The 1144771-nt window shown below is 39.5% G+C and overlaps 4 protein-coding genes across 15 annotated transcripts; 2 read left to right on the forward strand and 2 right to left on the reverse strand.

Annotated features, from left to right (window-relative positions):
- The first annotated feature begins 49484 nt into the window (after positions 1-49484).
- On the forward strand, positions 49485-78327 carry BMP3 (bone morphogenetic protein 3). The gene is made up of 3 exons (XM_004430879.3): positions 49485-50360; positions 66606-67516; positions 73964-78327. Exons 1-3 carry the CDS (start codon positions 50036-50038, stop codon positions 74153-74155), a joined length of 1428 nt encoding a protein of 475 aa, XP_004430936.1. The 5' UTR covers positions 49485-50035; the 3' UTR covers positions 74156-78327.
- Positions 78328-104801: 26474 nt separating this feature from the next.
- Positions 104802-213976, reverse strand: PRKG2 (protein kinase cGMP-dependent 2). The gene is made up of 19 exons (XM_014787835.2): positions 213897-213976; positions 204399-204872; positions 185941-186107; positions 175176-175289; positions 173639-173744; positions 170468-170531; positions 162034-162111; positions 160356-160450; positions 156968-157036; positions 152211-152309; positions 150701-150854; positions 148341-148477; positions 145986-146075; positions 143492-143633; positions 126987-127150; positions 123268-123390; positions 122234-122296; positions 108775-108841; positions 104802-106788 (listed from the first exon to the last, which is right to left on the reverse strand). Exons 2-19 carry the CDS (start codon positions 204857-204859, stop codon positions 106693-106695), a joined length of 2289 nt encoding a protein of 762 aa, XP_014643321.1. The 5' UTR covers positions 204860-204872; positions 213897-213976; the 3' UTR covers positions 104802-106692.
- Positions 213977-377096: 163120 nt separating this feature from the next.
- On the reverse strand, positions 377097-939603 carry RASGEF1B (RasGEF domain family member 1B). 11 transcript variants are annotated; one of them, XM_087434485.1, is made up of 24 exons: positions 939536-939603; positions 938627-938694; positions 937211-937287; positions 934557-934832; positions 923894-923957; positions 911881-912030; positions 909885-909965; positions 907213-907301; positions 796004-796051; positions 720259-720312; positions 524531-524614; positions 400297-400479; positions 398494-398616; positions 397976-398113; positions 392196-392408; positions 391627-391701; positions 390146-390241; positions 389927-390029; positions 389090-389169; positions 387904-387999; positions 383650-383745; positions 382935-383058; positions 381688-381760; positions 377266-378620 (listed from the first exon to the last, which is right to left on the reverse strand). In XM_087434485.1, the coding sequence occupies exons 7-24, from the start codon at positions 909931-909933 to the stop codon at positions 378596-378598; spliced, it is 1749 nt and encodes a 582-aa protein (XP_087290611.1). In that variant the 5' UTR covers positions 909934-909965; positions 911881-912030; positions 923894-923957; positions 934557-934832; positions 937211-937287; positions 938627-938694; positions 939536-939603; the 3' UTR covers positions 377266-378595. The 11 variants fall into 11 exon arrangements, with proteins under 11 accessions (XP_087290612.1, XP_087290619.1, XP_087290611.1 ...); XM_087434484.1 differs by lacking the exons at positions 938627-938694; positions 939536-939603 and having other exon boundaries at positions 937211-937383; XM_087434486.1 differs by lacking the exons at positions 907213-907301; positions 909885-909965; positions 911881-912030; ... (3 more) ...; positions 938627-938694; positions 939536-939603 and adding an exon at positions 897710-897903 and having other exon boundaries at positions 377097-378620.
- Positions 939604-1100406: 160803 nt separating this feature from the next.
- Positions 1100407-1137870, forward strand: LOC147916492 (uncharacterized). Of its 2 annotated transcripts, none has more exons than XM_087434496.1 (7): positions 1100407-1100733; positions 1105797-1105867; positions 1108939-1109035; positions 1111171-1111272; positions 1117967-1118125; positions 1133871-1134030; positions 1137082-1137870. In XM_087434496.1, the coding sequence occupies exons 1-6, from the start codon at positions 1100407-1100409 to the stop codon at positions 1134006-1134008; spliced, it is 894 nt and encodes a 297-aa protein (XP_087290622.1). In that variant the 3' UTR covers positions 1134009-1134030; positions 1137082-1137870. The 2 variants fall into 2 exon arrangements, with proteins under 2 accessions (XP_087290622.1, XP_087290623.1); XM_087434497.1 differs by lacking the exon at positions 1100407-1100733 and adding an exon at positions 1100955-1101244.
- The last annotated feature ends 6901 nt before the right edge of the window (positions 1137871-1144771 follow it).

Raw genomic sequence — 1144771 nt, forward strand, 5'->3', positions numbered from 1 at the left:
GATTGGCTCCTTTTATTTAGCAAAATGCATTTAAGGTTCTTCCATGTCTTTTCATGACTTGATAGCTCATTTATTTTTTATCACTGAATAATATTCCATTATATGGATGCACAACAGATTATCAATTCACCTATGGAAGGACATCTTAGCTGCATTCAAGTTTTGACAATTATGAGTAAAACTACTGTAAACATCCATGTGCAGGATTTTATGTGAACATAGGTTTTCAGCTCCCTTGGGTAAATATCTAGGAGCATTTGCTAGATCATATGGTAAGACTATGTTTATCTTTGTAAAAAACTGCCAAACTGCCTCTCAAAGTGGCTGTACCACGAGCAATGAATGACAATTCCTGTTGTTCTCTGTCCTTGTCAGCATTTGGTGTTGTCAGTGTTTTGGATTTTAGCCATTCTAATAGGTATGTAGTGATATCTTATTGTTGTTTCTGTATGCAATTTTCTAATGACATGACGTTGAGCATCTTTTCATATGCTTATTTTCCATCTGTAAATCTTTTTTGGTGAGGTATCTGTTCCTATATTTTGCCCACTTTTTAATTGGACTGTTTTCTTATTGTTGAGTTTTAAGAGTTCTTTGTAAATTTTGGAGACAAGTCCTTTATCAAATACCTGTTTTGCAAATATTTTTTCCCAGTCTGTGGCTTCTCTTTTAATCCTCTTAAAGTATTAGTTTTTTTTAATACTATTTTGAACAGATTTTTTAAAAATAAAAGTTAAGTTGGATTTTTCTATATTCCAGAGAAGTTTTATGTAGAATTTGGATTATCCTTTTTTTTTAAGTTGGACATAACTCTTTTTTTTTTTTTTTTTAAAGATTTTATTTATTTATTTTTCCCCCCAAAGCCCCAGTAGATAGTTGTGTGTCATAGCTGCACATCCTTCTAGTTGCTGTATGTGGGACGCAGCCTCAGCATGGCCGGAGAAGCAGCGCTTCGGTGCGAGCCCGGGATCCGAACCCGGGTCGCCAGCAGTGGAGCGCGCTCACTTAACCACCAAGCCACGGGGCCGGCCCGTGGACATAACTCTTAACAGTAAAACCACATGGCTCAAAGCTTTTCAGAAGAAAAAATTTTGATTATTTTTTATGAAAGAAATTAATGTTTTCTATTTCTTGAGCCAATTTTGAATGTTAAATTTTTCTCAGAAAAATAATTTACATCACTGAAATTTCTAATATATTTTCATAGAATGGTACATAATATCTTTTGTAAAATATTCCATCTATACTTTTTGTAATATCAAATGTCTAATTCCTATTTTTAAATTTGTGTTGTGTTGTGCCTTTTCTCTTAGTTATATTTATAAGAAATTTGGCTTTAAAGGGACTATTTATTTTTGAATTGATTCTGATTCTGCTTTTCTATTAATTTTGTTTCTATTTTTATTCTTCATCATATCCTTCATGCCTTTTTTAGGTGTGTTTTGTTTTTCCCCAACGCCTTGAGATGTGATTAGTCATTTATCTTTATTTCTGCTTTTTTTTAAAATAATGAAACCATTTAACACAAAATCTTGCCTTTTGAGAACAGTTTTGGCTACAATCAACAAATTTTGGGAATTATTGTTCTCATTTTTCTTATTTTATGAATACTCCATACTTGTAATGTGCATTTGCCTTTAGCCCAAAGTTTTTGTTGTTGGTTTTTAATTTCAAAGTAACCCCAGTTACTTTTATCTAAGCTTGTGAACATGATTTCAAATTTCATTGCATTGTTGTCAAAGAACCTTGCCTTTACAGTTCCCATTTTGGGGATTTTATTAATGTTTTCTTTGTAACTTAGCTTACAATTAATTTTATTTTTTAATTTAAAGTTCCACAAATGATTGAAAAAAAACTGCATATTGTTTGTTTTAATGCATGTTTAAACTTTATTAACATATGATCCAAGCACCTATATCCCTTGTATTATATACATATCTGTGTATGTAGGTACATATGTATGAATGTATATATTTTGGGCCATCAAAGGCTAATAGAGATATGATCAAGTTTTCTACCAAAAACAGTGTTTATTAATCCTTGTAAATCTAACAATTTTTGCTTGATTTTGAAACTCTTCTTTTGCTATTCTTCATGGCCATTATCAGCATGGATTGTACCTCCAAGAAAAGAAGAGAATCTTCAATTTCCTCTATTTTTTTTCTGAAATTTAAAATACCAACCATGCTTTATTTCTGTTTTTATTTGTCTAATAAATGAATTCCCATCTTATTACCACTCCCAACATTTGTTTAGTATTTTTTAATGTATTCTGGTGGTATAGACCTGAGTTATTGTCATTTTTAATATATCCTCTCTTTCAATAATATTTATTGAAATTTAAGGTCAGTTTTGTAGTAATATTTATGACAGTTATTCTTGATTCTGTTTTTAAAGTGCTTGAATGTCACCATGAAATCTTTATTCTTAAATTCTAATTTTACCAAGTAATTTATTTTCTTGTTAATTCCAAAACTACATTTACATTCTCATGGCAACTAATTATACAAAATTGAAAAGTAGAAAAATGAAAGTAAAGTTCCCTTCCCAACAAGTTAACAATAGAGTGAGGCAAGTGAGATGTCTAGAGCACACAATTTAGGGAGACACTCAATCTCAGGGTACTTCCACGTTTTTAACCAGTGTGGTATTGATGATGCTTGAGTATTTGTTTTCACAAACTATACTTTTGTTAACATTCTTTTTCACATGTTTTTGTGCAATGAAGTAAATATATATATGTAGGAGAGATTTCTGGACATGGAACTGCTGATCAAAAGGCAGATATGTTTAAAAGTTGATAGATACTTTCAAATTGTCCTTCCAAAAGTTGCATCAATTCAGAACCCTAAAGTGTATATGAAGGTGCATCTTTCCCCTCATTGATAATGGGTCTTGGCAATCTTTTCATTATCTGCTTCTCTAATAGGTAAACATCTGTATTCCATTGTAGTTTTAAGTTGTATTTCTTTAATTTTAAGTGAGCTTGAGCATATTTTCATATATTTATTGAGTACCTTTATATCTTTTTGTGTTTTTGCCTATTTCTTATTTTGATGTTCTTCATTATCTAATTGATTTGGAAAAGTTTGGGATATACTAAAGAAATAATTTTTTTCTGAAATGTGTGATGCAAATGTTTTTCTCAGTTGGTTTATTGTTATTTGATTTTCTATGGTAACTTTTGTTGTGCAAGTTTTAATTTTTAAGCAGTCAAATTCAATTGTGCTTTTATTAATAGCTTTTGTATTTCGTGGCAGAAAGCCTTCCCCACTCCAAGATGGTGATAAGTTTTAAAATTTTCTTCTGATACTTTTGTTGTCATTTTTAGATGTACATTTTTGTCCATTTGTGATTTATTTTGATATGAGAAATGATGCAGGAATTTAACATAACTTTTTTCTCAAATAGCTATTAATTTGTCCCAATATTTTTCCAAATAATCCAGTTTTTCTTCACTTACTTTAAATCCTAAATTTATCATAATAAATTCACCCCTTTTTTTAGTTTATTTCTAGTATCTCTATATTATGAATTGCTGGGTCACTTCATGCTTTAATTTCTTTTTTGTTATAATAGCCTTTAATATCTTTTAGGGCAAGTTCATCTTCATTACATTTTTTTTTACAGTTCACACAATGGTTTCTTTACATTATCTTTAATATCATTTTTCAAATTTCAAAAATCATATAAGGATTAAATAGGCAATTAAGACAAGCATTTAAAATGTTACATAGTAAGTACCAATAAATTTTAGCTTCTTCAATTAATTCTCCAATGAAGTAAAATCTATCTAGACTTTGTGCTTGCTACCAGAGAAGATGGTGAAATTTCATTGTCCCCACTCACTCTGCACTTGGATGTTGCTTGAATGCTTCACTCGTATCTGTTCCTTAACCATGGCAGAGTACATGCAGCTCTCTTTAGAAATCATTTATATGGTGTAGTTCTCCTGGGCTGAAGTGGGACTTTCTTCTATTCTCAGGGTGCCAAACACCAAAGGATGTCGTGACAATTGTTATTCCCAGCATGCACTTTTACCAAGATTCTTCCTATCTCTACCCAGGGGTATTGTACCTGGGGTGTAATACGTACCACTGCAAGGATCCCCTCTTCTTCTTTTCCAGGTATTTTAGAAGTGGTAGAATGGTGGTACCCAGGTCAGAGAGCAGCGCTTTTTAAACTATTCTTCAGAGTCCTGAGGTTGTGTTTAAAAGCCTTCCAGATCATCTCAAAGGCTAATAGGAGTCACAGCTAGTATAGTGCCAAGACTCCTGTGCATTTTCAGCCGGAACAGCTCTCCTTCATGTTTCAAGAAATACTTCATTTGGACAAATGATGACATTATTTTAAGAACAAGGTAGGGGAGGAGAGGACAAGACAGTAGAGAAACTCCTGTCCAACTCTCTAGTTAGTATAGACCAGGGATTCTCAACATCAGTACTGTTGACGTTTGGGGCTGAATAATTCTTTATTGTACAAGGGATATCCTGTGAATTGTAGGATGTTTAGCAACATCCCTGGCCTCTAGCTAGTAGCAATTTTTCCACAATTGTGACAGACAAAAATGTCTGTAGACATTGCCCACAATCACATGGTTGGCAAAATTGTCACCAGTTGAAAACCACTGGCATAGATCATGCTTTTGTATAGTGAAGCCATAATTGTGGATGCATGAAGCAACTTCATATCTTCCTTCAGTGTGACAAGTTTGCTTTTGATAACAAATTTTATTTCTAGTTCACTTCATCAGACTTTAAGAGAGTAGTGGTTCCCTCCAAACTCTGTTAGATTTAGTGGTTTAGTGTTTACAGGGTTAGGAAAACTGCATCAAGTCCTCTTAGTGTGATAGCATTTAATACCAGCCTCCTTGAAGACTTTAAATTGTAAATTACTGGCATAGTAATAAGGAACTTAATTGTCAGTTAACAGTGATCAGCAAACAAACTTAAAACAATCAAGCAATGTCTTCTCATTAGCGGGCTTGAGCCTCCAGTAGCATGTCAAAATGTGCATAAGAAGTGGATGCCTGATAACTGTGATGCTAGTCTTGAATCAGGCTTTGCTTTACTTTCCGTTCTCTCTACCTGGTCAGTTTGCATCCCTGATTTCTCTAACATTTCATTTACTCTATTCTTACACTTTGGAAAATGGGTCATTGGATACTACCAGCTTTTGAATCTTCCTTTCAGTTCTCCCAATCCTTGTCACTAATGATTCTTATTTTGATAATATCTATCTTTAAAGATCACAACTGGCAATTTTTAAGAAAGGATAATATTTCATTTAATTTTAAAACGGTTCATAACGGAAAAAAAGACCAATATTTAAAAGATTTCCTCTTCTCAAAAATAATTTCCTTCTTAAGGAATATGAACATTCAACCAGTAATATGTTGTGGTTACTTCTTTTAGGAAATCAAAGTAAGTGTTTGCTAATCCAAGTATGTAATAAGTAATATTTAAAACTGAAAATAACTTCTGCTTTTTCTTAACAGTTTATTTATTCCATAGCTGGCATATAATAATGAAAAACAAAAACATGTACTTACTGTGCAAGTTATAACCACATGTCAAAGTTAAAAGATCAGTCAACTTATAAACCGAATTTTTAGTTTCTAATTTTCCAATTATTTTTAAACTGCTCAGTGTTTCTTTCAAATTATCACTGTAAGAAGGATTAACTGTTATAATGATGAGAAATTACCATGTAAATCCAAGAGTGTACTAAGGAAGCTGAAAACTTAGAAAATCAGATACATATGGGGGCGGGGGGAGAAGATCAAACAAACAAAAACTTTCAAGAGGCTCTTGGAAAATAAGTGATAAAAACCTATGATCTTGAATTCCTGTACCTAAAGGTGCAACTGTTACTGCTGACAATGTCTGCCCAGCCATAGCTACAATATAAAGTCAGAAGGTATCATATGCCTTTATTTTCCACGTCATAGATGCCAACACATCCCAGAAACCTTCGCTGGTCTTAGCCTTAGAAGACCCAAGTTCATTTTCTGATGTTCCACTCCCTGCAATTTACTTGAGTAAGTTCTTTAACTGCTCTGGGCCCTTCTTCAGCTGTGCAACTCTAACAGGTCCTAATTCTTTGACTGTAGTCAAATACAGTTTAGAATATTGTACAGGGGACTCCCACTCATATGGTGAGCACTCCTCTGATTATGCGCTGATGAGAGTCTGCATGCAACTCATAGCACCTGGAGGCCTGCATCTGAAACTATCACATACCGTGAAGCGACTAGAAAAATGAAAACAAATACTTATTAAACACCTACTGTGTGCCAGGCAATCTTCTAAGCCCTGAGACTGGAGAAGTAAAGAGTATAGACAAAGCCCCTGATGCCAGGGCTCTTACCCTCCAGTAAGGAACACAAATAATAGACAAAGAAACAGCCAAGAATAGCATTGTCCTATCATTTTAAACCGTGCTTCTAAGATTGAGAGACAACTGCAGTATCATATAAAGAACAATGATTCTGGACTCAAAAGACTTGTGTTTGTGTGCCAGCTTATTCACATTTTAGCTGAATTATTTTCAGTAAATCACAATTTAATTTTCCAAGCCTCAGTTTCCCCAAATGAAAAATAGGAATAATAATATTCGTTATTGTTAGAATGAACTGATATAATACCTTGAAACAATCCCTCACAATAAAATATTGAAGAGAGGGAAAAATATTTATAAGGTTAAAGTCATCTTCAAACAGTGCATTCTTTTTCTAGCATTAATATGTCTTTTTCTAATTGTTCTTTATATGGTTAGTGGATAATTCAAAAACACCCAGAAGTGCAGAATTCTTCCTATTGCCTAATACAAAACATATCCCGATGTTCTGTCAACTTGAGTGGAACATCAGTGGGCAATGGCAGAACAACACAGGCAAAAGGCCAGGAAAGAGGTGGCTAACCCCCCAAATTAAATACAGATGAGCCCATCTCAACCGTTAGCATTTTGGAGAGGCAAACCTCAGTACCCTGATATTAGGCTGAAATAACCATCTTTGATATTTTGAGATGTTTCCTTGAAATAAACATAACCACTTAAAAAAATGCCAAAGAAATTTACTAAACATGATGAAAGTTAGGGCAGAAATATGAAATGCCAAGTCGCATTTTTACATGGCAGTGTGAAAGCTGACAGCATAAAATAAGAATACATTACAAATTAGAATGTGGCACAGGGACTACCAATTTTGCTCCATTAATGGTATTCATGTGACAAGATGCAATCTGTTTTTTATTTTATAATGAACATTATATAAGGATGTTTTATCTAAGTTGATACATCATCTAGTCAACAGGAGTATATATAGTCCCCTGACACAAGAGCCATATCTTTATTGTATTTCTGTGCCTCAACCTGTCTCCCAGGATTCAGAGGCATGTTTCCAACTGCCTGTTGAATTTTTCTGCCTGAATGATTCACAGGCACACCAAGCTCAACACATTCAAAATGGAATTCATAATTTTTCTTTCTAAACCGTATCCTACTCCTGACACTTCTGTTCCTGTTGCTTTCATCCTTCAATATCCAGGAACTTCCACTTAGTTTCAAAGTCTGTCTACTAGATCTCCAGTCTTGTATCAACACCTTCTTTGTCTCTTGTACCAATCCTTCCTTACATTCTCAATACCACAGCCCTAGCTCCGTTGTATGCTGTCCCTTACCTAGGCCAGATCAAAAGCCACATAATTAGTTCCTCAGGACAGGCCTCCTCCCAGTTTCAGTCCATCTACATTGTGGAAAACAGAATAATGGTCCCCAAAGATATCCATGTCCTAATCCTCAGAACCTCTGACTGTGTCACCTTACGTAGCCCAAGGGAACTTTGCAGATGTGATTAAGGTTAAGGACCTTGAGATGGGAGATGATCATGGATTATTCAGGTGGGTTCGGCCTAATCACAAATTCTTAAAGTCAAAGACGCTTTCCTCATGTGATCCAGGACAATGTGACTAAATAAAAAGGGTCAGAAGGGTGTAACTTTGCTGGCTTTTAAGATGGAAAGAGGGGACCATGACACAAGGAATGCAAGCAGCCTCTACAAGCTAGAAAAGGCAAGGAAAGCTTCTCCCCTACTGCCTCCAGAAAGGAATGCAACCTGCTGACACTTTGATTTTAGTCCAGTTTTAGTTGAATTTTTGTCTGATTTGAGACCTGTCTCAGACTTCTGACCTACAGAACTATAAGATAATAAATTTTTGTTGTTGAAAGGCACTACGTTTGTGGTAATTTGCTACAGCAGCCATAGAAAATGAATACTCACGTGCTGCTAGGTTAATCAATTTAAGAACATTCCTACTTCCTTATTCCAACTCAAGACTCTTTGCAGCAACCCCTTGCCTGCCAAGTATAAATCAAATGACTCAACTCTACATACAAGAGATTTTATCATTTCATTGCAGACATCTTCCACTATTTTTACCCTTCATCATTACATACCTAGGAAATGCTATAAGCCATTCCCCAAATCAGTCCTTCGCTTTCCCACCACTGTGCCTTTGCACATCTTTTGTCTGGAGTGTGTTTCCTCTTCATCTCTATTTGCTGAAATTCTAGTTGTCCTTCAAATTTGAAATCCATTACCATCTCTTCCAAGTGGCCTTCTCTGATTTCTCTAGCTGGAAATGAATTATTTTTCCCTTATGTGCTTTCTTTACCATTGTTTATGTCTCAATTTTGTTTTAGTTCCTTCTACCTTCTTTATGTGGTAATGTTGCTTTATCCCCATTAAATCTATGAGCTTTTCAAAAACAAGAATCTTGTCTTTTATCTTTGAACTCCTAATGTGCTGAGTTCAGGTCATTGCACTGAATAAATGCTCCAGAATTTTTTTGTTGAACAAAAGAAAAATAAAAGGATGAATAAATAAGTATAGAAAACCCACTCATTTATGTCATTTCCTCTTGACTAGCTTAAAGAGGATCTAGTATAACATATCTGATCTGCTTTAAATGGAATACTTTAGGTTTGTAATCACTAATTTTATTGAATTATCTTTATGTTACTAAAGAGTAAATATCATATTATGGTCCTAGAAGGCAGTCATAATAAAAATCTTTTGATACAACAATGTCGTCTGGGTCTCTCTATAACATATGATGCAATAAACACTGTAGATAATCTTTAGACCATGAACATTCTTATAGTCTGAACAATTTGCTTATGGTTGATATGGTTCTTTAAGGATGTTCCAATGTTTGTTTCTCCATTCTCTGATTTGCTTATTTTTCCATATTTTGAAAATGACAATTTTGTTTTCTCTAAACAATGTCATCCCAGAGCCCTAGGCAAACAGAGTGAGACAAATGTGCCAAACATGTGGATGACAGGGGAATGATTTTCCCAGAAATGATAACCACATGAAAGTTCTCAGAATGTCCTCCTAGGCTTTGGACTTTTTAGTCAAAGAAAATGCAACTTATATGGGCTGAAAGGGGAGTCATATAAAAAGAAAAGGGATAAGGAAACTGGTTCAATATTTCTAGAAAAGAGAATCTCCTTCTTGACGTGCAAACTACCTTCATTATTCCTAAAGAATATTGACTCTACTTCTAAAATGGCACTGTTGGAAAATGATATTTCTATGGAAAAAGAAAATCGTTGTTGGAACTAACAAAATTTGGAGACATAAAGGGAGTAATAATTAAATTATATTGGGGAGATCAATTATTGAATGCCTACTCTGCTGGGCACTAGACTAGGAATTGGGGCCACCAATATTAATAATAAAAGGCTTTGTCCTCAAGAAGCTTAAGTTCTAAGCTAATTCATACTTGGTTAATTCATCAAGGAGCTAACTGGCTTTCAATGATTTGTTTTCAGTGATTTGACTTTTGGTAAATTGACCTGCCTCTGAGAACTTCTAAGAATTTCTGAGAACTGAGATATAGTAGCAGGAATCGACAATTAAGTGATTTTAATTAAGAGCGATAAAGAGTATGACAGAAGTTTTCACAAGATCATTTGATAGTCTAAAGAAGAATCATCTAGAAGGCTTTCTGGATGAGGTGATACCTAAGATAAGTTCTGAAGAAGGCAAAGGAAACAGCCAGGCAAAGGTGAGACATCTACATTAAAAGAATTAGAGAGAGAACAGGATGTGTTTGAGGAACTACGAGTAGATTAGGGAACAAAACGTCTGAAGTAGGGTGTGAATGGTGAGACATAAAAAACGAGAGGTAAACAACAACCAGATCATGAAAGGTCTCATGCACTCCACCTGTGCATTTGTATTTTGTTTTGACAATTCTAGGAAAACTAGACAGAAAAAGCTGAAATATCAATAGGATTGAGGTAAAATGAAATGGAAGAAAGGGCATTTTAGTTTTTAGATTAGATTACAGGGGATTGGAGAGAGAAAAAGAGAGGCTTGTTTACTTCTTGAGCTTCTGCAGGATTGTGACCAGACTGCTCAATGAAATGGATAAATTGGACTGGAGAGACAAGAGGTAAGGGGATCACGTAGGAGGCAATTGCAATAATTCATGCAAGAAGCATAAGGCAGTGGCAGAGGCCTAGAAAGAAGGAAACAAATGTGAGAAATATTTTGGAAGTAGTATTGACGTGATTTAGAGACCTTTTGGGTATGGGGGAGGAAGAAATTGCAGATACCCTAGTGATCTCTAGCCTTGGAAACTGGGAAAGTGATGACGGCATTAAACAATATTAAACCTAGAGGAAGTGGCACCGAGTTCACTGTGGAGGTGGGAGTAAAGCTTGGTTTATTATGTTGACTTGCATGTATTAGCCCAGCATCTTTGTGAAGTAGCTTAAAATTATCCAAGAGATAAAAATTTATTACTTGGTATGATGTTTCATTTAAAATGTTTTCTAAAATTTTGCCAAAACACGTCGTTAATACATAAAACAAGATGCATGAAAGAGGCTTTTGTATAACCCTCTTAGAGTCATTTCTACATATTTTTACTTGGCAAAAGGAAAAGACATTAATATTTGCTGAATACCTATTATATCCAGGCACTATTTTAGAGCATTTTTGCTTACTATATCCTCTAATACAAAATTTGAAGAAAATGATGTCCGGGAAAGTTCAGGAAACTTAGAGGTAGTTATCTCTGTCTGCATCTACACCCTAAACCTTAATTTTGTAAGTTACTGGCTCTTTGTGCCCTAGGCCACACACTAGCAAATGCTCTTCATTTTTGAGCACAAACGTAGGCCATAGACAGAGTAGTACTTTATATTTTTAGGGCACTTAGCTTTGCACATCTTTGGTAAAGTGGTAATCCATTTGGTCTTACGGTGTATAATTGGTTAAAACTGTAATATATCATTTGGACACTGGATGGCAATATTCTAAATAGGTTAATGTCTATACTTTCCTATGTTGGGGACAGTCTTACATAGGGTTTGCATAACAAAGCTTCATTTCTGAAATCCCATTTAGTCTCTGGCTTTCTGTGTCTGTATGGTGTTTTTGCCAATAGAACATAGAAAAGGCAATTTGGCTGAACCTGCCAGTCAGTCCATCCAAATACTTGCAACAGGTCAATCATATTACCCTTAATGATGGAAACAATACACACAGTAAATTAACTCCAGGAGGCCAAGGGCTGAGTTGAGTTTTCATGGTAAAATTAAGAAGCTGAACACGTTCAAATAATTTCTGACCCAGTGGAAAATGTGAGCATCGATAATTCTGCAGAGTCCACATCTGATGAACATATTCCGAACTGGATGTGGTCTGGGTGTGAACATGTTTCACTGTCCCCCAAATTGGGGAATCTGTGGAATCTTTGAATTTATGGCTCTGTTTGGGGCAGCATAACACCAGATTAGGAATTTGAGCGGGAAGAACTAAGCGGAACAGTGTCAGCTCGCTGGAATTTGGTATGAAGACAGACGGGGGAGGATTGTGTGTGGAAATAAGGGAGAAGGGGATTGTTATCTGATTTATCTCTGCGTGTGAAAAAAACTAAGACTTTCCCTATCCAAAAGAAGGAATATAGAGCTGAAGTATTTTGACGTTTTTTGTTTCTTTGGTTTTTGTTTGTTTGTTGTGAGATTCAAGGATGTGACTTGACGCCAGGCTTTACAATTCCAGAAAGTCATATGGCAGGTCCCTCAGAGGTTATATGGGCTAAACTCTAGGAAAGCTCCTCACTTCCTCAAACTTTTCAGAAATAGACCTTTACAATGTATTAGAAGTCAACGCTAATGAACAAATTACTGAAGCCAGCCATGTGTCACAAAAGCACAGATCTTGGCCATTTCCACGGGCAGTGTCTCGAATTGGTAATAAGGAAAGTAATGTTAGGAATTAACATTCAACCAAAAGCACCTAGTGAACTCAGCTCTCGGGATGGCTGTCAGAGCTGAACTGGCTTGAGGCGCTGATGTGCACTAAGGCCAAAGTGATTTATTCTCATCCGTAACAGCTTGCTCTGCTAAACCCCACTGCCATTCTCTTTATAGTATAAGTGATATTTTGAAACCCAGGAAAAAAAATATGCCTTAAAACAAACAAAAATCACCAGCAGCAAAAACTTGTTCCCATGAGAAAAGTATATAATATGTGCACACCGTTCAAGTGTTATCTTCTGCTTTACAATATGATTTCTATGTGTTTAACTGAGATTGATGAAAATTATAGAAGATGCTGAAATATTAGATCAAAATCATCTTACAGCTTAAAAAGAAACTATCGGGAAACAAATATATTTTATTGGATTTCAATCCCTCTAATTTCTAAAACAGGGTGGAATTGAGGACAGTTATATCTCCTCTGAGTAGCTGATTGTCAATTTCTGGGTATGTATCAATGTAATAGCAAAATGCTAAAGTAAAAGATTGTATTTGGAAGTAATAGAGTATGCACTTGTTTGAGCAGTAAGGGAAATAAAAAATCATTTCTGTAATTGCATATATATTCCCATTTGCATTTTTATATATGAAGTTTCCAAGAAGCTTGGAAAGTATGCTATTTCTAGATTGTTTATTAGATTTGTAGAAAGGCAGCAATGACAATATTGAGGCAGGTGGTTTTGGAGGAATGTTCACAGAAGTTATCTAAAATTCCAGTGGATCCTAAACTTGATTTAATATTAGACATAATTGGGAAAATTTTTTAAAAATACGTGTTCTAAACTACATCCCAGCTCTAATGAATCAAAATCTTTAGGCCGTGGCATATTCGTATACTGTTGTTAGAAAGTATGACACGGCCCCTTTCAGTTGGGGTGCTATGGCCCAGCAGGCAGCCCTCTGGAGTAGGCTCCTTTTAATATGGCTCAGACCTAGCCACCATCCTAAATGCCCCTTGGTCTTCAGGAAATGACATGCTTTATTTCCCTGCCAGTGGGCTGCTTACCCAACTGTGGGCTTCTTTCCTCACCCTGCTAGCTTTCCACTTTCAGAATTCTCCAGGTAGGAAACAATCACTAATCCCTATAAACACATACACTCCCAACCCCTAAGGAACATGCATTGAGGTTATATCTGATGCTTTGGTCAAGGCTAATGGTTATACACCAATAGCAGCCACAGAAGCTTTACGGTGTCTGCGTATATCCTGTGTAGGCAGTCTAGTATCCTGCTTTACTATGTGGGGAGAACTTGGTACCTATTTTATTGTTCTAGGCTTTGGAGCCTCAGCAGAAATTCTGAGATAACCAGAAAAGTCTTATTTAACATCTTATTATATATGCATCCATAAATATGTTTGAATTTATATATAAAATATCTTGAGCAATACATATACATATTACAACTTAACCTCTGGGGAAAAGCATTTGGGAGACACATGCTTTTTACTATATAGCTTTTTTACTATGTAGTTTTACTATAAAGTTTTTCATAGTGTGTAGTTTATTTTTATATATTTAGCATATTTAGCATATTCTTTAAAAAAAACAGGATGGTCCTGGTGCTCATTCACGTTTGAAAACCACTGACCTCTCAGTATCCATTATTTTGTTTAAGGAACCTGTTGCAATTTGTAATAATTCTGCTACTTGTGTGTGTACTGTCTGCCTCACCCTCTAGGCTGTAATGTATAACGCCTGTTTGTATTTGTTACTAGTGTAGCCCTGGCGCTAAGCAGTTGGTGGATGCTCTATGTTGAAGCAAAAATGAGAGACAGAAAAACAGGAGCTAATAGAAGTGGTTACCCACAGAGGGCTGGTCTGAGATAGATGAGAAGTGGAACAACACTTTTCAATGTATATTTGTTTGTATTGTTTGGGTTTTTGAACAATGTGAATTCATTACACTGTTTAAAAACAAGAGTTTTTGAAAAAGAGAAAGCTGAAGCAAATACAGAGAAAAAAATCAACATCTTCTTTGGCTTAGAAGTAGTATACGTGTGTATGTGTTATTATTTTCTGAACTTTTTTATGTTTAAGTATTTCATAATTTGGAATTTTTAAGGAAAAGATAAAAATAAAAACACCACATGATTTAATAGTTTAAAAAACATTTGCTGTGAAGTCAGAACAACAACAACAATAACAAATCTGTTCTATTCTACCTCTGTGACCCAGGCTGACTCACCAGGAACTTTGGGCAAGTGACTTCTTCATTTATAAAATGAAGAAGATAGTAATCTTATAATCCTTACAAAATTGTGAAATAATATCTTAAAGTGCATTGTAAAATGTAACATATGATGCAAATATTAATAATTTTTTCTTCTCATTTCAAATTCTTTAAATTTGAGGACCATACTTCATTCTTCTTTATGTATATACTCCCTGTTAGCTCGGTACCTGATTATGGGACTGCTATCTTCATTTCCTGAATATAAACTAAGATTGTTCAAAGTTAGCAATGCAAATTAGTCTTTACATGGGAAGAAGTGACTAGACATTGTAGTCTTGACTTTTGTTCCCTTGAAATTTGTGCTCCATATGGGAAAATGGCTGTAAATTATGGCTGCTGTGAGCTCAGCATCGTCAAGGGCCACTGCTCTCCCTTCATCGATGTGGCCTTAATGTGCATCCATGACTTCCCTCGCCTGCTCTTGGCATGGCTGGGGTTAAGCTAACACATTAAAGAGACTTTACTAAATATTTGAAGATAACAAAGGAGGAGAAAGAAAGAGCAAAAAAAAAAAGAGGAGGAGGAGGAAAGAAATAACACTAGACTAAATAATCTTTCTCTCCAGAAGTCTCAGACCCTATCCCAGCCTAGCAATTGTCCTGCCTCCATGTAGAGGGCTCCATGTTAGCATGCACAATCAGAAGATGCCCACTGAAAGACATTTTTACACCTCAAAATGCATCATCAAAGAATAGAACACATATGTACACAGCTGTCTTTCAATTCAAATTTAATATAATTTAAAGAATTATTCATTAACTAAAAACATTTCTGGACTATTCACCAGGTGGACTAGGATTAATGTCTCAGAATCTCAGAATTTTAAAGAGGTTCTAAGCTTCAGAAAAACAAACATCTACTTGTTTGAGTTTGATGTTAATAACATGATCCATATTATACAATTTAGTTGAAGAAATTAACACGTAGAGTAAGCTTAAGAGTTGTATTTTATGATTTTCTGTGGTCTAAAAACACGTGCCTATTTTCCAGCTTAAGTAAGATTTAAATAGTAAGGAGAAAGAGAAGCTCTTAGAGAATTTTTCTAGGGTTCTATAAAGTTCAAGTATTTATCATAAGTTATAACATAAAACTCAATTAAAGAAATTGTTTTTGTCCCTGGGGAGACATCTTTTTCCTTACCTGTTTTTTTCTTTAATTACCTAATATTTTAAAAGAGATAGTCTTAAAACTCAGGAAGTGAAACAAGATAGAAAAGATGCACAAAGGCTCTTGAGGTATAAATGACCTCGGGCACAGATCAAAAACATTAGAGCCATTATTATTGCAGGAGAATGAAACAGAGGCTTCCTAATCAAGTTAGTGAAGAAAAAGAAATAAAATTTCCACTGCCAAGCAGATTTAGTATTATGAAATAAACTCACTTTCTAATATGAGCATGAGTCATGTCCAGTTATATCATTTGAAAACTCTACCATAAGAAAGAGAGCACAATCAATGATCATTCAGAGAAACATCTAAAACTCAACAGAGAGGAATTTGTCCTCTCTATTCATTTAAAGTGTTCAATACGCATTGCATTTTTTGAATAATGGCAAATATTTAATCAGTCCAAATGGCAACTCCTTAGGATCCAACCATTTCTGTTTCACTTTCAAGCAAACATTCCGGCTTCAAGATCCCTTGCCTGTAGAATAGATGTGGGGAAAATTTAGTGGCATCTCAGCAGTCCAAGGTGTTATACTATTCCCTCCCTATTTATTAATGCATTCAAAATATATCCGTAAACACATATTATGTACCAATCTCAATGGTATAAAAGATATTGCCTGCCTCTATGGGGCTTACTAAATAACAAGGAAATGGTTAAACAGGTAATATAATATAATGTGGTGAGTGCCATAATTAGAGAGCTACAGTATTCTATGGAAGTACATGGCAAAAGTGACTAAAGGTGTCGTGGGAATCTGTGGGTGTGGAAGGGAGCTGACTCCAAGGATATGATCTGAAAGCTGATGTTTTTTTCCCCCTGCCTCCCTCCATTTTCTCCTCTATTTTTGTCTTTTTCCTCCTTCTTATCTTATTCCAAATATCTTTCTTTTTCGTTTTTTTTCCTTGTCCCAACCTGCCTAGTATTGTTTCCTTTACTCTTTCTGCAGTTGCAGTTGACATAGTCTTGAGCAACAGTCCCTTTTATAGTTTAAATTCACTTAATCCATATTCAAATTCAGTTTCCTAAAACTACGCAGAAACCTACAGCCTTGTGGAGTGAGTGAGTACTGAACTTGTAGTCAGAAGGTCTGGATTCTAATCCTGATTTTGCTAAGTAATAATAGCTGTGTGGCTATTATTACTATTGTCTGAGAGGACAAACAGCCTCTCAGAGTCTCAGAGACTTCATCTTCATAAGGAACCTACCTTCAGGAATGTTGAAAAGAGAAATGTAGTGAATACGGTGTATAAAATGCAGAGTCAGTCAAACAAAAGGAAATATTATCATCAAAGGAACAAATAAACCAAAAACATGTCTAATTTGACTCAATTGGGAGATGTTTTAGGAGACTTTTAAAATACATGAAAAATTATACTGCAATTGTGCCATCTACAAAGTGAATTAAATTGCAGAGTTGAGATACTTGGGGCTGTATTGTGTGGATGTTTATTTTGTTTTTAATGAATTTTGTTAGTGAAATGGAAGTATCTGAATGTGAGAGAGTTTGGAGAAATTTATTTTTAAAGACTATAGGTTCATCATATATACTACTCTTTCCATTGATATAGATTTTTTCACGGTAGAATGAAAGCTTCCTACTGTGTAAATCCTGGACTTCTTTAATTGTTCAAAATACTCAGACAAGGATTCACATTATTATCCAAATTTATATTTTTAAACACTTAAAGAATACTGAGCAGTCTACACTTTATTTTCCATTATCTACAGCTACAGAGTCCTCAAAGAAACCTAATAGTAGCTCAAAGGAAAAACAATATAATAAGAGTGAATTACCATGGCCCCTTGCATTTACGATAGACCTTCATCCAGAATCTAGAGTGATAATCCACTCTTTTCTCGTAGTATTTCCAGACAGTGAGTCACCTATTAGCAGAAACTTTTGGAAGAGTATATTTTAAACTATACATATATATTTGTATTTTATAAAAGGATTTTGTCTACTTTATTTTCTTGGAAGATAATTTTTAAATTTCCCTTTCTTTGGGCAAGGCAACGACCAATTCAAGATATTTCAGGGAAACCATCTACTTCTATTTTGATCATTGACTGATTCAATCATTGTTTGAACAAATATTTATTGAGGAACTGGCATGTGCTAGACAACCTTTCGAGGGTTATTTCATTTACTTCTCACAACGACACTGTGAGGTCCATATTATCCCCAATTTTAAGGGTAAAGATATTTGGACTTAAAACAAACCAAGTAAAATTCTATCAAAAGCATACATAGGCTTTCTGTCATCCACGTCTTCACGGAATTAGTTTGCTCACCTAAGCACACCGGGCAGTAAATGTCAAAACCTGTTGTGATCTGTTTTTCAATGGCACCCCCTTCACTGTGGAAAGACGCTTTGGAGTCACTGTGTCTTGGCTGAGGGCTCAATTAGATTCCACCTCGGACTGCCAATGCTGTGTTAGAACCCAGAAGAGGTAACAGGAATCTGCCGGCTCCTATCTGGAGGATTTGCCACCTAGTGGTAAAGTTTAGCAAAACTTACTGTTGTCTATTAAGATGACAACTTTCAATTGTCCTTTTCTTAGCTCTAGATAGGAGTCCCAGCTTTGCTCAGCCACCTACAATGATCAAGGCAGACACATTCTCATGATAGTAAGCTACTAGGCAGAATTTCTAGGGATGACAAGAAACCTCTTAGGCTCTCCCTTCCTTGAGCAAAGGACAAAAGTGTACCCCTCACTCAAAAGCTGCTGCCTTTGGGGAAAGACATAACGCTCTGTACACAACAAAAACCTGCAGACACAACCTGCAAAGACTCACTGCAAAGAATTCAGTAGACTAAATTAGAATTTGGGTTCTTATGGATTCATAAATTATCTGCCCTTTTGTTTCTCTGGCTTTCAAAAAGGGTATTGGGGGCCGGCCAGTGGCGCAAGCAGTTAAGTGCGCACACTCCGCTGCGGCGGCCCAGGGTTCGCAGGTTCGAATCCCGGGCGCGCTCCGACGCGCTTCTTGTAGAGCCATGCTGTGGCAGCGTCCCATATAAAGTAGAGGAAGATGGGCATGGATGTTAGCTCACGGCCAATCTTCCTCAGCAAAAAGAGGAAGATTGGCATCAGATGTTAGCTCAATGCTGATCTTCCTCACAAAAAAAAAGGGTGTTGGCAAGTATTTTACTCCTTGGTTTCCTGCTTTTTTAACTCATAAAATGCAATTTTCAGTATTTCTCACCAAATGACACATATAAAGTGTTTTGGAATTTTCAGAGCGACAGTGTTTTTGCAGACACTGAAGTTTGCCAAAAATTCTGAAGTTGAAGTCTAGAGAAGTATGAGACTTTAATTAAATGACCAGGCAAGAAGTATATCATTTCTAAGTCTTGTGTAGGTATATAATTTTTTATTTTATGTTACAATAGAATTCTGCCACTGAAACATTCATAACATTGAGATTTGGGGCCAGGATGAGATTTTGTTTTGGAGTGGGACTGAATTGAGTCACTCATTCTCAGATAAAATGCACACAGTCAAGAGCTCCATGACTATCTGTGAGGCAGATGGGAACTCCTGATGCATACCAGGCAACCGTTCTTCAGCAAAGAAAACAAAAACCCAGGTGCAGAATGTATTGGAACAGTGCAGATGGGCCTTCAAGGGTGTCCACTGTTTACAGAAAAAGGAACGGAGCTCTCATCATTGAGCGACCACTCTTCCTGGGGATCTATTTCCCCCAGCTGGTCTTGAGCAGAATATCCCCCCACAGGCCCAAGCAGCAGCTGTCAATGACCTCCGCCCCTTCAAAGGGAGAGGCTGGGTGGCGGCTTTCACTCTGTCAAGATGTGCTAATTACTTGAATGCCGAGAATCAGAGCCTACATTCTAGACCAGTATTTCTATAGCCTGCCTGCCTCCCACACGTCTTTCTCTTATCCTCAAGTCTTTTTAAGGAAAACAATTTACACTGTTTCTATACAGATTACTGGTATCTTTTCCATCCAGTTGTACATTATCAGCTCCCAGTTATGTCTGAAACATGCTATTATTTTGGGAATTGAAAGTCAACCATAGGAAGAGGGATTTGGAAAGAGAGATAGCTATCCTGTGTCAGGTGCATGTCCATCATTTATAGACATGGCTTCACCTGACCATTATAATAACCCTAGAAGAGACCATTATGTTCACACTTGGCAGACAAGGAAACTGAGGCTAGGGGAGAGTGATACTCGTCACTACTCTCCAGTCTCTCCTCTCTCCATTTTATCTTTTACACTACCTAATTAATCTTCCTAAAATGTAGTTGTGGTTATTTTTACTCCAGTGCCCTCCCCTTGTTTAGTCAATGAAGGACAAACTCCTCTGTCTGCCTTTTAAGATGTAGTCTTAGCCTGACCTTCCAACTGTATCTCAAACTCCTTATGACACGAATCTCTCCAGCTGTATCCCAGGTTTCTGCCCTTCCTCGTGCAAGTAAGACTTCTCTGACCCATCTGTCTTACCCTTTATTCTGGCCCTCCTCCCAGGGAAATCCTACCATATTTTGCAGATCAGCACAAAGATCATCTCCCTCATGAAACCCTTGTCCCACCTTTAATATGTGTTAAACCCATTATAACTCTTATCATGTTAAACTTGTAACTCATCACAATTCATTCAAGTTGATGTCGAACTATTTATACACACACTTAAAATCATCACCAAAATGCAATATTATAATGATCTCCATGGGATATTGAATTATGCATCATGTAAAGAGAATTAGAGAAAAGAGGCAGAATTTCTGATCTCTTTTGAGCTGTGTTGAGAGAGAGAAGCAGAAAGAAGAGAACTGAGTCACATAACATACCATAATCTAAGAATGGAGATAATAACATGAAATTAAGTTTCCAAGTAAAAATCTATTGTCATTCTCTTTTATCTGGAGGTGTTGAGATCAATGGTTTTCAGGTGAAGTAAAATTCATATTGCATCCCTATAATTGATGAGAACCTGTTTATTATATCTTTTTATACATAAGCAGAGATGTGCTAATAAATGTTAAACAACAGGCTCTCTGAAAATAAATGGGCCTTGATTTGTAGTCTTTGCCAATTTCTTTAGTGTAAATATTTTCACTACTAATATTTCAATTTCAAGCTACCAATGTGACATCTCTGATCATGGAGTTAGAAGAGATATACACACCAAGCTCTTACGAACTGGTATAATCCCCCTCCGGCACACCACTCTAAAAGTCAGTTATTATCCTTATTAATCAGATGAGGAAACTGAGAGTCAGAGAGGTTTTATAACTTGTGCAAGATTGCATTATAGATATACGAAAGAAAGGTGCTTTTAGTCTGATGTGTAAGATCACAAATTCCACTCTTTTCTGCTAGAGTATGCTATTTGGACAGTGTCAACAAGTGATTGAATTAGGGAAATTGAACCCAGACACTCCTCAGTCCCCTGATGCTTCTCCCGGGGGTAGGAAAGCAGAACACAAAGGAATAGTCACATGGTGGACAAGTCTTCAATAAAATACTTCAATAAGGGAGAAACGTCTGGTAGCATGTAGTGATGATTATCAGAAAGATGGAGAGATGAGCAGGAATAGAGCTTTGCCTTTGCACATGATCTTCCTTCCCTCTGCTTATCCAAGCCCCTCACTTTCATAGAAACCCACTTCTTTCCTTTAGCCCTTAACCCAGCCACACAGTGAATTTCTTCTTGTAATTTCTCTTTCCCTTCTTTCCTCCCTTCCCTCCCTCCTTCCTTCCTTCTTTTCTCCCTTCTTTCCTTATTTCTTACTTCCTTCCTTTTGTCCTCATTTCTTTCTTTCCCTAATAGTATTTTAGTGTTCTTCTTTGGTTATCAAGGATCTGAAATAATACATGACACTGTCTCCCAATTCCACACATCACACATAATTTGATTCATCCCGCTGTATCAGGAAAGTAGTTTGGCCAAATAAGATATAAAAAAGTAGTACAGAGTCAGGATCTGTTAATGGAGTGGACAAAGTTGTGTTGTGAGGATCAAATAAATTTACCCAGAGGCATAGAAAACACTCCCATTAAAACTTTGGAGTAAATATTAATTTCTGGGTTATTAAGCTGAATTTTCGTTCTTCTCACTATGCACAAACCAAGGTTAAGATCTAAATGCTTATGCACATAACTCTCAGAACCCAATATCTTACAAAGAAAAAAGATTATAGTACTATAAGGAATGCACAAAGTACACTTCCTCTTATTCCCATAATGATCTTGCCTGACACACTGTTTAACACTAAAATGAATTTCTAACTTAGTCTTTATTAAAAAAAGGACCAATTCTCTGATAGTTGACGTTGCCTATCAAGTGAAATACAAAACAACTCCTGATAAAAAGAGGCCTTCCAATTAAATGAAGTGAGGCTTTTAAAAAGTCACATACTCAGGAATCACTTTGTATCCCTTAGCATTTTGTCTAAAGTATTTCCAAAGGGAGAATTAACCTCCTCCCCCACCCACCAGCACCCTCTTCACGTCTCCCATTTGTCAAGCCATTTGTCAGCACACAGTGGTATCCAAAGTGCCTGGACTTTGTCAGATTCTCATCTGGGAAGCAAAGCAAAGCTGTCTAAAGTCACCCACGTGGCCACCTCCTTACAACGAGCAGAACCCAACCTACGTGAACCCTGCCACTCCTGAACTACGCTCCTAGGACAGAGCACGCTGAGTAGCTGTGACACATCTATGCAGAGGACCATAAAAAAAAATGGAGTAGCAGAAGGGACAAGAAACAGGAATGGAGACCTGGCTCTGAGTGTCTAGGTCTCAGTTTCTTCATCTTTACATTAGACAGGAAATAGGCCACATGATTTTAAGGTCATTTCCACCTTAAAATCTCTATAACATAAATGAAAGCATCACCAGGCTGTGGTTTACTTTTTTTTTTTTTTTGCTGAAGAAGATTCACCCTGAGCTAACATCTGTGCCAATCTTCCTCTATTTTGTATATGGGTCACTGCCACAGCATGGCTTGATGAGTGATGTAGGTCTGTGCCCAGGAACTGAACCCAGGCCACTGAAGCAGAGCATGCTGAACTTAACCACTAGCCCAGTGGTTTACTTTTTTAACTGCATAGATAAAAATCAGGAATTCTACAAGTAAAAAAAAAAAAATGGTATTTTAACTTTGGGGCTGTTTGCCCTAAACAGAAAAAGTGTGATGTACCAGTGTGTGCTTGGTCATCTTGGAAATCCTGAAACAAAGGATATATAAGTAAAAGATCTCAAGAAGGAACGCTACCTGCCTGTGCAGGAGAGAAGGGACTTGATAGCCATTTAGTGCTCACTGTGGGTTAGATGCCTGAAGTAAGTACACAGAAAAGGCAGACCCTCCGAAGGCATGAGCACAGTGGTGGGGTCACTGTCTTCTGTGGTCTAGTCCTGAGCATTCATGGTTTGGAGCACATTAATAGATGCTTCACTTCTCTTTGAGATGACTAGCTTCCAGGAGCTGCCTCACATTGATGAAATAATAATAACTGCCACACAGAGACCGTGTCAGGGCTTTCCCTACAATATATATTTTAGCATTCCTTAGAGCCTCATTAGTCCCGTCTTACAAGACGAGGAAACTGAAGTTCAGAAATGTTGAGTAACTTGCCCCAAAGCATACAGATTGTAGGAGGCAGAGTTTGGTTTCAAACCCTGATCTCTCTAATCATAAAGCTAATTTTCCCCATTATTCTAGTATAAAGTGTAGTCCGAAGACTACCTGCATCAGAATCACTAGGGGTGTTTGTTAATCACTAGGGGGCTGCGTGTGTGTATATGTATTGTGGGGCAAGGCGGCAGGAATCTAGTTTATCTAAAAAAACAAGTTTCTCAAGCGATTGTTTTACAGATTCAAATTTGAAAACTTCTACACAATACTATATTGCCTTTCTGAGTTAAACTCACAGAACCCCATATGACACAAAATGCAATTATAGAAAGAATTATAACAAGAAATACAGATGTCAAGAACATTATAATACTCAGGTTAGCTGGGTTTACTCTGTTCTCAGCACATGAAAAACTAAACTCCTCTCAGAAGGGGCCTGGTGAGTCAGCATGGAGTAAGTGCAAAGGGTTTGGATTAACTCAAGAGTAATGTCTTCTTGTCTGTCTCCAGAATGGGCCTAAACCCAACAGGAGAACCAGTTTGCACAGCACCCTCTCTGTCAGCCAAGTCTAATTTTGCACTGATAAATAAATTCTTACTCTTTGTCTCCTTGGCCAGTTCCAATCTCCCATTGATACACTTTTCTTAAGTCAGGGTGCAACAACATTGACTAGGCCATAGTTGTTGTTAGCTTCTGAAGACACAACTTAGGTACCTCAATTAGAATGGGACACTTCCCTGCCTGCACACCTGCAAACTATTTCTTCAGCAGGGAAGAGCTGTGCAAATAATTTAAATAGCTAACACTTATATACACTGTCCTAGGAACTTGACTTGTGCTATCTTCATTAATTTTCACAGCAGCCCTATGAAGGAAGTACTGTTAATTGTCCTCATTTTCCAGATGCAGAAACTGAGGCACAAAGAGGTTAGGTAAATTTCTGAGGGTCACACAGCTGTAAGCAGCAGAACTGGGGTTTGGACACATGCAGCTGAGCCCCAGTTTTCCCTCTTATCTACCTTGCTATATTGCTTCGAAGAATATTTCGTATACTTACTTTTGCTAGTTTTATTCTTTGATAGTGACAAACATCTTTACATTCAGGTGACATTTTAAAGAAAAGATTGTGAATGTAACAATGAAAGGCACAACTGACTCAGAGTTATATTTGTCACACACATAGGAGAATGGCCTGAAAAAACTAAATTGTCATTATAATACCCACTTGTCATATTTCCATAAGCATAGCACCCACCTTCATTCAGTGATGATCTTAAAAATCAAATAACATAAATTCTATACATAAATTGTCACTGGGAATATAAAGCCAACTGGATAAAACAGTATGATGTAAATATATCACTTATCTCCTCTGGTTATCTCATCCCTCTTATGTGTGTCTGGATGTTTTTACTGATAAATTATTTCAGAATCATCAGAACTTAAGTTAATTTAGACTTCCTATTTCATAATACTACACTTACCATATCATTGCTGATACTGAAGCTGCCTTCTAAGTAAGCTGAACTAATCTATACTTTTTAAATTTATTTTTAAAAGATTCCTTTGAAGATCAATGACATCAAAGGTGAGGGTCTGCAAGAATGATAACAGGCCAGCTACAAGCTCTGTTCCTACTATTTCCTCTGTTTCGTGTGAAGACTCGACTTACACAACAGACTGAAATTTCCACTCTGTACTCACCAGTATTGCTGCTGAGTCTGTCAGATAGAGACAGGGTTACTTGAATTTTCCAAAGAAATTATTTAGGAAGCTATAACCCCTGTTGGAGTTTGGAACTGGACAGTGTTTCTTCTTGAAATGTTTGTCTTATTTTGATAAACAAATTAAAGGAGCAAGAATTTCTCCCCCTTTTTTCCCTTTCCATTGCTTTGATTTTATATTTGGTTGCTAAATAGCAACCAATATTTCACTTTAAGAAAAACCCCAGCAAACTTATCCCAATTCAACAGGCAAAATATACTATAATGCTGCATTAAACCTAGATTAAAGTTAATTATAAATAATACAAAGACCATTTTAGACTTCATGCTCTACCACATTAGTCAAGCATTCAATCGATTCATGCATTACTAGGAGATTAAATATTATGACCAAGTCAACAAAAGATTAAATGATTCAATTCTAGGTGGATGACTAGACAGACGCCAACAGCCTTTGAAAAGGAATATCCTTTATTCTAGAGGAGGAATATCAAATATGCGTCTTCTGTATAAGGTCTGTGGTTAGCGCCTTGAAGGGCATATGTACAGTACCAAATCTCCCAAGGTTTTCCAGGACAACCCTGATTTCAAACATCCTGCCCTGTTCACCCTAGGCAATTACTGAGTGGCTCCTATGCGCCATACAGAGTACATTACTATTTGTCAAATTATGCATCTTAATTTTTCATAAGGAAAATATTGTCAAAGTAGACTTTTACTTCCTTTACCATCAATGAGCTTTGTGAGAGTCGCCTTTCAAAATGTATCTGATAGAACTCGGGCTTGAAGCACTTAATTTTAAGAGTTCATGTTTCTGAAACCAGATTGCCTGGGTTCATAACACAGTCCCTATTTGCTATTTACTTGTGGTGTGAACTAGAGAATTTAATTTAGCCCCATGGAGCCTTAGTTTCCTCATCGACAAAACAAATAATAATAAGAGGACCTATTCCACTGGGTTGTTAATATAATTAAGATAATAAATGCAAAGTTCTTCTATTCCTTAGCACATACTAAGTTCTCAGTAAAAGTTAACTCAATATTTTATCTAAGCTAACTATTAATCAATGTAATTGACCATTGGATGAGGCCAATACAGAGATATTGCCATTTTACCTCCAAAAGGGCTCAGTACAATAAAGAAGGGTATACAATTTGTACTAGAGCTATGGATTTGTTGATATAACTCATTCCTAAAAAATTCTCTTACTTTCTACCTTGCTTTTATATGTAACTACTGTATTGTTGTATAATAAGTATCTTTGCAATGTGAGAAAATATTCTTATCAGTTCCTTAGGTAGTGCCACCATTTTATTACTTTAATAACTCACTAAAGGAAAACCCTTCAGAATGGCAATATCACATCTTCCTCATGCTCTGTCTCCACACATTTTCTAATGAGTGGAACTGCCTGTTACACCAGCACCAAATTATTTCAAGTATTGCTTCAAAGAAATATTTGTTTGCTATCCTCTTTTTTGGTTTGTCTTTTATCAAGCATTGATACGTATATATATTTTTAAGCCATTGAATTCTACATTTTATTTTTTATTTTTTATTTTTTTGTGAGAAAGATCAGCCCTGAACTAACATCCATGCTAATCCTCCTCTTTTTGCTGAGGAAGACTGGCTCTGAGCTAACATCTATTGCCAATCCTCCTCCTTTTTTCCCCCAAAGCTCCACTAGATAGTTGTATGTCATAGTTGCACATCCTTCTAGTTGCTGTATGTGGGATGCCGCCTCAGCATGGCCGGAGAAGCGGTGCGTTGGTGCGCACCCTGGATCGAACCAAGGCCGCCAGTAGCGGAGCACACACACTTAACCGCTAAGCCAAGGGACCGGCCCTTGATACATGTCTTAAAAATCAGGTATGTTGTTTTCAATGTCTAATGTTTCAATGTTGAAGAATGAAATGTCTATATGCATTTTTTTTAACTTGCTATAAGAAATATATACACATGACTCCTTTTTTTACCCCCAAAAGACAACCTAAATAGAAGTAATAATCTGGAAAAGTATATGAGCAAGTGATTCTGAATCCAACAAACAAGAATCCATTAATTCTTGAAAAGTAAATATTACAGTAAACAGTTACAAGAGTCCTAACTGATGCTAGCAGAAAACCAGTTCTCACGGGGCCACTCTGGGAAGGACGGTGGCATAACATGCGAGAATCAATTGTGTGGTGCTGACGTAGAGTCAAAGCATTAAGGGAGGGAAAAGAAAGGTGTATTAAGACATCTGTAGAACAACTTTAAACCACACCACCTAACGTACGTACTTCCCTGTCATGCAATCAACACTAAGCCTCACTCATAGCAGGAATTCAAGAAATGTTAGCTGGATGAATGAATAAATGAATGAGTTTGATCCTAGACTATAAGAGGATAAAAAATGCAGAATAATATGTGTTGTGTGTTTTTTTATTTGTTTTTGGCAGAATGGCAATCAATTAACCTACCTCTCTCAACCTTGGTTTCTTCTTTAGGAAAATGGATATAGTAATAATATAATTTAATAATCCTTCTTACCCCAAAGGGCTATTGTGACTTTCAAATGAAAGTACTCTGGAATTTACAAATGCTATACGTAATTAAGTAATTTTTATTTCACTTCCTTGAAAAAAGTGAAAAGCCACTGATATGTTTCTCTCAGTCTACCTTTATGCATCCAGACGTGTGGGGATGAGGTAAAGGGTAGACCGGAAAAGGGAAAAGTGGGCGCTCATAGGGAAGGAAGTTGGAGAGTCTTCAATATTTTTTCCGTGATGGTTTAGAGGGATTGTCTGCAGAAGGTGTGAAGTGAGAGAAGGGAGTCGTCGACGTTTCTGTCTGTAAGTCAAGCACTGAATGATTTATATGGAACAAGGTGTGGTGAGTCCCTGAGGAAAAAGGTGAGAGATAGCAGTTACAACCATAAATTGAAGAACAGTCATCCCAGGTTCAAAGTGTGAAAAGCACAGTTAGTCAAGCATGGCTGTCTTAAGCTTCACTTGTACTCATAGAAAGCAATGTGAGAGAAATGTAGCCCCCCTTCTGAAAGCAGAGGGGAGAGGGATCAGAAAGGGGAACCAGTTTCCTGTGTTAAAATATTAATTATTTGTGGGTGATACTTTTTAAACATAGCCAGGAATTACTATTGAAATGCAAATGTGTGTTTATTGCCCTGAAGGAGATGTTGTAAAAAAAAAAAATAGACAATACCCAGAGCTGGAAATTGCCCCCTGGGCCAAGGGCAGATGTTGGGCAAGAGCACAAACATGCAGAGAGGACAGGAAGAAGGGAGGAGGGGCAGGGAACAAGGGCCAGAAAGGAGTAGAAAAGGCCAGCATGGACATCCCATGAGAGCTGATTAAAAAGTCACAGCTGAGCCCAGCCTTTGTCACAATCCAAGAAAGGATTTGCAAGATTTAACGAGTGGCGTGGTCAACTTGTGAAGATTGAAAGACTCTTCCCAGTAGAAGCAAATGTGGTAAATATTTGCTGATCTATACTGCCTTATTAATGTGAAATGATATGGCACCTGGTGAGATAAGGACCAGATATGCCTTCCCCTGATGGTAAAAGCTAGCTTAGAAATAAAGCAGCCTCAGAGAAACCAAGCATGGAGCAGAATAGCAGTATCACTAGAGAGGCAAAAGAGAAGAGGCAGAAGAATTTGTGTAACCTTTATTGGAGAGATTTCCCACCAACCTTTTTTACCCACTGAATGGTGGTAGGAGAGAAAACTGAAGACTTCCTAGAAATAGATCTGGAGAAAATAGGGAAAAGCTAAATAATCAAATCCCCATTGTTTCATCACTTATTCACTTTAGGTCATACTGGCATATGAATACAAACAACAGCTAGATATGCTCGTGGACTTAGGCACATTTCCTCATCCACGAACCACTGCTGTTTCTGGATAATTTAATATACAAAGGGAAAATACTGGGAAAACTTGAATATGTGTAGGTTGTCTAGGAAGCAGAGTTAGAATTAAATTCACACCTTCATGTCTCCGATAGACTCAAAGGGCCTTTGTATATGACTTCATGTACATTGATATGAAGTGTCATAGAACTACATATTTCATTCATATTTCATTTCATTCAGAGGTTAAATCCAAGTTAAATGAAATTTAAAAATCAGTTTTCTGGCCTGCCCCGTGGTTGGATTCTCATGCACCGCTTCGGTGGCCCCAGGTTCCTGGGTTCAGATCCGGGGCGTGGAACTGCGCACCGCTCATCAAGCTATGCTGTGGCAGCATCCCATGTACAAAGTGGAAGAAGATGGGGCACAGATGTTAGCCCAGGGCTAATCTTCTTCAGCAAAAAGAGGAAGATAGGCAACGGATGTTAGCTCAGGACCAATCTTCCTCACCAAAGAAACCACCACCAACAACAGTTTTCTTAATTGATTTGTTCAATCAAAAAGTATGCCTGAGTGCTTCTTCTGTGCCACACACCCTACTGGGTCCTGGGATAGAGCAAGGAGTGAAGATGGGCAGAGAGCATAAACTTTATGGCCAGATCACACAAATGTGAGCGTGTTGATGAGGCTCCCCTAAAGTCCATACCCTAAGTTACCCAGACTTTTTATCCTTAATCAGATGGACAACAAGGAACCATTAAATGTGTTTTTACCAGAAGAAAGGCAGAATCGATTTACACTGCAGAAAGATGACGCATTAGCTGTATGCAAAATGGATGGATGGGAGGAGAATGAAAAATTTGAAAGGTTGGGAAACTGTTTCATGAGGTTGCTGCATTAACATCAATCTAAGGACATAGAAATGTGAATTAGAGTGGTGTCAATGACAATATTTTAAAAAGGATCAGATCTTTGCCAGAAGAACTGGCAAAACTTGGGAACAATTAGAAACAGAGGATAAAATAGGAAGGAAAGATTGCAAAATGATGAGAAGGTTTTAGTTAAGAAAGTCCACATGATAGAGGGTAATTTCCTAATATAAATGACCTAAGTCATTCTAAGAACCATAGAAAACCAAGAAATCAGTAAGTTTTCCTCAAAAGGTGGTAACTGATAAGACCTGTCAGAATGCTCACAGCTCTCCAGGCACCGGGGTCAAGAGTGGTTCTTAGACGTCGATGTTACTTATCTTAAATTCATCAGTAAGATCCTTAATGTTAACATATGCTGCATTAGAGCTAACAGTTTGTTTTACAGTTGGTGGAGATATCCTTCATTACGCCAAAAAAAGGTAAGTGTTGGAAGAAGAAAGACACATTTGCGAATGACCCCTTATTTATTCTTAAAGACATGGACTTGCCACTTACCCTCTTTCACAGACCAGAAGGTCTCCTTGTCAGAACACGCCAGGTCTCAAGGATCCCAAATTTAAGGTTAGGGGTAAAGATTAAGGATAAGGTGTAAAGAACATCGGATCAGAAAGAACAACATTTTTCCCTAACTCTGCCCTGCCACTTACTAGCTATGTGCCTTGGATAAGAAAAGCAATGCACTGTAGCTAAATACACACACACACAAAAAATTGGGAACTTAGGTGGCATTCATTGTTCATTCATTCAACAAGCTTTTATTGAACAACCTCTTTGCACTACGCACTGTTCACGGCTCTGTGGGGATGACAGAGAAGAAAATATAAGGTACTAATAGGGAATCACAAGACAACACAGTGTGATGGGAGCTCTACCAGAGAATGCAGGGAAGCTCCCCTTGGCTGTGGAGACTTCACAAAGGAAGTAAATCTGAACTCTCTCAAAGGTTGAGCAGGAGTTTGCCCCATGTGCCTGCTGAGCATGACTCTCCTAGTAGAGGGAACTGGCTAGTCATCAGCAAACTAAAACCCGTTGGACTGACATTTACATGTGATATTTTGAAACCAATCTTAAACTCACAAGTGTTTCTTTCCAGAGAATAATACATATTCTTTTGAGAAGAAGTTAAGAGAGTTAAGAGGATGTGAAAAAATTACCCTATTGCAGAGAAATTATTAAGAAATTTTATGAAAGCCTTGGGCTGGCCCCATGGCTTAGTGGTTAAGTGCACGTGCTCCGCTGCTGGCGACCTGGGTTCAGATCCCGGGCGCACACCAACGCACCGCTTCTCCGGCCATGCTGAGGCCGCGTCCCACATACAGCAACTGGAAGGATGTGCAACTATGACATACAACTATCTACTGGGGCTTTGGGGGAAAAAAAACGAGGAGTATTGGCAATAGATGTTAGCTCAGAGCCGGTCTTCCTCAGCAAAAAGAGGAGGATTAGCATGGATGTTAGCTCAGGGCTGATCTTCCTCACAAAAAAAAAAAAAAAAGAAAGAAATTTTATGAAAGCCTTAAAAAAGAGTTGAACAAGATTCACATTCCCATATTATTTATGTAACATAGAAGATAAAGGGTGTTTTAAAATAGTGGTTTATTAATTCAACATTTTTACAAAGTACATGAGGTTTCACAGGTTTTTTCAATGTGTTTCATTCTTTTTCATTCTACTGAAAAGATCTTAATTAAAAAAGAATAATAATTAATGGATTCTGTTCAATTGTATGAGCATTTAGAAGCTTCCCGATTTTTTAAATTTTATTTATTTATTTATTTTTCCCCCAAAGCCCCAGTAGATAGTTGTGTGTCATAGCTGCACATCCTTCTAGTTGCTGTATGTGGGACGCGGCCTCAGCGTGGCCAGAGAAGCGGTGCGTCGGTGCGCGCCCGGGATCCGAACCCCGGGCTGCCAGCAGCGGAGCGTGCGCACTCAACCGCTAAGCCATGGGGCCGGCCCCCGATTTTTTTAAATCAATGTTTCATTCTCATGATTGGGAGAATTGGAGCAATAAGAGTTTGTCTTTTGAAATGATGATTACTTGATTCTGTTCTATAATTCCATTTATCTACACGTGAGGATTCACAGCAGATCTCATAAGGAACAGTTCTTGCTATATATTCTGTAACATTCCAAAAATGTTCTCTGTTGTGTCTTTGAGATACAGATTATAACATGTATTTTTAAAGGTACTTTTTAGAAATGACATACTGGAACAACATAATAAGATTTGCAGTAAATGATCTCTAACAGAATGAAGTGAGATAGTATATTGAAAGAGAAAAAAATCTTACTACAATGTGCTGAGTTTCTACTTTGCGCCCAGCACATTACATTATCTTATTTAATCCATATAATACTCTAAGAAATAGAGTCAGTTCTTGTTATTCACAGAGGTTATGTTCTATAAACGAACACTGTATTAGTGAATACTGAACCATTGCTCCTTGGAAAATATAAGGAGCAATGCAAGCCTCTAGTCACATGTTCATCAACCGATCAATACATAATCTTGTTTTATGTGTGTTTCTGTTTAAAGACACTTTGTCTAATGTGTCTAATTTATTAACGCTGAATTCACAGCCAACATTCACGAATAACTCATGCCTGAGTGAAGCTTATACAACCCACATATTTTCTCCATAAGGCACATCACAACCTTCTTATGCTTAAGAACATGAGATAGCACTTCAACACTATGCTCGAGGATCATACTGGGGGCAAAATCACCAACAAAAAGCACAAATGCAAAAACCTGACATCAAATAGACTGTGAAAATGACACCTGTTTGTAGTACGAGAGCTGAAACAAGAAGGCAGAGCGTCGCCTTGTTCAACTTCAGCTGGGAACATGCACATTGGACAACTCACATTTTTCACCACTCTGAACGTGTCCACGAATGACTGTGAAAGTGCTGAGTATTGATTTGAGGAATACAAATACATTTTAGCAGGTAGGTGAATTCACAAATACAGAATCTGCAAATAATGAAGATTGACTATACCTCAGCTCATTTTTCCAAATAGTCAGTGTGCTAGAAGAATTAAGAACAGAGGTTCTGGAATCTGAGTGGCTGGGTTCAAATCCTAGTTCTACCATTTAATAGCTGTTTGACCTTGGAATATCAGTTAACCCCTCCAAGCCTGATTATCTCACTGGTAAAATGGGGACAATAACAATCACTATATAATTGGGTGATTATGAGGATTAAACAAATAATGCCTTTAAAGTGACTAGCACAGTTCTTAGCATATGAAAGTGCTCAGTGACTGTTAACTGCTTAAACTTCTATTATCCTGTCTGTAGCTACCACAGCTACAGTAGTAGGCATATTGAATGCCAACTGAGTCAAACACTGAACCAGGAACACGGTGTTTATGTACTCCTTCCAAAAACCTTATGACATGGGTTAAAACACATTTTAAAGATGAGTAAACTGAGGCTCAGAGAGGTTTAATAACTTGATGAAGTCCGCTGTACAGTTAGGAGAGAAACCAAGATTTGAATTCAACTCTTTGACTCCAGCCAGTATGTTCGTAGTGCCTCTCCCTACTCCTCTTTAGTCCCTCACTGCAGAATCTATATTTGAAAAACAATTAATTAACAGTGAGTACATACACCATAGCATAAAATGCAACCCTCTTTCACCTGCTTTGTGCTTTCGTATACAATTTCAGATGAATTGAAAATCCTCTAGTAGCAAATACAACTACTTCAGCACCCTGAAGTGTTATTCACAATTCCATGTCAATTTTATAAAATAAGGCTCACCTTCATCTTTTGCATTCTGAAAAGTATACCATCAATATCCATATTTTTCCCAGATTTCTTTTTGAAATATCTTATTTCTATTGCTTCCTCAAGATTGTAATGTTGTAGACATCAAAGTTTTCAAGAGGCATTTAAAGTAAGGTGACTATAATGATTAATTTTACGTGTCAACTTCGCTAGGCTATGGTGCTTAACTATTTCATCAAACACTAGTCTAGATGTTGCTGTGAAGCATTTGTCAATGTGATTAATATTTACAATCAGCTGACCTTAAGTAGAGCAGATTATTCTCTATGATGTGGGTGGGACTCATCCAATCAGTTGAAGGTCTTAAGAGCAAAGACTGAAGTTTCCTGGGGAAGAAGGAATTCCACCTCAAGACTACATAGTAATCCTGCCTGAGTTTCCAGCCTGCCAGCCTGTCCTACAGATTTCAGACTCAAGACTGCAACATCAATTCTTACCTGAATTGCCAGCCTGCCGGCCTGCCCTACATATCTCAGACTTGCCAGACCCCACAATCATGTAAACTAAATCCTTAGAATAAATCTCTCAATAGATAGATAGATGATAGACAGATCTATATTTCTCTAAATCTGTAGATAGAGATATATCTATATCTATGTATCTATCTATATCTCTATGTATGTGTGCTTATGTGTGTGTATGTGTGTGTCCTATTGGTTCTGTTTCTCTGGAGAACCCTGACTAATCCAGTGACCATCCATCCTGGTTTTCTGAGGACGGAGAGATTGTGTAGGGCATGGACATTTCAGTCCTAAAGCCAGGACAGACGGGCAAACCAGGACGAGTTGGCCACTACATTAAAGTTTCTCTTCTTTGTAAAGAGGAATATTGGTGTTATACAGATTTGCAGTATCTTTCCAATTATTGTTGGCACAAGTTATCCAGACAATCACAAGTCAAACTATATTAACTTAGCACTATACTAGTTTGTGTGTGTGTATGGTAAAGTACACAGAACATAAAATTTACCATTTAAACCATTTTAAAGTTACACACCAATGTGCAATCATCACCACTATCTACTTGCAGAATCTTTGCATCACCACAAACAGAATCCCATACATATTAAGCAAGCACTCTCCCCAGTTCCTACCACTAATCTGCTTTCTGTTTCTATGGATTTACCTATATGGATATTTCATATAAATGGAATCATGCAATAGGTGACCTTTATATTCAAAGAAAAAACTTGTACACACATGTTCATAGCAGTTCTATTTAACAGTAACCAAAACGTGGAAACAACCCAAATGTCCATCAACTGATGAATGGATAAACAAAATGTGGTATATCCATACAAGGAATCTTATTTGGCAATGAAAAAGAATGTAGTACTGATACGTGTTACAACATTAACATGCCTTGAAAATATTATGCTGAGTATACTAGGTTTTATAAAGGAGTACACAAAAAGAAAAAAATATAAAGACATTTGTAAAGTTTTCATTCTGGACCACAAGATAAATTTTGCCAAGATCCTCCCCCTGTAATAGTGTACCCTGCATGTACAAATCTGTGCATAAACCACTTAGCAACTCTCTTCTGCCACAAGAAGCTTAGAGATCTGAGAGAATGGCTTTATTAATTTAATCTTCCAAATATCCTAGTAATTATATACAAATGTGCATGTGTATAATATACAGAGGAACTAAGGCTTAGGGAGGGTCAGTAAATTACTCCATAATCACAATTAGCTAGGGGCAAGGCCAGAGCTTGGTTATGACACCCAAGCTCACTCTCTTACCTATAAAACATATAGTAAACCATAAACACTCACTTTTATAAAACAACAAATCAGAGGAATTAAATTTAAACTTCAGTATGGAGTCTAAATAGATGGACAAACATAGTCAGATGGGCTCAGTCGAGGAGATCATAGTGTTAAGCGTGCAGTGTAGCCTGATGATATATCACATTGAATTCAAAGGTTGCCTGAAGGAACTGAGTTTTGAGCCAGACTTTGCTCACTCAAGGAACACAGATAATGAGCGAGAATGAGGAAAAGTGATTCAGGGTTTAAATCATTTATTCATGCATTCCACAACTCTTTATTGAACAGCTACTATGAACCAGATGCTTTTCATAGTACGGAGGCTGTAACTGCCCTCAGAGTCATAGAGTTTACTCACAGGGTAGGCCATTAGTGGCAAAATGATTCGAGGTATTGAGCTTATGGAAAAACATAAATGGAAATGAAGCTGGTAGAACATAGAAACCCTTGAATTCTGGACTGAGGAGTTCAAATGCTAAAAATGTTAGGCTCTGGACAGTCACTATAGATTCCTGAAGCACACAGTGACCAGGCCCTCCTCGGCTATTGTTGTCCCGTTTCTGTGGATGGAAAGAGACAGGGGACATAAACACGTAATTGTTCTAAACAGCCGTGAATACAAGTATGGCCTGCCGTGGAAGAGGGGATAATAGTAATGACTGTGGGAATGGAAAAGAAGGCCTTCCCACTTCTTCACAGGGTTAAAAAAAAATCCTATCCAGACTGACTTTGGGCAGGATTTAGCTACACCTTCGGATATTACTCTCTGATAAGAAATACCATAAAACACCTGTATTAGGAAATAAAAGTCAACAACATCTCCTTTATATCAGGACTTAATCTATATTTATCAATATTTAGTAGGACTTCTACTACAGCCTGGTAAATAGATACAGGTAGGTCCACCTCTCTGCAGAACTAGAGATAAGTGCTTCCACAAAATATTACTATTACGATGCTACTTAGATCACCTTTACAATCCTGTAATAAAACCAATAGTAACACTTTGTACTTAGGAACTGCCTCACACTGAAAATCTCAAATGTTTTATGGACCATAAATTCTCCCAACACCCTTCATGAGATAAGGAATAATTACTCTCCCCAATTAACAGGTAAACTAGAAACTAGCTGAGCTGAATGACTTGCCCAAGGCCACTGAGGGAAGACAGAAGTCCACTTGTTCTGGAGAGTAACGCAGGGCCGATTGTGGACCAAAGAGTGAGGCAGGCAGCACTTTATCCAGGTACTACTTCCACAGCCCCTTCTCTCTACCAACTCCTGGCAACTCTCCTAAGTTTCCCTCAAGGTGTTAACTGATACCAGCTGATAATGCTCAAGGTGTTAGCCTTCCCAGGGATATCTACTTTTTATGAGGGGGCTCTTGAAGGCTGGCTAAATTTCAAGAACCAAAGAAAGGAGTTCTTTGAATCACTGATGGAGAGTTTGCTCCCTTCTCATAGCTCACAAACTGTACTCCCAGGGCTCCCTTCACCCCTGTACTCTGCCACCCTGGAGACCTTCTCCAGAGACATACCTCTCCCACTACATCAACCAGACACTGAGGTTTTGCTTTGTCTTAAGGACAGAAGTAGAAGCAAAAGAATTATTTTTGTGCCCAGAATGACCTGACGTCAGGACCCGTCTGGTTAGGCAGCAGGAGCCCTGAAAATATTCTGTAACTCCATTCTTTGTGCCCCAACAGTGATAGTAAGGGAACTGTTTCTTGGCATTTTCTGGGAATACAATCCAAACACTGCCACCAGGTGGGATTTCTTTCACCTAGCAGGACAGACATTTTCCACAGCATTTCCAAGATCAACAACATTTAAGATCTCTTCCTACACAAAGAGGAGGAAAATGGAACAATTTGAAACCACCAGGAAAACGCCTGGTTGCCCATTGCCCTTTGTTAGGACTTATATCTGATTCCCTGACTTAATTTCAAATAGCCATTCTGTGACTCTTAATTCAAGAGGAAAGTGGGAACTAGGAACTCAGGGGCTGCAGTGTGCTGTATGATCACTTTCATATCTGTTATGACATGCATCGTTTAAAAGATTTGGAGAAGGCAGTCACACTTACATTATGTACACATGCTGAATACACAGAGAAAAATATTGAAAATGATTTTTTTTCCTCCCAATCTTTTCATCACTGGAAGAGAAGTAGTACTGCCTTTCTCTACCTAAAAAGGAAACAAATTTCTGCTATCAACAAGAAGTTCCTCTGTACAGCTCCTTTGAGGCTGCAGAGACATAACAGACTATGCCCAGGTTGAAAAAAAAAAACAAGCCTCTCTTTTCATCTTTCTGCCATCTCAGGTGACAGAATTAGGAGATCACTGATTCTGCCTGTGTTCTTACAGCTATTCTCCTAAAGGGTATTGACTGAAGACCAAGAGCTCTCCCAGGTGCCGCATTCTACACAGAGATGCAAAGGTAGACAAGTACATTTGTATATTTGACATTGTGTACAAATGTACACCAATATCAGTTTTCCATATGTTTATGCATCAAATAATAATGGCCTTGAGTCATCCAGAAGGCTGTATGGAAAAAATGAAACCTGAAGTTTGCTGATCTGGAGAGGATTAACACTTTGGTTTTGGTTGTGTGTCATATTATGTGGAAATTTGCACCAGAGTGTGTGTTTGTTTGTTTGTTTGCTGAGGAATGTTCGCCCTCTGCTAACATCCATTGCCAATCTTTCTCCTTTTTTTTTTGCTTGAGAATATTAGCCCTGAGCTAACATCTGTGCCAATCTTCCTCTATTTTGTATGTGGGATGCTGCCACAACATGGCTGGTGAATGGACTAGGTCTGCACCCGGGATCTAAACCCATGAACCCAGGCCGCTAAAGTGGAGCACGCAGAACTTTAACCATTCGGCCATGGGGCTGGGCTCCCAGAGTGTTTTTTGTGTGTGTGTGTGTGTGAGGAGGATTGGCCCTGAGCTAACATCTGCCAATCTTCTTTTTTTTTTTTTTTTGCTGAGGAAGACTGGCCCTGGGCTAACATCCATACCCATCTTCCTCCACTTTATATGGGACGCTGCCATAGCATGGCTTGACAAGCGATGCGTCTGTGCACGCCCAGGATCCCAACCAGGGAACCCCAGCCCGCCACAGCAGAGCGCGCGCACTTAACCTCTTGTACCAGGCCCCCCAGAGTGTTTTTAAAACAAGTGTTTTTAAAGCAAGAACAACTGCCACAGGACAGCAAAAGGTTCATTGAGGGCATTCTTTGGCAATTCCTTAGAATTTAAAAATATATACTGAACTAGCTACAAAGGTAATCACAAGTCTCTTTTTAATTATTTATACTTCCTCCAAACTAGATACTTCAATAAAAATGTGTTGGATACTTAGTATAAAAGTGGGAATTACAAAAATGGAAAAGCAGCAACCCTTGGTCTTGTGGAGTTTAGCATCTGTCAGCTTGCGTTCAATTTTCATTCCTGTCCAGCCCGATTCTGCTCAGCTCACCCAGCACTATTCAGACACTCCTGCTCTGTTCACAGCCCAGCAATAGTTACCAGGATTGACAACATGGATACCTGAAGTATTTATATAACATTTATGCAATCACTCTACATTGCCCAGTAAAAGAACTGGTTTGTAGGGCCTGGCTCCTTGCCAGAGTTATCTAGATCTTAATTTTATACAGCAAGAATTTACCCCAGAGTTCAAAAATTGAAAAACAGGGTGGAGGAGTTGTTGGTGGTGATCACTTGTGGTCAAAGAAAACTGTTTGCTTTTCTGTGGGCAGATATCCAGGGGCAGTTTAAAATGACTTCCCTCAAGGAAGAAACAACAGAAAAACACCTGGAAATCCTGAAGCAAAGTAAAGAGTAAAATTAGTTCCCAGTGGTGATATTTATCATTTCTACACCCCCATCTGTCCATATTTTTAAAGCATTCGTCACCATACCTAAGCAACTTTAATTGATCCTGTTAAGGTTTTACATGAGTCATTTGAGCAGCTACACCTGGAAATGTGCAGGGTGAAAAGGCAGATGCTTGCAGCCAGCCCAACGACTGGATCCCTGAGTTGCTGAGGTGACAAATGAGATCACCTCCCTCCTGTGCCTTTCACCTCCAGATACTGGAGAGTCAGTAACCTCTTCAGTCCATGGTCCCATTGCCAACCATCTCCTAGACTGCATTTAGGGGTAGAATTGGTAGGAAGGAAGAGGGACAAAAGAAGGGAGAATTAAGAAAGTGGGAGAAGGTGGAGAGAGGAGTCTGAGCCTGAGAGCAGAAGGAAGAAAGAGGAAAGAAGGAGCCCCATGTTTCAGCATTGCCAGTTACTCCTTACCTATGGGGCTTGGAGGCATGACTACCTGGGAGAATACTATGGAAATCTGAATGGAAATGTTCATTGGATTGTGTACGGCACAGTTGCTAGGGCACGAAATAATTTAAGTGTTATGCTTTCAGAAACTCAGCTCAGGAAACAATCACTCAACTCAGGTGAGAGGGAAAGGGAGATGAATTCTAAGAAGAAAAGATTTTTAAAAGTAACAACTTTTCCCAAAAGACAAGAATCGGAGTCAATAAACCGCTGTGTACAGAAATCGCTAAGTCGAAGAGGGAGGTGTCTGCTGGTAAGAAGGTCTTTGGGAGGCCATAAGCATTTAAACACAAATTACAGAGGAAGGACACCGCCTGAGCTGCCCGCAGGAAGAAACTGATTAGGGTGGCTGTAGAGTTCCAGACGCAGATCCTGTAGACAACACGTGGAAAACAATCAAACAGCACCTGGGGAGGGACTCCAGCTATCAAATCACAAGGACTAAACTAGCCAGTGGAAGGAAAACCTTCAAGGTGGGCTTGCAAAATGTCTCATGCTGTGATTCAAGCATGACACAAAACATTCCGTGCTGAGAAAACCATCAGTTGTTATAAGTAAAATCCTTTTCATTTGGAGTGGGGGGTGGGAGGCAGTGGTAAATTCTCATAGCACCATTATCAGTAGAAATTTTCAGTATAGGTAGAATTGAATAATACAAGGGGAAATATGGCTAGGCATGTCAATTAGTTATAAAATCTCAGTGTGCACGTTGTTCTGATATGTTAATTATGAAGCAGAATATAAAATAAAATTTAAAAAAGGATCCAGTCCCCTCACAATATTTCTTTTTTATTTAAACAGAAAAAAATCAAAATACAGTATGATTACAAAGATATAATTAACACACAGAAATATTCTATACTCGAGGCATAGAAAAAGGGAGACCAAGAAGATATATTCCAAGATGCTAATTTTGTTTTTGTTTGGGTCCTGTGACTACAGGTAATGCAAAAATATATAAAATACAGTTTCTGCCCTCAAGGAGCTGACTAATTCTCATTCCTTATTACATTTGTTTAGTCATCTTGAATTTTCATATCATTAAAAGTTTTTTTTTTTTTTTGAGGAAGATTAGCCCTGAGCTAACATCCGATGCCAATCCTCCTCTTTTTGCTGAAGAAGATTGGCCCAGGGCTAACATCCATGCCCATCTTCCTCTACTTTATAGACACCGCCACAGCATGGCTTGACAAGCGGTGCAACAGTCCGTGCCCGGGATCCGAACCTGTGAACCCCAGGCTGCCGAAGCAGAGCGTGCAAACTTAACCTCTGCACCTCCGGGCCCGCCCATCTTTAAAATTTTACGGAATGTCTTAGTTGAAAAGCGGTTAAAATGACTTCAGAAAAAAAAGGAAGTAAGCAAAAGCTAAAACCAAATTATTTTGTGTTATAGGAAGATAAACATATTTTTCATTCTATATATTTATATATGAAAACAAATATTTAGCAGGAGATATCTGATGTAACACCCCTTCAGCCTATCACTACTCAATTGGATTCAGTTCCACAAATACTCATTAAGTGTGTGATGATGTGTAAAGAAATTAGGAAAAGGCAATGAGGTAAAAGATGAATAACTATTCCTGCCTTCAAGGACCTTGCATCTAATAAAAACTAAGATCAATGTAATGACACTTCCACCTCTCCCCAACCCTAAGTCTATTGAATTCTTGTTGGATTTTCTTGTTTAGGACAGAGAACAGGACCAAGCCTTTGGTCAAAACCCTCTGAGTGATTGATTATTCTCAATGTAAATCATTAAGAAGGTAGGAGATCCTCCACCACTGCACAGTGCTCAGCAGGCTTCCTTTCCAATTTTTTCCTACTGTCTGGAATATTTTCCTTTCAGAGCTTCTTATGGCTGTCCTTCCCATCATCCAGGTCTCAGTTCAAATGCTGGGTCCTCAGAGAGGCCTCTCTTGACCCTTCACCATCCTAGGACACCATCCCCCTCAACATCTCCCTCTACACATACACACCATTCTTGATCCTACTACTTTGTTTTATTATCTTTATGGTACTTCTGTGAAATTCTTATATTTTTTTTGTTTGGGTTTATTGTCAATATCTCTTGGAATATAAACTCCATGAAGGTAGGGATTTCAAGGTCTTTTGTATGGCTATATTCCCAGCTTCTAGAATAGTGTATTGCTTACAATGTACACTCAATGAATATTTATGAGCAAATGAGAGTGGAAACACCTGCCTCTGCCTCTCTGGATCTTACTGTCTTAAACCTAGATTTTTTTTTGAAAAACAAACATTCACTTTGTTCCCAGCTGCATTTCCAGCACCTAGAAGAATTTCTAGTATATATTGGATACTTAGTAAAAAAAATTCTTAGCAAAAATGATGATAGGACAGGAGCCAGGAAAAAAAAGACCCAAAAAGCAGAAAATCAAGTGCAAAAATGTTGTGTAAACCAGATTATGGAGTTGTATGTTGATCTCTGTGTGTTTATTTCCATGAACCTTTAGTCGGTTATTGTTTGCAAGTTGCAGGCTTGCCTCAACTATGTGACAAAAAACAAAAATTAAGGATGAGCTGTGTGTTCAAGGTCAGCCAGAATGAGTGAGAAAGGAGTAGGAGAATCCTTTAGTTCAGTGTAGTCGTAAAACGAGGAATCAGCCAGAGAAAGATGGGGCAGATGGAAAATCTCTGGGGATGAAGAGTCAGATAAGAGGTCCAGCCCCCTCTTCCCCAGGTGGATGTTCTCCCATTACTGCCACCCCTGAGGGAGCTGGGTTTTCTTAAAGAAGCAGCCATTTCTTTATAAAAGTAAGCAAAAGCAGCATATGACATAATCTCTTAAGTGCTACGAGAGGTACTAAATCCTACGAAGATTTAAAGGATTAGGAGCGCACAAGCCGTTGGGCTGATTAGGAATCACTTCATGGAAAAGGTAGCATCTTCAGATAGGTCTTGAGGAGCACAAACCAGGCAAAGGAAAATAGCAAGTGAGGAAAGTGGAAAAGAACCATCTAGTATGGCTGGAGCATAGGGGACATATGGGAAAGAACAGAGATACACCAGAAAATTTGGTTGAGGACAAATTGTGGAAGGCCATGAATACCACACTGAGGTTTTGTTTTGTTTTGTTTAAATTTAGTTGGTATTGAGCAACTACTTATTGCTTTTTGAGAAAGCTTATAATATTATTGAACACATAATATTACTTATAATATTATATATTATATATAACAATATAATATTACTGAACTAAGTTTTAGGAGGATAAATCTAGTGGCCGTATTTAGATGATTACTATGATAGACAGGGTTCTAAAATGACTCTCACTCATTTGTATTATCCCCTCTATCTTCAGTGTAAGAGGAAGCTATGGATACAATGGGATATCACTTTGGTGATTAGCTTGTGTTGTATGGCAAAATTGAGTTTAAGAAAGGGAGGATTATCCTTGGTGGGCCTGACATCAGGCAAGTCCCTTAAAACAATGGGGACCCCTTCTGGAGAAGGAGATTATAAGTACCATATTCAACATGCAAGAAGTTCTCCATTGCTGGTTTGAGGATGGAGGGACCACAAGGCAGAAATGGCAGGTGGCTTCTAGAAGCTGATAACAAGCCTTGGTAATAGCCAGCAAGAAGATGAGACCTCAGTCCTACAACTGTAAGGAACTGGATTCTGCCAACACATGAACGAGCTTAGAAGAGGATTCTTACTCAGGTCTCAGATAAGAACACCACCTATGCAGCACATTGAATGTGAGACCCTAAGCAGACAACGCAGATGAGCCCACCTGGACTTCTGACCTACAGAACTATGAGAGAATAAATGGGTGTTGTTTCAAAGCCTCTAAGTTTGTGGTAATGTGTTATGCAGCTATAGAAATCAAATACAGTTGGAGTGAGGAGGAACTGGAAGCCATTTGGGAGACTAACAAACTAGTCTAGATTAGAATAAGTTAGTAACTAAATGAAAGAGGTTGCAATAAAAGTAAAGAGGACAGATGAGAGAGCTATCAAAGAGATTGACTCTACGTGACTTAGCAGTGGAATACATATGGTGGTCAGAGAGACGGAGAAGGCGAATGTGAGTCTAAGACTTGGAACCTGGATGGCTGAAAGGATAATGGTGCCGTTCACAGAAGAATGGAAACCAAGAATAAGATAGGGGACATTATCAATTTCCTTTCAGATGCACAGAATTTATGACGCCAAGAGGATATCCACAAGTCTATCAAAAATGGAAGTCTGAAATTCTGTAGGAAAGTTTAGGGTAGGAATGTCATTTTTGGAATTCTGGGTAAATAAATAAAAGTACGTAGCTAAAACGAGTTAACTAAGGAAATTATTGGAGAGAAAGATTGGTATGGAGTGGGAAGAGGATCCCAGAAGAAAGGCCTTTCCCGCCTCTGTGTTCTTGACACTTCCTCTGCCTGGAATATCCTATCTGAAATAGTCCTGGAAACTGCCTACTTAACTTTCAAATCTCAGTTCGAGTATCATCGCCTGCCTGCAGCACTTCCTGCCTTACTCAGCCATTCAAAATTATCTTAAGGTTCCTTAAGTGGTAATATTCCTATCTCCTGGATAGAGTAAGTTTTCAGAGGACAGGGACCACTTCATTTCATCTTTGTATTCTCAACACCAAATTAAGTGTCAAGAACAGAACAGACACTAAATATTTGTTGAATGAATGAAACAAAGATAGGAGTAATCAAAAAGATAGGAAGGAACCAGAATAGTGTCACATACATAAGATAAAAAAGGAAGGGAGTTTCCAGGAAAGGGTGATAAACGGTGTCAAACACTTCACGATAAAAAAGGATGAAGACTTGGTGGTGGGAGATGTTGGACTGGTGATTAGAAGTTTAGTGCCTAATACAACAACAGTTTCAGTAGAGTACAAAGGTCACATTACAGGTGGTAAGAAATAAAATGAAGTGAGGTGATTATAGGTAGTGAGAAAGTGAAGTGTTAGGTGCAGACTACTTTTTAAAAAAGTTCAGGGACCAAAGGAAAGAAAGTGATAGGATGATAGTTTGTGAAATAGGTAAGGAAAAGAGTTTTCATGTTTGTTTTTGTTTTTAGAATGGAGAAAAGCTAAACAAGTTTACAGGCAGAATAGAAAATAACTAATAAATGGATTGAAGATTCATAGACTGTCAAAGTTGGAAGGGTCCTTATATAAGACCCTGTTAGTTACTTTACATTTTCCATTGCCCCTTCTTCTCTGACAACTGAACTCAGACTATTTGCAGTGGCAATGTGCCCAGGCCCAGACAAGATACAGTACTTGATTTCCCAGTCCCCCTTGCAGGTAGAGGTGACCATGTGGTAAAATTTTGACCAGTGAGGTAGAAGGGATACCCGCAAGGGCTCTGAGAGAGCTTTTGCTTTTCCTGATGAAAAAGCAAAAAGATATAGCTGGTGTCTCCCCCTTCCTCCTGTTTTCTTCCTTGAGCAAGGACTTGATGGCTGGAGTTGCAGGAGCCATCTGGTGACCCTGAGGCAACAAGAAAGAGGGAAATGATAAGTGAGTCACATAAACACTAGTATGACGTTGTCAAGCCACTGAACAAATACCAACAGCTCCTTAACTACAGACTTCTTACAAGAGGAAAAATAAAAAAATAAAAAATAAAAAATAAGTTTAAGCCACTGTGAATCAGAAACACTCATGCATCCCTTAATGGTGGGGCTACGTTCTGAGAAACGCATCTTTAGGCGATTTCATCTCTATGTGAACATCACAGAGTGCACTTACACAAAACTAGATGCTATAGCCTACTACACCTAGGCTAAATGATACTAATTTTATGGGACCACAGTAATATATGTGGTACATTGTTGGCTGAAACATCATTATGTGGCACATGACTATATATATGTATACTTTTTTTTATTTGCAGCCAAATAAGTTTGCAACTAATAAGGCTTTAAATATCTTTAATCAACCTTCTGATATTTGAATCAGTTCTAAAATTTCTCTAAGTTGTCATCTACCTTATGTTTATATATTTTCAGAGGCAAGACATTTATTAGTTATTAAAACTTTCCAGACCATTTTGGAGGGTTTTAACCATTAGAAAGCCTTCTCTTCTCAAAAACTTCCTACGGTGCCCCACTTCGCCCTTGATCTAACGTTCAAGGTCCTCCATAAACTCATTCTACCCTACATTCCATCTCAATTTTCCTGTGCTCTCCAGCATACATATTCTATTCAATCAGGTCAGCCTTTGTCCCAACAGACCCTGCCTTATTAACATGGCAAGCTCGTTCCCTCTTCTGTGACTTATCTCTTACCGGTATTCTTTCCTAAATCACAGGTCTTTTATGTTTGACTTGTCTAAAATCCTACCCATTTTTCAAGGCTAAATAAAGCCCTACTTTTTCCAGGTAATCATCCCTGGCGACCCCATCTCCCATTGATCTCCTCCTTTCCTCTGACACAGCAAATTGTGACATAGTCTACAAAACATGGTTGACCACTATAGTAATACTTCTCACGTTATTTGTTAATTGTCCCGTGTGGGTTTCTTTGGTTCACTTACTAGAAGGTAAACTCCTTCAAGCCTAAGACACATTCTCCTTATATATTTTCCCCATAACTACTGATGCAGCCTTATGTAAGTATTCAATAATATTGCTAATGAGAAGTTTTTAGAAAATAAATGTATATAGTGCTTAACAGGGCTAATCAACACATGCATAACACACATATACACATACACACGATTTTATGGTCAAAAGTAGAGCTCAACTCAACAGAATTCACTAAAATTTCAAATTTGTGTTTGCTGTTATTTTTAATTATAGATGTGTCTTTCTTTAACTCTCCCCATGTTTAGGAAAAGAGACTGATAAGTCTCTGATTCAGTGGTTGGCTATAACAGTAACACCTACTCTCTAGCATAAAATAGGAAATTCCTATTGTTAAAATATAAAACAAATTTTAGTTAACCAGACTCAATAATAAATCAGACACAAGGCACTTGTACCACCATTATATTCAATTCTAAAGTTCCTCTTTCTGAACAGCTGCAAATTCTCCATATATCAAGTAAGCCAAATGCTCCGCCAGAATTATGAATCCTGTGATTTATTCCTTTTGGGGGAAGGCATCTAAAGATGCCAGCATTCTGAGACAATTTAATCCATCCAGATCTGAGATTCTGTGGCCTTTGATAAAGAAAACACTGTGCTATCTTGAAGTATCAACATCTTGAAGGTCTTGAAGATGGCATCTCCAGGTATGGTCTTGAAGATGGCATCTCCAGGTGTTCTGATGAGGGAACTATTACTTCAGTTCAATTTGCTTTCAACTCCCCAGGAGGTCACTCAGAGGGTCTGGCATGGTGCCATTTATTTGTCACTGCTGGACACAACACTGCTGGCTTCATCTGTTTCATCCCTTGCTCCATATTCTTGGGTGTAGTTTAGTTGCAAATGAGCCACTCTTAGTCTAGGATTTGGCTGCTACAAGTGTTCTTCAGTTTCCTGGCTTCCACCCACACTTTCTTTTCCAGTCTTGCAATTAGAGCTGAGAGGATTATTCTACCTGCTTAACATCTCCTTGTTACTTTGTTTATTCTGAGTGTAATGGCTGGTCACTAAAATATAAAGATGGGTATGGCTTGACCTCTGCTCTAGACAAAAATATACAAGCAATTATCTTAGCTCATAGCTGAGTCTTCTTAAGCATTTGCTATGTGCGAGGTGCTGTACTAATCTCTTGACGTGGCCTGTCTAATGATTCTTTACAATAATCCTGTGAGACAGGAACTATTATTTTATGCTTATGGCTCAAATAAGGAAATGAAGGACAACGAAGGGAAAGCACATACATCTAGGGAGAAGTGAAGTTAGACATTGAAGACGTGTGGTCAACCCCAGCACCCACAGTACAGCTTCCACAAATGAAGAATTGTGTCCAGTACAGAGTGGCAAAGGTTGCAGTAGAGATATGCACTAGAGCCAAAGAAAGGGAGGTCTCGGGGATGGTTTCAAAGGGCAGGAGGTGAAAGTTTGGCAATGCAGACTTGGGCCGGGGGAGACCCAGAACTATTTATGCAAAAGTCAGAGGTGACTACCACAGCGGAAGAAGATTTTTCTCAATCTGGCATCCTCCCAGGGCAGAGTATAAAGACGTTAGGAACATTGGAAGCTGGCCTAGAAAGAGAAGGCAGCTCACAGAACTGGGAGAGAGCAGAAAGGAGAGGGAAAGAACCAAAGATTCACAGGGAAAAATCAAAGAGGGAGAGAGTTTCCAGCGCCTATTGAATTTTGCAATTGGGTCTTCATTATTAATCACAAAAGCTATTATGTTCTTTATGCCAAGCAAAGATCACACATATGAGCTCATTTAATCCTCACAACCACTCTTGAAGTATGTGTTATTATCTGCAGAACAGTTCCAGGGGTGGCTAAGGGCAAAATCCAAACCACAATGAGTTGAGAAGTGGCTGAGTGGGGAGAACAGTCTGCATTTGGGATAAATTTGGGATAAAAAGGATTGAGCCCCTACTAAAGCCTAGTCAGTATGCCAGTCACTGTAGCACTGCTTTCTAATTTCATCCAAACGAAACTCTATTCACCTTCAAAGAAGGAGCTGAGATTTGGAAGCTCAATGTGATTCCCCAGCCTGTCTTCTTTCAATAAACCCCCTCTGCTCCCACAGGGGGGATCAGATAGCTGCAACAGACATTTACTGAGGCCTTTACTGAGCCAGGCCAGGCACTACGCTGAGAATATTTACGTGAATTGTCACATTGAAGCTTCAGTTTAAATGCTAGTTTCATTATTAATAGTGTGGTGATTAAGGGGCTGAGCCCAGGAGTCAGACTCACTGAGTTTGGATCTCAGCTCTGCCATCTATGAGTGTACTTTTGCCTCAGTTTCTTCATCTGTAAAATGGGCTTCCTTGTGAAAATTCTTTAAAGATAATACATGTGAAATATAAGTAACAAGGAGTGCCTAGGGCATGATAAGTGTAGGGTAAAATGTTAACTGGTAGTTTAATCGCCATTTTACAGCCCAGAAAAGAGAGAATGAGGAAGGATCTCAGAGTTAGCAACTCTAAGGGGTCTCTTCCCGGGGTCTCCCAGAAGCCCCTCTACCAAGGTTTCCTGCAGAGAAACCTATTGCAGGGGAACGAGAGGGTGGGGTGGATGTGCCGTGTTTGCTTGTTTATTTATTTGTTTTTAAGATGGCATTGACTCATATTAAGATGGCACATATTTTTCTTCGGGGGGAGATGCGAAGTGAAGATGCAGAAGGAGCCAGGATGGTAAACTCGCAGAGAGACAGGAAGGGATGGCAACCTGGCCCAGGTGCAGGGTCCACGACCTCGATCGGCAGAGGCCCAGGAAAGGAAGCAAGGATGGTGTTCGCCTCTTAATTTTGTTTGGAATCAGAGGAGAAAGAAGCCAGGAAGAAGTGTATTTGCCTCTGCCCTCTTGCTGGCCGGAACACAGCCAACGTTCTTGAAGGGATTAAAAAAAATACACCCTACCCCTCCTAGCCTTTCTTTCTTCCTCGATCTTCTCCTTTCCCCCTCCTCTCCCCAACCACCCCCACCCCTACTTCCTCTTCTCTCCCTCCCTCTGCTGGTTCGCCGGTCACTTCCCCCTTCCCTTCTCTCCCGGCTATAGCAGGGGCCGAGCTGCCTGCGGGGGCGAGGGAGAGGGCGAGATTGGCTGCGGACTGTACAGATCAGCCAGAGAACGCAGTCAGTCTCTCTCTCGCTCGCTCTTGCTCTCTCTCTCTCAGACGCACACACACGCATACATTCAAAACTCCGGCCGGCAGCACCCCGGCTGCTCCAATCCCTGGAAAAGGCGAGCGAGCGCCTCGCGACCACTGCGCGCACCGCCGCTCGGGCACTGCGCCCGACGCAGCGCTAGTCCCCGTCACCAGCGCTGCCGCTTCAGCGTGTGTTCCCGAAAATAAAGCGAGTAGGGAGGGTAGAGACAGAGCCTGAAAACACCCTGGCCACACACGCCGAGACTTGAGCTCTTGGCGTCCGAGTGGAGACCGCGCCGGCAGCGCCCTGCGCTGGTGAGGTCCGCGCCGCTGTCCGGGAAGAGCCCACCTGCCGGTCCGCGATCGGCCAGCTCAAAAAGTGGGGCTTGGCGCTGTCCTACTCAGGCAGTGTCCGGGGCTCCGGGCGTCCTCGTCCCACCCAGTTTGGAGTTCAACCCTCGGCTCTGCCGCCGACCCCTCGCGCCTCCGGAGTGACCCCACGCGACGCAGAGAGCGGAGGCGCGGCGCCGGGACCTCGCTATGGCTGGGGCGCACAGGCTGCTCTATCTGTGGCTGGGCTGCTTCTGCGTGAGCCTGGCGCGGGGAGAGAGACTGAAGCAGTATTTCCCGGAGCTCCGCAAGGCTGTGCCAGGCGACCACACGGCAGGTGGTGGCTCCGGCCCGGTGCTGCGGCCGCACGACAAGGTGTCGGAGCACATGCTGCGACTCTATGACAGGTACAGCGGCGGTGGCAGGGCCGAGGCGGCGCGGACACCAGGGATCTCCGAGCCGGGCTCACAGTCCCTGAGCCCCCAGCCCTTGCGCGAAGGCAACACGGTTCGCAGCTTTCGAGCCGGAACAGCAGGTGAGTTCCCGAGGCGCCCCCCTTCCACGGTCCCACCCCAGGTTTCTCCCGGGACCCCCCACAGCTGCCTTGTCTGCCCTATGCCCTATAGAGCTACCTAGAGACCTTCCTTCACCATCCAAAGCTGCCCTCGGACCCCTTGGTCCCGTCACACCCCGCATTTCGCCGGGGAGTAAGCCTAGTTTTAGAGTCCGAATTGAGAGGCAGAAGTGGAGAGAAGGGCGCCGAGCAGTGGAGGGGGGTCAGCTGAAGGAACTGCGTGGAAAGAGGGAAGGGGTTACTCCCATCCCCAGCGGAGCCCTCCTGCGCTGGGTGTCTGGAGCACCTCTGGGTACCTTATGCTGATGTTTCTGAAGTCAGTCAGCGGAAGTTCCCTTGGACTGGGCTTTAGCCATGTTTACCTAGAGGCAGATGTCATTTTATGCCAACCCCAGGGCACCGGAGAGAGAAAAGTCACCCTTGTGCTAGACACCTTCCCCTTGCCTTTTAGACAGTCACGTCTCTAGACCTTGCACCCCCTCTTAACTCATGTCCTCTGTTACTATATTTGACACTTTCCATTTGATAGTCCCTTGGTGGCAAACACACAAACTAAACCAGGTGCTCCAGTGCTTCGATTATTTAAAACCCATCTGGGCAAATAGGATTGTACCATCCACCCTGGGAGGAGTTGGGGATGGGGAGAGCAGCCATGGATGTAAACACCTCTTGGAATCTGCCGATGAAAATCTGCTCATCCCATTTTTCAACACACAGATCGCTGCGGACTGAAATTCATGGCTTAACAAGGTTTCTCCTGGCCCCTGTGGTGAAGCAAATAACTTATGCTAACAGGCTGCCTCCCTTGTGTTAACAGCTTGAGGGAAAGTTTCCTGGACACTAACTTGGTTTATATGCTTTGAGGATGCACCAGGCTTTTTGGTTCGCTACCTTCCTGATAAAGGGAAATGTAACTGCAAAGCCTGTCTTCAGCTAACCGTTGAAAAATAGCCAGGAACCTTCAAGTAAGGAGGCCATGCCTCATGCTCTATCAATTCTGTCAGAATCACTAGAAAGAAATCTCCCAAAGCTTTGATATGTAGGACTCCTGGAAAAAAGGAAAACTAAAGCATCCATCAAGAAAAGCCCTCGGTTGACACTGTAAATACACTCTAGAGCTCATAGGCATGATGACGTTTACAATAAATGTGAATTATGCTTTCTAATGCAGAAGTCTTTAGCTAGAGTCTGAGCTGAACCAGATTTCACTTTCTTCTTAAAACCATGAGCATAATCTATAAAGAGCTAGCCTCTGCTAAGGAAACAGAAACCTGCTCTGGCTTATCCCCACTATGCCAGCCACTTGAGGTGGCTGTCCTGACAGCTGACCACACCGGTGAATGCCCTGTTTACTCTAGCGAGATTCTGAGGGCAGAGCTCAGTGAAGGAGCTGTGTGGGAGCCACAAGGATTGAAAGAAATTGGGTCGGCAAGGCAGGTGGTAAGAATGAAGATGCTCAAATCACTCCTACCTTGATATTCATTTCTTGGTAATATTCCTAGGGTGTAGCTGAGGCACCCAAGAGACGAATGGTATTTTTTATATCAACAAGTTTCATTTTTACTATGAATCACAAGGTTTGGAGGTGGAATGTGCATTTGTTTCATTCACACATATTGTACAGTTTTTGTATGTTCGTTTTAGGCTAAGTGAACCATAACTGGGAGATGGATAAGGATTTGAATAACTCAGTCTCCATGTACTTTTTGGCTTCAACTCATTCCGTGCATTATAATTTCAGAGTGTCTCTTATCAGCGTCGCTCTAGTCTTATACCATCAAATGATAAACTCTGATACGGAGGCCAGAAGTTCCCTTGAAATGATGAATTGCAGCTTGAAGCATATATACGAGGCTGTATCCTCTGATAAGAAAAGTAATCCCTTTAGCATCCTAGAGACTGTCTTAATGACTTATTCATCACACGTAGACACTGGTTTTTGTGGAAGCTTACGTGTCATGTTACTACACTGGAGACTCCTGGAGAGGTGGTTCATGTTGGACCCCTTCCAAGAGTGTTTAGTTACTAACACACTAAAGAGACCTTATTCTAAGGCAGTTCTGGCTCTAATAAGGCAGGACTCCAGGAAGGTGCTAAGTCTTTCATGTGTATCCCCGTCCTTTATCCATACCCTTCGTCTTGTGACGTGTGTTCTGACATAGGTGAAAGATACTGTCTGCATTAATAAATTAGATGTGTTTTCTGGTCCATAGTGTTTAGGTTTCACAGCGTATGGGCTTCTCTCTACCGACGATATTATAGATTTTAATGGAAGGTCAGGTGGTGTGCTGTATATATGGAGTGGCTGCTGATCCGGCGGCCTTTCCAAGTGCTTATTCAGGCTGAGTTATAGCCTCAGAGCCCTATTTGCTCCTTGGAACATACCTGATTAAAATTATTTATTGTTCTAAACCTAGAATATCTTTGGTTGAAAGTTAGCTGCTGTGGTCTCCCTCTGATTACTTTCTACTTAAACCATTACTTGATGGTGGGTGGCATTCATCCTAAGTACACTTTCTGCTAACCCCTTTTCTCCTCCCTCAACACTGTGCAGTGGAAGTGCCAAAACCATAAGTTTGGAACGCTCATAAGTCTTTTCGTGATGTGTAAGGGTTTACATAAAGATAGGTTTTATCTTTCCCTTTGTAAAAGGTAATTTATAAAATTATTGATGACAGAGAAGTTCAGCTTTATAAAAACACACCATCTTGAAGGAAGACAAGAGGGATATAAAATCAGCTTTTATTTTAATCTTAGTTTAAGTTGTCCTTGGCTACTATGTAATAAAAGAAGAATATTTTACATGAGGTTTTCTTCCTGGCCTGATCCTTTAAGACACATACTTTGTGTTCATCAGTTTCTCATCATTCTTATGGTCACTTAACCTTATTTTTCTTAATCATAAATTTAATCTCTTTAGGAAAAGCCATTAAAGCACACATGTTCTTATTAGAAAACTATCATTATTTTAACTTATGACATATAACTACAAAAAGATTGCATTTCAGTGGATATGTGTCACCTTTTTTAAAAAATCACACAGACTTCATAGATAAAAGAAAAGAAAATTGAGGTAATCTGGACCCAAAAGTGAATATTTTCCTTCAGTGAAAAAAGGGAGAGTCTTTCCTACTATGAACAAAAATCTTCAAAAATAAAGAATTATCATCTGACATGCTTCTGAAGTGCAAGGCTAAAATGTAAGGCTTTGGGAAAGATATAATTAAGGGCTGAAGGATCATTCCAAGAGGAGCCATTCCTGTAAAATACATGGGCCAGTGGGAAAGCATCATTTTTGATGGGTTTGACTACAAGGGGTTATAATAACTTTATTAAAACATAGTTACCTTGAAATTCCTGACACCTAGAGACTAGGCTTGAAATGTAAGAGTACTTAGATTATCTGATGTTTTTATTCAAAGGACAATAGTACATCTGGAGGGGGGAGCTGGATGTGCAGCTGCTTTGAATTACACGCGACTTTCAATACATGATAGCCCTTAATGAAGTTTTTACTGTAATAGGCAAGACAGCTTTACAATCTCTGACATTTAAAAATCCATAATGCCAGGAATTCTTGATTATCCATGCTAATGGAAAGGAGAAAGAGAATGAGTTACATAAAAATAATTTCAATTTAGCTTCTTGGTATAGTTAGATACACTCAGAGACCAAGAGACCATGAGGGTCAATGAAAAAAATCTCGTAAGCAGATAATTCGCTCAGGGAATATTTGTACACTAAAAATATATACATAATTCAGAATATATTAAGAGGTTACATACATTTTATCTAAGCAGTGGAAGTTTATAAGTACTTGATCGACCTGGTTCAGATTTTTCTAAAAATTAAATAAGATGAATGTCAAATCCGCTCTTAAGCATTTTGGAATTATACAATTTTGTATATGAAAGGCGCTTTAAAGAAAGGAATTCCAACCCCTTCCTTATATGGAAGAAGGAATGGGCATTGCCAAACAATTTTTCACACATACTGAGCTCATCTCAAATCCTATTATTTGTAATAATCTGATCTAATTTTCTAGGAGAAAATTTTGTAAAAAGGGGTCTTTGGAAGATGTTAACAGGTGTTACATAAAATTGGGTTCCTTGGTCAAATAAGTTTGAAAAAATGATGTTTTCGGGGCCGGCCCTGTGGCGTAGCGGTTAAGTGCACATGCTCTGCTGCTGGCGGCCCGGTTCGGATCCCAAGCACGCACCAACGCACCGCTTGTCAGGCCATGCTGTGGTGGCGTCCCACATAAAGTGGAGGAAGATGGGCACAGATGTTAGCTCAGGGCCAGTCTTCCTCAGCAAAAAGGGAGGAGGATTGGCATGGATGTTAGCTCAGGGCTGATCTTCCTCACACACACAAAAAAATTATGTTTTCTTTGCTGTGGGACCTTTCAGGGCTTTTAAGTGCTAGTGAGTCCCCTTAAGAGTGAGATTTCATCACTTTCTTGCCAAGAGAACATTTCAGAGAATTGTGGTTCTAAGATACCTAGTTGGGGAAACACTGGTTCAGAGCCTTCCTAATAACTCAAAAGAGAAGATGTGAAAAATTCAAGTGAGTATCACAACTGAAAACGGTCCCATTTCTCCTTTCTCAGTTAGGACCCATCTCAGGATGTTGCCTGACATTGTTGTTTTTGGCCTTGGGTCCATTTGACCTTGTACCATCTTCCTGCTTTCATGTTTTAAACTTCTCTGTCATTAAATTTTGTTTTCCCTGCTTCATTATGAATTCTCCTTCACTGATTTCATCTATGGGATTAATATTTATTATTGACAACTAGTATTATTCTTTTAAAATAAAAGCTGTTTTATTTGTGGAAAAATTCACTACAGCTCATACATATCACTTTGTTAATGTTTTATCACCATTAATACCTTGATAAAAGACACATTTACTCAAGACACCTATCAGATCTCTTACATAATCCGCATTGTTTGTTGTATTTATTAGATATAATAATATATTGGATATTAATAATAGATACAATAAAAATCATACCTTTCAAAAAGCCTAGTGAAAATTATTGAGCAACTTTGCATATACTTTCTATTGACTATTCAGGATTTTTGTGCTGCAACATCAGAACTTTTCTCCCCAAATTGTGATGGTTTTCCCATCTATTCAATTTGTATATCCTAGTAATCAATATCTTAATAACTTTATTTTGGTAGTAATAGTGGAAATAAGTTTGGCGTCACAAATAATCTGAGCTTGAACTTTCCTGTGCCAAGTTTCAATTAAGAGTGAATTTTTATGATTATGTTATGAACCTATGAAAATAGAATTTTGTAGTGGAAACATTGACATAGTGTTAATCAAGTGACACAAGTATAACAGGATAATATCTACTTTGGACAGTAGTAAATGACAATGTAACAAAAGAGCCCTCATATATGGAATATAACTAAAAATCCATAAAATTGCTAGTCTACTCACAAGTTAGTAATGCTTGTGTCCTAGCGTATTGGTACCTAAAGCAATTCTTTGGTAACACACATTCTCAGGGATATTTTTAAAGACATAGATGTCTCTTTATTTATCTAAAACATCTACACGTAGGTCATAGAGCCCAATTGACCATGGTGTGTTTATCAACGCTTTCAATGATTTACCTTCCTTTAAGATCCATCTTTTCTTGGCGACAGAACCACAACAAATGCAGTGCCTTGGTTTTATCTGGGGGCACTATGAATAGAAGTGTTCCGACAAACTGATCCTACCATCAGCTTCAGTAAGTTCTTCTTACTTTACTGAGTAAGGTTCTGTTAAACATAACTTTTATAAAATAATTGCATCCAGTAGTTTTAGAAATGCAAGTTTCTTTGTCCAGTCCTCTGATTTTACAGTAAAAACAATGGAGACCCAACACGATCTTATTTGCTTTTCCTTCAAAGAATATTTTCATTTAGTTGCATGGAATTAATCTGAAGACTTTGAATTGAGTGTAATTGCTGCACTTAGGCTTGGGTTAAGATAAATGGTTTTCAAGTGGAGAAGCGATTCCTGGAGTTTCTACTTTTGTATTACCCGAGGCTAAGTGTTAAGAGATCTAAATGCTAATCTTGGCTGAACTGCTGATTAATAAGGTCATCTAGCATTGCTAGGCCTAGTTTCTTCATCTATCAAATGAGTTAAGTCATACCTACTGTGCGAGTCTCAGAGAAAGATAGTGAAACTCAATTGAGAAAATGAATGTGAAAATGCATTAGAAGTTTGGAAGCCCTATGTAAATGAGGCTTAATATTCTTAATATTTTGAGAGATTGTATCTCTCTAGCTTCCCACAAAACCTTAAACATACCTAAATTGTTGGATGGATAATGTGCAGTGATTTATAGCACAAAGGATATATCTGGATGGCAATGTAAATATAAGGAGGTGGTATTCCTCATATAACACAATCTATGATATGCCAAACCTACATTCAACAAGTTACTATTTCTGTCCTGACCTTGGTAGCTGAATGGAAGTTGCACCTTTTTATAGTGATTTCTTGAAGTTGTTCTCAAAGTATGGTCCCTGGATTCGCAGTATCAGCATCACCTGGGAACTTGGTAGAAATTCTCCTGCCCACCCAAGACCACCTGAATCAAACTCTGGGGGTGGGACACAGAAATCTCTGTTTTAACAGCCATAAAGGTGATTCTGATGCATGTTTGAGACACACTGCTCTAAGCTCATGTCCCTAGAGTTCTGAGTATCTTATAACCAGCGTCTGAAATCTAGTATTGATTAACGTGCTGGTCCTGGTCTCATCTGGCCCTTTCAATAGGCCTTTCCGTGGACAAATGGTTTATTAATTTATATAATGGTAAGCTTCTTTCACTTTGAAAGGTATATTACTGTCTTTTGTGTGTGTGTGTGTGTGTGTGTGAGGAAGATCAGCCCTGAGCTAACATCCGTGCTAATCCTCCTCTTTTTGCTGAGGAAGACCGGCTCTCAGCTAACATCTATTGCCAATCCTCCTCCTTTTTTTTCCCCAAAGCCCCAGTGGATAATTGTATGTCATAGTTGCACATCCTTCTAGTTGCTGTATGTGGGACATGGCCTCAGCATGGCCGGAGAAGCGGTGTGTCATGCGCGCCCGGGATCCAAACCCGGGCCGCCAGTATTGGAGCACGCGCACTTAACCGCTAAGCCACGGGGCCGGCCCCGGTATATTACTGTCTTTATGACAGTTTTTGCCCTGGAGAGGATCTCAAAGTAAGTTAATAAAGACTTCTTACCCTTCTTTCACAGCTGCAGAGAGTTTGGGGCCTAATACATTTGCTAGAAGGAGGATGATGGGAGCCGGAGCCTATAAAGCGTCTCTGGAGGGCAAAGAGCAGATCTCCTTTCATTCTGTATTCTGAGGACCTGGCATAGTTTGCCACATAGCAGGCAGTCAGTAACTATTTCAGTTGAGTTGAATTAGACGTTCAGGGGACTAGATAAGAAGAGACAGTAGAAAAGCTATCAGCCAGGCAGAGGATCCTTTAAAAATACACTTGCCATGGAAGAATTTCCCATGAGGCATTTTACCATGTATATGTTGAATGACAATACTATTCTGCCTTATACGCAACTGTTCTAATAATGCTTCTTTTCTGATGAACCGAAAGGAAACTCCATACAGTACTTATTCCCAAGAAGGGCTTTTGCTGACTTTGGGAACTTCAAACTACTTGAAAGTTTCTTCACTTTGGTGTTAAGTAGGAAACACTTTTAAATCTGGGAAGTTTACGCAGTTGTTCATTCAACAAATTTAACAAATATTTTTCAGGATCTAAATGCTCCAGACCGTGCAAAGTACCAGGAGTTCAAAGATTTATAGGACATGGGTCTGCCCTCCTCGAGCTCACAGTCTAGGAATGCCCTTGGGTGGAGGCTGAGAGTAGATAAACTGATTAATGAACACTTTGCTATTCTAGAAAAACATACATTATGTCATCTTTGGCCATGTTTTACTTTGGACATAGAGAACAGTTGTTTTGAGATCCCCTAAAACTCAGTTATTTGACTGGGACTCTGCAAGAAAAACAAAATTCCATGACTTTGTGCTCTATTTAGAAACTCGCATCTTGCCTTTGCCTGAAAGCTGAAGGTGGCATAGAGAAACCACAGTCTTGATTGAGTCGTCTGCGGCCAGTGTTCAGCCAGTGACTACAGGTATATATGGCCCTGTGCTAGGCACCCCCGGCATTTCCAGCAGCTGTACTTCGTTTGGAGAAAGAAGTGGGGAGAAAAAAGTTGTTCTTAGTTACATATTTTCTGTATGACTAAAATGTTTTCCCTGCTTCCTGGGGATTTAACTAATCATCAAGATTTCATTTAGTCTATTTGTTTAAAAATCAGACTTTACATAGAAAGCTTTCCATTGTATGTTCTAATTCCCTTTGAAAACGTTCTGTGTGGGCCAGCACGAAGGTGAACTTCCACTTACCACTCCCTGGGTACCGCCTCAGCTGCTCCTGGAGAGGAGCTGAACTGTTGCAATAGTACGGCTGATCCTAAGTCGGAGTTTCCTCGCTGAGTCTTGATTTCATTTGGTGCAGGTGCTTTGTTTTCAGATGAAAACAGAAATAAATCTTCTGCATTTATTTAATAATCAAACTCCTAAAAAAATCCATATAGGTCATAAAAGACCTAGGTACCTGTCCAAAATCAATTGCTAACTGGCAGGCTAACTTCTATGGTCCTTTATATTTGCATTTCTACAATGAGTAGGTTGGATTAATCTGTTTTTCCGTAAAATAAGCATTTACTGAGCACTGCTTCAGAATTATGCCCTATGCTAGGGACTAAAGAGTCTGACATAATTACTACAGCGCCTTGTCTTTAAGGAGTTTATGGTTTTAGGAAGGAGCAACACTGTGATGAAAATGGTCACAGAGGCGGGGTCCAAGCCGAAGGACCAGCTTGTCATGATGAGCTTGCCTCAAGAGGTGGTGCTGCTGCCTTGAACACAAATCTGGATTATCAAGGAGAACAAGGGTGGAGGAAGGCACTCCAGGGAGAAGCTGCAGCAGGTGCAAAGTCCTGACAGGAGTGCAAAGGGGCGTAGGGCTTGTTCAGAAACTCACCTGGCTTCTAAACCCCTTTGCAATTCACAGATGTTATGACTCTGGAGCATTCAAAATAAGATTATACTGCCATTGGCAAATCCTAACTAGACTGCATTATTCTCAACAAGGAAAATCCAAGTTTGTGCTAGTGCCAGCAAACAGTAAGAAAACAGCACCACCTGTTGGCAGTTATATTTTGGCATCAAAAACATTTCCTTGGGAAAAGCTGGAAATAAAGCCTGTTGAAGTTCCTTGCAAGGGATCTGAGAGGTTGGATCTGAGAGGTTATCTAGTTCACCTTTCACACCCTCCCTACCATAAAGAGATCCTCCTGTAATAGTCTTGAATTATGACCGTCCATCTTCTGTTTGCCCAGGCCTACAAAGAGTCTCACAGTCAGGCTAGACACTTAGAAAGTCATTACTTATATTGGCCTGGATTCTGCCTCCATTCAACTATCACCTTTAGACCTCATTCTCATCTTTGACACTGGAAAGAAAACCTTGATCTCTCTGCAGCCCCTCAACTATTTGCAAACAATTCTCATGGCGTTGCTAAACCTTTTTTTTTCCCTTCCTCCAAGCCACGTATTCTCTATTTATTCAACTCAAACTTGTAAGAGAGAGTTTCCAGACCTTCAACTTCTTGGTTACTTTCCTGGTTGCTCCCTTTGGTATCAATAAACTAGTTAAAAGGAGAGCATTCAGAATTAAGCATGCAACTCTAGATACAGTTGGTTTGGTGTGGCATACGGTTATTGTTTCCTGGTACCTAAAGATGACAAACAGCCTAAAAATGCATGAGTATTGTTTGTAACCTGATAAAACCCACCATTGTTTTTTATATTATTATTATATCAGTTTGTTCTTATTAATCAGAAAGTAGCCCTCAGGTTTCTGATTCAATAATTCCAAATAGGTAAGTTTTGGAATATCTCAGAAGAATAGACAAAGTGAACACTAAGGCATTTTTTCATTCACTGCTATTTGAACATAGATATCTGTGTCCATAGATAAATCCGTGCTACTTGTGGGTGAGAAAGAGAAGCCTATTGCAAAACTCCTGTTCTTAAGTATGGAAAGATACTCATTTGAAACATTAAATTAATATAAAATCTAAAAAATAAAAAAGCATAAGAGTAATTGAATAGATACTATTATCACGTATTTCAGTTTGCAGGGAGGTATCTATCTCATTCTTATTTATTCCTCTAAACTCATCTGCTCAACTCCATGCAACTCTCTTATTACTGTTTTTGTCTGTTGTAAATACTAAGTATTTGCTGGGTTGTTTTGGGGACAAGAGCATTGACTTGCACAGAAATTAAATGCTTTAAGGTCAGAGAAGGCAAAAATAAAGTATAGGTTAGAGAAGGCAAGGAATGTTTTGTGGAATGGTGGAGACTTCTAGCTTATTGTTTAAAAAAGGGGGGCAGGAGGGAATCTAGAACAGGCAGAGATCATGTGTCTCCTAGCCTGGGCAGAAATGGCAAAGGCATCAAGTGTTAGATAATACAACACCTTCAGTTAGGAGCTCAATGTGAATTGGCCATTCGTTTTCTGAATCTAGGCAGCTTAGATGTCTGTAAGGACTTCAAATAACTAGGTTAATTTGGGATATTTTTATAAGTTTCTATTTAAAATATTGGAAATATTGCTTATGCAAAATCTTCCAGATATCCAGCATTGCATACTGCTAGAATGTTCTCCTTCCATCTCCTTGCCAACACTCCCTTTTCCCTTCATTCTTAGAAGTCCAGTTCAAAGTTTATCTGTTCCCTGTGTGTCCCTCTTCCCCTTACATGGACAGAGTTAATCGCTTCCTCTTCTGTGCTCCAAGATCATAGTTCACACCTTTGACAGCAAGTAGCATCATCATAGCCTAGTTACCTACATATGAATCTTTGCCTCCTGCCACAGTGTGGATAGCAGCAGCTATATGTGCAGCCCTATGACCCAGCCTAGGGTCCAGGACCTAGTAGATATTCAATTCATATTTGTTAAAGTAAAACAGTTGCTTTGCTTTGGTTCCTGTTTTTGTTGGTTGTAGTGGATGTATATGTGCTATACACAAATAACACAATTGAACCTATGTATATAATTGCTGTGCCATAAAGCACTGTTGCCAACTACCCATTTAACTCTGTTTTAGAGCAGTTTATTGGTCTTAGACTTTTGATTGCAGATTGAACCAATTAGCTACAGCTAGAGAGAAAATTAAAAAGTAATCACCAAAATTATCTTTATCTACTATGTCCTTGTTGAGGAAAGTATGTTGCATTCCAAGAAAGGAATCTTTTGCCCAATTTACTTCTTGGTTTGCATGTTCATGTTTAACAAAATCCTAATTCTTCACTGCATTTGGGAAAAAATCCCTTTTTTTCCTTTCCTTTCAGACTATATGACTACAAAACTGGTGGTTATTCTAAACCACCACTGTCTAATAAAAATTTAATTTGAGCCACAAATGTGACCCACATATGTAATTTTAAAATTTTAGTGGCCACATTTAAAAATATGAAAAGCAATAGGTGAAATTAATTTTAATAATGTATTATATTTAAAATGTTTTGCACCCAGTTCTGATGTGGGAGAGATGGGAAAGGGTTCCCCACGGCAACAGGCAATTCTGGGACACTAGGAATGTGTCCGAAAATTCAATTCAATTCTGACACTATCTACTTGGAGATAGAATCAGATTCCACAGGTGAAGTCCTCAGTCCCACAAGACTGCCCTCCACTTCAGACACAAATCACCAGCCCAGATTGTTTCCTGTGCTTCTGACCAATTAGCTACAGATTGGAGGTTCCTACAACCCCTTCCTTGGGTTCGTTTGATTGATTTGCTAGAGCAGCTCACAGAACTCAGGAAACCCATTTACCCACTAGATTACCAGTTTATTATAAAAGGATATAACTCAGAACAGCCAGATGGAAGAGATGCATAGGGCAAGGTATGGAGAAAGGGTGTAGAGCTTCCATGCTCCCTCCAGGTGCTCAACTCTCCCCAAATTTCTACGTGCTCACCAACCTGGAAGCTCTCCAAACCCCATTCTTTTGGGTTTTTATGGAGACTTCATTATATAGGCACGATTGATTAAATCATTGGCCATTGGTGATGGCTTCAACCTCCAGCCGTGCTGTCCTCCCAGGAAGTCAGGGGGTGGCTAATCATAGCGTTGCTTCCTCCCTGGCAACCAGCCCCCATCCTTACCTGACCTCTAAATGTTACCTCATTTACATAAGAAAAGACACCTTTATGGCTCTCATCACTTAGGAAATTCCAACGGTTTTAGTGGTTCTGTGCCAGAAACTGGATGAAGACCAAATATATATTTCTTATCATAAATCCTGATATCACAATGTTTAACCCAATATATCCAAATATTTTTGTTTCAACATAATCAATATAGAATATATCAATGTGATATTTTACATTCATTTTTATACTGAATCTTCGAAATCCAGTGTGTATTTTACACTTACAGCGCATCTCAATTCGAACTTAAATGGCTAATCACTATCATATTGGACAGTGCGGTTCTAGTTAGCTAATGTTCATTGAGTTTTTCTATATGCTTTACATGCATTCTTTCAATTAATTCTCACAACAACTCTGCAGTTAACACTAGTGGGCTTATTTTACAGATGAGCAAACTGAGATTTAAAGAGTTTAGGTTTATTTGCCTGAGGACAGCTATTGGGTGTGGTGGAGCCGGGACTAGACCATAGGGCTTTGACTTCAAAATAATGCCCTGAAGTAAAATGAAAGCCATCAGAAGAGGCAATATGGCAGATTCTGAGACATTTATGAGAAGATACAGAAGATCAGACACAGGGGTGGAGGCTGGTTAATAGCAGGTCACAAGGTACCTGGAAACACGTTTGAAAGCAGGAAACATTTTGAAGCAAAATGTGGGGGAAAGGAGCACGATTGATTTACCCGTTAAGACACTACTACCCATATCCCTCAGAGTTCATTTCTTCCCTGCAGGATGTTTGTTTGGCAACCATTCGATTGCCACATACTTGGAACAGAGTGACTTCTCTTCCTTCCATTTTAAACCTCCATCTGCTACACAAAGTTTGGGTAAAAGTATATGCTATGATGACTGGTATAAATTAAGGCTAAAGTTTCTTAACAACCCTGATGCCATGGTTTTGTTATAAGGTCTGTAAAATATTATCCTGGTGTCGTGGATTTTACAAATGTGCACAAATGGCAGTTCCCTCCTTTTCCTTCACACAGTGTTAAAAACAAGTAAAATATGTTTCCCATTGCACTTCCCTTGTGCTTGGGGACTCAATGAACTCATTTTAAGTTTCCACGTCTTTATAAAAATGTTTTGTTTTTACTGAAATATGTTTTTGATCAAGAACATAATTTCACAATTGCGTGTACGTTTCTGAAACAAATATGTATATGGAACAAGTGCATGGAGGAGGGCTCAGCTCTGGTGACTCGTCCCAGGACTGAGGATTCTCGAGCCTAACCTCAGCCTTACCACCAACTCGTTAGATGATCTCAAGAGAAGGAACAAACTTCTGCCCTAACTAGTCAATCTCCTGTTCTGTTACTCTCTCTCATTTCTGGATTTGAAGAATTGGAAATACAGATGACCAGTTTGAATAATTTCTTTGAGCTATATAGAAGAAATTCAACTCTTAAATTCATGGAATGTCATAAACTTCAGACAAGCTTCGCAACAGCATTAATTCCTTATGACACTTTTGAATGTGTGGCTCACTTTTTCAGATACGTTATCTGAATACTGAGATGTATAGTCTTGCTTACCCACCCACATCCTGGACCCTAAACTTTGTGAGGCAGGTAGAAAAAGATATAATTCCCTGGAATACAGTTAATACTAGCACTGACAACAATAATAAATTATATTTAAGAAACACTTATTGGACCCTTTATGAAGTGCTTTACACACATCTCATTTAATTCTGCTGACAGGAGAGGTAGGTATTATCTCCATTTTATGAATGAGAACACTAGCTTGTCCAAAGTGGCTGAGCCAGGACTTGAATCAGGGTGAGTCTAATTCCACCGCTGCTCGTAACCAGTAGGCTATACACTGCCTCAGATAAGAAGTTATTACAATACTGTGCCAAATGTAGAGGAATAGTTCTTGATAGTCTCATAATTTACAGCTAGAGCTCTCAGCTCTCACACCACTAAGTTTACTGTTGTGTTACAACTTTCACACGTTCACAGTGCTTCAGTAAAGGAAAGGGCAAATTAGTAAAAATCCTTGATCCTTGCTTTAATCTTTTTCCAGCTCTTAAAATTACTCCTCTTACCTTTTTTTGTTTAATTGAGGTGAAAATCACATAACATAAAAATAATCTTTGGGGCCGGCCTGGTGGCACAAGCGGTTAAGCGCGTGCACTCCGCTGCAGCGGCCTGGGGTTTGCCGATTCAGATCCTGGGCGTGCACCGACGCACGGCTTGTCAAGCCATGCTGTGGCGGCGTCCCATATAAAGTGGAGGAAGATGGGCCTGGATGTTAGCCCAGAGCGAGTCTTCCTCAGCAAAAAGAGGAGGATTGGCAGATGTTAGCTCAGGGCCGATCTTCCTCACAAAAATAAATAAATAAATAAATAAATAAATAAATAAAACTGTCGTTAAGTGAACAATCCAGTGGCATTTGGTACCTTCACAGTGTTGTGCAACCACCAAGTCTATCTAGTTCTGAAATATTTTCATCATTCCAAAGTAAAACCCCCTATCCGTTAAGCAGTTTTTCCCCATTCCTCCCTGCCTCCAGCCCCTGGCAAACACCAATCTGCATTCTGTCTCTATGAATTTACCTGTTTGGGATAATTCATATCAGTGGAATTGTACAATATGTGACCTTTTTTCTGGCTTATTTCATTTAGCATAATGTTTTCAAGGTTCATCCACGTTGTAGCATGTATCAGTCCTTCATTTCTATTTTATGGCTGAATAATATTCCATTGTATGGATATACCACAATTTGTTTATCCATTCATCCACTGATGAATATTTGAGCTGTTTCCACCTTTGGCTGTTATGAATAGTGCTATTATAAACACACATGTACATGTACTTGTTTGAGTACCTGTTTTCACTTCTTTTGGCTATACACCTAGGAGTATAATTGTGGGGTGACACCATATTTCAGTGTTTAATTTTTTTTTTGAAATACTTTATTTTATTATTTATTTATTTATTTATTTATTTATTTTTGTGAGGAAGATCAGCCCTGAGCTAACATCCATGCCAATCCTCCTCCTTTTGCTGAGGAAGACTGACCCTGAGCTAACATCAGTGCCAATCTTCCTCCACTTTATGTGCGATGCCGCCACAGCATGGCCTGACAAACAGTGTGTCGGTGCGCACCTGGGATCCAAACCTGGGCCGCCAGCAGCGGAGCACGCACACTTAACTGCTATGCCATGGGACCAGCCCCTTACCTTTTGAGGAACTGCCAAATTATTTTCCACAGCAACTGAATCATTTTACATTCCAACCAGCAATGTAAAAGAGTTCCAATTTCTCCACATCCTCACTAACACTTGTTATTTTGTTTTTTATTATTATAGCCAGCCTAGTGTGTGTCAAATGGTACCTCACTGAGGTTTTGATTTGCTTTTCTCTAATGACTAATGATGTTGAGCATCTTTTCAAGTGCTTATTGGCCTTTTGTATATCTTCCCTGGAGAGATGTTTATTCCATTGTTTTGCCCACTTTTTATTCATTTGTTTGTCTTTTTGTTGTTGAATTACAAGAGTTATTTATATATTCTGTAAACTAGATTTTATCAGATATATAATTTGAAAATATTTTCTCCATTCTGTAGGTTGAACAGACTTTCTTGATAATGTCTTTTGATGGACAAAAGTTTTTAATTTTGATGAAGTTCAGTTTATTTTACGAATATATTTTATCAATTTATCGAATTTTTCCTTTTGTTGCTCACACTTCAGGTGTTAGATCTAAGAATCCATTGCCAAATCTAAGACCATGAATATTTTACCCCTATGTTTTCTTCTAAGAATTTTATGGTTTTAGTTCTTATACTTAGGTCATTAATTTACTTTGAGTTGATTTTCATATATGGTGTGAGGTAGGGGTCCTATTTACTCCTGTTTACTCTCTTTTTTTTCCTTCCTAGGAATCCTTGAAAGCAAGGGACTGCATATTTTTAACCTGACTTCTCTAACCAAGTCTGAAAACATTTTATCTGCCACACTGTATTTCTATATTGGAGAGCTAATAAACATCAGCCTGAGTTGTCCAGTGTCCCGAGGATGCTCACATCATGCTCAGAGGAAACACATTCAGATTGATCTCTCTGCATGGATCCTCAAATCCAACAGAAACCAAAGTCAACTCCTGGGTCATCTTTCAGTGGATGTAGCCCAACCTCATCGAGACTTTGTGTCCTGGCTGTCTAAAGACATCACTCAACTCTTGAGGAAGGCAAAGGAAAATGAGGAGTTCCTCATAGGATTTAACATTACCTCCAAAGGACACCAGCTGCCAAAGAAGATGTTACCATTTCCTGAGCCTTATATCTTGGTGTATGCCAATGATGATGCGATTTCTGAACCAGAGAATGTGGTATCAAGCTTACAAGGACACCGGAATTTCCCCACTAGAGCTGTGCCCAAACTGGATAGCCACATCAGGGCTGCCCTTTCTATTGAACGGAGGAAGAAGCGCTCTACTGGAGTCCTGCTGCCTCTGCAGAACAATGAGCTTCCTGGGGCAGAATATCAGTATAAGGAGGATGGGGTGTGGGAAGAGAGAAAGCCTTACAAGACCCTTCAGACTCAGCCGCCTGAGAAGAGTAAGAACAAAAAGAAACAGAGAAAGGGACCTCACCAGAAGAGCCAGACACTCCAGTTTGATGAACAGACCCTGAAGAAGGCAAGAAGAAAGCAATGGATTGAACCTCGGAATTGTGCCAGGCGATACCTTAAAGTGGACTTTGCGGATATTGGCTGGAGTGAATGGATTATCTCCCCTAAGTCCTTTGATGCCTATTATTGCTCTGGAGCATGCCAGTTCCCCATGCCAAAGGTAGCCATTGTTCTTTGTCCTGTACTTCCTATTTCCATAGAGTAGAAAGGCACACTGACTAAGTTGAGTATGTGTTTTCATTCACAAAATCCGTCTGGACCCTTATTTATTGCATGCTAAAGTGTAATAGGTAATATGGTTATGCTTGGTTTTTCTTTAATGGTTGTTAGAGTACTATGAAGTCAGTATTGGTATGAAGAAGGATATGAGAAAAAATGTAGGTGTAAAATATGTTTTTTGCATTGCTTCCAAACATGGTGCATATTCAGCTGCATAGTCTGTTCAGCTATGTGTGAATCTATACCTGTCCACAATAAGCAAACCCCAATTGGTAGAAGGCTGATTTTGGAGTGGATATTCAGGAAATGAGTGGATGTCATGGGAGCAAAGAGAAGGACTAATCGGATTGATGCCCTGATACAGAACATTTTTTGATAAATAGTCCCCTGTGAGATGAATTGTCACCACAGGGGTCAGGACTGGGGTTGGGCCAGGTAAACTCGCCTCATGAAATCCATCAGATACTTATTTCATTTGCTTCCCTGATAAGCATCAAAAAGGAAGGCAAAATAGGATACAATGACTCTGTAATCTTCTTCCAAGACTCATTTCACCCAGTCAGAGCTTGCCTGTGTCTCTTCCAAAATCTTTAGGGACTGTACTTTATCATATCAGTACTCAGTATCCTGACAAATATATTCTCAGAAGGCTCCCCAACCCCACCTCTATCTTGCTCAGCAAGTCCAAGTGACTATTCTCTGTAAATTTAGAGTTAGTAGAATATGGTGGTGCCCGCTGCCTTCAGTTAAGCTTATTGCTGCACTTCCTTTCTTAGCTTATAACAGTTTGAATCTCTGTTATACAACAAAAAGTAGCTCTAGGAATAGAATTCAGAGGAAGAATAGAGCTGGGTTTTTTGGGATTTTTTTGGATTTTGGGGGTGGGGTTGCAAAACTTGAAGTGAATCAACTTTTGCTGTTGTATAATAATGGAGGAAAAAATCCTTTGCCTCAAAGAATGACCAGCTTCTGCTCATAGATCTTTAATGTAGCATGTTCATGTTCCAGTCATCAGATCATTGAGATGCTAAATGTAACACACGCATAAAGCAAAGGTCCGACTGAACAAGGCCAGGTCAGCCTCAGGGCCAGGAACTTGACTGGAACCCCATTTTCTTGTTAGAATGTTTCAGAAGGACAAGCTTTCTACATTTTCCAAGACCTTGTCTTTCCCAAGGATTTTTTCAGCTTCCATGTTTTGTAAACCCAAACACAAAAATGGGATTATATACATTTATAATGATATACACAGCCTTGTCTTGTCTAAATATTCATAAAGGACATTTCACTGATCAAATGGAACTTGTTAAAACTGAGATAGCATTTAAAAACACACCACAAAGATGCCAAGTATAACAGGCAGTGATGACTCTTTATTTTACAGTGTGGCTTGCTTTGTGGCATTGTGAGGCAAAAATGGATTCAAAATCTGTCTCTAAACCCAGGATGACTGATTTTAAGTGGATCTCTGAGTCTTCCCAATGATCTCTCTCCCTCTTGTAAACTGTAATTTCTACTGAGCAGCCTGGGGAAGGAGTTTTTCTCTTCCCTCCTGACTCCAGATGTCAAGACCCAGGGAGCCATGATAATGGGGAGATATCAGTCAAGCAGCTTTTCAACCCCTCACTCTGGAGCCCTGGCCCAGTCTCCACCCTCCACAGTTACCGCAACAGGCGCCTCTCATCTCCTGTTGGCTCTGCTCGCTTTTACTGTTCAAAAACCTTGCTGTTGCTTCATCATGGTTCTCAGTGATCTAAAGAATAACAATTGTAAAATGTATGAGGGATAAGTTAAGAATAGCAGAAATAAATTTAAGGAGAGAAGTGTGTTAGTGCAAAAGCATGATGAAATGTACATGCTTGGTCATAGCTGGGCTTCTTAACGTTAATGTGCCTGCAAATCGCCTGTGGAGCTTGTTAATGTATAGGCTCTGCTCCAGTGGTTCTGGGGATAGAGCCCAAGAATTTGCGTATCTAACAGGCTCCTAGGTGTTGCTGATGCTCTGGCCCACACATCACACTCTGAGTAGCAAAATCGAGAGTCAGATCCTTTTGGCTTGAAACTTGGTCCCACCTCTCACCAGCTATAGTTTTTTGGGGAAGTTACTCAAAACTCTCTATATGTTGTTAGTTTTCTCATCTTTGAAATGGCTACAATGGTAAATAAAACAGTAATAGTATCTACATAATAAAAACAGTGGACAAATGAGATAGTAGAGCATCTTGCACATAGTAGGCACTCAGTAAATATTTGCTATTGACGTTACTATTAATGGCCATTGTTGAGATGAGGAGAACAGAAAATTAAATGGAGGGGGCTGAAGAACGACCACAAAGGGAAGGGGATCAAGAGAATAAAAGATGTAAGACAAGAAAAAGTTTTGTAAATGTTTCTTGTCCCTTTTTAAACATCACAAAGCCTAAAATAGGATTCTCCCTGTGGGTTCAGCAGCCCGTAAGCTCTTCCAGTAACATTTCTTTGGAGAGTAATAGAATCAGGAGAGCATCAGTTGCTGCAACTGAACTCATCATAGTATTTGTCAAAACTTGGAATGGCATCAGAGCACCAGGGAGACATAACAGGGATAAATGTGGAGTTTTCTCTCTGAGCTTGAGATTTTCTTTTGCCAAGTTGAGTGGAAGTTGGCTGTTACATGGAGTTCTCATCTCTCATCACCTCGTGTGGATCTGTTTAACTTTGAAAGCTTTCTAGTGCTTCCCTTTAAGTCTTCCAGGCTTTACGTCTTTCAAGTGGTACAGTAACGAAAAGGATGGGAAACAAAGCAATGTGAAGCTGCTTCATTAGGGGTAATTAATAAGCATCACCATTATCTGCAGTGTCCAATATCGTAACCAGAGTGAACTATTTAAATAAAAATATAGCCTGAGCAACAAAGGAAAATAAGGTCTCTGACCAGATCCATACAAACACATGTGGAATAACTGAGGCGCCAAAGAACTTTCAGACTTTAGATATACATTTTGCCCCAGAGGAAAGTTCTCCCAGGCCAGACTCCTCTGCTGGCCCTCCTTCCTTTTGGCCTCCTGAGAGAAGCCTGCTCTATATGGCGGGCCTAGTGTCTGCAAAAATCGACAACCTGTTCTGTAATTCAGAACAGCTGTGTTCTGCCTTTCCCAAATTCCAGGCTTTGCCCTTTCACTGATTCCAATTAGATAGTTTCTGGGCTATCACACCCATGTGGGCTGGACTGGAAGAGTGTGGAACAAAACTCCATGGCCCGATTCAGGAATGAAGGCTCTTAGCTGATGACATACTCTCCCCTGCTAATGCATTTGTAATCAAATTCAACTCGAGGCGATCGTACGCAGCTTGGCAGGTGCGGGCCTGACCACTGCAGATTTCATTCACAGACACGGCAGCTTGGATTTTTCTGATTCCTAGTTTCTACAGCCAATCTGCTCTCCCAAGGAGAGACCCCTGGAATTCTGCCACGAGGTGAAAAATACCCAGAGAGCCAAAGCCAAGTCGTATACCTTTGCCTCCCCTCACCACCTCAGCAGAGATGGAAACCAGAGATTTCAAATGAAAATGATGGAGCCATTGTTGCTGACAGAGATCCCAGAGAACCAACAAGGATTAAAGGAACGAAGTTATTTTTGCATGGAATGGTGCAAAAGCTAGGAATAGCAAAGACACAGAAGTAGGCAGCAAAGAATCTAAACACTTTGAACCAAGCATCCTGTATAAAGAAGAAATTCACTTTTAATGAGTTCGAAACGATACACCCTCAATTAATTTCCTGCATTTTCCAACTCTAATCTCTGGTCATGAAGATGAACTCCAAAAACCCTAAATCTTGATGTACTGAGTTACCTAAGCAAAAAATTACCTAAACTGATGTTGAAATCATGTATTATCTTCATTGAAAGGAGAGACTGGGGAGGGAAATAACACAGGTTTGCTTTGGCGATTCATAGATTTCTTAAGCTACATAAAGAGTCATGAGAAATATGATCTGAACTCAGAAACAAACAAAAAAAATTATAGACTGGCACTATGCTTCAAACAAGCAAATTACTTCATGGATCTTTTGTGTATGACATAATTATTCCCGGTACTGGTTGCTCGATCAGAGGATTCCATAGTTAGAAAAAAAGAGGGAAACTCCCTAGAAAAGTGAAAGGTTCCTGATAAGACACACCAACCCGGAATCAAGGGCTTATGCCTGAATTCCAGTGAGCCCACCAGAGACTGCTCATAGTTTCTGAATTTATCGTTTGTGAGTTAGAGCCTAAAAAAAAGAACAAGAATTTTCCTAGGAAACACCCATGAATATTTTCCATATCTACACCGGCTCATTTGCACAGAACTTTTTCTTTTTGTTGTTGGGAATTGTTTCCACAGAAATAGGTAAAATGGAGGGTATGCTATTTCTTATAAATATTTCAGCCATTTAGCAAGTATTTACTCAGAGCCTAGAGCATGCACTCTTCTAGGCACGAAGGAATAGCAATGCACAAGCAGTATTTATCGATTGAGGCCTCATCTACTTAAATAGATCTACTTCACATGAAACTTTATTATAGGAGTTATTAAAACATTAACAATAACAGAATAATGTCAAAAAATCTATGATAAAAAAATCCTTTGGGGCATCATCATAATCTGTTTGGATGATTGAATCTTAAGAATAACTTTAAATCAATAGGGAAAAGTGGATGGCTGCAAAAGTTTTCTTTAGAAATTTCCCATACTGATGAAATATCAATATTGACCTCAGTTGTACAATACTGATTGCAGTTTAGGTCAGTTACACAGATTTTATTAATGCTGCAGGGCACATGATATGCAAAATAGAACAACATAGACTTCCTTCCTTTAAGGGGAGAATATCTTGCTTTGCAAACCTAATTAATGGGAAGTTAACTATTCTTTTTAACATATACTTAAAGTTTCTAGGAAGAAAGAGTAAAAACAGTTGCCCTTCATTAAGACTACCTTTTTAATAATTTATGCCTATTCACAGTAAAGTTGAAGTCTAATGTATGGATCATTTTTTTCATTAAAATTGAAAGATGGCATGAGATAAATCAGATTTGCCCTTTCTCTGCCAAAAAGAATCCTATTTTTTTACAGTATGCGAGCTTTCTGTATTATTTGCTTCTCCCTTGACTTGTGTGTACCCTTAACCTTTTGACTTGTTCCAGTTTCCCGTATTGGGAGTTTTAGGAGTATGAAATTAACTGGTGCAGAAATGCCTCTGAAACATGGCTCAAAATCCTGAAATTAAAAAGCCAGAGTTTTGGCCTAAATCTTACTCCTGAATTGACGTGCAATCTCTGGCGACTTACCAAATTTCTGTCTCTAAATGTGTTTAAAACAAAACTGGTTTCACCTGCCTAAAAGAGACACTGGAGCGAACTAATGTTGAAAAGTGTGGCTTCTCTCATGAAGAAACTCTTACCACTCTGGCAATACTTACATTCTGGGCTTGGAAAAGTGGGTGTTGCTCAATGCTGAGCAGAGCTGTGTGGGGCTTTCTAAATAAAACCACCTGCCTCACATGGATGTTAATGGTCTCATTTGGCAATTTCTTAGGAACAGAGTTTACGCGGGCTTCTTTGGTCAACCTTCTGACATCCATGGGATAACCTTAGGCCCCCCAGATTATTCCCAGAAGATATGGCCCACTCTTGGAACAGTTTTAACTCTACTGCATTGAAGTCTGAACCCATGGAGCAACAGTGACCCCCAGTGGCCAGTGGTGTGGCCTTCTTAACCCCAGTTTGTACTCCTGAGAGTTGAATAATTACATATTAATTACCATCAGTTCATCTTGGTGGCAACTATTAAATAAGTCAATGCTCCTTGACATGCTTGGTTTTACTTTAAAAATAAAGTATAAATATCACTATAGCAGTGACAATGACATATCTATGTTAAATAGGGTGCTTGTTAGGGTTCTTCATGATTAGCATAGGATCAAGAACAAATCATTTTTGTTGCAATCCTGTTATTGGAAACATTCTAGGATGTATTCATCTCCTGTTTGGTGACTAAAGCTCTTTTTAATTAAATGATTCTTGCTTAGATAACTAGGTTCAAACCCTCACTCTATATACCTACATGCCTTTAGACATGTTATTTAAGCTTTTTGAGTCTATTTCTTTCCCTGTAAAATGTAAGAAACCATGGTTTTGTTGTAAGGATTAGAGATATTACCTATAACATGCCTGGCACAGAGCGGGCACTTAATAAATGATAACCATTTTGGTGATGGTGGTATAGGAGGTTGGGCTGAATGTGTAACGATGCCCAGGGTTTAAGTTGTTGACATGAATTCATTGTGTATGCATTTTAATGATGAGGAATGAAGAGTGGAAAAGTAGTTCCACCTGACTTATGTGTTCTCCCATTTCTTTTCTAGTCTTTGAAGCCATCAAATCATGCTACCATCCAGAGTATAGTGAGAGCTGTGGGGGTCGTTCCTGGAATTCCTGAGCCTTGCTGTGTGCCAGAAAAGATGTCCTCACTCAGTATCTTATTCTTTGATGAAAATAAGAATGTGGTACTTAAAGTATATCCTAACATGACAGTAGAGTCTTGTGCTTGCAGATAACCTGGCAAAGAACTCATTTAAAGGCTTAATTCAATCATTCCTTTATTTTTATGGACTCTTTTTATTTTGCACTGCCAATGCATTTCATTCCAAAAGATTTTTTTATAGTCAAAAGAGAATGAGCAAATAGACTGATGATTTCCACCAAGGAGACCTGAACTGTATTTGTTTCTGAATGTAAGAAAAAGCAAGATTTTAGGAAATACAGACATCTATTTCTTTTTTTTAATCACACAAGAAAAATGATCACTCAAACTGTTTTTAGAACTGTTAGAGAACACATTGACTTATTTTTGTAATGGGCTTTGAAAATAGATTGGAATAACATCAATAGCTTATCATTTATCTCTACTCATAGATAATATAATAATAATAATTTCGTATTTTAAAGTAGGCTTATTGCCTTAGATTCCTGAGCAACTCAGCAAGTGCTAAATAACCCAGTCAACTTTGATGTTTATCTTAAACATTTTTGAGACTCTTGTTTACCTGTGTTTTTCTCCACAAGTCATTGTGTGAACGGTTGAGTGGAGAGTGCATGTTGAGTGTTAGTGTGTATGTATGTGAGTACATTGCCAGGTGCCTGTGCCCTCTGTAGGAAGGTTTGCTTAACATGGTTTTATAATTCAGTCTACACAGGATTCTTTGTTCTTTTCATTTCATGTTCTGGCAAGCGCCATTCAATTATGAGAACTTTACCAAAAAGAATGGAGTGATCCAAGAGCATATGTGGAGAGTTACCACTTGGCCCAGACATTTAATTGGAAATACAGTTGTTTTCATTTCATTGCCTCCTAGAAAAGGGAACTAGCAACCCAATTTTTGAAAACCCAGATGTAATTCCTCTTCTGTACTTCTTTTTCACAAGTGCTTTTATTTGTTCTTTTATATTGAATTCAAAAATTCAATTAATTTTTAAAATTAAATTCTTAGTTCTCTTCATATGCCTTTACTTCCTGTGAAGTAATCAATAGATACTAAGGCTCAAAAAAGGATGGAATATTGCAGTTTCTTTAAATGAGCAAATTAGTCACAATCACATGCTGAATAGTATTCTTCAGCCACATCCACATCCAGGCACTGTTTCACATGGATTAAGGCTTTTGGTTCAGCCATGAAATCTATAGTTTAGCAAAGCTCACTAAAAATTATCCACCAAGAAAGGAAGTCAAATATAGACACTTTGTTTTTTCCCATTTTCCATTTGTCATAAGTATCTCCTCTTATACTTTTGCCCTTGAAAAATTGTTTCAAAAATCTTTCACTCAGTATATTTACATACATGACGGAAATGTTTTCAGACCATGGAATGTGGTCAATGTTATGTCTGTGCCTCATCTTAGTTCCATCTGGCCTGATTAGAAACAACTAAGTCCTTTCAGAGGCTGTGAACTACCAGAAGACATGGGATTTTGTTCTGTCTCTGCTATAGCTATCTATGGTGCGTCATCATTTTTTTTTTTTTGTGACGAATATCGGCCCTGAGATAACATCTGCCAATCCTCCTGTTTTTTTTGCTAAGGAAGACTGGCCCTGGGCTAACATCCGTGCCCATCTTCCTCTACTTTATATGGGATGCCACCACAGCATGGCTTGCCAAGCAGTGTGTCAGTGCGTGCCCGGGATCCGAACCCACGAACCCTGGGCCACTGCAGTGGAGCACGCGCACTTAACTGCTTGTGTTACCGGGCCGGCGCCGGTGCTTCATCATTTTATAAATAGTTATTGAGCATCTATTTTGTAAAAGGCACTGTGTTAACTGTGTCTTTAGTGTCCTCACTGGTAAAATGAAGAGGCTGACTAGTTGAGCTGAAGGACCTTCTGGCACTGAAAGTTTGGGTTTATAGTTCTAGCTGTTTCATATACGTCTTCCTTGAATGGATGATAGTGATAGATCTAAAAATACTACAAGAATTTCTGTTCATAAACCAAAGACAAGAACATTCTACTCTTCAGTGTTTGTGAGTGAGCATAGCATTCTCTGTGGTTTAAGCAGTATTTCTATCTTATTGCAAACCTATGAAAAGAAGACTACCATGAAAAGAAGCTCTTTGACATGTTTGGAGTACATTAAATTTGGCGTGCATGTGTGTTAACTCTGTGAATGAGACATAGGAGTTCTAAATAATGAAATAATTGCCTGCATTACTATGATTTCTTATAGTTAATTTTTTGTTCTGGTAGCATAAAGATTTAAAATTAGATAGGTGATGAATTACTTTTTAATAAATATTATCAAAAATTTGAAAGCAAAATTATATAACAGAGGTGAGCCAGAGTGTGGAGACCATATCCTGGTCATACTGTCTTTCAATAAGGGAAACTTCTTTTTCCTTGGTAGATCTGATGAAATTCTTAATGGAGCTTTCCTAAAGATATCGCCACCAAAACTTCTAGCAATTCCCAGTATTACTTCTCAGCCTTCTTCCATGCAGATGTCTGTTTGTTACCTTTCTTAATCTGAACTGATGTCCACTTATTACAGATTAAATCCTACAATGGCCAAAAAATCCTCTAAATAACAAAAATTTCCAAGTACAAACTAAGACTTTATTTTAAGTAGCAATTGATATGACAAAACTACAACACAATGAAAGAGCTTAGATAGTCCTTTAACAATCAAAATAGTTTTTGACCCGGAGTTATTTCTGAGTGACCTTATAACCATCATTTTGCTACTGCATTGAGGACGTATTATGGTATAAATTGGAAAAATTTTATTCCCAAGTAATAAAAGAAGATTACTTTTCAGTAGTAGGGGTTAAAGTAAATGAATTAATATTTTAATTAATAAAAATTTACTTGAAATAGTTAGAAAATTGAGTGACTGTTTCACAATTTGTTAGGTACTAGTGTCTGTATAATTACTACACAGACTTTTTACAAATCTCCTGATGTTAAAGTGGCATTGATGAGAAGAGAAATTACATTATAATGCCATTTCCTAAGTCATGTCTCTTTCTCTCTCTGTCTCTCCCTCCCTCTCTCTCTCTTTCTCTCTCCCAACCCCACCCCCCAGCCCCATTCCTACATATGAAACACACGAACACACATGGTCACTTAAAAGAATTTTTTTTTCAGTAACTGTTCTCTTGAATTCAAAGTCAGGGGCTGCTGATGTCACTATAGTATTTTCAAAGTATTTTTTTGTAACCTGTGTAAATAATTTTCAGGATTTGGGGTTGTAGAATTTAAACTGGAAGATAGGATTCCCCAGATCTCAGAACTATGATATTCCAGATCAATTTTTACATTCACCTTGCTCTATATTAACTGATGATCATTTATTCAAGATTTTTTTTACCTTAATATTTCTGAAAAAACTTTTTGCTCATTTAATATTTTCATAGACAATCATATGTGTATAATACTATTATCAGTCTGACTTATAAAAATTTTTTTATATAGTTACATTATTCAGTTTAGTCTTTCACTTTTCTCTGTGCTAACGAGTAACTAATGTCTGGATATTGACTTCTTGTTGAAACAAGATTGGGTTAGTGAATAGCTATGCATACCTGATGTGTAAGATTAAATATGAGATTAAATAAGAAATCTTGGGTAAGTCTGACTTCTCTGTATAGCTTTTTTCCCTTGAGAATTGTATTTCACTGTAGTTTATAGGTGGTTAAATGATCTTCTTTTTCTAAAAACCAAGCCTTCCCTTCAGCTTTCCACATTAGTTTCTGTAAATGTTCTAGTTGAGAATTTAATGCTTGTACAGTCAATGGCAATTTAAAATATATATATTATATATGTATATGGAAAAACTTTAAAGATGCTTTTAATTTATTTAATGACTGTTGCCTATCTATAATGGTAATAATTTTCATCCTTAGATGGTGAGAAAAAATTCTTTTTACTGTAGTTATTACATGCAAAATGGAATTTGGTTCTTCAGTCAAATCCACTAAAGGTGCATATGGCAGTGAAACTGTGAAGGACACTTCACTACTGATGTATAAGCTTTGCTGAATTTGTATCATTTTCCTCCAGTAATGGAGAGCTTTTCATTATACAGTATGAAAATAAAAATTGCTTAATTGAATACCTCCTCATTCTTTTCTACTTACCATCAGGAAAGTCTGTATTTTCAAAACTTTTTCTACTGTGCTGCATTTGAAGAAAGGTAATAAAGTTTGGGCACAGAGTTGGACATTTTCAAATGTTGTCATGAATGGAGCATCATAACCTACTATCAACATAACATGATTAATACCATGGAACAAGATTGAAATATACCCATAAAAGGAAAATTCTTATGTCTTCCAAACTTGAGAAACTCAAAACATGAATCATTTCATAGTTTCTTTTTTTTTTTTTTTTTTTTTTGTTATTTCTTGTTTAACCACTAACTCCATAGTTCCTATTTGGAGATTTTTTTTTTTTTCTGGATGCCTGACTTACTATTTTGATAATAACTTTATTTTATCAGTCATTATGACCATGTCCTGTTCATTTTAGGATGATAAGCATCCAAATTTAATTAATCTGATCATTGAGATGTATTTCACCATTTTTGTTTAGGCTCTAGCTTTCTCTTTAAGAAAAAAAAAAAGGTCTGAGGTTAAGAAATAAAATATACTTTCATATTATTTTCACTCATTTAATCTATCTCTGTTAGATTTATTCAGATTGTGATGTTTAATTAAAATCATAGCCTTTTGGAACTACAAGTCACTTCAGAGATCATCTTGAGCAAGTTCCATAACTTCTCTGTGCCTCACCTTAATATCTTAAGCACACCTTAAATGTGTGCTTGATGCTATAGAGCATCAATATCTAAATTATACACAGTCTCAGAACTGGAGATTAGGTATATGTAACTACTATCAAGTGAATATCAACCAGTAAAACTAAAACATAATCACAATAGGAAAAAGCACAATGCCACAGGGTTATATATTAAATACACAAAATTTAAGAATCCATGAGTCTTTTCTTCACCCTCTTATGTTCACACACACACACACAAAAGGATGTTCTCATGGCATGAGTTTTTAAATTCAATTTGGGTTATAATATTTGTTTTTTCAGTTGCACTTGATGTAACACTGGATTCTAGCCCTGGCATTGCTAAGCTCTGGGCTTGTGAGCTTTGCTAAGTCCCTTCACCTCCTAGTGGTCTTAATTTTCTCTTAGGTGGTCTTTAAAACCCCTTCTTGCTCTAGTATACCAGATTCTATGATCCAAACATCCTTACTAAGTCACAACTCATAAGCGTTTTCATCCTGATCATGTCTTAGGAAAAAACAACAAAAGTGATGCTGAAAGGGAACGTGAGAAAAACTTAAGGACTAGGGAAATGGACCGTCTATCAGCTGAGAAGGAGATCCTACGTTCTGTCTCACTCCTGTCATATGACAGTGTCTGTGAGACCCCTCTACATTTCATACCTGTATTTAACTTAAAGCATTTGTCCTCTCATTTTATTAGTAAAAATAATTTAAAAAAACTAGATGCATCCATCATTAATTAGATAGTATTACATGAGTGTTAGGTGCTCAGGCTTGGAGCCAGACTATGTGCATTAGAATTCCAACTCTGTCCCTTACCAGCTGTGCGACCTTGGGCAGGTTATTAAACCTCTCTGTTTCCATCTTCTCATGTATAAAATGAGAACAAAACACAGAACCTACCTTACAACATTGTGAGGATTACTTGAGTTATTACACATGAAACATTTATAAATGTTCATAGCACGAAGAAAATGTTCTATAATATTAGATATTTTTTTTGGTGAGGAAGATTGGCCCGAACTAACACCTGTTGCCAATCTTCCTCTTTTTGCTTGAGGAAGATTGGCCCTGAGCTAACATCTGTGCCCATTCTCCCCTATTTTGTATGTGAGTCACTGCCACAGCATGGCTTGATGAGTGGCAGATGTCCCCACCCAGGATCCGAACCCAGGGACTCCTGGCTGCCAAAGCAGAGAGGGTCGAACTTAACCACTATGCCACCAGGCTGGCCCCTAATGTTAGCTTTTTGATTTATTAGATGTACTTTATACATTTCCATGAATCAATCCTCATTTGACCCTGAGAAGTAGGGTCTCAGGTCTTATCCCCATTTTACTGATCAAGAAGAGTGATTGACTTAACTGAGGTCAGAGCCATGCTAGTGTCGGAGCTGGGAATCAAGCATAGTAGACTCACTTTAATTGTCCTTTTCTTTTCCATTTTGCTTCAGATGCCTCTACTTAAAGAAAGCCATCAGAGTAAGTATTCCCTCAGAGTTCTGAGAAATATGGGGGAAATAGACAAAGGCATCAGATGGGGAGCAAAAAATAAGTTTTAATGATGACAATGTTTGATTAGTGGTTGGATCTGAGGCTTTTCCCCCTGAGTTGAACTTTCCTGCCCAACTGTGGGCCAATTCCAAGGGTATAGAGACTGTCCCATGAGCTAAGGTCCTAGAAGTTGGAAAAAATGTGTGTTTTGAATAGATAATTCTGAAAAGGAGAAAGTCAAAGAGTGGCTGAACTGAGTAGTCTCAGTTCCATTTCTTCACATCATCCATCAGATAAGTTGCTCCACTTAGAAAGGATGGAGATAGGATCCAGAAATGTTGCTCCAATACTGTTTCTTCTCAGAGGGTACAAGGGACCTGCCATTGCCTGTATGGGGAGACTAGAAGTGGGGTATTACTAAGACCCTCCTCCTCCAACACCCACAATGCAATTCATATGGGAAATTATGCCCTTCTGTACATCACGTTAAGCTCGGAGAGCCCAAAAGAACAAGAGCACAGGTGACTGTAGTCTTCAGTCTTAACATGGCCCCACCGAGAAATATGACCCAATTGGTGAACGGTCAGTTTTCACCCTCTCACCATCAGGATCATTGCACCTCTTCCCTTGGGGAAGAGCCACGAGAGGGGGAGAAACAGGACGAGTCTTCCACTACTGTTTCCTTTTAGCAAATGGGGTAGAAGTTGAGCTCCATTTATGGAAATGTGAAGAACGGGGTAAAAGTGACTCCCCTAACATAAACTGTGACGTGAACTGTCTCCTCTCACATTTTAAATTGTAATGAGCATTGATTACGAATCTAAAAGGAGCAAGCACCATATACAGTAATCGTTTCAGCTAGCTCTTGGGATTTGTTTCTCTAAGAATTCCCCTGCCCTGTTTACTATGCCTTTTTTCTCCAGGCCCGTCAGAGGACGTGGTAAGAGAATTCATCTTTGGTTTGCTTCAAGTCCAAGGCCGTGGTTGTCTGGGTGTCTGAGCTGGAGCCTGCAGGGAGAGAGAAGTCTATTCTGTGAGACATTGGAAGCTGCTGGTAATTCACAAGGTTAGAATATGAAGCATACTCCCCCACCGCTTAACATTGTCGATTTTAGTTTGCAACAACTTGGTTTTCATTTTGCCCTCATTTCCTTCTGGGGCACTGAGACACTGCCCTGAGGGCAATAAGAAACCCAGTCCTAGGAAAAGTTAAATCAGGGAGTAGCAGGTGTTATCTTCCCTCACATTCCTTCATCCCAGCCCCACACCCAATCTCTCTCTCTCTCTCTCTCTCTCACACACACACACACACACACACACACACACACACACATACCCCTGGATGTTGGCTCCACTGCAGTGTCACTGAAGCAGGGAGGGAGGTATGGTTATATTCCAGCCCCTTGACTCAAAATATTAGCCAACTACATTTTCAGACTCAAAACACGGGCAAACTGCCATCAGGTTACAGTCGAAACCAACCCCCACCTCACGGGGGCTCAGGCCAGATGTGAATGCAGCAGTCCAGAGGTGAGGCAATTATGTGCAGGAACCATGTGACAGAGCTTTTCCCAAAATGGACTTATTTAAGAGAAACATTTCGGTGTTTATAGGACTTCAGCCCTCCTTTCTGGAGATTTTCCATCACTATAAACATTGATAAACATACACACGAACATACGTGGACTTTTAAAATTGGGTCCAGCATATGTAATGTCATTAAATCATCTTATTTGCTAGAAATGGGAGAAATTAATGACACAATATCAAAATTTTGGCAGTTGAAACAGTCACATGGACAAATGCTATATGGAAGCTGGAGCCCATAGTCTGGGGGCAATAACATGAAGTGGGAGATTCGGAGCTGTTAGTAATATTTGGATGACTTTATAATGCAGAGGTAGATGGCTGCGTGGCTAGGGGGCATGCGTGAAGAGATAGCTGAACCCCATGGAGCTGTGCTTTCTACTTCCTCTGATCTGAAGCCCACTTGGTAATACTTCCAAAGGATAGCAACAAATTACAAAGTCTCAGGTTTGACAGGTTGGGCTGAGAGCATTTTGAAGTTACAGTTGCCTCTAATGTCAAGAATCAATTACAGGGGCTGGCCTAGCAGCTTAGTGGTTAAGTTTGCATGCACCGCTTCAGCGGCCCGGGGTTTCCGGGTTCAGATCCCGGGCACAGACCTACATAGCACTCATCAAGCCATGCTGTGGCAGCATCCCACATAGAAAACAGAGGAAGACTGGCACAGATGTTAGCTCAGGGACAATCTTCCTCACCAAAAAAAAAAAAAAAAAAAAAGGAATCAACTACCGTCAGTAGTTTCCATTTTATTTAGCAGAGTGTTTTTAAATTCTATCCCATTCCAACTAGTTACAGAAGTGAGATCTAGAACTCATCATCAGGGTGAGATATTTGTCTTGTAGCAGGCAGACTCCTCTCCTGCATTCTGTTTTAAACTACCTATTAGACACATAAGAAACTTTCCCCATGCTTTGAGGACAAGGGAGAAATCACCTAAACATGAGTGTATTGATTTAAGTTAAAATGTCATATTTTATATTAAAAAATCTTAAGGAATCTTGGGCTTCGTTATTATTCTTTCTCAGGACACTTGCAGCTTTCTGGAATAAAATCTAAATTCGTGAGAAGGCTCAATAGCCTTGAAAGTGGTTATCAGGCACATATGGATGATGATCTGCAAACCTGAATTAGGATACAAAGAAAAGATAAGTGGAAATGGAATTATTGAATCTATACACTGAACATTTACACAATGCAAGGATTTTCTTTTAAGTTTATATTGAATTTAAGGAAAAATGACAGAGCCAAGTTCTAGACATTTATAACTGATGAAAAGTAATTAGCTTGATTATAAAGCCTCTTACTCAAAAAAAGAAAATAAAAATGTCTGTTTTGAATTTGAAGAGTATTACTACGACCACTACTAGAGACCGGAGGTCTTGAATGTTAATTTATTCATTAATCAACATAAACAGCAGTGGCTGAAAGTGGAGGGACCCTAAATAAGAGGTTCTTCAGTAGTTTGAATGACAGGCAATTGAGTTTTAGTTTTGGCCTAGGTTTTAAAGGTCTAGCATCTGATAACAGTAAATCATTTCGAAAAATTCCCTCAGTGAACAAAAGACTGAGGACAGCTTGAATCTAAGGCTGCATGAGTACCGTAGCTACTAGCTTTGTGTGGTTATTTAACTTTAAATTAATTAAAATTGAATAAAATTAAAAACTCAGTTCCTCAGTCCAACAAACCACATTTCAAGTGCTCAGTAGCCACCACTGGCTAGTGGCTACCTTACTGAACAGCACAGATAGAGAACATTTCCATCATCACAGAAGGTTCTCTTGGACAGAGCTGACCTAAGGGACGAAAAGGAAGTAGTTTCACTTTGACTCTTCAGAAAAATGTTGTCTATTTCACGTCCCGCATCTGAACAAGGTACACTATCAAATAGGGAGATCTTTGGTCAATATGCAGGCTCTGAAAAGCAATAAAAGATGCAGCGCCCTCATGGCTGACTAAAATTGAAAAACTATTACAAAATGTAATTTATTTATTTATTTGCTTTAGTGAGGAATATTGGCCCTGAGCTAACATCTTCCTCTATTTTGTACATGGAACACGACCACAACATGGCTTGATGAGCGGCGTGTAGGTCTGTGCCTGGGATCCGAAGCCAGAAACCCCAAGCCACCAAAGCAGAGTACTCGGACTTAATCACTACTCTACCAGGCTGGCCCCCACAAAATGTAATTTATAACCTACACTCATTTAAGATTATATGTTAATTACTCTCTGGTCTAAAAGCTGCCTCAAGTCATTTCTCCTGGCACTGGGTCCAGATTTTACTCACCTGCTGTGTATAATACAGATGTTAATTACCAAACCCAGCCGTACTACTCTTTCTGCCATTACATTACATGCCACAGAAATCTCCCAATGCCTTTCCTCTGACTCTAAACAACTTTGTATGATAACACTAAATCTGTCCACAGTTACCCCTAATTCATTCAGTCCACTTTTGCAAGAAACTCGTCTTTTGCCCTTTTTGAACATTTGGAATATGTGTAGATGATAGATAGATAGATAGATAGATAGATAGATAGATAGATAGATAGATAGATAGATAGATAGATAGATAGATAGATAGATAGATAGATAGATAACAAGTTAAATACTGTTAAATCATTTTACCCTGTTTTTCATCAACAATTATTTCAATGCCTTTTTGACAATAACTCCGTTCATTAATTTTTCTACAAGCAAATGATTTGACAAATGACAGTCATTAGTTACAACCATGTAAAATGTTATAGAAAAAAATCCCAATATTATTAAAGTTCTATTACTATATATTTACATCTTATAAAAAGGTGAACTGTGTCGCATTTTCTCATCAGTCCTCCCTCCTTTGAGATAGATTGCTATCAAAATAAGTAATAAACATTTAAAAATAATTATGTCAGAGAGGTAACGATTTTCAAGGCTAAAATAGAAAGTTGCAGGTGTAACCTGGACAAAGCAATCAGTTTCAGACTCTCCAGTTGCTTCTCCGTGTGATGTTGGGTCTTTTGCCCAGAGAAGCCACAGTTTTAGAGGGGAAATCTTCAGTCTCTATGACCCAGGGAACGTACTTGCTTTCTGTTTTCTGAAGGACTGATGGCCCTATAAAACCCTTAAAAAAAATTTTTTTTTTAACTTTCCAGGGTACAAAAGTCACTGTCAACTGACTGAAAGTATTAGTATTTGTGGACTAAGAATGGGATCATCTGTGTCAAATATATCTTAGTTATGTTTTCAAAGTGTGTAGGTAACTCGAGGATTTTTCTTCTCAGTATTCTGTATACAGAGATGAATGGATAAATGAAAATGAGTACTGAAGTATTCATTCTTGCTTACAAATCAGTTTTGAGAAAAATTTAATAACAAGATTTTTGAAATGGAAACTGTGAGCAATGATAAGTAATCAAGAGGATAATATAGCAGCATGTGGATATAGAAAGCGTTAAGGTTGAGAAGTGTTCGTAAATTCTGATTGAGAAGTCAGTAAATAAGCAGAATTATTTAGTTAGAAAACTCGGCAGACTTAAATGAGAGACTTTTAAAGATGGGAGAATAAAGAGTTCTAAGCATTCGCTTTGAAATTCTTCCATGGCTCAGAATAAGTTGTTATGATTCTCTTTATCACCGTCTCTCTCATTGAGTAGGGGGAGAACTCTCCCCATCCCGTTACTTTTTCTCATGTGTGGTGGGTAGACAGAAACGCCTGTGTGTTCTCACGCGCACGCATGCACACACACACACACACACAGAGTTACAGAAAGTGTTTCTCCAAATAGTCTCCTCTACCCAACAAATCTACATTAAACTCTCTCCAGTCTCTCTGATGCACCTGCATTCTGATTTTCTGGCTAAGAAAGAGAAAGTGGAAACTTTTGGAAGCTAGCAAACTCCTCTTAAATCAGCCAGGTAAATGAGTTACACATGGCTTTTAGTGTTCATGGGAACTCCCAAATAATATGGTGAGGAATAAATGTAATCCACAGTAACGCATGGAAACCCACGAACGGCCCATAGTTTATTTTAGCATTGTGAATCTTGCGGTTGTGGAAATACTTTGTGCACAATAAAATACTATACAACTTTTAGTTACTATTGGTTTCTATGCATTGTATCTATTAATTCTTTCTCAATTCCCAATAATCAAAACCTAATAAATCTTCCTGGTTTTCTAATTGTAAAGAAGAATGTTAACTATACTCTTTTATTTTACAGGAGTTATGTAGATAACAGAAACAAAAATCATAAAATTCTAAGATCTTAAAGTAACTTTCAATATGAATAATAATATTGATAATAATATCTTTCATTTATTAAGCAATAGACAATACTAATTTCTTTTCACAACACATAGCTTAATCTTTACAACAGTGGAACACGAGACCTGGAGAAACAAAGTAAATGTTCTAGATATAACAGTTAATAAAAGGTAGATAAACTCCATTTGAACTCTGATTCAAATCTGAATCCAAAGCTAATGGTATAGCCATTATGATTCACAGACTTACTCTATTAATAACGTTTATAACTTATTATGACAGCTGGCATACATGGTGCCACATTGTGAGATATTATTATTCCTATTCTACAGACATTGAAAATGAGGCCCAAAGATGATAAGTGAATTTCTAAATTTATATGGCAAATTACAAAACTCTTCCCATTTTTTATTTTTTGATTCTTTCTTTCATACTTATTTCATTATTACCATTTTTATTTATTCACTCCACAAACATTTATTGAGCTCTGTGCTGGACACTCTAAGAGCTGAGAATACAAGCGTAAACAGGATAATCTTGGTGCTTGCTCTCAAAGTGCTCACAGTCTAGTGCACTCAACAGGTGAATCAGCAGGCAAATCACTGACACAACAAAATGTCAAGAGGGCCAGCTGGTGCCCTACCCTCCTCAGACATTCCCAGAACATCGATGGTATGGAGAGCAGCTATCAGCAACCTCTATTCTTGACCCAACAAGCAGTAGAGATGATTGTTGCTGCCTCAGGCTGACCATCAGAGTGCAATTATCCAATTGCTAGAAAGCTGGGCTTACTGCCAGGAACCACCCGGAAAGTGCAGCAGCCATTTCCTAGCATCTGAGACTAATAGTTTCAGGGCATCTGGTCATAAATTCAATAAACATTTATTGAGCATGTACAATATGGTAGACACCAGGGATGTAAAGTCACATAACACACCATGGAGACACTAATGTGCAAGCAAATAATAGTAACGCAACATAAGTGCACTACAGATGTGTGCTCAGAGCACCATCAGATTCTCCCAAGCCACATCCCGTAAGGAAGTCATTCAGAATCAGTGCTGATAATAGAGCACCAACCATTGTGAATGTTGTACAGTTTGAGAGAATCAAATTAAGAACCTTAGAACCAGAATGACCATCCATCTCAATTTGCCCAGGTCAGTTCCCAAATTACATCTTGCATCAGCATAACTAAAGCACTCCCTTTCACTCTCAAAGGTGATCTTGTTTGTTTGATATTGTACAGTTATTGAAATTGCATAGTCACCCAACTTAGATCTAATGGAGGTTAATACCTGCTTCACTTTAATATACAAGGAATAGCTTAATTTTCATTTCTAGAACTCTGACTGTGTGACAAGCATAGCGCTAGGTGCTACTGCCATCTCAGCCTTCACAAGAATTAGATGCAATGGTATTATACCTGCTCTACGGATGAGGAAATTAAAACTGTAGAGAGTTCAGTCACTTGCCCAAGCATCACATAGATATTAAATGGTAACACTAGGATTCAAACGCAAGTGTATCTGGCTCTTTGTAGCAGCAGGTGGAGTAAGTTTGACAACAATATTAAGGACTAAAGAAGAAGACTTCCTCAGAGAAGCTGCGGATAACATACTACTTGTCCAGGTGGGAGACAATCAGGACCTGGACCATAAGTGTAGAGGCAGGAGGTCTACAGATGTCAGCGAGCCCATGAAAGGCCTGTACCCTCAGCCATCCCCCCGCTCCCCTTGTCTAGGCTCAGCTCTCACTGACTATTTTTCCAGCTCTGACACCTTGGTTCTGACCACAGCACATGCCCCAGGGCCATGGGGGGATGGCTGCCCGCAGACGGGCATGTGTCCTGACCACACAAGCTCTCTTTGCTGGCCTGCCTCCTTCAGATACTGTGTTTGTGTCTTTGCAAGTTTCCTTTTTACCTCTCTCCATATGGAGCCTTAATACAGTGCCTAAGGGTTATGAGAAGAGAGAAATTTTCACCAGTGAAATGGAATTTTTATGGTCTGTGAAAGATACATCACTTTTGTTGGTCCCTTTATTTACCTCCGTAGTGCTATAAACTGAAGCAGGAAATTATACTTTCAGATTAAGAAACATTGTGGAAGGCATAGTTAAAGATTTTCATGGAAATTTTCCCAAGTTGCTCAGGCTTTATTCCCATCTTCAGTAATAGTTGCTTAGTTGGTTTATCTGATAATAAAAGTAATTTATCACAATTGTGGGAAATACAGACAACAGAGAAAGATATAAAAAGAAAGTGAAAATTGTCTGCAATTTCACCACCAAGAGACAACTACTAGTAATGTTTTAATTTATATCATTCTGGATTTTTTTCCATACTAATTCATGTGCATACACAATTTACTATTTTAATAAAATTGTGGCACACTGTACATATCCTTTCGTAAGCTATTTTCTCCTTAACATAGTATAAGTAGTTTTATGTTATAAACATAGATCTATAAAAATTTTCATTATAGTATAATAGTCTCTTATGTGGCTATACCCTGATCATTTATTACCAAATAGCAAGATATTCAGGGTTGGTTGGTGGTTGTTTGTTGTCTGCTATTTCTTTTGCTATAATACAAAATGATACAACAAAGATTATTACAAATACATTTCTGTGTAGTTTTCCACCTAGTTGTTTCCTTTAGATATACTCCTAAAAATGGAATCTTTTCCATTTTGATTCATATTGCCAGGCTTTATCTAGATATATTAGCAATATATGCTCCCATCATCACTGTATAAAAGCCCATTTTCTCCATGGCCCATTCAATAATAGTGATTAAACCCTTTTAAACTTTGTTGCTCCAACAAGAAATTTTTAATTTACTCTTATTAAACAATTAACTTTAGTTAATTGAATAATTACATAGTAATTAAAACTAATTTAATTACTTAAAAGTTGACTTAATTTATTTAATTGCTGGTAAGCTTAAATACATTTTTAACAGATTTTTGAATATCTGTAGTTATTTTTTGAAAGTGACCTGTTCATATCCTTTGCTCATTTCGTCACTGAGGAGTTTGGTTTTTTATTATTCATTTGGAAGAATTCTTCATACATTAATGATACATAATACATTTATGAAATTTTAATCTGTTGTTCATGTTCCCAATGTTTCCCCCAAGTGGTCATCTATCTTTTATTGATTGTAAATTTTTAAAAATGACTGTGCAGGTATGTATGTATATATTTATATGTGTTTATGTATATATTTACATGTGTACACACACAGAGACTAGGTATGGACATGAAAATAGCCATAGATAGTCACAGACACAGACCAATATTCTATGTCACCTCCTCATTCCTACCACCTAGGAGTAATTATCTAACTGTCAGACTTCTACAGGGAACTCTCTCGTGGCCTTCTGGAATGGAATTTACTACCTTCTATAATGTTTTTAAATATTTACATTAAACTTTTATCTCTTCTCTTGAACTTTGAACTCCTTGACCCGTACAAACCCAGCAGAGGGCCTGGCAGGTATTAAATCAGTGAGTGGAGGAAAGATTTGTGCTCCCCCTCTCATCTTACACACAAGGAAGCTGTCCCACAGAGTTTAGCCCCATGGACCTGCCCAGAGTCACACAGCAGAGACAATTCTCCTGACACTCCACCCAGTACTCTTTCCACCATCGTAACAATAAAATACATCACACAAAACCGCCAGAATGAGCAAAGGCACCACACGGCCTACAGGGCCTCAGACACACAGGCTCCGACCTGCAAAGGCAGGTATCCGAGCGCCTGATACGGAGGGTCTCGGGGCTCTGGGTTTTGCTGTGTTTTATTTAGTCACCTCACACCCTCTGACAACAGCAGCAGTCAAAGCTCAACAACAGTGCGGGTCTATTTGCTTTGGTTTAGTCTCCTTACACAGGCAGCTACAGCCAGTTCCTTCTTCTGACCACTAGATGGAGTGCAGTTACTAGCCTGAAGAGACGAGACTGCACACACAAGCCCCTCTCAGCATCCATCTGCACCCAGTGACCCTCGGGGTCACCAGAAGGTGACCCCACCTTTGTGCAGAAATGGTCCTTAGGCGGCCCTTGCTGCCAATGGGGACAGTTCCAGATAGGGCTGGAGATCAAAGGGTTTTGTCTTACTCTTGCTTGTGAACTAATTAGCCATTTGTGAGGCTCCAGTGGAACTCCGAAGTTGCATTTACATGTTCATAGCCTCTCTCTCCCTCACCCCTCCTTCTCTCACCTTTATCTTTATTGTTTTTCAAGAGAAAGAGGATTCTGTGCATCCCTGTCCTCAGTCAGATATTTCTTCGTCCTCAGTCAGATAAACGTTCTGAGCTATTAGATTCTCCTGGTGAGGAAATGTTGCTGCACTGAAATAGGAAAAAATCAAGAAACTGTTTCACCTCTTAATTTAATGTAAAGGATTAAATGCCAGATGAATCTAGAATGAAATTCCTCTTGATCTTGGGTTCAATCAAAACTTTTTCAGGAAATAATATTGAAGAGGGCTTTGCTACCTTATTTATTGTTCAGTCAGTTTTCACAGAAGACATGGCAAATTTTGCAATTGCCATCCTGTTCTATGCTTTGGAATACTTCTTAAATTTGCAGTTTTAGCAGTCATCTGCATTTTTCTGATCCATCAGATATAAACACAAATGAGATAAGGCTGAAAGTAAGACAAATAGAATAAGGAATAGCAATTATAGCCCTGAGCACTCCCACTCTTTAAAATTCAAGATCATTCACTTCACTTGTACAAAAATGAATCTCCCCAGCTTCCCCAGGAGGCTCACCAGCAGTCAAGTTAGCTTAATCCTCATTTAGAAATAGAGAAAATATCACCTTATAGACATACTAATATGTCTCAACATTCTCCCCTCTAAACAGCTCAAGTTTGTAACAAATGTGACAGAGTTCCCCTGCATTGACCATCATCACATTACTTAGCTTGGGAGTGACTGAGACATTTAAAAGACAGCCTTGGGAAAATAAACAATCATTTAACCAGATAGTATAAGTGCCATAAGTGTGACTTGTAAGACAGAGGAAGCTTTCAGGTTAAAACCCCTGGTATGTTTTTGGTACTTTAAAAAGCAAGGAAGGTTGGCAACAGATCTTAGCTCAGGGCTAATCTTCCTCAGCAAAAAGAAAAAATATATATATATTGCATAACATATATATTAAAAATATATATAATATTGCCTATCCTTGTAGGTTTTCTTTTAATGTCTACAGTTCAGGCACAAAAATAATCTAACACCTTTATTTCCTCTCTCTCTAATTCCCTGATAAACACGAAACTTCTCAGGCAAAAATGTACGAGGACAGATTGGGTCTTGCAGCTTGATGTGAAAGTCAGAATGTTGGATAATGTTGATGGTCCCACAGAAAAATTTAGACGACATGCCCTAAATTTGCTGTAAATCATTTTTGGATTTACAGCAAATTTGGCATTTCTGGATAACTTATCTACATCTCAGCACATTCATAAAAATAGAACTTTGTGTATCTGTTTACAACTTGGTCTAATGTGCTCTTCTATTTAATATACTAATTTGAACATTTTAGAGTCTTTGTTAGATTATAGCTCTGATAAGAAAACAAAAGCAATCAAATTCTAAAAAGAGGGCCAGCCCCGTGGCTTGGCGGTTAAGTGCGCACGCTCCGCTGCCGGCGGCCCGGGTTCAGATCCCGGACACGCACCGACACTGCTTCTCCGGCCATGCTGAGGCCGCATCCCACATACAGCAACTAGAAGGATGTGCAACTATGACACATAACTATCTACTGGGGCTTTGGGGGGAAAATAAATAAAATCTTTAAAAAAAAAATTCTAAAAAGAAAGTATTTGAGAAATCAATGGATTCAAGCTATACTCTAAATTCTGTGGTTCTTGTGTAAGAAAACAAAATGTATTCATTTGGAAGTATTTAAAAGTAACAGACAATCAAAACAAATTCCAATTTAATTCAAATTTATGATATGGCTATCATAGTGATAAAAGAGTATACTGGAAAAGTATATTGGATTAGGGAATCAGAAGACGGAGGCTTTAATGAAGTTTTGCTAACATGGGCAAAGTTACTTAACTGTCTGGGTTCAGTTACCTCATCGGTAATTCATGCATTCATGCATTCATTCATCCAAGAAATTTTTGTTGAGTGCCTACATGTGGCAAGCTCTGTTCTGGACACTGGGGATGGAGCACCCTGTCTTCATCAAGGTTACATTCTACTGGAGGAAGACAGAAAATAAGCAAAGTATGTAGGTAAATATATAAAATGTATATTATATTAGAGAGCAGTAGACGCTATGGACTAAAGTAACAAGAGGAAGAGGGATAAATAGCACCAAGACACTTGAATTCTAAGTAGGGTCATCAAGAAAAAAAACACTGAGAAGGTAAGATTTGAGTCAAATCTAAAGAAGGTAAATGCGTGGGGGAAAGGCATTCCTGGCAAAGAGGAGCTGGTGCAAAGACCCTGAGGTGGGAGTGTGCTCACCATGTTTGAGGAAGAACAAGGCGGCCAGTGTGGTTGGAGTGGAGTGAGTGAGAGAAAGAGGCAGGACGGGAGGTCAGGGAGGTAACAGCAGTGGAGTGGGTTAGGCGAAAGGGAATGAATGATTTTGGCTTTTCCTCTGAATGGGGTGGAAAGTCATCACAGGGTTTTGTAGAGAGAAGTGATTTTGTCTGGCTTGTATTTAACAGGACTGCTTGGGCTGCTGTATTGAGAATATATGATGGTGTTAGAAGTAGAAGTAGTTAGTAGTAGATGGTTTAGAAGTAGAAGCAGTGAGACCAGCAAGGTGACTATTTCAATAATCTAGGTAAAGGGTAACGGGCGGCTTGATTTAGTGGGGAGGAGTAAGGTCGTATCTACATCTCAAATCAACTTTAATAATATACATAAGAATGATCTGGAAGCCATAAATTTTTTCACAATATAAGATAGTAATAATGTTCTTATTTTTAAAGTTTTTGCCTATTCTTTTGCATTTACTATTCCAGATCAACTTTAAAAACAATTTGTCAAGTTCATTTGAAAAATACTAGCTTCTTTTACAAAGAAATTTTTCCAAATCGGATCTTAAATTTTATCTTTTTTAAATGATCTATTAATATGATTATATATTTTTTCATTAATCCATTTATTTTATAAATAACATCAATACATTTCCAAATAGTTGAGTTAGATTCTACCCAGTTACAGTGAATGAATTTTTTTTTGTATGTTGTTTTGAATATGTTTTTTGTATATTTTGTAGTACAGTTTTAGATTTGATTTGTGATATCTTATTTAGGACTATGCATCCATTTTTATAAATACAATTGATGCACATTTTTTGTTTGTTTTATACTATAGTTGGATATCATGGTTATACTAGCTATAGAGAATAAATTGGGAAGTACTTTTCTTTCTTTGTCCAGGAAGAGGTTAAGTATCATAGGAATTGTCTATTGAACACCATTAAATTATATGAGCCAATTGCCTTGTGGGGATACGTGGTTATCATTTCATTTTGGGCAATTCAGATATTCTACATGAGTTGATTTTTAGTGATTTACATGCTCTTGGAAATTATCCTTTTTACCTACATTTGTAATTTGTTTTCTCATTTAAATTAATCCAGATCTGTAGTTATTCTTTTTCTTAGTCTTAGCATCTCTTATTTATGTTTTCTCTCTTTCCTTCTGGGTTGATCTTGCATATTTTTTTCTGTTATGATGATCTCTTCAAAAAATCAGCTTTTGTCTGTAGTAAGGATGTAAGGTTTTTTCTCTTTCATTAAGTAGTGCTTTGATCAATAAAACAGTTTCTTCTAATTCCCTTGGATTTATTTTTTCTAGCCTCTTGAGGTGAATGTGGAGTTCACTTATCTTCAATTCTTACAGTGTTTCAATAAGTTCATGTAAGAATATCCGTTCTCCTCTGAGTACTATTTAACTACATCCCACAGGGTTTTGAAATGTATTGCTCATGTTCTTATTAATTTCTACCATGAAATTTTATATTTTAAAGTCGTCTTTAAAACTCGGAGTCATTTTGAAAAATTATCTAATTTCCTACTGAATAGTTGTTTGGGGGCTATTCTATTATTGGTTCTAGTTTTATTACATTGTGTGCTTGGTTGTTTTTTCCAATTTACTTTTGAACACAGTATGTACCTTTTTGATAAATCTAAAAAGGCTTTATCCAAAATTTATTTTAACGTAAGACTTAAATTCTAATTTGGATCAAGTGCTTTTAAGCAAAATGAATTTAGACAAAGTGGTTTTCTCTCATTAAATTTATGTTTTGGAAAAAAAATACTCAAATAGAAATACAAATGCTAACTGACTGAAATCTAGGCTGGAGGCAAGGAGAACAATCTTAAAGAGTTCAAATAACCCAAGCAAGAAAAGGTGTTAGCCTGAACAGAGAGGGGAGATGCAGAAGGAGGAGTTAAGTTTTGAACTGAGTCTGTGGTAATTAGAAAATTTAGGTGGATACATTTCAGAGGACTATTGTCCTGCAGCTCAGCAGTTAGGTCTGGTCTGGAGGTAGGGACTTGGAGTTACTGTTATACAGGTGATATTAAAAATAAAGTACTAGGTAGAGTCATTTGTAAGGAGTGATGGGTCAAAGGAGTTGAGAAGAGTGGTGAAGGTTTCATCTGATAGAGCAGTTGTGAGTAATGAAGAGAGAGAGAATACCAGAGTCCTGAATAGAGGTTTAAATTGAAAGTGTTGAAGTTATAGTTGTATCTTTTTATAGGCTGGTGGGCTTGTATAGGCCATGGAGGTTGAATTTGACTGCTCTTTGGCCTTCTCCATAGAGAAGTGGGAAAAGGAGCAGGATTTGGGGGACAAAAGATGAGAAATTGTGTTTTAGACATGTTTGGCAACAAGAACAAAAACTTCTAATGTAGTAAAAGTTGAAAATACGAATGCCCAGAGTTTGATTAAAGAGTAGTAGTGAGCTTTAATTCAGGTAGTAAAGAAATTAAAAGATGAGTAAAATCTGGCAAGTGGAAGAGGAGAGTGAGAGTAGGGTAACATGATCTAATATTTAGCAAACATATTAGAACTCACTCTTCTAAATGAGGGCTGCCCTCTATCCCTACAGTATGGAGGCTACCCACACTTACTCCAAAAACTTTGGCCACACACTTACTTCAAAAACTTTGGCATCTCTCCTGTTTTACCAGAACATTTCTTCTCTTGATAGCAGCCCATTTTACCGGTACATTTCTTCTCTTGATAGCAGCCCATTTTACCAGTACATTTCTTCTCTTGATAGCAGCCCATTTTACCAGTACATTTCTTCTCTTGACAGAAGCCCATTATTTTGAACCAAAATGGTATTGCTTATCCACTCATCCATTTTTTCAGACTTGGCTTGTATGGATTTCTGATTTGTTTCCATATGACCTTAGGTTGCCCTTTCCATCTAAAGAAAAGTTGGAGTAAAGGCTAAATTGTTTCATTACAAGATTCTGTAGGTAACTTCCCTGAGTAGCCAACAATTTTTTGAATATACACTTAACTACCATTAAAAATAATCTTGTTCATTTATTTTCATACTTGCACACTATGAATGCAAGTAATAGAAACAAAAAAATCAGTAAGTCCTACATGAAAAATAGAAGATAAATTTGACGGCCCAGACCTGCTGTGGATGACCAGAATTGAGCTTGAGTTTGAAAAAAAGTACAGAGAGGCTAAGCAAGGGAGGCTATGAAAACTGCATTGGAGTTTGTGGATTGGGTCTATTCCATAGAATGGACATGTGGACTCCTGCAAAAGAAAGACTTGCTGTAACTAGCCGCTGAAGACAATTGTTAGAGCAGTCGCACGAAAGAGCTGGTATCCCTAACTCTGATTTGTTCCAATGAAAACTGAAAAGGTAGCAGCAGTTGAACTTAGCATGAAGAGAGGTAAAAAGCTAAGTTTAAAACATTCCCACTCTGGTCATACTCCACCATCTAAAACCATTACAACTTTACCTGTACAAAATATACATATTTCGACTGACACCCTGGTACAGTGTATGCTTGAGAATATTTTTGACCAGAGCTGTTATGTCTGGTTTAAGTTAGTGCATGAAAGGCAAGTTCTTCCATTTTAACTAGTTTTGCACCCAGAAAATATACCACACAACAAGGATTTAAAACTTTTTTTTCCTCAGTAAATGGTCATAGTAATGGTAATGATGTTACCCATTCTAACCATCAACTATGAATCTAACGCACACAGTAGGTCCTTTAAAAATGTTGGTTGAATAAATTTTTGAAGTGTATTAGTTTCTTTTCCCTCCATAGTCAAGTTTCCTCATCTATTAAACAGTAGAAATAATCACTTCATTAAAGCTGAGGCACAAATTCCAAGGGAGAGAACATTTATAAAGTACTGAGCACACTGCCCGCCACTGCTTAAAATGTTAATCCCTTTCCTTTTTTTATCTTGTACAGTTGTAATCACCAATATCTGGCAACCCTACTTGAAATATAGCTCAGATCACAGTGTGCAAATTGTTCTTAGAAGAAGAAAGGGTATTTTTTAAAAAATAAATATATATATGCACACATACATATACTTACATATACATTTATACAGACATACATATACCTGTATACATATATTTACTCACCTAGAACCTTGAAAACCCCAAGAATCATCTTGCTTGCTTCCTCTCTCTCACGCCTCACATCCAAATCTGTCACCTCTCTCCAAAACACAGCCCCAATCTACCCATCCCTCCTTGTATATGACGCATTTGACATGGTAGTCTGAGCCAGCTCCCATTAGTTTTCCTCTGAATTAAAGAATTCAACTGCCTGCTAACTTGTCTGCCTGCTTCCTTTATTACCTGATCTAGACTCCATCATAGCACAGCCACCGGAGTGATCTTTTGAAAACATAAATCAGATCAAGTCACTCCCCTGCTCCAAGAGAAAAAAAAAAAATCAAATGGCTTCATATTTCATTTGGGACAAAAACCAGGCTCTTTACTGTGGCCTAAGGGGTTCTCATAATCTGGCCCCACCTACCTCTCTGAGCTCTCACTATTCTGGAAATTTACAAGACTTCTTTCTGTTTCTCAAAGGTGTAAATTCATTAATATTCCCACAGCTTTTGCACTTGGTTTCTCTGGCTCGACTACTTTTTCCTAGACTGTCTCAAGGCTGTTTCCTTTTACCCTTCAGGTTTCAGCTCAAACGTCACCTACTCAGGAAAACATTTCCTCACCACTTAGTCAAAGCCTTTCTCACTTCTCAGCCCCACTCTATCCCATTATCCCGTTTAATTGTATGAATAGGGTTTATCACTGTGGTGAAAGTTTCTTATTTATTTATTTTTGCAAAGGGGAAGCAATTCTTTCTTAAATGATTAATGTGATCTCATTTTTGCCTTGCTGAGAATAAAGCTTCTTTTCTAGAATCATCCACCTGCCGATTAGGATTAGTTCCAGTAGGGTTGCACTGAGATAGTCCTGGGTAACATGGAGCTTTTGAAATTCAAAAGCTAAGCTTTGGTCCCGAGAAAGGATTATCTAAATTCCTCTATCTCCTTTAGCTTGTAAAGGATCAGGCTTTGTGGAAGAGACCAGAGAATTTTATGTGTGTAATGGAAATCTAGACAGAAGAGAAAGAGGAGATAGCCTACCCTTTTCTACCCTCAGGGAACTGTGGAAAGAAAAAGAGAGGCCTCCTTCCCATGTTTGGGATTCATCACAGGCTGCCCTCCAGCAAAGGCAGCAGAGTAACCTGGGGGCACAGCACAGCCCGCAGAGGCCTGAGGGGGAGCCCCCTTACTTCTACATTGTAAAAGCAGGACCTATCTCTCTCTGAAGGTCTGGCTGGGGACCTTATCAGAGGGGATTACCTTAGTAGGGAGCAGGTGGCCTTGTAGTGAGTTCTGCCAAGCAGGTCTCGGCTAGAGCTGGAAGGGACCACAGTCAAACCCAAAAGGTCTGTAGTGCCAGCAATAACCAAGGGGAACCCGAATCATCAAGGGAGGCCTTGGGCCCTGTCTCAGCCCAGAGAAGACAGATGATGAGCCTCTCCAGCCATAAACTTATGCCACGAACATCAGTCAAACAAATAGCAACCAAGTACTAGACATCTGGCCTTAAAGCCTTGACTCATCCTCCATCCTGGTCAGGGATATAATTAGAAAAGAGGCTAAATGAGAATCTGAGCATTTTTGTCTGAGACTGAACATTTTATGGAGCAATGGTTGTCATACTTTGTGGTTTATCAGAATCACTTGGGGAGCTAATAACGCCCACAGAGGCCCAGGTTCCTTGAAGTGGAATGGGAGCTGGGCCTTGATATTTGTATTGTTCCCCATCAAAATTTGATACCCACCAAAATTTGAGAACCACTGGCCTAAAGAGACTGTTTAAATTATTTGATTGCATTAATTTTCAGTTGGATGAGACTTTTAATTCCCATCCCCCCACTAACCAATAGATGGAAGCTCAAAGGACAGGAAATAAGCCACAGATACTTTTTTTTTTTTTTTTGGTGAGGAAGATTAGCCCTGAGCTAACATCCATTGCCAATCCTCCTTTTTCCTGAGAAGATGGGCCCTGAGCTAACAGGTGTGGCCATCTCCCGCCATTTTATATGTGGGAGGCCTGCCACAGCATGGCTCAATAAGCAGTGTGTAGGTCCACTCCCAGGATCCAAACCTGCGAACTCCAGGCCACTGAAGCAGAAGGCATGAACTTAACCACTATGCCACCAGGCCAACACTCCACAGATACTTTTTTTTAGTTTATATTTTTTCTATGCACATCCAAATTTTATGTTGTTACATTTTGTAATGCTCTCCATTTGTTTACTTATTGTCATGGTCTTGCAATTAGACTATATGCTTCATGATCGGGATCTTGTCTACATTGTTCATTGCTGAACACCAGTGCTTGGCACAGAGTAGTCGCACAAAGATTTGTTGAGAGAATCAATCAAACAGTTAATTAGTTAACTAGTTAATTAATTCATGCATAGGTATTTAGTAGTGGGAATTTGGTGTCAGGAGATACTCTGCCTGGAGGTGAGGGAGAAGTTGGAGAAACACGGCATAGGAAATCTGGTAGAAACAGAACTAAACATTTTTCAAAAACAGCTAAAAACACCTAGAGAAGTAAATTACCTGCTGCCTTCAAGTGGAAGGCTTAATTTGCATTGTGTGGAAACATGTCAGAATGGAGAGGTAAAGAACAAAGAGAGCTTGTACAAGTTTTGACTCAAAGGTTTAAATAAATAGGTGCTTGATGCTGAAGAGGCCTGAGAGGTTATGTCAGTCTGTCAGTCTGCTGCCTAACCCAATTAGATACAGTGAAATTTGTAGCTGATGTTCAACAGTCCTTTTTTTAAATGATTGTTCTGGTATACTAACCTATCTCTCTGACTCAGATTTATTTTTTATTTTTTAAAGTAAGTTTTGTTCTTTATTGTAAAATATAAGTTCAATGTATAAAATAGAAAATAGAGACAGAAGAAAAGTATCCATAATCACATACCACCTGGAGATCGTCACTGCTAACCTAGTTGTTTAATAAATATGAGTACATGTAGGACTGTGACTTCTGTCCCTTCACTGTATCCTCAGCACCTGGAACAGTGCTCCATAAATAATGGTTGAATGAATCAATTAAGACATGCATTAAATATTTTTCTTCACATTCACTATCCATTAGAAGAAGAGGATTCTTCTTACTCCCTCTGATCCTCATGGACCCTCAAAAAGAAAAAGATATATTTTTAAATTTTTATTAGACTTTTTTTTTTTACTTTACTTTCTTTGGCCTTGACTCATGGACAGAATTTTTAAGTATTTCTAGGCAGACTTTAAATTTTTGACTCTCCTTCCTAAATGCAAAACTGAACACAGAGGTTAAAAGGGGCTGACCAAGCAGAATATAGAAGAGAGCAATTTTTCAGGTCCTGCATTTTATGATCCGTTGAGCCATCTAGCACCTTCCTGAACCGAAAAAGGCAGGATTGGATAGCTGACTCTAGTCTGCTTGTGTTTGAGTATGACACCTGGCTCTCTCCCATCTCCCTCAGGAGTAAGCCCTGTTTGCTCTACTTGGTTTCCAGGATTGATGCGTTGTTGGTGTTCTTCCTTTATCACATCATATTTATTCTGCGTTTTTTGGTTTTTTCTCAATGCATATCTATTTGTTTTTTCCTCACTGAGGAAGTTTATACTTATTAAAACAAATTTTATTTTTCTTTTCATTATATCATTTTTAATTTAGTAACCAACAATTAAATAAACAAAAGTATCCTGGTTTTATATTTTCCAAAATTGAAAATGCTCTAGCTCTAATTCAATTTAGAGCTTGCCTGTAAATCACCTGAGACAAACTGTTTTTGCTGGTTTCAACTGAGTCATGCGGCCTATGCCCTATGTACACTTTGATAACTATTGAGTAGAAAGAGAGGAAGCAAATTTTATTATTAAAAATTCAAACTAGGGGCCAGCCCGGTGGCGTAGTGGTTAGGTTCGCACACTCTGCTTTGGCAGCCCGGGGTTTGCAGGTTCGGATCCCAGGCGCGGACCTATGCACCGCTCATCAAGCCATGCTGTGGCGGTGTCCCCCATACAAAATAGAGGAAGATGGGCACAGATGTTAGCTCAGAGCCAATCTTCCTCAGCAAAAAGAGAAAGATCGGCAATGGATGTTAGCTCATGGCCAATGTTTCTCACACACACACAAAAAATCAAACTAAATAAATTACATAAATATAATACAATATTATATATTTTACTAGGCTTGAACTTGAATGACTTTGTACTGTCTCAATTTAGCTAAGTCAGAAATAAGTTTCCCCAAATTCCTTTCTCTGTGTGGTTCTGAGTTAGGCTTTGCTACAAGAGAAATTTGCATATGATGTGAAATGCAGAAGTGAGTAGCAGCCATATGTATACTCTCCAGAGTCAGTGAAAGACCAAGCACTACTGTAGTTCGTGCACACTGTTGCTGATCTGCTGGCTCACCTTATTGGTGAAGGGCAGCAGCCAAGTGTGTGGTTCCTCCAGCTCCAACCATATTGCTCCTTCGGCAACTGGAAACCTCAACCCAGGTATACGTGCAAGGTGCCACATTATCCCGCAGGCCACCCATCTGAACAAGGCTGGCAACCAAGAAAGGCAGACCCAGGTTCCAGTTTGTCCTCATGGGTTCTAGTTTGTCATCACAAATTCTAGTTTTCCTCAAGAATTCCAATTTGTCCATTTGTGTCCACTCTGTTCTTACTTTTGCCAATTCATGTTCATCTTTCCTTCCCAAGTTAGTAGTTTAAAAGAACAAGTATTTCTTATCTCACAGTTTCTGTTGGTCAGGAACTGGGGAGTTGTTTATCTGGCACCTCTGACTCATGGACTCTCACTAGGCTGCAGTCAAGGTGTTGGCCAGGTCTACAGTCTCATCTAGAGGTTCAACTGATGGAGGATCTGCTTCCAACTCACTCCTGTGGTTGTTGGCAAGATTCAGTTCATCACAGATTGTGGGACTGAGAGCCTCAGTTCCTCATTGGCTGTTGGCTAGAGGCTCCCTCAGTCATTTGCCACATTGATCTATCAACAGAGAAGTCACATCATGGCAGCTGGCTTTCACCAGAGCAAGTAAATGAGAAAGCAAGAGAGGATGAGCAGAACAGAAGCTGAGTCACTTTGTAACCTCAACTCAAAAGTGACATCCCATCACTTTTATTATATTCTATTTGTTAGAAGGAAGTCCCTAGGTTCAATGAACACTCAAGGAGATGGATTATAAAAGGGCATGAATACCATAAGCATGGATCATTGGAAGCCATCTTTGAAGCTGCCTACCACACCCTTTCTTCCCCCCCCCCCCAAAGCCCCAGTAGATAGTTGTATGTCATAGATGTACATCCTTCTAGTTGCTGTAGATGGGACGCGACCTCAGCATGGCCAGAGAAGCGGTACGTCAGTGCATGCCCAGGATCCGAACCCGGGCCGCCAGCAGCGGAGTGCGTGCACTTAACCACCAAGCCACGGGGCTGGCCCCCACCACACCCCTTCAAACAGACAAAAGGCCTTCTGAGCATCTTAAGCACGTGCTGTGCACACCCTCTCTTTTAAAAAATAGAACTTTTAAGAGTCATTTTTCCCAGAGCATCCCCACAAAAAAGATTTATGAGTGTAGCTTTTGTCTAATGGAGTGGACAATAAACTCACACACAGGAAACTCACAAGGTTTTTAAAGAAAATGTATCAACATAGAATAAAAAGACAGAGACAGACAATTTAAAAAGAGGCATCTCTACCACCAAACATTTACAGGCAGGGAACAGGCTAAGAAGTCAGTTGCAAATACCAGCCATATCTTACAGGAAAAAAAGGAGGACTCAGAAGTCAGAACCAAGATTCTACAAAGTGGAGCCAAGAGCTATGGAGAACAACTCACAGGGAGTAGGATTTCCCTAAGCAGAGAAACAGTAACGTGTCAGGCCAAATTTCAGAATTCTATGGACCAGTGATAGCTTTGTGTCTCCCATCTTCTCCCTCTCTGAATGCAAGGATCTGTTACGGTTATCCTATGATCATCTCACCATTCAGTGTTATGAGTTTGGGGACAGATGACTTGTTTACTTAGTTCCCAGGCTTTCAGACCTAAAAGAATGTATCTAAGGAATTATAACTGAGGAGCCTCATCTACCCCTGAATGGATTTAGATGACAAGTTCCTGGAGCCTGAGCCTGATGCTGTAATGAGATGATATTTTTAGGGAGACTCTTCTGAGGGAATGAATTTATTTGGCATATGGCAGCAATATAAGTCATCTGTGGCCAGAAAGTGGGTTGTGGCAGTTTTAAAACTTGCTTGCTAATTCTTTGAAACTCTCTTCATTAACAAGTGGAGTCTATGTTCCCTCCCCTCAAATCTGGGTGGGTTTGTAAATGTTTCCACCAACAGAGTAAGGTGGAAGTGATGTTATATAACTCCAAGGCTGGTTCATAAAGGATGGTACAGCTTGTCCCTTGTTGGCTGGAATACTTGCTCTTGGAGCCCTAAGCTACCATGAAAGGAGTCTGACTAGTTTAAGGACATCATGATGTAAGGAATCCAAGCCATGGAGAGGACATGCGTAGGCACCCTGGTCAGCAGTCCCAGTCTTTGAGTAGTCCCAGCCTGGGGATTAGTCCCAGATATGTGGGTGAACAAGGCATCAGGTGATTCTAGCTCCCAGCCATTGACTCATCCCAGTCTTCAAGTCTTTCCACCTGATACCCCAGATATTGTGGCACAGAGACAAGCCATTCTTGCCATGTGCTGTCTGAATTCCTGACCCACAGAACCTAGAAGAATAATAAAACGGTTGTTGTAAGTGACTACGTTGTGGGTAATTTGTTATATAGTCATAGTAACTGGGACTAAGCCATGTAAAACCATCACAGCTAAACTGTGAATAAAATGCATATTTGAGGCCAATATTTAGCTTTGAGAGCAGTCAACAGTCAGTGTGTTTATAATTATTTAAGAATTTTATGCAAATGAGATAATGGATGTAAATACTCCTAGTACAATGCCTGGTAATAAAGAACAAGGGTTTATTATTATGCCAAAAGAAGTATAAGCATATATTTATTTCTAAATGGTTATTATCAATGACCTATGAGTAATAATATTCTGGCCCAATGTTTCAAAGCTTTACACGTACATCTCAAGTTACAGATGAATAAAGATGCGGTTTGTTGTTCAAGGTCACACAAATCTGGGCAGGACTAGAATTCAAACCCAGATCTTTTTTATTCCAAATCTCTTAATTTTCACCACTACATTCTCCTCCCTCTAGATATTTTAAATTTAGAGAAAAGATTAAGAAACTATAATTACCAAAAGTTGACCCCACAGAGAACAGACTCAAGAGTGAAAAATTAACTTTGCACCTAGAAAAGAGAGATTAAGAATGATTTAATGATTAGGAATATGATGGGTTTGTATACAGAGGGATAATTTTCTATACTTCCTCAGAAAAAATATATATACATATATATCTCCTTACTTCATAAAAACATTAAAATTTAGAAATTTAAGTGAGCTCTTAATAAAGCACTTCATTTTGGTGAGGGTTAACTCTTCATCTTATGCACTAAAGCTCGATCAACCATCTTTACTTCATGACTTAAAAGAAAAAGAAAAGATAGATACTGGATTTAATTGGTACAATTATGCATACAGATACCAATGATACATAAGGTTCAGGACTAAATGGTTATTAAGGCCCCTTTAATTCTAAAAGAGAAAGTAACAGTAGCCACATCTATGCAGCATTGATTATTTCACAGATAACAATAAAGGACTCTCTAGATATCTTATTTAATCCCCCAAACAGGTCTCTAAAGTAGGTATCACTTTATTGTGCCTTTTTCTACAGATGAGAAAGCTAGTACTCAAAGAAGTGAAGTCATTTTTCCTCAGGTCACTCAGTTAGAAAATAGTGGAATTGGGATTATATGATGGTTCAATCTCTCATTTCTTCATCTTTATAAATTATTCTAAAGAAATTACAATAAAATCACATGTGGAGATTACATATTGATACGGCCAACTGCAGGCAAAATAAATCTAAGTTGGTTTTTATTTGTATATATGTAGGTCTTTTTTGAATTACAACAATTAATCTCCTTTAAGAATATCATTGCTATTACAACTGTACAGTTCTAATATCCACCCAATACATAAATTTCCTACATATAAGTGGGTAATTTAAAAATATATACATGGAAAAACATACAGTGCTTACAAACCAAATGCAAATAAAAATCTTTTAAAAATCTTAGAAATTCATTAAGCAGATTATGTCGATCCTATTAAAAATGGCTCTTCTATGTACAATACATAATCTTTAAAAATACTACTCCAGGAAACAAAAATTCTTTGGTTCAGCAAAAGGATTCTAAATGTGGAAATTCAGTTTGTTAAGGAGGCACCTTCTTGCGTTGGGCCTTACTTATCTGGTTTAACTCTTCAGGAAGCATCTAGCTGACTTTGAATGTTAAAAATCTGGGTAGGGTGTGGGTAAAGGCTGCTTTTCCCACAGAACACGAGCATATGAAAATATAACCAGAAGCCTGAATAACGCAATAACTTAGAAGTTATTTTTACTCTGCCAGATCAAAAAGATACAGAGAAAGTCTGTTTCCCATCCATTCCGGAAGGATGGTGAGGGAGTGATTGTGGTGGACACACAAAAACATTCACTGGTAAAGTTCTTAGGAACTGGCGTCCAACGCCATTGAAACTACTATTTCCTTCATTATTTGGAAGACTACAAAGAGGAGACAGGAGGAGGGCAGACGCCAGATGACCCTTGTACCTCTAAAGTCCCATCACTTCTCCAGCGGCTTGCCTGCTTTAACAATCTAAAATTATAAACACATCCGCAATTCAGATGTCTTTCAAAAGAGTTACTAACACAGCAGTGATTAGACTGCATCAACATTTGCCAATGGGATCTTCATTAAAAATTAACTCTAGTTATTCTATACTCTTGGTTTATTAATAGCAACAATCACAGAATTGGCCAAAATATCTGAGAGTTTCGAGTCAGCAATCTTACCTATTAGAATTTATTTTCTTCCATATTTAATGGGAAGGAGAAGCCTTCACAATTTTGTTGTTGCATGTTTTCTACTTTGTGAAAATATTTAGTATATAAGATAAAACCTTCCCAAGGCCCATCACTTAACCAGACATTATAACCACCGTGAACAAGGTTTTTGAAAAGTCTCTGAGGTGTCACAGAGGTCACAGGAGAATGAAAAATATTTTTTGCTGTTTATTTTTTCTAAGATCCCCAATAGAATATAACTAGCTGCTTGCATTAATTAACTCATTTATTTTAGGGAGTGGTAAGTACTGACTAAACACTCAAACTTGCCTTTCCCCAGACTAGTATTGGAAGCATATTAATATATTTCTAGTTGAATGCAGGTAAAATCAAGAGCTCTACTGACTACCAAGATTTCTGCAAACCACCACTTGACGATGCCATAATGCCTTCAGGGAGTTGTTGAGAGCAGGGGAAATACTCCCTTGCAAAATTCACCTTGCTCTTCTTTCTATTTGCATGATTTATTGCTCAAGGGCAAGACACTTTTTAAGACTTTTTAGGACTCAAAGGAGATGGTATGACTGGGATGGAGCAACAGACTGCAGAGGACACTATGCCCCTTCAACAAAAATGGTTCCAACTATGGATAGCCTTCAACATTTGAGAAAAGCAAAGAATGGAATACATGAATAATTCACAGCACTAAATGAGACATTATAATTCAGAACCACCTCCATATCCACTATCGTCCATCTCAGCTCACGGGCAGGGATTACTTTTCCCTAAAGGTCTTCCAAAAGATATTATAATACTCGAAAAAGAGAAATAATCAGTGTTGGATTATTGGTGCTCATAGTCCTCTTCTGTGGTAGATAGGCAGTAATCATCTTTTTTTCTGTCAGAAGTCTTTATCCCAGCCTGACAGCTCATCCGGAGGCACTCCCTTCTCAGGAGGATATTTGTCAAAGTAGCTGTGATCTGTGGGTCCACTGAGCTAATAGAGAAAGGGTTAAACCAAAAGTGAGGATGATGTTGACTGCGCACTCTATTACATATGGAGAATGCTTCATATATCTGAACACTGATTTTTATGCTGTAACCACAGGTAAGTTACATATATGGAAAAGATGACCAATTAGCATTTTTTAGTCACACTCTCAACCTCATGAGATATCCCCTTTAGACCAAATGGATGGGGTCACTGGATTACATTCAATAGAAGTTACCTGTCCTGAGGAGTTATTTCCAAAAGCAAAGGTGACAGAAATGATGTCTATTTTTTTTTTTCAAATTGAGAAACATTTTAAAAGCAAATACTCAAAAAATCAAAATTTGTCAGAATCTTTCTTCCACTTTATAAAATTTTTCACAAACTTTGAATTTTCATATGGTTAACTGACCCATATAAAGTTTCCAGAATGCCAAACAAAGGGACAACTCAAAATATGATTGACTCTTTTGAAAGAGTGAAATGACTCTGGAATTAAATTATTTTGCTAATTAGGTACTTGCCAAGTCTTTGCTTTTAAACAAATTTAAGAAGTACCTGATTGATTTATCAGCTGATAGATCATCAAAAATACTATTTATCATAGATCATAATGTGTTTTTTTGGGAGGGTGAGGAGATCACTCAAAAGGCATTCAAAGTGACATTGCTATTATAAAGCCCTCCAGTTCCATTTACTTATTTATGTGAACACAACTCTTAGCTCTTGCACCTATATAATTTTCAAAAGGAATAGAACTGATGAGGAGTCTGATCCCATTCTCTTAATAAATAAATATATCCATGGTACATTATATAATTTATTTTCAAAAAATATTTGTTTAATAATTACTTTACAATTTTATAATATATTTATGTTGTTTGATATTGCATGCTATAAAAATGTAATTATAGTTGAATCCAGAAAAAACATTTGTGTTGTCACAGAAATTTCTGTTGTCACAAGAATTTTAAAATTTATAAAACTATAATTGAAAGCACTTAAAGAATTATCAGAGATTGACAAGCATAAAATTATTTTATATTAAATTGAAATTTTATAAGGAAATGGAATTGAAATATGGAAATATGAATTCAGAGTGAGAAAGGAATGATATAATATTTCTCTCTGTATTTTTTAAATGGCTGAAGAGTCTCAAACCTCAATGGTATTTAGATTACATTGAACATATTTAAAGCAGTGAAGTAACAGTAATGTTTTACTGTAAAATGTCAATATTTACAACATACTAGAAATTACATTCTTCACAGTGATTTAAATGTACAATGAAAAAATTTAGATGTCAATCTAAAAATGTACAAGGGGAGATACAGATATCCAAAATTTCTCTAGAGAGAACACAGCATAAAGTTTGTAGCGTGTTGACCTAGATCATTCTTGAGTCAGTCTCTCCCCAAGTGAGCAGATGTCCTGCTTTCTCTAGAGCTGTGCTGTCCAACCAGCAACACGTGGGGACTGAGCACTTGAAATGTGGCTAGTCCGAACTGAGACGTGATGAAAGTGTAAAATCCACTCGAGATTTCAAAAACTTAGTATGAAAAAATAAATATAGCATCTCATTAATATTCTATGTTGATTAGATATTGAAATGATAATATTTTTTACATATATGATAATTAAAGTTAATTTCATCTATTTATTTTTACCTTTTTAACGTGGTTACTAGAAAATTTAAAATTTAAAAATAAAATTGGTTCATATTACACTTTCTAGAGCCATTTGTCAGCCTGATTAACACTGACTCTTTGGGGACTCAGATTTATATGTAACTGATTCCTTAGAGCTGAGCTAATGCCCATCAAATATGTAATACTGTTTAGTCCCTATAATCACAATTGCTATGACATTTAAACTTAATTTTAAAAAACTATTTAAAAAATCTAAAATCTGTTATACACACACCCCTAAAATTCATTTACAAAAGCCAATTCCCACAAAAACATCAAGCGAGTAATATAGCAGACACCATACCTCTCTTTGTAAAGGTGATGCGAGGTTCCGTGCTTTCAGCCCTTCCCAATTGAAACCATGCAACCACCTGAGAAATGAGAAAAGTGCAGAGGAATATTACTTGTCTGATAGACTATTTGCACGTCAAGTTCTCTCTCAATCCACTTTGTGGTCTGCTCCCTGCCTGCAAGAGTGCAGCTGCAAGTGGTTGGAGGAAAATACTCGACCACGTTGGTCGTCTGGTCTCACATTAAATCCCCACCCACTAACCTCAAGGGGGCACTTAATGCTGCCCAGCAGTCAGTCTAGATTTCCCGGTTCCACTCATTGTCACACTCTTTTAGACTCATAATTCAAACTTTGTCCTCTCTCCTCAAAATTCCAGAACCTCCTCCCCACCCTCACTCCCAAATGTGACCTGGCTTCCTTTTTCACTGAGAGAACTGAAGCAAAAAAAGAAAACTTTCACAATCTTCCACCAGCATACCTCCCCGCCTACCTACATCTGTGTGTTCCCTTCTCTTCTGTACTATGAACTAACTGCATTTGCTTCTAGCTAAGGTCAACTTCCCTACTGTGCACTTGATATCGTAGACTCTTCTCTATTCAAAGTCATGCTCCTGCAATTCTCCTCTCTCCTGAATCTTCAACATCTTCTCTACTGGATCATTCCTATCAGCATGGAAACATTTTATTTCTTCCAACCACAAAACCTCCTCCCTTGACCTGTGCTCCCTTCCAACTCTCACTCCATTTCCCTCCTCCCATTGGGGGAAAACTTCTTGAAAGTGTCATCTAATCACTCTGTCTACCCATTTTCTCCTGACCACACTACGATCAGGTTTCACCATCTCCACTCCCTTGACTGGCCTCAATTCTCAGTTTCATCTTACTTAACCTATGTAGCATTTACCACAGTTCATCACTCACACTTCCTGAAACCCTTCTTCACTTGGTTTCCAGGACATGCTATTGTCCTGGTTTTCATCCTAGCTTGGCTGCTTTCCTTCATTTTCCACTGCTTTTTCTGTAGGAAGTTGGTGTGTTCCAGGGCTCAGTCCTTGGATGTCTTCTTTTTTTAACTACTCTCACTTCCCAGGTAATCTCATTCAGTCTTGTGGCTTTAAATGGCATTTATATACTGATTACTCCAAGATTTCTATTTCCAACCAAGACCTCCCCATTGCTTCACAGGCTAATATCTACAACTGGTATTCACCTCCCAGCTGGGCATCTAACATGCATCTAGCATGGATCACGTCCACACTGGAGCTCCAAATTTTCCCCAACAAACTTGCCTCAACTCTTCCAGTTGCTCAAACCAAAGACCTTGGAGTTATCCTTTCTCTCACACCCTACCTCAGTCCATAAGCAAATCTTGTCAGTATTATCTTCAAACTATGTCTGTATTCAGAATCTGACAAATTCCCAACACCTTCACTCCACCTGCATGGGCCAAGACACAATTATTTCTTGCCTTTATTATTACAATAGCCTCCTAATGGGTCCTCCTGCTTTTGTTCGTGGGAAGCAACCCAGCAGCAAGAGTAATCCTTTAAAACATGTCAAGTCACATCATGCCTTAGTTCAAAACTAGCCAATGCTTCCCATTTCACTCAGTGTAAAAGGCAAAGTCTTTACCATGTCTTTACTATAACCCATAAGGCCTTACGAAACCATCCTTACCCCCTCCACACTTCCCCCACCTGACCACTCTCCTACTTTGCCCTTACTCCCACCCTGCTTAGTCATCTCCTAGCTATTCCTCCAACAAGCTACTGAGGCTCCCATTTCAAGACCTTGGCACTCAGGCCCTCTGGCTAGATTGCTCTTTCTCCAGATTTCCACAAGGTTTGTTCCCTCAACACTTCTAGGTCTTTTCTCAAATCTCATCTTCTTAGTGAGGCCTTCTTTGGTCATCCAATCTAACATTGCACCACCACCCCACCCCATACTTCCAATCCTCCTTCCCTGCTATAGTTTTTCTCCTCAGCACTTACTGTTATCTAATTACCCACTACATACTTTACTTAGTTATCTTGTTTATTTTCCATCTTCCCCACAAAAATGCAAGCTCAACGAGGACAGGGATTTTCATCTGTTTCCTTTCCTTCTGTGACCCTAACACTTGGAGCAGTACGTGACACAGAACAGGGCTCAACAAATGTCTGCTGAATAACCAAATGACTCTACCAGAGGACACGCTTACACAGGACCTCTAACTATCACGTCTTATAACATCACACTACACGGTGGTGATAAGGATCTAAAAAGCTCCAAGATTTAAAAAAAAGCATTCTACGGTAATCTGTGAAAATATGGGAGTAAGCTGATAGCCAGATGAAGTTCCTTCATTTACTGCTTCCGTATCATTAATCTAAAAGGGCTGATTTGGTCTTTAGGATACATGTCAAGTATGGTGGGCTGGAAATGCAACACCAAAAATGAGGAGGCCTTGCTTCTTTTGGACACAGTGCACTCTGTCTCTCAGGATCTTATAAGGAACGTGGAACAATACTATTCTATATCCACTCATCTTTTCCACTAGGACACTAAGGTCAGGTCAGCCAGCCAACAAAGATTTGTGGAAAGTCAGTTTGGTCCCAGGCATCAAAAAAAACCAAAGACTCTACTTTTAAGATGTTTTTATTTTGATGGAAAGTGACAAACAAAAAATAAGTAAACAATATGTAAATTAATTTCAGATACTAATAAGTACTAGGAAGATAAAAAAGAATAAAGTGGTAGACGATAACTGGGATGGGGATGGGTTGGGAGGGGTTGCTTTTAGCTAGGGTGGTATTAGAAGAAGTGATATTTGAATTAAGGCCAGAATGAAGAAAAGAGGGAAGCCATGAGAAGATCTCTGGCAAGGGATTTCCAAATGGAAGATAGTGATCCGAATGAGCCGAAGTGTGGTGAATGCAGGGAAAACTAGAAAAAATAAATAATGTCTGAGAAACGGCCAGAGGCCAGATCATGTAGGACCTTGCAGGACACAGTAAGGAATCAGGATTTTATGCATAATGGGAAGCCATTAGAAAGTTCTAAGGAAATGATGCAATCTAGTTATGTTTTCCAAAGATAATTCTGGCTGCTATGTGGAGAATGACCACAGGGGGCCAAGATGGGGCAGGATGGTGGTGGGGAGTGGGAGACTGAAGGCTAGGAGGCTTTCAGGAAGCTGTCCCATTCCTCTTCTGTCAGCCATACCAGAAGTGATGTCTTCCACCCTTCTCAATCTCTCTCACCCCTGGAGTTGGTTTTGGTTTAGTCCTTGACTGGATTTCCCATTCCAAGTCTAAGCTTAGCAAGAGAAAAAGTACTAAAAACAGAGAGGGCAGGCTCTGGTACATTCCATTTCAGAATGTCGCTGTGGTATAAGCTGCCGGGACTCTAAATCAAAGAGTGAGAGTGAGACATCAACCCCAGCTGTCCAGCTTTCCCTGTCCTAGCTACCAAACCACAGCAGTCCTCTCCTTGATCCACCCATCAGTTTCTCTGCACAGACTGAAGCTCCATTTTTAGGGATTTCTAGGCACACAGTTCTGTGGATTCTTTTCTTTGGCCACCCAATACTGCCACCATTCCTTTTAACATATTTTATAATGCTCTCTACCCAGAAGCTACTCCATAAATATGAATAAAAATCATTACTGTTACTCTACTGAATCAAAGAGCCTATGCATGTCTTGCTGAGTACTTGTTACAATTTGACTTACGGCAATATTTACTTAACATGAGTGGCTATTCACTTAACACTTGGCCTTTTGACACTAACCACATTTTAAGTAATGCAAATGCCAGTATGCACTCGTGTGTAAAAAATACTCGCCAAAGAAATATTAGCAGCAATGGCACATAAATTGCTTCTTCATTTTTAGAAGACTTGTGGAAGCTATTTGTGAAAGTAATTTTAGGGACTAGAAATATTAAAGGTAACATTAAGACACTTGAAACAAATTACTCCTCTACCTAGCAGGAAAGATTTAATTGTACCCTACAAATATATTATCCCACTTTTCAGATAGGAGTTGGAAGACATGATTGCTGCCTGGTTTATAAGTTAGCTCATAAATAGGGGAGGGAGGAACTCTATTTTTAGGAAAGATGATTTAACACAGACTGGACACACATATAACAATACGCCATGTTTCACCATATTGTTTTTAAATACAAAGTTAAAATCTAAGAAAAAAATAAAAGTTTTACTTTGGAGAAGAGTGAGAAAATCTGATGACAAATTTTAGAAAGAATTTTTTTTAATTTCAAGAACATACTGGGTAGAAAAGGTATACACCTCAGAGATTTATGGAAGGTGTTAGAACACTCCTATTTGAAGGCAGAGAGAGATCTATTTTTCAGGACCCCTTTCCCAAGCTTTATATTTTAAAAAGCACTATGAAAATAGGGTGAATAATGTTTTTGAGCTCCCTGGACTCACCAGAAGGCTCTGCATGAATCTGGTACAGCTTATTAATGAAGTCCGCCCTACACACTGCCCTCCCACTCCACAGTCACTTGGCAAAGAACATCCTGCCTTTTAAGAAGAATGGGCAAATGAATTTCTACAGGGAAGGAAATTCAAAATTCTTCATTACCTTGTTGAGGTGAGAAAATCCTCTAGCATCAATTTACATGAGCATCCAATTTGACAGCTCCATTTAAATGAGCCTCAGGTAAACAAGAAGTAAAAGATAAAACTGGAGCCTGTTAACAACTACATCACTTCAATTTCTCAACTACCTCAGAGCAAAGCACAAAGACGCTTCTTTAATGAGAGAAAGGAGGAAAATATATTGGAAGAACTACTTTAATTGACGGGACACTGGTTTGTTCAATATGAATGGCGTGCTTATGTGTCATTTTATAATGAAAAAAGAAATTGTGATAGCACGTAGGAAGAAAGATAAATTGGAATCTAAGACAAATAATGAGCTTTACACTAAAGGCAATCCAAAGGAGGACAAAGAACAATAAAATACTATAAGCATTTTGATATCTACAAAATCGACAGATGTGTCTGTCTGTCTCTATGTCTCCCTCCTTCCCTAAGACACCCTTACGGCCAAGCCGATTTGAATTTACAATGCTGAATACATGGCTTTATTTCAAGCAAGCTCATGAATAGAAACAGCAGGGTTGGCAGCTTGGGGTTTTTTTTTTTTTGAAGCTGCACCACTACTGTTAAGAAAAATGAATGGTGTTTCTATTGAGCAGCATCTCTTCCTTTATTTTCACACTGTGTTGATGTGACCCTAATTCTTCAGCAAAAATATCCAGATAAGAATGAAATATAGAGAGGTGTTTTTATTCCTGAAAGTAAACACATCAGCGTGTTCCAAGGTTTACAATAACAAAATTCTCAAATTTATTTTTTGCATTATCAATGGTACTATCAATAGGTGATATTTTACATTTGTAGATCATAAGCAAAATTAAAACATCTTGATGACTGCAGGATTTAGCTAGGCATAGATTAAAAAAAAAAAATCTCTAAGGCTTGAACTTCCACACATGTGACCAAGTCAGAGAGGACATCTTATGGAAGTTGTCAATGGTTCTGAAAGGCAGCTTTGGAAATTCACAGAACTAAAAAGGTGCATGTTAGATTACTGCGTAAGGATAAAACATTGAGGTTTTGTGGAAATCAATGTTCTTTACCCAAAAAGTAAAATACAACATGAGGCTTCAAAATTTGGAGAGCTAGTCAAAGGAAAATTATATTTAAAATAAACATATAATATTTATTAACACTGGAAGAGAATACTATTTAACAGTTGATTTAGTTGACTCATTCTCGTGAATATTAACAACAATAACTGTATCCTACTTTAATTACAAATCAAATGTCAAAATTAGAACTTAATTCTCTTTAGAATCCAAGTTGATATTAAAAAATAATTTAAGGGGCCAGCCCGGTGGCGTAGTGGTTAAGTTCGCGTGCTCCACTTCAGGCGGCCTGGGGTTTGCAGGTTCAGATCCCGGGCGTGGACCCACACACCACTTATCAAGCCATGCTGTGGCAGGCGTCCCATGTATAAAATAGAGGATGATGGGCACGGATGTTAGTCCAGGGCCAATCTTCCTCAGCAAAAAGGAGGAGGATTGGCAACAGATGTTCGCTCAGGGCTAATCTTCCTCACCGAAATAATAATAATAGTAATAATAATGATAATATTTAAAAAGATAGCAGTGGATAAAAAGCTAAGCTGGGAGTCAGGAGTCAAGATGGCAGCGTAAGCAGACTCGGAACTCACCTCCTCCCGTGGACACAGCCAATTTACAACTACTCGTGGAAAAATTACCCCTGAGACAGAACTGAAAACTGGATAAGAGGAACTCCTGCAACAACGGACAATCCTAACTGAGGTAGAAGAGGCAGAGACTCCCTTCTGGAGAGGAAAAATGCCGCCTTCAAAAGCCGCCAGCTTCACGGCCGCCGGGAGCAGCTCACAGGTACGCAGCCCTCCCTGGATGCGCGGGGCCCTGAGCCGGGGAGCGCCCCCGCTGTGGGCATTTTGTGGACCCAGCACAATCGAGACCAGCGGCATAATATCTGACTTTGCCTGCTGCTAAAGCACTGGGGAGCACCCCCAGAAAACCCGGTTCACAAAGAAACTAAAACCGGCTCTTAAAGGGCCCGTGCGAAAACTCACCCGTTTCAGAAAGCATCCTAAAATCACCAGAAAGAAAGGTGCACAGTGCTTTGGTGACAAGAGACTCACCTAATAGGCCCTGAGTGCATCTCGGTGAGGGGTGAGACCTCTCCAGGGACTGGGACATTGGCGGCAGCCATTGTTGTGGCCCGGTGTGGGCGTGCTGACACAGACGCCATTGGAGTTCTCCCTGAGGCCTGCTAGCCCAGGTTTGCCCCACCCACTAGAGCACCGATTTAATCCAGCTCAGCCAGGGCAGGCAGCCCACCCTAGAGACTGGCCCCACCCAACAACAAGCCCTTAGGCAACTTGTGGGCCTGCATAGATTGGTGACTGGATTCTCTGCAGCCTGGAAACTGAGCCGACTTGAGCGGGGCAGGGTGTGCACAACGGGCGGGTGGAGAATGTGGGGCAGTGGCGGAGTGTGTGGGGCTCCTGCCGTGGAGAGACTGGGTCCGCTTGGGGAGGTCGGGGCGCTCACACGGGGCAGGACTGTGTTGACTGTGTGTGGACCTGTGGGCGGCAGGGTTTCTCAGCTGCAGAAGACTTGTGCTTCTCAAAGACCCACATAGGAGGTTTGCCCCACCTTCCAAAGCCTGAAACAATTGGGTGCTCCCATGCCCGAGGCCAGCCCCACCCAGCTGCAATCCTCAGAGAGCTGACAAGAGACCTAATAGGCTAGAGGCTTACAGCAATTGTAAGGCCCTGAGCCTAACAACCTGCCACGCTGGGGGCCTACTCACTTAAAAGAAATACTGCAACACAAATGTGGTATTAGAACTTGAAGCCAACTGTGCTGGGGCTCCCCACACCTGATAAAGAGACTGAAGGGCCCACAACAACTACAAGCAGCTGAGCATTACAACAGCTGGCCAGGAGCATAACTCGGCCTCCCTGGGCGCCTACAGGGAGAGCAAACAGGCCACAACAGAAGGACACACGTAGCCCACATAGGGGTCACCCCTGGAACATTGAGAACTGAGGGAAGCACACTGGAAGCCTCCTAAGGCATCACTTACATAAGGTCACCTATCCAAGAGCAGGAGACATAGCTGACCTACCTAATATGTAGACACAAGCACAGGGAAAGAGGCAAAATGAGGAGGCAAAAGAATACATTCCAAGTAAGGGAACAGGACAAAACCCCAGAAAAGGAACTAAGTGAAACAGAAATGAGCAACCTACCCGACTGAGAGTTCAAACTAAGAGTGTTAAGGATGCTCACTGATGTGGGGAGAAGAATAGATGAACTCAGTGAGAATGTCAACAAAGAAATGGAAGATATAAAAAAGAACCAATCAGAAATGAAGAATACAATACTGGAAATGAAAAATTCATTAGAGGGACTCAAAAGCAGAGTAGAGGATACAGAAGAACGGATCTGTGAGCTGGAAGAAAGACTAGAAGAAATTACCCAAGGTGAACAGGTAAAAGAGAAAAGAATTAAAAAGAGTGAGGACAGTCTAAGGGACCTCTGGGACAACATCAAGTGCACTAACATCCGTGTTATAGGTGTCCCGGAAGGAGAAGAGCGAGACAAGGGGGCAGAGAATCTATTTCAAGAAATAATAGATGAAAACTTCCCTAACCTAAGGAAGGAAATAGACATCCAGGTACAGGAAGCACAGAGAGCCCCAAACAAGATAAACCCAAAGAGGCCCACACCAAGACACATCATAATCAAAAGGTCCAGAATTAAAGATAAAGAGAGAATCCTAAAAGCCGCAAGAGAATGTCAAGTTACATACAAAGGAAACCCCATAAAGCTATCAGCTGACTTCTCAGCAGAAACCTTACAGGCTAGAAGAGAATGGCATGATATATTTAAAGTGCTAAAAGGAAAAAACTTACAGCCAAGAATACTCTACCCAGCAAGGTTATCATTCAAAATGGAAGGAGAGATCAAAATTTTCCCAGATAAGCAAAAATTAAAGGAGTTTGTCACCAAGAAACCAGTGCTACAAGAAATGTTAAAGGGACTGATTTAAGGGGAAAAGAGAAGACCACAAATAGGAAAAATTATCTATTTCCATGATTAGAACGTAATGGATACAAATACACATAAAAGAGGTTAGATATGATATCAAAAACATAAAAGGAGGGAGGAGGGGAGTTAAGAGTACAGCTTTCAGACAGAGGTCAAACTAAAGTGACCATCAATTCTGTATAGAAGAAGAAAGGAACAGAGAAGGACTACTAAAACACTGAGAAAAAAAAAAAAAAAGTTAAAAAATGGCAGTAAGTTCATACTTATCAATAGCTACTTTAAACGTCAATGGACTAAATGCTCCAATTAAAAGGCATAGGGTGGCTGAATGGATAAAAAAACAAGACCCATATACATGCTGTATAAAAGAGACACACTTCAGACCTAAAGACACTCACAAACTGAAAGTGAAGGGATGGAAAAAGATACTCCACGCAAATGGCAATGAAAAGAAAGCTGGGGTAGAAGTACTCATATCAGACAAAATAGACTTTAAAACAAAAACTGTAAAAAGAGACAAAGAAGGGCATTACATAATGATCAAGGGAACAATCCAACAAGAGGATATAACACTTGTAAATATCTACGCACCCAATGTAGGTGCACCTAAATATATAAAGCAATTATTAACAGACATAAAAACAGAAATAGACAGTAACACAATAATAGTAGGGGACTTTAACACTCCACTTACACCAACGGATAGATCATCCAAACAGAAGATCAATAAGGAAACATTGGCCTTAAACGACACACTAGAACAGATGGACCTAGTAGATATATACAGAGCATTCCATCCAAAAACCGAAGAATATATGTTCTTTTCAAATGCACATGGAACATTCTCCAGGATTGATCACATATTAGGCCACAAAACAAGTCTCCATAAATTTAAGAAGATTGAAATAATACCAAGCCTCTTTTCTGACCACCACGGTATGAAACTAGAAATCAACTATAGGAAGAAAATCAGAAAAGCCACAAATACGTGGAGATTAAACAAAATGCTACTGAACAACGACTGGGTTAATGAAGAAATCAAAGAAGAAATCAAAAAAATACCTGGAGACAAATGAAAATGAAAATACGACATGCCAGAATTTATGGGATACAGCAAAAGCAGGTCTAAGAGGGAAGTTTATAGCGATACAGGCCTATCTCAACAAACAAGAAAAATCTCAAATAAACAATCTAACAATGCACCTAAAGGAACTGGAAAAAGAAGAACAAACAAAGCCCAAAATCAGTAGAAGAAGTGAAATAATAAAAATCAGAGCAGAAATAAATGAAATAGAGACCAAAAAACAATAGAAAAAATTAATAAAACCAAGAGCTGGTTCTTTGAAAAGATCAACAAAATTGACAAATCTTTAGCTAGACTCACCAAGAAAAAAAGAGAGAAGGCACAAATAAGTAAAATCAGAAATGAAAGAGGAGAGGTTACAACAGACACCTCGGAAATACAAAAGATTATAAGAGAATACTATGAACAGCTATATGCCAACCAATTCGACAATCTGGAAGAAATGGATAAATTCTTAGAATCATACAACCTTCCAAAACTGGATCAAGAAGAAGTAGAGAATTTGAATAGACCAATCACCAGTAAGGAGATCGAAACAGTAATCACAAACCTCCCCAAAATAAAAGTCCAGGACCAGACGGCTTCCCTGGTGAATTCTACCAAACATTCAAAGAAGACTTAATACCTATCCTTCTCAAACTCTTCCAAAAAATTGAGGAGGGGGGGAAGCTCCCTAACTCATTCTACAAAGCTGACATTACCCTGATAACAAAACTAGACAAGGACAACACAAAAAAAGAAAATTACAGGTCAATATCACTGATGAACATCGATGCAAAAATCCTCAACAAAATACTAGCAAATCGCATACAACAATATGTTAAAAAGATTATACACCATGATCAAGTGGGATTTATTCCAGGGATGCAGGGATGGTTTAACATTCGCAAATCAATCAACGTGATACACCACATTAATAAAATGAAGAATAAAAATCACATGATCATCTCAATAGATGCAGAGAAAGCATTTGACAAGATACAGCATCCATTTATGATAAAAAACTCTGAATAAAATAGGTATAGAAGGAAAGTATCTCAACATAATAAGACCATATATGAGAAACCCACAGCTAATATCATCCTCAATGGTGAAAAACTGAAAGCCATCCCTCTAAGAACAGGAACCAGACAAGGATTCCCACTGTCACCACTCCTATTTAACATAGTACTGGAAGTCCTAGCCAGAGCAATCAGGCAAGAGAAAGAAATAAAAGGGATCCAAATTGGAAAGGAAGAAGTGAAACTGTCACTATTTGCAGATGACATGATTTTATATATAGAAAACCCTAAAGAATCCACCAGAAAACTTTTAGAAGTAATAAACGAATATGGTAAAGTTGCAGGATACAAAATCAACATACAAAAATCAGTTGCATTTCTGTACACTAACAACGAAGTAGCAGAAAGAGAAATTAAGAATACCATCCCATTTACAATTGCAACAAAAAGAATAAAATAGGAATAGGAATAAACTTAACCAAAGAGGTGAAAGATCTGTACACCGAAAACTATAAAACATTTCTGAAAGAAATTGAAGAAGACACAAAGAAATGGAAAGATATTCCGTGCTCTTGGATTGGAAGAATTAACATAGTTAAGATGTCCATACTTCCTAAAGCCATCTATAGATTCAATGCAATCCCTATCAAAGTTCCAACAACATTTTTCACAGAAATAGAACAAAGAATCCTAAAATTTATATGGAACAACAAAAGACCCCAAATAGCTAAAGGAATCCTGAGAAAAAAGAACAAAGCTGGAGGTATCACACTCCCTGATTTCAAAATATACCACAAAGCTATAGTAACCAAAACAGCATGGTACTGGCACAAAAACAGACACACAGATCAATGGAATAGAATCGAAAGCCCAGAAATAAACCCACACATCTATGGACAGCTAATCTTTGACAAAGGAGCCAAGAACATACAATGGGGAAAAGAAAGTCTCTTCAACAAATGGTGTTGGGGGGCCAGCTCCGTGGCTTAGCGGTTAAGTGCGCGCGCTCTGATGCTGGCGGCCCGGGTTCGGATCCCGGGCGCGCCCCAAGGCACCGCTTCTCCGTCCAGCGCGAGGCTGAGTCCCACGTACAGCAACTAGAAGGATGTGAACCTATGACATACAACTATCTGCTGGGGCTTTGGGGGGAAAAAAGTGAATAAATAAAATCTTTAAAAAAAAAAAAAACAAAAAAACAAATGGTGTTGGGAAAACTGGATAGCCACATGCAAAAAAATGAATGAAAGTAGACCCTTACCTTACACCATAAACAAAAATTAACTCCAAATGGATTAAAGACTTGAATGTAAGACCTGAAACTGTGAAACTTCTAGAAGAAAACATAGGCAGTACGCTCTTCGACATCGGTCTTAGCAACATCTTTTCAAACACCACGTCTGACCGGGCAAGAGAAACAATAGAAAAAATAAACAAATGGGACTACATCAAACTAAAAAGCTTCTGCAAAGCAAAGGAAACCATCAACAAAACGAAAAGACAACCTAAGAATTGGGAGAAGATATTTGCAAACCATACTTCTGATAAGGGTTTAATCTCCAAAATATATAAAGAACTCATGCATCTCAACAACAAAAAAACTACCAACCCAATTAAAAAATGGGCAAAAGACCTGAACAGACATTTCTCCAAAGAAGATATACAGATGGCCAACAGACACATGAAAAGATGTTCAAAATCATTAACTATCAGGGAAATGCAAATCAAAACTACAATGAGATATCACCTCACGCCCGTCAGAATGGCTATAATTAACAAGACAGGAAACAACATGTGTTGGAGAGGATGTGGAGAGAAGGGAACTCTCGTACACTGCTGGTGGGAGTGCAAACTGGTGCAGCCACTATGGAAAACAGTATGGAGATTCCTCAAAAAATCAAGGATAGAACTACCATATGATCCAGCTATTCCACTGTTGGGTATTTATCCAAAGAACTTGAAAACACCAATTTGTAAAGGTACATGCACCCCTGTGTTCATGCAGCGTTATTCACAATAGCCAAGACTTGGAAGCAACCTAAGTGCCCATCAAGGGACGAATGGATAAGGAAGATGTGGTCTATATACACAATGGAATACTACTCAGCTATAAGAAACGATGAAATCCAGCCATTTGTGACAACATGGATGGACATTGAGGGCATTATGCAAAGTGAAATAAGTCAGAGGCAGAAGGTCAAATACCGTATGATTTCCTTCATTAAGTAGTAGATAATAACAACAATAAACAAACACATAGAGACAGAGATTGGATTGGTGGTTACCAGAGGGGAAGGGGGGAGGGAGGAGGGTGAAAGGGATAATTCGGTACATGTGTGTGGTGATGGGTTGTAATCAGTATTTGGGTGGTGAACATAATGTAATCTATGCAGAAATAGAAGTATAATGATGTACACCTGAAATTTATACAATGTTATAAACCAATGTTACTGCAATAAACAAAAAATTAAAAAAAAAAAAAAAAGCTAAGTTGCTATAACTTGAAGATGTGATTTTGTAACTTGTTTCATAACTTCATCCATTCTTGATATGAATTTCCAGCATTAGAGAATTCACTTTGAGATTGATTATTGCAACTGCATCTAGTAAAACAGAAATTAAAAATAAAACACCAAAAAGGAAAGACTGAGCATCTGTAAAGGGATCCTTGTGGCCTACTGGGAGAAGCTTCGAGATTATCACATTTTTCTATAAATTTCTATATTTTTCTGTCAGGGAAGTAACTATGTACCTGTGTTTCTTAATGTCATTGATTCCATTCTTCAGATTTCCCAGTCTTTCTGTTGGATTTTGCCTAAAATAAAATTTTTTAAAAAGTAGTTTATAATAATTATGCTCAAGTGAACTTTAAATTAAAATTTAACATTTTTTCTTTATTCACTCATTTATTTATTCAACAATATTTACAGATGAGGCATCTGAGTATAGGGAAATGAAAAACACATGCCCCTCTCTGGGGGAGCCACAGTCAAATTAGATACATAGATGATTGATAGATAGATAGATAGACATACAGACAGGTAGATAGATCTCAGTTCTTTGAATGAGCTATGAATAAATGTTTAAAAGAACAGGAGCGTGCTATCTTACCAACTCTGCCGAGAAAACCCAGGAAAGCTTTAGAGAATCATTTACATCTGAGCTGGAATCTTAGAAACACGCAGAAATTTCTGTGGCAACTCACAGCTAGGTGTCACATTCTAAATTTATTAAATTTTAATGCTTTAAAAAAAGTTCAAATGTGCAAAAAAAAACAGCGAAAAAGTGAAGTTTACACAAAAACTCTAGAAGTCTTCTGTTCTCCAATGAATTATTTTTAATGATAAGTAGAAATCTGGAGTATTTAGAACACGGTCAGAGGAGTACTTTTTTTTTTAAAATGAAGATTGAAAGAGGGCATATTGTAACACTTTATCATCACCTCTGATTTTCTCTCAAAATAAGAAGGTTGTAAATTAATTACTCCTTTATTAAATTAAGGTTTGTGGTTCTACTTGCTCTATAATGGATAAAGATGATTCCCAAGGATAACCTGAAAAATCTGGATCTCTTCAAAACTAAAAGTAGGTATTGTGATTCTATAACATGAAGTAAACACAAACTCCTAGCATAGATGCAAAACAGAAAATCATTTTCGTTAAATATAATTTAGCTACATAGAAAAGTACAAAAAATAAACATATATCTAATCTAAAAATGTGTGGAAACAGAAATGAGAAGCCTTCGCACTTTCCACAAGAACAAGTTTTTAATTGTCATTCTCACCTGCAAAGCCTCCGAATCAAATCCTCAGGTCGTCTTGATATTTTTCTGGGAAAATCCATTTTCTCAATTCCTTTGAGAATCAAATTATAGGTCATCATTTGGTCAATCCCAGAAAAGGGCGGGCTAGAGAAAAGCCAAAATAGGACACTGGGATCAGCATCTGAGACACATTTACAACTAAGTTTCTTCTTTTTTTCTCTCCCTCACTCCCCTCACTCTCATTAGTTATTTTATAACAAATCTGGATATATGCTGGAAAATAATTTCATATCACTTAACAAATTACACACACACACACATACAGGTAATTTGTCAAGTGGTGATAATCACTAAAAAGAGAAATAAAGGGGGCCGGCCCAGTGGCTTAGCGGTTAAGTGCGCGTGCTCTGCTACTAGCGGTCCGGTTTCGGATCCCGGGTGCGCACCGACGCACCGCTTCTCTGGCCATGCTGAGGCCGCGTCCCACATACAGCAACTAGAAGGATGTGCAACTATGACATACAACTATCTACTGGGGCTTTTGGGAAAAAAAAGGAGGAGGATTGGCAATAGATGTTAGCTCAGAGCCGGTCTTCCTCAGCAAAAAGAGGAGGATTAGCATGGATGTTAGCTCAGGGCTGATCTTCCTCACAAAAAAATAAATAAATAAAAATAAAAAAAAAATAAAGGAAGAGACAGAGAGTGACAGAGAGAGGTGTGATTTTTTTAGATACAGTGGATAGGAAAAGCCTCTCACATAAGTTGATGGTTGAGCAGAAGTATGAATCAAGAGAAGGAGTGAATGAGCCACACGGTTATCAGTAGGCAAAGGACTCCAAGCCAGCAATACAAAGGCCATGAGTCAGGAGTGGGCACGGATTGTTCTTGGAACCCTGAAGAGGGCAGTGTTTCTCGAGTGAGTAGGCAGGAGAGGGGTAGAAGAGATGAGGGCAACATCATATAGATCTAGTGGGTTATGGTAAGGACCTGGGAATATCTTCTGAGTCAGATGATATAATTTACAGCAGCCAGAGTAAACTTTTTGTAAATGTGTGGAGAATAAACTGTGATGGTGCTAGTGGTAGGGGAAGGAAGGCGTGGTAGCCTGGACTAGGGGATGGTAGTACCGAAGGTGGTGAGACAGGGTTGGATTCCGGACCCATTTAGATGGCAAAGCCAATAGAATTTGCTGATGGGGTGAACGTAGTGTGTGGGAGAAAGAAAGGATTCAAGAACAGTGCTAAAGTGTTCTGACCTATAGAATGGGGCTATCATTTACCAAGAGAAGAAAGACTAGGGTGGGGGTAGGGGGTGCAAGAGTGCAGAGCGGGATATGAAGAAGAGATTCAAGAGTTGTTTTGAATATCCAAATAGAGATGCTAAGCAGACAGTTGAATTTATGAGTCTGGCATTCAGGGAAGAGGTTAGATCTCGGGGTATAATTCTGGGGAGTCATCAGACGGTATTCATGGCCATAGGACTCGATGATATCACCAAAAGAGTGAGTAGATAGAAAAGAGATCAAGGACTGAATTGACCCAATGTTGAGAGGTGAGGACAATGAGAAGGATCCAGCAATGGAGACTGAGAAGGGGCCACCAGTGTGGGAAAAGAAATGAGAGAGAGAGATCCTAGAAGCCATGTGAAGAAAGTATTTCATGGAAAGTGTTGCTAAGATGAGTAAGAAAGCATTAGGAATTGACCGTTAAATTTAGATAACATTTTAACGCATATGCTTTGCTTTTAAAAACACTTTAATAATCTATTCTATTGTGTCATTTAGTTTTTGAAAATTAAAGAAGGCTTTCATGAACTACTCCGCTGTATCTTGGTCATGCTTGGGACCTTTTGATATTGAGAGTTCCCTCTCTTAGTAATAAACTTGAAACAAGGCCGATGCACCAACTTCTCGATAATCTATATTTCACCTGTCAAGAAAATGAGGGAGGAAACAGAACCATTGCTATAGTATTTTCAACTTATTTATATATTTACAACTATGTTGTGTTTTGTTTTTAGTTCTTTTCTCATTTTCATTTACTCCTGACTCTCTCAACTTCAGGGCATTTAACATTAACTTTTCTCACACCCTACCCTGAAAACCTTTACAAAAACAATTTCTCAACTTCTTTATGACAGCTCAAGGCCACTTCAGCAACTCCAAGTTATTGGCTTTTTTTCCCCCTCTTCCTTATTGCCTCAATTTATGTCCCTACTCCTTGTAACAATTGATTCAGCTGAAGAATACTGAGATGTACATTCTCCAGTGACCTACAGGAACCATGATGTATTTCTTAGAAATGCAGCTGACAAATTTCCCAGGGATGAGGAAACAGATTCTTGAAGTAGAATTCCTTGTGTCCCAAGACCTTAAGCAACTTTCTCTCTGAATGATGGTCTGGAAATTTTTCTCTTTTTTACTTCAAAATCTTAAGCATGAATATTTGAAAATGATTACAGATAATATAAAATAATCTTTCCTATCTGTTTGCTCAATGCATGTGGCCAAGGAAGTAGAATGTAGCCAGGGGTAATATAACATTGAAATTTGTAGTGTAAAAAGTTCAAGAAGATTCTATGAAACTCTCTTTTTGTAAAGTATGTGTTGAAACTTGAATCCCTCATCAATGGGCTCATTCCAGTATTTCTTATGCCATTCCATATGCAAATCCTCCCTGAAATTAAGACTGAGAATATTTGGTTATAAAGTTTTATGAGGATGATCAGATCAGTTAATGAGGAATGGAGGTAGAAAACTGGAAAGAAAACTGGTCTGAATCCTGTGTGTGTGTGGTCAAGCATTATATTAAAAACAAATATATATAAGGCACATGTATGTAATGGAAAGTATGTCACATTTAGAGTCAGAAGACCTGCGATCAAATCCCTGATCTCAGGCAGGTAGCTCTCTATCCAGTTTTCTAATCTATAAAATTTAAATCATAAAATAATAATAAAAATTCCTGCTTTAACTTCCACACAAGTTTGTAAAAACTAAACTAGAGAATATACATAGAAGTGCTTCATAAACTGTAAAAATGCTTTACAAATGTGTGATATTATTACATATAGCCTATATACGTGTACGTGCAAGTGTGTATATAAGTGCATGTGTGTGTGTGTGTGTGTGTGTGCACGTGTGCACTCGTGTTGAATATATGAGGTCTTGGATTCATTAATGCAGCCCTTTAATCTCTTCAGGAATGACGATTCAATTTTAACTGCTAGAACTCCTGCTGTGTCTTGTCTCTGTTCATTAGCACCTCTAGAAAGCAGTTGACAGGGGATTAAAATTTAAATCCAGCAATGTTGCTTTCTCTTAGCATTTCTGGTTAATGATTTATTGGGAAGATGGAAGAATATGTTAAACTTAGTTTAATTGATCAATGGATTTCATGATTGCTATTTGCTCAATTAAAAAAATATATACAAGATGAAATAATAACAGCCTACAACCTCAGTTCCTTTTCTTATTCTTATGATGGATTACCAAAACCTTCACACACTTAATATGTTATCTACAATAACAGGCCTTGCCATTTTAGGTAACCCATAGCAATTCTGTACTCCTTTCCTGCACCTTCCTGCATCTCTTCTCCATGTTATGTGAAATAAAGTAAAGAGGAAAAGGCATCATATTTAATTAAAATGTTAAGCTCTTAAGTTACATATTTTATCATTACTAAGTTATTTTTGCCCTTCTCTGAAGAAGAGACTGGACACAACTTGGAGGCACTTACTTGCCCGTTAGGAGCTCATACACCAGAATTCCCAGGGACCAAAAATCCACACTGAAGTCATGTCCTTTGTTAAGAATGACTTCAGGAGCTACATACTCTGGAGTTCCACAGAATGTCCATGTTTTCTGTCCAGATCCTATTTTCTTAGCAAATCCAAAGTCAACCTGGAAAAGAATGTCAAAGAAATTTTCAGAGACCATAAAATTCATGTTCTTCTTTAAGTCTCCCCCTAACTTCTCCAATCTTCTTTCTACACCTCCACCCTCCCCTTCACACTACACACACACACACACACACACCCCACTGACCCTCTCATTTATTCTTTTGCAGGGCCAGGTGTAAATCTAGTTATAATGGAGAAAGTTCCATGAACACACCTCTATGCCCATGGCCGCTAAAAGACAAGAGGAATGGTTTAGTAACAACAAATGTGAAGCGCAGGGCAAGCAGACAAATAATTTTCAAATCAATGGTGGTAATCATTGGGAAGAGGAGAAGAGGGGGAAGTGATGGACACTTGTGCACTTCAAGCTCCATCATAAAAGGAAAAATAATAGCAGAATTGAGAGTTTGGAAAGGGACTATTGTTGAGAAGGGGGGCTTAAAATTCTAGACAGTCTTTAAAAACCATTCGCATAAGGTTTGCACCCTTTAAATTTTGGCAGTCCAAAGAAAAAGCCCAGGATCATCCCATCTCAGCTTTGGCTGGGCTCTGTACACTTTCAGTCCTTCTCAGGGAGGTGGGTGGTGGATAGCACCTGCATTAACTTATTTATTCTGAACAGATAGTCAGCATCCAGTATAGGCCAGGTGCTAGGCTTACAGATACAGAGTTGACTAGGAGAAGCTCAGAGTGTTGGCAATACTTACACATACCTGATTAACACTATATCACGTGATACAGTAGAAGATTATGCAAAGTGTAAACTCAGAGGGCCAAAAAACATGTACTTCTGCAACATTAGTGAGAAGATGTTTGGGGAAGATGTCATTAGGAACTTGGCCTTGACTGACGATTGGGAACTCTCTTGGGGTAACGAATTGGTGCTACCCTCATCTGTCTTTTCAGAATAGGCCCCTCCCCTTCTCTGAGACTCTATTCAATGAACTCTGCGCACAGAATAGAGAGAAGAAAGAAGGTCGGAGCAACAGAAGACCCGCTCATTGAATTGAGGCAGTGTCTACGACTGAAATCCTGCCCCGCAAGCCGAACAGTTTATTTCCTTCCACAGGGGCTGTTTAGCATGTATTTTTCATCTCCAATATATACAGATATTCTTTTAATAAAATTGCCCTCTATCTCCTTCAAGTAAACAGACACACAAGCTATACCTGGGCTTCAACATGCACATTTTAATAGCTTCACTACGCATGGACTATCTCAATAATATGGCAACAATCTTGGTTAAAAAATTAAATAAGGCTAACATATCAAAATAGGCCCTCACCTAAAAAAGCATGAGTTACCGAACTATAAAATCTAGCCCTCACTTATTTATTCAAATATTAATATTTAAAATCTTCATTTCACCTTAAATAAATCTTTTAGAAATCTGCCTTTCTACTAATGTTTTTTAGTATTTATCACACAACAGCAAGCATTTCTTTATTAGAAAAAGGAAATTTAAACAACTTAATTTGAAGTAGGCTTTTACTGTTTTATCTACACAGAATGACTCAAAGATTATATCTAAGAGATGGCTGGGGATATTATGAAATTAAAATTTGTAACCAGCTGAGATTAGCATTTCTACTTATTCCTTAGAGAAAGAACCAATATGAAAATACTAATTTTATAAAGACTGAAATTTAAGAGACAAGAAAACAATGCTCATAACTGCATTTATATGCATGCATATATGGAAATATTATATTTTGTTGTCTTATAACAGCTTTCTGACTCATTTTTTTCATTGCATTTGTTTTCCTTTTAAAGATGACTTAAAGTTCATTAAACATTTAGAAGAGTTTTTCTAGCTCTGAAAGTGGTAAGTTTTAATTTGGTTTTGCTTTTGTAATATTCGTATATTGGCCCAAAGAGATGGCAAAAATTCTATTAAGATTTATGAAAACTTACTACTTTCTTTATCTCTTTTGATCTTATGAACTTTAGTCTAATTCATTTGGTCAGAGGAAATTGACACTTGGCCCTATCCAAAGTCATGTGCCTAGTACAGAAGACCCCAGATCTTCTGACGTCAAGTTCTGTGTATTTTCTAGAAAAATTCACACTACCTCTGTCTTGTACCACCATGGATATTACCTCGAAGCCTCAGTCTTTTTTTAACTCTATCTATCCTAGGCAACAGAAATGTAAGTTCCTTCTTTTATTCATTCAATGAATATTTATTGAATACCACTATGACCAAGCACCAGGATACAGACAAAGCCCCTCTCTTCTCAGAGCTTACATTGAAGAGAATGAGGAGAACAAGCAAAAAAATATAATATCATACATAATAACACCAGATAGTGACATATGCTATGAAGAAACATAAGGCAGAGATCAGCATGAATGGTACTTTAAATAGAGTGATCAGGAAAAGTCCCTTGAAGTAGCATTTGAGCAGAAATCTGAGTGAAATAAGAAAGAGAGCTCTGTAAATATCTGAGCCAGAGTGATTCTGCCAGTGGAAGAGCTGGCACAAAGGCCTTTGGGAACATGCGTGGTATGTTCAAGGAAGGAAAGAAGGCCACTGTGGCTGGGCCACAGTGCGTGAGGGGAAGAGAGGCAGGAAGTGAAGGCAGATTATGTAGTGGTCTGGTAAGCCACAGAAAGAACTTCAGATTTTTTTTTCTAAGAGGCCATTGGAGATTAAGAGAAGGGGTATGCATGGTTCGACTAATGTTTTAAAGGGATCATTCTAGAAAGAAAATAGCCCCCCCCCCCTTTTCTTTTTAAACTCTACTGGCAAAACTGAGCTTTCAAGAATCATCTCTGGAGAAGCCTCACACAGGTTAAATTCTCAGTATTAAAGACAGCTTACATTATGCTGAAAGCTTAAAAACATTGTCTCCAAAGATTTTAATAAACTATAAGGCTTTCAGATGCTTCTAAATCTGCAGTGATGATTGCATCATTCAGAAATAGAAAAATTAGCATTGTGGCTTGCTGGAGCTGGTGTCCAGTAAGCATTAGCTTTTTCCCAGAAGTTTCTCTCTGGGTCAGTGAATTTGTCAGATATTGGTTCTCTTGGTCACATAAAAAATGGATATAAAATGACCAGTCTCATTAAGCCAGATGATTCATGGAGACATAACATTCCAAAAAAATATTTATGTGGCATTTCTAGGGCACTTTCTTTGCCCAAGTCTAGACAAGGGTAAAATGGAATCTGTTTATCCTGTCTACCAACAACCAAAGATGATTTCATGTCCTTGTGATACTAACGTCCTTCCACTGAAACAGGCAACCGTGGACGGCTTCCACTGGGTGGAAGGGAGAGTGCGAGAGGCTAACATTTGGGATGGATGAGTCTTTCATAGCAACACCCTTTCTTCATGGGGGTGCGGTGATGCACCTGAAACACTTAGAGTGTTTAGGAGAAAGTGGACAAGATGAAGAGGAGCTTTGCATATATAAGAACAAACTGAGAAAACTGTTGGAAGCTCATGTCATATGCCACCACCTCTTTGAAGCCTTCCTTGAATTTACAGAACCAATTCCTTTCTCCTATGAGGTTCTTTAACACTGTTTATATTCCATGATTACATCCCATATGGCAGCATCGTCTAGTTGTGTGTGAATAAATGAGGAGAGGCACTATATCCTATTTGTCTTGTACCCCCTACAGCATTTATAATACAGCAGATGTTCAACACGTTTGATGAAAAAATCTGAATGAAGAGATAACTGTTAACATCAGTTTCAATAAGATACATATACATGTATATGTATATATATAATCTTCACAACAACTTTGTGAGCTAGGGACTATTGTTCCAATGTTAAAGATGAGAAAATTAAAGTTTAAGAAGGTCATGGATACTTGAGGTAAGTAAGACTTGAACCAGGTTTCAAAGGGAACCTTCCCATTATAGGTCAATTGATGAGGAAGTGGAAGATTTTAAGGGAAAAGAAGGAACATATGTTAGGCATATTGGTGGGAAAAGCTAAACTGTCACTTACTAAGTACAGCTAATAATGGTCTGGCAAAAACAAATATAGTTGGAGCCAATGATTACTTTTAGTTTTCAAGTTACGAAATACTTGATACATATAAAATAATGTGACATATATGCAAGTTATAAAGCATGAGAATAAAAACACCCCTGTACCCACCACCAGTTTAATAATTAGAAGCAATGCGGAAGCCCTATGTGCTCCTCCCAGAGTGTCTTCCTGCCCACTGCCAAGAGGTCACCATCACCCTGACTTTTGTATTTATCATTTGCTTGCATTCATTTCTAATTTTATCATATATCTAATAACTTTAAATAACATATAGTTCTCATTTTAAAAATTTTAGATAAATCTTATCATATCTATTCTTGGGCAAATTGTCTTTTTTTACTTAAAATCATATTTGTAAATTTAATCCTTACTGTAGTACATTTATTTTCACTGCTGTCATACACCATTGGATTAACATGCCATGATTTTTTCTGTTCATTATGCTCTTGATGGACATTTGTCTAGTATCTAATTGTGTGCTATCACAGAAATGCTTCTGTTAACATCATTTTTCATGTTACCTAGTGAACATGTGTAAGAGGGTAGAATTTCTGGGTCAAAGATGTGATATCTTCAACTTCACTACATATTATCAAATTATTTTCCGTAGGGATTGCACTATATTACCACCCCTTTCACCAGCAGCAGTGTATAAGAGTTCCTATTGCTCGCCTTCAGAAATGTCCTGGCCATTCTTGGCCCTTGGTGAGTCTACATAAACTTTAGAATCAGCTTGCCAAGCTTCATGAAAAGCTCTGCTGGAATTCCACTGGAAGTGTATCAAATCTGTAGATCATTCTGGAGACTACTGATATCTTTAGAATGTTGAGTCTTCCTATTTTTAAACCTAGTACATCTTTCTTAGTTAGGGTGATGCTAGCTAGTGCAACAAACATACCCAAGAAAGTATAAAAGCTTAAACTCTACATTAATTTATTTCCTCACATAATGGGTTTCCCTCAGCAGCAGGAGGATCTCCTCCAAGCACTGGTTCAGGGACACAGTTTCCTTCCATCTTATGGCTTTGCCAACTTCAAATCTGCTCTGTTTATTGGCCACAAGCTGGAAAGTCTGCACAGAGATCACCTGCACAGATCACTATCAGCCCAGGTCTGACAGTGGTGCCCAGCATGGCAGCTCACATTTCACTAGCTAGAATTGCGCCATATGGTTACACTACCCACAAAGAAGCCTGGGCTATGTTGTCTAGCTTTGTTCTCAGAAGAAAAGGGAGTGAGCCTATTAATTTAGGTCTTTTTAATGTCTTTAATAGGCCTAATATTACCGATTAATGTAGGTCTTTTAATATCTTTTGATAAATTTGTGTAAGTTTCTCAATAAAGCAGCAAACAACACATCAGTGGTTACCAGAGGCAAACGGGGGTGAGACAAGGGCGAAATGTTGGTAAAGGAGGTCAATTATGTGGCGATGGATGGAAACTAGACTTTTGGTGGTGAGCACGCTGTAGTATATACAGATGTCGAATTATAATGTTGTACACCTGAAATTTATATAGTGTTATAAAACGTTCCCGCAATAAAAAATAAATTAAATTAAAATTAAAATAAATAAATAAAAGAAAAGCAAAAGCGGAGGAAATGAAATTAAAAAAAAAAATTCAAGTCAACTTTATGGCTGCAGGGAAACATCAGAGATGCCACAGCAAAATCAGAAGTGCGAATGATATAAGTTAATTTAAGTAGGGAAAACAAACGGAGATGTAGCACAAGTCAGGTAATTCCCACTGCCTGACTGTGCTAGGGAGCATCAAACCTCTGAAATTACCATCTGATACTACATGCACAACACACGAAAACCCTTCTTACTAATTTTTAATCGATTTTTAAGTCAACTTGATTACAGTATAAATTACAATAAAATGCACCCATTTTAAATGCAAAAAAAAGTTTCTCAATAAAGCTCCACATTTTTGTTAATTTATTCCTAGATACATTATATTTTTATTTATATTATATAAATACATGTATTATATTTTTATTTTTTGTAAATGGCATTTGTATTCCTATTTATCAACTATATTTCTGATATTTAAAAAATACACTGAGTTCTCGTATTATTAATTTTACACCAGCAACCATACTAAACTCTCTACTTAATTTTAATAATTGGTTGTTACATTCTGGATTTCTATAGAGTTAATCATATCACATGGGAAAATAGGTTTTGTTGTTTACATTCCAATCTTTCTTTTAATTTTATTTATATCTTACTGTATTGGGTAGAACCTCCAGTAAAATATTGAATAGAAGTGCTTATACGACTTTTGAGAGCATACTTCTAATGTCTCATCATTATTTACAGTGTTTGCTCCAAATTTTTTTAGGTACCTGTCATTGGGTTAATAAAACTTATTTCTACTTCTGGTTTGCTAAGAGATTTTATTATAACTGAATGTAGAAACGTATCAAATTTTCTGTTCATTTATTGAGGTGATTATATAATTGTTTTTCTTTTTTAATGTATTAAGGTGGTGACTTGGTTTAGTAAAATTTTTAATGTTAAACTATGCTTGCATTCCTGATATATATCTAACCTTGTTATGATGCATTGTTATAATATGTATTCATTGCAGTATTCAGTTTGCTAATATTTTGCTTATGATTTTTGCACTAAACTTACGAGTGAGATTGGCCGTTAATTTGCCTTCCTTAGGAGTTTCCTTTGGAGAATCAAGTTTATACTAACGTCACAGAATAAGATGGAAATTTTATCTTTTACTGTTTTCTGAAAGAATTTGCATAAGATTAATATAAATCCTTGGAGTAAATTCTCTGGCTTTGGTGTGCTAGGGACTGAATGTGTCCCTCCAAAACTCCTATGTTGAAGCTCTAACCCCAATGTGATAATATTTGGAGGCGTGGCCTTTGGGAGATGATTAGGTCTGAGGGTAAAGCCCTCAAGAATGGGATTAGTGCCCTTACAAAAAGAGACACAAGAAGAATGATCTCTCCCTCTCTGCCAATGTGAGGACACAGCAAGAAGACAGCTGTCTGCAAACTAGGAAGAGAGCTCTGCAAACCAGGAAGAAAGGTCTCACCAGAACTTGACTACATATATATATATAAATACATATATAAATATATATGTAAATATACACTATATATATAAATATATATTTCAAATATAGTAGTAGAGTTGCCCAAATACTTTCGAATCCATGTAAATCTTTGCTTTAACTGTAATTACGTTCATTTGTAATAGTATTTACCTGTACCTCTTCTCTTTTTCTTTTGATCTGTGTTTCCACAGTTTGTTAATTTTATTAGTCTTTTCAAAATATCAACCCTTGGCTCCAGATCTCTTTTATTGTATATTTTATTAATTCGTGTTCTTAAATTTATTTTTTTTCTTCTCTTTTCTTTGATTTTATTTTGTTTCCCCCTTTTCCATCTGCTTAAGTTGGATGCTTAGCTCATTAATGTTTAATCTTTCTTGCTTCCTAGTTGAAACATTTAAGGCTATAAGTGTTACTCTCACTATCATTTTAGTTGCAACCCACACGTGTTGATGTGTAGTATTCTCTATTGTGCAACTCTATTTTATAATATTCACTAAAATTTCTCCTTCAATGATCCTTGAGTTATTTGAAATATCCTTAAAATTCCAATGAGAAGAGTTATGACTTTTGTTAGTGGTTTTGTTACTGATTTCTCCCTTAAATACATTAATAGCAGTGAACAAAACCTTTATGTTTCTATTTGGGGAGTGAGGAGGATGCTGCCTCATTGACCTTTCCTCCATTCTTATATGCTCAGCACAGTTTCTGCCATCTTGGGGCTATCAGTGAGGGGCAGATAGAGCATAAAGAAGCGGGTAACAATATCAATATATAATATGTTTTACATTGTATTTTCTTATATAATACTCAATAAGCAAGATTAAGTTGCTTTGTTACCACATGAGGTGTGTTACTCACATGAGTTAATAGCACAATCATATAGAATGTTTATTGATGTGACAGTTGAGATTTATTGGATTACAACAAAGTTTTCTCCTGAGTAACCCCAAGAAGGCTAGCTACTATATAAATTCTGCTTGGGTTGAGAACAAGGTGGATTTTTCTTTAAACTCTTTAAGTACTGCCCTACATCTTAATGTTGTCCTTGATTCATTCATGATAACCAGAAGAAAGACTCTTAACCATTACTACCTTCATCAGATCTCCTTGGCCTTGAAAATGGAGAAAGATTTAGGAAATAATTGGATGGGCAGGTGAGAGATAGTGATGTGAAAGTCTTCATGGTCCTTTAATAATATCTGTTAATCCTTAATCTCCACCCAGTGTCTTTCCTGATGGAGACAGCTTGGACCACATGAAGTCCATTTAAGAACAAATCAGGCTGGCAATCTTAATCATGAATTGGGGAAGAAGTGCAGAACGAGGTCTTCATCCCTCACTACAAACTCATACTGTATAATTATCACAGAAGGGCATACCTCTACAGCCTCTGGAGAGACACTGAAAATCCAGACCTTTCTCTTACTTAGGTCTTTTTCCCAGGCTTTCACTGGTTGTTCTTTGCTGGAAAAAACACCTTTCCTTACTTGTTATCCTTAGATATCTGATCCCTCAGCGATATGGCCAAGAAATGATGAAGAAAGAAGAAAATACCACTTATCAAAATTTGTAGAATGAGGCCAAGGTCATCCCTTCAAGGAGTTTTTCATCCTCAAAGACTTGGTGTCCAAGGCTGGTCTGGCCAGTGTCCATCACCCAGATGTGCATTCCTTCTGCGCTGTAACCACGCATCCCCCCCGCCCCCACCTCTACTACAATTCCCTCAGAAATCCTCAGTGGAAGCAGCTCTGCCGGCTGCCAGCTGACAGCGCAACTGCTCTTTTTGATATGTGCTGCAACTTGCTTAATGGCCCAGTATATGATCAAATTTTATTAATGTGTATTCTCCAACTATTGGGAACAATATTCTATAAGCTTATTAGATCAAGTTTATTAATTGTGTTGCACACATCTTCTAAAGCTTTAGTGACTTTTGGTCTGGATGGTCTATCAATTTCTGAGAGGTGTATTACAATTTCCTACAGTTGTTCATTTCTCCATACTAGTTCTGTCAAATTCTGCTTCTTATTTTTGAAGCATTTTAGTAGGTAAATAAAAGATCAGGATTTTTCTATCATCTTGGTCTCTTTATCTCTAGTAATACTTCTTCCCTGATACCAACATAGTGAAACCTGCATTTAACTTTGTTGAATATTTCTCAGACATATCTTTTTCTATCCTCAATTTCAATCTTTCTGCATCCTCATATTTTAGGTCTGTCTCTTGTAAACATCATATAACTGATTTTTATTTTTTAAATCTATTTGACTATCACTGTTTTTTATCTGGGGTGTTATCTATTTACATATGTGAGATTTCTTTCTACTCTCAATTTGTGCTTTCTCTTTGATTGTTCTCTAGGTTTCCTTTTTCTCCTTTCTGCCTTATCTTAAAATGACTGACATTTTCTCCTACTTTAATTCTAATTACACCTAACTCAGTTTACATGCTGCTGCTGTTCAATTATTTAGCATTTTCTCATTTTTAACATTATAGAGTAGAATGATAATTACATTATATCATAATTTTATAAGATTTAACAACATGTTTACCATTTTTCTATGGTCACCACTCCCTGTTGCATCTCTGACCCTTCATCAGGGATCATTTTTCACCTCCCTTAAGCACATCCTTTGTATGTAGGTGGAAAGCACCCTTTATCTTTGTTTCAAAATGCCTTTATTTCACCCTTCTTGAAAGACAGTTTCCCTGGATTTGTAATTCAAGTTGTCAGTTATTTTCTCTCAGAAATTTTAACATATTATTCCACTGCGTTCTGGCTTCCATTGTAGGTATAGAGATGTCGATTGAAAGCCTAATTCTTATTCCCTTATATGTAAACTGCCTTTTCTCTCTGATAGCTTTTAAAACTTTCTTTTTGTTTCTGTTCGGTACTTTTCTACTACAATGGCCAAAACTCAAGATAGCCCCAATGATGCACTCTTCCTGGTATTCAGAGGTGTCCCCTCCCACAATAATCAGAGCTGGCCTTGTGTGGCCAACAGAATACAGTGAGAAGTGACCATATATGACTCTGAGAGTAGGTCTTAAAAGACACTGCAGCTTTTCCTCTGTCTCTTGGATGACTCATTCTTTGAGAAGCCAGCTGTCATGCCATGTGGACATTCAAACCATAAAGAGGTCCACGTGGAAAAGAATTAAGGGTCCCCAACTAACAGCAGCATCAATTTGCCAGCCATATAAGCGAGTCCCCTTGGATCTGGACGGCCCTAGTCAAGGCCAGTCAAGCTTCCATGTGACTGCAGCCCCAGCCAACACGTGACTGAAACCTCATGAGAGACCTTGAGTCAGAACCACCCAGCTGAACCACTCCCAAACTCCTGACCCACAGAAACTGTAAGAGGCCATAAATGCCTCTTGTTTTAAGCCATTAGATTTTGGAGTGATTTTTTTATACAAAGATAGGAACTACAATAAATACAATTTGTCTCAATTGGGATTTGTTGGGATTCCTTTACCTGATGATTGGTGCTTTTTATAATTTCTGGAAAATTCTCAGCCATTATTTCTTTAAATACTGTTTCCCTCATTTTCTATATTATTTTTACCTTGGACTCCAATTAAACATTTTAAGATCTTCTCACTCTATTCTCCAAGTTGCCTCAGTTCTCTTATTTTTCACCTATTTTTGTCTCTATGATACATTCTGTGTAAACTACTTAAGTTTATCTTTCAGTTCACTGATTTTATATGTGAATCATCTGCTATTTAATCTACTACATTTTTCAAATTGAAGTATAATTTACAAGCAATAAAATGCACAGATTTTTGGTGTATAGTTCATTGAATTTTGGTGGTTATACTCACATAACCACAACCACCATACGGTCAAGAAATAGACACTCCCCTTATCTCTGAAAGTTCCCTCATGCCTCTTTCCAGCCAAATGCCCCTCCCAGAGGTATTGATTTCTACCATCTATCCTAGAACGTCAATAAATGTAATCATATAGAAGCCACTCTTTTGTGACTGGCATCTTTTGCCCAACATAGTTTTTGAAATTCACTCACATTATTGCTTGCAATAATTCACTCCTTTATACTGCTGAGCAGAATTCCATTGCTGAATGGACTACTATATGTTTATACAGTCAGTTGGTGATGGGTATTTGGGCTGTTTCGGATTTGGGGCTTTTAGGAATAAAGCTGTTATAAACATTCTTGCCCAAGATTTTTGAAGACATGATTTCAATTTTCCCGGATAAATACCAAGGAGTGGAACATCTACCAGGGAGTGAATTTCTTGTCATAGAATAGGAGTATGTTTGACTCTGTGAGAAACTGACAAACTATTCTTCAAATGGTTTACAATTTTCCTTTCCCACTAGAAATTTAGGAGAATGATCTCACCAACATGTCGTATCAGCAATCTTTTAAATCACAGTCATTCTAGTGGGTGTGAAACGGTATCTCTTTGTGGTTTTAATTTGTATTTCCTTGATGACTACTGATACGGCTTATTGATTGATCATTCCTATGTCTTCTTTTGTGAAGTGATTTTTCAAGATCTTTGACTATTTTTTTCATAACTGGGTTGTCATTTTATTATTGAGCTGTAGGAGTTCTTTATATACTTCAGGATACATTCAAGTCCTTTGTCATATAAATATATATTACAAATATTTTCTCCCAGTCTATGGCATGACCATTCATTTTCTTAACAATGTATAACAGATCAGAAGTTATACATATAACTTATGTTTACACATATAAGATGTATAAATGATCAGAAGTTTTTAATTTTGATGAAATCCAATTATTATAGACTGCATGTATGTGTCCCACCAAAATTCATATGTTGAAACCCTAATCCCCAGTGTGATGGTATTTGGAGGTAGGGCCTTTGGGAGGTAATTTAGGTCATGAGGGTAACGCCCTCATGAGGGGATTAGTGCCCTTATAAGAAGAGACAGGAGAGCGCTTTCCCTCTCTCTCTCTCCTTCTCTGTCTCTCCATTTCTCCCATAGGAAGAAGTGAGAAGGCAGCTGTCTACAAGCTGGCAAGTGAGCCCTGATCAGATACCAGATCTACCAGCACCTTGATCTTGGACTTCCCAGCCTCCAAAACTGTGAGAAATAAATGTTTGTTGTTTAAGCCACCCAGTCTACCATATTTCTGTTATAGCAGCCTGAACTTTTTAAGATTACTGCTATTTGTGTTCTAAGAAATCTCTGCCTACTCCAGGTTGTGAAGATATTTCCCAACATTTTTACTTCTGGATGCTTTATAGGTCTATGATCCATCTTGAATTAATTTTTGTATATAGTGTGAGTTGGGAGTCAAGTTCTTTTTTTTCCCCACAATCGCATACCCAGTTGTGTCAGCAACGCAGTTGAGAAGACTAGCCTTTCTCCTTTTGCTAAAAATCAGTGGACTGCATATGTCTATTTCTGGACTTTATTCTGTTAGATTAAGGTATTTGTCTATCCTTACACCATTATCACACTGCCTTGATTACTGTAGCTACCAGATATCATAAATTTCTCAATTTTCTTCTTCTCTTTTCAAAGTGGTTATTAACTCTTCTAAACACTGTGTTTCTGTGTAAATTTTAGAATAAATGTCTGTTTCTAAAAATGTGGCTGCTTCAATTTTTATTGCAATAACCTTATATCTGTAGATCAATTTGGAGAGAATGGACATCTTATCAAATATTGAGTTATCCAATCTATAAACATAGCATAGCTTACCATTAGTTATTTTTTCTCAGCGATATTTTGTGATTTTCAATGTAGAGGTTTTACACATTAGATTTAATCAAATTTATTTTATAATTTTTGATGTTATTATAAATGATATTTTTAGTTCATTTATAAATATTTATGGTTAGTATATAAAAATAGAATTTTTACTGGTATATTGACTTTGTACCTGTAATAAGGCTTAATTTACTTATTCTCTCTAGTAATTTTCTGATAGATTCTTTAGGCTTTTGAATATAAACAATTATGTTGTCTGCAAATAAAGACAGGTAAGTTTTTCCTTTCTGATCTCTGGCTGTTCATTTCATTTTCTTGGTTTATTTCATTTGCTAAGACCTCTGCTACAATAAAAAAGTGATAAGAGAAAAATTCTCGCCTTGTTCACAATTTAATGGAAAAATGTTCAATATTTCACTGTTAAGTATGATGTTAACTAAAGGTTTACCCCATATGCCTTATACAATAAGGAGTATCCTGAAATGAACAGCTGTAAACAGCTGTATCAACGTGGATTTTTCACCCAGCGGGGTTCCCTTTTTCCAAGGTTTGAATGTCTATTTTTTGTTGCTCTCCAATGGCTTCACACATTTTTATACATACATTATAATTAATCTCAGTAAGAAGTATAGCCCAATGAAAGCTACTCCACTATTTTTTTTCGTGAGGAAGATTAGCTCTGAGCTAACATCCATTGCCAATCCTCCTCTTTTTGCTGAGGAGGATTGGCCCTGGGCTAACATCCGTGCCCATCTTCCTCTACTTTATATGTAGGATGTCACCACAGTGTGGCTTGATAAGCAGTGTGTAGGTCTATGCCCTGAACTGGTGAACCCCAGGCTGCCGAAGCAGAGCGTGCGAAATTAACCACTACGCCACCAGGCTGGCCCCCAAGCTACTCCACTATTAATGAAAACTTCCACTGAATATTTAATTTCAATTATGTTCTTAATTTCTTTTTTTTTTTTTTTTGAGGAAGATTTGCCCTGAGCTAACATCTGTTGCCAATCCTCCTCTTTTTTACTGAGGAAGATGGGCCCTGGGCTAACACCTGTGCCCATCTTCCTCTACTTTATATGGGACGCCGCCACAGCATGGCTCGATGAGCAGTGCGTAGGTCCGCACCCAAGACCCAAACCTGCGAACCCCAGGCTGCTGAAGCAGAGTGCATGAACTTAACTGCTGCACCACCGGGCTGGCCCCAATTTCTTAACAGAAGTTTTACTCAGTAGTTTTTTTTCTAAGCCTGTTAGATCTTTTTTGAGAGTCTTTGTTCCTTTCTCATTTGTTATTCCCTCTCTTATTTTAAAAAGGCATTAGATGTATTTATTTTACATTCTGTATCTGATTAATACATGAGGCATTTACATGCCTCCCACATAATGCTCATGGTACTTTTTTTTTCCTCATACTTTTTTTAAATTATTTTTTCAAATGTGAACTCATGTTCCCTGGAACTTTATCTCTGGGAATTCTTTGCATCCTGAGTTGAGAGTACATTTTCCAGAGAGAATATACATTGATTCTTGGAAACCTGGGCATGCTACCAAGATGGTTCCATTTTCATTTAAATTCTTGTTTGGGTTTTTTCACCCTTGAAGACTTGGCACCCAACCTCCATGAAGACCAGCCCATGGCCAAGAATGCTTAGAAGAGACTCTTTTGTTCCTCTACCAACTCAATAATGAGAAAAGCATGTTTTCTTGGACGTATTCTGTCTTTATAATATTAGATATTTTTCCTTGTTTTCTGTTTCTCTGAGAGCGTAATCTGTGTGATTCCTGGCTCTGGGCAATGTTCTCTGTCAACGTCCTACCCTGCCCAGGTCCAAAACCTGGTCTCCTGTTCCCAGAGAGCGCAGCTACTAAAATCAAACCTCTAGGCCACCTAGGCTTGCTGGGTGCCCACAAGACAGCAGCTTCAGTGTTTGAGTTCCACCCTACACTATTGCTCGAGCTTGGTTCCCCACCTCACAGGAATCCCAATGCTGTCTTATAAACTCAGCCATGCATGTAATACTGCTTTTCATGTTCCATCCGGTATTTCTAGACATATTGTAGTGAGAGAATTTCAGTGCATCTAGTTTGATATATAGCAAGAAATGGAAATATTCAACATTCACTTTTTAATCTCTAAAGGCTTTAGTTATTACTATTTATTTAGCTAATTGACAAAAGAGTTAGCTAATGGGTAACAATGGCTAATAGGAGGGATATTTATTGACCTCTATGCCTAAAAATACTGAATATTGAATTTGATTTTTTAAAAACAGCTAAGAAAAGAGGAATGAATATAATGGATAGTCTCCATCTTTCATCAAGGTTTTACTTCTAGAATATTCCAAAAGCTTTCCCTAAAGAGCTGTAAAAGGCATAGCAAATGAAGGAATTGTAAAGAAGAGTGATTGAGGCCTTGTGTCAGTACCTCATCAGTTCTCAAAGCTGTCTTTCATGGATAAAATAAAGCTTGAATGGATCAAAATGTTTCCTGGAAGTTAGCCAGATTTCACATGAAAGGACTTATTCTGCTCCTTTACTATAGAGAGAAACCGCTTAGCAATTCCACATAATAAATTTAATTCCTAACACTAAATTACACACTGTAACATGTAGATGATAAAACCTATTTCATCAATTGTTAAATATATGAATTGCAAAATGTTTAGCATAGTAGCTTTACACATAGTAAACTGCTCATTAAATGGTAGCTATTATTATTTCCATATAAAAGTTCTGATGTGAGAAACTTTTAATATCTTTGTAAATGTTAAGTTTAGAGATGGTTTAATGACCTTGAAGTACTGACGGAAGGGACTCAGAAAAACTCAGCCTGGGTTTCCCATCCTGATGGAGTTCCCTCCTGAGGCCCAAAGGGCCTGGGTTTCTCCTCAGTTATGACTGCCCAGTTCTCTTATAGTTTTGCACTGAAAGCAGTTTATGTGACTGGGAGCATCTTTTTTCTGTGGTGTGACATGCAAGGGGATGCATGTTAGTTAGGCATTTGAGGATTACAAAGATGGATAGCAAGGAGTCTCTGTCCTCAAGGAGCCTATAGTCTCGTGGTGTGATTCTCAACCCCAGTTGTACTTTCGAATCGCCTAGAAAGATTTCAAAAAAATAACTAACATGCACATGTGTATCTTTTCTCCGTACATAGACAGTGGACATCAGGGGGCAGGAGCCATACAATCTTCTTTCCTTGTTCCTTATAGCCAATCCCTATATGTAGCAGGAATTGATTAAAACCTACTTAAAATTATTAAACAAAACTACTAACAAAGTCCAGTTTTAAAGGCACACTATTATGAGAATCTTTAGTAGGAGTCACAAATATGGTTGAAATATTAAATTCCTAGGCCCAAAAGAATGTGCTTGTAACACTGCTCCCTGTGTTAATTGTGCCAATTTCAAAGGCCACATCTCCCAAAGTGAAAATAACAGGTGTACCAAAAGTAAAAGAAAATTGCAATTATAACACAACTTTGTGTTTAGAAATATCTCATATGATACTTAAGTTATAGAATTTGTCTTACCAATTTAAGATAACCCTCAGCATCTAGAATTAAGTTTTCTGGTTTCAGGTCTCTGTAGATAATACCCAGTCGATGCAGGTAATCAAATGCTTCTGTCACACAAGCAACACAGAACTTGGAGGTGGCTTCATCAAAGCTGCCTCTGCAATGAAATCATTTTCCTCTTAATACTCTAGACACACATCGTTGTTGTCTGTTCTAGGTGTCAGTTATTATTTTGGTAAATTGATGCAATATAAACGTTTTGTAGGGCATCAACACTAACAAGTATTAAAGCTGCCAATGAATTAGACTGCTGATGATACAGAAACTGAGGGGCATACTTGATGCAAACAAGACCTACTTCACTAAAATTAAAATGTCTACCTCCAAAAAAATTGTTCCTGGTAACCACATTTGAACATATAAAACAGAAAGATAAAAAAACAAGACTTTTTTCAGACATCTATGGCAAACTCTGGAGAAAATGCAACTATTTCAATGCAGAGCTTGACCTAGACTTCTGTAATTGATTGCTGGACTCAACAATGACTCAAGGGATCATTTTCATTTCTGTTTGTATAGCATGTAACAATAACCCATGTAGAAACGGGGTCATAACTCTTTCCTGTTTGGTGCACCTTGATGATATTAGAGTCGCCCTGGGTCAGCACTGTGAGCAGGTTTACATACTGAATTATTAAAATGTGGTGGTGATTTGCTGCACGGTATAACAGAAGGATGTGGCTCTGGAGTAAGAGAAACTGGCTTGACTCCTGCATATTCCACTCACTGTGTCCTTGGGCAAGTTGTTTAGCTGTTCTAAGCCTCAGATCCCTATCTGTAAAACGGGTTTACTACTTCCTTAACAAGGTTGTTTTGAGGATCAGGCACAGTGTCTAACAGGTGGTAGGAATTCCCATTTCTAAATAGATTTGGATTTTCTAAATTGATTTGCCTGTTGAAGCAAAGATGGAAGATGCAAATGCTTTTGCAGGTATCACACAAGTCTCCTCACTTTTCCAGGTTTTCCCCATTCAGATCCATCTAACAATATGTTCCTAACACAACAGTCATCTCTAATCAGATGCTCAAAGGTCTCTTATTACCTAGGTCTGTGATTCTCGACCATGAATGCACATTAGAATTGCCTGAGAGGCAGTTAAAAAATCATTTACTGGAGGGCTTGCCCAGTGGCATAGCAGTTAAGTTCACGTGCTCCGCTTTGGCAGCCAGGGGTTCGCTGGTTCAGATCCCAGGTGTGGACCTACGCACCACTCATTAAGCCATGCTGTGGCGGCATCCCATGTACAAAATAGAGGAAGATGGGCACAGATGTTAGCTCAGGGCTAATCTTCCTCAGCAAAAAGAGGAAGATTGGCAACGGATGTTAACTTAGGGCCAATCTTCCTCAAAAAAAATAAATAAAATTATTTACTGGACCCCATCACACATGAACCAAATCATAACCTCTGGCATTAGAGTTACTTGTAGTTTGTAAAAGCTACCCATGTGATTGTAACGTGAAGGCAGGGTTGAGAACCACTGGCCTATGTAATACCGTCTAAATGTTTGGCCTGTCATTATCCTCCACAACCGAGTGCAAACTCACCTTCCCATCTCCTCTTCTGCTGGCCCTGTCTTCTACTCAAATTCTGCTGTTAATCATCCACCAAGAGACTTAATCCTATTCCAGCTTTTCTGCCGTATCTTATATCAGTTTCCCTTCCTCTCTACCTTTACAAATTTTGGTCATCTTTAGAGTTTAATTCAAGTCCTTCTTCTAAAATCATGTTTTTCTATCTTTCCTCTCCTCTGAGCTGACTATCTACAACATTCATCTGGCACTTAATTACAAATTTCTAACTTCTTTGTCATATTTAGTTTTCACATTAAATAATGAAATGTTTCAAAATTGCATATTACATTATCTCCCCAAATAAAATCTAAACTCACTGGAGGAAAAGTTTATACTGTTTACTCTCTTGGTTAGAAAAGCTTACATTGTCTAGAAAACCCCCACACTGTCCACTATGGAGCCTTATACTAGGTGGTGCTCAGCAAAAATCTGGTTTTGATTGTATGGAAATCACCCCTTTTGTAAAACTGAATCTTTGCAGACATCTTACTCTGCTTCTCAGTGAGGGCTTCACCACTCCCCACATCTTTCTTCATCTCCCTTCTAGAGATTTAGAATCACTATCATCTGGGTTTATACCCACTCTGTCTCATACTAACCATGCGATCATGGATAGTTCACACTCTCTCCAGGCCGGGGATTCTTTAATCCCTAATACGGGAATGGCAATGACTGCCTTACAGGGTGCCTATTACGTGATTATGATGTTAGCTAAGAAAATATCACTATTATTACTTTATTTTATCAGGTGCTAATATTTTCTTAGATCATTTCTTAATGACTTTCTTTTTATCTCTTTAAATGATCATGAATATAGCATCCTTTAGACCAGATGTGAGTAGACAAAAGTTATTGTTTATAATTCATTTTCATTACCTGTCCCTTAATATACTCCATAGCTCCCCACCTAAGCAGGCCTCCAGAAGCATGTATACGTATTTATTATCCTTGAAAGTACGATATAACCTGTGAAGACAAATAAAAACATGGTTATTATTAGAAATCTAGTTTTAAAACCTCTTTAAAGTTGCTTAAGAGCATCATCAATAACATTTTGAACAATGGTCCTCATCTCTTTCCAAACATCCTCCAGCTACACTGGGTTTCTCACTGAATACTCTGATCTTTCCTCCTGCCTCGCTTTTGCTCATGTTGGCCCCTTTACTTGGACTGCGCTCCCTCTACCCACAGGCTGACCTTCTTAATCTCAGTTTCACTGTAGAAGTGTTATCTACTCCTCAAGGCCAAACTCAGGGGCCACTTTCCTAATAGCAGCTCATTACCCCACCTACCAAATATGGCCTCTCCTTCCTCCAAACACCCAGAGACCTCTGCATATATCTCTTTTAAGATCTGCCTTGTATAACAGTTATTCATGCTTTACATCCTCTCATTGGTCTCAGGAAACAGACTCTGAGACAGAGATTTGTAAGCAGTAAGTTTAGTGAAGAGGGCACTTGGGAACCACACTCACGGGGGAGGAGAGAAGCAGACTTGGGCAAAGGGAGAACTGGGCTATGATCTAGTTTCAACAAAAGCCTCAGCTTCAAGGAGCCCTGCCATCATTGAATGCAGGATGTACCTGGAGAGAGAGTATGATCTTGGGCAAGGTGGATCTCTTCACCTTAGAGTAATAGGCAGAGAGGGACTGAATTAGAGTCCTCAGTTGGCAACACTCCCAGAAGCTGGGACAATGACAGCCTCAGTCCTGATGTGGGACCCGGGCAGGGTACCATGTTTCAACACTGAGTGAAAGTAGTTTCTGGGTCTTAATCAAGATACCCCCTTTTCTCCCTAGCACCATGCCCAGGCTACAGTTGACAGTAGAGCAGCCATATCATGTACAGACAGCAGAAGTAATCTAGTAAAGTGGTTCAGTGTGGGCTCTGGAACCAAGCTGCCTAGGCCTGAATTGCTGATCAGCCGTTTATTAGCTATGCAACCTGTTTTCTTATTTGTTCTTGTTCAATGAGGATAATAACATCTACCTCACTGCTCTATTGTGAAGATCAAACGAATATATATATTCATTTGATTATATATTGAGTATATATGATTGATATATATTATTTATATATTAATTTAATATATTTTATATATCTATATATACAATATATATAAAATAAATATAAATATAAAATATTTTTAAATAAACAAATATATTACATATGTGAGATATATATATTTTGTTAGAAGAGTGCCTGGCAATGTTAATTTCTCAACAAATGCTGTCATTAATATTTATTCTTAATATTATTATTGTCCTACTATATGCCAGGCACTTTGCAAAGAGCTGGAAATGAGAAAATGAATAAAACCTAATCTATGCCCTGAAGCTGCTCATGATAGTTTGTTAATGAATTATTGATTTAAAAAAAAGGGGGAGGCATTCTGAGAACATAGTTAATACAAAGATAATTGGATGACACTACTGCCAGCATTGCCTGGGTTCAGACTTCTTTTTTAATCTTGGAAAAAAATGGGTCTGGGAATATGGATAGGCAGGAAGAATCTCTCAAGGCATTTGATCAAAAAGTATAAATTCTATTCACTATAGGAGCACTTTACATAATCCAGAAATCACTAAAACTATGCTCTGGGGCATTAAGACATATATGAAAATAGATATTTCAACTGGGCGACACCACTAACCCATGAAATCACAAGTAAAGAGAGCCACGGCATAGAATAACATATTTCTCTTCCCAACTCTGGTGATAGCTACAGAAAGAACAGTAACTAGTAGGAGGTGGATCTTTGGGCATCTAGGCACTGCTAGGACTATGGTCTGTTGCTCCTTGGCAGCCTACATGCACCCAAATGCCACTTCTTGCAGAAATTCAACAGCAGCACACTCCTTGAGGGGTTTCAAATGAATTCTTGCTTTGCAAATTCTGCATTAGGTCTGGATTAAACAATCAGTTCAAATTATTCCACAATAATTTTATATTCTCTCTCTCTCTCCCTCTCTGTCTCTCTCTCTCTCTCTCTCTCACACACACACACACACACACACACACACACACACACACGCCTTCTTGAGATTTACTCAAGAATAAAAAAATCTGGACTCTTGACTCCAGATCTCAAATTTCTAACATTTTATGTATTGTTGCTGTGACTAGGATGTAGAATTCAGAGTGGGGCCTCCTCTTCCTCTTCTGTCCTCTTGTAAGGAAATACTCAAGAGAGCCTCAAACCCTAAATTCTGGGCACCAAATGCACACTTACTTCACAATGAAGGGAGAACACAGCTCTTCCAAAATCCTCTTTTCTGAGTAGACATGCTCCTGCTGCTTAGTGTCAACTATGTGCCTCTTCTTTATACACTTCATAGCAAAAGCAACATTCTCATTTTTTACCTTCACCTATGTAAAAAGAGAAAGATCCTTCAAAATTAACTTACTAGGAAAGATTTACAAGATCTACACAAAATATGTTAACTAATGAGAGTTAAAATTCTTTCACATTTAAATAGTAAGTAAGCTTTTAACCACTTATCCCTCTGGGAACTGGGTTCTTTTCAGTTATACACACTCCCCCTTCATTGTAATTTCTAAAAGAGCGCACATATCTGCAACACGGTTCTAAAATGTTGGTATTGAAACAAGAAAAAAACTCTAGATAGAAGATTTAATGTTTAGAAATCTATTCAGTTTTGAGTGTGTGACATTAAAAACTTTGACCAGAATTGCCAAAAATTATTTTTTCTTTATATTCACTTCTTTGATTTTCAAAACAAAACATTAAATCAAGATCCATATCTGCACTATCCAATATGATAGCCACTAGTCACATGAGGTTATTTAATTTTAAATTAATTACAATTAAAAATTCAGTTCCTCAGTTGCACTAGCCACATTGCAAAAGCTCACCAGCCACATCTAGCTAGTGGCTACCCTATTGGACAGCGGAGATATAGAAACATTTCCATCAGCGCAGAAAGTTCTATTGGTAAACCACTGCTCTAGATGGACAACTAAAATTTTCCCTTAAAAGGAAATAAAAGGGCCGGCCCGGTGGCTTAGTGGTTAGGTGCGCGCACTCCGCCGCTGGCGGCCCGGGTTCGGATCCTGGGCGCACACCAACGCACCACTTCTCCGGCCATGCTGAGGCCGTGTCCCACATATAGCAACTAGAAGGATGTGCAACTATCACGTACAACTATCTACTGGGGCTTTGGAGGGGAAGAAAAAAAAGGAGGAGGATTGGCAACAGATGTTAGCTCAGAGGCGGTCTTCCTCAGTAAAATGAGGAGGATTAGCACGGATGTTAGCTCAGGACTGATCTTCCTCACAAAAAAAAAAAAAAACGGAAATAAAAAATTTTAATAGGTATTTATTTAGATAGGCTTAAAACTCCACAAATGGACAATATTTGACAAGCAATGAAATTGTGCCAAAATGGTTGCACCCCATATTTTGCTCACATTTGCCATTAGTGCCGCCTACGACTTTTAAATCAATGGTGGAATTATTGTTTCAATTATTATTATCTAACTATATAAAAAACAGAACTCAGCATTGTTAATTCAATTTTTTTGCCAAGATCTTTGGTGAAAAATACCACTGCAGATGGATATTGCCCTTATCTCTCCATATGGCAGAAGAAACATTACACATACTCTTTGGCCTATTGAGAAATCGTTTCCTCTCCCCTCACCCATCAGAGATAAGTATTGACTGAGTGTAAAGTGTACTATCCAGAGTTTCCTGGAAGCAATTCAGATCTGCTCGTGCCCAGGGCCATCCAGCAGACGGAGGTGTCAGCATAGTTCCCGGAGCCTAATGTACAGTGAATCATTAAAAATCTGCTGGGCAAAGAAGGGCTTGGTAATTGCCAAGGATTCAGAGCCATCTGTACCCAGTAAGGTCACAAATCTCCATTCTACAGTTTCTTCAGAGAACTTGATCTGACAGTACCACTCTGCTACTCCTTCGAAGCTGATTATAAAGCTCAGAGAGGTGGTGATATGGAAGATGCAGTCGAAATTAGGCCATAAGTTCCCACCCGTCCCGATCAACACTACAGAAGGCCGCTCTTCAAACGTCCCTTGCATTCATCTTCTTTTCTTTTTTTCTGATAGAAAATTTTGAACAACCCAAAAATAGGATAATGAAAGCCAAATACAGACATGCCAGTGGAGCTGTTTAAGAAATGGAACTATAATATTAAAGATTTTGTTTCTATGACACTTTCACTGCACACATTCTTCTTTCTTTAGTATATAGTTAATGTCATGAGTGTATGTATACACACATTTTGCTGTTAGGAAATACTTTTTTTTATGTTGTACAGCCTTTGGGAATGCTTACTTGGTACATTCTCCAATAATTATCATCAAGAAAAAATTCACCAAAGGATATGAGGTAAGAAGCTTGAAATAGCAGCTATATTATTACAAGTTATTTACTAGCACAGACCTGCTACTATACAATATACGGAGTGAAAAGTGTACTTTCTCACTTTCAGTTCAAACCAACATTTAAGATAGCAACAACAATTCACATATTCCTCCAAGATACACTGGAATATAAAACAAAAAAAACTCAAAAGGCTTCTCTCAGATGCTTGAAACGTAAACCCCTTACAAGCTCAACTCTTCCGAACCCACCAACGCCCAGTGTTGCAATAATCTCAAGGTTCTGGAATGGGGATGACGAGGAAAATCTGGCCACCTTCTCCTTCAGTTGAATCATCTCCAGAGAGACTGCTTTGGACAGCTTCCAGTTAGACATGGATCTCCTGTATAAGAGAAGTGAAACTTTACACACACTCCTTAGTCAAGCAGGGGCCACACAACACATAAATTCCACTCTTACAACAGTCTTATTTCTGCCAGTAATTACCACTCATAATTGCGCCAAAAGCTATCTCAACTTTTATAGGATCAGATTCAGTTACACCCGGAGAGAAAAACAAGAGAATATACAAACAAAAAAATGACACACTCACACAGTAAGAAAAAGACAAATGTCAAATTGAATCAATGAGAGGTAAAAACGGGTGAATTGTGTGGTATGTAAAATATATCTCAATAAAGCTGTTAAAAAACAAGTCAGTGGAGGAAATAAAACCAGAGAGTCATTTCCTTTGCTGCACATACAAGAGAATGCCACACTGAGAATCTCTGCCGTGTTCTGCTATTTTTGTCAGATCTTGAAGCTTTCCATGGCTGAACCAGAATGACTGCTTTGTGAAACAGGACAAATATATTTCTTACTTTCTGTCTAAGTATTGTTATTTGGAAATACTCATTTTTCTCTTTTAATTAAGGTTTGCTGCTCTGGATTATATATTTATAAATTGTTCTGACTACAAAAGGCCTTTGGCATAAAAACTGCAAATATATTCCTTGCAAAAAAAAAAAAATATGAAGTCCTGATTGAATGATCTAATTTAACTCAAATGTCAGCTTTCTGAAACTTCTGACTCTTTGGCTTCAACAGTATTATCTGGTGAATATATGATTAAGTATTCATTCTACATAATGTTTTAGTAAAGGATTTTCAAATAATTTTAATTTTAAAAAGTAGATTTTTCTATTAAACAAAAACTTTTCCATTAGCATTACTATGTTTAGAGCCCTACTCAACTCCTTCTCACACACACACACATACACACACACACACACACACACACACACACGTTCACATAGCCCTGGGCAATAGCTCCCTTATATTTTGCAATCATCTGACTCTACCCCTAGCTCTTTACCTGGAATCAGAATGAACGGGCTACTCTAGTGCCTTGGCATTCCTGTTTGATTTCCATGGGCAAGAGCAGCTTCATTTTTGAAGTAATGTCCTTTTGAGCTAAGTCACCAGACAATGTAAAGAATTCCTTTCCCGAGGCCCCCCATCAAGAAATTTCTCCCTAACATTACTGCTCATCAGCCAAAATAAGGAGCTGACTACTTATAGACTAAAATAACATCCATGCTAGTGGTAAGTGGTATCCTTTTTGTAAAAGAACAATTTAAAAGAACCTCCCACCCCAAATTTTCTAGTGATGTGACACTAAATGTTACTGTGTAGCAAATCACACCCCTTTGTCCCCTTCTTCATCATATCTCGCTTAGGAAAATATTCCTCCACTTACTTCGCATGTCTTTTTTCATCATCACGGTTCAGGTTTGCCACATACCCTTCAAGGTATTTTTGGAGTTCTTCAAAAGTCCCGACTGTTTGGTTGAACGTTCTAAATGAGTAAAATAAAATAAAATAAAAAGCTTTGGGCTGACAGCTACCATTGCAACTTGACATTCTTCTTAAGCTCATAAAAGACTATTTATATGGTTATTCACAGCTTTGAAAATTGTTTCTCAATAATTTATGTCACATTAAAGTTGCCATAATATATAGAATAGTTATTAGAAGTTATATATAATTGATCCCTGCGTTTATGAAAGCAAAGAGGCTATCAGTGAGAAGAGAAAAATTTCTGTAGTTTCCTGCCTTGCAGTTCACGTTTACCAACAATTGTTCTTTTTAAGAAGACAGTGGAAAGGAAATAGTCCACATAATCTGTTTACTGAATCACCAGGTTACATGGGTTACAGATTTCTCTAACTTTGCTTAATCAAATTAAGCTCTTTATTTCAAAAATTGAGGATAAAATTTTTCTCTTCTTTGTCCCTAGATAATATTCCTCATTTCACATTCCTTCATAATTAAACCCAAATTTTTTACATTAACTTAGGAGTTCTCTGTCTGAGGCTCAGCCAACATCTTCCCGTGACCGCCCTCACCCTTCACGGCTCACGGGTCTGTTGTGGGCCCCATCTGAACTCCCCGTCCCCAGTCCATCGTCTCTGGGACTTCTTACACGCAGCACTGCTCACAAGAAAAAATAATCTTCCTCACCAGTAGAATATATTTTCTTGATTATCCTTCTAATGTTTCCCCATCCCCACAGTCGACAAACTATCTTGATCTGTGATTTTTAGGGTAGTTCTCTTCCCTACTACAAAATAGTATCCTTCTAGAACCATGCTTTAATCATCCAGTAAATTTTAAGCATCTGGACGTAGGAAAATGAAAGGAATGAAAATTTACCTCAAAACACCTAAAACTAATAAACCAGAGCCACATCCTTAGTGTACTGTTGCCACTTACTGCCTGCCAAGCCCTGAAGACCTTTACCCACATTTAATTGCCCACCAGTCTATATTTACATTACTAAGCATATCTTATATACTGTGCTGGGTGTTTTCCATTTTCCCCTCCAGGTATACTCTCTACTCTTTTCCACCCTTCTCCTTGGACTGTCCTTTGTTGACTGTAGAGTAGTGAGAAACAAAATAGTATTGCCACAGAATTTCAAATTTCCAACGGTTGACATTTTCAAGTAAAAAGGAAATACTTCTTTACCTTGTTTTTATTTATTCTATATGTCACCATTATTTTGCCTGGTATTAAACTAATTGAAGTATTGTTGTAAACAAATTTTATTTTTTAAATGTAGGTGACACTGGCCTCACAGGTCCCTAGAAATTCCCCACAAAGTTAAAGTCAAGTTTAAACAGCTACATTCTAGCGATAACATTCACACAGACTGTTTTCATTCTGATGTTACAGCCTGAGAGGTAACTAATCAACTCCTTTGAGATTTGTCCCAACAACCAAACAATGAGAGAGAGATCCCAAATAACACTTCCCATTTATTCAAAGCTATTGCCATTTTCCACAATTATTTCACACATTTTATCATATTTTAAAAATAGGAAATACAGCTTCAACTCTCCTTCTTTAAATGTATTCATTCTATGTATTTTTTTAAATGATGAATTAGGAAAGAAGAAATAAAGAGCCATAGGCTTTCAGTCACAATATTTCATTGCCCTTTACTCAGTCGACACCTGGAGCACTTCCTGTATGCCAAGGACTACGTCAGATGCCGGCACCGCAACGGCAGTGAGCAAGTAAACGTTTCTGTACTCGGGAAGCTTACAGAAGAGTGGAAAGACAGATATTACATACAGCAATTAAACAAGGTGTGAACAATGACATGATAAGGATAGATGGGGTGCTATGGGAGAATTATCACGGGATCTTAATCTAATCTATAAGTCATAGTGATGATGAGCATCTAATTTTTCATTCAAACTGAATACTTTTCAGAGTGAAAGGGGGTACCAATAACAAATACGTTGGGATAGCCAGAACTGTCTGAGTTAACCCAGGATGTAGGTCAACCTTGTCATACCTGATATTCAGCTCCTCTCATCCATAAAATAAATTCATGTAACTTTTTGTCTCATTGTGCCTAACACAATACTTTGTATATTATAGAATTCCAACTACACACATGTAAACTAAACATTTTAAAATTATAAACTTCCAAATAATTTATAAACTCTATAAAATCACTGCATCTTTTTCATGGATTATGAATACATGAGATGTTGTATAAATATTTGGTTATGTGATTACAAGAAGAAATAGGAAAGGAGTTCTTCCTTTCTATCGTATTTTTAGTCCTAGCATTTTGGGGTAATTTATAAGGTCTAACCACACAGCTAATGCTATTCAGTGCATGCATATATTTTTAAGAAACTCATATGAAACAATGCATTACGAGGACAATATTGCATGAGTACCTTTTTCCATTTAAGAGCTGGCATCCAAAGATTACCTGTATCTGAACATACTGTGTACTTTATAGCCCTATACCTTTGTTTTTAAGTTTTACTTCACCTGGAGTGACTTCCACATTTCCTCTTTGTCTAGAAAACTATTAATTTTTAAGCCTCATATCCACACTTAAAAAATAAAATAAAATCTTGCAATTGTGATTGCTTCCCTTTCTGAACACATGCTATGGGAGCCAAATGGCACAGTGGAAAGACTGCCGAAAGGAATGGGAAGACTGGGGCTGTAGCCCTGCTCCAGCACAGGTGGCACTATCGGGGCAATTCTTTAACTGATCTGCTACTTACTTTTCATATCTATAAAGGAGAGATTAACTCAACGTGATATTAAGAATTACTGTTCTCTCTTTTTATGTAAGGACATAGCATCTTGAAGAGTACCTGGCTGTTTGGGAGTAATTATTTCTGTGTTTTTTTTTTTTTTCCCACTAAAAAGCTGCCTGTTGGACCAGCAAAAAAGTCATGACGTTGCAGCTGGTGCAAGCTTATAATCAGAGGACCAGGCTACTAAGAAGAAGGCAGGAAGACCCCCGATGCGTGTCTTGCTCTGAATACATGATCATTACCAGCACGGGGTTACTGACTGTCACCCTGGAAATAGTTGTCATCGCAACTCCTCCGACCACATGGCTTTTTCTGGTGGAATAACGATGGTCACCACAGGCATTTTTGTTATTGCCCTAACTGGAGTGCTAACCCTGAGTGTAGTGAACCAGAACTCATGGAGAACCACAAGGCGAAGACTGGAACAGGAAGGAGGGACAGAAGTACCCAAGGCAGTACAGAGCCTTCAGTGACTGAGACCGAGAACCAGCACCTGGCTGTAACTGGATACTAAACCCTGATGTCCTTGGGCCTTTGCAACTTTGATTTTAAGTCTCTTAAGCGTTGATTTTTACATACAAATAAAATCTGGCTTCTTAAAAAAAAAGGAATTACTGTTCTATGTGTGGCGATGGACGTTAACTAGATTTATTGTGGTGATCATTTCACAATATATACAAATATCAAATTATTATGTTGTACCCCTGCAATATAATGTAATGTGTGTGTCAATTATATCTCAGTAAAAAATAATAAAAAAAGAATTATTGTTAACTTTTTAGGCACGTTAATGCCTATTGTGGTCATGCATTATAAACCATACTTAGCTTTCAGAGATGCTACTAAAATTTATAGATGAAATAATTTTACATTTGGAAGTTGCTTGAAAATAGTGCGGAGAAGGCCGGGAGGTGGTGGTGAAATGGTATAGATAAGGCATTAATTGATAACTATTGAACATGCATTAAGGGGTTCATAATACCATCCTGTCTATTTTTTAACACATTTGAAATTTTCCATAATAAAGAGATTTTTAATATGTTCTAAAGTTCTTTCCAGCTCTAAATCTCTACGATTCTATGTTTACTAAATGTTGTAATCAATTAGCAATCAATGACATACTCCCTTGTGATACCTCTTATCATTTTACTATTTTCTGTTAATATTTCATGAGTATGCTCTATTTCTTTGACTACACTATGATTTTTCCTAGACAGTGGCGTAGCTTTGGTATATTTGAATTTCCTTTATTATATCTAGATAATGAATAAATATTCAACTGAATAATGAGAGATCCAAGGGGCCAGATTCAAATATGATTTGAAGTGAGTTAAGGACACGAAATGAGACTTATTCTGAAAAATAACCTAAGACATTTAGAGATTAATACTGACACACGTCACCTGCAAATTACTACAAATGATAAATTAAAACTTCTCTGGAAATATATATAGCCAATGAGTACTTCATATTTTGTCTGAAAGAGATAGGTTTTGTACACAAATTTTTTTGACTGCTTACAGCATTTTAGAAATAAATCATGAAATTCCTCACTATATTGAGTGGGAAAAAATCCCTAAGAGTACTAATAAGCTTTTTTCTCTGAAAGATGCAGAATTTAAATCAGTCTATTGCTGATATGTATGTACAAACTTTGTGCACAAAATATTTAGCCTGCCAGCATCTGCCACTGCCACAGACAGATTCAGATCAGAAGGCCCAGTTCCTTCCCATGAATTTTAATAGAATGTACTCGCAGCTGAGGACTGGCCCGCATTTCCAAGTAGTGATGAATGAGAAGACAGATGGGCCCCTGCAGTAACAGAAGGCCAAGTCTTCAAAGGTGGCAGCATCCTGCCTTCTCCGACATCAGTATACTCACTCTCGATCTATAACCAGGCATGCGACATCATTTTCTTCAGCAATAATGTTAGCTGATCTGACATCTTCACTGCAGACAAAAACAGGAAAGTCAGTTTTCTACAGTTAGAAATGAAACATCCATTTTTATTAGGGAATCTGCTACTTTGTATGAAACAACATCACTTAAATCTTCCAAAGTCTATGCTTTTTTTAAGATCATAATTTATACTCCACTCCTTTCCAAAAAAAGGATTTGAAAAGTGTCCCAATAAAGGTTATGTACATAAGGAATTCAGAGGAGAAGAAAACTGCACTGGGAACACAGAGGAAGCAGTGACTTCAACTGTGTATGGAATCTCATTCTGTGCTTGTGTCAGCCAAAACAGAATAGCTCTCCTCGGCTCAAACAAGAATTGCTACTTAATAAGCAGGTAAAACTGAAATTAACTGGCTAAAGAAATTTATTCGAAAAACATTCAAGTAATTAATATATAATAAACTAGTCAAGAATAAAACTCAAAGAAAGTGTTTTTAGTGCCATATCAACCAATGAATTAAATAATACTAAAATATTTTCATTTCATAGGATCTAAGGCGTACATTTTCCATTAAAATCTCTGCAATCAGAGTATGTCTTAGAATTGATAATGAGTCATAGTGTCACTAACAGCATTGTCTTTCTTTCTCAGGGATATATAGTAAAATGGTGCATCTTACAATCGATAACTTAAATACAATGAATTATGGCATATGATCTAATGATGGTAAATTTAATTACCTAATGACTACCAATGGGTCAAGCATCAGGTAAAGCATTTCTTTAGAGACCTTTACTGATATTAGTTTCTTCCCTCTACTAGTTATAAACTAAAGACACTGAAAAAAGTTACATCCATACGGTACCCGGTGCTCTGAGATTCATTTAAGGTAACCCAGAGCGGCAAGCATATTGAGACTGCTCTAAGCAACTTCATGAAAAATGGCAACACACAAAGTTCTTTTATCTTCCCTTAGGGATGGGACAGGGAAAACTTTGGTAGCCCATTTCTACCATTCCAAAGAAGTCCACTATCCACACAGAAGGCATCCAGAGACCTTCGGACATAACAGCCCCTCCGAGGTTTACAGGGTCCTTGCTAGAAGACATCAGTGAAAACCTTTCGGCTTGATGGGCTTTTGAGTTGGGAGCTGGGTAATTTGTACTCAACTTTTATGTGTGTAGATATCTATAGATACAGATATGATACTGGATGTGGACCAACTATTTGATTTGTAAGTTCAAGAAAAGGAGAGAAGTATGGCATCCTTTTCACTTGTCAGTGTCATCATTTTGACTAGGAATGTTCTGTGCACTTTATAGGTATTAGATGTTTATAAATATATGCATGTTTCTTCCATTACAGCTGTCTAAGTGCCATGGATTTATTTTTGCACATAAAATTCTGAAAGAACTCCTGGGACTATTTAATGTCAAGTCATGGAAATATACAGAATATAAGGAATACTGAGTCACAGTCAGTGGCCCTAAAAAGTGACAGCATAAAAATGCACAAAAATGTAAAAGTATTTGTATCCAACACTCCTTCACATTGATTTTAGCTTTATGCTTTCAAATGCTTTGGGGAGTTGGGTGTCTATCTTAAGTATAAATTCCCATGTTTCTCATGGGAAAACACTGTACTGGCTAGCTGCAACATACAGCATAAATTATTTCAGATCCAGCAAAACCAGACAGCATATTTCCTTTCAAGAGCTATTTGGACTCTACAGTGCATTTATAAAGTTCTCTGCACTTGCGAACTTTAGTTGTTTTGCCTGGAAATATGAGAAAAATAATCTGTAAATGCTAAAACCAAATACGTTGAAGTCTTGAATAATGACATTACATGACTATATTACATGAATGTATTCTATTCTGTCACAAATAAACAAACAAAAAATGGAGAATTTCCTTATTCTTGAAACAAGTTCATTACCAGCTAGAAAACGGGAAAGAAAAATTCAATGTCTTTAAATTTCATTTGTGAATTGTTTAAATAATAGCCATAATTTACTAAGTTTAAATACTTGGATTTTCTTTTTTAAAAAAAGAGCTTTATGATTTTTAAATAATAAAATTTGTCTTCAGATATGAATTTTTAAAGGCTTTCTTTGCTCTGTACTTATGTAATCCTAACACACAAATCAGCAGAACTAGGACTTCCCAGACAAAAGTCAGGAGGAAAATAAATGAACAGAAATACTATTCCTTTTTATAAGCATAAATTTGAAACAAAATCATTTAGTAATAACATAAATTTTGAGAAATTTCTTAACTAATTTCAAGTATTCATTTAAAATATATATATAACACCAAAAGGTGTGTTGCTCAAAACTTTAACTTGATCTATTATAAAGTTATTTCTATTTAAGAAAATGTATGTCTTCAGACTTAAGGTTGTTTCTGAGTTCTGGGAAGTACAAAGTGTCTCCTGAGCCATTTCATTAACTTTTATAAATATTTCTTCTATAAGTTAGATCAACAGTAAATAAACTCAGACCTCAAAAGACCTAAGGTTCAGGTAGAAATTTCAAATACACTATTTTGAGTTGTTTCTAAACTTGCAAAATGAGCTGATAGAAATTCTTAAGAAAATATTACCTTTGGCATGATGATTTAAAAATACACAAAATATATAAAGTCATTATTTGACAATTTTTTTAAAAGGGGGAAAACGGCAATATTTCAAAACTTGGAAATGTAAAAACTCATTCTTAAGGGAAAACTATAATTTTTACTTCTTTAATCTCTTTCTCTGACTCTTTTTTAAACTAGAAGTTGTGATAGAACATTAATTTTATTTTCACTAGCAAACTTAAGACTTTGCAATTTATTTACTGTGCAAAATTAGTATATTTTTTATCTTAGTATATTATTTTTATCTTAGTATATTTTTAGTATATTTTATATTAGTATATTATTTTATATTAGTATATTATTGTCTGCATAACATTCTATTTTTTTAGAAGTCAGGTTAAAATTTTTGTTTAGGGGACCGGCCCCATGGCATAGCGGTTAAGTGCACATGCTCCGCTGCTGGCGGGCCGGGTTCAGATCCCAGGCGTGCACTAGACGCACTGCTTGCCAGGCCATGCTGTGGCGGTGTCCCATATAAAGTAGAGGAAGATGGGCACGGATGTTAGCTCAGGGCCAGTCTTCCTCGGCAAAAAGAGGAGGATTGGCGTGGATGTTAGCTCAGGGCTCATCTTCTTCACAAAAAAATAAATAAAATAAAATGACTCTAATAAAAAAAATGTTTTTTGTTTAATTCCTGGATATTGTAGCTCAATTGGACAACTCTAAACGAGTAGTTGCATATACAAAACAAAGAATTACTTAGGTATGGTAGATAAATTTATGGATTCACCTGATAAGAGCTTTTTCTCCAAAATATTCTCCTTTCTGCAGTGTTTTTATCAGTTGTGGTTGATCATGGCCCTCTGTACTCTGGGTGACTTTTACCTAAATGATGTCAAACAATTAAAAAGAGAGAGAGAAGAAAAAAGGAGAATCTGAGTGCATATCCATTCAACCAGACCCTCCAGATCTATATAAACTTGACTGAAGAAGGAAAAAGACAAGTCTTTGCTTTAATTTTGCCATAGTTAGGACAATCTAACTATAGTCAGCTCTGGATGGACTGAGACATCCTGTGATTTAACACAAAGGACTCCACCGTCTGTAAGAGGAAGATTCTCCATTTAAACTCCACCTCCCAAAGTTAAAAACTTTTATGTAAATCCAGTGACTCCTTCCTAGCGGTTCTCAAAGCAAATAATAATGGTCCTGTGAGAACTTTGATTACTTCAAAAAGCCAAATAGAGTTAGCAAATGAATCAAGAATAAAGCTGAGTATCAGGAGTTCTGAATCTGGTATCTGCAACTGACTCGCTGAATCCTGCGTACCCTCTAAAACTGAACAAAAAATGTGGATATGGAGAAGGGTCCACAGCTTTCACGGGTGTCTCAACATGACCCACGGCCCAGGAAGATTTAAGAAGCTCCATGGCAGAGCCAAACAAAAACTTCAATATTCCTTGTTTGTGGCTAGAATTATTCCCATTCAACACAGTAACAAGCGTTGCTTCATGCTGATTAGAAATTCTGATTACCATTTATAACTCGTAACTTGTATCTAAGTTACAATAAATTAAAATTTTAAAAATAATAAATGCAATTTGTTTATTAGCCAGAATTCTTTCAAAGCATGGAGTCCAGGTTGGGGAGAAATGATAAAAAGTGGTTCTGAACATTGAAGAGTTTCTGAGGTTTGAAATTATTTTGTTAATTTTTTTCCTTCACTGGGGTCCGGTTCAAAGTTCAACCACAAACCAGTTTACAAAGGGCAGTGCCTGACTCTCTGATGATAAACTCTTCCACAGAAGAAAGAACATTCGTAAAAATCCGACAGTTTTAGACACTGGTGCTCATGATTTTACTCTTTCCTTCAATATTTCACAAATGCCTTTTATCTCTGATGAACATTGTTAAGAGTCAACACAGGGAGCAACTGGCAACATGTTACCCACTCAATATCTAGGTAAAGAAAAAGACCTATTGTACATATTAGTATAAAATTTTCATCAGCATCTAAATCAACTTGAGGTACTGTATGAATGGAAGTTCTGAGCCATATTGTTCTATAGCTTGATGCCTGGCCATTGCTGTCCTCAATTGCCAAGTTCATTCTTCTCTACCTGCTGCTTGTCATATCTGTTGGATAGAAAAATGTTCCAGCCCTGATCTGGGACCTTGGGCTAATTGAGAATCACATACTCATAGCCAGAAAAGACCTTAGAAATAATCCAGTCATTTTATACACAATGAAACGAGGTCCAAAGAAAGTCAAGTGACCTGCCTAACGTCACTAAGAAGTTATTGGCTCAGCTGGAACCCATCACAAGTCTTCCGTGCCTCCAAACCCAGTGCTCAGATCAAACCCCACAGGACTCTTCTGGGAAGATGCTCCTTTACCCTTTCAACGCAGAGGACTTCTTTGAAAAGACTTTTTGATTTACTTGAAGTAAGCTTTAATTAATATTTACCTTTCCTTTTGCTAAAATGAAAAAGGTACTTCCTTCCTCGCCCTCTCTAATAATGTAGTCTCCTTTGTCATAGTATTCCTATTGGGATGAGAGAGAAAGAAAAGGTTAGATCCAGTGGAGACGAACAGATGAATACATAATGAAATAGAACTCCTTGTGTCTTTGAAATCAGCATTCCACACCTGTTTCTTGTATTTTTTCCTTATTGTAACTGTAATCTTGTTTTAACACTGCAGTTGTAAACTGTGGAAAAGTAAAGAGATTTTTGCTGTATGATCTGCATTTATGTTTATCTTTCAGAGAAAAAACTGCCCTGGAATACTGCATTTCAGGCATGGACATTGAAGACATGAAGAGAAAGGACAGCAAGACAATAACCACTGACACCCAGGTTGGCCTCCACCTAAATAATCTAAGTATAAACTGTTTCGTGATCGGCAACAGTCTGAATTGGGTCTAGAGTTTCAAAAAAGAACAAATAATTATCTAATAAATTGAAAATATTATCCTCAATGGATATTAGGCATATCAGCCTCAATTTCTAATTCCTTGAAGAGTAACTGCTTGGAAAATTCTACATACATAGTAAATAGCTCTTTCATATGGATTCTTTCCAAAGATTTATCATCATAAAGATTGACACTAGAATTTTTTACATATAAATTCTATTCTTCAATGTAAGTTTATCCTCATGAATTCTCAAATTGTCACATTTCTTTTTTTTTTTTTTTTTGTGAGGAAGATCAGCCCTGAGCTAACATCCAAGCCAATCCTCCTCTTTTTGCTGAGGAAGACTGGCCCTGGGCTAACATCTGTGCCCATCTTCCTCCACTTTATATGGGATGCCGCCACAGCATGGCCTGACAAGCGGTGCATTGGTGCGCACCGGGGATCAAACCCGGGCCGCTTGCAGCGGAGCACGCACACTTAACCGCTACGCCACAGGGCCGGCCCCCTCAAATTGTCACATTTCTTTGTCTATATGTGTGAGTGATCAGAGAACTCGGGCAGGGAAAAGTAAGTCATCCACCTGTCAGACTAAAAGAGCAATTCAGTCTCTTAGAAAACAAAGGATGGATTAAACCGTCCACCTGTACTTTGCTTGAATTTGATATTGTCTCCAAGTCATAGAACTAAAATGGATCTCAATTATTTATACAAACAAAAATGGGCTTGTTTAATTTTTTAAAAAGGCATAATTAACAATACAATAGCTCTCTCTTGTTTTTCTTTTAGACTTGAAAACAAAATCCAAACAAAACTACTTTTGTATCTGCTATATCTCAATATATTTTTGGTCATTTACTCTTAAAACCTATTTACATTTATGGAATAAATATTACTCCTAATACTAATAAACATACCTTTTATTTACATAGCACTATGTACATTTTACAAGACATTTCAACATCTCAGGGAAGGAAGCAAAATATCTTAGAGGGAAAAGTACTTTGAAGCCAAACAGGTCTAGATTCAAATCCCAGTTATGCTTGGAATTTCACTTCCATCAATGCATAAAATTCAAATAAGAACATTTACTTTCAAGGATTTAGAGAAGAGAAGCACATTAGTTTTCTACTGCGGCTCTAACAAAGCCACACACTTAGTGGCTTAAAACAACAGCCATTTATTATCTCACATTTTCTGTGGGTCAGAGTCCAGGCACAACATAGCTCTCCTAGATTTCTCTGCGTTAAGATTTCTCAAGACTGAATTCAGGGTGTAAGTAGGGCTGTGTTCCTTTTTTGAGGCTCAGGGGAAAATCCGCTTTCAAGCTCATTCAGGTTGTCAGGAGAATTCAGTTCCTTGCAGTTGTAGGATAAGGTCCCATTTCCATGCTGGCTGTCAGCAGGGGCTGCCCCTTAGCTCCTAGAGATCTGTCTCTGGTCCTTGCACAGAGCCCCCTACATTTCAGAACCAGCAATGGCATGTCAAATTCTTCTTACATTTAGAATCTCTCTGACTTCCACTTCTGCTGTATATCTCTGGCTCCAGCCACAGAAAATTCTCTGCTATTAACGGCTCATGTAATTATACTCGACCCACCTAAATAATCCAGGATCATCTCCTTATTTGAAGGTCCTGAACCTTAATTACATCTGCAAAGACCCTTTTGCCATGTAACATAACTTATTCACATATTCCGGGGATTTGGGTCTGGACATTTTGGCAGGGGGGAGGGGGTGGTCAATTCAGCCTACCACAATAAGCCAATTAAAGACAACTTTTTTTTTTTTTATTGATGTTTTAATGGTTTCTAACATTGTGAAATTTTGGGTTGTACATTTTTGTTTGTCCATCACCATATATATGACTCCCTTCACCCCTTGTGCCCACCCCCCACCCCCACTGCCCCTGGTAACCACAGTCCAGTTTTCTCTGTCCATGTGTTGGTTTATATTCCACATATGAGTGAGATCATACAGTGTTTGTCTTTCTCTTTCTGGCTTATTTCACTTAACATAATACGCTCCAGGCCCATCCATGTTGTTGTAAATGGGACGATTTTGTTAAAGACAATGTTTTTTGATGCATTAAAAGGATCTAAGGGCCAACCCAGTGGCCTAGTGGTTAAGTTCAGCATGCTCTGCTTTGGCAGCCCAGGTTTGGCTCCTGGGTGCCGACCTACACCACCCGTCTGTCAGTGGCCATGCTGTGGCGGTGGCTCACATACAAAAAGAGGAAGATTGGCAGCAGATGTTAGCTCAGGGCGAATCTTCCTCAGCAAAAAAAAAACGAACAAAAAAAGCAGCACCTAAAACATAGTAAATACTCAATTAATGATTGCCATCTTAAGGAGTATAATGGTTTGCTTAGCTGTTACTTAAATCTTCTGGACGTCAGTTTCCTTTTCTGTAAAATTAAGACGGTATGACCCACCACACCTAATGTTGTTTGAGGACTAGGTGAGACAGTGTACCTAAAGCTCCTGGTGGCACATTTGGTAGGCACCAGGCATCTGATGACTGTTAATTCCTGTGAAAGAGGCCGTGAGCTGGTCATCAAAGTCTTCCACAGTGAACTGCACTCCCCAGCCTCCCTGCTGTTAGCTGTGGCCATGTGATTAACTTCTAGCTAAAAGAATCTGAGCAGAAGAGACAGGTGCCACCTCCATAGACTATGAACTGTTTTAGGCACGTGTCTTCATACTCTTCCCCCAACTGTAATGGCATGGCCCAGAGAGATCTTGGGAGAGGGACCACGTGGAAAACAGCAGAGTAGCCATCAGCTTGGCTTCCTGAATGACTCTTTGGAGCCAACAGGACCCATCCTCCCTGGACTATTATGTAAGCAAGAGACAAACTTCTTATTTTATCTAGAAAATGACATTTTGAGGGTTTCTGCCTCACGGTTTGCTTACTCCAACTCTTTATTCTTTCTCATTTTAGCTTTATCACAAACTTGCGCAATATACAAGCTCAAGTTTACAGTGAGATGACTATGACCCTTGGAGGTTAAGCGAGTGATCACGACACTGCAGTCCAGGTATCTTCATTACCCGGCTAATGCTCAATTCTCTTTACTAAAGCTGCTGGTGTCATGTTAGATGTTCCTGTTTCAGAAAGTCTGCTCTCCAGTCTCTCCTGTTCCCATCTCAATCTCAGTCCCCATTACCCACGGTACAGAAGGAACAGGAGAATTTTTGAAGCGCTGGTAGACTGTTCTTCAGGTATTATAAAGCCTTTGGTGTGTGTGGAGGTTCAGCTTTAACTCCTGTCCGCCAGATAAGTTAAACAGGAGAAGCTTGAACGGAAACACTGAGAAAGTGCTTTGTTGTTTCCTAAGGGACAACCTTCCTAGTGGTATTTTTCCCAAGGATAATTCTTTGTCACCCAAAACCATGGGAGGAAGATAAATAATACCTCCCAGTGTGTTGACAGTAGCTTCATAGATCAGAACAGGCTGTGGATGTAGGTCAGACCAAAAATATATGGTGGGAAGTACTGGCTATGATGCTAGACTGGCCAATGTTTGTCAACTGGGGAGTGCAGCCAGTCTAGCTAGGGTGGTCACCAAGACCAAAACAGAAATGCAAACAGTGTGGTTATTGTCCCGTGGTTACATCGCAAAGGGGTCCCTTACAGGACCAAGAAGCCATAGACCCCATCCTGTAGAGAAATGGTTTTCAAGCACTTTTTTTTTCTTTTCTACAAATACATTTTACATGTACACTCAAATACACACACACAAGCATTCACACATACAGACATTTATATAAAATTGAACTATATTTAGACAATACTTATACTTACTACTCTGATATTAAAAAAAAAATGTTCCTCTAAATTGCTTTCATGGCCTACTGATGAGTTGTGACCCACAGTCTGAAAAAGATGTTTTAAAAGAAGACGTCTAGAAACTTTGAGAGGAGTTACGTAGTGTATGGCAAGAGGGAAAAATAAGAAAACCAATTCCAGGACAGACTGAGAGGTAGAGGTCAAAAGAAAACTATACAAACAGCCACAGATAAAGATGGAAAGAGTTTTTCACTGTAAAAAAAAATGCTCTTTCTGTGATAATGCTAGAGTCTGAGCACCTGAAAATAGAATACATAAAACCAGAAGAAAAATCCAAGGTGATGGGGACAAAGAAGCAAACTCTTAGAATCTTTAGAGTGCGATAGAAATCTTCATTACAAAGAGGTATTGATGATATGCACAGTTATGATACACAGACACATACACACACACACACACACATACACACATACACACACACACGCTCCTTACATCGTGTGACTATGTACCCAAGTTGGTTGTTTAAAAATACAGTTATTTGGATTGTTACCAGCTATTTTTTGTTTGCCCAAGTACAACAGTTAAAGCACCTTAGAAATTTTAAGGCAAACACACCTGGATCAGGTGGACCCTATCAACCATCCAGGCAAAATTTAGTAGATTTTAGATTGTTTATTTCCAAGGAACCAGAGCCTATAAAATGAAAACCAACAGAAACTCCTGTGATTTAGGTGAGCCAACTGTATAGAATTCTGTAACTGAAACAATGAAAGAGCCCTTAGAGATGTGCTCCACCACCCCCTTATTTTGTACATGAGGAGACCCTAATGCCCACCACAATTAATTGACAGAGGCTTGACCACAAACCCTAATCTCCAAACTTTGGACCAGTGAACTTTCTACAACACCTAGCTGCCCCACCTTTAAATAACTGGTCCATAAACTGTGGCAAAATCCACAATTACCTCAACTTTCTTAAGGCTCTGGATGTAATCATTAAAATGAGAAAATCCCTCTAGCTTATGCAAGTGTTACCAGAAACTATAAGAAAGGAAGACTAGACTTTTAAAAAATGATAAAAAGTGAAAAATTCCTGAATAAAGAGGCAGACTATGGCAAACTTTAAATATATGCAAAGTCATGTGCCACATAACAACATTTAGGTCAACAACAGACTGCGTATACAACGGTAATCCATAGGATTAGTACCATGTAACCTAGGTGTGTAGTAGGCTATACTATCTAGGTTTGTGTGAGTGCATTCTTATGATGTTTGCACAACGACTAAATCACCCAACAATGCCTTCCTCTCCGTCATTAAGAGAAATATGACTGTATTCTTATCATAAACTAGTGCTTCTCAAACTTTAATAAGCATAAGAATCACATAGTTAAAATGTTAAAATGTGGATTTCTGGGCCCCTACCCCAGAGTTTCTGATTCAGTAAGTGTGAGATGGCATCTGGGAATCTGCCTGTTAAGCAGCACCACAGGTGATCTGAGTATAGGCAAAGACACTTCACACCACCTCACCCCTGCCCTACTCCCACTACAACTCCAGTTTTGTGAAACATGGCATGTCAGAGTCGCAGTGCAAAGGGTCACTGAGTAAAATACCAAAGCTCTGTAACAAAGAGTTAGGTGACTTGGATCAACCCCACAGTCAAATCCCATGCTTCCTGGATTGATCACCACGAGTAGAAGTAGAAACTCTTTTCACTCTTGTCTTCCATACTGCACAACTACCAGGTGCAGAAGTCATGTTATCATTTTCATTATCATTAATAGTTACACTACTTTCTGAATCTGTATCATGCTTTATGATGTTCATTAGTTAACTCTTAAAGCACATCAGTGAATATGTTGGTACTATTCCCACTCTCCTTTTCCCATCAGAACACGAGAAGAGGCTTAAAGGCAACGTCTGCCTCTAGAACTGAATGTTCTGAGTGACTTAAGGTAAAGCAAGAAATGCCATTGGGGGGCCGGCCCAGTGGTGTAGTGGTTAAGTTTGAGCGCTCCGCTTCGGCAGCCCAGGGTTCGCAGGTTCAGATCCCGCGCAGACACACGCACTGCTTATCAAGCCATGCTGAGGCGGCATCCCATATAAAGTAGAGGAAGATGGGCACGGATGTTAGCCCAGGGCCAATATTCCTCAGCAAAAAAGAGGAGGATTGGCAACAGATGTTAGCTCAGGGCTAATCTTCCTCACAAACAAAAAAATAAATGCCATTGGAACACTGCCCAATCACGGCTATTTGGTCTAGGAGTTCAACAGTCAAAGTCTTAACAAACACATCAGATCTTTGGCTTGGTGATGGGCAACTCTGATCTCCCTTCCCTGCCCCTGCACAAAAATTAAAAACCTTCCAAATCAACTACTAAACAACAACCAGATTCAGCCTGTTTTTCTCGAAGATTATGGAGCCAGTTTGTGGGACAGCTGGTCCTGGAACTCATCAGGTGCTCTGTCATAACTCCGATGCATTAGTGATTGACTGTTGTCAGGACCCTGTTGATGGGTCATTAGTCCAAGCTATGCTGGTAAATTATGTGCTTTTCTCAGCGCTAAATACATCCCACTACTCCCCTGTTAATTACTTTTGCATTTGAGAATTTTCACACATTACAGAGACACATTTGTTTGCCAGGTATGAATAAAGAGCCCTTTATAAACTGTGCTGCTGTCTGCAAATGCTGAGATATAATAAAGCCTTTCTAAGGTTTTTTAAAAGATGAGACTTTAAAATTCGAATTGTGTGTTGATTAATACTGGATTTGAGCCCCCATCTATATATTCTGTAGCTATTGCCTGTGGCTGCTATAAATATGTCTAATTTACCATTTATTTTTAATGATACTAAATTTTAATATTTGCTGTCAGCATGGAATTCCCCTCTGGTGAATCTACTCTATTAGTATTATATTAAAAACAGATTTCCGAGGTTAAGAAAAAAATATAGGGCCTCTCCAGCTTTAAAAAAAAACATTCTCAGAAATTAGGATGAATTATTAATTTGTAACATCTGTGATTGGGTTATGTTACACTGGGAAAATCCCAAGAGATGAGGGCAAGCAGTCCTCTTGAAAATGACTTCATATCTGAACGCTCTGGGGACACAAGGCCAGGCACTGTGTCATCATGGCCTGTCCTTGATAAACTGCTGGATGGGTTCCATGAATTGTAAATAGAAACATTACTGGTGTCACTTACACTTAAGGATAAAATGGTCAGTGCTCCCTTCTCAACAGATATTAGTTTACATTGTATATCATGATTGACAGAGGCATGAATCTGTCAACAATCAGTCTTGCCGAACTTTTTTTGTCTCCCACTGAGAACAGATTTATAAAAGCTTAAAGTCTACATGTGACTTCTCTACTATTCCTTACCTCCTTTAAATTCCATAAAAGCCATTTTGGTTTCAAAGAAATTGACCCCGAAAAAAGTTAGAGAGAGGTTATTTGCTTTGAATTTTAATCTCTGAAATCTGAAGAGGTTTTCATATAATGCACATCATAGTAATCCAAGAGACATGTCATAAAAGCATTATTCACGGAAGACTTGACTAGTCTTGGACTAGAACCAACCATCTGGGTGATGCCTAATATGAGTTTTTGAACGCATTCCAAAGTACCATTTTTCCCTAGATGTTAAAATAGGTAAAGTGCTTCTGAAGCACAGTTTTGTTTTGTTTTTTAATGTCTTTTCATGGCCTAGAGTTTTCAAGTATGGAGTATTTCATAGCCTGATTCAGAAGCCTGTCACCAAAAGCCCCAGTATACCCTTTCTCTACTCCATCACCTAATTATGCATCACTGACTGCCTTATGCTATGAAAACTCTATGAGGAATTGTGATGTTAATTGCAGAAAATTAGATTCCTCTTGAGTAAGGCAGATTCATTTCACAGAATATACTAAAAAGATTAAAATATGTAAATCAAATGTCACTTTAGACATGCACATCCAATTTCCTTTTATACATTTCAGAAGAGTCACCGAAACCCATCCCAGCCCCTTAATTCAGTGTGAGTTGGCCTAAGGTTTTTCACACTAGAAAAAGGCTCCTGGTCTCTGTAGACTGGTGATCTACCATCTTTACCATGTTTTCCTTTTTATTCATTTACAGTGCTAATAATGATGAGATTAAACTATTTTTTAATAAAATGTATTTTTTACTTTAAAATTTCTTACCACTTCCAAGCAGTCAATGATCTTGGTTAATTTATCTTCAGGTAAATTCTTCAGCAAGGATACACTTCAAAATTAAAAAGAAACCTTTATTTAATTATCTTCCTGAATTAAAGTATAAATACACAGCTCTGTGTAGATTCAAAAATCTTTACACGCATTTAAAAAAATATAACGCACTTTAATTTTTCCAAAGTAAACCTTCAAATATATCACACATAAATAATTGAATTTCAAATACATTGAAATTATGTAATCACATATAATCACAGACATTTATCATAAGCAAATAAATAAAAACAGCAAGACACTATAAAGACAAAAAAATCAAATTTTGTCTGTTTGCAGAGAAAAACATTTTACATTTGTTGCTGGTTTTCAATGTGAATCTTGTCCAGAAACGTGTTTCTCTCCACATCTCAATATCTCTTTTATTAGCATGGGTGGGGAGCTCTGTATACAGAGGAGGATCAGATTTTCATCTAAATCCTTGTAATTAAGTAAAGACTGAATCCAGGGGGGAATGTAGGAATTAGCATGGAAATGATCTTTGATTATTAGTCATACTGTACTATCTTTTAAAATTAATAGTAGCCAGAGGCATGTACTAGAAACATTTTACAGATAATATACAAAGAATGAAATAGAATACTGAAACATTATTTTTTTAAAAAATCAGAAATTTCACTCAGTATGATCAACCAATCAATAGATTAAATTGTTCTTTTAGAGAAATCTCTCTTCTGCTTCACCCATTTTTACTCAGAACTGTTGATATAATTTCTATAAGATAAATACTTCTTTCTTACCATCTAAAATTTGACACTGCTAAGGAAAAAATGATGCTACTCCAAAAATACATCATTGGATCTGATTTTTGAAAAAAGAGCTATAGACTGATCCTTGCACATGTGCACCAGGAGGCATATGTCCAGGAGATGTGTATAATAAGAATGTTTGCATCAGAATCATTTGTAATTGCAAAACACTGGAACACCTCCCCAGTGGGAGAGCAGTTAAACACACTGCGGTAGAGTCAGAAAACGGAACTCCACGACAGGAGAAATGACTGAACTAACCAAATGGATGAATCTTAAAATATATATACATATTGAGCGAAAAAAATAGTTGCAAAAAATAACACCAATTTTATAAAGTTCAAAAACAGGTTAAATCAAGCTATATATATAAATCAAAATAATAAAGAATACCACAGGAATGATTACTAAACTTCAGAATACAGACTACCCCAAGGAGAGGGGGTGGGAGGCTGGGAAATGACGTGGGGGAGCACATGAGAACTCCAATAACATTGCTAACTTTCTACTTCTTAGGTTGGGCAGCAGCTTGACAGCGCTCATTATGTTATTATGTTTTATAACTTACATGTGTACTATGTATCTTTTATATATATCACAGAGCTCATAATAAGAAGATGTAATTGGAAAAAGAAAGAGCTTATTGTATATTATGAAACAAAGAGAAATGTATTTCTCTAATATGTCTCCTTATTGATGAAAAGGTATAAAGGAACCAGAACTTTTTTATATATAGTGGCATTTACTGCAAGGGAACACTTTTGTTCCTTTGGTTTAATTGATTAACACATGCTCATCAGGAAAGTTCTACTTCTGGTCCAAACTGGGATCTACAACGTTAGTGAAGATTCTCTCCCATAAACCCATCACCTTTGGAGATTGGTGAGGAAATTGATAGGAGGAAAAACCATCTGTCTCCCCTCCATGCAGGCAGAGATCGGGTTTATCTTGTTCACCACTGAATCTACAATGTTTAGGGCCTGGCAATAAGTATTTGTTGAATAAATGCTTGAATGAGATAACAAAAGGAAGGAAGGAATATGTACTGGTAAATTCTCTGAGCTCCTTCCACTAAGACAGAACACACTAGACTCCAAGGGAATGAACTGCTATGCCTAGTGGTTCAGGTTTTACCTCAGATATTCAAATGCAATCCATGAGCACTGGTTTATTTATCCCTCTTTGGCCCTTGCATATGTGTGGTACATTAGTTTTAAATGCTGACCTGTGTTGCTCAGTTGTTGGATTTTGAGATCACCTATACTCAGGTAGACCCTACAATATGATGGCTAAGGCACTGGTTGGCATATAGGTAAGGCACCTCCTTGTCATTATGGCAGCTCTCTGCCTGAGTCATTATTGTCTCTGGGAGAGTAAATCAGCAAGATTCTATATGAGAAACCATAATGCCTGCAATGTTCTACTGATTAACGCCTTCATTCAATATTTATTGAGTCCTCGCCATATGCTGGGCACTGAATAGCCCTAAGATCATTGACTCTGCAGGCTAGTCATGCAAGATAAAATCATTATACTTAAAAAGAACTTAGAATTTATTTTTTGAAAGCGCATGATATTTCATTATTATTACCACTTACCATAGGTAACATTTCATGACAGTATGTCTTGCAGCTTCAGAGACTGTCAAAACTCCCACAAAAGACACAGAAATAGTTTAAAAAAGAAAATTATATTTTCCAAAAAAATTTTTTAATGTGTAACTGACTTTTTCAGTTACACGTATTTGTTTGTCTATCATTTGATGCATCCAAGTTGTTGGGGATACAGAACAGTTCACAAAATGAATTTGTTCTGAGGATCCATGTCATCATCAGAAGCACAGTAACATTTTTGGCAAGTTAATTTGCTACAAATAATAGCAATTTGAAAGATGGTGTGGCTATGCAAATGAGAAAAAGAATATCTCAGGTAAAGCAAGTAAGGATAGTAAAATAAATTAATTTTAATATTATTCTAGGCAAAGCATTATTAGAAAGATTATCTTTTGCTATCCACTTCCAAATTATAGAATGTCTTTCAAAATCAACTGAGCAATCCAGCTGAATATTTTAGGATTTTTTGCACATTTTTCTATACTATCTACAATGACTCCATCAATACAAGAACAAACTTAGCAAGAGAAATAAATCAGTGTGCAAGGCTAATGGGAACTAAATATAATTTTTTATATATAGAAGCATTTACCGCAAGGAAATAGTTTTGTTCCTTTGGTTTAATCATGTGGAAAATGCTTAAATGAGAGAAACTATAGTAAAGTAATCATTCTGATAAAACCAACATAGCCACAATATGTCTTCACCATCTTCTGTTCTTTCCACCAACGTGTTACTCTTACCTTCTAAGGAAGTTTCTGTACTGTTCATCTCTAGCTTGAGCTGTCCTTCTCATTATATTCTGGAATACCTCTCGATCTAGTGCCCAAGTTTTAACATTGGTAATAGCTTTAGAAAAATCAAGAAAATAATAAAATATTGTTTAGCCTCACATTAAGAAAACACTCTAAAATGTTACTCAATACATTTTTCATATAGTCTCATAAAATGATATTTCTTGGAAAAGGCACGGCACATTAACAACAACAAACATGCAAATGGAAGAAAGTAGTGATATAAATAGTGGGTAATTTCATAAAATCATTTTTGGCTTTGAAATGAAGCATGATTTGGAAGTGAGTAGCAAAAAATTTCCTTTCTAATTATGTTTTGCTTAGGATTATATTAAAATTAGTTTGCTATTCCTAATTACACACTACATCATCAGAATGTATTTCAGATTTGTGCTGTGATACAAGAGAAAGCCAGCCAGCCTATAGCTAGCTAATCCAGAGAGTGAAGAATTCACAAGCAGATAATTGAAAGTTAAAGATCTCTGTGTGTGTAAGTGTGTTTTTATGTCTTTTATGTTGTTTAGACATCATTGTTAATGAGAGCCAATGTATTTTAAGGATCTCTATGGTTACTTTTGTATAAAATGTATATAAATCATTGTCAAAGAGACTATGCAAGACAGTTTTGGAGACAATTTTTTTATGGGAAAGACATTGAAAGCAAGAACAAAATCTAAAAAGGAAGAGGCGCAGAAGTAGCAGCTCTAAAAAAATCTATACGAAATTATGGTTGTAAGCTTTTTTAAAAAGGAGAAATGAGGGCCTACAAAACAGATCAAAATCCAAACCTCTGAGTTACTAAACTTTAGAGTGAATTAGAATCCTCTGGACATTCTTGTTAAACATGCAGATCCCTGGGCCCCACTGCCAGAGATTGTTTGGAGTGAAGCCCCAGAATACGCATTTTTAACCAAATACTGCATAACGCTGAGTCTCATAAATAGTCCCAAATACTGAGAAACACTACATGTAATTCAGAAGAAAACCCAAGATTGCCATGAATAAAGTCAATAAAAACAGGAAGCCTAAGGAGAAGCAATTAAACTAATCCCAAAAGTCATTCTCGAAAACTCTCATTAATTAAATCATATCCCTTTTGATGTATATACATTTTCATTGGTTTAATTATTTTTTCTGGTGTATAATATGGTCAGATCCTCATGGAGAATAGAAAGCAAACATTCTGGATGAGCCAAAGGCAGATGTCTACATAGTAAAAAAGTGAAGCAGCAATTAAAGCAAATATGGAATCATTCAGTTTAAAGCCATTTTTATATTTGATATACAGGTATCTGATGGGAAGGTTCTTTTAAGCTTAAATCATTTAGACAAGTGCTTCAATACAAATCCTTTTATAAGCATAGCATTTCTATTAATAAATGCATATGAGACACAATGGGAGACAAAAAGACTCATGATGCAATAGTGACTTAGGTTATCTTTAACATGTAATAATTCAAAAATACAGCATTTGATCTCCTGTTACCTTTCACAGAGGCAGTCCTTGTACAGTTGTATAAAATGGCTAGTTCTCCAAACGTGGTCCACATAGGGATGGATGATAGCAATTTCTCCCCTTGGAACACCTCCAGTCGGCCCTCTATCAAGTAGAATTTAAGAAAAACACAAATAATCAAAATCCACCTGGATTCCATAAATTAAAAAAATAAAACAATCAGAAAGTACACAAAGCATACAGGTAAGATGTTTATGATTCTTATTATAATAAACTGGTTATGAGTGCAGACTGAAACCACTTTTGCCACTTACTCACTTTAACCAATTCGCCTTAAAAGAGTTACCCACTCTGTCTGGGTTCCTCGTTGATAATGGGGATAATAATAATAATATTTACTTCATGCTGTTTGTTGTGAGAATTAAGTCAATATAGGTAGGGAACACAGAACAATGGCTAGCACATAATAAAAGCCACGTAAGTGTTAGCTATTGTTAATATTATTATCATTGTTAACAAAGCTCTTTCACTGAAGCAGTGGATGGCAAGTGTTTTATTTAAAGTTCATTCCATCCCATGAAAAACGTAGCACATGAAACTATTTCTCTTGTGCAAGCAACACAACAATGACAGTACATCTTGAAAACAGAGCACAGACGTTCACCCCGGCAGAAGGACTAACTTGTCATAACTGAGAAGTGGCCTGGCCCTGGAGCCACACTGCCTGGCTCTGACTGGTCATTGGCTGTGTGACCTGGGGTAAGTGACTTCACCATCCCTCAACTGTTGTCCAAGCCTCATTCATGGAAATGAATTAATACATGGAAGTCACTAAGAAGAGTGCTTGAGAAAAACAATGCCAAGAGAATTAGAAAACAAGCTACAGGCTGGAAGAAAATATTTTTGCAAAAGACACATCTGATAAAGGATTGTTTTACAAAATATAAAAAATATACTGTTTTCTGAAAACTCAACAATAAGAAAACAACCCACCTAAATGTGCCAATGACCTTAATAAATACTCCCAAAAGAAGATTTACAGATGGCAAATAAGCATATGAAAAGAGGCTCCACATCATATTTCATCAGGGAAATGCAAATGGAAACAATGAGATACCACTACACACCTATTAGAATGGCCAAAATCCGGAACACTGACACCACCAAATGCTGGTGAGGATGTGGAGCAACAGGAACTCTCGTACATTGTTAGTGGAAATGCACAATGGTACAGCCACTATGGAAGACAGTTCGGTGTTTTTTTGCAAAATTAAACATATTTTTACCATACAATCCAGCAACTATGCTCTTTAGTATTTACCCAAAGGAGCAGAAAACTTAGGTCCACACAAAAACCTGCACATGGATGTTTATAGCAGCATCATTCATAATTGCCAAAACTTGGAAACAACCAAGATGTCCCTCAGTAGGTGAAAGGATAAATAAACTGTGGCACATCTAGACAACAGAATATTATTCAGCACTAAAAAGAAATGAGCTAGGGGCCAGCCCAGTGGCATAGTGGTTAAGTTCGGCGCACTCTACTTTGGCGGCCTGGGTTCATGGGTTCAGATCTCGGGCACCAACCTACACCACTCATCAAGCCATGCTGTGGTGGTGACCCACATATAAAGTAGAGGAAGACTGGCAAAGATGTTAGCTCAGTGACAATCTTCCTCCAGCAAAAACGAGGAAGATTGCCAACAGATGTTACCTTAGGGCCACTCTTCCTCACCAAAAGAAATGAGCTATCAAGCCATGAAAAGACATGGAGGAGCCTTAAATGCATATTACGAAGTGAAAGATGCCAATCTGAAAAGGCTACATACTGTATGATTCCAACTATTCGAGATTCTGGAAAAGGCAAAACAATGGAGAAAATAAAAAGATAAGCAGTTGCCAGGGGTAAGGTGGGGGTGAATGAATAGGCAGAGCACAGAAGATTTTTAGGGCAGTGAAAATACTCTGTACGATATTATAATGATGGATATCTGTCATTATATATTTGTTTAAACCTACAGATTATACAACATCAAGTACGGACTTTGGGTGATTATGATGTGTCAAAGTAGGTTCATCCTTGTTAAAAAAATACATATACCGGAGTGACGTCAGCATCATGGCGGAGTGAGCTTTCCCGTGAACTCTTCCCCCACAAGATACAACAAAAGCAACAGCCACAGACCAACAATGGAATCCCAGACAGTGAAAACCTAGAGCGGAGGGATCCACACTGCCGCACATCTGAGAGCGGAACGTGCTGGGCCCCCGAGGAAGTGGGGAGAGGTAAGGAGAACTCCGCTCCCTCCCCATCAGATCAGCGATCCCGGTCCGCGCGCGGCTCCCAGAGAGGGGGGAGAGGCGGCCCTCGGCAGGGAAACCATGGCTCTTCGGACTCTCTCAGCCAGTGGGAAACTCCCGCACAGAGGACTCAGAGGAGCCACAGGGCTACCATCAACATCTGAGCACCCCAGAGAGCGGATAAAGTGGGGCAAACGAGAAGCCTCCCACGTCAGGGACCCAGAGGGCAAAAGAGAGAGCTCCCCCCTCCCCACAACCCGGAGTCTGCAGCTCGACCAGACCAGACCTAGCGATCGGAGGCAGACCTGATCAAACTGGACTGGACCCGTGGATCGCAGCGGGAAAAAAAAAAACAAAACAAAACTGCGGATCGCAGCAGAAAAACTGGGGCAGAGCGCAGGGGGCTTAGACTACACAGCCCTTTACCACCAGACAGTGGCAGCAGGTGGAAATTGCAACCAGAGACTTCCAAGATGAGGAAAAACAAAACCAACACAGGAACCACAATGCAAAAATATATGAAATCACCAGACCAGAAACAAAATGACAAGCACCCAGAAATCAACCCCGAAGACACAGAAATCCATAAACTAAATGACAGAGATTTCAAAATAGCTATCATAAAAACACTCAACGAAATACGAGACAACACAGACAAACAATTCAATGAGATTAAGAGTTTCTTCACAAAAGAGATTGAAATCATAAAGAAAAACCAATCAGTGCTGATGGAGATGAAGAACACAATGGAGGAGATAAAGGAGAATCTGGAATCTTTAAAGAACAGAGCTGACAATATGGAGGAAAGAATTAGTACTTTAGAGGATAGGAATACAGATATACTCCAGATGGAAGAAGAGAGAGAACTAAGACTAAAAAGAAATGAAGAAAGACTCCGAGAAATATCTGACTCTATTAGAAAATGTAACATAAGAATTATAGGTATTCTTGAGGGAGAGGAGAGGGAAAGAGGAACAGAGAGCCTATTCAAGGAAATAATAGCTGAAAATTTCCCAAATCTGGGGAAGGAGCAGGAAATACCAGTAAGCGAAGCCAACAGGACACCTATATATATTAACAGACAAAGGCCTTCACCACGACACCTAGTGGTAAGGCTAGCCAGGGTCAACGACAAAGAAACAATATTAAGGGCAGCTAGACAAAAACAAAAAATAACGTACAAAGGAACTCCCATCAGGCTCTCAGCGGATTTCTCAACAGAAACTTTTCAGGCTAGAAGAGACTGGAATGATATATTCAAAATACTGAAAGACAAAAACTTTCAGCCAAGAATACTCTATCCAGCAAAAATATCCTTCAAATATGATGGAGAAATAGTAACTCTCCCAGATAAACAAAAGCTAAGGGAGTTCATGGCCATGAGACCCCCACTACAAGAAATACTCAAGAAGGCCCTCAGGCCTGAAAAAAAAGAAGAGAAAGGGAACACAAAGCTTGGAGGAAGGAGAAAAGTAGGTAGACAAAATCAGAGAAATAGTAGATCTTTACCGGAATAGGTTAGCAACCACTTAAATACTAAACTCAAAGATCAAAGGAAGAAATTCACCAAAAATAAATTTAACCTCATCACTGTCAACACACAGACACAACACAAGATAGAATAAGGTATAACAAGAGCAACTTAGAAGGGGAAGAGGAAAGTGACTGAAGTGACTTAGTATAAGGAAATAGGAGGCTATCAGATAATGGACTATCTCATACACAAGATTTTTTGCCCAAACCTCAAGGTAACCACTAAACAAATAATCAAGGCAAAACCACATATGATAAACAAAGAGAAAACTAGAAGAATCAAAAGACAGAACAACCAAACTGAATTGGCAGTCCAAAACAAATGGGACAAGAAACAAAGGAAATGCAAAAGAACCAGAAAATAAGTGACAAAACAGCAACATTAAGCCCTCATATATCAATAATTACCCTAAATGTAAATGGATTGAACTCTCTAATCAAAAGATACAGAGTGGCAGGATGGATTAAAAAGCAAGACCCAACAATATGCTGCCTTCAGGAAACACATCTTAGCACTAAAGACAAGCACAGGCTCAGAGTGAAAGTATGGAAGACAATACTCCAAGCTAATGGCAAACAAAAGAAAGCAGGTGTTGCCATACTCATATCAGACAAAGTAGACTTCAAGATAAAACAGGTTAAGAAAGACAAAGAAGGGAAATATATAATGATAAAAGGGACACTACATCAAGAAGATATATCACTTATAAATATATATGCACCCAACATAGGAGCACCAATGTACATAAAGCAACTATTAACAAACCTAAAAGGAGAAATCAACAACACCACAATAATAGTAGGGGATCTTAACACCCCACTTACAGCAATGGATAGATCATCCAGACAAAAAGTTAATAAAGAAATATTAGACTTAAATGAAAAACTGGACGAGATGGACCTAGTGGACATATACAGAGCACTCCATCCAAAAACAGCTGACTACACATTCTTCTCAAGCGCGCATGGAACATTCTCTAGGATAGACCATATGTTGGGAAACAAAGCAAGCCTCAATAAATTTAAGAAGATTGAAATCATAACAAGCATCTTTTCAGACCATAAGGCTATGAAACTGGAAATGAACCAGGAAAAAAAAACTGGGAAAGTGACAAAAATGTGGAGAATAAACAACATCATACTGAACAACCAATGGATCATTGATGAAATTAAAGGAGAAATCAAAAACTATCTGGAAACAAACGAAAATGATAACATGCCATACCAAACCATATGGGATGCAGCAAAAGCGGTCCTGAGAGGGAAACTCATAGCGCTACAAGCCCACCTTAACAAACAAGAAAAAGCCCTAATAGGCAACCTTAAACTACACCTAACAGAACTAGAAAAAGAAGAACAAACAAAGCCCAAAGCCAGCAGAAGGAGAGAAATAATAAAAATCAGAGCAGAAATAAATGATATTGAGACCAAAAAAACAGTAGAAAGGATTAATGAAACAAAGAGTTGGTTCTTCGAGAAGATAAACAAAATCGACAAACCCTTAGCCAGGCTTACTAAGAAAAAAAGAGAAAAGGCTCAAGTAAATAAAATTAGAACTGAAAGAGGAGAAATTACAACGGATACCATGGAAATACAGAGGATTATAAGAGAATACTATGAGAAATTGTATGCCAACAAATTGGACAATCTAGAAGAAATGGATAAATTCTTAGACTTATACAACCTCCCAAAATTGAACCAAGAAGAAATGGAGAATCTGAATAGACCAATAACAGGTAAAGAGATTGAAATAGTAATCAAAAACCTCCCAAAAAATAAAAGTCCAGGACCAGATGGCTTCTCCAGTGAATTTTACCAAACATTCAAAGAAGATTTAATACCCATCCTCCTCAAACTATTCCAAAAAATAGAGGAAGATGGAACACTTCCTAAATCATTCTATGAGGCCAACATCACCCTGATACCAAAACCAGACAAAGACAATACAAAGAAAGAAAATTACAGGCCAATATCGCTGATGAACATTGATGCAAAAATCCTCAACAAAATATTGGCAAACCGAATACAACAATACATTAAAAAGATCATACACCATGATCAAGTGGGATTTATACCAGAGACACAGGGATGGTTCAACATCCGCAAATCAATCAACGTGATACATCACATCAACAAAACAAAGAATAAAAACCACATGATCATCTCAATAGACGCAGAGAAGGCATTTGACAAGATACAACATCCATTTATGATAAAAACTCTCAATAAAATGGGAATAGAAGGAAAGTACCTCAACATAATAAAGCCATATATGACAAACCCACAGCTAACATCATACTCAACGGGGAAAGACTGAAAGCCATTCCTCTCAGAACAGGAACGAGGCAGGGCTGCCCACTCTCACCACTCCTGTTCAACATAGTACTGGAGGTTTTGGCCAGAGCAATTAGGCAAGAAAAAGGAATAAAAGGAATCCAAATAGGTAACGAAGAAGTGAAACTCTCACTATTTGCAGATGACATGATTGTATATATAGAAAACCCTAAAGAATCTGTTGGAAAACTATTAGAAACAATCAACAACTACAGCAAAGTTGCAGGGTACAAAATCAATCTACAAAAATCAGTTGCATTTCTATATGCTAATAATGAACTAACAGAAAGAGAGCTCAAAAAGATAATACCATTTACAATTGCATCAAAAAGAATAAAATACCTAGGAATAAATCTTACCAAGGAGGTGAAGGACCTATACAATGAGAACTACAAGACATTATTGAGGGAAATCCATGATGACATAAAGAAATGGAAAGACATCCCACGCACGTGGATTGGAAGAATAAACATAGTTAAAATGTCTATATTACCTAAAGCAATCTACAGATTCAATGCAATCCCAATCAGAATCCCAATGACATTCTTCACAGAAATAGAAAAAAGAATACTAAAATTTATATGGGGCAACAAAAGACCCCAAATAGCTAAAGAAATCCTAAAGAAAAAGAACAAAGCAGGAGGCATCACAATTCCTGACTTCAAAACATACTACAAAGCAATAGTAATCAAAACAGCATGGTACTGGTACAAAAACAGACACACAGATCAATGGAACAGAATTGAAAGCCCAGAAATAAAACCACACATATACGGACAGCTAATTTTCGACAAAGGTGCTAAGAACATGCAATGGAGAAAGGAAAGTCTCTTCAATAAATGGTGTTGGGAAAACTGGACAGCCACATGCAAAAGAATGAAAGTGGACCATGTGCTATCGCCATTCACAAAAATTAACTCAAAATGGATCAAAGACCTGAAGGTGAGACCTGAAACTATAAAACTCATAGAAGAAAATATAGGCAACACACTATTTGACATTGGTTTTAAAGGCATCTTTTCGGATGACATGCCTACCCAGACTAGGGAAACTAAAGAAAAAATAAACAAGTGGGACTTTATCAGATTAAAGAGCTTTTATAAGACAAATGAAACCAGAATCAAGATGAACAAACAACCAACCAGCTGGGAGAGAATATTTGCAAAACATACATCTGACAAGGGGTTGATCTCCATAATATATAAAGAACTCACACAATTGAACAACAAAAAACAAACAACCCGATCAAAAAATGGGCAGAGGAAATGAACAGACACTTCTCCAAGGAAGATATACAGATGGCCAATAGGCACATGAAAAGATGCTCAACATCACTAATCATCAGGAAATGCAAATCAAAACAACACTAAGATACCACCTCACGCCTGTTAGAATGGCTATAATCACCAAGACAAAAAACAACAAATGTTGGAGAGGATGTGGAGAAACAGGAACCCTCATACACAGCTGGTGGGAATGCAAATTGGTGCAGCCTCTATGGAAAACGGTAGGGAGATTCCTCAAAGAATTAAAAATAGAGATGCCCTATGATCCAGCCATCCCACTACTGGGAATCTATCCAATGCACCTGAAATCAACAATCCAAAGAGGCTTATGCACCCCTATGTTCATTGCAGCATTATTCACCATAGCCAAGAAGTGGAAGCAACCTAAGTGTCCCTCGACTGACGACTGGATTAAGAAAATGTGGTATATATATACAATGGAATACTACTCAGCCATAAAAAAAGACAAAATCGTCCCATTTGCAACAACATGGATGGGCCTGGAGAGTATTATGTTAAGTGAAATAAGCCAGAAAGAGAAAGACAAACACTGTATGATCTCACTCATATGTGGAATATAAACCAACAGATGGACAGAGAAAACTGGACTGTGGTTACAAGGGCAGTGGGGGTGGGGGGTGGGCACAAGGGGTGAAGGGAGTCATATATGTGGTGATGGGCAAACAAAAATGTACAACCCAAAATTTCACAATGTTAGAAACCATTAAAACATCAATAAAAAAAAAATACATATACCATTCTAGTAAGTGATGTTGATAATGGGAGAGGCTATGGATGTGTGGGGGCAGGGGGTATATGAGAAATCTCTGTTCCTCCCTCTCAATTTTGTTGTAAACCTAAAACTGCTCTAAAAAATAAAGTCTTACAAAAATAAAAAGAAGAAGAAGAGTGCTTGACACTAATCTTTATCTAGGCAGAGTTTGGGGGAAGAGATAGGCAGAACTTCAGGCAATCTCCTAACAACTCTTTTGCCCTGGCAATTCTCCTTTCCTTTCCCTTCAAACAAATGCAAATAAAACCTTACATAACCAAAATCTGATGCAAAAATGGCATATATTCTTAGAGGAAGAAAAATGGTGGGGTTATTTCTCTTTCCCTTGAAGAATTCATCTTTCCTTCTCCTAATTCATCAGTAAGTAGCTCTGGATCATCTTGCCCATCCATTCACTAAACAAACCTGATCTGAGTACCTATGCTGTGCCAGGAACTAGTTCAGGTGCCAGAGAGACAGGGTGGACAAAACAGAAAAAGCACTCATTCTGTTAGAATTCATATTCTAGTAAGAAGTAAGCCCTGTTTTGGCTTCAAATACTATAGATTAGATATTCAATTTAATAATTTCTCATTACAATTAAATTCTATTCCATTGAAACCACTTAGTTGTACTGTCGAGTTGATATCATGGATCTTAATGTATTTCAAGGTGTTTTTTTTTTTTTTTTGCTGATCAAGATTCGCCCTGAGCTAACATCTGTGCCAATCTTCCTCTATTTTGTATGTGGGTCGCCGCCACAGCGTGGCTGCCAACAAGTGGTGTAGATCCATGCCCAGGATCCCAATCTGGCCTGCTGAAGTGAAGCGTGCTGAACTTAACCAGTAGGCCATGGGGCCAGCCCCTATTTCAAGTTTTTTTTCTAATTGGTTATGGCTCATGGGACTTGAGCAACACTGAAGAATTATATGGAATAACAAAATTTTAAGCTAAATATGCTTTTACTATGGGCTATTCATGCTATATTTTATAAAGGGGAGATTGTTAATTAACAAATTAGCTCAATCAGGTAAATCACACAATTCAGTCTTTAGCTAGCATCATAATTAATTCAAATAAGAAACTGTCCAATTTTCACTTCCATGTGTGATGTACCCTGATTTCAATGGCTGTCCTGATGCTGACTTGTGTTCAAACTCCTCTCCCTAGGCCTTTCATCAGAGTTAGTGGCAAGGAACAAGATGGGCTGACACCTTTCCTAGTAGATTCCATAAATATTTGTTGACTTAATGACCTTTCTTCTCTTGCCAGAACATTCTAGTGTTGCTAAAGTAGAAGTGAAAAGGCCAAGAGAAAAGTTAAAAGGGGGAAAATTGCTCAGGATTACCTGTCCCTAAAAACTTGAAGGCTGGCTAAATTAAGACTATAATTCACTTATTGGGTAGAAAAATTACTTGGGAATGACTATAATTTTAAGGGTGCCTACAAAAATGTATATGGCAAATAATACACCAATAATTATGAAACTGGCATGTTTAAAGAATCAAAGTATATGAAAACAATCTCTTATACACTATAAATAGAACAACACTTGTTGATTAATTTGTTTGGATAGGCAACTTCTTTCCCACACCTAAGGCCCCAAAGAAACATAAAAGCACTGCTTAGCTTGCCAGGAACTACAACGCAAAATAGAAGGTCACAGCACATCTCAGGTTATCACTCCATCTGAGTAAGCCAGTTTAACTTTCTTCCCTAAAACTCAAAAAGTTGGGGCAATCCAGAATTTGACAGAGCGTTCAATAACCATAAGCCCTATTCAGATATTTTCTTGCTTCTATATCTAAAAAAATTTTTTAAGTACCACTATAAGATTTATGCATTTGAGAAATAAATCCTTTGCCTATCTAACCAGTATAATCTACACAGCACATAAGCATGTTCAAATGATCATATATGGAGGAAACCATTTAAATGGCTTGAAAAACACCAGTTTTAATCTTAAGGCATTCCATTTGATTCATCGGTTGGTTAAATGTACCTATACTATCTTTTGAAATCATTGGTATATAACCAAAATATTTGACAGGACCACGGAAATAATTGTTTTCTTCTTCCTGGTATAACAACCTAAAAATGTCAACATAAGCAGCAATATTTTCAATACTTTGAAACACTTTTTCGTAGTTGTAGAGTAAGTGGCACCGTGACAAAAAGTATGGGCTCTTGAGGCAGATTAAGTTTGCATTCTGCCTCCACCACTAATGAGCTGTGTGGCCTTGGGTAAGTTACTAAACCTCTGTGTGACACAGTCCACCTCAGTAACATGGGGATAATAGCACTTACCTAACAGAGTTGGTGAGCTGAAATGAGATTTCTCTATTAAGTGCTCAATAGGATGCTTGACATATAGAAAGCATTCAGTAAATATTAAGTATTATCATCATCATGATTGGATCAACAATGTAACTATTTCATGAGCTCAATCTGTTATGTTTTCTACAAATAGAGCAACCAGTTTTGTATTTTTATAAATGTTTGCAAAAAAATCATAAGACGATAGGCAAATATTTGTTATTTGATAACTGGAAAAATCTGCGAAACCCACCTGCCAGCACAAAGATATGGTTTCCGGGTTCTCCTTGCTTAATAATGTAACTCCCTTGCTGGTAGTTTCTCCCATACATGCATTCCACCATGTCTTTGATCTGCTGAGGATCCAGCCTCTTCAGAAACTGATTTTTGTTAAGAGCGTCTGTAATGAGCTTCTTCTCACTGGTGTAATGGAAAAGAGATGTCAGTTACAGTTAATGAAAACCATGTTTTGCTATTTAGATTCACTTCATTTTGATTCTTGATATTACTACTATGTACTTACAACTTTTCCAGCAGGGACAAATTTTTTTTTCTAGCCCCACCAGTACTTGACCCTCACAACTACCATACTTTACACGTAAATCCTTTGAAAATATTTTTGAATATTTTTCTGGTAATCATTATTAAATCAATTTTATCATCACCCCTAATTGTCATCAGCACAAAGGTAGCATTTCTCAAAATCACTAGATGCACTACCAATGGACATATGACTCTTAGATGGAAAGCAAATCTGGTTGGTAGGTAGAAGGTGTATTTAAGGGACTACAACGCAGTATTCGTTCATTGACCTATGCACGCATGCATAATGCCTATGGTAGTAATTTTATATCTTATTTAATCCTCACCACTATTGTGTGAGATAATTACTATTCCTACTTTACGGATAAGTAGACTAAAAGGTGAGAAGCAACTAATCTCCTCTAGGATTTAAATCTAAGTCTGTAAATCTGAAGTCTATGCTGCTTCCATGCCATCAACTGCCTCTTCTCAGCTGGAGAAGTCGGGTCCCTTGGGACTTGTTAGGTTTGATCAAACACAGAGGATGCTGGTGGTAGTCTGCGTTTGGCTAGGTTTTGACTCTTGGTATGTCTAGACTAGACAAAACCTACATTTCCAATCTCACAGACTATTCATTCCCCAAATTCAAGGTCCACCTGTTGATAATCCTAGAACACTCTATTTTCTTTTGGAAAAGAAGTAGCTCAAAATAATTACCCAATCTGCATTACTATAAATTTCAAATGTATTAATTAACATACTTTATACATAGATATCATAGAATTAATGAGCTGGAAGAAAAGTTGCCTTGTGGGCTAAGTCAGAATCTTTGCACAATATATATGCTCTCACTCAAACTTAGCGTGATTTTTTTAAACAGGGTTTTTTTATTTTCTGTATTTGTTATTCAAATTCTCTCCCATCACTAGCTTTACTGTTTGAAAATTTGTAACCTTTTTCCACACAGAAAGTTCTCAAACACAAAGTAAAATTTCATGGAATTAGATACTTTCTTTATGACCCCACCCATCAGATCATTAGGCTACATGGAGGAAATAGAATGAAGTCTTGTACAGAAATTCCTTCTTCCCTACAGTGACTCCATCATCCTCAGAGCCATCCAAACTCTGAGTACCTTGAGAATTTCCTTCCTCCTTCATCTAATCTGTCACCAAATCGTGTCAATTCTCTTTAGAAAATATCACTGCTATCCATTTTAGTTTCCATTTTCAAGGATGTCATACAGTCCAAGAAAAAATCTTAAGTCTAGACAACTTTAACAGCTTCTTTTTGGGTATTTCAGCTTCTAGCCTCTTTCCCCTACAGTCCATTCTATATCATATGATCAGATTAATCTTGCTAAAAATCTGACTTCACCCTGATCTCATTCCTTCTTCATCCACTAAAACCACCAATTCATTCAATTAATATACTGTATACTGAGAAAAACTTTTGCTAGATGTTCTTCTCAGTGCAAGTGGTAGAACTGTGAACAATACCAAAAAAGCCCCAGCTTTCATGGGCCTTTCATGCTAGTGTAACATTCCAGCAAATGTTTCCTCAAGAGGCCTTGAGGAAAATTACATTCCAAGAAGCACTGTTCTTTTATAAGCAAAACTATGCTGAGTTTAAGCAATTTTGGAAATTCACAATGCACACTTCAAAAGTTCAAAGAAATCTTGCAGTAAACAAACCTGTTTAAACCAATGTTTCCCAAACCTCAATGTCTTTTCTATTTATTTCTTTTTTGGCTTAACTTCTATTAACATTCCATGGAAGTACTGTGAAAACCTTTATGCCCATAGAAGAAAATCAACATCCTACAACACGGTATTCCCCATTTCTTACCACGTGGCTCCACACTATCTATGTTGTACTTACTCTCTAAAACAAATCCTTTGTTACAGACAGACTAGTATTTTCACTGTCTCCTCTGCCTGCCAGCTTTACCTTCAGGCTTGGCACATGTTTGCTCCTCTAACGTAACTTAGTTTTTTCTCCCTTCAACCTACCCACACCTTATATATCTACCAAGAAATCCCTTACAACCCAGTTAACCCCGCCTGGCTACTGTAACTCACACAATCTTTTTATTCTACTCTAAACTCCTAGAGTATTTTTTTTTTTTTTTGTATTCATGTCCAGTCAATTCAACAAATTTACCAAGCATTTACTTAGGATATAAAAATTAATTAAGCATGGCCTATGGCGTCAAAGAGTTCCCAGATCCTTTTAACTTAGTTTAGTGAATAAACATATTGTAACATTCTACTATTAGAAAAGAGCTGTCTATGAGTTTTTCTCCAAACTAGATTATAAATTTTTGGAGGAGTGCGTCTTATCTTGAATTTTCTGTTTAAGAAGCAGCATACAGCAATGATGAAGAGTATGAACTTTGCAACTCCTCTTACAACTATGATAGGCCAGCTATTACAATCACAACTCTCCCTGCTCACATAAAACAACTAAAAAAGCTGATTAAAATGTATATTTACAAATCTGTTTGAAAGCATTAGAGATCTGTCAACATTGCAACAGCCTGATGAGCCATGGTCAGTAAGAAAACATGAACTTGACATTTTCCTTTGCTTTTCCCTTCAAGGCATTTACTGACTTGTAGGCAGCACTGAGCAGAGTTTTCGCAGTTTCAAAGGGTTGGGAAGACAAAAGTTTGTATTCAAGACACATCATAATGAAGGGATCCTGGTAAATACCCAGGATTTCAGAGGGGACATCTAAAGGGCTGCAACGTAGGAGTACAGATTAACCAAAAACAGGCTAGCTCTCAAAAGGACTGAAAACCAACTTTGAAATGACAAACTCCTATTTTGGTTAAAATGATTTGCCAAGAGCCTAACTGCCTATCAGACACAAAGGTAAATCTTTTCTGTAGGATGTTCACAAAATCTAGGATTCAAATTTTCTCTACAGTTTTTCCATAAGGAATATCTGGCATGACATCAAAAATTACCAGGCATACCAGGAGAAAAGATCAAATGACTGAAGACCAAAAAAAGTAATAATAATAATAAATAGAGATAGACTCATGGTAGATCAAAATATTGCAGCATTCAAATACAGACTTTAATATAACTGTAATTAATATGTTTAAGAAAATCAAGGACAAAATGGAGAATGTCAGCAGAGAACACAAGTCTTTTTTAAAAAATCAAATAGAGATTCCAGAATTGAAACACGCAATATCTAAAGCTTGGAATGCAATAGATGGGTTTAAAATCTGATAAGACACACCTGAAAAGGGTTAGAAACTAAATATAGGCAGGTAGAACATATCTAGATAGAAGATTGGAGAGAATCTAAGATGGAAAATAAAGCAACAACAACAACAAAAACAAAAGATAGGAGACATATAAGGCATGATAGAGACGTTGAACAAATGTGTAATCTCAGCCACCAAAGAAAGGGAAAAAAGTGGCCCCAAACAATATATGAAGGTGTCATATTCAATAATTTTCTTAAATCAATGAAAATACATGAAGCCACAGAAAAGGCATACAACAAACCCCAAACAAAATATACACAAAGAAAACCACATCCAGTCCCATTCATTGGCAAATTACTGAAAACCAAGTGCAAAAAGAAAAATCTATAAAGCAGCTGGAGAAGAGATACATTACCTTCAAATGACCAACAATAAGACTTACTCTTCAATAGAAATAATGGAAGCCAGAAGACAGTGGAATATCTTCAAAGTACTTCAAAGTGCCTATTTCAATATCTTTACCCAATGAAAACAGCCTTTAAAACTGAAAGCAAAATGAATACTTTTTAAAAATGTTATTCCATTGGCAACACACTTAACACGAAAAATCATTCCAGATGGAAACTAGTAGATGTTAGAAGGAAGAGCGAGCAATGGAAAAAGGAAATATACGGGAGACTAAAGGAAGCTTATCTTTATAAAAGAGTAATAATAATACCTTGTAGAGTTTGAAATAATGATAAATAAAATGTATGAAAACAACAGCCAAAATTGCAGGGGCTTGAGGGAGTGGTCAGTAAAAGGAGTTAACATAATTGAAGGTCTAGGAATTGACAAAAGTATGAATGTATATTAGAAATTTCTAACTTACATTGGAATGTAAATTAGAAATTAAGAATTCATGTTAAAATTTAGGTTAACTCTTACAAGATTTGTCAAAGAATGTTTAACTAGAAAGCTAACAGAAAATAAAATGGAATACTAATATATACTTTAATGAAAAACACATTTCTAGAAATAAAGAGGAGTATTTCATAGTGATATCATCAGGAAGATATAAATATTCTAAATGTGTTATGCACTGAATTAGCTTCAGATTGACCAAAAAAATGACAAAATTAAAAGAAGAAATAGAAAAATCTACAATCATTTTGGAAGATTGTAACACATTTCTCTAAGTAACTAATAGAATAAGCAGGCAAAAATTAGTTAGAAAATAGAAGATCTAAGCACTTGATTATCAAACTTTACTTAATCTCTGGACCTAATCGATATTTAAAAAGATTGTATTCAACAAATTCAGAATACACATTCTTTTCAAGTGCAATGGAACCGTCATGAAAATTGACCATACAGTAGACAATAAAGTAAGTCTCAACAAATTTCAAAGAACTGAATAATACAGAATATATTCTTTGAATACAGTAGAATTAAGCTAGAAATCAATAACAAAAATAATCAGAGCCAGCCCTGATGGCCTAGTGTTTAAAGTTCGGCACACTCCCTTCACCGGCCCAGGTTAGGTTCCCAGGCATGGAACCACACCATTTGTCTGTCAGCAGCCATGCTGTGGCAATGGCTCACATAGAAGAACTAGAAGGACTTACAACTAGGATATACAACCATGCACTGGGGCTTTGGGGAGTGGAACAAAAAGAGAGACAGGAAGATTAGCAACAGATGTTAGCTCAGGGCGAAATCTTTCCCAGCAAAAAAAAAATCAGAAAACCTTCAAATGTTTGAGTATTGAGCAATACATTTCTAAATAGCCCATTTATCAGAGATCAAATCATAAGGGAAGTCAGATAACATTTTTCAATAAACGACAAAAGTATGACATATCTAAACTTGCGGGATATAGTTAAATCAATGCTAAGAGGGAAACTGACAGTATTAAATAAATATATTACAAAAGAAGAAAGATTAAAAATGAATGACTTGTGTCCATCTCAAAAAGCTAGAAAAAGAAAATGGAGCTCTAAAAAGGAAAAAAAGGTTGGGGCCGGCCCAGTGGCGCAAGCGGTTGAGTGCGTGCACTCCACTGCGGTGGCCTGGGGTTCGCCGGTTCGGATCCTGGGCACGCATGGACGCACCGCTTATCGAGCCATGCTGTGGCGGCGTCCCATGTAAAGTGGAGGAAGATGGGCATGGATGTTGGCCCAGCGCCGGTCTTCCTCAGCAGAAGGAGGAGGATTGGCGGATGTTGGCTCAGGGCCTATCTTCCTCACACACAAAAAAAATAAATTAAAAAAAAAAGGAAAAAAGGAAAGAAATAACAAAATGAAAGCAGAAAATAATAACACAGAAAGAAAACTGCAATGAAGAGAATCAACACAGCCCAAAATAGTTTATTTGAAAAGACTAATAGAACTGACAAATTCATGGCAAGACAGCGAGAGAAAGAGGGGGAGAAATTACCAATACTGGAAATGAGAAACGTTCATGGTAGCATTATGCAAAATTGCTAAACACCAGAATCAACCAAATGCCCATAAATAGTAGAATTGATAAACCATGGTATAGTCATACAACAAACACTATATAGCAATGATAATTAATGAACCACTGCTATGTACAATAACATAAACGAATCTCGCCATACAAACAAAAGAAGCCAGACTCCATAGAGTACATACTCTATGATTCCATTAAAATAAAGTTCAAAAATAGGCAAAAAGTGATCTATGATAATACTAGTGCAGATAGTGGCTACCTTTAGGTAGATAATGGGTAGGGATTGAAAGTGAGCAGAGGGGCTTCTGAGATGCTGTTAATGTTCTATTTCCTGATCTGTTTGGTGGTTATATGGATGTATTCACTTTATGATCTGTGTACTTCAATAACAAATTCATTAAAAATAATAAAATGTGTGTACGGCTTTGGAGTCAGAAATTCCTAGGTTCAAATCCCAGCTCTGCCACTTCCTAGCTGTATGACCTTCGTCAAGTCACCTTAACCTTTCTGAATCTCAGATTTCTCCTCTGTGAATAGAGCATACTAATAATACCTACTTCATAGGAAATTATGCATATTAACTAAGATAAAGTGCTAGTAAATATTTAATAAATGGCAGTAATAGTTGTAATTGGCGATGGTAGTAGTTATAACATGTTTTTTGTGGGGAAGAGTGGGATGGGAAAAATTCTGGAAACCATGGAGAAATAAAGAGGCACTGCCAAGACCCTCTGCTCAGTTCAAAGTTCCTCCCATAGGGCTGGATCTCAAATTTATGCCCATCAGGGGCAGCACTGGTAACCTTCTTGTAATCCTTTTATACCTGCAATGTACATAATCAATGTTCTTGGAAGCAATAAACTCCTGTACTCTAAGCTGCTTCAGGAGGTTTAATTTGTCAAAGTCCACTGACGGTTCTTATTACGCTGGACCCTCAATCTTCCTTCTCTGGTCCTGTATATTAGAGGCCTGTGTACTCATGGGTTGTTTTTTTCGGGTCATAGCACATATCTTGCAACCTTCTTTGCCTAAGGCTCAGTGCAAAGCAGGGGCCAGCAGCCTCTGACTCCTTCTTATCTATCAAGGATGTCTTGTGAGCATGGAGGCCAAGGCAACATCACTTGTGCGGCACGTCATAGCTTAATTATATATACCAAGAGAAAACCTACTGTAGAACATACCTGTCAAGGGCACAAGACTTGGAGCTGGAGTGTCAGGGTGCGGTTCCTAATTCTGCCACTTACGAACTGTGCGACCCTGGACAAGTCACTTAACCCCAAGTTTTCTCAGTTGTGAAATGACAAACACAGTCCACAGGTCATAGGATTTCTATGAGAACTAAATTAGTTAACAATATAAAGCACTAAAAACAGCGCCTGGCTCATAAAATACATTACATAAGGGATAGCTATTACCATTTTATAGGTCAGCAAGTTTCCAGCAACTTAAAAACCTTCAAGTTAAAACAGCTCGAAAAAGTCTATACTTGAGACCCACCTTTATTTATTTAGGGAGACTCCTTCACAACGCTGGTAAAATTCCTGACCATCCGGCCCCCCTGCCTGTCTGGCTTCCCCAGGCCCAGCGTACCGCAGACCCACTGAACTACGCGCAGGTCCCCAAATGTGCCAGGACGCCTTGTCTCTCTGCTGTCCATGCCTCCTTCAAAACCCAGCTCAAAGCCGCCTCTGCTATGGAGGTTTCCCAGATCCCACCAAGCAAAGTATGCTCCCTTCTTCCTTTGTACACTTATCTCTTAGAATATTAATCACACAAGATTGTAATAAATTTTAATTTCCCTAAAGAGACTGTGATCTTCAAGGTTGTGACTATGCTTCCTTCATCCTCTTATTACCTAAAATCTAGAACTGTACCTGGCACATAGTTGGACCTCAACAAAATTAATGCTGAAGGACATCCAAATTCTTTATCCTAGGTGAAAAATTGTGGGTATAGAGACAGGAGTGAAGGTGAGAAATGTCAGTTACCTAGGAAACAAGGCACAGACGATAAACAGGATAAGCATCTCGCTATTTCCTTCTCCAAAAATTTTTTGAGTAATAAACCGACAAGAAAAAAAACTAATAAATGCACAAGTTTATAATTTGAGAAACTAGCATGAGAAAGATGAGGGCATTACATAAGTAATCAGAAAATGAGCATGACTTTCTCCTGTCAACTCTCTTACCCTTTGCCCATGTAATTAAGTACGGTTGTAATTTAATCATGTTTACTGTTACTTCATGCTCACAACAAACACTTCTCTCTCCCTTTCTTAAATGTGTGCAGATGATCGTATTCCCATGAGCATCAAAGAACAGAGTCTAATAATGAAATGTTGAAAAAAACCAAAACTTACAAGGAAGTTAATCTGGCACACCCAACGATATGCATAATCATCAGTGTGCTGCATGGTAATTAGGTAGAAATGGTAAATAGTCCCCTTAAGTGTCTGTAATGAGTATTGCTCTTAGGTCATCAAACTGAATATTTCTGGAGTCAGCTGCAGGAAAGCCTATTCCTATAATAAAACGGTTCTCAGTCACCACTGCACATTAGAATCGTCAAGGGAGCTTTTATAAATCCTGTTGCCCAGGGCCCTCACCTCAAATCAATTTAATCAAATCCTCTGGGAGTTGAACATCAGTATTTTTTAACACTCCCCAGGTGACTACAATGTGCACTTAAGGTTAAGAATTACAGCTGTAAACAAGAAAATGCAAGCGAGTTTGAAATTGTCCTTTCCCTCTATATTCCCACAGCACTGGGAACAAGCCTCCACTGAAGGTTCATCAATCAGTTACTATCAAGTAATTAACAATGACTGATTAATTAACAATAATCAATTAATGTTTATTTGTCACAAGACTTTGCCATATCTTATTTTCCTTTGCAAGATAACAAACAAACACGGAAAAGAAAAAATCATTACTCTTCTTTCCCTCCTCCCAGTATCCTATATGGAACCTGAAACAGCCTGGCACTTATGGGCATGCTGTCAAGTCAGCCCCAGGACTCTGGACCTTTTTTTTAATTGTGCAAAACATACATAACATAAACTGTACCATTTGGACCATTTTTAAGTTCACAGTTCAGTGGTATTAAATATATTCCCATTATTTTGTAACTATCGCCACCATCCATCTCCAGAACTTTTTAATCTTCCCAAACAAAACCTCTGTATTCATTAAACAATAACTCCTCATTCCCTCCTTTTCACAGTCCCTGGCAACCTCCGTTCTACTTTATGTTTTTATGAATCTGACTGCTCTAGGTACCTCATATAAGTGGAATAATATCATATTTGTGTTTTTGAGTCTGAGATTTCACTTAGCATAATGTCTTCAAGGTTCATTCACTTTGCAGAATGAAAAAGGAAGGAATTTCCTTCCTTTTTAAGGCTGAATAATCTCTCATTGTATGTATATAATGCATTTTGTTTATCCATTCATTCATCGATGGACATTTTGGCTGTGTCCACCTTTTGGCTATTGTGAATAATGTTGCTATGAACATGCATGTACACGACTCTGAACTTTTTATATATGGCTTTACATATCCAGCATGGCCAACATTCTTAGCCAGGGAATCTCATCTCAGAGAAGCAAAAGGGCCTGCTGTGGTGTGCAGAATTCTAAAATGGTCCCATGACGTCTACCCCTCTGGTGTCACGCCCTTGTATATTCCCCTTCCCTTGAGTGAGGACGGAAACTGTGACTTGCTCCTTGCCAACAGAATATGGCAACAGTGATGTGAGGGTCACCCAATGTACGTGATATAAAGCTTCATCTTAGACAACTGTAAAGACATCCTCCAGCTGGCCCTGAAGAAGCAAGCTGCCATGCTGTGAAGGCCCCTGAGAGGGACATATGGCAGGGAGCTCTGGGCAGCCCCTTGGAGCTGAGAGCAGCACCCAGCTGACAGCCAGCAAGAAAATGGGGACTTTAGTCCTACAACCACAAGGAAATGAATTCTGCCAACAATCACGTGAGCATAGAGGAGGACCTCTTCCAACTAGAAAGCTCTAGAAAAGAACACAGCCAGCTGATACCTTGACTGCAGCCTTGTGAAACCTTGAGCAGATGACCTAAATAGGCACGCCCAGACTCCTGACCCACAGAAATGCTGGGATAACAAATATGAGTTGTTTTAAGCTGCTAAGTTTGTGGTAACTTGTTATACAGCAATAGAAAACTAATACATCTGGGTTTCCCTGAGTTTCTATTTCCAAGAAATTTCAAGTAGTATCTTCTTCTGCTCACTTTTTACCTCCCTTTTTCTCATCTCATCTGGAGACAAGGGACTGGAAGCTACAGATCTTTCTTTCCTTCATATTTCCCAGAGCTTGATCCATAAACCCCAAAAAGACAATCAAAACTGACGCTTGAAATTTACCAATTAAAATTAATTTGTCATGACTAACAAATACTCCTGGAAGGATTAAAAAGAAACTGAGAGTTCCTGATCACTCACACTTTAGTATGAATTACATATAAGATATGCTCAGGAGGCCAGTCCAGTGGCTCAGCGGTTAAGTGCGTGCTCTCCACTTCGGCGGCCCAAGGATTCGCAGGTTCTGATCCGGGGCACACAGCCACTGACGCACCGCTCGTCAAGCCATGCTGTGGCAGCGTCCCATATAAAGTAGAGGAAGATGGGCACGGATGTTAGCCCAGGGCCAGTCTTCCTCAGCAAAAAGAGGAGGATTGGCATCGGATGTTAGCTCAGGGCTGATCTTCCTCATTAAAAAAAAAAAAAAAAAAAAAAAGGTATCCTCTGGGCATTCCTGGCTAGAAAAACTGTCAAACAAGACTGCACTGAAAAATCTACAATTAACAAATACTTCTAAGAGGAGTCAGCATGGATGAGAGGAGACAAATTATTTTAAAATGAGTCTTTCAAGAAAGGAAATAGTTTTAGTCAAAGGATAAATACAAGAAATGTATCTTTCACATAGAAGCTACATCCAGAGTCTAAAAACTGAAAAGCTTTATCCTTGGCTTTAGATCTTTTCCCCTCCTTAAGAATTTTATTGCAGTTTAAACCCTAGCAAAGGTCAGGCGACAGGAGCCGAGCTGCTTAGCCTTCCCTGATTCAACAAGCAAGAAGAAAAAGACCACTGTCTTCTCAACTATACTATTTCTACTACACTCTTGCCTGGGAATCTAGCAAAGAAACGAGTAGTATCCAGAATGGCATGGAATGTTTGTGAGAAAAAAAAAGGGGTCAGAAAAGGGTAGGCCATTTCAGAGGACACTTAGAAGATGTAAGTGAGGAGAGCTGGAAGCTCCTGCCCAGGCCCCCAGGACAGTGGTCCAAAGCCAGCCCTGCTACATTGACCTAGAGTAACTTATTTGGAGCCAAGCAGATCCAAAAACTGCTATAAATATCTTATAAATTAGTAAGAGAGCAAGCAAAATAAAATGAGCATAAGTTTCAGAGTTGCTCCAATTAAGTAGCAGCTGTCTTGACATCTCGGTGAGGTTACACAAGCTTTAGGCACTACTCACGATGACCACGGGCTAGTTACTTATGCTTGCTGAGCCTCAGATAATCATACTTACCCGGCAGGTTTGTTGTGAAAACCAATGAGGCAACTATATACAGGTCATAGCACACTGTGCCTGGTCTATAGCAGGTACTCGAAATTGGCACTGGTGGTCATTGACTAGTTTGATACTGAGAATGGGGGAAAATTAGGAAAGAACAAAATAAAAGTATAAGTGAAAGAAATGGGGGCAAGCAGACAGAAAGAAATACAGAAAAGGGAAACAAAAGAGGAAGAAAACAAAATTAAAGAATGAGCTTCATTGATTCAATATTCAATATTCGATAAATATTTGTTGAATTGAACGTGTTAATCTGAAGGAGTAAAGGGGATCTTGCTAGTCAAAGCTGTTGGGTCAAAAATTGCTATGGTTTTTGTGAAGTATAAAAATATCATAGTGCATGCTCTGACTCCTAGGAATGTAGACCACATGGTGAGGGGGGGTGCGGAGTCAGCTGGGTAACTACAATGGACACTAAGACTTTTGACTATTCACAACAGCAAGTCCTCAATTCCTGAGTGTTTTCTGAGGCTTAATCAAACAATTTTCCTAACACCTAGCAACTGACAGACTGGAAGATTTGAGGCTCAAGTCAGAAGGAGCAAAGGGCGGCTATAAACCAAGTAGAAGATAATTTGAGAGGCTGAGAGAGGGCTGAGGTGGGGGCACAGAGTGAGGAGAGCCTGAGGCCCTGGGCTCCCAGACAGAGAGATGAAAAGGCAGGGGCAGGAAGTGAGAGGGGCCAGGGGCCGGGACTCAGTAAGTCTGCCCAGACCTATTTCACTGCCCCAAGCCGTCAAGGCAGCTGTCACTGAATTCTAGGCAGTTTCTTCAACTTCTCTGTGCTCTAAGGAGGTAAGCCTCTCCTTTTTTTTTGAAGTTTAACAGCACCACCCACCCCACCCCACACCCAACTCCAAGGGGAGCCATTCCCACTGTAGGCTGCACCGTCTCTAAGAGCTGTGCACACTGTGGTGGACAGCACACTTTTCACATCAGGCAGGTGCAGATTTGAAACCTGGTTCAACAAACTACCAACACCAGGACCTTGAGCAAGTTGCTGAACGCCTCTGAGCTCTCATTTCACCTTTGGGACAACGGAAAAGCAACACCCACGTCACTAGACAAGTCTCCAGCGTCCATAAGATAATGTACAGAAAACAACAGACATCTAGCATTTAACCGATAACTTGGTTTTCTCACCCCACCCCTGAGTAACTAGTTCTGATCTGGATAGCACATTACTGCTATCAAAAGACATCCTTCTGTCTCAAACATTCTGACAACTTCTACCACACACATCACCCAGCTGCCTTCACCCACAGCTTCTGGCTGTCAGATCACCACACAACTGGGCTTTTTCTCTTCTTCCTTCCCTTATTTAGGGAGCTTCATTTTTTGCTTTTCTGAAGACCCAACTTAACGCAACAGTATTTATAAGCATATGCGTGATTTTTTTAACTGTCCAACTGAAAATTAGGAGTCTGTACATACACTTTTAAAAATCTTTAATAATCTATGTAAAATCTAGATATATAACCTCTCATACAGTAACATCTAAGTCACTATTTCATAGGAGGAGAAAGAAGGTTTCTTTCCCTCCTGCCCCCAGCAAAATTTTCCTCTACTGCAAATTGATAATAGGGCAGCACTTTCCAGAAGTGTAATTTTCAGGGAGAAATAACAACAGCAGGGGGTGGTTTTTAATCATACAAAAAAACCACTAGAAGAGTATTTACTTCTAATTATATATTTAATTTTTTACATGGCTTCCCAACTAAAATAAGAAGAGTCCTCTTCTAATTTTTATGTTGGAAAAGTAGTATTTAGGAGTTGTTAGAACAGACTTTAGATAGCAGATTTTCTGGTTTTGAATCTTGGTTCCAATATTAAAATCTGTGTAACCTTAGGCAAGTTAATTCTGCATGCCTCAGTTTTCTCATATATAAAATGGGGGTGACAATAACATCTATCTTACAGGTTTTTTGTGAGAATTAAATAATCCAGTATTTGTGAAGCATTCAGAGTGGTGACCGGCACATAATTAGTGATACGTACATGTTATTATTATTACCATTACTATTATTATTCCATAGAAATACTCCTGTTTAGCTCCTGTATAAAGGAGCTACATTTCTATAACGCACATTCAAATGCTCAGCACTGCTTCAGAAAGGCAGCACAAATAATCACAAATATACTCTTCCTCTCTCCTTTTCCACCTCTTATTAAAATGAATGACTCACTAGCATTTTCCACTTTTACCTATTCTGCTCCTGGGGTGGGAGTGACAAATGAAACTAATTGTCCTTCCTAAAACTAGAGTCAACATCTGAAGTCAGATGGCAAGTCTTTGTTTTACCTTTCCTTTTCACAGAAGAACAATAGTTTCAAATGATAGTTTAAGCGTTCTTAGCAAAAGGCAGTCATACCAGCAACTTGCCAGATGTCTCTGATTAATTTGCCTGTGTTCCACCAGACATTCAGCATGAGCTCGTAATTTTGCTCTGCTAGTGCTGAAGTTTGCTAAACAACGTCTACATAAACAGAAAATTTAATTTCAGTAAAAGGTCTGACCTCTGGATGCATAGATGTCTTGGTGCTCAAGGCAGGTCAGACATGGACAGAAATGCTATCCGAGCTCTTTCTCACCCTCCTTTGCCACTGATACTCAGTTCCCAGCCTTGAGAAGCACTGTACTCATTTGGGATCTCATTCGTGCCCCTCCATATATATCACAGTCTATGCCATCAGATGGATCAAACCCATTCTCAGTGTCCTTTTCTCATAGGCCTGAGCTCTGAGAATCCAGCACCTGGTGAACACTGATGCAATGGGTAGGCTCTGCTCAGCTCTGCTTGGAAGAAGCCAGGAAGCACCATAATTCTTCCTACCAATCAATAGGGCATGTCATAATAAATCAGACGGGTGCCCAAACTGGTCTGACTTGAGGCCGTTCATCTTTGTGAGGAGTTCTAAGAACACTAGGATTGTAGAGGGAAAGAACTGGTTTCAAAGTCAAGAGTCTTGGATTCTAATCTTAGCTCTGTCACTTGCCATTGCATACTCTGCAATTCCCCTGCACCTGTTTCCTCGCTTCTCCAGTAACAGGGGTAGTGTGAAACAATCTCTAAGGTTCTTCTAGCTCTAAAGTCTTCTGATGCTCACTATATTAAATTTAACTCAAAGAGCAGAGTATTTGATATACTGTAGTACTCTGAGTCATCATAATTTACCATACCTTAGTAAGGCTGAGTACCTGTAAGAGGAATGGGCTATGTGCCCACATAGTCATATGCTCCTGAAGATCTAAAATGGTCAGTGGGCACAAAGCCAAGTCACTATAAAAGCCTAAAATATACCACAGGTTCCATGCAATTTAAGAGCAATTCTACATTGTGGCCACCTCAATCTGACAGGGACATTCTCATTTTCTGTGGCTTTGTCCTAAAACCAAACACAGGCCTTATTCTGTTTTATTTTTCCCAAACTTCACTAGATCATAATTCCCATCTCATGACATAGCGATCAGAGCCAAAACACATAATCTACAACTGCAATATCCAATACAATAGCCATTAGACACATGAGGCTATTTAATTTTAAAATTAATTAGAATTAAAAATTCAGTTCCTCAGTTGCACTGGCCACATTTCAAGCGCTCAAGAGGCACATTTTGCTACTGGCTACCATATTGGACAATACAGATTACAGAACATTTCCATCATTGCAGAAAGTTCTATTGGACAACACTGAATTATTCTAGAACCTGATCTTAAAAAGCAGACCCTTGAATTTTGCAAGAGACAAATTTCAAGAGTTCTCCAATGCCATTAGAGCATATAAGTTCTCCATATAAAGTAGGGAGGTGCAATTATATAGTTTAAGTTATCCCTTCAGACTCTACAAGTACACTTGATGGGTACAGGACAACGAAGCTGGCATGGGCGGGCTGCCTGGCGGTTGATGAAATTCACTTGCCATTTACAATACACTTGAGCCCAGGGGCCTCAGCAAACTCACAGATTGCTGTGGCATGGGTTTTAGAGTTTCTCATGAATTACTGAAAACGAATCCCCAAATTCCAAATCTATCCTTTGCCCAAATGTTATTCTCTGGTTTCTGTCAGTACTTCACACCTCCCTGATGCTGCTGATGGCAGGAGGGCTAGGAGTCTCCCCTCAGTTTCCTGTTCACTGTTAAGCACTCAGCAGAGACATCCTTTCTGACAAACAGACTGAGAAGCCATTCAGTGGCTTTCTGATCCAGTGTGGAGGGGGGACTTCATTCAAAATGTAGTTGGCATGTATTATTAGGAACAAATTTAGTCATAATTCAATCAAGAAACTTTATAAAAGTTCAACAAAAAAATCATGACAACCTAAGAATATAGAGAGGAGCCATTTTGACTGATATCTTAAATTCTCTCATATCCAGCAGGAACTGCTTGGAAAAGTAGCCAAACCAGGCTACCATATGTCATCCTTTTATCAGTGAATGATGCTCCCATCTTTTTTAATGCTCTAATTTCTAGCAAATTGTTTCTTATAAAACTTTTGATAGACTGTGTAAAAGATATATAAAAATATCCAAAGTTTACTTATGGCTTTTCTCTAAAACTGGAACTATTTGAAAATAGAAAATGAACTGTAATATTGAGCACTTTTGAAAAACTGGAAAATTAAAAATCTATGAATGGATGATGTTAGCTATCTGTGTTCAGCCAGTTATTCCAGACTTAACGAAAGATATATTTTGCGAGGGAAATTGAAGCACAAACCAGTCAAGGAAAAAAGAGTGGTCCCCACATTCTATTTCATTTTTCAATTTAGAACCACAAGGCTCTATGAAAGCATATGGGGAATATTAGGGCACGAATGTTCTAGTTTGGTCTCTTTAGGATTTAATCATTAGGAATCAATTAGCCCACTTCTTCATCATGACCGCAACACAGACTTGAACCCATCTGGCTTGCCTTTATGATGAGGGGAAGCATTGTTAGTCCTTATTCAAGAGCTATAATGTCTTTCCTCCCGTGTCCCACTCACAATAGACAGACGAAAAGGAGTATGATTTGGCCCAGCAATTGACTGTGCAGAACTACTGATTTTCTTTGCCTGGTTATAATAGAGCTAATAAAGAAATACAAAGGAATATGCTTATATTGGATTGTTCAGTTACCTAACACTGGGAGACTGGTGTATTGCCTCAAGATGCCTCAAGTCTTTGGAACAAAATAACTGAACATAACCTTGGTTCAAGAGGAGAAATCTGGTGGAATATGTAAGGAGAGGGTCAAAGAAGATGAACTGCTATAAAATTCTCTTACACATCTAGCACATTGCTATTTGGAAGACTTTTTGTGGGTAAATAATATATTATGCTTATATATATATAGTAATATAATGCATAATATATAATATTACCATAAATGCATATATCTCTGATATATCGAAAAAGAACACTGGATGATGTTCAATTTTTGAAAAACAAGCATAAGTTTGTAACATTTATAATTTCTGAATTCACACCATTAAAAGTAAATAATTTACTTCTGCAAAAGGAATAGATAAGACCTTTCTAAACCAACTAATAAAAAACTCTTAGTTTAAAAAAATTCTTCTGAACTCTAATATTAATGAGATTTCTTTCAGTCACAGAGTATTATGATTAATAATCTAGCATGACTTATTTCCTTAACAAATATTTATTGATCATTCACTATGTGCCAAGTATTGTCAACAAATTGATGAATTAAACCTCCCTTTATAATTCTGTTGTCAAAATTAATCATTTATTTCTTTAAGTCAGATGTTTTAATCTTGATTTATATACTTGGGTCTGTGAATAAATTAAAATTTGTTTTAATTTCACAAATCTTGCATTTTACAAGAGACATCCAGAGATAATGTCTTTGCCAAGACATTATCAAGCCAAAAGATCTAATTTCAACTAATAAATATTTACTCATTTAAAAGTAATGTAGAAAGGAGACTGTAACTTGTAATGTTTCTAGTCAATCTTTCCTAGTTAGAAAATTCAGACTTTAGCCAGAAAAGAAATGTACACACACACACATACACACACACACAAGAATGCTGTGGTAAATATTTATATATTCTTTTAAAAATCCTTATTCTTAAAATTCATTCTAGCTTTTAATTGTTCCCTCTGTCTGAAATGACCTTTCTACCTAGTCTATGCTCCTTTTCCTCCTCTGGATCTCAGTTAAAGGTTACCTCATTAGCCAAGCCTCCATGATAATCCCAATCCCGTTGCCTCCTTTGCCTTCTCTCTCCCTAATCCCAGATACCACCCACTATACTATTGGTTTCCATCATATCATTTATCCCAATTAATAACTACACAATGCTTATTTGTGTCCATGCATACTGTCTACCTCCCCACGAGAAAGGCTCTGTGTCTATTTATTCACTGATATATACTTAGCATCTAACAGAGCAGCTGGCAGAGGTAGTGCTCAACTTACATTGTGGAATGAATGAATGAACTCATCCCTTTGAGTTTCCAGCTTATTCCTCTTTCATGACACCTGCAGACTAAGTGCTAATAAGTGTTTTTTACTATACAGATTCATAATTCATTATGATTTGTGTATACTTTTAAGTCCACTCCTATAGAAAGAGAGAACCATAGACTTCCTAAAGCTACCTCTTCACTCCCCTAGGGTTTTCGAGACAATGGAAATGACTTTTGTAAACTCAGCTTCTCAGTTATACATATCACAAATCAAAATCTAGGTTAAGCACAATTCCTGCTTTAAAGAGAAGTTCTGATTAAAGGGACACCCTTTTGCAAAACAAAACCATTTTAGAAGTCCCTCTATCCCAAAATCTGAAAGGATTAATGTGCTTTTTACCACTGAGGAGGATTAATAAATATCACTCTAGTGTTTCGTAATATCAAGGCCATCTGAGTCAAAAGGGTGTGGAAACTTTTTACCTGGAATCCTTTCTGACTCTTGCTTTCTCAAAGGAAAATTCAGGGGGTTTGTTGAGGTCATAGGTTCTGGTTGTTGGCTCAGCAGACACCCCAGCCTTTGCTCCCCTCCTGCTATGGAGAGAGACCAATCCTGAGGTCTTCCGGTGGACCTCAAGAGGCACTTTATCTGGAGATGCCTGCAGCGGGCTTCCTCCCTGCATATGCACCACATCCTGAAGCTTGTTCAGCTGGATGCACTTGTTCTGGAGCTCCTCTGTGAGCTCTGCAATGGTTACAGTCTGCTTCGACAGCTGCTCCCGCAGCTCCTTCAAATGGTACTCCCGCTCCTGGATCTCAGCATCCTTCCTCCTCAGCTCTCGCTCCAGCTCTGTCACCTTGCTCCGCAGGGCATCGGTGGTGAGGTTCCCAGAGCGGCCATCTGGATGCTTGGAATGTTTGGGTTTCACTGAACCATTTCCCATTTTGCTCAAAGACCTGAGAGAGAGAGAGCACAGAATTGGAAACTACCTAGTGGAATTTCACTTCCCAACAGCCCCCACCACTCCTCTCATTCCGATCTGTTGCATAAATAGAAACATAGCAGTCATTGTTGTTTGATAAGCAATAAATTCCCCACGCTTCCAGAAGTAAAGCTATCGATTGATTTCCTTTATCCCTCCATGATGAGGAGTTGGCACTTGGTTCCACTCTTCCCTGACCCTTCGCTGGCACAAGTTTCACACCTAAGCATTTTGCACAAACGGCCCTCATAACCCGCTTTTCTCTTTGGTCCTTCTCTCCGGACAGCTGTCAAAAGCATCACAACAAAACTGTGATGTGGATGTCAGCATGGCCAAGATAAAACACAAACGAACAGCTCCAGCAGCAGAGACTTGAAAATGTCACAACTCTCACAGCCCCTTGTACGGCTATACTGAGAAACCTTCCCCTGATTTAGAAAATCACACATCTGCATTCCTCGGAGGAGGAGCCAGAGTTGCTGCTGCTTTATTCGCACTTTCCTCCTGCCCTACGTACCTATTAAGTTTTGCATTTCTAATAATGCTCACTGTTAAAAACCTGGATTGTGGTTACTACAAGGTAAAACAGAGGCATAGGGATTCCTTTACTTTATATCCTAAAGCAAGGTTATCAAAAGAAAGGTTATCTATAATACAAGGCTCTCTCCTTCTCCTATTAAGAATATCCTCAGTATAGGCCACAAAATGGTCACTAATCCAGTGGGTCTTGGGATGTGAAATGCAGATCAGAGATTATGAGGCATGATTTTAGTTCATTCAGAAATATTTTTTAGTTCATTAGTTATGTATTTATTTTAACATTCATTAGAAATATAAATAATTTGCACCCCAAGGTTGTGAGGCTAAATTAGGTATTTAGGTTTACTGAGTCAGTTCAATGAAAATAGAAAATAAATCATCTGCAGATAGTATGGACATATGAGCAAAATGAAAAAGTAGAACTCGGGAGGGTGAAGTTTGGAAAATACTGCTTTGATTAATTATCATAAAGTTTAAGTCTTTTTACACTACCTATTTAAATTTTGTACTTTTACATGTGCAGTTTTTGACAGCCAGAACTCAAGAAGCATTATAGTGCTTATAAACTAAGTTGGAATTACCTCTCATTATCTAATGTCTGAAGGGATAGATGCAACTTTGAAGTTATATATCCCACACATTCGTACGCTTCTCTCCCTCCAAATTTCAAACTCAGAGAGAATGAAATGCTTAGACTGATTTCACTAGCTCTACTGGAATAATCATGACCCCTGTGACAACAAAGGCATAGATGTAAAACAGCCTCATTTGGTTTCAAACAGATGCAACCAAATAGCCAATGCAGGTCACCTAAGATGGATGGTACAAACAGAAAATAAATGTACTTATAAAAGTAATCTGGCAGCACCCAGATATTCCTCATAGAATTCAGGTTCAAAGTAGTCATTAATAAACATTAGCCTCAAGAGAACTGCCTTAATATGTTACAGAGATGAAGCAGATTTAACCTTTAAGTTTCTGTTGACTTGGCAGCATTTACTATTCTTACATATGAGGAATTTATAAAAAGGAGGAGATTAGAATTCAAAGAAGTGACCCTAGACACCCTTGTATTCCAAATAAGCAGTTCAGAAAACGTTCAAATAGGACCTGAGAGTAAACTTGAACGAGATTCAGAATGACAGGCACGAGAAAGGTATTTCCAAATGTACCTTAAATTAATGTGTGCACAAGTTTTTAACATACAGCAGTGAGCCATCTTCTAGACATCCTTTTTTGGTTCATGGACAAGCATTCCTAAGCTAAGGCAGGGTAGAGGGAGGGAGTGGTCAGAGGAAAAGGCATTGCCTTATAAGGAACAAAAGTACGCACAAAAACCTTTAAATCTAATATTAAACTAACAGCTCATTCTTTAGTCATAGAACAATTGTTTACCAAGACCTAACTTAGTATCATGTACTATATCAGGTGCATAGTTCATGAATTTGCAGTCAAATTTCACAGAGAAAACAGTTCTAGCATTCTAAATGTGAAAAGGCTTAGCATTATTTTTGCTCTATGTATGGTATTCAAAACATTCTGTACCAATCCAATAATTTTACAAACTTGAAGCACAATTGGGTAGAAGATATTAAATTCTCCCAAAACACAACGAATTCTCTGATTTTAATGAAGTCAGTTTGGAAGCTGTATAAATCTTTCGAGCTATTTAGAATTTCAAAAAGAGGTGAAATGAGAGTAACTAACTCATCTTTGAAGTCACTAATTTAAGATATGTAGTAAGTAGGTTACTAAATGGCTCAATACTAAGTCCAATTTCCCAGTTAGTTCACCCATTTAAATGTTGTTGTACCTCAAACCAAGGCCTCAAGTTTCTGGCTTCATAAAAACTAATTAGATTCATTCTGTTTCCTGTATCAGTCACTTAGATAAGCTACTTCTCAAATATGTATTACTAGCCACAAGGAGAATTGAACAACAGGATGTTACTCCATCAATCTAGCAACTATAGGTTACTAGAATCATTCTTATAATCAGAGGACCGCACTAATAAGAAGTGAGCTCGCAGATGAAGATCAGGATTTAACATGAGCAATGGAGTCAGGCCAGCCAGAGTAGGAAAACAATCTGCCCTTTCCCAGCTGTGTAACTTTCTATAAATTACTTAGAATCCTCTAGTACGTGACTAGAGACAGGGCGCTTAGTGTCTTGGTGTGAGGAAATGCCCATAGGGGACCATTGCTAGGTGGGACAGAAGTCTAGTAAACTGGATATCTTCCAGACAGCAGGTCTTTAAAGATGTAAATTATTCCCTTGGGGCGGGGTTGGGGGTGGGAAGGGCGGGAATCGTACTCTGTCTGGATTATATGTTCTATTAAGAAGAGAAGTCATTCTGGAACAAACAGCCTGGGAAACCTTCCCTATAAGAGAAGCCTCATCAAAAGATGGAGACTAGCCTTGTGAATGACTCAGCCCAGGTTCCGGGACTGCAAGGACTCCCCAAACTCTGTAATTCCCTCATGTAGCCCCAGTCTATTTTCATATATTGTAGAGTAATCCTTAAACCGAAAAGGCCCAGCTAATAGTCTTTGAAGACAATAAAAAAACATAGTTCAACTGCAGCCAGGGACAGGAGAGAGGAATAGAACGAGCAGCGGCATTTAACAAGAAGAGAGGAATACCATATAAGATTATAAAGCATTATTACATTAATTTAAACACTATTTAGGAAATGTCATATATAAGAGGTAACTAGAAAAGACATAGAAAAGCAACACTGACTGCAAAGGCTCTTGCAGGCGGATTAACACCTGGCAGCCAATGTGGGAGGAATTAAGCTTAGTTTGTCTGTTTTTCCTCCAGCCTTAAAGTAGTTTGAAACCAAAATCTTGGCTCAGATCTAGATAATATCTATTTCGTTCTCTGTCCATCTGGAGTCTGATATAAATACACACACAAACACACACACATTTATACGTATATACATGTATAGCCACATGTATATCTGCAAACATAGGAGACAGTATAGTGCTGGCTAAGGTTACAGAGCCAGGATCCCAGTCCAAGCACTCTCACTTAGTATTTACACGCCCTTGGGCACGATATAGGGCTTGAAGGTCAATAAGAGAAGAGAGAGATAGACACATAGATAGATCAACAGATATATAAAATAACGTTGCGTATAATTTAGAGTTGTTAGAGTTAAATGAGATAAACCATGATAAGAATTTAGCACAGAGCCTGACACATAGTGTGTGTTTAATAAATATTAAATATTACTATTTTTATCACTGTTAACATTATTTATCCAACAAAATAACTCATCTTAGTAGAAAAACTTATTGATCAAAAAATATGAACTAAACCAACACAATATTATAGGAGAACAAAGTCAGAGTGGTGATACTACCAGACTTCAAGACTGACTTACTATAAAGCTGCAATAACCAAGACAGTGTGGCATTAGTGAAAGAATAGAAAATAGATCAATGGGGCAGAATAGAGAGCCTGGAAACAGAACCACACAAATACAGTCAAGTGACCTTTGACAAAGGAGCAAAGGCAATCTGATGGGGAAAGGATAGTCTTTTTAACAAATTGTATTGGAACAAGTGGACATCCATATGCAAAAAAATAAATCTAGACACTGACCTTACATCTTTCATAAAACTTAGCTCAAACTGGATCAAAGACCTAAATGTAAAACTCGAAACTATGAAACTGATAGTAGACAATCTACTAGGAGAAAATCGAAGTGATCTTGGGTTTCATGGTAACGTTTTTAGCTAAAACACCAAAAGCGCAATCCATGAAAGGAAAAATTGATAAGTTGGACTTTATTAAAATTAAAAACTTCTGCTCTACAAGATACTGTTAAGAGAATGAAATAACAAGCCATAGACTGGGAGAAAGTATTTGCAAAACACATATCTAATAAAGGACCAGTATCCAAAATATACAAAGAACTCTTAACACTCAACAATAAGAAAACAAACAACCCAGCTGAAAAATGGGCAAAAGATCTAACCAGATACCTCACCACAGATGATGTACAAATGGCAAATAAGGATATGAAAAGATGCTCAACATCATATGACATTAGAGAATCTCAAAACAACGAGACACCACTACACACCTATTAGAATGGCCAAAATCCAAAGTACTGACAACACTAAATGCTAGAGAGGATATGGAACAACAGGAACTCTCATTCATTGCTGGCGGGAATGCAAAATGGTACAGCCACTTTGGAAGACAGTCTGGCAGTTTCTTACGAAGCTAAACAATCATATGATCCAGCAATCATGCTCCTTGGTATTTATCTAACTGATTTGAAAATGTATGTCCACACCAAAACCTGCACACAGATGTTTACAGCAGCTTTATTCACTGCCAAAACTCGGAAGCAACCCAGACGTCTTTCAATGAATGATGGATAAACTGTGGTATATCCAGACAATGGAATATTATTCCATGATGAAAAGCAATAACTATTAAGACACGAAAAGACATGGAGGAACTTTAAGTGCATATTGCTAAGTGAAAGAAGCCAGTCTGAAAATCCTATATATTGCATGATTACAACTATATGACATTCTGGAAAAGACAAAACTTGGAGACAGTAAAAAGATCAGTGGTTGCCAGGGGTTTGGGGAGAAGGAGGGAGAAATGAACAGATGAAGCACAGGGGAATTTTAGGGCAGTGAACCTATCTGAATAATACTGTAATGGTGGACACATGTCATTATACATTTGTCCAAACCCACAGAATGTACAACACAAGCAATGAACCCTAATGTAAACTCTGGACTTTAATTAATAATACTATATCAATATTGGTTCATCAATTGTAACAAATATACCACACTGATACAAGCTGTTAAGAAAAGGGGAAGGCGGGGTATATGGAAACTCTCTGTACTTTTCACTTAATTTTTCTGTAAATCTAAAACTGCTCTAAAAAATAAAGTCTATGAATTAAAAAAAAAGAACATGTACTACGGAATGAATGCAAGAAAGCTGATAGCACATTCAGGGAACAGGCTGAAATGCACGATAAGTGAAGGAGAGTGATGAGAAATGAGGCTGAAAAAGTAAGATACTGGAATAAGATACTGAAAAATTTCATATGCCATGTTATGGTATCTGGATTTTTAGTGTAGGTCAAGTTTTTTTTCCAAGTTACGTGGTAAGATTTGTCTTTTAGAAAAATAATTTTCTTGGCATAAATATGGAATTAGAAGAAGAAGAAAGACAAAGTAAGAGGCTATTGCACCAATCCAAGTAGGAGGTGATGAGGACAGGATTAAGGCCAGACAGAGTCCCAATCCTATTCTATTGTCTTGAACTCAAGAAAAAATGGACCACGTCCATGGTAGCCAGAAGAGAAAAACATTATACTCTAGGAGATTTGGTAAAAGCTATGGCTATAGGCAACTCTGAAATTTCCTTCCCTTCAATAAATCATGAAAAGTAGAACAGATTCTTTTTCATGATATGGGCAGGTTTGCCTGAAGTTAGAGAAGTGAATTATACAGGCTTTTACAGACAGTCTTCTAAGTATATATGAAACTGATGCACTTGATGTTACCCTTAACTTCATCTCATCAAAGTTCTTTTAGAAAATAATTAACCATCATTGAATACATAAATCTCTGCTTTACCTCCCTGAAGCAAACCACACAGAGTAGTCCTTGTGAGAAACAGCTCAATTTCATATCAATGCCACAATTAAAAGCATCTGTCCATCTACCCTCGTGACTGTTGACCTGGGGCTCAGTTTTGAATCTACTGCTTGTTTTCCCTGTCCACGGCATCTTAATTTGGAGAATAATTTTCTCTTATTAGGCAGTCATGTGAGCTTCTTATTGTACCAAAGTTGCAGCTACTCCTGAGGCTGATTATGGCTTTGAAGTGCCCCTCCCCCAGAAGAATGTTCACAGTGAATTTTATAAATGCCACATATCCTATATTTTCACTGCCAAATGTGGTGGCATTCCATTCAGCTATTTTTGGGTGCCACAGTAGCAGAAAAGCAGGCAAACATATAAATATAATTTTATAGGTATAGGTCAGGAGATTATAGCTGATGGAATTTGAGTTCTGATAAGAAGAATAAAGATTTGGAAGTTTCCATTGTGGCAACTGGGCAAGAGGTGATGTCATTAACCAAAATGAGGAGCAGATCTGAGGGATAAGACAGTGAGTTTAACTTTGGACACGCTCTGCTTGAGGGACCAGTGGAAACTCTAAGGTTGAGAAGTTCTGTAGGCAGTAGGAAACAAAGGACTAGAAAATCAAAAGCAGGAGCGGAAAATATTTAGCAATCATTTATATGTAAGTAGAAGCTGAAGCTGAAGACCATGAAAGTGCCCAGGAGACCGGCAGCAAGGAAAGGAAAAGTGTCTAGGTCTACATGAAGTTTGAGAGAAAAACTAGAGAAATGATACAAAGAAGCTATTGCTTTGGTACAAGTGAGAGAAGACATGGAGGGATTAATAGTAAAAAATCAAGAATGGTGGGAGAAATACCGCAGAGACAGAATTTCTAAATGTGGTAATTAAATGGGTGTACACAAGAGGGGAGTCAAAAATGATTCTAATGTTTTGATCTTGGAAGGCTTGGAGGAAGGCAGTACTATTAACTCATTTATTCATTCATTCATCCCAAAATAGAGTACCACCTATTGGGCTAGGCACTGTGACATTGACCACAGCAGAAGAATAAGCAAACTTTATGGAGAAGGTAATGAGTCTGCATTTATATTTGTTGAGTTTGAGGTGCCTGTGGGTCATCAAGGTGGAAATGTCTAGCGATGGTAGCAAAGAAGAAAGGTCAAGGCAAAAGACTGCTAGGATACAGTAGGAATTGAAGTCCCATTAGGAGATGAGATCACTACGGGAGAAAAGCAAGGAACGCCTCTATTGTTATGTATGTACATTTAGATAATACCTGTGGATATTATTCATAGGAGAAGAGGAGGAGGAAAAGCAAATAAAGATGGAGAAGGAATAGTTGTAATAGATGTATCATAGAAGCCATGAAGATAAGATTTTCAAGAGGTAAGCAGGCTGCGGTTCACATCTCACAGACATATCAAAGCAAAGGCCATCAGACGGAAAAGCACTGAATTGAGCCTTTCACAGAAGAGTTGGAAAAGAAACCTGGTTACAAAGGACGATGGGAAAAGCCGACACTGAGAGTAGGGACTTCAATATGGTATCATGGTTCATGCAATGGATTTTTAGAACAGTGGAAACTTGAGAGTAGTATTTGTAAACCCAGAATAATGAACCAGTGAATATAGAGAAAATGAAAAGACAGAAGAGGGGATAATTGATAGGAAAACAGCCTAGAGGAAGCAAGACAATGTGGGATCACAAGACTTGGGCAACATCCAGGCAACATACGCCTTCACTGTGAGGTGAATTAGCCTCACTCGTAAGGATTTCAGATGACTGGAATGAAGTATTGCATGTAAAAAAGAAAACTCTGTGCACCATCTTTTTATGTCATTTATTCTTAGTTACACAATGTTCCAACGGAGAGGATGGCCTCTAATTCTCCAAAGAGAATTCTCTGCCATATTAGCGCCCACCCTCCTGTGTAAAACTAAACAGGAGTACTGGCGACAGCTACTGTATGTTATGTGGGACGATCGCCTTCTCCAGGAGTTAAATAGAAACTTACAAAGAAAAGAGACAATAATTTCTAAGGAACTGTGTGTATAGGGGGGCGGGTGTATGTTGCTCTCCTCCTGTATAAAAAAGCCTCTGGGAACTTCGGGAACAAGATGAAGATCAGGAAACCATGCGTTTCTCAGAGCGTCATCCTATCTACCTGTTCCTTCTGCTTGTCTTGTTTCTATTCTCAACTATGGTCTCAACTGCTGTACATCTGCACTCTAGTTCTTCTCAAACTTGAACTCACTGCTTTTTGTCTCATCCCCAAAGGGACTGATTTGTTTGTTTTCTTGCTCTTGTTTCTTCATCACCACGAAATACACAGCACAAATCTGAAGGCGCCTCACGACGCTGAGAGTGACACAGGACACCCACACAAGTTTACAAGGACTCGAAGTATTTGTCTCCTAGCAGCTACCCAGAGCTCGGCATAGCGGAGCTGGGAGCGCACGCCCTGACTGCAGCGCCAAGCCCCCAGCCCGGAGCCAGTCTCCTGGGCTGCTCCCGGCTAAAGGCGTGAGAACCCTGAGCACTTCCCCCCGGGGGCTGAACTCCCCCTCCCGCCCCTAGCCGAGCTTCTTAAAATCAAGTAGCCTTCCCTGGTCTCCAGGAGCTCACAGAAGGCTGCCACACCAAGTGAATGCAACGCGTGCACACGTCCACACGCAAACAGAACAGTACATGCACAAGACCGGCTGGGTGTGGAACAGAGGTGCACAGCACGGAACACACGGACAGCATGCACACGCGCGCACCCTGACCCCGTCCCTCCCGACGCAGCCCTGGTGCCCAAGCCCCCTGTCCGAGAACCTCACCAGACAACCGGGTAACTTTCCAGGTGCGCAGCTTGTCACCTCGGCACCGCCGCCCCTGCGTCTTCGCGTCCTCTCCACGCAGCTCTCCCCAGCCGCCTCGGCGCCAAAGCCGAGCGCAGGTCAGCTCAGCGAGTCCCGGCCATGCGCAAGGCGCGCCGCGCGGGCTACGTGGGTGCCGGGGGCGCGGGCGAGCGCGCTGCGGGCAGTAGCTGCAGCAGCTTGGGTGCTGCCCCTGGCTCCACCGCGGGGCCGGTGCAGAGGAGACACGCAAGGAGGGAGGGAGGGAAGGAAGGCGGGAGGAGAAGAGGAAAAAGAGGGGGGCGGGGGTCAGCCGGGGCTATTTCGTGGAAGAGCAGGAAGCTGGCTTCCCTAAAGGTGGGGTCACCCGCGTGCGCACCCGCCGCGGCCCGAACCTCTAGTCCCGAGACAAGCTAGCCGCGACAGCTGCAGCCTGCACTTGATACTCATAACCTCCAGAGTGCGGCAACTTAAGAAGGAAGATAACATCGGGTTGTAAGCTTTTTTTTTTTTTTTTTTTCATGTTTTATTATTTCTATTTCAAGTGTGTGGGACGAGAGGAGAGGAAAGTTCAGGGAGGTGTTCATCTTTTCCTTCCCCGCCCCTTCCCCCCTCCCCTCCAGTCTGTTTTCACTGCACGGCGTCTCCCACCTCCCCTTCGCTGCCAGAGCGCAAACAAGCGCACGTATCCTGGATGTGCTTTCCTCCGTCACGCCGATGCCCTTCTAGGAGACCTCTGACCCCGGAGCAGCTTGGCGACGTGCTCTTCCCGGACTCTGGAGCCATAACTTGCATCTAGTTTGCCAATTCACGTGACGCTGGGGGCAGTAGTTTTGAACCGAGTTTCAACGGGCAGAGATTATCCCTTCTGAATCTATAGGTCTTTTGGCAGAGAACTTTCTTGATCACCCAAGCTGGTAATGCTCTCCCTGACGCCTTTTGATTACATGTTGTCTCCTGAGGCTTGCGTTATGGTTTTCTAAATATATATATACCCCACCGCATTATTTGCTGTGCTCTGGAGTTGTGAGATCTTCGCGTGGCTTTTCCCCATTCCTCCTGCCCCCAGAGGAATTTCACTGGCAAATCTGCCGAGGACAAGGGCAGTTTCTGTGTTGAGAAATGGGAAGTACAGTGAGGGTCTATTCTTCGCTGTGCCTCTAGAGAATGTTAGAACCCAACTCTCCTGGGTTTTAAACCACATGGTGCAGTGGGACTCATGTAACACCAGTCTGCACTATAACATACATAAACTTATGTAGAAATGAGGTCCAGGTAAAATATGTTGAATGGGGCCATTAAATTTCAGAGGAGGAAGAATGCAGTTCTGTTTTTTTGTGCTAACTGGAAAAAATAAGCAAAAGTACAAAGTACTTTTTCATGAACATATGCCAGAGTCTTTCCGTTTTATGCAGGTCTTCAAAATAGCCCAACTAGAGGAGAGGGAGATGGGGAAGAATTCCACAGGAAAAGAGAAATAATTAAGTCTTGTTAAATCCCTGTAATAATGGACTTTTAAGTCAACGGACTGGATTTTTATGAGCAGAATAACAACAAAAAGGAGAAAATCAGCGATTTGCAAAGTCCTTACATTACATTTAGTCCATTTTTGGGGGGAACTGTGAGTTGCTAATTAATGGGTCCAAAAATTGATGTATTGGGTCACAGCATGCATTTTTAAAATGAAATAGAATAGAATAAAAATATCAGAGTATATCACTCAGTAAGAGTAAATGTGCTCACAAGTCTTTCATTTCAGTTAAATATATATGTAAGTGTGTACTGGGTCAGTCATGTAATATGTATTTGCTTACTGTTCCTTGAGGTAAAAACTTGAAAGCCACTGATGTAGCGCAGGCTGCTGCCCAGGGTCAGAGTCTGAGAGGGAACTTAGGATCCTTCCCAGCGATCCTGTACTCTGTCAACAGTTCTATGCAGAATTGTAGACAAAAAGGAGGAGAATGAGAAGGAGGAGAAAAGGGACCATTTTCAAGCCCTTTATTCATTCTTTCAACAAATGTGTTTGAGCAGCTCCTATGCCTTAGACCAGTGCTAAAATCTGGGAATCCAATAGTGAACAAAATCAACATGTGATCTCGACAGTTTAGAATCTGCTATCCAGTGGGGGACACAGACATCAAACAAATAAACACAAAAGTAACTATACGTGTGATAAATGCTATGAAGACAAATATAATATGAGAACAAAACTTATGAGGTCATAATTTAGATGTTGGAGGCTGCAATTAATAATTAACCCAGTTTAAAATGTCTTTAATGATAAGGATATTTATTGTTTTGTACAGCAAGAAGTCCCAAGGTTGAGAGGCTCTAGCTGGTGAAGTCAGCAACTCAGTGATGTCAGGGAAGGCCCAGGCTGTTTCCGTTTTCCCCCGTCATCTCCAGCATGCCAGCTTTGTACCTGGGTCTGCACCACCCATGGTCCCAGGATGGCTGGAGCAGCTCCCATTATAACAGACAATCCTGACAATGCCCAGTGGTAGAGTGTGTCTCTTTACAAGAGTGGGGAAATCTCTCAGAAGCTTCCAGCAGACTTCTTCTCACCTGTCATTAGTCCAAACTGAGTCACAAGCCCACACCTAAATGCTGGGAATGGGGGAGGAATTACTGAAATTGGCTTAGGCCAATTTCTTTGAGGATATCATTCTTTGAGGAGTGGATACCCAAACAAAATGGAGAAGGTGGCAATGGATGTTGAGTAGGCAATGCAGAGTCTGCTACAGGGGCTCAGAGATGACTCCTCTGAAAAAGTGACATTTAAACTTAAGATGGTAAGAGTCAGCAAGGAGTGCAGAGGAAGCACCTTCAGGCAGATGGAATTGCATGTGTGGTCTGGCTCTGTGCCACGTGTTAGAGGTGTACATGCAATTTCTCTTTCACTACATCGATCCGAGGAGGTAAGCGTACCTCAGGAAGCAAGCTCAGAGTTAAATAACCTGATCAAGTTCACAGAGCTAATAAATTGCAGAGCCAGTCTATCCAATTTCAGAGCCTAAAATCTTTGACCTCCTCTGCATCTGTAGAGACAGTGAGAAGCCAAGAGCTGCTGCCTTTCCTGGCCACAGCCCCCCTCCATGCCCCCTCTGCAAGGTTTCTCTGGGCCCACTGGTAGTGCAGGACATGTGTTCATGAGTAAACCCTCTCCTACTGGGTATGCCTCTGCTCCACTGAGTGTCATGGTCTGCAAAGCACTGTCACCAGAGCACTAGGACTCTCATGATGTCAAAACTCGTAGGTAGCCTGTGGAGATGTGGGGGGTAGAATGCCTGTCTTTGTGCTACACACAGTTGGAGAAGGACGCAAGTAGCCTCAGTGTTTTACAGAAATCTCTCAGTTTTTCCTGCTTTCGCTTTCTCACATGGACCTGCATCCAAGGGACTGAACTGGGAATAGGATACAGTAGTGCTTCCATATTGAACTCAGACTCCCAAGCCCCTGCATGACTAGGTTGTAGTTCAAGCATCCAGCCTGAACCTATTTTCTTGGGATAAATTCCCTCACAGGAGGCTCTGTAGTTGCCCTTGCACACAGACTTTTGCCAGGCCACCCCATCAGATCAGCCTTCATGCTCAAGATGTTTGAGTCCCAGCTTGGAACACTCCCAGGATCAAGCTGAGCTCTCTTCTATGAAGAGAATCACTGGAAGATTTCCTGAGGACTGGGATGTGAGAAGTGCAAAATCACTATCCTGGTGGTTCCCACTCCAGTTTCTCACCATTTCTTGAGTTCTGCTCCCCTCCCTCCTTTCTTCTCTCATTTGTCTTCTGGCTTGCTTATCTTACCACACTGATCCCATGGGAAGTCATTTTAATTGCTAAGGCTAGAACCTTAGATCACTGTGCCCTTCTTTCAAATTAGCTGTGCCAAACCCTAACCCAGGAAAAATACTGCCATTTGCCTTGATGGTTCTGCTCTCTGGGTGCCAGCATCACTCGATGTGGTTGTGAAGCTGAACCAATTGATTCCACCACAGTTTTTTGTTATCTAACCTCCCTACAGCCAACAATCCCTTTATTCACCTAGTTGAGAAACAAAATTTAACTGAGTTAAATGTTAAAGATCTTATTGGCTTTATTCAATGACTCATGAATTGGGCAGCATCCCATCTAACAGATAGAAAGGAGCTCCGAAGAGCTGTACAAAATGAAAGACTTTTATAGGCAGAAGGGGGAGAGTCAAGGAAGTTATACTAGCAAAGAACAGATTGTTTGTGGCAAGGTCACCTTCCTTCAGGAGACAGCAGAGGTCTGTCAGGCAGATTACTTCACTAGTGCTGATCAGGTAATTCCAGATAGACTGGTTTAAGATTCTACTCCTGGAAGAGGTGAAAAATGTAATTAAGTTAGGTATTAAGCCTTGGTTTGGTGATGTGGGGCTTAGCACAAGTGACTCCATTTTGGGCCTATCGTCTCTTTTTTTACACTTCCCCATTTTTGATCAGATGCTCAGCCTGAGAGATGTCATCAAAATTTAAGGCATTAGCGCCACTCCCAGCTACCACTGTGAAGTTCTGACAGTTTTTGCTACCCTTCCTGTGGTAGTCACAGGTCATGCCATCTTTTTGCTGAATCTCTGTGGTCTTCATAGTTCACAACTTTGAGTTCACATTATTTAAGTCATTCATTCTCTTCCTTCCTTTTCTGACATTCTAGTCTTAGGGGGATCATTTGCTTTTCAATTAGCAGCTGCAAACATGCATTTAAAGCTTTTGAGAGACTATAGTACACTAGGGAGACTACTATGATTATTATAAGCAGGGTAATTCCCAGTGTCTGGAGTGCACTTTGGAGCCATGGTCCCCAAGACCCAAACCAATCAAAATCAAATAAGTCAAAAAAAGACCCCATTGAAAGATTCACTTTCTTAAGCCAAGTGGCTTGTTCAGTGAACTTATGTAGCTGAGTTGCAACTTCCCCAGAAGTGTTAATCCAGGTGCAGCAGGTGGTGTTGGCCATAGCACAGACGCATCCTTGTTGAGCTAAAAGATAATCAAGGGCTATCCTATTCTCAAGAACAACCTTGGCCAGAGAGTCTAAGGATTTTTCTTGGGCAGCTATTGCTTTAGCAGTGGATTCTGTAATATCTTCAAGAGTCAATGAGAAGTTTGTGATAATAGCCTCATTTGTACTCACTCCTAACCAGGGAAGTAGGAACTTGCCAAAGGAAGGGAATCCCGAATCGTGAACACCACCTGATAGGTCCTTTCCAACTTGACAATGTAAATTCAGGGGAGTCAACCAATGAGATGTCTCAATTTGTGAAGAGTTAGGGGCACAGTTAGATAACCTAAGAGGCATTGCCTGATTGTATGTCAGCCATCTAGGCATTCAGAGTCTCAAGGAGAATGATAACCACCACAGACGAAGATAAATCCCATTGGGGCACAAACCATTCTCACTAAAGTGGCACTGTTAATGGATTTGTTCCCAGGGAATGTTGCATTTGCTCATTCAAACCAGGGATCAGTTAGATTTTCAGTGCACTTGGGAAGTAAGTGAAATAAAAATAAATAAAAAGTTGTTCTAAATTCCTTGCAAAGGTAGGTGCTGCTGGTGAGATCTTTTCATTTTGGGGGTCAGATCTGATTTAGATAATCCTAAGACCATGGGGGTGCAAATGTACTATGATTTGCTTAGGTTTTGTGTCTAATTGGCCAAGTATAGTTATAACTGGGGAGAATGGTAAAAACAAAGCACTGAGTGTTCTGGCCGTAAAAGTTGGACTCTGTAAATGACTTCTAATGGGGAGTTGATTGTAGTTCATAGGGACAGAGGGAAAGAAGAGACATTGGTCACAGGGAGAACCAGGGAGTTTTTAGCATCATGGACAGATCAGAATTTTTTCTTTTTTTTGGTGAGGAAGATTAGCCCTGAGCTAGCATCTGTTGTCAATCCTCCTTTTTGCTGAGGAAGATTGGCCCTGGGCTAAGATCCATGCCCATCTTCCCCTGCTTTACATGGGATGCCACGACAGCATGGCTTGATGAGTGGTGCGTTAGTCCCCGCTTGGGATCCAAACCTGCAAACTCTGGGCCGCTGAAGTGGAGCACACAAACTTAACTGCTACACCACTGGGCCAGCCCCCAGATTAGAATTTTTGATGACAAATACAGCAGTCTGAAAGATTACCCCCCTTAGCAATGGCCTGGGAGATACAGATGATGGCATTATCTTTCCAGGCCTATGTCACAGTAAAGGAAAGAAAAAGAAGAAAAAAGAGTTTCATGTTTAGTCAAAGTATGAAGTCTTAATCTGGCATCTTGAGCAGAAGCAGTCTACATAGATGTCAGCTACTTCTCTTCCCAGTCAATCTGATTTGCAGGTCTCCAGCTTTTGTACAGGACCAGATGTCAGGTGGAGTCTTCTTCAGCTGTGAGATATGTACCCAAGGTTCAAGGCCTTCTAGTTTCACAGCAGTGTCAGTGATCAGGAGCACTTGGTAAGGTCTCCTACAACGGGGCTCACAAGCTGTCTTCCTTTGATGACGTTTCCAGAATACCCAATCACCAGGCTCCAGACTGTGACCAACAAGATCCTTTGAATTGGGATTCAAGAAAGCTTCTTTAACCTGTTGATGATAGGCTTTAGCATAAGACATTAAAGGTTTACAGTAGCTAGTCATATTAGCAGGAAGTTGTATGCCAATAGACATTGGTCTACTGGTGACTGTCTCATGTGGAGTGAGTTTATGTTTCCCAAAGGAGGTACTGTGAACAGTCAGCAACACTAGAGGCAATACCTTCTGCCAAGGGAGCCCAGTTGTTTCAAGTTTAGAGATTTTGAGTTGAAGATCCCATTAGTTCTCTCAACTTGCCTGATGATTGAGGGTGGTAGGGACAGTGATAATTCCAAGAAGTTTGTAAGGTTTTTGATAAGGTTTGTATGATTTGCCCAGTGAAATGGGTGACTTGATCACTGGAGATTGTGGAAAGTATACCCCAGATGGAAAACACATTTTCTAACAGTTTCTTTGCCAATGTGAGGGCATGAGCCTTGCAGCATGGGAAGGCTTCAACCCATCTGGAAAAGATACATACAATAACCAGAACATATGGATAACCTATACTAAGTGGCAGTTGAATGAAGTCCAGCTCAAAAGGTCCAGAAGGAGGAGATTTGAGGCCTGTGGGAACAAAAATACTTTTCCCAGGGTTATGGAGCTGACATGTCAGACATTGGTGGTAAACTGTTTTTGCCGTTTTATGGAAGTCTCCCCATAAATGTTTATTCATAATTTGAGTCATCTTAATTGCCCCATGGTGGGTGAAGGAATGTAAAAACCAAAAAATGGGCTTTGCCAGGGAGCCAGGAAGAACCAAGGAGCCATCTTGGGTTTCCCATAGCCCCAACAGTTCATTGAATTTACAACCATTGTTTGCGCATCGAGATTTCTCTGATTCAGGAGCAGAATGTTGCCATCTTGCAAGGACATCAGGATGGCAAAAGTCTGGCAACAAGGGGTTATTTTTTGCAGAATGGACTTCATCCACATGAGCCGCAACCTTTATAGATTCTGTTGCTGCTGCCTTTGCATGAAAATCAGCCAGAGCATTTCCCTGATACTCAGATTCAGTCTTTTTAGTGTGTGCCTCAATTTTGATGACAGCAATTTCAGGAGGTAAGAGAATAGCAGCAAGAAGGTCATTTACTTGTTGTCCATTTTTGATTGTTGTTCCAGTGGAAGTAGGAAAACCCATTTGTTTCCATAACATCCCAAAATCATGGATGACCCCAAAGGCATACTGGCTGTCAGTAAAATATTAACAATTTGTCCTGATAACTGGCATGCTCTGGTAAGGGCATGGATCTCTTCTTGTTGGGCTGATGTAGTTTGTGGGAGGTTTCCCCTCTCAAGTAGTTCATATTGGGTAGTAACAGCACAAACAGCTTGGAAATTCCCTTTTCTGTTTTTACAGTATGACCCATCAATGAACAAAATTAGATCAGGATTAGTCAAAGGAGTTTCTCATAAATCAGGATGCATGTCACGAAATAAGACATTATTACCTGGCTGTCATGGGGTTCGGCCTCGTCAGGCAGAGGTAGTAACAGAGAGGGATTAAGAACATTGCAACATTTAAGAAGCCGATTAGGTGGTAAAAGCAGAAGGATCTCATAGGAGGTCTGTCTGCTTGCAGAGAATTGTTAAGTTCATTCAGAATTAAGAAGACTTTGGACAGCATGTGGAGTTTGTAAATAAATGTCGTTTCCTAGGGTCAAATCTGCTGAGACTTCTGCTAACTTTGCAGCTGCAGCTATAGCCTTAAGGTAGTTGGGATAGGCATGAACAACTGAATCAAGTTGTATGCTATCATAGACAATAGGTCTATGTTTATTGCCGTGTTCTTGCACCAGCATTCCCAGGGCTTGGGTATCTCTCATATGCACAAATAAAGTGAGAAGTTTTGAATAGTTAGCCCTAGGGCAAGCAGTTCTTGTGGCTCTTGCTTTAGTCTTATATTAAAAAGGCCTGCTCATATTTATCTTCCCAAGGGAGGGGTTCAGGGACAGAAATTTTAGTAAGTTTATAGAGTGCGGAAGCCAGTGGAGAAACATTAGGAACCTATAGTCTATAATAGCCAGCCAGGCGTAGGAATACGTGAAGCTGTTGCTTAGTTGTGGACCTAAAGAATTCCTGGATTAGATTAATTCTTTTTGGAGATAACTGGGTTCCTTCAGTGCTTAGATTATGACCTAGGTCATGAACAGTGTCTAGAGATAATTGTAATTTTTTCTTAAAGACTTTATGTTCTTTTTTAGCTAACTGTTGCAGCAAATAAGCGGAATCCTTAACGGACGCCTCTTTGGTAACTGAGCATAGCAAGAGGTTCTCTACATACTGCAGAAGGGTCAATTTCCCAAGCAACTGGAGGGTACTCAAATCTTGGTGGAGCACTTGGGAGAAATAAGAAGGGGCCTCAGTAAACGCTTGCGGCATGACTGTCGAAGTATATTGTTGATTGTTCTATGTGAAGGCCAGTAGATATTGGCTGTTGGGGTCTACAGGGATGCCGAAAAAGGCTGATCAAAGGTCCACAATGGTGAACCATTTTGAGCCTGGTGGAACTTGTGACAAAAAGGTGCTCAGGTTTGGAACAATGGCAATGCCAAATGCGGAATAACTATCTTGTTAATAGCTCTCGAGTCCTGGACAAATTGCCATTCCCCACCCATTAGGTTTCCAGACTGCCAAGATCAGGGTATTATGGAGCTGGTACAGGGAATAATTCACCTCTGGGAAATTAGGTCTTCTAACCTTGGCGTGAGACCTTGTGTGGCCTCAGGCTTTAATGGATATCAAGGCAATGGGAAGAGGTTTAGTTATGTCTATCTGAATTTTTATAGGTTCTGCCCTTTTTATTCTCCCAATGTCAGTATTAGAGTAGCCCACAGATTTTCAGGCACCTCGTTTAAATTAGGGATCTTTTGCTGGAATTCTTCCTCTTCTTTGTCCAGGACAGATTGTAAGGAACATAAAAGACTGGGTTCAAGTTGGTCAGGAAATTCCAAGGTGAGGTCTTCATTGGAAGCAAAATGTATTAGACCTTTTTTTGTGTGTGAGGAAGATCAGGACTGAGCTAACATCCGATGCCAATCCTCCTATTTTTGCTGAGGAAGATTGGCCCTGGGCTAACATTGCCCATCTTCCTCTGCTTTATAGGGGACGCTGCCACAGCATGGCTTGACAAGCAGTGCATCGGTGCGTGCCTGGGATCCAAACCTGCCAACCCCGGGCTGCCAAAGCGAAGCGCACGCACTTAACTGCTGCACCACTGGGCCGGCCCCTGTATTAGCCCTTTTAATTTAGAAAGCAGACCTCTAGCTAATAGATTGACTGGAGCTCTATCATATAGCAAAAAAGGAATGTTTTTCAGTGAAAGGTCTCGGAGTCATTTGTACTGGTTGAGATAGAAACTCACTCTGAATTGTATTAGATACCCCACTGTGGAAACTTCTTTTTCACTCTGAGGGATTTGTTGTCCTATGACAGTGAGGTTTAAAGTACATAGTGTAGCTCCAGTATCTACCAGATTTGGGCAATTTTCATTTTTCATTTTAATTTTAGTTTCCACTTGGCTGTTTAAGTGAAAACTGGTAGTAGTTTACCAGAGAATCCCTTGGAATCCGTCAGCTCTGGGAGAGGCCCATATGGGGGCCTTCCTTTGCGGGGAGATGTGGGGGCATTCCGGTTGATGTTGAAGGATTTGCGTAAGACCTTTGAGGACAATCTTTTTTTCCAGTGTCCCAGTGGATTACAAATGAGACATCAACCCCTGGGCCAGCATTTTGACAGTGGACTCCTGTGAGGGTGCAATGTGGGAAGTCCAGGTATTATTTTAGGTTTATGGCCTTCGAGCTGTTGCAGCTGTAAGGCTAATTGCTTAGTGGACTTTTGGTACAGTCTTGTTCCAAAGTCCTTTCAAAGTGCTCAGCTCTGGTCACGAGTTCAGTCAGATCAGTGGTCTCTCATTTTCTTTTCTGACTTTTTATCATTTCACTAATCTCAGGAGATAATCCACTTACAAACAGGGCAGCTAGAGCAGGTTGGGTATGGAACCCAGAGTACTGTAGGAAGAGAGCTTCCAGACGTGCTTTAAAGTCTGCCACAGATTCATCTCTCTTTTGTTTGCATGTTTGAGTAATAGACCAATCAGTGCAGACAGGGAAGACTCTAGGAATAGGTTTTAAATGATGGGTTGCTAGTTTTTGAGCTTTTTCTGGTTCATAGGGGACCATGTTGAAGATCAAGGATCTCAAATATCATCCTCGAGGTTATGCCATTCTGCTTCCTACATCCATTTTTGGGCTTCACCAGGTCCTACCAGCATGTGCACAAGCTGGTAAAGATCTGGCAACCTGGGATTATAGGCCCCTATAAGGACTCTAAATTCTTCAGAAAACGTTTGGGGATCCTCCAGGGTTTTGGAAATTCTTTAACCATGGCCTTTAGTTTGGTCTTTGACCAAGGAGTGAAAGATACTTGAAGAGGATTGCCTGCAGCCTCAGGTGGGTTTATTTTAAAAGGTAACTGTCTATTGGTCTCTTTAGAGTGGAAAGGCAGTTCAGGTAGGGAATTAATAGAACGTGAGTACTTAGGTAAAGGAGGATAGAGGGCTGCAGTAGGAGTCATGTCATTCCTATCCTCTTTCAGGTACCGCTTGTGTCTTTATTTTTTCATTAGCCTTTTGCAATGAATCTTTCAATGAAGCTATTTTGGAAACTTGAAGCTTTTTGGAAGCTTCTGCATGCCTATTAAAATAGGTATCCCATTCTGTTTGATTTGGGAACTCTTGCTTTCAAGTGTACTTCTTAAGTGAATGATATTATCTAATTGGAACATTCCCCTTAATGGCCATTGTGATTCTGAGTTGTTTTTGGTATGATATTGCCATTTTTGTAGATATCTGTAGCTTCCAGGAACATAGTTCTTAGACATAAAATGAGCAGGTATGCTGGAAGGTAGCACACTCAACTCTTTGGAATTTAAAGATACCATTTCTTTAACTAAGCCTTGGGTCTCTTGGAGCCAAATTAATACCTGAGATGGATGTGCCACTGGGTTGGGGATTGCGTGGTGTTTTACAGTGTACCTGGTTGCACAGAAATTGTCTTGAGGTTGGCGGATGACCTAGTATCAATCTAACCTGTTCCATGACCAACTTATCCCAACATGGGAGTCTGAGAGTTAGGTGGCAAGCTTTTAAGTGCTTGACCTGTGCCCACCAATTTTGCAGCTTTGGCTTCCAAGATTCTAATTAGCAATAGACCTATTATTTCTTTACCTCATGTGCACATTAACAGAAACCAACAGTAACCAAGGAAATGGGACTGTGGACACCAGCAGTAACCAAAGAGTTAGTACCGCAGACTGGCCAAAAGAAGGCCCTGGGTGTGCACCACCACCAGCTCCCAACATGGAACTACCAACTCAACCAGCAGACCCCAACAAATGGGGACTGAGGACTAACCCAGGGCTAGGGAATCAGGTTCTAGGTGGAACCATCTGCCAGCTCAAGCTGACTCGCTAAGCCTAGACTGGAAACTGCAGTCTAACCAAGGGCTAAGGAGAGGTACTCTCTTAGCAGAGCCTCTGTTAGAGTCTAGACTGACCTGTTAACCCTGGACTGGAAAGCCAATTAGATCTGGAGCTCAACACAAAGAGCAGAGCTCAGAACTGCGAGGAACTTACCCACGGCCCTCAGAAACAGCAAGAAAGACAGAGAACTCAAAAGTTTGCAGTAATCAGTGCCTGTGTTTTTCATTGTCCCCAAAGCTGTCAGAAGTTTCCTTCAGATCCCATCACCACCACCAAATATGTTAAAAAATAAAATTCAACTGAGTGAATGTTCAAGATCTTATTGGCTTTATTCAATGATTCATGAAACAGGCAGCATCCCATCTAACAGATAGAAGAGAGCTCCAAAGAGCTGTACAAAATGAAAGACTTTTATAGGCAGAAGCGGGAGAGACAAGGAAGTTATACTAGCAAAGACTGGATTGTTTCTGACAAAGTCACCTTCCTTTTGGGGACAGCAGGGGTCTATCAGGCAGATCACCTCAGTAGAACTGACCAGGTAATTCCAGATTGACTGGTTTAAGATTCCATTCCTGGGAGATGTTGAAACTGTAATTAAGTTAGGTATTAAGTCTTGGTTTGGTGATGTGGGGTGTATCACAAGTAACTCCATTTTGGGCCTTTTCTCTCTTTTTTAACAACCTCAAAGCCATTTATTCTTCCATGAAATCTCACTGATTCTTCAGGATTAGTGGTTCTCTTTTCTATGACCCCACAGCGGTGTGCTGCTCCAAGTCACAAATACTTGTTAACTTATCTATCTCCCTTATTGGACTTCAAAGCAGAGACTTTGCTGCATTAATTCTTATATCTTTGGAACATACATAGCTCAATTCTTTACAATATGTAAAAAACAAACAATCAAAAAAAAATTCCACTCTTCAATCTACTGTCTCTATTTTCTTAAAAAAAAAAAAAAAAATGCTGTTTGCCAAGATACTAGAGACTTGAGAGAGAACCCTATACTAAGTATCTCTATTTCCTCTGTGAGAGCTCATCACTAACATCACACAATTTTCCAGGCCTAGCTCCGGGGGCACCATTCTCCATTCTATTCTTGTCTTTACAGGGGGACAATGGCCTCTCATGTGCCAAATCTCTCCCTGCTGATCCCTGGTGGGGAGGAGGGTAAGCCCCATGGGCATTAACTCACAGCACATGTGAGTGGTTTCCTAGCCCCTCCAGGCAGCAGCCAGAGCCTACATGTGTCCCCCATTTTGAATTAACCAGTCACTTACCCATGCTCTCCTTGAATATCCTCCTTCCTCTACCCCCACTCCCATTCATTCTAAATTTTCCCAGGATTCTGTCCTTAGTTCCTTCTTTCTTCTCTTCCGTCCCTCCTTCCTTCTCTTCCTTCCCTCCTTCTTTCCTTCCTTTCTTTTTTCCTCTCTCTCTTTTTCTCTCCTCCTATGTTTAATCATTATTTCTAGGTGTATGCCCTTTTATCAGAACTCCCACAGGACTGCACTTTATCTCCAAATCCAAATCCTAGGGATAGAGAAAGCCATGATTTATTACCCAGAAGAACTGTACTTATGTTTTTGAAATTCTATAGAAATAATTTGAAATATGTTCTTGATTTTCCTTCTGGAATAAAGATAATTGTTTGGAATAATGACACAATTTAGAAATTAATAATCTGCCTAATTAACAACCAAATATTAATAAATTTTACTATAAAGGACCAACATATAAATACATTTAGTTTTCTGTTTTTATCTGCATGTACTGAATTTCAGTCCATAGTGCATTGACTTTCCTAAATAGTGATTTTTTTTCTAGTTATGGATGCTCATTAAATAATATAGCCAGTGTACACTAACTATGCACTAGGCTCACAGTGTTTAACGTCCCATTATCCTGTGCTATTTCAAAGTCGATGTGGACCATCCATCCAATACTTTGACCTTTCAACTCTTTAGACTTCTCATATCCAGTTTCCTCCATCTGCATTTATCTTCAGCCATCCACTTCCACAGTCACACCTGGAACATCCTCTAAAATCACTGATTCGGATGGTGTATGTGCACCCCAGATCCGCTTGGCCCTGCCTGCCCCCAAGGCTTCAGCCCTTTGCCTTGCTTCTTAGATACAATTGTCACAGCAGTACTTCATGGTTGTAAAGCCCAGCTAATGCTGACACTGACCTCAGCCTCCCCTGGAGCAGGGGCCGGACTAGCATGGTCTCTGCAACACCACTGTAGAGGGAGCCTCAGTAGTTCCAGCTCCCAGGTCTGACCTGACTGTACCCACAGAAGCTCTGGCTTCTCTAGCTACTCCCTGGAGGGGCCCAAAACACATCCTAGAAATACGGTGGAATTAATGCCCTGTGGAGCTGACTTTAACCATTGAGAGAGAGGAGCCAGGAAGAAGCAGCAGACAATTGCTCACCCTTCCTGCCCACCCAGGAGCTGTTCAAAGATGCAGTGGTTCTGTACTTCTGGCTGCTCTAGCATGACTCAGCAACCAGCTTTATTTTCTAGAGAAGCTGTGGACAGATTGGTAATGTACCACCTTGAATCTGCTTTTTCTCCTTCTCTCCTTCATTTCCCTTTTTCCCTCACTCCTGCTTCCTTAAGATAACACCCCCTAATTAAGAAAAAGCATGTGAGCTTTGCCTCAGGCTCTGTATTCTAGAGAACCCAGGCCAAGATAAGACAGTACACTCTATGACCACAACCTTCCATGCTTCAAGCTAATTTGCTCAATTACTTTCTCTTCATGTGTTTTTGACTTTAAAGTGATCTCTAGTTCCTTGGACCTCTATTTCCGTCCTCTCTGTCTTTACTCCACTTCTTACTCAGTTTAGTATGCAGTGCATTATTTCACACTCCAAGTACCTTGCCCCAGCATTGTATTCTGCAGCAGCCAGGCGAAGCTCTCATCCTGGAGGAAGCCCACTTCTCACCTTCTCTTTCTTTCTTTTTTTTTTTTTTTTGTGAGGAAGATCAGCCCTGAGCTAACATCCATGCTAATCCTCCTCTTTTTGCTGAGGAAGACCGGCTCTGAGCTAATATCTATTGCCAACCCTCCTCCTTTTTTTTTTTTTTTCTTTTCCCCCAAAGCCTCAGTAGATAGTTGTATGTCATAGTTGCACATCCTTCTAGTTGCTGTATGTGGGACGCGGCCTCAGCATGGCCGGAGAAGTGGTTCGTCGCAGTGCGAGCCCGGGATCCAAACCCAGGGCCGCCAGTAGCGGAGCGCATGCACTTAACGGCCAAGCCACGGGGCTGGCCCACAAAATTTTTAGTTAAATATCTATAAAGCATGATATGATGCCACCTAGCAATTCAAGTGTACATGTGAGTGTATGTGAGTGTTTACATGTATGTGTATATATATCAATTTCAAATCAGAAAACAAAAGGAATAATTTAGTCATATAAAAACTGAATTTATTAAATTGTTAAAAATTTTCTTTTCTTTTCAAAAAAAATATATCTGGGGGTCGGCCCTGTGGCCTAGTGGTTAAGTTCAGCTTGCACCACTTTGGCGACCCAGGTTCGCAGGTTTGGATCCTGGGCACAGACCTACATCACTCATCAGCCATGCTGTAGTGGTGACCCAAATACAAAATAGAGGAAGACTGGTACAGATATTAGCTCGGGGTTAATCTTCCTCACCAAAAAAAATATATGTATATATCTGCATATTGAGTGGGATATCAATGTGCTTAATATAGTAAGGAGGTGGAGCCTCCAAAAGTCAGAGAGCAGAGGGCTTACCAAAGTCCTAAAACAGTTCTGCCTCCAAGGCCTTCCCACTGCTCCTACAATAAAGTCCCAAATCTTTAACATGGCTTTCAGGCGTGTCAGAGATGCATTTTGTAGCTTGCCTTTGGAGGTATCCATATTGGAGGAATACCTTGTCCTCCTAGGAGACCCTAGACCAGTGCTTCTCAAACTGTAACGTGCATCTGATCACTGAGGAGCTTATTAAAATGCAGATTCTGATTCAGTAGGTCTAGGAGGGGTCTGAGATGCTGCATGGCATTTTTCACAAGCTTCCGGGTGGATACCACTACTGCTGGTCCACAAATCACACTTAGAGTGGCAAGATCGCAGAGAGCTGCCCTCCTCTTTCTGCTGGCCACTCCAGTAATACTAAGAGCCCCATGGGGTCTAAATTGGCTTGGAGGGCAAGGGTTAGCAGGTGCTTATAGCCTGATGGAAAATCTTTATGGGAGAAGAAAATGATTTTAAGTATTAGAAGATGAGAAACCATGATGCTTTCTTATATGCAGTATTGGAGCTGAGTGGAAGGGATGGGATAGCAGGACTAACTAACAAATTCACTTACCTTTGTATGTCTTGCACTCTGGACACACACACACACAGCTCTGGGCCTGCCCCCAAGCCTGTTTCCCTAATGTTAGAATCTGACTGAGGCTTTGCCTATATCACAGCTTTTATCAAGCAGTTTTATAATCATATGTTCATGTACCTGTTTTAGAATTAAACTGTAAATTCTTATGTGGCCAGATGAGCTCTTCTTCCTCATGGTAATTGTTTAGTGGATATCAATTAATAAAAGAATATCATTAAATACTTACTCAAGTATAACTTCCAGCCAGAAGGCAACATTGTTCTGGAATCCTGGGAAATAATTCCATCCCACAGGACAACCTTGGGGACGGTAACAAGAGATGAGTTAGCTGTTTTGGTGCTCAGATGCTGCATACCCAACAAATGGAAATAGAACATAGCAACAAGTCTATAAATGGCAGCCCTAGCTATAAATTTTAAAAGAACATCCATGCCTATATAGCAATAGCTAGGATAGCATAAGTTGTTTGTTAATAGTGACTGGTTTTTGCTTGTTGGTTCGTTTTGTCTTTTATGTTGTTGTTATACACTAATTTGTAATAGCAGCAATGACAACTTTACCTCCAAAGTAATGGAAGATAAACGAAAATAATTTATTATTTTTTTCACTCGGCTCTTTTAGAGCTTTATGCCGTGTACATATGTGCTGTTATTTGCCCATCCTGGCATTTAAACAGCAGAAACCTGGCTTGGACTATATTACATTTATCTTTTCACATGACCATTCAAGAGGAACTAAATCCATTAGGACCTCACTGGAGATATAACGTTGTCTTATTTCCCAAACCCAGACTGTCTGTAACTGATTCTTCCTCCCAGCAAGTCCTCCAGACACCAAAGGCTTCATTTAATCAGTCAGCAATAATATTTTCCTGAAATAAGGGTAATTGAGAATCCTGTTTACTTTCTGTATTTTATTGGGTCAAATTGCTTTTCAGATTTTGTTTAGTCTGTGTAAACAGCGTACCACTAAGTGAGCTCATTTGACGCCATAATGCCAAGCAGAACCATCTGCTCAAAGACAGCAAATAATAAATCACCTCCAGGCCTGTATCTAGCCAGCATGTTGCCTGAAGAAGCCAGTAAAACACAACTACATAGGCTTCCATCTTAGCACATTGTCAGGTGCCATTGTTTATTTCCATTTCATGATCTTGCCAATGAAGATAAGCACAGATTAACCAAAACTACGTGACTCCCTCCTTTTCTCTGACCATTTTGTTACTGACTTTGCAACTTACACATCCAGCTTCCCTTTGGAGACCCTAATTGGGAGTAAACTACCAATTTAATTGTTCATTTTGGTTCATTTAAAACGGGTTCCTATTACAGAGAACAGAATGGTGGTTGCCAGAGGGGAAGGGAGTTGGGGAGTGGGTGAAAAGGGGAAAGGAGGTCAAGAGGTACAAACTTCCAGTCATAAAATAAATAAGTCAAGGGGAAGTAATGTACAGCATGGTGACTATTGTCAATAAAACTGTAGAGCATACTTGAAAGTTGCCAAGAGAGTAAATCCTAAAAGTTAATTTTGGATAGTGATGGATGGTAACTAGAATTATTGTGATGATCATTTCACAATGTACGCAAATATTGAATCATTATATTGTACAACTGAAACCAATATAATGTTTTATGTCAATTATACCTCAATAAAAAAAATTTAAAAAAATAAAAAATTCCTATGTTAATGAAGCATAATAAAAATTTTATGCAAAGTTTGTTCTGGTCTCTGGTTATTTCATTTTATAAAGGCCAAGGCTTAATGACTCTTTATCAGGGTCTGGCCACAGGATACACAACATCTTCTCGGCTGAGTATTTACAAACATTCACAGAGTGTACCTAACACAGAGTGGGTTGTCAATAAATATTTCTTGAGTGGATGTATAAATGTTGCTAGGCCACTTAGCTATAAGACCAGAGGTGAACTCTAATTTGTTTTTGGCAGTTCAATAAAAATGAAAATGTTTGAGGATCAATTTTTTTTTTTTGTGAGGAAGATCAGCCCTGAGCTAACATCCATGCCAATCTTCCTCTTTTTGCTGAGGAAGACTGGCCCTGGGCTAACATCTGTGCCCATCTTCCTCCACTTTATATGGGATGCTGCCACAGCATGGCCTGACAAGCGATGCATCAGTGCATGCCTGGGATCCGAACCCAGGCCACTGCAGCGGAGCGCGCGCACCTAACCGCTAAGCCACAGGGCCACCCCGAGGATCAATTTTTTTAATTATAGATTTTTATTAGAAATTCTGCAACTGTGATTAAGAGTTATTTTATTTTTCCCCATTACTGATTGGGTCTTATGGAGAGAACATTTCAGAAACTATGTAATTAGCACACTCTCCAGTAGCTGATTGTAATGACTCGCCCTTGAACAGATTTTATGTAGGAGGCTCCGTGGTGCTGGGAGAAGGCGTTGAGGGATTTGCAGTAGGAAGAATGGACGCCAGAGTCTGGCCTCAGGCCAGAGATTAAATGTCCTGTTCCAGTTGCAGGTTCCCGGGGAAGCAGAAGTAATGTTGTCCTTGTGGAGGGTGTGGGTCCAGAGGAATAAAGTAGGAAAGGGGGTGGCTGTCCTAAACTATGTAAGTGATTCACCTTCTACCTCTACCCCCACCTACACACCATGTAAAAGGAAACTCTCTCTAGGCAATAATTCCTGAGAGGCAGTGGGTTCTGAAACTTGTGAGTCCATATTTGTCTAATTCAGTTGTTCTCACATTTTTGGTCTCAGAAGACTCTTAAAATTATTGAAGACCCCAACATACTTTTGTTTATATGGGTTATATCTATCAATATTTGTCATATTCAAAATTAAAACTGGGAAATTTTTATAACTATTTATTTATTTGAAAATAACTACTATAAAACCATCAACTATTAACGTAAATGACATCATTTTATTAAAAATACCTATTTCCAATAAAATAGTGAAGAGAATCATTATTTCATGTTTTTGCAAATCTTTTTAATATGTGGCTTAATCGAAGATAGCTGTATTTGCATATTGACTTCTACATTCAATCTAGTGTTATATTACTTATCACATAGTGCCTGGGAAATGCCACTGAATGAGAATAAAAAAGGCAAATAAGGTCTCAGTATTGTCATAATAATTGTTCTGATCTGTGACTCCCTGAAAAGATCTTGGGCACTCTTGTGGATCTCCAGAGCTCACTTTGTGAAAGACTGCTCTAATTTATGAGCCTCATTATACTTCATGTGTCATAGACGGTCCCAAAGGCAATCCCAAAGCCTGTGATTTGGGATTCAGCCCAATGGCTCAATTGGCTTCCACAAGCTCAGGCTTCCAAAAATGGAAAAAAAAAAAAAAGAGGGTTGTGAATTACTCAGCTCTGGGGTGCATTCTCAGTTCCCAAGTGTAAGTGAGTAAGTGAATGAATGAATAAATGAATGAAAGAATAAGACTGTTCCTCAATTTTGATATTTTCATTTTCTTGACCTTGAAGTTAGATTGTAGTTCCATCAGCTGGATTAGCTGCATTCATTTGGAGGTTAACAGAGATTAGACAAACTTTTGACTTTTTGTATGATCTTTTATCACTTGCTCCCAGACCTTGTAAAATATGGAGGGAAAACTGGCACATGTTGAGCTTCTAGTCAGCTATAATCATCATTCAAGTATTCATTCATTGACCAAATCATTATTCAACCAACAGACTTTTATTCAACTCTGGGGATTCAAAATTTGAAAAGATAAGGTCTCTGTCTTCTGGAAGTTCATAAATAGAAAATGCTGTAATTCTGTGATCCATGAATGCATTTATTCAGCATGCACTAATCCATTCAACAAATATTTATTGGGTACCTATTATATACCACTATTAAAGCAGATGGACAGAAGAACCGTTTCTTGTCTTATGGAATTCAACCAACTGGGGCTACAAACCTAAATAAGTAATTAAAATTTATTAAATCACAATAAAATAAGTGCAAAGCTTTATAGAAACTTGGAGGGGGAAGTGAATATTTGGCTAGGGAAGTTAAGGAAGATTTCTGGCTTGGCAAGAAGCCAAGGAACAGTTAGGACCATTGATTCTGTGATCTGGAAGAGCCAGATTCTAATGCCACCTACACTCCTGTTGAATATATCTAAGCCTAAATCACAGGGTTGTGAATACAAACGTGACCATGTCTGTGTAGTACCTGGGATAGTGTTGACTATCATAATTAGAGAAGTGATGGCATTCTTTAGGTGGAATGAATCAGGCATACATTCTAGGTGAGGAAAATCATACATACAAAAGCAAGGAGACATGAAAGAGCATAGCGTATCCTGGAAACAAATGAAATAAAACAAAATTGATAAAGTTGGTAGAGTAAAATACCACAAAGTCCTTATTGAGGCAAAAGCAGAATTTTATTGCTTTTGTTCAAATATCACTCTCCGCAACACGTACAAAGAAAAAAATAAGATATAAAGCCTTTGTGAAGTACATCACGATGCTGAAAAGGACAGAGGAGTAACTTTCTGCGAATGAACCTAGGTAACATTTTATGGTTTTTATCACGAAGTGAGTCTGCATGGAAATGGGCTTTCCAGTGAGCTGGAGGCAATGATATGATCAGAGATGCCTGACACTCACTGTCATTTCTCCCCTTGGATGAAGTTGTGGCTTTGTCAATGTTGGATTTGGATCAAGAACCAGAAGAATGCAACTTTGTGAACATTCTCTTGAACAGAAGGCCATAGACTATAAATTCTTTAGGGATGGTGCTGTAAGTTTACACATAAAAGTGCAGTGGTGGTACTCGTTCCAGATCCAAGGCACCTCTGCCACACAAGGATAGTGCTACCACAGCAGCTTTTCCCACCAGAAATGCTGGAGGCTGAGAGAAGCGAGGCTGTGCGGCCCCTTTGCATCCCATGAAATATGGTATCTGCATTAGCTTCTCAGGGCTGCCATAACAAACTACTACAACCAGGTGCTTAAAACAACAGAAATATATTGTCTCACTTCTGGAAGCTAGAGGTCTGAAACCAAGATGTCAGCAGTTCCATGCTCCCTCGGAAACCAGAAACGGAGAATCCTTCCTTGCCTCTTCCTATCTTCTGGTGGTGGCCATAAATAGTTGGCACTCCTTGGCTTGTAGCTACAGCAGCTCAGTTTCTGCTTCTGTCATCATAGCCTTCTTCCTATGTGACTGTTGTCCAAATGCCCCCTTTTCAAAGGACACCAGTCATATTGGATTAGAATCTCCCCTAATAACTTCATCTTATCTTGATCCCATCTGCAAAGGCTGATTTCCAAATAAGGTCCATCCACAGGCACCAGGGGTTAGGACTTCAACATACTTTTTGGTGGAACACAATTCAACTCATAACAGTATCCTTGGCTAATTAATTTTGGAACTGAATTTAACAGTGTGTGTGTTTGTGTGCTGGTGGTGGGGGGAGTGGAACAGAGGCCCTCTTTCCACCTGTCCAAAAACTACCTGAAATAACGCAGAGTCATAGAACCAATACTTCAGAGTGCCTTTGAATCACAATGTTTAAAGTCAATTTAGGTATCATTTGTGAAGTGAGGACTAATTTCCTGTGTCTAGAAAATAAGTTCAGGCCAAATTATGAAACAGGCAAGGTATTTGTACATGACCATTTAGGCATTGAGGAGCTACTGATGTTTCTAAATAACAAAGTGATATAATTAAAATTGTATTATAGAAAGGATACACTGCCAATAGTGTGAGTAACGAATGGTCCAGGGAAATTTAAAGGCAGAAATAGCAATTAGGAAATCACTGCAAGAGTCTGGAGAAAGAAACTGGCTGGGGAGGAGTGGGGATATGTATGTATATGGCAGTGGACAGGTACGCTGGATCAAACAGTGGCTGTGAAGAGGAGGGAAGGAGAGTGATTAAGAACATTCTGAGTGACCTATTGGATGTGACCAGTAAGAAAGACAGAGGAATTAATATTGACTCTGAGGCAATGAGCTTGGTTAAGTGAGTAGGATATGTCACCATTAATTGGGAAGGAAAGCACAGGAGAAAATGCAGGTTTCTAAGGGGTGAAGAGAACAACAATACAATAAAGAAGAAGCGATAACAAAGGCATAAGTGTTATTAAAAACATTTATGAAAAACTGCCCTTGCCTGGGGAGTTATATAAGGACACTAAGGTGCAGTGTCCTCTACTCTAAAGGTCTGTGGTTCCCCACGCTCAAAATGTCTCAAAAGATTGACTTTTTCCATTTACTGTCAACTTACCCCACTCCCCTGAAACCAGTCTCATATTCTCTACCTTGGTGGGTAGCACGATCATTTACCTCTCTCTTAAGCCGTAAATCTGGAACCCTCCCAATACCTCCCTCTCCCTAAACCCTCACATCTAGTCAAGTCTTGTCCATTCAGTCTTATAAATCTCTTGAACCTACCCTGCCTCTCCATTTCCATGGCCTCTGCTTTATTGAAGGACCCAGTCTTCTCTTATCTGCTCTATTGCCATAGCACCTTACCAAGTCAATCCACCACTGCACTTGAACTCACTCCAACTCAGCCAAAGGGCTCTTTGCAGAATTCAAACTGATCATATTACTATGAGACTTGGCTTATCCACATGAACACCTTTCCCTGCCCCTGACTCACTTCCTGCCAAATAAAGTCCAAACTCAATAACATGACCTACAAAGGCTTGTATGATTTTGTTCCTGCTTATCTCGAGACTTCTTCTCCTTCCCTATTGCCACCCTCTCAGTACATTTTAGCACATTTAAGGATTTTGGAACTCTATAATCTCTGAACACCCCTTGCTTCTTCTTTACATGGTGTTTCCTCCACCTGGGTGTCCTTTCCCACTGTTCCCCTGGGACCACCTCCCCTTTCATGTTCTCCCTGACACTTCTGTGCACAAAGAATCCTCTTATTCTCTCTCCTACTTCTGTATCATGACATGCTTTCCCTGTTACACTTACAACACTATGTGTCACTTTTATTGCAGCTGGCCCCCCAAGTCACCTGCAACCTCCTTGAGGGCAAGACTATCCAAATTGTCCTCTACAAGCAGACTGAGCATCTATTTTGTTTCATGAACTATGCTTTTGCTCAAGATACAAAGATGAATGGGTTGCTCTTCTCAAGCTTATGAAACCTGTAGACCAAAGAAATGGATAATTCCAATATGGAAAGGGAGCTTATAGCCTAATAGAAGAGTCAAGGAAATTAAAAGTGTAAAAAGAGAAAATAAGTTGGTACAGTCAAAAATGAATTATTACAGGTCAGAATTTTAATGTGTTTGGTTAAAAGCCACTGCAAGACATACCAGCCAGAGTAGCTATGTTATTATCTTTAAAGCAAACCATACAGATGAAAACAGAACAAAGTGAGAGTGAATTTCCAAATATAAAAATGACGACATTTTTTAGTTCTTCTGAAGAAGTCAGTAGACTGATACATTGTGTTTGACATTTTATTTGCACCAACTAAAGTAACTCTAAATTCTGCTTTTCTCCAGTCAAAATAGAGAAATGGTATAAAAATAAAGGTATTTTAAAAAATAGTAGAGTAGGTGAGCTATTCATTGTCTGATCAGAACTGACCTCTAGAAACATCTGACCTGGCTTCTGACTGATGAAAATCTTTTCTCCTCCGCCATCGACACCTGCAGTCCAACACTTATTTCTCGCCGGGGTTACTGCAGTCATGTCCTAACTGAACTCTCCTGCTCCTCTCTTGCTCTCTAACATCCTCCTACTTTGTTCTTAAGTTAAGGTCCAGTCCCCAATAGCTACAGACCATTGCATGATCTGCCCCGGGCTGTCGCCCCTAGATCAATAGTATGCAGCCTACTTTCAGTCTAAAACATTCCAAACACTTTTCCTTCTCAGGGCCCTTGTTAAAGGCTAGATTAAACAAAAGACTCAACATATCTATATTAGCAAAACTATCTTGAAATTATTTGATATTTGAAATTTCAAAAGTAAAAGCATTAACATTTCATGGTGGGAAAACTTTGAATCTGGTGGAACTTGCTTACACCTATTTTGTGGTGCAGTTCTGTTTTAATTTTGAATTACATAGATATTACGTGTGTCTTGGGGAAGGAGAGAGCAATAACCAATTCAGAATTTAAGCCTCCTTTAGGTGTTAATTCAGTCCTGCCTTCACAACGTGAATGCAGGTTTCTCTCTTAATCTTCCACGTTTGGGTCTCACCTCAAATTAACCTACTTAGAGAAGCCTTCTCTGACCTTTCTATTCTACATCACACCTTCCTGTTAAAATCCCACATTGGTCCTCCATTCCTCCATTCTGTGGCCCTGGTCTGGGTCACCATCATCCTTTACCTAGACTACTGCAGTCACTTTATAATCGGTCTCATGACTCCTACTTCTAATTCTCTCAATCCATCCTCCACACAGCAGCAGACTGTTCTTAGAATAGATCATATCACTCTCTGCTTAAAATCCTTCAATGGCTTCCCACTTCATTAGAAAAAAATCCCAACTTCTTTCCCTGACCCGTGAGGGCCTGCGTGATCTGGCTCCTGCCTCACAGGGCTCTCAACCCTCCAATAGCACTGGTCACTGGACTTCCTCTAAGATTCCTGCTCCATCATGTCGAGATCTTTCACCCCTCAGGGCTTTGTGATTTCTGTTCCCCTGCCTAGAAATTTTCTATCTCTTCTTAAAATGACAGCTTCGTTCCTTTTTAGGTATCAGTTCAAGTATCACCTTCTCTTTGAGGCCTTATCAGATCACACAGCCTCTAAAGATGGCCCCACTTTTGTCCTTTTCTTTGTTATTTGTTTTCTTATAGCATTTATTACAAGTTATCATGTGTTTGTTTATTTTTAATTAATTAACTAATTGGTCTTTTGGGATCTCTCTCATACTAAAGTGAGCTCCATAAAGAAAGGGACATCTCTCACTTATTCATTTTGGTAATCCCTATCCCTAGCATATTAACTGGCTCATAATAGGTCACTTAATACGTGTTTATTGAGTGAGTGATACTTTATTGCACATTTCATGTTAAATACATAGAAATCTTTACAATTTTAATTATATTTTTGTGTGTGCTTTTATTGACAATATTTTCTTCTTTAATAAAGTTCTACGAAAGCAAAGATCAAGTCCATTTTGTTCACTGATGTATTACTGAAACCTTGCAAGTAATAAAGCCCTTAACATATATTTATTCAATAAACGAATGCACTAAATAATTACCAATCAACAGAAGATGCTTTAAAAGGTAATATTAAAGGATCCAGACAATCCATTGTGTTAAAGCAGATGAATTCTGCTTTCTTTCAATCATTTGAACTTGGGAAAGGAAGATTTCAACAAGTAATGACTTACTGTGACCACTTTCATTGCTTAATTCTATTCATAAAAATTAAGATCTAATAACTAGCCTGTTGGATAGAGATTTTACTTTGTTTTTTTAAACCAGTGATCTTGTACATTAGCATCTGCTTGAAAGAGACTATTTGTTTATGGGAATAGAATGAACTTAAAAGCATCTATGATGTTTAACAACCTCGTCCTTATTATTTAGATATTGGCCTCAGTATAATTTTGATAGAAAGTTCCATGTAAGAGGTTTCCAGAATCGGTATTGGAGCATAAGCTTGACCTACACTTCTGATCTGTGGAAAAGCTTTGGCATCATAGTGTCAAATGGCTATTGTGGCAAAAACGGCCACAATACCCTGTATTTCCTTCTGCCAAGAGGTGGAGTCTATTTTCCTACCTGTTAAATCTGTGCTGGCCCTGGGACTTGTTTTGATCAATAGAATATGGCAAGAGTGACATTGTGCCAGTTTTAAGTCTTGGCCTCAAAAGACCTTACAGTTTCTGCTCTTGCTTTCTTAGAAATCTACAAATGCCAAGTGAACAAACTTGGCTAGCCTGCTGGAGGATGCGAGGACACACAGAGAGAAACCCCAATTCTTTCGGATATCCCAGCTGAAGCCATCATAATCAGCCAGCCTGGCCAACTCACCAACTGCCTGCAAATGCATGAGAGAACCCAGCTGTATTAGTTTGCTAGGGCTGCTGTAACCAAGTACCACAGACTGGGTGGCTTAAACAACAGAAATTTATTTCTCAAAGTTCTGGAGGCCAGAAGTCTGAGATCAAAGTGTTGGTGGGATTGGTTCCTTTTGGGGACTATACGGGAAGGATTTGTCCCTGCACTCTCTGCTTGGTTTATAGACAGCTGTCTTCATTCACATGGTGTTCTCCCTATATCTTGGCATCGTCTTCCCTCTGTACACGTCTGTGTCCAAATTTCCTCTTCTTATGAGGACGCCCTAATAACCTTATTTTACCTTAATTACTTCTGTAAAGACTCTATCTCCAAATATGGTAATATTCTGAGGTACTAGAGGTTAGGACTTCAACATATGAATCTGAGGGGGCAAGGTGGGGGAGATGACACACCAGCCAAGATCAGTCAAGATGAGGAGAACTGCCCAGCTCAGCCCGGTCCAAATTGCTGAACTGTGAAATAGAGAGCTAAATAAATAACTGTTGTTTTAAGTTCTAGAGTAGTTTGTTACACAGCTGATACAGCCATATTTAATTGAATTGCAGTGTGTTGACTAGTTGGTTTTAAGATTGTAAACTATCGTAGTCCATTTGGGCTGCTATAACAAAACACCATAGATGGGTGGCTTAAACAACAAATATTTATTTCTCAAAGTTCTGAAGCTGAGAAGTGCAAGATCAAGGCAATGGCAGTTTTAGTTTCCAATGAGAGCCTGCTTCCTGGTTCATAGGATGGCTGCCTTCTCCCTTTGTCCTCACATGGCAAAAGGATGAGGGAGCCCTTCAGGGTCTCTTTTAGAAGGGAACTAATCCCATCCATGAGGGCTCCACTCTGACCTAATCACCTCCCAAAGGTCCCACCTCCTAATACCATCACTTAGGGATTAGGTTTCAACATGTGGATTTTGAGGGGACACAAACATTCAGTCTATAGCAGTAGACTTTCCAGCTATTACTGAGGTACAAAAGCTGTGCTGGTTACATGGAAAACTTGCTGAGATGAACATTCACTGAAAACATACTTAGTCTCTCCAGCACTCCAAGGATGAGCTAGACCTAATTTACCACAACTACTTAATGTTTTCTTTCATGTTGTCCTTTGGGAAGTCCAATAGCAGTGATCCCACTATCACCTTAAACTCAGATTTAGTACTTTCCAATCAATCTCTGCCAAAAGTGTGTTCTTCAGAGTATGCTCTTGTACAAGTTTAACATGACCTATTTTCTAAAAAATCAAATCAGGCGTGTCTCATAGCCCTCTCACATAGGTAGAAATCATGGTTTATTTATTTTTACATGTAATGTTGCACCTCTAAATACCAATATTTTCACCAGAATTCACTTAGTCTTGTGAAGTTAAATTTCATGCATGTCAGAAATCTTTCCCGGACTGAGTAAATATTGAAATGAGCAATTCTACTTTTTGACAGAGAGTGTTAAATGTGCTTGGTCATCAAATTTGACTTAGTATTCCAAAGGGTCTCCTAACGTTTTTGGCAATATCTCAAAGCTTCTATGAATCTCCCAGCCAACTGTTGCTTTGAACAGTAGTTTCTTCACCCAGCAGGAAGTTTTTCTGGTTAATTCACCTTTACTTAGAGTTCCATATTTTTCTCTTTTAATTTTTCCTACATATTTAAGTATGGCTAAAATTGTGACCAAGAAATGTTTTAAAAGTCCTACCTGGTTAAGTAGCCTTATTACTCTTATTTGGGAAACTGATAATTTATGATCCTAATTTTAACTGGATTAATCTCATTTAGAATCCTATCATGCATATACATGTTTTATTGCCCAACTTAATGAAGAATTTACCAACTATATGTGGAAAATGCTGAGAATTGAGATATTTTTTGCTTTTGAAGGAGCATTACTCATGCTCTAAAATACAATTTAAACCTAAGTTAATGTTCTATGCAATTTAATTTTTATTTTGAAAACATTTTTTGCAAAAACTTAGTTTCTTTGTGATTCTTCACCAAAAATTGTGGACAATCCTACTTCCAAAAGTACCACTGTGCTCCCACCACCACAGTTTCTCACTGTATTGAGGGCCAGGTACTGTTTTGCTTCAAAGTGTCAACATTTTCCCTTGCGGTTGTCTGGTTTTGCCACTCCTTGATCTTCACACTGCTTTCTTTTTTGCACTGGCTTTAACTGGGTGTCTGCCATTTCCTATGTTCCAGGAAGCTTGCTGCTTCTACTTAACTCTAATTCAGTTCGTTACCCCACAAAGTTTATCTGGTTTATGGATGTAGATATAGTCCTAGATAGTTTCATCTATGTTTGCAAATTGAACATACCAGATAAGAGCCTTAATGTCAACATTAGGCCGCCCAGAAGTTCTTTTGTGCTTTTACCTCTCATTTTAATAGTCTGTCGCTGGGAAAAGTTGGTTTGGGGTATAATCATTCCTTCTTTGGCTGGGGGCCTCTTTCTTTCATCTCGGGTAGCATAATAACCTCTCTACCGTTTTCTTTCTTTTTTTTTAATTTTCCTTTTATCTTTGCATGTCAGAGGGCATGAGAGTTCTCCAATTTTGCTTTGCTTTCCTCCTTGCTCTGGAAAGCTCTCACTCCCTCAGGGGGTCTCTTTCATAAGCTAATTTCCTTGACTTTGTCAAACTCTACATGCCAGACCATATTAGGCAATTTTTGTCTCCAGAATTCTCTATGTTGAAGAGATATTGATGTCTATCATCACTTTAGGAAAAGGCGATTGAAAAGGCCTCCTTTTCAAGACTTGCACAGCCTCCTCTATTCAGAAAATATTTCCCCACTCAATAAATTTTCCAGAGATCTGGAGAGAAATGTTTCTCTGTCCAGGAATATCATTTTGTCTAAAAACAGAAAAACAAATAAAAGGTGTATCCAGTAACAGTAGCCAGAATTTTTCCTTTATATTCCTCTGATTTGCTATTTGAAAAATAGCCTTCTGAGTCTGTGATCACTAGGACTCCAGGGGCCAGGGCAGAGAACGTTAATCCAAACAAATGATTCTGACAGTTTTGATGATAACCATAACTCATGTCAACTAAAGTAATCGGTCGTCGAGATGGTCAGAATAATCTGAAGGTCAGTTTTGCCATGGGCCACATTTTGGGGCATCAGACCCCACCTATGACTGCCTGTATCACTAGATATGTGAAGGTCACTAAATATTTGAATGTCCTAAAAACCTTTTTACATATCAGATGTTCCGAGAAATTCAGATAAATTGGTGGTTTTAGGGCTTTTAAAAGTAGAAGGTAAAAACACTTAGATGACTGGAATATATTCCAATAGAAGCAAAAATGGGAGGAATCAATATTTATTAGGCATTTACTCTAGGGGAGACACTTTACAAAATGACTTCCTTGTTCCTCAAATGATTTCTTTAATCCTTTAAGTAAGTAGTATATCTCTATTTTATAAGTGAGAAAACTAAGACCGAGAGGGGTTAAGCTACCTGCCTCAGGTCACACTGTGCCCTGGCTAGCATGCTGGTGTGCCAGAGCCAGGATTGGAACCAGGTCTCCCTCCAAAGGCAGGCTCATTCCACTCTACTCATACGGCTTCCTGAGAAGCAGAAGTAAAGAGAAAAGGCATGGAGACAGGATTGATTTATTTTAGGCACATTTTCTACATGATTTATGTTCCACGTATACTAGGGCCTTGGGAAGATGATGTATATGTTGTGTAAGACAGCATCTTGTGAACATGGGGACACTGAATGCACGTGTTTTCTTCTCAAGCAAATGCTGACTGAAAAGAATGACATTAAAATGGAAGTATATTGCTTAGGATCAAATAATGTGAATCAAGTACTCTGTGGCTGTGCTTTCCTGTCCACACACCGTCGGAGACCCAGTGCTGTGGTTAAGAACAGGGGCCTCTGGAGCCAGACTGGCCGTGTGCAAGTCCCCTTCCTCTCACCAGCCCTGTAGCTCTGAACAACTTTCTTAGCCTCTTTGTGCTTCAGTTTCCTCATTCATAAAATGTGGATGATTTTAAAGAGCAGCTTATCTTGTTGAGTTAAAAGGATTAAATGAGCAATACATAAACGTTATTTAGAGCTGTGTCTGGCTTACAGTAAGTACTTAAAGCATGCTGCCTCGTTATCTTATATGCTCTGAATTTCAAAACTTCTATAAATTTCTGTTACAATCATTAGCCATCAGAACCTATGGTAGTATCATTACACTATCTCAGGAGTTCCCAAGATATTTTACAGAGTCTTGGGAACACAGTCTATATCATAAAAAGCTGGGAGAGAGCCAGTATAGGGCAGTGGTTAAGACAGCAGGTCGTCAAGCCATTTGTTCCTACAGACCAGTGTTTGAATCCCGACTCTACCACCCAGTAGAAAGACCAGAGTAATCCAGCTGAGCATTTTTCCATATCTGTACAATGAGAGAATAGTAACTCCCTCACAGGATTATAGATAGATTAATAAAATCACACTTTGAACAGTATCTAGAGGCTCTCAAGAAGTTATTCATATATGTAGTCATCATATCAGTTCAATGCTTTTAAGCCCAGAATAGGAATTCCTTTGCTTGGTGTCTTTTGAATTTATCTACCTAGATCTTATACTGATAATGTCTTAAAGTTGTGTGGTGTGTTTCAGCTTACTCAGTGCTTCACATCTACCATCTCCTTTAATCCATAAAACAACTTTGTGAGACACATATCATTATCCTTAGAGGGCAGAGAAAGGCAGAGAGATTTACCTGAGATCACAAAGTTGCTAAGTAATTGAGCTAGAACTTGAATCCAGATCTTCTGAGTAAAGGCTTCTATAACGGTTTATCTTGTTCGCCTACTTTCTTCTGCATGCTCTCAGGAGAATTTTTTAGGAAAATGGAGGCCATAAGTTATACACACCTCCACCATATACGTTACATCGGCCAGAGTGAAGCAAAGAAAGAAAGTCTTTTCTAAAAGCAAATAGTTTCAGGGTAGAGAAAAGGAGAAAAAAACACGATGACAGGCTTCATCTTTTGCAAATATCTTTCCTTTGCAGTTCTAGATTTAGTAAGAATCATGTGACAAATTAGTTTACAGAGTCCCCATTGAGATTTGTAAACCCTAAAAAGGTAAGCAGGAAAATAAACTGCTTGGGCAGACAGTCAAACTTTTTATATTTTATGTTTTCACTTATTTTTTAAAATATATTCTGTTTTCATACACACACAAATATGAACACTGAGAAACCATTTTAAAACCCAGTAGAAATAGTGTTAAATTATGAAAAATACATAGTTGATAGGGATGTGTAGATAATTACTATGATTTTTTTTTTGCCCTAATCCACTGTCAATAACTTATTCCAGTGGTAGAAGCTGACATTTACTTTCTTACCTTTTTTAAACTCCTGGGTTTCAGCTGAAGTTTAGTTTCCAGGAAATCTCTCCCCGTTTGGGGTCACCGTGTACCACAGCCTCAAATTCCTCCCAAGGCCCTTGCCCATGTACACAATCATACAACTCCCCGTCTGTTCAGGCTGGTTTAGAGGACAGTGCCCATGTGACAAAATTATATCCCTCTGAAAGGAGCTGGAATGAAAGAGAACAGATATTACCCACTCAGAGACGGGGTTGAATGTAGGAAACCATGGACGTTAGCTGGCCGTGATCACATCTTTTGCCAGCAGGCTCTGATTTTTGCGTTTTGGTCTCTTGTATCCACCATGCTCCTTTTTAAAAAGTGCTGAGATATAGAAAATATAAAACCCAGGCTTTTTATCCAGGAAGGCAGCCCTGCCTTTCTCACATTGAGAAATTTAAACAGAGAGGTACAAGATTGGGATATTATACTCCTCGATGGAGGAAAAAATAAGGGGGAGTTATAGGTCGAATATAAATACCTTGACAAGCCAAAAAGGACTGAAGAAATAAATTGTGAATCAAGCTATACTGAGATTCACTTTTGGTTAATGAAACTAACTGGATTGACTAAAATTTTTTTCCCTGGAATAATGCATTTAAATGCCTGGATATTTGCTATTTCGTCCAATATCACACATTCTTTCTCCTACATTGAAGAGACCACTGTAACTTAGAAAATCAGGACTTGCTGTTGTTCACTGTGACTGTTCCGTGAGCTTGTTTATCAGCTCCCGAGATGCGCTGCAAGGCCTGTAGTCAGCTTGGGACCACGAGTGAGCGTGTGGTGCAAAAAAGACCTCACCATGCAATTTAACAGATTCCAAAAAAAGGAACAAAAATCCTGAGAGGCGGCATTCATAACAGTAAAAATTATGGTTGGTGAAACTTGGCTGAATTGGCTGAGGAATTCATCTTTCTAAAAAGATTTGCCTCAGGTATTGGGGTTAAGTTCAGCCCTGAAAGGCCCTATTTGAAATCATGTTGTTCTTGCATCTGGCTGAGGACATACTACCCCAAATTAACCACACACAAATGCCATTTTTAGTCTTTCAACATTTGATTAAAACAAGGGTTCACATCCTTTGAAGCACAATTCTGTGTATGGTTGCAATACAGTCAATAAGCATTGATATACTTATTATGTTCTGATTAAGTGAATATTCTGGTTAGATAAAATGTTATCCATAATCAATTTTTATTTCAATATTTATTTCTTGAGAATCACGCTAATATGTGTTAGACTAGTTTTCTCTGCTTTAGAAATCATAGTTACTGAATATAATTTAATTATTTCTTCAATAATGGTAACCTGAAAACAGAGTAAGATATTAACTACCTTAAAGAATAGCCTTCTGAATCTGTGATCACTATGACTGTAGGGCCTGGGAAATAGAACATAAGTAAGGAAATATCTGAATAGGAAATCCTGCGTCCAAAAAAATGCTTTGGTGATTTTAAACATCTTGTGCTATAAGGTTACCATTATGACTATTAAATATATATCCTAAGTGATATTGAAGAAGATAATGACTTGTGCCAAGCTAAGGCTATATTCTAAAAGATCAATTTGTAAAAATTACATGATTTATGTACATAGCAGTATTATTCATAATAGCTGGAAGATGAAAGCAACCCAACTATCTACTACAGATGATTGGATAAACAATGTGATATGTACATACAATGGAATATTATTCAGCTTATTCAGACAATGGAATATTATCCAACCTTAAAAAGGAAGGAAATCCTGTCACATGCTACAACATGGATGAACTGTGAGGACATTAAGGTAAGTGAAATAAGCCAGTCACAAAAAGAAAAATATTGTATGATTCTATTAATGTGAAATACCTAGAGTAGTCAAATTCATAGAAAGAGAAAGTAGAATGATGATTGTCAAGAATGGGGGCGGGGGTTGATGGGGAATTGCTATTTAATGGGTACAGAGTTTCTGTTTTGCAAGATGAAAAAGTTATAGCGATTGGTTGCACAACAATGTGAATGTACTTAACGCTGTATGTATACTTACAAATGGTCAAGATGGTAAATTTTATGTATATTTTACGACAATTTAAAAAATTTTTAATTTAAAAATAAAATAGTCCATGATTTAAGCTTGCAGTTTTGCCATTTTCTTGTCTTATAAATTCATCTGTAGAAAAGAATGTAGGTTGATGAGAGGATGGGGTTAAGATTTCACAGGAAGCATGTAGAACAAGGACTTAATACAGTAGCCTTGGTTTCTTTTTTATAGCAGATAGTGTCGACAGGGAATACGTTGTTTCCACTAGACATCAAGGAAGAGATTATTTTCCTAAGATTTTCTTATTCACTAAATTTTTCTTATTCCATTAATTATCTCCCCTCTTTTTTGTTTCTTTCATCTCTTCATCTCCATTGACTCTTTTCCCACAACCTACCCAACATGCTAAGGACTTCTGAATCCATTAACCTGATTTGCCTCAGTCTACCTTCTATTTTGCTAGTTCTTTATATATAAAATTGGGGCTTTATATACAAATTGGGGCTTTATATACAAATTGGGACTAATTGGAAAGTAGTTGATAAGAGAGGGTAGGAAATTCAAAATGCTAGGTAGAAAGTCTAAACTCTGTTGAATCTGGATTAAAGATTCAAGCCTGAAGCTGAGAGAGGAGACAATGGAACAAGTGATGGAGATATGGCTGGAGAAGGGACCAAAGGCAAAAAGAGGCCAGAAGACCAAATTAGAGACAATGTCTTCAGCTAAAGGCACAAAGAGACCTAGCGTAAGGCCAAGTATAAGTGATATAGAATTAAACATGGGTACTGCCAAACTTTTATATATGTTCTCAAGATGGGTCCTTAAAATAGTAGGCTCCCGTTGAACAACAGCTATGTTTCAGATGCTACAATCAATGATCAATGCTTCCAAAGCTTTTTACAATCTGATCATAGCCTGTATTCCAGCCATCTATCTTCATTATAGCCCTACTAAACTATTTGCTCCTTCACATTCCCATGATTTTATTTATATTATTCTCAGTCTAGATATAGTGCAGTCCAATAGCACTTTTTCTGTTGATGGAAATGTTCTATATCTGCATGGTCCAGTATAGTAGCCACTAGCCACAGGTGACTAGAAGCTGATATATTGGACAGTACAAGTCTAGAATGTTCTTCCTTATTTCCAAATCTGTTGAAACTCTACTCCTTTCCTTTCAATGTCTAACACTGTAGTGAATACTGTCAGTGATCTACCCAGAGCCTCTCAGATCTTTTCTACTGCCTCTGTGTGCCTCCCCCTGGCCTCCCTGCTTTTGCTTCTAATAGCCTGTACCTATGACTCTCTTCAGATGGCTATCCTGAAACTACTAGAGCCAGTGTACATGCAGGGGAAGAGGTCAGAGAGCTTGAGAGTTTATTATGCCCTCTGCATCTTCCCACTCCCACCCCCAGGGCAGCCCTCAGCCCCCAACTGACTGGTGCAGGAGTATGAAAACCAGCAGCTCTCTTCGACTCAGGCCAACTCTGAGTTAGAACTCACACTTCTGAGTTCCCCGCAGCACCAGGCGCAAGCTACCTTCTGCTGGACTTTGCCTGAAATCTTGCCCCTGTGCTTGGCTTCTTTCTCTTTCTTGTCTTTTTTCTCTTACTCCCTTACTAGTTTCTCCTGGGAGCACTTCCTTAATAAATCACTTGCACATAAATCCTCATATCAAGGTATCAGGGGCTGTGTCTAGGGAATTCTAAGGCAAACTAAAATGCTGATTCCTCTGTGAAGCTTTCCCCATTCCCCAATCAGAATTAATCTCTAATTCCTCTAAGGTGCCATAGCACTTGATTTATATCTCTAGTACAGCACCAAGCAAATGTTAGATAATTACATTCATGACCGGGTCCCCAACCAGAATGTGAGCTATTTGTGAGTAGGGATCATGTCATATTCATCCTTGTATCCTTTGGCTCAATGTCTTGTATAGTATAGGGTCTCCATAAAATGCTTGTTGAATTTATTCGAATATAAAGGAAAAGGTGGACATAATGATTTTTCATCATTTTTAATAAAAATATTTAATGATTCAAGGTCATTAAAATTGTAGAAGAGAGTTTGTTGCCATAAGGCATCTATTTATTGTACTGTAGATTCTTTCCATATTCAGTAATGATGGCTAGAAGTTCCTTAAATTGAAAGAGATTGACATAAAAAACGGCTTGTATACTCATTGACAATGGTAAGGACCATACTTCTGATTTTTATGAGTTCTTCAAACTTTAGAGCCTTGAGAAATTCTCCTGTGGATGACTCAGATATATCACTGAGCTGAATCAGAGCAGCGTGCACAACAGAAAGAAAAAAGCCCTACCTTTCCCATCTTTTGTTGATCACACATTAGTAAAACATGGACCACATTGAGTATCTGGTAGCTATTTAAAAACATACAATTGAAGACACAATAAATATTTATCAGATGAACAAATAAATAACGTTTAATGTCAAGGAAAGGTCACAGAGTAGTAGATATTTAAAAAAATAAATACATATGTACATAGGAAAGAGAAAAAAGCAAAAAATTATACCAGAATGTTAGAAATGGCTAGCTACGAATAGTGCCATTTTGAGTGGTTTCTATTTCCTTCCTCATGCTTTCTTAAATTTGCCACATTTTCTACAGTGAATATGTACAATTTTTGAAATTAGAAAACAAATATATTTTTTAAAGTCTCTAGCCACACCCATATCTTTCCATGCCTGCCTACTCCAAAAATCAGCAATAATAACCAAACGAAAACTGAGTTAGGTTTACATACAGGGGAATAAAAATGAAAATAACAAGTTATTTTGCTCAGTGAGAAATCATTTACAATTCATTCAATTGTGGAGTAATCGGCTTCTAAAGCTTGATGCTATGAGTCAGGCAAACTCAAGTAATGACTTGTTATGATAGAGATGTAACCCAATACAAACCACAGGGAGCTGATTCAATTGTACAAACTCTCACGTATGTATGTATTTTACATACAAAGCTCATGTTCTTATGACAAAATGCATTAAATCAACCATTTGAACATTTACTTAGCAATGCAAATGCATCATTGTTAGTTTGATTATTATGTTAGACCCTAGCAAATTAATTTAGCTAAAAGGACTGAACTGACCATACTATGCCTTATTCCATCATGCAAATATTTTTTAAATGGACTAAAATGATTAAATTGGAAATTAATCACTCCGGAGAATTCCTATTGACCAAACTGCTCAGATTCTTCAAGGAAATATCCTAAATTCTTTCCCTTTGAAATTCACCTTTGGCAATAAAACTATAAAAAAAGAAACCTGCCCTTGACCTCATTTTGTGGAGAGGAAAATGATCTATAAAGCACAAAGATTTTTAGGTAAGCTTAATATCAGATTCCTGTCTAAAAGAAAACTTTTGATAAATGCACAGCAGTATTTCTTTTTAAATGTGTTCACCTTTATTTCCACATCTTATACATATAACAGGACTGAGAAATTGGAAGGGAAGATATCGTTATCCTTAATTTTCTGCTGTAGAATCTGAAGCCACAGTTGAGTCCTCTTAAAGCCAAGGTGCATTTTGAGCACAGCTCTCTTGACCTCCTATTGCAAGTGCATTCCAACAGGTAAAGGCTTAAACACCTGAGAGATGATCTGCACATTAAAAGCTGAGAAAAAATAATACTCCTCTACCACCTCAGGAAATAGCTGAGTGTCCCGCTCTCCTGAGAACTTCTCCAGAGCGCTTGGCAGAAATGCTCCGCCCCTGGTGCAGAATAGGGGCAACGCGTGGCGCCGCCCACTCCGCAGCCACGCTTCCTCTGCACCACCCACCATCTGGGTGGTCTTTGAGGGAAGCCCTCAGAGGACTACTGATTAGGACCAGAGTTGCCTGCCACCCACACCTTTCCTAGGGTCAGAACCCAGCCAGCTAAAGCATATTAGCTATCCTAAAATAATAAAAACAAATTAATGGAATTGCCTCGAGGGAAATCAAATTCCACTTATAGGCCTAGTGCAGGAACAGCTGTTAAAATTTATTAAATTGGAAGTTCCTGTAGTAGCTTCTTGAGGATGTTTTTCGAAGTCTTCGGGCCACTACTATAAAAAACCTAGTTAAACATTATTCATCAGAAAGTATTTTTGCGGGGAGCACATGGAGTGTATTTTGAAATCTTCATAGGACGTAAGATTGTGGCAGGACCATTTGCAAAGTTTATATTTCAGTAGGTTTTGACAGATGGACTCCTTGCAGTTTTAAAACTTGAGAAGGAGAGATCAATGGCTGCATTAAAAACCCCCAAATCCTTTCCACTGAGGATTAAAAACCCCAAAAGCTTTCCACTGAGCATGATTTTCCTTATTAAAGAATCTTCTATAAGATGTTTATAGATTTTCACAAGTCTGGCTACAAATTCTATACAAAAACTCTTAGCTAATGACAAGAGCAACCCAAAACCTATCTTACTTAAAAAAGTTGTCTACCTTTTTTTTCCAAGGATATTTCTGTGCTGTTGAAAAGACTGTGCTTGTTATATAGATGAAATATTTTGGGAATAACTCCTATGTTAATAATAAAGGAATGTGTCTGATAAGAAAAGAAATGAGTTTAGCGGTTCTCTGTGCTTCAAATTCTTCATCTTAAAAAAAAACAAGGAGTTTGAATTAGCTGATCTCTGAGGACTTCTGCTTTTGAGTTCTAGGAAACTAGAATTCCAAGAGTAATACTCACGCCAGTGAGCAGCAGCCAGCTCTAAATGCAGAGTTAATGCATTCATTCAGCAAGAATCTGAGGATTGTTGACACTGAAAAGCGGTGTTCATAAATGTATCAGCTAAGGTCTTTGATTATAAATAACAGAACTCAACTCTGGCTAACTGCAGGTAAAAGGGAAATCATTCTAGGGTCATGATGGGGCTCACAGACCCAAGGGGAAATGTGCAGAAGCAGAAGCCTGAAAGGACAAGAACCAGGGGCTTTTGGGGATCTATGTGGCAGATCTTCAGGACGCTGCACTGGGACCAGTTGGCTCCAATCATTTTCCGTCTGCCCTTTAGCCACTAGGCTCAGAGTCAAAGTGTAGGGGAGAATCCATTGCTCATATGATGGATTGATGTTCACAATTAATTCTGCCCTATTCCAGAGTCCCTTCACTGCTTGTAGAGGTTAGAAATCTAAAAAACTATATTCCCCAGTCTCCCTTGCAGCCAGTGTTCCAGCAGATATTTAGTATTTAGCTAGTCACATGCATTCGCCTGAGATTGGAAAGGCAGAAGAGAGGTGGAGACCACACTTGTGCTGTTTCTGCAATTTCTGCTCCAGAACGTGGATATCAAGGTGTTTGACTTTTTAGCTCGAGCAGAGGTCCCAGTATCCAGCCACTAGCTTAACAAGTATTGAGAGGCATGGCATGGATCATTCATTTTGTCAATGCAGTCCCAGCAGACATGTCATGGCTCTGGAGCCAACAATTCTGGCAGTGGCTTCTAATCCCCGGGTCACAGCTAAGGTGGCATATACCTGGAGCCAACAGTTGCAGTAGGCACCAGAAGTTGGCGTGGTAGCTTCCTAATTCCTCAGCTCCCTGATGGCAGTCATTCTCTTTGCACACCAGTCTGCTACTACCAGTAATTCCTGGAGGCTCAGTTCTCTGTAATAAATCCCCTTCTGCTTAATGCTTAAATAGCTAGAGAGGGTTCCGTTAGAGTCCAACTGGCCATCGTGGTTCATATGCCCACCTTGTGACTAAAGGAAAGCAGGACATGTTGATTGGCGTCTCCAAAAGATTGCATACACAATGGGAGAGGGACAATTCTTCCAAAAGAAAATAAGCTATGCTTATCAAAAAAAGGGAGGGGGGTGATGGATTGTGAGTGGCAGAAAACAGCAACCAACCATCCTGCAAATGAATGCAAAGATAATTAAATCAACATTGTTTCAAAAGTGTATTGCAGGCTCATTACACAAACCAAAGTTTTCTGAAGTCTTAGAGTGTTACAGTGCATTATGAAAGCTTGACTATCCCAAGGGAAGGAGTCAGAGAAGGCTTCATAGTGACGTTTGATCTAGGTCTTAAGACTCAAGAAGATATAAAGGGCTTTCGAGGTAGTGGGAAATTAACTTAATTTGCAGTGTGTGTGTTTGTGAAGTAGCTAAATAACGATTGAGGAGTTGATTAATTAGTAAAGGGGAAAGTTTCATTAGAGTTTTTCTCAAATAGATGTAAATTTCATGATTGAAAGCAACCCCTAAAAAGGCAATGCAGGGCCGGCCCCGTGGCTTAACGGTTAAGTGCATGCGCTTGGCTGCCAGCAGCCCGGGTTCGGATCCCGGGTGTGAACCAACGCACCGCTCCTCCGGCCATGCTGAGGCCGCGTCCCACGTACAGCAACTAGAAGGATGTGCAGCTATGACAGACAACTATCTACTGGGGCTTTGGGGGAAAATAAATAAATAAAATCTTTAAAAAAAAAAAAAAAGGCAATGCAAACAACTGAGACACTATAGACCCCTGTTAGCTAACAGAAGATTCCAAGAGCCCAAGCTTTGTATTTCCCAGCCCTCCCCAGAGGACAGAGAGAAGCAGGCAGCTGCCTATCTCTGCCCCTTTAATTTTCCTGTGCATCCTGACCTCCTTAGATAGAAATTGGATTTAATTCCTGAATGCGTTCCAAACTCTAAGGTTCGTGACCCATGGACTCCCACATCACCTGATTTTTTTTTTTTTTTATGACTTCCCAACATTCTTCCCTAGGTTTGTTTGCCTTTCATAGCCATGGTCACTAGCTCATGGACTGGCCCCTAGGGACATTAGCCTTGGACCTCCAGATAGTCCTGCTTCCACCAAGGGAAACTAGACCCCTATTATTTCTTTTTCACTCCAGCTAAGGCTGTAGTTTCATTTCTCTCCTGATCTGTGACTGCTGTTTTTCTCACTCAGCCATTTCACACATCGAGTTCAACTTTTACCTGCATTGGAAACACTGCTGAGACAATATCGTCGCAATGAGGCTTTGACACAAACTCACACGTGTTTTATGTGCCACCTGTAGCATCATCAAGAGAAGGAAGAGAAGGAAAACTAATACTAATTGAATTTCCATTATGTGTCAGGTACACGTCTAAGACCTTTTCCATGTGTCGTTCATTTAATATAATTTATACAGTGGTTTGCAGCCCCAAGCGAATCATCCTTCAGTCTGTGTCAGCACGTCCCAGGGGCTGGCAGAATTCAGTTTAATTAAATACCTTCCTCCCAGCAGTGCCCTTTCTTCCACTCACCCTGCCTTTTAATCCAGGTGACCTCCAAGCCCGTCTCACTGGCCCTTGCTTTCGCCACTGCCGTCTTCAGCATCCACTCCAGTCCTAGCTCCCTGCTTTCCCATTCTTTCCCGACTCCAGTCTTTCTGCAGTGAAGCTCTGATCCCATCCCCAAATTCAAGCCAGTTCTAAATGAAATGCATCTATCTGCTCAGATGCTGATACTGACCCCACAGAGAGAAAGAAATTGTGATAAGAACCAAATTTCTATCATTCCTACCGTTTTTCTAAAACTGTGTCCACCTGTTCTGAATCAGTGGCATATGTTAAGTGAATGCAATTCTCCCAACAGGATAAAAATAAGTAGATGTTACTTATCACACAATTTCTCAAAGCTTCTCCTCTCGACTTTCCACATTTTCTTTCCAGTGGCAAGAGGAGTACTAAAAGATAAGTTTCTAAAATATGATAGAGTGTTCCTCAAAAGATTAGGGAGTAAAAATAAAATCATAGATCAAAAAACGAATGAACAATAATGTAAGCAGCCCTGAGGAGACTTCCATCAGCTGCTGAAAAAGAGGAAAGTCCTGACTCTATGTATGAGCTTGCATGCACACATACACACACACAACTCACCATTTACTCTTCTGTTGTAGTATTTAAAAATCTAATGTGTTGCATTGTCTCCGTTTTTTCACACACTGAATTCCCAAGCATAAAAGCTGTAAGAAAAAAGAATCTATTTTTGCAACAGGATTCCTGGTATTAGGTGCTGGATGAAACTGCTTTTTTAACAATTATGACCCTGGCTGAGAAAAAAATGTGCTAAGTTCCTAAGAGAACTGTGAGAAGTTGGGTCCAATTACCTCTCCAAGGCTTGGGGTGTCAGGACAAGGCACTTCTATCCCCCATCCTCCCACCCCTCAGCAATGTAAGAGGAGAAAAGGGAGCCAGAAAGACTTCACCTTTTAGGGAGTACAGTGCATTATGAAACTCTTTCCTCCCTTCAGCTCCCCCTACTGGGAAGAGAGGAGTTTTCTTCCCTGAATCCAAGGGAGGGCAGCCCAAGAAGAATTCTGATAAGGTTTAGAGTGACTGCAGGAAGTGGAAATCGGTGTTTCATTTTTTGGCTACATATCCGCTTAGGAACTGGGCTGGCTCATGTGCCCAATGCACTTAAGTAAGGAAGACAAAACACTGGGAGTCTTGCGGGAACCACAGCCCCATAGGGGCAAAGAGAACTTAGCAGAGGAATGCTAGCTGATGTCACCAACTGCCTGTGGTACAGTTAAGATACTTTAGCATTTTTGTATCTTACATATCAGACTATGAGGTAATAAAACACATATGTATTTCATAAGCATTTCTCTGGAACTGGTTTCATTTTTTTCTTTTATTTATTTTTTATTTATTTATTTTTGTGAGGAAAATCAGCCCTAAGCTAACATCTGATGCCAATCCTCCTCTTTTTGCTGAGGAAGACTGGCCCTGGGCCAACATCCGTGCCCATCTTCCTCTACTTTATATGGGATGCTGCCACAGCATGGCTTGACAAGCAGTGTGTCCATCTAGCCCAGGATCCAAACCTGCGAACCCCGGGCCACTGAAGTTTAGCACGCGCACTTAACTGCTGCACCACTGGGTCCGCCCCTGGAACTGGTTTCAAAAAGAGGCTTCAAAACTAATTTGAGGGGCCGGCCCAGTGGGGTAGCGGTTAAGTGCGCGCCCTCAGCTTCTGTGGCCCGCGGTTCGCAGGTTCAGATCCTGGGTGTGAACGGACATACCACTTGTCAAGCCATGCTGTGGCGGCGTCTCATATAAAGTAGAGGAAGATGGGCATGGATGTTAGCCCAGGGCCAGTCTTCCTCAAAAAAAGAGGAGGATTGGCATTGGACGTTAGCTCAGGGCTGATCTTCCTCACCAAAAACAAAAAAGAAAACAAAAACAAAAAACCAAACTAATTTGAGCAATGACAACTAAGTTGAACAAATGCATCATTTTCCATAGTGGTCATTTTGAAAGAAAACACATTTAGATATGCCTGTTTTGTTGAGCTTGTTCAGAAGAATCGCTCTCCATCCTTTACAGTCTCGGTTTACACGGATGGTTGTGTAACTGAAGTAGCTGTAAGATTCCCACCAGTCGCGAAGACTTCCGGTGGTGGATTTTCATGATTCACTTTTGCCCTCCTGCTTTCATTTGTGGACCGTAGGCCGTGATGTGTTGAGAAATGTCTAACAAGTGGGTCTCCTGGGAGGGGGAGACGCAACCAATTTGTAAAGGTGTAATCACACCTGATTAGCCACCATGGCTAATTTCAAGCTACTAGTGTGATACCACTAAACGTGGAATTTAGGAGAGATGAACCCAATCAGCTCCCAGGAGCCAGTGTGAGCCGTCTCCAGGCCACCACTGAACTGGTAAATGTGATAGGAAGATCCACTCAGTCTGCACCATTGGTTCACTTAAAATGCTATTGTACAATTACTTTTTATTTTATGTTAAATATCCTTCCTCAAACCATTTCAAATAGCATGGAAAGAACAAATATAGTACCTAAGTACAAGCAAGAATGGGAATGAAAAGGAAATATAGAAATGAAAAATTATCAGCTTCCTTCAGAGAAGGCTTGATAGATGAAGGAGCTAACTGTGCATAGCATGACAGGTAACAATCCCATTTTTAAGAAGACAAAACAATAGTCCCACTGGTTTTAGATTCTCACCATAATGGCCCCCACTGTAGCATATCTTAAAGCATAGGCCTTTTGGTGGATTTGCTACTGTGGTTTCTAAAGCACCTTGACACTATGGAGAACTTGCAGACCTTGCTCTTCCTTTGTACTAGGAGTTAGCACGTCAGCCTCACGAGGAGGCACAGTTCTTTACTCTCTACAGAGGAAAGAAGACCAGAGTCAAAAAGTTGGTAGAGTTTATTGTCTAAAGAAGGAGTTGTGTCCCCCAAGCTGATGGAAGGGTATACTAGTAGGATGCCACAGAAGCCCAGGGATCTTTTATAGCTAGTAGTTTTCAGAACAAGATTTCTACTGGGGTGTTTGAAGTTATACTCTGCACACATTCAGATTCTCAGCTGTAACCCAAGTGCAGATGAAAATGACCATGGCCCAATTAAGGTGCTCTCTCAGAAAATGAAATAAAAAGATTATGACTAGCTTTGCTCTTTCTTAGAGGAAAGAACCAAAAAGTCATACTGTTTTCAATCAATAACAAAAACAAAAAAGAATTAACAGCATGACCTCAATTTCACATCTGCATTAAGAATTCAAGAACAATTTTGCAATTGTCTATGAGTAGAAGATAATATCACCGGCCCAATTCAATTACATGTTGAACCGAGGCCAAGTCAATAAAAAAAAAAAGCATAGCAAAGAGTTTCTGAATTTTCACATAGAACTTTTATAGAAGACTCACTTTGATTTTGATGTGCTACATTTACACATTCCAATTACGTCCCTATAAAGTTCAGGGAGCAGCATGAGGTCAACCCAATTAAATGGCAGCATGAAGACTTTCTTTCACTCCCTGATCCACCTTTGCCCAATTCCAATCATCCCATTTTTATAATAACTAGAATCTTAGTATGGAGCTGAGGTTTAAAGGTCTTACTATTTCCCTGCTATATTAAATAGAGGAAGAGGCTGTTATAATGGTTTCATTTAAAACCCATTCTAGTATATGTAATACAACATAGTCCCTCATCACCAAAGGGATAGGTCAGAGTCACAGTACCATATTTACTTATATTTTGTCACTTGTCATAATCCAATCTCCTCTTCTTTGTAGAAAGATAGATACAGAAAGAGAAACAGAGACAGAAAGAAATGGATGGAGAGGATCAAGATACGACAAAGTGCCCCAAAGAAATCTACTCATATTTAAAGCGTTTCTTCAATCATGCAGAGGTGGAATCAGTCCCCAAAATGTGTCAACAAATTGTCAATCCAATATTGCACAGACTGACAAAGAAACCTGAACTAAGAAGGCTAATCCCTTTGAGATGCCAGCAGGCAGAATGTGACTTCCAAGCTTAAAGCATAACTCTGAACATGTTGACCACCTTGGAAGTCACTTCTTGCTCGAGCATTTTCAACAGCATTTCCTGTGAACCTATTGAACAGGAAATGGCCAGCCAGGGACTCCAACAATAAAGTGACATTCATTTTGGCATAGCTTTACGGAACTGACCCCATTTAGGAAACAGATGACCACCAGACACTCAAGGAACTTTTGTAATTGTGAGCTAAAGTAGGGCAGTGACAAGCAAGAAGGGGCAGGATGACTATTTTAAGGATTCCCTGAAGCACAGCTTCAAATGACGAGGCCCAGCTTTGACACATTGGTCTGATGGGGAAGAACTTTTAAAGACCTTAGGCTAACTCAGGAATCTCAGACAGAGCAAAGCAAAAGGCTTAGATTCTGCAAATAGAAGCTGCAACCACACTTCTAAGAATGGAATGAGTCCTTTCAGCCATACTTATTCAAACAATCAGCCTCTGTCACTGTCATCTTGGAATTGAAAAGTCTATGCCTGCAAGTGACCTGGCCTGGATAGAGAAATTAATTTGGAACAATTTGCATCAGCAACATAAGTGGCAGGCAATGAGTCAATATATAAAGAATTGCTACAGATCAATAGGAAAAAGGACAAAGCTCCAATTTTTTTAACTGGGAAAAGAATATGAAAGAGCAATTTTTAAAAGTAGAACTACATTCATCGGTAAACATAGGGAAAAAAACTTCAACTTAAATAGTGATCAAAGACATAAAAGATAATATTAATGAGATATAGATTTTCACCTACTCAAAGATTTTTTTTTACAATAGTGTTAGGTAGATGGCAGTGAAACAGAGACTCAAATGCATTATTTGTGCATTAAATGTTTATTGACCACATAAAAAATGCCATGCCCTATTCCAGACGCCAGAAATATAGTAATGATCAAATCAAACAAAATCTTTGTCCTCATGGAGCTTACATTCTATAAGAGGAGAGAAATTCACAATTTATTAAAATAATTTCAGACAGTGATAATTCTATACAAAGTAAAACAGAATAATTGAAGAAACAATGACAGAAGAAGGGTCTCTTTTAGACAGGTTGAGGAAGGCTTTTCACAGGAGATGATATTTGAGTCATGATGGCAGTGTGAGAGCAATTCTACCTCTAAAAACATATGTTAAAGAAATGACATGAATGGCTAAAATATTTCAATGTGAAGATGTTAATTGCAGTCTATTTTATAATTGCAGAAAATTGGAAACAACATAAAAGGCACCATAGATTTCTGCTTGCTGTTTGTCTCTCTTGGATCACTCATTATGGAGAAAGCCAGCTGCCATGTTGTGTGCGGTCCTATGGAAAGACTCATGTGCCAGCCAACAGCCATATGAATAGGCTTGGAAGGAATCATGCAGCCCCAATCAAGCCTTCTGATGACTGCAGTCTTGGCTGAAATGTAACCGCAATCTTATGAGAGACCCTGAGCCAGAACCACTCAGCTAAGCTGTCCCCAACTTCCTGAACCACAGAAACTGTGAGCTAGTAAATGTTTGTTTTAAGACACTAATTTTTTAGGACAATTTGTTACACAGCAATAGCCAACTAATATACCTGGCCAGAAGAAGGCTTTTAGAAATTTGAATTTAAATGTTTTTAGATTGGGAAAATATCTCTCAATTCACCACAGACTCTACTATTATCTGCCTCATGTTTCATCTGGGTCACAAAGACATTTGAGCTGAAAACACCTGTAAGACTTTCACCGGGTATTCAATGGAAGCTGTGTATTTTAGAGAATTGCTCCAAGCCATATGTTTTCCCAACTCAAGCCAAAAAAATGTTTTGCTATAAAAATATTTGGGAAAGGCATACAGTAGCTAACTCCCACTTGAAAACTCTTATCGCACATCAACATCTGAAAGGCTATAGGATGTCCTTCAGGAAAGAATGCTGTTTAACTTTTAGTCTAATATTTCCCGAAATTCAGTTAGTTACCTTTTCTTCCTTTTTTCCTTTCATCCTTTATTGCACAATACCTCCCATCACATTATGAACACTTCAAGAAATGCTGTTCCAATTGCATGTCAGAGCTGCTGAAATTGTAAGGTTTGCAACATCATCCATGTTGGGCTAACAGAGAGATGGACTGGAGTCTTGGTTTTTTTGTACATTTGAGTGAATAGCTAGAGCCCATCTGGTCTGGTGTCCTAGAAATTTACCTTGCCTGCGTTTTTATTATAATCCATTGCCAAACATGGGTGTAGAAGATATAAGTATTAAATTGCTACCATATATTTAAATCCTTGCCTGGCTTCCCTCCACTATCTAGCAGACACCTAAAACAGGGATGTATGATTATTTAGATGCTAGCTTTAAGAAAAAAAGTCAAAATCAAAAGAAGAAAAAAGGATGGATATAAACGTAATGTTGTGATTATTGGCTACCATGTTGGTAACACAATTCTTTCCCCATTAATAAGGATTATGGCAAACTTAATTACAGTTTCCTAAAAGCTTTAATCTGATAGAGATTTCTGAGAATTAGCAGAAAGCCTAAAAAATTCTAATAAACACGAACCCTTCTCTTTATTTTAGATACGTCCCACCTACAAGGACAGGAGAACATATTGGCCACAATTCAGAAACGTCTCACAATGGAAAGTCATTCCTTATACTCAGCCTGACGTAAGGGTTGACAGCAACAGAACAGATAGACCTGGAGGAAGCAGGGCATGAAAAGCCCACTGTGCAGCGTTGGCACTTGGTTACTGGGAGGTCCTGATCCAGTTGTAAATCCTGGAGTACAGTCCAGTGAGTCAGCAACAATTCATTATCCCAAGAGTACTGTGAGCACAAGGTACTGGTGGAAATCTAGGCCAGCAGCTAGAGTGAGAAGCAATATAGTTTAGTGCCTTGTTGCTCAAAGTGTGGTCCCTGGCCAGCAGTGTTGGTATGTCCTAGGAACTTGATAAAAATGCAAAATTTCAGACCCTTTGTGGATGCTATTTGTTAGCTGGCCTATAAAACATATAATAGTGGTAATTAACAAAGTTTCACTAAACTGTGGAATAGCTAAACACACACACATACAAATAGAGCTTGCTGGTGGTAGTTGTAATAAGTGTTGTCCCATTAATGATGCTAACAAATTGTTTTTCAAAATGAGAATGTAGGATTCCACTTATCTAGCATCGTGTAACAAAAATTCCAAAATCTGGTGGGTCAAAACAACAACAATCATTTAACATCGATCATGGTTTCTGTGGATCAAGAATGTGGAAAGGGCTTGGCTAGGTAATTCTTAGGGACTCTCATCACCTGGCTGCAGTCAGACAACATCTGAGACTGGAATCAACTGTAGTCTTGCTCACTCACACATCTGGAGCCAGGCACCTCCAGTCTGTCTCTCTATCCCTAGATGGACTCTCCACATGGGCTCTCCAGCGTGGAGGCTTCAGGGTAGCCAGATTCTTATAAAGCAAGAAAAGTGGTCATCTAATTCTGTCAGAAATAAAAGTGGTATTTTGGTCTCTCTCATTTCTCTTTTATTTCTGAACTTGTTTAGGACTCAGGTAGGAAACAGAGGTGCTATTTACTAGGGCCCCTTCTAGACTCTACACTTTGGAATGACTTTCCTCTCACTGCTGGGGAGTCTTCTTGCTTGGGGACTCGGTTATTCTTAACAGTTATATAAGTTACGTGTATGTTTATATCAGAGTATTTTACACGGAAATTTTTAAACTCTTATAGGCAAGCATAAGGTTAAGGCTAAGCACAAGGTGAGGCTTATACTGCCTCTCTTGGTGCCCTACTGTGCTCACACCCTTATCTCTCCAGCCCCTTCAGTGCCTCAGTCTGTCTGCTTTACTCCCTCCTTCCATGGGACCCAAAAGCAACTCTGTGGCCTCTGTCACGTCCTCAGCTATCTGCCCATCTCCTGGTAGCACTCTGAATCCTGAACATCATACATAGCTAGGAGATCTCCTCCTTGCCTAGGACTCCAAAAGGAAAGCCATGAATAGATGTGGAGCAGTCTGGAAAGTTGTCCCAGGGGAGGTGAGATGACAGAATACTATAGGGAGTGGCTGATGACTTAAGTATAATGAAAAGAGAGGAGCACAGCCTTCTTTACCCCCACCTATCAATAGTCCCAAAAAAAGGATAATTTTTCTTTATTTGATCAAAGAAACAGAAAATTGTCAAATTATATGAAATCAAGTATATAATAGTGAAACATGTTACAGTTCTCTTTGTGCTGTGACAATGTCAATACCCAGTGAAATGATGTGATCAACCATCATCACATGAGCCATCTTTGCCTCCCAAATGATGTCATCTTGCTATGCTTATGGCCAGGGAGCAGCTACCTCAGGGAGAGGTAGAGAGAGTGAACTTTAAACAGGCCTGTGAGGAAGCTACAGCCAATCTTAGCCTAAGAACACAGAGGTGAAGCCCTGCCTACCAGGTACCAGGTTTCTCAGACCTGTGAGAGGAAAGGACTGTGAGACCCTTGACTGTTTGACTCAGAAGCAGAGGAAGGCATCTCCAGCTTCTAGTGAGTTAGTAAAAATTTCCTGAGCAGTGGTGGGCCTGGCTGCAGAGAATGAGGGCCACACAAGCCCATGTACATACGAAAAGACTGTCTGACTGTGGCAGAAGAATGAGGCAAAATGTGCTCTCGGCCGCACAAACCCTTGTGGATCCTGCCTAGTGAACAGCTGTCACTCAAGGCAGCAGAAACTGGTGCTAGGCGTAGATCACCAGACAGTAGCAGGGACAGAGGCAGCAAGGTATGGATTTCCTAGTTGGCGGCAAGGCAGGCAGCCTGAAGCATACCTCAGCCAACTAGAGACAGAAGGAAGGAAGAAGTTGAATGACACCTAAGAGACCATCAGTCCTTTTGTTCCAAAGGGAGAGACTTAGAAGGGCTATATGGCTCAAAAGAATAGCTATGGTATCAGTTTGCTCCCATCTGTATCCATAGGTGGCCTTTGTGGAGAGAAAGAAGGAAATGTATGGGCATTGTCATACTCTGTCTTCTGACATAAAGTGTCTTCCTCTTCTCCAAATATTTTGCTGGGTTGAGTTGTCTTCGTCTGGGTTCCTCCTGAAGCTGACACTGAGACAAGATTCAAGTGTAAATAGTTTAGTTGGGAGATGGGACTAGGAAATCCTGGCAGAGTGTAGAGAAGAGAGACAAGGAAGAGAAGGAAACCAATTAGGAGGGCATGATCAAGCCGGTTACCACTGGAGGCAGTCGGAGCTCATTCTCACTGAGAGCTCTCAGAATCAGTGTAGGACACTCACTTCACAGTTATCCCTCAAGGCAGCTGGGCATTTTCCCACTGACTCCCATCAGGTTGAGGGAAATAATTACCCTTTACTTCCAACCTCCCCTGGCAGTCAGAGAGTCTTCAGGCAAAGAATCAACGGTGCTAACAGTTAGAAGTCAAGCTTGGGTGCACAGAAATGGTAACCTGTCTGCTCCAAAAGTCAATTTCCATCTTTCTAGGTGGCTCACTCTTTCACCTTCGTTTATGCACGGGCTCTTCCCTCAATCCTATAGTCCTTCTAAATCACTGAGTGTCCCTTTCTAGAATAGCCTGAGGCTCACTTGTCTACCTGATCTTTCAGGCACACTTACCTGTGCTGCTGCTTAGGTCTTGTCAGTCTCCACCACAGTCCTTTCCTACCCTGTTGGACTCTCAAGATTCTGGGAAGCAATTAGATACCCTATGGAGGGTTGCTGGTGGAAATTTAGTTTCTTCACAAGCATACATATTTGAATAACCTTTGGTAGCAACTAGATAACCATTTTGAAAAACTTGACCATTGCTAATTGTTTCCCAGAGGGACTAGTCAATTTAATTCACTTGGTTGCATTAACCATTTGGTAATTGATCAAAGAGGAAAAGTATTTGAACCACTTACGTATGTACAAACTTTTTTCTTTATTTGGACTTTAATTATAAATCACCTTCTTATTATCAAACATCAGTTAATCAGACTTTTCTAAATCTGATACATAAAACTTCTGAACTCCCATTTCTTCGTGCTTAACTAAAAGTTGAGATAGTTGCTTTAAATCTTGCTTTATTTTGCTGGTAAGATCAGTGACTTTATGCCTCTTATGACTTTAGACAGATAATACTGCTTATTCACATTACCTATTATATTCTGGTCAATATTTGAAGTACAAATGTCCACTCAACTTTGCCTCCCTCCAAGTCTTCTTCCAGGGAAATGTTAATTAATGAAAACCAAATTTATCCTCCTAGAGACAGAAACAATTTATGTCTTTTTCAATACCCTAAGGGCATAAAGCCATCCATTGCTTCACTCTGAAATGTTAAGAAGAAAGACAGAGACATAAACAAAACTCCAGCATCTTTGATGGAGAAAATAGTCCCCAGTTTAATGACGCCCTCTCAAAGGCCCGCACACAAACATTATTGGAGGCATTTATCTGGAAATTGTTGAAAGGGTTTTGTAGTTGTTTTATTTGTATCTTTCAAAGTACTCTGTAGAAAAATCTTGAAAGGAAAACAGTCCACCATGTCTAATTTCCACCTTAAAAAGAAATTGCTTTTAATACAATTTTTATGACAGTTACTTATAAAGCACATTAGTTAAAAAAAAACAAAAACTCATTGTGTTTTGATATAATAGCCTAAATGCTGTTTCTACAAGTATCCAACAGCCTGGGAAGCAGTTTGCACACTCAGAGATCCTTACAGACTCAAGAAGGAATATTGTTGTTCTGAGATAAAGGGGAGAAAATAACATATAAAGTAAAGGCTGGGTGTTTTCTCCTTTCTGACCTAACTGTCAGGAAGTGAAAAGTCCACAAAACAAGGTTAACTCCTCTGTTCCTCTGTAATTTGATTGGGAAAATGAGTTTTCATCTTCCATAGAGCAAACTTGGAGCCTCCGTGAAATGACTATGTCAATGGGATCCATTGAGCTCACATTTCTTAGGGCCTTTTAATTTTGAAGTTGCAAGCTTGATGTTTTACCAGTGCAGTATTTCCCACTCTATTTTTCACGGACTTTAAAGCTAGAAAACATACTGTCCTTGGGAATAGCAAGAGAAAGTATTTTCTTTACCCCTCCTCACCCTAAATTCTCCCCAACACCTATATATAATACAGGCCTACCCTCTGAGTTATGTCTCTTACATGTTTCTGAGTTTTTTACATACATTTACTCAGTTAGTCCTCATGACAATCCATGAGGTATGCACTATCATCATCTCCATTTTACAGACGAAGAAACAAAGGCACAAAGAGGTTAAGTAATTTTCCCAGATCACACAGTTAGTGAGAGACGGAGCAGGGATTTGAACCCATGTAACCTGGTTCTGGAATTCAAGAATCCTAGGAGTTGTACTTTTCTAGTTTCTTCAAGGGTCCTAGAAAACAAGGAGGCAAAGTGCATTTGTTTTTGTTTTGTTTCATTTTGTTTTATTCGAAGGGTTTGTTTGTTTGTTGTTTTGGAAACATTGATCTCAGCATCTCCTTGCCTTTTCCAGAACTCTCTTACCTAAAGTCTAAAGTCTCCTGATCTCTGGTCAAAGCCTCCATCATTTTCTAACCAATGATGTTTAAATGTTTACCTGCCTCCCTCCCCCAATACACTCTCTTCACCGTCTTCATAGTTCTCACAGAATCTAGCGCCCTGATTTGTACATGGGTTATCTTATTTATACAGTTATATGTGGACTTATATTTATATTTACAGTTATACAATGCATATATATGCATATATAAGTATATATGTGTCTTTGTATATATATGTTATCTACCATATCTAAATTCAGTTCAACAACACAATGATCTGCTCTACTCACTCTGCATGAGAAAACCAAGCTATTTCTCCTGCTTGAGTTTGACCATACAGCCGCATAAATATGACAGCACTCTCAGCACATCACACATTGGAAAATATTCAGACTCTCCGAAAGTCTCATGCTATTTATCAAACCCAATACTAAATTTAAGTTTTTCACATACGTGTGTTGTCTAATATACCTGCCCATTTTTGAAACATTTCAGCTGTTTCACATCACATGCCACTTATAAATAGGAAATGATTGCAATATGTTTTTAAAAATATGATATGCAGATATATTCTTGTATTTCTAGAGCCTTCAAAAACAAATGGCGACAATTCACCAATTCCTCACTGAAGATATGAGAATAGGCACACACGATTTTCTCATCTACACTAATCACCAAATCTAGTTAGCAAGAGTAGGTTCTTCAGGGCTAGTGAGAAAAGGAAGGGAGGTTTCACAAATTCAAGAAAGGAATGTAGAGCAGAAGAGTTGAGATGGAGGAATGGAACTAGTAAATAAAAACTTAAGACACTCTTCCAGGAAAATTCTTTAAACCTGAAAAATAACTTTTTTAAAACTATAAGTTTATAAGAAAAGTATTTAATATACCAATTTACAGACATCATGCCCACACAGTTCTTAGGAAATCAATGAAAGGCTACTTTTCATACTCTTTTAAGAACACTTCATGGATTTCAAACCCTTTTCATCAGGAAATATTTCAGGTATTACTGACATAGAGATACTTTATTGGGTGGAGAGAGAACACGGAGGTATATTTTGGAAATAATCTAAACCTAGAATAGGGTGATACTCGTGAGAAGCTTGATACAACTTGATAAAACCTGGCCTCTAATTCTAGTCCAGGTTCTGCTGGGCATGAGCTCTTTCTTACCTTCCTACCTTCCCTCTGCAGGAATTGCTTCAGCCACTAAAAAGGAGTTGAGCTGAAAGATCTCTAACGTTCTTTCCTCTTTCAGGATTCTATTAAAATGGTCTTAATTTGGCAGTCCACATTCCAAATGTGATTCTAAAATTACAATTTATATGTTTGAGTCAAGTAGAATAATAAACAGTACAGTCATTACTACATGTATTTGATCCAAAAAAACTAGTTTGACGACTCTTATTTTCTCTCTTATTGTGTTGACCAGCTAATTCCCTAAACTGAATGAACCCAATCTGTCATTTAGAACGTTATGTGGACATAGATTAGGTGAGCTCATATTTGAGGTGAAGATGGCTTTAGTAAGTTAATGTCTAAACAGGGATCAATACTCTTTTTCCTCTTAACATCGCTGGTTTCATGAAATGATTTTATTTTGACTAAATTATAAAGCAAAGGATATGGTGGTTTTTAGTAACATGGATATTAAAAGTTAGCTTAGAATATTATTATTATTACAGGATCTGTACTCAGTGAAGGAAATGAGTATACCTGAAAAAGATGATCTATATCCTAGAGCTAATAGTAGAATAAATTTGTCTCATCATTTTAGGGACCTTCTAAATGGTTAATGAGATTTTCTGATGACACACTAATAATAGTAGCAGTCAGGCCCACAAGGCTGGTTTTAAACATCTGCTTTCACTGTTCAAGTTATTGTTCATTTCATCTAAAATACGAAGAATATAGCGGAAATAGATCTATCACTCGTAAATAATCACTAGTGAGAGCACTATTCTATAGACAAAGAAAATTTATATTCAACTATTCAACAAATCCTAGTCTTAAGATCAATCACAAAGATAGACCCTACTCTGGACTGACTTATGTCCCCCCAAAATTAATATGTTGAAGCTCTAACCCCCAAATGTGACTGTATTTGGAGATAGAGCTTTTGCTGAAATAATTAAGGTTAAATGAGATCATAAGGGTAGGGCCCTGATCACATAGCATTAGTGTCCTTATAAGAAGAGGAAGAGAGATCAGATCACTTACTCTCTGCCATGTGAAGACACAGCGAAAAGGCAGCTATCTGCAAGCCAGAAAGAGAGTCCTCACCAGGAACTGAATCATCTGGCACCTTGATCTTGGACTTCTAGCCTCCAGAACTTCAAGAAATAAATTTCTATTGTTTAAGCCACCCAGTCTGTTGTATTTTATGTCAGCCTGTGCCAACTGATATAGACCCTATGATGGGAGAAGAATATCAATGTTCTTAAAGTAGGATAAGGGAAGATACTTCATTAAGTAATAGATGAATGTGACTTTTAGTGTCTCCTTGCAGTTATTGTTCACTTGTTTGTTTTTCAGAAGGAGAGACCCCCAACATGGTCAGAGAATAGATTGTTCAACGAAGGGTGAGAAGCTATTGTGCACCTGACATTTCCAAGGTTTCCTGTGATCTTCAGGAGCCCAACCTGAGTTTCTGACCCCTAGATTAGCAGACAGTCTTGTGCCTCTTCTTGACATCAGCCAGTGACACCTGTCCATTTCCTTGACTTGGCTAGAATTACCATCTCTCTTTCCAATTCCCCCGCAGGACTTGTTGAAGGAATTAAGAATACAGTACTATAAATTTACAGATCTCATGAGATTGGTAAATATGGGAAAAGTAAGTCCATGTGAACACTGCTGTTGTTTGAGCCCTGATGTCAGATTCATTTTTATCTGCCCAAGTGGGAGTACAATAAAAATGTTCTCGAAAAAAAAATAGTGTTTGTTTCTTCTCATAGCAGACAAAATAGCTGGGTGAGAGCTGAAAGAGTCTTTGCAGAATCACAAGATAGAAATAGATTAAGTAACAAACATATGCTGTGAATAATATTTCTGGAGCGCACACTATGCAATGTGTACTCTGGGGAGCTTAAAGAAGTGGAATCTGACCCTGCACGTGGTATAAGATGATGTCATGAAACAACACAGCACAAAATCAATCAACTTGCATTTACTCAACTCTAACTATGCACAAGGCGTCATACTTGATGCTATAGCATATACTCAACTTTTCTCTATGCAAGGAGCTAATAGGCCAATTGGAGAGAGTCTGCACATACGTATGTACTAGCAATAGAAAATAACAGCAAATTGACCGGAAATTTCTTAAACTTACATGGAGACAATAATTCTTACCTCACAGTCTTTTAGGGGATTGAGAGTGAGGTTAAATGGAAAGCAAAATACTTAAGAGCTCCAGACAAACTTGGGCTTGAGTCCCTGCTCTGTTGTTTATGAGATAATCTTAGGCAGATAATTGACCTCTTATTAAGCCTCAATATCCTCACCTGTAAGAAGGGATGGTAACAATAGCTTCACATGATTGTTGAGAGGATTAAATAAGATGATCTGTATAAAAGCACTTAGTACAATGCCTGGCATTTAGTAAGCACTCAGTAAATGTTAGTTAATTCATTGTATACATTTAAAGTGCCCAGCACAGGGCCTGATTTGTATAGTTGCTGAGCAAATGTTATTTTTAATTCTTTTTTTCCCTAAGTATCAAAGGAAAAGATCATTAACATGAAATAACATGCACAACAAATGCGTAATTAGAAATAGATGAACAAAGGGAGAGTAAAAGAATGGGGCGACAGTCTTATCTAATCTGAGCTACAGACAGACATCCTCAAAGCCAAATAGCACTAGAGGAGTGGTCCCCAAAGGATGCCACCCAGGAGTCCTGCAGGTCATGATAACTTCAGAATAGTTCTCACCACCATCCCTGTTACCACCAGGTCCAGGCCACATCATCTGGCACTGAAGCAGTCTCCTAACTGGTTTCCCAGCCTCTCCCTTTGTCCCCTTATACCCTATTGCCATGTAGCCGGAGTCATTCTTTTAAAATGTGTATCAGATCGTGTCACTCCCCTGATTAAAACCCTCTCATGGCTCCCAGTTTCACTCACAATAAGAATTCAAATCCTTTAATCTCCTATGAGGCACTCATGATCATCTCCCACACCCTGCACCCTTGTTTTCTGGTTCCTGACCTCATCTTTTTCACTCCCCCGCCCCATTCTGTGTCAGCTGCAGTCGCCTCCTTGCTATTTGTTGAACAGGCCAGGTAGCTCTTTGCCTTAAGGCCTTTGCACTGACTGTTCCCTCTACCTGGATCTATTGTTCCCCAGATAACTCCCTCTTCTCCTTCAAGCCTTTGCTCAAAACTCAACTTCTCAATGATGCTTACCTTATTTAAAATTGCAACCTATCCCTCACTCCCCCAGCACTCCTGATTTCCCTTGTCCTGCTCTATTTTTTATTTTTCCACAGTAGTTATCCACTATTTAATTTACTTATTTATTATGGTTATTATTCATTTTGATTTTGCCCAGTAGAATGTAACTCGCTACATTCACAAGGATTTGTGTCTATTTTGTTAACAGTTTTGTTCATAGATCTAAAAGAATGTCTGGCAAATAATGAGTATTCAAAAATTATTTACTGAATGAATGACTAATCTATTATATTACTAATATATTAATATATAACATAATATTAATATATTTATATATTAGTAATGTATTACTAATAATTATAATATGCCTGCTACCTTTAATATACTATTATAGGGTTACTAATAATATTAGTAATTACTAGAATTACTAATAATTCTAATAATTACTAATACGATACTGACACGTAAGAGTTTGAAGTGTCACAGATTTCATGTGGAAGAACCACAGGCCCTAGAGTTTGTTGGACTGTGTGTCACTGCAAGAGAGAATCAATCCTTGGTAGGCTTGGCTAGAACACTTACAGGGATCAGCGGACATGGAAGCAAAGAAAGGGAAAAGGATCTTCCTGGCCTTCTCTATGGAGACTACCAACGAGGCCACTTGGGATTGCAGCGGTTATATCCCAATTGTCAAACGGAGGCTGTGAATGGAATTTTTAGGTAGATAACTTCAATCAGGATCATCAAGCAAGTTTTTAAAAAATAAATCCTTTGAACTGACAGATTATGTGATGGATCATTAATCTCTGGATGTAAACTCTCCAGAAATTTAGGGGCAAATGCACAGAGAAATAGTGCATTTACTGCGCTCACCAAGAAGCACAGTTCATAGAGTCAACGCATCCATCCTCATTGTGTGTGTCAATAAGTGTCTTTAGAGAGAGACCCAAGGAGAGCCTCTGACCCTGTGCGTCTGTCTTGCCTCTGATACTGGACGAATTTCTTTCCTTTTGAACCTTCCCCCGCCCCCCCAATCTGCTACAGCATGGACATGTGTTCCCTTCGTACTGAAGCAGCAACATCTCTCCCGCTTCTTCCCCAGACGCATTGTTTACCATGTTCAGCTTCTACCTGAAGTGTGGAATGTATATTTCCTCATACAAATGCAAGGCCCTGTTCCCAAGTATTTGTTTCAATGGGCCACAGGGGAGAAGAGGTGTTTTTCCACGTAACCAGATGTGAAATATGGATTTATTTCCCTGCAATTTACTGAGTGGCATATTTTTTCTCTCTCTCTCTCCTTTTCTTTGTTTTTTTCTTCTTTCAAATCTCTTATGGTGACCAAAAATCTTGTGAGCAAAGTAAAACATCTAGAACTTGGCAAAGGAATTTACTTGTAGGCAACCTCTTTCTAAACTCTAATATATATTTTTTCATTTCAATTAAATAAGACACTGAATTCCATTCAGTTTTCTTTATTTGGGGGAAAATCTCTTTATTTAAACATGGGAAAGTAATACATTTTCTTTACTATACTCTATACTAAGTACTATGTGAATGTAAATTGGAGAGGGCTTTCTTAATAGTAGAAACCTTGTCTAAAAGAAGGAAAGCTTAAAAGAAAATTCTGAACACAAAACAACAACAACAAAGCATTTCAGACTCTGTTAGAGGAAGGATAGTGACTTCTCTATTTAAAAGTTTTATGTTAGTGTAGGAGGCAAGTTATTGAAAAGAACTTTTCATTAGTTTCAGTTGCTATCTAATGACTATGAGCACTGTCACCTTGTTTTATTATTCCAGAATAATGTTGCAGTATGTTCCCTTATATTAAAAAAAAAAAAAAGTCTGTGACCTTTTTCCTGAGTTGAGGTGAATGCAAGCAATATCAGGTTGGAAAAAAAGGATTATTGCCCATTCCTTTCAGCAGAAACCATCTTTATAAGGACCTAGAGAGTTGCAAAACCATCTCAAAAATTTTTTTGAAGTAGATGAGATATAAATAATAAATAAGTTCTGTTATCAAAAACACCAGGCAAGATGGCGAGCCATCTAATGGAACACCAGGCTATGGACTGAGAACTAGTGAGAAGGAAGAGTCAGAAGGAATTAAATAAAAATGGTGCCTCCTTAGCTCACTGAGCATGGGCTGGGTGGCATGCTCACATCTTGTCTATGAAATGGCTAAATCACACCGGAAAGACAGACAGTCTTGCGTGGTGTCAGGGGGCCCCACACAGAAATAACCCCATGACTCCAGCTGATGAAATATTTCAGGTCTTGTGGTTTTCTCCCTGAGCCCTGAGATGAAGACAGGCATGCCAAGGGGAATGAACTTTCAACAGCTTAAAACGTAAATCTTTCCTGAATGATGAGCACACGCAGCAGCAGTCTTCTGAGACCCACAGGTGTTCGAGCCACAGAATCTTGCATTTGTTCGGATCCTAGGCGCTTTACAGATTTTCTTTAACTTCTAACAATGCCTGAAATGGATCTAATAATAGGTCTTTCACCAACTCTAAAGTCAAAGAAAACGCAACATTTCTTCCAGATTTGGTCTGAGGAAACTTCTTTTAATAAGAGATAAAGTAAGTGAGGTTTCAATTTTACCTTGAGAGTCATTTGGATTAATCTGTTTGTTTTTAAAGAGCTCTGTCAGGGCTTGACTTTACCTACATCTCACTGTATTGTCATGTATGGTTTTGCATACTTGCTTTTAGGCCTGGGAAGGAAGGAAATGAGAATCAGCCTTGTTATCACTCTTGCATCCCCCAGAATGCTGGGAGATAGTGACATGTGGCCCCAACATTAACAAATAATAGCTCCAATATATTTCTGTTACCAAGAATAGTACTGCCAGATGGCTGGCACCAGGAAGAACATGCCAAGGAATTACTCTCAGATTTTGTAGTTAAACCTTGTTTTTTAAAAAGAGGACTTGGAGGTGAAGGGGGCCTTAGTGAAAGGGGTTGAGATTGAATGATTATATTTGCCCTGCTTGCTCTAAGAATACTCTTTAACTTAGGTCATCCTTAGATCTACCCCCAAACACTCTAACACTTTGTCATAATGAGTGCCAGGGCCAGAAATAAGTCTCCAATACGTGCTTTGGTTCCGGTAATACACATTATCTCCGGAAAGATAAAATATGGATTGTATGGCTGACTATAATAATCGATGACAGAGTCTACATTACAGCCAAAATCCTCACTGGGATAGTAAATAAAGTCTGTCTGACTTGACATAGCTTGCTTTTATGACTTTGACTCAGAGTTATTAATTTCACCCTTTTACTAGTATGAGATAGGGAAACAAAGTCACTGCACTATTCCGTTCATCACTGAAACAAACTTGACTTTAGTTAGAAAAAGATCCCCACTGAGGTATGTGAAACGACTGTGTCAGGTGCGTGGGAGACTCAGGAGTGTTAAGCAGAGCTTAAGAAAAACTTCCATTGTGGCATTTTGGTTCTACAAGCCCTAGAGCTGTTGCTACGCCAAGTTCAAGTCTATAAAACTCACACCACTTTCCACCTGCTTCAGTCCACCCTTGTTCACTTTTAAGTAATGTCCAAAGGCCTCAGGGAGAGATATTTAAACTCGGCTCACAACATGAGCCTGATCTGGCTGGCTGGGCTGCCATTTCTAGAACTCTTTCTGCCTGCACAAGTCTTCTGGCACAGAATCCTGCAATGCCGCCTCGCTTTACTGCTTAATTGGATCCTATTTGCGCATTACCTTCCCCAGTGAGTCTGAGAGCCTGTCAAGTAGGGATCCAGGCCTTGGACTATGTCGGTACTTTCCCCCGCACCTCTCTCACCCCTCCCACAGTAACTTATCCCCTGTACATTTTGAGTAAATTCTTTGGAAATAAATCACTTTATTAAATAGGACTATATTCCTTTATAGGGAAAAATGCCTTAAGACAAACTGGTTCTGTGACACTAGAAGTTTATGTTCTAGCCGCATGGACAAATTTTTCAAAAAAGGGCCCAACTGTAACAAACATTTCTCCTAAGGAACAATTAAAAACCAAATCTAGGTGCCAGCCCCGTGGCACAGTGGTTAAGTTCGGCATGCTCTGCTTTGTGGGTTCAGATCATAGGAGTGGACCTACACCGCTTATCAGCCATGCTGTAGCAGTGACCCACACACAAAATAGAGGAAGACTGGCACAGATATTAGTTCAGGGACAATCCTCCCCAGCAAAAAAAAACAAATCTGAATGGACAATATTGTTTTACTAATGGGCTATGGAAAATAAAACACAGTAGAGATATTTCTAAAATTATTTGATTTGGGAATAATATTACTGTTTTAGAATTGTACTACTTCATTTTCTACTTCTAATCATTTAGAGTTTAATCTCTCACATTGAAAAGAGTTGATAAAATGTTTAATAAGTACAGACTAATTTTAAAAGAGCTTTGCTGGCTCAATTCTATGTAAAAACAGCACTTAAAAAAACAAATTATAGGGACTGGCCCAGTGGCGTAGTGGTTAATTTCATGCACTCCTCTTTGGTGCCCTAGGTCATGGGTTTAGATCCCGGGCACAGAACTGCACACCACTTATCCAGACATGCTGTGGCAGGCATCCCACATATAAAGTAGAAGAAGAGGGGCACAGATGTTAGCCCAGGGCCAATCTTCCTCAGCAAAAAGAGGAGGATTGGCAACAGATGTTACCTCAGGGCTAATCTTCCTCACACACACACACAAAAAACAAACAAATTATATATTATGAAGGACCTTCTGATGCTGTCCTTTGTATAAGGAAACAATTTGTAAATTGACTACAGACTCTCTGTCTTCTTAGTGTAACATGTGGCGCCATGCTTAGTGGTCTGTAGCATGGACGGGCATGCACCACGGCTGGATAGTCACAGTGACACCGAGGTTCTGTTAGTCTGCAAGGTGAGGGTTTCATTTTCCTGCCCCAAAAGCAAGCAAGTGTCCTGCCCCAGGGACAGGTATACTTCCTGAATCATGAGGAGAAACAGGAGAGAATGTCCATCCTGCGTTCTCTGGAAGTCCTGGCTAGAGCTGTTAAGGCTCCCTTTTGTCTGCAAGGTTGGACTTCTGCACTGCTGTCTTCTGCACTGCTGTCATGCATACTCTGACAACCAGAGACTAAAAGGATCGACTGACAGTAAACCAGGGCAGGACCCCAAGTTGCTAACAGTCTCCCAGACTTGAAGAAGTGAGTTCACATAGAGCAGTTATGTTCTTGTGGTCAGCATTGTGATCTTCACATATTTAGAAACATTTAGACCCAGAGTCCTGATAAACACTCCACTCATTCCACACACACACACCAGCCTCTTCCACTACCTACCCACACCCACTGACCAGCATTTTCTTTTATCTTGGGAACCAACAGAATTAAGCATACAGATTCTTGGGATTATCCTTTGCAGCAGACCTTCACTTTATGAAAAGCATTATTAAAATGCATGGACGCTATTTTGTGGCATGTTCCCTCAGAGGTCTTGGCATTTGGTTAATATGATTATGTCTAGCAAATGTAGCACACAAAAGTTCCCAGTAAATGTAAAATTTCTACTAAAATCATTCACAATCACTTCTTCATCATTTCCCATATGAAAGCCCTCCTACATGCACAAAAACCTTCACCAACAGAATAACATGCAATGATTCTTGGACAAAACATCACATCATGCCATATCACATTATATGAGTTTATTCACATCAATGGAGCTTATTCTATATGCTAGGTACTATGCCAGCCACTTTTGCATGTTATTTTATTTACTCCTCCCAAGAGTCCTGGGATTTACTTATTACTCTAATTTTTGCCAATGAAAAATGGAGGCTACACAGGTAATTACTAGTAATATGAATTCAAATTCAGGTCTTCTGAACCTAACTCCAGAATTTTTTTAAGTATATCAAGATGCCTCTCACTTATTTATTTAGCTTTCCAAGCTCTATAACAAAATACCAGCAATTTCAAAGTTAAGAATTGTTCAATAAAGGAACAGGCTCTCTAGACAGAAAAGAGAATACATTAACTTTATCAGTTTAAATCCCAGTATGCCCTCTTTGCTTGGAGCCAAAGTTAAATTGGAATGTATTCAAGTTGTATGCTTAAAATATAAAAGTCATGTTGGTGTTCAGTAATTTTTAAAAAAAGAGTTAAACTAATAACCCACTCTCACTGTAAAACCAATGGGAAATGTCCTACTCATTTCCTCCCCTCATCTTATCCTATTTCCCATGGCTCAGAGAGAGGTCAGGAGAAAAGGATTTTCTTGTGTCCTGCACAACCGTCCAGCTCATGTGAGGACTCTAGGATCCACCAAGATAGAAACCTGAGGTCGCTAAGGGAAGCTGAAAGGAAAGAATTGTGCTTCCATTGCATTTCCTTACTGCAAGCCCTGATCGCCTTGCCTCTGAAGAGGAGGGGTTACTTATCAAATCATTTACCTTATATTTCAATTTTCAGTCTTTTACTAGTAAGAGCACTGGACAAAGATCATCAAGATTTATTGCCCTGTCCAAATGTTTAGTCAACAGGTCATACGATGTTAGAGCCATCCAGAGTAGTCTGTTTCCATAGATAAAGATAATAAAAATTTATGACTATGCGTGTTTTTAGCAAAAGGAAATTGAATTGCATCCTCAAGTCCAAACAAAAGCACTGCTAGGTAATTGAATAAAGTAATATGACAGTTAATTATTTTGTTATGATAACTCATTGATGTCTAAGTATCATCTTCTCCGGGTTATTTTATTGAAATCAATCAGTGCATCTTACTTAAAGACTGAGATTTCCGGCATACTTGCCTTCTGAAAGCCAACCTTCAGATATCGGCATGAGAGCCAAGGAGAAGAGCATGAGGGTGCTAAGAGGTTTTCAATATTCATTCAAAGGAAAAGCAAATGGAGAAAAACAGCCTCAACAAACAACAAAATCTACAAAACTTTTGGAGAAGAACGTTTCCCCTTGTTCCTTGTTTACTTATGAGATGCAGTGCAGTACAAGGAATTTTTTATTTATTTATTTTTTTGTGTGTGTGAGGGAGATCAGCCCTGAGCTAACATCCGTGCTAATCCTCTTCTTTTTGCTGAGGAAGACCGGCACTGAGCTAACATCTATTGCCAATCCTCCTCCTTTTTTTTTCCCCCAAAGCCCCAGTAGATAGTTGTATGTCATAGCTGCACATCCTTCTAGTTGCTGTATGTGGGACGCGGCCTCAGCATGGCCGGAGAAGCAGTGCGTGGGTGCGTGCTGGGGATCCGAACCCGGGCCGCCAGCAGCAGAGCCGCGCACTTAACCACTAAGCCACAGGGCTGGCCCAGTACAAGGAATTTTATTAAGATCAATTTACTCAAAATTTGGAATGCACCATGAGCCCTTGCGGAGCTTGTTCATAATTCAGATTCCTGCTCCTCACACTGTGGATGTTCTGCTCAGCAGGTTTGGATGGAGCCTGTGGTCTCACTGCCTGTTTCCAGTGCTCCCTATCGCCTTCTCTGCCTTACTTTTCTTCTAAGCATTATCACATTCTAAGATGCTAGATAAGTAAGTTATCCACTGTGTATGTTGTCTCTTTGTCAGTCTCCTCTGATCTGTTTCATTCACTAGAATGGTGTCTGGCACAGAATGGGATTTGAAGGGAAGGAAGGAGGGCAGATGGGGTGATTAGCCACATGATCATCCCAAAGCCCTTTTAAGTCTAGTGTTAGAACCAGATGGCAATCCCAAGGCTGAAGTGTCCACTTAAATTCCTAATAAACTGTATGCCGGGTTTGGCACAGGCTATTGATGATTCTTTTGAGAATTGGCACGCACACAACCCACTCACCTCACTCTCACCTCTTGGCCAACTTCCCTGCCTCTCCTGTTACCCATTACAATATGTCAAACATTAGGAGAACCAGGAAAAGTTGATGGAAATATTGTCAAAGACGAAGACAGAGGTGAATATGTCCCTTCTCATCAAACCATAAAAGAAGGAAACGTGAAAGAAGGAAATAAGAGATAAACAACTGAGAGAATTCTCTAGATTGATTCTGGAGGCAACTGAGTGAGACTCTGCCCAGAATCTGCCCCCTTACAAATGCTAATCAACTTCCACATAAGAAGCCTCAGTAAACTCTACAGAGCATATCATTTTGGATCCACAAAAAGCCAAATCTAAATCATCTTAGATCTCTCCTTTCTGAAGAGTTTGATATGCAAACATGCATTAGTTTTAAGGAGAAAATTGTGAGAAACTTGGAAATACTGAGACATTGTTGGGCTGGAAGCTTGGCCCAGGCTCACATGAGACTTGTGATCTAGAGCTCGCTCCATTAGCCTAATTAAAGAGAGCCAGAAAAAAACAAAATGGGACTAAATTGGGAAAGTCTTAGGCTATACTTAAGGCTGGGTCATTTAACTATTTAAATGTCTCTTTTGTTTAAAAGAGATCTACTAATGTAATAAGTATGAAATCATGTGATGGATATTTTTGTTATTGTTTATTTAGGCATTGTGTTATTTATGGAACAAATGGACACTATTGACTTTGATCATAAAGTAAATTTCTATAAAGGAAATTTCCCCTACTGATTTCTATTATAAATTGTAGAATTATTCCCAGAGAAAAATAATAGTAAGTGAGCATAGCAGCTCTTTCAAAAAAATATAACCCAAGAAGTACTCACAACTACCTTTCTCCTATCCTGTAGATCATGGTGTTACAGGTTCAGAGGTTGAGTTTTCTGAAGTATTTGCACCTTATATTGCATGAATATAAACTAATTTGGAGCAAGAAGTTATTTTTTAAAAAGCTGTTCTCTAGGCAGGTTAATCTTATCACTTAGTCGCTCAATAAATACATTTTTATAATGTTTAATAACACCAAGCACTGGAGAAAATTAAACAAATTAATTTCCTGACAGTCTCTGTATAGCAAACACACAGTTCAATGTCAAATTAACGATATCTATTAAATATGTAATATAAACTCAACATTATTCTAGGACTTTAGAGTTGGTGGGAAAGATGTGGAGAAATAAAAGATGATTTAGTCCTTAGGTTATGAAATTAACAAGCTTCAAACCATGCTGTATTTTTCAATGAGGCCCTGATTTGCAGCTTGAAGAATCCCATCAAGTGCCCAGCAAAATGAATGAAAAGAAAAGAGTATAACATAAAATAAAAGGGCAAATTTAAGACTGAATATATATAAATGTCATATCAATGAACAAATGGTATAGAAGTCACTTATCATAACAAAAAGATTCTGACTGGATATAGAGTAAAATCCAACTAAATGTTGCGTATAATACATTTAAAACAAAGTGATTTGGAAAAGCATTTCAGAAACTTAAAAATATGGTTCTTGAAATTTAAAAAAAATAATAAATAACATGGTTGGAAGATAAAGTCAAGGAACTCTCTTATAATAAAGGTAAAGGAAAATGAAAGGTTCAGTGAATGCCCAGCCCACTGAATTGAAAACAAATACACAAAGGAATATTATTTTGAAATTTTAGGATGTGAGGTATAAAGAGGAGACCCAAAAAGCTTCCAGAAAGGAAAAGAAAGTCAAACACAAAGGTACAAGAGAGCAGATATCCCAATAGCACCTGGGCTGCTAGAAGACAAAGGAGAAGTGCCTACAAAATTCCAAGAGAAAATAATTTCAGCCTCAAATTTTAGAATCAAATGTGGATGAAGATAGTTTGTGGAATTTTAAGTGCTCATTGTGGTAAACCTTTTCTTTGTAGATTGGAAGGGACAGACTCTTACAAGCAAGTTCACGAAATTATGATTAGTTACAAACATTAAGTAAAATAAAGATAAATTCTTTTATATATGAAAAAAATTTGAAGTGAAAATTGTTTATTTTAGAGGAGTCAAAATACAATGTAAGGTTGGTATCTTGATGTCTGAAAGCAACCATTTTAATATATACATTTTAAGAATATTGTTTTTTATATTGCTTGTTAGTCAAAGGGTACAAATTTGCAACTAGAAGATGAATGAGTAGTTCTAGAGATCTGGTGCACAGCATGGTGATATAGTCAGCAAGACTGTGTTGTATACTTCAATGTTGCTAAGAGACTGGATCTTACATGTTCTCACCACAAAAAGGAAATAATTGTGTGAGGTGATAATGGAGGTATTAGCTAACACTATGGTGGTAATCACATCGCAATAAATAAATATATCAAATCAACACATTATATACCTTACACTTATACAATGTTATACGTCAATTATATCTCAATTACAAAATCATTACCTGTATACCTTAAACCAAAAAAAAAAAAAAAAGAATACAGTTGGCCCTCCATATCCATTGGTTTTGCATTCTTGGATTCAATGAACAGGGGATCAAAAAGCCTACAGTGGTTATGTCTGTACTGAACATGTACAGACATTTTTCTTTGTCATTATTCCCTAAACAATACATTATAAGAACTATTTACATAGCATTTACATTGTATTAGGTACTATAAGTAATCTAGAGATGGTTTAAAGTATACAAGAGGATGTATGTAGGTTATATGCAAATAGTATGCCATTTTATATAAGGGACGTGAGCGTCCTCAGATTTTAGTACTTGGGGGGGGTCCTGGAACCAATCCCTGGCAGATACCAAGGGATGACTGTATTGTTTCTAAATAGGAAAATAACTACCAGAAGAAACAGTTAAGAGTTAAAAGTGGCTGCCACATAGAGTAGAACTGTGTATTGGACTCATTTTGTGTGGAGTTTTTTTTCCCCTTTATATAGCCTCCCAAGACGATTGACTTCTTTTTTAGCTATCGAATGTGTTTAGTTTATTTAAAATGTTCAATAAAATACAAAATAGTGGTTACAAAATAAATAAAGAACAGACAAACCGAGACCTTAGAGCTCACCATTCCTTAAAACACTAACCCCAGTCATTTTTACCCCACGACATATACCAAGGTACCTTTGCTAATTCCCAAGGTATGAATATTCCCACTATGGTTGATTTCCTTCCCAGCTTCACATTTGGGAAGAGATGCAAAGTAACACACCATTATGTAATATCTATACCATACAGAATAACCTTAAGAACACAGATAATACTGAAATATAGTAAAATAATTAAGTGATGAATTTTGAGTATTTAAAACAGTGAAACATATTCCAATTGCCAGCCACAAGACGTATCACAAAATTGAACTTTATAATGCCCACGATATTGTCATAACTTCCCTTCTAGGTGTAACCTGTGATTCATTAACCTAATTCAAGACTGCGTATTAAGGGACTATTAAATTTTGATCTTTTTCTGCCTTAGGTTTGCCTTGGAGATCTGGTATGCTAATAGAAGCCATATATTGGTCTTGACATTATCTCATTGGATCTTCTTGCCAACTATGGATGTTAAGTATTATTAGCCCTGACAGGAAAACTGATTCTTGAAGTCAAAAAGCTCAAGCATAGAATACAGGATTTTTGACTGATCAGTCCTCACCACACACAGTCTTTTCTACTACGGAACACTACCTCTTCTAGATTGCATAATATCTCACCTCACTTTTCTAACCAAGATTTCTATCTTCAGGTGAGTGATCCAGGGAAACCAATTATGTACGTTAACTCCTGATTCTCAGTTGTTAAAGTGAAGTTGTATACTGGGGCAGTTTTTAAAAATGGCTGAAAATTCTTTAACACCATTTCAATTGAGATGGGAGGTCTATGTCCCCTTTCTTGAAATCTGGGTGAGTTTATGACTGCTTTGACCAACAGAGTATGTCAGAAGTGACACTATGTTACTTCTGAGGCTAGGTCATAAAAGGCCTTGAATCTTCCACCTTGTTCAATGGAGCATTCGCTCTTGGAATCCTGAACTGCCATGGGCTGCCTTGTTAAGAGGAAGGCCAAGCCAGATGCAGAGGCAAGAAGTAGACTTTCTCATCAACTGTTCCCAATTGAAGCCAAACTTGAGTCACCCCAGCCAAGGAGCCAGACATGTGAGTGGAGAAGCTTCTAGATGATTCCAGCTCTCAGCCATTCAAGTCACTACTAGCTGTTCCACTCTTCCTAGATGAGCCTTCAGATTTATGGAGCTGAGAAAAGGATCTCTGCTGTGCTCTGTCAAAACTCCGGGCCCCCACAATCTGTGAGCATAATAAAATGGTGGTTGTTCTGTACACGAAATTAAAGGTGGTTTGTTATGCAGCTATAGTAACTGGAACATTAACATGAACTACAAGGGTAGCCATAGAGATGGAAATTCACAGCAAAAAAAGAAACACACCGTTTGAGGAATGTGCATGGAAGGACACTGTTGCCAGGAAACTAGAGTTAAGTGCTTATTGTATAAGTTTATAGCATCTCCTATCTTTATGTTTTTAGTACCAATGAATGTTGTCATCTTCCTCCTAATCCTCTGCCTCTATCTTGTTGTCTGATCTCTGAAGCTATGCTGGATAGCCCCAAAACACAGACTCCAAGACAGTTTCCCTGATTAACTATATGTGAGATTCAGCTATATGTGGGAAGAAATTTTTCAAATATGAGAGAAGGAGAAATCTCTCCAGCTAGGGTAACAAAGGAAAAGAGCATAAGTTTGGGAAAGTTCTTTTTTCTAAAGGTTACTCTTTAATTCTATTCTTTTGAAATAAATGTTGGCGATGTGAAAGAATAAGAAAAACCATAAACCGTTTTTAAACACCTGGTAGAAAAGAAAGATGCCTTGCTAATTCGTCTTGCCAAATCATGCACAAAATCTTATGATGTCTACAAGGTCCTGGATATTTGATAGTGCCTGCTATTGTCTCTTTGATCTGATATGTCTTTACAATATAAGTGATGTGACAAAAGTGTTAAAACTTTGCTACATACTGTAGTTTTTATTCATATTGCTCAAGCTAAAAAATCAAAACACCATCAATTACAAAACTAAAAGCCAGTATAATATTCATGTCTGCAAAATAAGTGAATCTAACACAAATGAAAATGCAAAAATAATAATTAATAAAGGTAATATTAATTTTAAAAGGTCTCTGTAGTTCTTTAGAGGTATTATTTGACATAGATCTTGGCAATGAATAACAACTATAATTCAATAATAACGATGGCAATTACCCATTTAATACCTACAAAAACCCTATGAGTTGGGTACATTTTCCCCCATTTTACAGGTGGGAAAATGAGTAGGCCCTAGGACATGTCACTAGTGAGGCAGAGGCAGAATAAAACAGAGGTGGTCTATTCTCAAAGCCTGTATGCCAGGCTGACTATATAAATAGAACCTGATAATTTAAAACATACTTCCACATGCACCATTTAACCTCATTGAATCTGAAAAGCAAACGCTGGGAGCCTGCCTGTTCTTTCTGTTTTGTAGGTAAACAGTTTTCAGTTCAGAGAGGCTGAGCAAATTTCTTCAAGTCAAACCGTAGCTATGAAACACTTTTGTACACCATAACTCGTCAATAAATAATACTTGAAATGTGTTCTTCGGTGAGAATGATAATCAGTATATCGGTTGGAACTATGATGCCTTGTGAAGAGAGAGATTTTGGCTTTATGGGGGAATTTCTTTGTTATTAAGAAAAAGAATACATGATTGCAAGTACAAAATTAGGTATCAAAGTGAGTATTAGTTCAGAATGAGAAAACAAATCACCATAAATTACAAATTTTAAGAAACTGAAAAATACCTCTAACATTGCAAAAGTCCAAAAAATAACAAAAATATTTTTATGAAATAACTGCTGATGTAGCTCTGTAATAGCTTTTCCCTACACTTTGGGTTGCTTGCTCCTTTGTCACCTCTTTATATGACAATGATTTTTTTAAATAATATTCTATAGAGTGAATAAAAAGATAATTCATTCTTTTTTCTAACATGAATGATTGAAATCTATTTTTTATTATTGATAGTTGAGAGGCCTAAAACACGTGACCTCACACACAAGCCTTCTCCTTGTTTGTAAAACAACTACAGGTTTATGTCCTACAAACACAGAAAGTCTGATAAATTCTATTTCAGCTGTTCCTACCAACAGTATGGTGGGTCGATAATTGTCTATGTTGCGTTATTGAGTATATCCCGGGCACGAAAGAACTTCTATTTTGACTAGGGATCACCAAGAACCAAATCCTCTGCTTACAACTCCACACATCCAATGACTGAAATAATTTTCCACAAATTAGCTTTTGAGTCTACCTATTTCAAGCCTTGCTTCTCCTCTATGACTCACCTGCTTCCAGTGCTGGGTAATGGTATCACAGTGCACTTCTGGTCCTGCACCATCGTGTTATACATCAGTACCCGAAAGCCACGTCACAGAGGAAAAACCAGCAACAATTTAACCGATTGAAAACACCGTAGACACATACCAACCCAAATCTACTCTCATCTCAAGATCCCCAAAATGTTCACAGGCACTCCAAGGTCACTGACAGGAGAGGAAATACGACAGAGAGGAAGTCATAGAGGAACGTGACAGAGGTCTAAACAAAGTGCAGTTAAATATCGTACTTCTGCAAATTTTACCAAAACACATGTCCATTTGAAGACATCGCTCAGACCCTTCCAGGGCCTTATAAGGAGCCTGTCCCAGTGAGGGGTCTTGAGTTTAAGCTTCATCAGTATCCTGGTGACCACCTCCATCTTCATGAAAAGAGTGGTAGAGAAGAGTCCCACAGAAAGATGGAACAATTATTAGGATCTCAAAAGCTTCCATTACTTCTTTGACTTGGACTTTCTTTGGCCAGTCAGGAGAGAAGCCAAATTCTAATTGTCTAAGGATCTGCCCACAGTGTCTTTTCTTTGCCAATGAACTTTATCTATGCTGGGCTGTCAAGGGGCACACTGGGGCACTCAGAGTACCCAAATAATTCAGGCTGCAAAACCACTTCATGTAGATCAATTGAAAAGTGTTCTTGGCTAACTTCATTTGCATATTTATATTATTCTCCACTTCACTTGGATTGTATGATCTAAAGGGCTGCATTTAATTATAGCACAGCCTTTCATTTATCAACTGCAACTGATGCTAACAGTAAATAAGTGTCATCTATCTATTCAGTAAACAGTCATCATAATCCACAAGGAGCAGTAATCTTCAAACTGGAAAGGCTTGAACACATGTGATGGCAGGAGAATGGAAACCCAAGATAAGTGGAAAGCAGTTGGAAATAAAGTTCTTAGTGGCTTTAAATAAACACAAGTCTCCAGACAGAGATGAGTTCCTTCCCAAAGTACTGAGAGAATTTGCAAATGTGAGCAGTGCTCATTTCTGTAACTTTTGCATAATTACAGAAAACAGAGGAGATGTTGAGAATCTAGAAGTGGGAAAGCTGCCTGCTCCAAAAAAGAAGAGATAGACATTTGAAAAATGCAAGACTGAGGATCTTGGTGTCAATTTCTAGCAAAATGCTAAAACAGAGTATTTTAACAATTAGGAATTCCACAATTACCAATTCAATAATCGAATTTGATTTCTGGCTACTAGCCACAATGCTGGCTGATAAAGAAAACAATCTACTTATTTCTAAACTAAACTCAATGGAACTCAGCCATTTTCCCAATTGTTAAGGTTTATAATTCAGAGAAGGTTATGACCCTCTCTAGGTTTTTTTTTCCTCCCTTTCCTCCTTGAGGTTAATTCTAAGCCCTAGGGGGCACTTTAGAAGCTTCCATGTTGTTTCTCTTCCTAATGGGGAGGGAGCTGATTATATTTTGAGTTTGCTCTGTCTGCCTACATCCTGTATGAGCACCACATGTACATCAACCTAGAAGGTCCTCAGGGGCAGACAATGGACACTGCCCCTCCACTAGCAACCCAGTTAGTCCACACAGAGGGGAATATGCCACCACTGAAGTCTAGGACATGCCCCATCAGCTTCAGCCTGAGATAAGCTCAAGGCCCAGGGTCTCTTCTAAGAAAGATCACGTGAGTTGCTAACTTAATTATTTCAGGATAATCTCCTCCATTCCAATGTGTGTTTGTAAACAGCCTTCAGAGAAAATTTATGCTGCTTCTATGAATTCTGAATGATCCTCCTTTTGCAGAGGTGAAAACGATAGGTCACAAACTTGGATGTGCCAAGATGAGGGAAAATGCCCTGAATTGCTTAAGAAATTGCAGAATTCAATGGAGTTTTCTTTGATTTTTGTAAGAGTACATTTTTCTCATCAGAGAGCAGAAAGGGAGTTCAAGAATGAAGTGAAGCTTATTTTAGAAAAGTAGTGTTCTGTTTTTGCACAACTTAGCCATGGCCTATAAATTCACACCTGATAAATATACCATTGTCTTCTAGCACTTAGAAAAGGAAGCATTTATCACCAAGAGCTCATATGACTTTACAAATAATAACTCCTATTAAACTAACCACCATTTTTTAAGCTAAAAAAAAATCTGAGAATTCAGGGGAAAACTATAAACCTGTATCTCGATAGAAGACAATTAGTATTTTTTTCATAGCATCTCAGAGCCAAAAACAGTACGGGAGAAGATCTACTTTAAATTCCAATATTTCAAAAAAAAAAAAAAATTCCAATATTTCAAATGAGGAAAATAAGGCTTAGAGAGGTGAAGTGACATCCTCAAGGTCAAACACTCCAACGGTAATAGAGACTGAACTTGAAATCCGGGCTCTTGTCTCTCAGACCATTCACAAGTATGCTATGTGTCAGAGGCTGTGCTAAAAGTTGAGGCTATAAAGATGAATACCCACAGTCTTGGCTTTAGGAAGCTCAAAGCTAAGTCAGGGACATTACATGGACCCCAGATGGCTGCAATCTCTAGGCCCAGGGGAGTTCCTGGAAGTTTTCTTCACAGGAGCGTGCAGAAGCTGGCTCTCAACCAGCTCACAAAAGCCACGTGTGTGGGTCCCTTCCCAATTCCACGTTCAGTGACTTTATGTCACTATATTGAAATTGGCAATGGTGGGAAAATTTACACCAGAGGAACCAGCAAACGCTACAAATCAAGGCTCCCCCAGCCCCCACAGCCAGTTTTAAAACATTTACCAGTACACCACTGCCTCAGGAATTCTCAGCTTTTCACTCTTCTTGTTGCTGCCACTATCTTCTCGAGCCCTGCACTCTTCTACACAAAACTGGCTCTGGAGTAAAAAGAAGCCCTCCTAAGTTTTCTTGTGGCCCCTAAAAAAAAAAGATCATATCATTTTAAGGAAATCAAGGCTATTACAAAGGCAACAAGAAATCAGATAAGCCCTGAGGAAGTTACAAAGATTCCTGTAGTTTGCATTGTTCTTACCACCCTGACCTGTAGTCTCCCTCCTAGTTCAGCTCTGAGTTCATGAATGAATACAATAATGTATGTAAAGTTCCTAGTACAAGGTTTGGCACATAGGATAGGTACTCAATAAGGGTAGTTACAATTGTGATTATAGTATTAATACATGGAAATGGGATTCTGCCCTTGGCCTTGACTGGGCTGAGGTTGGAATACAATAATCTCCCTAACCAGCGCTCCCTCCTCAGATGAGTAGCTTCACCGGCCTCCACGAAGGTCCCTCTTGGGAAAAGGGAGGCCTGAAGATGCTACTAAGGCAGGCCAATGTGTACCCTGTTTCTCTCAGGGCTAATTTGTTTACATTTCTAACTGTGCTTAGACGGGGGTCTACTCTTCCGCTGAGACCCCAATCCCTGTATAGATGACCCCACACACACACCGTTTTAGTGAATTTCCTCTTCTAGAAACATAGTCGAAAATAAAGTGGCAAGTGCTATAGTAAAGAGAAAAGCCATGTATGACAGCAGTTTAGCCTGGAGTGGGGGAGGGGAGAATGTAGAAGTCGTTATATGTTCTTTCCACGCAAGACACATTTGTGAAGCAGATGGAGAAAGGAGGATTTATAGCTAAGGGGATTGTGTGATGAAAGGGTCAAAGTCAATCTGGAAGGAGGGCCCTAGTGCGGAGCATGCAGTTTTCTACTTGGCCCTGGGCTGCTCAGCTATCTGACACAAGGGAAGAGACAGATTTGCTGATCACATTTTTGTATGGCACAAAGTTGGGAGTGACAAAAAATGCACCTAGGAGAAAGAACAGGAGACCTCATCAGGCTGATAAGATGACCCTCTCAAAAAGCAAGATGGAGTTTAGATGCGGTATAAGCAAATTCTGGTTCTTGGATGTGCACTCAAATGATGAGCATAGGGAACATCCTGTTCTTCAGATATGATCTGACTAACACAAGCCAGGCCAGGGAGCTCGGAGGCTGCCTTTCTCATACATTGTCTCCTCCCCATCCCCGGCACGTATCTGAGAGATTGCCCATCAGCTTTGTGAACACAGCCTGCGGCTGAAGCACCAAACATTTCTTTCCACATGCTTATCTGGCCCTTGAAGTGACTGAGCCTGGTTTTGACATTAAATGGACCATACTCTAACCAAATGAGCTCACCAGAGTTTAATATTGGTATTGTATCTGGTGTGGGAGATCAAGATTTGGCCACCCTGAAATATATCTCTTTACCTTGATTGTTTTCTCTGAGGGACATTTGACCTCCCCCACTAACTGCCTAAAGAATTTGACATGGTGGCTCCTTCCTGGAACAGATCTTCTATCATGATGGCTATAAAGATAATGTATGATAGAGGTTACAAAAGCAAAGGCACCAAGCCTCTTTTATCAAAAAACTCTGTCTCTCCCTGACCACATTATCTATAGATGACCCCAAAAAGAATTGTCCTCCTGCCCTCTGAAGTCCCAGGCCACTACCCACTCCCAACACGCTCCTCGCCTTTAGCTGCAATACTTAAGCAAGCAGCTTAGACAGAGGGACGAGTTGCTCATTTCTGAGCTTCTCCCGTGTATACATGTTATTAAACTTGGTATTATTTTCTCCTGCTAACCTGTCTTGTTAATTATTTGGCCAGCCATAAGAACCTTAAGGAAAAGGGCAGAGGGAGATTCACCCTCTTCCCCCGACACTGGGCAATTTCTCAATTCTTTATTTAACATTGCTTAAGTAGCAGCAAATAGAATACCAAGGATCTTTTCTTCCCTTTAACCAGTTAATGAACATTGCAGTGTTCAATACAGGCTCTAAATATGGCATGTGAGAGATGAACTCTAGAAGTAAAATGGTTCCTAATTTTGTCTGTACATAGAGATTACTTTATGACGAGTTCTAGGAAATGCTTAATCAAATGAACTTCATTATGCATCAGATGGCAACTTCCGATGAATGCATGAGTTCTAGTATTTTATTTTAGTAGCCTAAAAATACATTCTTTACTGGATGCAAAAGATATTTCTATATTTAAATTCAAATGGCCTTGTTTACTTGCCTCGGAGATGTAAATAAGATTTGTTATCTTATTAATGGGATTTTGTCCATTAGGATATACTATTACACTACATAATAAAAATTGGCACAGGATGTAAATCACACTGATTATTTTTCTGAAATGCATCTGATTTAGATACATTTACTAACAATTGCCCTTATCTAGGAAGAAAATACTACAAACATATCCTCAGTTTTTTAACATAATCTCTATTCAAATATGTTTAAAGGTTTAAAGATACATTAAGGAAATATATCTACTCAATACGATAAAGAAAGTAGAGTTAATTTTTTTTAAGTATAAACTTTTTCTTTTTTTGAGAAAGATTAGCCCTGAGCTAACATCCGATGCCAATCCTCTTTTTGCTGAGGAAGACAGGCCCTGGGCTAACATCCATACCCATCTCCCTCTACTTTATATTGGACACCACCACAGCATGGCTTGACAAGCGTTGTGTCCGTCAGCGCCCGGGATCCAAACCTGCCAGCCGCGGGCCACCAAAGTGGAGCATTCGAACTTAACCGCTACGCCACTGGGCGGGCCACCGGGCTGGCCCTAGGTAAACTGTTTTTGATAAATCATGGGAAGTATTAGAATAAATACATGCATAGTGTAAGGTCCTATCCATTTAGTTCTGAATTTTCAAGCCAAGAAGAATTCTATCAAATGATACATTCCTAGTGTTTATAAGATAAGCCATAACCAGTTGAGGAAAAGTACAGTTCTTACCACATGCAAATGTCTAAGAGAGATTCTTCTCATGGATGCTCAGCTCTTCAAGAGCAGACCTGTAGTTTAATCAGTTTAATAGGCTTTTCTAGTAATTACAAGAGCATGGTTCAGGCTATCCTCAGGCCCTGGCCCCATTCCTTCTGTGGCCAATGACACTGGTAATAGAATCTGTGACAAAGCCCAGCGGTGCTAATGGATGCATCTGGTGACTTTAATAGATTGTTTCTATATATACATATATATATAAGACAGACAGAGAGAGGAAAACAAAACGATTTTCTAAATATATATTTATTTACAGCGCTGGGGTTGACCTTGTTATTCTGTAACACCTACTGCTCTGAGAGAAGAGAGAAAGGCAAGCTCCTCAAAATCTTCTGAAAAGCGGAATTGATTTCTGAGGAAAAGATGTATTTATTTGCATAGTGAGCCTAAGGATTTTGGGGCAAGGAGGGAGGAAGACTGAACCTGTAATTTCCTGAGAGTGTAAGTTAGAGAAACCGGTGGACCAAGTGGCTTTGATTAGGGTTTAATGGCAGCAAAGATCATCAAAGTTTCCACACTGTTCAATGCAAGTCAATTTTGATGACCTTCATTCTACACAAGGTCTTAGAAACTGGGGGGAGTCCTGGTTCCAGCATAGGGTAACCGAAGCCAGAAATCACTCTGTAGCTTAGCCCAGTCAGTGGCTGTGCTTCGAGTAACAGCCACTGGCCATATGGGTATGAACTAAAAAGAGCTTTAGCCTAGGATTCTAAGCAGAGGGCACCAGTGAGCCCTGTACAGACAGCAAACCACTCACCAACCATCTGACACTGGGCTGCAGCAGCCAGAAGAAATGGTAGCAGCGGACTGATACACTTTTCCAATTTTCTTTGTACCTGGCATTTGGAAGCTGGGCTAATCCCGGCCCCTCTCTCGAAATTAATTAAACCCTCAGGGTTGTTGGACAATTTAGTAGGGGTGGAGAAGGCATTAAAAGAGTGATTCTGAACTTCCTGTTAAAGAGAAAAGTGGTCTTCTCAAATGACTATTTGAAAAAAATGCAAGAGATGTGACCACATTTATTCCCCAGACTACGCACAAACGGACAGAGAGGAGCCAGGATGCACACTTACCCAGTGTCTAGGTCAGGCGAAAAAAAGAAAAGACAGGCTCTAAAGGATGTTCATTATGAATCTTGGCACCCTGTTTTAATACCCAAAATAGCTTTCCATAATTAAATGTTGGATGAAGTATCTTGGAGAAGCCATTTTCTTTAATAATATCTGGCGGCTTACGTCATTCCAAAGTGCTTAATTAATGATCATTAAAACTATAAACAATTTGTGCACTTTTCATTTCCCTCCTGCACATCTTGTAAAATTGCCACCAAAGACTGTGCCCCCTGTAATATTCAACACTCCTGGGTGGAAAATTCTCTATCAGTTAGTGCTAAAGGGGAAAAAAGTTACCAAAAAAAGGAAACATATTTTCCTTGATATTCTGGTTTTCATTCATTCATTCATTCTATTATACATTTAAAGTACTAACTATGTGACAGTCACTTACTATACATTGGGGATATAAAATTGTGTAGAACACAGTCCCTAAACTCCGGAGGTTTCTAGTTATATTGGAGGAGGAAGATATGCACATAATATGTTACAGGATGTTAAAGGTGGGATGGGTGCCTAGTGGAGGAAGTGTTTAATCTCGAAGAGGCTAAGGAAGACTTGTAGAGGTGACGTGAATTGAGTCTTGAAGAGTGAGGGAGAGGCAGGCGTCAAGATGAATCTCAGTTTTCCGACTCGGCAAGCCCGTGAATCATGGTGCCACTAACCAAGATCAAGAATGAACAAAGGAGGACCCATTTCTGGAAGACGATAAAGAGTTCAGTTTTGGAATTTCACCTTGATGCTGCTGCCCTGGTTTTGATCACAATGTGGCATAGTTGATAAGCACTGGCTTTCAGTTCAGCTGAACCAGGTTCATATCCTGGCTCTACTGTGTACTAATGATATTACCTTGGGCAAATTTCTTAAACTCTCAGAGCTATGACTTTCTCATCTGTGAAATAGAATTGATGATACGTACTTCTCAAATCGTAAGGATTAAAATGTACAATATTAACTAAATTTGTGATCCTTTTAATAATCTCTCCACAGACCTCCTTGAGCCCAAGCTGAACCCAAGCTGAATCCATTTTGCTTCTGCTGGGTCTTGGTCTTTGCCAGCGAGTGGTGCACTTCTTTCTGTTGCCTCTAGTCCCATCCTTCATGCCATGCTGGCTGGTTTCCTAATGCCCTACCTACTACCTAGAGCTGAATCCCCTTATTCCCAGCAAGCTTCATAGCCAGTATTGAAAAGCCTGTCCTATCTCACTGTTGTCTTTAAGCCTTGGGAGTGGGAACGAATAAAAATAAAGATGCATATTATCTCCCCTGTTCAAATATGTATCACCTGTTGGGACCACACCTTGCTGACGGATTGGGTGTTTACAACTATGCACTTTGTCCTGACTTCCTTCATTCTTCAATCCTCCGTCCTCCGTGGGGAGTGATGTCCTCCCACAGTCTTGGAGCAAAGCCAGGGTACACAGTAATGTTATTCTGCTGGACTGCTCACGTGCAGCAGAGGGTGACAGCTGGATCCCAGACAGCTGTTGTATGGCAAGCTGAAGTGGGATAGTCATGAGCTGGGAAGGAAGAGGAAATGCTTTACGGATTCACTGAAGTGCAACTTCAAGAAACAGAAAAACTGGAGACAATTAGGAAACTCAAGCTGACAAGCAGCTATCAGGAACACAGCTTTCCTTTTTAAATAAAGGCATCAGGCTGGCCAGGAAACAGTCACAAACAGCAAAATATCTTTCGGATAGCTGCAGCCAGTGGTAATTAAAGCACATTTCCTGTGTGCTCAGTTTAGCAATGACTGCTAGACCATAGAGGGTATTTTTGGCTACATGATCATCCAGATTTCAATGCTGCTTCTCTGAGGAGGGATGACCACATGCCTCTCCACTAATTCTCTTGTCTGTTTTGCAGGGCATACGGAAGGCCCTCCAGTCACCCTTCATTCAGATAAAAGGACTTCAGCAGCCACAAGAGAAAGGAACATAGCACATGAGGTTGGTGAGCTGGGCTGTTGGGTCAAACAGTAGACAACCTGAGCAGTTGACGCCTGGGGATGCAATGTGCTATGGCAAAAAGAGTCAGAAGTCAATTCAAATCCCATCTCCGCAACAATGTGAGACTTTGCTTCCTGGTCTGTAAAATGGAGATAAAGTACCTCTAATGGTTTTAAAAAATTTAAATGAAATAATATATATTGTATTCATAATATGCTTTAAAAACAATTAGTCCCTTGCTCTTTCTTTGATGTACTGAAGAAAAACAGTCAGGTAGAGCAGTGGGATTTCAGCTGTGCCTTTAGCCATGGCATCTATGACTCCCCAGTGCTCAGATTTTGCTTTCTGGTTAAAGAGATAAACATGATGTCGTCATAACCTAATTTTGTCCTTCCATTTATGAGTTTGCTGGTAAATAATGCAATTACTTTACCATCTAGTTCCCTTCCTCTGTGCTGAAGTAAGATTGTAAAATGCTCACTGTCATGGTATACATTCAAAAAAGAAGTCACATTGTTACCGAACCAAGCGGGCTCACCTCCTGGTGAGTTAAATAAGACTCTACACCAGAGAAGTTGTCTCACAAAGTAAAGTGTATTTGCAGCAAATAGGAGGCCATGAGGAATCATTTCCAAAGTCATGGCGTCCCAGAACAAAGAAAAGCAGGAACTTTTGTTTGGTTGGGGAACGAATATTCAAAAGGGAGAGGCGGGTATTCGCTTGCACAGGCTCAGTTGGAGAATGTGCTTCCACATAATGAGGCCTAAGCTCCTCCTGGAGAGATCTTTGCATTAAAAATAAGGCAAAGGTCACGGGCATAGCTCTTGTGGTGATGCTTGGTCAGTTTCAGGATGGCTGGTGGTTACATCTCCTTAACACACAAAAGGAAAAGAAACAACTTGGAAAAACAGTTAATTGCTTCCAAACCTACCTTTGAGTTTCTCAAGGCACTTAGTTGGTGACAACATTTCCTAGCTTGATGTCAGGAAGGGGGAAGGACAGGGAGTAGGCAGGGCTCTAAGACCTTCCCTAACCAGAGCAGCCTTACCTTGAAATGTTTCACACACTGGCTTTCTCATAAGGTCTTTCTTTTTTTTTTTTTTTTTTTTTTTTTTAAAGATTTTATTTATTTATTTTTCCCCCCAAAGCCCCAGTAGATAGTTGTGTGTCATAGCTGCACATCCTTCTAGTTGCTGTATGTGGGACGCGGCCTCAGCATGGCCGGAGAAGCAGCGCGTCGGTGCGAGCCCGGGATCCGAACCCGGGTCGCCAGCAGTGGAGCGCGCTCACTCAACCACCAAGCCACGGGGCCGGCCCCTCATAAGGTCTTTCTATACACAAAGGATTCCATGACTTAAAAATTAAGTTTGAAGGCCAGCCCCATGGCGTAGCGGTTAAGTGGGCACGCTCCGCTGCCAGCGGCCCGGGTTCGGATCCCAGGCGCGCACCGATGCACCGCTTGTCAGGCCATGCTGTGGCGGTGTCCCATATAAAGTGGAGGAAGATGGGCACAGATGTTAGCCCAGGGTCGGTCTTCCTCAGCAAAAAGAGGAGGATTGGCATGGAGGTAGCTCAGAGCTGATCTTCCTCATAAAAAAAAAAAAAAAAATTAAGTTTGAAAACCACTTTTCTATAATATTCACGTTCTTGAGAACACTTGGATAAAAAGGCAACAGTATTTTTACACCCTGGGTCAATTAACATGGCCACCCCATTCATTTAGTCTATGCAGGGCTGGAAATTGGTGTCTAATGTAAAAAGAATTCCCTGTTGCCCCTAGAGATGTCTCTGAAATAAACTAGCCCCTGAAATAATACAGAGAATAGGAAACATATCAAGGATACAGGGTTAGGGGTTCCCAAGACCATCCTCAGGTTTGACGATTCCCTAGGAGGACTCACAGGATCCGCACATAGGCATACTCACGGTTATAATTATCATGGCTAAAAGACACAAAGGAAATACACAAAAGAAAAAGGAGCATGGGGCAGAGTCTGGAGGAAACCAGGAGCAGGCTTTCAAGAGTCCTCTCCCAATGGAGTCACACGGCAACAAGCTGCGACAACACGTGAAATGTTCACAACCGGGAAAGCTCGTTGGAGACTCAGTGTCCAGCATTTTTATTTGTGAGATGGTCACATAGGCATCCTCTGTCTAGTGCCCACCAAAATTCTGGACTTCTAGAAGTAAAGCAGATGTTCAGCATAAACCAAATTATTTGTACAGTGAGCCACTTTTACCAGTTAGGATGGCATGAACCTTCCCAAAATGCAGATTCCCAGATGCCAGCCAAGCCATTCATAAGCTAGTAGTCAAGCCTGCTATGTTAACTCTTTTGCATAGATATCCATAAAATAGCTTAAAAGTTGATGATGTAAGCCTTATATAAACACCAGGACAGGAATGACTTTAAGTCATCTGTTACCTTATAAATCCATCAGCAATAATGTAAACCAGTCTGGACATTACTCCAAGAGGACAGAGATGTGGGAAAGACTGGAATCAAGTGAGGAGACTCTGTACTTAGTTATAACCGATGCCGTAAAATGTGAACTTTGTGAATTCATATATCAACTTATGTATTTAAATAGGAAAAAAAGTACATAGGTATCGTAATGAAATGACTGTAGTTAAAGAACCTTAGATCATAGTTTAATCTTCTTATTTTACAAGTAAGGACATAGAAACCCACAGAGAATATCTCACTGATCCAGGATCACACAGCTGGCTCTGGGCCAAGCAGAGTATAGACCCCAGCTGCCCCATGCATAGCAGCACACTTTTTCCCCTTCACTTCATTCCATGGTTCATATTTTGAGGCCCCTGGGAAAAACAATCTCTAAACTTAAACATATTGCTTAGAAGATGTTATGTCAGGGAAAACATAATAACACTGTAGGAATATTACTTCACGGCTGCCAAATTAATTAATCCATAAATCAACAAATACTGTAAACCCCACTAATTATATTGAGAAATGAGCTCCAAAACTTTTTTGAACGTGTAAAATGTGAGTGTTATTGTGACAAGGTTAATGAAATGAGAGCAAGAGTGGGCCCAGGACAAGTGGCAATTGCCAATTTGACGTCAGGAGAATCTGCATTATCCCAGGGTACGTTCTCGGGGAATTTCCTCTATGTTCAAATAAGTTTTGACCTTTATGCGTTTGATATTCATATAACTTGTACTTTCACACATTCTACACTGATTTTCACAAATCTCCTCTCCTCAGTGGATTTGTCCTTCATATATGGTTGGACTGAGTTAAGTCATCATAGATGTCTCTAACTGCCAGCTGGGGGAGACTCAGGCACGAGAGAGGCAGAGGTGGTGTGAAGAGGGAGGAGCTGGTGTCAGGATCTGAGCTGAGGAGCATCACCCTTCAACTCTTGGCTTGTTCTCTTCTCACTCTCTTATTTCTCAAAGGAAACCACTTCTCAAGGTGAGTATAAAGGGACATTACCTAGACTCAGATTCTCAGAAGCCCTCACTCCCCCTGGGGGTGAGGAACGGGGTGGAGAGGGTAGAGCCCTAGACAGCATTATACAGGATGTTAAGAGCCATGAAAATGTTATTTAAACTTTGGAGAAGGAACAAGAGTAAGGAAGACACAGGTGTAGTATTTGGGGATGACTGATGTAATAAATGAACTACCAAACGCCCATTACACTTTTCTCTATCAATGTAAGTGATGATTATTGGAGCAAAGTCCAAAATAGGGGAGGAAATTGTAAATTGTTATGCAAGTCCTCTCGGCCCCCATGCATTATATCCTCCTGATTGAAAAGAGCATGGAGCACGCACAGAAAAGCTGGTAATCCTTTAGGGAAAGACAAAGAGAAAAGACATGAAAAGTCTGGAGATCAGCAAATGCTGCCCTCACTTTTAAAACGGAGAGAAGATAGCTACGGCAGATACAAGATGTTTGTCTTGAGATTCATCCTGAGCAAGATCCTAGAAAAGATAAGAAAAGAAAATTGTGATATTATTCTTCCTCCACACCAGGCGCTGTTCTCAGTGCTTTTCGTACCTTACATTTCATGCTCACAGCAGCCCTCTGAGGTAGTAGGGGTGAGGTCCCCACTGTGCAGCTCTGTTGGGGTCTCACCTTCTCCAAATGGGCTAATTAAAGACTTTCTCTGAAGATCACGTTCTTCCGCTAGAAGGGAATTCTGATAAATATAATTTTTTGCACCACATGCTATAGAGGATTGGGTGCAGTGGAGGGAAATAGGCTTCTTTTCTAAAATAAAAATTAAAAATTATTATTAAAATCCTATTCTGGGGCCGGCCCCGTGGCTCATCGATTAAGTGGGCGCGCTCTGCTACTGGCGGCCTGGGTTGGGATCCCGGGCGCGCACTGACGCACTGCTTCTCCAGCCATGCTGAGGCCGCGTCCCACATACAGCAACTAGAAGGATCTGCAGCTATGACATAAAACTGTCTACTGGGGCTTTGGGGAAAAAAAAGGAGGAGGATTGGCAATAGATGTTAGCTCAGAGCTGGTCTTCCTCAGCGAAAAGAGGAGGATTAGCACAGATGTTAGCTCAGGGCTGATCTTCCTCACACACACACACAAAAATCCTATTCTGTGTTCTGAACATGCTGCCTTTCTCTGGCCCAGACAACCTTAAGTCTGTGAAAGAATCACCAAAGGGCCAGATCAAGGTTCCTGAGGTGGGGGACAGTTATCAGGTCAGCCAGTCCCCCTGCTGTCCCTGTCATCTATGGGACTGGGAGGGTGAGCCTCATCTCTCTCATTCCCAAAAGTCTGTAGCCTTTCCTTCAAGCCCAGTCCAAGGGTGGGGCAAGTGTCCTTTAAATATCTATGTTGGGATGTGTGAGGCACTTGAACCAGGATTGGGGGTGTTGTGTAAACCTTTGTTTATTCTGAATATCAGCCTATTTCCTACTATTCTTTTGGGCTCATGTCATCCTTGGTTGGAGCATTCCTCCTTTCCCATCTTGAATCCTTGTTCTCATGGAAACCCAGAGATAGGGAGAGTTCTGTGCAGCTACACCTGTCCCTCAGACGCTGTCCTCCCATCTTCACGGGCATTTGCAAATCTGAGATCCTGATTCCATGCTCTTAGCTTTGTGCAGTTTTGTTGAACTCGGAGGACACATCTGACCAGGGACAGCCTTCTCTTCTTGTGCAGCCCTGTCCGCTTTCTTGTTGATCAGTTTTTGGTCTAAAACAGTAATTCTCATTGTTTCCCTCCATCTGAAACTTGATGTGGACAAGAACCTAGGTTAAGACCTGAGAGTTTTTTGTGTTCTTTAGCAAAACAGGACTTTCAAATCTATACAAATGGCTGAATTTTAATTTTAGTGTGATCAATCCATTTGGGTGTTTTTGTTTGTTTTACAGTTTCTATGTGTCAAGATGAAAGAGCAGGAGATTGAAGGAAGGGGTGAGAAAGGCATTTCGTTGCTTTTGTTTGGTTGAGAATGATGCTATTTTAGCGGTTCCTATGTATGAGAATTGCAAAGGAGACCGTCCAGAAAGACATGCTAAAAGATCGGACTATCCCAGTGTCGTAGCTCCATGAAGGACAGAATAAGTTAGTGGTTCAGAGTATGAGCTTCGGAGTTGATGAGACTGACTTCAAATGCTGGCTCCTTTACTTACCCACTATGTGAGTCAGGGGCTTTAATCTTTTTAACACACAATTCTGTGATTTTATAATGTGGTTATTAAAATACTTCATTGTGAGGTAGAAATTATATAATACACAAAATATGCTTAGCACTTTGCTTGGCACATAGTAAACACCTAAAAACTGGTAGTTGTTATTTTAGTAGGGACTAGATAAGTCCCTACATTATTTCAGGACCAGCCTCATGAATAAAAAGAATAGGGCTTAAGATTCAATGTGAGTTATGCTTTCACCATCCACTTGCTCATTCTCCCACTGGCCTTAAGGCAATGAGGCTCCTGCGTCTAGTTTATTAAATAAGCTAGATTCAATACAGTACGAACAAAAAGCAACTGTTTTCTTCCTGCCCCTATCTCCTTGAACCCACTCTCTCAACTTGTTCTTTCTCTGCCCCTGGATGAATGTTGGGCAGGTCTCATGGCTCTCCCGGTTACTATAAATAATGTCATTATTCAATAAGTAAAGATTTAAGCTTGTCCCATAACCACATAACTCCAAACTCACATTCAATTTAAATCTCCACCATACCAGCTTAGGTCTCCTTTAGGCTTGCAAGACTGTGGAGGTGGAGGGTGGGCACTGGCTGCTTCTCTATTTCTCTTCTTGTTTTTCATTAAACATTGTCTGCCAGAAGGAAAAATGAAGTCAGTCCTAGCTCCCAGCATCTCCATTCAAATCAGCTTATTAAATTAGCTCTCAAACCCTGACTTCCCCATGGCAGCCTCAGCTGGTGTCACAGATTCCCTCTAGCTATGGGTACAGTTGTGCCCATTCTGGCAAGGAGAGAAATAGTATGAGCCTCATCCCAATCAGTCTGGCTTCTCTCTGCACAGGGTCTTAGGCGGTGCTAGTGTATCAGGGGAAACATGGGAGTGGGCCAGGTTGGCTCATGGCCATGAGTCATGGACAAGACAGGCTATATAATTTGTAGGTCCTGTGCAAAATGAAAATGCAGGATCCTTATTCAAAAACGATGAAGACTTTCAAGACAGTGACAGCAGAGCATCGAACCAAGATCAGGGCCCGTCTGAGTGCACGGCCCTGTGTGACTGCACAAGTCCCATGCCCATGAAGCCAGCTCTGATCACGGAACAAATCCAGGATGGAGTGTGACAGAAAATCAAGAATTAGAGCTTCTGTTTCTAGGCAGGGGTGCAGACTAAGAACAAAGTCCACAGCAGGAAAGATGGAAGGAGGCAATTTAGGAAGAAGAAGCTGAAGGATTCCCAGAAAGAGACTTGAAGGGCCTTGAGCTGGTTAATAAAACCAATAACTCATCACGATAACATAAACCAGCGTGAAATCGTTTGAAGTGAGCTCTGGGCTCCCAGGGGCAGAGTGAGGGGCAGCCTTCTTGCAGAGCTCGCCTGGCTTTCCCTGTGGGTACAGGGTCCCTAAGCAAAGCCCCTACAAAATTTTATGTGTGTAGGAAAGCAATGTTAAAAGGGAAATGGAGTGCTGAAAGACTGATGAAGAAACGCAGACGGGAAAGTCTCTGATTTGCCTTCTCCTTACTAAAATAAGCAAGAAGGATCATAACGCACAGGACTTCCGACTTTTCAAAGCAGCTCTGCATCCACTATTTCACAGACATGGTATCTGTGCCCGTGGAATCACTGGGCTGAGTTTCAGTTCAAACACTCCTGGTAGATGGGCACATCCAGTGCCCCCTTTCTGAGAAACAAAATGTGAGAAGACTGGCCGTTGGGTCATAACTTCGCTGAGCCTCAGGTGGGCTCTGGGTCCCATCCCGGCTCATGGGTAGCCTCACTCTCCCTCCACCTGACACCAGTGCCCAGCGATTCAGAGGGGAAACATGAGGAGGAGGATGGACACTAATCTGCAGGATTACCACTGTCTTTCCCTCCATAGGCGATTACATCCATTTTGTAGAAGTGAAAACACCTTCCTAAATTCTAAAGTGCTATGAATTCTTTCAATCTACAATACCCTGCAGTGTCACCGCGGCTCAGCTTGTTTCCAAAGGGTCAACCGATGTGAAAAATAACAGAGGACTCTCTGTAAAGTAGTTCAAACACTGAGCACTGATAACTGAGCATGTAAACCACGACAACCCAACCTTTTCTTTATTTTCCCCTGAGCTGACGCCTTTGTTTAAATCTAATATCGTTTACTTAATTATCCTCATTATAGATATTTAGTACATCACAAAGATACTTTAACGTTGAACACTGTGTTGTCACTAATATATTTTTGACGTTTATTTTTAAAAAAAAGGTATACTTTATATATGAGTACATATATATATGCACTATATTATTATATAATACAGTGTTAAATAATATAAAACAATGAAAATAATACTATATCTCTGTGCGTGTGTGTAAAGAGAGACAGAGAGAGAGAAGATTGGAAAAAAATTCACCAAAAAATCTGCAATAATTCTCTCAGTAGTGGAATTAGAGAGGATTTTTATTTTCTTCTTTACACTTTTTTCTCTGTTTTCCAAGTGTTCTATAGTGATAACACATTTCATATTATCAAGGGAGAAAATTTTGTTTTTAAATGTCCCTTGGGAGCCAATAAGATAGCACATGTTTATTTAAACATTTCTAGGCTTACGGAACACTGTATATGTATAACACAATATATGTCTTTTCGTAGCTCCTTTCTCTACTGACTTTATTTTCTTAAGATCTGTGACTTATTTGTTTTTATATTCCTAGTTACTCAGCTATCTAGCTCACACAGTAAGTACTTCATAGATGTTTGTAGGATAAACGGATGAATTTACTAATGAATGCAATTAGGCCACTTTCTAATTCAGACATTAGTTAAATAACTCCTTTTATTGCCCTTTTCTCAAAATTTTATGGTTTCTATTACATACTAATTCAACAGCAATTTTTTTAAGGGACTCGACTTTAGACTCTTTCCAAAACATTTAATTTTAATTTCGTTTATGAAAACAAAACCCTTTTTCTTTTTGTATTCATTTCTTCTTTGGTTTACCTCGTGTTCAGTTAAATTACATAGTTACAAGAACAAGGTCAAGTGGCATGAAAAGGCTTAAGTTTAAAAACCACTTGCTATTGGGAAGCATACAGAAGTGCGGAAGTGAATGAAAGGGTGGCCCAAGGGCAGTAAGCTTTCGACATGCAGGGGACAGTAGTCAGTGTGGTTTTTTCAGAAAAATCAGCAACTGAGCTTAAGGGGAGGTCGGTTAAGAGAGCTCCGGCTTACTTGCATCAGGCCACCTTGCTTTGCCTACAGGATCCTTTTGCAGGCGTGATCCCCTTGTTCTCCATCTTAAGCGTCTCTTCCTGCTCTTCAGAAGCAAAACAAAACAACTGAAAAGCAATAAACAGAAGAACCTGAATTTTTCTGTTCTCTGTGTGTGTGTGTGTGTGTGTGTGTGTGTTTCTGGCAGCAGAAAGAATTGAATATAAAAACATAAATAAGTTAGATGTCAGAGAAAAAAAACCCTAAAGTCACTTTGTAACAAAAACATCCTAAATTCTGGGAAACTGGCCCAAATTCTAGGAAGACTTGGATTTCATATTAGACAAGCAGGGTCAACCATAGAAGAACTTTCTGGTAAACATTTGTGCATAAAAATACATTTGGAATTAGCTGAAAGAGAAAAATTGAAAATAAACGGGGAAGGTACGACACTATAACCTGCACTCGGTTTATTTCAAAGTTACCCTTAAACTTCATTCTTAAATATAGTGTTTGCTTAATATTGAGATTTAAATGGTTTAATAAAGAGATTTTTTTTAATACCAATTTAGTTAGACCCTTAATTATGCACTTAAGCCTTGTTGTTTGAATTCTGTGACCATAGTAGTATTTCTGGAATTTGTAGCCCACCAACATTTAATTTAATTTTGATGAGTAAATAAGCCTAAACCCAGATATCAACCTGGGAACAGAGCCATGACAAACATGATAACAATAAATATATGCAAAAGCATAGATAAAGGAAGTTACTCCACTCACTTTTCCTTTCAACACTGAACTGATTATACTTATTTTTCTTTACCATACCCGGAATTTTCCTAGATGCTCTATTATTAAGTTATATTATTAGAGAGTGCTTAGAGTATATGAAAAAGTGTTTCGAAAGGCAAATTATTTTCTAATGAAATCAGCACTATTTCTTCCAGCAGATTACTGGATATTACAGATGTTCCTCATAAAATACCTGTCAACAGACCAGAAAGGAAATCTAATTGTGTAATAGGTAGAAGCTACATATATCTTGGTTTGTATAAAACGACTATATTATGTTAAATGAAAGCTTCAGAGGAAGTTTAAGACTTTTGTATAAACCAAAGTGTTATTTTGTATACCTTGTAACGATATATACACAAAAGTAAGTAGTTTAAAATATACAGTTAAATCTTGTACAAATATACGTAGAAAACTCATTTGACCTACACTACCAGTTTTGAAGGCAAATGTACAATACAGTCACGGTTGTTTCCATCTTTAGAAAAACAACAAAAAATCCAAATGTAAAATATATTCTTTGATGGACATGCTTTGCTGATATGTGCTTGTACTACAAAGACATAGGACAATAAACACTGCTAGTAACAAGCTGTTGCTGAAATTTCAGTTTCAACATTTATCCCTTACCAACACTTAATCTATCCTTCTTTTATTGTTTTCTACCTTTTTTCTTTCTTTAGTTTTTCTTTTCATCACAATGCAAATTCCATGAAGGCAGACACTTATTCTCTGAAACTCTTTTTTCTTTTATTCTTTACCTCACAGTAACAATTAATATTGTTTGGACATCTAATCAAGTTTTCCTGTTATTCAAAAAGATTCATCTGTACACCAAAAGCACAAGCTACAAAAAAAAAATAAAGTGGTCCTCATCAAAATTAAAAATTTTTATGCTTGAAAGGACACCATCAGGAGAGGGAAAACATAACTCATAAAATGGGAGAACATTTTTTGAAATTATGTATCTGATAAAGGACTTGTACCTAGAATATATAAAGAACTATTACACCTCAATAATAAAAAGGCAAATAATCAAATTTAAAAATGGACAAAGGATTTGAATAGACATTTCTCCAAAGAAGATATACAAATGACCAATAAACATTTGAAAATGTGTTCAACATCATTAGTTGTCAGGGAAATGCAAACCAAAACCACAGTGAGAAACCACTTCATACCCCCCAGGATGGCTATAATCAAAAAGTCAGATGATAACAAGTGTTGGTGAGGATGGGGAGAAATTGGAACCCTCATATACTGCTAGTAAGAATATAAACTCATAGAGTTTCTTTGAAAAACAGTCTGGCAGTTTGTCAAATAGTTAGACATACAGTTAGCATATGATGCAGTAATTCCACTCCTAGTTATATACCCAAAAGAAATAGAAACCTATGTTCACACAAAAACTTGTACACAAATGTTCATAGCGGCACTATTCACAATAGCCAAAAAGTTGAAACAACTCAAAAAACATTCATCAACTGATAAATGGATAATCAAAATGCAGTATATCCATACAATGGAATATTATTTGGCAATAAAAAAGAATGAAGTACTGATACATGCTACACATGGATGAACCTTGAAAACATTATGCTAAGTGAAAGAGGCCAGTCACAAAGGACCACATAGTGTATGATTCTATTTATGTAGAATGTCAAGAATAGGCAAATCTATAGAGAGAGAAAGTAGATTAGTGGTTTCCTAGGGCTGGAGGTGATGGGGAAATTGGTAGTCATGGCTAAATAAGCTTTGAAAAAAAGTCCATCCACCAGGCTCTGCTGTTGGAAGATACTAGTAAGGCTGCACCTTGTTGGAAACTCCATCTCATGAGTCTCCACACATTGGTGTACTGACCTGTGCCTGGTAGCGGGGGAGTTCTAGGTGTAGCATCAGAAGGTTTGGGTTTTGTGTCCTGTCTTCCTCTAGCTATACAACCTTAAGAAATTCACTTAATTTTTTCAAATACAATAAAATAGAGATCATAACAACTACCTCACAGACACGTTGTGAGAACTAAATGAGATGGCATGGTCAAAAGGCTTTATAAACTATAAATTACTGTACAAATGTAGGTGGTTGCTATTATCAGTTCTGCAGACCCAGGGCCTTGATTTTTAGTTTACCACAAGGAGACCTGACTCACATCAGCCAACCACATCCCATGCAGGAGCCAGGGTCTTAATTCACAGTGAGAAATCACACTGCTAAGCAGATTGGATGGTCATGTCAATCTTCCACTCATTTCCTTCCCAGTAGAGAAATCTGGTTGGGAAACTCAATTACCATCGGAAGGTTGCTTAGAGAATACAGAATCTGAGCTGAGGGAGTTGGATTATCCTGGTACATTATCATGAAGATATGGCAAAATAATGAGTCCCCTTCCTTCTCTACAGGGATATATCTATCAAGCAGAGTAAATATCCTTTCTTCTTTAGTGCAGAAAACTGCTTAAAAATATGTTCTATTTTCTCAGGTAAGCCTCCTCCTATTTGGGTATTTATAACTACCTCAATTTCACCCATTTTTCATTTCACACATTGTTTTAACAAACGAATTCCCAATTTCAAACTTCTTTTGTATTTACTGTATTTTGCAGGTAGATTGCTTCACTGGTGACTATTTGTGACATATAATTCCCTACTCTCTCCACAGAAACTTTGGTCCAATCAAGGTTTCCCCAGAGAAAGCTAATCTAATTGACATCATGGCTTCTTTTCTGATCCAGTTAGTTGTCTTATCTTCTTCCAGATAACTTATCTCTGACCTAAAAAGTTGTCTACAAATGTAAATTATTACGATCACTGTAAGCTCTGCAGATCAATACCTTGATGATTGGTCATCATGGCATGATTAGAACCTGCTGGTAAAATACAGACCTCAGTCCCTCTGGCCTGCCTTCCTTCCCAGCACACATTTACCTCCATGTTTTTTTTTAATGAGCTTTGCTTTGAAAGAACTTTAGTAATAAAGAAATGAAGGGCTGGCCTCGTGGCTTAGCGGTTAAGTGTGCGCACTCCGCTGCTGGTGGCCCCGGTTCGAATCCCTGGTGTGCACTGAGGAACCGCTTCTCTGGCCATGCTGAGGCTGTGTCCCACATACAGCAACTAGAAGGATGTGCAACCATGACATACAACTATCTACTGGGGCTTTGAGGGAGAAATAAATAAAGAAAGAAAGAAATGAAATAACATTCAAGTTGCTGGACCATTTTTATCCAATATCCATTTTTACTCTCATCAAGAGTTTTGTACTATTCTAGAATGAAAAATTAAATATTAATAGATTTATCTGGTCTTTCCAGAAATGTACATATGATTATGGACATCACACGGCATAATAATGGAAAGTGTGGATTTCGAAGTCAGAGATTTGGAGAGTTCTGACCCAGCTTCTTATTAGTAATGTATCTCGGCCCTGTTATTTACCCACCTGAACCTCTCTCTCTTCATCCGTTACAAATATCTTTATTGCTGGCATCCTACAAGAGTGAAAGGTAATGCAAGATAACAAGGATTCTGATTGGCATGTTATAGGAACAATGTAAAGGATAGCTATCATTATTGAGACCTCTGCACTCTTTAAAGAGGCTCTATCATTGTGAGTTTCAAAGCAGGATTGGTCAAGGTTTGTTATGTGCCCTTCTGAAACTCTGGATCTTTCTGTTCATTGTTTGAAAAGCGAAGAGAAAATAACATTTTTCATGTTTAAAAGTAATAACAGTGTGGTTAAATGCGTTTTTCTCAGCACACTGAATTTTTTTCTTATACATTTCAAAAAAGTGGCTCGTTGTATTATAGAACCCAAGTAAAGTTTATAGGGCAGATTCTTAAGAAACTTAGGGAACGGTCTTCCATGTAGAGAAACACAAACAGTATCAGTATGAATTTTCTCATCTGATCTCACCTGCTATTTCAGGAGAGAGAGAGAGAGAGAAGCAGCCCACAGTATTACAGGCTTCTGACTTCAAAGCCTCCTAGTTTTTAAACTGCTGTTTGACTTGGAAAACCATGGTCAGATGCTTAAGCTTTTAAAATATCAAACACCATTTAAAAGTCCTGCTAACTGCATTCCCAAGGTTTTATAACCTGTTTCTTTTCCAGAAAAGAAAGAATGATCTGTGAAAGGAATATCATGTAATGAAACATTTTTAGTGTGTTGAATTTTTTTACTTTCTAAAAGTGTTCTAACTGTTGATGATACTAGTGCAATTCTTCTACTGAATAAAACAGATGCAGAAAACAAAGAAAAATCTGAGACGAAAGGCCTGGTACAGAATACCAGGTGTAACACAGTCCTAAAGAGAGCAAAGGTAGATTTTAGATCTCTTCTCCTTAAGGTGGTGCTCTCTAGGTTACTCATTTTTGGGGGGATGGCCTTTCAGGTTTCTTGAGCTGGTCCTACCCCCAGGATAGCATCTCTCAGTCACTCAAAGAAGGGTTGCCTCCCTATTTTCCATTGACCCCTTGCATTAGTCTGCTCCGGCTGCCATAACAAAATACCAGAGACTGGGTGGCTTAAACAACATAAATTTATTTTCTCACATTCTGGAGTCTAGAAGTCCATGATCAGGATGCTAGCATGGCTGGGTTCTGGTGAGAACTCTCTTACTGGCTTGTAGATGGCCACCATCTTGCTGCATGCTAACATGACCTCTTTGTGCACAGTGTGGGGGAAAGGGAAAGAGAAAGAGAGAAAGCTCTCTGGTATCTCTTCCTATAAGGGCACTAATCCCATCATGAGGACCCCACCCTCATGACCTCATCTAAATCTAATTACCTTCCAAAGGTCCCATATCCAAATACCATCACATTGGGAGTTAGGGCCTTAACATACAATTTTTGGGGGGCATAATTCAGTTCACAGCACCTCTTTAAACCTCATCTTACCATTATCACTTCAATGAAATTTTAATGGCTTCATGGCTTATTCTGCCTTATAGTAGGACAATTACTCACCAGATAAAGTGAACTGATATGCTTATAGAAGTTAAGTAAAAATGTTAAACCCCACACCAGGTTTAAGATATGAATGGGAAAAGGTCAACTGTTTATTGCCCAAAAGATTTCACATGATAATTTTACCTTGATGAATTTGCCAAAACTCAGAGATTGGTCCTCAGTCTTTCAGACTCAAAAATCAGATTTTTGTAGATGCAGCTTTCAAAACTCAATTTCTAATGAAAAAAAAATCACATTCACATAGCTGAAGAAACTAATGTATAAATAAGAATACTAATACATTGGTAGACAATGAAAATAAAAGCTGTCACACACACCAGAGTACTCAAATTGGTATAGACTCCAAATTCTAAGGAGTTCTTTTTGGAAAGTCAAATTATAACCAGAAAGCTGCTTGCTAAACAGGAATTCAGAAGACAAGAGATGATTTGCATAATTAAAATGTTTAATACCATGAGGCTATGTAAGCTTGGTACATGCAGCCTCACTGTAGAAATAACCTTAAAAAGGGGACCGTGGAAACCAGAATCTATTGGCAGGACTTCCTCTCCCTGAAGAGTGACCAATTTGGCCACCCCAAGTTACTCTGATTTTCCACACTTCTGCCGCTAAATAACACCATGAACGATGGAATCACCCAGTCTTGCTCAGGCCTGGGACCCCCGGTACCTCTTTAGTAGCGAGATTATAATGTGGCAGTTCAGAACAGAGGCTCGGGGCCAGATGATCTCATTTTGAATCTCACTTCTCCCATTTCTTGGCCACGTGACCTTGAGGACTTCATTGAAATTGCCCTAAACATTATTCCTCCATTGCAGTATTAACAAAATTATCCTATTTAACTTACAAGATTGTTGTAAGGATTATGCTTGTAATGCTTTTAGCACATAAGCCTTAGTCAATACTAAACAAATCTTACCTATTATTTACTGGGAATTTGCAAATCTCTGCTTTAATTCAGTGTCTAATTTTATAGTTTAACTCCCAGGGTACAATCTCCTGTCTCTTTTTCCACCTTTTCTGAAGCTGAGGTTATCTCAAGTTTGCTCCTGGAACCTACTGCCTATCATATTGACGGTAGAGACAGCTGGTGTAACTCTTTCTAGAATGCACACTGACTTCTTCTCCACCTCACTAGATAACTTAAAATTTCACAGAGGACTTCTGGAGATAATGTTATTTACCACTTTTCTAGGACAAAATTTCAGGCCATCGTTGTGGAAAGTTTGTGATGATATTTAAAGGAGTTAGCAGGAGAGGAAGACTGTAAAGGTAAAAGGCAGAGGTAAAAAACTTATGTTCTCACAGGTTTGCCAAACCCATGATTACCTCTTTCCTTTATCTTATACTTTCTTAATTACAAAATATAATGCATCTACCCAAAAGTACATATATTGGCTTTGCTAGTAATTATTTTATTGCTTTTATTTGATTTTATTTATATTTTTACTACCTAAATGTTAATCCCTAACTACTGTAGTTTATGTTTTTAAACTGTATATAAATGTGATCACACATTGTTTTGCATCTGATTTCTTAATTTTATGTTTTCAACTTTCAGTCATGATGTTGGATATAGTTGGAGTTCATTCATTTCATTGCTATATGGTATCCCATTCTATGAATATAACACCATTTATCTATCTATTTGCTTTTGATAGAAATTGTTTTGGTTCCAGTTTTGACTGTTACAAATAATTCTTCTTTGAACATAGTTGGCATGTCTTTGGATGAATCCATAAAAAAGAACCCAATGACACATTTTGGAACTGGACATTCAAAAAGTCCAATGGGGGCCGGCCGGTGGCACAAGCAGTTAAGTGCGCATGCTCCGCTGCGGCGGTGGCCCAGGGTTCGCCAGTTCAGGTCTGGGTGTGAACCGACGCACCGCTTGTCAGGCCATGCTGTGGCGGCATCCCATATAAAGTGGAGGAAGATGGGCATGGATGTTAGCCCAGGGCCAGTCTTCCTCTGCAAAAAGAGGAGGATTGGCAGATGTTAGCTCAGGGCCGATCTTCCTCACAAAAAAAAAAAGTCCAATGGACAAAAATGCCAAGATAATATAGGCATACCTTGGAGATAGTGCAAGTTTGGTTCCAGATCACTGCAATAAATCAAATGTCGCAATAAAGTGAGTCACAGGAATTTTTTTGGTTTCCCAGTGCATATAAAAGTTATGTTTAGACAACACTGTAATCTATTAAATGTGCAATAGCATTGTGTCTAAAAAAACAATATACATAGCTTAATTAAAAAATACTTTATTGCTAAAAAACGCTAACCATCATCTGAGCCTTCAGCAAGTTGTAAAATTCTGCTGGTGAAGGGTCTTGTAAAAAACGCAGTATCTGTGAAGCATGATAAAACAAGATACGCCTGTATATGAAAGTAAGAACTCAACAGATTGGTTTAACAGCAGATGGGACACAATAGAAGATAATGTTCATTAAGTGAACCCCAATACAAAAGACCCAAACTGAAGCACAGAGAGAAAAAGGACTGGGGAGAAAACAAAGCAGAACAGAAAATCTCCGATGTTGGATGGTGTGGCCTGCCCCGATCCCCATCAGTCAGAGGGCTCAGCGTCCTTTGGCCACATGATTGGCTCAACAGCTGGAGTATGATTCAGATTGGTGCAATCAGAGCTAATCTTGAAGCTTGGGCTTGAGCCACCAGAATGAGATGCTCTCTTCTCCACTAGACTTGAACTTGGGCCTCAGATGTTAGCCTGAAGGTTCTGGGCTGATGTCCAGTCAGGGCCAAGAGAAAAGAGTAACTGAGTCCTGATAACATCATTTGAGCCCTTGGAGAGAGCTATACCAGTCCTGTCCCTGGACTGCTCACTTCTACGAGCAGATATTTCCCTTCTTGCTTTAGACTAATTAGAGTTGTCTTCAGTGAGAGTCCTAATTATAGATACTGGTTCACTCTTATGCATTCCCCAAATGCCCTCATCTGTGCCTTCCAAAAGGAAAGGTAGCTCTCATATTATGGAGAACTTTAGAACAATTCTCTGGCCTATTGCCCAACTTGTATATAACCTTCCTCCTGGGCCTTTCCCAATTCAGCAACAGCACTGATCTAGGAGCCCGAATGCACACAGGACGTCTGCAGTGGACTCTCTTCCTCACTGGATCCCAGTTGACCTATATTCACCTAACAAACCTTTGCATTCCTCTGTCCTTTGTTCATTTTTTGTACCCCTACGTTTAATATATTGTTTTAATTAACATTTTAGGAGCTAAACACTTAGAGAGCTATGATTATGTCTGAGTGGGAGGGGTCATGATTACTCTTGGAATGGTATCATAGTCAAAATGAAGAACTGGTTGTGAATTTCAGTTGCTTCTGCTTTTGAGTCTGAGGATGAACCTAATGTTTGAAATGGCCCTCAGAAAGCCTGCTTGCTTACATCTCCGTAAAATGACTTATCTGAGCTTCATGTCCCCTCCTGCTGAGTTCTCTTTCCACTCTCCTCTCCTTTTCAGATGTAATACCCCAGACCCTGGGCTCTGGGCTCTGGCCAGGGCACTGATTGTTGTCTAGCTGATTATTTTATTACATATAGAGAAACTGCCCCCATTTGAAACTAGATTGAAATCTCTTTTTCTTCAAGTTTTATGTTGTTCCTTTTTCCCTCTTCTTTACTGGGATAACCTCTTTTGAAAAACTCACAGATAGGGTTTTGGTTCCAATATTTCTTCTCATTCTTTGCACTGCTTTGCCCTTGGTGTGCCCCCACAACTCCACGCACATAAAATTAACTGAAGTCAGAACATACAAACTGGCAGGCTGTAAGGCCGGCCCACAGATGTGTTTTGTTTGACCTTTACAATATATTTTAAAATTCTGTCTTTGTTACACACCGTTAACATCAGGAGATTCTACATGATGATTCTCTCTTCAGGGTTCTCTGAAAATATCAGGATGTGTGGCACGCCAGCTCACGTTCCCTCATGACAACGATTAGCTAGACCAAAGCAGCAGCTGCCTCTTTTGTCCACTTCACTCGTTTATCCTCCCCAAGGAGCCCCAGGAAAGCAACAAGACGCAGAGTAGAGATAGCTGCAAGGTGTGACCACCAGGCCTCAGATAGCATGTTGCTGTGCCATCCTCAGGAGTGACAGAAGTAGCTCAGAATGCCGGATGCTAAGGACCTTGTAGTTGTAGCTGGGGACTAGAGGCCCTAAGCAGTGATCTGTGTTGATGGGCACGGGACCAAGGAGATGTCAGTGGGTACATGACGGCCAAGATCAGAGGCCCCCAGTGCCTCGGCAATGGCAAAGAATGGAATAAGGAAAGGAACAAATTAAGTTGTGTTATCAAAAATTTTAAAAATTATTTCTCCCATATATCTGAATATGTAGACTGAGATCCATGCTCTCCACATTATCAATGGAGGCCTCATATTAAAAAATATTTTTCCTCTGCATTTACCTACTGAGTAGATCACCTTATTTTCTTTAATAGTTTTTACCCCATTCACTTCTGCATAATCTCCTGACACACCTGATTACAGGAAAAAGTATTTTTTAAAGCACACGAGCCATATACTTAAGCATCACCTGGAAAATTTGTTGCTCTGGTTAATATTGCCGTTTAGCAAACCATCCCAAAATGCGGTGGCTTAAAACAACAACAGCAATCATTCACCGGTTTGGGCAGAGCATGGCAGGCTTGGCTTGTCTCTGCTGCACAACATGTCCGTAGGTGCTGCTCGAAGGTGACCCACGTCCAGGACTGGAATCTTCAGAGGGCTGGCTCACTCACGTGACTTAGGGGTATGGCTGGATGTCATCTGGGACCTCAGCTGGGGTTGTCAGCTAGAACATCTCTAAAGGACCTTGCCGTACAGCTGCTTGGCTTCCTTACAGCACAGTGCCTTGGTTCCAACAATAAGCATCGCAAGAGACGGGAAGTGAAAGCTACTGCTTTCTTAAGTCCTGGGCCCAGAAACCTGCACAGCATCCTTCCACTGTATTGTACTGGCCAAGCAGTGACTGTGCCCAGAGTCAAGGACAGGTGACACAGAACTCAGCTCTCAGTGCCAGGAGTGTCAAAGAATTTGGGGCCATGTTTTCAAGCTGCTACACTTATTAAAAATGAGAATGCTTGGGTTTTACCCTAGACTCACTGAATCAGTATTTCTGATGCTTGACACTGAGAATTTAGTTTTAATAAACACCCCAAATTTTTCTTAAGCAGACAAAAATTTGATTTATATATTATTTTGCAATCTCCTATTTTAATGTAAAATTTCCACCTCCCCTATGTTTCTTTAGCCAGGAGTATTTCATGATATCCACGACCACCATGCTTCCTTTGATGGGAATGGGCAGCGTCAATGGTCTATTCTACACTTGAAGTCCTCCCACACTGCAAACAGAGCAGAGCACAAGAGAAAGGGGAAGGGATTGAGGAAGGGTGGCGTTGATAATCCGAAAGGCATCATGGACATGTACCCAGTATTCAGCTGCGTAGCTGGCAGAACACTTAAGCTGATTTTTATCCTGCAGAACCCCACATTTTTGAGAAGATGTGCCTCCTTTCCATATCAATGTTAAGGAGGGGGAAATTATTTCAGTAGAGGTGTGTATAGTTGGGTTCCTCTGAGAGGCAGCCCCTCAGGTGCAGACTGAATGCACACAGTTTATTTGGGAGGCTCAGGGACGGATGAGGCAGAAGAAGTAAGACGGCCAACAGGGGCACGTGGTTAAGCCAGCTACCTCAGCAGGCAACTGGAGCTTACTCCAACCCAGAGGCTCTGGGAAAAGGCACAAACACATACACATCAGAGTTACCCTGCCAAGGGGTGGGAGAGCTGAGATATTTATATTCCCATCCTCTTGAGTAATTTACAAGGATGCCCCTAGCAGGTCATTAATTCCTACGCATTTCAATATGCAAAGTGGGTTCTAGCTGCCCAAGAGCAAGTACTGGCCACGGTAAATCACGCTGGTGTGTATGGAAATGGTAAGGGATCCAAGAAGGTATGAGTAGAACACATCCACAACATGTCAGAAGACCTCACATCCACGCTCTGGCTTCACTGAAACAAGTCGGACTAAGGACTTTGACATATGAGAATTGCCAACTGGTTCTTCAAGATGATTCTTTTTTTGTCGTTTTAGATTATACTTGGAAACTCCTTACTTTTCTTGGAGGTGAAGAATCTACCTGCACTATTTCATCTTTTTCTGAGGAAAACAACTTCTTATCAACGAAAGAATTAACTTTTGGAGCATTTGTGACATTGTTTCCAGATGTGTGCTCTCCAGACATAAACTGGCAGATCTAGAGGAGCCCATGCCACGGTATAACAGCAGATGCACGCAAGCTTTAGGGAGATCTTTGATTCTACTAAGACCCTGGCTTTGCGGACTACTTTGATGTCATCTCTCCCAGTTTATTATGTGGTGTTTTATTTTACAAGCAGGGGGAACATCTGGGCTGTTTCAGCTGGCTTTGCTCTTTTAGGTAGTGTTTGGGATTGTTGTTTGGAAAGGGCCATGCTGGAAGCTGCCAGTGATAACATGTGTGCTGGCTTTGTACTTCCTCACGTTCCTCCGCACTGCTCCACCTCACATCTGAGCCAGCCCCAGTGCTGCCCAGATGACCCTTCAGATGCTAGTCTCCATATTCATTCTCTTAGGAAGGCAAGGAAATTGCCAGGCAGTTGAAGAGTTTTGAAGAGTTCTGATGATGGTGCTCTGGACTAGACTGGAAACAATGATCTCATCATTATTCACTCAGGAGGTGGCCTGGGGGGAGGTCCCAATTATTTTGGTTACGTTTCTTTGATTTATTAATCTATCCAGCTTAATAGTGCATATCTTTTTCCTTCCCCAAAGGAGCTGATCTTCTTTTTAGGCCGTTTCTATGGGGTAGAAACCCAAACTGCAAAACAGATAGAAGAAAACATGAGATATTATCTATGACATTGAAGAAGGGAACATTTTCTGAAGGCATAAAAAGCACTCCTCTTCTGTTGTAGGAGCAAATACAGACTCTTTATCTTGGCCTCCAAAGCCTGACATGATGAGCGACCTCTGACGTTATCTCTCCCCGCTCCCCCTTTCCTCTCATAGGCCTTGTTTCTGCACACACCCCCCCCACCCCGAATGCAGCAAGCCCACTTTGGGGCCTTTGCCCTTGCCTGGAATGCTGTGACCTGCACAAAGATAGCTTGTGTTCATCATTCAGGCCTCAGCTTTAATGTCACCGCCTCAGAAAAGCCTTTCCTGATTGCCCCATCTCGTGCACCTCAACTTCCGTCTTATCTGCAACTTAACTGCTATCAGGAAATATCTGATTTGTTTGTTTGCTTGTTTATTATCTGTTTTCCCCACCAGCGAGTGTGTTTCACTAGAGCAGGGCTCTGACCTCCATTCATCACTGTATTCCCCACATAAGGCACACAGCACGTCTATAAATACTTTTTGCATGGATGAATAAATAAATAAGAGATGCTTGTCGGCAGAACAGAGAGTTCTTTAGAAGTAGAACTAAAAGAAGCAGCAGAGGAAGGAACTAGGAAGAAGAGTCCCAAGGGTAGTGAGAATAACCAGGAGGCAAGGGCTTTCCTCCTCCGCGGGGCGGGCCTGCTCAAGTACCCACTCTGTCACCTTTCCTATCATTGCAGCTTCAAGCTCAGCAGAACACTTGAAAGGCAAAGCGATGAGGGAGAAGAATCAACCTCTATCGCCCCCTCCAGTCCACCTCTGCGCTAAGCCCCCAGCCTGCTCATTCCCTGCAAAGAGCCTGGGGGACGCAGCCAACCAGCCTGCGGCCACAGCGTCCCGCCCGGAGCGCGGCAGCTTGCTCGAGCCCGCGGGAGGACGAGAATGTTGGCCGTAGTTCTCATGTTGTCACCTGGCCCTCCTTCTGCCGCTGGGCCCGTGTATTCCTGGCCCCTGTATCTCTCTTAGGAGCCTGAATCCGGGATTTAAAAGACTTTTGGAAGGGCAAAGTTTATTCCCAACAATGAGCTGCGGGAACACCTTAATCATAGTCAGAGCCTATATTTATGAGGCCTAACTGGCTGGGTTGCTCTCTTCAGGTGCGTTAGCACATTTAGCTCACAGCCCCCCAAGAGGTAGCTATTATTATTATCCCCATTTCTCAGATGAGCAAACTGAAGCTTAGAGGATTAAACCAGCTGCCCAGCATCACAGAGCTCAGTAAATGACAGCCATGGCATACAAACCCAGGTCAACCTGGTTTCTAAGTGCTTGTAAGTGTCATCACCCCCAAACGAGTAAAATTATACTTTAAATTTTCTTTCTGACTTTAGTACCTTGCTCTCAGTTTAAGTGAATAGCTGATTTCTTCTTCAATTACTGGTATGGGGGGTAAACTTCTGAATATATTCATCTACTTTTCTCTAGTTAGCCACCATGAATTTCAAAGAAATGTGGCAATCTTTGCACAACTGTTTTATTTTTTTCCATGGGGTAATTGTAGGAGTTATTTTTTGGTTGTTTGCTTTTTGAGGACTCGCTCCTCACCTGCCCTAAGCCCCTGAAAGCTTCTTCACACCCCGTAAACCAGACAGCCTTCCGCCTGCACCACACTTTCTGTGCCGTGCTGCCCCCTAGTGGCTAAAGTAAATGCAGCTTTGGTTCAAGCAGCAGTTTACATCTTCTTAAGGGCCCAGAAGCTACATCTTCTTACGGCGCCCACAGGTATACAAATGTAGGACCAAACCTACACTCAATAGATTCTTTAAAATAATTTGCCCGCATTTATTGAATGGCACATGGACAACTATATGCTATCTCTGCCCAGTGGGGATATGGGTTCAAAACGGCTGAGAGACTATTGCAAATGGAACATGCTTCATTTCATCAGCTCTGGGTGCAGAAGCATTTCTTACTGTTTCTCTCCCCATTGATCAGAAACTAGGAAAGAGCCATAAAGTGCACAGAGAAGACATCAGTGGTAATGAACGTGCTCTCTACAAGCGGGGCCTTCCTTTTACACGTCACAGAGGGAACATAAATCAGACAGCACTGTTGTTTTCACAATGAAATATAAAAGTGGAATGCAGCCCACTTCTTAGGAATTCTGGCATTTTCTTCTGAATCTGAAGGAAGAAGTGGGGGCTTTGCAGGAGAATGGAGAGGCTGGTAATAATTCTCATGTTAGGAGGAAGTACAGGTGAAAGTTGTAAGTATATTCAAGAAACTGTTTGTTTGTTGTGGCTCCTTTTAGAGTTTGTGTATCAGAAAAACAAAAACTCTGAAGTTGTGTCTATGTAAGTTTACAAGATTGACCAGGCTGATGGAATTAACCCATGGTTCAGTCAAACAGGTTTAACTGATTATTTTCTTCCCTGAATCCCCCAGTTGTTTTGACAATCCATAGACCAACAAAACTAGCCCAGTGAGTCAGGCCAGACCACAAAGGCTGGTCTAAGTTTGCAAGAATTCTGACTTGGACTTGATTCAAGGTTGCCTTCCCTTAGGTTTTATTACCAAACCAGCAAAAAACAGTGCAAAGATTATAGATGACATCGAGAATACCAACAGGTGGATACCACACGCTACTGCCTCACGTATTCACTCCCAGGGCACATCCACAGTTCAGTGGTCAATGCAGCCCACGTGGGGTGATGAACTCCCAGGACAATGGAGCCACGCACAGATCTGACAGGGAGATCCAACAGAACCCAGACATCCTGGACTTCAAGAGGAATGGCGTTGCAGGGGATGTTTCTCTTGGAGAGAGTGTAAATGCATTCAAGGTAAAGTGTATTCATGCGAAGAAGAGTATGGATGCATGGCAGATTGTCGAAGGAGTACCAGGGGTAAAATATATTTTCCCTACTCAAGGATCCCTGAATCTACAGACGGATACAGCTTTCTTTGCAGGTCAAAGTGGTCATGTGACATAGTTCTAACCAATGAGAGATAGAAGTCCCTGGTGAGGGCAACTTTTCCCAAGTAAAAAGGCAAGGCCTCTTTAGGAAGACAGGATAGACTTCAAATTTCTTTCACCCCTTTGCTCATACTTGGAACACAAAGAAGATATTCAGAGGTGCTGCAGCCATCTTGTGACTATGAGGCAACAAGCATGGAAATGAAGGCTTGCCTTGGACTGGCTACCTCTCCCTGCATTTCTTTGTGAGACAAAAAAATCCTAATTTTTAAGTCACTCATTGTGTCATGTTGGTCCCAGCCTGTTGGTAATGCTCTGGGCTAGGAATGCCTGAGGCACTTGCTCCGCCCCATCACTCCTAGCAAGGCCCGCAGACATTGGGACCCAATGTTGCATCTAGGCCCACCATTGTGGTTCTTAGTATGATTGCAGGATACACTTCAGCAAAAAAACCGTCAGGGAGCTTTGAGGAACAAGATTTATTATTCAGAGGTCCTGGAAGGTACACCACATGCCAAAGGCCACAGAGCACAGTCCTGGGGAGAGAGAGAGACAGGGGGACCTGGGGCTCTGCCTTTATTAGGGTCCAAGCGTGGGGTCACTCATTTTTGGCTAATTTGAAGCACGAATGGGAATTAGGGCATGGGAGAATGGAGGCAGGGTCCCTCGAGTGGTCAGTGATCTAGGTCACCCAGGGTTTTCTGAAGAGAACTTCATGGATGTGCGTGGCCTAGTTCTTTATCTGGGTGTTTTGCTAGTAGCTGTGTCATCCAGCTGGCACTATGTTTAATCAAAATGGATGTCTTTTGAAATGGATGCCTCGACACTCAAAAGCTTAATGTCAGGCACTTACACTACACCTTTCTCAGAGAGTTGTCTGTGAGTTATAACTGAATAATACATTCCTAACAGATTGTCTTAGTCTGCTCAGGCAATCATAACAAAATACCATAGACTTGGTGGCTTAAACACAAGAAATTTATTTCTTACAGTTCTGGAGGCTGGGAAATCCAAGATCAAGGCGCCAACAGATTTGGTGTCTGGTACGGGCTCTCTTCCTGGCTTGCAGACAGCCGTCTTACTGTGTCCTCACGTGGCCTTTCCTCAGTGTGTGCTAATGACAGAAAATGAGATTTCTCTCTCTTCCTCTTCTTATGAGGTCACTAATCCCACCATGAAGGTCCCACCCTCAAGATATAATCTAAACCTAATCACCTCCCAAACGCCCCACATCCAAGTATGATCACGTTGGGGTCCACGACTTCAACGTAGGAATTTTGAGGGGAACACAAACATCTAGCCCATAACGCAGATACATCTACAAATAAATATAAGTTATAGAAGTTTACCAATATTCCTTTAACTGCCGTGTGTTTTTACTTGGGATATACAATACTGTCCTATAAGTCATAGTATAGAGCAAGTACATTGGTAAGGCTATTCTTGGGACCACAAACCAAAGATTAGCATTTGACCCATTTGGAAATTTGGTAAATTTTAGCTTACTAGGCTATGCCTACTTAAAGAGATAGAAAATAGTTTGATAAAAAGTATTCATTTAGGGCCAGCTTGGTGGCATAGCGGTTGGGTTTGCACATTCCTCTTCAGCAGCCCAGGGTTCGCCACTTTGGATCCTGGGCGCAGACCTGCTCGCTGCTCGTCAGGCCATGCTAAGGCAGCATCCCACATAGAAGAGCTACAACTCTACAGCTATGATACACAACTATGTACTGGGGCTTTGGGGAGAAAAAAGAAAAAAGAGGAAGATTGGCAACAGATGTTAGTGCAGGACCAAACTTCCTCAAAAAAAGTATTCATTTAATTATTTTATTTATAAAATTTAACTTTGTTTTTTGGGTTCAGGTTGTGAATAACCAAAAAATAATTTGTATTTGACTATCAACTTTTTGCGTGTGTGTGTGAGGAAGATCAGCCCTGAACTAACATCCAATGCCAATCCTCCTCTTTTTTGCTGAGGAAGATTGGCCCTGGGCTAACATCTGTGCCCATCTTCCTCTACTTTATATGGGACGCCGCCACAGCATGGCTTGACAAGCCGTGCGTCAGTGCATGCCGGGATCTGAACTGGCGAACCCCCGGCCGCCGAAGCGGAGTGCGTGCACTTAACTGCTGCACCACCGGGCCTGCCCGACTATCAACTTTATAGATGCATTTCAGTTAAAAAAAGACACACATAGACATACAGACACTTACAATCTTTAGTTACTAAGTTCATTTTAGTACCCAGCCTATTTCCAGCTCCTCTCTTTTCGTGTTGACACAGACTCATCTGAGGAATCACGAGGAGGAATAACCCAGGCTGTGAATAGTCATAAAATTGTTGACCTACAGTGAATCACTACAAACTGACCTACAACTGTGAATTAATAAAAATTTGTAAAGGAATGGATTGGGATAGTATACTTGAAAAAGAAATTTGATAGTAGAATACAAGATGTCTTTGTGTTAATTCAGCAGAGAAGTATCTGGGTATCGTTGAAAGAGAGTTATCAGCTTCATGTGGGACACATAAATGGATGCCCAATTGTGATTCACAATTGTAATGTTAGGTCATACTGGTGCCTTGCACTATTACATGTTTTCCTGTTTTCTGTGGGGTACTTCTATTAAAGAATCAAAGCAAAAAAAACAAAAAAACAAAAGCAGTGAGAACATTTTAAAACATTTCCTTGGACTCCTGACTTTTTTTATTCCTAACAGTTACAGAGACCCCTAAAGATAAAATACATTTTAAAATTTCCCTTTCACATCCATAAATCACTCAGCATTATACAAGAATCCCCTAGGTTTGTAAACTACAGCTTTATATCCCACAAGAGGTTGGTTTTTCCCTTACTCAGTAAGCTAACACCTTTCTGCAGGTCCAGCTGGGATCCTGGCAGGGACTTGAACACAGTGTAAGCTAATGAAGTGGGGAATATGTCACGTTTCAGTGTTAGAAATTACGCCCAGGCAGAGAGATGTTTTTTTGAGATGGACAACACTTGGACACATATTCTTTTTGAAAAGGTAAAAAATCAAGTTTTATCATAACATATTTGGGAAGCAGTTAGATCAAAATATACCACAAAGGTGTGCCAAATCCCACCCCATACAGCCAATAAACGATGCTCAGCTTTAGACTACACCAGTGAGCCACTGGGGTTTACAGTCACAATTAAGAGACCTAGAAGTAATGTCCTGTCCTACGGAGATTCCTAGACCTCTCCTTTGCCCCAGCTCTTCTCTGAAACCTTAGAGAGATTATCCAGATTTCCTGTTGATGTCTAAAGCCTATCCTTGGAATCTAGATCAAACTAGGTTTTCTATGGCCATTCTAGAAGTATTTAGAGCTCTATATTGAAAGGAATTAAAACTTCAGGAACTCTTTGGACATGTAAGTAAGCCCACCCTGAGTAGAAGTCACAAGTGATTGAAAATGCCTGCCCCATTCCTGGTCCCAAATTCTCTCTCTCCTCTCCCACACATATCCCCAAGAGATCAGAGATATTCATATACACTCAAAAAAGACCTCTCTTATAGGACCTAAGGACTTAGGAATAAAGTAGTGGTTCATTTTGATTATCCAAACTATAGTCTCTCTCTTATAAGTGGTTTGAGGCTGTCCAAATAGAAATGAATTATCTGAAGTTATAAAAAAAAGAAAAGAAGGAAGGAAGGAAAGGAGAGAGAGAGAAAGAAGGGAAGGGGGAGAGAGAGAAAGAAAGGGAGAGAGGAAGGAAGGGAGAGAGGAAGGAAGGGAGAGAGGAGAGGGGGAGGGGGAAGCAGGGTTAGGAAGGGAGAGAGGGGAGGAGAGGGAGAGACAGAGGGAGGGGAGGAGAGGAGAGGGGCACAGCAGAATATCTAACTATGAATGACTTATTGCATTTCGTGATAGAAGATTTGACTTTTGTCCATTTATTTCTTGGTAGAAAGACATATTTTTTTATTTATTTATTTTTTGTGAGGAAGATCAGCCCTGAGCTAACATCCATGCCAATCCTCCTCTTTTTGCTGAGGAAGACTGGCCCTGGGCTGACATCCGTGCCCATCTTCCTCTACTTTATATGGGACGCCGCCACAGCATGGCTTGACAAGCAGTGCGTTGGTGTGCGCCCGGGATCTGAGCCCCGGGCCGCCAGCAGCGGAGCACGCGCACTTAACCGCTATGCCACAGGGCCGACCTGAAAGACGTATTTTTAATGCCATAATTTACATCATGCCATGAATCTTTGAATCTTACTTGTATCTAAGAAAGCTTTGGCATAGATCCCCCTGAATTTCTTTCTTATAGTCATAGCTCTCCTGCTTAGCAGTAGCTTTGAGGCAACAGGGCTATGAGGTTATTTCATAACTTGTAAGCTTGAAGACTGCAGGTTCTTCCTGACTTTTGCTTTGAAAAGTTCATCACTTTAAACCCTTGAAGTTGTGACCTCCTTTGCTTATACCTTGCCTGTTTGTTCTCTGAAACTTTAGCTTTATCTGAGAGCAAAATGTTGTATAATGTCCTCTAAGTTTCTAGAAAACATCTGAAAATAGCATGAGTTACAAAATAATAACCTAATCTGGAGAAATAAACCTCTACAACTATGTATTACACGATTGAATTGATTGAAACTTCATTTCAAATAACAAATATATTTTAGAATATTTATTCTATTTCCAAAAGAATTTCAGTTACACAACTTGAGAATAAAAGCAAATACATGAAGTGCATATTGCTGTATGTTTATTTCAATAAAAACATCTTTAAAAGAAATACATGATATAAGACAAGTTGTAGCTGTTTGAGTCCATTTCAGTTAAAAATATTATCTTTGTCTATTCCAATCTTTCCCAATTAAATCAGATTCTTTGGGGTTCACACACCCCTGGTGTATAGTTTGAACAGATTTTCTTCATCTGTAGTGATGATCACCACTTTTTGGGACAATTGGGGTTACAATTTTTATTCTGTGCTTGTGAAACACATTGAACTGAAAACTCCAGAGAGTCAAATCCATCATTTATTCTTTTTTTTTTTTAAAGAATTTATTTATTTATTTTTTCCCCCAAAGCCCCAGTACATAGTTGTATGTCATAGCTGCACATCCTTCTAGTTGCTGTATGTGGGACGCGGCCTCAGCATGGCTGGAGAAGCGATGCGTCAGTGCACACCCGGGATCCGAACCCCGGGCCACCAGCGGAGGAGCGCGCGCACCCAACCGCTAAGCCACGGGGCCAGCCCACATCATTTATTCTTGTAACTGGTATCAGCTGAAAAATGGAAGCACCACAGCCCCACCCATGGTTTCTCCCTGGGTTTCACCACAGACAAGGACCCTGGGAATTAAGGAATCTTGATTTGCAGCATACAAACATGTGATTTAGTCACAATAAGGAAAGGAACTTTTACGCATATGTAAAAGTCAGAAATGGTTACAGGGTTTCCCAATGACATTTTCTATAAGGTTATATATTTCTGAGTCCCAAAGTATTGATTCAGATATCAATCCTGCACCTTATTTCCTCTCCTCTCTTACCTACGTATGATGTGTGCGTCTGTGTCTGCGTGTCTGTATGTGTTTTTTTCATTTGCAGTCGAGAGAGTTGCTGACTAGCATTACAAACATATGTTTAAGCAATCATTAACCAGTAGATGTGGGACTATACCAGGTTCTTCTACGCATGGACTAGCCAGTATTTCTCCAAGTATGCCCCTTCTTCCCAGATCTATTAAATGAGAATCTCTGCCATGGAAGCCAGGGCATCTGTTTTTAAGTGATTCTTATCTATACTAAAATTTAAAGAATGGCTAGGTTTGATCATTTATTCATTTATTTGTTCATTCAATAAACATTTACTGCGCTCCTGTTAAGTGCTGGGGGATACAAAAATGAACAAGACCATTGCAGTCCCTGTCTTTATGAAACTTAGAATCCAGCCTTTGCTGAACTGTATATCACAGACCCCACCCCCCCACACCCCCCAAGAACTTAAAAAGTGTTACAAAATGTTGATCAGACTTTTCTGCTGAACAGAACCCAAAGCCGGGAATGATCCACATTCTAAAGAGCAAAGAGAATTATAGGCAATTGGACACCAGATTCTTACTATTTCTAGGGCATAATAAGTGGCAGCAGAAATACTTCCAATAACTGCCATCATCTCCCAAGCCCAACTTCATTTTCTATGCATGAAGAATAGGGAGGAAGGAGGGGAAGAGGAGAAGGCATAAGTTCAAGGACCTGAGGTGCCAAAGGTCTTCCCTCTCCTCCCTGTAAAGAAAGGAGTTGCTTCCTCACTTCAAAAACCAAGTAAAGAAGGTGCTGGTTGAGACTCCCTTAGAAATTGGCAGTGACTTTAAGAAGGAGAGATAGACATCCAATTCCCAAGTGAAATGTCTACTTATGCTGTGGACTTGCTGGTCTACCATCTGTGGCCATCTGAGCTGGGTTGAAGAGAATGAGAGGAGGCATGGTGGAGAGGAGTGGCCGTGCAACAACCTACACTCCCAGGGAAGATCACTGGACTCAAGCCTTAGTGCCAGACCCCACCTAAGACGGCAGCTAGTTGATGAGGGTTCCCCAGAAGCAGGAGGCTGGAGGGTCCACCATGCTGGAGGGAACTGAGGAACGTTGGGAGAGATGGGTCCAGGAGCTCATCAGAGCATCTACATCTCAGAGAAGTAAACAAGGGCCCTATGAGAGAATAAGCATTTGAATGCCTGACATGCCAAGCCACACATAGGGTTTCACAGTTAACCAGGTTCCCCAAAAAGTGACACACCACAGTGTATTAAATTGCATTTCAATTTGTACAGAAAAAAGAACACTTACTCTTTGTAACCTTCAATTTTTAATTTTTCTTTCCTATCCCAACACAGATAAATTGGAACCCACAAGAAGTTGGAGAGAAGAGGTAAAAGGGCAGACTAAGCACCACCCCCCCAACTTTGAAGGCCTGTGCTAGGGGAAGAGAATGGTGCATAGCACTACACTGGGTATGAGATTGAAGTTTTTAACTGGACTGGATTGGACTAGAATGACCAGAAAGCCATGGGATCTGACCATATCCTTATGGCACAAGGTGTGTTGTTGAAGGAGGTAACAGAAAAAAATTGTTTTGTTTATACCACAGTGCTATAAACTGAGTGTTTGCATCTCCCCAAAATTCATATGTTGAAATCTAATCCCCAGTGCAGTAGTATTTGGAGGTGGGGCCTTTGGAGGGTGGTTAGGTCATGGGGGGAGATTCTCTCATGGATGGGATTAGTGCCCGTATAAAAGAGACCTTAGAGGGCTCCCTTGCTTCTTCCTCCATGTGAAGACACAGCTAGAAGATGGCTCTCTATGCACCAGGAAGCCAGCCCTCATCAGACACTGAATCTGCTGGCGCCTTGACCTTGGGCTTCCCAGCCCCCAGAACTGTGGAAGTAAATTTCGGTTGTTTAAGCCACTCGGTCTATGGTATTTTTTTTTATAGCAGCCCAAATGGACTAAGACACACATCAACTTCAGACCATTTAATAAACCACATATATAGATATTCTGTGAAAAACAAACAAAAAAGTGTGCTTTGGTCAAATAAGATTGGGAAACAACGTAAACTATAATCCCCACCATTACCTCCACTGCTGCCACCACCACCACCACCATCAGGCCGAAATTGACAATCAGTCTATTAAAGACTCTGTGAAGTTCTGCAGGAAAGATTATTTGATTGTATTCAACCCAGCATTTCTCTACTTTGTTTATTAAGAGAGAGAATATGTGTATGTGTGTGTGTGTGAGAGACCTCTTACATCTCATGGGACACTAATGTTCTGTGTGGAGGACAGTTTGGGAAATGAATGCTGGGATAAACATTAGTGTGTTGTGTAGTGTAGAATGCAGTGCTATGAGGTGACAGATCAAAGAGATTTCCTGTGCTATTCACATCTTAATATTTTTATATGACCATCATGGTTAAAAAAAGTAACTTTGAAAGTATTATCGCTCACAAAGATAATAATAATAACTAATCTTTCTTGAGTGCTAAATACTGTCTGGATATTTTCCATGCATTATCATGTTTAATCTTCCCAAGAACTCTGTGAGGTAGGCACTATTCATATCCCCAGGTTATAGTTGAGAAAACGGAGGCCAAGATTACACGGTTAGTAGTAGAAAGCCTTAAACCCCTGTCTGTCAGATCCAAGCCCTGCTCTGGACCACTAGGATATATTGCTCTGTATTCCTATTTTTCTCTGCACTCTTATGGGAAATTATCCAGACTATGATTCTAATATTACTTGTGACTACATTGAATAATCAGTCATAACCATGAACCTCATGGCAATTAAATAATCCTTACTTTCCTAACCAGCATTTTTAGGTTAAACAACAGTGTAAGGGTCTGCGTAATAAGTGTAGTAATGATTTGAAATTGATATGAACTACAAGAGAAGAGCCAAAGGGAGGCTGAGCAGCTGTATGCTTTGGAAATGTTAAGGTTCCTCGGGTGGCATATTATATGAGTCTCTGTGTGTGCTGAGGGGGTGGGGTGGGTATGGGGATAATATTTATCTTCAATATACTCTGAGTATGAGAAAATTGGTTGCAGATGGCTCACAGCTGTGAGGAATACCTTTGTTTCATTTGAAACTTGTTATAAATCTGTTCCTTAAACTACCTGCTCCAGTGACTTTTAATTTAGAGGATGTCGGGTAAGTCCCTGTATATGACCCTCGTATATCATCATAAAAGTGGCGGGGTGGTTTGGCCTGGAAACCCCTGGGAGAGTCCCTAGATTTATCGAAGGGCTAGGTTACCACGGGTACTTTGGGGAGTTTGAGTAAAGGCTTTTATTGATTATCAACATTGTAAAGAAGAAATCAATTTTTACAAAGAGCGGGATTGAGGAAGAAAAATCCCCTTTAGCCATAATAAAAAAAAATTATGTTAGAATTATTTTTTTTTCTCTGAAAGCATTTTGAAAAGTGGAAATATTATATTATTCCATAAGTTAAAGAAGTTTGGGATGAAATGGAAAAGATAGTTTTTGTGGGTGAGCAGTGTAACTTGCTTTTCTCTACAAGGGTGACAAAGATTGAATCAATGTCCAGTGGTACATTTAGGGGAAGTAAGGGGGAAGAAAAGCTAATGATAATCAAATGAGTTATTTGGTTTCATAAAGTCCAAGGTAATGGACCTCATAGTTGGAAAACAAAACGTTTTCTTCATCTATGTTTTTGTATCATACAGAAAATTTTCATTAAATCCTATAAAGTGACTTTATACTTTAAAAAAAAGAAAAAACTTTTCTTAAACTTTGGGAGTTGCTATAATTTCTGTATTACTAGTTTTTTTTTTATTACTATTGAAATTTCAAGGGTCCTTTTACACTAACTCTTTGAAAGTCAAAGGCTTTGAACTTAGCATTTTCTTCTGACTCCTTGAAAGTCTTGAAAAGACTTTAGTCAATGGATATGTACACTCTACAGCTGGCTCCCTTTCTCTCCATCACAGCCGGCAGATCAGTCTTTCTCAGAGAACTGCCTAGGAAGGCAGTGGGCACTAGAGGCCGGTCAAAATAGAGATCTGCATCTAAAAAAACCCCCGTGAACTATTTATAAGTTTTCCTATCACACATAAGCCATCCAAAGGAAAAACAAAACTCATCTTAAAGAGTGACCAATGAGTGGAACGAAGGAGGCCACAAGACAACAAAGGACACCAGCTCTCCCCTAGCATTTCTTTCAAAGATTTTCTCCAACATTCATATGCATCGAATTGGCAACAACTCTTTTAAGAGCGATTGCCATAATTTTGAATAAAATTTATAAGTCTGGAGCAATGAAGAATACCTCTGATTGCAACACAAAAGTTTGCCAGGAGAAAAAATCTGTATTATGTTGCTGACTTCACTGGATGTGTGTTTTAAGATACATCATGAATTCAGCCCCTGCAGAAATATCCTCAAAAAACAGCAAAAGATGCTTGGTTTTACCAAAAAAATATTTTTCCTAATAATCTAAAAATTTTTTTTTCTGTTTTGTATCATGTTCCTTTATTTTGTGATGAGATTTGCTGCTTTTGTGGTAGATAGGTGTTTCCAGGGACAAAATCCTCAAGTATATTACTGCACTATAAGAAATAAAGGTTTTACTTATTATGATTGTCCAACTTATAATGACTATCCAGAAACTAGTTAGTCATATTTTGGGGAAAGGTATTATCATCCATCAATTCAATTCAAGGCGTTAATACATATTTTTATTTCCTTCTATTATGACAATTAAAAAAAGATTAGCTACCATGTCACAGGAAAGATGACCCAAATGTTTTAGAACAACACTTCTCAAATTTTAATGTGCCTATAAACTACCTGGGGATCTTGTTAAAATGCAGATTCTTATTCATTAGACCTGGATAGGGCCTGAGATTCTGCATTTCTAACAAACTAACAAGATGATGCTGATGTTGCAAGATGTTAGCACCTCTGGTACTTGGATAGAGCAGGGAGAGTTCCTAAATAAAGGACAAGACAGCATAAAACACTGAGCACCTTGGCATCTTAGTGGCCATCTAGAAATGTCTTTTAAAAAATGGATAAAAAATATAGTTGGAGCCATAAGAATAATAAACATAGACAAGGAGTGTGTAAAGAATTATAGCAAAAGAGCACCAGATTGGAAGTCAAGAGAGTCTGGTTCTAACTTTAGTTCTGCCAGTAATTATGTGAACTTGGGCAACTCAACTACGACTACTCAGATCTTGGTTTTCTTATCTCTATAATGATGTAGGCATATCCTCAACTAACTATAACGCTGGAAACAACATGATTAGTGCATTCATGAAAGTAGAAAGTGCTGCAGTCCAGAAAGAGAAATTGGCATCCTCGTATGCTGCTATTGAGTGTATTTTCTGAAAAGCAGATTAACAATCTCTACCTTTCATCAAGGATTCCACCTCTAGAAATTAATCTTGAAATATAATCAGAGTTGCACAGAAAGAGAAGGAATCATAGCTTTATTTATTTATCATAATAAAAATTCAGAAAAAATCTAAATGTCCAAAAACATAATGGAACAAATTAATTATGGTTCATCCACATGAGGGAATGCCATGCAACAATTTTAAAAACATTTTTTAAGGATTTTGTGATAAGATATTATGTAATAGGTATAGGCACAAATTCTGGAAGGAAATAGACCAGATTTAAATAAGACTTTATCTATATTCATCAAATTTTCTTTAGTGAGCATTGTAAATAAAACTTTTCTTTAAGATTAATTCTCACTGGTGAATTAGGAAACCATCAGAGATAACGTGTTATTTGCTTTCATCCTTGAAAAGTTGATGAAATCATTTCTTGGGTCCTTTCCTGCTCTAAAATGCAATTATTCTGTAATTGGGACACTTTACTAACAAAGCAAACCGAAGAATTGAAACAACTATCCAGATAATCATTTAAAAGTCAGAGTTTTCCTTTATATTAAGTTTGCAGTGAGTGAACAATCTCCCTAAGAAGCTTATGTAATACCCGCTGATTTCACTCACTCAACCTTCTATATATTGATCCTCTGGGAATTAAATTTTACAATCCTGTATATGCTCCAAAAGTGCCTCTGTTTTTTTCCTTTTTCAATCATGTAATCACATAAATGTCATTTGACTAATACAAATTTAAATATTGATCAGAAAGCAAAACAAATCTCCAGTGTTAAAATTTACCAAGTGCCACGAAATTCTGGCATTGGTGTATAGTACAAATTAGCCTTATAGGTAGCGAGTGGTATGTGTACCTTCCCCCTGAGGTTAGGTGTGCAATTAAAGTCTGCATTGACCACACTATCAGGGTTCCCAGGACCTTTACTTATGTAGTAGTCTATGAAGGCATGTTTTGGTGAAATATGTGACTGACAATGTAACTGAAACTGTGCAACAATGGACTTTGTCATAAACAGATGTATATTTCTTCAAAAGCCAATTGAACTGTAAATGCCTTATAATTAGAACAAAGTCCTAAGATGCTTCTTGACTTAAAATATCTATGAATCTATGTTAACCTCTCTCTCCTTTTGACCTGAAACTGTCAACACACAGTATAATGTCTGCAGCAATTGTTAGTTTTGGGCTGAATGATATAGTGCTCGATCACTTCCCCTGAAGTTTGGTGCACAAAGTCTGTGTTGACCACACTAGGGGGTTTCCAAGACCTCTTCAGCACATTTGCAAGATAGTTGGGTGAGTAGGTGGAGATGTCCCGAGTAAAGTGGTCTCAACATGTTTTAAATTTACGTGTCATTTAATGTTTGCCTACTAATTGTTTTTTTTTGTCCTTTTGGATAGAAAGAGGCCAAGTGGAAAGTTTTTGGGTGTGCGAATCCAAGACTTGTTTAAAAAAGCTTCGAAAATTAGCAAGACAATTGACACCTGTTTGACTTCCTGATGTTAGAGAATTAGACCTCAGTTGTCACGTTTCATTCAGTTCCACGGCCTCAGAGATGAAAAGGTTTAAAAACTCTCACAAAGAATTCAAGCTGAAGACTTCCCCACTGTCCCCCAGAATCGTTGTGTGTACCCAGAGGGTGGGTTGCCTACCCGTGACCCACACTCTATGTGGCGCATAGGGCTTAGAACGTCATTTGGCAACTTTCTTGTAATTGACTTCACATCTATGGTTTTTTAGAGTGATGACTTCATTGTTTTTATAAAAACGATACACATTCATGATAAAAAATTTTAAGCAATAAAGTACAAAAAGAAAACCACGAATGATCCCCAATCTTACCACCTGAAAATAAACATTTTTAATATTTGATGAGTATAATTCTGGATCTCTTTACCTATATGGAATTAAATAAATGGAGAGAGAAAGAGAGGGAACAGAGAGAGGGAGAATGAGAGATCATATTATACAATGTTCCTGAATTTAACTTTGGGGTTGCCTTTAGAATAAATCCTGATTTTACTCTTTTAAATTCTAAGTCCTGTTCCCAAGTTGTCGCCAAGGCTTTCATAGCCTCCTCTCCCACTCGTGTCCCCCACATCCCTCCATTTTAGACAAAGTGTTTAGCACATGCTACCAAACAAGATCCAGGCTTTTTTGTCTTCTGATCTTCATGCTGACTGATCTCCCCCTGTGCCCCCCAGCCCATCCTGAGCAGAGTGCTCTGCTCTTCTGGTCTCTAAAAACATCTAACGACCCACACCTCTCTTTTGGCACTTGCTGTCTGCTGCCTTTTATTGTTAGTTGCCTTTTAGTGTCTTAGTGGTCTCCCTATCATATATTAATCTTCCTTAGAACAAGACCTGTGTTTTCTTCTTCTGTTTGGTCACCAGGGTTTTCCACACGGCACTGAGGACAATATAGGCAAGTGCTTAATCAATAGTTGTTGATTAATAATTCCCAGACCACACAGATGAAAAGTCTGCATTTTGCAATAGTTGGGTGATTGTGATTTGCTGCCTATATGCTTTGCAAGGCAGAGGAGGGGTCTGGAGGTATCACAGAAGTGGCGAAGTGTCACTGGAAGAGTCAACAACGTGAACTTCGGGACATATGTTTAAAAACACCTCACAAGGGAGACTGGGAGCTTGGTGGGGGAACAACAGAAACGTGCCTAACAACGGCATGTCCAAATTACATCCCTGAGTCACTTTATACAAACTCTAATTAAATGAGGATAAATAACTAAGTGTAACATTTATAGGGAAGCTAATGCATTATGACCCCTTGGATTAAAAAAAGAATGAACAACAAAATATAGCAGAGATGAGAAATAAACAAGAGAAAATCACCAGTTGAACGAGGGAAAAATAATTAGAAATTCCTCCTGGGGAAATATGGGAAAAGAGAGAAACTGAGGGCAAAGTAAAGGCAGGCGAGAAGGCGTAGTTCTTTGTTTGGTTGAGTGTCATGAACCTGTTGAAAAATCCTGTTCACGTGAAACGGAGCAAAACCTTCGAGTGAGTGAGATCCGTAATTGAGACCATATGTAACCCTGTTTTCAGGATTTTCAGAGCCCGAAGAGCGCATGTTCTATCAAGACAATCTTAAGAGCCCATATGCATTGTTAAACGATACAAAGCAGTTCTACTTTTTCTACGTATGAAAATATTTTTTGTTAAACATGGACAAGAAAAAGATCAGGGTGATTTCTGAACCTTGACTTCCAGATAACATCCTTTTAAATTTGTGTATATACATATTTTTCACATGCTCCTGAATATATTCATGATTCAGCCAGCCTCTGAGAGCTGCAGGTAGCTCCTGAAATCAGAAGCTGCTGTGGATACCTCAGAAGCATTATCTCTGCCACCTCCTTTTGAGACAAGTCCCAGAAAAATGCTCTTCGTTTTCCTGTGGTTCTACTTTTGGTTGAGAAAGGGTATTTCCCATGACATATACAAGAGGTATACATGTTAATAAACTTCTGTTTGTTTTCCTCTTGTTAACCTGTCTTTTATCACAGGGGTCTCAGCTAAGAACTCAGAAGGGTAGAAGGAAAATTATTTTTCCTCCCCTACAGTACCAAGGTCTACAGTAGCACAAAACAGAGAGCCACCACATAGGGTTGAAGGCATAACGGAATTTTAAGCCAAACTTAGCATTTGAGCTAGCCCTTAACAGCAGAGAGGTTCTAAGGCAGGAATGTAGAGAAGAGAGAATGAAAAGCAGAGCTGAGCTCAGAATACCCTGTTCCATCCGCCTGGAATGCCCTCTTCCATCCCCCTTCCCGTTTTAAGCAGCTCCTACTTGAAGACTTGGCTCACATGTCTCCTCTTCCAGAAAACATTTTATGATCAGTCCCCTCTGCCCAAGTCCGGCTGAGGTACTCAGCTCTGTGCTCCTCCCCCTCACAGCATTTATCCATCCCATTACAATGGCCGTTTATTCATCTGAGTGTCCCCGATTAGACCAACACTTCTTAACATAATGATATGGATCAATTACTTTTCAGATATGTCACCAATATGTTACCAATAATCATTAGAATGCAAACTTCACCCTTTTTTTTTTTTTTTTGATGTTTTAGAATATTTAAGATATTCCCAGGATACCTTCCCTCCTCCCTTACCTTAAGCTGTGTTTACTTGCCTGGGAGAAATAAGGTGCCTGAGTGAGAATTTAGGCCATTGCTCCAAACTTCCAATTCCCCATTTGTACAATGGTCCTGATGTTACTAAACCTGATGTGCCACCATAATCTGTTTGGTGATTCTGTGACACTTATATCATGGCAAGCAAGGCATTTCTTAGTGGACTAGAAAAGAGACCCACTCATGCTGGAATTTGGATGGTGATATTCAAAATATTTAACAACCTGTAGGGTATGGGCAGTGACCAGTCAGAACACTCACTAGCAGTGCTGGAGTCTGATCCTAGAGCCTCTTCCTCCCTACACTTCTGCAAAATGATAACCTTTGTTGATTAGAATGAGCAGAAGTCTGGAAGATCTTAGGGAAGAAGTCAGGATAGCCAGGGCTGGAGGGAATATTTGAGGGCTCAGAGAAGCTGTTCTTTGCCAACTGTTACAGAAGTATTTCAAGACATTTAACAACTGGACAAACTGTACTGTTGTGTACCAGCGAATGTCAGAGCTGCCAGCTGGAAAAAAGAATTTGGAGCAATTAAAATGGAAAAAAGAAAACACTCAGATTTCATGTGTGCTAAGACCCTGGAGAGGATTCCTAGACTGTATTCCATGAGAAAATGTAGCCCATAAGATATTTCTAGATGTTCCAAGAGAAAGAGTTTCTATGGTCAAGTAAGATTGAGAAATACTATGCACATTATACTCCTCTTGTATTCCACAGCACATTAGTGAATTACAAGTCCTGGACTAAAGAAAACTCTTGAACTTTGTTTAGCCCAAGTATTTAATAACTTTATTTCCCCAAGGGAATCTCTTCATCATGAAATGATTTAGCTTTTGTAGGACACTAATGTTCTATGCAACAACATTAGGGAAATATCCAAAATATCTTCTCCACATTTACATATACCCAGGGTGGTGAATTTTCACAAACAGTTCACCATCGATGTAGAAAAGGCCAGATTAGTCCTGCTCCCATCATTTTCAAGATGTTCATCTTATACTTTATTTCAGAGGCTCAGGGGTCTCAGCCACTTGCTTGCTTGTTTCCAACACCCACGAAATTCCTCAGACTCTAACCACTAGTGGTCAGGGGTCAGCAAATATTTTCTATAAAGAACCAGAAAATTAATATCTTCAGTTTTGTGGACTGTCACGACTTCTCAACTCTGCTGTGATAGTTTGAAAAGAGCCATAAAACTATGTAAATGAATGCGTGTGGATGTGTTCCAATAAACTTTATTTACAAAAAATAGGCAAAGGGCCAGATTTGTCCTGTGGTCTACAGTTTGCCAAGCCCTGATCTAGGCTGAAAAAACGGTAGCCTCCTCAGCCTCCCCTCTTTTGGCCTCAAAATGGTCTTTGCTGTCTCTGTTTGTGTCCCGTGAAAGAAACTAGAGCTCAGAAATAAATTGAGAGAAATTAACTGAACAAGGCCTTGTTACTATTCAACTCCATAAGAAGAAACAAAAATGGGGTCCGGAGGGCAAGAAAATTCCAAAAGGTGATGTAAACCATGCACCAGGGAGTACAAGTAGGAAAGGCCTTTCAGTGGGCTCCCTGAGATGTTTAAAATTAGCCTTACTTCAGCTACTTCCATGAAATGTTTTGGGACTAAAAGCCTAATGACAATTCTTTGGCTGAGAATCAAATAGCTGTCACTTCAGTGATCCTGCTGTTTGCTACTCTTTTTATTTGATAAGCAGAACCTTATACTTGGGCCTAGATTTGAGGCAAAATCATCAATGATTCATGGTTTGGGGATAAGAGGGCCCCATCTCCAGGTTGGCCTGTGTTCGGGTTTCTTTGGCAAAAGTATTGTAGATGTTTTCAATTAGGTGAAAAACAAAACCTCCAGAGAGTATGGCTTTAACCCAAATAAAACCTCCCCTTGAATATAATTTCTCTCTCTTTCTCCCTCAGTCTCTCTCTCTCTCTATGTGTGTGTGGGTGTGTATGTGTGTAAAACGGTTGAGACAGCTGCATTACACAGGTGGTATCCTAGGCAGTAAATAATGTGGCTTTTATAGATGGCTTGAGACGCACAGTCTCAGAACAATTAATTTTACCACTACACATTTGACCTAAGAGCACTTTTTATCACAGCAGGAATTCCTTATCAAATTCTCAGGTGCAGGTGCCCCATAAACACTTTGGAGGCATACGGACCTCATGGCTGAGATAGCTAGTAACTCGAGAAGGGAGTAAGAGGAGTCCTGGGAAGAAGGAGAAATATAAAACAGTGACCCCAGCTCAAAAAGGCAAACTCGAAGAGTCAACCCTGCCCTTCTGTGAGTCTGTATACCCCACACCCAGTTCTAGTGCTACAGAGCCTTGGAAGTTTAGAAGTCAGCTATCGTGGGGCAAGTTTTGCTTTATTATCTTAAGGCATGCATACTCATATAGTTACAAGTAACTCTACTTATATTTAGAAAGAATTGACAAAAATTACCAAGTGGTGGGCAAGGAAGTCATCGTGCTCACAAATCAGGGCTATGGAGTGCTCACTGACACAACCAGCCAACAAGGATATTTCATAGAAAAACTTGTATGGCTGGAAATACATAAATATATGTGTGTATTTAAATACATCTTTAAATATTTATATATTTAAAGAAAGAAAGATATTCATCTATATCTGATACTAGTGACAATTAGTTTTATTTATTAAAAAAATTAATAAATTAACATATTTTATCTGCCAAAAACTCCTAGCCCTATTTTCTCTACTTGATTAGCTAAACAAAGATTTATGCAATCCAGACACACAATCTGCAAATGAGACATTTTGCCACAATTTGTATTTCAGGTTTTGTTGTTGTTTGTTTGCTTTTCCATTAAATGGCTGCTGGGGCATGACATGTTTGTTAAAAAACAAAAACAAGAGAGAAAAGACTATTACAATTATTTTTGAGACTCATCAATATCCTGACACTTTTCCACGTTCAACAGACATTTTTGGCGGGCCAACAGCCCTGAATGACAGTTAAATGAATAAATTATTATCGTTAAAGCAAAGGTGCAGAAGAGCATTCATTTACTGACCATCCCTGAGCCTCTCCTGAGACAGAGATCCTTATCTACTGGACCAGAGGAGAAAGTTGGAAGGACAGGGAAAAGCATTACATGAGAAAAACCTGACAAAAATTACTCTTCTGTATCTGAACCCATATGTAAGTTTCATGTTGAATCATAAATTTATAGATTTACAAATTCCTTTCCTGCTTAAAAATGGTAAAGAGATTATATTATACTTCTCTAACTCCCTTACTTAAAATCCTCTTTTTATTACATCCTTTATATCCACTGTGTCATTATAAAAAATTGTTTCGGTTTCTTCCTGACTGGAGGATCCTGACTTTTGATGACCGAGGGCCTGATCTCAGGGGAAGAATTAAGTGGTTGACATGGGACATACATAGCATCAACACATAACTAATTAGAAATAATGAGAAAAAAAATCCCAAAGGCGGACTATAACCCAGATCCCTTTCTAGGAAAAGTTTATTCTTTCTTTACGGTCTAAAATGCTTATTTCAAATACTATTTCATTTTTTTTTCCTAAAAAGTCTGAAATGTTTGGCACCTCGTAAGCTTACCAATGATTCCTTTTGTTTTGAAGGGCAAAGCATAACAGACATTCTCTTTTAAGGAATAACTGCTAATAAGATAAAAATGACATAATATTTTTTCTTTGGATTTAATTGGTACTTGGGCATCTGCCTTTTCCCCACAAATAATGGGGAATATATATTCAAGAGAACCATAAATATGAGAATCTTCTAACTTATTTGATCAAAAGCCAAAAATACTTGCACGTCTGCTGTGTGAGTGGAGGTAACTGAACACTCCAGATACACAGATTTACAGCTCAATTCTACAGATGTTAGTGGGAGAAATAAACCACTCTCCATTGAACAATGAAGTCATGAGAACACCCCATAAATTTTTTTAATTTAAAAAAAATAATGGTGAGACTACAACCCATGTCCATTATACTTGAAAAACTGAGAAAGAGAAATAGGTTGAGGATCTATCCTGAGGCAGAAGGCACATCCCTTTAACGTGGCTACCCTCCGTAGACTTGAGGAAGCCACAAAGCCTTCTCTTCCCTTACCTGCCCTCTAGCATCCTTCTGTCTGCTTGAAGAATTTTCCCAGATTCCCCTGTGTTTCTTCTTCTCCTGGACACTCAGAATAACTTTCCACAAGTGTTCTGGGGGTGGGCTAGAACTGGCTCCTACCTGCTCATGTGAGCTGATCCTGGGAATCTCTTCCCAACTCCACGTTCAGGGACATCACGTTGTAGCTTGAAATCAACCATGGTGGGGGAATTTACACCATGGAAATTGGCAAGTGCTCCAGATCAGGGCTTCTTTTCTCCCTAGAGATCTAGCCAGTGTCAAAGATATACCAGCATACCAGTGGCTTTGACACATCTCTCTACTCCTTCTCCCTCCCCTTCTCTCATCTCAAATCCTATCCTCAGATAACCACACACTTGAAATACTCCAATAAACTAATTTACTAAGTTATTAGTGGGGAAAAAGGTATTTAGTGTACTCTCTCTGTCAAGTACATATTGAACACCATCCAATGACAATGCCTTAACCCAAAGTAAAGAATTTCTATCTATTAAAGTCCGGGTATTGGTAAGGAATAGTGCTTTTGTCTAGGATGAACTTCTCAGCATCCTTCCAGTTATACCATAAAGGCAGCTAGTGATTCTATCTAAATCCAGTGTTAACAAAGAATATTGAAGGCAGGGTCGGCAAAAACATCTATCTGGATAGAGGGCGCCTATAGAGGGTGTTGTCTCTATTCCAATGTTGATTGGAGTGCAGAGATAACCTTGTTGACACAAAAGTGAGAAGCTAATTTTCAAATAAATAAATGTCTTATTATCACAGGGGGGAGAGTAAAGAAATAGGGTGTTTCTTTGATGCTTTCCATCTTATAGTCAATAGTTTTTGTCTTTGGAAAATATATTTATTCCAACAAGAGGTTGTTACCACATTTCATTAAATCTAAGATACCATTGGTTACAAGATATACCATTATATTATACATCACTAAGAAAGGAGATAAAATTGCTACCAATCAAATTATGACCCAAAGTTTTCTTATCACTTAGAATTTTTCTTTTTATGTTTATTGAAAAAGTTCTTTTAGATTTATTTTGACTGATTTTATCATCATTATTCTTGTACATACCTAAAAAGAAATATCTACACAAAATAAACTGGTTAAGGAATTTCCATGGGGGGTGGGCAGCTCTGTGATATAGTGGTTAAGTCCAGCACGCTCTGCTTTGGCAGCCTGGGTTTGCAGGCTCAGATCCCAAGTGCAAACCTACACAACTCGTCAACCATGTTGTGGCGGCGACCCACATATAAAGTGAAGGAAGATTGGCACAGATGTTAGCTCACGGATAGTCTTCCTCAGCAAAAAAAAAGAATGAACACTGTAAATTTGAATCCAAGTGAACTTTCCTATTCCCAAATAAAATTGATGTATATTTTTTAAAAAAATAAGGAATTTCCAAAAGTTTTCTTTTTCAGAATTGACTTTTCTGAATCACGTTTTGACTGAGAGTTGCTGGAGTCCATGTTACACACAATATTGTCTCATTTCTTAAAGGAGTGCAATACTGGTCCCAGCATCTTCCTCCAAGCTGCTGTCACCCCGGCCACAGGTGATGACCCACATGCTAAGGCTGGCCAAGCACCTGGCTGGCTGACCGTGTCCCAGCTTCAGAGATGAATAAATTTGACAGAGGTGGTTGGAGGCGTGGAGTGCACCTTAGGATCAATGAAATAAGATCATTAGACTCTCAGGTTTGGACTCCAGACCTGGCATCTAGGCCCAGAGGGCGTGGCCCCTCTGTGGAGTTGTTTGCCTGTCTTTAGCCCAAGCTGACTGCATGCTAGAATTGCCTGGCTGGGTTGGAGAGGGGGTTAAATCACTCCACCCTAATTAAATCAGAATTTCTGAAATAAAAAAAAAAAACTCCTCTCCAGGCAACTATGATGTTCAGCTATTTTTGAGAAGTACTGAGCTCATCTTCCAAAAACCCATCCCTTACATTTTTTCCTTATAAACCTTATTACACTTTAGTACATAAAAAAGGTAATGTTCTCTGCATTGTCTAAATTGTCTAAGGTTAACTTGTCAAGAAGTTGTTAGGGCAGAAATAAATTGCAGCTGCTTTTTTTTTTTTGACATTTTCTTCCTTTAGGTTAAAAATCTTATCTCATGGGCCGGCCCCGTGGCTCAGCAGTTAAGTTCGCGTGCTCTGCTGCTGGTGGCCCGGGTTCGGATCCCAGGCGTGCACCAACGCACCGCTTCTCCGGCCATGCTGAGGCCGCGTCCCACATGCAGCAACTAGAAGGATGTGCAACTATGACGTACAACTATGTACTGGGGCTTTGGGGGAAAATAAAATAATAAAAATCTTATCTCATATTTCATCTAGTTTGGACTCATATTGATGCTTTTCCTTCACTATGATGGATCTAGTTAGTGCACGTTTCTAAAACTGATGAATAATTCCTCATCCTTTAAGTGCTATTTCCTTCAAGTCTATTTTAAATATTTGAAAAACATTTAAATATCATTTTTGATAGAAATTTTTAATCTTCCTATGAAATAACTTGGATTTATAGACTACTAGCATATAATTATCATTAAAAAATTCCATCCTCAGACCAAATCTCCTCCCAGTGTAGGGGCAACATCATGGTTGATTGAAGATGACTTTAGTTAGGGTTCCTTCTCCCCTAGCAGGGACATCCATTTATTGCCCTGGGAATATTTAGTCTTACTAGCCCCCAAAGATCCTGAATCACAGTTCTCCCCCAACTGATTTTCCCTTCCCTTCCTTTTAACAGAATCTTAATTGCTGTTCAAGTATTTACGCCACTTCTAGCCCCAGATGGAGACTCTTGATTATTCTCTGCCAATTAATGCATACAATTCTCCTGGCTACTATTATTATTCTAGGGATGGACATGGGGACCTAATCAGACTAAAGGAAAAGATTCATACCCCATCTTTGAAAGTAAGGTTTCTCACCTCTCTCTCCTGCTCAGGGAGGCAAAGATACATATAGTTCTGATTACCATTGGCCACCACCTGAGACCATGAGGGAAATCAGCTTGAAAATGAAGTCAACACAGAGCAAGGGAGAGGGTAGAATGAACCTGGGCCCGTGAGGGTACCATTGACTTCAAGTCTTGTGAGTTAATAAATTTCCTATTTAAACCAATTTGAGTCAGATTTCTGTTACAGCTAAAAGCATCAGACTATACTTTCTTCTTCTCTGTTCATCATTCTAGTATCTGAGTTCTACTCTGTTTGAATGCTGATGGGCCAGGCTGGCGATAGAATGAAACTTTCAATGATGTCTGACCCCTTGTTTTGTAGGATACTGAATGGCTTAGTGGGAGGGCAAAGAGGTGGGGGAGGAAGCAGAGACAGAGTCTAGAAAGAAGTCTTGGTGGGCCCTGCCTCCTCTTACTGACTATGTGATCTTAGACAAATCAATTTAGCCTTTAGAGCCTCGGTTTCTCATTTGGAGGATAAGTCTGTCATTACATGAACACACTAAACCAGAGATCAACAAACTTTTTTGTAAAGGGCCAGATAATAAATATTTTAGGCTTAGTGGGCCGTACCATCTCTGTCACAACTACTCAATCTGCATTGTAGTGCCAAAGCAGTCACTGATAATATTTAAAGGAATGAGTGTGGCTGTGTTTCAATAACACCTGATTTATAAAAGCAGGTGGCAGGCCAGATATCACATACCTCCTGATGTGATGCAACAGGAATTACAAAGCACCGTCTATAAAGTATTTTTGCACCACCTCCCTCAAAAAAGCTTAACTTAACGTCATTAAAACTTCTAGTTTACAAGAAACACAGGAGCTGAAGAAATCAAGTCAAATGATACAATGAGAAAATATACAGACAAATCCAGAATGTGGGACATTCAAGGTGGGCTAGGGACTGCTCCAGTTAAAAGGGCTTAATGTTTAATGTAATGTGTAAACTTTGAAACCTGAGTCAAACTAACTGTAAAAAAAGAAAAAAGTTTTTAGACAATCAGGAAAATTTGAAAATGTTCTTGCTATTAGATTGATACCAAGGAATTATTAACTGTGTTAAGCATGATAATAACTTTGGGATGATATAAGTAAATAGCTATATTTTTATGATGCATCCTTCAGTATTGTCAAATTAATAAACAGAAACTTCATTAAGTTGGAGTCGGGAGGCCCAAAAGGGGGAGCTCTCATGCCCGACATCAAAAGCAGAGCCCAAAAGGAAGAAGACAGACTTCCTCTTCTTGACAGTCAAGAAGCTCAGCCAATGAAAAGCCAGTACACCTCATACTCTTTGTTTACAGTAGCCCCCCACTTCCTCTTCCCCTCTATAAAAGAGTTTCTCCTCCTTTTGCAGCTGGGGACTTGCACGTGGCTTGCCATGGTTGCAGACCCCGAACTGCAATTCTTTACTGATCTTGAATAAACCCATTTTTGCTGGAGAAATAACTGGCTGAGTAGTTGCTTAAGGTCAACATTTTGGTGGCCCCTATGGAGATCCAGAGAAGACCCCCAACAACTCCGAGGCTGGTGAGCAAACAGGTGGAGTACACACAACAGAGCCCATGGAGCTCTGTGATTTTCTCACTGACCCTGGGGTTTGAGGGTAAGTCTTTTCTCCTGGATCCCATCTTCCTCGCTCTTTGCATTTGAGGCTCTCCAGGCTTAAATTCGAGATTTTAAGTCTTCGTCCTTTTCTGGTTAAGGCCTTGTTTGTCTGCAAGTACTCAGGTGGCACTTCTGCCTGATTCTGAATCTAGCCTTTGGAACCAGACTGTTCCCATACTTGAAACTGTGCTAGCCTTCAGCCCAACTTTCAGACTGTTTCACTGGGACTGTGCTGTCCAGCCTGCAGCCTGACTCCCTTGGGAGCAGACTGTCCCCTGGAACTGTTGATCAACCTTGGCTCCGATTCCCTTGGGAACTGGACTGTTCATTGGAAGTGAGTTGTTCTCGACCTTCCATCCACCTTAATGAAACTGGACTGTTCTACAGGGACTGGCTGGTATTAAGCCTGCAGGCTGTTGGAGCTGTTCAGGCCCTTTGAGTTACAAGCTGTTTGAGCTGTTTAGGCTGTTTGAGAACTACTCCTTTGCTCTAGAGGAAAACCTCTAAGAAATGAGATCTCAATTACCTATTATTTTGAGGGCATCCGCCCCTACGGGGACCCCAGCCGATTTTATGTTTAGAATCCGCAGTCATTCCCCATGCACATTTCTAACTAAATGGGCCAATTTAACCAAAAGTAATTCCCAAAAGCCATTGTGGGAAATTTTTGAACTCCTCAAACTTACTTTTCTTAAAGCCAAATTGGACAGCCATAGCTCTGTAATTTCCAAAACTGAATGGAACGTTTATTTCAACTGGTATTTTGAGGCTTCAAACTGTTGTTAGGGGTCTAAACAGTTAGGGGTCTAAAATTGCCTGTTTACAAAATAAAATTTTCAGATTAACTGAGGTGAACAAATGATTCAAGAAAGGTAAAATGGCTTTCAACGCCTCATGTTGCTCTTCCCTGGCTTCTATGTCTCGGGCTCTGCCTCCAGTGCCATCATGTTTCTCCCCCCGCTCCTCCTGCTCAGGCCCCACTTCCAATGGCATCTTCCTCCTTCCCTTCTGTACCGTCTATGCCTCCTCCATACCGTCAGTTCCCCTATACTAACTCTCTTGCCAGACTTCCCCTTTTCCCTGAATCTCTCTCCACTCCCTCATTCTCTGAACCTGTACGAACCTGTCCCTTTAAAATTAAGCTTTTTGAGGATCCAAAGGCTAAACCCTTAGTTTGTTATACTCCCTGTGCTAAAGCTGAACTGTGAGCCACAGTCAAATATTTTCACAAAGTAACTGAAGATCCTCACAGATTTGCTGAGGAATTTAATATAGTCATTCAAACTTATCGACCTGGTTTCTCTGACTTGTATCAGCTAGTTCATATGCTTGTCGGTGAAGGCCAGTCCCAGCTTTGGATGAAAACCACTAATTGGGAAAATCCTGAAAAGTCTCTAGAATTACAACCAGGAAACCAGTCCTGCAGACCTGATGAATGATGAGGCTCAGGCAGTTGCTAGATGACTTCATCTGGCAATTCCTAGGGCTTTCCCAAAGCCTGTTGATTGGAACAAAATTTGGGCTTGTGCATAAAAACCTGATCAACCTGTTCATGACTATTACAATCGACTTCAGATTTTTTTTTTAAAGAAAATTCTGGTCTTCCTTCAGATGTTCACTCTGCCTGGGTAGATTTTAACTCATTGCTTGTTAACAGGCTGAACTAGGACCTTTCCCCTCTAGTAAAATGGCCAGGATGAAATGGGAAACCGTCCACTTCAGATTTGGTTAATCTGGCAAACCAGCTCTCTCACATTCTAGACAAGTCACCTAAAACAAAGACTGCTAAAATTCTTAATCTTCAACTCTGGCAAATGAAGGCCCCTAAATGAAACCAAAAACTTCCTTGTTTCTGTTATTACAGGACATTGGAAAAAAGTGATTGTTACAAATTTAAACACTTCAAGCGCCTTCAGGCCTCTAACCGGCCTTTCCAGTATCCTTCAAATTCTCAATTACGAGGCTCCGAGGAACCACAGGGGCTCTTCCCAGTCCTCCCTCTTAATTGGCTTGAAAAAGCATTTCTCCAGATTGGGGATGACTCTCTTTCTGTCTTAATTGATGCTGGAGCCACAATCTCATGCTCAACCCACTACTATAACGCAGCCCTGCCTCGGAGTACTAAGACAGTTCAAGTAGTGGGAATTTCTAATAAACCTCAAAAAGTTTCTGTCTCTGAACCTGTTCCCTTTTGTTTAGGTCCTTTGAGAGACACACACCCTTTTCTCCCTAGTTCCTCCACCCCTATTCACTTATTAGGCCGAGACATCTTGGAAAAGCATCATGCCAGAATTTCTTTCTCTCAAAAAGGGGAAATAATTCTAGAATTTGACAGTAGTCATTAAAACAGCTGTGCAGGTGAATTAAATGACCCTTTGTCATCTTTTATTTGCTCTGTCTTTGATGGTACTGGAGCTAATTCTGGAAACTGTCCGTTTGTCTCTATGGACTCAGTTACCATCCTCCTTATGGGCAAAATCTCCAACTGACATTAGTAAAATTCACAGCGCACCTCCCATCAAGATTCAAATAGATCCCCCAAAACCTCTCTCCAGACTTAATCAATACCCTGTAAGTACAGAAGCCTTTCAAGGTATAAAGTCCATAGTAGAGGGTTACAAGGCTCAAGGCCTCACTATCCCTTCACTAGTCCCTGTAACTCTCCCATTTTACCTGTGAGAAAACCCAAGGGCCAAGGGTGGAGGTTTGTCTGGAACCTTCGAACAATAAACAACGTTGTTATCCCTAGATATCCTGTTGTTCTTAACCCTCATATGCTACTAACAGCCATTCCCACTGGAAGCAAATTCTTTACAGTGATTAATTTATGTAGTACATTCTTTATCACTCCAGTTGATGAAGCTAGCCAACATCTTTCTGCCTTCACTTGGGAAGGAAAACAATTCACCTGGACAGTAATGCCTCAGGGTTTTACTGAGAGCCCTTCTTATTTCTCACAAATCTAGAAGGCTGATCTGGATGATATAAAGTTTCCTAGGGGTTCTACTTTGTTGCAATATGTGGACTCTTCGCTTCTTTGCTCTCCTTCCAAAATCTTCTCAGAGGAAGACAGCGTCCACTTGCTAAATAAAACTTTTAGCCTTAAAGGGACATAAGGTCGCCAAGGAGAAATTGCAGTTTGCCCAAACCCAACTTTGTTATTTAGGGCATCTTATATCAGAACAAAGGCTACAGCTAGATCCAGATAGGCTTCATTGTGTCCTAAGTTTCCCAAAACCCAAAACTAAGCGCCAACTGCGAGGTTTTCTCCGGCTACTTATTGCCGAAACTGGGATCCAGATTTCTCTCTGTACGTTTTACTAAAGAACAACAACCCAGACCCAATTTTATGGGAAGAACCAGACGACATAGCCTTAAAGGCTTTAAAGCAGAGTTTAATGAACCCACCTGCCCTTGGACATCTCAATTATGAGATTCCCTTTTTCCTTTTTGTATATGAAAAGGAAGGGAACGCCCTTGGGGTACTCGCCCCATAACGCGGGCCATACGGTATTATAGCCAGCAGCTGGACGCTGTGCTACGGGGATACCCCCCTTGCCTTAAGCCATCACTGCTACTGCCCTTTTGGTTAAAGCCACTGAGAAAATCGTTGTGGGATCCCCTTGAGCCATTTTTGTACTTCCTGCAGTGGAAGCCCTCCTGAATGCTCATCAGACTCAACATGTTTCAGTCAGCCACCTCACCTCCTGTGAAATCCTATTGTTAACTGCTCCTCGCATAACTCTTACATTGTGGTAACCTTAACCCTGCTACTCCTCTCCCCCCCATTACCGACACAGTACCTCACGGCTGCTTAATGCTGACAGATCACCTCCTGACTCCTCACGATGATCTGCAGGAAGCCCCGCTGGGTAACGCTGACTTCTCATGGTTTACTGATGGTTCTGATTTAAAGAGTGACAAAGGCAAATACTTCACCTGGTATGCTATTGCAACTCCTTTTGATATCACTGAAGCGGCACCTTTACCTATGGCTACTTCAACTCAACAGGCTGAAGTATATCCTCTCACACAAGCTTGTACTTTAACCAAGGGCAGAACTGCCAGTATTTATACTGATAGTAGGTATGCTTCCAGAGTGGCTTATGATTCTGGAATGTTGTGAAAGCAGTGTGGCTTTCTTACTTCCAGCAGAAATAAAATTAAAAATGGACCCTGTGTTCAGGAATTATTGGAGGCTATACTTTTACCTGCCACTTTACCCAGGTCATTCTAAACTCAACTCTCTGGAAGCTAAAGGAAATCACCTTGCTGATATTTCTGCAAGGAATGCAGCCCTTAAAGGAACCAACAGCAGTCAAGCCTCTGTCATGGTTCAAAGGGATATTTCTCCAAATGATAACTTAGAAAAACTGGTTAAAAAAGCCCAACAATTGGCCTCAGGAGAAAAAAAAAAAGGCAGGAAAATTCAACAATTGTTGGTTTGATAAAAAGAAAAAGCTCCGGTTCAGACCAAATAACAACATAGTCCTACCAGAGACTCTAAATTTCCCACTCCTGACCACTGCACACACATTTAACCGTTAGTCTACTGACAAAATGATGGCATTCGTGAATCAATGTTGGTGGGGAAATATCAACAAGGCTGCAAAAAGTGCCCACCTCGCCTGTCCCACTTGTCCAAAATACAACCCAGGGGAGCCTGCTGGTACTGCTCTGGGACCTTTTAAACTGCCTATTTTCACTAATGGATTTCCGTACAGCTTCCCGCATGTCATGGATATAAGTATGTTTTAGTCATGGTCTGTATGTTTTCTTACTGGACTGAAGCCTTCCCTTGCAGACAGGCTACTGCCTCTTCTGTGGCTAAAGTCCTTTTGGAAAAGATTATCCCTACCTGGGGAGCTCCTCTAGAACTTCGTAGTGCTTTAGGAACCCATTTTACTGGTCGGGTACTTCAACAAGTTTGGCCTGTTTGGCCAGTTTTACAACACTTTCTCTGCACTTACCACCCTCAATCCTCTGGTTTAGTCGAATGCACTAAGAGCATCATTAAGGCTCAAATGGCAAAATTTGTAGAGACCCTCCAAATACCTTGGCTAAAAGCATTGCCATTGGTCTTTCTAAATCTCAGATCCACCCCCTTTGGAACTCATAAATTCTCACCCTTTGAGATAGTCACAGGATGCCCAGTGCACTCGGCTCCTGCCTCTTTTGACCCACAGTTGATAAAAGGAGATACACTCTAATATTGCAAAGGCCCAAGTGCTTCTGTTAAAAATAACTGTGTTTTGGTAGAGCAATCTTTTCACAGTGCGCTCAAGGGAGATGAAGAAGTTAAGCATCACATTTTGTAACCTGGTGATTTCCTCTATTGGAAAAAGACACCTCCAGAAGGACTTTCTTCAACTTTGCTGGAAAGGCCTCTATCAGACACTGTTAACTAACACTTGTCCCACAAACTCTAGGGAATAGACTTTTGGATTCACTTGACACCCCTAAAGAAGCACCAAATCCTGACTGGACCTGCACATCATCTGGAGACCTGAAAGGAAAGATTTCCCGGAATTGCAGCCAACAACACTTGATAAGACAGCTTTGCCAAGATGTCCAGACCAGACCTGTTGGAAGTTTGTCTGCCGAAACTTTGATGATGATATAACACTTCAGATGATCTCCAATGCCTATAATCTTGATAATCTTGGGGCCCAGGGCAGGCCACCCCAAAATATCACACAATAGCATATTAATTATCTAGAATTAAAGTTACCTGAGAAGCAAAAAGGGCATTCTGACCCTCCTGTCTCTGTTCCTCTGTAAGCAGGAAATCTCCCATGTGAAAGGTGCTCTCCCTGCATCCTTATCACCAGAGCTAGGGAATTCAAGGCTGAGAAATCCGAATAAACAAATCTTGCTAATTTACTACCTCAAGCCTAAACACTGCTTAAATTCCTCACTAATTACGTACCCCAAACCTAAGTTTCTTTGTCTTGTCAATTTTTCACAAATTTAAGTTTCTTTGTGTAAAAGATATATATACTGCCTGTTTTGTTCACTCTCCAAGCATCATTTCTTTATGGTCTCCAATAAGTATGTATTAAACTGGGTTTTTCTCCTGTTAATCTGGTCTTGCGTCAATTGTCAATTTTACTATTAGTCAAGCCACAAGAACACAAGAAGGGAAGAAAGGGGATTTTCCCCTCCCCAACAATAACATATGGACTTTGGAGAAGAAAAATGCCTGAGGGTTCTCCCTTCTACCCCTCCTTGTTACTCCAATGTGGCCTCAATAGGTTTCCAATCTGTGTACTTTCCCTCTTACATGACACGAGGAAAGTCCTTCCTGGCATCAAGGGACAAAAAGATGCTGAAACCAAAAAAACCTTATTCTTGGTCAACAATGCTTTCAGAGAAAGATCTTGATCAAAAGGAGGATATGTCAAATTAACAAAAGAAACCTCATTAAATTGGAATTGGGAGGCCAACAGGGGGAGCTCTCATGTCCTATGTGGCTAGCAGAGCCCAACAAGAGAAGAAAGACTTCTTCCTGACTGTCAAGAAGCTTAGCCAATGAGAGGCTGTCACAAATCAGCCAATGAAAAGCCACTACACCTCATACTCTGTTTACAGTAGCCCCCCACATCCTCCTCCCTTCTATAAAAGAGTTTCTCCTTCCTTGCTCCTGGGGGACTTGCACCTGGCTTGCCATGGTTGCAGACCCCAAACTGCAATTCTTTACTGATCCTGAATAAACCCAATTTTGCTGGACAAATAACTGTCTATTTGTTTAAGGTCAACAGTATGTATGAATGAAATGACGTGAGGTCAAAATTTTATTAGAAATGCTTCAGGAAAAAAAATTAAGATAATGAAGCATATATGGCATAATATGATTTTCTGCATCTAGTAAACCTATCTCTAGAGTTCCTTTCCTTGAGTCAACTTTTTTTTCTCAAGGCAGAGCAAAAGCTATTTTGCTCTTGGCAAAGAGGGAGCTAGTTTTACCTGCACTCTCCCTCTCTAACCAACACGCAGACCCCACCTCAGGCTTGCTATTCCTTTAGGTTAGGCCTCAAGGCATCTAGAGCCCTGAGCTCTGCTGGGCTCAGCTTTTGCATGTTCTGTCCCCTGACCTCCCTGCATATTCCCCATTTTTATCTCCTGGGTGAGAAAGGCACGTTTCAATTTGGCCTACAGCAGTCGTCCTAAATTGCCTATGAAATCACCTTCTTCAGTGCTCATAAAGTAGTCCCGACTCTGGTCCCCCAGTTTTGCTCATGAATCTTTTTTGCTCAGTCCTGCTCATTTGCCTAAAACCAAATATCTGCACTAGCTGGTTCTATTTTCTGGGCAAGCTCAGATTCTTCACCTGTACGAAGTGAGCATACACTTCTAAACCAGCTAAGACCTGTGTTGGCTTCAGGAAAATCAACCTGGATGCAGCATGTACAGTGATGGCAAGAAGACCAGGAGGATGGCACCCCAATGCTCCAGGAGACAAACAGTGAGGGCTGAACTAGCCTGGGACCTGTGGGGATGGGAGACAGTGAGCAATATCATGAAGGACGAATCACCTTGGCCACTCTATCTCACAGGACCAAATGCGGACTGAGTGAGACAATACATGTAACACGCTTGGAATAGTGCCTGTTACATAAGAAGTAAGCAATAAATATTACCTATCATTTTCACTAGTTATATATACTGGAATTTGCCTTTGTAGCTGAATAATGCTCTCTATTTTTGGTATTCATTACTTAGTCAGGGAATCACGTCTTCATTCAAAAAGAAGCATAAAGCAATTTGTTGTAAAATGTTGTTATTCCACTCACTGCATCTACTTAACTTCGTACCTACTGCAGACCACAAAATTAATTCATATTCAGGAACAGATTGGGGAGACAACTCGCTATACTGGAGCAGAATTTGTAAAACCAAACTTGTTAAGAATGAGTGCAGGACGGTCATTTCGGAACTAACTTCCCACATTCTTGGCTTAAAAGTTTTCTCTCGTCCCTGTCTCTAGTCACCCTGGGCCAGTTACCCAGCTCCAGTCCTCACTGTAACGTGTTATTTAACTGCTGCACCACATGCCCTCATTTTTCTCTCTGCCCATTTTCATGAGGTCATGTCATTCCCTCAGGCAGGTGACAGAATTATCCACATTTCCTACGGAGGTGAAAGGGAGCACATTGCTATTGCCATGCAATGCTTGACTTCCAACAGCCTTGTGTTATCATTAAGAGAAGCAAAACCCGTGGCCTCTGCCCCAAAAATAAGGTAAGGATTTTTTCCACGTGTCTGACTTTTCTCAGCTCTCTGGTCTGTTTTAGTCAATATTTACCTGTCAGCCCAAAACACGTTGATGTTGAGCTCAGAGGAATTAAATCGATCTATTTTTCATCTACCTTGTCGGACCTTTGTTAGCTATCGCTTTTTGTGAGCTGAACATTTTTAAGTGACAGACACAGTAGAAACTCTTTATGCCGCAAAGGGACTGGATTCACGCTTAACTGAGCAGCTCCACAATTGTGATCCGTGAGGCGATTACCGTCTCTAGTCGCAGTGATTCTGGAAACATTATTCAAGCTACAGAGTATTGAACCCATATAATCAATAGCTGTTATGAGAAGATTCTTCTGTACCTGAAAAAAATATAGTGCTAAAAAACAAACACATTTAGGCAACCATAAGTACTATGTAAGCAAACAATTTTATTGATTTTGGCTTGTGGGATTTCTTCTGCTGTTGCTGCTTCTTTTTAATTGAGATGCCGTATATTTGACACACAGTCCCTCAGTAATGCATTATATCTTTAGGCAGGAATACGACGATTTTTTAAACGCGTATGGTGACTTCGGTTTTCCTGGGGCTTTATCTTTACTTTTTCTCTCTTGCTTAGGAGTCTGAACGATCTTTTCCAACTTAGAGTTCTTTTATGCCGGCTTACCCTCTGACTCTCGCTACCTTCATATAGGCGCTATTTGGAGAACAGAACAAACCAAAACTCTGGGTCTCTTTCCAGACTCTTCCCCTCTCAATGTTCCGGAGGGGCTTGAACTTGAAGGTGATCCTTTTGCTTTCCATCAGTGAACAAACGTTGCCTACGTGCAGAACAGGGTTTCCTGAAAAATCTCAGCAGGAACATTCAGGGAAACTATGTAGTGTGGTGAGATAGGACCATTTCTAACAATACATGTGTAAGAAACAAACCAACACAGACTTGTTTTGGGGGGAAGAGGCTGTATCAATTATATCAGTGGTAGTAGTCCTTACTAATGGCAAAAGTGGTCTGCTTTCAAAAACAAAAGCAAACAAATAAAACATATTCCACTTTCATCTTTCTAAGTTAATCACCACAAAAGGTTCACAGTGGGGTCCTCTAAATGGTTTTTCCCTGGTGCATTTTAAATGATTATTTTGCAAGAATTTAAGTTACACACAACTTGAGAAACACATATCATTTGCTTAAGGTAAGGCCCACCCTATTGCAGTCTGAGATGAGAGATTGATGCTGGCTCAACACAAGGTTGATGTAAGGGAAGTCATATTGTAGAAAAGAAACCCTGTTGTAACTTTGAATGACCTCTGATTAACTAGCCCAGACATGCTCCGTGGATTTTATGGCCCCTCCCAGCTGCTATAAGTTGGTAACTTTGTTCTCTTGAGTTCATAGGCATGTGATGAGCCCCCGGCAGAGGGTCTATGCTGATAGCCATCATCAAGGACAACTGAAAGGTCAGGGTATAGGGCGTTGCTCCGGTCTCTGATGCATATCCGGTAAAACAAAAGACTATCAGGAACTAAGACCAGATGTGTGCCCCCACCTGGAGATCAAAATGGATGCCGCACCCAGAGACCAGATGCCTCCCCGACCTGGAGACCAGCCCCCTATATAACTGGCCTGTAATCTTTGTTCTGTAAGATGGTTTTTTTTGGACGTGAGTCAGCCATCTTCCCTCTTGCTAGCAAGCTGTAGTAAAAAGTCCTTTCTTTCCTACCACTTTGCCTCTTGACTATTGGCATGTCTTTTGGCAGGCAGACAAACCCCCTTTTTGGGCTGTAACAAGATCAACCCAATCTTGAACAAAGGAACGCGCACACCCTCTAAAGTGGTAGTGTTACAGAGCAAGGGCTCTCTCCACCCAATGGGCACAGAAGCCAATACTGTGGTACACCAGTCTTTGAGGGAAGAAACAGTATTACTCAATTGATTGGTAAAGAGACAGAAGGAAGGCTCTCAACTCTGTCTCCCCCATCTGAGGTACAGGGTAAAGTTTAAGGGATCAAGGAGGGCAGGCTGGTATTCGGAAGCACTGTTGGGTTGAGTTCTGATTGGCAGATCTAAATTTCTCTTCTGCACGTGCTCATGGCTGGCCTGCCACCCCTGAAAAATAGCCTTGACATTCTGTTGTTAAGATGAGGGCAGCACAGAAAACAAAGGTAAAGTTGTTATGTAGATTTAAGTCATTGCCTTCTCTATTGATAAGAGTTTCCAGAGATTTAGTCATCCTCTCCTGCCTGGGTAGAGAGGAGGGCACCATTACAAATGGAGATTTCTCTTATAAATGTAAATTTCCCTTATGTATGGGTAACTTCTAGATTTTCAGAGCTTTCCCTGTGTCTGCTGTTTTTTTAAAAAAAATAATCAGCCCCAAATAATTCTTATACCAAAGAGGCATATTTTGGGGTGGCAAAGTCTGTTCGTGGTCCTGTGCTTACGATCGCGACAAGTCAGTGGGTCAAACACATACGTGTTGAGTGCCTGCTCTGTGCTGGACATGTCTCCATGTTCTCGATACAGCAAGAAATAGGAGAGGCAATGTTACTAACCTCGAGTTCACTGGCTACATTACCAGCAGAACATTTAGTTTCTCAGTTTTGAGTTGCTTCACTGCATTTCGTTTTTGTTCCAAGAACAACAATGGATATTCTTGCATAACTAAACTGGTCTACCAATAAAGTATTTCTGTTTTGTTTTAGTTTTGCTCAGAACAAAAGGATAGTATGCCCCAAGGGTGAATTCAACTCGCCATTTCTAATAAGGCAGAAAATACTTTAAAGTTTTTTAAATGACATTTTTCTTGTTTTCTCCTCAATCAGAGTTTAGGGAAAAAAAGTCAGGTCTAAGTGTGTTCCAGGATACCCTATTATATTACCTCTGAAGAAAGCAGAGACAGGATATGGGAAATTAAAGTAAGACAGGTTAGATGGCGAAGGGGTTCTCGTTAGAAATAAATTTTGAAATTATGGATTTAGTATCAAAAAAACTACTAAGCAAACACTAGGTGATACTTGCCACTCATTTTTGAAAAGTCCTCCTCCAGGGGGCTGGCTGAGAGAGTCCAGAAAGTGTGAGCATTGCAGACCACAATCAGGGCTCCACCTTTCCTGGAACTAATTCAGAGCGCTCCATTTGTCCCTGCTTTGTGAAGTCAGCTCCAAGCTGCCTTTCCCAGCTCCTGCTCCTAGGAATAAAGTCATAGAGAGATGCATTGAAGAGACTATGTGTGTCTGACTATCCAGTTGGGCTTCACTTGAAGAGATAAGATCATAGTACTAAAAAGAAGTTTCAGAAACACTTGTTCTGTATTATTGTGCCACATCCATAACCTCTTACCTGTTCAACTGAATAAAGGAAGCAATTTAAAAATAAATTTTAACTAAACTGTCACTGCCATTCAAAGCTTCACCTTTTCCTAGGTGCATATTAGTGTTGACACAAATAATCCATAATCAATCTATAAATCAAAATTAGAGTGAGCTTATTATGAGCCAGATCTGAGGACTAGCCTGGGGCCTTCCTTCCCGAAGGAAGGGCACCAAAGAAGTAGGGGGTACAGAGTGATTATATACCGTCTTGGAACAAAGAGCATACATCACATATGATAGGGATGTCTCTTTTACAATTGTCATGAGATGCTGGCACAGCAGATCACAGGTGAACATAGCAGGTTGGTGGTCACAAGATGAGTGGTCACAAGGTGAGCACAGCAGGTAGGTAATTCATCCTTAGTTTAGGGAGAGATGCTTATCCTCAAAGAAATGCCGATATGGGGGAAAGTACATCTCTATCTTTAGAGGCATTATTCTCGTCTTTGGGACACAGTAAATATTTAAAGCAGATGTACAACACATGCTCAACAGGCCACGTCAGGCCCTTTTGGAAAAACAAGGTCAGGCTGAATTAGTTTTAAACCAAATGGCTTCCTCATATACTCCAATATATCCTACTGCTTTTCATTTATTTATCGTTAGGTTATTCTCCTTCCTATTAAAGAACTGTTGTCCCCAAAATCATGCCCTCGGCGAAGTCCTAGCTACCTCTCTGGGGAAGATGGGGCAGAGTTAGGTACTGTTAAGCCTGCTATATGGCGACAGGAGACTATATTGTACATTCATTTGGCCATGAGTCGGGGGAAAGCTGTTTCCACTTTGGTTGCTAAGAAGATTAAGCCTGGAAGAATGCAATGCAAGCTGGGGGCCCCCTGCCCTCCACACTGGCCAGATCCCACCTCTGTGGTGTGGAGACATTTGGCAAGGCTTACAGCAGGAACAAGTGCTTCTTAATCCACAGTGCAGTGGCTACAGGTGTTCCAACCTGAGCAGCCTTCTGGGTATCCAGAACTTGGTGGGCCTGATCCCAAGAATGCCATGTCTAAAAATCAAATGACTATGCCTTGGATCTGACAGAAACAATGGTCACTGGGCTGCACATGTAGCATGCACTGCCTCTGAGTCCGGAGTTACAAGTGGAATGTCTGTAACACAGTTACAAATTGGTTTGTTTTTATTGAGCCAGATCCTTAGTCTCTGAATGCAGTAATAATTCTCTCATAGAGCTTCAGAGGATAGGAATCTGGAATCTGGCCTGGGGTTTAACCTTTGCCAAGCATGAGTGCTTGGTTCCTTACAGAACACTGCAGCGGGACTTCTGAGATCCTTCATTCCCACATCTGGGGAACAGTGTTAACTTGTCCTTAGCTAGCACAGGCAGGACAGCTTGGATCAGCCGTGATTCCTAGAGGAGTTGGCTAGGTCACTGAGCCACGGAGACGGCTAAATTGCAAAACGTGAGGAGAGACAGTGGGTGAAGTTGGGAACTGCACCCATGCCTGATCCTCACAGCTGTTAGGGTGTTTAAAGCTCCCTGAATATCTTTGACATGAGCATTTGCTCTCATCTGTGGCATGGATTTACCCATTAATGTCAGAGTATCCACATATACATCTGTGCAGCTTTTAATTCAGAACTATTAGAGAGGTTCAAGCTGTAACTACGGTAACAATAACAAAAACGAAAACTGCCAATAACGAAGACCCAAACATAACCCTAAATAAATTTTCTGTTTACCATTCTCCCATAGCTCTACGTTTTTGCCTATTATGCATAATTTAAAGACTATTACTTGAATTGTAGTTATTGTGTATGTACTATTGCCCATTTTACACTGAAAGCCCCTTGGGGACAGAAGCCATGTTCCAATCATCTTTGTAGCACACACAGGGCAATAAGAAGGACATAGCCTTTGATATCAAATTGACTTGTGTTTGAATGCCAGATCTTCCTAGGTTGGTAGCCTTGTGCAATTTAATTAGCTTCTCCAAGCCTCAGTTTACTTATGTGTAAAATGGGGAAAACAGCCTCATCATAAAGTTCTTGGTTCCTTTTTTTACTTTGCATCTCCTTCCCCATCTCCTAGTGTCTACTGTAGTGTTTTACATGCATGTGACAGACATTTGAAATTCCTTCAAATGAGCAGCTAACATTTTTAAAGAAGGGAGAATTTTTTTTTAACAATCCTACCTATGAATGAGTGGAAGAGAGAACTAGAGAAACCCAATGGATTGTCCAATGCCATAGAACACATTGGTGGCAGGTCCTGGGATAAAATCAAGACTCTTGAATCTTAGATGAGCTCTTCAAGGTCATCTAAGTTCTTTCATAAACATATGATTTCACAGTGAGCAATGGTCCATCAGGAAACAAAACAGAGCAGGCAGGGGCTGGCCTGGTGGCCTAGGAGTTAAGTTCGCAGTTTCCCCTACAGTGGCCTGGGGTTCACAGGTTCGGATCCCTGGCACAGACCGATACACCGCTTGTCAAGCCATGCTGTGGCGGCATCCCATATAAAGTAGAGGAAAATAGGCAGGGATGTTAGCCCAGGGCCGATCTTCCTCAGTAAAAAGAGGAGGATTGGCAATGGATGTTAGCTCAGTGCTAATCTTCCTCACAAAAAGGAAAAAAAGCAAAACAAAACAGAGCATGCAGATGGCAGGTCTTCTGTGAGTCTTATCAGAGCTAATGCAATTCCTGGATGTACCACACAGCAGTTTTGTGGCCTCAGTCAAAGTCATCAGGAGGACAGAGACAGGCTCAACAATACTGGAAAGACACATTTTATTAGCTAAGAGGATAACATCCACACTGTGGCCTATGAGCAAAGGGAAGGGAGGTAAGACAAATAAGAAGACACCACAGTACAGATAATTCTCCATCTCCACCTCCTCCTCCACACATTAGCCTTCCATTCCCATACCATACGGGAAAATAAAGAAAAGGAGAATAAGATGTGCTTTCAGACTAATACCACAAATGATATTACTGCAGACATATTAAATGGGCTACTGCCAAAGGATTCCCCGAAGGGGTCTTCTCCAGGTTCAGGGGCAAGGTATACAGGACGAGCACCGGCCGGGGAGAATGGGTCCCGTGGCTACCTTGCTGTGTTCTTGCACAGCAAGATTAGCCCATCTGAGAGCTCCCATTTGTGAAAAGATGAATTGTGTCTAACTCAGTGGGTCTCAAACCCTTTTAAAATTTAAATATAATCCTTCAGATATTCAGTACAGACTAGTACAGACAGTGCTAGTAATCTGGCCTCATGCACTAACTTAGCTGTCCTCAGTGTCTCTGGTCTTAAGGTTTGAAGTCATTGGACTAGCTGATTTCTTTAAATGTATGAAGTGTATCAAGGACAGAAAATGTAATGAAGAAATTGGTATGGATACATAAACTTAGAGGTAAGAGTTGCTATCTACTAAAGATAACCAGATATTCTGATTAAACATCTGTGAAGTGGGATGCTCATTCCCACCCAATGGGAAAATATGTTTCCATCCATTGAACCCATCAGAATTACATACTATTTAGGACAAGTCCATTGAACAAAGAGTGGGGCACTGAAGGCCATACTGTGTGTAAAGTTGACACGTGCAGGGATGACAGCCACCTGCAGGGCCTCATGGGTTTCTTCCCAAATAATACGTGCCACCCTCTCCCCTGGGGGACTTGGCCTTCCCCTTTTAGCATCACTGAACTGAGTGGGAACACTGATCCTGGAGAACTTGATAAATGCACTTTTGCCATCAAGGAGGGGAACCCGCAATACCACTCCATCTCTCTGCAGCCATCTTTTCCCCTCATCTCCTGCTTCCCAGATTTGAGAAAGGATGAGACGTTGGAACTTTAGCATAAATTATACTAAATGAAATATCCATAAAATGAGCCTACACAGTGGAACATCCAATCACGTTAGCCTTGAAAAGCTTAACTCAGAGAGCAGAATTTTGAAAATTGAAGAATCATATGCCCGATGTCACAGAAAAGCCCTCTGCAGCCTAAGCAGTGCAGTATCTGTGTCTTATAGTGTCGGGAAGATGGGGCAGGCACAGATGGAACCAACGTACCCACAGTTGTTTGCTCAGGACCTCCAACTGCACCATTCTGCTCTTTTATTTGTTTTTTTGAGAGGCAAGACAGTTGGGATAAAATGGGCATCTAAAACACTTATGTGTGTCAAGTGGTTCCTTTTCTTTTTAAGGGAAACACCAGAAGGGAGACGCTAATTGACCAGGGGGAGCCCTGGGCCATTTTTGCCCTACTCAGTACCCTAGCTCCACGGAGCTCAGTCATACGAATAGAGGGACAGCATCGTCTCCATTTGTCAATCTTTGTCTTTAGGTCTTTATTAGGATAGAGGAGGGAAGAGAGCAGAGATAGGCATGAGAGAAAAGGGCAAAGACACAAAGGAGAAACAAAAGGTGTTTATTGTGGGGAGGGAGAGCCTGTAGCTCAATTCTCAAGAATTGAACGTTCAGATGCTAACGGCCCACAGGAGATGACACAGGAGAGTGATGCACAGGCCAGAGAGGAGAGCCCAGAGGGAGTGGTGGGGACGCGGTGAACTGGCGAACACATGCCCCATCTACCCAGCTCCAGCCTGCACTTGTCCAGAGAAAACGTAGGCTTGGTATTGCTGGATATTGAGTTTTTGGATGCAGTTTGAACCACAAAATTTATGTGAATTATTCCAGTTTTAAAATATTGGCAAAACACTGTTCATTACAAAAAAATACCCGCAGGGCAGATGTGACCCAATGGCCATGAGTGTGTGACCAGTGTGTAAGCAAAGGATGAGGAAAGGGGCGGACACCTACCAGAGAGGAAGGGGCTGATTTTCACAGAACAGAAAGGTGGGTAAATAACGAGAACAAGGAGGGAGAGAGTTGGCAAAGACGCTGGATAGTCAGTGCACTGGACTGGCGCCTGGGAAGTGCATCTCACAGCCTGGAATTCTGGTTTGAGTCACAGGTTTTGCTGAGCGAGTTACGTGACCTCTGTGGGCCTCCACTTCCTCATCTGTGAACAGGGGACTAATGCCAACCTTGCACGGTTGCTGAGAGGATGAGACGGGCTACTCTGTATGAACGTGCCTGGCATGTAATTGATGCTCCAGCGATGTTGGTTAGCTTCCTTTTTTTCCTTTCAGCAGAAGGAATAGTTGAGTCCCAAGAGGGTTACTCAACGGTCCGGAGGACCAAATTCTTACACTCTGGAAAGCCATTTAGCAGACCTTTGAGGGTGCAGGAATCCTATTGAGAACTTGTTGAAATATGTGGACTTTCTCCTGAGAAAAAAATATAGCAAAACACATAGAAATACACACACACATACAGTTTACATTCTCTTTCAGGAAGTCATAGGTCCTCTGAAACCCATCCATGAACTCCAGGTCAGGGTCACCCGTTTATAATAATTCTGTTCCAAAGCACCAGAAGAGAGTAAGTGCAGTGAAAATTGGTCCCTCACATTCGTGATGGCAGAGTCAGACTCAGACCACGGGATGGAAATCTGGGATGTGTGAGCACGTGCATACACGTTGTATGTGTCTTGCCCACATAGGCTGAATTTCCCAGCCCCAGTATCATAAGAAAGGAATTGTCTATACCACCTCCTTGGATGACCCACTTCTGATTGAAATGTTTCTACGAGCCCAAAGCCCCTTGGGCTGCAGAGAGGTGGAATTGAGTGGGAGACAAACTGCCTTTGTCACTAATTGAAAGATGATCTAAGGAATGCTTTACCATATGGCTTGTGAGTGACTGGGGCTGAAGGTGAGCTGTGCTGGGCCCATGGGTGGGCGCAATGAGAAATTCGGAAACACCTAAGTAGGAACCTGAGGCAATAATGGAGACCAGCTCTCTCCTCCTGAAGGTAATGCCTTCTGTGTGTACTCATGAAACACTGCCAGGTAACAGGCAGCAACACACTGCCACAGTCTCCGCCCACCTCACCTACTGCTCTAAACTTTGCAAAATAATTTTCAGAGACTTTTTGGAAATCCCACCTAGACACATTCCTCACCTATCTAATCAATACACTCGACATAGAAGTGGCTTTAATATTTAATTGGTCTTTCTTCTGCATTTACCTAAATTAAAGGCTACGGACTTCTAAGTATTTCCTAAGAAATATGTATTTGTAAATATGGCTGGTCCCTCTGAAGCCGAAAAAATCTAAGATTTTACAGTTCTTATATGTTGTAAATTGAAGACAAGCAAAGCTAAGAATCATACAGGGAGAAAGACCCGTGCAGATGGAAGGGAGTTGGTCTAACGAGACCCCTGGCTGAGGAGAAGCCCTCCCCTCACTGAGAAAGTGGCAGGCCTCCCTCTGCTGGCGGTGTGAGGTAGGAGCACTTCCCGGGAAGCTCCACAGCCCTCATGGTCCTCAGCTGGTGCCTGTTTGGGATCTGCGTTTCTCCTTAACTACCACACTTTTGTGCATGTGTGTGGGGAAGATCAGCCCTGAGCTAACATCCATGCCAATCCTCCTCTTTTTGCTGAGGAAGACCGGCCCTGTGCTAACATTTATTACCAATCCTCTTCCTTTTTTTCCCCCCATTTTCTCCCCAAAGCCCCAGTAGATAGTTGTATGTCATAGTTGTCATAGTTGCACATCCTTCTAGTTGCCGTATGTGGGACGCGGCCTCAGCATGGCAGGACAAGCGGTGCATCGGTGCGCGCCCGGGATCCGAACCCGGGTCGCCAGTAGCGGAGGGTACGCACTTAACCACTAAGCCACGGGGCCGACCCCTTAACTACCATACTTTTAAAGAAGGTGGGCAGGGCCGGCTCCGTGGCTTAGCGGTTAAGTGCGTGCGCTCTGATGCTGGCGGCCCGGGTTCGGATCCCGGGCACGCCCCAAGGCACCACTTCTCCGTCCAACGCGAGGCCGAGTCCCACGTACAGCAACTAGAAGGATGTGAACCTATGACATACAACTGTCTACTGGGGCTTTGGGGGGAAAAAAATGAATAAATAAAATCTTTAAAAAAAAAAAAAAAAAGAAGGTGGGCAGTGCTTGAGACCTGAAGAAAATTAACACAATCTTCTGGGAAATTTAAGTCATATTGGAACTTCCTAGGTTTTGAGTGTGTGAGTTACCATCTTCAGAGTTGTTTACTTTAGAAAATGGAAATCAATGGCCCTGTTTCTTATTCATTGTTAAAAATATGATTTCATAGAAAGCATTTTCCAGTTTTATTATCGCTCCCTTTACCACTGTAAAGAAGCTGGAAGAAATGTAATATATAAGCGGGGGTTCCATATCTCTAAGTAGATAAGATTTAGATAATATCCCTTGGACTCTTTTCTGGGAACCTGTGTTTTGTGGGTCCTGTGGGCTCCCCTGCATTCAGGATCTGCAGTGTGTGTAGGACAAGTACCAGAGTAAGTGATGACCTTCGTAACGTGACCTGTGGGAAGAAGTGGCAGTGGACGCTTTAAGCAGGGGACTGAGTTAAGTGAATTTTCAATTTGACTGGAATTCTACCAAGTTGAACTCAAAAAACTAGAAATTGCTACAGAGAGGGATGGGGAGGATTCAGGATTTAGAAAATTATGTTCAGTTATAAAAATAAAGATTTATTTTTGCATTTTATGGACTGCCATAACTGTGAAACAGCACAGCAGTTACACAGACTTTAGTGTGAATTAATGTAAGCAGGGCACTCTTTTGCTATCTGAGGGATAGAAAAATACAAGAAGTTCTTGTGAGAAAGGAGACAAATCATACAGGAAAATAATATTTATTGTGTTCCATATGTGTTATGATGTCCATTTTACAGATAAGAAACTGAAGCTAACAAATTAATTTACCTATTGTCACAGAGAAGTGACCAAACTACAATTCAAAAATAGTGTACATCCTTTCCCTACAAAAAGAGGACAGAAATGTCAAAGACGAATTCTGCTGGCTTCACAATTTTCCTTAGGGCTAAATTCCTACTTTAAAGAGTCCGGATTTCTCCTCACAAAGTTAAACCATTTCTTGCTTGCCCTCAGTGCTTCCTTTTTCACATCTCCCACAAGGTGGCAGCATTTCTCCAATGATACAGGTATCAGAACTGAAGTTACAGGAATCGGACAATAGCGCAGGAAGCAGAAATCAGGGGACAACGAACACAGAACATATAAAAAGAGGGAAAGTTCCAAAACTGTGATAGTGCCCTAATGAAATAAAGGCTTTCAAACCCAATCACAACTTTCAAATTTCGTACCTTCCAGCCTCTCTGCTGCTTGGAAAGATGAATTCATAGTAATTATTTTAGAGCTATTCTTGTTTCCACCACTTGATGGCGATAAAGACCCCTTAAATAGCTAATACCCATTTTCTTTCTTGCAAGTTGGTAATTCTCTTCCAAAAGTTCAGCGCTCTTGCCTCTATCCATAGTTCCCAGTTCTCCTCTGTTCAAGATCCTGTGGGGAGGATGCCCTGATCATTCGTGAGGCCCATCACCTCTCTCTGAGCTGTCACTGGGAGCTAGTGAGGGATTTCACAGACTCACACTTTCTCTGTGGCTGGTCTAATAAATTTAGTAGTTTTCAACCTCCACAGTTAATTAAGCCTTCTTGGATTCCTCCTTAAAATAGCTTCTGAATGATCAGTTCCTTCCTGTTTGGCCCTATTCCATCTACACATGAAATTCCCATGATCTTCTATTACCCATCATTTCACACAGGGCCTTGGACGTTGACACTTTGTGAAACGCAGTTCCTAACTCATTGTATCCGGTGGCACAGGCAGCCCCCAGACAGCTCCTAGGAGCTGAGACCATGTCTCAGGCATTATTTGAGAGGCCAGCTTTATGCTTACCACAGAACTTAGCACAATGTCTGCACTCCAGGGGGGTTTACTGAATGAATGGGTAACTGGGAAATTGTGATTTCCTTTGCCTCGATGATGCTGATGATAAATTTCTGGAGAAGAGGGAGGGTTTCAGTACCTCTGCTTTGACAAGGGCCTCCCACTGGCCCTGGTGATCCGTGAAGACGATGACAGTAGGGGTGAATCAGTGTCCCACAGTGTGCTGACCCTCCAGTCCCCGACACGACTCCTGAGGGGCTTTTACAGCAGTGGTGACAGACCACACCGAACCATCATCTCCAGGCTGGCGTGCCTCCGGGAGCAACAGTCGGCTTGAATGCAGTGTCAAGCCTGCTGTGGAAATTTTTTTTTCCTGAATGAGTTAACTTTTACATCAAGACACTATTGCTTTGTCTTTTTTAGCAATAATTTCTTGGCTGAACGTTGTTGGAAAGAAACAGTGAAGAAGATTCAGGAAGGCCACTCAGGAAACAAAGAAAGATTAGGGCTGGGACCTCTGAGGCGTGAATGGGGAAAGCTGAAGACATGGCTTCTTTAAGTCTTTAAGGAGCTTGTAACGTTTGGTGAAGAAAGGAATGAAAGAATGAATGAATAGGACTTGTCCTCAGAGAAAGCGAGTAGTCTTCCTGAAATCATTTCAGTGTCTACTCTTTATTTTTCCTTTCTGTGACTGTAATTCAGGATGCTCTATCTATTTCTTTGTCTACTGTGTTACTGCTCAGATTGTATCTTGGTGCTGAATAAGGCAATGGCTCCTTGGCATTCACGTCATACACACTTGGTGTTTGTAGGCAGTTATCATTCATTAGTCATTGCCTAGTTAGTTCTGCCTTCATGTTTCCACATCAGTGAACCCCTCCCACTCCCTCAGTCATGTCTGTCCTCATTCTCTGATCTTCTTCCAGTATTTCCATCTCTCTGGGGCCCCGGAGCACCTCGCTGACAATTTACTGTCTCAGGTAAAACTCCAGAGTTACCCAGAAGAAAAATATGGCGTGCGGACTCCGGGGAGAATTAACTCTTTTCATACAGTTTCAAAGTTGGAACCAAGAACAAAGACGCTTCATTATTGGCCGCCTTATTTGTATAAAATGTCCAAACTGTTTCCAAAGCTTGACTATTTGCTAGCTGTACCTGTAACAGGAATTTTGAAAGTACGCCTCTATGACATATTATAATACATTTAATATCTTTGCCCCCATAACACTGCAACTTTATAACAGTGACAATAATCTTTCGTAAAGGAGATGAAGCAAGATCTAAGGAGGGTGGAGAAGGTGGGACGGAGATCAGAGAAAAAGGCCTGAACCTTGGGCAGGAGGGGACTGTCCTCGGAGAGCCCTGGCAAATAGTCACGCTGGGTGAACATAGACATGCTGGAGAGGAGAGCGGGGAGGAGGTGGAGGAAGATAGAGGTTGGGTTCATTTTCCCCTGTTGGCCTCAATTTTCTTGATGAATCAGGAGGCAAGGTCATCAGCTGAGAGTGAATAGTAGTGAGGGTGGAAGGAGTTTTGAAAGTGAAGGCTGGACCCACCACGGGAAGAGGGAAGCACTGAGAGCCCAGCTGAAACCAGAAACCCTGACCTGAAAGTGGCTTCATCTGCATTTCCACAGTTTTCTTTTCCAGCATGCTGATTATATCATCAGTGCTTATTCATTCTCACTGTTAAATATTCCTGATCCTGTCTTCTCTTCTCCATCCTCACTGTTGCACTGTTTCCATCATTTTTCACCTGCACCTGACCTGTCTCATCACCGCCCATCTCACCCTACCAATCCTCCTTCTTTCCTGCCACTGCCAGACTCACATTTCTCACCACCCAATCTGATCATATGACTCCAGAGCTTAGAAGTCTTCAATGGCCCTTAACTATGAGATAGAAACCAAGTTCCTTTTCTGGACACATGAGGCTTTTGGGAAATTGAAAAATGGGAACAAATTTTTCCCTTCCCTGTACGTATGAACTTTTGCAAAGTGACTTTGCAGTTCTTTCCATTAAGAGATGGAGTCTATTTCTCCGCCCCTTCAGTCTGGGCTTGGATGTGTGATTTGTTCTGGCCAATGGGACAGCAGCAAACTTGACACAGGCAGAGATTTGAAAAGCACTTGTGCCCTCTCTTGCTCTTCTTTGAGACCTTTAGAAGTCCGTGTGAACAAGCTCAGGCCAGTGGGCTGGTGGAAGAGACCACGTGGAGAGAGGGTCCAGTCATCCTACACTTTCTAGTCAGGGTCATCACCAACCAGTCAAACCCAGCTGACCACATGAACAAGCCTACCCTAGACCAGCAGAAGAACTTTCCAGCTTACCCCAAATTGCTGACCCACAGCTTCATGAGCTAAACCACTAAGTTTTGGGGTGGCAGAATGTTGGAATTAGGGTGAGATAAGTGAGACGCCTAGGGTATAAGGTATAGAGTATATGCTTCACTGGCACTTCCATGACCCTGAGAGTGAGCATCTCCTTAAATCTGTACTCTAGGTGCCTCACTCACCTCGCCTTGGTCCTGGCCCCATGTAGTTGGTTAAACAGCCAGGGGTAACTGATACAAGGACCTTCCTGATCTGCCTCCTGCAGAGTTTATTCTGGCCAATCATGGCACATGTACCATTGCCACCACTCCCTTTAGTCTCCCTGCTATGTCCCATGACGTGTCTGGTGGGTGTGTCCTATGACATAGGACCCTGAACTCTCAGTGATAGCGGATGGGCACCAGGTGAGGCACCTGCCCAAAGCCTTACAGCAAATTAAGAAATGTGTTGATACAAAAGTTCTGCTCAGACGAGGCCAGTGATGTTTAGCTAGGCCAAGAGTTCCTCAACCTTGGATTTTGAATCAGGAAAGGTAGAGAAAATCTGTCAGAGAACTAGAGTAATAATCCATTAACTCCTGCCTATGAGATCCCTAGAGCACCCTTGAGTCCTGAATCACTTTCCAAAATAAGCCTCCATGAAGCGTTGATACACTACAGTTCTTTTTCTTAGAATTTCCTTGAGATTCCTGATTCTTTTAAGCTAGCCTGCTGGAATTTTTTCCCCTGGTCCCACAAAAGTCCACCACCCTAGCTCTTTAGTTTTTTTCCTCCTTATGTTCTATTCACTCTACATGTTCCAGTGATTCCACATCTACCCCTTTAAGCACACGTCATTTCTCACACCTTCGCTCAGCTAGTTCTTTTGCTAGAAGGCCCTCTCTTCCATGTCTCTGATAGAGGACACTGTTGGTGTGGAATCAGACCCCTTAACCATATGTGATCCTTTAACCATATCTTGCACTCTTCCTCCAACTTCTGTACCCTCTGCTGCCAATGGCTCACAGCTGGCACCTATGACCCTCAGAGGATTGATCTGGAGACGTTCTGCCCGTACCTGCCCCCCTGCTCTTCTATCAGCGTAGCCCGTAACCAGTGACCGACTGGTGTGGAAGTACAAAAGCCCAGCTCTTATGCCTCAAGGGAGACAAACTCTGAGGTGTAGTTCATGCTCCAGAGCTCACTGTGGGATCAGGTGGAATCTGAGACTTCACTCTTGCTTGGCTTCTTCTCGTCCTTATACGGTTTCCCTAATCCCTTACTGGTGTCTCCTGGGAGCATTTCCCTAGCACGCATCCCCCTGCACGACTCTGACCTGTGCGTCTAAGTTATGCTTAATTATCACTTGTGTGAACTGTCCCCGACAACCTAAGGAGGATCAATCCCTCCTTCCTCGGTGCCACCGCTGCCTTCTACAGCAACTTCAAGGGTTGCACTTAAGCAGGTCAACATTTATAAGTCAGCAAACTGTCTCTCTTACTGGTCAGTGAGCACTTTGAGGGCAGAGGTGTGGTTATGTTACTATCCACTGGAACATCTCCTATAACCATCAGGGACACAGGACACAATTGTCCATTAGAAAATTTTTTGCATTGACTTGAAATCTGCCTTCTTGTAATTTTCACTTATTGGCCCTAATTCTTCCCTTTTACACAATAGAGGAAGCCTCCTGACGGTGGTTATTTCCCACCAAGTCTTCCCTTCAGGCTCAACAACCCTGGGTCCAGCAAAAGTCTCACATGGCTTTGATTCCCAAAACCTCACTATCCTTATCCATGTCTTCTTGGCACTCTTTGAGTTTGTCAATGTCCCTCTTAAAGCCTGGCACTCAGAACAAAAATGAATGGGATGACAAAACAATAGAATTAAATAAACAGATGTGGTGTAGCAGCCCGGTTGATGATAGACCTCTAGTTTTCCTCCATCTGGATGCAGGATTTTTCTTAATGAGACAGACATGTCTGCTAAAAACAGCTGTATGATGTCACACTATTGGTCCACATGGAGAGAGGGGTCAGTTAAAATCACTAAAGTCTTTTACATGAGCTTTTGTAAGACTCATTTTCTTCCAACTCAATTTACAGGAGTGAGTTTTGAATCCAAATGCAAGGTTTAACTTCATTCTGTCAAGCTTCATCTGATTTGACTTAATTCATTATTGCAGCGAAAAAAAAATTTTTTAATAGTGATGCCACATCAGTTTTGTGACCTTTTCAGTCTTCATGCTGGTCAATGATAAAAGTGAGAGCAAGACCAGGACAGAGTCAGAATGCTGTCATTCTATTACAAACCTGTATCCAGGCAGACACTGACTTATTAATCCACACTCTGTGGGAACCATTGCTCAGCGAGCTCTGAATTTTCCTGTGCTGTGAGCCAGTCTGAATTTGTTTGCCAATAGGATGACATAAATACTTATTCTAAAATGGCCAAAATCAAGTTTTAATATGTCTTTGGAATCTTCCTAATCTATGGAGCAAAATTGTGTAGCCATTAAGAGCATGACTCTTAGAGTTTGACACCAATAAATCTTGACTTGTACCACTTACCGTTTTGTGACATTAAACAAGTTTCTAACATCTCTATGCCACGGTTTCTCTACCCTTAAATAAGAATAATAGTGATTTCCATTTCATAGGATAGTTGTAAGTACATGAGTTTATTTCTATCAAGAGTCTAACAGAGAACCTAGCATATAGTAGTAAGTTCAATACATGTCATTACAAACTAATGGACATGTTGGGGAGGGGGTGGCTGATTTAGGGGGGAATCAATCAGAAGGCCTCACTGAGAAGGAGACATCTGAGCAGAGCTGATGAAGAAGAGAGAATGAGCCATGGGGCTGTCTGGAGAAGAGTGCTCCAGGCCAAGGGAATGGTGAGGAAGGATAGTGTGTGCACGCACTAGTGAGGAAAGTCACATGGGATCTGAACAAGCAAGGGGGAGGATGGTGGGAGAGGAGGCCGGAAAGGCAGCAGGGTCAGATCTTACAGGACCTCGGGTTTCACTTTGAATGAGATGAGAAATTATAGGAATTATATTAATTATAATTAATTTATTATATAGAAATTATAGGAATATGACTAATGGGATGTGTGACACAAGCAGACTTGTGTTCTAAACAACCACCTAGCTGATATGTGGCATATAGATCATAGGAACTTAAGGGTTTGGAAGACCATTGCAATAATCCTGCAAAAGATGATGATGTCTTGACATGGTGGAAGTGGTGGAGGTGGTGAGAAGTAGTCGGTTTCTGAATATATTTGAAGGTGCAGTATACAGGACTACTCATGTGCAGTGAAGGAAAGAGGAATCAAGGATGAGGCCAAGTGATTTGGCCTGGGCAACCCAGAGGATTGAATTGGCGTTTACTGAGATGGGAAGAGGCAGAGATTTGGGAAGTGTATCAATCAGGATAAGCTAGGTTATGCTGTGGTAACAAACAGATCCCCAAGTTTCACTGGCTAAACCCACAAAAATCTCTTTCTCACTCATAGTACATGTCCATTGCTGGTTTGCAGGGAGCTCTGCTCAGAGTATTCACTCAGGGACCCAGGGGGACTGAGGCTTCGTCTTGACACTCTTCCTCCATCACTACAGCTCTCAGAAGGGAGAACAGCAAATTGAACTCTGGTTTCTAAAGCTCCTGCTGGGAAGTAAAATCACTCCCATTCACATTTCATCAGACAAAGCAGTCACAGAGCTCTGCCTAACTTCAAAGGGGATGATGGGAAGGGCAGTCCTACCACACGCCTGGAAATAGGAGAGCTGGAAATACATGGTGACTAGTACCAATGACTACCACTGGTGGGTGGTGAGAAAGATTTTATTTTGGTGAGGAAGATTGGCCCTGAGCTAACATCTGTTGCTGGTCTTCCTCTATCTTTTTATATGTGGGATGCCACCACAGCGTGGCTCGATGAGCAGCGTGTAGGGCCATGCTCACGATCCCAACCCGCGAACCCTGAACTGCCAAAGTGGAGCATGCGAACTTAACCACTATGCCACTGGGCCAGCCCCAGATCATTTGACTTTTAATACCTGCGTTCAAAAACTGGGGGTAGCATCAGACAAATTCAGTTCAAAGGGAAATTCAGCATTTAACGAGCAGGATGCAGAGAAAGAATTGACTACAGGTCAAGAGATTAAATCTTAACTTCTAACCTTGTAATCAATTTGTTAAATCTCTAGCCCAGGGTCCTATAAATTCTCCTGACCTTAGCATATGTATCTGTAAAATGAGGGAGAATATCAATTTCTCCAGAGTCCTTTCCAACTCTACCATTTGGCCCATATTTTCCATCTCACCAGGGGCTGGGCCTCAGGGCTGGATCACATCAGTTTCCATGATATATATTTAACTGCATTCACTGATTGTGTAAACATTTCAAGTTCTCTATCCATTTTACATTGATTAAGATATGATACAATTGAAGGTAATAAATAAATGAGATATGGAACCTTAAAAAGATGTTTGGCAATAAAATGGAATGATTGTAGTTGTGGAGTTCAAAGTAAAGCATAGGAAGTAATACTTAATCCCTTTATAAACCTCCTCTTTATTAGAGGGATTTAATTAATGGCAGAGTTCAGTTAATAAATAATTTAATCATAAAAGAGACAGACTGTTAGTTTTCTAGAGCTGCCGTAACTAAGTACCACAAACTGGATGGCTTAAACAACAGAAATTTATCATCTCTGAGTTATGGAGGCTAGAAGTCTGAGATGTAGGTGTCAGCAGACACCTAGAGATGGATCTGTGTCCGACCTCTCTCCTAAATTCTGGTAGTTCCTTGGTTTGTGGCAGCATAACCCCATATTCACACGGCATTTTCTCTGTGTACATGTCTGTCTCTGTATCCAAATTTTCCCCCTTTTTAAGGATACCCCCATACTAATAACCTCACTTTAACTTGAACTCTGTAAAGACCCACTCTCCAAATAAGGTCACATTCTGAGGTACTGGGACCAAGACTAGTACCTAGGTACTAATCCTAGGTACTAGGGCTCCAACATATCCTTTGGGGGGAGGCACAATTCAGCCCATAACACAGATCTACATACGACTGCTGTTCCCCAGCCTCAGTTCCTCTTCATCCTCCAGAGAGCCCACACATTCACTCACCTCCACCCAGGGCTTTCGTCTCTGCCTTCTTAACATTTTACAAATCCCTCTCCTTCTTTCTGTCCACACTGTCTCAGCTCAGGACCTCCTAATTTATTGTCTGCTCTATGATAAGAATCTCCTACCCAGTCCCTCTAAGTTATTCTGATGATTGTCCCCACCTCCCCACCCAGCCTCCGCATCCTCTCCACCCACTCCGCCAATACCAATTCATCCTCTATTGAGCAGCCAGTGTTTTCTTGCTAAAATGCACCTCTGATCTTGTCACCTCACAGCTAAAAATCCTTCAGTGGCTCCACTGACCTTTAGGATAAAGTGCAGTTTCTCAGCACAAAGCCCAAATCTTTTCTCCATCTGGAACTTGACTACCTCTCAAGCCTCAACTTAAACCCTAACTCAGCCATAGCAAACACGAGTGGTTCTTTGAATAGAGCATTTTGTTTGTGCTCTTTTGCAGGGCTGCTGCCAGCATATCAAGAGCCTCTGTGCCAATTAGGAAAAGGTGTCTCATCAGGGAGGATGAATTACAATAAGGCACCCCTTCCTCTGAGCGGCGGCTGCCTCAGTGTAGGCTCCATGCACAGCGTGGCGAGTAGGGGCTGGTTGGATTTCAGTTCCCAGTCATCTTCCTCCGCCAGTGCGGAATAAAATGGTACAGCCATATGTGGCTGCCCAGCCCTGTACCCACATGCAGTAGGAGTTCCCCACATGCAGTAGGAGTTCCCCAGGCAAACATTCATGAAATTTCAGGTTTGCATCCACTATGAAAAGTTCTCTAGTCTCCCAAGGTGATTAGCTAAGAATAGAGGATTCAATGGGAGCATCAAGGAGAAGCTGACTCCCAACACCTGTTGCGCGACCAGGGCGATTTCCTCAGGAGAAGGTGAGCTCCTTCCACCTAGGGGCGGGGTCTTATTCACACCTCAGTGTCTGTGGCACTTTGCATACTGTGTAGCATACATAGGTCCTCAGTAAATCTCAAATAAGATTTTTCCATTTTTTTCTTTGACAAGTAGAGAATCTATGAACTCAAAAGTGCTGGAATAGCTGAAAACACCATGAATTGCTGAGGGTGTGAACCTGGGCAGAGCCCCAGGCAGGCTGGCCTGCCTTGGAGGGAATCTGCTTAGTGCAAGGGAACAGTCCTAGATAGATGGTGGGTCTGGTCCCAGGCCACTCACCAGCCAGCTTGATGGCTAAATGAATTAATCCCTTGGTAAAACCTCTAAAGCTCTTACATTTTATGGCTTTACAAGGTCCTCTCATCCACATTTCTCCTTTTGCTACCTAAATTTTTAAATTTTACTTTACTATATGCCCTAAAATTCTACCATCTAGAAAGCTAACATGAAATGATTCTTAGTCAATAACATAATAGTATGAATTAGACTAACAAATTGAAACTTCCAAATTGCTAGCTAAGATCAGTAGATGCTGAAGAAATGGATGTCTTGATTTGGAGAGAGGAGTGAGGGGAAGCTCCAGGATGCAAGGCATGTTAAGGAGGTAGGATGGGAGCTAAGAATTTACCAGCTTTATTGGGAATAGTGTTGTCTATTATTGGCAAGGCTGAGTTTCCTCCATTCATCCCCTGATCCTCTGGGGCAAGCGATCACTGACCTCCTGGGGCCCAGGCCCATTCCAAGCAAAGATAATTGATAGGACTGTTTGTTAAGGCAAAGAAAAGAGAGACTCTACAGATACAACAGCACCAGGAATAGTGCTGAATGAGGTGGCCAATCTTAGCAGTAACAGAACTATCTTCCTTAGTTTCTTCCACCTCTGCTAGGACCGATAGCTCCATTGAGGAGAGAAAGCCTGGGAACGAAAGGCTCGAGAGCTTACCCCTGGAACTGGATGAGGGCAGCGTAAAATCCCTTCAAGCTCATCCCAGGTTGACAGTATGGGCTGAAAAAGTAACTCGAGGAGAAAAACCAAAGAAATGCTTGTACCATACTCGGAGCTCTCTGAATACAGGAAGTTCTATTTGTAAGAATATTTTGGTCATAGACCTGCACCCTCATCTCCTTATAAAATTTAAGGGCAGTGCTGGGGGATCCTATTTATTCCACTGTGTACCTGCCCATCACAGCAGGGCAGGATTTATCAGTAAGCCAAGAGAACACTCTGAGGGAAAGAAAGTGTTTTACAATTCTTGAGCCTTTTGGGGGCACCTAAAAACCCAGCGGTTTATCCTCTTTCCTAAGTCTGACCTGGCTGGGAAGGCAAGTGCCCAGCCAGCTCCTCTTTGCCCTGCACGAGGGCCTTGTTAATTTTTGAATAGGTGGAGAGGGGTTGGTGACGCCTATTTTCCAGATTTTATAAAATTTATTTCATGCAGTCAGTTCAGTAAGTTGCTGAAATTGAAAATAATCTTTTTAGTTATCTAGTTCTATTCACTTACCTAATATCTATTTTAATAGCAAATAGTTTATAATTTCCCAACAGAACCTATTTTCTAGCTTCATTGTTTTCTTATTAGATTTTAAATATTTGAATGTCTCACAAGCTCCGACACTGCTAATGTCACACTTAAACTCGCCCACTGGCCAAAAGCTTTGTTATTTACATATCCCTCTACATTTTTCTCCCTCTTCTGAGTTCTTGCCTGTCTTTTTCTTCCTTTGATCTTTTGTCTTTTGTGGAGGTCTTCCTGGATTAGGATTCATGGAGCATGCACAGCCCAAGGAAAGAAGGCACCTATCCTCGGGGACTGCTGTATGCCCTTCCTGATTCCCTTCAGTGTAGGATGTCCCCTAACTAGCAGGTCAAATGCAGCAGCTTACTCCAGTCTGGGCAGCCTCCAGAGGAGGTCCCCCCTCTGGCCCAAGAAATGAAAGTTGACAAAATGCAGAAGTGGGCTCGGATCATCATTTGTCTGAGTCTTGGTCTTTTAAGCCAAATAGCGACTCATTTGTAAATGACTAGGTGTGAACAGGCGCTTTATATACGATCTTATCTATATAAACAAGCACCATCACAGCAGCTGCTATGGCAAAGATGTAGTCTGCACAACAAGGCTATTTTTGTAGTCTTTAGAAACTGTGCTTTCTTAATCTAGCATCTTTGTTATCATATAACTGATCTTGCACAAGGGGTATTTTCTGGTTCCTGGTATGGGTAACAATCACTCTTTGCTATGAAGAACTCTATCCTTCAGAGTGGTGTGCAACTGGAGGGGTGAGTAGAGTCTTGACCACTCCTTTGTCTCCTATCAAGTGGCAATTAGCTTCTTATCCCGTCCCTCTTCAAACACAATGAAACAAAACACAAAAGAGCCAGGCGAGTAGAAGGTTGGAGGCTCAAATGCAGGATGCTGTATTTACTTGCTAATGAACCCTTCGGTTCAGCAAGCTGAGAAAGTGCTTTCCCAAACCACGGACTCTTAGATCATGGAATGGCCATTCCACATCAATTAATCCATACCCATTACTTCCAGATGAGGACACTGAGGTTCAGAAAGGTGGGGTGACTTTCCCAAAGTCCCAGAAATCTGGGGACAGTGAGGTTTAGCACTGAGTTCTCATATTATTCATTGAATACTCTCACAGAGTGTATTTCAAACTTATCCTATAACCCTAAACAACATTGGTCCCGGTTTTTTTTAATGATGGATTTTAATATTATTTTTAACGATAGATTTCTTGTCATGATTATTAGCACTAATAAACACAGGGTAGTTTTTACAATCTAATTAATCATAATAATAATTAAAAAACCCTCAGGGCTGGTGTAGTGGTTAAGTTCGGTGCACTCCACTTCAGTGCCCCAGGTTCGCGGGTTCGGATCCCAGGCACAGACATACACCACTCACAGCCATGCTGTGGCGGCGACCCACATATAAGGTAGAGGAAGATTGGCACGGACATTAGCTCAGGGCTAATCTTCCTCAAGCAAAAAAAGACGAGGATTGGCAACTGATGTTAGCTGAGGGTGAATCTTCCTCAGCAAAAAAAAACCAAACAAAAAAACCTCAGTGCTTGGATTTCCTTTGCTGATCTCTGGGGATAGTGCCATCATGATAATGGATAGGAATCACTTAAATTTATACTCGTTTCCAAAATCCAGATGTCTTAGAGGTACACTTGAGATTTATTCAACCCAAATAAAGCAAAAACCTGTGAATCTCCGATAACCAGATTAATAATTGGCTTGCTCAAGCAGTCAACGTTTATTTACTGAACACTTTACCTCCCACACAACTCACCTACCTTTATGAGGATTCATAATCGCATTGCAAAAAATTTTACAATGCCCACGATCCTCCAATTGCCATGTCTCAACCAAGTTGACAACACATTCTGCTGGACTTACTTTCCCACAATGATTCATCCAGAGAAAGATGATTTCACGCTTTTATTTTCTCCAAGCAGCGTAGGTGGAAAGAGTAAAAGAAAGCAAACTTTGTTTCACGGTAGAAAACCCACCGGTTTGGCACTTTTCAAGGGGTACATAATTTTCTCTTTTATTCTAAGAAATATCAGTTCCCTTCTTCCTCTTTAATTCCCTAAATTATGATCTACAAATCATTCCCTAGAAATCCTAAAATGTTGGATTATGTGCACATTTAATCTCAAGTATGCTAACAGTTAACAATACTCTAAGCTGCCTCATACTGTCCAGAAGGTGATCACACGCCTTTGGACGTTTGATCTCTTATTAGATTGAATCTTCGAGAAATGAAGTGGGGTTTCAGGCTTGCAAAGTGGCATGTATGCCTGGTGAAGGCTGCTAGCACTAAAAACGGAATTGGCTACCTGGGAATTTCCTCAGTGCATTAAGTAAAAAATAAAAAAGCTCCAAGGAGTTGATTCTTAAGTACAGAACTAAGGCAGTGGTCTATTTTGCGTGGAGTGAGCCTTATTTGCTGGGTTTGAACGACAGGCCCCTAACCTATAAGGTTTGGATACATAAACCTCAAACCCCAATCTCTCTTTTGTTAGCATTGAGTAGAGTTGGTGCTCTTGATTACATGAGGCAGAGAAGTGAGGCAATTATCTCATTATTCAAACCCAGAAAACAGCTTTGGCTTGACTTATCCAGGAAGCGTCCCAATTTTCAGCTCAAGTCTGACAAGTCTTTCCTTTTAAAATGTCTTAAGGATAAAGCTAATCAAGTCACCATCAGAATATCTTCAAGTTTTATATGTTTAGTTAGTAGTTTCCAGGTCACTAACCACATTTTTTTCCAGGGAACGAATTCAGGAATTCCTTTGAACCCTTAGCTGTGAAAGAAAATTAGCCTAACCCTGTTTTCTATCTCATTTGTGTGCGCCCCGTCAGAATAGCGAGACGCATTTGGAATAGAGGCAGGCACTGTCTTTTGTTGAGACGGACCACAGGGTAAACAAAATGCACCCAAGCAGGAGGTAGAGGACGTTAATAATCTACAGTGCAACATTCCTATATAGTTTAGCAACTCAGCTTCCAATGGTGGGCTCGGCTTTCTTGAGATTCTAAGCACAGGAGGCAGATGGGCAGCAGTTAGAAAGCACAGAAAGAAGTAGAAGTGTGCTGGGAGAAAAGTACAGAGGGATGAGGAAAAGGACAGGGGTGCCAGCGCCAGGTCAAGTGGAGAGGGAAAGCTGAAAACCTTCAGAAACAAAGGCAAGACAACCCGTTTCCAATGATGTCCTTTGTTAGATGAAAGGCAGGCCAATGTTCTTTGTTAGATGAAAGGCAGGCCACCCCTGGGGAACTCTTGGGCCTGTGTCCTCAGAAACAAGGGACACTTCAAGTAGTGAAAGGTGCACTCTTCTTTTCCTACCAAACCCAGTGTGTTCTGAGGTTCCCTCCAGGCCTCAACTCAAAGCCTGCTTCTTTGGAATGCACGGCGTGCCTGGACAGACCACATCCCGGATCAAACTCCACTGACACTGCCCAGTGCTGTTTACGCTTGTATTTACCAGGCTTCCATCCAGCCACATAAATTATAAATGCATCTATAACCTGCTGGAGAGTCGCCAATCCACACACAGCACAAAGACGAGCCGAGTAAATGATTTCCACAGATAACACAGTACATGGTTTAGACCTCCCGCTTATCTGAGGCAACTCCTTCTGTGAAAACTTTTTGTTTAAAGAGCCTTAGAATTACATTTTTTAAGCCTAATACCACTTTAGGAAAATGTTTTTCAGTAGACACATTTATGTATCTAAGGCCATAATGGACACCTTACAGCGTTTTTGCAAACTTACTCTGCCACTCAAAATAACCACTTAGATAGGGGGTCAGCAACCTTTCTGTAAAGGGCCAGAGAGTAAATATTGGAGGCTGTGTCGCAGTCTCTGTCACAACCATACGACTCTGTAGCAGAAAGCAGCCACAAGAAAATGTGTCAACTGAGTGTGGCTGTGTGCCAATAAAACTTTATCAAGGGACACTGAAATTTGAATTTCATAGAATTTTCACATATCATGAAATATTACCCTTGTTTTGATTTTTTTCAAGCATTGTTACCTCACTGGCCACATGAAACGGGCACTTTTAGCCAGCAGACCATAGTCTGCCGACCCCTGATGTAGACTTGCGAAAGATAAACAATGCTGCTGTCACCGCAACAACTCCAGGGGCACAGAGCTCAGGGAGAGGCAGCACCCGGGACAGGAGGTAGTCCTGTGGGGCAGGTGACTTGCTACTGTAAGCAGATTCCAGGGCCAGCAGCATCAGCATCCCCTGGACCCCCCTGCCAGACCAACAGAATCTGAATCTGCACATAAACAAGACCCCCCGGGTTATGTGCAAGTTTGAATGTTACACTGAAGTTTGACAAGGCTTGGCAGTGTGGTTTAAAGCTTGGGCTCTCGGATTAGAAGGCCTAGTCTTTGGGCCTCTCATTAGCTATGTGGTCTTGGACGAACCATCATCATTAATATGCCCACACCTAAAAAGTGGGGATCATGATCCATGCTAAACACTTAGAAAGTACCTGGCAAGTGCTGTTTATTAAACGCTGACCACAATTCATTTTCAGAAAATAAACGCCCACGCACGTCCTCCACATTTTCAGCCAGTCACTTGAGTTGACCTACTGCTACTTCGGCCACCCCTCACCCAACAATCCCATCCATAAAAGAAAAGAAGGACGCCACAACTCCTGGCCGCAGAGTGTAAAATATATTGATGGTTGTAAAGGGACAATCTGGAGACATCTGAGGTCTGCTGAGATGGCGTGCAGCCTACATACATGCTCTGTTTTTTGAAACCATGTCATTAAGTTTTCAAATACATCTCTATTTGGAACATGATGTTTTGTGTTTTTCATTAGCACGGTTTACTACTCTACAGTTTCTAGAGTAAATAAATAAATGGCTGTTTGCAGAGCAACAACAGACTTCTTTAGATGTTTAACAAGGTGAACTATTTCACAATTAGAGCGACCTCTGAGTTAACAGCGAGATGTTTTTCATTCATTTTGTTCATGGCTGTAGGGGAGGGGGTGGGTGGTAACTTTTCCAATTTACTCCTCGTTCACATTTAGTCACAACAGACACCGCAAGGTAAGGAAAAATAGGAGTCTGTTAAAAAAATTAAATTGTAATTAGGCCACGGGTTTTTCCAAGACCCTGAAAGTCAGATAATTTAAATTTACAAGAGAAAAAAAAAAATAGGCGTCATGGAAAACTAAGTAACAAAAAACTACCAAAAAATACATCTGTAGAACACAGTGGTCAGTTGTAAACAACTCAGAAGGGCAAAGAAAACAAAAAGTCCTTCTAGAACGTTGAGCAGTCCAATGACAAACTCTGCTTTTTTTTTCCTAGTGGCTATATTCCTACCACAGTGTTGAGCTTCATCATTATATTAAATAACTTATATGGGTAAAAAGGAGTTTGCTAACCAGCAGCCAACTCAAAACCTTGTAGGAAGAGGGGAGAGGGGAATTTACAACACAGCACACGCTAAGGGAAACGAAGTCCGAGGTCAGCCTCCAACCAGTCTCACCCCTCCTGGCAACACCACTGAGCTGAAGTTTGGGATCTAAACGGAGGGGTTATTTCCCCTCCCTCCTCTCCCTTTTTCATTTAAGTTAACAAAGAAACATGGGCTTCCTAACAGCCAGCGCTCAGCTGGGCAAGTCCCATTAGCAGCAAATGTTCAACCAAATAAAAAAAAAAAACACACAAAAGAAAGCTCCATCCAGGTGCAGAGCAGTGATTCACATGGAAATTCCAGGAGATGAATCATGTGCAGAGCCGGGATCTTTAGAGGACTCTTTCTCAAGCGTCTTCGGTGAACATTTCGGTCCCACAAAATCTGAGTCAATCTGTCAGCTGTGGGAAATAAGTTCCCCATCTGCTCTGGAGTGGGCTTGCTTGCAGGGACTTCACGATTTTTCGTAGGACTAGATGCCAGAAAACAAAGGCCAGCCCCTCGATGATCTGCGTGCAGCAGCAGCAGCAGCGGTAGTCAACGTGCCGTTTGTTAAACTCGGCCCAAGAGGCTCGACCTGAGTAATTAATAGAAGAAGGAATGTGGCAGATTATTTGAATTAGGATTAAAATGTCTTGCCTAATACTGGTTTCATCTTTCCTAGGATTTAAGTTTCATTTTACATAGTTAAAAAGAGGGAGAAAAAATATCTAGCATTGAAGTCCTTCTGGTTTTTTTGGAGAAGTGCTAGTCACTTAAATATTTATTAATGGAGACAGCAAAAGCTTTGTTTACAGGTAAATCTATATCTTGAGTGGCTTTATATTACAATAAAAACAAACATCATTAATGACAATAAAAGCTTTTAGATCAGTACTGCTCTCATCATCTATCTATTACTTAGCAGACATAAGCCTCTTCACATTCCATGCCCATTGAGAGCACTTAAATAACAAGTGACAAGAAAGGTGTCTGCCCTCAGAGGTGTATTTGTTGTTGCCACTGCTGAACCTAAGTGTCTGAATGAAGGGCTCTAGGGCCAGCAGCAAAGGCATCTATGTAAAAATATCTTATTGTCTTCAAAGCTAATGTACATACCAGTTTTCAGGTAAGTACTATCATTCTAGAATAATTAGTCTTAGCATCCACTCGACACAAGTGGTTTTGCAAATCATCACAGCCTATTTTCTTTAATTTCTTTGTGGTTGCCATGCCTTGGCAAACACCTGCAGTAACCCGATGGCATTCCTTAGCACCGGAGAGCATGTGTCCAGCGCTGCGGCAGACGTGGGGCAGGAAGATGCTGTGCTCGCCCTCAAGGGGCCTACACAGTGGCAGGGAAAAGAAACAAAACAACACGTGGTCTGTAACAGGAGAGGACACCCGCCTTAGAGTGCATGAGTTCAGGAGGGGCTCTCTGGGGAGAGATGGGTCAGGCGGGGGAGGCATTGGAGTGGGGCCTTGAGAAGAGACAGGATATGGAAAAGGCAGAGTATGTAGCTTAAACCAGACTCGAAGGAGAGTTTGTTCTTCAAGGCCCCTCAGCATGGAACTAGAAATAGAACTAACATGGAAACTAGAGTTTATACCAAAGAATACACCTTCATGTGTTTACATACATATTTCCTTATATATCATTCTTTCTATTTGTATCTCTGCCAGTTCCTCAACGAATTCTTATCAGAAGCATTACTCCTGAGTACTTCTGAGTTGAGCACAACTGCAGATGGATTCAGGGATTTGTGTCTGAATTTAAGCCAGTACAGTGCACTCTTTGTCACTTCACATTTCCAAATTCTCCACGAAATTCTTTGGTCACGTTCCAATCAATCAAGTGTTCAATGTTATTGTATACTGTGTGTACAGTCCATACAGATACAGGAAGAGATTATGTAACTCAATCTTTGGCTTTCACTATCAACCCTTTGACTTACAAACCCTTCCAAACTAACCACTAATTGATAGGAATACGGCATAAAAAATAACAACGAGAAAAGAAGTATGTGGCAGGTCTGGATTATTTTAATAAGTCTGGAATCACAGGAATGCAGACACCAGGTATCTTTATGGACAGCCAATTTATCTGCTTACCAATTTTTTAAAAATCTCTAAGAAAAGTAACACTAGCTGAGCTGTACTCAGGGGCTTTACCAACCTAATGTTTTTTTTTTTTTTTTTTTTTTTTAAAGATTTTATTTATTTATTTTTCTCCCAAAGCCCCAGTACATAGTTGTCTGTCATAGCTGCACATCCCTCTAGTTGCTGTATGTGGGACGCGGCCTCAGCATGGCTGGAGGAGTGGTGCCTCGGTGCGCACCTGGGATCCGAACCCGGGCCGCCGGCAGCGGAGCGCATGCACTTAACCGCTAAGCCACGGGGCCGGCCCTAACCTAATGTTTTTAAAAAACAGAAAGAGGGGATTAAAAAGAGGAGAAATATGGATTGCAAAGTTCATCTAAGAAGGATAACTATAGGGAGTAATCTTATCAAATCTTATCCTGCAAGATGTGTACTCTGAGGCTCATGTTTTCACATGAATATTAAAGAGTGCAGTAAATAGTCTTGAATACCAACACAAAGTAATACAAAATTTTAATATAAATATGCCACTAACAGGCATAAAATTTCATGAAAGTAGAATTGGGTATGTTCCATTCCCCTGATTGCAGGTGCTGGACATACCTTCTCTATGTCTGTGTCTGGGATCAAAGAAACCATCTCCAGTCCTTCACCTATCACCGTGACTTGTTCTAAGGATAATAATTCCAAGGCCTCTGTACCTCCTCTCTCCTCATTGAGAGGTACAAAGAAGGCCTAAATTTTTCTTTGAAACAAACACAGTCACACAAAACCACATGTATCTTAGATACCCTCGTTCATGAAACCTAGCCTAATATCAAGTGTAACGAAGGCTCCCAAATGACTTTGGGAAGAAGAGAAAATGTGCTTGTCAACTCTGGTACAAAAAGGCACATGCTCCCAGAGACTCTTAGTAGAATTACAAATAGAGCAATTTTGATTATATTATTACTATATCCTGGGCTGCTTTTGCCTATTAAAGTATCTCACATGGTTAAAATACAAATTTGCCTATCTTGGTTTTGTTTGAAAATACTAATAGATTAACAAAATTTTTAAATTTCAAAAGATTCTGGATCACGTTTAAAGTCCCAACTCTCTTTCTCAAACCAAAGAGGGGACCAAGATCCAGTCCATAAGTGACACACTCAAATTTACAGAAATCAACTGGTAGTTAGGTCTCTTTTATCTCAGCTCAAATAAAATTTTAGTGTTAGAACTGTTCATAAATATGGTCTGCACTTCTTATCTTAGATGAAGAAAATGAGTTGGTGCTCTTTTTCCCATATCATGGGGTACTTTCAGTTCCTCATTCCATAAAATAATGGGAGACAGAAAGAAGAACAGAGTCACTGTATAACTGCCAGCATGAAAAAATGGAAGGCAATCAAACTGAATGATAGCAATGAGGATTCTAAGCCACAAACATCCAGTTGACAAGAGAAAAGGTGCAGAGGACTTGGGACACACAGGTAGGGACTTCCTATAGAAAGCATGTGGCTTTCTTCCAGTAAGTCCAACATCTCCTTTAGATTTGTACAGCAATGAGAAGCAATGAGACTCACCTTAAGGACTTCCATCTGTCTTTCTCTATATGATTTTCTGGTCCTTCACTCTCATAGGAAGCCAAGTAAAGAGCTGCAATCAACCAAAAGAAAGAATGCATCAGTACTGAAGCCTTCTCCCTGATACATTATCCACCACCATCCATCCCCTGTTCAACCTGAGCTGAACCCCACAGCAAAACACACTCTTTAGGAAGCTTCATTCCTAAACACACTCTTTAGGTTTCATTAAGAACACAGAATATCACTTTGCCCCTGAATGATCATCTCAACAAAAATCCAAGGGCCTCTAGGTCAAAAAGGCACTTAATTAACTAAGAGACAATTTATGAAGCAAAAAAGCTTATAAATGCAAGCCCCATAACGCCATCATACAATCACATTCACGTTCTTTACAAAGAAGGGGATGGGAGAGGGATCCTTTCCTGGTAGTAGTGATTTTTTAAAAACCCTTAGTAGGTAAAAAGCCAGATTTTCTAGGCCAATTTTTCATCCTCCAAATATTTTCTCTCTAATTTTAAATCAAAAAGAATCTTCATCCAAAGATTTAAAAGCTTTTTATTGATCCTATTTGTAAAGATTACTACCAATCAAGTCCCCTCTGGAATGGATGATGTTAATTCAAAATGTTCTTCAGTCATTATCATGAACACTATCAACCTACTATGAGAAATTGTTAGTTAATAAGGCTATTGATTTCTATAATATTAGGACATAGATCAATAGACTAAATCCCCAAGTCTTTTACAAACTTGAACTCTCTTCTCGTCAATTTTTTCTGTACACAGTCAATCATTGTTTCTGCCTCAAATTCCCTAATGTTTTAACAGGTCAAGACTTTCCGTTACTTTTTCAAACAGCAGGAGGTAGCAACTGTTTTGTTTGTTTGTTTTCAAATTACTCTGAATATCAACATACCATAATACATTTTTTTCTCCATTGAAAACAGGGGGAAAAAATCCTTCAATAACTTTCCATTTGTGCCAAGCTCTGCAGATCTACTATTACAAAGAATGTTCAAACACAGAAACGTACTGTTCATGGGTGAATAGTAAGTGACTGCCCGCCTCAAATATTTTAGGGATAAATCAAATGGTTTTTTGTACAACAGAAAACTCTTAAGATGGAATAGGTCAGAAGACAGGCCTCCTACTATATAAGGAACCAGCACCAAACATTATACACTAATTTCCTAATTGTAGGCTTTGTGGATGCTGGTGGCAGCCCCAGCTGAATGGCCTGCTCACCATCTTCACTGAAGACTGGCACCGTGAGCAGATACTGCAAGATCTTCCGGTCCCTCTCAAAGGGACACTCCACTTGTTTCCAGGTCATGAATTCACTCACTTGTTTGGCCAGTTCCCAAAATTTCTAGAAAAGAATAAAAGAAAAGAACTTAAAGGCAGTCATCAAAAGTCATGAGCTTATGGGCTGGCCCCGTGGCTTAGCGGTTAAGTGCGTGCTCTCCGCTGCCGGCGGCCCGGGTTCGGATCCCGGGTGCGCACCGAGGCACCACTCCTCCAGCCATGCTGAGGCCGCATCCCACATACAGCAACTAGAAGGATGTGCAGCTATGACAGACAACTATGTACTGGGGCTTTGGGGGAAAAATAAATAAATAAAATCTTAAAAAAAAAAAAAAAAAAAAAAAAAGTCATGAGCTTGGAAGAAACAATTCCACTTAATGTTTCCCTCTGGCTTCTAATCTTCTGAACTACACATTTTCTCAATTTAATAAAAACTAGGCACAGGTATTTGCTAAGTAGAGGTAAAAATTTACTCAAGTACCTTCAGATAATAATTAATAATAATAGCACAGCTAATTTATTTTCTTACAAAATAATAGGGAAAGAGAAAACTTGGTTCTAGAACTTCAGAATCAGCTTAGGCTGCCTGGCCTGGGATGCAATGCTGGAGAGGCCTGGCCCTCTCTGTGCTCAGACTTTTGCAGCCGGCCCTTACCTCAAAGTTGACATGGCCATTGGGAAGGCGGTTGGCACAGCCTTCATTGAGGAAATAAATATCTTTGATTAAAAGACTGAAGAAGGGTATCACAATCTAGAAAAAAACAAAAGATTCTGGTTTGTTTTGGGCAAATAAACATTTGGCCTCTCATGGAACAATATAAGAAATTAATGAACAACATTAACTCTGGATTACATAAAAGGCTACAAAGAATTAAGATACAGTGTTTTGTTTACCTCCCATGACAGCAATTTCCTCCCTTACATAATTTTGCTTAACACGCAAATGCTACTAATAACCAAAACACAGCAAAGACAAGTGGCATTGGGAGGTGGATGGCTTCATGTTGTTCCTACAGTTCTCCCTATTTTTCTCAATGCAATAGCATACAATAAAATCTGACAAGTTCTAGCTGTAATCAAAGGAAAAAGATCTAAAAGAACTCTTGCTTTTCATTTAGCAACCCCTTAGTTAGAGCAAAATATTAATAGAATATTTGTCACTGCGGCACCAACATTTTAAGATGTATGACCCACCTCCCTGCTAGAATCTCTATTTATATCATTTAGACTTCTACATTTTATTTGTTTGTTTGTTTTTGTGTGTGTGTGTGTGTGTGTGCGTGTGAGGAAGACTGGCTCTGAGCTAACATCTTTTGCCAATCCTCCTCTTTTTGCTGAGGAAGATTACCTCTGGGCTAATATCTGTGCCCATCTTCCTCTATTTTATATGTGGGACCCCTGCCACAGCATGGCTTGATGAGCGATGTATATGTCCGTGCCTAGGATTTGAACCTGCAAACCCTGGGCTGCTGAAGTGGAGCGCATGAACTTAACCACTACGCCACTGGGCTGGCCCCTAGACGTCTACATTTTAGACGAACATTTTATTTTACCCTTGAAGACTGCTCAAGATAACGTGAGAGCTCAGGGTTTTAGGTAATAGTTGCTACAGACTTTCTAATGAGTAAACCTGGTCTTCGTATGACAGAGCAAGTAAGCACCTGTTCTCATAGGAAATCATCGGAGAAGCACCTTGCAAAACATGTTGTGAGATTTGCCCAAGTGAAGAAAGAATATAAACGTGTAAATTAAAATAAATTAAAATTGATGGTTGTTTAAAAAACAATGAACCTTCTTTAGTAAGACTTTTCTGCCTCACATCTTTGGTTTGAAGAGGTTGTATTTAATTAATTAACCTAAAATATTAATCTCTAAGAAAGTATCCTAAACCCTACACAGCCCATAAGGAACAAAGAACAGAGTTTAGACATTCTAACTTCCACTTTCTCTCAAATGCCAACATTATTTTGAAGATTCTAAATTTGCTACAAGGCAAATAATGCTCCAAACACAAACTGTGGGCCTATGTTGTTTACCCAAGAGCAGGTTTTTGAAGTTTCTCTAAGCTTATGACTCATGTGGTACATCTACACTAAATGAATGGGAGGTCTGGAAAACATACGTTTTGGCTCATACACAAAAATATTAAGCATCAATTTTCACTTCTATAGAGAAATTCAGATTTTCCCCTAAGGTCATTAAAAAAAAAAAAAGAAACAAGCTTGGATTATTTTTTGTTTCATTGATCTCTGAAAACAGCCAAAGTGAATCTTCAGTTTTGACAGCCCCTTTGAATATACTATTGATCATTTGCTATTGTCCGTGGAAGTTTCTACAGCTGAATTAGTAAAGATCCTCTCATTACCTTCTCCTTCAAATATTACTGGCTATTTCTCTATTATTTTAGAACTAAATAGCCACAGTAGCCATGATAAAGCACCCCCGAACCTTGCTTCTTTGAAAGACCACTTGTGACGGGAAGCGCTGGGCCCTGGATTCTGTTAGACCTCAGTTTAAAATCTAGCTCCAGAATTTACTAGCATTATAAGCCAAGAGTCTGCAAATTGTGGTCCATGGGCCAACTCAAGCCCACCACCTGTTTCGGTATGACCTAGAAGCTGTACATTTTACATTTTTAAATGGCTGGAAAGAAATGAGAAGAATAATATTTTGTGAACATAAAAATTATATGAAATTAAAATTACAGTGGCCAGACAGCTTTACTAGAAAACAGCCATGCTCATTCATTCATCCATGTATTGTAATACTATGTCTGCTTCCATGTAACTACATCAGACTTGAGGAGCTGTAACAGAGACCATATAGCCTACAAAGCCTAAAATATTTATGATCTGGCCCTTAACAGAAAAAGTTTGCCAACCGCTGGTATAAACCTAACATACTAAGAAAGTCTAGTTTCCTCACCTTAAAATGGGAACAGTAGTAACTACCTTATTGAATTGTGGTGAGGATTAAATCAAATAACACAGGTTTGCCCTCAATTAAGCACAGAGACATGAGAACCCATAGAAAAAATAGCTATTTAAAGATCATTTAAGGGCCTCTGTGTGGAAGACAGATTTGATTTGTTCTATGACATGATACCTAGAGATGTGCCACTGTGGCCACATAAACTTAAGATCTGAAAGAACAGCAAACATTCTATTACTCGAGTCATGTTGCCATGAGGATTTTAAAATAGGAATTACTTAGGAATAAAGAGAGTTTACCCTCACTTCAAAAAAGGAAAAAGAATCCCAATTCTCTTGAGTAAAAGACAGATTTTATCCAGAAATGTTTTCATTCATAGCCTTTGAGACCAATTGTTAAAGAGAAACAGCATATTTTTTTTAAATGGTGGTGATTTGTTTCATGCACTAGACAGTACAATTCACATGGCTGGAATTGTGTGTTATTTTAAGAAAATAACAAAACTAAAGCAGACAGAATTTATTAAATGATGGAAAGGGTAAATTGGATTTTTTTCTAAAACAGCTATTAGAGTCCCATAAATACAATATTCATTGAGGTCCTTTTTAGGGGACTGGACTTCAGAACTACTTGGGCCAGTGCTGCAGCTCCCTACTGAGAGAGGATTCCACGGCCTCCTCGCTGACCCAGGGCCCACCTAACTCTCACTGAGGGTCATGCAGAGAGAGTCCCTCATCCAACACGGACAGGTGAACAAGAGGCTGCAGACAGCCTCCAACATATCCTGACACTTCACGGCGCTGGGATCCTCCGACGCACACACTGATTTTCCGAAGCTTAAAAAACCTCCAATCAGATCTTTTTCAGTCTAGTCACAGGAGTACTTGGATTTGGGCAAGTAAAGTTTAAAAGCTGGTAAACTCCACCAGGCTAAATCAAGACAGCTCTGCTTCGTCCTCTCTCTGACCTTGTTTATTTAAAAAATAAAAATTTATCTCTCAAACATTATCAAAACTGATATATTGGATTTTGTTGAGAACAAATTTGGCATTTTTAAAAGGTGGGCTTTCTTTTTGTGTTTGTTTTTATTTTAGATCACTGAGGTGAAAGCTTTTTGGAGGGAAGTGATTGAGATGCCCTGAAATGTCTTTTACCCTCATTTTCTTTTATTTGTTAAAGATACAGTTTAGGTTAAAAGATGGACAGAATCTAAGCAGAAAATAAGTTTCGTCAAGCAAACTTCATTAGCCCATTTACCATAACCAGGTATTTACTTCTGAAATAACATGATCCCCAAATGTGGAAACAACTTATCCTTCCTATATAAGGAAATATGACACTGAAATGAGCCAAGAAAGGACTCTCAGAGTCAAGAGTATGGCAGATCCAGGATGGTATTAAATTGTTGAAGGGTAGGGGAGAGTAAGGATCATTAATTTCTCAGACATCATTCCTGTACTTTTTCTGCCACCACGTCTCCAATTAGTAACAGCAGGTCTAATGCTACAGCAACTAACCTACTTTCTGAAAATAAATGACTTAACCGTGGGAGGTAAGCTAATTCTTTCAAGAGAAAAGGTTACATTAAGTCAGCTACCTTGTGCAGAGCTTAAATGTCTATTTTCCATGAAATCAAATTAGTCTCTAATGCCATTCGTCATCTTAACATATTACTTCATTTATTGCTTGAAACACAATTAAGACACACTACAAAATAATCATTTAAATAATGCAATAATAACGCAGTAACGTACATTTGCAAACTTCTACGCCAAGTCACCTTTTCCTTTCCACAGTCCAACTTGCTTTCAGCATCCCATCCCCCTTACCTATGTGGCAAGTGATAGAATTTCTACAGTGTATCAACTTTCTTTCTTAGATCTGAAGCGGTAAAAGAAGCTCAATGTAGTGGTTCAGGTTGCCTTCCAGTGCAACACATGGCAACTCGACCAGGAATAAAACTCCTTTAAACACATACCTTCTCTCTGCTACTATGAGCAGTTAAAGACCTCTGTGCTGCCCCACGAAGAGCTGTTCGATAATTGTAGAAATTGCTTGAAGGGTCCATCTGATGCTATAGACAAAAAAGGGGAGAGTATAAATTATTTACTTCTCACCTGCAGGAAGTTTACAAGATCATACGTTTAACTCTACAGAAAAAATTCAAAATAAGTTAGGGAACTCATTAAGAATATGATTTATCCCTCTCATACACACACACACAGGCACGAGACACATCAGAACACAAATTTTTCTTTCCTGAGGTCTGGTTTATTTATACAAGCTGATCTCAGCTTCACTAATGATAAACCTAGATCAAATTCTTTCCAGGTTAACTGTTGAGATTAGACTTAAAACTGATAACAAAGAGTCAAACACCAGCATAAGAAACAATTTTCTGGTTTCATCTGAAGGTTAATGAGTCAGTTGATGGTTAGCCACATATAGTGATCCAACACTCTGGGGTGAACCTATTCTTTGCAAATCACTCACAAATAACTGAAGCATAGTGTCTTACAAGAAGGAAAAGAAATATATTAGACAATATGAATAAAGCATAATGTAATATAGCCAATGATAATTCCCAATTTGGGGGAAAACTTAGGAAAGTACACTTTCTTATTATCTCCAAAGACAGTAGATTCAAAGCACTAACACACCAAGGTAATAATGACATGAATATGATTCAAACACAAATGCCCTTATGTACAATTCTTACTACCCTCAGAATTATATTGCAAAGGCTTTTTCACAGGTTAGCTAAATTTGTTGAAAGGATGGTGAATGAATATTTCTGTAGGGATGGGAACTCCTTCCCGGGGACACTAAATAAATGAAGTGAGTAGGCCCACACTAGAGTAGAACTCCCAACAGTTCAGGACCCAAATTCCATCCTGGCATACGATGTGATGTGACTGACAGGTCACCATTTGTTCAGTCAATTCACCCTAAAACGGACGCCTCTTTCTAGGAAAGGACTAGTCTACCACCTGATTTATTCCGCCCCACCCCGCCACCTGTTCATACTCCCTTTCCTTTCCCGGGTCTGTAAGAAGAGAGGGGCTTTCGTCCCTAGTACTATCTGATCAAGAAGCAAGACCACATAGAGGAATCCCACTTTCCAGGTGTAAAATGTAACTTATCAAAACATCAGCTTCACATACCTCAAGAATGTCAAACTTTGCAGTCTTCACTTTGGCCCAAGTTTTTTTTAGTCGAGAGACTGGACTCATATTCATGCCAGCTTCCCATTTAAAATGGAGGGTGCGAGGGAGAAAGTTGAAAGAGTGAAATAAGAAAAACCATTCTCACTTACACTCCAAAAAAGTGTTCATTACTAAGTTAAGTAAGTTACCTTTATAAAAAACTACCAAATAGTTTTCCAAAGTAGCAGTCCCATTTTACGCCCCCACCAGTGATGTCTGAGAGTGCCACGTGCTCCACATCCTCACCAATATCTGGTTCAACCAGTCATTTTAATTTAAGTCATTCCAGCATGTGAAATGGTATTTCACTGTGATTTTAATTTGTATTTCTCTGATGACTAATGATGTGGAGCACCATTTCATATACTTATTATCCATTAGCATATCTGCTTTTGTGAAGTGTCTGTTCAAGTATTTTACCCTTTTTTCCCTTGGGTTATTTGCCTTTTTATTATTGATTTGTAGAGTTCTTTATAGATTCTGGATATAAGTTCTTTTTCACCTATACGTATTACAAATATTTTCTCCTATCATACGGCTTGCTTTGACATTTTCTTAAAGATATAAAAGGGAAATTAAATACTAAATGTATTCCATGAATTCCTGTATACTTAAAAAAGATTATCCATATTTGTACCAATTTGGATATTTAAAGAATTCTGAATGTTCTGAAACAATTAAGGATTAAAAAGTACAGTTTTCATTAATAAAACTGTACTATTCGCAAATTTTCAGTGGATACATTTCATAGGACCTATAAAAATAAAGGACATGTATCTTCCAGAAAACACTCACAGATTATTGCCATCAAGGAATTAAAGTTGCCAATGTTAAAACACTCGCGAGCTACGTCAATGAAATACTCAATCATTCTTGCTCGGTGCTTCTTCTTCACAGGCTGTACAGAAAAAGAAAATAGAGGGCAGTTATCCAACATGTTGCCCCAACAGATGTAAAATAAGTAGGAAAAAATAATATAGAGAGATAGGTGGCAGAGAAAATTCATTTTCTCACCATGCAGATTTCTGTAGCAACCAAGTAGCTGAGGCGATTAAACCATTCCACGTATGCCTCTAGGTTTCGTGTCTTCTTTCGTTCACTGTAGCAAGTCTAAAGAGAAAGCAAAGGGAGTAGATGAGTTGGAGGAAAAAAAAAGTGTATTAGGTTCTCATTTTTGTCAGATATGGGCCTCATTTTTGTCAGATATGGGCCTTTATTCTCAGTTTATGGATTAGGAAAGCTTTCTAGGAAAAGAGAGAGAGACAGAGAAACACTAACATTCTTGACTCTCCTTACAGAAATATCAAAATCCCTTAGTACAGTCCAGTGAAACCTCTAAGATCTAGAAATGTATTCTGATACATTCATGATGGTACCCTTCCCTCCCAGGAAATGAAGGTACTCTGAGTAAGAACTGTCCTCAGAAAGACAACTCAAAGGAAGGGTTTGGGCTGCGCTTTGGGCTGCATTTTAAAACAATCTTAATTGATGAATGGGGGTATGAATACCAACTGCTATCAACACAGCAAGGAGAAGAAGAGTGCAGGAGACTAGAAAATTTTCTCTGAAATTAAGTCTAGGACAAAATTTTGGAGCATTATGTAGCAAACAACTAAATATCTTCCAAGGCAGACAAATGGAAGTCTACACCATCATGGTCTTCAGTAAGGTGAATGACACATTGTTCAAAAGCAAAAGGATTTAAGCTCATCTCAGAGTTCAAGGCCAAGCCTGAACAGGTTAATTATACCCCTCTTTCCTTCCTTCCAAAAGAAACAAACAAAAAAGTCCACTAGCCCTCTATTGCAAAACCTAATCTTCACTTCCTGTACTGAGGGAAACTATTCTAAGGCCGGAAAACAGCTGTTGCCCCTGCTCCCAAAAGGGAGCTTTCATCAGTGGGTGATACGGTCTTTGCCTAACAATTAAAAATGCTTCTAGAGGTCACTGGGGAAAAAAATTTCTTATGTACATACACTGATTTTATAGTACATTGCCAGTGTTATTTTCTTTACATGTGGGCTTCACTCAGGCAATAAACCTGTCATGAGGGATTCACTTTAAAACAAGAGGCAAAGGGGTAAAGACCCTTCCTCAGCACATGGGATGTGCATCCTGTCTTTACTGCCCCCGCTATTGTCGAATCATGAGCAGAGCATTCTCTCGTATTTTCTTTCTGACTTAATCTGCTGAAATCATTATGCTTTTATCTCCTACCTCCATCTCCACAAATGCCTGCCTCCACTTGCTTAATAAATTTCCCAATAAGGAGGAAAAAGAGGCTAAAAGTTGGTGACAGGATAAGAATATGTATAGACAGTGGGAGACCTGGCTCAAAAAAAACTGCAATGAATCAGACATGGCTAATGAAAAAAAACTTCCTGATTTTAAAACCTAAAACAAAATAGCTCCCATTTCTGTCTCTTGCACCCACTGTCACAGACTGAGGAATTCCATTTCCCACTTCAGGGCTGACCTCCAGGTAGAATGATTACCTTGTCATTGTCCAAAGGGTCCTTCTGCACAAATGCCTGAACGAATTCTTCTGGCCCAATATAATTGAGCCTTTCCTGAAACACAAACCCAGCAGGTCAACAGGATTCGAGAAAATGAGAATAAATTCTCAACTCCATCTGCTGACTTTTGGCATTACCCCCAGCCCCAGTTTTTTATGCAGCTTGTAAAATGAGCCTTTAACCCTAGATATTGTCATCATCTTCAAGGTCTGAACAGAGGCAATTTTCTGCTTAGTTCAATGCTTCACCAGATACTGAAAGACTGAGCAAGTTATGGAAAAATTAACTAGAGGGGGAAGAAGAGGAAGGTCATAAACTCTTTGCTCTTCAGCCTTGCTTAGTATTTATTTTTAAAGTGAATTCCCAGAATATCAGAAACATTCATATTCAAATGTCTAAACAAAACATCTTCCAGTTATTTCGTAGATTATGTCTCATATGGATTATTCTAACCTCTCCTGTGACATTACTGCTGACAAACACGTTGTCTGGTTGCCAAAGCAAACCAAGTCTGTGGTTGTAAAGGGCAAGGATGACAACGGCCTTACCAGCTCTATGTGAGTCAGCTGCTGGGCCAACGTGTAAGGGTCACTGCAGACAGTAATGATGTCCCTTTGTATGGACTGTGGCTTGGTCTTGAGGACTGTGAGCCGATCTGTCGATGTGGAGCTGATTTTCGCCAGGACTTCCTCATACTGGCTGAGTGCAGCAAGTTTGCGGATTAGACACTGGATCATCTGTTGGACATTCTTCCTATATGTCTGCCAGGGAAACAGCAAAGAATTACATCCTCGCTCTGCATGTCTACTTTCACCACTATACAAACTCAGAGACTATGTACTTAAATGATCTTACTTTGATATTGGAGAACCACCTTGGTTCAGGGGAGTTAGAGGAGGACTCAGCCTAGCTCTAATGGTTTAAAAGAGACACACATAAAGTGTCTATTCGGACCTGTAAGATTTAGTCCTTTTCTCAGGCTGCTCTTGAGAGTGCACTTCAGGTTAGGCCATGAAAACACTACATTGACCTTTTAGATTAGCTACTGAGGGAATCCAGTGTAATAAGAACCACATATAACTAAATGTTCTCTGGGCAGGCACAGGAATATACTGTTTACTTTTGTTGGTTAAAATGCATTGATCTCAAATGAGAGCATCCTTTGCCTAACACTTTTTCTTCAATGCCACCTTCTTGATCTCCCCACTCCTATTATTCCCAATCTCATTAGTCTAAGGGCACAGACAGCTACCTGACAGAAATACACCATTACTTCCCACTCACCCCCTCACTACCTTCCTGACTTCCACGTATAACATGGGCTACCACAAGGAAGCAGTGGATATTCACTTTTGGTATCTGACCTCCATTTGGGTCACGTCCATTTCTTTTGCATTCGCGAGTCAGTGATGATGTTCACAACCAAACTCTTCCACACAGCAATGCTCCTGTAATGCTACTAGCAGCTGCCACCTTGTTCACTACTGCATTATGCTACAGCCACAACACTTAAGAGAAATTGGTCCTAAAGGCAACGCATGTATTATAGATAAATGTCAATCTCTTGACTTAACACTTGTTAAGTCAAAGAAATCGCCTCACAATCAATCAATCCCTAGGGGACAGTTATGATGTGATATGGATTGTGGAGTTCTTTTATTCTTCCTTTTCTAGCCCAAAATTGCCAAACAACAATTGTCCTTCTAGGTAAATATGATGCCCGTTTCAAAGAAAGGCACCCAGGCCGATTCAGTGCTAACTTGGTCCACAGGTTAACAGCCCCAGGAGGATAGTCCCAGTGAATTTACAGCTGTAGAAAATCCTATGCTCATGCTTCACTGCCTAACCAGCAACTTTTAAAAAGGTACCACGATATCATTTTCTGACATTAATTATCTGAAAATTAAATGGCATCTTACCTACAAGTTTAAGTACCAGAATTTTTTACAGAGGCAATCTGGTTTACCAGAGCATATTGCAAAAACTCAAATGAATAGATAGTTGCATACCTAAGCCAAGGAAAATTACAAACACATCTGAAAATGATGAATTCTCACATAGTCAAGGCAAAAAAGCAAACACAGCCTTCTTTTTCTTTCCTTCTTCTCTACTTGTCTGTAGAGTTCTTTAAACTTGTCTACTAGATGACCTTTTTTTCTCTCTCTATTCACAACCCACCCTAAAATCACTAATGAAATACCTACATGTTTAAAAAATGGAACCTTCAAAAAACCTCTCTTCCACACAGCATTAAGGTTATCAATTTAGAAGACGACATCTATTTGGTAATACGCTTGTCACTCAAAGAAAAGGCCTCTTTCTTTGGAATTCAAAGCAGTTCAAGGCTAAATTGAGGACTATTTTAAATTCCTTATCCTGGGGTATAAGAGGTGGGTGAAATGGGTAAGGATGGTCAAAAGGCACAAACTACTAGCTATAAAATAAATAAGTTCTGGGGATGTAATGTACAGCGTGGTGACTATAGTTAATAATGCTGTACTGCATATTTGAAAGTTGCTTAGGAGAGTAGATCCTAAAACTTCTCATCACAAGAAAAAAAAATCTTTGTAACTATGTGTGGTGATGGATGTTAACTAGACTTACTGTAGTGATCATTTTGCAAAATATACAAATATGGAATCATTATGTTGTATACCTGAAACTAATATAATGTTATACATCAATTATACCTCCATAAAACAAAATAAATAAAAATAAAATAAATCCCTATTTCTCTTGCTTCTTCTACTTTCATAATCTTGAGTTACTTTCAAAACTTGTGAACTTAAAATGTTTTTTTCAGTCTTCTGTCCCAAATGGCATAGTAAATACTCCCCAGGGGATTGTGATATGCAGCAAAGTGTGAGAACCAATGCTCTACCAGCATATCTGGTGAAACATTCTCATTCTACACTTTAAAAAATGATTTTTTAGGGACGAGGTAGAGAAATGTTCAGTAAAGGGTTCAGCTGGTGAGCAAAAATGAGCAAAACATAAAGGAAAAATGTATACAATAAGGTATAGAGGAAAAGCTATTTAAATGACAAAGAACTAATCTGTGTGTGTGTGTGTATGAGAGACAGAGACAGAGACAGAGAGAGAGAGAGAGAGAATATGTATGTGTATGACTTCTTTTAAAAGTTTCCTGCTGCCATGTGATTCCATTTGAGAAACCAAGTTTTGTCTTGTTAAGCATGCTTCCTTACTGAGTCACGAATTGCTAAATATGTACTTATTCTTTTTTATAACGTCACATGCCAGTGACAGTAATTACCTGGCAAATAAAGATCAGCCCCTTAAGGAAGAGAAAATTGCATTCTACCCACTATAGTCATTTGTCATGTAATTCAATCATTAGTTTCATTTCATGTTTATTGCAGGCAAATCCTAATAAACCACTTCATTTTGGGCAAATCCCAGGGGGGTACATATTAACCCAAATTATGCAGAACTGTCCTAGGAGATTCACAAGAACCCGACATAATTATATATAGGGCACAACTGGATTCATTGACTACCAAAAAAAAAAAAAAATCCCTAAAATCCCAGGCAAGAAGCAACAAGTCCCAACTCAAGCCCACACTCCCTCCTGTGGAGGGAAATATTTTTTTCCTATTCCAGTAATTAATTAGTTCGTTCATTCATTCGTTCATTCATTCAAACACTACTGGGTGCCTATTAAATGCCAGGCACTGAGCTAGGAGTTAGGGATGCTATAGTGAGCAAATGGGGCACAGCATGGAGTCTAGTGGGGAAAAAACAAGTCATAAAAAGCAAGCGATTACTAATCACAGAGTGCTATGAAGGAAACAGTGGTGGAAGCCAATAACGGGGTGGGGGTGGGTGGGTGGTGATTGTGGTTGGGCTGGTGAGGGAAGGTCTCTGAGGAAAGACACTTAAGCACATGACAGATAAGTGGCCTGCCAACCAAAGAACTGAGGAAAGAGCAACCATCACAAAATTTTAGAGCTAAAAGTGACATGAACACAGGGCAATTACCTCTGTGATTTATAGAAACACAGAAGGAACAAGGAATTTAGGGACTTGCCAAAGCCCACTCAGATCAACTAGGTGCCAAGTGTGGACCTGAATCTGAACACTGGATAGAGGCAGCCAAAGGAACAACATCTTACTGTAGAGCCCAACCTGACCAAGGCAGGTGACTTCTCTCCACTCAACTCCCAGGTTAATCAATTCCTAGGTTAGACTTTGCTTATCTTCTTATCTCCTCTTTTCACACTCAAAACCATCTGAAAATCTCAAGGTTTATCAGGGATTTGTTATTAACACAGGAGCGCTAATTAGACGCCAGATTAGAAGGCTGTTTGGCCCTTTCTGCAGTCCCACCCAACCCTTTAGTGGCTTGATCCTGTCAAAGAAAAGATAGGATCCAGTCTGCCAACACAGATAGAAATGATCGCCCTCTCTGGCTCCCATGACAAGAAGGACAAAAAGCCATCCATTTGGCTTCAAAATACTAACTTTTTATCTAAAAAAGAAAACAGTTTTTAAGGCATTCCTTTTGGAAAGGACCAAGTCACTATTTCTGCTTTTTAAAAAGGCAATAGAGGGAAGGTAAGCTGACTGCCATACCAAGTTAAGTACCTAAATACAACTTAACTGAAATGAACCGCTGACTGACTGAGGGCTCAGACTTCATACAAGAAAAAGTCCTTATGATGCCACTAATCTTTTGAGCAGCTTGTCATAAACTAAGGTCACTGAGCCAGCATTGACCCTGCCAAGCAACCCAACAGCTAACCCCTCTAATGTAAGATTTACTACAAAACTGCACTGTGATGCTTAACTTCTGCCTTTGTGAGTGAGGGACCTACCAATTCATAACCTTGCTAGAAACTGTTACACGCAAACTGGCAACATGACAATAACAGTCATAACTTGCAAAATGACTCAGGAAACCACTCATTCAGCCTTAGATATAATGGCTGTCTTGAGCACCAAGGTTCAATATAATATCACAAGAAAACAGTAAAAGGGTTAATTCCACTTTCATGAGAACATAATGTGGAGAAGCAAATGCAAATTTTTCAAGGGCTAATCTTATATAATTTTAGACAGATTTTTTTTTAAGTTGGAGGAAATGGTATCAAAATGTATTCACCAGAAGTAGAATAGATAGGGTGTCTTGTTACACGATCTTACAGCACACCACTGGAAGAATGAGTTCTCAAAGGTTACTGGTAATGGGGAAATGCATTTTAAGACAATGAAACAAGACATCACTGCACCTGCCAAATGCTTCTTTTCCTACATGAAAATGTTGTTAAGTGCCTAAGTGACTTATTCCCAGAGGCTCACCAGAAACACAGACACTACAAAGACATCCCTGCCCAACAAGCCTCGACACAGAATACCAGCCCTCCGGGCCTGCTTCAAAGAGGAAAACTTTGAATTTGTCACAGTTAGTTAGCTCTTATCAAAGACTCAATTGAGAGGAGTGATATTTATGAAAGATTATCTAAAAGGCTTACTTTCCATCTCCACCTTCTAGGTGCTAGCCTTGAATCAACTTCTGGGCACCAGAAGACTTGGATCCTTTTCTCTTTGTCTTCTCTCCCAGAGAATTACCTTTGCTAATTTACACATTAATCTTATGGCCCCAGTTTTCATCAAAGAACATTTGCTATAAACACAGAGCAGTTTTCATGATCTCATTCTATGCCCCCTATATAAAGTCCCTCATCAGAAAGTTTTTTAAAATTTCATTTAATTTAATGCCCTCAAGATTAGTATGTCTTCTCTTTTCTGACGGTGAAAATTAAATAACCAACTATATTTCCCTTTTACCTGGAGCTTACCCTCAATCACAGCAGTCCTATCCTAGTCTACTGGTTCCCAGCCTTAGCATATTTGCCTTCTCCCTTCCATGGTACAAACTATCGCTATTTATGATTTATTAATATACTACTTATTATCTGTTAATATATTAATATGTTATTTATTTTATATGTTAGTGTTTATATCTACTAATACGATATTTATTATCTAACTTGCTACGTCAAACCTTTTTGGAAGGAAGAAAGGTATAAAGTAAAGCAAAATTAAAACACTTGCAACATGAATCCAGTGCATGAACTGACATGAACATACCCCCAAATTAATCACAAAAAACTCTAGATCGTATCCCTTTGAAGTGGGCTTGTATAATCATCCCTGTTTGACACACCAAACAGACCAACATGCTCTGTAGAGGACAGGCCCAAAGCAAAACAGAAAGGAAGCAGTGGAGATTCTGATGCATAATTCAGTACTCTTTCCTGTCAAGGCCTGGAAATTCCAGTGGTTGTGCTGAATTCAAGTTACCAACCTCCTCGCCACTGGCTATTCGGTGAGCCAGATCTTTTAAGTTTCTCATCATTCTTTCATCCCGAAAATCATAAGGAAACGTCTCCGTCCATTCTGTCAGGAGTTGAAGGATTTTAGGTGCAATTTTTCTTATCTGGTTCTAGAGAGAAAAAGCAAATCTAATTCAGTGATATCTATCCATCTATCCATGGACTACATCAAATAAATAACTACAAACAGTGTCACTGATAAACTTCCAGTGCAAAGTCTTTGGGGTTGAAGACAAAGCTCTAGTCCCCCTCCCCCAAGTCAATGCCAAGTGCCACCAACTTAAGGCAGGCTCTAGGGTTCTTCCATGGCACTAGATTTATATTGTGTTCTTTATACCATTCCCAATTCCCTTTGCAGAGCCATGACCATTTACACACCTCAGCCAGGGGATAAGCCAGGATTACTTAAGGAAACCAACTTCACAGAATCTAAGCCATAGAGTTACCAACCCTAATAGAAAAAATTGTAAAGTTCAAAACATATCATTACCTTATCACTATTAGGATCACTTAGTCTCTGGTGCTCGACGCATAAGTGGCAAACCTTGGCCATTAGCTCATACGGATGCATAAATAACCGAGAACTGAGTAGGAAGGTAAATATGTACGTTCTCTGTGGCAAAAGAAAAAAGTCATCACGGTTACATTCCCTCTGAAACTAACATCTTTCCTATACACTATACATCTTCTTTAATCAAGTTCTCTTGATCAAAGTTAACATGCTGCAGTTTCAAAAGTGATGCTTACTAGTAGAAAAATACTGTAAGGTGGATTTCTCCTTTACCTTCTGATGTATCTTTTCCCCTAAACCATACTAAAAGTAACAGAAGTAAAGGATAAGTTTAGCTACTGAAATTATTCACAGCACATTTTCACATTCATCCTCTGGGAGCCAGGATACCACGACACATAACTCACTCTAGTAAAGAAGAATGAAATTCAGCCCAGAGAGATAAAGCTAACTTTAATATATCACCCATACAGAATCTTGTTCTGTGTCCAAATATTATCGTTAACTCAATGGAAACCAAAAAAAACACCCAACCCACATCAACTCAAGAATTCTCCAGTGTGTCCAGTGTGGCACAGTGGAGTGTTTGTGTGCTTATGTCAGAAAATTCAAAGGCAGGCTTTCAAGTAATATATTTAGTTGCTCAAAGGCTAAGCAATTCGATAAAACACAATATCACACTATACTATACTTTTCTTTAACCACATTGTCTCCCAAGAAGCCAGTAATGAAGTAGTGCTTATTTGTTATAATAGTTTCAGACTCCCAATGAAAAGAAAAATTCCATGGTTTTTTTTTACCCCCTTAGGCGCCTTTCGTAGCTCATAAACACTTACAGGGCTGAACAAGGGATTCCTTTTACTTCTGATTACAAGTTTTCCCTGTGTGGCAACATATTTGAAAATGCTATGTAACAAATCACACACAGAGAGATAACTCAGTAAGAAACATCACGGTGAATTACAGTGGCAAGCACAAACTATCCTTTGCACACTAAGGTCATTATTTTATTTATAAAAACAGATGAATCTAGTATCTGGATATTTTCATGAAATCTTTATCAACAACCAGCTGTTGAGTGACAGGGACAGCTGTAGCACAAGGGAAGGGCAAAAAACATCACTTGTCCCAGAAATAGAAAATCTCAGTTTGAATGCTGATGCTGGGAGTGAGACCACGCAAAAATGACTCAACATTCCGAATTTCAGTTTCCTCCTCTCTAGCCTCTTGGAACTGCTATAAAGACTGAGAAAATGTAAATGAATTTCCTAGATTAGAAATTATTATTTGTACAAATGTCAGTTATCAAAGTAAAATATAAGCAAGCATGTCATGTGACGTCCGATCTACAAAGAATATAACTCTTGTTCTCTTTTCTATGAAGTTTCCCTCTCTAATTCCACTTTTCTCAGCATACTGATGGTTTTGGAAACAAAAAAGGCATTAAATATTCTGGGAGCATCCAATGTTCTCTGGAATTTTTATTTAAGGACCAAGGTATATGTTTGAATCAAACCTATAGAAACTTCATTTAGATGGTATCTGACTGCCCACATGTGATGCCAACCCCGAAAAGAAACTGATAGGCAGACAACAACCAAAATCTGAATCATACCCAGGCTCAATTTGATCTTACAGCACTCAATAATCAATATGCAATTTCTTACTTGAAAAATTCTTAGCAACCCAGCTACAATTCTATAGTATCTAGGGTCCCTGACTATTACACTGTAATTTCTGCTGAATACCCAGGATGTGTTTCGGAGGAACGTGGATACCTACATCCGGATAGTAATCCACATTAGGCACTAAGTGCTGGATGAGTGCTTCCAGAGATCCGGAGAGGAGGTTGTTGTCATGGTAATACAACCCTCCACAGCTGTCCTCTGCAGACTGATAGAGGTTTCGGTTATAACCACTGCTGTCAAACATTGCTGAAAAGGGAGGAGTCTGAGGCATACTTTCCTAAAATGAATAAAAAAGGAGAAAACATAGTGTCAGTAATATGCAGTCAAAAGAAAAGCAAGCTTGAACAGGCACCAGGCTTTCATAGTCATGAGGGGACAGGCAATTTAAAAAATATATTAGGTTCAGATACAACATCAGAACCCATCAAGAAGCAGATTGCTCTTCGAGTAACACACGTACGCATACTTTTGAGTACCAATCTCATTCAATCAAATGTCATAAAATGTTAGATCGAAGGATCCAATCTGGACTTAAACTCAAGTCTCTGGCTGCCGTATTGAGATATCACTCCTTCACGTTTGGCTGTGAAGGCAGGGAGGGGAACTGAGCTTCAAATTGTTTTATCCCACTGAGTCAAGTATTATCCTAAGTTGGAAATCTGTAAGCCTTCCAAGTTGGCTGGGAAGAATTACATAACACTTAAGAAATATCAGACTAGCACTGAGCACATCAGGAGGTAACTGAAACGGAAGTTGAAAAAATGAAATTACAAAGGAGGCCTAGAATTAAAGTGCACTGTGTGTGTGTGTATCAAGAGAGTTCATGCTGACTCCCCAGCTTTCACTGGAAGATCTGATGCTATTGATTTTCACCCCTTTGTGTCAAATTCTTTTGGGGGTTTCATTCTCAGTAAACACACAGGCTGAGAAGGCGCCTGATTTGGGGAACAAGGAGCACTGTGATGGTCCTCTCCATCTGTGTGCTTTGCCACTCACAAAGCCCTGTCAAAGGGTGCTCAGAGGAGGCCAGAGGCTATTAAGTTATTACTTGGACTCCTGGGCACAGAGCTCCCAGCTCTGAGAAGAGATCTCAGTTTCTGGCAGCATGTCTGGACAACAGAGGCATTCAGGAGTTGCCGAGACTGAGGGGTTCAGACGGCAAACAATGAGGGGAAGCCAAACTCCAGGCCTTGGAATGACAGGAACAGGGTGTGTGGAGGCTGCAGGAGGACACAGTCTGGGCTAATCCTTCTTTTCAAGACGTCAAAACATATCTGCATCCACATGGGGGAGGGGTGTGGAGCCCTGTCTGAGAAGGCACATTCGCCACTCCAATCGCATCTGTTCCAGCTCCAGCTAATGGGGGCCACAGTGTCACAAAGTGTGCACGTGCCTCCATCTGTGTGCTTTGCCACTCACAAAGCCCTGTCAAAGGGTGCTCAGAGGAGGCCAGAGGCTATTAAGTTATTACTTGGACTCCTGGGCAGGGGGCAGCCAGGGGTGCGGTGCCGGAAAAAAACAACATCCATTGTAACGCCAACCTGGCAGGTCAAAATGGCATTTAGGGTAAGAAGCATAAAAAAAAAAAAAAAAAAAAGAAATAGAAGAAAAGCTTTAGCATTTTGTACTCTATCCCACCCACAAACCAATGCTAGAGGAGAATGTAAAAGGATCCATGAAAAAATAGCCATAAAAGGGAAGAAAGTGATTACTGAGAATCACTCTATCTGGGGAGATTTGTCACTACCAGGGTCATCATCACCGTGCCTCTCGCTTAGGCAGGACATGGTCAAAACGGCCAAAGGATCAGGAGCTACGGGACGTAAACATAACACAAATGCTCCACACTGGGCTGGTAAGACCTCACAGAGGAATCACGGGTAAATCAATAACTCAGTATTAGCATTTTATAAGGCAATGGACAAAGTATGTTTTTGTCCTCTTCAAGTTGCCAGTTTTCTATGAGTACGATTCATGTGCAACATAACTGTTGCAAATGGGCTGCCTTTGATGGGAAGGAAAGAAGAGTCCACCTACCCTTGCCCTGAGAAACTCAAAACGTCCTTAAAAACTGGGAGCCAGGACCTGAGATGAGAAGCACCTAAAACTTACTTCCAACGGCCTAGAGAGAGCCCTCCATCTGGACTTGGTTACCTGACACTGGCTTAAAAAAGCTTTAGATGGTTAAAACCACAGTGTCCTTCACATACAGGATGACAAGTGGAACTCACTTTATGATGCCCTTGGAGTTGGGTTTTTTCTTATTTTTTCTGCCAAGAACCATGAATTTTCCACAATTTCTCCACTTACTCATCACGACTGAAACCATCCCAATAAAGTGCTTTTGGGAGACACTTGGCCAGGATTTGGGAATTTCAGAAAATCAGAAAATGTTAAAACTTGCAGAGGACCATAGAAATCATCTAGTCCAGGATGGAAAATAGGTTTCATTTCACTTTCCAACTGTAATCAATTAGAAGTGGTTGCCTAGAGGCCTGGAGATCAGTGAGAAGGATTCAAAGGCTGTAACTGGGAGGGAGAATGTGCGCCCTAAGTGATTAGCAATAACTGCAAAAACAGTCAGGGAAGAAGCCAAAGTCCAGGTGTAATTGTGTCGGATCTCCTCTTTTCATAAATGTGCAAACTGAGAGCGTGGGAGGTGAAGTGAAGTGACCAGGCTAAGATCACACAGCGACCAGGCCAGAGCACCAAGGGAGCCCAGTGGAACTCCCCTGAATCTTGCACCTCTGATGCCTTCAATTCATTGACAGTTAAGCACTAACCCACAAAACAGTCATTTGTCACTCAGAGTCCCCTTTGAAGGAATTAGCACCAAAAGCCACCAAATATTTGTACTTCTTCTTTCTTTACTCCCATAAAGCAGACAAACACTCAGATCTGGACAAGGACTCAGATCTAATGAGTCATAATGTGGCTGTGAAAACTTTGGAAAGTCACTTACCCTGTCCCCCGCCCCCGTATGTTTTTTCATCTGGAAAATTATTTCCAATTTTGCTCACCCTTTCCAAAATTCTAAATTATAAAAAAACTACCAATTTTCTTGACAGCCAAGTTCTTCTTAGAGCATTATTAGAGCAATGGCAAAAGTATTGCTCAAGTATTGTTCCTTGGAAATGTATCACTCACAGGATTTGTGAGGAGATACAAAATATCAACACTTAGAAAATCCCCTCCAACCACGTGCCAAAAGAAAATACTGCAAACAGCAATGGAAACCATGTCCAAGTAAATTAATTGGGGTTATAGCTTATCATACTTAAAAATCAAATTTAAGAAGAGAGCATGTCACAGGTCGTTTTCTGCCTTCTAATTAGCCCAAAGTTCTGTTCCAAATCAGCTGATTTCATTTCCCCATGAACCACCCTTATTGTTGAACTTGCACACAGCAACAACCAACTGCTGAGATTCGAGTCACGCCAAGAGACCCCAGCCCCTTATTTATGCACAATGGTCATATTTTTCTACCTTGCCATATCCGTACTCAAGACAGCATCTCTTAATTCCTTAGGCCCTCTCCCTTCCTTAGTCGTACATTCTTCTACTATGGGATCCTGCATGCTGGAAAAGGTCTCCACATTCCACAGTCCTTCCTTCTGATTTCCCCTCAAGGCCCCTCACCGGGGAAATGCCTAGGTGCTCGGTGTAGAAGCTCTGAGAATGAACGTCAGCAGCTCCCGTTTGTGTAAGGTTTGCTGCCTACAAATGCCTTTCTGAATTCTACAACCACCCTGCTTGGCAGGCATCCTCACTCTGTGTTGACTGCATAAGAAGTGAGGTTCAGAAAAACTGTGTTAACTCACTTGAGGTTACATACCGGATAAGGGACAGACAGGGGAGGGTTTCACACCTAGGTCTTCAGCCTCCAGGTTCAAAATTTATTACACTACATCATGTTATGCTGCAAATGGTCTTGGAACTTCTAATGTTTAACCAGAAAATGAAAAGCCTGTCAGTCTATCTCAAATTGTAGGCTATTAGAATAATTTATATGTTTTACATATGTTTTACTACATTACAATAATTTATATGTATTACAATAATTTATATGTTCTGTGTAAATCCTCGCTCTAAAGATGTATTAATGCCATTATTACTCTTATTAGAAAGCAATACTACCAACAAAAATACTTAAGCTACTAATCTTTGCAACCAAAGCATTGTCCCATCTAGACAGAGATTTCAGAGATTCTAATATACATTTCTTTATATTTTAGCATTTTTGAAATTGGAATGCATGTAAATAGTCCAGTGATAAGAAAATATGTTGGAGTCTTTTTTTAGCAATATATGAAATAAAAGACCATCTTAACAATGAATCGCATCTTAGATTCAATGAAACACAGTGATATTTGCTTGTGTGTACTTTATAGATCTCCAGTAAAAAATTTTAATGAGACAAATGACCAAAAGAAAAAGCATACATCACAGTATGCATCTCCCATTTCTGGACAATCTCTAACAAGTGGCCAGTCTAGCTGTTTTCTGGAAGGATCAACTACCTTGTGTAATAGATGCATTTGATAAACGAGGAGAAAGGTCAGCGAATGGTACAGAAAGTCCTGTTTGTGAAGCGTATTTTTAAATACTTAAGAAGATCAACACAGCAGATTTGTCCTCTCAAGCGTCTCCCTTCTCGTTATCTACATCAAGAACTACTGCTTATTCAGTATCACTCAGATTTTACATCCAGGACTTCAGTTTTACCTGCTTCCGTTCTGGAATTGAAAACTGAGGCTCAGAAGATTAAATATTGGCTTGGTTCTTGCTTAAGAAAGCAAATACAATACCCAAGTACTGGACATGAGAATCCAGAGAGGTATATATCCCTGGGCACTATTAACTCTAGCAATCAAGTGCTAACTTCTCTAGAGGAAGAGGGCTAAGTGGAAGCCTGCTCCTACCCCAAGGCTTCCATTTATTTTTTTTATCTCAGTGTAGTTCTGAGTTCTTCTTATCTGCAGCAAACCTTCTCTCGACAGCTCTCACAATTAATATTTTCTGTCTCTGGGGTCCTGTGAACTCTCAATTTACTCCTCTCTACCATTTCCAACATAATCTCAAAACCAACTTCTCCCATGTCTGCCATCCTTCTTGAGCACAAGTTTTGTCCAACCCTGTACACCTACCTATAGAGACCTGCTCACCAAAAATGTTTAGGAAAAACTGACTCCTTTCCAAAATTAGAATGTGTGGTGTCACTGAATTAAATACTGGCATTAATTTACTGTTAAGTCAAACTTGAAAGTAGTTAATTCCTTTGGAAAAAGAGAACTTTATATGAGACACTTGAAAAAGCTGCTGACTTTACTCAAATCACTACCAATAACATAAGGTGAGGAGAGGTTAATCTCAACAGCAATTCTCACCTGACAAAGCTTCATTTGTAAACCGGTTCCTAGGAACTCAGAATATATTCTATTTGGCAGTGGCTCTTAACTTTTTAGGAAGACCACAAACCTCTCCCCACACTGCCCCCAGAGAAATATACCAACAAGTCTGCATATACTTTCAGGGAGTTCAGATCCTAGATTAGGAAGCACATGTGCTGGCCTGTACAGAACCTGGATATTATTTATCTACTCCTTCTCAAAGGAGAACATGGTGGTTCCAAAGGGAATCTTGGTCTAACACATTCAGGACTGGCTCCTGAGAAATCAAGGAATACTTCTATTTTCAGGTAGTAGCAATCAAATGGAGTTCAAGAGAATTTTAAAATTTAAAAAATTTTTTGGTTTGGGTAGAGATATTTAAATAGGCATTTTTTCCCCCCTAAATTGAGGCAGCATTCTGGAATGGGGAGGAGCAATGAGACAATGGGAAACAGATTTCGGTTTTTAAAACAACGAACTAAGCTAAAAGAAAGCATAGAGACACCAAAATTAGCATACAGATTACAGGCTCTGCCAGAAAACTTCCCAGAGGGAAGTAAAAGATATATCCAACCCAGGTATACAAGATGAATGTTCTTTCTTAAAATTAATTTGGTAAGTTGAAAAGTTGGTTGACAGACAAGATATCTTACAGGGGCAGCTAATTCAGTCACAAAGATAGATCATGTTCTTCCAAGGACCCTGACAAAGTTTAGCCTGACATTGATCCAGCAGCAAGGAGGCAAGCTCCGGGTGATTTAAGGGATGAATGGATTTGAAAGGCATGCCTAATGGTTTCAAACCAACTAAGGCACCAGATGAAAAGCTGCCTTTTTCTAAACAGCAGACTGTGTCTGAATTAGCAACTGCTTTTGCACAACGTTATTTATGACGAGGCAGGTGCACCAGGATAAGGTGGTTTCAGGTGACAATTCAAACTGGAGAAGAGGTCGAGAAAAAGATGGGTGTGGGAACTAAATCAAAACCGATCCTTCAACATCTGCTATAGGTATTTTGTAAATCTCTGCCAGAATGTCAGGACAGCATTTCCTTCACATTCAAGAGAATGCGACAGAAAAGGTAGGCATCAAAGAAAAAAAGTTTTTTTTTTTCCAATTCCTATTTCATCATAGTGCTTGGGTGAAATATTTAATAAATCCAATGCCCTTATATTGATCACTATCTTTTAGCTTCTGTGCAAATGCTGGGCATGTGTCCCAATTGAAAAACAACAAACGCACTGAGGTAGAGGAAGGCCTCCCTATCACACTGAACTTTGAAAGTATATTTGTTTAGTGAGGAGAGGCTTAATTTAATATGCTGGAATTACTGGTTCCCCAATTCCCAGCTAGATTCCAAAGGAACTTTGCACTGTGGTGAGATGCATCTTCTTCCTCCTTTCATTTGCGGTTCCAGAGATCTGAAGGAGAAAGAGCTCACAAATTTCAGCTTCACTCCCACTAGTATTGCAAGTCCTTTTAGCCTCCTCTCGGCACTGCTGGATCTTAGAACACTAGGACTGACTGCGTGCTTGTGGAGTGTATCTAACCAGGATTTGAGTCAGGGTGAAAATAAAAGTCAAGTTTCTGACACTGTCCAATACAGGGCTTATTCTGAGCTTGAAAATGTCTAGCATATTACCTTCTCATTTCTTTCCTCAGCCAGGGGAAATCCTAAAAGCAGAAATTTCTAGCAGCATCTCTGGAAAGTGGGGAAATGCTACACCTCCGCGAACCTCCTTGAAAACAGAGGTATTGTGTTGAGAGTATAAACAACACAGAGCAGACAACTCAGAATTGACTCACTTCTTTGGCATGTGAACAAAAAAGTAACTCCCAGATAAGTACATGCTTTGGAACTGAGTCCCAAATGCTTAGGAGATTTCACAGTCAAGGAAAAAAAAAAATCAGTATTTTTGAGGAAAAAAGGTCCTATTTCTCTCCACAATGATGAAATGGTGGTATTACTTTCTGATTTGTTATAGACTTCCATACAAAAAATGAATTTGTATTTTGCTTGATTTGTCCTAGATGCTACTTTAAAAAATCTTTACTAATTCCTAATTGATAAAGGAAGGGGACTCTGACTCAAATACTATCTTTGGTTTCCCTGGAAGCAAAACAAAGCTAAAATTTGTGATCTTTTGTCTTGGGGTTATCTTGTTAGTAGTTTATTAAAATAAACACAAAATGACATTTCAGTACATGGCAACTCTAAATGGGCCTGGAGAGTCATTTAAAACTTTTCCATGAGATAAATCTTCACTGTGTGGGAACTGATCCCAGAACACACTGACACTCTTTACGCATTAATTGTTTTTCTTCATCTACAACTTCCATGCAGTTCCTGGGCCTAACAGTAGGTGGCGCCATGTCCCTTGTCTTTGAAATGGTTGGCGCTTTCCAGCAGTAACAGTCAGTGCTGGTTTAGAAAAGAAAAAAGACGAGTACTGGAGAAAGAAATTGAGGTATTAGTGTTTGTGATCCTGGCATATTACTGAACATAGGAAAGTGGCATTACTCATGCCATACAGTTGAAAATATATGCTGGCTGATAAAGCCAGTCGGTCTTATTGCCTTATGTCTTAGGTGCCCGAAAATAATGAGAATTAATTACTTCATTTTCCCAGAGGAATAAAAGTGATCTTCTGGATAATCAAAATCATCATTATCTAATTAAGTGCCATCACAAAGAACTTTCTGGAATATTGGAAATGTTCCTCTTCTGCACCATCCAATACAGTGGCCATTAGCCACATGTGGCTGCTGAGCATTTAAAATGTACCTAGTGCAACTGAGAAACTAAGTTTTTAATTTTGTTTAATTTAATTAAACAACTTAAGTTTAAATATTCGCATGTGGCTATTGGCTACCATACTGAACAGCACAGATATAAGTAGCTGAATGATCATTTATACATGATAGGTCTCAAGCCAAATTATAAAATATCATATGGGGAGCATCCTTCACCAAAAGGGTTTATTTTTCTAAATCCAGTTCATCTCAGCAGGAACATGACCTAATACTTAGTGAGGACACTCAGTAAACAAGCAGAATTTTCTATTTACATTTTATTCTGGAACATGGTTACTGGGATAATTTTATTTTTTGGCTGGAAGTTCTTGAAAAACTATGATTATTCCTCCCCCTCCATTCTTCTCTTTTTGATAAACGGAAAGATAATGGTAACCTATAAAGTGTTTTCCTCTCTTACAAGGCTGATTTGTACTTTCCCTGTGTTAAACTAATTTTCATACCAGGGCTTCCTAATAAAATTTGAATCAAATGAATGGCTTCCACATATAGACATATCTTGAAATGAAATAGTAAATACATAAACCTAAGAAAAAATGGTGGAGAAACTGGTTAAAAATTTTGTAGATAGTAACAGTGACTTAACAGGTCAAAAAAAGTTTCTGACACAACTTTCTTGATGATTATTTTTTAATACACCTGTAGTAGAAAAACAAAAGCAAAAAACAGTTCAAGAAAATATTGAATCTCTACATAATTTTCATCAATAAAAAGAAACTTCACTATCCTCTCTTCATTTCCAGGCACCCAGAAAGTAGCTGAACATTGAACTGCGGATACTTCATTCTTCATCTTCCGCCCCTAATATAGGGTGCAAACGCATGAAGTGACAGTACAGCAAAATAAATCAGTTATCACAGAGCTAAAACGGACTCGGGAACCATCTAGTTCAACATCTGTCAACTTTACAGAGACTACAGGTATAGGGAGAGAGCAAGTGACTTGTTAGGGCTCCAGATCTGCCAGAACCCAAGTCTCCCTGTTCCCAAGGCAGAAATCAGCTCACGGCACTGGGCTACAACATTTGTCATTTTAGGATAATCAAGGGTTGCATAGATCTAACTTTTGTAGATTTAACTGGAGAACCAAAAGAGAACAACTGCAGTTCTTGAAACGTGAAGGGGGTGGGCACGTAACACCTGAATTCAACGACTAACACCAAAAATTCCAGAAATCTTAAGCAGTATTTTCAACAGTACAATTTATCTCTTTAGGACTTCACAAAATGTTAGAATGGCTTTTCCATTTATTATTTGTTACATCAGAATCAAGATTCTCAAACCTTATATCAGAGATTCCAGATTTTTCTCCCAAGGAAGGGAGAATACCCTCCTTCCCTCATCTCCTATCCAAGAAGATCCTCTCTTTGGGGTCATCCAAATGGTCCTCCAAAGTCCAATTCTTCCAGGTCACCTTTGAGACTTGATAAAGTTAATCTCATCACTTCCTGGGCCATATCAGGTACCTTACCTCACATAGACACTGGCTCAGCTTCTCCCTTCAATTTTCTTACCATTTCTCTTTTTCCTAGATAGGTGTTATTCAATTTTTTTTTTGTATTTTTTTTTGTACTGTATTCTATTAGCCAGTAGTTAATTTTAGATTATGAGAATGTAACATTAGTAATAACATAAGAAATATGTATTATTATGATAAATAATAAATTTTAGAAATATTTAGTAATATATACCCAAGAATATATTAGATTAGATACTACGCTGGGGGAAAAAGGACAATAAATGCAAATACTTTCTGGCAATTTTCTATTTCAATAAGACAGCATCATCCCAGGTATCAGGTGTGGTATCAGATTAAGTGGAGCACATAAAATGGAGCAAGATAGCAAATGCACCACGGAGAAATAAATTCTAAGAATTTAACATTCCGTTAGACAACTGGAAAGTAGAAGGCCAGTATGCTCAGTAGCCAGCAATGTCGCCACCTCTAGGAAAACAAAGGACGGACGGACATCTAGTGGAAGAATGCCAACAAGAAACTCGCTAATCAGTAGCTGATCTTCTCATCTTTGCCAAAAAATCTGCTTGAAAGGCATAATATGGCACTGCTTGTGAGCCCTGATTTCTGTCAAAAGTGCCCTGGGTCCTCATTGGCTCAACCACTGTCCCTCCCCAAAATAAAATAACCATTAATGATAGGGTCTAACAAGCTGCCAGCCTTATCTTTCTGTTATGAAAGTCTCAACAGCCAAGAATTTTTATTTTTATCTCTTTTTAGAAATCAATTCTACATTTCCTCTAAACCTCACCGAACCAGTTATTTTCCTCCCAAATCTCCAATCAGGTACACACTCTGGTGAACTGGAGCCTCCTTGTTTCTTAGCACAGGCTTATCACCACGGTCCAACTATGTTTTGAATTAAGACACAGCCATCACATGCCAAGCTCTAGCTACCGTTTTCGGGAGGAAAGAATAATTATTCACCCCATCTGAGTCTGACTGTACCAGACATTATTCAAGAGTGCAAAATCCTGATCCCTGGACTCTTCCTCTTTATGCACCCAGTTCAGAGACCCTCCCTCGGCCATTAGAGATCACCCAGGGCTAAATATAGACCTACGCACAGCAGCAGTTCCCGACCGTGGTCACATGGCGCTGCTGACCAAGGACTCCTTGGAGACGCTTTCGGCCCAAACACACATACACACATTTGTGTGGATATTCATTTCTACACACTATACCCACTGAACTCATCGGCAAAGACGGACACATCTACATTCAGAAGAGAAAGTCACTCCCTAGAGATCTCCTGCTATTTACCACACTTGTGCCACCCTCTGCACTGTCAGAGCACTCAGCTACGTTGCTTTCGCCAGAACTGCGCCAATTCGGTTGCGGCAAGGTGGGAAGCAATACTCAAGTGATACGCAGGCAGGCGCGCGCCCACACGCACACCCACACACAGGCGAGCACACACCAGCCCTCCTATTTCATCCTTTTCTCTTGTACAGCATTGAGTTCTTCCCACGGTTCTCCTAGAAAGAGGAGCCTCCCTCATGCTAGCTGCCTGCGAGGCTCCGCGGTACCCCCAGTAGACGTTATTATCCTTCGGCCAGGTGACCCGAGGCCGTGAGCTCAGGCAAGAGCAAGGGTACCCGTGTGTCCCAAGTTCGCCAGCTGAACGCTGGGATGAAAGCATATCACCTCATCAGTGGCAAGCACATGATTTATGTTCCCTGTCCCTTCCTAAAGCCTGACCTTAGATTATCAGGCTCCGACACCCAAAATAAACAACATACACACACACACACGAAACTAGCCCAGAAGTAGAAGGAAACAATCTAGCTGTGTACGGGAAGAGAAGAGAGGATGAAGAAAGGATGAACGCGACTACAACTCAGACAAATCCTCAAAAACTGTACCCAGATCTCGAAACAGAAGGCCTGGCTGCGGGATCAAGGAGAAAGAAGCAAGGCAAAACGCAAGCCTGTCCCGCTCGGGCCCCAGTGGCTCAGCCCCGCACCTGTTGGCACCGGGTCCGCTCCCCGGGCAGCGCCAGGCGCCGTCGGCGGCCGGGCAGGCGACTCCCCCGGTCCCTGGCTTTTCCCGGCCGCTTTGCGCCGGCGAGCACTCGCTCGCCCCGGGGCGCAGCCGGCAGCCGGGGCGCAGACTGAGAGCCGGAGTCGCTCCGAGCGCAACTCCCGGGCCGCCGAGGAGAGCGCAGAGCGCAGCACGGTCGCGCGTTCCCGCTGCCAGGCTTCGGTTCCCGGGAGAACTGCCTGGCCAGAGAACAACCCACCTGCAGACGGACCCCTGGTCCTCGGCTTCCGGGCTGTTTGCCGTGCGCCCACAATCGCGACCAAAAGGCCGGGAGCGAAGAGCGCGGGAAGAAGGAAAAGAAAAATCCGTCCAACCAGTCGGGTGCCTTGTTTATACTGAAACTACGGCCCCAGCCGCTGTGCACACCCCCTCCGCTCCGAGCGCCCGCCCCCGCAGCCAGCCCCGCCCCGGCACGCGCCGACCAATCACGGTGCAGCTCACCGCCCACCCCGCCGCCGCCTCCAGCGCCGAGGACCCGGCCCGCGCGTCCCAGGGGGCCGGGGCTCCAGCCGCGCGGTGGCCGGGTGCCCGCCCACGCCGCGGAGCCGCAGGAGCCCAGCGCAGCGCTGTTTACCAGCGCCGGTTCGGCTCGCTCCGACGGCCTGCGTTACCTCCTGAGTGCACCTGCTCGGGGCTGTTTGTGCAGTCATGTGTATGTGTGCGTGTGTTCATTTACCTGTGTACCTCCTGTAAATACCGGCCCGACTCGTTATACAGTCTCTATTACCATAATTATGAGCTAAAGGTTACTGTCCATGTAACTTTCAGAACAGAGCTGAGAGAAACCACAAGAACATTCGCTCAGCAAATATTTACGGAGAGCCCGAGTGCCCGGCGTTGTGCAAAACGCTGGGGGCACACTTCAGGCAAAAGTAGCCTGGTGCCTGCCATTATGAAGCTTACAGTCTAGTGAAGGACAAACGGTAAGCAAATGGTCACCCACACAAAATGTGAAATTGCGGCTGTTAGAAGTTCCACAAAGGAAGGAACCTGTGCCGTGGAATATGACTCTGGAGGCAAAGCGGGGAGGCCAGTCCTCAGTAAGGGCTGGGTTGTCACGGTAACCACATACTCTTATCATTGGCTACTTGCTAACTATTTTAGGAAAAAGGTAAAAACCTCAATACTTCACTTTGTACAAATAAAAGGAGGCTGGAGGGAAGAAACGATGGAAACAACGGAAGAAAGGGACCCAGGGAAAGAAAAAAGCATCAGGAGACTCTCTTGCCAGCTATGTGATCTTGAATTAGTAAAGTAGCTTTTCTGAGCTTGTTTTCCCACATATAAAACAACACTGTTCACACCTGTCCTATAGGACTATAATTAGGATTACTGAGATAGAGGAACTCTTTCTGTCCCTGCTGCATCTTCCCTCCCTCCCTCCTCCTTCCTGGGGTGGAAATAGTCATCTTGAAGTTCATCTTGCCTATTCTTAGCTGAGTCCTTCCCTCATTTTCTTCATCTGTTCCTCCTCTCACTTCTCTTCCTCTAATTATACTCCTTCCCCCTCTCCTGCAAATGGTCTTGCCTGACTCAGAAATTCACTCTCCCCTATCTCTGCAGTTGAGAAAAGAAGCCATATAGCCAAGAGAGGTTGGCCAGCCATGCAGAGGAAAGCACAGAGGCTGGGGCGGCCCAGCCCAGCTGTTGTGGTTGTGCTGGTTGGCTAGTCTTTCCAGCTCAGTTTTCCACCCTGATTCTGTAACAAACAAGCCAGATGAGGTTGTACAAGTCATTTACAGTCTTGAAATTCCTGGTCCTGTAGCAATAAATTAAAAGGGTTGGACTAAATCAGGATTTCTTAATGGAAATATTTGACATATCCTTTGTGACCTCTGGCTACACCCTCCAGCCTGGAAGATTTTGCCTAGTTTTACTTTCTGGAGTTTTTCTCCACCAAAACAAAAGATGTTTATTTTAGTTTTTCAAAATATAAAATGGATACTATGATAATATTGATTCAATGCTTTACCAAACCACATTCTGCTCCCCATTCTGGCGGATGCCCCAGGGCCCCTTCCAGCTCCCTATATGAGAGGGAGTAAATACATAAGGGGACAGCTCCAGAGCTGGGTGGCCCAAACCCTAATCCTGTCTCTATCGAGTAGCCAGGTATCAAACCTTAGAAAAGGCACCAAAGGATTCTGGGCCCCAGTTTACTCATCTGAAAATGGCAATCACGGTTTATAAAAGTAACTTCTTCACAGAGTGTTGAGAAGGTTAATTAAAGGAGATAATACACGAAACAGGTTTGGAACAACGTCCCTCAGAGAAGCCTTCCCTGACCCCCCTATTTAAAATTGCAGTCACCCCCACTCCACATGGGCCTTCCTGTTTTGTTGTTGTTTCCTCCATAGGACTTACCACCATTTAACATACTGTATATTTTACTCATTACTGCCTCTCTCCCCTCGCCAGAATTAAGCTCCGTAAGAGCCAGGTTTGTTGTTGTCATTGTAGTTGTTTTCCTGCTGTATTTCTGATCTCTAGAACAGGGTCTCTCACACATAATAAGGACTGAATAAATATATGTTGATACAACTAATTATTTGATGAATGCCTAGCACATGGTAAGCACTCAATAAATAAAAACTGTTATGATGATGCATCAATTATTGTCTATCATGAAAAGAATTTCTTTCCATTCTCCACTTCTCATAGTTGCTTTCTGGTCTTTTGACGCCATTGGCTGAATTCTTATCTCTGTAAATGTTAGGAAGCTCAGTAATACCAGCTGAATTGATGCAAATAGAGCCCTGCTGAGTAAGACCTCACTTGAGTAATAAAAATAGCCACCTGCATTGAGCTTCTGCTATAAGGCAGGCCCTGTGCTAAATATTATTTTTCTTTTCCTTTCCTCTTGGAACTCAGGTGTACAAAATTAGAGCAATCACCATGACTGATCCATGTCCAGCACTCTTCTTTTGTTTTAGTCTCTTTCATTTCCCACCAAAAATCCCCATTTTCACCATCCCAAAGGCACTTACTCTTTCACACTGTATTTAGTGTGAGTTTTTCAATCCACCTTCATGAACAATGATGGCATTGTTTTATGTGAGTACCACATGAGTGCATTTACCCAAATGTTATTGTGCAATCCATCTCATTTTGCTTCTCACTGTTTTCCGTCTAACTTTTGATTTTGATCATCTATCCAAGTGTTGATGCCATATGTTGATGTTGTTCACTCGTTTTACCCCTTGTTGAGTGTTTCACCATATTTGTTTTATGTTTTTTACTTACATTATCTTTTAATCTTTTATCCTCACCAAAAGAGAGGTGGGTACTATTCTCTCCATTTCTGAGATGAAGGGATGACACTTAGGAAGGTAAATAACTAGCCAAGGCCACACAGACAGCTGGAGAAGCCATGAATTAAACCCATATCTCTCTGATTCCAATGGTTCCATCTCCTGCACTATAAAATGGATTTAATTACTTACTGTAAGATTTATGAAATAATGTCTGAAAAAATCTTCCACGATTAATTTGATTCATTTTACATGTCCAAGATATTGCTGTTAAAACTAGTAGATATGTATATTTAAATTAAACTAGAGGCCAGTTGTTTTCATTGCAAAGCAGTGTTTATCATTTGTCTCAGAGATAACAAGCTTAATATTATTATTTGTGGTTTATGATTTTCTTAAAACACTTGAACTTTAAATGAAAATCTCACAAAGCATAACTGCCTTCAGATATTTAAAACTTGTCACATGAAAGAGGAATGAGGCTCCAGAACACCAGATAGGACTAAGGAGGAAAAGTATAAGAAATGGGTCACAGCTTCAGCATAAGAGGAACATGAACGATGTCCCAAGTGGAATAACAGCCTTTTTCAACATTGAATTCCATCTCTCTGAATCCTAAAGGGCCTTGTGAAATGGCCAAGTAACTCTCCAAAACACTTCCACATTTTCTCTTTCATTTATTTTCTCAGTGTCACTCTGGAATAGGGAGATAAACATCCAAAGATACAGAATCTTAGCCCCAGTTTATAAAGGGAAGAAAACAAAGGCATTGGTCACACTACTTATTGGCAGTCAATCTAGACCACAGCCTCAGGGGCCTTCTCACTTTCAAAGCCAAGGAAGACAAACTCACTTTTGGTAAGTATGATGTACATTGCCTCTCTTGTATTTTGACAAAAAATTACAAGAATTTTATAAAGCAAAAACATGAAGAATGATTGGATGCAATTTGGGGAAAATCATTTAACAGTTCCTAAGCAAGGTATGTTAATATAACTTTGCAGCTGGGTAACTTGTCCTATAACATCTCTGAACTAGTCACAGCTTCTCTGGAACACACAAACCCAATTATTTCTTTGAACAGTTAAGAAATAAACAAAAACCTATGATACCTAGAGTACTGCACCGATACCCAAGTATTTATTTTATGTAAAAGGAAAAAAAAAAGTAATTGCTATTACAGGGAGTATAGATTTAAAGGAAGAGAAAGAAAATACAACTATTCCACCCCCACCCCCACCCCTTTCACAGAGGAGAAGGAAATCCTATAGTGGGACAGCTAGGTCAAGACTAAGAGATAGTTTGGAGCCATAGGACTCATTCCTTGGGTTATGGGTTCCATTTCTTGGGATCCTCTCTCTTCGGCCTCTCTCTCCCATGTGGCTGCAATGACAAGATTAGTTACTGCGCGAGATGTTGGACAGGCCAATTAGACTGGCCTGGCTCCAGAACTCAGAGAAAACCCCTTATCTTCCACTTGCTTTTTACTGTGCTTTTCCTTAACTTCTCTTTCCTCATCGTCTGAAAGCCTAGAGTTAGAGGGGGAAGGAGGCTGCTTGGCATGCTTTGGTTTCATGCGCTTTTCTTGAGTAAATGGGATTCTGTCCATGGGCCAACCTAGCTTACTAGGGGGCCATGTTGGAATTTCATAGTAATAAAAAGTGTGTATGTGTTTGGCATTGACCTCTGTACATACATTTCCCTGGAACCTGAGAGAAGGCTGATGAAGGCAGGACATGAAGATTTAGACATTCAAGATCCTGAGTCCCTGCCCAGTCCCATCAATCCCTTCATAACTATACAATGAACCCTGCCACTTAGAAGGAATTTTTGTGATGAAACACATGATTAGGTCAGCCTTGGAATGGTCATCTCAATAATAATTCTCAACATTTGTTAGATTTTACAATGTGCTTTCATACCATATCTCATTTAGGAAGAACATTGGGTCTGTGGGGGTCATTCAGTTCTAACAGTTGTCATTAGAGAAGCATATATTTTCCTTTCCTGGGATCACTAAAAATATTACAGACAGCTATTCATTTAAATTTGCTAAGAAGATTCTCCTAAATAGAAGAGAATTGACTGGAAAAGATAACATCAGGAAAATCTCTTCCACATATCCATGTGATCCTCTATCACTTTTTATCTCCCAGACCTTAAAGTTGTACAAAACAATGTAATGACAGCATGGAAAATTTCACAACAGATATAGTAGGTTTTCAAAGTCCCCTAAGAAGATGTAAAAAATTACTATCTCTTCATTTATATTAGACAAGAACTGCTGAAAGGCAAATTTATTATTTTTCCTTTATAAGCATTATTATTTCTCTCATTTGTCAATTCTTATTTAGTCTTACAAAGTAATTATTTGTAATATCCTCAGAAGGGATATTAATATTGAGAAATAATATAACTTAGCCTGAACATAAGGTCATGACACAATCTCATGATCCTTATTGATTATAAAATGCATAGTGACTTATTTTTTTCTGCACAAATATTTCATAACCTTAAACATGCATCATTTTGATAAGATGTATCATTGTTTTGAGTAGAAATTCAACTATGTTTAATATTCATTTATTTAGATAAATATTCTTCATTCTGTAAAATCTTTATAGTGAATAGTAAATATTAACATATTTCTCTATTTCTAATTTCTTTTTCTAGAGGTTTTTGTCTGGTTTCTTGTGAATGAGTTGATCTTATAATGAATTAAGAACAGGTTTTTCTGTTTCAAATTCTTATGCCTTTTAATGTTAAGTCTGATTATTTTGCTAGAAGATCCCCTCAGTTTTGACTAACTACCAATCAATGTCCTAGGACATTGAGTGAGAAGGGAGAAGGGAGAAAATGAATAATAGAATAATAAAATTTTAGAACTGAGAGAAATACTAATAATCATCTACTTTTATTTTCCCCCACCCCCCTGCCACCAACCAAGGCATTTTTGAGATTAGGAAATTGAATTCTAGAGAGGTGAAATGATCTCTCCAAGGCCATCCAACAAGATAATGGCAAAGTTACACAAGTTGAAGAGCCTGGATGATAAGCCCAACACTTCAAAAACTACGTGATTTTACTTCCTAATTATTCCTGCAGGAGTGAAATCTATGGAGCTACTTTGACATTACAGAAGTACAGTTTGTTTTCAAATATTGATGACATTCTCTATTGAATACTTCTTGATAAAATAATAAATGAGAATTTTCTAGATGTTGCTAATAACTTTTATTAGAATTCTCTAAATATTGCTAATACCATTTATCTTATTTAATATTCAATATAATAAAATAGTAAACCCGTTGCTTTATCATTAAAGTAACCATGGTCTAGACTATTAATCAGACTTCATAAAGTACATTCAAGAAATTATGTTGATCAAAAAGTCACTTCGCCACCCACCCGGTGGTGCAGTGATTAAGCTCGCATGCTCTGCTTTGGTGGCCCGGGGTTCATGGGTTCTGACGTGGGCACAGACCTACACACCGCTCATCAAGCCATGCTGTGGCAGGCATCCCATATGCAAAATAGAGGAAGATTGGCACAGATGTTAGCTCAGGGCCAATCTTCCTCACCAAAAAAAAAAGAAAAAAAACTTCTCTAATAGGCATTTACTGTTTTCATCATGAAAACATATACCTAAGGTATTTTCTCTTTAATATAATAAAATAATTGATTTTCATAAGACTATATCATCTTTTAAAAACATTATAGGGCCAGCCCCAGTGGCCTAGTGGTTAAGTTCAGCATGCTTTGCTTTGGGACCCGGGGTTTGGTTCCCAGGTGTGGACTTATACCACTCGTCTGTCAGTGGCCATGCTGTGGTGGCGGCTCACATACAAAAAGAGGAAGATTGGCAACAGATGTTAGCTCAGAGTGAATCTTCCTCAGCAAAAAAAAAAAAAAATTTAAATTACAGCATTGTTATAGTTTCTAGATAATTCTGTGAAGTGTAATTTTGTAAAATACCCCAAAATTCATTTGACACAGGGATAATCATTATTTGCCTAGAAAAACCAGCATTTCTGTACAATATATTTAGATACTACTATGGAAAACATAATGCTAAATATATTTTCTACACAGAAACAAATGGGGCAGATCATATAATTTAACTGTATTTCACTAGTGAATTAGAGAGAATGGCTGTCTCTGGGAAGGAGTACAGGTGGGACTAGGGATGGGAGACAAAGGGGACTTCAACTTTATGTGTGGTGTTTGATTTCTTTCATAAGGAAAGACATAAAGCAGATATGACAAAATGTTCTTGATTATCATTTGTGGGGGGTGAGTACACAAGTGTTTATACTTTTTTTTTATTTTGTAAATTTCTCCAAAAACCAAAAGATTTTTATAACCAAAATTGGATATTTTCATATAGCTATACAACACAACCTTAAACTTCTATATTTAAAGCTTACATTTTAAGGCAATATATACTGGTAAAGTTATTGTTTTACCTTTTTCCACTGACTGATTAATCACATTTGTAAAGTATAACTATCAATCAAAAGTCCAGAGAATTTTATTTGGTCCCACTATACAAAATTATGATACATGAAAAATGTGTTGAAGAATGCTATGCTTCTCACATAATTTATCCAAATGAGCCCCGTCCTGCTTTTTGATGTGCTTGTATCTCCTCTCAGAGAGTGATGTGTATTGTGAGTAAACATACAAGAGAGCTTTGATTCTCGACTGAAACCTGCTTTAGAGTCAGATCTCCCACAGGCTAACACTACTAGCATATGATTAATGTTTCCAGGGCCTAGAATTAACTAGTGATAATTTTAGAATCTACAATTATCCACATAATTGTCTCCAATTAGCTGTCTCTGAAGAGTGGTCAAGAACTAAAGGAAAATGGAGGTTGAATATATGGATATATCTCCGTACTAGTGGAATGATCCGTTTACTTCAGGTCTGTTGAGAGAGTCAAGGTGTGTGTTTGGAGATGTGTTTGGATGAGTAAATGGGTTGAAAGAATATGGCTGTTGCTTATAGGGTGAAGTTTGGAAAGAGTTGGAAGACAAGAGGAATTTTCCGGCCCAGACTATTGCTGGATGATTTTAAAGAGATTATCTCAGAAGAAAAAGCATGTAAGGAAATAAGCCTAAGAAAGACCAAGGCCTTCTCGATGGAGGTATGAATTGAACACCTCTCACAGCAAGAAATTCATAACAAAGGGTCAAATAAAATATCTCAGTCTGGATAAAGTTCCCCAGACAAATAAAACATTTGTCTTAAGTTCTGTTTTGTTTTTTAATAACTCATAACAAACTCCTTTTGAAATGCTCTGCCTTCCTAAGTTAAAAGTCAAACACCAGCTATTATAAAAGGCAGTTGTGAACCCAAACTTTCTAACTTCCAAAACACTAACAACAAATTGTATTTTTTCTCAAAATAGTTGAACTAGGACATACTGTTTTGAAAATATCTCTAAATAGATGTGATTTTGGTTAGCCCTGGCCCTGCTCTTGCATTAAGGCTAATGGCAGACACATTGTCATTTTTTGATTCAGAACACACAACAAAATAAAAATGAATGTGAATTTTGGTCTGTGTCTTTCTATTGGTGAGGAAAAAACCCATATATATTGTCAGAACCAATCCTTTAAAGTATATCACAATGACATAAATTCCAGGAAGATCTCACCTGACAAGTAAGGTGTCTGTTAGGGTTCATACGTTTTTATAGGAGTTTTTAGGTTTTTTGTCTTTCTTTTATTTCAAGATCTGCAAACTACATAGTGGTGAAAACTTTTTACTCCAAATTTTGGAGTAATCAACCCATGCTTCAAGGGAGAGGGAATGTTTGAACCTGTTAAACAGGAGTTCTTTTAGGGAGAAACAACCAGTATATTGAAATAAGTCATTTGCCAAAAAGGCTAGAAGAACTTGTGCCAGAGAATACAAAATGAGGGAGGAAATGCAAAACAGGACAGCCTGGTGAGAGTAAACAGTGGAAGGGACTCATTTTCTCACCTGTGGAGTGAGAGCAGTGACCAAGATTTCAAAGGGACCCTGGTCAGAATAAAGAGGATCCTATATAACTTGGCTTTCTATTGGAGAAGTTAACATCTCAGATTCTTAGTTTCCTCAACTGTAAAATGAGGGGACTGGATGACACGATTTCAGAGGTGTTTTCTAGCTGTTAAATGCTGCTTCATATTAAGACTGTTTTTAATTGTTAGTTTTTAGACTGGTGCCATCTGAATACCTCAGCAGCCAGCCAAGAAGGAGGCTTGAGGAGACCCAGAAGTGGTAGACTTGACCCAGCCCCACTGACTTTATGATTATGGGCATAGCCTTTCCCTGGAGTTCAAGGTCTGCATTATTATAGTGATCAGGATGCTTGAAAGAGTCCCTGGGGATCTGCTTTCACTTTCCCTAAGGCTCAGCGAACACTAGAGGCAGTGGCTGCAACTAAATGTACCACAGCCTGGTGATACCTCTGCTCTGGGTCTGCTCTGGTCTCAAGTTTAATTAAACTTGAGATTCAGCTTCGATGATGGAAGATCTGGGACTAACTTCTTATCCAATGGATATGCATTCCATATAGGGTGACCAATCGTCTCCATTTGCCTGGGACTATCCTGGTTTTAGCACTGAAAGCTCTATGTCTTGGGCAAACCCTCACCTCTGGGCAAATTGGGATGGTTGGTCACCCTAATTCCTCAGATATGTACTGAGAACCTTCTGTGGGCCAGGCCCTGGAAAAGGCAATGGGAACCCAAAGAGAACAAAACAGACAAGGTTCCTGCTGTCATGAGGCTACCATCCAGGTGGGCAAGACAGGCATTAAACAAGAGAATAAATAACCAACCAATCCTTAAAGACGGTGATCATTATTGGGATGGAGAACAGCTGTGGGGAGAGGGTCAAGGAAGGCTCCTCTTAAAGCAAGACCTGAAGGATGTGAGTTAGTCACAAGTATTGCCAGGACAGGTTAGTTCTAAGTCATGTCTGAGAAGGGAGATGCACTTCAAGAAAATCTTAGGAGAATATTATCACTCTCTAAAATTATCTTATTTATCCATTTATATACTTAACTTAGAAATAGATTTAGAATACAAATTCTAATAGAATAATTAGAATAAAAAGCACATGCAAGCAAAGACCTTATCTATAACTCCAGTGCCCACAACAATACTTGGTATATAGTAGGTGTTCAATATCTACTGAATAAATAAATGAGTGAAAATATTGCTACCTTTTGATCTGCTATGTAGCTCTCTGAAACTCACTTTCCCTGAATTATTCCCCTTTTCTCAACTAGCATGTCCATAAAGCAGATGGAGTTATACATCCTATGGGCCATGGAATACCCATAAGCTTCAGGCTAGGGCTATTCTGAGCCAGTCTGTGCTTACTGGATCCAAGAGAGATTTCAAAGCCCTTTCCTTTGCTCTGTGTCCACGTATTGGGCTCTTAAGATGTTAGGTGCTCTGCTACCTAAGACAAGGAGAGATAGATGTCATAGTTTTAAGTTTTCAGCTTTATGATGACTTGCCTCTGATGGTGGTATTACTAATTAAAAGAAGGCAGAGGTCTAACAAATTCACCTTTTCCATTAGGAAATTTCTCACCTCCCCTGAAATAGCTCACCCTTATGACTTTCTCATTTCTGATCATGGTACTTTTATTCTCCTGGTCACTCAGGCTTGAGACCTCAGAGCTCTCTTTGCCTCTTTACTCAAGCTTGTTTCCTACATCATGTTAGCAGTTATATCCTCTTGTTTTCTGTCCCCTAAAATTCTCCTTACCTTCTCTTGCCATTTTCTGTCCCACTGCATTCAGAGATTAGAGGCTAGCCTAAGAACAAACATCTAATAAATGACAGAGTCCAAATTTGGACACAGGTGTGGGCTTGACTCCAGACTATGGTCTTTGCATGACAAGGAGGACACGGTCTATAGAGCAGACACATAAACATTAGGTGGATTTGCATTGTAGTAAGTGCTGTAATTGAAGTGCAGCCAAACCTCATGTGCTTTCCATTACCACGTAAGTGGTTACTGTGTAGTTTGGGGGCGGGGCAATGCTGTGTAATGAGTAAGATCACCCACAATGGAAACAGGAACAACTTCGTTCAAATTCCGGCTCAGCATGAATTTGAACAAGATGTTTAATCATCACAAACGTTAGTTTTCTCATGTGTGAAATTAAAATAATAATGTTTGTTTTAAAAATTAAAGAATATCATGCATATAAAGTCATTAGTACAGTATCTGGAACATAGAATTCAATAAATGGTAGTTAATTAAATATAATTATCATCACTATTCAGCAGCCTCTTTCATCTTTAATACCTCAGCCTCTTCCAAACTCCTTAAAAAAAATCCAACTATATTTGCTTATCTATTTGTGTGATTTAATTTTTTGTTGAAAAGCCATTTGAAAGTTGCTGACACCCTTAAATACTTTAGCATGCATCTCCTAAAATAAAGACATTCTTGTACATAGATACTGATCTATCTAAGCACCTAAGAAAATCAACAATATTAACTAATATCATCTAATTTCCAGTGTATATTTAAATATTTAAATTTCCTGAATTGTCCCCAAAAATTATTCCCAAGGATTTTTCGATCCAGGATGTAATCAAGGTTAATGTGTTATATTTGGTTGTTGTTTCTTTACTCTCTTTTAATCTATATCAGTCCCCATCCGACTCCCAGGCCTTCTCTGCTTTTCTTGTCATTGCCTTTTTTGAAGAAACCAGGCCATTTGTCTTAGACAAAGTATTGCTTTCTGGATTTGTCTGATATTTTTCTGCAAGGTGACATTTAACTGGCTCTTTTATCCTCTAAGTTATCTATAAATTGGAATGCAGGTCTTAAGGTTTTATTGTTCTCAAGTTAAACATTGTGGCAAGAATGCTTCCAAGTTGATGCTATGTAGTTCACATGACATCATATCAAAAGTTCCATGACCACTTCCTCTTCAAAACATTTTGTGGTTTCGAAGCTATCTTGGGGTTATGGCTAGACCAATAGTTTTCAACTCTGGCTTCACGTAGAATCATCTGGGGAGTTTTAAAAAAATTTGTTCCTGAGTTGCACCCCTAGTTTCTCACTTCAGACCCAGGCGTTTGTATTTTTGTAAAGCTTCCCTAGGCGATTCTCATTGTAATCAGGGTAGAGAGGGATTGGTTTAGAACACAGGCTCTGAGAAGGCAAGGGGCATGCCTTTCTCATTTACTAGTACATATTCTCAGTGTTCAGTGGAATGCCTGGTTCATAATTACTGCTCAATTATACATGCTGAATCAATTAATGAATTAATATTCAGCAAATAGCCAATGATCCTCCTTTCATACTCTAGCTTTTCCTTTGTTTCTAAATGGTGTACTGTGAAGTCAATAGGTGGATTTTATAGCATGTTTAGAGAAGTCAGAACATGCCACTGTTTTCCAAATTTCTGAAAACTACATATCGATTGAAATAGAATCATTTTCAAACTTCTAAAACAGGAAAACAGAGCAAACAGAGCTATAGCGTTAGATTCAATCTGTGGCAGACAATTCCATTCTTTTTTCTTTTCACACTACCAGTTCTTATTGTAAAGAGTGGTGAAATGACTCTAAAATTACTTACAGAGGAAGAAAGATTGGGAGTTTGTCTTCGTTGTACTTGTTGCTTCTTTCAAATATAACTGAGCAAATTTCAACCATGTGGAGAAGTACAATAGCAAGAGAAGGACTTTGGGTATAGTTATGCTTCTATTAGTTCAAATTCAACTTTGGCCAAATATTAAAAGCACAATAAAAAGACGCATGATTCATTAGGGCTTGCCAAAACTAACCACCTGTAGCTTCAAATACAAAGGAGATAAGAATGGCCACCTTCTAAAAAAGAAGCCTATCCCACAGCAAATTTAGGAAATAGTGAATATACACTTATTTATTGTACTTCTACTAAATGAAAATCATCAACAACTCAAGAGAAAATCAGCAAAGGATATGAATACACAGTTTGTATCTGAAAAGGCTTTTACACAGATGAAAAATGCTCAATCTGACACATAATAAAAATGTAAATTAAAACTATACTGAGATATCTTTTTCTTTAACTATATCAGATTAGCAAAAATCTGTTGTGGCAGATTACAAATGCACATACCTTTTCATCCACCAATACCAGCTAAGGAAAATTATCCTACAGAAACACTCCACTCATTATGTGAAATAACACGTGAACAAAGCTATTCATTTCCTCAGGTAAAAGATTAGAAGAAACTAACAGTCCATCGTTAGAGAACAGGTTAAATCAGTTTTGATACATTCACAGAATCAAACACTTTGCAAGTATAATAGAAAATAATAAGGAAACTATGTACTGATATGGAATGCTCATAGTGTTTAGTGTTTACTGAAACAAGGTACAGATTATTATGTAGCATATGCTATAATGTGTATAAAAGAAGGAAACAAGAAGGAATATATATTCATACTGTATTATTTTTTACATAAAACATTCTTTAGGCAGGTAAACAAGGAACTCTTTGGGGGAGGAGATGGGAGCTAGGCAGGTGGATGATGGTGAGAGGAAGAGACAGGAAGGAAACACAAGACACCTCTTCATACTTTATCATGTTTGAACTGTGTGAATACATGACACATTAAAAAATTAAATATTCCTAAAAGGCCTACCAAAAGTCCTGGGAAAATGTATTTTTTTAAAAATAGAAAATATCCCAGTTATTTTTATAGTCTTATTCTATTTGTGGAGTTTCAGATTAAATTCCATTACCTGTCAATTTCACTAAAAATGAAACTGAAACTCTGCATACTTCTCATACACCCAGATCTAAAACACGGACTCAGGGAAAAACTCAGAAGAAAACCTATCAAGATAATTTCCAATCTTGATTTTTGTTGTTCTACAGAATTTCAAAGTTTTAGAATACATTAAAACATGCACTATTTAAAGTCCAAACAGACCCCTGTTGAAAGATATCCATTCCAAGACTAGTGTTCACATAAACTTGGAGTAATGATGTCATAGTAAAATTAATCTCTTTCTCCCATGGAGCTCTCCATGGAATCCACAAGAGATGGGGCTATCTCACACAATGATAGGGAAATTCCGTCTAAGAAAAAGAAGTGATACTTTCTTCACAGGCAAATCATTAAGGTGAAAAGGAATTGTAGTATACTCATTTGGCTCTCAGCATCTATTACCTTCAGTTATCAGTTCTCTTTCTGTGTGTATTATATTACAAAGAGGTATGGGACTGTTGCTGTATCTCTAGCACTTTGCCCAGTGCAACACATACAATAGGGGGTACCATAAAAGTCTGATAGACCACAGTAAAATATATCTGTGTTCTAGGGTCTCCGTGACTTTGCCAAGTCATATATCTTCTCCCTGTCCTTGCTCAATTTCCTTATCTGGAAATAGAATGATAGTGCCTCACTGGAATACTTCAGAACTTTGATATGGTGACCAAATAGTACAATAAATATGAAAGACTTTGGAAAGTGTACATTGAAAATAGTACTATTGTTACTGCTATTACGACAGAGAGAAACAGGGCAGAGGAAGGAAAAAACAATTCCAGAATATGCTTCGTGGAGAATTAGTCTCACTTTTACAGATGAGCTAAAGGAAACCTAGATAGCTTAAATAACTTGCTGAAAATCAAGTAGTCATTCATAAGCAGAACTGGAGACAAATTCCCATTCATTGGGAATGGGATTGAATGTCCCATTTTTCTACTACTCTACTTTTATTACTTTGAGCCTTGAGAGCACATGGAAGATGTGAAGAAGGGAAAGGGCCACGTGATGATGACCCTGGTCATAGGAAAGCTGCAGAAACACTGAAGAAGTGATCAGAGAAGGCACAAAAGGATGGTAGAGTACTGGTCAAGTCCTGGTTGGGGTGGTTATAAAAAGGAAAATAAGAAGGAAGGGGGTAATAGAAAACTAACTTTTACTAAGCATATCTGACTGACCAGGGTCTTCAGAACTTTATCTCATTTAACTATCACAACAATCTAATTAACGTCATCTCCATTTTCTAGTTGAGAAAACAAGACAAGAAGCAGTTAGCAGACTTACGCGAGACCAGATAGTAACAGGTGGCAGAGCTGTGCTGAAATCTGGGACTGTGGGACCCTGGGTCAGGCCCCTGATCACTCTGCCTCATTTCACAATTATTGATAAAGATTCTAGAGAATGTGGGCCCAATGGGAGAGTATTAGATATTTTTTAAAGACTATCTATAATACATGTTCAAAATTTAAAAATAATTTTATCTTCACTAAATATTTTCTTTCTGAACTTATAGGATGAAAGATAAGTAAATATCTCGAGAAAGACTCATGTTGGGTGTTTTCTGTTTGAGAGTGAAAAACCTGGGGCCACTTCTTTAAGAGTAACACTTTTAGGGTCCTCCACAGCAGGGGGTTTGAATCAATGAATAAATACTATCACATGGCAGTTGTAGGGGAGCAAAATTTGTTACCCCAAAATATGTCCCCTTGGCATAAGGATTATTTTAGGCTAGTTATTTTTAACAAAGAGCAGACATGGGAGAATCTCTGAAAAGCAAGTAGAAGTTACCATTTATAAAAGACATTTACCTTTGTAAGGGAAATTTCCCTTTGTAAGGGTGTCTTCCTCCTGTACCAGGAACAGGAGGATGACTCAATCTCTAGAAACTCTTATCCATGGAGAAGGCAATATATGCAAATAAATCTGCATAACAACTTTACCCCTGTTTACTGTGCTTTTCCTGGTAACCTCCCATAACTGGCTCCCCTCACCCCCAGTGGCTTCTTTTCTCTTTAGCTGAAGATGGTATTTAAGGTGGTAGCTTCAGCCATTTGGGCAAATTACTCAGTTTTCCTGGATCTCTCCCATGTATACAGGAGGTATATATGTTATTAAACTTCTGCTAGTTTTTGTCCTGTTAATTCATCTCATGTCAATTTAATTCTTAGACCGGCCAGAAGAACTTAGAAGGAGAGAGGAGAAATTTTTCTTCCCCAACAGTTGGCATAGTTGGCAGGATCAACTTTACTGGCTGGGACACTGCTCGCTCTGGGACCGCTGCAGCTGAGAGATCCTGGGACACCTGACAAAAGGTGGCAGAAGGTAAGTTCTTATCACTTCATTCGCTCAGATCTCTGCCTGCAGGGTCCAATGGAAGCAAGAGTGGTGAGTTTTTTTTCCTTTTCTAAATTTAGATTAGCAGGAGAAAATATTTGTGGAACTAATTTCTTGCGCCTAGCAACTCTGATATTTTGGTAAAGAGTACTCTCAGTTTTTATTGATCCTTTTCCTCCCAGAGATGGTCACTGTTTTTCTTTGTCTCTATCTGTTGTGTTGTTTGTCACAAAGACAAAAAACCATAGGGTAACGATGCAGGCATAGGCCCTATGAGCCTGTTGTTTGAGCCCATATGTAAAAACCAGATGAGGTTTTTCATTTTGTCTTGTTCTATGTCCTGAAAGCTTGGCTTTGTGACCAGTAAGAATGTTCTCTCTGGTCTCTGCCATCCAGAAGGTGCACTTACCAGGGTGCATTGGGTGGCCAGTCGAATAAACTGGGGTTCCGACACATGAAGTCATAAGCAGCACTCTGTTTGTCCTGTCTTGCCAGCACTCAGGGGAGTTTATCATAAGAGGTCCCAGTCCGTAAGGGGCCTTTGTCATCTCAACTTCTGTTGCTTACTGCCTGTGGCAATAAAGGGCTTTTGCTTTCTTAAGACTATCCTTGGGAGTGAACTATCTGGATTTTGTGAGGGCTGCATCCTTTGTACTCTCTTGTGGGATGTTTCTTGCATCCTTGGTTAAGCCATCAAAAGGCTTATTGGCTTGAGTCACTATTAAAATTAATAGACCCTACTTGTCAATGGCAAGATGATGGGTCTTTTAAATTGGAAAAACTTCTAAATTGAAAAAAGTTTGAGAGAGCTCTCAGTCTAAATAATTGACCTGAAGTTCTAGAACATAGAAATCTTTTGATTTCCATCTTAGTTGGAAATCTCTCTGATTTAAAGTAGTGGGTTTAATTGGATGGGTGGGTCAATCTCTTGATATTCAGGCTACAACTCAATTCTTTGAAGAATTGAAAACAACTGACTTTGTCTTGCAAATCTCTACAAAACCAGAAATATGGCTCTAGAAGCAATTCAAAAGCTCACCTATCTTTACCATCCTCCAAACCTCCCCATTCATCTCAAAATACTTGTAGATATTGGGATATTAGAAACAGAATTGTCCTGCACTTAAAATTTTGAATTGCCCTAGACCTCTGATAATAGGCAAAACTGCCCCAAAAACTCCATCTTGGAAAAAACTTGAATACTTTTTCCATGCCTTTGTATTGTACATTTTTTACCCCCATCTTCTCTAGGAACTAAGAGCCATTCTTTGAAATGCAAACTTTAGGGAGAACTTCCTCATCAGAAGGAAAAAAAAAAAAGGGAGGTATTTGGAAATTGAGAAAATGAAAAATCTTAAGTGTCTTCTCCACAAATATTAGTAGCTATAAGGTCTCTGTTTGCATCTGTCTGTATGTGTCTATATATGTATGTTGTAGATGTGATTTTTTTTTTTTTAACCTCTGGATGGTATTGCCAAAATTAATTTGTAAAGAGCTCCATTCAGTAGGCTTTAAAACAAACAAGCACTTATATAAAGAAAGGATTGGGCAATCTAAATTCTCAGAATATAATAGAAACTAACCAAAATGAATTTCAGGTTCATGTGATTTGGGAAAATATTAGGTATTAAAGCTACTTTATTGATTTAATTAAAAGAGACATGTCTTTAGAGATATCAACATTGGATATAACACAGATAAAAAACTTTTATTCTCTCTGTGTTTACCAGTCAAATTCATGCTATCTCTGTTGAAAAATTTGTCAGCAAAAACAAAACAACTTAGAATGCTGGCTGATTTTGTCTATTGTCTTATGAACTTTTTGTGGGTAATCTAAACATAATTGTTGGAAGCAAATGATTTAGATAGATGTAAGAGTTTATACATAAACTTTTTTTAGCAACAATTATATTTTATGGTATATGTACTTTAAAAATAGCTTCCAAATTGGCTGGCCCAGTGGTGCAGTGGTTGAGCTCAAGCGCTCTGCTGCAGGGTCCTGGGGCTCCCGGGCTTGGATCCCGGGCACAGACCTACACACTGCTCCTCAAGCCAGGCTGTGGCGGCAACCCACATACAAAATAGAGGAGGATTGGCACAGATGTTAGCTCTGGGCCAATCTTCCTCACCAAAAAAAACCCCCCCAAAGTAAAACAAACAAACAAATAGCTTCCAAAATCTTTTGGGTAACTTGAAACCTTAGAGTTTTGCTAAGTTAAGTTAAATGACGGGAATTCATTGAATGTCTAGATCATTTCCAAATAAAATAAAATACTGAAACATTAACTGCTAAGTAAATCTAGGTTTATTTACCTTTATAAGACCTCTTATTACAGAGGAACTAAAGATACTTGGGTCTGTTAGTAAACATGTTTTATGTCACGCTGAAAAGCATGTTTCTAAAAATTATAAAGAAGTATTTATAAAATTTGCCAAGCCATAGAATGCTAATATAAAAGATGGATCACAATTGCTTACTTCTTAGTTTTCACTAGAAATTAAGGCTTCTAAGGTTAAGAATTCTAATTAATATATGTAATTAAAGATACTATAAATGATAAGGAAAACAACTCTGTATGCAAGGAAAGTAAGTTATGTTTTTAGATTAGAAAAGGTATGAGTTATGGGAATGCATTTTGTTGAGGGAAATGAAAGTGACTTTGTCCTAAAATAAAGTTGGGAACAAAGAAAATGAAGGACAAACTATGGACATAGAAAGTTGAGGGGGGAGAGAGAGAGAGAGAACCCTGTATAGTCATGTTGGCTAAAAAGTGATTAATTGTAAGAGTTTTTAAGATTAAGCTTTAATATCAATAGTATACTTATGTAAAATAAAAACTTAATTTTCTTTCATCTGCTGAAAGGAGAAGGTTTGCTTGGACTATTGGTCTGCTCTTGATAAGATATTTTGAAAAGTTTTCTTTACCTTTAAAGTAATCTGCCTAGAAAACAAAAATTCTGTGTTTAATCAAAATAATTTTCTGTGCTTTACCAGGTCTTTGATTGGTTTTGCTCACAACTATGTAACCTTCTGTATTTGCCTTTGAAATCTTTTATCATCACTTTAATCAAATGGATAATTAAGGATTGTTTCATAGTGACCTATGATCCTATTTGACTAACTGTCCAAACCTTTTGATATCTTGTACAAACTTCCCCAAATCAAATTCTAAAATTAAGCCTTTTTTGCCTCAACCAATTTTGAAATGTTTCAGAGGGCCCCTGGAACATTTCAAAGGATTTGTTCCCTCTCCTTATAAAAAGGGAGATGTTAAACTAATTAAGATTATTTGACACGTTAAATTATATGGGAAGCATTGTCAAATAAGAAGTAATGCTAAACCTTCTTAGATTATATTTGTGTGGATATTAATATAAATGTTCTAGAAATTGTATTAAATTCCTAAAATCTGATATGTCCTGGTATAATGTTATCATTTGTAATTCTATTTATTATCTTAAATGTTGTGTGTCACAGAAATAACCAGATTTCCTTATTGCATCATAATGAACTCTTATCTGACCTTTAACCATGGGCATTTGAAGTCTTTGTCATTTACAGAGAGTTATTGTTTTACTTTGATGCTTTTGCAAATATGTTTCATCTTCAGAGAGATTCATGGAATCTCATGAAAAGAACTCTGATACTTTGTACTCCAGAATACAGGTTTCCAATAAACTTTCAGATCATACCATTGAACTGGGTAAGAATTTATAGAACTCTAATGGAGAAACTGATAGTTTCATAAAACTGCTAACAAAAGATCAAGATCAACAAGAATTAATTACATAAGACTAAGTAAACTAATGAAGATGATTATAATTTTTATGACTTCTGTTTGAAACATTACTTGTTCTCCAGATATAAGGAAATCTTTTCTCTTTAGCTAACTATGACTTACAGCAACTTGGTAAATTATACCTTTGTAAGCAGAACTGAAATATTTATCTTATTTTCCCTACCTGAGTTTTCCAGAATTCAGAAACTCTCAGTGAGTATTATTGTATTTTCATGGCAATATAGTTATTTGCATAAGTTCAATAAGAATCTGTTTTCCTTGTAACAGGACACAATTGGAAACATTGTTATATTACCAAGGCTTTGACTGGAATGTCAGATTTGGGAGAGACATACATAGACTCAGATATAACCAGACAGCTTTAAGGAACTAAGATTGACTTTATGGAATCAATAAAGCCCCTCGGAAAAATCAGCCTGGTACCTTGCTTACAGAGTTCCCAGAAACCTTACCAGGTGAGTAAAGAAGGTCACTTATTTACTGGCAGGTACAAGAACCTCAAGATATTTTGGGGACCTCGAGAAGAGAGGAATTTGCCCAAATCTATAGCTATTGCGGTCAGAGTCTGATGGCAAGCCCCTGGTTTGGCTTTCCCGCCCTTGAGAGGCCTTTAACAGTTCAATCAGAAGATTCCTTATGAAAAGTTCCAGCAAAGCAGATTAAAAGAGCCTATTTGATCAATCACTATTTTTGCTACACTTACATAAATGATTAAGTCAAGATTAATGAGACTAGACTTATTTTGCAAACAAATTAGTCTTAATTTGGCTGTCCTTGGTAAAAATGGGAGTAATTTTAGAGAGAAAAATTATGTTTCAGTAATGTTTGTGGATATCAGATTCTAGTGCTGTCCTTCATCTTTTAAGGTTTTGTTTTCTACCTGTAAACTGGACTGGATCCTGAATTCTTTTAGCTACAAATCTCCAAAGTAACGTTTCTAATTTTCTCCCATTCTTTCGACTTGGAATCATTGAGAATTAAAGCTGCCTTTTCCCCTGAAGCCCTGCAAACTGAATATTAACAACTTGATATAAACTTCAGAGAAACTGCCAAAATAGTTCGTGTGTAGACAAGCTTCTTCATGCCTGTTGCTATGTGTGCCCCTCAGAAAGTTGACCTGAACACCCAGTGACATCATCAGAGACATTTCAAGCTGCAGAAAGATGCTTTGACCCTGGCGTCTAGACATCTTCTCGACTGGCTGCCCCTTGGGCTCAGAAACTGGTTTATAGTCTGCTCCCCTCACTCATCTTCGTTTTCCTTTTGTTTCTATAGAAATGCGTCTTATTAAATACTCGATTTCTCCACAATATAGGCCCAACTTTGGGAACCCAGCTGCATCACCACCTCCTGAAATGAGATCCAACTGTTTACCTGAACTGACCTATTCTCAGGACTGAGTGACTGTTTGAATGACATGGAACATCTCAGGACTGAGTGACTGTTTCAATGACATGGAACAATCTATCATCCTGGCTTCTGAACTGTGAAACTTCTTGGGGTAAGTTTCAAAGGTAAGATTATAGGGGAACAGAAGTCGTCACCCCAAAGTATGTCTCTTTGGCATGAGAATTATTTTAGCTGTTTATTTTTAAGAAACAGCAGACATGGGAGAAGTTCTGAAAACCAAGTAGAAGTCACCCTTTGTAAAAGACATTTATTTACATTTATAAGGGAAATTTCCATTTGTAAGGGTTTCTACTGTGCTCTACCAGAAACTGTTATCAATGGAGAAGGCAATGACTTAAATCTGCATACCTTTCCCTTGTTTACTGTGCTTTTCCTGGTGACCACCCATAACTCCCCTCATCCCCAACATCTTCTTTTGTCTTTAGCTGAAGATGGTATTTAAGGTGGTGTCTTCGGCCATTTGGTTGAGTTACTCAGTTTTCCTGGGTCTCTCCCATGTATACAGGAGTTATACATGTTATTAAACTTCTGTTAGTTTTTCTCCTGTTAATCTGTCTCATGTCAATTTAATTCTTAGATAGCCAGAAGGATAGGGGATAAATTTTTCCTCCCCAACAGAGTCTTTAAATGAAATTAGCCTGGGATATTTTATTTTTCTGCACTAAGTAAATTCCTGAACAATGATAATATCTAATATGTATACAGAACTTTCTAAGTACCGTGTACTGTTCTGAGAGGTTACACATTCATTTCATCCTCATAACTGTACAAAGTGAGTTCTATTATTATCTTCATTTTGCAAATGAGGAAATTGAGACACAGGTTAAGTAACTTGTCCAAGATCAAGGTTAAGCAACTTGTCCAGTATCCAACAGCTAAAGAATGATGGAGCTGGGGTTCAAACCCAGGCAGTTCAGCTCACACTACTCAATGTTTCATATTACATAGCACTTCACATGTTCCGTCACCTGGGACTTCATTTAAAAAGCAATCTTCCTGCCTAAATTAAAACTCTCAAATTTTGGAGTTGGACAGATAAGGACTCATTTATTCATTAAGCTGGTCATTCCAATATTCATTCATTTAATATGTATTCTAATCCTACTCTGTATCAGGCTCAGTAATAGCAAAAATAGATGTGGTTTCTGCTATCTTAGAACTCAGTCTAGTAGGGATAAATACTTATATCAAACAATTACACAAGTAAATGTGAAATGACCAACTCTTGTAAGAAGTATGAAGGAAAAGTACAAGATGTTATAAGATTGTAAGAACATTTAAAGAGGTATATATATCCTAGTTGAGGGCAGTTCCTGAGTGACCTTCAAGCTGAGATTACAAAACAAGAGACCTTGAGTTGTTTAACATTTCTAAACCTCAATCCTCACCTGTAAAATAGGGGTAATGGATTGTCCTAAAGTCTTAGTGAGATAATACAAACAGGTTATCCCAGTACTTAGTAAGTATTTAATTAATGATAGTTACTGGCCTTGTTATTTTTATTTTTCTTGACCAGTAACAAGTTAGAGAACAGGATAAAAGAAACAAAGATTTAGAATAAGAGCAATCATAAAAGTAGAAAGGATAGGGGAGAAAAGGAGAATATTTTGAAAATGCTACAGATTTTAATTTTTAAAAAGTAAAGTGATTCCATAAAATGAGCAGTGTATCATAAGTAACCAAATGAAAAAATAAATGCACACAGGAAACCTAATGCTTTGTTAATGTTTTTCTGACACCCCTAGGATTTTGTCATGCTATTGCTTATATCTGCTGATAGCACATTTTTCTGTATTTTTAAGTACTTCTTTCAGCATTAGTCCTGAATAGATTGATTGATTGATTGATATGCTCCTTTACCCAGAGCTTAATATTGCAGCATATAGAAGAAAGTGCTAGATTGACTTTACTTGGGTGTGTAAGGGGTGGGGGTAAGCATAGAGAATCTATAGCTCTAATGAGGAAAGATGTTTCAAAGCTAATAATATGGATCACAGAGAGCTGCCAGCCTGATTGCTCTCTGCTTCAGCTTAGGAAGGCAAAGAAGGAAAGCTGTGGGTTAAGTTAATAGAAACATATTTCTCTTTCCTGAAATGTGAGGTGTTCCTGGAAGAATCCCTCGGGGGATAGGTTAAGTAATGCCACATTTTTCGGACAGAGATTTGCTTATGCCCCCCTGGGGAGAGCGCTTGAAAGGTTCAGAGGACACTTCATTTTTTTGTGTGTGTGTGAGGAGATCAGCCCTGTGCTAACATCTGCCAATCCTCCTCTTTTTGCTAAGGAGGACTGGCCCTGGGCTAACATCCATGCCCATCTCCCTCTACTCTATATGGGACGCTGCCACAGCACGGCCTGACAAGCGGTGCGTCGGTGCACGCCTGGGATCTGAACCGGTGAACCCCGGGCCGCCACAACGGAGCGCGCACACTTAACCGCTTGTCCCATCGGGCCGGCCCCCCAGAGGACACTTCAAAAAGCCAGGATCCTCGTCCATGGCTAGTGTTAAACTCCATGAAGGTATGCACCCTAGAAATCCATGAGTGCACAGCCAGGTCAGCAGGAAGGCGGGGTGCCCATGGGGCGGCTGAGCTGATGTGGACATGAGCACATTCTTATCCAGAATCCAGCCTCCACACCACTGATCTGGGGGTGGGAGAGGGATTGTGTCAGACAGGAAGGGCAGTGGGGAGGGGGCCCACGGGAATCACCAGGGCCATCTCTGTCCAGGCTAAGTCTGGACTTCAGCTTTCACCTCCCATTTAACCCACAGGGTCCAGTCCTTGCAGCAGCATCTTTCAGGAGTCGGGTTGACTCAGGTACTCTGGGAAAAGTTCCCTGTCCTTGATTCCTGGACTCCTTGGCACCTTTAGCCTTGGAGTTACCATCAGTAAAATGTTTGCTTTCCCTTAAGTAATCTAAAAGCAACTCACAAATGTGCCTAACTTCCTCTCTTCTATTCCTTCTGCGAGAAATTCTAAAATATTAAAGGGAGCTAGGTTACAATAGGAGATATGGGACATTAAGTGTGGACAGCCCTAAGAAGTCACCATTAACTACAAATGGAATTGCCATGTTCCCTTTAAATGCAATGGTGCTTTTCTCATCATCAGGGATAAACATCGAAGGCATCTCATGTTGCCAGGGTGATACTGAGGGGCCCGACCTTTCATTTAAAAGGTAAGTTTTGTAACTATGTGCATGTTTTTCTTGTAATTAAACCACTACATCTGAGTATCTACCAATGACAACAGTATTTGCGCCCCCTCTTCTTCCAAACACACACACATACACATACTGGAGGGATGGGGCAGGGGGTATAAAGCCCAGTGAAGAAACGAGACAGGAACACAGCTTTACTGGCATAAGGAGGCAATAAATAGAATCACCATAGCAAATCTGGCACTAAGAGACGCTTGTAAAGGCCAGATTGCCTCCAAGCCCCTTTCCCCAGAAGGTCCCTTCCTCAAGTCTCCTCACCACACAGGCAGATAAGACAGGCAGGTGCTGTTAGTTACATGGTGGGAGTCTACTGAGTTCAAATTCTTAATCTTAAAACCACACAGCAAAGAGGATGTCTTTTCCTCTCTAGAATTTAAAGAATGTGTTTTACAATATATTTCCCGTGTACATTTAGTCATTGGGTTATTTGCCCCGCCTGGCTCCTAGTAGGTAGTAAGTAGGTGTTGAGTGAAATATATAACATATGGAAAACCGTATGTGTTTCCTGATGACCAGGGAACTGATGCCTGCTGCCTTCTCAGGAAAGAACTTAAATTATTTGTCATGTGTCAAAAACAAAAGGCTCCACTCACGCAGCTCTTATAGTTAAGGTCTCCAGAAATAGGAAACAACTTCTTGTTTATTTCTTGACCTATGACTGCTGGGTCTGGAGTTTAGCTCCAGAAATAAAAGGAAAATAAAATATCTCTAAACAATGTATATATATGAAAAAAGGACCTTCCCCCAATGTTGTTTCCTGCCACCTTCTTTTTTTTCTCTGCTTCCTTCTTTTCAGCTTGACATCTTCTCAACGCTACCTGACAGACTGCCACCATCACCCTGTGAATGTAAGTAATTTCCTTATTGACAGCCTCCCATTCTCTCTGACATCTGCCAGCACTCCCTGACACTTGAATAAGCATTAAGACATTAACAGTCTGGCACAGGTTTAAGGGCTGGAATAGTAATGCTTGGCAGGCCTGCCGCACAAAGCCACATGCAAAGAGACCCCCACTCGTTCAACTCGGCCGTCCTTCTGGTTAGGAAATGCAGCAGAGCCCAGAGTAAAGGCCAATTATTCGCTCCACTGCTCTGGCATTTGGGTGTCTCCTTAGACAGGCCAGATCATACATTAGAGGACAAGAAAAGAAAAACAAGAAAACGCCTGCTTGTGAGACAGTGTAAGTGAGAAGAGAATGTTCATAAAAAGGCAGGTCTTTCCTCCCTGGGATAAGTTGAGATTTTAAAGGGATTGACTTAGAATAAGAAGCAAAGTCAAGCTCCCCTGACTCACACAGAGAACAATCTGCATCATGCTTTCTTCTGACAATATCAAATTCTTCCCAAATAGTAGCTGGCAAATGCCATCTTTGTGCCATGGATTTTGGAAAGCCAATTTGTCAGATCCTCATACAGAAAACTGTTAGGAAAGAACACTACAGTAGGCTTTGTTGCCAGAATCTGTTCACTGAGAAATGGCAAAGCTATTAGCACACTTGATATTAAATTGTTAAGTGAGTCAGAGAGCTGCCTCCCTTCTATTCTAAGCAGAGCTTGTTTTGGATCAGAAACCTGTAATCCACACAGGTAATGCTAAAATTAACATCAAAATAGAAGAAGCAGAGCTGTGAATGTGACACTTTTTCTTGAGTGAAAAATGACTCAATATGGCTGCACTTGGGAAACAAAAGAAGAGTTAAAATAGATTTTACATAAGTTCAAGTTAGTCTAATTAAAAGGTCAGGCAAGATGTTTCCCTTGGGAGCATTCTGTGGCTCAACACTTTGATTTTTGGGGGCTAAGAGCTCAAATTTTTCCCACTCCCCCAGTTGGCCACCGTTAGGACAGAGATGTCACAGAGTAGCTGATATTTACATAGTGCTTCCTTCTGCAGACCACTTTCTTTTTCCCGTTGTTTGATCTGAGCCTGGGGTTATTATCTCTGATTCACAAATGAGGAAGAGAGACAGGCTCAGAAAGGATAAGGAACTTTTGCGAAATCACACAGGTAGTAAATGGTGGAGACCCAGATTGAACCTGGGTCTTGATCCTTGGTTGGTGTATTTCCATCACATTAGCTCCCAGCCCCAGGGAGCTTGGTCAAATTACCAGAGAAAGGGACAGTAAACCTGGAAGGACCTTTCCAGACCAAAAGAAAGAGCTGTGTGTGATGGTGATTAGGCTGACTGACACGCATCTGAGTGAAACCACAAAATCTGCTCCAATCCACAAAAAGCTGCTGTTCAGATGGCCGGGGGTGGGGGGGGGTTCCCTTGAGACTGAACGCATTCCTTCATATGCACAGCAGGAGAACCAGGCCAGCCACATGGGGGATGTGAGAGGTGTCTGAGGATGGATGGGCAGGGGGAGGTAAGGGTTCTTAAACTAAATTAAGTGCAACCTTCCAGTTTGCCCCTCCAAAGTTTGAATGTTTGGCTTTCAAGTCAAGGGGACCTAAATTCAAGTTCTGCCTCTCATTAACTGTTTAGGCTGGGCTTAGTTAACTAAATCTCAGTTTCTTCCTTTATCAAATTGTGATGACAGCCCTATCTTCCTTATAGGCTTGCTGTGAGAACTAACGGAGCTAAAACTTGTCAAATGTTTAGCACAGTAGATGCTCAAAAAATAAATGTTAATCCATTGTGATTATTAAGTAATATAGGGGATCATGTAAAGTTCCCATCTTTCTGACTTTCCACTCAACATCTCTCTTTGGATGTCCTGCCGTTACTTCCAATGCCTGCCCCAAGCCTGTTCATCTTCCATGTAACCACAAGAATCACAATAAAAAGCTACTGAGAGTTTAGTCTGTGTTCTGTGCATTATATTTATTATCTTATTTAATCCTGCAAGTTAGGGATTATATTTCATTTTTACAGATGGGGCAATTGAAGCTCAGAGAGGTTAAGAACCTACCCAAGGCTTCACAGCTGTTAAATGTCAGACCAGACTTTGAATCTAGGATCATCTGGTGCCAAAACCCACTTTTACAGATGGGGCAATTGAAGTTCAGAGAGGTTAAGCAACCTCCCCAAAGCTTTACAGCTGTTAAATGTCAGACCAAACTTTGAAGCTAGGGTCATCTGGTGCCAAAGCCCACTCTATGTAGTTCTGGGGTAAATCACCTTGCTCCTACCAGATACTAGGCTGCAAATCTCTCATTGTGTCTTCCCTGCAGAAGACCTTCAATGACTTTCCACAGTCTGCAGAAGAAAAATGATACTAGTCAGCCTGACAATCAAGGTTTGCTTCTTCCATAAACGTGCAATTTAGCTTTTTAGTTCTCAGTACTTCTCTTCGCATACTCAGAAGAAGGCAGAATCCATGGGAGCAGAAATTTGTGCCTCTTGTTCACTGCTGCATCCCCAACATCTTGAATAATGGCTTGCGTATAGTAAGTACTCATTAAATATTTGTTCGTTGAATGAATGAATGAATGAAAACAATTTTCCCAGCCAAAATTATTGTACTTTCTTTCCACTGTGTTTTACTGTAGAGCCTGTTGGACATTGAAAGACATGAAATCTGCCTTCATTTTTTTTCTTTTTTGGTGAGGAAGATTAGCACCGAGCTAACATCTGTTGCCAATCCTCCCTCTTTTTGCTGAGGAAGATTGGCCCTGGGCTAACATCTGTGCCCATCTTCCTCTACTTTATATGTGGGACCCCTGCCACAGCATGGCTTGACAAGCAGTGTGTGGGTCCAAGCCTGGGATCTGGGCCTGCGAACCCCAGGCGGCTGAAGCAGAGCACGCAAACTTAACCACTACGCGAACCAGGCTGGCCCCTGCCTTCATTTTTTGAAGCTGCTGGTATATTTTTTAAAAATGAAGAAAAGCCAAAACAGGATTGGTAAAATATTTGATATATTTTGGAAGATAATGTGTATCAAATTAATGCTTTTAATGTTTATTAAACATAATGTAATATAATTGTGCTATTCAAAGATAATTCCAGGAGTTATAAAAATATTCATTCCTAGTCACTAGGAATGTGTGACCCAGTATTGGAACACTTGTTTAAAATAGGGTGACAAAGGTCTTCTTTAATCTTGCCAGTATACGTTGCTGAGACAGGGCATAAACTCTTTTGAGGCCCCTGTTGGATGTGTGCCTTGAACTAAAGCCTCTGCTGCCCCACCTCATCCCCTCAGGCCCTATTTTCATACATTCCTTTCCTTGTCTTCCATCTGCACATCTTCATACCCAACCTCTCCTTCAAAGGCTAAATTAAATACCCCTCTCCCATTCTTTCCTAGGCCTCCCTCCTCTGAAGAAATCTCTTATTACTTCCCCATAGCAATTTAATGGTTAGGTTCCTGTGGGTTTATGATTTATCATTTACTTCCATGCATTTTATTTTATACATATCCTGACTAGGTTTCTGAGAGTAGGGCCCATCATCTATTTCTGATTTATCTTTGTAACCACTCTCTGCCTACTGCTTTGTATCATGTCATGCCCACAGATGCTCAATATATTTTTTGAATAAATAAATGAATGTGGCAACGCAGGTAAAAATAACAGATGGCTGAAGTCTGGGCATTAGGCATTAGGCAGACTTTACTGGTTGGTAGAGGGAGGGGGAGAGGGGAACTGTGTCAGAGGGTTATCAGATTAAAGGCGGCATATTATGAAAAGCCTATTGATTAAGTGTGGGCTCTTGAGCCAGACTGCTTGGGTTCAAATATCAGCTCTGTCTCTTAAATGTTGTTTAGATTTTGGACATCAGATGATATTTCTACCTACTTCATAGGTTTTTTTGTAAAGATTAAAGGAGCTAATAAATGTGAAGTGGTGACTCCCATTGCAGTAGATTGCACTGTTGTTTCAAATATATTGCTGCCTTTCATGTTTAATATATATACCTCTGCCCATTGTCGCATGACTTGCCGTGTTCCTTTCACTGGCACTGGGCTTGGCATATGACTTGCTCGGACCGATGGAATCTGAGTGGACGTGACTGAGCAGAGGCTTTCAGGACATTGCACCTTTTTCTTCTGCCACCTGATTGACATACGTCAGTAGGGTCATCTCATTCACGCTGGATCCTGCACTGAAGAAGCCATGTGGAGCAGGGCCTCAGCCATCACAACCAACACACAGCACACGAGAAATAAGCCTCTGTTGTAAACCCCTGAGATTTGAGATTTTGGGGCTGTTGCTGGGACATCACCTGGTGCAGGTGACTCCTAGCCCAGGGAAAGAAGAACTCCATCCACGTGGACCACTGAGAACAGTGCCTGGAACATGAGGAGGGCACAATGGAGATTATCATTGCCAATGTGCTCTGATTTTGACGCAACTTCCTAATTTGCCCTCGCTTGTCTTAAATTAAACACCTCATCTTTGGACTCTTCAAAATGTTTTGTTGTAGACCGTCATCTGGCTGAGAGTCAGAAGGTGTGGGTTCCTGTCCTAACTTGCTTTTTCCGGGGCTCTGTTTCCTCATAGATAATTTTCAAGGTTCCTTCCAGCTCAACAACGTTTCAGTGTCCACAGACAAGCAGCTGCCGGGATCTCACACATCAGCAAACAAGTGTTGGCTCCCCTTCACAGGGTTTCCATTAGGCTTTTTTCTTTGTCGGTTTTCAAGGCTCTTGCGGCACAGCACTGTTTTTTTGGTTTTGTTTTTATTTTCTAAAATTAAGTTAGGTCACAAAACTCTTAGCCAGAGGAAAAAATGATTTCCTAGAAAAGGGGTTATGAAAAATCTTGGCTAACCAAGTATATGTTTAATTTAAAGGACTTAAGATGAAAAGCAGGTAGAATCAGAGTAGAAAGCGAGGGTGCCGTGGTGGGCAGAGCTCTGGCCTGAAAACTAAAGCTCTGGGTTCCAGGCATCTTTCTGCCATTAGCCAGCCAGGTGACCTTGGCGATCACTCATTTCTCTGGGTTTCAATTTCCCTAAATGTAACAATAAAAGATCTCCAAACTCCTGTCTAGCGCTAATGTTTTATCACTGTGATTCCATCAAAATTAATTGACAGGGTTGTTTTTTACAAGCTTTAAGTGGCAGTTCTCTTAATTTGTAGAGATGGGGAAATACATTAAAGAAGGGAAATGTTTACAGGGGAAGCCCAGCCCACACAAATCTTCTGAATTGCTAATAAATTTTGATCCTAAAGGAGAAATAAAAGAAAGAACTTGATTTATAATCATCTAACAAAACAAGCACTATTTGATTTGCCAGAAGAACAGGTGGCCCACTATCTTTTCCTGCCCACTCACGGGAGATTTTCTGCTCCAACTAAGGAAAGCTGATGTCTGCTATATTCCTCCCAGCTCTGTTGAAATGTATCCAGACCCTCAAAGTCTCAGCCAGAGGTCTGTCAGGTAGAGTGTGGGTACCAAAACTGGTCCATGGATTGATGGACTATTGGTTTCAAAAACCAGGTCCTCCTCCCATCACTTGGGAGGACAGGCACCTGCTGGTCCCCTGCCACTGGCCTCGGCCGACTTGATAGGAAGTACCACTTCCATGCCCCCCTTTCCCTACATTCCCACTACCATCCTTCCTCAGCCTATCTCACTCTGGCGTGTGGGCAGAGAAGGCTCAGATTGGCTTTGGTAAATATACAATGTAAGTAAGACCGTATGCTCCAAGATAAGTCCCTAGAATTCCCCCTTAAAAACACCTTGTCCCTCCTGCATAGAGATTCTATGGCTACCAAAATGTGTGAAAGCCCGGCCCCAGCCTCAGAAGGGCATGCTGGAAGAACGAGACCATGAAGGTGCCCTGATCAGATCTCTCTCCAAGAGAAACTATTGCGGAGCACAGCTCATTGACAGCCTCCAGCTGCCTTATTTTGGATCTACTGCAGCATTCACTCCAAGGCCACACTTTCCCAGGGCTGTTCCCAGCACAGCAGGGGGACTAGAGCTGGGCCATTCCTGTCTCAAGGGGAATTCCCCGTATGGGCACTTTTGGCTTGGGGACTCTCCATCAGGAAGGCCAAAACTTTCTCAGAACTGTGCTGTGGTCTGAAACTCTTCCTACTCAATGCTTCCTGGCCTTTTTCCTTTCATAGGTCTCAGACCTGCATCATGGGCTGAAGGCTCTCCCTGCCTTCTCCTGCTCCTTCCCACTTTATCCTTTATCCTTCACAGCTACTTCCCTCAGTAAACCTCGTGTGCATTTCATTCCATCTGGCATCTGCTTCTAGGAGAAGCAGGGTTGACACTTCCAGGATTCTCCAGAGAAACAGAACCAACAGATTATAGATTATATATTAATTATAACTATATTATATTATAATATATATATAATTATATATATGTGTATATATATATTTACTATAAGGAATTGGCTGATTCCAATTGGTGATTACAGAGTCTGAGAAGTCCCAAGATCTACAGTTGGCAAGCTGGAGACTCAGGAGAGCCAATGTGTAGGCCTAATATTTGTGAAGGCCTGAGAGCCAGTGGTGTAAATTCTAGTCTGAAAGTCAGCAGGCTTGAGACCCAAGAAGAGCTGATGTTTCAGTCTGAGTCCAAAGATCAGAAAAGACTGATGTCAAAGCAGTCAGGCAGGAGGAGTTCCCTCTTCACCAAGCGTGGGGGCGTGGGGAGGCAGAGGGGTGGTGGTGGTGAGGATGTCATGTCAGCCTTTTTGTTCTATTCAGGCCTTCAACTGATTAGGGAGGACAATCTACTTAGTCTACTGATTCAAAAGTTAATCTCATCCAGAAATGCCCTCACAGACACACCCAGAATAATGTTTGGCCAAATATCTGTGTACTCCATGGCCCAATCAAGTTGACACATAAAATTAACCATCACACCCATGGAGTCTAGCAGCTAATCAGTTAAATCACTTTGGCTCAAGTCACAAGAACACAAGCTAAATTCTCATAGTATGAGTTGCATTTACGTTAATATTTGTCTCTTTAAAAAAGTTTATGAATGCTGTGAAGGTGGGAGCCATGTCTTACTCATTTTTAGATCCTAAGTACATAGTGGGAATTCAATAACTTATATTTATTGGGTTCCCACTATGCGCCACACACAAAGTGTTGGGGGTACAGCGGTGAACAAAACAGACCATGTCCTTGTGTGCAAAGAGCTTACATTTAGGTGAGAAAGACAAACAATATCTAAAACAATTGAATATATAATAGAATGTGGCAGTGATGAGTGTGAAAAGGGAAGAGTAAAGCACAAAAAGGGGACAGAGAAGGATGGAGAGGTGCTGTTTCATATATGTGCTCAGAGATGGCTTGAATGGATGAAAGAATCTATGAATGAAGGTATGAGAAAGGTTGCATAAGTGTGTTGGGACAAGCAGGAATTTGGAGCCACGTAGAGCAGAAGGAAGGCCCCCGCCTCCACCCAGGGAACCAGCTCAACTAAATTGTTATTTCCCCAGCTCTTTGCCTCCCTTACTCCCATTTTTACAACTTTTCTTACAGAATGGACATAGCTTGCCTTTTCTTCAGGGACTTCCTCACTGGACTAAGTTTTTAAGTCCACTTATCATTTGCATCGACCTTCCGACATGAGCGCTTGGGGCCAGTTTCCACTCCTGAAGAAATTCCTCTAAAAGTGGTGCTATGGAGACACTTCAGCAAATGAAGATAGACTTGGCAAAGAAATTCCAAGCCTACAGGCAGATAATTAAGAGAGATTTTCAAAGCCTAGGGGGACTCAAAGACCACTATGTATGACTGGTTTGCACTAAACCACTTTGATTACAATTTGAGCCCCTTACAGCTGTGCAGCAATTGAGGAGTGAGATTGAAGAAATGAAGAAATAAAAGCCATGTGGACGCCAACCTTCTAGCAGCCTCCAGGAGCTACCTGTAAGTTAAGTTTTATAGCTTGTCCTGAGAAATTAGAAAAACCAAAATAGGTAATTTTATTGCAGTTCTAAGAAGGAGATGATGACGTAGCAATTGAGAAAAAAACTTGAAAATCCTCTTTCCCTCTTCCACCTCTCTGATTCAGTTCCTTACTCTTGACAGGAATGTGGTAAAAGGAATGAGATTTTGTACGGAGTCATCTGAAGTCCTTGGGAGGTTTAGTGGAGGAGTCTGGGCTTTGGAACCAGGCAGGCCTAGAAATGCAATTTAGTTCTGCCAGGTAAGAGCTGTGTGATCTTAGGCAAGTTACTCAGTCTCTCTGAGCTCCACTTTCCTTGTCTGTAAAACACCTACTTGATGGAGTTGTTGTGACGATCACATGAGATAGGGTAAGAAGGTGCCTGGCACATGAGAGGTGCTTAATGAATAATGGGTCCTCTTCTTGGAAAGGAAGTTACTTAAGGATATCAAAAAAGCATTAATCATAGTTTCTCTCTTGTTATTACTAATAACGATTATGGTATCAAAAAGTTCTTTGTAAAGAGCAGGGATCACATAAACAAAGGTCTTTGGTAAACCTGCAGTAGGATCTGATTTTGTGATTTGTGGAGGAGAACTGTGGCAAACAAGAGGGCCCATGACTATCTAAGGAGGCGACCAGAGGCGAAGGGGGCAACTAAGGGATTTATGCCTGACATAAGCAGTCCCCTCCATCTGCTACAGAGCCTGAGCCCCACCTAAAGGGGGCAGTTGCTACTTAGTTCCTACCTAGGGGTGCTGCAGACCCAGTATTGACAGACTTTTTGTTTAATCCCGAAATCCATATTTCTTTTTTTTTTTTAAGGGATTTTTTTTTTTTTGTGAGGAAGATCAGCCCTGAGCTAACATCCATGCTAATCCTCCTCTTTTTGCAGAGGAAGACGGGCCCTGAGCTAACATCTATTGCCAATCCTCCTCCTTTTTTTTTTTTCCCCCAAAGCCCCAGCAGATAGTTGTATGTCATAGCTGCACATCCTTCTAGTTGCTGTATGTGGGACGCGGCCTCTGCATGGCCAGAGAAGCCGTGCGTCGGTGCGCGCCAGGGATCCGAACCCGGGCTGCCAGTAGTGGAGCGCGAGCACTTAACCGCTAAGCCACGGGGCTGGCCCCCGAAATGCATATTTCTATGTGAAATTTCCAGTTCACACAAAAAATGGATCCTAATTCAATTAATAAAACACATAGAGATGACAAAAAGCATGTTTGCAGGGTGGATGTGGCCTGTGGGCCACTAGTTCCAGAAGAGGAACATTCCATGATGGCTTTCTCACTCCTTGTGTAGTAAAATACTTTAGTTTTAAAATAATTCTTCAACTAATTCCACACAGAGCAAAGAATCCAACATACAAATAAATCTCTTCCTGCATATTTCTATATCTAGGACATGAAGGGCCAAAAATAATCTTAAAAACCTATGACAGGGGGCCAGCCCCGTGGCTTAGCGGTTAAGTGCGCGCGCTCTGCTGCTGGCGACCCGGGTTCGGATCCCGGGCGCGCACGGACGCACCACTTCTCTGGCCATGCTGAGGCCGCGTCCCACATACATCAACTAGAAGGGTGTGCAGCTATGACATACAACTATCTCCTGGGGTTTTGGGGGGAAAAAATAAATAAATAAAATCTTTAAAAAAAAAAAAAAAAAAAAAAAAACCTATGACGGGGGGCCAGCCCCGTGGCTTAGCGGTTAAGTGCGCGCGCTCGGCTACTGGCAGCCCGGGTTCAGATCCCAGGCGTGCACCGACGCACTGCTTGTCCCGCAATGCTGAGGCAGCGTCCCACATGCAGCAACTAGAAGGATGTGCAACTATGACATACAACTATCTACTGGGGCTTTGGGGAGAAAAAAAAAAAAGGAGGAGGATTGGCAATAGATGTTAGCTCAGGGCTGCTCTTCCTCAGCAAAAAAAAAAAAGAGGAAGATTGGCATGGATGTTAGCTCAGGGCTGATCTTCCACACACACACACACACACACACACACACACACAAAACCTATGACGGATTTTGTTGTTATTTATTCCTCAGGATTTAGCTGATTGCTAGTGGGCAGACAGTTCAATGTCTGTGCACAGGTAAAGACAAGTTGATCCCTGCGTTAAAGCTATTTTCTAGAGATGTGCTTATAAAATGTGATGTTCCCCCACATTTTCCATGGTGTCATAGAGGGGTTAAAGCATTAATGAATAGTCCAAAAAATTATTGCCTTCAGATCTTAAATGAGAGGGCAGAGAGAGCTTAGAAGAAATTATTTTGTTTTTAAAAGAATCTTTCTATTGGCTCTAGATGAGCTTCGCAATAACAAAAGAATGCTTCAGAGAAGTGCTGATTGGAAACTATTAGTGGCTGAAAAGTATTAAGCCACCAGTGTTTTAATTAACTGGTTCCACTCCATTTCTGAGCTTACAGCAGAGGAAGAAAAGGAATCGCATTTCAATATCAAAATCACAGTAAATGTTAAGCTCTATTTTTGATTGCCAGTCTCCTATACACTCACACACCCTAAAAGTAGCAACTATAAATTTAGAGCATTTGTATAACCCAAGGGGTTTCTAGAATATGTGACAATCCAGATATCTGCTTATCCACAGAAGCCATCTCCTATGGGGGAAATGTACTGTGACATCCATTTTGATAGGTAACAGCCACATTAGGATGGAATTACCTCAGAATATGACTGTGATAACAAGAAGAGAGAAACTTTGGACCAGAAGAACTATGGGGCATCTTTAAGGAACATGCTCATTTCCATTAACAACAGATACATACAGGGATTTGTTCAGAATTGGCTGGGGGGAATTGAATTGTTGATACTTTTTCCCAAGGTATCTATGTGTTCTACAAAGACATCTTCGCCAAATAATTGCTCAATCTATAACTATCCAAATAGTATTGGGCAAGTATTGGATATGAGGTCCAACTGATTCACTTTGTAAACTGGCAACCTTAGTGACATGTAATACAACAAAAGTTAATTAGATATTCTTCTGCTTATTTCCAATGTTTCCAATTGAATTGGAAACAAATTCCGCAAAGAGAATGGGGCCTGAAGATGTTCATGTTTCTATCCATTCTAGGCAGTATAGGGTTTCTTTCTTTCTTGAAATATTAGATTAGGAAACAGCAACAAGGATCTATAGAAAGGGACAAAAATTTATTCTACCAAAATGATGTTGCAGGGATCTGCTATAAAAAATTAAAGGATTCTGTCTTATTACTGGGAAAAGTTACAAAATTTAGAAGTTACAAAATTTGAAGTTACAAAATTTAGAACCTAAGACACAAATAATAAAAGGATATTTTTGGTAAAGTATAATTGGGATCTTTGAGAGGCAGGCACTAAAATAAAATAGCACTATCGTAAAGTAGCATATCGAATAAAATTTCTATTTGCAAAACTAATCTTCAGTCACTTCTCTTGTTTCCCACACTCTTTTTTCTCATGACTCCCTATCTCTAATGAAAATATTTTGCCTTAGAAATCTACTCATTTGAATATTGAATATTCAATATTTTTGTAATTCAATCCTTTAATTACAAGATTGAATATACCTTAATTTGAGAAAGGCTTTTTGGAAAAGATGAGCCAAATTCCAGTAAGTGTAAACTGATCTTTCTGCAACCACGTCCCCTACGATTATGATGTTCCCAAGATATTTCATAATCTCATTTGGGTCAACGCTGCAGTTGACTTGCATGGCAGAACTCCAAGGGAAGTGCTACGCTGGGTTTGGCGCTTAATGATGCCGGAGTTGTACTTTCCCTTGAGAGAGCACCCCATTATGGAAATGGAATCCCCCAAGTGGGATTTAAGGAGGTGGTCAAGACATCACTTTGCAAGGTCATTGAAGATCTGATTAGCCATTTGGGTAGAAGATAGGACACAAACCCTAACTGGAATGGTGGAAACATTTCAATGCAGACTATTGCATTCTGCTCAAATTCCTGCTGTCATTTCTATTAAAATCAATGGTCTTTCTTACCAATTCTCTCAAATGTGTAGTGTTGCTGTGAACTGCCAAGAATGTATTAGGTTTCCTTAATAAAGATAGATACATCACACCAGTGGGTTAAGTGATACAGCTAACAGTTAATTCTTGCTTCATTAAGCCAAGCCAAATAATTCTCATTTAAATGAAAAAACCCATCCTGCTTCCTAGTAAATATTTGGTATCAGAGCAGCAATGAAAGCTCATGCTATGTAAACCTTACTTCTCTTTGGGGGCTCCTAGGATACTTCCACTAGTACTCCATTGAGAATGATAAACATTCAAAACAGAATGACACTTGTCCAAATAAATGAGTAAAATAAGCTTTGTGAAATCTCTTCCTAGAGTTTGTGTTTTTTTAAAAAGGTGTGTGTTCACTCTTTTGTTCGTGAAAATGTTGTAATCCTCCATGGGCCTCTCCGCCATCAGTACGAACTGGAAAAGCCTACTGAATAATCTCCGCAAATCATCCTGCGGAAAGTGCCTGGGCTTTTCAGGATAAATGCACATTATACATATAAATCATTATCACTTTCGGGTTGATTAGAAAAGGGCAGGTATTTTGCAATCCTGGCAATGTGTGTATGCCTGTGGCAACTGATTAGCTATTTCAAATTAATAGCTTAAAATTAAAACAGGCCCGGGGTTAGAATAAAAGGAAATGGTTTTTCTATGTAAGGAAAGCTTCAGTCTCCTCAAAAAAGCCCCTTTCCACCCCCTCATCCTTTCCCTTCCTCTTATTATCTGGCCTCAGAATGGTATCTGTCAGCTAGAGGACTTTCAGGGGTGTGACTTATCATGTGAGTTTCCACATCTCATGGGAAAGAAAGGCGGTGGGAACAACTGGAAACGAAGATGTCAATAAACATATTTTTCTGTAGTCATCTCACAAAAGGAGCTTGAAAGTTTCTCAGGGGGAGTTGCCCGGCTGTGACACAGGCCGAATCCTCTCTTCTGCCTGCCATACACCACACTGCCTGGGTCAGGCAGCGAGATACAGTCTGTCTACATCCAGCATGCCTGCCACAGGACACAGGTGTCTCCCGTTCAGTGAGAACCATAGAGAAAGATAAAGGCCAACAGAGAAAAAAGAGATTTAAAAAAACCTACATACTCTGTTTCCAGGGTAGGTGGGGGGCCCAGGAGCAGGGAGAGAGGGTAATGTGGTTGAGGTTTATAGGCAGAAAGAGGATCTGGGTTTCCAGAAAGAATTTTACGAGATCTCTTTTTTGCCATTTTGCCTTCTTGGGATATTGGGCCTAGATTTTATTTTGGAAATTATTAGAAATTACACTTGTACTACTATCTTAGTTTGCCTTCCAAAGTTAAACAAGAGAGAAAAGAAAAAATCTCAGTTTTTGAAAGACCTTTGTGCAGGCAGTAGAAAACATATTTTGATATTGTTGCTGCCTCTCCAAGAAATCAGGGATCCTAACGCTTGTCTAAACTCAAGATTTTTTTTGTTAGTTAACTAAAATGGGCAAGGCTTTATTTCTCTAACTATTGACTGTATTTCCCTAATGATTCCTCCTTGTTTCTATTTGTTATTTGATAAGGAAAAGCTGTCCCCTATGTAATATTAATTTTATTTTAAAAGAAAGATAAAAATCCCATTTTAGAGGCAAAACTAATTTTTTTCATCAAATTACCCATTAAGAATGCATACTAACATTTTATGCTCCTCAGTCTTCAAGATTGTTACCACTGTTAGCTACTAGCAAGATATTGAGTGGAAAGAGGGAGAGAAAAAAAGCTTTGACATCAAGCAGATGTGTTTTCAAATTTGAGCTCTGCCACATACTAGCTGTGTGACGTTGGGTGACTCATTAAATGTTTGTGAACATCTGTTTCTTCATCTTGAAAAGATAAGGCTAATAGTACATACTTGGCAGCATTTTGTGAGGATTACCTTAGATAACAAAGAATAAACACCTATCATGGTAGATACTATGTATTTATTCTATTCATTTTCTTCCAATTTGAAAACGCTTTCTGGAGATTCAATTTAATTGGCATTCTTAGAACACCTACTCAGTACAGCTAGCTCTGTGGTAGGCATTATGAGAAATGATAGAGAAGTGGAAGACCCAACTATGTCTCAGAAGAACATTCCTTCTATTTGAGGAGACAAGATGTATAAATAAAATGCAACTGGGAAGCAATTAGGACACATATAGACAAGTATTAGAGGTTATGGTATAAACAGCAGGTGCCAAGAGAGATTAAGGGAAAGAGATGGGTTTTAGTTAGGCTTTTATAACATATAGAATTTTAATGGGCATAAATAAAACAAACCCCTTTAAAAACCAACAAACCTAGGGGATTTTATTTATTTTTTTTTAAACAGGAAGAATATGGTTTAAGATTTGAGGGTAGAAATGAACACAGCACATGTCTTAAAGAAACTGACCAACCTGGAGCAGAGAGCTTTATGGAGGAAATGGCTCGAAAAGTAAATAGGGACCAGCTGATAAACATCTTTGACTATTATCCTAACTAATGCAATCTGGTCTATGAGGTCTTCAGAGAGAATGAAAGCAGAGTTCTGGAGTGGTCATTGCTCTTGAGGACGGACTGGGGACATGGTTTAGGCCCAGGAACTCTGCTAGAGTCATGTGAGCAGAGGTCAGTATGTTGTTTGTGTGTCAAATGCTTTCTTCTAGAGCGTTCATTCCAAGCCGTAGGCTCAATGGATCTTGAAACTTGTTTTCACCAATTTACCTATAGGTGGTTTGATCCATAATAACTAAACTCAGGAGAGCTGGTTCATAAAAAGCCAGTTTAATAATTTAGGAAGCTACAGATAATTATGAAGAAGAATAGAGTGTACGCATGTTAAGTAATTTAGCCTATCTAGTTCCTAATAGGAATAACATTCTGTAAAATTAAATCATATCAGAAAATTAAATTAAAATTAAATCAATATCAGAAAGCTTATTGGCCATTCACTCAATTTATCAGATATTTACTAAGCATCTACTAAGTGATAGGCACTTAGATGAGAAACAGCATGGGAACACTGAGACCTGCAAGTGGTTTGGTGATGCTGGAGGGCGAATCAGAGGCCATCAGGAGATGGGCAGCGTGCAAGGCAGGGTCCAGTCCCCAGAGGACCGTACACTTTCTGTTCAGGAGCTAGGACTTGATTCTCCCGACAATCACAAGCCATTGAAATGTTTCGGTAAGTTTAGAAACAATTATTTTAACTTCTAAATATGTTACTATTTAATTTGATAGAGCGTTGGTAAACAGTCGGTATTTTACCTACTACAGAATATGTGCATTTGTAACAATAATGCTACTGGATTGAAACAATAGTAGATAGAAAAGTATATGAAAACCAGATGTAACAAGCTCTCAGAAGCTAAGTTTCAGTTATAAAAATGAACCACTGGCTGAAGAATCACTGTTATCCATAGGAGTTATCTGTATAAACAAAGAAATTGGGATACTTATTAAGTGTTCAAATCAAGGACTAAATTAATTCCAAAGTAGATGAAAAAAAGAACAGAATGGAATAAAATCAATGTACGAGGAAAACCACTATCATAAAATTAGATAGGCTTGTCCACTAGGGAGGCTCTAAAGTGTATAAGTCCCAAATTAAGCCTCATTACAGATTTTTTTTTTTTTGGTGAGGGAGATTGGCCATGAGCTAACATCCGTTGCCAATCTTCCTCCTTTTGCTGAGGAAGATTGGCCCTGGGCTAGCATCTGGTGCCCATCTTCCTCCACTTTACATGTGGGACGCTGCCACAGCATGGTTTGATGAGCGGTGTGTAGGTCCACGCCTGGGATCCGAACCCGTGAACCCTGGGCTGCCGAAGCAGAGCATGCAAAATTAACCACTATGCCACTGGCCAGCCCCTACAGATTTTTAACTTAATTTTTTGATAGCTAATATATTTACATCTTTCAAAATCAAAACAATATGAAAATAAGATAAAGAGAAGCAATGTTCCCACTCCTGTCTCTGTCACCCCGTTCCCACTCCCCAGCCCCTATTAATAACCATTTTATTAATTACTGCTCTACTCTTCCAATCTTTCTTTATGCAGAGCCCACTTCCATTTTGGTAAATATGAAATTTAATTAGAACAAAAAAAAGGAAGGAAATAAACCAACCTTTATTGGGCAACCACTCTTTGCCAGACACTGTTAGGTGCTTTTCCATGAGTGAGGTCACTGATTACTTATAACAACTCTGTAAAGTTGGTCTTTTCGTCTGCCCCATGACCAGACCTCATGTCAGGTGGGCAGAAACCCCAGCCGTTTACACTGCACTTTAGAAGTACTTTCTCTTTGCTCTCCGACCTCTAGGGTTTTATGTTGATTGAATATACCTTTTGATTTTTATATTTCGACTCACTGCCCCACTTGCATAACATCTTTAAAATACTCACCTTTCAGGGTAGCTCTGAGGATTAAATTGAGTTGCTAATGAGGTATGTGGCATAAAATAAGAGATCTATAAATGGAAGCGTTATTATATTGTCTCTGAGAGAACTTCCTGTGTCAGGCTAAGCTCATTCAAAATGTAGTGATTTCTGTTTAACTGTACACATGGCCCCCTTTTTGGATTTAGTCTATTCTGATGCTGACATTACCCCTGAGCGAGTAATAACCTTGGTCTACTCCTTAAATAAATAGAAATAAATCTAGGTATTAGGTCACTAGATCCTCTCTTTGACAGCCAAGTTTAAAGCCTACAAACAAGAATTTCCACATTCACTCTACATCACGGGTCAGCAAACTTCTATAAAGAGCCAGGTAGTAAATATTTTGGCTTTTGGGGTCTTTGTCACAACTACTCAACTCTGCATTGTAGCACAAAAGCAGCCACATAAGCAACTTAAGTGTAGCTATGTTCCAGTAAAACTTTATTATGGACACTGATATTTGAATATTACATAATTTAAGTGTCCCCAAATATTTTTCTTCTTTTGATTTTTTTCAACCATTAAAAAATGTAAAAATTATCCTTAGCTCGTGGGCCATACAAAAGCAGGTGGGGGGCAGGATTTGGCCAGTGGGACACAGTTTGCCAACTCCCACCCTAAATGATAATGATTTGATAAAACCTCTCTTGAACCTGCCCAATTCATTCTCTCTCTCTCACTGCCCCACTATCACAAACAAGCAGACGGGGAAAACAAAGGGCCCTTTTGGAAGAAATACTTACTCAGGGAGCTACAATTTTATTTCTCATAAGCAGCTTAGGGTTTTGTAAGTACAATTTAATGATTCATATACATATTTAGATACAGGTTTGAGTTGATGTCACCTAAATATCATGACCTCAATGCTGGAAAAAACAGCATTGAGACAGCATATTGTAGACAGTATGTCCAGCCACTAGGAAGTTAAACAACATCGGCATCTGAAAGTGTGTAATTACTTTATTTGAAAATCAAACTTCAGAAAAGATGAAGGTGTTCTTGCATTTTGCTACTTGTGTCTCTTGAAGGTAGGGGCTTCTGCAATGTGGTTCCAATTTGGGCAAGGGATGTAGGGAGCTCAGGAACATCCTAGTCTAGCCTCTGACTGAGACTAGAAGTCAGACTTGTTGGGGACACATATAGTCAGCGACGCTTCTGGAATGCTGTGCAGCAGCCTCTTCTTCCTCTTGAGGCTTCACCAGTTACCTCTCCATCTCCCGCCTCCAACACCTTCATCTCTCCCCTCCCCACCACCATGATTTCCTCAAGAGTTCAGGCCTCTAGAAACAAAAGTCAAGAAGGCAGGTTGTTGTGGAAAACTGCTTTCCTCAACACACCCCTATACTGAGGCAAAGGGGCCCTAAAGCCTTGCTAACTGTTTGAAAATGATTAGGGAAAAATACTTTAATAATCCCATAAATTATCCTGCGACACAGCATCTCTTTATCATCTGGGGAAGCCAACCACTTCAAAGAGGCAAATAGTCAGCTGCAGTCCACTCAGGAAAATTCCATCTGCTCTGTGGATTTTTCAGAGTTATGGATTCTTGGAAAGAAGGTCTGGAGTGCTGGGGTGACCAGAGAATACTTTCAGAATTCTTTTTAGAATCTTTATTGTTAGCACAGAACTTTTAAGATTTATTCTCTTAGCAACTTTCATGAAAGCTGGTTTAAAAAAATTTCAAGCCTTCACTTCCCTATGCCTTTGTTTATTCCCTGCTCTCCAAGATATCTCCTGGCCCTCTCATCTCTTGTCAATTGGCTTGATAGGCTACTAGCTGCCATTAAAGATTTTGGATGAGGAAGTGGCAAAAAATAAGGCTTTGGGAAGCCTTATCTACCTTCACATTCCAGCCCTGCCACTCCTTAACTGTAAGCATGGGCTAGTTACTTAAAATCTCTGTGCCTCAATTTTCTTATCCGTAAAATGAAGGAAATTATGGTAGCTTTCTCATAAGGTTGTCATGAGGATCAAAGGAGATCATCTAAGTAAAATGCTTGGGTCTGATATTATTGCTTTTTAAAAGCCTATCTTGGATCAGATTTAAGCAAATTTGTCTTATATTGAAGAATTTACCGTCAAATCAACGCTAGAGTGAGGTTCTAGTGAATTTAGCAATCATAAAGAAAAGACTAGAGTCTTCTTATGACTTCATGACCATGAAATTTTACTTGCTTTTGTCTACCCAGGCAAAGAAGTTCCCCTCCTTAGCCATTGATTTTCCACCTTTAAATAATATTAGAATGTTATTGAGGCTTCAGGTAACAACAGTGAAGTCCACCTACATGTGATTTCAACACACAGCTGCGGTTTAGCTACCAACGCATTTCTGAAAATTGCTTCCTTGGCCTTTCAGCATTTATTCGAAAGAACAACTGAAGCAGAAAGAAAGTCAAGCAACAACAGGAGAGCTTCATTTTTAAACTCATTAGTTGGCAAGCTAAAAATTTGCTTAGATCAGTTGGGGTTGTAAATGTAAGAATTGGCTTCTGAAATGAAAGTCAGTAGCTACAGTTTAAAAGTCCGAAGCAGACTTTCTCCTCCTTCCCCCATCTACTTCCTTATTTTTCTAAGGAAAGTTTCATGTGTTTTGTGAGGAAGATCAGCCCTGAGCTAACATCCGTGCTAATCCTCCTCTTTTTGCTGAGGAAGACCGGCTCTGAGCTAACATCTATTGCCAATCCTCCTCCTTTTTTTTTCCCCAAAGCCCCAGTAGATAGTTGCATGTCATAGCTGCACATCCTTCTAGTTGCTGTATGTGGGACGTGGCCTCAGCATGGCCGGAGAAGCGGTGCGTCGGTGCGCGCCCGGGAACCGAACCCGGGCCGCCAGAAGCAGAGCGTGCGCACTTAACTGCTAAGCCACAGGGCCAGCCCTCACGTGCCTTCTTAACAGATGAGATGTGTAACCCATGGAGGGCAATGTACTCCTGTTTATACCATCATTAAAGTTTAAACAGACGTACACTTTATGGAAACACTGGCTGTAATTATGATTTTTAAATCCCCTCCTCCATTTCCAATTTTTAGCACTTCTGTAACAGGAACATTATTCTTACTGAGTTCTTGACGAATATTTGTGGAACTTATAAAATTATACATGCATTTACAATTCTGATGCACCAATTTAACTTGCACAGGTTAAATAACAAGAGGTGTAAAAGTATTTAAATATCATTTTGATACTTGAGACTTCTAGTTATTTCAGTATGTAGATGAGCATTCATGATGAATCTTAAAGATAAATTGCTTATTACTACAATGTACACTTTATACAAGCAAATGACAGTGAGTTAAGTTTTTTAAATGTAGTATAAAAAATAGTATCTCTTGGGCCATGAAAACTCTTGAACAATGATTTTCAAGGACTTCCTCTGTCATTGCTTAATAACATTCAAAGCCTACAGACAGACTTGAGAATTACATGTTAAAAATTGTATATACAATATAATTACAACTATGTTTTTTAAAAAATGCAGCAAAACCAGTTGCATTGAAAGATGAAAGGAAATTCACCAAGTTCTTAACAGTACTTACCTATGGAAGACCGGAATAAAACAAAGCTTTAAAAACAATGCTAATCCCTTCCCAGGGATTCCCGATCTCCCTTTTATACCCTTCTTTTAGAATATGGTGTCAAAGGCAGTGGTGAAAAGCAGGGGTCTGGGTTTGAATCCTGATCCCATCACTTACTACTGTGTGACCTTGTGTCAGTATGAACATCTCTGTGCCTAAGTTCAATTATCTGTAGAAAAGGGATAATAATAATACTTACCCATCTAGTTGTTGTGAGATTAAGTGGGTGAGTGCATGCAAATTACTTAGAACAGTAGCAGGAACTCACTTGGGATAAATAAATGAGAGCTATTGTTTTGTTATTTATATTCCATCTCTTCCAGTAGAATGTGACCTCTTGAGGGCAGTGATAATCCTGTTTTATTTATCTTTTGTATCCCTGAACCCTACTACCATGTCTAGCAAATAAGAGATGCTCAAAAAGGATTTGTGAATCCATGAAGGAAGGAATTTTACGTGTAGTATAAAGTAACACAGAAAGTCACTATTTCATCACTAATGATCTAATTGTAATTGTTCTACCCCTCGTCTATGCCCTTTCTTGATTTCAGCCTTCACTGGTTAGCATCTGCTCTGAAAGTGTTCCAAGTCTGTCTGCACTGATCCAGGTAACTAGCCAGTGGTTTGACTCATGATGACGACACAAGTATGGACCAACAAAGAGCAATTCAGAGGAGTGTTACTCTAAAACATAGCCGCCTTCCTAGTGTTAGAAACTGCAGTCACCATTCCGAGTCTTAGACGGGTTATAAAGACGAAGTCACATCTAGAGAAAAAGTTCGATAGAGTCAAAAGGCACTTCGTCCATGTGCTAAGTCAAAGTTTATAAACCAATTAGTATTTCTCTTCAGTGCCACTCTCCTCTTCAGCAGCTGCAGCCCAACGCTATTGGGCAAAGGTGCACTTGCCTCAAAAATTTTGTGGGAAGAGTAGGAATGTACATAAACACCTGGACTACACCTTCATAGAGAATGCATTTGATTGCCTGAATTTTCTCCAAACTTCATTGGATTTTTAAAACGAATAGTATTTTATAAAAGTGTATAACATGCTTAAAACATTTTCAGCATTTCTTGTGATGAAACAAAAGTGATCATGTTCACTTAATATACATTGTAATTGCTAATATTTGTCTTTCCTCGCAAAGCTAGTCATTGATAGGAAACAATCTCTTCAGCTGCCTTCTGTCCATGGTCAGTCCTATTTCTTGCCCTCTTGCTTATGCAGAGGCCAAACTTTAAAAATATTAAACACACATACACATGCCACACCTATATCTCCACTTGTTTGAGTAAAGAAGATGTGTATGATTACTATTATTCCCCTTTAAGATGATGGCCCTAAGGCTCCCAGAAGTAGGAGTGAATGAATCACCTTAGGGAAGTACCTTACAGATCTTCAAAGGGCTGTACCCTCGAATTCCTAACTGCCCTTTATTAACCCATTATAAGTTATTACTTTATTAAGTGAAACTATTAAAATACCCAAGGGATGAGGTGGGAGAAACGGATTGGTCGGAATTAGTAAGTATCAAGTAAATAAGGTACAAGGAGGGAATTGAGTACAGGAGAGAAGGGTGAGTGATTAGATCGTGCTGACTAGTACTTATATAATATCTAGTAATTTACAAAGTGCTTTTCGCATACAGGAGAAGAATAAACAGAAGGAGTGGAGAAGAGGATAGTGAATGAGTAGAGGTAGGGAGGCTCCCCTAACACATACAGTCTTTAGACCTTAAAATTACCTTATTGTGATTTTAAGTTACGCCGAGGTAATGAAATATATTGAGACTACAAAGAAATCTAGTTATCCTCGTAATTAATTTTAAACGTAAAATAAGTAGATCAAAATCTGCCTTAATGTTTTGTGAACTTTGATACCATTATTCCTTCTATGATGTGGAAATTTGTTTTTTTTTAATAATTCTAAATCTTGGTAAATAAAGTGGGTTTCCAAGAGCTTTTGTTCATCTGTTTCACAAGGCTCCCCCATGCCATGGACATGGTGAATTCAAGTATCACGACAGAATTGTAGCACAAAGACAAGAATGACCAACGTCCCTTGGAAGCCTGAGGTTGACCAGGAAGAAATTCCTATTTCCGAGCACTTATTCTGAGGTAGGCTCAGACTCAGTAAGCTGGGTTAAGAAGCACAGCAGTGTTTCTACTGAGAAGACCCAGGCACCCCTTAGCTCGGTGACAGCTTGTCTTCTCAAATCATAGCCCCAAACATAGCCCAAATCCCACAGGGTGCAGTCTCCGCACCTTCCCTGCTCTCAGGTAAAATATTCTGTGTGAGACTTTAGAAGAAGGCAAATGTGAAAGTCTGAGCGCCAAGCCTACCTCCCACCCCAGGGGGCCATTATATACCATTTTACTGCAATTTCTCTTTGCTTTGTTTTCCCAATGATGCACTTAGCTACAGCAAGTAGAGAAAAACCCTATTCAAGAGACTGGGGTCATTATCCACACACAAAAGGCCATTTAGAGAAAGAACAGCTCAGTCAGTTCAAGCTGTGGCTGCCAGAGTCCAGACCCATTAGAAAAAAAGGTTAGCTGTTTAAGTGGGAATGTGAAACAAAATGTAATAATTAGGGCTAACTGGGCACCCTCCCCCTGCCAAGAAAGCTGCCTGGGATAATAAACTAATTCCCTGAAAGTTCTGAGCTGAGGGGAAAGCAAATCATCAACAATAAATGACAGTTCAGTTGTTAACCTTTACCCTAGAGGCTAGGTTTTCATTCTTTTTTTTTTCTTTTAGGTATGTTTTTTATAGATGTCACTTTTATAGGTTGGGCTGCTCTTTTTCTAGCTCACCACTATTGACCTCTCAGATCACTGTTGTGTGTGTGTGTGTAAAAACCATGAAAAGAAATAGATCCCCAAATTAACATAGTTACCTTTAGTGATGAAATATGTGGGAGAATTGGGAATTAATTTTTCTTTGTTTCCCCCTCTGTATTTCCTAATTGCTCTTTTATTAACATATAACATAAAAGGGAGAAAAAAGACACGTAAAATAGTTCAGATAAAATTTTCTACCATGTTTCCCTTAAAGGAGAAAAAAACAATGAGTCTCAACATGACTAATCAGGAGGAGAAAGAAGGTGCTTGTCTCTGAGAAGAGGCAGTGTCACGAAAGGATGAAAAGTGACATGAATGTTAACCAGCCTTCACCTCTCTTTTTCTTCAGCCATTTAGTGGCATCTGGGTAAAAGTAATTTCAGACTAACAGATATTTGTAGTTGTCAGTAATATAGTAAATTCTCAGCATGTAGCACGCTCAGAGGCACCGTGTTCTGGTTAAAACAATGTTAGGATGATCACGTGCCAGTCATGTAATAGATGCTTCCTCTCTGATTGTTTAGTTGGAATATTCTGGTTACTAGAGGGTAATCATGTATACAGGGCATGGATAACCAATATTCAATAAATAAGATGGGGCCTAAAATACTATTGAAAATTTAATGTTTAATGACTCAGAAGGCACTTTGGGATCTGGCAGAGTCTAGAGTAATTATTTTGAACATCAATGATGAATATAACACAGAATGGCAAAAGTACAAATTCATAAAGAGTTTCTTTTGCTAGTTTATATGACAAATTTGCTTTTTATGCAATATTTCTAAAGTGGCTTGCAGATAAAATGGAGAGAAAAATTAATTGCTTAGCAAATAGAGATTAGGCATTTTACTTACACCTTTATGGGCTTTCATGAACACTTGCTTTCACTTTTACGGCTCTCACAACAAAATATTTACTGGGTGTAGGACATTTAATCCAAAAAGCATAATTCCTGGGTTCACATTGCTTAATTAATAATTAAAGAAGTATGTATGGTAAGAGCATTTCCTTTAAGTCACAGGAGACTTCTTTTAAAATTTTGACATCATCAAGTTTTGTCTAGGTAAGTTTTTGTCTAGGTAGAGGAAGGGGCAAGGGAGAATCTTTAAAGCTATAATTGCCTGTTGGTTTATGGGAAAAGAGTAGATGTGAATGAAGAGGTAAGGCCAATCAAAGATTGAAAGAAGGACAGGGATTTAATCCATTGAACAAAATTTTTGAAGGCGTACTATGTTCTGGGCACTGTTGTAGGCACTTGAGATACATAGATTTTACTAGAGGAGTAGACAATAAACAATAAGCATCATAAAAATATAACTGATGCTAGATGATGATAAAAGTTATTAAAACACAGAGAGCAGGGCACAGGAGCTTCAGAGAAGGGTTGCTTCTGGAATTTTAAATAGTGTGGTAAGGGTAGGAAACCTATGAGTAAAGCCTTGAAGGAGGTGAAGGAGTTAGTCACACAGATATGGGCAGGTGGGGGAGGGCATTCCAGGCTACAAATCAGAGATGATGGAAAGGGGAAAACTATTCATCGAGGAAAATAGAAAGAGCAGGATATGGGAAGAAGAAGGATAGTCATTAGAGGCAAGTAGGCAGCCGGGAAATTCCTAACATAATGTAACTTTGAAATGCTTGGCTTTGGAAATTGTGATTGGAAGAAATAATACAAAATAATCTCTTTGTCCAAACTATGATTAGCATATGGGACATGGATCTACAAAATAAATACATAAATGTGGTCCACTTCTGCACACCTAAAGATCGGCGTATTTTTAGTTAGCAGCTAGCAGATTGAATGCATTTATTCTTGTTTCATTTGTGTTCTGAGAACCACAAGTGCCAGACACTTGTGGTAGGAACTGGGGTACAGTGACGAGCAAAACAGACATGATTCCTGCATTCATGGCAGAGATGTACTTTAATTAAGTGATTTATTTTGATCATATTATAAGTGCCGTGGAAAATTACGTAGAAGTTGGAAAGCATCGAGTTACTTGACATACTTCGGGAGTCAGGAAAAGTTCCCACTAGGATGTGGTTTGAGATTTGAGGGATGAGTTAGTGTTAACTAGGGAAAGAGAAAGACTCACCTAGGCAGAGGTGGAAGGAAGCATGGAATATTTGAAGAACTGAAAGGCCAGTGGCTTAAGGAGGGAAGAACCATTCAGTCAGGGCTCTAGCAGAAAACGGGAACACTCAAATAGGGTCACTGAGGACAGCTTAATAAAGGGACTCTCTACAATTGTGTCCAAATGGTTAAGGGAAATCAACAAGGGATGTACAGCACCCAAGAATGAAAAGCTGCTCCTATGCCTGGGCATCCAAGTGGGAGGCAGGAGTATTAATCAGAGAAAATAGCTACAGGAAAGAGACCCCTCACGGTATGTGTGGCTGTAAGGAGATGCAAGGACAGATCCAAGGGAATAAGTACTTATACTCAATTTCCAGCCATGTTCCCATCTCCCACCTTTCTTTAGTCAAATGATATGTAAGTCAGACAGTGAGGGAGCCCTTTGATGCAGCCTTCAAAAGTCACCTCCCAGGGCACAGAGCAGGGTGCAGAAGGAGGGGCAAACGGAAAATATCCTACACAGTATGGGCCAGATCATACCAGATCTTACTGGCCAAGTGAAAGATTTGGGTATTTGTTTTTCTAAAAGTGATAGGCAGCAAGGGAAAGATGTAATTGGATTTGCATTCATAAAGGAAGGTCACTCATGTAAAATGAGCAGATTGGAGGCACTTGTGGAGGATGCAGGAAGCTCAGCTGGAGGTGTTATGGTGGACTCAGTGAGACATGATGGTCCTTCTACTGATCTGGGTTGTGGAAGGTGGAGAGGTGTAGGAAGACTCAGGAGGTAATGAGTTTGTGTTGGTTTGGAAATAAAGGCGCAGAAGGGGCTAAGAAGTGTTAGAGATGAATTCTAGATTTTAGTTTCCATAAGTGGATGGGTGGTGGTGCCATTCCCTGAAGGAGGACCAGGTTTGGGAGTAGGGAAGAATCATGAGGTTGGTTTTAGACATACTGAGTCTTTGAGAAAACCAGGTGTAAATGTCAAATTGGCACCTCCACTTAAGTGGGTGTGTAACAGCCTACTTTTACTGCACCCCAACAAGGCACTGTGCTAAGCGCTTTATGTAAAATATTTTCTCCAATCCTCAAAATACTGAGGTAGACATTATTTTTCCCATTTTATTGATGAGAATACTGAGGCTCAGTGAAGTTAATATCCTGTTTACATTCAGTACTTGATACCCAGACATTTTTAACTCCAACTGGGGCTCTTTCTCCTCTGTACTGCTATATCTGTAAGTCACAGAAGCATCAGAGAAGCCTGTGGAAGAGGCTGAGGAAAAGTAAAAAAAAAAATTCTGTTATGAGGTTTTGTTTCGTTTGGGGAAAATATGGGCTTTGTCTCATTGGATTCTAGAATAGGCTCAGTGAGTTTCAATTAATCAATCAATCAGCATTCCCTGAGCAATGATTATAGGCTTAGGACTTTGCTGGCCATTATAAAAAAGATTATGAATAGTATAAAATATGATCCTTGATTTGAAGGGCTTAAATTTTGGTTAAGGAGGCTAATACACTCAGGAAATAATTTTACATATAATAACATTATATGCTGAAAACAAAATGCCAGATGGTATAGGGCTGACAGCCTGAGAAAAGGATAATACATATCATGATAAGGTGTTATTTAGGGGAGACTTGCACTGTGTGTGCAAAGGAAACTCAAGAAGGAGAGAACGCTGTGTATTGATGGTCTAAGAAATTTCAGCAATTGAATGTGGGTCTGCAGATTGGGCATCTCCTTCCCAGGAAATTTCTTAAGATATGCAATTAACTACAGTTAGCTAAATGAAGTACGCATCAAATGGTCTGAGAGTTGAAGTTTTTGGAAATCTATTTTATTTAACATTTACTTTTGAAATTCCTGCAACCAAGAGTGCTTTGTTTTTTTTGACAGACAAGGGACAGCAATCTGTTCATATCTCTGTTGAAGGAAAAGCTAAAATTGCAAACGTGTTTAGCTCTGATACAATCTAAATCCTTATCCCAATAATGAAAAATGCCATCAACAAATCTTAGTCTAAGGTCTTTGAGGCTCCATAAAGATTATTCTTTATGGGAAAATCACCTCGAATTTATTTCCAAAAAGAGAGATAAGACTTCTCTTAAATAATGGCATCTGGGAAATAGAAATTTTCTTTCTAGTGTGTATTATAATAACTGACATTTGTATAGTACCTTATGATGTGTAAAGTACTTTATATACTTTATCTCATTTGATAACTAAGAGAAGCTAAACTTTCATCAGAAAGTTATGTCGGATATATAGTTCCCCAAAGAAGAAAAACTGTGTTGGTTTTAACAAATTTGGAAACAATCAGTCTTAGCTCCTTAGGCAGTAAGAGGGAGGTCATGGGTTGCCATATAATATAATAACTGTGTAATAATGTAGTAATGATGACAGTTATAAGAATAACAGGGATTGAGCCTTGGCTGTATATCTTGTACTGGTCTACACACTTATATGTATTAACCTGCTTAATCCTACAAAAACCCCCAAAGGAAGATATTATTATTATTATTATTTCCATATTACAGATGAGGAAACTGAGGCACAAGGGTTTCAGTAACTTGCTAAAGTCACAAAATTAGTAAGTAGAAGAGCTGGGCTTTGAACCCAAGAGTCTGGCTCCAGAGCGCTCACTCTTAATCACTAAAGACTCTTTCCAAAATGCAAATTGTCTCTTATGTAAACATTGTTTCTTAAATAAAAATTATCAAACAGCCAGTGATTTACAAACAAAAATAAAGGGATAAAAGGAATAAGGACTATTGCGAATGCTAATCAAAACTCCTTAATAAAATCACATAGAAAGGAAGAAAGATCATGAAACATAAAAAATCTGCTTAAAGAATTAGAAATTGAAATATTTCTAACTTGTTGACTAGTCTCTGAAGAAAGAGAAAGGAAGGTTAAGAAGGAAGAGACTAATTTATGATCCAAGAATAACCCTGTATTATCATAATTACAAAAATATGTTTTTAATCCTTCCTAAAAATATTTCCTGCTTTACTTGGAGAAGACACTAGCTGTTCTTCTAATATAGAATAATTCCATTCCCAAGCAAGAGAGAGAGGCTATTCTAAAATCTTAAAATCTAGAATCTTGGGGTCCTCACTGAGGACCCCAAACTCTTTACCCCATTTCTCACACTGGGTGTGAGGGGTGTAAAGGGGAAAGTGGCTATAGAATCTGTTCTTTCAACTCTGTCCTCTTTGGGGTGAGGATACCTGGCATGCAGATCTAGCCAGCTTTCCAGAATTCTCTTGTGACAGGAAGGAAACTTTGTCCCTAGAGGTTTGAAGATGTCTGTAATGTGGGGTAGAAAATGGTAAATCCCCATCAGTTCTGATAAAGTCTAAAAAGGAGGGCCAGCTCCGTGGCTTAGCGGTTGAGTGTGCGTGCTCTGATGCTGGCGGCCCGGGTTCGGATCCCGGGAGCGCCCCGAGGCACCACTTCTCCATCCAACGTGAGGCCGAGTCCCACGTACAGCAACTAGAAGGATGTGAACCTATGACATACAACTATCTACTGGGGCTTTGGGGGGAAAAAACTGAATAAATAAAATCTTTAAAAAGGAGCATTTAGGGCTGCTTTGCATTGGGAGATGGATGGAAGAGACTTTCCTCCAATGTTCCCCTCAGGAGGCTAAAATATAGAATTTTTCCCAGTGTCTTCATGCAGTCAAGGAGATATAGGTGTAGACTTTATGATATCAGTATTTCTTGCCTGCTGCACAGAGTTAGAAACTCACAGGGGAGATGCCCAAGTATAAGGTCTGTGAGTGCTTAGCATTCTGACTCTTAATCTGGAAAGCTACCTATTATCTCTTATGGCAAAGGAAAGGAAAAAGTATTTTGCTTTTCTGATGACAAAATTAAATTATCTAAAGTGATTTGAATAATTATTTTATTAGGAACTCTTATCTTGTGTTTGACTTTTTCAAAATGTAGTTGAGATAAAAAGACTTCTAGAAGTGGCTAAGTCTGTGGAACATTTTTTATCTCATGAAGGGAGCTTCACTGATGTGAGGGACAAAATCTTATAATCACAGTGATCATAATAAAGAACACCGTGCATGAATATTATGGATTTTGCTACATTGTTTTTCTTGACCCAATAAAATTCATAATATTAAAAATAAGCATGCTATACTTTTTGACCTATGAATTCAATCTTCACTATAAGACTTAGAGCACTGTTTTTCAAATTGTGATCTGCAACACAGAGGGAAATGACATCATTTTGGCAGGCCTCAACAAATGCTAGTTAAGCATTAAAAAGGAAAAATGAAATAGAATGGACTAGAATAGAACTATGACAGTACATCACACATGGTAAAAATAGTATCATTTCATTAAACTTTGTTGCAATTATTTATATGTGTATGTGTAGTGGGATGTAAGGTAAAATGTATTTGTTTTTGATAAGAGTAAAAAATAAATTTTGAAAGCCACTGACCTGGAGAGATTGTTGGACAAGTACATCAGCCCAGTACTAATTGTTAATCTTTTACGCACAAACCCCAAAATCCACTGTCATGAGTGACAAGCTAAATTTTGATATGGTCACATAATGAATATTATACAGCAGTGAATATGAGTAAACCACAGCTTTAAGCAACAATATAGATGAATCTTAGAAACATAATATTGGAATGAAAAACTAAGATGCAGAAAAATACAACGTGATACCATTTCTCTGAAGTTCAAAAAAAAAAGCAAAATTAATATTATATTGTTTACTGATACATGCTTATATGATAACACTATTAAAATAAAGCCACAGAGTAGACAAACATAAAATCTGGGAGCATAATTACCTCTGTGTGGAGAGTGGAGGGAAAGTGGAGGAGACTGGAAGAATATGCAAGAAGTTTCTAAAGTGTTGTTAATATTCTAGTTCTTAAGGTGGGGGATGGGTTTCACTAGTTTCATAACTTAAATATATTCCTCAATTTGTGTTACATTAACCTTTTGCTTGTATCCAACAATAAAAAGTGAACTCATTAAAATAGTTTTATAAAGAAATAAATCTATTTTTTTCTTAAATGTTGTCTTTGACAGAAGTCTGATAACTAACCTTATTCCTAAAACACACCACCGTTCCCAATGATGGAGAAGCCAATAATATCCCAGACAACTAAGCTTATCTAAAAATAAGATTAGCTTGCAACCAGCTGCCTGGAAATGACAGAGTAAATGAAGATGATTTTCTCAAAATTGCAGGCTCCCCTCTGTGACCCTGCATAATGTTCTTCTTTTCATTGCCTCAGTTTCTCCAGCTGCAAGAAAAAATTTTGTGTAACTCTGGATCCCCGCTCCCTCCCTATCCTGCTCTAACCTTTAAAGGATAAGAGCAAGCATTTCTAAGCAGCACTTCACAAACTCGCCGTTTGATGGACACACCACCAAAAAAAGACTTTTGAACGGCTGCCAAAATATCTAGCCCCAATCCAGAAGCACAGTTCATTTCATAGGTCAGCTATTTTGCTGTAAAGGAGCAAAGTGCTTCTTGAATGGGTAGAAAAGCAGCTGCCTTCAGTTTCCTGTCTTTAGAGAATTAAATTATAAAAAAATGTTAAGTGCTCACTCAGCGGTCAGACAGAAGTTTTGTATATGCAACCTCACTTCCTCAATGTAAGTACACAGAGTCTCCAAATCGAACACAGTCTGTGTTCCAAATTCATTGGAAAGTTGATTGTTTGGAATTTAAACTATCTTTTCCAAAGGAGACCATGTTAGAAATGATGGAATGGGCCTCTCTCCAGGTCTCTAAAGGAGAAAGTACTCACAGTTCCCCTGGTCCCTCTTGCCTCGAAGGCCTCACGTGGTGAAGTGTTTGACGGGAAAGACTGAGGCGCAGGACTCTAGAGTCAGCAGAAATATCCAACAAAGGGAAGCTGTTAGATGCTAGGTTGGGGAGACTCCCTCAAGGGCCACCTCTCAGTGGCGCTCTACTCTGGGCAGTTGACAGTGAGAGTGGGGTGGGGATATGTAGGGGCTTTTCAGTGGAGGATGCCAGTGTCAAGGGAGGCAGGCCAGGTGGGACTTCCAGTAAGCACCTAGAGGACCCATTTGTAAGTACTAAAGAAAAAGTACCCTTCGGAAGTGTTGGAAATTAAAAAGTATGTCCAAAAATTTGTTACTAAACTGTTCAAGGTTCAGAGAGAGGGAAAACTCTCTCTGTTTGGCTGACATATACCTTTCTTGTCCTTTCTCCTTTTGTTCCCCTTTATTGAAGGGGCAAAAATCCTGCGTGCATAAAGCCACAACTCCATTCCTGGTGGTCAGACAGCCCAAGGCCATAGCCCTAACCTAAAGGCAAATGAAAGCATGGCTGTAGCAGAGAAACAAGAGTGATCCTGGCAGGGGGACACCATGGAGAAGACCTGTGGGCCATGGGAAGATTTTATATACGTATTAAATACTATTATTCGTTGTCACCAAAATGAAATGATTTTTTCAAATTAAAGAGTCCATTCAATTGACAAGACTGATGAAATATGGTCACTGAGTAATGATGCCAGGGAATTCTGGGCATTTGTGGAAGCAGCTCTGTCCCTCTGAGCTTGCCAGTTCCACTTAGAGTCTGAAAAGGTCCAGGTAAACTTATATCAACAACTGAATCAATGTTAATGAAGCCATTCTTATGTTTTCCTGTCACTATTCAAAGTAAAAATATTTATATTAGATAATTTTCAAAATTGGCATTCTAAAATTCAAGGATTTTAATGATAAAAAGAAAATAAACCCCAAAATATAATCTAGGTTTACCTCAAAACAATCATACGAATTAGCAAAGACACTAAGACTAGGATGGGAAGTGTTAAGACTACATCATAAAGAAATATGTTCGTAGGAAAGTAAGAGTTTTAACACAAATTCACTTTTGTCTCCAGGCTTGGGACAATTCTGTAGGCTACTATTTTGAGCTCCCAGCTAGGTCATTTTCTTTTCTTCTTTCTTTCTCTCTCTCTCTAACATAATAATTATTGAGAATTCACAAAGTGTTTGGGACAATGTAAAGGAATGAATAGCAACAACAATAAAAGCTATCATCGTTTTCTTAAATGGAAAAGAGTAGGTCAGAATTTTGCTGATGATAAAGAGACATTGTATCTCCAATGTGATCTGAAAGCCAAAAGTAACAATAGAAATTGTCACTGGATAATAAATTCCAAACTACAACTCTATGTGATTCTTTACAAGTTTGACATTGAATTGACCATTAACAGAAGGAAAGTTTTAGAGGGAAAAACAAATAGTGTAAGAATTAATACATCTAGGAGTAAGGATATATTATTTTAATAGCTTATACTCCAGAAAGTCAATACTTTAATTAAATCAAGACCATAACATCATTTTGAAACATACCAATATCCTCAGGTAAAGGCATGGCAAAGTACTTTACAAAAGATTCAACAACAATAATCCACTAATACAGCTAACTAAGAATTTTATAGGCACCAGGATATTTCTTAGCCTCAAACTCTTCAGTTACTCATGAGATCAGCACAAAGTCTTCGTTCAATCAGAAGTGTAGACGGATTAATTAATTCATTCCAGAAATATTTACTGAGTGGCCCTGCTTGAGATTCTGCGAAGGAAGCAAAGACAGATCAGGTACAGGCCTCATTTTTCTAGGGAGCTTTGTGCCTAATATGTGAGATCAGACATACCCATAAATAACTAGAATTTATGGTCAAAAGTGGCGAGTGCCACAGGAGAAGTCAGATGACAAATCAGAGGACAGCAGATCTGGAATAACCTTAGGGAGGAAAGAGATGTGCTGGGCTGTGAACTAGACATCTACGATGGACAGGAAGGGCAGTGCAGATGGAGGGAAAAGTATAATCAAAAGCATGATTTTGGACCTTTGATTCAAGTAGTTTCAAGTAGTCAGTTTAGACGGCTAGTGAGTTGCGGTATGAAGGGGAATGCCAGGAAATGTGGTAGGAAAGGATTGCATGAATCCTTCATAGAAGGAAAGATTAGGAATGTCAGGTTGAGGAGATACATTGGACAGCTCAGATTTCAGCTCACAGGCAGCTTGTATATCTCCCTACACTAGCACCATCCCAGCCATTGTTTAAAATCTACCATTGAAATAATTCTTTTTTGCAGATCGAGAGTTTAGCACATAAGCAAGTATATTGTTGTTGTTAGTGCCATACCATCGATTCTGACTCCTAGCAACCCTGTACAGCAGAGTGGAACTCTGCCCTGTCTTTTTGCCCCATGCTCTCACCTTCTGGTGCTATATCAGATGAAGAAACAATGTCACATAAATATTGTTGAACAAATTAATATAAAAGAATGGGTGTGTGGATGGATGGGTGGGTGGTTGAGTAGGTAGATGGACATGTGGTCGACGTGTGACAGAATGGATGGGTAGAGATCAGATGTGTGAGTGGATTAGTGTATAGTTAGACAGGTGGATGGAGAGGTGAATGGTAGTGGGTGGATGAGTAGGCTGGGTGTCTGGCTTGCAGGATACCTAAAGCAGTTGGGTGATTTGCTCTATGATCCCATGACTAAGTGTACAACAGCCAACAAAAAAATATCAATAATATAAATCCAAACAGTTGTTTGCTAGTAAATTTAGCCTGGCTATAGGAATCAAGTATATTTTTTAGCGTACTTGTAAAGTGAGCACATCCTTCATTGCATATTGGAATAGAACTCAAGACACACAGGTCCTTTTATTTCCTTCACCCCTTCCAGCAATGGTATAGGATTTCAAATTTTACCAAGTACAACCTGAGTGAAACAAGGCAAAACCACTGAAAAGGTAAAAGTTAATTAGGTAAATTTAGGGTGATTTCAAAAAATGACATCCACCATCCACCATCCACCATAAAATGAGGGGATTAACAGTTTCAAAAATTGTAGATCACTGATGTTTATGTTCAAAACCAACAAATACCAATCAACAAGTGACCAGCCAGCCAGCTAGCCATCCAACCAAAAATTTCAAAACACCAATTGTGTGTAAGGGAAGCACAGTTCATTGTTAAAATAAGCTTTTAAGAAAGACCCCCTTGCTATTCAAGTGTGGTCCTTGGACCAGAAGCATCAGCATCACTGGGAGCTTGCTAGAAATACAGAATCTCAGGCCCCATTCTAGATCAACTCAATCAGCAATTTTATACGCACATTAAAGTTTGAGAAGCACTGCTATATGCTCTTCTTAGAAATCAAAATGTATACAGTGTTATAAGTTGTTATGTTTTATTTAATCCAATGTTTACCAAAGTTATTTGATCATGGATAACTTTTTCAATGGAATACCCATTTAACTTTGCATGAAAATTATGAAACACAGTTTGGGTGACGCTGGGCTCAACGAACACTCAAGTCCTCCCAAATAAAGCATTCCATGTCTGTGTTAATTATATAGATATAGATATACATACATATGTATATGTGTCTATCTATCTATCAATCATCTATCTATCTATGTAATAGAAAAAAGCCATGATTCTATTTATACATTTAATGAAAACAAAAAGAGAAATGGACTTATTACATTTGAAATAAATGGCTGAATGCAATTCCAAGTTCTTGGTGAAGACAAGGAATTTTGTGAAAATGAACCAATTCAATCAAGAGGTCAATATCTAGTGGGGAACGTTTACACGGGGCTGGGATTTCCTTTTACTCTCTAGGATCTTTTCCAAAATATACATTCTTCATTAATGAGGGCTAATTTATTATGTACTTTCCTCCACTTGTTCCTATTCAAATATTTTATTTTTGAAGGAATGTTGTTTTGGGGGCTGTTATAATTTCCATAGGCTTTTAGGAATGTTATTAAGAAAAGAATGTTAGTTTTTAGATGAAGTTTCCTTGATAGGAAAGATTTGAACTTAATTTGATGTTATTGGAAGTAATCTGAAAATAAATAATACTTCTCAATGGTGGTGATTCAATCCTTTAAACAATATTTTAAACAGGAAATTTTACTGGATTTGGCTTCATGTTTTCTTAGTACCTATCCAAAAGCACATGGATCCTACCCGACTCCCCCCACCCAAAAACGCATGGATCTAAGATGGGGGCTCTTTTTTTATCCCAGAGACTAAGCATTTGAGAATAGCAAGGGCTTTGTCATTGCAAATCTTACTTTATTCTGAGCAGCCTTGGGGATGAGCAGGAGTAAGAGTGAGACTCAACTATGGCTGTAAAGAAGCCAGAATGGTGCCTGAGACGATTTTAGGTGGTATGCATAGACATCTTTTATTTCAATAGTCATGAAATTGTCTTTATATTAGAAAAAATAGAATCAGTATAGCAAATGTGCCACTACCCAGATGGTATCATTTAGGATGAGGTTAAGTTTAATAAGTGAGGCCATTTTTAAAAAGCAAGTATCATTACAGGTGTGTATACAATAAAAATTCTGACTGCGGTAATGTAAAGGATTGCAATGTGGGAAATAATCCTCTAATCCACTCTTTTGTTCTGCTGATGAATGTGAAGCCCTCTATAAGTGGTAAGTTCATGGGAATTAGGGCCAACGATTTCTTACTTCTCAGAATCAAATTGATAGTCACAGTCTCACATAAAAATCTCTTAAGTGTATCTGAAATATCTTTGGGATGTAGAGTTATCAATCACAGCAAATGTCTACTTCCTCAGATATTGGACAACTATATGCATTCAGTACACAATTTTCAGCATTCTTCAAAGCATTCAAATGCATTACAATAGTAAAATGAAGGACCTCTCTCTCAAAACAGGTTGGGTTTATCTTATTTTAGGTGTGAACCATAGACTGCCATTGAGGCTTGCCTCATACCTGTTACCACTTCTCTGAGGGTTGGTTTTTCCTACCATTTTCAGATGGGAACTTGAGCAAGTAACGATTCTGTCTCCAATTTCCTTATTATACGAAACATACAGAAAAATACTCTACAACATTTAACTTTCTAGTGCCACGCTTTCCCCATCTGTGAAATACCACTAATTAATTGAGCTCTAAGGTAACTTCTAGCCCCAAAGTCTTATGACTTTATAACTATTAAAAAGATGAATGGTATATTAAACCCATTGAGACAGCTGAGCTTCCAGGGAGAAATATGTTACTAGATAATAAAATGGGCATTTTTCAGTGCCTACCATGTTATAGGTACTCAGTGAACACTGTCTTGTTTAATCTGCCCAGCACACATGCATGATTCCTATTTCACATATGCAGAAACTGAGGTTCAGAGGGGTGCAGCCAGTAAATTGTAGAGCTGAGATTTGAGCCCACGTTTCCTTTTCTCAAAAGTCCACCCCTTTCCTTCACCATACCAAACTACCCTTCCATGATCAGAGCATTATTATTATTACCTTTGAGATAAAGCTACTTGGGCAGGATTGCAGAAAAAACATCTATTTGTCCATTTGTCAACACAGCTGGAAAAGCATCCTAAGGATTGCCGAATTGGTGAGAACATTGAGAACGCATGTCATTTTGTAACTAATCCCTTAAATATATGGAGTAGATTAATGATGTGAAAGTTTATCAAACTCAATTTAGATGAGAATTTGCCATTTGAAAAACTCCAAACTCTAATACTCATCCAGGCTACAGAGAATAATTGATATAAATCTTATTCTTGAGAGGAAAAAGAATAGAAACCATATGAATATTATAACACAAGTAAAAGTATTTTCATCATTTCAGGATTATATTAGCATCCATTTCAATGAAAATAGGAAATAAATATTTCCACTACCTGGAAGAGAATAAGTAATTGCTTATGATAGAAAAAGGAAGTAAGTCACAAAATTTGGGAAATGTCCAAAATTATAGTCATAATTCTTGTAGATGAAAAGACGCATTTTATAGCAAAATAAAATTCTCTGCATGCATGTGTGTGTGTGTATATATATACTTAGGTGCCAATTTAAAAAATGCGTTGTCACATCTACTTGTTGGAACAGCTTTCAAATGTAAAATTTGGCATTATCTTTTGAAATAATAACTTAGCTGAAAGAAATTCACTGTGAGACCAAACAGTTTTGATCTGCAAGGTGGTTTTGAGGTGGCAAGAAAGAGAATTTCTTTAGGACATAGTGAATCAGCTTTAGATAATGACATTGGCTTTGAAAAAAATTTTTAAGGAATAACCCTTCATTTCTAGTTTGCAGGCTTATTTTTCACCACATTCCAAAGTCAGGGCACACAGAAATGAACAAAAAATAATTTAAAATTCTTGAATTAGCACATTAACACCTCATAACAACAGTGGTTTTCTTATTTCAGCTGATAATCCCTTAAACAGCAACATGTGAATGGTCAGCATTTCAAGTGAGTTACTCAGTTCATATCCTACTATATTCTCCCATTTTGGATGAGGTGCTCTGATGAACAAATGCCCACATTAAGAGTAAAATGAGGGTAACCATGATTTTCTCAGCAGCCATCACTTTGTTAATATGAATGACATCACCTAAAATAATTATTTAATTTTCACTGGCGTCGTCTATATGACGTAGGTCCTCAATAGCCATGTAAAGCTTCCCCATCATTCTCATATGTAATCAGGCACTGCAGCCCCTGTATCAATGCTCAGCTTCTCCTATTGCCCCACCAGGCCCAGCCATTCCTGGTGTGCTTCATCAATGCTCCATCAGGCCCGCCATGTTGGCTTTTCTAGGGCACATGTCACTCCTCTGCCATTACCCTGTTGGGCACAGCCCACTGATTCCCTGGGTCTTGACAGTATCAGAGTAGTATCTCGGGTGTATGGGAGAGGAGGTTCTGATTCACCCTGCCTCTCCACCAGATTCCAATGGCTAAAGTGCAGACTCTAGAAACTGATAGCTAATTGATGATCACTTGTGGGTTTATTAATGAACCAGATTTATCAATGAACTAGGCAAGTGCCCAAGATGCTCAAGAAACTCTGGAAAATTTTAGATTGGAGAATGCAATTTGGATCTAAAGCCTAGTGTTTCATCCCATCCCCACCCAAATGCAGATGTTGGGGCCATCTGGAGCCTGGGGTGGGTTGGGAGGGTAAGGGTGAAATGTGTCTTCAGAGCAGGGAAGATCACAGACCTCCTCATCAACCCTGCTACTTTGCCAGAGAGTAAAGAGGGCAGGGTAAGAGGTTGATTCTCTTGTGCTTCATCATAGGGAAACAAAGAGAGCTAGGGAACCTGAGTGCCCACTGCTCCCATGTGGGTCCTAGAGAGCAAGAGACCTGTGCAGGAGCAGTCACTCTCAACACAGGGACATTCTCCCCTAAATGAGCTACCCGTCCTCCTCCGTGGGGAAGCAGGTATGGGGTTGGGAGAGAAGCTAGTAGCCTTCTTTCAAAGCCACAGCCTTGATGGGAAGGAGAACGAAACTTCTTCCCTCTGTGAAAATATGAAGATGGGAGATTAAAATTTCTTCCCCTAAGACTATGCAGTAGAACATGATAAAGTGCTGGTGAGGAAGGGGCAAAGGGAGAAGGGCTGACCCTACTTTGTGTTACTCTATTTGAAGGATCCCAAAGTATTGTAAAATGGACCTCCAAATGTTAAAGAGCTTATTAAGAGAGTTCTTCCAGTTTTGGTTTATCGTCCTTCTGCCTTCCCTGGGTCTAACGGGTGGCCAGGGGAGACAATCCAAGTGACAGACCTGCTTCAGCACAGAATTCTCTTTCCTTCCAAAGTAAGAAAGGATGTGCCATTGGTTTGGCCTGCCATGGTTGGCTATTTTCCCTTAAAATTAATTCTCTTCCAGAAGATATCACAGTCCGCTAACCTGAAAATCTTCTTTGGAGCAGACTCAAGAATTTGTGTGTGAGACATGCGAGACATGTGTCCAGTCTCAGCAGTAAACATAGTTGAAGTTTTTTCACCAGGAGTCTCTTCTTTCCTCAACACAAAAAGGCAACCAGTGGTCTGTCCTGTGAGTTAACCAGACACTGCCTGTACCCCAGCAGGGAACCTGGCTCGGGCCCAAGCTGTCATTCCCCACTCTCTGCATAAGTCATCGTCTACTTTTGTAAGCAAGTATATACTTAGGAGCTGGTTAACTGATGTAAAATTGAGTTCTGAAGCACTTAAAACACGAAACTAATAAACAGGAATTCAGGAATTCATTAAAATGGAAGAGTCCATTAAATCATTTATTTATTCTTTATTTCACTCAGCATTTATTTAGTACTTTTGTAGATACCAAACACAGTTTCTGGGGATAAAAAGATAAATAAAGATTTAGTCCTTAAGAGCTCACAGTCCAGGTATAAAGGCAGACATGCAGAGAGGCAAATGACACCTGTCATAAATCCTTTTCCACAAAAAGGCAGGTACAACAAATTTTGTAAAAATGCAATGTGATAAATGCTAAAACAGACACATAAAGTTTTGTCAAGTACAGAGTGGGGAACAACTAATTTTTAATATAATCATTAGGCAATCTCTAAATTGGAAATATTTGTGAACATACAAAAGATGATAAGTAGTACCCTTAATTTTTTGAGCCATGACTATTCCCAGGCTTGGATTTTTATTATAGTATTTGTTTAATGTGCTTATTTTTTTGTTTGTTTATGGCATACTCATGCTAGCAATGACCAGCAATGACCTCTGGCTTATGAAAATAGATCTTTAATAAAATAAACTCATTTACTGGGAAACCATTGGAACATCTTGGTTTTGTGGAAAAACACAGTTATGTGTTTACTCATAACTTATTTCCTGCTTATGTAACTGACCTGCCATGTTAAAGCATCATTCAAGCAACGTTTTGGAAAATCAATATCTTTCTCCAAAAAGAAAGGATTAATTTCAAGGTTTTTTGTTTGTTTCTTACTTTTGTTCAGTTATCTGAGAAAAATTATATAATCGAAAAACATTTCTTCTAGTTCGGAATGTTTAAATTACTTGAAAGTCATTGTAGATCATTTGATCTATATTATCTCTCTGGGCTGACGGGACAAATCTCTATAACCATTCATAGAGGCAGCTCCTAAATATCAATGAGTTGAAGGATTTGGGGATATACTCTACTGAGTCCACCATGTTTCTTTTATTTTTACACTGTTTTCCTTTCTTTTTCTTTATTCCACCTTACTTTCTGAGGCAGTCTCTTGTTTTCATCCTTGTCTGCTCCTGACCTGGGCTTCTCAGTGGTACATTTGAATACTGCTCCACTCTTTGATGGACCTTAGTTTCAGTAAGTGATTCTATGTGTCCATCTTGAATAACCTAGTACAGACCTCTCCTTACAGACTATATTTAAGTATAAAATAGATATATTTAGTGTCAAGCAGAAATTGATATAGCATAGGGATACCCCCGTGGCTTAGTGGTTAAGTGCGTGCGCTCTGCTACTGGCGGCCCGGGTTCGGATCCCGGGCGCGCACCGACTCACCGCTTGTTGGGCCATGCTGAGGCGGCGTCCCACATACAGCAACTAGCAGGATGTGCAACTATAACATACAACTATCTACTGGCTCTGGGGAGAAAAAGGGAAAAAAAAAAGGAGGAAGATTGGCAATAGATGTTAGCTCAGGGCTGGTCTTCCTCTGCAAAAAGAGGAGGATTGGCATGGATGTTAGCTCAGGGCTGATCTTCCTCACAAAAAAAAAAAAAGGAAATTGATATAGCATAGAGTGCCATTGAATCTAATGCTTATGGGAGCTCATGCTGTTTAATATAATCGATGACAAGGTATGGTGGACATCTGTGGTTTCTCCTGCTAGTAGCACCCTGATTTTTCCTTGGAGACTCACCCATCCCTAACTCAGTCCATATGACCAGGTAGCCAATGAGAGTGGTGTATCACAGGACCACAGTGCTTGCATCAGAAGTGGACACGTGACTCAAGAAGGGTGAATCAGAGCCAGCCAGCCCTGGGATTTTTGTAGGAACTAGTGGGACGAGATTTCTGTTTTGGTGGGGGTAAACTGAGAGCCAATCTGCTGCCTAAGAAGGACACTGTCTCAAAGAAAGCAAGCTGACAGATGGAAAGAGAGAAAGACACCCTGGTCCTAACAGTATTGTTTGAGCCCCTAGATCTAGTTGGCCCTGAGGCTACTGTAACCTTACACGTTTCAGAAAAAGGAGTCAATAAATTACTGAATTTATTGTAGCATACAGTCCTGGTGCCTAAAGTTCACATTTATCACATTGAATTCTTATTGAATCTTGTCTGTTTCCTCTGCTAAATTGTAAATGCCTGGAGATCTGAATTCCCTACTACCTGGCAAACAACACATGCTCAATAAATATTTCTTTGAATGAACAATCCAGAATCTATCCTTAAAACAAAAACCACACAGCTATAGATTTTATAATGTCAAATTACCATGTTTCTGGGCAGGAAATGGTATACTACTTGGTTTATAAATATTTGGGAAACACTTTGCACCAATAAAAATTCTGCTTATGGAACTGCAAAAAAAAAAGATATGTGGAGAGAAATGACACTTTCTGTTATAATGAAAGTTACCTGTTATCATAAGCACAGACTGATTAGATACCTACGTGGAGCCCCACAATCTACTTCCTACTGTGCCTATGCTAATAAATTAATTGCAAAGTTATATAATATGTAACAATCCTGATATACAGCTTCACTTGACTTTCCTTAACTCTGTTAGGGTGGTGATGCTATAATGGTAGAAATCATCCTTTATTCAATTAAATATGTATTTAACAATTTGGAATTTCCCTTTATGTCCCACCTCTGAAAAGCCTACAAATGAAAGACTAGAAATATCACTACCTGTCTCAGCTTGAACTGCCTATTGAAGGGGTCTACTTATCCGTGGATTTCTGGATAAATAGGCATTAATAACTAAGAAAGATCAATGACTCGCAGAGCATATAATTTGTCACTCAAGACAAGCACTGTTTAGAGGAGCAGGAAAAGGTAGAGGTTAATCACAAAACATTATTAGAGTGAAGAAATATATAATTAACCCACACTCTACTTTCTCAATCATGAAAGACTCAGATCCCAAAGGAACAGCCATACAATAACGAACAAACCATATGATACCATACCTCCCTGGCATACCCAGTATCTTTCCTCTCCCTCAGATCCGCTTGTCCTCAACCAAAGTAAGCTTTTAATTGACAAGAGGGTGAGAGTCACCCACTAGTAGGTGTGGAGTTGTTGGGGGTCTCTCTCAAGGTAGCTGCCTCTGGGTTTTTTCTCTAACTTGGAGTTCTAGTGTGACTAAGGTCTAACTGAACGTTCAGTGTCTACTGGTTTCTTGCCAAGAGAGTTTACCTTTCAGATTGCTTGCCTTCATTTTAGTAAAGAGACTCTTTTTATCCTGCTACCTCAAATCTAACTCAAAATTTAAAACACAGAGCGTTCTTTATTTTATGACTTCCTTTATCCTTCCTGGTTAAGGAAGAAGTTGAGAAATGTTGAGAAATGTGAAGTTCTGTGGTCTGACTGACGTTTGGCAGGCTTTGTTCTTTGGTGGTAAGCAATTACACAGCAATTCTTTGTATTTGTTTTCTGAATTCTCATTACTAAGATTTTAACTTCAGAAGGCAAGACAAGCTTACTTTTTCTTTGAAAGTTTCTGTTTCATATGGCCAATCTTAATTTTTATGAATGTAAAATTTTTTGGTAAGATTCTATTTGTTCAGTTATTCTTAATCCTCTGGGTTTAGAATTAACTCTGCAAGCTTATTACTAGTAGGATAAACCAATTCTTTACCAAGAGGCTTCTGTGCCACCCCCTTGCAACGATAAGCAGATTCTTCTTTTTTTTATGATAGGATTGTAATTTTAACAAATAAGTAACACAATTTTTAACAACTGTTTTTACTGAAATATTGAAGGATGGATGTTGGTCTCAATCATCCTGGCAAAAGTGCCAAATATTGTGTGGAAGATGCTGTCACCCATATGAATAGGGAACAAATGTAGACATCTGTCTTGGACTCTTGGGCATTGCTGAATATTCCTGCAAGCACTGTAGTTTCCAGGGGCCTCTCAGCCTGGAGACTTTAAATATAATCCACCTCTCCTTTCACTGTTACATCAATACTTAAATGACTTGTTACCAGGTGATACGAACTGCCATAGAAGTCCTTGAACTTCATTCAGATAAATTTTTAACCGCACTCACTTTCTTTTTTATGTGACTTTTATCTTATTACATAAGATGCATATGCTTATGTTTAAAAATTAGAAAGACATATAAATAAAAGAAAACCCACCTGCAATCCCACCACTCCCTCTTCACATTTTAATGTTTATGTATCTAGATTTTCTGTATTTTGGAGTTTGTTTTTTCACTTAAAACTAAATTGTGAACAACTTTCCAAAATGCCATTTTCTTTTAGACTTGCTGCTTACAGAATCTGCCTCACAACCTTGCAGCTATAAGCAGAACCTTGAGGTAATCCCTCACGGCCTAAGTAGGCATGGCTATATATTTTGGAATAAGTCTCTCTTGCTTTCTGCTGCCTTACCAAGAGCTGTATTCCTACATATCATGGACAAAATAATTTGAAGCTCCTCTTTGGATTTATGAGTCATTTTATGATGCTGTCTCCCCAGCTCAGACTTTTCCTGGATCAATAAAATTTTCCAAAGTAATTGATTCAGCCAAAAGAAGCCACCAGAGAGCTTTACCAAGGATTCTACCTATAAGGAACTCTGTTGAATATCAATAACAGTATTCTGGGTCCATGAGTGATTCAACTTTGTAATAACACTTGTGTCTGACACAGGGTAAGCCAGCAGTAAATCCTGAATGATAGACAAAACAAAACAGAAGAAATCCTAAATCTACATTGTCAATGCTAGTGCCAAAGTCCCATAGGCTATTGACTGTTTTTCAAATTTAAATCCTTGAATAATGCGAGATAATAATGAAAAATTATTTAATGAGGTAGCAGTTTTATAAGATAGCCTAGAAGTGATAATACTAGTAATAATCAACATTTTTAAGATTTAATATGTACTTGACATCAAATATGTATGAGCCTTTACATATACTCTTTCACATACATGTTTCACAACAACTCTATGAGGCGGGTGTTTTAAATCCCATTTTACAGATGAGGTAACCGAGGCACAGAGGTAAAGTAAACTGCCCAATGTCGCCCAGGTGGCAAATGGCAGAGGAGGTTAAATCAAGCTTTGTGTGACACAGATGCCCTTTGTATCATCCTTACAATGTACGTGGCATTCCACAGATGTTGGAGTATGACTACAGAGTGCATTCCATTTCCACTGTGCCAAACTTCATGATGTCTAGCAAAGCAGGAGTGAGAAACTCTAATATGACTTATACTTGAGTCCCACCACTGGTCTGTCCAGAGATGTCCTTCTTGTGTGGTTCAAGGTAAAAGAAATACCTCTCCGATTATGAATTTCAGAATGCAAGTGGACTGATATTCAGGTTTTTCATTGAGTACTTGAAAATAAACTGCAATTGCTTTCTCTTTCCTTAAGAGGATTCCTTCCCTGGCTCTGAAAACATTGTCAGTGAGGAAGGAGGTAGCAATAGTAGAGAATAAAGTGAACTGAAATGAATGTATAGAACTTTATTAAAGCAAATACACACATAACTAGTTTTAAAGGGTAAAGAAAACCATAATTCAAGAGAAAATAGGCAACTCCATATAACTTGAGTTATCCAACCCAGACAATATAACGGCAGTGATAAAACTGCTACAGTATTAAAGAGAGAAACAGCATTTCTAAAGCTGCCTGATGAGTCATTGAAACAGAAGTCCAACTGGCTCTAGCCTTTTATTAGATAATATTTTTTTCTAAGATATTACTAACAACGCATATATGACTTATTCCACACCAAAGATAAACTCTAAAGAGCAATCTGGCTCTAAGAATAACTTTTAAATTCTAGGAGGAAAAACTATGGTTCTGTCTGCTCACTAAGCCCTGAAAAAGCGTCACTGCCTCCCGTGGTGGATATAGCGTTTCTCCCAAATTTATTTTCTTCTTGTTTTCCTGGGACAATATGAATTAACCACAAATTACAGTTGCCAGCACCATTCTAGGTGCCAAAGTTTCAAAGATCCTTGGTACCTTATCTCAAGTACCTCTCAGGCTAGTTGAAAATGGAAACACAGGAGCAGACAATTACAAAACAATGACAAGTGCTATGATGGGCCATAGTTGATCAGGGCTCCATGGATGCACAGTGAAGCGGAACATGGACAGAACAGTGGTAAAAAAGAACTTCTCTTAAAAGATTTCAGAAAGGACGTGGGATCCAGGTGAAGAAGGTGATGAGCTTAGCTCTCGGCTAAGAAGGTTACGAACACAGGCACAGAGGTGTGACAAGGCATCTTTGAGGAACTGGAAACAGTTAAGTATGAGTTAAGTGTTAAGATGCAGATAGTGAGTGTTGGGAGAGTAGGTCAGAGTCTCTAATTCAGTCAAATATTCTGTACCTTCGGCTGTTCATTAGGTGATGAACTAACCCTTTGTGAATAAACATTAATACGGCTTTGCTGTTTTGTTCATGTGTTCCTTCCTGTGTCTTGGTGTGGAATGTGTGTGTGTACTTGAATGTTCCTTCCTACTGAGTGGTTAGCTCCTTGAGGACAGGGGCCATATGAGTCAGGGACCCTTCAGACTGAGCATCATCCTCAAAGTTATGTGCAGTGCAAAAGTGGTACCCTTAAAGGTTCACAACATGTAAAAGTTGAGATCAGTTAGAAAGCAACTTTCAAGTAAACTGTTGAGTAAAAATGAAAGGAATGTAGAATATGTTCTAAGCACACAGGGACGACAAAACAACATTAACTAGAGAATGTTTTCCAGGGGAGGGTAAATGATGGATTTAAAGGAAAAGATAAACAGGAATTGGCATGAGGAGCATTTGTAAAGCAATGGAGGTGGGAAGCCTCACACCACACGTGGATGATGGCAGGCGGATTTCCTTAAAGAGTAGATTGGGACTTTGTCAAGAATCATTCAGAATGAGGACAGTATGACTGGATTAAATTAACTAGGTGGAAAGGCTAATCCAACTAATCTTTATGGGAAATGGGTGGGATATAAATTATAAATAAATTAAGTTGATAGTGGCCTGGCAGAAAAAAAATAATTGGATTGAAAGAAAGTTAGCTGTTGAGTTCTTGAGGAGGGAAAAATATCATGACCGAAAAGATGTTTGAGGAAGACAGTGTCTGGCAATAATTTATCTCTCTCTACAGAATGGAGACACTGGACCCAAAAGATACAAGGGGCCTATGGTGCCCCTTTTAATGACCTTATTTTGATATGATCAATTCCATATCAAAAACTGAGGAGATAGACTAAACGGACCAGAGGTTCTTGGTTCCAGCCTTGATTTTCTCTGTGAAACTATTTCTCCTTTATAGTCCGGCAACCTAGTTTTTTAATTTGTTTTTAACTTCTTTTTGTCTCTACTTTGGTATGTTTATCTGCAGCGAGTCACATCATTTCCCCGGATATCAGATTCTTCAACTGTAACATGAGGAGGTACAATTCAGGTTATCACTGAGGATGCCTTTCAAATTTAGAATTCTATGAAACTGCATAAGAGTAATAAAATACAATCCTAGGTAATTTTCCCTATGGATAAGAAAACCCCTACTGGTCCTATCAAGGGAAGAACAGAAGACATAGAAGGCTTGAAGAGAGCTCTCCAAGTGAGTAGTCCAGTGTTGATCTTAAAATGTATATATTTTTTTATATTTTACCATCTCTGAAATAGAAATATGTCATTTAAATGATGGCATTTTACAATCATAATTGGCAACATTTTTTCCTTTTTAGCAGTTCATAAAATAATGGTGTGTTATACAGTTGAATTTTCCTTTAACTCCCAAATCCAGTTAAGGTCAGAATATGTATAGAAGAAGATCTTTCAAACATCTAATGCAACACTATTTAGATGAATCAGGAACACAGGTGGAATGGGGACAATGAGTCTCCAAAGTGGTTGTGAATTGTTATCTCAGAAAATTCTCCTGGACTATAAGCGAGTTCCTCCACCTCTTCTGCTCCAGGTGACTCTTAAATAACTTTGATTCTTCTAAATAAGGCTCAGGGTTCTGTTGGTTGATGCTTTTATTGTATTATTATTATGTACTGCTATTATATTTATCATCATCATTATTATTAATCTATGCCAATGTTCTTCAAACTGTGGACTGCAACCTATTTGTGGATTGTATAGTCAATATAGTGGGTCACCACAGCATTTTAAAAAATGAAGCAGCATAGACTAAAATAGAAAGTCTCAGAGTACATCCCACATGGTGAATGTATAATTTCCTGAGATGTTTTTCGGATGTATTTATTTATATACATACATGCATACATTCACATATGTGAGTACTGGTTCCTCATTTAAAATGTATTTCTACTGTGGGCTGTGGACAAAAAAGAACTAGAACTGCTATTCTAGATCTAGCGTTAGAGGTGGCCAAGGCTATTGAAAATAGGTTGGAACATAAGCAATCAAGCAGAGAGATGCTGGATTTTGGGCAATGTCTTTGGCCTTCATGCAGAATGTCCATACACTTACCAATCACATACTTGGCAAAATAAAATGGTACTTCGGATGGGCTTGAACTACCACTCACAAATAAATCTTTGATGAATCTGTTTTCTTTACAAGACATCTCTATCACCAGCCTCACTCAAGAGCTTTTCTACTTAATGGCTCCCTAACAGTTTAATTAATTGGTATATTATATTATAACAAAAAATTCCAATTGACCTCTGAGAGTTGCTGACAACATTTATTTCTCTTGTAATGAAATTCCTAAGGAGGTTTTACCTTGAAATTTTGACTCATGTGTTTAATATCACTTAGGCAATACATTCACTTAAGGAAGGTATTATTTGGGGAAATGAATATTGTTAAATAACTTTCCTTCCAAATTACTCAGAACTATAAATAGCCAGAACCCCCTTGCAGGAATATAGGTTCACTCGGTGTTTCCTATATTGCCTGGAGCTTCTGCTTTTGCTTCCATTTCAAGCATCCTTCCTGTACGTCACAGCAGGGGGTTCCTTCAAAGGAGGAAATGAAACCAGAAGCTGAAATAATGAAAATGGGAAAGTATCGGTTTTTCCCTACAACCCCTATCCGTGGTTGAGTCAGTGTCTTAAGTGAAGGATATCCTTAGCTTAGCTTTTCAGACGGATCAACATTCTAATGCCGACTCTCTTTGAGATTCCATCCAGGTGTAGTGTCCTGTGATTCTCTGAGATCTTCTCATGCAACCATCTCATTTTACAGATGAGGAAACTGAGGCCTAGACAAGCTAGTGACTAGCCCAAGGTCAGAAAGCCTGTTACTGGCAGATCTGAGATGGCTAACATGTCCCTCAGCAGATTAGTTATCTTACTTTAACTTATTGTATTTAGACTCTTTCCCAAGGATACCATCAATCTTTGGGAGAGGTGTAATATCCGACTTAAGTATTTTAAATCTATCATTGAGTTTCCAAATGAAAGTTTCTCCTCTTACAGAAATTCATGCTAGACAGTTAAAATTAATAAATCCTAATAAATTTGATGTCATATCTGATTTTAAGTTCCTTGCTATTTTTTTGTCATGTAGTTCAGAAGCAGAGAAATAAAAGCTGTGTTTTCTTTCTCAAGGTATCTGTGAGGAAGATCAATAGTGAGCAGATTTCCCTGCAGCATATACATTGTATAATGGCAATTTTCTTGGTCCATTTGGCTGCTGTAAAGTAATATTATCTTCTACTACTAATGAATATAAAAACAATACACCTGGTTTAAGTTTAAGGTTTGAGTCGCTGCTACTTCAAAAGGAGTCAAAGGATTTTATTTATAAGTTGAAGAATACAGGGCATTCAGATAAGGAGTGGTCTTTTAAAAATCATTATTTTGAATAAGAAAAGGAAGACAGTTTAAAATAGGCAAGATGAACAAGAAAAAACTTTTTGACATCTGAGTGAGAAAAACAACCTCAGAAATCTTTGATTAGTGCGTTTTCACAGAGTTTGCTGTCAAGAAAATTTCCACGCAAATGAATTCTATTTTTTAGTTCATATCTTTATAAAATATGTTTTGCTGGAAAAATGAATTTATTTTGAGTAGTATATACCAGATAAAATAAAATATTAAGGAAAAATTACAACAATCTGATAAAAGAACAATTATGTTCAAAATTCCAAAATAGATAAATTTATAAAATAAGTAGAAAAATATTGTACATACATCAGTACAAAATATTGTACATACACCATTGAACATATATAGTATGTACAATGATCACTAAATGGGCACATTAAAGTACCTCCGTTCAATGTATTATGCAATAATTGAACTGTTAATGGAGATTATGTAGTAGGGCAAAAAAATATTTATGATATATTAAGTAGAGAGGCTACAAACTTGTATATACACAATGACCAGAGTTATGTAACTCCTCTAACTCTCTCATTGCTCTCATTTAAAAGAAAGCCTGTAGTCATTTAAATGGTGGTTCCTGAAAGATCTTAATATCAATAATGGGTATCTTTGGTAATATTTCGAGGCATTTTTTTTCCTTTTTTTATTTTTGAAATTTTGCAAAATAACCATGAATTTGAGTTTTGGGAGTTATAAACATGTTTTGATTTTGAGAGAAAAATATGCCCTCCATTTCCACAAATATTTTTTCCACTGTCAAGTTTATGTTCAATAAACCTTTAACAATTGGCTAGGATTCTCTCAATTTATGGTTAAAGTACTTCATTTTTCCTACATTCACCTGGCAGGCTCTATTAACAAGATCATAGATGAGAATATAAAATAAAACAAAAACAACTATAAGCGTCCAAAGATGTCATGAAGTTCACACACTAAAACCAACGGACTGACAAATTTGACACACGGAAATTCAGGTGTTTTGCTCCTGTACTGATTCAGAGCCTATTTCCTGGCACCTTACCCATAATTTTTGTACACATAGCTATTTGACTTCCAAGCCCTTAGTAGATTAGAGACAACTTTGAAGCTGGGTGGGGTGGAGCAGCTGCCGACAGCCTAGCAACAAGGAAAAGGAGAGAAAGCCGTAAAAAGAAAATTCAACAGAAAACCTTTAAACATCCAGTGGACCTAGAGATTGAGCATAGAGGCAAACAAGTTTACATCCTTCCCTAGGACCCACATCATCACTATATAGTTGTAGAGGAAAATAACTTAATTTTAACAAAACTTAACACTAAGTAATAAAGGAAAGGCAAAAATATAATGAGAATACACTCTTTAAGAAAGAGAAGAATGAATTATGTTGTTTAATGTGATTTCCACATAAAACAATTACAGTAAAAATACTCTCGTGCTTTCAAGGGATAAATTGTCAACTATATTTGAATGACTCATCCCCAGATGTTTCAAGATGATTTATTTTTATTGTAATCTTTTAACCTTTTGCTCAATTTTCTCATCACTTGAGAACACTTGCTTCTTGGTTAGTGTTAGCCCAATATTAGGACTATTATGTTAATAGTTCCTCCATAGACTGATACCATAGACAGGAGGTAACAGTACATAAAAACAAGAATGTGACTAAATTGTTCTGTCTTTGCTTTCTATGGATGTTCATGCCAGTATCCACTGTAGGCTAATAAATGTCTTACACGAGCAAATCAATAACTTATTCCTGTGCGGCTAGTTCTGTTGGTACCGTGTGTAACTTGCTGAATAACTCCCTTTGTCACAACCAGCTGCTTGTAAAGAGCAGATCATGGTGGGACATAATCTGGTTGCCAGAGCTCAACCTTAAAAGATAAAATCGGGGGATCTAGGATCTAGGAGATGATAACAACACTGACAAATTGCTGAACCAGAACCCCCAAATTCTTTATCATCACAGAATAAATAATACTCCTTAAAAGGAATAAGAAGCACACCCTTTAGTCAAAATCCAGTTGAGTATATTCTCTACTTGTTTGATCCAGTGCTCCTCTTCCTATCTTTTTTTGTTCCCCAATTTAAGGACTCAAGTGTTTCTATTGTGAAAGTTTCACTTTTGCTAATGCCAATCCTTTTTTCCCTTCTCTGTCAAAATTTCCATTTCCCCAATATTCTAGTCTAGAGGTTGTTCTGCTTACTCCCCGCCTCCTTCCCATAGCTGTTGGCCGCAGCCCAAGGCTAGTGGGTGGAACCCTCTCTGTCAGGGACTGTCTGGGTCAGGAGTGACTGGGCTGATGCTCAGCTGAAGAGACAGACGTGGGCTCCAGCTGCATGGCCAGTGGATAAAGGACTCTTTCAGCGCTCCCTCTCTTTATCTTCATCACGGGAGAAGGAATCACAGAAGTTTCTTTCTCTGTTTCTGCCTTTACCCACCCATCACAGCTCAACGTCTCCTTGCCTCTGCTTTCAGCTTTCCAGATGGAACATAGAAAGTAGAGGGGACCCATCATTTGCGCCTAGAGACTATCTACTCAGAATTTATATCTAAAAAAAAGAAAGTCTCATCTAAATCAAATACTCTGGCTCCCCCCCTGTCAAGTGGATGACCCACTCAGTTTCTCAATTTCCACTGAATTTCCATCTAGTGATTTTCACTCCCATTTCTCTTGGAGTCAAAGTCAGCCATCCCTCAGTTACTTGCTGAGGGAGCCATTTCTCTTCAATAGACTATTTTTGTTTTCAACTCAGCTTCCCCTTGTTTCGATGTCTATTTTTCTTTCCGTTTTCCACTAATCTCTAAGTGCTTGCTCTCTGACCTTGTACTCCTTCTGCCTCCTCCACTTTTCCCGGTTTCTTTCCATATTGTTCTTTACTCTTTCCCGTTTCCCTTTCTCTTGCCCCATTCCCCTCCTGTCGTCCCCCAATCCCTTCCTCATCTTAATCCTTTCCCTTATTCTTTTTGGTAATTTCTGTCCACAATTCTTATCTTTTCCATCCGTCTTGTTTTGTCTGTCTTTCTCTCTTCCCATAAACTGGATCTAGTGAGAAGAAAAGACATTTCCTGCCTGTGAAATTTTGCTATTCCACTTTAACAAAAATAAGCACTGCCCGTAGAATTGCTTAACAGTAATGAAAAATAAATATTTGCACAAAGATAGGGAGCAGGACAAAAAGTACTTATTTGCTATGGTGGAAGCTAAAATTTGAATTCAAAAGGAGACATTTCTTTTAACAGATAATGAGCCAAAGTCGGCAAATTCCGTATTAATATACCTAGGGTCTATTACCAATTCTGTCCTATTGAGTATTTCTATATAATATTGGACAACTTATCATTTCTTTGTATGATTTTTGTTTTTTAAAATTATTAAATAGCTTTCTCAGTAGCATAAATCCATGTAAAAATTTTTTTAAATACAAAAGGATATGCTATGAAAAGTTATTCTCCCATCTGCTCAAACCCCAGGCCACTTTCCCAGATGCAACCACAGTTTAGGATATACAAGAAAGCTCCATTCATAAATAATAATGTGTATATGCATACATATATATAACTGTATTTCTATACATCTTTATTCCCCAATTTTTGTACAAATAGAAACATACTGTACATATTATAATGCAACTCACTTCACTTGCTTAACAATGTACAATGGAGTGAATTCCAGCAAGTACTCGTAAATCTATTCATTCTTTTCCACTGTTGTGTAGAACTCCACTCTACTAATACACCATAACTCAGCAGTTCTCAAACTTTTTGGTCTCTGGAACCATTACACAGTTAAAAATTACTGAAGAGTCCAAAGATTTCTTCTTATTTATGTAATACTTATCATATATAAATGTTTACATATTAGAAATTAATAACAAGAAAAATTTAAAATAGATATTAATTAATTAAAAATGACGATTATAAGCCCACTGCATATTAACATAAATGCATTTTGGGAAAATTAATTTTATTTTCCAGATTTAGTGTGAAAAATGGCATTGCTTTATAATTTTGTAAATCTCTCTAATGTTTGGCCTAATTGAAGACAAACGGATTCTCATATTTGCTTTTGCATTCAATATGTTACAAAATGTTGTTTTGATTGAGATATATAAAGTAAATCCAGCCTCACAAAGATATGTAGTGTTTTAATAGCCTTTTTGGATAATTGTGAATATTCTTCTCTGACTACACTAAAACTCAACAAAGTGATAGTTTCTTAAAGATTAGTTGCAACATAGACTCTGAAACCACATCAGTAAACTTTTCCTACTTTGTTACATTAAAATCTACTGGTCTGTCTTATACATTTTTTAATTGTGGTATAATTGACATAGAGCATTATATTAGTTTCAGGTTACAACATAATGATTTGATATTTGTATAGATTGCGAAATGATCACCACAATAAGTCTAGTTATCATCTGTTACCATACATAATTACAGAATTTTTTTCTCTTGTGATGAGAACTTTTAAGATCTACTCTCTCAGCAACTTTCAAATATGCAATACATTATTATTAACTATTGGTCTATCTCACACTTTGAATGGATCATTTACCTGAGCATGATTTTGTAGCATCATACATAATCATTTGGAAAATAGGATTCACTGAGTTATGCAGATCTCCCAAATGTTGATCTATTTTACTATGTCATATCACAAAATAATATTCATTAATATCACCACCAATAGTCCCAGAAAATTCTTTAAGTATTGAGAACTTGTCAAGTTCCTGTGGGCTTTCCAAAATTCTAATTTTCTCTTGAAAACTCAAATTCTACCAGTGGCAAGAAATGTAGTCCATTGTTTTCTTTGAAGTGATAAGTTCACTTCATTTATTTTTGAGAAAGTATCTGTGACATATTCAATTCTGAATGACTACAGTTTTCCAGTCAGTCAGTTTTGCAAGTAAAAATGTTCCGTTATAGATCAACTTGCAACTGAAACAATTGCATAAGTGCTTTTCCTGGAGACAACCCCATACACTGTACTTCAGTATGCAGCAATGCTTTCTGCATGCTTTCCACTTTGTCACACACAATATTAGAAGACAAGAACTCAAGGGTCAAGATCTAATGAAACTGGTCATTTGTACTGCTTCATCAAGTAAAATTGGCTTTTTTTTTTAATGGACACGCATGGTGGTGAAGAATATAATGACTACTAGCATCGCACAATCAGTGCAAACATCAAAATGATGAAAAGATGAATACTGCATTTTTAAGAAAATGGCTTTGACCTCTCAGTCAATCCCAGGGGTCTGGATTACACTTTGACAACTGCTGTCATTACGTATTTAACCAGTCCCATCTTGTTGGATGTTTAGATTGTTTCTGGTCCTATGCTAATACAAACTTTTGTGCAATAAATATCCTCAAATCAACATTCCTTGATATTCAACTTGCAAAGTGATTTAAACTTCAAGGTATTAAAAGAGCTAAAAATCCTTTATTTTCTGTCTCTCTTTTCATGGCTATCAAAGTATCTATTGACGGCAAGTATGAGATCCTGTTAAAATGAAAGATAACCAGCTTCTATTACTAAAATGGCACCCTTGGGTATATGAAGATGCCAGTTGACCTGCATTCTGAGATCTATGGACTAAGAGGGTTTTATTCTATACATTCCATATAGAAGGGAAAAAATAGAAGAATTTGAATAGAATTGTGCTATGATTCTTATTATTTTGTCTCTTAGGAAATTTTCAGACACAATAGAAAATGGGACTTGACTTACAAGGTTTTTTATTTGGGAATAATTGGATTAACCCAGAAACTAAATTATTTAATCATTCAAAATTATTTTCTGAGGAACCTACTAGGTTCAGTACATGGTGCTAATACTAGGCATTTTGGGGACAGTAAAAACTCATAAGGGCAGATTCTAACTGCAAGGAGATTCTAACAGGGGTTGAAATGCTTTGCCAGGTTGGGCCGGCCCCGTGGCTTAGCGGTTAAGTGCGCGCGCTCCGCTACTGGCGGCCCGATTCAGATCCCAGGCGCGCACTGACGCACCGCTTCTCCCGCCACGCTGAGGCCGCGTCCCACATACAGCAACTAGAGGGATGCGCAACTATGACATACGACTATCTACTGGGGCTTTGGGGGAAAAAAGGAGGCGGATTGGCAATAGATGTTAGCTCAGAGCTGGTCTTCCTCAGTGAAAAGAGGAGGATTAGCATAGATGTTAGCTCAGGGCTGATCTTCCTCACAAAAAAAAAAAAAAAAAAAAAGCTTTGCCAGGTAAACAGCTGCAAAGACCACATCCAGCTTTCTCAGTTTAAGAATGTACAGTAGGCTGGGGTAAGGTAGTGCAATTATGTGGTCTTTTATCTTACTAATAAATAGGATGACTAGACTGTCCTGAGTTTACACTGGTTGCCTCATAATAGCATAATATTAATAGCACCCCCTTTCACTCTCAAAAGTGCCCGAGTTTGGGCAACAGATTACATAGTCATGTACTAATAGTGGACTTAGAGTCTGCTCCAAAGTCATCTTATCATTAGATCTTTAACATACCCCATCAAGGACCTTAGGTAGAAAACTAATATCTGTTGAGCACCTAGTACATGTCCCATGTGCTTTCTATACAAATTTCATTCTATTTTTACACCAATCCTATGAGAGTATTATATCCTCATTTTACAGATGAGGAAACTGAGACTCAGAGCATGCAATAACTTGCCCAAGGCTATAAACAAATAAGTGGTTAAATTAGGATTTGAAGCCTTCTGTCTGATTTCAAAATCCGTGTCCTTTCCTCAGTTTTTCAAAATGTGTTTCATGGAACCAGCATCAAAATCACTTGCATGCTTATTTTGAATGCAGATTACTGAGCCCCACCCACAAACTACTGAACCAGAATCTCTCACAGTAAAGTCTGGATATCTGCCCTTTTAACAAGCTCTTTAGGTGATTCTTAGGCACTGGAACACTTGAAGACCACTGTTTTAGATTATGCCACCTCCAGAACTCAGCCACCAATTATTTCTTCAAACAAAACATGCTTTTCTAATATTCAAATGAAGTAGTGAATTGGTGGGGTCCAAAAGCAATAGCATAGATCCTACATGTAAGCTCCAATTTTCTTAGATAACAGCCAAATTATATATGTTGGCTACTTTGTACAGTTGGTCTCTTCTGATGATTAAGTTGACCATTCATTCTCTCTGTGAACTGCTTCCCTTTCCGAGAGGTTTTCCTAGGCCTTTCACAAGGTAAAGTGGAAGCTTTTCTGTGAAAAAGCCATTCTGTATGTTCACCTTGGAGTTTCAGCAATGTCAATTGTGGTTATATAGTCTCTCAACTTTAGCAAAGGGCCTTAGGGTAAATTATTTTTCTGATTATTGATAAACTATAATTAGAATCAAATTTATCTGACACTCATTGTAATAAAATCATTTAATAGCTATTACTAAATATTCTTTCAAGATGTATTGCTTTATACCAGTTGAATAAATCCAATTCAGATATTTTAATATTAGAGAATAATAAAGATCAACAAATTCCATGTGACGTGACTTCTACAACACACTGCTGGTTTACAATTTAATGGCTTTTGAAAGGCATATTTTCTGAAGCTTGCCATGCCCTTGAATCTGCAAAGAGAATGTTAGTGGTTACCCTCTGCAGTCTCATCTGTAAGAATATCTGAAATGTCCTAGATCACTGATGCTCTTGGAAAGCTCTTTTTACTTTGGGTTATGCAACATACTTCTAGGTCTCATACATGGTTTAGCCAAGGCCATGCTGTGATAAAAGCTTTTGCATGGGAGAAAAGACTCAGCCAGTACCAAGTCAGAGCCCCTGGAAAAGCTGGGAAGGGCTGCTAAGTGGAAACAAGTGTTGAGGGATGGTGAGGAACCCCAATCCAATCTGAATCCGACTCAGTCGTCAAAGAGAAGACAGAGCTGAGGGGTGTCAGCAGGTCATCTTGTCTGGGTTTCAAGCTATTTGGCTCTAGTTGGCCATGGTATGAATGTCCAGTTAACCCTGGAAGTCCAGGATGAGACCAGTAAGGAAGGTGAGAAACAAGGTCCAGTTCAATGGAAAAGGATCACAAAGAAACTGGGCAAGAAAGTTATCTACAGCTAAAGAGTTAGAGGAGGTAACTAGGCACCAGGGACCTAGGAGATGGGCCAGGCAAGCAGAGTCGCCATGCTAATAAAGTGTAAGGGAGGCTGTGGTTCAGGGCTTATAAGGGCACTAGACTTCAGTTGCACCAGAGGTAGAGAGGAAACATTGCTTTCAGACCCCACTCACTGAAGAGCAGGGATGGGGAGCAGCCCTATTGCAATACCCCCTCTGGCTCTCACTGGCCTTGGGCCTTGGTTAGTCTGAGTGTAGAGGTAACACCATCATTAATAGCTGTTAGTTCATTTGTGTATTTTAAAATATAGTGTCATGGCTGGTTCCTTTTTCTTAGGCCCTTATCAATGTCCTACTTAGATTCATCATCAAGGTTGCTAACAAAGAGTCTTTTGTTGAATGCTTTATTGAAGCTGGAAGAGCTATCATACTCAATGTTGATATCTTGAGCCATCCAGAAAGGTGGACCTTAATTTATTGTATGTCAGACCCAACTGATATTTTAATATCTGAAAGCTTCTCTGATTCACCTCATTGTTGTTAGAATAAGAATGTACATTTAATTTGTAGGAGTTCAGATTGATTCCTGTCAAGCTGGGAGACGAGACTAGTCAAAGCCTCTTGAAATAATAGCATGATTTTCTCCCTAGAATTCATCATTTATGAGCAAGGCATTTATATCGATGGCTTGTGAACAGTTTTAATTCCTGAGACATCCATATTTTATCTTGGCCACAGTATACGCAGGACATCTAAAAACTATTAAAAGAAGAACAAGTTTTGGCCAGAATTGACGTCTAACAGTCTAGAATAGAATTTGAGAAAAATCTAAAGGTTCAGGGCTATAAAAAAACCATAGAAAAGTGATCAAGAATCATTAGGTAGGAACCTATACTGATTTTTCAGGACTGTAGAACTTTCTTAATTATGATGCAAAATAGCATCAGTGTTTCTTGCTCCATCCTTCACATTAACGGTCATGACTTTGTACATATAGGAGTGGTATTTGGGAATTTCTGGCAATGAATTTTGTAGTTCTCTCAGTTGACTTTCAGAAATATGTGGAATTGAAACTCACCTGAGTTGACAGTCTCATGCTGTATGACACGAGCATGAAAGGATGCTGAAAGGATGAGACAGCCTGCTAAGGATACCAGTACTGAACGTGCTTCATTCCACACTGAAAAAGACAAGGCAGTCTTGGAGACTTATCTACGTGGTCTCTTTCTGTCCTGCCTTAGATGAAGACTTATAAAACAAATAAAGGTAAAATGGATCCTTTTGAGTCTGCTCTTACTCTTTGCTCATTCTTGACACAGCTGTTAAACATTGCAAGGAACCATGAGCAGATCAATGAGAGTTTCTGCTACTGTGAGTGAAGTCACAGGCCTGTCTTCTACAAGGGCCAGGGTCCAAATGTGCTCTTCCCAGGGTCACTAGGCACGAGTATCATTAGAAAGAACTCCTCTAAAGCCACCAGGCATGGATATTTCAGCCACCCCTACCTAAGGATGAACAGGACTAGAAAGATAAAGATGAGTGATTCTTCTTGGATCTCAGCAACAGCTGAAGACAGCCAATATTTCTGTTCCCACTAATATATACAGACACAACTTTGAAAAGGGGTCCTTCCTGCATTTCATAAGATTGCATTAACTCAGCAGGAAGAGGGGTGTCATATAATCTAGTGACGCTCTGGTTCACTGTTATTATCATGCTCCATCTGATTTCCTACAGTTGTACCTTCCATGACTGAGTGTGGGTTTCAGCAGGAGTGGCTCTGTTTCAGTGCTGACACATGTTAAAACAAAAACAGTCATAGGTTATCATCATTGTTTTAAAATAGTTGTTGGACATTCTAAAGTAAAGTAACCTACACTCAACTGTGCTGTCCTATCTGTTTAAGGAGATGGGTATTCAGAGAAGTGGATATGAATCTAAGAACATGACTCTTATATTTGAGTTCTCAGAATACAGATTCATTAGACAGCCAAACCTAAGCAACAAGCAATGATGAAGATGTGGTCAGCTTGCTAAGTAGCCTGGCTGTTCTCCATTGGGGAGTTAATCTGCCTTTTCTTCTGTTGAACAGGATCACATTTCAGTCCCCAAAGTAGGAGTACAGGCTTGGTCAAGGATCTCCTCCCCGCTCCCCTTACCTACACACACAGATGGATCATGGTGGTTTTAGCAAATTGAATGCAACTTACAAGATTGCTTTTGTTTGTTTGTTGTCACAACTTGATGTAATTTATAAAAAAAATGCAAAGAAAGCAGCTAGTTGCAAAGTAGTCAAGGAGCAAATAACACTGGAATCTAATTTGCCAGTTGCCTCATGTCTAAGCAGAAGTCCAAAGAACCAGCTGGATGCTACTGAAGCCTTTTGCAAAATTAACTTCCCATTTAACTCTTTTTTGATCTTAATGCTTAATGCAGGCCAACATCTGCTCACACATTAACCGTGGAATACTCCAGATCAAAGGGCCTCTAATTATCGGAGATTTCTTTAGAACTTAAATTTCACCAGCTCCACTTGTAAGATAAAAAGATACCTTAGGTATAAGTACTAAATAAATCTGCTAGATATTCAAAGACAACAGTATAGAAAGTATTGTTTGTAACAAATACACACTTATTTGTTTTCTACTTCAATAGAAACCATTTTCCTAACTTGCTCACATTGAAAGGTTTCAGCTGAAAGTTACATTAGAGGTCGTTCACCAAGGTGAACAACTTTCATCTAAGGATGTCAATGCATCTAACAAAATGGAGAAGCATTAAATCAAGAAAGAGTTTAAAACAGAAGTTCATTTTAGCATTAGGAACATATCACCTTGCATATTATATGGGTTATAACTGTAAATATAACTGCATCCTGGGGAACCACGCTTTTTCATTTTTGTATCCTGGACCCTGGCATAGTGCCTGCTTAGCACATGGCAGATGCTCAATAAATGCTTGTGGAGAGAATTGTAAGTAAATACTGTAGGGGTCTCATAGCACCGCCCACAAGCATAAGCAAACTCATTACTCAAGGAATGCATGGGGCAACCTTGACTGATAGTGTTTTGCTGTTATTTTAATATCCTAATTTTCTCAATATTTACCTTGAAATAACAAGGGCAATGATACGACTAAGTTAATGCAGAGGATGGTGTAAAAAAGAGAAAAAAAAAATTTTAAAATGACTATTAAGTTTTCAACACACAGATTCATATAATTAGCCTTAGGAGAACACTCACCATCATCTAGTACATTCTTTAACTTCTGCTTAAACTCTTCTAATAACAGAGAACACATTACCTTACAAGGCAGCTCATTCCAGTTGGGGGATAGCTTGGATCATTATAAAGATCCTCATCATTTTGAACTGAATTTTGCTTCCTGTAAATTAAACCCTTTGGTCCTTTATCAAAGACCTCTAACTCCATGAGGATCCTTCAAGCATTTGAAAACCATTATTATATATTCTTCCTCCTCCCTCCCCAAAACTGAATATCCTTATCCAAGATAAATATTCCTGATTCCCTAAGATATGGTTTGCAGACCCTCCTCCCTACTTTGGGCATGTTCTAGTCAGATTGGCCATTTTTCTAACATGAAATACTAAAACCTAAAAAAAATTATTTTGGACAGTTTTTTTCCATATTCATTGTCTTGAAATGCTTAGCTCATATTAAGCTTGAAATTGATACCACAAAGATGTTTTTATGTCAACTACTATTAAGCAGCACTGGCCTATCTTTTGTTTGCATGGTTAATTTTTGTTTGTTTCTGATCTTTGTTTCTTATAAAGTTAGGACTTTATTTATATTTAAAATTTTTTCATCTCTTTTTTTTGGAATGAATTTTCAAGCTATCATTACAGACTCCTGAGAATTTTTGAAACTTCACTCTGTCATACATGTGACCTATGTCATATTAGCTCATCCTCTTCTAAGCCAACAGTGAAATAAATACTAAATGGTCCAGGGACTTCCACCTGAATCATAGCTCGAGCTTCTCTGAGGCTCGATGCAGGAGGAATTTACACACTGTAAATGCTTTAGAGCTGGGATTATCTCTGAGCATTTTGATGCCCAGAACTGAGTAAATCCCCCAGGCCTTTTGTTTCCTCCAGGTTAAGCAGGAGCCAGTTTCAAAACATGTGGGAACCTTTTCCTGCCAGGCACGGTATTCCATTTCAGCTTGAAGTCCTGTTTTTGAATGAAACCTTAAGAGACTTCTAACTTTTCTTTCCTTTTCTCCCTTAGCGTAGATCTGATTTTATGCCCCTCCCAGCCTCTACTTCACACTCATCCCAAAAGACTTTATTCTCTTCTTAAGAGATCATGTTAATCCATCAAGAGAAAACACACTGGAGGGAAGGAAGCCAAAACCACCGGAGTAAAGAGACAGATGCAAGTGTAGACTGATTGTACTTCAGGTCTGGAAATTCCTCAATTCCTCCTTTGCTTCTCTACTGTTGGTATTATTTTAACATAAAGCAGAGCTGACAATTTGGAGTGTGTAAGTAGAAGCCCTTAGCAAAATATAGCTCATAGCAAAATGATAGTTAAATGAAACCTGGGGATTGGAGTTCTGTTTCAAGTCAAGGTATTATTTTAACAAACTTGTCCAAGTCCTAAAGATTTAGAGCACGGTTTGCAGTTAGATCTCACACTCAGAGATCTGCTACCTACAGGCTCCCACTTGCATCAGGGGAATTTATCTCATTTGGTTCAGATAAGAAAGGACTGTGTGTGGCTGAGCTCATTCAGGAATAAGTCAGGAGAGCTTGGCCCCTCCCTTACTCTGTGACTGTGGATGTCACTTAACTACATGGGCCTGTTTCAACTTTTGTCAGTTGAAGTGGTATTGAATTATATCATCCTGAAGTCTCTTTGCATTTTAACATTATCATCCTTTTTTGTTTGTTTTTTTATTTTGTTTTGGTTTTTTTTTTTTAAAGGAAGATTGGCCCTGAGCTAACATCTGTTGCCAATCTTCCTTTTTTTCCTTTTTTCTCCCAAAGCCCCAGTACATAGTTGTGTATCGTAGTTGCAGAGTTGTAGCTCTTCTATGTGGGACACCGCCTCAGCATGGCTTGATGAGCGGTGAGTAGGTCTGTGCCCAGGATCCGAACCGGTGAACTCTGGGCTGCCAAAGCAGAGTGCACGAACTTAACTGCTGCGCCACTGGGCTGGCCCCATTATTATCCTTTTAAAAATATTTTTTTAGTATTTTGAAGTTTATCATGTTTGTGATTATAAAATAATGTGTTCATTGAAGAAAAATTATACAAAATGAAGAAAAAGAAATCTTCATAATATCACTGCCCTGAGACAACTGTTGTTAATATTTTGGTTTATTTCTCTAATTCTATCTTCTATCCATACATATTGCTACATAGTATTTAAGTACTAGACACATTTATTAGGATTCCTCCAGCCTAAGCATACATACCTTACGCCAAAGTAACCTGATCTTTCCGGCCACCAGACTCAAGGGTGGCCCATTCATAGACTGACTAACGACCTATGAGTTGCAGTCTGACTCAAAAAGACGAGTGAGTCAATCAGTTTAGGAATTTGGAATTGGGAGACTGAGAGGTGAAGCCAGTGAGTAACGAAGCTGAGATGAACACGTGCGAGATATAATAGAAGCTAAGGAAAACATTTTGGACTATGTGCAAGCTGAAATTATGAGATAGCAAAAACTATGTTTAAGAAGAGGAGGTTGACATGGTAGAGAGAGAAATACGGAGCAGGCAGGCAGGGAGAAGGCTTGACAGGGAAATCCAGTAGCCGGAGAAAGGAGCCTTATGCTCAGTGATTTTCCAGATTTAATTTCTAAGAGATCTATCTGTCCTTGATACCTACGCTTTGATTCTCATGAGACTTCTGAAACATACTTAAAACCCCTTTTATCTGAGTGGGGTCAATGTTACAGACAACTGAAAGAGACCTGACTCAAACAATTTAAATTTGAATTGACATTTTTATTGACTATTATAAAATATTTGCCCAAGTTATTACATGTGCTTTAAATACATAGTTTTTATTGGCTAAATAATATTTCATAATATGGATACACTATAGCAAACAAATGACAACAAAGTTGATTATTATTAATGCTATTAAAATTATTCCCTGGATATTAAGGAATCTAAGACCTGTGGTTGCCCAAATGATTCAGGAAGCGCTCCAATGCTCTTTCAAGAACTCTTTTACCTAGCAGAAGTGGCAACACACACACACCTACTTAGTAGAATTTAGTGTAGAGAATCCAGGCTGCCTTTAAAACACTCTGTGAGTCCTGTTTTCCTAACTGAACCCCTACAAATGTTTTTATGAAGGCAGAGTGGGTATTTTCCAGCTTCCCCATGCCATTGTAACTCAGAGTAAGGCTGGCGTAGCCCCACCCTAAGCTGATCTTAGTCACGGGACAAGAAAATCTGGGATAAAGGCCACTGTGAAGTCCAGATGAGCAGGTTAGGCACAGAGAAACGACACATGCACCTCAACCCTAAATCTACATTTTCTTTCTAATGGAAAGATCAAAAGAATATAAAATGCCACGATTGTCCATTGTAAGAAAAGCAGAAATGGTATCAGCGCATAGATTGATACCAATGCTAGGTAAAACCCTGAGTAAGCTGTGAGGAATCTGGGCTCCACTCTCTCTCTGCTTCAAAATATAACATCAGGGTAAAGGGGCACATATATATGGTGACGGATGGCAACTAGGCTTTTGGTGGAGAATACGATGTAGTCTCTACAGAAGTTGAAATATAATGATGCACACCTGAAATTTATACAATGTTATAAACCAATGTTAACTCAGTAAAAAAATTAAGAGATAATTAATAAATAAATAAACAAAATATAATCCTGAATGCTGCTCTTTGTGGATTTGAAAATTGTTTGGGGGAAAAGGTCTATCATCTTCCCTCATACAAATTTCATCCACATAGTAACTTGAAAATTCTCCTTTAGCTCTTCTTTCCAACATAATAGGAAAATTAGTCTTTCTAGCTGGGTTTCTCTCAAACCCTTAAACTCAGACCAATCCTCTCACAAAATTACACCAATTCAATATTATGAAATACACGCGTGCGAGAGAACTCACAGGTGTAAGTAAAGCAGCAGGGGCAACTCTGACTATGAAGCAGCCTTTTTTTGAGGGCTTTGCCTTATCTTTTTTCCGGGAATGGATCATACTATAATGTAGCTAAACCACCTGTGAGGTAAGAGACAAAGTTTTAGCGTTTATTTAGCATTATTTAGGGATGATCATGAGTCCACTTAACTCAAAGTTCAGTTCTGAGAAAATGTGAGATGAAGTGTATAAAAGCATTCTATTAAATTTTAAGCAATTTACAAATAAAATGCTTTCCTTTTGCTGGAAGGTCAAGTAAGCCAAAAGGGCTAGTGAACAAAACAGACGGGAATATCACAGACTTGGGTTCAAATCCTATCTACTTGACCCTGGGCAAATTCCTCACCGCTCTGCGTTTAGGTTGCCTCATCTATAATATGGTATTATTGATGTATTATATATCTCGTCAAGGTGAAATGTATTCTGCGTTAATAATGCCTCCCTCACTAAGTTAACGAGAAGATTAAAGGATATTTGCAATGTGGTCTTAATGGAGATCCTTGTCTTGTTTCTGAATTAAATAGGAATGTCTGTGTATTCCATAGTTAGCTATGATCTGGCTATTGTTTTTCAATATTATGTAAAAATTTTCCTAGAAAGTCTTCCAATAAAAATGTAAGAAATGGAATTGATTTTATCTCTTTTCTGATATTTTATTTCCAGTTATAGATAGTATAAATCTCTGTTTAGAAAACCCCAGAAGAATCAACTAATAAAACACTAGTATTAATTTAAAAAAAAGTTCAGCATGGTGACCAGATTAAAAATAAATATTCAAAATTCAAGCTGTTCTACATACTAGAAATAAACAGTTGGGAAATATGATGGAAAAAAATCTCATTTATAACAGCAACAAAATACACAAAATATATAAGGATAACTTTGTTTAAAAATTATGCGGTATCTCACAGAAAGAAAAATTATAAAATATTTCTGATGGAACAGAAAGAATATTGGAACAGGGAGATATTCTGAACATGATGAACAAATGTGGGAAAGATGTCAATTCTTTGCAAAGTAATTTGTAGGTTTAATGTACTTTTGATAAAGTTTCAAAAGATTTTTAGAACATATCCAAAATAATTTTGAAAAAGTAATGAGGGAATATCAAAAGATACTATAAATCTACAAAAATCAATACAGCATGTTACTAGAAAAGAAAAGACAAAGTCCAATGGCTCAAAAACCTATAAGAATTTGATATGCAACAAAGTGAGTGTCACATACTAACAAGGAAGGAATTAACTCTTCAATGACAACATTAGAATAAACTGGATAATTTTTAAAATAATCGACCTAGATCCTCATCTCATCCTATACATCAAAAGTTACTCATTCCATAATTATTTAAGCGTTAAATGTAAATACTGATGCCAGAGAAAAACTGGGAGAAAAGAAGGGTGATGTTGTTGGCTCACTCCAACACACACACACACACACACACACACACACATTTGTAAACGTCACCATATAGAGACAGAGATATGTAGCTATAGATACCTACTTGAATGTCAAAATATGTCATAATAACACAAGTGAATGTGATCTGACTCCCTGGTGGTGACGACAGATTGCCTGGGTGGACCCAAGTGATCTGCTTGGTCAGGAGGGTGTTCTCTCAAACCTCACTGAGTTATACGTACGTCTAACAGACACATTTGGTTAAAGAAAACATCTTTCCCAGAAAGGAGGGGGCTGTTTTTCAGTCTAAGTTTTGTAAGTAGCTATTTCCGTCTTCTACAATGTCTGTGCAAATTCTTATAAACAAAATTAAACATCCAATAGGGGAAAACATTTCTTTAAAACAATGATGAAATTATTTATATTTATTACGTGAGTTTAACCTTAATAGTAGACCCGGGCTATCTTATCCTCTCTTAAGGCCCAAACTAGCCCAGCAACACATCCTAAAGAAGCACAAATCCAACTCCATGACCTTGAAGAGTAATGTAGATATCTTCTTGACGATGATTTGATTTTGTTCTGAGGGGCAGAGGTAGCAGCAAACACAAGGTTTCACTGCACAAAATACAGCAAATTCACTAAAAACCTTCTTTGCCTATCCTTCTCATCAAAGCCTCACCAATCAGAGCAGCAGCTCATATCTGTTATCATCTTGTCCCCAAACTGTAGCCCATTCTGGCCTTTTTTCTTTTCTCCTTCTTCTCCTTCCTGCCACGTCTCCAACTTGTTGTGATTTTCATAACTTTTCCCCCCAATCAGTTATCTCCATATTTCCACATCTTACTTTTTAATATATTTCCATGCCTTTTCCTATGTACATAAATATAGCCTGTATTCTCCCAACCACATCTCACTCCAACTAGCGGAGCCAAAGACTTAACATTCCTTCTTATGAGTAGAGAAATGGGGAATGGAAAAGAGAGGAGGGAAAGGTGGAGGGATTATAAACATTCATGATTTAACATAGTTTCCCTTTATCCCTGTCACACACATAAAAAAAAGTCAGTATAAAAATACTAAACTTCCAACAGACAAATGGATCAAAAATATGAACATATACTATACAGAAGCAGAAATATATAAAACAAATGGACATAGCAAAAAAATCAACCCCACTAGTAAACAATAGCCAATGAAAACAATGAGATATCATGATTTAACCAGCAAGGATTCAAAATTATAATATTCAGTGCTGATGGAGTTATAGTGAGATTGGCATTCTTATATAATGCTAGTAGAAATAAAAACTGAATAACCATTTTGAAATGCAACTAGTCAGGACATATTGTGAAATTTTAAAAGTTTCTAACCTTTGCCATTTCTAGGAATAATTATAAAGAAACAATCAAAGAAACATAAACAGATCTATGTATAAGTATGTTCATTACTTGCTTTTGCATTATTTATAATGACAAAAGTTAGAAACAACCAAAATGTCCAGGGTTGGTCTGCTGGAAAAAATAATTTAAGCTATAGTGATACACTCAAATATTACTCATTAAAATTGAGATTTTTGACATTATGTTGTACACCTGAAAGTAATATAACGTTGTATATCAATTATATCTCAATAAAAAAAATTGAGATTTTTAAAGTCTACGTAATGACATTGTAAAATGTTCACACAATAATGTGAAGTTAAAATTTATTGCATAGAAAACCACACATGTTGAATAATCTCAGTTCTATAGCACAAATGTATGCATAAGTAGGAAGAAAATACACCAAAATGTTAACTGTGGTTAGCTTTGGATTGTGGAAATTTTTGTTTCCTTCCAATCTTCCCTGAATTTTCCAAATTACCAGTAATGAGGAAGAATGAGAGTATCACTTCCGTAATCAGAAAAAGAGTTTTTTTTAGAACCTAGAAATGACATCCAAATTCTATTGTAAATAATCAAATGCCATTCCTATTCATCATTAATTAACATTTCAAACTCGTAGGTGAAACTTAAAGACTAAATCCCTTGTCCCTGGGAGAGACTTTCTTGAGGATAGAGTATAATACTCAAGTTCCAGGTAATTCGATAAAGTTGAAAAGAATTGGGGAGAGAAGCGAGGAGAGAGAATTATAGAGCAACATGTGAGTTGTTTGGTTTCAGGAAAAGCCTTACTTCCTTGTTCTCAATGATAAAGAAGGCAAGGAATTATTAGAAGCCATTCAAGATGAATTATTATTGAATTTACATTTTCCTGTTTGTTTGAGACACTTGATAGGTTAGATTATCTCCACAATTTTATCCACAATTGGTACATCTTTCTTTGATATTTTTGGGTTGTTTTTATTATTTATTTATTTATTGCCTGACCATGGACAATTATGGTTGAGCACCTGATGCTAAGAATAGGATTTGATATTGACTAGATACAATTGCTTAACACACAAACCTTCTGGACACATCAATTGCAAATTGTACACAGCATCTTAGAGCTGAAAGTTAACAGCAGAGACAAACTTGGTTATTTTGTAAGATCATAGCTTAACCAAATCATCCACTCCTTTACCCCCACCTTCCATCTTGCAAACCATGGTGTTAGTCACTTGGGGGAACGAGGTAAGAAGATAAAAATAATTAAAAATAAATCCATCATGGGCCCAGTCCTGTGGCCTAGTGGTTAAGTTCAGCATGCTCCGCTTTGGTGGCCAGGGTGTGGCTCCCGGGCGTGGACCTACACCACTCATCCGTAGCCATGCTGTGGCAGCAACCCACATACAAAACAGAGGAAGACTGGCAACAGATGTTAGCTCAGGGTGAATCTTCCTCAGCAAAAAATAAAAAATAAAAAATAAATAAAATAAATCCATCTTCACTATTAGAAAACTATCTTAGAGTCTACCCATTCTTACAAAGTCCTGATGCCAGTATCTTTATGTATAATACACATGGAGCTCTTCTGCTTATTAAAAACATCCCATATGGATGGGATTAAAAAAAGAAAAAAACTTCTCAGGGGATTCTTGGGTTTTCCTGAGGTATTCTAATTTTAGGGTAGTTCCAGAGCTGAACATTCCCCCAACAGCCAATATTGCCTCTGGGGAGCCCCTATAGCCAAACATGAATTAAGAGTTCCTCTTGAGAAACAGCTTTTACACTGTAGAACCTCATGCCCACTCCCATGTTGGACTCCATTCCAAGGCAATTACCTCCTCTTTGCCTAGTTAGGGTGATTTCAGGCCAACCGTCACATATGGCAACTCAAGGCATGTGAGTGACCACACTTGTTGGAGTTTGCTTAAAAGAAAAACAAAACTTTTATTATAAAATATAATGCACTATAAAAAAGGACATGAAATCTATATGTACAATTTAAGAAACAGTTATAAAGGAACACCCATATGGCCATCAAACAAATTAAGAACATTGTCAACCCCCCTACAAGCACCTTGTAAGGCCCTTCCTTGTCACAACTCTCTCCTCGAGTTCATTTTTTGATGCACTCTTTCCTCAGCCCTAGCAAGGATTCTTGGCCAGGATTTTATCACCACTGGAGAAGTGTTAGAAAGACTTTCTAAAAATAGTCCTCACTGTATAGCACATGACACTTTTTTGGCATTTAACAAAAAGGCTGCTACTATTTTAGAAAATTTCTCTATTGATCATAGGAAATGACTGTTTTCCAGGACATAAAAGGCATGTACGTTCTGGAGAATAGCTTGCTTTAGTAGTTCAAAAAATTTCAACTTGGTTTTTTATGATTATTTCCAAAGGGATATTTTAAGGAATTTGCATTTCCCCTTTGGAATTCTGTTTATATCATTTAGCTCTCGGGTTTTTTGGTATTTTTCTTATCAGCTTGTATGTGCATATGTATGTGCATGTATGTATATGAAAATGGATGTTGACTCTGTCTGCCATATTTGTAACAAATATTTTCCCCAGCCTGTTGTGTAAGAAAGCATAGAATTCTTAATTTTATTTATGTAGTAGATTATATTAATCTTTTCCTTCAGATTTTTTTCCAACAACTTTCAAATAATTTGAACAGACATTTCCAAATATACACAAAAGTAAAGGGAATATTATGATGAACCCACATGTACTCATTACCCAGAACAATAATTACCAACATTCTGCAATTCTTGTTTCAGTTATTCTCTCCTGTCCCGTCACCATTCTTTTATTGAAGTATTTTAAAGTAAATCTCAGACCCAATATCACGTCACATATGAGTACTTCAGAATATATCTCTAGCTGATAAGAGTTTTTCAAATAACAACCAACACCTCCACCAACATTTATAATAATTCCTTAATATCTAATATCCAGTCAGGCTCAGTTTTCTCTAATTTTTTTTAAAAAATGTCATTTCAGAATTGGATTTTTGAATCCAGATTCAAATAGGGTCCATGTGCTGTATTTAATGAAAGAGGAGAGGTTACAACAGACACCTCAGAAATACAAAAGATTATAAGAAAATACTATGAAAAGCTATATGCCAACCAATTCGACAATCTGGAAGAAATGGATAAATTCTTAGAATCATACAACCTTCCAAAACTGGATCAAGAAGAAGTAGAGAATTTGAATAGACCAGTCACCAGTAAGGAGATCGAAACAGTAATCACAAACCTCCCCAAAAATAAAAGTCCAGGACCAGACGGCTTTCCTGGGGAATTCTACCAAACATTCAAAGAAGACTTAATACCTATCCTTCTCAAACTCTTCCAAAAATTGAGGAGAGGGGGAAGCTCCCTAACTCATTCTATGAAGCTGACATTACCCTCATACCAAAACCAGACAAGGACAACACAAAAAAAGAAAATTACAGGCCAATATCACTGATGAACATCGATGCAAAAATCCTCAATAAAATACTAGCAAATCGCATACAACAATACGTTAAAAAGATTATACACCATGATCAAGTGGGATTTATTCCAGGGATGCAGGGATGGTTTAACATTCGCAAATCAATCAACGTAATACACCACATTAATAAAATGAAGAATAAAAATCACATGATCATCTCAATAGATGCAGAGAAAGCATTTGACAAGATACAGCATCCATTTATGATAAAAACTCTGAATAAAATGGGTATAGAAGGAAAGTACCTCAACATAATAAAGACCATATATGAGAAACCCACAGCTAATATCATCCTCAATGGTGAAAAACTGAAAGCCATCCCTCTAAGAACAGGAACCAGACAAGGATGCCCACTGTCACCACTCCTATTTAACATAGTACTGGAAGTCCTAGCCAGAGCAATCAGGCAAGAGAAAGAAATAAAAGGGATCCAAATTGGAAAGGAAGAAGTGAAACTGTCACTATTTGCAGATGACATGATTTTATATATAGAAAACCCCAAAGAATCCACCAGAAAACTTTTAGAAGTAATAAACGAATATGGTAAAGTTGCAGGATACAAAATCAACACACAAAAATCAGTTGCATTTCTGTACACTAACAACGAAGTAGCAGATAGAGAAATTAAGAATACCATCCCATTTACAATTGCAACAAAAAGAACAAAATACCTAGGAATACACTTAACCAAAGAGGTGAAAGATCTGTACACTGAAAACTATAAAACATTTCTGAAAGAAATTGAAGAAGACACAAAGAAATGGAAAGATATTCCATGCTCTTGGATTGGAAGAATTAACATAGTTAAGATGTCCATAGTTCCTAAAGCCATCTATAGATTCAATGCAATCCCTACCAAAGTTCCAACAACATTTTTCACAGAAATAGAACAAAGAATCCTAAAATTTATATGGAACAACAAAAGACCCCGAATAGCTAAAGGAATCCTGAGAAAAAAGAACAAAGCTGGAGGTATCACACTCCCTGATTTCAAAATATACTACCAAGCTATAGTAACCAAAACAGCATGGTACTGGCACAAAAACAGACACACAGATCAATGGAATAGAATCAAAAGCCCAGAAATAAACCCACACATCTATGGACAGCTAATCTTTGACAAAGGAGCCAAGAACATACAATGGGGAAAAGAAAGTCTCTTCAACAAATGGTGTTGGGAAAACTGGATAGCCATATGCAAAAAAATGAAAGTAGACCCTTACCTTACACCATACACAAAAATTAACTCCAAATGGATTAAAGACTTGAATGTAAGACCTGAAACTGTGAAACTTCTAGAAGAAAACATAGGCAGTACGCTCTTCGACATCAGTCTTAGCAACATCTTCTCAAACACCACGTCTGACCGGGCAAGAGAAACAATAGAAAAAATAAACAAATGGGACTACATCAAGCTAAAAAGCTTCTGCACAGCAAAGGAAACCATCAACAAAATGAAAAGACAACCTAACAATTGGGAGAAGATATTTGCAAACCATACTTCTGATAAGGGCTTAATCTCCAAAATATATAAAGAACTCATGCATCTTACCAACAAAAAAACTACCAACCCAATTAAAAAATGGGCAAAGGACCTGAACAGACATATCTCCAAAGAAGATATACAGATGGCCAACAGACACATGAAAAGATGTTCAAAATCATTAACTATCAGGGAAATGCAAATCAAAACTACAATGAGATATCACCTCACGCCTGTCAGAATGGCTATAATTAACAAGACAGGAAACAACATGTGTTGGAGAGGATGTGGAGAGAAGGGAACTCTCATACACTGCTGGTGGGAGTGCAAACTGGTGCAGCCACTATGGAAAACAATATGGAGATTCCTCAAAAAATCAAGGATAGAACTACCATATGATCCAGCCATCCCACTGCTGGGTATTTATCCAAAGAACTTGAAAACACCAATTTGTAAAGGTACATGCACCCATGTGTTCATTGCAGCGTTATTCACAATAGTCAAGACTTGGAAGCAACCTAAGTGCCCATCAAGGGACGAATGGATAAAGAAGCTGTGGTATATATACACAATGGAATACTACTCAGCCATAAGAAATGATGAAATCCAGCCATTTGTGACATCATGGATGGACATTGAGGGTATAATGCAAAGTGAAATAAGTCAGAGGGAGAAGGTCAAATACCGCATGATTTCCTTCATTAAGTAGTAGATAATAACAACAATAAACAAACACATAGGGACAGAGATTGGATTGGTGGTTACCAGAGGGGAAGGGGGGAGGGAGGAGGGTGAAAGGGATAATTCGGTACATGTGTGTGGTGATGGGTTGTAATTAGTATTTTGGTGGTGAACATGATGTAATGTATGCAGAAATAGAAGTACAATGATGTACAGCTGAAATTTTTACAATGTTATAAACCAATGTTACTGCAATAAACAAAAAATTAAAAAAAAAAAAAAAAAGAACTGTATTTCCTATCAGAATGACAAGTATATAAAGGAATAAAGAAAAAACCTCATAAATTCAAAAAAAAAATGTCATTTCAGAATTGGATTTTTGAATCCAGATTCAAATAGGGTCCATGTGCTGTATTTGGCTGATATGTCACTGAGGTTTCCCCTCCCTTTTATATTCCAGGCCATTTTTTTGTTAAAGAAACTGGGCCATTTGTCCTAAGGAATATCTGACTTCCTGGATTTGTATGACTGTATCCTTGTGAGGTCATTTACCACATTCCTCTAGTCCCTGAATTTTCTAACAAGTGGGAGTTAGATTTACGGATTTGAGAAACTTCACATTTAATTTTGGGGAACCGAATACTTCATAGGTGGTGCTGTCAACTTCCTCTTGCATTATGTCATGGGACACATAATGTCTGAGTGTCCCACTTTCAGTGACGTTAAAAGTAACTAGTGCTTGCAGGTCCTGTCAGCCTGATCTATCCCTTATAAAATTCCTAATCAACGTTTGAGCTAACAGTTTAACAGTCATTAACAGTTGTTTCCTAGATCCATTAGTGCACTAGGATTCCAATACCTTTAAGCTTAGAAAGTCTCACTCTATTACAATATCAGATCATTAAATATTTTCCCATGATTTTATTGCATGGCTTTTTTTTTTTTTTTTTGCTGAGGAAGATTAGCCCTGAGCTAACTTTTCTTGCCAATCTTCCTCTTTTTGCTTGAGGAAGGTGGTCCCTGAGCTAACATCTGTGCCAACCTTCTGCCACAGCATGGCCTGATGAGCAGTGTGTAGGTCTGCATCCACGATCTGAACCTGCGAACCCAAGGCTGCAGAAGCGGAGCATGCCAACCCAACCACTATGCCACTGGGCCGGCCCCACGTGTTTTTTTTTTAAACATTCAAATCTTGGCTCAATCTGGAATTCACTTCAGTGTACAAGGAAAATGAGGATTTAAATTGATTTCTTCTAGAAAAGATGTATTCCAAGAAGGTCTCTAGACAAGTAGTCAAGACAGTCTTTATTACACCACGCACCTAGCCATGGAATTCTGACTGGCTACAGAGCTTTTCTAAGGGGGATCCCAAACTGTTTTCCAAACATTCAACAATTTTTCCAACACTCTTGGTGTCCTGGCACTAGAACATTGATTAGAGAGAGATTTCATTATCTACAGAGACCCCACAGAAGGACTCAGACCTAAAGAATATCCAAGAAGGTTGGGGTGTCTCTTGCATCCTCTTACAGTAAGTAGCACTTAGTAGAATGGAAAACAAGACTTTTGTGATTACTCAGGGTTTTGTTCAACGGCTAGGTTTTTGAATCTTGAAAATGTCAGCTTTTCATTTCTGCAAACCATCATTTTGCCACTGAAGGAAATAACCTTGAAAAATCTGTACACATGACATAATGACTCAAATTTAAGCAGAGGTAGTTACATTTCCTTTTCTTCTTCTTTAAGAAAAAGAACATATTCACCTCTTTCCAGATGTTGGCACCTTTTGTCTGCTCCTTAAATCGGCAGAAATGAAAACTTATTACCCTGCCAGGTAATTATTTAGGTCATTTTTTTTAAAACTACCTTAGGAATAATGATATTAGGTACTTAGTTTTCATCAGGAATAAAAAAGCCGTAAGGCTTTTCTCAGTGGTTTCCCTGAATGCAAAAATGTTTCATTCAAACTAATGCTAGGCTAGTTGTGTAAAAATTTTAATCACACTATATTTTTGCTCAAGAACCATCTATAGTCCCCCACAGCTTACAAAATCAAATTCAAATTCAAACCTACTTTCAAGTTCTTTCATTATAGACCCCCTACAATCTAGCCACCCTTCCTCTTACCACTCAATTTTCAGAGTAACCCTTGAATATTGTCACTCCAGCCTATTCTCTGAGCCTGTGAGGTTTTGCAGATGCTAATCCCTATCTCAACACTTTTCTCATTTCTCTTTCCCAATACAGACCCTAGCCTGTTTTTTTTTCATCTAGATCAAGTTTAAATTCATCTACAAGCATTTCCCTGGTGGTGGACCTTGTAGATCTCTTTGTTCTTTAAATTATGTCTCTTTAGAAACAGATTGGGATGGTTTAGCATATAATTTTTTTCTTTTAGTGTATTTGTTATGATTGTCTAACTAGGTTGTAAGAGCAAAAGTAGTATGCTACATAGGACTTTATTTTTAGACCTTATTAAATTGAAATTCCTGTGAATTTTTTAAAGGATAATTTTGATGATGTGCTATCACAAATGGCATGACCCTAAGAGTGTGGCAGATTTAAAAAATGGACACAATTGTTATGTTTTCCTGTATCTAGGCCCCTTGTAAAGGGCCTCCCTCCTCCCATCAAGAGACGGAGTCTATTTCCCCAGCCTTTGAAAATTGCTGGCCTTGGAATTTGTTTTGTCTAATAGAATATGGGGAAAATGATGGTGTCCCTGTTCTGAGCTTAGGACTCCTGGGGCTTTCTTGGTTTCATTTGCTATCTTGGGACCCCTCTCGCAGCATGTGGACAAGCCTAGGCTAGCTTGTTGGAGGATGAGAAATGATGTAGAGTAGAGACTAGCTATCCCAGCTGAGGTTCTTCTAGACCCACTCGCCCCGGCTGACCTAGCAGCTGACCACAGATGTGTCAGTAAGCCCAGTCAAGTCCAAAAGAACCACTAAGTTGAGCCCAGCCTAAGTTCTGACACATAGAATTAGGAGCCAAATTGTTATTTTAATCCACTAAGTTTGGGATGGCTTAATACATGGCAAACATTAATGAATACAATGGGAAAAAAACCTTTTAGATGACAGAATCTTGATCCTAAAAGATATTAGCATTCTAGAACAATAAACTATACTCTCAAAATAAAATATAACTGAGGTAAGTACAAAGCTCTAAATTCAAGTTCAAAAAACCAACTGTGTGAATAGAGAATAGCAGAGAGATAGCTTACCAACATATATGCAAAACACTTAGGGGCTTTGGTTGACCACAAGCATATGACTCAACCTATGTTTCCACTCTTCCAACAAAGCTAATATGATTTTATGCTGTATTAAATGTATAAGACTCCAAGGTGGGCTTGTCCAGAGGACAGTGATCATGATGCTGAAGAGCCTAGAGACCATCTCACACAGAGAAAAATGGAAGGCAATGCAATTGTGTATCCATTGGAAAGACTGAGGGGGCAGAGTGGATAAGACAACCGTCTTCAACTAGTTGAAGAGTTATCCTGTGGAAAAGGAACTGGACATGTTTAGTGTCATCTCATTAAAAATTAGGACCCAAGCATAGAAGCTATAACTAAGTAGATTTCAGGTCAACATAGGGAAGCAATTGAGTTAGAGAGGCTGCATATGTATACTCTTTAAGAATGCAGACAGTGTAGTCAAAGCTGGGTCCTCTACTTACCAGCTGTGTGATGTTGGGCAGTTGCCCAACCTTGCTAAGCCTCAGTTTCCCTCATCTGTAAAATGGAAATAATAACAATACCATTTTATCAGATTGTGATAAAGATTAAACAGGATTTCTGAAGATAAAATACTTAGCCCAGTGCCTGGCACATAGTAAGCACTCCATAAATTTTATTTATCATCATTAATAATAAGAGCTACATAAATATGAAATGAACTGCCTCAGGTGGTAGAAATCTCCCTCAAACTGGAGGTTTGGCAGGTGTTTGTATGGTAGATTTAAGCATCAGACAAGAAGTTGGACTAGATGACATTTAAATTACCTTCCAGTGCTAATAAGTCATTCTATATCCCTTAAGACAGAAATAACTTCTTTAGTTTCTCACAGAATACTTAGCAGTATTGATCAAATGATGTTCATCTACTATATTTAATAAAATTTTTTGATTATATAAATATAAATGTATACTTTTCTCATAGCAAGAGTTGTTCCATGCTGAAATGAAGTTGTGTAAGGATTCTTGATTTTCTTGTATCTCATCTCCTCAAAAAGAAATATACCACTAAATTTTACTGTTATAATTACATTTTTATAAGAATGTAAATTTTAGTGCTACAAACTCTTCTGTGTGGAACATTTAAATTTGTATGAACAAGGCTCTCATCTTTTCACATTTGGCGTTTCCCTATTGGAATGCCTAATTTTAAACTGGTCAGATATTTTCAAGGTACAAAAGGCCGAACTTTCTTTCATGACTGATCTCCTAACAAAAGTCCAAGCTGGAGGCAATAACCATTTTTCCTTCTCTTTGTACAAACAGCATCTGGAAACGCTGACCACAATCACTCTTGCCTTCTAAAGGCAGAGCAGGCAGTTCTAACTCCCATCGCTATTCTATTTAATAAAGTAGATCTGGTAGAATTACCTAAATGGGGTAATATGCCTATCTTCCTCAATTATCTCATTGTTATCAGTTAATAGGGAGGAATTCACATTGGCCAAGACCCTGTCTTCATTGTCTCTAACTGATAAAAATCTTTCCTTTTCTTATGATGAGCTTGAGCATGATAATGGGCATTAATCATCTGTGAGGAGTGTTTTACTTTAATTAATGAAAGCTTAGAGTCAGGTACTCTGGCCAAGAGAATCCTAAAATGTGTAAGTGGGGAGAAGAGTTCTGAATTCTGGGTTTGAATGAGCTCTGAATTCTGGGTAAGTGGTGAAATGAATAGACAAGGTATTCATAAGCACAAACAGCATTTCCAGACCCTTCAGTGCCTAGCGTGTGCCATACATTGTGCCACACATTGAGGAATACAAAGATGAGAAACGTGCTCCATTACTAAGAGAAGACAGAAAGACAAGAAACAATTGCAACAAAGTGAGAGCAACGCTGCAATAGAAAACATACAAAGTACACTTTTAACTCAGGATAGAGGTTGTAGGAGGGGCGGAAGAGAAGTGGAAGTGAAGTGTAAGATAGACTGAAAAAGAGGAGGAGATTCGGCATGAACAAGTAGAAGGAACAACATGCACAATGGCACAGAGTCGTGAAGTAAAGAGTAGTGTGTAGGATTCGAGGGACTGAGCAACGGGAGCCGAGGCTGGGGAGTGGGGGTAGGAATATCATACATGCCTCACTCTATCATTCAGAGAGATTCAGACTAACTCAGTAGTCAGTGGGAGCCATTCCACCTCTTAGGTAAATAACTTGATCATATTTGCAATTTGAAAGGATAACTCTGTAGTGGTATTGGTGAGGTATTGAAAGAAGATAAAAGGCAAGATAAGGAAATCAGTTAGAAGGTTCATCAGTAACCAGATGAGAGATGACGAAGACCTTAATTACAGCAATCACAATGGAGAAGGAGAGAGTGAATGTCAGGGATTTAGAACCGTCTGAACTGGGTGGCCACCTGAATGGAGGAGAGAGAGGGGAGAATTACAGATGACACCCAAGTACCTGGCTTGAATTGTTGGCTAAAAGGTAGGAACATTCATTGAGAGAGGAATAGAACATTTATAGAGCAGGCAAATCAGAAGAAGGGAAAGAGAAGCTAACTGCTATAGTTTCGAACATGTTGAGCAAATGAAACGAGAATAAAGAAAATTGCTCAAAGAGAGACAGTTGATTAGAAAAAAAAAAAGTGCACCAGGAATGGAACACCGTGGAACACAAAATTGGAGGTATTACTGAGGGAAGATGAAATAGCAAAAGAGACTGACAAGAACAGATGAGAATTAGAACAGTTGGCTCTCACAAAAGCCAAGAGAGGAACAACTTTCGAGAAGAGGTCAATTGAGTCAAGTTAGAGAAGAATTGAAATGTGCTCTGGGTTTAGCAGTTAGGATTTTCCTACTGACCTTGGCAAGATCACTTTCACTGGTGCAGAGAAGGAAGGAAACAACTTCCATGCCACAAAGCATGAGAACATTTTCTCTCTCTCTCTCTCTTTTTTTCTATTTTGTTTTAATCTCAACATGTCTCTTATCGCTGATTCCCTTTGAAAGTCTTTAGTGTAAAAACTGTACTTTCTGCCTTCTACAAATAAATAGAGCCTTTTAAGAGGTATTCCGTAAGCAAATGTCTTTTAAGGTAAAGCTGAATTTTTCACTAAGCTATTCGTCGAAGTTTCAGAAGGCATTGACTGAAAAGCAGCCTGAACCCAGGTAATCAGATAACAGCATTCTCAGGCACAATATGAGAATTTCTTTCCCTTTTTCCCCACCACTTCCCTCTCCTTAACAAGCAGCTACAATGTGGAAAGAATTATGCTTGGTGTTTTAGGGACATAAATAATGAATATGGCACAATCCTGCCCCGCCCAAGCCCCCAGCCATGGAGATTACAAGCCCATGAGAAAGACACACTTGCAATCAACCCACCTCAAGTAAGGTCAGGTGAAATAAATGTCCATAATAGTAAAAGCAAAGTTCTATGGGGGCCCGAATATAATTCCCTATCTCTCATAAAATGCAGGAAATGACCTTTAAACATGTAGACACAATTGGGGAGCTCATCGCACCACTAATTACCTCCCTACGCTTCAGACCATAAACTTTTATGCAATCTGCTCTCTGTTCACTCCATTCACACTCATTTATTTTACCAGGCATCCCAACTGCCTCTACAAAAAACTTAAGTGGCATTAGTGGCAAGTGGAGATTTCAGCTCGACCCTTGGCTTTATTGTGATTCTTTTGTTCAATTGAACTTTAATGATATTTAATAATACCACTTGGACTCTTTTCACTGAGAGTGTTAAAGTTCTTAAAATTAAATGCATAGCCTCATGGATTAGGTAAGCACTAAGCTTCCTTCTCCCAGAGGAGACAAACTGGGACACCAAAATATATAGAACGGCTTCTGAAGAATAATATTTTGATCTGTGTAACCTCATGGTGATATCTTTGCAGTTCATACCCTCTTTAAAGATCTTTGTGAAGCAACTGCTTTTCAAGAGACAAGCTAATGCTACATGCTCACACATTATTTCCCCCTTGTGCAGAGTTGCTATTTATAACTGGGGCCTTTTGGAAAATGAAAATCTAAGGTTGGTGAACTGTAGCCAGAGTGACCCATAACATAAGCCAGGTCAAACTTTTTTTGGCATCCTTCTGTGTCCTCTCAGGAAACTTTGATTATATTTCAAATAGGAACAGAAAAGAGATCGTCTAAATAAAAAACCATCTCTCCAGCAGGTGGTTAGGCACAGGTTCTTGAGTCAGGCATGCCTGGTTTTGGATGCCAACTCTACCATTTATTAGCTCTGTGACCTCGAACAAGTTCTTTATCCTCTCTAGGCTTCATCTATAAAACGATTAAATGAGAGACTCGGTATGAAGAACTTTATGTCAGTGTTTGGAAGACAGTCCTCAAACAATGGTGGCTAGTATAATAATTATTATTGCTGTTATCACTTATACCAAATTACCCGGGATCACTGTATATAGCACACTGCCTCACACACGGAAGGCATTCAGTGTTTGTTTATTTCTTAGTGGGTACTTAGCTGGCATAGAATGCTTAGAAAGCAATATTTCCAAGAAGGGCTTCCTCTGGCTTTCTCAAGGGCACCCAGAGTATTGGGAAAGTAGCAAAACAGCATAGTCTGTCTTAATTTTGCTGATAATTCTGTAGTGCTATTTCTCAGAGTTTAGTGATATTATTTTTTTCTGATCAATGTGAATAGAGAGCATATATATATCCCATGGCCGTCTTAGGGCATTGATTTTCCCTACTCACAGGTGGGACAAAGTAAAGTTTCTTTTTCCATTAATAACAGACCGGGAGTCTACTTAGCACTTTTCCATCAGAAGTTCCACTTGGTATTTTTCAGCCGGGTTCTGGGAGCGAAATCAGGGTAGTGTTAATGGGAAAGTGTCAGCACATTGAGACAAGGAAAGAATAAACAATAGTTCTGTAATACAAATATGACTCCATGACATTTGAGAATGGCACAGTCCCCAATAGCAAGGGTTGGTGATTCTGTGTGTGTGTGTGTATGTATGTGTGTGTGTGTGTGTGTGTGTGTGTTGTTAACAAAACATTTATCTCATATTTAAACATCAAGTACATGGCGATGTGGCTGTGCATTTAGTCCACACAGGTTGTACCATATATTTTCAGTCTTTATAGATAAGCTGTACAGCAGGATCAGAAGAATAAGAATGATTTTTGTTTGTTGTTTCTCATTTTTATAGTGTATAGGCATCTATCTGTTTCTGAATTAATGAATTTTTTAAACCTAATAATATATATTCTACAGATATTAATTGTTCATATTTTATTTATTTTCTGTAGGTTTTGGGAGCTGGCATTGAAAATTTCTATGTGCTTTCAGGAGGACATAAAGTGAACTGCCATTGCTTTAAGCATACTTGTTAAATGTCATTACAACTCTTTGGAGCTGATCAAACCTGTTTATAGCGCCATCTTGCCTGTTGGGAAAGCTGGGAGGGAGGGACTTCTTGAGCTTGTGCATCAGGATGCATTTCTCACCCAGTTGAACTCCTACGAATGGATCTAAACTTTAGCTGAGGTTGTGCTTGGGTGGTAGTGAGAATCCAAAAATCTAAGTTTAAAGGATATATTCCCACCTCTGGTTATTTAATATTTACAGGACAGTGCAATGGTATTGATTTAATAAATTCTTTGTCTTTAGTAGATATAGTAGGCCGTTCATATAGAATACTACTTCCAACAACCATTATAAACAAGGATAAAAAGATGAAAATAGCTCACTGAATAACAAACTAAAATTCCGTATTTATTTAACCATCAATAGACAAGCACCACCTGCCTACTACGTGCATGTCATTGGGTCAGGCATTTTGAGAAAAGAGACGATGGGAAAATATGACACGGACTCTAATGTGTGGTAGCAGTAACAGCTGATGTTTTAGAGGGTTAATTTATGAAGCAAAAATAATGTGTCATTTTATGTCAAATAAAAGGAGAAGGGATCCAGAATGAGGTATGAGGTAACAACTCACTCCTCCCTTAAAATCCTGTGTGATAGAGTTCTAGCCAGAGCTGGAGCCCTAGATGTTTGCCCCTGGGAATCCAAACCTGCTTCAGACGATGAAACAATAGAATATTATGCCAAATACATGTGTGAAGATATTTATAAATATTCTCAAACTAATGACAGCTTTTACATAAAATAAGTATCAATAGAAATGTTATTTGACCAGATAAGGGGTTCCACTACAGTGCTTGAGTTTGAGTATTTTCAGTAGAAATTTGTTTGCCTCCGTTCTATGCAGAACTTCTCCAAAATTCAGTATATGATAGATATCTGGGTTTACTACGTTCAGAACTCAAAGACGCGATTCTCTGCTATGCAGAGTTCTGCTCATCACCTTGCTCTCAGAGCTAGAAGTTAGCCTTTTTATCTCTCCTTCCTCAACCAGGCTCAATTTAGGAGATAGATGTCAGCAACTAAATGTCAAAAACCTGATCTTTACTGTACCAGGCTCTGCCTTCTACCTTCACTGGCTTCTAAGTGACTTGTGACTTCCAATAGATCACGCAGCCCACTCTCTCCTCTGCTTTAACTGTGCACTAGGATACCGTTGCAGCTACTGTACCAATGGCCAGACTGGTAGTCATGGAGACAAAATGGAAGTTGATTTCTGTCTCAGGCAGTAGCCGTCCAGACACAAGCAGTCAGTGGTTCCATGGGTTCAGAAACCCCGACTCTTCCATGCTGTTTCTCTGCCATCCTCTCTTGGTCTGAGGCGGCTGTTCCAGCTCTGCTTCCACACCTGTATTCCAGCCAGCAGAAGGAGCACGCCTTAGAGATAGCACACATCACTTCCACTCACACCCCATTGGCCATGATCTCATCACACAGACGTGTCTACCTGCAAGGAAGTCCAAAAACTGTGCTCTTTAGCTGGGTGGACATATGCCCAACTAAAATATCCATTATCTCAGAAAAAGAAGACAATTGGCCCCTTAGCTTGAAAGTTTCTTTCATCTTGTAAAACATGTCCTAGAAGGAAAATACTTGGCTTAATGCATTTTGCCTCAGTGACCAGAAAATAAATGCATAGAGAAAGAGATCCAGCCAAGTCAGGGCCATTCACACTCAAAAAATTAAAAATTATGTTTATCTACAACTGTAGTATTTGTAGCAGCTCGCTTTGCTCAGAATTACTATTATGTTCTGATTATTCCATTCCTGACTTTTGGTGTTTTTTTTGGAAGTAGCAATAGGCCACAGACTAGTTTGTGGGTTGGTTTCTCCATCTTCTTGGGTCACTGAGAGCCGTCAATACTGCGTATTAATTCTCAAGATACTTCTCATAGACTTAGTGCTGTCTATCCAGACCCAGCCATGATATAATGATGTAACGTTCAGTGATTCTCAGTGGGCCGTGACTTAGAAGACTATTCTTAAAATGGCCCCTGTGTGCTCAGCTAAACTTTCCTTTGGTGAGAAAAACTCTCCAGTGTTAAAAGGAGCTAAAGATTAATCTGTAAAAAGGGGTACCTCCATTTCTTTTCTTCCCACGGATGCGGCCCAACTTTGAAATAAAACAGCTCTATATATTGTTGATTCTGAGTTCACCAGTTCCTTTCTTGCTATCTGCTGTTTATCCAGTTACTTCCACCTAGCTCCTCCAGTTTCCCCTCCTCTCACCCACAAATACGGAAGCCTGGGGAGCCTTGTTTACTTTCTTAGCCACCCTTCCATTTAATAACACTGCTGTCCTTCACGGCGGTTTATCTCTCCATGGTCTTCTGGTCAAATCGAATAATGCATCCAAGTTATACTTCTCTTGATTGAGGACAAGTTTACCTGTCACCTAATTTCTTTTGAGAAAGGCAGGTCGTCATAGCCACGGTCACTGGCAGCTCCTAATCCAAAACAGCTCCATCTGCTTGTATTCTTGCAGTTTGCCAAGGTCATGGCACTTTATCAGGTTGTTTTGACTTAGCGTGATCTACACAATGCTTTGCTGAGTTGAAATAAGGCTTCTTTCAGCCCAGTCTCTTGTCTTCCCCGTAGCACCAAGGAGAATTTTGTGGGAGAGCCTGGTGGTTGAATTTTATGCTATCTTCTAATGTTACCTATCTCCCTAAATCCCTGCTTTTGTCTCCATCATTATTGTCTAATTCTCTTTCAATAGTCCACTTTGAATCTGCCGTTAATTTATTGAAATCCTGAAATCCCTTTTGCATTCACTGTTAGCCTGTGCAACCTCTTGGGGGTAACACATTGACTGACAAATACATTAAAGTAGTCCGTCTTAATTCATTCTCCAAAGTATCTCCTATAAATTACAAAGAAAGTCCTCTAGTTATAACACTGTGGGATTTGGGGAAATAAGTTCATCTTGAGCTTTCACAACACAATATTTAGCAGCTGCAAACGCAAGGAAGACAAAGCTGCCAGGTCATCCCCTGGAAATCCCACAACACATATTTTTAATATTTGCATTCTTATTTACATAAATTTGTATGCTCCATTCTAAAGGCACTGACTCCAATTATGTAAAATGAAACACCCAACTCCTCTTGATCTGAGGGTGGATAATCACACATTCCAGGCTTGCTTGCCTGCTGCCCAGAGTGATTTATCTGGCTTCACCCTCTCTGCTCCAAGACGTTTCCCTCCTTTATTCCTACCCTCTAATCATAACCATTAATGAAGTGAGTTATCATTTAGTTATAAGATTGGAGTTGGCTCCAAAATATTTTTTTTTCTATTATGAGCTTACATTGGAATCCTCTGTTTTGCAATTGGTGTTTTCACAACACCTTTCCTCCCCCAGTAGCAAGGAAACACTGGTCCTTGGTTCAGCTTGGGGCACCATAATTTGGGTGGTAGAAATCGCATCTGGGTCCGACTTGCAGCCTTTCACCCAACAGAAAGTTTTTTAGTAGTGAGTTTTGATTCTAGGCAGATCAACCATAGGCTTCAGTTATCCACTCCAAACACTGCCTTCCATTGACTCCTGTAATTAAAGCTTGACTTTGCTTACATTTTTGGCATCATGTTTTCCCTCCAGGTGGATGGATGGATAACAGAGTTGATTGCAAAACGAATTCATTAAAGTATTTTACAGCAAGCATATTAATCCCAGAAGCCAGAGCTATGGGAAGAAAAGAGAGTAAGAGTATTCTTTGGGAGCAATTCCACTCAACTCAAGACAGTCCTGGTGTCACTGCACAGACACCCACCTGCTAACTCCGCCCTGGCCGGGGAGGGAGCCCTGAGAATCACATAGTGAAATATCACAACCAAGAAAGGCCATACTGCACTTGATCTCCTTCTGTTCTCTGAAAAGCACTCCAAAGAGTCATTCCCTACCATTTTTATACTGCTGTTCATGTTTCTGATCAGGTCTAGGAAAACACTGAGTAAACTCAGGACTGTCTGTTGGATTGAAATGAAATTTCATCAAAAGAGACCCCTCTAGGGTTTATTGACTTCTGACCTCAGCCTTTGAAATGGCTTCTTTCCATCCGCATAAAGTGGTGGTCTCTTTAGAACCTCTATAAACAAAGTCAAACCTGGAGGGGTTGGAGGGGACAGAGGCAGGGCAAGGCAGTGAATGTTGCAGCAGGTGCCAACACAATTTGTGACGTTCAGGGTGTGTTTTGTGTGTTTGTTGTTTTAATCTTTGCGCCAAATTATACTCCTCTCACTTAGAACTGAAGTCAGCAGAGGGGAAGTGCAGACCTCACTGAACACAAAGTACAGAAACTCAGTCCCAAGGAGCCTGGGTTGCCCCCTGCGAGGCCTGCGAAACGTCAGCCGTGCTGACAGCACGGGCAGGAGGCTTCCTGTTTCGCCGGGGTTTCACACTCTACAGACAGCTGCCATGGCAGGGCTTGCCGCCAAAGCAAAATTACCAGGAATTGCCAAGAAAATAGATTCATTTCCTCTTAAAAACTGCAAAAACTCTGGTTCTGCCTGCATATAAGTTGGAGGGAAAAGCCCTACTGAAAGAATTTGTTTCTGACTTGTTCCGACAGTGACTGTACTTCATCCCAGTCGTTGGATTGTGTGTGGTCCAGAGATGCACTGCTGTAGCAAAGGAGAGGAAGGGGGTGGGTATGCCAGGTAGACTGTGGTCCTTCTGGTAAGGTGGGCCTGGAAAGTGTCCTTGATACACTCACTGAAATTTTGCTTCTCTCCTTGAGATATAACACCCCCTTCTTCAGCTCCCATTTCTTGAGATAAGCCAATCAAGGATGCATTTCCTCTAAGCTTACTATGTGAATTGTTTTTCATTTATTCATTCATTAAGCTTATTTGCATAATTTCTTGAGTGCTTGGATACACAGCAAACAAAACAGGTAAAAAAAAAAATCCTTGCTCATGTGAATTTATATTACATCATTTAATCCTAGTGACAGTCCCATGAGGCAGGTACTATTATGATGCCCTTTTTACAGGTGACTTGCTCAAAGTCACACAGCCAGTGAATAGTAGAGCTGGGAGTGAGCCAGGCAGGCTGGCTACAGAGAGCCCACACTTCACCGCTGGGCTCTACACTCCCCAGTGGGCCCAATGGGTGTGAGTTCAGGTTCAGAACAGTAGCAATTCAGGCAAAAACCTGTAATTTCTCTTCTAGAGGCAAAGTCTTTCATTCCACAAGGTAGTTTACATAACAAATATGATTGAAAGAGGTAGTATTGTAGCTGGATTTCACACTAACACGTTGAAGGGAATCAGAATATGCCACCCCAAAATATGCCACTTTGGCATAAGGATTAGTTTGAGCTGAAAGGCAATTGAGAAACAGCAGATGCAGGAAAAGTTCTTTGCCCTCCCCCTTTCTGTCAAAAAGCAGGGGATAAATTTCCCTTTGTACAGGTAACATAAATTTGTAAAGGTGTCTTCCTTTTCCGTACCAGTTTCCTTTTCCGTCTTTTTTTTTTCCAGTTTAATTTGCATCACCCTGGGTATTGAACCTAAGAGAGTAGAGGAAAACGTTTTTTTCTTCCCCTACAACGTAAATAACTAAAAGCACCCTTTTTCCTTTTAACAAGTTCTGATGGGCAGAGGAAGGTGAGTCAAAGAGCTGGGAAACCAGGACACTGAAGGGACTAGGAGAGGACATCATCAGGATGGAAGCAGAGACAGAGGCTGAGGAAAGGGAATCTCAGCTCAACATCTTGCCTAGGGCAAGTGAGACTAGGGCCAACCGAACACTTCAAGATTTGGATTTTATCAGCCACTTTTATGAGATCAATTTGATTATTTCATCTAAATAGCTCAAAACAAAAAGAAATAATAGCCAACAGGTTCAAATCATACTATTCAACAAGAAAGGATTCATTCTTACTTTGCCAATTGGCTTCTCAATCAGAGGGCTTGTAAAGCAGACTGGAGTTATGCTGCTGTACATCGAAGGTTTCCATTGCTGTTCCTGTAAGAACGGAAACAGAGAGAGAGAGAGAGATTTCAGGGACTTGGCTGTCTTTCCTGCTGCACACAGCCATTTCCCTGTTTCTCACAAGAGTGTCTCGAACACTTAAACTTAACAGTTGTCATACCCAAGTATGACAACTTGAAATACTCGAGTCAGCATTTTTGTATGGGCATCTTCAGTGTGCAGTCTGTGCAAACTCATTTAACCTTGTACAGGACATATTACAAAACCATTTATGATATTTCGAAGGAATTCATACACACATGGTGACATAAATGCAGAATATTTTCAGCCTAATCTGTTAAAGTATCTTCCTAGAACATAGATCAGACTACGTGAATCCTTTAAAAAAAAAATAACTTTACTAATATCTCATTGCATAAAAACACTGACCACAGTTAAACTTCTAGTTTTCAAATCTTTGATTCTATACGGGATGGTGTCCAAAGTTCTCTACCTCCTTCTCAGAGCCCTCCAAAATGTGGCTCTTTTTCAGTTTTTCAGCTTCAGCTCCAACTCACAATTTAACCTAAACTTCAAGCCACATTTGGTCCATGTGTTTTTCTTGAACAGACTCCGATCTATGCCTTTGTTTGTGCCGTTCTTGGTTCCCAAAATATCCTTTCCTCAATATCTGCCTATGATTACCTATCTGTCCCATAAAGCCCAGTTCATTTTCCCTAAGAAACATTTCACTGTTTTCCTCCACTTCTGACTAGAGTCAGAATAAATCTCTCCCTACCCCAGGATCCATGTGCTATTATTAGAGTACTTGTCACTGTCTGCTGGGAATGTGAGCTATTTAGGATGGGACTCATGTCTTAGTTATCTTTGTACCCTTCCCAGTCTAACACAGGTCTTATACGCTGCCGTGGTCTGAATGTCTGTGTCCCCACAAAGTCCATATGTTGAAATCCTAATCTCCAAGGTGATGACATTAGGAGGTGGAGCCTTTCGGAAGTGATTAGGTCATGAGGGCAGAGCCCTTCTGAATGGGATTAATGTCCTTATAAAAGAGATCCCAGAGAGCTTGCTTGCCACCTTTCCCATGTGAGGATACGAGAAGTCCGTGACCTGGAAGAGGGCCCTCACCTGACCGTGCTGGCACCCTGATCTCGACTTCCAGCTTCCAGAACTGTGAGAAATAAACTTCTGTTGATTATAAGCCACCCAGTCTGTGGTATTGTGTTATAGCAGCCCAAACAGACTAAGATATACATGTAAGTGCTGTCTATTAGAGTCATCTTTCCTTTCGTCAGCTGAATCTTTTTCTTTATATAGTCACTAATTTCCAAAACACCCCACCAGATCCAGCTCTCTCCAACCCCCAGCTCTCATTCTCACCACAGACATTTTTCACTCTCTTTTCGATCTTGTTAGCGGAGACATCAAGAGGCTCGTTACTGAAAAAAAAAAAAGTTAACTGCAGGTACCAATAACCCCATAAAATGAATATGACCTTTTAAAATGAATCAGCAAGTATTGACCCATCCCCACCTCCTGCTGTCCATTAATTGGCCATGTGTCTTGAGCGAAAGGAAGATTTTTCAGTGGTTGTAGCAAAGGAATGGAGTATGACCCTCTGGAATCTCTAACCCTGCTGTTACTAATTATCTTATCCTGGGCAAATTACTTGTACTTTCGACCCGGGTGGCCCTGCCTGTAAATGTGGTTTGTGTTATTTACACACAACTTGCAGGGTATTTTGAGACTAATTGCGGAGATATCTGTGGCCTAGAAAGGGAAAGCATAATTCCCGGGTAAGAGGCCCTGCCGTTTACCCTCAGGAGAAGCCAAGCAAACCTCTGACTTCTTCCCATGGTCTGAAAACAGGGGTTATGGTTGGACTCCAAGGGATGTGGATTTCCGTCCATTAGGAGTTAAACTGAGATTAGCAACTCATTTCACAGGTCACGTTCCAGCCATCAAAGTTTAATTACTATCAAACCCCATGGCTCAGGTCCCAACCATGTCAGTGAATGCATGAATGAAAGTTCCAAAGGATCCAGTTACCAAATCTCACCTTTCAGAGATAAAAAGACCTTGAATGGCACCAGGGAAAAGGCCAAAATATATCAACTTGAGACTGCAAGACTTTTTTTTTTCTTAACAAAAATAACAGGTTCAGTGTTGATGATCAGGACACATGATTCTGTTTCGAGGAAGTCAATCTCCAGATGCAGTAGATGAATCTGAGGAACTCTGCCCTTCGCTCTGAGGCTGGTCCAGTTGCTATGGCAACATGTAACTAGTTTTCTTAGGTTGTTGTGCAGCCTGATTTTCTTTAGGCTAAAGATTCCCTTGATACATTTGCTCTGGGTTTACTTAAGACGAAAACAACCCAACAGTTGTAAACATAGATTTCTTATCTAGATATTATTTGTTTGGTGGGAAAATATGTGATGATTCTGGGTCATACACAGAAAGGAATTTCTGAAATAAAGGGTTCATATGCAAAGCACAGAGCAGTGTGGGGCATATAGTCATTACTAAACAGTGTTTCCCTTTCCCTATCTCCTCTCCTCATTTCAGGCTTTCCACACAGGGTTTTGTGTTGTTGTTGGGGTGTTGAGTGGCTGGGGGCTGGTGTTTACTGTGGCTTCACATCTAACTCACCATTTGCTAAATGTGGGGGTGGGGGCGCTGAGAATGGACTTGGACAAAGTGGAATAAGAGAGAATTAGAGAAAAGTTGTTGAAGCCTCAGGCCCATCAGCCATCCTCCCCAGCTCTCTGCAAAATGAGGGCAACGTTGCCCCCTTAGCTGCTTCCCATAATAACTTCAGAGCACTCCTGAGAAGCTACAGAACTGCTCAGAGATCTCCACAGGAAAGGTACCCGTGTTACTTTTCTAAGACTGGATTCCTAAAAGGAGACCAAAGAAGCAGTTAAGGTCTTGAACTGTAATTACAACCTTCAGAGTTTGTCCTGGTGCCTGAAATATAAGAGCAACTCCTGGTGCAAAAGGACAGAAATAACCTAAGATTTTAAGGAGAAAGGACGCAGGGATCATCTGGCAGGCTCAGCCAGTTGACTGAGCATCACTGGGCAGCTCAAACAATCCTAATAGCTCTGAAGGAAAGAATGCGTCCTCCCTCAGAAATCTTGATTTTAGACTCCATAGAAAACACGGACGTTGATGTCCATCAACTGCCCGCCTCTCCTCCCCACACCTCGGGGCTCCGAACAATGTCTTCTGTTGTGAGAAGGAAGCAGATTCTGCCTTAAAGGTTGCCATCCCTCTAGCCAACCTCAGCCTGCAACTCATTATTTATCTGGAACAAAAATAACTGCACCTCACATCTGCAGAGGACTTTTAAAGAACTGCTAACACAACACTTTAGCTGCTCCTCACAAAAGCCACGAGCTGTTTCTGGGACCTAGAATGTTGAGAGAACTGTGATATTTCAAACACTCTGTGGGAACTGAGGAAGAAGAAAGTTCTTGACAAAGGATGTGATAAAGATCATCACCATTGCTCTGGCCCCTGTTCTCTCTAGCTCCCCAACCTGAGGGTTGAGGCCAACCAGCAGGGATTTGGGTTCGCCCCACCCATCCCAGCTGGAGTTTTTCCTTGCAAGGGTCAAGCGCACAGACGCAGAGGTGAGGTGGCCTTGGGAAGGGAGGAGAACTGGGTGGAGGGCCGTTAAACGTTGACTCACTCAGGCTTGACCAGACTTCCTCCCTTTTTCCACACTCCAGTACAATTTTGGTGAACTTAAGTAAACTGTGCAAACTGCTAAGTTTTCCTACTTCCTTTTGGGTTATTATCACAGACTTACACCAGCTCCAATATATGAAAATCCCCTCCCCTCAAAACTTGAGAGCAGAGAAAGGGTCACAGGGGAGAACATGCTCACAAGCATTCCAGTTTTTAAGTTTTCTAGGCAGAATCCTGTTAGAGCTGGACCTGATTATACATTCTTCAGCACCTCCCTTGGTACCCATTTCCCTTAAATGCTCTGCTAAATTTTGCATTTAAATTTCCATTTCTTGGATGTTTTACATGCTGATTTTTAAAATGTCCCTTGTGCTTTTTCCTTCCTTCCCTATGTTTTATGCTTCTCAGTACCACCTGTACCTACCACAAGGCTACCATTATAAAGAACATTAAAACAAGTGCTTTCGAAACACTCAACAACGTTAATGAGACTTCTGAAAGATGGAGGCACATTCCCTTCACTACACTCTTGTTCCTCTGAATTTCTGGCCAGCCTTTATCCAAATGCATGTATATTTAGCCACAACACCACTCTGCATCACACTCTTACACATTTTCCACTTATCACGTTACATATTTTCTGTGTTGTTACGTAGTCCTTGGATTTATAATATTTACTGACATGATGTTCCATCAACACAATAGAGTATAACGTATTTGATATCTTGATAGATATTTTGATTATTTCCATTTTTTCCCTCTAATTTTTTTGAAATTTTAAAAACACTTTTATTGATACAATTCACAGACCATAGAATTCACCCATTTAAAGTGCACAATTCAATGTTTCTTAGTATACTCGTAAGGTTGTGCAGCCATCACCACAATACAATTTTAGAATATTTTTGTCCTCTGCCAAAAGAAACACTTTACCTATTAGCAGTCATTCACCATCCCACCTGTTCCCTCCTCCAGCCCTAGGCAAGCACTAGACTACTTTCTATTCCTATATTTCTATTCTGGATATTTTATATAAATGGAATCATATAGTATGTGGTCTGCCATGACTTTCACTGAGAGTAATATTTTCAAAGTTCATCCATTATTTCTTCCTTTGCCAAAAATATTCCACTGAATGGATATACCACATTTTATTCATCCATTTCAGCTATTTCCACTTCTGGACTATTATGAATAAGGCATCTATGAACACTCAGTACAAGTTTTTTAAGGGATGTATGTTTTCATTTCTCTTGGTTATACACCTAGGTATGGAAATGCTAGATCATGAGGTAACTCTGTTTCACATTTTGAGGAACTATCAAACTGTTTTCCCTTGTAATTAATATCTATGCAAATACACCTGTTTTTTTGTCTTTTGAATCATTTCTTTAAAGTATATTTCTAGAAGTAGAGTTCCTGTGCCGAAAATATGAACATTTTTATGGCTCTTCTTATTTACTATCCAATTATTATTTTTCAAAAGCATTGCACTGGTTTACATAGCTGCCACTCATATATATATACATATATATATATGTATGCATGTCCAAACACACACATACACACAGACACACACGACTGTTTTTTCTATAAAGCAAACTTATGAGGAAGATGCCACAATTAACCTTGTATTCATAGATGAAGACACTAAGGGCCACAGAGGTTAGGAACTCAGCGTCAGGTGACCAACCAAACAACGCAACACTCCTTTTATAGGCTTTATTGGCTTCAACTGTCTGTACCCAATATGCCCCTGGTTTCAAGGAGTAATTGCTGACTATGTCTCTATCCTGTAATTTTTTCAGCTTATGTCACAGTGAAATAATAAGCATGGAGTCAGAGGCACGAGATCAAATTTTAGCTCCATAACTTGCCAGCTTTGAGATCTTGAGTAAGCTGCTGAATCATGCTAAGCCTCAATTTCTCTAAATGTAAAACAGGATGATACCTACATCATAGGCTCATCTGGAGGATTTAAATTAAAATTCGGCTCAGCCAAAGAAACTTACATAATAAGTGCTAATATTACTTTTCATGTTAATGATGAAAAGTTTTATTGTTATTCTTCCTTAGTGCCCTCTTCAGAGTGAAATATTAGGTATCTATGAATCTCTATCATAATTTAATAAATAGATTTCCTCCCCTAGTATCAATCAACAAATTACGCTCTGAGTACTATAAGCTTAGCTCTGTGCTAAGTTTATAAGAATTTATATACAAAAATATTGATAAGATAAGTAATGTAAAGGTTTATAAAAATGTTTCAATAAAAATTACAATTGTAGATTATAACAATTATAGAAGGTACAAATAGATTATTTAAAAGTTTATTAAGTAAGTTTAAATAGGTATACTTATTCTTTAATTTAAAAAATATTTGAAACTTTCACATTATAAATCATAATTAAAAATTTTAAATTTATTTAAAATAAAACACAAAGTCTATAAAATGAGTAAATATTTCAAATATTTTCAAAAAGTAATCAATTACGAGTTAATAAAATACACATAGGCGCATACAAGTAAATGCTTATAAAATAAGTATATGTCTGGCTCTAAGGACCTTATGAATAAGATAACAATGATAAAGTGGGAAGAGGCTTGGCCTCTGAGTCTGAGGACTTGGATCTGAGAATGGCTTTGATACTTTGATACTTACTTGACATATGACCTCTTTGGGGTTCCATTTCTTCAGCAGTAGGAAGTATAGCCTACAATTTGCTTTTTTTTTTTTTAGAAGATCCAATAAGGCAATAACACTCAATCAACAATACATAAAAATTATATATCTCTTTGGAAACTCAAAAACAAGTTGTGATAGTTACACCACACAATGGTCCATTCACTTGTGTGATATGAACCCTAAATTCTCTAGGAGTTCAGAAAAGATAGGAAGGAAAATGAAAATGGGAAGTCATCTATTCAAACATGAGAAAACATCACATAGGAGAAGAAATAGTTCTCCATAGTTCCCACATGTTACTGGAGGTCAACTTCATACTCTGGATGACTCCAGAAGTATGGGCTCTAAGAGGTCCAGATCTAAACTGATCACAATGGAGCTTCCAACAGGAGGGAGGGAGGAAGGTGGGAATGGTGTAACCTGCGTCTCTGCAGATGGGGGCTGCTCGGAGACAGGCAGCAAATTTGGGGAAAGGTATCAGTGGGTAAGAGGCATGTTATAGGCTGAATTGTGTCCTCCCCAAATTCATATATTGAAGTCCTAACTCCCAGTACTTCAGAATGTGATGGTGTTTGGAGGTAGGGTCTTTAAAGAAGTGATTAAGTTAAAATGAGATCATTAGGGTGGGCCCTAATCCAAATGACTGGGGTCTTTATAAGAAGAGGAAACTTATACACAGACACACATAGAAGGAAGATCATGTGAAGACACAGAGAGAAGACAGCCATCTACAAGCCAAGGAGAGAAGTCTCAGAAGAAACCAACTCTGTGGAAACCTTGATCTCAGACTTCCAGCCTCCAGAACTGTGAGACAATAGATTTCTGTTCTTTAAGCCATACAGTCTGTGGTACTTGGTAATGGCAGCCCTAGAAAATGAATCCAAGGCATCCTAGCAAAACAGAATCAATATCAGGGGGAAGGGATTTTAGGACAAAAGGCTTTTGGGGGATTTTAGGCAGTCAGCATAGGAAAGGATCCCAAATGCACTGGGAAGAGGGTGCTGACAGTGACTGGTGACAAAGCACATGCAGAGGTTTGAAGGGGTGGCATTCTGTACCTCAGTACTGAGCAGGTCCCGGGGATACTCAGGTGAATAAGATGCCATTGTACCCTCAAGGAGCTCCCTCAAGTCTAGTGGGAAAGAGAGGTAAATAAATAATATTCAAAGGGAGCATGCATATTAAGGACATAAGTGTGCAGAAGATGCAGTGGGAGCAAAGGAGGAGCATGCAGCCCAGCCAGGAGAGGAGTTCCTGTGGCCAGGAGGCTTCCAGGAGGAGGCAGCGCAGGAGCTGAGTATAGGAGGGCAGAACAAAAGTTAGGTGGACAAAGAAGTGTGGAGCGGGGAGGGGAGGGAGCATCTGGGGATGTGAAAAGAGGTTTATGGTATTTCAGGAAAAGGAAACATCATGAGTGCAAGAGGCATGGAATAAAAAGAAGTGTTGAGTTTTTATGTGAACCACAAATAATTTGGTGCTGATAGATCTTACAGAGTGAGACAGAGGTGGTGAGAGATGGCACAGGGAAGGTAGGCACGAAGCACGTGAGTCTTATAGAACAATGTTTGAATGGATTGCTAGGCCAGCAGGTGGGAACATGCATTTGAGGAGAGAAGACTGTAAACTAGGTAACTCTCTAGGCTGCTGTAGTCACAAACCAGGGAAGATAGTCTAGTACCTAAAAATCTGGACTAGTGTAGTAGCAGAAGGGCTAGAAAGAGGAAAGACTTAAGAAAGAGTTTGGAATTAAAATCATCAGAACTTACACATTGCTTGGAAGTGGAGGTTGAGCTAGGAATGATTACTTGCAGGTTTCCAGGAGTAAGGAAGTGGAGACAAGGAGCACAGACTCTGACAGGACTCCAAGAGAAGGGAAGGACTTGGTGAGAGTGTAGGGGAGGTGCAGAGAGGGAAGTCTGCCTGTATCAGGGTATGCCTTGGGCATCAAAAGGCACAAAGGGCACTCACCACTTTGGAGCTCTGATGTTAAATGTATCAGTCTTTGATGTAAATTTGGTACTACATTTTGACCTTAACCTGCTTTCCTGTCTCAACTTGAACTTTTTGCTGCAGCTGAAATTTTCTGCTCTTTCATGCATACACTCTGCTTATTTATTCCTCAGTTCTCTCTCACACCTTCGCCAGCCCTTCTCACAGACCCTGGCTCCGCTATCTACTAACTGTGGGAACACGGGCAAGAGCTTCATCTTTCCAAACCTTAAACTTCCTCATACAGAAAATGAGAATAATGACAACGCCCACTGAACAATACAGAAAATGAGAATAAAGACAATTTCCACTGAACAAGGTTGTTGTGTAGGTTAAATGTAAAAAAATACCAGGTTCCACAGAAGCACGAGGAAAGACGCTCTAATCCAGACTTGAAGCTGGAGAGGGATGAGGATTAGGGAAATCAGGAAATCTTCACAGAAGTGGCAAGCTTCTATCTACTTTCACTCATAAACATCTCTTCCTTGGACTTCTGGAAGATTCTCCATTCTTGCTCTCCTCAGATCTTTTATCCACACTACACCTGAGAGATTGAGGGAACTATTAAAAAACAAATTGAATTTGTGATCCGCCTGCTCTACTCCCTTCCTCCTTAAACCAAACACTTCACAGGTAAATGCTCTTAGACGCAAACTAAAATTTCATCTCGGCCTACAAGGCCCTTCCTGGTCAAGTCTCTTCCTACCTCTCTTAACTCATATTGCACCATTTTCCTCCTTTTGGTGCCTTGAATGTCGGGTTCTCTTCTGCCACACAATCTTTGCTTATGCTCTACTCTCCTCCAGAAGAACTCTCCTACTCTCTGGTATCCCACTCAACCTCCTCACTTCCCTTCCTAAATTACTCCAATTCTCCCTTCAGTGTGCAGCTCAACTGTAATTTCCACTGGGTTATATTCACCTCCTATGCTCTCATCCTACAAAGCAGTTCTCCTTTGTAGCCCTCATCAAAGTTGTCATTGATTTGGGTATTTTTTTTTGTACATATATTTGTTTGACTTTTCATAAGAAAGCACCTATTATGTGTCTCCATTCCCCATGACTCTAAGCTCCCCAAGGCCAAGGCCTTCTCTATTCTTGTCATCACTGTGTCCCCGACTCGAGCACAGTATCTGGCGCATCATAGGCACTCAACAAATATTTATTGAGTAAATAAATGAAGTTAAACGAACAAATGGATGAATTCCTAAGACAATTCTCAAAAGACGAGTAAGAGAGGGACAGGCAAAGAAAATGGGGTAGTTTTCCAGGCAGTGGGTTAATACACACAGAGAGAGAGATGACAGAGCAAATGCATTTGAATAATTGCAAATTGTCTGAAAGGTCATAGGGTGCCTCGGAGGCTAGAGCAGTCGGCAGAGCCAAACCATGAAGGACTTTGATTATCATGAATATATGAAAGAACCAGCAACATATTTTAGGCAAGGAGCACCTGGAATTGTTATATGCTCTATGAGGATCACTTTGGTGTCACGGTGAAGAATGCATTAGAAGAGTGTGAGGTTGGAGGCCCAGAGATCAGGCAGAATCCTAGGAGCAGAAATAAGGTGATGACATTTGGGGATGTAGAGAAGAGGGTGGATTTAGGAGAATCAATCTATTGCTCTCATCACAGCTAATTGCTGAACAATATTAAAGGTTGTTTTTTTACGTGACTTGGCTCTTTGCCTGTGCTTAGCGTATGCCCTCCCTCCATCTTGTATATATATCCTGATGTTGAGTTAGCATTGTGTCTTTGTGTTCCCAAATAAAAGAAGAGACTGGAGGTGCCTCTAGAGTTTGAGTGGTGAATGGGAAAGGAAAGGTGTCAATCAAAGGCATAAAGACCTGCACACTGATTGGGGATGCTGAGTCTCCCCTTAACTTTTAGACTATGTTTAGACATGTTTTTGTCCCATGACAAAGGAACAAAATGTCACAGGTAATGTGAATAATCAAGATATAAATAAGCCATACCAGATACCCTTCTGGATGACATTTTGGCAACAAAATACTTCATTATAGTTCCACTCTGACATTCAGGGCCAGCTCCACAGGTGTATGACCTGTGCAGTAGCACAGAACTCAGTGCTGAGAAGAGCCCCATGTTGGCATAATGCTCTGTGGTTGCCATTTAAAAATTCTTAATAATTTTATCTTAAAACTTTGTTTTGTAAGTGAAATCCGATGGGACAATGGAGGATGCCCATGCACAGAGGAGATACGCACAGTACGTGTGTCTGCTGCTCCTTGCCACCGCATTTGCACATAGTGTTTGCAATGTCCCATAAGCACAAAATCCCAGTGGAACCACAGTGCGTGGGAGTTCTGAGAGACTCAGTGCAAGACAAGGTAAGTGTGTTATGTCTACAACTGAGTAAACAAGGACGCTGATAATCCTGAGAGACCATGCTTTCCATTTGAATCTGCACTTGCTTTGAATACAACATGAAGATAATGGTGTTTTAAGAAACACGAACAACCAAGGAACCCTATCATATCCTTCTTTACTCACGTTACTCTCCTGTAATCTCACCATTTATGCTGAAAATAATGATAATGAAGGAAAGGAGAAGACAGGGCCATCCATAGTTTCTTTTCCTCGTAGTCCTTCATTCCTTACCAATAAGCCAAAAGTAGAAAGTTAGTAGGATACGTGTGTATCAAGAAGTGGAATAAAAACACTTAAGTTAGTGGTGCTGTGTGTCCACTGTTCTGGTAGAATGAAATACTCATGTATGCACAAGCTACTAGATATTAATTGCATAATTGCAGTGAGTCTGCATACAAGTTAAATGCTCTTATATTTACATTTAAAGCTGACATTTCACAATATAGAGATAAATGATAAAATTCATACTAATAATTTAAGACTTCTTTACTTAGAATGACAATAAATAGCAAATAAAAAGCACCATGACAAGGTGAGAGAGAGACTGCAGAAGAAAGGAAAACTCTTTATATTTTAGTACATTTAATGGTATTTTTTTTTCCGCTTTTTGAATCAAAGGTCCTGCAGGTACATTTTTCAGAGGGCCCTGCAGTTAATGAAGCCAGCCCTGCTAAGCCCAGCCATGTACCAAAGAAGAGGCAAGAGAGTCACCAGTCCTGTTGGTAAGCAATTAAAAAAATAACTAAAAAAATTCAACTGTATTTTAAAAACTGGTTTGTCCATATAAACTGCCAGGGTGTGCAAGGCCTCGTAGGTGCAATTTAATCTCTTAGGCAACTTTATCTTGATATAAGGTGAGAGGACTATGATAAACTGTACTTGATACATTACAGCATTTTTCCCTCACCAGGAGCTCAGGTAAAATACAAGTGACAAAGATAGTCAAATCGGATCCCAAAATCACTAAAAACGATCTGTTTGAAAACGTATGAGCTTCATCTGGTCCAAGCGCCTGTCAATACTCTAAGAATAGGCTCAAGCTAAGCTTTGGATTCTGAGACTATACAGACAAAATTTCTGTTCTCAAGGATGAAATCAATTAACCTTAGCGTAAATTTTACGCAATGCTAAAATAGTAAAAAATGAAAATATCCACACATCCTTTATACTCAAATAGAACTTTTAAGGAAAAGGAAATAAGCCTTTGTTCTCACATATTCAGGCTTCTCTCTGTTCCCCAAGCAGATACATTTGGGCTGCTACTCTTGTATCTTCCTTATAGTGACTCTTGGATTCATTTTTCAGCTCTGAACATAGTAAAGTAAAAGATATCTTAATCTCTCCTTGAAGCCAAAAGATTGCTCAGAATTACTCTAATATTTCTAAGCAGTATGTACAGTAATAACATTTCCAAACATTAACTAGTCATCCTAAAAGTTTCTTGTGTTACTAAAAATTAAGTGTGGTCAGGTGGCAGATCACAGATGGAGCCATAACCCATGGTCATAATTCTCACAGAGAGCATGGATAGGAAATAGAGCAAAGAGAAGTAACCAATGACTGCCATTGAGACAGGGGTGCAGTGGAGTACCTGATACTGCATCTGTCCCATCACTGAATCTTGGGGTTCCCTGACCACATGTTATATGACACAGAGATTTATGAACCAAAAGCAGCCCTCTCCATTTTAATCTCCAGTTTAATAGGGCAAAAAAATAAATAAACATTCCTAAAAATGTTGTCCACGTTGTAGACTCTACACCATGTAATTGATATTATTTTAGGTATTTAAATGTTATTTTGGTTGTAATTCTCAGGAACAGGAATGGTGTTTTATGGAAGCAGTTATTGACTCCCTGATGACAGGGGAGACCTCTCTGGGCTGCACTTTAGAACAAGACAGGGTGACTCCCACTTGGGTGGTGACTTGGATAGGTGACTCCTACTTGCCCAGGGAGGCATCTGCTGTGGGGCTCATGGCACAGCATTGTGTGTTCATTTTACATTTCAATAATTACGTCAGCTGTTAGATTTTCTTTATTAGATGTGATCCATTATCCAAACTGCATTCAGATTGAAGAGCACAGAATTTAGCGTCAGAAGATCTGAGTTTGAGACTTTTTTCTTTTTGATTCCCCCTCTAAAAAGTAAAGACACTACTATCTTTTCTCTTCCCTGCCCTGCCCCACTCAGCTTTGTTATGAATGTCTGCTCTGGTCACACACAGTGATAGAGGCATTTCTGACACTGTCTTTAATTCTTTAACTAAAGACTTTTTAAAGTTAAAAACTGTCTTTAATTTGAAGCAATACTCCCCATGAGATAAAGCAAATGAGCACGACTTACAAACTAGAACTTATAGTACCACACAAATGTTAGTTTCTCTCAAATAAAAAAATAAATAGAATTTACAGTAACATTTATTTCTGTAGAGATGATGTATGCCAATGACATTTTTATTTGAAATCTTATTATGAAAGGTAAAAAGTAAAAAGCAGACAGGTTTTAGGACATGGAGTCACCTCTGCCCCTTGTCTCTTAGTGGGTCTGACTTTCCTCTCACATCTCTGATCAAGGCAGTCTGGGGCTTCCCAGACTTCTGAGGCCAAGGAAGATACAAGTTTTCTCTACCTCCCTTGGGACGGACGGTGTCCTGCTCAGCAACCTGGAGGCCAATCCAAACCCCGTCCAGGTGGAAACTCCTCTCCGTCCTTGCCTCAAAGGAAGCCACCATCCTGATTTCTAACACCACAGGTTCCTCCTTCCCCATTCTTGAACTTCATATATTCGAAATTATACAAAAAATATTTTTTTGGATCTGCACTCTTTTCCTTAACATTATGCTTTTGAGGTTCACCACGCCATTGCGTATGGCTATAGTTCATTCACTGTCATTGCTGTGCAGTATTTCATTCTGCAAATATATCACAATTTCTCCACTTCACTGCTGATGGACCTTTGTAGTGTTTCCAGTTTGGAGCTATTATACATAATCCTGCTGTGAACATTGTTACCCATGCCTTTCGGTGCACATATTTATATTTTTCTATGTGGTATAAAGCTGGTAGAAGAATTGATAGATCATAGACTTTATATATTCCATTTTAGTAGACAATGCCGAATAGTTTTCTAAAATGGTTGTACCAACATGCACTCCATCAAATTTATACTTCCTCCAGAAATATTTTTAATACATTTCTTTTTTTGCTTATATTAGCCAGAGCTGGTTTTTGTTGCTTGCAAATAAGACCTTCATAAGACATGTGAGAAACCTGGAGAGGAGTATTACAGGCTGAGAATAGCAAGGAGAAAGGCCCTGAGGCCACTAGATAACTACCTTATATTGACTATTTACTAAGCAGATACTGTGCCTAAGTGTTTACACACACACACACACACACACACACACAGATGGACAGACGGATAGATAAAGAGAATCTCAGTTGATCATTCTTACTTGACAGTTCTACGCCAAGCACTGTGTTAGGCAAAACCCTATGAAGTAAGTATGATTCACATTTATGCAGATTGGGAAATTGACATTTAATTAATTGCTTAAGATTATTTATATATAATGACAAAGCAGGAATTTGAACCCAAGGTTGTTTGGCTCTAAAAGCTATGCTGTTCACCAATATATCACACTCATACTGCTTTGTTTTAAAGCCAAAAATGGTTTTTTAAAAATCAAAAATAGTTGATTCATTTATGAAGAGTATTTAGAGCAGATTCTGTTAACTCTAAATGACATCAAACAGCACCAACCATCTTCCAGGGTTCTTTATTTTTCCCAGTGTCTATGTAGAGCATCCTAGGCAAGATGGTGGATGTGTCATGGAAAGGATGGAACATTCAAGGGAGTGGAGAGCATGACAAATTATTTGCCAATGTTCTTCACTTACTGGCGGCTGCTGATGCTGCATTCCAAGTCTGCCAAAAGGAGAGTCTTAGGTAATAATGGTAACTCATATTCATAAAATGTTTTACATTATAGGTCAGAATGCTGCTAGGTCATAAATAGTGATGTTTCTTCACCACCTACACTCAAGTCTTTTTTTTAAAGATGCCATTTTTTCAGGGTGAGTACAGAGTAGAGAAGGAATATAATTTTATATTCTGTTATGTTTGATTTTATTTTATTCTTACAAATAACACTAAATTTGAACAAGCTTATCAAAATACTGAACTGATTTAATCTGTAAGAATTTTACAGATTGTAAGATGAATGTGTTTTGGTTGGTTGGTTGGCTGGCATTATTGCTGTTGTTATGTTGGTGGTAGTTTTTTTATGTTTGATTGGCATAAAGTGTTACTGGTCCATGGCTCCTGATAAATGCTTCAGGGACATTTTTATTAAAATATAGAGTTATCCTTCCTTGGGTGGGTGGAATTTCTCTCAATTCTCTTTTTAAGTTTCTATGATTCTAAAGCATAGATAACATTAGAAGAAAATTTTAAAATTGAATAGATTTGGTACGCACCAAGGGCATTTCTGCATATGATGTAGCTATAGTTATAAAATCATGTCACATCAAAAGGCAACATTGGAATCCACTTAGAAATCAGTAGTAAAAATCAACCCCTAAGAAGAGGCTTCCCTTGGCCAAATAGAGAGGGCTAGAGTAGAGCAATAAGAAGAGTTGAAATATTTTCTCTTGGCTTCTTATTTAATTACATTGTTTCCTAAGCCAATTCTCTTTTGAACAGTCTTCTCTAAAAATTACTATCGAGCAGACAGTTACAGTATCACCTGCTGCCTGCTGCTTATAATTGACAAGTGATTGCTAGATGCAAATTGTGTAATTAATCAGCCTTGAAGAGAAGTGAAAACTGCCCTCCATCCAAACGCAAAGCTAGTTTTTGGTGTTGGTACTTTCCATTTTTGCAGCTTGGGCTGATGTGAGCACATGCATACCAGCTGCTGCTCTCACTGGGGCCCCTTCAGCCTTCAGAATGTGGGCAGCTGACTCCTTCACACATTACACCAGGTGAGCCTCAACACCTTCATGTGCTTCATCCTCAGTCACATTCACAGGCAAGGAAATGCCTCCCCATCGTCAGGGAAAGGCAGCCTCTTCTGAAGAAAGGCAGACATGCAGCAGATGCAAAGCCCACCTGTGAAACACCAGGGAAATGTAAACCCTGGTGTTGAATTCAAATAACACTCTCTTTCTTTCCAATCCTCAATACTTTGAATGAACAGTTTAGTCTTTCTGAGTGTCTCCACCATTTAATTCATAATCATAAAAAAAAGATGACTTCTGAACCATGAAAATGTATTTGATAGTTCAAGACAGATTGACATAGAATTAAGCTCTTGATAGAGAACAATCCAATTAGGCTTTGAATTTTTTTAAAAAAAGGATCCATCTAAGAAACTCAGAGGATAAGCCACCCCTGCAGGTTTGGAACCTGGTATTTTAGTTTCACCTGCCAACCTGGTGTTTAGTTTCTCTGAGTCACCCTCCCTCTAATTCCTCATTCCCAATGTGTGATTTTAATGGATTTTCTTTACTTAAAGTCTTAAGGAAAGTTAAAAACACAAATAAAACATGGCAAAGCAGCCCCTATATTCTTCTTAACATCCTCTTTTTAACTTCAGATTTACCCTTTAATATTAGTGTGTGTATACAAATAGAAAAACAAAAGTTGATCCACCTTAACCTATCCTTACATTTGGTCTATATCTGGACTCTGCTTGATCTAGCATGATAAGAATGAAGAAATTTTAGTACCTGACCACCAAATAATGACAGTGTAACAGAAAGCATTATAACAGAATTCATCGAGTAAGGAAAAGTTGTTTTCTCAATTGTTATCCAGGAGACTCCCCCTGCTCTTTGGCTGAATTTGAACACTGGTCTCAATGAAATCTATTTGTTTTGGCTGAGTTTTGGAATCTAGCTAAGGTCAGTGTTAGTCTTAACATTAACTAAGAATTCAGCTTAATATTAAACCTTGTAATGGACTAAGAGGATTCACTTACTTGATTACTTTTTAAAGGTACCATCCACATACTTGAAAGGTAGCTCTGAATTGTGTCAATATACGTGAAAATCATGTGGCAGATGCAGATGTTTACTTGCTGTTTGTGATCTACAATGTCAGTCCAATGCATGTGTCCTGATTTGAAGGGTCTGAGAATTCTCATACACTCTGAGAATGACTTTGATTTGAAAATGGGCTACACTCAAAGCAGCTGTCAACTGTAGCCATGCCCATTTGCTTCAGTCTCCTGAAGTGTGTGTGTGTGTGTGTGTGTGTGTGTACAAATAAAAATGAAAATGACTAGAAGGAAGCTACAGTAATCAAGATGGTGTGATATTGGCAAAATAATAGAAAAAAATAAATCAATGGAACAGAATAGAGAGCCCAGAAAGACCCACATAAATACACTCAACTGATCTTTGACAAAGAAGCAAAGGCCATACAATGGAGCAAAGATGATCTTTTCAACAAATGGTGCTGGAAATACTGGACACTTACGTGCAAAAAAGTGAATCTAGACATGGACCTTACACCCTTTACAAAAATTAACTTAAAATGGATTACAGACCTGCATGCAAAACACAAAACTATAAATTTCCTAGATGATAACATAGGAGAAAACCTAGATGACCCTGAGTAGGGCGATGACTTTTTAGATACAACACCAAAGGCACAATCCACAAAAGAAATAATTGATGAGCTGAACTTCACTAAAATTAAAAACTTCTGCTCTGTGAAAGACAATGTCAAGAGAATGAGAAGACAAGCCATAGACTGAGAGAATATATTTGCAAAAGACACATTTGATGACGGATTGTTATCCAAAATATACAAAGGACTCTTAAAACTCAATGATAAGAAAACAACCAGTTTAAAAAATGGGCCAGGGCCGGCCCTGTGGCTTGGTGGTTAAGTGCGCGCGCTGCGATGCTGGCAGCCCGGGTTCGGATCCCGGGTGCGCATTGAGGCACCATGTCTCTGTCCATCCTGGGGCCGAGTCCCACATACAGCAACTAGAAGGGTGTGCAGCTATGACATACAACTATCTACTGGGGCTTTGGGGGCAAAAAATAAAATAAATAAAAAATGGGCCAAAGATCTTAACAGACATCTCACCAAAGAAGATATACAAATGGCAAATAAGCAGATGAAAAGATGCTCAACATCGTACGTCATCAGAGAAATGCAATTAAAACAATAAGACAGGGGCTGGCCCAGTGGCCTAGTGGTTATGTTTGCACGCTCCACTTCGGTGGCCCAGGGTTCATGGGTTTGGATCCTGGGTGCGGACCTACACACCGCTCATCAAGCCATGCTGTGGCGGTGTCCCACATACAACATAGAGGAAGATTGGCACAGATGTTAGCTCAGGGACAATCTTCCTCAAGCAAAAAGAGGAAGATTGGCAACAGATGTTAGCTCAGGGACAATCTTCCTCACCAAAACAACCCCAAAAACCAGAAACACATCACTACACATCTATTAGTATGCCCAAAATTCAGAACACTAACACCACCGAATGCTGGTGAGGATGTGGAGCAACAGGAACTCTCATTCATTGCTGGCAGGAATGGAAAATGGTATAGCCCCTTTGGAAGACAATTTGGCAATTTCTTACAAAACAAAATATACTCTTACCATATGATCCAGCAATCACACTCCTCGGTGTTTACCCAAGGGAGCTGAAAACTTATGTCCACACAAAAACCTGCAAACAGATGTTTATAGCAGCTTTATTCATAATTGCCAAAATTTGGAAGCAACCAAGATGTCCTCCAGTAGGTGAATGGATAAATAAACTGTGGTACATCCAGACAATAAAATATCATTCAGGGCTAAAAACACATGAGCTATGACACCATGAAAAGACAGGGAGGAAACTTAAATGCATATTACTAACTGAAACAAACCAATCTGAAAAGACTGCACACTGTATGATTCCAACTATATGACATTCTGGAAAAGGCAAAACTATGGAGACAGTAAAAAGATCAGTGGTTGCCAGGGGTTGGGGGAAGGGATAAATAGGCAGAACAGAGAGGATTTTTAGACCAGTGAAACTACTCTGTATGATACTATATGATGATGTATACATATTATCATGTTATTATACACTTGTCCAAACCCATGGAAGGTACAACACCAAGAGTGAGCCCTAAGGTAAACTATGGACTTTGGATGATTATGATGTGTCAATATAGGTTCATCAATGGTAACAAATGTACCACTCTGGTGGGGGATGTTGATAATGGGGGAGGCTATGCATGTGTGGGGGCAGAGAGTATGTAGGAAATCTCTGCAATTTACTCTCAATTTTGCTATGAACCTAAAACTGCTCTAAAAAAATAAGGTCTTAAAAAATAAAATACAATCAATAAATAAAAATGACTAGAAGGTTTTTAGTTTAAGATTTAAATATTTAACAATGACTATCTCTGAATAGTACACCATGGGGGCAGGAATTCTATCTGTTTTACTCACTGTTTTATCCCTAGCACCTACCATTCTGCCTTGCACAAAACAGGTGACAACGAATATATTTTTTTGAGTCCTTGTTGCTAAGTTGCATTCTGTGTACATTTCTGTATTTTCTAAAATTTTTTACAACGAACATACATTTATAATAAGGAAAAAGAATGTTATTTTTGTAATGCTTAATATTCTACTTCTTTTACTTGCATGAGCCAATTTTTCAACTAGCTTATCCAGAAATTAAAATAAAAAGAATTTAAGAGGAATAGGACATTTTTCCTTGTGTGCTCGTACAACCGCTTCCTCAAACATTTCCCATGAGGAGCAGGGTGAATTTATGAAAACTGGGCTTGTTGAGACTACGCACAACTCCTCCTGCCAAGCCTGAGTGTTCGAGGTCAGCGGCTGAGCTGGTATGATGGAATTTCCTTCACAGTAAGATAAAGAGTCAGAATCTGTTGTCTTTAGAAGATAGGAAGCACTTGCTTTTCCTGCTTAATGAGGCCTTGGAGGTCAGGTCCAAATGGACATCTCTATTCAGAAAGATGGATTCTGCTGGAGCAATTGCACACTAACAAGAGGTAAAAACAAATTCCCTCTCAATGAGGGAAAGGGAATGAGTTCTGAGAGTGCTGGTTCGGATGCAGATTTTCACGACAGGCCAGAAAGTCTTGAATGAATCACTTGAGCGGGTCAGTGACCACTTCTTGACATCCTTGTGTGATTTTTCCTTTAATTTATGGAAAAAAAGAATTGCTTCAAGTGTTGCTCATGTATATGCAATAACATTCATGTAATTATCATTATTTAGTTCTAGCCCTGTATTTCAAATCTTGTTACACCAAAGATTTAACCCAAAAAGTCAATTCTGTGTTCTCTAAGGGCTTTTCATGTTAAATATTAGTGATAGTCCCACAGCATTGGTTGCAGGCTGTGATAGAGACGAGTGAGCTTACTACAACTGGTTCTTCTCTCCTTCCTGGATACACGAGAAGTCTTCCCAGCCTCCCTTGAGGTCACGTTGAAGAAATATGGATCATATGGGATAAAGGAGAACACAAAAAGAGTTATGAATTATCATTGTTCTCTCTTCTGTTGCAGCAGCAAACTCTGAAGCATCACATTGAAGTGATGGGGTCAAAGGATGGTGAAGACTTTGTCAGCCTGGGTTCCTGAGTGACTATATGGAGCAGAGCCTCCTGCTACCCAGCACTGCATATGTTGTGCTGAGTTAAGCCACTGACATTTAGGGGCTAATTTGTCACCACAGCATAATGTAGCCTATATTGACTAATGTACTGGTAAACATGTTGAAGACATATTTATGCCCATAAGAGAGGGAAATCCTCAAATGCAGAAATGTGTACATGCCTCATCAATGTTTCCAGGGAACACTCAGATAGTTTCTGACTTATGAATATGATCTCTCTTCTTTCCTGTGCAAGTAACACAGATAGATAATGGAATTCATTAATTTATTCAACAAGTTATTTTTGAGCAAGGCACTTTCTAGATGCTGCAAATAGAACCCTAAACAAAACAGAGAACATCCCTGCTTTCACAGAGCTTAGATTCCATGGATCTTAGATTTCAGGGATGAAATAAAAAATAAAGTGAAATAGGTAGTATTTCAGAAAGTTAAAAGTGCTGGGAACAAAAATAAATCAGGGAAAGGGATAGGGAGTGTTAAGGGTGGGGAAGGGTTGCCATACTCACAGTATTTATGATGATGCCTGGCATCAAGTAAGTCCTCAATGAATGAGGGCCACAGCATTGGAGCATAATAACTATAATTATATGAACTTGCAGCTTCCCTTCAGTTCTTGTCTTGGATTAATCTAAAACATCTCTCTGGGCCGGCCCCGTGGCTTAGCGGTTAAGTGCGCGCACTCCGCTGCTGGCGGCCCGGGTTCGGATCCCGGGCGCGCACCGACGCACTGCTTCTCCGGCCATGCTGAGGCCGCGTCCCACATACAGCAACTAGAAGGATGTGAAACTATGATGTACAACTACCTACTGGGGCTTTGGGGGAAAATAAATAAAAATTAAAAAAAAAATAAAAAAATAAAACATCTCTCTATATGTCTATGGCCTTGAGAACTTGCCCTATTTCCTCTATTGCCCAATAGAGTAGGAATGACAGGTGCTAATCTATGAAAGGAAATAGATTAGCCTCCATTAGAGATGTTCCTTAGACTCTTCTCTGATTGTTCACTGCCTTCTCCTATTCCCAACGAGCCTTTGCTGAAGATTGGTTTCATTTTTCCCTCACTAGCCTTCTCTTGACTCGCAGTACTAAGTGATGGTGATACCTAAACTCCCCAGTTAACTCTCAATTCTCCCTCAAGGACTCATCCCATTACCCAAATTAGAGACGTCAATTGATTTCTGCTCACCTACACTGTCTTTTGAGGGAAATTTTACCACCCTCAGCCCCTGATATCTAAGCAACTACATTTTATGCTGCACAATCCCCTTTCTTTATTTCCTTCCTCCCACCCCCATCCAAGCTTCAGGTAATTAAGCTAATGGTGAGCACCTGAGCTAAGCTAATCCTTTGGCTTGTTGGTATTAAGAAAAGATGAGCTAGGACAACTAAGTTCTCTGTCTCCTAAATTTGAATGAAGTCATGCAGACAGAGTGTACCAGTTGGTGGTATGAATTGAAGCTGAAAAAATGCCATGAAGCAGAGTTGGGTTCATGGCAAGCCAAAGACACATGCAATCCAAAATTATAAGGCAATTGAAACGATGAATAAGCAGAAAAAGCCTCATAGCAAAGAAAGCAAAACAAAGCTAACACTTGGGGATGGGCCCAGAAAGAGAAGGAGAGAGAAAAAGAAGGTGAATGAGGGTACTTTATCATCCCCTAGAGTCATACCATGAGAGCTTTCTAATTTTAGTTCGAATTAGAGTACTAAATCAATATATATCCCTATATCAAACACTGTTTTCCCCAAGTTACCTTGAGAAGGTCAATCAGAAAAGCCTCGTCAACAGACCAACAGACCAGACCAAGACCTGTTGGTCTTGTCAGCTTTCGTGCTCCCCCCCCCTCATTTGGCAACTTGACTATTGTTGGAGGAGGTCATAGAGAGGACGGACTATCGATTGACCCTCGAGCTGGACCCAGGCAATCAGAGGCTCCATACCCCGTCCTGTCCATGGAATGTTCTGCCCATAGCTGGAGCCATTTCAAGGATGCAACTTTGAGAGAGCAATGTGTTGTTGAGACCACCTGGACTATGTATGTGACCGAACCAGTTAAGACCTCCATGTAAACTTGTAAGATTCTGGCGGGCAGGTGCAGAGATCTACTCATCTTGCGGTGGCCCAAGATAAACTTCATATGTAAGCTCCCCTGCTTATTAAAATTGCCATCTACCAATCTGGAGCGGTCTGCCTCTTTCCTCCGTCTCTCCCTGCCCTCCATGTATGGGGGCCAGTTTTGAAATTCACCCAGGGCACTCCTAAGATTGTGAACCAACAACCATGCCAGAGGACACTCTGTTTGATGGCAACTGTGCTGGATACCAGGGACACCGGGGAGACTTTTATTAAGTCCCTCCTCCAAGAGGCCAGGAGACAGGCCTGTAAACCATTATTTTCAATGAAATGAGATAAATGGCAATAGAGATTCTCGAAGTGCAAAGCAAATATTGAAGATGACAAATCAGCAGCCACAGCCAGAGATCATCCCACAGTTCCTTACCCTCAACGTGTCCAGCCTGTCACTATGGCTACGATTTCAGCCTCAGTTTCCCTGTTTCGGGCCTAGGGACCCCATGGAACTTAGTACTCTGCTGCGAACCCAGACTACTTAGTTGGTGCTTGATGATACCTTGTCTCGCTTGCTGTTGCCCCTGCCCAGGAACTGGACCATGACTTCTAGTTTGTCCTCCTCCCTCTCAGCTTCCAATGGCTTGAGTTCTCCCCTGAGGAAGTGAATTGCTCACATCAAGCCAGGCAAATATTAACTGAGCATCAAAGGACTTCGTATCTCAGAACTTTGTGCTTGCTGTTCCCTCTGCCTGGAACATTCATACATTTTTTTTTCATTCATCCATTCAGCAAATCATGGAGAAAAAAGAAACAGAAGGGAAAGACCCCGAGGCTCTTCTCTACATTTCTGTGTTGTTTACTCCCTTACTTCCTTCAGGCCTCTGCTGAAATGTCACCTATGACAGAAGCATTATGGGTTGAGGGTATACAAAGTGACAATTTGCCCATCACTCTCTCTCTCTCTTTGCTTTACTCTTTTTCATACTACTATCATCATTTGACAAATTTTATAATTATTTTTGTGTTTTTCCTGTCTCCCCCACTGGTAAGTAAGCTCTGCAAGAGGGAAACAGACATTGCCAAGTTCACTACTGTATCTCCAGTGCCTGAGACAGTGACTGGCACATAGTAGGTACTCAATAAGTATTTGTTGAGTGAATGAATGAATCCAGGGAAAATCTCCTGGAGGAGATGAAGCCTGTGCTGGATCATAAAGATTTTTCATGTAAATACAGATGGGAAAAGCACACTAAGCACAGGGAACAGCATTACCTAAAGCTCAGAAGTGAGAAACAAAATAGTGTACAAAGCCACAGAAGTATGAACAAATTGGTGCAGATATATATAAGGCAGCTGGAGTAAGGGACAGGGCACAGAGTAACTACAGGCAAGTCTGGAGAGATAGGCCAGATTATGTAGAGCCTTATATGCTGTGCTAAGGAGCATGGGCTTTAGTCAGTGGCCAAAAATGAGTGCCCACTGAGAAGTTTTAAGTACATATTTAGACTTTGTGGTGGGCAGAATTCTAAGGTAGTCCCTCAAATTTCCAGCCTATTGTGTGTGTATCTCCTCATAGTTTCTGAATTAAATACTAATTTAGGTACTGCTATGAAGGGATTTTGCAGATGTGACTAAGGTCCCAAGTCAGTTGACTTTAAGATAGGGAGATTATCCTAGGTGAACCTGACCTAATCAGGTGAGTCCTTAAAAGGGACTGAGCTCTTTCCGGAAAAACAGATTCGCAGTATGAGATAAATTCAATGCGAGGGAGATTCTCCATTGCTGGCAGGGGCCATGTGACAAGGAATGAGAATGGTCTCTAGGAGCTGAGAGTGGCCCCCGGCTGACAGCCAGCAGGAAAACAGGAAGCTCAGTCCTTCTGCAGAAAGGAACTGAATTCTCTCAGCAACTGGAATGAGCCTGGAAGAGGATCTTGAGTTCCAGATGAGAACACAGCCAACCAACGCCTTGACTTTAGCCTGGTGAGATCCGGAGCAGAGAATCCAGCTTCTCCGTGCCTCCAGAAATGTGAGCTAATCAATAGGTGAGGTTTATGCCACCACGTTCGTGGTGACTTGTTATGCAGCAATAGAAAAGAACACAGGCTTCTGCTGGACCGTGTGGAAAACAGCTTGCAGAGGGTTAAGACTAGAGATGGAGAGACGGTGAGGAGGCTGCCGCAGTCATCCAGACGTGGGATGAATGCCCAGAATCGCAATGAGGCCTTCCCTGCTGAGCGGAGCTCACCACTGCCTTTCAACTCTGTGCTTTAAAGCACCAGCAACTTAGAGGCAGGAGCTTTCCACGGATGGGCTGGCTCCCGCAGCTCCAAAGGGTTCATTCCCAGCTTCTCCATCTTCCTGCCAACATGCAGTACTGGGTCCCCATAGGTTTTCTGTCCAAGTCCCCCTGAGTTATGAAAACCAGTCATGATTCTTACCGGTAGCTTCCTTCCTTCCTGCATGGACATACAGAGGAGTCCTCAACCCCAACAGCCTATGAAAATGACCTAAAGAGTTTTTAAAAATATGACAGCCAACCTAACCTCTCAGAGATTCTCATTTAACCAGGACTCAAATATTGTTCTTTGCTTGTTTTCTCAATTTTCCCTGTGATACTAATGCACAGCCATGGTTGAAAACAGATGAAATAGAATACACCTCAATTTGAAGGTGTAGGACTTAAGGAGTAAAAATAAAATATCATTCTCTCATCTCTCTTTATGATAGTATTATAAAACCTCCTTCCTTTCTCCCCTTTTGCTCTTCCTTCTCTTTCCAACTCTACCAACAAGGAGACTATCATCATTATCATCATCTTGTCATTATTATAATGTAAAATTTTCTTTCAGTTAACACTTTGTTATATAAATGATTTCAGGTAGTTGCTGAGGAAACAAAGGATCAAAAAAGTTAAACGAATTGCCTTAAAATCACAGAGTCATTGTGGGCTAAGCACAATCTCAGACCCATCTCCATGTCCCAAATCCTGTGTTTTCCACACCAACACCATTCCATAAGGAACCGTAAAGAATATATTTATTTATTGGTCACTGACTGTGTTCTAGACTGTCAAGTATATTTCTGATCTCATTTGATCCTTACGTTGATGTTATGTGGTGAGAATAAATGCCTCCATGGTGATAAAACTGAGGTTCAAAGTGTTTAAAGAACTAGCCCAGGTTCAGACAACAATTAAGTGATTAATTCAGAATATAGGTGCCAATCTTCTCATTCCAAGTCCAGGGTTCCCGACTGGACTCACTTGATCCTTAGTAACAGAAGACTCTGGCAGAGGCAGAATACCTTTGGAAAGGATGGAAGACTTGAGCACAAATAAAGTAATAAAAACAATCCCTACTATTTCTTCGAGTTTATCCTCCATCACTTGAAGTATTTACATAAATTCTCCAAATGATTCTAAGCTCTCATGTGCCATCTGAACAAGGAGTGGCAGGCTGCCCTTGATGAGAAATCTCACTAATGGCAACAGTGCTGTCCCTACAAGAGCAGTGATCCTGACAAGAGACCGTATGCCAAAAAACCATATGAATATACAGACACATGTGTACACATATGTGAATATGAGTGAGAAACACAAGACACCCAGACCTCAAAAAGTTCATTGTAATTATTCTGGAAGGTGAGTAATTTTTTTATCTTTTTTTTTTTTTTGCCTATTGCTCTTTCCAAATTTCATACAATGAACAGGTAATATTTTGTAATTAGGAAAAAGTTAACAAATGATGGGAAGAGAGAAAATGACAGTCTCTAAAACTCCTTTTTTTTTTCTGCCTTATCTATCCCACTGTCATGTATTAGTTCCTAACCCCACTCCTCCAAAGTAGTAAGACCAAATAAACTCTCCCCTTATTATTGCTCTATTCATTCATTTATGATTGCAGCTACATACTTCTACTGAATACCTATAAATTGCCCTTGGCAATACAAAGATAAGCAATTTTCTCTCTTTGTCCTCAAAAAATTCGCATTTAGGGTGGAAAACTAATTAATGGGTTATTATTATACAACTTAAGTCTTACGATATAAGGAAGAAGCAACTCCTTCCTTCTCCACTTTCAATCTTGAGAAAAATGTCTTCATGGCTCCACTTATCTCTAGCTTGAAAGAGCTAGCACCTGCCAGCTGCTACATTATGGGAAAGTTGCACAAACCTGTCTAGAAAGAGCATGTAATATTTATGGAAAGAAACAGAGAGAGAAAATGTCAGTGGTGGAATACTAGACTTACATTTGTGGACTATAAGTAGGGTGACCTTAGCATTTATTGTTCAAACCTTTGAGACACTTTCGAGAATGGAGAGGGGTAGCATTAACAGTTATACTGGGACAACAGGCATAAAAGCTAAACCTTCCAGGAAAACCGGGACATATGTTCACTCTCATAAGGGATTAAGGAAGGGGTCAAGACTTTTTTCTATTGAGATGACTTCTCAGAAAATTAAGGGTATTTACTCAGACCTTTCACATTCGGTTTTGCGACAATGCTGAAATAATTTCCATTCATGTGGTTTGCACCATTCCCCACATGGACCACCCGTCTTATGAGTTTGCCATGTTTACACCAGGACATTCCCACCAGTCCTGCCTTCCTGGGGAGACTCCCAGTTCCTCACCTGCACCCTGGGACATTCCTGCCCAGGAATTTGCTCCTCTGAGTCCTTTGTCTCTGCAGCCACACTTCCGACACTACAGCTGCTGGGCTTCCCTCAGCCTTCTCAGTGTTATGGCAGAGACAGGCCCAGTCGTGACTGCAGAAACAAAGGTAACGGGCCCCTGGAGCTGGCTGGGGGTAAAGAGCGGTGGCTCCAGCTCTGCTGCTAGTATAGATTCCTCCCGGTTGCTGTGGAATAGGATTTAAGGGCATAATGAGGAAGCCCTGTCGTGTTCACCACATGCAGGCTTCATCAGTGCAAAATTTCATGCAGCAGATGAACACAGACAGATGCACATTTCCTTCACCAATGAAATATTAAACATGACAGGTGCGTTACCCATCAGGAAAGCTGCATACAAAACACATGTGCAACCCACAAGGTCTTCCCCACTCTGCTTCTCCCGCTTGGCTGGGTTCTGGGAAGTGATATTCCTCCCGCAACTCTGTTCAGGTATTCAATTCCAAAAGTTATGGCCAACAGTATCCTTGGGAAGATAATTTAAAGGCTTTTGGATTTAAATTAAGAATCCATTAAGATAATAAAATGTTTTCTTCGAGTTTATTGTTATTCTGCCTAAGGGATCTGTGGGGGAACACAGGATAAAAACTACGGAGAGAAAGATTCTCGTCACTATGGAAACAGATTCATTTATTTTTATGGGCTGATTTCTAATTCTTCTCCCTGGGCAAAGCTCCCACTAACTTCTGATGCTAGGAGATTATGCTCATTCAGAGCGCATTCTTCTGCTTGGGGTAGTATTTCCCGTTTATTTGGGGAGGAGGGTTGGAGGGAAGGAGTGCTCAATAGAGAGCAAAGATGTGTAAGAATATCTTTCCAAGGGGTTGACTCCAATCAGAATAGTCAACTGATTGGAGTAAGGAGGGCATATTCAGAATTTACTGCCAATGGAGGAAAATACAGCCCCTTAATAGTTACTAGCTTGACACCAACCCTTAAAAAATGCAGAATACACAGACAGCAGGGTTCAAGAAGCATAACTCCTCCATGAGATTCTATCTGTTGGCTATGTTCAGCCTAGAATCTATTGATATATCATAACTATGTATAGATATCATCACAAAGGGTGGCATTCTTCAGGAACCACGATTTGTTTCACGTCAATTATTTTGAACTATCTGGGTCTTACTACTTGTAGAGTTCATATTCTTTAATAGAATGCCAAATTCTATCTCTTATGAGCAATATTTCTGTGGATAAGTCAGTGTCTCCACTCCCCTATTAGTAAAACGGCAATAGTGATATATAGTAACTTCCAGAAACAAAGTGATCGATATCTGCTATTATGCTGAACTCTCAGCCTGAAAATTGTTGGGGATATAAATAGCATGCTGATGACTTAATTCAATCTGCTTTCAGAGATCCTATGTTCTTGTTTATTCGCATGAAAATGACATCGCCTGGTCATTCAATGTGCTGTGCAATCCTACAAACTGTGAGGATGTTCAATCGCAGATGGTTGTACCAGAATTTGTTCAAGGCTCTGGAACGCAGAGTGGAATAGTGCAGGCAGAACTGGTGGAAATATTGGTGGAGCAATTCACCCACCAAGTCTGACTGAACATCTACCACTCCCCTTTCAGGCAACTCAGACATTAACCATCAGTCCTGGATAGCCACTGGAGCAAAGCCAGTGAAATCATGATTCAGAAAGTTGGGGTTCAGGTAAAGTTCAATGCAGTGTGTGTGTCTGGGTGTGGGCGTGGGTGTGGGTATATGAAGGTTGTGGGTGTGCTGAAAGGCTCCCTTGGGTGTGGTAAAAGTTCCCTACTTAATCTTTGGTATAGAGATTAGACTATTTTAAGAATTGGTTTTAAAATGTCTGAATATTGTGGTTTCATATTGCCAAACATTTGACATCAGGAGACACCTGAATGTTTGACCAATTTCTTCATCATTGTTTGACACATGTGCTATTCTTTGCTTATTTCAATGCAAATATGCACACGGCCCTTCAGGGGACTGTTTATCCCCTGTTTACCTGCCTCTTGTCCAAAGGACTTCAAATGATACTGAAAGCAGGATGCAGAGTTGAGTGAAAACATGTATAAGAGAAGACTAAACAAGTCAACCTGGGATGGAAGAGTACATGATGTTACATCTTCTATTCCAAGGGCACACTTCCCAGAGCCGGGGTGGGGAAGGCAAGGTGTATTTCAGGGCTTTGGTGAAAGCACTGGTATCCCTGTGAATTAGAAATAAAAGCTTAGAGAGATATATATACATAATAGAAATATGGAGCAATGACGCACTAAAATCTTCATTTCAAGTCAATAACCATATATTGAGAGAGACACGCAAGGCACCATGTAGAAGGTCCTTGCCTGCAAAGACTTTACAGTCTAATGGAAGATACAAACATAAAAACAATGAATCACTGGAAAGAGGAAGAGAGAAAGAGCTGCCTAAGATGATGCTAAGATTCTTACTTGAGTGACTAGCAAGAAATACAGGAGGATGGGCAATTAAATATTTTTTCAAATATTACAAAAGCAACATGTGCTCACTCCTCCTGGCCACTGCCCCAACCCAGGGAAACAATACTAACCGTCTGCTGAATATCCTTCCACTTCTTTCCTCATGTCCATTCGAGCACACAAACACATATTTACATACAGCATTTTTTGTTATTTTTGTTTTATTTGTACAATAATTAGATAATACTATAATACTACTTTGCAAGTTGCTTTTTGACTTTAGAATACATCACAGACATCTTTTCACATCATGTAACTGCACAATGGCTATAATTGACTGTCATCTATTCTCCACTGATGGGCATTCACGTTGTTCCCAAGTTCCCACCACTACAAACAAGAAACATTCCTACGCATGTACTCTTATATAGAGATGTGCTTTGATTTCAGCAAGACAGAACCCAAAAACGGGATTACTGGGTTGAAGAGTATATCTACTTTTCATTGTAACTGAGTCTTCCAGATTTCTTTTCAAAGAATGTGAAGTAACTTTTCCTCTTCCAGCAATAAATGGAAATTCTTAGTGATTATGAGCAATTGTGAGAATTGGAGGCCTGGGTGGTACAAGGGAAGGAAGGGGACCATAGTTTAGCCCCTTTCTGATTTTTGATGCATTAAGTCTAAGATGCCTGCTGGACATCTGTATGTTGACACCCAGCAGGCAGTGAGATGCTTAGCTCTGGCACTAAAGGATCTAAGTGTGAGTGAGGACATGGGAGTGGATGGAACCGCTCTGGGGGAGAGAATGGAGCAGAGAAGGGGGTGACTGTAGATCCTAAGGTAGTTCCTTCATCACAGAGCTGAGTGGAAAAATTAGGAATCAGCAGAGGAGGCTGAGGATGTGTCAAAAGGCAGGAGGGAAGCAAAAAGTGCAGACTAAGGGAAACAAGAGGAAGACACAGTTTCAAGCAGCAGGGTGTGGATCACGGCGCCAAATGCTGGGCATGCCCTTCAGTCACAGTGACTTGGAGGCTCTCTTTTTATGCCTTACAGTTGGGGCACAGAAACGGAAGTTCCAATTTCCTGATTTTTAAAAAAAAAAATTTCATCTGTGTAAATTCTAAGGAATAGAGCGATATTAAATACACAGATACATTAAACATACCTTCCTCCAAAAACCACCCCCAGGCATCACAGCTACTGGTGTTACTCTCTCCACCCCACAGCACAGGTTCAGCAAAGCTGCCGAGGAGGCGGAAAAGGGACACATTGGAGTCTCATCGCATTGTGCCTCCCCCTGCCCTCCTTGTGGAAGAAGTGCTGGCAATCACAGAATAAAAGGCCTTAAATCATTCACTGAACAGAAGAGTAGCCTCTGAATGATCAAAAGCTGATTACACCGTGCTGACAGACATGGGTCATGGTGCTGAAATCCCACTCTCATCAGCTTCTCTCTCTGGACAATGGAAATTGAGTCCTCACCGGCCTATCATCAAAAGCCCTCCTGATGACAAGCTCTAAATACATCTCTGCAGCACACTGAGTAATTATCGACGTCATACGCCTCGAGATGCTGTCCTATGTTTTCGGAGAGGATCCAGGACATGGAAGTGACCCTGTCATAAATGGGCATACTTATGCACACACTTAAAATGCTGACCCTCCAGGGAACACTTACAACCCCCACCTCCACCCACTCATTTCCTTTGTTCAGTGATGACCCACTCTGTTGAGGCAGCAGCCTATGTGGGGAACACTTCCGAAAAAAACAGCTGCTTCACAATATGACTAGGCTGTATCCGTGCTGGCCCCACAAGAATAAGTGAGGAGGAGCGAGAGCTCTTCAACTCTGACCTCATGGAGTCAGGAGATGCAGGGTATCACAGGCTGCTCCCCAGACAGGTTTTTAGGAGGACGGTGTTTGCACAACAGTGATAAAGGCCACCCTGGGAATTGCAAATTCGATTTGACTTATAGCAGTCGTGCTTGCCTCTGGAGACTGGGAGGATTTGACCTACAAAAAAAAACACTCAACTCGGCACTGCCTGGAAATGAGCGTGGACTCACAAAATGAAACGGCACAGTAGACTGGCAGATAATTGCAGTGGAGCGACCAGGGTTGGTCTGGCCCAGAGGAGGAAATTATCATTTTGATTACATTCAGGAGGATCTATTTATGAGTAGAGATTTCCTGGTTGAGTCAGACTGAATATTCTTCTGGGTTTAAAAAACAAAATTTGGATAAAAATAAACAAAGTTAGGTAAATTCTTTGACCTGGAGCATTTTCAATCATTTCTGCTTGATGAAGAGCGATCCTGAAGGAAAAGAAAGGCTTTCCATTTATAGGACAGATCACTGACATCTGCAACAAGGTTCTATCCCATTTTTTGGCAAAGAAAGACCTCTTCACACACCCATCCCTGTCACGCCTGCGTCTGCTCCTCCTCATGCTTTCTTGGGCCACGTGGCTCACCCCAGGTGACAGAGAACATGGTCTCTGTAAGAATGAGGAAGTGAAAGCACTGTGGCCGGAAGAGCTGGTACATAATGAGAGCGGTGGTGATGCTTTTGCATGAGGCAGCCAGCAACTCATCACACTTTGGATTCAGACAGACCTTGAGTTTAATGTCCATCTCAGCCATCTACAGGTGCGTGACCTTGGGCAAGTTACATAACCCTTGTTTCCTATATGTAAAACAAGGAAAATAACACCCAAGTCTTAGGATTGTGGTAAACATTAGAGAGAAAAACAAACACACGTACACTTGTGTGTTAATGTCCCTGGCACATAACAGGCACCATCACAATGTAATAATTAGATTAAGGATCTATATAATCCTATAAAAATGTGCCGAGTTGTTGACTTCTAAGTAATGAACTAGTTTTCTTGCATGTTAAATGCCAAAAGCATTACTCAAGAAGTGTTCCTTCTCTACTGTTTTTCTCATAAAATTCACAACTTTTTTCCCTGTCAAATCTCTTGCAGGGCTTGGGGGGTGGGAACCCCACTGAACCTAGGTTGGGTTCTAGTTTAACTGCACTAAGGTTAGAGGAAAGTAGTGGATCAGGAAGCCGTTTCTAATTCCTTATGTGGCCCAGAGGTCACATTATGACAGTTTTTCCCACTTGTCCTGTAGGTCTTGTTGAAGGACCACAAATTCCCTGCCAGCTGCCTCATGAAAACCCTGCCTCCATGCTCCACCAGTGCCGGTCGCCCCACTCAAGCTCTCTCAGGCTCCTCACTTAGAGTTGGCCTCGCAGAAGGTCCCAGTCAAGAAAGCCGGTTGTGACCTGAGGGCTGGGCCTTGGGGGAAGTACCCACCTGAGCCACTCTTGGAGCAGCAAGAGCCAGAGGGGTGAGCCCAGATCACCCTTTGCACATTCCACAAACATCTCTGCAGCACCTGATCTGTTCCAGGCCCAGAGCTGGGCAGCAGGGAGAGAGTGACAAAGAAGTTGTGATCCCTTAGTGTCTACTAAGGGGTATAGACAGGTGAACTGCATTTATTGTCATTATTGCCCATGATTAGGGAAATAGAGCATGCACAGAGATGAGGTCCCTAACCCCAGAGTGGGGAGGTCACCGAGCTTCCCCAAGAAAGCAAGACTGAAGATTAAGTAGGAATCAGCCAGACACAGGAGGCTGGGATGAGGACGAGGAAGGAAGAAGTTTCCTAGTGTAGGGAACAGTATGTATTGTGAGCAAGCTGGCAGGGGGGCCAATGCAGACTCCATCAGCCAAGAGACAAAGGCTGGGGAGGCAGTGCCAGCACAGGGGATCTGAGGAAATAGTTTTGCAAGTGGACAGACCTGGGATGAAATTCCAGATCCACAACCTTCTCTGTTCCCTCTGTACGGCTTTAAGCAAGTTAATTAACCCCTCAACATGTCAGTTTCATTTTTGTGAAGGATATTACAATGTCTACCTCTTGGGGTTATTGTGGTGACAGAATAACATAAAAAAAATCATCCAGCATCTTCCTTGCTACCAGTAAGCACTCAGTAAATGTTAGTTATCATTAATAAGAATGACAAGATGAACCTTAGCTTCAGATGGCAGGAATGAGGCTGTGGAGTGAAGATGGTTCAGCTGAGTCTGGATCACAGGGAAAGCAGGAATGGAAATGAGCACCACTGTCCGGGTGATGCTGTAACTGCATCAGACCATCCTGTGACTGCTTGTTCTGCTGACCAGCCCAGGATGCATCGACAAACACACGTCAGTCCACTCGAAAGCACAGACATGAGACTCAGGTTCAGGTGAATGGATCAGTTTCTCAATGGGGGGGCTCTATTCACATTCTGGGTGGGAAAACTCTTTGTTGTACAGGACTATCTTTCACATTGCAAGACATTTAGCATCTCTTGCCCCATCCACCATATTCCAGTAGTTCCCTCAGTCTCTGTGACAACAACACTTTTCTAAACACTTCCAGGTTAGACTGTCCACCATTGAGAATCAGTTCTTTAATCATGAGTATTTTGAATTGGAAAGCATCTCTTCATCAAGGAAGAAGGGGAACTCAGCCTGGGAAAGGTTTAGAGAGGGATCTAGAACTTCAAAGTAGTGGGCTCTGTTGAAGGTCAGTGCTTCAGAATACATGCATCTATGTTACAAATTATATTGATAAATACACAGTTCTTCAAAGGAAAATCCAAATTAAATAAATGGTATTCATATTGCTTGTATTCCAATACTATATTCACCCACAAAGAAGAAATAACCTCAGTAAGGACAGTAAGTTCTCATTTCTGATGAGGACTAGACCAAGTCTACATCTCTGGCAACACCCACAGAGAGCAAAGCAGAAGTTGGTGCAAATTATGTGAATGGCATAATTATAGTTGTCTTTCAGAATTGTCAGCAAATTAATTTCTCAGGCTATTTTAAAGAGTTATCCAGGCAATAGTTCAGAGAAAACAAAACCTAGCATTAATTCCTTACATCATCTCACAAAAATGATTCAAGGCTCATCAGATTTTGTTTGTCTTTTCAGTGCTAGGATGGATGCACTGAAACTCCATTTCCCCACATGTCACCTTGCTCCCCCCTACAGGGGTAAGATAAAAGTACCACAGCATAAGCCAGTAAGGAGGTGATCGCTGAGATTCCAAGCCAGGGCAGGGATCAGTGGATACAAGTTCCATGCCAGATTTACTTTCTACTGCCCTTTTTGGGTCCAAATTACCCTCTGCTCTGTTAGTCTGGCATCCCGAGACCACAACTGGGGCAGCTTGAAGACTTGAAATCATCTGTGCCCTTGGGGATACAGATTAACTTGCCCCAAGGCCTGCTGCCCACCGTCTGCCTCTCACACACTGCAGGCAGAACGTCCCATGAAAGGCAGCCCCATATGCTGCCTTACCCTTCAATAGAGAGCGGCTCTGACAGGCCAGCCTGCGTGCCCTTTTCAGCTCTCTTCCTCAAGCTTTAGCCGAACAAATGAGGACGAGACCCGGAGGGAGGACAATCAATCCTTCTGTTCCTGAACCACTTGCCACGTGAGCTTTGCTGTTAAACAAGGTTGCTGTGTTTTACCTTCAGGGCGAGAAACAATGCACATTTTCAAAAGGATTTTTGAGATATTTGGGGTAGATAAATAAGACTGCTAAAGTTGTCTTGAAAATCCACAGTGAAGAACATAAAGAAGGAACTAAGCATGGTTACCTAGCCACAAAACCTACTGTCGGTCCAGCTGGGTTATGCATTAAGGAAAGAATGCCAAGAGAGAGAGATGTTTGGGATAATGTGTGACAGTAAACAGTGTGCGCACCACAGCTGTGACCTCAAGCCAGGTCTCCACGGTGTGCTTTCTTTCTTGGGAAAGTAAGAAAAAACTGATCATTTTCTCACCACCAATTTTTTTATGTGAAATATAGAATAAAGTCTAAATCAGACCAATTTTTTAAAAGGCAATGGTAGATAATTTAAAATGTTTTAATGGCATAAAATAAATCTAACAAAGGAGAGTAGTGGCAGCATATCCTATAAGATTTCCCAAACCTGGCTTATTTTTCATTCAAAACATAAGACAGCAGAAGGATAGACATACAAATTCTTGACAAAGGTGCCAAAACAATTCAACGGGGAAAGAATAGTCTTTCAACAAATGGTGCATATCTATTTGTGAAATAATGAAGTTGGACTCCTTCCTCACACCATAGACAAAAATTAACTCCAAATGGATCATAGACCTAAATGTAAGCACTAAAAATAAATAAATTAGACTTCATCAAAATTAAAAACTTTTGTGCTTCAAAAGACACCATTAAGAAAGTGAAAAGATGGGGCCGGCCCGGTGGCGTAGTGGTTAAGTTTGCATGCTCCGCTTCGGCGGCCCAGGGTTTGCAGTTTCAGATCCCAGGTGCAGACATTCACACCACTCATCAAGCCATGCTCTGGTGGCCTCCCATATAGAGGAAGACTGGCACAAATGTTAGCTCAGGGATAATCTTCCTCAGCAAAAAGAGGAGGATTGGCAACAGATGATTAGCTCAGGGTCAATATTCCTCACCAAAAAAAGAAAAAAGAAAGTGAAAAGATGACCCACAGAATGGGAGAAAATATTTGCAAATTACATATCTTGTAAGGGATTTGCATGCAAAATATATAAAGAACTCTTAAAACTCAATAATAAAAAGACAAATAACCCAATTTAAAAATAGGCATAGGATTTGAATACACAGTTCTCCAAAGAAAATTTACAAATGGCCAGTAAGGACATGAGAAGATGCTCAACATTATTAGCTATTATAAAAATACAAATCAAAACAATAAGATACCACTTCACATCCACTAGGATGGCTATAATAAAAAACACCGGTAATAATAAGTATCAGCAAGGATGTGGAGAAACTGGGATCCTTATATGCTGACAGTAAGAATTAAAATAGTGCAGATGCTGTGGAAAACAAAACGTTAAACACGGAGTTACCACATGATCTAGCAATTCCATTCCTAGGTATATACCCAAAAGAAATGAAAACGTTATGTTCACACAAAAATTTGCACACAAATGTTCATAGCAGATTACTCATAATAGCCAAACAGTGGAAACTACCCAAATGTTCATCAGCTGAGGAATGGATAAATTAAATGTAGTATACTTATTTAATGGAATATTACTAGACCATAAAAAGGAAGGAAGTACTGATTTCACAGATGTGAAAATCTATGTTTAGAGAGATTATGTCCCTTATCCAAAGTCGTACAATTTTCAAGGGGCTGAGCTAGGTTTAGATCACTGGTCTATCTCCAAAGGGGATGCTTTTAACCAGCCAGCTTTCTTTTTATTCCCTACAGGAATGCCATAGATTGCTTTTATTGAATATGTGCTGTATGCCAGGTACTTTTTATACATTATCTCACTGTTCTTCACCACACTTCTGCTAGGTTGGTATTATTATCTCTGTCTCTAAAGCTAAGAGATGATCCAAAGGAGGATTTAAAGGCCTTGCCCAGGCCATAATGCTGGAAACGGGGCAGAGCTGCAATTTGAACCCAGGTCCATCCCCTCTCCAAATCACCATTCTTTCTGCTAAATCTTGCTGTCCTTGTCATCAGGCTCTCGGGATAATTTTTTCATGTGTGTCTGGGATCTGCCCTGTTCCTTCCTTTCCCACAGACACAATGCTAGCCTGATGCTCTGATAACTCACTCCAGGATTTCTCCATGAATTTCTGGTTGGGCTCATTTCCATGAGCTTCACCCTCTCTCCAATCCACTTTTCAATCACCAGCTCCTCTTTCTAACAGACCATTTTATTTCTCCATCACTTAAGAGCATGCAATGCCTATGGAACCAAATCCAAATTCCTCAGCTTGGAATGTGTGGGTCTCCACACTAAATCTGGCTCTACACTAGAATCATCAGGAGCTTTTAAAAATCCTGTTGCTGAGGCCATACTCCAGACCAATTAAGTCCGAATTCCTGGGCATAGGACCCAATCAATAGTTTTGAAATCTCCCTAGGTGATTCCAGTGTGCAGTCGAGATTGAGAAACACTGAAATAAACCAATCGACTCCACAGCTTAAACCTCCTTCCTAATTGCTTGGCTAATCTGCTTATTGTCCTTCATATCTACCACCTCTGTGCCCACAGTCCTATTCATTTGCTCAGGGAGAATGCCTTCTCTCCTCTGATAATTCAAGTCTCTTTCACCTGCCAGATCTTGGCTCATCTCCACCCACTGCAGGAAGACTTCCTGGAATATGCTGACCTCTAAACAAACTCTGTATCTAATATGCACTTATAGTCCAGATAATTTACTTGAGAACATGATAATACAATACTTATCTTGTTTTTGGTCTATAGTCCCTCCAGCTGTGTAGAATATTAGTGCCAAGATCTTTTCCTGTATACTTTGTTATTCCCTTGATATTCCTTCTTCTGATTTCTCAGCGCCTTGCATCCTTTCAGACTAACTTGTGCATCTGTTTCCTCACTCTAAAATCTGGTCTGCCCACCCTTGTCCAGTGCCTCGACTTCTGTGCCACGACTCTTCCTTCCTTCAATAGACCCTGCATTTTCACTCCTCCATGCTCTCACCTTTGCCCAGAATTCTTCACTCTCTAATCTGGCAAAATTCTATTCTATTCTATTCATTTTCAAGGCTTCCTTCTCTCTCAGCTCATCTATGATTCTTCCCTTGTCAGACAGGACTAATGGTGCCTTTCTTCATGATCCTATTGTACCTTATTTATACCAGTCATTTAGAACTTATGACAATGTGTTAGAGTTGTTAAGCCTCTGCTGTTTTTAAATGAGAAATCATGGCAAATGTGCATGTGACAAAATAAAGGAACATTCAAACATAAAGCCAAACTTCTGACACTGTATTTTCCTATGAGCCGGATGACAAAGTGCTGTTGACTTGAAAGACCGTTTTCACGCCTCATAACATCACTGGAGTGGGGGCTGGCCTTTGGAAGGCCCTGGCCCAGGACACCAGTGATTTCATGTGCATGTCATGTCTGTAGGTGTGCACTGGCTTCCTTTCAATGAAAGCTGCAAAGAAATGAATTGGTGGAGAGGCAAGATGTGCAAAGCGTGTCCCTCTCTTTGAAGTCCATCACTGATCAGAGATAAAAAGGCCTTTGCGCTGACAGAGGGGAGCAAACTTGAAAGCACGATGCCTTAAGCAGGCCCACGTAGTTACAGCTTCATTTTTTTAAATTCCAGATTCAAAATAACCTTGCAATAGTCTATTTTAAAAAGTCACCAAGAGAAGCGGTGACAAGAATTCCATACTCAGGAGGATCTTATCAATAAGAGACCCCAGATCCCTCATCTGAGAAACATACTCTTTTTATAGAGGACTAAGAAGTTAATTGCACATTTCAAAATCAAATTGAAGCATGGTTGCTGCTATACAAGACTAAGAGCTGAGTTTTGTAATCTTGAAATTGCCATTCTCCCTTCTCCATACTAACACATGATAATAAAGATAACAGGTAGAGAGAAGAAAGCACATAGCATGAGACTATAATTCTGCTCAGTATCTCCTGATCAGGAATTCAACAGTGTCTAAAACAGTGCCCAACCAATTTCCCTTTTGTAACTAAAAACTCATTTTCCAGTTTCCAATCCCCTCAAAAGATCCCAGATTGAACTCCAAGTTCCTCTCAGGTTCCCACTTCATCATGTGACACTGATGAACTAACATGCAGATTTTAGAAAAGATTTCAGATCACCTTCCTATCTCAGCATGATGACTCTTTACTTCAGCCAAAGTTCATTAAAATCTAGGTTTTGTCTAAAAAGCATTCACACTGTGTGATGTCATGACTTGTCTATAATATTTCTTCAGCTCTAATCAAGTTATTCCCAGGGTGACAAATCTTCAGTGATAAAGATGCATGCATAAGGATTGAGGCAGAGTTCAACTGAAGTGGGCTGGGAAGATAAGAACAGGCAGAGGAATGGGATTCCTGGGAGAGGTGGGCTTTGGATTTGTTCTGGAAAATGAATGTCTTTTGGATATCTGAAGAAGAGAATGTGATTCTGAATAAAAGGGATGGAACAAGCAAAGATTCAGGGGTAGCTGGAAAGAAACCTGTCCCTAGCAATATGACAGGTACAGTTGATTGCCTACTGTTATGGATTGACTAGTTCCCCCCCCCCCCCGCCTCCAAATACATATGTTGAAGTCCTAACCCCCGGTACCTCAGAATGTGACTGTATTTGAAGGCAGGGCCTTTACAGAGGTAATTAAGTTAAATGAGGCTATTAGGGGAGGCTCTAATCCAATCTGAGTGGTGTCCTTATAAGAAGAGGAGATTTGGACACACAGAGAGACACCAGGGATGTGCACACACAGAAAAAAGACCACGTGAGCACACAGTGAGAAGATGGCCATCTACAAGCCAAGGAAAGAGGGCTCAAGAAACCAATCCTGTCAGCACATTGATCAGGAACTTCCAGCCTCTAGAACTGTGAAAAAATAAATCTCTGTTGTTTAAGCCACCCAGCCTGTGGTATTTTTTTATGGCAGCCCTAGCAAACTAATACACTTACCAAACAGCCCACCCTCCCTCCCTTCTTCCTACCTAGCAGAGCTCACCTCCCATGTAAAGTCTCCCAACTGCCTTTGTAGCGAGGGCATGGACAACAGAACCCATCCTGGCACAGAAGGGAAAGTCTACGGAGGGATTCCGGGAAAGGTCTTCTTCCATCATAAACAAGGAGAGACAGGTGGGGTAAAGTCCTACTTAGGACACTGTCCTGAAAGGACATAATCTCTGGAGTTGTGGTAGCCATCTTGTACCATGAGGTGAACACAAGAAAATTACACACCCTTGACAATATTAAGCCACTGAATCAACTCTATAACTGCCTTCCTTAGATTTCTCATCACGTGAGACAATAACTCCTATTGTCTAAGCCCATTTTACCTGGATTTATAACTTGCTGGGTCCATTGAGGAGAACAACCTGGCTAATGGAAGAGATTGTGTTAGTGAAACCAGGTAGACTCAGGTTTTGGAAAAAGGCCTTTGAAGGTTTTGTAGAAAGTAATGTAAGAATGTAGGGAAGAGGGGCCGGCCCGGTGGTGCAAGCGGTTAAGTGCGTGCGCTCCGCTGCGGCGGCCCGGGGTTCGCTGGTTCGGATCCCGGGCACTCACCGACGCACCACTTGTCAGGCCATGCTGTGGCAGGCATCCCATATAAAGTGGAGGAAGATGGGCGTGGATGTTAGCCCAGGGCCAGTCTTCCTCAGCAAAAAAAGAGGAGGATTGGCAGATGTTAGCTCAGGGCTGATCTTCCTCACAAAACAAAACAAAAAAAAGAATGTGGGGAAGAGAAAGAAGAGTTAAAGATAAATGGTGTGTTTCTAGACTGGGAGCACATGAGAAGGGGAATACCTATGCAGAGTATGGGTGACTTTCTCCTCTGGATGGGAGAATTTGTTGGTTCCTAAGCCCATCTCTCTCAGTTTACTTAGTGGCTCAGTGAGGGTTCAGCCTGCTTGGAGAAGAGATTGTTCTCGAAAACTGCTGGGAGGGGAACTGGGTCTGGGATAGCACTTGAAAAGAGATATGGAAGGGAATCCTGTCAGTGGGCCAAGTGGATGCTAATACAGGCTGTTAAAGTAGGCAGATCCACTGCCCACATCAGACCTCGAAGCATGGAAACCAGTGCTTGAAATATATTCATACGGACTCTTGCTGTCTGCTGCCAGTGTTACAATAATTCAAGTAAAATTCTTTTGAGCTGTAAAAACCTTGTGAACTATGAGTCTATACAAGGTTTCCAGTGAGAGTCTGGGGACCTGATGTCTGGACTCAAATCCACCACTAACCAAACGACCTCAGATAAGTCACCTTAACATCTCTGGACCTCAATGGTGTCAGCAATGAAAGAAGGGGTTTGACAAGAACAGCAGCCTTTCCTCTTTCTTTCTTTTTTTTTTTTTTCCCAGCAGTGGAACTCTTTGTTGAGGTCAATCATATTCAAATCCCCAATATCTAATAATAAAAATGGCACTAGAATTAATTCACAATTATTGCATACTTAGACTCTGTCAGGCTTTGAACTTAGCGCTCCAGATGGATTACCTCATTTAATTCTCACTCTTAACACTGTAAGATAGGACATTTTATTGTTATTTCTGTCTTACAGATGAGGAAACGGAAGCACAGAGAAATTAAGAAACTTGCCCAAGGTCATACAGATAGTAGAGGGCAGGGAGTCTGACTCTCCAGTCATGGCTCTTAACCTCCAGGCTAAATGAAGTCCTGTTTGGCATGTGTGTGTGTGTGTGTGTGTGTGTGTCTGTGTCTGTGTGTCTGTGTATGTATGAGTATGTGTATTGGGGAAGGGGGCATGTGAGATTGTTAATACAGTAGAGTCCAGAAAACTTGGCCTTCTCTTTAGACCCTGAGGTAGCCCTACGGCACCATCCAGAGATCTGGGGAATCACAGAATGAAAACTCACCAACCCAGATGATCTTCAAAGCAATAATGTATTAACAGGTTAGCAGAAGGGAGGGTATCTGAGTGCGTTTGGGGGGCAAGGGGAGATGTAATACAAGTTGAAAATAAAGCAGCATATTGTCCCATTGTTTTGATTTGTTTTTAGTTATAGCTTTGAGTTTCAGTTTCAGTTAAAATCAATAATCATATGGAGATCACACACTCATGTACATAAAGGAACAAGGGCTGTAAAAATTTTGAGAAACATTGATTAGATAGCTCTTTCAGTCTATGAATTTTAATTTCCCTGGTTCTGCCATCTGTTTAATTTCTGCTCATTTTCTACACTCCTTGTTCAACTTCCTAACCCTGTGTCAGGTAAGGCAGGTCACACCCCCTAATTTAGATCAGCCAATAAAAGACGGGCACCTATGTGACAGGCCCACCACTGACTCCCACTAGGATAATAATCATTATAAAAGCTAAGATCTATTGTATCCTTATTATGTGCCAGAAACGACAACAAAGACTTGTATATACATAAACTGATTTAATCCTCACACAATCCCAGGCATCTAGCATCTCTTCGGGGGCCTTTCTGAACTCCCTGCCTTAGAGAAGTCCCCTCCCTGCCTGCCCCCCTCCTGTGAGCTTTCATTACACCTAGAGCATATCTCTAGCAAAGCACATAGAATAATATCAATTCATGTGACTCATGTCTGCTTTCCTCAATAGAATATAAGCTCGTAGAGGGCAGGAACTTTGTCTCATACATTTTGTGTCTCCAGCACTACACACAGGAATTGGCATATAGTAGGCACTCAATAAATGTTTGCTCAACACTGGCAGACACTTTCACTTAGCTACCCCAAATCCTTCCCTAGCCCATCCCTCCTTGGTGACCTCCACTCTAGAGAGTGGAAAAGCTAGGTAATTTTCCAGTTTTCCAGAAAGATTCTGGGAAAGATATTCCTCTTCCTGATACTATGAAGTTGTCTGACAAGGAAGCTCTGTGAGGATATGATGCTAGAGTTACTGCAGCCATTCTGTGATGACAAGGAAAAGACCAAGAGAATCACAGGAACCCAGAACCAGATCCTTGATGTCTTTGAGCCACTGAATCTTCCCAGAATCACTTGTCTCCAAGACTACCTGCTATGTAAGAAAAATTAACCCATTTGTTAAAAACACTGAGAGTTTCTGTTACTTGAAGTTTAAAGCATTCCTTCTTATACATGAACATTTTGAAATCAGTAAGACCTGGCCCCTAACCTTAAAAAAAGACCCCATAGGTATAAGGTTGCCAGGGTAAACACAGGCCACTAGATTAAATATAGGACTTGTTAAAAACAGCAAGCAATTTTTCAGAATAAGTATGTCCCTTCAATATTTGGGACATACTTATATTGAAGAATACTTGTGGTTTATTAGAAATTCAAATTTAACTAGGTGTTCCGTATTTTTCTTGCTAAATCTGGCAACTCTTCATGGATAGTAATAAGCCACTTCTAAGAGAAGCAGAAGAGATGCTTAAATCAGAGCATTTGATTTAACAAACAAAACCACACCCAGGATGAGATAACAGCAATGATAACAACTTAAATTTTATGATCCTTCACAGTTTTCAGAGAACTTTCATAGACATTACTCATTCAGTAAATAGTTGCTGTTTACATTATATGAAAAACACCGGATCCTAATGAGCTATTTGCCCAAGGTGGCACAGTTGATAAGTAAAGGAGTTGAGACCTAAACTCTTTATCTCTGTATTTCCGGTTCAGTGCTGCTTCTTTATGATAGAGGTTCTCAGACTTTAATGTGCATCAGAATCACGTGGAGGGCTTGTTAAACCACAGATTGTCGGGCCTTCACCCAGTACTAGGTCTGGGGTAGGGCCCACGAATTTGCATTTCTAACAAGTCTCCAGCTGCTGCTGCTGCTGCCAGTACTAAGACCACACTTTTTGGAAACCACTGCTTTATACTATACCAAGACAGCTCTTTCCTAGTTGAATCAAAAAAACATCTATCCTCTTTCCAAGAAGAGAAAAACCAAGATGGTATGTCAAAGCCAAATGATAATACATTAATTGCAAAGAAAAATAAGCCTTCTTTCTCATTGACTTGTATCATTTGGAGCTTGCAAATTAAATGCATACATGGAGAAGCATTTTAAAATGAACGTGATGCCTCGTATTCCACTCTCTTGAACGCTAGTTTTTATTCATGGGTGTAGATGCTGCCCAGCCAAGCTGGAGGTTTTACTACATGTGGGAGATGGGAGTGTGTGACGTGTGTGCGTGCGTGTGTGTGTGTTGCATTTCTAGAGGACAGGCTGCAAGAAACTTAAGGGTCACTACAAAACTGCTCAGGGGCCTGGAAGTTAGAATCCCCAGTGCCCTTACCTCTAAAATCATGAGTGTGTCAGGGCATGAAACGCCACCCTTTGGATGATAAACCAAAAGATGTCCTCCTTTGTCCAGAGTTGATTACATTCTCCCTCTTTCTTTCCTCCTTTCCTTGTCTCCTTCATACTCCCACAGCAACCACCTACCAGACAGGAAGATAAAATAGAAATGGAGAGGAGCAGCCAATTGTAAGGCAGTCAAGTGTAGCTGCCAAACCGCAGGTGGGTGGGGGTGAGAAGGGGGACGTGGAAGAGAAGAGAGCTATTTATTCTCTGAGACTCCGAGTGGTAATTTCACTGTCTACATAAACAGTAGCTGAGAACATTAAAAACAAATACAATTATACTACAAACATGGTTCGTATTCTTGGGGCCTCCCTCCATGGGTGAGTCCTGAAAATCTTTTGGGGACCTCCAACACTCCCCAGCCAACCCCCCCCCCAGTCCTCCAGCCAGTAGGTATACTGGGACCCCTCACTGCATTCCAGGTTAGTGACTGCCTCTTGTCTATCCAAACAGTTTCTCAGCTATGAGACAATGAAGAGTAATCAGTTTCATTTTTTAATTTTCAAAAACAACACTGCAGAAAACTACAAAGAATAGTATAACAACAAACATTCACAGTCCTATGATCCAGACTTAGCAACTGTTAACATTTGGTTGTATCTCTTCCAGGTTTTCATATTTTGTTTTTATGGAATTAAATGACAGATCTAGTCAAACATCTTTGTAAGTCTCCCATCCCTTTCCCATTATCCTTCGCAGGCAACAAATATCATGAGTTTTCATTCCTCTTAGTTCATTTTTTAAAATTTTGCATACATAAACATGCATTATAAAACACCATATAATATTATTTTTATTCTTTTTTGTCCATATAAATGATTCATACTGAGCGTTTTGTTCTTTTCCTTGTTTTCACTCAACATAAAGTTCTTGAGATCTAACTAGTTGATTTAGATGATCACTTTTAACTGCTCATTTTACTTACCCATTCCTCTATAAATGGACATTTAGATTGTTTCCAATTTTTTTTTACTCTTACAAGCAATGCTGCAATACCCATCCTATTACATGACTCTGCACATACATCAGAGTTTCTGTTGGATATATACACAGCAGTGGAATTATTGAGACCTCAGTATTATATCTTGAATTTTACTAGATGCTGTCAACATATCTTGAAAGTGGGTGTATCAAATTATATTCCCATAACCAATGCAGGAGAGTACCATTTCACCCACAGCGTGACAACTCTTGATATTGTCAGACTTCTTAGTTTCTGCTAATGTCAGACTACAGTAAAAGGTGCCTCATGGTTGTTTCAATTCACTTTTCCTCGTAACTGATTGATTTTTTTCCTGATTCAGTTTCCTTCTCTTCTTTTCTTCTCTCTGTTCACATCCTTTGCGGTTATGTGGTTAATTGCCTTTTGTCTACTGATTTGTAGGAATTCTTTTTTTAAATATATTCTGAACTATAGTACTTTATGTACTATATATAAATATTGCAGATATCTTCTCCCTGTCCATGGCCTGTGTTTTAACATTGTTTATGAGTAACTTATTACTAATTAGACAAAGAAGCCGAAAGAAGCAGTCACAGACCGTGGACTTGGCTCTGTCACATTTAATCCTACAATGGGCTGGGGATAAAGAAACTGAGACTCTAAAAGCAAAGCTGTAACTGGGGAACTAACATTTAAAGTCGTGTCCGAAAGCCACAGATCCAGTGCTTGCCCCACCACAAACCAACATGTTTGCTCATGTGTTCCCTCTTACACAAATATTGTAAAGCCTTATCACAGTTAAAATGTGCAAAGAGAGAATTTATGGCATCAGAAATATTTTGGGACACTTGGGAAAGGCCAGAGATTTTTATCCTCCAGGACCAGGGTGAGTCCTAGAAATATGCCTTATAAACAAGTTCCCTAGGAGACAAAGATGGAGCAGGTCAGCGGGCCAGACTTTGAGGACACTCTTGACAGAGTTGAGAAACCAGAGTACTTCCTGAAGCTGGTGGGGGACCATGGGTGGTCTGGGGCCCCAGCTCCTGTGGAAATATTTCATGTACCTCTCTCCTCTTGGTCGATAGACTCCCTGAGGGCAGGGACTTCCCTCTTCTGTTTTCTCCCAGCATCTAGCATAGTGCCTGACTCAATATTTGTGGAATGAAGAAATGTGCCACATATCACATTCTGTAGGTAACTGCCCCTGGCTAGGAAGAGTCTTAGGAAAGCCTGCACTTAGCCTCAAATTCTAAGCTTCCCTCTCCTGCTGAAAGGAAGATACATAGGCAACAGTAATTCATTCCACATGCCCAGTGCTCCCGTCCTCAGTTAATTCACAGTATTGACCCTCTGCTCTGACAGTTGTCATCTGAAAGTATATATTATGAAAACAAACATTCCTTGTTAATAGTGTCTATAAAATGACAGTCAATTCCATGGAGAAAGAAATTTATTTAAACTCTTTACCGTGTGAAAATCAAATACCCAGGGGTTTCTTTGGAAACTGATGCTCAACAGGTACTTGTTAGGATCTCTTCAACCTCTTCTTTTTCACCTTATCCTGGTGCCACAAGACAGAATAAGTTTCTAAGGCCCCTATGCCTCATGACATCTCTCTCAAGCAAATATGATTCATTGGGCCTAAGTTTTTAGTCCTGACAATTGCCTGCATCTGGTCTAGGCCATCTCTGTCTTTGATCAAAACTGTCAGCATATTCCTTCTTCTACGCTTTAGCCACACACTATTGAGATGATCAGTAGATCTTCTCTCCAAAGCAGGCCAGCCAATGATACCTTCAAGCTAGGAAAGAATTAACCATGGTAGATCTGGATGTGATACAATGTTTAGAGATGTTTGGAAAGGAAGAAAAAAATGTAAGCATTTCTGAGAGCTTTGTCATCTCCACCTATTTCTGACTCCTCAAAGGGACAGGTATCTCTGAATATCCTCAAAAGGTATAATGAAGAGAGGCCCTCAGAAATATATCTGAGCAGGAGGTATGACAGAGCCATGGGGGAATGTGGTCAGGGAAGGTCATATTTCTCTTAGATATTTTTAATTTTAGAGATAAAATTAAAACTTTAAAAAAGTATGAAGATGTTAAAACTCCTTATATGTTTAATCGAGAAACCAATGGAGATGTTGCTGGTTTGAAGGTAAAGACCACGAAGTTGTCTTCTCTATAGGTAGGGAAGGTGATACTCGGATCCTTATCTTCTTGTTCCCAAAGAGTGAGGTAAGATTCAGTGTGGTGATCTGCAGGTGGCAGCTGGGATAGAACAGAGGTGGGTAGAATATCTTCTCTGGAGGAGCAGCTGGAATTCATTCGATCTCCTTCCCCCAGGCCAGCAGCCAAGCTCACCACTCTTCTCATCTCCAGAGGAAGTGCCCTCTCTTCACTTCTCCCCTGGAAGAACCAGACTGAAGGTGGATCTATACAGAACTGTGGTTTGGGCCTTCATGCGCTATGGGTGTGTGGGGGCACTTACAAACACAATACAGGAGTATAGGAATTTGTTGGCTGGTTTTGTCAACTGATGGTAGAGTTTTCATAGCTTGGATGAATCAAATCCAAGGGTTTTTTTTTTTTTTTTTGCCTATAAGCTTACATATAGCCTGCCAAAGATATTTTAAGCTATATAATTCTGATGAATTTTCACTTGACTCATAACAACATTTTTTCCTATGGGCATAATATTGTGTGATAGCTATTTTCTGATCTTTTTAAAGCTCTGGGCCTTGGAAACAGGAAGTTGGCAAAGAAGCCAGAAAATCAAAAAGTTCAAATTAAAGGCAAAATCCGAGTCACACTAGTTCTGGCACAATGTATTTTCTGATCCTGACATCATAAATAATATCAGTCTTGCAATAGATGTGAAGAAAATAAAGACTAGATTTGAGACAAAACGTCTGTGGGAGAAAAAACTACATCCAAATCTGTTTCCTGAACCTTTTATAAATTAGTGTTTGAGAGGAAGCAGGAAGACGGAAGAGTAATTCTTGGTCTTCTCATGACAGTTTGATTCATAGTCCTCGCATCTCAAAAGCTCCAAGCTTCTCAAGCCTCTCTCCCATGGTCCAATCTTTACCACCTACTATTTGCTTCTCCCCTCTTCCCACTGGTGCAGGTGTGTGTGTGTGTGTGTGTGTGTGTGTGTGTGAGTGCATTGTGTGTGTGTGTGTATTTTGCTCTTACATCTTGTTTCAATGCTCTAGAAGCCAAGACGTGGTGGAAAACCTTCTTGGACCAGTAAGCTTTCTCACTTCCCTGGCCATACTCCACTCCCCTACCCTCTGCCTGCCATCTAACAAATATGTGATCATGATCAACTGTCACTTTTTGAGTGCCTTCTATGTCCCAGATACTGGCACTTTACATTTACCCCATCTCTTCATCAAAAGAGGCTTATGGTGTACACAATATGATCTCCGATATACAGCTAAACGACCTGAGGCTCAGGGGATAGAAGTCACACAGCTGGGGAGGTGTGGTTTCAAGATTCGAACTCAAGTCTTACTGATTCCAAAGCACAAGGTTTTTCCTGTACATTACACCTTCAGGAATAGACAAAGGCCTGAGAGTGGAATGAATTTAAGGCACATTTTCTCTAACTTTTTCCACCAAATTATCCCTAACGGCAGAGAAGAGTGAATGTATGTGGGTGAGTGGGTGTGAGTGCATGTTGAGGGAAAGGGAATCCAGAAGGCTTTTGAGGATGTTAGTCTGAAGCATTCAGCTACATTCACATAATTTCTTTGAACTCTTCTATCAATCTAAAAAGTTCATTCTAATTTTGCATTCTATTCTGTAATATACTCATGCTTGCTGTAATGTTAAAGAAAAGGGTTAAAAAATACCTGCCATTGGCTAAATTAATGCTCTAGGAAGATGGACCATGCTTATGCTGCAGGTCTATAGACCCCAGGCACCTTGCCATGGCCCTTGGGATTACCGTAATCCAGGGTAAAAAGGAGGAAAAATAGATCCATTTCCATCACTGAAAATACAACTGAGAAGTACATTCCTTAAAGAGAGTGCACCAATAGCATATTATTTGCACCTAAAGAGCAGCACTTTATTACTAATGATCATAAGGTGGATTTTGAATGCTTAGAAGGGGACTACGGGATGATGGTACATAAGAACAATTTTTTTTTTTTTTTGTGGGGAAGATCAGCCCTGAGCTAACATCCACTCCAATCCTCCTCTTTTTTGGCTGAAGAAGACTGGGCCTGGGCTAACCTCTGTGCCTATCTTCCTCCACTTTATATGGGACGCCGTCACAGCATGGCCTGACAAGCTGTGCCTCAGTGCACGCCCCAGATCCAAACCCGGGCCACCAGCTGCAGAGCGCGCGCACGTAACCACTACGCCCCGGGGCCGGCCCCCATAAGAACAATTTTTGATAGTGCAATTTTCGGTAGTGCAATTTTTGATAACTGGGAATTATTTCTGCAGCCTAAACCAACTATTTTTAAAATCTAGCATAGACAATCAGTTGAATGCTAAATGCCCAGCAGGGCACACATAATTATGAGATAGAGAGGCAACGTGGCAGGGTGAGAAGAGCTTTGGACTGGGGCTCAAGACTTGGGTTCTAGACTCACCTCTGCTATCAGCAACTTTTGACATGAGTTCTGATAGGTGCTTAATCCCTGTGTTTGCATCTATAAAACGGGGTGTCGAGTAGCGGGCTAGAGGACTTCTGCTATGCTATCCGGCTCGAACACTCTCTGAATCCGTGGTGTCTGTCTACTGCATCGCAGTGAATAGAATATAGGCATTGGGATCAGATAGGCCAGAATCTGAATCCTATTTGAGGCATTTAGTAGCTCTGGGAGCTTCTGCTTCCCTGTATGTGGAATGAGACATAACTCATAGGGTCACTGAGAAGTTTAAATTAGAAAATATTTGTAAAAATCTACCAAGGTGCCGAGACAGACAGTTGGCACTCCATAATGTTAGCTATTATTTTGATGATATTTATTTTATATATGTAACAAAAAGATAGAGGAGAAGAGCTCAGGTTGTTCTGCTGAGTTATTTGTTGCACTATAAATTTAAATGTTATATCCTGGTTTGTATGAGATCCTCTTGGCACTATGTCGTTTTTATTCATAGCATTTACCACAAATTGTAACTATGTACTTATTTCTGTATTTCCAGGTTTTTTAAATTTAATATCTTCCTTCCCACGCTGCTATAAGCCCCATGAAGGCAGGGACCACATCAATTTTGCTCACATCTATATTCCCAGAATCTGGCATAGTGCCCGAGACAAAGTAAGTGCCCAAAAATTATCTGTCAAATGGATGAATGAATGAATGCATGAATGAATAAGCCTAAGAAATCTTTGTCCTTATCTCACCTAATCTACAAACATCATGAGGCTTGTTACTTGGGGCCCAGGAAACTTACTTGTTCAGTCCCAACTGTATTATTGAGTCTGACTGTTCTACACAGGCCATTTCATGCCCAATGTATAATGTTCGATTGTAGGCCCTTCTGCTGTTCATTCATAAGGCTACCAATTTTTAGAGCTCACCCCAACTCCTCCCCACCATGGCTCAGGTTCTGCCATATACACCCAGCTACATGGCTGCCCAGTAATATACCTTTATAAACTCACAGCAGTAACGAGGAAGGCTCCGTTTCCATTGTGTTTAAAGAGAAACAACAGGGTATTTCTTGCATTTTATTTGTTTTTTAATGTTCTAACTTGATGGTCATTAGTCTGTAAAGTATATCAATATCATCTGGGAATGTGCTAAATATGCAGATTCCTGGGTTCCACCCTCAGATATTCTGAATCAGAATAGTGTGAGGCCTAGGGATCTGCATTATAAACAAGCTCTCCAAGGAAGATTCAGGAAGTCCACACGTTGAGAAACTATGTTTTAAAGACTGCATTGAAAATAATTACTTTACATTTTCTTAATGACTTTCATGCATATAAAATATTTTGAACCAATAGTTCCAAGATGTAATTGGTTATAATATGTGACAATACATGTAAATTCTTCTGAACTTTTTGGTGGAGTCCTGAAGGATTGACAGAGACAAAGTTCTACATTAAGCAAATTAGGAGAGAGAGGTACTATTTTTGATCCTTTAAAAAAGTTGAATATAAATATCCTTTGGAACCTCAAGGTTTTAAATTATTGCCAGTTACAAAAGTCACTATGTAATTCAACTAAGAGAGAAGAGACCATTAACTAATGCCCAGAGCTCCAAAATGGCCATTTCCAGTGGCTGAGGAGATACATAACCATAATGCTGAAGGCTTGTTCACGTTGCTCTGGAAGCCTCTGAAGGAGTAAGGAGTGTGCCTGAGACTCTCACAACTGGTAGAAGTAATAAGAACAAGCAGAAAAAGTACAGGTAAGGACTGATAATCTCACCCACGCCAATGGGACATTCCACATGCTATTGTCACAAAGGAAGTAAAAGTTCTTCTCACTGTTGACAGATTGTCATCAGTTGTGCCTCAATGGCTTTGAGGGCAGTGAATAGAATCCATGTTTACTCTAGTAGACTGAAGGGAGTGAACCCCTGAAAAGTGTAAGGCATATCTGCCTATTAAAAATCATGCATGTGACATAGCACCCAACTTAAATAGCCCCGGTCTATAGATACTAAATTCATTTTACTTCCAGACATCTCCCACACACCTGAGAATAATATATCAAGCTACATAAGGTAATTCTACCTCTAATTTAGAACCAGAATTTCATGTCTTTGGAGGAGTGTAAATGGCCTATGTCAACCTTTAGCTTTCTGCAAAGATAATAATTTAGGCTATCTCCTGACACTTGTCTAACCTGTAATTTTTCCTTACTCCATTTTGTTTTGTCTCCATGAATATGTGGATAGCAGTGGTTACCAGAGTGCTGAAGAGCAGTACAAAGGAGCATGCACTTAATTATTCAGGTAGAGGTAAAGAGATGAGAGAGGTAACACAGGTGCTCAAAGGTGGTGAGTCCCTAGCACTGGAATCTACTTCATTTGAATCTTTTTCATTTCATCCCAGGTAATTACAGACAATCTCTTATACTTGGTATGATAAGCAAAGAGCCCCAGAAGGCAATGAGGGGAAAGAGGGAAAAGATATTAACACAGCTGATGGGAGAATAACAGGGACTGGCATGAAGAAGGGCAACAGAAGGCATGTTCATTGAAGGAAAATTCTTAATTGCCTTTGTTCTGCTCATTTATTTAGAGAAAGTGGTAAAGGCAGTATAATCATCTGGTAATAGACATGTCACTATGTGTATTAAGCGACGGAAAGCCAGATTCCTTTGGGTTCTGTCTCCTCTGTGGGCATTGATTCATTTATTTTACTCATGCAGAAAAAGCATTTATTGAGCATCTATCACATAATCAGGATTTGCTCTAGGCACATAGAATACAACGGAATACGATACATTTCCATCCTTAAGCAGTTTTAAGTCTATCAAGAAAGACATATCAATAAGCAAGTAATTTCAACTCAATGTGTCTTCCAGCTAGGACTTGGGGGTCAAGGAAGGCTTCCTGGAACTGACACTCAAGCTGCAATTCCAAGAACAGCAGAAGTTGGGAGGAGGCAGTGAGGGAGACTAGGTGAGAACTGGATAAAGAGACTTCCAGGTAAATGCTTGGCAATAGTAGAGAAGGTACAATCAACAGGATGTGGGGAGTGAGAGAGTATGTGGCTTGGAGGCCATTTCTGGAGGAGGAAAAGAAAGACATGTAGAATAGAAGGAGGTTTTCCCTTTTTTCTCTCACTCTTGCTAGACATAGTAGAATTCATCTTCTCTCCTGGCATCTTGAGCTATTCTAATCAAGCGGCCAAGCTTTGAAGACTGACTTATGGTGGTCTCAGATCCATTCACTTGCAGCCAAAGTAAATACAAATTATATTTTCTTAATCTACCTCCATATATCAAACTCTAAGGCTCTGTTTCCTTTTGGCCTGTCTTCTTTACTCCCTTCATTTCACACACAATGAACAATGATATCTCCAGTATTGCCTTCCCAGACAGATTTAATACTATTTCTATGTGTTTATATTGTCTAGATTAAACTAACTTTGTAAAAATGTATCTCTCCAAGTTCTTCTGGTTTCATGTTCAGTTGTGTTTATATTCCTTTCAAAATTTTAAAGAGTCTTTTTGATGTTTTTAGGAGTGGCCTATTTGGCAAGCCTGGTCTCCCTACTCTTTGCTGTTGATATGATCTATGCATTAAGTGCCCAAATGCCAGGGCTTTGTACTGGCACCAAATAAAGCATGTTAAATAGACACATCCCTACTCTTTAATTTACTTTGCTTAGGATAGGAGTTTAGACTCACTTACATTTCCCTGCCCAGTTTTTCAAGCATTCCCAGGGAATTAATAAACTTTAGTCTCTAAATATCTCATTTGTAATGGTGTGCTGGAACCAGTCCACACCAGCTCACAAGAACTGACTATTAAATTTTCAGGAACTTTGTGAGTCAGTTGTTAAAAGACAGATGTTATTAAGAATTAAATTATATGCACTAACAAATAAATTATGTTTAAAACAAGGGTCATATATACTCAAAACTCATCACTTCCTAATTGTCCTACTACACTTTGCTATTATCTACGCTCTTCAGTTCATTCACGTCTATTGTTTTTGGGTGATGGTAATACTATATAATGGAGTGCTATTGTGCATCTCTTCCCAACTCTGTGTTCGGTAATGTCCTGTTGGTAACCTGAAAATGGCCATGGTGAGAGTATTTACACCACAAAACTGGCATGCTACAAATCAGGACTTATTTCGTTTCTCTTCAGAGATATCGTTGTTAAACCTTGACTCACACACCACTGCTCACACGGAATAAAGAATGGGGAGATTGGTTGGGAAGGAGAAAAAATGGATATTGGCAGAAAAACAGTCAACCAGTTCTAATAATATGAAGAAAGTCCACTAAAATTATAGTGTAGGAGAGGATCAGTTGAAATAAAATCATATTCTCTAAAGATGTATGCATCTGTCCTCTTGATGGTAGTAGATTTTTCACGACAATGATGCCATGACACGTTACTACTGTTCCTTTTTGCCTTTAACAGAACAAGTTATGTAAGAGAACGTAAGAGAAGAGACTACAGGAGTCTGAAGGGTATAAAACATGCTTAGGACATCTGCCAACACATCCTTATGCCCTGGTAGCAGCCTTTGTTGCATAAGTTCTCCCAGACATTTGAGAATTCATAAAGTAGATGAACTTGTTTTATAGATTAAGGTAAAAATCGTATTAGTATTTCATAGTCTACATTATTTCTTCTGTGCCTCTGCAGTTTCTGGGTGCTATAAATGGCATGTAAATGGCATCTCTATGCTCAAGAGAACACGTAGGGCTATTTAACATGAAGGCACAGGGTAAGTAACAACCTTGCTGACAAGACAAAGGTAATGGCATGAGTGACTTTCACCAGAGGGCCTCAATGGATCTCCTGGAACTTCTTTGATTCCTCAAGTACCCTTGAGGTACAGTCAAGAGGCAAAAGCAAATATCCAATCGTTTGGGGAGGAAGCAGACATACTGTGCTTCAACAATTTTCCTAAATTTAGGGATAGATCCAATAAAAAAAAAAAATAGGACCAAAACCTCCAAACTCTGACTCTTAGTCAAATGTAAAGCACAGTGCCAGAAGGTGGCGAATGGTGATTCCAAAGCCTCAGCTTTATTTATTATTTATTTTTAATTTTTTGTTTATTGCAGTAACATTGGTTTATAACATTTTTCAACATTATAAATTTGTTTATAACAAATTTCTGGTGTACATCATTATACTTCTATTTCTGCATAGATTATATCATGTTCATCACCCAAATACTAATTACAACCCATCACCACACACATGTACTGAATTATCCCTTTCACCCTCCTCCCTCCCCCCTTCCCCTCTGGTAACCACCAATCCACTCTCTGTCTCTATGTGTTTGTTTATTGTTGTTATTATCTACGACTTAATGAAGGAAATCATACGGTATTTGACCTTCTCCCTCTGACTTATTTCGCTTTGCATAATGCCCTCAATAAGCCTCAGCTTTAATTCAAGCAAATTACTCTAATGAATAAATAAACAGTGTCCCAGATCTCCTTCAAATTTCTGAGGTTTTTAGGAACTAGGAAAATCTTCATTAAACAAACAAACTAACAACAGACAGACTTGTGTATTTGAAGCTGTTCAGGGCACTTATCATAAATTCCAAAGTATAGAAGTCAACATTACAATTATATGGCAAACTTTCTCCTTAAGATTGTGTAGGCTTGAGTAATTTTATGATTTCTGCCCGATTTCAAGATCTTTCGGAGTTGATCTCATCAAATGAAAATTATATAAAGTCTCCAGCTACAACTAGCTCTGAGCACTTCATACTAACATATTACGAGTCGATTGACTGGTAAGCAAAGTAAACCTTCTAAGTCCTGCCTAATGACCATGAGTGAGGAGGAAATTTCTGGGTGCTTCCATTCATTGCCTAAACAGGGTACATCATCTGGCCATTTGTTCCCACTGGCTATTAACAGTCAGAAGGAAAATATGAGGAGTTGGGCCAAGGAGTTGGAAAGAACTGAGTCTCTCAAAATCTGTCTTGTTCAAGAGAATTTTCTACTTCTGGTTCTGAAAATTATAAAATAATCTTGCTGCTTCTGAAATGTGTTATAGCTCTCTCAAAGAGAGATGAAATGCACCTCAGACTGCATTTGTAGCTAGGGTTAACACATATAAGGCACTCCTGCCATCACCTGTACAAGACAGACATAGCTAACCTATCAGGATAAGGCTGAATCTGAATCAATCAATGAGGATACTTACCCTCACTGTACCTGGATATAGTCCCATAATCGACATTCAACACTCTCCAGCATACCACTACCAGTGAATTTGACTTGGCACTTGAGACAAACCCAGATCTGATCCAGCATTTTTATTTCATTGAAAATGAGGGCCAGAGGGGTTAAATAACTTGCTTAAAGTCACAAAACTAGTTAGTAGCGAAACCAGAATTTGAAACCAGGTTTCTAGTGCTCTTTCCACTGTAATGTACCACCTTACTTAAACCACAAAAGGTTTTAGTCTGTGGGCTGATGCAACTTGAACTCCTACCCGTAAGTCTAAGGATCCAGTTGATGGATACCATTCAGATTCTTTCTGAAAAGCAACTACAGACATCTGGTAGACAGAGCTGCTTAAGAACATTAGTCCTTTTCTTTCCATACACGAATTATCAGTGTTTATGATATTAAAGTCAAGTGAAGAAATCAAATAGGCCCAAAGATAGAGCTCTGGGATTAAGGAATAAATAATTGCAGGCAATTATTTATTAGTTTATTTACTTAAGTGGAGTTATGAGTTGAATCATAAATAAACAAATCATTTTAATCTTCAAGGGCCTCATCCTTGCCTTACAAATTGTGGAGACACAAGGTAGATGTGTGGGGAATTTGGAAGAAATATCATAGAGGTGAGATAGAAATGCAGACTAGTAAAGAGGGAATTTGGCCTAGCTTTCTTTGGAAGCACTCTGTTCATTTTTGGGTGGCTCTCATCAGTCAAGCCCAAGTCTCTGTATTCTTATATTCTTAATCTACTGGGACAGTTCTGATTCTGTTGTAAACATTTTCAATATTGTTAACAATTCTCAAACAATCACTAGAAACACTTGGCGAGAGCTTTCTGTTTCTGCTTCTCCTTAAACCATGCTTTTTAGCTGTTTTAGGTTTGAAGACATTCTTACGTTGACGAACGTGTCCAGCAAAACCTAGAGCAATAATTTGTAGATCTCATCTTAAAGGGCTTACAACTACCAGATGCATGCAACTGTGAGGTTGGGACAGAGTAAAGGAGTCAGTATCGCAGGCACAGCACATTCTGCTATCTCGCAGAGGACTCCTCACGTAGCAGCTGCCCACACAACATGAATAATATCTTGTCCTGGCCTCAAAGACACTGACATGTTTTCTACCTCCACCCTTGGCAAAAGGCCTTTTTCTGATATGCCGCTTTGATTTGAAATTTGCTTATGTTGGTTTGTATGACTCAAGAATTTCATATTTCCAAAACCTAGTTAAAATTCAGACATTTTAAAGGAAGAAGAATCCAAAAGTGCTGGAGTCTCTGTATGTTCCTCCATTTTAGTGTTTCAGCAGATGGCGTGACCCTTCTTTGCCCAAAAGGTGAGTTGCAAAATTGCATCAATATAAATAAGACTCCAGGTGAAAATTATTAATGTAGATAGTGGAACCTCATGGCCCTGGAATTTGATCCCATTTACCAGAAGCATACCATTCAGCTGGTATTTTTATCTAAGGCATTCTTGTGAATTTAAAAAACCAACTACAGTAGTAACACTACTTAGCAGTGTTAGTTACAGATCTTGTCCCTTAAAAATGCACAGCTCATTCAGGGAATATCTGGTTAAAGGAAAAGTCTTAGGTATTTTTTATTTGATGCCAAATGATACATATTATTTTCAGTTCAAAAAACTGAGGAAAGAAAGGTCAGTGAGGAGAGTCCTAAACCAGGAGGCAGAAGATTGAGTTTTAGACTAGTAAATTTCCTTAGTGACTTTGAACTTCTATTCCTCCAGTCCTAAAACTATCCGTGGTCTCTGGGGATGCATGTGAAGAATGATGAAATCATGTTTAAGAATATTTGGAAATTACTTTTGCAGCACTGAACACCATTTTGGCTCAGGAGATAATGAGAGGACCAGTGAGGGTGGTCCGCATTTTTTACAGTTAAGATACAAAATGTTCATAAGAAATACAGGCAGACACACTATTTTTATTTTAAGCTTCTCACAAATTCTCTTCTCACAAGATTTTATTTTTTAATTGATAATGGCCCCATACCTAGTCACACAAATTCCTTCCAGATCAGGTTCTTTCCGGAACAGTTGCAGTTCTAATTTGCTATTTTGTACTAATTTGTACTAATGTGCTGTTACTGGTTCCATAATAATAGAAACTGGGGAAAAGCCCACAGTCAAAAAGACCAAAAAAAACCAATACAAAGGGGCACTGATATGTGAGCATCAAGTCTTCATCTGAGGTTCGCAACCCACAGATCACACTCAGTGGTAAAGCAGAGGTGGTAATTTAGAATGGAAGTCAAGAACGCAGAAGAGGAGGAAGGATCCTACCATTCAGGCACACAGGATTAGAACAGAGTAGGTTGAGAGCAGACAGAGAGGGAAGGAGGCCTGGTCACACTTACGGGTATTTCTACCAACCATGGCTTTGCAAATGAACTCCAACTGTCCTAATCCCATATTAGGAATGTGGTCTTGACTCTTGATTTCAGCTTCAACAGTGGGACAACCCAGTTCAACATTTCCCAAAGTTTAGTATGCTTATCACCAGTGGCACACACATTTTAAAATTTAATTTTTAGTTGTCATGGGTTTCTTTTTATATGTGTTAGGAAACTAGAACATAAAACGTATAATTTCTTAGATTTTATTTCTTAGGATAAAGCTATGTTTTTAAAAGCACATCAATTTAAAGAAAAAAAACCTATGAAGTAACAACAGAAGTGACATACAGATAAGGAAAAAATTCATGAACAGTCTTTGAACAACTTCAGTTTGGGAAACGCAGATCTAGCCTGGCTAATGGTAACAAATGTTTGTCTTCTTGCCCATCTTTGTCTCCCTCACAGGGTGATGCTCTTCAAGTTCGTAGTTCCGTTTTGCTCAAGACACAGTGTTGCACAGTAACAAAAAGGGTGTGAGGGAAACCACACCGAAACGAGTCTAAATTCATTCTCCTGACAGAGCAGAGCCAGATGTAAATATTTCATGCAATTTTACAAAGCCTCTTCCCCAACAATTGCACACAATTGTCTGTGAACCTGGTGTAGGTGCTTGAATTGTAGTGAAGGAACATTCTAGTCTGAGCAGTAGAAATGGTAGGCACCTGAGGAGCAGCACGTTGCAACAAATGTGCCCAAAGTAAACATTTGAGTCACAGTGCCTTTTCCTTTCCTGTCCCAGCAAGGTGCCATCTGCCACCTGATGGGAAGCCCACATTGCAGAACACACCCTCAGCTTTATAACCCCCAAATTTTGAGAGTCTTCAAACCATAGAGTCAGCGTTTTAACCATCCCTTCTAAATTCTCAATTTTAGAAGGACTCTCTCCTAAAATGATGCATTAATTGAACAAAAAATGTTAAAAAGAAAAAGGAAAAGACACATGTTCCAGGTTACAAGAAGTTGAGAAAAGGAAAAGACACAGGACCAGGGTTTAGTGTAAGGAGCATTGCAGCCTCACATACTAGAATGTTAATGTCAAGGCAGGAGGTGTTTTTTTTTTTTTTTTTTGAGGAAGATTAGCCCTGAGCTAACATCCATGCCCATCTTCCTCTACTTTATACGGGACACCGCCACAGCACAGCTTTACAAGCAGTGGGTCGGGGCGCACCTGGGATCCGAACCTGCGAACCCGGGGCCGTGGAAGCGGAGCGTGTGAACTTAACCACTATGCCACTCGGCGGGCCCCAAGACAGGAGTTTTTTTAAATATATATTTAAAAACTATTTTAGTGATCTATACTGCAATCACTTATTCCTTCATTCCCTTATTCCAGCAGTGAAAATAAACATTTTCTTGCTCTAAAATAGCTCTTAAAAGGATGTTGCCTTTTTCTATTCTAAAGAGCAATGGAATTTATTTAACTTGAGGGTCATAAGTCCAAAAATATGTCTCACAAGGTTTCCCCGTGCACACCAGGCTTGGTGGTCAAGTCCAACAAGGCAGTCCCTTTGCCTCGTGAGCTGACAATGTGAGAATCACACAGAGGAAGAGGTGAGGTTGGAGCTCTCAGGAAAGAGAGACAGCAAACCACAGACTTCTTAAAATACAGCATGTCTTAAAAACAGTGTGCCGGACCCATTACTCTCCCAACTGTGAAAAGATATCACAAAATGTCCAATGCAGTGTCCTTCCTGATAAGCTGTTTTGTCATCAGAGAAGTCTATCAAGAGGCAATCTTAGCCAAAGCAGAGAAATAGCCAGTAGGTCTAGGTAACCTGAGTCCCAACCAGTAAGATTCCTGTTCTGTCTTTAGAGCACATCGGTTTCTGCTCTTCACTGTAGAATAATTGACAATGCAGGTGAGAGGCAGTGAGACAAAGAGATGCATACAGGGCTGCGATAAATACCTAGTAATTGTTATTATGTGCAAAGTACAGAGGTAGGGCTGTGTGGAATACAGATTTGTAAAAGGGAAGGAGTAGATAAAATTTTTGTAGTTTATTGTGCAACTACAATGAGCCAAGCACAATATTAAGTACTTTATATATAATAACTTGATACTGACAACAAACGTGTGAGGTAGGCATTATGTAGATGAGGAAAACAAGACGGAGAGATGCTAAGTAACTTGCATAAAGTCATATAATGAAGTCGAGAGGGAGGGGTTGGTGATGGAGGTGGGTGTGTCAGATCTCAGCTTGTCTGACTCCCAAGAGTTTTTTATTTGCTTGTTCTTTGTCTGTTTGTTGAATTTGCTATTTATTGAGCCCTTACTATGTATCAGGCATTATACTAAATGCTTACCTGGATTATCTCAGTAAATCTTCAGAACAACCCTGTTAGGTAAGTAATATTAATTTTGAAATTTGACAGATGGCAAAACTGAGGCACAGAAAAGTTAAGTCACTTGCAGGAGGTCACACAGCTACCCAGTGGTGAATCTAGGACTTGAACTCAAGCAGTTTGATTGCAGAGCCCAGACTCTATTACAACAGCATATGATCTCTTTGCATTGTTGTACTTCCAAAATCCCTGGGGGAAGATACAAGGCACACTGAGACCATACTGAGTACTGGTGCCGAGAACACACACACGTACACACACATGCATACACAGAGAGTGTGAACTGAGTTATTCTGATGACAGGTGTTATAGGAATTCAGGAGACAGTAACTGGTTATAGCACAAAGTGGCTAGGGAATGCCCAGAATCCCACTGCCCCTATTAAAATGATTTGAAAGTGCAAATCATTTGATTCAATGACTCTAATATTCAGTATCATTAGGATGTCTTAATTCAGTGAGTCCTATTATTTTGGATTTGTAAATCAGACAAATTAGACAAGGAAAATATGGGCAGATGTCTTAGAATTACCAGTTTTTTTATTTCACTAAATAAGTTAAAAACAATAATTACCATCTACTGTCAATATCATTTCATAAAAAGAAACACCATATAAATTTAAATTTGTGGGAAACTGCCTACACTGTAATTCTTTTACACTGTTTGTCATGGAATGGTGAAAATGATGTCAAAGGTCATGCTGATTCACAAACTGGCATTTGGGAACCAATATTCTAGTTGCAGATAATAGCTGACATTTATTGAGCATCTATTATATACCAGAAGCTCTGTATGTATTATCTTGAATCCTTATAATAACTCTATGAAGTAAATATCATTACTCTCATTTAAAAGATTATGAATTTGAGTTTCAGAGAATTTAATTTTCATGCCCAGAGTCACCCAGCAAGTAAGGGGCACTATACAAACATATTTCCTTCTAACTCCAAAGTTTATGTTCTTTCTCTTGCATAGGTTGCCAATCAAAAATTTGATTCTGTAGAGAGTTATCCCATATATTATCAATGGGTTTATAAGTTTCGAATATTTAGAACAAATATATTCTGCATTGTCCTGCATTTACGGTGAAAAATTTCAAAAACAAAAAAAAATGTTAAACATGTAACCTATGAATTGACTACAGAGACTCAAATCCTTTTCTGGAGCCATGGTGTAGTCAGGAGACCAAGATTCTTTGTTCATTGATCACCAATCAGTACCTCACCACCAGCCGTCTTGCCTCTGCCCAGTAGCTGAGCTGCCGTCTGACACAAGCCAAGCCTGTGGGAAGAGAGGTAGGATGGGAGACGCAGACTTTGGGGTGCCTGTAAGTATGTGATGAGACCCAACTAAACCCATTTAAATCTTTGTTGAGACGTTCTATTTTAAAATATTATGTTTGTAAACTCTAGAATATTCATGTGGGATGGAAGGGATCCTGGAGTTCAGTCAAGCTCACTATTTTTTACAGAAGACAAACCTGAGACTCAAAGGGATTCAGTGACAGCCCCAAATCTCCCAGCCAGTCAAGCAGTAACAGGACTAGAATCCCACTCAAGGATTCTTTGCACAACCCCATGCTGGAAACACTTGTCCGTGTAGAGGGTAAGCCCTGGGGAACTTTTAGGTCCTAGAAAAGAGAGGAATACTGTGACAGAGGCTTCCCAGAGATTGGTAAGGAAACAACTGTTTAAACTATATGACTCACGTCATAGTCTCCAACTCCAGAAAACTACTCTTGGGAAACAGGGTCCCTTTCCAGCCACTAACCTCTGGAGTTAAGTGTATAAATATTTAGGGTAGAATATATTTTTTATACTTGAAGTCACTTGGAAACTGACTTTTAAGATGATAATATAAACATGAAAACTAATTAATATAATTTAATTACTCTTTTATGATTTAGATTTTAGGATCTCATCATTTAATTTAATTATTTAACGAGGTCATCATTAAAAACACCAGTTATAGACCTATTTAATGTGTGGAGGTTCTGGTTAACGAAGTCTGGCTAGTAACTGAAGGTGTGCTCACAATAATCTGATTTTCTAGTTGCTGTCTAGTCTTTAAGATGAAAGCACCTACTGCAATGTTTGGCACATAAGAGACACATGATAGATTTGGGTTTCTCTCTTCCCTTTCCTTTAGGTGCATCCATGGTTATTTTTGATGTGGGTGGCAGCACTCCTGCGTATACATGTGATTGTGTGTCTCTCTGTTGATGGGTAATTGAGGAAGTGGCTGCCACAAGAGCCCCGGCCCTAAAGGACTTGCTTTGTGGCAACCTTACCAATGGTAGTAGTAAGATGGTAACCAGAATTGCCAGTAGACACTTTGTTACCTGTGCAGGGTTGTCCTAGTCTGTTACCCGCAATGACATGTCTTCCCAACCACAGAACAGCCCTGGTTCTAACTACAGCTAACTGCAGAAGGAGCCTGCAACTAACATTCTCTGACGACCCCTTTTCCCTTTAGAGCAGTGATTCTGCTCTGGAGGGCAAAACCTACTAGGCTCTTCTAGGCCAGTCAAACTTACTATGCGTATAAATTCCCTGAGGATCTTGTTAAAAGGTAGAGTCTGAGTCTTTAGGGCCTGAGATTCTGCATTTCTAACAGACTCACGTGTAATGCCAAATGCTGCTGGTTCACAGACCACACTCTGAGTAGCAAGGATTTAGGGAGCCACTTCGAACTCCATAGTAGTGCCCAAAACCACCTCTATTCATGGTGACAGTGAGTTCTCACACTGGTGGCAGTGTGTTATATCCTTCTGGTGAGTTAGAGAAGAAAACTGTTTATAATCAGAAAGCATGAGAGTGAGAATAAAAATAAAAGCAAGAGAGAAAGAGTGAGAGAGAGAAGGAGGAAGAGAAGGAGGGGAGAGAAAAAAATGAAAACGTTTTTAGGTCTTTGACATTCTCTAAATATTTGATTGTTGTATAGCAACATCCATTTTGCAGCTTTCTTCCCCCTGGAGTATTTTTCAGATCCTTATACGTTATTAGTTGATTTTCACAACTAAATGCATTTCTGAAGTCCTGTATCTAAGTATCTGCCATATAATGTACAATTATGTAGGGTTCTCTCTCCCCAAGCCCAGCCAATAGGAAAATCAATAACTACTAACCTGTATTCCAGAACCCCAGTATGAACATGCTGTGTGTGGGAAAGGGGAAATGTAGACACCTATTTTCATTCGGCTTCTAGCAGTAATGAGCAATGGGCATAACAAAGCTTACCTTTCATTCACTGTAGATGAGCACAGTCAGTGGATGTTTTTAATTTGGTAAATTATCTAGCAAAGTGGCAAGTGCATGGATTTGAGCATAACATTCCTGGCTTCCTATCTTTACAACCTTTGCAATTTGGGAAAATTACTGATGTTCTTTGAGCCTCTGCTTCTGCATCTATAAAATATGGATAATTATGTCCACCTTCTGATTTCTAAAAAGAACTAAATGATAGCATCTACTATAGTTCTTACTACTGGATACAGACAATAAATAGAAGCTAATATTGCTCTTTTCATCGTGAAAAAGAATATTATCATTTTCTTTTCAAAGTCTGATATGATGGTGACTTAAAAATTATGTTAATATTATGTTATTATTAATTAGTCATTTTAAGGTTACATTTAAAAAGAAACAGAATAAACCTTAAACACCATAATCCACACCATGACCCATTTCAAACTCTCAGAATCTACCTGTGGTAGGCTGACCAGAGAACATCTTTGAACCCATCAAAACAGTATTTTAGTTCTAAAAGATTTGGAGGAAATAGAAAGGAAGAAAAGCTAACATTAGGAATTTTGGCTTTTACAAAGTGTCCTATAATTTAGGGAGACAGATACAGTCTCCCTTTAAGAGTTAAGAACATTAATAATTAAGCCCAACCCCAAGTTGAATATATAGGCACTGTAATTATTTAAATATCAATTCTTGTTAATCACGCACAGACAAACCTATGTTATTCCGTTTAATTCCTACCCACACTATCTGAACATGATGGCTACTCACTTTAACGTCACAGAGAATTTCTCTCTCGCAGAAGATTGACTTTTAGGCCATCTGGATATCATCAGGAACGAAGATCAGAAAGAATAATTTACTGACTGAACAGACATTGAAACAGCCAGTGTGGTGGATGACAAGAAGCCCATGTTTTTGTTTTTTAAAAAAACATTTTTGTCATTTGGCTTACATGCATTTCACATTTTGAAATATTTTGGGATAAGCATTTAAACTGTGAGACTGAATTTCATCACCATGGAGAAAGAAGCAGTCCTCATGGAAGTCATCGCCAAGTCACCCAGACGGCTGACCCTTCCTCTAACCTTGTGTCAGTCTCAGAGGGAAAACTCAGGTCAGAAGATACAACGAGAATGAGGCGGCCCAGGTGGCAAACTGGGAGGTAATCTTGCCTAATAGATTGGAAACACTGAGTGGAGTTCTGTCTGGCTCTGTGTCCATTCCCAAGCTGCTCTGGGCAGATTCTTTCACCTCCCAAATCTTTCTCAGTCTTTTCTGCCACCAAATGTAAACAGAAACTGTTTTTAGGTCTCAGATTACTTACCAAACAGGGCTGGTTAGAAGTCGGAGGATGTAATTAATTAACGCTTGCAAACTACACATATAACCTGAAGCACAAATGATTCCCACCCAACCTGGTGATGCTGGTGGAGAAGGGAGCAGCATTGAGACCAGCGCTGCCGTGAAGAAAGGTGTTAGACTGCGGGGCCCACGCCCCAGTGCCTCTCTCAGCAGTTAGTGACCAGAACCGAAGAATAGAATCCCAGGCTGTAGGCAAGAGAAGGCTAAGGTCTAATGCGGATCTGCTCCAGTAGGGTCATGTTACTTTACACACATGCTGTTATGGAAACCACTCCTCTTGGAGTGAGGTCAAAAGCAGATTGGGGCATGTCTGGGAAATATCAGGCCTTTGAGTTTTCCAAAATTTTCCCTTGCTTCCTCCTCCTATTTATGTTGTAGTCTGTGGCTGCCTCACAACCTCAGCTTCCTTGACGAGGGAAAAGAAGGAAACCTACACCCAATCATTAGTAAGTAAAACAAATATTCAAGAGCATCTGTGCCTAATTAGGTTTTTTCCTTAAGATCTTTCAAATGAGGACCCCACTTCCTGAGGTAATTCAAGGTCTCTGCATGAACAGTTTGGAGGGTGAAAATAGGGCCACAATAAGTGATTACTTAATCACATGTATAGTAGTATATTTTCTTTTTAATAAGCAGACCACATACAAAGCACACAGAGAGATAGGAAAGCATAATGGTTATGACAGTTGTTCTCAGCTCAGCTGTCTTACACCTTTGTGGCTCAGAGAGTCTGGGATGGAGCCCTCGTATTAATGTGTTTTTTTTTGTTTTTTAAACCTCCACAGATAAGAGTTACAGAGTTGAGCACTTGGCTGTGGAATCAAAGTTCTGTTTAAATCCTGATTCAATCTTTAACCCCTCCCACTCCAGTACTCCCCAAGAGATGCACAAATTACTTAGTCTCTCTAAAATATTGACAATATTGTATCTGCATCAAAGAATTATGGCAAAGATTAAGTGAATACGTTGAGGGTTGGCACATAACATACATTAAATAAACTATTAATTCATTATTAATTATGATTATTTTTCTTATGACTAAACTAGATGCAGTTAAATTCTTCTAGAGGGTTGTCAGAAGACAGCATCACTGTTCTAGGATATTTGGGTTGTATCAAGATTTACTCTGGGTTCTTGTTTAAGAAAACAAGCTGTGACCCACTGTGTAACTAAGGCCCTGTAAAAGGCGGCCACTCTACAGGTTTCTGAACATTGCATGCGGTGCGAGATTTCACTTCAAGGACTGGAATTGCCCAGTCCCAGGGTATTGTGATACATGTTGCCAAACTGCCTTCCAAAAACCTGTACCAACAACAAACACATGAATGTTTTAACTGAGCACGTACCATGTGCCAGGCACTATGCTGTATCTCATTTAATTCTCAATACAATTATGCAAAGTAGATTGTACCTCCATATAGTATATGATGAAAACGAAGCTCAGGTGTGTTAAATAATGTGCTGAAATCATACAAGTAGTAAGTGATAGAAAAGGATTTGAACCAGATCTGAATTTAGATGGACCAGATGCTTTCCAACTGCACCATGGGAAAATTTCACTCAGGATAAAAATTAATTTGAGGTGTTGAAATATACTCGTAAATCTGTCAGATTTATAACTGAATGGCATTTGATCCCTGCATTTGTTTATGTGTCTGTAAAATGAGGAGGTTCAACTTAAGTAATGTCTAAGATTGCTTTCAACGCAATGAGTCTGTGTTGGGGGTACTGTTGAGCACTAGTCCTGATGGATGAGGAGATGTCTATATGTGCGTATTTTAAGGTGGTGACTATGTTGTTCTCCTTGTTTATAAAGCACCAAACAAGAAGTGAACCCTAGGTAAAGCTGAAAGGTTTTAGAGTTGAAAGAAGATCACCTAAGATTATCTGATTGTCTTAGTGATAAACCCTGGATATATTAATGGGTTCTCTGTCCTTAAACATCTCCGGTAAGGAAACAGACCCATTAGCAGTCCTATGTGGTTTGGGTATAAATATGCCTGAAGCACAAAGCTTAGACAAATGGTCTTTTAAAATCCTTTTATCTTTGTGTTTCTATGATTCCTGTCATGCTAGAGATTCAGGCTTCTTTCAAGGTTAAACCTGACAGAGTGGCCTTACTGATGAAGACGCGCATAAATTGTAATTCTGTGTTCCCCAAAGTTAGCATCATATATGCTTGTTGTCACTTCCTCAATCTGTTATGACTAGGCACTGGGCCGACAGCTTTTAAACATTGGGTTCTTGTTAAAGATGCAGTTCCCTAGGCCTCATCCACCAGAGATTTTAATTCCCAGGTTTCTGATGGGAGCAGGAATCTGCATTTGTAGTTAAAACCCCAGGTGATTCTAAATGACATGGTTCTCGCGCTCTGCTCTGAGGAACTAACATTGCACTCGGCTGATGCAGCAGACGAGAGAAAGAGGCATCAACTCTGAGCTTGCAGATGCTCAATATACGGAGAAGAAGAAAAGCAGTTAAGAAGTTAGGAAAGGTAGGCTGGAAAACGAGTTCCTTCAGGGTATATTTTGCTGCTGCATGTTATTACTGAGATATCAAAGACCAGACGCATTGTATTTTGTTGTTGTTGTTGTTGTTTAAATTATATTGTGAAGTCCTATTTATCAATAAAATAAATCAAGAAAAATGGTCAAAATAAATATCAGCATAAAACCTTTATAACCCTTTTTGAAGGGTTTGCCATCTTTAGTTTCAGAGACAACAATGACAATTCCTTCACTGTTTTAAAATATCATTTCAACATATCTGAAGGGATAAAAATCTGTCCACTGTTTCCGGTGGAGAGATTAACAACATAATCCTGCCCTATAGACACATATGACTCAATCAGTCAATAATATTTATTGAGCACTGAGCAATAGAGACACATAAGTAAACAAAGTAGACAGAAGCCCTACTCTCTAAAGCTTATAGACTAGTAGGGAAAGTAAGCACTAAATGAAAAATTCTAAGTATGAACAAGTATTATAAATACAAGTTGATGGTGCTATGAAAGTATGCAATGGAGGGATCCAGTAATTTAATGCATGGAATCATGGGATGTTTTCCTGTAGAAATATATTAAGTCTGAGACCTGAAGAATTAGTAGGAGTTTGCTAGGAACAGGAAGGTACAGAGAAACACATGTGAAGGAAGGATGCATGGCACTCAGGGACCAGAAAGAAGGCTTGTGTGGCGTAGCATGAAACCTCTGGGGCAGGGCAGCAAAGAAAGAAAGCCCTTTTTTAGGCTAAGTTAAAGATTATGGACTTTACCCTAAGTTCAATGTGCAACTATTAAAGGATTTGAAGCAGAAAACAGAGCTGATCTGGTTTGTTGTTTTAAAGGATCACTTCTAGCTGCAACATTGGGATAAAATTGTAAAAGGGCAAAAATGGATGCTGGGAGATCAGGTATAAGGCTCCCGAAGTGATCCAGGTGAGAGACATCGGCAGACTGGACTATGGTAATGGCAATGGGATAGAGAGAAGTGGGTGGAGTCATAAGATATTTAGGAGGTAGAATTGGTAGGAATTGTTGGATTGGTTGGGTCTGGGTAGAATGAGGAGTGAAGAACACTCAGGCTCTAGGTTGAGCAAATGGGTACCATTTCTTCACATAAGAAAAAGTAGAAAGGGATAATTCGGTACATGTGTGTGGTGATGGGTTGTAATTAGTATTTTGGTGGTGAACATGATGTAGTCCATGCAGAAATAGAAGTACAATGATGTACACCTGAAATTTTTGCAATGTTATAAACCAATGTTACTTCAATAAAAAAAAAAAAAAAAAAAAAAAAAGAAAAAGTAGAACAGAACAAGGTAGTGATTCAGATGAATGACTCTGCAGTGGAAATTCAAGAACATGTGAAATGTATTTAACCGGCATCTAGCCACATGAGAATCAGGCAAAAGAATATCTACCCTTCCCATTCAGTTCACTCCAACCATTACCATTTCTAAAATATCATTTAACATGAGGCTCCTTGATCCAGGATCCAACAAATGCCAAGTACCATAGCAATTTTCTGCCCAAACTTCCACTTCCACAGAATTCTGAACTTAAAGCCAACAATTTTCCAACCTAAACCAGACATTAAATCAAGCTGTTTACAAAGTATGACTGTAATGATATTTTATCTTCTCTTTTATTATATCTATGACAAACTTTTTCAGGGAGGCCAAGATTGAATCCACTGACCACTGTATATATATCATTCATTGCTATATCTCAAAAAGAAATATAGAAATCTTTATGTTGGATGTCCCTTTAGTATTGGAGGTTTCTTTGAATATAGATGTTTCTACACTCACTGTATAGTTATTATATTTTTCAATTAAGTATTCTTAATAATTCAAAACTATAATCCAGGTCAGTCAGATTACCATTAGAGTTATATTCAGCCAGAAAATGTCTAAAAATAAACGCCATTCACTGAGTTCCTACTTAGTGCTATGTATTTAACTTTACATCTTTCAACAACCCCAGAGACCTTTTGATAAGAAAAGCGGAGTCGAGTGAGGCTGAGCTGGCCAGGGTTGCACAGTTAGTAAGCGGTGGAACTAGAATTCACACCCAGGCCTACGCGTACCTGAGCTCTTTGCACTTCTCTAAGATGCCTCTTGTGAACTCAACCAACCAATCAAGGCAGGTGATATTTTCAGGTTTAGAGAAAAATTTTAATTATTCCCGCTCCTGCAATTGGGAAACAGAGTCTTAAGACTCTCAATCCTCTTTATACGAATAACATCTAGCGACTCCTTAGAACACGTCATTCATTTATCTCAATGCCGTCATGGTAAAGCACGTGAAAAAGATATCTTTGATTTATTTCCACCTAATTGAAGAAGAGTGTGCACAGCAACATACTGTTAAAAATAATACTTAAATCACCCCAAACTGGAAACAAACCAATTGTTCATCAATAGTAGAACTGATAAAGAAATTGTGGCGTTTTAAACAATTGAATACTCTACTGCAATGAGAATGAACTTACTGTAACTGCAGGCAACAACATAGCTGAATCTCACAAGCATAATGCTTAATGCGAGAAGACAAACACAAACAAGTACCTACAGTAGGATTCCATGTATCTAGGCTACAAAAACAGGTAAAACTAATCCATGCTGTTAGAATACAGGCTATTGGTTACCTCTGGGTGGGCAGTGACAGGGAGTGGGCACACAGGGTGAGGGGGGTCTGGGCACTGTTAATGCTCCATGCTGGTACACAGGTGTATTCACTTTTTGAAAATTCATCAAGCCTTATATTTATGATTTTTGCACTTTTTTCTATCTCTGTAATACTTCCACATACATAGTTCAATAAGAAGTTTACTAAAAGAAAAAGACTTAAAATGACTTTTGGGGTCAGGAAACACCTGAGATATGTAGAATACTCTAATCAATAAAAATAACAAAAATTTCCCTAGAATTTAAGCTCTGACTTAAAATTTAAAACAGATATATAACAAAAAGGATTCACAAAGGCACAGATTAAAAAAATAACATAAAATTCTAATAACAATAAGCAGATGAAAATACTTTTAACAAAAGATTAACACATTTCAAAGACTGTCTAACTGAAGGATAAGACGACAGAGAGACTTCAACCATATGGAACTTTGGGCAATAATTCCCATTGAAATCATGGATAAATTACTAAATTCTTCAGTTTCCATGTCACCACATCTAAGAGCAGGATAATTCCTACCTTCCTCACAGGGGTGTTGTGCTGCTTAATTAATGTTTGTAAAGCACTTTCGGTTCCCTTGGTGAAAAGTACCACGAAAGAGCAAAGTATAATTATGTTTTAATTGCAGGGCTGATTCTGAAGACACACACACACACACAAAACGTGCCTATGAATTGTGATTTAATCAGATCACTTCATTAGAATCAGTCATGACTTATGCCTTCTGGCTTCTGCTATATTTGAGAAAATGGCCTTTTCTATTTTTTAAGTCTTTTTGGCTCAGCTTCTCTATCTGTAAAATGGGGTAACATGCTTTCCATGATCTGCAAGTATTTCTTTATTCTTTGCAAAACTCTTCAGTGATCCTCAGATGAAAAGAAGGCACATATTGCTATGAAAAGAAGAAATGCAACCTCCTGCCGCCTGGGATGAATAGAATTGCTTGTCTCTGGGGGCAACCAGAGTGCAGATGTCTTGCATAAAGGCCACCAAGGGATTGGCCCTGCAGAAGAGTCTAAGAACAGCCAGTCTGCAGGAAGCCAGGATGCTAGATTAGGACTTTGGGGAGTTTGTTGGCATTCAGAGCGATTACATTCCATTTTCTTAAAGGGACAGTTGATTCTACTGTCCCTTTTGTTGAGGCCATCTTCATTCCTGCTCTTAATCCAAAGGGTTTATACCACAAAACCAGTCATTAGAAATCCATTGATACATACAATTCAAACTATGACCTTTCACGTATTATGACGTGACCAATCAAGCTGAGCTTTGTGATCTATCTTGCTTTCTGTGCCCTGAGACCGGTCCTTCATAAATCTTGACTTGGGGAGATCAAATAATTATGTCATGTGGATGACATATTTTAGAAGAGAGGATCTTTATAAGAAGAAATTCTAACTATATTTTTCAATTCTCCTTTTTAACAGGCTAAGTAAAACATAAAGAGACCCACGAAAAGGTTTTTGATTCCTTGACGAAAATAAAAGAACTTCAAATTACACATGAACAATATAGAGCTTTTCTGGCATTTATTTCCCCCGACGCGTGCAATTTTAGTTATCTGTGTCTTCTATACCTTCTATTTAATTAATATATAGAAATATTCCTTATCACCCCTCCTTTAAAGAAAATAAACGTCTGGTCAGACAACACTACTCTCAGCTGCCAGTCACATTTTTGGGCAATATACTTCTATTTCTGTATGAAATTTTTCAATAATTAACCTTCCTCTCTCTATAAAGAGAAATCATATGAAGGTTCTTTAAAAATAAAAAGCATTATAAATCTTGATGACAGTAGATGTGACTTTTCAGTAGCTAAAATTCTCCTGAAAGATTAAGATGTCTGTCTGAATACCTCTGCACCACCAAAATCTTTCAGGAGACAATACTGATGCATTCCCCTAGGAAAATATAAACCAGTCAAGTGCACTGACTTAGTCATTAGCAGTCCTGAAATCATACTTGGTTATTTGATGATCTAATTTTAAACGCTTAGCAAGCTATTCACTATCACTATACAAACATACCTGGGAAATGTCTGCATAGGTTTTATGGAATTGTAAAAGAATGCACTCACTTGTCAATGCATTCAAATCATGCTATGTCCAAAAAGCACATATGCTGAGAGTCATTTTGAGGGTGGAATGAGAAATAGAGCAATGATGGGCCAAAGTAATGGTTTCATATTTTTTTCTTTCTGGAAGAAAACAAAAGCTTCAGTTCTTCCACTCTGCTGTCACAGTGGTAATGGTTTTTAATGCTTTGGGTCAGAAACCCTTAAAAAGCTCACTAAAAGCACACTGAAAAGTCTGCCAAAGGGCAACTCCTACCGGACAAACAGGGCCCACCTCCTCAAAGTTTACGACCAAGCACATGGTGGGTGATTCCATGGCTGTCAACATGACCAGTCACGTGAATGTTTATCAGCCACTGCTTTCTAAAGTCCAATTTAAGGGGACTGACTCAAACTCCTTCTGCAGTACCAATAAATTAAGAGAGATTCTAGAGGTCTATGTCATAGTCCTCAGTGCTATGCACCACACGTTTCCAACCCCCTGACTTCCGGGCATAGTAGGGTTGTATGAAGTATAATCTTTGTAGTTAGGCATGGCCATGTGAGTTGCTTTGGCCAACGAAATGTGAGCAAAATAACATGTGTTATTCTAAGCGGAAGTTTGAAGAACCAGTGAGCAATTTGCATAGCTGTCTTTCCCTCTACCACAGCTATTGGCAATGTTCCACGTGGGGTCTGCTTTGTTGGCTGAAGTGCTGAAGTGATAACGGCATGAAGCAGAGCCCCCAGTTCATACACGATGGACATGTGTGATGTGAGGAAGAAATAAAACCCGCTGCCATAAGACACCGAGATTTGGGGGCTGTTTGCTTCCAGAGCATAACCAAGCCTCTCTGACTGACTCAGCTTTTCACCAGGGTCAAGATCTCCTTAAAACTTCTGGGAGGATGACAGAGGGATGTGTGTAGTATTCCTCCAATTTCATCCTTCCCTCAGGCTCACTCAGCCTGGTCCTGAACTGTGTTCCCTGTGGGTTCTGTTATCCCTTGAGAGACTCTCAGCACTACTTCCCCAATGTCCACAGGAAGATCTCCACTTCAAATGACTACAGGGCGAGGCAGGTGACCTGAATGAGTAAACAGGCCAATGCATTCACGTGAAACATTTAACTCCTCACCTCTCCCTCAAGAAAGCTCTTTTCTTGAAACACGAGGTGCCCATCGCCTGGCTTTCTATTTGAAGGAGCAGTGCAAGTGTGCTGATGAATTGAACCACAATTCTACACTAGTGTTGGGGAAACCACAGGGACCAGTGGCAGCTACACCCCCTTACCTTACACCAGTAGCTGGTGTCCACACTGGAATGCAAATATGTTCAGAAGCCAGAATTTTAGATTTTTACTCTAAATTCCCAATTTTCTTAAAATACTAGCTAGGCCAAAGAAAACATAGCTCAGGCCCACGGTCCACATTCCGTGGGCATCTGCAGGGGAACCTCGCTTTACGCCTTTGTGGGGACAATGGCTGTTATCCACTTTCAAGAAGCCCCAGACTGTTGGCCCAAACCCAGGCCAGGGATCAAGCTCAACCTGGGGAAAAAAGTGTTCAATTCTGCTACCTTACTTATTGGAAGAAATTTCTTTATCTTGCCAGCAAAAATTATGCTAACCAAACCCAAGTCCAACTCAGTACACTGATTTGACCTCTCGTTGATCTCAATAGCACGCTAGCTCATGAACTCACTCTTTCTCTTTTTTTTTCAAATTACTAAAGTAATACATGATCATCATTGAAACATAGCAAAGTATTAATAAGAGAACAAGAGGCACTCATAAGTCTAAGACCCAAAGATAATCAGTGTTGCCATATTGGTATAATCCTTCTGGAAATAAACAAAGTTTATAATATATTTATGTTTAGAATTTTGTACTTTTATCTGTTCTGTATTCTGATTTTTCCTTATTAGATAGTTCTTCACTTCTTCATAGACTAGTCAAGTTTTAGATTCTGACTTTTTTTTTTAGTTTCCAGAAAAAGAAATTTATTCTTAGAATATTCCTTCTTAAAGTGCTTCATTAATTCTTACAGTAATTCTACGGCAGAGCTTATTCCAACGAGACAGTGGGAAGTGTCAACTGTTTTGTTATACATAACTTGTCTAGGGCTCAGTATTTTAATAATTTACTTTTTAAATTTTAGTAAGTATACTTTTTCATTAAATAGTAATTCATATTAGTTATAGACAAATTTTATAAAGACTAAAATATGGAGAAAAGAAAAAAGTGTCTATAGCCTGACAACCAAAGGATAACTAGTATTATTATTTTGGTGTATTTTCTTTCAGTCTCCTTTTTTTATACATAGGGTTTAAATATGCATGCATATGTGCATGTGTGTGTTACGTATCGCTATATATATATCAAATTTGATGATATAACTATATATAAGTATATATAGAGAGCTATATAGAACACACACACATTATATATACAATTATAATCACATATTTTTATTATGTGCTTTTTCACTTATTACATAAATGTTAGCTGGGGAACATACCTATGCTACTCATACTTCACTTGAGGGGGAAAGTTCTCCCTTAAAGGGAAAATGTAGCAGAAACACTTCCAGCCCCTTTCTCCACCTCCGTGGCAGCAGTGATGGGTCTGATTGGTCAGCTGGTGACATTGACATCCATAGTTCATTGGTCCGCATATCCATTGGGGGGCAGTTAATGGGTTAAAAATCTCAACATACAGTGATCTTGCTCCAGGATCTGTATGACTGCATAAGCATATATCCTGGCTCCTCTATCCTGGAGTAGGATGGCTTATAATTCTGGGTAAAAGAGTTTAACTCAGGAACAGAATTAATAGGAAACTGGATTGTGGCCACAAGACAAGTTGCTTTCTCCAATCCAGCTTAACCAGTATTGTAGGTAACATTTCCATGTTACTACAAATCTTTGTAAATGGCATTTTTGATAGGTGGATAAGACCAATGAGAGGGTTTATTCGACCATTTCTCTATTGTTGACGTTAGATGAATAATTTAGTGTTCATCCTCAAGCCTTTTTGACATTTGGTGACTATAAAGAATTCTGTGTAGCAACTGTTGATTTCGTAGGTTTGATTTTTTTTTAAATGCCAGATTTTGTTTTCCAAAGATGACCATGACAATAACTCCCATCCCACATTTTCTTATGCTATGTGAGAGTACCATTCCCCATCAGGTGGTAGTCTCCTTGAATTTGGGCAGGCCTGGGGGGCGGAGTCAAGATGGCGGCGTAAGCAGACTCGGAACTCACCTCCTCCCGTGGACACAGCCAATTTACAACTACTTGTGGAAAAATTACCCCTGAGACAGAACTGAAAACTGGATAAGAGGAACTCCTGCAACAACGGACAATCCTAACTGAGGTGGAAGAGGCAGAGACTCCCTTCTAGAGAGGAAAAACGCCGCCTTCACAAGCCGCCAATGTCATGGCCTCGGGGAGCAGCCCACAGGTACGCAGCCTCCCTGGAGGCGCGGGGCCCTGAGCCGGGGAGCGTCCCCGCTGTGGGGCATTTTGTGGACCCAGCACAATCGACACCAGCGGCATAATATCTGACTTTGCCTGCTGCTAAAGCATTGGGGAGCACCCCCAGAAAACCCGGTTCACAAAGAAACTAAAACCGGCTCTTAAAGGGCCTGCGCACAAACTCACCCGTTTCAGAAAGCATCCTAAAATCACCAGAAAGAAAGGTGCACAGTGCTTTGGTGACAAGAGACTCACCTAATAGGCCCTGAGTGCATCTCGGTGAGGGGTGAGACCTCTCCAGGGACTGGGACATTGGCGGCGGCCATTGTTGTGGCCTGGTGTGGGCGTGCTGACACAGATGCCATTGGAGTTCTCCCTGAGGCCTGCTAGCCCAGGGTCTGCCCCACCTGCTAGAGCACCAATTTAATCCAGCTCAGCCAGGGCAGGCAGCCCACCCTAGAGACTGGCCCCACCCAACAACAAGCCCTCAGGCAACTTGTGGGCCTGCATAGATTGGTGACTGGATTCTCTGCAGCCTGGCAACTGAGCCGACTTTAGCGGGGCAGGGTGTGCACAAGGAGCGGGTGGAGAGTGTGGGGCGGTGGCAGAGTGTGTGGGGCTCCTGCCGTGGAGAGACTGGGTCCACTTGGGGAGGTCAGGGCGCTCACATGGGGCAGGACTGTGTTGACTGTGTGTGTGGACCTGTGGGCGGCAGGGCTTGTCAGCTGCAGAAGATTTGTGCTTCTCAAAGACCCACATAGGAGGTTTGCCCCACCTTCCAAAGCCTGAAACAACTGGGTGCTCCTGTGCCTGAGGCCAGCCCCACCCAGCTGCAATCCTCAGAGAGCTGACAAGAGACCTAATAGGCTAGAGGCTTACAGCAATTCTAAGGCCCTGAGTCTAACAACCTGCCACGGTGGGGGCCTACTCACTTAAAAGAAATACTGCAACACAAATGTGGTATTAGAACTTGCAGCCAACTGTACTGGGGCTCCCCACACCTGATAAAGAGACTGAAGGGCCCACAACAACTACAAGCAGCTGAGCATTACAACAGCTGGCCAGGAGCATAACTCAGCCTCCCTGGGCGCCTACAGAAAGAGCAAACAGGCCACAACAGAAGGACACACGTAGCCCACATAGGGGTCACCCCTGGAACATTGAGAACTGAGGGAAGCACACTGGAAGCCTCCTAAGGCATCACTTACATAAGGTCACCTATCCAAGAGCAGGAGACGTAGCTGACCTACCTAATATGTAGACACAAGCACAGGGAAAGAGGCAAAATGAGGAGGCAAAAGAATACATTCCAAGTAAGGGAACAGGACAAAACCCCAGAAAAGTAACTAAGTGAAACAGAAATGAGCAACCTACCCGACAGAGAGTTCAAACTAAGAGTGTTAAGGATGCTCACTGATCTGGGGAGAAGAATAGATGAACTCAGTGAGAATGTCAACAAAGAAATGGAAGATATAAAAAAGAACCAATCAGAAATGAAGAATACAATACTGGAAATGAAAAATTCATTAGAGGGACTCAAAAGCAGAGTAGAGGATACAGAAGAACGGATCTGTGAGCTGGACGAAAGACTAGAAGAAATTACCCAAGCTGAACAGGTAAAAGAGAAAAGAATTAAAAAGACTGAGGACAGTCTAAGGGACCTCTGGGACAACAGCAAGCACACTAACATCCATGTTATGGGTGTCCCGGAAGGAGAAGAGCGAGACAAGGGGGCAGAGAATCTATTTCAAGAAATAATAGATGAAAACTTCCCTAACCTAAGGAAGGAAACAGACATCCAGGAACAGGAGGCACAGAGAGCCCCAAACAAGATAAACCCAAAGAGGCCCACACCAAGACACATCATAATCAAAATGTCCAGAATTAAAGATAAAGAGAGAATCCTAAAAGCCGCAAGAGAAGGTCAAGTTACATACAAAGGAAACCCCATAAGGCTATCAGCTGACTTCTCAGCAGAAACCTTACAGGCTAGAGGAGAATGGCACGATATATTTAAAGTGCTAAAAGGAAAAAACTTACAGCCAAGAATACTCTACCCAGCAAGGTTATCATTCAAAATGGAAGGAGAGATCAAAATTTTCCCAGATAAGCAAAAATTAAAGGAGTTTGTCACCAAGAAACTAGTTCTACAAGAAATGTTAAAGGGAATGATTTAAGGGGAAAAGAGAAGACCACAAATAGGAAAAATTATCTATTTCCATGATTAGAACATAATGGATACAAATGCACAAAAAAGAGGTTAGATAGGATATCAAAAACATAAAAGGAGGGAGGAGGGGAGTTAAAGAGTACAGCTTTCAGACAGAGGTCAAACTAAAGTGACCATCAATTCTGTATAGAAGAAGAAAGGAACAGAGAAGGACTACTAAAACACTGAGGAAAAAAACAAAAAAGTTAAAAAATGGCAGTAAGTTCATACTTATCAATAGCTACTTTAAACGTCAATGGACTAAATGCTCCAATTAAAAGGCACAGGGTGGCTGATTGGATAAAAAAACAAGACCCATATATATGCTGCATACAAGAGACACACTTCAGACCTAAAGACACTCACAAACTGAAAGTGAATGGATGGAAAAAGATACTCCATGCAAATGGCAATGAAAAGAAAGCTGGGGTAGCAGTACTCATATCAGACAAAATAGACTTTAAAACAAAAACTGTAAAAAAAGACAAGGGCATTACATAATGATCAAGGGAACAATCCAACAAGAGGATATAACACTTGTAAATATCTACGCACCCAATGTAGGTGCACCTAAATATATAAAGCAATTATTAACAGATATAAAAACAGAAATAGACAGTAACACAATAATAGTAGCGGACTTTAACACTCCACTTACAGCAAAGGATAGATCATCCAAACAGAAGATCAATAAGGAAACATTGGCCTTAAACAACACACTAGAACAGATGGACCTAGTAGATATATACAGAGCATTCCATCCAAAAACCGAAGAATATACGTTCTTTTCAAATGCACATGGAACATTCTCCAGGATTGATCACATATTAGGACACAAAACAAGTCTCCATAAATTTAAGAAGACTGAAATAATACCAAGCATCTTTTCTGACCACAACGGTATGAAACTAGAAATCAACTATAGGAAGAAAATCAGAAAAGCCACAAATACGTGGAGATTAAACAAAATGCTACTGAACAACGACTGGGTTAACGAAGAAATCAAAGAAGAAATCAAAAAATACCTGGAGACAAATGAAAATGAAAATATGACATGCCAGAATTTATGGGATACAGCAAAAGCAGTTCTAAGAGGGAAGTTTATAGCAATACAGGCCTATCTCAACAAACAAGAAAAATCTCAAATAAACAATCTAACAATGCACCTAAAGGAACTGGAAAAAGAAGAACAAACAAAGCCCAAAATCAGTAGAAGAAGGGAAATAATAAAAATCAGAGCAGAAATAAATGAAATAGAGACCAAAAAAAAAAAAAATAGAAAAAATTAATAAAACCAAGAGCTGGTTCTTTGAAAAGATCAACAAAATTGACAAACCTTTAGCTAGACTCACCAAGAAAAAAAGAGAGAAGGCACAAATAAGTAAAATCAGAAATGAAAGAGGAGAGGTTACAACAGACACCTCAGAAATACAAAAGATCATAAGAGAATACTATGAAAAGCTATATGCCAACCAATTCGACAATCTGGAAGAAATGGATAAATTCTTAGAATCATACAACCTTCCAAAACTGGATCAAGAAGAAGTAGAGAATTTGAATAGACCAATCACCAGTAAGGAGATCGAAACAGTAATCACAAACCTCCCCAAAAATAAAAGTCCAGGACCAGACGGCTTCCCTGGTGAATTCTATCAAACAAACATTCAAAGAAGACTTAATACCTATCCTTCTCAAACTCTTCCAAAAAATTGAGGAGGGGTGGAAGCTCCCTAACTCATTCTACAAAGCTGACATTACCCTGATACCAAAACCAGACAAGGACAACACAAAAAAAGAAAATTACAGGCCAATATCACTGATGAACATCGATGCAAAAATCCTCAACAAAATACTAGCGAATCGCATACAACAATACGTTAAAAAGATTATACACCATGATCAAGTGGGATTTATTCCAGGGATGCAGGGATGGTTTAACATTCGCAAGTCAATCAACGTAATACACCACATTAATAAAATGAAGAATAAAAATCACATGATCATCTCAATAGATGCAGAGAAAGCATTTGACAAGATACAGCATCCATTTATGATAAAAACTCTGAATAAAATGGGTATAGAAGGAAAGTACCTCAACATAATAAAGACCATATATGAGAAACCCACAGCTAATATCATCCTCAATGGTGAAAAACTGAAAGCTATCCCTCTAAGAACAGGAACCAGACAAGGATGCCCACTGTCACCACTCCTATTTAACATAGTACTGGAAGTCCTAGCCAGAGCAATCAGGCAAGAGAAAGAAATAAAAGGGATCCAAATTGGAAAGGAAGAAGTGAAACTCTCACTATTTGCAGATGACATGATTTTATATATAGAAAACCCTAAAGAATCCACCAGAAAACTTTTAGAAGTAATAAACGAATATGGTAAAGTTGCAGGATACAAAATCAACATACAAAAATCTGTTGCATTTCTGTACACTAACAACGAAGTAGCAGATAGAGAAATTAAGAATACCATCCCATTTACAATTGCAACAAAAAGAATAAAATACCTAGGAATAAACTTAACCAAAGAGGTGAAAGATCTCTACACCAAAAACTATAAAACATTTCTGAAAGAAATTGAAGAAGACACAAAGAAATGGAAAGATATTCCGTGCTCTTGGATTGGAAGAATTAACACAGTTAAGATGTCCATACTTCCTAAAGCCATCTATAGATTCAATGCCATCCCTATCAAAGTTCCAACAACATTTTTCACAGAAATAGAACAAAGAATCCTAAAATTTATATGGAACAACAAAAGACCCTGAATAGCTAAAGGAATCCTGAGAAAAAAGAACAAAGCTGGAGGTATCACACTCCCTGATTTCAAAATATACTACCAAGCTATAGTAACCAAAACAGCATGGTACTGGCACAAAAACAGACACACAGATCAATGGAATAGAATCGAAAGCCCAGAAATAAACCCACACATCTATGGACAGCTAATCTTTGACAAAGGAGCCAAGAACATACAATGGGGAAAAGAAAGTCTCTTCAACAAATGGTGTTGGGAAAACTGGATAGCCACATGCAAAAAAATGAAAGTAGACCCTTACCTTACACCATACACAAAAATTAACTCCAAATGGATTAAAGACTTGAATGTAAGACCTGAAACTGTGAAACTTCTAGAAGAAAACATAGGCAGTACGCTCTTCGACATCGGTCTTAGCAACATCTTTTCAAACACCACGTCTGACCGGGCAAGAGAAACAATAGAAAAAATAAACAAATGGGACTACATCAAACTAAAAAGCTTCTGCACAGCAAAGGAAACCATCAACAAAACGAAAAGACAACCTAACAATTGGGAGAAGATATTTGCAAACCATACTTCTGATAAGGGCTTAATCTCCAAAATATATAAAGAACTCATGCATCTCAGCAACAAAAAAACTACCAACCCAATTAAAAATTGGGCAAAAGACCTGAACAGACATTTCTCCAAAGAAGATATACAGATGGCCAACAGACACATGAAAAGATGTTCAAAATCACTAACTATCAGGGAAATGCAAATCAAAACTACAATGAGATATCACCTCACGCCCGTCAGAATGGCTATAATTAACAAGACAGGAAACAACATGTGTTGGAGAGGATGTGGAGAGAAGGGAACTCTCATAGACTGCTGGTGGGAGTGCAAACTGGTGCAGCCACTATGGAAAACGGTATGGAGATTCCTCAAAAAATCAACGATAGAACTACCATATGATCCAGCTATTCCACTGTTGGCTATTTATCCAAAGAACTTGAAAACACCAATTTGTAAAGGTACATGCACCCATGTGTTCATTGCAGCGTTATTCACAATAGCCAAGACTTGGAAGCAACCTAAGTGCCCATCAAGGGATGAATGGATAAAGAAGATGTGGTATATATACACAATGGAATACTACTCAGCCATAAGAAACGATGAAATCCAGCCATTTGTGACAACATGGATGGATATTGAGGGTATAATGCAAAGTGAAATAAGTCAGAGGGAGAAGGTCAAATACCGTATGATTTCCTTCATTAAGTAGTAGATAATAACAACAATAAACAAACACATAGGGACAGAAATTGGATTGGTGGTTACCAGAGGGGAAGGGGGGAGGGAGGAGGGTGAAAGGGTAATTCGGTACATGGTGTGGTGATGGGTTGTAATTAGTATTTGGGTGGTGAACATGATGTAATCTATGCAGAAATAGAAGTACAATGATGTACACCTGAAATTTTTACAATGTTATAAACCAATGTTACTGCAATAAACAAAAAATTAAAAATAAAAAAAACAAATAATAAAAACATACTGATGGTTTAAAAAAAAAAAAGAATTTGGGCAGGCCTGTGACACATTGGCCAAGAGAGTATGGTGGATGGGATGCTGTGTGATGTCTGAGGCTGGGTAATAAAAGGCAATGCAGCTTCTGCCCTCTCTATCAGAACACTCATGCTTGGAGCCCTAAGCCGGTAGGTAAGAGGTCTGCTTACCCTGTGGCTGTGAGGCTTAAACCCACAGAGAACCCACAAGTAGGTGCTCTAGGTGGCATTCCCGGGTCAGTAGCGCCCAAGTGCAAGATATGGGAGTGAAAAAGTCCTAGCCATCAAGTCATTCCAAGCCTTCAAATCTCTTCAGCCAGATTCTGGATATGTGGGGCAAATACAAGCTACCTCTGCTGTGTGTTATTGGAATTTCTGATCCACAGAATCCATGAACAATAAAATGGTTGTTGTTTGGAGTGACTACATTTTGGAGTCACTTATTATGCAACATTAGTAACCAGAACAGCACCTATTTTATGCATGTAGTATCTCATTTGCATTTCTATAAACATTCATTAAGTATCTACTATTCACCAGGCAATGAGCTAGGCTCCTAAGATTCGTAGATAAATCAGACACTATCCCTTCCCTTTTAATGCTCACAGTAGTGGGAGAGACATGATCAGAGCTGCCCTTTAGAAAGATGAATCTGACAGCATTAGTGTGAGGGAGACTAGAGGTGTCTGCTGGAGGTCAACTGGGCAAAGGACGGTGCTGAAGAGGTGGAAGCCATGGCTTAACACGTGTAGACTGATTTCTCTGTTCCACAGACACACTGTGTCACAATTTTTGCTCACAAATGGAACTGAGATCAGTGTACTTCCTAAAATGTAATAGGTTCTCATAAACAGTTATCATTTGAATTAAACTCAAAAATTAAAACAAACACATATCCTACAAATTGGTCATTGTTATGGGCTGAATTGAGTCCCCCCAAATTCATACACTGAAGTCCTAACCCCCAGTAATTCAGAATGGGACTATAATTGGAGATAGTCTGTAAAGAGGTGATTAAAGTAAAATGAGGTCATTAGGGTGGGCCCTAATCTAATATGACTGATGTCTTTATAAGAAGAGGAGAGATTAGGATGTAGACATGTGGGCACACAGAGAAGAGATCATGTTAAGACAGAGGGAGAAGACAGCCATCTACAAGCCAAGGAGACAAGGCCTCAGAATGAAACCAATCCAGTTGACACCTTGATCTCGGACTTCCAGCCTCCAGAACTGTGAGGAAATAAATTTCTGTTGTTTAAGCCACCCAGTCTGTGGTATTTGTTATGGCAGCCTGAGCAGACAGTACAGTCATCATAGGATTACTGTCGTGTTCCATAGCTGAACATCACAAGAAGTAATAGTAGAAGTGGTAGAGGTAGTGGTGGTAACAGTAGCCGCAGAGGTGGTGGTGGTGGTGGTGAGGCTGTGGGAAGACTGGACCACAGTCTTCCTTCTGCTGCCATCTCTCCTTCGAGGAAAGGTAAGACAAGCAGTTATCAATAAAGAGGCCAAACTAATTTTCACTTATATATCACAATTGGTCTCCCTGTCTTTAACTTACATTATAGTAACCTTCTCTGTTGCATATTTAATTTATAATCTTATATTATCAGTTTGTACTTGAATCATTGATATAAATATTGCTTGAACTTTAGCCCTCATAGGATTGGCCAAGAATGCTTGAAAAAGGAACATTTTTATGGCATTTGAAGAAACTGCATGTCTAATAATGAATTACAGAAGAATTTAAATTCTCTGAAAAATTCTAAAGGGCAATTTGAATAAGGACCCAACTTTAAATTAAATAATGGGGAAAAAATACCAGAGCATATCAGTAAATGCTCTCAGTAAATGCTGAATGTTTGTTGAATTAGTCAATAAATGAGTAAATGAATGAATGGCTGAATGAATGAATGATGTTTATATCAAGGGTCAGCAAACTTCTATAAAACGTCAGACAGTAAATACCTATGGCTCTGTGGGCCATGTGGCCATGTATGTGTCTCTGTCACAACCACTCAACTCTCCCATGTTGACCAAAAGCAGCCACAGACAGTATATCAATAAATGGGCATGGCTGTGTTCTAATAAAATACGACAGCAGGCTGATTTGGCCCACTGGCAGAAGTTTGCCAACCTCTGGTTTAAAATACTCACTTCCCTGATCAAAATCCTTTTCTAGCACCATATTGCCTACCAATTTCAGGACAAGCCATTCATTTGGGATCCAATATCCTCTACAGCATGAACGCCCCTTCCTCCCCATCCTATCTCCCATCACTCTGACATACGTAGTCTTCACTCTGAATAAGCTGGACTATTATTTCTATGCTCCAGGTTTTCCCACTTCCTCATCTCTGCTCATACAGTTCCCCTATCTACTAAAATTGTGTTCATACTTCAATGCCATTCTCAAACTCTACGTTGTCCAAGAAGCTTTTTTGAATCAGTCCAGTCAGATGTGAGCTTTCTCCCCTCTGAATCCCATAACTGGCATTTTCTTACTTGCTTATTGCACTTATTAAACTCAGTGTCAGATTAGAGTCACGTAAGTGATTTCTTATAACTTTCTATAAAGCTGCGAGCTCCTAAGAGCAGAAGCTGTGTTCTCTTTGGCTTTGTTTGTCCTGCAATACCTTGAACATACTATGGACTCAGTAAGTCTTTGAGAGTACACTGAAATGATATCATTTTGAATTTTCTACCCCAATAGGGTAAAAGAGAGCTCTGATTGGTGTCTGTTTTCAACAGATTCCAAGACTTGCTATCTCTGGAATATTTGTACAGGCTGCTTCTCTGTGGGGTCATTAATCTGGCAGGAATTGAAATAACCTTGTTTGCTACAGAACTCCAAAAATGCATTAGGGAGCTAGAATTCTTGGAGCCATCTGTCCTTTTAATTAACTTTGATCTGGAAGCAAGGAGCTAACTACCTCCTCAATTGCTAAGCTTCTAAAAAGGTTAATAGGAATTGAGATTTTACCTGTTGTATTCCTAAGGACTTGCTTACAGATTGTTTCCTTGTGACTGCACGTGAGAAGTTTTGTTCAACTCAGACATTTCTCAAGTGCCTGCCTGCAGTGCAGAAAGCACTAAAAGAAATGGAACGATAAATAAGACATGAGCAGCCCTGATACCCAGGAGTTAATCAACAGTCTGGTCAGGGAGACAGACACAGATCCAAGGCCTAAAATACAAAGTGGGCTGTGGTGAGGGTGATAATAGGACACGGTGAGATGATATTGCAAAGAGAGAAATTAATTTTGATGGAGACAGGGGAGTCTGGACAAAGAGGCCTCACAGAGTGGAGGGGATGTGAGCAGGAACTTGGGAGGAAAACAGTGATAAGATGTGGATGTTGTGATGTCTTGATGTCTTGATGTCTTGGTGTGTTAGAGCCTCAATGACCTCAGACAACCCTCTCCTTTATCAGATGAGGAAGGTGACACCCAGAGAGGAACCACGACCTCAGGCAACCTACTTGCCCCCCTTTAGGGCCATCTATGTGCAACTTCAAATTCACAGGAGGGGTAGAAAAAAGAATCTGAGACTAGAATATCTTTATTCCTAGGCATTTGTGACAAACATCAGAGGCAGCAATTAGTAATCTGACCACACAACAAGTCCAAGGCCAGGGCAGCCTCTGTTGGAAGCCATTGCCTTTGGTAATTATCAAGGGACCAAATTTAGCTGCTAGCAAAATTGCACCTGGGTCCTGTAACTGACAGCTATGCAACCTTGGCAACGGAACAAAAGCTTGCAGTGAACTGGGGATAGATCAGAGAGAGCTTTAAACTTGGGGTAGAGAATCTCGTGGAAGAATCCAACTTTGGTTTAAAAGAACATGTCTCAAAAGCAACCAAAGGAACGATGACTTTGCCCTAGAATTACAGGGTACATTATATCACAGAGGCAGGCAGGGGTTTGCTTTCTCATAGGGCATGTGCTTCCCTGACTAAATCATGGGAAGATAAGAAAGGTGTCCCAAGTCTCCCTCCCTCCTGGGCCCCACTCGCTCCCCACCCCCTAAATTCTACGCTGTCAAGGACAACACAACCATCACGACTGGGCTGATGCCAACCCAGAAAGCAAACTTCCCAGGGTAAGTCAGAGAAGTAGCTAATGTCCAAAAGAATACCCTGCAACAGTTTAATTTAAATAGATATTCAGTTCTCTTCACTCTCATCACTAACAGGGTGTATGTAACTGAATAATTAAACAACAAATCTTTATTTATTTATTTAAGATTCACAGGAGCAGCTGTGTCTTTTCTTCTTTTCTAAAGGAAACATAGACTCTATTAGGATCCATTTTGCTTCTACCTAGTTCTCTGTTTTTCCAACTCTAAATCCTAGCCTCACTCCACATTCCCACCACAGAAATATGCCGTGCCCATATTAATCTACTGAAAAAAAATCATTTTTCCATAAAACAAAAAGTATTGCCTCCAGATAGCAGATGCAGTAAAATGGTCTGATTAAACTCTGAGGCTTTGTCTCTTTTGAAAAAAGTTACACTAATTTTCCATACATGAAACACCCAAGTTAAAAGAGGTGTGACAATAACACTATACAAATAATCCATTCAAGTTGATTCATTTTCCAATGACGGAAAAAAGCGTGTTTTTGAATGGCAAGCAAAGCATCTCTTACTAATATTTTCAATTTAATCTAGTTTACATCAGTTTACTGAGCACTCTGAGTGTATAGAAGGTACCACTTTTTCCTTTTTTTTTTTTTTGTGAGGAAGATCGGCCCTGAGCTAACATCTGCCAATCCTCCTCTTTTTTTGCTGAGGAAGACTGGCCCTGGGCTAACATCTGTGCCCATCTTCCTCTACTTTATATAGGACGCTGCCACAGCATGGCTTGACGAGCAGTGTGTCGGTGCGCGCCCGGGATCCGAACTGGCGAACCCCGGGCTGCCGCAGCGGAGCACGCACACTTAACCGCTTGCGCCACCGGACCGGCCCCACTTTTTCCTAACAAAAGTTAAATAAGATATGATCATGGAATGCTTCAGCTTGGGGAGACGTCACAGATTACAAGCAGCCTCTAGCCAAACCATTTATTTTACATATGGGGAAACTGAGGTATAGAGAAACCAAAGGATTTGCCCAAAGTCAGACAACAGGATAAATTATGCCTCACAGCAGGTTGGGAAAATTCCAGTCTAGAAATCCTCAGTTCAGATCTCTTTTCACTATATCCTGTCTCTGTCTCTCTAACAGTAGCCTCTGGCATATATATATATATATATATATATATATATATATATATATACACACACACACACATATATACATATATATGTATATATACATACACACACACACACACATATCAAGGAAGCCTCATACTTGCTGAAAGGAATTTAGCATTGAGAAGTCTCAGTAACATCTGATACTAATTCACTAAGGAACACTTGTTCCAGCATTGTCCAAATCCCAAACCGAATGGCATCCTACTGGGAGTGTTACTTAGCTTTCGATCAAGGTTTCCAAAGAGACAAAGAGCCAGACTCAGCCAACTTGGAGGAAATTGTTTGCACAGGAACTAGTACATAGTAGGTTTTCAGGAAATGCTTGTCAACTTGCTGTAATGAGTCTGAAATACATTTTTAGACCCAATGTATGATAATTTGCAGAGCAGAAGGTCCGTATAGATAATCCTGCCAAGTTAGAAGAATACAGGAAACATTCATTGCATGGAGAGGGAGGAGTATGTGGAGAAGGAGGAGGAAGAGAGAGCTCTCAGCTTCTCTTCTGCTCCAGACACTGGAAGGGCAGTAGTTACACTCCTTTTTTTCATTTCAGATCAAAGAGTCCGCATCTGGAAGCCTCCGATTACACCTGTTGGCTCAAGGTCTCATCTACTCAAAAAAGATTTGGAACAAAAGGACTTAAAAACTCCTGTTAATATTTTGCTTCCTAGCCTCGCTCACAGAAACTCAGGCAAATTAAAAGGCTATTTAAAAATTCTGATTCTTCTACGTCCATGAACGATGCCTAACCTAGTTTCCTCTCCATTATTCACCAAAAGCCATGAAATCTAGTAATATAGTATTCCTCTCATATAATATTCCTTATTATTGAAATAAGGAAAACTGTGGAACACGAGAATATAATTATTCCACGAGCTACTAATTATATTGAAATCTGCTTAGGACACCTTTATATTCAAAAGCCTCTGTTATCACTGACTTGTTCAAACGCCCACACTACTAAAATAGCAGTAATATGCTTTAAAGGTGCATTCAGAAGCTGTGTTAGTCAAGGGAAGCCAGAGAAATACAAATTGTCATAATAGTTATATCTACTTTTCTGCAAGGAGATGGAAAACTTTACAAACCTTCACAAATGGAAATCTTGTCATTCAAGAACTCGCATCTCTACCTGTCCCATGCTGCAGCTTAAAGAAACACCACCCCCAAACAAAGCAGAAAACTGGATAAAGTGGGTTAGTGTTGCTATTGTTGTGGCAAAGAAACCCACTCATCAACACTGGAAACATCATTTTGACAAAAGTTACTCCTCTCTATCTCTTATTTGATAGCTCCTCTCATCAAAGTAACTTGGTGATTACAAACAAGGCAGAAAATGCCCACAACATAACCACTTCCAGCCCTGTGTTCCTCCAGCACTGGAAATGCTTGTGGCGAGTTGCTCGGCTGCCTGAGAATTCAAGGAGCCAGGTCTGTGTCAATTGAACTGCCATTCTTGGCCCCCACTTCAAAACCAAATCACCTTTTATTCTCCCCTTCTTTGTCATCAACCATGTCCATTTCATTACTAAGACTTCTCTGTTTTTCTTTTGATATGTCCTTCATTTGGATCTTCTGCTCTCCGTTCCACACCATTCTCCCATCCAGCATTTAAGTTCAGTGTATCACACATTGCCTGTTACAACATTATTTAGCCAACCTCTATAAATCAATGTTTCCCCATTCCAATTCAACCTGTATACCTATGCCAGGCATCACTTTTAATACATCATATTCATGCTCACAACTTTTCAAAAAAGAAAAAAGCAAGGACATCTAATTCAGCTCCAAAGGCTCCACCCTACCTCTGAAATCTTATTCCCTGCAAATCACTTTTTAGAATCCTCTAATCCAAGCAGGCGAATTTCCTCACTGAGTCATGAATTTGTGATGCATAGTCCTGTCCGCGTCCTGACTCACGGGGTTCTGCTTGATAAGGTATTTATTTAATATCTCTGAGCCTCAGTTTCTTTAGCTATAAAATGGGAACTATAATTCTAGACGGGGTTTTGGTGAAGCTCTAATAAAAATAACTTATTTACAAGTTCTTTCTAAATTGTTAGGCTCTAGAAAAGTTCAGCTACTTATCAATCTTGATTTGCATTCACACTTTTACCCCAACATTTGGCACCTAATCATTACCCACTGAAACAATGCCACTATTGGTATGCACGTGTCTCTACCAAACTTGACTGTAATTTATTTGAAAGCAGTACTTCATTTTGTCACTAATCACCTTGAGCTTTTTTCCTAAATAGAAGGATCCGGTGGGATGAGATTCAGCCAGCCTTCTTGGTCCTTTTCAAGGCCCAGCACAAAGTAAACAACAATACACATTTGTCTATTGCTTTAGTTGTGCACTGAAAATGAATGAAAGAGAGCAGCAGAATCTCATCTTACAAGACCAACTTTCCTACTAAGGAACAGCAACAAAAATACATGGTGATTAGTGAGAAAATATCTGTGAAGTGCTAGAAATAGTTTGAGAAGCATTTGCCACAAATAGCAACTTCCTGCTCTGGGGATGAAATTATGATTTCCAAATGGTGATTTGAAATCCAAACCTTGTATTTCATATTTTAGAAGCTCAGGAAAGGCAGATAGCTATAGAGAGGCAATCAAGTGTCATGAAAGACGGGGACTCTCAATGAGTCCCAACGAGTGTTCAGGTGTCCTGATTTAAAGGTAGTCGAGGCACAAGGCTTTTGCTGCATCTTTGCCCTCCTTTCACAGCCTCTGCCTTTACCTAGAGGAATATGTGTGTGATTTTTTTTTCAGCTGCAAAAAAAGCAAGTCTCTAGTTATATTTTCTAACAGTCCTTTGGTCATAAAACTATGATTTATGGTTAGGAAATTCTAGTAAGCTCATCCTTCCACAGATTACCAAACTTGCCCTAATCAAACATCTTCTTTCCTCTTCTTTCTCCCTGGGGCCCCCAGCTGCCATCTCTGTTACAAGGAGTCATTTCTCCTACACAAAGATGACACAGCCCATGTTATTTATAACTATCCATTTTTGAAGGTGCAACTGTACACCTTGTAAATGGGAATAATGCTCAGGGTAGCCAAGAATTATAGGACTATCAACATTAATGTCATCAATAACAGACTTTTTTTTTATTTTTATTTATTTTATTTTTTTTATATAATTTTATTTATTTATTGTTCCCCCAAAGCCCCAGTAGATAGTTGTATGTCATAGTTGCACATCCTTCTAGTTGCTGTATGTGGGACGCAGCCTCAGCATGGCTAGAGAAGCGGTGTGTCGGTGCGCGCCCGGGATCCAAACCCAGGCCGCCAGCATCGGAGCGCGAGCACTCAACCACTAAGCCACGGGGCCGGCCCTACAATAACAGACTTTTAGCCCAGTTAAAATCTTTACAGACAGATGAACAGTCTTGGTCAGTCTAAAGATTTCCTGAAGAGGTGAGGACACGATCTGTAAAAATAACAGCCTATCACCCAGCAAATTAGCAGGGATTTATTTTTTAATTGTCAACACTCACTCTTGGAAATGGTGTGGCAAAATGGCACTTTCATACATTAAGGAGAGAGTGTAAATTTGAAAAATTCTTCTGGAAAAAAATTGAGCAAAATGTATCAAGAACCTCAAACTAGATGTTATTCTTTGATTCAGTAATTCTGTATCTAGAACTGGCTTAAGGATATATACATGAAATACAGAAAAATGTTTAATGCCCCAAATATTTATTAATTATGATTATTATAATATGGTCATGTGTTGCTTAACAACGGGGCTACATTCTGAGAAATGCATTGTTGGGGGATTTCATCACTGTGCAAACATCATAGAGCATACTTACACAAACCTAGATGGTACACCTAGGCTATATGGTACTAACCTTATGGGACCACCGTCATACATGTGGTCCATTGTTGACCCAAATGTCGTTATGTGGTGCATGACTATAGGAAAAAAAGGGAAAAACTTAAATGTCCAACTTCATGGGATTGGGTATGTAAATTAAGGTATTATATTGAACAAATGAAAACTGCAACCACATCCTTCATCATGAAGAGAGAGGGAGAAGAGTCAGTTACTAAACAGATTTACCGTCATAGCTGATGAAACACACACCAGAAATCCCAGAAAGGAAGTTCAACTGCTTTGTTTCTGAGTCTAATGTGATAAAGATCTGGTGGGATGAGATTAGTCCCACCTCTCTTGTCTTTTTTCAAGCCTTATTAAAAAGTAGACAACAAATACTAGTTTTCTCATTGCTTTAGCTGGTCATTAAAAATGAGTAAGGGAGAGAAGCAGAATCTCACCAAAGGAACTCTACTGTTAAGGAAAAAAATGCACCATGATGAGTGACAAAGCATACATCGAGTGATCGGGATTCAAGATGAGCACCCATGATCTATTCAATTCATCCCAAGCTGAATTCCTACAAGAACTTAACTCTAGACCCTGTGGCCCCACTCTGGAAAATATTACATCTATCAAAACACTGTGAAGGATAACCTCTGCTAACATATTTTTTATCTTTTATTATATTAAAGGATTGACCTTCTCCTCCCAGTATTAATCGACATTATAGTAGACTCCCTTCTTTTTAGTTTAGTCTAGGATTCCCAGACTCTAGGAATGGGGACATGGAGGTTAGGAGGAAAACTCATCCCACTATAAATTATTACGCAATCATTAAATTAAGAGGGAGAAAGACAAGATAAAATTATAAATGGGAACATGGATGATGTTATCACTGTTTATTTCTACTTTTCAATTTTTTTCCAAATTTCTTCCAAAAAATAGGTGTTGTTCTACAATTTAAAACTTAAAAATATACAAAGATAAGACATTTTTAATAATAATTCTTAGCAAAACTTTAAACCAGTGTGCTTTCCTTATTTCAACAAACCATTAACTGCTACCTTTGCCAGGTAGTGCACTGGATAAAAAGATGAGGAAGCCATGGCCCACGTTCTCAAGGAGGTCACAGATATCTGAGGGAGAAAGAGAGCGCTATGGATTCAAGTGATGGTCATATGGGGTAAGTGTTGCAACCTAAGAATGTAGAGAGTAAAGCAGGGGCACAAGAGAAGGAGTTAGGAGCTCTGCCTGGAGCAGAGCGTGAATATCAGGGCACTTCACAGAAAAAGGAACACTTGAGCTGAGTGTAGGACCAAGTTTCACTTCACTGTTTGGGGGTAAATGAGGGGACAAAATTCCAAGCAGAGAGAATAGAATGAAGGAACATGATGAGGCTGTGAATCCATGAAGGTACACAATAACCAAAGAAAAAGATGATGGAGGTGTGGTCACATGGCAGCTGCAAAGAGAATGACAGGCAGGGAGAACTTGAACGAGTGATGGGTTGGCTGTGGGAGGCAAAGGATAAGGACCGAAAAGTGACCTTTTTGTAGTTTCGGCAAGACAAGACCTAATCCTAGATTTAGGTAGGGGCATAGTGAGGCCATTAACTAAGTCAAGAAAATAAGAGAAAGGATAGGCTTGAGAGAGAGGGGAAATAGAAGATAGAACTTATCCTGGACATTTGGAATTTGAGCTGCCTCTAAAACTGACATCCATGTAGTAATGTCTGAAACGGAATAAGAAACTTGATCCTGGAACCCAGGACAAAGATCAAGGGTTCCAGGTTGACATTTGGGAGTAGAGCTTATTGTCAAAATAATAGGTAAACGAAGGAGAACAGAAGCAGCCTCCTAACCATCCTGCCTAGTTCCAGATCAGCCTTCCCCACACCCATCCTAATCAGTTCTCCATATTGTAGCCCCAATGATCTTTCAAACTAGAAATCTTACTATTTAACGCCCCAGCTTAGAACTCTGCAATGTACCCAATGTTCTCACCACTAGTCAGAGAAATGTCAATTGAAAGGACAATGGGATTCTATTTTTTGCCTGCTAGACTGGAAAAAATTAAAGATTGATAATATCCACTGCTGGTAAGCACATAGGGAAATGAGCACTCATATATTTCTGGTAGGAGCGCAAATTGCTATGATATTCTGGGACATTATTGCCATTTTAAAATCTCATGACTTTTGATCCAGCAATCCCACTTTCAAGAATCTTTTAGAAACAGAGGTGACAGTACAAAAGGATATATGTATAATAGTCTCTATTGCTACATTGTTTGTAAGACTGAAAACTTAGAAACAACTAAATGCCTGCTAAAAATGTAATGTTCAAACAAATAAACAGCAATCTGTATTAAGGAGTAGTATGCAGCTGTTAAAAATTAATAATATCTACATGTGTTTGGATTTGAAAGACGCTTGTGATAGATTAAGTGAAAATTTTTTTTAAGTTGCCAAACTCTATATGATGATTCGATTTGAAAACAAAGAAAAAAAGTGACATCTCATAGTAGCTATGCTAATAACAGCTAAAATGAATATAGTGCTTACTTTTTTACCAGGTATGATTTTAAGTGCATCGTCTGCTACTCATTTAATACTCACAACAACCTCATCAGATAGGTAAAAGATTGTTATCACTCCCATTTTACAGATAAGGAAACTGAGGTCAAATGGATTAACTTGTGCAGTCACACAGCTAACGAGTGGCAAGCAGGATGGACACCAGGCAGTCTGACTGAGAACCTACACTCGACTCTGCACTATTCCACTATACAAGTGATTAGAGAAAGATAGGGTTGGAGACTGTTCACTTTTTTATACCTTTATATTGTTGGACTTATTAAGAAATGTGTTTCCATAATTTTAAAAAAAGTTCAGTAGAAACACATGGGGAAAGAGACTTCAAAGACTTCCAACCGTCCTTACAACAAAAGTTCATACTTCCTCCTCAGCCTCCTCTCACCAGCAGTGTCCTACAGGCCTATTTTTCTAAAATTCTTGGTAACTACAGGCTAAGGTCTAGCCAGCTGGTGACTAAACTGCTTACATGGCTTGGACATTCATTTCATACAAGACAATGGCAATCCACGTTCATAAAAGTCTTTAAAAGCTTCTGAGGACCCAGCCTTGTGGAGGGAGAATTGTGGAGAGGGGAGCTGGGCTTCCCAATGCACAGTTCGTGTTTCAGAACCTGACGGCACCTCAGAAACGAAATCCATTATGAGCGAGCACAAAGGGTGCTGCCTTGTCAGGCCTGACAGGGAGCAGACTAAGTGTAACAAAGCTCTGGTGCCTTATTTATGTGGCAGCGCACAGCTGCTGCGGACGGGCCTCCCGATCTCCGGGAGCCGGCAAGCCCCTCAGGAGGTTGTTCTCAGATCCACTGGGCTGTGGTCATCTGCAACCAGGAACGCAAGGATGGGACTCAAAATGAATACCCAGAATGCTCTTCCTCCAACATCCACAGGACTAGCTGCCTCCCTGCAGGCAGATCAAGCCCAATTCCACCTTCTCAGAAGATTTCCTCCATCAGAAGAGCAGCCCCTCTCACCCTCAATCCCCTCACTCTGCGTTATTCTTCCTCATAGCACTATCTCTACCTGACCCCGCAGATCTAAGTTTATTTCCCTCGCCGACACCACCCCCTCCTAGGGCTTCTGTGTAGCCTCTGTCAATGGCACCCACCTGAGTCATGTAACAGGGCAGCTGGGCTCCCTCAGGAGAACAGAGGCTCATTAGGGCGGGATGTGCTTTGTTCAAAGGCACCAAGTAGGTATTCACTGCATAACCACTGAACGGAGGAATGTGCTGACTTCTATGAATCCCTTCTCTGCTGGATTCTAGCAGAAGTCTCTTCCAGTCTTTTCTTTCTCCAATCCAGTCTTTCTCAGTTTGGGATATCGAGATATATATGGACATATAGCATTACAACGAATTTTTCCTTTTCACTAATAATTACTAACAATCACTAACAATTACTGAAATAATAATGCCATTCTCACGCATGTGCATTCTAATATGCCTAACTTGAGTGGGCAAGGGATAGAATTTTATAATGCTCATAATAGCCAGCAGCACATACACACACCCACATACAATTTAAGAATACGTACATTTATTGAGGGTCTTTACTTAAGTTTTCTCTACTGATAGAAGACAATTTAAAAAGTTTAAAAGCTAGTAGTTTAAAGAGAGAAAGGAGAATAATGCTAAGCCCCTTTCAAGAAAACATCAGTTTCTCTCGGAGGTGATTCACTTAGCAACAGCTATCCTGGCTACACAGAGAAGATAAGGAATAGTCCATTAGGCAGTTCCTTTAGAGAGAAATGGAGGCATGTCCTAGGGCACCTATCACCCTGCTTCTTCAGAAACCTGCAGGCCCAGATGTTCTTCGGAGTGACTTTGCACTGCTTAATGTTTTGGTTGCCACGTTTCTTCCTCTTTGTAATTTTCTGTCCATTTTCTGACTAGTAAGGTCCCCGCAGGCTCCGAGTTCTCATGTGGAGCACTGTCTCACCACCTCACCCCGCAGAAAGAGAGAAGAGCTTTGTGTGTTTGTGGGGAGTGACTTCCCGCCACAGGAAGCCACCACTAACCTAATACTGATGACCTTTGGTTTTCAACCACTCATCACCTAACATCTCCATCAAGCTGATGCTCTGATGGGCAGTCAACAAAGGTCAGAAAAGGGGGCAGATTCTGATTTGGGGTTGGAGAGGGTGCACTTATTGCCCTTGAAGGACATCTTTCATTAAAGACTGAAATGCTGTTTCCTGTGGGCAACAGCTGCATGTCGGTGGCCCCCTTTTTGTTGAACAGGGAACAAAGAAAGGCATGGGCATTAGGCTAATTTATCTTGGCCGCAATATAGAAGGTTCCATCAGTTTTGCAAGTAGATTTATTGAATATATAAGCCCTGAAACATTATTTTTACAGACTCATAAAAATGTCAGCAGCATCTCTCCTCTCTCAGGATTGCTATCAGTCAGCTCCTTTGGTGGGTATATGGTGACAATGGGACCAATGCCATGCATTTGATGTCCTTTTATGTCAATTAGTTCCGTGGACACAAACTATACCAATGAAGCCAGCCAATGGTGTCACAAATGCTGAGTAGGGACTGTGGATGCACGGTTGCAAATCCATCATTGTTACAAAAAAAAAAAAAAAAAAATTATCACTCAAAGCTTGGCATCCTAGTGAGAAGAGCCAGAGAAACCAACTTTATGTATGAAAGTATATTCTGTATAAATTCTAGGGATTGGGATATCTGGTGACTTTGATATCAGCTGCTCAAAATATAAGGTCAAATTTTCAAGTGTTATTAAAAATGTTTGGTTTCCTGCTATGTGTGGGTTTTCTTGTTTGTTTCTTTGTTTGGACTTAGCTCAATTTCTTTTAGGCTCAGATTTCTCTCCTGAATTCCAGAACCACACACTATCGGCTAACTGAACATCTCCACCTGCAGGTCCCAAGGATGTCTCAATCTCAAATTGTCCCAAACCACACTTTTTTCTGGCCTCCCGAATCTGCTCTTCCTCTGGTGTTCTTCATCATAGTGAGTACATCATGAGGACTGGTTCCTAAACCAGAAACCTGGGTGTCAACTTTGGACCCTCCCTTCTATGTACTTCTCACATCCAATCTATCGAGTATAGTGCAGCACAGAGTGGTGGTGAAGAGCTCAAAACCTGCCTCTACCACTAACTAGCTGTGAGTCTTTGAGCAAGTAACTTAACGACTCCAAGCCTCAGTTTCTTCACCTGAAAAACACCATAATAATGCTAATATCAACCACATATGGTTGTTGTAAAGATTCAGCGAAATAATGAATATAGAGTGCTGAGAAGAGTGCCTGACAACAGCGAGCACTCAGTAAACGTTAGTTACTGTTAATTACATCTTTGTACACAGCGCATCTTTCACACACAGCCTGTTCTCTCCGACCTCACTACCACTATTCCACAGCTCCAAACCAGACTTGTTTTCTTCAAATTTCAACTGCTTTCTCCTTGTCGTTCTCACACTGCTGGCACAGTGATCTCTCTAGGCCCATCCTTGGGTGGGGAAACAGTGCTGCCCAGGCCTGTGCTTGGGGAATGGAGGGTAGGATTAACAGTGAGCCACAGAAGCTTCATCTTCCTCCTTTTTTCTGAATATCATTAAAATTCAATTTTGACATCTGCGTCTTAAACTATATCCCAAGGGGCCCACAAAATATGCCAACAGCACAGCCTTCTTTCAAGTGCAGATACCTCAGGCAGCCCCTGTACTGGTAGACTTGCCTCTTCCCACAACCCCCAATCTTCTAGAGGCTGCCATGTAATAAATAATGGACTAACTGAGAGCAGAGTCTATATCATTTATCTCTGTACTTCCCAGTATAGCCTAGTGTTTGGGCATTGCAGCTTTTCAAAAAATACTTGTTGAATGGCTATTTGGATGGCCACTATTCTGTAGGTCCAGGCCAATTCATTATTATTTGACAGTAGAGCAAGTCAGGACTATAGGACAAAGGTGAAACCACAGGTATTCTGGTTCCTAAACCCTCAATACACTGGCCATTCACACAAGTATCTGTACAAGGAGGATTATAATGGTACCTACCTTGTAACACAATAGGTCACACCACCCCACCTGTGTTTCAACATCCCAACCAGGAAGACTAGAGGAGAGTTTGCTAGAGTCTAGCAGGGAAACGATTCTGGAAGTTGAGGAAAGCAGTCAGTGCATTTATCCATCCAGCAAATATTTATTGAATATCTACTATGTGCCCTCATGGGGTCAAGGATGTCTGTACTGTACAACTCAAAGGGGTGCTGTTTATGCTCCTGTGGAAGGTATGGGTTAAGGCCCAGCCTAGTTCATATACAGCATGGTACAGTATTTGGAAACTGACTCCTTTTGATAAAGAAATTAGTTTTCTTTGAATGAAATTTTTCATTATTATTTCTTCTGACAGTTTGGTGATCATAATGTGTCCCTTTCAGTTCACACAATGCTTCATATTTAACAGTCTAACTTTTCTCTTTTAGTCCCACAAAGACACACTCATATCTTCTAGAGCACTACAACTAGGTAATTAAGAAAAATGGACTGTCAGATGCCACAGAAAAAGTATCCATCTTAGAGGAGAAACCAGCTTGCTTTCAGTCCTGGAAAATTGGGTGTTCAAGTGGATAAATCTCCAGTTAATGTTCTAGGTCCTAAGCTGTCATTGACTCATGTGACCTTTGGTGGATTGAGTGTCTCCTCTGGGCCTCCAGTGCCTTCTCCTTAATAGGTAATTGATATTCCCACCCCAGGGCTACAGTAAACAAGGGGCCACCTGCCCCTTTAAGACTGATCACCAGCAGCAGAGAGAAGACGCAGGCTTCAGTTGAGAAATGCCTAGGAGTTTGAAAGGACCTAAAGATTATGGGAGAAGAAAAGCTTTTCTTTAAAGATCTCTTGGTTTTCCGTGGGGAAGGAAGGACTCTCCTCTTCTCTTGTTGCATATGTCTTTCTTGGCCTGAATTCTAAGTATTTTATTTAAAATACTCAGAGTATCCTCCCCCCCCCCCGCCCCCCACACACACTCAATTACTATTCATTATCCTAAAGTATTTTGCAATGGGATGGCAGTATCCATGAAACTCACATATTCCACAGAGCTTCATTAGCTACCTCATGGGGGTATTAAAGAGTTGTCAGACTTAAAGATGAGTTTCATATTCTTCTTTTACAAAAACACAAGTGTTCAAATTTTCTGATGTTTTCTGTAATGTAAGAGATTGCTAACCCTGGTAGGTATCTAGAAGATATTTTTTCAAAACAATAAATCCACTAACTTTCTAAAGATTTAACTCTTTTTTTTTTTCTTTTTAATCTGCCCCTCGATAGAAGAGTGTTTTAACAATGAATTTAAAAATTGCTTTTTAAAAAAGAGAACATTTTGCAAACAGATGTCTGGAAATATTTCCATGATTACGTGATCTTGTTGCCTGAAAACACTGTCTAACTTAAAATATTCTCTTATCTGCCCTCTTTAAAGACTTGCATCTATTTTCAAATCTTCCAAATAAAGACATTAAGTGGGTTTGAACCTATTTGTTAAAAGTTGAGAGACTTGACATCATCTGATTAGTTTATAAGAGCAACTGATTGACAAGGTGACAGTGGAAATGTATTAGCTGAATGAGATAAAAAATTATTTGCATAATTAGTAAATAGGATTAGAAAATAAAAGAATGTCCTAATTTAGTAAGCATAGTCAAGGATGTACTTCTTCCTTTTGGATCTGCATATCCTTGTGAGCTATTTTTTTCAGCTACAATAGCCATTAGAATAAAATATCTAAATAAATTGAACTTTGACCCAGATCTCTAACAAAGTGTTAACAAAGATCTTCAACAAAGTGTTAAACCAAGATTTTCAAACTAATGAAGCGCATTTAATCACATTGCTTTCACTAAAATATAATAATTTTAGTATGAATAAAAGATTTTTTATAGCATTAGTAATATAAAATTACCTATAAGATGATTTATTTCCCTTTTTAGTGCTTCATTTTTAATTCTTTTTTTGTGTATCTTATATATAACATATTGGCATAGTGTTATGTGCAAATATTTATGAGTAAACATATTTTAGATGACAGGCTCAAAATATTTTACTGATAGGTATAAAAACAAGAAATTTGGAGAATGCTGCTTATATTAGTTTCCTGTAGCTGCTATAACAAATTACCAGAAACTTGGTGACATAAACAACAGAAATTTATTCTTTCATAGTTCTGGAGGCCAGTTGTTCAAAATCAGCATCACCAGGCCCAAATCAAGGTATCACTTGGGATTTTATGGGACATCTGGTGAAACTGAAGAAAGTTCCATTATTATGGATAAATCTCAGAAACGTCCAATTCTAGAAAAAGTTCTCAATACATTTTACTTAAACTTGAACTAGAACCAAGGATAATTAAACATGATTGAGGACAGTGACAACAATGAAGTACCCAATATTGTCGCTCTCTATATATGTGTAATCATTAAGATCTGTCCATTTCAGTTTAGTAAAGGAGTGGGTCTCAGACTTCAGCATGTATCAGAAGCCCGCAGAGCTTGTTAAAACACAAATTGCTGGGCTCCACCCCCAGTAGGTCTGCCATGGCCCAAGAATTTGCATTTTTAACAGGTTCCCATGTAATGCTGATGTTCCTGGTCTGGGGGCCACACTTTGAACCACTGCAGAACATTTATTGAAGGCCTCCTGTCAGAGATAATGGCCAGGAGCCAGGGGCACAATATGAATAAAACAAGTCCCCAGGCTCAAGGAGCTAATGGGTGAGAAAGTCTAATGGGCCAAAAAGATGTAACACAGATGATTTTACTATACAGTGTATGTCTAATGATCCAATGTTCAGAAACCCAGATACCCTGATGCTTCGACTTTGGGCAAAGGTAGAGTAATACAGAATATCCTGATGTCCTAAGACCTTGGTAGTCACGAGCAGATTGTTATGATGAATTTCCTTAACAGGCCAAGTGAATCTATCATTAACTCAGAGATGTCTCAAGAAATAGAAAATTATGAAGAAAATCCTAAGTAAATTAATCTATCGTCAACCACTGTCTATATAATAAAGTTTATTCAATGTTATGAGCCAGTCAACAAAATATCTACGCGCTAAACTGATTTCCATCAGAAGCAGGGGTCCGAACATCATCAAGAAGGCATCAAACACTCTCTTACGACACCTGTATCTGCTACTGCTTCAATTCCAGGTGCTCCTGAGTCAGCTCTGAATGGAGATGGGGTTGGAGATAATGCTGATGAGTATGCTCACAAGCATTCAGTCACTCAACAAATATTTACTCTACGCAATCTGATCTTGTAGGTAATGTTGTTCCAATGGCAAATGTAGCTAACTATCATCAAATTTACAGGATTTACAGCAGTTTGACATCATCTTTTTAAAAAATTAATGTAATGCCTTATATTAAACATTGAACAGTTTTGTCTCTGAAAGCTTTTTTCTTTTTTTTTTCAGTTTTTTGATCTGGCCAAAGATTGCTAGTATTTACCAATATCTGTGTTCTCCTTATTTTTTTGCTGAGGAAAATTCTCCCTAAGCTAACATCTGTGCCCAACCTCCTCTATTTTGTATGTGGGTCACCACCACAGCATGGCCACCAACAAGTGGTGTAGGTCCATGCCCAGGAACTGAACTTGGGCTGCTGAAGGGGAGCATGTCAAACTTAACCATTAGGCCACGGGGCCAGCCTCTGTGTTCTCCTTTTTTACCTGGTTGTCATGCCTAGATCATATTTTTAATCTCCTTTAACTAGGGTGTGGTTGTGCAACTAAATTGTAGTCAATAAAATTAAGTGGATGTAGTATGGACTCCTCCTTGTCAGAACCATAAACATCTCCAATGCATAATACTCCCTTTCTTCTCCCAGCTGAATGGACAAGACACCAAGGCTCTAGAAGAACGTGGAACCACAGATAGAAGGAACCTGAGTTTCTAAATGGCTGAATGGAACATCTCCCATCTGAATAAGAAATAAATTTTTATTGTGTTAAGCCACTGACATGTGTGGGTTTTTTCATACAGCAGTTAGCCTGTCCTGACTAATGAGTATTATCATTACAATTCATAAAGTGAAAATTTTAGAGAAAGTAAGGGATATGATTTAAATTACATATATATGTTTATTTTAAGTTTCATACTGGTAAAAATAAGATACTTGGAGATATTAATAGAATAATGTCATTGGTCTGGAAAATCTACCATGGTCCTGTCTATGTTGCTGCTTCAACAGAGATACACACTGGTTGCTAGGGCAAGGGAGAGGAGAGATACTTCCCAATCTGAGAACTCAGGGTAATGTTAATTTAAAATACGATATAATAAATAGAATTTTTAGGAGACATAATATATTGGAAAAGCATCTTAAACATTGACTCACTATACCAAACCTAAAAGAAATCTAGCTGTTCAGACCATAAAAATCATAATTCAGAAGCAATTATCCATTTGGTCGTTGACTATGATTATAGGAGCAGTACACATAGGAGGAAACAGAGCAGCTGTGACACTTCTAGCCTAGAAAGTCTGAGCCTATAAAGTCAGAGCAAATGACTCTCTTTCACTCACACTGTCTCACCTTTTCTTGCATGAGAGAACAGAGAACGAAATACCACAAGGTGACAGGTCACTGCGGTAAACACAGACCAGAACTGACTTGCTGACACAGGTGGAGGGGAAACCTGGAGCCCACATCTTAGCAGGATCACAAAGCATCAGGAGTTGTCAGGACCCTGACACTACATAATGATTCCCTCACAGCTCTGCAGGCTACTGGGAGATGGGAGAAATCGATGGTCAGGCCTTGAGTCTTCATCCAGGATCAAGCCCTCGTTCCTTCCTCACAGAAAAGTCACTTGCCGATGATTCATCAAGAGCCAAATGCCCTAGTGTGTGTTCCTGGGAATGACAAGCAACACTCTTATCAACGAATTGATTCTCCTGCCGGGGCTGATGAACATGGGTATTTCCAATTCTTCTCAGAGTTTCATCGCCCCTTGCCTTCTCAACGACCACACAACTGTTTTTCTTTGTCCCTTGTCAAATACAAAGAGAAAGAAGCTGCTTCTTAAATTTCGGCTTCTATTATGTGCACATCTGTGAGCAAATAAACTGTGAATATGGTTTTCATTTCTTTCCCTGCTTGGGACCCCACATTTCACTTCCAACCCATTGAGGCCTAATGCACCTGGCAGAGATGAGTCGGTGCTCAGTGGGGTGACTAAATCCATAAATGATTCAAAGGCAATAAACAAAACAAGGACTCCAACCCTTTCACTGAGAGAGGAGACTGTATTTAAGGAGATTATCACCTTAGGCCACACTTTAGGAAATTATTTTTTCAATCTCAAAAGAGCTGATAATGCAGGGATGAAATAAATTTTTCCTGAATATTATTAGAACAATCCTTGTCATTTTCTATTCTGAGTCCCCATTAGTTGTCATTACTAACGCTATAGAGTCTTAACCATACTGGAAATTCTAGTAAGCATTGTAAACATAAACAAATATAAAATTTAAAACAAAATAACATCATCTTTATCCAAGAAAATACATTTCAAATAACCCACGTAACATGGATGTTTTGGAGGAGTTATTTTCAATAGTATGCTCCCAGGGCTTTATTGCCTAAATTGAGGGGCACTAGAGGTACTGTGGACACCATGGTCTGTTGGGGTCTGGTCACCTTCTTTTGTTTGAAGATAAATTTGGGGATCGTTGGGCTAAGCCCAAAAATGAGTCACCCTAAATGCTTGCAGAGTTGGTGAGATTCATTCCCGTGCTTCTCAGGATGCTAAAACAAGACTTGAAAAAGAGACACAGGGCTTTGGATATGACCATACAAATAACCTGTCTCTGAAGACCGTCAGCCCTTGGAGGGAGGGACGCCGTCATTAGGTAGCAGTCTTAGAGGGGTTAGATCCCAATGATCCACTCCCATTTATTTTAAAGCTGCTTGTAAAGGCAGATACTTTGTTTAAAGCTGTGAATGAAAATCTCCCAAATTCAGGAAGAATGTCCAAGTTCCTTCTCATTTGTACTTAGAGTGTCCACAGGCAGTTTGGCCATCTCAGGCTTGGACAGATACAGGATTCAGCAGGAGAAGGTGGGCAGACTGGGTGTGAGTAGCAGGCAGGCAGAGCAGCCTGGGGACCCTTGGACATCATCTCTGCTCCCAGGCAGTCCTCTCCTGTAATAAGAGCTGCCTTTCTCTTGGTTCCTTGTGGTTGGCGTGTTCACAATTGTGAGGGGTCACACTGTCCACTTGGGTGAATACAAAAGTTATAAACCATTGGTAGAATCTTTACATGTAATTCCTATTGGCTAATGACTGTGAGAAAATCTCTGTGATTGTTCATTTATTCATTCCTGCACTCATTTATTAAACACTCTGCTCCATGCTAAGCACTATTCTTTGTGCTGAAGGTCCATCTGTGAACAGATGAGGACCCTGTCCTCATGATGCCTACATTCTAATAAGAGAAATAGAGAACCCCAAATGAGTCAAGAAACAAAGTAGTTGCCGATTGAGATATATACTAAAGAAATTAAAAAGAGTGCAGAGACAGAAAGTAACAGGGAAGACTTACTTCAGATGGACTGTTGAGGGAAAGGTCTCTCTGACATTTAAGGTTACATTTAAGGTTACATTTAAGCATCTAAGACTTGAGGCATGAGAAGGAGCCAACTATGTAAAAGGCAGAGGAAGAGCATTCCAGACAGAGAAAAGAGCAGGCTCCAAGGCTCTGAGGCAGCAGAGCACTGAGCAAAGGCCAGCAGGCCTGGGGCAAGGCTATAGAGGTGACGAGAGCCAGAACCTGCAGGGGGTGGTGAGCCCCCGTCAAGCATGCACATTGTATTTTAAGGCAATGGGAAGACTTTGAAGGGTTTTAAGCAAGAAAAACACATCTGATTTATGTTTTCAAAGGTTCTCTTTGTCTGCTGTGTGGAAAATGGATTGGACAGGGTAAGACCGGAAGGATATTACGCTAAGATTCAAAGTTAAAACATGGTCTGAGCAACCAAGGAGTTCACATCTGACATGAGGCAAAGGCAAGTAAATGAATGAGTATAGTTGGTACATGCAGTGGGGTCTGTGCACCCAAGGCAGCATAGCAGTACCAAGAAGGAACAACTGGGTTTGATCCTGTCACCCATCAAATGTTAAAACAAAGTGAGATGGATATAGACGACATTACCTTGTATAATTAAGACACTGATCTTCTTGCAAAAAGTAGCACAACTTGGAAACCACTGAGCATTTTATCGGAAAGTGAAGACTCTATATATGGAGGAGCAAGAGAGTTTGCTAGTGATCCCCAACTTACGAAAAGAGCCCGTTTTAATAGTTTATTTGGAAATCTTTGGTTTGGAACAGGTTCTCTTCTGACAAATTCTAGCATCAAGTTTTTTCTGGGTGTAGAGAACTTTCAACTGTAACCCTGTACTGGTGATGAATATTGAAAAACACCTTTCTGAGCACACAGGAAGATCTCCCCCTCGGATGTGTCAGGCTGAGGAGTTTAATGAAGATTACCAAGGCCATTTTCCACCTTAAGGAGTCAACAGTGGTGTAGCTGCTCTCAAGTCTAAGTGAGCAGTGAGATCTGCATGAGATGAGAGCAGAGTTAGGAGGCGAGAGAGGGGGCTTGTGGTTGAAGTGGGAGAATGGTACAAAACAAGAAATTAGGAAGCAAGGCTGCCTACCTTCTTTCCCTCCCCCCCTTCCCCTCCTATAGCCAGAAGACTGACTCTGGGTGTAGCAAAGTGGTCTAGCAAAGCAGAGGAGGTAAGGGGCTGGCACCACGGTGGGTGGCGGGATGATGTTTTCCCTTCCTTTCCTTCACCATCTTTATGATCTGGTGCTGGTGACAAGGTAACAAGCAGGAGTGGAGGCCAAGTGGAAGGACATCACAGCCTGTGCACAAATCCAGTTTGGCCACTTACTCATCATATGGTCTTAGGTCTTAGGTTAGCAGTTCTTCAATTTTTAGTTTCCTCGTCATAAAGTGAAGACAGCACTCCTTCTTAGGTTGGTTTTGAAGATCAAATAGGAGGTGAATTGACTCTATCTATTCTCGCTTCTCTTTCTTACCCCACTTGAGAATCTGTACTGATCTCTAGTGCCAGGAAACCGATCCTCACAACAGGAAAAAACATGCTGGAAGAAGAGAGACCATGTGTGCCTCCCGCCCGGTGAACTGGGGTTACATAGAAGGGAGAAACAGATTTAAGTTAGATGCTCCTAAGTTGAAGATTGCTTGTTCTGCTCAAAAACCACAAAGATATGCCAAAAATTCTTCCAATCTTTGTTCTGACATTAGCATCTGTCATTTCAGTTCCCACCAAAGCAATTTCTGTGACCTAATTATCTTATCTCTGATAAAGGATGAACAGATATTCATATGTTTGCAGATTTCCTTCACCTTGCAGTGACATTTTTTAAAAATTCTTCATTATTGATAGTTTATATAATGGACATCAATATAAATCCCACTTTAAGAATGCCCTTCTTGTAAGTTCATTTGATGAGCCAAAGGAGAATGTGTCCTTTCACGTTCTCTATGTCAGTGTCCACAGTAATTTACAAAGCAACCCAGCACACGATTGGAATCTTGTCAGCTGGAGGAAATTTTCCACCTATAGCACAATTAGGCACATATCTTTCAGGGGTTCCCAGCGACCTCAAAGTTTTTTCCTGGCTCTTTATCCTCAGTTCTCCTGGGATGCATTATCCTCTACTAACTGTTCAATCTCACTGAAGTCATGTTCTAACCTGGGACCAGCCCAGGCAAAATGCTTATTCTCTTTTCTCTGTTAGCAATGCAGCCTAGTGCAGTGGTTAAGAGGGTGGGGCTCCAAACTGGACGGTAGGAGTTTGAGTCTTTGAGCCACCATTTACAAACGACCCTGGGCAGGTTCCTAACTCTAAAATGGAGACAATAGCCCCGACTTCATCTGGGTTGTTAAGAAGAATAAATTAATTAATACATGTAAAATGTTTACAACAGTACCTTGGCGCATAATAAGCTCCCAATAAATGCTAGCTATAGTTTTAGACAATAAGGTGAAGAGCTTTGCGTCCCCTTCAAAATGTGCACAGCTGCACAAGAAAACACTGTCCATGGTCCCTTGCCTTCTCTCAACCCCAAATCTCAAATAATAAATGATGTTTATTTCGAACGCCTGATTCAGAACGAAATTTAAATGTACTTCTGTATGTCTCCCAGACAAGCATCTGAGCAATGTGTGTTTTCCACAATCAGCATGGCCTGTCTTGGGGCTCTCACCTTCCACCCTCAGTACAAGAGACGAGAATGGCAGGCCAAGGTGTGCTGGGAGCGCTTCCTCCCTGAGTGACAGCTGGTGCTGTCAAAAGTCATTACTGCTGGTGTGCACAGACCTTCTGGCAAAGCTGGGCAGAACAGAAGAACTGCAGTCTCCCTGCCCACCTGTCAGCCTTGTCCGGGAACAGCAGAGAAATTTGCTCTTTTCTTCCTTCAAAGGCTCCAGCAAGCCCCAGTGCCTTCATTAATGCTTGCCTCTTCAATCCCCGCCTGCCTCCTCACCCTCCCTGAATACATCCTCTCCAACCCATTCTTCCAAGAAGGGGATTAGCCCAATTAATCTCTGGACAAATGTCAAGGAGTCTGGGGGAGGGGGCACCTTTCAAGTGCCATGTCCCAAATAGCAAAGAAGGCCAGACACGCGTGGATGCCGCACAGCACACGGGTGAGTCGGAGCAGCTGCCAACACAATGGCACCGAGGTCCTCTTAATCTCGAGCTGAGCGGCCGAGGGGCTCACTTTCTTGCCAGCCCATCCTGACAGACCACAGGCAAGAGGCGCTGGAGCTCCCTCTCACCATCTGGGATGTGAGTTGTGACAGGGAGCGAGCTGTGGGATTAGAATCAATTTCTGAGACAAGTGTTGCTCTCCTCTCACCTCCCAGCCTCTGCATGGCAGGCTTCTGCCCTTGCCCTCCCTCTCTCAGCCCACCCACCTTCCCCACCCTCTGCAGGCACTCACCTCCAAAGCAGGGTTCGAAAATGAGAAGTCCTAGGTTCAGAGTAATGAAATCGAAAAGGCAAAAAAGCCACTGTAAGGGGAGCTGGGAGGACGATGGAAGTGGAGCGAAATCTCATTATATACACACAAAATAAGCCATGATTATTTTTCCCCAAAACAATAGATTTCACTGGCCTGATCCACAGACTTTTGGGGAAAGTCTTGGGAGTGTCTTTTCTTTGCTCTAATTCCCAGAAAGACCTCATCCAATCCATCCAAGGGAGTTTCTGTTCTTGTAACAATTCTCTGGAACAGAGGTTTGCCAATTGCTACGTAAAGTCATTCCAACTTTTTAATTTATAAGGCATTTTCTAGGATAGTTTAATCCCTCCCTCCCTCTCTCTCTCTCTCTCTCTCTCTCTCTCTTTCTTAACCAGCAGGCTATTAAACAGCACTTCCACATGCTACAGTCCAATGATTCAGTAATTAATTTTCTTAATGATGATCTGGAAGGATTTCTAGAGCCCCCTGGAAGGTCCAAGAATTATCTCTACCCTACTGGTTATGCATATGCTTTGGGTGGAAGAGACAATCTGTGTGTCTGGTCCTGGTGGTGCCACTTACTGACTGTGTCACCTTGGGCAGGTTATTTAACCTCTCTGCCTGTCCCCATTTCCTCATCTGTAACATGGGGATACAAAGTTTCTTAAGAAAGGTAATAGCTACCACTCTAGTTATGGAGTGTGTCCTATGAACCAGATACTCTGCCACATGATTTACCTGAATTACCTTATTTAACCCTCACAACAACTGCTGAGTTGATATTAAGTATATTTCATTATTGTCTAATTTGTCCAACATTAGCAGTACATGTACGGTACCTATAGTAACAATTACCCAGAATATCTGGTTAATGTAAACACTTCATTTCCTGACTCTTAAAGTTTTGCCACCAAATGAGTTAGGAAAGACAAAATAGACTTATGTTGTTTTTGTTTGCATTTCAGAATTTCAGATAAGGGATTGTGAATTTTACCACACAAAAACACTACATAAAGAACCAAAATTCTAGTTCTGGTTCTGACAGTAACTACTGTGTGATCTTGGGCAAATCACCAAACCTCTCTGGTTTCAGATTCTTCTGCTACAAAATGGGTGACTATTACTGCCTCCTAAGTTACGCATATAAGAAGGGTACATGTAAGATGTGAAGATCAAATGAGAGAGGATTCGTCAAAGCATTGTGAATAAGTGAAGTGTTTAGCAAATTCAAGCTGTTAATTATCTTTTAAAAATTAATTTTAGAGATTATTATAGTTTTAATTATGCACTACTGCTTCCTGTTTGAAAGGCACAGGAAGGGATGCCCACTTAAACCTCTTTCTTGCATGCATCATTGTTGTTGCTTCTTACACATCAATAAAGATCAGCACATCACATGATGACTGTACCACTGAAATATTTCTCCAGCTTAATCTACAAGAATCACCTCCAGGAAATAATGACCAGCTGCTTTGTTAAATCAGCACAGTCACTGAACACCAGAAAGACCTTTAGTGCTGTGACGAAACAAGCTGTCCAAGAGCCAGGTTGTTCCTAACCTGACTTCACAGCTTCTTAAAGATCTGCTTCTGTCTCCCTTTCTGTGTGGTCTGTGGAGAGCCTGGGAGTCTGACCATCCAGTCACTAGCCCCAGCCTGGCCTCTAATGTTCTGTGTGATCTGAGCCAATTCACAGCCCCTCTCAGACCAGCTCCAAGTCAGCTGAGCCTAGTGAGACTCTGGATGGCAACAGAGGGCTCACCGCTGCTATTTGGTGTCCCCCAACACAAGATTTTCTTCTATAGGATATAAACTCTGGTTGTCCCCACCACACGCCCCTGGCCGGCTGGCACTGTCTTTGCACTGATGTCAATCACGTCCTGCTGATGTCAGCCCAGCTGTGACAGCTGAGTCCAACGCCACCCACGGCTGACCCAGTGAGTCAATCTGCCTGCTCTCTCCTTGCCAGGAACCCCCTCTGAACCCAGGGCACAGCCCACGACCTGCTTCCCCCTTTGCATCTCTTTATGCTCTTTCAGCTGGAGGAGACTCCATGGCCGAGCGATTTGTCCCATTAGCCATGGTTCTACAAAATTAACTGTGAATGTTCTCCAGTGTCCGTGGCAACCTTTCTGCCAGGGAGCAATTATAACTATCAGCTATCCTCTTTTGATGTTAACTTCCAGAAACAGAGACTCCCTGGCCACTAAAATGCAGTGGGGTGGATGTCTCATAGGAAAGAAAATGTTCTCAATACTCCCTTCCATAGACGGGGACAAACTTTGACTACATAATAAAGCTAGTAATTATTCTCACTAACTGAAGGGCATTCTGTGGTTTAAAACCCCAAAGTCTAAGACATATCTGAAAATGACAGTGCAAATGTAACAGAGAGAAAAAAGTCTTGGACTCAGAAACTGAACTTTATCCTCAAGGAGGCTGTAATCTAATAGAGGAGAAAGATATATAAAACAGACTATTATATTATTATATTTACTGTATAAAATAAAAAGTAGTGGCTACGATAAAGATAGCTACAGGTTACAATGGGAGATATATTGGTGCTTAACCCAACCTGAAGGTCCAGGGAAGGCTTCCTGGAGGAGGCAATTTATTGACACTCAGTTACTTAAACTCACTGGATCTCAGTTTTCTCATTTTTAAGTGAAATTTAGACTACATCTACATTTATGGTGAAAAATTCGACATGTAGATATAAGCTACCATAACATTCCTGGCTTGGTAAATAAAAAGTAGTTACTAAAACACGACCTGCTGATCTCTCGCACTGATATAGAAGCTAATGTTCTTAAAGCTGAAAACCCTTTTCACCCAAATGTCCCACCAAGAATTTCTCGGCTTATGTCATTTCTTACTGTCTTGTTGTTTTAAGACATACCAGAGTCTGAAGATGGACTGATAATTGTTCTGAGCAACTTTGCTTTTTGGTAACTTCCAGCAAACAAGTTCTCCCAGGTCAAAGAACAAGCTGTGTTTCTAAACGCATTTTTCTTTCTTTCTTCCTCCCTCTGCACCACTGCGTCTGGAGCTCTCCATGTCACAGTACTCTTTTGCCCGGCAGAAATATTTTAGTGTTCAGAACTCGCACTGCATGTTCATATGCGTGGTGGCAGCCCAATAGCTGAAGAAAGAAGCAATAACTGAGTGGATAAGGTGGCTAGGAGAAGACTGGGGCAGATTTTTCACACTAAATCCATGATTCAACAAGTATTCACTCTGTACTAGGTGTTGTGGAGGATGATAAAGAATAAGAAATAATTCTTCCCTCAAGGAGCTTGAGATCTAAGATGAACACAATTGGAGAAATTAAAGGGTAATAAAATATATAACGAAGTACAAAATAATGTAAAAAGGAAAACAAATTATTTAGGAGGGCGGCGGGCAGCAGGAGGCCCTCAGGCTCTGAAGGATGAGGAGGATTTGAACGGTGGTCCTGCAGGTGAGAGGACCAGCAGAAGCAAAGACTCAAAGGTGAGAAAACGCTCAGGGCAGTGCATGGACCAGCCTGATGGAGTGGAGGGGTATGCGAGGTAGGAGAGCCACCTTTCCAGGCTGACTTCTGACCTCAGGAGAATCTGAGGTAGATAACTACCTCATCCCTTGCCTGACCCTGCACATCCTTATAAGGATGTCCTAGAGATCTAAAATGCTGTAAAGCCCTATGGATTTTTAGTCACTCACTGTGTGATGAATAAATGGAAGAAGCTCCATTTACTTTACATCCTTGGTCTCAGTACACGGTCAGCAGTCCTGATGACTTCAGGATCTCTTAGTTGCTCTCTTTCTGCCTCAGACAGAAGTGCAGTGCTGTGCTAAGCCACTTTGCGCATTTCTCTGTCTTCATCAAAGAAGAATGACTATCAACCAATTTCCCGTATTAATACAAAAATTCTACAACAGGATGAAAAGTTATTTGGGTTGGATACTATATAAAAAAAGAAAAGATAAAGTCATGAAGACTCCAAGCCTCAGAATCATCCTCAAGTTTTCTCTCCTCCCTCATCTCCTACTCCAATCAATGATCAAATCTTATCAATTCTACCTCCACATCATCTCATGCATCCACCTGTAGTTTCTATTCCAGAGTCACTTAGTTCAAGTCTTTGTTACCTTTCTTCTTAACTACCATATAGCATTACATTACATTATATATTATATGCTACATATACAACCTATAATAGCACCCTCCATTTAGACCCTCTTCCCCATCTCTAAGTTCAACCAACACAATTTTACCTATTTTCCTAAACACATAGTCAAATCACTCATTGCTTTGCTGGCTTTGCATTATACCCCTCCTCCCTAGACACACACACACACACATACACACACACACACACACATTAACCTAGACTTCAACACTCTCCACTACTTGATCCCATCCATCTATTCTTACTATTGAACTGAAAGAGAGAATTCAGAGGCTGTTTTTCTGCTGCTGGTTTTAACACTTTATTGTTCTTTTTAGAATGCCAACTTCTTCATAAGAAGAGTCTCTACAAGTAAATTGATGCTATGCTAAGATTCCTTCAGTGTTCTCAAACCACAAACATTTTAGCCTATAATTTATTCCTACAAAAAGAATCTAAAAATTAAGTCTAAAATTATGGTAAAGTCCAAAGTCTTTGATCTTATGTGGGACTTAACAATAATTTAAGAGTACCTCTATCCTGATTCTGAGTAAATTCAAGGTAAGGAATAAAGATCTCAATTTTCTATTCAAACTGAAACAAAGGGAATTCATCATCTGGCCTGGAAAAGTGGTCAGAACTTGGTGCCTCCATGGATCTGTGGAGGATTTCCCAAGAACCAAGCTTTAGTGGACATATAAAATGTCCTTTCTGATCGGCTGCCTGAGGGCCTAATAGTTCTGTCTCTGAAGAAATGTATGATGCTGATCCTCAAACTCATCCTGTAGTAAGTCATCAATCCAATTAACTAAAACACGACTGTGGTAAAACCCATCATGATACCAATGATCCAAGAGGGATCACTCCTATAATAACTGTGGATTACAGTGGAAAGATTTCCCCTTTCTAGAGAGTTACGAAGGCATCATAGTATAATAGCAGAAAACTATATGTGAGTTTAGGAGTGTGAAGACTTTAATTAGCAGATTTATGATATTGATGTTGATAGCTGGCAGCTTAATATTATGATATTTAGCCTATATGGTCCTCAGTTTCCTCATATATTAAAAAAAAAAAAAAAAAAAAAAAAACAAGTATAACTATACTGAACTCTATGAGTTAGGGCCTAAACCAGAAAAGAGAAATTACTTTGAATATTTTTAATAGAGGGAATTTAATGCAGGGAACTGGTTATACAGGTGATGGAGACTGTAAGCCAAACAGTAGACAATGGGTAAGCCAGAGATGAACAAGAGCAGGAAGTTCTGTCATCCCTTGTCAGGAGAGACCAAGGGAAGAAACAATGTTATTGGAGCCACCAAGCGGAAGCTAGGACCATGGCCTGCCAGTCCTGTGGTAGCTGGAGTCATAGAGAGGACGTAGCCTGAAGCAGAGAGAGACGGAGAAATACCCTGGCTTCTCTCTCCACCCCACCTTACATCTCCACTAGTGCTTCCCAATGCCCAAAACCAACCAGGAGCCAGTGGGCAGGAGAGGCTAGGAGAGGCAGCTGCAGGAGTCAGTCTCCTATAGTTCAGAGCAGAGCAGAGGAAGGGTGAGACGGGATCCAAGGGGCAATGGGTTCAAGACCTGCCCCAGACTCCATATAATTACCATGAGGATTAAACGAGGCATCCTATAAAAGAATCCATCACAAGCCCTCATACATAGTGAGCTTTCAATAAAAATTTGTTTGTGTAATAATATGGTGCCATCCACATGGAGGGCCTGATGACTCACGATGTTACCAAATCTATAGGTACAAAGTAAGGCTGCTTATTATTTTATTTTTCAGAAATAGTTAAAAAAAAAAAACTTCAGCAAAAATGCATTACCATCTTCCAAAGGAGAAGCTGCAGATGGTATTTATGATTTTCACAGAAGCGTCTCAGTTAAATTAATTACTTGTCTATTAAATTCTTAAGTTGGCAGCTCCTTTTTCTAATGTGATCACTTCATGCAGAAACCAAGAGCCAATTTACTCAGAACAAACGTCTGGCTGATCTCTAAGGTCGCTTCTAGCTCTAAGATTGCTCAACTGCATCAAGGAGAAAATGATGAAAGGATTTGAGGTAAGTTCTGCCCTTACTCAGTTCCGAGTATCACCTGAATCAGTATCAAGAAAACACTTTCTTCCAAAAATCTCAAATACACATTGGGCAAAGTAGAAGGCATTTTAACTCTCTCAGCTTTGCAAGGGCACTTTTCCAAGGCAATTTTCTTGAGAAATGCATTTTTCATACCATAAATGGACATTGAAGAGGCCTACAGTTTGCTTTAGGTTTTCTCTATTCGTGATGCAAACATTTACATGTTCTGAATATAATTCAGCGTATATTTCTTATTCATAAACTGATTGGGGAATATCTGGTGAGTAGTGATGCTCTCTACTATATAGGGTAATAAAAATAGGTCTTATTTATGTGGTACTTATAATTAGTGCCTGGCACTGTTCTAAACACTTTATATATATAAACTCATTTAATTTTCCTAACAAATTTATGAGGTAGCTACTACTATATTTGCCATTTTACAGATAAGAAAACTGAGGCACAGAGAGGGTAAGTAACTTGCTTATGGTCACAAAGCTTGTAAGTGGGACAGAAAAGATCCAATACTAGCAGTCTGGCTCCAGAATCCACGCTCTTAACCATGGTACTACGCTGAGGAAGAAAAGAAAGATCTGCACCCTCTAACAAGGAAATGACAAGTCAGACTGCACTCACTTTTACGAGGATGCCTTTCCTGACCGCCTCCTGCCCACGCCTCCACCCTTAACTTGTCCACCAATCTCTCTCTCCCTACTCCAACCACAAATGGCCTCCATTCATCCTCATTCTCACCAAGCTCCCTCCCACAGGGCCCTTGCTCATGCTATTCCTTCTGCCTAGAATGCACTTTTGTCTTCTTTCACCTGGTGAAGCTCTTCTGTCCCTGAGATCTCCAAACAAGCTCTCCCTGACCATCTTAAACTCTGACTATAGGCTCCCGTGGTATAGAACACCTCTCTTCCCCAGCCCTCATTAGAGTTGCAATTTGACATTTTGTTTACATGATTTGTGTCTAATCAGCTTTCTGGAGTATCCCCAGTGTGTGGAACATAATGCATGTTCAAAAAATACTTACTGACTGACTTATCAATTGATTAACATTTGTCTGCTCTCTGGACTGGGAAGGAGGAAACCACATGTGTTAACGCTTCCATGTGTGTTAATATGTAAATCAGAGCACAGTTTTATTATCTCCATGGCAATTATTGAAATTTCCTCTGACCTTTTTTTAAAAACAAACCTCCAATTCTGCTAATTTCCAAACAAAACTTCAGTAGGACCAGAAGGCAGGGATTTCACCACTCTGCCACGTGGCCCTCAAATCTATCAGAGCATGCAGAAGCTTGACTTCAGAGTTGGTCTCCTTGGCTTACCGCTTCCTCCAAGGCTGGCCCACCTCCCTGCACAGGAGCTCGGGGACCACATCAGTGCAGCTGAGTTTGCATCCTCCAACTGGCAGTCCAGTGACCCCACTCCACTGCCATCCCTCACCCCTCTGATGTCTACCCTAGACTATCCACCTGATTCTAACAAATGTAATTCTAGAAAAAAACAAAAGCAATTACCAAAAAAGGTAATAACTTCCCCAGACAACTTCTGACAACTTATTTGTCTTTAAGTGAAAAGAATGATAAAGAAGCCTCCCTCCTTCTGTGACGGTCCATAGGATGGTTTTCTACAGCTTTGGGACCTGTTACCATTGTCACAGCTCCTTCTGAAAGCTCTAACCACCTGCTGTCACTGAACTCAACCTATACTCTACAAATGAAAGAAATCAAAGCTGTCTCTCCACCACAGTTTGTAGGATATGGTAATCCACCTTCCCCACATCAGTGGGAGGCAGAACTTGGTCACTCAGGGTTTGAAACCTTCCCTGACCCTTGGCCCAAGGGAAGTGTAGGATGTGGAACTCTGACATTCCAGTTTGGAAAGGTTGCTGACCTCCGGCCTGGAAAGCCTGAAGCCACCTCCACCCACTGCCAGAGTCAATGATTATGGCAGATTCTTGTCATCCCTCTCTCTTCTTTGAGCAAAGACTGTCTTAGAAATAGCTAGACAGATGTAGGGATTGCTAGCCAAAACAGGAATGTAATCTTTAAAAAAAAAAAAGAGGTTTTAAATAAGCCAGATACAAAAGGACAAATACTATAGGATTCCACTTATATGAGGCACATAGAGTAGTCAAATTCATAGAGACAGGAATTAGAATGGTGGTTGCCAGGGGTTAGGGGAGGTGAACGGGGAGTTATTGGTTAATAGGTAAGAGTTTCAGTTTGGGATCATGAAAAAGTTCTGGAGACAGACGGTGGTGATCATTGCACAATAATGTGAATGTACTTAATGCCACTGAACTGTACACATAAAAATAGTTAAAATGGCAAATTTTATGTTATGTATATTTTACTACATTTTTTTAAAAAAACAGAGTCTTTATAGGGCTTGGCCTGGTCATTTTAATATCTTTTCAATCCCTTCCTACATTTGCTGGCCAGCAGTTCCTAAGGTTAAAACAAACAAACAGAGAATTTTCAAGTCTCCTCTTGAGCAATTTCCTTTGTCATATTTCTACTATTCCTCAATATGGGAGCTGTAACATGATGATTTCCTTATCAATCAGACTACGCTGCCAATCCAAATAACCCCCAAATTCAGTAGCTTCAAATAACAAAAGATTATTTCTTCTTCTCTCTACATGTCCATAGTGGGTCTCTAAGAAGATTCCATCAGGGACCCGGGCTGATGGAACAGCCATCCACTATGCTAACAGGAAAGGAGAGTGTTACACAGCACACACTGGCTTCAAAGCTCCTGCCCAGCAGTCACATGCTGCCCCTCCACGCACACTTGGTTGGCCAAAGCGGTCACAAGGGCACACCTAATTCAAGGGGATGGTGGAGAAGTGCAATCCTACTGCGGGCCTGGAAGACGACAAAGCTGTGGCGTGCCCCTGTGAATCCCACGAGGTCTTTCTGACCCCAGCCTCTCCCATATCTTTGCATTATTTCCAAAATTCATTTTAGCTGTAATTTATATTATAGTATAATTATATATAAGTATATAAATTATAATATATATTATAATCAGAAGGAAAAAAAACCTGGTTTCCCCATCAAAGGTCATCTCCAGCATTCTGTCATGGGCATCTTTCCCATAGTTCAAGGAGAGCAATGCATGGGCTGCTCTGCAATGAATGAGGAAGAGCATCGCCTCCTCCCATCACCTTCTCAACTCTGTTCTGTCCTTGAGCCGAGGAGTTAGAGGAGCCCACAGCATAAAAAGACATGTCACTACATGCTTTATTTGCAGAGGTAAAAAATTCGGTCTTGACCTCAGAGGAGTAAAAGCTTTAAAAGGAAATAAACCGACCTTCAAGATTTATTTATTTCAGGATTTCTGGCCTCAGAAGACTGAGAAGTTGCAACAGATCTAGAGGTGCTAGAGATTCCATAAATCCCCATGGACAGACTTCATCCACTGACACTGTGAGTTCAAGTGCAGAGCCCCGGGCAAGAACCCCTGACTGGTTTACAACAGTCAGATAAACATCCCTGTCAGAGAAGAGCCATCCTATACAGGATGGCTCCCCTCAGAAGAGCAGGGCTGGCTCAGACAGTAGTTAACCTCAAGCCATTCACTCAGCCTGCACTAAAATGGCAGGACTTCTCAGAGGCTGGGCATCACACTAAACGTGCAGGACAGAAGTTAGCAGAAAACATGTACATGGGGACCTCTATACATATACACATTCAAATGCAGATCAACGAAACCTTCATTTGTTGTCGTCCTGTCCTCTCTGTTTATTACTTTGTAGCAATATAGTCAATGTTAGAAAAGCTCAGGTATCATCACGCTTCTTATCTTCATCCAACATATCCATGAACTGGTAGGCAGGGAAACCCTGGCCGGCCCCGTTTTGCATTTCTTGCTAATGATAGCTTTGGGAAGATTTTCAAGTATATCTGGCAGACTGAGCAAAATGTTATAACAACCATTAGCTAAAACAGAAAAGGAACAGGCTAAAGTATAAAATCCAGTTTTCAATGTTGACAAAATAGCAGTACCAACGGTATGAGTCAGCACATGAGCATATTCAGCAACTCTTCATTTAAGTTTTATTGTTGTTGCTTCCTTCTTGTCACTAATCAGATTGCATGAAGAAATATCTCAATCCCCAGTTATAAAGTCAGCTATTGTTTGAAGTTCACACATGCATTGGCAAACTCTTAGAGAAAGACTCATTTTTAAATAAATCAACAACAAAAAAATTATTCATGAGCCAGCCCTGATAGCCTAGTGGTTAAATTTCCACTTGCTCCGCTTCACCAGCCCAGGTTTGGTTCCTGGGCGTGGAACCACACCACTCATCTGTCAGTAGCCATGCTGTGGAGGATGCTCACATAGGAGAACTAGAATGACTTACAACTAGGATATACAACTATGTACTGGGGCTTTGGGGAGGAAAAAAGAAAAAAAGAGGGGAAGATTGGCAATAGCTGTTAGCTCAAGGCAAATCTTTCCCAGCAAAAAAAAAAAAAAAATTATTCATCATAACAATTACTAGGGTTCATATTCTAGGAAGGGATAAATCAAGGGACTGAAAAACAAGCAAAATGGAATTGTTTTATCCTAGAAGTCTATAAACCAAGCGCAGTAACTCAGTGATAAAAGCTTGGATTTTGAAGTCACAGATCGAGATTTAAATCCTTGCTCTATCATTTTCTAGCCACAATACAATGACCACATCATAAGGCCACATTAAGTCTCAATTTCTTCACCTGTAAAATAAGGAGAATAGCATCTACTTCCTGTAGAGGATGCGAGGATGAAATGAGATAATCCACATAAAGCCCTTAGCAGGATAGCTGGTACACAGCAGTGCTCCGCAAAGGTGACGTGTTATTGTTGACAGTATTTGATAGAATTATAAGGAAGAGAATTCCTTGACTAAAACCAAGTCATGCCTTGAAAGCTACCTGGATGTCCAAGAGGCAGAAAGAAAATGTGAACCTGACTGACATTCTCTTTCCCAAACCCCCAGTGGCATAATCTTCTGGTTTCACACTGAAATCAGTGGTGACAGATAAATGACTTGGCTTTGGTGTCTCTCTTGATACGCACTGAAAGTAGTGGGTTTTGTTTGTAGAGATTATTGCGTTGCTTGAACTCCAGGGAGAACCAGTGGACACATTGCTAATAAAGCTGGGCCTTTGGCCTCCAGGCTTCCTGAGTATCTCTTGGCGTTTAAGAGAGGGGGACCATAACACACCTTAGTGCAAATGGATTAACAACAAGAACAAAACTTGCAAGAGATCAAGGGTTTTCTGGGGCCTCCTCTACTGACTCATAGCTGTTGGTGCTGCTGTTTTGTAAACAGAAAGACCTGCATTTAGATATTTACTTGCTGTGTCTTTTCCTCCTTTTAACTAATGGTGTCACTATAACATGTCATTTCATCTGGCCCAGTAGCCTGAGGAATCCTACTAAATTTCTCATTAGGAAGTAACTCTACACCTATGGTGCTGAGCCTTGTCTGCAAATTAGAATCATCTGGGAGCTTTTAAAAGTCCTGATGCACAGGCCACACCCAGACCCACTGAATCTGACTTTCCCAAACACTGGGGGGTTTTAAAGCTCCCCAGACAGCAGTTAAGAACCACTAAACGTTGAGAACCACTAAACAATGTAGCTATCATTTGTTTAGGACTAAACAATAACTATCCCTATGTCTAACAACACATTGAGAAAACAAAGAAGTAAGCCTGAATAGGGGTCTGTAATCAATTAATCCTGAAGATTTACCTGATAAATTGACAAGATAGGTGTTGCCAAGCAATCAAGTTGATGTGGGCACACGCAAACACACACACACATGCAAACATACACAACCGTCTGCTGTCCCTGTTTGCTATGATTTCCATCTGGGAGAGGTATTTCTGCCCTTTTCTCCTCTGGGGAAGTTTATTGTCTACACCCATCTTCCACCCTCAACATGATGGTTTAGGAGATTAAGTAACTCCTGACGAAAGAGATAGTAACCGTTGAGATACAGAAAAACAGGCAGGGAGGGAATTTTCTCCTTACTACAGTAGATGAGGGGCGGAGTGGCCAGGACCTGGGCACTCCCAAAGTCACACCAGAGCAGAGAGGAAGTTAGAAGGAGAGAGAACCCCTTTCATATTTGCTACGTGAAGGCTTCAAATAAGCAACATCAGGCATCTTACATATACTGAAATGAGAGAAGAGAGATTTTAATCTAAACTTGTATTTCGAGGACTCCAACTTGATAAAGTTTGAAGTATTCTTGTTTTATTTTTCAGCTTTCAGACCCAACAAGGTTACTGAAAACAATGGACTCCCTACATTTCGACTTCTGAGCCACAATCACAATTCCTGAGTTCTCTCCCTGTGCTCTGGCTCAGAAGCTAAGACTCTGGATTTGCCTCACACCTCCCTTCAAACCAGTTTGTTTGCATATTTTTGCCTGGTTGAAAAACGTCTTTGTGTTTTCACCGGCTCAGCGCTTGGCAACAGTCTCTCTTGCTGTGACTGGAGTTGAGAACCGAGAGGCAGAGAGAGCCCTTGTAAACGGATCCTTTCAGTCTATAGGACTCAGGGTCGGCGCACCTGCTTCAAAGGCAGCAATGGAAGCCAGGGAGGACAGGCAAGTGCAGGAACAGAGGAAGACACGGGCTAGGAATGGCCTTGGGCCTCTAGTGGTTGGCTGGCTGATTTAGTTGACGTATGCATAAATGAAAGACAGCTTCTCACAGAAGACAGGGTCTCAATCTGAACATATGTGTAACAACAGACTGCTGTGCCAGGGGAGTGGGAGCCTGGTTAATTTCTCTCTGAGGACCCCATAGGAGACGTGAGAGTTTTTGGGTTTGGGAGCCAAAGCCCTGAGGGTTTATGGACCACGACAGATGGCCATCCCTGTGCAGCCAACAGTACTGTTCCGTGCCCTCCTACCTCCTCATCTGCGGTCTCCTCCCCTCTCTTTCCCTTCCTTTTATTCCCACTGCTTCTTCAAGGTTTGTAACCATTAGGCTGACTTGAGGATATAGACCAAATGTGTTTTATTTTCAAGATTTAGATTGTCCTCTAGCTCCAAAGTCTCTTAGTAAGTAAATATTGGTCTATTTTTATAGACTTTAGCCTATTTCTTACCTTTCTGCTTTTAAGACTAGTCTTTTTTTTCTCCCTTAAAAAGGTTGTTCCTCTAGGCTAGTTTCTTGCCCATCTCTCCTGTCTGCCCTTTTCCTACCATTCATCTCTGCTCTTGGTTACCATAACCAGTAGTTTATTTTAACAACAGTGGGACTATGTTTTCTCACTCGATTAAGTGTTAGGTGCTCTTTTTTCCTTATATCTACTCCCTCTCTGTGACTCAGTTTCCTCATCTGTAAAATAGGGATAATAAAAGTATTACCTTAGAGGGCGATTGTGAAGGTGAACAAGTTAATTTACGTAAAACACTTTTGAACAGTGCCTATGTGTAAAAAGTGCCAAGCAATGTTACTTGTTGTTATCTACAGGTTGTTATTGGCTTGGACATATAAGTGGGGTCAGAGGAGAGTGGACGGGGTGGAGAATAGGGAGACCACAGCAATACTCTGCATTTCTCCCTTATAAATACAGTCCATAATTTTACTGGATGAGAAGTTCAAAATCCAAGACATATATTTTGGATTACTTCCCCATAAGGCCATTAATTACATTGTATTTGTCCGAATGTTAGCAGTTTTTCATCCCTTGCATTTAACCTGCAGACACTAGCCTTGTAATTTAGACCCCTGAGCTTGGGGGCTCATTTGCTGGAGGTGCTCCACGTCATCAGAGCACGCATGGAAGTTTCTCCACCTCTTGAACGCTGTGCGCGTCTTCTGACCCACCAGCATGTGAAGGGTCACCTGACTCTCTAGTGGGATGTCTGCCTCTGCTGATTAAAGAGACCTTTTATGAGACCCTAGCACCTTCTAAAATGTGCTCCTTTAATCCTTTTTCATCCACGTAATTTATGGTCCGTCCACAGCCTCCCCCACACTGGGTGCTTTCCTGTGCCCTCTCTTGGGCTAACTCTTCATTTTCTAGAATATGTTTTTTCCATCTATTCTGACGACCAGCTGCTCTCTGCCAGCTGGCCCTGGAGGGCTGTTATCCAAACACCTGGCTGTTTTGATCTGCTGCACACATTTTTCCAGGACTTGTAATAAGGCATTTAAAAAAAATAGTGGTCAGAGGTTCCTTTTCATTTTCTCTTCTCAAGGGCTAAGCCAATTGCCCTTTTTTGTGTCTTTTAGGAAAATCAGATCCACAAAGAACCATCTTCAACCTCAAAGAAGAGTAGACTACTGATCAGACTCAGGGCACACAATATTCTAGATTTTTTTTTTCCATCTTAATTTAAGTGAACTTACAATATTCTTTTCCTGTCTATGACTGTCTTTTAAATGAATATCACACTTTCTCAGCAGCCAAATGTGCCAGCAATCCTTCATACAATGTCTGTAAGGGAGCTTCCTTTATGCTCCAGTCATGGTGCTAGGAGCTGGGATAAGCTAGACATGGCATCTGCTCACCTAGAGCTTATATACTATCATTGGCCTCCAGATAATTTGAGAAGAGAGAAACAGAGAAATTATTTTCTATTTCTAATGTGCATTAGAAAAATCCCTTTACGAAGCTCCTTTTTCTGAGGCTAGCCTTAAGGTGTGAGGCACAATTAATATTAATCCAAATGATAAGGGTTGCTTTACTAACTGTAGGTGTACTACGCATATTTAATGATATTTGCATCCAGCCCTAGAGGCAAACCTGATCAAATGGGGTGGGGTGGGGGGTATATTACTATATGCAGCAGACCCCTGGTGTAAACTTATTTGACCTACAACTTCTAACTCATTGTGAGTAACCCCAAATAGTAATTAAGAGTTTGGGATTTGGAGCCAAAAAGTGTGTGGCTTTAAATCCTAGTTCTGCCACCTACTGTTTGACTTTGACAACCTCATTAACTTCCCCGATCCTTCTCTCTCTCTCTCTCTCTCTCTCTCTCTCTCAAAGAGGTAGTACCACCTACCTCATAGGGTTGTTATAAATACCTGACATTAATGTATTTCAAATGCAGTGCCTTGGTAATGGGCAATCAATAAATGGCAGGTAATAACTGTGACTGTTATCATCATTACAATGTGTGGTAATGTGTAATCTTACTGAAGTACACCTTGAATCTCACATGCTCTGAGAGTGGTGTGCAGGACCAATTCAATTCACTTAGAAGTGAATAAACCTAGTTACTAGACAAGCAATTTGCTGACTTGCTACTTATTGTTAGTAACTCTTGAAGTGGCAAAATCTTTGTTTCTTTGTTAAGAAAAAAAATGTCCATCACATGAGAAAGATAAATACACGTGTCTTTCAGTGAAAATATAATTTGGGAGAAAGCCCATGAGCTATATAAACATTTCTATATTTGTAATTTCAGGGAATATTTAAAGATCTTAAACATATTCCCTGTAGATACCAATGTTTTGCAATAATTTATAAATCATATGTTATTATTTTACAATCCCTGTAACAAAGAGAATGGCGTTTGCTAAGTGAAACTGAAACATAATTTCCAACCAAATGAAGTGGTAAGACCAGGGATCAGTCGGCAAATGAAAAAAACAGTGGCTCCTCTTCTTCTTCTTCCTCAGGGTTTGATGGTGACAGGAGGAGCCAAGGGCTCCACAAACACAGGAACTTCTTCCACATACAACTCCTTAAAACTCAGGAAGATAAGCCACAACTCCAGGAAAGAGAAATGGAGTTCTAATCTTCTATCTGCTAAGAAACTTTCAGCGACTTTGTGAATTGCCAGCTTTGGTAGCACGATCATAGTTCCTAGCTGATCTATAGAGAACCAGAGAAGACATTTCCAGGGATGTTTCTTGGCTGCCATGGAAGTGTGCACTCAAATCCTCATCAAGGATTTAGTTGACCTGGGGCTTCCAACTCCAAGGCCATGCTTCCCCCAGGCTGCTCACAGCCAGTGACTAAGCATGGCAAAGGGGGCAGGAATGAGAGCCAGCCCATTCCTGCCCTGTGGGGATTCTTCTATGAGACGCCTTTGTTCAGGAAACTCATCAGCCTGACTGAGACTTCCTCAGACTATACTATAGTCAGAGGCCCTACCTACCCAGTCCTTCCTTCCCCCTGTGCTTTCACAGGTGTCAAAACTGCACTGTGGTCTGAAGACCCTCCCTGCCTACAACTGCTCCCTCCCCACGTTCCTCTTTCTCTTCACAGGCATTTCCCCCAATAAAGCCCTTGTAGGGCTTATCCCATCTTGGCTGCATCTCAGAGGATCTGAAGTGACACTCCTGCCCACCAGATGTGATTCACAAAATAATTGGGTATATTAGCTTCCGGATGACAAATTGATTAATAGCGGATGCCTGGATCACTACCTCGTAAGGGTTTCTGAGACCAAGCCTGGGACCCGAGGAAAGTGCGCTACGATTGATTATCAATGTCTGCAGTGGGCACAGAGGGGGATGGGAAAGCACGTATGCCATGTATTTGTCCATCATGAGCACAGGGGCTAGTCTAGGCTAGCCTGGACTTTTAAACTTCCCTACCTAGGTTATTCGATGCTGTATAATAGTAAAATTAGAAAAGTTGTAAAATCAGTTAAATGCAGAACTCTGAACTGACTAAATTTCAGGCCCTCTGAACTTTAGATCTTCTCATTTGAATGGCAAGCTAAAAGAGAAGCAAGGTAACTGTTTTTAAGCCTCAGTTTCTTCATCTATAAAATATGACTTACATATTTCCTGCCTCCTGAAATTATTATGAAGTTTAAATGAGATTTTATTAGGAAAGCTTGTAGCATAATATACAGCATTATGTAAGAACTTGATAAATGTTAATGTTTAATATTACAGTGCCACTTGGGACATAAAACCATGATTTTAAGGTACATATCTTTATACTTTCATACTGATTAATAGTTTATTCAAGGCAGCACAGCGTGACTTGCTCATGCATTTCACTAAGGGATATGACAAACTCAACCAAAGTAATAACATGGTTGGATTCTTCCCTCTTCCTTTTGTAATGCGGAAGGCTCACACGGATCACACTGTTACTAAATCTTCAGGTCGTTTACATAGTGTATAAATATCTGGATGGTGAGACAAAAAACATTCTTTGAATTACAGAAGGATAGCCCCTTAAAATAATCTTTCTTCAGTGATAGTCTCTCAAGCATAATATCATAATATCATAAACGACCTTATGGCACTCCCTAAGTACCCAATAAAAAGATCTCATCTAAATCAGTAAACTCTTAGAATTCATAAGGGGTACCCACCTTAAAATGATAGGACTTTCTTTTCTAAGAAAAAAATTATATGTTCTGGTCAGCTCCCTCTGTCAGGTCTTACATGACTACTTGGAACCTTCTTTCCTCTCCATGAGCACATCCCCAGGCCTGTCCAAACCACCCCCTAAACACACACACACACACACACACACACACACACACACACGAGTTCATAAACAGGAACTTCTAGCTTATCTCCTATTTCACCGAGAAAATTAAGCTATCAATCCTCAGCTCTCTAAACTTCCTCCCCCAGCCCTATAAACTTGTCTACATCCACGCCTACCTCCACTCCCTTCCAGGCTTCTTCCAGGACAAGATTAATCCTTCTTCATGAAGCTTGATCCCTTCCTCTAAACTGGAATCTAGTTCAGTTATCATTCTTTCTCTTCCTTCTTTACTTTAGATTCCTCATTGTACCTGGAATCTAGTTCAGTTATCATTCTTTCTCTTCCTTCTTTACTTTAGATTCCTCATTGTACCAAGCCCCTATTCAACAGCACATTTATGTTAAATCATCTCTTATTTCAAAGAGCCTTCCTTTGACCCCATGTCTCCTTCTTCTATCATGAGCCAGTTCCTCATAGCTTCAGGCTCTCCTCTTTCACCTGTCAGCTGTTCTTCAAGCACTGCAATCTGACTTCTACTATGAGAGCTCACACTCTGAAACCATCCTGGCAAAGGGCACCACTGACCTGGTTATCAAATCCTATGCACATTTTCAGTCTTTATCTTATGTGACTGCTTGGAAGCTTTTGACACTACTGACCACTCCCTTCTAAAACTTCCTTCATTGGTTTCCATGCCATCACTCCTTCCTTGTACTCCTTCTACTTCTAATATGATGCTTTCTTATTTTTCCTTTGACAATCTTCTTCCTCTGACTATTCTTTCATAATTCATCCAACAATTAGTTATTGGGCACCTGCTATGTGACACGTATCCTGCCAAGGACCAGGGTGAAATGTTGAACCAGACACAGACCTTACCATCAGGATCTAAGCACAAAGAAAACAGAGAAGCAGTTTTTACTTAATGTAGTAATCCAAAGAAAGCACCTTGAAGGGGCACTTTTCCTGGGGAGAGAATTACTTTGGAGGTGGGTATTGAGGGATCAATAGGAGTTTGCTAAGTGCAGAGAGTTAAGTAAGGAAATGAGGTAGGGAATGTTCATGGCAGAGGGAACAGCATGTGCAAAGGCCTTGAGGTTAAAATAGCGTGTATGTTTAGAGAACCTCAAGTGGTTTAGCTTGACGGACGTGTGATTGCTGAGAGCAGATGGTGTGAGATGAGATCAGAGAGATAAACAGTTCCCTGATAATAAAGACCCACTAAAACACGTGCTGTTACCCAAATTTCTATATTTCCATCTCTTTCCAATTTCATCCATTCCTGCTTCTTCAGCTACCCTCTGGTGTTCATGACTCCTAAATCCATAACACTGGTCAAGACCTCGCTCTTCAGCACTGGGTCCATATGTCCAAAAGCCAACAGTACACCTTCATCTGGATGTCTTACAGGCACTTCTAATATACTGGAAACAAAACTCATTATAATTTAGTCCTCTCACTGCCAAAAAACACAACAAAACAGAAAACCTTATACTTTTCCTATATTCCCCATCTCAGTGCATAACCTCACATCCTGTTAATAAAGCAAGAAACCTAGGAGTCATCCCTAAATTGTCCTTTTTCCAAACACAGCATGCAGGGGGTGACTAAGGTGCCGTAAGGTAAATTTTATTAATATTTCTATAATTTGTCTCTTCCTCTTTTTTCCCCCGCTTCTGATTTAGTTCAGGCCCTGCCATCATTCCTCACCTAGACAATGGCTCTTCACTCATTAATCTCCCTGCTTCCAGCTGAAGAGTATCCAGTCTAGTCTCTCTGAAGTGCACAGAGTGATCTATCTGAAACAGTGTTTCTCCAACTTTAAGGTTACCAAAAAATCCTCTAGAGAGCTTGCCAAAACAGGAATTGCTGAGGCTGATTCAGTAGTTCTGGGTGGGGCCTGAGAATTCACATTTCTAATAAAGCTCCTAGGTGATACTAATGCAGTGAGTACATAGACCACATGGAGAGTAGAACTGATCTAAACCAAATCTGATATGGCTACTCCACTGCTGAAATGCCTCAAGGCCTCCCCATTGCTTACAGTCTAACTTGCAAACGCTTCACTTTGGGATTCAAGACCCTCGTGATCTAGCCACTGCCGACCTCGGCCACCTTGTATCTCATTGCACCTCTGTCCTGCACGTGCCATTCACAGCTATTCTGAGCTACCTGCAGCTTCCTCAATTTACTACTGCCTCTGTTCGTTCCCATAAGTCAGCCTGGAATCTCTCGCCAGCACCCCTGGCCTCACTTTCCTCTCCCTGGCAAACACCTAGGCACCTTTTAAAACTCATCCCTAAGGAAGCATCCACTACGGATCCTCATGTAAGCGACCTTTCCACCTTGTCCCGAAAGATCTGACAACCCTCTCTTCTATGACTCCACTCTTTCTGTACTTATTATATTTATCATTAACCCAGAAACGCTTCACTTTACACATTTATGTAACTGTCTGTTATTTGTCTACTTGATTATGTTCTGCAAGGGCAGAGATTGTGACTCATTCATATTTATATCCACATATACAACAGAGTATATAGCAGTTGCTCAATAAATGTTTGCTGAATAAACAAAAATTATAACAGTTACAATTTATTAGGTACTTACTATATGAAAATCACTGTGCTAAGCACTGTATACACACAGACATATATGAATTAATTTAATCCTCACAACAAGTCTATGAGATAGGTATATTATAATCCCCACGTTACAGACAAGGAAACCAAGGCTTATAGAATTTAAGTCACTTGCCTGAGGTCACAGATCTAGTAAGTGACATATCAAGTAAGTGATAGAGCCATAAATTGAAACCATGTCTTATTCCAGACTCCAACCACTTCACTATCATGGCTTCCTGAAGGGTAATTATGTCATCAAATCAGTATGTTCACCTCAACATCACATTATCCTATAGTTAAGAACCTTAAACATTAAATTAAGAAGGAACAACCTAAATATAAAATACTCTACTAAATAAACCCATAAAACACCATACATGGCTTATAAATGTTTTTATTGCTTTCGTTTTTAGTGCATTGTCACTTTAAATTTTAAAATAAGAAATTAAGAATAGTAGCAATAAGGGGCCGGCCCAGTGGCGCAAGCTGTTAAGTGCGCGTGCTCCGCTGCGGCGGCCCGGGGTTCGCTGGTTCGGATTCAGGCGCGCACCGACGCACTGCTTGGCAAGCCATGCTGTGGCGGCGTCCCATATAAAGTGGAGGAAGATGGGCACAGATGTTAGCCCAGGGCCGTCTTCCTCAGCAAAAAAAAAAAAAAAAAAAAAAGAGGAGGATTGGCGGATGTTAGCACAGGGCTGATCTCCTCACAAAAAAAAAAAAAAAAAGAATAGTAGCAATAAATATCTAAGCCTTTGCCCTGTCCTTTTTAAGAGAAAACAGAAAGTCCTTTCTAATAATAATAATAACTATAATGGCATTATTCTACTCTAGCATTTCTCAAAGAAGATTAGCTCTTGGACATGCTCCAGGAAAAATAAATGGTCAAATAAATTTAGAAACTCTGCACCACGGAGTCTGCCTCCTGAAGATTCACAATGAATGTATGTTAAGAACTTCTAGAAATCCTGCAGTTTAGGTTAAAAAAAAGTTAAATAACTCCTTGAGTGTCCCAAACGTATTTGAACATAGAATCCTTTAAGAACTAATGTGCTATAGAACACACTCCAGGGAACACTGATGCTAGCCATGTCTTTTCGACTTAAAATAAACGACACCAAGCGGCACGGCAGACGTTCTTTGCAACACACTTGTACTTTGTACTCAGCTCCTTCATCACGGGCTCATTATTTTCTTTTTCTTTTAGCATCGGGAGCCGTATTTTTACTATTTTACTTGCACACTCTTAAGATTGTATATCATAATTTCTTCAAATTAGAGAGAAATTTTATGGAATTCTTAAAACACCATTCACAAAAGGATATAAGATCCTTGAAGGAGATGGTACATAAGGTAAAATGGATGGAAATATAATAAAGCTAAGGGTAAAATTAGCATTATACTTTTTAGAGTTATGTCCCAAATTTAGCTCTAACTTTCTGACAGCTAAAGCAAAGAGGGAAAAAGATATTACTAGACGAATCATGTGTTTAAGAGGAAAACAGACCAACTACCCAGGAGTAACATGGTTTTTCCTGGTACTGAGACCCAAGAACAATGTCTCCTATGGGATCTCATAAAGGGGACACTGTGGGGTATGGTGGGCAATGCCCTCAAACACATCCCACAGTAAAATCAATAGCAAAGGATGCTCCGCTGTTGCTGATGAAAACCTGCACTGCAAGCCAAGAGCAGTTCAAACTCTAAAGTGCAACTCAGCTAAAGCACTTTGACAAGGCACCAACAATGAGGATCGAGGTAGACAGTTCTCTGATGGTCTTCTTCATCCAAGGAAAAAACTTGTTATATCTGGAGGAGTGGGTGGACTGGAACATCTGCCAACACTACTTCACAAGTATGATTTCTTGCAACCATGCTTTTGATAGGGATTGGACTGGAAAGAGATCAGGTACTCAGGGTTAGACAATCTGTGCTGTTGGTTAAAAGCAGATCCATATGCTCTGACACTGAACAGTGTCCTGGGGTGGGGTGAGAATAACAGCCAGCTTCAGGAAATACTAGTATGGTCATAAGGAATATGAATCCATTTGAAAACATCCGAGACCCCCAGATACCTGGGGGGCAGTGGAGGGAGGGAAGTTCCACTTAGCTTGCAGAGACTGTGCTGGGCTAACCTACCCCCTTGGCAGCCCCAGAGTCAGCTGAACAATCTTGTTTGCTGCCCGTCACCCGTTTCCGGCTCTGTCAAATAACGTTTCAGTGGCTTTCCAGGGTTTCTTCCACCCACACTGTTTGACTAAACTCTTTGATCCAGACCAGCACAATTACCTTTCTGACAGCAGCATCATTGACAATGTATAATGAAACCAGGCAGAAGAAAACAATAGCAGGTTGTTTTCCCACCCTTTAAAGTTAAGCCAGAGAGACGCATGTTTCACAGCACCCTGCCCGTCTCAATGCCTCCTCAGCTGATATAAGCCAGGCTCAGGTGAATTTGCTGTGGCTTTTTCTATGCAGCAGTGTAAGACACAGCTATGAAGAATAAAAGTGTACCATAAATAATTTGGAATGCTCTCGATGGACAATTTACAGGGCACAGCCTGAGACCTGATATGCTTAACAAATCACTTAAAAGGGAAAGAATTGTCTTAGGAACTAAATAGATCAGCATCATAGATTTTTCTTAAATAGATACTTTTCAAGTTATCTTACCTCTTTTCTCAGTCTCTATCAACTTTGTTCTCAAAGCAAGCAAACAGGAAATCATATAAAATATACAAGCTAAATCTGAGCTGGTTAGGTAATAGCAGTTCACTGAGAGAACTTTACAGGGATTTTAAACTTTCCATGACAACTGGCATCCAAGATTTCCATTTGTTTCAGTCATCAATCTTGCTTTTAGTGGCTTTGGTGCTTGTAGAAATGGAAAGTAGAGCCTGCTACCCTCTTCTCTCACGTGCTAAGAGGAAAACTCTCCAAGTCTGTTTATATTCATATAACATTTATGAGGGATGCGAATGTAAGGCTTTGATGAAGAGAAAATGGATCCTATGACATGTGTGAAAAGGTTAATGAAAGGCCTGGTGTATCAGCAAACAGTTTACTATGTTGCTAAGAACATCTTAATGTCACATTTTCATTAAAGAAATAATCACGAGTGTATCATGACTCATTTGCAATTTGGTGGCATTAAGGGAGAATTCATTATTTAGAGCAGCAATCACATCTGTGTTGATTTTTCTCCAGCTCCTAGGGATTTATTTGACATTAGAAATGGAAAAATCCAGACTGTCTAGTCCCTTTACTTAAATAAGCACGCATAAAAATAAATAATCAAGCAAACACTCTTTCCTAAGGGGAAAATTTCTCATAATTAATCATCATTAAGCATATCTTCTGCAACTGCAGGCCTGGCTGGTCACCCCTCACAGAGATTTCACCTTGTTTTATTTTTCATGGTAAATTGTGATCAAAATGAACCTCTGCCTTTTTTTTTTTTTTTTTTTTTTTTACCTTCCATGACTTTTAACCACACTTTACTTGAATAATCCCTTCTTCTGGCCATAACCTTTTCTTCTTCTTGTACTGCTCCATCTCCAAAATCTTATATTCCAAAATTTTACCTGCTGACCACAAAATACTATCCCACCAGCCCTCAACTCTCTAACTCTGAATACCTTCGCATGTAGATTCCATTCAGATTTCATGTGACTCGACTTCTTACTTTTCTCCTCCTAGCTTCAATTTCCTTCTTCCCAAGCCATTATGACTTCACCTCCTCAGTGACTGGCAGCTTTAATTCCTTCACCCATCTAAACTTTTTCCTTACACCTGCCCTTCAAATTCCTTAATTCATGGGCCATCTGCTTTCTCTGTTCCTCCACTCAGACCATGGATCACTTTTCAAAAAGATTACATGATCATATCAACTGGTACCACTCACGGTTCCAAGCTCTGCTAGACTATAGTACCATCCAGCAATTCCTTGGCCTAAGTTAGTGAACTTCCTCTTGCATTTCACAAAAGGGCTATTTCAATATTTCATCCCTATCTGAAAGCCCCTTATCCTATCTCCTATTTTGCTGTTCTCAAGGGATGAGCTTGCCTCTCACTTCACGGAAAAACGGAGGCAACCAGGCATGAATCTCCTCAACTTCCTCCTCCTCCTAACCATCACCAAATTTATCCACAGTCAGGCTTCTCCCCACCTCATTTGCTTTCATGGTTGAGGACTAGACATTCCCTTTTCTATGCTTCAATTGTATCTTTTCCTATATTCTTTGGGGCTTCCGCACGTCTTTTCCTCCTGTATTTTAACCTTTGTTTTCAGTGGCTCCTTCCTCTCGATCTACAAATTTTCTCATCACTGTCTAATTAACAAAAACCTTCCTTCAAGTCAGTGTCTTCTTCTAGCCAATTTCCTCACTCTCCCTTCTTCTTCTGGCCAGCCTCTAGAGAGAATAATCTATAGACACTATCTCCATTTCCTTACTGCGAATTCATTTCTCAATCCACTTAAAACCTTTCCAGTCCTTTAACCACCTCCCTGAGACTATTCTTATTCGGGTCAACCAAGGGCCTCTTTATTGACTAGTCTAGTGACATTTTTCAGTCCTAATCTCACTAGCCTTGCTGTACCCAATGTCACAGCAGTTAGCAGCCCTTTCCTTCTTAAACTCACCCTTGGATTCTGTAACAATACTCTCTCCTCATTCTCCTCTGATTTGATGCTCCTTTGGGGTTTCTTCTTTCTCGGCCTGACCTGTCAGTGTCCCCAGGGTTCTGTACTCAGCCTTCTTATTTTCTAGTGTGCCTGTTCTCTAGACTTGTGCTGCTCAGTCTCCAGCTTCCACTATCACCTATACAGTGGTGATTTCTGATCTGTCTCCCTAGGATAGAGCTCCTGCCAGACATCCAGACCAATTATCTGACTGCCTATTACATGTCTCAACCTGGATTCCTCCACCAATACCTCATATTCAGTAGGTTCAAACTTACGATGCCTTCCTACCTCCTTTCCACCTCCTAAGTTTCTGGGTTTAGTTAATGACATCACCATCTACGCCATTCCCAAAATTAGAAACCTGAGGGAGTTAACAGTGACCCTCTACTGGATCCCGCTACTCCTATATTTTTGTAATTCTACCTCACAAATATCTCTGAAATCCTTTTCTCTCTATCATTTTTTAGTTCATCCCTAATCTTCTCCAACCAGATATTAAATAACCTCCTGATTCACTGATTCTGATTGGTTTCCATTCCTTGAATCTCATGTCCCACATTCCCACTCACATATAACATGGTGACCCTATGCTTCTCCTCTAAGCTCCATAGTCCTATATCCAGATGCCTACTCCACATCACCAGGTGAATGTCTCAAACGCATCTCAAAGTCCAGACGTCCAAGATGGAATTTATGTTTCGGGTCCCATAATCTCATCTGCTATAACAGTGAGTAACATCACTTTTTAGCCATTATGCAAGTCAGAAACCTAGGAGCTATCCTTGATACTCCCTTTCCATATCCAACTCATGACCAGGTGGTTTCCATCTTACTTCTTAATTCTTTTTCTTTTTTTCCAAATGATTTTTTTTTATTGTGGTAAGATACACATAATATAAAATTTACTCTCTTAACCATTTTTAAGTTCAGTAGTAAGTACATTCACATTGTTATGCAACCAATCTATAGAACTTTTTCAACTTGCATAATTGAAACTCTATACCCATTAAACAACAACTTCCCATTCTTCTCCTCTGCCTAATCCCTGGCAACCACCATTCCACTTTCTGTCTCTATGAATTTGACAACCCTGGGTACCTCATATAAGCGGAATCATAGAGCATTTGTCTTTTTGTGACTGCCTTATTTCACTTTGCATAATGTCTTCAAGGTTCATCCATTTCATAGCATGTGTCAGAATTTCTCTCATTTTTAAGGCTGAATAATATTCCATTGTATGTATACACTATATTTTATTTATCCATTCATCCGTTGATGGATGCTTGCATTCCTTCCACCTTTTGGCTATTGAGAATAATGCTGCTATAAATATGGGTGCACAAACATCTCTTTGAGTCCTGGCTTTCAATTCTTTTGGATATATACCTAGAATTGGAATTGTTGGATCATATAGTAATTCTATTTTTAATTTTTTTGAGGAACTGCTATACTGTTTTCCATAGTGGTTGCAACATTTTACATTCCCACCAACAGTGCACAGGGCTCCAATTTCTTCACATCTTCACAACACTTATGATTTTCTGGTTCTTTGACAGTAGCCATCCTAATGGGTGCTGGGTGAACCTCTTAATTCTTGAATCCATCTTTTCCATCTCCACTGCCACAAGCCTGAGATATAGCAATACGTGGAAACTGATATTCCTGGATCCACTCTTGGCATCCTTCAATCCATTGTCAACACTACAGATAGAGTAATCCTTTCAAATACAAATTTGATCATGTTACCTCCCCAATTAAAACCCTTTGATGGTTTTTTGTTGCTGTTCGGATTAAGATAAAACTTCTTGTCATAGTCTACAATCATCTATTCCCTTCCCACCTCTCCAACCTCACTGCATGTCATTCTCCCTTGCTTTCAGCATCCAGCCACACAAGCATCCTTCAGTTCTCCAAGGAATGTGGAATGTTCCCTGCCACCCAGGCCTGAAGATCACGCATGTGGTTGTATGTGGGTGGAGGGATGAAGGGAATGGAGAAGGATAGGAAAGGAGGAGGGAGACGGGGAGGGACATGTTCAGAGGACTAGCTGACAGATCATAGTTTAGCTGCTCTTCTTCACTGAGAGCAACACTCTTTTGACTAGTATTTCTTGACCTGTTTCTTTGCTTCTCTGGCTGGACTGCGTCGGAAAAAGCACATTCTAATCACAATTTCTTTTACATACAGGGGGAAGGAAGACTTTTTGGAGTAAGATTTGTAGCCCATTTCACATCAACATCAACTGAAATGGTTGGCATATTAGTCTGCTAGGGCTGCTAGAACAAATACCTCAGACGGGGACGGCTTAAATGACAGAAACTTATTTTTTCACAGTTCTGGAGGCTAGGATTCCAAGATCAAAGTGTCAGCAGTGCTGGCGTCTTCTGAGGCCTCTCTCCTTGGCTTGTAGATGGTTGTCTTCTTGCTCTGTCTTCACATGGTCTTTCCTCTGTACATGTCTGTGTTGAAATTTCCTCTTCTTATAAAAACATCACTCATAGGATTAGGGTCCACCCTAGTAACTTCATTTTAACTTAATTACCTCTTTAAAGACTTTATCTCCAAATATAGTCATTTCTACAGTACTGGGTGTTAGGACTTTAACATATAAATTGGGGGAGAGGAGGACACTATTTAGCCCACAAGAGTAGGTAAAGACATGGAGCTGTATGCCAGGAATAAGCATATTCCATTCTTTCCCTTTTCTTGAGAAGCGTCTTCATTTGCATTCCTTACAATAATCCCTGAAGAATGCACTTCAAGTGAGCTAGTTTCTAAACTTAGAGTCTTAGTTTAACATTATACCAAGTCCTAAAACCTAAAAAAACACCATGGAGTGTTTTACACATTTACTGGAAAATAAAAGATAACTATGAGATGTCATTTTTTTAGCAATCTGATTACTAAATTTATTTTATTTGTGATTGTATTAATAGTAAACCTGTTTTCACAAAAGGCTTGAGAGTCTGTCATCTATTCACTCTTGCAGATTGAGCTCCAGGGAAGAGCTGCCAGAAGGGGTCCCCTCATAAATCATGGCCCGAGCCCCTTTGCTTTGTGAATCAAGCCTGCCCCTTTGTAACCACCAGGCCCACTGCCAAGGGAGTGATAGATTCACAGCTCTTCTCGCCTTGCCAAGCAGCAGCCTCTCTGGCTAGAACCCTCTTTGGTCTCTGAGCAGTGTATTTGAGGCAATCCCTTGTCTGCTGGTGCTGTAACAACAGTGGTGAGAATCACATCTTAGAGCTACAAAACCCCAATGCCCTTTCCCTGGTTCCATGGTCCACTTGGCACTTGGGCCCAGGACCTGCTCCCTTCCACAAGCTTTTAGTGACCTCTACACACACACACACACACACACACACAAATGCACACACACGCAAACACACACATACACACAGACACCTCAGACAGGGAAGGGCGCTCAGCCAGTGTCTTCCCATCAAGGAACAGACACTCAAATTTCTTTGAGACTTTAAAAGCATTTCCCTTCTCATTTTTGGATGGAGTCAATTGAGGCAAATAATCACAGCGTCATCAGGAACATGTGCCCGCTACGTCTTCGCCAGTGAACGGTCCAGGGGTCCCGGACCTAGAAGGAGGAGAGGCGGCAGAACAGATCACGCTGTCCTCGTTTTATAGCAGAAAGAACTCAGCAGAGTATTAGGGGTCAAAAGAGAGACTGACACTCAGAGACTCAGCAGAGCTGGTATTCATTTCCTGTGCTGAATTCTTGCTGTTGACTTGGGACGGCTCATCCAAGCAACTGCTTTCCAGCCCCCTAAAAGGAAATTTATCAATGTAATAAGAAATTTCTCAAATGTTAGGGGAAGATATTAGCAATATTTTCCACATTTTCTCTATAAGATTATCAAAATATAAAAGTATTGACTTTAAGGGAATAACATGAGAAAACAAAGTGGCAGAATCAACAGAAACCCATTCTTCCTGCACAATAACTTAATTTTCATAAAACTATTAGGCGGGGCAGAAATGCACCAGCTTCTGGAAATATGAAGTGACATTAAGGTGAAATGTTTGAAGACTATCCCTCTGAATATCTGTGAACTCTGTCCTGGGCTGTAGATTTTTATTTCTCACTTTCAATCCACCTGCCCTTTATATGAATTTAAAGAAAAGCTATTTTATTCAGTGCTACCCTAGACAATCAGACTTGGAACCATAAGCATAGATCCTTTTGTACGAGTCCTCCCCTCCCCCACCAAGGGCATTTTATAGGAACACATTCTCAGGGCCTGGATGGTAGGGACCCCTTAGTCTGACATCAAGACTGCTAACACAGCAATGTAAAGGTGAGTGCTCACAGAAAACATAAGACAGAGAAGGACAACCTTTGCCAGATATAATTCACATGAGCAGCTCCTCAGGGGATGGCAGGCCCTTGAAAACGTGCAGAAAGAGCAAGCTGTTTTTTGCCATAGGGAACAGAGGTGCAGCAGCCCAAACATGTGACAAGGCAGTCAGCTGGGAGAGGGCCCTTTCTGTCCCAAATCCAGTGGGTTTTCCCAAAGGCATTGCCCTGCTCCCACCACACACACACATACACCAAGGGCAATAGATTCCCCAGGCCAGTGCTGCCTTCTTAAGGGCAGTGGGGTTTGACTACGCCCCGACAGAGCTCACCTTAGTAAAGGAGATGGCAAAAGATGCAGTGAGAGGGTGTGTGGAAACGATCATGTTCAAGAGCTCATGCTCTGCAGGAAGAGAAGCCTTTGCAGAAAAGGAAAGAGAAACGCTTTCCGGAGTTCTTACTATTTTTAGTGTCACAGAAAAATATTTACTGTGTTCAATCACCAAGTCTATTGAAGGCAATTTATGTGCATTAAAAAATAAGCTCGTTATTTAAAATTGTAATGAGAAACATGGCAACTATGCACGCAGATGTGATTGCACAGAAGCCTGCCAGATTTAGAACAATCCAAACACTCCCTGCCTTATCCTGGGGAGCTCCCTACTATTTACAGCTGTGTGGAGCCTTTATTCAGCATCCTTCGGCTTGTCAGACACCACCTGCTGTTCATTTCCAAATGGGAAACTCGAGTGGACACAGCAGCATTGTTATATGTTTTAACGCTGTGCCATTTGAGTGCAGTGTGGGCCGTGGGGAGACGCAAAACAGGACACATTTCATTACACACCCTGCCATTCATTTGATCATTGTTTAATCTTTATTGTGCACTCTGGGTGTGCTAGATTAGGGCCTTGGGTAAAGAATGATGAAGTCTCTATCCAGAGAAACGATACAAGCAGGTGCAGCTCAACTTCTTCACAACCAAGGTGTCTGTCTGTAAATTCTACACAAACACATACATGGGATATTTTTAAAAGCTCCACATAACCATGGAATCTAGGATTTTTTCTGCTTTTCTCCAGGTATCATTACCTGGATAACTATAGGCTCTATTCTACAAGGAAACAAGAAGTAAATGCACAGTTTACTGGGCATAAAATGGTACCAAATGTCTCCAGATGTTCCCAAATGTTCCCTGGGGAGCAAAATCACCCATGGTTGAACCACTGGCTTAAGGAGACTGATGGGGACTTCTAGGAAACTTTATTTCTTAACATGGGGGTCCTCTTGTCAGTTTCACAACATAACTAATAGCTTCACACAAAGATGCAAAATTACCAGTTTCCTTCATGTAACTTCAGTCCTGTGCCAATCTATTGCATTCTGTCCAACCTTCCTCCTTACATTTGCTTAACCTTTTGACAGACATAGCACTCTATTTAAGCCCTGAAAATACAAAAGTAAATAAAATACAGTCCTTTCCCTGAAGGAGTTCAGAATTTTGAGGGAGAAACAGACTTTTAAACAAATAGAAACAGGAAAGTCCACATGCCCTGCGAAACTTGCTGTATTATCATTCTTCCATATTCCCTTTCCTTTTGGCCTCTCACCTCATCTACATGAGTTTTGACTTTGTCTCACCCTGGGCTTGATAAAGAAAAAATTTTGAAGATGCAGCATTCCAGCATTCCATCCATCCATGATTTTATTTCTCAGCATAAGGGAATATGGAATTGTCACTGACATCCATGCAAATTTCACATGTGTACTCATGGGTAATTTTGATACACCTGCCCTCTGCACCACTGTGCTCTACTCAGGCATGTGCGAATAAAAAAGAATGTGTAGAAATCCAAGAGGGAGGATAACAAGATCAGATTTTAACTTTTTCATATTCATTTTGCTTTTTTTTTCAGCTTATGGTATGCTAAGGGATCAAAAACCTGGATGTTGATGTGTGAAACCTGATCTTTGGTCTATCTATACAGGTCTGAAAAAGAGACATTTTTAGCTGTATAACAAAACCAGTATGGAAAACTACTATTCCTCATGACTATCAATTCACAATTAGTAAGTGGAAAAAAGAACCATAAACTCTTACCACTCCTTACGCTTCCCCTAGAAATAACAACTTACCAATATTTCACGAATTTGGGATTTCATGAATTTGGAGTTAGAACCCTCCTTCCAGCCCCAACCCAACAGAGAATGAATGCTCTGCAGGACAATGGCCTCGCCTGACTGGAACAAAATCCACAGATCACTTTTCTGCCTCATTTGATTTTCCCTCAGCAGCACTTGCACAGTTCCCCCACACTTTTTTCTTTCAACCTTTGTGACATGACACACTCCTGGTTTTCTTATTCCTTCACTGGCCACTGCTTTTTAGTCTAATTTGCTGTCCTACTCCTCAGGTCAGCCTCTAAATATTAGAATTCCATAGGGCACGGGCCTGGATTCTCTTCTATCTTACCTTTTCTCAATGTGATTTCATGGGTTTAAATAACGGGCACTAAGGTTGACTTCCCACATTGGTTCCACTCCAGGTACTCTGTCTAGGTGAATAGTAAAAATCACAGGACCACTGCCAGTGACTGGTTCCCGGATGGGCAGGCCTAAGCCAATCTGGACCAATAGGATGTGAGCAAAGGCTTGCTGGGGACTCCTGAGCAAGAAGCTTTTTTTGTTCTTAAGAGAGAGCCATGGTTAGTCAGTTTGTTTCTCTGTCTCTCTCCCTTTTCACACATGAATGAGGAAGATCATAGCTCTGATGTCAACCATACAAAAACAAAAAAATACTTTGACATAGGGAAGACACTGGTGCAGTACAATAAAAAGAAGGAAATATTTGAGTCTCTGAAGACATTGTTGAAGTGTTGGATAAACCAAACCAGAAGCCTCACCTATGTCTGGGCTTCCTCTTATGTATAACTATCATTTAACCTAGTTCAATTTGGGTTTCCTGTTACATGTAGCAGGAAATATTCTGACTGATACAATCATATACATGCGGACAATTCTGAAAATTTTATCTCAGCCATCACGTCTGCCCTATGAGCCAGATTCATATCTATAACTGCCTATGTGACATCTCTACCTGGATACGTAATAGTCATACAAAACTAACTTGTCTGAAATAGAGCTTCTGATTACTCCTTTCCTTCCCACATCTGCTCTCTCCTGGGCCTCCTCACCTCTGTAAATGTTACCACTGGAGTTGTCTTGGATTAACCTTTTCCCTTGACCCCATATCCAATCTATCTACCAGTTGTGTTCACCCTACCTATGAAAATAAAATTCAGAAACTTTATACTTTTCTCCTCTCTACTTTTAACCTCTAGGCCAAACGGACACCTTCTCTTACTTAAACTCATTGGCCTCCTAATCACCCTCCTACTTCCTCGTATAATCTCCTCAGACCAGCCAGAGTTAATTATGTCAAACAGCAAATCAGATCTTTCACTTTCCTGCTTCAAACCCTCACTGACCTCTCAACAAACCTAGAATAAGACAAACTCTTCATCTTTGCCTAAAAGGCCCTATATTCTACCCCACCGTCCACCCCCGACTAATGCTCCAGCCTCCCCTCACACCGCTTGTGTGTAAGACCTAAGACCCAAGCTCACTCCTACCTCAGAGGGTTATACTCGTTTTTCTCTCTTCTAGGAACTCCCTTTCCACCACATCTTCATGTGGCTGGTTTCTCTCATTATTTGTGTATCAGCTCAAACAATACCTCCTCAGAGAGACCTTCACTGGCCAGCCCAGTCACTATCACCTCAACCAGCCATATCGTCTTCACTTTCTGGCACAATCTTCTTAGTTTACTGACTGGCTTATTTATCTGTCTGGCTCTGCCTACTAGACAACAAGCCTTATGAAGACAAGCATCTTGTCAGTCTTTTTGTTCTCTTTTTCTTTTTTATTGAAGTATAATTGACATACAACATTATACTAGTTTCATGTGTACAAAATAATGATTCGATATTTGCATATATTGTGAAATGATCACCATCAAAAGTCTAGTTAACGTCCATCACCATACACAGTTACAGAATTTTACTTTCTTGTGATGAGAACTTTTAAGATCTAATCTCTTAGCAACTTTCAGATATGCAATACAGTATGGGATCTTGTCAGTCTTGTTCACTGCAGTGTCACCACCTCCTAGAACAGTGCCTCCCACACGAGAGGTAGTAACTAAACATTTGTTAACTTGGTTGAATGAGTGGATAGATGGATCTAGGGGTGGACAGATGGATTATAGAAAAACACTCTTTTGTTTTATTAACTATCTGATTTTCCTCAAAAGACATTTACAAAAACCATCTTAGGAGAGTGCACACAGTGAAGCCAGACTCTGAATCTGAAGACCCACTGTGACGGCACTAGCTGGAGACCTTGGGCGAGACAAATAAACTCCCTGTGTCTGTTTTCTCATAGGTGAAATGAATTAATAATAGTATCTATGTCACAGGATTATTAGGAGAACTAAATGGAATAATTTTTGAAAAGGGCTTAGAACAAGTTCTGGCACATAATAAATACTGGATAAGTTTGGCTATTATTTGATATTATGTAATTATTCCAGAGCTCCTCTCTAGAACAGGCGTAAGCAAACTATGGGCCAGGTATCAAATGTAGCCCTCCACTTGTTTCTGTAAATAAAGTTTTATTGGAACATAGCCACACTCATTCATTTATATATTGTCTATGGCTATTTTTGCTCTATAATGTCAGAGTCAATTAGTTGCAACAGAAAGACAGTAATGCTCACAAAGCTAAAATATGTGCTATCTGGCTTTTTACAGAAAGTTTGCCAGCCCCTATTTTAGAGTATATCCCAAGGGTTTAGATAAAGAGAGCAATGATGACTCTTTGTAGTTATGTTTTGCTGAATTAAAAGACAAAACAAAACAGCCCTTAGCATCTGGACCCTGGTTTGATCTCTTGAGTCTCTAGTGGTCTGATGCTAGGGAAAAACAAAAGGCAAAACTGTAAGTGCCCAAGGGCAGGACCAGCTGCTACACCTACCAGAGATTGATTAGGAAGCCACATGACCACAGAGCAACACTGCTAACAGTTGTGCTCACTTTCCCAGTAATCCCCTTTTTAATTGATAGACAGAATCTCAGTAATTACTTATGGTCCACTGTGGAATAACCCATAAAGAAGGGTTTACAAAGAATGTCTTAAGCTTAAAAACAAAATGGCTATATAGATATTGATTAATCAAAGCTCTCAATATCGACAGCTAAGCTATGCCTCCAATTTCTTGTGGCAAACACTACAGGCTTTGGGGCTTACGCAAAACCCGACTCAATCTCAACCCTATCCTCCTTTGCCTGCTTATACTATAGAGATTGGAAAAACAAAACAAAACAATTTCCTAGCATGTCTTTCAATGAGAGATATTTATATGTCACAGCTCTGGACAAAAAAGATGTAAATGGAAATCTGTTAGCAGCACCTTTCTAGTTTTTGTCTTCTTTTTGCCTTGAATAGGGACATAGTATCTGAAGCTGCCACAGCTATCTTGTGATCACGAGGGGACCGAGACGTCAGTTAGAATAGTTTTGAACGTTTAATCTAAACCAACATCAGCAGTGCCTACCTCTGCCCTGAACTTGTGAGAAGAACAAACCACTCTTTATGTAAGCCACCGTTACTGTGTTTGCTGTTACTTCTAACAAAACCCTTTGCTAAATGGTATATTTGTCAAACTGAAAACTGGGAGACTAAAGAAAGGCAACATGTTATAAGAGAAAAGGTGCAGGACTAGAAGTCAAAAGATCTTGACTCTAAATCTGACCCTTCTGTTTGTTAACGAGAGGACTTAACGGCATTGAGATCATTTGCCTCCTCTGTAGTTCCAACTGTTACCTACCTCTTCAAGTTGTTTAAGGCTCAAGTCAGGACACGTGAACATGCTTACAGATAAACTACACAGCTTATGTTTATCGTGCCACCCAGGAAAATGATTTCAAATTTTAATTACACAAGTTCAATACTCTAATGTGGGGGAATATGAGTTTAATTTATTTTATACTCTCTCCCTTGATAGTTTACTTGCATCATCAACAGGAAATGCCCCTGTTAGAGCTGAAAGAAAAGAAGCAAATGTTGCAATAAGGGTTGATCACGTGTGTTCAGTGCTGTCAGTAAAGCTTTGCCCGAGTTGAGTTAGACTGTAGTCCTGACTGACCTAGTGCTGAATCTGCTTCCCCGTTCTAAGAGATAAAACATTAGTTTTTATTTAATGTGTGAAAAGAAAAAGGACATTAATAAATACAGCCTTAATGTTGCCATAAGGGGTTATGTAGAATTCTCCCAACTCTCACAGAAAATGCCTGCTTAAAGGGAAAAAAACACCATGCAGGACTTAAGGCTGCATTTAAAGAAAACACTATTTTCTAGCACTGTTTTGAGCAGGAATATAGGTTCCTGATTACCAGATGAGAGGATGCAGGAAAAAAAAATCCGTTCTTAATCTATCTTCTATGTGTTAATTCATGACACATACTTTGTCTATACAAACTTTAATGTGTCAATAATTTTTATATTTGAATATCTAAACACTCATGTAGTAACAAATCAGCTTAAGAAATGGAACAAAACACCTTTAAGTTCCCCTGTGTTCCCAACCCAAACTCCTTCCCTCTCCACCAGAGGTCAACTCCATCTTGAATGTTTGTTAATTATCTGCTTGCTTTTCTTTGTGGTTTTACCACAAATGTGTGTGTGCTGCGCTTGTGTGTGTGTGTGTACGTATTCCTAAAAGAAATAATTTAGTTTTGCTTGTTTTTGAACTTTAGTTACGCAGAAGCATATCGTATAGGTTTAACGTTAATTTTAACAGTCATCCATGTTGACACACATAGCTATATTTCATCCACTTCTACTGCTGTATAATATTTCATTTATTAATATTAACATGAAATTTATTAATTCTTCTGTTGATGGAGATTTGGGTTGTTTCCAATACTTTGCTGCTATGAAAATTGCTATGATACCATGAATATTCTTATACTTCTTATACTTCTCTCCTAATATTCAAGTTTCTTTGTGCCTCTAGCTAGGAATGGAATTGCTAAGTCACAGGACACAGGCACATTCAATACTACTTGGCAATGCCTACGTATTTTCCAAAGTGTTTATCGAAATTCATATCCCTCCCACCAGTGGTATATAAAAATTCTCATTTCTCCACATCCTTGCCAAAAACTGGGATCCTCAGACCTGTTAGTTATTGCTGATATCATGGGTATGAAATGGTATATGGTTGCTTTTTCTGGAATATACCAGACACTACCTGACATCTGTATGGCCTGCTTCTCTCCTCCTTCAGGGCTTTGCTTGTGTTACTTTTGAGGCAACTTTCCCTGACAATACAATTTAAAATTGCAGCCTCTAGATATTTCCAACCCCTTTTCCCACCTTACTTTTCCCTATTGCACTTACCACCCTTGTACATTGTTATGGGATGAATTATGTCCTTTCAGAGTTCATATGTTGAAGTCCTAACGCTCCTAAACTCAGGACGTGACTGTATTTGGAGACAGTCTTCAAAGAGATAATTAAGTTAAAACGAGGTGATTAGGATGGGCCCTAATCCAATATGAGTGGTGTCCTTATAAGAAGAGGAAATTTGGACACAGAGATGCACAGAGGGAAGACCATGTAAAGACACAGAGAGAAGACAGCTGCCCATAAGCCAAGGAGCCAAGGCCTCGGAAGAAACCAACCCTGCCAACGCCTTGATACCAGACATCAGGCCCTTAGAACTGTGAGGAAAACAATTTCTGTTGTTTAAGCCACCCCGTCTGTGGTACTTTGTTATGGCAGCCCTTGCAAACCAATACAGACATATTATACTTTTGTTTATTAGTCAGAAAAAAAAACAAACATAAACTACAGTTTATTGATTCATTCCCACCCCACTGGAGAATATAGAGCAATGATAGTGGGCACCTTCTTCTTATTCTTGATTGTAAAATGAATACCTTCAAATTTTTTATTATTGCATATTATATTTGATATTCGATAATTCCAATGCCTGTAGTTTTTGCATATCTGCTTCTGTATTGTTACTGCTATTTCACTTACAATGGCTTATTTCCTCATGTTTATAGGGATTTTTAAAATGGAGAGTTCACTTGACTTGCAACATTGTCTGTGGGATTTCCTAAGCCCTGTTTAAAGTGCATAACTTCAGGCAGGGTTTGTTTGTCTTCTGTTTGCCACCTGGAGGCCACACCAAGCGGGGCCATCTCACATTGAATATACAGCTCAGAGTGTTTTGGAGCCTACAACGTGGTGTGAATTCAAGCCACAATCCTGCATGAGTGTGAGCTTGTGCTCAGGGATTATCAAAGGAGGCAATTTTCTTTTTCTTTGTTCCACCTAGAGTCAAAGCTAAAACAGGTGCATATCCACATCATCTCAGGGGCAGATAATTTTCTGGCACACCCACTGAGCATGTTGTCTTTTGGGGGTTCTGCGTTTGCGTGCAAACTCTGATCTGACCTCCCAATCTCTTTGGGGGCCCTAGGCTTTGTTTCCTGCTTCAGTGCACACGTGGCCTATAAAAATCCAGGTTGTAGACCACCTGCCATCAGCAGATACCCCAGGTCAATACCATGTTTGGCACTTTGCTTAATTCTATGGAGTCAAACTTCCTTATCACATTGAACCCAAAAAATTCCATTATTCTCCCTCCAATTCAGCTACTTATAAAATATATATATAAAATACATAGTTATAATATATATTATATTTATATATAAAATATGTATAGTGTATATATATATACACACATATATATAGACACAGAGATAGATACATAGACATTTTTAATTTTAAATATCTTACTGGGCATTTTTTGACGTATATCAGGAAAGATTTCTCCAATCATCTAATCCATTCCATCACCAGAAATACAAAATCTTTAATGCACACCAATAGTTGGGATTCACCAAGATCTACTAAGTCATAATTTCAAGAATGTGGCCTGGGGCCGTCCCCATGGCTTAGCGGTTAAGTGCACGCGCTCCGCTACTGGCGGCCCGGGTTTGGATCCGGGCGCGCACCAACGCACCACTTCTCTGGCCATGCTGAGGCCACGTCCACATACAGCAACTAGAAGGATGTGCAACTATGATGTACAACTATCTACTGGGACTTTGGGGAGAAAAAAGGAGGAGGATTGGCAATAGATGTTAGCACAGAGCCGGTCTTCCTCAGCAAAAAATAGGAGGATTAGCACGGATGTTAGCTCAGGGCTGATCTTCCTCACCAAAAAAAAAAAAAAAAAAAAAGAATGTGGCCCCAAAATCAATATTTTGGTAAGTTCCCCAGCTCATTCTAATGCAGCTGGTCCACAAACTGGTGACTTGGAATCATTGCCTGAGTTAGGTATCTTTTATTCATGGTGAAGCTTCCAATTTAAGGAGAAAGTTTAGCCATGTCTTTTGTATACATAGAAGGTGTGATGCAGTAGAGCCAAAACCTCTTTTGAAGGCATTAAATGCCTGTGTATTTCTGGTATCTCTGGCTCAACACGACTGCTTTTAAACCAAAGTTACTGTGCTCATACATAACTGGTACCTTGGGAAATCCTCTTTCTAGCCTCTTATACATCATGAAAGTGGTTATATGAGTAATGTGTACAGGGTGATTTGGGGATTTTTAGGGCTACTGAGATAAATTAATCCTGCCCATTGGGGTTGCAGAAAGTACAATGTAAGTTTCAGGCTTGTGCTTTCCCTTGACTTGCTCAAGAGCCTTGAAAGTTGACCAAAAATTTGAAGAAGTAAAATCCTTATACCTCAGCAACGGCTGTGATTCATTTCTGTGATCGGCTTCTTATTTACGTTCACCAATCAGATAGACAGCAGGGATGTAAAAAGGCCACGTGCTTCTTCTAAACATCACTAATCAGGATTCTTTTAAATAGTTATTCCTTGTGATTTTATGCAGACTCTTTGTAAGTTAGCAAATGTGACAGTGACTTATCAATATCGCTAATTTGTCCCTTCCCTTCCAAATAGATCATATTTTCTTAATAAGCAGTTTTTCATTTATTTTTTCAACAGGCATTTATTGTGTATCTTCTATGTGCTAGATATTGTGTTAGGCAATGTCAGACCTATCACTCCTGCCATTGATTTCATGGCCATTAAATATTGAATTTTTACAATACTGTATATAGTTCCTGAAATGGAAAAGAGACGTACTCTAGGACCTATTTTAGACCTACGAGAAAAACATCCTCACACCCTGCTGAACCACTATTGTGCAATGTGCCTTTGAGCTCTGCTGGGGCCCGTGGGCATTACAACCAGTCTCACCGCAGAAAAAAAGATGATACTGTCTACTGGAGTGTTGTACTGGAGTGCTGGAGGAGAAAAGAAAGTAAAGCTCCATTCTAAAGCCTGAAGATGAGACTACTTTGGCTGATAGAACAAAATAAAGTCCTTCCCAGAGCCTAAGAAAGCTATTTCTATGTGTAGAGAAGAACAGAAAAGTGTCATAGACTGAAGTGGTTTGAGGTAGTTTCTTTTTTTTTTTCCCGTGGGGAAGACCAGCCCTGAGCTAACATTTAATGCCAATCCTCCTCTTTTTTTTTTTTTTTTTGGTGAGGAAGACTGGCCCTGGGCTAACATCCGTGTCCATCTTCCTCTACTTTATATGGGATGCCGCCACAGCATGGTTTAACAAGTGGTGCGTCGGTGCGTGCCCAGGATCCGAACCGGCGAACCCTGGGCTGCCGCAGCGGAGCGCGTGCACTTAACCGCTTATGCCACCGGGCCGGCCCCTGAGGTAGTTTTTGAAGAGACAAAGTTCACTCCTTCTTCCCTGGCTTATGAGGAATTGTAAAATTATAGAAGAGTCTTGGATTTAAAACAATGCATAGACTTTCTCCAATAGTAAGAGGCCTACTCAAAGATTCATAGACATAGTCAAGTGGGAACACTTTAATCTGAAATGATCCACTCACATTAAGTACTGGAAAGACCCAGCTAGTTATTTCACCAAGGGATCTGCAAGAGCGGCTTAACTGAAATGCTCCTTGTTATAGTATCCCCAACTATCTTTTGTTGCTTTAGAAAAGCAGTCACAGTCAATCCACTTGGAAACATCTTGATATGGACTAATATTATGTAGGTAATTAGATTATCCCACTTCATTTCTTTTATTTTTCAAATTTAAAAATATCCATCTCTAGCACCCACCTCCCCCTCCAGAATGACAGATTAGAGGAAGTCTTCCCCTCCCCTCTGAGTCGTTCAACAGCCTTAGAAGTTTACTAAAAATTCTTAATCCGAATGCTTCACACTGAGAACACTGGAAACTCCACTCAGCCCACTAGCGATTTTCATTCCTCAGTTGATGTTGCTCTTGTGGCCGCCACACAAAATTGCTACTAAAAATTCACACAGCCCCAAAGGCCTTTGCCCGTTGTTTTATGGTTCCAGTGCTGGCTCAGATCCTTGCACAAGCCAAGCTGTTTTACCAGGGGAAGGAGATTCTGTTCCCTCAAGGTTAACACCTTGACTTCTAAAGTCTTTGTTCTTTGGCTACAGCCAGCCTGTGTTCCTAAATAAAGCAATGCCAATGTAGGTAGATAGAGCAAATCTTTTAGTCAATATCAGCCCTTCACCCAGACCTATAAGTTCTGATGTTGAAGCCTCAGTGAGAAGCTGAGTCTTCTCTTTTCTTTGTGATGAGTTTCCCTTGTGCTAGGAAGGGAAAGTGACATCCTAGAGCCATCGTAATCCATCAGAGAGCTGCTAATCACAGGAACCTCAAAAAGTATAGGATCATGGCTTCAAGTCTCCTTGTCCTTTGTCAAGCCATACAAAAAAAGGTTATGTTATTCCTTTCCTCCAGAATAATCATCCTCAGGACAAAGCTATTTCGAGGTGGATTTTCTCCATCTAGTCAGAGAAGTGACTTGAATAGTTACATGGCATTCCTTCCAGAAAAGAAATTCAAATCTTCATCTAACCAGGTATTGTACTACATCTTCATTTGAGTGCTGACTGCAAGCTCGTGCGTTTTTGCAAATAGCATCACCTTTTTCGTTTCCTTTAAAGTGGTGAAGCAAGGAAGCTATTGGGGCTAAGAAATTGCTGTCTTCCATTGGCAAATGTCTTGATTTTCTTTTCAACTTGCTTTGAACAAGAAGTGGCATAGTTTTTTAAAAATATGGACAATGCTCAAGGGTGCAGTTCCTGACAGAATGAAAATAACTTATTCATATTTAGCCTGGAAGAAAATCTATATATTATCAGAAGTGTCTGTTAATTGAGGCAAAATAAAAAAAAAATTTAGCAGATGTGAATTCTTTCTATCAAATTGTGCAGGCTAATTATTCTCTACCTTTGAAGAAGTGCAAAGGTCAAAAGGCTAATATGTAGCTTAATCAGGAAATTATGTAAATTACCCAAATCAAGCACATCACATAACCCCCATAATCAGTAAAACATGTAGTTCACTAGCAAATCAAGTGAAACTTCCAGCTATTTTTCAGTAAAAAAGAAAGAGGAGGAAAATCCAGAACATTGGTAGATGTTATATCTCAGGCAAAGTTGATTTTAACATGCCAATAAGAAAATAAAATACAGCATTGCAAAAGGGACATAAACTCAAGAAACACACAGAGAGGATTTGGGAGAAATCACTAGAAGGTGAGCACCACGAAGGCAGGGTGCTTTTTGTTCACTGATGTATTTCCATCACCTAGAACAGTACCTGGTACACAATAGGTTCTCAATAACACTTGCAAATGAACATTGAATGAATTATTGGATCAAAAAATGTTATGAGAGAAAAATGACACTGCCAGTTTCAAAATGAGAAAACAAAGCTACATATTACAATTTCACGTATTTCTTCCTCAACTTATTTTATGTCTAGTATGTTAACAATCTTCCACTCTTTACAAAAAAAAAAAAAATTAGAAGAAATAGTGTTGAAATAAGTAGCTTTATTTAAAAATCATCAATAATCAATTCTTTCTGCTTACAAAAATACCTATTTTCTTTTAACTCTGGTAATATGAAACATCTCTCCTAAATACTTGGAAACATCTGGTACGTTATTATCTACTCTTCAGAGATGAGGATGAGGCACAAAGAGATGGAAGGATTTTTCAAGAATCACTATGAAGTAAAACTCAAATGCAACTGATTTTCAGGGAAAGAGTATATCTAACTCAAAGTCATGTTTTACTATTACCAAACATTTTCCTTATCATTTCTTGCATTAATAACTCTCTAAAATGACTTCTTTGTATCTCTACATATTAAAAAAAACTCTATAATAATTCTTTATCCCTCAAATCTTGCCACCCTTTAAAAATGTTTCCCATATATGTTCTCAGGTGGAAACATAGTATATACAAGAAATAGCTTTTGTTATATAGTTATTATTCACCATATTCCAGAAGAATTTAAGGCAGCTTACAATATTGCACATGCTATGACAAAAATAGATTGCCATTTTTAAAAAACTAAGTGGGTGAGAAAATGAAGGCAGAGGGAAAACGAGGTGTAGAAGATAAGACGAAAGCAAGGATAAGTTACTACACAAAATGCAAACTACGAGATGTGTGCATTTAGTTCTTAGTCACTCGTTTCCAAGCTTTCTAGCAACCAAGACAAACAGGAAAACACAACTGTATGATTTCATATTCAAGAGATAAACCAATTAAACTGGTCAGGAAAAGCATTCTTCATATTGAGAACAAAGAGAAATATCTTCCATTGACCCCCATAATAAGGATAGTGAATAATGTTATAACAACATCCTCAACAAGATCTTTCCAGTAAATACAATGATGAGTGCCATATGGACGTTTTTTAGACATCCTTCAATACGAGGGCTTGAACTAAAGAGCAATTCAATAAAGCAATGGGGGCCAAGGGGATGAGAGAACAAATGATGAGATCCAGGCACTGAGATCAGTGGCTTAACCCAGACATTGATTTTAGCATGTTTAGAGGAGCGAAAAGGCCACAAATCCTTCAGCCAACCTCCACCAGTGCTGTTTTATGAGCTTTTTATGAGAACTAAGGGCTATGTGTTCAAAATTCTATTCTTTGATCAGGGCCAAGAATATAACTATTTGGTGCTACCAGATCCAGAAGAATGGAGTCATATACAGGAACCCATGGACGTTGTGGAGTCCCTTGTTCAAAATTATTAAGAATTTTAAGATGGCTACAGCAGAATATTAAACCAAGCACAGGGCCCTTCAGAAGGTGGGGCCCTGTGTGATTGCATAGGTCACACATCTGGGAAGCCAATATGCTTTAACAACCAGTCAGGTTACTCTAAGACATGCACTTGGGTGGCCTGGAAAGAATACCCTCCTTCCCAATGAGTTTCGTTATTACCATGGGGAAATCCAAGATTCTCCCAGTCTAATCCACAGATAAATCAACAATCAGGACATCCAGAGCCTAGCATGGCCATTTAATATACATACATACATATATAGCACCTGTATTGTAAAGCACCTGTAAAATGTTTACCCTTGAGCAATGAAACCTATTTGCACACGCTCTAAAATGAACCGCTTACAAAGTGTATCCTGGGTAAACAGATAAGTTACTTTCCTGAATACAGTTAATTATAATCCAGTTAATATTAGAAGATGTCTAACCTATCATGATGACTCTATTTTTGAGGTCCTTCCTTCTGGCAACTAATAGATAGCAGGACTCATTTCTTATTGGGGCTCTTCTTAGATTATGACTAGAGCCACAGCATTTGTGAGTAAGAGGATGTGGGATCTTTTATTCTCTTTAAAGAGAGAGGGAGCATGTATCCAGCATGCTCAAAACAGGAATCAAGTCATTAAGGCAGGGGTTCAAAAGAAGAGGAGCTGCAGAGCATCTCTGGTTTACCCACGTCGAAGTGATACTCCTCATTTTCTTTCCTCTCATGCTTTCTTAAAGAATACATTCTACCCATAGGAGCAGCCCTACTAGTTCTAACCAGCTGACCCTGTTGGTATTTGTGAAGACGTACTATTATTATTATGCATTATTATCCTAGGATGCATTATACATCCTAAGATACAGGACACATTATACATTTCTCAAATGGCTTAAATAAAGAAAAAAATTTTTTAACTCTTTAATTACAGGAAGTCCAGAGATAGGGCACACTTTGAGTTGATTCACTGACTAAAGATGTTATCAAAGACTCAGGATTTTTCCGTCTCTCTGTTCTGTCCTTCTTGTGTTGCTCTTATGCTCAGGTCATCAGCAAGATGGCTACCATAGTTCCAAGCAACACAAATAGACACAGCAGTATTCACAGGACATTGTGTCTCATTCTGAGGACTTAGGAACCATTCCCAGAAGTCCTCCAGAAGATTCTCCTTAGGTCTCATTAACCAGAATTGTAATGTGTCCATTCCCAAGTGAATCACAGGCAAGGGGACCAGAATTACCATGATCCTGGGAGGGGATAGATGCTGGGCAGTCCGTTGCAATGATCTCTATCTGAGCCCTAGGCCACTGCTAAATAAACCAGGTTTGGACACAAGACCTAAGAGAAACCAAGCCATAGTCACGGGTGAGCCACTGAGATTCTTGTTCTCAAAATTTGAGCTAAGGGGCATAGAGCAAGAGGGAGTTGGGAGCTAGCTCATATTAATGGCAGAATACTAGATTAAAATTCCTTGAACTTGAACTGCTGAGGTCCTCAGAGTCACCTGAGTCTCACCTTTCCTAGAGCCTGGTTGCTCAGTTTTTCTTTGATTTCCATATGACTCCTTATAATAAACCCTCTTTACTTAAGCTAATACATAGGTGTAATTTCCTTGCAAATAAAATGCTGTGTTTAAGACAGCCTTACTGGAAATTAAGATCCTAGAGTTCAAACTACCTTATGGTCATATCATGGTACAGCCTCTGTCTGAGCTTCAAATTTAGTGTGACCGACTGTCCTGGTTTGCCCAAAACTGAGGGGTTTCCTGGGACCCAGGACTTTCAGTGCTAAAAACTGGGATCATTGGTCACATCAACTTCAATAATAGGGTCTATACCCAAATTCATGAAGCCCCTCCCATATCCAGTGTTTGTTCTCAGAATCAAAGTTTAAGAGAAGACCAAGAAAAGTTATATACCTACGAACTACCTTATATTCTTACTTCCAGATGTTACTACAGTTTTAAGGTACAGAATAGCAAAGTCACGTTCTGTCCAGGTCCCAAGGAGGCATAGAACTCACAATGGTAGTTCAATAGGCATTGAGAAAATAAGTCCAAGATGAGTACCGTTATCCCTAACACAGGGGAGCAGCTTTCCTAAATAAAATGTACTATTATGTTAAAGTCAAAAAACATTCTCTGAGATAAAAAGAAACATCCTAATGAGGCCCATGACCTGAAAGTGTCCCTTCACATAGGAAGAGTTATCTTTGCTGTGATCCAGGCTCTGCTGAGGCAGTGTTAACTTATGAATAAAATCATCGTTATTAATAATATACTGAATTTCCTCATGAAATAGGATAAAAGGTCTCTTGTTGCCTTAAATAACCATAGAGAGGAAAATATGACAACATTAAGCAAGGATAGCTAAGTTGTCCCGAGAAATATCCTAAAAGTGTGATACAAAATGACAAGAAAATGGGATTTGACAACCAGGGGTTCTTAAGACATGTTTTCTCCCCGTCTTTAAGAGCATAACCAGGGATATGACAAAACAAAATTAATTCTCTTTCCTTGCAGATATGAAAGGACATCTTATTTGTAGCTATTGTAGAAAATGCACCAAGATAATGAACAGAAAAACCAATTTCACCCGAGGCTGTGGGCAAACTAGTGGAATCTCATTAGATTCAATAATAATGTCAGGAAAAAAAAGCCTAGATCTTTCTCCAACCTATTATTTCACATCAGAATTAGCATGGTATTCAAATTTCAATTTTTTTTTTTTTAATGGAAAGCAACTCTGATCTCATCAGGCCTCCTAAGAGTCCATATCCCCTAGGAGAACATATCCTGGCTGATGACAATTTGATTCATTTTCATAGAGTCTTCCCCACCTAAAAATCCAACATATTGGGCACCAAGAAATATTTGTTGCACGAACATGTGAAGGAAATGAACAGAGGAAAGAAAGCACTAGTTGCATTAAAGAAGTCTCTAATATCAAAACTTAAAACTTGGCTGTCAAACTTTCAAAAAAGTTTCATAAGAAAATATTTCTGCATAAAGACGTATATATATACACACATATATATACACACATATATATATACACATATACATATATACGTCTGCCTCATCTCTTTCCTGAAAGAATATGAGGCACTTAGTAAAAAGAAGACAAAATAAATTAATAAACTAAGGTTTTCAATCGGAAACAGGAGGAGAAAAGTAAATATTCAAAATATAACGAGTCAAGTGGTTGTGATTGAGTGAAAAGATCAACTATAATCTTCCTGACAAACAAGACTAAGAGGAAAATGTGATAAGTCACAGAAGTCATTTTGATCTGGGAAGAGGAAACGTACTACTTTCCCAAGGGAGATAAAGCGCTTCCTAGAACCAAACTCTGATAGAAATTTCCCATGTATGGAGGGAGCAGGGATCACTCAGTGACATAAAGGGCAATATCTTTACAATTTCAGGGCAAATGCAGAAACACATGAAAAGATGGCACCTGATGAGGTTTCAGCAATAGTTAAAAGAGTCACCTTCTTTACCAAGACAAAATTTAGGTTCACATAGCTAGGTGTATAAAACAGAATCAGAAATCAATAAAGGGGACACACAATCTTGCACAGATTTTGACAGATTTTCCCCTGCAATATTAAAAATGTATAATAATAGTCAAAAGTAACAACAACAATTTAAACAAACACACATTATGCACATTTACTATATACCTGATTCTGGGATAAGTCCTTTACCAATATTATCTCACTAATATTTGCAATAACACTGTCTAATAAGTATTTCTGATGTTTAGTAAGAAGAAAATCAAGACTCAGAAAGGCAAAGAAACTTTGTCCATGAAACTTGTCATGCAGCAAAGTCAGAATTAAATCTTAGGATTCCTTGACTCCAAACTCTTATAATCGTAACCTCTGCACCTTCCTGCTTCCTTTAATAACAAGTTATGCATTTTTTTAGAAGAAAGATGGAATAAAGTTTTGAAAGTATTTAGAAAAGTGACGATTCTACAGCTTTTTTTTTTTTTAAAGATTTTATTTATTTCTTTTTTCCCCCCAAAGCCCCAGTAGATAGTTGTATGTCATAGCTGCACATCCTTCTAGTTGCTGTATGTGGGACGCCACCTCGGCATGGCTGGAGAAGCGGTGCTCGGTGGGCACCCGGGATCTGAACCCGGGTCGCCAGCAGCGGAACACGGGCACTTAACTGCTAAGCCACGGGGCCGGCCTGACAGCTTTGATATTCTATCATTTATTGTCTAAACTACACTTTGAGGCCATTTGGAGGACATCATACCTGAGAAATTACTTGAAGGAACTTGTTGTGGATCAGAGCTTCCTAGTTAGAACGAGCCTTGAAACAATTTTGGAAATAATATTCACCGAGAGCTCCAGGCAGCTTATTAGTTGAATTGCTGTGCAAAGGGCTGATTACAAAGTTCCACTCAGAAAAGGACCCAGTGTTTATAAAATTTTAATCATTTCTCTGATAAGAAATAGACTTTTCAGATGTCCTCCACATCATCTCTAACCAATGCCGTGCAATAAAGTAATGGTGGTCCCCTGATTACATTACTGTTGGCCCTAAAAGCCAAATCTCCCACGGGGATTTGCTATACTCTAGTTTGGGGGTTTCTCCCCCTCCCTAGTGGGGTTGCTGGATCATACGGTAGTTCTGTTTTTAATTTTTTGAGAAACCTCCATGCTGTTTTCCATAATGGCTAAACCAATTTACATTCCCACCAACAGTGCACAAGGGTTTCCTTTTCTCTACATCCTCCCCAACATTTATCTCTTGTCTTTTTGATAATAGCCATTCTAACAGGTGTGAGGTGATAGATATCTCATTGTGGTTTTGATTTGCATTTCCTTGATGATTAGTGACTAGTGTTTGATTTGCATTTCCCTGAAGATTAGTGATGTTTTCATGTACCTGTTGGTCCTCTGTATGTCTATGCATGCTCACTAGCCATCTGCCAAAGCTCACTCTCTCCACCATCAGAAGCGTGCACAGAGAGCTGGTTACAGGGTGAGGGGGCGTGTGGGTGAGGCACACAGAGCACTGGGGGTAGCCGCAAGCCAGTTAGGGGGGATCCGCGGGTGAGGTATACCCAGCAGTTTGTGGGCTGGCTTTTTGATGGAGTCCAAGACGCAGTTAGTGGGATCCACACCCCATCAATGCCCTCTGACAATCCTATCTGCCACTCTCCCAGCCTCTTCCCACCTCTCAGTCATTCAGACACACTACTCTGGATGGGCAGAGAAAAATAGGCCTCTTTGGCAGCATCTCACTTTCTCTTGCAGAAGAAATCATGGCCAAGAAGATCTCTCTTGGCACTGAAATGTGCTGCCTTGGGGGACGCTGGTAAAGTTAAACTGCATCTCTTACCCTCTCCAGTACATCCAAACGCGTACTTTTTTTGCTTCAACGGTGTGCTAGAACTTCTCTGCTGGAAACCTGGAATTCCACAAAGGCTCACTCGTCTGTGGGATGATTGTCTAAGACAGTGTTTTCCAGGGACGGCCAGACCACAGCCAAGAGGACGTGGAGCCAGTTCATGGGCCACCGCAGGGTCTACAGCCTGAACCGAGGTCCGTCAGCCTACACCTCTGGGCGAGACTCCTACCAGGTCCCTTGATATATGGTCCTGGACTTTACAGCTCCCACAAAGGCACTTTTGTCCATGAATAGATGCCAAATTGTTGTTTAGGGGAGGATATGAATGAGGAACAACTTATTCAGTTTATGCTGCTGACGTCACTCTAAGTTCTTCTGACTTTTGTTTGACGTCCCACCTAGGAAAGTTATTAAGCCTATTTTTGAGGATAGCCCTTTTTTTAAAAAATTAATATGGAATAGTCATGGCTTTGAAAATTCTCAATACTTCATTTTAAAATATGAGAGAATTTTTTTGGGGAAAGCAATTAAACTTTAGAATGTCTTTTACTAATGAAAGATACTTGAAAACTGTAGTGCCCAAACCCCATCTTAATCCCTCTCCTCAGTCCACCTGTGGATATAAGCAGAATTGAATACAGTTACATTTAAGGTAAGCATGAAAGGGAAACGATGGCTTTTGATGCCACCTACAGTAAGTAGACTACAAAGCTGTAGTTTTTTCATTTCTAAAATGCTGTCCATCATGCTTATTCTGGTTTCCTTGGAAGAAGTTTATTGCAGCTGCCAATCATGATATCCCCTCAATCGCCAGCCCCAGCTACAGAAGTGGGTAGAGGAATCAAGCCAGGCCAATCACAGCACCACCTGCCTCTGGAAGCAATGATTGACTATGAAACTGGAACATGACCCTCAAGAGGCCAACAGACTTTTTTAAGGCCAACAGAGGCCTTAGACTTTTTTAATAATGGACATTAGGAAAAAGACTGTCTTTATCTTACTAGGCAGAGAAGTATAACCCTATGACTTGAGGGTTTCCAGGAACCATCTTTTATGTTACATAGAAAAAAGGCAAGAGTGCAGTAGGAGAGCATTACACCAACATGCAAAGTAGAACAGAAATAAGAAGACAAAGATAACATTGTTTGAGCTAAGCCCCTTATTTAGCCAACTACCCATGTCTGCAGTCCACTGCTGGACTTCCCTAGTAGGGGAGTCAATAATTCCCTTCTTTTATTTAATGTGAGTGGATTGGGGTTACTCTCTCTTATAATATTGATTCCACGATGAACAAAAAGAGGGCTAATTCCAAAGTAATCTAAACCACGAGCCCCTAAGTTAGAGGCATTACTGATATTTCCCCCTGATTTGTCTCACAACGTGATTTCAAATAAATGTTTACATATTGAGGAAAGTTGTACTTACTTACTTCCCGGAGACATACTATATAACATTTAGAAATCAGATACTACAGGTGATAATACAGATATATATGGTCCCCACTAGACGTTACATTGATCTCTTCATTCCTTCTCTGGTCTTCTGTGTGAGAGGAGTCATAGCTCAGAAATCTGGGCTCTCTAGAGTATGAAACCACTAGATTTGAAGCCACTAGAAGATTTAAACCCTGAATTATAAGCCCTGGTGTTTTCAATTATAGGACTTTGTGCATTATCAGGATGTGAAATTATAACTGTAATTGTGGTGGTTAAATATATGTGTCAGATATAACTACAGCGAGCATCCCCTCTCTGCCGAGCTTCCTCCTTGCAGGGGGCAGTGTGGGCAATGGAAATGACTGTAGCGCTAGGGAAGACACTAGGTTCCACTTGACTTCATTATTAACTTAGAACAAAAAGCTACAAAAATTTTTAAATTCTCTTACTATTCTGTAGAGCTAAATAGGCTGTCAACTGCCACGACAGCTAACAAATATTGTCTTTAATAACATAGATATTTTCAAATGCTGAAAAGCATATAGAACGAAACAAAACTTCTACTCCAAGAGAAACTTTAACACTTTTAAATGATAAAATTATTACACACACATAGTAAAAATTTCACGCAGTATAGAAAGACATAAGATGAGCTATATAATTCTCTCTCCTCCAAATCCCACTCCTTCTCTCCAAATCTAAGTATTAACAGCAGTGTTTTATGCATCCTTTCAAAACAAAAAGTAATTGACTAGCATATGAGTGTCTGGGTGAATATCATTTTATTTATATAAATCAGATCATTCACACTGCTTAGCATTTTTTTCTTTTTACTTAATTTTATATCTTGGAGAACATTCACAGCAGCACATAAAGATTTACTTCCTTCTTTTTAAAGGCTGCTTCATAGAACCATGATTTATTTAGCCTATTTTCTATTGATACACATTTAAGTTGTTTGTTTCTAGGGTTTTCTGCTATTGCAAATAATGCTGCAGCATGTATGTGTACGTACGTATGTATGATGTATACATATATATGTGTACACACATACATATCATAAATATACACACATACACATATATATATCTCACAGAACACACACACATACATCTCACAAATACACCATTACAGATATTATAACAATATTTTTTCCCCTGTGGTAAAATTTGCTACTTAATTCACAGGGCAAAGTGCAATTAACAAGGCCACCACGTGCTAATGATCCTTGGAATGAAGGTGGGGCATTCTGCAAGTGCGAAGAATCACCATTAATTTCTCATCCTTAAAGATTTAATGGTTTCTTTTTATTTGAGAAGAGTTGTCATTGAGTTTTTTTCAAGAGAGTGAAGTACAGTGAGCCCTTTCCTCTATGTCCTATTTCATGCTTTTGTCTATATTCTTAGATTTAATAATCAGTTTGTCAAGCTTTCCAATTTTGCAGAAAAATATTAACAGTAAAAGTAGAAACAATACTCATTCCATTTCCATCCTGAAACAAATAACACCTTGTGGTGTGTTTGCGTATGTAAAGCAGAAAGGATAGGTCTTTCTTAGAATTTTTCTTCCGGGTATCTAGTCCTTCCAAGAAAGTAGCCCTCCATCTCTACTCAGGGGCATGTTTATCTATAAATCATGTTTGTGCATGCATGCTTATCTCAATCAGTATATACATAGAATACACAGTCTATATTTTCATTAGCCTTGTTCTTGACTCTTTCTTGAAGCAAAAGTCACTTTGTAATCACCAAAATTGCACCTCTAAATGTGAGAAAACACATGCTTTTGATAAGCACTCATTTACCTTTTGCATATGTATTTAGAAGCCCCCAGACCTTCTAATACAGTTACGCAGCCTTGAAACTGAACTTCGGAAGTTGTTAACTAGGTTCAACCCACTAGCAGCACATCTCACAGTGCATTCATGATGCCATTCCACAGTGCATTCCTTGTGAATTATGAAAATAGAGAAAAGGGAAATCATTTCCACAAGGTCTCCTCACCAAGAAAATATTAAGTACACCTCCAGCTTAGTTTGCTCCCTCATACAGTGTCTGGTTGCCATGGGTTACCACTTTCTCTGATACATTTGTCCCTGGAGGAAGAATGTAAGATACCCATGAAGGGAACTACCACTGACTACAAAAGAATAATAAATGCAAATAGATTCCAGTATAAAGTCATTTTTAAACCATAGCAAGGAATCTTAACTTGTATTCCATTTCTTTTGCTTTTTTCTTTTTGGGGGCAAAGTTTTGCTATTGCAACTTTAGCTTTCTACCAGAAACATTTTTTAAACTGAATCTTTAAAATAATATATTCCGTCACTGTAAATCCTTTCTACCAAAGAAAAGAGATTGTTGGTTAAACACAAGGACTTTCTACATTAAATTACTCACTCCAGAAAAAGAGAGGTTGAAAACACAGATGATAATATTTTTGTTACTAATACTGAAGTCTCCGTTTGGAGGAGTGTGTGTGTGTGTGTGTGTGTGTGTGTGTGTGTGAGAATTACAAGAGAAGTAGAAACATTTGATCGGAAGGTACATAGAGGGACTTAGAACCCAGGATCTGTTCAACCTAAAGGAAATCTAAAAAGGCTCTAAACTTGCCAAATAAAACAGAGGATGCTTATCCACATACCAAAAAGCTTCACTCTATAGCTCCTTAAGCAACAGCCACTAAAATGGCATTGAACTAGGGGCATATTTTCCCCACAACATCAGGTAAGTTGATATTGTTGTGCTTTTATCTGGTTCTTATGAAGATTCTAAAATGACAGCAAGGAATTTTACAAGTTGGAAGAGCTCTTTGTTTGTTTGTTTTCAAAAGCATTTGAAGTACCATGTCTCAGAAGTAAATACCGTTAATATTCATCATATTTGTATTCAGGAAATTGGATGAGAATTTTTCAAACTTTTGATGCATATGTGAAATTACCCTTTAGAAAGGCTTCATCAATTTACATTCTCACCACCATCATATCAAAATGTCCATTTCACTAAGCTACTGAGGATATTAAAGGATATGTTCATACTGAGAAGTTACAATTTCTTTTATTTTGCCAATTGCTTTGATCTAATTCAGTGGTCACCAAACATTTTCTAGAAAAGGCCAGATAGCGAATATTTTAGGCTTCTCATGCCGTACAGTCTATCGCAAGTAACCAACTCTGCTGTTGTAGCTCAAAAGAAGCCATAGCCAATTTGTAAATAAATGGGCAGGCTGTGTTCCAATAAAACTTTATTTACAAAAACAGGCAGCTGGCCAGATTTCGTCCGTGGGCCATAGTTTGCCAACCCCTCTCAAAATTCTATGCAGTCATGATTTTTAAAACTAATCTTTTGACAATTCTCAGAAAGAAAGGAATTGTGGTGTGTGTGTGTGTGTGTGTATTCTCATTCTAATACCTATAAACAAGTTGATTCATTTTAACTGAACAAAGAAAGTAAAGGGCAACTTAAAATTGATAGTGTAGAGACTCTCTAACTTCCAAAAATCATATCCATCATCATCATCACAGCTAAACCTCTTATAGCTTTTTACAGCTTACGAAGCATTTCTCATTCATTATTTCATTTGATTTTCAAACATTATGAAGTAGCTATGATTATCTCAATTTTACAGATGGGGAAACCGAGGCTCAATTTACTAGCTGTGAGACTCAAGGCCAGGAGTGAGCTTGGTACTGCAGTTGCTGTTTAAGTTGTACCAACCAGAAATTCAGAACTGAAAATTCCTCTGACAGAGCACACCCAGCCAGGTGAAATTACACACATATCTTGCCTCTGCTTTTCAGGTAAATGGTTTGTTTGCCTCTTTAAGACCTGAAGATTTTGTCAGTGGGAATGGGTGGTAATTCGTAAGATAAGAGATTGATCTTGTATTTTAGTCTGCCCATGTCTGTTTTGTGTCAGAATTGGCCCTGTGGCACTGAGCCAGAAAGAACGAAGCAACTATAAATGTCTAGGCAAAAGTCTGAAAAATAAATTCACAAGAAAGAAAATCTATAATTAGGGAAATTGTGAACTAAATTTGAAGATACATTCACAAATTCTGTGAGTTTATGCAGCAGTGAAGACAGATTCAGATAACCCAACAGCAAAAGAGAACTATAAGTTTTTTTCCTTCAAAGAATAAAAGATACCAGCAAGGGTGCTAAAGTATATTGAAAGAAAGAGGTGGATAATTTTTCCTTAACCAGAGAATCAATGTCATTCTGGGACCATAAAGAACATTCTGCTGATTTTGACAATTGTTTTCTTCTCACCTATGTGCCTGGGCTGTGTGCAGAGTCCTTGGCAGACACAAAGCTGACTCAGGCATCTCTTGTGTTCCAGGGCATGGTCTCTGAGACTAACCATCCGTCTGCACCTTCGCTGGTGAAGGACTCTTCCATTCACAGTAAACAGCCAGGCTGGTCTGTGGCCACATATTTCCCACTTACTCCCTGTTGTTCTCCAGCACTTGAGGCAGGGCCCTAAGAAGTCCCTGACAAATTTTTCTTCCCACATTTTCCACAGTCTCTGAATTCGGCTTACTACACAACAGCTACCTGGGTATCCTGAAGTGGTCTTTTCTTTGAATGCCCTAGGCAAGTGAGGTTGTACGTAAATAGCCGGCTGCTTTGGTGCCACATTCCCAGCTCTGCTGCACGCAGATGCCTATGCTTTCAAAGTGCACATGCTCTACAGGCAGTTTGCAAAGTCAGCACTGTATTTTGGAACAAAAACAAGCCCAGAGACAGTTGATACCATTCACCAGAATGCAGCAGGGAACTGCTAAGGTTTTCTCTGGAAACACAGCCTTGAAAATGTTCACAGAATCTTGCTACCTAAGCAAGTCATGGTCCAGTGGTGAGCTAATCCACAAAATGGATAGAGCCGAATTGGAAGGAGAAGAGCAAGTTGCAGAAAAGCTGGAAACCAATCTCCAGGTGGTAAAGCAACAGTGCCCGGAGTGATTTATAGTTCTGGCCCCTTCCATTAAGTTTTGTAACCTCGGCAAGTGAGTTCAGCTGTCTGGGCTGCATCTTCTCCATTATAAATACGGGAGAGACAATGTATTCTATGATGTTCGTATGAAGATAAAAGGAGAATGAGCTTTCTAAACCGTCAAGTGCTCCCCAAATCAAGGTACCGTTACACAGTTATGGATCTTTCCCTACTAGGGGTCACCAGGGATGTCATAAATTATTCTTGTGCAGATTTATCAATACCACCTAAAAGACACACTGAACATCAACTGGCACTTCAATAGCATCAACATGAACACCTGGCACACACTTGCATGGAATGTTGGCTTAGGTGTGAAGCTACATTAAAGAGGAAAATAGATTGTTATCTCTGATTTCAGGGGTGTTGGAGTGTATTCAAAAAAGAGCTGCAATTTCAAGATTTGATGAAAAATATTTAAAAGAATCAATCATCCTGCCCAAGTTTGTATATTCTTCACAGAAAGTATTTGATTACTTCCATCTTCTACTTGCTTTACTGGTCCTAAAAAAACTGTTTTTAATTCAAGGAAACTTTTTATACTGGAAAGAATCTAGAAATGCTCTTTTCTGGCTATTATCATATAAAAATATAATATACTTCTATTAGATTAAATCATATGTAATTGCTTTCCTTTTATAGGTCACACACACTCAAATATTGGCGATTTCATATAGTTCAATACAATAGATTAGAGACTGAACTCAATACGATGCAAATGACCTTGTCTTCCATGAGTTTATGATCTAATACTGGTTAAAATGTGTCCCACATAATCTACTTCTTATTGCAGCTTTTGTTCCAATTCATTAAGTGCTTGCTTAAATAAAGCACCTTTTAAATGATTTATAAACTTATACATTCAAGAGGCAGTGTTTTAAAGGAAGTAATACAGTCTATACCAGTTAAATAAATTCTTAAGGGGAGCTAGTCTTAAAGGGAGCTGCCTTATTTTTTTCATTAAATAATGGAACTCAACCTCTGTATTAGTCTGAGTTCTCCAGAGAAACAGAATCAATAGGAGGGGTGTGTGTGTGTGTGTGTGTAAGAGAGAGAGAGAGAGAGAGGTTGATTTTAAGGAATTGGCTCATGCAATTATGAAGGTTGATAAGTCCAAAATCTGCAGGCTAGAGACCCAGGGAAGAGCCAGTGTTGCAATTCAAGTCCAAAGGCCATCTGCTGTCAGGATTCCCTCTTGCCAGGGAGGGGAGGGGGTTAGTCTTCTGTTCTATTCAGACCTTCAAGTGATTGGATGAGGCCCACCCACATTATGAAGGGCAATCTGCTTTATTCCAAGTCCACCAACTTAAATGTTAATCTCATCCAAAAACACCCTCTCAGAGACATCCAGAATAATGTCTGACCACATATCTGGGCACTGTGGCCCAACCAAGTTGACACATAAAATTAACCATCACAACCTCAGACAGAATATTCTATGTACTATACTGGCTACAACTGCAGACAAGAGGGAAAATACTGTATTTCCTATTACCATTAAGTTTATATTCTATATTTACTTTATTATAATAAAATTGTGGCTGTTTTTCCAGTGAGTCCTTACAACAGAATTTGCTTCCTTCACACGCTTTGGAAGCAACCACAATCAGATCCAACTCCTTTTCTGGTACTATTTCTGAGGGAGACTCCACTCCAACTCCCTAAAAGGATGATGTGACAGGTTTGCTTTCAAAATTCGAATTTAGCTTCAAGAATTTTATGGCACTTTTTGAGATAATTATTTTTTACAAAACCAAGCTTCTGAAACTACTGATACACTGAGAAATTACACAGCGCCTTCCTGTCAAAAACTGAGAGATTTTGCTCTGTTGAACTATTTATAAAAGAAGGAGAAAATGATCCAGGGCCAGGAGACACTAAATTATTTTTAAACCTATTGACCATCTTTCCCCACAAACCTCTAAATTCATTCACTTAAATTTCATCTGCTTAACTGATTTTTGTAGGATCCATTGAGAGATAAGTAATAACAGTACCTAGGAAAAACTCACTTTGAAGTTCACCTGCCATCCACCCAGGAGCCCACAGGTGCTTCAGAGGCTCCGGGGTGCAGGCTCTAAGAGCAGCTGCAAAGCCCTCAGGGAGCAGGGCCATGATAAAGGCAAAATTAACCTTCTAGCAATTTCCCGCTTTGAGGAGTTAAGTCAGCGTTTAATCTCATTGGGATGTGGTTTTTCCTGTTGGCTTTTTAAAATTAAATTTGTCAAATACAATTCACCTAATCTTATATGTGGTATTCTTAGTAGGGTACTACCATGTAAAATATATTATCATTATAAGACTATTACAAGGGCTAAAGCTCAGAAAAATAGAGCAATTACCATAACTTATGGATCTATGGAGAGGCAGTATGGCATAATGGAGAGAGAAGTCTAATAAATTTGATTTCAAAAACCACTAGTCAGGTTCAGAAATATTTCAGCATTCATGTTCACCTTGTCCCCAGCCAGGCATTTCTCAAGGTTTCTCCCCAGATCTCATTAGCCTTTCTCCTCTCTCCCTGAGGAAGGAGGAGAGGTGCACAGGGAGAGCCTTGTCCCCTCTCTGTGCCTAAAAGACCAACTCGGCACGTCCACCTGAGGCCTGGGAAGAACAGTGCCCCAAGAATTTTATTCCTCTAGTACTTTGTGATATTATATTTATCATATTAATATGTTGTATTAGAATATTAATCTGCTATAAGACAGCCTTATTCTCAATGTTTCCTTTTATTCTTCCAATAGATAACAAGTCTTTTTTTGGCAAGATCTATGTCTTACACTTCCTCTGTATCCCTGATATTGATCTTCACGACACTAAGCACATAGGAGGAGCTAAGTGAGGACATAATGATCGATTGGGCTTTTGTTTTTCATTCCTGGCGTAGGTGGATTGAAGTGGAGAAGAGGAAAGGGTAGCTGTTTAGTTCAGTGTGTTATTATGGTTTTCCTAAAATGGAAAAACAAATGAAGCACAGTGGCTGTTGTTTCCTGAAGATTTCACTATGGATCTCAGGCATCGTAATTTTCTAGGATTATGAAAATAAGGCCCACCCATAGGTCAGAATAAAAAAGAATAAAGCTAGGCATCGAGAACTTCACAGGTGGGACTGAAAGTGTACCATATGCTCTACAACTCCCTTCTCTTTCTGTGCGCTTCCTCTGTCCCACTACAGACCTCATCGTCTCTCTACGCCAGGCCCTGGGCCATACCTGACTGAATGGGGCACACACCTGATCAAAACCAAGCCATCAGATTTGGGAACAGGAAAGTCTCTCTGTGTGTGGCCACAGCTGTAGTTGTTAACTCTGGAGCAAATCTTCCACAGTGTAGCAGATATTCCACTGTGTGGATTGGAGACCAAAGACCACTGGTCCCCAGAGAAAATGAAGCTAATGAGCAGAAAGGAGAGAAGGAGAAACAAGGTGACAATCCCAGGCCCAGCCCCTTTCTGAGATCTGGCCTCCTTCCCACCCTTAGTTCTATGATCTATTTTTGCATTCTTACAAATAATCATCTTTTATTCAGCCTGTTTGAATTGATTTCTGTTACTTGCAAGAGTCCAAGTGAATACCGTGCAGATCTATTTTGGAAGACAGGGGGAAAAAGGAGGAAACATAACCTGGTGCCTTTGGGGACAGACATATTTGCTGTAAAAATTCTTCCTTTCCAGTGGAGCCTTCTGAGATGACTCAGGCATCTGGTATTTCAATTACCCATACACTCAACCATCATCCTTATCTTCTGGCTTCTTCAAGTTGATATTCAGTAACCCTGAAGTATGAAAAATTCTATACAGCACGTTCTTTTCCCTCTAGCCTAGTGGACGCACAGGTGCGCTGTGAGATTGTGCTACTTTTCCACAGGCTGTAAAAGGATCTTCATTACTGTTGGTGGGATCACACACACTCTTGGAGGGAGCCACACATCATGAATATGTAAGAGGAAAATTAGTATAAGAAATGTTCCCCTCCCATGCTTGCTAACTTTTTACTTCCTCTATTTTTATTCCCATTTTCTTTATTCATCCTCCTCTCATGTACGCCCAGAATTCCCACTGGCCCATCACCCATTTCTACACCTTCAGTACAAGTTCATTTCAATCTGTCTACTCCCCTCATTGCTCCTCCTTGCTGTTCCATAGCACACGCACACTTCTATAATACTGTATTTTAAAACACACATTTTGTAAATGTCTTTTTACTTCTGTATCTCTTTCACCAGGCTGGGAGCTACTCATTGAAAGAGGCTGTGCCTTATTGTTATAATCTCAGTGTCTCATATATTAGCTAGAAACAAATGTTTGATGAATGAACAAGTACATGAGTAAGCAAATGATTAAGTGAGTGAATTAATGACTTTGCTCCATCTAGCATTTCTCATATTCCAGCCATTATTTTAAATGCATTCTCCTTTTATTTGATTGTCAGAATAAGTGACCAGCATGATCCCTGGCTGAGCTCCTATAACTATATCCCTTTCCATTTACATCTCATTTTTACCAAATTTTCTTAAGAGAGTTTGATAGTCCCTCGATGTGTTAACTGGCCAGGCTACAATCCCAGTCATTCAATCAAACATTAACCTAGCTATTGTTGTGAAGATATTTTGTAGATGTGATTAAAGTCCATAATCAGTTGACTTTAAGTAAGGGAGATCATCCTAGATAATCTGGATGGGCCTGAGTCAATCAGTTGAAAGGCCTTAGAGCAGAGCTAAGGCTTCCCAGAAGGAGAAGAAATTCCACCCTTGGGCAGCAGCTTCAGCCCCTGCCTGAGAGTTCTAGTCTTCCCCTCCTGATAGCTTGCCCTATGGATTTGGGACTTGCCTAGCCAGCCCCACAATTGTGCAACCAATCCCTTGAAATAAATTTCTTGATATATGTCTCCTACTTGTTCTGCTTCTCTAGGTGAACTCTACTAATACAGAGATGATCAACAGACTCTGCATAGAACAAAGCCATGTATTAGCTAGCATGTTTCACTGCCCTTATGTTTTTATTTCCTATTTTATTTCCTTATGTTTTTTTTTTTAATTAACCATTTTATAATTTTATTTATTTATTTATTTTTCCCCCCAAAGCCCCAGTAGATAGTTGTATGTCATAGCTGCACATCCTTCTAGTTGCTGTATGTGGGACATGGCCTCAGCATGGCCAGAGAAGCGGTGCGTCAGTGCACACCTGGGATCCGAACCCGGGCCGCCAGCAGTGGAGCGCGCACACTTAACCACTAAGCCATGGGGCCAGCCCTATTTCCTTATGTTTTATTTCCTTTCTAATCAATGATTTTAGAAATGGTCACATGGGCTGGCCGCACAGGTTGAGGGTAACTTAAAGACCTTTCAGTATATCCTATTAGCACCATAAATTTTTGCATGGTCTTAAAGAAAAGTAATCATAGTTTGTTGGATCAAAAACAAGCTTATCATTAATTCAAATATAACATAAACTCTATTTACCTTTTCCTTTGGAATGTTCTGGCATTATCCTTCAATTCATGTTTTTCCCACCACATATGCTATATTACAACACCTTGTCACATGCCCTTTGTTAATCTAGTCAACCACGGCAGATAGTCCTACAGGTAAAAATCTACTGTAATCAATTTTCAGTAATGGTGGTGGCCTCCAGTTTCTAATATCTTTCTCAGTCTTTGACATTCATTTTTTATTTCTCTTTCATCCTGTTTGCCAAAAGTTCTCCTATACATTCCTCAAAAAGCTTTGTATAGAACAACAGCGAATTCATAAACCCTAGAATGCTTACACTTTTCAAACCTGATTGTGCTGTTCACTTCCCGAGCTACCATGTCTGCTGTTTAATACTTCGTTTCCTCATTTTTTGGTGCCTTAGCCTTGTTTGCCCTTTTCTCATTTTTAATCACTTTTCTTACCCATGAGGCCGTTCACAATGAAAGTTTCTAGCTTCACAGCTTTTCCTCAGTGTCACTTGACTTTGTCCACTTTTATTTTACAAGCTGACTATGCTTTCTGTTCATTGTTCTAACAGGAATTCTAATATCTTCAAATCTTTACCTGCTAACTTTCTCCAGCTTTTTAGGAAAAAAAAAAAAAGTCAGTTGTTGCTGTAGCTGGAATTTTGAAAGTATTTTATTCACTTTACGTTTCCCATCTATTGTTATTTGTTGTGGTATATAATTATTGTTGATTCCATTAATCAGCTTCCTTATTTTATGCCCATATGATAAACTCCATCTGAATGTTGTGCTTCAATGCCATATTCTGGCCAACTTACTCTAAGCAGCTGGCTTCATACATCAGACATTGGTTGCTTTGGGCCCCACAATTTTTTCTCAAGATGTAAATTAAATTCTTCCCCAAACTGTCATTCTTAAAATGCAGAAAGGTATATGCCCTTAAGTAGTTCTTCCATTTGATGTATCTTTTGAGCAAGACATGCATTTACAAATCTCTTATTTTTCATGAACTATATCTTCCAACTCAGACTCCTGAACTATATCTTCCAACTCAGACTCCATGCAAGAGAAATCTCACTTCAGTACAGCTCTCTTGTCCTCCTTCAGGAACAATGGCTTTCCCCTTTGTACCCAGCTTGATTGTTGGAACTAAAATTACACCATTTCTCTTCTCTCCAGCCACATACTCTGCACTGTTAGTCTCCTTCATTTGACTCTTTTGTGTCATATGTGCCTCCTCTAACTTGTATTTATTTTTCCTCAGCAACTTCATGTTTTATCCACTCCTCTCTCTCCTTGTCCCCAGTAAAAGCCCCCTTCTGATTATTCCCCCCACTTTCTTGGCCCCCTTTTGCTGCCTCCTTCTCTAAGGGTTCCAGACACCTTATTTACATCCATTGTGCAAATCCAGCTTGCTTTCTTGGCTTAGTTTTTAAAACGTTCATCAAGCAACCAGTATATGGCAGGCAGAACACAGAGGTACACAAAAAGTGTCCTGTGAATTAAAGAGCTAAGAATCAGGTAATAAGGAGAGTCTTGGACTAACACAGGAGCATCTGCTTCTAGCTCTAAATCATCTAGCTCTAAATCATGAGCTCTACATCATCTTCTACATTGCATTTAGAAAGGGAGATTTTTCTAAAATGCACATCAGATCATTCTCCTGCTTAAAATTCTTCAGTGAATTCTCACAGTCTGCAGGATGAAATCTAAACTACTTAGGAGGGCATTCATCATCTGATCCCTGACTATTACTCCTGCCTCATCTTGCATCGTACTCATATCGGAGTACCTCTGTGTGTATGCATGTGAATACATGTGCATGTGTGTGCATAACTGTGTGCATACCTGTGGACCTGTGTGTGCAATCGACTAAATGTTTGTCTCCCCCCAAAATTCATATGTTGGAATCCTAAATCCCAATGCGATGGTTTTAGGAGGTGGGGCATTTGGGAGGTAATGAGGTCATGAGGGTGGAGCTCTAAAGAATGAGATTAGCGTCCTTATTAAAGTGAGCCCAGAGAGCTCTCTCGCCCTCATTCTACCATGTGAGGACACAGCAAGAAGACGGCCATCTATGAATCAGAAAGCAGGCCCTCACTAGACACCCTATCTACCAGCACTTTGATTTTGGACTTCTCAGCCTCCAGAACTATGAGAAATAAATGTTTGTTGTTCAAGCCACCCAGTCTACGGTATTTTTGTCATAGCAGCCTGAATGGACTAAGACAAGTCGGGTAGGTGAGCTAAGCCAGAAGACTTAAAGGAGAGTAGAAGTCCAAAATCCTGGTGGGAGAGGTAGCAAGCATGACAAATCTGGAAAAGGGTGCAGGTGCTTGATGAAATCAGATATGAGGCAGATTTTGGAGACAGTGAGGGCAAGTGGTCAGAATCGAAGAGGAGGGTCCCTGGGAAGTCCTGAACACTACCAGCTAGCCTTTGCAGGTTTTGTTCTTAGTTGGCTCCATTTTAAAAGGCTAGATGAAGTGACGGTTAGTACACGCCCTTCTTTCACAACCCTTCCCTGGGCAGTGGGTCTTCAGGCCACTCTGGATTTGCACACTGGCATGACTGAGGAATTGTTGAGGTGAGTGGTGGGCTGAGGCCCATATCAATCCCTGGGATCAGATGTTGGAAGGTACTGTCTCTCTCTGTGGTGGCGAAGTTCATTCCCATATACTGTGTTTCTCTACCTTAGGCTCTGAGGGCTAGATTGAGAATAGTGGGTGGGACTAGAGTTTCTGAGGGATAGATGTGACAGGGAGCAGTGAAAGCCAAGGTGGGTCCACAGGCACAGATAGTGGAAATGGACTGCCATTATTTTTCTTGATTTTAAATATTTCCAAAGACTAGTCCTCCAGGTTTTGTCTGGGACAGGTTCTATATTTGTACTGGAAAACAAGGTTTTTTCCATTCAGACCCTTATCTTGATGCCCAGAGCCTGTAAGAATTAGCACTAAATTGCTTCTTGACATAGAAAAGAGTGTCTTGCAGGTCTTCTTAAGTAACTGGTAGCCTTTCCAAGTACCTGCCAGATGTTGGGGTTGTGGTAGTATTTGGAGGCACAGTAAAAAAAAATAGGGAAAGAAGCTGTAGGGTTTTCCATACAGAGAGATGTTGTAAATCATTATACGTAGATTTAGCAGTGTTGAGATACATGGCATGTCACGTTCCACATTGGAGGAGCCACAATATGTTCCACTGGACCATTACTGTGAGCATGGGAAGCAGAGGGTAATGGTTCTGGATAAGCAGGATTTTGAACTGTGCCTTCCAGATTCATGACACAAATTGATACCTGGAATCAGAGGTCAGGTTTTACATTAATTGTGGAGGCAGGAATTTCCCTAATGAACAGAGTACAGGAAACTGTTATGTGCTCTGTCTTCTGCCACCTTGGTGAGGGTATCAACAAATGGGAGGGGAGCATGACGAAATCCATCCTAATGGCAGTCTATCAGCCCTTGTGGGCTAAGAGCAGATATATTCTCCCCTTTGGAATTTTGGACATATCTGGACCAAGCACATCTATCCCAATGGTTGGTGTACAGGAATGAGTTTAGTCATAGCTAGCACTGCCAGAAGCTCGGGGTCTTGAATGGCTTTTAAAGGCCAGCCAGTTTAGTAATATGGCAATATGGCAGAGCTACAACATTTGAATTGCCTGCTTATACAAATAACTAGTAGACAAATAATTACTAGACAAGACCCTCCCATGTCTGTATTTAATACCTTTTGAAGGCCATCCCTGAGTAAGTCTGAATTCAGCAAGTACTCAGCATCTTCTGGCTCCCTCCATGAGATTTCCTCTAAAAGTCTGCTAAATGGCAGATGTGACAGCTGCTAAATGGAGTCAAGAATATTAGGTGCATCTTTGATCCTTGGTGCATCTTTCAGGGCATGAAGCTTCTGTCACCTCCTGATATTCTGGCTCATGAGAAAAGGTGGCTGCCCATTCAGGTGCAGCATCAGTACTGGAGGACTAAGTTTGGCTCACCTTTAGTTAAGGTACCTGTTTGCCTTACTACCTCTTTACTTGTTTACCTCGATGTTCCATGCTCCTTTGGTGTCCCTGGATAGCCGTAGGGTACAGACCTCTCCTAAGTAGTGTTTCCAAACTTTGAGGCAGTTACCTTAACCCAGAACTAACTTTTCTTTTGGGACAAAAAAATATTGCCACTTCATTGTTGGAGGCACATGTCTCAAAGGAAACAGTCAAGATAGGCCAAGATCAGGCAGAAATTGTGCATCATTTAGGAAGAGAAACTCATTTTTCTCTCGTGTAACAGTCTGAGTGAGTATTTCAGGTTAACCAGCAGCCCCGCCACCTTCAACATGTGGCTTCCAAAGCTGCTCAGACCAGCCGGCAGGAAGGGTATAGAGAGACTGTGGAGAAGGCTGCTCTCTGTATCTGGCCCCCGCCAGAAGTGACAAACATCATTTCTACCTACTCTCCATTAGTGAGAAGTCTCATGGACCACAACTAACTGCAAGAGAGACTGGGAAATTTAATTCCTATCTAGACAGCCATGTGCCCCACACAAGCCTATTACTATGGAAGAAGGCATGAAGTGGTTTAGTGGGCAGCTAGCCTTGCAGATTCTATCCTAAACGGATATACTTTTCAGGTTGGGAGTTCAAATATATACTGGAATCTTCCAGGTAGTGTTCAAATCATGTTGGTTCCAACTCATTCACCTTTAGCAGAGGATCTCAATCAGAGTCTGGACTATTAGAGTTATTTGAGAAGTTTTCCTAACCATGTGTGCACAAATCCCACCTGGATCTACTCACAGACCCAATATTCTGCTTGGGAGGGGTGGTCAGGATGGGTATGTATATTTAGACAAATTCCCCCAGGGTGACTCTGACATATGTCTCTATTGAGAAGCACTGTGTGAAAAAATAGTGAGGCCTTGCACAAAGACAATGGCAGCGCCCACTCAGGAATTTCTGAGTATCTAGATAGGCGACTTCTGGTTGTCAATCTTGGAAACCCAGATAAGGCTGGTCTTAGACAGACAGCTCATGGCTTAAGCTTTAAGGAGCAGATCTAAGAAATCCAAGGCGAGTTCAAACAGCCCCAGACAGTGACAGCACTGAGGCCACATCAGGGGTGGTGTCAAACAAAGATCAGTGAGGGAAGTGCCACAGCTTTCCATTCCCCCAGCAGTGGGGATTGGGGAGCAGTGCCCATGGCGTGGGGGAGATCAGGTTGGGTAGCAAGCTGGGTCCACTTAACCAGGGCCAGTTCACCAGAAAATGGACTTAGAGATGGGAACCCAATCACTCCCCTAGCTCAGTGGTTCTCAACTCTAGCTGCACAGTAGAATCCTCCAGAGAGCTTTTAAATTTGTCAGTGTCCAGGCCTCCTGCCAGAACAATTGAATCAGAATCTCGGGGAGGGGAGGCGGGCTCAGGAATCTCTAGTTTTGATCATTTTCCTCAGGTGTTTCTGAGGCACAGTGAGGACACACAACCTCTGCCTTCGCTTCTGACCTCAGGAGCAGGAACACATACCACTCTGCCTCCCTAATTTACCTCTTTGTCCTCTGTGCCCATCAGCCCAGCACTCTGTGCCCACGTGCATGTTCTTCTCACCCAGGCCTGTGTTTCCCAGGTGCTGGCAGTAAAAAGTAGTGGCAGCAGCTCCATCCAGGTGAGCGATGGAAACCCAATCTCCCAGGAGGTTTGCAGTAGCCGCTGAGGAACCAGGCATGGGTGGCTACCTGTGGTGTTTGGGCCTAAAGGGGAGTGAGTTCACCTGGAAAAGACCAGGGCCAGGTGAGAAAGCTAAACCAACAGCAGTGTAGGAAAGGAGGGTCAGGAAGTGTTGACCACTCAAGGGGGGCCTCCAAAGTGGATCTCTATCTTAGTGAAGATATAGAGTCAGGAATTTAAAATCTGGAAGATGAGCGTGAGCAGTAAAGCAAACAGATCTGGATCAAACATGAAAGGGACGAGGTTGGCCAGGTTTCCATGCAATTTTCTTTAATGCCATCTAGCATGTGTGGTTTATATTACAGGCACATTGATTTATTCAAAGAACTGGAGATGAGGTTGACAGTTACAAACTGAACTACTGGCAATGCTAGAAATGCACCCACAGTCACCTCTAGCCTCCTCATGTCTACCTAAGCTGTTCTCTCCATTGACCGAAATGGCCAACACGCCCTACTCCCCACCAAGCTGCCTTCCACAGCACATCTTCCGTACCTTTCTCCTAGTTACTCTACTGCAAATGTTATTTCCTTTACTGGACTGTGAGCCCCTAACAGACAACAATTTCTTCTTGTTCGTCATAGTGCTTGACACATGATAGGTGCTCAATAAGTGTATATGAATGAGTGCTGTAAAAACAAAACAAATGTCCAGTATGCTGGGGAACAAAGAATAGAAAGCAGCTTGGAGAGTCACAGAAGGCTCTGACACAGAGGTAGCAAGCGAACAGGACCTAATGAAGAGCTTTCCTGGCAGAGTGGGAGGGAAAAGTAGAAGGAACAGCACCTCTAACGACTCAGAGTTGTAAGAGAGCTCAGCTAATTCATGTGGCTTGGCATTACCAGTGTCAGTGTTCTTCTTTCTCTTTTATTCTAAGCCCCTAAAGCTAGCTAGGCTTTTGGTATTTGTCTTTACAGTGCAAACTCTCGTCAATTTGCATAAAAATATCCCTCCCCAGAGGTCACCCAAGAAATTCAACTATTCTCATTCTTTACCCCTAAAACACATCTCATGACTGCATATTCTTACTCAAATGATTTCATGAGTCATATCTATATCCTGCTTATCTTTGGCTGTTCCCTATACCAACTAAAATTCTTCTTTGTTCTTAAATGAAAAATACAGGCCTACAGATAACCTCATTCTCCCATGCTAAGTCCTAAACATATCTCCCATGCCAAGTGAATAGAGCCGTTTAAATATCACAACCTTCCACCTACTCAATCCACTATTTTTCCAATCTCTCTAGGAGTTTGTGTTTTGGTAAGCTAAATAGAAGAACAGAAGATTCTACAAGTTCTAATCCAACTTCCTTTGACTCACTCAATTCATGTAACAAATGTAAACACAGCATCGACAATGTACAAAGGTGGCCCTACTGGGTTTATAGTTTCTAAATTTTTGGCAAATGCCTCAAGGTCAGACTTTTCAATGCTTTCTTAACACAGCTCTGAGCATATCTACAAATTCACCCAGTTTTACAAGGGCTGCTGCTCTTTTCCAATGCACTTTTTGCACAGCACTATCACTGTGGCAGTATGGGTTTTACAAATTGCCCTAGTTTTTGGAAGATACATCTTCAGGCTGAAAGTACAAAAGAGATTCCTTTGTTGCTTGGAAGCCCCCAAACTGTGTTTACATGGCCCCTTCCTCTACCATATGAACAAATTCCTAATCATCCCCAGCAGCAGCAGAAGCAGCAGCAAGGGTTAAAAACATACCTGCTGTTTCACTGGTGTTTTGCTCTTTAACTATCCTGAACCCACCTATTTGTATAATTTATAGTCTTCAAATTGCACAATCATCAGAAATGAGTTGTGCACTCACTCATTCATTCATGCAACAGGCATTCATCCAGAGACTGCTTTGTATTCTCATGTGGTTGTCATACCCTGGATCCATTCATTCATTTATTTATCATTCAACAGGCATTTATTAAAAACCTGCTCTGTTCCAGCACCTGGCCTGGATGTGCTGGGATGACAGAAATGACAACATTGTGGTTCCTGCTCTTGAGGAGCCAACAGTACACAGGGTTCATCACAGTGTGATTCATAAGAAGGGGCACTGCCCAGCTTCTCTCATTAGGAAGGCATGGAACGCCACAGCAAATTTCCCCCTAATTGGATCTCTCTGCTTTCTTCTTTCCTTCACAAAAACCACACAATTTTTTAAATCTTTCCCTTCTGCTCTTCCATGGACCTTACAGAAAGCAAAAACTGTCTTCTTTCTGCACCCCTCCTTTTTCTCCTCTTCTCCACCCTCACGCAAGGGACCCATGTTCATTCCATTCCAGCGGTACACAGTTAATCCTCACACACACTTTGTATATTGGGCCTAAATGCTATTATAGCATTTATCAAATGAGGAAATAGATGCTGAAATTAAGACACCGCCCCCAAGCTGCACAAATTCATGATGACACCAGATCTAAGATCTAGGTCTTTTCACCACATCGTGCTAACTCCAAAATCATCTCCCCTGAATCAACCAATATTATTTTCCAAGAGCATACATAGCTAATTCTCATAGAATCAATCTAATTTCAGCTTTCCTTTACTCCTGCAGCTATGCCTATTCCCTCGTCTAAAATCTCTTTTTTTTCTACTTCACAGCTAGAAAGGGGAATAAAATGACATTAAGTTAAAGCCAAACTGGCAGGTTTTCCTATCAGGTCATGACTTTACCTGATACTCGCTGATCCCACTAGAAAGAGTTGGTTTGCAGACAAAAGGCAACTTATAAAATGCTGAGGTAGCAGGCTTGGTTCTAAGGATGTTGACCAAGTTGTTCAATAAGTGATCTAGCTTCCTTTTTTATGAATGGAGGTCAAGATAAGAATCTATAGATACTCTGGCTCTCTCAGTCCTTTAAATCCAGACATTGCTGAAATGCAGGTTACAGAGATAAAGAGCATTAGAAACATAAACATGGATTTCCTCCAGCAAATGATTGGTGTCTGGAGGAACAAAAAGACCAACATTTTGCTTCATTAACCCTCACACTTTTCTAGAACTAGAAGTCTTGTGGGAACAGACTTTGAGCTACTCACCAGCTTGGAGAAGTGAATTATCAGAGCATCCTAGCTGTCTAAATTAGAATTCTAAGGTTCCCTGTTTATGGAACTGGGCTGGCAACCATCTGAGCACGTATCTTTATGGACTAAGATACCTTGGAGCTGTTTCTGGATGAAAGGGAGGGCAGAAATTTTGGTGCAAGAGTGTTCAGGAGAAAGGGAAGATATAGACAAGGAGGGGTAAATGAACATAATAGTGGGAGTGCTATGGCATATGCTCTTCCTCTTAGATTTAGAAACAGGTCTTGAGCCCAGTGGAGAAGGTGGTAAGGCCAGAAGCTGAAGGCATTATGTTCAGGAAAGACTATGCAACTCTGAGAACAAGCAGGGCTGCTTTGAGGCCTAAGGGCCCAAGTTCTTCACAGCTGGGGAAGGGGTGTTCTCTCATTTCCTCACTGAAGCATGGCAGCACCCTGCAACTTATGGAGCAGAGCTACGCAGTGGTGGTGTCCACCCACTTGCCAGGCTGACAGGTAAGCAGTGTTTTGACGGAAAGCTGACAGCCAAGGCAGTGACAAGCTTCCCTCAGGCAACCGTAGATAGCAGACTTCCATGAGGAAATTTGAGAAGTCCCTCTGAAAAATTCTTAGGAACTTCCAGAAACACATGGTGAGAGAAACTTGGCCAAGAATTGAGGTGCCTATGTCAATAGGTGGGTGCTTGGAGCTGGCAATATATAGTACTCAATGTTGATGTTTGTATTCATAGGCTGGTGAGACCTGGAACATTCGGGTAAAAGACATTGGATAAAGCAAAGAATTCTACAGTTGATTGTTTTAAAAATTCCATAGAAAGAATTCAACTGAAATAAAAGGATAATCAGTGAAAAGAATAAATGTAGTCCAGCTTAATAGCATGAAGATTCTAGGTTCTGACCCTCCTCTCAACCAGGCTGCTTTGGGGGACTTACAGGTCACGCCTAGAATTTCCTTGGACACATCTGTCCACCCCTTCTGCCTTTAAGTCAGATCAACCCAATCATAAACTGAAGCTACATTTTTTTTAAAGCCCAGGTAGACTAAACTCCAGCAGACATCATTGGGTAGACCAGCAGTCTGCTCCTTCCCCTCACCCAGTTCCATCCCCTGGACTCCCACACCCTCAGCACAGGCTGGAAGGCCAGAATCTTAGCCAGGATTCCTCAGACTCTTTGACTTTGGAGCTAAATCCAGTCAACCTAGTGCTTAATGAGAATAAACTAGAGGGTAGATTGGGTGCTCTGACAGTCACTAGAGTCAGTAGTTTTGGGGGGAAGGAAATACTGAAAAGATGAGAAGGATGAGGTGAGGTTCTAGTTGCCCTGCCTGGGCACAAAGTCAGTGCTGCTGGCTCCTCTAAAGCCCATCAGGAAACAAGCTCCAAAGACAAAAGTACATAGTGTCCTTCCTCTCTCAAGGGGGTCTCTGAAGAAAGGGACAGCCAATGTGTAAACAGCATTCTTATGGAAGTTCTAGAATCACTGTTGAGTTAGGAGAGTGGTTCCCATACTGATAATGTCTAGGATATGCAAGGAGAGCTGGTGCTCCTTCAAGGGTTGAGAGAAGACACCAGTTCAAGAGGTAGATGATGGCCCTTGGGGAGGTGCAACTCAACCAAGACCCCAAGAAAGAGGACCAGGGAGCCAACACACCTCATGGAACCCTTCCCATTCTTTGAATAGAGGGAAGCATATGAGAATTTGAAGTAGCTCATGCCAACAAGGGGGTCTGGTCAAAAATATTCCTCATCCCAGTTCTGTGAAGAACATTGGAAAATGAGGCAAAACCTGTTATAAGTGGTGTAGAGCTGGCAACCTCACAGTGCTTTAGATTAATTTATCCCTCACAGAACATGAAAAGAACGGATACACCACTTTGGAAAAGACTAGAAGTCTTTACTAAAGCTCAATATAAATATGCATGCCCTCTGGCCCAGACAGTCTACTCCTGTATGTATGCCAACAGTGCGTGTGGCCACCAAAAATACATGTACAAGAATAATCATACTAGTGTTATTCATAATGGCCTAAAACTGGAAGCAACTAAAAAGTGTACCAACAGTGGAATGGATTAATAAATTGTGGTATGTTCTTGTAATGGAATCCTAAACAGCACTGGAAAGAAAAAGAACTACTGCTACATACAACAGCAGAGATGACTCGCACAGACATAATGTTGGACAAAGGAAACCAGAAACAAAAGAGCAAATACTGTATGATTCCATTTATATAAAGTTCAAAAACAAGCCAACTAATCTATGGTGATAGAGGTCTGAAAAGTTGTTAGGGGCCGTGAAGGAGTCGATTAGGATGCCAGAAAAGGTCTATATCTCAATATGGATGGTGGGCATGTGGGAATATACCAAATGTATTGTGCTGGTATACTTAAAATATGTGCATTTTCTATATTAAAGTTATACTTCAATAAAAGGAAAAAAGTGGGGGGGAGTGTACATTTTTTAAAAATAAAGAATTACGGGTGTGCCTGTTAGCACATGGAACTGACTGGGAATCAAATAAGAAAAAGCCAACTAAGTTTTTGAGTGAGTTATAGAGCCTGGGACTAAAAGAGACCGCGACTGTTCAATGAGCAGGTAGCAGGCTAAAAAAGTAGCTCCTGACCCAAGGAGGGCATATTCTCAATGCCATCTTCACATGTGACAAGGAGGATAATAGTAAAAGAAAACACTCTCAGAGGGAAAGCCAGACACCCGGGAAATTATCTCCTAGAAACAGAAGTGAGACCAACCCAAGGGTAAGTGGCCTGCACAGATGTCAGGGTTGCACAACCAGCAGCTGCTGTAAGAGTCTAAATTTCCCTCTTTCTGCTGGGAGGAATTAATGTGGTTATCTCGCTTCTGTTCCACCACTGTTTGTTGTACGTGTGTGGGGTAGATAATTTGCCATGAGGGGGTGGGTAGATCTGTCTCTAGGTCAAGAGAAGCTACATGCAGAAATGAAACAGACACTCTCATGAGATCCTGGGCTTTGAGTTTGATGTCATCACTGGACAGTAACTCCATGAGCTGGGTACTACTATCATCTCCATTTTAAAAATGAAGAAATAGAGGCACAGAAAGGTTTAGTAACTTGGCGAGCATCACAGAGCTAATGAGTGCTGGAGTCAACATTTTATTTGGACATCTTAGCTCCTGAGTCATTTAGTAGTTACACAGAAACTGGAAATTATATCACCCGATGCTATAAATATTCTACATATTACATAGCCTATGTTTACCAGTAAATCCACATAAACTCCATTTAATGTGTAAAAGTACATTATCAGGATCTTCAGAAGCTTAAAAGATCTTTACAAATACTTTAGAAAGCTAAGAGGAGCACTGAAGAAATAGTCATAGAAAGCACTTCCCCCATCAAGATTAAGAGTGGCCCAGGACCAAAACCAGAGGAAGGAAGCCAGACGCTCTGGGTGGATCAGGACCGGAAGCCACACAGTCAGTGTCCTCATTACAATCATACGACCTCTGCCTCAGCACCTCTCTGCAGGGGAAGGTGAGCACAGCTCTGATCTCCAGCACATCTCTATCCTTTCTAAGTAAACCGAGACAAGTCATTGAAAGGGCATCCCTTACAGCAACGTGTGCAGAAGGTGCTGCATGGAAGCACAACAAGGGCATGCAAAACATTTGCAAACCTGCAAGATGCTTCCTCTGAGACATCTGGTGAAACTGCTTTTGACAACTGAGTCCCAAATCGTCTTAAGACATAACAGGGGGACGGCCCTCAAAATGCCAGATCACCTTGATAACCTAGAGAGCCTCAAGAACATTTCCTACTTGACTAACCTTGGGATTGCCTGAGCTAATGCAAGATGGTAAGCTCTGATGCAGCCAGAAGCGCAACCTTTCAGTTGACACCTTCTGCTAGCTCCAGATGCTGACTTTCGAGGCTCTCCAAATCGAAACGGAAAACAGTACTTTCCTTTCCATCTTTCTCACCTCTAGGACTGCTTGAGAGGAAAGACTTCGCCAGGAGCCTCTCTCTAAGGAATACCAAGTGGAAACAGATCCCTCACCAGGAGGACACTGCACCTGTCCTTCCCACGGAGACAGGTGGGCACTTGCAGCAGGCTTCTGGGGGAGCACCAAGTCACTGGCAGTGGCCTTCTGCAGTTCTTTTCACAGGCAACCACCTTCAGGTGCTTTTGTGGCAAGCTGCCAGCTCAAGGCTCTAATTAATTAAAGGGCTCTTCTTGCCAGGGATATTGGCCATTTTGACATCTCAGTTAGAGATTGGAGCTCATGGAGGTTCAGCTTTGGAAGAGCAGCTCTGCTTTTATCACGTTTGATCTCCCCAGTGGGAAAAGCCAAGTGCCCGGAGTTGCAATAATCATGTTAAGTGTGAGTTTCCTTTGCCAAAAAACAGTACACTCTTTTCTTTATCCTTCCCTTGGGGAAAACTCCTAGTGAGTCATTTACTGGGTTCTCTGCTTATCTTGCAATTCCACACCAGCAGCACCATTTTTTTTCCAACATATGTAGGCAGTTCCACAAGCATGCACGGTCTGTAGTTTCAAAGATCATTAAATTGAGGCTCAACCCCAGAGCAGGACAGAGTGCACGATCTCCCGTGACAATCGGGAAAGTGCTAGCAACACTGGAGAGTCATCCCACTCATTCCCATGAGGCAGGCAACTCTCTGAGAAGACCATCCTCCAGTCTCTGACTGAGAACATAAATAGTCCTGGCCACCAAGCACAGAACCCAGAGGTGCGTTTAGACTTGCCCTCATAAGAGTTTAGAATGGGAGGGGTAGACTGAGGTAGTGGTTCTCCCAGGGAAGGTTATTCACAACCTTTTCTCTGCTATTAAAGCATTTTGTTTATACACTTATTATAGAACTTACTCTCTTGTAATTTATCCAAGTATAGTATTGTTTCCTCCTTTACTAAACTATGATCTCATTTGAGATGGGGATTCATTTGTCTTTTATCCTCCAAATTATCATGGGAGACCTTCAATACGTATTAAATACTTAATTAATTGGGTCTAGGTGAATCCAAACCACCCTCTCAGCCAAGGCCTAAAGAAGATCTGAATAAATCTGGCGTGTCTGTGGGGAGTAGGATGGGCAGACGGAAACAGCTTAAAACTCATACCTTGTTACCTGATATATTAGGTCAAGAAAGGAAGGAAGGAAGGGAGGGAGGGAGGGAGGGAGGGAGGAGCAGAGAAAGCTAAACAGAGAAATGAAAAAGAGAAAGAAGAAGAAAGAAAAAACAAATTATGGAAAGTTACTGAGAGGGACAGGCTAGAAATTATAGTTGCAAAAATACTCAGTGCTAGATTCTATCTATAAAAAAAGACAAATATAAGCTCCTTCCTCAACACAAAGACCTTTTTGTGGTCAAAGTCTCAGTGTTCGTGAAATGCTAAAAAGCTAAATCTTTTTGTTAATCCTTGAAATGAATGTATTTAAGCAGCTACAATCTCCATGAATACAAGCAGGCTTTAGGAGTCAACCTGAATTTGCCTAATCTGACACTTATCTCTGCTTGAGCTGAGTAGAAGCATAAAATTTAAACTATCAAAATTGGTTGCATGAGAATTTGGTAACAGATTCAGAGCTTGTCCAGAGGGAAGGGCAGAACTAAAGAATTCCAGGAGGCTTCAAACTTCAAGAAATGTCACAAAATCTGCCTCTAACTCTCCAGACTTTTATCATGAAACAGCTAAATTAACAATAGTTCTATGACTTTAGGATATGGCCCTGTGCACCTGGACTTGTGAGTTCTCCTGAAGGCTCCGGCAAGACACAGAGTCAACAAGATAAATGGGGGGTGTGGGGGGGTATGTATTGGGGGAGGTACCTGACTCAGTAGTCTCTCTCTTTACAAAAGGACTAGTTGTACTAGAGATGATCTCAGGTCACTTCCAGCTCTAAAATTCTATGGTCATTGCTTGCTATGACTGATGATAGTGGTGGTGGTAATGGTAGTACTAGTAATTCATTTAACGTGTATTTTTTGAGGAGCTACTGTGTTCAAGTTTTAGTTCACATCAGTGAATAAAACAGATCAGAAAAATCCCTGTCATCTTGGAATTTAGTCTATTGGTGGCAAAAACAGGTAATAAACAATACATAAAATAAATTAATTACACAATATGTTAGAATGTGAAGTGAAAAAATGGGTGGCTTGGAGGTTCTTGGGGCAGGAGCAGATTGCAATTTTAAATAGGGTGGTCACTGAGAAGGTGTTGATAAGGCGATAGAGTTGTATCACTGTGGAACAGAGGGGAGGAGCTGCAGCCCTCCTTCCTTCCCTCACTCCCTCCCTCCTTCCCTCCCTCCATCTCCTCCTCTCACTCCCCCAGCAAAGAAAGAGCTCTTAGCACTCATTTGCAATGTTTGGGATAAAGGTAGGTGGTTCTGGATTCCATGCACTCTCCTTTCAGCTCTTATTGCCCGGTTTGGGTTTTTATTCTTGCATTTTCCAGTCCCACTCTCTGAGAGGCAGTGTGGTGCACGGTTAAGAGCACAGGCTCTGGAGACTGATTTCTGGGACTAGAGTCCCAGCTCTACCACCCAGGAGGTCTACAACTTGGCCCAAGTTACTCAGCCTCTCTGTGCCGCATTGGCTCCCTAACTGAGGCCCTGCCCTCACCATTCCACAGCTGTCTTATTTAGTGGTGGGCTTGAGCAAGGACTTCAGGAGATTAGAGCAATCATCAAAGTGCAGAATTAAAATAATAAAGAAAAACAATCAACATGGGAGGAGAGAAGGGGAGGGATTATTTAGCCTGTACAGATCATTTGTGAAAACAAAGGAAAAGCTAAGCCACAAAATCAGAGGTTGCAATTAGCTCAATTGTAGAGTGACTTGGTCCCACTTTGAGCAACAATAGCAAGAGTGATCACTCTTAATTGAGGTAAATTAAGTATTCTGACTACTCCACTTTTATAAGAAGAGTTGTAAGCCAGTACAGAGAGCCAATTTACATGAACTCTCTCCATTCTTCTTACTGATTCATCTTTTAATTTTTTTCTGCTTCTTTTCACATCTAGTACACTTTGCTGTAGGACTAAGAAAACAAGATAACCATATCTACAAAAGCTCATCTTTCAGAACACATTATGTAAATTAAATGTGTGTGTATGCGTGCACGAGCACACAAGTCTATGGTTAAATAACCGCAGCCCAGTCTTGATTATGTAAGATTCTGGAAAATCTGAAGGAAAATGGGTAACAAAAGAAGGAGAAAAAGTTGCCATAGTGCCCTTGAGACTCAGCAACACGGCAGCTAGGAAGAAAACTCTAGAATCACATGGGAAACTCACAATTTACAGCCAAAAGTTCACCATAATATCTTGAGTACTTCAAAAACACTAGTGAAATCAAGCGAGCGATTACACAGTTGAATGGAGTACAGTTTGTGGCATTTACCCCACACACACAAAAATGCAAAAATATATTTTAGTATGATTCTTAAATGCCTTTTGCAAGTGCAATTTGCAAGATTAGACAACATCTCTTTATTTCTGCTAACCCACTAAACTATTTTGACAGTCTGGAATTGCTGTGACAAAAATCCATGTTTTATTGTAGGTCAAAAACATTTTCTTTTCAGGTGTATGTGTGAGTGTGTACGGGGGGTGCTGCTAATTATTACTGTTTCAAATATATCCTAAGTTATGTATTACATGGGCAGTTATGCATGGACCACAGACTGTGAAGGTCATATTCTTGAAGGTTGAAACTTGTAGATGCAGCCGGGATAATTACAGCTCAAAGGGGATTAGAGCAACATTTTTCATGACATTTGCCCTTAACTACCTTCCTTCCTATTAGCAATGTTACTGCTGAAGACAATGACTATATTATACAATCTATGGATCTAGGTGTGCTGTTTATTCTGAATTGACAGTGACAATTACAGCAGCTGCTGAGAGAGAATAATGGGTCCCCTAGCATTGGCAGTAGTGTAGTTAGCAGGAAGGCCCAATTCAGAAAAACGTTCACACCCCAACAGGGATGAGGTAATGCTACTGATGGGATTCTGTTGCTATATTTTAAAAATTTATATCATTAAACTGTAAACTTAAGATCACTACATTTAACTCACTGTAAATTATACCTCAAGAAGAAAAAAAAAAAGATTATAATGTATTCCTTGACTCTTGCTTAGGGTAAGAGATACACAAAAACAGGAAATACATTTCTTCCAGTCAGAAGACTACTTTCCACAACCAATTTCAATCCTGTAAACTATAACCACTTGGTTTGACCTTGGGTGTATGCGTCCTTCTCTTTGAAAATTTCAAGAACGTAAGGCTAAGAAAAAGAAATTCCTAGGCCAGGGATATGACACGATGACATTACGAACCACCAACATTCACTCTATTCAATTATCTCCCATGGCTGCTACACTGAAAGCAAGGAAACCTACATTTTCATAGCGCTTTATGTTCACCAACCCAAACCCTCCATCCATTGAAATGCCTCCTTCCAATGAAGAGAAAAGCCACAAGCCCACTCTACCCATAGTACTGGCTTTACCTGGGCCATTCTACAATAATAAAAGATGCTCCCCCAGCAAATGATAATGCCCATGGTCTAAAGGGGCCATGTTAACATTTAGAAAAGGCAATGGATATATCTTTATTTGAGGGACATGGATATTTTATATTTTATTCTGCACCTCTAAACAGGTAATAGGTATTTTTACCTATCTGTGAATGTTCTAGGTGCTGGCATAAGAAGGCACACAGAGAGTAGACTCTTCTCCTTCCTTTCTTTTCCACCTCAAGCTTCCTTCTACAGGCTTTTGGAGGAATAATACTAAGCCAACCTAATGAATTAACAAGCATTATTAAATATCTATGTGCTCAATATTGGGCCAGGTGCTAGAGATACAGAAAAGTATATTCATTGTACTATTAGAAAGATTTTATGTTTCATTTATCAAGAAATGCCTGCTTCTACAGTTCTGGAACCTATAGCAATATTGAACTTGAGTGCATTCTAATTATCAAGAATTAGAATTACTAAGAATTGAGACCCACATGAGCGTATTTCTCCAGCGGAACTACAGTTTATGTTTTTTCCAAATGCTGATGTTAGCCCAAGTCTACTGATGTACTTTCCTTGGTATTGTTGCTCTTTTAGAGCAAAAAGATAAAGTAAGACTCAAAGAACCAAGGCTCAGATTATTCTCTGCAAGCATAGGAGTGGAATTATATGATTCTCTTACTAAGACACTGCTCTAAGAATTTTACATGCATCCACCTCTTCAACCCTTACAACAATTCTATAGGTTGACACCATTATTTATCCCATTTTACACATGAGACAAGTGAGGCACAGAGAGGCTGAGTAACTTGGGCCAAGTTGTAGAGCTCATGGGAGGTGGAGCTGGGACTCCAATCCCAGAAATCAGTCTCCAGAGCCTGTGCTCTTAACCCTGTACCACACTGCCTCTCAGAGAGTGGGATTGGAAAAATGAAAAGATAAAAACCAAAACCAGGCAATAAGAGCTGAAAGGAGAGTGCTTGGAATCCAGAATCATCTACCTTTATCCCAAACATTGCAAATGAGTGCTAAGAGCTCTTTCTTTGCTGGGAGAGTGAGAGGAGGTGATGGAGAGAGGGAAGGAGAAAGAGATGGAAGAAAGGAGGGAGGCAGGGAGGGAGAGAGAGAGGCAGGGAGGATGGCCATAGTACTTCTCCTCTGTTCAAAGTGATATAACTTTCCTTCCCATAAATTAGTGGCCTGTGTTGGCACATATGAAAAAAGTATAGAACTTTGCAAATGTGTATATATCACCCTTTACCCAGCAGAGAACCCTACAGCAAGTCAGCAAAAACAGCACTCTGTCAAAAACGAAGCTTCATAGCTTCCAAAAAATATATTTAAAAAGTAAACAGCCTTTACATTTTCTTGAAATGATACCCTTCACTGTGACTGCTCCAGAACATGGGATTTTGTCTTTCTGCAGGGGAACTAAGGAATTTCCTTGATGCTCACAGCGTTGATTTGGTCTCTGTGCCCTTTCTCAGGGCATGGGAAGAAGCCACCCTGACCTACCAGCCTGGAAATTCTGCCAAGAGGCTGAGAGTCATGGGAATCCGCCCAGTAGCTTTGTGGAGGTTAATGAACACTGTCTAGACATTAAGTCTTGGTCTTTAAAAGAGGAAGCCAAATACAATACAGTTTCAAAAGGCTGAGGAACCAACTGTGAGTAAATATCTTAACCACTAATATTACTATCTTGGGCTGTGTTTGCCCAGAGGCCTTTTCATCATCATTGATGAAAACCTTGAAGCTTCCAATAGCCCATTGCCTTCTACATTCTTAATCACCTCTTCCTGAAGGAAAATTACCTTGTGTATGTGAATGAAGCATCACCTATGTCCATTAAAAATTAAAACATCAGCCAGTGGGCTAAGGGCACAGGCACGTGCTCTGCACACTCATACATCATTGGCAACAGTGGAGGAGCCCAAGTTAAAGCCAAGGGTTGGATGGAATAGATAACACAGTCAACACAGCCACAAGCAATCCCACAAATTACCACCACCAACAGATGGATTTCCTTTAGGTTCCCACATATTCTAAAAACAATACTTTTTTATATGGTAGGGATACAGTTCCTAAATATACTATTTTTTAAAAGTTGTCATTTATATAGGGGTCAAGATATTAGTAGTACAGGGAGAGAGAACAGAGACAGACATAACAGAGAGAGAAACAGAGCCCCCCACACATATACACACAAAAAAGTTATAATAAACGATCAAAATGGTAGCCGAATTTTTAAAATAAACTCTCCAACCTGAAGAACCTATGTCTATGACTGTAGACAGAGATTCTGACTGGGATCCTAGGTTACCATATCTAGATGGAAGTCACAGCAGTATAAAACAGGGCATTTTGACATCAAACTGGAAAACCGCCGTTTTTCACTTCCAAGTAATTTGTGAAACAGAAATCTCTAAACTTTAAACCATCCCTGAGATTTGTCTTATCCCTGATCTTCACCCCACCCACCACCCTCACCTGTCCATCACCCCTAGCCTATCTCTGACCTGTGCCCCAGGTGTGGGAGTCAGGGTCAGAGCAAGGAGCCTCAAAAAAGGAGTGAGGACTGAAGTATGTTTTGCACATTACTTCAAACTGAAATGCTGGAAGTTCAATAATGCTGTGTCAGAATGTCCCCGAGTTAACATATCTGGGTCCAAATATCCTGCACTGAGAGATGGAAAAACATCAAGACACAAAATACAAATATCAATGAGCATGAAACAGGTGGCAGGAGACATCATGGAGCATGCTGGAGAATCATTCTGCTGCTCATTCACCCAATACACATCCCCATGTGTTAACTTGAGTTAAATAGTATGGGGTGGAGAGGTTATAGAGGGAGAAATCAGAAGATATGAATTAGGCCCACCCTCTAAGAGTCTGCCTTGAGTTTAATATGTGCCCTAGAGTAAGTCATTTCCTCTATAACATGTTAACAATAACAACTGCCTTGCAATAGAAGGCATGCAATAAATAATCATGAATGAATGAATGAATTCATGTGTATCCCCTAGATGTTTTAGGTTTTCCAAATTAAGGAGTGAACCAGTCTTTGGCTGAAAATAAGAACAGGGGTTCACATAATTCTGTAAGGTGTTGTTTAGGAAGTAGGCCTTGGGAGATTTGCTATCTTTGGCTAAACTAAACACTTCAATCCTCCCCTCCCCCAGCTATCCATGAACACTTTATTTTAGTGCAGAAATTACCTTCATAAACAAACCCTGAATATAAATATTCTTTTCTCAAGCCCTATGAAAAGGAATAAAACGGCTTTTTAGAACAAAATGGTCCCAGAATGATATTACGCTAATAGACAATCATGTATGAGGCAATTCCATTCACTGAACAAACCTTTATTCAGGTCTTACTACCTATGGGGTATTGCTTTATTATTCCTACAGAATCAGTCATTGTTCCTCCCCTCCAAGAGCTGCTAGCTTAGGGGGAAGCTGGACTCATAAATAAATATTTAGAATCCAATAGCAGAAGGAGGTACCACAACACTAAAAGCAACAGTTCTGGCCTCAGACTGCCTGGAGTCACAGCCTGGCTCCAACACCTACCGGCTGGAGTGTCCTCAGGCAAGTTCTTCAATGTCTCTAGGCCTCAAATTCTTTACCTGTAAATGGTAGTAATAACATTACCTACCTCAGAGGGCTGTTACAAAAATAAAATGAGATAATCCATGTAAAGCACTTCTCACAGGGCTGAGAAAATGGTAAACACTGGACAAGTTGTGTGGTTGTTGTTAGGTGTTATACTTGGACTAAGCACAAAATGTTACGAACCCAAGAGGTAAAACCACTCATCTTTCCTGGAGAAACCAAGAAAGTCTGTGAAAAAGAAGTGACATGTGAAGGGTCTCTCCACAGAAAAGTAAGTTTTCCAAGGAGACAAGAGGCAGGGGGAGAGCATTCTAGGAAGAGGAAACAGTTCGTACATAGGCACAAAGTTATCCAAGAGTTTCACATTCAGAAGCAGTCTGCTCAAGACCTCCAGAGTCCAGCACCTAGTAGACTACCAGGAGATGAGGCTGTAGATAGTGGGAATGACTTCTCAAGTTATGCAGAGGAGTTTGGGGCTATTTTGAAGAAAACTGAAATCACTTAGATGTTTTTAGGTAGGGGTTTGACATGAACAGATGTGTTTGTTGTTTGTTTTCTGGAAAGTCACTCTGGTCGTGTTTTAGAAAATGGAGTGGAGAAGGGAAAACTTGGTATAAGGAAAGAGCAAGGGGGAAGTTGTTACAACCCTCCAGAGGAAGGATAAGGAGGCAAAGAAAGGGATGATGGAGAGATTCTAGAGGGATTTCAAAATGGAATTTATAGGATTTGATAGCTAGTTGGATGTGGAAAGTAAAGGAATGGGAGGAATGAAGGGTGACACTGAGGTTTCTAGCTCAGAATGGTAAAGCCATTACCTGAGGCGATGAAGAGAAAAGAAGAAAGTCCAGGATGGGAGAGAATATGCAGAATGTTTACATTTAGACCTGGTCTGTGAGACACCAAGGTGGAAAAGACCTCTACTTAGTCAGCAACACAGATCTAGGGTTCTGAAAAGATTTCATTATATGAGTCACAGATTTGACAGTGATTTTCTTAAAATAGACCTCATTAGAACAGGCAAAATTGCCCAGAGATTGTTGATCATGTCAATGGTACTATCTATGCAAAATATTGTGAGGGAATATCTGTAGGTTAAACAAATACTGTGGAAATAATATAGTTGTACAGACTCAAAGCTGGTTGAATAATCACCCCACCTCCCCACCAAAAAATTTTTTAAAAAGTACATGAATTGACCAGAGTCATCTAATGGCATGACCCCATTCTGGCTCCCTGCTTCCATAACTCTTACCCATATGAGTTCTAGCTTTTCCCTTCCCTTCTATTCTATTATAGAGCAAGATGTGTCCCTCCACCTACCTAAGGTTAATTCTGTGCTTGGGCATCCAAAGTCTTCAGTCTTCTCAAGGACCTCACTCAAAGGATTGTCCCCTCTCTTTTCTCAGATCCTTACCCCTTGCCCCTTGCCTTTCTATTGTCTTCTTTCCAACAGCATTTAAACACACTTGTTCAAATCTATCCCATCCTAAGGACCCTCCCGCAACCCTACACCCCCCCCTCTAACTACTCATCTCTTTCCTTCCTTTTGCAACAAATTCCTTTAAAAAAGGCTTTTACCATTTCTATTTCCTTCGTCACTTAATCCTAAACCGACTGCAATCTGGCTTCTGTACCCATCACTTGGATCTTGCTAAAACCAACAACAACCTACAATATGATAAACCAATGGATGCTTTTCAGTCCTTATTTTACTTAACCTCTCAGCAGTAGTTTTGATACTAATGACTACCTCATTTTTAATGACAACTTTTTTATTGGTTTGATTTCTACAACATCACATTATTCTGATTTCTTCCAACCTTTATGGCTATAATGTCTTCTCACTTTCTTTCACAGGTCAGTCATCTTCTCCAAGTCCTTATATACCAATGCTCCTCAAGATTCTTGTGTTTACACAAGAATCCTTCTCACTCTACACACCCTCCCTGGGCGATCTCATCTATTCCCACTCTTTCAATAATTCTCTATATGCATATTCCTCCCGTATTCATATATCTAGCCCAGAATGTTTTCCTGAATTATAAATCTACATGCCTAGATGCCTGCTGATCATCCTTACTAGGAGATTACAGACATCACAAACTTGACATATACCAAACTGAACTCCCCAACTTACTTCCTCACCCTGTTCCTGTGTCAGAAAATAGCACGCTATTCTGCCAGTTGCCCATATCAGAAATCAGGGAATCATCATTAGCTACTTCCTCTCCCATATATCCAAACTATTATCATATCCTGTTGATTTTATCAGCCAAATATCTCTTGATCCCCACTACCAGTATTCTCATCCTGGCCACTACCATCTTTTGCCTAGATTATAGCCTTACACCTAGACTTCGTACCTGAAATCTTGCTTCTTCTGTCCTTCTGCAGGCAAGTGATATTAAAATAAAAATCATATCATGTCACATACACCTACCCTCCCAAGTTCAAAGTCTTTTAAAAATTTCTTGTTACCCTTACAATAAATCTAAACTCTTAATATGGTTTTACAAGGCCCTCCATGATCAGGCTTCCTTTTGTCTTACTGTTCACCATTCTCTATTTCAAGTTGTAATTCCAGACTTTCTGAACATTTTATAGTTCTCTACCTCTCTCTTCCAGATTTTCACACTTGCTGTCTTTCTGCCTCTTCCTGTCTTCACATGGCCAAATGCCATTCATTCTTTGGGTATCTGCGTGAAGGTCACTTCTTCAGGGAAGTTTTCCCTGACCCCTAGATTAGGTTAGGTTCCCTTGGTATATGATCTTGTAACCTCCCTACTTAAAAAAAAAAAAAAATCATATCATCCATCACAATTTTGCTACACAATATATCATCCATGACAACTTTATTTGTTTAATAACAGTTTATAAGTTCTATGATGGTAAAGATCACATGTGACTTGTTCACCGTGATATTCCAGTTCACGTCACACAGGAGGTGCTCAATGAATACTTGTTAACTGACTGGGTAGATGAATGAGTGAATGAAAGTGAAGTCAGAGACTGACTATGCTACTCTAATTTCTGCACGACATAGAACTGGAAGAGGTAGTAAATAAGTTGGATAACAGAATTGAGTTTATAAATTTTATAAAATTGATCACAATTTAAAAAATGAATAAAAATAAATTTAATGGGGGCTGGCCCAGTGGTGTAGCGGTTAAGTGCACATGCTCCGCTGCAGCAGCCTGGGGTTCACAGGTTCGGATCCCAGGCGCGCACCAACACACCACTTGTCAAGCCATGCTGTGGCGGCATCCCACATAAAGTAGAGGAACATGGGCACAGATGTTCGCCCAGGGCCAATCTTCCTTAGCAAAAAGAGGAGGATTGGCATCGGATGTCAGTTCAGGGCTAATCTTCCTCACAAATAAATAAATAAATATAATGGCTTACATTCATACCCAAAGAATCATTTACATAAATATAAAAGAGAGTCATGTTTTAACAGCAGCTCATGTGAAAATGTCTTAAGAGCACGTGCAAGGACTTCAAACTTCATGGAGCCAACAGAAGGACATGGCTTATAAACAGAAACTGATGCCATCTTACATCGTATTAGTAGAATATTAGTGCCACACTCAAGAAAGCCTACAGGTTGTCCTTTCATCATAGCCCACATCTTATGTTGTGCCTGTCATACACCAAGTATATAAAAAGTCCCATAGTGCTTTTGCCAAATGGACCACATCTGGGGAATATTACACAGTTCTTTACACTGATAACAAAGACCATGCAAAAAAAAAAAGGATAACTTGGTCTAGAAGCAATAATAGTAATAACTAATATACCACTTAGTATGTGTTGGGCACTGTTCTAAGCATTTAATATCTATTAATTCATCTACCATATGAGGTAGGTATAATTATTATCCCCATTTTACAGATGATAAAAGTGAGGCACAAATAGCTTATATAACCAACCCAAGGTCACATAAGTAGTAAGCGACAGAGCCAGGTTTTGAAACCAGACAGCCAGCTCCCAGAAGTCCACGTTCTACTAGAAATATCATATCAATGTCCTACTAGAAATAAAGAAGGAAAATTATTAGCCTAGAGGTTGGGTGGGGAGAAGATTCAGAAGAGAGCATATTAACTGGCTTCATACTTAAAAACAGAAATCAAAAGGAGGCAGATAGTGGCTCAGTAAAATGAAGAACGCTCTAATACTTTGAATTGTCTCACTAGTGAACAGTCAGGCTCATTGGGTTCCCTGTCAATAGAATATTCAGGTAGAGACTAGAGGTCCATCTATACATGATAGCAATGGCAGTCAACCTCTGGGAAAAATGAGACTACAGAACACCTAAAGTCTCTTCATTCTCCAAGATCTACAATTTTAAGAATACTACATGGACCTCACTCTCAGGGAGCTGAAACCAAGACAAACAAGGCAGAACTCAATCAAGATGGAGATTTAATAGGCAATAAAAAAACCATCAAGATAATGAAATGGATGGCATTCAGAATTCAAAACAGTGGGCCCTCACATCACCTTTAAAGATGAATATCCCTGCTACCTATTTCCATATCAAGCAAATTCAGAAACAAAAACAGCACAGCAAACAATGTCACGATATAAAATCCTAAGAAATGCCAAGTTACTAATATATGAGGGACAGGTCAATGCTTTATGCACCTGGTTTTCCATATCAATAGATAGTGTCAAAGAATTTATTTGAGTTGTTAGGACTGTGAAATCACTTCTTTCCCCTCAAGAAGGAGAAGATCTAGTTAAACCTGAGATTAAAGAGGCGGATAAAAGTGCCCCCTGGGCTGCAAAGGCCAGGAATTAGACACGCTGCTACCGATACAGCGGCCAGTCTTCAGACGTGATCCGTTACAGGGACGTTTTCCATCAGATGCTAGTGAGGCGAATCCTTTTGCAAAGCATGACAGCTTCTGACACTTGACTGTGGTGAATCCAAACCAGATTTTTATGCTGTATGATCAGCTTTCAAAAATACAAAATCATTTTTATATTGTATTGAGTGTAGGTTTATTAGATTTAAATTTGCAAACAAAGATATAGACGCCTGCAATGCAGCTTGCCCTGGACTCTCTTGATGCTCACCTTGCAGAATAAAATGTCAGATAATAGCGAGATAGAAATATAAGGAACCAGAGCTTCCCTATAACAAAATGCTGTCAAATGATAACGGAGTTTTCCACATCCTTAAAGAGAACCATTCAAATTTCTATCTCTGAAGAAAGGGCTACAATATGTCATCAGAACATTATCATTGATACCATAGCTTTTCAACTGAATGTCATCAACTCTGGAGCCTTTTAGTACACTGACAGTGGATTGGAAATCTTGGAGGCTGACTTACCTTTTTGCATTCAGATAAGGACTTCTCACTGGCCAGTGTGCTGAAAATGGAGGTCTGCAAAACAGAAAGGTGGGAAACGCATTAGAATCATCAAAGTGTAATGATATTGACTCTGCCCTGTCTTTCCAATCCACGGTGGGCACTGCTTCCAATAACCCCATTTATTTCTCTGGATTTTAAAAAGTGTCTGTCCTTCACTGCTCGCACCGCCACCCTATCCAAGTTGGAACATTCATTACGGGCCAACGATGATCCACTGAAGTAAGGACTCTCATTCATCTTCCTTTCACAAACAACGTAACTGCAGCACAATTAGGTTGAAAATTTGACTATTAGGTTAATTGTCAAAGATCACATACCTCGGAAATAGTTAGGTCAGGAATCAAAGCCGAGCAGTCTGATGCCAGAACCCACCTTCTCAACTACACATGGTACTCTCTCTTTATCTTGAAGGGATAAGTGCAAAACATCCAATGCCAAAATCTTTCCAATGATGCCTGTTATGAGCCTGAGTGATGAAGTGGAGCTTCTCCCCATTTAAGAGAAGGGCTTGCCATCTCATCTCCACTTCCTTTAGCACATTCATTCTCTTTGTGATTGACTTTTTACATATTTGTGTGTATCTTTTCTTGGCCTCATGAACCACTGAAAAGGCACTTAGCATGCAAGCCCAGCTGGGACAGTTTTTTCCTCTTGGACTATCGTATGAGGAGTTCAACAGAGCCGTGGCTAGCTACATAAATGGTACTAAAATTTTTTCCAGTAAACTTTTCTACTTTTTCTTTAATTATAAAACTAATATTCTTTTTTATTTATTTATTTTTTTGCTGAGGAAGATTCACCCTGAGCTAACATCTCTGCCAATCTTTGTCTATTTTGTATGTGGGCCGCTGCCACAGCATGGCCACCGACGAGTGGTGTAGGTCCGCGCCCAGGAACCGAACATGGGCTGCCAAAGCAGAGCGTGCCAAACGTAACCAGTAGGCCACAGAGCTGGCCCCTAAAACTAATATTCTTAATGAGTCAATCTCCTTTCTAACCTGTCCTCCTAAAGTAACCAATAATAAAAATTTACGTTCATCCTTCCACACTTTCTCTATTTTTATACAAATACATATTACATTACATGTAATTACATGTATTATATACTAATTATCTGTATTACATTACATATGCACATATAGGAGTTTCTTTCTTTCTTGAGAGTGTACCATCCTATTTAAGAATGTATTATCAACATCTTTCCAGGTCAGTTCATATAGATTGACTCATTTTTCTTGATGGCTGCATAACATTCCATAATATGGATATACCATACTTTATGCATGCTTTCCTTTATTGATAGATATTTGATGGTTTCTAGGTTTTAGTTCTTTTGTTGTTGCTTTTGTTTGTTTACTTTTGTTTGCTGTTACAAACTATGCTGCAATAAACATCCTTGTATATATAAGCAATATATATATCCATATATATTATGTATGTGTATATGTATACATATACAAATATATATTTATACTGATAATTTTATTCTAGTTGAATAGGGTCAAAAGAAATAAAAGAAATGCAAAACAAATAAAGACTTTTGTATGGCTTAAAGATCTAATGTATATAAACTTTATCCCACTCTCTCCTCATATAACATAAAAATGTTTACCACCTCATCTAGCATTTTGTTTTGTTTGGGGACAAGCACCAGAGCAAGTTAAGAATCTGAGCCAGCACATATTCTGGCCCAAAATAATATGCAGTATTAAAGGACAGAAAACACAGATATGGATATACATACAAAAAAGCATCTTTCTGGATATACATACAAAAAAGCATCTTTCATGAAGAAAAGTTAAGTTCAAGGTTTAGGTTGGTGTGACCTTTAAATTTGGTTTGCTGGCAGCTTTTATTTTATTTGTGAGGGAAGGGAGAAATGTTATTCAGAAAGTTTGAATTAAAAGAACGAAAGGGAAAGAAGTGAAGAATTTTGGTGGTACAAGAAAAGAGAAAACGCAAAAGTCAAAAAAGAAGGACAAAATGAAAAGTTCACAAAAACAGACACAGCAGAATTACCAAGAAAGGGAAGAAAATGGCTCCCATAAAGAAACAGCCATCTTCGCTCAAAGAGAATGAGGGCACGAGACCCATTCTTCTTATCATAATTGAGCCCATGACCTAATCTCGACCCTGACGAACAGAGCCCGTGTTGACGGGACTGAGCACAGCCCTGCAAGCTCCACGCATCTTGCCCTTTGCTGCTGCCAGGTATATCTTAGCTTCTCTCATTTCTGTATTCCTTGGGGATGTAAGGAAAGATATTCTTGCTTGCTGTTCAAAGATTGGGCCAGTGAGGAGAGATGGAAAAGCCAAAGAAGCAGACAGCTCTCACATGCTACAGTGAACCAGCCCACCTGCAATCTTCCCAGCGAACGCCTTCCTCATGACCTTCCGTCACCTTCATGCATTTGTACACACGAGCACCTGTCATGAGAGAGGCCTCCATGTCCACTCGCAGATTTCTGATCCAGGAAGGTAAAGACCCAACAAGGCTTGGTCATTACTGTAGCCCCATTACCCAAACTAGTGCCTGGTACAAAGAGGGTAACCAAAAAATATGCATTGAACGGATGCAAAAAATGACATCAGGTAAAACTGCAGTCCTTACCCCAGGACGCTATTTTGAAAGCACGATGCTAGAAAAGCAGCGTCACGTGCACTAACACTACAAAGTGAAGCCACGGGAGAGAGACGAAACATTCCTGAATAATAGTAACATACATTTTCTCTCTATTTTGCATGTCTCTATTGTTCATTATCCACTTGGTTAGGCTAAATCAATTTTTCAGTGTTGGGCCTATGAACATTTTGAATTGGATAATTCTTTGTGTGTGTGTGCTGTGCTGCGCCTTGTACAAGGTTTTGCAGCATTCCTGGCCTCTACCCACCAGAGGCCAGAAGCACACCTCCCTCCCCACGCTAGTCGTAACAACCAAAACTGTCCCCAGACATTGGAAATGTCCCCTGGGGAGCAAAATCACCCCCAGTTGAGAACAACTGGTCTAAACTCTAAAGGAGCTAGATATGGAAATGATCCTGACTCCCTGGCTAGTGCAACTATATTTTTCCCAGGAAACAGAAGTCTAATGGTGGGAATTTCTCTTCTTGTCCCTGATGTCAAGTCTCATTCTCTGTCCTAAATGGAAGTCAAAATCTGGGGAGGACCTAAATTCTAGCTACTGAAGACTCCACATGGGGGCAACTTGAGAGACTCTAATTGCTTTTTTAACTAAGCTTAAGATATACCACTGGGGAGACTAAATTAAGGAACACGTCTAAGAATTCAGACATTAGTGCTGCAGCCTCAGGGGAAATGATCTTCAAAATTAAACAATACCATTCAACCTTCTAGAACAGTCTCAGGTGATCTGAGAAACATGTTTGGAAAAAAATGAGAGTCAGAGATGGGTGAAATTGGCTTCACTAAAAAAATTAACGCAAGTAGCGCTCAATGTTAACATTTGTAGAAAGGAACCACTTGAATCAAAGGACAAATGTACAGTGAAGTCTCAGTACCTGGAATGGGTGTGAAGGAGGTACTGCATGGGTCAATGAGAGTCCGCATCCTTAATTTGGCCATTTTCTAAGGGGATTTTACTTATACGCTTGGTCAGTCTCATTTCGTTCCCATCGAAAGACTTTAACTGGCATTCCAGCTTCCTAATTGCAGCTATTGTGAGTGACTTTGGGTGGGCTTTCTAAACCTTCCAATAACATGTTCACTTTAATTACTGAAAATGAAAGACTTAAAACATGGTGACTTACCCATGCTGTGACCTTCTTGATTGTTGCATCAATATTTTTCTACTAAAGAAGAAACTCTTAATGAGTCCCCTCCACCAAAGTTTGCATGATGCTATGTTTGTCACAGGAGCACAAGCACAATAAGCACAATAGCTTTCTTAGAACACTGACTTCTAACCCTGTTGGTGGGGTGATCAACATGGAGTGAACAGTATTATACATGGACAGTTTTAGCAATTTACCAAAATGAATCTGGAAGGTGAGGCCCTTCTGTAGTCCATTTACATCCTGATGCCTGAAATTTCACTTATTAGAGCTCTGTTTATGCATAAGGCTTGAATCATAATAGACAAACCCTCAAGGGATGCTTGGGTAAAAGAGTCACTGCAAAGGGGGAAATTGGAAATTTCATGTATTATAATTGTTGGTCTGTTACACCTTAGGGAGAAAGAGTTTATCAGATCCTTTCCTACAAGCAGACTTTTGACTTTGGGGTTTTTTGTTTTTTAAAAATTTCAAAAGCAGACTTTTTTTTTTTTTTTTTTTGGTGAGGAAGACTGGCCCTGAGCTAACATCTGTTGCCAATCCTCCTCTTTTTGCTTGAGGAAGATTGGCCCTGAGCTAACATGTGTGCCAATCTTTCCTCTATTTTGTACGTGGGTTGCCACCACAGGACGGCTTGATGAGTGTTGTAGGTCCGTGCCTGGGATCCGAACCCATGAACCTGGGCCACCAAAGCGGAGCATGCTGAACTTAACCTCTACACCACTGGGCCGGCCCCTCAGAAGCAGATTTTGGGGGCTGGCCCAGTGGCATAGTAGGTAAGTTTGTGCACTCCACTTCGGCAGCCCGGGGTTTGCAGGTTCGGATCCTGGGTGCAGACCTACACACCACTTATCAAGCCATACTGTGGCCGGCATCCCACATATAAAGTAGAGGAAGATGGGCACGGATGTTAGCCCAGGGCCAATCTTCCTCAGCAAAAAGAGGAGGATTGGCAACAGATATTAGCTCAGGGCTAATCTTCCTCACCAGAAAAAAGAAAAAAAGAAAGCAGATTTTGATAGGAGAGAAATGAAGACTTACATGAGAACATTGGACACTCAAGGTGATGGGGAAAGATCTAAAGACACAAGTCGCCTTAGGCTCCCTAAAAAGCAGACTGTGAGATGGAGATTAGGAGGTTTTATTAGGGAGTGCTCTCAGGATCTCCACTTGTAGAAGGAAAGGGAAGGGTGCAGGACTGGGCAGAGGAAGAAGTTGGGCTGTGCTGCAAATTCAACAAAGCCCTCAGCCAACCAAATGAGGAGCTCTGAGGCTGGGACAGACTTGTCCCAAGCTGGAGAGAAGCTAAGGGCTACCCTAGGAAGGAGGCATGACCCTGGGCAAAATGATTCTTTTCAGCCAAGGGCAATTTTCTGAGAGGGCTGCCAGCTGAAGGCAGTTGGCCAGCAGCACTCTCAGCAGCAGGGAGATCTGGGTGGAGCACGGCTGTGTCCACTACAATCTACTTTATTCTGACATGCTTTTGCCAAGGGAAGATACTGGCTATGACTGATCTACTTTAGTTGAACATGGACCCTTATTAGAGCTTAGAAGTTTGCTGGTGTTTTATGAAAGAGTCGTTGGACAGACAAATAAATGGACCACTTGCTCAGGAGTCTAGGCACTTAATTCTTATCCCATCTTAACAGACCTCCTTGTGAGCTTAAGATGGATCACTGGCCTTGAGGTCTTGAATTCTTCATTACGAAATGGGGAAGCCCTTATTCATGTCCTTTTAGGTCAGGAGAGCCCTGGCTAATATGAAGAAAATGGGCCTGATCTTATCAGGAACATTGTTTGGAAATCAATGAGTATACTGCCTATTTCTTTCTTCCATCCTCTGAGGAAAGAACATTTGACTGAATAATATGGTCTGCTCTTGATTATCTACAGAGGTAGAGTTTTACAGATGATCCACAAAAGCATAACATAAGATGTCTTTACATCTGATTTTGAGACACATTAAATAACGGTTAATTTAGGAGACATCTAAACATGCTTAACATGTCTTCATTAAATTAACATTAACAACCATTTGTAGAAAATTTCCAAGGGGAAGAAAAGCCAAGACAACCCAGAAGGATGAGTGACTTCAGTTGGACAACTGACACTGATAAGCCCTTGGTCAGAGAACCCAGATGGAGGATCAGTGATTGATAGTTCCTCTAGTCCTACAAAAGGAGACTTCTGCAAGAGCAGCTGCTTACCTGATTCTCACTGGTGGGGGCATTTTGCAAAGTGATTGAGCACTGAAAAGGGACTCCATATGTTCTATATTCCTTTTTAAGGGAAAATTTTCCTTTGAGAGTTATTACTATGTTGTTTTATTCCCACTAAATTAGGTTTAGAAAAAGAAACAGAAATAGATATACTCTACCTCTACTGACCAGTTTTTGCTATGTAATATCTATAACCAAGATTTATATTTTAAAAACAGCAAACATATAACACTTACTTGATTAAATTAGAATGAAGTTGGGTGCAAGAGAAGAGAAGAGAATTGCTTAAGTATCAGATTATAAAAACTCAGGAATTAAGAAAATTTAATCTCCAAGATGGATGGTAATGTTATGAAATTTTATTTCAAGCATCAGTTGTTCCTTGATGTATGTGTGTGTGTGTGTGTGTGTGTGTGTGTGTTTCACTCTCAGCCAGATACCACCAGAAGACAGCCAGTTTGGATAAATGGTCAAATGCAGTTGAAAGCTAATAACCATTTAAAGCAATGATGCCTGCACAAAGCATCTCCATTTGATACCCGCAATTTGCACCCCACAGACACATTGGATGATTTCTTACTCATTGGTAGATGTCAGGACTAGATCTACTCATATTGCTAACAATTTGGAAGTCTCTTACACTTGAATCAATGGGTCCCAGAAGAGCACACTACTTAGATGCTTTCTTAGACATTTCCCTGGCCAATTTTAGGATTTCTAGACAAAGTATGAATTTCCATTTTGTCTTCATGCTTTAGTAGACTGGTATTGATACATGTACACTGAAAAGAGTGGTATCCCCTCCAGGCAAAGTGTGGCATTCATATTTATTTTTTTTTAAACTGCATAATTATAAAACACAACCAGTTAGAGGAAAAAAATTATACCCCTGAATAAATGATAAAATTACAGTGTTTTCTTGTAGTCCATGAATATTGAAAATTTCAATTAACCAAGTGCCGTTGAATGTGCCAGCAAGATTTATATCCCAGACTAATGACCATCATCTGCATCCTATTTAGCTAATGAAGGTTTGGAACACTTGTGGATAATTAAGGGAAAGCTGATGGGAGGAAATTCGAACCATGGAAAGATCAAATCTATTTATGTCTGCATTTAAAACTAAACATATCTAACAGTTCACTCAATCAAGGCATAATGTCTGTTCATTTGGGATAAGATAAATGCTTATGAGTAGACAAGTTAGCTCCCAAACACGAAATTCATTCCTCATTCATTCATTCAATAAATACTTATTGAACACCTATATGTGCCTCTGCCCTGTGGATCAACATGACAGTACCATAATCTCCCTAATGTTTTTCCCACCACATTTCCTCTACCACCTTATTTACTTTACCCAAGTAACTACCGTCCACCTGTCTGTCGTGACAGCCGTGGCATAGCCACAATCCAGGGGCATGACGGGAAAGTACAGAGTGTGCAGTAGGGCACCTGGCATTTTTTGAGACCTGGCAGAGCACCTGAGGGGCAGGCCCAAGACACATTAATAGGTGGGTGTTCATGTGAGGAAGACTAAAGACTGTTAGAGGGAAGACAATACCTGACATTCAGAGGTGGCCAGAACAGGAATCAAGCTCAGTACAGATCTACTGAATTTCACTGAATAGTTTACCAGTTGTCTCATTCAACTGTTATTATCCCACATAAGTAGGGGGCACCTTAAAAGCCCCTCTCTGGACCCCTGCCACAATCTCCAACAAGTTTATCTTTAACAAGGGTGAAGCTTCAAGGACCTGCAATCCTAGGATCTATGTCAATGCTGAAAATGGTACACCTAGCTGGTAGGCATGTTGTAGGAAGACAACTGATGATGGCAAGTCAGTCTTAGGTGCACACATTTCTGTCTTTCAGAATCCCTTCCACGTCTGAAAGGAAAGCCAGGTAAGAAAACTAAAACTCAGCAATTCAGGGCCTACACATACTCAATATGGCATCACTTTATCTAAGCCAGTGGTGTTAGTGGCATGAGAATTACCTGGAGGTCTTGTTAAAACACAGATTGCTGGGGCCCTCTCCCAGAAGTTCTGATTCAGGAGGTATGGGGTAGGGCTCAAGAATTTGCATTTCTAACACATTCCCAGGTAAGGTTGATGCTCCTGGTCTAGGAACCATACCCTGAGAACCAGTGGTCTAAGATATACCCAAAGCAAGTTAACAGTAATGATAACTATGCCTTTTATGACCTCACAAAAGAAGAAAAAGTATCTTTGACTGGAATTCCCATAGCATAATTTTAATTAGTGACAATACTAATAATACCTTCTGACATTTATATAAAACTTCCAATTTCTTTTTTTTATTAACCCAGCAACAACCGGGATCCCTCCAGGTCTTTTTTTTTTTTTTTTGAGGAAGATTGGCCCTGAGCTCAAATCTGTTGCCAAGCTTCCTCTTTTTCTTTTTTCTCCCCAAAGCCCCAGTACATAGTTGTATACCCTAGTTGTAGGTCCTTCTAGTTCTTCTATGTGGGACACCGCCTCAGCATGGCTTGATGAGCAGTGAGTAGGTCCATGCCCAGGATCCAAACCAGCAAACCCCAGGCCGCAGAAGCGGGACGCGTGACCATAACCACTATGCCAACAGGCCGGCCCCAAAACTTCCAATTTCTAAAACCCCTTGATACACAATGCTTCATTTGAACTTCCAAACAACTCTATAAAGTGACTATTATACTCATTGTAGGACACTAAGAAACAGAGAGGTTAAGTGACTTGCCCAAGTTTTCCTCACTACTAAGTGGTCAAACCAAGACTCAGGTCACTAGCCTTCAGAAGTATTTCTAGAGTAGATTGTGCTATGAGAATTGTACTTGGGATCATCAGAGTAGAACATGCAATTCATTTAAAAACTGACAATGTGAGCTTGTGTCTCATAATATCAATGTCAAAGGTTATTTACTAATAAATTAATATGAATTTCTTCTTAGCATCATTTATAAAAGCTAAAGAGCCTTTGCATTCATAGTGAATTTTATAAAAGAGATCAAAAAAGCTCCCTCAAAAGGGCTGGGCAGATCAGAGACTGAGAAATGCACATATAAAGTCCAGACACAAAAGTAAGGTCGGCAGCAACTGTGAACCCAAGGAAGAGAATACCATTGGGAGAAGAGGTGTTACTTTTTAGTACTGGTTCCCCCTTTCTGCAGGGAGTGGATCTTTGCTGTTTCCACTAGGCCAGCATCTTTGGGGTAGATAACCTGTAGGAAGCTCTGAATCTGCAAGAACTCCCCGATTTACAAACGGCACAGAGATAAAACACAGGACCTGAGGATGCTGTCCACAAATAGACCCCACCAGGACCCCCACAAAGAGAATAAACCCTGCTCCCTTGGCTGTGCCCTCAAACCCCAGACCCTGGCGAGGAGGATCCTGTGAGACCAGCAAGACGCTGCGCTCTGGGGCAAGGGGAGGAGAAGCTGTCAGGACACATTTCATGCACTTCATGACAGTATTTGAATGTGGCAAATTAGTGCCAGGAGGAGAGAGCAGAGCAACAAAGAGCCTCAAAGACGACACAACAAAATGCAACATATTAGGACAAAAGGCACTGAGTGGTGTCAAGCTTCATCCCACAAAGCTGCAGAGCAAGTCTCCCTAAAAGCCAGCAACTTAATATAACAAGGCTGGAGGCCCCGACTCAGGGTTGTCCCATTGTTTTTCCAGGGCAGAGTATCCTAATCTGACATGCTAAGTGCTGAAGAGAAGAGGGATTGAAGGAACTGAAGCAAATAAGAGGGCAGAATATGTCTATACATTTTGACTTTAAAAGAATAGTGAGGAAACTCTATACCAAAATATAAATGTATATTAGGATGTATAACTTTTGAGTAAATAGCTGTGGTACTTTAAATAATAGGACCACATCAATTACTTTGAAAGGTTATTACTCCATGTTCGATAATTTAGATCCTTAAGATCCCTCCAAATCTCTACTGTACCTTATACAAACCCCTTTGATGGAACTTATTACAGGTATTGATCTTCCACATTGCACTGTAAGCTTGGCGAGGCCAGAGGCCAACTCTTAACCATCTTTGTACCCTATACTTAGCACGGTGATGGGCATAGGGATGAGGACACAGTAGGGACTCCATAAATGTTTGAAGAATGTATAGTGAATGAGTTAAGGGAGGCAAGATGGAAGAAAAAGGAAAAAGGGAGGAAGGAGGTACAGAGAGAGGGAAGTAGAGAAAGAAGGAAGAGTAATGATAATGTGGGGACAACACACTATAGTGGAGTTGAATTGGGTTAAATTGTATCCCTCCCAAGAGAGATGTTGATGTCCTAACCCCCGGTACCTGTGAATGTGACCTTATTTGTAAACAGGGTCTTTGCAGAGAATCCAGTTAAGATGAAGTCTTTAGGGTGAGTCCTAACACAATATGACTGGTGTCCTTATGAAAAGGGGGAAATTTGGACACAGACACAAGCACACCCAGAGGGACGATGAGGTGAAGACAGCCATATGATGATGCAGGCAGAGACTGGACAGATGCAGCTGCAAACAAAGGAACATCCAAGATTGTGGGCCACCACCAGAAGCTAGGAAGAGGCAAGGAAGGATTCTACCCAGAGTCTCAGAGGGAGCATGGCCCTGCAGACACCTTGATTTTGGACTTCTAGCCTCCAGAATTGTGAGACAATAAATTTCTGTTGTTTTAAGCCACCAGTTTGTGGTATTTTTTCTGGTAGTCCTAGCAAACTACTACAGAGAGTATGCACCAGGGATCTCTATTTACTGATCATCTTCACAGCAGTTGACAAACTTTTCCTGTATAGGGACTGACAGTAAACATTTTAGGCTTTGTGGGCCATAAGGTGTCTGTCACAACTCAGCTCTGTCATTGTAGCATGAAAGGAGTCATAGAAAATACATAAATGAGTAAGTGTGGCTGTGTTCCAATACAACTTTATTTTATAGACACTGAATCTGAATTACATATAATTTCCATGTGTCATGAAATATTATTCTTCTTTTGCTTTTTTCCCAACTATTTAAAAATGTGAAAACCACTCTTAGCTTGTAGGCTGTACAAAAATGGGCAGTGAGCCAGATTTGGCCTGCAAGCTCTAGTTTGTCTACCCTGGGCACAGATCAAGGAATCAGAAACACCTAGCTCTGGTCCTGATTCCATTAATTATTACTCTTATAATCTTTTTTTATTTTCCGTGAGGAAGATTGTCCCTGAGCTAACATCTGTCGCCAATTTTCCTCTTTTTGCTTGAGGAAGATTGGCCCTGAGCTAACATCTGTGCCAATCTTCCTCTATTCTGTATGTGGGACACCACCACAGCATGACTTGATGAGTGGTGTGTAGGTCCGCACCCGGGATCTGAACTCACGAACCCCAGGCTGCTGAAGTGGAGTGCGTGAACTCAACCATTACGCCACCAGGCCAGCCCCTCTCATAGTCTTGATTAAATCATTGGCTTCCATCTTCAAAAGGGCACAATAAACTTTTCCTTACCCACCTGGAAGGTTTGAGGATGAGATGAGAATCATATACATTAAAATACTTTGTATATGGTAATAATATTGTTACTTTGGTATATTTAACTCTCTCTTACTCTTCAGAAATAAATATTAGCACTAAGACCAGGGTGATGATCAACTGACTCTGAGTCATGGAGTCAGGGCAAAGTGGAAACAAACACATAAGCTCCTTCAATCACCCACATCTTCAGGTGGACCAGGGATGAGGACAAGAAGATGCACACCACACACAAGTCTTGTGGGCAGACAAGACTTTCTGAAATAAACAGCAACTCTAAGACCAGTGTTCATCATCTTTGGTCACATATGACCCTGAGATACTGCTGAACCAAGAATTTCTTCTTTTAGGGAATGTTCTGGACTAGATGGGCCTGCTGCTGGGAAGCTGTACTGTAACTCAGTTCCCTAGATCATCATTCTAAACAAACATTCATCATCCACTAAAGCGCCTTTGGCCATCTTGAGCCCATTCCTATGTTGCCAACAGCTGACAAAGCCATAAATATTACCCCGCATGCAGAACTTTCTTCACACTCACCACCGTGAGGAATTGGAACATTGCCACTGTGCTCTGTGGGGGCTAGACTTGAGCTGACAGCTCCAGATTTTCAGGTCTGGCACAGGTAAAGCCAAAGAAAGCACCATGGAATAAAGAAAATAGTTCACAGGAAGAAATATCATTTTGCTCACACTGCATAGAGCTGTAGACCTCCCAGGAACTGAGTTATGCCCTTGAGGAGCTGAGAGTGGATGCTTCCAAATTATTAGCATAACCCACCACGGTCATTAGTTCTTAGAAAGTGGGGATTTTACTCTCAATTAATTATTCAAATCATCCTTCATCCCTAAGATTGTGAATTTCCTTCATGTAGAGAGAAGTGTTGTCACTAAGCTTATTCTCAGTTCCTGAATCCTCATACTCATGTTTGAAGTGAACAGAAGAGACTCCACATCCTTAACCAACTCCCAGATGCTACCAACATCCAGAGCCTGCCTCCCCATTCCCACCTCCACCCTGGCACATCATCACCACCTGCCTTCAAAAGAACAGAGAAGAAAGCCATGGTTATCCCATATCTCTTAGTAACCTGACACCCTTCTTCTAAAAGACCCTCCCATAAAAGCATTGCTAGGCCAAAGGTGACCCTCTTGGAAGTGGGGTAGCTTAAAGAAAGGGCATGGGCTCAAATCCCAGCTCTTCCCCTTGTTATGTGGACTGGGGCTCATCACTTAAATTCTCTGAGCCTCAATTCCTTATCTGTAAAATGGGAACAAGACCATTTACCATAGAGTATTCTGTAAGAATTTAAGAGGATGTGTGCTCATTAAGTAGTAGCTATTGTTATTATTTCTGAGAATTCTGGACTTCTCTATCTCCATCTCAAAACACACTTACCTTACAGACTTCACAAATGCCAGTTTATAGGGATATATCATGCCATCAAAGCCCATAATGGTGGATGGGGAAGCAAGGAAAAGGCTACAAGTTGACTTGAAGCCTGGGCTCTAGAAGAGCAAGTGGCTGGGAGCAGGGAGGAGGGACTGGCCTTCTCTTCCCTCAAATGATCTTCAGAATATTATATACCAGCAAATTCTCATGCTCCTGGTTAAACTAGATGAATAATGACTTATACTGTGAATACTATGCAGTGCCTGAGAGGAAAGAAAAGTGATATGAATGATCATTTTCAACACACATATGCGCACACACACACACAAGCGTGTGTGTGGTTATGCTTGCAAGTCTGAATTACTGAGAAAACATTCCAGGAGTTTCCATAGCTCACCCTCCAGAAAAGCCTGATCTTTCCTGCAGCAAGAGATAGAATATGATCAGGATAAAAAAAATTTTTTTAACCTGAACGACTAGTTGTCAGCCAGATAAAACAATGAAAAACATTACACTAAACCACAGTTATTTTGGGGGACAGAATTAAAAAGTACGTTAGTCTCAAGCCTAGCTGTAGGTGCCTGAAGAAAAGATTCCCTCCTTCAAACTTCTCAGGAGAGATAGGAATGAAACTCATAACAAGCCTTGGACAATCAAGTGGAAGGCACTCAACCCTAGGAGGGATACTTACTGTTGGAGTGATGGGAATCTCTTTTACCATAAGGCTTTAACACAATGTCTATCTTTCTTTTTCTTTTTCATAGTAATCTCATGTACTAATATATACCTAAATAGACTCATCTTTAAAAGAAAAACAAAACACCAACTGTGTTAATTTGTAATCCAAGCTGATGAAATACTAATGTGTAAATTTGGTAGGTGGGGAGGAGGGGAGGGAGAAGGTCAAGGAAGAAAGACATTTTCATAATTACTGGCTATTACAAATCATTTAAATGGACACACAACAAGAACGGGAGGTTGCAAGGCCCAACGTGATGGGATCTTGTTTAAAAGCCCAGCACTGTCATTAGTAAATGAATGGTGATGTGCCATTATCTCCGACACTCCAAGTGACGGTTTGACAGAAAATTGATGGCCACACAATTTTACTGCAGACCAGAAATAAAAATAAAGTATCTAGCTTGCCATAAGCACATTTCACCATTAGAGCACTCACAGATGCAGTCCATGCTTATCCTGGTTCTCAATTGCCGCATCTTCATTTCTTCAGAGAGTTATTTTGAGTTCCACCTGCACAAGCTCTCCAAGTGAAAGGCTAATAAGAGATGATTAAAGTGTTCCCCAGGGCTTGGGGAAATCCCATGCTTCATTTTCTTTTTCTTTTTTTCATTTCTTTCCAACTGCCCTGGGCCCATTTATTCAACAAACATTACTGAGCACTTATGTTGCACGCATTAGGCTGGGTTCTGCTGAGAGTATAGAAATGAATGAGATATGACATGTGCCTTGAAGAGATGACAAGCAAATCTGTGAAGCTTCCCATGTTCTTTGGAGAAGTTCTACTGAGTTCTGACCCTGGTTTTCTTCTCTACCGTGTCTTCCATCCCTCCTGTGTGATCTCTTTTTTCTTTGTGCCACTTCTGTACCTTGTACATATTTCTATAATAACCTTTTCACACTATATTGCATTTATTTGACTATGTCCCTCACCCCAGAGAACTCTTTGGAAGCAGAGGCTGTGCCATACTCACATTCTTATTCTAAATGTCACAATGGCTGGTACATAGTAGATTTTTTTTTTAATTTGTCGAATATGAACATAATCCATCCACTTCTATGGCTTCAACCACTAGCTATCTTATGATCATTCTAAAAGTGTGTGTTAATCCCTGACCCCCCTCCCAAGCTTCAAATTGATTATTTCCAATTGCCTATTAAATATCTCCACTGGAAGGTCCCACAGGCATCTACAACTTGACTTGTCCAAAAATGAACACATCGTATTTCCCTATTGCAAATCTGTCTCCAGTTGTTCATATCTTGGCTAATGGTGATACCGTCTATTCCCTTATTCAACCACAAATCTCAGTGTCGTTTTTGACTTTCTCTCTTCCTTACTCACCACATCCTATTGATTCAACTGCAGAAAACTCTCAAGTCATAAAGCTTTCTTTTCTCTTTGCCCTTGCCACTGCCTTAGTTCAAATCCTTGTCACCTCTTAATTAATTTCCTACCATATCTCCCATGCCGCCAGTCCATCCTCTACATTGCCACCAGAATATCTACCTAAAACAAATTTGATTCTGCAAGTTGCCAGTTTAAAGGTCTCTGCTGGCTCCCTAATGCCTACAAGAACATGTCCTTGCTTCTGAGCATGGTTTCTGTTGACAGTCTGACTGCACCTTATTCATCAGGCTACATTCTGATGCTTTCCACTACACACTTATAGCTAGCCACAATAAACGTTGTATTGTTTTCCGGACAAGCCAGGGAGACCACCAAGTCCTTGAACATACTATTATATTCGCTCTGCCTGAAATCTCTTCTCCTAATCATCTAGCCAATTCCTACTTCCCTCTACAAAAATTTCCCTGACTCCACCAGGAGTAGTTAGTGGTTTCTCTTTCTGTATTCCTAAAGTCCTAAATTCTCACATATTTTATAGTTTCTTTATGTAGTCCTTGCTAGCTAGACTGAAAACTCAGTGAGCGCTGAAGAAGTCACTGGCGTTCATCTCTGTTACCCTAGGCACAGTCTGGTACTTGATAAATAGTTAAGGAAAGATTGATAAAATAATGAATGAGTCACTAAATTAATAGTCTAAGGCCAGTTAGAGATACAGTTAGGCACCAACTGTGTACAAGGGTAGTTGAAGCCATCATTATGATTGAGAGTGCCTAGGAAAATGTATAAGTACAAGAAATAGGGACTGGGACAAACTCCCAGGAAGCACGGATATTTATTAAGATGGACAAAAAGAAGAACTAGCTAAGAAAATTAAGAAAAAGCAGTCAGCAGTATAGAAGAGCTAGCGAGTTGTCACAGAATAGCACTTCCTAAGAGAAACCTAGGAGAGCACTTCCTCAAAAAAACCCTCCCTGATCTCCCAAATCAGGACTAGAATCCCCTTCTATGTGCTCCCATCTCAGACCATCCCAGATCCCTACCAAAGTGCTTACCACAGGATACTCTAACTGCCTACTTGTCTGCAGCCCTCATAGAATATTAGTTCCGCAAAGGCAGGGGCTCTGTCTTATTGACACCATATGGTACAATGCATGACACATAGCTAGTGTTCAATAAATATTTGTTGAATGATCGAAGGGATGAATGATTAAATAAATGAGTTAAATGCAATCAAGCAATCACATAAGGAGTGAAAGCTGCTCCCTGATTTTAGTATTCAGAAAGATACTGCATAACTTCTATTCCTGTGTTTTACCATATACACCCATATAACTCTCATCTGTTTCATGTGGGAAGGTTCAAGAATTTAAGATAAAATGAAAAGCGTCATGGCTGTCACTTGGCCTTCCTTCCCAGAACCATCACTATGAAGATGGATGGATGGCTCTGAATAGATGCAAATAGGTTTTATCCAAGTTTTCACCCAGATAACATATAATAGAGTCATTACTGCCTTTAAAAGATGGAAAGTTAAATGCATCATTTCAAAATTGCTTCAGCAAATAGTATTCTCTTTAAGCGAAGGAAACTTTAAACAATTGTAATCAACTCACCACTTAGTGACCTTGAATTTCTGGCTATTATATCCTGTACGTGTTATAATCATATGCCCTCTATGAGGAATCATTGCAAAATAGGACAACAGATTATTTATCATCATAAGACCCCAAGTTGCTGATATAAAAGGAGTATTTTGATGATCAATCTCTAGACAAATTAATGGAACAGAACCTCTGACAGATTGCTAATGTTTGTTTTTAGATTTACAAATGAGGAGAACTTGAAATAAAGAAGATTGGAAATGGAAAACATAAGTACCGTCTGTAGACAACAAATGCCCTTCAGGACGTGAGGTGGGGAATTAGAAGGGAATGCATTTCAGCTTTTTCGGAGTTGCTGGGAATTGAAATTTAGCTACCCCAGGCTTGTGCAAACATAATGGTCGGTAACTGCCCCCTCCCTCTCGGCCTTTCTTGACTTTACCAGCGAATGTCATTTGCATACAGGGGACTGTCAAAGCAAAGACGTATGAAAGGAATTTGCTCTTTGTTTCTCAGGCTTGCCTCTTGGGAAGTTAAGAGAGGCCCACTAAATCCTACCTATCGACTACATCTTGCATACAGCCTGGGTCTCCAGGCCACTTGTGAACTCTGATTGAAACCATGTTCTAAAGTTGATGAACCGGCTTTCCATAAATTAGACACTTGGAGGAAGTCTTTTTTTTTTTTTAATTCAAGGCATTTTGAATACTATTTCCTAGCGTGCTCTGCCAGAACACTAAGGGAATCCAAATGCCCGTAATGAGGCGTGCTGTGCTTCACGCTGCCTCTTGAGGAGCATGTTTACTCTCCGGAGCCCATGGCCCCACAGAGGAGCAATTCACATCTCAGGGACAGCAAGTCTCACTCTATCCTTTGTGTGTGTGTGTGGGTGTGTGTGTGTGTGTGTGAGGAAGATTAGCCCTGAGCTAACAACTGTTGCCAACCCTCCTCTTTTTTTGCTGAGGAAGATTGGCCCTGAGTTAACATCCGTGCCCATCTTCCTCTATTTTGTATATGGGATGCTGCCGCAGCACGGCTTGATGAGTGGTGCGTAGGGCCAGGCCCGAGCTTCAAACCTGCCAACCCTGGGCCCCAGAAGTGGAATGTGCTTAACTGCTACGCCACCGGGCAGCCCCTCTTCTCACTCTATCCTTTTGATCACAAAGATTGAGGCTGGAGTTCAGAAAAAACATTTCTTGTTTAATTAGAGATCACAACATTTTTAAAGGGCTGTCAGAAAACAACTGTACACTGTTCAAAGAGGGCCCAGTTCTATGGGCTAAGTCACAAAGACGTTCTGGTGTTAAAGGGAAGCAGTGTACCCTAAAATATAAATGTAATATGGTAGAAATAATGTAGGATTTGTAGCAAAATACATAAACACACTGTTTTGAACAGTGACCCATACTATCAGTATGAGTTTGTACAAGTTACTGGACTTTCTGGACCTCAGTTTCCTCGACCGTAAAATGGAAACACAAAGCCCACTTTACAGTGTGATGAGGATTAAATACAATCATATGCGCACAGCACATAGTTCAGACACCTGGATATTCCATAAATATTGCTTTCTCTTCCACCTGAGCTCCTTAAAAAAATTAGACTAGAAAAGGAAGTTAATCTGCTAAACAACTTTTCACACAGCATTGAACTCTAATAAATTAAGATGGATATACCATAATATCAGATACAGTATTTTATCACATAAAAGGCATCATTGATTATAAGACATCACCGAAAAAGAAAAAGTGCTGCTAATTATAATTGTATGTCACCATTGATTATATGAAGCATCACAATTTCAGGAACGTTAGAATATGAAAATATGTGCATATTTCCATAAAATCAATGAAATACGATGTGTTTAGGATTCCAGATAAGCTTGGAGATACAACAGAAGCAAGAAGCAGGAAACAAAGAAACCCATATTTTCTTCTGCAGCTTAATCTCTTTATCTTGAGGGGGAAAAAAACACGAGGGTGTAGGCCAAAGAGTCAAGCAATTGCTCAACTGGGAGTTCCTTTTAATACCAGTTTACCCAGTTTACATCAGTAACTAGATATGCAGAAACGGCCTTTGAGGGAAGACGTAAAGAGCATTTTAGAAGGTTATACCACTTTCTTTTTGAAATCATAATTAATTTCTCTTATAGGGCTTTTATATCTGGGTTTAAGTATTTAAAGTTCTAAATCAATGAGGAGACTACACGGTAGCTCTGAGGCTTGTGGAGTGACACTAATTTAGAGCTCTCTTGACCACTGTTATGTAACCTACAGCGACATTTAGTGGTGGCTCCCTCAAATTACATCCAGGTGTCCCAAAGGGGTAGGACAATTGCTCAAATAGAATGACTAAGCAAAATTCCCCTTTATTACAGTGTGAGTCATGTCTCCATAATCTTGCCTGACAGAGGTTTTTTGTTTTTTTGTTTTTTTAATTTTTTGTTTATTGCGGTAACATTGGTTTATAACATTGTAAAACTTTCAGGTGTACATCATTATACTTCTATTTCTGCATAGATTACATCATGTTCACCACCAAAATACTAATTACAACCCATACCGAATTATCCCTTTCACCCTCCTCCCTCCCCGCTTCCCCTCCTGACAGAAGTTATTAAGAAGCCTTCTGGAGGTGGTACTAGAAGTGGTGGCAGCTAATATTGCAATCTTATATTTTATACAGTTAGGTATTTTCTGCCTATCCTCTACTTCATAATAGAATCATAGCACTAGAAGAGACACTAGGGATTGTCTAATCCAATTCTCTCATTTGTAGATTACAAAACTGTGATTCAAATGTGCTAGCCCAAGGTCATACAGCTAGGTTGGGGCAGATCCAGGCCTTGAACCAGGCCTCCCAATTCTGAATGCATTGCTCTCTCAAATTATTTTGCTGTTCAGAGTACAGATTAGAGTATTGATTATGCATATTTTTCAACACTTATTCATTGAGTGCTTAATATGTAATGAAGTGTATTGAAAGGATATTTACAGTTCTGTTAGAAAGGTTGAGATGAATTAGGGACTGGTACATAAAAAACAAAGTCAATGGAAACTAATAACACTTAGAGAGTTCTGCCTACTCTATGAGGTAGGTACAGTTATTATCCCCATTTTACAGTTGAAGAAATTGAGGCATAGAGAGCTTCTGGTAACTACTAACTCCAAAAAAACCCCTAAAAGTTACGTAGAACAGTAAATGCAATCATAACATACTACATGGCTCAGCTGTAAATGATAGTAACATAGGCTCAATAACATAAACCACAACTTTAGAACATAACCATATTTGGAAGATAGCAGGGGAAATGTGTGCTGAAGAATGGGGCCAGGGAGACAGAGATAAGGAAGATAAGAAAATTAAACCATCAGTTTCTGCACTAGACCTCAACAGAAAATATCTAAACTGAAAAACTAAGACAAAAATAACAATATAAACATAGAGATATTTATATGGAGGTAAATCCAGATGAAAAAGAGAAACGAGAGTTGAAGTAGTTGCCTATGGAGAGCAGGATCAAAGGTGGGGAGGGGAGGGATGGAGTACTGCTGTTTTTAATTATAAGATTTATAGACCTATTGGTACTTCAAAATGCATGCATTCATACCATGATAAAATATAAAATAAAATTTAAAAACTAAGAAACAATAAAGGTGAGTCACTAAAAATACTGTTTTCAAATTATGTGTTAAAAAAAGACAACAATGTTTCACGAGTATCTCTAAATAAACTGAAACAGGACATTTTACACAATGATCTTCTTAGGTATTTGTGAAAGATGTAAAACATCAACCAGAGTGTCCATGCTCAAATAAAGGTCCTGTTCCTGTAATTAAAAGATTGGAAAATAAACACACATTGATATATTTTAAGTTGAAATAAAATATTTGTGGATGTACATATCGTTTTTTATGATTCTCCTGTTTAACTGAGTTTTTACATTGACCAGTCTCCCAATCGCGTTAGTGTACTAGTAGTGGATGCAGTGGCGGGCCGCCCAGATCCCCTCTTCAGAAATGAGACGCTCACTCCCCCTGCTGCTGTGAGTGTTGGCAGCTGATGACTCTCAGCTGAGTCACTCTGAAAGGGATTGCTTTTAGCCAAAAAGTGCCACCTAGCTCAAGGTCACCAACTCTTTTCTAATAATGGTCAACATGGTGGTATAGACTTGGCCCTCTGGACTCAAGATGGAACAATTCTGAAGTGATGTCAGGCTCCAGAACTATCCAGGAGATCAGCTGAGACCTGTGTTGGAACTTCCCAGTCCTGTTTCTTTCCCCCTCCCTTTCACAAGTGCTGGTCCCATCCTGGTGGCACTCCCCAATAAATTTCTCGTACGCAAATCTCCATGTCAGAGTATGTTTCCAGGGAATCTGACATAAGATTCCTAGTAGATGTTCCACTAGATACACTACCATCATTATTTTGGTTTAAGAGACTTTAAAGACAAAGTCTTTTAACTCACTTACCTTCTTTTATCTAACTTCTCTTTTCAGAGCATTTTAAATGGGGCATGCCATGTGCATTGATCTTATTTCATTTTAATAATGAAATTATTTGTTTAACTATCTACTATATGCAAAGTACAGCAACAAGTGTGGAGGGAGAGGGCAAAAGAGAATATACAATGAATAACTGAATGAATAAGATCTGGTTTTTCTTCCTTGATGAGTTTATAATTTGGTAAGAGAGATCAAAATGTACAATAATTGCTGTACAAACTAGAATGTAATAAAGAAGTAAAAAGTGCTACGGAAGTTCAGAGAGAAGATGATTTTGTTGGTTTTATGTTTGTTTGGTAGCAGAGGAGTGGAAACAGAGGAGGAGGTGGGTGAGGGGTTGTTACAATTTCCTGCTTCATCTACTCAAGATCAGCTAGCCTTTCAACATTGGGTTGGAGTTTGGTAGATGAAAATAGTAGAAAAGTAATTTCAGACAGATATAACAGACAAGAGTAAAGGCTTAGAGATGTAAAGGGTGGTGGTAGTGTTTGGGGAACAGCCACTAATCTAGTTTGACTGGAGCATTAGATGTACAAAAAGAATTAACGAAGTTAGTGCCGGAGAAGGGAACCTGCCTGGAAACATATCTTGTTCTATTACACTTTCCAAATCAGACACCCTAGGATAAGGACAGTGGCCTTGACCAAGCCAGAAATCATCACACATCTGTGGATATGTCATAAGGAATGCTGGTGACTGCCCTTTGGGCTCCAGGCCACCTGGGAAGCTACAAGGCCCCTACACTCTACAGATGCATTTGCTTTTCCATTGATCCACTACAGACGTCCCAGAAGGATTCTCTAACAATGCCCAAGAGTTACTTTTACTATACTATTGCATTATAATTTAAAAAAACTATAGCCTCTCCAGGAAAAAAAAAGAGTTTTAAACTTTTTCATCAGCTAAATTTCTACAAAGTTATCTTTTAGTATTTCTAGAATTTTTTTTTTTTTTTTTGCTATCATAAGATGATTTTTTTTCATAGAGGGTATTTTGCTGCTTGGTTATCTGTATTTCTAAGTTATTAAGTCTTACTTTAAGATCCCCATAATTTAACTGCACAAAAGCAATTTAACTCTCTGTGGATGTGAATTCTCCTTTCAGTCCCCTCCTCCTTATTTTACACTTCTACTTACTTTGCCCTATAAACATGGTCTGTTGGAAAACCATGTTCCAATTTTTGTTTACGAGGTAATGAGGAGGGGAGTTGTACCCTCTTCCATTTCTGTTAATTAGTGGCCTAATCCCAGCAATCAATATCTTTTATTTTTAATTCCTGACCATGGTGTTTTTTGTTTTGTTTTGCTTTGTTTTGGTGAGGAAGATTGGCCCTGAGCTAACATCTGCTGCCAATCCTCCCCTTCTTCCTTGAGGAAGATTGTCCCTGAGCTAACATCCATGCCAATCTTCCTCTATTTTGTAGGTGGGATGCCTCCACAGCATGGCTTGATGAGCACTGTGTAGGTCAACACCCAAGATCCAAACTCGCGAACCCCAGGCTGCCAAAGCAGAGCACGGAAACTTAAACACTACGCCACCAGGCCAGCCCCCAACCATGTTTTTAACAGTCATAGCCATATTTATTATATGAAGATGTCATGTTTATAACTCTAGACTTGGATACCATTCACACTTTCATAAATATATCTCAAAACAAACTTTTTCTATCCTAAAGTAGACTTTTGAACATAAACTGCCCAGAGACCATTTTAGGCTGTTGTATGGTGATGCTGCCAGCTGGCCATCAGTTCAATTCCAGTCTTAACACCATCTTTGCCTGAATCATAGTATCTTTTATGTGAAATTATTTGAATATTTCTTTTTTTTGATCTTTTTTTTAAAACCAAAATGAAACAAAAATCAATTAATTCATTTGCTAAAAGTAATAAGAAATAAATATCTCATCAAAATCATGATACAAAAGAGAGACAAAGATAGGATGCCCACTATAACTACTGTTTCATGTTATACTAAAAGCTAATGCAATATGAAAAGAAAAAGAAATGAGAATAATAAATACTGAAAACAGAGACAAAAGTGCCATTGTTTGCAGACCACATGATAGTCTGCTTAGAAAAATCAACAGCTCTAAGAACTAATAAGAGAATTTAGCAAAGTAGCTAACTAAAGATCAATGTAGAAAAATCAATAGATTTCTTATATCCCAGAAATTACATGAAACAGATAAATTCCTAGGAATAAACCTAACAAGAAATGCGTCTAACACATATGAAGTAAACTACTGCACTTCAATGAAAGCCATAAAAGAAGAATCAATGGAGATAAATACTATGTTCTTGGATTAATAAAAAGAAGAAGAAGAAGCAAATTTTAGCTCTTGATAGTGACAAATCCCAACATTCAGTCAGGATCCCATGGGACTTAAGCTTGTCAATTGTGTGTTCAATGGGAAAGAAAAAAATTAAACAACGTGTATGAAATAAGATAAACATATCAATGAAGAGAGTAACCTAAGGGGCTAGGAGTAATTAGGATTTTAGAATATATTTTAGCTTTCTAGCACTAGCTCTCCATCGCACCCCATGACACCATGATATTTTGAAGTCTGTTGATCATTTTTGGTGCATTCAGCTTTCATGAACATTTTCAAGAATGCATTATGCCTGAAAATAGGCAATCATACTAATTCAGAGCTAATCTTATTTCAACATAGCAGTATAGGCAGGTATTCAAATGAGGATGTAATTTACAAGAGTACATCCATGTCATAAAGTTCATGGCTAGTTACTAAAAAATAAAAGCTATCATTTGAAATTTAGAGCAAAATTCACTCGTCTCTGCTAGAGAGAACAGAATTTATAACTGGAGAAAAAATTAAACAACACACATAGGAATCATGTCTCCATATAATGCAATACTACAAAAACCTGAAATAAATAAGACAAAAATGAAGATCTAGAGAAAGAAAGATGAGTGAAAGATTAAATACGTATGCACTCAAGAAGGACACTAATCTATTCAAAACATGGAACAAGTAGCAAAACGACTGGACCAGGATGGGCTGGGTGGTGGAGCTGTCCAACTTCCAGCAGTCCACGCCAATATTGCAGACTTTGCTCTCCTGTTGGAAATCTCCCCCTTTTCACCAAGGAGGAATCAAGGACTTTTAATTAATTACTTAAGTGAAGGGAGCAACCTTTTGCTGTTCAAGTTCTCCATCTTTACAGAGAGGTTCACCACAAGAGGCAAGAAACTTGTTATGAAATGATAAATTTGGTCATTAATTTTACATTTTCACATCCAGTTATTCCTACTAGACTCTTTACTCCTAGAACTTAGGAAGAAATTTCCAAATCCAATCATCAGAAGTGTATGGAACCTTCCAAATTGCCAAAAGAAAGTTCAACTTCTTAAATTTAACTGAAAACAAAGGGAACACTATACCAATTCTCTCTTTGGGAAATAAGTGATAATTTCACTTAGAAAGTATTACAGAAGAACAGATTGGCTGAATTCAAATGTAATCATTAATAGAGAAATTCACAATGTTATCATTCAATTATAACTACTTATAGAGAAATTAATTATGAAAAGAAATAAAAATAAGATGAGTAAAAATGGGACTTCACATGTTCTCCAAAAGATGCACCCTAGCCTTGGATTACTGTCAACTCCCATTGTCAGACTCTAGGCCAGTTTGTTCATGGGGGCTGGCCAAGAAAGGCTTCTTTGGTGCCAAGCTTCTCTGGCCAAATATCAGCATGGAGACATCCCTGTGTTGGTAATCTCTAGCTAATTTACCAGCAGTCCGGAAACTCCACATTCAATCAGAATGGCTCAGGTCTGCTCTCAACCCATAGAAAGCCACAAATTTAACATCTCAGCTATGTACTGGCAGGTCTTCAGTGTAAAGTTCTATATATTAGTGACCGTAACCTACATCCTCAGAGGGTCCACAGGTTCCCCAGTCCAAGAAAAGGTTTGGGTTTATTCCATAGTTCAGCATATGTCCGTCTGATTGCACAGCGGGACAGACATCTTGCCAAATAACCTGGCACTCTTCACCCTGGCTTTCAGAAGACTAAAAACCATAAAGCCATTTTAAGCAAGCTGCCAAGACAATAAATTGGTACATCTCCCAATTTCTTAACTCGGAATGAAAATTGACTTGGATAATTCCCCAATCTTCAATAATTCAATATAACATATTAATAAATTCTTTTAAAATATATAGATGAAAAGAGTAAAAGACTCTAAAACCTCACAGGTTGGTGGTGTAGAAACTACCTACCCAAATGCAATATAAAACTTGTTCCTAAGGATGATTAAATGTATCAGAGTGATTAAGAGTATTTTGTATTCCATTTAAATCCAGAGACAACAATAAAAATTTCACTTTCTCTCTGTCTCTCTCGCTCGCCATATATTTGCACACAGTGTCTATTGCCTGCACAAATATGTTCTCAACGAATATTAATCTGTGCTGAATGAACAAATAAACAAATGTTGATCCCTAGAAGGAGCCCAAGGCTCTCCTCCATTTTCCTATTCCCACTGCTAAGGAGAGCAGGTGACGGGGATGGTGGAGGCAAAGACAGTACTGGGTCACAGAGGGTGAAGTTATGGGTATGGCAAATATTAAAGGTCTGCCTTCTGGGTAATTTGGTAAAATAGAATCCTGACTTTTTCTTTAGAATTCTCTCTCCTGCCCCCATTCTGTTGGACTCCCAACTCCTGCCCCACAGCAGGAGTGCCATTCTTCTCCTCCTCATTTTTCTCCTCTTCCTTCATCATCTCCACATTCCCTCTTTAGAAAGGCAAGCAGGAACTACCTGGGTTAGACCCAGGATAAATGAGTTCTGTACAAACTGCCTTAGTCCTGTGCTAGGCTGGTCAGAGACATGTCCTCCTTTTCCCTCAGTCCTCTTTCCTTGCTTCCTCTGACCACCAGGATGGACACATGGTACAGAGTGAAACTCATAGAAAGAGGCTGAGGAAGCAGCAAGGCATGTTTTCAGTCTGAACCTCAAACCCACTTTGGGGAAAGGTGTCATACATACTCCTGTCCAGAAGACCTGGACACTACAGGATGGTTTGTGACCTAAAACCTCAGACACCAATAAGGAGAATGACTTTGTCTGGCCTTGCCTTTTGTATGTATACAAATATATATATATCTTTACAGCTCTTTAATTTTGGCAGCTGGCTGGTTAAGAATTTAAAGCATTTGATCATGGTCAAAGCCATCCTGACATAATTAACACATAAATGTATAGATCCGTAAGAACTGCTTTAAATAAATGGGATTAATCCATTACTCCTCCAAAAGACTTCAGAGTGGTGAATACAATATAACATCTATAGGGCATCACTGTAAAACTGTATGGAGTGAGATGGGAGAGAGAGTGGAAACCAGGCCATCTTGAAAGCCTGAGAACAAGACAACGGCATAATCTCTGAACAAGAAGTAGCATGAAGTTCATTCACATCTTCAAGAGGATGACAATCAGGTATCCAAGTCACCTATGCCCCAAGTGCATGTCACCATGAGTAGGAACAGAACCTAGAAGCAGTCCTCAGAAGGCCCCAATCTCATCTACAGTGAGAGCCACTTCCAGACTGGCCTTGGTTGACTACCTTTCCTACATTAGCACAAATTAGCATTTATTATTGACAGCTAACCTCTAATGTTTTCATTATACTACTGCTAGCAACTTATTTTGCATGTAGAGAAGTTTTATAGATGCCAGATTACTTAACCCCACTCCCTCTTTTAGAGAGGTCAAAAAAAGCCAAAGCTTATATGAGCCCAAGAGTGGCTACTCTACCAGGGACTAAGTTGTACGAGAAATTAGGCAGGGCAGCTGGAAAAGAAGTCATTCAGATTCCTAATCCAGTTCTTATGATGCCCTTCGCTATTTTATTTGAAAAGAATTCTGTAAACAGCAAAATCATTTTCAAATATGATTACAAAAGTATTAATTTATACTATTTTGCATCATCTTGATTTGAATTTTCTTATCCTAGAGTTTGTCATAACTCAGGACTGCTCTACTTTTAAAATCTTAAACTTTAATATGATGATCTACGACAACAATCATCTGCCCATCCATCTTTATAATTCCATTTCTCCAAACAACTCCTATTCTTTCAATTGTTAAAAACTCCCAAATCTATATTTTCATTCATAGACTTACTACTATTCCAAACCCATATAAAATCCTCTTAGGTCTCTTCATTTGGATGATTTACAGACTTACAAACTCAGCATGACTAAATTAAATTTATCACATTTCCCCACAAACCCTGCCTTCTCCTTGAACCCTGTGTTTCACGCAAACCAAACTCCTTATTGTCCACTGAAGGGGCTCTTCTGAATGTCTCCTGACTCTGTATCTGCTCATCTCTTTGCCTAAACTTATCTTACATCCCCTCATTTCTACCCAATCTATTCTTAATTCTCCCCCAGCAGCATGCCTATTCAACACTCACTCATCTCTCAAGATAACATTTCAAGTATTACCTCTTCTCTAATCCCTTCCCCTCCCAGGTAGATGGTCACTCCTCCTTTGAGCTCCCACTGACCCCTGCATGTTATAAACATTTTAGCAATGAAGCAGAGATTATTATCACAATCATATGGGTAAAACAATTATAGAAAACCATAAGCCATTTTCAACTCCAGAAGAAATCTTAGGAACTCTGAGACCCGCCATCACGTTAATCTATTGAGTCATGCTCTCCATCAAAAGTAGGTGAGGTGGAGTGGGTATACACTCTATAACTTGGTGATGTCTAAGAAATGGGAGTAGAGATGAGTGGTAATGGGCTCAGATAAATCAGGTTGCAGAGGTAAGTATTGGATTGGAACCATGCTTCTGCGGCTGTACTTGTAAAACAATGGCCCCAAAAGTAATGTGGTCATAACCCTTCCCCCTTCCTCTACTTTGCCAGAGAAATGGGTCTTTGTGGCTAAGCCACCCAGCCTGGATCTTTTGTTGCATTGATTTGAGGTACAGGATGAATTGGAGAATAGGAGGAGTCAGAATAGTAACATGATTTGTATCAGGAAAGAAAAAAAGAAGAGAGGAGAGGTGAAGAGAGGAGAGGAGAGATGAAGAAATCCACAGATGCAAGGAAGACAGGGAGAGAGACAAAGCAATGCAGATGGTTTGTGGCTAAGAAGTCCTTTGAGAAAAGAAAGAAGTTTTGGGAGCAACTGCTATGCTATGTGAGATATCTTATGTTATTGAATCTAAGATCCTACTGCTCATAAGGGACATAATTATTTTATTTATTGATGAAATATAGAACTGAAAAACAAAGAGACAGGGAAAGGATTTTTATTTCCTGCTTTCCTATAAAAAATGCTATAGGCATTTTTGAGAGACTTAAAATTTAGATTGTTTCTGGTGCTTTTTAATGCAATATGGGGCAGGTATTTTTTGGGTTTTTGCTTTGTTTTGTGATTTTTTTGCTTGTTTTTAAGTGATAAAGTACAGAGATTAACTGAAAGGCGGCTCAGCTTTATAGAGTTGCATTTAATTGTGCAGATCCCTTCCTAACATTAAAAAATACAGACTTTTCAGATTCCTCTTACCATATCCCTTTCTGGTACCAAGTTGAAAAGGAATGGGTGGGACATCAAATGATGATAATAGCAAATATTTTTTAACACTTTGATCTAAGCTTTTAGAACAAATTAACTCACTTAGTTTTCACAACAAACTCTATAAGATAGATACAGTTTATTATCTCTATCGAGGCACAGAGAGCTTAAACAATTGCCCACGCTTCTATAACCAAGAAGTGGCAGAGCTCGGGGTCACATCCAGGCCGTTGGGATCCAGTGCCCATGTTGTTAACTGCCGTATGCTACTGCCTCATGCTGTTAAGACACAGAACATGTTTTCCTTAAATGGAAGCCATTTATTAGTCTTCCACGTGAATGAAACCAATCACTATGTCTTTATGTAGTCTAGGATAATGAGGAAACCAGTCACTCCTAAGCCAACTGATCACTGAAACTTGCACAGATAAAAGAATACTATTAGACAAAGTAAAGATTGGATTTCCTACAACCATAGGTATCTTATCCCAGAAAGTAAAGAGCAAGTAAATGTAATCAAGAAACACAGTTTACTTATTTAGAGAAAAAAGTAAAGACACGGGTGAGAAAGCTGCAAAGACTGAAGAAGAGTCTCTTCATTTTGATATTAAATTATGCAAATAATATGCAAAGTATGCATATATGCATGAAGATAGGGACAGAGAAGGTGTGGTTGTTTTTTTCTTTCTATAAGCCTTATGTAAACACCTTCTGAAATGAACAATGAGAATACTGAATGTGAATTTCACAACAGTATGATTTTCTAGGTACTTTAAAGTGTGGCAGCTAAATTAACCACATGTTCAAAAAATATAAATGCTATAGAAAATGTTGTAATCCCTTTATCATTTTGGTCATTTAAAAATGGTTTTTAAGTACCTTCTAGGTCTATCTCTATTTCCAGATCTCTGCCTTCATACACATATCATTTCCTTTTTGCATTAGTACTGAAAGGCAGAAATACCACTTACATCAAAAGTTAAGTACATTACATCAGAATTGGTATCATAAACGTGAAAAGACTCAATCTGACCATGAATATATCCTAATCCATATGCCAATGAACTGGACTACAACAGCTCTAAAACACAGGATAAGCACAGTCATCTCAGATTTTTAAACTTTTGGCTGGAACTCAGGATATGAAATTCCAGATTTCTCAAAGCACAAACAGTGCCCTAAAAGAGGCCCAGCAATTGTCTGTTAATCAAAGTAAACTATCCTACTCCTAGGGAATATAACGTGCCTATCCTTCATTGGTAGTACAGGGCAGGAGACATCCAGGCTCCTTTGCCACTTAAGCTCTCTTAAAAGGCGTGGTGAGGAAGGAAACTGAATGCACTGGGTGACTTCCATAAAGTATTAGTACTGGAGGAGACTTCGGAGAATTAGTTCAACTGTCTCATCGGTCAGATGAGGAAACAGAAGGAAACCAAGGCCAAGAGAAGTGCAATGACTTTCTCAAAGTCACACAGTTACTTAATGACAGAGGAATGGGACTTAGCCTGATATCTATTTTTTACCTATTACGAAAAATAATTTTCATCCAAGGATTTCAATTATTTATGCTTTCCTAGACCCATATTATCATAAATATTTGGCTGCTGACTGCATGTTCCATTAAAATTAGCAAGTAACATCTACTCATGGATTGCTTCCAGAGCAGTCTTACCAAATATAATGCTAATTATGTCATTTCCCTGCTTTAAAAATCCTCTTATCCTCAAAGGATAAAATTCAACACAGGTAGAACACAGGTTCTTTCACGACATAATCCCCCAGCCTCAACTTGCAGGTCTCCCACTTCAAAACTTATATTCCCGAAACATCAAACTGCTCGTAGTTCTCAAAATGAGAAAGATTGTTTGACACTGCCTTGTTTTGCACAGACTCCTCCCTCCACCTGACATACTCTTCTCCCACTTGTTTTCAGGAAGAACTCCTACTCGTCCCTTAAAACACATCTCTTTCCCAAAGACAATCCATTCTACTTTTCAAGACAGAATGAATCACAGCCTGCCCTGTACTTTCAACATTCCTCTGCTGTTGAACCAACCACACTGCTTAGCAATTTCCCCTCTCTCCACCTCTCTCTCTCTCCTGCACTGTGACACCTCCATACGGGACAGTCCATAACCTTGCATCTTTATATCCCAGCTGCGAGCACATAAGAAGAACTCAATATTTGTTGAATAAATGAATGGAATGGAGGCTAAAATAGGTGTCATTATTTCTTTGTTTATATGAAAAAGATCTAGTTCAAAATACAATTAACAACAATCAAGGAACTGTGGTAAAGCTAAAGATTAACATTTGCAATTATTACCCATTTTAAATTAACAGAAAAATATTTAAAACCTGATTGTGGAAAAGGGGTTGCAGCAAAGAGAACAATCCACACACAACATGCATTGATTTAAGCAGGTGTTTTTGAAAGAAAAGCTTCTTGGAACAGGTGACCCTTATTACCACTGTGCTTTAATTGCAAATACTTTTAGTACCTGAGACCTATTAACTTGTCAGCCCTGCCAGGAGCAAAGCCAAGAAACCACAACAAAAGAAAAATAAACCTTTAAATGCAGGCAATAAAGAATGTCTCTGAGTAACAATTACCTTGGGTAATGTAGAAATGCTAAGTAGCCAGTACAGTTAACTAAATAAATTTCATTGTTAATTATGGAAAACAAGGAGGGCAAAATAAAAAACTTCATTCCATGTACATTATAGGAATCTAAAGAGAAGTAGAGATTACTTCATTTTGTTTTACCGAGTAGAACAGTTCAGCTTCACTGAGGCAATCTCAACCAGCAGAAAGGGCCTCGCCTGCATGTTCATAGCAATCTGTGCGCAATCAAGGGGCAGAGGATCCAGATATAAACTGCCAAGGACTGTTTCTCCAGCCATTCTAGAGGTCACTCCAATGGTAGCAAGTCGATGAAACTGAAGAAATATTTAGCTCGTGTTTAATTCTTCCTGAAAATTGACTGGATGCTAAACTTGACATCAATAAAATATTTGGAGTATCCATCATGCTTTGATGTTGCAGTATACCAGAAGATAATTATTCTAGGCATGCAGCTATTTCCCTGGAAGTGAAAGTTCTTCTGAGTTCTTGACTTTGGTGATTTCAAATCCACTGACTGGCCACGGGATGAATTAGCCACTCCTGGAGCTAGGGGTAAGGGGAGTGGAGGGAGATGGTGTCAATCCCACCCAATTAAATAGCTCAGGCAGGAAAGAGGGCATTCTCTAAAGAAAAACTGAAGGGCTGTCACCAGGAGAAGAGAGAATGGGGGAATGGGTGCTGGGCAGGTGAAAACACACAGCGTATGTTTCAGAATCTGAGAAACTTAAGGATTGCCAAATTTAGGCCAAGGAATCAAGATACACCAACAAGCACCTCAAGCACCTCAAGTACTCAAGGCCTGCGGAAACAACATGTCGATTTATCCCACGAGTGTCAAGAAAACAGAACCAGGACCAAAAGGTAGAACTTTAAAGAGGCAGCTTCAACTTAATATAAGGAACAACTTTATCATAAGAGATGTTTAAAAATAAGTAGGCTGCCCTGAGAAGGTGTGGGTTGCCCATGACTGAAAGGGACAAAGCCGAGATTCCTCCTCCAACATTCCTGCCTCAGGCCCATCTCTCGTTTTAGGGGAAAACCTTCTGCTCTGCCTTCTGCTTTCACCCTTTTACGCTCTTCTTCATGGACAGAGGAGAGACTCGATGCTCATGTTTAGCGAGGCTCTCTCTAGACTCTCTCCCTTTCAGAGCTCCCTGTACACAGATCACATGCATTCTCCTCCCCACTTCTGCCTCCTCTTTGTGGGAATGTTCCCAGGACAGACCCTGACCCTATCGGGGTGGGGAGAACTCCAGTTATCCATCTGTAGAGCCTACATCTGGGCGGTGGGCTCAACCCAGGAGATAAGAAACCGGAAGACCACTTGGACCACATGATTCTGAACTGACTTTGCCAGCATTAGAGTCAATGTTTGATTCTAATCTAACTTCTATATACCCTTCTCAAGCAGTTCAAAATTTAAAAGGAAGGGGAATGTGGTTAATTTGCTCCCTTAAACTCTAACATTTTTCAGAAGGGATCCCAGCATGGACTAGGCATGGCATTTGGAATGGGGATGTTGTTTGGAATAGCCCACTAGACTTCCTTCCAATCTAGGATACTAGTTATATAAGGCAAAAAAGGTCACTGAAAATAGCCAATAATTATTGGCACATATTAATTCTTCAGAAATAGTCAGACTTTTACCTGATGGTGGACCACTAGACAATCTAGCATCCTTCTTTTATTGTGAACTGACACTATTTGCCTCAGATAGTGTGATTTAATGGAATTCACCACCCTGAAGGCAGAAAACCTGATTCCTCCCCTACCAAATAGCCCTATAGCATTTATAACTAACCAGTCACTCTCTGCATGAAATACAGTAACAATGACAATGTTTTACTACAGTGTTGGAGAATTGCTGATTGGGTGCTTAGTATTTATAAAATATTTATAATATGTTAAATGCTTAAAAGGAATTTTTAACTTCTAAAAGTGGATAAGTTATTGTGAAGAAAAAATGATCTGCTATGTTCTCAGACTAAAATTAGTGGAAAAGATGGTAAAATGCATGCAATGGACCTGGAATATCCAAAGCAATCTTGAAAAAGAAGAATAAAGTTGAAGGACTTAACCTGACTTCAAAATGAACTTAAGCTATAGCAATCAAGATAATGTGTTACTGGCATAATAATCAACAAACAAATTACCATAACAGAATAGAGAGACAAGAAATAGAAACATTCCTTTAATTTTTGACAAAACCAATCTAATGGAGAAAGAAAAGTCACAGTGAATGTTGCTATAATAACTGGATATCCATATGCAAAAAAATGAACTTGACCTCTACTTCACACTAAGTACAAAAATTAATTTGAAATGGATTACACACTTACCATAAAAGTTAAATAATAGAGCTTTTACAAGAAAAGGTAGGGAATATCTTCAACACCTGGAAGTAGATAAATGTTTCTTAGACAAAACTTCCTAATAAAAAGTAGGTAAGATTTCAACAGACCCATCATTAAAGCAGTTACATGAAAGGCCAATAAGCACATTAGCATTCTCGTTAGAGAAATGCAAAGTAAAAACCCCAATGAGACACCTCTAATATCCACCAAGATGGCTAAAACTAACAAGACTGACAACGGCAAATGTTGATAAGGATGTGGAGCAACTGAAACTCTCCTATAGTGTTGGTGGGAATATAAAATAGTACAATCAGTAGTGTGCAGGAGCTAGCGTGCACTGGCTCACAAGAGCCAATTGCACACATCTCTTCCCACCTTAGCCCTCAGTGACTTCACACTGGTAGCCTGAAATTGGCCATGGTGGGAGTATTTATACCATAGAACTGGCAATTTTGCACTTGATGTTATGGGTGGTCTTCTTCTTCTTCTCCTTCCCCCTTCTCCTTCCCCCTCCTCATCCTTCTCCTTCTCATCCTCTCCTTCTCTTCTTCCTCCTTCTTTTCTCTCTTTCTCCTTCTCCTCCTCCTCCCCCTCCTGCCCTTCCCCTCTCCTCTTACTTCTCCTCCTCCTTCTCATTTTTCTTCTTTTTTGGAGAGCCAATTGATAAACATTTACCAGCATACCCCTGGGTATAGCCACTTTGGGATAAATTATGGCACTTTCTTACAAAACTAAATATATGCCTACTCTCTGACCTAGCAACTCCACAAAAAAAGATTTCTACAGGAATGTTCATAGCAGCTTTATTCATAATAGCCAAAACCTGAAAACAGTCCAGGTGTCCATTACTAGGAGAATGGAGAAACAAACTATGGTATCGTCATACATGGAATAGTTCTCAGCAAGACAAACAAATGAACATTAACCTGGATGAATCTCAAAAATATTATGCTGAGCGCAAGAAATCTTACACATGACTATACACTGTATGATTGTATTTATATAAAGTTATATAACAGGCAAAACTAATCTACGGTTAAAAAAAAAAACAGAACAGCAGTTGCCCTTCACTGGAGGGTGGGGGTAGGGATTGACTGGGAAGGAGCATGACAGTACTTTCTGGGGTAATAATAAATTTCTGTAACTTAATAGGGATTTGAGTTAAACAAGTACAAGCATTTGTCAAAACTCAGTGAATATACACTTAAGGTTTGGGCATTTCACTCTATGTATATTGTCTCAAAAGAAAAAAATATAGGGGCCGGACCCGTGGCATAGCAGTTAAGTGCATGCGCTCCACTTTGGCAGCCCAGGGTTCGCAGGTTCGAATCCTGGGCACAGACTGACACACCGCTTGTCAAGCCATGCTGTGGTGGCGTCCCATATAAAGTAGAGGAAGATGGGCACGGATGTGAGCCCACGGCCAATCTTCCTCACAAAAGAAAAAAAATGTAAACAAATCATAAACTCTAGTTAATGATTTACCTGCTGAAATATTTAGGGGAAGTATACTCATGTCTTGAACTTACTTTGAAATTCATCACAAAAATAAAATGGATTGGTGGATGGATAGAGAGATGGACAGATGGATAGATACACGATAAAGCAAATATAGTAAAATGTTAAAAGGAGAATCTAAGACATAGATATTGGTGTTCACTATAAAGTTCTTTAACTGTTCTGTATGTTTGAAAATTTTCATAATAAAATGTCGGAGAAAATCAGTAAAAGATAAAATTTATATCTCTTATTTACTGACTGCTTACCATAGCCAGATACTATGTTAGATGTTTTATGAGCATTATCTCACTTAATCCTCACAACCATCCTGTGAGTTATGTGCTGTTATCACGTCCATTTTACAAGTAATTAAACTAAGGCTTAGAGAAATAACGTTACTTGCCCAAGGTCATATGGCAAGTAAATGAGGAATGGCCTCAGCTCAGTCTGTCTTTTAACTATACATTATACAAATTTCCTCTCTGCCTAGAAGAAACAGGAGGAGAAAAACAGAACAAAACTCAAAAAGAAAAGCAATCTCAATTGGTAATAAACAAGACTTGGAATATTTGGTCAGAGTCCCTGCTTTACCATCTTTTAAGACTAAACTACAAGCAGAACTGGTACATAATTTGTGGAGCTTAGTGCAAAATAAACATGAAGGACTCCTTGCTCAAAAATTATTAGGAATTTCAAGAAGGTGACAGCAGAGCATTAAACCAAGTGTGGGGCTTTTCTGAGATCCAGCCCTGAGCGATTGCATGGGCTGCACACCCATGGAGTGGGCCCTGAGTACAAGAAGAGAGAGTGCTTGAGGTGATTAGGATTACTACAAATTCCTCCAAACACAAACAATCCTTTCTGTGATTACATTTTTCCTGTCTCCCCTCCTGGAGGGTTTTTATACCCAAGAAGCAGAAAAAGCAAGTTCAAACCTCGGTGGTCATGATGTCTGAATACTGAAGCTGTAGTAAGGCTCACAAAAGACTGTTTTGTGTTCTTGCCAAAATCAAGACACATTAGTCATAAAAGGTACTGATCTTCCTTTCAAATTGGTCGTCAGAGACGCAGCTGGGAAATGCTGATGGATCATCCTACAAAAGTAAACAGGTTTCAAAAAGGGAGGCTTTGTCACTAGTGGAAGGAATCCGTTATCCATCATGCCCCTCCAACTCCAAACCTGACCAGGCAGTCAGAGAGTGTCTCCTCCATTGACGTAGCTGCCTTTTACCCTCAAGATTTCTCACCAAAGAGCTCATTTGTACTTTAGAAAATGGAGACTATGGCATCAATTGAAAGTGCTTAAAAAAATAAAGCTCCCATCCATTTCCAGGCCACGACAATTCAACAGCGCTTAGTTGCTTCCTGCCTGGGCTGTCACAGTAATCAGTAATTCTCAGACAGACATAAAACACAGTAGTTTTGCTATGGATAACAGGCTGTTCATCCACTGAAAAGACTTCTATATTTTTTCATGTACTGTACAAAATGCTCCATTTCGGCTAGAATCAAAATGACAAATCTTTTTACATCAGAGTTTTGCTGGCTGCCTCAAGAAGCTGAAAAATAGCGTCACTAGAGAATAACTAGGCGGATTTTAAGAAGACCCGGCTAGGGAAAGGCACAGAAGACTAGACTGGCCTCTCTTTTCATTCTGCACCAGATACCGCAAGAGTTATTCAAATTAGAATGATCACTCTGCAAGCTTTGATAACTCTGCATTCAAAAATGATTCCCCAAATTACTCAACTTAAGATCCCTACATAAGAAAGGTCACAAGAAGATGCAACATAAGATTGGGTTGTTTAGAGGACTTCCAGGAAGTCTTAACTATAAAGAGGAGAAACCACTTGAGCCAGGGAACAGGGTGTGTGTTGCGGTGGAATATGCTGATTCCCCAGCAATTTCTGCGGCTGCTGCCTCACTAAAGGCTACAGAAGCCACTTTGCAAAATGCAAACAGCAAGCATGCTTCCACCGTGACTGAAAGGCTCAGCTGTCTTCCTTTTGCGATGTGAAAAATACTATGCATTTTTAGTAAAAAGAGGCTCTTCCTCCTCTGCCTTCAACATGCCTAGAAATATGTCAAGAAATTCCATCTCACGGAGATGGCTGGGCTGACCTGTTTGCATCAAAGTCTCCTACGTCTTGGTAGGAGCTGAGAACAAGGATGGGTAAAATCAGCATGGGTTTTTAATTTTCAGAATTTGCCAGCATTAGGGCAACTGCATCCAGTGAAGCAAATCACTAGAATGAAGACTTGGGGTGGATTTCCTGCCAAGCGTGTTTACAGCACAGATCAATGCGCACCAGCCATGGAGTGCAATGCTGAGGAGGTGGCTGGAGATATGTGTGTATTTACAGCTTCAACTACCTCCAAGCAAAGCCAACCTCTCCCTCAAATAAAGTAAACAAACAGATAATTTACCAAAACTGGAGACGCAATAGATAACGTGTCTGACTACAGATAAACCAATTGTTCACGACTCTTGTTTTGTTTTGTGAGGAAGATCAGCCCTGAGCTAACAGCCATGACAATCCTTCTCTTTTTGCTGAGCAAGACTGGCCCTGAGCTAACATCTATTGACAATCCTCCTCCTTTTTTCCCCTGTTTCTTCCCAAAGCCCCAGTAGATAGTTGTATATCATAGTTGCACATCCTTCTAGTTGCTGTATGTGGGACGTGGCCTCAGCATGGCCGCAGAAGCGGTGCGTCGGTGTGCGCGTGGATCCGAACCCCGGCCGCCAGTAGCGGAGCGCGCGCAATTAACCGCTAAGCCACGGGGCTGGCCCCACGACTCTTGTTTTTTTGGCAACAGTAATGTCTTTGGAAACCATTTATCTTTTCTTTTAATTTACTTATATTACTCTTGTCAACTAATCTGAGCTGGGAGGCAGTGAGAATAGCATCATTTTAGCAGGATGGGAAAATATCTATTTTTTAAATAAATATGTTGACCTGAAATCCATGTTCTAATATTTTAAACATATCACCATATGCACCTCCCAGTTCTTCTCCAAAGTGCTGAATTGAGAAGAGGATGAGCTTTGAGACCAACTAAACCTGATTTGAATCCTGCCTCCATCAATTAGCATTTAGTTGTAAGATTCAGAGCAAGTACTTAATGGCTTCAAACCTTGGTTTTCCTCTTTTGTAAAATGGAGGAAATGAGACTACCTCACTGGTGTGTTGTGAAGATTAAATAAGATAACGTATGTAAGACACCCAGCACAGGTCTCACACTAGAAGGTGTTAAACACACATCGTGGTTCCTTCTCACTCTCTCCTCCCCTCCTTCCCCTCTCCAAGTTGTGGAACTGCCATTGTGCTGCCTTCCCTTGCATACTAATGATTGCCTGAAGGTGGCTTGAGAGCAGTTTTAACAATCTCAAGTTATTCTACTTGTTAGTAGTTACAGTGAATAATATATACAACTTGTTCATCATTCTGGACACTTTTTGCATTGGAAAATCACAGTAGCAGCTTTGCATAACAAAGATTTAAATATGAGCCTCAAAAGAAATAAATAAAGCTGATTACTCAGCTCAAAATTCAGTATTTCATACTTTTGCCTTTCAAATGAGCCCCACTGAAGTGCCTACAACTGCCTTTCACCAACATTTAATCCATATTCCTCTTTAATAGATATTAGTAAATGTGCAATATTCTTCCTCAGAAATAGCAAAGAACTCAGGCCCTGCAGCCAGACCGCCTGAGTTGGAATCCCAGCTTCTCTACTTAGTAACTGTGTGAACTTGACAAAGTGCTGACCACTTTCAGGCCTTGGTTTCTGCAACATTAAATGGGGAAAACAACAGCACCGCTTTCATCGTATCAAGTTGTTAGGATTATATAAGTCTATGACGTAAAGCACATAGATACTGCCTGACACAGACAAAGAGCTCAAATGCTAATTTTTTTCAATCTAACTCATACATCAGTTGGGATTCTTTCTGGGGACCAGGACATTGGACTGCTCTCTTCAAAGAGAATGTAGTCACCATTTTCCTCAGAAAGTCAGTTTCTTCATCGATGACTCTACAGATGGCTAGAAGGACAGAAATAGGAAAGGGGAGGGGAAAGTGGAAGTGAAGATACCCACAGATTTGCTCTGACGTGGGCCTGGACGGCACACCCCAAACACACACACACACACACACACACACACACACACACACACGCAAATACGTTTAGACCAACCGCCTCCTCCTAGAGAGAAAGAACTTGAGGACACAGAGACTAAGTGATCAACTCAAATTCCATATCTGTTTTCAACTTAAAAAGAAGAAAAAAAGAATATGAAATACTTAAAATGACCCCTTTAGTAATGATGACTTCCAAAACCAAATTGTGACCAAGTTCTAGAAGATCTCTTCTGATTTCTAGGTCAAAGTCAGGTGATTTAGAGCTATACTTCTCAAATTTTAATTATGCATAGGAATCACCTGCATTAAATGCAGATTCTGATTAAGCATTTATCAGATCATGCATTTCTAAAAACCTTGAGGTGACACCAATGCTGCTGGTGGGCAGACCACACTTTGAGGAGCAAAGATTCAGAGACTCACTCCAATATAGTCTGTTAGTCATACTTGCAAATTTCTCTTTCCTAAGAGAAAACAACCCAATATCCAAAAAAACTGGCCTGTACAAATCCTTGGCTAGAAGGATTGCTTACTTTGGGCTCTCAATATCTCTACGGAAAGTAGCTCAGTAGGTCAGAACATGCTGCTAATGGGGTCTAGAACTTGAACTTGACTTCACAGCCATTAATCATCATAGTTCACTTTCAAAAAAAATATTGATCGAGTTACTGTTCTAGAAACTCAGGATATAAGCAGTGATCACAATGAAGTCCTTGCTCTCTTACGCTCCTGCGAGGGAGGCAATAAACAAGTAATCAAGTAAATAACCAGCTTGCCAGGGGGTGTTGATGCCCTAGAGAAAAATAATGCAGAGCAAAAGAGATAAGTGCCACGGTAGGGTGTTTATTTTAAAAAGGTGGTCAGGAAATGCCGCAATAACAAGCCGATATTGCTACAGAAACCCTGAGGAAGTAAGGGATGGAGCTATGTGGGCGTGTTGGGGAAGAGTGTTCAAAGCAGAGCAAAGATCAAGATCAAATACCAAGCTGGACACAAAAAAGCCAGGGTCCAGGAGAATCGTGAGCATGGGGCAGAGCAGTAGGAGATGAGGTAACGTTTTGAGTTGTGCTGCAGTATTACTTTGAGTTAAAAATCGTGCCAAAGTGAAAACAGGAACAAAACAATACTGTGACAATTTTTCTAGCTTATGATGAAAATGAACTTTTGACAGGCGGAAACACTTATTATCAGTGGGCTTTAGTTAGAAGTCAGTGGTGGACCACCCTCTCTACTAGAAAAACAGGTAAATCAGCATCCTTCCGACAAGGGCTTACAAGAGGAAAAGTAATAAGGTCTTTAACATGAAAATGATCATTCCAAAGAGTTAAGTAATTACTGAGGTGCCTTAGAGTATGGGAAAGTAAGTGCTTTTGTCAATGGGGTAACACAAATTAGTTTGTCTATCAGAATTATCCCTCCTAATGGATGCACCTGAGTAAACGCATATCCATCCAAATGTGCATCTGGAGGATTTTGAACAGAAAGCTGCTGCAGAGCCGGGACTTCCACCATCAGTTCCAGTGAACACAGAGGCATCTCTGAGTGAACCTTCAGATACTCATGTTGGTGAGATCACATATCCAAAAGTATGTAGACCATCGTTCCTAGAATCCATGTTCTCCCAGAAGACTCAAATGAGCACCATTGCAGGCGCACCACAGATCACAAATGTATGACAGCCTACATGAACCACTTTTGCACTGTGCTACACTCTGCAGGGAATACACTCCACCAGCAGGAGGGGGTCAGAGAGAGGGGAGGGAGCCCGGGGACACTGGCAGGGCAGGAGCAACAGCTGGCCATAGCTATAGTCGAGCTCTGTGTACCACCTCGGTCATGTGGAACCTGACCTTGATTCCGGGAACAAACCCCACTGATCAGGCATTACCTATAGCCACCTTCTCTCCTCTGCACACAGATAGATGCTCAAGCGTCTTCCATCTTAAAAACAAGCAAACAAATCTTCCTTACATGGTTTCCCATCATAGTTAAAACAAAATCCAAATTCCTTTTCATGGCCTACAAAGCCTACTTAACCTGAACCCAGGCCCTTTCCTACCCTCTCCTTCAGGTACTCCATTCCAGCCACACTGGCCTTCAGGGTCTTCCAGGAACACACCAAGAACATGCTCCTCAGGGCCTCTGCGAGAGCTGTTCCAACAGCCAGGAAAGCTTCCAACAAACATGCACATGGCTCATCCCCTTGATTCATTCAAGCCTCTGCTCAAATGTCACCTCTTCAGAGAGGTCTTACTTGCCTTGTCCATCTAGAATAGTACTCATGTGACTCAGTCACTTTCTCCTCCACCATCGTTCTTCATAGCATATCAAACAAGATATAATAAGACATTTGTTTAGTGCCTGTCTCTCTTCTAGAATGTGACTGAATGTTGTTCTCTTTGGTTCACTATTGCATCCTCAGGATCTAGAAACATCAGGCACTCACTAGGTGCTAAAGAGTAATTGCTAAGTGAACGACTGAATGAATAAATGAACAAATTTAATTCCTTGATATATATTAAAGTCGCTATATATTGGCTTTCTGTGTATGTTTTATCTAAATAGTGACTGTAGGTCTATTTTCATTTTCCAGGCATACACTTCATTACTAAGTGATAAATTTTTCAAGCTAAAAGAGTGAGAAAAGAGATGATACACATATTAGTGCACAAAACAACGCACTGGAGGAAAGAGAAGGAAATAGAGCAGAACCTGTTCCCCCAGGAACATGGCAAAGAGAGATTCTCCTAAATGATGGAATAAATGAGCAACATAGACTGACCACAAAGAGGGACAGACAAACAAATACCATGGTTGCAAAAATGTTTTCCAAGGTGCATAAATAATAACTTAGGAAGAGGAAGTGCTCAGTGGATGCTGCATAAAGAGGATAATGACAGTGTAGTACAGAAATTAATTGATGAATCTTCAAACTCTACATAGCCCAGACCAGAAAAACAAATATTTTTTTTTCACAAGGAAGATGACATTACAAATACAATTTTTATGACCAATGGCTGAATGTTCTTAACATCGTGATTTTTTTTCCAAAGGACCCCATGTTCCAGTTCTAGCTGACAATTTTTATTTATTCAATCATAAGCTATTACATAGGTTATAAACTTAAATGCCCACAGGAGTCAGGCAGGCGATGTAAATGAGGGAAGTCAGGCTGGGGCTGCCTGGAGACAGCCTGCCATCACCTTCCACTGGGATAGCAGCTACTCAGCTCCAGCCAGGATGAGCACCTATGTTTCTATGTTGTTATAAAACTTGGGTTTTCTGGTAAGATTTCTTGATTTTTATCATAGGCAATGAATTCAAACATTTTATAAAAGCCATGCAAACAAAATACATTTGCAGCCACCATCAGCCTTCAGTCTGTGATCTCTGAAAAATTATTCAAATATGAAACCCAACTGGAAGGATAGAAGCAATATATTTACTTTATAATTATCTGACCAAATCCCATAAAAATATTTGCTGCCTGCACAAATCCAGGTTTTTGTTATTTATAAATGAGGGAAACCTTGAGGGAAATCTGAGATACTCGAGGCATAAGATAGCAGATAAGGGCTTCATAAATAGGACATTAATGATAAGATGATTTCATTTTTATCCATAGACTCTTAAGGTCTCAATTACATTTGTATGGCTAATAATTCAGTTATCAGATATTCGGTTAAATAACCATAAGATTCTGATCAACATATGAAGTACGTTAAAAAGCAAAATAAAGATTTGGCTGGCATACTCACTACCTAATCCGTTAGCTTAACTAAAAACAAGCCTACAACTAACATATAAAGCAAAGGCCATTAGTATTTGTGGTTTCCCTACTTGTAAGTGACCCCCAAAGGACCATGACACGCAAAGATCCATCAGCTCACTGAGGATGAACTTGGTGAGTGAACCCAGCGACGGCCTAACATGTGCATCTCACTGCAGTTTTATTGTTCTCTACACATCACCACACACACAAAAATCTTTCCTAAGTGTCTAAAAGAGGTTCATTGAATTTTTTAGTCATACTTTACTGCATTCTGTGATCAAATTTAAATCTCACCCTGGTAACAGCATATTGGGAGATTCACAAAAGTATTGGTGCATTTTCCTCAGTAATGCCAAGGCGTACCTCACCAGTTATGTCAAATGATAGCAGTCCTTACCTTCCTGAAGTCCCCAGTGCCAGCAGGCTTCCTGCCGTCCCAGCTCTCAGTCTCCACCTGTCTTCCCCATCTCAATGTGCACTGGTGTCCTGGCTCCTGCCTCCCATCGAATCTATTCTCCCTCTCATCAAGCCTGACAAAACACAGCCATGTCCTTCTTGACTTCCTAGCTCAGCCTGCAAGCCTGGTGGGATGCTGCATCAGTTTATGTCCAGTTGAGACAACAGACACTACCATAGCTGGTTTAAGCAAAAAAAAAAAAAAAACATTTTATTGTCAGGTATGAGGTGCTTAACACAAGCAATAGAAGAAATGAAAGAACAGACTAAGTCAAGCTTCCAAGCACAGCAACCATCATCACTCAGCTGCTGTTGTGATCCAAAAAGCTTCTGTCGCCACTGCTGAAACACAGCCTATCAGGGAGCTGCTGATGGAATCAAACCTCCTCCACCAGGATGGGGCAAGCCCTGAGGCTGCAAATGCCAAGAAATAGGAAATTAGGATCTCATACCTTGCCTCTCCCTCCTTTTATACATCAAGTCTCTTACTAGTGGTTCCATAGGAGGACTCCAAATCACCCTGGAAGAGAATCTCCAAAGGTTTTAACCTTCCAGCCTCTCCAGCAGTGGAAAGCATACTAGAGGGAGCTTGGGATGGAGGCCCAGTACAGTAGTCCACAGCAAACAGCAGAGAATCTCTGCCAGGGATTATACCTGTGTGGTTCTTATTGTAATTACTGTTCTTTTTTTTTGGTGAGAACCTTTAAATCTCTGAAGCAAAAATCAGAGCAGTCACCAGTAGAAAAATAGGCAATTAGTTTATTGGTCAAAGAAGAGAAGGTATAGGGATCACCTGAAGACTATTCTAGTAGCTTCCCTTGACGAGGTTGCAAGTGGAATGTTCTATTCCCTGAAATGGGATTTAGTACACCCTTTATGTCTAATGGTCAAAAATTTGGAGGTGCCAGACCGCTTGGGAAAGAAGGGGGACTCTAGGTTCATAAAATGGTGGATACCCAACCCTCACGCAAGAAATGACAAACCCAAGCAAGCTACTACTTTGATGTCAGCACTCACCATCCAGCCCACAGCAGGAGAGACCATTTATTAATCCCCTCGGCCTTCACATAAGATGAGGATCAGGGTGATGTCCCATAACCCGGAAAAATGTCCATACCCATACTAGGCATGGCACTCAGGTGCACACTAAGCTGAGGGAAGAGGAAAGTGGACACTCCTATTAGAGTGGTGAAATTCACATAACCATGCTAATGGAGACCATGGTATCTAGTCTATACATGGTTCCACTGCTGCTCTAAAATCTTCTTAGTATATTTCCTAGAAGATTCTCTAGAGAACTTTTTTGGGATGTTTTCCATTCTCCTTAAAACTCTGTTCCCTCATTTCTGACCCTTTGCTTTCTCAACATAGCCTTTCTCATATGAACTCCTTCAACTTCCCCCCCTTCTCCCACCTTCCCTGGTGAAGAGTTTTCCTACACCTTTTCAAGCTAGTGTCAGCCTCTCCTCCATTCTAGATCTTCTCGAGCATGGATCAGAGCCTGTTTTTATAAGCAAAGTTTTAGTGGAACACAGCCACACCCATTCTTTATCTATTGTACGTAGCTACACTCATACTATGATGGCAGAGTTGAGTAACAGAGACTATCTGGCCCACAAAGTGTAAAATATTTACTGTCCCACCCTTTACAGAAAAGTTTGCTGACCTCTGTTCTGGGGGACCTATCCCTCTCTACTCTCTGAAATTCCCCCTTATCGATATCTGCCTTCTCTTTATTATTTACAATCTTTCCATCTCCATAGTTTTCTTCCCTTCAACCTATAACACTTATGTCATCATTCAATTACCCTTCAACAAATTCCAGTTGAGCACCTACCAAGTGCCAGGTGTAGGGGATACGAATATTAATAAAACACAACCCTTGCCCTCAAACTGCTTATAGTCTAGTAAGGGAAGGCAAATATGTAAGCAGACAAGTTTTCTCTAGTATTTCAGAAGCCAGGAAGAAAGTCCAAGCAATGCTCATTTCTACTCGGAGTTTAGGGTGGTCAAACACATCAAAGTCTGGAAGAACATACAAATAAATAGGTCACGAAGGTGGTGACTCTTACACAAATCTTCACCATCCTAAAAAATACATCTTCCCTTAATCATCTTTCAGCCTCTTCACCATTCCACGCTCTCCCTTTCTCTTTATTGCTAATATTCTTGACCTTCAACCCACTCTGTAACTCCTTGTAGCCCGGTTCCATTAGCACCACTACACTGAAACTGCTCCCTCAAAGGTTACCAGGGCCCTTGACTGATCTGTTTACAGCCTCATCTCAATTCTCATCTTACTTGCCCTCCACACAAGGGCTGACTGTTGCCTACTCTTACCCTCATTCTCCTGCCTAAAAGCCTCCCATGGCTCCACCTGTCCAAGTTTCAAATCGATCAGACTATCATATAAAGCTTATTCACAATCTCTGTGTGCCTTCTTGCCCACAGAACACTCTTCGAATCCACAAGCATCCTCCATTGTGCTATATCTCCTTGGCTTTTCATGCTTTGCCCTTTGCTGGGGTGGTCTTCACTATCTATCCCCATCCTCCAAACTTCTGCTTATTCTTCAAAACCCAATTCCCTCTGTGCCATTTCCCCTGTGAAAGTATCCCAAGTTGAGTTGGTCGGTTCTTCCCTCCTCCTTCCTCTCCACTCTCTACTCTCAGAGCACTTGGTACGTAGCTCTACTGAGAGCTCTGGGCTCCAAGCACTTGCTTACATGTACGACTCTCTCATTTTGCTATGTACGGGAATTATGGCTCATACCTCTTTAAATCCCAAGTACTTGGACTAAATCCACATAAAGCTAAACTAAACAAATAATTAGAGTAGTAGCTAGGCTTGGCAGTTCCACACAGGAAAAAAAATCCAAATTCCTAAATACATCAAGACAAGTTATTTTTCAGGCACACATCTCTTAAAATTCAGTAAACTTTCAGAATATGCAAATGACAATAAAACTTCCCTTCAGCACATTAGAGTGACAGTTACAAGAAAATGACATAAAACTGCTCCCTAAGGAACCATCTCAAGATAGCAAGCATCAAATACTTACTCAGGCTTGTCAGTAGGAAGGGTACCACCTAAGTCATATTTTTTTCAGCTTTAATAACAAAGATGGCATAGTTATCAGTATATTTTCATTATCTGTCTTTAGAACTACGGGCAAAAAAGTATTTACTATGAATGTTAAGCATGTGACAATAGAGGACTAATGGATTTCAAGCAAATAAGTACAAGAGATGTGGATTTACGGTCCAGTGGGCTCCACCTTCTCCAGGATAGCAATGGAGACACTCCGTCCTCGAGTTTTCCCGTGTGAGCATCAGCCCTCTCCCAGTTCTTTAATACAGAATGAGCCATTTGCGCAAGTTCCAGTCAGAGTCTGTCCCAGATGCTGGGACCCATCAGAGATTTTGGAGTCCCTCAGGCAGGAGGAAGAAGGCAGGACACTTCCACACAATTAATATTCTCAGAGTATCCACGGGCATATAGTATTGTGAGGAAGTTAGTCATGTCACTGCACACTTTCAGGAACAACTCTGGGTCAAATTAAAGCCCAAGCAAAGCCCATCGCCAACTCTGTGGGGCAGAAAAGCATTCATCATCTCCTGTAAAAAATTTTATACTTCCTGGCTCCTGCATGTATCCAGATAGTCAGGTGTCAGCACAAAGCCTGGAACTCATGTGCTTTGTGGTTTTCACTGTGACAACTGCATTTTCAAGCCTATAGCTGCAGGCGAGACAACATTTGTAATTGTCTTGTTGGCCAAGGGTAAAACAAATACACATTTAGATCACAACAGATAAATGCTTCCTCTGAATTAATCACACATGGGAGGCCAGAAAGCACATTTCTATCAGGGAAATTAAATCTCATGGTGGCAAATCCACCCTTTAAGAAAACAGAACTGCTTGAAATAGACGGAAATTTTAGAATATTTACAGTATCCTTGAAGCGGGAGCTCTTGTTATGAAACAAGTCCATAAAAAGGCAGCAAACAGATAAGGCTAAGTAAGATGCCTGAAGGTGAATGGCCATCTCAGGAGGTCAGGTTTCCAGGAGATCCCTTTCACCCCAGCTAGTGAGATCACACCAATTACAGACTCAGTGCAATTTACTTTAAAATGTAGTTTTTGCAGGCCCACTGCATGCTTGGCACGGAAGACCATGAAACCCACTTCCATACCCTACTGCAGGAAAGACAGCAGCATCAATTCTCTTGGTGAAACCCCTGACTACAGAAGCCATAAGTAGACCTTTTCCCTTTTCTTTTAACAGATGGATTTGGCAGGTACATTGTTGTTCTATTCAGAGCAGAACTGGATACATTAGACTATGTTTGGTGTGGAGTAGAGAGGAAGAAAACAGATTTTGTAAAAAGCACATCTATACACAGAATTACTATATAACACCAGCACAGGCCATTGATAGAGGAAGGTGAGTGGAACCATCCATTATTAAACAAACTGACAGCTGGGTAAGCATAGCGAGGGAATCCAGAAGAATGTACAAAGAGTCCTTGCCTTCAAGTTGGAGTCATATTGTCTAACTGCACTGAGTTTTTCTGGAGATAAACAGGAAAGAGTCCTTTTATATTGATGTCTTCAGGGACCGCTGCCTATGACAATCCATAAGGAAAAATTCCCTCTTGTGGTTCCCCTCCCCTTTCTTTTGCTTTCCTTCCTTTCCCTTCCCTTCTCTACTCTCCGAGGTCCAGTTTCCTAGGAAACACTCTGAGATGCAGAGTCCTGTGCAGGAACTTTGGGAACCACAGCTGTGAAGGGATGCAAGAAGCAGAACTGGGCAGAAGGAGAAGTTGAACTCAGTTGCAATTGAGGCCTCAGCCCACCCCATTGGGAACTGCAAAGCTGGATAACCCTTCAGAAAGTCTGCAATGGGTCTTGGTAGTGCCACCTTGACTGGTGGGGTTGTAACCTTGGGCTAGGCAGCTCCATTCAACCAAGGGCAATTTCCAGAAGAGGATTTATAGAGCTATGAGCCCTCTGCAGCCAACACACTCCCAGCAGTCACAGAAAGAGTGATTCAGTCCTGAAGGGGAGATCCAGGTGGCCCACCACAGCTCCACTTCCCTTCCCTTCCTCTCTGTACCCTTCCCTTTCTTTCCCTTCTCTTCTCTCCGTATGAGTCCTTACACATCTTTGTCCTCCTTTCCCCCAGATGGAATTCCATTCCTTCTAGCTTCACTAGGATGGGGTGAGTATCTACACGCCAATCAGCCTTTCACACTGACATTATGTACCTTCTCTTAGCAGATCTGCAGTAAGTCTTCAAGACAAAAATTCTCCTTTTTATCTAAAGTCCACACTACCCAACAGGTACCATATTTTACCCTAGCCTTAGTACATGCCCTGGGCCCAGGGGGAGTTATTAATCTAAAAGTCTCCATCTCTTCTTCTACCTAAGACATGTGAGTACACGTTCTCCTTGGGTTGCCCTAGTTTTGTATGTGCCATGATCATGGTTAAAGAAAAACAAATGTTAATACAATAAGTATCTTAATTGAATTGAAATATGAAAAGTAACACTATTATAATAACTTTCATATATTAAGCAAATGCTCAGCACTACCGCTAGCTATTTGAAATACATGTGTCATTTAATATTCACAACAACCTTACAGGATAAATATATTATCCCCATTTACAAGTAAGGAACTGAGACCTAGAGAGGCTATGAACTTGCCTAAGATCACACAGCCAGGAAGAGGTAGAGATGTAGTAGAGATGGCCAACTATCCACTAAAATCCACGCTTCTTGTCCATGATGTTGAGTGTCTCTTTGAGGAAGCCATCCAACCAGGGACCATATGTTCCTGCCCTCCTTGTTCCTAGATAGGGTCATACGGCTAGTTCTAGTTAAATGAACGTGAGCAGAAGCGATATATGTCGTGTTCTCTTCCCTGTCTTCCCACCATATGCAGTGGGCTCTGAAGCCCCAGTAGAAAGCAGAGCCATGAGATGAAAGGAGCCCAAGTCCCTGAGTCACCAAAGGAAAGCCACCCATGGACACCACATTAGGCTATTATGAGTAATAACTACAATTCTGTTGTGCAAAACTGAAATTTAAGGGCTTACTTGTTGTGGCAGCTAGCATTACCCTAATTAGTACAGAAGATGAAAGCTAGACTTCCATTTATACAGTCACTTATTCATTCAACTAAATGAATGGTAGAGGTTGTTTGAGTAACTTCTACCAGTTACATATATATTAGACACCAGGGATGTAAAGATGCACGTGACATAGTCTCTTTGGGGCCGGCCCGGTAGCGTAGTGGTTAAGTTCACGCACTCCACTTCGGCAGCCCGGAGTTTGCCGGTTTGGATCCTGGGCGCAGACCTATGCACCACTGATCAAGCCATGCTGAGGTGGTGTCCCACATACAGCAACTAGAAGGATGTACAACTATGACATACAACTATCTACTGCGGCTTTGGGGAGAAAAAAGGAGGAAGATTGGCAACAGATGTTAGCTCAGGGCCAATCTTCCCAAAAAAAATTTTTTTTCAAGTTGTGGCCATTTATTAAAAAAAAAAAAAGATGCGTGTGACATAATCTCTTCCTTCTAGGAGCTCATGGTGTAGCAAAGAAGAGAGATTATTCACAACACTATGGAAACATTGAGAGGGAATGACTGGCTCTGCCTGGTCTCATTTATGGAGTTTCTGGGCACTGACATTTACATGGCAATCTTATTTTTACTTACCTTTTCTAAATTTATTACATTAATGTAAATTCTTCCCATGTGGATATTCTGATAAACATAAAGACTTATTCTGAAAAAAAAAACCAAAAATCCCTGAAATTAATTCCGGGAGGAAGTAGGGGGAGTGGTGGTTAGAATTTAAACTTAGGCAATATATGCAGTGATTACTAGCAGCTCTCCTAAAAATAATTTTTTGAGTGCTGGGCACTTTTGTCCTCTGCCTTCAAAAACTAGTTGGTAAAATGGATATATTAAGAAATACAATAAGTATAGGTATAAGATAAAGTGGCTTTTGTCTGTCTTATTCTCACTTTAAATTATGCATTCTGGTGAGAGGAAAAAAAACAAGTAGAGCAGAAGAGAACAAAGAAATGCGTATCGACACATACACACATTCTTCACTCCTTCCACCATTACACCACTACCCCAAACTCCAAAGCTGGCCCAGAACATTCCCTTCCCTATTCTAATTCTGTTTCCATTGGTAGAAAAAAACCTTTTGTTGCCCTCCTATGTCTCATCCATCTTTCCCTCCCAACCCTGCCCTCCACCTCCACTCCTATACCACCCTCTCCATTCCCCAAGTATTCCAGCCTATGCCATCTCTTTCTCTTTTGTAAGCAACTCTACATTTACCATTTAGTTGTAATTAAGAACTTAATTTTTCCTAAGTATTTTGTTTACATTCCTCATTTTCCAATGTGAGTGAAGACTCCTTAAAGACACAAAACATGACCTAATGTTTTTCTCTATGTGCCTAGAAATGTACTGAGCACTATATAATTGAAAAAGAAATGCCTAATGAGTGACTCTTCCTGGATGATCTCCTGTGGCCTCAGGACAAGAGGCCTTCTAAAGCCTTGAGGAGTTATTGACTTGAGCAAACTTTAAGCAACAGGCAACTCTACTTGGTGCTGAGGAAACAGCCCAGGATTATGAGCAAGTCAATTTTAGTTCCACTTCTATTTGAACCCCTGCATGGCCCTGGGCATAGCACTTACATAAATATCTCTGAGCCTCAGTTTCCCTATCTTTAGAAAGGGAATAATGATAATAATGATACCTTCCTCTTAGAATCAAAATACGTTAAGTAGGAGAAAGCCCCTCGAAAACTCTACTTTAAGGGATTTCCTTTTGTATTGAATTAGTGGCTAACAGAATCCAGTCACTTGTCCAAAGTAATTCTAATAAGCATCCTAATATTGACTAAAGAGGAATTACATCTCAGAACAAAACAGCCCTCCTTTCTAAATCCATGCTTCTCTCAAAAGCAATTGACTAAATAAATGAGAGACGTGACGCAGTTAACTCTGTGCCCTTTGCTTTTGCAACCTAATTCTGCAAACTGCTGAAAAGGCACTTCTCCTCTAATGGAACCAGGAGGGCAATGGCGAATTGTCTCATCCCAGGTCTAAGCTATGAACAATATGGAGAGGTGTCTCCTGTCATCACACTGCTCATTAATTGTCCCATATAAGGCGAGTCACAGGGGGAGAGTGCTCTTGCAAGATGTAGCAGGGAGGCTAGGATTCAGAGGGAGCCCAGCAGCGGGGGTCTCTTGCTGCTCAGTCAACAAGCTCCAGGCCTCACTGGGGGCCCAGGGCTCCCAAGGAGAGCTTTATTTTTCTGTCAGCTGTGACTCCCCCTCCTCTCATTAATGCATGTCCTGGGGTCTTCTTTTCAGAAGCTGAGGCAGCATTCTTCAAGATGTCTCTCTTAATTGGTGGAGGGGCACTGGGAGGTACACATTCAAGCAAAAGCAAATGTTTACACACTTCCTTTCCTCACCCTCCCTTCTCAGGAATACTCACAAGACCCCTGGGGCACAGTTTCCTTGAGTATTGTCAATACAGGCTCCTCCTTTGTCTATATCTGCCGCATCCCTTTTTTGTACTCACTATGTCCACAGTCCCTTCATCACTACGGAGCAGGTTAGTAGCAGAGGCCCCAGGGTCAGACTGCCAGGGATTGAATCCCGGTTCTGTGTAAATTTGGGAAAGTCACTTCATTGTCTGCTTCCTACCCTGTGAAATAGAGGTAACAGTATTTTCCACATGGGGTCATTATGAGGATTAAATGACATAACGTACGTAAAGCGTTTCCAAGCACAGTCCCTGCCACGTAGTAAGTGCTCAATGTCAGCTATCATCCGCCGCCCTCTTTGACCGCCTATCATCTAGTTCCCGTTCGTACCATTCCCACAAAACCACTCTCTCAGGAAACACTTCAACATCCTTCTCCCAACCAAATCCAGCCGTTTGACATTTTTCCTATTCTTTCTGTTACTTTAAACAGGATGCATCAGTTTAGATGATACCAGAATACTGAACACTCTTCCCACAGGTCGATTGTACTTGGGACTTCTGTGCAAACATGCACAGTACTACAGACCACCTGGAAAATTCACAATTTCCTTCCATTGTGTTCTAACCTCAGTGTGATCTGAAAGTATGAATTTCTATGAAAAGAAGGGAAGAAACCCCCACCCTATCAATGATGGAAAAAATACTTCAATGTGATTTTCAGCCATAATCAATCACTTTCATTGTTTCCCCATCTATCCTCACTAATTTAAGAAAAAGATATGTTTTCATAAGATCAGTGTTTCAGCTTTTACCGGAAGGGAAATTTAAGAGAAAAAAAAAAAAGTCTTCCCAGGGGGCGGCCTGAGTGGCCTAGCAGTTAGGTTCATGCGCTCTGCTTCAGCAGCCTGGGGTTCGCAGGTTCAAATCCCAGGCATGGACCGATGCACCGCTCATCAAGCCATGTATGGCGGCGTCCCATATACAAAATAGAGGAAGATGGGCACAGATCTTAGCTCAGAGCCAATCTTCCTCAGCAAAAAGAGGAGGACTGGCAACAGATGTTAGCTCAAAGCCAATCTTCTTCACACACACAAAAAATGTCTTCCCATACGCACCCCCAATTTAATTAAAGTGATGATTACTGGATTTTCAGTTTCAAGAAGGTAGACATTTCTAACCTTTCTCATCTTAAAAATCACCCTAATACTCAAGGAAATAAAAATCAGAAATAGAAATTTAATCTTTGATCAGTCTAGGAGACAATTTTAATTCTGAACTAAATTATAAGATGGCAGAAAGCAATAGAGAAATAAATGACTTACCAGAGAGAAGGAGGAATATACCTAAGTGCTTGTAAAGGAAGATGATGATGAGAAGCAAATTAAAAATGCCTACAGAATCCGGAGAGACTAGGAGTACAGGTACCTCAGAAGGTGGGGTAGGGTTGAGTCTGACTACCCCTCCCCCACCCCTGCAGGAGAAAGTGAGGGTCCAGACTCAGAGATAAGAGGTAAAAGGGAGAGTAGAGGTGAAGCATGCAAATGAAAACAGGGAAATTAAGTGAAAGTCTGCAATGGAACAGTAAAAATGCCCCGAAGATTGAAAGAAACTTCTCTAGAAAAACTGAACCACTCCCAGACAAAATACTACAGATTCTGACATTTGAAGGTCCCGAGTAAAAAAGCCATGTCTCCGAATGACCCTACAGTGAAGTCCACCTGTTGAAAAGTCCAGTGAATAGACACAGAACTTCCAATCAGCTTTCCAAAGATTCAGCATAAACATGAATGGACAACCAAGGACTCCAGGCATTTGAGGACAGTTTGCAATACTAAAGTAAGACAAAAAAAAAAAAAAAAAAGAGAGAGAAAATAAAAAGAACTCAGAAGAAACTGACAGAATGCAGGAAGAAAAAGAAAACTTCAAAGACACTCTATTCAATATTCTCAGGGGTTATGAAATTTTTCTCCCAACATGCCTAACAGATATGACATAATCTTGGCTAAAAGGCTCAATAGCCCTTTCCTCTCCTGCAACGGAGGCATATTAGCATCTCTACTCGTGGAGGAACAGAAATAGGCAGTTAAAAAATTATTAAATTAAAATAATTTTTAAACTACATCCATGAAATAAAAACTTATTGTAAAAATAAATATTTAAAAAACCAGAAAATTCTTTTAGATAGTAAAGATTGCTAAAATTGAAAAATAAGAAACAATAAAAGGACAGCAAATTAGGTCAAGGAATTCATCCACAAAGTAGGACAAAAGGACAAGAGATGGAAAATAGGACAAAGGAGCTTAAGAAGGTTAGAGGCTCAATCCAACCAAGAGGAGTTCCAGGAGAGAACAGAGAAATCATTGATGAAGAAATTCTCAAAGAAACAATTCAAGGAAATTTACCAGAACTGAAGGACATGAATTTCTTGCTTAAAGGATAGCAAAATAAATGAGAAAGGAACCCATATTGAGGACAGCATTGTAAAATTTGAGAATATCAAAGATAAAGAGATCTTTAAAGGTTTTCAGCAAGAAAAAACTGGTCACTGGCAAAGGATCAGAAATAAGAAAAGCATCTGTCTTCTCAAAAGCAAAGTTATAAGCTAGAAGTCAATGTAGTAATAGCTTCAAAACTCTGAAAGAAAATAATTTGCAACCAAGGATTCTAGATTTAGCCAAACTATCAATCAAGTGTAAAAATAGAATAAATATTCTTTTTAAAATATATGAAGTCTCAGAAAATTACCTCCCATAGCTTTTCAGGAAGCTACAGAGGATGAAGAAATAAACTAAGAAAATGACATGAATCCTGGACATAAGAGAGAGAAGCAAAGTGAACTAGGTGAAGGAGGGCAGTTAGGCAGCAGGTCCAGGGAACAACCAATCTAGGGTGGAACAGAGTAACTGAGGGCTAGAGAAGATATGTCTCAAAAAAAGGGGGGGCCGGATATGATAGATTATTTGATAGGTTTGACTATGAGAAAAATTTTAATAAAGACATTTTACAAAGCTGTTGGAGGTTATGGCAAGAGTTGGACCAGGGATGCAAAGGCAATGAAGCAAATAAAAACAATGAATGAGCAATTAATAACTCCAGGAAAAATAAAAGGTTATAAAATGAAGCAAATGTAATCATAGCCTACTATTTGGCTCAGCAATAAATATTTACCTAGCAAAAATAATAAAAACCAGGAATATGGAATTAACCAAAAATTGTGAAATAATTATATTGAAAGGATACAGGAGGTGAGAAGATAGGGTATGAGACCAAAAATTCTGGCTTCACAAAATAGGAAGTCATAGAACAAGAATAGAGTTGTAAGCATTTATGTGCCTCCGGAGAGTGGCATTGAGTGAGGGAGGGGATGACAGCTATTTTTTTTATACCTAAGTCTTTTAGTATAATTTGACTTTTAAAAAACCATGTGCACGTATTCATGTGAAAAATAAAAAATACACAAGTTAAAAAAAATTGGGTGAAATTACAGTAGAGTTAACCCTGTTCCCTTTCTTTTTACAACTTAGATATTTCTAGATATTTCTAAAATACACTGAGGAATAAAAAACCTTTTCCATTAATGGAACTAAGCTATGCATTTTTACTAAACTTATTTTATTTAAAAGGTTTGGCTATAAAGTATTAATTCCTCCCCCTCATCTACCCCTATGGCCCACAAATTACCAAAATACAAAGCTCTTTGCAGTCATCTTTCTTTTTCATACGATTATTACTCACTCGCAGCTGTAGGTGTTTAAAAGTGACTCAGAACACTAAGAATGTCTTTATGACAGAGTATCACAATAAATACATATGGAACCTCCTCCCTCTTACTCCATTCTCCATCGCTCAAATGTGAAAGAAATGTGGACGTGTGTCCTGAACTGTCTACCACACGAGCCTAAAACTTTTAGCAGTGATAGTTATCATTTTTATCATGCTATCATTAATTAGGATTAATTATGAACTGTAAAGTCTGTAATAAACAAACAAATACTGGGAGCTAGCAATTTTTTGATGTCACTAAGAACATGAAATTAGAAAAGATTGTCCCCAGAATTTATCAGAAGGATAAGGCAAAAGCAACCATTAAATCAGGGGTTCTGAACCTCTTTTACCCCCAACATGCCTGAGGGATAGGACCTACTCTGTGTGACTCAGGCTTGCTAGTCACATCCCCTCTTCCACAGGGGGACGTTATTAGCATTTCTACTAGTGGCGGAACAGCCGTGGGTAGTTTGAACAAATCCCATAGGTAATTCTAGCAGGCCATATGTCTTGCCCCCCTCCACTCATGGGTGCGTTTCCTCCTCTCCTTTTCCCTCCCCACTGTGTTCCTCTCATCCAACAGAGATGACTAGTTTAGGGATCAAATTAAGAAGAAGATAGGTGTCACCATAGGGCAAAACATAAGAGCTCAGAGCAACGCAGAGATAGAGTATTTCTAACTTGCCTCCACCACCTCCAGTTCCAAGTCTTTTACCAATTTTCCAAGATTAAGGTTGAGACTGTGGAATAATTTCAGAAAGAGGGAATGTGGCACATCAGACACAACTTGTGAAAACTTTCCCATCACCAGGGAAGCCCATTTCCCTTCCCCAGTCCCTATCCAAGCAAGGATTCAACACATTCTTACCCTATTTCTCCCTCACCTTTCCCCTTACCTGCTTCCAAAACATACTCGTTTTGAGTGCTTTGGTTAATTAAAATAGAAGAAGAAGAATAGCCAACATTGATTGGACTCATTACCACGCAACATTTTATGAAATAAAATTTCACACATGTCATTTGAGATTCTATCCATAACATTTTGATATCCAAAGAATATAACCACAAGGAGAAAGGATTTCAGATTCTCAAAGATTCATGTTCTAGCCTAAGATAGTCATATACGATTTCACGTGACTTTACATTTTTTCACCTGGTAAACAGAGAGCAAACTGATATTCAGACAGGTCTCAGGGTCCTTTCCCTTCAGACCCCCTGACTCTACTACCTTCATTGCTTCAATCAGAACAGCTCTGACTGTATTAGACCATGTTGACTTCCACTGTAGGATTTCACTTGGAATACATTTGAAAATGGCAAAGAAGGCTCCTTCCAGCTCCAGCCTTCCACCGGAAGGCTGTGCTGTGGCACAGGCTCTGAGAGCTTCACTCCAACACTGCCTTGTCTACCCATGCATATCTGTTTTAACGTTTCCACTATGCTGACTGCACTGTCTGTACACATATGTCTATACTGGAGATGTCTGTCAGGCCCAAATTCCTTAGAATATAATATAGGACCTTTCAATCTAGCAGGTTCAACCTTTCCTTTCTCTTCACATTCTATCCTTCTCTAATTCTCCCCACCCAACCCCAGCAACACAGACCCTTTGCTTTAGTCACTAAAGCTCCTGTCATTCCCTAGTTATGCCATGTTTCTCCATGTCTCAATGCCTTTGCTGATGCTGTTTTCTTTACCCAGCATGTCCTCTCTCTACCAATGTCTATTTTGAAAACTCTGTTCATCATTTAATGGTCAACCCAAATATCACCTCCTCAATGAAGCCTTTCCAGACTTTTCCAGGCAGGATTACTCTTTTTTTTTGTGCTCCCTATATTAGAAGCATCAATTACAAAATACAGTTCACTATTTATACATCTATTTCCTGTGGTAAGTGGTAAGTTCCCAAAGGACAGAAACTTACTCATATTTGTGTCTGTAACATAGAACCTGGCACATAACAGTTACCCACTATTTCCTGAATGACTGTGTGAACAGGATAGAAGATCAAGGCAGGCAAGGCCAGTGTCTGTGCGCTTCCTGGGTACAGCTCCTAGCCCAGCATCACATGCAAGGATGAATCTCATACAAGATCTGTGATAGTAACTATAGCAAACATGCCTTGTGCTCTGACTGACATTCTTTCAGGCTCACCTCTAATTTCAGCCATGGCTGGGGTGGACATTTGTGTGAATTAGACTCACTTTATAGTGAGCACCTCTCTCCTAGAAAAGATGCAACAGTGGACACATGGCCCCAGGATCCACTGGTCCTATTGTATACCACATTACACGGAAGAACCCTGCCTGATAGAATATTAGAATGGCCTCATATTGGCTCAGATATGGCATCAACTCATGTCTACAACCTGTAGAGTTGGGATGCTATTCTCCAGGATGCATTATATGCATTGAAACAACATTACATGGTGCTGTGTACCCCAAAGCTCGAAAACAAAGGTCTGGGCACCAAGGGGTGCAAGCATGGTTGGCTTCTCTCATCATCACTCCCAGTGACACAACTGCTTAACTTGTACTTCCTGTTTCCACAGCTTTAATCTTTGCTAGAATAGAGGTCCTGGTTCTTGGAGGGTAACACTTCTCCATGGGACATGGAGCCCAAAGCTGTGAATCCACCTGATCGCTCAGGCTCTTCTTGCCAATAGACCACGAGCAAAGAATGAAGTTTCTATACTGGCAGAGAAACTGATTGTGATAATCCTGAGGAGATGGGGTCGTGGCTCCACAATAGGTAAAAGGAGGAATAAGTCTGGATATCCGGAGATTCACTGGGGCATCTCTTGGTGTTTCTATACCCACTGATTACGGGAAACAGGCAACTGCAGGAAGTCAGTCAACCCAGTCCCAGGGGTGAAGGTCTGGGTCATCTACAGACCAATCAACCTCAGAAGTGCTGGCCCAGGGTGAGGGAAGTCTAGAGTGGACAGTGGAGAAGAGAGATGACGGATATCAAGCGTGGCCTCAGAATCAGCTGCAGCAAGCAGGACTGGAGCTTGTTACACTCTTAAATCTTTTCTTAGAGGCAGGGGTCAGCCTCATCTTTGAAGAATCAGTGACAGAATGGAATTAATGAAGGGCATCAATGGATCTGAGCAGCGCCAAGAGCGTGGTATAGCAGACAGGGACACTCTTGACGCTGGGATGAACAGTGCCATTCAGGCCTTGACTTACTTCCTGCTGATAACAGCTCCCCTCAAGTGCACGTGACTGAGCCCTACACACACCACTGCAGAAACCCCAGTGGCACACCTGCTTATTGGCTTTTCCTCCATTTCTTTCTCACTCGCCTTCCTCCCTCACTCCTGCCTGCTAGCATCACTTCCAAATTAAACCTTTACCCAAGTCCTGATTTCAGACTGCTTTCAGAGGAATCCAAGAGAAGACCGTGATCAGGTTTAAACCAGAGTTTTCAAACTAGCTTTATAACCTTGCACTGCCCTCTCCCCTGACAGACTAGCTATTTGAGGGAGTAATACTTCCACAGCACTTTATTCCTTTTGAAGCATATTTATGAGTTATAGGGTGGTTTTTAGTTCCTTTATCATTTATTAAACAGATAAGGAACCTGAGGCTTGGAGAGGTTACGTGTATTGCCCAGTGCCAAACAGTTCATATGTGGTGGAGACAGGGTATCATGTGTATTGATATCTATAGTAGATGCTGTGGGTGCCCCACACACATCTCCTTTATTAGGTCAGTTTATCCATCTCTCAGCTACTGTAGGTGTTGCTGCTAAGAGCTCACAGCTACATCTTCCTCCAGAGAATTGCCCTCCATGGGGGTTATGTACTTCTACTCCACCCAGGGGCCACCACAGTGAATGACTGACTGATACAGGGATACCAATGCCCAGTCATCCTGTCTAAAGGTAGGACTTCTCTGTGGTGTCATTCATGCCCCAGAGTTCTCCACGTGATCAGGCTGAGGCTAGACTGGAGCTGAAACATATCTTTGCTTATCTTCTTCCTCTTCCCTGTCCTGTTCCCTCACTTCCTTATAGATCCTTTGCTCAATAAATCACTTGCCCATCTCTGTCTCTAGGGAACCCAACCCAAGATAAGATCTATGTTTTATGATTCCTAGTCCAGTGGTTTTCCCACTGCAGAACACCACGTGGTTAAAGAAAGGCAGAAGACACTACATAGTAGCCCCTTACTTATTAACTCTGGTAACTCATCCTTTTCCCCTTCTCTCAGAAAAATCATGTAAACTTATTTCCCAGTCTATCATCTAATAATACTACTAAGGACTGAATCTGCCTCAAATAAGGAAAAAGATATTGTGCTTTTATGTATAAACTTTTAAATATTTCTATTAGTATATTTCAGCAGCATCACTTTATACCACATTATATCATTCACTACTTACAAAATGTTACAAATCCAAGATGGACAATAAAGAAACTCAAAGGTTGATGTAATTAACATGTCTCATTTTATAGCAGTATATAAAATTAATTCATCAGCTCAGAAGTAACTGCCTACAAAATGATAAAGTTATTATCTCAGTTTTCCTATATTATTCTCTTCCTTGAGGTCTGAAACGAGGCAAATTTTATAAACTTTAATTTTCTGAAAATTCTCACAAGGACAATGGTTCGTTCTGTTGGCAATCACCTCTGAGAACTGTTATCAGTCAAGGTGTAAGTGGAAATCAGAAGCCACTTTACATCCCTACGACACGGACTTTAGTAACAGAGAATTGGTGGCACAGGTGATGGAAGAGCTGTTGAGAAGCCAAACAGCAAAGCGAGGCAGCTCAGGGATTAGCGACATCAGAAAGCCACGACCAGCCCTAGGCTAGAGGGATCCCGGGAGGAGGCAGCAGCTGGGGTCCCCTGGAGGAGCTAGTGCCCTGGCTTCTTCCGTCCTCCACCCTCCAGTGCCCCACATTGGTTGACCCCTGCCAGAGACCAACCGACAGGAAGGAGCCTGGGAATCAATCCAGCCTGCCAGCCAGGTTCGATCCCCTGTCACAGGGAGCAGAGCAGAGGAAGGGCAAGGAAGGCACACGCAGGCAAACAGCACCAGGACCCGCACATCCACATACTACACATAGCAATAAAGATCTCCCGAAACAATCAAAGGCCCCATGTGAGAAGCAGCACGTCAAGATCATTGCCTGGAATTCTAACACCGGAGAACAAAACGAGGGGCAATCTAGTCTTTGATTTTGCAGCTAATTAAATTATAAATCAAAACCACAGGGAAAGCTTTCTGACTCAGGTTTGTAGCTTCGCTTACACGTATTTCAGAAAACCTTCTCACTAGCATCCTTAGGAACAGCTTTAGGAACAGACCAGGCAGCTTTGCAAAAAAGTATATTTCCAATCAGGTTGAAGAAAAATGTATCCAGTTTGTTGTTGTTGTTTTAGTCTCCTAGCTCTTCTATAAAACGCAAATATTGGCTGCCTGTCTTCTGCGTAGGCTTAAGCTTAAGCTTAAGGGATTTCTGAATTTAAAAATATGTTTCTACATTTTGGGGTGAGAATCATAGTGTGAACACTAGGTATTATAATTAATGCCTGCAATAATACTCATGATTAAAACAAAAGGAAAAGTTGATTCAAGCATGAAATCTTTGAAGCAAAAAATTAAAGTTAGCAAAGAAAAGTCTATAGTGCAAACTGAACAAGCACACATTAATGTAATAAATCCAATGACTTCTTTGGATTATTATTTTCTCTTATTTTTTTAATTTCAAAGGTAATATAATCAGAAAACTGAAGTTTAATCAGAAACTGTGCTATGAACAATTGGGATTCGTGGAAAGTAGAAAACTTGGAAAATATCAAAAATGTCATAATCCCACTACCAAAAATACTGTTAGCACATTCATAATCAAGTCATGAATCATTTACTGAGACCCAAAATGGGAACCCTTATTGAGAGTTCTGTGCTAGACAATGGACAGCATCGATTTGATTACAAGTCTAAATCAAGATCACAACTTTGTTCATAGCACAGGGGAGCAACAGGGAAGAGAAGCAGGAAAAAGAATGCATTTGCTCCCCTTCCCATCATACTTCAGTGACTCAGTATTCTGGGTCCAAGGAAAGCTACCACTGCTTAGGATGCCATAGACTGTAAATCAATCTTTTGGATTCCCATCCCCAATTAGAATCATATTTCATAGACTCCATAAATAGCTCCTAAGAGAAGGAAATTCCCATAGGAGTCAGAACTACAGTTCCATTAAAGAACATTTTCCCCACCTCCTTGCTTCAGTCTACTGCCTTGTCCTTAAAAATGTCTGAATTCACAGGCCGGCCCCGTGGCTTAGCCGTTAAGTGCACACGCTCCGCTGCTGGCAGCCCAGGTTCAGATCCCGGGCGCGCACCGACGCACTGCTTCTCTGGCCATGCTGAGGCCGCGTCCCACATACAGCAACTAGAAGGATGTGCAGCTATGACATACAACTATCTACTGGGGCTTTGGGGGAAAAATAAATTTAAAAAAAAAATGTCTGAATTCAGCAAAATTAGACTTTTACTTCTGAAGATGTAAGACCCAACGGAGTCCCCCAAAACCTGGAATTTGTGTCACACAATTTAGCACCAAATAATTCTATACTGTTTCACCATCCGATATTTTTATGTGTGTTGTTCTCAACTCCCATCAAGGTTGTAAACCAGGGGGCCAAGGTTAGATCTTGTATTTCCCTGTTATCCAAGAGCCCACCTCACCCACCGAGCTTCTAGGACACGCTCAATAAGTACTTTTGATACAATTAACTCTGGTTTCAAAATAAAACCCCAACTATTGCATAAAAATTGCAAATTACATTCTGGAACACATTTCACCAGATATTCACACGGCTTTCCCCCTTATTTAAGGCCCATGCTCATACAACAGCCCCTCAGAGAGGCCTTCTCTGACTGTGTCATGGAACCCCTACCGCTTTCTATCACCTTACCCTGCTTTCATTTTCTTCTTAGTACCATGGCCACCCAATGTAGTGTTGAATACATTCCCCACTAGAATGTGAGCTCCACGGTCTTTCTTATCCACTGACATATCCCCAGGGCCTAGAACAGAACCTGGTTCATAACGACACTCAATAAGTAAGTATGGAACTAATTAATATGTGCAAGATTATACATAAAACCTACACATGAAAGATTATATAAAAAACAAATAATTGGCCTAGAAAAGATTTCAACTACCATTAAAAAATTTTATTTTTTAATTTTTTTAATTTAGATTTTATACACAAAAGCCCAATAAATTTGACTCTAGTAATTGACCCTGTAAAAACTTCAAATGTTACAAGTGTATAAAGTAAATCATCCACCCACTCTAAAGGCAAGCATCCTAAAGAGTCTGGGCATAGTTTGGAAACTTTTCTCTCTGTATATACAAGCATAATAAATGATTACTAATGAGTAAAAAGTTGTAAACATTTAATCCTTTTAAATGTAATCCATTGAAATTTAATCTTTTGTGAACATAAAAGATTCTAAGAACAAAAACTCTTTTTTTTTAATTTTCAGATTTTAAATATTTACTCTCTGAGTCTCAGTTTCCGCATCTATAAAATGGGGATAAAAATAACTAACCCATAGGATTGGTACATGATATAAATGACAAAATATATCTAAAGTGCTTAACACAGTGTCTGCACATAGAAACAACAAAATAGGTCATAGATAAGAGATAAGTAAGTTCAGGTGCCAATGAAAACCCAAGAGAAGGCCTTACCCATGGCAGGGGAGGTCAAAGAACCTGCTTGGAAATGATGGGATTAAGTATTGAAGGATCACTAGGCATCAAACCTAGGGACTGGAAGTTGAAGGTCACTTTAGGCTGAAAGAAAAGCATGTTCCTTGAACAAAAATTTTAACAGCTGGCAGCCTCAGGGAGGGAACCGTGTTTGCAGAAAACATCTATCTGCAAAGGGGAGATGAAGTCACAAGGCAACGAGACCTCAAAACAAGATGGTAGCTAAATGAAATACGAACCAAAACTGCAAATGGGTGAGAGCAGAGAAGAGAGAGGATAGAAGTGGAAGAAAATAGAAGACCTTGGTAACACAAGAGAAAGTCTGTCTATAATCATTTCAGTCTAGAATCGAGCACCATGTTACATATAATCACGAGGTATTTTTGCACATTTTGACTACTCAATAAATTTTCCAGGAAGGAAGCTATTGTATAAATTTTATAAAGATTGAATTTTGATAATTTGGAATTTTGCAAAAGTTGGTCACTATATTAGTTTCCTTTTGCTGCTGTAAGAAATTACCACAAGCTTAGTGACCTAAAACAACACATATCTATTAGCTGACAATTTTATAGGTCAGAAGTCTAAAATGGGTAGTCAAGGCTGTGTTCCTTCTGAAGGTTTTGGGGAGAATCCCTTTTCCTGCCTTTTCCAGCTTCTAGAGGCTGCCCACATTCCTTGGCTCATGGCCCTGCACCAACCAACCTCTTCTTCTGTTGTCACACCTTCCCTGACTCTGACAGTCCTGTCTCTCTCTTATAAGGACCGTGGTGATTATACTGGTCCCACCAGGATAATAGAGTATAATCTCTCCATCTTAAGATCCTTAACTTAATCATATCTGCAAAGTCACTTATGCCATGTAAGGTAACATATTCAGTTTCCAGAAATTGGGATATGAACATCCTTAGAAAGGCCATCATTCTGCTTACCACAGTTACCATTTTGGGAAATTGTGTCACTGACTATAACATCGCTCATGGGTTCTGAATGGCTAATGTAAAAAACAGCTGTATCAGATTGCATTATTCACAGTCCCATTCTCAGGGATTCTAAAAAAAGGTGGATATATTTGACAGCCTTATATGTCTCTGGGATAATCCTGCCCAAGAATTTACATTTACTCTATTTATTTACTTAATTTAATTTACTTTTATTTCTTCTTGTACAGTTAGAGGTGTACAATTTTTTGTGTGTGTGTGCGTGTGAGGAAGATTAGCCCTGAGCTAACATCTGTCGCCAATCCTCCTCTTTTTGCTGAGGAAGACCGGCCCTGGGCTAACATCCGTGCCCATCTTCCTCCACTTTATATGGGACGCCTCCACAGCATGGCTTGACAAGCGGTGCGTAGGTGTGCGCCCAGGATCTGAACCCTGGGCCACCGTGGTGGAGCGCGAGCACTTACTCACTATGCCACTGGGCCGGCCCCACAGTTAGAGCATTTTTCAAAAGTATATGTCAATGGGTTATATTATCCATACATATAGTAAAGGAATCATTAGAAAATGTTAAATACTTACTACCAAAAGGGGTTGTTGGATCCAATAGGACTGAGAATTACTGAGTTAGATGGTTAATTACTATTTTTAGTGAGCTGAGCGGTACTGGAGAATCTACCATAGGTATTTTAAATCTGGCTGTAGCAGCAGCAGCAAGTCTGAAGTCGAAGGTAAATATTCCAGAGAAAATATGCCAATAAAGTGAGCAGATGTTTACAATGTACTGCTAATTTAACTGAACTTCTTTCTTACTTCTGAGACACTGCCCGCTTCGTGGCCAGCCCTCTCAGCTCCTGACCCTCTGCTTCCAGCCCCGCAGGCATGGAGAAACTGACAGATAATGAAGCACTTGGAGAGTTTGCTGAAGGATCACAGACAACTGGGCTCTTTACAGATTCATGAAGCATCACAAAAGGAAAAACGTGGCTCCATTGATGAACGCTCTTACATAAAGTGTGATGACAGCTAGGGGAGGCAGGATGGCCAGGAAAGGGGTGAAGGCAGTAAGAGGATAGGAGGACAGGACAACTCAGATCGGGAAGAGAGGACTATGAAATTGGGAAGGAGGGCCCATGGGGCCATTTGAGATTGTGGTGAACACCTTAGATTACCTACTAAGATATAGATGTGTAGGGAAGGACAGAAGGAGAACACACAGCAAGGAAGCCAGAAAACAGGCTGGAGTGACCTCAGATGCTCTCCCAGAGACTAGAGCACCATTTCACTACAGCTGAGTTACGAGGGTCCCCTTCAGCTGCAGGATTCCCTTGCTCTCCATTCTAGGTTTGAACTTTAAGGTGAACTATTCTCTTCGTCATTGCTCTTGCCTCTACCAACAAATTTGTGCTTTGTCTTGGTCTCACTATCTTTAGGTTTCTTCTGTCCCTCTCTGCGTAGTACACGTATTTCCTGATTCTCTCTCTCTCTCCCTTGCCTCCTCTCTTCCTCCTCACCCCCGCCCCCAATATTGGGTTGGACAGAAACCATCTAGTATAGGAAAACCAATCAGCTATGTCTTCCCATCAAATTAATTCAGCTCCTCCAGGCCAGCCTATACATGGCTGCTCTGAGGTCATGAACCTATCCCTGATCCAGTAAGAATGCCAGGATAGTGGAGTCACATCAACCTCCACAGAATTTGATGATCTAACTCTGGGCTGAGCCATCCCAGCAGTAGTAGACAGTACAGTACTGTGGACACCAGCAGTTTCTGGAGTCAAGCTGCCTGATTCCGGCTCTGTCAGTTATTAGCTCTAACCTGGGCAAGTGACTCAACATCTTTAATCCTCAGTTTTCTCAGCTGTAAAATGGAAAGAAGAATGGGAAATAACAGAATTTATTTCATGGAGTTGTTCTGTATATTAAGTTGGAAAAAAAAAAAGCATGAAAAGTGCTTATCTCCACACTTGGCATAGGGTCAGTACTCCTCAATGCTGGCCAAATTTCAGCCTGTTGTCCAACAAGACCATTTTATCCATCATGGATATTTTTGGCATTAATTTTGATTTATAAAATGTTGCATTAAAATTATAAAATGTTTCATTAAAGTATTTATCGTGACTACTATGCTTTTTGGCACCCTCTGAAATTTTGTGCCAACCTCACTCATCTCATCCTAGATCTAGACCTGGTCATGGCAGTGATGCTGTGGTTCTGGAACCATCAGCTCAGGCAGCAGCCTCCCAGAATCCTATTATTTGCATTTTAATGTCTAGATTTTCCTTGCTACTCCTCCTTTTGTGGACTTTTATTTCTCCCTCCTATTTCATCGGGTTATTGATGTTTGAGAATATATATATATATATATATATATATTTATATATATTTTTTGTGTGTGTGAGGAAGATCGGCCCTGAGCTAACATCTGCCGATTTCCTCCTCTTTTTGCTGAGGAAGACTGGCCCTGGGCTAACATCCATGCCCATCTTCCTCCACTTTTTTTATATGGGACACCGCCACAGCATGGCTCAACCAGCAGTGCATCGGTGCACGCCCGGGATCCCAACCGGCAAACCCCAGGCTGCCGCAGCAGAGCACACGCACTTAACTGCTTGTGCCACCGGGCCGGCCCGGAGAATATTTTTTGATTGCGAGATTTATGTTTGGAATAATGTCTTGACTTAGACTTATGTCATTATGTAGGAAGCTAGCATATTCGTGCATTAGACTCCTGTCTTTAGTTTCATTTTAAAGGATAATTATTCTCAGCTTAAATGGAATGCAGAACTGCTGTTCTATAAGTCAAGGGCCTGATAGGAAATGCAAGACTTATGAAACAAAACTATCTTTTACCAAAAAAGTCTTAAATATTATAATACATAAGAAGAAAATCAGTTTAAACAAAAAAAAAGGTTAAATTCTTTGATGAAGCCTAACATGTTACTAAGAAAACTTGAACCCTAATACCGTATGATTTCCTTCATTAAGTAGTAGATAATAACAACAATAAACAAACACATAGGGACAGAGATTGGATTGGTGGTTACTAGAGGGGAAGGGGGGAGGGAGGAGGGTGAAAGGGATAATTCGGTACATGTGTGTGGTGATGGGTTGTAATTAGTATTTTGGTGGTGAACATGATGTAATCTATGCAGCAATAGAAGTACAATGATGTACACCTGAAATTTAAAAAAAAAAAAGAAGAAAACTTGAACCCTAATTAACGAATTTGCTGAATAGGATGTGTTTGCAAGACAGCCCGGGGTTGATCTCAGCTAAACTATCTATCTAAGGGCTTAGAACTCCTCGAGGACAGAAGTAGCATAATATCCCATAGAATAGAGGTCAAAACTCAAATATCTCTAGGGGACAGGAAAGCAGTGAAAGTCATGAGTTGGGAATGTCAGGAAGACAATGGGGAAAGTGAGGAACGTGGTGAACTGGAGGGGCGTTGCCCTGTTCAGAGGGGGCAGCGGCGGCTCAGCTACTGTTGATTATTGTCATTTGGAAATCCATGCTAACGTTCCAGATATTCCAATTTTTCAGGACAAGCCCGTAATCCAGATATTTGTGCAAAAACATTCACATTTTAAAATATTGGCTCAGTATTTTTTTAAAAAATCACTCAAATGGGCAAAACAAAACACGACGGAGCTGTGAATTTCCAGTCTCTGCATAGAGAATCATTTTTATTATAAGAAAAGGGGAAAAAGATACATTTTCATTCTTTCCTTCTGAAATCCTATCTAGAGCATTTCTGAAGCATGGAAGATTTTAATTTATGCAAATAAAAACACTTTCTTTGTTTTAGTTAGCCTAAAATAAAAGGCCACTTAGAGAAAGCTGTGGACACAAAAGCAAAGTTTTGACTTCAGAACTGCCTGACACAAGGGTATCCGGACAAATTCTGAGTTGAAGTGCGATGAATTTTTCAGAGCTAGTATTCCCTTCAGTTAAGACAAGAAATTGTATTGCATTTAGATTGGTTCACAGCTTCTTTGTGACATTTCCCAGCAAAACCTCACCTAGCCTCCACCTCCTATTAAGTTTAGCTCATTGGTTCTCCTGGAGGAGTGATTGCTATTCCAAAACAGTGGGTTTAACTCAGGCTAGGAAAGCCCATTAGAAGACCAGCTCAAAGAGAATTACTGAAACTTGGAGAACCACAGGGGAATTGAGCAGTGACCATATTTAATATTTAACAAGGAGAGCTGTACTCGGAGGCCTTATTATTTTTCCTTTGCTCTGGAAATACAAGGTGGATGCTTTGAGCAACCCAGCTCGGGCCTCACCTCCCACAGGATTTATATGAATACATTTTCCCTTTGATGAAAGGGATTTTTAAAACTGTTGGCCCACACCATCCTTGAAGCCAACTTTTTTGAGTTTGAGATGCTAGGCTATAACTTAAGTGAGTCTGAGCATGCATTCTATCTCTGGAATGTCTCACGGTTTTGGAAAATTAAGGGAGAGAAGACAGAAATGAAGGAGACCTTTGACCTGAGCCATGGGAGAATGAGACACAGAGAGACTACAAGCTTTGGTAAGACTTAGGTTGCTCTCCATCAAGGCAAGGGAAAAGAAAAGAAGACAAAAAGTGAAATAACTCCAGTACCCATTTAACAAATGCCATCATATTAGAAATCCATGATACTCTTCCAAAGCCTCAGCCCAAGGCTCATATTTTCCAAATACTATTCAATATAAGACAAGTTCAAAAGAAAAAAAAACACTGGACAGACAGTCCCCTGAAGCTCATGGCAACAGAATTTGACCTACATTGCTGAAATGCCCAGTTTGTCCTTCTGGGTCTTTCATGGTTAAAATTCAGAAATGAGATGATGATAAAATTTACTGTCAGTGTGTCTGATACACAGCCTTTGATCCTTTGAACAATATTTGTCTCAAAAACTTCCCTCTTTCTAGAAAAATAAAATAAAATATTTTAAAAACCAAAACATAAAAATGCTAATCCAGGTGGGTTTTTTTTTTTTTTTTTTCTGGAAAAAAATAGCAGGCTCTCCTAGAATCCCTATTGCTGTGAGTCTGTGGAGATGATCTCCATCTCTCTTAATTCATCTTGCTGGTTTTGTCATTTTATATTTGGCTGCATCTTCCAGAAAGCCACTGGGCATCTTTCATAGGCCATGAAAAGATAACATGGATGAAAGATAACATGGACTCCACTTCAGGGAGCCTGATTTCCTCAGGATCTTCAAGGGGAATTGTCACGACTAGAAAGCAGTGACTTTGAATTTCCCTTAAGCTAGATTCAGTGTTCAGATCCTCACAGTGATGTAAAAGGCCCAAATGACTCTTTCTGACGCCACTAGGAACGCATGAGCAGATAGAATTTAATTCTTGGAAACTGTAAATTCATCTTCTGGTTTCCACTTCTTAACTTGCCCACATCTAGCTGGTACATTAAAAACCTCTCCGTACTATTGTTACATAACATTTCTCTCTTTCGTTACATTCCTCCAAGGGGGCATAGATCATTCTTGGGGACTCTAGAGGCTCAATTCAGGAAATTGATGGCCAAGAACAAGAAGTACATTTGGGAGAACACACAAGTTGGAGCAGATGCTTGAGGACAATCAAACAAAGGCTGTGAGTCATTTGTGGGAAGAAAATGAAAAAGAAAAATTGATCCAGCAATCACACTCTTTGGTATTTACCCAAATGAAAGGAAAACTTAACATTCACACAGAAACCCGCACATGAATGTTTATAGTAGCTTTATTCACAATTGCCAAAACTTGGAAGCAACCAAGATGTCCTTCAATAGGTGAATGGATAAACAAACTGTGGTACATCCAGACAACGGAATATTGTGCAGTGCTAAAAAGAAATGAGCTATCAAGCCATGAAAAGACATGAAGGAACATTAAATGCATATTGTTAAGTGAGAGAAGCCAGTCTGAAAAGGCTACATACTGTATGAATCTAACTATATGACATTCTGGAAAAGGCAAAACAATGGAGACTAAAAAGATCAGTGGCTGCCAGAGGTTGGGGCTGGAGCCAAGAATAGGCAAAGCACAAAGGATTTTTAGGGCAGTGAAACTATTCTGCATGATACTATAATGATAGAAACATGTCATAGATTTGTCAAAACCCATAAAATGTACAACACCAAGAGCGAACCCTAATGTAAACTCTGGACTTTGGCGATAATGAGGCATCAATGTAGGTTCATTAATCATAACAAATGTGCCACTCTGGGGCAGGATGCTGATAGTGGAGGAGGTTGTTCATGTGTGGGGGAAAAAATTACGGTTCTGTGGGAAAGAGGAACATTACACTCATAAACAAGGAGGTTGGTGGGGAACGGGGGTGTCGGGAGAAATGATCATGGGCTGAATAGGAAAGTGCCAGCCTCAGTGCTCCAGATTGGAGTATTTAACCCCCACCAACTATACATCATTTGTGACTATGGCTAATCTAACCAGTTAATGTTTCCTTCTGAATCGATCTTAGAGGTAAATGATACAATTTTAGAAGAAAGGATAAGATCTTTCCACCAACCCAAAATTGTTCCCTGCTTGCTAATGCCAGAAATTCCACCCCTTCAACTCAATTTCATTAGCTCTGTCATCTATTAAAATGCAAATACCCATAGGAGAGGTTAGACTTTAAGCCATATAATTCAAGTGTAACTTATGGTGCATTTATTCCTCGGATCTGAGAAGATGGCTTTGATAGCAGAAAGGATATAATAAACTCGAGATCATTGAACACCAGAGAAATGTTCAGGCAGGAGACTGAGACTATTTAAAACACTCTGTTAACTGTAGGCTTTGGCAATTCAATTTTCTTTCTGATTAAAATCGAATGAAAACAGTGCAACCACTGAACGTTTGCAAAGCAACCAGAACATTGATTGTATATTATTTTTACTATTAATACTGTTATTAATCTTGAAAAGATACTTGGGGAATAGAAGGTGGGTTTTGTGGGAAGGAGACAAAAGAGTTTTCTATTTATTTCAGCCTAGCTCACTGAAGTTCTACATTGGGATAACAGAATAGTCATTTGCCAGTCTTTGTCCTCTATGTATTTATTTTCCTCTGATTCCCTTGAGCTGAGGGGGTCAAGAACATTTGATAGTCACATGTCCTAGAAAAATATATCTCAATATAACCTAACCTCCTTAATTTTCACTAGAATTTCTAGAAAAACCTAGTGACCTTGATCACATGACTACAACCTTGGAGTTCTCTCATGAGCATCCTGGATGCCACCACTCCATGCCAGCCTCCAAGGCCAGCTTCCTCTTCAAGTTCTGGCCAAAGCACATACATAAGCCCTTCTCTCATTCCCTTAGGGATACTGGGGTACTTGGCACTTTTAAGCAAAAGGAAAGTAAACACAGAGGGAAAACAAAGCATAAAAACAGCCTGATTTATACAGGAGAGGTTCCTGATCCTACCACAGTTTGCTACTTCCAGGGCTCTAAGACCCTGCCTATTCCAGGCTCTGTCCTCCAATCTACTGACCATGCGAGAGCAAAAGGGCCCATACACCATCACAGCACACAGCCTGGAGCCCTTAACTCACATCCCTGCGCACAAACGTCTAAGACCTACCACCAAGGACCCGAGAGCTTCCCAGGGCTGCTGCCTCCTAGTCTCGCCCACTACTCCCTGTGTCTGCTCTGAGACTGCCTCTTCCCCAGTTAATGAACGACTGTCCTTCAGGAGAGGCAGCTGCCTTCCCCTCATACCTCTCTACTCTATAATATCTCCCTTGGATATTGGTCAACTCTGTAGTAGGCAGAACAGATATTTTACCCACATGATAGCATTATATCTTTGTAACAAGAAATGTACACACATACACACCTGTCAAGAACGAGGAGGAGTGAGGGAAACTGAGCAGCTGAGTTGTCACATCATACTCCCCCCACGACTGGAAGAAACAGTCTCTAGGGCAGGGTTGGTATGTCTGCTTATATCACCCCTGATGCCCAGCATAGTGTCTGGTACAATTAGGTACTCCATAAATAATCGTTCAGTTAAAGAGTGAACAAATAAATTCAATGATTTCCCCCACCACTTAAATCTTAAGTGAAAGACTCACTCAGTGCTTTGACGCAGCCCCTGATAAATTCCGATTCTAAGGACATCATCAATGAAGCCTCCAGTGATCAAGCTCCAGCATTAAATTCTCTCTGCTGTTCACTTTCCAACATAAACTCTTAAATATGCTAAGCTGGAGAGATAATCAACTAAATAAACAACCCACTAGAGATGGGATCCCCTCAAGGCAAAGGCAATACTTTCAAAACTACACATAGATTCACTCAGGCAGGGCCGGCCCCATGGCTTAGGCGGTTAAGTGCACGCGCTCCGCTACTGGTGGCCCGGGTTCGGATCCCAGGCGTGCACCGACGCACCGCTTCTCCTGCCACGCTGAGGCCACATCCCACATACGGCAACTAGAAGGATGTGCAACTATGACATACAACTATCTGCTGGGGCTTTGGGGGAAAAAAAAAAAAAGAGGAGGATTGGCAATAGATGTTAGCTCAGAGCAGTCTTCCTCAGCAAGAAGAGGAGGATTAGCATGGATGTTAGCTCAGGGCTGATCTTCCTCACAAAAAAAAAAAAAAAGATTCACTCAGGCAAAATGAGGTTCCTATACTCAAAACAAGAAAAATGTCATATTTAGTAAGAGCAAGCATATATTACAAACCTACTATGTGCCAGGAAATATTATAGGCACATCATTTACATTGTTTAATCCTTAGAACAACCCTACAAATTAGGAATTATCAGCCTCATTTTGTGGATTTTAAAAGTAAGGCTTAGAGAGGTTAAGAGCATAAACTTTGAAGCCAGGCTGTCTAGATTTAAATTCTGACCCTGGGCCAGCCCCGTGGCTTGGCGGTTGAGTGCTCGCGCTCCGCTGCTGGCGGCCCGGGTTCGGATCCCGGGCGCGCACTGACGCACCGCTTCTCTGGCCACGCTGAGGCCGTGTCCCACATGCAGCAACTGGAAGGATGTGCAGCTATGACATACAACTATCTACTGGGGCTTTGGGGGAAAATGAATAAATAAATAAATAAAAAATTATAAAAAAAAAAAAAAAAATTCTGACCCTGCCTCTTCCTAGTTGGGTTTTAGTGCGTTTGGGCTGCTATAACACAATACCACAGACTGGGTAACTTATAAACAACAGAAATTTATTTCTCACAGTTCTGGAGTTTGGCAGCCTGAGATCAGGGTGCCAGCATGGTCAGGTGAGGATTGCAGACTTCTCGTGGTATCCTTACGTGGTAGAAGGGGCCAAGGAAGCTCTGTGAGGTCTCTTTCATAAGAGCACTAATCCCATTCATGAGGGCTCCACCTTCATGACCTAACCACCTCCCAAAGGTCCCACCTCCTAACACCATCACCTTTGGGGGTTAGGATTTGAATTCACGGGGGGACACAAATATTCAGACCATAGCACTGGGCAAACACAGCTTAACACATCTGTGCCTCAGTTTTCTCATCTGCAAAGTGGAGCTAACAATCGTACCAGTTACTAACTTATTGTCTCTCATCGCCAAATCCATCTTTCTGTAACCTGCTTTGTGCTTCTAGGCATGGAACTCTGCCAAACACATTCCTGCTTAGTCAGCGGGCTTCTTGTTAGCTCTGCCAGTAGGGGGCGCTAGAGGAAGCTGTAGAGCTGGAGGAGCAAGAAGGAACTTGGTATCTGCTTCCTGGAATTGCTACCCTCTCTTTACTCTTTCCATTACCTAGTTGACAACTTCACACCCATTAAAACTAAGTTCTCCATATTAAATTCTCTGTTCAAATTATTGGAGTAATTTCATTCTCCTGACAGACCCTGAGGGATACACCACCACCTACCCCAGAGAGCTGTTGAGAGTATTAAACGAGTTGATAGTTGGAAAGTGCTCATAACCATACCTGGAGCACAGTGTTAGCAGTATCAATGTTAGCTATTATTATCTGCTAGGTGTTGAAGCTGGGTTGTAACCCAGGTCTGTCCATCTTCTTCCCAATCAACATGATGTTTCTCTGATAAAAACAGCTACTATCTTCTCAGGCACTGGGCTTAGTGCTTTCACAGATGTTACCTCTTTTAATCTTCTTAAGCACCTCTTAGATGCTTTGCATTCATAAAGTATTTTTTCTCTAACAATTGACATCAAGAAAGGTATTGAGTTAATATATCCATTATCCTGAAAGGTTAGGCAAGTACTCCAAACAGTTCCAACATCTACATTAAAAGAATAATTGTTTAACATGAACTACTTCAAATTCTAATAAATATATTTATTAGAATATAAATTTATATTTATAAATAATAAATAATAAATTTATAATAAATTTATTTATTATTTATTTATAATATTTATAAATAAATTTATTTATTCTAATAAATAAATATATTTACATCATTGCCCTATGCAACATCAGGAATTAACATTATTTAAATATACGTAAATGTGCATGTGTGTTTCTGAGTATTAAGATTTCGGAATTTCAAAGTTTTCTATTGTTTTGTAAAACTGAAGTACCAATGAAATACTGTAGAATTTAAAAAATTAAGTGCCTGTTTTGTGCTAGGCACGAGGATATAAGTGTTTTCACATATATTACCCCATTTTGTCTTTAAAATACTACACTAGTAGGTATGATCATCTTCATACAAATATGTCCAAGATCACATAGCTGGTAAAGTGACAGAACCAGGAATTAAGTCCAATTCTTTCTGACACACAGACCTCATGTTTTAGCCAATTCACCACTGGTCGTAGGTGAAGGTTATTCTCCACAGTAGATGCTGAGAGAATGATGATTAGTAAAAACATGAACTGAGACAGGAACAAATTCCTTCACTGTGAAGGGTTTAGAAAATAAAAGAGCTGAATCTGGTACAGTATCTTCTGACCTTGCTTTCAGAATTGCTTGTGAGCCATGGGAAATTCTCAGGTTCTGTCACTAGGTTTCCAGAATCTCTCTCATTCCATTTCATTTCAAGGATCTCTCTCCAATTTCAGTTTTGTTATTACAGAGGCAAAGTAAATGAAAATCCAAAAATGCCTTGTTTCTGGGTGTATCCTTGCCTTCCAAAAACAGGTCATTCTCTTCAGGAAAAAAATAAAAGCACCCACCAAAGTAATTATTTTTTTAAAGGAACAATGCAGAGGGGGAAAAACACATACCTTTTGCTTGGTGCTTGGTTTCAGGCCAACTCGGGAGTGACTTTTGGACTAGAGGAAAAATGAGAAAGAAATCTATGAAGAACACAGTAGAACAGTAGGACTTATTTTGAAGTCATTTCTTCTAGAGGGTATAAGTTTTAAGTTAAAATCCTTTCCCCTAATCTTCCTTCACAGCCTCTAGACATCCAAGAATAGAAGCACTGCATAGACTCCAGTGTTGAATTTTACATACTGAATGGAAGACTGTCTAAGTCCTGGAGCTGAGAATGCGAGGTGCACCTACACTTTGTCAATGCCTTGCTCATATTTACCGACTCAGCATCTTTCTTAGAGGATACTAGCAGAATCCGAAGATTGCTACACGTGAGGAAATCCTTCCAGCTATAATAAGGCATAGGGCAAGAAGGTGGAAAATGAATAAAAGAAGAGGTATGGAAGAAAGAAGAGAGGGAGAGGAAGGAAACACTGTATAAACTGGAAAAAGAGACAATAGGGGCAGGATGGAGAAAAGAGCATGTTTATGGCAAGACTTCCAAGTGTATTCTATAAGGCAGAATTTCATCTCTGCTAATTTAAATACGTTTTCATTAGATTGAAACAAAGCTCTCAAAAACACTAGTTCTTATAGAAGGCTTTTTATTTTCCAGTTTGTTCTTGATTATCTAACCTTATTTGGAATTAGGAAAGATGAAATAGGCATTAATCTATGCATGAGAATAATCTGGTATAGAATACCATTATGATTCTTCTCCCAATGAGAAAAAAGCAAAAGTCAAGCTTACTATGTTTAGCATGCAGATGGTGAATACATTTGGCTTTAAGTGTATCATGAATCAAAAATAATTCTAAACCAATTATTACAATGTAGCTAGAAATATATCTAAGTCAGTAGTACTCAAACTGTTGGCTCTCAGGATTGCTTTACATTCTTAAAAATTATTGGGACCCCCAAAAAGCTTTTGTTTATGTGGATTATATCCATAGATACTCACTGTATTAGAAATTGGAACTGAGAAATTTTTTAAACATGTATTTATTAATGCATTTTAATATAGCAATAATAAACCCATTACATGTTAAATAAATAACATATTTTTATGTATTTTATATTCCTAAACAGAAAAAAATAGTGAGAAGATGAAATTTTTTAATATTTTTGCAAATCTCTGATGTTTAGTTTAAATAGAAGACAGCTAGATCCTCGTATCTGCTTCTGCATTTAATCTGTTTTGATATGATATGTTTTTTGCTGAACTAAATGAAGAAAATTCAGCCTCACTCAGATATGTGGTTGGAAAAGAAAAGAGTATTTGTAATAATCCTTTCAGGCAATTGTGAATATTCGTCTCTGATAATACACCAAAACTTGACAATTGGTAGTTTCTTAAAGGTTAGTTGCAATGTAGAATCTGAAATCATATCGATGAACTTTTTATACTCTTACATAAAAATTTGTTGGTCTATCTTGCATTTTGAATAGATCTTTACCCACATATGATTTTATAGCATCACACATTGATCATTTGGAAAATAGTGGTTCAGTGAATTATGCAGCTTTCCCAAATATTGACACATTTCATTACACAATATGAAGAAAATCACATTTGAAATTACCAATCTCACCAGAAAAATCTTCAGTTGTTGAGAAGCTATCAAGTTCACAGTAACAGATACAAGTTTTCGAAAATTCTAATACTCACTTGAAAGCTTGAATTTTATCATGAGCAACAAATACTCTCAACTGCTTTTTTTGAAGAGAAAGGCTCACTTCATGAATTTTCATGAACATGTCTGCCAGCTACATGAGTCTGAATAACCATAGTTCATCTATCGCTTGTCCTTGGAAGTTAAAACGTTATTTCATGAAAACAACAGGCTAATTTGGCTCACAATTCAATCATATAAGCGCTTTATTTTCATAACAGCCACTGAACATTTATATGCACCAGAAGTATTTTATGCATACTTTCCATGTCACATAGAATACTAAAAAGATGTGTACTCAAGGTTTGAGATTTAGTAGACTTAATAATTTTTATTACTTTATCAAGGACATTTTTAGGTGAAACTGGCATTTTACTTCCTGCAATGTAGACGTACAGTTGTGAAATTATATCACGACTACCAGTACAGCTTGGTGCTCCTGCTTTAATTCTGCACCGTTTTAGCCACCATTGCTCTTGCACAATCAGTGCAGATAAAATCCAGTTAAAAAAGCAAAGAACATCTTAATATTAACTAGGAAGAGTGTTTTGCCTTCTCATATTCTCTTCGAGAACCACCGCTCTTAGTCATTTAAAGCAGCTGAGTCAGTAGTAATTAGACTCTCCCATATTCAAAGAAGTGGAGCTTAAAAGGAACAGAGCCAATGAAAAGCAAGTTGTCCCTACCTCCCTCCTGCTGCATTAGAGGAGAGAGACCCAGAGACCAATCAGGAATAGGCTTCCTTCTGATGGACAGAAGCCAGAATGGGGAAAGGAACTTGATAATAAATCTGCAGCGTTCATCTTGCACTTACGCATACTGTGTTTTGAGATCCATCTAGACTATTATGGGCTGAACTGCCTCCCCCCAAAATTCATATGTTGAAGTTCTAACTCCCAATGCCCTAGAATGTGACTGAATTGGGAGATAGGGCCTTTAAAGAGGTAAATAAGTTAAAATGAGGCTCTCTGGATAGACCTTAATCCAATATGACTGGTGTTCTTACGAGAAGAGGAGATTAAGACACAGACAACATGCATGAACAAAGGAAAAACCACGTAAAGATAAAGAAGACAGCCATCTGCAAGCCAAGGGGAGAGATGGCACCAGAAACCAACCCTGCTGACACCTTGATCTTGGACTTCTAGCCTCCAGAACTATAAGAAAATAAATTTCTGTTGTTTAAGCCACTCAGTCTGTGGTATGTCATTATAGCAGCCCTAACAAACTAATATTACATAGACCCTGACAAATCTACCCCAAAGAAGTCAAGAATCTAAAAAAATGGAGATCCAGCAAAATCAAGTCCTGAATCCAAAGGGGCCATTATCACCACCTTCATTGTCAACTACATACATCCTAAGGAAGACTGGATCAGCAGTTCTCAAACTTTAGAGTTCATAAAGATCATTTAGGGCACTTTCAACCATGCAATTTGCCAAACCCCAACTCCAGAATTTCCAAGTCAGGAGGTCTGGGGTGGCTCCCAGGAAGGTGCATGTTAACGAGCATCCCAGGGATTTCAAATAGATATATGATACACAAACTACAATTTGAGGAGCATTTGACTGCCAAGGACAGCAGTAACTTGGGATGAAAAGTAGGAAAATATGGAAACTGGTGCTAATTCTGTCTCTTTCTCTTTGAAGAATCCAAATAAATGAAGCTCTTTTCCCACTCCCTTCTAAATGCCTGGTGTTAAAATTCTTAATTTGATTGAGCCAGTGGATGGGCCAGGATAATTGAAACAGGCTGAATGCTGGTAAATTACTCAAACTAGTCCAAAAGCAGCTCTGCAACAGTTCTTTAATCTCTCCAATTTAAAAACATAAGCAAATGAATTCTGTGTTTATTTATATTTTTAGAAATTTAGTTGGGTTTCTATACCATATTAAATGCCATAAACATCTATGGATATAGCCTTTGTATTTAACTCAGTCATGACAGCAAACATGACGCAAAGGACAAGACTTCTATTTATAAAGGGGATTAAAGGCTGTGATGGTTAATTTTATGCATCAGTTTGACTGGGTTAAAGGATGCCCAGATAGCTGGTAAAACACTATTTCTGGTGTGTCTGTGTGGGTATTTCTGGAGGAGATTAGCGTTGATTCAGTATACTGAGTAAAGAGATCCCCCTCACCAATGTAGGCGGGCATCATCCAATCTGCTGGGAGCCTGAATGGCACATAAAGGAGAAGGAGGGATAAATTCTCTCTTTCTCTTCTTGGGTTGGGACATCCAGCTTTTCCTGTCCTCAGACATTGGAGCTCCTGGTTCTTAGACCTTTGAACCTCAGGATTTACACCAGGGGTCCCCTGGTTCTCAGGCCTTCAGACTCAGACTGATTTATATCACTGGCTTTCCTGGTTCTCCAGCTTGCAGGTGGCAGACTGTGGGACTTCTCAGCCTGCATAACTGCATGAGTCGATTTCTTTAATAAATCTCCTCATATATATACATATATACGTCCTACTGGTTCTGATTCTCGGGAGAGCCCTGACTAATACAAAAGCCAATCCAATTCCAGAGAAACAACATTTTCACTTGACTTAAACGAGTTCTTGGATCTTTCCTGGTAAATGTCATAGATATCAGGCCTAGTAAAAAATCACCTGCATTGTATCTATCATACTACACATTTCGTCCCCCATTTACAAACTTGTGGCCTTCTAAAAATTTCTTCCATTAGTTAAATGTTAAGGACTTAGTTTTTTCCCATAGAAATAATTTTATAGGCTATAACACAAATGCCTATTTAACCTCTGATATAACTGAAATACTATGCAATTTCAATGAAAAATAGTATACTATCACATTATTAGCAATTATACAATGCATAAGAATAATGAAATCAATTAAGAAACCATTTTGCTTTTTCCATATATATATCTTGAAAAATTGTATGAATCAAAAAACATACTTAAGTTGAAGAGGATGGAGATTAAGGTAGAAATTGTGGAATTCTGAAGAGGGGTTTTTAGAAATTTCAAGATACAGTATTCACTGCTAATATGTCTGATGCCCCTCACGCTCCCCTCCCAAGCAGATGGTTTTGCTTTTCTTGATTCAGGTCCATCCCTAGCATTACTGCGATCTTTAGCAGCTATGAATAGGCTCACTTAGGGTCAGCACTGAGTGGTGAAGAGCTGCAGCAGAACAAAGAAGGGTGCTAAGCAGCTCCCTGGGCAGGGCACACTGCGCCAGGGCCAGCCCTCACTGGGGACTGACTAGTGCCGATTGTCACCTGTGCCCCAGCTTGAAAACACAGAAATAGGGAGAGACAATCAAAAGGAAAAAGAAAAATTTGTCTTTCTCAAACAGTTGAGTAAAAATTAGAAAAGAGAGGAAAAATAGGACTAGGAAGAAAAATAAGAAGAAACTAAAATAAAAATAATAACAAACAACACGAACAACTCACGTTTTTTGAGCACTTAAAACGTGTTCCCACCACACCATCCAACTTGTATTGTTTTACGTGATCCTTGCAACATGGTAAGAAATAAGCATAATTGTATTATCATCTCAATTTTATAGATGGGAAGACTGAGACACAGAAAGCAAAATAATTTGCCCAAAGTCACACTGCTGGTAAGCAGTAGAACCAAGACTTGAACCAGTCCATCTGATTCAAAGCACATGGTCTTAAACACTATACTATTTAGATGAGAAAAATTGCCCAAGGAAGAATTAGCAGAGCCCAGAGTAATGAAAATCAGAGACTATGTGGAAACTGTGTTCCATGAGTAATTGCTTCAAGAGAAAGAAAGGATGGTCATGGAAAAGAGGTAGTAGGTCAGAAATTTATCCAAGTCAGACTTGAGCCGGCATCTGGCCAAAGACCCCAAGACTGTTGTCCAGAAGCAGTGAATGGCAAGAAGAGAAGGAGAGGAGAGGAGCTTTGCGGTGAGGCAGGTAGAGGAAGAGTTATAAGTAACCGGCACCACATATGCAAGAAACATTCACAAATTACGTATGCCTAACTTGGGGAACTGGCGCGGTATTTTACTGTAAACTTCAAGACATTTAAATAAAAATAGCCTACCTAATAAGGCTAATCCTCCATCCCTACACACACATAAATACACAAAAGGAGGAAGCAGCAGAACTTTATAAAAGAAATCCAGAATTTTCTTCTATAATCAAATTATACCAAGCTGTGCCGGAATTCTGACCTTAACTCTTATAGGTCAGTGTTAATTAAAACAGTGTGTCCTGTAAAGTTACTCCAAAGTTGAAAACAGCAAGGGGTGAACGTGATTATGTTTTCCAGACCTATTTATGAAAATGAGTTGTTCTGACATCTAAGTCCGCAGTTGTGATTGAGTACATTTCGTGCAGGACTTTAATGGAAACCAAAGGGGAATTTAAGTGACCGCTCCCAGCAAATACCACCCATTTTCCCCACCAGTGATCCTGCCCACATCGGAGAAGGGGCCTCAGTATACGATTCCTCTGCTACTCTTGGCAGAATTAGAAAATGTTTTGGTTTGCTCTACCAGCATTAAGAATTCAATTTAAACCCTAGGATGAAACTGACAAGGGAGTGCTCTTAAATATGGCCTATGGTCTGAGTTCCCTTAATTGGAGATGCAGGGTAATTTAATGCAATCACTCTGCAAATGGGGTGATCAGCAACCCAATAATTCATGGGAGTTCTTGCCTGCGTTCTTAGCAGGCTGAACTCAGAAGTGTCACCCCATGTTCAGAGGCTGGAACAAGTGACACCTCTGAGCTGATGTGACATTAAGAAAGCCTCCCACTTCATGTCCTTGTCTGCTTGCTTTCCAGTACACAAGAAGAAATGGCTGAAATGGAAAGGTTCCAGAAACAAGAGTGTCTGCCACTTAGTGGTTTGTCGGTGATAACAGCGCAGTCAAGACTGCACAGTATTGAAAGAAGATACTCCCTCGACCTGTGGGTTGTTTTTTAATCGGATCGCCTTTGGAAGAAATCACGAAGACAGTTTAATTCAAAAGGCCTATGACGTGCTGAACCGCAATTCCTTCATAATGTAGGGCCACCACCTCCCAGACTGAAGGAGAAGGAAAGTATCTGACTCTCCAACAGAAATGTAAGGAGTCCTTCCTTTTAGAGGAGCATCTATAAATGACCGGGACCAAATTCCTCTCTGGTCACTGAGCTGCTGTCAGGCCCTTCCAGATTCCCTTTCTCCAATTTTATTCTCTTCTCACACCTTGGGTCACTTGACAGCTGTCTGTCAAGGGAAGAAGACTGTCTGTAGGGAAGAAGACTGGATGTTCTAAGCCAGGAGCAGTGGTGGGTTAGCATCAGTGGCTGCCAGACATCTGCTGTTATTGTGTGCCCTTCTTTCTGGGAAGAGTGCTATATCGCTGTATCAGTCAAGCTCCCAGCAGGAAACAGGGGGCCCTCTGAAGCGAGTTTAACGAAGGGATGTTGTGCAGAGGTGTAGACAGGATTAAAGGAAACCAGTAAAGGATGAGGACGCACTCCAGGCTAACAACAGTGGCAAGTGACTATCACCACTGGCCCCACAGGGCCAAGGGGAAGGGGTTCGCACGACCCCTTGAGTGTAGACATGGGAGAGGGCTCTGCCAGAAGCACAGCAGCTGCCAGACTGCAGCCCAGCTGGCCAGGAGTCAGAGAACTCTCTCTTCGCACCCTCCCATCACCTGCTGCCACTACCCATTGGCCAAACCCAAGTGGAAGCCAGAGGACAAGGGAGGAGGGTCTGTGGAGGCCAGCCTCCTGGTGAGGAGCAGGGAGAAGATGCGTAGAGAACAGATCTGGAGGGACTATGGGACATCTCCAGCACTAGTATGTCAGTCTTTCTTTAGGAAACGTCATATATCCATTCTCCATAGTTGTTCATCAACGTTCAATTTGTGTCAGTTTGCATCGTTCCCTGTTTTATTCAGTGGGTTACAACCTGTCACTATCATTATTTATTTTAAAGCTCAAATTGTCCCAGATGCAACCAGTGGGAGCCCTTCAACCTGCTCCTGAGTCCTTTTGATGTGTCCCTCTCATTCTTTGAGCCCTTCTTACTTTCATGCACAAAATGTTCCAGGCTCTTCTGCTCATCTGATGCCTTCCCTGCCCCAACACTTTAATCAACCATTTGTCCAAAGATCCTTGCATCCTTTTAGTGGATAATGGTAATTAGAAATATATAGTGTGTATATATATATATGTTTAGAAACCAATATCTACTGCATATACACATTTACATTTATATTTATTTCTACATCTCTCTATATATATATCTATACACTATCTATCATCGAGAGAGAGAGAAAATCATGAATTCACACCAATACCTCCAATTCCAGTCCAATACCACAGGGTTGATTTTCTTTGTCTCCCTTTCCATATTTGTAACACATTTCTCTCACAATGAGAACCTGGCTCCCTTGTGAAAGCCTCCACACCCTGCCTGGGCTGGGACACCTCTCCCCAAACCCCAGCCCCACACAGAGAGTCTCCTCACCCTTCTCAGACTCTGACACCTGGCTCTGGACAACCTTCTTTCACGGACACCCTCCTCAGCCCACTGGGCTCCAACACTCCATGCCAGGCCATCTCCTCATCCTGCTTGGTCTCCAACAACCGGCACTGGATGGACACCCTCCTCACCTCACCCGGGTTTGACACAATATACTGAGCAGCCTTTCTACCTGGATGCTCTGGTTACCAGACTTGGACTATGACACCCTGCACAGACCACCCTCCTGCTGAAATGCCCTGCTCACCCCACATGGGCTTCAACACCCTGTGCCACCAGCCCCCCCATGTGGATACCCTTCTCACCCCCACTGGGCTCCAACACCCTGCTCTGTGCCGCTATGGCTTCCTACCCCTGCTCCCAGTGAAAACTCCTAGCTTACTGGGCCCCAATTAATGGCTTTTGGATGAAAGAGTTCAGAAAGGGAAAGGAAAAGAAGGGAAAAAGAAAAGGAACAGAAAGAGACAAAAGTGTTCATTTGAAAGAACACAGACCAAGGGGCATTAGTGGCCAAGTTACCCCCATTATGAAGAGCTGCCTAAGAATGATGCCAATACAGGGGAAAGCAGAGTCAAGAGATGCCGAGAGACAGATTTCCTATATCATTAGAACACCTGGGTCCAGCCATGCCTGAAGCCATGTATACTACCAGATTTTCACTATGGAAAGCAATAAATTAAATTTTGTGCTCAAGCTAGGTTGAGTTGGGATTTCTGTCACTGGCAATTGGAAAAGTCTTAATACATAGAGTTACCTTCGTTGTTAATCTAATTCTTGTCTTGCGCCATAATTCTAATAACTGACTGGTCTTCTGCAATGTACCTAACAATAAGGACCTGTCTTGTATCCCAATTCAAACAACTGGATTTTCACCTTAATAACTTGACAATACACCCACCATACTATGGGCAGGATCACATTACTGTCTTCCTACCCTTCAAGCAGCTCCTGGCTGCTAGTATGTACCTCATAAATATTCGTTGACTCTGCCATGAGGCCACATCTTGCTCTTTACAGGCCCCACTAAGAACTGAAGCCATGTCCCTCAGTCTGAGCCAGGTATCTGGAACTCTATGTCCTTAGAATGCTCACAGACTTCCTCAAGCAAACTGCCTGCCTGAATACTTGAAGTGTGACATATTCTCCTGATAATCATGGTGAAAACTAACACACTGTGCTCTTCTAAGTGCCGCGGGCTGTACATATAGTATCTCATTTAATCCTCACAACAATCCTATGATATAGGTACCACTATTGTCACTCCCATATTAGAAAGAAAACCAGAGCTCAGAGAGGTTACCCGATTTGCCCAAAGGCACCTGTCTAGTCAGTGTCTGTGCCAGGATTTGAAGGCAGACTGCCTGTCTTCAAAGCCACCTTTCTTTTTTTCTTTTAAATCATCTCTGATTTTTTGAAAATTTTCAGTTGTGGTAAATACACATAACATAAAATTTACCATATTACCCATTTTTAAGTATACAGTTGAGTAATGTTAAGTGCATTCACATTATTGTGCAACCAATCTCCAGAACTTTTTCACCTTGCAAAACTTAAACTCTATACGCATTAAATAATTCCTCATTCCTCACCTCCTCCAGCCCCTGGCAACCACCACTCTACTTTCTGTCTCTGAATTTGACTTATCTAGGAACCTCATATAACTGGGATAGCATAGTATCTGGGTTTTTTTTGTGACTGGCTTGTTTCAATTAGCATAATGTCTTCAAGATTCATCCATGGTGTAGCATATGTTAGGATTTCCTTCCTTTTTTAGCCTGAATAATATTTTATTATATGTATATACCACATTTTGCTTATTCATTCATCTATTGAGGATACTCAGGTTGCTTCTAAAAGCTGCCCTTCTCAACCACTACACTGAATCATCTCCCAAATGCCTTGCTGCCTGACCGCCCTGTGACCTCTTGGGTGCTGTGGTCCGTCTACTTGCCTTGTTCTTTCTTCCCACAGCCAGCTGGTGCCTCCACCTGGCCCACCCTTAGCACCTATCTAGCCCTGGGGTCGGGGGAGGAGGGCTTTAGCTCTAGGCTCCAGTCTCTCCCTAACTTCCCTGGTTGCTGTAGTTCACCCCTCTATCCTGGCCCTATCGTGAACCATGTCAGCTACAAAGAACACAGGGTTTCTAAGGAGTGGTACTCCCCGGCATACAAATTACTTGGGAGACGAATCCTTCCTATCTCTTTTGAACATCCCCCTCAGGCATGCTGCTGACAGAAGCTGGGAAGCTCCTATTACTATTAATACTCTATAGTAGAGAGGGGAAGAAAGAGCTGTGCTCAAAATAAAACAATGATGAACTCAGCGCACGAACAAGGCCAAGACAAATGACTATAATGTATTCTGGATACGTATGTCTCCAAAGCTAATTAAAGTGCAGAAGTCTAACACTGAGCATTCTCTGAAAACACAATGCCACAAAGAAAACACTAATAAAGACCAGATATTTTCACATGATAAACTCCAAGGCAAGGGTTATGTCTTAGAGTTCTCTATAGCTCTCTGAAGGCACATAGTAGGCACTTACTCATTTGACAAATGTTTTCAAGTTTCTACTCTAAAATAGGCCCAGGCTTGGTGCAGGGGATACAATGGTGAAACAGACACAGGCCTGTCTTCCAGAAGGAACTCAGACAAGTAAACAAACTATTACTATAGTTCAATGAGTCTATCGATCCCTGTCATCAAGCAGTTATGAAACTAACAAAAATCCAGGAAAAGGAACTCCTTTTTTGATTTGCAACTCTCTATTAGCTACTTTTTAGCTAGAGCAAGGGACATGATGCAGGAGAGGCAACCATTTTATTTGCCACAACAAGAGAGAGGGATTACGATTACATAAAGAGCAGTTAGAAATTCACCTCCCTGTGCCCTCCCACTCCCCATCCTACATCCTTGAAAAAGCTTTATTTTTTTTCTCTTTGGTTCTGAGATGTCATCCTCTTCTGCACCTTCTTCCCACAGACCATGAAGAATAGCAGAGCCCTGGGGCCGGCCCCACGGCTTAGCGGTTAAGTGCGCGTGCTCCGCTGCTGGCGGCCCAGGTTCGGATCCCGAGCACGCACCGATGCACCACTTCTCCGGCCATGCTGAGGTCGCGTACCACGTACAGCAACTAGAAGGATGTGCAGCTATGACATACAACTATCTACTGGGGCTTTGGGGGAAAAATAAATAAATAAAAATTAAAAAAAAAAAAAAAAAGAATAGCAGAGCCCTGACGTGGCAGAGGCGCTGCCTGATGGCATTGTGAGGTCTTTTCCTCTCCTCTCTGCAGGGCTCAAAGAGCCAAAACATGCACATACGCACAGAGAACCCTCGCAGCTTATCAGATTGAAGGGTCTCCACGTTCATTCAAACATCCATGCATCACCTGCTGTAACTACCTCACCTGTAGGTAGTTAGTGAACCTGCTATGTGCCACACGCTGTTAGGGACCCAGTGCTGGGCAGTCAGTTCAATTACTGTAGATCTCTACGTGCTATGAAATCAACATTTAGCCCAGTCTAACGCCCAAGCATGTAAAGTATACCCCTCTTTTAAAGTTTGATAAATCTTCAGGTTATTTTCTTCATGCTGGACTGTAGTTGATTTTTATATTTTCCATTTGGTATTTATTTTCCTCGATGGCTTAGATTGACTTTTCCCCAAAATTGCTAACTAGACATTTCAATAATATTAATAGGAGAAAAATCTGCCCTTTGCCACTGTTTTATGATATCTCTGGAATCATATAACTAATTTTTTTATGTGAAAGGGCTATAGTTTTTTGAAATACTTCCCACTGCCTTTTCTTTCAGGATAATCCAGTTTCTTTCTCTACTGTCCCCGGGAAGGGACAGAGAAAGGCATGTTAAGGCTTTTTCCACCAGCAGCTCCAGCAAAGACTGAGAGCAAGATAAGACTGGTTACAGGCACTTCTTAGATACACATTATAGTATAATATGAAACATAAACATACATAAAAGTACAAAAGAATGATATATTTTTCAATCTGTGGATGAATACTAAAATATTTTAACTACTACAGCTTTTTGTGTTTAATATCTGATAAGGATAGCCTCTTAAAATATACTTTTTCAGAATTTCCTCTGTAAATTCTCTTTCTTCTTTCAGATAAATGCCTCTCCCCACCCCAATCAGATTTTAATTGCTGTTGTATTAAGTTTATAAATCATTGCAATTTAGGGAAATCTTTACATGATCTAGTCTTCCTGTCTGTGAGATATTTTCTTTTAATGAACTTGGACAATTATGCTTCCAAAAGTCCCCTTTCAATTCCAGAATACGTGACCCTGGCCAGCCTGACATGCCTCCATGAATAGCATCATCAGAAACACACTTCGCTGATTCCACCAGCAAAATCACAGAACCTAAATGGAGAAAGGAAATGCGGTATACACAGACACACAGACACACAGACACACACACACACACACACACACACACACACAGAGGAATATTATTCGGCCATAAAAAAGAAGGAAATCTTGCCATTTGCAACAGCATGGATGGAACCTGAGGGCATTATGCTAAGTGAAATAAGTCGACAGAGAAAGACAAATACTGTATGATCTCACTTATATGTGAAATCTAAAAAAAAAAGAAAAATCCACGAGCTCATAAATATAGTTTGGTGATTGCCAAAGGCAGAAGGTGGGGAGGTAGGCAAAATGGGTGAAGGGGGTTAAAAGGCACAAACTTCCAGTTATCAAATAAATAAGTCCTGGGGATGTAATGTACAGCTTGGAGACTACAGTTAATAATACTGTATTGCAAATTTGAAAGTTGCTAAGAGAACAGATCTTAAAAGTTCTCATCACAAAAAGAAAAAGTTTGTAACTATGTGTGATGATGGATGTTAATTTATTGTGGTGATCCTTTCACAGTATATACAAATATCAAATCATTATGTTGTATACCTGAAACTAATATAATATTATATGTCAATTATATCTCAATAAAAAATAAAATAAAATAAAAATACCTCCTAGGCAGTGGTGGGTACTCAATGGGAAACTTAGTATTGATTGATTGTAGACTATCCTTTGCTGGAACCTATGTAGTATAAGAAATCTTTAAGAAAAATATTTAAATATAAAATAAAAGTTACATAGTAAAAAAAATAATAAATCATAGAGCTTCATCAGAAAATAGTTCCCTGAGTCCTCTCAATCATTGGCCAATACCATTAAGGTGCTTCCTAAAGTTAGGAGCTGAAGCTACAGTTCCTGCCCTCAAGAGTCTTATAATTTAGTTGGATAGGTGTGTAATGTGCCCAGAAAGAAAAATAACCATAAAAGATGGCATATATGAAATATCAAATATGCAGTACCTATAGGAAGAGCTAAAGTGATAAAGAGGGCTGAGACCACTGCTTAGAAGAAGAAGCAAGTGTGAGTAGGACTTGAGGGGGCCTGGAACAGTGGAGTCCTGTTTAGACATGTAAAGATAAGAGCACAGCACAATGTCAGGCATATAAGTAGTCAATGAGGATGCAGTAGCCAGGCAGGGGCAACGCCACGGACAAGCGCACAGCTGGCTGAATAAATGCATATGGCGTCCCTGGGGAATAACGAGTTGACCAATTTCTCCACAAGGTTATGGAGAACAGATAGAAGAGGTGGAGAAAGTAGGGCAGTTTCAAACTGGTAAGGGCTCATGGACAATCTCACCTAAATTTTCTATTAGGGGCTCACTACTACCTGGATTTGTTGTTATTGTTCAATTCAATTCCATAAACATTTATTGAGCCCCTATACATTCCAGGCATTGTGCACTCAGTATGTAAACACGAGTAGGCCATCCTCTCTGAACTCAAGGATCTATCTCCGAGTGGAAGGGTCAAACATAAAAGCAAATGACTGCCAGTCAGTGTGGCAGGTGTTATAAGAGAAATACAGCCTCCTAGAATGGGAGCACAAAGGGAGAATGTGTGGGAAGGCTTCTGGGAGGTGGTGGTGCTTAGGCTGAGTTTGGGGATGAACAGGAATTGGTAAGCACTGGGAGGAAGAAGGGGATCCCAGGAAGAGATAGTGAAAAGCTGTGAGAACTTGAGTCCGGGACTGCACACAGGTCAGTGTGTCTGAAAGGCAGAGCCTAAGAGGCAGGAGGGGCAGGAGGTGGGTACAGCGAACCAGAAAAGTAAGCAGGGCTCTGTTTATTCAAAGGAGCCTAGACTTTACCCCATAGGCAAGGGGGAGCCATTGAAGACATTTACATAGAAAGAATGGCATCATCAGATTCCTTTTTGGACAGAAAACTCTGGCAGTATTAAAGAGGTCTAGGATGGAGTTAGGAGAGTTGGTAGGATTTTACTCATGTTGCTTTTTTATTGCTAGCTTTAGTAGTAATGTGGGTTTGGCCCTATAGCAAGTACCTAAACTCAGTTATCTTCCTAGCTCTGGTATAAAACAGTTAGACACCTTGGACAAGTCATTTTTCCTCAGTGGCCCTCAGTTTCCTCATTGCAAAATGGAGAAGCTATATGAGGTGATCCCTAAGCTCCAGACAGTGATCATTCTTCAAGCCCCCTCACTTAGCCTCAAAGAAAGGCTGAGTATGTAGAACAGAAGGGAGGGCTTTCAGTTATTAAGTCTTTACCTTGATTTCTATGGAAAGTAAACCAATTTAAATGATCATTTCATCAAAGATTTTCTTTTTATGTTTTATCTGTTATAGGGAGGCTTAATAATTCCCAGAAAATTGTTTACGTACTGCGTGTGTTTGCATGGACTTTAAATTAAACTGCATTTATGAAAACCCTGTGAGCCCTTTGGATTAAATACTATATTTCACTCCTAAGAAGTATGCCAGTGCACAGAGTGCACCCAGAGGAACGTTCACTCTCTGATTGCTTATGCAACCTCCCAGTCCTAGCTCAGCCCAGTTTTATTAAAATCTCTATTAGTGCAACTCAGTTATGATTAAATATTCTTCCTACTTTTTCAAGAAGAAAAGAATGCAGCTAACTCTTGATAGCCTGTGTCAACTGGGGACATGGATCACAGGAATAAATGAAACCCATAAATAATCCAGAACCCTCATTTAAGCCAACAGCTTCAATCTCCTTCCTCAACAAACCTTTTCCAAGATCTGCAAATATTCAAACTGACTTAAATGAGACTTCTTTGTGCAAAGTCAGCTCTAGGCAAAATTTGGAGGTGACCACCTGCTACCCTCTACCCCCAGAACCCCACTGCCTCTTTGCTCTATATCCCACTCATAATAATCTTCCTGAATGCCAAATTGTAGTCGTTATCTTATCTGACCATTCTGTACCTCCTGAGCTGCTAACTACTCCTATTTTCCTGAATCTCTTCCCTTGGTCTCCACCTCTCCTCTCCTTCGGTTCCCCTCATACTTTGTCAATCACACTATTTGGGGATATCTTTTATGTCAGTCCCTCCCCACTGCTACCAGTTCATTTTTTCTCTATATAGTCTTTCTGGGAAATATCATCCACATTCACGGGTTTAATTATATGCCACATAAAAATAGCTCTCTCTGAACTCTTTCTGACATTTACTAGATGCTCAGTAAATGCTTATGAAATTGAATTGAACAAAAAATGGCTGTGTGATGCTAATATGAAGTTTAAGTAAGACTGTATATGGAATGTGTCACTGCCTAGTTCATCTCTCCCATGTCTCTCTCTCACACCTTTTCTCCATAACTATATGAATCCCTGTGCACCTACTGCTCCTCTGTGACCAATAATTGTGTACCACCCTACCTTTCCAGCCCATATCTCAGCAGAATTCCTGCTCCCATGTACTTCACGCATCAGACAGAGCAGTTGTCTGATAGGCTGTGACTTAAAGCACTATGGCTTTGCTAATGCCTTCGTCCTCTTCTCAACTCCAATTCATCTTTCAAAACCCACTTGCAACGTCAGGTCTTCTATGAAGTCTTATCCAGCTCTCTCTTTCTAGCCAAGCAGAATTATTAACCTTCACCAATGGACTCTAAAAACACACTTTAGTTATACCAATTTGTGATAGCATTTAGCACACTGAAAAATAGTTGATGGTATACTGGTCCATCTCCTTAACTAGACTGCAAACTCCTTGAAAGTGGGGACCATATTGTATTCAATTTTGTATCTCAAGTGACTAGCACGGTGCCTGACATGTAGGGATTATATCCATTCCACCAAGGTAAAGGGCTTTACCTGGCAAAAAAGATAAGTACTCATGGATCATGTTGGGCAGGCTTCAGATGGGGGCTTAGAATGAACACTTGGGCCAGAGTGAGGGAGTTGGCAGTCTGGGGAGAGGCTATTATGAACTGAGACATGGTACTAGAGACGTAGATCTTTCCTGCCTATACATATTCCTTTCAAAGGGAATGTGACCCACTCACAACACCTGCTGCCTCCATGACCATGTCCCCATCACATGACCTCACTCCTCACCTCAGGCACAGATGACTTGCCCAAAGGTGGACAAGTGACCCAGTGAGAAGCCAACAAATAGGCTGGAAAGTGGCCTATGGCCTGGCTCAGAAAGATGAGGAGGGTCAGTAAGATCTCTCTGTCAGGAATTCAGAAATGGAAGGCAGTTTGAAGTAGTTAGTAATGGGAACTAAAGCTTAAGGGTTGTAATATAAAAGGGTCCTAGAGAGTGTTGGCCATGAGGACTTTTCAAAAACCCAACTTACAAGTAAGCAGAGTAACCAAACAGCAGAGGATAGAACATACGACAGAGAATAGCAGGCATCCCAGGAGAGAAATCATACAGTTCATAAGCGAGAAAGACAGAGAGAATGAGAGAGCAAGATTCTCAATGGCTTCCCAGTTCTCATTTCTGTGAGCTCTAGTTCCTGTCTTTGGTTACCCATTATATAATCTCCTTTTTCTTAGCCTTTCCTGAGTGAAACTCTGTCCCTTAAAAACAGTTGAAATAAAATAAAGAAGGCTGAAGGAAAGGAAGTATAAAGATGCTGAAGACAAACTTTATCAGTTTTATAATTTGCCTATAGCTAAATCTGTATGTAAGAAAACGAGAGCCAATTATTGCTTCTCCTTTTCTTGAATCCTACTTCATAGCCCCTGCTCTCAGAACCCATAACTCCAGCTGCTAATCCTAGAGCCATGGATAAATTGCATCCTTGAAATAAACAGACTTTTTATTATGTCTGGGAAATCAACTATTATTTTTAACATTTCTGTGGGACAATGAATTCCAAAATGATTCACTCAACACTTACTTACTGATTACTCACTGTGCACAGACACTGAGCAAGGAACTTGTTTAAGAGTAATTGTCTCTGTTCTCACAGAGTTAACATACTGGTTGGGAAAAGGGAAATACATAAGCAAACAGACAAACAAGCAATGTGTTTATGTGTTATAAATGAAACAAGCAAGAAACTGAGAAAGAGAATAACAAGAGAAACCTAGGAGGCAAGGCCTCTGAAGAGCTGAGAGTTGAACCAAGACCTACAGGATAGAAAGCAGCGAGCCACGTGAACACTGGGCATCCAGAGAGGCAGCAGAGCCCTAAGGCAGAGAGCGCAGATGTGTTCAAGAAACTGATCAGTGTTGGCTGAAGAATAGAAAGCAAGTGGTTGAGGAGGGAGGCAGAAGCCATATCATGCAAGATTTTGTAACCCATTATAAGGATTTTGGATTTTGCTCCAAGTACAATGGGAAGCTACTGATGAATTATAACCAGAATAAAATGGTCTGATAAATATTTTTTGAAATATTCTTATCTCTGGATGGATAATAAGTGGGAGGAGACACGAATGGAAGACAGGAGGCCAGTTAGGATACTAATGCAATAGTACAGGTGAACAGTAAGAATGTCTTGGGACTAAGAAAATGGCAACATCCGTGGATAAAGTGGATGGATTCAAGATATTTCAGAATCAATAGGGCTTGCTTGTATATATGTATCCACAGGACTGGCTTGCAGAGTATATGTGAGGTGTATCAGGAACAATTCATAGAGTTCTGGAATGAACGGCTGGGTGGATGTGGCGCCATTTGTAGAAATGGGGGAAACTGGAGGGGGGGATGGATTTGGGGAAGAAAATAAAGAGTTCTATTTAGGATATATACTTTGAGACTCTTGTGAGGCGTCTCTGTGGGGAAGTCAAGCAGGCAGATTACCTTTTGAACATAATGTTTGGTAAATCAGTGGCTGCCTGCCTTAATATTTAGTTATTTCAACTATTTTTTAAACAGTTAAGGATATTTCACCTTTATCTTTCTTTTGTTTTTCATGTCTTCCCTTGTGACACTTAACAAAAAAGGAGGTTCAAAAATGTGGGGACTAACACTGTTTCTCAATTCACAGTCACATATTATAATGGTCTAAATAGGGATAATTGTAATTAAAAGAAATACGGTCATGGATAGCCTCTGTATTATTTATCAATGACTAAATATAAGAAACACAAAGTTGCAAACACAGCACTGAACTTGTTTATAGAGAATCTTATGCAGAAATTTCATACACATAGATTATACGTAGGTAAGGCACAATTATTTTTCTACTCCACAGGGTGTCAATGTTGAATGCTGCATTAAAATTATATAAACATATGATAGATCTACGACTATCTTAGGGGCAGCCTTCTTACCAAGGAGGGGATCCTTGTAGTACTGCCACTGAGAGCTGACTTTCCATTCCTGACAACAAAAGTTTGTGGAATCAACCACATAAAAACACCAAGACAAAGAGAGGTGGTCAGCAACAGCATCACACAAAACCAGCATAGGATGCTCGATAAGCTACGTCTCTGAGTAGAGTTTTTGTAAATCAAACCCAGTTTTCCTGTTGACTCACATTTTGCCTAAAGAGAAGCTTATCTTTGTTTCTGACTAATCTCTAATTGATAGTGGCTCCTAACTCTTCACATTCATGTTCCTTTTCTCTTTAGTCACTTTGAATTAATTAATGCTACCTAAATGGGTATTTTAATGCCCAGGGAATAACTGTGTAAAAAAATACTACAGTGAATCTTTTCCTTAAAGCACAGGATCCTTTGAAATGTAGATACTGATCTTCTAATTTTCCTGTTTAATTAGTTAGAAAATGTAATATGAGTACCAAATAATAAAACCTTTGTTTTCTTAAAATGACAGATGACACAAAATGCTATGACCAGTATTTCCATGCTTTCACTATTTTGGTTTCCCCCTCCCAACTATTAAGATGATGGAAAGAAATATACAGGAAGTCTAGACTCTGAAAGTATCTAGTAAAAGCCACCTCATGTTCTTCACAAGACGGTCTTTTCCTAAGTCAGAGCAGTCCCCATAAACTTCACAAGAAGGGCTCAGAGACCCCCATAGTAGAAAAAATTCCTGAGGTTCCAAAATACATACCCTCCTCTGCTACTTACTCTGTTATAAAACTTCTATTTGCATTTCTCCAACCATAAGTCTCAGTCAGGAGACCTACACTCCCACCTGCCTAGCAATTTCTTAGGACTGAGGTATGTCCATCACTTCCTACAAAATCTGCTTGCTGGTCTATTCCAAAGGCCTAAAGGAAGATTCTACTTTTCCTGGATTCAAAACACTTTGACTTGGCTTTAGGGTCACAACTGCCCTTCATCTATCCCCATTTAGACATCAGCTCTTTGAAGGACTTTCAGGAATTTCAGCCACTAAATGGAAATTCCCCAATTATATATTTAAAACCTCCCTTTTCCCAAAAAGACTGCCTGATACTTCTATGACACCACTGTAGACGTGCTATGATTTTAGGGATCCTGCCGACTATGCCAAGTTATTGAGATTCACTTTCAGGTCTCATAGGGGCTGCTCCCATAATCACCTGGATGCTTAAATTGGAATTTTATTAACATATTTTGCTGAGTCAGAGAGATCTGTCTTCAAACATGAGCTCTACCATATTTCTGTTTGTATGTCCTTGACTATGCTCTTTCTAAACCTCATTTCTAAGCTTTGGGCCTTGATTTCTTCATCTGTAAAATGAGAGTACTAATAATAGCCACTTCATAGGGTTGCTATAGGGTTAAACGAGAAAATGCTATAAATCAGTTACCACATTTCCTGGCAGAGAGCAAGCAGACAAGATATGACAGTTGTTAAGGTGGTGGTGGTGGCAGTGGTGCTGGTGGTGATTGTTAGCTAAGGCATAATCTTCATATGCCCTCATGATATTTCTTAATTAACTTGAATACACAAGTTCTCTAGCCATAACTCAGCCCAAGATACTTTCATCTAAGACCACATCAAAATACAGCAAGAAACTCTGATGTGACTCCATAGATTGCTTCACGTGGGCTATGTCCTAAAAGACAGGAATGCTGTCCCAAGACCTCAACTTCCTTTTTGTGACTGAATGCTGCATGGTGAAACATCTCATACCTCTCTGTATTCTTCATTGGATCTCTCTTTTCCCTCCCCAACTGTCAATTCCATTTCCCAAATAATTATCAACATGTATATGAAAATCCATACAGCTTCACAGGGCAGAGACCCACACAAGTATTCTCCAGGATTCTGAAGCACTTGGACAGCCACTCCTGCCACAGGAACCAAAAGGCAGCTGGGAGAGGAGCACGTATCAGGATCACAAAAGCAGCAGAAGTGGCCATGACAGATCTTGCATTAAGTGAAAGATTCACTAGATATACTACGTATTTCCAGTATGATGAAAAAGGAAAAAGGTCTTAGACAATTATTTTTGCAACATATGCAATACCTGACACATTTCAAAAAGCCCCAAATTAATTGAAAGTAAGTGAGGGGCCGCCCTGTGGCTTAGCGGTTATGTGCGCGCGCTCCGCTACTGGCGGCCCAGGTTCGGAACCCGGGCGCGCACCAACGCACCGCATGTCTGGCCATGCTGAGGTGGCGTCCCACATACAGCAACTAGAAGGATGTGCAACTATGATATACAACTATCTACTGGGGCTTTGGGGAGAAAGAGGGAAAAAAAAGGAGGAAGATTGGCAATAGATGTTAGCTCAGGGCTGGTCTTCCTCGGCAAAAAGAGGAGGATTGGCATGGATGTTAGCTCAGGGCTGATCTTCCTCACACACACAAAAAAAGAAAGTAAGTGAATTCTCAGGGGAAAAATTATTCCATTTTCTGAGAAAGTATTCAGTACTTGAACAGGTAGTTATGGTTTATTAAGTTGGTACGTATTTGGAAGCTGTCTCCCTTTCACAGATGTTACAAGTGTGACATGTTTTGTTTTGTTTTTGGCTTCAGATCTACCTAATGATCTCGACTCCTCAAATTTCATTGTGATGCTAAACGGTAACTGATGACTGGCATCAAAATATTACAATACTATTTGACAACCCTATAAAAGTATTTTGGCCAAAAGTAGATCATTGCATAGCCCCTCATGATTGGTATTGTATTTGTGGAAGAAAAGCCTACTGACTACTACCCAGAATTGAACAGGAACTTTGGTAAACTAATGCCTGCTTTCAGGGTTATCCTTGATGTCACCAGGGCCCATTCTGACCCATCAGTTTGTGGAGAAAAATTGGATCCCAATATGAGAACCAAAATCCTAACTGCTCAGGGAAATTCTTGATTGCTTTCTTCTCTTCTCAAATCTCTTCACTTCATGCTTTACCAGAGGCCAGGAAAGTAAGAATCCTAGATGCCATGCTTCAGAGACTTGCAGTTAGACAATGGCACCAAGAGTATAGAAGAAATTGCACAGACAGTGGTTCAGAATAGAGCTGCCTGAGATATAATATCGGCCTCTCGAGGGGGACATGTGCTTTTCTAGAAGAAGAATGTTGTACTTAATGTCCCTACAGACCTCTCTTGGATCTTTAATAGCACTAAAAATATCCAGGAAGCAAACAAAGAAAATTGGGTAATGTGGCTAGTAACTCCATATCTGGTTCTGTGGGCCCTTCACATTTGGTATGGGATCTAATCTCTTGGTTTAATCCCGGCATTCTCGACTTCTGGCTGAGGAGCAGATTATAAAATCTGATCATAATCCTTCTCTTAGTATTTGTGTCACAGTGTTCAGATGTGTGATCTCCAGAGTTTTAAATGCTGCTGTGCAGCATCTGATCCATCAAATGATCTAACAAGAATTATCAAGCAAAAAGAGCACGAAAACTTGGTACTTACAAAGGTAGAAACAACTGCCCCAGTTACTTGATATGCAATTGTGACATGACACCTCAACACTGGTGAAGATCTGGATTGCTCACACTCCCAGACATAAATGATCTATCCTTCAGTTCAGGTTGAAGAATGGCCACAAGGGGGACCCTGGGAACCCAAACTGTCTACCTCCAGACACAGCTTAGACACTAAGGAACTACCTTGGAATTACCTACTTTCACACACACATACACACATGCACACACCCACACACAAAGCTGTCTACATTAACATGACTTTACTATTCTATTGTCTTCATTAGCATTACTTTACTATCCCAGGAGACACTGCCAAGGCAAGTAACTTGACTGTTTATCACAAGAATTTCCCAAAAGGTCATCAACTCTTCAATAAGTATGAACACTCTTGGACCCCCTCATCATCTTGCTATTTTCACCAATCCTAAACTGTTATATTGCCATCATTATTCAGTCTTAATCAAGTCCCTTCATTGAGAGACCCACCTTAAATCAAACTTAAATCAAACTTCCAATTCTCAATAAAATCCAACCTTGCCTTTCCCCATCTAAGACACTGCCAAGGCTCTGTCAAGATGGTGTTCTCCTCCACCATGGTAAGCAATAGACTCAGCTCTGTCTTGTCAGTTGCTTGGGTTGGCAATACTTTGTAAGCCAGCATTAGACTATTAGAAAGAAATGTAAATTTGGGAGTCAGAAAACTTGTTTAGATTCTGGCTTTAACATCCACTACATGTGAAACTGAACACTGAGGTTCCTTGTTTGTAATTTGATGATAAGAAAATAACTTCCTCATAAGGTTGAAGATTAGATCAAATAATATATGCACATAGAAGTACTTTTTAAGTTTTAAAGCTGTACACAAATGTTAGTTATTACTACTATTAAGCAGGATATTCATCAAATGGCTGTCCATCAGGGCCACCAGTAGCCATGTTAAGTCCTGTGACTGCCACACACCACATAACCAGATGTAGACTCCTGGGTAACCAGGGGCTCCCTACTCCCTACAAAGAATAGCTTGCTCTGGTCAAAACATCATCATAATAATACCCCACTTTTTCATATAAAATCTTCACTACACTTTTTTCAACAATAAAAAAATAAAAATCAAGGTCATTATAACTAATAAGCTCTAATATATTTTCAAAATGTATATTGTAGCAAGTGAATATAAAAATGGAAAGCTGAATCTATTAAATTAATCTTTATTTAAGGCACTGCCTATCAACGATTTTTGAAAGAAAAATTTGAAGTATTTGAATAAGTTAGAAGTTTATTATATCGTTGCTATATATAATTCAAATAGATTTTGAAAAACACAACTGTATAATTAATCCTTATGAATCAGGTATCTATGGAAATAACTACATTTCAGTATAAAAATAGCCATTTATTCACTTATCTGCCTGTTCACAAGGAGGATTATTTTTCTCCAGACAATTTGGCTTTTTGACACATTCTCTAAAAGGCAATTTTCTCGTCTTTTTGGGAAACAGATATTACTTGACACTGCAAAACACTCCCCAAATCCACCTGGCTTAAAGATCACTTTAAGATAAGAACTTATTTCTTCTCAACTAAAGTAATTATTGGAGAAGCACTTCCAAAAATAAAAGACACTCCACACAGGGATGGTGAAGTAACAAAACACATAGTCATTGCGAGCCAAAGATAAACTTGAACTTCATGCAATCCAGGGAAAGAAAGACAACATGTTCTTCCAGAACTATGTAATACTAGAAACGGAAGTTTAGTGAAACTTCAAGTGAATCATAAAGAACGAATAAATGAGGTTTGGGGCTGCTAAGACATTTCTATGGAATTTTTGTTAATCCTAGATTCATTCTGAAGGCGACCTGAAGCCATCAGCATGAGGCAGTGGTTAGGAGCACTGGTGCTAGAGTCAGATCACACTCCATCCTCCTCTGTGCCCCAGGAGGCTGAGCCATAGGGCCTGCATCAATGGGCTTTTTTGTCCTCTGGCTTCTAGTGGGATTCAGCCAATGGAAGGCACCAGCAGAATATCCAGGGGCAGACGGAGAGAGAGGTTGGGTATTTACTCCCCGGCTCTTTTCCTGCAGAGTCTCTGGGCCTGGCAACAAATCTCTCCCAAAATCCACAGATCCTGTCAGGCAGCCCTCTCCGTATAGCTTTGGATCCAGTGCCCTAGCCCCTCAATCCTAGGGGTAGAAATGGCTCCCACTGTTGCTAACTCTGTGTTGGTTTCCCTAAACCCCGCCAACACTCTTGTGAATAATCCTTTTAATAATTCTCCTCCAATTACCCAATGTGTTTCTTGCCAAGACCTTGACTTGGCAAGTTATCTAACACCTCTGTGCTTCAGTGTCTGCATCTGCAAAACCAGTCTAGTAAGAGTATCAACCTTATAGGATTGTTGCCAGTGCCCAGCTCATAGGAAACTCTCAATTGCTGTTACCTACAAGTATATTGTCTCCTATCATTACTCAAATAGTGTGAATTCTTTTTTCAAGACAAAAAAAAAATACCCTTCACTTTGCATAATAATAATATTTGGCAGAATGCTTGTGATCCTTCTGTCCTTATAAATGAGATTTTATTGTTATTGACCCCTATAGTCTTACTATCTTGGTAACCCCCTAATGTTCCTCTTCTATCTCCTGCTTTAGCAGTGACTAAGCTAGCTTTCTTTATCCAAATACAAGATATAAACAGAAAGCAACATGAAATAAAGCAAAGCTCAACATTAAATAATCAATCTCTTAAAGGGACTTTGGGGAGAGGGAAGAGAGAAAACAGATTTTAACAATGTCTAAACATGCTTCCTGAGGGACACACGTCCACCCATCTGAAAGGTTTTATTGGCAGTGTGAAAGTTTCATACATGAAAAATAATGATCATTAGCTTTTCCATGACAACTGTGGTTGGCCTATGATATCCATCATGCTCCTGGGGTTCATAGCTTTTTCACAATTCCAATCCCTTGGTGCAAGACATTAGTGGGTATTGATGCTATTTTAATTGTTTCTCACATAAAGTCCAGTGCCACTTGTCACAAAGTCCACATACACTAAAGATCATTATTGAACTTTTGGGAGCTCTGTATATATGAAGCAATTCTGAACTTGCCCTGCAATTTTAACCAAGGTCTTGCAAGTGAAAGCCTTGGCAATTTGGTTTGATTAGCAGGGTCAGTTTGAGTGCGACCTCAGATCAAATAAGATTTTAAAAAGTGGCAGATGTGTACTAAAATACCTGGAAAAATCAAACAAGCATGAAGACATATCATAGAGCTTATATTTCATATGAATAACCAAATAGCTTTTATTTGAATTATAATTTTCTTTGTCAAGTAAAGACCCTCAATTTCACAGGTCAAAATAAGTATTATTTTTGAAGCCTGAAATAGCTTAAGCCCTAGGAACATTACAGTGGGACTCTGTTTTAATCATTCTCAACATTTAAAGTAAGCCTAAAAATATCACTAATGGTCTAATTCTAGTTCTAGAGAACCAGAAGAAATACATTTTTCTGCACAATCTATATAGAGTATCTGTAGCCTTTCAGACAAGAGTCTGGTCTTTAACATATAGAGATGTAGCTTTTAATATTGCCTTTATGTCAAAGTGGGAAACTATAAATAAATATATGTCTTCATTTATTTATGTATCCACACACACACACGTATACATAAATACACAATGTATTCCAGAAATTCTAAAATGCAAATTTTTTCACATGTTAACATCTTTCAAATTGAGATGCATTTTATAATCTAATAATATGACATTATTATAACATAATTATTATAGTGCAGCATTTTTTCTAATTTAGCATTACATACCTTAATGATACATCTTACAATCAACAGTATCTTAGATTGTATGTGTATGTCTGTGTGTGTCTTACTCCAATTGTTTTCTTTTATTGTTGTTTTAGTACTTTTATCTTTTATGTGCTTCCTTAGGTAATTTTAATCTCAAAGTCACAGGTTTATAAATCTTGTAAACAAACCTTAATTACTAGGAGAAAACAAGCAAAGTCAATGATGAAACATGCTGTCAACACTCGCCATACAGAAATTAAACTCTGAATTTGTTGAGCTGATTGTAGCGTAACCAAACTTCAGGAACAAAGTTCCAAGAGGAAACACAGCCAATGAGCCACACCATCTCCATAGCAGAAAATAATGACCCATGAAACTAACTGAAGGTTATCAGGCTCAAACTTCATGGATACATTATCATCCTTACAAATGATTAAAAAGACTTTCGATGCATGAATGCACGGAACTAAATTTTATATAACATTTAGATACACAGGCAATGCATAGTTTCAAATCCATGCTATTAAAACCACAAGTGCTAAAACTAATTTCATCTGCTCTATGCTTAACCACTGATAGATTCAGTTGGTATGCTTAACCACTGATAGATTCAGTTGGTCCCACTCAGTCTCATTAATCTTACTTCTCATTTCCTAGATGTTTAGCTCTTACAATCAGTCGTTTTTCTGATTTTCTCATCTCTTTTCTCCTCTTTATTTAGGTCAAATTTGGACCATAATAAAGTTGAAGTTACAGTTTTAAAAATCACTCCTTCTTGTGATTATTTCCTTGACTTTTCTATTAGAGAATCTTTTACCCGGTAAGAAAACTTCATCTAAAACATTCAAAAGAAATTCACTTGGTGCCCACTCTGTGTTAGAGACCAAGGAGAAAAAGGTGAATGAGGCAGTCTTGTCTTTGCTTCTCAAAATGTGGAGCCTAGGAGCCCCACTGCCTAGGAGCATCAGCATCACCTGGAAACCTGTTAAGAATGTAGAATCTCAGCCCCTACCCCAGACCTACTGTCTTAGTCAGAGTTCTCCAGAGAATCAGAACCAGTAGGATATAGATATAGACAGATACATAGATACACACACACACACACACACATACACACACACACATAAAAAGATTATAAGGAATTGGCTCACATGATTATGGAGGCTGACAAGTCCCAGGATCTACAATGTAAGTCAGCAAGCTGGAGACCCAGGAGAGCTAATGGTGTAGTTCCAGTCCAAGGCTGGCAGGCCTAAAGAAGAGCTGATATTTTAGTTCAAGTCCAAAGGCAGGAAGAAGCTGACTTTGAAGGCAGTCAGGCAGGAGGAATTCTCTCTTACCTGGGGAAGGGTCAGCCTTCTTGTTCTCTGCAGGCCTTCAACTGATTGGATGAGGCCCACACACATTAGGGAGGGCAATCTGCTTCACTCAGTCCACCGATTTAAATATTAATCTCATCCAAAAACACTCTCACAGACACACCAAGAAATAATGTTTGACCACATATCTGGGCACCCAGGCAAGTTGACACATAAAATTAACCATTACACCTACTGAATTGGAATCTGCATTTTAACAAGATTTCCCAGGCAATACATAGGCACCTTCAAATTTAGAACTTCTAGTCTATGTGCACAAAGATCTCACAGAAACACGAACAAATAACTACAACACAGCATGGTTCCAACTGCAATCAAACCAGTCCAAGATAGAGTGGTGGCTGGCATAGAAAGCAGTGAACAACCTCCTGAACAGACGAGGAAAGGCTTCACAGAAGAGGGGCCCCTAGACCAGGTGTTAAAGGTGAATAGGAGTTCACCACACATGGCCTCTGCAGCCAGACTGCCTGGATTTGAAGCAGTAACTCTTCCACTTACTAGTTGTGTGACCTGGGGTGAGTAATTGAACCTCACTGTCCCTCAATTTCCTCACCTGTAAAATACAGCAAATGATAATATGTACTCATAGGGTCACTATGATGATTAAACGAGCTAATATACGTAAAATTAAAACAATGCCTGACACATATTAAGCACTATAAAGTATAAACTATCATCATCATCATATTTTTAGAACTTCTAATGCACAAGGTAGCTAGTGTTTATATCTCATTTTATTTAATACAGTCATGTGCCGCATAACAACGTTTCAGTCAATGACAGACCGTATATACCTTGGTGGTCCCATAAGATTAGTACCATATAACCTAGGTGTGTAGTAGACTACACCATCTAGGTTTGTGTAAGTACACTCTATGATGTTCACACAACGACAAAATCACCAAATGACTCATTTCTCAGAATCTATCCCCATCATTAAGCAATGCATGACTATACTAGATTTGTCTCTATGCCATTAACAATGGCATGGCCCTTCATGTAAAAGCTTCTTGGATTCTCCCGACACTAGCATGAAAGAACTAAATACAAATACAAAAGTCCTTAGAAATCCTGGGCTAAACCACAACAACAAGGATCCTGAATAATTATAAGAAATGACATTTATTGTGTGCTTACTACAAGCCAGAAAACACTGTAAGCTCTTAGCTGCACTCATTCATTTAATCCTCATAACAACCATTTGAGGTAGGTAGTGTTATTACCCCTATTTTGCAGATGAGGAGACAGAGACACAGAAAGGTTAAGCAACTTGCCCAAGCTCACAGAGATAGTAAACAACAGAGGCAATATTTACACCCAGGCATTCTGGCTCCATAGACTACACACTTAATCACCATACCATACTGTCTTTCAACAGGCTAAAAATTTGGGAGAAGAATTTAGGAAGATGATTCATAAATCTGGGGAGTGTCAATTTTTCAATCATATGTTTATGTCCTCCTGTGGATGTGATAAGCACAGGAAATGTAGACTAGTCTTCTCTTTCTGCTGTAAGTTCAGACTGACAAAGGATTTCAAAGATACAATAAGTATAGAGTAGGAAGATCAGAAGCCTACCCAACAGAATCTATTTCCTATAACAGGGTAATGTTGATGTAACAAATACACCTACAGATATACAAAAGCTCAAACACAATAAAAATTTATTTCTTGCTTAGATAAGAACACAGGTAGATGTTCCTAGTGGACAGGTTGCACCCCTCTTCACAATGGTTCCATCTTGTGGCTCCACCACGCCCAAGTGTAGTCATCAGCATCCGTCCAGTAGAGGACAAAAGAAAGAACGTGGAGGAAGCATCCCTGCTTCTTAAACACCATGGCCAGGAAATGACACACATCATTTCCATTCACATTCCGTTAGCAAGCAATAGTTACATGGCCACACCTAGATGCAAAAAGGACTGGGAAATTTAGCCCCAGCTGGGTAGCGATTTACCAGGGACAACTAGGTACTACAGAAGGGGGCACATGAATTTGGGGGTACAGCTCTGCCACAATCTTCCCATTGGGATTGTGTGGGCTCTCCATCACTCAGGCATATATGACAGTCTGTGCCCATGTTCCCCAGCTCCCTGGGGAATCTGATGAGAAAACAATAGACCCCATTTCTACAGCTCATCCTTGTCACTGATGATTGGGAGAGCAAATGCTGCTTGAGAGTAGATACATAGACAGATCACGATCTCCTAAACTTGATTGTACCGCCAAGACTGAGACTCTTGCAATCCTTACCCATCTCCTAGTATGAAAAAAACTCACACAAAGTCAATACTTTGTGTTTTTTTAATACTTGCTGATTAAAATATCTGATTAGACTGATGAAAAATATTTCTAGCATCAGCACACAAATATTCTCAGTCATTTTTAGACAAACAAAAAGATCTGAAATGGTTAAACTTCCAAGTAAGTGATTAATATGCAGTAAACTAAATGAATGGCATGAATTTCAGTTCCTAAAAACCAGTACTTCTCTAAATTGAGCTCCCAACTGACTTTCAGAATAGCACAAAAAAGCCTCTGATGTATTCAATGATGGTATATTTCCACATAAATATTTCCCAAATCATAATTCTTATGGTAACTATGGCTAAATGTATGGCCAGCACAGAGAAAAAGTAAATTGAAAGGTTTTTGACCTAAAGAATCTATTTCAATGAAACAGAAAATAAAAATGCAACTTCAAATATGCGTTTTGCCCCTTCTAGGGATGCTCATTACTATCCTATAACAATATCCAGGTAAACCTGAGAAAGCACAGGAAATACTTTTCTTGCCTAGTAAATTGTTTTGAGAAGTTAGATTTAAATATCAAGTATGTCAAGCCTAGAGCCTTCTCCGCTTTATTTATATCATTAAATGATAAAATTAAAACTGTATTAAATGTTTCAAGCCTCTAACAAAGCTTGATGTGACTCCCTAGAAAACTGTTTTTCTGCAAAATGATTCACAGAAATTATTATGAGCCAATTCTCTGAAAATCTGCTGTTATCGGCCTGCATAATTAATAGGCTATACTATGAAGAAACATATCAGCCCTAAAACCCAAGAGGAAATAAAGTACCCCCCAAGGGGCTGTTCTTGCCTGAATTTATGCTCCTGAATTTGGGGACATTCCAGGAAAGTGGCACCTAGATAGGTAAAAAAAAAATTTTTTAAACAACAAAAAGTTATCTCACGGTTTCTGTACATTAGAACTCTAGGCACAGCCTAACTGGGTCCTCTGCTCAAGGTCTCACCAGGTCTCAAGGTGTCAGCTGGGGCTGTGGTCTTATCAGGAGCTGGGGGTCTTCCCCCAGAGATGCCAGCAGGAGAATCTCTTTTACTTTGAATCTCAGTCCCTTTTAAATAACTCTCACCTGATTAAGTCAGGCCCATGCAGGATAATCTTCCTTTTGATTTACCCAAAATCAAATGATTTGAGATTACATCTGCAAAATTCCTTCATCTTTGTCATGTAACTTAATCATGGGAGTGAAATCCATCATATTCACATACCTGTCCATACTCAAGGGAGAGGGTATTTTAAAGAGTGTTTGCAAAACGAAACGGGAATCTCGGGGGCCATCTTAATATTCTGCCTACTACACATGCCACGTCCTTTCAGAATGAATTTCTATTTTCAGCCTTGGTTCAGGATCAAAGTGTTGAGTTGAAGGTGTATCAGTAAGTGCTACGACTAAGGAGCTCACGGGTCCATAGCTACAAATACCCTGTGGCTGCATCTGCCATCATTACCCGGCAGCTAGATCGGAAAAATTCTGGTTGGTCTAGAAAGCAATCCTTCTCTTTCCATAGAACTACCAGAACTTTCACGTCTCTTAAAACTCAGCTTAATCGACCTCTATAGGAAATCTTCCCTGTTCAACATCAACTCTGCCCTCTTTCTCTCCTCCAGCTTATTTCATGCCATCTGCTACATTAACCGGCTTTGCGATGTTGGACAAGTCAATTTGTCGCTCTAGTCTTAGTTTCCTCATTTGTAAAATTATGAGGAGGTTGCTGTTGGTGATCTTAAAGCTGTTTCCCAGGTCTACCATTCAATGAGTCTAGGTAAATGGCCTGGGGAATCAAGTGGTATGAAATGTGATTATCTTTTAAAGGGAGATGTTGTAATTGAAGGAATCCAAAAGGAAATGAACATCCCAGGAACTGTGGTGATTAAAACGATACAGTTTAAGAATAATCACACACACAAAAATACTATTTAAACAGAAGGTAGAACCATTTAAGAAGTCACTAAATTGAATGTTGGTGCAAAGTCATTTGTCCTGGGACATCATCAAAGCTCAGAATTGACACAACCTGAGCTGAGGCACACCACATCACCTGACCCCACAACCATCTCCCTGGGGGGAGGCAGTCACTGAACTCCCCGATTCAAATATATCCATTCATTATTCTCATTATTCTCCATTCAAACATCTCATCAACGCTCTTTCTCATCTCAACCTTTATACCTGCCACAGGCAGAACAGTCACCATGTGGACTGTACTTTGGGTTTTTTCCAGCACTAAACTGGCTTTAGTCCTGGCTCCCTTATTTCCCTTAGCCCCTCTGAGTCTTAGTTCTTCCACCTGTAAAATGGAGACAACAATAGCCATCCTTCTCAGGAGTTAGTGAGAAGAACAAATAAGAGCATGTGTTTAATAACACTTGATACATCATGAAAAACGTCATGCAAATTAGGACATTTCCAGTATTATTATTAATAATAATAATTTAAAAACACACCCAGACAGAGCTCTGTTGCTTCTCCTTCTAAATCACTCAAAAGTGACTTACCTTGAATAAATGCAACATAAAATTCACCAAGAGAGGCAAATTCTTTTTTCACATAACAAAGCTCCAAGAGATATGGAGATGTGTGCCTCCAACCTCAAAACTCTGGACCAAAATACATCCTTTTAAACCTCTTAGGCTCCTGAAGGGCTGGACTGGACATGACTAAAGCATTCTATTCCACTTCTCTCTTCTGATATTTTTTGTTTCCCTACATTAAATTCACATCCCATCTCATTAAAGCCTGGGAACACTCAAACACTAATCATATCTGATAATTTGCTTCTCCCTCCCTTTTCATAACTTTACATGAATACATTGACATCACACCTTCCTGACTAAATCTATTTCTTTAAAAGTTCTCCTTGGGGCCGTCTACTGGCATAGTGGTTAAGTTCATGTGTTCCACTTCAGTGGCCCAGGGTTCGCAAGTTCGGATCCCAGGCGTGGACTTACACACCACTTATCAAACCATGCTGTGGCAGCGTCCCATACACAAAATAGAGGAAGATGGGCACAGATGTTAGCTCAGGGCCAATCTTCCTCACTGGGAAAAAAAAAAAAAGGTCTCCTCTTCACTCACAAACATGTCCATTCTCCATACATATCCTGGGTATACATGGCAGCACAGGTAATACAGCTCATAATTCAACTTAACTCCAGATTATTTCCACTTCTATTTCAACTATTCTTTTTGGACTTTAGTTTTATGTGTTTTTAATAGGAAATATGTTCACATAGGACAAAATTCAAAAGGTACAAGACAGAAGAAAAAGTAAGTAAGTCTCCTTCACCCTATCCTCAAGCCACTGAGCTTCCCACCTAGACGTAGCCAATATAAACAGATTCTTGTTACAATGCTGTTACAGTGATATTTTTAAAATTCAGTTATGTAACAAACATAGATGGAGTATCCATGATGTGCACTGCAATAGTGAATTACTAATAATAATTGTTATAAATTATTGAGCACTAGGTACTAGGCTAAACACTTTATATGCCTATCTCTCTTCATCCTCGTGACAACCCTAAGAATTGGTTGTATTAATATCCTAATTTAACAAATGAGGAAACTGAGAGTGATTAAATAATTTGCTCGAGATGTCTAAAGACAGACATTAGAAAAATGAACCGAAGACTGGCACGGACACTTCATAAAAGAGGATCTCCAAATGGCCAATGCCTGGGTGAAAAGGTGCTCTTCTTCCTTAGTCACCAGGAAAACGCCAATCAAAACCACAACGAGCTACCACCACTCAGCCACCAGAATGACTAATGAAAAAGACAGAGAATGCTAGTGTTGGTGAGGATCTGGAGCAGCTGGAACTGGTGGAAGTTCAAATCAATACCATTGCTTTGGAAAACTGACAATATCTACCAAAGCTGAACATATCTACTTGCAATTCCACTCCTAAGGATATACTGAAGAGGAATATTTCAATATGTTCACCAAAAGGGATGTTTATTTATAACCATCATTATCCATAATAGCCCAAACCTCAGAACTATCCAAATCCCCATTAACAGCAGAATGGAGAAATTATGCTATATTCACACAATGAGATGATACACAACAATGAGAATGAATAATCTACAACCACGTGGAACAATATGAGTGAATCTCACAAGTACAATATTGAGAGAAAGAAGCCAACACAAGAGTATATTGTGCATTATCCTATTCATAAAAAAAAAAAAACACCACGCAGAACTACTCTATGCTGTTAGAAATCAGGATAGTAGTTACCCTTGGGGGAGATGAGGTGTCAGGAAAGGGACCTGAGGGAGGCTTCTGGGATGCTGGTAATGATTCAGACTCTGCTTACACCAGTGTGTTCAGTTCATGAAAATTCATCAAGCCATACACTTGATGAATATTTATATTTATCTATATAATACTTCAATAACAAGTTTTTAAAAATTCATGTCCTCACGAAGTTTATATTCTAGCATAGCCAAGGATATAGTACTTAGTAGAGTAGGTGGTGACCAGAGTGTTGGGAAAATGCATCATTTGTTAGCATGGATTTTCCAGGGCCCTGGGACACTTCACAGGGAGGATCGAGCTAGTGTTAAGCAGCTGGACTCCGGCTGTACGGCTGCCCTCTCATACTCAGGCTTACATCACCACTCCACTAGAACTTAACATTCTTGCACGTATATTTAAGTCAAGTGTTCTTAATCTGGGTTCTTCAGACCCCTAAGGAGCCCTTGGACAGAATTCAAGGGTCCGTGAACTTAGATGGGAAAAAATTATATATTGATCTATATCACTAAACTCTACTCAACCGAAATTTAGCATTTTCCTCAACTATGAATGTAGGCAACAAAGCATAGTAGTATTAGAAGTACCTAAGACTTTATCGGCCAGCCCTGATGGTCTAACGGTCAAGATTCGGCACTCTCACTGCTGCAGCCCAGATCTGTTTCCCAGTTAGGGAACCACACCACCCGTCTGTGGGTTGTCATACTGTGGCAGCTGCGTGTTGCTGTGATGCTGAAAGCTGTGCCACCAAGATTTCAAATACCAGCAGGGTCATTCATGATGGACAGGTTTCAGCAGAACTTCCAGACTAAGAAAGAGTAGGAAGAAGGACCTGGCCACCCACTTCTGAAAAAATTGGCCATGATGGGGCCAGCCCAGTGGCGTAGTGGTTAAGTTTGCATGCTCTGCTTCAGTGGCCTGGGGTTCGCAGGTTCGGATCCTGGGTATGGATCTACACACCACTCATCAAGCCATGCTGTGGTGGCATCCCACATACAAAATAGAGGAGGATGGGCACGGATGTTAGCTCAGAGCCAATCTCCCTCAGCAAAAAGAGGAAGACTGGCAACAGACACTAGCCCAGGGCCAATCTTCCTCACAAAAAATTTTTAAAAATTGGCCGTGACAACCCTGTGAATAGCAGTGGAGCATTGATACAGCACAGCAAGATGACAGAATGGTGTAAAAAGACCAGGCAGGGTTCTGCTCTGCTGTACACAGGGTCGCTAGGAGTTAGAATTGACTCCATGGCACTAACAACAACATTATCACCAATAAAAACATTGTAAATGTTTTCATATTCATTTCAGCTGTTGCAGGTATCTTGAAATATCATCTACACTTATCATTATTTAGAAAGTTTGGTAATTGTTAGATCTGCTGCTAGATTTTGTAGTCTCATGTGTTAATAAATAAGCATATATATTACTGTATCACTATTTTGTATTTTTAGTATTTTGATAACTGTATTTCAATATAATCGGTTTCTTTTGTAATCCTATGTATTCTATTTTTCGTATGTAGAAATGTTATTTTGATAAAAGATCTATTAGCTTTCCAGATTGCCAAAGGGGTTCACAGAACAAAAGGAATGTTCACATGCTGACTATTTTCCACCTCCCCCAACTGCCTCCCCTGCATCCCTGACCCACATGCCCTGCACTTGCCACCCTTCCCTGCCTTGCGCTGTGCCCCAGAAGTGTGACCTCTGTGGACTATCATCCCGGATTCCTTCTGCCCCTCCGACTTGAAGGATGGATGAATTTCCCCCGCTCCCTCCCTGCCTCACTAGGCTTCCAGCAGCGACTGCATTTCTCTGTAGCCACATCTCCTGTGGGTCACCCCTCTTCCACAGCTCTATCTCTCTCAAGGCCCCAGTAAGTTTTATTCTGAGCCTTGTCCCTTCCTGCTGTCGCTGGTCCCTGAGAATTTTAGCCCTTGTTGGTTCCTTAACTCACCCACACTGCTGGAAATAGTCCCTTAATTAAACTCTTCTCAGCTACAGTCTTTTGAGAATAACTTCCGTTTCTCACCAGCCTGATTTCATTTACAGACACTGGGCTCACCTGTTTATGAACTAAACCAGCAAGGATATGACTACATTCTCTTTGGGGGCAGAATGCAAAAGTATGTTGTGTGTGTGTACTGCATACTTGTGTTAGGAAGTGGGGAAAGATAGAGGCAGTGCCCAGGGACCCTGAACAGTAACTCTTTCTCCAGCTTTCCATTGCCCTAAAAAACTCTCACCACAGTCTACAATGGGAAACAGGGCAAGAGATGCTGAGAAGAGGTCATGCCTGAGCTGAATGTGTAAATAACCAGCAGGAGTTAGTCAGGGGAAGTCAGGGGTAAGAGGGAGGCAGATTCTTAACAGAGGGAGCGGCATCTTCGGAGGCGCAAATGGAAGAGAGCTGCTGCCAGAGGTTCTCCTTCAACTGTCACATGCTGGCATCACCTGGAACAAGCCCAAGCAGCAGAAAGAAGCAGGAAGGAAGCCTTTCTCTAAGAAGGCAGAAGATGAAGGAGGGTCTGCTTAAAAGAGATCATGGCTGGAGAGAAGCACAGTCCTACATTCCTTGTACCCGCCAGACACTCACTTAGGCATCTCTGATTTCCAGAGGCTTAACTGACAGGAAAAAAGAAACTAGATAAAGTCCTGCTTGCAAAGAAGATCATTTCTCCTAAGATATTTCTAGGCACTTGCCCTCCGCTCTAATTCCCCAGGACAACGCTGGCTGACAGCCCTCTGATATGGAAGAGTGAACGGAGGAGACTGGCTGCGCAGGGAAAGAAGAAAGGAAGGAAGCCTGCCAGGAGCACGCTTCCATATATCAGCGTGCGCTCAAGATAAATAATCCCAGCCAGCCCAGGCAGCTATCAAACCAAAGGGCATGTTGCAGGTAGCAAGATAAATCGCCATTGTCAAGGATGTCTTTGTTTGTTCCCGACAGCCTCTTACTATATCTCCCTCTCCTGACAAAGCAGCCCCAGGAACAGGTTTCTAACACGCATTGCCCTCCAGAAATGATAGTGCTTTTAGGAAGAGAAAAATGAGCTTGAGCTCCTGGGTCCAGAAGCCAATATACAATTGGCTGTGGCGACTACTCACTAAATACAGGTTAGAAGCAAAATCTATTGGAAACAATAGCTACATGCTGTTTTCACCAAAAGTCACTTCTGTCAATCAGCCTAGCAAATCTCAATCACAGTGCTCATTCAATGGCCTCATCTTACGAATCTTGTCCATACTGGCCTTCCACGGAATTCCTTCTGACCCGTCATAGGCATTACACTCACTGGGGAACATAGGCATTACACTCACTGGGGAACGGAGGATATCAGACGAGCTCCATGTGGAAAAATGTATATGAGAAATCGGCCACCAGTTTTTTTTATCTAAACATAGATATTGTTTTAATACTTTTCTAGACATGTCAGAAATAGGCAAACTCTTTATTTTGGGGTAATAATTACAACTATGTCTGTTAAAACTTTGCAAATATGTCCATCAAGCTTTTGCCTAGGTAATTTTGGGAAGGAAATTTCAAATTATCTCTGCATCAGCTCACCACCATTTCAGACACTTGAAAATTATCTGGGTAGTGGTTGTCAGGGCCCAGGGGCGGGAGAAATGGGGAGATGCTGTTCAATGGTTATAAAGTGTCAGTTATATAAGACGAACAAGTTCCAGAGATCTGCTGTATAACATTGTACCTATCGTTAACAATACTGTACTGTACACCTAAAAATTTGTTAAGAGGGCAGATCTCATGTTGTGTTCTTACCACAATACAATAAAAAAATTTATTTGGAGATTCTGATTGTGTCTGAAACAATGTGGAGCAAAACTAACAGTCCGGACTTAGTAATAAGCAGATTTGGGCCCACAGGAGCAAGCTTCAGCAGAGATCACCTTCTGGGAATGAACAGAGTTGTGCTGAATACCCAAAACGCTGAACTAGAATTCCTCCCATTTATATACTGAGTCTCCCTCTCTCTCTACTTATTCCTCCTTTTCACATACAACAGCAATGGTCAGAAAAAGTTAAGAAGAACATTTTCCTCTTTAAACGCAACAGCAATGTAGGTTACTGTGTATCACAAAGCATAGTGTCTACCTGTTTCAGTAGAGGAAGCCTCCTTGCCCTTGGATAAAGAGCCTCGAGGAGTCCAGGTGTGGCTGTGCCCCTCCTGCCTTGAAAGACCAAGTCTCTGATCATCTTTTCTGCTCAGCAAGAAGAATCAGCATGGTGATGGGATTAAGAAAACAGGCCCTGAAGCTGGGCTGCCTGGGTTGGATCCTGGCTCTATCTACCATTTACCACATGACCTTGGGTAAGTTATTTAACTTCTTTGTGCCTCAGTTTCCCATCTGTAAAATGGCAATAATAGTTTTGTTATGAGGACAAATTTATAAAGTACATAGAATGGTGCTAGTAAGTATTTGTTGAATAAACAAAAAATAGATCAAGCTACCTCTTTCCCCACATCCAGTTCTATTCTTGTGTTGCTGGTATCTCTTATTCTGGATTTTCTCTCTCTGCTTGGCTGTGCCCATCCCTGCCACCTTCTGTCTCTTATGATGGGTACTCTGGAGAATACTGTACTGCTGGATTCAGATCCTCAAACAAACATTTCTTTACTTCATGACTAACGCCTACTCATCCTTCAAGTCTCTTCTTATATATCTCTTCCTCCTGGAGTCTTCTCTGAGGAATGAAGTCTCCCTCTGACATGCTTCCATAGCACAGTGTTTTTCCTTCACTCATTCATTCATTTACTTATTGATTCAACAGAAATTTATCATGTAAGGCACCATGCTGGGTATTGGGAGTGTACATTCTAGAGAGAAACACATAGGAAGCCTCGATAACTTTTTGATGAATGGACGAATATATGAATGACTCACTCACGTATCTGATCTTTACCATTTTCTCTGCTTGGGAAAAGACTAGAAACTGTCCAGATTACTAAATAATTCTCTGACTTTAGCCTATGGCAAGGGGATGTAAGGGGGTTAACCCCTTCCCACTCAGGACCCAATTGACATGGAGTCCCCTTTAAGCTGTTGCATTTCTGCTGCCAGTGTAACCTTACGCAGCACACAGCACAGTCTAGGGCACCTAAGCCGTGACTGTTGCTGGGCCTATTCGGGGCTCTGCAGTATTCATTCAAGTGGACTGTCAGAGAAATTAAGATAATGGGAATTACAGTGGATGGAGCAGTGCCCCAGAGAAGAGGAAAAGGCAAGAATGAAATTAAAACCACGCCAAAGATCAAACAAAACTAAGTTTTGCAAAACTAGGTTTTCATTTTGTAAAGAAACATTATCCCATTGACTCTTCTGCTACAATCAGCTGAACAACTGGCAAATTTTCATTCATTAATTGAAACACACATATGGTACTCTGAGTCTTTCTCATAGGTGGTACAGCCACCAGCTCTGAATTTACTTTCCTCTTGAATGTGATCATTTTCAAGTTATTCAGCATAAGCCCTGAAGATTACTCAATACAGCCATCATCCAATTCTTTAAAGAGATATATAATGTAGGACATTGAATTTTGGATTTGGGAAATTGAGAGACAGGAGATTTTAAATGTAAAAGAAATAAACTTTTTTTTTAAGCATTAAAAATCTCTGTAAAGCAAGGAAAGTGAAAGCAGATCCTGAAGACTGCAAGCAAAGGAATAGGGGTTGCACCCACGCCAAGCCGGAACTCAGGGAAAGCGTGGTAATCAGCAGAGATGAGCAAAAGCAGGTCAGGGGAGAGCGACATGTGGTATTGTGGAGAAAGCATTGGGTTTTGAGTCAGAAAACCTGGATTTTAGTTCTGATTTGCCTTTTATTAGCTGAATGACTTTGAGAATCACTTATTCTCTCTGAGCCTCAGGTTCCACATACACCAAATGGGAATAATATTAGTTTCTGCCCTAGCTATCTCATGGGCTTGACACCAGGATCAAGTCAGTGAAGGGTATGTGAACTGCCAGCAGAGGGCCTGATGTACAGCAAGGCTCCATAAATGTGTTCTTTATATTTTTAAATTAGAACAAAATAAATCTCTAACCCAAGTGATCAGTATATGTGTTTCTAACTTGGACCATGTTGAAATATACCAGTCATAAGATTTTACCATCACTTTTTAAAACAATAATGACGACAGCCAACACTTATTGAGTCTTTATAATGGATATGCCAGGAACTATGCTAAGTGCTTTGCATACGCTCATTTATTCCTCACATTATTCCTGATGTAGGTCTACAATTATGGAGGGGGAAACGGCCACAGGGAGACCAGGCCACACCCCTAATTACAGCAAATAAGTGGTGGAACCATTTTTTTTTAATTTATTTAAAAGCAAAGTGGAAATTGATCAAGAGGGGAAAGATATGAAAATACGCAAATTAACTTGAGGACATACATCAATTTTACCTTTCATTCCATTTCCTACCAAAAACAGAGGCATGTGCCTCTCAGGCTGTCTCTCCCCCTTCCCTTCCAGCTACGTAAGGCTTCTCCTGCCGACGGAGGGTCCAGACTTCCAGACCCCAGCCTTGCCAATGCATGGGGAGCCAGCTGGGGTCCTGAGAAAGGTGCTTGGTCTTTACTTTGCCTTTTAGATCATAAAGAGATTACTCAAAAACAGTATGTTTTTATAATTTGAGGACATTGTGCCTGTGACTCAGGTTAACAAATTTTTGTTTGTTTTTCAATTTTCACAGAATGAGTCAGTTTTCTACCACCACGCAGTGGTTAAAAGCATACACCATCCGTTCTAGAGCCAGACTGCCTGCTTTCCATCGCCTGGCTCCTCTGCTTCTGAGCTATGTGAGGGTGCTGGGCAGGTTACTTCCCCTCTCAAGGCTTCACTGTCCTCATCTGCAATGTGGTGCAATATGGTACCCACCTCGTAGGGTTGTTGTGAGATTTAAATGAACGAATGCATGACAGGTGGGAGAGCAGGGTCTGGCAATTGTGAAATTCTCAATAAATATTAGCTATTGTTATTATTCATAGAAACCCAAGGGACTTAAGATAAACATGTGAGGAGATTCTGTAGAAAGAGCACTGAATGTACAGACAGAGATATAGGATCTAGGCCTCACTCCGCCCCTTAGGAGCTTAATGTCTTTATAAACAACATTATGAATAAGGGACAAGCCACACTGACCCCACAGACATGTTTTAGGGTTGAGTTTGCAACCTCGGATGCCGCTCCCTGGGTCTTAGCCCCCACCACTAAAGCAGGCAGAAGAACATCTGCCCTTCTACTTGGCTAAATTGTTGCTTGGTTCAAATGAGGTCATGTTTGTACAAGTAGTCCATAAATAATAGAGCTCTATAAAATGGACTGATTATTTGAAATACAGGATATTTAAACCTTATTTTTTTATACCCATATACGCTCTATCTATTGCAGAAAATAGTCTTGTCTGAAGAGAGATAAAATCTCATGGGTGCAGTTGTTTTTGAATGCTTCTTAATGTCAATTTTGGTCCAGCAGTATGTCTAGCCCAATAATTTTTTTGAGGAGGAGCCCAGGGGAATACATCTCAATCATTCACACTTAGGGAATCAATCCATCTGGACACTTCAGATGGAAGACCCTCTTGCTTAGAAAAACATCCTCTGGGAGCAGGTAAATGAAGCTCCCCAGGGAACTGAAAAGGCATCAGGCCCCTTTCCTCACCTCCCAGTTCAGCAGGAGCTCTCTCACTCTCTGTCTCACTTTCTCCTAGTGTCTTCTTCCCCCAAGTCCATGATGAGGCTTCAGGACCTCAAGGGACCACCAGATCCTAAAAATCATTATCTCTGACTACAGATTTCATTTCCCCCTGAAATGAGCACTGTGTCACAAGATCAACTGCACTAATTATTTGGTGAGCATAAAAGGTCATTTGTCTGAAATTTAACATGGATGTTGCACAGAGTTTCCTAACCACTACATGACAGACTCACAGACCCTGGTGCTACAGTGGGAAAGCAACAGCCTCCAAATCTGGGCTCCAGACCCTTATTAACAGCCTTGGGCAAGTTGCTTTCCTCTGTGAGCCTCAGTTTCCCCAACTGTGAATTGTCATAATTCTAACAGTAGCTGTCATTTAGATCCCTAGGATGTGTCAGGCACTATAGGTACTTTACCTACATTTTTTCATTAAAACCTCCCAAAACTGTACAAGGTAAGTATTATCCCCATTTTAGAGATGAAGAAATAGGCTTGGTGAATTTAAGTAACTTGCTCATGGAAACACAGTAGGACTGAAATTTATGGGTATGATATTGTCATGGGGAGAAGGCTACCTGCTCTGCCTGCCTGCTAAGACTCACGAGGCTGAAATGAGATTGTGTTTGTAAGAACGTTTTATGTAAACAGCCAAGCACCATGTGTATTATTTTTTTATATGTACATCCATTTCTTTTGGAAGTAAGTAGTATCAAGCACAACATTTCAGTGCTACAATTAATTAGGTAAATCAACCCAAATCAAACACTTAGACTTGAAGTCAAAGCCCCAGATTTTCAGATTACTGTACTTGGGCTATTTCCGTGCCATTAGTGAAGCAGCTTTCCATCTGCAGCACAATTTCCCCCTTTACTCAATTTCTACAGGGGTCATGATAGAACTCCCAAAGGGATAAGGGAGGCTAGTTTTGTGGCTACACAGAAAGAAAGTGGTAGGTTCTCAGTCGAGTTCTTCAGCAAGGGAAGAGGGGCAGCACAGTATCACAAGATCTAACCCTGCCACCAGCACTCCCATATACGGTCACAGATATATATTTATATTATTTGTTTTCCTTTTTTATTGATTTATTTTTAACTCTCTCTCTCCAAAGTAGAATATAAGCTCAATCAGGATAGGGATTTCTTTGCCTGTTTTTAGAAGAGTGTTGAACGAAAGGATAAGCCATGAACTGTTGGATAGAGCAAGCAGTGGAGACCACAGTGGCAGGAAGTGCAGAGCATAGCCATCTCAGTGAGATCAAGAGCCAACATGGTGAGATTTAAAGCAATGCAAAGAGAGCGGGTAAAAGTGAAATGCATGGTGTTCAGGCCTCAGAGATGGTCCAGTCCTCACGGAAGCCTACGCCCAGGGTGCAGCCATGCAAGTAGGCTGTACTTCTCACAATCCAGGAATGTGTAAAACATCTTACTGTGAAGACAAGTGCACAGTCTTAAAATGGATACACTATGCTCAAAGATGATTTCTACTGAGACATGGTCTGCAGAAGGCTAAGAAATTAGCGAATATGAATTTGGACACTCTGCAGAGATAGCCCCTGGAGGCTGGGCTTTCTCATCTGTAATTCTGTGAAGAATCGGTTAACCATGCAGGTTAACATCAAGAACGAACCAGCCTCGGAAATAATGGCACAAACCTCTGCTCCATGACCCAGAGCCACAACATTTCCCAGGCTCTTGGAGGATGACAGAGGCCATCAGCATAAGAGGTCCACCAGAAGAAATCCCATCACCTAGTCTGCTCAGTCTGACCTTTCCACACACCAGACCAAGAATACCTCCCATCCTCCTCTCCAAAAGTCCAATCAGGTAATCTTTCCCAGCACCTCCGAGTAAGAAACACTCACAGAGATGAGGAAATCAATCAGGAAATGAATCAGAAAATGAATAGAGAATTTCATCAGAGGCAATTACATGGCCAAATCCTACACAGTGTCCTATATGTGACAACACAAACAGAAAGCAAATGGAAATTAACTTCAGTATATTACACTTGCAATGCAGTACAAAGCACTGCCCTGTGAATCTTCTAGCTCTGTCTGCAAAGAGAACTTTATTAAATGTATCTGTGTTGCTATCCAGGGCACCTGCCACAAAGATACTACAAAATACAGCTTATTCCTGGGTTCATAAAAGCTCTCGCATAGCAACAATTAAAGCTATCTTTGCCCCTGGGGACATCCCATTTTACATCAACAAACGTTGTGTCATCTGTAACCATGCCGATTTCCATTTAAGAACTTCCAATTATTCATACTGCTAGAGGGTTAATTCTGGTTTTCTTGCTGATGGTTTCATTACCTCTTCTCCATGCCCCTCCCCAAAAAAGGCAGATTGTAGGCTTTTCTTGGGGAAAAAAATCATAAACAAACTGCAAGGTCAACTTCCCAATACTGTAAAGCCGGGTGTTATTTTCCATGGTTCCAAATGCCTCTTCAAAACCACACGAAATAAACCTATTTCATTTTCACACACATCACTGTTTCCCTGCGGGTTGTAGAAAAGCCTTTTCAGTCAGTCACCAATTGCTCTATGTGGATGCAAAGTTTTCCTTCCTGTCCTATCACCAGGGCAACTCAGTCTTATATAGGGGAAAGGAAGGAAGAAATAGTGAGGAGTGCAGGGAGGCAGAAGAAAATTAGGAAGTAGAGCCTGGCCTGCTGATCCCATAGGTGGCCACTGCAGTGGAGGGGTTTGCACCTGACTGGAGCCCAAAGGTTACAGAGCAGCAGCTATTTTGGCTGAGAATGAGACAGATTATAGAACTCACTTCCCAGGCTCCTGATGGCAATGAGCATAAATTAACATCTCATTCCCTGCAGCCACTGCAGTGGCTGGAAGACATGATTGATCTAACATTTGGCCTCCCTGGGAGGGACGTGCTAATTCTTTCTCCCAGCACTCTCCACTTCCTTATGAGCTCAGCTTTTCATCACCAAACAAATATCTGGGCTTGAGAGTTGCGACCATCAAGCAGCAGGCAACCTCTGGGGCGGTTCCTCCACCTTCTGTCTGTGCAGCACCACTTAATAGGCCAGGCCAGTGATCCCTTAGACGGTGGACTCAACAGCATCAGGAACCACAGCCGGTCCACTTTCCAATTACAAGCTTTCCTCATGCTTAAGGGCTCTGTGAATATTTTTCAATGTAAAACTGCACGTCTGAGCAAAGTAGACTTGGTTTGCAGGCATAGCCAAATCTAAACAAACTCATTTGGCTCATTCCCCTTAAAGTAATTATGAGCATTTGGTTTGTTTCATAACATCATCCTTTAACCAACAAGCGTTTCCGAGAGTTCTTCCATGATACTATCAGTCACCTGATGTGCTGGTTTGTCTGACAGAGTGAGCCCACAAAGGCGTCTGGTGGAGAAGGGAGTGGGGCTGCCGGGAGGACAGGAAGGGCTTTCCCAGGGCCCACCAGAGGGGGGTCCTTTTCCTACTTCGCACAAGGACTTCACTTACACCAGCAGTGGTCTAACACCACCGTGCCACTGCTGTAAAATCTATGCCAAGTCCTCTAGACATTATAGGAGGGTTCTGCAGTTTGCACATAGTACAGACTCAGTACATTTTACCCGGCAATTGAAAGAATTCTGTATACGTTAAATGCAAGCTGGTTTCCCTTTTTTTGAAGAGTAGGTGGAGGAGAGGAGGGCTTGTAATTCTTGCTGTGTTTTCGGCTTATCTAAAAGGATGGATCAGTTCCTGAGAGGGTGAGGATTTGGAAGCAAAGGTGGCATTTCCACCTTTTCTTCTAATGAGGACTTAGACTTGGGAAGAGAATGATATGGGAGGTATTGAAGAAAATTTGTTTCTCTAGACTAAGGTTTACAGTACTAGGTAAATATGCTGCGGAATTGGCCAGACTCATCCATTTAGCAAATATATGTTAAGCCTCTGTAACGTCCCAGGCACTGAAGGAATGTATTTCAGGAAGACTGTGAAGAACGGATTTGCCTGGAGCCACCACTTAAGACAGTCATGTACAAACCAAGCAGAGGGAGTGATGCTGTCTGGGAAAGAGTGAATTAGCTTAGAAAGAAGCTGGGGGCAGGAGTACTTAGAGGGTTGAGGCAAGGGACAATGACAACTGTGTTCAAATGTGTGAAGAGCTGTTATAAGAGATTAGATTAGTTCTGTACAGCCCTTAAGTGTAGGATCCATGGATGGAAGTGTTGAAGAGGCAGAGTTTGGGTCTCAATGGAAATAAGAACATTCAAACCATTATTACCAAAGTCTTGAGTGCTAATGATTTTTTTCACCACAGAAGGTATTCAAGCAGGAGTTGAACAAATACTTGTCCTGGATGTTAAAGTGGGGATTCAAGCAGCACAACAGAGGGTGAATGAGTTTAAAGTCCTTTATGATCCTTATATTCCACGAGATTCTGAAAGAAACGGTCCTCCTGCTTGTCATGTCAGCTCTAGGGCTCCAACTCCTCTGTCTTCTAGTAAACATTTAATTTGAATAACGAATATGTTGTAATAAGATCATAAAATTTGTTTTATCTTTGTTGTGCCCTAATATTTACGAAGTGTTTGATTCATGCCTTCTGTTTACCTCATTTTATAAATAAGAAAACAGAGAACATTTGAATTAAATAGAACAACAATCAAAAAAGGATTCATGGTACTAATAACATTCTGTTTCTTGAGCTGGATGGTGAATACAGATGCCTATTCTACCTATCTGTCTATCTATTTGTCTATCTGTCTATCTACCTATCTATCCAACTAATTGGAATGCTGCAACTGAATTATAAAGACAGACAAATAGCCAACATTAGAATGCCTAGACTCTGACTTTCTCCTTTAGAGCCCATAACTTCAACTATCTATAGGTAAGATTAATAAAGCATAACCTTAAGTTAAAAGAATTTTTCAGTTGGCTTTTAGATATTTGACCTCATAAAAATGTCATAATTATTACTCAAATTGGCATCGGACTCACCCATATTTTTTCATTGCCTCTCTCTTGGCTCAGTGATTATGTCTACTTTCTTCCTCAATTCCCCAAGCCACTCAGGGTACTACAAAATGAAAGCAAGCAACTCTCAAATCTCAAATGTAATCAAATGTATCATCCTTCTCAAGTTGCCCTCTTTTTGTCTTTTTCTCTCCGTCACATGACCTACTCAATCCTCTTTAACGCGCGCGCGCAGACACACACACACACCCACGCACACACACGCACACACACTCACTCCTCTGGAAAATTCATTGCCTGATTCCTGGTGGCTCTGAGCACTGGCAAATTTCACAGCATCAGAAAATACATATATATTCCAGTAGGCTGTGAAAAAGAATTTCCTCTGGAATTTGATGAGATGACCACCCAGAATCAGAATAACACTTATTCAAGACATTTACAACAGAGTGGACAAAGCACTGGAGATTATGAAGTAAAGATCAATTCTCCCCTATCAAAGAAATGGACTAGGTGATTTAATGTACCTTTCCCAATGTTAATTTCTATGATCTTGAGATTAATTTGAATGCAGACAGAATCCATTTGAATAATGGCTCAAGAAAAGAACTTGGTTGCTAATTTAATAGGTGCCAGGGTGTGAAAAATTATTGTCGTGATTATAGTAACTGGAACTGAGCTTGTAAAAATATTTTTGCAGAATATTAAACAGTTCTATAGTGACAAGGGCCACACACACACACAGACACACATATACAATATAGCAGGCTCCCTTTTAACATGAATTTATGTTTTTCTTTAAGTTAAAAATGTGTACCAAGATGGTACTAGGTTAGAATGGCCTTAGACTCTGATTTGCCATGGTTGCCTAAGAGATATGAGATACAGCTCCTAAATAAGAATATCACTTAGGATTGAAAGATGACTGAAAGCTAGAACAAATACCCAAAGCCATAATGTTGGAGGAAGGACATGGCAAGGATGGGGGTGTGGTAGGGAGACATCTTCAATATCTCCATTTTGGAATCCACATTTGCTTCTTTCAATAGCATCTGTAGATCAGACACCTTGCCATTGTCTCTCGACTGTAAGTTCCCTAATGGTTTGTATAAAATGCTCCAACTATAGGCATGTACTTTAACATTTGCATTTGCACGAATATTATGGTATATGTTGCCTGAGTGATAAAATAATAAATGACAAATACTTCCATATCCAATGAATAAAGAGACAAACAAAAAAAAGCAATGCATCACAGTGACTTTTTATTTTGTTGGTTTGTTGGTTTGTTTATTGGATAAAGGAAAAGTCAGAAAAGAATAAAAACAGATAAGAATGGGTTCATCTCCTACTTTCCAAAAACCAATCAATGTTTAGTAATAACATCCATACTTTATTGGGCTTCTACTACCTGCTACAGAGTTTGTGAGCATTCTCTTAAATGTTTGTAAAAATCATGCATGCAGGCATTGTTAGCCCCATTTTAGAGATGAAGACTCTGAGAATCAGAGAGGTTTACTACCTTGCCCAAATAAGTAAGTGACAGAGTAAAAGTACCATCTAACCCCAAAGCCCATGTAATTTCACCTGCACGTCTCAGCATCCACCATGAATACCTAAACAGTGGTGGCCTGTGTGGAGAAATGGTGATTGGGTCTGTCTTTCAGTGTTGTTATTTTTTTTTTTCTGTGAGGAAGATCAGCCCTGAGCTAACATCTGCCAATCCTCCTCTTTTTTTGCTGAGGAAGACGGGCCCTGCGCTAACACCCATGCCCATCTTCCTCTACTTTATATGGGATGCCACCACAGCACGGCCTGATAAACAGTGCATCGTTGCGCTGCCGGGATCCAAACTGGCAAACCCTGGGCTGCCGCAGCGGAGCGCACACACTTAACCGCTTGTGCCACTGGGCCAGCCCCTTTCAGGGTTATTTTTAATTTGGATACAAATTTCCTCTCAAATTATTTTGCCATATCAAGCTTAACCTGACAGCCCTAACTGAAAAAGTATCATAATCTTGGTTTTGCAAAACAGAGGACTGATATTGGTTTAATTTAAATCTTCCAGACACTGACTGTATTTTAACATACACTCTCATGGACTCGACTCAAAGATGCAGGTAAGCACTATGGGAATTTCAGACCACATGAAAGGCACACTGAGGTAAACAGGGGATGTGAAGGACACATCAGGGGCTCATGAAGTCCCATCCTAAAGAGGTTGTATGAATTCTGTATTGTGTTTCCCTTCATGGCTTTCATAGTTTTCAGCCCAGGCTCTTCCTCACACAGAGGTTCAGTGTGGAGAGCATCCTGTTGGGTGAATTCTGTCCAACCAGTTACAACATATTTAGATCTAGACTTCACTTCTTACTGTTTTTACCTGTTCATTCAATGACCACACAAATCCACAGTGTAAGGACCATCAGGATTTGGCCTCACAGAGCTCTGCTTTGAGACACAGTCCCCAGAAATATGTTTCTTCTAAAGCAGATGCTGCATATGCCGGGATACAGCAACCAATTAACAAATATTTACTGAGTACCTAAGCAAGCAGGACCCTGAGGAGAACACACAGAAGCAGCAGGCCCAGTGTCTTCCCTCAAGAGTTTAAAATCCAGTTGGGGATTTAAAAAGACAAGTAGTAAGAAAGTAGGTGGCAAGCGATGGCTCTCGCCTGGCACTAGGCCTCTGCAGCTTGGCCTAGATCCAGGCCAGGAATAAATCTCCTCTCAGGCAGAAGGGATTATAGAAGCTGCCTCTGAAATAAAATCAAGTCTGTAAAGCAACGAACAGTCCCTGGCACATAGCAGGTACCCAATGAAGACTGTTGTTTCTCTCCCCTTTCAGGCCCATTACTCCAGGAAACAGCGACAAGCTCTCCTTGCAGTTAACCCAGCTTCAACTTCACTCCCCAGTCCTGATAACAGGACTTGTCTTTCTTCTTGAGCCCTAGTCCTCACTGGATAGTCCAGCTCTAGAACTCTGTCCTGTTCCTCATCCTGGTAATCTGCCCACATCCCAGTTCCTTAACAACTGAGTGCCTTGTTTTTGCTTGTCACTACAGAGGACTAGAGTCCCAGGCCAGTTAGTAGCTAAAAGCCTGCATCAACGATGCCAATGGCCTGTTTAACTGCTCTGTGATTTCCTATCCTCCAGACAGGTCACCCATTTAGACCACAAATATCAGTTCATTTAAGTGTACTGGCTGCCTAGAATACTTTGTTGAAAAGAAGTCCAATGCCTTCTCCAGGTTCTAGAGCACAGGATGTCATGATCGATTAGTGATGGCTGCCCTTGCCATGGAAGGCTAGGCCTGGTGAGTACCTTCCTAGCCCTGTTTCGTGGACTATCATCTTTTAGTTACCCTCCTCACTAGGTATCATGTTTAACTTGTCACACTTACCTACTTCCCAGCACTTGCAGTTGGATCTGTCCTTCTGACCCCACCACCAAGACCCAGAATGGATTCAGATCCAAATTCAAGTCTCCTCCCTAGCTTCTCTCTCCCACCATTGAAGAAATCCCAGACTTAGCACAACAAAAACAACACAGTTCAGACTGCAGAAATCAGGGAGAGAGCAAGAGTAAGACAATGTGGACTAGGGGAAATATATTCAAAGATGTGGCAGGCAGAAAGTGTAGAATTATTCCAAGCATAAGCAGTCCACCATGATTGACAGTAACCCGTTCGTTCAAATCTGTCTTTAAAATATTGCACATCAAAATCTGAACCCTGTTCTCTAGGATACAACAAAACCATTAACTCTTATCTAACTCTTCCCAAGGAATTTGATATAAGTTCAAATTCTAATTTGATCCTAATTAGGGAGATTAATTTGTCATCTACCTTGGACAATGTAAAAATTCATATGTGTTGACAATCCAAATTTTCAAGTGGCCTTTCATAAACTCATTTTTCATGGCCTTTGGCTAACTAAGAACCCTAGTTTCCATGACTATTTTATTTTGCAGGTTGGTTAGGAAGGTTAATTGTCCTTTCCCTTTATTTGTCTTTTTCTCCTCAATGGGACAAGCCATCAGTTTGTCTGAGTTGACACACAAAATTACTAGGAAAAAAAAGACTTAATGGTGGGCAGAGTTTCAAGTTACTGTGCATTTTATTTGTTCTACAAGTCAGGAGCAATATTTACTACACTGAATTTCAAAGAAATGAATAAAAGGAGCCAAAGAGAGGTTTCTGGGGATTTATTTTCTGCATTTCTTTCAGTTCATTTTTCAGAGAAACAAAGTTTACGTGCCAGAAAAGTGAACATCTATCCCTTTAGAAAGTTCTATGGCTTAACCCATCACAATGACTGCAAGATGTATTTCTATCAAACCAGACTGTCTCCACTCATGTCTATTTACAACGGTGCATTCTGCTCTTCTTTGTAATCTTGCACCAGAGAAAAGAAAGCTGTTGTTTTGTCTCTGTAGTCTTGGAGACACTCTTTGGAGGAGAGGAATAATGATGCCCTGTGACTAGAAAGAACATTCAAAATACTTAAACATCTTGGGACAAAGGCTATTCCCCTCACAACTCCCATTTGGTTACAGCATGGTACTATATCCTTGTTAGTTTAAATACAATCTAACTACAGTTGCCCTAATTAGAAATTCATACTCAAGGGGTAGTCAGCCACCATTTATTTAATCAGAGGCAACTACTACAAGCCTTCAGCTATCCTTATCTCTAATCAACACCAGAGGTTTTGATAACTCGCTTAATAAATGTTGGAAAGGGGTTTCAATGCTGAAATTAGTGGTTTGTTAATTAGCATAAGAGGTACTAGAAATGGGTTACCATTGGTGAAATTAGAGATATTCAGAATAGATGATTTGGGACACTTTCCTACGTGTACATGAAAACAGTACAATGATATAATGAGAGCTGTAGTTGTAGCCTAATCTCTAAACCTCCCGTGCCAGCCAGTGGGTCAGAGGATTCTTGGTTTCCCAGGACAGGCATGCATCACTGAATGATGGAGATGTGGTCTGAGAAATGTGTCCTTAAGTGATTTTGCAATTGTGCAAACATCATAGAGTGAAATTTACACAAACCTGGATGATACAGCCTACTACACACCGAGGCTACATGGTACTAACGGGGTGCCGTTGTTTATGTAGTCCATCATTGACCAAAACAGCGCTACACAGCACATGACTGTCGTTCACTGACTCCTGACACTGGAACGGGGCCACTTATGCCTCAGGTGAACGTTTTCTGCAAGGTGTTTTTAGGAGACAGAAAGGACAGAGCTGGGGCCTCATCCACCTGCGTAACAAGTTATATGACTGTGCTTGTTAATAAGCATCTTCACGAGGGGAAGAATTTAGTCTAAGACTTGCTTTAATTATAACCTGGCACCAAGAGTGTAGGGTGGAGGGTGGGGGTAGCTAGTCATCATACCCCTCTAACTAGTGGGGGCCCCTGAGATCTACCCAGAAGCATATCCAAGTTGACTTAGGCCTGTTCACAAAAGGCACCCAGCCTCCAAACACACCTGGACACACTGCTTGTTGCCAGACTACTCTACAGTCTATATTCTATAAAACCCACCCTTACACCAACGGGATTGATTTAAAAGATAAAACCAATATTGAGATAGGAAGACACAAAGGAGATTGAGTCCCTGAGGGACAGAACAGACTGTGAAGTTAAACAATTACACCAAGCGATGATTTCACGTGCCATATCATCACTACTTAATCTAGAGCCAAACTTCATTTGAGCAAATTCTAGAATTAAATTCATCCTATGTGAAAACAAAAAATCAAATCAAATGTTACCAGAACCAAAACTGAGAGAGGCACTTCTACTCAGGTGGTGGAGGTGGGGGAGGCTATGCACGGGTGCATATTTCATATCCGTGAGGATACACTCTATCTCTTCCTCTATTAAAGATGACTAGAGAAGGAAGTGTCAACATTGACTTTAGTGGAACCATTTTAAAATGGAGTTGCAGCTGCCTTTCCAGGGAAACTGCCTTCCTATCTTGAACCTTGGACTGGGCCAAAATGGCAATTGTTTTACAAGTAATTGTTTGAGAAGTCAGCAGAACAGACATCCTGATCACAAAGACTGAGGATTGTGGACTTTCTGAAGATAGAATCAATAGTCAATCAATGTTTAGCCAAGATTAGCTCTCTGTCTCCAACTCCAATCAAAACCCTTTGTAATACAACCTCCCTTCTTTGCCTTTAAAAGCCCCTTTTACTCCCTAGTGGGACACTATTTGGGTTTCTACCTGAATCTGTGCTCCCCGAATTGCAATACTTTCTCTGATCCCAAATAAATGCCTTGCTTCTTAAACTGATTTTTGTTTTTGTACGTTGACAGAAGAAAGGCCCAAGTTTTTCAGAGTACATTAATAAGTCTTTAGCTTGCAGAAAGAGGCCTGGAGCCAACTTTGGAGATAGTAGGTAGAGAAAACCAGACAACGAAATAGGAGAACTTTGTAGAGTAGTGAGGGCCAGTAAAGAATTGAGAAACAGAAAACCAAACTATGGAAGAAAACTAGAGTTCAGGTTGGAGGAAATGGCCAAGAGGCTTTTTGTGAATGGGAATATCAAAATTAAATTTCAATTTCAAGTTATTAATGTTGTTGCAGAATGTAAACCCTCTGACTCTCTATAAGGTCTTCTCCATACACAAAGATTTTAGGTGATTGGTTTTGGTGTTTTTTTGGCATGGGGGGTGTTAGTGGTGGTATATGAGTGAGGAATTGTCAAAGAAAAGGTATTTTTTGTTTTCTGTTTGTGTTGACTCTGCAAATACTAGAACTGCACATGTAAGATAGTGAGCTGATTTACAAACAGAACTAGAAGCCTGAGGTGACCAGGAACAACCTCCCTTGAGGGACATCTGCATTATACCAATGTGACTGTATTGATTTTGAATGTTAAAAACAGTAATTACAATTAGTAATAATTTTCTTTGTTACATATTCTTTTGCCTAAATCAGATTAAAGGCTCTGTGATATTGCAATATAATAAGAAATATATATTTGGTCTTCATTCCCAGTTCCTGGCACAGAGCTCCTAAAACCCTTGGAATTTCCAAAGTGGTAGGAATGGGAGTGTCTTTTGTTATTCATAAAAAGCCCCTTTCAATCATACCTGAGTTTATGCTGATGAGGTGACTCTTGGAAGATGAGGGCTGGTTACCAGAGGAACCAACCATGTGATTGGAGGGGTGGAACTTTCAGCCCCACCCCCCAGCCTCCAGGGAGAAGAGAGGGCTGGAGGCTGAGTTAATCACCAAGAGTCAATGATTTAATCAGTCATGCCTATGTAATGAACCTTCCATAAAAACCCTAATTGAAGGAGTTCAGAGGGCTCCTGGGTTGGTGAACACATTGAGGTGCTGGGAGGGTGGCATGCCCAAAGAGGGCATGGAAGCTCCATGGACCCCTACCCCACACCTTGCCCTATGCCTCTCTTCCATTTGGCTATTCCTGAGTTGTATCTTTTATAATAAACTGATAACAGTAAGTAAAGCACTTCCCTGAGTTCTGTTAGCAAATTATCAAACCTGAGGAGGGGGTTGTGGGAACCCTCAAATTACAGCCGGCTAGTCAGAAGGACAGGTGACAAACTGGGACTTGTGACTGGCATCCAAAATGGGGGGAAGTCTTGTGAGACTGAGTCCTTAACCTATGGGGTCTGCTAATTCCAGGCAGTTAGTGTCAGAATTGAATTAAATTGTACGATACCCAGTTGCTGTCCGCTGAGAACTGAAGAATTGCATGGTGTGGAAAAAACCACACATCTGGTGTCAGAAGTCTTGTGAATAGAGAAAGTGTTTTCTTTTAGGCTCCTTAAAAAAAAAAGATCATTTATTCCTACATACATAACTACACACACAGAAGAAAACTGCAACATCAAGGAGCCAAGGAGGGGTTACTAGGAGAGCACATTACATTTTCTCGGAGTTCATGGCTCAAATAATGGAGACATCCCCTCTTATGATATGTTGAGGCCAAGCCGCTCTCTAGAGCTCACTGGCAGATGAGCAGATAAGCAGAAGTGGCCTCTAGGAAATCCAGGTAGAAGCGATCCACGAAGTGTTCCAGTTTGGTGGCATATGATTCACAGCCAGGAGCCTTGGCTATCAGTTCCTGCTGACAGAGCCTTAACCTCTGTCGTCACTATCCACCCAGAGGGTCGCCCCCTCCTCCACCTTTCTGCTCAAACACTCTGCCTTGAGATGGTTTTTACTTACTCTCAGAGATACTTCCCCATGTGGGCACTATCTTATCCCCCAACTGACAGCCCCTCATAACCATTATCTTTAGTAATTTAAGAGTGAACTTAATAAATATAGAGATTAGTACAAATATTTTCTACTTTATAATGTTCACACTCAACAACCTCATATTCCCAAACAGTATTTCCACCACATTTCTGAACTGGAGGTGAAACCACTACACGGGCTGCGGGTTATATGGTATTGGGGTTAACAGCACAGGCTCTGGAGCCAGATTGTTGTGTGTATATCGTGGCTGTCCTACTGACTAGCTGTGTAACGTGGGTAAGTTAATTCACCTCTTGGTGCTCCAGTGTTCTCATCTTTGACATGAGGCTGTTACAGAACTTAAACCAGAGAGTTGTGTGAGAGTTTAGTACATATAAAACATTTAGGCAGTGGTGTACTGGTGCTCCTGTTAGCTCACAAGAGCCTATTGGTATCAACCCCTTCAGTGACATCACATTCATAGCTTGCAATTGGCCATAGTGGGAATATTTACACCCTAGGAACTAGCAGATGCTACAAATTAGAACTGTTTTGTGTTTTTTTTTGTTTATTTGTCTGTTCTGTCTTTGTGATTTTTTTTGAGAGCTGATTATTTAACATTTACTAGTATATCACTGCATTTAGCACAAGGGCGAGCCCATAGTTAGCTCTGAATAAATATGAACTATTATTAACAGAAAAGGTAATGAGGCAAACTTCCGGCAAGTTAAAGGATTTTCCCCAACTTTTCCTTACCACAAACAGTTCTTTGCAATTACACAAAGAAAATGGAGTCAAACTACCCTTTGGTGATAGGAAACTTCAAGCTAAACATAAACCAAATTTCTCCAGTCCCAGCTAGCTTTGACAATCTATATGTTCTTGGCCAGAACCACCTTGCCCATTTCAATCTATGACACGGCACTAAGGTGCCTTATAAAAAATATATTGTACATAACATGTGAGCACTTTTTCAGTGGTCGTGCCAAACTCCAGGACATGTGGGTTACATATTTCTATAGAAGTCTGTAAATGAGTCCCTGCTTGAGTATCAGTTCAAGGACAAAACTCTTAAGTACTCCATGAACCACAGAGATATCTCAAAGATACAAAATTAAAGAAACAACTGATGGACTCCCTCATCACCCCAACCAAGAAAGAAATCAATGAAATAGAATCTTGTCTGAGTTTCCAGTTTTTTTGTAAAGGAGATAGATGCAGAGTGAGAGAAATCAATTAAACATGGTTTTCTTTTTCTTTTTCACATTTATTGATAGTAAAATCAAGTTACTGGAGTACTTACTGTGTAGTCTCCTTGAGCAGTGTGGAAGTGAAGAGAATGGATTTTTATTGCTTTATTTCATTTATTTTACTTTTTAGTGTTTTACTTTTTTTAAGTAATAATAGGAGAAATGAGTAAATTTACAAAGGCCAATTAGAATTACCAATGGACCAGAGATCTGGCAATATGACACCCTACTACGGGAAATCCTAAATATTTCAGAAACATTATAAATAATGTTCTAAAATCTCTTTTTGCCACCCCCTGCAATTAAGGATTTCATGATGTAACTCAGATTCATACCACAAAATAGGCCAATAAATCACTGCTAGATCCCACAAGTGTCAGTTAAATATTTAGTCATTCACATACCACAGGCTTAGGTTTTTGCCCATAGTTCTCAGTGAGATGTTTATTATTCTTATCAGGTATCCAGATAGTGTGTACCAACACACTATCCCTGAGCTATAACACTTGCCAGTTTCTCTTGAATCTAAAAGCAAGTTGCTGTGCACACGGTATAGTCAATCTGATGACTATTTCTAGTGCACTGCTACAGGTATATGGGATCTGAATGACTGATTATCTTAATATTTACATTAGTGGTTTGGGGGCAAGGGGGAGGGGGCACACACAGCACTCCCAGAGAAGAAAGTAAGACAAGGTTTATGGCATTATCCACCAAAAAGAAAGTGAAGGAAAACATTCTGCTCCAGAGACAAAGATGGTCAGGAAACCATGAATCCTCAGAAATAGGCATGCATGGGCACAGCCACCCACTCTCCAATAAAGAAAAATAGAATACACACTTTCTTTTCTTTCTCCCCCATCGACAACAGAGAAGCCGTTGTTGACCCTGGAGCCACAAGAGTTCTTAACAGTGCAGGTTGTCATGCACTCCACTCCTGCCAGATCCTGGACTGGGAAAAGGGAGGAGGAAAGGAATGAGGCGTCCCAGGAAAGAGATGTCCTAGGAGAGAGGAGGCCTTTGGGGGCCAACAGTTGAGAACAGCTGCCTGTCTGAGAACAGTAGGTCAAGAAACTACTAGCTGTTTACACACCTGACCATCTCTTTGCCCCACGGCTCCCAGCCAAAAGCAAATCAAGCCTTTCCCAAGTCCATGTCCTACTGTGTGCAGGAAAGCTAGAAAATTAACCCTGCAGCCTGGCCAGCTTTAACTTCTCTCCATATAGAGCGGGACTAGGAGGTCAGATGCCTACATTAAAAATATAAGTTACTGAAAAAAAAAAAAAAAAAAAAGAGCCAGCCCTGATGGCCTGGTGGTTAAAGTTCAGCGCTCTTACTGCTTCAGTGGCCCGGGTTCACTTCCCAGTCACAGAACCACACCACCCAGCTGTCAGTAGCCATGCTGTGGTGGCAGCTCACATAGGAGAACTAGAAGGACTTATAACTAGGATATACAACCACGCACTGGGGCTTTGGGGAGAAAAAAAATATATAAGTTACTTTTCTCTCACCTTCCTTCCATCTTTTCAGAGAGTTCTATGTCCAACTATGCTCTTTCCTGTACCCACTTCTATCAAAGAACTATGTGAACTTGCTCATTTCACAGGTCAGGGTGGATGTATTTCATCTCTAATTCAAACCTATTCTTCACTGCTGCTGAGACTGAGAAATAAGCACTTGGGTTCTCAGCTTTTCAGTCATGACCTTAGTACAGGCTTTGGAGGGAAGGGACATGGGTTTGAATCTTATTTACTATTTACTCTCTCTTTAGCCTTGGATGAATTACCCTCTCTGACAGATAGTTTCTGTATCTAGAAATGAGAATAAATCCTATTCCCCTGGTTTGTTATGGATTAAATGGGATAATATATATAAAATGACTGACACATGACAAGCTATGAATCTACTGAGTAGGACTAAATATGGGATTTAATAGAACTAAGTAATTGACATATATATAGAAGAGGAACTCAAGAAGCCTGAGCCCAGGAGCCAGATTTAGCTATGAAGAGGAAGAACGCGATAGAAGAGGGGATGACAGAAGATAAAGGAAGTCCTGTGGTTGTTCTGAATCCAAGATCTTGTCTTTGGATGACAGTATAGTTGAGTCAATATATAAATAGAGAATTAAACTATATAAAACATCTAGAAAAACTGTTTACACAGTTAAGGGGACACTTCTTCTCTACTCTTGGTGAAGGCTGCTCATTTAGTGTAACACCCATGATCTCTTTCTGGGAGTAACCTATCTGATAGATAAATATGGAGGAATAAACTGTATGCTCAGTTCCGCTCTTCCTTTTTACCTCTTGGTTCTTTTGTGCTCCTCCACGGCAACCCCAAGTCATCCCCTGACATCCCCTACCCCTAACCCTCTCCCCTACCCACAGAGAGTCAGCCTTGGTCCACCATAGTCAACAACTGAGTACGAAAGAATAATTAAATATATCCTCCAACTGAGCCTTTATGAGTAATAGAGGTAGTATTTTGAACTCTCACGTTTTACTCTGTTGTCTTACTTCTTATCTTTCTTAGCCCTCAGGCAGGATAGAGAGTTTTATTTAATGGGCCCCCTTCAGGGATACCAGCAAGCTTTAACGCTATTTACAGATAATGGAAAACTAACAAAGCAAAGGGAAAACTCAAAACTGGTCTGGCTATATCAAAGTAATACTAATTAGAATCACTGGCAGAAAATACCATTATGACTAATTGTCATATGTATAATAACTACTAAAAATACCTTTAATGTAGGTCATCTTATTTTTCTTTGAAATTTTATTTGATTATAACACTAAATTTGTTTCAATATATTTAGGCTTTCTCTGTTCTCCTAGCACTCAAACACTACACAATTAAGAGAGAATAGCAACCACATGAGTGGATACAGTTTAAGCAACTTGGTTGAACCCTAGTCCTTGCCCCCAGCCTAGACCCTCACCCTCTGGGATTTCCTGCACCGATCTGCAGGAAGTCAATTCATTGCTTAAGTAAGTTGCGTATGCGCCAAGGGATCTTCACCTTCCACCCTAGGGAGGTAGTTATTTAGAGAGAAAGCTGTTAAAATGTGAAGTTCATCATCAGTGGAAGCTCTCAGGATGACCCAGAGGGCCTACTTCTTGAAGAGAAAAATAGGATTTTAATTGACAGATTCGATCCCAGGTTCATCTCTAGGGCCTCCCAATAGAGGTCACAAACTGTGATGTAACTGCATGGTTTCAAACCACTTTCAATTCAGTTCACACCAGGCCCCCATGGAATGCATTTCAGGCTACCTCCTCATTCTATACCCCAATCTCAATTGACACTGTTCCACCTCCAGCCACCCTGTTTATGACTTTAATATGAGAAGCTTATATTGTGTCACTCAAGGTTACATATTTGCTGGGCTGGCTGCTCAGAATCCACCTCTCCTCCATGCAGCTTGAGTACTTTGTTTATCCTATGTTTTATCTTACAACTTCACTTTGGGAAAAGCTGAAAACACACACACACACACACACACACACACACACACAGAACCAGGTGAACTCTAATTGGCATAAGCTGATCAGCACATTGCTCTCCCTAGCCCACTAGAGGCTGAGACTCCATCTCAGCCAATGAGATGTGGAGAACCGCCTCTGGAGACTTCTAAGAAAGACAGTTCTTCACTCTTCTGTGACTGCTACTGAGAGTTGTGCTGTCTCCTCCTGCAGGACATAAGCAAGGAAGCATGGAGCCCCAAGAAGCTGCCAGCAGCTGTCTTGGGACCACAGGGGAGGCCAGCCTTAGACTAAAGCAAAAAACAGAGAAGAGAAAGGTAGAGGCAAAATGATGGTATCAATGAACCACTGGCTCCAGCCTGACCTGAAGTCTGACCTACCTCTGTGACTTCTCAGTTACATGAACTGACAAACACCTCATTGTTTTAGCCAACTTGAGACCAGTTTTCTGTTACTTGCACATGGCTAAAGCCAAATTCACTGAATTGATGAATGTAGCTCTTAATAAATTGCCATGTCTTCACTGAGTTGAAAAGATTTAAACACATCAAGGTTAAGCTAGGGTACTTTCAACGCAGCAAAAGGAATGAGAGAATGCAAAAGCCTCACCACTTCCCAATTTATGGGAAGTGAGGAGCCCTCACCTCCAACCATTTCAGCCTCCTTGGATTCCTTCAGGCATTTACCTGCATTCAGTGCATGCTAATTATGTTCAAGCCAGTGCCTAGAGAATGAACAAAAGCATTGTCTCTACTCTCTAGAAGCTTATAAATAAGAACGTAGGTAAAGACTTAGAAGTATGTATTAAAAAATTAAATAATTATGATAAGGGATTAATATGGTAGGTTTCCCCCCTAAATTTCCTTTCCTTTTTTTTTTATTTTCTTATTTTTTTTGTGAGGAAGATTGGCCCTGAGCTAACATCTGCCAATCCTCTTTTTTTTGCTGAGGAAGACTGGCCCTGGGCTAACATCCATGCCCATCTTCCTCTACTTTACATGGGACGACGTCACAGCATGGCTTGACAAGCGGTGTGTTGGTGCACACCCAGGATCTGAACCAGCGAACCCTGGGCTGCCTCAGCAGAGCACGCGCACTTAACCGCTTGCGCCACCGGGCCGGCCCCTCCTTACATTTTAAACCACATTTTTTTTTTGCAGTTACAACTTTGATTTTAAATAACTTCACAATAAACTAGAAATGCATTAATACTAAGTGCCATAGAGCGGTAAGAAATCTAACAAAATAATATCTGTGAAATCTTTTGTGCAGCACAAAGCACCATGCATGTAATATTTTGTAAATAATAATAGCCAACATTTATTGGACATCTACTGTATGCCATGTGCTGGCACATGCTTAGGACTTTGTATACATTATCTCAATCTCCACCACAATTTACTATTCCCGTTTTATAGATGAGGATGCCAAGGCACAGAGAATGCAATTGACTTGCCCCAAATCACACAGTGATAAAGAGGGCAATCTGACTTCAAATTCTGGATCTTTCACTACTGTATTATTCTGTTAAAAGATTTCATCATATGGTAGGCAGAATAATGGTCCCCCAAAGATGTCCATGTCCTACTCCCCTGAACCCAGGACCGTGTTAGGTTATATGGCAAAGGGGAATTAAGGTTGCTGATGGAATTAAAGTTGCTAATCAGCTGACCTTGAGATGTGAAGATTATCCTGGATTATCCAGTGGGCCCAGTGTAATTACAGCAATGACAGAAGCAGAAGTCAGAATGACGCAACATGAGAAAGACTAGATGGGCCCTTGCTGGCTTTGAAGATGAAGGAAGGGGCCATGAGCCAAGGAACAAGGGTAGCTTCTAGAAGCTGGAAAAGGCGAGAAAGCACATTCTCCCCTACAGCCTCCAGAAAGGAATGCAAGCCTGCCAGCATCTTGATTTTAGCCCGGTGGGACATATTTTTGGATTTCTGATCTCTAGAACTGAAAAATAATAAATTTGTTTTGTTTAAAGTCACTAAGGTTGTGACAATATGTTACAGTAACAACGGGAACCTAATATACAGAGCATGTAGACATTTTCACATCATGTAGGTAGAAAGATGAATAAGAAGAGTTGTCCCTAAGATACCACTTTAAAAAGTAGTATCAAAATCCAACCCCATGGGAAAAGAAGCATTGGCCTTGGCGACACCAACACCAGAGTCTGGTTCATACCAATAAGTAACTAACTTCAATAAGTTAGTTACTTATTGGTATGACTTGGGTAAGTCTTACCAAACTTGGATAACTCACCCAAGCTCCCTGAGTTTCCTCCTCTGTAAATCGGGATTATTACTTCTTACAAGGCTATAGGAAGGACTAAAAGAGAGAGTTTTTAGAAAGCAGTTAACACAATGCTGAGCACTCACAGGAGAGTTTCCTGCCCCTTTCTTCTCATAAACCCCCAAGGGAACACTGAGAAAAAACAAGCTTATGTTAGGAAAAAGTTATATTTTACGAATATTAAGGATATCATGTAATTTAAACATCAATATAATTTGCTAAATGAAAATGGTGTGCCATTTTAAAAAAGAGATCCACATAACCAAAATTTTTAGGCAAGAAATTTCTCATCCTAGGGATCATTCTGGATTTTGGTCTCTCTCTCTCTCTCTCACTATGCAGGGATCAAGTCAAAGTAAAACAGTAGTGCAACAAAAGGAAGGAAGCAAACAGATTGATTTATGTTCCTTTTGCTGAGCAAATAACTAGCACTCCTTCGTTACATAGGCTACTTCTCAAGAGGAATATATATTTTTAAACAGCCTTCTCCGAGACTTCGATTCAGATCTGCATATCAAGGTTTTACCCTTTCCCCCGGTGACCCATTTGTCTGAGGGAGGCATTCAATTAGACTGCCAGAGCAAATTGATTCAGTATTGACCAGGAAAGTCTTCTCACTTGAAAGACATATTACCCAGAGGTGGAGGTGTCACTGCCACAAGTCAATACTCCAAGTGCCAGGGCCCAGATGATTCAGGAATATGAAATGAGGAAGGTCCTCCCCCGGCATTTGGAGCAGAAAAGGCTCCTCTTTCTCTTACAGAATACATAGCATGGGAGAGGGAAGCTCGGGAGAACGTGTTTTCATAAAGGCAGGAAACTGATTCCCATTCTCTGCTGGTAGTAAATGGGAATAAGGAAATAAGGCAAAGCTTTCTTTGTCCCAAGAACCAAAACTGGGATTTGAGGTTTCAGTAATCTTATCCTCGGGGTCATTGCTCTTTAGAGAAACACCTCTGCTCTATTCAAACACCCTTGCCCCAGAGGCCCTTTTCCGCAGCCTTGCCTTTCCTCCCTCAGCAGACTGCAGCCATAAACAGCCCAGGTCTGACAAATTTATCAAAACTCTCTCTTCACACCCTTCACACGTTATGTTTATCTTTATAAACAAAAGATACTCAGTTATTTCAGAAAAGAAATTGAGTCCCCTTACGTCTAGCGCATCACAAAGCACTGTACACCCAATGAGATAGAAATAAATGCTAATCAATGATAAGTACGCTTTATTTAATATAAAACTGGTGCTCAGATTAAAGGGCAGGAAGGGCGCAAGCGTGCGGTATCGAATGCTGGCTTTTAATCTTTGTTATTTCTCAAACGATGGCTTTGATTTGTTGAAATGTTTTATAGCCTCAAATATCTGACAGAATAAATTAAACCCCTTCTAAGAGCCTTCCCTTGATTGTCCCAAGTACCCACTATCGATAAGATTGTCCTTCACATCCAGCTTGAAAAATCATAAAATTGGCTCCGTTAAAATAATTAGGACCCCCCACCTTCATTTTAAGATTTGGCCTCTGCATATTTACAGCATGCTTTTTTTTATTTACATTTTCACAGTGTTAGAATGGGGTGACCATTTTTATTGTGCAGCACACATATTATTTAAGACATGTAGTTTCCAAATGTCACTGGTGAAAGCTGAAATCCATTACCATTTACTGACAGAAATGAAGCCCATCATGCTGTGCACTTGCAGAAAAGAATAAAGAGGTTTAAACCAGAATCTGCATAATCCTAGGTAGAGGCAGCAGCAGCAGTAGAGGGAGAAAAAAAAAGGCATCATCTCTGATATGCAAACCATGGAAAAGAATGGCATATATTACAAATCAGGCCATCTGAATGCAGAGGAGCCAAGAAAACGCTTAAATAAGTACACACATTGCAATGAATTGGTTCAAGGCATGGATGATCATTTTCTCAGCTGTTTCATAAAGTTCCTGAGACACGTACATGCACAATTCCACAGTTAAAATCCAGCTGCAGTCCTTCCTCTTTCATTTGGAAGCCAATGTCAGAGAAAATGAAAAACTCTGCCTTCAAACCTATCCAAAAAGATCTTCCTCAGGGAATAATTCTTTCACTTAGTATTTCTTTCCAAATAAGTTTCTAGCATTATTCGTATGCCTAGATGAAAAAATATTTCGAGTATTAAGAAGGAAAACAGGAGCAATAAGGAAATGGGTGAGCACGTGCCCAGGGGGAGAGGGCCTTATATTCCAGAACCCTGCTCAAACAAAACGGCTAGAAGGGGAGATGTTTCTCAAAGAATCCATTTCTTCTAACAATAACTCATTTTCAAATGATGGTGTGTTAACTCAAACTGTTAGCCACTAAAACGACAAATATGAAGATTATGTCAAAAACATGAAAAACAGTCTATAAAATGTAAAAGAAAACAAGGAATTGTGTCTATAGTATTACTGCAACCTTGAGAAATTATTTATACCTGCAGAAAAAAGGGCATAAAGACCATATCATACATAGACATGATAACAGTAGTTATTTTTGTGCAGGAGAGTGGTGGTAGTTAAGGGTGGATTTTTTCTTTTTCTTTATCTGTCATTTCTAATATTTTTACAATGAGCATGCACTGCTTTTTAATTTAAATTTTAAAAAATTTTGCATTTTAAAGATCCCAAAGGCTGAAGATTCTAAACCCTGTCTCCAACTTTTTTGTAGGGAAAATTATTTTCTCAAAGCTCTGGATTCACAAAGCCAGGAGTAAATACTACCAACAGGGGCTTAGCATAGCGGCTGTCCACTGCTTACTCATTATGAATTTTTTAAATTGGCAAAGGCCATATCTGCTTGGGAGAACTTGGGAAGAAAGAGTAAGAGAACCCAAGAAGGAAGGTATCAGGTGCAGTTGTGGCCTCTGCGTTTTCCTGGATGTTCATTCACAGCATTGATGAGGTTCAGGACATGCTACTTCAAAATATGGCACTTGGGCATATTGAATATTTTAAATTGAAGAAATTTGAGAAATATCATGTACAGCAATGACTTTCTGACCTTCCCCTGAAACAAGTCATAAAATCCTCACGTGAGAAATACCCTCCCTGTACAGGGAGGAAAGGAACATCCTTATCTCCAAGATGGAGGGACGTCGAGAGGAGTCTGACGTGCTGTTTCCCCGGTTTTACCGTTTACAACACTCAGCTCATGCTCTTTTTTGTCCCATCACATTGTTCCACGACTGTCCACTCTTCATCAAACCTAGCATAAAAACACTCAGGTTTAACTGCTTCTTCAGGTCTTCATTTCCTTTTCAAGGCTCTCACGTCACATAAAAGTTATAGTAAAAACTACATTTGTGGGGCCAGCCCGGTGGCGTAGCAGTTAAGTTCACATGCTCTGCTTGGGCGGCCCGGGGTTCGCGGGTTCAGATCCCAGGTGTGGACCTGTGCACTGCTCATGAAGCCATGCTGCGGCTGGGTGCCATATATGAAGTGGAGGAAAATGGGCACAGATGTTAGCTCAGGGCCAATCTTCTTCACCAAAAAAAAAAAAAAAAACCTAGATTTGCTTGCTTTTCTCTTGTTAATCTGTCTTGCTATAGGGGCCCCAGCTGAGAACTTAGGAGGGTAGAGGGAAAAGATATTTTCCCTCCCCTACAGCATCATGAAGAAAAATTATATGAGTGGACCACATTAAGGTCAAATCATTTTGGAAAAATATTTCAGTGACGAGTACAAGGGGCTCATCCCTTCCCTTACACAGCACCCTTCAGCATTGGTCTACACCAGGTTAAGGTAGCTTCTCTCCTTCCAATACAGTGTTCAAACACAGGGGGATTACACAGAACTTTTCCAGGCAGGAGGTAACACTGGAGGTATTATTAACATCTGAATAAATGTGAGTGGATGTGCTACTCACAAACCTGAAAAATTAATAACAATCGATTGAGACCAGGCACCACAGGACACTATGTTCAACTGTTCTTGTGAAGTTCTGTCAGAGACAGAACTTTGCACTATCCCCTCGATAACAAAGACAAGAATATCTCTTCAACAGAGACTGTCAGTTGTGACAAAATCGGGGAAGATTTCTCACTTGGCAAGTGTCTTTTAGGAAATAATTACAGTAAAAAGACAGTGCTTTTGATGTGTACGAAAAAATGTAGAGTTCTTGTTTTAATATCTAAACAGAAATTAACTATATAGACAGAAAGAATAAAAAACACTAAAATGAACAATATTGATATAAACAAGATGTCAAAAAGCACAGAAATCTGATAACCAAACTCTCAGCTCTGTATGTTTACAGGATAGACTGAATATTTAAAAACTTGAACTAAATATCCGAACATGTTACGGTAAAAATGATATACACTCTAAGAATGAGCTAAGCAAAGCCTATTGATACTTTTCAATGGCAAATTTGCAGATGGTAAAAAGAAAACTTTTGGAGGGAGGTAAAAACAGGTAGCTTATTATTTATTAATTTATGTTATTAATTAAAATAAAAATGAAAAACAGTCAACATATTAAACTATATAATCCTGATTTTCACAATACAGTTTTGAGAAAGACTTAGCAAACATTCCATCTGCTCCGCAACATAAGGAAAAAGCAGCCTGATCACTGGGTCACTACTTGAAGGACAGTGTCTCAACCCACAACAGCCTTTGCATGCGCAGCTATTGTGTTAAACAACTAAGATTTGGGGGTTATGTGTTCCCACGGCATGACCTAGCCTAGCCTGACTAAAACAATAATCAACCCTAACTTTTCTCGATCAACTCTAACTTTTCTTCTGCCTTGCCAGAATATCGATAATTCAAAAAGAGTGAATAATGCTAATTTTTTACATATATGAGGAGAATCAAGGGGGCTATTCTAAATATCTATGATTTTAGTACACATTAGATCAATTGACATTAATCGGTGTCCCACGGAAAAAAAAGGGTTCCATAGTCAAGTGAGTTTGGGAAAGAGAGATATTCCTTCCTAGAGATTTAAAAAGTAAAGACATATACTAAAGGCTCTGAAAAGTCCTACACCAAAGAAATAGGCATAACTTTGTTCAATCCAGCATTTTTCAAGTGAATAAACAATATTTCCACAAAAGAGAGCTTGGGAAATGCTGCATTTTATTCCCCCCACCCAAAAAGAACTGATTTGCATACTAATAAAATCTGCATGCAGGTAATATTGAAATTTCTTTGCATTCTCGAGCACATATCACCTGGTGAGTGGAGAAGGGTGATAGTCAAGATATTTAACAACAGAACGTCCTAGACCTTGGTCAGTAAGAATGGACTCTGGGCCCTGGAGACCCCCTGTTGTGCCAGGCTTTAATTCTTTAGTTGTTGGATTGTGAGGAGGTCCAGGGTGCTGAGGGCGGTGGGAGGGGTAGGTACTCAGAACAGTGGCTATATACCAACTGGCATAGTTTATATTTTACAGCCAGTACTAACTAAATATCAACTCTACCTACAGATAAGTGATATGTAATTTATTTACTTTAAGATTATGGTTTGAACATTTCTTCATCTTCATTTGCCTAAAAGGCTTAAGATTTGCTTAATAATTTATTTCTGAAGAACTTTTATTTTACGATGGGTAATCAACAAATTTAACAGGTATTAAAGTCCAGGAAATGTTTAATAGGCATCTATCACATGACAAGCACTATAGTACGTGCCTTCATAAAATTAAATAAGAAAACGTATTTTTCTGTAGTCCAGAACATTTTTTAGACATTTAATTAATATGTACTTGTAGACTGAAATATTGACAATACAATAGTCTAAGTGGATATTTGGCAAACGTAGTTCAGAAAAAAAATTTAAGCCGGTTCCTTGCATTGAAACTAAAGACACAGCATGAAGACCTATCTAGTATACCTTTCCCTGTATGGAAAACTATTTGGCTTTGTTAAAAGAGTATCTGAACATAAATCTTATTTTACAGGTAAAAGAGGTTTATTGAAAGGATATTTTTAAAAGTTATGTTATTCATCAAAATAGAAATGTGCCAGAGGATTCTTTAGAAATTGATTCTCCTCACCACCTGGCATCAAATTATTGAGCTATGTTTTCAATAAGAAGCATTTTTTTTAATTGGGAATGTTCTGGAACATTATAATATGAGTTTGGAATGGAGTGAAGTGGGAGTCAATTCAACTAATCTTTTACATCTCCTTGACAGCCAAAAACTAATGTCTGTCTACTAACAAGATATTTTAAACCCTGTGTTGGATGGAAACATCCAAGAAAATGTACTGTTCATGTGACACCTCAGGACTCTGCTCTAAACAGGGTCCTTTGGGTGGCTGAGCTGATCAATAATAACCTAAAATATTTCTCAAAAATCTCAGTCACCACCAAATTTAATTTATGTAAATGAAGAACATGACCTTGGCTTTGAGAAAAAGCTGTCATCAGTGTTTACTTCTATATCCTTTAAAAGGAAGGCAGAGATTTGAGGCATTACTCCAGAGAAAGATGAGTCCTGGATTTTACCAAATAGGAACTCATTATTTTCCTTCATGTTTACTCCTGATTCTTCTTTACTTTACTCCTTAAATTCTAATCAGGTTTTTATTTTTCACTCTAATGTCCTTGACAAACAAGAGAAATATCCATCCTAATGACTGAATAGTCCCATCACCATTTATTAATTCTGAGATTGTTGGGAGCTTTATTCCACTTGAGTTGGCCTTAAATATCACAATTTACGACTCCTAGGTCCAAAATACAAGGCCAGACCTTACCACAATAAAAGATGATGAAAAAATTCTTAATCAGTTCACGTGGGATAAGCTGCTCAGATAACGTTGTTTTGCCATAGTCTGTAATTTTTTTCTGTTTGAATTACAACTCAGTAAGTAATCTCAGGAAGTATTTTGAGATTATACAGAATTAGATTTAAAACTCTAACTCAAGGGCACATCCCTGCCATAATTAGCAGTTAAAATCAATATGGACCCCTATTGTTAGGTGATTACTGAGATATACTTCAGCTTTAATGCAATATGGTGGGTGAGGTAGTTTCCATTTATGTAATTTATTCTCTACTGTGAATTCTGTTGTTCAATTAGATTTATTTAAGATAGTACAGCTTTATATCCTTTAAAAAGTATCAAGGGGGCCGGCCCAGTGGCTTAGCGGTTAAGTGTGCGCGCTCTGCTACTGGCGGCCCAGGTTCGGATCCCGGGCGCGCACCGACACACCGCTTCTCCGGCCATGCTGAGGCCACGTCCCACATACAGCAACTAGAAGGATGTGCAGCTATGACATACAACTATCCACTGGGGCTTTGGGGAAAAAAAGGAGGAGGATTGGCAATAGATGTTAGCTCAGAGCCAGTCTTCCTCAGCAAAAAGAGGAGGATTAGCATGGATATTAGCTCAGGGCTGATCTTCCTCACACAAAAAAATAAATAAATAAAAAGTATCAAGGAAACACAGTGTATCTATTTACATAATTAATCAATAGTTCCATCACCATTTATTAATTCCAAGTTTGCTGGGAGAGACTGGGAAGTTAAGGCACATTGAATTTCTTATTGACTGAGAGGAAATCAGAAGATAATTAGTTAATACCTTTAAAATCCTTCTAAAATGTATGCATTTACTCCAGTTAAACATGATGCATTGAACACCTTCTGATGCTCCACTTTTAGGAAAAAAAAAAAATTAGGAGAAAACAGAAACAAAATCTTGGACGATGGAAAGCAGATAGACAAGGGATCCTGACTTAGCAGACCTGAGAAAATTTAATCTTAAACCAGTAGTGAAAGAAACCAACCAATTATTTCCTCAGAATGTTGAAAAGACTCAGTAATTTAGGGAGTTACTATGTATCTCCAAAAAAGTGAGAAATTAGGCGGGGCTAAAAAAACAGGAAGATTGGCTAGGAGTCTGCATAAGATGGCATAGGACCTCTAGATAGCCTCCTCAACCTGCCGGAGATTCTAGATTCACTCTCTGGAGGAGGCGAACAGAAGGGATTAGGGCTGGGGAACACCAGGGACACAGAAAGTACAGGATATCACACTAAAGATAGGAGGATTATAGAAAAAAACACATATTTAAAGGTGAGAGTCCCAGTTTCTTACTCACTCTTGCTCCCACAACTCACATAGTTAGCCCTATACTTAACTCTCTCCCAATTGGCAGGAGTTTGGGAAATTTCTCTCTGGAAAAACTCACCAGCCCCAGGGAAAGGAGCCATGGTATTAACGGAGGGTTGCAGGAAGAGGCAGAGGCAATGAAATGGCCTAGCCCAGTGGTCCGACACTAACGCTCTCTTCAGCTGACAAGTCACACACAGAACTTCCAATCAGAATTTTAGTGCTTCATTCTTAAATACGAAAAACAGAAAAAAAATTTTTAACTCCAAATTTGTAGAAAAAAATGCAGAGAAGAGAAAAGTTTAAAAGTAAAAACATCACTAGTGTTCTCTGATTGATAACAGAAGATACTGAACTGAAAGAAACAAGGAAAAGAGTCCATATAAAAAAAGCATTATCAAAGAGAAATTGCACTGGACAAGTTAAACAGGCAAGGAAGACTTTATTCAAGATTATTGCAATAGGGGTCAAGACTATGTGCAGTAGGGAAGAGAGACTGAACTCAACTCCAAATACAATAGGGACAGCTGGGGATTTATAGGCAATGGGCCAGATGAGGGAGTCATCAGATAGAAAATTACTAAGGGGGAATTCGTTAGGTATCAAAGGTGGAGAGATGAGGAACTTGATTCCATATCAAGGGTGGGAGGATTCTCTCCAAACTGGCTTAGTAGGATTCTTGCTAAAACTGGGCCGGCAGACAAGGAGAGGCATAGTCAAGCAGAGGGCTCAGCGGAGCCTGACTAATGTTGGTCAAGGAGGGAGTCCTTGTCATCATTCAGAAATCAAAAATTAGTTCTTGGGAATTAAAAATATGAAAATAAATGTAAAAATTTTAATACAAGAATTGGAAGATAAGTAAAACAAAATACAATAGAAAATGGAAAAGATAAGAAAGGAAATCAGACACAGGTGCTTCTGTTCCTTGCCCAGCCTCCTTTACCTGCACAGTGATGGGCTGACAGTTACCAGAGACACAAAAGAACAGGGTCTCTATAGACATATCATCTCTTGGGGGCTGGCCTGCCCTTCAATGAAGGTCAGCTACATTCTAGGCAGCAAGCTCTAACTTAGAATGGGTTCAATAGCGTGCCACAGGTTCCTAGGTCTCATCCTCTGTGTATAATGTGCTCCCACACCAACCTCATAATTAAAATATCAAAAAGTCATGATGTCACCCACTAAAGCTCCAAAGGAATGAATTAAATTTTCAAACATTCAAACACGACAATTATAGCCTTTGCATACTTCACGGTTCACAGGGTAAACGACCCCAGTTAAAGTATTAATTTATTATTTGAAATCGCCTTCCCTTCATTTCTTTTAACCCTTTGTATCAGTTTTCTATCGCCACTGTAACAAATTACCACCAATTTCACGGCTTAAAACAATGTAAATTTATTATCTTACATTTCTGTAGGTTAGAAGTCCAACGTTGGTCTCATGGGACTAAAATCAAGGTGTCAGCAGGGCTGTGTTCCTTCCTGGAAGCTTTAGGAGAGAATCCACTTCCTCGTCTTTTCCAGCTTCTCAAGGAAGTCTTCATTCCTTGGCTCAGGGCCCCTTTCCATCTCCAAAGCCAACAACAGGTCTAGTCCTTCTCAGAGCACATCACTCTGACTTCTGCTTCCCTCTTCCGCTACTAAGGACTCTTGTGATTACACTGAGATCACCCGGATATTCCAGGATAATCTCAACATATCAAGGTCATCTGATTAGCAACTTTAATTTCATTTACAACCTTAATACCTCTTTGCCATATAACCTGACACATTCACAGGTTCCAGGGATTAGGACATGGACATTTTTGGTGGGCCATTATTCTACATGCCACATCCTTATTAAAATAATTCCAAAAATCTTCCTTTTAAAAAATGTTGTTCTAGAAAGCATGTAGCAGTAATAATTATTTCAAACACTGTTTATTAAATTGAAGTATTAACAAGTGGTATTAGATCTATTTATTAGGCCAACAGTGAACTTGAACTGATACTGGTAAGCCATGTCCATAATCTAAAGAAAAGCAAAAAAATAAACCATGCATAGGAGCTATTTGTGGCAGTCAAAAATATCAATTTGCTGAAAAAAATTAAGCCAATTTTTAGAGAAAAAATAAGAAAACATAAATGCTACATGGATAGTATGAATACAGTATTTTTTGATTACTGAATCTCAAAGCACTTTGCCAATTTGAACTCATAAGCCTTCTAGACTGGCAAAATGGTTCAATCCCAGCACGCTGGGCCTTGCTCAAAACTTGATTTCTAGTTCCTTAACTGATGTTAGACTTCTGTTAAATCTGGACCTTTAGTGAGCATTAGAATCGTCTGAAATGCTTGTTAGAAACGTAGGGGTGATGCAGTGTCCCAGGTCTAGCAGCAGCAAGGTACCTGTCAACATCCCTAGACCAGAAAGGTCAAGAGAAGAGAGTGGTTACCAGAATCAGACAGAAGGAGTGGGGTGGAGAAAACTGCCCGACAAAAGCTGTGGCCTTTGTTGAGGGAGGCAGACCGCCCAGGGAAACCCAGTACAGAGGAAGCCAGGGAATTACTAACCCAATCTCACTCTCCTCCCTTCTTTCTGGCTTCTTACCAGACTCCCCTTCAAACTCAGCAGGAAGCCAGAAGGCAAGAGAGCCCGTTGGTGAGGACCAGATAGGTCAGCCTCTTGGGCCACACAAGAGGATGGATAGGAATGGAGAGTGGTCTGGAGGAGCAAAATGAAGACATCCTGCACAGGCACCAACATGATAGATATCAAAGTGAGTGTAAAACACACCGACTCATCATGCCTTCCACGCACAGAATTTACAAAAGAAATGTTTCAAATGACACTGAATGCCTCATCTGAACAAGGAAATAAAAAAGGGTCAGAGTGTGAAAAAGAGAGAGAGGGCTCTCATGAGATCACTCCCACAGCCTGAAATTTGTTCCTGGTCACTGAAAGACAGCAGGCTACACCTACCTCTGAAAAAGTGCAAGTGTCCAAACACCGCAGAATCTAGTTGGCTGGTGGGCTAAGATCAGTCTGTGCTCCCAGAATTTATAGGGGCAAGGGATGTATGTGTGTTTCCTTTAGACCAAGAAGGCCACACGGGAGACTTAGGCAGTCCTCAAATTGTTTTAGTTCCTGCCCAAGAAGACCTCCTAAAGCAAGGGTCAGTGTGGAGTGAATCTCTGAATAAAACCAGGAGAGTGAGAGAAAAACTAAAGCTGCACTTAGATTACATCCCACATGTCATGCTTAGTCAGTGAATCAGTTATACAATGTAGTGATTCTGATGCAGGTTGTCTGGGAAAAGGTTTTGTAAAATAGTGCTCTGGACTATCTAAATCTGCCTGGACAGGAAAAAAGATGATTCACCATGGTGTTCTTATTCTTGGCATTAAGAGTTAAATGAAGTGGTTAAAAACATAAGTTCTAGATACAGACTGCCCGTAATAAAACCACATCTCTGCCATTTATTACGTGGGTGATCTTGGCCAAGTTACACAGCTTCTTTAAGCATCAAGGTCACCACCTGTAAAATAAATATAACAATAGTACATTCCTCCAAGCATTGGGAGGATTCGATAAGATAATCCAGGTTCCTTAGCAGAGTGCCTGGTACACAGTAATGCGTAGTAGCTATTTTTATAATTCAAAAAGAATGTATGGAGTTATTGCTACATGCTATATTTAAGTGTTGGTATGCAAATAACCAAATTCTAGTATAAAACCCAATTCATCTAAACTTATCCTCCTTTTGTTTTCATAGAATATATTTGTTTTACCCTCAAACCCTCAAAATTTGAATAAATAAGGACTTTCGATACATGAGGCCTACTTACTGGTTTTCCTACAAAGAAAAGTGATAGGTTAGTTAGTTAATAATCATTTATTAAGAGCTCAGTTTGGACTGAAAGCTATATTAAATGCAGTGAGAAGCATTATTATACAAATCAAATATGTATGTGCTGAGGGGATGCTGTCCCAATGGCACAGTCAGAGAGAATAAATAGCATTTAACAGGAGAAGACTTCCTGTGGGAATCGAGTTTTGAGCTAGATGAGAATGAAAGATTAACTCTTACTAACAGGGATGATGTTGGGAGGCTTTTCAGACAAGGGCAGGGAACTGTGAATTAAACAGTCAAGAACTGGGGGCCACACACAGCAAGACTCGAGAGAAGAGCAGATGGGCTGTACTGGGGACAAAGAGGTGAGGTCAGATCAGAGAAGACCTCTCCTGGCTGTAAATCATCCAAGTACATCAAAGTCCATGTGTACACAAAAATGTATGTAATCAGTAGTAATTTCTACAGTTCCCAAAATGAGAGCTTTCTTAACCTCTCTGAAAACTGTTATTGTAAGGGGAAAGCATAGGTCATTAAAGATTATGGCTGTTAAAAGTTCAGCTATTTCTGTAGCAGAACATAGAACACAAGGAGAAAGTTTTGGAATTAATTGTGTCTTCCTGGACTTATAAGAATTCCTCAGATTCCTATTTTCCTCTCCTGTGACTCAGGTAAAATTGCTAATACACTCACCTTTCATGGGGAGGTCTAAAAATACACTCACAATAATTATTCTACAGAAAATATCCTTGGAGTATGATAGATTTGGGGGGATAATTAATTCTGCTTCCTTCCTTTCTCCCTCACCCCAGACCACTACCAGCACTACTTCTAATCAATTTTAAACTTGAACAAAAATCCATAGGTCTCAAATGACCAGATGACATGTTTATTTCTGCAGTGATTAATTTCCTCAAAAAAAAGGGCAAGTTCCAAACGAAATTGGATTGGTTTAATTGACCCTCTCCAGGTTTGAAGCAAATGAAAATCCTAAAAAGCTTTTCACCTCCCACATTTCCAACCACAATGATTTTTAACAACTAGAAAACTAAGAGGCCGGGGAAAGAAAAGAAAGCAACCCCAGCTCACCAATAAGACTAAAAAAAAATCCTCAACATGGCAAAAAGTAAAATCCCTCTACAATTCTAGTGATAGTGAGTAGAACCAATACCTGAATTTTAAGCTAATGGGCTGTATCAAAATTTCTGAGTAATTCTCATGTCTATAGGGCAGGAGAACAGAAATTGACTCACGGCATATCTGAAATGCATAAAAATGATATATATATACTGTCATCATATTTGCAAATTAAATAATAAGAAAGTAACGTATCCTAAGCCACAGACACATCCAGAAAAATTAAATGCCTGCACTAAAAGAATCCAACTAGCAAGCCACCTCCAGCTAGGCCAGTTTTTTTTTTTATCACAATCTAGTTTCCATTTCATTAACCTTTGGGTCGGAGCTTCCAGAAAACTGTTGGCTATATCTCAAATGGAGAGATAAATGTGAAAAATACCCTGATCAGGGAGGAATTCTGGGAATATGACAGCAATCACAATACAGTTTTTTAAATCTCCCCATAAAAACAGACAGAGAAACTAGGATACCAAAACCAAGAACTCATGAACAATATTTAGATCAAATGGTGACAATTAAGTGATAAGATTTCCCTAGGAACCTGAAAATATGAGCAGATGGGGATAAACCACCAGCAGCCACAAGACCCACATGGTACCCCTGCCATGTAGGAGGAAAGAGAAAGAAGCAAAGGGTATCCGATGGAGCTGAGAAGAGGAAAAGCAAAAAACTGCCAACAAGTGCTCACTGGAAGGCACGGTGGGCCAATGTGAGGACAGTGGCTGAAACTCAGAAGAACTCAGTACATTTCCATTTGTAGTACAAGAGATTCTCAGTAAAGTCTGAAGGAGCTGGAGGAGCTTGGTTCCCACAAACTCCCAAAACTAACCAGCCACAGCTCCCTTCCAGAATGAAACCCACAAAGAACGAACTCCTGGGAGGAGATGTCAACTTGAGCAAGATGGGATAATACAGACAAAAAAAGAAATGATCCAGAAGAAAAACACACATAAATACATGGGGCTGGCCTGGTGGCATAGTGATTAAGTTCGCGTGCTCTGCTTCGGCAGCCCAGGGTTCGTGGGTTTGATCCTGGGTGCGGACCAAGGCACTGCTTGTCAAGCCATGCTGTGGCAGCATCCCATATAAAGTACAGGAAGATGGGCATGGATGTTAGCCCAGGGCCAATCTTCCTCAGCAAAAAGAGGAGGATTGGCAACAGATGTTATTTCAGGGCTAATCTTCCTCATACACACACACAAAAACACACATAAAAACAATTAACTCATTTGAGGTCCTCTGGTCAACCCAGCATGGCCATTAAGATGAACCCAGTCATCCAAATCTAATGTTTTTTCAATTTTTATCCAGATGTTTGTTATCATGGGGGCGAAGACTGAGAATACTAAATAAAATGAAGCTTAAGAAATGAATAGAGGAATATTACACTTGAATATAGTTTTTTTAGCTATAAGAGTCTATGAGAAAAATGGGTAGTTTTATGTCAGAAGGTTGAAAACCACAAAATATTTTCACTGCCATTCCACCTTCATAGTATAACATATAATGTCAATCAACATTTATTGAGGGTTTAATCTGTGCCAAGCCCTGTTCCAAGCACTTTATATGAATGATCTCAATTCTGATAACAACCATCATTATCCCCATTTTAAAGATGAGGAAATTGAAACTAAGAGAAGTAACTGATCTAAGAGAACACAGTGAATAAATGACAGAGCCGGAATTCAAATCCAGATCTGCCTGATTCCAAAATCCATTTGTTTATTATTTACAATAAAAACACATATAGTAAAGTAACTTGTTGAAAATTAAAACCTGATATTAACAAACAACATATTACCAAATGGCCAAACTTTAGATTTCACTGTATCTCTTAATAGTTTCCACCAAAAAGACACAGATAAACAAAAGAAATTCCTTGAGGTAAATTTATAGACCAGTCCCTTAAAAGAGTCAACAAGAAACGTTTTGCTCATTCAAGTCTCCATAGTTCTTTTGTGACAAGAGAAGGACTATTTCTGACCGCAGGGATACGATACTTCCACTGTATATATCCAAATCCTACTTCACCTTCAAATATCAGTTCATTCCCTTCTTCCATGTATCTTTCTCCTATTACTCTGGAAATTACTTCTACTTCTACCTAATTCCTACAGCTATACTTACTGTATCTAGCACATGGTTCAGCATATAATTATCCCCCAATTATATCTGAAGTAACAGAGATTATATACCCTCCTTCCTGAAACCACCAAAAAAACAAATAAAATACATGAAACAATGGTTTTCAAGACACTGGATAGCAGGCAATGAAGAACAGTGATCCCTGAGAGAAAAGAAACAAAGTGAGGCCTACATTTGAGCCAGTATACTGCCTTGGGAGAGTCTCCAGGCTGCAGAGCAGGGAGAGGGAATGCAGGGGGGATCCAGCTGACCAGACTCCCCAAGCTGAAAAGACAAAGCTGAGAATCTGGGAAGACCAAAGCAGCTAGAATTTGTACAACAGAGTACCAAAGAGAAGAGATTTTCACAGAGAGGGAACTCCAGAGATCTGCAGAGGATCTCTCTAAAAAAATTGGGCAGGGTACTGATTTGCACATGAATGTGAGGAACCCCTGTTTACAAGGCAGATAAGGAAACATCATAAAGTATGGGTCATTGGGTAAAGTACACAGAAAGTGTTACCTCAGAAGTGGGGAATAATTAGCCCTAGACTAAACACAGTTTAAGGTGAGCCTAACAAATCTTTAAAATAAGACCGGAAGGAATACACTGTTTCTAAGTAACTTAACTACATTTCAAAATAAACCACAAAAATACTTATAGGAACACAAAATTGCCCACCACTCAAAAAGACAAAATCTACAATGGCTGTCATCTAATCTAAAATTACCAAGCATGTAAAGAAGCAGGAAGATATAAATCTTAATGAGGAAAAAAATCAACCAGTTAAAACTGACGCAGAAGTGACACAAATGTTAGAATTAACAGACAAGGACATTACAATAGTTGTTATAACTATATTTCATATTTTCAAAAATGTAGAGGGGAGATATGAAAAAAGACCCAAATCAAGCTTCTAGAGATGAAAACTACAATGTCTAAAAGGAAGAATATGCTGGAAGGGATTAATGGCAGATGAGATATTGCAGAAGAAAATATTATTAAATTAAAGACATACTAATAGAAACTTTCCAAAATGAAACACAGAGAGAAAAACGAATTTTAAAAATGGATGGAGGGCCAGCCCCCTGGCTTAGCGGTTGAGTGTGCGCGCTCCGCTACTGGCTGCCCGGGTTTGGATCCCAGGCGCGCACTGACGCACTGCTTCTCCAGCCATGCTGAGGCCGCGTCCCACATACAGCAACTAGAAGGATGTGCAACTATGACATACAACTATCTACTGGGGCTTTGGGGAAAAAAAAGGAGGAGGATTGGCAATAGATGTTAGCTCAGAGCCGGTCTTCCTCAGCCAAAAAGAGGAGGATTAGCATGGATGTTAGCTCAGGGCTGATCTTCCTCACAAAAAAATAAAATAAAATAAAAATGGATGAAAATCAGTGAGCTGTGGGGCAACATCAAGAGGTCTAATATGCATGTGTTGGAGCCCCAAAGAAGAGGAGATAGGAAGTAAAAAAAATTTTGAATAAATAATTGATGAAAATACTACAAATTTAATTAAAATTAATCCACAGAACTAAGAAGCTCACTAACCTCAAGTACAAGAAACATGAGAAAATGACACCAAAGCACATCATCATCAATTACTCAAACCAATGATAAGAAGAAAAAATTTTAAAGCCACCAGGGAAAAAAGACATATTATTACACACACAAAATCAAACATAAGGATGACAGCACATTTCTTATGGGAAACAAGGTAGAAGAGAAGACAATGGAGCAACATATTTAAAGTAATAAAAGAAAAATATGTCAATACAATTGCGTATGTAGAAAATATAATGGAATCTACAGAAAAGCAACTAGAACTAAGAAGTGAGGTTTACAATATTGCAGGATCCAAGATCAATATACAAAAACCAATTGTATTTTTATATAGTACTGATGAACAAGCAGAAATTAAAATTCAAAAAACAATGCAATTTATAATAACACTACAAATATGAAATACTTAGGGATAAATCTGACAAAAGATGTGCAAAAACTATACACTGAAAACTAAAATAACGCTGAGAAAAATTTTAAAAGACCTAAATGAATGGAGAGAGACATTATGCTTATGGGTCAGAAGATACAATATTGTTGTGAGGTCAATTATCCCCAAATTGATCTATAGATCCCAAATAAAATCCCAGCAAGCTTTTTTGTAGAAATTGGTAAGTTGATTCTAAAATTCCTATGGAAATGCAAGGAACCTAGAACAGCCAAAACAACTCTGAAAAAGAATAGCAAAGTGAGAGGATCTGACATCAAGACTTATTATAAAGCTACTGTAATCAAGATAGTGTGGTATTGAGACAAAGACAGACAAATAAATGAATGGAACACAGTAGAGAGTCCAGAAATAGATTTACATTATGTGAACAACTGATTTTTTCTTTTTGCTTTTATCTCTTCTTTCTTTTTTTTTAAATAGACTTTATTTTTTAGAGCAGATTTAGGTTCACAGCAAAATTGAGTAGCAAGTACAGAGAGTTACCACAGACAACTGATTTTTGATGAAGATAATTTGGTGGAGAAGGATCATCTTTTCAACAAATAATGGGAATAATTGTATATACATATGTTAAGGAAAAAAAAAGAACTTTGATCCATTCCTCAAACTATTTGCAATAATTAATTCAAAATGGATTAATGACCTAAATATGAAACCAGGAAATTTCTACAAGAAAATATGAGAGAGGGGCCAGCCCCAGTGTCCTAGTGGTTGAGTTCAGCATGCTCTGCTTCGGCGGCCTGAGTTCGGTTCCCAGGCATGGATCTACACCACACATCTGTCAGTGGCCACGCTGTGACAGCAGTTCACATACAAAAAGAGGAAGATTGGCAGCAGATGTTAGCTCAGTGCGAGTCTTCCTCATCAAAAAAAAAAAAGAGAGAGAAAATCTTTGTGACCTTGGATTAAATAAATATTTCTTAGCTATGACATCAAACGCATGATCGATAAAAGGAAAAATGGTAAACTGAACTTTGTAAAAATCTAAAACTTCTTCTTATCAAAGGACATTGTTAAGAGGATGAAAAGACAAGCCACAGACTGGGAGAAAATACTTGCAAATCATTTATCTGATAAAGTACTTGTATCCAGAATAAATAAAGAACTCTCAAAACTTAGTAATAAGAAAAAAAATCAAAATGGGCAAATGACTTGAACAGACACTTCACCAAAGAAGATATATGGATGCCAAATAAGCCCATGTTTCTAAGCCCATGTAATAAGCCCAACAGGATGCTCAACATCATTAGTCACTAGGGAAATATATATTAAAGCCACAGTGAGATACCTCTACACACCTATGAGAATGGCTGAAATTAAAAAGGCTAACCTACCAAGTGCTAGTGAGGATACAGAGGAAGTGGAACACTCACACACTGCTAATGGGAATGTAAAATGGGCCCACCACTTTGGAAAACAGTTTGGCAATTTCTTGAACAATAAATGTACACCTACCACACGATTCAGCTATTCTACTTCTAGGTATTACCCAAGAGAGATGAAAGTATATGTCTACTTTTACAGGAATATGCATAGCAACTTTATTTGTAAGAACCAAAAGCTGTAAACAATCCAAATGTCCATCAACAGGTGAATGAATAAACCAGTTATGGCATATCTATACAATAAAATCCTCTCAGAAAAATAAAGAATAAATTGTTGATACACACAATAACATGGATTAATCATAAAATAATGAGAGAAAAAAGCAAGACAAAAATGAGTACAAACTCTCGACACAGAGAGAGAAGACAGAAACACCCATCTCCCAGTCTGCCCCTTAAAGAGATATATTTGCATCCTTTAAAAACTTTTGCCTGAGGGTCTGGCTTCACATCAACCTGAATCTAGGTACTGACTGAAACCCTCCTTTTTGGGACACTGACAGATCTTGGCATACCCTCAACTACTGGAAGCCACTAAAAATAAAGTAGGCTGCTTGGACAATCACAAAAGTTTGGGAGACAACCAAGAGTTAGGGCAAGGTTGAACGATAAGGTTCATCTCCTACACGAGGCCACTCCTTCAAGACTGGGAGAGGTGGCTGTGTTATCTAATGCATAGAAACCAACACAGAGAGTCAAGGAAAATGCAGAAACAGAGGAATACATTCCATATGAAAGAACAAGATAAAACCTCAGAAAAATGAGTACAAACTATATGTTTCCACTGATAGAAAATTCTGGAAAATGCAGACTAACCTCTAAAGACAGAAGACAAATCAGTGGTTGCCTGTGGGTAGAGGTGGGGGACAGATGGAGCGATTATAAAGGGGTGCAAGGAAGCTTTTGGGAGTGACGGATATGTTCATTATCTTGATTATGATAATTGCACATGTGTACGCGTATGTCAAAACCTACCAAGTTGTACACTTCACAACAATTGTACAACAATTTTATAGCCAATTATTATGTCAATTATACCCCAGCAAAGCTTTTTACAAATAATAATTGTTCATTTTTAAACAAACTAAATTAAAAGACAAAAAGGATAAGCCAGGACAATGTCATAAATTAATTTTTTCCTAGTACAGTTATGAACAAATAGTATGCACTTACATAATACAATGAACACATAAGTTTAATTTAAGAGGCGTTTTTTGCTATTTTCCCTGTCAATACATTTGGAAGACAAAATGTCTGAATTCTTCTAAAATTTCCCCATGTTCTAAATAACATATAAGCAATCTTATTACTTTTTCAAAGGAGGTACCAAAACAGATTTCAAATGTTTCCAAAAGATAGTCAAACCAAGACAAAAATAAGGAGGAAAATAAAATTAGGAATTCAGTGTGCAAGAACAAACTAAGTAGCATCTCAAACTATCGAGAAGGGAAATAAAGCCTGACCAGAAAAACTTTTCCTAAGCATAATTTATAAGGACGGCTCATATTTTATCTCAGGATTTTTACCTAGTAGTCTCAAGACTTATTCTTCTAAATCTTGCTACCTTTCCCAAATGATTTTTTAAGATCATGAGTGGACAGTGAATTTAAATAGTTAGTCCTAAGATAATGAGGTAGCTGCTCATATTTGGAAAGTACTCCGAAGTTGGTCAGAATTTTAAGAAGGCTTTCAAAAGACTCAAAGGTGAGAAATGATTCAGAATGTTTTAATTTTTTTTCAAACAAGATTTATAGGCCTAACCAGTAGGGTTGTTACATGCTATGAAATCTCATCAGCGTACTCATCAAGGAAAAAAAATCTCTATATATTTTCCTGTGTCCAAAGAGTTTATGAGAAGACTACTAATATAGTAACGGCTTTCTAATTGATCTCTCGAGTTTTATGCATTTAACTCTACTAGGGGTCCTCCAAGTTCGAAGCCAGGTTTGCCAGCCAGGCATAGTGGAAAAAACACACAGATTCTTGTCCTGATCAGCCATTACAAGATGTTTCAAACTAGGTAAGTGAGTTCAACTCTCTATAATTCTTCATTGAAAATGGGTGGATTAGTCTAGAAATTTCTCATGTTGCCATCATTTCATGACTATGTCTAACAAGACAGTATGATTTCAGCACCATGGACAGTCACAAGTAGGAAAAGGAGAAAAGAAAAGCCAATAGTGTTGTTTTAAAAGTTGTCATAGGGGCCAGCCCCATGGCTTCGCGGTTAAGTGCACGCCCTCCGCTACTGGCAGCCCGGGTTCGGATCCCCGGCGCGCACTGACGCACCGCTTGTCCCGCCATGCTGAGGCCGCGTCCCACATACAGCAACTAGAAGGATGTGCAACTATGACACAACTATCTACTGGGGCTTTGGGGAGAAAAAGGGAAAAAAAAGGAGGAGGATTGGCAATAGATGTTAGCTTAGGGCCAGTCTTCCTCAGCAAAAAGAGGAGGATTGGTATAGATGTTAGCTCAGGGCTGATCTTCCTCAAAAAAAAAAAAAATTTAAAAAGTTGTCATAGCGGACATTGTTAATATTTCAAGTTAATGTGGTGTTTACAATAAAAAGGAAATTTTTCCATTTTCCTTTTTTGTGGCCACCTTTCAAAATGATGAACATCTTGGAATATAGCAGAAACAACTTGCCTTGTGAAGAAAATCTCTGTATTTATTATGTAAGTGTTTCAATTAATAGTGATTGAAGATTTATACAGAAAATGCCTCAAAATATTTAAACGAACACACAAAAAATTACCAAAAAAGTGAAATAAAAGTATATTAAATTTTATGCTTCTGTGCTCTTCAATTCAATGATACTAGTAACTTATAAAGAATGAACAGTCTCAACTGTATCAACTAAAAATGTCAGACACATACAAATACTTTTAATCAATTTAAATGACGTTAAAGTTGCTATCATAATATATCCTAGAATTTACAACCAATGTCATCCTAAAATATTTTAAGGTTCACTGCCTTCCGCAAAGAAGCGCAAATCACATTATGTGATACTAACATCCCTTCCTAACCACTCTCAATATTTGAAAGCAAATGAAGCCAGGTTAATACGAAAGTCAAATCTGCAAGCTTTCAAGGCCAAAGAGAAAAGGGAAAGGAGTCAATCAAAAAAGTACCTTATATCCTTAAGCATGAACGCTCACAGAGTAGAATGTTTTTCAAGTTTCCTTGGTGATGGGAGAAGAGGAAAATCTATGGAAAAGGTATGGTGTGGTTCTATGCATTTATTCATTCATATATTAATTCTACAAGTCTGCTATTTGGGAAACATTGCTATGTGCTGGGGATACAACAGTGAAGAAATAAACACAGTTCTTCTCACTGTCTAATGCTGAGCTCTTTTCTAGGACAGTAACTCCACATTTGTTGCAGTGTGGAATGAAGAGAATGAATCCAGAGATAGCAAGAAAGCTTGCTGGACCTCTTCTGAGGAACAGCTTTCTACTCTCACAGTTTAGAAGGGAAATATTAAAAAAGAGTTAGCTGTGCATTTTCGCAAGTGGGAGTTTTCTCTGGTCGTTACCATTTTAGAAGGAAGAAAAGAAGAAGGAAAAAGAGATAGACATATGAATACAGAGACTCCACCTATTCACAAATATGGCCCAATCTGAGTCCTGCAACCTGTCAGATTTGTATTCCTCCACTTTGGGGTCAAATGAGGAAGAGAACTAATTTGACAGGATGAGTAATAAAGGAGCATTGAGTACTCACCCTAGAGGACCATGGGGTAACTTTCTTTTTAACTTTCTTTTAGGAAGAAATGTCATTATCAGTATATAATTTTTACATCTGGGTAAGCATATAGGGTTGACCACTATCTTTCCAACAGATCTGTTTCTCTGAAAGCTCCACCATTCAAAAGATAATGAAGCCAATCTCGATATTAAAAAAACAAGAACCAATTTACAATGTTTTAAAGGGAACAGCATATATCTGCATTACACAGAGGCAAAATTGATAGTTCAAAATTCTAAAACATGCAAGTCATAGAGTAATGTGCAGCATTATCCAGGAAAGCAGAATTAGAGCACAGACCACCTTAGCGCATTACAAAAGTGCACAGAAAACTAACACATCTAGCTGGTGTGAGGCATTGTTTTTATGGATCAGTATCAAAGCACACAACGGAAGCCAATAAACAGCTTTTATTTATTAACTCCAAGAAAACTGATGATGTTTCATAGTAAAATTGATTTAAATCATCCTGTTATTGATTTATTTACCTAAACAGTTTCACTTTTTAATTTATTGAAAAGATAGTATTGAATTGACAATCCAATTTTTCTATATGTAAACCTAAATAGAAAAAAAAATTGTAAGCACATTCACACACAATGTATAGCAAAGTAATACTCCCAATGTGTGAGCCATCTAGCCTAGCAACTATGAACTAGATAAAACAACAGATTAGACAAAACTCCCTTTCTTATTCCTGAAATACCACAAGAACACCTATTGTGATTTCATTTATCTATTTGTCAAATATTTACTAAGTAATTATCATGTTCCTTGCCCACCATGTAAAGAGGCAGAAGAGACTATGAAAGAAACGTAAGTTTTCACCCTTGACTTCAGGGTCTTATACTTTGATTGAAGGGATTATCTTGTAGGTCCTCCTAACAGCTGACTTAAGCAGAAAAAAAATTTTTTTTTGTCAGGAAGATCGGCCCTGAGCTAACATCTGCCAATCCTCCTCTTTTTTTCTTTTTTTTCCCCTGAGAAAGACTGGTCCTGGGCTAACATCCATGCCCATCTTCCTCCACTTTATATGGGACGTCACCACAGCATGGCTTGCCAAGTGGTGTGTCGGTGCGCGCCGGGATCCAAACCGGCGAACCCCAGGCCACCGCAGCGGAACGCGCGCACTTAACAGCTTGCGCCACCGGGCCGGCCCCTAAGCAGAAAATTTTATCGTTTATTTTTCAATTTCGATATAATCTCTACCCCATACCCCTTGTACTAGGTTGTTATTATCTTAAGGGCAGAAGCATTGACACCTTCCATGCAACAACCAATCCAATTCTTAGGGTACACACACCACATACATGATAGAAAATCAAATATTTTTCTTGTATGAAACAGGGATGAGAGACCGGTTCCCCCAAAACTCTTCTAATAATGAAATATATTCAGGGATTAGGATTGTTTTATGAGCATTTTTATAATTTATCACTCAGCACAAGTATAAATCATTTTCTGAAACTAAAAGTACTATTCAGCAAAAAATTCCCTTATGAATAAACAAATTCTAAAACAGTGTTAATATCTTCATAACATTGTTCTATTTGGCTAAGCTGATGTGACAGATGAATTATCCCAAACTGAAATTCCTCACTTGCACTTAATTTCCTGTTTAAAAACAAATCAAAACTCACAGCACCGCGCTCAAGCACATTTCTAGTTCACTGCAAGCTGACCCACTGAAGTCAAATCCATGTATTTTGCTTAATGGAAACTAAATTTTACTGTTTTCCACAATTTGGAGCACTAAAACAACCATTGGCCTTAGCATCACAAGACATGGTTCAAGACCCAGCTTTCCCACATACTAATCATCTGACCTTGGGCAACTCATCTAACTTCTTGGCGATTCAGATTCCTCACCTGCAAGTTAAGAAGTTGAGATGCAAGGCATTCAGCATCCCACTCCATCTCTAAAGGCTCTACTCTATTAAGACACTGGCATTTACTGAAGCACTAACAATATCCTCATTCAACCCAAATGAATTTCCATTTCACCACAAATCACTACCCACACAAGCCACATCACTATATATCATTCTTGTGAATTCATCCACTTTTACGTGAATATGTAATGAGGCACACAGCATTTTTATGAATTGGCAGAATTTTTTACAAACCAGTAATTCAGACGGTCACTTTGATCTTTCAAAAGGAAGTTGCTATTGTTCCTCTATCATTCAGGGTTCTAGTAGGAAACAGGTAAATATTCAAATTGGGTAATTTAAGGAAAGTTCAGTCAAATTTTGACCATTTACAAGGATGCAAGAAGGGTGTAAGAAACACCACGAGGCATGGTACAATATCTGGAGCTGGTAACGTGTCCAATTATCCCCCCTAAAGTAGTAAGAGAAGGGATAGTTACAGAAAGCTGGACACAGGCTGGGTGGAGAGGACCACCTTACAGGAGCTGCAGTCTTAGGTAGAGGGACACAGCCAGCTCAAGGTGATCTTGCAAGTAGAGAGTAGGGGTAATAAACGTCTTGGCCTACAATCTCCACTCCTGCCAGTTTCTGACCAATGCTTCCCATTGGCCAAACCCAGTTAGAAGCTGAGGCCAAGAGAACCCTGTCGATGTATTTCACACAGGTTGGCTTCCTAGAGTACAGAGTAGAGAAAGGTCAAGAACAGGAGGTGCAAAGGGAAATATCTAACATAATCCTCTTCTCTCTAAGTAGGCTAGATTCTCAAAGAGTTATACTGCTCCCACCCCCCACTTGGCTTGAAGCTTCTTTAACGGTGTTATGAGTCCAAACCACTTGTCTAAGGAGTTCATGTAATGTGCTGGATCCCTTCCAAATTGTAACTATGTATTTAATGTTCAAATAATGTTTATTCTAACACCAAGAACCTGTTAGAACTCTCTAATGTAGTCATCTGGGATAATTTTAGATCTCAACAGGTTTTCACAAAGAATGCAAGCAAACCAATTGCTTAAATTGGAAGAAACGTCAATGTTAGTAAAAATCGATTTTCTATACTCCCTCTCTCTAATTAGTTGCTTTGGACATCAATGAGTTGCACAAAAAGAGCCACAATGATTTCTCTGATTAAGTAGCTCCAGCAAACCAGAAAAGTTGGAGCACTGGATTATTAACTCTTTGATAGGCTATACATGTAAAGCCATGCTGAGCTGTAGACAATATTGAAATGCTCCAGGGGATAGCAGAATAAAAGCGGATAACAGGAGGAGGGGCTTCAAAAGGAGGACTTAATTTAAACCTCTGGTCTAGAAAAGACAAAAAGCATATTCATCAATGTAGAAAGAAAAATATTGCTAATTGGATACTTGCTACCACGTGCCAGGCACTACACTAAGTGCTTTCACATCCTATCTCATGTATTCTGCATGACCACCTAGTGAGATATTTTTATTTAGAGCATTTTACATATGAGGAAAGTAACTTGCCTAAGGCACTACAAAACAAAATCAGAAAATCCAATAAAGAGGCATAGTTTTAAAAAGATTTTACATGTGCTGTGACCTCAGACATCATCCCATTTTTTTTTTTTTTACCATTTTTAATCACTGCTTGTGTCTGGGAAAGTGGTAAGACATAAATGACAACTTATTCTGCCTATTTATAGTATCAATCTGGAAAAGCAGAATTTCTTCTGAAATTGACTCCTTCTCTTGGAAAATATTTTAAATGGTTGTCACAGCACTTGGATGCATTCTGGGAAAAGAGTTAGCCAGTGAAATCTTTTCCCTCGAATAGGCAGAGTGGTTTCCTACCATACCTCAGCTCAGAATTGTCCTCTGGTTTTGTGCTTAGAAATCAAGCCACTTCAAACTTGGGGCAGACTACGTCTTGTTCCTTTTGTAATCCTTACAGTACCATGCACACAAACAGGACACATAATTGGGATTAAATAAATACTTGTTCAGTGAGTAATCAGCATAGCACGGTATGTGATAGGCAAGAGACTTCAGAAGGAAAAGTAAATAATCGTTTATTTACCCAGAAAAAAAATAATCAGACCAATCTTTTATCACCACTAGTGCTACGGCATCTCATTTGTTTTTCATGTGGACCACAGACAAAGCATATAGCGGGTGTCTTCTCTTGGGCCTTTCCCACTCCCATCACACGTCCACTCAATATCCACCTCACCTCCAAAAACTTAATACAGGAAGAAGCAGGCTAAAATGCAAATCATGCCAACAATGAAGTGGAAAATTTAAAAAATAAAACGAAGAAAGATAACATCTAATGTTAATTATGTGCCAGGCATAGTGCTTAACATTTACATATATTTTCTCATTTAATCCTCATAATAACATTGTCCTCGTTTTACAGATGAAGACACCGAAGCTTAGAGAAGTTAAGTAACTTGCCTATGGTCACACAATAATAAGTTATAAGTGACAGAGTAGAGATTTAGCTTAAATTCCAGAAGATAATCATTGAAGAGCAGCCTTTAGTGTCACTGAAGACACAGGGCGTAGGCAGTGGCACGCCTTTGCCTTGGTGATGGTGGAGTCATTATGGAGATGACTAACGTCTATGAGACGTGGGTGCTTCCTTACACTAGTGAGGGCATCACAGTTGACACCTAGCTTGCACTAGAAAGAGTGGCGGAACTTGGGAATAGAAGACCTAGAGCTGAAGTCCCAGCTCCATCGCTTTCTGGCTGTGGTTATGCGACATTCACTTTATCTTCTGAATTGCAGCTTCTAAATCTGTCAAACAGGGATGATAATGCTTTAAAAGCTGTTTAAGAGGCTTCAGTCAAAGTCCTTCAAAATCTATACAGCACTGTATCACGGAATTTGTTGATTATTCTCTTCTACTGAAAATTCTCTCAGCCACCAGCAGGACAAGAGACCCCATAACATAAAATCCTGGGCAATCACCTCAACATGCTGTACCTTAGGAATGGTTTGTTTGGAGAGAAAAATCTTATTGTTCTCTATCATTCACAGCTTGGGGGCTCTTCGTCCAGTGACAGAACTCGTAGCAAGAGATGGGGATGGCTAGAGATGGCAGGTGGGATTGATGCTAATTTTGTGGAACAAAGAAGGACTGGGAAATGATTTTGGAAACAGATCATCAAAGCTGCTCCCATTTGTCACCACGATCATCTGCAAGGCCAGAAATGGGAAAGACCTTTACCAACAATGGAATTTTTCATTTAAATAATAATAATATTTTATGGTATTTAGGTATACCCTATTTATTCCAAACTGTATTTTGAGGTAAGACACCTTATATTTTTTTTTGTACCACTTTATGATTTTCAAAGAATTTCATATTAATGATTTCAACTGATGGTGTTTTTATAGTACTATCTTTTTAATTCTGTTAAGGAGGACGACGTATAGAAAAAGGTGATAAATTATTTTTAATATCTGCAAAGCTGCTGGACAATTTTACATCCAAGCTATTTTCCAATAGCTAATATTTCTTAATTCTCTGTTCCTTCGTGTTTCCATCTGTAAATAGAGCAAAATAACCTCCTACTGTTTCTCCATTTCTAATAAAATTATGTATGTAAGGTGTTTTGGTAAATTCTTAACTGTTATTATTGTCTACTATCCATCAAGTGTGGGCATATCTCTTAGTCATTCTAACACACAGCAATTCCAAATCAAAGATGCAAGCCAAGGTAAGCCAAGGGAAGTCCCTCTGTTTATCTAGGAAGTATCCACACATGAGGGAAGTCCACACGACGTGCAGAGAGAGGGTGCTGCATTAACTAGGAACCCCAGAGGGTCCGCCCAGCTGCTTGGACATCCAAACCTGGCACTGAGCAAACGGACTCCTAAAAAATCACAGTAGGCATCGGGGTACTCACCCAGCCATCTGACTCACTCACAGCATCTGGGCACGAGAAAATTTCATTTCCCAAATCCCTCTTCCTTGCCCCCATCTTCCCCAGCCACTCATATAAACAATCTGGACAGTCCATAAGGTAGAAGATAATTTTAGGGGCTTCCCCAGGGCCTGGCTGGATGCTTTCCAATCATTTCTTTCTGGCCTGTGAAATCAGATGCACTATTTCTTTATACATGAGAAAAAATGAAATCAGTTTCTATTTGCAGAATGAGATGGAAAAAATGAAAATCGCACACAGCTATGTCACAGATTCTTAGAAAGAACCTCCCTAAGCTGGAGGAGAGGACGGAGGCAAAAGAGAAACTCAAAAAAAAGGAAGTTCAATTTGTTAACCCCTGAGAAGAACTCGTGCACTTGGCCACAAGTACACAAGCACATTTAAGGTTTTAGAGCAAAGTTAGTAAATAAGACCAGTGAGACTTCTGGATTCATTTTAACCACTGATCATGATGAGGTTACTCATCATAGCCATTCCAGGGGCAAATCACTATGTGTTTGCTTGTCTTTCTATCTGTGTGTGGCTCTGTGTGCATCTCTCCTCTCCCACACCACCCCACTTTCTCTTAGCAGACATAAAACACATTTTAACACGTATGAAATTTGGTTAAAATGAACATCAAGAATAAACTTATTGGGCCAAAAAAATGGCTTGGGGGGTTAGATTTCACAAAAGGCCTACACTGATTCAAGAATGGAATAGGAAAGAGGAAATGGACAAGATTATATGGACCAATATTATGTACCCAAATGTGGTTACAAATGAAGTCACCTTATCACTTGCACCCAAATTTTACTAGCCACGTAACCACACCCCACCCTGAGAACACTCTGAGAAAGATTCTCTTCTAAGGATCCCTTCTTCCTTTGGTTTCAGTAGGTGTCCTCTGGGGGAAATTATGTCATGTGAGCTCTCAAGCCAGTGTAGAGCCATTGGATCACACTGGCTCCAGGCTGCCCACATGTATATGCTGTCCTGCAGCAAACTACCCATTACTGCTCCGTCCAGGCTACCAGTGCTTCCCTTATTTGAAAAGGTTCCCTCCTCTGAGTTCTGCTCTCTGAAATGGCCCTAAACAGGGTTGCTTTGGTCATTATATTTCAAGCTCTTCTTTCAAGGCTCAGGGGACAGAAGGAAAGGGCAGAGAGTTCAAACAATAGCCACTATATGTTTCTGTAATCTACAATCCTACAATCTCAGACCCTCTTTCTGAGTCTGGCCCAGCAGTCCCCCCTTGCCATTTGCCTTCAGTCACTGATATTTGCATGCTCCTCCCCCCATGAAGATAGAATTTCATTCATAGACCTAGTGCAAGTTTAGTTCTCAGAAAGTGTTTATTCCCTAAGTAAATTTCTGGATACAAATTGATTCCAGGGGTTACTGCACACAGGTTAAAGCTCTAGTTGTAAATTATGACTGCTTCATATTTCCTTCTCTACCTTTCAAATAGAGGCATTTCTATCCTTTACCATTCATACCATTCCTAACGCTCCATTTGCCAGCAGTTCCTGCATGCTCAGGATGTCAAGTATACACCTTATATCTCTGTCCTCTTCATTACAGTATCGGTAATGGCAACACTTTATAAAGGACTTTCACATTTATTACCACACTAGAGCCTCACATCATTTCTTTGAGTAAAGCAAATCGAAGATTGAGTCTTTCATTTTGGAGCTATGAAAATTGACACTCAAGAGAGGTAAGGAGATTTCCCCAAGAGCATTCAGCCAGTAAGGAAATGAGCTCGGAATTCAGATCTTAAGACTCCTGGTGCAGGTTCTTTGCAATCATGATGCTGCCACTCTTTAGTTTTCAGCCCCATGTGCCTTTCTGTAAGCATCCTCACTTGACTTCCAGCCAAGTTCAAATAATCTCCATGAAAGTAAATTCCCACGCTTTTAGGGCATCCAACAGAGTTTTCAGGGAAGCAAGGCATCATTACTCCCTCTTTCCCACTAGAAATATGATAAGGAAGCCCACTGGGTAAGTGTTCTTTGGAGTAAATTAATTTTGGAATAATCTAACCTGACTTCCAGCCAGAATTTCCCACGAACAGCGGGGAACATAAAAGTCTGATGATAAAATCTTGACTTACGGCATGGATTTGCTTCACTTGACCTATTTTGAGGATACATGTTTGCAAACCAATTGAAAAACAAAAAATACTCTGTGTTTAATTATGTTGTGATCTATGGTTGAATTTCATTTAAATTAACGGCACTTACAATTGGCACGTTTTTCAAGTACTGCTTCTGCCCCAGTTGTGTATAAAAGTACATTATCATCATTTGTACAACTGTAGCCTAAATTAGCCTCATTATACATCCCAGAGATTAGGGGACAAGTCACTAAAGGACAGTGGCTGTCACATTTCTATGAAATACAATTAAATATATCCAGAAATAAATTAGTTCCCAGATTTTGCTAAAACAGCATATGGCACATTTTCAAAATTAATAAGCACTGATTAAGCACCTATGTTGTGCTCAGCACTGTGGAGAATTTAGAAAAGTGTAAGGTATGTTCTAAGATAGTCAAAGAAAAGAGATAACTCAGAGTATTGGGATCAAGTAAAAATATATAATATAACAATCATTATTATTATATATTTTTTGTCAATTACTACATGCCAGACACTATGCTAAGTATTTTATTTGAACTATCTTATTCAATCCTTAAAACAAATCAGTGAGATAGCTACTATCATTACTCCAATTTTACAGAAAATAAAAGTGAGACATGAAGTAATTTAGTAAGGTCACACAGCTAAGAAGTAGGGGAGCCAGGATTGGAAGCCAAGTGTCTGATTCTGCAGCCTGTGTACTCTTAGGTTCTCTGCTATATTTGAGGAAGGCTTCATGAAGGGCTGGGTCTTTACTATGGCCCTGAAGATTGGTAGCATTTAGTTAGGAAGAATAAAAAGAATGAGGATAGGTCATCTTATTACAGGATAGACAAATAGCATAAACAACAGCACAGGGGCAAGAACTTGTATTTGACATGTGAGGATCCCTGAAGAGAATCAATAGCAGGAAGCAAAGTCGTCTGGGCAGAGTAAGACACTTCAGTGAATACCTTAGAAATAACCTGGGCAGAACTTAGAGACTTGAGCCTTTGGAAATAGAAAGTCATGTAGACGCTCATGTAAGAAAGTCACGATGGAAAGGCACTGTGGTGTACAGCACCATATTCAGGAAAGGCAGAGAGCAGGGAGACTTCAGGGAAGCAAACCAATTAGTAGCTTATTGTGAAATCCCCTACAGAGCCTACGGCTCCTTGTCCATAGTACTTACTCAATAAATATTTGTCAGATCAGTGGCTGAAGACTAGGAATCAAAAGAAAGGTATAAATCCAAGACAGAATCTGCAGGGGTCACTGACAGATTGTTCATGAAGAAAAAAGAAAAAAAAGAAAGCAAAAATAGCACCAAAATGCTACTCTAGGTAAAAAGAAGACGTGTGGTGCTTTTGGCTGACAGAGTTAGAAAGAAGTGGGTTTCAGGTGGGTGCAAGGAGGATGACAAGACCTCCACTTTGGCTTGAAAATGTAGAGGTTTGAAAGGGACATAGATATATTATCTATGTTAATACATTATAGGTATTTGGAGAAATAGGCCTAGAATACATTTAAGACTCTCCAAGGGTGGAAAGTACAGTCCTTACTCATCGCAAAATTCAAAGAAATAAAAATTGTCATTTTATTTATGGGTCACTTCAGTAGGCAACTCTAAGTAGGTAGAATCTTCCTAATATAAATGTCACTACTGGACCTACTGTATTTTATCAAAGATTTGCAAAATAAAGAAATTCATAATATATAGGAACACCACTGCAAATTTAAAAGAGCTAAGCAAAAGGAAATAAATCAAAGAGTTAAGCTCCTATCCCTGCTCCCTGTGACATGCAGCCAGCACTGGCCACTTGACAGATATGAAACACCAGCCTTTCCATATCAAAATAGAAAAAGGAAAAAATCATGTAACAGTTTCTCAGCAAGAAGCCATTAGACAGATGTAATCATAATGGGACCAAATATTCCTATAAATGAAATGTGTGCATTTAGGACCACATGCAGAGTTTAAAAGCAGCTAACACAAAAGGTAAGTAGAGTTGCCCTGTGTGTATACAATGGCTCAGATGTGGTAGAGCAATCCAATTGGCCCTCAAACAAACTGAATTGTGAATTTACAAGACAAACTCAGTATCCATTAGCTTAGAATTCAAATGACCCTCATAGAAAGCCCAGCTGTGGCAACAGGAGCCATTATTCTCAAAGGAAACTTCTCCCTTATGATCATCCACCAACGTCCAATCACTGAAGCTACAGCCATACTCATCCAAGTTATTTGCTTTCAAAACAGCCTGACCACATGGATCATTCTTTAGATGCTTGAAACCATCAGAATGACCGAGTGGATGAGAATGTGCAAGATTCATTTAAACAAAGGAGCTCACTGTAATGGACAAAATCAAGATCTTTACCACGCACATTAGATGGAAAAGACTGCTTGAAAGTATAACTTCCTTCAGGAGAGAAGGGATGAGGTCAATTAAAATATAAAACTGGGAACATTCATAAAATGTAGCCTGGGGAGTCAATCCAACCAGTGGCGCACATCTGTAGTTAGTGGATGCAAAGACAGAAATAAACTGAAATTCGAGTACAGTGTTCAAAATAAAAAACCATGTCATAAAATATGCTCAGGTAACAAGCCAAACCCTTTACCCAATTTAGAGGCAGGATATTTATCAAAAGTTTTTGATGTGTTAGGTATTTGAAAATATTTTCTTCCCAAAAAACAACGTTATGCATGGTTATTGGCTTCCCCAGATGGACCACAAAGATCTCCTAATGTATAGTGTAATAATGTGCAAGCAAGGGGCCAGCCCGGTGGCATAACGGTTAAGTTCCTGTGCTCCGCTTTGGTGGCCTGGGGTTCGTGGGCTCGGATCCCGGGCGCAGACCTACACACCGCTCATCAAGCCATGCTGTGGTGGCATCCCATACAAAAAATAGAGGAAGATTGGCACAGATGTTAGCTCAGGGCTAATCTTCCTCAAGCAAAAAAAGAGGAAGATTGGGGGCCAGCCTGGTGGTGTAGTGGTTAAGGCACATATTCTACTTCGGCAGCCAGAGGTTTGCCGGTTTGAATCCTGGGTGTGGACCTACTCACCGCTCATCAAGCCATGCTGAGGCGGCATCCCATATAGAAGAGGGACAACTCTACAACTACGATACACAACTATGTACTGAGGCTTTGGGGAGAAAAAAGAAAAAAGAGGAAGATTGGCAATAGATGTTAGCTCAGGGCCAGTCTTCCTCACCAAAATAATAATAATAATAATAATGATAATAATGTGTAAGTATAGTCCTGGGATAATGAGGTAATACAAATTGTTCTGTAAAAATAGAATCTTACCATCCTATACAGCAGCGCTTTTCAAATTCTGAGTCACAACTCATGAAATCAATTCAGTGGGTCTTTCCCAGTTTAATTCTTAATAGAATGGAAGACATGGAATAGAAAGGAAAGAACAGAATTACAAAGATCAGAGGAGATCCCCTGTCACAAGGAAAAGTATTATTCTTGAAACTTAATTTCAGTGTTATAGGTATAAATAGCTATGTGCATTCAGGATTGCAATGTAAAAACATATTTCTTACTGTAGATCACAGTCAAAACAGTTTGAATGTGTCTTAGCAAGGCTTCCATGGAGCACCTAGCACCAAGTCAGCATTTAATAACATTCGTCAAATGATTGAATGAACTGGAGAACAAATGAAGAATAAATAAATAGCATGCCAGTAATACACTTCTCTGAGTCGTGGCCCTGACAGTTGCAGTGGAAAGTTTGCTCACTCCAGAATTTCCATACTAGTGAGGCAGCGGGAACAGACAGTTGCCCAGCTGCAGTTCCCTATAGGTGGCTCCCTTGGCCTGGGACAGGATCTCTGACACAGGAGGAGTTATAAAGAGGGAAGGATGAGGACAAGGCTTCCACAGTTGAGTGGGATTGGTCTCTGGGAGCTGGGTTCTGAGGGGAGGAGGGGGAAGGTAAGATAGGGTTGCCAGATTTAGCAAATAAAAATACAGGGTGCTAGTTAAATTTGAATTTCAGATAAACAACAAATAATTTAAAAGCAAAGTAAATCATGAACCTTCAGGGTTGGAAGATCAATTTGATCTATCAGACATTTATTTGATACAAAACTATGTGCAAAATACTCTGCTAAGTGCTGTGGAAGGAAAAAATATTTAGTTCTTGTGGCTGAAGAGTTCAGACACACACAGTCAAGGACTTCAGCAATTACCATGTATTGAGTACTATTCTAAGTACTTTCCAGGCATCAACTCATTTAACCCTCACCGCCCTGCATTCAGCACTACTATTATCCCCATCGAAGACAGAAAACTGAAACATAGAAATGTTACAAGAGAAAGATGTCCAAAGTCTCCTACGGAAACAAACACAAATAATATTCAGTGGGCCTGTGGTAGAGAGTTGGATATTGTCCAAGGAGGTGGATCTGGAGGTGTGATTTGAGCGGAAACTTGAAGAAAGAGGAAACATCAATAGGTGACATTAGAGGAAGAATATTCCAGGCAGAGGAACAGCTTGGAGGTGAGAGGACATGATCAAGAAATGGGAGTAGAGCCAGCCCTGATGGTCTAGTGGTTAAAGTTCTGTGGTCTCACCGCTTTGGCAGCCCAGATGCATTTCCCACTCACAGAACCACACCACCCGTCTGTCAGTTGCCATGTGGTGGTGGCAGCTCACAAAGAAGAACTAGAAGGACTTACAACTAGGATATACAACCATGCACTGGGGCTTTGGGGAGAAAAAAAAAAAAAGAGGAAGATTGGCAACAGATGTTAGCTTAGGGTGAATCCTTCCCTGCAAAATAAATAAGTAAATAAAATAAAATAAAGAAATGGGAGTAGACTAAAGTTGCTGGAATACCAGGAATATAGTAGGAGGAAGGACAAACTGGACAAGAAAATTAAATAGCTACCACACTATCGAGGGGACCTGCATACCCTGCTGAGTTGGTATGCAGTGGTGAACTACCAAAGAGTTTGGGGTATATAAATGGGCACTGTGTTGAGATGGGCTATTAAGGAAGATGATTTTGGAAACAGTCCAAAAGACAGAGTGGATGAGACAGAGATCAGAGGCCAGGAAAAGATCAGGTAAGTCAATGCAGCTAGCTAGCAAAGCACTGCCGAATCAGAGTCCAGTATTTACCTCCCAGATCAGACTCTTAGTAGGTGAGTGACCTTGGACAATTCATGTAATGACTCTGAGCCTTGGCTTCCTTACTTCTAAAACAGGGATGACAACACAATTTACCTCATAATGTTATTGGGGAATAAAACAGGACAACATGCAGGAAATGCTCCGTAAATGGGAACTGTCTGCAAAGGGTCATGGCGATTAAACTTGAATCTTTCCCTTAACAATTCCTCTGAGTCCAATCAGCCTTTGATTGAACATTTCCAGGAGTAAGGTACTCACGCCCTCCCAATGGTAACATAGTGAAGGTGAAAGAATGAAAGAATATGAAAGAAGGGGGGTTTACCTTTCCTACTTCCAAAGAGAAAGGGTATATCTAGGAATGAAGCTGAGGTAGAAAACAAAACAAAACATTAAATACCAAGTAACCGGGCCGGCCCCGTGGCTTGGTGGTTAAGTGCGCACGCTCCAATGCTGGTGGCCCGGGGTCGGATCCCAGGCGCGCACCGAAGCACCACCTCTCCGTCCATCCTGAGGCCGAGTCCCACATACAGCAACCAGAAGGACGTGCAGCTATGACATACAACTGTCTACTGGGGCTTTGGGGGGAAAAAATAAATAAATAAAATCTTCAAACAGGCAACTATCAAAAGAAAAATTTCCAAAAAAAAAAAAAATACCAAGTAACCATAGTTGAGGGAGGTAGGTGAACTCTGAGATCCTCACGCTAGCACATACAATGAGAGTGACCCTAAGCGAATTACTTAAACTCTCTAAACCTTAATTTTCTCATCTGTAAAACATGGCTGTTAGCACCTATATCATGAAGCCATTGGGAGGATAGCTGAGATCATGTATATTATGCCCTTAGAGCAACATCTGGCTCAGAGCAGGCAATAAACGATAGTTATTATGTATTATGTATAAATTAAAATAAAGCTATAGTTGCCGTTAGGCAGCAATACTGGTAAAGACAGAAAATAGGATGTGGAAATAAGTAGAATATACATGAGGTGTGAAAATTGTAGAGACCACATCTATGAACAGTGGCATGGAACTGGACATCCCTTTCCTGTGGAGCCAGATGTGTTCTGCCCAATGGATGTGGCTCCTGAAAGGTGACCCACCAGGTTAGATGATGAAGGATGGCAGGATTAAAAACGCAGGTTTGTAGACTGAGGGAAGAGGGGCCTGGAAGGAGAAAAGGCAATCGCCTCTGACTGTATAATTCTCCTGTCACTTGCAGCCCTGGAACTAGACACCATCACTAACTATCACTAAGGCACAATGCAAAGCAACACTGAGGCTGGAGGTGGGGAGCAGGTTCATAATACGTCAGAGCTTAAAGGGGAAGGAATGGATGCCAGGACCAGACACTCATCCATCTAAGCATACAGGACACATATAAGTAGGGTCTGTAGGTCTAAATACCACCTAGCTGTGTGCTTAGAATGTCCTACCTTTCTAGACATCAGAACACACAGCAAGCCCACTCTTTCTGCAGGAGCTCTGCCTTGGTATGGCACAAACATTATTCCAAAAATCTAGCCCAGTGCTCAGGGCACTGCCATGGCTGGGGTAAACTTATTATCCTTTGCTTTTTTTTCTTGAAATTTTAAAATTGTTTCTCAAATACTTGGTTTGTAAACTTAAATACTTTAGGAAGAAAAAGGAAAGGAAAGGAAACAAAATGATCATGAAGACACTCTGTTTCAAACCCACGCCGTCTGTCCTTAGCCTCTGAAGATGACACAGCAGGGCAGGAAGAGGAGCTGCTTTTCAACCACTGTGACTTTTTGCCCCTGTGTTCCCCATAACCTGTCACCCAACCTCCCTTGTCAGACAACGGCAAACACATAAGAGGTCCTGTCAGGATTCAGCACTCTTAGGCGGAATCTCCTCTGTGCAAACCTAATTGGCCTCTGTAGGAAGAAACAACATCCCTGGCCGCCTCCTAACCAAAATGAAACCAAAGGCCATTCTCTGCGAAAACATCCATCTCTTCCCTTGATCTCCCTGAAACCAAAGGTAACCTCCAAAGTCTGAATTAGAGCATTTTCTGGAAAGGCAAAGCTGCCTAGAATTTTCTCATGTCCTGGTACTTTCATTTTTAGGAAATGAATATTTATAAAAGTTTAAGAATATCTTTCTCACACATTTCTCTCCCTCCCAGACGTAGAGCTCAACAACTCTTCATTTTTGAGTAAGAGTGTGCTGAAGGGGTGACTGCCTGAGAAGAAGCATCCTCCAAGCACATTCCTGACTCAGTTATTCATCTCTTTGGCACAATTTTTCCCCATAAGCAGGAAAGGGATGATCACTTAACTCCTCCAGCAACACTGATTAAAAGTAATACCTGGGTGGTGTTTTTGGTTGGTTCAGCCACACTGAATCAATCCTTTGCAGAAAGAAGGAGAGCGCAGATGCTACAGTAGCTCCTGCCTCTAGAGGGGTAGAAAATAACACAGAGCAAGAAGCAGGGAGTTACCAAGGACTGAGGGAATTCCCTCTCCTGCAGCTCTTCAAAGACAAAACCGCGACTCATTTTCTTAACTGTCTAAATACGTCTCTGACTAGTTTTTAAGGCCCCCTCCAACCAGCAGTGATTCAGAGCCAATTATTCTAAGAAATCAAGGTGGGGCATCTATTGGCTAGAGGATAAAACAGGCAGGAATATACAACCAGAAGGTAGTACACACAACCAAAATCAATTGACATGGGTTTTGGTAATTTAAGAACAAAAATCCAAATACAAGTGAAGAGAAAAATCAAAGAGAAAAACAATTTTAAAGGAGTATCTCAGGTCTCTGGAATGACCCCCAAATGCTGCCTAATATTTATGTCACAGAGAAGCAAATGGGCAGAGATGTTACATGCCAAAGGAGACAGCTAATTTTAGCTGCAGGCCTGGAAAACTCTACTTTTCCAGCTCTTCATTATTTCTTAGATTTCAGGCTACCACGTGCCCAGGCATTTCACTCTGGTCTCTCCCAGTCTGCTCCTGTTTTCCCAGTTCCTCTTCATAGCCTACTATTGGGATCTCCCTGCTTAGAAACTGATTTGTCACAAAGCAGAGATTATGGGGTTGGGCAATCTGAGCTCCAAAATCAAAGGAATATGACCATAGGGACTCAGAAGGGAGGAACCCCTACAGTTGCCAAAGGTGAGAAGAGACTCATAGCAGCCAGGGAAGAGACTAAGAGTTTGAATCCACAAGAGTTGCCTTGCTGAGGACAAGCTCCTGCATCCATGAGAGAAGAGACCAAGTTCTGCTCTCTCAGGCCAGTCAGGAAACCGCAGACAGAGAGGGCTGGGGCAGCTCCTGGAGTAGCCCTGAAGCTGCAGGGAAAGTTGTCAGGCCATAGGACTGAGCGAGGAGTGCCCTCAAGCACACACTGCGCACTGGTTCACCTGGCCACGGCCACAGCCCTCTGGTCCGGGTCTAGCTGTCAGGCTGTTGGGGGAGGGCAAGTAGACAGAGACAAAGGACACACTCTGTTCCCACTGTAGCTGCAAGTGGGGGACTGTGCACAGTGTGAAGCTATGCCTATTGAGTGGCCAATATAGGTTTCCTATAAAACAGTTGATGTCACCATTCCCCCCAGGAGGCCAAGCCAGACAGCCTTCTCATAAATGACTCCTTGCAGAAATGCTTACAGCAGCATGATTGCCACCTCAGGCAGGTGTGAGCAATTAGATGTACCTGCCTTCAGAATTGCGACTTGTTCACCTGATTTGGCAAATCCCTTTTAACCCTTCTCATCCCCAATGTATCTCACTCACAGAAGAAGAAATGAGTTAACTTCAATGGAGTTTGCGGCGTGGTGGAGGTTGGGGGAAGGGAGCAGCTGAAGGAGGCAGGAAGGTAGAAACCTTCTGACCTAAGACATTCCTGTTAATTATTTTTTCAGATAAAAAAGAAAAAGGAAGAAACCAAGTAAGCAGTAAAGAGGGACTGCAGAAGACTGCTCATTTTCAGACATTCCTGGTATTTTAGGTAAAGAGCAACTCGCAAAACTCGTCCAGATTGACAGAACGTGTTCCCCTGTCAACTAGGAAGAAAAAAAAGATGCACTGAGGTCCATGGAGGCAAGAATTCAGGCTCCCGGGCTTCCGGTCTCCTCCTCGCCATCCTCTCCCTGCCCCACCCCAGACATGCAGGAGGAACCCAGGCAAACGAGCCTGCACACTTGTCAACTCCTGGGGACCGCAGGGCCCCGGTCAGGGGTCGCCAGCCACCGCAGACAGCCGTGGCTGCAGGGACACACCCTCCACCTACCTCAAACATGGGAGAGGCGCCCTTGCTCGGCAACGTGCAGCCCAGGAGCTCGGCGAGAAACTTTGCCATATACGAGCAGTGAGGCAGGGTCCCTCCCGAAGCGCTGGATCCGTCCTTCGCCTGCGCACGAGCCCGAGCGGCGAGGTCTTGCCCGCAGCTCGCAGGCCAACGCGGGCCGTGGCTCGGGGCTGCCCCGCGGCGGCCGGGGCCCGGGGGCGGCGGGCCGGCGGGGCGACCGCGCCTGCTGCCCAGCCGCGGTAGCCCGGGGGCGCAAGGTGCGCGCAGCCCGATCCGCCGACCGAGCCTCCCGCGCCGCGGGAGCCGGGGCGCCGCCGTCTGCGCTAGCCTTTCCCGCTGAATGTCACTATTACCATAGTAAAGGGAAGGGCCCCGCCGAGGGGGTGGTGGGAGGGCCAACGGCGCCGCAGGACGGGCGGTGCGCGCGGGCAAGGGCAGCCGGCGTGCAGAGCGCCGTGGCGCAGCCACCCGCCCGACCCAGCCCTGGGCACGGACACTCCAGCGACCCCGCTCGGCTGGAGCCGAGGCCTTACGCTCCGCGGGAGAGGGGGAGGTGAAGGCGGGGCAGGGTCTGCTTATGGGGCCGGCCAGGATGACCCACTTCCCCAGTTTCCTCCTCCGCGCCAATGGAAGTGGAAAAGGCGGCTGCCTCGGGCCGCCGACTGACCTCGGCGAGATACTGCTGCAAGGCAGGAGCTGCCCAGAAGGGCGCCCCCACCTGCCTGCGCCAGCCCCACCCTCCCTTTGGGAAAGGGAAAAGGCTCCTGGAGCCTGGGATGAACTCGCACTCCTGTTCTCACATTAACCCTGTTGTTAAATGGGGCAGGCGCAGGTAAGCCCCAGAAGGGGAGAGGAGGCTTTGTAAGCACCGGGGCTGGGCCAGATAGGCCGCACAGTCACAGCTCCCTCCCTGGCCTTGGCTGGCGGGAGGGGGACAGGGGACCGGCGAAGGATGCACGCGTGGCCAGGAGACTGATACAGACAGCGTGACCCTGTTTTTCCTTCCAAACCTATAAGGCTTGTCTTTTAATGAGGGAGATACTTTTAGGACACAAGGTCAATGTTATATACTTATTTTGCATCCCTATAGCTGTACATCTCAAACTTCAGTGTGCAAAATAATAACCTGGAGAGCCTGTTTAAAACCAGAGGTCTGAATCAGTGTTTCTGATTCAAGAGGTTTGGGGCAACCTCAGGAACTGCTTTTTTATCAGGCACCTCAGGAGATTCTGATGCAGGTGGTGCCCAGGTTGAACTTCTTGAGAAACATTGCTCTACCTTGTCAAATCCAGAGGTCAGCGTATAGAAGAACTATAAAAGCATTAGATTGGTAACAGACAGAGACCCTAGAGAAGGTTTTGTCAAATCACCTGATTTTATATGCAAGGAAACAGAACTAGAAAAGTTCGTATTACTTCATCAAGTCACATTGTGTTAGAGATACTCTAGTCACACGGGACCACTATGAATGCTTGTTTGACTGGATGAACAGAAGATGGATAGTTGGATGGATGGTGATGAATAGCTGGGTCCAGATCTCCTGATTCTCATTCCAGAATTCTAGCTGGTATAGCAAAATCACTGTGAATTTAGGGAATAAAATGGGAAGGAAAGGTTTTAAACTAGATTAGTTTGAATATATCAAGTCAATGCTTCTCAAACTTTTTCAGTCAAATATTTTTCACAGAAGAGATTATCAAAAACATAAAGTTTCTTTGAAATCTCTGGTTTTATCTTTTGCATTCTAGCCTATGAAATATTCAGGTTTCTTATAATATAAAAAGATCTACCCTCATGAGTAAAACTAATGCTCCAAGTATGTTATCTTTATCCCATGGTTTCCAGAAACCCCTGCCACAGCACCAGGTAACCCCCAGCAGCAAAACTGAGAAATGTGGCAGCCTCTGGGCTACACTAAAAAGAGAAGAGAAGGGAAACTAAGATGCAATAAGTACCTACAAATGTCTTACGCACTGTGTTGCTGAGTTAGAACATGGGATCTAGGGGCAGACTACCTCAATTGAAATCCTACTTCTGATGTTTAATAGATGTGAGACTTCAGGCAAGTGTATTTACTTCTCTGTGCTTCAGTTTCCTCATGTGCCAAATCGGCATAATAATAAAGGTACCCACTGCATACAGTTTGTATTCATTTTCTATTGCTGTCACACCTTAGCGTCTTAAAATAACACCCATTTATTATCTCACAGTTCTGTGGGTTAGAAGTCTGTCCAGCTCAACTGGGTTCTTGGCTTAGGATCTTACAAGGCTAAAACCAAGATGCCAGCCAGCGAGGCTCTTATCTGGAGGCTCTGGGAAGAATCAACTTCTAAACTCAATCAGGTTGTTGGCAGAATCCAGTTCCTTGCAGCTGTAGGTCTGAGGTCCTTTTTTGTCAAGGTTGGTTGTCAGCAGGAGGCCTGTCCTCTGCTCCTAGATGTTGTCCAGTCTCCTTCTCATGGAGACCCCTTCCATCTTCAAAGCAGCAACCGTCTTGAGTCCTTCTCATGCTTCAAATCTCTCTGACTTCCTCTTTTGCCAACAGCCAGAGGAAAACTTTTGCTTTTAAGGGGCTCATGTGATTATATGATTATAATATCCAGACCCACCTGGTTAATCCTCATATCCTAAGGTCAACTGATTAGTTGCCTTCATTACACCTTCAAAGACCCTTTTGCCACATAATGTGACATAATTACAGAAGTAAGACCAGGGGTGAAGGCCATGATAAATATCTAGAATCCAGCTTACCACATGATTATTTTGAGGAATAAGTAAATGCATGCATTTTACACATTTATAACAGTGTTTTATTTTGTGATACTTATGATAAGAACTCAATAAAGGTTAGCTATTATTTTTTTCTGCCATTTGATTGTCATCACACCTCTGTATTATTTTAAAGGTGAGAAACTGAGAACCAAAAAGATTGTCCAACACCACACAGTGAATTAGTGGCAGAGCCAGGAATCAAACCTAGGAGAGCCAGCAATCAAGTCTTTGCTTTTGCTATTACATGATGCTGCATCACTGACAGCTGGCCAAAGGAGAGAGAACGTTCATTTGGGGCAGTGCAACTTGAGAAGGAGTGCAGCAATACTGAGAAGAAGGAATATTTACAGATAGTCACTTACCGTATGAGTAATTTATGGTTTAGCTGTGAGGAAGGCTGTACTAAATACAATTGAAATAAGAAAGTCTTTAACTGAACCTGGTGGTTTTTTCTGAGCAGGGGTATTTTCTTGTGATGATATTCATCTTAAGAGCCCATACATTCACGTGCAATCTAGACTCATTCCTTTGATGAGCTCTTCCTCTCCATGCCTCCTCCCCTCTGCCATCTTGCATCTTGTAGTGTCAACAGGAAATAAACCTTTCTGAAGGGCAGCCACGCACTGACCCTGCCTGGATAGCAAGAGCATTGCCCAGACCTTCTCCAGGGTCTGCCTAGGCCTGAATCACTACCACACCTGTTTCCTGCTGTCTACCTAGCTGGTAGAGCAAGCACAGAGACTCGGGACAAAAAAAAAAGAAAGCAAAGCAAACAAATCAATAAATTCTCTTATCATCTCTGGTCCCCCTCTACCTAGGACCTTGATCACAGATTATTCACTAGGAAGGTTGTTCACACTCTTTGACCCAGTATTTCCATTTCGACAATTTATCCTAATAACCAGAGAATCACTCAAAGATGATTACATTTAAAATTGTTTCATGCCCACAGAGGCAAGTGAGTGTCTGTTTTACTGACACAGTAACCACCAAGGTTAAAAGAGCAGGACTGGAGTCAGGCTGCCTGGCATCGAATCCTGGCTCTGCCATGTACCAGCTGGGTGATCTTGGGCAAGTCACTTCAGTTCTCTAAGCCTCCGTTTCCTTATCTGGAAAATAGGGAATAATAACGATACCTGCCTCATAAGAATTTAATTAGTTAATATTATTATATTATACTAACTTCTTAGAATGATTATTATACTAATGTATATTCATATAATTAATATGCTAATACTAACAAAGTACCTGGTCCATAGTAAGTAATAAACGTTAACTATTAGGAGGATTATGATTAATGATATATCCTCGACTCCTGGCCCAGAGCCTGGCACACAGGACTCAATGAAAACTGATTGACTAGATGGATGGAGGGACAAACAAATGAGCAAAGACACTTGTTGCATCATTATAAAGCCAAACTTCGTAAACCATCTAAAGTCCAACAGGAGATTGGTTTGATATTTTATGGTTCATGAATAGAGTCAGCCTTAAGTATGTTTTAAAAAAATATTTATTGACCTCGAAAATGTCCTTTATGGATGTTGGTGGGAGACAGCACACAGTACACGTAGCATGGGCTGACTCTGCAAATGTTTACATGTATACACAGGAGGAAAATGAAAGGAAATACACTAAAAGGCAATAATAGTTCTCCCAGGGTGAAAGAATAATGGATTATTTTCATTTTCTTCTTTACATACTCCTGAATTTTCTATTCTTTGCAGTGAACCTGAGCACAACACCAATTCTAATACTTTTTTTTTTTTTAAGATCCCATCATTAAGAACCTGGACATTGCAAAAAAAGGTTATCAAGTTAATCTTAACTGATTTAAGATCTTATCCCTCTAATAAAACACTTAGAATGGACCAATTAACATAGCTAAATGTACCGCACTGAAATTCTCCTTAAGGGATCTCTGTTTGTGAAGAAGCTCTACTAAATATCATCCAAAATTCTATTTTAAAGACACTCACCTTTACTGTAAGAGCTAACAGTCTCATTATCAACAATAACCATGACCTTGGGGATGGCAAAGTCATAAGAAACAAATATAATCTATTTTTAAAACTCACCTATTTTCTCTTATTTAGTTTAGAAGCTAATGCAGAAGTTGACGAATACATCTCTGGAAATGATCATTTGCCCAGAATGAGTAATAATTTATGCCTGCCAAGCCATAAAGAACACTACTTTCATTTCCCCTGCTTCCTTCGTGGCTCTCAGAGAGAGTCAGTGTTGCAGTTACTGTAAATACTGTACTTACTATGGTCAGAAAATAGAGCAGTCTGATTACTCAACTATTCCAACTAATTATCGTCTCTGCAACACATGAATTACCACTTTTCAAAAAATTAGGCTGTCATAAATTGCAATTAACACTGAAACTCTACTGAAGGTTTCATAATTCTTTGATGATTCCGAAGGCACTTCAGTGTCTCTCGGGGTGTCAGGTTCACCAGCATAAAAATCATTTATCCCGGTAGGACCAAGAGGGGAGACGCTGGGTAATAGGAACTTTCAGTTGAGGGAAAGGCAGGCAAGCCAGGTTTTACTATGTTTACAAGGTGGAATGAATGTCTATTGAGCTCTTTAAGCACCTCCTGAGAAAGGCGCTCTATTTGTCTGAGATGTTACAATTATTATTCCACAGGAATACAATGGTAACATTCTATTTTTCAACAAAGAAAATTAGATTACAAGTTATCACACAACCCTCCCTCCTCTCAGCTAAGATCACACACCGTATAGAGTTACAATGGTGCCAATTACAACATCTTTTCATGCACTGTATGTTCCTTTGCCTTTTTACCATTTGAATGGATTTCACACCAAATAGCAGCTACTGGCAGCAATCAAAACAATTTGGGAGAAAATAGTTCCATCTTCTGTGTTCACGTAATGCTATTGATTTAAACTTAATATTTGCCTCACTTCTTTCTTGGAACAAGCGAGCGTGTGGCTTCTGTCTGGGCCCCCATTCTGCCTTACCAAGAAGGTTTGCAGGAAAGCCTAATATATAGGTACCAGGCCTTTTCCATCACTAGTTGCTAGAAGCCCATTTCCATCAAAAAGAGAGTGTTTTTAAAAATTTAGTTCAACCCCACTTTACAGAATCAGAGGCACAGAGAGGTTAAGGTTTTTGCCCAAGTTCGCAAAGCTAGTATATTGGTAGAGTGGGGGTCAGATTCTAAGTCTCCCAATAGCCCACACTTTTGCCATTGAGTCATTTTCTCAATGCCCATTGTGTGAAACTTCACATCTTCTCTAAATTGTGTCAGGGCTGAGATTTTGCCTGAAAAAAATAGCACTTTTCTTTGAGCTAGGTGCAAAACAAAAGAAGGAAGGTGGAAGGGAGAGAGAGAAAGAGTGATGGAGGGAGGGAGAAGAGCCCAGCATCTGTCCTTGAGAAGCCATTCCTACGTCACAGCCAAGCTTATTCCGGTGATGCAGGAATTCGGGGTTTCCTGGCACAGTGAGCTGCCAAGGTTTATTTATTTGAAAAGCTATAATGGGGATCCACGGAAGAATCTTTGCAGGATATCTTGACGCTGATGGCCAGAGGCTCTTTAATGAGCAAAGAGATACACCTGACTCTCCCAGCCCCACTCTGGCTGTCCAGGACAGGAAGGAGACACATTCTAACATGGGAAAGATTCAAGGTTTAGGCCAATATAACCGACTGATGGTCAGCACAAAAGGAAGATGGAATTTAGGGATTAGGTCATTCAGTGTGATAGCAATCATCTTCCAGCCATCCCTGGAGGGAACTTTTATTATGACTCACAGGAGAGGAGCAGCCTGGGGAAACTGAATCAATAAATAGAAAAGTTGCAATATTATAGGTGTGGTAAGAGACTAAGAGAATAAGGTACACCTCCCCCAGTTGGGGGCTTAACAGAGGAGTCATTACGCTGGTGGGAAAACGCCTGGTTCACCTTTGGTGATGGTGGGAGTGCCCAGGTCAACACCGATGACAATGAGGAGATTGACACCACATAACAACAACAAAACCCACAGTGACATCAAGGCTACACCACACCCTTAGGAATCACAGCTCAAAGGCAGAGAGCCAGAGTTCACTTGGGAAAGAAGCGGGGCATTAATATGGAGCCCTTGGAGCCAAGTGCACCAATGGGCAGCAGCAAATAGGATTGTAGCTAACACCAGGCAAAGGAAGATCACAGCCAGGACCATGGCACCAGCCAGTGAGCAGTGGTGGCACAGAGGCCACAACAATGGAGCAGAGAGAGGAGCCAGCACTAAAAAGCAGAGCTGCAGCAGGGATAGAGCTGAACGTGTGAGCCAGCCTGGATCCTCCGTGGGAAACAGGAGCCAGAAAGCCAAAGATCCAAAAGATCCCCCAGAAGGGGCTTGAGGCAAATACTATTTTTGTTTGCATTTCATTGCTTCACATATCTCCTTTGACTGGTCCACCATCCTAATTGGTGTGGCCTATGTCTGTGAAAGGCCACATGAAAGGCAGCTGGGACAAGTGATTGGACAGGCTCTTGGCTCTGGCCAGAAGCACGCCATCCCCCTAAAGGCTGGTTCACTTCTAACTACCCACAGAGGCCCAGATCTGCTCTGCATTAGATACTCAGTGAGATTAAAGAGTTCTGGACAACGTCACCCCCAGGGCTCCATCAGTCTCACAACCAATACCGTTCAAAAATGACTCAAAGTCAGACCAAATCTAAATACCTGGGGGTTGTGGGGGAGGAGAGGGCAAGGCTAATCCTGCACCAGCCTGAAAGGAAGGGATGGTTTCCATCCAACTGCACACTTCCATGAGTTCTATTTCAACCAAAGCTTTTATTAAAAATACTATTTCTATTTTCTTTGTTCCTTCCCCTATCAGCCCTGACCTCTTAATTCTCCACACACAGAGGTATGTTTCAGCCAAAATAGCACAAGTCATGATGTGGAATCCACACTCCCATTTTTCTCCATCCTTCATCTCTCTAGTAACAACAGTAACAATAGCTAACATGGTACTATGTGGGAGGCACTGTGCTAAGAACTTTACATATATTATTATGCATTATTATATTTGATTGTTTCATCAACTCCTTTGGGTAACACTATCATAATCCCTGCTTTACAACTAAGGAAAATACAGCATGGAGATGTTTATTACCTTCCCAAGGTCACGTAGCTAGAAAGAGATGGAGCCTGGCCATGCACCCAGGCAGTCTCCCAGAGCCCACATCCTGATCTTACATCCCATCATCATTAGACTAGAAGAGCAGCAATGGATGGGGCTCTTTCAGCCTTCTCATGTCAGGAGAACTGAATGTGAAATGAGTTGAAAGAGGAAGCAGTTTTTAAATATACACTGTCTAATGCAAACCAATGCAAAGTTTGCTGACTAAATAAAAATGAGCAGAGCTGAAGAATTTTGACCTCTATGCCCTCAAGCCTGCACCAGAGGATATTCCAAGTTCATTTTCCATTAGTCACCCCTGCCTAACACTTGCTTGCTGAGTAATGCTAGGAGAGTTCCAATAGTGTCTCCACCCAAATGTCAAGTAAATCAAAGAGCTTTCCAAATCTCCTGCCAAATTTCTTTAACTTCAGTGAGATTTTAAGTAAAGAACTCCATTTGATTGGCTTAATTTATTTTCATCCCTTTCAGAGCTTAAGATGCCCGTATGTCAATTACCTTAAAGGACACAAGCATTCTAGGTCAGACACTCAACACCCAAATAACTTTAGTCCTATAATGAGCCCTAGCTACTAGGACAGGCCCATCAACAGTCATAAGATTTCCCTTGAAGGAAGGAAAAAGTGAAAGCATCATCACTCAGGAGAACAGCATTCAGATTTAGCCAGGGAAGAACTGTCAGATGTCCAGGGTATAATCTGCACCCACTGGGAATGCCTGCAGTTTAATCCCAGCCACCCATGGGTACATCAAGATTTCATAGATATTTATTAATTTCAAGGATACAGTTCTGTAGGGGGACATGGAGATGAGGAGAGGGGAAACCATTTATTTAAATATGCCAGAGGCATCAGAAAACAAAATGAAAGCAAACGTAACTGTAGAGAGGGTGACCCTAGTAACCTACCCCAAAAGACAAGGAAAACACAAATGATCCAAACTAAAAGGCTTTGAAAAATGGAAAAAGAAAGAGGAAAAAAACAGGCTTTTTGTGTTTGATTCTGGAAATATATATTATGCTCACACTGAGAGCTGGCGGGCAGATGGTTGAAGCTCATACAAGGAATATTAAATCTATTTGGAACCCTCTTGCCCTCCTGATGCAACACCGCTCATGCCTAGAGGGCGAGACAATCAGCACACAAATGTCTACAAATCACTCAGATTCTGTCACTAACTGGGAAATCCTCACCGCATCCCTGAGCACAGAGAGCCTGAATGGTTTGCCCCATCCCTCACAGCAGGTCAGACAGAAGGTCAGAAGAGAAGGCTGAGTCTCTCTCTCTCTCTCTCTCTCTCTCTCTCTGTGTCACACACACACACACACACACACACACATATACACATGCACACACAGTGGATCTCTGTATTCAGACTGGTTTCTGCCATTAGAACCAGATATAAAATGAAACGGGACATGAAAAGCACCCAGCATAGAGCCTGTTCATGGGGCTCAATGTGTTTTTGCCATCTCGTCAGAGGAATAAGAACAGATAATTAGATTTTGAAGGCCAGGAGAAATGAAGAGTCAACAAACTTTTACCTTGCTTAGTTGTCCTTCCCTTTTTGTATTTTCTGATGGGTAATCATTCAACAACACGGTTAAGGTCACACACATTCCACTGATTCCACCTGGAAAGAGCAAAGTGTGAGACAGAAGAAAAGCATTCCAAAATAATAGAAGATGCCATATCACTCTGTTAAACTTGAGCATCTAAATCTCAGTGGCTTATGAATATTTGAACAGCAAGATGCTTTAGAGCCTGGCTACTCAAAATGTGCTTCACAAACCACTACCATTGGCACCACCTGGGAGCTGGTTAGCAATGCAGAATCCCAGGCCCCACCCAGACCTCCTGAATCAGAGTCTGCATGATAACCAGCTCCCCAGGGGAATCATTTGCTCAGGAAAGCACTGCTCTAGAGCAATAATCTCCCTGCCCTGAGGTGCACACACAAAATGATCTATTAGGGTGTGCAAAGAAATTTTACAACTTCTATTTTTTTTATTTTATTTCCATTTTTGTTTCTTTTATTTTTATTCTTGTTTATGATTATCTCAAAAAAGAAATTCGGCTTCTCTACTATTTGACATTTAGCTTGACAGTGATGGATGTATAAACTTAAAATAAACATACGTATATTGGAAGTGTGGACTCAACTTTTTTTAAATGATGGGGCTTTCTACTGAAGAAATTGGGATGCTACTTCTAGCTAAGCTCTGGTCTAATAAGGCCAGGAAGCTTGCACTACCCTGTGTTGACTAGATGTCCCCTGTCTCCTCCCAGTTTCCCTATATGTATAGTGGCACACCGCGGGGTCCTTCTCTTGGAGCACTTCCCACGGTTACTCCAGCTGTGCCTTGCCCAGCGTGCATCTCAGCTAGCTCGCCTGAGGACTGGAACATATGCACCATGCTGACCCTTCTGCCTATGATTTTCCCATAGCTCTTATCTTACACCTACACCGTGTGATACCAGTGCATTCGAGTCCTTTGCAAGACCCACGTACAAACAGATAATCATCCTCCAATAAGACAAATAACTCATTTCATTTGTAGTAAGTGCCATGAAGAAAAGTGCAGGATGGTCAGGGAAAACATTCATAGTCTGGAGGGCAGGGATACCTTCATGCAGAAGTGACATTTGATTGTGGACCTAAAGGATGAACACGACTTAGGAGCATTCTGACAGGAGGAACAAGTGCAAACAACCTATGTGAGGAAGGGATTTGGGACAGATTAGATTCTGAATAATGGCTGGTGTGGTTGGATGTTGGTGAGCAAGTAAGAGGGTCGCAGGGATAAAGCTAGAGGGGAAGACAGGGTTCAGATGTTTGGGGCCACGTGAAGGATTTTGGACTTAAGACTCCTGAGCGTAGAGTGATATCTCGGTTTGGGCTCATCCAAAAGCAGACCCTGAGGCAAGGATTGGGTGCAAAATGTTTATTTGGGAAGTAATCTAGGAAGCTTGGTGAGGGTTGAAGACAAGGTAGCAAGGCAAGCCAATAAAAGGGTCACTAATGAGCACTGAGGGCAATTAAGTCTCAACCCTGGAGGGGACTCTCTAGGAGACTGCATGAAACATGCCTCAGAATGTTGCCACTGAGGCAGGGAAGCTGGCCACACACCCACCAACTATCATCCCACATTGTTTGAGAGATGCTTCTGCAGGGTTAACTCCACCCATGTATGTAAGATGAGGAGGATCCTATGGCCAGAGAATGTCCTCATCATATGCAGGCAGATGCCCCATGTATGGGTAGAGGGAACAACCCATCCGGGCTTGCCCAGAAATTTCCTGGTTTTAGCACTAAAAGTCCTTCATCCTAGGAACCCCCTCAGTGCTGGGCAAACTGAGGTAATTGGTCATGCTAATATAGGAACCTTCTGCAGGTGACTTCTGAAGCAGATCCAGGGGATATGGGTGGGACACTGAGAGCATCTGCAAAATGGCATCAAAAGGTTCCACAACTATACCCTGTCTAGATCCTGAAATAGCAATGACATTTTGTTACCAAAAAGATACAGTCAATGACATACCTTAGCAATGCTCATGAAGATTATGAAACTGGACATTAAAAATTTCCAGAATGTAATACATGTTATTGCCTGTAATAACATGCCTGTATTAGTTTCCTGTGGCTGTTGTAACAAATCACCACAAACTCAGTGGCTTAAAACAATACAAACGTATTATCTTATAGTTCTGGAGGTAGAAGTCTAAAATGGTTGGCAGGACTACATTCCTTCAGGAGGTTCTAGGGGAAAATCCATTTCCTTGCCTTTTCCAGCTTCTTGAGGCCTGCATTCCTTGGCTTGTGGCCCTGGATCATTCCAGCTTCTGCTTCCATCATCAAATCTTCTCTGACTCTGGCCTTCCTACTTCCCTCTTATAAAGACCCTTGTGATTACATTGGGCCAACATGAACGATCCAGGATAATCTCTTTATCTTAAAATCCTTAACTGAATCACATCTGCAAAGTCCCTTTTGCCTTGTAAAGTAACATATTCACGGGTTTCAGGGATTAGGACATGGACATCTTTGCGGGGTCATTCTGTCTACCACAAAGTCCTTGACTGTAAAGTACATTAAATTGTAAGATATATATCAATTTAGTGGCAGCTTTGACAAGTGGTAACCACTACCACGTTAGATGTACATTTCTAAATGTATCCTGATTTCAGAAATGTTAGAATGTGAAAAACTGCACACCTTGGAATAGGGCATCTATGATAATGCAACAGGCACAGTAGAGCTGCATTTTTATAGAGACTCAGGTTCCACATGCAGAGCCTAAGAGGAGAAATGAATACATTAATTCAATAAATATTTTTTGACTCTCTACCAGGTACTAGACCTTGAGGGTATAGCACTAAGAGACACAGTCCCTGCTCTCATGGAGCTTACTCTGCAGGGAGGGGCAGACAATAAGCAGTTGCCCAGGGAGTGACGAGGGCCATGAGGAAGAAGAAAGCAGGGTAAGGAGACTAAGGGCATCACAGGGCAGGGAGGGGAGAATCTAGTTCAGAAGGAGCAGGTCAGGGAAAGTACGTAAGGAGGTCACCTTAAAGCAGAGACTCAGTGAAGGCACAGAGAATAGGATTTTAGTCAAAGGGCAGCCCAAGCATCAGGACCGTGAGGCAGAAAGAAGCTTGACATCGAAACATTCATCAGTTCCACAGGAAAGATACTTTCCAACTGCCACTATCCCCACACTGAAGCATAATACTGCGCAGGTAACGTTAACCACAAAATTTTACAGAAAATTCCATTTCTTTTTCTCTTTTTCTGAAGGTTGGGTGGGAGGTGTGGTGGGACAAGAAGGGGAACAAAGTTGGAGGTGAGAAAATTGTTTGCTGTAAAACTTAGCAAAAACTACCATTTTCTTCCTAATTTACACTTTGTAAAGTGCCTTGCCTGCAAGGAGCACAGAACCAGGCCCAAAGGGAATGTAACACTCTCACCTTCTTACTTTCTGTTCCCTTCACAACTGGTTTAGTTATTTTACAAATTCAAATGGGCCTTTCTTTCTTTTTTTATTTCTTTTCAAATTTACGCTCGCAACTCCCTAATACTTCCACCACGTCCATCCTGATACAGCCGACTCCTACCCTCCTGAAGCCTTGTCCTTTTATCAGAAAGCCTAAGCTCAGATAAGCATGTGAGCCCATCCTTGGGAAAACAAGACACAGGCCTGTCCCCAGACCAGAGATGAGCCAACAGAGTCCTGTCCCAACTGTGGGTCAAGGGCCATGAGCAACATCTGCTTGATTAAAACCCCATCAAAGAGAATAAGTATAAGTCTGAGGCCTTCTCAAGAGAAAGAAAAAAGCCATCTGAAAAGTCCCAGCATCATTATGACAGCTACAAATTGCCAATTATTAATGGCTCCCAATCTAACAGCCAGACTGCAATAGGGACTCAATTTGTTAGGAAATACCAGCGAGGACCAGTTCCCCAAACAAAAGGGCAAACACACAGGCACAAAGACTTTCCCCTGAGCAGTTCAAAGGTCCAGAATCTTGTAGCTTTAGAGGAAAACCTGGAGGCGACTCATTAGTGGTGGGAGGATGAGGCCTCAAGCTGTGGCTCACGACTAAATCATATAAGAACACCTTCTTTAATATTAACCTTGAATTATACATCTCAACAATGTTTCCTGACATTAAATTTGCGATCAAGGTAGATACAATTAATATAAACACTAGTCAGAGTTATGTAGGAAACAGAAATATGATTTTTTTTTTTGGTCTCTTGGGTTTTTCCTGAATGTATTTTAAAAATTGCTCACCCACATGCCTGTGAACCTGAAGGTTATTTTTTAAATCATTACAATGACAAAAATATACAGTCTGGCAACTCAATTGTCATGGATGTTTAACTTAAACCTCTAGCTTTCAGAAGTAAATTTATATGATTCCATTATTGTTAGGACAGTCATTTTAAAGTCATATTATTCCACACATAAAGTATCTTGAGCCAACTCCTACAGGAAACAATGAAGGCCTGGAAATTTATAATTATATTTGACCTGAACATGAAACTGTAACCAAGAAACCAGGAAATTTTCAATAACAGCCTGGACTGAGCTGAATACTTTCCAAACCATAAATCATAGGTTTGTTGGACACCCGTACAGGTTAAATGATGCAAGCAATTTTAGTGCAGGCTGGTGGGATGCTTACCGAAATGAAATGTGAACTCATACCTACAAGGAGATGTTCAGCCTGATCCATGATGATTTCACCATAAGTCACTCATTAGTGTTAATGGAGCGTGGCTCTCAAATTCCAGACGACACCTCAGAATTTTACTGCCTGTAGAAAAGGTAGACCAAGGCAGCAGCACCAGCTGTGATCTGGGAAAATTAAAGGTAAAGCAAGTGTTTTCACCTATTAGAGTTGGAGGGAACCAAAGGCTCAGTCTCTACTTTTACTAAACCGTCAACACAGAATATTTTATAGAGAAACCCATCTGGCCTTCATCATCAAAAACTATCTTCTACCATGGCTGTTCCCACCATATGTAACTGAAGCGCCTGAGCAGATGTGGAGGCAGCAATTCTGTCTTACACTTTGAGCTCTCTCAAAATTTGGCTTGGTGTTTTTGGCCATAATAGGTGCTCAGCAAATTCTTGATGAGAATGAAAAAGGACTAGGAGGAATAAAAGGATATAAAATATGCTCAATTATAATTTTGAATAGGGAGAATAATTATAGGTAAGAAACAGGCCCCAAGTGAAGGAATAACTCTAACCAGTTTTCCTCTTGTGATTTCAGGTAAGAATGCCCAACATCTCTAATCAAATCCAGATCTAAGTTTAGAAAGTTCCCTTTTGTCATTCAACATTGGCCGTTCCTCCATTTAGATGGAGTATTTTTTGGACTTCTTGTCTCTCATTCAACTGAGGTTCGTGTAATACATTTAACCTTAATGGTGTTTACTCTACACTTGCTCAGATGACAGCAAGACATGACAACTGGGTTTTTATTTAAGTGTTCTCTTGGATGGCGTCCTAGTGAGATAAGATAGAGCAAAAGAAATAATGTCTGCAGGCACACATTACTAGTGAGGGGTGAAGTTAATTGGTGTGTGGGCAACAGTACTCAATTCTCACTTGCAGAACCACTTAGTGTCATTAATAAATTCTAATCCCCCATAGTGCTTTGTAACACTTCCTGTATTACAGAAGTTCATAACTTCCTGTCAGAGTCAACAATTATTCTTGAGGAATGTTGATTTTCCTAAAATAGGTAAGTCAAAAATATTAACTTACATGAGGACTTTTCCACCCACAGGCATCATTCTCCTGTTCCAAAAACAGTAACGTGCCAAGCACGATGGTAAATATTTTATGCACATTACCTGCTCAAAGCAACCTTGAAAGGTAGAAATTATTTTCCACATTTCACAGATTAGGAAGCTCAGGGAGGTTAAATAATCTGTCAAAGGTCAAACAGCTATCCAGTGGCAGAGTGAGGAACTAAAACCAGCTCTTATATTCTAAAGCCCATACTCTTACCAGGTACACAACTCATGGCCTGAAACATCACCCCATACTCATGGAGCCAGGCCTGAATGCTTTCTCTCATTTCATTTGGAACCACTAACCAAGTTTCTCCTATTCTTGGAGTGGGGAGTGGGGTTGGGAATTAAATTGACAGGTGGAAATCTGATTTCCCTCAAAACTCTCCCACGTCTTCGATTTAACACTTTGTGAAGGCATTGTTTTTTATTATTATTGTTATTGATATTTCACTAAATCACAAGGCAGCACTATATTTTCAAAGTTGGACTAAATTAAACAGATGAAGCTGAACTCTCCATTGAATCAAACTGACTCAGAAAGGACCTGAGGAGTTGACAAGTGTTCCAAAGAAATAAATGAAATATCAACTTATAAAACAAAATGACCCCTAATATATAAAGCAATTATTAACAGACATAAAAAGAGAAATAGACAGTAACACAATAATAGTAGGGGACTTTAACACTCCACTTACACGAATGGATAGATCATCCAAACAGAAGATCAGTAAGGAAACATTGGCCTTAAGTGACACACTAGAACAGATGGACTTAGTAGATATATACAGAACATTCCATCCAAAAACTGAAGAATACACATTCTTTTCAAATGCATATGGAACGTTCTCCAGGATTGATCACATATTAGGCCACAAAACAAGTCTCCATAAATTTAAGAAGATTGAAATAATACCAAGCATCTTTTCTGACCACAACGGTATGAAACTAGAAATCAACTATAGGGGCCAGCCCCGTGGCTTAGCGGTTAAGTGCGCGCGCTCCGCTGCTGGCGGGCCAGGGTTTGGATCTCGGACGCGCACCAACGCACTGCTTCTCCGGCCATGCTAAGGCCACATCCCACGTACAGCAACCAGAGGGATGTGCAGCTATGGCATGCAGCTATCTGCTGGGGCTTTGGGGGAGAAAAATAAATAAATAAATAAAAAAGAAATCAACTATAGGAAGAAAATCAGAAAAGCCACAAATATGTGGAGATTAAACAAAACACTACTGAACAACGATTGGGTCAACGAAGAAATCAAAGGAGAAATCAAAAAATACCTGGAGACAAATGAAAATGAAAATACGACATGCCAGAATTTATGGGATACAGCAAAAGCAGTTCTAAGAGGGAAGTTTATAGCAATACAGGCCTATCTCAACAAACAAGAAAAATCTCAAATAAACAATCTAACAATGCACCTGAAGGAAGTGGAAAAAGAAGAACAAACAAACCCCAAAATCAGTAGAAGAAGGGAAATAATAAAAATCCGAGCAGAAATAAATGAAATAGAGACTAAAAAAACAATAGAAAAAATTAATAAAACCAGGAGCTGGTTCTTTGAAAAGATAAACAAAATTGACAAACCTTTAGCTAGACTCACCAAGAAAAAAAGAGAGAAGGCTCAAAGAAGTAAAATCAGAAATGAAAGAGGAGAAATTACAATGGACACCTCAGAAATACAGAAGATTATAAGAGAATACTATGAAAAGCTATATGCCAACAAATTGGACAATCTGGAAGAAATGGATAAATTCTTAGAATCATACAATCTTCCAAAACTGGATGAAGAAGAAATAGAGAATTTGAATAGACCAATCACCAGTAAGGAGATCGAAACAGTAATCAAAAACCTCCCCAAAAATAAAAGTCCAGGACCAGACAGCTTCCCTGGTGAATTCTACCACACATTCAAAGAAGACTTAATACCTATCCTTCTCAAACTCTTCCAAAAAATTGAGGAAGGGGAGAAGCTCCCTAACTCATTCTACGAAGCTGACATTACCCTGATACCAAAACCAGACAAGGACAACACAAAAAAAGAAAATTACAGGCCAATATCACTGATGAACATTGATGCAAAAATCCTCAACAAAATGCTAGCAAATCACATACAACAATACATTAAAAAGATTATACACCATGATCAGGTGGGATTTATTCCAGGTATGCAGGGATGGTTCAACATTCGCAAATCAATCAACATGATATACCACATTAGTAAAATGAAGAATAAAAATCACATGATCACCTCAATAGATGCAGAGAAAGCATTTGACAAGATACAGCATTCATTTATGATAAAAACTCTGAATAAAATGGGTATAGAAGGAAAGTAACTCAACATAATAAAGGCCATATATGACAAACCCACAGCTAATATCATCCCCAATGGTGAAAAACTGAAAGCTACCCCTCTAAGAACAGGAACCAGACAAGGATGCCCACTCTCACCACTCCTGTTTAACATAGTATTGGAAGTCCTAGCCAGAGCAATCAGGCAAGAAAAAGAAATAAAAGGGATCCAAAGTGGAAAGGAAGAAGTGAAACTGTCACTATTTGCAGATGACATGATTTTATATATAGAAAACCCTAAAGAATCCACCAAAAATCTTTGAGAAGTAATAAACAAATACAGTAAAGTTGCAGGATACAAAATCAACATACAAAAATCAGTTGCATTTCTATACACTAACAACAAAGTAGCAGGAAGATAAATTACTACAATCCCATTTACAATTGCAACAAAAAGAATAAAATACCTAGGAATAAACTTAACCAAAGAGGTGAAAGAGCTGTACACTGAAAACTATAAAATATTGCTGAAAGAAACTGAAGAAGACAGAAAGAAATGGAAAGATACTCCATGCACTTGGATTGGAAGAATTAACATAGTTAAGATGCCCATTCTTCCTAAAGCAATCTATAGATTCAGTGCAATCCCTATCAAAGTTCCAACAACATTTTTCATAGACATAGAACAGAGAATCCTAAAATTTGTATGGAACAACAAAAGACCCCGAATAGCTAAAGGAATCCTGAGAAAAAAGAACAAAGCTGGAGGTATCACACTCCCTGATTTCAAAATATACTACAAAGCTATAGTAACCCAAACAGCATGGTACTGGCACAAAAACAGACACACAGATCAATGGAATAGAATTGAAAGCCCAGAAATAAATCCACACATCTCTGGACAGCTAATCTTCGACAAAGGGGCCAAAAGCATACAATGGAGAAAGGAAAGTCTCTCAACAAATGGTGTTGGGAAAACTGGACAGCCACATGCAAAAAAATGAAAGTAGACCATTATCTTTCACCATACACAAAAATTCACTCCAAATGGATTAAAGACTTGAATGTAAGACCTGAAACTGTGAAACTTCTAGAAGAAAACATAGGCAGTACGCTCTTTGACATCAGTCTTAGCAACATATTTTCAAGCACCGTGTCTGACCCGGCAAGAGAAAAAATAAACAAATGGGACTACGTCAAACTAAAAAGTTCTGCATGGCAAAGGAAACCATCAACAAAACGAAAAGACAACCTAACAATTGGGAGAAGATATTTGCAAACCATACAGCTGATAAGGGGTAAATCTCCAAAATATATAAAGAACTCATGCATCTCAACAACAAAAAAACTAACAACCCAATTAAAAAATGAGCAAAAGAACTGAACAGACATTTCTCCAAAGAAGATATACAGATGGCCAACAGGCACATGAAAAGATGTTCAAAATCATTAACTATCAGGGAAATGCAAATCAAAACTACAATGAGATATCACCTCACGCCCATCAGAATGGCTATAATTAATAAGACAGGAAACAACAAGAGTTGGAGAGGATGTGGAGAGAAGGGAACTCTCATACACTGCTGGTGAGAGTGCAAACTGGTGCAGCCACTATGGAAAACAGTATGGAGATTCCTCAAAAAATTAAGCATAGAACTACCATACGATCCAGCTATTCCACTGCTGGGTAGCTATCCAAAGAACGTGACAACACCAATGGGTAAAGATACACGCACCCCTGTGTTCATTGCAGCGTTATTCACAATAGCCAAGACTTGGAAGCAACCTCAGTGCCCATCAAGGGATGAAGGGATAAAGAAGATGTGGTATATATACACAATGGAGTACTACTCAGCCATAAGAAACGATGAAATCCAGCCATTTGTGACAACATGGATGGACCTTGAGGGTATTATGCAAAGTGAAATAAGTCAGAGGGAGAAGGTCAAATACCATATGATCTCACTCATTAAGTAGTAGATAATAACAACAACAAACAGTCACATAGAAACAGAGATTGGATTGGTGGTTACCAGAGGGGAAGGGGGGAGGGAGGAGGGCGAAGGGGATAATTAGGCACATGTGTGTTTTGATGGATTGTAATTAGTATTTGGGTGGTGAACATGAGAATATGATGTAATCCATGCAGAAATGGAAGTATAATGATGTACACCTGAGATTTACACAATGTTATAAACCAATGTTACCACAATAAACCAACAAACAAACAAAACAAATAAAATGAGCCAAAGGATAGCTCCATCTAAATGTGAATGGATTGTTTGAAAGGAAGTTGAGACTTGCCTTTGAAAGAAAAATCCTATTTATGGAAGAAATTTCAACTCATGAAAGCATTTAGCACTTGCTATTATCGTAGTTTTCGAAATATTCTATACGCTAAATTTGAAATTTAGAAATATAGAAAAAATGTAAACAAATAAAAACCTCACGATCTCAGCGTCCAAAGACAACTCCTATTAGCATTTTGCATAATTTCCTTCTTCTTTTCTATCTTCTATGCAGTTTTTACTTAGTCAATTTCATACCACAAACACAGCTTTTAATTCGTGAGGAGAGTTGGGGAAGCATAGGGGACTCAATTTTAACCCTAGCATATTAAATAATAAACATTGGTGAGGATTTCTTATGAAAGGTTGACTTTCAGAACACATATCAGTTTAAATTCATTGATTTAAAGGAGTTGACCCAAAAGAACCTAAATTTATTCAAATATTACTCTTACAGAATTCCTTCAGGTTTCCTGAGGTGCATAACTTCATAAATTTCCCTAATGACAGGAAAACCCCAGTGAGGCTTACAGAATTCCGCAAAGTCAGGAGTAAGCAAAAAGGAAATTAAAAATTGTGAGGAAAAGGACATTAAACAGCCTTTGTTCACTTGTTTTAATTAGTATAGCTGAATTTTAATTATCACATTTCTTCACCAGACACTAGTAAATGTGCTGAAACCATCTTGTAAAATTAACACTACAAGGCCTTGTTTAATTTTATTCTATTCTGCATTTGCAAAATAAAAAGTGATTTCAGCAAGAAGGTAGGGCATTTGGAGCAGGCAAGTAGAAGAGTTTTGCATCATTTAAGTCATTCATTTGACTGTAATCTCCATGAAGGTAAGGATGTATCTACCTCATTTATTGAGATAGACATGGCATCTAGAATAGGTAGTGAGTGAATAAATGTAAAAATGGATGAACGATTGTATCTCTTGTGTCCTCAAAAGGGCTATAAAATTTGCAAAGGCAGAGATTATAAACTTTTATTTCTTCTTCATACACAAAACATCAGTAGAAGGTTGAGTAATCAGGAATCAGTCAACATAGATATTCCTTAGCAAACACGTTTTCTGGGGAGGAACAGCTTTCACTATCCCGCAGTGCAAAGGACAGAAGTCTAGACTCTAAATCCACAACACAACCAGTTAAATTAGTGTAATCCCAGGAGGCACAGAACTCTGCTGCTTTTCCCCTCACTCCCACAGGAAAAAGTAAAAATAAAATTAAAATGGCAGAATTGTCCATTGACTCAGAGAAATGTCTCATTATTCTCTACGGTAACATATTGAGGTTAACACCCGGGACTGTAAATGCAATTGGAATCAAGGCCTATACTCCCTAATCCATCCAAGCGTTTCCACTTGCCTCTTCTTACGTACATTTGAGTAGGTTTCTCTTTATTAGAGGGATTATTTTATTTAAAGATATGAAAGTTTTGGGAGATGAGGTAGAAAGCTGCCTTATCTAGGAAGGTCTCCTGATTCCAGCACTGTACCATCTGATTCCTGATTCACTTCATTTCAGCTCTCATAGACCACCATCAGACTAGATCCCGGATTATGCTACCAGCCTGACTCCTTGATTTTATCATCATTTGATTCTTAATACGTTCACTAAATTTGACCCATTGCTTGACTAAGTTTGCCTCTGGGTTTGCTTTGACAGGCACATTAGTTTCAGATCCCATCCTCACTCTGATCCCTAACATCTCCCTAACATACCACATTCCAGCTATAGTTGTCCCTTCCGGCCCATTTACCTACAACCATCTGCCTCCCACAACCGCCTCTCATTCACAGCCACAACCACAAACCGGAGGTTCTGCACAGAAGTCAATTTACATTCCTGAAAATGAAAGGCTTTGAATTATTATGAAAGCAAAACACACACACACACACATACACTTTAACAAAATTTATACAAGGCAGAAAAGCACAAAATAGGAGGTAAAGCTTCCTTATAATCAGACGCCCAAGAAGCAATCACTAGTATCTTCTTATTGTGCATTCTTATGAGTTCCTTCCTAACTCAACACCTTAGTTTAGGCAGAAGAATTTTGTTTCATCTTTGTTATCCATCAATTTGGATTAAGAGTCACAAGAAAAAGAGATCATAGTCTTATGAGCACATGATATAGACAATAAATAGCTTTTGGCACTAATTATAGCGTAAATCAATTGCCAAGAACAAAAGTATGAGGGATCTGTCACAGTTCCACACCTGTTTGTTTCCCTGGTTGAATGCTTTTCCTTCAATAACATTTTCATTTAGAATGTTTATAGGTGACATACGAAGAACATAAAGAGAGACATAAGAATGGTTTGATGTCATGGTTCAAACCCAGTTTTGCTTTGCTCCAATCAATTTCTCCAACCTACTGAGCTTCCCTTCTAACAATGTATATTTGATTCTTCCTATAACCTACTTGAATTATAGGCCTTGGTTTTTGTAAGAGAAGTGCAATATGAATTTTGAGCCTTACATAACTACGGCTACATCTGAAGTCAGATTAGTCTCTACAGTACAAACAAACAGATTTAAGAGAATCTCTCTATCCAAGTACTTGCATTTCACAAACAAAGTTGAATTTGACATCTATGTATGAATACACAGAAGTCTTGCAGAAGTCAGATATAACCAATAGAATCATTTCACCTCTGTATATGCACCTCTAATCAGACTTAAAACCTTGTTAGATTAATAATTAACTCTAAAAACAGAAGGGGAAACAGAAACATTATTAATAGTTATGGGTATTAGTCTTTCTTGCTGGGAACCAAAGAACAGCAGTCTTTCGTGTATGTTTCTAGATGTCTAGGGATGTATGTGGGGATGTGTTACATATATTTATATGTACTATATGCAACATTCAAGGAGACTAGATAACTCCCTTCCATCTGATGTATATTAGAAGGTTTGGAGTGTAATCAACTCACCACCCTCCTTCAGGAAATCACTACAGGATGTAAAAAATAAAAGCACAAAGCTGTACAATTTTGCCTTTTTCTTTCAGGAACTAAATATACATTATCCTTCTGCCATATGTTCAGGTAGCTTTCAATGGTACCTCATGCAGCTGTGTCATTGAGTTCTCCAACCTTAATGAATAAACTAATTACAGTCTGAAATGAACTCTTGCAGACTAGCTATCTCCCGCCATAGATCAAGAAGAGAACTTTATTCCCACAACTATCTGCTAATTTGCATTAGCCATAAAAATTGTGCCAGAGCATCCTTCCCTACTCCAGCTGGGCAGCCAGAGCTGTGTGAATAGGACACTATGCGATTGGTATTAATTCTTCACAGTTCAAGTTTGTAGCAGTAAATTTGTCACTGCCACAACGATTCTCAAGTACAAATGCAACTAGGAAACTATTGATTTTCTCGAATTGGTTGGCAGCATTGCTATAATTGTTAGTTTCACTGCATTAAATTTTACAATTGAGCACTATTATTCATTTGAGTCTTGGAGTTCTGTTTGTTTACAAAACACTTCCAAAGAGAGGTCAAAATAAAGATTTGACTACTTAGAGCATTTAAAGTAGTAAGAGTCACTTTATCAAATACAAATATAGCTGAATTGATGGCAAAAGTTATCAAGAAAACAAGTGAGGGGGAGAGAGATACTAGATGTAAAATTAGCCTTCACTCTCTGAATTCAACATCTATCCTCTGCTCCCGAGATCCAGATAGGGAGCCTGCTGCATCTGTTAATTATAACACTGGGTTAGATTCCAACTACATGGTTCTCACATGACTATAACCTTATGGTGGCTTTGTTGCCAAATTAATTCTTTCTCATCAGCAGCCAGTCACAAAATTTTAAGAGACTGACAGTAGAGTGCCCTGGGCTCTTTGGCTTCATTCTCCTTCAACATGCTTGCAAATTTTCCCATTAGTGCTGTAAAACTCCAGAGTCAAAGCTGGGAAAACCTATCACAAAAGTGAGAGTTAGGAGACCTGGATTATAGTCCTTGTTTTGAGCATACTAGTCCTGGGACCCAGACTCAAACAGCTTCTACTTCCTTTTCCACCAGGTGGGGTGTAATGAAGCTCCATTGAGAACATGTATAGGAGTGGACCCTGTATGCCTTTGAGGCTACCTGAGTTTAAGACGCTGGTGAGATCATTTTACTTGACTCTTCTACCTAGGTCAGACCTCCCATTGCTTAACCTATTCATAACACGTTCAGATGCTCTTATCTAGAACATTCAAAAATTATCATTACCATCATCAAAATGTGACATTTAGAATATATTTTAGATTTCCTTTCTAGAGCTAAAGCATCTTCCCCTGCAATATGTCCTATACCTCACAGAAGCACAAGGTTATAAGGTAACTCAGGAGATCACAAAGTCCCTGCAGCAAATGAGATTGAATTTAAGCCATCTTGACTAAAAAATGGCCCTCGAATTTTTCCTTAAAAGAATCATATTAAAGTTGGAAAATAGCACTAGACAGATTATCCTAATAATAGTATAATATTGAAAAGTAGGATTACTACTGTAATAACTTCCATGTATATAGGGTAGGATAGTTTGTAAAATGTTTCACATATATTTGTTTCCTACTCAATGCCTACATTATATAATCCATCTGCATTCTAATATCATTAGATGAAATGAATGGGTGTTTAGTTTCATATCTTCCCCTTATTGCAGGGGAAGATACTTTAGCTGTCCAAAGGACATCTAAAATAGATTCTAAACGTCATTTTTTTTTTTTTTAAGATTTTATTTATTTTATTTTTTCCCTCCAAAGCCCCAGTAGATAGTTGTATGTCATAGCTGCACATCCTTCTAGTTGCTGTATGTGGGACTCGGCCTCAGGATGGACGGAGAAGTGGTGCCTCGATGCGCACCCGGGATCCGAACCCGGGCCACCAGCATTGCAGCGCGCGCACTTAACCACCAAGCCACAGGGCCGGCCCTAAACGTCATATTTTGATGATGATAATTTTTGAATGTTCTGGATGAGGATCTGAATGCATTGTGAATAGAATAAGCAACAGGAGGTCTGACCTAGGTAGAGGGGTCAAGTTTATTTTATTGATAACATAAATCCAGATCTTTTCCTTCCATACTCATGTAATTTGTTTTCCTTCCCACATTTGTACCACCTTGAGATATACAATCCTAAACTACCTTCCATTTGTTTTTCAATTTTTCTCTAATTTTATTTCACATCTAACAAAAGAAAATTTACAAGTGAATGTAGTATGACTGAGACTCAGATGGAAGTGGATTAAGCATTTGGTTAATTTGTCCAGTACCAGCTAGGCCACATCCTCTTGCAGACCCAAGGAACCCTCAAGGACTTACACACAGGCATAGAGCTGTTCTCCTCTCCAATACAACATGTAAAAGCCAGCATAGGTCCTCTGATGATTTAGGACAATCTACTCTCTCTTTCCAAAAGAAAAAAAAAAAACAATTTCAATATTCCTGCGTGAAACATAAGTGACCTAGGGAAGCACCCTCTCTATCAGGAAGTTTGCAGTTTCCTCCTTTAGGTCTGCCAAGTTAGCATCTCTTACCATGTCCTAAATCTAGTTCTGAAAAGAGGGTCCATAGTTGTATCAGTCAGGGTCCCAGCAGGAAATAGATGGCACACGCATACTGGGCCATTAGGAGACTGTTTACAAGGGTGTGGGCAGGGCTTAAGGTTTAGGGAAACCAGTAAGAGACAGAACCATACAATGGAGCTGGTAAATTGAGGGGAGTGGGTTGAGGGGGAGAGATTACCACCCAGGGCCTGCAAAGGCAAGGATAAGGCATGGGTTATCAGAACCCAGGAGAGGAGCTCTATGGAAAGGTCCATGCCTGACTCTGGAGCTGTGGCCTTCTAGAGAGGGAAACAGCCAACCTGTGGTGACCCAGCTGGGAGGAAGCCAGGGCTCCACTCTCCTCCCTCTCTTAGAAGTCCTGTCAGTTCCCTCCATTTGTCAAACCCAACGAGAAGCCAGAAGGCAAGGGATCTCCTTAAGGTAGTACCTACAGGCCAGCTTCCTGGGCCTGCAGAACAAAGAGAGGAGAATCTGGAGGGGCAAACAGGCAGAGATCTAGCAAAGTAAGTTAGCCAAGAGAATTCCATCAACAGTGGGTAGCAAGTTTTCTCCAATGTCACTGAGAAATAGTCAAATTCCTTTATACCTTGAAGTATTCCACATTGATATTAGACCATAATATTTCTCCTGTAAATTATTTTCTAATTTTATGCACAATAATTAAGAATTTTAGAAGCTGGAACATCATGTAAATAAAATGTATTCTTACACAATATGAGCTTGAAGGCAACTCAGAGCATTTGAATTAAGTCCTTACCTGTAGCAAACTTCACATCAGAGAAGAGGTGGTCAATAGTGCTTTCAAAAATGGTGCATTAAAGCTGAAATTAAAAGAATAAAAAATAAATTAAAATGGTCCAGTTGTCCAGTCCAATGGCATCATCTCTGCCTGTACACTATTTGACATCGTTGAGGAACCCATTGTCCTCCTAACACTATCTCATGCGTTGGTTTTCATATTGTTCTTTCCTGCTTCTCCTTCTCACTCTCTGACTGCCCTTTTTTATTCTCTTTTTCTGACTTCTAAAAGTCAGTGTTTCCCAAGACTTGATCATTGCCCTCCTCTCTCCTAGTTCTGCATACTTTCCTGAGCAAACTCACCCACTCACATGACTCACCTACATCTCTAAGCCACAGCTGTCCTTTCCAAATGAATGACCCACAGTCTTTTTCCTCTCCAATCTATCTGCCTCGCTGCTACTCTGATCATATCACTTCTTTGTTTAAAAACCTTCAGTGGCTCCCAATTGTCTAGGATAAGATTGCTGAGTATAGCATTGAAGTCCTTGAAGTCATAACCATATCCCACTCTCCAATTCTCATCACCCACTACTAGGCAGAGCACATGTACCTTACATTTAAAAAGAAAAAGATCCCACCATGTACTGTCACACATCTTTGCCTTTTCTCGTGTTGTTGCCTTCATACCTATAGTTTCTTTCCCCAGTGAACTCTTATTCATCCTCCAAGGACCAACTCAAATGTTCCCCACTCTGTGATGCTTTCTCCAAACTTCCTAGGGAGAGTTAACAGGTCATAGTCCAACAAAGTTATTATTATACTGTAATAGAATTAGCTTTTTACATATCCATCTCATCTACTCGGTTGTGAGCTCTTTTAGGGCCAAAACCATGTCTCATTAATCTTTGACACAATGTTGAACATAAAGCAAATTACAAGTACATATGTGCTAACTTACATATTCTAACAATCATAGACAGTAAGTCCTACCTCTAGAAAGAAGAACATTCCTGAACAACAGAACTTTGAGTAGATATAGAAAGGAATTGATCTAAGACGTGCAGAGTCAACATTCATCAGTTAAGCCTGGTTTTCAGGCAGAATTAGCATAAAGGTTAAGAACATGGGCTCTGAAGCAAGACAGTTGAGGCTTAGGTCTGCCAGATAAAATACAGGGAATTTATTTAAATTTGAATTTCAGATAAACAATGAATAATTTTTTAGTGTAAGTATGTCCTAAATATCGCAAAAAGAAGACAAGTACTGCATGAATGCAAGAGTGTCATGTGTGTGTGTGTCTGTGTGCGTCTATGTGTGTGTGTTTCCCCCTGAATCTGGTGATTCTACCAAGGTCCAAATCTTGGTTCTGCGGCTTCCTGGCTGAGTGACCTCAGGCAAGTTATTTAACCTCTCTGTCCTTTGGTTTCTCGTTTTTAAAGTTAGGATAATAAAAATGTACCTCATAGGATAGTTGTGAAGATTAAATGAGTTCATACACACATAAAGCACTTAGAACACTGACTGTCTTATACTAAGTTCTCAATATTAACTTGTCTTAATGCTCATCTCATTAAGATAGGTTTTATGTGCATCTTAATGCTCATCAATGATACTGAATGTTAGAAATGTCTTCCTTTTTCATTATTAACAAAAAAAAATACATCCACATGTACAGACCATACAGGTATCTCTTCTACTGCTTATTAAGTTTACCGCCAAAATGGTTCAAATCTTAAAAAAAATTAAAAAGTAACTATGTGAGGTGATGGATGTATTAATTAACTTGATGGGGTAACCATTTCACAAAGTATATGCATATTAAATCATTACATTTTACACCATTAAAAAATCATGTTGTACAACTTAAATATAGACAATTTTTTTCAATCATACCTCAATAAAGCTGAAAAAATAAAGTTAGTTATAAATAAATGTATTTTGAATGAATTAATGAAAAAAATGGTTTAAATCTAACTGAAGTAGTAAGAGATACCCTAAAGATCTTCATTTAAACAGAAATATGCTGGCTGAGAACAAAGATTACTAATAACACAAGCCAAGCAGTTCTGCCTTTAGTAATCTTATATGTTTGTAGCACAATTCATGTTTTCAAGTCTCTGAAATGAGTCAAAAACTAACCAGTGAGAAATTCAACCCTGTACAATATTGTTTAAAATTTTAGTGATTAAAAAGAAAGAACAAATGATAGAAAGACCATGTTCTAATGTTAGGGAATGAGAATCTCATTTTCAGTCATGAAAAAGAAAAAGAATTTTAAAAATTAATCATCTTCACCCATCTGTAAATTTGTCAGCTCCGTGATAGCCATACATCAGGGGTATTATGCTGGACTTCAAACCCACCCTGATGGTGATTACTAAAAATCATATCGCAGGTTCATTAGCCAAGAGTGATATTGTACAGATCATTAGAGGATGTGTATATTTCTACACCATCCCTATTGTTTTGTCATTGCTTATCCCATCAAACAGAGTCCAAGTTCCCTTAACTAAAAGCACAGCCAAGTGAAGAGAGAAATATGTCAGGTAAGAGATATCTCCACAAGCTCATATGAATATGCTGTAGTGGGAAATACTGTCTCGTGTATTACTATTAAAAACATGAGCACGTACATACACACACACACACACACACACACACACAGGCACGTCTCAAAGCAATAAAGGGCCTGCAGAGAAGGAAGGTAAAATATGCTTGCTGAGCAATCATTACTGAACAGGGGGGAAGCCTGAAATCAACAAAGGACCAGTCATGGGAAATTTATAAGTTCATATCGGTCACACCTACAAATTACTACAGTGAGACCCCTGACCAAATCCAGAATACCATTTAAATGGATTTGGTGAGATATTTATACATCCCTTGGAGTCACTGAAATGCTCTGAATCTAAACTGGTCAGTTATCCCAATTAAGTGCAGTGGAAGTAATATCCATCACAGTGCAGATGAAGCGAATTTAACCGCACCATTTGAGAACAGGGTTTTCTTGGAATCTCTGATGCATTTATTCACACAGCTTGTGACTGAGGATGTAAATTTATTGTTTGTATTTAATGGCCAATCAAGACTTTTTTTTCTCATTGCTTAAAAATAACAAGACTCTCAAATGCCTTAGAAAACCCCAAACACAAAACATTCCACTGGTACCTTCTGGGAGTTTAGCAAAGCATGTATTTCGAGCTGTTCGCCAAAATAATCCCATTTGAGTGACAATTTACACACATGTCACATCTTTTCATCTCCCTTGTTTTCATGGAAAAGGTCAAAGCCATCAAGCCAACATGCTTAGCCAGAGTCAGGGAGAGTCATCATTTCATAACCGTGAAGTGGAACTCACACAGCAAATGAGGCTAATCATTCAGCAAGTACAAGGAAAAGAGATTATGAGATCATAATTTTCTCACCAATTGAGAATCACTGTGCATAAAAATAGAAATTAATAGGAAAAAACTCAGAATACTTACCAAGAAAATAAGAGCACTAAAATAAAATGGTCTCTCATCTGGGAAATGAGTTTCCATTTCAAGCAAAACAGAAAGCTCTCAGATACACAAAAGATAAGACAGCAAGAAAGCAAACCATCCTGAAAACAATTTAACTCTGTTGCTTTATTCTCAAAATATGATTCATGACACAGAATGCCCTGAATGGCCTTGCAGATGCCAATCATCTAGAATCAGTAGCACTCTTTTTGCTGGCAAGTGGGAAATAATTCTGCTTTCATTTATTTGGCTACAAATATAGATGATCTATTCCTAATCATCTTAGTAATAGCACTGTAAAGACTGATGAAGTTGACTAATGGGAGTGCACTGATGTCACTTGCCTTTTAAAACCTTATAAAAATCCTGCTTAACTTTTTCCAGAGGAGCATCTCCCAACAAAAAAGATTCTTTAATGTAGGAAGAAAAGATTCTTTCTTAGCTTTTATGCATTCAGGAGAGCTTAGACAGAATTAATTTTTCTATGAAAGTAATACATAAAAAATCTTAGGAAAATTCTATTTAATCCCAAAATGGTATTCTAAGGAGGATGGATTCTGTTAAAGAAAAGACTGAGTGGCCCTTTTGCTCAGCCAAGCACCTCGCTTGGTGTTGGATATGCAAAGGTTGTCCTGGGGGGTGAGTTTGGGAGTGAGGGCTCGAGACAGTTGATGTTTTCCGAACAAAAGAGTAAGAAGAATGTGGAGTTCCTGAGAGCAAGCCTGGAGAAATGGCTGAGACAAAGGAGACAGGGAGCCAGCAAGATGGAGAGAGGCCAGGCTATGATATGAAGCCGTTTGACCAGCGAGGCATACCCTCGTGATGGTGTGGCCAAAAATACCTTTAAGGACAAGAATGTTTAATATACGACTGTAAGTTATATTCTATGATGTGTGATGTGGCAATGTGACTCCTGCTCTTTGATTCCACAATCCTCTATAAAGATTCTGACTAATGAAACAACTCCTTATTGCTGGAGGGATCAAGAAGGGGCCTGCCATATGGAACAGAGACAAAGGACCATTATAAGATGCAGAGCAGAAAGAAGAGATTCCCCTAGAAGCAACCCTGGGAAGGTAAGTCCCCCATGATTTGCAAAAATCTTAGAAAGGGCATTGGACATTCCAGGGGATGTAGAAAAGGATTTGAGCTATCTTATCAAAATCTCCAGGGGCAGAGTAACCAGCTGACATATAGGTACAGACATTTAAACTATTCTTGCAGCTTCACCTTCCCGCTGAATATCCATTCTGTGTTTTAATTCTGGCAGGAATTCTCTCTTTGCGTAGTCCCCAGCTCCCTACCTTAAAACTTAATTAACCTGAATACCCTGAGCCATAATCTACTCACTAGTTGTTAGCTGTACACTTTTAAAACACGATTGTCATCCAGACCACTAATTTCACACACAGGCGAGCCCCAGGTGAGCCCACACACTAAATTCCAAAGGTACACTTCGAAGCCGATTGGTTGGAACCAGGAGTACGTTTTTCCCATAGAAGTAATGTTATAAATCAAATGTTCTCAAACTTTAATACACAAATGAATAGCATAGAAGGCTTGTTAAAAATAGATCCCCGAACTCTACCACCAGAGATTCTGACTCTGGGATGGAATCCAACAAGCAGCATTTTGATTCAACACCCAGGTGATTCTGATGCAACTACACTTTGGAAAATATCATTACTAGTAGTGATATGATTTTCTTGATACTCCCACAAAAGCTAAGTTAACTCATAATATAACTGAAATAGAAGTAATGATAATTTTCAGCTTTGAATATCCCCTCCCCCTAGTCTCAGATCCTTAGGCCAAAAGCCCAACAGCTCTGAGCATGGAGAAAGCTGGTGTGAGGCCTGAAGAACCCAGGAGGCAGCCCCTCTAGCAGGGGCTGAGTAAGTGGAGCGAGACAGCAGCAACTGTCATACATAAGGGTTGCCCATAATTCACGTTTTTTTCGTCCTGAACTTGTCACCCCATACAGAATTCTAATTAAGATCCTAGTGGCTTAAAAGAATTAAGATAGCTCCCTAACTTACTTCACTTAGAGTCAAGTAATAAAATTGAGAAAATCTAGCTCCATTAATTTCTGTATGATGATAATATTTCCATAAGAGCACAGCTTATGTGGGGTTTTTTCCTCCATAGAAATTAATTGAAAGTAATATTCAATTACAGAATTCAATTCAAATCCAGAATCCAAAACAAAGACTGAATTGAATGTTGTTTTCCTTGTGAATAGGAAAATATACCAAATGGCTTAATGATACAGAAGCGCTGTCCAGCATAGTGTCCAAAGTGATAAAGAAAAATAACATAAAGGACAAGAATTGTTCTAAGTGGCTGAAAGATTTCAGAGATCTTTTGCATGATGGCCTGCCAGAATCTTAGTCTAGCAAAGGTTGCTAAAAGACACTAGATGTGAACAGGCCATTTTCAACTTAAAAAAAATCCATCAAGCTTATAGCAGAGTAACTTCTAGACCCTGAATGACACAACATGACAATTTTATTGGCTGACCTTTCAAAAGAGAGAAGATCTAATTAGACACTCTGATGTGCAGGTTCTGAATTATGATGAGCAAGCAAGGGTCTCTAATCCCCCCACTGTTGCAGCTAAACATTTGGGAGTAATATTGCTAATTAAAATGCAGCATTCCAACCTGAAAGCAGAGCTCCCTGCTCTGGTTCATATTGGTCGAGCCTGCTGTTTCTGCTACCTCTCCCCAACACACTACCTACTGTTTTCCACCATAAAGATTCCCCTCATTACGATTTTCAATGTATTCCTATAACAGATGCAATGTGTTTACTTGGGTGCCTGGAGACTGAATCTCTTCAGGTGGGTAATCATTTGAATGAGGAAAGTCAAGAAATCACTGTAATCCCCACCTCACCTCCTGCACAAAATAAATTCCATGTAGATTAAAGATTTAAAGCCAAAAAATAAATCCGCAAAATACTAGGAGAGCAAATGAGCATGTTTGCTACAGTGTTTATAATAGCAAAAACCTAGCAAAAATTCTTTTAAACCTGAATATCCATCAGTAAGGAAATATGCAAACATAAATCATGGTTTATTCATGCAGTGGAATAATACGTGCCTACTAAAATACCTCTTTAAAAGGAGGAGGTGGAATTCTATATTCTGACATAGAAATGTCTATGACATTGATGAGTGGAAAAGGAAATTAGAGTAAAATATGTGTTAAACAAAAAAACAGAAACAAAAACAAAATACATGTGTGTGTGCATGCATAAAAGAAATCCTGGAGAAAAAACACACAAATCATTAACATTTGTTCTAAGGGCGAGAACACGTGACATCATCTCTTTACATACTTTACACTTTTTGGTATAGTTTGAGTTTTTCCTACAAGAAAAGACAATGGATTTACATCATTAAAAACATTTAAATTGGTAAATTCCACCCTGCCCAGAGCAAAAAGAAGGCGAGAAAAGATCATATAAGTGGTGCAATCATGGTTAAAAGTGGAGAGTAAACAGTTAAGAGCAGGACTCGAGCCAGACTGCCTGAGTTCCAATTCCAGCTCCGCCACTTTCTAACTGCACAAGGCACCTGACCCCCCTGTGCCTCAGTTTTACTTTTAAAAGATGGGTATAATAACAGCAAACACTTCCCATGGTTGTTGTAAGAATTACATGAGTTAATACATATAAAGTGCTTAAAAGAGTGCCAGACAGCATGTCTTCAATAAATGTTAATTTTATTATTATTATTCTTCCCTTAAAGGAGTGGATGCACCATATTTTTTCCCTAAGTTGGCTTCAGTGTTCATGCTTCTCATAGTATGAACATCTTATTGAATTCCACAGGATTACAGTATTTAAAGATCTATATTTCTGATACAACATGGCCCCTACATACAAGTCAATGACATTTAGCAGTCAGTCACAAAAGTAATGGTTTGTTTCAGTGCCAGTGGAAAATCCAGCTGTGTTAGATTTACTGAAACACAGCATTCAGTCTTCATTGTAGAGTTGGCCAGGGATACTTAGTCTTTGAGCAATCGAAGAGAATTTCAAGAGTGACTTTGTCTATTTTCAGTTTTTTTTTTACATGCTGGCTTTAGAATTTAGCCACAGGATAGAATACAATTACTTCTTAAAATTGAAGAAGTAATAAGCTCTTCAAGTTTGGCATAGCAAATGTACAATAATTGTAAAGACTACCAGACCTTTCACATCGCCTAAACTGACCTCTCCTTAACATTTCTTTTGTACATTTTTATGCTACAACAGTTTCTGATTCTTCTTCTATCTTGAATTATTTTGTACTTCAGCTTACTTAAGGAAGGAAGGGTGCCTGGGGAAAAGAACAACAACACAGTTATAATCTCCGAGGAAAGGCATCCCAGCGCTGGTGCTGGCAGCTCTGTGGCCTGGGAACCAGCACTCCTGATAACAGGGCCTCACTACCAGGCATTGGCATCCAGGCAGCCTGTGCAAAGGTATTGGCTGGCATCAGCAACAGAAGTACTAGCTTCAGCAGTGCCTTCAGTGGACATCAGCCGCATAGGAGCGACTCTCAAGACAAGCAGCAAAGGGGACATTGTCACAGTGGGCCAGAGCAGTTGCCACAAAATAAACAACGTGCTATCATACAGCATCAGAGTAAATGCTGCAAGATGAATGAAAGAGACCTAGCACTTGGAGCATAATCTGAAGTTCCCTGCAGATTCCTTGGAGGTATTGGAATGGGGCTTGAGTTCCTATGGGAATTTTGGATACATTAAAGGGTAGAATGTTAAATTTGGCAATGACCTTGGATCCAGGACTTGAATGAGTCCACAATATGCTCTATATGAAAACAGGGGAGAGGGGAATCCTAAAACTATTTCAGTGACTGCTGCAGCCAGTGGAAAAAATACCCATTTTGTGAGGGAATTATATGCCACAGAAGTGTTTGCAAATCTGGGGATTCTTGAATATCTCCAGAGAGGTTCTCAGAAACGTCAAGGGTCTCCTGTAGGCTCAGAGAAACTTGGCATTCAGGCCTTTGATCATCCAACAAATATTTATGCCAGGAATTGTAAACCTATACAGAAAAGATTCTGGAAGAAGCTCCCTTGGGGACACCAGGAAGAACCTGGAGAAGTAGGTACCCTGATTGAGAAAGATAGGACATTCAAAAGTACCCAATCACACTGCCTGGTCACCAGATCCAGACTGCCTACGAACATCAGTGGACTTGCTCCTCAATCTTAAGCCCCACCCACAATCTTCCTCCAGACTCTTAAAAGATGCATTTAGGGGCCAGCCATGTGGCTGGGTGGTTAAGTTTGCATGCTCCGCCCCAGCAACCTGGTGTTCACGGGTTTGGATCCCAGACATGGACCTATACACCGCTCATCAAGCCATGCTGTGGTGGCAACCCACATACAAAAGAGAGGAAGATTGGCACAGATGTTAGCTCAGTGACAATCTTCCTCAAGCAAAAAGAGGAGGACTGGCAACAGATGTTAGAGCAGGGCCAATCTTCCTTACCAAAAAAAAAAAAAAAGATGCATTTATTTTAATTTATCCATGTGGAAAAGCCCTTATGAGGATATAAGCAAACTCTGAGTTTTATTTTTTAGTATTATTTTGAGTTTTATTGAATTATTGAAGCAAGAGAGAACACCACACAAATTTTGAAACAGTGTCTCATTAAGGAAAGTGAGTGTCCATTTTTTATAGCTTGCAGGTTGGGCTTAGAGTTCTTAGTTAGGATATCAAAAGCAGGTGCATCCTTGGATTGGTTGATTTCCGAAGTTGAGGGTTAATGCAAGCAAGGAAAGGTTCTGAACAAGAAGCAAGGCATTCTGAGGTGGTCATTGTAGAACTGGTGAGATAGTTGTTCCATTTCTCACTCTTGAATAATAATAATAATAATAATAGTCTGTGCATTGTAGACAAGAACTAGAACAGTCACTACCATCAACTATTCTACACTTTATTTTTCATCTCCGATTTTAAGTATCCATAACACAGGTCTGGGACTCTTTATTTGTACATTGCCTGGAAAACTACCATGTGCAATTATATATTTATCAGGGCTTTTAAATTTAGTTTGCAATCAATGTAGTTAGGATCAGCCCTGCCAAAGTCTCTTTGACTGTTCATACGAAGACACCATCCATCTCTGGAGAATCTTGCAAAAGAGAAGGCAAGACCTTCTAAACTAAGTTACTTCTTTAGGACCCATCTAACTCTAGGGATCTGTAGTAAAACATGGTACAACATACAGCTGTGCTATATGTGCATAAAACGAAGACCCTCCCCTGCAAACTTACTAGAGAGGCTAATCGTGGGAACCAGGAATGGAGGCTCTGAATTCACTGTGACTCAGGGAAGCAGAGGAAAACAAGGTGAAGAAACAAGTGGCAATTGACACTGATATGGGGACCCAAGGGGCTTGTCCATAATCAGCATGGACTCTTCCTTCTACAACCCCCCAGGCAGAGTTCCCCTTCCCTGAACACATCTCAACTTACATGTTACTTCTTCAGGATGTTTTCTCCATTTGTTTTTTCCTTCCAGTTTTAGTGAAACTACTTCTTCCATATTAAAATATTTGGGGAGTGCTGGATATGGATTTGACCTTGGGACATCTAGACCATGGAATTTGTAAAATCTTCTTTTTTTAACGAGATCTTATAAGAACCTCAGATATCTCCATCCATTCAATGGGATCTTAAATCCAAGATAGGAAGTTTTCTAAATCAATAAATAGCAGATTGCTTATCCAGTGTGTAGTTAAAGAGAAAAATGTAATGATCCATTTCCCGGGTCCACCACCCCAGGAAAGTCATCTGTCTCCAGCGATGAGGTGAGGACACTGGACAGAAGGCCCAGCAGGAGTAAAGGATTAAACACTCAGCCAATTCTAAGTCATTTAAATAGAACATGGCCCATGTTTTTAAAGCTTTTTCTGTTAATCACTCCTCAAGGCTGAAGGGATGGATCCCCCAGCAGTACCACAGGCTTACCCTTTAATAGCTCAGGGTTTTAAGCCCATGAAAACAATGGGCTAGATGCCACACAGTGCAGTGAAGAAAATGCTTGCTATACTTGCAAGAGGAAAAAATATGTAAATATGCCAAAGTACCAAACTCCTTGTTTCTGTGGAAGGATGTCAGTAGTCAAGGACCTGTGACAGGCATGGGTTAATTACCTTCACAATGTCCATTTTCCTTCTTGCTTCCTTGCCAACAGAACTCCAATCTCCAAAGGCACTATGCCCAGACATAGGCCATGGATCAGGATTGGTCCTAGTCAGTCTTGACAATTCTGTCCCTTGCTTTCTTGGCTTCCTTTGCAGCTGGGGGACAGGGTATGACTTGACTCAGGAATGAGCAATGAAGCTTAAGAAGAAGTTATTGGGAGGTGTGTTTCTGAAAAACTTTGAGCTTCCTTGATGTAAAGGATGCATACGGTGCTGCTCCTTCTCCTAAAACAAACAAACAAACAGAGAGACATTAGATCCAACCACACTGTCACTGAGCCAACTTCAGCAGTGGTCACCTCCAGATTTTTTGCAGTGTGAGAAAAATAAACCATTTGCTTAAGCCATAGTATTGGGCTATTTGCAGCCAAACGCATTTCTTAACTAATACAGTTCCTCTTCTCATTTAAACTAAATGGTTCTAAACCAATGATAAGTGGAAAAGGCACACTGCCTTTGAAGGAGGACAGCCAAACCTCAGCTCCTGATTCCTCTCCCCACCTTCCTCCCTACACCCAGCTCCTCCCACAGTGTTCCCCAGGGCCAGGATGAGGTTGAGGCAAGTGCAAAACGTAAAGGGATGCCAAAACTCAGTAATCAAGACAAGCAATACTTTAATGCAATAGTGGTTTTTTTTTTTTTACTATGGTAAAATACACATAACATAAAATCTACCATCTTAACCATTTTTAAGTGTACAGTTCAGTGCTATTAAATATATTCATAATGTTATACAACCATCACCACCATCCATCTCCAGAACTCTTTCCACCTTCCCAAACTGAAATTCTATATCCATTAAATGATAACTTCCCACTTCCCTCTCCTTCAGCCCTTGGTGACCACCATTCTGCTATCTGTCTCTATGATTTTGACTGACTACTCTAACTATTTCACGTAAGTGGAATCATACAGCATTTGTCTTTTTGTTCCTGGCTTATTTAACTTAGCATCAAGGTTCATCCATGTTGTAGCATGTGTCAGAATTTCCTTCCTTTTTTAAGGCTGAATAATTTTAATGTAATAGTTTTAAAAATCAAAGAGACAGGAAATACATTACTTTTCCTTTTGTTTCAGGCTCCAATATGGCTCAGCACAGCACTGTTACTGATCTTGTCATTATTTAAAATTTTTATATTTTGTTCATCATGTATATTGTTGTATTCATTTTGATTTTTTAAAATACTAACATATCATTTACCTTGATTACTGAATTTTTTGGCACCTCCTCTTACATTGTGTGCCCAAGGTGAATTCCTCGCTCACCCCACCCCAGCCCCAGGCCTAGCACTGCTCCACAAACAAATAATCATGCAGTGTTTAGGTGGTGCTTGTATTAGGCATGTCTTTTTATTCTCATGTTTTCATGTCTGGGGTCGTACTGACCCTGAGGAGACTACTCCTCCCAGGGATAGCCAATTCCCAGAGATAGTAAACAACTCGACTTTCAGTGAGTCTTTCATATACAAACCAGCCAGTCTAAAGCCTACACCCCAACCACCTCACTCAGGTCACTATCCTCTGCCCTAATCACCCCAAGGCCAGGTATCAGACAACTAGGGACAGCCCCTATGCCCAAGAGCCCACCATTGGCTATTCAAACTAGCCAATCCTAAAACTGCTTACCCTGCCTCGCCTGTTCCTTCCCACAGAAAGCACAATAAAGGCTCTTGTCCACATTTCCCACCTCTCCCTCTGCCTCCTCACTGACCCTGGTGCTTCCCCGTGTGGCCCTACCTGGCATGGCATGTCCCCTCCTCCTGGGAACTATGAATAACAAACCAACTTTTCAATGGCAATTATCTCCTGATCTGCTGGCCTCACTATACCTGAACAATAATAAAACCTACGTTTTAAAACAGTGCTCAGGGGAGGTGATATGGAGTGATAAAGGGCACTGTTTTAGGTAAGTGGTCTGGGAAGGTATCTCTGAAGAGATGTCTTTTGAGCATAAACCTGAAGGCAGGGAGGAAGAGAAACGTCTGGAGAAAGGAAATTAATCTACTCCCTGAATAAATAATTGCTCATTTCTGAACCACCTCTCCCTCCTTTTCCCTGAGGATTTTCAAGGTCATTTTCTTCCATTTTTCTCTTGCCTTTCTAACGATGCTGTCCCTGTTCCTCACTGCCTCCCTGGGTTTCCAGAGAGCATCCTCTCCTCCGAGTCTCCAACGTCTCCAGTGTCAGCAAATGTTTAGGTGCTGATTCTTCTCCATGGGCAGTTCCAAATACTTACTGGCCTTCCTACAGGCTATCCCACAGACACTTCAAACTTATCCTGTCTAACACCAAATTCATTATCTTCTCCCCAACCCTACTCAAATGAAAACCTTCAACACTTTCCACTTATAAAAGTGCCATAATTGGTCCTTTTCCCTCCAATATCTCCTGAAGCCAGTTCATGCACTACAGAGCTGCCAGAGGAGTCAACATGGCACTCTCCTGCCTAATAATTTCAATGGTTTCCCATTGTCTGCAACATAAAATCCAAATTTCTGAGCCCCAACTACCATTCCAGCTTCATTTCCAGTGATATCCCCTATAATCTCAAGCCTTGGCCCGACCAGGTTAACAACTGTCCCCAAAGCCCAAAGTTCACTGACCTTTTTGACTACGATAATCTTCAACTCCAATGCAGCCACAGACTCTGATAACCATTCTCTGAATATTTTAGAATACTCTAATTACAAAAGAAAGACATATTTATTATAGAAAATTTAGAAAATAAAGAAAAACCAATGAATAAAATTGAAACCACTGCCTATAATCCTACCACCTACTACTATCCACTTACAAGTATTAATTGAATATCTACTATGTGCAAAGAATAAGATAGAGCTAGATATAGAGGAAGCAGAAACTCTTAACAGATGTTTGAATGAAACAAGGAGAGACTTTTCACGTGCTGTTCCTTCTGTCTGGAATGTCCTCCACCCCTTTTCTCATAGCAAATTTCTCTTATCCTAAAAGACCAACTCAAGCCTCTCCTCCTTTATGAATCTTTCTTGATTTCCCCCAGATGGAGCTAATTATCACTTGATTTTGTCGCTCTGTACTTTCTATATTCATTCATGTTAGCCCCTATTGCACCCTATTAAAAGGTCTTGATGGGCCAGCCCAGTGACATAGTGGTTAAGTTCACACACTCCGCTTTGGCAGCCCAGGGTCTGTAGGTTCGGATCCCGGGTGCAGACATAATGCACTGCTTATCAAGCCATGCTGTGGCAGCCATCCCACATATAAAGTAGAGGAAGATGGGCACGGATGTTAGCCCAGAGCCAATCTTCCTCTGCAACAAGAGGAGAATTGGCAACAGACGTTAGCTCAGGGCTAATCTTCCTCACAAAAAGAAAAAAAAGGTTTTGACTATGTGTAGATCTGTCTCCTCTTCTAGTCTATGGGCCTTTGAGGCTGGGAACCATGGTGACCACATCCAGCCCTGACATGCAGCAGGCCCTTAAAAAATAAATGTTACTGAATCATGCTTCACAGGGCTTCTCTTGAATCAGAAAAACCCAAGTGGTTGCAGTATCTGCAACTCCATTTGACAAAAGCTTTGTGTATTTTCCAAACACCTCTTTTTATTTTAAAGCATTTTCCCAGGTCATGTTTTAAATGCAATAACATATATAACTCATTTTAACGGGACATGTTATACAATAAGCAAGTCCTAGCAGATACCAATGCAAATTAGAAGAGCCATTTGGTACACTTTGTACTCCCATTGAGCCTGCAAAGATTATTTAGCCTGTCCTTTTTACTAAACTCTCTGCCAGTTCCAAAGTATTTAAAATGATCAATTAGCTAATCCTTGCAACACCTCTCTGAGCTTAGCCAGTGCTCTCATAACATTTTAGAGATACAGTTTAAAGGAGACAGAAACAAAAAACAGCTATCCCGTAAAGCAGTTGGATTACCCAACGATGCAGAGCACCTGAGCAGTCAGCAGCCAAAGCTCAGGGTTAAGTCGCCAGCAAAGATTTTCACTTCACCAGGGACCCCCTGTGTCTAACACTCACCATTTGAAGAAGAGTCATCTGAAAATTCCACAGACTTGATGTAAGATTACCAGAGCAGCCAGGACCATCTGTGGGAGACAAAGCGTCATGTGGACAAGCAGGAACTTGTGGGGCACAAGAGAAGAGGGGATCCCCATAACTTGAAACACAAAGATCAGAGCACAAAGTGTAGAGGAACTAAAAATGACTGCTTTGTAATTGCTCAGGCCTTACCAGTGAGGAAGTCATTCAGCGTAAATTGAGGGGAAACTAAAACATTACATACATTTTTATTTGTTCATTTATATTTATATATATTTATATTTAAACTAATATAATAATTAACATTTTTGAGTACTCATACATATTTTGTCATAATTCTGTGAAGTAGGTAATATTATCCCCACTTTAAATTTGAGAAAACTGAGGCTCAGAGTGGTTAAATAATCTCCATTCCGAGTTAGCAAGTGATGGTGATGTATTCAAACCTAGATCAGTCTGATGCCAAATGTAAGATAATCATTATACCATACTACCTCCCAGTAATATAAGCATTCGTTGAATTATTCTATCCATCAGGGCCCCAGCAAGAAACAGATGGCAAAGTCCAATTTTAATAACTTGAGGAAAGTTTAATAAAGGGCCTGTCTACAATGGGGTGGGAAGCAGGTAGGGAACTTCAAGGGACAATGCAGGGTTGGTATCAGTGGTCCTTGTTAATACCCATAAGCCTGAGGGGCAAGGTGGCTGCTGGAATTTGGAAACAAAGAGGCTGTGAGGAGAGGGACATTTTACAGAAAACTTAAGATAGTCTAGAAATGCAGCCAATGCATTGGAGACTACAAAGAGAGGAGAGGGGCAATAAATACACAGGCCTCAGTCTCCTCCCTCCCTCTAATCCCTGCCAACACTCCCACTGGCCAAACCAACCTAGAACCAGCAGGTGAGGCAGCCTGATGAAGTTGTCCAACTGCCAGGGCACAGAACAAAGTGGAAAAAGCTGAAAAGTGGACCTGAAAAAGGAAACAGATTGACCAAACATGAATTTAGGTGAGAATCATAGTGTCATGAGATTTGTTTAGAGTCAGCAAGAAGAGGCAAAGAAAGGTATATTATTCCAAAGGATGAGGGTGGGAGGTGGGGAGAGGTAAGTTTGGCTTACAACCTAATAAAAATCATACTTTAAGACTATAGAAAAAATATTATATCCTTAAATTTTTACTTTCTGATCTATTAAGAATAATCAAAATATGACTGTAAGTGTTCTTGACCTGATGGCTTGATGACTTATAGGAAAAGCAAGGAGTTGAACTAAACTATCTAGGGAAAAAAACTGGGCTGAAAAAGCGGCCAGTTTCTGCCAATCCTCCTTTCCCATATTTTCTAGGGGACAGTAGGTTCGGAGAATACCCAAGCACAAGGTCTAAGCTGCTCCCTTTTGGAAATGAGCAAAATCATGGGAAGTGAAGAAGAGGGAAAAGAGAGAAAAACAATAAGTGGAATACAGGAACAAATGAACAAAAGAAGAGTCCTTTTATTAGAATATCAGCCAAGGGATCTGCACATTCCTTGAATTTAGTCAACAGGTACCATATATTAAATAAATAAATACCGTACCTATAAATTCTTCTTTCAAGTTTCACTATATTGAATTTCCGTGTAATGAGGAATAACTCTACCATTAAAGAACAAATGGACATTGAAACAAAAGCCTATTATGAAATAATATTTAAATTGAGATTAAATACAGACATCTACACCAGCCCATTATTTCTTCTAAGACAACCCTCAATATTCAGAGGCAGAGTCATTGCTGCCTTGAACAAATTATGCAACCTGCTGAGAGAGCAGAACTCAATTTAAAAGCAAAGTGGGAAGACCTGCTACACTCTTCATGTTTTTTTGATCAATGACTGCATAAAAACTGAAGGCAGGCAGTTGAATCCTGTGGATTCCCCCTTTGATGTATTTCCTGGTCTAAAGGATGCCTCACCTATACCGGAGTCTTGGCACCATGACATGCACATGCATAGTCATTATAGGCACAGAGCTGGCTGGATTATCAAATAGTGATGTCTGGAGTTCTCTGATTCACCATCATAAGGGAAAAGACCCATACCCAAGTCAGCAGGCCCTTTAAAATGCAAGCCCTGTTCCCTGGCTTTGCTTCACAGGCTGTTGTAGGCTCAGCCTCAGCAACTGCTGGAGCAAGGAAGACCATCTCAGGTTATCAGAGCTCACAGGGAAGGTAAAGCTATTCTAGCCCAAATCCTTCCCTTTACAGGTGAAAGGAAGCAGAGCCCCAAAGCACTAAGGTGGAAGGCATTCCACACCCAGGGGAAATCTGTCATTTTTTTTTCTCTTTTGGCAGAGCTTTGCATTTTTCAGGCCAAAACTCACTGCATTTAGCACAATGCAATAGTAAATAAAGTCACCTAAATGATCATTCAAAAATGTAACCATACTTTTTCATACACTTAGGTATAAAAAGAGAATTATCATCATGAGTGAAACTGGGGCAGGAGTTGAGCTAGAAATGGGAATAAGTATGTGGTCAAAGGCAAAATCTGAATGAATATAGAAAGATAGAAATAAGATGCAGAGCAGCTGAGTTTAAAGGCGTGCCTAGGTCCATCACAGTTAAATAGTCATAATTTACTTTAAAATCTTCAGTATACACAATGGGACTCAATAATGTGCTTAGCTGGCTTAAGCTTTACTCAAGGGGCAGTCAGTTGTCCTAATAAGGAACCCACATTCACGGGGTAAAAGCCCACACACCAGAGGGACTACTGCTACTTGCCCTTCAGGTATTCATATCTTGGTTCTCATCTATGCTTTTGCTAATGAGTATAAAGAATTTCAGAGATAGAGTTCCATTGGCGAAATTAGCAGCATCTTAATCACCACCATGGATACAGAAACAGGCTCTCACTGGTGAAAACAGTGGTATTCAAGATAATGTGGGTTGGTTAAAATATCTGTCACATTCCCCACCCTTGTATGAACAGAGTAAAAGAACAGACTGAATCCTGCATCCATGCTTAAGGGTGAGGCTTCCTCCCGAAACGCTCCTGTGCCGTTCTCCTATGTCAACAAAAATGCAAACAGAAATGGAGAGGGCTGCTGAGGAAAAGCTGACATTCCAGGACAGAGATGATGTGATGCTTTGCTTTTGAAAGCAGAAGTTCTTACATACGTAATCATCAATTTTTAAGATCTTGAATGCATTTCTTTCAAACATACACTGTATAGAGTGACTACTGGTTACCGCAAAGCATATACTTTCCCAAAAAAAAAAAACAATTTAAAGCAGACCACTTGCTTATTTGCTTATCCACCTCTACTCCCTACCCCACACAAAAATACACTACCCAGGCACAAACACAAGATCTCCCAATTTATGCTATGACTTTCTTCTCTGCATTTCACTGAATAATTTGCTTTAAAGTAACAAAATCTGTTTCAGTCTCCAATTTTCATATAGTAGCACATTGTAGCAATCTGCTGATAAATATATACTCTGCAGTGCTTCCAGATTAAAGTTTTAAAACACGCCTCTTGAGATTTTTAATCATTTTCTTCTAAATAATTTTCAGGGTTTTGCAAAACCCCTTTTTAAGCATCTCCAACATACAGGGTTTTTTCTAACAACTGATCTTGAATATCTTCATAAATTATTTTACTATTAAATTATGTCCACTTTTCATACAGTATGTCTGTTTTTCATAAGATCCCCAGCTAACTGCTTTTCCAAACTCTATACTGAACAACAAGGAAGAAGACATTACAAATCAGTGTACGATGACATTGGTAACTGTTGGGGCTCCTGCAATATTAAATACCAAAGATGAAGCAGCCAATTGTACAGACCCAACTGAGGTTTCTTTGCATAATCCTTTAATGAAATGAGACTGCTGAATTAGAAGAAGTTGGGCAACCCTGACCCAGATTCTTAAAGTAAGGGTGGTTGCCGTAGATGTCTGTCAAGATTGTGCACTAGAGTGTATTCTTAATCAGAGAGCAATCAAAACAAATATTTCACTCCGCTTCATAAATCCATGGAGTATGATTGCATCTGACACATCTAGGAGAAAATAATCCCTTACAGTTCACTTCCTCCTGTTTTTAAATGTAAGCTGCGTTGACTTAAACAGCGCTTTCCACTCTGCCCTGTACCAGAGAGATATGTGGAGGGTTCAGAGGATCTGGTGAAGCAAGGATTCCTAACTGGTCCATGGAATATGAATTACGATAACCAGGACCCCTGGCCTAACAAGGACTGAGACTGCCAGAGTTGGTAAGCTTCTCCCACATTAGGCACAGGAAGAAATTAACGTGGGACTCTTTTCAACAGAGAAAAGAGAGTCCGTATATATTTCAATGTTGTTTATTTCAACATTGTTGGTGGTAGCAAAATAAGAGGGAAAAAGGAAATCACCTCAGTCTCCAGCAGTAGGGAAATGGTTGAATAAACTGTTGTCCATTTGTACATGGCCTATTCTGCAATTAGAGAAGCGATACAACTTAGAGGTTAAGAGCATGGGGTGTGGAGTCAGACTGCCTGGTTTCTCACTCTACCACATTCTAGTCTGCGTGACCCTCACACATTACTCAATCTCTCTGGGCCTCAGGCTTCTCAAGTGGAAAATGCTGATAATAACAGTACCTACCCTACAGAGTTGACAAAGGGATTAAATAAAGTATTTACAAGAGTGATGTGGACATAGCAAGCATTCAGTCAAAGAAGTTATTAATAATTAAAAGAATTAATTGTCTAGTTAGAGCTAATAACTGAATTGAATAGATATCCTTGGCAGAGTAATGTCCATGGTAGGATAATATTAAAAAGTGACCCCTATGTATCTATATATATTTGCCCAGCACAGAAAAAGGTATGGAAGGATACACACCATTGGAAGGAGAGAGAAAAGAGAATAAGCTTTTTCTTTATATACTTTTGTGTTGTTTGATTTATTATAATAAACATGAATTGCTTATGCAATTTGTTAAATCCAGCAAAATAAGAAAAAATGTGCATTAATATCCAAGCATGTATTTGGATACGTAACATCAGGAGATATTTGGCCTTGAGCCTAGATATGGAAACCAACATGGGGGTGGGGGAGAAAGTGCAGCAGTGTAGCAAGCCAGGCCTGACTTGGTATCTCCTCCTTAACTATTCACCTATGTAGCTGAACTGTGAACCCCTAGACGACACTGACTGTTGGTCATTAACTATGTTGGTGCCCACAGATGTTCCATTATTGGACGGTTCCATCTCGGAAGGCATTGATTTTGCATATGTCAGTGAAGACAGACTAGGTTATACTGCAGAGGCTTGAACAACAAAGGCTTCTTTCTCATTCATGTTACATCTCCAGTGGAGATCAGCCACAGCTCCATGCCAGGCTTCACTGGGCATCCAAGCTGATGGACCCCAGCCTTTATCTGGAACATTGCTGAGCTTATGGCAGAAGGAAGAGAGAAAATGGAGAGCTACATGTTGGCTCTTAAAGCTTTGCCTGGAAATGACTCATCCCTTCTGCTCACATTTTATTTGCCAAAGAAAATCAGTCACATGGGTGTGCATGAATTCAACAGGTGGACATGTGTAATCTTCCATCAGGGAAGGCACCAATGTGGGTGAAAGGGCTGTAGTATACTGCTGTGCTTCTCTATTATTCTATGTTTTCACACATCTCCCTTCTCTTCTTGAGAAGAAGTTTACAATCCCTCATCTGAAACCCTTGGGGCTACAAGCATTTCAGAATTCAGAATTTTTTAGATTTTATGCAACCATTATTAGGTAATACACTAAATGGGATTTGGGGAACACCATGTATTAACATTTCTGCAGCAAACACATAAACATCCACATTAAATGAGACAAATAGAGCCTAAACTCCTTTCAGCTTAGATCTGGTATTTCCACCAAATAAGTTTGTACCTTATGAAAAAAATTAGGATTTTCAGAACTTTCTGGAATTCAGAATTGCAGGTAATGAATTGTGATGTATGAGTATAATCAACAATGAGCTATAGAGTAAATCTGCTTTAATATCTCTTCCTCCAACAGAAAAGAAGCAAAACTCATAATCAATGAGGAGCTTAAAAGGAAAACCAAATATTTTGGCAATGCCGTGAGGCTTCCATTCTACTTTCTATTGGGGACAGTACGATTTATCGCACTATTTAAACCCAATAGCCCAGGTCTAAAGCATCCAAAGAATGAAAACCAAACCCTTTGAACATGCTTCAGATGTCTCTTTACTGTAGCTTTGACTTATGTTTATATCAAAGATATTAGTTTATTTGAAGAAACACCAGGTAGGTAAAATTCCAATATTTATTCAGAAATTTGGACTTAATAAGCAACAGTATGCTAGAGAAATCATCCTGAATAAATACTAAAAGAAGAAACCAAAAACAAAACTGCCAAAAAAGCAAGTATCTCACAGCAACCCGTCTTCAGGCAATCCATGGCTAAGGTGATTAGTTGGCTTACTCTTAGCTTCAGAAGAACACATAGCCGTCACTACTCCAGGATGGGATGTATGGAAAGGAGCAAAATTTATGGTCAAAAAACCTAGTTTTGATTCTCAACTCCGCCACTTATTTGCTGAGTGAGATTTACCAACATTCTGAACATCCGTTTCTTATGTAGAAGATGAGGTTAGCGAATGATCTTGCCTATCCAACTACATCTCAAGATTGCTGAGAAGCTCAGAGGAGGGAACACTTGCAAACTGATAGCTCTGTACCAGCGCTGATCACCACCATGATGCTGGCCCCTTGGAGCTGTGCTTAGGTTAGATATTAGAATCCCTTTTCTGGGCCGGCCTGGTGGCTTAGAGGTTAGGTGTGCGTGCTCTGCTACTGGCGGCCCAGATTCGGATCCCGGGCCTGCACTGACGCACCGCTTCTCCAGCCATGCTGAGGCCGCGTCCCACATACAGCAACTAGAAGGATGTGCAACTATGACATACAACTATCTACTGGGGCTTTGGGGAAGAAAAAAAGGAGGAGGATTGGCAATAGATGTTAGCTCGGAGCCGGTCTTCCTCAGCAAAAAGAGGAGGATTAGCACGGATGTTAGCTCAGGGCTGATCTCCCTCCCCCAAAAAAAAAAAAAGAAAAGAATCCCTTTTCTGTCCATCTTTCCTCCTCATGAACACACACCAGAGACCAGCTTAAGCATTCACTGGGCTCTTATCATCATGAGGTACATTCTGCTCTTTCAAAATCTATGTAAAAACGTATGTTCTTATCCAAAGTTTGGCTTTGTCTTAAGGGTCTATTTGCTTTCTCTAGTTTCTTCTATTTAGGAAGAATAAAATTTTCTAAGAAAATGGCCCATGGAAATTTTTCATAGTGATATCAGCCCTAGAAGTTCATTTGACAAGCTGCAATGACCAGCAAGAAGGCAAGCCAAGACAGAGTTTAAAAAAAAATAAATGAATGAATGAATGAATGAATTAGCACCATGTTGGTTCAGCTCAGGCTTTAATTCAGATAAGACACTAATATTCCAATTTGAGGGAAATAGAGGCAAGCAGTTAATTTATTTAAGGCATTAGGATCATGAGTGATTTTTCTTCTTATTTTACAAGAAATAAGAATTGGGATGAGAAAAAAATATGTATTTATTGATTCCATTCTTGTTCAATTCCATTTATCAAGCATTTTTGGTGGAAAAGTTGGCTTACATAATGATGTACACCTGAAATTTATATAATGTTATAAACCAATGTGACCTCAATTTAAATAAATAAATAGGTTGGTTCCTTAACTTGGAGATAGCGGCAAAGCAAAGTGAACATGGAAAAAAAACCTGAAAAGTTGGCTTATCTGATATTTGACTCTTAGGACGGAAAAGGAAGAAAAGCATTTGTTTCATAGTGAGGAACATTAATTACAGTGGCTTCTTCTAGATTTTAGGCCTCAGATCTGCTCAGTTTAAGTCTGATTGGGAGAGGTTATTTTGCCCTTCTTCAGTGCACAATTCATAGCAAGGGGAGAAATCCTACTAAGTCAGTATTTTGGAAGGACAAAGCGATTTTTACCTGTTATCCTAAGAGCTGAAAAGAATATAGGAAATATCTCTTGATAACAAAGGGAACCACAGGAATTATTGTGAACAAGAGAAAGAGAATCACAGCTTTCACGTCTTTCATTCAAATAATTTTCCTTCTAGGTTCCCAATCCTATAATGTATACTTACTTTTTAAAATGTCAAAGTCTGTACACAGCTTCATGCAACATTTGGCCAGTATTTATTCAGTACTCGCTATAGGAAAAACAGAAGTGAGCAAATCAACATAGTGCCTGCCCACACAGAGCTTAAACCCAGGTCTGGGCAAGTTGTAGATTCTGGTGGAGACAAAATGAGAGCCAGGAGGGGTCAGTACTAGAGGCCTGCTTTGCCAGATGGGGATCTGATGGATACTGCCAATGAGAGAGGCAAGGGTAGGTGGACGAGGCTGCAAGAATCAATCTTACAAGCGTGCACCCCAGAGGGGTCAGCTAAGGCTGGGAGGCACTGACAGGTGCCACAGATCTAGACAGACAAGGTCCAGAGTCTGGAAGTTCAGAGATAAAAGCAAGAAGCCAGGAATCAATGGGCAAGGCCATCAAAGACTCCGAGGTAGAAGCCCTTTGCTCTCTGCCTTACCTTATCCTCCTCCCAGCTAAGTGTGGGCAGCCTGCTGGAGCCCACAGATGTGTGTTATAAGCTGGACAATCCTGAGGTCTGCAGGGAGGTTCTAACCTAGACTGGTGCAGAAGCAGAGCTGCTGGGCTCTCTGTGAGGTCGGGATGGGTGGCATGTTCGAGTCATTGGGAGCAGTGCAGATGTTTTACCTTGTAACCAGACAGGAATACCCAGAGCCAAAACAAGTGAGCAACAACCCCCTCAGTCCCATAATGACAAATCTGGGTGGTACAATAGAGAAGCAAGAGCTTTTAGAATTAGTAATGAATGTTCACATACTCCTAATGCTAGAGTAACCTGAAAAACTCTTGGAATAAATCCAATAACCTTTTCCAAGATGTCATGTGAGTACATCCCAGACAGTAACGCTTTTTTTCAATGACATACTTTATTAGGCATTATGCTGCCAGGGACAGAAATAATATAATAGGTATAGATGTTCTAGGTTATCAGAAGAGGGAGTGAATCAGAGCAGGGAAATGTGTTTAAATACTTCTGGGATACCATCAAATGGGTTAAAAGCCATAAAGAGGGATCATAATATGACTTTGTTCCATGCAATAAGATACAGAGGGCGGGCTGCCCATGCATCTGGCCCTGCAGCTTTACTGTGGGCCTACTTCGCCAGTGGCAGAAGAGCTGGCTAGCTGAAGGCTCAGGAGCTGTACAGAGCAGCAGATGAACTTGGCTGTGGCTCAGATGCAATTCACAGCCTACAAAACAAACCCCTTCCCTGTGCGGTTTTGTTCAAGGTCAGGATTATTCTCTGAGAAAAACTTCCCATGAATGAAGCAGGCAGCCAAATATAATTGTGGTTAAGATCCTCTGGCCAGGGCCCCTCAGGGGTCATGGGCACTGTTCAAGCCACTGCGTTGTCATCTCACCAGGGAAGGATTTCCCACAGCCACCCAGGAGACCTTGCCCACCACTAGGTCAGCCCCTCGAAGCTCACCTGCTTTGTCATTTATGTGACATGAATGGTATCACCTACAATTTCTGACTCCAATTCAACAATTTCTGACAGCAAATCATATCTTCCACCCAATATGATTTAGAGCTTACATGATGTGTCACCACTTCAGTCCATGCTGCTCGGATACTAACCATCACTTCCATAACGCACAATCAGCAGGTTCTATGTAGGCATGCTGAAGAAAATGGGCACTAATGGCTTTGAACAAACCGCAGAGCCCCAGCACCCACTCTCTGGTATTCTGATCTTGTAGATCTGAAGGGGTGCCAGAAATCTGGACTAAAGCAAGCACTTCAGGTTATTCTAATGCAGGTCAAAGGCCTACATTGTGAGAAACAACGAGTAAAGAGGCTGAAATGATGACCTGGCCTATGGATATATCTTAAACTAAACACAGAAAACAACTCCTTCAAGCAAAGAAACTATAAATTCAACAGCATGGAAATTCTGCTGTGGTCCTATTCTAGTACTGCCGTGTTTACCTGTGATATAAATGCTCTGAAGTTTAGTATTCGTCTTTAGCTTCTCAAACTATTCACAAGAAGTTATGAATAGTTTATGTAAATTCTGATCCACAAATGACCAAATAAACTCAATACCTAATGCATGATTCTCAGGGGCCGAGGGAGATTAAGCATTGTGCCATATCACCTAACACTACGTATTTTCCTATTTTGATTCATAACCCAGCATCTTGAACTTGGACTTTATTTTAGCAGCAATAATGTTACTAGATTTATGCACCAAGGCAATATGCCTCACATAATGCAAGTGCTTGATTTACAATTGGTTTTAAAGCTGGTGATACCCAACTTAATGAATGAACCACTTTACTTGTCATCTCTTTAATTTCAACCCTCCTTTTGAGCCCAAATTTATTTTGCACTTCTACAGATTTTTCTCTACCTTTTTTCTCTATGCCACTACTATTAAAAGGTTATTGGGAGATAAAATGTAATATGTTTGCCAAACCTAAAGAAAAGAGGCAGAGGGCTAAGAAGAAGGAGAAATAAAAAGGGAAATGAATGAAAGAGAAGAAGGAAAAAAGAAGAGGAACAAGATGAAGAAAAGGAAGATGTCTTCTGATCAGTCCCGTCCATGGAAAATTTGCTACTGTTCTTGCACAATACTTAGTGACATCTTGTCCATCCACCACCTCCACGTTTCCCCTCCACTTGCCCAGTGACATGAAGCCCACATTCTCCCTCCCATCTCCAGTGATCTAGCCCTGTGGGCCCAAGATGCTCTCAGAGATTCAGTAAAGACTCAAAGCACACCTGGTGCCCAGTCCTCTTCCTCCTTCTTAGAGAGGAGACCACTGCAGGTGACATGCCTGTGTTTGAGATGCCCCAGCTAGCCTCACTGATGCTCCATCCAACAACACATAGTCCACATACTGCTTAGGTCTTGTCACTCACCTGGTGTTCTGACTAGTAGTTCAATCCCTTTCCCAGCTGCACTGATCTGACACTCAACAAATATTTAGAAGCATTGACTAAGTGCAGGTATTGTGTTTGATGCTGGGATGCAGAGTTTAACAGAATTTGGAGTTAACAGTAGAGTAGGAGGGTCAGACATAAAAACAGACAGAAGAAATTGTGCCCTGCTGGAAGAAATTGTGGAAGATTTCCTAAGGAGAAGACACCAGTGCTGAGTCTTGAGGTATGAGTAGGAATTAGCCAATTGAAGTAGTAGGAGCTATGGAACAACAAAAGGCCCCGAATAGCTAAAGGAATCCTGAGAAAAAAGAACAAAGCTGGAGGTATCACACTCCCTGATTTCAAAATATACTACAAAGCTATAGTAACCAAAACAGCATGGTACTGGCACAAAAACAGACACACAGATCAATGGAATAGAATCAAAAGCCCAGAAATAAACCCACACATCTATGGACAGCTAATCTTTGACAAAGGAGCCAAGAACATACAATGGAGAAAAGAAAGTCTCTTCAACAAATGGTGTTGGGAAAACTGGATAGCCACATGCAAAAAAATGAAAGTAGACCCTTACCTTACACCATACACAAAAATTAACTCCAAATGGATTAAAGACTTGAATGTAAGACCTGAAACTATGAAACTTCTAGAAGAAAACATAGGCAGTATGCTCTTCGACATCGGTCTTAGCAACATATTTTCAAGCACCATGTCTGACCGGGCAAGAGAAACAATAGAAAAAATAAACAAATGGGATTACATCAAACCAAAAAGCTTCTGCACAGCAAAGGAAACCATCAACAAAACGAAAAAACAACCTAACAATTGGGAGAAGATATTTGCAAACCATACATCTGATAAGGGGTTAATCTCCAAAATATATAAAGAACTCATGCATCTCAACAACAAAAAAACTACCAACCCAATTAAAAAATGGGCAAAAGACCTGAACAGACATTTCTCCAAAGAAGATATACAGATGGCCAACAGACACATGAAAAGATGTTCAAAATCATTAACTATCAGGGAAATGCAAATCAAAACTACAATGAGATATCACCTCACGCCCATCAGAATGGCTATAATTAACAAGACAGGAAACAACATGTGTTGGAGAGGATGTGGAGAGGAGGGAACTCTCATACACTGCTGGTGAGAGTGCAAACTGGTGCAGCCACTATGGAAAAAAGTATGGAGATTCCTCAAAAAATTAAGGAGAGATCTACCATATGATCCAGCTAGTCCACTGCTGGGTATTTATCCAAAGAACGTGAAAACACCAACGCATAAAGATACATGCACCCCTGTGTTCATTGCAGTGTTATTCACAATAGCCAAGACTTGGAAGCAACCTAAGTGCCCATCAAGGGACAAATGGATAAAGATGTGGTATATATACACAATGGAATACTACTCAGCCATAAGAAACGATGAAATCCAGCCATTTGTGACAACATGGATGGACATTGAGGGTATAATGCAAAGTGAAATAAGTCAGAGGGAGAAGGTCAAATACCGTATGATTTCCTTCATTAAGTAGTAGATAATAACAGCAACAAACAAACACATAGAGACAGAGATTGGATTGGTGGTTACCAGAGGGGAAGGGGGGAGGGAGGAGGGCGAAAGAGATAATTCGACACATGTGTGTGGTGAGTGGTTGTAATTAGTATTTGGGTGGTGAACATGATGTAATCTATGCAGAAATAGAAGTATAATGATGTACACCTGAAATTTTTTTTTTTTTTTAAAGATTTATTTTATTTTTTCCCCCCAAAGCCCCAGTGGGTAGTTGTATGTCGTAGCTGCACATCCTTCTAGTTGCTGTATGTGGGACTCGGCCTCAGGATGAACGGAAAAGTGGTGCCTCGATGCGCACCCGGGATCCGAACCCGGGCCACCAGCATCGCAGCGCGCGCGCACTTAACCACCAAGCCACAGGGCCGGCCGATGTACACCTGAAATTTATACAATGTTATAAACCAATGTTACTGCAAAAAACAAAAAATTACAAAAAAAAAAAAGAAGTAGTAGGAGCTAAGATTATATTTCAAGACAAGGAAGAGGCATGATCAAAGGCATGGAGGTGTGAAATACCTGGCATGGGGGTATACAATCAGTTCAGCATTACTGGAATATGAAGTATGAAGCCTGGAGAGATGCTGCATGAAGCTGAAGGCCAGAGGCCAGGATGAGGAAGGCTTGAATTTTTTGAGCAGTGGGGAACTGAAAAAGAGTTTTTTAAAAAAGGAATGATATGCCAGATTTGCATTTTAGGAAGACCTCGCTGGTGGCAGTGTAAATCCTGCATCTGAGGTGGCGGGGGGCAGGTGGCAGGGGAGCAAGATTAAAGGTATTGAGACCAGCTAGGAGACTTCTGTAATAGTCTAACCAGACCGATGGGATTCCAAATAAGGGCAGGAGCAGCAAGCATAAAGAGGAAGGAAGGGGTCTGCACGCTTCTTTAGAAGGCTACGTTGAGTGGGTGTGTCAGATAAGGAGAATCCTAGGACATTCCCAGATTTCTGACTCATGTGACTCGGCAATAGGTTTATGGGAACAGGGAAGGAGGAGAAGAAACTTGTTGGGGAAAATGAGGAGTTACTTATGAATTCATCATGAATTCCAAACCCCTTTACACAAGCCATTCGATCTCCACACATTTTGAAGACCTTTAAAATACTACTGGCTGGATTATAAAAAGAGCTATTTTCCCAAAGGGTTTGTTCACCGAAGTTTTACTGTCTGGAATTCAATTTGTACCTTCCTGACTCCATTATGGTGAGTGTCCGTATTTAGGGAAGGTGTGTTCTGCTTTCAACACTCATTTCATCACTCTGCTCATTCAGTGCTACCCAGTAACACTGACACGTGGCTCCTGGACATGTTTACCAGGTCAGTGTTTTTGGTGTCAAAGATCTCAAAGAAAGATCTGCTGCTGTCTGGCTGGTGATTCAGCCAAGCACTGAGAGTAGGCAGGACCCAGGGTCTGCAGTGTTGTTAGGAGAATATCCTAAGTGCTCTGTCTGTAACATTTTATTTCATATTTTAAAAGATCAAATATGACAACTTATTAACATATATTAATTCTGGGTAATAGATACATGGATATTTGTTATATTATTTTATTTTTTGTATTTTTTCTTTTTTTTTAAGTCCTCAGATTCAATTTCCATAAAATCGGCTCACAAATATCTTTCACCTCCTAATTCCCACCAATCATCCTTCCCTTCTTCCCAAACACAAAACTTAGGGAATTTTTTTCTCCCTTTAATAATGACTGTGAATTTGTTGGATGAGAAAGGAAGGAATGAAAAAAGATTTATAAATAAGATACATCTTTTCCAAATTAAAGTCCTTATTGAGATGCTGCAAAATTACCAGAAATATGTTTGTGTATTTGTATATAATATATATTGTATATAATATAAATACATATATATATATAAACTTGAATTAACAGAACTATTCTGAATATCTCTGTTTACACTCAAAGAAATTTATAAAGAGTATAAAAAAATAAGACATCAGTTCAAACTTCATGGGACAAATTTTTTAAGACCCAATGATCCAAAATATCCCCCAGAGATTTGTCTTATGTGGCAGTTCAGTTCCCTGAGACACAAACTCTGAAATGGAGTTTGCATGCAGGACATTTATTAGGAATTCCTCTCAGGATCAACATCTGGAGAGAAGGGAAGGAAGCAGCAGTGCGCAGAGGGAGAAATTGGGCCACAATGCAGGGACAACAAAGGCTTCAGCTGATCCTACTGGCCCTTCAGAGTTGTGCTAGTGGGGCTGAGGGACCCAGGCCTTTATACCTCTGCACCCACCAGATACCCCAGTCATCAGATGCGAGCTGCCCTTGGGATAAGAGTGTGACCTTGGGTAAGGAGGCTGCCTGCAGCCAAGGGCAAGTCTCCAGAGAGGGACTCAGCTGAGAACTGCCCACTGCCAACACTCCTAGTAGTTGGGATAATAAGGGCTTCAGTCCTGAAGGGGGATTCTGATAATTGCACCACACTATCTCCTTACTGTATCTAAGGAAGGGAGGAAGCAAAACTGTCATTAATTACATGTTGAATTAATGTAAGCATGGCGATCTTCAACAAGTCACTTAATGCTGTGGGATCCATTTTCCTAATCTGTCAAATGAGGCAGGATAGATCTTTCTCAAGTTTCTTCAGCCCTAAGGATCTAGATGTGGGCCAAATTTATCACACTGTAGAATTGTATTTTTATAGTCTCTATTTATATTTTCTATGTACATTTGAGGCCCTTTGAATAAACAAATACATTTATCCTCTCTTTATAGGACCTGAATTTGTGGAACCACTTTGAATGTTTCTGATTGCTCTAAGGAAAATTTAGAAAATTTATAGAAAGATGGTTTCTTTGTTTTTGTTTTTTAAAGATTTTATTTATTTATTTTTCCCCCCCAAAGCCCCAGTAGATAGTTGTATGTCATAGCTGCACATCCTTCTAGTTGCTGTTTGTGGGACACGGCCTCAGTATGGCCGGAGAAGCGGTGCGTCAGTGCGCGCCCGGGATCCGAACCCGGACCGCCAGCAGCGGAGCGCACGCACTTAACCGCTAAGCCACGGGGCCGGCCCAGGTTTTTTGTTTTAATGACATATTATTTACCATACCTATGATTTATTTGATTCCAAATTAATTGGTAGGAATATGTAGGTTTCCAATTGTGTTATTCTCATTGGAAAATATGATTTTTAAAAATCTACTTGAGGACACAGTCTCCAGGATGTATTGGGGCAAAAAAGCCAGGACTGTCTGTAGTAAATCACCAATGGAGAGGATACACCCAGAATAACAATGAGAATAACAATGACATAATGTTCTTTGTACAATAAGAACTAAAGAAACAATCTGGGAAAACATAGGCTATTTCAGGAAATGCCCTGTTAAGATCAGCTAACATATCTCAAAACAAACAATCATGCAAAGGAATAGATCTACATTTGAGGGTGTGGCTATTGGGCTGACTTGTTAGAGAGATAGCTCCAAGGTTCCACTAATTGGGACCATGAATAGCAGGGAGGGAGAAAAAAAGAGCACCCTGAACATCTTGGAACTCTGAGTGTCAAATGAACTTGGTGTAGCAATAGTGACGTTGAGTCTGTTCTGAGTTCTCTGGAGTTGGTGTCAGTGCCCACATATTCTTCATCTTAACTCAAAGGGAAGGTACTCTCTTTCCACTCCCTTTTATCAACATTTGTCTCTACATTGTCAACTTGCTTCCCTGTGGAGTCAAGAGTCACCTGTAATCAAATAGACATTTCTATACATCTTTCCAAAAATAGCATTTAAAAATAGCATAGTTTTCATAGATATATGTACTGAGATGTTCAGGAAAGTTCACAACAGCCAAAAAAGATACTGCTTAAATTTCTAACAGTAAAGGAATTTTTTTCATAAACCATAGGATATCCATATTGTGTCACGAATATTATCACTAAAAGTTATATGGCAAAAGAATATTTGTTGGTATAGGAAAATTACACAAGCTCTTAAGCAAACTAGCAGGCTATAAAATAGTACCTATGTTATGATGGTTTTAGTGGTGTGTTTTTCTTCATTTTTCAGGTTTTCTGCTTTGAATGTGTATTTGTTTTTGTAATTAGAAAAAAGACACCACTCTATTTATTTATTTATTTATTTATTTATTTATTTATTTATCTATTTATTTATTTATTTTTTGGTGAGGACGATTGGCCCTGAGCTAACATCTGTGCCAATCTTCCTCTATTTTGTATATGGGACGCTACCACAGCATGGCTTGGTGAGGGGCGTGTAGGTCCGTGCCCAGGATCCAAACTCACAAACCCCAGGCCACCGAAGTGGAGCACATGAACTTAACCACTACGCCACCAGTGTAGCCCCAAGACACCATTTTTTTTTTTTTTTTGTGAGGAAGATCAGCCCTGAGCTAATATCCATGCCAATCCTCCTCTTTTTGCTGAGGACGACTGGCCCTGGGCTAACATCTGTGCCCACTTTATATGGAATGACGCCACAGCGTGACTTCACAAGCAGTGCATTGGTGTGCGCCCAGGATCCGAACCTAGGCTGCCAGCAGTATAGCGCGTGCATTTAACTGCTACGCCACGGGGCTGGCCCCAAGACACCACTTTTTTAAATGGCCATATTCAAGGACATACAGAAGATAGTTTGGTAATGGATTACACCACAAATAAAGGTGCTCCACCTCCTTCCTGGTGGCAGCTAAGCCTTGGATTAGAGGTAGGGGTTACAGCTGGAAATATAGACAAATACCTCACTCTGGTACTGCTCTGTGGCCACACTTGGTCCTGAGTGATTTTAAAGCCACCCAACCACTCCCAAGAAAGATCTCCACAGAGCCCAGGGCTGGGACATGGGGAAAAATGGCTCACGTAAAGTGCCAAACTGAGTCACTAACCTGGGGAGTCCACACAAGACATGATGTATCCTGTGTTACACTGTGGGAGAGAAACATTCCCATCTTCTTGCCAGGGAGGATAAAACAAAGGATCACGTAAAGATGGGAGGTGGATGTGTCTAACAGTGACTTGGCTTATTGAATGAAAATGTTACTAGGTTTGAAAAGTCTCTGGGTTTAACAAAGCAAGCAACCATCCAGGAAGGATGAAGAATGTGAGTAACCTATGAGATGGGAAAGATTCCTCTGCATTCTGGGAGCTCATCCTGTCTTTTTGGCAAAGATCAAGAAAATCTTTCTACTGAGGAATAACCCGCAAGAAGATGCAGCCACCCTAAAGCACAGAGTGAGGTCACCAAGAATCCAAGTGGGAGCAGGGGTCTGACAAGGTATAAAGAGCTGAGCCACCAGCTTCACTTGGCCAGGCTGGTCACTCCTCCACAAGCCTGTCCCTGTCTACAAGAGGGACCTGAGCTGAGAAGAACTCTGAATTCTATGGCAGGTGGGCACAATACAAGAATTAAGAAATGTGTTTAATGGCACGTTATAAAAGAAATGCCACCTCACATCCATTAGAATGGTTACCATAAAAAGAAAACAACAAATGTCGATGAGGATATGGAGAAATTGAAGCCTTGTGCACTGTTGGTGGGAATGTAAAATGGTGCCCACCAACAGATGAATGAATAAACAAAATATGGTATATACATGCAATGGAATGTTATTCAGCTTTAAAAGGAAAGAAATTCTGACACATGCTACAACATTGTCATTGAGGATGAACATTGAGGGCATCATGCTAAGCAAAATAAGCCAGTCACAAAAAAAGACAAATACAGTATCATTTCACTTACACGAAGTATCTAGAGTAGTCAAACTCATAGAGACAGAAAGTAGAATGGAGGTTACCAGGAACTAGGGGAGCAGGGAACGAGGAGCTATTATTTAACGGGTACAGAGTTTCAGCTTAGGAAAATGAAAAGAGTTCTGGAGATTGGTTTCACAACAATGTGAATGTACTTAATGCCACTGAACTGTACACTTAAAAATGGTTAAGATGGTAAATTTTATGTTATATGTATTTGTCCATAACTTTTTAAAACTCATTACTTCATGAAAAAAGAAAAGAAATGCTGACTGATGCGGAGCTGAATAAGTTTTGCCACATTCCCTAACTGTTGGCTGGAGTCTATGGTTAGGAGCCAGCTCTGCACTGAGCCCCCAGGGAATTTATGCAAATCAGCAGGAACCCTGACGAGTCTGTCCCAGCTCCAGGGAGGCAGGACCGCCTAATGATGAAGATCACAACTGATCAAGTTAGACAGTCGGGGTTATCCCACCTCCACCACCCTGCTACGTTGCCCCGAGCGAGAGACTCAGCTAGAGCTGAATTCTAATTGTAAAATGGGGTAATAGCTCATTCCACATAGGACTGCTGTGAGGATTAAGTAAGGACAACGCACGAAGTGCAGAACAACGTATAATGTGTTACTATTGTGCTATGAAATGGGGGAAAAAGAAATATATACTTATATTTTCTTGTTAATGCATAAAAGTCTCTGAGAGGATATACAATAAATGAATAACAGTTACTATTTATTTCTTTGGGAGATGGTGACTCTGGAGCGAAGAGGGGAAATTTTTACTAGTTATCTCATAATTTTTGAATTATGAACCACACAGATGTATTACCTACTAAAAAATTAACTAAAATGACAAAAAACAAGGTATATAGAGCATACATCATTCAATGCATATTAGTTATGATGAACCATTATCGTTACACCTACATTTCTGAGCCAGACAGGCCTCCTAGGTTTATCTAATGAAAAGTCAAATCACTGGGAGGAACTCTGGAATCTTTCCAGAATCTTTAAGATTCAAGACTCTCCATGCCTGGTGCAGAACTCCCAAGACACCTTCCAGATCTAAAATTCTATAATGCTGAGGCATGATCCTGCTACTTTCAAAGCTGAAATCTAAGCAAAACAAAACTGGTGCTAACCACTAAAACAAAAATGCAAAATCAAGATGAGTGGTCAAGGGAAAGTCAGAGACAGGAAAAGAAGGCAGAAGGAAAGAGAGTGGATCAGGTGAAAGGAAGGGCAAGAAATGTCCTTTAAATATAAGTATGGGTATGACCTCTCTCCCATTTTTGCTCACCTAACCCTATCCAAGCCAGCCCTGGTGGTCTAGTGATTAAGATTCGGCGCTCTCGCTACCATGGCCCAGGTTCATTTCCCAGTCAGGGAACCACACCACCATCTGTTGGTTGTCACATTGGTGGCTGTGTGTAACCGTGATGCTAAAGCTATAGCACTTGTATTTCAAATACCAGCAGGGTCACCTATGGCGGACAGGTTTCAGTGAAGCTTCCAGACTAAGACAGACTAGGAAGAAGGACCTGGCCACCCACTTCCAAAAAAATTGGCCATGAAAACCCTGTCGACAGCATTGTCTGGCACAGGACCAGAAGGAGAGAGTATGGCATAAAAAGATTGGGCAGGGTTCTGCTCTGTGCTAGGAGATGGAATGGACTCCACAGCAATAACAACAACAAACTCTATCCATTGTCTCCTTCCCCCTTACCATTTCTGACTAAACACCTGTCCTACTCAATTCTGGCAGCCAACAACCTAGACCCCTACAGAGTAAGATTAAACAGCCTCACTGAACAAAGTCACATGAAGCCAGGCCCTGGAGGCAGAATATCCTCCAGCAGCAAGTCTCCTACTTCCTCAGCTGCCAGGCCCCTCAAGGGTAAAAGAGCAGGCTCCCCATCTAGACAGTGGTGGCATATTAGACTGTCCTCTGGAGTGGGCCAGCTCTGCCACACGCCACAAGCTCGCCATAGAAGGACATGACCACCTGCTTAAAGGCGCTTTTTCCATGCCTTTGATTTCAAGATCTTGCCAGCGTCCATTATCTGGTCTCAATGTCACCGCCAGCACAAGAAGACACAAACTTACTAAACAGCATCACAGTCATAACCAGAGGGCAATACGAGGCAGACAGCTGCTTGCAGCCTATTCTCGTGTATGACACAGATTGCCTTGTTGGGCAGTAAGTTATTTAAGCAAATCTGCATTTTTATATCTTATCCTGTGCAGAAACAATTGGTTCCACTTGAATGCACAGGAATATAGAGAAAAGAAGAAACACATCATGATGTTATATTGGGAGCATTCAGATCATCAAGAATTGATCAATAGGGACACTCTATTGGATGCAAAGTTCTCTCACTACCAAGTTATTGCTCATAGTGTTTTCAGCCCATACACCATGCTAACCTATTATTAATTCTCAAAGATTTATTTAATTATGGAGGATCAAGCCTTTCAAAAAATAATTAATTACAAAAGCTACTTAATATTCAGAGGTGTCACACAAGCAGATAACTGGCATTCTCTGTTGGTGCTTAATTAGACAAGAAGATGCAAAAAGCTGTCACTTGAGGGTGGGTGGCTGCAGGGGAGGGAAGCCATGGTAAGCACTACCAGTTGGCCATCTGTACCAGACACAAAAGCATGACTCCTCAGCTGGCCTCCCTCAGCAAAAGCTCCCCATTTTTACCATCTCATCCATTGGCAATTCCTTTCTGCAGCACATAGTTGAAAGGCAGAAGATATTCGTGAACTGTAATTTCAAATTTGATGTTTCATGGATGTGGAAGGTTGGGAAAAATAATTAACCACTTGGTGCCTCAGTTTCTCCATCTGAAAAATACACTTCATAAATGTCATCCATCCATCTGCCTCCCAGAGCAACAGCTGCTGAACATTTTCTTTACAAATGGCCAGGAACATGCCAAGTAACAAAACTGGCCCCATGTTACACATTTTGATATAAATATGCTGGCAAGAAATAAGAAAGCTTCTTAATTTTACTGAACAATTGATTCCTGATTATTTCACAGTTGGTTTGTCAAATTGTGGCTTCTCCGTGCCATTCCCCCTCCCCCATTTTTAAAAATCATCCTTGACCATCTGCTCTCTGGATAATTCTCTTTCCTTTAGTATCTTCATTAGACTGTAAGTAATAATAATACCAAGAATCACTACTACAGTTCACTGTATATTCACATTTAGTCTTTACAGCTCAATGAGATAGGCATTATTGTCTTTATTATTTCTATTTTACAGACAAATAAACTGAAGTTTAGAGAGTTTAAGTGACTTGATCAATGCCTCAAAATTAAGTAGCAAATTTAGGATTAAAACTCGGGTCAATTTGACTCCAAATCCTGAGAGATTACTTTTGCTATTTTGCCATAGAGGAGGGAAAAAATTCATAAACACACACACACACACATACATGCACAGAATGATCAGAATTTCTACTGTTCAGCAATTATTACAAAATATGGGAAAAATAGAAATTGCTTGATAAAATAAAATGCATTCTAAACACAATGTGGTATCTTAGATTGCCTCCTGGAACAGAAAAAGGACATTAGTGGGAAAGCTGATGAACTCTGAATAAAATCTGAGTTGTACTTAAAAAAAGAAAAATCACTTCTAAGGAACTCTGGCCATCTGTATCCAAAACTGTAAATACTATTGCCATTACTAAGGTAAAAAGTTGATCATTGCTTATAAGCAATTTAACCAATTTTTGAGTATTTGTTTTGAGTATTTATTTCATATAACATTTAACCCATAAACCTTTTCTTGAGAGTCTTGTTGAAAAAAAAAACATTAGTTTTGTATATTCATGATTTTCCTTACCTAAATAGCACAGACAATTAAAGGTTAAGTGACATAAAACCAAATGGTACATCAAAAGAGTTTTCATATTTAGGAAAGGAAATAAAAATATTAATACTGATACTGCTTTATCTATCAAGGTATAGGATCTCAAAATTTCCTTCTTTAAAAAAGTTTCTTTTATATATTACATAGGTTTATTTCATACATTATGGAATCAACCTATTTTGAATAAAATTAGATTTTGTTAATAATTTTTAGTATGTCAATTAATTTCCAGTAAAAGCATATTTGTAACAACATACCTTCAAAACTGCATAATTTTTCAAATGAATAAAAGGACAAAGAAAATAAAATATACTCACATGAAACTAAAGATACATTAAAAATTTATAATTTAATTAGGGAATTTCTGGTAGATTAGCAAGCTTTTTTTCCTTCACTATATTTTTGGCTTGTGTACAGAATTTTGACGTAGCTATATAATGTGGAATATTATGTGATTTCCAGTTTCACTGTATTCTTGAATAAACATTTTAAATTTTGTTTTGACAATGGATTTAAATCAAATCTAAATGAACTGTAAAACAAAAGCTGGAAAGAACTACACAATGTTTCAGAACCCTGAAATAAAATGAACCCAAATATCAATTTTTTCCTGACTCACAAACTCTGCCAAAGTGTTGTGCTAACAACACAAAAACTAGTAACTGGCCTCAGGTTGACATATTTACATAACGTAACAGAAAAAAAACAGGGTCATCAAAATATTCCTGTGCCAGGTCTAAACATTCATTCAAGTCGACATATTCTATAGAAAGCTCTATACACATGGTATGGGGCCCATCTTGAGCTCATTTCTATAAATGCTGGCTTGGATTTTTCCCTTTTCTTTATTTACAAACAATAACAAGGCTTAAGGTATCCAATACTGCTCACTTTCAGGAACTGGTTAGAGGCCCAGCCCTTGGAAATCTGACTTAGCTTCAAGTAACATTACGTTCCTTAAGGGGCCTGGAGCATGGAAGGAGCTCAGTTTTAGGTAGCACAAGGCCTCAAGAGGAAAGTCAACCCAGTAGCCTATGATCCTACTATCCACTGATGAGCCAAAGCCAGAACACACCTCCGCGGGAGCTCCAGATGCACACAGCTGGATCCCCATCTCACTCTTAACAGGCCCAAACCCAGAGGCTGCCTGAGAGCAGGCCTGGTCTCCAACACTATTGATCTATGCTTAAAAGCTCGTGTCAGGAGACATATTTAGAAACCAAGGGAACTGCTCCTGTCATTCAGGAGAGGTGCTGGCATGCGCTTGGTGTTTGATTTTGCTAGAGTGAGGATGAGTTTTATGGAGCTACTCTCAATTCCTTGAATTGTCAAGTTTACAGCCAATGGACTATAAACATTTAGGTGAAAGACCTAAAATTGTAATTCACTACTGGTGAATCTTGCTAAGTTTTGTGACTTACAAACAACTAGTCTATACAACTGGTCACTGAATTCCCTGACTTCGTGGTTTTAATAGCATCTGGACCAGGGGCTCTGGACTCTAGGGGTCCATAGACAGGGTGAGGAGGCAGGGGTTGGGGGCATGTCTGTAAACTCCCTGATGTGAAATTTAGTGTGTTTGTGCATTTCTCTGAGTAGAGGGTCCCTAGGGTCCCTAGTTTTCATTCTCAAAGGAATCTCTAACTCAAAAGAAGTTAAATGCCACTATTTATGAGCCACTGTGTGGTTATAGAACCAAAGAGCATCTAAATAGATAGGCATGTTTTTCAGATGCTCTTATGGACTGAATTGTGTCTCCCCCAAAAATTCATATGTTGAGGTCCTAAACCCCAGTATCTCAGAATGTGACTGCATATTGAGATAGGATCTTTATAGAAGTAATTAAATCAAAATGAGTTATTAGGGTAGGTCCTAATCCAGTATGACTAGGGTCCTTTTAAGAAGAGGAAACTTGGTCACAGACAACGTCAGAGGGAAGACTGAAAACACAAGGAGAAGACGACCCTCAGCAGGAACCAACCCTGCTGATACCTTGATCTCTGACTTCTAGTCTCCAGAATTGTGAGAAAATAAATTTGTTGTTTAAGCCACCCAGTGTGTGTATTCACTTTGGCAGCCCTAGCTAACTAATACAGATGCTTAGTATATTCATTTCAGAATGCACATACTCGTAGACAGGAAAAACCGAAAAGACTATTTGCAAGTAGAAAGTCTCTAGAGCTCATACTTCTTTTTCATATAAAAGGTCATAAATATTGAAAAATTAAATATGTTCACCTGCTTAAATAATGCATTCCTAGAAAGAGTGAAAAACATAAAAGTTATTTTTGCTCAACTCCCTTAAGAATCAGTGAAAGAAAAGAATTGCAAATTGTGAACCACACTCCTATACCCCTCTCTTTTTGTGGGTCTCCTCTGAGCTCTGCTGACAAACACACTGTTTAAAGTGTTATTTATTTTTTAAACAAAGCAATATGTGGTTATTATAAATAAATTTTTAAATACTATAGGTAAGCAAAAGGAGAAAAGTGGAACTTTCCACAACCTAGAGGTAACAACTGTTAATAATATTTGTTACCATATTTTTATTGCTGCTAGATCTCATCATAATATTTTCCATAAAACTACAAAATAATGTCTTGTCCAAATAAACAAGCTCATTATACAGATTACTCAATAATATATGAAATGTAAAGCTGTCAGATTATTTTGAAAAATTATTAATGAATGCCCATCAATGAAGAATGGGAACAATAATTCATAACTTATGGAGACTATATTTTATCAAACAAGAGTTACATAAGATCACATCTAAATTGAGATACATAATTATTTACATTCATGACAGAAACCACAGAATTAATCACAATAGGTCTTATAAATAATTATTACTTCAATAACTAATCTCACATAAAACTATACTGATCAAGGAAAGTCCTGAGACATTTCAAGATTATATCAAGCAGCACTATCATCTTACTGATGCAGCACATTTGAAAACATATAGACACGAAGCCACACATCCATTCAGGAAATAATTAGGTAGTATCTAAGAAATGGAGAAAACAAATCACTTTTAAAAGGAAATGAGAGAAATTATTTAATATGATTAGAAGGAAATCAAATCAGGAAAAAGAGAAGTAACCTGAAAGAGGGAAAACGATAACCAACAAAATGTTCCAAATATTAATAATTACTGAAATATTAGAAACAATCCTCCAAGGAAAATTACATAAGAGCTACAAATCAAAAATGGAAATCTTATGAAATTATTGTCTACTAATGCTATTTTCTGAAATAATCCTAATTTTTCAGTTATTTCTGAATTATCCTTTCATATACCTTTGCTTCCAGGAGCCTGGTATAGCACTCTGGTTTGAAACTAGGTAAGTCTGATCTATTTAGTGAGTAAATTTTTATTGAAATATACATTTTAAATTTCCCCATACATTTTTTTCTTTTGCATAATTTTTTTGAAATTGAGGATGGGAGCATCAAAAGATGCCCTAATGGAACTCTTGAGAGCAAAACATTCTTTCTTGCCTCCATTGTGTGTCAGGAGCCCTATTACCCCCTGATGATTAGGTGTCAGTGTGGTGTCATCTTTCCTTGCCTGCTTTTCGTGATTTGAAAAGAAATTTACTGAATTGTTCTACCAGATAGTCAAATATTTTCTGAAGCTACAGTAATCAAAGCAGAGTTGAATTTACTGCTTTACTATGAATAGGTAGAATAGGCAGTCATATCATTGGAAGTCAATAGGGAAGTTCAGAAGAGACCCAAATATAAAAAATATTTAATATAGGATAAAGAAGGCATTTCAAATCAATGAGGAAAAGATATAATACGTGTCATGGTAAGAGTTGACCATTTGGGGAAAAAATCAATTTCATCCAGGGCTGATATTCAGCAAGAAGTACCAATATGGCTATACACAGTTTTTATGGCTGGCATTCATCCTGAGTGGTCAGCACCCACGGCATACTGGTTGTTAAATACTTTGAACATCACTCCTGGTTTCATCTCTCCATGATAATGAAAGAAATTCCTAATGGAATTAAAGTGTAAATATTTAAAATGAAACTCTAAAAGCATGGGAAAGTATAGTTGAATAACTACATACTGTTGGATGAAAGACTTTAAGTGTGGCCTCAAGAGCAGACACCATTTTAAAAAGGATGGAAATTTTGATGAAATAAAAATTTAAAATTCTTTAGGAAATAAAAGATGAAATATAAAAAGGCAAACAGCAATTTGAGAAAAATATTTCTGACATATATAAGAGACAAGTGATTTTATCTTTAATACATAAAGAGCTACTACAACTCAATTTTTAAAGAAATCTAACAATGCAATAGAAAAAATAGGCTAAAGGTATGATTTCATTAGAATAATTATAGATGATAGCATGAACAAATGCTCAACCTCTCTAGTAATCAAGGAAAATAAAATCAAGACAATTAAATACCAGTTTTAGCTATCAAGTTAGCAAAGTTTTTTTTAAATATGGTAAGACCCAATGTTAGTGAAGGTTCAGGGAATTGGGAACTCCTATTAACAGGTGGTGGGAGATTAAAAGTGCCCTAATCTTTCTGGAAGTTAATTTATAAATATGTGCTTTAAAAATCTTTGAAAAGCACATCATTTTAGGACTAAAAAATCTAATTCTAGGAATTCATCCAAGGATATTGCTTATTGTAGGATGCAACATTTATATCAGAATATTTATATCAGCACTGGTAATTAAAACAAAAAAGAAAAAATATAACCTACTAAAATTCTAATAAAAAAGGACAGATTAAACAAATATATATTTACTTACACAAATATGTTTTAAAATATTATATTTTCCCCATTTTTGTACAATGGTCATGTATTAATTGGGTAATTGGGTATGTTTTTTAACTTTGTGGATAAAAATTAAAGCTTTTCATTGAGCCTATTTTCTAGTGGTAAAACTTCTTTCCAAATAGGACATGCGGAGAAAGAAAAATCTAATTACTGGAAGCTTCCGTTTAGCAAGATTCCTATGAATTAAGGTTTTACTATAAATAAAAATATAATCAATAATAAGTCATTAATACCTGTCAAGCAAAATCAAATCCAGAAACTGCAAACGCAGTGAGACTTCACAGCTCAGAGGCTTGGTAATGAGATGTGGAGACCTCCACTTCCAGCAAGACTCCATGTGTTCACTGGTAGTTGATAATTTGAAGAAGAGGCCACAGCCACATCTATGTAGTGACACAAACTTTACTTTCCAAGTGGATCCTGCTTAACCAGTTAAACTGGAAGTGTCTTAGGGTTCAACAGTGAGATCGCACGCCTGCCAAGAGTCAGAAGGTGGAAGAGAGGAAGCAGACATTCTTTCTTCTTCCTCTGGCAGCATTGGCAGATGGATATGTGAATTTCCCAGATGTGCCCTTACAACGGTCTCTTTGTTTCTTCGTCATTTCAGCCACTCAGAGCTGAGAGAAGCTGTGAAGCCGCCAGCCACCATCTCTGCAGGTTCCTGATTCTGGGTGGCAGCAGCTCGTCACTTCTTTATGGTAGTGAACCTGCAGCTAGTGGCAGTCTCCATGATTTTCACTCTTCCAACCATTCCCGTGGTTTTCTAAGCACCTCAGGCCCTGTATTAAATCTCTTCATGTTTAAAATACCTACAGTGTTTTTGTTTTCCTGACTGAATCCTGCTGCCACAGTCTGGTTATGGCCTGAGAGACTAATGTCATTTCTCTGCATTAGAGGCAGCTATCACAGTCTCAATTAGAGATTCTTTCTTAGGAGTCTTCATCATAATACTCTAATTGATTCAGAAAGGACTTGGGACAAAGAGGCTCATAGGAAATCACTCACAGAGAAGGAAAATGGGTACATAAACATGAACAGAATAGATCTTTCTTAGACATTCCAAGCCTAGAACTAGAATGTTTGTTCAGTTGGAAAAGATCATTGCAGATTCCATTCAGAGAAGAGCAACACCAAGTCAAAGTTAATATGAGCATTCCAGGTTAATTATCTATGCAGGGAAATGCTCCTAAATTTCCTAAAATGCTCCTAAATATTCCTGCTCCTTCTAGTTTGCTAAATCTCATTCTTTCTCACTCTTTCATGGCTCTCCAAAGGATTTGCACCTGCCCCAGTCAATCCAAAAACCCACTTCCTCCTTGTATTCCTTTTCCATCCACTTGTCCTAATATCTTAGCATTTATTTAAACATTCTAAGTGTTATGGGGGCTGGACATACCAAAAACCCCATGCAGCATTGTCATGGAAGGATGTACACCATAATGCATAAATTTTCTAATAAACTAGAATGACAATTTTTTTCCAGCTTTATTGGCATATAACATTGTGTAAGTTTAAGGTATACAACATGATGATTTGGTACACATATACTATAAAATAATTGCCACAACAAGGTTAGTCAACACATTCATCATCTCACATAGTTGTCTTTTTTGTGTGTGGTAAGAACATTTAAGATTTCCTCTCTCAGCAACTTGCAAGTATACGATATAGTATTGTTAACTATGCTGCACATTAGATTCCCAGAACTTATTCATCTTATAACTGAAAGTTTGTACCCTTTGACCAAAATCTCCCCATTTTCCTCACTCTCTAGTTTCTGGTAACGACCATTCTACTCTGTTTCTATGAGTTCAGCTTTTCCAGATTCCACATATAAGTGAGATCATACAGTATTTGTCTTTCTCTGCCTGACTTATTTCACTTAGCACAATGCCCTCAAGGTCCATCCATGTTGTCACAAATGGCAGGATTACCTTCTTTTTTATGGCTAAATAATACTCCAGCGTGTGTGTGTGTGTGTGTGTGTGTGTGTGTGTGTATCACATCTTCTTTATCCATTCATCCATTGAGGGACACTTAGGTTATTTCCATATCTTGGCTATCGTGAATAATACCACAATGAATATGGGGGTGCAGATATCTCTTTGAGATCCTGATTTCATTTCCTTTGGGTATATACCCAGAAGTGGGATTGCTGGATCATATGGTAGTTCTATTTTTAATTTTTTGAAGAACCTCTATATGGTTTTCCTTAATGGCTGTACCAATTTACATTCCCACCAGCAGTGCACTAGGGTTCCCTTGGCTCCACATCCTCACCAGCACTTGTTCTTCTTGTCTTTTTGATAATAGAACAGTAATCTTTTTGATCCCAAGTATTTTGATGAAAATTTAAAATGTATTAAACCCTTTCTTACTTCTTAAGGGAAAAATCTGAGACAATAACAGATAGTTGAAAAAGCATATGGCTTATTCTCATAAGACCTAAATTTGAGTCTGAAATCTGCCACCTGTGTGACCTTGATTAAGTAATTCAACTTCTCTGAAATGCCATTTCCTTCCATGCAAAATAGAGACAATAGTAATACAAAAGGACAAACATACCCCATAGGGCAGTGGTTCTCCAAGTGTGGCCCTGGACCAGCAGCATTATCAACATATGGAAACTTGTTAGATAGGCAGATTTGGGAGCCCCACCCTAGACCTACTGAATCAGAAATTCCAGGGGTGGGGTCCAGCAATCTGTGTTTTATCAAACTCTCCAGGTGATTCTGATGCATGCTGCCAAGGATTTTGTGTTGACTTAATAAGACAACGTAATGTAAAGAATTGTGTTAAAAAAAAAAAAGCTATGCAAATATGACACTAGTAGCGTTATGAACATCAGTCATGGTGCTATTTAATGCAGTACTGCTCTCAAAGGTTACTGTAGCCCTTGCAGTTGTTTACTCCTAAACTAAATGGCCTCCAACCATTGCGCTGAAGATCTAGGGAGAATTCAAAAGAAATTATTCCACTTTTGAGAGTTCTTCTGTCTCCTTCCTCTGCTGTCAGCTATCATTTCTCAGGAGGTCAGTGAATCCTGCTGCTATCATCTGCTGCCTCATACACACAGTTGTTCTGAGCAACTGCCTGAGGGCAATTCTGTCTTTCCTACAGAATAAAATCTTCAACAGTTTGCAGCTTCAAGCCTCTCTCATTGCCTTTTTCAATTTATGGAAAAATTTTCCAATTTATGGAAAAAAACCAATTCATGGTTCTGAACGGTTGAGGCTACCATCAGTCTGACCTCTGGATAAGAGGTGATATTATAGTATAATACAGATATAGACATATCTCCTATCTAGAAATATTTGTACATCTATAGCACCAAAGCAGTGCTTGCTACCTAGTGGGTACACAACAATTTTTAGTTGAATAAATGAATGAATGTGTGTGTGCATATCTCACAGAAGTGTGAGTATATAGACAACACACAGTTTCACTCTGACACCTCTAACTCCTGTAGGTTACCAGAAAACCAAAAATTGTGGTTTAATCAACCCAAGTCCATAAACACTTCTGGAAAAGCAACACCCAGGACAAGAATTAATGGGAAGCCATTGGCATCATCTTCACAGGGAAAGGGCAGCACTTTATATATGTGTGGTAAAAGAGGAGAAAGCACTCTGAAGCATTAAAAGCACTAAATAAATGAAGGTACTATTATTATTAATATGATTACATCCCCGCTGCATATGGCAGATTTGCTCAGAGTGCGAAGCCTGTTAGCTCTAGGCACGGAGCCTCTTCGACCCTGAGAACACAGCCCTTTAAGACGAGGGGCTGCTGCTGACTGGCTGGACTCCCAGGGACATCCTGTGCTGCCCTTTGAACAAGGTGGCACTGCACCTCACACCCTGTCAGCAACAACCCACTCCCAAGAGAAACGCTGGCTATTTGCCTCTGGCCTTGGCCTAACTCCTGCCCCACCATCTGCTCAGTTTCCAAAGATTTCAACTGAGGCTTTCAGACTACAGGACCACCTCTTCTTGCTTTGTCAGCCACAGCACCAAACTTCATTCCCTGTTCTCCAATAAAGGATCCTAACTTCATTTCTGCTCCCTCCCTAGGTTTCCCTGTGCTGACCCATCCCCGGTGAGCCAGCACTCCCAGCCTTGCACCCGCCGTGGTGGCTGAGCACTCACCAGCCCACCTTCCTCCAGTCTCTAAGGTGCCAGTCAGGACCATGTCCCAGAGCATGGCTAGGCCTAACCCACCCACCCCCAGCCCAGGACAGGCCATCATTGGCCCTCCTACTTACTTTTAACTCTGTTGCATAGATGCTCGATTAATGTTGCTGTCTACAGGAAATTTTATAAGTTTAGAATGCTGAGTCTCAACTAAAATCAGAAATCTGCTTGGGGAAAGCAAGACAACGCTGTCCTGAAATAGTGATGCAATCAGCAGAAATTTCCACAACATCAATCAAAAGGGTTCACAGCAAGTAGTCAGTGAACCAAGTAAAGTGGCCTTCAGACCCCCTCCCACTCGTACCCCACTCCATATTCTTGTTAGCTGCTGTTGATTGATGGCTTCCCAGAAAAGATGATCCATCACTGTTCAGATGAGCAAAGCTTCTGCCACGACTTGCAGGTTATTCCAGCACTTTGTAAAAATGAGACAAAATATAAAGTCTAAAAAAATGCCAACTCATGGGAAAAAAGGAAAAGCTCAAAACAGCATTGTATTGCCAGGCACCAATGAAATTAACATGGATGGAAGATGGATGGATCTCTTTTTTAAAATAAATATGCAGTGTACGAGACACCTATGTTTCACACACAGGCGGAAGGCCAATGATATGGTTTTCAATTCCATACTGGAAATTGTTCACGACCAAGACAGTTACTGGGAAAAATCAGTGCCCACAACAAGTCTCAGCTACGACTGAAATTGAGCTCTCACTCATGCCAGGCACTGTGCTAGCCGCTTTACATATGTTATCTCTTTCCATCCGTATTACCATGAAAGGTAAAAATCTCCATTTTGCCAATGAGGACTTGCCCACAGTCACGGACTGATATATGATAGAGCCAAATTCAAACCACAGGCAGTCTAACTCCAAAGCCACACTCTTACCACTCTACATGCAACTCTTCTCCCCACCTCCCAAATTATCAGAAAGGTAGAATCGGGTTTAAACGATCATGGCTACAAAAATAAGAGGATGAATCTCAAAACATGTATGTGCCCTAGAAGCTGTGTGTGGAATGGGAGAAGGACAGCCTTACTTTTTACATTTTATGATGGTCAAAATGTTTATAGACTGTAAAACCTCCTGAAAGACGTAGAAGTGGGCTTGAACAAATGGAAAGACATGTCATGTTTTTGGATAGGACAACTCAGCATCATGAAAATGTCAGTTCTCCCTAAGTGACTCTATGAATTTAACATAATCCCAATAATAATACTTTTCCCCAGTGCTACATAAGTTGATTATATATTTTATTTGAAAGAACAAACAAGCAAGAATATCCAGAGAAACAGTAAAAAAACAAACAAAAAAACAATGGGAATGGGACAGGGAGGATAGCCCTACCATATATTAAAACACAGTATAAAGCTTTCAGTGGCCCATGAATTGATGGATAGATCAATAGAAAAAGAAACAAAACTCCTGAAGTACACCAAACTAAATATGGAAGTTTAGGAGGTTATAAAGGCAGAATCTCAAATCAACAGGGAAGAAACGGACTATCTAATGGACAGCTGGTTAGTTATACAGAAAAATATAAAACTGAAGCCATTCCTCACACTGTACACCAGAATAAATTCCAAATGGATCTAAATGTTAAATACATATATACAGACGTACATACATACATAAGTATTAGGAGAAAACATGGGTCTTTCTTTTATAACCTGGAAATGGGAAAACTTTTCCTAAAATCCTAAAGCAATAAAGGAAAAGGGAGAAATTTAACCACAGAAAAATAGAAACTTGCATGAAAAACATAACATAAGCAAACTGAAAAGACAAACACAAACTGAGGGAGGGAGATCTGCAACTGAGATCACTCATAAAGAGTTAATATCTCGAATACAGAGAGATGTCTTAATGATTCTTGAGGATGGAAATCCTAGAAAAATGGGCAAATGATCATTCACAGAAAAAGAAAAGCAAATTTCTCTTAAATATATAGACAAAACTCCAAATATTTAACATGCTCTATGGTGAAGCTATGGGAAAATATGCACTCACACACCTCGTTGTAGGAAATGAAAAATAGTACAATTCCCAAAGAGCGGAATTTGGGCAATATCTGGATAGATTACATACAAATTTATCCATTGACCCAGCAATCCCACTTCTAGGAATCCTACCAAAAATACACTAGCACAAATATAAAATGACGTAGGCATAACACCGTTCACTGTAGCACTTTTTGTAATAGCAAAAGACTGGAAACAACCTAAATGCCCAACCATAGGGAACTGTTTGAATAAACTATGGTACATTCGCAAAATGGAGTATGAAAGAAATGAGAAAGCTCTCAATATTTTTATAAAGCACTAGTTCTCAGCTAAGGATGATTTTGCTTTCCAGGGGATATTTGGCAATGTCTGGAGACATTGTTGATTGTCTCATGGCAGAGAGAGGTGCTACCAGCATCTAGTGGGCAGAGGCCAGGGATGCTACTAAACAACCTACAATACACAGGACAGTCCCCCAAAACAAAGAATTATCTGGTCCATAGTGCTGCTATTGATAAACCCTGCTATAGAGTATTCTCCAAGATATATTGGTAAGTGAAAAAAGCAAATGAAGAACATCCATTGCTGACGCCACTCCTGCTTTTGGAAACTGACAAGATTGAATGAAAGCCTGCAAACCTGAGTGGCCTCTCCCTGGGAGACATTTTCATACAATATGATGATAGATTGGATAATTACTAATGACTGAATGGATTCTAGTAATGTGTCAGTATCTTTTGGCTTTAATGATCATTTTTACTGTAAGGGATCTGTGTTCAAAGACCAGGGGGTGAACCGTGATGTTGTTGCGTAATAAGAAATATATTTGGTCTTCATCTCCAGTTTCTGGCACAGGGCATCTAAGACCCTTATAATTTCCTCAGTGACAGGAGCGAGAGGAACATCTTTTGTTATTCATAATAAGCCCCTTTTAACCATACCTGAGTTTATGCTAATGAAGTGACTCTTGGAGGATGGGGGGGCGGGCGGGGTTGCCAAAGGAACAAACCATGTGATTAGATGGTTGGCACTTTCAGCCCCAACCCTTGACCTCCAAGGAGAGAGGGGCTGGGGATTGAGTTCAATCACGCATGACCAACGATTTAATTAATCATGCCTAAGTAATGGAACCTCCATAAAAACCCTAAACAGTGGGGTTCGAAGAGCTCCCAGGTTGGAGAACACTTCGACATGCTGGGAGGGTGGCAAGCCCAGAGAGTGTATAGAAGCTCTGTGCCCTTTCCCCATACCTTGCCTTATGTATCTCTTCCATTTGGCTGTTCCTGAGTGGTATCCTTTATAAAAAACTGGTGATCTAGTAAGTTAAGTGTTTCCCTGAGTTCTGTGAGCCTTTCTAGCAAATTATTGAACCCAAGGAGGGGCTCATAGGAATCCTCAATTTATAGCCAGTTGGTCAGAAGTGCAAGTGACAACCTGAGACTTGCAACTGGCATTTGAAGTGGGGAGCAGTCTTGTGAGACTGAGCCCTTAGCCTATGGATGGAGAACTGCCTGGGGGGAAAACCACACATTTGGTGTCAGACATGTTGTGAGTAGAGGAACACATTTCCCTCATTTACAGTCAAATAATCAAATCATTGATGAGGAAACATTCTTCTTTTTTTTTTTTTTTTTTTTTTTAAAGATTTTATTTATTTTATTTTTCCCCCCAAAGCCCCAGTGGATAGTTGTGTGTCGTAGCTGCACATCCTTCTAGTTGCTGTATGTGGGACTCGGCCTCAGGATGAACGGAGAAGTGGTGCCTCGATGCACACCCGGGATCCGAACCCGGGCCACCAGCATCGCAGCGCGCGCACTTAACCGCCAAGCCACAGGGCCGGCCGAAACATTCTTCTTTATAGAAGAATCCCAGCTAATAAATGTAGAAAGAATGATAAAATTATAAAATCCCCATTTTGCAATACCTAATACAAGGATGGATACAGGCAATGATTAGCAATGGCTATTAAAAATCCTTGAGTGAAATCATCAGGGAAATGCAAATCAAAGCAAATCAAAACAACACTAAGATATCACCTCACGCCCATTAGAAGGGCTATAATCACCAAGACAAAAAACAACAAATGTTGGAGAGAATGTGGAGAAACAGGAACCCTCATACACAGCTGGTGGGAATGCAAATTGGTGCAGCCTCTATGGAAAATGGTATGGAGACTCCTCAAAGAATTAAAAATAGAGATGCCCTATGACCCAGCTATCCCACTACTGGGAATCTATCCAACGAACCTGAAATCAACAATCCAAAGAGGCTTATGCACCCCTGTGTTCATTGCAGCATTATTCACTACAGCCAAGAAGTGGAAGCAACCTAAGTGTCCCTCGACTGGTGAATGGATCAAGAAGATGTGGTATATATATACAATGGAATACTACTCAGCCATAAAAAAAAAGACAAAATCATCCCATTTGCAACAACATGGATGGGCCTGGAGGGTATTATGTTAAGTGAAGTAAGCCAGAAAGAGAAAGACAAACACTGTATGATCTCACTCATATGTGGAATACGAACCAACACGTGGACAGAGAAAGCTGTATTGTGGTTACCAGGGGCAATAGGGGTGGGGAGTAGGCACAAGGGGTGAAGGGAGACATATATATATGGTGACGGACGAACAAAAATGTACAACCCAAAATTTTACAATGTTATAAACTATTAAAACATCAATAAAAAAATTAAAAAAAAATCCTTGAGTGAAAGACAAATGAGAAAGTTTAGCATAGACGAATCAGGCAGATAACACTTGGACCCACTAATCAAAAATAGAGATAACCAATGATTTTGTGCTTTGTGATGTGATGCAATAAGAAATATACAACATCAACTGTGAAATATTTTTGCCAAAATATTAACATGAATGCTAGACCAGTGGTTCTCAACTGGGGCAATTTTGCCCCTCCTAGGAGACATTAGGCAATGTGTAGAGACATTTTTGGTCTTCACACTGGGGGCTGGTGCTATTGGCATCTAGTAGGTAGAGGTCAGAGATGCTGCTAAATATCCTACAACGACAGGACAGCCCCCCATGGCAAATAATTATCCAGTCCAAATTGTTAATAGTGCTAAGATTGAGAAACGCTATTTTGGTTCTACCACAAGAAGTATAGGACCCAAGGTGCATAGCAACCAAATGTAATCGGTGGACTTTGTTTGAATCCTGAATCAAAGAAACCAATTATAAATAGGTATTTATGATTCAGAGAAATTTGAACACTGACTGAATATTGAGGAAGTGTTCATTTTTTTAGGTATATTAACAGTATTATGCTTATGCTAATAGAAAACTCCTTATCTGTTGGTAGAAATATACACGGAAGTATTCACAGATGAAATGACATGATATGCGAGATTTACTTTAAAATAATGCAGCTGGGAGGGAAGTAGCGGAGACGGGTAGAGATGATTGGTCATAACTGATAATCACTGAAGCTGGGTGATGGGTACAGCTTCTTCTACTTTTGCGTATGTTCGAAATTAGATAACAAATAAAAATACAAAATAAATAAATATTTCAATAAAATTTTTAATTATGGATTTTTCATATGTACATGAAACTTAGATTAGTTTTGGAAACAGTTACCTGAGAACTGGGATGTTGCTATTTCCAGAAGCAGTGAATCCACAAAGCTTAATCCCAAGATCCTAATTTCCTACAGTACTCTCAAATTTTGAAAGCGTCTCAAATTTTTCCACCAAAGTATCCTTTAAAGCACATGTCATGGTATCTATACTTTATTTTAATATTCTTTAGTATAGACAGTGTGTGTTAGTTACAATTACACTTTTGGGCCAGGATGTTGCCCTAACCAGAAATCCACATTCTGGGGGTAATTAGCTAAACTTTATTAGGAAAGTCATATACTAGAGGTAATGACTAAAAGGTCTTCAGCCATTATTTTCTCCCTTCAATGCCACAGCTTTCCTAATCAGCACAAAGTTAGATGTGGGTTTTCATTGGTGCAATTAGTGGTTGTTTAATTGATAAAAATGAGGCTTTCATTTGAGAAATTAGCAGGAGTGGAGAAATGTGAATTGGCTATAATATTTTATAGACACTCTCCATGCTTGCAAAAACAGGAGGTAAGACTCTAGTGAGCCCTGGAATCTTTATCCTGGGGAATAGAGCCCTAGGAAAGATCCCTAATTGATGTTTGCAGAAATGGTTTAGGATTGTTTTGTGCCTGCTTGCAGGAATGTCTATATGAGTAGCAGAATTTGGTCTGAGACTTGCTTTCCTAATAACCTCATACAAGGTTATGAGAGAGTAATTAAGCCTCACTACTGCCAACCATTAATGGCTCCCAAGATATACCACAAAGAACCTAATAGTTGTGCGCACAAAACTGGCTTAGGTCAGTTCTCAGCAACAGAAAAAAGTAAATGCATTATCCAGAGTGGATGAGTCCTCCATATGGACTCACTTTGTGAGTCCAACATAAAGGCAAAGTTATCTTGAAATCACCTGTTTCATCTTTAAAATTCATGTAAATTTGGCATGTTACTCCATGGTAGAATATTAGGTTGGCAATCCCCAATGAATCATGCCTTCAGGATTCAAGCCCTTTCCTCACTGACTCTGGGCTGGGCCATCTGACTTACTTTGGCCAGTGGGACATTAGGAACTATGACGCAAACAGAAGCTTGATAAGTAATTTCACAATGGGGCTTCTCCTCTTGGAATGCTCTCTCTTAGTGTCCTCAGCCACCACGTGAAAACGTCTAGCCAGCCTAACAGAGGGACCATGTGGAAAGAGAGAGAGAGAGAGATGCTTGGCTAGCCACCATCTCTTGCAGCCCTCGCAGCTGAGGCCCCAGACGCATGAGTAAAGAAGCCATCTTAAACACTCCAGCTCCAGCAGTCACCATGTGGAGCAGCAGAACCACCCAGCTGAGCCCAACCTAAACTGCAGAACTTTAGGAAATAATAGCTTGACTTTTGGGGAACTGTACCAAATTTATCTTACAGTTTTTTGTTGGTTTTTTTTGTGAGGAAGTTTAGCCCTGAGCTAACATCTGTTGCCAATCCTCCTCTTTTTGCTGAGGAAGACTGGCTCTGGGCTAACATCCGTGCCCATCTTCCTCTACCTTATGTGGGACGACGCTACAGCATGGCTTGATAAGCAGGTGCAGGATCGAACCTTCGAACCCCAGGCTGCGGAAGCGGAGCGTGGGAACTTAACCACTATGCCACTGGGCTGGCCCCTATCTTATGGTTGTATACATCCCTTGGATCAATGTTAAACATCTTCCCCACACTCCAGTGCCAACCATCAACACCATCATAGACCCATTACTCTGATATTGTGGAAAACTTCAAAAGCTGAGGAAAAGTTAAGAAAAGAGATGGTGAATATAGTGTGCAAATTGTCTCCCCAGTCAAGCTCCTCATTGTTTAGGAACCATCACAGGTATAAGAAAGACTACAAGAATTCAGAGAGAGTGGATATGAGTTAAGCCAAACCAGGAAAACTTCTCCACATGCTCTAGAGATGTTCTTTACTACTTTCCAGATACTGGATTTCTTCTATATTATTTTTATATTCAGGCAACTTAGGTCTCTTTGAAGTGGGGTTGGAAGGCCAAGTGAAAGCACTTGGAAAAGTAGTCAAGAAGAGGGTAATATGCAGGATTGTTCAAGGATTGACTTCAGAATTGGAGAGACCGAACCTATATGTTGATGATATCAGTACCAATACTGATATGGGCTGAAGAAGATAAAGGGTCAACTATCCCACAGCCTACACCTTAGCAGTAGGAGTTTCTCCATTTCTGAAGGAAAAAAAAAGTGTTGCAGTAAGATATTTTCATACTTAAAAGCCAAGATCCATTTAAAAACAAAATATTCTATAATTCTGTTGGAGAATTTATGAATGGTTCATTGACATTTCCATCTGCCACAAGAAAAATCAGCCAAAATTTATGTTAAGTTACTTATTTCTCCTTTGAATTTTTGAAAGTAGACTTTTATATGGTATTGTCCAAATCAGTAGTTTTCCATTTAAACAGGTTATCTGGGCTATGCTCTCTATCTTCTGTACGTTAATAAATCTTTTACTCATCTGAGACACAATAGGATGAGGCAAGTAAATTTAGCTTCAAAGTTCAGGAATGAAGGATTAGAAAAATAAATGGAGGGGCCGGGCCCGTGGCTTAGCAGTTAAGTGCGCGCGCTCTGCTACTGGCGGCCTGGGTTCGGATCCCAGGCGCGCACCGACGCACCGCCTCTCTGGCCAAGCTGAGGCCACATCCCACATACAGCAACTAGAAGGATGTGCCACTTTGACATACAACTGTCTACTGGGGCTTCGGGGAAAAAAAAAAGAGGAGGATTGGCAATGGATGTTAGCTCAGAGCCGGTCTTCCTCAGCAAAAAGAGGAGGATTAGCATGGATGTTAGCTCAGGGCTGATCTTCCTCACAAAAAAAATTTTTTTTAATTAAAAAAAGAAGAAAAATAAATGGATTCTGACCCATGAAAGGACAAGCATCTCTAGGGATGGTCCCCAATGTTCTCAGAAGTACTAATTATGTAATGTGTCAGATAATAGAATGTGACCTCCCTAACCTCCAAAAATGGTGAGTTGGGCAAATGGTACTATATAGGTGTGCACACCCACATAGCAAAGTTGACAAATAAAAATTTGCATTTGTTCCCATCTGCATATCTCCAGACTAGTCTATTCTAAGTCTCACAGAGGAAGTGAATAGACTTCCGTTGTTACATCAGTACTCTGATTTTCTCTTCGGAATCTTGTTACCACTTATTTTCAAAGTGTCATATATATATTAAAGGATAGATTTCTTTTTTTTTTTTTAATTGATGTTTTAATGGTTTCTAACATTGTGAAATTTTGGGTTGTACATTTTTGTTTGTCCATCACCATATATATGACTCCCTTCACCCCTTGTGCCCACCCCCCACCCCCACTGCCCCTGGTAACCACAGTCCAGTTTTCTCTGTCCATGTGTTGGTTTATATTCCACATATGAGTGAGATCATACAGTGTTTGTCTTTCTCTTTCTGGCTTATTTCACTTAACATAATACGCTCCAGGCCCATCCATGTTGTTGCAAATGGGACGATTTTGTCTTTTTTTATGGCTGAGTAGTATTCCATTGTATATATATACCACATTTTCTTAATCCAATCGTCAGTCGAGGGACACTTAGGTTGCTTCCACTTCTTGGCTATGGTGAATAATGCTGCAATGAACATAGGGGTGCATAAGCTTCTTTGGATTGTTGATTTCAGGTGCGTTGGATAGATTCCCAGTAGTGGGATGGCTGGATCATAGGGCATCTCTATTTTTAATTCTTTGAGGAATCTCCATACCGTTTTCCATAGAGGCTGCACCAATTTGCATTCTCACCAGCTGTGTATGAGGGTTCCTGTTTCTCCACATCCTCTCCAACATTTGTTGTTTTTTGTCTTGGTGATTATAGCCATTCTAACGGGTGTGAGGTGGTATCTTAGTGTTGTTTTGATTTGCATTTCCCTGATGATTAGTGATGTTGAGCATCTTTTCATGTGCCTATTGGCCATCTGTATATCTTCCTTGGAGAAGTGTCTGTTCATTTCCTCTGCCCATTTTTTGATCGGGTTGTTTGTTTTTTTGTTGTTCAATTGTGTGAGTTCTTTATATATTATGGAGAGCAACCCCTTGTCAGATGTATGTTTTGCAAATATTCTCTCCCAGCTGGTTGGTTGTCTGTTCATCTTGATTCTGGTTTCATTTGTCTTATAAAAGCTCTTTAATCTGATAAAGTCCCATTTGTTTATTTTTTCTTTAGTTTCCCTAGTCTGGGTAGGCATGTCATCTGAAAAGATTCCTTTAAAACCAATGTCAAATAGTGTGTTGCCTATATTTTCTTCTATGAGTTTTATAGTTTCAGGTCTCACCTTCAGGTCTTTGATCCATTTTGAGTTAATTTTTGTGAATGGCAATAGCACATGGTCCACTTTCATTCTTTTGCATGTGGCTGTCCAGTTTTCCCAACACCATTTATTGAAGAGACTTTAAAGGATAGATTTCTTAATAGCAGCAGACAACAAATGGTAGTAAAAACCATTAAAATATAATAAAACAAAAGAATAATATCAACAGTCTTCATATTGCTGAAATTGTACACCAATAAAAATAGATCACACTAAAAGCATAAGTACCAGAAAATAGTAATAGAAACATAGCTACAGACTAACTAATATTTTATGAGCAAACTAAATATTTGCTGCTGGTAAATGATGACCCTAACAGGAAAAATCATGCAAAGAACATACTCTGCTGACTATGTATATCTAGAAAAGGAATTTAAACAACTGTGGAACTCAAGAAGTAACATGTTCTCTTACCTTGAGATATTTGAAGGACGTGTAGGGTTCAATTGACAGACAGTAGTGCTAACACATGAGAATCAGAACATAAAAATATAGTAATGTCCTGTTCTTTTCCAATATTGAGACTGTGGAAGATAAATTATTCTAACTATATTCAAAGAAAAAACATAGTGACCTATCTGAGAGTACACATCAAGATCTTGTGTATTCCCAGAGGGTTTGCACTGACTGGAAAATAGCATGACTTTCACACAACGAAGTTGTCACATGAATAAAGATTTACACAGAAGTAAACAAATGAAATTAGAAGGCGAATAGGACAGAGCTACAGTCTACTCCTAGATTATTGGCTTTCATCAAATTTTTATCTTAGAAACTCCTCCTGTTCTCTAATTACATGTCTGAAGAAAATCTTAGAACAGTTATTTTCAGTTATTCTTTAAAACAAAAATGTAAGCCATTATGTGCATTTTTTCCATGAACAAGTGTGATAATGGGTTTAAATGTTCAACTGAATTAGTTTTGATCTTCCTCCAATGAGCTTAGAAACCAAATGAATAAGTAAATAAGCTGTAAACATATGCAAGATGCAAGAAATACGCTGAGAATAGAGACGATGTGTGAATCGGGCAGGTAAAGATAAATTGAGTTGGGTTCATACATTGTTTTAAAAAAAAATAGCCACAAAAGTCCATGAATCACATTCACTTTAACAGACATAACTAGAAAGCGGGAATATGAGCAAGTGGGCTGTTCTCAAATATGTACTATTATTTTCCAGAATCATTAAAATTAGATTGAATTGTTATGGATTTTTCATGAGGCAGCATTAGACTGCTGCTAGAGCTGCCACCTAATAAAATCAGTGATTTGCAACCAGGAATACTTCACGCCAAAGGAGGTGTCTGCTAATTTATCACACCAGCAAGCTCATTGTTTTACTTGAGAGAAAACCTTTACAGAATACCAAGGGAGCTCATAGATAAAAATGTACACTTTGTTGTCCCTAATTTTTTTAACATAATGTAAAGGCTTTTTCTCCATTTATCTAATTTATTTTTTACTATTTGCTCAACCACATGGGTTGTCCATTTGCTTGTTTGTGCCACTGTTGTTTGTTACTTCTGGGGATGGAAAGGCCAAATTCTCAGGCAGGATCTACACGGCTTTGGTGGATCCACACATGACCCAATGATTTGGCTGATTTGCTGTGGTCTAAAGACCATCTTTGGGACAGAAGGGCCCCCAGAAATACTAATTCCTCTACTCAAAGGCACTCTTAGTAAACCTTGATGAATTGGGGTACAGGACCTCCCAACCATGTTTAATTCTCCTACAAGCATTTGGCTATGACCACTTTGCTTTGTGAAATGCCCAGCTTAACAACTCATGATAAATAATATTCAGAAATGTTATTTTGATGACGATGACCTAATTTACCAAAAGTCCCTAAGTTACCTCTTCTTGAGGTTTTACTTCCAAGCCAGATGTGCCTGCATAAAACAAGTGTCTCTAAATTTTCCTCCTTACAATTATCCTTAAAAATGTTTGGATTTGCATTTAGAAATAAATTTCTTCCCCAACCTTGGGGATATACTCTAGAGGTCTCCATGAATGATTTTAAAATGGTATATATTCCTATTTGGGGTACAGAAAAGTCTCCAAATAGAAACCACACTGAACACTGTTAACAAGGATAATTGCAGCTATGGGCTGTGTATCTGTACATTTGGCTGCCTGTAGATGTGATCACAGAGAAAAAATTCAAAGTTAGAAATTGTGGAACTGTAACTTGAAAAGGTTTTCATTCTGGTCAATCCTTGATGAACACCACTAATATAAGGAAAAGAGGTGTGGCTACATACAAATAATGTACAATCAAAATTCACTTATATTTCCTTATTGATTGAAATTTTAAAATACACTAGGACTCAGAGATTGCTAGAATAATAATCATATTTACCATGTGTTGGAAAGGGCAGGTGGTGGGAAGGGAGTGAGCATTCAATGGAGGAGAGTCAGTCAAAGGACAGAGCAGGTAAGTTAGAGTTAAACATTGGCTTGTTAAATTAAGAAATAACAGGAAGCTGGAAGGGATAAAACGGGGATTCAGAGAGAGCCCAATGTTGGGCTGCAAAGATGGGCCAAATATTTTAAGAAAAATATTCTAATATTTATTAGATAGGTTTCCAGTGGCATGAAAAAAGTTCAGGACAGGTGTGATGTAATTTAACAGTCCTACATGTTTAGAAAACGCTCTGGAATAGTTGTTGATTACACACTCAATGAGTCATCTGTGCCATTTGGCAGATCTAAGTCTGTGTTAACTGAAGCATGGAGTCCAAAGCGAAAGTATCTTCCTCAATTATGATCTTAAGGTTGCAACTTCTTCCTGAGACCTGAACCCACTGTCAGCCAGAGATAGGCTTTAGATTTGGGGTTCCATGTGTCCAGACCCAGTTTGCAAGGAGGCTCTCTGTGGAAGCTGGGGTCAGAGTAAGCACTCTAATCTGTTGTTTGCATTTTCTCTTCCCCTTCCTATTTATCTTTCTCTGATCTAGCAGTTAGTGCTGTTGTGGTTATTTAGTTACCAAAAATATGCATTACAACAAAAGTGTTTGTCTAATTATTACCTTTCCCTTGTAATTCTTAGTATTGATTCAGTATAGGCTAAGCATTAGCTATAAAGATAGTGATCTACCCCGCCTCTTGGAGATCATAGTATCAAAGAGTGTGAGAGCAGTACCTGGTTCAGGTAGGCACTAATTAGTAGTTGTTAAATATCGAATAACTCAGAGACCATGTTTCCAGTGCCACTCAGTGAACAAAACAGAGAAAAGTCCTTGTCTTCATGAAGCTTACCTTACAGTGGGAGACAGACAATAATGATAAACAAGTAAAATATACAGTACAGTAGACAGTAACAAGTTCTCTAGCAGATGCTCAGTGCCCTTCTCAGATTCCCTAGGCTCCGTTCCCACCCACCCTGACCCCAGGGCTCCTATCGTGAGTCTCTGCAAAGCAGAGGGCTTTCTCTGGCAGCTAGAAGACACTTGCATAAACACAGAGACAGGAAGTGCTAGAAAGTTGAAGTCCCAATCCCCCAGGGCAGCTCTCAACCATGGACTGATGAGAGATAGTGGATAAAGAACCCCACTTCCTCACGCCTCAGACCTACTCCAAGGCATATCCCAGGCATGTCAGTGCAGTCTCCCAGAGGTCCCGGGCAGGACTGAGTCCCAGTTGCCCACAGCAGTAACCTGCTAATTGCCACACTCTGACTTGGCTTCCTTCACTTCCCTGTCTCTCTCTCCCACATCCTACCGGCCTTCCTGGGATCACCTCCCATATAAACCACCTGCACAGGGCCGGTCCTGTGGCTTGGTGGTTAAGTGCGCGCTCTGCAATGCTGGTGGCCCGGGTTCGGATCCCGGGTGCGCATCAAGGCACCACTTCTCCGTCCATCCTGAGGCCGAGTCCCACATGCAGCAACTAGAAGGATGTGCAGCTATGACATACAACTATCTACTGGGGTTTTGGGGGGAAAAGAAAAATAAAATAAATAAAATCTTTAAACCACCTGCACTCAAATCTTTGTCTAAGATCCTGCTTCTGGGCAAGACAAGTGTTTAGGAAAACAAGATGCAGAGAAGGAAGAAATGAAGTATCGGGTAGGGTGAAATTTTAGATTGAGTGATCGGGAAAGGCTTCACTGAGGTGATTTTGGAAAAAGACTTGAATGGAAGGAGGAATGAGGTCATTGAAATTCCAAAACAGGGTCATTCCCAAGCCTACCACAACATGTTACATCCAGAGACACAGTGAAGCATTTGTTCAGCTTGGAGGGGCTTTTCCCCCCTCTCTGGTATTTGAAAATAAAGTGTTCATCCCTTGTAATTTGGTGAGGTTTGGTTTTTCACTGCCAGAAGCAAAACATTGATTTTCCTTCACAGCATTTTGATATAAATGTATGTGAAGCCCTTAGGGCATCTTGCCCTCGTATTCTTATTATAAGATGTCTCGACAACTGTCTCAGCTCAAGGCCACAAAACTGACTCAATACTGAGACATTCTCTCTCAAAGGAATTCTCAACAAAATTTCTCGAGTACAGATATGAACGTGGTGGGGATTCATGTCACTTTCACTTAGAGCATCCAAAGAATAAAATGTCATTCCTTACAGTCACCCTAACCTTACCGCATGACACACTGACCCAATATGTGCAGTGACCTGCAATATATGCATTAAATATGTATATATATAGAGAAAGACAATTTCACAGAATCACTGGCTTCTAAAGTTAGAAGCTACCTCAATAGGTAAACCTCTTACTCAGAACAGGAATCCCTGCCCCATCATTCCTGATTGGTGGGTCACCAAGCTCCTGCTCAAATACTTCTACTAAAGGGGTTCTCACTACAGACAATTAACCTATTCCGTTTTTTAACAACTTGTAAAATAATTCTTTATATTGACTGAAATGTGTTTCTTTGTACTTCCTCATTATTCCTTCTGGAACCAGAAAAACAAAGTTAATTCCTCTTCCACATGGCAAATATGTTCCCCATAAATATCTTCTCTACATGAAAGCATTTGCCACTCTGCTTTGACATGGTTTCAGGATTTCTCATCATCCTGATGACCTTCTTCCTGACACTCTGTGTTTATCAGGGTCCTTGTAAGATGCTGGCGCTCAGAATCAAGCACTGTATTCTGTTGGTGCACTGGTTACAGTGGTCTGATCAGTAAATCATTAGGACTCCACTTTCCTTGGTTTAAAACAATAGTTCTCTGATTCTGTCCCATTTTTTCCTAGTTTTCTGCCAATGCTCCTTTGTTCACCTCTAAGATGTCAACACCCCTGGGGTTCTGCTGTTAGCCCTCTAATGCCCTCAGTGTGTATGCCTTCTTTGGATATGCTAATCAAAACTCATGGGCTCAACAACCATCTATAAGCTGACAACCCCCAAATCCTCATCTCCAGCTCCGACCCCCAGACTTACCTAAGTCAAATGCTGAATGAACACTTGAAGTAGATATCCTGTAGGTCCTCAAACTCAATATATCCAGAACAAATCTCAGTATTTTACCTTACAAACTAGATCTGCCTATATTCTCTACTCTGAATAACAATCTCATTTCTTCCCCAGCCAGAAATTACCAAAATATATCTTAAATATTTCAACTTATTTCTACCTCCTTTTGCCACCACCCTAGTCCAAACTGCCAACATTTCTTTCCTAAACAATCCTATGGTTTCTGAATTCATTTCCCTACTACCTCTCCTCTTAAAATCCTTTGGTGGCAGAAGTGTGCCACGTATGTAGGGCTGTGGTGGGAAACGATGTTGGACAAGTAGATGTTGGTCAGGTCAAAACTGATGCTAAAAAATAAAAATAAATAAATAAATTTTAAAAGTAATGCTAAGGAGAATTCTTTCCTTACATGCACAATCCCTGGGCCTCTCTGTGCAGATCTAAGTAATGGGTGACTTATATAAGGGAGATATAAGAGAATACTAGATTGGCTTGATTGATTTTTATAGGAAAGGGCCAAAATTTACTCTAGAAGAGAAGAAAATATACCAGAAGATAAGAGAGAAGGGACAAAAAGATAAAGGCCAGCAAGGACTATTTTTGAAGTTCTGAAGAATTCGGGAGAATAAGACAGCTTAGAGCCTCCTACCATACCATGATAAGTGAGACTTTGGGAAGATAAATGGGTAAAAGACTTCAAAAGTTTTGCAGTATATTATGAATGTCATCTCCACTTCACAATGTCCAAAAGATTACTGTAAAAATTTAAATTGCTTTGCAATTATTTTTAGATGTTAGACAGATGTTTCTGTAGCTGAAACAATGAACAGGGATAGGGTCTAAGGTAAAAATGAAAAGGTCCAGCATCACTAGGGTTATAAATATAATAGTCAGATGTTTCTGTCTCCAAAATCTGCCTAGTATTTAGAATGGTATTAAATATGGCATTGCCTTAAGGTGTTGTATCTAAAGTACCAATGACTTCCAAGTGCTCTGCCCCTCACCACCAACCCAATTCCCAACCAAGTGTGAAAAACACTGGTCTTGACTTGACAGTTCTATTTAAACAAAGTGCAAAACTTACCAACTGATTGCAGGCTCACAGTATTATACACCACGCACATCACAGATCTCTCACTGTAAAAGTCTATCTGTATTATATCGTGGCCCCACAATAGATATTTGACTCTTGGAATGCAACCCAGCTATTCTTACTGGGCTTAGTTAGAGATCATTCAGGATGCCAGCTTTATTAGCACAACTGACAAAGCCTTCCTACTACCAAATTGCCTCTATCACAGTAGCTTCCACTTTTAGCTGATAAAGGGTCAACAGGCCTTCCCAAAACTGATTGTGTGCCTGGACCAAAATTATTGTAAAAAACAAAAGTTGCATGGGAAATTAGAGAAGCCAGGAGTGAGTCTGCGAGTGAGAATGCATCTCCCACAGACAGGTCCTCTCATTAGACACTATGTGGGACTACCAGAGCTTTTGATCTGTTTTCCACAGCCTGAAGGTGACTGTGGCAGGCACTTCTGGACCCAGCGGGGGGAATCTGGATCAGATTGCATCCAGAGGCTCCATTCCAGCAAGGTGGCCTCTGGAGGAGTGCTCTAGGCCTACAAGCCAGAGAACTTTGAAGAACATGACCACAAAATGTAAAAATAGGTCTGAACTGGAGGAGAGCATCTCTGTGACCCTCCCATTAGATCGAATTGGCCAAGGGATCCCTGAAACAGACCCTATGGGTGGTCCTCTGGATTAGGAACCACCTGGGCTTGAAGTGGACCTCCTTTCTCTATCAGCAGAGATAATCCTGGCTGCAAGAAACAGCCCACTTAAATTTACATGAACAATCAAGGAAATTTCTTAGCTCACAGTCCTAAAAGCAGTGATCAGATACGATTTAATCAGGGTTCTGGCTCATTTCTCTTCAATTCTCTTTCCTCTCTTTCCACGTGTCTGCTTCAAATTGGCTGCAGTAGTTTCAGGACTAACATCATAAACAAGTCCAGAGGAAGAAAGGCATCCTGGTGCCTGGTGGCTCACTCTTAAAGCCAAAGAAAATACTCTGCCCAAGGTCTCCAGCAAGCTATTGTGACATATCTATTGTGACATATGTCTATTGTGACATATGTCTATTGTGATATACGTCTATTCCAGAATCAATCACTGTGGCAGGAGGGACAGAATTGTCCTTATACCAATCAGGAACCCCCTGAACTGGGGATGGGCTCAACTTCCCCTGGGGTCCACGAGCTATGATGCCAAAATTGGATTCCTGGATTAAAAGGGCAGTGCTTTGGGGAAAGGGGAGAAGAACAGACACTGGGAGAAAACTAACAATATCCTCTGCATTTCGTGTGGTACCTTTGTGCTCTCTAGCCTTTCCTTTTTCTCAATTCATATTCCTAGGGTCGAAAAAGCCTAACAACCAGAGGAACAGTCCAGAGGAGTCTTGGATTCTGGTGTAAGTTTTAGCCAATGCTGTGGGCTTACCTATGCAATTCTATATAGAATTGAAAATCACTGCTCCATTTCATTTCCTCCAGTGATGTGCCCAATTGTCAGTTCTATATTCTGACAGAGGCCTTTAAAAGCTCTATGCTCAATTTTCTGAAATTGAGAATACTGAGTGATACTAATAACGAAGTCATATCTTTACAATACCTATCTTCATTCTTCACTGTCATTAAGCTGGAAAATTCAACTATTCAATATGATGATCATTTCCAGCCTTTGATAAGATTTTTCCATTTTCTCTCTTTTTTAATGCTTTTAAATTGTAATAAAGCTTTAAAGACTGAGCTACCAATGGTTTCATTTTTCTATCTTTCAACTATTATGAATACAGATGGGCAGAGAGGAAAAGGAATCCAGGATTTGGTCTAATCCTATAATCTTTCTCATTTGCTTGTGAAAGGTTGAATAATTCCAGACGAATACCTTGTAATGCCAGTGTTTTCTCATACCAGTGATTTATTTTTCTCATTGACACTAAAGAAATATTCACTATAATGTGCATATATAACTACAAAATGATAATAACCCACATATGAAAAGTTATAAGTAACCAGTCCAATCAGAAATAATGTGTAAGTCTGCATGCATATACACACATCACTAAATACAGAAATACTTCCTAGAAAAGAGACCACAGATATCACTAAATGAAAAAACAAATACTGAGAGCATTTTCTGCCCCATAAAATAAGAAATCATCTTGTTTTTCTTTCTAACTATATTTGTCCAAATATTATAGTTGATCTATCCATATTGTGATAAGCCGTGACATTAAAATTCTTCCATTGGAGTCCACTTTGAAAATTTCATTTTACTTCGCTGCCATTTATCCAGTCATTTGTCAGTCTAGTTATGGATATGAAAAAAAAATGACTTCTGGTTTGCTCACATATCTTTGGAGAATTGATTCTTTCTATGTAAATGTTACTCTGCTCCCCCAGTCAAAAGAAAAATCGAACCCCAAGTGTTCCAGGTTCAGCAAAGCAAGAAGAATAAAATCAGCTCAATTTCCCTTGGTTTGTTGGTACGCTGTGGTACAATGCACAGCTCGGATAATTCAACTAATAAGTGCTCATGATGTAGTAATATGATACAGATGGTAAGTAAGGATCTTATAATTCACAGTAAGCTCGAGAGAAATTGCATGAAAATGACAAACCTTTACAATGATGGAGCAAAACAAGCTCTGGGAGGAAAATTTCTGAGTAAGGAGTGGTAGATACGTAGGAAGCCTGCTCATTTCCTTTTCAGTTTCATCTATCTCTTGCTGAAAGTTCTTACTCCAATGCCACTTTGTCAATATTCCAACACTTTCCTCTTTAATATTCTGACTCAAATGTGTATAAAATCAAAATCCATTTCATTTGTCCTCAAATAAGAGAAGTTAGAGTTAATTTCCAAATGAGATGAAAAAATGCAAAACACTTAAGATTTAAACTTACAAAGCAGTTTCCTAATCCCAGCTCATTCAGCTCATAAGCCCTGTTTCATTTAACATCCTACCTCAGATGTATTAAAAAGGACTACGGAAAGGAATTTGGGGTTACTTTGCCTATGATTAGGACAAATTTGAAAGGAAACTAGGCACATAAAAAGGTGATATAAAGTTCAACTATGAAAGTTCATTATTTTATAAACAGACATATCTTCTTATTCAAACTCAAGCAAATTTAAATTAATAATCTCATCTTAATTGAAAGCATTCACTTGCATTTCCTCCAGAAACTCTTGAGTAGCAAAAATACAGTCTTTGGGGTATTAAAGGCATATTAAAAAAAGATTCTGCTTTCATTAGTGTAGACTGGGTGATTTAGACCAAAACTGTTGCTGAGAATGACTTGAAAAGCTGAACAAATATTTTTTAAAAGCTTGAAGGCACAGAGAGATAATAAGGCAGTGAAGAATTACATAGCCATGGTCCAGAAGAATAAGGAAACTCAAGAAGTGATCCTGGAATTTTGAGCCACTTTTCTAGCAGAGAGCTTTGCCAATATTCCAGTAGAAGCAGCTGAGAGGCTAAGAAAATGATGAGAGGTTTTAACAGATTCACAGGGTTAGGAGGACAAAAATCGGAATTCAGGGTCCACTGAAAAGTGGGTGGTGGCTAATAAATCCCTCCCCATTCCCAGGCATAGGACTGAAATCCTTGAGGACATGCCCACTATGAGTAAGGGTAAACTGAAAGCAGATCAGCCCCCACAGAGGTTGAAACTCAACCTCCTTTCATTTCAAATGTTAATTAGATTAGGAAGATCTGGGATTGTTGGTGTACCTAGCCTACAAAAATGCAAATATAAATTTCCCCTAAGAGGAAGATAACATCCAAAGCTATAGATTATCTCTAGTTTTTCATAATCTTTGGCACTCAAATCAAAATAGCAAGGAATGTGAGACGACAAGACAATAATGACTAAAGACAAAAGTAAACAACAGCTATCAAATACAGACCTACTGTAGATGAAAAAATGGAGTTAACTGTCACAAACTTTAATTAAAATATGCTTACTATGTTCAAGGATATAAAAGGTGAGATTTTTAATTTGGGAAGAGAACCAGAAATTATAAAAGAGAACCAAAGGAGAATTATAAAATTTTCAAACAAAATAATTGAAATTAAATATTTCATATGTGTTAAGAGCATTCAAGACACAGTGAAAGTCAGAATTAATGAACTGGAAGATAAGTCAAAAATTGTCCAAACTGAATGAAAAAGAAATAAGAGGATCAACAGGATAAAAAGTGGGTAAGACATATAGGGGATACAGTGAAAGGGTAATTAGAATCTAAAAAGAAGAGAATAGAAAGAATGGAGAAATAATACTGAGAATTTTTCCCAAAGTGGTTAAAGATATCAAGGCACAGCTCCAAAATGCCCTATAAATCCCAAGCAAGATAAATGCAAAGTAAAACACACTTGAGCAAACTATAGTAAAACTGCTAAAAGAGAAAGACAAAAAGAAAAATCTTTAAAGCGGCTCCCCCAAAAAGAAATATTACCTTCAAAAAGGAAAATATCACTTTTCAACAGAAACAATGGAACTCAAAAAACAATGTATAATTTCTTCAAAGTGCTTCAAAGGAAAAAACCTGCCAAACTATAACCAACAAAAATACCCTTTAAGGGGGCCAGCCCGGTGGCGCAGCAGTTAGGTGCACACACTCTGCTCCGGCGGCCCGAGGGTTCACAGGTTCGGATCCCAGGCACGCACCGAGGCACCACTTGTCAAGCTGTGCTGTGGCAGCATCCCATATAAAGCAGAGGAGGATGGGCACAGATGTTAGCCCAGGACCTATCTTCCTCAGCAAGAAAAGAGGAGGATTGGCATGGCTGTTAGCTCAGGGCTGATCTTTCTCACAAAAAGAAAAAAATAAAATATCCTTTAAGGATGCTGGTAAAATAAGGACATTTTCAGGCAAACAAAAAAACAAGAGAGCCACTTCTAAACCCACATAAAAGGAAATACTGAAGGGTGCCCTTCAGGCAAAAGAAAGATAATCCCAGGTAGAATATTAAAAATGTAAGAAATAAAGAGAGAAAAAAGTGAGAAATAAACAAATATTGATTGTATAAAACAATAACACTGGGCCAGCCCGGTGGCATGGTGGTTGAGTTCGCACACTCCACTTCAGTGGCCAGGGGTTTGTGGGTTCGGATGCCAGGTGTGGACCTACACACCACTTGTCAAGCCATGCTGTGGCAGCATCCCATAAACAAGAAATAGAGGAAGACTGGCACAGATATTAGCTCAGCGACAATCTTCTCAAGCAAAAAGAGGAAGACTGGCAACAGATGTTAGCTCAGGGCCAATCTTCCTAACCAAAACAAAACAAAAAACAATAACACTAATATCTTGCCAGGCTTAAAACACAGAGAGAATCAAATATACAGTAATAATAGATCAGGACGAGTATAAATGGAGTTAAAGTATTCTAAGGTTCTTGAATTTTCTTGGAAAAGGTAAAAGTACTAATTCACATTAAACTTTGATAAGTCAAGGATGCATATTGTAATCTACCAGCAAGAGTAACCACTAAGAGCGTAGTGAAATATTTTAAAATTAACCTGTTATTAGAGAAAAATGAATAATAAAAATACTTAATTCAAAAGAGGGCATGAAAGGAGAAGTTGAAAACAAATAGGAAGAAGGTAGATTTATAACCAGCTATATCAGTAATTACATTAAATATAAGTAAACTAAATGTTCCAATGAAAAGGTGAAGCTTGTGAGAATGGATTTTAAAAAGTCAAAAACCATATTATATGTTGTTGGAAAGACAAACATTTTAAAAAATAGAGATACAAAAATATGTAAGTAAAGAATGGAAGATATAATATATACATACTAATCAAAAGAAACCAATGTGGCCATATTAATATCAGATAAAGTAGACTTTAAAACAAAAAAGCTAGAGAAAAAGAGGGACACAAAATCATAATGATAAAAGTTTTAATTGCCTAGGAAGTTTTAACAATTCTAAATTTATATCCTCAATAATATGGCCTTTAATGTATGTGAACAAAATCTGACACAACTAAACAGAAACAGACAAATCCACAAACATATTGGGAGAGTTTTAATGTATTCTCAGTAGCTGATGGAACAGATGAAAAAAAAGCAAAGATATAGATCTGAATATGATTGACAAATTTGAAGTGAATGACATATATACAACAATGTACCTAACAACTGCAAAAAATAGTTTTTTTTCCAAATTCACCTGACATTTGCCAAAGTTGACATATTTTGAGTCACAAATCAAGTCTTAACAAATTTCAAAAGACTTAAATCATACAGAGTACATTTTCTGACTACATATAACTAGAATTATAAAAGCTAGAAATCAGCACTAAAAAATCTTTATGTATTTTAAAAATTAAAGTTTTAAATAATCCATGAGTCAAAAAAGAAATCAAAATAGAAATCAGAAAATATTTTTAAATAAATTATAAATAAAATACTAATTGTGGGGTGCAGGAAAAGTTATGTTTAAAGGGAAATTTATGGTCTTAAATGTATATTTTAGAAAGACAAATGGCTGAAATCTAAGCATTCATCATAGTAAGTTAGAAAAACAACCGTAAATTAAGCACAAAGAAAGTAGAAGAAAGGAAATAATGAAGATAAGAACAGAAATCAATGAAACAGAAAAAACATACAGTAGAGAGGAATAACAAAGTCAAAAGTCAGTATTTTGAAAATACTTTTAAAATTGATAAACTCTGGTGAGACTAACCAAGAAAAATAGAAGACACAGATAACCAATCAGGAATAAAAAGAAACATCACTACAGATAATACAGGCATTTAAAAAAGGAGGATATTATGAATAATTTATGCCAATAATTTAAAATTTTTTAGTTAAAATGTACAAATTGCTAGAAAATCATAACATATCAAAATTACCACAACAAGAAAAAGAAGAGCTGAACAGTCCTACAACTACCAAAGAGACTTGATCCATAATTTAAAATCTTCCCACAAAAATATCCCCAGCCCATTTGGTTTCGCCAATGAATTCCGCCAAACATTTAAATAAGAAATTACAGAACTGCCCCAATCATGCATAAATTTTTCAATTATCATATTTTTCAAAAATCATATAAAAATCTTAGAGAAAGCAGTAAAAAAGGAACTACTTTCCGACTTGTTTTATGAGGTCAACCTAACCTTGATGCCAAAACCTGGGGGGACATTACAAAAAGGGAAAATTATAGGCCAATCTCGCTCGTGGACATAGATGAAAAATCCTAAACAAAATATTGACAAATCAAATTCTCTGATGTATATGAAGGATAGTACATCATAACTGAATTGAGTTTACCTCAAGAATGCAAGGTAAGCTTAAAATTCAAAAATCAATAATATAATTCAGGGCTGGCCCTGTGGCTTGGCGGTTGGGTGTGCACGCTCCGCTGTTGGCGGCCCGGGTTCGGATCCCAGGCGTGCACCGACGCACCGCTTCTCCAGCCATGCTGGGGCCACATCCCACATACAGCAACTGGAAGGATGTGCAGCTGTGACATGCAACTATCTACTGGGGCTTTGGGGGGAAAAAATAAATAAATAAAATCTTTAAAAAAAAACAATATAATTCACTACACTAACAGAATAAAAGAGAAAAATCATATGATCATCTTAATCAGAAAAAGCATTGATAAAATTTGACATCAATTCATGAGTAAATTTTTTAAAAACTCTTAGCAAACTAGAATTATAAAAGAACCTCCTTAACTTTATAAATGATCATAAAACAAAACTTACAGCAAACATCAAACTTAGTGAAACTCTAAAAGATTTTCTTCTGAGACTAGGAAAGAGAAGAAATGCCAAATATTACCAATTCTGTTCATTATTTTATTGAAGATTCTAACTTATATATTGTATACATAAATAGAAAATATAGAGAGAAAATTCAAGAGTCTGGCCCATTCTCATAGGGTATCATCTCCATGCTGATGCATCAATTATGCCTTCAAAAGACTGTTTCATCCCACTGTCTGGCTGGTAGCTTCTGGCTAACACAATATTTAACAAGACCAGTAGATCCAATGGTCATGTGGCCACTGCCTCACCTCCTCTTCTGTAAAGTAGGTGCCTTAGCTCTCAGACAGTGGTCCTGGCTGAAGACCTGAACAAAGGAAAGACAAATCCAGGCCTGAAATATATGTCAATTTTGGTCAAGATGGAAGACATCCAATGGAGTCAATTTTTCACCAAATGATTGGTTGGTCTCCTAAAAGGATGGTGCTGTATCGGGGACTCAGTTTTATCTCTGCTGCTGGAAGAGCAGATATTCAGCAGTGGCAGTAATCAAGTCTCCTTGGTAAGTGGGAGTCCACGCAGTTGGGCCATACAAAGTTTCCATCCCTCCTACATTGGCTACTCTCTTCATGAACCCAATTGTGCCAGCACTGGGATAGTCAATGGCAGAGATTGGCTGATGTCAACTGACTCGTTCTGTCTACTTGGCTGTTGAGTGTCTCATCTTTGAGGATGCTTTTTGACTGGCATGAGCACGTGACACACTTTATGCCCAATTCCATAAATCCATTTATATGCCTCTTCTTCAGACATTCTTGTGTCTTTATCTTCCAATATTTCTTCTTCTAGGCCCCTGACCAACCATCCAAGGCATTCTCCACTGTCCATGAGTCTGTAGGCTTATCTCAAGCCATTTCTCTTTTCACATAAATTGAATGATTAGAGGCATTGACCAAAGCTCTGCCAATTAGGATGATTTTCCCTCACTACTCTCTTTCTGGGCCACCCCAAGTGGGGCTACAGTGTAGCTGCAGTCCATTTTTGGCCTGTACCCACATACCGAACCGATCCATCTATGAACCAAATTCAGTCTCTTTCCTTCTTCATCAGCTAATCATAATGAACTCTTCATGAGGTATAAACTGGGTTGGTCGGGACCAACAATAATCCATCATAAAATGGAAGTGCTACATCTAGAATCTGGCATGAACAGGGCCAGAGGGCACAAATAAGCTACACGAGCAGGTGGCTCAAACATCCATGTCATCCACCACTGTTGCACTGGTACCTCTCATTCAGTTCATACCTCATGGTCACACACGATGCTTCACAGTCAGATGCTCCATCTATATCATGTGAGCATATGCAGCCTGAGTTTCCCATCCTGACCTGAGTTCTGTCAGATCCACTAGGTCATGAATTGAATAGACTCATCAGTAATCCATCAAGCATCAGGGCTCCTTGCACCATAGCTAGGACCTCCTGATGAGCTCTTTCCTGCCCTGGGCCACACTCAAAGCTGGAATCCTTCATGTCACTCAATAAATGGGTCAAAGCAGTACTCCTAGGTGAAGAATTTCTGCCTCCACAATGTGAAGACCTAAACTGCTTCTTAGTGGTAGAAGGTAAAAGTTGTAATAATGTGTTCTTTACTTTGGAGAGAACTCCCTGGCATGCCCCAGACCAAAAAACTTTTTCAAAACTTTACTAATATAGCATATCTCTGACTCTTCATGAGGTTTATCTCCCATCCTCTGGAGCGCATGTGTCTTACAAAGGCCTCTAACATTCTTGCCACTTGTCGCTCATCCAGTTAACTCAATATCATTGATACAGTAAATCAATATAATGTTCTGCAGAGTTCCCAGATGGACCAGATCTCTTTAGATTATATTATGACTAAACATGGGAGAATTAGCATATTCCTGGGTCAGGACCATTCTGTTATCTATCCCATGTGCATGCAAACAGTTTCTGATTCTCTCTGAGAAGAATTGGAAAGAATATTTGCCAGATCACTAGCCATCAAGTATCAAGTATCTGAAGCTTTGTTAGTCTGCTCTAGAAAAGGTACTATTTCTGGCACAGCAGCTCCAACTAGAGGTACTACTTGGTTAATTAGTTTGCCTATTGTCATCCACCAGGATCCATCTGGTTTTTGTAGGGCCAAACTGGTGAATTAAATAGAAATATGATGGGAGCTACCATCCCCGCATCCTTTAGGTTTTTTAGGGGAGCATTAATTTCTTTCCTGCTGCCCAAGATATAAAATTGTTTTTGATCTACTATCTTGGCCAGGGGGTAGGGGATAATCTCAGAAGTTTCTACCAGGCCTTCTCCACTATTACAGCTCCTATCCTACTGGCAAAGGGCCTCACATGGTAGTTCTGCAAAATTCAGTGGAACCTATACTGTGTCTCTAGCAAAAGTGTTCCCAACCCTGAATCAACCTTGGAATTGTACCCTTAATGTGGCCGAGCCTAAGGCTGTGGGGAACCAGATGTGCAAATCCCACAAACTAGTCACTGGAACCAATGGCAAAAGAGACCAATCCATCATTTGGGATCATTGCGCTATATCAGCTGTTGATTTCATCTGTATACAACACCCTGGAAGACAGCACCCAAACTCCACAAGATCTTGTCCCCAAGCTAGTTCCTTAGCTGGTAGCTTCCTCCATGTGTAGTGATATCTGACAAGATACCACAATGAGATTAAAACCACATTAAGGTACTACTACACACACAACTAGAATACCAAAAACTTACGACTGCCCATACCAAGTTGTGATATAGTGATTTATAATAAGAAATACATATATTTGGCCTTCATTCCCGGTTCTAGCACAGAGCTTCTAAAAACCTTGGAATTTCCTAAGTGGGAGCGATAGAGGTATCTTTTGTTATGTTAATACGGTGACTTTTGGAAAGCATCTAAGGTTGGGGGCTGGTTGTCAGGAGAACCAACCATGTGATTAGAAGGTTGGAACTTTCAGGCCCACTCCCTAACCTCAGGGGAGGGGAGAAAGGCTGGAGGTTACATCAATGCCAATAGCCCATCAATCGTGGCTATGTAATGAAGCCTCCATAAAAACTCAAAAGGACAGGATTCAGAGAGCTTCCAGGTTGGTGAACACGTGGAGATGTGGGGAGAATGGTGCACCTGGAGAGGGCATGCAAGCTCTGCACCCCTTCCCACATACTTTGCCCTATACATCTCTTCCATCTGAATGTTCCTGAGTTACATCCTTTTATAATAAACCAGTAATATAGTTAAGTAAAATGTTTCTCTGAGTTCCGGGTGCTGCTCTAGCAAATTAATAAAACCCAAGGAGGGAGTCATTGGAACCCCCAATCTATAGCCAATTGGTCAGAAGCACATGTGACAACCTGGGCTTGCAATTGGCATCTGAATTGCAGTGGGGCGGAGGGCATTCATGTAAGACTGAACCCCTAACCTGTGGAATCCAATACTATCTCCAGGTAGATAGTGTTAGAATTAAGCTGAATTGTAGGACACCCAGCTGGAATCTGAGAATTGCTTGGTGGTATGGGGGAACCCTCCCATCCCATGTTGCAATTGGATCTAGGAACCCAAAATACAAGTGTTGGAGAAAATGTAGAGCAACTGGAACTCTCATCTACTGCTGGTGGGAATGTAAAATGGTAAAACCACTTTGGAAAACAGTTTGTCACTTCCTTAAAGTTAAACATACACCTAAAATATAACCCAGCCATTCTACTCCTAGGTACTTACTAAAGAGAAATGAAAGCATATCTTCACACAAACACCTGTACACAAATGTTTCTAGCAGGAAGGGAAGCTATTGATATGGAGGAGGTCTAAGAGGGGTTGTAGAGGTGCTGGTAATGTTCTATTTTTTGACCTGGGTTGGGGATACCTGGGTGTGTTCACTTTGTGATAGTTCTTTGGGCTATATACATATGATTTTTCACTTTTCTGTATGTTTGTTATATTAACTAATTTAAAATTATTTTCAAGCCTATAAAAGAAAATATAAAAATATTTATTGGTCCTTTCAGTATATAATATAAAAAATCACCACCATGGAACTAGTGGTGACATTTAAATTGAGGGCTAGCAATTGGGGAGAGAGTAATTTATGTAAAGAAAGCAGTAACAAAAAATTTTAGATTTATTTTCTTGCCTGAAATTATGAAGAGTAAGACTGCTTGGAAGATGGCAGCATAGGAGGACTCTGAACTCATCTTCTCCCATGGACACAACAAATTTACCACTACCTGTGGAACAATTACCTCTGAGAGAGAACTGGAAACTGGATAAAAAGAACCCACAACAAGGGACAACACTGACAGAGGTGGAGGAAGCAGAAATACCTTTCTGCTGAGGAAAAAAACACATTCTAGCCACAGCACTTCACGGCCTGGAGCAATCTGAAGATATGAAGCGTCTCCTGGAGGAGCAGGGGATCTGAGCAGGAGAGCTATGCCACACAATAAGCAGCCTTTGAATTCAGCACAACCAACACTAGTGTCATAATACCTGGCTTTGCTGGCTATTGAAACCAACAGGGCATACCCCCAGAAAAGCTATCAAACAAGAAAAAGAAAAGCCCACGCAGATTCACCCCGTCTGGAAAACAACACAAAATCACCAGAAAGAAAGGTGCACAGTCCTTTGGTAAAAGAGACTCACTTGATAAGCTCTGAGTGCATCTCAGAGAGGCAGGAGATGGGTGGGCCCACCTCCCCAGGGACTGAGACACTGGCAGCAGTCATTATTGTGACCTACTTCAAGCGTGCTGACACAGACGTTGGCAGATACCATTAGACGTCTTCCTCTGGGTTGTTAGTGCAGGGGTTTGCCCTGCCCACTTGAGCACTGATTTGATCCAGCTCAGCTAGGGCAGGCAGCCCACCCCAGGGACTGGCCCCACCCACCAGCAAGCCTGCAGGGAACTTGTGGGCACAAGTAGGTTGGGTACGTGGGACCTCTGCAGCAGAGTGAGTCGGTCCACCTTGGCAGAGCAGGGCCTGCACAAGGGGTGGGCCTGCATTGGTGGGGTGTGTGGGACCTCTGCAGTGGGGGAAGTGAGTCCGCTTTGGAGGGGTGTGGGTGCAGGGCAGGACTGCATTGGCAGGGTGTGTGGGCCTGTGGGAAGTGGGGCTTGTCAACTGCAGCAGTCTTGTGCCGCTGGCCTTCTCAAATAGCCACACAGGGAATCTGCCCCACCTTCCAACGCCTGAAATGATTGTGTGCTGCCACACCTGGGGCTGGCCCCACCCAGCTGTGCTCCTGAGGGAGATGACAACAGCCTCACAGGCCAGAGGCCTACAGCAATTGTGAGCCTCTGCGCCTAGTAACCAGCCACACTGGGGGCTGACTCACTTAACAGCAAAACAGCAGCAGGTGTGTGCTATTAGACTTTGTAGCCAGCTGTGCTGGGGCTCCCCCCTGCCCAATAAAGTGACTAAAATGACCATAGCTGAGCCTTACAACTAGCCAGCCCAGGGGCCAGGCTAGCCTACCCATACATCTGCAGCAAGAGCAACACTGCCACAACAGACAAGCACGCATAGCCCACACACGAGACACTCCTTGGAACATTTGGAACTGGTGATGAGAGGGAAGCACATTGCTGGGCCCCATACGGCATCTCTTACATAAGGCCACATCTCCAAGATCAGGAGACGTAGCTGATCTATGTAAAACACAGATATAAGCACAGTGAAATAGGCAAAATGAGGAGACAAAGGAATATGTTCCAAATAAGGGAACAGAAATCCTCAGAAAAAGAACTAAACAAAACAGAGATAAACAATTTACTTGATAAAGAGTACAAACTAATAGTGATATGGATGCTCACTGATCTTGGGAGAAGAACAGATGAAAACAGTGAGAGCTTCAACAAAGAACTGGAAAATATAAAAAAGAACCAATCAGAACTGAAGAATATAATACTGGAAATGAAAAATTCACCAGAGGGAATCAACAGCAGAGTAGATGACACAGAAGAATGGATCAGCAAGCTGGACAAAAGACTAGAGGAAATCATCCAAGTTGAACAGAAAAAAGAAAAAAGAATGAAAAAGAAAGAGGACAGTCTAAGAGACCTCTGGGACAATAACAAGCATACTAACCTCCATATTGTAGGTGTCCCAGGAGGAGAAGAGAGAGACAAGGGGGCAGAGAACCTATTCGAAGAAATAATAGCTGAAAACTTTCCTAACCTAAGGAAAGAAACAGACATCCAGGTAGAGGAAGCACAGAGAGCACCAAACAAGATGAGCCCAAAGAGGCCCACACCACAACACATTATAATTAAAATGTCAAGAATTAAAGACAAAGAGACAATCCTAAAACCTGCAAGAGAAAGGCAACAAGTTACATACAGAGGAAACCCCATAAGGCTATCAGCTGACTTCTCAGCAGAAACCTTACAGGCTAGAAGGGAGTGGCATGATACATTCAAAGTGCTGAAAGGAAAAAACCTACAGCCAAGAATACTCTACCCAGCAAGGTTATCATTCAGAATGGAATGAGGAGAAAGAGTTTTCCAGACAAGCAAAAACTAAATGAGTTTATCAACACTAAACCAACCCTACAAGAAATGTTAAAGGGACTTATTTAAGTGGAAAATAAAAGACCACAAATAGGAATAAGAAAATTATCAAAGAAAAAAAATTACTGGTAAAAGCAAATACACAGTAAAGGTAGCAGAACAACCACCTATAAAGCAAATACAAAGGTCAAAAGACAAAAGTACTAAAATTATCTATATCCATGATAACAGGTTAAGGGATACACACACAAGAAAAAGAGGTTAAATATGATATCAAAAACAAAAAATGTGGGGGGAGGGGAGTAAAAGTGCAGGGCTTTCAGTAAGAGGTCAAACTTAAGAGACTATCAACTTAATACAGATTGCTATTTACATAGGTTATTATATATGAACATCATGGTAATAATAAATATTCAAAAAATTAAGAGAAAGGAACCCAAACATAATACTAAAGAAAGCCACCAAATCACAAGAGAAGAGAGCAAGAGAAGAAGAAAAGAACAGAGAAGAACTACTAAAACACCCAGAAAAAAAAGCAACAAAATGGCAATAAATACATACATCTCAATAGTTACTTTAAATGTCAATGGACTAAATACTCCAATAAAAAGGCATAGGGTGGCTGATTGGATAAAAACACAAGACCCATATATATACCGCATACAAGAGACACACTTCAGACCTAGAGACACTCACAAACTGAAAGTGAAGGGATGGAAAAAGATACTCCATACAAATGTCAATGAAAAGAAAGCTGGGGTAGCAGTACTCATATCAGACAAAATAGACTTTAAAACAAAAACTGTAACAAGAGACAAAGAAGGGCACTACATAATGATCAAGGGAACAATCCAAGAAGAGGATATAACACTTGTAAATATCTATGCACCCAACATAGAAGAACCTAAATATATAAAGCAACTATTAATAGACACAAAAGCAGAAATAGACAGTAACACAATAATAGTAGGGGACTTTAACACTCCACTTACACCAATGGATAGATCATCCAAACAGAAGATCAATACAAAAATATGGCCTTAAATGACAGATTAGACCAGATGGACTTAGTAGATATAGACAGAACATTCCATCCAAATGCTGCAGAATACACGTTCTTTTTGAATGTACATGAAACATTCTCTAGGAGGGATCACATATTAGGCCACAAAACAAGTCTCAATAAATTTAAGAAGATTGAAATAATATCAAGAATCTTTTCTGATCACAACAGTATAAAACTAGAAATCAACTACAAGATGAAAACTGGAAAAGCCACAATATGTGGCGATTAAACAAAATGCTACTGAACAATGATTGGGTCAATGAAGAAATCAAAGGAGAAATCAAAAGATACCTGGAGACAAATGAAAATGAAAATACAACATGCCAAAACGTATGGGATATGACAAAACGTATGGGATAAGAGGGAAGTTTATAGCAATACAAGCCTACCTCAACAAACAAGAAAAATCTCAAATAAACAATCTAACAGCGCACCTAAAGGAACTAGAAAAAGAAGAACAAATAAAGCCCCAAATCAGAAGAAGGAAGGAAATAATAAAAATCAGAGCAGAAATAAAAGAAATAGAGACTGAAAAAAACAATAGAAAAAATCAATGAAACTAAGAGCTGGTTCTTTGAAAAGATAAACAAAATTGACAACCTTTAGCTAGACTCACCAAGAAAGAAAGAGAGAAGGCTCAAGTAAATAAAATCAGAAATGAAAGAGGAGGGGCGGGTCCGGTGGCACAAGTGGTTAAGTGCGCTGCTCCGCTGCAGTGGCCTGGGGTTCGCTGCTTCAGATCCCGGCCATGCACCGACACACGGCTTGGCAAGCCATGCTGTGGCGGCGTCCCATATAAAGTGGAGGAAGATGGGCACGGATGTTAGCCCAGGGGCAGTATTCCTCAGCAAAAAAAAAAAGAGGAGGTTTGGCAGATGTTAGCACAGGGATGATCTTCCTCACAAAAAAATAAAAAGAGAAAGAAATGAAAGAGGAGAAATTACAACAGACACTTCAGAAATACAAAGGATTATAAGAGAATACTATGAAAAGCTATATGCCAACAAATTGGATAATCTAGAAGAAATGGATAAACTCTTAGAATCATACGACCTTCCAAAACTGAATCTAGAAGAAACAGAGAATTTGAATAGACCAGTCACCAATAAGGAGATCAAAACAGTAATCAAAAACCTCCCAAAAAACAAAAGTCCAGGACCAGATAGCTCTCCCAGTGAATTCTACCAAATATTCAAAAAAGACTTAATACCTATACTTTTCAAACTCTTCCAAAAAATTGAAGAGGATGGGAAGCATCCTAACTCATTCTACAAGGCCAATATTACCTTGATACCAAAACCACAGAAGGACAACATCAAAAAAGAAAACTACAGGCCAATATCACTGATGAACATCAATGCAAATATCCTCAACGAAATACTACTAGCAAATCAAATACTAGCAAATCAAATAGAACAATACCTTAAAAAGATCATACACCATGATCAAGTGGAATTTATTCCAGGAATGCAGAGATGGTTCAACATCCACAAATCAATCAAGGTAATATACCACATTAGCAAAATGAAGAATAAAAATCACATGATCATCTCAATAGATGCAGAGAAAGCATTCATCTAGATACAGCATCCAGTTACAACAACAAAAAAAAAAACCCTGAATAAAATGGGTATAGAAGGAAAGTACCTCAACATAATAAAGGCCATATATGACAAACCCACAGCTAACATCATCCTCAATGCTGAAAAACTGAAAGCTATCCCTTTAAGAACCAGAACCAGACAAGGATGCCCACTGTCACCATTCCTATTTAACATAGTACTGGAAGTCCTAGCCAGAGCAGTTAGGCAAGAGAAAGAAATAAAAGAGATCCAAATTGGACAGGAAGAAGTAAAACTGTCACTATCTACAGATGACATGATTTTATATACAGAAAATCCTAAAGAATCCACCAAAAAACTATTAGAAATAATAAATGAATTCAGTAAAGTTGCAAAATACAAAATCAACATATAAAAATCAGTTGCATTTCTATACACTAACAACAAAATAGCAGAAAGAGAAATTAAGAATACAATCCCATTTACAATTGCAACAAAAAGAATAGAATACCTAGGAATAAACTTAACCAAAGAGGTGAAAGACCTGTACACTGAAAACTATAAAACATTGCTGAAAGAAACTGAAGAAGACACGAAGAAATGGAAAGATATTCCATGCTCTTAGATTGGAAGAATTAACATAGTTAATATGTCCATACTTCCTAAAGCAAACTACAGATTCGATGCAACCTATCAAGGTCCCAATGACATTTTTCACAGAAATAGAACAAAGAAGCCTAAAATTTATATGGAACAACAAAAGACCCCAAACAGCCAAAGGAATCCTAAGAAAAAAGAACAAAGCTGAAGGTATTACACTCCCAGATTTCAAAATACACTATACACTGATTTCAAAATATACTGTAAACCTATAGTAACCAAAACAGCGTGGTACTGGCAGAAAAACAGACACACAGATCAATGGAACAGAATTGAGAGCCCAGAAATCAACACACTCATCTATGGACAGCTAATTTTCAACAAGGGAGCCAAAAACACACAATGGAGAAAGGAAAGTCTCTTCAATAAATAGTATTGGGGAAACTGGGTAGCCACATGCAAAAGAATGAAACTAGACCATTATCTTACATCATACACAAAAATTAACTCAAAATGGATTAAAGACTTGAATGTAACACCTGAAACCATGAAACTTCTAGAAGAAAACATAGGCAGTACCCTCTTCAACATCAGTCTTAGCAGCATCTTTTCAAATAGCATGTCACACCAGGCAAAGGAAACAATAGAAAAAATAAACAAATTGGACTACATCAAACTAAAAAGCTTCTGTACAGCAAAAGAAACCATCAACAAAACAGAAAGATAACCTAACAGTTGGGAGAAGATATTTGCAAACCATATATCTGATAAGGAGTTAATATCCAAAATATATAAAGAATTCATACATGTCAACAACAAAGAAACAAACAACCCAATTCAAAAATGGGCAAAAGATCTGAACATTTTTCCAAAGCAGCTATACAGATGGCTAACAGGCACATGAAAATATGTACACCATCACTAATAATTAGGGAAATGCAAATCAAAACTACAATGAGATATTACCTCACACCCATCAGAACGGCTATAATTAACCAGACAAGAAATAACAAGTGTTGGAGAGGATGTGGAGAAAAGGGAACACTGCTGGTGGAAATGTAAACTAATGCAGCCACTACGGAAAACAGTATGTAGATTCCTCAAAATATTAAAAATAGAACTACCGCATGATCCAACTATTCCACTCCTGGGTATTTATACAAAGAACACAAAAATACAAATGTAAAGATATATGCACCCCTATTTTCATTGCAGCATTACTCACAATAGCCAAGAGTTGGAAGCAACCTAGGTGCCCATCAAGGGAAGAATGGATAAAGAAGATATGGTATATATACACAATGAAATACTACTCAGCTATAAAAAAAGATGAAATCTTGCCTTTGGTGACAACATGGATGGATCTTGATGGTATTACGCTAAGTGAAATAAGTCAGCGGGAGAAAGTCAAATACCATAAGACTTCACTCATAAGTAGAAGATAAAAACAACAACAATAATAAACAAAGACATAGAGACAGAGATTGGATTGGTGGTCACCAGAGGGGAAGCAGGGAAGGAGGAGGGTGAAAGGGGAGACAAGGCTCATGTGTATGGCAGCAGATGGTAATTAGTCTTTGGGTAGTGAACATGATGTAGTCTACACAGAAATCGAAATATAATGATGTACACCTGAAATTGATATAATGTTATAAACCACTGTTATATCAATAAAAAAACATGAAGAGTAAAACCTCACTTTTCTCAATTGAATGGCAAAATGCATTGGTTTTATTATTGTGAGGTATTTCCAACAGGAGCAGCAAATAAACATGGTTTGGAAAAAAAAAAAACCTGAGGCCGGTCCGGTGGCTTAGCGGTTAAGTGCGCGCGCTCCGCTACTGGCAGCCCGGGGTTCAGATCCCAGGCGCGCACTGAGGCACCGCTTCTCCGGCCATGCTGAGGCCACGTCCCACATACAGCAACTAGAAGGATGTGCAGCTATGACATACAACTATCTACTGGGGCTTTGGGGAAAAAAAAAAGGGAGGAGGATTGGCAATAGATGTTAGCTCAGAGCCGGTCTTCCTCAGCAAAAAGAGGAGGATTAGCACGGATGTTAACTCAGGGCTGATCTCTCTCACAAAAAAAAAAAAAAAAAAAACCTGTCCGGCCGGCCTGGTGGCTTAACGGTTAAGTGCGTGCACTCCGCTGCTGGCTGCCCGGGTTGGGATCCCGGGTGCGCACTGATGCACCGCTTCTCCGGCCATGCTGAGGCCGTGTCCCACGTACAGCAACTAGAAGGATGTGCAACTGTGACATACAACTATCTACTGGGGCTTTGGGGGAAAAATAAATAAATAAAATTATTAAAAAAAAAAAAAAACCTGTGTGTGTGTATTTGAAATTGACCTAAAATTTGAAGAAACTTAAGGAAAGTGATAAAAACAGGAGGGACAATAAATATCTTGCACATAGTTTTAAACGTTAGTTGCAGGGGCTAGCCTGGTGGCGTAGTGGTTAAGTCTTTGCGCTCTGCTTCAGTGGCCCAAGGTTCAAACATTCGTATCCCTGGAGTGGATCCACGCACTGCTCATCAAGCCATGCTATGGCGCCATCCCACATATAAAGTAGAGGAAGATGGGCACAGATGTTAGCCCAGGGCCAATCTTCCTCAGCAAAAAGAGGAAGATTGGCAACAGATGTTAGCTCAGGTCTAATCTTCCTCACTAACAACAACAAAAAAAGTTAGTTGCAGGAGAAATAGTTCTTAGTAGAAACTTGAAACAAGTGATATGAAGGGAGAAAAAGCTTATCTATTGATATGTATTTACACTCTCCAATGTCCAAAAAGGATTTAAAGCAACTTACAAGGAAGAAAAAGATACATAAGAAATAGTTTATAAAATAGGAATGAAAACAGGAAAGCAGTGTTATTTTAAAAAATGGAAATAAATATGTCAACCATAAGACTGACAAAAATATGTCTCTAATTCAGATTTTTCCCCTGAGCCACAGTCTTATATGTCCTATTGCCTATTGGACTTGAATTATGATATTTGTAGTTTAATTTAAAGTGCTTCAACATAGACAGTGTTATTTGTATATTTGTGTTAGTAAATTTAAGTTGCATCTCAGGTGTTGTCAGTTAACCTAATCAGGAACCATATCCTAGGAGTGGTCAGCTAGCGCTCTAATCAAGAAACCCAGCTCCAGCTGCAACTATTACATGTGTTCCTATTATCTTTATCCTTGATCAACACCACAGGTTTACTAATTAGCATAACGAATGTTAAAAAATGAGTTTCACTGGTAAAATGAATAACCCAGAGAATGTTAGAAATGTAATTTACTCTTTTTTTTTAATGAAGGCTATAAAAGAAGTTTAATTTGAACGAGTGGTTACTTCCCAAACACACATGGAAACAGGGGAAACTTAGCTGGATCTATTGTGCTATCTCAATTATTTTAAAATAAAAATGTATAGAGATTGAAATCTGTTCCAATGAGAAATAAGTAATTCCTCAAATATGCCTGAAATGTAGGGTCCTAGAAAAAGAATAGTTCATTGCAGAATAATATTTAAATGAGTTATTATTCCTAGGAAGACTTTTTTGTTTATGTCACCTCTGTGCAAATTTATAGATAAAGATGCTGGATCCCAGCATGGTGAGAACTCATATTTTCAGAGTGTGTACCAAGATTCACCCAGACCTCTTTTTTCCTAATCATGGCTGGGTTAATATCCAGAGCCCTTCTTCTGTGCACTGCCTCAGAGGTGAAGAATTAATATTCTTTACCATAGGGTATGATGAGGACATTGAAGTACCAAGCTTAAGTAGTGTCAACAAAAATCTCTGGAATACAAAAATTTAGTTAGGAAAGCTTTATTGCTCATACAGTTTTCAATCTAGGGAGATGTGGCCTTTCACGGCAAACCAAAAATACACTCCCGGGAGAACAAAGAAAGGGGGCTGTCTTTTAAGAAGTTCCCAAGCCAGCCCTGATGGCCTAGTGGTTAAAGATCGGCCCTCTCACCACTTTGGAGGCCCTGGTTTGGTTCCCGGGTATGGAACCACACCACTTGTCTATCAGTAGCCATGCTATGGCAGGGGCTCACATAGAAGAACTAGAAGGACCTACAACTAGAATATACAACTATGTACTGGGACTTTGGGGAGGGAAAAAAAAAAGAGGAAGATTGGAAGACTGGCAACAGATGTTAGCTCAGGGCGAATCTTTTCCAGCAAAAAAAAATGTGATATTTCTTTAAAAAAACAGAACAAACAAAATTCCCACCTAGGTTCCCACTCACGGCTCCTTATGCAAATAAAGGATGCAAGCCTGCTTAGTCCTGATTGGTTGGCACAGGTCACAGTTTCATTGGTTAGGTCCAGGTGGCTGTTAGGGGCTTTTGTAAAATCAGGAACTTTGGCAGAGTCAAAGCTTAAGAGTGCATTCTCTGGTTTTTCTGAGAACAGAGTATGTGACTACATCCTGGTCCCATCATGGCTGCTTGACTCGATTTTGTTTATTCAGGTCCTGGTTAGCCACACAGAGTCCATCTTATTCTCAGGGGTCTTTTTGATTTCATTTTATTCCACATTAGTAACTTAAGCTCACCCAACTACTAAAAGGCAGAACCAAGATTCAAACTCAGGCAGCCTGACTCCGGAACCTTCACTCTTAACCACAACTCCTATCAGTTTACCTCTTCAGTATATTTGTTAATCTATACCCTCATCTCCAAGCCCACAACCATACATTATTTCAGGCATCATTTCTTGCCTAAATAATTGTGAGAGCCTCGGATCTTACACCTCTCTGATCCATTTGTACTATCTGTATAAAATGCATATTGTATCATGGTGTTCACCTACTTTAACCCTTCAAGGGTTTTGCCATCACCACAGTATGATGGCTGAACTCCTTGGCAAAGTTCATAGGGCCCTTATGATCTGGTTGGCCCACCTCTCCCCACTCAGATCTGCCCCTCCTCACATAGCACTCCAGGCCTGAGTTGTTGCAACCTGTCTAAAGGCCCAAGAACTCTCTTCTAGTCCTTGATACTTCTGCTCTTGCTGTTCCCTCTACTTGGAATGCCTTTCCTCTCCTTGTCTGCTTGAAGAAATTCTATCCAGCCTTCAAGATGCAAACCCCCATGATAGCTTACCTATACCCACGCAGAATTAGTCCTTCCACTACATTCCGACAGAACTCCTACACTTGGGTTTATAATAGCATGTATATTCACATGTCTGTTTCTTCTATTATCATTCCTGGAGGGCAGGCACTACATCTTACTCGTCTTTGTACCTCAGGTACCTGGACTCTAGTAGCCATGCAAAGAAATATATTTTTAATAAAATAAATGGATGATTGACAGAGCCAATATATTCAGGTGAAAGATCGGCTCTGGGCTTCCAGGCAGGCATGCCAAAAGAGAAAGAGAGAGAAGAAGGAGGAAGAGGAGGAGGTGGAGGAGGAGGCAGCAGAGGAGGAGGGGGAGGCAGCAGAGAAGGAGGAGGTGAAGGAGGAAGGAGATGGAAGGAGAAACGAAGGAAGGAAGGATGGAAGGAAGGGAGGGAGGGAGGAAGGGTAGGAGGGAGGAAAGGGGAAGAAATACACAGTATTATATTACTTCCAATTAAAAGTTGCTATAAAAAACAGACCTATAAATTCCGCTAATGCATTTGCTATACTGCTTTTGAACTGTAGTGAAAGGAAAGGAGTGAGCGAGTCAGAAAGATTGAACTTGTCATCAGAATATGTTATGTTAGCATCTGAGATCTCACAGAACAGTCTGGATGGTGACAGGGACTCCCAGTGAGTCCAGGGCTGAGAATGGCTGCAGTGCTGTTGAAATTCCTTCCAGTCTCTGTGCTGGATCCAGGTAATACCTTGATGAGCAAAAACAAACAGTAGCCCCTGCCCTCACAGAGCTTTCTTCCTAATTGGGGAATATCAGTCAAGGTCTAATCAGGAGAACAAAAACCACCTCTGGGGCCAGCCCCATGGCATAGCGGTTAAGTGCACGTGCTCTACTGTTGGCACCCCCGGGGGTTCGGATCCCAGGCGTGCACCGACACACCACTTGTCAGGCCATGCTGTGGCAGCGTCCCACATGAAGTGTAGGAAGATGGGCCCAGATGTTAGCTCAGGGTTAGTCTTCCCCGCACACACACACTCTATATTAAAAAAAAAAAAACCACCTCTGCCCAACCTCTGCTTTGTTCTCTTCCCAGGTGATGCTCTCAAGAGACCTGATTAACATGCTAATCTCCATCTCCAAGGCTGCTTCCAGGGAGCTCAACCTGTGACACTAGCACATAATTTGTTCAGAACAGACTGAGGGCTGAGAAGCCTCTCCGAGACCCAGTGTGTCCACTGCCTTGGGACTTTGCTCAGGGTTACAGATACAAACTAATAAGAATAGCCAACATTTACAGAGTACTTACATGTGCCAAACAATTTACACATGTTAACTCATTTCATCTTTACAACTTCATCTTATAGATAAGGAAACTGAGGTCCAGAAAGATTAAGAAACTTGATTAAGATCACACAGCTGGATACTGCTGAGGGAGGGAGTCAAGACGGCGGCGTAAGCAGACTCGGAACTCACCTCCTCCCGTGGACACAGCCAATTTAGAACTATTCGTGGAAAAATTACCCCTGAGACAGAACTGAAAACTGGATGAGAGGAACTCCTGCAACAAAGGACAATCCTAACTGAGGTGGAAGAGGCAGAGACTCCCTTTTGGAGAGGAAAAACGCCGCCTTCACACGCTGCCAGCTTCACGGCTTCCCGGGAGCAGCTCACAGGTACGCACCCTCCCTGGAGGCGCGGGGCCCTGAGCCGGGGGGCGCCCCCGCTGTGGGCATTTTGTGGACTCAGCACAATCGAGACCAGCGGCATAATATCTGACTTTGCCTGCTACTAAAGCATTGGGGAGACCCCCAGAAAACCCGGTTCACAAAGAAACTAAAACTGGCTCTTAAAGGGCCCGCGCGCAAACTCACCCGTTTCAGAAAGCATCCTAAAATCACCAGAAGGAAAGGTGCACAGTGCTGTGGTGAAAAGAGACTCACCTAATAGGCCCTGAGTGCATCTCGGTGAGGGGTGAGACCTCTCCAGGGACTGGGACATTGGCGGCGGCCATTGTTGTGGCGCAGTGTGGGCGTGCTGACACAGACGCCATTGGAGTTCTCCCTGAGGCCTGCTAGCCCAGGGTCTGCCCCACCCGCTAGAGCACCGATTTAATCCAGCTCAGCCAGGGCAGGCAGCCCACTCTAGAGACGGGCCCCACCCAACAACAAGCCCTCAGGCAACTTGTGGGCCTGCATAGATTGGTGACTGGATTCTCTGCAGCCTGGCAACTGAGCTGACTTGAGCAGGGCAGGGTGTGCACAAGGAGCGGGTGGAGAGTGTGGGGCGGTGGCGGAGTGTGTGGGGCTCCCGCCGTGGAGAGACTGGGTCCGCTTGGGGAGGTTGGGGCGCTCACACGGGGCAGGACTGTGTTGACAGTTGTGTGTGTGGACCTGTGGGCGGCAGGGCTTGTCAGCTGCAGAAGACTTGTGTTTCTCAAAGACCCACATAGGAGGTTTGCCCCACATTCCAAAGCCTGAAACGATTGGGTGCTCCTGTGCCTGAGGCCAGCCCCACCCAGCTGCAATCCTCAGAGAGCTGACAAGAAACCTAATAGGCTAGAGGCTTACAGCAATTGTAAGGCCCTGAGCCTAACAACCTGCCACGCTGGGGGCCTACTCACTTAAAAGAAATACTGCAACACAAATGTGGTATTAGAACTTGCAGCCAACTGTGCTGGGGCTCCCCACACCTGATAAAGAGACTGAAGGGCCCACAACAACTACAAGCAGCTGAGCATTACAACAGCTGGCCAGGAGCATAACTCAGCCTCCCTGGGCGCCTACAGGGAGAGCAAACAGGCCACAACAGAAGGACACACGTAGCCCACATAGGGGTCACCCCTGGAACATTGAGAACTGAGGGAAGCACACTGGAAGCCTCCTAAGGCATCACTTACATAAGGTCACCTATCCAAGAGCAGGAGATGTAGCTGACCTACCTAATACGTAGACACAAGCACAGGGAAAGAGGCAAAATGAGGAGGCAAAAGAATACATTCCAAGTAAGGGAACAAGACAAAACCCCAGAAAAGGAACTAAGTGAAACAGAAATGAGCAACCTACCCGACAGAGAGTTCAAACAAAGAGTGGTAAGGATGCTCACTGATCTGGGGAGAAGAATAGATGAACTCAGTGAGAATGTCAACAAAGAAATGGAAGATATAAAAAAGAACCAATCAGAAATGAAGAATACAATACTGGAAATGAAAAATTCACTCGAGGGACTCAAAAGCAGAGTAGAGGATACAGAAGAACGGATCTGTGAGATGCACGAAAGACTAGAAGAAATTACCCAAGGTGAACAGGTAAAAGAGAAAAGAATTAAAAAGAGTGAGGACAGTCTAAGGGACCTCTGGGACAACATCAAGCGCACTAACATCCGTGTTATAGGTGTCCCGGAAGGAGAAGAGCGAGACAAGGGGGCAGAGAATCTATTTCAAGAAATAATAGATGAAAACTTCCCTAACCTAGGGAAGGAAACAGACATCCAGGTATAGGAATCACAGAGAGCCCCAAACAAGATAAACCCAAAGAGGCCCACACCAAGACACATCATAATCAAAATGTCCAGAATTAAAGATAAAGAGAGAATCCTAAAAGCCGCAAGAGAATGTCAAGTTACATACAAAGGAAACCCCATAAGGCTATCAGCTGACTTCTCAGCAGAAACCTTACAAGCTAGAAGAGAATGGCATGATATATTTAAAGTGCTAAAAGGAAAAAACTTACAGCCAAGAATACTCTACCCAGCAAGGTTATCATTCAAAATGGAAGGAGAGATCAAAATTTTCCCAGATAAGCAAAAATTAAAGGAGTTTGTCACCAAGAAACCAGTGCTACAAGAAATGTTAAAGGGACTGATTTAAGGGGAAAAGAGAAGACCACAAATAGGAAAAATTATCTATTTCCATGATTAGAACATAATGGATACAAATACACAAAAAAGAGGTTAGATATGATATCAAAAACATAAAAGGAGGGAGGAGGGGAGGTAAGAGTACAGCTTTCAGACAGAGGTCAAACTAAAGTGACCATCAAATCTGTATAGAAGAAGAAAGGAACAGAGAAGGACTACTAAAACACTGAGGAAAAAAATGTTAAAAAATGGCAGTAAGTACATACTTATCAATAGCTACTTTAAACGTCAATGGACTAAAAGCTCCAATTAAAAGGCATAGGGTGGCTGACTGGATAAAAAAACAAGACCCATATATATGCTGCATACAAGAGACACACTTCAGACCTAAAGACACTCACAAACTGAAAGTGAAGGGATGGAAAAAGATACTCCACACAAATGGCAATGAAAAGAAAGCTGGGGTAGCAGTACTCATATCAGACAAAATAGACTTTAAAACAAAAACTGTAAAAAGAGACAAAGAAGGGCATTACATAATGATCAAGGGAACAATCCAACAAGAGGATGTAACACTTGTAAATATCTACACACCCAATGTAGGTGCACCTAAATATATAAAGCAATTATTAAGAGACATAAAAACAGAAATAGACAGTAACAGAATAATAGTAGGGGACTTTAACAATCCACTTACAGCAAAGGATAGATCATCCAAACAGAAGATCAATAAGGAAACATTGGCCTTAAACAACACACTAGAACAGATGGACCTAGTAGATACATACAGAGCATTCCATCCAAAAACCGAAGAATACACGTTCTTTTCAAATGCACATGGAACATTCTCCAGGATTGATCACATATTAGGCCACAAAACAAGTCTCCATAAATTTAAGAAGATTGAAATAATACCAAACATCTTTTCTGACCACAACGGAATGAAACTAGAAATCAACTATAGGAAGAAAATCAGAAAAGCCACAAATACGGGGAGATTAAACAAAATGCTATTGAACAACGACTGGGTTAATGAAGAAATCAAAGAAGAAATCAAAAAATACCGGGAGACAAATGAAAATGAAAATACGACATGCCAGAATTTATGGGATACAGCAAAAGCGGTTCTAAGAGGGAAGTTTATAGCGATACAGGTCTATCTCAACAAACAAGAAAAATCTCAAATAAACAACCTAACAATGCACCTAAAAGAATTGGAAAAAGAAGAACACACAAAGCCCAAAATCAGTAGAAGAAGGGAAATAATAAAAATTAGAGCAGAAATAAATGAAATAGAGACCAAAAAAACAATAGAAAAAATTAATAAAACCAAGAGCTGGTTCTTTGAAAAGGTCAACAAAATTGACAAATCTTTAGCTAGACTCACCAAGAAAAAAAGAGAGAAGGCACAAATAAGTAAAATCAGAAATGAAAGAGGAGAGGTTACAACAGACACCTCGGAAATACAAAAGATTATAAGAGAATACTATGAAAAGCTATATGCCAACAAATTCGACAATCTGGAAGAAATGGATAAATTCTTAGAATCATACAACCTTCCAAAACTGGATCAAGAAGTAGTAGAGAATTTGAATAGACCAATCACCAGTAAGGAGATCGAAACAGTAATCACAAACCTCCCCAAAAATAAAAGTCCAGGACCAGACGGCTTCGCTGGGGAATTCTACCAAACATTCAAAGAAGACTTAATACCTATCCTTCTCAAACTCTTCCAAAAAATTGAGGAGGGGGGGAAGCTCCTTAACTCATTCTACGAAGCTGACATTACCCTGATACCAAAACCAGACAAGGACAACACAAAAAAAGAAAATTACAGGCCAATATCACTGATGAACATTGATGCAAAAATCCTCAACAAAATACTAGCAAATCGCATACAACAATATGTTAAAAAGATTATACACCATGATCAAGTGGGATTTATTCCAGGGATGCAGGGATGGTTTAACATTCGCAAATCAATCAACGTAATACACCACATTAATAAAATGAAGAACAAAAATCACGTGATCATCTCAATAGATGCAGAGAAAGCATTTGACAAGATACAGCATCCATTTATGATAAAAACTCTGAATAAAATGGGTATAGAAGGAAAGTACCTCAACATAATAAAGACCATATATGAGAAACCCACAGCTAATATCATCCTCAATGCTGAAAAACTGAAAGCCATCCCTCTAAGAACAGGAACCAGACAAGGATGCCCACTGTCACCACTCCTATTTAACATAGTACTGGAAGTCCTAGCCAGAGCAATCAGGCAAGAGAAAGAAATAAAAGGGATCCAAATTGGAAAGGAAGAAGTGAAACTGTCACTATTTGCAGATGACATGATTTTATATATAGAAAACCCTAAAGAATCCACCAGAAAACTTTTAGAAGTAATAAACGAATATGGTAAAGTTGCAGGATACAAAATCAACATACAAAAATCAGTTGCATTTCTGTACACTAACAACAAAGTAGCAGAAAGAGAAATTAAGAATACCATCCCATTTACAATTGCAACAAAAAGAATAAAATACCTAGGAATAAACTTAACCAAAGAGGTGAAAGATCTGTACACGAAAACTATAAAACATTTCTGAAAGAAATTGAAGAAGACACAAAGAAATGGAAAGATATTCCGTGCTCTTGGATTGGAAGAATTAACATAGTTAAGATGTCCATACTTCCTAAAGCCATCTATAGATTCAATGCAATCCCTGTCAAAGTTCCAACAACATTTTTCACAGAAATAGAACAAAGAATCCTAAAATTTATATGGAACAACAAAAGACCCCGAATAGCTAAAGGAATCCTAAGAAAAAAGAACAAAGCTGGAGGTATCACACTCCCTGATTTCAAAATATACTACAAAGCAATAGTAACCAAAACAGCATGGTACTGGCACAAAAACAGACACACAGATCAATGGAATAGACTTGAAAGCCCAGAAATAAACCCACACATCTATGGACAGCTAATCTTTGACAAAGGAGCCAAGAACATACAATGGAGAAAAGAAAGTCTCTTCAACAAATGGTGTTGGGAAAACTGGATAGCCACATGCAAAAAAATGAAAGTAGACCCTTACCTTACACCATACACAAAAATTAACTCCAAATGGATTAAAGACTTGAATGTAAGACCTGAAACTGTGAAACTTCTAGAAGAAAACATAGGCAGTACGCTCTTCGACATCGGTCTTAGCAACATCTTTTCAAACACCACGTCTGACCGGGCAAGAGAAACAATAGAAAAAATAAACAAATGGGACTACATCAAACTAAAAAGCTTCTGCACAGCAAAGGAAACTATCAACAAAACGAAAAGACAACCTAACAACTGGGAGAAGATATTTGCAAACCATACTTCTGATAAGGGCTTAATCTCCAAAATATATAAAGAACTCATGCATCTCAACAGTAAAAAAACTACCAACCCAATTAAAAAATGGGCAAAAGACCTGAACAGACATTTCTCCAAAGAAGATATACAGATGGCCAACAGACACATGAAAAGATGTTCAAAATCACTAACTATCAGGGAAATGCAAATCAAAACTACAATGAGATATCACCTCACGCCCGACAGAATGGCTATAATTAACAAGACAGGAAACAACATGTGTTGGAGAGGATGTGGAGAGAAGGGAACTCTCATACACTGCTGGTGGGAGTGCAAACTGGTGCAGCCACTATGGAAAACAGTGTGGAGATTCCTCAAAAAATCAAGGATAGAACTACCATATGATCCAGCTATTCCACTGTTGGGTATTTATCCAAAGAACTTGAAAACACCAATTTGTAAAGGTACATGCACCCCTGTGTTCATTGCAGCGTTATTCACAATAGCCAAGACTTGGAAGCAACCTAAGTGCCCATCAAGGGACAAATGGATAAAGAAGCTGTGGTATATATACACAATGGAGTACTACTCAGCCATAAGAAACGATGAAATCCAGCCATTTGTGACAACATGGATGGACATTGAGGGTATAATGCAAAGTGAAATAAGTCAGAGGGAGAAGGTCAAATACCGTATGATTTCCTTCATTAAGTAGTAGATAATAACAACAATAAACAAACACATAGGGACAGAGATTGGATTGGTGGTTACCAGAGGGGAACGGGGGAGGGAGGAGGATGAAAGGGATAATTCAGCACATGTGTGTGGTGATGGGTTGTAATTAGTATTTTGGTGGTGAACATGATGTAATCTATGCAGAAATAGAAGTACAATGATGTACACCTGAAATTTTTACAATGTCATAAACCAATGTTACTGCAATAAACAAAAATTAAAAAATAAATAAATAAATAAAATATTGCTTTTACATTAAAAAAAAAAAAAAAAGATCACACAGCTGGTATGTAGTGGTGCCAAGTTACAGAGCCACAAAGGCTTTGATGGAGGCAGCACTTTTCCTAACTCTTCACTATACTTCTCCTCATACATGCGGGTTTGGTGAATGGTTGTTTTCCTGTGTTGGTGAATGTCCAGCATCAGGTAGCTATACGCACATTCTCTTGATAGAATCAGATTTTTGGAAGAGAATTATACACACTTTCTATAAATAGATTCCTCTTTCCTATTGTGTTCTATTTATGCTAATACCAACATTACCTTGCAGTAATTAGAGACACTGCCTAGAAGGGGTGAAACAGATAGACTAGAACTAAATTTCTGTTGGGATAACTCATAGAAAGGGTAGTACCCAAGTAGATCATCAAGAGGCAAATGTGTAGGTACCTTAAAATTATTCTTTACCTTTTTTTCTTAATTTGATTTTTAAAACTTTTTCCAGCTTTATCAAGGTATAATTGACACATAAGAATTGTATATATTTAAGGTATACAACTTGATGTTTTCATATTGTAGGGGAGGGAGACATATCCTCTACCCTCTCTGGGTCCTTCTGGCTGGGTTATGAATTAAAATGACATGAGACAGAATAACAGGAGAAAACCAAACAAAGCTTTATAACATGTATACATGGGAGAGACCAAGGAAAAACTGGGTAACTCACCAAAATGGCAGAGGTTTTCATCTTAAATAGCATCTTCAGGTAACAACAAAGGAGGATGTTGGGGGTAGGGGGAGTCAGCTATGGGAGATTACCAGAAAAGCACAGTAAACAAGGGTAAGGTTATTATGCAGATTTAAGTCCTTATCTTCCACATTGATAAGAGTTTCTAGAGAAACTCTAGACACAGAGAGGTACAGAGAGGGAGATACCTTTACAAATGGAGATTTTCCTTACAAATGTAAATGTCTCTTACAAAGAGTAAATTCTACTTTTCAGAGCTTCTCCCATGTCTGCAGTTTTTAAAAGTAATAATCCTCATTAGCCCAAAATAATCCTCATGCCAAAGAGACACATTTTGGGGTGGCCAATTCTGATGCCCCACAATATATCTATACATTGTGAAATGATCCCCATAATCAAGCTAATTAACATATCCATCACCTCACGCTTACCACTTTCTTTCTTTCATTCCTTCGTTCGTTCATTATTTGTTTTTTCTTTTTTCTTTTTTTTTTTTGATGGTGAGAACATTTAAGTCCTACCTTCTTAGCAAACTTCAAGTATACTATACAGTATTGTTAACTATAGTCACCATGCTGTTCCAATGGGACAACACCTCACACCTGTTAGAATGGCTTTATCAAAAAGACAAAAGATAACAAGCGCTGTCAAGAATGTGGAGAAAAGGGAACCACTGTGCACTGTTGGTGGGAATGTAAATTGGAATAGCCATTATAGAAAACAGTATGGAGGCTCCTCAAAAAAGTAAAAATAGAACTACCATATGATCCAGCAATTCTACTTCTGAGTATTTATCCAAAGGAAATGAAATCACTATCTTGAAGAGATATCTGCACTCCCATGTTCACTGCAGCATTATACACAATAGCCAAGATATGGAAATAACCTAAATATCTGTCAACAGATGAATGGACTAAAAAAAATGTGGTATATATAACAATGAAATGTTATTCAGCCTTTAAAAAGACTAAATCCTGCTATTTGCAACAACATGGAGGAACCTGGAAGATATTATGCTAAATGAAATAAGGCAGACACAGAAAGACAAATATTGTGTGATCTCACTTATATGTGGAATCTAAAATAGTCAAACTCATAGAAGCAGAGAGTAGAATGGTGGCTACCAGGGGTGAGGGAGAGGGGGAAATGGGAGATGCTGGTCAAAGGGTACAAAGTTTCAGTGATGTAAGATGAATGAGTTCTAGAGAGCTAATGTATTCTTAATCTTTTAATTGCAATAACAGGTAAAAGTGCATTATTTGTCAAACTCATGGTTAAGAGATACAGTATCCCATACAGTACATTCCAAGGCCAAGCAATCATGCATGGTTTGCAATTACCATGACTTGTCTATTTCCTAAATTTCCATTTCTAGAAAAATATAAATTTGACAGAATTCAATAAAAAAAGAAACTAGTATGTAGGAAAAAAAAAATTAAGCAAACCTACTAAAAAGGCCTAATTGGCTTAGTCTTTCAGGTTCAGTTTTCTTTTGTGGCTGGGACAGGGTCCTAAACACATTCTTGATCGTGTTATTATTCATATAATTAAATGACAATAAAACAAGTTCTCCTTTATATGTGTTTTCTTTTTCAGCCTCTATGGTGTGAAATAAACATGAAGCTGTCAAGGAGAATAAACTGAGACAAGCTAAACTAATTTGCCACTGATGATAGTCATTATAAACAATCCGAATACTGTTCCACCTCACTGGGATTTAAATAATCTGTCAAAAAGCCACTATATTCTAACATCTGCATATGGAATCAGGGAACATGAGGAAGAAATGAGGGTACAGTTAGTGAAGCCAACAGAAATAGCCTCATTCCCGACACTAAACCAAAAGAGCCACTTTGGGATTAATTTCTTTGAGGTCCTCTTCTCTCTCTTTCCTTCAAATGCCACCCCCATGCAAACAATTATTGCTAGCCCATTCCTTCCTCAATTCTTATGAATATTGATCAGTGTCTTTAGAAAATTGTCTCTTTTCTGGACCAGCTGGAGGCAAAATTGTTAACTAGGATGAGCTCTCTCTCATTTTAAAAATGAGAGTATCCAGTGATGACAAAGACCTGGTTAAACATATAGTCTCAAAAATTTCCGGTGATAATGTAAAATTCTTTTGAAAATCAAATTATTAATTATGTTCCATTTCTGAGAATATACTATAGTGTAATCATCCTAAAGATGGAAAAAACTTTATGCACATAGATGTTCATTATGATATTATTATATATAAGAAAACTTGGAAATAAATGTCCAGCAATATGGGAAAGGTTAAATGAAATATGAGGCAGCGCACAAGGAAATAGTATGAGCTATCTTAAATAAAATTTGGTGAAAGTTTTAATAACATTTTAAAATCTTCCATTATCAAGTTATGTGAAAAATAAGTTATGAAATTGTACATATAATATGTTCTCAATTATGCTATATCATGCAAAACTATGGTAAAGGGCCAAAGACAGGCAAGACAATTTTGAAGAAGGTAGAGAAGGAGGGGAATTTTATTCTTCTAGACATCAAGGCTTACTATTGTTAAGCTGTAATCATTAAAACAGTGAGTGTTAGAGCATAAACAGACAAACAAATCAATGGAATAGAACACATGCATACACACATATATACATATATACACACACACCCATATATAAACAAAGGTGCTATTATAATTAAATAATGCTAAGACAATGAACTCCAAATGGAAAAATATATATAATTTAGATTCCCACTTCATATTGCATACAAAAACTAAAATCCACATGGATAAAAAGATGTAAACATAAAAAATTAATCTAAAACTTTTGCAGAGAAATATAGTAGCATATCTTTATGATCTGAGGGTATGAAAGAATTTCTTAAATAACATAGGAAAAGCCAAACCATAAAGAAAAAGATTGATAAGTTCAATTGCATTAAAATTTAAAACCCCATATGGCAAAAAAAAACCCATAAAATGAAACACTAAGCCACAGACTGAGAGAAGGCATTTCTTTTTTTCCCCCAGCTTTATTGAGATATAATTGACATATAACATTGTATAAGCTTAAGATGTGCAAATGATGATTTGATATACATATATTGAGAAATGATTACCACAATAAGGTTAGTTAACACCTCACATAGTTACCACTTTTTTGTGTGTGGTGAGAACTTTTAAAATCCACTCTATTAGCAACTTTCAAATATACGCTCCTAACAAGTACTTTCAAGTGCACAGTATTAACTAGAGCCACCATGCTGTACATTAGATCCCCAGAACTTATTCAGATCATAACTGAAAGTTTGTACCCTTTAACCACTTTCACCCATTTCCTCCACCCGACCCCTGCCTCAGGCAACCACCAATCTACTCTGCTTCTATAAGTTCAGTTTTTCTTTAGATTCCACATATAACTGAGTATGTTATACTCAGTATGACAGTATTTGTCTCTCTCTGCCTGATTTATTTCACTTAGCATAATGCCCTCAAAGCTCATTCCTGCTGTCACAAATGGCAGGATTTCCTTCTTTTCCATAGCTGCATAATATTTCATTAAATAGATACATTATATTTCCTTTATCCATTCATCATTCAATGGACACCTAGGTTATTTCCATGTCTTGGCTATTGTAAATAATGCTGCAATGAACATGAGAGTGCAGATATCTCTTTCAGATAGTGATTTCATTCCTTCATATATATACCCAGAAGTGGGATTGCTATATCATACAGTAATTCTATTTTTAATTTTTCGAGGAAACTCCATATTGTTTTCCACAGTGGCTGTACCAATTTATGTTTAAACATATTAAAGAGACTATCTTTTCCCCGTTGAGTATTCTTGGCTCCCTTGTCAAATATTAGTTGACTGTATATGTGTGGGTTTATTTCTGGGCTCTCTATTTTGTTCCATTGGTCTATATGTCTGTTTTTATGCCAATACCACACTGTTTTGATTGATATGCCAGTACCATACTGTTTGATTGATAGCTTTGGAGGATAGTTTGAAATCAGGAAGTGTAATGCCTCCAGCTTTGTTCTTCTTTCTCAAGATTGCTTTGGCTATTCAGGGTCTTTCGTGGTTCCATATGAGGATTCAAGTGGGGCTGCTGGGTGGGCTCCCTGGTGGGGTGGGGCTGCTGGTTGTGTTCCATGGTCTGGTGGGGCCACTAGCGGGGCTCTGCAATCACCTCAAATCAGGCAGGGCTGTAGACTGTGTTCTCTGACAGTGCAGCTCCACTGGTCGGATTCCACAGCCGGGCAGGGCTGCAGGTGTGCTCCACAATCACTCCTGGTTGGGTGGGGGTCTCAGGCTGTGCTTCCCAACCAGATGGTGCCATTGGCTGGACTCCAAGTTCAGGAGGGGCTGCAGGCCCCCAGTGATCCCTGTGAGGTAAGACCCCACTGAGCCTCCCAGGAAGCATCTTGTCATGCTGCCAAAGCCGAATGACCTCCTTGGGTCCTCTTTTTCCCACTGGAGAAACCGTAGGCGGAGGGGGGCCCTGTTGCCATGGTGATATGCCAGCCTAGAGGAGGGGTGATGCAGTCAAAGTGTAGCTGCTCCTCTTACCCTCCTAATGCGGCCTGTCTCAGTCTCTGTTGTCCAGGGGAGTGCTTCACCCTCACTCCAGGTTCTGGGATTTTCACAATGGTGTCTTATCCATGGATAGTTGCTAGTTGGTCTTCTTGTGAGGGGGGCTAAAGCTGGGAATGTCCTATGTCACCATCATAACAATATCACTCCTAAGATATTTCAACATCTGTTTGTATCCTGAATATAAAAATCAATACGAGAAACCTAAACTGCATCAATAGAAAAGAGACAAAGGCTATTACCAGGTAATTTTCTAGAAGAAAAAACTCAAATGGCTAATAAGCACAGGAGAAGATGCTTAACCTCACTAATAACCAAAGAAACGCAAATTAAAACCAGAGTAAAAGACTATTTCATATTTGAAAGTCTGGCAAAAGATTAAAAAATCTAACAATATGAGCAGAGATGTGAAGAGAAGGAAATTCTCGTGCATAGCTAACGTGTTCTGGGTGAGAGCTCTAGGAGAGGATAGCCCAACTAAGGCTCCATTTTGTTTTCCAGAAAACCAGATTTCTGGAGAAAACAGATCCTTTTTTGTAGTAAAATAAGCTCTTGTTAATGGTGAGAATTGCAAGTCAAGGAGAAAGGGGAGTCAGTATAACTGTAGGCTGGTGAGAAGGTTAAGATGTCTTCAGGCAAGAGAGCTTTTAGCCCTCCCTTAAATCACACCAATGATCAACTGCCAACACAACCTCCAAGCGAACCAGATCCTCCTCTTTCTGTTCCTTTAATGAGACTCATTCTCCTCTCCTAGCCCGATCTGAACTGACTCCCAGAGCTCCAGTCAACTGAATGGACTGGAAAAATAAGTCACTCATCTCCCTTCTGCCATACAGAAACTAGAATAAAACTTTAATTGAGTCCATATCAAGGCAATAATCACAATGTTTATCTTTGAATAATTAAAGAGACAGCCATGAAGAGCTAAATGGTCCAGTACCAGACTCTCTGCTTGTTCCCAGCAGACCCCAACGGGGAAAAATTTGGAAGGGGGAATGAAGGAAAGGAACCAATACTACTTGGTAGTAGTAGTATTGTAATAGTGTACTGGACTGACTCTGTCAAACTATGATGACCAAATTATGATAGTCGAACTACAAATTATGAGGCAGTTAGAGATATTTTTGTTTCCTTCTCCTTATGGATACAGACTTCACTATCTCTGGGAATTCATGTTTGTCCATAAAGGGGTGTGTCTGTGTGTGTGTGTGTGTGTGTGTGTGTGTGAATTTGGGAAAAGAAATAGAAGCGACTCAACTCACACTGGTTGTGAGATCTTGAAGAGAACACAAAAGGGAGAACCTCTGTCCACTCTGGACCAGTGTGAGACTTGTATTACCAAAGCCCCCGTCTCCTTATGGACAGTTCCATTGTGTTCAGATCTATTCTCACATGTCTTGTGGTGGGTGGCTGTCATTACTTTAGGCCCAATCACTCAGATTTGGGAAAATAGACTCCCAGAGGAAAGACGGAAGAGGAATCATTCCTAGGATGTGATCAACTCCTAAGGATAGGTGTGAGGTTTCTGAAACAGTACTTGGAGATACTCATGTGGAAGAAAGTCAGGAGAATGAATTATATGAAACAGCAATAGTTCTGAGGACAGGGTATACCCATAAAAGAATTTTATCAGTTTCTTTGCCTCTTCCAGCTTCTCATGGCTTCACTTGAGGTCACATCACTCTAATCTCTGCTTCCATCTTCGCATCACCTTCTCCTAGATGTGTATAATCTCCTTTGGCCTCGCTCATATAAATACACTTACAACTGAATTTAAGGCCCACCTGGATAATCCAGGATAATCTCCTTGTGTCAAGATTGTAATCTAATCACACCTGCAAAGACTTTTTCTTTATAAGGTGACATTTACAGGTTCCAGGGATTAGGATCTGATATCTTTGTGTGACCATTATTCAGCTTACTACAGGCACCCTCTTGTGAAGGATTTAATCTCTTGTATGTTTTCCTCTTAGATCCTCTAAAAGGTCATATTTATCACACAGATTTAAATGTTCAACTCTTACCTTTTAATTTCCTTTAATTGTCCCCCAACTTTTCTTTTTTTTTTTTTTTTTTTAAAGATTTTATTTATTTTATTTTTTCCCCCCAAAGCCCCAGTGGATAGTTGTGTGTCGTAGCTGCACATCCTTCTAGTTGCTGTATGTGGGACTCGGCCTCAGGATGAACGGAGAAGTGGTGCCTCGATGTGCACCCGGGATCCGAACCCGGGCCGCCAGCATAGCAGCGCGCGCACTTAACCACCAAGCCACAGGGCCGGCCCTGTCCCCCAACTTTTCAACAAAGAAAGTCAAATACATTCATACAGCCCTGTGTGAGGTGCTAGTAAGAGTGGAGAATAAGAGAATATCGGAGGAAACGGAAGGATGCCTTGTCTATATCAAACTCTACACTTGTCCCTATGTAGAGAAGCAGCAGTCCATCAATAAGAGGGTCTGAGAGCTCCAGAAAGCGATCGGTGGTCACAGGGTGAGTGGGGGATTGTTGCAGAGCTGAAAGCAATGCAGAAAAGCATGAGATTCTAAAGATCATTTTCCAAATTGATATCCCAATATGGGCTACAAATAAAAGCTTCCAATTTCCTACCCTGTGTTTGAGCAAGATGACCCTGGAAGGGAGTATAGGTAAATTCTTATGTTGCATAAGTTTCTTAATTAGCCTAATGGAGACTTTACCCCAGAACTTAAATGTTTTAATAATCTTCCTTCTATCCCCACTCCCCCTTCCCAGTTTCCACTCCCACACCTCCCTTTCTCTCTCTTAGTCTCTCTCTCTCTCTCTGTCTCTCTCTCTCAAACACACACACACTCCACAGCCCCTTGTCTCCTGGGAAGAACAGTTAACGAGAACAAGGCTATCCAAAATCATTATCCACTTCTTCCTTTCTCACCACCACCATTACAAGCATCACTCAAAACCAAAGAAAAAAAATAGCTTGATTCCACACAATGCCTGGCCATGGAAAATGACAGATTGAGATATAGTGCGTTGCATGTGCTGCCAATGGTGATATTGTTATAGCAAATTCATCATCCTGACATGTTCATAATACTCTGACACTGCTGTCTTATTATGTCCCATGCTACAGGATTGCTGCCTAAGCTGTGCAGCTCAGGGTGACACATCACACTGAGCAGAGCAGCATCACCCCTTCCATCTCACCTAAATGCTCTACCATGAGCTGGTATGTGTTCCACACTGCCCAGGTGAGGAAAATGAAGTGCACGAGGACAAGGGCAAAGGGTGTTGGTACGTGATTGACATGGAAGCTAAATGGCTTTTCTCATCTGGGCTTTTCTGAGGAGGTGCTCCTGAGCAAGGCCATCAACAACAGCTTTGCAAAAATTGATGAATAGGCTGGTCACAAAGGACTCTATTTGAAGCAGAGGAGATTTTCCTGAATGATGCAATGACTAGTAGACATGAAAGACTCTCACTCCCTCAACACTGATGAGCTAATAGTTCACAGTGAGCCAGGGAAATCAAGTGTCAACAAAAACCCATACATCCTCATCCCTGTCCCTCCATCCTGCTCTCTTCTCAACCCTCGCCAAAAACAAAACAAACCCAGCAGTTTTTAAGTGACGACAACAAGATACTACTTTGGAATGAGCAAAAACCATTGTCTTTATTTGGGTTCCCCAGAAGCAGACCCTATGGCAACCACTCCAGTGCAAGAAATTTCTTCAGGAGGCGCGGGAAGCACTACCTCCAGTAGGTGAATGGGAACTGAGAGGGAAGGGAAGAAAGCCAATAAAGGTGTGATGGCAAGCTAGCTACCACTGGGGGTGACTGGAGCTTAATCCCATGGGGAAACTGGGAAACAGTATATAACACACATACCCAGGTCATCCCACTAGGGAGGCAAGGGGGTGGGGTATTTGTCCCCAAACTTCCATCAGCCATTGGTTGAGGATTGCTCCCTGGAGAGATGAATTCCCGGGCATTTCCAGTCCAGTTCTTCTAGCCAGCTTTGGACAGGTCACTAATTCCAGCCTGCTAGGTATAGGTACGGGACAGCATTACCCCACAAGATCCCTCTTGGGAACTGCAGATTAGGTTAGTGATGTGGATAGCCACTAACATCAAACCCTAAAACCATGTCACAGAAGAAAAAAATCTCTGCCAACACACAAAAACTGAAATACTCTGCTAAGACCCAATGCCCAAAAGAGGGCCTCACTATTGCCATAGGATTGTATTTCTAGATACTATACTACACACTTTGGACACTAGAGGAAATGCTCATAGTGACTTGTACACACTGGTTAGTGTACAAGTTTTTTCCCACGTCACTCAGGCAGCTCCATCATCAGCTAACTAAGTTAGGGTTGGCTGCAAGGAAAATTGTGAAGGAGATGAAGTTTGCTTTAGTATTCTTAACCTCCTTATTCTGGTTCTTTCCTCCTCTCCTGGAGCCCCTTCCTCACCCACACCCTGTCAAAACCAGCTACCAGGAAGAGTTCTGATGTTAGTCATTTACACCTAAGTATAAGTACAACTTTCAATCATCGACAAATATTTAATAATCAATTTATTTTAGGTCTGACACTGTGCCGGATGCTGGGAATATAGAAATATAACTCCCAGTCCCTGTCTATATAGTATGACAAGTACCAGGATTAAGACATACAGACCAGTATGAGAGCCTCGGGGAGGGGCTGCTAGGAAGTGTTTCTTGAATTAGTGATTCAAAGTCTTTGTCCCTTGTTAAATGCATTTCAAGCATCAGTGAGTAGCCAGGAAGGATTGGGGAATGGAAGGAAGCCCCTTGCCTCAAATGCCTAAATCTCATGTTGCTGTAGAGAATTCAGGCATTTGGGCAGTTTTCTATTCCACCTACATATCGAGTTGGCCTGTTGCCACGGCCTGCAGAACAAATTGAAAACTGAGCAGCAAGCAGCAATGCACACATCTGTTCTGAAATCCTGCTGTGCATAAAGGATATTTTTTAATTTGCTTTCAAATTCCAGAAAAAACAAATAGAGAGATTTCCTATTTATAGATGAATTCGCCATTTGGATAATAATGCTCTCGTGGCTTATTATTCAGTGTGGGGATTTCCTCTATGTTTCTGGCTACACCTGTTTGGGTTCCTCATCCCTGCATCTCAGAGCCCTAAGGAATCAGAGCCAGAGCCCTAAGAAAAGTCTCTGTTTTGCATTTCTTCATCTGTAAAAGGAAGCTAATCATACGTCACAGAGAAGCTGGGAGGATTAAATGAAATAATGTAAAGCACTTAGAGACCAATGTCTGACACTGGGAAGGCAGTCAGTAATTTGGGGAGTTTAGGAAAGCAGATTTGGAAAGTTCATTTCTCCCAACAAGCTCCAAGCTTGCCTGAGAGATTATAATCAAATCTTAGGCTGTGCTTGGTAAGAATAGTTATCAAATGCTTACTGATTTCTTAGGAAGCAAATAAGTAGACCCTTGAAAATACATATGTGCATGGGAAGAGGCTAACCTAAGTGCCTCACTGCCTAAGGGCAGCTATGCTCAAGTAGGCTGGTGGCTGGTCAATAAGCAGGACATCATCAGAGCCCGGGGGCTGCCATATTGGGTCACACTCCAACACAACCGAGCAGGGGATCTCAGACCTTTGCCCTACACACACACACACCCCCACACACAAACACCACAATACCTATCCAATAAACACATCTTAATTCAATTTGTTTATATGTTATAAACAAATATGAGTACACTCCTTTTCTTAGGCGTAAATTGCAATGTCAGAATGATCTTCCAAACCAGGGGTCAGTAAACTTTCTACAAAGGTGCAGACAGTAAACATTTTTAGGCTTTATGAGCCAAGAAGCAACGTCCTCAATTCTCAGGCAATTGTTCTAATAGAAAGGCTAAGAGTCTCTTTTAATTTTGCATTTAAACATGTGAAAATCATTCATAGCTGAAGGACTGAATCTGGCCCTAGGTCCATAATTTGTCAACCTCAGTTCTAAAAAGATGAAGCTAAGAGTTTCAACTGCTGTGCTGCTTTATAAATTTCAATATGAATAAGAATACAGTCCTAACAGACGTTCTCACCAAACAGACCATGAGGTGTAGTATACAATCACTCACCAACAGTAAATAGTCTGTGAATCTTAATGTGGCCCCAAGTCCTAAAACATACCCATTTCCGCCTGCAATGACCCATCTGCTATTCCCTGAAATTCCTCCATCCAACTTTCATTTTTTTCCACTAAATAGATTCATTTTTTAAGAAACCACTTAGAGCGATAGTACATTAAGTCACAAAAACTTTAACAATAATTTATTTTCTCCAATGAATTTTTCTTCACATGAGAATCTTCAACAATGTATGAAAAACAAAAGAATACCAAAAGAAGTGAGAGTAAACAAGGGTAGTCTTCAAAGAAATTTGGAATGTTTCCTAATTCCAGATCAATTTTTTAAAGAAGATTAGAGATGGAACAGTGTTATTCTGACATATCTGCATTTTTTCACCTAGTTTCTCTACGAGAAACAGAATAAGATAGTGGTAGCACATACAGACTCTGGAGACTGAGTCTGGTTCTCACCAGCTGTATAGTCTTGGGCAAGTCACTTAACCTCAGTAAGCCTCATTTTCATTATCTGGAAAATGAAGATGATAGTAAGATCTACCTCAGAGTGTTGATGTAAGGATTAAATGAGACAAATATATGAAGAACACTTAGAATAGCATTGGCACATACAAGATTCTCAATAAGTGGTAGCAATGATTGTTTTAACAGTTCTCAAATCTCAGTGCAAAGAACAAATGTAGAATTTGTTAAAAATTCACACTCCCATCCCTAAAGCTGAGGGAGGACCCAGGAATCTGTATTTTAACAAGACTGTCAGATGATTCTCATGTCAGTGATACAGACCACACTTTAAAAACATAATGTCCTACAAAACTAATCAATAGTGTAAGGAGTTGGAATAGTGGTTACATGAGAGGATGTGGGAAAGGGTAGTTATTAGGAGTGGCCTCAAGGGGACTGCAGAGGTGCAGGTAACGGTCTATGTCTTGGCCCGAGTGTTGCTGACATTGGTATGTTCACTTTGTGATAATATACCATGATACACAATGATTTATGTACTTTTCTGTATGTAAGTTTTTTCTTCAACAAAAAAGTAAAAATCAAAAACCAAAAACAAACAGCAAAATAAAACCAGTGCCCTATGTCAGTGGTTCTCATCCCTAATTGAATATTAAACTCAGTTGGGGAATATTTAACAAACATCAGTGCCCGGGCCACAACTTTCAGAAATTCTGATTTAATTAATCTGGGGTGGGGCCCAGCCATCAGTACATTTTATTTTATTATTATTATTTTCTTTTTCACCAAAAGGTTCCTTTATTTTTTTCTTTTTTTGATTTTTTTTTTATTGCGGTAACATTGGTTTATAACATTGTACAAATTTCAGGTGTATATCATTATACTTCTATTTCTGCATAGATTACATCATGTTCACCACCCAAATACTAATTCATCAGCACATTTTAGAAGCTCTTCAGATGAGTCTATCCTTTACAGCTACGGTTGAGAGCCAATACCAATAGCCAATAGCCCTATACCAGTGTTCTCAAACCTTACCATGCATCAGACTCACCCGGAGGGCTTGTTAAAACATCAATGATTGGGCTCCACTACCAGAGTTTCTGATTCAATGGGGCCTAGGGTGGGGCCTGAGAATTTGCATTTCTAAGTTTTCAAGTAATGCTAATGCTACTGGTCCACAGAACACACTTTGAGAACTATTGACCTATGCTGACTTCCTTGTAAGGTTAAACCTGTGGCATCAAACCCCTCTCATCCTCATTCACCTAATATTCTTCTATCAATAAAGAGTTAATATTCCTCAGATATTAAAAATCTATAACCCAGGAACTGGATTATAACTCACTGTATCTATAGTTATAGAATACAGGTAGTTCTGACATCAAAACTTTTGGTCAAATTAGAAAACACATTGTTTCATAGAAATGTCCACACATTCTTTACGCAAACATTTCCTGAGCCCCTACAAGGTACCATACACTGAGCTGTGTGCAGATCTTGCTTTCAAGAAGTCCTCAAACTAGAGCAGAACTCCTGCCTCTCTTACATAAAGGAACTATGCATTCATGCTGATTTTGGATCAAAAGATGCCTTCCAGATTAATTCTTGGAATCGTTCTCCCTTTCTGTAAGAGGACACAGCCTGAGGCACTAGAAGAATCTGGAGGTCCTTGGGAAAGGACTATGGTACTCTCAAAAGGGTGCACACACACCAGTGTAAATTTAAAGGATTTTTTTCTTGTATATTTTTAAGTGCTCCCAACACTTTTGCCCTGGTTAGAGGCTCTGGTTAGAACCTTATCTTTTACCAAAGAAAGAGAGATTCCATTGTGACAAATCTAATGACAATCTTAAAGATCACTTTGCAGTTTTAGCCTCAGATAATACAATGCAGAATAATCCTCAGTAGCATCACAAGCATAACTCTTGGATCATCACTCAAAACCGATTTACTCCTAAGGACTTTGCTCTGCACATTTTCTTTCCCTCACGCCCTTTTTTTATTTACATTACTTAAATTCTATTGGGAAGAAAAGCCTTGATATTGGATTGCAGAGCCCACGTAAAACATCTAGGCGATTGCATTTGTCAGCTCTCAAGGCAGTTAGAATAATTGAAGTCCATTTGTAAAGCTTTCTATAGCTCACTAGGAGGAATATAAACTGAACTTCAACAAAAAATAAAGAAGGAAAATTCTTATGAAATTATATTCACCATGAATTTTCCTACATTTCTAAAGACTTTTCTATAAAACAGAAAGCTTTAGTTTAGTGTCAGTTAATAATACGGCAATAAAGCACACCACCTATTGTCCTTGGTGGCCACAATCTTACTCTTAGTTTTAGAGAAACATCTGCTCTACCTTACACCTTGCATCTCACTATCTCTTTTAATAGAATTAACGCTACATGAAATCCTATGTGATCTGTACCCAACTTTATGAAAAATTGTTATCATAGGCAGAATTAAATGCAACAATACGTAAAAAAAGTAAAACACCATGATCAATGGAGTTTGTCCCAGAAATGAAAGGTTTAAAATTAGAAAACCAATCAATGCAATTCACTATATTAACAGAAAAACAATAAATACAATGTGATCATCTCATAAAATGCAGAAGAAGCATTTAACAAAAATTGAAATCCATTTATGTTAAAACTCTCAGCAAAGTAGCAATAGAATGGTACTTCTTTAACTGATATATGAAAAATCTACAGTTAACACACTTAATGGTGAAAGACTGAATACTTTCCCCTAAAATCAGAAACAAGGATTCCTTTTCTCACCACTCTTATTCAACATTTTGCTAAAAGTCCTAGCCAATGCTAGGTAATAAAAGGCATACAGATTGGAAAAAAGAAATAAAATTGTCTTTATAAGTAGACATGATATGTTCACGTACATAGGAAATCCTGAGAAATCTAGACAAAAGCTACTAGAAATAAGTGAATTTAAGAAGGTAGCAGGATACAAGGGCAATACTCAAAAATCAATTGTATGTCTATATTCTAGAAATAAGCAATTATAAATTGAAGTAAAAAATACCATTTATAATAGAATCAAAAAATATTAAATACTTAGGGACAGATTTTTTAAATACGTGTGCACGCCTTACACTGAAAACAACAAAACATTGCTGAGAAAAAATAAAGACCTAAATAAATCGAGACACATATACCTGTATTCATGGTCAGAAGACTCAATATTGATAAGATATTAGTTCTCACCAAATTGGTCTATAGATTCTTCATAATATCAATCAAAATCCCAGCAGACTTTACTGTAGAAATTGACAGGCTGATTCTAAAATGTATATGGAAATGTAAAGAACCTAGAATAGCCAAAACAATTTTGAAAAAAGAACAAAAAACCCACACTAACTGATTTCCGGACTTAATATAATGCTACAGTAATCAAAACAGAGTGGTATTGGCATAAAAATAGACATACAGATCAACGGAACAGAATAGAGAGTACAGAAAACCACCCATCCATATACGGTCAATCTATGTTCAATAGCAAATGGTGATAGAACTACTGGATATCCACATGGGTAAAAGTGAACCTTGATCCTTACCTCACTATTCACAAAAATTGATTTTAAATGGATCATAAACCTAAACACAAAAACCAAACTATAAAACTTCTAGAAGAAAATATTCAAAGTACATATATCCGACACACAGGACATGTATCCAGAATATTTAAGAACTCTTATAACTCAATACAAAGACAAACAACCCAATTAAAATGGGCAAAATATTTGAACAGAAACTTCACAAAAGGAGATGCATGGAACGCCAGAAAGCATATGTAAAGATGCTCTACATCTTCAGTCATAAAGGAAATGCAACTGAAACCACAAAGAGATATCACTAACTCCCCACTCAAATGGCTAAAATTAAAAAAGACTGACAATATCAAGTGTTAGTTACGATGTGGAGCAATTGGAACTCTTAGACCTTGCTGGTGGAAATATAAAACAATATAGCCACTTTGATAAACTGTTTGACAGCTTCTTAGAAAGTTCAACATATACTTACCATGTGATTCAGGAATTCTTCTCCCAAGTATCTCTTCCAAAGAAAACATGTACACATTCATTTCTTTAAAAAAAATGTTACACAGATATTTATAGCAGTTTTATTCATAATAGCCAAAAACTGAAAACAACCTAAATACAATTTTTAAAAAAAAACTCCTGCATGCAACAACATAGATGAATCTCTAAAACATGCTGAGTGGGGTGGGGGGAGGAAACCAATGCAAAACAGTACCTACTGCATAATTCCATTCTCATGAAACTCTAGGAAAGACAAATTTAATCCATAATGATAGAAAGCACACCAATGGTTACCTGGATGGGGTCGGGGAGATGGAGATTGATGGGGAAGAAGCACACAGAGATGATTTGGGCAGATGGGAATGTTCTATATTTTGATTGTGAATATATTTGTCAAAACTCATGGAAGCATTTTATTGTATACAAATTATACTTCCATAAAGTTAATTTTTTAAATAAAAAGGTTAACGTTTTTACATCTCTGAATATATTTTGACACTGTTGGTGTAATAAAAAAGAGGCAATGATATGAAGCATCAAATAAGAAGAGCTACCATGTATTGTATTTATCATGTGTCAGAATCTGTGCTCAGCATTTTAGGATTTTCTCATTTAATTTTCCCATAAAACCAACGGCTTAAATTTTATTGCTGTTCCCACTTTACAGAAGAGGAAAATGAGATTTAGAAAAGTCAGCAGTTAATAAGCAATGTGGTTGGCTGGGAAAGTCAGATCCATCCATCTCCAAAGTAGCCCATGCTCTCAGGACTGTGCCATGCTTTCTCCCAAAAGAGGAAGACATTGTGCCCTTTGGGGAGTCCTGAGAGTCACCACAATAAAATGCTCTTAACAAGACGCCAACAAGAAGAAAGTAAGTAGATCTGTCACCTGGGCAGAACAGGTACTTAATAATAAACTATCAAGAAGCTTTTCAGGGACCGCTAATGTCAACAGACCATCAAGTCTGAACTGATGGAACAGCAAATGTAATTATTACAGCAGGAAAATTCCAGTTTAAAATATAGATTAATCTCAAAAGTACAAAGATCCTTATTATTCTTGTTTGAGAAGGGAAATTAGCTTACAAAGAAGGGCAGACATTCGCAAGGAATAAACAAATATATACTATCTTCACACACTTTTTCTTGTCTTATTTCCAGAATGCTTGTGCTCCTAGCTCACATGGTTTTAGAGGTGAATTCTTTCAAGTTATCAGGAACCGACAGTGTCATATTAAGTAAATGGATCCAGCTCCAGAACATAAAGAAAAAATGGAAAACAATCTAATTAATTTTAGAAAAGCAAATATAGCCCTATACTAAAACATCACAAAGATAGCACAAAATTTTTTAAAAAGGAAGAGAAGGGAAGGGAAAAAGAAAGGAGACTTTAGAAAAACTTCACATAAGAATATAAGAGTGAAATTACAAATAAAACATTAGCAAATAAAACTCAACAAAACATCATCTAAGGTAACCAAATAGAATTAAACAGGGGAAGTAAGAATGGCCCAGTCATGAGAAATTTATTAACGTAATATGCTAAAATAAAAAGCTAAACAAGAAAATCCATAAGATAATTCTCCATTTAATCATTTGCCTCAACTTGTCATCTATTTTTTTATCCTGATATATGACTACTTGGAAGCTATTGAAATCTTGTCTTTGAATAAGGCAGAGTATCAATTTATACAAAGGATCAAATATACGTTCATAGCATCATTACATCAATAAATCAAACTCCCCAGATGCCAAAAAGGCATTTGATGAAAGTAACCTCCATTCCTGATTTTGTTAATAGCTTAAAAATAGGACAAAAAAGAGGAAAAACTTAGAAATTAAACAGTCCCACGTCCAATAACACCACTGTTAACCTCGTGTATACATAGCCCTGTGCCTGGCACATGATAAGCACCCAATAAATAGAAGCTATTTTTTATACCAAATCAACAACACCCACCCTTTGGCTTGCTTAATAAAGAAATTCTAACAGCATAATATTAAAATTAAGCACAAGGGTGGGGGGAGGGCAAAAGTGGAAAGGAGCACCTGTGTACAGTGATGGATGGTAACTAGACTTTTGGTGGGGAACACAATGTAGTGTACACAGAAGGCGAAATAGAATGATGTATACCTGAAACTTAAACAGTGTTATAAATCACTGTTACCTCAAAATAAATAAATATAAGACTAAGCACAAAACAAGGAAGCCTTCTATTACCCATATTTCATATTATTCACAAAAAAAATAAAAGTTATGAATGCAGTAAGAAAAAGAAAAAAATTATCATTATTTGTAGATAAGTGACTACCTTGATATCCAAATAGAGAATTCTAAAAACCAGTAGAACTAAGAAAAGAGTTTAGAAGAACGGCCAGATATAAATATTTCTTTAAATCAACAACATTCCTATAGAGTAGTCCAGTTAGATAATATCATTTTAAAATATATTTTATTTACTATAGAAATAAAAATAAAAAGGGAAACATTTCCATGAGAAATATGCATGTCATGAAAAAACATAAATCTTTATTTATAGAATAAGATTTAAATATTGAGAAGGGGAAAATTAGTGTAAAGATAGCAAAACATCCAAAATTTATGTTTGTGTTTAAAATTCCAACAGGATTATGGAGGAGACTTTAAATATTCTAAAATTCATCTGAAAGAATAAGAAGGTAAGAATATCAAATAAAAATGTATAAAAGAGATGTTATTAGTGAGTTAGCTTGATACACTGAGCTCTCAATAAAAATGTGCTGAATCAACTATAAAATTAAGGTAGTTAAAATCATGTCATACATATATGGCACACATGCCTAGATTAAAATACATAACTCAGAGGGGGCTGGCCAGGTGGCGCAAGCAGTTAAGTGCACGTGCTCCGCTGCGGCGGCCCGGGGTTTGCTGGTTCAGATCCTGGGCACACACTCACGCACCGCTTGGCAAGCCATGCTGTGGCGGTGTCCCATTCAAAGTGGAAGAAGATGGGCACGGATGTTAGCCCTTGGCCAGTCTTCCTCAGCAAAAAAAAAGAGGAGGATTGGCAGATGTTAGCACAGGGCTGATCTTCCTCACGAAAATAAGCAAACAAACAAATAAATAAATAAATAAATAGCTCACAATTAGACCCTGTCTAATTTTTGGTACCAATTTTTGCTACCTAAAAATTGAAAGTATATATTGGAATCATCATAAATCAATAGACAGGGGAAGAATTATTTAATAAACGATGTGGAGAAAATGAGATAAAATTTTGAAAAACAGAAATATGGAACTTCCTTTCTTGCCATAACTAAAATAATCAAGAAGTTAAGCAGTTAAAACTAAAAGCATAGAAAAACTATAAAACCTCTGGAAAGAGAAGGAATTCCTAAGCTCAAAAGCAATAAAAGAGAAAAGATAAACAAAATTGACAAACTTTTAGCTAGACTCACCAAGAAAAAAAAGAGAGAAGGTTCAAATAAGAAAAATCAGAAATGAAAGAGGAGAAATTACAACAGACACATGAGAAATACAAAAGATTATAAGAGAATACTATGAGAGGCTATATGCCAACAAATTGGACAATCTAGAAGAAATGGATAAATTCTAAGAGTCATACAACCTTCCAAAACTGGATCAAGAAGAAATAGAGAATTTGAATAGACCAATCACCAGTAAGGAGATTGAAACAGTAATCAAAAACCTCCCCCAAAATAAAAGTGCAAGACCAGACAGCTTCCCTGGTGAATTCTACCAAAGATACAAAGAAGCCTTAATAACTATCCTTCTCAAACTCTTCCAAAAAATTGAGGAGGGGGGAAGCTCCCTAACTGATTCTACAAAGCCAACACTACCCTGATACCAAAACCAGACAAGGACAACACAAAAAAAGAAATTACAGGCCAATGTCACTGATGAACATCGATGCAAAAATCCTCAACAAAATACTAGCAAATCACATGCAACAATACATTAAAAAGATCATACACCATGATCAAGTGGGATTTATTCCAGGGATGAAGGGATGGTTCAACATTCACAAATCAATCAATGTGATATACCACATTAGCAAAATGAAGGATAAAAATCATATGATCATCTCAATAGATGCAGAGACAGCATTTGACAAGATACAGCATCCATTTGTGATAAAAACTCTGAATAAAATGGGTATAGAAGGAAAGTACCTCAACATAATAAAGGCCATATATGACAAACCCACAGCTAATATCATCCTCAATGCTGAAAAACTGAAAGCTATCCCTCTAAGAACAGGAACCAGACGAGGATGCCCACTCTCACCACTCCTGTTTAACATAGTATTGGAAGTCCTAGCCAGAGCAATCAGGCAAGAAAAAGAAATAAAAGGGATCCAAATTGGAAAGGAAGAAGTGAAACTGTCACTATTTCCAGATGACATGATTTTATGTATAGAAAACCCTAAAGAATCCACCAAAAACTTTTAGAATTAATAAATGAATAGAGTAAAGTTGCAAGATACAAAATCAACATACAAAAATGAGTTGCATTTCTATACACTAACAACAAAGCAGCAGAAAGAGAAATTAAGAATACAATCCCATTTACAATTGCAACAAAAAGAATAAAATATCTAGGAATAGACGTAACCAAAGAGGTGAAAGATCTGTACACTGAAAACTATAAAACATTGTTGAAATAAATTGAAGAAAACACAAAGAAATGGAAAGATAGTCCATGCTCTTAGATTGGAAGAATTAACATAGTTAAGATGTCCATGCTTCCTAAAGCAATCTATAGATTCAGTGCAATCCCAATCAAAGTTCCAACAACATTTTTCACAGAAATAGAACAAAGAATCCTAAAACTTATATGGACCAGCAAAAGACTCCAAATAGCCAAAGGAATCCTAAGAAAAAAGAACAAAGCTGGAGGTATCACACTCCATGATTGCAAAATATACTACAAAGCTATAGTAACCAAAACAGCATGGTACTGGCACAAAAACAGACACACAGATCACTGGAACAGAAGCGAGAGCCTGGAAATAAACCCACACATCTATGGACAGCTAGTTTTTGACAAAGGAGCCAAGAATATACAATGGAGAAAGGAAAGTCTCTCAACAAATGGTGTTGGGAAAACTGGACAGCCACATGCAAAAAAATGAAAGTAGACCATTATCTTTCACCATACACAAAAATTAACTCAAAATGGATTAAAGACTTGAATGTAAGATCTGAAACCATGAAACTTCTAGAAGAAAACATAGGCAGTACGCTCTTCGACATTGGTGTCAGCAATATATTTTCAAGGACCATGTCGGACCAGGCAAGAGAAACAATAGAAAAAATAAACAAATGGGACTACATCAAACGAAAAAGCTCCTGCACAGCGAAGGAAACCATCAACAAAACGAAAAGACAACCTAACAATTGGGAGAAGATATTTGCAAACCATACATCTGATAAGGGGTTAATCTCCAAAATATATAAAGAATTCATACATCTCAACAACAAAAAAACTAACAACCCAATAAAAAAATGGGCAAAAGACCTGAACAGACATTTCTCCAAAGAATATATACAGATGGCCAACAGACACATGAAAAGATGTTCAACATCATTAACTATCAGGGAAATTCAAATCAAAACTACAATGAGATATCACCTCACGCCTGTCAGAATGGCCATAATCAACAAGACAGGAAACAAGTGTTGGTGAGGTTGTGGAGAGAAGGGAACTCTCATAAACTGCTGGTGGGAGTGCAAACTGGTGCAGCCACTATGGAAAACAGAATGGAGATTCCTCAAAAAATTAAAGCTAGAACTACCATATAATCCAGCTATTCCACTGTTGGGTATTTATCCAAAGAACATGAAAACACCAATGCATAAAGATACATGCACCCCTGTGTTCACTGTAGCATTATTTACAACAGTCAAGACTTGGAAGCAACCGAAGTGCCCATCAAGGGACGAATGGATGAAGAAGATGTGGTATATATACACAATGGAATACCACTCAGCCATAAGAAACGATGAAATCCAGCCATTTGTGACAACATGGATGGACCTTGAGGGTATTATGCTAAGCGAAATAAGTCAGAGGGAGAAGGTCAAATATCATAGGATCTCACTCATAAGTAGAAGATAAAAACAACAACAAACAGTCACATAGAGACAGAGATTGGATTTTTGGTTACCAGAAGGGTGGAGGGGAGGGAGGAGGGCAAAAGGGATGATTAGGCACATGAGTGTGGTGATGGATTATAATTAGTATTTAGGTGGTGAACATGATGTAATCAATGCAGAAATAGAAGTATAATGATGTATGCCTGAAATTTATACACTGTTACAAACCAATGTTACTGCAATAAAAAAAAATTAATTTTAAAAAGTCATCATTTAAATACAGGTATTAAGGGGGCCAGCCCCGTGGCGTAAGCAGTTAAGTGCACGCACTCTGCTGCAGCGGCCCGGGGTTTACCAGTTTGGATCCCGGGCATGCACTGATGCACCGCTTGTCAGCCATGCTGTGGCAGCGTCCCATATAAAGTGGAGGAAGATGGTCACGGGCCAGAGCCAGTCTTCCTCAGCAAAAAAAAAAAGAGGAGGATTGGCAGATGTCAGCACAGGGCTGATCTTCCTCACAAAAAATAAATAAATAAATAAATAAATAAATAAAACTGTTTAAAAAAATAAATAAAATAAAAGGCATAAACTGAGAAAAATTTAGTTTATGTAGTAGATAAATGATTATTCTCTTTACAACTTACAGTGTTCATACAGACAATAAGGAGAACCTCACAATTCTGATAGCCTGATAATATAAATAGACAATTCACAAAAGAAAATACAACTATTAAACAAACATGGGGAAACATTCCAACAGAAATTAAAGAAATGCAAAATATTATTCACCATAGCCAAGAAGTGGAAGCAACCTAAGTGTCCCTTGACTGACGATTGGATTAAGAAAATGTAGTATATATATACAATGGAATACTACTCAGCCATAAAAAAAGACAAAATCGTCCCATTTGCAACAACGTGGATGGGCCTGGAGCATATTATGTTAAGTGAAATAAGCCAGAAAGAGAAAGACAAACACTGTATGATCTCACTCATATGTGGAATATAAACCAACACATGGACAGAGAAAACTGTACTGTGGTTACCAGGGGCAGTGGAGGTGGAGGGTGGAGGGTGGGCACAAGGGGTGAAGGGAGTCATATATATGGTGATGGACAAACAAAAATGCACAACCCAAAATTTCACAATGTTGAAAACCATTAAAACATCAATAAAAAAAAAACAGAAAAAAGAAAAAAAAAAAAAAGAAATGCAAAATAAAACCATAAGAAAGTGCTATTTTTCTCAGGAAATTATGCAAGTGCTTTGTTGAATGATAATATTCTATACTGGCACCAGTGTTGTGAATCACCTCTGTTGAAAATGTAAATTGGCACAATCATTTTGAAAGCAATTTGAAAATATTTCTGAAAGGCATTAAGTTCATTCATAGCTTTTGACCAAGTAATTCCATTTTGAGAAATGTATCTTAAACAAATAAATATGAGAAAAGCTTATTGCAAAGATATTCATTGGAGCATTATTTATAACAGCAAAAAATGGAAGAAAAATCTTAAATATCCAATAATAATAAATAAACCTAAGTAAACTATGATTATACTCACTGAATGGAATAATAATAGATATTTCAAATGATAGATAAAGCCGCTAAACACATTATCTCTGGGAAGTAAAGTTACAAAGAATTTTCATTTTGTACTTAACGCATTTCTAAAGGTTTAAATTTGTTCTGTCTTTCCTGTTATAATGAGAAAAAGTTATGAAGATATTTCCATTTTGAAAAAAAATCACTGAAATGATGGTTATAATGATTACAATAATAACATGAAAATGTACTCATTTTCCTCAGAGAAAAAAAAGATCTGGAAAGAAATACCAGTAAATGCTAATAGAGGATGTGTTTACTGATGAGAATATGGATGATTTTTTGCCTGTTTTCCAAACTACCTTTATTAAATTCAACAAATATTTGTTGAGATCCTATGTTAAAGGCCCTGAACTAGGAAAAAGATGTATAGGGTACTGCAATGTTGTTGACTAATGCACATGAGTTATTTTTATAATATTCAGGACAGTCATTTTCTCCCTGCAAGAAAATTCTTAGAGAAAATAGTATGATGCATCAAAAAACAATCTGCTAAGAGTTTATTACACAAGTTTCTGCAGTGTAAAATTATAATATCCATTTTCAAATGTGTAAGAAAATGCTATTAAGATAATAATAATTTTGGTTTACAATAACAACTTCCAAACTTCCAAAGTCCAACTACTCTATCAAATATGAGAAAAGAGAGAGAGAAATTTCTTTTCTGTTTTCTTGGATCCCCGAGAAGATTATTTAAACACCTGCTTTGAGCACAGAGAGAGTGAAAATTTTGCAATGTTGAGTAGCTACATTTAGTAAATATTTCCTAATAATCTCAAAAGTGAGTTTGACCATGTCCAGAAATTTCAATAAAATATTGACCAGATTAACGTCTGCCCAATGCAGAGGCAATTTCTTCTATCTTTCATAACATTCATTTATTTGTTAAATTAAATGAGTTAATGCATAGAAAGCACTTAAAATAGTGCCCAGCATATAGCAAGCACTTCACAAAAGTTAAATTTTATTTTAAACAATTTAACAAATATTTTTGAGCAACTACTATGTGCCTGGCCCGATGCTACACTATTAAACAAAGCACAGTTATGTGGCTGAAGAAGAGCAGCTCTGAAGAACAGGAAGTCCTTTTCCCATCAGCATCTTCCTGGGCCTACATCAGATCACCATGGTCAATCACAAAATGGGGCAAAATGTTCACACCATTGAAGAGAAAAGAGAAATTATGTCTTTTCCTTTGTGTCTCCCGAGAAGAGTAGGTTCTTGGGGGGTTTATTACCTGTCTACAGTTGGAGCAAGAAAGGGTAGCCAGGGAACAAATATGTAAAAGTCAAGGTGGTAACAGAGAAGGATGGTGAAGTCTCTGGAAATCATATGGTGGTTCATAGGATGAAATATGAGGGGGCAATGATGACAATGATGATATTGTGTCTGCATGGACCCTTCTCGCTTTAAATCCCCTGTTGAACTCTCCTAGGACTGTCTCCTCAACGACACATGCTAACGGCTGAGTGACATCTCAGAGCAGGGACACGGCGTTCTCCAAGACTCAGAAGAAAAGGAGTATAAAGAAATCACTTGGAAACAGCTACTGGAATTGCCCAAAGGGCAACTTTGCTAATGAAAACTATGTCAAATGTCACAGAAGAAGAAACACAAATCATAGTTAGAATCTATTTTCTGGGAGGAAGCAGATCTAGAGTCAAGTTCGATATCTTCACCACCAATAAATAAATAGCTACCACCTTTCTTCAAAAAAAAAAATCTTCTAGTAAGGTAAATACAAAAGTGCTTAATTGATAAATAAGAAAGGCAAACATTATGATCAGCAGCACAGGAGGTAGATTTGTGTTTTGACAAGCAACAGGAATAGAATCCAAAACTCTAAACAGTACTATTAAAAATAAACAATTTGTGCCAGTTTCATGATTCCCTTGCTTTATTACTACATTGCAAGTCGATTAGGGGACTATCATATATGGTTTTTTGGGAGTGGTTTTTGGTGAGGAAGAGTGGCCCTGAGCTAACATCTGTTGCCAATCTTCCTCTTTTTGCTTGAGGAAGATTGTCCCTGTGCTAACATCTGTGCGAACCTTCCTCTATTTTGTATGTGGGACGCTGCCACAGCATGGCTTGATGAGTGGTGTGTAGGTCCGCACCTGGGATCCAAACCCGCGAACCCCAGGCTGCTGAAGCTGAGCATGCAAACTTAACCACTATGCCACCAGGCCAGCCCCAATGTATGTTTTTTAGCATCAGTAAATTTCTAGACATTTAATTGCAGTTAAACATGTATTTCTCCAATATATAATCTAATTAAGGCTTCAGGGGGAGGGGCGTAAGAGGAGAGGAGAGAATAAGACCATTTCACAAGCAGCCTGGAAAGTGAGGTCAGCCCACAGCACCCCAGAGGTGTTCCTAAGCCTCCTTTGGTTACAAAAATGAACGGTGTCTTTCCTAGAAAAGGGAAAAATCCTCTCTCTTTGGTTCCTCAGGCAGATTTTTGAAGCAACAGCCTTGCTTTTTCTCTAGTATTATAAATAAAACATTAATCATTATTAACCCCGCCTCAAGAAAAGAATGCTCTGCTAGAGACCAACCCACATTCTTCTGCGCCAAATTCAGAAGTGTTTACTCTTGAGGAAAATCCTTTGTTCCTTTTACTATGATTTTTCTAACTCAGATAAAACTCCCAAAGGATGTTCAAAGTTGGAAAATTCCTTGAACATATGAACACCATAGTCAAAGACTTGAGTAACACAAACCTTGTCTTCAGCTGTCAACCAGAACAGTGTCTTGTACTCTTTGGCCTGTGTGTACACCTTAGCTTCCTTCCGAGGAACGTAAAGACACAAATGTTTAACAACTTCTTTAACTAAAGATTATTTCCACACACAGGTCCCAACGTTCTACCAATTCCAATCCAAACCCAGGCATTCACTATCAGGCAAAGGATATCACTTAAGAGACACTCCTAAATTACCTGCCCAGATTTCTGTTCATCCAGTAAGTGAAACGATTCTCTGATAATCCTGGAGAAACACCAGTGACCACTAGGGACTCGTGCACAATTTACCTAACAATTTGGACCTTGGCACTGACTAGTTCTATCTATTATTGATAAAGAAATTGCTCGTTATTACAGCTCCTCCAGGTGACATTATTCTTTGCACAGCAAAACACATTAGGCAGTGTCAGAAAGGGTTGACATGTCTGAAATTACACTGCACATTTGCCCACTAATAGTACATAGTGCTCACACATTTCTTATTAGGAATGTAAGATGAGCACGCATAAAGAAGTTATACGGAGTGAGCTCATTTTTTAATTAGCTTCACCAGCCCTCCAAAGAGACAAGATGACTTAAACCCATACAATACCCTTCACGAGTTTTCTGCAGGGCAGCAGAATTCAAATCCCATGCCCTGGAGCAGAAAAAGTTTCACTGACTTCAGTTACTATTACTTTAACCTCTTCTGAATAGATGACTCAGAAAAGATGAAGGCTAAAGTGATAGATTAGACAGAAAAACACAACCACAAACAAAAGGTCTTCAACTTTCTAGTTCAGCAAATAAGAATAATAATTATAATTTACTTTAGTATAGTGGTTTGCAGTTTACTCAAAACTTTTAAATATATTATTTCATATTTGATTCTCACAACAGCCTACTTAAAATGATATTAGAGTGTACTGTAACAATAATGGAATACTATGCAGCCAGGCAAAATACTGATGTTGTAGAACTAGTGGCATGGAAATATATTCATAATATATTGAGTATCAAATGCTGGTTTCAAAACAGAATGGATTGTTTGGTCCTATTTTTGTAAAGAGATATACACATGCATACATATATACATACACACATACATTTAGAAAAAGAGGCTGGCAAGATATCAACCACCTGTGGTCTCTGCGTTATGATTATTATCTTTTCTCCTGTTTATTTTATTTTCTGATATTTCTGCAATAAACATATATTACATGTATGATCAGCAAAAAATAATCATATATGATGAAAGGAGTAGTCATCTTACTTTTTTAACAACAGTTTTTCAGGAAACTTCAATAATTACAGCTTAATACCAAGGAGAAATGAGACCTTTGTTTGAATTGCTTTTAGAAAAGGCATTTTTGGAAATATCAGAATTCACTGAGTCTTATAATCATCCATATTTATAAGGGCTGCTAGTTCAGAACAATTCAGCACAAAATATACATGGAGTGATGTCTTAGCCCAAAGCAGAACTTACGGTGAGGATTAAAGTGCTGATACTTTATTTGGAAGTTGCAAGCCCATGATGGTTTAGATGAGAAGAAAGTGAAGAGAGGCAAGGAGAGCAGCAAAGCAATGTGATGCAGTGCCCCCTTCCTGACCACCAACCCCTCACAACAGTCTGCAGACACACAGCAGGTCACTCAGCAGGAGTGCTCACTTGGCACGTGGGGCTTCTCTGTAATTGGCTACAAGAAGTAACCACCCCAGAGCAGTCCAGCGAAGTGAAAAAGGAGGAGGGCATGTTTGCCCAGTTCCCTACAATCTCCAGTGCCCCTTGATCAAGGTCCCTTGGAGCCCCCCATCCAACCCCTAGGTACCTACTCAGGAGGCCGAATCCCATGCCCTGAGTATCCAAGTGCGGAAGTAAAGGGCTAACTTCCTGCAGGCGGGGCTCAGCATTTGGGCTGTGAAGGCCAGACAGATCCAGGCCCTCAACTCATATTCCAGACAGCAAAGGAACCAGCAAAGGTGGCAGCATCAGGAGGAAGGCGGCTCCTTCAGAAGAAGGAGGTGATTCAAGGACTCTGAGAAGAGTTATAAAGGCTTATGTACAACATAAATGTCTTGCTATATCTTGGCAATAGTTGGCCATTTTATTACATCAAATTCCAGTAATAGCATTAATAACGAAAAAATTTCCCCATGTGGTAAACATAAAATAGACTATAGGGAACCTTGTTTTGTTCATCTGCTTCACTAACATCTGGCAAAATACTCACATGCACATGAAACGGACATGCTCAGGTTACTGACTATAGGTTACATCCAATTCCTGGCACACAAAATATACTTCCACACTTTACTCTCCCACTCAGGAAACATACTGGAATGCAAATAGATGAAGCTGATGTTATTAAAGAAATTATGTTAAATTCACTCTAGTTTTTTAAAGTAAACCATTTATAAACTTCAGCGCTTTTGAGTTTTTAAAAAGTTACTTGTAATTTACCTCACAATTGATCCCTACACCTTACATTAAGAAATGCTGATTAAAAAGCACAATGAGGGCCGGCCCTGTGGCTTGGTGGTTAAGTGCGTGCTCTGCAATGCTGGTGGCCCGGGTTCGGATCCCGGGTACGCATCAAGGCACCACTTCTCCGTCCATCCTGAGGCCGAGTCCCACATGCAGCAACTAGAAGGATGTGCAGCTATGACATACAACTATCTACTGGGGCTTTGGGGGGAAAAAAAAAAAAAAAAGCACAATGAGATACCACTTCACACCCACTAGGATGGCTATTATTTTTTAAAAAAACATACAGAAAATAACAAGTGTTGATGAGGATGTGGAGAAAATGGGACTCTCGTGCATTGCTGGTGGGAATGTAAAACGGTGGAGCCACTGTGGAAGGCAATATGGCTATTCCTCAAAAAGTTAAACACAGAATTACCATAGGATCCAGCAATTCCGCTTCTAGGTATATACTCAAAAGAATTGAAGGCAGGGACTTGAACAGATATTTGTACACCCATGTTCATAGCAGCATTATTCACAATAGCCAAAAGGTAGAAGCAACCCAAATGTCCATTGATAGACGAATGGATAAACAAAATGTGGTTTATACATACAATGGAATATTTTTTATACATGTGTTTAAACAGTGCTTTATTTTTTTCCAGATTTATTGAGGTATAACTGACAAAGTTGTATATATTGCAAGTGTACAATGTGATGATTTGATATACATATACACTGTGAAATGACTATCACAATCAATTTAATTAACACATCCATCACCTTGCACCGTTAGCTTTTTGTTTTTGTGGTGAGACAATGGAATATAATTCAGCCTTAAAAACGAAAGAAATTCTGATATATGCTACAACATGAATAAAACTTAAAGAGGGGCTGGCCCAGTGGTTAAGATCGCGCGTTCCACTTCGGTGGATCCAGGGTTCACAGGTTCAGATCCTGGGAGCAGACCTATGCACTGCTTATCAGGCCATGCTGTGGCAGCGTTCCATATAAAGCAGCAGAAGATAGGCAGGGGGCCAGCACGGTGGCACAAGTGGTTAGGTGCACGCGCTCCGCTGCGGCGGCCCGGGGTTTGCCGGTTCAGATCCTGGGCGCACACAGATGCACCACTTGTCAAGCCATGCTGTGGCGGCATCCCATATAAAGTGGAGGAAGATGGGCATGGATGTTAGCCCCGGGCCAGTCTTCCTCAGCAAAAAGAGGAGGATTGGCAGATGTTAGCTCAGGGCCAATCTTCCTCACAAAAAAGAAAAAGAAAGAAAGAAAAAGAAGATGGGCACGGATGTTAGCCCAGGGCCAATCTTCCTCAGCAAAAAAGAGGAGGACTGGCAACGGATATTAGCTCAGGGCTAATCTTCCTCAAAAAAAAAAAAACCCCAAAAAAACCTTAAAGACATAATACTAAGTAATAAGGCAGTCACAAAAGGATAAACATTGTATGATTCCACTTCTATAAGGTACCCAGAATAGTCAAAATCATAGAGACAAAAAGTAGAATGGCGGTTGCCAGGGGCTGGGGGGAGAAGAGCATGGGGAGTTATTGCTAAGGGGTATGGAGTTTCAGTTTGGAAAGATGAAAAAGTTCTGAAGATAGATGGTAGTGATGGTTGCACAACACTGTAAATGTACTTAATGCCACTGAACCGTACACTTAAAAATGGTTAAAATGGTAAATCTTATGTTACGTATATTTTATCACAATAATAATAATAAAACTTTTTAAGTGCTAATTAAAAACTACTCTTGAAAATAGTAGATAATTAATGCTTTTTGATATGAAATACACAAGTAGAACATCTGCACTGGTGCTAGTGCAATAAATTGCTCAAAATTACTATAAAACTATGAAAAACCATTTTAGGCCTAATTTTTCCAAAATATGAAATGAAAATAAAAGACACCTCCCCAAAAAAATACCTGGAAGAAAGTATTTGCAATGCTTATAGCCATTAAAAAATTAATATATCCCTTAATGCACAAAGAGATCCTACAAAGTAATAAAGAAAAAGACAAACAACCTCGTAGAAAAAAACACGAAAAGAATATGTAAAAGCAATTCACAAAACAACTATAAATGGTCAGAAATATCTTAAAATAAGCTCAACTTCATCAATAGCTAGAGGACGCTAATTAAAACAATAATAAGATATGATTTTTTGCCTATGAGCTTGACAAAAATTTTAAATCAACTTATACTGCTCATGGGGGTAAGTGAGAGTGAAAATTTTTGTGAAAATAAATTGCCTAGGATCTGTTAAAATTTCAAGACATACAAATCCTTTGACACCCTCAATTCCACTTATAGAAATCCATCCTAGGAAACACTTGCACACTTGCACAAGAATTTCTTGCAAGAAATTGCACTGTAGTATTGCTTATACTCAGAGAAATATGAAAATAATCTAAATGTCCATCAAGAGAAATATGATTAAACAAATTTTTGGTAAAATCATTCCATGAAATGCTATGCATCTATTAAAAAGAATGAGGTAGATTTGTACATACTAAAATGGAAAGATATTCAAAATGTGTTGTTAAGAAAAGATACATAAAAGTACATAAAGTATGATGCCATTTATGTTTAAATAAAAACTACCTATGTGTATATATGCATGTATGTGTGTGTATGTGTTTCTCACAAATATCTTGGAAGACACATATCAAACTACTAACCATAAAGTCTCTGTGGGATAGAGGCATAGATGTGAGTCTAGGAGAATGAGGCCAGTGTAGACTCGATTAGCCAGAAGTCTGTTGGTTGCAAGTGAGAGAAATATAACCAAAAATCACCCTCAGGGTAGCTGAAGTGGCCACTAGAAGCCCAGGCTCCCATCCTTCCAACTGAGCAACGTGAGAGGAGAGAGGCTCTCCTCCCCTTCAGCTCCCACAGAAAAGTCCGAGGGGAAGTGATTGTTCCAGCTTGAGACCAGGTTGAATTAGGGTTTGCATTTAGAGGCAAGTGACAGGAAACCCAACTGATACGAGTTTCAACACATAAGAGTTTGGGGTTTTTTCCCTCACACCACAATAAATCCCCAAAGTAGGCAACTGCTGGCCTCGGTTCACAGGCACTGCAGTTCTCTCAGGCTTCCTTGTGGCCCAAAGGTGGCAACTGCTGCTCCAGCTAACACATCTCTGGGTCCATGGTGAGAAGAAACGAGCAGCAGCATCTGTATCAGCAAAGCAAAGCCTTCCCCCAAACCCCCAGCAGACTTCTGTTTACTGTTTACTGGCAGAACAGTGTCACATGGCCACCCCACTGCAAAGGTATCTGGGAAAATGTACCATTCCAAACTCCACAGCAAAGGAAGCAGATGTTGAAAGATTGTTAGGTGAACCAACCTAGATAATATCCTACAAATACCTGTTCCTGACTAATCAATCCCCATTGCCAGCCAGGCTTAGGGCTCAATTTTCGTCCCTCTGTCAGGGGAGAACAGTGCTCTGTGACCAACCCCAAGGACCACACGGAATAGAAGAAGTGCCATCTCTAAAAATACTGATCTTGCCAAAGGAAGGGTATGGAAAATCATCCCAGACAGAAAGCAGTAGAGTTACCACAGTTGATTGCAATGATCAATAAAATACACACACATGCACATACACAAAGACACACACACACATATACAAATATACACAAGCACACACATCTGCACACATACACACACACAAACCCACATAAACACATGCAAAAACATGAGTACACATATGCACGCACGCACACACACACACACACACACACAGATACCAGACTGGGAAAAGTTGAAAAAAATTTTTAAACCCACACTGTTAATTGTGTTGATCTTGTTGGGTAGGGGTGCAGAGAACAGAATGGCTTTCATTTCTTACTTTATGCAGCTTCCAAAAATAGTTGAGGAATTGAAGGTGATTTTTCCTTTTTTGGTGTTTTTTTTGTTTTTTTCAGTATCTTTCAAGTAACAAAGAAATTTTTTAATTATTAACAATAATATGATAAACCACATTTTACCAAAGGAAGAAATGCGACTAATCCAGTTTTTTTTCATTATGATCCTGGAAATTATCAGGATGAGGCAATATTTATTAGGAAGGGCATCAAAGAGGGAAAAAAACTCGGTAAAGAAAGAATCATGAATAATGAAAACGAATCTCTCCCATTTAATTTTCCCTACATCTGTCTAGATGAAATTACACTACTAAATATTGACTTTGCTTCTAAGGACCTGAAGGCATGTGACATATTTTATTTGACATAGATCACTACATTTAACCTTTGGGTAAGGATGGAGCCAGCATATCTCATTCAGTGACACAGAAGAGAGTGATGCAGAAAGAGGTAAAGTGATGAATCTGGGCTCAATTGTCACATAGTAATTGCCTTATAGATCTCTCTGCCACCTATAAGCAGGCCTGGGTTACGGTGTTTGTAGCAGCTGTCGCCGTCCTACCCAAAAAGAAGGGGTTCTTCACGTAGGGCATTGTCAACTCAGATTGGAAAAAAAATTTTTTTTTTTCCCCATGAACCTCTAACTTAGGGTTTTCCATTGTAATGTAGGGCACAAACCACTGTCGTATTAGCAGCACCTATGAATTTGTCACCAACAGAAACCCCAGATATCTTCCTATCACATCACATTGCTGCTGGTTATTTGCCATATCATTTATACACCTCACTGCTTCAAAATTCCAACGGTTACTAGACCTACTATATTGTAATAACTGGATTTCAATAAAATTTATTTTCTTTGTAATCCTACAGATTTCATTTTATGCATTCAAAAACATTCTTCGGACTGCCAAAAGGATCCATGGCCCAAAAGAACAAAAAAAGCATGCACACACACAAACAACAGATTAAGAACCTCTGCATACAGTATCTCCAGCACTGGGGCATCTGTAGGAGCCTCCAAACACCTTCTTAAGACCTTCCCAGGATGAGAAAAAACATCCTTGTTCCAAGCCCGCCCTGATGTACAACCACAAAACATCAGACCCATTGCTTGGGGTACATTTCGCCTCCTGTTACAACATAACCACATAACAAATCAAGTCTCAGGTCCCATTTGGCACTTTTCTCCTCCCAGGGGTCTCTCAAGAGAACCCTCAACTTTCTGCTTATCAGGGAGCATCACACGTTGCCCAGGTCACACACAAAGCAATTGCCATTTCTCCAACATAATCACAGACACTGCAGCAGTACAACAGTTCACAGTCAACATTCCAAGATGCAATCCATAAAACTAGAAGCCACATAAAAAGGTTAAAAGCTATCAATGGTTGCTCTTTAACTGTTGAAACACTCCCTAGCTAGAGAGAAAATTATGAGTATTTCTTCCACTATATCAATTAAGCTGTCACTTCTTGTCACTAGGAAAACACTATGGGCATTGAAGTCAAGCAGAACCGGTTTTGAATTCCACCTCTTCTGCTCTCTGTGAGTGACCTCAGGCAGATATCCTTCCTGAGCTTTGGATTTTTTTCACTCATTCATTCATGTACACATTAATCAACAACACTTTTTGAGCACGTGCTATAAGCTGTCTCTACAACGGTTCTGAACAGATCATGCAGAAATGGAAGGAACTTGGGGAAACCCAATATCAGGATGTGTAAACACTCTCAAGACAAAAACCCACAAATGGTTCAGAAATAGGGGGCCCAATTCGTTAAGTCTCAGAACTCAGTATCATCAGACAGATGGGTTTCCCGGCAGCACAGGGCAGGTAGGGAGGAAGAAGATTAAGGATACTGCAGACATGCCTCAGAACCAGGTTAGGACAGCTGCCTGAAGACAGGCCCAGCCAGCAGAGGAACATGGGCTGGGCACAATGCAAAGAATGTCAGTGGTTAAAACAAAGGTCCACCAAGAAAGTCCAAGAGAAGATCGGGGGAGGGTGCTCAGCATGTGGGTGGAGAATGCAGCTGTAAATCCAGGGTCAAGAAAGATTCCAGAGTGACATTATAACATTTGTCCAGGGCAAGCAGAGCCTACATCACCCATCCTGAAAGCAGAGGCAGTGTATGGCTCTCTTGGGAGAAGGCTTGGCAAGAGTAAGACAAGTTAACAGGCGCCAGAGCTGACACCCAGAGCAGGTTGCTGACAAACTCAGGGACGGAGGGGATGCAGCACAGAGAGAGTGTTGGAGCCCAGTAGTCACTGGAGCATGAAACCGGGCTGACTGACAGAAAAACAGAGCCAGGGAGTAGAGCAGAAGCCTCCAAGCGTACCCAAATCCCAGGCGCAGGAAAATGACTAATGCAAAGCAGAGAGTGAGGGACCTAAGACCACACACGTTCTGCCTCAGTGAAGACTGGCTCTGAACCCGTGCCAGGATAGAGTGGATATACAGGAGGCTTCAGCGGCACCAGAAAACGTGAAGCAGAGAAAGTGAATGATGTGAGGGAGTTGAGCCAACCAAGGGTTCAGCTTTAAAATGTGGCCAAGAAAAGATGCAGACGAGGCTCCCCCATCACTCTGCAAGTCCATCTACTCCCAATCAAGGACCTTCCTATCTTGGAAATATCCTAGCACCTAAAGGTCTACTGGGTCAGGGTTTGCCGAGAAAATTCATTACCCTTGATTACAGAGTAAAGGCTGTCAGAGAAACTCCATGTTAGTGACTAATAGATGTTGCCTAAAACCACACTGTGAAAAATAATTAACATATCAGACATGAATCCGTTTCAAAAAGCAGTTCCTCCTACTCCAAATTAGCACAAAAAGTCTTGGGAAATAAAATAATTTCTTATATCTAGACTTAAATTTGTTACATTTGTAAACCTGTATCACAAGTTTGCCCTTAAGACGCACAGTCTGCAACTCTCCCCCAGGACAACCAAAATACCCTGTCATGACAAACCAACCTTGTTTATCATGTCAAACAATTTCTTAACATTTTTATTGTAACCTTTTTACATAACAGGCCCAAGTAGGAGATGCTTTTTAAAGTTGGGTGGTCTTTATTTTCAAAAAAGGAAACATGTTTAAGTTACAAAAATATGCTTTACTTTGTCATAAAGAAACACTAACCTTAAAATGGTATGTCACTATATCACAAAAGGAATGGAAAGTAGCAGAAATGAACATATTTGTATAAGCTGTCCGAGATTATGGTAATTTAAAATTTTTTTCAAGTTTATCTTTAATGCTCTCATATCACCTTTTGAAGAATAAATATATTCAAATGCCCTTCTTCCCTTGACTTACTCTGAATTAGAAAATTGAACTGGTCTAGCTTTTGATGAACTATACCCTATGTTGCTGATGTCATAACTTAACTCCAAGTGTTATCTGGCCACTCCTGCTGCTCGTTAGAGCTCCTTTCTGACTTGTCTGCCCCTGAAGAGTTGCTCTGACTTTGTTGTCTAAAGAGTCCTCCAAATCACTTTAAAATAAAAATGCTGTGCCAGTTTTTAAAGCAAAAGATCCTGAAGGTTTTATAACATCTTCTCCTCCCTTCTTGGTTGGGACGTTGTACTAGAAGTCACTGAAGGGGCTATGCGGGGTCCCTCTGGGACTGTAGGGGGGACCTTCACTTGACCATCACACCTGAGAGTCCACGGCAATGACTATCATTTTTGTTTAAAAGCACATTTCAACTTATGTTCAGGGAAATATAAACTTCTGCAGTCTCCAGAGCTTCCTCCTTCCAACGCCAAGTTTGGGTCGCAGGCAAAAAGTGTAAGCTTAAATTCTAGGATCCCACATAAAAATTTTTATTAGTTCTTTGAAAATCTTTCCAGTAGAGAACAATTAGCTAGGAGCTCACTGCCCAATCGATATGTGTACTTGGAACTGGCAATAAAATGATGACAGTTAAAGGTTGCTTTTACATTTTTAATGTATAATCAAGGATATTAAGTGATCATATCTGTTATAGGTTAAATTGTGTCCCCTAAAAAGAAATGTCGAAGCCTTAACCCCCAGTACCTGTGAATATGACCTTATTTGGAAGTAGGGTTTTTACAGATGTGATCAAGTTAAGATGAGGTCATGTGCGTGGGTCCTCACCCAATATGACTGGTGTCTTTATAAAAGGAAAATGCCATGTAAACACAGAGACACACCATGTGTGAGAGAGAGAGAATACCAGAGAGAATACCACATGACAACGGAGGCAGAGATTGAAGTGCTGTAGCTTCAAGGAACAAGGAATACCAAGGATGATGGGCAAGCCACCAGAAGCTAGGAGGAGGCAAACAAGGATTCCCCTACAGATTTCAGATGGAGCACGGCCCAGGGGACACCATGATTTCAGACTTCTAGCCTCCAGAACTGTGAACAATAAATTTCTGTTGTTTTGAGCCACCAGTTTGTGGGACTTTGTTATGGCAGCCCTAGGAAATACAATATCTCTGCTTCTTATTGCTAATTTTCATATCAATGTGAGATTCTTGATGGACTTTTCCTTGAAAGTACTTTATTCATTCAACTACTGTAATTAGAGTGATAAAGAACTAGCCTCATACAAGGCATGAAATAGGTTTAGTATTTTAATATGTATAACAAAAGGTCCTGCTTGCTAGGGTTGCCAGATGAAATGCAGCATGCCTCATTAAATTTGAATTTCAAATAAACAGTGAATAACTTTTTAGTTAAGTATGTCCTATGTATTATTTGGGACATACTTACTTTACTATAAAATTATTCATTATTTATCTGAAACTCAAATTTAACTGGGTGTCCTATATTTTTGTTAAATCTAGCAGCCCTACATCCCACCTCATAGAAGCAGGACCTGCTTCTGGAATATTCCATTATTTGCTGTTTGTTTCTACTCTTTGAGCCAATAAGACAAACTACCATATATTAAATACTATCTAGCCTGTTCTTCCTCTTCAGTTTCAAGTGGCTCCAGTTTAATTTGTAGATACCGTTAACAATTATGGATGGACGATGATTGCTGCGGTGAGTTTGCCTTGGGTAAGCACCATGACATCCATACAGCTTTTATAAAATGCTACACAATCAATAAAAAGAAATTAGATCCATCAATTCTACGTGTAAAGATGTAGTCAGCTTTCAGGGGCATTTTAAATTCTTCATTTCAACGTTGTGACCAACATAAGACTAGAGGAAGAACACAAAAGGAATTTTTTTTTCTTTTCACCGACACTAAATTAATTATCCCTTATAAAAATGTAATATATCCCTTTATGAATAATGCTGTTATTAGGAGACTTTGTAATCTGTTACTTCAATCTCATTTCTTATTCTCCCCAGACCTCTGCTCCTTCAACTGTAAAATGAAGGAGGTAAAAGACACAATTCCAGGGCCTTTGTCAGGATTTGGGAGTTAGCCGCAGGCTTAATCAGCCTTTCTCTGTCTACTCCCTTTTGCCTCCCCCAACAGACGATCTCACCTCCCATCAATGTTCCTCTTCCCTAGGGTTGGGGAAGGCCTTCTCAAGCATAACAGAAACCACAAAAGAAACAATTATTAAATTTGACGGAATACATCAAAAGACACCACAAACAAAATTAAAAGGCAAATGACAAACTAGAAAAAATATTGCACTATACAATACAGAAAAATTGTAACATGGCAAGAAAAATTTGGGCAAAAGACATAATAGGCAATTTACCCACTTACACACACACACACGCACACTAAATGTATGTGTGCGTGTCTGTATATATGTGTGTATACATACATTTATACACACATACATAAAAAGAGAGAGATAATAAACATATGAAAATATGTTTCATCCATTGGTATTTAAAGAAATACAAATTAAAGAAAGAAAGTACCATTTTGCCAATCAAATCAACAAAATTCTTTTAAGAAAACAATCCAATATTTAAAAAGTGCACTCTCATACTCTGTTAACAATTGTATAAGGTGACAGAATCATTTTAAAAATCAATTTAGTAATTCATATTAAAGGCCTTAAAATATAAAAAGGTTTTGATTCATCAATTACACTTCTGGGAACTGTGTTCAAAGATCTGCCCTAAAATCTCATTCACTACATCACTGGTGACAGCAATAATTTGGAAACAACCTAAATTTAGGTTTGATTCAATAAATTATGATACAACCATAGAGTGGAATACTATGTAGCTACTTAAAAGTATGTGGTACGGGGCTGGTGCAAGTGGTTAAGTGTGTGCGCTCCACTGCGGCGGCCCGGGGTTCGCTGGTTTGGATCCTGGGCGTGCACCGATGCACTGCTTGTCAAGCCACGCTGTGGTGGCGTCCCATATAAAGTGGAGGAAGATGGGCATGGATGTTAGCTCAGGGCCGATCTTCCTCACAAAAAAATAAAAGTATGTGGTACAAGGGTACTTACTGATGAAATATGTTCACAACATATTAAAAGCATTTCTATACCAAAAATTAACTCAAAATGGATTAAAGATTTGAATGCAAGACCTGAAACCATAAAACTAGTAGAAGAAAACATAGGCAGTACTCTCTTTGACATCAGTCTTAGCAGCATCTTTTCAAATACCATGTCTGACAGGGCAAGGGAAACAATAGAAAAAATAAACAAATGGGACTACATCAAACTAAAAAGCTCCTGCACAGCAAAGGAAACCATCAACAAAACAAAAAGACAACCTAACAATTGGGAGAAAATATTTGTAAACCATATGTCTGATAAGAGGTTAATATCCAAAATATATAAAGAACTCATACACCTCAACAACAAAGAAACAAACAACCCAATTAATAAATGGGCAAAAGATCTGAACAGACATTGTTCTGAAGAAGATATACAGATGGCCAACAGGCACATGAAAAGATGTTCAACATCACTAATCATCAGGGAAACGCAAATCAAAACTATAATGAGATATTACCTCACACCCGTCAGAACGGCTATAATTAATAAGACAAGAAATAACAAGTATTGGAGAGGATGTGGAGAAAAGGGAACTGCTGGTGGGAATGTAAACTGGTGCAGCCACTATGGAAAACAGTATGAAGTTTCCTCAAAAAATTAAGAATAGACCTACCATATGATCCAGCTATTCCATTCCTGGGTATTTATCCAAAGAACATGAAAACATGAATGCATCAAGATATATGCACCCCTATGTTCACTGCAGCATTATTCCCAATAGCCAAGACCTGGAAACAACCTAAGTGCCCATCAAGGGATGAATGGATAAAGAAGATGTGGTATATATACACAATGGAGTACTACTTAGCTACAAAAAAAAAGATGAAATCTTGCCATTTACAACAACATGGATGGACCTTGACAGTATTATACTAAGTGAAATAAGTCAGACTGAGAAAGTCAAATACCATGTGATCTCACTCATAAGTAGAAGATAAAACAACAACAAACAAACACACAAATACAGAGATTAGATTGGTGGTTACCAGAGGGGAAGGGAGGAGGGAGAGGGCGAAAGGGGTAAGTGGGCACAAGTGTACCATGATAGATGGTAATTAGCCTCTGGGTGGTGAACATGACGTAGTCTATATAGAAATCGAAATACAATGATGTACACCTGAAATTTATATAATGTAATAAACCTATGTTACCTCAATAAAAAAAATATTTAGCCATAAAAAAAATTTTTAAGCAGCTTATCGACAGTCTGATCCCATTGTCCTAAAAGAAAATACGTATATATAAATGTATAACTCTAGATACAAGACTAGAAGGATAAACAAAAACTACTGAGAAATAGTAATTATTTCCAGAAACTGGGATTATGAACTTTTTTTTTTCTCCCTCCTACTTTCAAAGTTTTTTACAATGACCATATTCAAGTTAAGGAAAAAATAACAAATATTATATTTTTTAATTCATCCAGCCTGTTTTAAAACCTGCCCTTTGTTGGGCTATAGTAGGTTAATCTAATAAACTAGGCCTATTACTTTGCTGGTTTGTAAAATAATGTTTTAACCTAGTGAACTAGTTTAGAACACTTAGTTGCAAGAAGTAGAAATTCCAGTTGAAACTAGATTAAACCAAAAGAGGAATTATAAAAAGTAGGGTCACATAAGGATATGGCAGATCCTGTAATAAACAACGTGACTGGAGTCTCAGGGAATGAATTTCCAAAAGAAAGAAGAACAATTCTGGAAAAGAGAAGGCTTGCCAGGAAAAAATATAATATACATCCACCACACCAGTTAAAGTACAGATGTCTTTAGCAGGCCATTGAATAACTTCTCTAGAGAACTCTGAGTCTGTCTTAGATTGGGTTCCCAAAGAGAATCTGAGGTGGAAAGCTGTGTGCGGGAGGATATTGGCAAGTGTTCTCGGGACACATTTCGCGTGTAAGGAAATGAAGAAGGCACAACTGGGCCCAGGGAGGAGCTGACTGCAATGCAGTTGCAATTGAGATCTAAGCTAATCCTACGAGGAGCTCTGGAGCTGGCATGGTCCTTCAGAGTTGCTCCAAACTGAGGCCTTTGTACATCCACATCAGCCAAGAGGAGGCACAACATTGGGCAAGGTAGTTCCCTGCAGCAGGGTTCAATCACAGTGTCAGCCTTTGGAAGTCCATATTCCCAGTAGTCAGGGGATGGGCATGCCAGCCCTGAAGAGGATTAGGGTGGGCACCACAGCATGTCGACGTGGCAGAGCAGAGTTAACCCCGCTTCCACCTCCTTTCTAAAAGCATACTAAGCACAAATTTTAAATATTTCAAAGGTATAGCTACTCTCAAAAATAAAATAAACATATTTGTGACCCAGAAAAAGAAAATCTAGTGACAATTAAAGATTGATGACATAGACCTACTAGGCTCTGGGATCAGTAACAGGCAATGCTGGCTACAGCATGGGGCTAAAGAGGAGTAAGTCTAGAACCTGGCAGATGGTGGCTCCTAGTTCTGCCCTGCGCACTGGTAAAAATTAATAGAAGACAGGCACCCAAAATACTCAGGACAACCAAAGGCTCACACTCAGTAGGAGTGGAAGTTTGGGTCTTTTTACCACCAGGTAAAAAAATCACAACCTGCTAAGCTTCTGGCTAAGGGCAAAGGGAACGTGGAATCAGTCGTAGAAAAAAGAAGTTATAAATACGAACTCTAATCTTACGACGAGTTGCATAAATGAGGGCTGTAATAGCTACACATATGTTTTTCCTTACTTTTCTATTTATACTTTTTTCCATCCACTTTTCCCTATTTTATATAAGGTATGTTGATGTGATGAACTTTATAATGTAGTTTTTAGGTTACAGGATATCACGTTGGGATTCTGACTGAATTAAAAGAGGTTTGAACATCATTCAGAACTAAAGATGAAAGCGTGTCCTGAACAAGGATGATGACAAATAGAGTTCTGTAAGCTTGGTCCAATGAAGAAGGAGGGAAAGGGGCAAAAACATCCCCAGAGGTGGATACATTGACTGATAGGATGCTAGGTCTCCCCTTTCTGGGGAGAGAGAGTGTTTCCACTGGACTGAGAGATAGCTGTGTCACCTTAGGCAGAAGCATTTTATTGTTGTTGTTTGGAAATTTAAATATGGGTAGAAGTGTGTAAATGTGTAAATAAATGCTAGTTGCATAACAGTCCATCAAATGAATACACCACAAATTACTGTACCATTCTCCATCCTTTTAGGTTGGAATTTAACTTATTTCCAGTTCTTGCCATTACAAATTATGTAGTGACAACACTTTCCAAGTTTTGTAATTTTTTAATAGATTCATAGAATTGGGATATGAGGACTTGTTTCTCATCTTCTCAGCTTTCCATAGCTCTGTGGAAGTTTCTTTTCTCTTTCTGGCAGAGCAGCCAACAGGGTCAGGAAACCAACTGATGGTGACACCTTAGGGCCTCAGTTTCAATGCCTGTTCATTGACTTCCCTGACTCTCCACGCTAAAATCGTCATACTCAGAAGAGAGAAGGAGGGAACTCCTTCCCATGGGGGCTTGTACTCTTATGTACTCATTCAACAAACTTGCAGAAGAAACTACTGAATATCGTGCCCTAACAGTGTTTCACCACAAAATAGAATTTTAGCACTCTTCTAGAAAATACACAGGATTTTATGGCACACCTTTTGTATATTAACATCAGTCCTCATTCCATCTTTCTTTCCTAGCCTGTTTTTATTTTTCATCATTTTTCACCTCTTTCAAATTTCCTTAATCATACTATATTGTGGGTGCCTTAAATTCTTCCTGGGATGAAGAAGAGAAAAAGTGAATTAAGAGTATATCTGTATACTTATGACTGCAATTAACAGAATGCCCAACTTAGAGTGATTTAAACAATAAAGATATATAATCATTTCAGGTAATAAGTCTAAAGACATACAATTCAAGAATTGGTCCAGCAGTTCAGTAATGTCATCCAGGTCCCAGGCTCCTTCCATTGTTTTATGCTGATATCCTTAACACATTGTATTCTCATCGTCTGGTTGATTGTCTCATGGTGGTAAGATGGCTGCAACAACTCCAAATATCACATCATCACACCACAGTGCATAAAACTGGAAGAGAAAAAAATAGCCTCCTTGTACAAAGCTCTCTAACAGGGAGAGAAATCTTTCCCAAATGCACCCCAGCAGATTTCTCTTGTACCTCATTTGGTCAGAACTGGGTCATATGGATACCATTAGCTACAAATACACTGATAAAACGAGAATCTGGCATTTTCAGCTTCATTCAAGAGAAGTGGACTTTTCTAGAAGGGAACAAGTGGTAGAAAACATGTATTGAGTAGACAACCAGTGTCTGCTATAGATACAAGATGGATGGATGGGGTTGGTGGTGAGCAGATGGGTGAATACATGTATACATACCTACATAAAGATGAAGTCTTTTTTTAACACTTTGAGGTCCAAATTTTTGCCAGCAAGGTTTCTATTTAACTATGTATCACATGGCTAACACACATACTGTCTCTCTTGCCTTACCCACTCTCCCGTCTCTCTCACATACAGGAAGCTTCCAGTAAGCTTCCTGCAACATATTTCCTAATATTTTCATTTCAACATTGTCAGTCATGCAATATCTAATTGTTCTTTGTTGGGAATGGTTGACATTTGCCACACATATTTACAACATTTCATCTCTAAATGATATACCCTTCTGCTTAATAACTACCAAACTTGTCTGGAAGTCTAATGAGTCACTATGAATAAGCTAATATATGTAATTCAGAAAAAAAATTCCAATAAGAACTTTATATTCAAATAGAATTATAAAATACCTATTTATTAAAATATAATACTCCATCATCTTCTAAACACTCTCATATTCATTATTTTATTAATCCTCACAAGGACCCTGTGAGTTTCATTGAGTTAAGGTTAGTATCACCAAGGTTAGTAACATTATTAGCATTTTATAAGATGAAGAAACAACTGCTCATTAGAATTAAGTGACCTTGGCCAGTCATGGATAATAAGTGACAGACTAGACTTTAACTCACTCATTGAGACAATATACCAACTACTTTTAAGTTCTACAAAAGTACAAAAGAATCCAGTGATTTCTCATATTTTACTATATAACTATATTTTTAAGAATTATGAGACTTTAGACATGTCCCTTAAACTCTCTGTGGTCTGTAGTATTTTGTTCTATAAACTTAGAGCCTTTAACAGATTAAAGGTTGCCAATATAACACCAGTATAGCAACCAGAAAAGATGATCTAGCATATCTCTGAGACTTACCTGAGTAACATCTGAACAATTACCACTGCCAACATTCCTTTTCCTCCAACCCTTGCCCCCAGTATGGTCTTACATTCATACATTCATTCAGAAAACATTTATGAAGCACTGCCATGGGCTAGAAGTTTTCAAGGGAAAAGATAAAGCAACAGGAACAGAGTTCTTCCCTAATGCCTAGGTCTTTGCTGTCAATAACTTAATACCCCTGCCCAGATTATCAAAATTTCGTTGGAGAGATTAAAAGTGATCAATTCTGAGGTTTCTCTGTGTTTTAAAAGGCTGTGAATCTATCACTTCAGATGTGAGAAATCAAATTAAGAGAGTGACTATAGGAAAGAGAGACCTGTAGGAAGAGAAATAATCAGTGAAAGGAAAAGACCAAAACCAGAAGTAACAGCTCAGTCTGTTCCCAATAACATTTCCTCAGATAATACATAGCATTTGAGTGGGGTCCAGAGAGAGCCAGCACTTCCACAGACCAAAGCATGGCCCCATAATGTCAACCACATCTCCCCACAGACCTACTGTGCCTTGCTCACGAGATCAATTCCAAAGGTTGATGGTCGGATCACAGTTTGCATCACAGGACCCACCTGGGACCCTGGGTGCAGCCCTGCACTGTGCCTTTGAATCCCAGATTTCCCAGTGGCAAAGACGGGTGGTGATAGATGTTTATGACTCCAGAGGGCCACTGTGAAGATTAATGATTTATGTTTTGCAAAGTGTTTTCAAATCCCCAGATGAGAGCCACTCATACAGCTGGCTGGTGCATGATTAGCATTTGCTTGCTGTAAATTGGTTACTCCTGCCATATTTCAAGACCCTAAAAAAAGACCCAGATTAAAGGCAACGCCCAGGAGTCCACTGATGGCTTTCAGATTGCACTTCCCCAGAGGCTGATGAGCCGACAGAGATAGAACACTCCTATTCAACACCACCTTTACAGAGACACATTGCATCTTTACTTTCAGATGTGGGACCAAGAGCATAAAAGTCATATTTGAACCAACATCTGATGTCTCCCTTGAGGCCATGCTGCAGACTGCCACCACACTGTTCTGTTTTTGGAACGTGTCCAGGCTAATAGCAAGATGATTTCTTATGGGACTCTCAGAGGGAGAAAGACTGAGTGGAGATTTATCTTGCTACTTAGAAAAATAATTAGTAAATAAGTTTGAGTGATAATCATAGAAAATTCGAACTGGTTTAATATGTGTGGCTTCTAATGATGTGTAAATTGATTAGAAACCATACTTACTAGCTGATTATCCTTAGAAAAACTGGAGCAAAGGCCAGTTTTGGAATTCTATCTTGTCGTCTACTTCAAGACTGATTTTTTTTTGGGGGGGGGGGGCTGGTAATTTGAGCAATTTACACTTTAAAAGATAAAAATAAATTGCATTGATCCAATTAGGAGAAAATAAAATTACTGCACTCCTTTTCCCCTGTGAAGCACTTTCCTGGGCCTTTCAAGTTTTTTTAAAGAACTCTAAAAGCATCAAAATGAGCAAGAGGTATAATTTATAAAGTAACCCATGCACAACTCTAAAAGGTTTCCATAGTACCACTAGAACAGATTTGGAAGCCAACCTTGAAGTGGTTACAAGTGCAGTGAAAATCTGCATTTGAAAAGTTCTAATGGCTTGTGGAGTCAGAATTTTCATGAAAACAAATAGAGTAAACTCTTGCCCTACAGATAAACTGGATTTTAAATGAATAGCTAGTAATAATGCATGAAGTAGTCACATGAATATTATCAAACATTATTGACACATGTACCAAGTGTAGAAGTACGTTAGGAAAAATGGTGCTTATTTTGAATTTTCAATTTTCTTAATATTTGGTTAAGGTCTAAGTGGCTTGAGGAATAACAATAAGTTCTATAGCCTTTGGCTTCCAGGTTATTCTCAACAGACCTCACTGAATCTGCATTGAGAAAGAAAAAGAAAGACTTATGAAGGCCACCCTTTAGCAACATCTCCCTATCCTCTTGAATAAATTTCACAAGGGACTAGAAGTAATATTGAACGGTTTGGCCTCAATAAGTAATTCAAAGAATATCATTCTTTTGACCAGCTAAATAGGAACCAGGGATTATCAGCCACTTAGTGATATTTTCACCTTTAGAAGTAGCCACATTCACCAAGACTTGGAGGCCCAGAGAGTGAGGGACAGAGCTACCCCTGCGGCAATCTCCACTTTGCTTTCTATTCCCAATTAGGGTGCTGGTCCATAAAGGTAGGTGCCATAGGAATGACAGATGGGACCAGAGTAATCCAGGAGGCATATACATAGTCTTAACTAAGAATGGGACTCTTAGGAGCCTAGGGGTAGGGCCTTGATACCTAAGAACCAAGTGGCTACTAGCCTAGAAGCCTTGGAAAATGGCCAAATACTGTTACAATAACAATACTTATCATCTTTTCTTGAGTGTCTACTATATGACAAACACCTTGCAAACATTGTTATTAACATTCACAACAACTCCACAAGATCAAAATGATTATCCCTATTTACACATAAGAAAACCGAAGACCAAGAAATTTGGTCATGTGCTCAAGTTCATGTAGTTAGTACCGTGCAGAACAAGCATAATTCAAACACAAGCTACTCTGACATCCAAGTCCACAGACCAGGCTTCCTCACAAACCCAGTTAACCTGAATCGCAGAGCTGCAAATGTATCTTTATGCATCCCTGTGTAGTTATATACTTGGATCTGTGTTATGTGTACAGTCTTTAGAAACAAAAGCACAGAAATCATATAAAATGGTGGCCATATTTTACACAGAACATATTGAGACCTATCATCTGGGAAATTATTTTTGTGTCACTTTCCAGGTATGATAGTCAGTCTACATCATATAATATGGATTACAGCATTCTGTAATTTTTGGTGTACTTCAGTAGTTCATATGGACTACAGAAGAAAACTTTTAAATCATTCCAGAAAATCAAGGATGTGTTTGAATAACTACGAGGTAGAATTCCACTTATAAGATACTTTCACACTGAGGTGGCAAGGCATAAAAGAATTAAGTAACAAATACCAAACAGCATAAGTATAAAATACATCTGTATCAGTTAGATGCTTTCAACTGCTCTTAACATAAGAGCCAATCAAATATAACCAATTAACATAAGAGCCAACTCAACTAAGGTGTTGGATTTCCAATTCTGGCAACATGGATGACTAAATGTGGTGACTAATCTTCCCACTGTAACAATAAAAAATACTTAATAAAACATCTTTGAGTCTTTTAAGTTAAACGCTGAGCATTCCAGTTAGTAATAAATACTCAGAGGGAAAACTCGGAGAGAAAATAGAGCCCAGAGAGGAAGGAGCATGGAGGCTGACTTTCAACTTGGGATTTGCTGAGCTGTGTGAACTTGAACCACGAGGTTCTCAAGGCCTCACACATCACAGAGTATAGGAGTCAGAGCTATCCCCAGAGGTGAAGAACATAGAAGATGTCCCCACATAGAGCAGGAAACCCCTCTCCCCTACAAACAAAATTATGCCCTTGGAATTCATGTGGAATAGGAAAAAAAAATAGACCACTAAAAGAAAAATGGCCTATTTCAATCCTGGTGTCAAGTAAAAGAGGAAAATACCAACCCTGAGAACTTCTGTATCCACTAGTTGGCCTTCACAGCAGCCCAAATACCTACTACTTGAGTGGTCAAAAAAATTCAGCCTCACTCAGAATTTAAGATAGACTCCGGCTGGTTGTGCCTGCAAGTACTTGACACAAAGTCAAATCCTCCTTGAAGTGATCTACCTTCAACCCAAGCTTCAAGGAATGATCACAAAGTTCCAAGAAATACAGGTTCATAATACAAACAAAGAGAATACATACAGAAACAATATACCGTAATAGGAAAGACGCAGAAATAACAACAGCAGGATCAGAACTGCAAGACTTCAGATGCATCTGATGAATACTCTGATGCATCATAAGTATAAGTGTAATATAGGATAGGATAATACAAATAAAGAAATAAATAAAGACATTGGAAATATGAGTAAAGAACCAGACACTATAAAAACATACATATTTGAAAAAATTAATCATAGCTGACAAAAGCACTAGTGATCTAGAAGATGGACCTGAAAAAATTATCCAGAATAGAAAATAGCAAGTCAAAGAGATGGAAAATATGAACTAAAGTTAAAAGTCATGGAAGAGAGAGTGGAAAGGATCAATAATATACATCTAATAGGAGCTAGGGGTTTTTTTTAGGGAGAGGAGAGAGAACAAACAGAGGTAATATTTAAAGATATAATAGGGGCTGGCCCAGTGGCATAGTGGTTAAGTTCACATGCTCCACTTCGGCGGCTCGGGGTTCGCACGTTTGGATTCCAGGTGCGGCCTACACTCCACTAATCAAGCCATGCTGTGGTGGTGTCCCACATACAAAATAGACGAAGATTGTCACAGATGTTAGCTCAGGGCCAATTTTCATCACCAAAAAAAAAAAAAAAGATATAATAGTTAAGAATTTTCCAGAACTGATAAAAGATATAAATCCACAGATCCGAGAATTCCAATGAATTACTAACTGGGTATATAAAACACAGATAAACATGTTATATTGAATCTATAGGACACCAGTGAGAAAGTAAAGATCTTTAAAAAAAAAAAAAAACCATAGAGGAAAAGTAGATTATTCTCAAAGGAATGGCAATTACACTGTGAGCTGAGTTCTCAAGAGCAATAATGTGGACAAGAATATAGTGGCTTGATGAGCAAAGAACATGGCAAATGCATGCTTAAATCTAAACAAATGCAGACTTCAAGCACAATAATAAAAATGACTTGTGTATGGTTAAAAAATACCCAGTAACTGTATCACACAAGTTAGGGAGACTGAAAGGAGTAAAACATTCTAAGGTCCTTATGTCGTCTAAAGGACAGCAAAGATATTGACTAATTTCCAACTTTGATGACTTAAATATACATATTTCCCAGTGTTACAGGTTGAATTGTGTCCCCTAAAAAGATATGCTCAAGTCCTAACCCCTGAGACCTGTGAATATGACCTTATTTGGAAATTGAGTCTTTGCAGATGTAATCAAGTTAAGATGATATCATGCTGAATTAGGGTGGGCCCTAATTCAATGACTGGTGTCCTTACAAGAAAAGATAAATTTGAACACAGACAGAGATACGGAGAGAAAAGCATCTGACAATGGAGGCAGAAACTGGAGTGATACATCTACAAGCCAAGGAATGTCAAGGATTGCTGGCAACCACCAGCACCAGGAAGAGAGGATGGAACAGATTCTCCTTCAGACCCTGCAGAAGGAACCAACCCTTTTTGGTTGTCAACTTCTATCCTCCATAACTGTGAGACCATAAATTTCTGTTGTTTTAAAGTGCACAGTTTGTGGTACTTTGTTACAGTAGATATAGGAAACTAATACACTAAAAGAAGACAAATAGAGGGCCAGCCCCAGTAGCCTAGTGGTTAAGTTTGGTGCACTCCGCTTCGACAGCCCAGGTTCAGTCCCTGGACATGGACCTACACCACTCTTCTCTCAGTGGCCATGCTGTGACAGCGGCTCCCACATAAAATAGAGGAAGATTGGCAATAGATGTTAGTTCAGAGTGAATCTTCCTCAGCAAAAAAAAAAAGACAAACAGAGTGTAAACTTCCAATCAGCAGAAGGCAAAAGGAAACAAGAAAAAGTAATCAATCCATCCAAAAGAAGATAAGGAAAAAGAGAAAAGGAAAACAGAGAAGGCAGGAAAAACAGAAAGCACAAAGAAGATGGCAGAATAAATATATCAATAACTATATTAAATAAGAATAGACTAAATACTTCAACTAAAATACAGTCTCAACCTGGATTTTTTAATCCAGTTATATATTATTTATAAAATAAATTTCTAAAACATAAAGATTCAGAAAGGTTGAAAGTAAAAGGATGGAAAAGATATACCAGACAAATACCAATCAGAAGAAAGGTGGTGAAACTATATTAATATCATTTAAACTGGATTGGTATCATACAACTCACGTTCCCTGACAACAGCAAATAAGATAGAAATCAATAACAAAGATAAGCAGGAAAAAAAATATGTTTGGAAAATAAGAAACTTCCAAATAATTCGTGATCAAAGAAGAAAGTGTAATAGAAACTAGAAAATATTTAACTGAATGATAATAAAATACTACATATCAAAATGTATGGTATACAGATAAAAGTATACCTAGAGGTAAATTTATAGCCTTAAATTCTTATATTAAAAACAGAAAGCAGAAAGTTAGTCAGGATTCAACTTAAGAAGTTAGAAAAAAACACACAATAAGGGAACAGAACAAACTTAAGAAAGCAGAAGGGACAAAATAATAAAGATAAAAGCATACATTAATGAAACAGTACACAAGTATACAATAAAGAAGATCAAGAAAGCTAAAAGTTAGTGCTTTCAAAAAAAAATAAAATAGAATGCCAAAATGGATCAAGAGAAAAAAAGAGAAGGCATAAACAACACTAGGAATAAAAAGAGTGTCAAGGGCCAGCCCAGTGGCTTAGCAGTTAAGTGCGCGCACTACGCTGCTGGCGGCCCGGGTTTGGATCCCGGGCGCGCAACAATGCACCGCTTCTCGGGCCGTGCTGAGGCCATGTCCCACATACAGCAGCTAGAAGGATGTAAAACTATCTACTGGGGCTTTGGGAAAAAAAAAAAAGGAGGAGGATTGGCAATAGATGTTAGCTCAGAGCCCATCTTCCTCAAAAAAAAGAAGAGGATTAGCGTGGATGTTAGCTCAGGGCTGATCTTCCTCACAAAAAAAAAAAATTAAAAATAAATAAAAAGAGTGTCAAAACTATGATGCTACAGATATTAACAAGATAAGAAAATATTGTGGAAAAAATTATGGAAAAGAAAACTTTTATGGAATGGAAAAATTCCTAGAAAAATATAAATTGTCAAAAATGACCCAATAAGAAGTTTTTAATCCAAATAGCCCAAAAATCATTATAAAAATTAAATCAATAGTCAAAAAGAATCCCACAGACAGATAGATAGATAGATACTTAATAAAGCCAGTTTATAGTAAAATGTTAATGTATAATCTAGGTGACAGGTATATGGATGTTTACTATAAAATTCCTTAAGCCTGATTGTTTCTTAGAAATTTTCCATAATAAGATGTTGGGGGGAAAATATTTCTGTAAAGAAAATATCAGACTCACACAACTTTCACAGAAAGTTCTATCACATATTCAAGGAACAAATAATTCTAATTTTATATTAAACTATTTCAAAACATAGAAAAAGAGAGAATACTCTCAACTCATGTTATTATTAGACTAGCAAAACTTTGATTCCAAAGCTTGTCAAGGGCAGAATGAGAAAAGAAATTATAGCCCAATATTGCTCAGGGACACAGATGCAAATATCCAAAAGGAAATATTAGTGAACAATCAAGCAATGCAGAAAAAAAGAAAATACATCACAAAGAAGTTGGCTTTACCACAGGAATGAAAAGTTGGTTTAACACTAGAAAATCAAAAAATGTGATTCACCACATTAACAATTAATAAAAGAAATTATATGATTATATCAATTGATGCAGGAAAAAGTGTTTGAAAAGCTCATAACAACTCTTAGTAAACTAGAAATTCTTAACCTAGTAAAGGATATCTATAAAAACCTATAGCAAACATTTAACTTAATGGTAAACATTGAAAGCATTCACTTTAAGATTAGGAACAAGACAGGAGTGCCTCCCATTTCCACTCTTATACAACCTTGGTTGGATAATAACCAGTGTAATAAAGCAAGAAAAACAAATAAAATGTTTAATAATCAAAAGGAAGAAACAAACGGTCATATTCACAAATGATATGATTGTCTATGTAAAAAACAAGAAATACTCTATAGAATTAATAAAAGAGTTTAGCAAGATTGAACAATACAAAATTAAGGTATAAAAATCTATTGCATTTCCATTTACTAGCAACAAATAGAAAATATTTAATAAACAGATACTATTTATAATAGGATCAAAAGATATAAAGTCTCTAATAATTAATCTAATAGAAGATGTGCAATACCTTTATGGAGAAAATTATAAAACTTCATTAAAAGAAACAAAAAGATGGCTAAATATCATATTCATGCATTAGAAGATTCAACATCATAAAGACATTAATTTTCATCAACTTGATCCATGGATTCAATGTAATTCTAATCAAATTCCCAACAGACAACTTTTTTTTAACTTAAAAATCTGATTCTAAAATATATATGCAAGAGCAAAACTCTAAGAATATCCAGAAACCAATAAAGAAGAACAAGTGGGGAGCAAGGGGGCTTATCTTACCAGATATAAAAAATTATTATAAGGCTTTACAATACTGGTATTGGTGCAGGGATAAACAGATGCTCACTTATATAGAAACCTGATATGATGGAGGTGGTATTATAGATCAAAGGAAAGGACAGACTTGCCAATAAATACTCCAGGGATAATTGGTTAACCATATTAAATATAATAATAAATTGGACTTCCTGCCTCACACCAATTCCAGGTGGATTAAACTGTGAAAAGCAAAACTATAAAACAATGAGAAATCAATATGAACTCAAAGTAGATAAGGATTTCTTTAAATGGACTCAAAAAGCAGAAGACATAAAGGAAAAGAATAATAAATTTGAGTAACTTAAAATTAAGAAATTCTATTCCTGGTTTGGTGTCAAGTTGGTGGTGTAGGCACACTCTGAACACACCTCCTCCCATGGACACAACAAACTTACAAGTACTGTTGGAACAATTACCCCTGAGAGAGAACTGAAAACTAGATAAAAAGAACTCTTGCAACAAGGGACAGTCCTGACTGAGGTGGAAGAGGCTCTGGAGAGAAAAAAAGCCACCTTCGCAAGCCCCGGTGCTTCATGGCTGGCCGGGAGCAATCCTAAGGTACGCAGCCTTCCCTGGAGGAGTGGGGAACCTGAGCCGGGGAACATTACTGCTATAAGCATCTTTTGGACTCACCATAACCAAGACAAGTGTCATAATATCTGGCTTTGCTGGCTACTAACAACAACAGGGCATACCCTCAGAAAAGCTATCAGACATAAGAGGAAAAAAGCCAGCTCTTAAAGGGCCCATGCATAAATTCACCCATTTCAGAAAGCAACCTAAAATCACCAGAAAGAAAGGTGCACAGTCCTTTGTTGAAAAGAGACTCACCTGATAGGCTCTGGGTGCATCTTGGTGAGAAGTGAGATCCCTCCAGGGACTGAGACATTGGCAACAGCCATTATTGTGACCTAGTACAGGTGTGCTGACACAGACACTAGCAGACACCATTGGAATTCTTCCCCTGGCCTGTTAGCCCAAGGTCTGCCCCACCCACTACAGCACTGATTTAATCCAGCTCAGCCAGGGCAGGCAGCCCACCCTAGAGACTGGCCCCACCCAACAGCAAGCCATCAGGCAACTTGTGGGCCTGATAGGCTAGGTGCCTGGATCCTCTGCAGCCAGGAAAGTGGGCAGGGCATGCATGAGGAGTGGGTGGAGTGGATGGGGCATTGGTGGAGTGTGTGGGGCCTCTGCAGTGGGGCGACTGGGTCCGCTTCAGGGGGTCGGGGCACATGCAGGGGGCAAGACTCTGTTGATGGTGTTTGTGGCCCTGTGGACAGTAGGGCTTACCAGCTGCAGAAGACTTGTGCTTCTCAAACAGCCACATAGGGGATTGGCCCCACCTTCTAAAGTCTGAAACAATTGGGTGCTCCCATGAGTGGGGCCAGCCCCACTCACCTGCAATCCTCAGAGAGCTGACAAGAGACTTAAAGGCTGGAGTCCTATAGCAATTGTAAGCCACTGAGCCTAGCAACAAGCCACGCTGTGGGCCTACTCACTTAACAGAAAAACTGAAACAGGAATGTGCTATTAGACCCTGCAGCCAACTGTGCTGGAGCTCCACACATCCCATAAAGTGACCGAAGGGTCCACAGCAGCCACACGTAGCTGAGCATTACAACCAGCCAGACAGGGGACAGCCTAGCCTCCCTGGGCACCTGCAGCAAGAGCAACCCTGCCACAACAGATGGACACACATAGCCCAAACAGGGGACACTCCTGGAACATTTGGAACTGGTGATGAGAGGGAAGCACGTTGCTGGGCCTCATAAGGCATCTCTTACATAAGGCCACCTCTCCAAGATCAAGAGACGTAGCTGACTCACCTAATACACAGATATAAGCACAAAGAAAGAGGCAAAACGAGGAGGCAAAGGAATATGTTCCAAGTAAGGGAACAGGACAAAACACCTGAAAAAGAACTAAATGAAAGAGAAATAAACAATCTACTTGACAAAGAGTTCAAACAAAACCTCATAAGGATGTTCACTGACCTTTGGAGAAGAATGGATGAACTCAGTGAGAACATCAATAGAGAATTGGAAAATATAAAAAAGAACCAATCAGAACTGAAGAATACGATACTAGAAATGAAAATTTTACTAGAGCGACTCAGTAGCAGAGTAGACGATACAGAAGAAAGGATCAGCGAGCTGGATGAAAGACGAGAGAAAATCACCCAAACTGAACAGATAAAAGAAAAATGAATTCAAAAGAATGAAGACAGTCTAAGTGACCTCTGGGACAACATCAAGAGCACTAACATTCATATTATAGGCATCCCAGAAGGAGAAGAGAGAGACAAAGGGGCAGAGAATCTCTTTGAAGAAATAATAGCTGAAAATTTTCATAACCTAAGGAAGGAAACAGACATCCAGGTACAGGAATCACAGAGAGCACCAAACAAGATAAACCCAAAGAGGCCGACACCAAGACACATCATAATTAAAATGTCAAAAATTAAAGATAAAGAGAGAATCCTAAAAGCTACAAGAGAAAGGCAACAAGTTACATACAAAGGAAACCCCATAAGGCTATCAGCTGACTTCTCAGCAGAAACCTTACAGGCTAGAAGGAAGTGACACAATACATTTAAAGTGCTGAAAGGAAAATACCTACAGCCAAGAATAGTGTATCCGGCAACGTTATCATTCAGAAGGGAAAGAGAGATACAGAGTCTCCCAGACAAGCAAAAATTAAGGGAGTTTATCACCAAGAAACCAGTCCTACAAGAAATGATACAGGGACTTATTTAAGTGGGAAAGAGAAGACCACAAATAAGAATAAGAAAATTATCAAAAAAAAAAAGGCAATAAAATCACCAGTAAAGGCAAAAATACAGTGAAGGTAGCAGATCAGTGACCTATGAAGATAATACGAAGGTCAAAAGACAAAAGTACTAAAATTACCTATTTCCATGAAAAGAGGGTAATGGACACACACACACAAAAAGAGGTTAGATATGATATCAAAAACATAAAATGTGGGATGAGAGGAGTAAAAGAGTAGAGCTTTTAGAAAGAGGTCAAACTAAAGAGACCATCAACTTAATATAGATTGTTATATACATAGGTTATTATATATGAACGTCATGGTAATCACAAACCAGAAACTGATAAGAAATACACAAAAAATTAAGAGAAAGGAACTCAAACATAATACTAAAGAAAGCCATCAAACCACAAAGGAAGAGAGCAAGAGAAGAAGAAAGGAACAGAGAAGAACTACTAAAACACCCAGAAAAAATGTAACACAACGGCAATAAGTACACACTTATCAATAGCTACTTTAAATGTTAATGGACTAAATTCTCCAATCAAAAGGTTTAGGTTGAAAAGACCTGAACAGACATTTCTCCAAAGAAGATATACAGATGGCAAACGGACACATGAAAAGACGTTCAAAATCATTGACTATCAGGGAAATGCAAATCAAAACTACAATGAGATATCACCTCACGCCCGTCAGAATGGCTATAATTAACAAGACAGGAAACAACATGTGTTGGAGAGGATGTGGAGAAAAGGGAACTCTCATACACTGCTGGTGGGAGTGCAAACTGGTGCAGCTACTATGGAAAACAGTATGGAGATTCCTCAAAAAAATCAAGGAGAGATCTACCATATGATCCAGCTAGTCCACTGCTGGGTATTTATCAAAAGAACTTGAAAACGCCAATGCATAAAGATACATGCACCCCTGTGTTCATTGCAGCGTTATTCACAATAGCCAAGACTTGGAAGCAACCTAAGTGCCCATCAAGGGACGAATGGATAAAGAAGATGTGGTATATATACACAATGGAATACTACTCAGCCACAAGAAATGATGAAATCCAGCCATTTGTGACAACATGGATGGACATTGAGGGTATTATGCAAAGTGAAATAAGTCAGAGGGAGAAGGTCAAATACCGTATGATTTCCTTCATTAAGTAGTAGATAATAACAACAATAAACAAACACATAGAGACAGAGATTGGATTGGTGGTTACCAGAGGGGAAGGGGGGTGGGAGGAGGGCGAAAGGGATAATTCAGAACATGTGTGTGGTGATGGGTTGTAATTAGTATTTGGGTGGTGAACATGATGTAATCTATGCAGAAATAGAAGTATAATGATGTACACCTGAAATTTATACAATGTTATAAACCAATGTTACTGCAATAAACAAAAAATTTTTTTAAAAAAGGTTTAGGGTGGCTGATTAGATAAAAAAATAAGACCCATATATATGGTGCATACAAGAGACACACTTCAGACCTAAAGACACTCACAAACTGAAAGTGAAGGGATGGAAAAAGATACTCCATGCAAATGGCAATGAAAAGAAAGCTGGGGTAGCAATAGTCATATCAAACAAAATAGACTTTAAAACAAAAACTGTAACAATAGACAAAGAAGTGCATTACATAATGATCAAGGGAACAATCCAACAAGAGGATATAGCACTTGTAAATATCTGTGCACCCAACATAGGGGCACCTAAATATATAACAATTATTAATAGACATAATAGGAGAAATAGACAGTAACACAATAATAGTAGGGGACTTGAACACTCCACTTGCACCAACGGATAGATCATCCAAACAGAAGACAATAACGAAACAATGACCTTAAACGACACCTTAGACCAGATGGACTTAGCAGATATATACAGAACATTCCATCCAAAAACCGCAGAATACACATTCTTTTCAAACGCGCATAGAACAGTCTCCAGGACTGATCACATATGAGGCCACAAAACAAGTCTCAGTAAATTTAAGAAGATTGAAATAATACTAAGCATCTTTTCTGAGCACAATGGTATGAAACTAGAAATCAACTACAGGAAGAAAATCAGAAAAGCCAGAAATACGTGGAGATTAAACAAAATGCTACTGAACAACGATTGGGTCAATGAAGAAATCAAAGGAGAAATCAAAAAATACCTGGAGACAAATGAAAATGAAAATATGACACACCAGAATTTATGGGATATGGCAAAATGTATGGGATAAGAGGGAAGTTTATAGCAATACAGGCCTACCTCAACAAACAAGAAAAATCTCAAGTAAACAATCTAATAGTGCACCTAAGGAACTGTAAAAAGAACAAACAAAGCCCCAAATCAGTAGAAGAAGGGAAATAATAAAATCAGAGCAGAAATAAATGAAATAGGACTAAAAAAACAATAGAAAAGGGGCCAGCCGAGTAGTGTACTGGTTAAGTTTACGCACTCTGCTTCAGCGGCCCAGTGTTCATGGGTTCGGATCCCAGGCACGGATCTACACATCGTTCATCAAGCCATGCTATGACGGCATCCCACATACAAAATAGAGGAAGATTGGCACAGATGTTAGCTCAGGGTCAATCTTCCTCATCAAAAAAAAAAAAAAAAAAAGGAAACATTAATGAAACTAAGAGAGCTGGTTCTTTGAAAAGATAAACAAAATTTACAAACCTTTAGCTAGACTTACCAAGAAAAAAACAGAGAAGGCTCAAATAAATATAATCAGAAATGAAAGAGGAGAAATTACAACAGACACCTCAGAAATACAAAAGATTATAAGAGAACACTACAAAAAGCTATATGCCAACACATTGGACAATCTGGAAGAAATGGATAAATTCTTAGAATCATACAACCTTCCAAAACTAAATCAAGAAGAAACAGAGAATTTGCATAGACCAATCACCAGTAAGGAGATCAAAACAGTAATCAAAAACCTCTCCAAAAATAAAAGTCCAGGACCAGACAGCTTCCCTGGTGAATTCTACCAAACATTCAAAGAAGACTTAATACCTACCCTTCTCAAACTCTTGCAAAAAATTGAAGAGGAGGGGAAGCTTCCTAACTCATTCTACAAAGCCAACATTACCCTGATACCAAAACCAGACAAGGACAACAGAAAAAAACACATATCACTGATGAACATAGATGCAAAAATCCTCAACAAAATATTAGCAAATCACATGCAACAATACATTAAAAAGATCATACACCATGATCAAGTGGGATTTATTCCAGGGATGCAGGGATGGTTCAACATTCAGAAATCAATCAACGTACTACACCACATTAACAAAATGAAGAATAAAAATCACATGATCATCTCAATAGATGCAGAGAAAGAAATTGACAAGATACAGCATCCATTTATGAAAAAACTCTGAATAAAATGGGTATAGAAGGAAAGTACTTCAACATAATAAAGGCCATGTATGACAAACCAACAGCTAATATCATTCTTTTTTTTTTTTTAATTTATTCTTTTATTTCTTTATTTTTTTCCCCCAAAGCCCCAGTAGATAGTTGTATGTCATAGTTGCACAGCCTTCTAGTTGCTGTATGTGGGACGCAGCCTCAGCATGGCCAGAGGAGCGGCGCGTCGGTGCGCGCCCGGGATCCGAACCCGGGCCGCCAGTAGCGGAGCGCACGCACTTAACCGCTAAGCCACGGGGCCGGCCCACTAATATCATTCTTAATGGAGAAAAACTGAAAGCTATCCCTCTAAGAACAGGAACCAGACGAGGATGCCCACTTTCACCACTCCTATTTAACGTATTATTGGAAGTCCTAGCCAGAGCAATCAGGCAAGAAAAAGAAATTAAAAGGACCCAAATTGGAAAGGAAGAAGTGGAACTGTCACTATGTGCAGATGAAATGATTTTATATATAGAAAACCCTAAAGAATCCACCAGAAAACTTTTAGAAATAATAAATGAATACAGTACAGTTTCAGGATACAAAATCAACATACAAAAATCAGTTGCATTTCTATATACTAACAATGAAGTACCAGAAAGAGAAATTAAGACTACAATCCCATTTACAATTGTAACAAAAGGAATAAAATACCTAGGAATAAACTTAACCAAAGAGCTGAAAGAATTGTACCCTGAAAACTATAAAGCATTGCTGAAAGAAATTGAAGAAGACACAAAGAAATGGAAAGATATTCCATGCTCTTAGATTGGAAGAATTAACATAGTTAAAATGTCCATACTTCCTAAAGTGATCTACAGATTCAATGCAATCCCTATCAAAGTTCCAACAACACTTTTCACAGAAGTAGAACAAAGAATCCTAAAATTTATATGGAACAACAGAAGACCCCAAATAGCCAAGGGAATCCTGAGAAAAAAGAACAAAGCTGGAGGTATCACACTCCCTGATTTCAAAATATACTACAAAGCTATAGTAACCAAAACAGCATGGTACTGGCACAAAAACAGACACACAGATCAATGGAACAGAATATCAAGAGCCTAGAAATAAACCCACACATCTATGGACAGCAAATTTTGAACAAGGGATCCAAGAACATACAATGGAGAAAGGAAAGCCTCGTCAATAAATGGTGTTGGGAAAACTGGACAACAACAGGCAAAAAAATGAAAGTAGACCATTATCTTTCACCATACACAAAAATTAACTCAATATGGATTAGACTTGAATCTAAGATCTGAAACCATGAAACTTCTAGAGGACAACATAGACAGTAAGCTCTTCAACATTGGCCTTAGCAGCATATTTTCAAGTACCATGTCTGACCGGCCAAGGGAAACAATAGAAAAAATAAACAAATGGGACTACATCAAATCAAAAAGCTCCTGCACAGGAAAGGAAACCATCAACGAAACAAAAAGACAACCTAACAATTGGGAGAAGATATTTGCAAACCATACATCTGATAAGGGGTTAATCTCCAAAATATATAAAGAACTCATGCATCTCAACTACAAAAGAACTAACAACCCAATTAAAAAATGGGCAAAAGACCTGAACAGACATTTCTCCAAAGAAGATATACAGATGGCAAACAGACACATGAAAAGATGTTCAAAATCATTGACTATCAGGGAAATGCAAATCAAAACTACAATGAGATATCACCTCACACCCGTCAGAATGGCTATAATTAACAAGACAGGAAACAACATGTGTTGGAGAGGATGTGGAGAGAAGGGAACTCTCATACACTGCTGGTGGGACTGCAAACTGGTGCAGCCACTATGGAAAACAGTATGGAGATTCCTCAAAAAATTAAGGATAGATCTACCATATGATCCAGCTAGTCCACTGCTGGGTATTTATCAAAAGAACGTGAAAACACCAATGCATAAAGATACATGCACCCCTGTGTTCAGTGCAGCCTTATTCACAATAGCCAAGATTTGGAAGCAACCTAAGTGCCCATCAAGGGATGAATGGATAAAGAAGATGTGGTATATATACACAATGGAATACTACTCACCAATATGAAAGGATGAAATCCAGCCATTTGTGACAACATGGATGGACCTTGAGGGTATTATGCAAAGTGAATAAGTCAGAGGGAGAAGGTCAAATACCGTATGATCTCACTCATTAAGTAGTAGATAATAACAACAATAAACAAACACATAGAGACAGAGATTGGATTGGTGGTTACCAGAGGGGAAGGGGAGAGGGAGGAGGGCGAAAGGGATAATTCGGCACATGTGTGTGGTGATGGGTTGTAATTAGTATTTGGGTGCGAACATGACGTAATCTATGCAGAAATAGAAGTATAATGATGTATGCCTGAAATTTATACAATGTTATAAACCATTGTTACTGCAATAAACAAAAATTAAAAAAAAAACAAAAAACTTTGGCCAGAGAAAGAGAAACACCATATGGTTTCACTCACATGTGGAAGATAAACAAATATATGGACAAAGAGAACAGATTAGCAGTTACCAGAGGGGACAGGGGTTGGAGGGTGGGTATAAGGGGTAAAGGTGCATATATATTTGGTGACTGACAAATAATAATGTACAACTGAAACTTCACAATGTTATAAACTATTATAACACCAATTTTTAAAAAAGGGGCAGGAAACTGCTACTGATTAAAAGAGACTTAAGAGAGATAACAACTGGAGGGAGTGTGGTCCTTGATTGGATCCTGATTTGAACAAATCAAACTGAATTATTTTTACTACTCTATCAGGGAAAATGAACAGAGATTGGGATTAAATAATATTAAAGAATTATTACTAAAAAAAAAAAAATTGCCAGGAGTGCCCCACCCCATACCTATAGAATCAGTTACTCTGGGGGTAGGGCTCAGCAATCCGTCTTTTAACACTCCCCAGGTGAAGGTGATGCATGCTAAAGTTTGAGAACACTGGCTTAGACTTCAACCAAATCTGATTTAACTTCTGAAGCTAGAGACATGATCACACCCCTGAGGACACAGGATGCTAAGTGAACACCTTAACAAATTTGGGGATCGGACAGTAAGAAAGATGCCTGCCGGGCCGGCCCCGTGGCTTAGCGGTTAAGTGCGCGCGCTCCACTACTGGCGGCCCGGGTTCGGATCCTGGGCGCGCGCTGACGCAACGCTTCTCCAGCGACGCTGAGGCCGCGTCCCACATACAGCAACTAGAAGGATGTGCAACTACTACATACTATCTACTGGGGCTTTGAGGGACAAAAAGGAGGAGGATTGGCAATAGATGTTAGCTCAGAGCCGGTCTTCCTCAGCAAAAAGAGGAGGATTAGCACGGATGTTAGCTCAGGGCTGATCTTCCTCACAAAAAAAAAAAAAAAGAAAGAAAGATGCCTGCCACAGAGTTTCCCTGAAAAATACTCAGGGCTCAGAGAAGTCACAGGCCTCAAGGGAAGTGACATGTGATGGGGCCAGCAGGATGGGAGAGTTTCATAGGACCAAAAAGGGCATTTCAAAAAGTGGAAACAAAATGAGAGGAGGAAGTCGCTATCGTTCCCTTAGCCCAGAGCCACTTAACTGATTAGGATTCATTTGTCGCAGATGAAGTAAAAATTCATTTCCCCAAATGTCAACCTAATCCATATGAAAACCCACAACTCCTTCTTTTTCAATTATAACTATGCCTAAAGGGAAATTGTAATTTTAAAGTACCTCAGTGTGAACAAAGCAACTAATTCCCTTGAGGTTATTTTTCATATTTAGATTAACTTAGTGAGACTTTATATTACCCACATCATAGCTCCTCTGTACACTTAAATTATTATTACCACTTTTCTCAAATGGCCAGTACAAATTTTAACAATATCACAGGTCATATTTTCAACTACTACTTTGAGGTTTTCTAATGCAAACAAAAAAATGAATACCAAACTGTGGCAAATAAACAAGTTAAAGACAAGTAACAGGTTGGGAAAATATTTGCAACACATATAATAGGAAAGAAGTTACTAGTCATAATATATAAAGAGCTTCTACCAATAAAAAAGAAAAACAACTCAATAGAAAATTAGCAAAGGATGCAAACAGGTCATTCATTCAACAACTATTCAGTTTTTTTAGATTCAGTATCATATGCATCCTGGCTCTACCCTTTCTAGTTATGTGACCTTGAGCAGTTTATTTAACCTCTCTATGACTCAGTTTTCCCAACAGCCATAGGCAGATAATAACAGTACCTACTTCATAGGGTCTTTGTAAGTATTAAATGAGTAAATATATGCAAAGCACAAGAAGGCTCAGAAAATGATAGGTATTACTATTATTATGTTATGTATTATAAAACAGGCACTCTACTAGGCACTAGCAATTCTCAAAAGAAGAAAAATAAATGGCCAGAAATATAGTAAAAGATGCTTACTATCAAAGATATGTACAGGTTTATGAGGAAATGGCATTCTCATACTTTGTCGGGGCCAAGATTGTGGAGCAGGTAGATAGTATCAACTTTAAATGCACATACCCTTTGATGTCAGAATTCCAAAATCCACTAGGAATTTACCTGAGGGTCTTCACAAAAGCACGAAAATGTTCATCACAACATTTCTATAACGGAAAAAACACTGGAAATATTCTGAATATCCATACATGGGGACTGATAAAAGAAATATGATACATTCAAATAATGGAAAATCCATTAAAAAGAATAAGATAGATGTGTATGTACTGATATGAAGACATCTTCAAGATTATTAAGTTTTCCAAAAGAGTGTAATACGACTTTTGTGACCCTCTTAAAAGGATTTACACATATATTGCATGTACATGAAAATTTTCTGGAAGAATAACTTGGTCACCTTGGGATGAAGTAGAGATCAAGGATGGGAGAGGGAGAGTTTTATTTTAATTTTTCGTTTTTATACTACTGGAATTTTTCTATGGATAGATATTTTTCTTTTTCATGAGATTATAAATTATCTTTTTTTCTTCTTTATTTTTTCAGTATTTTTTCAAACCCAATATTTAAAAAAAGAAAAACAAGTATTTATTATCTCACACAGTTTCTGAGGGTCAGAAGTCCAAGAGCAGCTTATTGATGTGGTTCTAACTCAGGATCTCTTGTGAGGTTGCAGTCAAGATGCAAGCTGGGGCTGCAGTCTCATCTGAAGGCTTGGCTGAGGGCAGAGGATCTGATTGCAAAGTCACAGAAGTATCTTTTGGCCAGAGGCCTCAATTCTTCACTATATGGTCTTCTTTATAAGTCTGATGACAGTATGGTAGCTGGCTTCCCCAAGAGCAAGTGATTCAAGAAACAGAGCAAGAGGGGCCAGCCCTGTGGCATAGCAGTTAAGTGCGTCCGCTCCACTGCTGGCAGCCCGGGTTCGGATCCGGGATGCACACCAATGCATCGCTTGTCAGGCCATGCTGTGGTGGCATCCCATATAAAGTGGAGGAAGACAGGCAGAGATGTTAGCCCATGGCCAGTCTTCCTTAGCAAAAAGAGGAGGATTGGCATGGATGTTAGCTCAGGGCGGATCTTCCTCACAAAAAAAAAAAAACGAAAAAGAAACAGACCAAGAGAACATGCAAATTCCTAGTTGCAGTACCTTTTATGACATGGCCTCTGAAGTTATACGCTATCACCTCTGCTTTATTCTACATGTTAGAAGTGAACTAGCCCACATTCATGGGGAGAGGAATTAGGCTCCCCTTCTTGAAGGAAGAAATATTAATGAATATGTAGACATTTCATAACCACAACAGAAGGGGAATATTTGGGAGGCAAATTTAGCAGAGGGAGCAGGAATCAATACACTGAAGTAGATATGTGGAAAGAACATTGGCCTTGAACCAGGAGATCTGGGGTTTATTTCCTGATATACAGCAAGCACTTACGTGGCACAAGAAGGACTCCAGCATACAGGAGTCCTTGCCCGTGCCAGGTACCTTTTCTACCTATCTGGGTCCCAGGATCCGGGGCAGTTATCAGCTCCCTATGTCAGCTCTTTATCTGAGCCCAGTCCAGACTCCTTGCAATATCTTACCTCCAGTCACTGTTAATAACCTAAAATATTTTATTTTATGAAACAACACCAAGTTCTTCCAGCACTCCCCCATTTTCAATAAATAGAAACTCCATTCCTCCCATTGGTGAATCCAAAAATTTGGAGCCATTCTCAACATCTCTGTCTCTCTCACTCCTCAAATCCAATTCATCAGCGAATCTGTCTAACTATATCCGGAATCCAGCTGCTTCTCACCATTTCTATTACTACCATGCTGTCCAAGCATCCCCTTACTACCCGCCAAATATGTCACCTGATACATCAACATGATTTCTTTATATGCTTGCAAAAGCTGTTTGCAACAAGTCATTTTTCTGGATCTAACATCCAACTCTGCATACAACTTCTTACCCCGCGACCAGCATTATTTTGCAACATTTTCCACAAGTTACATAATATGATGTTATAGAATGACTAGACAAGATACATGCCTGGTGGTACTACATTGCAACCATGTCATGATGACCAGGATGTGACAATCATTTGTCTCCCGCATCACAAGGCCCAGGCCTGACCAAGGTCTACCACGGCATGTGACACCTAGAACTACTAAGCTATTCATGACAAGGAGGCCAAACGGGTTTGTAGAGCAGAAAAATAGAAGACACATGGTCCTCTATGATATTGTTGTACCATCCTTAACTAATCCTTAACCAATCCTTGAACTGCCAGTCTTGTTATGTCAGACAATAAAGCTCTTATTGCTTAAACTACTATTAGTTGTTTTTTCTGTTACAGCCAAAAACATCTTTACCAATATACCTAGACATACACCAATTCATCTATAACTAGAAAGGAGGGTGGCAACTTAAAATAAAAACAAATCCAACAGGTCAGTTCAAAGTAAAATCATAAAATGATTTCAGAAACCCAGTAGAGGAATAGATAGATGATGCTACCAAAAACCTGAGATCAGGTAGACATTAGCATTAAATTTAAAGTTCCTGACCACAGAAAAAGAAAAAGCATACCAACTCCTTAGAAGAGGAAAACCTTTTCCTGATACTAATTCTATGAGAAATATGCCATGAGAAGATAAAGGACACAGAATAACATAATGGAGCAATGTGTATGAGGCAGAGGTTGTTAATACTCCCCAAATATCCATGTGCTCCTCTCCATTTCCCAGCCCCTGTGAATCCTGCTGGGATCACGTCACTAATTGTTAACAACAGAATGTGGGTTAAAGTGATGTGCCACTTCTAATCCAAGAAGGATGTACCTTACCCACACCTTCTCCCTCTGCTGTCCATGCAGCTGGAAACAAAGTTCTATAAGATGGCAGAGTTGCAAGATAAAACCAACTTGGATCTCTGAGTCACCACGTGGAAGAGAGCCAAGCAGGGAAGCCACCCAACCTACATCAGATTGTGATATAAAAGAGAAATAAACCTTCATTGTGTTAAGTCACTGAGATTTTCAGATTTATCTGTTCCACAGAACAGCTTAGCCTAGCCTGACTACTACAGTCTCCATCAGTGACATTACACTCTACTTAAGATTTTGGAATGAAGAACGTCATTTAGAATAGACAGATGGTTGAGGTTTAATTCTTCTAAGCTAATCACATTCTTCCTTTTACATAACCATCCTCAGCCCATCTCCCAAATATACACAGAAAAACACACTACTATTTGGTGTCTTTTCTTGAGTCCACTAGACATCCTCTCTCTCTAATAGACGCTCCTTTCTCAGGGAAGTCTTGTTCACATCAATTTTATTTCATCCTTTCTCTGCAGCATTTAGGAAGTAGAAAACAGAGAAGAAAGACAAGGATAAGTTTAAAACACAAATTTAAATGAGAGTAAGAAAGAGAATATCATCAGGTTTTATACATACTGGGAGAGTCCTCTATTTTTCAGCATTAAAAATCATCTCATATCAATCGTATCATTTCAAATACTCTGGTAATAATTCAAGAATTCATACTATAAAAAGTATGCCAAACTAAAAATATTTGACCTAAAGGAGCACTTTCTTGACTAAAAAAATCCTAGGCACATACATTATTTGAACTATACAAAACGAGCTTTGAAAAAGTAAAACACTGAGGGAAAAAATAAAAGGGTAGACGTACAACAAAATGCTGTTGCATTTCATCACTTCAGATGCCAAGCTGTACATTTTTCCCACCTCTGTCTTCCTGGGTGTAACGCATGCACTGATCTGACTTTCCTGGAGCCACTCCAGCCCTCTAACGCTGACTCATCCTTCCTGTTAGACGGCCTAGGGAAGGAGTTGCTGGGATCTCCCACTGCAACCTGAGTTCCCTTTACTGTCATTCATACCCAGGATGCTGTCTCCCAAAATGACCGCTAATTTCCTGAATCTCCCCCCATTAAGTTCCTATCAACCTCCTGCTTCTGAGTTTACAGGATTTTTCCTTTGGTCCCTATTTCATGTTATTGTTACTAAAATTATTCTTACTAGTCCTGTGTCCCCCTCTCTAACCCCTAAATTTGGGGCCTGTGATCAAGGATGCTTAATAATACTGAGTATTTATCAGGCCATGTGCTAAGCAGTTTTCCTACAGTATCTTTAAATCCCCACAACCACACTTTAAGGTAGAGACTATTATTAGCCCCACTCTGCAAAGGAGGAAACTGAAACCTAACAAGGTTAGGTAACTTGCCCAGAGTTTCCAGGCTAGGAAGTGGCAGAGTCACTGCTGCCTGACACTATTTAATTTAAGGAATTAAATGTACCACGGCATAACGGTTTTCAATAAATTTATGTATTGCCCAGAGACTAGCCAGTGAGAGTGATTATTGGGCTGACAGACCACGTGATGCTCCTATACTGTCTAGGGCTTCCCAGGCTTAGGCGGATGGGACAGCACCTGTTCAAGAGAGACCTGAGTATGTGTGTGTGTGATGGTGGCAGGTGAGGGAAGGGGAATCAGCCCAGCCAGGAAGGTGTTACCCAAGTCAGTCCATAAATGGGCAGCTCAGATACAAAAGCAGAATCTAAGGTTAATTTTTCCATCAGTAAATCAAGAAAGACAAATGTAAACTTCACAACTTTTGGTGTTAGCCAAAAGTATAGACAAGCTAATCTAAAAAGTGATGCCTGTACAGGGGAATCCTATTAACCTGATGTCTGCACTGCTAGGACTGGGCTGGGAGAAGAGGATCAGAAGGGCTCCTTAAAGGAGTTTCACCCGTTGCTGACTGTCTTCTTAGTACTGGATAGATCCAGCATTGTTTCCCCCTCCCTCACTCTCCCTCCAGAACAGTTAAATGAATCCAATCGTGGGAAGGTTCTTTATTGTTTTAAATCTAGACTATGTTATAATCAGAGTAAGAGAAAAAGAGAAGATTCCAGTTCTTTGAATAGGTAAAAAAAAAATAGATGAAACTGAACTGAAATTCTCTATTTGGTCCAAGATAAATATACTCAAACTCGCACTCATTTATTTAAGCAATACGTGAAGTTATAAATTAGATTTAACATCAATTCTCAAACCATGCATTGAATAAGAGCACCCTCATCAGGCCACAACTAATTTGTTGAGTTATATTAACACTGCTAAACTGTCGCTTAGTTTCCAAGATGAGAAAGTTGTGCAACAATAAGCGAAAAGTGCAGAAGCATATGCCAGCCATCCCATAATTGCCCCCCACAGTAATCTTACCCAAATTCTCATTTAATAAAGGCAATTGCTGGGGAACGTTTTGTGTGTAGGAAGGGAAAAGAACACTACAGTTGAAATGTTTTAGTTCAAGCTCTACCACTATATGACCTTGAGTAAGTCAACGAACCTCCCTTCTCCTCCACTTACTCATCTCTAAGATGGGTATAACCCTTACTAAGTCTGCCTCACTAGGATCAAATAAGACACATCTCAAAGTACTTTGTAAAATATAAAGTAATTATAAATGTCAGCTATTAGTATTATCTTCACTGAAATGATATAGCATGAGGAATCACTTCATTTTGTTCAGATCAAGAAGGTTATACTTGACAAAAAAAGACATTTGTTATTTCTGCATGACAGGTATCTACTTTTTAAAAAAGTGAATAAAATCTTTAAAAAAAAAAAAACTCTGGCTTTGCAGAGGATCTTTGCTACAAATGAGATGTGCACTTCAGACTCACATCTTAGATGATCTACTTTTTAGCTCCTTGTCAAGGTTGAATCATTTAAATTAGAGGTCAGTATCCATAAGATTCATTAAGTACCAGAGATAGGGCACCGTGCCAGGAATTCAAAGACAGCCCAGTGAAATGCACAGAATTTGTATTTAACTCTTAGATGCTGGGAGGCACCTCAAGAGGTCATCTAATGTTTCTCTTACAGCTCCTGTGTCAGAGAAAGATCTCAAAGGATAAAAATCTGTTAATTATGGTTACCTCCAGAAAGTGTAGTTAAAGGTGGGACCATCATGTCTGTAATGTTTGAAAGTTTTAAATAATAAATACTTGTTGTTTTGTCATTGAAGAAATCAAACAAAAATGATTTGTAAAAGTAAACTTTTTTAAAGACCAAAGCCAAAAAGTATAGTCAAAGCCTTATTTTCAAAGGACATTCTAGAGATAATGATGCCCAGTCTAAAGCAAGTCTTCAGATTCCTTTGCTTGCATCTCACCTATAAGAACTTTGAAAACTATTTATCCTGCATAGTGTTAAGTGAAACATCTAAATTTTTTCATCATAAATATAAATACTTTTGAAGGACATAATTTTGGGCAGGCTATAAATATTGATATTTTTAAATGTATACAATTGAATTTAAATATCATAGTGATTGGATACCCATTATAACACATTAATAAACAAGCTCCTCTTTAAAAGTTGAAAATGCTACATCATTCATCTTTCTCCTTTAAATCTGACTAAATCAGTCAAGGTTCAGTGCAAGAAACAGAAACCACTCAAGGCATTTTAAGCAGAAAGGAATTTAATACAGAGAATTAGCTTCCTAGAAAATTACCAGAACAAGCTCTAAGTAGGCTTCCAAAAGTCCAGCCTAAGCAAACCTATAGAGAGAGCAGGTAAATAGTAGTTTCCTAGGGCAGGGTGGGGGGTGTCAGGAACAGGGAGTAACTGCTAATAGGGTACGTAATTCTAATGCAACACAGCCTTGTCCATTCGTGTATCATCTATGGCTGCTCTTGCACTACAAGGGAGACAACTGAGTAGCTGCGACAGAGACTACATGATCCTCAAATTCTGAAATATTTACTATCTGGCCCTTTAAGAAAAAGTTTGCCAACCCCCCTTTTATTCAAAGATGCAATGCTGAACTGTCAGAAATAAACATGTAACTTTTCACCTTGTCTTCCTCCAAATGAAGCTAAATAAGTGGCCAGGGCACAGAATGAGACACTGGTGAAAGTGAGTCCTCGCTCAGCTATTTCTCACTAACAAGAATTGTAAACATACAAAATGATCTGTCTTGAAGATTGGAATTTCCCAGCACGCTTCTTACAAACTTTAATTATTGTAAGTCTGTCTAAAGACAAACAATAGTTTTATTTTAAATGGTAATATTTGTAGTACACCAGAAATTGCATCTTTTGCAACTATTTAAATTTACGATGAAAAATTTTAGATGTCAACTTTAAAATGTATATGGAGTACATGGCTGTTTTGGTTTGCTTGTTTTCAAAATTCTTAGAGCAGGCATGCAAGCAAAAATGTTTCAAGACCACGGGCCTAAAGAAGAAAGTCATCTTGGATTTTCGCAAGAGCCCTAGATGGATGTATAACCTCCCCATCCCGATCAGAATTATTAGAATTGCCCTAAAAGTCAGCTATCTTTCTTTAAAATTATTAAGGCACATGGTGTCTCTGTTCATTCAGTATATCACATTATAGACGTTTCCAAGATGTACAAGTTATTCTGAGTATGGATACATAAGTAAAGAGAAAACTAACATTTATTGAGCATCTATTATTTGCCACATTCTTTACATAAATTATCTCATTAATTCCTCATAATTACACTTTGAGGTACATATTATTATATTAATCCTATTTTTCAGCTAAAAAACAAAACTGATACCAAGTGAGTTTAGGTAATGTACTTAAACCCATACAGCTAGTCTGCAGCAGAGCTAGAATATAAACCCAAGACTGACACCAAAGCCTGAGTACTTTCCACTCCCTGCACTGCTTGATTCAGCTGTCTTATACCTCAGGCCTGTATTTACATGTATGAGTCCATGACATGCAAGTATTCTGGAACCTACAGAGATTAATACTTAGTTCTCCTACAATTATCTGTTGACAGGAGTGGTCAAACTACGCAACAACCAGTGGGGCACCAGCAGCAGCCACTCCAAACAGATGGCAGCATAAAGATGAGTATAGCACTACCTGGGTTTACCAGTTGAAGATCAGCCCTGACTATACCTAAAACCATAGCGTTTTTAGGAAAGCTGAAAAGCATAAACCTGCCCAACCACCTTATTTTTCAGATTAAAAAAGCTAAAGATGAAGAGATTAATGTCCTGCCAACTGTCACACCATCAGTTACTGGCGGCGCCAGAACAAAACACCAGTCTCCAGCATCTCCTATATTTTAATGATTGATTGATGAGTGTGTGAATGATGAGTGTGAATGACATAACTCTGCTTTCTTTCTTTTAGACTCTAAAAGAACTCAAGCTGGCTTCATGTATACAATCTCCAGTGCTAGAGCGTGGGCATTTCAGGATGGTTTCAAATAAGCAATTAAAGGTTCAAATACATCTGTGAACATCTGTTAAATGATTCCTGTCCTACTTCTCTTCCCTTTGTACCGCATCATCCACTGTTTGCATTTTACCAGTGGAGAACAGTGCATCTCAGAGTGCATGCAAAAAGCCTGGGGATCTTGTTAAATTGCAGTCTGATTCAGTAGGTCTGAGGTGAGGGCCAAGATTCTGCTTGTTAAAAACAAGCTCCCAAACAATGCGGGTCTTGCTGATCAGCAGACCACTTAGAGTAGGCAAGACTTCGACAACGTTGTATGAGGAGTGTACTTTGCACAGGACTCTTCTAAATTAAAAAAAAAGGAATAAAGATCAGATGGTGTTTAGGATCTGATCACCAAATTTAAGACAGTCTCTAAAATCTATATTTCTGAGCACTGAACTCTAACCGGTAAGAAAGCAGTTTCATGTGATGTGTTGGGAAATGGAATTACCACACCTCCTTAGCAAAAATAAAAATTAAAAAAAAAAAAACTATTAAATGAACATACCCTGGATTACATTATCTTTTACACTTTAATAAAAGTAATGATGCTGCTTAGAAAAATACCTACTAAAAATGTATGCTGCATTTTTCTCATGGCCAGGAATTCATGAGATTCTCTTTTACTTGGCTCATTACTCCTCACACTGCTTTCTAAAAACAACTCTACCACCAAGTGGACAATACAAAAATTAGTTTATATGATACAATATTCAGGCATTTTCCAATTCCATCTTCCCAGCTTCACAGGTTAGTGAGGGGTTATTAATTCTGGGCTAATTAATATCACCACTTGAAGATGGACAACCTCAAAAGATAAGCCATATTAAAGAATCATTTTCCAGTAATTTTTAAAGCATGGCATCCGAACAGAACTGACACTGCTGACCACAGAATGTATAACAACAGGTAAGTATTTCCTCCATGCACACCAATGATTAGAATACATGGTTAAAGCCGTTTTCTAACATATGAACTCATGCTAAGTATTAATTCATAACCACAGATCTTGAACAATGAAAGCAACATGGTTTTCACTACTTTTATCTTAGGCTTTTATAATTCTATGCCTATTTCAAAAGCAGGGAAACAGAAACAAGCAGTATTACAGAGAAGTACAATACAATGAGAGCACCAGGGCCCTCCCACTGTGGAGAGTGTGTTGTGTGCCTCCCCTTGACTCTGGCTCAGTCATGTAATTTATTTTGGCCAACAGGATATTAGCAGATGTAACACAAGCAGAGGCTTGGAAAGAGCTTGCTTGATTGATTTTATTTATTCTTGCTCCTCTGCTATCACCATGAGAACATGTCGTGGAAAGCCTTCTATATTTATTTATAAATTTGTTTATAGAATTTATATTTAGGATTTTTATTTCAATAAATTTCCTTGTAAGGACTGCTTTAGTGGCATCCTATATTTTGGCATGTTGTATTTTCATTTTCATTCATCTCAAAGTATGAATGAACTTCTCTTATGACTTCTCCTTTGACCCTCTGGTTATTTTAGGAATATATTATTTGATTTGCACATATTTTGAATTTCCCAAAATTCTTTCTGATTAATACCAACTTAATTTCAATAGTATGTAAAAAAAATTGCTGTAAATAGCTCCATTCCCCACCACTCCTCTATGCTATTATCACAAATTACATCTGTATATGTTGTGTGTTCTTCAACATACATTTATAGTTATTGATTTATGCAGTTGTCTTTTAAATCAGATATGAGGGGGGAAAATGAGTAACAAAAGCTACATTTCTATTATGTTTTATATTTACCTATGTGGTTACTTTACCAATGTTCTTTCTTTCTTCATGTGGATTTGAGTTACCGTATAGTGCCCTTTCATTTAGTTTTTTTACAGGGCAGATCTGCTAGGGACGAACTCTCTCAGTTCTTGTTTATCTGGCAATGTCTTAATTTTTCCTTGCCAGATACAGAATTCTTCGTTGGCAGTTTTCTTTTTCTTTCAGCACTTTGAATATGTCATCCAACTGTCTTGTGGCTTCCATGGCTTTTGATAAGAAATCAGCTGTTACTGTTATTGAGGTTCCCATATATGTGATAAATCCCTTCTCTCTTGCTATCAAGATTCTATCTTTGCCTTTGGCTTCCAACAGTTTGATTAGTACGTGTCTAGGAGTCAATCTCTTTGAGTTTATACCCTATGTGGAGGGAGTTTTTTGAACTTCTTGGATGTGTAGATGAATGTTTTCCATCAAATTTATGAAGTTTTCAGCCATTACTTCTTCATGTGTATCTTTTCTGCCCTTTTCTCACTCTCCTCTCCTCTGGGACTTCCATTATGGTTAGGTTGGCACAATTTTTTTGTGTCCCACAGGTTTGTGAGGATTTGTTCAGTTTTCTTCATTCTCTTTTCTTTCTGTTCTCCAGACAGATAATATCAATGTATCCATCTTCAAATTCCCTGATTCTTTTTTCTGCCTGTTCAAATCTGTTGTTAAGCTCATCTTGTGATTTTTTCATTTCAGTTTTTGTATTTTTAAACTCCAGGATTTCTATTTATTCCTTTTCATAATTTCTACCTCTTTATTGATATTCTGTATTTGGTAAGACATCATTATCATACATTAATTCTTTAGATTAGTTTCCTGTAGCTCTTTGGAATATTTAAAACAACTGATTTAAAGTCTTTGTGAAGTCCAACATCTGGAGTTCCATAAGAACAATTTCTACTGATTGCTTTTTTTCCTTGTATAGAGTATATTTTCTTGTTTCTGTGTATGCCTCATAATTTTTTGTTAAAAACTAGACATTTAAAATCATATAATGTGACGACTCTGGCAATCAGATCTGCCCACTCCCACCTACAGAATTTGTAGTTGTTGCCACTTGTTATACTTGTTGTTGTTTGTTTGTTTAGTGACTTTTCTGAACCAATTCTGTAAAATCTACATTCTTTGTCATGTTACTATCTCTATTTGGTTAGCTTATTGGTCAGCTAATGATTGACAGAAATTTCCTTAAATATTTGGAACCAATAAATCTCTCAGACTTTGCTGTGAGTGGCTGTGTGTGGGTATTGGAGCATGCCTTTAAAACTCAGTTTATAGGGCCGGCCCCGTGGCTTAGCGGTTAAGTGCGCGCACTCCACTGCTGGCAGCCTGGGTTCGGGTCCCGGGCGCGCACCGACACACCACCTCTCTGGCCATGCGGAGGCCATGTCCCACATACAGCAACTAGAAGGATGTGCAGCTATGACATACAACTATCTACTGTGGCTTAGGGGGAAAATAAATAAATAAATAAAATTATAAAAAAAAACTCAGTTTATAACTCCACCTTAGCCTTCACTTCCTACTTGCATAGAATCTCAATATCAACCAGAAGTGAGAGCTTAGGGCCTTCTCAGGCCTTTCCTCAGAATGCTCACAGCCCTTCCATTTATATGGCCCACTAGAGTACCAGGAATATGTCAGAGTTTTTCAAAGCCCCTACAGACAATAAAATCTAGCTATTTCTTTTAAGCTTTTTGTTAGTCTATTGTTTGCCCCAACAGTTATCCATCACCTAAGGCATCTGCAAAGTTAAAACTCTTGCCTATAATTGTTTTTGACAACGCCCCCTGTGGGGGGAGAAGGTTTTTAGCACTGAGTGAGCTCTGAGTCAGCCTTGTAAGTGAAGTCTTCCAGCGAACCACCAGACAGGTCAGATAATGACAATTCTATAAGAATGAGGCTTTGAGGGGCTGGCCCGATGGCGCAAGTGGTTAAGTACGCGCGCTTCACTGCGGTGGCCTGGGGTTCGCCGGTTTAGATCCCGGGCATGCACCGACACACTGCTTGTTGAGCCATGCTATGGCGGCATCCCATATAAAGTAGAGGAAGATGGGCACGGATGTTAGCTCAGGGCCAAGCTTCCTCAGAAAAGAGGAGGATTGGCATCAGGATGTGCTCAGGGCTGATCTTCCTCACAAAAAAAAAAAAAGAATGAGGATTTGAAAGAGTTCCAAATACATTCTGCCCTCTTTGGTGGCTACCAAGCTGCCCAGGAATGTAGGCTGTTATTTTTTTAAGGCTATTACATAGCTGGAAAGTGAGGAATGAGACTAGGGCAAGTTAAAATGCCACAGAGCTCACTGTTCTTACTAAGATTCAGCCATTTTTCTTGAATAAACAATCCCCGGGTTACTGAAAGCCTTTGATTAATTTCTAGAGTCCTAAAAAAGTTAATTCTGAAACTTTTTGGCAGTTTTTTCATTGCTCGTATTGAGAGGAAAATTTTTGGAGGTCCTTTTTTCTGCCATTTTTGCTGACATTCTCCCATAACATTTTTTAAGACCAAAATAATCCAAACCATGGCTAAGTACAAAAGCACTAGTAGTCAGACACCAGCACCATGGAAATGGATAGTTAGGAGTTGTGAAGTAATGAAGACATAACAAACAGCCTGTGTCTTCTGTGTAACTGCCCCAGAAGGCCCATTCAGAATATCCACTAATTTCCAACACCTCTTCATCCTCCTTTAATTAAACCTGCTCTTCCTTAAACACCAGCACCAAGATAAATGAGAGTAAGCTAATTCAATCTTATTGATTCTCTGTTTTGTTCAATTACTAGAGTCACTGTTTTAATTACTAGAGATTGTTTTCTACTATTACTATTTCAAATACACCTTGACTCAGTTACAATATTTCTGCAGAGAAATGTGCTCTACATTCCAAACAGTCACCTTATGAACTTTTAAAGCCCAACAGATTTGTTAACAAAGAACTGACTGTATGCAACTAATGGCTGAAACCAACTGTGTAAAAAGTAAGTACTGTAGGCTGGTAGATTACTGGAGACCTCTGAAGGAAGTAATACTTATGTTGGATTTTGAAGGATGGAAGAGGAATAAGGAGAATGTGGAAAAGACTATATGGCCAAAAGCTTCCAGCCTGGAATCAGCATAATATGATCTCAGATCAGTGAGCAGACTAATTGGTTATAGTGGTGATTAACATGGGGAGGAGAAGGTTAAAGTTAGGGAGACACTGACGTTGAGGAAGGCAATAGAAAACCTTAAAGAACAGGCAGAGTATTCTGGACTGGACTTGTGGGACAACAGTTCACAATCATTTTCTCTCCTCCAATACACACGAGAGATGCTATCACTCCCAGTAACAGCAATGGCTCACAATTTAAGAGATCCTGAAATATGGGGATGTGGTAGTAAGAATGGTATCAGAATCTCGGGGGGAGGGGGGTTGTAATGAAGGACAGGAGAAATTTCAAAAAGCCCCACTTGAGATTCTGATATTCTTCTTTCCTTCACGGATATCCTTCCTTCACTCATCCCTCTACATCTCCCTCAATGGGAATGGAAAGTCACAAAAGACTATGAAGAAAACACTGCCCTTCTGAAAGTGTTTCAGGGCTTTATTTCAGGGAGTAATTGCCTAATTTCCTAAACATTAGACAAAAGACAAATCTTTTTCAGTACTTTCCAAAATGTAATTCATAGAATACTCGTCCCATAGATGCAATCTGTTAAAAAGGTTCAGGTCGCATAAGTTCAGGGAGTCCCACAGATCACACGTCCTTTTATCAGAGATCCAGAAACTTTATTAATTAGCCTACTAAAGGACCTAAGAACTCCCACAGTAGAGAAATCTGTTCAATTTTTTTAACCCAGATTTTCCACACACTTATTCTCACATATCTATTAACATCCTAGTATTCTACAGAAAAAGTTGAGAAACACTGGCTATATTAGCTTCTTTGTGGTTGGAGACATGTCAGATGTGGTTCTGTGCCTGCCATAGATCTGCTTATGCAAGACAATAAAGCAGGAAGTGGTGCTCCCCCCACTCTAGAAAGCCGGCTCCCTATAGCCCTTCCTGTCCAGCTCTCATTTGTCTCTTCAGTTCCTCATGCAGAGAAGAACCCAACCCCAGCCCTCTCTCCCACCCGTAAAGTCCCTACGAACGGCTTTATTCAGTGGGGATGGTGAATCAAGGCCCCTGGGTTCCTCACTGTTTTTCCGGGCCCCTCACCAACGTCCATCTCCTGAATCTGAGCAAAGAAACTGAGCTGGCTAAAAGAGAAACAGTCTCGAGAACATGATAGCACTTGTGGGTCTTCCTGGGTAATTAACTAGAGGAAAGGGAAGGGTTGTGAAAAGCTGCTGAGCAAGGGACAAGAGAAAGATGAAAACAGGCCTGTCTGGGCCTGAATGAGTTACAAAAGAGAGCAACGCAGATGAGAATGAAAATGAGGAATGACCATCCTAGCTCTCATTTCCTTCCTCTGCAAAAGCCCTCAGTGGCCTTTTTAATTCTTCCCCAGCACAGCTGTGGTCGGCTTTCTCCTTCAAAGCTGTGCTCTGTGCTCCCTCTGCTGGCCCTGACATAGCTATTAGATTTAAAACCAACTGTAGTATAATGGTCATATATGGTGGCCTTCAGTGATGTTTGCCATCTACATATCCTCTCTTAAACTTGGCTACATTTCCTAGCAAAGATGAGAATTCAACTTATTTTGTATTAGTAACAACAACAAAAAAGGGAGGTAGGAAGGAATGGTTAAATAAATTATTGTACTTCAGACTATGAAACGCAACCACCAAAGTTGTTTGTCCACCACTGTGTGAGGTGCTGGGGATAAAAACATTGGTAATACTTGAACTCTGTGCTCAGGAAACCTCCAAGTTAGAGAGGAGACCAATATATAATACATTTCTCAAAAGGAGGAATTTTAGAAAATTTCTGTAACATGTGCCTTGAATGATGATTCAAATACGTTCACTGAATCTATAAAGAGGCACCTCACATAGGCCAGGCTGTGCTCTCTTAAATGTGCATCTTATTGCACAGATTTGGTTACATGACAATATGAACTCATAATGATCTTAACAGCCATCCATTATGGAACACCTACTGGGGACTAGTCACAATATGCTTTATGTATTTTAGCTCATTTTATGAATTAGGTTCAGAGATGAGCCTAAGGAAGAAACTGAGGTTCAGAGATGCCAAGATTACTCACCTAAAAAGTGGCAAAGTCAGCATTCAAGTCCAAGTCTGCCTGACTCCAAAGTTCCTTTATTTTTTTATTTATTTTTTGTGTGTGAGGAAGATCAGCCCTGAACTAACATCTGCCAATCCTCCTTTTTTTGTGGCTGAGGAAGACTGGCCCTGGGCTAACATCCGTGACCATCTTCCTCCACTTTATATGGGACGCTGCCCCAGCATGGCCTGACAAGCAGTGCATCGGTGCATGCCAGGGATCCGAAGGGGCGAACCCCAGGCCGCAGCAACAGAGCACGCACGCTTAACTGCTTGTGCCACTGGGCCGGCCCCCAAAGTCCCTTTAATCTCTTCCCACTATACCTTCAATCATTATCTAGTTTCCACAAATATCATTGCTACCTGGGGTTCCCCTGCACTTGGTTGCTGAGTATAATGGAAAAGCCTAATATAACAGTCAACAATAGTATCCTACATCATGTTCAAATTGAGCAAAGCATTACATGCTCTATGCAAAGCCCCTGGCCTTAAGGAGTTTACAGTATAATGGATCAGGGGCTATATACAAAATAAATTAGATATAGCCAACAGATTTCCTACATGCCAGGAACAGCCAGTTTGAAAACATAATGGGGAACAAATTCCATTAACAAGAGCAGCCAAAATACCCCAGAATAAATATAAAAAAAATTTTGTTAAGCTTTTATGAAGAAACTTATAGAGCTTTTACAGGAAGACATAATAAAGAATGAATAGAATGTTCCTGAGTGGGAAGACTGGATATTGTAAATATATTAATTTTCTCTAATTTGTTAAATTTGAAGCAATTCGAGCTACAGTTATTGAATCATTGTGATATTAGCACAGAAACAGGCATATAAATCAACTCTAAAATCCAATTAACAATGTATATGGGGGGAATTTAGTGTATGGAAAAAGTGGCATTTCAAATTAGTGAGGAAAGGACAGAGTAGTCAATCAGTGGTGGGAAACAACCGCTGTACATTTGGGAAAACACAAAGTCCTACCTCACAAGAGATACAAAAACAAATTCCGGGTGGATTTAAGATGTAAACAGTAAAACAAACAAAAGTAACAGAAGAAAAATAAGGGAATATTTTTATATGGGAATAGGAAAGGAAGGAAGCCTTGCCTAACATACCACTAAGGTCCAACATCATAAGAAAAAATACTGATACGTTTGAGTAGGTAAGAAACAAAAATGTCTGCAAAAGAATAAACACCAAGAAGAAGAAGAAAAAGAAAATTATAAACTTCAGAGGAAATATTTGAAAAATATGATAGTCAAAGAAAACAACATATTATCAATTAAAAAAACAAAAAACAAATTTCAGAAAAATGTGTATCCATGTATTGTGTATGTCTTAAATACAAAAATACATTAAAAAGAAAAGGCAAACAGAAATTAGATTATTGCAGTGGTTATTTTTATGAGACGGTAAAAAATAGGCCTTTACTGGTATATTGTTTGAATTTCTACAATCACACACTATAAGAAAAAAAACTAGAAAGATATTTCCATTTTGAAGAACAACTGTAAGTAAAAGAGAACTTTTTCTTATTTACAGGAGAACTTCAATACTTAACAAGAAACATCCTGAATTAGTGAGTGCTTGCAAGTCTCCAGCTTACGGAATATTTGCAAACTCTCTCATGACCTAAGACATTGAATGATTCAAAAATTAGTGACTTTTCCTTCTGAGAAACTAACCTCTAAAAAGCAACGACAGTAGATTTGCTAGTCGATGAACCTAGTTACGAGGGCTAAAAGTTTGTTTTAAAACAAAAGGGACAATAGTGAACTGTCCCGCTTTAGTGAACTGTCCCTCTTCTCTTTCCCAGCCAGGGGTCCAGCTTCTCCTCACTCTTTGCGCTCCACCCAAGGTTGTGTCAAACTAGCAAGGGAAAGACAGAAATACCTGTGATGCTTTGTATTACCTGCTGTGCTTTTTACTCTCAGGTATTCCTTTTGCGTAAAAACAGAGAACAAAGAAAATGAAGGAGGAGGAGGACGGAGAGAGGAGGAAGAGCAGGGAAAGAAGGAAGAGATTCTCAGCTCTTAGTGTTTTAAAATAGATTTGGGAAACTCCCTGAAGAGAGATTATAAGGAAAGAAAAGGTTTGGGACGGCAGAAGCCAACATTAATGCCATAAATTATGAAGAATGCCTGGGGCGTAGGAGGCGCCCCACCTAGCCTTGCTGGTGTCTCCAAAGGCTGGAGGAGGGCAGAGAGTTGAAGGAAGCAATTCAATTAGCCACAGAGTCCCCCCTGGGAGGTGAGGGGTGATGCAGTGTGGTCATGAAAAGACTCTCAGTAAATTGGAGCTCCAAGGGCTTGCTTCCTAGGTAAGGTAAGGTCCAAGAGCTGCTCCCCACCTGACAACAGAGTGACAGCATGACTGGAGGGGTGACAGCATAGTGTGTTGGCCAGAGGCCTGAGACAGCCTCTTGAGCCTCCCAACGCCTCAGAATGGCATGAGGGAACAACAGGAAGTTTTCCTCACCCAAACAGGGCCACAACAGTGGCTGAGAGAGAACCAGAGCACCTGACGGGGCCTGGAGTTTCCAAGTGGAATATGTAAACTGAAGACCGGAAACAGACAGAAAACAAACATTAGCAGATGCCACCTTAGAGAGATGCAGGTCACAATAGAGGATCTCCCCCTCCACCAAGTTCCTCACACAAGCAGATGCCACCCCATGCAGAAAGAGGGGAAGGGGGAAATCCTGAGTTAACTGAGGAAACCTGGCATTGGCTGGATCAAGCCTCACATATCAGGTAAAATGGGGCTCACAAGAAAGGCAGAGTTATGTTACAAATTACATTTTACATTGCTGTAGGCCTGAATTTCCGGAGTGTGCAAAGTGAACCCACCAGACCGGCTTTACAGGATTGTTTTAATATGACAAAGTGAGACTGAGATGGGGCAGGTCCCACATACACCTCTCCAACTATCAGAGGCTTGTTGGCATTACTACAGCTCATGATTTCCTTGCCCAGTAGCTTTCAGCTCCACTATTTACTAAACAGAAGGGGCACTGCAATGTGGCCAAGTTTATTCAGCTTATTTTTACTGTAAGCAAGAATACACCAACGCATTACCTCAGCATTAGCATATTTCATTTTCCCACACGTAAGTGACGTGACCAGTGCTTTTAATTCAGTCATCCCACCTGTAACACAAGACATTATCTCTAAGCTGATAAGACACATTGATTCAAGATTTCCTTTATATAGGAGAATACAAGACTCAACAAGGCATTTTTCTCAGGAGCTACAATCCAGACCAGTTTTGCTGCTTGCTTGTTAAATCCAATCTGATTACAGTGGATTAAAATAAACTCAACTGACTGTCTTCACCTCCTGCCAGGCACCCGGAATGATATCGATTGCTTTTCCTTTATTTTTTTTTTTTAATTTTATGTATTTATTTTTTCCCCCAAAGCCCCAGTAGATAGTTGTATGTCATAGCTGTACATCCTTCTAGTTGCTGTATGTGGGACGCGGCCTCAGCATGGCTGGAGAAGTGGTGCGTCGGTGCACGCCCGGGATCCGAACCCGGACTGCCAGCAGCAGAGTGTGCGCACTTAACCGCTAAGCCACGGGGCCGGCCCTAGATTGCTTTTCCTTTAAAGTTATACCATTGGGAGCAAGAAAGTAATTCTCATTAATATATTTATCACAGTAAGGATTGAAATTGCATGTCTATTGTATATTAATTACGTAATTACTTAATTTAAACTTGACAACTATCCCCATTTTATAGATTAGAAAACTGAGTCTCAGAAAGGTTAAGTTACAATAAAGGCACAGAGTAAATGGCATTGGCTATATTTGAGTCCAAGTTTGTCTGACTTCTTTCCACTCTACCACAATGCCTTACTAATGAAAATACATGAGCTTATCTTAAGCTTATACTTTAAAAAATTCCTGTCAAGGAACTCAAAGTCTTGGATAACAAAAGTCATTCTACCACTCCTACCACTCTCATCTCCTACCCACTGTACATACACCTTCCCTCCACCACACTCACTCACTCCCATTCCCTAAACCCACTTGCCTTCTTTCAAGCCTTTACAAAGCCGTTCCTCTGCTTAGACTGTGCTATCTTTCCTCCTCACTTAGAGAATTCCAACCCATCCTCTAAATCAGACAGTGACTTTGAAAGCTTTGCTCCCTCTCCCCAGGAGAATTAGCTGCCTCCACTCCAGCTTCTGCAACTTGGTGATCTTTCCATCACAGCATACAACATATCCCTTGACACAGGCATTTGTCTGCATGTGCCTCCGTAACCATGACTAGAACACTAACTCCTCAAAGTCAGGGTCTGGGGCCTACATCTTTGCATACCCGTTAATCTAAGGCACTCAGCGCACAGCGGGAGTTCAACAAACGCTTGTTGAGTTAATGAATGAATTTTATTTTTAATCAAGGTCTATATTTTACATGTTCTAGACTGTGGATGAATCATATGCAGGTAAGCACTGTGAAGTAAACTGGCTCTTAAATGATTTTAAGGATGACCACCAAGAACGGCTTCACTCACCCAAAGCCAGTTTTTCTAGAGACGCCCCCCGGGTCTCAACACTGGCTCAGCCCAGGCGGGAGATGGCCCCGCCTCCCTCCCTGCCAATCAATCTCTCCTCGCGCCTGCGCAGGCACCGCCCTCCCCCGGAGCCCCGCCCCAGTCACCGCTCCGAGGTTGTCGCGGGCGGTTAGGTCCGGCGGGAGCGTTTCCCTCACTGGCCCGCCCGCTATGACGATCACCTACAGCTGCATTGCTAATGGCCGAGCGGTCCTAGCGGAGCTGGCCCTGACGGGAGGCTCCTATCAGGTACCCCTGGGTCTGCACCTCCGCCTTCCCGGGTTCCGCTTTTCGAGGGTGGCGCCCACTGTATCCGCCCCTCAGGGCTGAGGGGCGGCCCGGGGCGGGCTGTGGGGGCTTGAGGCCCCGCCCCGCTAGAGGCCACGCCCCCGCGCGTGGCCGGGCCCGCGAGACCGTAAATCCCAGGCGGAAGCCCTGCGCGCTCCCGGACTGCGGAGCCGCACGGGCGCCGTCCAGGGGTTAGGGTTGGCGCTGCACGCTACCCGTTTGGCGGTGATTTGCAGCCACGTTTAATTCCGGAGACCGTTAAAGATTTTCTTTCTCCCGCGGAGAAATGGCCTGCAGTTCAACACACATTTACTGAACGTGTGTTGGTTTCAAACTCCTGGGGTAAAGGTGTGGGGGATGCAGCAAGGAAGAGAAGACGGCGCCTGGAGTTGTCACTTGATGAACTCGTTGTCCGTTTATGCCCAGGGGCTATATACAGTTGTCCTACAGGGTAAAAAGTATTTCAGTGGAGGTAGGTCGAGATTGCTCCTCTAGCACTCAAGATAGGTGGCTGCTTGCCGACCACAGAGGGGGTGATGTTAGTGTGCTTGGCTTAGAAGCCTTCTGAGAGTTAGTCCTAGCCTAGCACAGGAAAGGGGAATAGGGATTCCATGCAGAGGGAACAGCGCAGTGTGTTTGGGAAACCTCAAGAATCTCAGTGTGGCTAGAGCACAGAGTCGCAGTGTATAGCGGCTAAAGATGAGGTCAGAAAAGTGGGCAGAGGATAGTTAATGAAGTATCCTATATTTAGTTTGTTTTATTATCCTAGAGAAATTGAGGAGCAATTAAAGATTATAAATAGAGGAATAGCAAAATCTGATTCATCTTCTGGGGAATTTGGTCTGGTTATAATATGGAAGATGGATTGGAGTGGAGAGAACCAGTTAGGATGGTATTGTTATAGTTTATGTAGGAGATCTAAGGGTTTAGGCTAAGGCAATGACAGTGCAGATGGAAAAGAAGGGGCAGATCCTAAAGAGACTTTGTAAAACTAATCCTCAGGAGTTAGTGACTGGTTGAATATATGGGATAAGGGACAGGGTCATGCCTAGGATGATTCTCAATTTTTTTTGTGTGTGTGGGAGGAGGAAGATTGGCCTTGAGCTAACATCTGTTGCCAGTCTTGCTCTTTTTTTTGCTGAGGAAGATTGGCTCTGAGCTAACATCTGTGCTCATCTTCCTGTATTTTGTATGTGGGATGCTGCCACAGCATGGCTTGATGAGTGGTGTGTTGGTCCATGCCCAGGATTCGAACCTGTGAACCCCGGGCCACCGAAGCGGAGCACGCAAACTTAACCACTACGCCACTGGGTGGGCCCCTCAATTTTTTTTTCTGTTTTTAAAATTTTTTTCCTCCAACTTTGTTGAGATATAATTGACATATATCATTGTGTAAGTTTCAGGTGTGCAATGTGATGATTTGTCAAATTTTTGTCTTCAGTGTCCTTAAACAAGATAGGATCTACAGACAAAGGAGGATTGTAGGGGAGAGACTCAGAGGGAATGCAGGAGAAAGAGAGTGCAGTTTGGGACAGGTTGAATTTTGTTGCCTCTTGGAAATGGCCAATCTATTTGTGTATTTATTCCTCCACCTTATTCCCAAAAGATTTGTCATAAAAATGTCGAATAGGTAGCACTCAGAGGTTCAGGGCTAACAGTTAAAGAGAATAGAAATGGGTAAGATTGCCCAAGAAAAGTATAGAGAGTGAAAAGAGAAAAGGACGAAAAGGCAGAACACTGTTTAGGAACAGAATAGAGAGATGGGTCACCAAATGAGAGCAGTGGTATCCCGAAAGCCAAGAGAAGAAAGTTATAAGAATGTCTCCTGCCCCAAAGAAGTTGAACAAGATCTAAAAGATGTTCACTGACTCAACAATTAGAGGATAATAGGTGATGAAAGAAGTGGTAGAGGCAGGAGCCAGACATCTTTAGGCCAAGTGAATGGGAGATGAGGAAATATGGAGAGTGACGTTAGACTGTTCTTTCAAGAATTTAGGGGGGCCGGCCCAGTGGCGCTGGCGGTTAAGTGTGCGCGCTGAGCTGCGGCAGCCCGGCGTTCGTCGGTTTGGATCCCGGGTGCACACCGACGCACCGCTTGTCAGGCCATGCTGTAGCGGCGTCCCATATAAAGTGGAGGAAGGTGGGCATGGATGTTAGCCCAGGGCCAGTCTTCCTCAGCTGAAAAAGGAGAGGATTGGCAGATGTTAGCTCAGGGCTGATCTCCTCACAAAAAAAAAAAAGAATTTAGGAAAAGAATGAGATAGGGTGAAAGCTAGAAGAAGCATGGTCCAGGAAGGGGCCTGATTTTTTTAATACAAGGGAAACCTGCACATGTATGTAGGTTAATGGAGGAGGAGAAGTGGTTGAAGGTATAAGCGAGGAGGGGGCTATTGGTGGAACAAGACCTGAAGGAGCACAAAGGAAGGGAATCCAATGTGGCAGTAGAGATGTGAGCCTTGGATTAGAGAAATGCCCTCTTTCTCCTGGGGAAGAGAGGGGTGTGGATATAGACATAGAACCTAGTCTCCTCGGGGGCGCTCCTCTTTGCCAATCCCTTAAATGCTGTGTCCTCAGCATTCTAACTTCAGTCGTCTTGTAACTTGACACATTCATTCACACCCATGGACACCTTTACTTTGATCACTGCCAAATCCACTTCCAAAATAATCTCTCTCCACAGTTAGATGGCCTAGTAGAAGTTCAAACATGTCATGTCAAGAACTAAATTAATTCTTTCCTAACAGATTCCTCCTCATATATTTCTAATCTTGCTGAGTAGCTCTACTGAGCCATTCAAGCTGGAAACTCAGAGTCACCTTCAAGTTTTCCCTTTTCTTCACCTTCACATTTGTTCTTTGACACCAACTTCGATCAGTTCTGTCTCTCTGAGTGTGTCTTGAATCCTTGTTTCTGAACCATGTATTCTTCTAGGCCCTCATTACTTCTCACCAGGGTTATTGAAAATGGCTCCTAACTGATCTCCCCAGACCTTAGCCTTGTCCCTCTCAAAACCAGTCTCCACACTGCTGTTCAAGTGATTGTTCCTAACAGTAAATACGATCGTGCCACTCCCCTGCTTAAAATTATTTGGTGGCACCTGGTTACATTCAAAATTAAACCCATACTCTTTAGCCTGGCATTCAAGGCCCTCCCTGGTAGGGCTTTTCCATGATTATCTCCTTCTCTTCTCCACATATCCCTGTGTTCCAGCTATCCTGAACTTCATGTGTTCTCCAGTCTCAGTAGGATCTCGCTTTGCATCTCCTGTTCCCTCTCCCTGAACCTACTTTTCTCCACTTTTAAGCAGTATAACCTCTTCTTTGCTTTGAGACTTTTCTCATTTTCTCCTTGAAGCCTTCTCTGTACCCAGGCTAATTTACATGTCTTTACCAAACTCGTTACCAGGCTGAAATGGAATCTTTTATTTCTCTGCTCTGCCTTCAGACTCCTTCAGGACTAGGACTCTCTCCATCTCTGTCTTTCCAGTGTACAATGCCTAGTACATAGTAGGTTCTCAATAAACATTTAATTAATTAAGAAGGGAGAGAGACATAAAGTTGAAGGAGTTCGTAAGCCCAATGGCCTCTCTTTATGAAGCATGCAGGAAGGTAAGAAAGTGGAACAGGGTGGGGCAGTATGCAATTGGAGGAAAGGATTAAAGGTTTGGAATGACTGCTGTCAGAAAGCTGACCAGGGAGAAGAAAAAGGATGACAAGGAGCTTTAAGGGACAGTTCTGTCTTTCCTCAGTGCTAAATATTCATGTCACAAATATTTTATATTCATTAGAAAAATATTAGTATCTACCAAAGCTTAATGATGAGATCAAATCAACTGCTATTATAGGGTCCTGGAGCTGGACAGCATCCTAGGGATCATCTTGCCCAATCCCTTCATTCTTCACACAAGGAAACAGATCCAGACAAGTCGCTTTCTTAAGTTGTGCAGCACGTTAATGCAGAAACAGAACGAGAGCCCAGTTTATCACTCATTTTACTGCCTTCTATTGCCATTTGCTTTGTTTCCAATTTTGCTATGATTTCATTGTTTGTATACTCTAAAAGAGACACTGGGGAAAGCTAGAGGAATGTTCCAGTGACGAGAATAGAGTAACTGAAAGTTTATGTATTCCGTTAATTTTTCATGTGTCTTAGGAATCCTTTCCCAGAGCACACTGCCTAGATTTTTCAGGCAGTATCAAAAATTTCAAGCATTACTCTCTACCATTAATAATAAGCTGTACCCTCCGGAAAAGTTTTTATTTCAAGCGTCATTATGTGGAAAGGGAAAAGTTAATTAGGAGCATGGCTATTCAAGTCTTCTTAGGTAACTTTCAGGTTCCTGCCTTCAGACTCCTTCAGGACAGGGAGTGTCTTCATCCCTGACTTTCCAGTGTACAGTGCCTAGTAAATTAATGGGATTCCATAGGATTAACCTTATTTAAGGTATTCTGGATAATTTCAATACCTTGCAAGTTTTCCCCCAGAGAATGAGCCTTATAAGAAATAGGTATAAGCGATCTTAGCAATTATTTGTTTTATAGAAAGAGATCAGTGAATAATAGTGAATAAAAATTTTTATCTTAATAAAAAAAAGATAGAAGACTTCTTAGAGTATTCAGAGAATAATAGCTGAATACTTTTAATCCATTAACATTTTATGTATAGTTTCAGTGACTAGTGGTCACTGAAAAGATAATTTTATTAGATAGTGTTTCCCAGCCTTGAAGCCATATATAAGATGTGACTGTAAAAATAAGACTGATTAGTGCAACCTATCTTTGCACACTTATATGTATATACACAAAGTATGTGTATATTTATATGTAATTTTAACATTTTCCTTCAGATTCATATGAATATTTCATAACTTTCCTCTTACTATGCATTATGAATAACCATTCATTAGTTCTCCTAGTAAACAGTTGTTCCTTAATAAACTAATCAGAACATTGGTAAATTTAGGAGAGGAATAATGAAAGACACCACAATCTTCTACAAAGTAAATGCTAACCATTTATTTTTAGGAAGCAGCATCAACAGTGCTTAGATTAGTGCTTCTTAGAGCTGAACCAAAGACCATAATTCAAATGGGAAGGTAAGGCATATTCTAACAAAAGTCTACTTATTAATGATTACCAGCTTATAATTCCAATGATAATGACATGAGGGGAAAAAAATTAGTAGCACATATTCTTGATTGAACCCTCAGAAAGGAGAACTTCTATATGTAAAAGTATAAAATCATGAATGGGAATGATAAACACCAAATTCAAGATAGTAGTTACCTCTACAAAGGGAAAGGAGAAGAAATTGAAGAAGGGTATACAGGGGACATTAATTGTATCTGTAACATTTTAACTGGATGGTAGGTCTACAAGTGTTCTTGAAATGTTATTATCCATCCATTTTTGGTAAACTCAAAATATTTCGTTAATAAAAAAGAAAACTTCCACTTGAAAATATCTTTAATAAGACCGCTCCAAGTTTTACTTGGGGCCTTACATGGTATGGCCTAAAACAGTCTTGAAAACGTTTTGCCAGTAAAGGAACAGGTGGGTAATAACAGAACTTCTATTATTTTTAAAATCGTCATTGTTTTTTTGAATAGATTTGTTTTAACCTTTATATTGTAAAATAAAACAAAATACAAAAACCACATCAAGCAAATATATAGCTTTGTGAAGTTTTACAAGGGAAGCCCCCCCACCAACTGCAACTCCCTCTAAACCAAAAACATAGAGCACTACCAGCCACCCAAAAACTCCCCACCCATGTGTCCTGTCCTGTTTACAGCTTCTCTCTCTTCCCCAAATCAACCACCATTCCAGCTTCTATAGCAGTCACTTATCCTGTTTTTCCATTGTCTCTGCACCTAAATGTGCATCCTTAGACGTAAGAGCCCAATCCTGCCCATTTTTTAATTTGGTGTCTTTTAAATCTCCTTAATCTACATATTCCCCCTCCATCCCTTTCCTTTCCTTACACTTTATTGTTGAAAAACCTAGAGTTTCCCACAAATCTAGTTTTGCTGAGCGCGTACTCAAAATGTAGTTCACCATGTTGCAAGCAGCTGGATCCAGAGGCGTGATCTCTTTGGCAAAATGATAGATGTTTTTTCATCAGATGGTATATAATATCTGCTTGTATCTCCTTTTGCCATGTTAGCAGCCATTGATACTCATTGCCTATACCCTAGCGCCATTAATTTATTGAAGGTTGCAAAATGGTGAGATTCTAGTGTTGTTTTCACTTTTAGCCGGAATGATTTCAAAAAAAAGACGCTTTCCTCATCTACTATTTTCTTACTTATATTGTGCACTCTAATTTGAATCTTTTGAGCTCCAGGGATTCTATCTTTTGAATATTCAATCTCTTGAATCCCTGAACTCCAGACTCGTTCATCCAGCTGCCTATTCCACATCTCTGGTGGATGTCTCATAGGCATCTCAAACTTATGTCCAAAACCAAGCCTCCTCCTGCAGTCTTCCACATATCACCTTTCCAGATCCTCAGGCCTAAAACCTTTGTCATCCTTGACTTTTGTCTCTTTTACATCCAAATCCAACCCATCAGCAAATCCTGTTGCCTTTACCTTCCAAATATATCCAGAATCTCACCACTTCCACCACTGCCGTAGGAACCACACCACCATCATTTCTTGCCGGAGTAACTCTATATAAAATTACGTTCATTTTTTTTTTTCATTTTGTTTTTGATTTTTAGGGATTGCTCTCTGAAAGTTTGATTTAATAACATTTTATAATTATGCAAAACACTTATATGATTCCAAAGTCAAATCTACAGAAAAAGTTGCCTTCAAGAAGTCTAATTTTCATTCCTTTACTCTCCACATTACTCTCTCTCCCCCTATATAGGTAACCGTTTTGAATAAGTTTTTAGTTTATAATGTTCTTTTCCATTTCTTCTTTTTCTGTAAGAGATGCATACGTATATTTGAATTTCCCTTATGTTAGCATATGAGAATAATAGACAAATGGTAGTACATCATACGCACTTTTCTCCAGATTGCTTTTGTCAGTTAACAGTGTATCCTGGACATCAGGTCTTCAAGGTTTTTAACATTTAAAGATGGTTTCTGAATGTTACTAATAACATACTAAAGGTAAATTTTAAAAATCTCTCCTTTCACATCCAGTATCAATTTATATACTTTTAGAGAGATGATAGAATTAGCAACTCTTTTTTTCAGCAAAGACTCCTCCCAATTTAGAAATAAAAATATTTTCCAACTGGATATTATGTGTATCAATCAATATCATCATTAAAAATATTTGTAGCATATTGTATTCATGATATGATATGAAGGATTTATGCTGAAAGGGCACATACTTTAAATTTTCTGTCTCCCAGATTATCTTTTCTACCTGTTTCTGAGTTTCCTCATTCTCATGTATATCCAGTTTAGCATTTGACCAGGTCTGCTGCCTGTTAACCATTTGGATATAGGGTGTTCGAAATGACTAGCTTAAAGCCTAGGCACCAAGCCACGTTTTTATTGCCATATTACTAAATTTTTTGGATTGTTGGTCAGTAAAGATGGAGGCACTTTCCAAAAGTCTTCTAGCCTCCTTGTGTGTGACTCTGAGAAGGCACAAAAGGTCTAGAAATTGGAGTGGTCAGGATAAGGTACACTTTAGAATACTATAGGGGAGTTTAATTCCCTCCCCTGACTCATCTTGTTCTCCAGAATATTTGGTTTTGGCAGTTTACAACTTTTAAATCTAATCTATCGTAATAGAAAGCCAAGAAGTGCCAAAATTAAATATGTCTACCTAAAAATATAGGGATAGTAAAAATCAGTGAACATAGCATTTTCTATTAGGTCAGAATCTTGATTCTGTCTTAGAATGTGAGTGACTTCTATCAAAGCCATTTCAAATATATGTATATTAGGTTATTAGAGTTTCCTCTTTATTATAGTTTATTTTTATTGATGCAATTTCAAATATATATTCAAATTTTATAGAGGTTCTATTTAACATAATTTAATTTTTCAAATATGTGAAAGATTTTCTAATCTGATTATAAAAAGTTAACTATATAGCTTTTATACTATTAATGAAAGCTTGAAAATGAAATTAAATTCTCTGCATGGGTACTTAATTTCTTCAGTATTATCATGTAAATGAATGTATTCTTTTAAAGCTTTGTCTACCATACTCTCTTTATTGATGGAATCACTTACCTATGTGCTTCAGACAATGCCCTGGATACTGTAACACCATCTGCATTTCTCAAAAATGTAAGTAACTTCTTATATTACTTTAAGGACTTTTTCAGTTTCTGAAATTTTGAGGTCTCTGTTTTACAGTTTATTAGTAATAATGTCACTAACCAAAAGCAGATCACTCATCTGTCTACAAAGCAGAGCCGTTCATGAAACCTTCAGAGGTTCTTTACCCTCATCCTTATCTGTCTCCTGCTTCCACACTTCCCCCGACTCTAAAGCAAGATCTGCAAAGACGATCCACTCAGATCTATCAGAATTTTTCTTTATGTTTATTTGCTTCTTTAAAAATAAGAAAGAGGGCCGGCCCTGTGGCTTGGTGGTTAAGTGCGTGCGCTGCGATGCTGGTGGCCCGGGTTCAGATCCCGGGTGCGCATCGAGACACCACTTCTCCGTTCATCCTGAGGCCGAGTCCCGCATACAGCAACTAGAAGGATGTGCAGCTACGACATACAACTATCCACTGGGGCTTTGGGGGGAAAAAATAAAATAAATAAAATCTTTAAAAAAAAAATAAAAAAAATAAAAAGAAAAAGAAAAAGAAAGAAATTAAATTTTACTAATATTTAATATGCTTTTTCAATAGCATATGTATTTAATTTACAAATAGTTACATACAAGACTTCTGGTAGAAAATATGAATCATCATTATAAGAGTTAAATGAAAAGAAATATTTTTTCTAAATCAAGACACATACTATCTTTAGGGAAAGTTTTACCAGAAAATTGCCAGTGAATATAAAATATGGCAGAGTACTATGTGTTTGTACTTATGTAAATACATGAGATTTTATACATTTCTTAAAGGGTAATGAACCTTCTTAACAGATATCACCTGTTGCTGACTATCACCCAGTTTGATCTCCAGCCAGAGTAAGGAGACTTGATGAAAGGCAGTCTCAGAGACAGACTAGGGCTAAACTATTATGCTGGTAACTTTATGGTCCAGATACTATGTTTGTTTCTTATTTTAAAAAGTAAATAATACTAATCTTCAATTTTATTCACAAATATGTAATTCAGGATAAATATTCTAATAAAAAATATTAACAGAAAAATCAATCAGCCCTACTATAGTTACTAATAGTTATTCTCCAGGCACATTCATGAATCATGCATATATTTTGTTTAGTGTACCAACTTGCTTTAACACAGCTCAAACTGTAACCATATTTGGAAACAAGGATTATAAGGCCTAATATTGTAATTCACTCTACAGTTATGCCTAGACAATTGTTAGAATCTAGATGGTAAACACTGTTAGCCATTTAACTGACTATACTCTAAATTTTTTTCTCTCTGCCATTGTGACAAAACAGCCCAACTTTACCACCTTTCCAAAACCAGATGACACAAAATTGCTAACGACGTAATTTTACCACTATTTCTGAGGAATACAACATTAAGTACAAACAATTGTTAGAATTCCTTCTTGAGACTTCAAAATGTCCTATAACAACCCTATAAGGTTTTTTTTTTTTTTTTTTTTTTTTTTTTTTTAAAGATTTTATTTATTTATTTTCTTTCCCCCCAAAGCCCCAGTAGATAGTTGTATGTCATAGCTGCACATCCTTCTAGTTGCTGTACGTGGGACTCGGCCTCAGCATGGCCGGAGAAGCGGCGCCTCGGTGCGCACCCGGGATCCGAACCCGGGCCACCAGCAGCAGAGCGCAAGCACTTAACCGCCAAGCCACGGGGCCGGCCCACCCTATAAGGTTTGAAAGATAGTATCATGACATTTAGTTGGGATTGTTTTATCATCATTGGATGGATTTTGAGGGTAGGGGCAGGAGGGGAAAATGAAAAGCATGATTATTTAGAAAATATCATCAACTCCCATCTTTCCTTGTCTGGCAGACATAAATGTCTGCTCTTTCCCTCAAGTCCTCAGATATATCAAGGTAGCACCTGCAATCTCATGATATGAGGTTGTGCTCTGGACTGCAGCAGTGGAGAAGACTGGGCAAGAATGGTTTTCATAAATACTGCATCTTTAAATAGAAAGGACAGCCTGCCACCAAAAGTCTAGAAATGTTCTAGTTTCTTTTATTTCAGATTTCTGCCAGACTTTGCTTCTAATAAACATGTGCTCTGTAATTCTCCAGTTGAAATTATCTATATAGTTTGAATATTTCCATTAATTTCCCCAGGTCAGTGATACTTTCCTGAGAAATCCTTTGATGTCACAAGAACATTTTTCTCCTTCAAATGCAGTTGCTGCAGATTTTCAACAAGTATTGGGAAACTATATGGTATGTAACCTCCAACTGTATTTCTAAACATTGTCATTATTACAGCTGACAAGTCAGTGGGGAATTATGAGTTAAGAGCTGTAAAGATAAATGAGAACTGAGAACTTCTATCTCTGTATAATGATAAGGAATGATGTCCATGATATATTGATAAGTGAATAAAGCAAGATAGAGAAAGTATGTAGGGTATACTGTTATTTATTTACCATTCTTATATGCAAGCATTTAAGAAAGGGGGAATAAATACAAATATATGTATCTGTTTGCTTATAGTTAAAAAAAAAAAGGGAGGGGGAGCAGGGGAAGGATAAACCAAAAACATTTCAGTGGTTGCCTAGGTAGGGATGGGGGGACAGGAATAGAAACTAGACCTCTCTGAATGAAACTTTTCTTGCAAATTTGATTTTGGAACCATGTAAATATTTTACATAATTATAAAATACTATTAAATTAAATATTTAAAAAGTAGTCCCTCCTAAGTGAAATAAGACAGTCACAACAGGACAAATACTGTGTGATTCCACTTATATGAGGTACCTAGAGTAGTCAGATTTATAGAGAAAAAAAGTAGAATGGTGGTTTCCAGAGCTTGGGGGGAAAGGGAGGAGGAGGAGTTAGTGTTTAATAGGTACAGAGTTTCAGTTCGGGAAGATGAAAAAAGTTCTGGAGATGGATGGGGGTGATAGTTGCACAACAGTATGAATATACTTAATGCTACTGAACTATACAGTTAAAAATCATTAAAACTGTAAATTTTATGTATATTTTACCATAATAAAAAAATTTTAATTTTAAAAAATAATCCCTAAAACTTACAAGCAAATAAAAGAAACTATGTCTTGAGTTGATGGCTTAAAAGACAGAAAATTTATTTCAAGTGACTTTAAAACATGGTAATTTGTATATTCCTAGTGAGGTTACATCTTAATGAAAAAAGGACTAAAAATCAATTTTAAAGTATTTATTTTCAAGTGTCACATTATTATTAATAACATTGGTGTTGCTATTCTGAAATTGGTTTATATAGATACAGATATATTACTTTGAATAATCGAGTTAATGTTATTAGGAATCAAGATTTTCAACAAGAAGAGTTATAAATGTAAAGTCAAAGAATTAAGTAAAACCTTATAATCCTAAATTTTAATTGAAAATTAAATAATGAAAAATATTTAATTGAAAATATATCTCATGATATATTTTCTCTTAAAAAAAAAAAAGTGTTTCCTAGCCTTGCCACTGAAAAACCCTAGAAACAATGACTAGCCCAGTAGCAGTGTGTCCCCTCAGTGTATAGATTATAGTTTCTAAATACCATTTTACACTAAAAGGAACCAGGCCTGACTCCAGACATGGAGCAGGAAACATAAGTCAGAAACTTTTTGTCATATCAGAAACAAGGAAGCGTTCAAAATCTACTGTGCCCATGTCAAAAGACTTTAGGAGCCACATTGGAAAGGTTGCCACGGGCAAGTGATGGAATAATTTGAACATCAAAAAGAATAATAACTGCAGTGGATTGTAACACATCAAATATGTTAAAATCCGTGAATTCCTAGATACTACCAAAGCGGAAAAAAAAGCCTCATCAGTCAACTTTGGAAGATACTAAGGATCCACCTCATCACTCTGAAAACCAATAAATAAAAGAAAAGGGTCAAGCATTTATTCTGACTTTCCTATATGAACTATACCTCAAAGGAACCAATAGTTGATGGGAAAAAGGGGATTTTTGGTCTTTATACAAGTATTCCAGCTAATAAATGAAGAAGAGGTGATAAAATATCACTATTTTTCAATCCCTAATGAAATAATGGGTCTAGGCAGTCATCACCAATGATAAAAAATTAGGTGAAAAGCTGATGAGGAATTTCATAATGGATGAAACAGGCTCAAAAGACCTAAACCCGTTGATTATTCCGAAGGTCACAATAAGGGAAACAGTCAATCAGCAGTTATGTGTTTCCTGATGTCACACAATGAGTAGTATACAGCACATATCTGAAGTACGCTTGCCCAAAACATCAAACCTGCATGTGACTGAGCCTTTAGATCTAACTAAATAAATCACTGACCACTTTAAATGATACCACAGCAATGCAATCAGCAAAATCCAGAATATGAAAAACTCTACAAGACAAATGACCCAATTTCTTCAACAAATAAATTGCAAAGGGGAGAAAAGTTAAGGAGAACTCACCAATTTAAAAAGACTTAACACATATCAACTAAAAGCAACATGTGGACTTTGGATCCTGGATCAACAAAACAAATGTAAAAAAAAATCTATAATTTGTTTTTGATAAATTTATACACAAACTGGATGTTTGATGATATTAAGGAGTTTTTTAGATGTGATAATCATGTGTGGTTTTTTTTTTTAAAAAAATGAGGTCATGGGGCCCAGCCGGTGGCATAGCATGCTCCGCTGCAGTGGCCTGGGGTTCGGATCCCGGGCGCGCACCGACACACCACTTGTCAAGCCACACTGTGGTGGCGTCCCGTATAAAGTGGAGGAAGATGGGCACGCATGTTAGCCCGGGGCCAGTCTTCCCCAGCAAAAAGAGGAGGATTGGCAACAGATGTTAGCTCAGGGCTCATCTTCCTCACAAAAGAAAAAAAAAAAATGAAGTCATATCTTGTAGAGATACAAACTGAAGCTTTACAGATTAAAAATAATAGAATATCTGGGATTTGCTTTAAAATAATACATTTTGGGAAGGGGTAGACAGTTGGTATAGATGTAACAAGATTGGCCATGTGTTGATAATTGCTGAAACTAGGTGATGAGTACCTAAGTGTTGATTATACTATTCACTCTGCTTTTGTACATGTTTGAACTTTTCCATTATAACATACTTTAAGTATACCTATATTTGTTTTCTATTTATGTGTAACAAATTACCACAAATCAGTGGCCTAAAACAGCACATTTATTTTCTCTCAGATCCTGTGGGTGAGAAATCGAGGCGCAGCTTTAAGTGGGCTCTCTCCTCAGGGTCTCACAAGGCTGCAGGCAGTGTGGCAGCCAGGCTGTGTTCTAGTCTGGAGGCTCTGGGGGAGAATCTGCTTACGGGGTCATTCAGGCTGCTGCAGAATTCACTTCCTTATAGCGGTGCCAGGGGTGCAGCTTTTTGGGGCTGTTAGCTGGAGGCTACCCGAAGGTCCTAGACACTGATAGCAGTTCTTTGCCACGTGGGAGTCCTCAACATGGCTGCTTGTTTGTTCAAGGCCAGCAGAGGAGTATCTCTCACAATGCTAAATATTAAATAATGTGACATAATCACAGGAGTGACATCCCATCACCTTTGCTTCTATTAGTTAGAAGCAAGTCACACTTAAGGGAAGGGGATTTTACAAGGATGTGACTCATTGGGGGTCACCATAGGGTGTGTCTATCACAATGCCTGACAAAATAACTAAGGATAGATGCTTTTATATTAAATTCATGCATTTTTTATGGAGAATTCTACATATTCAACACAGCCGAAATATATTATTAACATAGCTCCCTGAAAACTAGTTACCGTGCGAAAATATGCACATTTTAAGCAGTTAACACATCTAACATCAAAGAAATTTCTGTTTAACATTTATAAACTAACCTGGTAAGCTTTAAATCTGTAGAAAATTTTATAAAAGTTGTTGACTTTCTTACACTATAATTAACAAAATGAAAAAAAGTAGTTTTGAGAGATTTCAAAAAATATATATAAATGTACCAAATGCCATTGAATGGACTATGGATACATTATCTTAACAAAACTTACATGATTTTCTTAGATTAAAAAGATTAAGCATTTTAAAAAAGGAGAGAAAAAAAGAAGAGGAACAAAAAGAAAAATCAAATATTAACCATTCATCTTAACTTGATTACATCTGCAAAGACCTTATTTCCAGATAAGGTCACATTCACAGGTATCAGGAGTTAGGACTGGAACGTATCTTTTGTGGGGGACACAACTCAGCTAGCAGCCTCTTCTTTTCTACATTTACCTAGTGAGCTCCTCACAGAATGTCAATTGTGTAAGTTGCATAGTCCAGTAAACACCAAGACCAGAATTCTGCTTAAGGTGGATTTGATCACTTGCCAAAGAACAGGGGTTTTTAATATCATTTTTTATTTAAAAAGTAATGCTCATTAATAAAGGGAGATAATACAAAAGTATATAAAATGAAATATGAATATCTCCTACCATCTCAACCCAACCCCCCTGAGGGGAGCACTCTTTGATGTGTAACCATCCAGAATTATTTATATATAGACGTGCACACACATTTATATATATATATGCATATATATGTTTGTAATATATATATAACATAAGTTTATACATACTTTTTAAATTCACAAAACTGGAATCATTAATACAATGGGTAAAGGCTAATCTCTGGAGCTTCTTGAGTCTGAATCCTTCTTTTGCCTCTAGCTGTGTAACATTGGACAAGTTATTGACTTCTCTCAGTCTCAGTTTTCTTATTTAGAAAATAAAAGATGATGAGTACTACTTTACCCGGTGGTTGGGAATTAAATGAATTAATACATGTGAAGTGCTTAAAACAGTGCCTGGCATGTACTAAGATTTCAATAAGTTATTATTTCATATTGTTTTTCTGCAGCTGCAGCTTCCTTTTTTAATATAACACGATATCTTAGAGATTATTTTTTGTTAATATGGATAGAGTAGAAGATAAAAATAGGAACAAAGAACAAGAGCAAGGAATAGAAAATAGTAACAAATATGGTAGATATTAATCCAGCTATATCAATAATCACTTTAAAAGTTAATGGTCTAAATACACCAATTAAAAGACAGAGATTGTCAGATGGGATTTAAAAATAAACTGTCGGCCGGCCCCGTGGCTTAGCGGTTAAGTGCGCGCGCTCTGATGCTGGCGGCCCGGGTTCGGATCCCGGGAGCGCCCCGAGGCACCACTTCTCCGTCCAACGCGAGGCCGAGTCCCACGTACAGCAACTAGAAGGATGTGAACCTATGACGTACAACTATCTACTGGGGCTTTGGGGAGAAAAAACTGAATAAATAAAAAAATCTTTAAAAATAAACTGTCAAGAGAAGGAGAAGATAAGCCAGAGACTGGGAGAAAATATTTGCAAAAGACAAATCTGATAAAGGACTGTTGTCCAAAATATGCAAACAACTCTTAAAACTGAACAATAAGAAAATAAACAACCCAATAAAAAAATGAGCCTGGGCCGGCCCCGTGGCTTAGCGGTTAAGTGCGCGCGCTCTGATGCTGGCGGCCCGGGTTCGGATCCCGGGAGCGCCCCGAGGCACCACTTCTCCGTCCAACGCGAGGCCGAGTCCCACGTACAGCAACTAGAAGGATGTGAACCTATGACGTACAACTATCTACTGGGGCTTTGGGGGGAAAAACTGAATAAATAAAATCTTTAAAAAAAAAAAAAAAAAAAAAAAAAGAGCCAAAGACCTGAATAGAGACCTCACCAAAGAAAACATACAGATGGCAAATAAACATATGACAAGATGCTCAACATCACATGTCATTAAGGAAGTGCAAATAAAAGCAACAATGAGAAACCCCTACATACTGTTAGAATGGCCAAAATTCAAAACACTGACAACACCAAATGCTGACGAGCATGTGGAGCAGCACGAATTCTTATTCACTGCTGTACCACTGCAAAATGGTACAGCCACTTTGGAAGACAAGTTTGGCCGTTTCTTACAAAACTAAACATACTCTTACCATAAGATCCAGCAATCACACTCCTTGGTGTTTACCCAAAGCAGTTGAAAACTTGTCCACACGAAAACCTACATATAGACGTTATAGCAGCTTTATTCATAATTGCCAAAACATTGCAACCAAGATGTCTTTCCATAGGTGAATGGATAAATAAGCTGTGATACATCCAAACACTGGACCATTATTCAGCACTAAAAAGAGATGATTTATCAAGCCATGAAAAGACATAGAGGATCCTTAAATGCATACTACTAAGGGAAAGAAGCCAATCTGAAAAGGCTACATACTATACGATTCCAACTATATGACATTCAGGAAAAGGCAAAGCTACAGAGACAGTAAAAAGACCAGTTGTCACCAGAGCTTAGGGAGAAGGAAGGCATGAATAGGTGGAGCACAGAGGATTTTAAGGGCAGTGAAACTGTTCTGTATGGTACTGTAATGGTCAATACATGTCATTATACATCTGCCCAAACCCATTGAAGGTACAATACCAACACTGAACCCTAATGTAAACTATGGACTTTGGGTGATAAAGATGCATCACTGTAGGGTCATCCGTTGTAACAAATGTACCACTCTAGTGTGGGATGTTGATAGTGAGGGAGGCTTTGTGTGGTGGGGGAGAAGGTGTATGTAGGAACTTTGTACTTTGCACTTAATTTTACTGTGAACCTAAAACTGCTCTTTAAAAATGTCTACTTAAATAAATAAACAAACAATTTAAATTTTAAAAAAACACTTCCACTGCTGATTGAATACATTAACATATCCCTCTGCCGCCACCTCCCCTCTCACTATTTTTTGCAAGATTAAGGTGGGACAATTTGAGGCTTAGTGGATTTCTTATGCTGAAATATAAGGGAAATGTGCCTTTGACACTTTTGTTCCAATTTGTACAACATATTTTAATAGATTTCATTTCTAGAAAATAAAATTTGTATTATATTTCACTTCTATATAGGTAAAATACAATAAAAATCAAGATACCAGCTCTATATCCACACTGAGGAGTCAAGTAACTGATGTAAAAAATGTTATGACCCAAAATATTGACAAAATTTTGGAAAGCGAAGAAAGATTGAATATCTTCCCTGATAGAACAGATGATCTTCAAACAACTGTAAGTGATGTATGCCTGTCTTGATATCCAAACAGTGCTCTACACCATAGGATTACTGCCCTTGAGACAAATTGCCAAAAGCGAAAATATAAGCAGGGATACTGTGAGATAATCCCATGTCACCAAACTATGGCTTTATCAAAAAATTAGTGGAATGCAACAAAAATATTAAAAAAATAATTATAAAACAATCCTAATTTAAAAACCCATTAAAAAGTAGGAGGGGCCAGCCCGGTGGCATAGTGGTTAAGTTTGTGCACCCCGCTTTGGCAGCCGGGGATTCGCAGGTTCAGATCTCGGGCACGGACCTACGCACCACTTATCAAGCCATGCTGCGGCGGCATCCCATATAAAGTGGAGGAAGATGGGCACGGATGTTAGCCCAGGGCCAGTCTTCCTCAACAAAAAGAGGAGGATTGGCAACAGATGTTAGTTCAGGGCTAATCTTCCTCACCAAAAAGAAAAAAAAACATTAAGAAGTAGGAGGTGGTTATTTGCATAACAGAAAGATTTCTTATATTAAGAAACACACAAGTTAGTCAACAAATACATTGCAAGGGAAAAAAACGAGAGGGAGAACTTACCAAAAAATGGACTTAGCAGATATGTCAATTGCATTGTGTGGTCCTTATTTGGATTTTGATTCAAACAAACTATAAAAATGAAAATTTATAACTTCGTGAGACAATTAGATATTTGAAGTCTGGCTGGATATTAGATGACATTAAGGAATATTATTAATTTTTAGGTGTGATAATGGTATTGTGCTTATGTTTTGAAAAGAGTCATTAGAGATACATACTAAAATATTTATGAATGAAATTATATAATGTCTGACATTTGCTTTAGAATAGTTCAGGATTGAGGAAGTAGAATGGAGTATACATGAAACAAAATTGGCCACAAACTGATAATTGTTAAAAGTGGATCTTGAATATATAGGGCTTCATTTTACCATTCTATCAACTTTTGTATATGTTCGAAATTCTCTATTAGAAAATGTTTTAGGGGCCGGCCCCATGGCTTAGCAGTTAAGTGCGTGTGCTCCGCTACTGGCGGCCCAGGCGCACACCGACCCACTGCTTGTCCGGTCATGCTGAGGCGGCGCCCCACATACAGCAACTAGAAGGATGTGCAACTATGACATACAACTATCTACTGGGGCTTTGGGGAGAAAAAGGAGGAGGATTGGCAATAAATGTTAGCTCAGGGCCGGTCTTCCTCAGCAAAAAGAGGAGGATTGGCATGGATGTTAGCTTAGAGCTGATCTTCCTCACAAAAATAAAAATAAAAATAAAAAAATAATAAAAAAAAAAGAAAATAGTTTTAAAAGAATAAAGGTTGAATAGTTCCCTTAGAGCATTTTAATTTTGTTTTTACAGATCTTTTCTAGAAACACAGCCACCATGTAAAGCAAAGTATACACATATTTTTTACTCACAAAATTCTATTGATTCTACCTCCTAACTTGTTTTTTATTTTTAGCCTCACTTTTTCACTTTTGAAATGATTTATTAAGGTATTATTTACATAAAATAATATTCACCCACTTTAAGTGTAGAGTTGGATGAATTGTGGTAGTTGTGTACAATTGTGTAACCACAATCAAGTTATAGAATAGCTCTTTCATCCTAAAATCTTCCTTATGACCTTTGCAGTTGACTCTTCCCCCACCCCTGACCCCAGCCAACCAGTGCTCTGCTTTCTGTCACTATGGTGTTACCTTTTCTAGAATTTCTTATAAATGGAATTATGCAATACATAGTCTTTTGTGTTTGACTTCTTTCACTTAGTATAATGTTTTTGATATTAATTCATGTTGTTGTTTGTGTTAATATTTTATTCCTTTTCATTGCTGAATAGTATTTCTCAGAATTTTAAGTCTACCTGCCCATCACTGTCTCACTGCAAGCTCTTTTATCTCTTGTCTAACTGTGGTAATCCACGGATTTAATTTTTCTCCCTATTTTTAGTTCTACTCTTCTCCAGTCATCCTCCACACAGACACTAGAATATTCTTTTAAAATGCAAGTATGAGCATTATCTATAGACTTCTTAAAACCCTCCAGTGGTGCACCTTTGTCCACACAGGGTAGAGTCCAACCTCCCTAACATAATGAGCTTTTTTCTGACTATATTTCCTGTCATATCACCCAGAGGTCACAGTCTTGCAGTTTATAAATCTCAAAAAATACCAAACTATTGCTAGTTCTCCAAAATACATGTTGCATTATTTCACATCTTCACACGTACTGTTCCCTCTCTTTTCTCTTACCCTGGAAAACTTCTACTCAAAACTTCTTCATCAAAACCCAACTGAAGAATCATCTCCTCATTGCCCAAGGTGAGTTTATCACTCTCTCATCTCTGCCATCCCTGCTCCTTTTGAAATTTTTTTAAAATTATTTATTTATTTATTTATTTATTTATTTATTTATTTATTTTGGTGAGGAAGATTGGCCCTGAGCTAACGTCTGTGCCCATCTTCCTCTATTTTGTATATGGGATGCTGCCACAGCATGGCTTGACAAGCGGTGCGTAGGTCCACGCCCGGGATCCGAAACTGCAAACCCCAGCCTGTGAACCCCGGCCGCCGAAGCAGAGCGCGTGCACTTAACCAATGTGCCACCAGGCTGGCCCCCCGCTCCTTTTATTTTTTGAATCATTCAACAAATATCTCTTGAGGATGTACTGTCTGCCAGGCTCTATATGAGGCACTAAGAGGCTCTATATGAGGCATTAAGAATATAATGATGAATATGATAGCCACAACCCAGCAAACAGCACTCAATGTCAGTTAAATTAAATACCATTTATTTGAACAAAGAAATCCTCTGCACTATTTTTATAGCAGGAAAATGATAAGGCCACATCAGTTCATATAATCTACAAAGGAGACTTAGTTAAAGTAAATCGTTATCTAGGATCGCAGTTGTACTTTACGAGAGTTAAAACACAAGAGCTCAGATAATACTGTCCAAGCCATTTAGATTCATTCAATATTCATTAATAAGCATTCTTTGGGGGCTTATTATGCATAAAATATTATGCTGGTTATCTTCAAGAATAAAAGAATAAGATAAGGTACTTGCCACAATTTAATCTACTGTGGGAGACAGATTTGTATAAACCTAACTGCAATATAAAGTTTGGGTTAAGTGTCATAATAGATGGATAAAGCATTACAGCCAAACAGTGGAGAACTGATAGTATCTACATTCTTACAAAGCATTTTGAAATTGCAGTCATAAAATTCCACAATCAGTATTACCTCATTCTGTTATATTAGGAAGCATTATGATGTTTAAATACTATGTGCCTCAGAGGCCGTAGTTAAGAATCCTGAAAAAATTAAACTATATTATTATGAAATATTTATTTCAACCATATGCAGAAGTTTTGAGAATAATATATGGAATACTCTTGTAATCATCAGCCTGCTTTATCTGGCCTTAATATTTTGCCACATTTGATTTGGGCCTTTGTTTTTTAAAGAAATAAAATTATGAATATAATTAAAGTCCCCTGTGTACCCTTTTCCAAGCCCATTCCACTTCCTCACCAGAAAAACCACTGTCGTGAATTTGAGATGAATCATTTGCATGCATATTTTATTCCTCTGCTATATATGTATAGCTATATATGTATCTATATTATTGGTTTGCATTTTTTAACTTTATATTTATGACATTATAATGTACATATCCTTCTGCAACCTGAGGTTTTAGTTCAACATTATTTTTTTTGTGTATTAATTTTGATACACTTAGCTCTAATTTATCAATTTAACTTATGACAGCATATCATTATTATTTAAGAAAACACAATGTACTTATCCTTTCTCCTTTTAATAAACATTAATGTATAGTCCAATTTTTCTTTATCATGAACAATACTACATTGAACACCCTTGTACATGTCTCTTGGTACACTTTTGCAAAAATGTTTCTAAGACAGTGGTCTGTAGTTTTTTGATCATGCATACTTATTCGTAAAATATTCTTGAGAATGATTTAAATGTATGTATAAATTATATATATTATTCTATAATAATATTATATATTTCACACCTACGGAAGGTGTCAGTGCCTATCCATATGTTAAACATTAATACATTTTCGTTTCCGTCTTATTTTTTAGATTAAAATAAGCAAATAGAGGTTCTAATATTATTTTCCTGCTCTCCATTGAATCATCTTATGCAACCCCCTGGGGTGCTTGACCCCATTTTTGGACCTTCAGTCTACAACATATACCTAGAATTGGAATTGCTGGATCTTAAAATATGTGTATCTTTAAATCAACCAAATATTTCAAAATTGCTTTCCAAAGTGTTGTGCCAGTTTATACCTCCATCAATAGTATATGAGAGGTCCTGTTGCTTCACATTCTATCCAATATTTGAGATTACGAGATTATAATTTTTAACAATCTAGCAGGGGAAAGAAAATAATTAGTTTTAATTTGCATTTCCCTAATTTTGAATGACAGTGAGAAATTTTTATGTCTGTTAACCATTAGAGTTTCTTCTGTGAATTGCCTGTTGATATCCTTTGCCCATTTTGCTAATGGAGTCTTTATCTGTTTTAATAATGTGTAGGATATATATAAAATCCTAATTTAAAACTATTAAGATAAAGAATGACTATACATACAATTCTTCATCCTTATACTTAGTTGTATAAAGGGTAAATATGTTCTCCCAGTATGTGGCTTGACTTTTAACTTTGTGTATAGTATCTTTTTTAGGACAGAAGTTTTTAACTTTCATGTCTGAGGTAGCAATCAAATTTTATTATTTTCTGTATAAATACCCAGTTGCCAAAACACCAGTTATTGAATAGCTCAGCCTTTCCCATTTGGTTTGTAATGCCAACCTTGTCACATATAATGTTTTCATTATGTATGTGAACAGTTTTCATTCTTTTGATTTTTATATATTCTGTTCTGCTGAGATATTTCTATATCCTTGGGCCAATACTACACTGTTTTAGTTTTGTGGTTTTATAAGAAGTCTTAATACTTTGTAGGGCAGGTTCATCTACTTTCAACTTTTTGAAAATTGTAGAATTGGCAAGGCTTGCTTCTTTCTCTTTCAATGAATTTTAGAATCTGTATCTCAAGTTCTATACACAAAATTGTTGGGATGTTAGTTGGAATTACGTGAATATGGGGAGAATTGACATCTTTAAAATACTATTTTTCAGGGCCGGCCCAGTGGCGCAAGCGGTTAAGTGTGCGTGCTCTGCTGCGGCGGCCTGGGGTTCACCAGTTCGGATCCCGGGCGTGCACTGACGCACCACTTGTCACGCCATGCTGTGGCAGGGTCCCATATAAAGTAGAGGAAGATGGGCATGGATGTTAGCCCAGGGCCAGTCTTCCTCAGCAAAAAAAAGAGGAGGATTGGCAGATGTTAGCTCAGGGCCGATCTTCCTCACAAAAAATAAATAAATAAATAAAATATTATTTTCCCATCTCTGAACACAGTATGCCTCTTCATTTTTCTAGGTCTCTTTCAAAATCTTTCAATAGAGTTCTATAATTTTTCCCATAAAGGTCTTGTACACCTTTTGTGAGATTTATTCCTTGATATCTTACCATTTTTGTTTTTAGTGTAAGTGATATTTTCTAAGCTACATTTTCAAAAGAATTTTTTGGTTAATAGGAGCACAATCAATTTTTACATACTGATTTTGTATCCCAAATCTTGCTGAAATCTTTTATGGTAATATTGTTTGTCTATGAACTTCTTTGCATTTTCTATGTAGAAATTCTATCATATGTAAATAATGACAGGATTTTTTTTCATCCTTTCCAATATATATTTCTTTTATTTATTTGTTTATTTATTTATTTATTTTGCTTGTCTTACTACATTAGTTAGGGCCTCCAGTAAAATATTGAATAGATGTGGTAATGTCTATAATACTTGTTTTGTTCCTGATTGAAAATGAATACTTCTAATGCTTCCCAATTAAGTACTAAATTTACATTCAGATTTTGATAGATATCTTTTAACAAGTTATAAAAGTTCCTTTCTATTCCTCATTTACTAAGAAATTTTATCATGAAACAAGGTTGAATTTTATCAAATGCTTTTTCTACATTAATTGAGATAATGATTCTTCTTTAACTTATTAATATGATGAATTGCACATTAAATGTTTGTATGTTTGTTGGATTCAGTATGTTATAGTTTTATCAATGATGCCTCAAAAGACTGACTCTAGCAATGTATAAAAACTATATACTAGATGCCATGTGCAGTTGTATTCTCATATAATTCTTTTAGTCTGTCCTGTGCCTATGGTTAGTTTTATTTTCTCATTCCTAACCTCTATTTTTTAATCAAGCTTTTTTTGTTTGTTTGTTTTTGGTCTTTTCAAAGGACCAGATTTTGATTTATTTATAATTCCATTCAAAACTTAGTTTATTTCTAATCTCTTTGCTTCTAATCATTTCCAAGAGCCTGTGGCCACATGTTAAGTTCTTTTCTAGACAATATTTCTGAAGCCTGGTTATTTCTTTGCTTCCTTGCCCTCACGCCCCCCTCTCAATTTAAAGGCGACTACCTTGTGGCCATTAGGTTTGGATAGGAAGCTTACACCCTTAGTCTGATCTCTACTGCTGGGCGGAATCTTTTTTTTTTTTTAATTGAATTAAAATTCACACAAAATTAACATTTTCAAGTATACACTTCAGTGGCATTTAGTATATTCACAGTGTTGTACCCATCACCTCTCTAGTTCCAAAACATTTTCATCACCCCAAAAAGAAACCTCATACCCATTAAGCAATTACTCTCCAGCCCCTGGCAACAACTACTTTGCTTTCTGTCTCTATAGATTTACCCTATTCTGGATATTTCATATAATTGTAATCATAGGTGATCTTTTGCATCTAGCTTCTTTCACTTAGCATGGTGTTTTCAAGGTTCATCTATGTTGTAGCCTGTATCAGTACTTCATTTCTTTTTTTTTTTTAATTTTATTTATTTTATTTTTTTCCCCCAAAGCCCCAGTAGACAGTTGTATGTCATAGCTGCACATCCCTCCAGCCGCTGCATGTGGGACGCGGCCCCAGCACGGCCGGACAAGCGGCGCGTCAGTGCGCGCCCGGGATCCGAACCCAGGCCACCAGCAGTGGAGCGCGCGCACTCAACCGCCAAGCCACGGGGCCGGCCCCATTCATTTCTTTTTATAGCTGAATAATATTCCATTGTGTGGATATATCACAATTTCTTTATCCATTCATCAGTTAATGGACATTTGGGTTGTTTCTGCCTTTTGGCTACTGTCAATTATGCTGCTATTAACGTTTGTATACAATTTTTTGTTTGAAATCTTGCTTTCAATTCTTTTGTGTATATACATAGGAATGGAATTGCTGCATTGTATGGCAATTCTATGTTTAACTTTTTGAAGAATTTCCAAACTATTTTCCACAGTGGTTGAACCATTTTACATTCCCACCAGTAATGTAAGAGGGTTCCAATTTCTCCACATCCTGTCCACCACTTGTTATTCTCCATTTTTTTTAAATTATAGCCATCTTACTGGTATGAAGTGGTATCTCATTTTGATTTGCCTTTCCTTAATGACTAATGATGTTGAGCATCTTTTCATGTGCTTATTTGTATATCTTCTTTGAAGAAAGTCTATTCAAGTCCTTTGTCCTTTTTTTAAACAGCTTTGGGGTTTTTTTGTTATTGAAGAAGGGCAGAATCTTAATGGACATTTGTAATTAAAAGGTCTTTTCATGGGGCTGGCCCAGTGGCATAGCGGTTAAGTGCGCCCACTCCACTTCAGTGGCCTGGGGTTTGCAGGTTCGGATCCCGGGCGTGCAGCGATGCACCGCTTATCAAGCCATGCTTTGGCGGCGTCCCATGTAAAGTAGAGGAAGATGGGCACAGATGTTAGCCCAGGGCCAATCTTCCTCAGCAAAACGAGAAGGACTGGCATTGGATGTTAGCTCAGGGCTGATCTTCCTCACATAGAAAAAAAAAAAAAAAAAGGTCTTTTCAATCTTATTTCCTATTGTTTGGGCCAAACAAATCATCAGCTTATCCAGTGTTCCAGTGTTCCACATTTCTGCACCCTCTCTATTCCTTTTCAGTTCTTCATGCAAACCAGCCAATTGTTGCCTTGCTAAATGCACCCAGTAACAAGAACTCACACTTCTACCATTCTATTTTCCAACATTTTCTTCTGAAGTGACAGACTCAATAGGCACTTTGTCTGCCTTCCATGTTATCACAGGTGATAGTTTTGGCAAATATCTTACCCTGCATAGCATAGGTCTTTATCTTTCTAGCCTCTAATAGTTTTTTCACTGCCTACCACCTGATAGTTAAGCCAATGCCACATGTTCTGGATATATTTTGAAGGTGGAGCGAACTGGAGTTGCTGACAGATTGGATATGTGATGAAAGAGAATCAAGGAAGACAAAGCTTTGAGCCTAGTTAACAGGAAGGCTGGAAATTCAGTACAGTTCCATTGCTCTCTTCATGTGAGCCCAAGGCTTAGCCTGCTGTGAGCACTAAAATCCTAAGCCCTGGATGACAGAGGCTTTGGATTGACAGACCATTAGTGCAATTTCTCACTGCATTCCTAGGTTCCTGCACCTGGCCTTACTCTTACTTTTTTCCAGGTTCAGCTGTGTATTTAAAAGTTTGCTTCTTAGTAATCAAAACAGCATGGTACTAGTAATCAAATGTTATAAACTATTAAGACATCAATAAATAAAAAAATAGGGCCGGCCCTGTGGCTTGGTGGTTAAGTGAGCGCGCTCCACTGCTGGTGACCCCGGTTCGGATCCCGGGCTCGCACCGACGCGCTGCTTCTCTGGCCATGCTGAGGCCGCGTCCCACATACAGCAACTAGAAGGATGTGCAGCTATGACACACAACTATCTACTGGGGCTTTGGGGGGAAAAAATAAATAAATAAAATCTTTAAAAAAAAATAATAATAAATAAATAAATAAATAAATAAATAAATAAATAAATAAATAAAAAAAAAACATGGTACTGGTACAAAAACAGACACACAGATCAATGGAACAGAATTGAAAGCCCAGAAATAAAACCATACATCTATGGACAGCTAATCTTCAACAAAGGAGCTAAGAACATACAATGGAGAAAGGAAAGTCTCTTCAGTAAATGGTGCTGGGAAAACTGGACAGCCACATGCAAAAGAATGAAAGTAGGCCAGTTTCTTTCACCACACACAAAAACTAACTCAAAATGGATCAAAGACCTGAAGGGGAGACCTTAAACTATAAAACTCCTGGAAGAAAATATAGGCAGTACACTATTCGTCATCAGTCATAAAGGGATCTTTTCGAATTCCATGTCTACTCTGACAAGGGAAACAAAAAAAAAAATAAACAAGTGGGACTTCATCAAATTAAAGAGCTTCTACAAGGCAAATGAAACCAGGATCAAAATGAATAGACAACCCACCAGCTGGGAGAAAATATTTGCAAATCATATATCCAACAAGGGGTTAATCTCCATAATATATAAAGAACTCACACAACTGAACAACAAAAAAACAAACAACCTGATCAAAAAATGGGCAGAGGATATGAACAGATATTTTCCAAGGAAGATATACAGATGGCCAATAGGCACATGAAAAGATGCTCAACATCACTAATCATCAGGGAAATGCAAATCAAAACTACACTAAGATACCACGTTACACCCGTTAGAATGGCTATAATTACCAAGACAAAAAACAACAAATGTTGGAGAGGCTGTGGAGAAACGGGAACCCTAATTCACTGCTGGTGGGAATGCAAACCGGTGTAGCCTCTATGGAAAACAGTATGGAGATTCCTCAAAAAATTAAAACTAGAAATACCTTATGATCCAGCTATCCCACTACTGGGAATCTATCCAACAAACCTGAAATCAACAATCCAAAGAGGTTTATTCACCCCTACGTTCATCGCAGCGTTATTCACTATAACCAAGACATGGAAGCAACCCAAGTGTCCCTTGACTGATGATTGGATAAAGAAGATGTGGTATATATATACCATGGAATACTACTCAGGCATAAAGAAAGACAAAATCGTCCCATTTGCAACAACATGGATGGACCTGGAGGGTATTTTGTTAAGCAAAATAAGCCAGAGAGAGAAAGACAAACACTGCATGATTTCACTCATAAGTGGAAGATAAACTAACACAGGGACAGAGAGAATAGTTTGGTGGTTACCACGGGCAAGAGCATTGGGGGCTGGGCACAAGGGGGGAAGGGATGCATTTATATTGTGACTGACAAACAATAATGTACAACTAAAATTTCACAATGTTATAAACTATTATGACATCAATAAAAAAATTTATAAAAGAGATGAAGAGGTTTGAAAGATGAAGGCAATGAGTTAAGAAATAGCAATTAACGAAAATAGGGTTCAAGAGAGGAAGTATAGGATTCGATTTGCTTTGCAGAACAAAATCAATTTTAGGCAGAAAAGAAAGGGAAAGTTTTAAAAGCTAACAAAGAACCAATTAATTTATTGGTAACAAAAAAAAAAAGTTGCTTCTTATAATTTATCTAGCATTTCTGAGTAGTAACAGTGGCAGGCTTATGGGGTTACATAATCCACCATATCACAGATCTTTACTTTTTTTTTTTTGGTGAGGAACATTAGCCCTGCGCTAACATCTGTTGCCAGTCCTCATTTTGCTGAGGAAGATTGGCCCTGACCTAACATCCATGCCCATCTTCCTCTACTTTATATGGGACGCCCCCACAGCATGGCTTGACAAGCAGTGCTTCGGTGCACGCCCGGGATCCAAACCTGTGAACCCCAGGCCGCCGAAGCGGAGGGCACAAACTTAACCGCTGCACCACCAGGCCGGCCCCTACTTTTTTATTAGATTATGTTATGTGTCTTTCTTATGGGAAAAGAGGCAACACCTAAATCCCAGAAAATTATAGAAAAAACACTTTTAAGAGATTTTATTTCACTTTACTGCCTTACTTTCCAAACAAATCCCACTTTTATGTATACATTGTATTTTGATGATTACATGGAGGAAAAAAATGACTTCCTATTTGAAGCCAGTTGAGTAGAAGCAGCTCAATAAAAGATGGAATAACTGAAGTATTTTACAATTTTTCTCACATTATTTTCACATAGCACATAATTACTCTCACTAAACCCTCTATTTTTACATAGCTAAATTAGTTTTCTCTCTCTCTTTTCCCTTGGTCTTTTTGTAAAAGACTCTACTGAATGTTCTTAAAAAGCAGATTTGGTTTTTTAACAAAAAGTAGGCCAGTAAGCTTTCTGTCGGTCTGCCTACAGATAAATATGGGTCATGGATTTTAACTTGGCAACTTAAACATCCACATTTATCTTTGTATCCTCTCAAAACTCCAATAAAATGATAGGTAAAACAATAATTAGAGATTTTAATGTATAAACCACTAGGATAAAAAATAAGACAAGGGACAACAGGTAAGAAATATCAACAGTTTTGGAAGCTAGAAAAGGGATTTTGAGTACTTATTAGCCTCAGCAGAGCTGTGAAAGCTCGAAACCTAAGCTTGTGGCAGGAGAAGACATTAAGATGCAAATTGATCCAAGCCATGGAACATTGGAGAGGATCTGAAATTGGAGACACATGTTACTTCTAAAAGTAGACCTGCAGGACAGTCTAGAAAGAAGAGACCAGGTCTAAAGTCTTTAAGAGGAGCATATTACCTGTAGGGCCCCTTCCCTGCTTTTTACAGCTGCGTTGCTCCCTCTCCTTATCACTGACAAAGGATAATAAATTTTATTATCTAAAGACAATAGAACAGAGAGGTTCTAAACTCAGACACCAGGTACAGTTGAGGCCAGAGTGACCATCACATTAAAATCAGATGGACTAACTGAAAATCTGCATCCTGAATATGGTGACCGCTCCCCAACCTCTCTCGCAGTCAGCTTCACCCAGGCAGGAGATTAGAGGATTCCTCTCTAGGAAAACTGACTAGACGAAGGGAAAAAAACCTACAGATACTGACCTACAGATATTGAGGCATTCCCCCAATGAAATGGTCAGGTCCACACCAGATTATCCTACAGTGAAGCCCACCAAATGACAGCTCTCACTCATACTGAGTTTCCAATCATCATTTTAGTAAATCAACAACACAGATCATGAGATATTTGAGGAAAATCTCTATTAAAAAAAAAAGAAACAGGGAAAAAAGGACCTCAGACAAAATAGACCATGCGGAAGCAAAAGAAAGCCTCATTTGAAAAAAACTCTCTAATATCTTGAGAGAAATAATAGAAAATAATACATCCCTGAAACAAGAACGGAAAGCTATGTAAAAGCTTATTTAGAGAACAAAAAAGATCTTTTGGAAATTAAAATAATAGTAAAAATTAAAAATTCAGTAGAAGTAATATAATATAAAGTTGCAATATTCTCTCAGAAAGTAGAGCAAAAAAAGAGTAAAGATAAGAAAGAGAATCAGTCTAAGAGATCCAACATATGAATAACAGGAGTTTCAGAAAAAGAAAATGAAGGCATCGGAGAGGAGAAAATCAGACTAATACAAGAAAAATTTCTAGAACTAAATAACATGAGTTTCCAGATTCAATGAACAAAAACAAGGACCATAGCAGGGCATGTAATCTTGAAATTATAGAACATGAAAAACAAAGAGAAGATTCTGCAGATTTTCAGAGAGAAAGAAAAAACAAAAACTTGGCAATTAGAATAACATCAGATTTTGCAATAGCAATCCATGGATGCTAAAGAAAAATAGAGGAATGCTTTCCAAATTCTGAGGGAAAAGGATTTCCACACTAGATTTCTTTTTTTTTTTTTTAAAGATTTTATTTATTTATTTTTTTTCCCCAAAGCCCCAGTGGATACTTGTATGTCATAGCTGCACATCCTTCTAGTTGCTGTATGTGGGACACGGCCTCAGCATGGCCGGAGAAGGTGCGTCGGTGCGCGCCCGGGATCCGAACCCCGGGCCGCCAGCAGCGGAGCGCGCGCACCTAACCGCTAAGCCACGAGGCCGGCCCCCACACTAGATTTCTATACCCAATCAAACTACCAACTCAAAGTAAGGGTAGAATGAAACATTTCTAGGCATGTAAGTTCTCAGAAATCTACTTCCCACTCACCCATTCTAAGGAAGTTTTTGGCAGATATTTTTCACCAATAGGAGGGAATAAATCAAGAAAAGGAAAGACATGAGGTTGAGAAAACAGAAGGCCCAACACAAAAGTGGGGTATTCCCAGTTTATTAATGAAAGGTTTCAAGATTAAAACTATATAGCAAACCTAGAGCCCAACCAAACCAGACTGGAGCAGGGCGAAAGACTGGGGGAGGAACTTCAAGATAAAGCAGGAGGATCCAACACAGGAGCAATCAAAGGAAGGATATTTTTCAGCTCCTTTGGAGAGTCTGGGAATTAATTATTGGTTGGTAGATTAAAAACTAACAAAGGAAAACATTTTATTTAACTATCTACCTATTATTAGCTGTAGAGAAACCAGAAGGTTATACATTAAAGTCAATATAATCAAATACACTGCATGGCTCAGCGAATATTTACAAAGTTTTAATTAAACAAAAAGAGATGATAGGAAAGGGAAAGGTGTGTGGGGGGGAATGGAGGGTTTGGGGAGTATGGTAAGAGTTATATCTTCTTTTCCATAGTTGGAAACAGAAAAATCAAGAAATATATATGCTTTCTAGTAATGCAGAGGAAAACAAACACCAGGAAAAAATAAACAGCTAAATGAGGTACATTCAACAGATATTTATTGAATACCCACTATATGTCAGATGCTGTTCTAGATCAGGGTTTCTCAACTTTGGCACATTTGGGACTGGGTAGTTATTTGTGTGTTGGGGGGGACTGCCCTATGCATTGCAGGATGTTTAACAGCATCCCTAGTTTCTATCCGTTAGATGCCAGTAGCACCCCCTCCAGTCATGAAAATCAGTGTCTCCAGACATTGCCAAATGTCCCCTGGAGGGCAGAATCACCCCTGCTGTTCCAAGTGATAGGGATACAGCAACAAACAAAATAGACAAAAAGAGCTGAAAGTGATTACCTGTGAAAAACAGGATCGGGGTGGGAAGGAATAAGGCAGGAGCGTGATGTTTTTACTCATACGCTTTGTAGAATTCTGACTTTTCAAACTATATAGGCATATTACATTAATAAAAGAGAAATTAATCTAAGAGAAGAATGTAAAGTCTGTTTATACCTTACTAAAATATTTCTACACAAGGCAGTATAGAGTCATGCAATACTAGATTTGGATTCCAGCCCCACCATTTACTAGTTATGTCCTTAGGCAAGTAACTTAAACCTTTTTGAGCCTCATTTTCTTCAACACTGTAAAATAGGAATGCTCACAAAAGATTATTATGAGTATTGCATATTATTATGCAAAAATACATATAATGCATGTCATATAGTACCTGCATTTAAAGCATTCAATAAATTATAGCATCGTGGAAAGTAGACTCAGTCACTAGCTTCCATATGCCAGATCCTTGGGAATAACATCTTGGATATATAAACCTGGTGCTCCCATAATTTGTCAGACATTAGAGTCACGAGGCCATCTGAGTAGCACACCAGGACCCATGCTATTTATGGCATGTGCTGTAATCATGTACCTTGACTTGGCTCTTGGAAAGTCACCATAGATACTAAGAGTAAAGAAGTTGATCTGACGCATGAAGAAAATTAATTGAAATATGTTACAATTTTACTTCTCATCAGCAGAAGTCCATGTAAGAACCAAGCAATTTATTTGTAACATAGCTATATGAGAAGCAGTTATATATATTCAGAAAACAAAAAAGGAGTGGACCAAATGGAAACAACAAAGCTTTTGGCAGCAAAAAAAAAAAAAGAATTTTACAATTTTGTACGGCCTTGTTTCATTTCTCCTCACTGCTCCTTGAATTCTTACAATAATTTTTTGCATGGTAATAAAAGTGAGTTATTTCACTTAGGTTTAATTAGGTTAAGATATGAAACTTTTTGTATAAAGTACTTAACAAAATGCATCTCTTTATTCATCAAAAATATGAATTACAATAATGGCACAATTTATTCTCAAATGGTAGTCTAGATATACTATATTCACTCAGTTAATCCTCACAATCTGGGCTACTATTTGGCAGATACTGTTATCCCCATTTAACAGATAGTTCATTCGCTCAACAAATATTAATTGAACACCTGCTCTATATCGTGCATTGCTGGGAATATAGCAGTGAATGAAACAGACAAAAATCCCTGCCTTCATGGAGCTTACATTCTCGACAAACAATAAATAAGTAAAATTTACGTAATGTTAGATAAGAGATAAGTACTTTGGAGAAAAATAATGTATTGAAGGGGAATCGGGCTTCTGGGATGGAGACGGGGGAGCAATTTCCAATCGGTTGTAAGGGATAGTGGCATGTAAGTAACATCATGAAGTGAAGATGAGGAAACAGGCTCAGAGAGTGAGTAACTTGTTCAAGTTCACCAAGTTAGTAAAGCTAATAAGAGTACAGCTGAACACAATAAGGAAGGCACCTGGAATTTTTTATAAAATTATTTTACAAAAACTGTTCAAATTGAGACTTGTTGGGATGGGTCAAAACCAAACTAAATCTGTTCTTTTAGACAGCTCTAGTAAGTAAGTGTGCCCATTAATCCAGAAATAGAAAGAAAACATTAAATTTGTGTTTTTTTATTTCAGGCCAAAGAACCCCAAAAAACAAGAAAGATTCTTAGGAGGATATGGTGGAAACACTTCAAAAAGATTATAATCATCACTGTGGCAGTTCTCCTTTCAATCATCGTCATTCTTTTAACTACAAATGTAATACCAACCTGACCCTTCTCCCCATCCCCAGCAGGTACCAATAAATTGTTATATGTAATTATAGAGTTCTACAACCAACAATTATGAAAGCATTGTCTAGTGGTAGGAAGACTGGAGGAAGAAGGGGTTGTAAGTATTTCTTTGTCCCTTCAGTGTCCCTTGACTCTTGTCTTTGTACCTCTTCCATTTCTGTCATCCCATTTGTTGTTTTCCACTGCTCCACCACTGCTCCACTACTTCCCCAGCCTCTCTTCTCTTTGTTAAGATTAAGAACCCAAACCCTGGAATCAGACTGCCAAGGTCTAACTCTCCACTCTGCCATGTACCATCTGGGAGACTTTGGACAAGTTAGTTGACCTGTGTCCATTTCCTCAGCTGTAAAATGGAGCTAATAATTACTGCATAGAGTTCTTGTTACATGTCTACCACGTAGTAAATGCTACTTAAGTGTTAACTATTACTTAATAGGAAAAGATGACTGCATTTATGGCATTGATTAAATCTCTGTCATCTTACTCCTGACTCAGAAATGACCTTGACCTTAAAATTCCCTTAGAAATATGAGAATCTTAACATGAGTACAGTCCAGAAATACACATTCACCTCTTCTACATATTCTTTTGTTTGAAATGAAAATTCAAACAATTGTATTTTATACTAGGCATTTCCTTGGGTAAAGATCAAAAAATCAGGAAGCTGTATTATTTCTCTAATAAATCAGAGGTCCTGTCTTCCTATCTTACCACTCCAACAGCCTTTTTTTTTTTTTTTTTTTTGAGTGATACACTTCATCCAATAACCTCAAATCACGAAGATATCTAACAGCCAAAGCATCTAACTTCACTTTGCAGTTGGTAACAAGGTTTCATGAGTTCTATTTCCTATGTGGAAACTTGAAATCTAAAGTCAGGTTTTTTTTTTTAATTTTATTTATTTATTTTTCCCCCAAAGCCCCAGTAGATAGTTGTATGTCATAGCTGCATGTCCTTCTAGTTGCTGTATGTATGGCCGGAGAAGCGGTGCGTCGGTATGCCAGCAGCGGAGCACGTGCACTTAACCGCTAAGCCATGGGGCCAGCCCCCCCAGTTTTAAAAATCATTTAGTGATCCATGGAGAACAATAAAAGATTAGAACAGGGGTTCCCTACTGCTAGATAACTCATTTTAATTCTGATAATGATGAAATATCAGCATTTTAAATAGGCACCAATTCCTCCAGCACAGTATCACCTTTCCATTCACAAAATATTTTTTAAAGGGTTTTAAATGTTAGAAACTTTGGAGTTTCTGTAATTTATACCCAGGAGAAAAATACGTGATGTATTGAATACTTACTCTGATACAATGTACTAAGTGCTTTGGGGGAGGAGTGTCTCATTTAATTTTACAAGACATGAAGAGGTAAAAATGAGGGCCGGGCCCGTGGCTTAGCAGTTAAGTGCTCGTGCTCTGCTACTGGTGGCCCGGGTTCGGATCCCGGGTGCGCACCGACGCATCGCTTCTCCGGCCATGCTGAGGTCGTGTCCCACATACAGCAACTAGAAGGATGTGCAACTATGACATACAACTATCTACTGGGGCGTTGGGGGAAAAAAAAAAGGAGGAGGATTGGCAATAGATGTTAGCTCAGAGCCGGTCTTCCTCAGCAAAAAGAGGAGGATTAGCATGGATGTTAGCTCAGGGCTGATCTTCCTCACAAAAACAAAAAAAGAGGTAAAAATGATTAAGTAAGCTAGTATAATGTAAGGCACACAACAGTGGCTGGCACTTACTAAGTGCTACATAAATGTTAGTTTCCAGTATTATCGTTATTTTGCAGATGAGAAAATAGCCAAGTTAAATAACATGTTCAAGACCACGCAGCTAGAAAGCTGAGATTTTACTGATTCAAGTCTTAACTGTGGTATGTAGCCATGAAACCCCTATGTTTAACCCAAGAGTATCTATCATCTGACCTCTTAATTATGGGCCAGACAAGACACATCAGTACTATTTTGCTTTTTGCCAGGTTAGTGTATTGTTTCTGGGGGATAGACAGGAATTTGAAGAGGAGTACTGTGAGAAGAGGAATTGTCGTTTATTTTGCTGCCATGATTTTTGAAGCCCTATAAAATTTGCCTCCTAACATTTCTGTAATTTATAATTATGTATAAAACGATATATTTGTATCCTGTTTGCCAGTGAGTACTAGCATATTTATTGCTAGAAGACATCGAACTTAAAGATCACCTAATCTAGCCACCCCCCCCTACGATTTTACATATTAGGATGCCAAGACCCAGAAGCCTGAAAATGAATAATGTGCCTTTGCAAGCTCCTCTCCACTCGCAGCATGTGTAAAGCACAGCCTATCACCCTACTTCCAGGCAACAAGTCCCACGTAATGCCTGTTTTCCTAGGCAGTCTTAAATAGCATTTAAGAGTTTAAGATGACTTGCATTTTTATGAACTGTTGAAAGCTGCCAGGAAGAAGAAAAGCACTCGTTTAATAAGGAGTGTTTCCCTACTATTTGTGCTACATCTGTCAGAACATACCTGAGTAGAAACAAATATTCAAGTAATCTTAGATTTTTTCATTCATTTATGCATTCAAATATTGTTGAGCACCTCTCTGCACCAAAACATTTGTCAAACAGAAGGATTTATTCTTAGTTACCATATTGATAGAAATTACTGATGTTTGAGAAATTAATGGCTGAATATAGAAGTGTAAGAAATGATCATAATCCTAAGAGCAGCTTACATTCCAGTTGAGGAGTCAAGACCAATGAAAATCATAAACACGCTAAAACAACATGTACTTAAGTGGTGCACTGCATGGCAGAGAATAAATTCAGGAAAGGTAATGGTCAACACCGGCTCCAATCACTGAGGAAGATTTCATGGGTTATAAGTGGGATGGGAATTGCATCTTATTAGAAATTGAATAAATTAATCAAATTCTTTCAATAGATAGAGGTAGTTCAGGTAACAGTAACAATTGAGTTATTAGAGCACTTACTATGTGCCAGTAGCTGTTTAAGTACTTCAGATTCTTATTTAATGCTCACGACCCTGAGGTAGGTACTATTATTTCCATTTTACAGATAAGAAAACTGAAGCACAAGTTTTGTCACTTGCCTGAGTCCTCTGGGCTCCTAAGAGGAAAGAGGATCAACAAATGAAGACACTGCCTGCTGTGGGGGTGCAGAAGGTGGACTAGACCTTGGAGTTCAATCATGCAATCATTCATTCGTTAAATGGCCTGCAGCAGAGCTCAGCCTCTGGCTCTCTTCATTTCCCACTCTCCATGGTGCTTTTATTCACTCCCATGACGTTGCCTTCTCCAGCAATAACCTCTTCTGCATTCCAAACCATTTTCCAACTCTCTATTGAATATACCCATTTGGATATCATGCAAACACATCAAATTTTAAATCCCAAAACTCAATTGTATATTCTTCCTCCTTTCCCCACAAAACTGCTCATTTGACCTTATTTCCTGTCTCTATAAAGGGGATCACAGCTATTCTATAATCCAGAACTGTTTTAGCCGGCCTTGACTCCCTTCTGCTTATCTCATCTTCCCAAATTACCCAACAAAATCAGGGGGCTTTTATGTCAAATCTCCTTAAAGTTCATACCCAGGGAAGCCCAAAGAGTTCCAGAAGCAAAAGTAGGGAGTCCCTGCAGATGCCCAGACAAGCTTTGAAAAAGGCACTCCTCCCATCATGGTGGATGGCTGTGTGTCTTCCTCCCCACAAGCCTGGCCACATCATACTCTATTCAGACTGCCCAGCACATATAGGCATTAACATTTGATATTTTTTCATATGCATGATTTCCATAGCTCTTAAACATGGTCACAGCAATAAATGTGAAGCTTTGGTTTTCAACCCTCAGCATCAGAATCATTGAGGGATTGTAATTATATAGATGCCTGGGCACCACCCCTGAAGATTCTGCTAAAGGCTGGGATGGGGCCTCAAAGTGTGTGTTTAATCCCACGAGAACTTGAGAACTACTAACCTCAGAGCTTTTTCACATGCCTATCCTTTAGCCACCACACCTGAGGAAGGTATTTTCCAGTTGGAAAAACTAATGCTTGGAGAAGTTAAATTTTATTTGCCCAGTATCACAGAGCAAATGACAAAGCTGGCCTTCAAACCTTTCATTTGAAATAATCTATCTCATTGAATGAATTAAACTAGAAATTTTTAAAATCTGCTAAATAGAATATGTCCCACATATTTTAATAAATCTGAAAAGGATTTATTTTGTTTTGAAAGTTCGTATTCTCTCATAATCATGGCAGAACCTAGAACAACAAAACCCATTATTTAATTCCGGCCTCTCATTTTTAGAAAAAGGCAAATCACAAGCTGGTAACAGAGAAAGAGGTCATTCATGGTCCCAGGAGCAGAAGACCTCTCAACACCACACCATGACACGCCATAATGGCAACCTCTCTCATCAGGCCAGCGTTATGAGTGACCCACATTCCTTAAAGAGTTCTCAAGGAACACAAACATAGGAAATGGAATAGTGAAACAACACCGTTAGGCTTTCTCTGTATTTACATTGAGTATGAATATCTTGGTTAACATTATTGCTATTATACACATCTAATTCAATTTACCATTTTCTGAAAAATTTATAGAAGACTGTGTAAAGGCCTACCACCGCTTTTATTGGTCTTACTACATTTGACAGCAAACCCAGTAGGGGCCAAAGACTGAGCATCCCCATATAGCATCTTCCTACTCTCAATATCCTTCCTCATGAACATTCTGGAGAAAACTAGAAAATGCCCTTTTTCTTTCCATCAAATTCAATGACTCTTCAACATGTAATACTATTTGACTAATTATGCATATGCTAACTTGCAAAAGAATCTCATCATTTAAAATTCGTCATTTTAAACATGATAGCGGTTGCCTTACCTTTTCAACTAAGAAAATAAGACCTTTGTTATTTCAAAGTATTCATCCAAGAGGGGAAAGCTTAAATTAAAAAAAAAAAAAAAAAAAAAGACAAGACAGTGCAAAAAATACATGAGTGCCGTAAGAGTTTAATTGTAAGACAAAAGCACTACATTATAATTGGAACATAAGTAATCTTTCAGAAGAAAACTTAGTGCAAATTAAAACCCCATTAAAGCCCGCTATAAACTTCATATGAATACTCTAGAAGTAGGCTTCTAGAACTGGAAACACTTCGTTCCAACAGAATTTGCTTGGGGAGAATGTCTTGAAAATGTTAAACGGTACAGAGAACATCATGTTAGTTTTAAAATCAAGTCAACCAGGTACTAAAAAAAGACATGCTGATAGGTCTTAATACATAAAACTAAATGATCAGTAGTAGCATGCTTTATATATCAATGATTATAAAAGCAGTTTACAACAAATTTCTGAGCATTTCGAAGTTTTATTGCCTTAGCCAATCTCTTAACTACACTGCAATATCAAAGAGCCATCTTCCAATTTTTATTTTTAAAAGGGTTCCACTTCATCAGCCTGAGATTGGCAAGTATTTTCTAAAAACATGATTAAGCCCTGTGTAATCCAAGGCCATCCATATAACAAAAAAAGGGCAATTATATAATTCCTTTTCTCAAGTATTTATTCAAAGCATAGCTTCCATGACATGTTAAATGTCACATTTAGGTACTGGCAGTAACAGATTTAAGTTTCTTCCAATATTTTATTGTTATGAAATAAGAGCCAGGAAAGGAAACTTGCTTTCATATTCTAAAGCATGAACAGAATATAGCCTATCTGATTACAAAATAAAATGTATAGCAATTAGCCTTGAAGTAAACTATCTTCCACACATCAAGTAACTTAGATCTAAGTTTCTCAAAATAGAACCCAATAACCTCTATTCACTGTTTATAATGAATTATCCCCTCTCCTAATGTCTACCTGTATTTTCTTTGAAGATTTAAAGAATTCCTCCCATGACAACTAAAATAACTGATTTGCAGTGCTGTAACAAGGAACATCTTCCTCTCTCTTAGGATCTAATTCCTATGAAGCATTTCACCCTTTTTTAGTAGTACAATAATTTTGTCCAAGTCCTTGTTTCATGCTCTTAGAGCACCCCTCTGTCCCCCCACAATTATCTGCCTTTACAGGGCTTATTGGGGAAAACTAACATTTAGCAGTTACCCCACTGCTCTGTCTTCCTAAATTACATAGTCCCTTGGATCCCTGTCTTTACTTGAGGCTACTAGACTATAGCCATTTATAATGGGAGGCTGCTGGAAGAGAATCTAAAAGGCGCTAAGGACAAGAGGGCAATATATAACTAGCCCAACTCAAGACAACAGCAAGTCAATTTCAATCAGAGTTGCTGATTACTAATTCATAATAATGGAATGGATGAGTGACATCAGTGACAAACCAAAAGGGGCACTATACAGGCAATAAGGGGACTGTGCCTGTAGAGAATTTAAAAATAATAATAAAACCACTCACCAAGTTCCCACATACAGCCACCCCCACTGCCTCCCTTCCCCCATTTGGTACACATGCTCATTGTCATCCTGTACACTCACTGGAATACTAAGTCTTCCGACTTTTTTTCAAGATAGACTTAGGATCCATGACTAAAATGCTTGAGTGGTGTTAAGTTTTACGAAACATGCACCTTTGTCTGTCTTTACATGAGATAAAAGTAAAAACAAAAAATCCTTATGAAATAGCATATTTAATCATCTTAAAGCAACAGTCCTTAAAACTTTAGTGTAGCTAAGATCACTTTGGGGTGTAAATACAGAATCCCCTTAAACACCCCCAATTTTGATTAAGTGATTCAGATGTAAATGGCCTGAAGTCCTCTTTGAAATGCCAACCAGATTATAATCAACCCTTCCCCATTTTTCAAGATTACAGGCAGTTGACAGCAGTTAACAGGCCAGACTCAATTTGCACAACTGGATATTCATTTTGCTAGAATCATTTTACCTATGGAAAATTTTCAGGCTAGACTCCCAAACTAAATATGGCCAGTAGTGAAAAAACAATAAAAGTATGTACCCTTTTCACCCTTGTCAAAAGCAGGTAGTAAAAACGACTTTTTAGGAATAGTTTGGGGTCATCCTTATCAGTACACGGACACATTTCACTAGTAAGTAAACTGCTCTGAGAAATACTAAGATGTGTATTTATGCATAGATCTAGATTTTGACATTTCTGTTTAATCTTACCCCAAACCAAATAAACCCATTACACATTTTAGGACCAACACAAACACTGTGGTGGACAGTGAGTTCAGTCCTGGTTTTTAAAATTTCCAATACCTCGAGGCTCTAAACATAAAGTACTTTTAAAGTACATGATAACAACTTCAAAGAACATTTCCAAGCAGTAAAACAATAAAAGCACAGAGACTACAGTATAGAATGCAAAGGCCTAATAAGAAAGCCCTAATAATTGGATCCTAATATTATTAGTGAGATTACTTTTCAAAATTATCTCAGCATGAAGGGCACCTGGACAGGTGTTCCACACATTGTATTCTAACTTGTGCACAACAAAGAACAAGGAAGCAATTACCATCCCAGCTTGGAAAGAGTAATGTGGTAAGAAGACTTGCAACTTTATGATACACACTGAAGGTTAGGGAAGGAATAAAAGAGGAAACCCAGAACCCCAGAATGAGTAACTCACCTGGTAGCAGACATCTAGTAAACCAAAAGGTATCAAAATTTGAATTAGGACAGCAAACCTAGAAAGCTCATACATTACTTGAAAAGAAGTGGGATTAGTAGCTCAAATAAGAGTCTACAGAACTGATGAAGAATTGAAATCAAAGCTACCTAACACTGTCCATTAGTAAACAGAAGTTGATTCTGTAATAAACTAGCAAACTTGTGAACTTTACTTTGTTGGCCAAATTCTGGAAGGGTTCTGAGCTGTTAGTATTTTAATTTACCTGCCCCTTTTAGTTCCCCTAAATCTTCCATCACCAACCACCCCCCAAACAAATAAAAAAGCTACTAAAAACAGACCATCACTTCTAGGCCCTTCTGAAATCATACTAAAACCCAATACTTTAAAAAAAACGCAAGGTGAGGGACAACATAAAAAAAACTGCAAGGAGCATGAATGGGATAGGAGACAACAGCAACAAAATTTTAGAAGCTACAAAGCTTATGAACAACAAATAGTAATTGACTAAGCAGACAAGAAAACTGAGTATTCTGTCAGCAGTGAAGATAACTCAGATTATAGCACAGAACCCCCCCCCCCAAGGGCTTAGCAATTGGCAGCCCAAGTACCTCCGGAGATAGAGGTAAAAGGGACTAAAAGAGGATTGGTTGTAAGTCTGACAAGCAGTTAAACCCACAGATCCTCTGTACTGCTGGACAACTCAACTCCCCCATCCTGGCAGAAAACTGGAGATTATCTGAAGCGGGTATGAGCGGGTGGTCTTTGGACTCAATAGGCATACAGTGATGAAAACAAAGGAATTGAAATAGTTTACTTGTTCAGATCCCTCAGCTTTCTTCCCCCACTGGGTTCCCAGAACACTGGCAGCCAGGTTTTTTACCCATCAGGTGGCAGAGTGGAAAGACGTCTCTGGTGAACATGACCAGCTCAAGGGGAGGTGGGGGGGGGGGGACACGTAACAAGGTGTTCCCTCAATAAAATGACAAAGCCAGATCACCCAACAGTGACCCCATAATTGAGAAGCCCCCACCTCCCAGCCCCACACACAAATTCACAACATCCAATTCGCTTTTAAAATGCTCCACTCCTAAGTATGAGCCAAGGATCACCAAACATTTAAGGAAAATCTCTACTATGAAAGGCAGAAGCCGAAGCAACAGGCAAGTAAAGCATCTTGGAGAAACAAACTTTTAAACTTATTAATAACCTTAGAGATGATAAAAAGATAATGCATCCATGTAAAAACAGGTTGCTACTTGTAACACAAGTTGGAGGGTGTAGGTCTTAGATTGAGATGACTGAAATTTAAACCTTAAAAACAAGTTAAGTTGTAAAAACTGCTCACAAAGTATAACTGCAATGAAAAATAGGAAATAGATGTCCAAGGCTCACACCCAAATAATAAGAATTCTAGAGAATAGAAGGATTGGGGTGGTGGAGAAGGGGATGAAGAAAGAATCAGTTCAGTAACAATTCCCAGAATTGAAGAGCAAGTTTACACAACGACAGGACCCAGTGAGTGCCCAACACAATGGATGAAATTAACCCAAGACAGTGATGAAATTTGAGAACACTGGTGACAGATGTAAAACCCTAAGCGATTTTAGAGTAAAACTATCTCCTATGAATGATCAGGAATCAAAATAACATCAAGTTTCTTCACCAAACCTAGAATTCTACATCTAGCCAAACTAGTAATCCAGTTAGAGGGTGGAATTCACCTTTTTAGACAAGAAAGTCTCAGAAGCAAAAAGATAGGCTGCACAAAAATAAGAAAACTCCAGGATTCAGGAAAATAAAGGATCTAAATTGACAGGCAAAGGGAACCCCCCCACCCTGTCCAAAATGATGGCAAAGTTCCAACTCAAGTTGTTCAACAGTTCTAAAGGGCAATGATTGGAATATAGAAGACCTAAGAAAAACATGCAGCTGATAAATGGATTTGTATAAAGGGAGAATTCTTCAATTCTGTGCCAAGTTTGCAAGTAAACTAGAGCCTGGTACGCAGAAAAATATTCATCTAGGTCAAGAGATAATGCCTGAAATGGATCTGAGAATAGCACTTTAAATGTGACTTAAGACTATATGGAAACAAATAGTATAAAAATCACGAGTTGTTTTTCCTTAACTCTATGTGCAAGTACAACTTTTATAAAAAGTCAAAAGTGGGAATGAATCACCCCACCCCAAATTAAAACATTCAATTACTGTGGGCAAAGAATTAAACCTGAGTACAGCTTTCATCTCTCATTTTCTACTAATTAAATCTACCAAATCATGGGGCAGGGTAACATTGTAACATAAAGAATCAAAATTAATTTGATAGCTTTACATTAGCCAATGCCAACAAACCTCACTTTTTAAAACCTAGTTTTGAATCCAATCATTTTACCTCCTTTTTTAAAAAGGTTTTGATGTGTAATATTTACATAAAATAATCACAGTGCTGCTTAACAATCCCAACACAAATTCACTAAATTAGATCAGGGGTCTACAAACCTTTTCCGTAAAGGGCCAGAGTAAATACTTTAGGCTTTACAGTTCTCTGTCCTTGGTACTCAACTCTGTTGTGGTGCAAAAACAGCCACACATGATACATAAACAAATAAACATAGCTGTGTGGCAATACTGTTACAAAAACAGGCTGCAGGCCCCCAATTTAGATGCCTATGATAAAGGTTTAACTTAACTAATTTTTGTTCACTAAAATGCTTGCCTAGTTGGAGGTCAATTCTTAACATCAAACATGATTCAACTCCACATAAAAAAAATTACAAAAATCACCTCACTCTACACTACAGAATTAGACCATTTCTCATTTATATTGTTACTTTTTTCTAGCAACTATTCTCAGCATTCTGGCTTGACTTAGCTGAATTTATAGGGTCTTAAATTACCACTCAGGGTAGAACATTTATTAACATTCAAATGAGTAGTTAACTATGAAGATTTTCCAAGTTAGTGGGTATCAATTCCCTGAATCCTAATAACAGATACCAAAAGCCTTCCAACTGAACGTTTTATCAATTTCTATATTTTACAAATAGAACAAATGACAGGAAAAAAACTCTTCCAACCTAATCCTAAAGCGATCAGCTAAACTCCCAGCTACACTTTC

Source organism: Ceratotherium simum, chromosome 8 (genome assembly GCF_057802395.1).
Source record: "Ceratotherium simum simum isolate JZ-2026a chromosome 8, ASM5780239v1, whole genome shotgun sequence".
Taxonomy (NCBI): domain Eukaryota; kingdom Metazoa; phylum Chordata; class Mammalia; order Perissodactyla; family Rhinocerotidae; genus Ceratotherium; species Ceratotherium simum.

Bases quoted from the DNA above. Each gene is read 5' to 3' on its own strand.
- RASGEF1B (XM_087434485.1), bottom strand. From the start codon at position 909,933: ATGCAGCTCTACTGTGCCTGTTGCATTATCATAGATGCCCTATTCCAA. The intron at 524,615-720,258 runs GTAAGTCAGCCT...CCGTTCTTACAG, and splicing joins CCTTATCTGAATGCAAAAAG to GAACAGCAATGGAAACCTTC. The intron at 389,170-389,926 runs GTGAGTGTTTTC...TTAAATGGGAAG, and splicing joins TTCCTTGATGGCAATAATCT to CTGGCATGAATATGAGTCCA.
- BMP3 (XM_004430879.3), top strand. From the start codon at position 50,036: ATGGCTGGGGCGCACAGGCTGCTCTATCTGTGGCTGGGCTGCTTCTGC. The intron at 50,361-66,605 runs GTGAGTTCCCGA...TTTCCTTCCTAG, and splicing joins CTTTCGAGCCGGAACAGCAG to GAATCCTTGAAAGCAAGGGA. The intron at 67,517-73,963 runs GTAGCCATTGTT...TTTCTTTTCTAG, and splicing joins GCCAGTTCCCCATGCCAAAG to TCTTTGAAGCCATCAAATCA.
- PRKG2 (XM_014787835.2), bottom strand. From the start codon at position 204,859: ATGGGAAATGGTTCAGTGAAACCCAAACATTCCAAGCATCCAGATGGC. The intron at 157,037-160,355 runs GTGAATCCATAA...TTTTGTCTGCAG, and splicing joins GGAGAAAAAGCTCTTATCAG to TGAAGATGTCAGATCAGCTA. The intron at 150,855-152,210 runs GTAAGTGGAGGA...TCTCTTATACAG, and splicing joins GATGAAAAAAGACATGCGAA to GAGATCCATGTCTAACTGGA.
- LOC147916492 (XM_087434496.1), top strand. From the start codon at position 1,100,407: ATGATTTTAAGGATGACCACCAAGAACGGCTTCACTCACCCAAAGCCA. The intron at 1,100,734-1,105,796 runs GTACCCCTGGGT...ATTTATTTTTAG, and splicing joins TGACGGGAGGCTCCTATCAG to GAAGCAGCATCAACAGTGCT. The intron at 1,105,868-1,108,938 runs GTAAGGCATATT...ATTCTTTTAAAG, and splicing joins ACCATAATTCAAATGGGAAG to CTTTGTCTACCATACTCTCT.